At 42.9% G+C, this 972,096-nt stretch overlaps 2 protein-coding genes, 1 non-coding gene and 2 pseudogenes across 20 annotated transcripts; 4 read left to right on the forward strand and 1 right to left on the reverse strand.

The window, feature by feature from the left end:
- Nucleotides 1–49,611: 49,611 nt before the first annotated feature.
- On the forward strand, nt 49,612–949,766 carry ASTN2 (astrotactin 2). Of its 12 annotated transcripts, XM_036238510.1 has the most exons (28): nt 49,612–49,718; nt 53,045–53,144; nt 54,707–54,831; nt 114,723–114,809; nt 132,044–132,159; nt 143,452–143,597; nt 277,778–277,965; nt 339,852–340,236; nt 395,265–395,417; nt 435,949–436,056; nt 479,041–479,187; nt 506,879–507,046; nt 532,605–532,689; nt 533,202–533,276; nt 534,059–534,196; nt 622,079–622,229; nt 648,739–648,905; nt 662,216–662,404; nt 720,319–720,443; nt 724,418–724,522; nt 727,509–727,688; nt 778,491–778,756; nt 806,736–806,869; nt 808,278–808,426; nt 898,226–898,367; nt 934,148–934,248; nt 935,969–936,152; nt 948,940–949,766. In XM_036238510.1, exons 6-28 carry the CDS (start codon nt 143,582–143,584, stop codon nt 949,175–949,177), a joined length of 3,594 nt encoding a protein of 1,197 aa, XP_036094403.1. In that variant the 5' UTR covers nt 49,612–49,718; nt 53,045–53,144; nt 54,707–54,831; nt 114,723–114,809; nt 132,044–132,159; nt 143,452–143,581; the 3' UTR covers nt 949,178–949,766. The 12 variants fall into 12 exon arrangements, with proteins under 12 accessions (XP_036094403.1, XP_036094404.1, XP_036094405.1 ...); XM_036238511.1 differs by lacking the exon at nt 114,723–114,809; XM_036238512.1 differs by lacking the exons at nt 49,612–49,718; nt 53,045–53,144; nt 54,707–54,831; nt 114,723–114,809 and adding an exon at nt 118,694–118,774.
- Nucleotides 605,559–605,631, forward strand: TRNAI-UAU. The gene has a single exon. It is a non-coding gene; the product is annotated as a tRNA-Ile (tRNA).
- On the forward strand, nt 605,641–605,756 carry LOC118600578 (annotated as a pseudogene).
- On the reverse strand, nt 748,736–761,137 carry TRIM32 (tripartite motif containing 32). 7 transcript variants are annotated; one of them, XM_016152278.2, is made up of 3 exons: nt 760,760–760,852; nt 756,930–757,073; nt 748,736–751,774 (listed from the first exon to the last, which is right to left on the reverse strand). In XM_016152278.2, exon 3 carries the CDS (start codon nt 751,692–751,694, stop codon nt 749,733–749,735), a length of 1,962 nt encoding a protein of 653 aa, XP_016007764.2. In that variant the 5' UTR covers nt 751,695–751,774; nt 756,930–757,073; nt 760,760–760,852; the 3' UTR covers nt 748,736–749,732. The 7 variants fall into 7 exon arrangements, with proteins under 7 accessions (XP_016007764.2, XP_016007774.2, XP_016007756.2 ...); XM_016152288.2 differs by lacking the exons at nt 756,930–757,073; nt 760,760–760,852 and adding an exon at nt 761,046–761,137; XM_016152270.2 differs by lacking the exons at nt 756,930–757,073; nt 760,760–760,852 and adding an exon at nt 761,046–761,133 and having other exon boundaries at nt 748,736–751,771.
- On the forward strand, nt 756,326–756,444 carry LOC118600786 (annotated as a pseudogene).
- Nucleotides 949,767–972,096: the final 22,330 nt, after the last annotated feature.

Raw genomic sequence — 972,096 nt, forward strand, 5'->3', positions numbered from 1 at the left:
ATTCTTCTCCTCTAGCAAAAAAATAAGACAACAAAAACAAAAAAACAAAAACTGTAAATCTGGAGTCCCACACGTACTAGCCTCTTGTCCCCAGTCAACAGCACCGCCTCCACCCTACCACCAAGCGCACAGCTGGCAACAGTGCTGTTACCATGGTGATAATGAATGGCAACAGGCAGTAATCAAGAAGGGTCGCTGGAGTCATAAGTCATTACAGATTGCATTTAAAGAGACACAGCCACCTTTAAAATGATAAATGACTTCTTTACTGCCTCTCCCTGCTCCATTCTCCCAGAAAAAGAGGTTTATTGACCATTTGTTTTGCATGTTTACTGTTTTTGTTCGTTTCTTTCCATTTGCACGGTAGAATCAGATTGTTGGTATTCCCATCAAGATATCCTAAGCACAGTTGGTAGCTGCCCACACACTAAGGTTTAGGATACTTGGAAAGGTAGCCTAGCCAAAAATGAAGTCCTATTTCTATCCCTGGAAGTACCTGAAATTTCTCTGTGACAGATTCATCTATCTGGTTCTTTAAAGGCATTGAAATTCCAAGTGTCTTAATAAAAGTCAACTAGTCCTAGGAGTTTGACATCCACTGACATTTTAGCTACATTTCAGAATAAGAATTATGGAATCTTATATTGAATTTAAACTCAGAATACCTGGGTTTGAGTTTCAGCCATGCCTTCAAAATGGTGACCTTGGACAAATTCTTTAAAATTTTGAGCATCAGTGTCTTCATCTTTAAATAAGAGATAATAATACTTATCTTGGAAGGTTGTCATGAGGATCAAATGAGATAATAGATTAGGAAACAGTATATAAACCATACAGTGCTTTCTTAATGTAAAATGCTTTTAAAACATATTTTAAAATAGCAAGTTTAGAAGTGACTGGAATAGTAATCTAGTACAACAACTTTTTTTCCCTGGCTTTAGATCAGGTAGGTATTTTACTGTGTGACTTTGAGTACATCATTTGTCTTCTCTGAATGATTTGTTTCCTAATCTGTAAAATGAGGGTAGTAACTTCTGCCCTGCCTGGTAGATGGTTAGGTTGCAGTGAACATCAAATGAAATAACCCACTTATAAGTGCTCCACATGTAAACTGCTCAGTATTACCCAAATGTGAGCTGTAGTCATTTAGAAAGCATCTTGTAAAAACAAGATTGGGTTAGTAATCACAACATTTCTTTTCTTGCTGCAAACCTTTCATTTCAAACCTAAAGTAGTGTCTCATTAAAGTCCAATTCTCCATGAGGTTAAAAATAAATTCCTCATTTCACCCTGTAATTTGCACTTGGGTCTTTACTGTTTTCTCTCAGTCTCTATAGCCAAATATTCTTTAGTGGACAACCTGAGATCAAATAAATAATATTGCTATGGAACATTCATTCATTTGATCTGAGGAGCAGGGGGCTTAGTTCTGAAATGGTCTTTACATAACAGGTCTTCCTTATGGCAAAACATAGTCACTTTTGCAATCTTTTAGTGAACTAAGATTTAAACTAAATTGTATGCCATTAATATTTCTCTCTGACTGTTGGTCTCAGTTTTTTTAATTAGGTAACAGCCAAGGCAGGGTGCAGTTTAGATACAGAATGATCCATCTTCTATGTTAAACGATATTAATAATAATATTGGTGATTAATTATGCATGTCACCTTGCAGAGGTCCTAATGCAAGTGCAGATCAGCCACAGCAGCCTAAGAAATTCAGTTCTGCTTGATCACCAACTGGGAAAATGTGTATCTATGGCCACTGTATCTTTACTGCATAAATCTCATCATTAAATTCACCTTTCAAATTATCTTAAATTTGGTGGCTTAATGCAAAACAAAACAAAACAAAACAAAAATACTTTCCACTGCCTTACATCTGGAACTTTAGAAAATTATATTGCATCTGAAAATAGTATCATTACACATTTTATCATATAATTTCTTCTATCACTATAGAAACTTAATTTGGATTCCTTATTTCATCAAACTCTTCAGGTTAAAGGGGATATATTATTCTAAAGCACTGTCATAATTGTTATCATCATTGTTATTGCATTTCCGTTACTTGGATTAATTTGATTTTATATTTCAGTGTTACAAATTTGCTGCTCTAGAAATGGTCTTATATATTTTTTGCATTTACTTATAGCAAATCTTTCTTTCTACCTCTGGGAGAGATGATTAACTTGTTTACCATGTGTACTTTCTTAATGGAAAATAAAAGTGGGGATACCTTAGAGAAAATGTAACAGTCCTCTTTTTTCCCCCAAACCTGACCACCTCCCATATATATCACCCTACTCTTCTTCTGAAGGTTATTCTGTACCTAGCTGTCCAAGCAATACAATTCCTTTATCTTTTATGCTCATTTTGTACTTTGGAGCAAACCATTTTAAAAGGGGGGGGGAAGGCACACTCATTCTTGAACCTCTCCTTTTTGGTTTACAATCCAACTTGCTTTCTCTCAGCTCCCATCTACTAACAATGCCATCTTAGCACTCCGTTTTCCTGTTTCCAGCCTTGCTCCAATTACTGAAGCTATAAAGCAAGTTTTCTCAATCTTGTCACTATTCACATTTTAGGCCAAATAATTCTGTGTTGTGGGTGGTTGTCTTGTACATCATAGGATGTCAAGCATTATCCTTGGCCTCTACCCACTAAATTCCAAACAGGATCCCCCCTTCCAAGTTGTGACAGTCAAAACTGTCCCCTGGAGAGAAAAATCACCCCCACTTGAGAACCACTGATATAAAGGAAGGATAAAACCAAAATATTGATGATCCTGACTATCAAGACAAACCATAAAATCCTGTTTGGTAGATGGTATAGGATAATCAAATATTGGTTAGAATTTGAGCTATTTTAAAAAGAAATTTTTTGAAAAATTAATTAAAGTGGAGAAAGATTAGAGATCAGTTAAATACTGCAGCAGCCTGAGATCGAGCCAATTCTGTTGAGGACTACAGCAAGAACAATACGAACAGACAGAGATAGATACAAGAGATTTTGATTAAAAAATATTTTATCAATAGAAGTTGTAGGACTCAGTGAATAAGCAGATATGGGGATATAGCAATGGAGAAGAGTTGATATGACCTCAAGCTTTCAATTTAGAGGACAGGAACAATTGCGATGCTGTAATCAAACATGGATTTATAATCGTCCTGCGTTATCATAGTAGTGGGTAACATTGTTTCTCATTTACTATCTAGTGAGCACCTAGAGAACCAGGTGTTTGTCCTATTTATCTTTGTATCCTTGTATCTATTCAATATCTGGAGTTAAAGAAAGGTCAAGATTTATCCCCGTCTCATAGCTGGGAAAACTGAGACACTGAGAAGTGAGGAAACTTGTCCAAAGGGACAAAAAAGATTAGTGGCAGAGCCAGGTCTAAAATCTCAATCTGTCCGGTTCCAAAGCCAGTGTTCTGTCCTTTGTGGCATCTTATCTCTTAATTAAAACCTTGCCCTGGTTCCATTTATCTCTTCATCCCTCAGCCAGATGATACCTTTCCCACATTTGGGCACGAAAAAGCTGAGCAAAGGCACAGAATGTTTTTGGCTCTGTTCTTCCCCTTCTCCTCTTTTTTCTCCCCATCCTCTTAACTTAGGAATTTCTCTTTTGCACAAAGAGATACTTTTTGCCTCTCAGAAGCACAAGGCAACAGCTTAGCAACTGCCCTCAGGCATTGGGAAATTGGCCTGTTCTTACAAGGCCAGAATGTTTGGGCTGAATGTCAATGAATCTAAAACATGATCGATTAATGTACCTTTCGCCACCACATGCGAGTTAAATGATTAGGAGCAAAATTGCTCAGAGCAAAACTGTGATATTTGAACAAAGCCAGAATGTGAGAAAAATGGCTGCAGCTGGTTTTTGCAACACCAGCTCTGGTTGGTTTTCCACTTTCCCCAGCTGAATGCTCAGCATCTCTAGTCATTTCAGAAACTTCCGGGCAAGGAGGGATTGCATAAGCCCTAAGAGCTCTTTGTCACCTTTGCGCTCCATCCGTCCAGAACTGTAAGTAAACGTGATCAAGTCTGCATTGTGAAGATGGTAAACACATGCATATATTTCTATGGACAACAGATCTAGTAGTTTTACTGTTGGGCCATAACCTTGGCACATGTTCAATTTCTGAATATTCTATCAAAAGGGTTTCCAAAGTGTTTGTACTGGTCATAAACATCATCAGCAGGACTTAGAGTTCCAGTGGCTTCACACCTGTGTCCACATTTATACCATCCGTCTTTTATATTTTGAATGTCTAGTGGTCTTGCATTTTGGTTTCAACTTTCCTTGATGGACAGTGTTGTTGAATATCTTTGCATATATTCATTGGCTTCATTGGCCATTTTTTTTTTTAAATCTTTTCTTGTCATTGTTTTCTTATTAACATCCAATTCTTAAAACTTACATATATCTATATATATATATAAAGCTTACAGTTGATACTCCCTATTCATAAACTCTATATTTGCAAATTCACCTACTTACTAAAGTCTGTTTGTAACCTCAAATTAAACTCAGGTGCTTTCATAATCATTTACAGACACATGCAGAGTGGGGAAAATTTTGTTCCCATGTGCATGTTCCCAGCTGAGGTCAAACAAAATGATGTTCTGCCTTCTTATTCCATCTCCCATTCTATGAACGAGTGTCCTTTTTGTGGTACATTCGGTGCCACGTTTGTTACATTTTTGTGCTTTTGTTGGTGATTTCACTGTTTAAATGGCACCCAAGCACAGCGCTGAACTGCTGTCTAGTGTTCCGAATCTCAAGGAGGCTGTAAAATGTCTTACAGAGAAAATAAGTGTGTTAGATAAGCTTCATTCAGTCATGAGTTGTAGTGCCGTTGGCCATAAGTTCAGTAGTAATGAATCGACGCTATATATTAAATAAGGTGTCTTTAAGAGAAACTCACATAAAACAAGTTTATATATTGATCAGTTGATGAAAATGTGATCAGAGGCTCACGGCAACCCCACCTTGTATCTCCCTTAGGAGCGATGGTTCAGTGTTTGCCAATTCAGTGTTTGCAGTGATTTTTACAGAACATAACTATTGTGAATAACGAGAGCAGACTGTACTTGACATACAGTTCCTTACAGCAACTTTCTGTACATGTTAGGATGGGCATGATATCCCTATTTGACAGATGATAAAAGTGAGGAGCAAAGAGGTACCATAGCTTTTCTAATACTGTACAACTAGCTAATTCAAATTCCAGCCTCATATCCAGGTGCCTGGACTTCCTGCCATGAGTTTTCTGCAGTGGATTGACCTTTGTGCTAATCTCTCTTCAGCTGTATTTTGTGGGCCTTAACAGTAGACATCTCCAGATAAGATGCACATTGGAACTGATTTCCTATCAGTTTTGCTTATTAAATCCGAAGGTTCTCTTAGAAACTTTTTCTAAAAAATAGGCTACAGTTCTGGTGGTTTGTAATTGATTACATAAATAGCAGCTAAACAAGCTCATGCTGGACTCTGAGGTGAGATCTAGTACAAGTCATACAAGTTTAAATAACTTGGATATTCTGAGCTTGTTTCCTCACGTATAAAATAGTAGTCTCTGGCAACCTTTCCTCAAAAAAATTGTTCGGTTTCTCAAATTCAATGAGGATGGGCCAGGCACTGTACTAAATACATGGAGATATAAAAAATAAAAATAATAATAAGCACAATTGCTTCCCTTGGTAAACCGGAAACTTATTAAAGAGGATAAAGAACATATGAATAACTGAAATAAATAACGCTTATCAAGTACTAAAGAAAGTGAAGATTATTGAGATGAGGGAAATGTTACTTCTATCTAGCAGGTGTCAGGAGTAACCTCAAAAGTGGGGAAGCAAAGTGTGAGAGAAGTGTAGAAACAGCAATAATGACAATGATGGTTGGCATTTATTGAACGTTTACTGTGTGCTCCACCCTTTGCGTGTACCATTTTATGTCCATTAGCAGAATGCATTATGGAAATTCATAGAGTGGCATGCAACACAGTAGAGTCTTGGCAGTATTGATATGTTGGGCCACATAGTCCTTGCTGTAGGGTGCTGACTGCCTTGTGCATTGTAGGGTGCTTAGCAGAATCTCTGGCCTCTACCCATAAGATTCCAGTAGTATCTCTCCCCATTTGTAAACCCTAAATTGTCTCCAGACATTGCTAAATGTCCCCTGGGGGGCAAAATCACCCAGGTTGAAAACCAGTATAATATATCATAAACACATGTAGTGTGCTAGAAAAGAGTATGATTCTTTAAATTAGATGGGCTTGGATGTTCAAATGCTCTCACTCAGCAGTTCTGGGATTTCTCTGCTCCTGTCTCCTCAACTATAAGATGGAGGTAGTAATAAGAACAATTATGATAGAGAATGAAATAAGGTGTGTAAAGTGCTTGCTTTGGTACAGAATAGGTGTTGAAGAAACAGTAAGTATTATTTTTATTTAGGCCTGCAATAACCTAAGAGTTAAGAATTGTCTCTATCTCCATTTTCCAGAAGATAAAACTGGGTACAGAGAGATTAAATAATTTGTCAAGGTGCAAAGGCAAGTCGACCTTCCTGGTTGCTTCAGACAGTATAGATGTTTCAAAAGAACAGGGAGCGGTTGACAATGGGGGAGGGATGTGGGACAGGAATCAATCCAGGAGGATAAGGAATTATATGGGGTGGGGGTCAATAACTGTCTTGAGAATCCATTGAGATGTTTTAGGTACAAGCGGAGAGCTTTTTATTATTTTCATTGGAGAGAGAACTTGACTAGGTGAAGAACAAGGAAGGAAATCAATGAAGGAGAGTGTATTTAAAATGAAAATTCAAACCAAAGATATAATTTTATTAACTCTCGTTATAAGCACTTAATTATTTGCAAAATAACTCTTAAAAACTTACCTAGAGGTTTAATGAGTCACATCTTCAATTTTTAAGTGTCAGATTTCGTGCTGTCAAGAACGGATATCTGTTATTACCACATATTATTTATACTTACATGCTAAGTAAGTAGCAGGTGGAGGAAAAATAATGATTTTATTAAAGATGTCAATAAGCAGAACAAAGGGGAGGTTCACATTGATTTAAATAACAATGGGAAGTTCCTGGGCTTTCTAGGCACAGGCATGGCTCTGCTGACTTCAAGCTCTGTGACCCTGTACATGTCATCTTTCCCAAACAAAACCTCTGGACATCAGTGTCTCCACACACAAAATGGAAAAGAGCAATTGCACCAATAACATCCAGTCCCTTTCTGCTCTGACATACCGGAAATCTGAGTTTGCTCCATACCTTGGAGCTCAATGGCTCTCTGATTTTTAAAAAGCCACCATGCTACAATCCTGGCTTGGCAGGGCACTGTCCTTTTCGGAAGAAAATGCAGCCCAGTATTCTGCACTCACCACTCCAACCCAATGATCTGTCCTGCTTCCTTTCTGATGAGAAACCAAGCTTTTGTCCTGCCTCTCACCCTTTCTGCCTCCTACTTCCCACTCTGCTAAGAACTGTTCAGTTCCCAGAGCCAGGGAGGGCAGCTACTAATTGTCGGGGCAAGTTTTCCCTCACCACCTCACAATTATAAAGGTTTTCTCCCAGGCAGCTTGAAGCTCTCAGATATCTGTAGTATTTTAGGACAGAGAAGGATCACAGAATCATTCAGACTTGTTTAATAGGTGAAGAGGCTGAGGCCCAAAGAAAAGACAGGAATGCAACAAATGACAGAGTTGATCCCGGGGCACCCAGACTCTCGACTCTCCGTCTGGCTTTTGTCATTTCTCTTCTGAATAACCATGAATTAAATGTCTTGCTTGGGCCTTATTTCTTTTGGTGACATGAGAAACGGAGAACTTTAAGTATACAATTTTCAAATAGAACAAAAAACGAAAACAGAGACGAGTGGGATACGGCACGATTAGCTAGTGATGAAGGATCAGAGATATTCAGCATTAGTTGACATAAAACCGACCTTTGATAATAGCTAGTACCTAGGGCACTGGATTACCCCTGAAGCAACACTTAATGACCAGAACATGTTCTGATTCAGGCCTCAGGCTGGGAAGGCACTGACCTCAGTTTGGGTCTGGAGCTTCACAAAAGCAGGGAAATTGGGCGATTTTTGTTTCCTGATGTAACCCAAGTGCCTAGCACAGTGCCTAGTGCATTACAGGTCCTCCATTAATACTTGTAAGAGGGCCTTCTGGTTCACGTGGAAATGTTAGCACAACTCGTTTTGGTGGATATATGATAGAAAAGAAAAATCACGCACACACAACATGAAACCAAAATACCGAACTTCTACCCTAAACACATTGCCAATTACTTCTCACTCGTGCAAGGCATATTTTCTCACTGAAAGTCAGTTTCCTCAAAATGGGAATAATTATTACAACTTTCAGAGAGTTGCAAAAATTTGATGTATTAATGGATGGTAAAAGCCTTAAAATTAATAAATGATAAAATGTAAATGTGAGGTATTCAGACTACACAACCTGGGGGTTGACTTTAGAGAAATCTCTCAACCCCTGTAATTATACGCAAAATCATATGGGTTTATTTTGCTGGTAAATGGGTCTTCAGCCTTCACCCACCCAAGTGTTAAACACATTCATAATATCCAGAATTGAAGCACTATCATATATAATTTTTTTTTATAATGGGTATTAAAACTTATTCAGTGCTTCCTATTGGGTGTACAAAATCTCTCAAGTTCCTGGCTTCTCATGCAGGTGGTTCACTGCTCCTGGTTCTATTACCCGGCTCCCAAGACCCCCATTTATGACTTTGCTTTCATAACTGCCTATCTTCCCAAACGCTGCCCACTGGTGGTCCTCAGCTTCTTCAGGCCTTCTCCCACTTCCAATATCCAGTCTGAACCTCAGGTAGCCATAAGCCTCTACTTCATCCATACCTTTAACTCTTTCTGTCAGGTTTCTACTGCCCTGTTCTGATTCTAAAGGCCCATAACTGTAGCTGCCATCCACCTATGACTTGTGCCTGTTTTAATACTGCATTGTCTTTCTTTCCTGTCTCCCCTCATCCTTTCCTTTAACAAAGACTTATGGGCACTATATACTATGCCATACACTGTTAATGAGTTAATTAGTGTATCCATCCAGAATTATCATTTGAGTGCTTATTATATGTCAGCAATCAAGAATAAATCCCTCATATAGTATTGGGACATAGCAGTATTGGGACAGAAAGATGAATAAGATCTGGGTGCAGCCTTCACAGTGGACGTAAAATGTTTATTTAAGATTTTGGTAACATTTGTTTCCAGACAAAGGCTAAAAATTAGCCTTTACTTTATAGACAATGAGGAATCACTGAAGATTTTAAGCAGAAAAATAACATATGCAAAGTGATATTTTAGGAAGTTCAATCTGGTGACATCTACAGGATAGACAGAAGTGGCAGAGCCTGGGAGCAGGGAGTCTATTACTATAATTGTCAAGGAGAAAGATAATTAAGGTCTAGGCTGGCATAGTGACTTTGGAAATAGAAAGGACGTGGAGACATATCGAAGGCATTGTGGAGAATCAGCATAGTGTGCGAAACAATGGAAGAATGAACAAAAGATGATCCCAGCACCTTAACAGACAAGTGGCGGAACTTCTATGCCATCCCCTCTGCTCTCCTGCCTGTTTTCCCCACTCCTAGGTAGTTACATGGCTTTTAATATCTTCTTGGCTTATATTTTAAGCTTCAACTGCCCTGTCTTCATCCATCACCCACACTGTCATTAGGGGACTTATGTGAAGAGCCTGAACATTAATGGAGAAAATTGCGGGCTTGGATTGCTCAGGTGTCACCCAGAAAAGATTGTTTCAAAGGTCATCCCTTCCTCCCTGAGTATCTAATGACCCCTTTGTTTGCTTTCACTCCCCTTCCCTAGTTACATTTAAGTTATTTCATGGGGAAAAGAGAAAAGCATCGAAGAAATATCTCCGTTTTGTCTGCTGCCCTGCTAGGGCCAGCAGGAACCTGAAGGGAAAATGACAAGGGCACCCAAGGAGAGGCAACCAGTGGGACAAGAGAGGAGAGGAATGGGAGGGACCGTCACCTGACATCCCAGCCCGCTGAGCATCTGAGTGCATCTGGCAATTACCAGTAAGCAATGGGATGCCCATCCCTCCAAGAAGGCCAGGATCTGGGAAAGTTTACAGCAGTGCTTCGGGTTTCCTTGTTGACCTCATCTCAGTTCTCCGGATGTGATTCTCCCAAAGGACCCCACCTCCAACACAGAGTAGGCTTCCTTCTTTTGGTGCTTTGGACTCTCAGGAACTAAAGATTTGTCATGATCTTCAGTCATTTCTTCTGTTTCTACCTCAAGGAGATGTCCCGCTCACCATATCCCTCATGGAGGCGTTGGCGTTGTTGGGGAGGAGCAGATCACAAAAACCACAGTGCAAGTCTGCACCAATCTCCATTTTTACTCTCTGTCTAGAAACTTCTGCTACCCAGACCCTGCTGTTGGGATATATGAGAAGTAGGAAAGACAGCCAGGCAAGAGTGTTAAAGTAGAGGGTTGGTTATATCAGGACCAAGTGCAGATCTCCTCAGTAATGTTTGTCACCATTGAAGCGGCTTCTGCTCTAAGGTGCTTTTACCTGCATCAGCTCATTTATGCTTCACAATGGTACTACCCAGGAGCAAGCGCTTAACTCCTATTATGCAAATAAATGGCAAAAGCCCAAGAGAAGATATGATTGCTCCACATAATTGGCACAACTGGGACCCTCGCAGGAAGCTCCTGTGTCTGGTGCTTTTCCCATACAACAAATGTCTTAGGGAGATGGTGGATGAGGAAAGGATAACTTACTGAGGTTATCACTTTTCCTATTCTGTACAGATCAGTGATTCCAGGGTATCAGTAGATTATTGCTGTGATGGTGCACACACACACACACACACACACACACACACACACACACAGAGATTGGGAAGTAAGAAAGAATAAAGTTCAGGACTCTATTGTGCAGTTTAGTTTATGCCTACAATGGAATTTAAGAGGAAAAGAAGAAAAATTTCATATTACATTCCTTCCACCTGTCAGGTACTATTCTGATGCTCTGATCTCTGTATTAATCAGGGTTCTCCAGAGAAACAGACCAATAAAATATAGGAACAGAGATGGAGATGACAGAGAGGTATAAATAGAGATATAGAGGTATATTTGAGGAGCTTATGGTATTATAGGAATTGGCTCAAGCAGTTATGGAGTCCAAGAAGTCCATGATCTGCCATCTGCAAGCTGGAGAACCAGAAAAGCCAGTGGTATATAGTTCAAATCCAAACTCAAATGCCTGAGACCAAGGAAAGCCAATGTGTAAATCCAAGTCCAAGTCCGAAGGCCTGAGACGCAGAAGCAAGGACATCCCAGGGCAGGAGAAGATGGCTGTCCTGGCTCGAGCAGAGAGCAAAGTGTTTCCTTCTGCCTTTTGTTCCATTTTTGTCCTCAGTCAAATCAATTGTGCCCACCCACATTGCTGAGATTACCCTTCTTTACTCAATCTACCTATTTAGATGCTAACCTTTTCACTCATACCCTCACAGACACACCTAGAAATAAGGTTTTACCAGCTATCTGGACTTCCTTAGCCCAGTCAGGTTGACACATAAAAGGAACCATCACAATGTTCCTTAGATTCATATTCATTCTACAAATATCAATAATTAGTTTTCAGCATTGCACAGAGTACTAGCAGACTATCCCAATAAAGTATCGTAAAAATTATTTACCCAGAGAATAGATATGCGCCCAAGAGTTAGGCTTCAATTATTTTATTATGTCAGTTCACTCAGAGTATTATTGATGCTCAGAGAGGTCAATTTACCCATGGTTATGAAGACTGTGGCAAACTCTTAAGTGTACTGATAGGGAACAATCTCCAAGATTATTGTTCAGCCAGGTATAAAATAGTGTGCCTGATATATTACTATTTGTGTTGGGAGGAAAAGTTTATTTACTTATATTCCTGGGTAGGCATCTTGGAAAGAAAATACAAGATATTGGTAACTGAGATTGCATCCAAGGAAGAACCTGAAAGAGTTTTAGTTTTCACTGTCTAACCCTTCATACTATTTGAATATTTTTGTCTGTGTATCTGTATTACTTGAAAATAATAACATAAAGCATGCTTAAGTTAATAATTGATTGAAATAAGATTCAAATCCAAGCCAATATACCTCAAGAAAGATCTGTTGAAATATTACTGGAAATATAATGTAGAGCAGCTTAGACTGGGCTACAAAAAATTGGGAAGGCATGTGGGCTGAGGGTTCAAATGTGCAAGGGTGCAGAGGTGTGAATGACAGTAGCATGTTCTGGAAAAATCAGTCTTGCTAAGACACTTATCAAGTGATGGCCATCCAGGTCAGTGAGGCTGGGTGGAGAGAATGGGTCAGACTGCGGAAGCGCCTGCAACCTGTGTTCCTGCGGTGGGCAGGACTCAGTCTGTCACCAAGAGAAGGTTATATTTGAGAGCCACTTTTCTAAATGTGAGCATTATTAGCAATTGTGTCAAATTGCCTTTTCCTAAAGGTCTCCCCTCGGCTGCCAGAGCTTTAATGTTAATTGGACAGATTGTCTTTGGATTTGAAACACAAACTGTGATTAATGAAACAACTGTTAACGAGTTTGGCCCGAGGTGGTTTCACTACCTTGCTTCTCCTGCTGATACGGATTCCAGGAGGCTCTGCCATATACATACATTTTTGACCACTGTGCCTGGTTTGGAGAAATTGGCATCCTGGTCTGAGAACAATGGAAGTTTTGACCTGATGCCATCTTTGAGATCTGTCTCTCTACTTCCCTCTTTCCGTGACGGGAAAATTGAGTCTCAGAAATGGAGAGTTTTATCTAAGGCAGTGATGCAGGGGGAGGGTGGAAGAGCAAGGGTACAACCTAGGACCAGGGTTTTATTCTAAAAAGATGTTAACTCTTCTTATTCAGTTTTTTCCAGGTTTTTTTACTTGCCTTCCCTAGTCATTTTAATTATCAGACTCACCTCTATCTCACCAATTCCTGTTCTCCAACCTATGTCACAGCTGTATTATCTTTCCTGTTTTTCAATGCAGGCCCTTTTTACTCAATATTGGTTAAAAAAATAATAATAATAATAAATAAATTTTTTAAAAAGGAGTCTGGTGACACAGAAATGGAGTTTAGCATCATGGACAATAGGATTTGTAGTTCATCCCTGCTGCCTAGGAATTGTGTGTTCTTGGGCAGTTTCCTAAAATCTAAAACTAGCATAATACTATGTTTACCTTATAGGATATTGCAAGAATTAGGTGTGTGATATATGTACAGTATTCAGCACAGAGCCTAGGTGATGGTATGGGCTCACTAGATGGTAGTCATCTTTCTCACATACTTTCACCTGTTTGCTGACCCTAGTTTTGCCCTCCATCACAGATCCATTCTTATATACCTGCCACAAAGTACCAGATAAGGTTTGTGCTTGTTCGTGATTTTTAGTACTGGCATACTGACCGTCTGAACCAATGCATGCCGTTCCCCTCTTGTCTATAATACCTACAAATGCACAATAACTTTTAACAGCAAATAAATTAAGGAGAGAACTAAGCTAAATAGATTAATGAAAGCTTTTTGCTATACATGATGATGTTGACAAGGCCCAGAGAATGGTAGAATTTCAAAACAGAAGAAGACTGAGTGAAGAGCACTCACCTTGGATTGTTACGTTAGTGAAGAATAAATATTTTTTGGATTGAAAACTAAAATATTGGAATCTATTAGTTACCATAGCAGAGCCAACCTCAGTAATAATAATACCTTACAATAGGTTACTAAATGTGTGTATATATATTTAGATACATTTATTTTCTTATAAATTCTTATGAATTCTTCATAATATTTTTACTTATAAATTTATTGCTAAACTCATAGTAAGTAATATATACAAAGAAGAGCTCTGTGTTGCAGTTTTGCTCAAAAATTAAATATGGCAGTAAGTGCAAAGGCACATATTTTCTTCTGTTGTGTTTTGTTTGAGGAATACCAAACTAAATGACACAGTTCTCCCACAACCTTTCTTTGTTCAAACTTCCAAGGACTGTTTGTACCTATAGCTTGTCATAAAGTCATTTGGCTTTCAAATGTATCATTTATTATGAAGTCTTTGACAGTACAGTGTTCTCATTAGCCTACAACATTTAAGATAGTGTGATACTCCCCTTCGCATAATCATTTTCATGATGTCAAATTAAATTCTTAATTTATCAATTAAGGCAACAAATTAATTCCTTAGTCCATGAAAATATCTTTTGATTACAACCCATTGCTGACAGAGAGTAATGTTGTCAATACAAATGTTAAAGTAGTAATGAATACAATGGTAGATGTAGAAGAAATATTGTCATTTTGACATTAGGACATGCAACCTACACGCTATCAAACTTGCTCACCGACACAGTAAGAGTTAAATGCCGTCACTTGGCATCATAATCTGGCATTGACATAATTATGAAAAACAAATGCAAATATGGGTTTTGAAATTAGGTGGTAGTCTCGGTTATAATGTCATAATTTAGGAAAATCTAAGGAATGCTAACATTAATTATTTTTAGGTCATTATCTAAATGATACCTAGCATGGGGAGCCAAAGATAAATATATTCTGACTTTCTTTATAGTTGCAACAAATTAAGAACACAGTAAACATCCATCAAATTAAGAACAGAACCTCAGGAATTAAGCTGGGTTCAAGTGCTAACCACCACTTCGAGATGTGTGATCTCAGGCAAGCTCCTTAAAATTCGGTGCCTCTGTTTCCTCAAATAGAAAATAATGACAACTGTGTGAAGAGTGTCCATTCATATTTACACTATCCCTGCCCTTCTTACTTCTCTCCTATATTACTAGGCCTAGATTAGAAACTCCATTTTCTGTACTCCCTTTTCAATATAGGTTCCACCAATAGAAAACACTTTTGCAAGATTATAGAGCTGAAAAAAAAAAGAAGAAGAACCATTCTTCTTTTGACACCAGCCTCAATGGTGGCAGCAGGTTAAAATGGACTCCAAGGCTGGTAGAGTGCTGGTAGCAGCAGGCAAGGAAATTTTCCCTCAGTGGAGGTGATGGCCATAGCAGGCTCTTGTAGTAGCTATGCAATAGCTGCTTCTTGTAAAAGTAGTGGCAGAAGGCCTAGTGAGGCATGTTAGGGCGGTAGTGGCTTCTCACAGTTTTTTTATATCTAGTTAATACTGCCCTTTTGGAGGTGGCAGTGGTTGGGAGTGGAGTTACTAGTCCTAATTATTGAATAGCTCAATACGTATTTGTGTGTATATACATATTCTCTCTTCACCCGAAATGCCTTCTTGACTCCATATTGCTGATAAAGTAATAGTATCAATCTAAGAGAGTTGCTGTGAGGATTCATATAATAGACATAATAGTACACAGAATATGGCCAGGAACATAAAAAACATTTATTAAATGTTAGCTTCTGCTGTTGCCATAGTCATTATTCCCTTGAGGATATGTTTCATGCCCACGCTTCTTCATACATCCAGTCCTCTGTGGTTATATCCTGCACATTGAAAATGTTATGTTATGGAGATGGTAGATTCTGCTGTGTTCCTCAAAGAGTGAGGTGTTTTTGTTTGTTTACTTTAGCAAATAGAAGATAATATGATTGGATGTGAAATACAAACTCTGTCTATTGGACAGGAGCTCAAGTCTCAGTTTAAGTTCTTTTAGCTCTAACCACAGCATTTATACTCTACCCCATGCATGAGTGACTCAGTTGTCAGAGATTTGGGAAGAGTTTATACATAATTTAGCCTCTACACTTTTGTCTTTGCCCTTTTTAAGATCTGACCCTCACATTCCAGAAAATGTGATCACTCCAAATTCCAACTTCTGTTTTTGAAGCCAAAAAGGCTGTGAGCACTCTATTAGAGTTTAAGTGCCCTGCATGGTACAGTCCAGGGACCACCTCAGTGCCAAGATAAGCTGTGAATAAGAGAACCTCTTTTTTCTTCCATGTGTCAACTCTCCCTCCAGGATATGCATAATTTTGGTTACTCTCCATTGCATTAAAGTAGTAGTAGTTGTTGTTTTGTTTGTTTTTTATTGTTATCCCGGGAACGGCCAGTCTGATAGAGGTTTACTTGACCATTAGTGGAAGCAGCTGTTGCTACTCACACTATTAATATATTATTGGTATAAATATGCATGCATATTTATCTATTGCTGTATAGCAAACCACCCCAAAACTTAGTGGTTTGAAATAATAACTTTTTTTCCTCATCATTTTGTTGGCCGACCTGGCTCAGCCAGGTGGGTCTTTTGTTCCATGTGGCACTAGATGAGATCTCTCACTCAGGTGAATTCACCTGGTAGATAGACTGGGCTAGAAGTTCCAAGAAGACCCTACTCCCATATCTGGAACCTTGATGTTCTTCCACATGGCCTTTCACATGGCCAGCTTGGGTTTCCTCTCTAAATAGTGATCTCAGGGTAGTTGGCCTTCTTACATGGAAGGTGGCTTTACAGAGTGAAATCAAAAGCTTTCACACTTCTTAAGGCCTGAGGTCAGAAGCCACAAATGTCACCTATGCTGCAGGCTATTAGTTAACACAGGTCACGAAACCAGCTTCAAGTGGAGGGGTAATAGACTCCACCATGATAAGAATGGTGGCATGAACACATAGGAAAGCGAGGAATGCATGACAGCTGTTTTCGCTAACTGTACACACACAAACAAGCACACACACACTCATACTCTTACATACATACCATTTGGTGGACTGAAAGGAGAAGAGGCTGTGAGAGGTAAAGTCTTCTATTTTACTTGCAATATTTTATTCCTTAAGTGTGAGGCAATATAACAAAATCTAAATATTTGTTAATTCTGAGCAGCTGAGTAGATAATTGTTTGCTATACCATTCTGCCGTTTTGTTTGTTTGATTTGTTTTGTATATTTAAAGCTCTTCCAAATAAGAGGCTCATATGCTTCTTGAAGCCCTGAGGCTGTATGTGTGGGTTGCACAGACTCCTCTTGATTGGCCCAGATCTACATGTCTCTAGACTCTTTCCTATTCTAACAGTTGGACATTGTACCTAGAAGGAAGGAAAAAGACTAGGTGACCTCTGAAAGCCCATGTAAGCTCTGTGATTCCATGTTCTTTCTGCTGTGCCTGGGATCATTTCATTCCCAACATTGCTCCTTAATCCTCTCCTAGTCATTCTGCTTGAAAGCAGTTTCCTTTACCATGATTTTCATGCCCTGAACTTCGCTCATTACTCTACTCCCCATCTCATTACTGGACTGTGCTGCTCCAGTTTTGCTCACTTCAAAACGATCTACCATTATAGCTCTATAGAAATGATCTAGCTAATGGGCATCTATCTCCTTCAGCATCCAGCAAGCTGAAGAGAGTGATTAGAGAAATTGCAGGAACCAGGACACTTTCCACTGGAATCACACTGGTGATTTTTATCCTCTAGTCTTACAGAGGAATATCTTCGAATGGGCCCCTCTTAAAGTGAAAAGCTAAGAGTTCTGAGAAGCTTTGCTGACTTATAAGAGGAAATTCATTTATTAACCAATATTCCTGACCATTTAATAGAAATAATAATAATCTAATATAGGAAAGTATCCTATAAAATAAATGCAAAAAATGTAAATCTAAGGTGTTCACTGAGCCTTATTTGTAAGGCTAGAGTTAGAAACAACCTAAGAGTCTCTGAAGGAATAATGACATAAATCACAGTATTTGCACACAAAGGATTAGTAGTTAGCCATTTAAATATTGAGATAAAGTCATGGAAAAGTGCTCATAATATTTTGAATTAAGGCCAAAATTTGCAAAACAGTTTTTATAGTTTTATAACATGATCTATTATAAAGATAGATTTGATTTAAGTATATGTATTATTATAAATATAAGAAAGACATAATGACTAGTAATAACTTTTTTTACTGAATTCTTCATATATGTCACACACTCTGTAAATAGTGTGCATGTGCCAACTTAGTCATTCCTCGCAACACGGCGTTGGCTTCATTATCATATGTGAAAATTAAAGCTCAGAAAAGCTAAGAAACTAGATCATGGTATTCTAGTTAGGAAGTAACCAAGTTTGTATATGTTTTAGTTATTTGCCTAATGGAAGCACTTGCATACTTGACTAATTCACAGTACCACTGAACTTCTTACTTTTTAATTTCTCTCACTATAAAAATTATCTTATTCCCTATCTTTGCCCATATCTTGCTCTTTTCCTGTAATATTCTTGGCAGACCTCCTGAAACACTGATGAAAAGTTTTTATCAGGTCATGTGGTAATGTTTGTCTGGTGATTCTTAAATGTGTGTTTTCAATAACCTAAAAATACACATGATTCAAAATATAAAAGGGTATATTACCCCATGCCCCAGTGACCCAAGTCTCTACTCCAAATGTGACCAATATTCTGTTTCCTGTATGTGCCTTCCAGTTGAATTATATTTATATACAAGCAAATAGATACTTCTCTTCATGTTTTTATACAAATAATAGCACACAGTTTACACTACTCTAACTTCCTGTATACCAATATGACTTATAGATAATGTCATACCTGAATGCGAGAAGATTCCTCATTTTTTATGGTTTTGTAGTATTCCATTATATGCCAGTCACCTATGTATTTAACAAGTCACCTATTTATAGGTGTAGAGGTTTTCTGCAATTGTTTGCTTTTGTAAATGATGTTGCAACATTTTTTTCATTATTTTGCATAGACAAGTATCTATATAGAATGTATTACTAGAGGTATAATTGTTCTTAATGAATAAGTGCACTTATAATTTAAATACATACTTTCAAATTGTATATAGAGTTCTTCTGAATTAGAATCATACCAGCAATGTATAAAGTTGCCAATTTCCTCACATCCTCATCAATAAAATGTATGGTCAAACATCTAGATCTTGGATAATCTAAAAAATGAAACTTATTATCTTGGTGCAGTTTTAATTAGTCTTTCCACAGATTCAAAAACTGAGCAAACCCCAGAAAGGATAAACCCAAAGTAATGCACAAAAATAAATATTATAGTCAAACTTCTAAAAAAATTGTGTTTTCTAGAAAAAAAAAAAAAGACAAATTCTTAAATCAGTGAGAGAAACAACAGCTTATCTTTGGAGGTAAACAATTTGAATTATAGCAGTGACTATGGAGGCCAGAGAGAGTAGCGCAATATTTTTCAAAGGCAGAAAGAAAAATGATAAAAAGTAATTCTAGCACAACCACTTAAAAGAGAGAGGGGGAGGAAGGAGGGAGAAAGGAAGGGAGAGAGTGAGAGAGAGATGGGGAGGGAGAACGAAGGGGAGAGAGAGAGCGAGAGAGCGAGCGAGAGCTAGAGCGACTCAAAAACACTACAGGTAAATCAAAATAGAATTCTAAAGTGTTCAAGTAACCCACAGGAAGGTAGGAAAAACAAAAGAGAATGCAAAACAAAGATAACAAATGGAAAACAAAAAATCTAATAGAAGATTTAATAAGCCCTAATATATCTACTTTTATATTAAATTTAAATTGCCTAAATATACCAATTAGAAGACAGAGATTGGCAGTGATTTTAAAAATGCATATCATCTGTGTGCTGTCTACAAGAAACTCACTAGATTTAACGGAGTAAGCACTTTGAGAATACCTGGATCTCTGATCACTATGCTATACAACTGTAGCTAGTATAATATTGTATGCCAACTATAATTGAAAAAAAAAACTCATTGAATTGTACAATGTAAATACAAGCACCTAATTGTCTATTATATTTCAATAAAGATGGAAAAAAAGAAACTCACTTCAAATATAATGACATAAGGAGGTTAAAATGATGAAAAAGTATATATTATGCAAACATTAATCAAGAGAATGTAGGAATGGCTATATTAATATCAGATAAATAGACTTCAGAGAAGAGAAAACTACCAAAGACATATTTTATAAGGGTAAAAGGATCAGTCTCCCAAGAAGACATAATGACCCTGAATATATGTACATCAAGCAATGGAGTTGCAAAATATATGAAGGAAAAAACTAATAGAACTGAAAGGAGAAATACACATATCTATAATAGCTGGAATCTGCAACACCCATTTCTTATCAGCTGATAAAACAACTATACAAAAAATCAGCAAGGATATAGAATAATTTAACAATACAATCAAACAACAAGATCTATTATATAATGCTATATAAACTGAAATTTATATAACATTACATCCAACATCAGAACACATATTTTTAAGCACTCATGAAACAAATACCAAGTAATATTCTTAGACAAAAAAAAATTTTTTCAACACATTTTTAAAAATTTTAAAATAGAAGGTGCTCTCTGTCTACAATAAAGTCAAACAATCAGTAACAGAAAGATGAAAAGACTACTTTCAAACACTTGAAAAATAAAAACACATTTCTAAATAATGCATAAGACAAAAGGAAGTTTCAATGGAAATGAAAAAAATATTTTGAGCCAAGTAAAAAAGTACAGCATATAAATATTTGTGGAACACAGATAAAGTATAAATAAGAGGAAAATTCACATCTCTAAGTACTTACATTTAAAAAAGAGGGAAAAGATCAAATAAATAGTTTAAATTCCCACCTCAAGAACATAGAAGAACAGAATAAATCTAAAACAAGTAGAAGGAAAGAAATAGTAAAGAACAAAAATTAATAAAATTAAAAACAAAAACAATTCCAAAAGATCAATGAAATAAAAAGTTGATTCTTAACAAAGATCAATAAAATTGATAAACTTCTAGGAAGACTGACAAAAAATCAAAGGCACAAGTTACCATTTTCATGAATGAAACAGGTTATCACAGCAGATCCTGAAAGACATCCAAAGAATAATAAGAGAATACTATCAACAACTACACATATAAATTTGACAACTGTAGATGTAATGGACGAAGTCTTTGGAAAGCACAAATTCCCATGTTTTACTTGATATGAAATAGATAATTTAGATAGTCTTAAAATTATTAAATAAATCTTATGCATAATTTAAAGCTCCTCAAAATGAACCTTCAGACTCAGAAGCTTTCAGTGGAGAATTCTTCCAAAGGTTCTAGAGTGTCCCCTAGAAAACAAAGGAGGGATGAACACTTTGTAATTCCTTTTATGAAACTGTCACTACACTGATTTCAAAACCAGACAGTATATATTTAAAAAAGGAAGCTACAGACAAATTTCCCTCATGAATACAAATGTGAAAATTTTTAACATTACTGAATAGAATTAAGCAATATATAAAATTAATTATACACTATGACCAAGTGAGGTTTACCCCAGAGACACAAGGCTGGTTCAGTATTCAAAATCAACTAAAGTAATTCACCTTATTTGCACATTAATGAAGAAAAATCATACAATCATATTAACTGCCACAAAAAATCATTTTAAAAAATGTCATGCCTATTCATTACAAAAACTATAAGAAAACTAGGAATAGAAATACCCATTTGATAGAAAGCATATCCAAAATATAAAACAAAACAAAACAGAAGGTATTGTTAACATTTTACATAATGTCAAAAGACAATGTTTTCTCCCTAAGATCAGAAGGCAAGGATGTCAACTGTCACCAGTCTTATTCAACATAGTACTAAAAGTTCTAGGCAAGAAAATAAAATATAAAAGTAAAATACATCGGAAAGGAAGAAATAATACTGTTCTTATTGGCAACGATATGATTATGTAGAAAACCCAAGGAATCTACACAAAATTCTAGAACTAATAAATGAATGTCCAGCAAGTTCACACGATAAAAGACAAACATACAAAACATTTAATTGTATGTTTTTATATTAGTAATACAAGGACATCAAAATTATAAATGCAATACCATTCAGGACTTGTATACTATAAACACTAATGAAAGAAATCAAAAAAGATTTAACTAAGTCACCATGTTCATGAATTGAGAGACTCATCATACTAAAGATGTTAATTTTCTATATACAGGTATAATAGAATTCCTATCAAAAACTCAGCAGGATTTTTGTACATGTAGACAACATTATTCTGAAATTTATATAAAAGGGCAAAGGAACCACAATAGTTAACAATAATTTTGATAAAAGAAGAAGAATTTGAAAGGAATCAGTCAACATTTATTACTTGAGCCAACATGTATTACGTAACCACAATAACCACAAATAGCTAATATTAGTGGAGAAATACACATATGACTCAATGAAACTGAAAAAAATAACAGAAAAAATCCACACAAATATGACCAACTGATTTCAGACACAGATGTAGAAACAATTCAATGGAGGATGGATAGCCTTTTCAATAAATGGTGCTGTGGAAATTGGGCATCAGTAGGCAAAAAACAAACACACACAAACAACAACAAAAAAAACACACCAGGAATTTTGACTTAAACTACACATCTTATAAAAAATGAAATAAAAATAAATCACATATTTAAATATAAAACATAAAACTATAAAAATTTTAGAAAAAAGTATGGGAGAATGTCATTGAGATCTGAGTCTAAGTGAAGAGTTGTTACACAAATGTGTAGGCATCTAATAAAAAGAGCCTTAAAATTCATGGAACATCTAGGGCTGAGTGAAGAATTGTTCAACTCTATATCAAAAATATCCATAAGAGAAAGGAAATAAGTCATAAATTTATCAATTGTACTTCATCAACACTTAAATTATTATTATTATTTTTTTCGTAATAGGTCCTGTTAAAGGGACGAAAAGACAAGGTACAAACTGAATGGAAGTATTTGCAAGCCACATATTCAACAAAGGACTAGTTTCTAGAATGTATAAATAACTCACATAACTCAACAGGAAAAAAATTAGAAAATAGGCCTAAGACATGAACAGATATTTTACCCCCAAAGACACCATGCATATGACAAATAAGCACATGAAAAAAAATTTATATCATTAGTTATTAGAGAATTATAAATTAAAACCACAATACAGTATCTCTACACATCTACCAAAATAACTAAGTAAAAAATAGTGACATTAAAAGCTAGTAAGGATGTAAAGAAACATTTATATGTTTCTGGTGGGTGTATAAACTGGTACAATCACTCTGAAAAATATTTTGACAGTTTCTTTAAAAACTAAACATGTAGCTATCAAAAGGCCCAACAATTCCACTGCTGGGCATTTATCCCAGAGAAATGAAAACTTATGATCATAGCACCTTCATTCCTAATAGCCCCAAACTGTAAATAACCCAGATGTCCATTAATGAGTGAATGGTTAAACAACTGTGGTATATCGGTACCAAGCAATACAACTCAGCAAAAACAGGAATAAACTATTTATATAAATTTTTATGTAAGTATGCTGAGTGAAAAATTCTATCCTTAAAGGTTCCATACTGTATAACTCCATTTATATAATTTTCTTGAATTAATAAAATTATAGAAATGGGTAGTGGTGCCCAGTGGTTAGGGACGGAAGAAGGGGAAAATAAAAGTGAATGTGTCTCTAACAGAGCAACATGTGAGACCCCTGTGTTGTTGGAAATGTTCTGTGTCTTGACTGTATCAATGTAGATACCCTGTTTGTGATACTGTAATATCATTTTATAATATGTTATTATTATAGAAATTTGGGTAAAGTATACATGGGATCTTTCAGTATTATTATTTCTGACAACTATATGTGAATCTACAATTACTTCAAAATAATGTTAATTAAATATATTGAACTTTTCTATCCAAGAACATGGTCTGTCTTTCCACTGGTTCAAGTCTTCAAGAACGTTTTACAGTTTTCCTTTATAGAAATCTTTGTCATTTCTTATTTGTATCTATTTTAAATTGAGACTTTTCTTCCATTTTATTTTCTAACTGTGTGTTATTCATGTTTATAAATGTTATTGATTTCAATATATTAATATTGTTCCCTTCTACTTTGTTGAATTCATTGATTTGTATTTTTATTTTCTTAGATTCTTCACATATAGAATATGTGATATAGAATCTATGATTACAATAATTTTATATATTAATTCCCAATATTTGCGTCGTTGATTCTTTCTCTTGTCCCATGGAACTATCTAGCACCTTCCACAAAAAAAGGTTAATATTTGTTCATTTTGTTGTCCTTGTTTTTGTTAATGGAGGGTTCTTTGTGTCTAACTTTAATGAAAGTGCTTTTAGTGTTCAGTGTTTCTCTCCATTAAGCAGAATATTTATCATATTCAGGAAATATCCACCCCTGAAAAAATATTGTTGCATAGCATCACATATTCTGTCTTTTAAAAGCCTCTAATGAAGCACTGTTTAATAGTTTAACAATAGTTTAAGCATTGTTTAATAATGCAAGCCATAAATGCAAGCCACATTTATAATTTTAATTTTTCTAATAGTCACACTTTAAATAGTAAAAATAAACAAGTAAAATTAATTTTAATAATAGCTTTATTTAACTCAATATATCAAAGGTGTTATTTTAACATGTATTCAACAAAATAATTATTAACAAGGTATTTTATATTCTTTTCTAGTACTGTCTTTGAAATCCAGTATATATTTTAGCTTCAGCACTTTTCAATTAGGATTTGACTGAGTTTGAATCCTCAATAGTTGCATGACTCTAGCAGCTACCTTACTGGACAGCACAGCTCTTATAGTGTTTCATCACACTCAGGATAAGGTCTAAACAACTTACTTTCACATCAGTTGGCCTTCATAAAATATCCCCTGCTGGAAAATCTACTTCATTACCTCTTCTCTGGACCGCTGAAGACTTCTCCCCTCTGCTTAGAACATTCTTCCACCTCCTCTTCACCTGGTTAGCTCCGTTCAAAGCCAACTTTACTGAATCCTAGGAAGCCTTCCTTGACACAAGTCTGGGTTGGGTTCCAGTTCTCTCCATTTCCATCACAACCTGTTCCCATTGTTTTTCTTACTAGACTGTATTCTTGAGATCAGGAACTCTGTCTTACTTGCCACATATATAACACAGAGCACAGTGTACAGAGCATATTTGTGGCATAATGAAGAGGTGTTATTCTGTGAGATACAAGCCTTTATGTAGAGCAGAGGAAAATAATATGTCTTATGTATCTTATGAATAAAGAAAGAAAATATTGAACACGTTGAAAACATTGAACAAAGTAGAAAGGTAGACCAAGAATGGAGTCTTAGAAATGGATGGATTACCAGAAAAGAGAATAACATGTTAGGCCCACATTAAAACATATAAATCATGACATCTCAGTATCTAGGTTGTTATGTTTGAGGAGAAAGTGGCAGAATGTATACGTGTATGTCCACATCTTATTGGAGAAGGAAGATGTAAATTCCAGGGATCAGATGATAAGATGTCTGTGTCTGGCTTTCTTCTTTAATGCCCTGGGCCATTTTAAGTTTAAATTTTTTTTTGTTCTGTTGGTTGAGGTAATGGCATGAATAAAGTATCATCTACAAATCACCACACTGAGGCTTTAGAGTGATTTGTGCCCATTGGAGTGACCTTTTATTAAGGGAGATCACTGCACAGAGAAATGTGGAAATGGTGTTACTGAAGTTTGCCAATGCTAAATGCCTCTCTTCCTTTCTGGACTTATACTTTATATTTCTCACTTTCTAAGACATGTCTCATAGTTTCTGGCCCATCTTATCATCCTCTAATGGAAGAAAGATGCATTAGCTTTCAAAAACTGACAGCCAGCATGACCCTCGTTGTATGTTACTTTGGAAAATGACTGAATAATAACAACAATAACAATAATAACAGATACCATGTACCACATACGCTCACCGCGTGTCAAGGAATCAAGTACTTTATCAACATCATCTCATTTAAATGTCACAATTTTTACAAATAAGTAATGGGCCCAAGGTCACATAGCTCATAATTAACTCAGCTGGGACTTGTTCCCAATATGTCTAATTTTAAAGCCCACACTTTCATACACTATATTTTATTACTTGATATTCATCAAATCATACAGAATTCTATTACTGAAAAACTCAGCCATCAATCTTTGCTTTTGGCCAACACCAGAACATTCGGATTTTATTCCAATTTACTCCTCTTCAGGGAGAACTTCATCCTCATCACATTTGGCATTTTGATTAGACCAAGGAGAGATGCTTTAGTGTGTCTGCTACTTTCCTTCCCATGAGAAGTTCAGCAAAATGATTGACTCAGACCCTGTCACATATGGAGACTACAGCAGCTCACAGTCAGATGCCTTCTGTGTAAGGGTCAATTAAGATGTGTGCTTGACTGTAAACCGAGGAATAAAGGACAGATGGAGGAATTTGGTCACAGTGGCTGAAGGTACTACGACAGTTTCTGTGATTACATCACCAGCCACTAGGCTTTCAGTGAAGATCATATCTTGATAACTCTTAAAGAAAAGCAAAAGCATTTGTCTTTGTGATACTATCTTTAATGCTAACTCATGTAGGGTAGAAATAGGGTAAAAATCAGAGGTACTAAGCTTTGGCTATTCGTTAGAATCCCAGGTTATACACCCCAGAGACCAATTTCATCAGAATGGCTGGGGGAGAGATCCAGGCATCAGTATTGATTATAGTCCTACTCCAAGAATTCCATGTTCAGTCAATAAGAGAACCCCTGCTCAAAACAAATGTTTCTCTTACTTTATCTTAGTTACCAAATGTAAAGTAACAGTACACTTGCAGAAAAAAATGTGGTCTATATCAATATTTTGAAATATTTGATAACTTTTCTATGAGTACATACATATGCCATAAATATATATGTATAGATAGATGATTTACAGATAGATAGATGTTATATATAAGTGTACTTTGTATATTCTAGACAAGTTATATTACCAATTTTTGTGTATAGTGTAAAAAATGAATAATTACACACACATATGTGAGAAAGCTTGTTAAGTCTGTTTACTATTTTTGTTTGTATAATCTATCAGTTTCTGATACAGATATTGAAATCTTCCACTAATAACAGAATGTTTGCCAACTTTGCAAAAAATGATATCAAATTTTCTTTCATATTTTGAGAATATGTTGTTAAATGCATAAATATTTTAAAAATTGTTTGCTCAGTAATTTTTAAATTTTTACTATTAATATATTTATTTTTCTCTGTTTTTCGCTTTAGATTTCATTTTGCTGGCATATTGCCCCTCATTATGTTGTATTGTGTTAGTACTGCATAATATATCATTTACTTTACTTTTCAAAAATATTGTGTGATTTAGTTTGGTTCTCTTTTAAGAACAATTTTTAACTTGATTTTAAAAAATTCATTCTGATAATGTCTTAAAATGGTAAATTTTATTCATTTACACTAATATTGATCACTAATAATCCTCTATTGTAGATGACAGATATATTTAGTGATCATAGGTATATTTAGACTTATTTCTGCCTTCTTGTTTTCTTTTTTTTTTTTTTTGATTCTGCTAGGATTGATATTTTTTTTTTGTATTTGTTTTTTCCTCTATTTTAGGAATGTATTTTTTTTCACATGCATAGGTAACTATAAATTTTTAAGCATGATTTAAAGATTTTAGAATTTTTTAAATATTTTCCTTAACAATGCAATATCTTAGAACATATTACTTACCACTGAACGCCATCCCACCCCCTACATGATAATTATTCTTTAGAGTTGTTTAACATTTTTCTCACAGACATAATTATTAATTTTCCATTTAAAGTTAATTAAATATACTGGTATTTTATTAATTTCCAAGGTCACAAAAAATGTTCTTTATATAGTTTTTTAACTTTTAACCATCGTTTCTTATATCCCACATTTTCATTTCGGGTTAACATTCATTCATGCATTCATTCATTTACAAATTTATTTATTTAAATTAGTTTCAAGTATACAGTACATTGGTTAGACATCTATATAGTTCATAAAATGATCCAATTGCTCCTTTCCTCCAAGCCAAAATATTAATGTTAACTGCAAGCATTTATTTTTTATATAAAATGCTTCCGCATTTTTTCTTTCAGAAAGAAAGAAAAAATGTTATCCTTTCTTAATATTTGCATTCTAAAAAATGCTTTATCTTGCCTTCAAACTTAACTATAAATTTAGACGGATGTCAAATATCAAGTTGACACATGTCTTTCCTCAAAACAATGACGTATTACCCCTTGATCTTTGGACATCATAATTGCCAAGGAGGGGAAAATATCTCTTGTCAGTCTAAATTATATTATTCTCTGGCCACTTTGTCTTCTATCTCTGGTCATTTTGTAGAATGCATTTTTGCCTTAGTTATTCTACTATTTCATTCAATAAGTAGGTATTTATTTAGTATAATTTATTTTTCCTGTGAATCTCTTGATCTGTGAACTTGTGTTTCCTCAGTTTGTAAAAAGTCAGTAATTACCTTTTTAAATATTTCTCCTTGCTTTTCCTTCATTAAGTCTTCTGGAACTCTCATAGGACCTCAGTTGGAACTTCTCAAGCTATTTTTGAGAGCTCTCCATTTTCTTCCTTAGTTGAGTCTCTGTGGAGAATTGTGGGCAAAGTTCTTATTATTCTATTCCACATCATTGGGTTTTTTGTTGTTGTTGTTGTTGTTGCTTATTAACTTTTCTTTGTTCCATTCTTTATGTTTTCTGTTGGAATGTATTCATTTTTAAAATTTCTAATTGGTTCATTTGTTTGTCCACATTCTCCAGTTTAATTTTGTTTGCTTATTTCCTAAGTTCTAATGTAATTCAGGTATTTTTTTTCTTTGTCATCCACCTACACATTCTTGTGATGAATCTTTGTCAAACACTATTTTTTTTTTTTGCAGAATTTAATTCACAGTGAATTCATATTTTGATTATTGTTTATTTTGGGGGGGCTAATGGGGCTAATTTTCTTAGTATTAACTTTCCTCATAAGGGAAAGTGTGTGTGTGTATATTTTGATGTTTTTATCCCTATATCTCTTTCACCCCTACTTGTATCACCTACACATTTATATGCAAATATTCTTCGAGTGACTTTTATGCACCAGTTTCTATTCCAGAGCAAGGGATATCTACTATACAAAATACACAAAAATGGAGCTTATTTGCCATAGGGAAAAAGCCGACAGTAAACAGAATACATGTAAAAAAAACACAAAGCATGTTAATGATCTTGTTACTACCTTCACCTGTTGCCCCAGAGCTTCCGTTCCAGGGTGAGGGGCTCCTACTCTGCAATGATATAGAGCAGCGTTATTCAAAGTAAAGTCCATATACCACCACTGATTCACAAACTGTTTGCAACCTGTCTAGGATGTGATAAGTATAGAAATTTAGAGAAAGGCTCTGAAAACTTTCATATTAATTTGACAAAGCAATTTCATTTCCATCAGATCTAACAACACAAAATTTGACCTTGCATGTAATATGTCTACTTTTTATTTCATTTTTAAATTTGCTTTAATTATATTTTACTAAAAGGAAAAAAAAACCTCTGTGAGCAAATAGGAGGGGAGAAAAACAACTGTGTTCTTTCAAAACAGAGATCCTTCGACACATCGATATAGAAGTTTTTTTGGATGTGGGAACTAAGGCAGTAGGGACCTTGTTAACTTCTTGTTGAAAGGCTAAGGGGTATGCCGGTGTCCTCCCTGCTCCCTAAGTGTGCAGCACTATAGAAATAATAACCTGTAGTGGCAGCTGGAAGCTTGTGTTTTTCAGCTTCCCTTTGTAGAGTGAGCTCCAAAGCCCCAACTTTAAGCAGTCAATCTGCCATAGGGCATTTGAGTTCCCATTATCAGGTGGGCATAGAAAGGATTCACAAAATATATCTAACTCTACCATTTGACAGAAATATAAATTATTTTTATTCTAAGACTTCTGCTTGGTTCAAACAGACCCCTGGAAGAAATAGTGAAAGGAGTACTAGACTGACTGCCAAAATCCCTAATTTCAAAAGTTGTCTTGGCTGATGACTTACTGATGATCCCAGAAAGTTACTAAACTCTTTCACAATTTATCTCTACAATTTTTTCAACAACTCTTTGAGACAAGTAGGGGAGGATGATTGTTATTACCGTTTCTTCCTTGCATATAACAAATTCTAGTCTTTCATAGGCAGTAGTTAATTTTGGAACGTTACCTAATTTTTGTTCACTTATTAAAAAAAGAAAAATTCCACAATTTCATAATCTTATTTCTTCCACTTCTATAAACTTCTTTCATTTGTTTCTTTTATTTTTATCTTTTTCTTCTACAAATACACAACTTTTTGTCATTTGCTTTTGGTATCCTGGGATATATATAAATTAAAATTATTGTGTGACATTGGTTTGTAAAATCAAATTTCAAGTGTACAATTCAACAGTATGTTATATATTGCATTGTGTGTTCACCACCCAAAGTTAAATTTCCTTCCATCACCCAAATATTTGCCCTTTTTACCCCACGTACCTCCCCCCTCCTCCTGTTTCCTCTGGGATTTATGTTTTTAAAGGCTGATTTTCATTTTTTTAGGTGGATTGGTACACTGGCAATGATTTTTTCCAGAAGATATATTTATTTTATCTCTTTTTTTTTTTTTCAAAAAACGTAGGATACAAAGAATTTAAAAATACAGTACTCCTTTAATGCAACAAACAGTACAAACAGAAGAAGCAGGACTGGGGAAATGAAAGGAGATGGCATTTTCTCTCTCTTTAAAGCTCTTTATTCTGTTTTTAATATGGTAGCTATTTAATTCAGTGCAAAGTTTTAAAATACAGTTTATCTGGAGAATGCATAGAAATTCAAGTTACGCAATATTATTTATGTCTTTTTAAACAGAATAGTAGCTAGCATGTACTTTAGATTCAAATGTTGACTTATATAGAATAAATTTAGTAAACTCATAGCTTTACTTTCTTTTAAAAAAATCTTTTTTCTACGTTTTTTAAGGAAACTTTTGCAACAGCATACCAATGATAGAACTTAATAAAATCTTACCTTCAGCCAAGCCTCATGTATATAAAATCAGAAACTATAGTGCCAGGCTTTCTAATAGTACCATCCATTTTATTAGCATTTTTCCAATTTATCTTGTGTTACTCTCAGCACAGTATTTTAAATATTTAAGCACTACTATTGACATAAAGATAATACTGACAAATCAAGTTAACATTTCTGTTGAGGATTACCCACCATGTGTAGCTCAGAACAAATTCAACACCTGCACCAAACACTATATTAAGGCCAGATCACGTTCAGTCCACAATACAACACTGTTCCTTAAATGAATTTTTAGCTTTAATTTACCCAAAACATGAAACAACTTTCATCAGTTAATTTTTTGACTTTTCTAATACATTTCTATTTTATCTAGATTATGTGTCTAGCAAAAGAAAAGGAACTTGTGTGAGCTGTCAGTGTCTGGGGTGCACATACTCACCCACCATGGGCTATCATACCTTAGATCAGAATAAAAGAGAATCCCTTCTGTTTCTCTGCAGTCTCACCTGAGGCGGATCTCTCCTTTGTTGTGCCTCAGAATGTGTGCATGTTGCACCATGTGACCAGCTTTAATCTTATTTAATTGGCTACAAAATCTTGCTCAAAAGGAGAATAATTTAGAGAATTTTATTTTATGGCAGAATCTCAGACCCATCAGCTGAAAAATACCAAGTGAAATGAGGAACACTAGGAAAAGGTGAAATTCCACTCATATATATTGATATATTTCTGTAACGTATTAGGAGATTAATTTCTTTTATTTCCAAGTTAACCAGAAAATGGCCATTTTGAAGTTTAGTTGATATCATATCAGTCTTCATATCAATTTTTGCTCCATATTTATTAGTCATTACTATAAATATATTTAGAGGGAAAGGGTTTTTTTTTTGTTTGGAGGTTTGTTTGTTTGTTTGTTTGTTTTGCTACCAGATTACATTAATTTTCACCCAGTTTTATTGAGAAATAGTTGACATTTAGTACTTTAAAAATTTGAGACATACGGCATGTATGATGACTCTATTTACATATATTATAAAATGATTATCACAATAGGTTCAACTAACAACCATATTCTCAAATATATACAATAAAAAGAACAGGAAAAAAAAGGGGGAAAAATCACTGGTAATGAGAACTCTTAGGATTTATTTTCTTAGCAACTTTCTTGTGCATCATACGGCAGTGTTAGCTGTAATCATGTTGTATATTCCATTCCTATTACTTATTTATCTGGTAACTGGAAGTTTGAAAATGTGACCACTTTCCTCCAATTCCTCCTCTCCTTACACCCCACCCCTGGTAACCACAGATCTCATCTCTTTCTCTCTCTCTCCTGTCCACATATAAGTGAGATCATACAGCTATTTGTCTTTCTCTGTATGATTTATTTCACTAAATATAATGTCTTCAAGATCCATCTATGTCACCCATGTAGGATTTCCTTGTTTTTTTTTTTTTAAGGCTAAATAATATTTCATTGTATCTGATATATCGAGTTCTTTATCTATTTATTCTTCAATGGACACAGGTTGTTTCCATGACTTGGTTATTATAAGTAATGCTGTTCTGAACATGAGAGCACAGAATTTTTTTCAAGTTATTGTTTTTGTTTCCTTGGATATATTTCCAGAAGTAGAATTGCTAGGTTACATGGTAGTAAGTACTATTTTTAGTTTTTTGAGGATTCTCTATAGTTTTCCACAGTGGCTATACTAATTTATGATTTTACCAGCAGTGCACAAGGATCTCCGGTCCTTCAAATCTGTGCCAGCATTTATTATCCTAGTGTCTTTGATGATGTCCATCCTAAGAGGCATGAGGTGATATCTCATTGTGATTTTAATTTGCATTCTCTTAATAAATTGCGATGTTGAGCATTTCTTCATGTATCTGTCGATTTTTCATATATCTTCTCTGGAGAAATATATGTTTAGGTCTTTTGCCCATTTGTTAATTGGGTTATTTGGGTTTCTTTACGTTGGCTTTTATTTATTTGTTTGTTTATTTGTTTGTTTATTTATTGCTCCAGAGTTGTATGTATGGTTGTATGAATTCTTTGTGTATTTTGAATATTAACTCCTTATCAGATACATGGTTTGCAAATACTTTTTTTCTCATTCTGAAGACTTTTTTCACTTTGTCATGGATTCTTTTGATGTACAGAAGCTTTTTAAGAATTTTTTAAATTTAGTATATTAAAAATAATTTTTAAATTTCATTTCAAGTATACACTGCATTGGTTAGACATTTATATCGTTTGTTAAAGAATCCCCCTAACTGTTCTTTCTCTCCTCTGGCTCTCCGCCTAGCCATTACAGTAATGCTAATTGCATTCCCTGTGCCATGCTCCCCATCCCCATGACCATCTATCAACTACTAATTTGTACTTCTTTAACCCTTCACCCATTTGTTTATTTTTTTTATTTCTTTGCTTATGTTTTAGATGTAATATCCTGAAAATCATTGCCAAGACCTGTGTCAAGAAAATGTACTCCTATGTTTTCTTTTAGGAGTTTCATGGTTTCAGGACTTATATTTGAGTTTTTAATCCATTTGAGTTAGTTTTGTGAGTGGTATAAGATAGAAGTCCAGTTTCATTCTTTTACATGTGATTAGTCAGCTATCCCTGCACTATTTATTGAAAAGACTCGTCTCCATTTAGTATCCTTGGCTCTTTTGTCAACCATTAATTGGTCATATATGATTAGAGTTCTTTCTGGGTTCTTGATTCTGTTCTATTGGTCTACTTGTCTGTTTTTATGCCAGTACCATGCCATTTTGATAACTATAGCTTTATAGTATAGCTTCAAATCAGGAAGTATGATGTTTCCTGCTTTGTTTTTTTTTCTCAGGATTTCTTTGGCTATTTGTAGTTCCATATAAATTTTATAAGTATTATTTTCACTTCTGTAAAAAATTTCCTTAGAATTTTGATAAGAATTGTACTGAAAGTATAGAAAGCTTTTTGTATCACTGATATTTTAATAGTATTAATTTTTTTAATCCATGAACACAGGATACCTTTCCATTTATTTGTGCCTTCTTCATTTTCTTTAATCAATGTCTTGTAAGTTTTCAGAATGGAGATCTTTTACTTCCTTAAATTTATTCCTGTGTTTTATTGTTTTTGATTCTAATGTAAATAAGATCTATTTCCTTATTTCTTTTTCAGAGAATTTGTTGTTAGTGAAGGAGTATTCTTTCTGTAAAGAAGGAAAACATATTCAGAAAAGTACAGTGACTAGCCCAAGTTCACCAAATCATAAAAACCTATGTCAGTCTCAAAGTCCATATGTGCTACCTTATACCAAAGTTGGGTGGAATCTTCTCCTTGGAAATATAAAAGGTGGTAAAACTCAAACACTTGCAAAATAACAGCATTCTTTTCATGGCAAGGATTTATCATCTTGTCCCAGCTGGAAAGTACTCACTGATCTCTCCTGTAGCTGCTGTAGCATTGCTTGCAGATGCTGGGGTGAAACAGCTAATACACCACTAAACTATTTCCCTTTGTTAGAGTTTAGAAGCTATAACTGACAGGCACTAGACAAGGTAGGGGAGAGCACATACCTTTGACAGCTGACAATGTGCATTTACTCAGGTATGGCACGAAAGTTGCTTGGAAAAGGATTTGATTCACATTGAGGCTGATACATGCAATCCTAATTTGTTCATTGTTTCCCCTCTCCCCTTCACATCTCTCACCTTTACTGCCTGCTGTATTATGTACATTCTGACTCCAACATCCAGCTACATTCTCTCTTTTGAATACAGGACAAATTCTATTTCAAAAAATTACAATACCAAAGACGAGTTCTGTAGAACAAAGCTATGTCTGTACTTAGGTATTTGGCTCCTAGAAACAATGCTTTGTTTATCTAGTTACAACAAAATTTGAGCTCTTGTACAAACAATTTCTTTGAACATTATCCATATAATATTCATTCTCGAAGCAATATTTTCTCATGTGTTTTTCTCTCATGGAAGATTAAAACGCACATTCAAATGTTATTTTGTTTGATCTCTACAATAGTGGTTTATTATTAAAATATCAAAATTGCTTCTGTTTTACAGATTAGGAAATTGAGGTTCAAAAAAGTAAATCAATCAAGACTCCATAACCCTTAAGTTAAAGGAACCAGGGAATTTTGACTCCTAAATATGCTCTCCCTGTGTAATATTCTTTTTTAGCAGATAGCTCTATGAGAAACATTTTTTCCTGGAAACTGAGGGTAGCAGCCGAGGAGGTTTATGTTTTATGTCCTGCTATCAAGGAATAAGTGAGTGAGTTGCTAAGTATTTACGAGGATGAACTATGCCTTTAATATTCTTCATTCCATTTTCATCCCAAATATTCCATCTGCCAAAACAAAATTTGAGATAAAAACATTGACAATATAAGCAGAAAATTATGTGGGCATGATACCTTTTTCCCATTCTTGTTCGAAATACTGGAATTTCAGTGTAGATGGGCGATCATCCCAGCTCGATGTCCAGGTTTAGGATTGCAATATTTTTATAAGGCCAGTGAATGCAGAATAATGGAAACAGATAGTTATGGAGTTAGACAGAAGCAGCTCTGCCATTTAGTAGACATGGGACAAGTTGCTTAAATGCTCTGAACTGCAGCTTTCTGATCTATACAAAGAGACTGGTCATAACAATATATATACCAGGCTGTGCAGATTGAACAAAATATATCCAAGCAAAGCTCTGACTAAACTGTAATGAGTTATGTAAATCTTAGCTTTTATTTTGTCCATTTTTCACCCTTCCAAATAGCATAAATTCTATTCTACAGGATGGGTGAACTTGTAGAGATCCCAAACTGTGGACACATGTGGCAATAGTAATTGCATAAACATAGTGTGACATTAGCAAAACTATTTAACCTTTCTATTGTTGTGCTCCTGACAGAACAATAAAACCACATTTTCCTTACTCCAACCTTGATATGAGAAAGGTTGTTTATAATTAGGACTATATAATCACACTTTTTTGATCCTGGGTCTTGTGTGTGTGTGTGTGTGTGTATGGGTGCACTCTCCTTTTACAAAGGAAAAGTAAATTCCTTGAAATTAAGAACCATATTTCTTATAGTTTATAACTTTTACAGCACTGAGGAATGAACAACACAGTTACTATCAGGTCAGGAAGAGACTTTAGCCTCATTTAGTCTCAGTTCCTTCATTTTATAGGTGAAAAAATAGGAGCCTGTTGGACAGATAATAGTCGATTTGCCTAAGATCATGCAGCAGATGTTGAATTTAAATCAGATTTTATTTCAGCTCTTGGTTCATTCCATTATATCTTACAATAGGTATTTGATATATAATTTTCAAATGACTAAGAAATAACTAAAAAACATTTAGACTATCATTTTACAGAACAGAAAGCAAGTTCTATGGTTAAAGAAATTTCAATAAATGCTACGCTTTAAGAGTTTTATTTCTTCATGCTAATATAATTTAAGAATCTCCAAAAGATAGTAGGTTCATTTTTCCAAAGTTCTTTGAACAAAGAACTTTTTTTGGAGGACAACAGCTATTAGTAAATTAGTAAATACTCTATAAATATAAATGGGTAAATGAACAAAAAATAGAGACTAGTGCCCCAGGATCAGCCTAAAACTTGATTTCTTGTCTCATTTAGCCTTTTATAAACTGCCAGCCATAACCATCAGATATCCCAAATAGTGCTCCTATCTGTTAGCTTTTCCACTTATTTCTTCTCCCAACAGTATCTTTCCCTCAGGTATTTGCAGAGCTGATATCTTTTTACCATTTATGCTTCAACTCTAATGTCACCTCTTCGAAGATCTCTTCTAATCACTTCACTAAAGTAGCACCACTTGTCATTCTCTATCACATGACTGTGTTACCTTCTTCATAGCTAATCTCAGTAGCTGTAACGATCTTGTTTGTTTAAGTGTTAATTGTCTTACTTCCCTGTGAGAACATAGACTGCTTGAGGACAACAATATTGTCTTATTCATTCCTGCTTTCCCAGCCCTCAGAACAATGCCTAATACATATTCATTGATTCACAAATCAGTGGGGAGTCTCTATGCTCATGATGATCTTTCAAGGTAGACAATGTTGCCCTCATTTTACAGTGGAAGAATCCGAAACACCAAGGACAAAGTCATTTGTCCAAGACACCATGGTTAGGAAAAGAAAGGGGGTAGTAGACTTCCACCTGGTTAGAGTGGTTTCTCTAGAATCCATCTGTTGATTTTATATTAACATGATCATTTTGTTGTTGTTTGGGAGTGTGTGTGGTTGGGTTGTATTGTGAAGGATCTGAGCAGGTATCAAATGCCAATCAATCCATTTAGAACCATTAGACATCACAGGGAAATTCTACCATACAACCACACTGCCCTTTTCTACTGTCTGTGTCCAGACTAGTTTTTGGAGCAGTCCTTACTTACAAGTATAGGGCTGGGATATTCTGGAAGGCCTTAGGCATCACTGCTATTGTAGCTGCCAGCCTCCTAATGCTCATACCTCTTTCTCATCAGCAAGCCTGGATAAGTATTAGTAATAAAGGAGGGGGATTAGAAGCCTCCTTCTGCTTTCTGTTGGACACCAGTGGTCTTATTTTACCAGTGAAACATATTTTTTAAATGTCTAGGAAAGAGAGCCCATAATTGGCAAAGCAAGAGTGACCCTTATACATGCTTCTTCCTATGGCGATTTGGAATAAGATTCTGTTTATTTAATTTTCCACAAGGTCAGATCTCACTGAGATTGGCAGAAGTAATTATTCCCACCTTTATTCTGCTGCCAAGTCAGGAAAGAAGCTGAGTTCTGGCCCATTTTTCATGTTGGATAAACCTCAATTGAGACAGGTAGAATAAATCCAAGGTTACCCAGAGAATCAGATATTATTAATAGTCTGAAATATTTGACTTACTATCCAATACTTTTCATTATTAACTCATTAAATACTTATAGCAATCCACAAAGTAGATGTTGTTACCTAAAATGAAGTTTAAACCAAGAGAGGTTAAATGACTTGTCCAAGATCACACAGGTAGGAAATCATGTAAAATTTGGACCTGTGAACGCCAGACTATTTCTATGCCTCCACCTGGGTCAACCCAAGCAGTCACTGCTTTTGGAGAAGAAGGCTCCCTTGTGATCATCCCAGCTTTCCATATTGTAACAGGAAGATGTTCCCATTTCATACACATTTATGAATGTCACCATCCAGAATCAGGCTGTCCAAAGACTTCTATATTTCCATGGCAACTGCCACTTCCATCCTGGCTCCTTGTTCGCCATTTTATATTGTTCATCTCAAAGCAATTTTGCAGATAGGTGTGATTCCAGGTTACAGTAGGGAAGTGCAGATGGCAAGAAGGAGTCAGCAGCAGATCTCAGGTCCAGAACGCTCAGCTGCCCCTGCAAAGCCCCGACACCACAGATAGTGCCAATTGGCTTAGGGAAAGTGGGTAGTAAACAGGTGTTTCTCCAACAATCTATCCCTCCTAAGTAACGGTAAATGGTTAGTCTCAAAGGCCTGTATGCCTTGTGAACCCAGGTGGCTAGTTTTTTTCAAGCTTCAGTTTCTACTCCATAAAATGGTGATAATTTTTGATTTGGTAATGTCTGATATTTAGTAAATGCTCCACAAATTGTACTGTTTGTTTGTTTGTTTGTTTGTTTGTTTGTTTGTTTTGGAAGTTTTATTATTATTATTATTATTATTATTACTTCTTCTGTGGGCCTGGGACAAGCTAACCTCTACGCATACAGATAAATTGACTTTTTGAGACTTCTTTTTACCCATCAGGTTGATTTTTGTATTCATTTTAATTTTCCTGGCTAAACATTTGGGACCTGTTTGATTGCCTGCATTCCTCAGGAGTTGACTGTGCCTACTTGTTACTCCTCCAGAAATGGCACAGAACAATGTGTCTCACCTTCTTCTGTCACTCTTGAGACAAGCCCTCTCCCAGGCAAAGCTGTTGTGCTTCGGCCAAGTGTGTCATTCCCTGAGACCCAGGCCAGCAGGTCTCCCTGGGCTAATCAATCTTTAGGAAACACTTTATACAAAGATTCTGGAGACTCCTCGTAGGATAGAACCTAAGATACCCATTTCTGTATTATTACATCTGGCTCAAATGTAAGGCAACGAGGGCATTCAGTATGTGTTTGCCAAGAGAATGTCTATGCAAATCCCCGCCTTGCTGTGAGCCACTTAATAACAATGAACAACAACAATCTCAATTTAATGATTACTATGTTTGGGCACTTTATATATACAATCTAAGGTAATTCACTGAACAAACCTGTGAAAATATACTATCATTATCCTCATTTCCCAGATTAGAGAACTAAGCTCAGAGTGGGTAACAGTACCAGAGTAAAGATTGAACCCAGGCTTTCGGGCTCCAGAGACTTATTTCAAGTGATGATCTCTTTCTGTTTTTACCCAATGCCACATCTCCCACTATTATGGCTGCAACAAATGGGAAGCCAGTACTTCCAGTGGTGGGGAGCTCACTGCTTTGCAAGGCAGTGTAGCTTTAGTCTTAGAACATTCCTATTGCCAGACAGTTCTTCTTCATATTGAGTTCAATACTTTCTTGGAGCCCCCTCACTCCTATCAGTTCTGGATCTGCCCTTCAGAGGAACATAGAAGGAAGCTCTCGTGCCTTTCCCATATGTTAGCTCTTATACTATAATTAAATCAGTCTCCTGCTTGCCCCAACTCTGGAAGATGGATCTAAAGCAAGGAGTGTATGTTAAAAAAACTAGTTAGGTTTTTTTTTTTTAAAAAAAAAAAAACAAAAAAAACAACTCTGACAATGAAACTAGCTAATGCTTTATAAAGCACTTAATATTTTCCTAAACAGTTTTCTCTATACCTGGGTGTATGTCTTTAAGGTTCTAAACAAAGACGATTTCCCTATTGCTGTTGAAATAGCCATTATCAGACTTATAAACCACACTATCTACCAAGGTTGGCCGGTGAGTAAATCCTGCATCTGTATTCTATGCAGGTAAACAACAGGCTGGGATGATTTAGTGGATTGTGACTACTTCACTTTGAGTTCTTTTCCACCAAAATTGTATTAAGCCGGAGTGAAAGCTAACTGGAGTCTATGTGTTAAGGGTGGGCTCTGACATACTGGAAAGAGAAAGCTCTTGGGAAAATTTTAAGAATTATTCATTAAATTATTACTTCCTTCCCAGAGATTGGTTTCAGCCTTCCCTTTTAACACTAAAACTGCAAATGTTATTACATGGAGACAAAAGAGGAATAAATAATGAGTGTCAGAAAGGAAAAATAACTTCATACATTCAAGTCTTTGTCCCAGTGTGTGCTTGTGGAGAAACCCAACCTTAGAAGTGTTCTTGCCGATATTAAAATGGTGATAGTAACCTACTTTCTAGGGTTATTGAACGAATTAAATAGTGTTTGCAACATTTTGGCACAGAGCCTGACCTGAGTTCTTGGCAAAAAAACAAGCAAACAAAAAACTGCAGTGTGCCCTCCTCTTTATCTTTGCCACATTTTCATCAGCGTTCTCATTTCTTTTTTCTTCCTCTTGCTATTTCTCCTCCCCCCTAGCTTAGGGTGAATGAGAATTTTTATCCAAGAAGCAAATTGTATTAGAATTCAAACGGAAAGTTTAAAAACAAATACTCAAGACAGATCAAAAGTGGGGGACACAAAAATAAGTTACAATTTGAGAAGAAATTTTCATTAGTTTAATTAAGACAAAGGACTGCTGTACCTGGAGCTCACTTTTAGTAGGTGCTGGTGCTACTGCACATGCACAGATTAAGCAGAGCAGTCTTTGTAAGTGACAACTGAGACATAAAAAACAAACAAACAAACAAAAAAAAACTCTGTAAAATACATTTACTATACAAAGACAGAAATAGACATTTTTGAAGAGTAGCAAACAAACAAACTTGTCATATTATCAGATTTGGGGGCTCGGGAAAGGGTCAACGAATAAGGCTCAATACTGTTTTTGTAAATAAAGCTTATTGGAACACACTAATGCTCATTGGCCTATATATTGTCATCTGTGGCTGCTTTTGCACTACAAGGCAGAGTCGAATAGTTGTATCAGAGACCATAGAGCCCACAAAGCCTAAAATATTTACTATCTGGCCCTTTACAGAAAAAATTTTACTGACTTCTGGTCAAGGACATTGCTTTGATTAAAATAGATGTATATTGTACCAAGGAAGCATAAATAGTAACATTATTTTTATATCTTATTTTATAATCCAACACCATGAATAATATATGCTGTATGATTATTTCCCAGTTGTATTTTTCTTTCTTTTGTTTTTTGGTCCAAAGAACACTTTAGTGCAATAGAGCAGGCATTCCAAAAACAAAAACAACAACAAAAACAGCTTTTCTTTTTTTCTTTAATTATAAAAGAGATAGGAAAATTCAGGCTGGAAATGACAAGATTTGACAAGGCAATATTGTTGACCAATGGGCAGCCACCACATCCCTATCTTCATCCTAATGGGAAAGTATAATCTATTCCAAGAGTTGTCCAGGCCTTCGCAGTTCTATATATAACAAACATGAAACATGATCTTTTTAAAAACAACCCAAATTATACATAATGCATGCTCATATTCTTAAACTGATCTGTTAGATATACTAAAAAAAGATTGCATGTATTTTAATTTTCTCCAACGCCAGCTATTTTTTTCTCCCTTATAGAGCTCTAGAAATTCTGGAGAGCTTCCTCAAAAAAAAAAAAAAAAAAAAAAAAAAAAACAAGTCTGCACATGTTACTCCATTGCCTACAAACCTCCAAAGATTATCTTTTATACAAATTAATTTCAGACTTTGATTCCCCATGTCTACTTAACTTTCCAATCTTGTATCCTGATAACAGCACCCCCACACTGTGCCACTTCGCATAGCCATACTCTTTTACCACCATTCTCTGAACTCTTTTATTTCCATGCTTTGTTCACATTGTTCTCTCTGCCCGGAACAACCTGTATTAATCTTCTTGAATGTCCTCCAGATGTGACCTACTCCTAAAGGCCTTCTTGAGTTCTCTCAGTCATAATTAATCTCTATTTCATTCTTCTGCCTCTCAGTCAATAGACCTTTCTCTCTCTAATTGTGTAAGCCCAAAAATCTGGAATCATTCTTATATCTTCCTCTCCTTCAACCCTCATATCCAGTTCATTTCTCACCTTTGTTCATCCAACTCTCACCATATGTGTTGAACACACCATGCCTACCTGATGCCATTATCATGCCACTGTTCGACAGCTGTCTACCTTTCCTTCTCGTGTTCATTCTTGTTTGCCTCCAACCTATTCTCCACTCTAGCACACTAATCTTTTTTCAAAACACAAATTGGATTATATCAATCCTCTATTTAAACTTTGTGGTGGCATCCCTTTACTTTTTGAGTGAAATTCATATATTTTAACAAGCTCTGCAAAATAATGCATTAGGCAGCCCCTACAATCTCCCCGAGCCATTCTCCAGCTAACTCCGATCCTGTTCTAAATGCCAGCCAACATCAGGGACTTTGTGATTCTTTTCCCTACATCTGGAATACTCGTTTCCTCGTGCTTTACTTGCTTGTCCTAATTATTTATTCATAATGGACAAAAATGCAATTCAATCGAGATGCTTTTCATAACTCCTGAAGCCAAATCAAGGTATCCTCCATTACCTTGCTTCATAGCAGTTGGTTTTCTTTATTTATAGACTTATTGCAACTTGCTTTTATATATTTCCTTATGAGTAATTCTAGAATGTTTGTCTTTGCTACTAGCCATAATCTATAAATTTATAAATCATGTTGTCTTATTCAATACTCTGTACCTACTGTTTCTCAGTGCTTAGTACACAGTAGGCCCTAATTAAATATTTGCTTAAAGGAGAAATGAACAAATAAGTAATTGCATGAATGAATTATATATTGTATTGAACATACATCACATAGTTGAACTCAAATTATTGCACTTATAACAGCTTATCTGATATCAGAATTTTTTAATGAGCCTTCCTGTTTCTTTTTCTGAATTGTAAGGGCTTATAGGCAGGCAACAACAATTTTTCAATATGGTATGTTCCACAGATCTTAGAAGCTGGGCCCTCCATAAACATAAACTAAAAAGACTAAATTGCCTCATTCATTTGACTATAATGTAACCTCCTTTAAGATATAAGCAAAAAATGCACAGCTTTTAATCTTTGATACCTGACACATAGTAGGTATTGAATAAAATAAAATACTTGTCAGTTGTATGGGATATATTTAAATATTCCATTATATAACTTCTCCCCACACCTGTGAGTTAGGGATCAGTATATATTCACAGCTCCAATGCCAGGTCCCTGTTCAGTGCTGGCATTGTGGATTTCCCTCCCCGAGCTTTAAGATCAGGTGTTTATTACTTTTTGTTATATTTTATCTAACATTTTTATATAGAGAGAGTAGTAGGTAAGATGAATATCTTCATTCATTGGATCTGAACTAAGTCTTAAAACACGAGTGGGTTAGTCAGACGAAAAGAGGACGGAAGGGAATGTGGCGTAGAGACAGGAGCGTGAGGAAAGAAGTGGGAAAAGGCCTCGGAAGTTCCTTCTCGGTGACAGCAGTGACAGCGTAGGTGGAGCCGGGGGCTTCAGGCTGCCTCTGTTCAGCCTGCTCCCCAGAGCCAACAATCAGTCAGCGGAAGGAGAGACTACATAAATGGCAGACATGAGTGACAGATGAGACTGGGTCAGAGACGATCACCCTGTGTCTGCCATGAACCCAGGGCTCTGAAGGTGGGAACAGGTCAGCCACTGTGAAAAAAGAAGCCAAGTCAGAAGATGGAGTAAATAAGTGTGTCTTCTGCCGTCAGCTCTCAGAATGTGCTGGGCTTGAGGCAGGCTCAACCGGAAGTTTCTGACCAAAGCAGCACCCCCCCTGAGGAACCCACATACCTTACGTGTGTGTGGAAAGGTCATGTGCACGCGCCTTGTCCTAGAGGGGATTCAAGGCTGGAGAGTCATCTTTCCAAGGAGAATACACTGCTTCTCCGATGTCCTCATGGCCGGCCTTTCGTGGTGGTTGTGGGCGGTATAAAAACTTGGCTCCCGAATGCGTGAGGAACTTGGTGCCAGGGAGGGAGCAGTTTGAATCCGGAGTACCTGGAAGAGCTAGAGAGGGAAAGTTGGGACACGTGTTGGAGCAGCACACCACCCTTGCTATTCAGGGAAACAGCTCCTGGAAGAAGCCGCCTTGGGCCTCGCAATACACCAGGGAGAAGGCCCATGCGTGAGGAAAGTTTCAGACAGTGGGTTTTGAACTGCCTCCTAGGTTTCTGTAAATGGAACTCAGGGGACACTCTTGGAAGCAAGAACAAAGCTGAGCTAAAATATCTTCCCAATCCCATTTCCAACACAGTGGCTTCTATTTCTAGTGGGGAGAAGAAGAGAATTTTTTGTAGATTTTTTTTTTTACCTGTTTTTATTAAACAAAATTTACATAACATCAAATTTACCATTTTAACCATTTTGAAGTGTACAACTCAGTGTCTTTTAGTGTATGTGCAATGTTGTATAACAGTCATTATCTAATTCCAAAACATTTCATCACCACCCCCACCTCCCCAAAACAAACCCTATATTCATTAAAGTCATTTCCTACTCCCTCCTTCCTCCACCCATTGGCAGCCTCTGATCTTTCTATGAATTTTCCTGTTTGGGACATTTTGTATAAATGACCTCATACAATATATGGCTTTTGTGACTGGCTCCTTTCACTTAGCATAATGTTTTCAAGGTTTATCCATATTGTAACATATCTGGGTACTTCATTCCATTCCATGGCAGAATAATCTATGAACAGACCACATTTTGTTTATCCATTCATCGCTTGATGGGCACTTAGGTTGTTTCCACTTTTTGGCTGTTATAAATAACGACATAAACATTCATAAGCAAGTTTTTGTTTGAAAATATGTTTTTAGTTGGGGGGGGGGGTTGGAGGTCTATAAGATTTTAAATAAGAAAGTTTCCACAGTTCCTCCTTTTACCCTTTTCCCCAAAGATGCTTGTCCCATGGACTCCAGGAAATGGTGTAATGACATTTCTTAGATGGGACTATCAATACTTCTGGGTTTTTGTGGCGGTAAGCCAAGGGGACACAAAGCCAAAGGAGAAACATAGTGCATCTTTTGAAGCAAGTTTACTTAAAGATTGGGAGGGGGAGCAGGGAGGAAATTACGTTTCTATATTAAATACAGGCAAATATCCAATATTTCATTGATTCTCAGAATTCATGTTTTAACACCTTTGAAATTAGAATGCATGTTATAGTCGATACTGTCATAGTTTAATTTGCAGCATTTTTTTCCTTCTTTAGTGATAAAACAATATTGTGTCTTACAATCAACCTGTCTTCAATTTTATGGATTTTAATATTATGGGGTAATATTTTAAGGATAAAAATGAGAGACTTTGGAGCTATTTAGAGCTGGCGGCAGTTTCTGCAGGGTTTCCTGGCCAATCCTTGTCCCTGGAATGCAGTGGTACAGGCTGTGGCCAGCACACCAGGGTGCTGACAAGCCCCAGAGAGATGGCTTTCATGGCCCACTCTGTGGTCTTCTCTCTCTCTCTTTCTCTCGTTCTCTCTGACTTTGCTTTGTGTTGCCACCCTCAGCACAGGCTACTAAGAACACAGCCCTTTCTCTAAGAGTCCACTTCAATGTTAGCTAATCCGCTTTCCTATCTCTCCTCGCTATAGCCGAGACGGACTGACATTTTCAAGACTTTTACACAAAAGCCAAGGGGAAAGTAAAAGGAATAAAAAGAAATGAAAACGGTAATAAAATTGTCATATTTTCTATGATTGTGTTTTCGATGTTACACAATAAGAGTAAAAAACGAATCCTCTACGAGTGAAAACTAAATTCGGCAGAAATTATGACTGTTAGGAAGTCTCAGCTCATGTTCAGACTCAGAGTCCAGGATTAGCTGTAGCTGCAAAGCACCTTCTCACCTAAAGTGTGAACCTTGGCTTCGTGATTTCTTGGATGTCTTCATCGCTGACATCCTTCATCTTGGCTCTCTCTAAAGAGTTCTGGCCCAAGCAAAATGCCACATCTTTTGTCCATCCATAGAATAGCTCAGGGGTCACTTGATACCTATGAAATCAAAAATTCTTGCCATAATCATAAAGAGAGAACAAGAAACACAAACTCCCTGATTTAACTCATAAAAATTAGCTCTACCTTTTTGAAGCCCTGTAACCATGAAAGGAGTTAGTTTAGAGGCAAGTCGTGTAAGTTAGCAAAACCATTTAGGTTCATTTTATTTTATTCCAGAACTGTCTCTTAGAAAAAATAAAGTCAAAATTAATGCATATTTTTTTTCAAGCCCAAGAAAAATAACAACAAGAAAAACTTCAAATCTATACTAGAATACTAAATATTCCAGTGACCGGGCGAGCGCTTCTAAAATCAGGCAAGGGGATCCACGATGCTCTCCATTAGATGCTTCCTTATCTTTGTTCTTGAACTTAGGATAAGGGTGGGAGGGCTTCTCTTTGAGAGCTGATAGTTTTTGACACCTCGGTGTTGTCCTTTCTCAATGCGTTCTGCCTTGTGAGAGAAGCACATTTAGCAGGAGGAAGGAAGCACTGCATCCTGCATTTATTCTGGATAGCAAATTAAAAAAAAAAAAAAAGGCTAAAGACAGGTTGAGGCATGTTAGCAAAAAAATCTATCAAAGTTGTGAGTGCAACCAAAACCATGTCTGAGGAGGAAAGTAGAAGGAAATGAGATTATATAACCTAGGGAAGAGAATAATCATGATTTGAGCAGTGTGGGTAGAAAGGAAACTATCTGCAATTACATGAAGATATGTCATATGAAAACAAGATTAGACTTTTTTCTGTACCATCAAGAAGACAGCTACTGGTACAGTACGAAGCAGACTGTACAGCATTTTAATAATTAAACTGCCCCAGGAATTTATGGAGTGCTCCAAGAAAGGAGCTGTTCGGACACAGCCGTCTAACTATTAGTTGTAAGAGCTCCCTAACGGAATTTTACTAGTCAGTTAAGTGATAGAACTTTATTTTTCACATGCCTTTAACCCTCAAGTTGAAAACACTCGCAGTCTGTGATAGGGGAAGGAAGATTCTCAGCCGTCCTACAGGGAAGGAATAATATAGGTTCCGACAGCACTCAGGACCTTTTGATTGGAGGTGAAGTATAGCCCAACACAGCAAGATTTCAAGAACAACAACAAAAAGCTCAGCCTGCCTCATTCTGGCAACGTCTTAGTCATATAAATCAGAGATCATGGGTCATCCCTTCTCGGCAGGTTTACATCTTCCTTTGTGACTCTTAGGCCTCCCTGCAGGTTGCAGTCAGTCCTCAGAAAGCTCTGCACTGTTCCCCACATACCACTTGGGGAGGAAACTGCCTGCCATGGCATCAACAGTGTTTGGAGCAGCTCGGCTCTTCCATGGCATGCGGCAATTTGGGCAAAAACGTCCTTCAAGATGGATGGCCCTCTCGCCAGCAATTGCTTGGATAGAGTGTTCATTCAGCATGCTTGACTTGTTACCAGCTCAGAGCCGGAAAATTGTGCAGGTAATTTCTACTTGCCGTCTCATCTGTCGCTTGCCCACCCTCACGCCAGATCCAATTCAGTCCTTCCCAAGATAGATGTGACAGTATACACGCCACTTTACGATTGCTAACACAGCAGGTGCAGTTAGATACATCCAACACCACGTTAACAAGAGTCCTAATGAAGAACCGAAATAACCTACCTGTCACAGAAGTTATGTCACCCCGTAAGAAAATTAAAGTGGCAAATCATCCCACGTGTGGTGTGGTCTGTTTTTTTCTTTGTCTCTACTTTGTTCCTTCTGCCTGCTCCCAAGCCTCTCTTCCTTATGTGTGGCAGTGATTTCAGAGGAGTTTCAGTCGATTTGTGTTCAGTTGCAAAATCACCTACGCATCTGCTGTGTCCTTTGTGAGATGTACATCGAGCGAGGAAACAAGAACTGGGGAGGAGTTCGGCATCCCCACTACTTCTCTCTCCCGCAGGAACCTCCATTTTAAGAATCTACCCCAGGCCAAGGTTAAATGATGCTGTGGGCACAGATTGCAGACCCAGAAGGACCCTGCTCCTTTACTGCTAGCTACTGCAAATTTGTAAATAAAGAACAAGTTCCCTTCCCTAAAAATCCCCACAGTCTGGCATAGGGACTGGAAATCTTTTACTGAAAAGGGCCAGAGAGTAAATAGCTTAGGCTTTACAGGCCAAACTGTCTCCGATGCAACTGTTAAACAGCTGCTATAATTCAAGATCAACAATAGACAATATGTAAACAAATGACTATAACAGTATTTTAATAAAACTTTATTTATAAAAACAGATGATGAGCCAATTTGGCTCTCAAGATGTGGTTTGCAGGACCCTGACCTAGAAGGAAAGACAGAGAAGTGATCCTTCTGTTGCAGTGTTCAATAGTAAATTGATATGACAAGAAGGAAGCAGCTGAAGGTGGTTAGGGAGGCTTCCTGGAAGAGCTGAGGTTTGAGTCATAAAGGATGAAGAGTGGTTTGGTCACTCATGTGCCTTTTCTTTCTCCTCTACCACCTTCTGCCCCTGTGGACTGCTCATCTGGGAATTTGAAGTTTCTGAGAGCTGTAAGTGCATCTTCTCCATCTGTATATCTCCTGGGTTAAGCTTTATGCCTGTACGTAATCAGGGCTTCATGCATGTTTATTGGATTAAAAGGTACTTAACCTTCACCTGTTTTGACCACGCTCCCGTTTCTTGGAAGGTGGCATTCTGTGCTACAGCCTGGTGGAGACTTTATAACAAGGCAGTCATGTCCTTGTAGCTTGCTGCCTTCTACTTCATTTTCTAGAGCCACACTAACTTTGGTGTCATGCTCTGTCCTTTACCAGGTGTGTGAGATTAGATGTGTCACAACCTTACTGTGCCTCAGTTTCCTCTTCTATTAAAAAAGAATATAGTAGTGTTTACCAGATATGATTGTTGTAAGGATTAAATGAGTTAACATGAATATAATATATAGAAGGGTTCCTGGCACAGAGTAACTATTCATTAAATGCTGGCTATTATTAACATTACAAATCTAGTTTCTTTGTAATAATCTTGTACCTCCACGTGGTTGGAGGAAGAAAGAGGTGCTGCTGATAGCTGCTGACATTCATTTGGAAATTCTAACCAACTTCCTAGCTCCAGCCTTCTTTGTTTGTTGTTTTAATCTCTCTGCCCTCAGCTGCTGCACAAGGAGAGGAGTTGATTGGCAGCTTAACTGTTTAAAATCAATATAAGAAGCACTTGGAGATTAAAGCAATTTAAGCAAGGTACTAGCCGGGGTTGGGAGCTAAAACTGTTCTTGAAGGAAACAAGCAAAGGAGATGAAGAAAGTGGGTCAGAAATGAAACGGCATGAAACTGTGTGAGTGGAGGTGAGATGACAGCAATAGAACAGCACGACTTTTTCATCGGAGAGAGAGATCATTTCTTTTTAGAAAGAAAATAAAATAAAATAGGACCCAAAGCATTTATCTCAAAATCGCCCTTGCCTAGAACTCATTGTTCTGCTGATTTAAACACACTTGTCTCTACCCTCTGCTCTCTGCCACCATGTTCCATACCCTCATTGACTTTGCCCATCTCTAATCTCTGCAGGAACTTCCTTGCCAGGTAGAGATGGAGCGAATGCACATCAGTTTGTTGCTAACACCCGTAAGGCCCAATTGCACTGGAACTGAACTGCAGAGACCAGGTGAGGGGGTACAAGAGTGTCATGGTGGACAACCGCCCCTACAACCATGGCTGCCCCAGTTAGACATTTGATTCAATTAACCCAGGCTAGTCTCACATAGCAGTGGGCTACATTGTGGGGAAGAGAATCTGCATTAAAACTGTAGTAAATTCAAAGTGTTCTAAAGTAAACAGGAGGACCTCAGTGTCTCCCTTTCCTGCCTGTCTCTGACACACATTGGAACCTCCATCTCTTGCTCATTCCCCTTTATTCTCCTTGCCCTGTTCAATCCGCATGCTAGAAGATAAACCTTTTTGGGCTTGGCAATGCTTCATGTATCTCTCCTAGCATAGCTGTTCTAATCTCAGCCCTAATATCCCCCACCCTATTTGTACCACAGACAGGGTCCCTACTAGATTAACCTCATCTCTAAAGAGAAATTACATGTGTATAGTTTACAAGAGTGCTCCAACACTTTTGAATCCTGGGTAGGTTATCTAAATGCCCCATACAATGTGGGAGATTTTTCATGCTCAGAGAGTTAGAAAGAGTTAGAAAGAACCTAGGGCGTTGAAACATCCAAAGATCTTAGAGAGCTTGTGACCCACATCAAAGAAGAACACTCATGAAAGAAAGCATCTAACCACAGGGGAAGCATTTTAAGAAGGATGTGGTCAGTACTATGGGCTTTATTGTTGGGTCTGTCTTTAATACACAATCTGTACTCCCCCCTTGAAAGGGAAAGAGAAATTTGTTTACAGAAGAATATTAACTAATATATGTCATCAGAATAATAGAATAGAAAGTTACAACTGGGTGATCATTGAGGAATAATTGATTAAATGAAGGGTCAACAATAGAAGTTTTAGTAATTGAGTAAAAGGGTCTTGAAAAACAGAGTAGGCATGGGATTTCAAACTATAATCCCACAGCACCCTTCTTAATTAAGGAATTAAGAAATTATAAGGAAGATACCTGGTAGCTACCACCTTAACCAAATGATCAAATTTAGCAGCACCAATATCGTGATAAACTGGAATTATGCACCTTCAGATGTGATTCAAAGTCAATTATACAATGTCTCACCAAAAATGTTTTACTTGAATCTATTCACAAGGAAGCAAAAACCCAAAATTTGGGGAAATTCTATAAGACAGCTATCCTGGACACCCAAAAACTTACCTATGAATTAAAACAAACTAGCAAACATACATAAATATGCATGTATAAAGGAATGGGCTTTTGTACATTGAAGAACAATAAGAAAACATAAAAACCAAATGCAATGAGAGAACTTTCATCAGATCTTGAATTTTTAAAAAGATCTATGAAATATATTTGGGCAGCACATCGGTGAATTTCAATATGGACTATATGTTAGGCAATTATCGCATCAGTATTAAATTTTGTGGGTGTGATAATAATATAGTTCTGTAAGACAAGGTCCTTGTGTTCTATAGATATATTTTAAAGTAGGGTTGAGATGTTATGATGCTTGCAAGTTACTTTCAAAAGATTCAAGAAAAAAAGAGTGTGTGTGTGTGTGTGTGTGTGTGTGTGCAGATAAAGCAAATGTGGCAAAATACTAACAATTATAAATCTAAATGAAGGACATATGTATATATCATAGCATTCTTTCACATTCTCTGAGAGTTGAAATTTTTTTCAAAATAAAACTTGGGAGATAGAAGAACACCTCACCTCTTTTAAAAATGAAAGTATTTCTTACAGTGTGTCCCAAGTGATGGGACAAAGGTGCCCAGAATGTCCCTGTCCTTCCTCTCCTCTTACCATTACAAAGGATTCTGACTTAGTCACTTGATTTTTTTTTACCCCGCCCCATACATGTTTTCTTTCTTACAATGAGAAAGATCGATTCGGCATTGTGATGTTGAACTAGGATAAGAGAGAGGAGAAAGTTATGTAGCTAAAACTGGAGAACAGTTTCCTGAGAGGCCGTGGAAGAGGAAAGTATGGCTTGTGGCAGTGAGGGTGGCAGGAAGGGTGCTGATATAGAAATCATGGGGGAGACTGAATATCTGCCCAGGGGGTAGCCCTTGGCAGGGCCATCACCCCCTTCTGCTTGTTATGGTCACCTTACTCTCTTTCACCACCTTGTAGTGTTCTTATGGCCTACCCCAGGTGCCCTGGCCTAGTAGATCATGCCCACCAATATCGAGGGAACACAAAGATTCATGGGACTGCCTTCTTCACCACTGCCAAGCAGAATGATGCTCCAAAGATCGCTGCTCTCTCACTTGCCTTGTGAAAATCTCCTCTAAATGTTCTGCTGCACGAAACAAGCAACATCTCTTGATTATTCTGCTTCTATTGTTGTTGCTATTATCTTGACTTTAATTAAATCTGACAGTGAGACAGGCATGTTTGAGCTAGAGGTAAACCAAGGCCAAGTCAAATCGGGGTAGAGTGTTCTTCCTCTTGAGAGCTAGAGTATCAGCACAAAGCCCAAAGCAGAGGAAAGGGAAAATCAAGTCTTTATGTAAACACCTTTTCAAATGTGAATGGTGCTTGCAATTAGTGAGGGAGGTGTGTGGCGAAAAGTTTTCTCTTGAGTTGCTTCTGTCACTGTGTTCAAGGTTATGGTCTTATGGTCTTTGCCCACCAATCCAACTCACTGTTTAAATATCAGCTTTAAATTTAGATAATGATTCAATTGGAATATTGACAGTGAACTACATTTGGGGCATCTCCTATCAGCTTATTCACTGGGTATTTTTTAAGACCTTACTAAGTACATAGCAGTGTGGTAGTCTTATACTAGTTGGGAGAAAGGAGTATTTTTCAAATCCTGTCACAAATATATAGTTACCCACACTGATAGGTGTAGAGTGGTAAGAATAATCCAACTGGAGGCCTGACCTACTAAAGATAGGGAGAGAGTAGGTATTAGTGAGGAAGTGATACTGAGCTGAGATATTTAAAATGAAGAGTTAGCTAGACAAAGTGCGTGCACATATCTGTGTAGTATCTTTGCTCATTCGTTTGCAGGGTGAAGCTGTGGGAAGTGAAAATAGTATTCTAGGCCAAGGGAAGAGTGCAGGCATAGATACCGAGGAGGGGGTCTAGAGGGTTGCTGCCTCACAGATTCACTCTGGTAAAGGAGAAACCATGGAAACCAGCCAGTTGCAGAGATGTGTGCTAACTGATGGTAGCCCTCTAGTGCCTTCGAGGTCTAGGAAGGTCTGGTTTCCCCAGAAATATCTCCATTACTCCATGTCAGCAGAACCTTAAACTCCATCACTAGCCAACACAATCTTTACTTTCTTCCATCCTTTATTTTAGAGTTCAAAGGGTTAAGTCATTTATTCAACAATTTTTTTTTCCAGAAAGTATTTATCGAGAGCCTACAATGTGTCAAGCATGATTCTGGGAGCTGAGATTACGAAGGTGAACTCAGAGACCGTTCCTCCCCTCATGGAACTTACAGTAGGTCATTTCTACTCCATGATATCATGACTTCTCAGAATTGCTTTCAGGATAACATGGTCTTGTCTATCTAAAATCAATGGCTTTACTTGCTACTTCTATTGATTACTTTGAACATAAACTGGATGGGCTGGGGACAGTATTTTCAATAAGTGGTGCAAGGAAAACTGGTTATCCACCTGCAAAATTATGAAGTTGGACTCATATCCTCTACGAAAGTTAGCTCAAAATCGATCGAAGATCTAACCTTAAGAGTGAAAACTATAAAAGTCTTTATGATGTTGAATTTGGCAACAATTCCATACATAACATCAAAACACAGGGAAAAAATAGTTAAAATTAATCACAAAAAGATATTCAACATCATTAATCATTAAGGAAATGCAAGTAAAAAAAAACCAATAAGATACCACTTAGCACCTTTAAGGATGGTTATAATCATAAAAATGGAAAATAATAAGTGTTAACAATGTTGTGGAGAAATTCAACCCTCAACCCTCAAGTGTTGCTGGTTGAAATGTAAAATGTTGCAAGCACTATAGGAAGCAAGTTGGCAATTTCTCAAAAAGTTAAACATAGAACTATCATGTGATCCAGCAATTCCACTCCTGGGTATAAATTCTAAAGAAAACAAGCAGAGACTCAAACAGATATATCTACGTCAATGTGCATTGCAGCATTATTCACAATAACCAAAAGAAATAAAGAGCTTTAGTGCCCATCAAGAGCTTAATGGATAAACAAAACATGGTATATGAATACAATAAAATATTATTTGATATAAAAAAAGAATGACATTTTCATGTATACTAAAGCATGGGTGAACCTTCAAAACAGTATTCATAGTGAAATAAACCAGATACAGATGGACAAACATTGCATGATTTCACTTACATGAGAGACCTAAAATAGGCAAATTCACAGAGCCTAAAAGTAGAATAGAGGTCACCAGGGTCTAGGGGGCGATAGGAAGGAGGAGATATTGTTTAATGGGTACAGAGCATTTGTTGGGGGTGATGAAAAAATTGGGGACTTAAAAAAATGGTGATTGTTAGGCAACAATATGGATGTCTTAAATGTCACTCAGTTATATACTCGAATGGTTAAAATAATAAACATTTTATATATATTTTACTGCAATAAAAAATTATAAAAAAAAAACAGAAGGGTTTTTTGAGTGTCCTAGGTAAACCAAGAAAAGAGATAAAGAGGATTAGGTATCAGATGAGGAAAGAACAGATTGAGCGTATATGTACATGGGTGTGCACAGGCATGCATTGTTGGAGGTGTGGCAGATCTCGAGAGAGAGGGGAGACTAGAGGGGCTTGAGTCTGAGGAAGAGATGATGAGAAAATCCAGGTGGAATAATTGCCAAATGACTGGTGACCTGGAATGTTTAAATTTACTTAGAATTTATATTTTGGTGTGAAGGGGATAAATAAACCATACCTCTCTCTTCCATATTGGAGAGAAAACGCTAGACAAAGAGCAATAAAAGTGAAGAAGGTGGCTACAAAGCACCCCCAAAATTAAACATCGTATGCTGTCACTTTTAATTTTAGGTTTCCAATGATGTGATTTAAGTTCCATTAGGACCTCTAATCTCTTTGCAAGTGGTATATTGCATACTTCAAGGAAAAGAATCTGAACTCCATGATTTATTGACAGAACCGAAACTCTTCAAGAGGTAAGATGTGAATAAGATCATTTAAATACACAAAACAAGGGTGACATGTGAGTAGGGGGAATGAACAACTCCATGAATACTATTAGGAAGATTCTGGTGTTCCAGAAATCACCAGAAATGTGTCCAATTCTTTTTATAAGGCAGTGAATGAATATGTTCAAAGACACATACAAATACACATAAAGTCTTTAGTAAAATCTTTTTTATTTTTCACTCAAAGAAACATAATGCAAAATGCAAAATGGAAACAATACCTGATATGGCTTCTTGGCCTATTCCTGCAGTGGGTTCTTAAATGATTTTTATTTCCAGAAGCAGTGAAGGTAATACCCTCACCCCTTTCCATCCTAGAAAAGGTGAACGAATGTTACTGAGCATCCCTTTTATCCTCACAGACCAAACCTGCACACTGCTTCTCCTGGGGGTGAGGAACCTGTCCACCTCACATGTTCTCCACATGCCTGACAGGAGAATCATATCTGGACTATGTTTCGTCCCAGTAACACCGAGTTCCAACTTTTCCTTTTATGTGACTTCTCTGTGAGTGGGGCTTCCTCTCTTCTCTAGCAAAATATACTAAAAAGTAGGTCAAGTTTCTCCTGTTTACCCATAGGAATATGACAAAGTAGTAAGCATAAAACATATATCAGATCGTGATGTAAGATGAAAAGGCTAAAGACTATCTTGATATTTATTCTCTACTTTCGTGGTAACTTAAATAAATTCTTGAGACTAAAGGGTCTGTCACAACTTGTGATCCACATTCTCCAGGTAACAATGTATTAAACCCATTTTTCCTTACATGAAGGAATGATTGTAATCATGAAAATGGTCAAAATGCCTTGGCTTTCAGGGAAGAATTTTCTAAGCATCTCTGACACCTTTTATCATTTAATTTTCTTATCAATTAGAAAAAAAAGTGAATACAATAATCTTTAAGGTATTGGAATCCTTGCATTTGGCCAGAATTCATGGTAAATTAAAGAAAGGAGCTGGTGTTTCCTGGCAGCATAAGGTCACTAAAATAAAAACAGACAACCCGTGGCGGGGTGTGTGTGTGTGTGTGTGTGTGTGTGTGTGTGTGTGTGTGTGTGTGTAAGTAATGCTGGGTTCACATGTTTTCAGCTTTATGCATGATGTCCTACAAATGAAGAAAGTTTTAATTCACCTCAGAATGTTGTATTCCACAATAACACTCCCAATTCTTAAAAATAATGACTCATGCATTATAGATTTCTTCTGAGGTATACCATTTACCCTCAGCCAATAAAGAAGTGCTGTTAGGGATCTCATATTCAGGAAGGCAGTGGCCTTTCCAAGAGTGCTGACAGAAATACCTGTCACATTACTTACATGGATACACACAGATTTTCTACTCAATATTAGAGCTACCTCATATTTTTTCACCATCTGAGAAGTGGTCATCTAAGGCATTCACTATTCCTTAGAGCAAAAGCAGACAGTTTTACAGAAGCTGCAGTGAACAGGCAGTAAGGACTCTGAGCTGAGTTAGGAAAATGGAACCTCGCTGTCCAGCAGCTACACTCAGGTGTGGATGCTTGGGGTAGTTGCAAATTTAACACAACTGCTTGGAAGAAAAAAAGTAAAATGATACTTCTGGGAGTCATGTCTGGACAATGTTTCTTCTCAGGCAGATCTTACATTTTATACCCAACAGAGATGTCATAAATAAAATTATACCCAGGACACAAAGGCAACAGCTTTCATTTAGTTTTCTCATATTAACTCCCTAACTATTACCAATTTTTCTTCCTGTATGGACCTATAAATTATATAGCATGCCTCATTTTGAAACACTGCTTTCTATTTTTCTGAGCCCATAAAATAGTTTTATTATCCCTGTGGTTATTTTGCCCAATTCTTACCTTCAGTACTCTGGGCACTGATGTCTTATTGGAGAGTCTAGCTCATTTTATAGTATGGAAGTGCTACCTGCATCATGCCCTGTGAGCCTTGGCTACAAACTCCCATGATCAACCCCCTCCTGCCAAACATGACCTCCAGAGTGGAGCTGCTTGTTTCCTCCAGGTGTTCTGCATGTCTACTTAGTGTCTTATTTCAGCTTAACACTGCTCTCTGTTGCATGAAATTTTTAATGCTTAGATGGCTTCAGAGCAGTTTGGGGGATATTTTGTCTACCCCTAAATTATTTAGGTCTATGGAAAGACTCAAAATACTCCTCCTTACCTCATATCCTTTACAGCTCTACTTTCAGAAGGGCTTAAAAGGTTGTGCCTTTCTCTATGTGGAATTCTAATTATATCCGACAGGTTTATTACCCCCAGGACAAAGTATAGGAAGTAATATCTTGGAGGCTTTCTACCACTCAGTATACCAGTAAGCACTTACTGAATTTTCTTTCGTGTTAACAGAGATATTCACTTTAAGTGTATATATCACTAGTTATACACTAGGATACTTTTTTTAAATCATGTTCACCCTTCAGTCAGCTCAAGTTTTACATATGTCATGTTTGACAAAATAATTATTATTAGCACACTGACAACCCACTGATTATTTTCCTCATGTAGTAAAATAGAACAATATAATTTTGTGGTTGAGATTTCTAGTGTTTGCATGTGTCTAGCGTCACTCTCCTGCTAGGTACAGAATAACATTAAATTTTCTTATTTCCTTGCAGTCAGATAAGGCCATATGTCTAGTACTGAAATGGGCTGTGAGAGGATGCGATGTGCATCATCTCTGAGATGAAGTATTTAATGGCCAATATAAGACCTTTTTATACTTCCTTTACCTGCCACATTGACCGTGGAGTCTATGTTCAAGATGGCACAGCTGCAGGATGGTGGAACCTCCATCAGCCTGTCTCACTGACTCAGCAAATAGAGGATTATTATTCTTTGCATGAGTAAGAAATATACATGTGTTTTGCTAAACCATTAGGGAGATATATATATATATATTTATCACCAGATTATAATCTGGTCTTTCTTTACCAATAAAGATTTTTTTCCATAATTGGGGACATTATTATATAACCCTACATTTACAATTAATATTCAAGGTAAGACCAGTTCTAATTAAGTTATGGAGTCCATGGTTGCTCTCGTATATGTACCAGCCAGTCTGTCACAAAGATATACATGAGGTTCCATGAGAGATGCTATAAATTACATTGCTTCCTACAATCCATGTTCCATTCATGCAAGGGTCTGGAGCAATTTAGGTGAAATGAAGATCACTATAAACAATAATAATCCTCATCAGAAGCAACAAGTTTAGGGAAACTGTAGTAATGAGGTATTACTATGATAATGTTTCATAAAATCTGTGGTTTTACAGCAAAATTATTTATGATCCTGACTCTCTCATTCACTAGTTTATGGGTTGCCTATGAAGGGGGTGTGAGGTGCATGGCCACAGGTTGTGTATTGTTCATGTTACAGCTGTTTCATTCTGGGCCCAGAGCTATCCTGGGCATCATCTTTTCATGACAGATGAAAAAAGCACAAGAGACCAAGGCTAATTCAACAAGCACATTTAAAGCCTCTATTCATGGCATATCTGCTAACATATCACTGGCCAAAGAAGCCAGATGCCCAAGCCCAAGTGAATGGAGGTGTGGTTGGGGTGGGGATGTATATTTCACCTACTCTACTTAAAGGCACATCAAAATCATGTGGAAAAAAAAGGGCATGTGTGTATAGTTCTATTAAAGGGAAGGAATAAGGCATAGAAAAAACAAAACAATCATTCTACCAAAACAAAGTACTGGACCAGGAAAATTAACTAAAGGTCTTTTATTTCAAATGACTGTGAAATCTTTAATTGTCATCCTCCAGGATACCATTTAGCTACATATTCAGTATTTCCTGGTCTTGAAATATTTGCTCTTGTTTTTTCATTTATACAGTAATCTATTTACTTGTTTGTTGATCATTTATTTATGGTTTTTGTGTCTTGGTCACCTAGTAGCTAATCTTTATCCTGCATCCTACTTTGGCAAAGGGCATTTTAATTTTACTGTATATAGACTTAATTCTTTTTGATAAATTATAAAATTATAGATAACTCATGATTTAATCAGTAGTTTATACTATTGCTCCCTTGGGTTGTATAAACAAGGATATATTCAACAGGATATTTTTTTTATCTTCCTAATTTATAGTTGTTGTAAGGTTTTTGTTTGTTTGTTTGGGGTGGGGGATTGGCCAATATACCAACTGAATAAATAAGTCATCTCTACTCAACTTATTTCTATTATGATTTAACAAAGAAAAATTCTGGATTTCTTATTTGTTTTTCATCAGATATATTCCTTGGGGCCTGCCACAGTGAATAGCCATCCAAATGCTTGTACTCCATCTTTCTTATCCATTCCTTGGTCTTATATATCATAAAGGCATGCTCTTGGACAGATAGTCCATAAAGTGACTAATGAGAAGATAAATGGATGATGAAACAACCATCAACTATCCTGCTAAAATTTCAGTTATTGGGGTTTCGAGCTGGGACTTGAAGTGTCTTTTGCATGGTCCTACTCCAGGTTCTGTTTCAGAGTGAAAGTTAGGCTGGAAGAACCATTTGATATTCAAAATGAGAGCCTATTCTTGGAGCATAGGTGCTGTGAACTAAGTTATCAGATCCTAGCTCATGAAACATGTATTGAATACTTCTATTTCAGACACTGTTATAAGCTATGAGCATATAGCAACAAACAAAACAACAAAATTCCTGCCTTTATGATGCTAACATTTGAATGAGAACCTAAGGAATCAGGAAATAAGTGTTTCAATAACTTTCAAAGTAAGACTCCTATTGATACATCATCAATGGCTGCCTTGGGACACATCCTCCTAATCAGGCTAAGGAAAAGAATAAAGCCTTATTCCTTTTTTTACTTAAATATTAGCAGTAAGGGTGACCCCAAGCAGATCCAAATAATTTTAGTTGCTCAGAGGCTGCTATTGAAGATAGAGAAATAATGACAATGAGTATGCTTTGTTTTTCCAAGCTCTCCTCTTTATAAGAACACACATCTCTAGACTGTTCCCCTAGAGGTGTTGATTCAGTATGCCTTGTATCAGGATGATTTATAACAAAGTGGCTCAGTGATTCTTATGATCAGCCATGTTTGAAAAAAACAGTGCTATAGGAGAAATGAGACATAGGTTCAGGCTCTGAACCTTATTTTCTTTAATCATTGCAACAACTTTGAACTGTAGACATCTTCATCTTCCTTTTATAGGCAACAGGAGTAGTATTTCCAAGATTACAAAGTGGCAGATAGCTAATGCAAATCAAAGACTAGTCTGTCTCCAAAGTTCGTGCCTTTTCTATCACACCACACTCCCTTTTTATTTGCTCATTGGTTTATTCATTCATGTCTTCATTTATTCAATCTTTGTTTCAAAAGATATTTATCGAGTACTAGTCCTAGTGACAGACAATAGGGGGAAAAGGGAATGAAACTTAAGATCCAGCGACCTCAAAGTCTACAAAGTTTTACATTTATTGAAGTTCGTGAAACGTGCCATGGTAACTCAGAGGAGAGAAAGGTCAGTGATAGCTGGGGGTGCCCTTCACACTTTCTTAGAGTACAGATAGATGGGGACAGAAGGCCAAGAATTCTAGGCAGAGGGAACAGCATGAAAAAAAATCCAAAATTAAGAACTCGCAGATTGCAGAGAATCACGGGATTATAGTAGACAAGTCTCTGCAACCACACACCCAATTTTAGAGCATTTGAAACAGTATTTAAGATTGACATATTTTACATACATATTAGATATTAAAATCCTTTTGAAAATTTGAAATTCAAGCAGCACAGAGCCATCTTTCCCCCTGGGCCCAATCTGCTGAAGCTAAGTAACAGCTGCCCCTTGCAGAAGGAGCATCTACTCTCTAACTCCCTTGGGCCAATGCAAGCATTCACTTTTCTGATCAGTCACTGTGTGCATTTGAGTTCAACCCTTTGAGTAGAAGATGTAGAGTAAGTGGAAAGAATGAAGCTAGAAAGATAGATTAGGGCATTGGCACATATCCTTCCCCAGAGGATCAGTTGATGGAAAAGTCAGCTAAGGGCACTGAGCCTGTCTGCTGTTAGCTACTTAAATCAGCTTTTAGCACCTCCTTCTGTGAGGAGATGGAGCCAGGATGCAGTGACAGTCCCATGACAAGTCCACTCCTGCCTAGGGATTTACAGTCTTCTAAACCCCCTGGGCAGGTAGTTCTCTAGACAGAAAGTGGACATGTGGAGGGGATGTGGGCTGTGCAGTTGTGGACATAACCAAACCCCCTTTTCTTAAAAGGTAAAACTAATCTGTGATTAGTGAAGTCCTACCTCATTATTACCTCAGGGCCTGTTCTGTGACTTAAATGTTAGCTTTATTTAGCTAGCCAGGTAGACGGCAATGGCTCTGTGAAAGGAGTGGACTCATGGATATCTAAGATTGGTTTAGCATTTCCTTAACCTAAAGATAATTGTTGGAACACATATCGAGGGAAGAGAGGGAAAAAGAAAGAGGAAGAGTGAGAGACAGAGACAGAGATAATTACAAAAGAGAAAAATTCAAAAAATAGTTGTTGAGCACCCACTGTGTGCCACATACCTTTCCTGGTAGTCAGACTGGTGACTGTGTGATGGCAAGCATGCTAGACATGATTTTTTCACAGAAGACATTTACTGTAGAAGTTCTCTATCTGAATACAAGAAATACATGAGTGTGAAGGCTCCGGGTCAGTTAAACCAAGAGTAGATGGAAATTGGGTGACAGGATCCAGTCAGCTATACTCAGCTTAAATACACTTGAAGACTGACACTCATTCTAAGGAATAGGTAAGGGAATATTGATTCAGTTCAGGGCAGTTGGCGTAATGACAAGAGCATGAGTTTTGGAGTCAGCAAACCCACAGTTGAAACTGTTCTCTGTCACAAGTTCTGCAGTAACTAGCAGGTTTCTTTGAGGCTCAGTTTCCCATTCTATAAAATAAGAATCATAATTTTTTAATTGTATCATAGAGTTTGGGTGAGGATTGATATTACATTTTTAGACACTCAATAAGTACTTTATAAACACGAAATCACATTCCCTCTTCAGCTTTCATAGTGAGATTTTCCAAGTTATTAGCAATCCTGAGTAGTTTAATTCATGCTGAAGGATATAAAACAAAATAAATTCAGGTCCCAAAACCTATAAATAAAAGTTAATGAAAAATATGTGTTCTCTCACGTCCTTATTTGACTCTCTGCAAATTATGTCTCTTGATGCATGCTGGTTCTTCTGCCATTCCATGACTTCAGACACTGAACTTTGAGTCTTTGTCACATCAACAGCACCAAGTAATTCCATACAGAAGTCTGACATTTCCAGTTGAAAAAAATAAATTGATTAAAATTCAACAGGCATGTAGTGTTCGGCATTTAAAGGTCGAGGAATCTAGGGAACTATCAACTGTAAGATAATGCAACATTTAACGTGGGTGGGGCCACCAGGATGTGTTTTTTTTTCTCTCATCACCCCAGCATTTGACTGCTGGGAATGTAAGTGTAGCAAATTTAATTACAGCCTCAAGATGCGCTATCCATCTTTAGGGTTCTTAGCAGTTAGGTTTGCCCAGAGTAAGGAAACATTGATTTGACTTTCCATGGGTTATTCACTTTGTTAGGAAAGGAAGAATCTTTGCTTTCCTTGCTTATGCTTAGGAACTACCTTCATGTCCCTTTGAAATTTCCAGGATGACTGCAAGTCCTTTGGTCTTTGCCTAAAGAGAGGGAGGGAGCAGAAAATCTGTAGTCCATGAGCTCCAGCACTTGTATGCTCCATGCTTGACTTGTTACACCAGCATGGTAGAGGGCCCATTCATCGTTACGTAGCATATGACTAGCATGGGTCTGGCACATAGTAGGTAAACCTACCATAAATTTGTTGTTAATTGAATGAATTAAAAGACCAAGTTTAGACTCTTTCAGATACTCTTAGATCTTGGACAAGTCACTCACACACTCTGGATCTTGATCTTTACCTTAGTAAAACAGAGACAATTGTGCCTAATTCACAATTATTACATTGTTTGTCAGTAGCTTATTAGCTTCTCCTCCACCAGACAGTGATATTCTTTAATGCAGAGACTGGTGGTTTAGGTCAACAGATGTCCCCATCCCAGACAGTGCCCAGCACAGTGTCTGGGAAAGAGTACGAATTAGAATCCATGCAACGTAGCAGGAAGAGTACTCAAATGGAATCCCAGAAACCAGGGGTCTAAATATCCTACCTGTCACCAACCTATGATGTGACCTCTAGGTCTTAATTTACTCATCTGTCAAATGAAAGATTTTTGTTAGAAAATCGCCAAGGTCCAATTGAGTTCTGATATTCTTTAGTCTGTACCCCTGTTTTATTAGGGCTTTTATTCATTAGAGATCATTTCTTGAGTCTTAATAGTGATTTGAAATTAAAATAAATAAATGAGTTATTTCGTGAAAATATGAGATGACAAAGGGATGACATAATGCTCTTTGCAAATATCTAACGAGTTTTTATGATGGGACTGCTGATCACTTGTTCTCATTTTTATTAAGAGGAATAGGCTTCAGTTATTGCATTTAAGGATGCAATTAGATATATGGGAGATTTCTTGATTACTGCAAGGATAAAATGATGCCTACTTACAACCTCTCCTCTTCAATGAGTCAGTCAATGAATCAACAAATGTTTGCTAATCCTGCTTGCTGCTCATTTTCCTCTTCACAACATTTTACTCAAAGTGTGGATCATAAACCACCTGTATCAGAATCACCTGGAGCTCATATTTAAAAATGTAGATTCTTAGACTCCTACTGAATCTGACTCTCTGGGGCTAATCTCTAAAATTGGTATTTTAATAAGCTCTCCACGTGACATTTTTGTGCATCCTAAAGTTAGGCAACTGCAGTTCTTGAGTTTAATAGCATTAAACAATATTTTCTCCCAACCTAGTTACTATTAAAATAATAATAATGGCAGATACTCTTTGTGGAACACTAACTATGAGATAGACATCTCATCTATATCATTTATAACAACTACACTTACACTGTACAGTAGGTATTATCCCACCTAAGAGATGAATAGAACAGAGACTGAGTAACAAAGTGCCATAGCCAGAGAGTGGCAGGATCAGCGATTGAACTCAGGTCTCCTAACTGTCAGTCTAGGACTCCACAGCTGCTTTCCTGACATGATGGCTTCCAGGAAGGACATTCTGTGAGACTCATGTTCTGCAGCCATGACCTTGGTTGTGTCTGAAAGAGGAGAAGAGGTAAAGAATGTCGTAGAGATGCATGCTCATCCATATTCAGTGTGTTAGCTTTGAAGTTCAGAGAGGACACAGCAGGAGATGGGTCTCTAGCTCTTTATAGAGATCTTGAAGTATGGTTTCTCAGAAAATCTGCAGATTTTTCTTTTCTTTCTTTTAAGGAGAACATGGGACTTTGTGTGTGATCTTACTGTGACCTCTACAGGTGGCTCAAAGCAGAATAAGCCGATGACCTCCATCATAGATCTCAGTCCAACGGAGGGACTCCAGGGAACCACTTTCAAATGGTCCCTTTTCACGTTGGGCATGGAAGGCTAATAGATTATTAACTGACAGATCTGACAGTTTTTCAGTGAAAAATCAAATAACCATTTATGCCCATTGCCTATAAATACCTGACAGGTGTGTCAGAAGTGGAAGGCAAATTTGAGACAGGTAAAATGGGTCAGTGATATGCAATTGCAGGTGATTTTAGGAGACTCTTTCTTAGTCTTTCCCTAACATCTTTTAGATATTTCCAACCTAGTTCTTGAAGGGTTAAAAAGTCATTTGGAATAGTTAAAGGAAAGCATTAAAAGGCAAGGGAATACTTGAAATTACACCACTTCTCACTGAGGTTCATTCATTCAACTTGCCTTGATTGTCAGGCTAAGAAGACTGCAAGCTGGTGGAATAACTAAGTTACAGTCCCATTTTGGAAGAGCTCATAGTCTTTTTTATTCATGTGCAATGTGAAGTAGGAAAAAAAATAACCTACCGCTGGTGAATTCTCAATTTAGAAGAAATGTCAGGACAGGATTATGTCAAGAAAATCAGATAAAATTAAGGTTATAAGTAGTGGGCAAAGGACATGGCCATAAAATTGCCTGGGTGCCCTTGGGTAAGTCACTTAACCTCTCTGGACCCTGGTTTCCTTATCTCAAATGTGAAGGAGTTAGATTAGGTGATTTCCATGGTCGTTTCTGGCTCTAACAGTCTATGATTCTACTTCTATTTTTATAAACTTATAAGCTTCTAAGCTTAGATGTATGACTTGTCCAGATCTATTTAATAGATCTATATCTATTATAAAATACATTTCCTCACTGCTCAGAAAATCTGAAAACCAGCTTAGAATCTAAGTCTCCTTAGAACCTGGACTTAATCTTATCAATTTAGAGATGAAGAAACTGAAGCCCAGAGAGGGAAAAGAACCTTCCCAAGATCACATGCAAATCAGTAGCTGGCACTCTTAGAAAGCAGGCTTTGGATTCTCAGTCAGGAAGAAAGCCGATCCAGTACACTTCCCACCCCTACTTGCTGTCTGAACATTCAGTACTAGGTATTTTTTAGAACAATTTTTATATATAAAATCACTTTATTAGGTTTGAAACATTAAATGTTATGAATGCCCAAGATTGCTTTTAGAACCAACAAGTTTATCAGTATAAAAGATGCATGAAATATAGAATTTTTTAAAATGTCAAAAAATATTAATAGGAAACAAAGTATCTTACCATGTTTCTGCATTTCTTTCCTTCATATATTTAACTCGATCTCTGATTAAGCATTTTCAGAGATAATATGGAGGCCATTATAGAAATGGAAGCAGCTACAGAATTAGTGATATTGATATTGATGACATTAGTAAAGGCCATTAGTTTGATTATATAGTTTTGGAGAATTTTTGTAGTTAAAAAAATTAGACTTAGGCAATACAGGAAATTTACCACATGATAAATTCATAAATACATAAAACACATAAATACATACAATTCATACAGGTAGAGCTATCTTCAGGTAAGGATTGATTCAGTAGAGCAACGATATCACCAAGAAAAATACCGAGTACTTTTCGGTCCCTTCCTTCTACTTCAGTATGAATTTCATTCTAAAGTTGGTTTCTTTTATAGTCTAGAGGTAGTTTTCAGCAACATCCTGAGTTACATACTTTCTTATGCATGTCCATTGAAAGATAAAGCATCTTTCTTTTCTGACTGACCTACACAGTTCTAAACCTGACTCTCATTGGACCAACTTAGATCACTTATTAATCCTGAACCGATAAGTATGATAAGATATGACAGCTATTGTTAGGATAACATTATGTGCACTGGCTAACTGAAATCACACCCGGCTCCTTGAGCTTGGGAGAGAATTTAATTCCTTCCCAAACTCTATGGGCACTACACAATGGTTAAGAGGAAAAGTGGATTTTAGAGAGAATACCACAATGTACACTGAAATACTGAGGGTAAAGGTGGTGCCGATAGCGATGCAGGTGGTAAAATTGACAAAGTAGTGATGAAGAATAAAGATGATGAAGGTGGTTATGCTGACGAAGATGGTGAAGGCAACAGGTAATAAAGACTGTGATGATAATGATGGTGACAGTGGTAGAGAAGTGCTAAACGTGAAGACGATAATAATAAGGTCAATAATAAGGGGAAAAGCAACAGGCCCACAGGCAGTAAATTTGCATGCCTATCCCATGCATTCTTCCTAAATAATTTGCCCCTGGCCACAGCTCTTGTTTTTCCCATTATATAATGCTATTACATCTCTTTTTCTGTGCCATTGCTGATGGGCCCTTGAAATTGTCAGGTCTAATGTCCCTTATTGTTGTATATTATTCGTTCACAATCATTTGTTTCCTCCCAACCATTGCCAAGCTTCCTTGCCCCATATCCTTGAGTCTTTGCCATGTGATATACCCTGACGCATGTGATATAAGCAGACATGTTAGTCTCACATGAACAGGAGTTTTTAATTTGATCACATGGCTTGGCTGAGTTCTTATGTTCTGTGCCACCTCTATGAGAACAGCATATCCTAGATAGTGGCTTCTCCTTCAGCCTGGGTTGCAGAGTGAGAAGACATATGAAATCCAGCTAAGTCTAACAGAGCTGGAATTGACCCACAACGCTCAAGAAATATGAGAATTAAATATGCATTGATAAGATTTTGAGGTTGTTTTTCATACAACATAACCTACATAAAAGCTGACCATTTACACTCAGGCCTGGAGCCAACAACAGAGTTCGCAAAGCCACATGCAACTGTAGATATGAGGGAGCAGAGAAACCATAAGGAATCACAGAAAGTTGGTCTTCAGAAAAAATTAAAGAATATCTCAACCTTTCTGTCCTGAGGAAAGCTGAAAGAATAGAGTTAGGGCTCAGGACATCACAATAGTGAGATGAGTGCGATGCAATAGCCTCAGTGGAGAATCAAACAGACCGTATGCCTCCACCCCTACGCCTGTCACCAGGGCAGAAGCAGCTCCACGCTGGGCCTTCTCCCTAAGGCCTTTGTGCTGTGAGTGAGGGGCTCATCGCTCACTTGGCTTCTTTCCTCCTAAGAGCAGATGAAGGAGAGAGCATCTCATTACCATTGATTCAACTCCTTTCTCTTATTTCCATCCACATATAAAGATCATCTTATTGAGGACAATATTTTTAATCAAATATATTCTTCAGCCCAGATCCTGTTTTCTAAGTTACCTTTTGACTCAGTCACAATGTTTGCTACAACACACATTCAGTGAATAGTGGCTTTTTTCTCTATTTTCTATGAGAGAACTTCTAAAATTAAAAGTTTCCATAAATAATTTGAAGCCTGCCTTATTTTTTAAAGTCATATAAATATTAGATAAACACAAGTAGAAATTTAAGAAGTTATCTCTATGGAATCTCAGTGTCCTCATCTATAGAAAGGAAATAAAAATACCTATGACTTAGATAGGACGTGACTGTTATATGAGAAAGTGTAGAGGGTGCCTGGCACATAGTAAGGACTCAACAAATGACAACTATTATTACTATTGAGGGAAAGCTATGAGGTGGGATATCTAAAGAAAAGAAAACCAAAATAATATGTGAGTTAAATAAGGAGATGTTTGGGAGAAGGCAGAGAACACGTTATGCAAACACCAAACCTGTCCAAAGCTAACGGGGAAGGAAACCCAGAGTGAATTCCATCTGCTTTCTGCCTGCACCTGCTATTTATTTACTTTTTAGCTTCATCAATCGGGGCCAAATTGTTAATTTTTTTAAAACCTCAAAACATAAGGGGAAAAGAGAGACAGGTGGAGAGAGAGCAAGAGGGAAGGGAATAAGACAGTAATAGCTAACATTTATTGAAATCTTACTATGTGCCAGGCACTGTTTTAAGTGTCTTGCATGAATTAATATATTTCACAGTGACTCTACAGGGAGGTTACTCTTGTTGTCCCTATTTTACAGATAAGGACTGAAGTGTAGAGATATTGAGCCATTTGCCTAAAATCTAAGAGGTAGAGTCTGCATTTAACCGAGCCGGTCTGGCTCTTTACATCCCTTCCTTGTATAGCCTCCCGGGGCAACATAGTATGAAATGGAGAAACATTCTTGGAGAGCGAGGAACTGGATATCATCTTTTCCCTGTGGTTGGGTCGATCTTTATATGTGGGATGGAAAGCAGCCTGATGTGGGAGCAGTACAGTTTGGGATCCATTCCTAACTCTTTTCTTACAGGTGCCATTTGGTTTATGACTGGAAAATTCGGTAAATCTCTTTGAATCTTAGTTCCTCATTTGCGAAATCCCGCAGCTTTCTAATTCATCTGTGAACAAAATAATAAGACAACACTTATCTGACTATTGTAAAAATTAAATCTTGCAATCTATGTAAAGGAATTAGCCCATGGTAACTGTTCAACAAATGATAGCTGTTATCATGATAATTATATATTGTTATTAAATTTGTTGAAGAGAAAGGATCAAGAAATTCTCCATGAATGCAGTGGTATTTTAGAGCTTCTTATGGTTGGGGAGGATTTTTTTGTAGGTAGAAATCAGATGAGTTGGATGTTCTCGGAGAAGAGAAAGCATAACCAGGCATTGTCATAGGAAAACATGAAATTGACATACTAAATTCGCTATTTCAAGAATCAGGAAAGCATGTGAAACATTTTAGAATGGCATTGCTCTCAAAATTATTGAAAGCCATCCCTGAGGAGTTAAACGTGGCAGAGCCTCGGTCACCTAGGACCTTTTACTAAGTGAGATCCAGAGGGATCTCTCTGCTGGAGGTTTCTCTGCAGCAAGGCTCGGATGCACCACGCTGTTTCAGCAGCATTGCCACCTTGTCCATCGGAGATCCCTTTTCCCAGAAGTAGTTGGCTTATCCCTTTATTTTCCACTGAAGCTATTGGAGGAGCCACTGATCAAAGCCATTGTGGGATCAGACTCCAGCTCCAGAATCTTGTTGAAATCTGGTCCCGATGTGTCTGAGGCTCCTCAGACGCATCACCTTGAGTGTCACTCTTTATCCAAAAACTTATGACTGAAAAAAGTGACATCTTTCCCTATTGACCGAGCATACAATGAGGAGTTAGAGACTGGATGACCATAAAAGACAATTCTACTTAAAAGGAGGAGAAATGGAAGTATCATGGATTTAGGTAAGTGTTGCCACTTACCTAAATAATTAATGTTCTTTGAATGGACCCTAGCTGTCCCCCAGGGGCTTGGCTCCCGAATTTATTACTTCCCTAAACTCTTCACTCTGCTCTCTGGGACCTTGACTCTATCCTCTGAGGTGTTCTTATTATTTAAAGAAACAGCCCTTGTTTACAACCAAGTATATTTCTTAGCCTGTTTCCTGACTATCAGAAGTTGGGGACTTAGAGGACTTTTAGCTGGTGGTCCATTGTTCATACAACTCCCTTAAAAGCTTTATGGGCTTTCTCCATATCAGTGTAGAAATGTAGAATCAAATGTCCAATTCATTTGACAGAAGCAACCAGGGTAATTCTTTTGATTTACCTCTCTATACTTTGGCCATGTGTTGTGGGGTTTAGCTGCTTTGGGGGGAAAAAAAATGCCTTTAAGATTCTGAGAAACACTTTGTCTGACAGAAAGGGTCTACAGGGCCCAACTTTACATTTTTCAGATGTCTTAAAACCATGCTTTTGATATCATCAGGCAATTTCTTACTTTATGGATTATTTAAAACTTTAGCTGAGGCCAGATTTTGACCAAAGGTGAATATTTTATTCATGATTTTTCACATATTATTTCAGTGCAGAATAAGAATGGCTTAGGAAATTTTTATCCATCTTTAAGCATTTTGATCTATATATCCTAGCGTGTGTGTGTGTGTGTATTTTAAAAGAAAAAAATTCCCAAACCAATATTATCCAGAAATAATATCCAATTACAATACCTCTTGACCATATTTTATTCCTTAATTCTACCCCACAATTGTATTCATGAAATAGGATTATAATTTCCATTTTACAGTTAAGAAAAAGGAGGCTCGGAGAGGTTAATTTTCACTCTAAAATTATACTGCTATTAGCATAACTGGCGTTTAAACTTTAATTTGTCTTCAAAGCTAGAAAATTGACCATTTCACTCTGCTGTGTTTCATCATCATAATCTCACCCTCTGGCCTTACCCTTTATATTTTACCAAGCATGATCTCATTTGATCTCATTTAACTTAAGCCTGAGAGATTGGAAAAGGAGGAACCTCTGTCATGGCCACATAGAGGGCTAAACTGAAACATAGAACTCCCTCTTCTCTCATCTTCATCAACAAAACAAACATACATAATTTCAAAAGAACTTTTTTCTTCCTTGTGGCTAAAAAAAAAAAAAAAGAATAAAAAGAAAAAAAAGAAAGCTGTGCCTAATCATTATCAACCTAGATTTCCTGATAAATAGCCAGTGGAAGTAACTCACAATTCTTAATGTCTCTCCCTGATTTTCTTTGCTTTCGTTCAGTTTGGTTGATTTGTGCAACAGAAGTGAGTCTATGGTTAGGGAGAGATGTTGGACTGGACCTCGTTTGTGCAAACTGGGTGCTCGCCTTGTGGACATGGTCCCTTAGTCTCTCACAGAGTGAGCGTGGTAGTCTGGCTGGTATCAGGACTTAGGAAAACCCAGACTCAGAAACCAATAGAATTCATCTTCCACCATTTTTTAACTTTATTCAACATTATAAAAAAATTGAACTTGGACCTCTGTGCATTTGCTGATAACTCAACATTTTGAGCTACCACTGCCAGCCAGCAGTTCAGACTGGGCAGTTTTGTCATGTTCTCAGTATAGCAGGGTTCGTTTGTCCAAATGATTGCCTTTTTTATTGCATTTTGACCTTGTCTTATAATTGTGAATGGGAAGTAGAAAAATGCAAATGCTGCTACCTGTAGCAAAAGCAGAGTTTTAATAAGCTTAATACAATCAAGGACAGGGTAGAAATCACGTCAGCATAATGCTTCAATATGTGTGTGGGTTGTGAATGCAGACTGCTTGAATTTATCCACTTACTAGCTGGATAACCTTAGGCAAAATGCTTTCTCGTCTTCTATAAAATGGAGATTACAATAACATCACTTTCTCACATGTTGTATGAGAATTAAATTACACAATCATAAAAGATGTTATTGAGAGACCTCATAAGGCAGTGATTTTCAAAGTAGAGTTTTCTGACCAGCAGCATCAACATCGCCTGGGAACCTGTATGAAATACAAATTCTTCTGCTCCACTATAGATCTACCAACTCAGACAATCTGGAGTAGCCCCAGCAACCTGTCACCAAGCCATCCAGATGATTCTAATGTACCTCAGTGCTGATTCTGCTATAAGCTATGAGAAAAGCAGGCTCAGAAGTAAAATGATCTAGATTTAAATTCCAGTTCTGCCTCTTATTAATCGTGTGATTTAGAGTGAATTGTACAGCCTGTTAGTGCCTCAGTTTTCTCCTTTACAAAATTAGAACAATATTGTTTTTATTTGTAATGAAAATTAAACAAACAAACAAACAAATCTGCCATATAACAAGTCTTCTATACATGGCACCTGGTTGTTTTGTGGTTTTATTTTTTTGTTTTATTACTTCTGGCTTCAACTGCACTTAATCTGATTGGCTTTATAATTACTTGTGAAGAAAAATGTCACATCTAAAGAGCATGTATAAAATATTGAAAATGTATTATGAAAGATACTTTTCTAAAATTAGAGGCAACTGTGAAATTATTTATTTTCTAGCTATTTGGAAAAGAACCCTCCCCTACTAAATGGTAGTTTATAGTTCCACATCTGTACTTTCAACCATAATACACATTTTAAGAAATAACATTTTAAAATGTACTGTCCTAGCAAAACATCACTGGTGTAGAGCTGGATTCTCTCACCAGGAATTTCCTGGTCTGCCAAGAAGGTGGGGAAGGATGACAGAGAAAGAGGAAAATGTCCAGAGCCAGCCAGTCAGGGCCCTAAAGGTTGGTCCCACTTAGTGCAAGGATGGCATTTGCTTTGACCAGCAATCCACTCCTGGAACAGGGAGCTCTGTGTCCCATCTCTTAGGCACAATCTTAGCAGGTGTGACCAGCAGGCTCTTTGATGGTTTCTGCACCTGCCATCAGGCAGGCATAGCAAAGGAACTAAAGATAGAGAGAAAGCAAAACTGGGAGAAAAAGCAACTGTGAGCCAAGTGCCAAGGAGCCCACTCTCATCTGTGCTGGGCCAGTCACAGAGCAGAAGCGACTCCTCCTGGTCTTTTTTTTTTTTTTTTGGCCACAGTTAATGTTTTCAGACTCTGGACATGTCTCTGGCCCCTATGGGTCCTCTACCTGAGAAATAAACAGGGAACTACCATGAAAACCCAAGATTTTAATGATTTGTATGCATGCCAAAAACCTAACCATTGTGGATGTATTTTTGAGAAATGCCCTTAGCCATGGTGTTAACTCTACCACCAGCTCCAATAACCACACTATCCCCAGTGCCATTTGTTGTATATCTCTCTATGTACCATTGCTGTTGGCATGCCAACATGAGCATCTTCACACACGCCCGACCCAAGGCCTTATCTCTACATGGCTAGGTTCTTAGATGGCCATGTTATTGCCTCTCCCACATTTGGCCAGGTAACAGTCATTATCATGATGCCCTGGACATTATTTACCTTTATCCACAGTATTTAAGGGCACCTCTGATTTCCTAACATTTCCTCACTGGCTAACCTTCCAGAAGAAAGGTGGCCTCTTTTTTTTCCTAATCCCCTTCCTCTGCATTTACTTTTCTTTATCTTCACTCTCATTTCCTCTAAGGCTGTTTTTTTTTTGTTTTTTGTTTTTTGTTTTTTTGCAGAGAATAATATGATTGGGTCGCAGCTGAACTTCATCATATTACATAACTTCTCTGAGCCTCAGTTTCCTCAGCTATATAACCAAGAGAGTGCCGTATACCTTATACAATCATTGGAAATATTAAATAAGAAAAGATATGTAATATACTCAGCACAGGACTTAGTCCATAGTAAGTGCTCAACAAATGAGCACTAATTATATCATTGCCCTCATTTCCATCATCATCATGAGCTTATAGCAATTACTTCTGGACATAAAGACTTATTTCAAGTTTGTCTCCTTTCAAGACTGCAAGCTCTGGTCCCCTATTTTGATTACTAGTTCTTAATTCAGTGGCTGGTGTATAGATAGGCTCAAAAAATATTTGTGAAATAAATGTTGGGAAGCAGAAACTGGGCAGACTTTTAAAGCATGGTATGAGTGTATGCATGCATGTGTGCATATACATGACTGTGTGCGTGTGAATGGGTGAATGTGTTTCCACATGTGTGCCACAGTCCTTAAGGGGCTCGCCCTCTCCTCACTTCCACATATAACTCTGCCACACACTCAGAGCCTCATCAACTAGAATGGCTCTATGGAGACTGTTTAGTGCCACCTTGTTTTAGCCCCTTCTCCAAGCCACCTGGCCTGTCTGCCCTCACCCGCAGAGGACCAGGGGGCATTTATTACATGAGCTTACTAACATGTGTGAAAAATGATGGCTAAAAATTGAGGAGAATAAATAACTAGCTTATTCACAGTTAATGTTTGCACAAAAGAAAAGAACAGAATGAAGGCCATTTACAGGATATTTAGAATCCTGAAACACAACACTTCAAAAAATAGGCACCTAGAGCTGTTCATTTTGCCTCAGCCATATCGATCTGTGACCAAACATGTGCTGAGAATGTACTGTGTGCCTAGCACTGTCCTAAGTCCTGTGCTTACAGAGAAAAAAAATACAAGTCTTTGTTAATAAGGGAAAGTGGGGGAGGGGAGGCAGGAAACAATAATAGAACTACAATAAAATATGGTGAATACAACTATATGGGAAGCCCAGGGCATTGTAAGAGGCACCACTTTCAGCTGGATGAAGTCAAGGCAGTTTTTCCAGAGGGAGAGGCATCTGAGCCCGGTTCCTTGGGACAGTTAGGGTTAACCAGATGGAGGAGAGGCATGCATGGATGCATGGAGGGTGAGAACGTGATGCTTGCTGGGAAATCCAAGAAGTTCAATAAAAGCAATGATAATGACAATAACAATAATAAAAATAGAAATACACGAGCTAACTCTTCTATAGCACCAACCATGTGCCAGACCTTGTTCTAAGCACTTTTATATATAACTCATTGAACAACTGGAATGTGGAGTTCTGAGAGTTAAAAGAAGTTGGGAGAGGTGAGGTTCAGAGATAAATGGTTTCAGATCTTAATGGTTTTGTGGGTAGGCTTGGGGGCAGGATAGGGCTCGACTATGGAATAATGGATAGTTATAGAAGGACATGATTTGATCTTGATCAAGTACATGTTTTAGAATGATTGCTCTCATCACATGGTGGCAGATGGATAGGGATGAGCTTCAGACTAAATGCTGGGAGAGCAGTGAACAGGCTCCTGGAGCTATCCAGGTGAGAGATTTGTGCACCTGAATCAGGAAGCACAATATAGATTGATTTGCAGAAAGCCACACCGCTAGATTCAGAGTTTCTTGTTTTTTTATTAGCTAATATAATACTTAATATGCGAAATGTTTCACATATTTATTGAATGCATTTTGATGAGTTTGGACCTAGGCATGCTCCCCCTGAGTCTATAGTCTTTACTGCCTTCTCGATTTCACAGTGTCTCTCAGATATCAGCAGACATGCAGTATCACTGACCCCACCTCTGGCCTTTCCCAATAACTAGCTGAGTTATGCCACTTTATTTCTCTGAGCCTCAGTTTCCTCAGATGTTAAATGATGGTGATAAGACCTGCTTCATGTACATGAAAAACAGGTCAACTTTTGTGCTTTACAAATATTAAGCTGTGATGTTTATTTTGAGTTTTGTAATGTAGATACAGAAAAAGGAGAGTGAGGATGAGGATGAGAATGATGATAACCACACCTTTCCAGAAACCATTTCCTTTGGTTTCACAGCCTATGCTTTACTCATTATTAATCCCTCACAGCCTCTTGCCCTGACCCCCTTTCCCCTTCTAGTCTCTTCCCTTGTCCCATTAAAACTGTGCTTATAACCCAGCTTTACATCCAACAGATAGTAGTTCTTAAATAATGAGTCATTCTGAGTAGATGGTTACTGATGTCTGGCTTAAGACCTGAACTCCCATAATGTCCAGGAACTATGAGGACAATTTTAAATATATATTATATATATAGTATATATTACATATATAGTATATATTATATATAGCATATATTATATATATAGCATATAATATATAGTATATAGTACATAGTAGTATATAGTATGTAGTATATAGTACATAGTATATAGTATATATACTCACACACCCTTATGTTTAGTTAGATTTGAAGACCAGAGCATTTTTGTTGCTGCATTGTTTAAGTATTCAGAATAGAAATTGCCAGCTATGGGAAATGACTGTTTGCAATACGCAATTTGCCTTCCAAACAAGCTCATTTGGGCTTTGACATTTGACAGAGAAAGGTCTGGGTAGATGAGCTGTTCAGGAAGGTTGTCTCTGCGTCTGACTCTGCCTGAACTTTGGTAGGTTGATTTTTACAATCACCAGATCATCAAAGGTTAAACTCATTTAAATTCTCCCTTTACTAGCAAAGAAAGAAAACAAAATGCCACAAACTGCCTTAACCTGCCGTCCTCAACTACATGCACTAGCAGGGGACTCTTAGAAAATTCTTAATGTCTGCAAAACGTGATGTGAAGTAGGCCGAGTTAATCTATCAAAAACAGTGGTTTGGTAGATTAACTTCCTGCATCTTTTCCTGCCTTTGAAAATCCAGCGTTCTCCTACTCTGCTGAAATCTGCTCGGTCTCAATACCCACTTTCATCAATCATTCAGTTCTCCATCCCATTTTTTCCCCCAAATATCCTTGGGTCATTTGGTGCCAGGCACAGAGCTGGACCCTGGGCACATTCAGCTAAATATGTATCTGCTCTCCACGTGTCCGTCCCCATCGGTCTCCTATGAGGCTGCAGTAATCCTCTGACTAGTGAGCCTTCCCCATTTCGCTTCAGTCCTTCCTCTATAGGCACACTGGAGCACTTTGACAAGGCACTAATCTGACTGCGGAAATTGCCATTATATAGCTTGAACTGGGACAGGGTCTTTAGGTTATTAATTCATTGTATAAATAATTATTTGGAACCCAGTATATGCCAGGCATGCTGTTACAAAGTTTTGCGGGATATAGCAATGATTAAAATAGGCAACAACTTTTGTTTTTACAATAGGTAACTAAATGAGTAAATAAACAAAGAGCACAAAAAATAAATATGCGTTATTAAATTCTGTAGGTAGGAAACAAACACTACTAGAAGGGAGAACAAAATAGTATACCCAGGTTAGCTTGGTATAAAGAGGCCGGGGGAGGTCTCTGGGGTCTGAGAGAGTGACAATAAAGCCTAGAACATGAATAGAGGGTGAGAAACCTCATGGCTTGCTCAAGGACAGTGTGGGTAGAGCCCGCTGCTCAAGAAGAGAAGGGAAGGTGGACAGGTGGGCTATGTAATAGCTTATAAGATGGTCATCCTCAGGCCTGATGTTCAGTGTTGGGGAGCTTGTAAAAACTGGATGCCCTGTCCTTAGTCCAAATTAATTCACTTTGAATATCATGGAGAGGGGACTGAGCATGCATTAATTTGCGCTCTCTCCAGATGATTCAGTTGTGCAGCTAGGGCTTCCAAACTGGCCCAACTTCCCTCTATTATTTCATCTCTGTCTTGCCCATCAACTGCCTAACACTATTCCATAACATCCTCACTTCCTGTCATACCCTAACCACGTCCATCCCTCTTCACTTCTATGTATTGGGTTTCCCCAGCTTAAAATTCAGTCCTCCATCACCTATGTTAGGTGTGTTTTTGGCTGCAAGTAAGTAAAACCCCAAGAATGACTTAAATAAACAGAGGCTTATGTTTCTCATATTCTGGGTGTCAAGGTAAGTGCCAGCTGGCATTGGTTCAGAGATTCATAATACCAGGGCCTGCAAGCCAGCCTTCAGGGCAGAAAGATGGGCCTTGGATCTCGTCAGGAAAACAAGAGTTTTCCTAGAAGCATAGCTCTGGTGACTTCCCCTTGTGTCTCATATCTCTAGAGTGAGCCCATTTTAGCTGCAAGGGAGGCTGAGAGGGTGAAGGGTGGGTTTGAGATGATGAACTTGGATCAACCATGTTCCTTCACCTTGAGCTTTGGTGTTGGGGTTCTGTTAAAAGGAACAGGGCAGTAGCTATTGTTTAGACAGCAAACACTATGTACTACATGGACTCTTAATCTCCTCAATGAACTCCTACTATCCCTTGATACATAAAACCTGTGGCCCAGAGGATAAATGTTTCATACCCAGGGTTACTGGTGCTAGAGGTTATGGCAGATGAAATGAAGTAGAAGTGACTCTTGCCCACAAAGTGCTTATACTCAGCTTTAAGTGGGGCCATTTTTTGTTAATAGTGAGCGAGAGGAGGGCACAAGGATATAGGAAGACAGTGAAGGATCCCTAGATTCCTGAGTTTGTTTTGGGGTGGGAGTACAAAGACTTTTTGGACAACCCTAGAAGATGTGGTATCTCATAAGTTTTCTTAGGTAGACAGAAAGAGAAAGGATTCCAGGGGACAAAGAACACAACTCCAGCCCCACTGTCAAAATCTCTATGAGTCTGGGAAGGGGACAAAACTCCAGAAAGAGAGGACCCAAATCTCTGTCAGTGTCTGGGTTAAAATTGCCCTTGATCGTTTCAGCCTCCTCTGTGCTCAGCACAGCTGTGTACCCCAAGAAGGGGCTGCTTCCTCTGAAGGACTCTGCACCAAACGCTTATATTTGTATCCTCAGATGTCCCTGTCTCTTTAGGAAAACAAAAACCTATTTTAATCAATTTTCTTTCTATTGTGAGTTGTGAAATAGACAATAGGCTCTCAGCTCTGTGCATGCCTTGCTGCTTAGAAATGCAGGTGGTGAAATTAATCAAAGCCTATGTACTCTCAGCTCCTGACCCTAGACCCAGAGGAGTATGGAAGCCCATGTCACCTTTGGATAAGTCTGACTATAATGATAACTATCATTACCTGCATCGTTTCGCTAAATCCTTATAACCTAAAGAGGTGTATTTTATTATTATCCTCAGTTTTCAGATGTGGAAGTAGAGACAAAGAGGGGTTAGGCAGGTCTAACTGGGGTTGGTTCAGGACTAGAATCAGCCAGTCTAGCTCCAAAGGCTATGCTCTTAATAGTATGCAACTTCTCTCCCTAAATCCATGATAGTATTTTCCCTGCCAATTAGAAATTTCTTCCTCATACCCACTTGGATTCTGTCTTTTGGTGCTTTCAACTCAGAACTATTAGAAGCCAACCATCTTATCCACTATATAATGAGAGGCCACTAAAGTGAGCTACAGACAACCCATGAACAGCTCAAAAAACAATTGTCACCTCCTGTTTCTAGCCATTCTCCTCACTTTTTCTCCATCCCATTGTTTATCTCCCTTGGCTTTGTCTCTGTCCCCATGCTTGCCTCTTAAATTGAACTCATTTTGACATTCACAGTTTCAATCTACTGTGCTTTTACGGAATAAGCATTGTCTGACTTTCCTGCCCTGCCCTCAAAATGGAGCCCCTGGATACTTTGGCTAATGTTATGAAGCCAGTTCAAGCCCCCATGACCCACATTTCAGTCTCAACTATGTCTTTTCCAGCCCCTCAAAAAGCAATACTATCTGCGTTTCAGTTTTGCTTTTGTTATTGTCAGTGTTTATTTGAAGCTAGAGCTTACTGAGTTCTTGCTTTGTCCCAAACACTGTGCTGAGCACTTGATCTATTTTGTCTCATTTAATCCACTCCTCCCCAAACGCTATGGGGTAAGACCCATTATTAACTTTATTGTGCAGATAAAGGAGTTGAGCGCCAGCAAGATTCAGTCACTTGCACCGAAGTGGGCAGATGGGATCCAAACTCATGTCTCGCTTCTAGGGCCTCATAAAACAAGCCTAAATCTTCCTTTGTGTGTCACCCCTTTAAATATTAGCTGGAAATTCTTACATTTCGCTGAGTCTTCTCTAATTTCAACTACCACAGGTCCAGCCACCACTTTTTTAATTTTTTTTGCCATGTTTTCGCCCTCATCTTTTCATCATCCTTTATCTCTACTCAGTGTGTTCGATGTTGATCTGCGTTTAGAGCTTGGTGTAGACCTGTATTCACTGCTGCAGATGTCATCTGATTAGCACGACATATGTAGTTGGCCTGTCACCTTCTTTGTACTTCGTGGGCTATTTCTGGCCGTGAAGTCATACATTATTTTGGCGGCTTCTAAGACCCCAATCCATAGAAATGACTCCAGAAGGAAGTTGCTTCTAAACATCTCTGCCAGTAACTGCGAAAATGGACCAAGCAAATGGAAGTTGATGAAATGGTAGGAGAAACCTCGCCTCGTGAGGAAGACTGTCAGAAGACTAGTCTGTAATGGGAAGGGGTGTGTGGTTGACTGTAGATACATGAGCTAATAGGTAAGGTCTTACCCCACACTCAGATGCCAATGAATCAGCTTTTTTTTTCAAAAATTCCCCAAGTGGGAAGGCCATCTCAAGGCCATCTGACATACTCACCATTGTGTTCTGCTAAGCAGTTAGTGTTTTTGCTGTTGGGTCCCCTTGGTCTTTGTGATCCTGTGACATAATAGAATCAAATTAAAGGACTATTTACCAGCTTTATTGCCGATTATTTATAATACACCAGTTCCAAAGTGCTTCTTTATAGAGTGCTTAAGCTGCCGTCTCTGGATAGAGATTGCCATAAATGCCGTCACATGCAAGGCACATTATATCCCATAGCCACAGCAAAAAAGGAAAAGATTATTCTCAATTATATCATACAGTCTATTTTATTGTTTTATTGTAATAAACCACGATACCTTATGCCACTTTAAAATCAATAGTTTGCATTAAAAATAATGAAATGTGGCTATTAATCTCACTTAGCATTTCTGCTATTACTTTCTGATAGTGAATCCATAATATAGAGAAGGTAATATTATTCACTTTCAATCAATAGGAACATTTTCAAATGCTCCTATGTGTCCCACTGCTATTCCATCAACAGGAGCTGATGACAATGGGGCTCTAGATTTAAAGGCTCCAACTTGGCATAGATTTCTTCATGCTTTCCCTGCCCCTGTCAGAACATTCCCTGACTCTCAGAGCAAACTTTTTAATTCCTTGAAACAATATGAAAGAATGATGAAATGCCTGGGCTTTGGAGTCAGGTAGCCAGACTGGCTTACTTCCCACTTCCAACACTCACCAGTATCATGTGAGTGACCTGGGGCATGTTATTTAACTACTCACTGCCTCAGTCTCCACTTCTATAAAAAGGGCCTGATAATATCTGCCTGGCAGGATTGTCGTAAATATTGCGTGTGATTCTTCAAAAGACATATATCTTACCTTGTCTGAATTGTAGTAAGCACTAGAAATGATAGTTCCTATGATGATGCCCTCTACCCTTGGGGGTTGATGAATGACCTGATGGCTAGCTTTGTTTCCAAAGCGCTCATAGCCACAGCCCATGGAATGCCATTGCTATTCTTTTCTTCCTTCATTTCAACCTGGCATAAGAAGATCCAGCTGTGCTTTTGGTGGTATTCAGCATCTGGACTTGACACCCTGACATGAGAAATTAAGCCATCAATTTGGTTGTGAGGCAAGAGGACTTTTAACTCCCAGCACTTTGCTCTTCAGCAAAGTCTCTGTGGAGACAATACTGAAGTGAATACAGGGTTTTGTCAGTAAATACTCTTTGATCAACGCTCAAGTCAAATATAAAAAGAATAGAGATGGTGAAAGCTTAAGCCATAGTTGATGGCATGGCTTTTTCTATCTCGTTTAATTCAACAACTGTTTATTGAACAGCCAACATGTGCCAACAGAAAGCCTGAAGGTTCTAAAGGGTAAAGAGAGTCAAAGATTAATAAAGCACCATATTTGCTTTTTAAATATCTCAAAATCTAGGCAAAGAGACACACGTTGCCTAATAACTTGAGTCCAAAGTACAGAAAGAAAAATTGATTCTCTCTAGTAGGGGGATGTTCTTTTAACTAAAGTATGGATAAGTAGACTTTCATCAGAGAAAATGAAGCCAAGATTAAAAAGCACTGGGCTAAAGGTAAGAATTAGATTTAGACATAATGGGAGACATAATCTTTCTCCCGCCCATCCTCCATTTAGCCTTTGGTTTCTGTCCAGTTTAACAAAGGTCAAATTTGGGCTTCTGGCAAAAATAAAGTAGAAGTTTGATTTCTTATTTGCTGTCATTGTTTGTGTGTTTATTGCCATTGGAAATTCTTGCAAGAAAAAGGCAGGGTTCAGGTATTCTGTGTCCCCTAGCCAAACGCCATTTAATACTGCTTCAACATTTAACCATTATTAAGTTTGAACCTCCATGCTTGTGAAGATAGAAATGCCATCGACTAAAACAGAGGACATAGAACAGCTTAGATTAAGGAGAAAGCTTTAAATCGAATACATCTATCTCCTCCCTTTGTGAACACACATCAAACATTGTCTGCTGATTATTCTACACTGCAGCATTCACCTGTTGAACTCGGTGGTTGAGTTGCCCCCCTCCTCAATATTGTAGATGAAAATAGCTGACCAAAGGTTTGATTTAGTCCATATTTCATACAATGAAGCAGTAATAGGGAAAAAAAAGAACATTAATTCTCTGATGATATCAAGAAAGGGGAAATAAAATATCACTGTGATGCTGGTTTCATTGTTATAACACAGAGCAAGCATTTATCTGAGTCAGGGGCTGCAGCTGTTGGTTATAAACCACTGCAATAATGAAGACCAGATTGAATTATCTTCAGCCATGATTAAAGATCAAAGAAGATTTTTTTTTAATAAACCCAATCTTGTTTTTCTTTGTCAGAAATGGTTTAGGTTAAGCTAGCTGACTAAATAGAGATGGAAAACTGAAGATCTTTTCAACAAAGCAGTGAAGCAGGAAGAGAAATACAGGAATGGCCAAATGTATTTGTGGATGGATAGTAGATGCACCTGTAGATAAAAGAGCAGCGTCTGTGGTACACAGAATCTTTTGAAGGGCAATTGAGGGTTGTGATCTAGCCCCCTTCTGCTGGACACAGTGTTTTTAAGAATATCATAATGATGATGTCAGCTTCACTTTCTGAACATCTGTGTGCCGGCTAATAGATTAGATGCTCTGAAACATTTATTTGGTTTATTTGATTGTCCAATTTAAGTAATAACCTTGCAGAATAGGTATCATCTCATTTTTTAAAATGGCCTAAGGCATAGAGATGTTTAGTAATTTGTTCAAGAAATTGGTAGAGCTAGATTTTAAATCTCTCTTCCTCTTAAAGCCTGCGGTTCTTTTAATAGAGCATTGTTTCTTCCAATTAACATAATAACTCTTAACACTGAAGTGGCAAGGAAATGGATGCTTTTTACACAAACTTTTGTGAATATGACACTCACTCCAGAAACAAAAATGCATTTTCTCCCATGTACAAAAGCTGATGAAATTTCAAGGAGTTTCCTGACCCTCTAAATCCATATAGAGTTCCACATTGAGAAGCCTGTCCCCAAAGACTTAAAGAAATAATGAGTAGTGGTGAGAAAAAGAGGACAAACCAAAAAAAGCAATAGATGATTTACAAAAAAGTGTTTTGGACTTGCTCTATTTGGAGCAGCTATATTTCTGGGATTTGGTTCTCTTATAACTTTTAAAAATTAACATGTAGTATTCATACATTTGCATAATTGCAAGTAAATGCATAAAAACTGCTGTCAGCCACACCTATCTGGAAAACACACGCGCACACACACAGACGCTGCCACGTCTACTTCTGTGATGTCATGGTCATTGTCCGTTAAAACCCACGTTACGTGGTGGCTGTGAAGTGGCCTGAGCCACACGGACATCAACACAAGTCGTTTCCCGCGCAGAGCATCGGGCCATCGCACTCTCCCCGTCATGGAGAATGCTTTATGACAGTTACGGTGCTTTTGTTTTCAATGGATGCCTCCGAAGATAATACTTTTTAAGATGCACTGGTGTCCACTGTCCTGTGCATCTTAAAGCATGCAGTGTCTCATGTGCATACGTGCAGACTATATGTTCCCTCCTGTTGTCAGCACCAGGGCATTGCCTTTCCCTGACTCACAAGCACTCGCATGTGGGCTTCAGTGACTTCTCTCCAACCGTTCTTTTCTGCTCTACTCATTCTGTTCAGTTTTTTTTCTTCACACATGTGTTTCATTCTTGTCTTAATCTGCTATCATGTGGATTAATGTCATCAATTTGTACTTGAGAAAAATTGCTCTTGACCTGGACCCTGCAGCCCTTATGCACAGCATGGGAGTGGTTGGTGTCTTTGATCACAGTTGAAAATTTAAACTGTGATAGTTCTAAACATAGGAAAGAGGAAAATGTTGACTTGGAATTTTAGAATTGCACCTTCTACTCTTTGGGGATGTTTTGATTAGTGACATTTGTCTGACTTGATATTTATATTATCCAAAGACATTTTTGCATTCAACTGACATATTAATCGAATTCCTAGCATGTGTTTGGTTCTGTGGAGCGTATGTATATCAGAAGCCTTGGGTGCATTCAAGTAGAATTTAAAAGTTTCAGAGCCCTAGGTAAGAAGGCAGAGCACCTGAGTTCCATCACCAGCCACAAGAGCAGAAAAGGCTGCCACTTACTAAATATTTACTAGGGGTCTGGGAACAAGCTGTGCTAAGTGCTTTAGGTCCTATTTCATTCATTGCCAAAATCACATTCTCTCACATTTCCAAGGTATTTAATATCCTATTTGTAGGGAAAGTATGGAATTGCTACATCTGAAAGAGACAAGAAATTAGGTCATAGCAGCTAAGAGTGAAAAGGGCATTTAAAGATCATTCATGTCTATTCCCTTGTGTCACAAAAATAGACTGAGAAGTGACTTTCCCAGAGACATGTACCAAGTTAGCCATCAAGTTAGAACTAAAATCCTGGCTTGTAATTATGCATCGATTCATTTATTCACACGTGTACTGAGCACCTACTTAGGCTACATTGAAAATGAACATCTATATGGTGATGGTCAAGACAAGCACGTGGCATTTACATTAGAGAGGGGTAACCAGACATTTCACAACCACATGCACACTTATCATTATGGAAAAGCTGCCCAATGAGAAGCACTCCTCCAAAACTCTTAAGGCCGTAGGGGGAGACAGTGTTCTCTAAACACTGCAGAGCCTTTAGGTAAGCATTCCCTAAAGTCTTTTTCATAGTACACTAATTGTACATGAAATCTAAATAAAGGCCTTCGTGGTCCAGTATATTTAGAGATGCATCATGCTAATCTCTTCGGGATCTCTTGGTACATAGGCTCTGAGAAGTTCTTCATTTAAAAAAAAAAAACTGCTTTGTTCAACACTGAATATTCCCTGTTATTTGGCACAAAATGTTTTTTTCAGGTAAGCTTTATAGACATGCAGAACTCTGTGATACAGAGAAGCAAAATACCATTCTGCTCTGTCCTGGGACAGAAGAACCAATGGAAATGTGAAGAAACAGACATAAAACTGTAATTCTTAAGTCCACTTATTTTGGGCAATTAGGCATAATACTTCTTTCCACCATCATCACAAAGCTACTCCCCTCCTCCACCGTTGAAAATGCACTCACATGTTATTCAAAACTTCTTCCAACTCTGCCTTTGGAAACTGCTCCAATGGCTCTGTCCCTCTTATCACCAGTTGCAGGCGGAGATCAACGTTGCTGGTCTTCAGCTGCCTGCAGGTGTTCAGGTCATCACAATAAGGGATCATGACCTGACATCCCCCTATGCCACCATCCCAGAACACAGAATTGTAGTCTTATAAGGAAGAGAACCTTCCAGTGCAGGTAGCATAACCCGTTCCAACCAAGTTAGTACAGAAAGATAAACTGAGGCCCAGAGATGTTAAATGACTTCCCTTGGTAAAAGTGTCCTCTCTCTTGCCCTTACCTCTTGGAGTGTCTGTGTGAAGTCATCCTTCCAGTGTCTATTGACATGTTGTTTCCCTGAAGTGTGTATCACAGGCCCCCCTTTTGGGTTCCCATAGCATTCATATTTTCTCATATGTAATAATTAGCTTATAATAAAACTGCCTGTTTTTTGCTTCTGTCCCACACTAGAAACTCCATGAGATCAGGGCTCGTTATCTGTCCTGTTCTCTTTTTTCCTACAGAACCTAACTCAGTGTGTGGCCTCGAATTTGACAATTAAAGTTAATAGAATGAGTTGAAAAATGCCCAAGGTTACTTAGTGAAGAGTGACTAGAACAGAAGTATTTTAATTCCACATCCAGTGTTCTCTTCAACAAATGTCACTGTCTCCAGCTCCCAGGTCCTGATATAGGGAAGGTCTGGGGGTAGAAATTTTCATGTAAGTTGAGAAAATGTTCTTTACAGGGAGTAATGTTCAGTTACAGCCAGGTTCAATCAAAAAAAAAAAAAGATGGCATACTCAATTTGAATTAAAAACAGACTTTTAATGCCTATGGCTCTAAGGGTAGGGCATGTGTCTCATTCTAGCTAACCAGCACGATACCATACCATGGCCACAGTTTATATTATATGCAACAAAATTCAGATAAACAAGAAGTGAGGAGCAGTTTATAGATTATTTCTGGACAAGGCTGATCATATTTCTCAGAGAGACTCTCTAGACATGAGCAGGGAGACATGTAGCCCTGGGCTTTCTAATAGTCAATTTATGAGCAAGAAATGGAACTCACTTTAGGATGAAGTCAGCATTGTAGAAGGCAGAATAAACAGGAAGAAACCAGGGCCTTGATGACAACACAGAGCCAGTGAATCAAACCAAGCTGAAGCCCACCCCACTTCTTAGCTGCTGGCCAGTACGACTGAGTTATCTGCTCCTCACAAAGCCCCTGCTCCTTGTTATATGCCAATTCTGTGCTACTCTTTGACCCAAAGTTGTTCTGCTTATGTTCACAGACTTAAAATCTTGATCAAGTACTGTTTCTTTATTTTCTGGTCCTAATTCCTATCTCAGAGGCTTTTGAACAAAGTTCCTCACGGGGAGATGGGGCAGTGGCCGTTCCATCCTTTGTCATTTTTCTGATTCTTTTTTTTTTTTTTTTTACCTCCCCAGGAGTCTCTCCCTTTCTGCTTCAGCCAACACCAGAAGTTCGTATAAATAGTAAATCATGTAAATCGATGTCCACTTCATTTGTTAAATGTTTCTCTCTTAAGCACCCCTGGAGGTGTTAGACTTCTAAGTTCCAAGGACTTGGCTAGAAAAAGGGGCCCCTGGTCCTTACTCCTTACGAAACCCTCAGGAGAAAAATTAACATTTTTAAAGAGTTTATTAGTGTCACAGAAATCAAGATTTTCATCTTGACCTTGCCACTCATGTAACCCTTATGTTTCTTAGTTTTTCATCTGTAAAATGGATATTGTAATCCACACTCCACAAAAAGTTGTAACTATATTAAATGAAACCATATAAATTAAGTGATTAGCAGCATTCCAGGCCCATCAGAGACACCCAGGAATAGCAATTGCGATGGGCACCTTTCAAATAATCCCTGCTTCCTGGTATTCAAGTCCTTATGTAATCCCCTCCCCTAGTGACTCCCTTGTAGCAAACAGAATACAGCAGATATGATAGGATGCCACTTTAATGGGTAGGTTACTAAGGCAATGACTTCCATCTTGCTGGGCTCTATGGACTTCTCAGCTTCTACACGTTGATGTAGCCAGCTACTACATTGGAGAGGTTCACGCAAGAAGGAAGTAGAGGTGGCTCAGGCCAACAGCCAAAGAGGAACTGAGGCCTTCAATTCAACAGCCTATGAATCCTATCAACAATCACTAAGTGACCTTGGGAGGACATTCTCCCCCAGTTAAGCCTTCAGGTGTTACTACAGCCCTATTCTTTAGCCATTCATCTACTGATGACAGCCTGTATAAGACTGAAGCAGAAAATCCATCAAGCTATGCCATGATTCCAGACCCAAAGAAACGGAAATAATTTTTTTTTCATTTTCTATCTTTATTGTTTTAATTTTTAAATTATAGTTGACATATGGTTTATATTAGTTTCAAGTATGCAACATAGCAATTAGACATTTATATTACTTACAATGTAATCACACCAATAAATCTAGTACCCATCTGATTAACCATACATAGTTATTACAATATTAGTGACTATATTTCCTGTGCTATACTTTATATCCCATGACTATTTCATAACTTCCAATTTGTACCTCTTAATCCCTTACCCCTTCACTCATTCCCTCAACCCCTCAACCCTCATCTGGCAACCATCAAAATGTTCTCTATATCTATGAGTTGGTTTCTGTATGTTTGTTCTTTTCTTTTCTTTTCTTTTCTTTTCTTTTCTTTTAGATTCCACATATAAGTGAAATCATATTTGTCTTTCTCTATCTGACTTATTTTACTCAGCATAATACTTTCTAGGTCCATTCATGTTGTTGCAGATGGCAAGATTTTATTCTTTTTTTATGACTAACATTCCATTGTGTATATGTACTACTACTTCTTTAGCTATCCATCTACTAATGGACAACCAGGTTGCTTCCATATCTTGGCTATTTTAAATAACGCTGCAATGAACATAGAGATATATATGTCTTTTTAAATTAGTGTTTTGAGGTTCTTAGGATTAATATCCAGAAGTGCAATTGCTGGGTCCTTCTTTGCATCCTGTTATAGCCTTTGTTTTAAAGTCTTTTTTGGCTGTCGTAAGTATTGCTAACCCAGATTTCTTTTTTCATTTCCCTTTTTATGAAATATCTTTTTCCATCCCTTTACTTTCAGTTTGTGTGTGTCTTTCCATCTGAATTGAGTCTCTTGTAGGCAGCATATATAAATTTGTATCGTTTTAAGTCACTAAATTTGGGGATCATTTGTTATGCAGCAATAGATAATTAATACAGACACTTCAGTCTATTTCTACTATTGTTTCTGCTACTTCTGCAGCTGTTGCTTTTGTTACCAACAGAGAAAAGAATAAAAACCTACCCCCAGGGTTGCAGGACATAATTGAAGAGTTAGACATCCAAAATCTCAGCATTTTTATAAGATTTTCTATTTATCTTAAATTTATTCAAAATGTTAACATGTGCTTTCTACTCATTACTATATATGTGATGCTTTAAAAAAAATCTTTAAATGACTATAAATTAAACTTCTTAATTTCCCCCACCTCAAATATTCAAGTCAGATGGTCAATTTAGGACCCTAAATCATTCATTTTTAGGCATCCTCCACCCTTATCATGTTACCTATCATTCACCTGAAGCAGATGCATCTTGAGAATGATGCCAACCTGCTCTTGAAAACTGGCTCTGGTAGTTTGACCAGAGACTGAGCCTATTGCCTTCATCTACAAAAGGGGGTAATTCCCCTATCCTCGGAGTGTTGTTTTGAGGCTATCAGGAAAGCATATTTATCAAGTGCCTGAGCTGTGTCAACAAATGTATCTTTCATTTCAAATCTCTCTTATGCATGAGTCACAATATCTTGGAACATTATGGATCTTAATCTGCCATCGGAAATTATGCTGAGAAATAACAAAGCTATATGAAAAGTGAAAAAGAAAAATAAAAGTCACAACAAAGTCTTGTTTAGGTTATCCTGGGACTTCATTGCTGCAGGATTCCACATATGCCTATTTGTGTATTCTTTTCTCTCTAGGAGAACTAAAACAGACTCATTCTTCCATTGAGGGTCTGGGGTGGCCACACAAGGGATATTTGGACAAAATCTGCCCAACATCTTTTGGGATTCCAGAGCTTTAGATTGGATGGCAGTTAAGGAAGATGGAGTATGAACTGGGACATTGGCTCCAGTAAGGGTAACTGCCTGGTAGATACAAAGTGCCCAGGGTCTCAGGAAACTCAGGCGTGACCTGGAAGAACTTAGGATTCCAACCCAGCAGGCAGGACAAGTCCAGTTACTTGAGGGTTTACAAATCCAGCTCAGCCTTCTATGTATGGTAGGACCACAGGAGTGAGCTTGCTTTCTGGGAAAAGAGAATGTCAAGAGCTAGGTAGGCAGTGTTGTGTAGAATGGTGCTTCCCTAACTTCGATACATAGATGAACCACATGGAGATTCTGATCGAGTAGGTCTAGAGTGGGCCAGAGACACTTGCACTGCTGAAATGCTTCCAGTCTTCTAGATGATGCTGAACAACTGGCCCACGGGTGACATTTTGAGTGGCAAGTGTGTAGTGGAAGAGCATGGACCTTAGAGTCAAGCACGTATGGGTTTGAGACCCAGCTCAGCCATTTCTTAATTGAGTGACTTTAGCCAAGTCAATTACTCTGAACCTATTTCCTCACCTGCAAAATAATTTTATTTGTTTCCTAGAATTGTTGTGAGGATTATAGGGGAAAATATGTTTGTAAATGCTTAGCAAAGTGTTCTAGTATTATAATTTGTAGGGAGAGGAAATTTTCTATCACATTTTCTTATGCTTCCATCTCTGTCAGTCCCTTTAGTAGCCAATTAATTAATTATACCCCAGGACATTGAATTGGCCATGTTCGTGTTCAGGGTTACTCCCCACTGCCATGTATTAAGCCCATCTAGGTACGTTTTTGCCTCCTTGGAAAAAGATAAGCCAAGTCTGTATGTCTGCCCCATTCCATGTGTGCCTATAAATGAGTAACTTGGGCTGTACACTTCTCTACAGACTCAGCCACCTCAAAGTTAAGGAAAGGGATTAAATAGAGCAGCTGAGATCCCTACGTCTCATGTCGCAAGTGGGTTTTTATCAGTGCTCATCACTGAAGGTTATCGGGTATTGGTTCAGCTATTAATAGAGGAAGAGCTTGGTCTCCCACATGGATATTCCCCTTAAGTACATAGTCACCTCAGTTGAGAGCCACCAGGGTGTGTGAGTAGCAGGATAGGCCTTGAGCATTTACTCAATTATGGGTGTGATACATTTCAATTTTTCAAAACCTCACCATGATCCCTTCATTGTAGCTGACGTCATTCTGCCCCTCTCTCCACTCCTGCCGTCATCATAGTCCCCAATAAGACACAAACCCAATTTTATTCAATTCGATTTGAGTTGAGTATCTGCAGTGTGCCATATAATATGGTTCTGTCCTTTGCATTTGTGTTGTTGGATGGACTAGGCCCAAGCGAACAGTCTGAGTACATTGGACATACCAGTATTAGGCACCGGAGATGAAGAGATATCAGGAACAGTCTAACTCAGGGACCGAAGCAAATTCGAGTCTCAGATGTTGATTTCCATTCTTTAATCTTGCTTCAGGAAATAAGGGAGGAAAGCAACATTGAGCATGCCTTCGTCCCAGTGGGGTCTCCCCTGGCTTAGAGCTAGGGTGAAGGAGGGAGGAGGGTGCCAGCCTTAGACACAGGCAGCACCAGCAGATGCTCACACTACCCATGGGATTCTTATCTAGTTTGGACATTATCTAAAATTAAAATCATACCTGACATATGAGACCCTAGGAGGAATGCATTGTGTTTTTCCCACCTGAGATTATCTCTGTCTAGTTGCCACGCAATAAGAAATGACTGAGAAGACTCAGTTGACCCCCTTTTCTCTCTGGCAGTTGAGTGGTCTTCCTGGAGGTCATAGCTTCTGGAGAAAATTCTTCTGAGAGTGGCTCTTCTGGAGAGAAAGGAGGCACTGACTTTTGTTTTGGAAGAGATCACGTCTGCGTCTGGCCCCAGAGTGGATGTCCTCTTGTCCTAGTTCCTAAGCCTCACTCAGAGCTAGCACAGTGCCTTACTCATTACTGTAGCTACATATGGCACCATGCTAGTTATTTACATGGTTTATTCTTCAACATTGAAAAAATCTGTAATACAGACCGAATTACCAGTCCCGTTTTACGGCTGAGGATATTGAATCTCAGCTGGTGGGGGGCTTTTAAACATAGACAAACTTTGGATTCTAACTCACATCTTTTGACTCTGTCCCAATGCCATTTTTTTTAGGGACAAATAGTAAACACTTTAGACTTTGTGGGCTATAAGGGTCTCCGTAGCAACGACTCGACTTTGTAGTTAGAATGTTAAAACAGCCACAGACAATGCACAAACAAATGAATGGAGCTGTGTTTTAATAATGTCCCACTGTGTTTATTTACAAAACAGGCAGCCATCCCAAATGCAATAGCTTTGCTACCTCTCTTCTAGAATGCTCTCTAGACTCCCACTCCTGGGACCAGGTGATAAGCCAGATAAACAGGCAAATAAACATTAGGAGAATCTGAGCTCTCATTTTGTCCAATAAATACCTTATGCCTCAGCCCTGATCACAGGTGCTAAATTTCACACTATAGTATTTCTCGTGCTCCATTGGTCATCAAGCATGCCATATTCTTTCATTGAGGCACATATGTCATAGTAGGACATGATTCTTATGTAGCTTAATGGCGTTAGCCATTACTTAATTTTAGGATTCTGTCTACAATATAAATAGAGACTTTGAAGTCCATTGAGGTAAATAGTGAATCCAATCTTCAGTCACACTTTTGGAAAACTACAGACATGATTTTTTCCTTCTGGACAGTTTTCCTATCGACCCTCTGTGAAGGCAAAAAGCAAAATACTAAGTCGTAACTCAAGGGAAGCATTTCTGCCATGAGCTGAGATAATGTGACTCAGGTATTTCCTTTCCGGCGGAGGCTGGAGATGATTAGATAGTTAGCATGCCTATTAGACTTTCTCTATCAAACATCAGATATCATAAATGAGCTTCTGAAAAGTGCTTGTTCTCATTCGATTCACAATCAAATCCACTAACAAGAATTTAGAGTGCAGATAATCTCTATTGTGGATTAAAGTAAAACCCATAGACCTTGCCCACCGTGTGATACAGAGAGGTAATGATGCCATCCTTTTGGGAACACTTAAGAACACATTGTTTACCGCCTTCCCAGAGAAACAGCCAAACTACTGCAGTACAAATGTGATCAGAATTTCATCCCCTTGTGGGATGTCTCAGCTTAGGATTGGTGGAGACCATCCTCAATAGAAACCAGCAGGTCCTGGGATCAAGGAAGAATGATGACCTGAGAGTTAAATAGGAAGCCTGGTCAGGACATAGGAGAAGCCTTGAGATTGAGAAACTGTCTAGAATTATTGTTTAGACCCAGTTTCAATGGTATGGTGCAAATGTGGGCCAGCCTCTCCTAATGGCCAATAAAGAAAAAAAAAATGATTTGTTTGGTTAAACATATGAACTCAGTTACAGCTTTTAATTAGTAAAAGCCCACTCATATTTAAAAAACGGTTAAAGTACAGTACACTAGCAGTACCTGAGAGTAACTTAGGCAACTTTTTTGTGCGAGACAATCTTAAGAATCAGGAATCCAGCCATCCAGTCATTCATTCACAGATTCATGCATGCATGTTTTTTATTCATTTATGCTTGTAAGCATTCATCTATTCCTGGATTAATTTGCATAGTAGGCTTCCAAGATATATTTGAATGCATAAGTACACAAATTCATTTATTCATCCATGCCCAAAGTCATTTATTCATGCATCTACACAACTTTGATTCACTCCTTCATTTATGGGTTCTGAAAGTATTCATTAATCTCTTCAATAAATTGCAATTTAAAACTTACTATACAAAAAGCTACGTGTGGAATGAAGATGATTCCCTATCTTCACAGTATACATACTAAAGAGAGGAGGGGGAAAAATGAGCATTAAAAAATCTAAATATCAAATCAATTAAAAAATAGGTGTTACAAGTAAAGCACTGTGGAAATTCACAGGCAGGGAAGATTTGCTTCTGTTTGGGGCAGAGACGTGGAGGGTGGGGAGCCTGTAGCTCTGAAGACGGTGTCCTTTAAGCCAAAGCGTGCTGAGTACACAGAATTTGGACAGGCTCAGCCGGGCCGTGTCAGTATATGCAATGAGGGGAGAAAGCTCAATGGGTGTGGAGAAGGAGGTGCTGAGGAGTAATGGGAGGTTCTGTATGGCCAGGGCCCAGGGACTGGAGAGATACGGGGTATTGACAGAAGCCTGACAGGCAAGTGACAGTCAGGTCATGAAGGACCTTGAACACCAAGATAAGGACTGGGGCTTGATTCTGCAGGCAGTAGTGAACTGCTGAAGGATGTTAGAGATTCTACCATCAGAAATGGGCTTTAGGGGGCTAACCTACTCCACCTCTCATGCATAGAGAGGCAGGGAGGACAGCAAAGCATCATTAAGGGGAAAGATACTGAGGACCAGACCTGGAGCTGTGAGGAGAGGTAATGTGTAAGAAATGTGGGGCATGTTTAGACAGGATTTGGATACTGGTCAAAGAAAGAGAGAGGCCGAAACCAGGTGTCTCTAGGGTTTCTGACCAGATGTCTGGGAGATGGTAGTGCCTTTTGAGCATGCCGAAGCAGCGTAGGAGGAGGAGCTGGGCTGGGAAGGAAGATGAGAAGATGAAGCTTGGCCCGGAATTGCTATGATTCTCATGATGCTGGCCAGTGACCTTGAACACAGAGACAAGGGACTTTGGCTTTGTCTGAACCGGCATACCAGAGAGCCCCACACCTCCTCCCCACCTGCCCTCAGCCACTCTCACCACCAACTCTGAGAAGTACAAACTCCAGAACCCATAAATGCCACTGGTTACCAGGGGAGAAGATGGGGCTGGGAAAGGGGTAGAGGGTGGGGGCAGAATTACCCACAGAGTGGCTTCTCAAGCTCCTCTGTTTCCAGCATGTCTTCTCAACCTTGGCCTGAGCTAATGAACCTCAGAGAGCAAAGCTGTCTTTTGTTTGTCATTTTGAGGTTTTCCAGTTGATTAAGATCTACGCCAGCAGGAGAGTATAAATTCACCAGCCATTCTTAGTTTGAGGATCACAGGGCATTTTCACCCCTCCTGACAAAATGCTGAACTCAATATAAAAATACCGTCCCATCTATTTTATAGATGAGAAAAATTGTTAAAAGGATTTTTTTTCTTTCTCCTTTTTCCATTTGAATTGCTATTTTTCTTTCTCCTCTTATCATTTTCTGCTTTGTTTCACACCCCCAGTAAATCGGGTTTCTTTTAAAAAGAGCAAAAATTGAATTCCTAGTTACAGACAAAAACTACAAATGAATGTTACTCTGAATGAGGCCAAGGAAAAATAAATTAAAAACAAAAAACCCTTAGTGGGTGACACGTGAGGTTTACTTTTCCTAATCAAACCCTGGGCTTCGTTTTTCCTGGACCATTTTGTCACATCTCGCCACCACCACCACTGCCTAAATTGCATCCTTGAAATTTCTAACTCTTGCTGGAAAAACAACGTAGGCTTCATAGCTTCAGTCTTCTGAGGAAATGTAATTATCTAAACTGGCATGAATCCAGAATTCAGCTCCCCCATGAAAAAGATTTTTTATGAAAGATTAAGTGGTAACACATATGTCAACAGCGCTCCCAGCTCTGGAGTAATTCTGAGCAAACAAGAAAATGGCAACAGTTACTAACTCCAATCTGGAAACTCTTTCTGGGTCTCTCTGCACCCCAGGTGGCACTGACCTCTTGAATTTGTTCAGATGGTGTATACTGGGAGCCAGTATACAGGTGAGGAGGACCACAGGTTTCTCCAGGATGAGCGTGAAGGGAATGGGAGCCAGGAAAGCAGCTGGCCGGCAAGCAGCCCTATGAGACTGGCTGTTTTAGGGACACTGCAGAGGCCACCAGGCCAACTTGAGCCTCCTTCCTGTTTCCTGTAGCCCTCCGCTTTGGCCAGCATGGCAACACTGCCCTCTGCTGGAGCAGCACAGTCATCACGCCCTACACGAGATCAAATGGCCAAGGACAATGGCAGAGGATATGGTGGGGGAGAAAAAAGGCTTTACAAATAAGTCACCTCTAGAGCCAGCTCTTGTGTGGCTAGAGTGTCAAGGGTCCCCATCGCTGATATCAGCCTTGACACAGGGATTTGATATCAGACAGACAGCTCTTCCATGCATTTGCTATGTGATCCTGGGCATGCTTCACCTCCCTGAGCTTCAGAACAGAGAGAAAGTCACCTTCCTTGTGAGGCTATGGTAAATATGAAATGAATATCCCTTTAGCAAGGGTGAACATACATTCAAGTTTGCCCAGGATGGTCTCCGTTTACGCCTGTGTTCAGGAAACAATTACTGATAGCATCCCGTTTCGTTCTTTAGATAATAAAGTGTATGGCCAGCCTCTCCAAAGCACAGGGCACACCACCAGGTGTAGTAAGTTACTCAGCGGGTCCTACTTTCTCTGTCCTTTATTAGCCTGCTTGGTCTTCTGCTGTGAATCTACATGTCCGTTTTTAAAGGAACAGGTAATGCAGTCCCCGCCCCCCCCCCCTTTTATTTTCCTATGAGACAGACTGGACTCTAGCTTTCCTGCATTCAACTAAGAAAGCAATGCTGCAGTGTTAGGAAATGTTAGCTGTAACAGGCTTGGGGACCCAGCAAGAAAACCATCCCAACAACTTCTGGGGGTTCCCTAAGAAAGCCCCTTCATTCTGCTGCTTCCTTTTTTAATTTTATTATTTTATTTTATTTTTTAGGCGAGGCAACCCTTGGTTGATCTCACAGATTGCAAGGACCTTGTCAGCTTACAATCCCTTATTTTTTATTTTTTACGCCTACAGCACCTGGTCTTCCTAGGTGTTTGCTGCTTCTTGAAGGTGTATTTTACCTTCTTTGCAAGACTGCAGCAAGGCCCGTGTGCCGCTATTAGTAAGAAAATGCAGTACTAGATATGATCTAATTTTCAATGGATACCAACTATCCACATTTGGGGAAAAATCCCTAAGAAAGAAAATGCAAAATTGAAGCATATATAGGTGCACAGCTATATAATGTGTTTATTTCTTCCAAGCCTGAGAAATTGAGGAATTATTGAAATGTCTACCACTGTGAGAGCTCAAATCAGTGACAATGGCCAAATTTTGTTGCATCAACATCTCTGATGGGAAGCTGGCAACAATGCCAAGGCGGCAGCTGATCTCCATGTCCATTTGCATAAATTTGCATTGGCCTGATGTTAAAAAATAAATGCTGATATTAAGGGAAGTGGTTTTCCCCTAGACCAAGTCATCTCAACAGAGCATAGCGGTAAAGAGCGCTGGCCTGCTGCGTCCCATTCGTGTGACCTTGAACGAGTTCTAACCTTGTTATACTGCTTTCTAGTCTAGAAATGGGAGTAACAGTAATACCATCTACTGCCGAGAGTCGGTGCAAAGATTAAATGAGTTAATGTGTGTGAAAGATTTAGAGCATTGCCTGGCCTATTACGTGCTCAGATTTTAGCTACTATTATTATCTCAGAGATCTCAGAGCTGGTCCATTGTCTCCCACCACCAACCTTTGTAACAAAGATTCTGCTTCCTTCCTTCTATAAATCATAAAAGTTGAAATTTTAGAGCTAGGAGGGATCTCAGAACATCTAATCAGTCACTTTCAAACTTTTATTTTATTCCTTTTCAAATAACCATGGAACACATTTTTAAAATAAAAGCTGATGTGGAAAGCCAGCACGGGGGGCCATGTAACATTGCGGTTAAGAAAATGGTCTCTGCACAGACTGACAGGTCTGATTTCCAGTTCTGGCAAAGCTACTTATTAAGCCTTGTGAGTCACGGCAAATCATTTACCTTGGCCTTCAGCCTCCATTTTATAAAGTGTAAAATAGCAATAGTAATTGTAAATATTTCATAAGGTAGTTATGAAGCTCAATGACTTCACACCTATTGAGTGTTTAGTGGAATGGCTGGCTCATAATAAGGACCTAATAATTACATTAACTTCCGATTTTAGTATGTGAAATAGATATAAGCAAAGACACTCCACTTGAAGCAGGGCAGACAACTACAAATGTACAGGGTAGATAGAGGGTGGGGATGCTCCAAGGGAACCCCATGACTCTGCAGAACACAAGCTCCTGATTTAAGCCTACATCTGGAAACCACACTCCAGAAAGCCCACAGCCCCTGATCACACCCAGCATTAAGCTTCCATCGGCACCATTCCCCACCCGAAACCAGGGTTCTGATTCTGCCCCTGTCAGTTATTGGTCATATGATTGCCTTTCTTTCTTGCCCTTAAAGCCACAGCCCTGAGACAGCCTCTTTGGTTTAAACACCATTTTTCCAAGCTCTATTAAGATGAGCAAAAGTTTGTGGCATCCCCTGTGGTCGGTTCCCAGTGGGGTGGAAGTGTCCTGAACTTGCACTTCTAACATCCTCTACTCCCCACGTGAACCTGGGACAGCGCAGAGCCGAAGAGGGAATGAGTCATTTTGTTAAAAATAAGAACACTACCCTCTTCCCTCTGATGATTTTGCTCAGGATCACCGCAGGCTGGCACTGATATGCATTCCAGCAGCCAGGGACAGCCAGTGGGCTCTGGGAAGCTGGCCTACCTGGAGCCACAGCTTTGTCACTGCCTCTGCTTTGCTGAATCACAGGAGTCCAGTCCACCCACCTTGGCAGGGTTGTGGGTGATGTGGGAGCCCGAATGACATTAGCATGGTGTGGGAGGGACGGCCGGGTTCTAGAAGAGAAGGACACTGATGGGCGCAGGGGATATGTAGGGGATAGAGGATAAAATTCACAGAGCTAGTCTAATCTCTTCATTTTACCGAGACCCAGAAATGAAGAGTAACAAGCCAGACAAGAATCCAGGGCTTCTGTCTGTAGTAATTGTAGCTACCTCTGCCACTAGTGCTGTGACTTCTACTCGCCGTTCCCAGCACTGTTCTAAATGTGTTATGTCGATCGCTTCCTGCGATCCTCAAGACGATCCTGTGAGGGAGGCACTATTATTATTTTTATGTGACATGAGAAAACTGAAGCTCAGAGAGGTTAAGTTACTTGCTTAAGCTCAGCCATCTAGTATGGGGTGAGGAAGTATATGAAATACGTTGAGTACAGAGTCTGAATTCTCAAGTACCAAATCCTCACAGTTTGGGTGGTGGAGAGTGTGTTTATTTGCCTGTGTATTTGCCGAAAGAGCAGGGACCGTGTCTCGTTCATTGTTGACTCCTCAGTGCTGAGTGGGAACAGGCACCCCGTCAATATCTGCTGAGTTATGTGCAATTTGGCTGTTTGCGCCACTAGAGCCAGTTTTTCCCTGCAATTCAGGCTCTTTGTGGCTGCTTTCCAACTTCGTTTGGGTCAGCTTCCTCCAACCAGTCGGGGTGGCATCTCTCTCTCTTTCCCCTCAGACACCGTCTACATGCCTGACTTATGCCCAGGCTCAAGGCGGTCAAGGCTGGGACGACCCTGAAGGCTGAGGAAGCTGTGACAGTAGTCACAGGTCCAGTGCACGATTCTAGAGAAGTCACCCTTCTTTTCTGGGTTTCGATTTACTCAGTTGAAAAGAAACTAATTTGTTTCCAAGAGCCCCATCCAATAAGAGCTTAATCTCGACGTGGAGTGAGCAAGTGTTTTCAATCTTAACGTGGTGGACATCTTGGGCTACATGATTCTTTCATGCGCCTTGCAGGAAGCTTAGCAGCATCATTGGCTTCTACCCATCAGATGCCAGTAACTCTTCCAAGTTTTGACAAACAAAAATATCTCCAGACATTGACAAATGCCTCCTAGAGAGGAGGACGGGCAAAACCCCCGGCGTGAAGGAACCCAGGCTCTGCCGTAGCTTTGAGATCATCTGTCTCAATGCCCTCTCTGGGCCTGACCTCTCACCTGCAAAAGGAGAACATTACAGGCATACCTCGTTTTATGGTACTTCATAGAAGTTGCATTTTTTAACAGATCAAAGGTAAGAGCCTCCACCAGCAAAGAGATTGTGACTTGCTTTTTTGAGAAACGCACTTTATTGTGGTTGTCTGGAACCGAACCCACAGTATCTGCAAACCCACAGTATCCACGAACCCACAATTTCCGCGGTATGCCGTACCTGTCCAGAACGGCGGATCCGTGACTACACTCCAGCTGGGATCCTCCCCTACTTGTGCAATGGGGGGAGGTAAAGATGATTTGAGAGAGTTAGTGTGAAGCGCTTTGATACAGATATGAAACTGTTAGCATCCTTTACATGCAGAGACTATTATATTCACTGGATTTGTGAAACCTCACGGTCATGTGTGCAGCTCAAGGAAAATCATGTCAGCCCTGGCTCACACCTGCCATCAGCCCTGGATGTCCACACTCCAGGTTCCTCGCTATCACACTTGAGTTTTTCATGATCGGACCCCGAACTCCCCAGTTCTTCAGTTCTTCCTCTCCTCTCACACCATCATTTTGCTTTGAACACTGTCACCTCTGACAGGGATACCCTTCTCTCCATCGTGCATGGTAAACTCCACATCCACTCATCTAAATCTGAGCTTGGAGATCGCTTCCTCCAGGAAGTCTTCCAAAATGCCCTAGACACCCTTGAAACTACTAGGTCTTTTTTTTTAATGTCATAGTGGCGGCCACATGTGAGAGTCAGGTATGTTGCTCCACTTCACGAAACTTCAGTTTGTCACTTGTAAAATTGGTTTGATTTCTCCACTGAACACTGACTGACACTAGATATTACTCGTCATTGTCATTATCACTTTTTTCCCATACTGTTCAGTCAGCTAGGTAAGCCAGAAACTGTGCTAGACTCCAGGTTTGTAAGGGTCAGACATGATTTCTCAGCAAGACTCAGAGGCTCGCTTCTTCCTCTTTCTGCTCTGTGACCATGAACTTCTCTTTAGGAAGTGGGAGCTATGAGGTGTTGGGGTCCTCTGTCATCTCAGAAGTCACTCAACCTTCCTAAGAGATAATTGTTTGTGACAGAATCAAGAAGAGGGCCACCAGATCTGTGGGTGGTAAGCATTCCAGGGCTAGGATTTGGTCTGGTATTGTCCACTGCTATGTGCCCTGTGCCCTGAATGGAGCCTTGTTGAATGAATAAATGAAAAGTCCTACTTTTCCGGTGGCTGATTCAGAATGCCAGGATAACGTCTATTCACGTTCACATTAAGTGAGTCACAGAGGAAATTCAAACCTATCCAATCTTGGAGAATGATGTTTCTGTGAATTCCTCTGGAACAATTGTTTTCAGACTTCCTTTAGGGAGCAGATCACACTAGCCAGAAGAAATCGTATGCAAAACCTCACTAGACAATATAGGAGCTGTTTTGGTCAAAATGCGTGTGCATGATGGTGAAGGGGGGAGGAGTATAGGTCTCGTAGACACCCCCCCATCCTCTCCACCCTGTCTCTTCTTCTACTCCCTCTGTTACTAAATTTTCTTTGAAAACTTAAGTTTCTGGAGAATACAATTTGAAAAGAATTGAGCATAAATATTTTGAATAGAAGTTTGGTGTAGTTGCAAGTGCATGAAGTTTTCAGCTTCGCCTTCCTTGTGCCTGTGACTCACTGTGAAGCATCCGACCGGGCCTTTCCCTTCTCGATGCTTCACTCTCATCACTTCTAAAGTGGGAGAGATGCAATGATACCAAACGGTACAACCAGACGTGATCGTGCAAACGAATGATAGAGGCTCTCGACATTAGTCGATCTATTTCTTCTTTATTTTGCCATATTCCCTCTTATCTTACTCTCGTGTCCCACCTCTTCCATCCCAAAGAAAGCGATGGCCCAAGGGGACCTGATGACATGTATTCAAATGATAGAGCATCAGCTGCAGCCCCTGATCAACTATTATGTGGTGATTGTGGCAATCTGAGCCCTCGAGTGGTACAATCAGGTGTCTGCACAAACCTGGTCAGAAATGACAAGGGAGACAGCAAAAGACCCAGAGTTGTGACAGCTACTGGGACCTCGTGTTTGGCTTGAGCAGGATGGAGGCACAGTGCCGGGGCTGGGTTCCAGGCAGTTAAAAGAAATATCAGCATCTATTTGCCAACTAATTACAGAATATCATTCAAACATTATCCAGCCAGAACCTGCTCTCTGGCTCTCTTCTCATTACCCCACTAATATCAGATGAACATCTTATAACTTCTCTTGGCATAAGCCTGGCTGTGATGAGGCTTGCTTTCTCAAGATAGTCTCTTTGCCACAAAAATGTATACGTCTCATCTTTGTTTGATGTTTTGACTTAAAGTTTTAGACTTTGTGCTTTTTTTCCTGCGTCCTGCATGGTCAGGTTCGCTGGTCAGGGAGCCAGTGAATCTAGCATTAAATCTTCCTTCTACTCCTTCTTCTTGGGGTAATTCTGGACAACTTCTCTGCGTCTTGATTTGCATATCCATTATGGCTTCTCAGTCAGATTCCCGGCTTTATGAGGTAATCAAAGTATCCTATGCATTTTAAAGTACATTACAAACTATAAACATATCATGCAAATGTTAGAGTTTCGTAGTCTAAATGTCTGTTTACATTTATAACGGCCTTTTCATTTCCACAATCACTTCACAAATTAGGGACCAAGGAAGTTTAGTTCTGTCAAATGATAATAAATGTTCTCTAGGGGGTTAGGGGGAATAAGTATTCACAGAACAAATAAAATTGAATTTTAAATTCTGTAAATTTCTTTATGCACACCTTCTCAGTGACTTTAAGCTAGAAATGTTATCTGACCCACAGAAGCTTTTGTGTATCCTCAGGAATCACCTATTATCACATCCTGAATCTAATTTAAGAGAAAATAAAATTGAGAATTACCGAAATACACCACCTCCTAGTAAGACAAGTGCATTATAATAACTGTTGTAAAACTGGAAAAATTAAGGCAGAAAAATCTAAGGAAGTAAAATAGAGAAATTAAATTGCTTAATTTTTTCCTGGTGTTGGTAGTTATTTCTCTTGTATGTTTCTTTTCTTTTATCTCTCTGTCTCTTGGCACGCACCCCATCCCTTTTTTAGAATCACTTGATAACTTGTTATAAATACAAATTTCCATGTCCCTCCCCAGGTCTACTAAATCAGGAACTCTAGAGTGGAGCTCAGCAATTTTTATGTTTCACCAGGCCCTGCAAAGTGACTCTAATGCATGGTAACCTTTCACTTTAAATCACTGATTGAGTTACTTGTTGAAGTGCCCTCTTTCAATTACTAATGTCCCAGTTTAGACAATAAATTATATGGTCACACTAAATATAACTGTGTTGGCTAACATATTTTGTTAAATAATTTCATTCCTTTTGTTAAACAGCAGCTATACTCATACACCCCGGACAGCCCAGCCTCCTCCCCAGCGCCCACTGCACCAATAGACAGTCCAGCTGCTAATGGACTCGTGTTGGCACAACAGAGCATCCAGGCCCTCTCGCCCACACCTGGGGCGGCGTCCTTTCTAAAGTATCAGTGCCCTTGTCAGTGGTAACCGTGTCAAGCGCTTAGCGCAGGCAGAATCTGCTACACAGGAAGAATTCAATAAACAGTTGCTCTTTATATTCCTTTTTCTATTGTTTCTGACACCTTCTTTGTATCAGAAACCGTGGCAGAGTCTGTGCAATCAAAAAGCAAAGCAGACCGACTAGACTCCTCCCCTCACGGAGCTTATGATCTAGTTGGAGATACTGACTGTTGATAACTATGATCCCAGGTGACATGAGCCGTGGCTGGAAAAGCAGGAGTGCCGTAACACCAGTGCTGGGCCGTGGCGGGGGTGGGGAAATAGGCAGTCTTCAGGCCAAAGCAATGGCGTGTGGGCAAATGTCGGAGATGAGAGAGAGCGTGGAGCCCTGGGGAAACTGCGAGCAGCTCAGGGTGGCGGAGCTGATAGCTGGTCTGGAGAAAATGGGGGTGGATGATGATAATGAGAGACATGGGTCCGAAGATGTTTGCAGAGACCTAACCGCCACGAGCTTTCCCGAGTCATGCTGGAAAGTGCGGAAATTATTTTGAGGGCAACGGGGAGCCATGGGAGGGTTTTCGGCGGAGGAGTGGTTTGTTTAGTTAGTATTTTGTGAACCCCATTCTGGCTCTGTGGCTGCATGTAAGGGAATGAGAGAAGACTGGAGCCGTGAGGTAACCCCAGTGACAATCGGGGAAATTTCCTGGATGAGGACAGTGGAATGGGCATGGGACAGTTTATCTATACCTACATTTATTGAGGTTTGCTTCCAAATAAAATAAAATGCTGTTTTCTCTCTCACCATACATTGTTTGATTTTGTTTTAGAAAAATAAAATTGGGCATTTGGATCCCTCAATGAGCTCCTGTTTCAATTGTTCTAGCTATCTTTATTGTTCAGGCCTTAAGCCTAGTGTAGACTTCTAATGAAACATTTATTGACCATCTGAATATCTAATATCTATATACTCTATTATTGCTAATAGTTATTGTGATATTATGATTAATAAGAAATATATATTGGTCATTCAGATGACCACAATATATTTCTCATATATATATTTGGTCCCGGGTTCCTGGCTCACAGCTCTCAACACACCTGAACATTAAGAAGCAACGGAAGCATATTTTATCATAAAACGTGGTCTCTTGTACCTAGTTTGTGACATAACCGCAGAGCCATAAAGGTTAAATGAGTGTCTTCGTTATTTATCACAAGCTCCTTTGCACAACTGGATTCATGTTAATAAGGTGACTTTTGTAAAGCACCTGAGAGTGGGCTGATTGTCAGGGGGAATTAACCATGAATAAAGGTGTCCAACCTTTACTTCAATTGCCAGAGAGGGGAGAGGGACCAGAGGTTGAATTACCCACCAATGGCCAATGATATAAGCAACAATGCGTATGTAAATGAAGCCTCTACAAAACCCCAAAAGCATGGGGTTCAGAGAGCTATTGGGTTGGTGAATATGTGGAGATTTAGAGAGACTGGTGCATCTAGAGACAATATGAGAGCTTCATACCCTTTCCTCATGCTTTCCCCTATGCATCTCCTCCATCTGGCTGTTCCTGAGTCATTTTCTTTTATAATAACCCAGTAATCTAGCAATTAGATGTTTCTCTGTGTCCTGTGAGCCACTCTAGCAAAGTAATTGAACGCAAGGAGAGGTTCATTGGAACCACACTGCTCATCTATAGCCAGTCAGAAGCACAGGTGAAACAACCTGGACTCGCACCTGGCATCTGAAGGGGTGGGAGGACGTTCTGTGGAACTGAGCCCTTAACCTGTGAAATCTGACACTGTCTTCAAGTAGACAGTGTCAGAACTGGGTTGAATTATAGGATACCCAGATGATATCTGAAAATTTCTTGTTAGTGTAGGGAAAGCCCCCTTCTACACACACACACACACACACACACACACACACACACACACACAAGAATTGGTGACCTAAATTTAGTTATTTTGCTTCTCTTTTATCTGTGAGTTATAAATCTGTGATTAGGCCAGGCAAAATTGGAAATCGAGGCTCAGAGAGAGTTGGCCATGTTCATACAGAAGGAAAGATGCCTGATCTTTTGTCTAATTCCATGCTCTTCCACATCCCAGGCCGCCTCCCACTCAAGTGTCAGTATGCCTGGAGGACATTGGGAGAGCCAAGATCTGAGAGGCAGAAGCCAGTGTGAAGATTTAAAATGATTTGCTATGTTCTGCCTGCACCTCTGTGTCCTACCTAGGCTCAGGATCAGAGATGTCATAAAAGTAAAGGAAGGAGGAGAAAGAGGGAGGGAGAAATGCTGTGTTACCTTCTAATCTTGCAGGAGTGAAGATGGCACTAGAGATCCATTCCACCACTCCCTCAGCTCCTGAGCAGGCTTAGATCCTCCCCAAACTGCCCCAAACTCCGGCTACTAACCTTCTTCCAAAGATCTTGGTTCAGGGGAAAGAAAGCCACAAACAGGTTAGGAAGAGAACTAGGCTGAGGCCAAAGTCTGCCACTTCCTAGCCAGGCAACCCCCACCTCCCTAAACTTCAGTTCCCCCTCTGTAAATGAAGCCATTAACAAGACCTCCTGCCAGGGTTCTGGTGAGGATTAGTGGGAGGATTAAAAGAAATAATGCCTGGAATGCTCTTAGCCCAAAGAGCTGCATAGTTCCCTCCAGGGCCCCCGCCTTTCCTGTCCAACCCATTTAACATTGTAACCCTCCTCCCTCTTGGTCCTTCCCAGCCCTTTCTAGCTTGACTTTTCCCCACAGACCATCTAGCATAGTGATATTTTACTTGTTTATTCACTGTGTCTCTACCTTTCACAGGAAAGCAAGAATGGTTTTATCTGTTTCGTGTAGCGTTATTTTCCAATGCCTAAAAAAAGAGTACCAGGCATAAAACAGGCATGCAATAGGTACTACTTGAAAGAAGGATAAATGAATAAATGAAAATGTTTTGCTATCAGTTTCAAATAAGCCAAATTGGTTTCTTAATATATAATACATGAATACTGTCTCATACCAAAGAAATAAACACTGCAAGAATACAAAATGAAAATATGCAAGTAATTATGGCCAAAAAAAAAAAAAAGGCCTCCTTTAGAATCTTTATTCCACTTCTTCCCCATAGTGAATCACTGTTTGTTTTTAGCTGCATAGTCTTTCCAATTTATTTTATTCAAGCCTATAAATGTTTAGGCATAGTAATAAATATGGGTAAACACTTCCGTGACACTATGTGCCAGATACGAGTCTAAACGCTTACATATATTAACTCAATCTCCACAACACTATCGCATGTATTATTTTTACCCCACTCTACAGATAAGGAAACTGAGGCCTAGTTGCTATTTCTTTAATATATAAATGGGATCATACTAAACCTATTAGCCCGCAATGTGTTTTTTTTTTCCCATTTGAATTATGTTATATATAGTTAGATACACACACACACACACACACACACACACACACACACACACTCTTAAACTCAGAGTCCATCTGTTCCCCCCATAACCATTTCAGATGAGTGGAGCTTTAATTTCACTCTGGCCACTTACAGGTTTTCAATCTTGTCCTCGGACGCCTCCCACTTGGCTGCTGAACCGAGCACCTTCAAAATGTCTCTCTCCAAAGGCTCCTGATTCTGCTCTGCCAGCGTCTCCCCAGCCGCTCGCTGTCTCCGCACGCTTCCCTTTGGGGTGGGGCGCAGGGCAGTGTCTCCCGTTTCCCCACCTTCAGGTCATCAGTTTGGGAGATCCCACAAGGCCCCCTTGAGTTTCCTATTAGCGCGAATATTTGATTTCTTGCTCCTTTGCGCCAAGAAATGAATCACTTCCCACTAAGTGAGGACGTTAGAAGGTGGAGAGAAAATAACTTCAAATATTCTTTAACATCAGGAGATGCCCGAAGAAGTCAAGCAGAGGGAGCAATTGCTGCTATTTTTGCTAATTTGCTGACGTTTTAAAACCAATCATTCAGGCTCTTTAAGCCTCCAGTTTCTCACACCTTAAGTGATAGTAACTCCCACATTACTATCTCCTATGTCTGAAGTCTTAATATTTTGGAAGAATCTACATAACCATGATGAGTTATAACAGTCCCTCACACTTAGGGAGTGATTTACAACTTACAAAGTACTCATTGAAGAGGGTTATTTCCTAGACTCATAAAAGTTCAGAGGTGAACCGCACAGATGAACACATCCAGTGGTTCCCAAACTCTCTGCTTCACACTCCTGGCAAGAAGAACCCAGCAGGTATAATGGCAGACCATGAACTCTTTGCAATATTTCAAAAATGCTAATGGGATCACATATTTCCCAATAAAATCAGACTTTAATTGCTTTTGGTGGGAATTATATCAACTAAAATGAGTACTTATTGGAAAACTTATTATCCCTTAATAAATGTAATTTAATAGCCATAACTTCCTGAAACATTGGGGTCTATGGGAAGGAAGTTACGGAAGGAAAAGTTAGGGATCACAGCGATCCCCACATTTTACAGACGAGAAAGGTGAAGCCCACAGAAGCATGCTGTACCCTGAAATTCCTCTTCTTCACCTCTCCTGCCTCAGGTCATGCTTTGTCTCCCTTGTGTTGGACATTCGCGCTCGTGCCCTAGCTGATCCTGGCCTCTACTTCCTCCTTCCACCTGCCCTTCGAACTGCAACTACAGTAGCGTTTTTAGTGTGCACCCCCTTCCACACGCCGGCTGACTGGCATTCTCCGACGCCTTCCCGCTGCCGTTAGAACAAGGCACACTCTTCTGTTGTCAAGCAAGGCTCTTCGTCATCTGGCCCCGCCATCTCTTGAGATTCACCTTGTGCCCCAGCCACACGTAGTGGAATGTGGCCCCTGAGTGCACCAGGCCTTTTCAGTGTCCCCCTGCGCCTTTGGACAAACCGCTTTCTCTGCAGAGTGCCCTCTTCCACCTGTGTACCTGTCCACTTTGACTCATTCTTCAAGTTTCAGCTGCATCACACTTCCTCCAAGGAGGCGTTGCTGCCTGTGCTCCTCCACTCCAGGATAGACTGAGTGCCAGTGCTGGGCACGTTACTACCCCATGCTTCCATCTGGCAGGCACTGCTCTTACCGCATTTCCATCTGTTCACTAGACAGGGCATTGTTAAATGAAAATGACTTCCCCAAGATCACATGCAGAGTCTCGTCCTGGCTCCAGGGTTCGGTGTGCTGTAGAACATTTCAAGTGCTTTGCAGACCTCAAGCCTTAGACTTTTCCCTCCATAGATCTCATATTTTGAGGGGAAAGAATTGTCCAACATGGAAATTATTAAGGAATAATTTTAAGCCTATCAGACAGGAAACAAAGTGTGGCTTTACAAACCTTAGCAATCAGATTCCGTTCTCAAGACTGGAAACACATAGGAGAGGTTTAAGGGCAAAAGACCAAAGTGAAAGCGTCTTCTAAGTGGAGACACGTAGAGCAGCTTTGCCACAAATGCCGTACAGGTGCAAAGTAGGCCAGAGAGACATGCTCACCTGTGTTGGACAAAATACAGATAATGAATTGAGAGGCCTGGTCCAATTATGTCAAGCTCATTCAAAGGACATTTTTCTCTGGACTCTCTGCTTTCTGAGACCCATCAAGTACAATGCCAAGCAGGGAGAATAGCATCTACGCTCACCTGCTTGCAGGTACAGAGCCACTAGCCACATGGCCTTGGCACTTAAAGAACACTTACCCACTTTCAAAACCTCCAAACCCTGACCTTCAACTGCTGCTTTAAGGAACAAGAAAGACAGTAACAAGTAGAGGGCTTATAATTAGGAAACCCAGTGCTTGCAATACATTTAATTCACAATATACTTTGACCTGGATTATTACGGCCTCTAAAACCCCTGAACAATTGACAAGCCAGGGACACTTTTAAGGTTGCCTATTTGATTTTCAAATGAGAAACCCAAGGCTAAAAGATGTTAAGTGACTTTCCCAAGATCAATTCAAGTGTGGAAGGTCTCTAGGTACTGAGGTCAATTAATCTGAAATTGTCAAGCTTTACCACTCACTACCTTGCTGTGCAATATTGGGAAAGGTGCGTAACCTCTCTGATCTTCCATTTTCTCATTCATAAAAGGAAGCTAAAATAATGTCACTCTCCCAGGGTGGTTGTGAGATGAAATGAGATAAGGTACCTAGTACAGTAATGGACACATACAGATATTTGATATCTAGGATTTAAGAACTCTGATCCAAATCCCCTTATCCTTTCTGGTCACCCCTCCTCAAAAAGGCTCTCAAGCTTCGGGTAAATCATTTAACCCACTGAGCTACAATTTTCCCATCTGTAACGGAGGTTCTACTGACCTTACACAACCTCTCTGAATTTCAGTTCCCTCAACTCTAAATCAGGGGGAATAATTACAGTTTCTCCTTTCTAGGGTTATTCTGAGGAGTGAAGTAGACAATGCCTGGAAAGCACTAGGACAGTGCTTGGCCCATAGCCAACACTAAATATAAATGAGCCGTTATCACCGTGGTCCTTGCTAATATTATTACCACTAGCCACTCCCATTAGGAAATGGAGTAGATACCCTTTCACTCAGTAAAGCGATCAGAACTCAGTTCTATCTGGATCAAAGAGCAATAAGAAAATTCCCATACTTTCACCACTCAAGGCCCCTCACGCTTTTTCTTCTTTCGGCTGACTTTAGAGAATCACAGACTCTCAGGCTGGAGAGGGTTTCAAGGCCATCTATCTCCCTGAGCACAGTTCCAGGAGTTGAGTTCTTTCTGGAACATCTTCACCAAATGGCATGTACTTGAATATCTCGGGTGATGGGGACCTCACCGCCTTGTACAGTAGCTCACGCTGTGTGTAGTTCTATGTGCTAAACTCTCTTATGCGAAGGCAAAATGCAAGTCACAGTAGCGCTTCCCTTTTGTCCCCTGCAGCGCTAGCTGGAGTCACAGAAGTCATACAGAATTTGCAGATGCCAAACTTCAACAATGTTTTCCTCCAGACTGTAACAAACTTGAATCGTATCTGTTGGTCATTTTTTCTCCTCTTCTTTCTGGAAAAAAAAAAAATCTTAAGCACTTTTCACTATTCGAAAGATTTTTTTTTTCTCTCTCCGTCTGCTAGTTCCCACTGGGATGGAAAAGCAATAAAAAGTCAAAAAGAAGTATAGGTTTGCCTTCTGGCTTTGTCACTTAGACGAATAGCACTGTAAAAACTGGTGAATGCTATCGGTTAAAGCGAATTCCTTCTCCTCTGTACATTTCACCAAGTTCTGATGGAAGGGGTTTGGACAGAGAAACCTTTTTCTGGAGATGGATAAGTTGGTGAGTTAAAGATTTCGCATTAAAGCGAGATTCTGGTTATGATATCTTTCTGACAGTTGCATTTTATTCCTTCTGTTTTGTGAATTATATAAGTGACTCTCAGGAGGCCATCAGTTGGAAGGGGGATATCTGGGAACATTGTGTGGCATCTGCCAATCAGGGCATAATAAAGCACAGCAGCTCCTCCGAGGCAGCGCTTGGAGAAGGGTCTGCCTGCATTTTCTCCTTCCCCCTCCCCCACCCCCCAGTGTCAGGGTTCCCTTCTCCTCTACTTAATGTCCTTTGTATTTCCAATCAGTTTCTCGAATCTGGCAAAAACTTCGCAAAGTCACATAAATAGACAACTTGAGAGGATCTTATAAAATAGTTCACACTTGCCAATGAAAACTATGCTGGTTGGGAACGTTAATATTTAATCACAGAAAATGTCTGAAAAGTTGTAGAGGAATTTTCCATTGTTAGAAAACCTTATTAGGCAAATAGACAGCTAATGTTGTTAGAAAGAGAAGCCGGGCCAGCGCTAGGGGTGGGGTGGGGGTGCTAAAACTCTCCCCCTGCTAGAGGTTAAGTATGAATTTGTGTACAGAATGAGCACAAAACAGGGAAAGTGCTTCTTGATCCAAGGCACATCTCTGACCATCACAAGCAAGATTAGGAACTAAAAAGTAGACTTTGGCCTTGGGTGTGGGTGGGAGGGCAGGGGTTGCATGTCAAAGATGACCTTGAATTTTTCTTCTGTGAGGGTGGTAGCTCCGTGGACTGTATAGTAAACCATAAGCTAAAACTCACCTTTGTGTTGCAATATAAGAGTTATAAACTGTCATCTCACCTATTGTCTCTTCGGACTTTACATTATGAATAAACGATGCATGAGTTGGTATGCTCTTTGGAGGAGGGTGTGCTCAGGGGGCGAAGTCATTCACCCAAAGTCATAGAGTGGATGTATGGCTGGGTTTTAGATGTAGGTCTCTCTGACTCCAAACTCAGTGCTCTTTCCGCTAACGTACATTTTTCTTTCAGTAGAATAAAAGAGGAATGGGTCTGTTGTGGAGAAGATAGTGTGATAATGATGATGACAATGATGACAAAGATGATTTTTTTTTCGTGTGCCAAGTGCCAGGCCCTGTTAGATGCCCCTCTAAGTTTTCCGAGGCCCCCTGGTCACTTTGGCACATTTTGGGAACCGTCATTCTAAATATTAATTTAAATAATATATGTATGATATATAATTTTTTATCAATTACAAATTGATTTTTTTTTTAATTAGAACATCCTGGAGGAAAAGACAAAGGACATGCCAGCCAACTATAAGAGAAAACTCTAACTGCCCGTAGATGCCAACAGTAGGATTAGGCTCCCCTAGTTGTTAGAGAAATGCACATCAAAATGGCAATGAAATAACATTTTCATTCATCCACTACATGACAATTAAAGATTGATTGCATTTACCTGCTGATGGGGGGAAGGGTAGGAAAATAAAAACTGTATCATATTGATGAGAATGTAAATCGTTGTAGCATTTTTAGAAATTAAGCTGGAAGAATCTAATAAAAAATTTAAAACTGTATACCTTTACCACAGCAGTCCCACTTAGAGGAAAGAATCCAGCATGCAGAAATAAAAACACCACTATACACAAATAGATAGCCAAGAATCTTTATTAGATAAGTGTTTATCATAACATAAAGCATGGTCTGGAAACAACGTAAATGTCCATCAATAGTAGAATAATTCATATGGGTCTACTGTATGGAGAGTTGTTTAGTTATTAAAAGAATGAATTAGATCTGTATGGATTGACAGAAAGGGATATTTGTGATCTATTGTTAGTAAAAAAGGCAAAATGCAGAGTAAATAGGTATAGTAGGATATTGTTGTAGAGAAATAGAATAAAAAGAAGCGCATGTTTATACAAGCATATGGAAAAGCCAGATAGGACAAAAGCTAGCACATTTAATAGTTGACACTTGCTACCGTGGGTGTGGTGGGGGGAGGGGGATGGTATACACATGGAAAGGAAGACTCCTAGTTTTATCTGTGTTCATATCTGAGTCATTTGGCAGAATCAATAAATGCCTATCGACCAGCATTTACTGCCTTTCATAATTTCAACAGAAAAGCCAAAGAAGTGTCCTGCCGCCCAGAAATGCATTTGATGTGCCTAGCACCGTGCCTAGTGTAGGGCCCCTGACGAGGGTTTTATCCACCTTAGTGTCCTGTCTCTGTCCTTCTCTATGCCTCTCTACTGTTCTCTCTATGCAGTTGTATGTATCCCCCTCCCTTTTCCTTTCCCCTCCTTCCCTTTTCTCTCCACTCTCTCCCCTTACTTTTATGCCAGCTGATGGGGACCCAGACAAAGAATAAGACAGGACACCTGCCCTTGAGGAGCATACAATCTGCTGGGCAGAAGATCAGCACATTTTCAGAGAAAGGAAAGAAGCAGAGGGAGATGGAACCAGACCGACTTAATCTTGATAAAGACCAGAGTAAGTCATCTTCTTAGGAAGGGAGGAAGCTGAGGACTTATGGGAAATGGAAGTGGCTTAGACGGCAATCCAGAGGCAACAGCAGATGAGCAGAAGGATTATGTTCCGCCATCCTCCCTGAGCAGTTTTGAAATTTATCTTTCCGAAGGCAGGAGTTTAGCGCAGTCACCTCGGAAAGCCTCTTCAAGATCTGATTCTTTCATTGTTCACGTCTGTGTCTAAGATGTTTGAGCAGATGGACCCCTTCCCCTACCCACTGCTAAATCTTTTCTATCTTAGCGATTCCCAAGTGTTCTTACCCATTCCTTCCATATCCTGCCTGACCAATAAAGAGATATGTTCTACCCTCGCCAGCGATCCCATCCCACAGCCCGACCCTCCTTCCCTCATCCCTCACTCTGTGCACCACTCTCTCTTCTTGGCACCCAGAAGATCAATGTTCCTAGATCACTCCGCCTCTGTCTCCCTAGACAATGGTCCTGGCAGAAATAGAGGGGTAAGATGGCAGGGCCACTGGGCTGGGATCCCAAAAGCTGTGCCCTAGTTTTCCAGGGTAACCTGTCCAGAGTTTCCTCAATACAGTCTCCTCTTCTCTCTCCCTAAACCCCTTTTCTGAATCTGAAGAAATGGCTGTGCCAGGCCCAAGGGAAGCCTCCTACCCAGGGAAAGCCAGCCTGAGAAGTTGCCATCAGACCCCATTGTCTGTGTCCCGGGACCACTGCCAATGCTCAGGCATCTTGGCTGCGGATGTGGAAGGGCCCTGTTCTGCTCCCATCTGTTTAGAGTGGGGGAGAGAAGCCAGATACCCCCCTTTCCTTGGCCCCCGAACCTGAGTTCCATGGACAAGTGTCTTTTCAGAGATGAAAATCCACAGTCCTGTCATGCAAATCTTGTTTGACAAAGATAGAATCTAAATATAGAAAGGTACAGCTAAACTCCACCACAGAGCAAGCAACCCCATCTGGCACACAGCTTCTGGGGGTTCCTCCTCTACCTTGGCACCTAGCCCCATGCCCAGCACATAGTTAAAGGGTCAGAGAGTGTTTTGTTGAACTGATCTCTGAATCCTGCCTAACACCTGTAAAGGTCTACTGTACAAACATCTCCATAAAACCCACTGGTGCCACCCTGGACACCTCACTTTCCACCCCAAATTAGCCTTGGCCCCTTTTCCATTGGGAACATCCTTACAAAAATATGACCACCTTCAAAGAAATGTCCCTGAAATGGGGGTCAGGGATTAATGCATATATTTTGCTTTTCCATGTGCTGGGCACTGTATATCCACTATCTTTTTCAATCCTCACAATGTCAAGGATATAATTGCTCTCATTTTATAGATATGGACATTTAGGCTAAGAAGTTAACTGACCTCATCTAAGGCCTTGCTATTGAAAAATTCAGGTTCATTTTCCCGGCTCCAGAGGACATCGTGAAATGATTAATGAAAGAGAGGTTCTTGCTGCTAGAACCCTTTGGCTGCCATGGTTTCCCCAGATCATTTACCTCAGGAGCTCCAGAACCCTCCCTTAGTTTAATTAAGAATCATAGAATCACACTTCTTGGAACCAAAAAGAACTCCAAGGGAGCATGCAGCACAGTCTCCTGTTTTCAAGGAGAGGACACGGTACTCAGATCGGGTATTCGCTTCCTAGGGCTTCCAAAACAAATGATCGCACATTTGGTGGCTTATAACAACAGAAATGCATTCTCTCACTGGTCTAGAGACTAGAGGTCCAAAATCAAGTTGTTAGAAGAACCATGCTCCCTCCACAGGCTCAAGGGAAGAATCCTTTCTTGCCTACTTCCAGTTTCCGGTGGTTACCAGCCATTCTTGGCATGCCTTGGTTTGTGGCGGCACCACTCCAGTTTCTGCCTCTGTCTTTGTATCTTCCCACTGTGTGTCTCTATCTTTGTATTCGGATCTTCCTCTCCTTTCTCTTAGATATGAAGATACCAGTCATTGGATTTAGGGTCTATCCTAAACTGGTATAACCTCATGTCAACCAGATTGCATCTGCCGCACTCTATTTCCAAGTAAGGTCATATCCTGAAGTTCCCAGTGGACGTGAACTGTGGGGGGGACTCTATTCCACCCAGTACAGATGGTAGAGCATGATGGTTAGGCGAGTGGACTCAGGAGTCAGGCTTCCTGAGACTGCCACTCCAGACATGCCACTTGCTCATTCTGTGACCTAGAAATTCTCCTGACCTCTCTGAATCTCCCTGTCCTCATTTGTAAAACAGATGCTGTCAGTACCTACTTCATTGGCTGGTTAGCAGGAGCCACTAAAACAATCCATGCACGGAGCTTAGCCCGATGTTTGGCTCAAGGTAAGTAGGGGCACAGTCTCTGCAACCAGGCTGCTGGGTTGAAACTCTGGATCTACCACTTTCAATTGTGGGAAGGTGGACAAATTACTTATCTTCTCTGAGCCTTGATTCCCTCAGATATAGAACAGAGATAATTATTTTTTCGACCTCATGGGTTATGGAGAGCAGCACGGGAGGTAATTCAGATAAGTTATATCAGAGTACCTTGAATGTAGCGAGTTCCCAATAGACAGCAGCTATTATGATATTGATGTTCCCAATTTGGATTTATATAATATGATGCAACCCTGTCCTGAAGTAAGAACAGGCTTAGCAGAGGGGTCCAGGGATTCTGACAGAGAAAGACCAGAATTTGGTGGGCATCGGGTAAACTGGCTTTTCCTCAGAAAGAAGGGAGCCACAAGGCTAGATATACTGGGGCCAGGCTTGTCTGTCCGTGGCACTGGTGCAACAGGCTAACCCTCTTCTCTGTAGTCGGCTCACACCTAGGGGGTACACAGGGGATCTAAGGGCATGCCTTGGCTTTGGGGCTGAGCAGCCCCTACACGTGCATGCACGCGCACACACTCCTACCAGTCTCCAGCTGCTAGATGAAGGTGACTAAGGAGATTTGGGGGTGGAGAATGGCTGGGGAGCTGGGGGCGGAGAAGCAGCATGAAGCTCATTAGTAACTGACTACTCTGGTGAAACAGACCTCTCCCCGGGGCCATAACTCTGTCTATAGAAAAAAGAATGATGACTGGGAGGTGGCTGAGGCTCCTGCAGCTCACATCTGGGGCTGGGCAGTAGAAGCAAAGCGGAGTCTCTGCCTTCTCTAAATCCCCAGCATATCTGTGGGAAAAGAAGAGCTTCAGCATTAAAAAAGGAGGGGGAGTTTGAAGGGAAGCTGAAAAGCATGCTACAGAACTTCCTTTAAGTAGGCAGAAGCTGTACTGACATGGTGCCTGAACTTTCACGATCAAGGATTTATTCCCAGTCTTGAAGAGGAAGCATGATGTGGGGGAGAGATCCTGAGTTTGGAGCCATGTTTCCTTGAATTGTATTGGGTTGCCATGCTTCTTGGTGATCTTGGAAAACTCAGTCTTTTTGAGTCTTAGGTTCCACCTTTGTGAAATGGAAATATCTATTTTGCAGAGGGGTCCTAAAGACAATGATTTATATCAATCTAATGTGAACCAACTCATCAAACAGCTCAGTTGTCCCCTCTCGGGACAACCATCCCCAACAAGCCTCCTGCAGGTGTCCCTGCTCTGTGCCCTGACAAGCCCTTGCACACCCTTCTGCCGTAACACGAATCCTCTGTTGTCCAATTATGGTTTTGTGTTTATGTGTCTGTCTCGCACACTATGCTATGAGATCCCTGAGGACAGAGAATGCCTTGTTGTTTTTGGCATTCCCAGTGCCCAGCATAATTCCTGGCACAAGACGAGCGAATGGACAAAGGAATGAGTCTATCTGGGTAAAAGTAAGTGTAGTGAGGTGGGTTTTTTGACAGCCGTTGCAACCAAAGTACTGTGCGAGGCACAGTGGAGGGATATTCTATGAATGGTTCTCTCTCTCCTAGGGTAACTTTAATAGAAGTTTAGTAAAGAAAAGCGCAATGGGTAAGAGAACCAACAAATGGGAAAATGCTACTATGTGCTAGGCACTATTTTCTGCATTTCCCATTAATCATGAAATTATTATCAACCGGCTGTCATTCTCATTGTGCACATGAGGAAACATAGGCTCAGGGGGATGAATTAACTTGCCCAAGTTCCTAAAGCTAGAAAGTAGCAGAGCCATAGAATGGAGCCCTGATACGCCTGGTTACACACTTGATCTCTTTTTCTGCAGTCCCCTCCTGATGCAGAATTCAGGCTGCTGGAAAATGGGTGGCTACGAAAAAAGGCAAGGGGGATAAGCAGGAGTTAAATTTTCTAGAGCCTGTTAGATTTACACCCCACAAAGTATCTTGTCTTTTCTTTCCTGCCCACACCTTGCCTTAGAAAATGCCAGATAAAGTGTCTTGGACACTGAGGTATCAGGGAACCCCTGATGAATTCAAACCCTGTCTGCCCTTGACAGACATTCTTCTAGTTCTGATTATAATGGAAGTGACTTTGTGGTCTTAGGAGTCTCAGAAGGGCCTAAGGCTGTGAGGATGCAGACAGAAGAAGAAGAAGAAAAAATATCCTTGTGCTTTTCTCAGAAGGAAAATATTGGCTAGACATTATAAATTGACCAAAGTTGAGAGGGAAAAAATGCCTTGCTGTGGGCTGTGGAAAAAGCCAGGCATCACTTGAGGGGAGGCAGTCTGTTGTTTATTGAACCTCTACGAGATGCTGGGGGCTTTCCGTGTATTATCTCTTTTAGTTCTCATAAGACTACCCCCATTTTAGAGATAATACAATGAGTCATGCTGTTCGTGTATGGCATAACTGAGATTTATACCCAAGCATATCTAGCTACAAAGGGCACTCGCCTCTGTAGGAATAACAAAACAGTTAAAATCTTTGCCACTAGAATAAAGCAGAAATATAGATACTGAAATATAAAGTCCAACCATACATAAATGTAAGTTTTGTTTTATACGAAATTACCTAAGAATTAATTCTGAACCCCCTACATCCACCGCTTCTCACCTATGGCCTAAGAACAGTACTGGTTTTACGATCATCATGATGCCCAAGCAACAATGATAAATAACACCACAAGGACTTAATTAAAAACATACACAGAGATTTAACTACAGGACGTTTATCATCAAAATATTTATAATATCAAAAAATAAATAAAGGGAAACTCCCCAAACACCTCAAAGTAGGCAATTGGACTAATAAACTATGGTAGAGTCATTGTATGTGGAAGTCTATGCAGCAATTAAAAATTATTTGTGTGACAATATTTGGGGAGACAAACATGATCATGTGTTTATAAGACATGTTAATTTTTAAGAGCAGATTATAAAACTATGTGACCACTGGCATTGTGTGTGGTTTGAAATTCTTTTTGATTATTAGCATTTTATCAATTTTCTATAATGAATGTATGCTGCTTTTGTACAAAAGAAAAATAATGGAGTTATTTACAACATGCATAATAAACATTCTAGCCTCAAGTCTCATTCGCTTGTAATAGTAACAAAAAAAGTTGATATGAACACAAAAGATAGAAAAGCCTTAAGTATGCAGAGAAATCTGACTAAATATTTGGTGGCTTTGTTCAGGGAAAGGAGAGCATCTGTTTTCTGTCACCCAAAGAGGGGACATGTTTGAATGACAGCAGGCTGGATTTGGGTTGAATATAAGGAAGGACCGTCTAAATGGAATAGTGCTCCACACACACCATAGACATCTAAACAGGGGATGCTGATAGCCATCATTGATAGACAAGCCAAAAAGAGTCACGTCATAATGAGAATGGCAGTACCAGCTACAGCAACAACTATACAGCATATGTGCCATATGCCTGATATAATTCAACTGTAATGATTACATGATACCTAATTAACACATAAGGAAGCAGAGGCTCATTTAGATGCTGAACAGCACATTCGGAAAGTAGCAGGGTTGATTTTGGAACCCAGGGTTGTCTAGCACTGATGTCCAATATCCATCCTTGGCTTCTTCTTCTACCTAAAAATATTCACACCAAGCTTGCCGCAGTGCCCAATTTTCTTTAATAAGCTTGTTAAATTTTAGAATACTTGTAGATTTATAGAAGATTGGTAAAAAAAAATATATAACCCACACTCAGGTTGCCCTTTTATTAACATTTCATATTAGTATATCACAATTAATGAACTAATATTAATATATTATTAATTAATATCCATATATTACCAAGATTTTCTTAGTTTTTAATTAATATTTTTATTTTATTTCAAGTTTCCACATTACATTTTCCCATCAGATCTCCTTACGCTCTTTGAGCTATTTCTCAGACTTCCCTTGTTTTTGATTACCTTGAGGAGAACTATTAAGGTATGTGGTAGAATGTCCCTCGATCAGGATTTGTCTGATGTTTTTTCTCATGGTTGGACTGCAGTTATGGATTTTAGGGAGCAAGATCACAAATGACACAGAAATGTCATTTTCACCACCTCATATCAAGGATATTATTATTATATAATACATAGTATACATATGTATTGTTATATAATACATATTATCAACATGACTTACCACTGATAATGTTCAGCTTGGTCGCATGGCTGAGATAGTGTTTTTAGGTCTCTCTATTATGCGGTTACCTTCTTTCCCCACTTTTCCTACTGTGATCTTTGACAGAAAGACGTTATGCACATCCCTCGTTTAAGGAATTAAGGACACTTGAAGACAGAGTAGACATAAGAATTCTTTTGAAATTTCTGCATGGAAGATCTGTCTACTTTCTCCCATTTATTTATCTACTCACTGGATATTTATTTTATACTTTAGACTACAATTGACTACTACATAAAACTTTGTATTGCTCAAGTTGTTCCAGAATTAATCATTGGGAGCTCTTGCAATTGGCTCCTGTGTCTCTTTGACATATCCCCGCCAGTCTGTGTGTGTGTGTGTGTGCGTGCGTGCGTGCGTGCGTGTGTGTGTGTGTGTTTATTTCTGGCACTCTGCGATACTCCAGTTTCACCTTCTGCATTTCCTGTCTCAGCCTTCAAATCGGACTTTTCTTCGAGGAGCCACCATTACTTTTACTGGAGAATGGTATAAGAAACCAAGACGTGGGCACTACATATAGTAGCTCAGTACTACCTGAGTGTCATTTCTTATAAAGCCCCTCAGTTGACACAGCAGGGAAATATACGTGTGTTTATTTATTAACCCATGGACACACACACAGCTCTAAATAGTTCTATATGTAAACATATCTGTCTACATCAAGCAAAACATGAGTTCATCCTGACATTGCCAGCTCTAATGCATTACTGCTCGGATCATTCTGGCTTCTTCTCCTTGCTTGTCTATAATCTCTACCCCAACAGTGAGAAACCTGGCCCTTACTATCTGCCATCATTTCCTTAACATTTCAGTTCTAGTGTGCATATAGAGTGGTTTCAGAATTGTAGCACTTGTACCTCAATGGAAAAGAACTTTTCCAGCCAGAGCACCGTGCAGATGTACAGTTCCTTTCACCTCTAGTCATATGGACTTCACTCAATTCCAAAGTTATCTAGATCAGCACCCCCTTCAGTGAGGCTGTTTCACGTATTTATAATATAGTTAGATTCTTTTGTCACATTCTGCTTTCCATTCTGGCATTCTCTGAACTCCTAAATTATTTTTTAAATTTTGCATGTATTAGGATTCACTCTTTGTTCAATGTGTTTTGACGAATACCTACAGTCATATGTTCGCCATTAGAGTATGATACAGAATAGTTTCAGTGTGCTAGAATATGCCCCGTGTTTCGCCTATGTGCTCCGCCTCCTAATTCAAATCCCTGGCTTCTGTTTACCATTCCTGTCATTTTGTCTGATTGGAGAATATCATATAAATGGAATCATCTCTTCTTGACTGGCAGTATTAAGATGCATCCATGTCTTTGACTGGCTGGTCACTCATTCACTTTTGTTGCCGAAGAGCATTCCATGGTGCAGATGCACCACAGTTTGATTATGCATTCACATACTGAAGGACATCTTGGTTACTATCGGTTATTGGAGATTATCAATAAAGCTACTATAAATATTCATTGCTAGTCACTGTGTGGCATAAGTTTTCAAAGCAGTTGGATAAATACCTAGGAGTAAAATTGCTGAAGCGTATGGTAAGACTGCTTAACTATGTAAGAAACTGCCAAAATGTCTTCTAAAGTGGTTATATGATTTTGCATCCCTACCGACAATGAATGAGAATTCTTATTGCTCAACAGTCTTGCCAAAAATTGGTGTTGTAAGCTTTTGGGATTGTAGCCATACTAATAGGTGTATAGCGGTGTCTGACTGTTTTAATTTGCATTTCCCTAATGATAAATTATGTCGAACATCTTTTCATATACTTACTTGCTATCTGTATATCTTCTTTGTTGAGGCTTATTGAGATCTTTTTTCTATTTTTAAATCGGTTTTCTTATTGTTCCATTTTCAAGAGTTTTTTGTTTGTTTTGGATCCAAGTTCAGATATGCATTTTGCAAACACTTTTCCCCAGACTGTGGTTTGTCTTTTCATTCTCTTAAAAATATCTTATACAAGGGGAAAAAATAATTTTAATAAAGTCAAACTTATTAATTTATTCTTCCATATATATGTCAAATTAAGTCAGCATCACTTGATAAGACTATTTTTTTTTCATCAAATTGCCTTTGCATTTTCATTAAAGATGAGTTGAATATATGCACATGAATCTATTTGGGGGCTTTTTCTTTTCCATCACTTGATGAATCTTTCTTCCACCAATACCACATTATCTTGATTTCTGTAGGTTTATGTTAAGACTTGAAATCAGGTAGTAGAGTCTTCCAACTTTGTTTTTCTTCAGTATTGTGTTGGTTATTCTAGGCCTTTTGCCTTTCTATATAAACTTTAGGATGAGTTTTGCAGTATCTACATAGTACTCTGCTGGGATTTTGATTGTGATTGCATTGAATCTACAGATAAGGGTGGAAAAAAAATAACATTAACAAGATTGAACCATCTATTCTCTGAATATGAAATATCTCTTCATTTATTTGGTTGTAATTTTATATCTTTGATAAGTGTTTGTAGTTTATACATACAAATACTGTAACATATTTTGTTAGATTTATACTTAATATTTAATTTTTTGGATGCCACTGTAATGGCATTTTTATAGTATAATTTATTACTGGTATATAGAAAAGCAATTGATTTTATATATTATTTTTGTATCTGAAATCTTGCTATTATCACTTATTATTTTCAAAAATCTTTTTTTATTATTGACTCCGTGGAATTTCATACAAAGACAATCATGTCATCTGATAATAAAGATGATTTCATTACTTCCTTCCCAATCTGTATACTTTTTTATAATTCTTTTCTGATTGCACTAGATGGGACTTCCACTGTGATGCTTAATTGAAGTGATAAGAGAAGACATTCTTGCTTTATTCCTGATCTTAGGAGGAAAGCACCCTCTCTCTCCCCATTAAGTATGATATTGCTATAGGATTTCTGTAGATATACTTTCTCAAGCCGAGGAACTTCCACTCTATTTATAATGTTCTGAGGAATTTTATCATACATGGGTGTTAGATTTTTTTCAAATGCTTTTTGGTGTCAGTTGGTATGATTATATGATTTTTCTTCTCTAGTCTATTTGTATGGTTGATTACATTGATTTCAAGTGTTGAAACTGCTTTACATAACTGGAATTAATCCCATCAATTCATAATGTATAATTATTTTTATACAATGTTGGAATTCATTTGCTAATATTTGGTTGAGGATTTTAACATCTGTAATCATGAGACATGTTGCTCTGTAATTTTCCTTTCTTGTAATATCTTTTAGCAGGTTCTGGTAGTAAGGTAAAACTGTCCTCATAGAGTTAGTTTGGAAACATCCTCCATACCCCAAATTCTATTTAATGGAAGAGAGTCTTCCTAAAATATTTGGTAGAATTCACCAGTGAAACCATCTGGGCCTGGTGTTTTCTTTTTTCGAAGCCTGTTCATTATCAATTCAATATCTTTAATAGATACAGAGATATTCAGGTTACGTATTTGTCTTTGTGTAAGTTTTGGTAGTTTCTGTCTTTCAAAGAATTGAGGCATTGTATCTAAGTTATGAAATTTGTGGCCACACATCTTTTCATAGTATTTCTTTTTCCTTGTTTGCATATCCGTGGAATCAATAGAGATGACGCCTCCTTCATTTCCGATATTGGTGAATTGGGTCTCCTCTCTTTTTTGTATTAGTTGGTCTGGCTAGACGTTTTATTGATCATTTCAAAGAGCCAGCTTCAGGTTTTGTGAATTTTCTTCATTTATTTTCTGTTTTCAGTTTCATTGATTTCTGCTCTAAGTTTTATTATTCCTTTTCTTCTGCTTGCTTTGAGTTTCAGTTTTTATTCTTTCTCTAGTTTTCATCCAGCTAGTTATATTACCCATCTGTTCTTGCATGTTGTATATTTGTTCTCATTAGAGACTTTAACATGTTAATTATATTTATTCTAAATTCCCTGTCTGATAGTTCAAACATCTATGTCATCTCTGAGTCTATTCTGATGCTTGCTTTGTCATTTCAGACTATATTTTTTTTTTATTACTTCTTGGCACATCTTGTGATTTTTTTTTGTTGAAAGGCAGAGATGTATCAGGTAATAGGAACTGTAGTAAATAAATCTTTAGTGTGAGGATTTATGGTAATCTGGCTAGGAGATGGTTGTATTTAATGTTTAGTGTAGCTTTGGGTGCCAGAGGCTTCAAACTCCTCTAGTGAACTTGTTTTTTGTCTCCCCTCTTAAATTAGGGCTTCTCTAAGTACTATTTCTCAGAAAGAGGCTGGTCTGTTAGCTCTTTCAGGTGTAATCAATTGACATTATACTGTAAACTTGTATTGGTAAAGTGTAGGGGAGAGAGGGATGCTATATTAGTTTCCTATTACTGCAGTAATGAATTGACACAGACTTGGTGGCTTAAGACAACACACATGCATTCTCTTACAGTTCTGGAGGACAAAAGTCTGAAATCTATTTCACTGGACTAAAGTACAAATGCCAGCAAGGCTGGTTTCTTCTAAAGACTCTAGGGTAGAATTTGTTCACTTGACTTCTAATTTCTGGAGGCCATATGCTTTTCTTGGCTGGTGATGCTTTTCTTGAATCACTACAATCTCTTGTTTCTCTCTTCACATCTTACTTCCTTTCCCCCTTTGACCTTTCTGCCTCCCTTTTACAAGGATCCTTGTGATTAAATTTAAGGGCCACTAGGACAGCCCAGGATAATCTCCCTATGTCAAGATGATTTAATTTAGTTATAACTACAAGTTCTTTCTATCAAGTAAGGTAACATATTCATAGGGTCTGGGATGTAAATATCTTTTGTGGGCTACTACTCAGCATACCACCAAAGCAATCTGGAATCTTTTCATTCAAACTGAGTGTTTTACTGAAGCTGCGGCTTAGGGCAGTGAATTTCAGAGGCGTCTCCCCAGTGTTGAGGCATCCCCAGTCAATTCCTTTGAATCCCAGGCCCTTAATGACTATGCTCTTTCTCCTCCTCCTCTTGGTTGAGACCAGAATGCTAGAAGAGCAAGAGTTAGCAGGAATGTTCTTCCCTTCCCCCAGCCGAGGTGAGGCTTCCTCCTGCAGTGCAGGGCTTTGTGGCGCAGAGACCCTGGGAGTATTTCATAATGATGACTTATCCCTTCCTATCTATCTGCCAGACAGAAAGGTTCTTCCTAGCTCTTCAAAATGAGAATCTGTTGGGTTCCTGGAGGTAAAGCCCGTATGAGTGTAGAGTCCCCTAAGATTGAGGTCCCCAGTCATTTTTCACTTCTATGCTAGCCCATATTCCACCACCAGCAATTCTCAAAATTATCATCACAGTGTTCTTCCCAGAGTATGGCTCCAGCAGCTTTGGGAGGTGGTTGGTATAGCTGTGTCTTTCTGATGAGACTGTTTCTTCTGATTTCAGAGTGGCATTTCGCCCTGCAGCCTTAGTTCTATAATAAGTCCAAGAAAAGTAGTTTTCAGTGTGTCCAGCTTTTTCTTGTTGATAGGATTGAAGTGATCACTTCCAAGCTCTTCAGGTGTTAAAGCTGAAATCTAGTGTTATTGCTTTGATCTTAGTGAATGGTATCCCTTAAGTTACTGTATCACTCATATACCATCTGGGAATGAAAAAGAGGAAACTTTCTCATGTCAAGTAATAGAGAGATGGAAAAGAACTTGACCCAAAACTTCTGCTTTTCAAATGAGAAAATTGATCATCAGTGAGGGGAAGAGGGTTGAGGGAAAACACACTTTGAATTCCATCAACATTGGTCATTGAGGTCAGCGCTTAAAATGGTCTAACTTCTGATGATATTTGAAAGCAGATTTCCAAAGAACAATTCACTAAAAATGAAATGTCAGATATATCATAATTGACTTTATACCTCAGCACCCAGCAACACTTACGACACAGAGCAGGTGCTCAAAAAAGGTGTTTTATTTATTTTAGTTTATTTCTTTTATGACTCAGCGAGGTAAATAAACATGTCATTTCATGGCCTCTTACATCACTTGACCACTCTATAGGTGGTCAAGATCTTTTCTGCTATGAACAATAAAACTACAATTAGACATTTTATCACAATTGAAACATTAAAAAGCTACAATTAGATACCAGACAAATCTGGTTACTGGTAAACTCATGCTAGGGTAATATCTGTTCCCTTTACTTTTCTTCATCTCATAAAGTCACAGGAAGAAATATTATACTTGAAGATCTCCATCGTATATTTATATGAGTTCACAACTCCTGCCTAACAAACCACCCCAAACTTAATGACCTAAAACGTCACATGTTATTATTGCCCCTGAGTCTGTATACCAGCAGAGTGGTTCTTCCTGTCTTTACTTGCCTTATTTGTGCACCTGCCAGTAGCTGTGTTTCAGTTATTCAACTCTGCTGACTATAAATTTTTCTTAGATGGCCTCAGCTAGGGCTTTCCTCCTTAAGGAATCTGATCTTCCAAAAGGCTTGCCAGGGCTTTTGACATGGTCCATAGTGGGGATCCCGAAGAAAATGAGAAAAACACCTCACGAGGCCTAGACGTGGAGACATTACACTGTCACCTCCACCATATTCTCTTAGCCAACTCATAAGGCCACATTCGAGGGGTAGTGGACCAGACCCCGCCACTTGATAGGAGGGGCAGCCAAGATATATCGCAAAGGATATGGATACAGGCAAGAGTAAAGAATTGTGGCCATTTTTGCATTCACTCTACAAGTTTCTTATAATGGAACTATTTCTCTTAAATGTTCAAAATGCTATTTGACATTCTAGTATATAGGTGCTGAGTTTAGAATTGATGAAGAGGTAAAATTGTGGCTGCTTCTCTGGTTAAATTGTATTTAAGAAATTTATTTAATAACAGACTTCCTGTAAGCAAGTTACCAAAATACCCGAGTCTCTACTGCACTGAAGAAGGGGGTCTGCTGAACAGCTGACACATTCCCAGCTGGATAACCTTGGCCCGGGATGATGGTATCTTGGCTGGATGGCTGACTTTTCAGACAATATTGACATCACTCTGGAGCATCTAATTCTAAATATCAAATCGGATCATTCTTCTAATTTTATAACTCACTAATGAATCTATTGATAAAACATAACATTTTTACGAGTGTCTAGTATTCAAATTCTATGCTTTTCTTTCTGTCCACCTTTGCAAACTGAGCTAAGGACCCACAGGACTTTCCAATACATCGCATCACTTGATTCTCAAAACAGCCTCACAAACTGAACAAAGGCTGTCACTTCCATTTTGCAGAACAGATCATGGAGGTGCTACAAATTAGCTAACCACACTCCGGGTCAACTGTGGAGCCAGAACTCTCGCTGAGAATGCCTAACTCCTGGACTCACATTTACAGCGGGTTATCTTCCTCTCAAGCATTTCCGTCTGAATTTCAGAAAATAGCCGAGTTTTGGGTTAAACCAACACTTCCCTGATGAGCCACTGGCTAAACTACCACATGTTACAGCTGCCACCACTGTGGGCTTTAAAATGCGATTTTACAGACTGACTCATTTACTCCAAGTGATCCTTAGGGAATTTTAAGGAAGAGAGAAAGAAACACAAAAATAGACAACAAATCCAAATCCAGTTACATTTGGCATAAAGAAAATAATTAATTTTTCTCTCTTCCAGCCCAGTAAAGATTTGAAGCCACAAAGAACCCTCATTAACTTCATGTCTTATGCTTACTAACTATCAATAATAATAATCAGAGCTGCTGGGTCAAATGCTTTATGAATTAAATTATAAACCCAACGTTGATGATGTTATTATTGTTCATACTAATGATGGCATGATTAGATGTTCCTTTTACATTTTCAACTCTCATTCCAAGCCTCCACTGATTAATTCTTACGGTACACCCCATTTAATTAAATACATTTGTCCTTATTTTTCAGATGGTAAATTAAGGCACATGGAAGTTAAATGTCTTTCTCAACACCACTGACAGAGGTTTCTGGACCCTGGTATCTGAGTCCGAAACCTAGGGGTTGTGGAGGAATGAAAAGAGCATAGATTTTAAAATAGAAGCAGCCAGGTATAGAGCTTGGTTCTGCCACTTACGAGCTGCTTTGAGCAAGAGATTTATTCTTTGAGCCTCAGTTTCCTCTTGTATAAATGACCTGCCAGGATTATGGTAAAGAAATTCCTGGTATGTACTAGGGGCACTCAATCAATCACATTTGTTTCCCTTCTTACTCATTCCTAAGAATCTCTTTAGATTAAAAACAAACAAACAAACAAAAAATGAAAACAAAATAAAACAAAAACCTCTCCAAAAAGAGAAACTCTTGAAGTTGCTAGCCCATTACTCTTGCATTACTCTTGCATTAATTCAGCACTTCTTACTACATACATTTTATGTGCAAGACATAGTTTTCAATGCGTTGAAGAAGTGTTTCTGTAAATGTCATCTTTAGACTTGCAAGAAGATCACCTGGGATAATTATAAAATAGATTCCCAATGCCATCAGAGAGCTACTGAATCAGAATCTCTGTAGGAGGAGATCAGCAATCTGTATTTTAAATAGCACCCCAAGTGATTTATTTGTACCATGAAATTTTCAATCTGCTATTATAACACTTGTAAGCTTCAGTTCTTGTTTTCTAGGGTCCTAAAGATTAAGAAGACAAGTAAAGCATCGTGCAAATTAATAGAGTAAAATATATGAAATGATTAAGTACTCTAAGGAATGTTCAAGCAAATTGCTAGGGAATTTGGGGCAGAAAAGATCACTTATTCCCAATAACGATCAGTGAATTCTCCAAGCAAAAGGTGACACAAGGTTCCCATGAAAATATGACCATAATAAAGATTTTAAATTCACTTTGCAGCTTTGGCCAAAACTAGTCTTTCCTGAACATTGGTGATTGTTTTTCTCTATTGTGGCCTCTGGCGTTGTGGCAGCAATGAACTGAGCATTTATCTATCATGCAAATCATTGGCCCTTTATTTTTCAGAATCCTGAAATTCAAAATTCTTTCCTATTAAACTATTGTCAAAGCAATAGGTTCCAAAATCCTACTCTGAAATGAAACTCAAAGACTAAAAACTGATTTTGTTGTTGTTACTTACCCTCTGCTAGAACAATCCTAAGATTGTGCAGGTGGAACATCCCTGATCCTGGTTCCAAGGGAGAGCCACGGTATGTAAGGTGATGCAAAGTAACAACATGTAATTCAAAATGTTACCCCACTCTGTTGGTTATTAAAAGACAATGTCTCACTGCTTCATTCGTAACCCTCCCTCAATCAAAATAATAAGAACTAACACTTTCATCTCCTAATGTAATCTAAATGGTTCAAATATACTAATTCATTTTCTCATTACTTGAAGCAGTGAGGAAATGCTCAGAAGAGGCAGAGAAACAAAGCCACAAGGAACCACTGCATCCATTTCATAGACGTTTGTACTCAAAGGTCTCATCCAGAAATTTTTCTTTTCTTTATGATCCTTGGTATCCTGTTTTTTAAAACATTCACCGGCGTTTCTGTGATATTTCCTATTTGTAGCTATCTTGCTACAAATGGTATTCATTTGTTCTTTGCTCATACCTGACCTCAATAGGCAAGAAATAAAGTCAAAGTACCTAAATCATATATATCATCTAGGAGACAAAATAAAATGTTCTAAAAAAAGTGGGGGGGGGGGGTGAAGGAATAGTTTCTCAACAAGTGTCTCTATTTAATATATATTTTAAAGGAAAGGTATTAGGAGGCTGAAATTTTTTCTTCCTATCTTTAGTGAATAAAGATGAGGAAGAATAAATATCAGCTGAGGGTGATGTTTCCTAGACACTTGCTAACAAAGTATGGACCCTGGTATCACTCCTCTGACTTAAAGTGTGTATTCTTGCACCAGTGTGAACAGGCAGGAGGATGGATGTAATTGGAAAACCTAGAAATGTGAGAAGAGAGGATATTCCAATAGGAAGAGACAATTTGGATGGACAGAGCATCATCACCTTCAAAAGCATCAGTGCCACCATCTGCCTTTTATTGGATTTTACTGTTTCAGACAACACAATCTTATTTATCCTACACAGAAAACCTACAAGACAAGCATCACTCTAACCATTTTGTAAATGGCGATCCTGAAGTTGAGTCTCAAAGAAGATGAGTTACTTCATTAAGGAAATGCAAATTAAAATCACAAGGAGACGCCTTTTCAAACTCTCTAGGATGGCTATAATTTTGAAAAATTATTTTGTTTAATTAAAAAAATATAAGTGTTGACAAGGATGTGGAGAAATTGGAACCCTTGTACATTGTTGATGAGAATATAAAATGGTACATTTTACTGTGGAAAATGGTTTGGCAGTTCTTCAAAATGCTAAACATAAAATTACCATACAACTCAGCAATTCCACTTTCCAGGTACATACCCAAAAGAATTGAAAACAGCAAATCCAAACAAATACTTGTACACCAGCATTCATCGCAGCATTGTTGGAGCAGGTCATCGAGAGGATGCGACTGCCAGTTGGCTTGCAAGCTGGACCTGAGCAATCGGAGGCCCCTGACCCCCTCCCCTGTTCTTGGAATGCATTATTCTCCCCACTGTACCAATAGTGTGAGCTAATTTCAAGGATGCAGCCTTGAGAGAGCAACGTGGTGTCGAGACCGCCCGGATGGCATATGTTAAGACCTTTATGTAGACTTTTAAGATTTTGGTGGGTGGGTAAAAAACATCTACTCATTTTGTGGCCGCCCCAGACAAGCCTCATAAGCAAGCTTTCTTGTTTATTAAAACAGCCACCTACGGCTCTAGAGCCATCTGTCTCTTCTCGCCCTCTGCGTACAGGGGCCAGCATCAGATTTCACTCAGAAATCGCCTGAGGTTTTGAAACAGAAAACATTATTCACAATCCCCAAACGGTGGAAATAACCCAACAGATGAATGGATAAAGAAAATGTGATCTATCCGTACAGTAGAACATTATTCAGTCTTAGAGTGAAATTCTGACACATGCTGCAACGTGGATGAAATTTGAAAACATAATATTAAGTGACATAAGCCAGACACAAAAGGACAATTAATATATGATTTCATTGACACAGAATAAGGCAAATTTATAGAGATAGAAAGTAGGTTAGCAGCTACTATGGTCTGGGAGGAGGATAAATGAGGGGTTATGATAAATAGGTGCATTCTGTTTGGGATGATAAAAACATTTTGGAAAATAAATAGTGGCGATGATTTCACAACACTAAATTAATTAATGCCGATGAGTTACATACCTAAAAATGGTTAAAATGGAAAATTTTGTGTTTGAAATATATGTTATTATAGAAAAAAAGAGGTTGAGTTACTTGCCAAAGCAAGTAGCAGAGGTGAGAAGCAAAGCCACATCTGTCTAAATCAGCTTTTTAAAAACAGATTGTGTTACCTTTCTATACTCCAGAATTGGGGGAAATTGCAGATCACAGTGAAGACACACACTTACATTAATTCTTTTGTTTTATGTACAGAAGATCTCTTTAATCTAACTCTTGCTTCCTTGTCTTCTGCGTCTAGCAACTTGGAATAAATCATTATTTTCTGTGACCTTAGACCTTGTAGTTTAAGATTATTAACCCCACTGCCTCCATCACCCCAACCATTGAAAATAACAAGGTTTGGATATGTTTTTGTTCATATCATAATGATAGCCATTACAGGAACAAAGACATTGTACCATGTCATGACCTTTCTATTTGCAACATTTATTTTTAAAAAAGAAAATTACAAAAAAAAAAAAAAAAAAAAAAAGATCTGTGAGGCCTGCTTGTGTGGGAGATTTCAATGCTATGTTCTGTGCCAGAGTTAAACAAATAATGACATTTGAATGTATTCTTTGTAGTATTTGCATTTAAGGGGGATGACATTCAAAATTATCCGGCTTTTCTACGTGGCCCTCACTCACTCCAGTATTTAGTATAAAAACAGTAACAAAGGGAAAAACCAGTTTCTGGCCTGTGTTCTCCCACTGACTGGCTGGAGGACCACGGAACAGTGACTGACACATGATCGATAATGAATAAATAATAGTCGTTACTGTTGTTGTCACTATTATTGTCACTATATCCATAAACTAAGCCACTTTGATTTGATAACTTCTAAGGTCCCTTTCTGCACATATTTTCTAGAATTCTAATTTCTTTATAAGAAAAATTAGGAGAAAATCAATCTGCAAGTTTACCTCTTCCAACCCCCATCCCCCCTCGTTCCTCACCGGGGAAATTTTTTTCTGACTCCCAAAGTTTGCTCTTGTTGTTACTGGTAACTTATTGTTTTCCCACACTTGGGCAGATTTTTCTTCCCTAGTCCCATTACCCCTCAGGCAAAATTGACACTTTCATGGCTTGGTGAGTGGAGTGTGAAATAATTAAATGTGACAAGCCTATTGCTTTCAGATTGGGTCCAGCTCCCAAATAGTGGGATTGATTTTCCTCTGACTTATGACAAGAAATGGGTCTGACAAGTCACCACCCAAAAGGAGGATTTTCAGAGAATTTCAAGCAGAGATGAAAGTTGTCCTTATAATGAAAACTGTCCTTCATGCTACGATGTGGCTCACATGAGTGAATTATATAACTCATCTACATAGAGCCAGACCTGTCATTTGTACTAATTAGGGGAAGGCCAGTCTAAACTCCAGAAGTGCATGTTTTAGAATTTAATTCAAGTCCCTATGGGGACATGCTGATGGAAATAGAAGGCCATTCCTTGGGAACTAGCATATAACATGCTAGTATAGCACAGAGCTTGAAAATTGCTCTCTTAAGGTGTCTAATTGTTCTGTGTAGCCTCTATTACAGCCTTAACTTACTTGGCAAATTTTGCAGATAATGCAGAGAAGTTTATATATTCCGAATTAGTGGACGCTTAAATTAAGAGCATTAGGTAGAACTGCATATGCTCAGCTTCTGATATTTCCCTGTGGAAGAACTTCTATTAGCATAATATTTCTGGTCTGTCAATGACCCCCAGGGGATGATAAGTGACATCTCATATTCTGCTAAAAGAAACGGTCATGCAAAGCTCAATGTGCCTCTCTGTTTCCTTTTCAGGTCTGCCTGCCTATAGGGAAGGTGCATTCTCAGCTGCCATGTACTAAGTTTAATTGGGCAGGTTTTCTCTCTGCGGTGGAGTCCTGTAGTCATCTACTGTAACAGCAACTGCACAGGTGAGCTTAACTCATTCAGGGATGAAGTAGTGGTAGGCCCACTTGGGCAACAGATGAAAAGCCACACAATCCAAGCAAGAGCTTTAAAAGAAAAGTGGTGATCGCCTAATTTTTTCTTTTGGTTCCTGTGTGTGTCTCTCTTAATTGGTGCTAAACACAGGTGGAAAATCAAGGTCTTATTTATTGGAGCAAATGGTACATTGTGCAGTGGTATATCCAGGACATGAACCTAAAATCGCCAAACTGTGTCTTCATGTGGACTGGAGAAAACTGAATATTTATTCTTTTGTGCACAATTATGTGAAGTCACAAGACCGAAGGTTAGGAAATCCAGGTTCAAGTTGAAACTCTAAGTTGGGAGGCAGCAAGGATTCTGGAGCCAAATCTGCCTAGGATTAGCATCCTAGACCTGACAAGTGGTAGCTTTACTATCTTTAGGTGCATTCCATAACTTCCATGCACCTCCTATTTCTCCTCTGTAAATGTGAGAGAATGATGCCTACTATGTGAGGACAAGATGTGATAGTATGTAAAGAACTCAGCACATTGGCGACGTGTAGTAAATGCTCAATGCACTATGTGAATAGCTATCATTTTTTTGTCTTGGAAAAAATTATTTTCCCTCGTATAGCCTCTGTTTCCTCATTTGGCAAAAAAAAAAAAAAAGAAAGAAAAAAGAAAAGAAAGAATACTACTCAGATGTTTATAAAGTCCTTTGCAGCTGCTTGTCGTCTATGATTCAATTTCGCAGGCCCTGAGAGTTAAAATATGGTGTACGCGAGTTTGTGTATATGGGTGAGTCTGAGGTTTATGTCTGTGCTCCACGAATTGTTGCTTCCTTTCCAAGTCTCCAAAATTTAACCATTACTGGAAAACACCAACAGAGGGCATCAGAATTTAATTCTGGGTGAGTTGCTCCTGGAGGCTGAAGTTCCAATCGGCTGACAGGTCCCTAAGCAAAGCTCTTTGCCCACAGGAGCACTCAAGGCTCCACCCTCCTCTGACACTGCAGCAACCTCCGCCCCTTCCTTCCAGTCTGGAGCTGGGGTGCAGCTTCTGTTTCTAGAGTTTCTCCCCCCAGGGTGTCTGCCTTTGCCTGAGATAGAGGGTGATGGCATTTATGGAAACCAAGCAGTGATTAATAGTGATTAATGACATCTGAGTCCTCTCTGCTGCGTGCTAAACTGAGGCATGTGGGTTAGAAAGCCAGATCTACCCAAGGCTGCCCTCCTGAATAAAACACCAGGGAACCTTCCCATTGGCATGTAGAGTGGGACCGCCAGAACCCAGAAGATGGTGAACAGGGAGACCAACCTCCACACCCAGTGCGTTCACAACTCTCTAAAGGAGTGTGGCAAATAGCCGGACTGCTCTGTGTCTCACTTTACCCTCTTGCTAGAGATGCAATTGCCCTTTATTGCAACTGATGTTCATGTGGGGACATGTCAGCATCGCATGAAGGAAAAGAGCTACATTTAGAGCCAAGCATCCTGGAATGATCTGTCACTTACTAAGTGTGTCTTTACACAAGAAACGAACTCCCAGAGTCGCGTTGTCTTAATCTGCAAAATGGGAATAATCCTTTCCCAACTTCCTTCGGGGGATGGTGTGGAGAGGCAGTGGAGAGGGTGCATGAAAAACCATTTTGGAGACATGTAAGATGTCTACATAGAGGGTAGACCCTCATCAGCACCTATAGCCCTTGCAGCAGTTCCAGTGGTGACAACAGTGGTATTAGAAGCACCTGCTGGGTTGTAACCGCGCTCAGAGAGATTGGCATGGTTGCTGTTAAAAGCGCCAGCTGTGGAGTCAGATGATCTCAGTTCACATCCTACTTTGGCATTCACCTTGTAAGTCTATAAAATGGGGATAATAATAGCAGCATGGACTCCGTGGTTTGCAAGAAACATGCCAGATGTTGTATGTAAACTATTGAGTGCAGGTTCTGGAATTCAGTGGAGGCTTAAGACATAATGGCAGATATCATTGTTATCATAAATTATTGTTTCTTCTTAATTAGAAGAGGCATTCCTGAAGGATGTTCTCATACCTCACATCTGGAGAGCCTTTCCAAGTGACTGTGACTCCCAAACATCCCACTTTTTCCTAAGCCGCCTTAGCATTTAAGGTCTGTGGCAGCAGCCCCCAGTTGTCCATCCTGTCATCACTTTAGATGGCCTGGGACTTTTGAATAGTAGTTTGTATAAATTTTGTCCCAATTTGGCATCTTGGCCCTACATGCTGGACACTGTAAGCCCTACCCTCTTTGGACCCATCATATTTGTATTTTCATGTAGCACTGTAGAATTGTGAAGGTCCTCATGTAACTCAATCCCCTCATCTGATTGGATAACTGAGGGCCACAAAGGCGAAGGGATTTGTTCAAGGTCACCGGACAGGACCTGGACAAAATACCAAATCAGTCTATTTTGCTTATTTCTTCTTTCCACTGCATTACACTGACCCTTAAAAGGAAGTGGATTTCATTAGTGAACTCCTAACAGGGCTCCAAGCTTGGAAAGAATGCTAGGACCCATCTAGAATATTCTTCGGTCTCCAAGTTGACCTTTTAGGCACCATCCCAGCCCTAGGTAATTTCTGCAAACATGTGAGTAAAGTACTTTGAAAGATAATGGATGTATCACTGTACCCCTGAAGGAAGAAATACAGAAGCGAGAAAAAGAAAAAAGCAAGGAAGGAAGGAAGGAAGGAAGGAAGGAAGGAGGGAAGGAAGGAAGGAAGGAAGGAAGGAAGGAAGGAAGGAAGGAAGGAAGGAAGGTAGAAAGGAAGGAAGGAAGGAAGGAAAGAAGGGAAAAGGAAACAAGGAGAGAAGAAAGGAAAGAAAAATGGAGAGAGGGAGGGAAGGAGTGGGGGAAGGAAGGGAGAGAGGGAAGACTTATTAAATTCTCCTGTAACAAGCATTGTAATTAGCCCTTAACATACATATGGTATTTCATTTAATCTTCAGCACAATCTTATTAAGTAGAAATTGAATTGACGTTCCTGATTTACAGAAAAGAAATTGCTAGTTAGGCTATGTTGTTGGTGCTAGGATTCTCATTCAAGTCTAACTATAAAATCTGTAGGGATTTCAAAATTAGGCCCCTTCAAATGTCATATTTTTAGGGACATGAATTTATCAGCTCCTGACTTTAGACTTGGATTTCCAGACGTTTCCTTTGGCTTCCATTTGAGACACTCCTATTTTTATTTTTTTTTTCAGTCATTTATACACTTTCATCATCTATTCATGCATCGATTTAATAAACACATGTTACATCCTTTTTATCATAGAAGATATGTAAGCCTCAGTGCCTTTTCTTTCCCCCCAATCTCAGTATGGTAGATTCGTCTGTTCTGTACCTGCGTGTACACACATGCATGCTATCGGAACACAAAATACCTGCATTCGAACACAGATATGCAAATACAACTAGGGCCGAACACTCATCCTGGCCTCTGCATTCGGTGTCTTTCCAGAGAGAGGCCCAGGGAATTTGAACTGAAGATGCACTGGGAGCCAGGCCTTGGTCCAATGTCCCTAGAAATTATCTATGCTGCTGTGTCCCTGTATTGTGGGATGGGCCCATTTCACTCCAGAGGGACTTAGAGGGCAGGGCAGGTCAAGGGTCATTTTAGGTCTTTGCAGGCTGACCTGGTGGGAAAGAAAAACTCAGAGATCAAAGGAAGATCCATGACACAGCAAGGGAGTTGATCTGTATAGACACATACGGGAGGAATCAGCTTGTGGTCGAGAGAACAATTTCCTCTAGCAGGGTACAAAGGAAAGAATGGCGAGCCGTCTTGAATCTTATAAAAATTATAAAAGGAAACAGCAACAGCAATGGTAACAATGATCAAACGTATTTATCCTACCAAATTATAATTATTTATGTTATTTTTCTACTCCCCTACTACTCCCCTACTACTACATTTCTTGGCTCAGTGCCTGACATTTGCTTTGTCAGGCACTGAGCTAAGAAATGTATGCTTATATTCTACAACAGTGCTATGAAATAGGCTCTGTTATTATGTCTGCTTTTTTTTTTTTTTTTTTTTTTTTTTTGATATGAGAAAACTGGAAATTGGGAGGCTCAGTAATTTGCCCTCAGCCATAAAACAAGCACAGGGCAGAGTTTAGATTTTAACTACTTTTTTATGCTTCTTGCTGTGCCACCCCCACCCCCCCGCGCCCCGTGCTTCTGTTTTTCCATCTGTAAAATGTGACTGTCATTCCGTTGGATTAGTCAGAGATTCCTCCACCTGCTGATCATCAGCGTCTCTCAAAGTACTATTGAAAACTGCAATATTTAGGCCTCTGGGTAGTTAAATGGGACTCAGAGTGTGTTTTTCACAATGCCCTGTATAATTGAAAGGTTCTCATTTAGGGAGATCTCAGAAGGCATGATCGGGTCTAAGATTCCATACTTCTAGCATCTTTTTAGCTGTCAGCTGAGAATAAAGAAAAGAGGGATGGGCCCCATGTGCAGACAGCTCACATAGGGCCTGGAGCCAGTCTCATTCTCCCCTCATAGGGTTGTCCATAAATCTCAGCTTTTTGGGACTGAAGCCAATGCAGATCAGAAGCATTTTCCCCTCAAAGCAGCTGATGTCTGGATATGTCAGGTAAATGAGCAGCAAGACTGTACAGGCTTTGCTGGCTTTGGATGGCAGCAGCTCATACAGACTCACAAGACATCCATTACCAGCCGTTCACACTTTGTGCAAGAATGATTTTCTCTGAGCACAATATTTGGCACATCGAGAGGATCAGTTGCCAGTATCCCCCTTCTCCTTCCATATCCATTCCCACTCTACTTGGGTCGGCCTTATCTTCCTTGATTGTACTCTCAAAGCAAGGTGACTATCTGGGATGAGCTGAGAGGTTTGGAGTCCGGTTTTAGTTCTGCCAATCACTGTGTCATCATTATAAGTTTCTTTTCACTTCTTATTCCTACAAGATCTTAAATTTGCTTCTTGAACTTCAAAAGGGATAAGACAACTAGCTCTTGTTTACTCAGCTGAGATAGAGCCTCAAGTCTCTAGAACCTAACAGCAAAGGCTCTGGAATCAGGCTGACTTGAGTTCATACCTCCTCTCTGGCACTTACTGGCTGTGCAGCCTTAGGTTAGTTGCTTTACCTCTCTGAGCCTTATTTTCAGTAGCTCTTGACCCATCACTTACCTCAGTCCCACTAGCTTTCTTCCTATTCTTGACATATGCACAGACCTTCCTCCTCGAGGTCATTGTACAGCTGCTTTTCCTCTGCCAGCCCCCACTCATCACCGGGGAAGCCTTACTCATTCTCCCTCCTACTTGACTCTGCATTCCTGAAGCCCATTTCCATCTTCTGCTCCTGTTTCTGGTTTCACTACTCTCTGTCCATGAAGTTGCACTCACCTCTTGAATCCAACTGAAGTCCTTGATGTTGAGTTTGTCTGGTAATGAGCTCATCTGTTTCTTTAGGTCCTGGTGCCTATGTTGTATTTATGGCTGTTCTGGGCAACTGTCCACCCCCATTCTGATCCTCACCTCCTCCTTCAGGCCACCCTGGTGCCCACAGACATCTGCTCTGAGGTTAACACATTCTGAAAGAACACATAGCTGACAAGGGTCCTCCTGAGTCAGAGAATAGTAAAAGGCACTTAGAAAAATCTTCATCTGTGTATTTATTTAATGAGCAAATGTTTATTTTACCAGCCATCGTAGTAAGAACTGGGATATCATTATGAAAAGGCGCACTGGCCCCAGCCCTCAGAAAATTGGTGAGACAATAGCAAGACAGATAACCAAACAGAAGAATTTACAATGTGCAGCGAAGGGAAAGTTCAGGGAGCTGTTGGGACAAAGAGGAGGGGGCACCACCTTAGTCAGCATTCTTAGTGGAAAAAAACTCTTTTAGGTAATCTAAGCTGAAAAGGAATTGATGAAAAATAATGGTTCATGGTGGCTCATAGAGAGCCAGCCTTGTATGCCACACAATACCCAAACCATAGTGTGGGAATGTGCCAACAAACCCCACCTGCTGCCCTTTGACCAAAGATGGCAGCCCCTACCACTGGCCCTGGGTGCTGGACACCACAACTTCCCCCTCGTGTAGCCTGAACACCAGGTGCCTCTACCGTTGGTCTCACCACAAAGGAGATTTTGTGCATGTCTCCTTCCCATGTCCCTGACTTTCTAAGAAAAGTCTAACTTGGGTGTCCCTGACTGATCATGCCGGGGCTGTAACTAATCAAATTGGAATAAATGAGGTCATTGCCTAATGGGGGAGAGAGGGGAGAAAGAGAGAGTTCAAAACTACTGGGTAGCCGAAAAAAGTAGGACGCAAGTCTACATTACAGGTCTCCTCTGAAGAATTGGAAGGGATGGAGAGTGGGAGTAAACCTGACGAGCTTCTCAGAGGTATCCCTATCTCAGTCAGGTAAAGAGATCCAGGCGAGTGTTCAAGACAGATGGAATAGCTTGAAGGTTGGTGGTATCAGTCATTCAATGTAGCTACAGTAGACTTGGAATGGTCTGAGCTGAGGTAGGGAGGCAAGCAGGCCCAAGGACGTTAAATCTCCTGGGCTGAGAAGCAGAAGCAAAAGCAAGGAAGCCAGTGTTCTCCAGAGACCCAGAAAAGAAAATGGTTGCACGTTTCAATACCATCCCTGTGTATCTGATGTTTCATTTCTTCTTTTATTGAAGACACATCATTGCAGCTCACTTAAAAACTCCCTGTAAGTAGAAATCCCTCACCATTACGGAGAATTTCTCCCATAAAGTCATGCAGGCGTGGGCTGTTTATGGAAGAATGAAACATTCCTCGCAGAAGACATAATTTCATATTCATCATGGAAACATCATCAGACTCCCTTTGGAAATTAGCACAAGAGCTGCATTCCTCTACCGCTCCGGTCTGCTGGGCTTGCTCTGCACCTCTGGACCTGTGCAAGACACAACTCACACCCCACCTCCAGCAACTGACTTCCTCAGCTGCACCCGTCCCCCACCTACTGGATCTTCCTGATCCAACTTCCTCTGGCCTTGAGTACCTCAAACACCTAGTGTTCACAAGTACAAATATACTGTCTATTATTACACTCTCTTGCAAAGAAAAACAAAGGAAGATCTTGACACTTTTCACATGTAAAGATTCCTTTTTGTGAGATCTCTCCAGAGGGCAGAGCTGGAGCATAATTCTGATGTTTAGCATTACTGTTTTATGGAAACTAAAAGCTCCTAACCAGAGCTCCTTTGGGCACAGAGGGCTCAATCTCAATGCCAAATTAATATATGAGCCAATTCAGGGCCCCTCAAGGAAGCGTCCTCTCCTTGAGACAAGGCTTACATCAATAAGCAATGCAGGGGTGGACATGTCTCCTAGAACCTGCTTCTCCAGCTGTCCATCAGGGCAAGTCATGGAGTTCAGAGGAGAAAGATCATCATTCCAAAGCTATATGTGAAACCCTTCTGTTCTTGAACCTGGGCTTAGAAGAAAGGAATGAACGAGCATCTACAGAAGAAATAGTTTTCTTGGTTATGTCCCTATTTTAGGCAAGAGAGAGAGAGAGAGAGAGAGAGAGAGAGAGAGAGAGAGAGAGAGAGAGAGAAACCTATCTGCAAACCATTTTATCCAATCATATCTTTGGCTTTAAAATGAAGAGATAGCAAAGGAAATACATGTAATTTCTTCCATAGAGTACTGCTTCTTAAGACCTTGAGTCCAGAACCCTTCTTTCTAGGTACATAGCCCAACATTTGGAAAAGTAATGACTTTTGGAAGCACTTTTGTGTCAGAATCTTTTGAGATGCATCTCAACTGGTTTAAATCAAGGGGTCTGTAATTTCATGCAGACCTGGCAATTCAGCATTGGCTTCAAGTGCCCCCCGAAAAGGCACCGAGAAGCCAACAGGATCTAATGCTACTTTCTCATTTGTATTTTGTTTTGTTTCTCTTCTCTTTTTCTCTCTTGCCTCTTGTCCTTCTCCCTCAGTCACTAGTATCCTCTGCCTCCTGCTTTTTTTTCTGGCTCATGGTGGCTGCCATAACTCCCAACTCTTTTCCTTTTTTTTTTCAAAAGTAGTGCTTATAAGTTACTGACTCAGTTACCCAAACCCAAATTCCTGAAAGAGCAATCCAATCATGTCTGTGCCTGGCTACTATTCCGGTCTGCTGTAGTAGTCTAAGGTCACCACTGGGCACATAGCATGGCTGTGCTCATTCATTGAGGGTTATATGAAAGTAGCTTTTCTGGGGTGGGATACAGAAAGAGCAGATTTTAAAGCTGTGATAGTTACCTATTGCTGCATGACATCTTCCCCAGAACTCTGGGGCTTAAAATAATAATAAACTTTTATCATTTCACAGTCTCTGTGGGTCAGGAATTTGGTAGCAGCTTAGCTGAGTGGTTCTAGCTCAAAATGTCTTATGCAGTTTTAGTCAAGAGGTCAGCTGGGGCTACAGTCACTGAAGACTTGACTGGAGTGGGAGGATTCCCATCCAAGGTGCCTCACTCACATACTTGGAAGTCAACTCTGTTTTTTTCCAGGAGACCTCAGTTTATCCTCATATGGGCCTCTTCAGGAGTTTCTTGAGTATCTTCATGACATGGCAGCTGGCTTTCCTCTGAGCAAGTAGTTCAAGAGAGACTCTGTGAAAACCACAATGTCTTTTATGACCTAGCCTCAGAAGTAGCACACTATCATTTCTGTAATATCCTACTGGTTACACAGGTCAGCCTTATTTATAGTCGGAGCGGACCATGGCATGTATGAACAACAGGTGGTGAAGACCATTGGGGCCACCTTGGATGCCGCGCTACTGTAAGAGCCAGCAATAGCTCAGGTTTCTAGGGACAAAGGTGCAATATCTTCATCGAGTGGCTCATGCCAGTGTTTTTCCTCTGGGTTGATCAAGAAGCTCTGTTGTAGATGCAACCTGAATTTTTCTTGTTTTAAATTCAGAATTAAAACCAACTTTCTGTGCCTTGGAGTGAGAAATGCTACACAGCTGGTTAACTACATAGTCATGATTGGTAGGACACCATTCACCCAAGAGATCTGTTCTAATTTCTCTGGAAATGTGTTGTAGGACCCCTGCAGAGAGCTATGGCTAGCTCAGTGTGATGCTCCAAGGAGTGGATACTCATATGTATTAATTGATGGCAACAATTGATAGACTTAGTGGAGGAAATATTCTTTAGAAAAAGATAGGGGAGAAGCAACGAAACTTATGGCTTCTATGTGGGAATCTGAATGTTCAGTAGCTTTGACATCTACAAGTTTGCCACTTTTTTAGAATCCAGAGTTGGCAGGGAAACAAGAAGCTAAGTAGAAAATAATAAAAGAGAATTGTATGTGTTCAGTGCCAAAAGGATGGATTCTAGGGGGGCAAAACGGTTAAATTCTGAAGTCTGGGCTGACAAAATAATGTGTGTTTAAACTCCTTATAAATACAGAGAAATATTTTGTAGCAAGACCAGAAGTCAGGAGATCTGCTTCCTCATCTTCACATCATGTTCTCCACTGCATTCGGGTTTTCCAGTGTGGGAAACACCAAGACTAAAGACTGAATTTTGAATTTTGATTTAGTTGTGCAAAGACTCATTGACAAAGAACTTCAGCACTTGACAGCAGTGCAAAATTGGATAAGAATCATCATCTCACTGAGCCTGCTTCCTTCTCTGTTAAAAAAAAGGATAAATAATAAATATAACCACCTTCCCTATTTCCTGATGGTCTTATATCAAATTCTGGAAAGCAGTTATTGATGTGAAAAAAGTCCAAGGAAGTTCCTTGCTGGCCCAGGAAGGACTGGAAGCCCTTGCAATGTTTGTACTTTAAAAAAGCAGCTGCTCCTACTTCAGGCATGTGAGCAGGACAGGGTAAATGGGGCTGTTCCAGACACAGAAATCAATAGAGTCATCTACCACAAGAGCCTGCGAAAACAACACTAATAATAATCTCTTTCATTTTGGGCTTTATGGATATATTAGGAGTAAATATTGAACGAGTCTCTCTTTGAATCCAAGTGCGTGAGAAATCAAGCTCAGAATCGGCGGGCATGTGCTTCTCCTCTGTGGAACGGAAACTTGCAAGATGCAACTCAGCAGACGCTAGAATGAAGAAAGCAGGTGCAGGTGATAGCAGAAGGAAAGAGGGGGGAGAGGCAAGGAGAGAGTCGCGCTGCTGTTCCAGCTCCCGGTCCCAGTTATGTCTCACGTCCAGCCGCATTCTTGCCCTTGGCTTCTTCCAGAGACATCCTCTCCACACCCCCCACCCCCACCACCGTTATTAGAAATGTTTCCTTGTGCATAAATTAAGTACCGGTCTGTTTTCTGTCACTCAGAATCCAAATAGCTCAAAATAATATTTTTCCTGTAAAACATATGATTTGTTTTAATTTCTAATTTCAATAGAATTGATATTGGTGTTCTTGCAGCAAGAGGTTATTGTACTATTAAGAGAGAGAGAGGAGCATGATGATTAGGGTGTGAACCTAAACACTAGACCAGCTGGCTTCCAGGCTCTGGGTAATTCTCCTAACCTCTCTGTGACTCAGTTCCTTTATCTAGCGAATACCAATAATGATACTAATATCTACCCCAGAGGATTCCTGTAAAGATTAAATGAGTTATTATACAATCAAAAGCATTTATCATTGCTTCATATTATGGACAAAAAAATAAATTGCCGATTTCCCAGTCCTGGCTCGAATATGGACTTAAAAAAAAAACTATTTATCATTATAAATATACAGAGGAAAAAATGCCTTTTGAGTGCTGAAAGGAGTTATTGTTCCCTGTGATAATGAGATGACCTAAAGATAATCAAAATTTCTTGTTGAAATTGGCTACCACTGCCAGATGGAGGAGACCCCAAGTTTTGGATGGGTGCTCCAGGTAAAAATGTACGTCCATGTTCAAAAATCCTGGAAGTAGGGGTTGATAATTGAGATTCTAGTTGAAGCAGAGTGAATAAAGATGCTCTAATTAAATTCTGCATAGGAACTAATTAACCCATTTATGTGTTTTCTTCCTTTGTGCAGCAGGGGAAGTACATTATCAGCATTCATATGTTTGCAACCTATCAGTATGTTGTGTTTGACTTTTTTTTTTATCCCTTTGAATAACATGGGAGGAGTAAGATGCCCTTCTCGGGGTCTCTAAGCCATAATTCATCTGTCCAAAGCTCCCACTTCGTTTTGACATCAGCTCTGGAAGCTTGTGCCGGCCTTCCTCTCCAAGCCGATCACGGAGGTCAACTTGGGGGGCTGCAGCCACTAATCAGATCTCTTTCGTGACACAGGGTCCTTCAGACCATTCCAGAGCTGGTACCTGCGGTCACCTTGAGGAAACAGCCTCGGTTTGGACGTTTCGTGTAGGCAATTCTCCTGACTGCTCTGCATTCTGAAAGGCTCTCCTCGCTCCAGTGCTAGATGACTGACAGGCAGAGTGAGTACTTCAGGACGAAGGGTCCTTGGACCCGTGCCAGCCATGTGGCAAAAGTATTTGCTTCTTTGGGAAGGAAGTGATTTATCTGTGGCAGAACACTGTTTTGGCAAAGTTTGCATAGGAACAGTCTCTGTTTCTGCAAGCATGTGTGTGTGTGTGTGTGTGCACGCACGCGTGCATAAAGCAGCGAAAGTGATAAAGACGACGTGAACACCATAAAAAGGCACTTCTGTCTATGAATGCTTGAAAACATAGGATGCTGAAAGACTTCAGACCACATAGATGAATTTGTGCCTAATTCAATATAGCATGCTTTTTTCTTGTTCAGAATTAGTGAGCCTGGATTATCATTGGCCTTACTACATTAACCTTCGCAGAGAGGAAACAGTTTTAGAGAAAAAACGGGTGGGAGAAAAGAAAAAAAGAAAGGAAAACTAAGTAAAATTTTAAAATGGTAGTAAAGTTATGGGAAAGGGAAGGAAGAGAATGCATTTGCTTCAACTGGAGATTTTATGAGGACTCTACATCAGTGTGACGAGCTGCAGTTGCATATGTGTGTATATGCTTTGCCATTAGCTACATTATCTCAGCATTAACTTTCTGATTCTTTGGCCTAATGTTCAAAGAAACAGTTTTCCTGGAGGATTTTGATCCTTAGTGATTTACTTCAGTCGATTTCGGTATAGGTCGAGTCTGTAACAAACGCCTTTTAACTTTAGATGCATCTAAGTTCATGTTATTACCAATTCACTTATTTCTAAAATTCACTACAATACATATTACTAAAACACAAGAATATGAATTTTATAATTGAAGAAATTAATGTCTTTAGTCAATTAGGATGATAGAACTTCTTAATTAAAGATCATTCACATATCAAAATATCATATTTTAAGACTCCACTAAGCATTCCACAGCACATTGTCTTAAAAGCAGTGTTTTTCTGAACATGGACCTATGTTCTCACAATCTAGAGAATTACCTGCACCGGGTTAGATGAGATTGATTACTTGGCACTAAGAGCCCTGGGCTCCATTCCCAGTTGCATGACAATAGCTGTGTGGCTTTGGGCAATTCGCTGAACCTCTCTGAGCCCTCGCTTCCTCATCTGTAATGTGAGCATCACACTGTCTCCCTGACCTATCTAATATTATTGCTGTGCAAAAGAAATGAGGTTCTGGTTGTGGAAGTTCTTTGACAAGTTAAGCCTCTGAATGAAAGGCAGATTTTTATGGATCCTCACACACATACGCTATTCATGATCATGAATACAGAATGTACTCTGTGTTGAACATGCTGTAGGTGTTTTGTGCCTTGAGTGCATGCGCAGGGAGATCCCCGCTTGTAACAGCACATAATAGGTGTCCTCTGTGGGATGTAACCTAGGTGACACTCTGCACATCAAGCTGCACCTGCGCTGTAATGGAGACAGTGGTGTGGAAAGAAGAATTTGGCAGATGAGCACATGCCAAGGCAGAGAGAACACAGCCATGCAATAGCATCCCCAAACCTGCCTAGACTCCTTTCTCCTCGGGAAACATTAGTTTCTCTGGAATCTGTGCACTTGTTTCCCTGTATTGGAGTTAAGCAGTTAAGCAAAAGCCAACTTCTTTACTTATTTCCCCATTTCCAGCCTCACCTCGTTTTCGACACCTTCAGCCGTGAGGTAAAGCGCCACCATTTTAGTTGAAACTTCAGCTCCAACTCCCTGCCCCACAACCTGTTAATCATCTCCCCAGTTTGATCCAACACTGGGGCCCCTTCTTTCCTTTGATCCTGAAAGGAACTTGCAATGGAAAATAAATTCTTGTTGTTTACGTCACCCATTCTATGGCCTTGCGTTATAGCCCTGACCTAGACAGAACGGGTTCTCCCCGGCCTTGGACGTGGACACCATGTGTCGCAAGTCTTCTTTTACATGCAACTTGCATCATACTCTCTGATTCCTCCCAAGTACTCAGAACAGTGCCTACTGGTGATATATTTTCTATAACAAGTTTCTGTCATGTCACTTTTTGGTTAAAAATCCTTCAGGGATCTTGTGTTAATCTTCAGACAAAATTCTCCCTTAAACACAGCTCGCAAGTCCCAGCCTCCATTAGCCGGCCAGCCTCACCTCTGTCCCTTTCCTCTTGTCACTGCCCCTTCCAATGACCCTGACCACTCGGCTTCTCCGTGGTCCCTCACTCTCCTGCCTTTGACTCTCACACCTGTTCCCACTGCTTCCCCGGCCCATCCCTGCCCAACCCCACGCTCTTACTCATCGTTAAAGTCTCAGCTTACATACCACTTCTGTAGAGAGGCTTTCCCTGACACACACTTCTCACTTCGCTTAGAACATGGCACTTATAATGCTTTATTGAAATTGCTTGTCGAAATGCTTTTCTGTCCCACTGTCTCAGCCTTGACACGATCGATATTTTGCTGGATAACTCTCTTGTGGAGCCTGTCCTGGGCATGGTAGGATGTTTATTCCCTAAACATAGTATGCCAACCAAGAATGTCTTCAGAGATTGTCAAATGTCACCTGGGGGACAAAAGTACCCTCACTTGGGGACCACTGTACCAGACTCTTCAGAAGGTGGAGAAGGTGTTTTATTCACTACTCTATCCCCAACTTGGGATGTAGTAGAAAGGCACTAATCACACTCTTCATGAATGAAGAGAAGTTCCTTTTGTAAACTCCTATTGAGTGAATGAACTTTAGGAAGAAAGCTGTGTCAGAAACATTGGTTGCTCAGAGCCCTGTGTTTCTCTTTACCGAATGAGTGGAAACTGCACAAGTTTGGTGGTCTTCTCACTTTGGGACTGGCCCCCTCCCCGCCTGCTACATCTGTCCCGTAGGGACAGTGCTCCATTCCCCTCCCTACACACGCCCCTTGGGCTACCCTGTCCATTCATCTCTCCGCTATAGAACACAGAAAAAAGGTTCAGCCTTCCTTAGCTTTCTGCCTCAAAGATGTTTAAGCTTTTTATACGAATCCCGATTAATTAACAAGGGCGCAGGACTTACATGCATTTCAAGTTGCTTTTATCTCTGAGAGAGAAGACACTTTTTTAGCAGATACTTTCTGTTCACTGTCTAGTTCAGCATTTCAAACGGTGCGCTTTGATGGGCTGAACAGGCTACCATTTCTTACGTGTAAAGGGCAATGACTAGTAATTAAGGGACAGACTCCTTATGTCAACCCAAGGGGAAAAAATCGGCTCGAATCTCAGTTTCATCTCAAACTGACTTGTGTTGGAGCTGGAGGGCTTTGCCTGGTGTTAGAGGGCAGATGCAAGAAGGAAAGAGGATTGGTAATGTGGCTCCCTCCCTTTGGCTTTCAACAACAACAAAAAACCCTAATACTTGTTGAGCACCTACTATGTGCTGTATCAGCTCTCCCACAAAAATATTGAATATATTTCAATATTATTTTATTTTACAGATTGAAGAACCTAAGTTTTGGTTATGTTAAGTGATTTATCCAAAATATAACAAGTTGGCCAGCCACAGTTGGAATATGGTGGGTCTGACTATATCCTTTCCTCCAAACCTACATTCCCTGAGCACCCCTGTGTTTTTCCCTGCTCATCTATATTTACTAGAACAGAAAAAAGAAGGGCTTGTTTTGCCTTCGTATGCAAATCATTCATTCATTCCATGGGCAGTCAGTCAAAGTCTCATCCATTCAAGGCTCTGAAAGCACCCTCTACTCACTCTATCATTGCCCCCATCACCAATTTTTTTGTAAATAATGTTTTATTCATTTTCCTATCTAAAGCAGCAAGCAGAGACCTTGGGTTTCTTATTGAATTCTGTATCCTCAGTGTTTCACACAGGGACTGGACTAGAGTGGATTTCATGAAATAGTTGTTGCATCATTTACTGAGGATCTGCTATGACAAGATTGTTGTTTGCTTCCAACACCTATATACCCCTTCTTCCTTAATAACATAATTCTCATTCTTAACCAGAAGGCCCAACCAAGTGACTAAAAAGACATCCAGCTGTTTTGCAGTTAGGAGTGACTGTGTAACTAAGTCTGGTTTGTGAGAGACAAGCAAAAGTGTTGTATTGCACTTCTATAATTCCTATCCCGTCCTATTGCTTAGATAATGCATGTGAAGGCTGGAACTCAAACAGCCATTTTAGTCAGTGAAGACCAGAGCCACGCCTAGGGATTAAGAAATAGAAATATGCAAGTGAGCTAGGTCCCTAATAACCACAGTGATACTAGAATATTTCTGCAAAGTCTGTCTCTAGACTTGTTTTATGTGAGAGATAGATATCTATCTTATTAAATTTACTGTTTTTATTTGTTACTTTCTACTGAACCTAATCCCAGCTGATATAATTACTAAATGTAGAACTGTTCTAAGGATTGTGGGGTATGCTGACATATCTATCCCATGCTTCTGTGGAGCTCACAGCCCATAGGAGAGCTCTGATGCACATATATCTGATGATTATTTGACATGCTACACTATAGTCATATTAATTTTCCTTTTAGTTCCCAAATGGTAATCACCACAAGAGAAGAAAAGATAAATTTCTCAGTGGGATATGAATCAGGAGATAACACAGTGAGAGGGACCATGAAAATTTTCATGGAGGAGACATTCTTGAAATTAACCTTGAATATCCATGAGAATTGGGATCAGCAGGGAATGGGATGATATTGAACATCCCAGGGACAAAAAATATAAGACGTGTGGAAGAAGGCCAGAAATTCTGTTGTATAAAGTGCATGAAGGAAGCGTATCTATAATAATTATGAGCATGAGCTTTGGACGTAAATGTTTCAGGTTTGAATTCCAACTTGACTGTTCACTAGCTAGGTGACCTTGGCTAAAACGCTAACTTCTATGAGCTCCATTTTTTCATCTGTAAAATGAGAATAGGAAGTTCTACCCTCTTAGGTTGTCGTCAGAATTAAGTGAATTTACATGTAGAGTGTTCAAAACAGTGGCTGTCTGAAATATGCACTCCCTAAATGTTAGCTATGACTTTCATCTTAAAAAACTAGAAGAGTTTGTTGAAGCTACAACACACAGAGCCACGAGTGGCAAATTCAGAAATTTAGACTATTGTTAGGAAGACGCTGAAAAGCTGCTGAAGGTTTGTAAGCAAAGTCGTGGTGATGTGATGAGAGCTATTTTGGGGGAGTCTTAGTGTGTCAACATTTGTCATCTTATTATGCCTTGTCCCCCACCCCCACCTCATCAGCCTACTGACCTGCACGCCTCCCCCTTCCAGGGCACACCTGCACTCAGCAATTCCCCTGGGGCTCTCTGCCTGATTGCTGATGTGGACATACCTGGCTGCTTTTCAGAGACCTGGAAAGGAAGCCCTCTGGCTCACAGCTCCTGGGCCTGTTGTTCTCCTGGGATTAGCTAAAGCAGGAGATTCCAGTCTCACTCCCCTACTTCCTCTGCCCCCAGCCCCTGGGGAGTGGTGTGATCCATACTGACATTCTGATGCTCAGCCCTGAAATATAGGCCAGTGATTACATCATAGCTGGATAATATAAGCCGTTTTTCCCTCCTTGGTGACAGTCGGAACCACGCTACCTTTACAGGTGCCTGCAGGGACATTTGACCATACTATATGCTATGGACTGAATTGTGTACCCCAGGAATTTATATATTAAAGTCCTAAGCCCCAATGTTATGGTATTTGGAGATAGGGCCTTTAGGAGGTAATTAGGTTAAACGAGGTTGCAAGACCGAGGCTCTAATCTGATAGAATTGGTGGCCTTAGAAGAGGAGGAAGAGCTCTCTCTCTGTATGAATGTCTCTTTCTCTTGCTCTCTCTCTCCCATGCCTGCACACACACACAAAGGAAACGAAGTGAGAGGATATAGAGAGAAGGGAGCCATCTGCAACCCAAAGAGAGAGCTCTTCCCAGACACCGATCTCGCTGGCGCTGTGGTGTTGGACTTCCGGTCTCTAGTACTGTGAAAAAATAAATTTCTATTGTTCAAGCCACTCAGCCAGTGGTGTTTTGTTATGGCAGCCTAAGTAGACTAATGCACTGTATGTGCATTTATAGTGCACTGTACAGACTGTTGCTCCCTCAGCTTGGGAGCCAGTTGAAGACCACTTCAGACAGCAAGTTACACTCCTCTATGGATGGCTTACTGATACCCTCCTAGTCTTCTATGCCAGTTGATAAAAAGATGCACTGGATTTCGTTGTCGGGTTCCCTGGCTACCAAGCTCACTGTCAAGTGGTACTGTATCTGTAACCATTTAGCAGTCAGAAAGAGAGTAATTTTCACTTTCTTCCCCCTACCTCTTTTTGACTTACCTTTTATTGACATTTTAAGCATCTTTCATTTAAGATGTCTGCACACGGACAACCAGTCCGACTTGAATCACAGCTTCGAAGAATATTAGAATACAGACCATATCAAGCCAGGGCCCTGACTTAGTCCAGATAAAAACAGAACAGGAGAAGTTAAAAAAAATTTTTTTGAAAACCTGCAGGCACATTGCCGGCTGTTTCACTCAACTTTTATTCCTTTAAGAAGCAACATGGGGATGAATATTCATGGTGAGAAACATGAGGCTTCACCCTTGAAAGCATAATTATCGTTACTATTTCAAATTTCATTAGCACTTTATATTAGCGAAGCCCATTTTGAAAAGTAATTTTGTCTCTTTCCTCCCTTGCCTTTTTCCTCCATGCCTGCATTTTCCCCTAAACTCCTGTCTTATTCCAAGAGTTAAATCAGACAGCCATTTTTACAGAAATGCAAAATCAGGAGCAAAGAGAGGAACTGACTTTGACATAGATATAACCAATTGTGGCAATGGAAATAATTACTCCAGAAAAACTCGCTCTGAGGCTGTCAGGCCATCATGTGTTGATGGTGGAGCTGCCTGTTTCCAGTGCCAGAGGGTCACGTGATGTGTATCACTCCACTTCCCCACCTTGCAAGGAGCCAAGGTGGAAGCGTTGGTACCTGGTATCCCTGAGCTGGCTGCCTCTACCCGTATGACTGATGATCTTTTCATGCTTTGCGGACTTTCACTGTCAGGAACTTAGACTTTTCTGATTGATTAAAGAAGTATGAAAGGAAACTACTCTTTATTCAACAGCTGCTATATGCCAGGCACTAGGTATAAGTACGTGTGATTGTTCTTTGTACTGGTTACCTGTGATTGCACAATGAACTACCCCAAAATTAAGGGTCTTAAACCAATAATTGTTATTGTTATCATTCTCATGTTGCCGGGTTGGTGGAGGTCAGCTCACTGGGCCAGGCTCATTGATGGGTCTATGACTCAGCTGGGATTCGGCTCTAAGCGGAGCTCGATCGCAGCATCGTAGCTGGGAAATCTCTGCTTCACACGTTTGTCATCCCCTTTGGAGACCTTCTGTCTAGTGAAGTCATTTGGGATTCGAAAGGCCTTTCCCTTCCTTTTTACCCATCACCTACAGTTCGGCCACAAAGGCTATATACTTAAACACATCTTGGCTTTTCAATCAACAGTTTGCTTCAGTAGAAACATTCCAGAAAACTACCCTCATGCAGTAACTTTGCTTGTTATAGCAGCTAATAATTATGATCATGATACTATATGTCTAAGCTTGATTGTGGGAGGGAATATGAAGCATGGTGGTAACAAGGAGCCCTAGAGTAAGATTGCCTGAGATAAAATCCTGGCCCCATCACTCACTAGCTGTTTGACTCTGGACAAAAAGTTTCACCTTTCTGAGCTTTGATTTCCTTGTGTGTCGAATGACAATACTTATAGTTCCTAGCTCTTAGAGTTGATGAAAGGGATAACTGAGATGAGACCTTTACAGCATTTAGCACACTGCCTGGTATATTGTAGGGACTCAATAAATGTTATTATTATTATTTTCATTGTTGCTGCCATGTGCTAAATAGTGTCATAAATGCTGCACATGCATTATCACATTTAAATCTCACAGTGATTAGAACAGGGATCACTGTTGATATCTGTCTGCCTTAACGAACAGTTTATTTTCTTATGGCTACTGTCCCCATTAGGGTCTTCTAGCATATCAAGGTGTCATTTATAGAAGGTAGTAAAAGATCCCAACTTAATATGTCAAGCTGAAAGGTTGCTAGTTGGGGAAATAGGCATGCATTTCTTTTGGAGCGTCTTCCTGGAAACCCTGCAAACATTGCCATTTCTCTCAGAGTCCGCCTGCACTTGCCACCTGCTCTTCCAAAAACATAAACACAAACAAAGAACCTTAGGTGATATTAAAGCACATGCTGGAGGAATTTTGCTTCTCACTGGCTGGTGTCCGAGGCAAGGGAAGATGGACTGAGGTCTTGGCTCTGTTGATGCCTTCCATGATTTAGGAATTTCAGCACGATCACCCTCCTTCCTGGAGCTGTTTCTGTTGTGAAATGGAAATCATCAGCTACCTTTGGCATGAGTAGGTGTGGTAGGCAGGAAAGTGTGACAGAAATGCTTAATAATCAGGAAAAGCTCTCAGAAAAGGGCATTGAGGTGAGACTGTCATATCTGAATGTCATGGATCCAGGTTTTTGATTTACAGATGATGACAACATTTAGGCTCAGCATGCTGACAGCTTCTTTATAATAGCAAAAGAAAGGGACATAGGTGTCATTCAGCAATCAGAAAATGACCAACCAATCCCTATCTCTATAGATTTCAATTTTACCCCTTGGGTCAGCTTCTTCTACTCATTTTCTTCAAATGGATGTGAATTCTTCCCATCTGTCTGGGGATTTGCTCTTAACTTGAGATAATGGGAATCAGCAGTGAGAGAGGGATCTTCTGCTCTTTTCTATCCATTATCACTTCTCTGATTATTTTGGTGCCCTTGCATGCGATTCAAGGATAATCAGAGTTTGTACGTTGACTGCATTACGAATCCCCGATCCTCAGGCTTTCCCAAGTCACCAAGGAGCATCCGGAAGCCAAGCCTGGTTTATGTAGCACTGAATACAATGTCTGGCACAAAATAAGTATTCAGTAAATTCTTGGTAAACTAATGAGGACATTAGTCTTTCGATTATTGAATCTTTCTCCAAAGCTCTTCAATCATTCATTTATTCATCTATTTATTTGTTCAACAATTATGCATTAGGATTATGCCTTGGAATTTTGCATGAGTGACAAAAAATGAATCAGACTGTCTCTAGCTTCAAGAAACTCAGAGTATAGGAAAGGAGTTGAGACTTTGTATCAGTCAGTTATTGCTGTAATAATGCTATGTGATAAAATTACTCCAAAACTCAACTGGCCTAAAATGGCAATCATGTATTCTCACTCAAAATCTGAAGGTTGACCTGAGGAGCCTGCTGATTTAGGCTGGTTTGACTAGGCTTATCTTGAAACTGTGGGTTAGGTCTAGGTCTGCTCTCATATCTGTCACTCTGAGTGGATCCGTGGCCTGGCAGGTCATCTTCCTCTCATGGCAGTGGCAGAGGCACAAAGAGGCAGCCCTACTACTAATGCCTTGTCTCACGTCATGATTATCAATATCTCACAAGCCAGTGCAGGTCACGTGGCCAAGTTCCGAGAGAGTCTGAGAGAGTCTCTCTATTCACAGTGAGAGGAGGAAGAGAATGAATATGTGCTGGACAGAGATCCAAAGCATCACAGCCTTAAATAGAAATAGCCTATGCAATGAAATATTAAATGTTATTAAAAATTACATAAGGAATAAGGACATGTAAAGGAAAAAACTGTCACGTATCAAGGATATGATAAGGATCAGAAATGGACCTGAAGGGTGGATGCTGTATGTGCATGCAGAGCGCTAGAGAAAAATAACCTAGACAGAGGTGGTAATAGGGAATTTGGAGTCTGCATAGGAAATGGTAAGGGATATTTGTTTTGATGAGGGCATAATTTATAGAAAGAAAAAAAATGTGGTACAGTAGATCAGAGAGGTTGTTTGCTAATCGGTTACATAAGACCTAGAGCAACAAAATTTAATTAGAGAATAACAGGTGAGAATTAAAGCTAACAACCACACACAAAAAAAGTGCATAGTGCCTTGGCAAGATAGGTGTTAGACAATATATTAGTTCCTAAGAATCTCCATAGATGTCAGGGAGAATGAACTACCAGTAGGCTGAGGTGATAAATACTAGACATTACACTTTTTCAAGTATCATTTTTTCCCAGTGAATCTTAGTGGGCGTCTCAAAGCTCAGGCGTAATGCCCTGACTGCAGTATGTCTCTCCCTTGCGCAGCTTCATCCTACTTTTCTGTCCTGTCACCTTGAGCAGAAACCCCTTCTGCCTTCCGTGAGGAGGGTATCGCATCATCTACTGGCCAGCTGCTCAGAGAGTACTGATGCTATGGAGAGTCCAGAAGATCCAGGGCAGGGCAGAAGGGAATGCTATCTCTGTCTCTGCAGTCTTCCTCATCCCCTGACCCATCTTCAGTTTAGATTGCCACTGATATTCACAAGAACACAAAACATCTGTTCTGACATAGGTCATTGTTTTTAAGTTACAAAATATATTCGGTAATTAATAAATGCATGCATTTGTTCATTTATTCAGTAAATACTTATTGAGGGCCTCCTGGTCGTCAGAGACTTTGCTAAGGGCTGAGGACGTAGCAGTGAACAAGAGAATTAAAATTCCTTTCCTTGTAAAGCTTGCATTTGAGTGGTAGAGAGAATCCATCAATCAATCTGTGAATCAGTTGTGGTAGAGAAACTGTCAACATGGAAATGATGGTGAGTAGTTGAGTCCTCTGGAGTAAGGAGTCATGAGAGTCCTCTTTCTGGGAATGTCATCTGCACTGAGACTCAAACAACAAGAAGGAATAAGTGAGCACCCCCTCTATGCCAGCCATGCAACCCGGGATACATGGTTCAACCCTACTCTTGCCTTGGTTTCCTAATTAGTAAGAAGAGGATGACAGAACAACACCTTCTTCCTGGGGCTTATATGAAGATGAAACACATTATTATTTGCAAAGTGCTTAGAACAGTACCTGGCACATCAAGCAACTCCAGTCTAAAGGCGGAGACAGACAAGCAAATGCTTTTAATGCAGCATGTTCTGTTCCTTGCTTATGGTTCTCTGCAAGACACTAAGAGCAAAGAAAGAAGGGTGCCTAACCCAGCTGGGGGCATCAGAGAAGCTTCCCTAGAAGGAACGATGTGAAATCAAAGCAGAGAGGAGGGGAACTGACATTTATTGAGCACCAAGTTCTTAGCGCTCGGCAATTATTATTTGTAGAATTTACTTTTCCAACTTTGCGAGCCAAGTATGATCGTGCCCATTTTACAAATGAAGAACCAGATCACTGATTATCTATCTTTTCCATGACATGATGGCAGAGTTAATATTCTAAACCAAGATACCTTATACTAAACCAAAAGCAACTTTTATTTCACTACTGTTGCTTTTGACCAAAAAGGTCTAGGATACTATAATAGCTGGCATTTATTGTTTATATATTGATTGATTATTAATATAGAGGTTTTAATTTATTAGCTTGTTTAATCCTTGTCCAACTCCACAAAGTAGATACGTTTATTGTTGTCAGATAAACAAACCAAAGTTCAGAGAGGTTAAGTAATTTTCCCAAGGCCATATAGCAAGTATCAGAGTCGAGATTTGAACTTAGACAATCAATCTGATACTAGAACCCATGAGTTTATCATCTGTCTTTTTCTTTAGAGTGAAAAGAAGCTTAGATTAGGAGTTGTAGGACTTGAAACAGGACCCAGTTCTTCAAACTTGTTATCTGCCCAAACTTGAGTAAACACATTTTTGAATTTTATTTTCGTCACTCGTAATGAGGCTAGAAATTCCTGTCCTGATGGCTCAAAAATTATGGAAGTCAAATATTATGTTGATAAATGTAGATACATTCAATGTAAATGAGGTTATTGATAATTGTTGTTGTTTTTATTTAATACCCAGCAAGTGAATTGCGGAGGTGGCCAATAGGGACAGTCATTCCCTGAAAGAGAGGAAAAGACAAATGCCTTCAGATATCTAGAGACTTTTCATGAAACTTGCTGCCTATGATTTCCCAAATATATGGAATTTGAATTAATAAGTGGTAGACTAAACAAGGATAATATAAATCAGTACATTCTATTGGTGAGAGCCAACCAGAGATAGAACCGGTTCTCAATGGAGCTGATGAGTTCCCTGCTGTCAGTGTGAGCAAGCTACACGACTTCATGACAGGGGGCAGATTTTAAAGGGAAAGTCTGCATCCTGGACGGGGTTACACTTGGACAGCTGTACTAGGGGCCAAACTAGAGGCCTGCTGTCTTCTCTTATGCTACTCAGATCCATTCTCCACCTACAGCCAAAAGAGCATTTTAAAAGTGTATATCTATGTCATCCGCTTATGTAAAATTGCCCATGGCTTTACATTTAAAGTAGAATTAGCGTACCCTGGCCTACAGAGACCTGAATATGTTAAGCCCTACTAACTTTCTGAGACTCATTCCATCTTTTTCTAGTCTTCCCTCTCAATTCAAGCTGTATTGACTTCAAATGTTTGGCTCCTAGAATTCACAAGTTCTCTCTCAGGGTCTTTGTTCTCACTACAACCTCTGCTTGGAATTGTCCCCTGACCACCACGACTTCTCCCCACCCCCCAGCATAACAACCCCTATTCATCCTTCCTTGTTTCTAACTCATTTTTCAGAGATGCAGCACCAGATTCTCAAATATAACTTTATACCGCTCTCGGTGTTCTACTTCATAGAACACTATTCTTTTCCATCACAGATTATTTAAAAATATTGTGGTAAGGAAAGATAGCATGAGATCCATCCTCTTACATATTTGTAATGGCACAGTACAGCATTGTTAACAGACCTCCTGGACTGATCATCTTGCATGAGTGTGACTTCACACCCGGGGGCCAGCATCTCTCCACTTCCTCCTCACAGGTATTCATGTTTGTTTGCTTGTTTTTGTCTATCTCTTGACGAGGCTGTAAGCTCTGTGATTGCAGGGACCATTTTAGTCTCGTTCATCACTGCATCCCTATTCCTGGAGCATAGTATTCCATGAAGGAGAAATGAGAGGACGAAAGGGAGTGGAGGAGGAAAGAGTGAAGGAAGAAGGTAAGGGGGGAGGGAGGATGGGGAGGAGGAAGAAAGAAGGGCTATTTTGAGTTTAAATACTGTTTCCCTCTGTAGATTAGAGCCTCAGTTAAAAACAAACATAACAACAATAAAAAAAATTACATATGTATTAGATATGGTGCCCAGAACTAGAAAGATAGAGCTAATACAAGAGATTTTGCTGAAAGCCTCTCTAGAATGAGATGGAGTGCCGCCGGACCTTCAGGAGACATAGGGAGGCTACAGAGCCCCAGCCTTGCTGAGTGTGCAGATAATCCTACAATAGTCATCAAATATAGCTTGGAAAGTGGGTCAGGAGTGGGGGATGTCCTCTGCTTCTCTGAGATACATCTGAGCAAGACTCTGGGAGCTATGTTTACATAAAACTCTTTAGGACAGTGAGAGAAATAGTGAAAGGAGGCCATGGAATTGAGAGTCAGGGCAATGACACCCCCACTGCAGTAAAACGTGCAGACAGTCTTGGGGTTTCATCACAGTTTGTCAACCACATTAGCACCTGTCCTTCGGTATAATAGAGAGAGTGTATCATTCTTATTTTACAGATAAAGAAGCGATGCTTGAAGAGATAAATAACTTATCCAAACCATCAAATAAATAAAGCTAGCAACTGGGAAAGCTGGGATTTGAGCCCTGGTTTTCTTGGCTCTTAAGGTTGCTAAAGAGTATCACTTAAAAATTAAAAACAACATATGTATAATAACAGCATGCATTAACAAACTTAAAGATACGGTCTGTAAAAAAGATGTCTTCTCTCTCCCTACTATGTTCAAGGTCACACAGGTTTAAATGGCAGATCTGATATTCAAAACCAGTGTTGTCTTATACAAGAGATTGTGCTTTTTAACATTCATTCATTCATTCATTCATTCATTCAATAATCATTGATGACTTAACACATGCTAGTCAGCAGGGAACAAGATTAACAGGATTTCTGCCCCCATGGAGACTGTAATTAGTGTTATATTAAATAACACTCATGCAAAGTGGTGGTCATCATCCCTGTTGCAGAAATATGGAAACTCTTAACCCTTATGATATGGTCTTCTTGGAGGAGGTCGTCAAGCAGTCATGACCACTGGTTGACCTGCAAGTTGGACCCTGACAATCAGAGGCTCCTTCCCCCCCCCTCCTGCCCTTGAAATATACATTCCACCCACCCTTCCCATAGCTTGAACTTTTTCAAGGATGCAACCTTGAGAGAATAATGTGTTGTTGATACCATCTGGGCATATACGTGACTGAACCCTGCTAAAATCTCTATAGAAACTCTTAAGAGTCTGATGAGCAGACACTGAGATCTACTCATCTTGTGGTTGCCTAAGAAAAGCCTCAGAAGTAAGTTCCCTTGATTGTTTGTTAAACCTTCCACCTACCAACCTAGAGCAGTCCACCTCTTTCTTTGTCTCTCCTTTCCCTCTGTGTTTAGGAACTTGTTTTGAATTTCTACTCAAAGAAACAATAATGACTTTATTACATGTAGGTTTCCTAGCAAAATGCAGGTCATACGTTTTCTATGTGTTCCCAAGTCCTCCCGTGGAAAGCAGGGATGAAAAACCCCAACCTCACAGGTGGTGGTTAGAATTAAATAAGAAAATGTGTTTTGTATCTAATTCATAGTAGGCATCCAGGAAATGTTGCAAAAATAGTCACTCTATGCTGACATCACCTTCACCACTTCAAAATATAATAATACAAACAATGTGATGCAGAAATGAAAATGACCTAGTACTCTATAACAGAGAATAAAGCTTACACTTTTTTATTAGTAATATATATTCTAATGCACCAGGTTAGCAGTTCAGCTGGAATAAATACAGAGCAGATACTGCAAGGCTTTTTTTTTAAAAAAACAAACAAACAAACAAAGAAAAAACAACAAAAAACTAAAGCAGGGTCTCAGAGAGAAAAGATTCCAAACAGGGAGAGCTAATGGGACTCCGAAAGAGGATCTTGAAAACACATTAGTATTTCCAAAGGAACATCACCCACTAATATGTGTTAATGAAGGAAGATAAGTGTAACAAAGTGGGAAGAAAACAGGAATAGGTCAAATGATTAAGTAGGCAAAGAAGTACAGAGATTTGGGCACAAGCAAATGAATGATGGGGATGAATTAAAGATGAGTGGACTTGAAAGAGAAATGCAAAAGAATGAATGAGGAAAGAGGGAGACTTTCGAGGCGCGTGGGGAGGATTTTGACTGGATGATATAAAAAGGATATGAAATGACTAGAGTATATCACTGAACAAGAAAGGGTTGATTTAGAGGACCCGGGACAGGGAGTGTGGGAGGTAGTGAGAGGTATGAGCTGGAGAAGAAAGATAATAAATTTGAGAATTGTTAAGGGAAAGAGTCAGAAAAGTACTGAGTTGAAGCAGAAATCAGTCAAACAGATGCAAGTACAAATGAAGAAAGACAATGGTGATTAAAATATTCTTTCATTTTTTACGATGGAGAAGTTAGAGACAATAGTAAAAGTTTGCCCTAAATGAGATATAGTGGAATTGATCTGAAAAGGAAAATGAGCAATGGAGAGATGAAAGCAGAGAGACAGAGAGGTCACAGAAGGACCAAATAAATAGACGTTTGGAGGTAGAATCAAGCTCCTGTACTGAGGACTGACTATGTGTCAGGAAGCACTGGGTGCTGCCTTTTATATCTGCTGGTTCATTCACCCTTCCTATTACCCCATTATAGAAAAAGAAATTAAGGTTCAGAGAGGTCGTGAATCATTAAAAATTATTCAACCAGGAAGTGACAGAGAAAATAATTTGAACTTACATCAAAGAGAGGCTTCTGAGTCAAAGAGACAGATAGCAGTAATAAGTATATTTACAGTGATCTATTTTGGATACATCAACAATAAAATGAAAAGCTTCAAGACTGACCTTAATTTTGTAATTGATCCTATACCAGCCGATGGAGCGCCGCACGGGTCAAGATGCTGAGGGATTGACAGAAAGAACTAAGACGAGTATCTGGGGGAAGGTGGCTGAAGGGAGGGAATGGGAACAATATGCCAGATGATGAACGGAGTCACCGTGTTGCGGGGATCCAGGCAGGATTAAAAGGATGACGTGAATTACAGAGAGGGCAGCGATTGAAGAGAGAGAAAACAAATGGGGATTTGTGGGTGTGAAGAGGATTGATGGGAGATTGAGCTCAGATAGAGTAGAGATGAAGCAAGGGATAGCAAAGCTCTCCTCTTGAATTAGAGTTTGTGTTCTAGCCATCATCTTGAGGCTTAAAGAAGAAAGACTGTTAAAAAAAAATAATTACTTGAATCACAGGTAGGTCTGAAAGGGAGAAAAGAAGAAAGGGAGGAAGGAAGGAGGGAAAGGAAAGAGGGACAAACAGATGGACAGAGGAGGCAGGATAATGCACTCATTGCAGAAAGCCAAAAGGATGGCTAGTTTTCTTCATTGCAGAATTATGGCCAGTGCCTACCACAGTATCTTTCTTAGTGTAAAATGATCAATAAATATATCATTATTCATTGACGAAATACTTATGTTGTGTCCGTACCCTATGGCAGTCACCCTGCTAGTTCATATGAACATGGTGGTAACCAAGACACAGGTGTTCTTTGATCTCTTGGAGTTCCCAGCCTAGTGGGGCAGACACATCACAAAGATACAGTGATAAATGGACAAGTATTAAAATACATAAGGTGTGCAAGTAAAAAATCTAGAAAGAGATATGAAAGGACATAACGGGGAAGATAGAGGCTAGTTTAAACTGGGCGGTTAGCTAAGACTTGTGGGAATGTAACAGGTAGCAAGGTGGAGTCTGGAGGAAGCTCCACCCAGGCAGAAGGAAGAGCCTGTGGGAAACCACTGGGGCAACGAGAGCTCGAAACATTCAGGAATGGAAAAGAGATGTATGGCTAGAAGAGAGTAGCAGTGGCGAGGGTCTCATTACATGGGGCTGGATTGGAAAATGAGGAGTAAGAAACCGTAAAATGTTGGGATTCACTTACTGCAATAATGAGAAAGTAACGTGGCTATCCATTTTCATATATGTGATCACACGTAACTCCCATAATGATCCTAAAAAGCAAGTAGTTCGTTCCCTATTTCACAAATGAGGAAATGAAAGTAGGGGTCTTCCTAAGTGAGTTGACCTAGTAGGTAAATAGCAAAGACGATATCTAAACCAAAGCCTGTCAGCGTCCCTGATCCCTACTTTTCCAACTACATTAGACTGCCTCAGTCAGGTGGCATGAATACAGACTTTTAAGAAAACAGAATAGAGTATGAAGGAAGTGTGTGAGTGAAAGAAAAAAAAAAGTTGCAAAACTCCCTAGAAAGACATGAAATGTGAACGATGAAGCAAGAGAAAGCTTTTGCTGGGAGGACTGGGATGGAGTTAGAAACAATAAAAAAGAATTTCAGATCAGTGGAGTCAGAGATGGGGGTACCAGGAGACCCTAGAGAGGAATAAATTATATCAATAGTGAAATATGACTAATTAAATCGGTAATGGCATGTGGCTGAGTGAAGAGGAAAGAAGAAAGAGAGAAGCTGACAGGGGACGATGGTGCCGCTGGCCACACGACAAGACAGTCTGAACAGGGAAGTCCCAGTGTACTGGGAACAGGCGGGGAAGGGTCGGTGCGGGGAGGTAGCATGCTGTGGCAGACAGAGCCCGGATTTTGGAGTCAGGCAGACTTGTGTTCCGCCATTTGATAAGAACATAATCAAAGTCAAGTATGTTTCTTAGCTTCCCCGAACCTCAAATTCCACATCTATCAAATGGGGATAGCAAGCCTTACTCCAGCTGTTGCTGGGACTATGCATCTCACTGGCAGTTATAAATTATTGAGTACCTACTATGTTAAGCACTTTGCATAATTATTTCTGAAACCTCACTGCTACCGGAAGGCAGAAATTATTATCATTCATTTATATACTATATAAAATTCCGAAGTAGCAAAATATGTGTTCACAAATGGGAATTATTTTCCTGTGGTCATTCCGGATTGAACAATAGATAAAGTCAGTTCTCCTTGAAATGATCAGCAAATTTCGTGCCTGCCTCTTTCGTCTTGCCTTCAATCACTCCATCTCCCCTTCATTGAACTTCCTCTACTTCTCTTTGCTCTCTCTGCCCTCCATTTGCCCCACATTCTTCATTTCCAGGAAGTGTCTTAGTTGCAAGTAACAGATACCAATTATGGATAATTTAAGCAGAAATAGAATTCAGTAAAGTGATATCAGATTACTTAGAATCTCTGGGAGGGCATAGGATCTGGGCTTAGAGTCTATAGAGTCAAGAGCACCACTCCAAACCACAGCAGAGAACTGGCTGGTGGAAATGTTATTGTTGCAGCTACAACCCGGCATAAATAGGGCAATTCACATTCTTGATACCAGTGACACTGGGCTCTGAGCAGGGCTGTTAGAATCGTGTTCACTAGCAATGAAACTTGGCTATAACTGCCCCCAACGATTGCCACTTTAGTTCCCCTAGTGGATGCTGTCTAATTCCAGCTTCCTTCCCAGAATCTGGGGTGGGGAAATCTGATTGGTAAATTCTAAGTCACATGCCCAAATCTTAGCTGCAGTGGAGACTGTGAAAGTGTCTGGAAATTTTAGCTTTTTCATGGGAGGAGGAAAATGAAGCACCCTCTGATGTAGGAAGGGGATTCATTCAGATGCTGAGCAGTTGAAACGAATTCCAAGTGCCAGCTGAACCTGGAATGTCCACCCCCATGTTACTAGTTCATGGCCGAACTCCAATGCCACCTCCTCTGGGAAGCTTTCTTTGATTTCTTCAAGCATAAGTTTCAAAGCATCTCAGAAAAGAAATGCATATTTGTCTGTCTGCCTGCTTGCCTGCCTGGTATCTGAGATATTTCTGTGCTTGTCTCTCCTCACACACCTCCCCCTCCCATCATTATAAGTTCTCCAAGGGCAGGAGCTATGTTCGTCCATCTCTGCATCCCTACATAGTGCCTGGTAGGAGCCCTGGATATATTTGGTGGTGAATGAATGAATGAAAGGGTTGGTTGCATTCGACAGGCCTTTGTATCAGAGGTCCATGAAGGACTTGCACAGACTCTGCCTTACATAAGGGAGCCTTTTTTTCCTGGTGTGCACTTCTATAAATGGACTATGTCAGCATATTTGAAGAAAGGGGCATAGAGAATCAGAAAGCCCCATTGCAGAGGATAGTGGCGGATTGTAAGGGTACAAAGGAGAGACTGAGGAAGACAGGGTGACATATTTTGGAGGAGTAAATGAACTGAAGCAGGCATCAGAGAGGCAGGAGATGATTTAGAATCAGAGGACTTGAAAGGCCAGATCTCCCCCACCTCCTCCATTTCACAGATTAGTAAACCGAGACAGGAGAGACATACCTTACAAACCTGAGTGTCAAAACAGACTCAAATGTGCTCCTGCCGATGGGCCTTTCCCATCTTTGATAGGTAGGCTTTTCCAAGGTCACTGAGGACAATGTAATTTACTGGAAAACAGCCAAGGCTTTGAAGCCTGAAGTTCAAATCTCAGCTCTTTTGCTCATTAGTTGTGTGACCTTGGGAAGTCCCTTCACCTCGTTGACCTCCTCATCTAAGTTTTCTCATCAGAAAAATGGGAATCATAATATCCACCTCATTTGGATTATAACCGTGTATAAGAGGTAACATATATACATGTCTAGCATTTGGAGACTACTTTGGAAACCTTAAGTCCAAGGTCACAAAACAGTTTTTGATGTTTCCATTTCAATGTTCTGCCTTTATCCAAAATCATAAAAAAAAAAGTAAATAAAATGTGTTGGGAGAGGGAAAAAGGCAATTTATGTGAGGTTTAAAGATAGAAAAGGGAAAAGAGGTAGAAGAAGGAAGCGCTAAGGAGAAGTTAATGCAGAGACCACACAAAAGGTGCAGGTAGGCAAGCAATGTGGAGAGATGGGAAATGGCTTACAAATTACAGGGAGGAAAGATTTATAAGATTAAAGTCAAGATGAAGAAGAAAGAAATGAGTGGAGAGATGAAATAAAACAGAGAGAGGAAAGATGAAGAAAAGTAGGGGATTGGAGAAGGGGGCCGCTTGAGCATTGGATCCCTGAAAACGTAATGGTTCCCTGGAGGACCCCAGGTTTGTCGGTCACAGCCAGAATTCCGCTGAAGGCCAAAGGCAGTCATATGTCTGAGCACCTAGGTTTACAGCTCAACTTGACTCTAGAAGGACTTGGGGCACAGAATTGGTGTACGGATTCCTCCTCTGGGAACGGGGCAGAGGCTGTAGGAGCCAGAGGGAGCCCCAGGCAGACAGAGTACTAGGTCTATCTCTCACCCTTTTCAGGAATTTCACACAGAGAGCAGAAGCAGCCAAGTAGAGCGGCTCCAAGCTAGGAGTAGGGATCCAAAATAAAAGCGCTGAGTGGGCTGGGTTGCAGGGAGGCAGCGAGCGGGCCAGAGCCTCCTGGCCGAGGCAGTTTGGGAGGGTGGGGTTTAGAGGGTGGACTTCGACCCCTTGATCCATTATCTGTTAGCGCAACCGCGGAGGCCTTGGAGCTGGGAGGAGAGAGGGGGGTTCCAGTGGTGGCAGAATGACTGCATGAGTTGTTGGCAAGTGGGCAGGGCCGGGCTCTGAAGCCACAAGGACTCATTTCAGGGTCTAGAAAAGGACACACGACTTGTTATTGGGCTTGAGGGGAGACGAAGTTAAGTCTTGGCCATTTGGAAGCGCCCTTTTACCCTCGAGAAGGCGGGGCCTGGAGCAGTGCTGGGCTAAGGCGCACCCCCAGGTGCAGCTTCTGGGTTGAGCTAGGAGTACCGCGAAGGTGAAGGTGGGCTAGCGGGATTGCGCTAGGGAAATTAGGGGAGGCATATAAGGGGGTCCCCTAAGTCTTAGGGATTTGGAGAGGGGTGGCGTGGCTAAAGAACATTGTGAGAGTGGCATTGGGGGATCCTGGGAAAGGAGAGGGGGCGACTGGGATTTGCACGAGGCCGGGCGGAGCCTCCGAAAAGCTCGGGGTCTGCGGGGGGAGCCAGAGGAGGGCCGGGCGGCGGGCCCGGGAGGCGGCGCGGGGGGGCGGTCCGGGGCCGAACGGGAGGCGGAGCCGGGAGCTGGGGGCTGCTGGCGAGCGGCTCCCACGGCTCCTCAGCTTCGGCGTCCTGGTTCGCCTCGGCGTTCGCGCCGCCGCTGCCGCTGCCGCTGCCGCTTCTTCCTCCTCCTCCGCCGCCGCGGCCGCGGCTCGCAGCACCGCAGCCCCTCCCGCCATGGCTGCCGCCGGCGCCCGGCGCAACCCCGGCCCCAGCTCGGGGCTCTGGGGGCGGCTGAGGCTCGGCTTCCACCCGGCGCCGCCGCCGCCACCGCTGCTGCTCTTCCTGCTCCTGCTGCCGCCGCCGCCGCTGCTGGCCGGCGCCACTGCCGCCGCCTCGCGGGAGCCCGACAGCCCCTGCCGGCTCAAGACCGTCACGGTGTCCACGCTGCCCGCCCTGCGGGAGAGCGACATCGGCTGGAGCGGCGCCCGCGCCGGGGCCGGGACCGGGACCGGGACCGCGACCGCGACCGGGGCGGGAGCCGCCGCCGCCGCCGCCGCCGCCGCGTCCCCCGGCTCCGCCGGCTCCGCGGGCGCCACGGCCGAGTCGCGCCTCCTGCTCTTTGTGCGTAACGAGCTTCCGGGGCGCATCGCGGTGCAGGACGACCTGGACAACACCGAGCTGCCCTTCTTCACTCTGGGTAAGGCTGGGCACCGGCACAGGCGAGAACCCAAGGAACCCTGAGCCCCTAAGTGAAGCCGGACGGGTGGGGGCGCCCTGGGCATCCCAGCCCCGGAGTGCCCCGAGCGGATTGGGAGAGGGCAGCTGAGGGGCCCAGAGGGCGTACAGGTGGTTGGAAAGGACTGTGGGTTAGGAGGTCCCGGAGAGCGCGTGGCGGGAGCCCGGGGGCGTGCCAAGCCTTCTGCAGCGGGGACCTGCCCCTCAGTCGCTTAGTCCAGACGTTGACCTTTGCGGCTGGCGGTCCCCGACGCCCGAGACCCCAGGTCGCGGAGTGGGCTCCAGCTAGGGGCGGGGGAGGGCTTCGCCCCCGAAGCCAGGTGCAGGTTCAGCTGTTCGCCGCTCCGCGCGGCAGGGTCACTGCCGCCCGGTTACCGCCCCGTCGCGCTCGCGTCGGAGTTGCCGGCTCTGCTTTTCTGGGTAGATACGCGCGAGAATCGGAGCGGAGAAACTCCGCGTAGACTCACCCGCCCGCATAAACTCGGTTTCTGCACGGGTTGAGTGACCTTGGCCAAGTCACTTCCTCTTTCTGGGCCTCCGCTTTGGCCGTGTCTGGAATGGAGTAGGGGAGGACTGAGTGATTTCCGAGGTCTTAGCTTGGATTCTGAGCCCGAGGTCTCCACTTTGGGATCCTCGGATTCTGCCCCCACCCCAGTAGTCGCATTCGCCTTTCTATCCCTCTCCCAGCGGGGAGCAGGTTTGTCTTTGCATCTCAGTCACTGGGCTAGTAATAATAACTTAAGGCAAGAAAACGGAAGGGGAGAGGGTAACGTGGTGGTAGGGCTAGGGGTGGGGGCTCAAACCGGAAAGTTAACCAGAAAGTTCGCCAGCAGCTTGCTGCCTGCTGGTTCCCAGCGCGAACCCGGGAGGAGTCGGCCCTTCAGAGGAGCTGCGGAAAGCGCGGCTGATTTCCCACCCGGGTAATTGATAGCTTAATTATCTCGGAGAGCGTTGACAAAAATGTTGTTCCCCCTTAGCTCTCCCGCGCTCGCGAATCACTCGCTCTCCCCATCTCCTCTTGGGGGCGCGGGGCGCGATTGGTTGTCGGGAGTCTGGTCAACAACCGTGCCTGGAAGGCGCGGGGGCCTCTCCGGGAGGCTCCCGAGCTCATCGTCCGCGGCTCCTCGCCTTCTCGGATCCGGCTCAGCTCTGGCATCGGGGAGGCCATGGGCCTTCGCGGTCAGCGCCTTCAGAATCCCGGCTTCTTGAACCTCTGAGGTTAACCCTTTGCTCGCCTGAGAAACCCAAAAGAGTAATCAGTGGATTATACTCTCTCTTGGAAGCCGTAACATTTTTTTTTTTCTTGTGAAGACCCTCCATCCCTCCTCCCTTTCCTTTCATGCTGGCTGCCTCTGGAGATCTGAGCGAGTGCCAGACCCTCTCGGGTTTCTGGCCCTTGGGCTCTCCCCAGCTGGCTGTAACCCGAGCATGCCGAGTTTTCCGCGCCGCAAGGCGGGAGAGCGCCTTGCAGGTTCCCAGGGGACTTCCCGCGGCGGCGCGTCTGGCGTGCGACACACACACTCAAGAATACACAACACGCAAGCGGACACACATACACACACGTGCACCTGTGGGGCCGCCCATTTCCAAGGAAGGGGACGAGGGTGGAGATGGGGTCGGGTTCCTTACGGTGCGCCCGGGCTAACGCCTACTGCCTCCTGCATTAGCAGGATCCTTGGGGAAACACAGAAGGTCTATCTTTGACACACTTCCAATCCCAGCCGTCTCCCTCCACCCTCCCGATCTCTACTCTGGGGTGCCCAGAGGTCAAGAGTGAGAATCCCCCTAAATGACCGGTCAAATGAGGCGCAGGGGCAGGGGAAGCCGACGTTCTTGGATATAGTGTTCTTAGATTATTTAGAAGTGAGGACCCCAGAGCATTTCAGTTCCTGGAGCTGGCAATCTCTGCCTTTTTAAACTTTGTCTTTCAAGAGGGAATGTGTTTCGCTGAGCCACTGAGCCACTGAGCCGCTGAGCAGGGCCAGCTGAGAGAGATGAGTGAGGAGCTGGAGTAACCCTTCCTCCACGATAGGTGAGTGAGTTAGCTCCAGAGTCTCCTGGCACCATTCATTTGGAACCTTTTACCTTCTGTGATATGTGAGGGGCTGAGCCCGGTGGCCGGGGTCAGGGACGGCCTGCTGTGGCGTGGTGGGGTGCTGTACTCCTTGGCAGCTCTGCGCCCTTGTGGATGCGTGTAGGGAATTGGGTTCCCACCTTCCTCTCCTCCCCGCAGCACCCTGGACTGGCAGCTCAAGCACTCCCCCCGGGATTTGGCTAGCGAGGTAGTCACCAGATGGCCTAGTACAGCAGGAGCTGTGTAGGGAGACGTGGGCTTTTTATTTGTGTTGGTCTCCCACTGTTTGCATGTAAACACGGAGTGCACAGTGAGCTCCAGGAGGGCCAGGCTGGTGGAAATGAGGCCCGCTGCTCGTCGGGGGTTACTCTCAGTCGTTCATAGCCACGTCTTTCTTTCCCAGGGTCCCGAAGCAGCACCATCCCATCGTCCCAGCCCCAGAGCTTATAAATACCCTTTGTTAAAGGCCGAGTATTTGTGTCTGGTGGGTTGGGTACTCTGAGTCTTTTATTACTAACTCTCCAGTTTAAGGGCTTTGGAGATGGCCCATGTCACATCTGGGCATGCAAAGTCAGTAAATGCCAACTCCTGCCAATAGTGGGGTGCATGAGCCACCGCTAGGGGGTGATGGTGTCTGCCAAAGGCCTCAGGCCATGGTTTGGGTTGTGGGACTGGTGGTGTTGGTGGTAAAATGTCTCTGACGTTAAAGGGGATGATTGAACAAATAAAAGGTGGAATTCCCATTTCACCCTAAGTCCAACTAGGAGAAACTCAAGGTAGTTTTTTTTTACACACTGCCTACCCTCCTCTTTCACCAAAGTCATCTACATACCTGGCCCTACCTCACTCCATTCTGCTTCTCTTATTCGAGTGATTGGCTATGTTATGGGTCATGGCAGACTTAAATGGCTTTTCCTCAAGTCTCTTCCTCTTCATATTTCTATTCTTCCCATCGTGTTCCAGCCTGCTTTATGTAGATGCAAGTTTCTCTTAGAGAGGAGAGATCCCTTAAGTTTCTGTGCCTGGGCTTCTTCTTTAGAATCTGACTAAAAGTCAATGGCATTGGCAAAGTGAATCTCCCTGAAAGTGATCAAGGAATAGCAAATAGTTATTGAATCCTTAATGTGGTACTCAGAGCTTTACTCTCGCTTTTTATTGTCAATTCACATAAAACGTATGTAGTGGGCACTGCTGTTATTGCCATTTTACAGGTTGGGAAGCATTCACAGAGAGGTCAGGTACCTAATCCAAGGTCAGGCTATGAATATATATAGCCTGGAACGGGAATCTCAGTCTATCATACACCTACATTCTAGGTAATTGCTAACTAGCCATCCTGAGCCAAATATACATTGAGGGGCTCGTTAGACATGCGTACAGGGCATGGGGCTGGGCTCTAGAAAGAAATATAACAGTCATCAACATGACAAGAACATTTCTCTAAAGAAACTTCAGCTCCATGGCTGAGCTGAAATAGGAGAGTTTGAATGTGAGGCATGAGTTAAATGACCTCCAGTGACCCTGCCAGCTCAAAGTTCTATGACTCATGGGCTGTCAAAGGGCATTGTATTTACTGGTGCCAATGAGTGATGGAGACGACACATTCAGTGACCTCAGGGAGGGGAGACATCTCTATAGACTGGGAGAAGGCTGAGGATACTTCCTGGACGGGAAAAAAAAAGAAAAAACCTCGAGCTAGGCCTAGGGATAATACACTGGATAATACACTGCTACAGCTTGGGAACGCAAAGTCGATTAAAATCCGAAATCTCAGCTTTGGCTTACAGTGACCTTGAACAAGTCATCTATCCCCCAGAGCTTCAGTTCTTTGCACTATGATATGAGTGGGTGGATGAGCCCTAAAATAATCCTTGGGTGTAAAGCTTCTGTGAACTTGAAATGCCCTGACCCGCTCTGTCACTCTGACTAGCTCCTCTTGCTTCTCACTGGCTCCTTTCCTTTGCTGGTAACACGGGGGTGTTGGGAACGACTGATTGAAAAGAAAGCGCTTGAACAGGAGCAACTGCCAGTGCAGGGCTTCTGAGGTGAACTTGCGCATCACTCAGTCCTCATCTGCCCCCAGGCAGCCCTGGAGTATGCTCGTGGATTTAACTTTCATGTCTTCAGGTAGGGCAATGATATCCTTCTTCCTGTGCTTGATAGTGGCCAGGCTGGACTGTTTACCATTAGCCTTGATGGGTCGAAAGGGGGAAAAAGACATAAAATTGAGTCGCCCTTCATTGTCAAAATTTCTTATTAATTTGCCTTGACATGTAAATCACACAGGTGAGGCATGTGTCCTGTATTTGGGAAGGGCATGTGCAGAAGGGAAAACCATCCAGCAATATGTCTTTAAATGCACCTGCAAGAGTAGATCTGGCAGTGTCCTGAAGATCTGTCCCAAAAGAATGTTCTTTGCAGGAAGCCGACTGGCCTGCGTGGAAGAGAAAGACACAGTCTGAAATACCAACTTGGCCAGGTCTGCAACAATTCCTTAAAATATAGACAGAAATAAATACCAAAAGAGAAAAGCCTCTGGAAGGAGCGAGGGACAGGAACCAGGTCAGAAGGGGTGTTAGAAGCAGGGGGTCTTGCCTGAGAAGGCCACAAAAGGCTGGATGAGTTTCCTTCAGATGTCAAAAGGGACTGAGGAATGTGCTTTTTTTTTTTCTACCTGTTTCTAAGGAATGCTTAAAAGGTGCAGATACTAAGAGGATAGATAAGAGCTCCAACCCACAGGAGACTCTGTCCCAGGGAGCTAGCTGTCCAACAGCCCAGCATTCTGACCCCTAACGGCTGGTAGGATCCACGTAGTTGGAAGCTTTCAGACACTCTGCAGCTTTGGGCAGGCATTTGGAGAAAGGACCTAAGCCCTGGGAGACGGTGAGCCTCGCTGCCCTTTTTGGATTCTAGTTTGATTCTACAAATCGATAACAGTTATTAAGAAGGAGGAAGAACCGATGCAAATAGTACTAAGCTTGGTTTTCTGAAGGGATTTCTGACTACAGGATATTCTTTAAAATCAATACTCGTGTTTTTGCAGTGTATGTGCGTGCGTGTGCATGTGTGTGTATGTGTATGTGTATGAGAGAGAGAGAGAGATTGATTGATCGAAGGTGGGGTGGATAAGAGGGAGAATTTGATTATTTCGAACAAAGCTAGATTTAAAACAAAATGTATGTATGTTATTTCCTCATTTGGATGTCAGGCCCATTATCACTAACTTAAGTATTTGGGTATCACTGAAACATCGGGATCTTATCCTGTCTCGATGTTCCAGGCTTCTGGGACATTGTAGGTAAGGGTCCTGGGTGTGGGGGAGGGGCATTCATTGGTCTCTGATCTGAGTCTTTTTCCCCTTTCCACTCACTTCCCTCAACCCATCCTCCCCAGCCCTTTGCCAGCTCAAATCTAATGAAACCTATTTAATAGTCATGGCAGAGAGAGATGTATTGTCTGTCTCAGAAAGTATTCTGTTACCGAGAGGCTGGGGAGAGAGGAGGATCTGTTTCAGCTGTGTTAGAGAGGCTCACATTTGGTGAAGGCCAACCAGATTTGCTGTTTGAGGGGTCAGTGACACCAGCCAAATGCAGCACAGCTCTGCAAGCTTTGATGTGACCAGGAGCATGATGGTTTTCCTGAATGGGGCCCTCAGATAATAATATCCTTTTATAATTTTCATTTACGGCAGGCCCATCAATAATCTGACCAGGCCTCTGGCAGGCAAAGCCTCCTGCTTCTCACCCCTCTTCTTTCCTGTAAACCAGTCCTTGGCTGCCATAGGACAGTGTGAACACATGTGCTGGGGGAAGGGACAGTGACATTTTTGGGTGACATCATGAAAACTATTACTACAACCATCAACATTGAAGCACTCATAGATAGTATCACAGACCCTTGGGGTGCATCGAATCCACCCTTCATTTTACGTGGTAATACTGGGGCCCAGACAATGGGAGAAACCTACTTATGGACCAGCAGTTGAAACTTAAACCCGGCGGCCTTGAATCTCACTCCATGTTTCCTTCCATCGCAATGCCGAACCGCCAATACATGGCTCTGGGTTTTAACACATCTCTGTGTCTGCAATTCAGCTGAACATCATAAAACGCACCACTCTCTCCTCACCCTGAAAAAAGAAAAACATAAAAACAAAAGAAAAAAATGCAGAAACTGCAAAAAAATCTAAGGAGAAAAAGATCCCTAGGGAAACTGGATTCGTTCTCCTGCCTGAGTATCCAGCTGGTTGGCTCCAATCTCTCCTGAGAACCTGAGCTGATGGGTTTTGTTCCAGGGGAGGAGGAAGCCTCATTGCCTTTCACTAGCTGCCTTTGGGGGTGAGCAGAAGCAGCCTGCTGTTTTCCAGGAAAGGAAAGAAAGAGTCGGATTTAACCTTGAGGTGGAGGCGTATTACAGGGATGCTTCCCTTACAGAGCTGATACTTCCCTAAGTTCTCAGACTGACCAGCTAGTGGCAACAGAAGATTAACTATAGCAAGAGGTCTGCTTTTTCTTGTCTTCCAGCAGAGCATGCAGCCTTTCTGCCCTAGAAGGAGGCAGGCAGCCGTGCTTGGCAGGACTGGCTCTGTTCTCCACCGCTGGTACTCCCCTTCCACTCCCTCTTCACTGCTGTCTGTAGTTCTTTTGAGCAACGACCCCTGCTAAGATTTCCCTTTGGATTGGAGGTGGAGTGGTGGTGACTATACAGTGTAAGATTCAGGACTGAAATGTTTGTAGCTTCCTTGTTGGCACACTAGAACATGCAAGCAGTTCAGTCTGTGAGTCAGAAATTGACAAAGATGCCATAGGTTATAAACTCTTAAGGTTTTAACCATGAAGAGGAAACGTTTATCTGTCCCCATTGTCACGGCCCCTGGCAGGTCAGACTTCAACACTTCTCTCTACTAAGATTTCAACAGTTAACTCACTGGTCTGTTGGCCTGTAGTTTGATCCTCTCTTATCCATTGTCTGTGCTTGTAGACAGAGCGATTTCATTAAAAGTGTGAATATGATCATGGATATTTTCTCCTAAAGCACTTCACTGGTTCCCCATAGTTCTTAGTATGAAGTTCAAGCTCCTTATTGTGGTACAAGGTCCATGATCAGACTGTGCCCAGACTGTCCTATACTGAGAATCCTTCCTTCTTGTTTTATAACTTTGCCCTAACATGCCTGGGAAAATTCTTTCTTACCTTTCGAGACTGAACTCAAATATCAACTTACCTCCCCGAGTCTTTCCTGACCTCCTCATTCTGGAGTTGAACATTCTGGGCCTTGGTACCCACTGTCAATATAAAGATTCTCATAACTATGCTAGGCCCCGAAGAATTACTGAGCTTCTACAATGTGCTAGGCACTGTTCCAGATGTTTAGGATACACCAGAGAACAAAAGGCATTGATTCCTGCATTCAGAGAGCTCACATCCAGGAGAGAGGGGTGGGGGGAAGGGGAGAGGGGGGAGAGGGAGAGAGGGGAGAGAGAGAGAGAGAGAGAGAGAGAGAGATGGGGAAAGGACAGTAACAATAAACATTGTAAATAAGAAAATTACATAAAAAGCAAGAAGGTAATAAATTTTATGAAAAGAAGGCAAAAAATAACACAGGGACATTTTGGCAACGAGGAGATCAGTTTTAATATTATATAGAGTACAGGAGCTTGTTGAGAATGTAGGATAGGACCTAAGACAGGATAGGACCTAAGAGGTGATGAAGGTGGTTTCTAGGAGAAGAGCATTTCAGACAGAGAACCTTGGCAGCAAGCCCTGGAAGGGTTGAGCACACCTGGAAGGCTGGAGGGCCAGCAGGAAGGCCAGCACTGCCAGAGTGGAGTGAGTGAGGGGTGGGCAGGACAGGACAGGAGAGGAGAAAGGGAGTCTATGCAGATTGCTGTCTGGCTTGGGCTTTTACTCTGAATGAAATGGAGAGCCATGCAGGATTTTAAGAAAAAGAATGTCAATATCTGACTTATATTTCAGAGGAGTTACTCAGGCTGCTCTGTAAAGAAGCAAATATGGAAGCAGGAAAAGCTGTAAGGGTCTATTCAGGTGAGACGATAGTGGCTTGGAGTAGAATGAGAGCAGAACTTACGTGTTTCTTTGTCTTGTGCTCCTTGCTTATGGATCCGTGAGCAGAGAACATACCTCCTTCATCTCTCAGGCTGCAGTGACTCGCCCTGTGCTGGGCACACTCTCGTTGTTTAGGGCATCTTAGATTACTAGAACCCAGGGTTTGCCAGGTATCATCTCAGAATCTATACTGAGCAAAACCAGGTAGGTGTTGAAATTCCATTCAGCGGTTCAGGCTAAGCTAGAATACCACCACTTCTGAGCTCCTATAGCCATTTTCTCTACCCCCTCCTATCTCTTGATTATTCCGAGGTGTTTATCAGATGAATAATAGGATTACTCTGATTTGAAGAACAGCCCTTTCTTGAAAATCATAGACACCAGATAAGGGATTAGAATCTTTGCATTGTGGCAAACAGAGAGGCATTGAATATTTTGGGGGAGATGATACACCGTGGTTCTGGGATCATCCATTGTCATAAATGGTAAGAATTTAGGATGTTATCTAAATGATACCCTTTTCTACAAAGATGGAGAAATTGAGGTCTCCATAGCAAGTCAGTGGTGGAATAGGCATCAGATCCCAATCACTTGACCCTTATTCCAATATTTCCCTCTCGCCTTAGGGGAGGGCAGCCAGGCTACCTGGGAAAGGATGGGGGGAGCTGCTCTTCCGGACTTCATCATTCCAGCATGGCGTGGGCTATGAAAACCACACCTATTTATTGAGTGTTTACTGTGCCCCAGATGCTGTGCTGGTACACCTGTTATCTTACTTAGTCTTTTCCCCAATGCTGAAAAACAGATAGGATTTAGCTCATGCTATAGGTGAGCACCGAGCCTCAGAGGAGTCAAGGAACAGACCCAGGATCATACAGCTGTTATGCAGCTGAGCAGAGTCCACATTCAGGTCTGCCTGGTTCCAAGCCCTGGGCTCTTTCTGCCTCCCATGCTGCACAGAGCCAGGAATGTTCTCGAGTTTTCATCTCTTTGACAACCTCTTTTACTTCTTATCTCTCTCCGATTCTCATTACCAAGAAGTTGGAGACATTTCTCATATAGGAACTTCAGGTGTGACAGTCTCACAGGCCCGAGGGACTGAACACCTTATTTTTGTGCTGCCAGTAGCTGACTCAGCATCTCCCCAGGCCCTGTCGCTCTTGGCTCATTTGCCAAAAGAGCACTGGGACTTGCTTCATTTATTTCTAGAGGCCACTCATTATCCCAGGACGCCTCGACAAGTGGACTCCTGTGCTTCTGTGCCTTGATTCTCTTCCTCCTTTCTTTCCTCCTCTCTCTCCCTTCTTCCTTTTGCACATCCCTCTTCCTTCAATGCTTGGAAATTTCCCACCTTATGCTAGGCCTAGGAGTGTCGTCCTAGGAGACCTGTGATCTAGTCCTTCCAGGAACTAATAGAAGCTTTACATTTCCTTTCTGGAAGTCGTCAGGGTACCGGTCGTCTGAGATACAGCCCTGTTTGTACTTCTTTGTCATTCCTCTGCTCCTCCCCAATGTGAGTTTTGTCCATCTCGTGCTTCTTAGCAGCATCGTGCAGTCTTTTGTTCCCACCCTGAAAATGGGATTTATATTATATTATCTATACATATAGAACATATGTAACTATATATAATGCTTACATATGTGTTATAATGCTGTAAAAATCCAAATAAATAGTGTATACTTCTTCTGGAATGTTAGACCTGGGTAAAATCATGCCTTGAGATCCAGCCTAACTGCCTCATTTACCTCGCTAAGAGAAGTAAGTTTTCCAGAGTCCCACAGATAATCCACAGCAGAATCCCATCTCTAGCCCAGTTTCTCTGGCTGAGAGGCAGTGTCCTGGGATGGACCATGTGCCAGCTCTGACAGCCAGAAGCCCTGGGTTCGAATCCAGATGCACCACTTCCCAACTGTAGACTTCCGTGTGCCACTGCTCTGAGTCTCTTGTTTGCCCAGAAGTTCAGTGGATTGCTGTCATCATTATTTTTGGAGCTCCAAAATTTTAGGCAGTGCCCAGCACCATATTCGATTTTTAGTTACACTCAGCCACATGATCCCCACAGAGGTAGAGTTGTGTGCAAAGCACCTAGCCCAGCGTCTGGCACACAGTTGTGCTCAGGGCCTCTTAGTCACCTGGAATCCTTTTCGTTGAAGGAGTGGAGGTATAAATGAATAATGCATGTGAACTCTCTTTCCCTTCCCCCTCTCTCTACTCTAGCGGGCTATGCTTATGTCTCTCCTTGCTCTCCCTCTTCCCCCGAGCAAAGCAAAAAAGGATGAAATTGACCATTGATTTCTTCTGTTGTCCAGGACCAGGGGGGAGCGGGGGAACCCCGGGGTTGTCTGAGGACAGTTTGGACGGAGACGCTCTTAGAGGCTGAGTCTGAAGCAGGTGGGTGTTGGGGGAGGCAGGCGGGGCAGAATCCTCTTCTGGTGGCGGTGGGCTGACAAAGCCTTGCTCTCAGGCACCCAGGGAAGTCACGAGTGGCTTTGCAAGCAGCCGAAAAGGGAAGGAACATTTCCATTAGCAGAATCAGCAGTAAAGAGATTTCCAGTCACAGTAATAGCTGCATTTGGGGGAATCATTTCAGTGCAGGCTGTGGGCGGAGGAGGGAAGGGGGCGGGGCGGCAGGGAAAGGCAAAGGGAGACGTCTGGTCTGCTTGCGAGGAGCTGAAAGACAGCGCGAGTGAGAACCAGGTGCCAGACGCAGAGCGACTGTTCTGGAGTCGGGCTGGTGGTTGGACGAACGTCTGGACCGCCCCCTTCCCTCCAAATGGACAGACCCCCCATTCTCTGGAGTACGTGTGGGGGGCTGCACACTCATCCTCTGCTCTGATTCCCTGGGGTACCTTTTTCAAGGCTTCAGAGCCAGCAGCAACTTCCTAGGCTCCCGGGATTTTAGATGGGAAAGCTGCCAGGTTATTTAGCCCAGTTTCACCTAGAATTAGCTACTGGTCAGAACCACCTTAGAACCCAGGTTCTTACACCCACACACCTCTTCAGCCTCACCCCCTGATATTCCCAGCCACACTCAATGCTCTCCCTTCATGGAGGCCTTGCAGATAGATACCTGAGGGCACCAGATACATCGCCGCCCCCACCCCTCACCTCAGTGCAGAATGGCTATTCTCTCAGCTAACAATGCTTTTCCCACCCCTGATTCGCCTGGCCAGCTCCTAGCCTCAGCTCAGCTATTACCTCCTGTGAGGAGCTGTCTCTTTCTCTTCTAAGGCTTATATGGAGGTTTTTGTCCCTGCCCCCCCCCCACCCTTCCCACACCTTCCGGAATGCTTATGCACCCCCATCTCCTGTAGGGTTGTCATATTTCCTGAATAAAAATAAATGTGAAAAACAAAATACAGGGTGCCCAGCTAAATTTAAATTTCAACCAGTGAATACTTGCTCAGTACAACTATGTCCCATGCAGTGTTTGAAACATAGTTATTCTAAACATGACTCTGATGATCAGAAATCCACATTTAACTGGGCATTCTGTATTTTATCTGGCAGCCCGCAAGGACTCTCTGGCTTCTCTCCTGTCAAAGATCATGACACCAATGTGTGATTTGTCCCCCAAACCTACTCTCCCCACATCAGAACAGGAAATCAGACCACTGTTCATTCTCCCAGACGCTCAAGCAAAGGAGTCGTCCTTAATCGTCCCTTACCTTTGCCTCTCTCTCGTTCTTTCAGTCAGCCAGCACTGTTGGCTGTACCTCTGAAACGACTCTCAAAATTATTTGCCTCATAGTTTTTTACTGCCATCACCTTTGTCCAGACCATCATCGTTCCCCACCCGGGCGATGGGATCAGTCTTCTAGCTGGTTTCCTGGCTTGTCTTTCTGTCCCCAGCCTTTCTTGACACTTAATAAGAAATACAGCGCATGGGGCCGAATCCAGCTTTTTGCCTGCTTTTGTAGGGCCTGTAAGCTGATTTACTTGTTTAAATAGTTGGAAAAAAAATATCAAAAGGAAACTAACGTTTCACGATATGTGACAATGATATGAAATTCAAATGTCAATTCATAAACCAAGGTTTATTAGAACACACTCACACTCATACCCTTATTACGTATGCTTCATCTGCTGTGGTTTTCACCGTACGGTGGCGGAGCTATTTACTAGGAACAATAAGTATCTGGCCTGCAAAGATTTAAATATTGACTAACTCCCCCTTGACAGAAGAACTTTGCCAACCCTGATGTATACAGTAGCCAGAGTGATCTTTTCCAACAAGCAAATTAGATCTTGCCTTTGTCCTGTTTAAAATTTTTGTTTTTCATTGCTCTTAAGATAGAATCCTAATTATTTTTCAGAGTTTAGAAACTCCTAAAAATGTTGCCTTCCTCTCTGAGTTCATTTTCCATTTTTTTTTTCTTGTTCACAAAACTCAAATATAACCTCCTCCGAGAAGTCTTCCCTGACTAAAGTAGCTCCCTGATACACTCTCCCCCATAGCTTTCTATTCCATTTATTTCTAAAAACCTCTATCTGACAGATCCTTGAAGGTGGGGAATGTGTCTTGTTCATCTTTTTGTTCTCTAGACAGAGCACATAGTGGATACTGACTGGACATTTCCTGGCCAAATGAATGAAACATGGGCAGGAATAGGAGCGATGGTTTGTGAACACTGCTTTAGAGGGTACCCGTCTCATTGGGGTGTTCTGTTGCATGTTAGATTGTTATGAGGATCCCAAGAGCTCAAGTTTGTAGAGCATGTAGAAGCGATGCCTGCCACTCAGCAAATCCTAGCTGTTTGTCAAATAAACAAGAATAAATAGGCCTGTACCTTACTCTCCACTTTCTTTGCAGTTGGGGGAGTTTAGGGCAATTCGAAGGAAGTTCTGTGAATGAAGACCTCATGGAGCCCAGGGAGCAGGATAAGTTGGTGGCCAGGCCCAGGAGGCAGGATTGGTCCCAGTTCTGCTGGGTGTGGTGAAATCCCTATGCATTTCTGAACTTCCCCTTAATTTCTTATGTGATGAGCTTAAACCAAGTGATCTGTGAGGTTCTTTTCGGCCCCCTTGGCTCAGCAGGGGCCCGGGAGGGTTTTTTAGAAGCCTTCTGAAGAGGCTAGAAGCTCCTCCAGCAGCATAAAACCACCGCCCTCCCTCTTTTCCTTTCTCTCCTTGTCCTTCCTGGGGCCTCAGAAGATCAAACCCGCAGCTCTGGACTCAGGTGTAACTCACATTTTCAGGCCCAGTCTCACCCTAATTTGTTAGGGAACCTCCTCCAATTACTTTTACTCAGTCCTCCCCCAGGGAAGGAGACCAGAGAAACTGGCTACCCAAAGTAACCAATTATCTGCCTGCCAATAGCAGGACTCCTACAGTCCCTCCCTCCCTTCAGTTCTGTCTCCACTTTGTTCTCCTGGCCTCCCTAAACTGTAGCGGTCTCTAGGGGAATGAGCCCCTTCACGTGGTTCCCTGCTTCCAGCAAGGGAAGAGAAGGCCACCCCACCCCCAAGAAGGATAGCAGGTGGGTTGAGAAAGGGCAGCTGCAAACCTTGGAAAACCTAGGAGGTTTTGCAAGTTTGCTAACTATCCAGACTGTGGTGGATTGGGAAGCAAATGCTCTGAATTCTAGTCCTGTTTCTGTCATTCACTTGCTGTGTGACCTCAAATTAATGACAGTTCCTCCTCATATGACAGTTGTCCTCATGTAAGATTAAGTCAGTAATGTCAGAGCCAGTTCACCTCCAGGAAGCTGGGGAAGATTAGGCTCCATGAGAGAGAAGAAACCTTCCAGTCTTGTCAAGTACCAGAATTCCAGATGCCTATGGCTATGCCCATCACAGTGTAGGCCCTCAATAAATATTTGTTGAATGACAGAATGGATAGATGGAAAATATATGTGATCAGACATTGCTAATCAATAACTTAATCACACCTTCAGATCCCTTATCAAGCAGTGCCCTCATTAGCCACTAAGATCAACTGGGGCTTGCATGGGATGTGAATTCTGTTTTCATTCCCGGGACTTAACCAGTTTACCTAAAACCCTTTGTTCATCTGAAGCTCTCCTTGCCTGGATCTAAGCCCCTTCAGTCATTTTTAGTGGTTCTTCTGTCCCAGACCCTGTGCTGAGTCCCTGGCGGCACAGAAATGCAAGGCGTTCACAGTCTATTGGGGTAACATGCACTTTTTGATTTAAAAAAAACTCTTTTTCATGGGTATTTTTAGTATCTCCATATTATAGGTGAAGACATGGCCATTCAGAGAGCTCAAGTCAATTGCACAAGGTCACATAGTAAATGGGATTAGCTGTATTTATTTTTGAGAGGAATCTTTATATCACTGTCACAAATAGACCACCAGAATAACTTGCTGTAAATGGAAGACAGCGAGTAAAAGTAATATAACTATTGAAGTTGCATATATATTTATATAAATCGACATGCTGCTTAAATTTATCTCTCATACCACACCTTGGGAAACATTGATCTAGCCTAACCACCGACACAAAGACATTCGTTAAAAATTTAAATTTTGCCCACTTAATTGTCAGATTTCCCTCATATATATGTGTATATAGATTTAAAATATCTTTCCTGCCTTATAACTTCTACCCATCTTTTAAGATCCAGCTAGAATATACCTTTGCTGCTTCCAAGATGACTTCCCTTGCTCCCCTAAGAACAGTTATCTCACAAGCACTTTGTATATTCACTGCAGTCCATGTTTTCATGGAGATATTGTGATTAATTATCTGTTTCTCTTGCAAGTCTGTAAGCTTTCTCTGTTAAACATCGCGTCTCTTTAATATGTGTAACTCCAGCAGCTAGTGCATGCATGTTTATTGCATTTTTAACCTTAATTTTCACAAAAGGAACACAAGCTTATAAAAAATTCAGACCATTCAGGAATATTATACAGGAAAAGGTGAACGTCTCTTCCCCCACTTAATCTTGATGGTGACAGAGTTTTCTGGGATCCTTGTGGACTATGGGGTAAATATGTGCCTGAACAGCCACCTTCGGTGATGCAGCGGAGAGGAAGCGACATATCCCAAGGTTCCTCTGCAGGATTTTTTGCAGGCGGCTCAGGGATATTAAATTGTCTTTTCATTAGGGCATAGATTTTTCAACCTTGGTTCCATGTGGATAAGAGGATTAAGAATTACTCTGGGCTTCAGCTAAAGAGACACTCTACTTCTGTCTTTAACACTGGAACTCCAGTTTCGTTGGAGCTAAAGATTCCAGAGCTTAAAAAAGATATTCTGCAAGCAAGGTACTATGCCTAGACTGCAATATTGTCCTCCACGCCTCATGTACGATATATTGGAAAGAAGACGTTTAATCTTCCTGCTGTGATATTTTATGAAGTAGTGTGATGGAGAAAGCTCACTAATATTTAATATTAAGCCAGTTTTACAAAACCACCCCATGCATGGTCACGTTCTAGAATCTACCTTCAGATTTTCTCCAAGCCTCAGGCAGGAAGTCCTCTTCTTTACTGATCCCTAACCTAATACACACACACACATATCTATATACACACACATATGTGTGTGTGTGTGTATATGCACACACATACATATATATACATATACACACATATGTACATATAAGTGTTTGTATAAATATATGTGTATATGTGTATGTACATAACACGTACGCACACCTATATATACACACAGAGATACATACATACAGATACATGTGAGAAAGAGAATATGAAAACAATTTTTCTGTCCAGAGAACTAAAAGGAGATACTAAACCCAGCAATGGAGGAGTCAGAAAGGGAACAATTACCACAATGAGTTGGGGTTGGGTGGGTGTCTCTTTCTTCCTGTTATAGTATTTGACATGATTGATACTTCCTTGACTTTTTTTCATACTTGAATGGGGAAACAGACTATTCAGGAGAGGGTTACCTGGGTTTAGGCTGAGGTGCTTACCTTAGAAGCCCTCCTTTATGAAGCCGTGATGATTGATAGTTGGTCAGTTAATAGAAAAAGTCTATTAAAGCAGGGAATCATAAAAAATGATAATGTACCTAAAACATTTTATTTTACTTACATTAATGTGTGTACATTTGCCAGTTGTTTGATGTGGGCCAAGGGCCTTTTCTGGGTCTGGGTCAGCTGATTGGAGTTCCATGATATCTTTCTTGCATAAACCGTGCTCCTAATGCACCAAAAATGATCTCCAGTGTTTCAGTGAAGGGAACTGAGAACTTAGAGATGCTTGCCAAGTAATTCTAGAGTTTTATGATTCCGTTGCAAATTTTTAGAGTTGTCGCACCTGAACTAACTAAGTAGCAATAAGTAAGCTACTTTCTTTAATTTTACAGTAAAATCAGCTTTGTCCTCAAAGATACTGCTTTCTTTTGATGCTCATAAATTTTGAAATTTTACAATATTTTATTAAATTTTATGGTGGTAAGAAACTCAACAGGCTAAACAAGTTTGGGAAGCAAGCTAGCTGTGTGTGAACGTGCAGAAGTCCTGAGGATGCTGGAGCGGAAACTACTTACTAGTGTGAGCCACCCAGGGCTCGTGATGCTCCACGGAAATCCTAGAGAGGACTGGTTAAGCCAGGGGTCACAGACAGAAGGCTAGCTGAAAAGCTTTTATGATATTTTAGAAATTTTAGGGGTTGAGACTTTAGATAACATTTTGCCCAGAACCCCAATTTAAAGAAGAGGAGAAGGGACTCTCCATTTGCGCCGGGTAGGAATATACATTGTTGCAGCCACTATGAGACACAGGATGGAGATTCCTCAGAAAATTAAAAACAGAACTGCCAAATGATCCAGCAATCCCACTTCTGAGTACATGGCCACAGGAAATGAAAACAGGACCTTGAAGAGAGATATGCCCCGGCTTCCATGTTCACCGAAGCAGTATTTACAAATACCCAAGATATGGACACAAATCTGTGTCAGTCAATGGACGAATGGAGAAAGACGTGTGCTATAAACATATGCTGGAATCTCATTTAGCTGTGAGAAAAGGGGAAATCCTGCTATTTGTGATAATGTGCACAGATCTTAAAGGCATTATGCTAAGTGAAAGAAATCAGAGAAGAATAGATATTGTATGATATCACTTATATGTAGAATCCATAAAAGCCAAATTCATAAGAAGCAGAGACTAGAATGGAGGTTACTGGAGGTTGGGGGAAATGGAGATATTGGTCAAAGAGTACAAACTTGTAGTTATATGACAAATAACTTCTTAGGATCTAATATGTGGCATGGAGACTGTAGTTAATGCTATTGTATTATGCACTTGGAAATTGAGCTTAAATGTTCTCACCACAAGAATGAAATTATGTGACATGATGGGGAAGTGTTAGCAAATGCTGTGGTGGGAATCGTCATGCAATATAGAAGTGTATCAGATCAACTCACTGCATGCCTTAAATTTACACAATGTTAGAGGTCAATTATATCTCAACTATGCTGGGGAAAATGATTTAAAAAAATAAAGAGGGGGAAACTGAATTTCAGAGTCAGGAACTCAAGTCATTAGACTCTAAACGTTCACGGACCCTCCTGAGACTCTACAACAAGTGCCATTGATACTTTTTTTCCCTCTTGGGTGGTCTTTTGAGGCGACACCCCGACACTTTTCCTGGTTTGCAGATGAGAAAAATATGGTTCAAATAGTGAAGTGACCTGGCACAGGATGCTGAGCAAGGTAGAGCTGCTGTATAATTCCCAAATCACGTTGACTTCCTGAATGCCATTCCAAATATTTCTTTATTCCGGAATGGTTTTTCAGTATTTTAAAACAGCAATTAAACCGTATCAAAGACTTTTTTTTTTTTTTTAAATCTGTAAACACCCCCGACCTTTTTATAATGTTAAGAGGGAGCAAGATTTCCCCTTCAAGCCCTCTGCTCTCACGGCATATCCCCCTCCCGTACATACATATAGGTTTGCAAGGCCTCTCTGTAACTCTATTTCCATCTGTCACACTCCAGACCTTCCGAACTTAGAGCTCTCAGGGCCCTCGGGCCTATCCAGACCTGTCCTCTCATTGCACAGAGGCGGTCCAAGGCCCAGGAGAGGCCACTACCTTGAGTACAGTCGCGGGGCTGAGACTGCTTGTGGATGCAGAGCTCAAGTCACCTGGTCTCGTGTTCTTTCTCCTTCGCTGGGCTGCCTGCACAGCCCTGCATCTCCCAGCATGCCTACCTGCTGGAGAGGGTGGGCAGGTAACGAGAGGGCAGTGCCTGTGAGCTGCCTGCCAAGAGTTTCTGTGCTTTATGAGGTGCAGAGTATAATTCAGAATCCATTTTGGGGACGTCTCGCCCCATAAAATCTCCAGCAGGAATGGCTAGGAATTTGTTCTAACTTCCCCAGCACATTTAAAAAAAAAAATGCCTCTTCTATCTATCTTATTTTGCTCTTTTTTTTTTTCTGCATCCTTTTTTTTTTTCTACACAATTCTCAATGAATGATAAGTCACCGGTGGCTTATGAGGGGACACACTGAAGGTGGTACCTGTGAAGGAATCCTGCAGTATAGGTTAATGGGCTGACAAGTGGCTGTGAAAAATCTCACCTTTCTGGGATGATTCTTCCTCTGCAAAAACATTGGCTCAGGAAATGACTTCAGAGATCTGCTCCCCACTATCATTGTTGGACTTATCCATGCCATTCTCGCTGCAGGCAAAATAAGGCTCCTGCACAGCCCTCTGGTTTTGTCATCCAATAGCAGCTGCTCCTTCCTCATCCCCCCAACTCCCATGCGTGTTATAACGTCTCTCTCCCAGCCTCTTGCAGCACGGAGCCAGTTTCTCCCTGTGAGTAGGTGCCTCGCATACTGCCTGAGGGATCACTCCCAATGGCCATGTCTCCTTCACTGGAACCCTCTGTGGCTCCTCGCTGCTCACAGGGTTCATAGCAAATGTCTCGCCATCGGAGCTCTCCACCTGACCACAGAACCGACCGACCTTTATCATGCTTCTCTCCCGCTATTTCTCTGCTTACACGTTAGCCACACTGTTTGTTTGTTTGCTTGTTTTTCTGCTCCCAGGAAACAGGTTTCCGTGACTTTACTCCAGCGGTGCCCTCTGTCACGGATATCTCTCTTCGCTTGCTCTGCTGGTCGAATCCTGTCTATGCTTCATAAGCTACTGTTTTGATGAAAACTTTCATCCTGATTGCTTCTTTGTCTTTACTTCCACCCCTAATTCATATTTGAATAACTTTATTCAGAAAATTTTCTTTATATTCTTCTTATGCCACCTCTCTCATGTTAAAATATGTATGTCTGTGTCTAATCTCATTCTCTGCCTGCATAGTCCAGTACAGTAGCCACTAGCCATGTGAAGTGTGACTGGCAAGACTCAGGGTCTGAATTTTAAATTTTACTTTATTTTTTTAAAATTAATTTGAATTTACATAATAGCCTTATTTGGGTAGGGGCTGCCATACGGAACAGCACAGATATAGAACAGGTCTGTCTACCCCTGCAGAAAATTCTGTTGGCAGCACTGCTTATGAGAGGAAGAATGAGGTTTTGTCTTTTCTGTACCCTATTCCTAATACAGGGCCTGTCGTTGAATAAGTGTCAGTAAATGTTGGTAGAACTGGCATTCGGACAAGACCGTTTAGCCACTAACTTCAAAGGGATCCAGTTGTCGGAAGAACGTTCACAGCAATTTACTTTTAGAACGCTAATAAAAGATAGGATAAAGGTCTGCTAATAAAAATATTGTCCTGTAATCTTTCTTGTGCAAAGTCTAGTGTGTCTCATAGTCTAGGGTGTCTACGATGAATCCGTTAATGACGCTTACGGCAGGAATTCCCTGCAGGGGTGGGTCGTTGCTCAGCCATGCCTTTCCTTTTCCCTTCTCACTTTCCCCGCTCCCTGCCCAGAGCAGGTTTATCCCACAGCTGGGCTTTAGAAAGAGTTGCCCGGCAGTTCTCACTCCCCGGGAGACAGGTGCGGACAGAGCTGCCTGACGTGAATGCACAGGTTTGAGCTTCCATTGTTGTTTCATGGAAGGTTTATGAATTTTTCTTCGAGGGTGAACTCCTGCAGACTCTCCCCTGTGAGCGATGGGGTGAGAATGGAATGCAAGAGTCGCTCCTCTCTTTACTCCTCCTTCCTTCTCTTTCCCCTGCAGTTTCCTCTTCATTCCCACTTTCTCCTTTATCTCTTTAATCTCTTCTTTTTTCTCTCCTTTTTTCTTTTTTCTCTTTAACGTTTCCTGTCTTCTCTCTCTCTACTTTGCTCTATGCGTCTGTCTGCCTGCCTGTCTGTCTTCTTGTTTCTTCACATCTCTCTCAGTCTGCCTGCTCCCCACAGCCTTGAATTCTGGTTAGCATCCCTGAGCACGATCTCTCCTGTCTGTCTATCCTGACCAGAGAAACCACCCCACACCCCTCGTTGCCTAACGTGGCCCCACGCACACAGCTCAGAGCTGGCTACCTCTGGTCAGAGCCAGACGTCCCAGGCTGGTATTTGGAGCAAAGGAGAGAAGAGGTAGCTGGGGCCTTACAGGGTGCAGCTGTCCCACCATCTAGTGTCAGGGGCTCCACACCCCTGCTCTCACATGTGATTCCAAATGTCCTCGAGGACTTCTGAGGCCTCCATGACCACTTGATGCACATTGTACAGATTTGGCCATGACCTAGATTTTCAGTGTGAGGTTGGATTTTGAGAGCAGCTGGTAGAAAGGATCTGGGGGTCTTATTTCTCTTTTGCCCAATATTTGAAGCTCTTTTTCTGCATCTCCCCTGGGATCCTCTTGCTCAACCTCGGCTGCACTTCCACTTATTCTTCACCAGCCCTGTATTTAAAGCTTTTCCCCTCAGGGGGTTGGGAACATCTGCCTGAGAGTTTCAGAAGAAAAGTTTCAAGAATGATAACAAGCCTTCTTAAGAGATCATCCCTTCTCAAATTTCAACCCTAGGCTGCAACTGACAATGAAAAGCCTCTATCTGAGCCAAGTTACCTTATCTCCAAAATATCATGCACCTTCTTGAGATTGACCTTAAGGAGGTATGCTTCATTAGCTTGCAAGGGTTTCCTAGTACTTTAAAATAAAATAACAATTGGTCCTGAGTCAAGAGGGTTTCTTGTTTCAAAACAAAACAAAACAAAACAGTGAAAAAGAAGGAGGAGGAAGAAGGGGAGGGGAAAGAAGGAAGGTAGAAAAGAAGACAGGTGAGTAACCTTTAGGGCCTATTGGTGAGGGAGACTTAAATTTGCTTCTGGAACAAGATTGGAAATATCTCTTGTCATCCTTGGAGTTCTCCCTTCGTTTCCCCCCATTTCAGTGTTTAACCTTTCGCCAAAGCTTATTAAGTTTCCTCCCAACATCTCTTTTGAATCCATCCATTTCTTCTTATCTTTATCCTGGCACAAGCTACTCTCACCTCGGACATGTAAGCCAAAGGACTTTTAATGGGTCTGTCAGATTCAGTCTTGCTCTTTGCCCCCTCCCAGCCCTTCTTCATCCATTCCCACGTGCTGCCAGAATGATTTTATAAACTCGAGCATCAAATCGTGCCTCTTTGCTTAAATTCGCAGTGACTTCCCATTGTGCTTGTGATAAAATAGCTGGTCCCCAACCAAAAACTTAAAGATACTCAACCTTTAGCTGGACATTAGAATATTGGGAAGCTTTTAAAAATGCCAGGACCTGGACGCTACCCTAGGCAAAACAAATTACTATAAATGGGAGTTAGACAGTTTGGCAGATTCTTATAAAACTAAATATATTCTTACTATATGATCCATCAATTACATTCCTTGGTATTCACTCAACTGGAGTTGAAAACGTATGTCCACACAATAACCTGCACATGAATGTTTACAGCGGCTTATTTTAAAATATCCAAAACTTGGATGCCAACAAGATGTCTGTCGATAGATGAATGGGCAAATAAACTGTGATACATCTAGATGACAGAATATAGTTCAGTGATAAAAAGAAATGAGGTGAAAAGCCTCAAAAAGACATAGAGGACCTTTAAAGTCATATTGTTAAGTAAAAGCTAATTTGAAAAGGACGGGCACTATACGATTTCAAATATATTACAGTTTAGATAAGGCAAAACTATGGAAACAAGAAAAAGATTCTTTGTAAGGGCTTTGGGGGGAAGGGAGGAAGAGACAAACAGGTGGAGCCTGGGGATTTTTATAGCAGTGAAACTGTTGTGTGTGTTACGGTCAGAATAGGCACATTTTCAAATTTGTTAAAACCCATAGAATGCACACCACAAAGAGTGAACCCTGCGTAAACGATGGACTCTAATTCATAATAATGTATTCATATTGGCAATTCAATTGTAACAAATGTGTCACACTAATACACGATGTAAGTAATGGGGGAAACCGTGTGTGTGAAGAGGGTTATACACGCGGGAGCTCTCTGGGCGTTCACATCAATATTTCTGTAAATCTAAAATGGGTTTAAAAAAAAAAAGTCTATAAAAATGAAAAGTCAGGGCCCTATCCAAAGCCAATTGAATCAGAACAACTAAGCATTACCATACTGGTTTGTTTTTAATCTCTGCGGGTGATTTGAGGATTCTAATCCACTGCTGGGATCCAGGGCCACTGCCTAGAGGGGCCCTGTCTTTGCCCCCTTTCACCTATGCCCTTTGTCTCTCACCTGCTAGAGGCCCCGTAGAAACCCTCCCTGACCATTTGATCTAAATCGCACCTGGATATCTGTTTGTCATGTTTGTTGCCAGTTGGCTCCTCTACAAACTTTTTGAGGGCAGGGACTGTATTCTGCACTGCTTCTCAAAGCATCCGCTTCACAGTTAGTACTCAATAAATACCTACTGAGTGAAACACACAAACGAAGGACTAGGTCCTATGGTTTAATAGATTCTCCCCCTGGTCCCCATCACTGCAAGTCCAAGGAGGCTACAGGGAACCGTGGTAGATGGCTGGAGCTAAGTTAGACTAAGTGTGCGCACACCCACTTCTACTCTTAAAGGGGCCGCAGAACACAAAGAACTCATTTCCTTCGCGACCCTTGGGCATTCACCTCTGTTCCTTTTGCCCTGCAGCTAGTGCCTGAGTCCTGAGTTGAAGTTGGGGAATGGATGAGTTAGAGTTGTCTCTGTCATTTCCATTTTCTTTCTCTGCAATAAAATTAATGATTGCTTGGTCAAACTGCAGTATAATGTGATTAGGCTCGTGTGTTCCCATCTCCTGCAAGTGCCTCGGGAGGAGTGACTTCTGCTACTTTTGCAAACAGCTCTATAGTCCATGAGCAAGCTGAAAGGAGAAAAACTAAAAGCCCTTCCCATCAGCCCCCAACACCAGTCCCTTTTGCTGCTTCCTTTATATAGGAGATTGAATTGCCTTTAGATTGTGAGCAAAGGGAAAAGCCATGCAGAAACAGGATGCTCACAGGCACTGCTCTCTGAAGCAGGGAAAGCAGCAAAGATTCCTTTAATCCTTGCTCAGGTGGAAGAGAGGCACACACATACTTTGGAGCAGCACAGTAAGGAAGCAGTTAAGAATCGATCTTGTTTTCGTTTGGCTGGAGTTCCAGCTCCTGGCATAATATGTGTACTTGTTTCCCTGCACATTCAATAAATTACTTTATGGCCAGTGAGGAGTGGCTGATGTCAGATTTACAGTGAAGGACCCCGAGGGCAGAATAGCCTATAAGTTTCTGTTGGAGGATAAAGAGAGGAAGGTATGCAACTATATTTTATGGATCCATGCAATTTAGGGGAAGAGGCTAGAAAGACAGAGCAGGAGATTGGAGAATAAGGATTCAGTTAATGTGGAGCTGCAAATAGTCACCAACCCAGGCAGCCCCAGGATGTTGTTGTAGAGCTCTGATTGCTAATCCCGGGTACTGTTCTAACTCTCTGAGTGCCTTGAGCAAGTCACCCATACATTCCGAAGCTCTTCCCGTGCAGGGGTGGGGGTGGGTGTGCAAGGGATAGAAAACAACTGTTTAAGCAAAGGGACTTTCTGGGAAGAGTTTGGGATGGTGTGCAGACAGATGGAAGTAGAAGAAGCAAGGCTAGAAAGGGCAGCTCTGGGAATCCAAACATCCCACTCAGGGTAAAGGGTCTCCAAGAGCGCCCATCCTTTCCTCCCTCTCTTCAATGTTCCTTGGCCCAAAGTGGACACCTATTTACCCCTCATGGAGGGAAAAAGAGGACACTCAAATTGACGTTCTCTCCAGGCTGCACATGGTTATGGGGAGAGCTATATTTTGAAAAGTGAGTCTAGAAGCTGATACCAAAATGGTTGCCATGTAGCGAAAGCTACGCACATCCTCAACAGGGACCTTGGTGTCTTCATCTGGAAGATGATAGCGGTTTTTAAAACCCTCTTGTAGCAACAAAAGCTTCCCTTATAAACGGAATCTTGGGGAACTCACTGTGAAAACTCCGGGGAAGAATTGCTCTGGCTGAGAGGGCACCACAGGCCTTCTTTCCCCTCAGTCCGCAGGTGGTCCTGGAGATGTCTGTTCAGAGCCTAGAGCTCTGCGAAGTGCGGTCAGATACCACGGTGTTGGGTGGTCTCCAGGATCCAGCAAAACAGACCATCTAAGTCAAGGGCTCTGGGAAGACCTGTGTGGAAGAGAGGGTGAGTCATGGAAGTCGCTACAGGGCTGAATGACTTCTGTTTTGCCTGGCAAAGGTGACGACCTTTATGTGGACTGCTCAGGAGGGTTAGGACTCTGGCATCTCCTTCCAGAAAGAAAGGCTTTGCCTTAGGGAAATAATTCTAGGAAGTGTTGACCTCCAGGTTCAAACCCTGTTTACACATCTATTGTCACATCCTGCGGCTGTGCCTGTGTTCTACACTTCCTGTTTCCGGTCCTCTAATGTAACAATCCCCCTTCTGCCTCTGGGCCTTTGCACGGGCTACTTCTGCTGCCTAGAAAGGTCTCGCCTCCACCTCTTTTTGTCTGGCTGACTCCTGCTAATATTTTCAATTTCTAAATTAATGTCATTTTTGCAGGTAAGCCTTTCCTGACTGCTCAGGTTAGAGCTGGTCTCCCTGGTTTGTGCATAAGAGCCTGTTATTGGTAGCGCTTAATCACGGATTTAAATTTTAGGTTTATTTCCATTTTATGTTTATTTTTTCCCACTGTATTGTAAGCTCAGCATAGGCAGGAATCATCTCTTTATTAGGCGCTGAAAGATGTATGTGGAATGAAGAAAACATATAGAGCATATTGCAGTATTCAAAGTGTTGATTCCACGTAGTGAGCATTTATTGAGCACCTTCTGTATACCAGATCCTCTCCTAGGGCCTGGGATTGATCTCGGAAGATCCAGCCCTTGAGTTGCTCCTTTTCTTGGGCAGGAGGATTTTTTTTCCTGTTCTCCCATTTAATCGGCAACCCACCCCAGGAGATCAACAGAGTGTGGGCTGCAAGGCCCAGAGAGGTCAGGGGATGTGACCGGCATCGCACTGCGAGTTGGTGGCTTGCCAGGATCAAATCCTGACTCCTAGCCCAGTGCTCCTCTGCTTCTCCCTTTCTTGCAGAGAGTAATGTAGCTATTGAAAATGGCTTTCCTCGCACGTGACACAAAGTACTTCCCTTCGTTCCCCTAGAGAGAAAGTAGTCTTGGCTCAACAAGGATGAGGTGTGTGGGTGCGTAAGGAGGAAAATAAGGGAGGATTGGCACATATTTATTTCCACAGCCCAGGATGCTGCTGGGGGTGCCCAAGGTGGCTGAAGAACTGAGTTGACATCTCAGCGTGGCATGCCGTCTGCTGTCAGAGAAGGAGCATTCGTTGGGGATCTTGCCGTTTCTGTGACTTCACAGAGCTTGCCTTCTCGTTTGTGCCCCTGGTCCCGTCCTGCCCCACCTTGCCCATATCTTTCTCAGCTTTCTCCTCCAGACGTGCAGGAGGTACAACATGCTTCATCCTGGTCTAAGTAGTACTGACCCCGAAATGGTGGGTCTTGACCCAGTGCAAAGGCTGCATCAGCTTGGTTTAGCTCTGCTGGTGAAGAAGGGTGCCATGTTTCCAGGTCATTGAGACTTACTAAACCATGGCAGCAAAATGGGTACACATCTCCATTCATCCTTACTGGCCTCTCTTAACACACCCCATTTAACTTTGCTGGCAGCCGCCGGCAGCTTTCTGTTTACGGGGCGTGGCTGCTCATTCCCAGCTCCCTCCACGCTGGTGACAGAAGGTGACCGTGATGAAGGCACAGTCTTCTTTGACTGCAGGCAGAGTTTCTAGGATTGCGAAACGAGCTTTATTATTTTTTCCTTGTCTAAGAGTATGAAATGTCTGCTTTCATTATTTTTTCTCCTTCCCTCCTGATCTTTGTCAAAGAGTGACAGCTTCTCTAATTAGGCAGTTGAGAAGGTAACCTTAGCAACTCGGAGTTGGCAGTGGAGGAAGAGACGGGGTTCCAGGTGCTCCACGTGCCTGAGCACTGGGCACTCAGGGAAAGGTACCATGGCCCCCTTTATGGGTTAGTGGCCCGGCCCCCGCCCAATGGTGGCTGGCCCCAAAGCTCCTGGGCATCCTCGTCACTCGTGAATCAGGGATTAAAACACCTGGATGCAGAGCGGTTCTTCTTTCACTTCTCTCTCCCTCTTCACCACCTCTTCCTTTCCCTCTCTCTCTCTTTCTGTGCCTCCCTCTGTCTTTTCGGGAGCAGGCAGAGGCTAGAGATTCCTGCACTCTTCGTTAGTACTTCCTTTACGGAGCCACCTCCAGCCAGCATGGACCGTCCTGCCCGCTCTTTGGTCTTGATCAAGGAGTTATCAGTATCCATCCCCTATTTCCCCTCCTGCCTCCCTCCCCCACCCAGTTTCTCTACACTCATCCCCTGTCTGACTCCTTAGCATCTTCCAAAGCTCTTCCCTGGAAAGTCTTTCCCATCTAGTCCTCCCCTACTCCCCACACTCCCCATCATGCATATTTATGTGTGCTTAAATCTTATTCTATGCTTATGTCGTCTGGACCACATAATGTAGAAACAGTTTGTAAAAATTTTTAATTCTTTTACTTTTTATTACGCTACGTGCTTTTCTGGGTCTGAGTTATGATTCCCAATAGGAGAAGGGATCCCATATTCCCTTATGTTCTTTTCACGGTTAGCGTATTAATAGACATGACGTATGGTTATAATTCATAGCTTACTCTAAAGTAAAAGGAATGCTCTGGTCTCTTTCCTGAAGTAAAGGCTTTAGAAAGCTTCAGAAATTATGAAAATACATATAGTGGAATTTAACACAATGGGCACTCACTATACTGAGACTGAGCTCTAGTAGTAAATGGGGGTGTTGAGATATTGCCTGTGGATTTCTTTCCTCCCATTTTCTCTTTTCCAGAATTCCCAAACTCCCTTTCATCTATTTATCCATCTTGTCATCCTACCACTGATTAATCCATCAGCCATCTACCTATCTGTCCTCCCACCTCTCCATCCATCCATTTATCTGTCCGTCCGTCCATCCATCCATCCATCCATCCATCCATCCATCCATCCTCTTTGCTAAAAACTAGGGGATCATTACCTTTAAGGAGCAATCAGGCTAGAAGAAGGGTGGATGGGAGGAATGAAATGTACTCAACCATAACTCAGAGTGCAATCTGATAAGAATAGTGACAAAAATGTCCCAGGTCTTCCAAGCAGGCAAGAGCAGAGAACTCTAAATCTGGGAGGATCTGTAGAGACTGTCACCTTCAGTCCTCACAGTGTGTAATGTGGGGTCCAGGACCCAGAGGAAATGACTTGCTCAGAGTTATCCATCAAGTTAACAAGAGGACGAAGGTTGGACCAACAGAATGACAGAGCTGAGATAGATGGCTCAGTTTGCCCCTCCCTTATCACAGGTGGAAACGTGAGCCTCGGAGATGGGAAGGGACCGGGACTGCAGCTCCAGTCATTCATCCGGCGGCAGAACTGACGCGTAAGCAGAGATCTGCCTTGGTGAGGCTCGGACATGTGTTAGGCTGAAAAAGAACGAGTGTTTCACTCGGGGGAAGGTTACCTTAGGTTTCACTTTTGTCTTTGAATCACCATTCCAGTATCTCCTCCACCCTACCACACTTCCCAGGACACCTTGGGTTCTGGGTGAAACCTGACTCTGTGTCTATCCCCTTCTCTTGCAACCCAGCAGGGTCCTACAAGAGCCTGGCTACTTGCTCACCTTCCAGAGGGCTTCCATTGTGACCCAGTCCAGCCTTTCCAGGCAGCCCAGTCCCACTGCTTGGATTCGGGCTTCTTAACCAATATTCCCAGGCAGCCTGAAGCTGGCAGCTGAAGTCAGATCCCAGGCGCCGAGGAGACGAGGTTCTTGGCCGCTGACGGGAGATAAGTGGAGACGTAAACGGTGATTTTCTGGCTTGTGAGCCCCTGTTTGTGGATTTCATCTTTTAATGGAAGTGCAGTAAATAAAAGCTGTTTTCACAATATGCCAAGCAACAGGTCAGGAAACTCTGAGCCTCTGGAATTGATAGGAGGGAGCTGAGTGTAACTAATCTCCCCAAATTGCACCCAGCTCCACTTGTATCAGCTCCCAGACTTTGTCCCCCAATTATGGTGCAAGACAATTATTTCTGAGCGAGAGCTTTTGGAAAATAAGGCATGTGGATGGGGGGATACACTCACTGCTTCTTGCCAAATGCAGTTTTTCCCCTCATTTTTGGTTAGCGTTTGAACCTTTCCTCTATCCCCCTTTAACATTTCCTTCCTATTCTTGGAGGCTGAATTCATTCTTCAGGGCTTATTCAAATGGCACCTTCTCTAGGTAGCCATGTCCTCCCACCCCCACCCAGTGTTTTAATTCAGAGCAGCAGCCTTAAATTGAAGTTAAATTGACATTCAGTAAAAGGCACAGCTCTTAAGTGTACATTTCCATGCAGTTAAATATCCATTCATGTAACTAAGACCATGTTCATCACTCCAGAAAGTTCCCTCCTGATCCTTACCAGTAAGCCCCCATCCACTCATAGGCAGCCACTGGCACGATATCAGTCATAATTAATGAATTTTGCCAATTCTCGACTTCTTTATAAATGAATCCATATAGTATAGGGGACAGAAAACTATAGCTTTTGGGCCAGATGTAGCCCATCGCCTCTTTTTGTGTGACTTGGGAGTGAAGAATGGTTTTTACATTTTTAAATAGCTGGAAAGAAAATCAAAAGGAGAGTGATATTTTATGACTCATAAAAAGTATATGAAATTCCAATTTCAGTGTTCATAAATAGTTTTCTTGGCACGGAGCCAAGCTCATTGGTTTAGTTTTTGTCTACAGCTGATTTCATGCTACGCTGACAAAATTGAGTGATTGCTATAGAGATTGCCTGCTCCCCTCCCCCCACCCCCCAAAAATCAACTAACAGATTCATTATGTGACCTTTCACGGAAAGGATTTCTCAGCCTTGACATGGTGTGCACTCTTGTTTCTGACACCCTCACCTGGTACAGTGTTTTTGAGATTCATCTATTGTTGGGTGCATCGGTTGTTCCTAAGTGTTCATTTTTAATCCCTGCAGCTAGATGTTGTTTTTCCCCCTCTGAACTCGGAGAGCAGGAATTGCAAGTACGGCGCGGCGTCCCCACTGCTGCCTCTTCCGGTGCTGTGCCTCGCAATCCTGATCAATCATGGTCTGTTTTCCCACCGGGCCTGGGTTAAGGCCTAGCACTTGTCTCAACCCAGTGTTCCAGAAAGTCACTGCTAACAGATCAGGGTTGGGTCTGTGTTGAAAATCACTTGCCAGCCCTGTCCTAGAAGCACTGTAGTGTAGAGCAAAGAGGCAAAGAACCCTGGTGTCAGACAAACCTGTATCTGAATCTCTGTGATGCCCCTGACCACCTCTTTGTATTAGGGCCAGTTACATGGTCCCGCCGAGCCTCAGTTTCCTACCCTGAACACTAGGGAGAATAATAAAACTGATCTCATTGGTTTGTTGTGACCATAAATAGAAATATAGATACAAAATGTCTTGTTCAGTCCTTGGGACATAGTAGGTGCTAACTAAATGTCTCTGCAAAACAGACTTTTTCTATTTGCCCAAAGTTGCTGCTCTTTCTGGTTAGTGAACTCAGTCTCTTCTCCATCACTCATGCTGCAAATATGGGTCATAGCCCCTTCTCTTCTTATCCTCAGCTCCACCTCATGACCCTCTCTTGAACTGACATCTTCTTTTATTTTGACCTGTATGACGGGTCACCCTCTACACTCTTCTTTACTTCCTCTAATTCACACTGTCCTGTACGGGCAAAGTGAATCTATAGCACACACAAAACCCTCACCAACATCTATTTAGTCTGAAGATAAAGACTAAGCTGTTTAATGTAGCCTAAAGCGCACGCATGGTCTCCCTCTGCCTACTTTCTAGTCTTAAGTGTTATCACTCTGCCTTGTTCCCAGCAGTCTAGCTACATTGACCTTGGGCTTGGTTCTCCTGAAGAAACATAGAACCACATTTTCTCTCCCATGACCTGAACATTGTTCTTTTACCCTCTCTACCTTGTTCATTTTTTTATTAAGCAATAATTCACGTCATAAAATTCACCCTTTTAAAGAAAGTGTACAATTCAGTTTTTTTTTTTAAAGTATACTCACAGACTCATGCAACAGTCACCACTATCTACTCCCAGAACACTTCATAAGCCCAGAAAGAAATATCTTAAGCCTTAGCAGTCACTCTCCATTCCCTTGTCCCCAAACACTAATCTACTTTCTGTCTCTATGGCTTTTGCCTGTTCTGGACAGTTCACATAAATGGAATCATACAATATGTGATCTTTTGTGACCAGCTTCCTTCACTTGGAATAACATATTAAAAGTTCATCTGTGCTGTAGCATGTATCAGTACTTTATTCTTTTTATTGCGAAATAATGTTCCATTGTACAGAGAGACCACATTTTATTTATCCGTGGATCTTTTCATCTTCTCTATAGTCTACCTTCCCCTGCCACAGACTTTCACAATCTGTTGTTTCTAGCTCTCTAAAATCTTTCACATTAGCTTTTCATCTTTTTTTTCTTTCTGGCTCTGGCCTTGCCGATTTTTACCCATCATCCGCAAAACTGTCATATCGATCTTTATACAATACTTTAAAAAGAAATTCATGATGTAAGAAAACATCTGTGGCTAACTATGATACTCCAAATAAAACACAAAATTTTGGATGATTTTAATAGAAGCTCCCCAAAATGATGTGTATTGTAATTGAGCTCTTAATAAAATAAACAGAGGTGAGAACAATTATGAAACTCCTCTTTTACCATATTTTTGAGTTCTCCCTTTTGTTTGAATTTGTTTAGCACACATCTTACTGCTCCTAATGAGCTATAAGCTCCTGGAAAACAGGAAAGTATCTAGTCTACCTTTGGACATCCCAACTATCATTAGATATTTATTCACTTGGATTAAATTTTTTTATTCTCCCATGAGAAGCATTTATATACTAACACCTTTCAAAGACTTAGCTGGAAAGGTTAGTGGTGGAATTCCAGGAATCTAAGGCAGGCTGGTTGGGAGAGATTTTTGGAGCCAGCCAATCACTGTCAGTTCACCTTGTCAGGGCTGCCTCCTCTGCATGAACTTGGGCTAGTCGTTCTCCTTGCAAGCTTCAGAAGAACACTGGGTCCCTCTTTTTTTACTCCAAGGGGCATCTTCCCTTACACACTCCTTTTTCTGCAGATGATCCCTGGCTTTGGGCCTCATAGATGTGTGGGCACATTGAACCCTTGGTTCCTGATGACAGATTTTTGACCCAAACATATATTTATTGTTCCACCTGATAAGTAGGAAGGAGCTAGAGGCATTCAGAAAATCAGAGGGGACAGGGTGGCATTGAATTCAAGAAGATGTTTTTAGACTTTCTCAGATTCTATCAAGGTGGGTCTAAGCTAGAGCAGAAATATTGAACATCAAGCCATAGGATGCACTCAACCTAGTTGTCTCTCACCTTTTCTAGGAGTGGTATCCCTCTTAGAAAAGAAGGACGGGGGCTGAGTATTTCTTAGAAAAGGGGAAGGGGAGTTACTCTTTGATGCTCATAATATATCCGTGAGGGAGGTAGTTCCGTTTCCTTTCCACATTGCAGATAAGAAATCAGAGGTGGGAAAAGGTGACTTGGCTGAGGCCTCAGGCCAGCCAGAGGCAAGAGTAGCATCTCCATCCAGGCCTCTACAGCACACTGCCCCAGTAGTCTGATAATAATTAAAGTTCTCCTGCTATCTACTGGGAATTTGCCTTCGTAACAAGGCGTACCACTCCACGCCTTGAAGGTAGTGAAAACGGCTCTGGACTGGGGGCCGGAAGCTCTGGCTCAACTCTCTGAACCCACTGGGTGACCTTGTACAGATCACTGCCTCTGTCTCCGCCTGCTCTCCCCATCTGAGAAATGAAGGACTTAGCATCCACCTACTGAGCCGCTTCCTCTTCTCATCATCTTTAGAAAAGGGTTTTATTTTTTTTTAATTTATAATTTCATAAGTTACATAAATAACATATGAAGCCGTTCTTTTTGAAATCATGTGGAGTAAAACATGACAGTCTGCCCTCAGCATCCCGCAGATAAGCACTGTTATTGGTGTGTGTCCTTCCCGATTATTTTTATCATTATTTATATCACATGTATGTGTAAATCCAAGTATGCATCTGTCACTCCTCATTTGCAGGACCATTGCTATATCTATTATTTTGAGACTTGCATGTGTATGCTTTTCATTTAAAAATGATTGGAAATCTCTCAATATCAGAATGTTTGGATCTGCCATATTATTTTAATGACCTCATTCTGTAGTATGAGTATACTGTAATTTATACAAATTATTTTTCTGTTGATGCACATTTATATTTATTTGTAATCTTTCATTATTATAAACATGTTATGCTGAACTTTTTTTTTTATTTTTCAATTTTTATGTATGTATAGCTTTCTACTGTGAGTATTTCTGTAGGTTAGCTCCTTAGGGTAGTATTACCAGCTCAAGGAATATGGGCATTGTCAATTTGCATAGACACTGCCAGATTGCCCTCCAAAATAGCTATCTCGATTTACACTCGAAGAGAGTCCAGGTGGAATTTTAGGTGTGACAACAAAGGAGGGGCATCTCTGTGGGTTTGAGACTCTGCCCATCACCCTCCAAACCACCACCCTGCATGCCATCAGTGATCCTGTTACAGGTAAGGCAGGTCCTGCCCCAAGCGTCTTCTTTATCTGGTTTTCTGCAGTTCAGTGCTTGCATGGCTTGCAAAATAGGGTTTTAGAAAAGACTTTCCAGAATGGAGAGGTGGCTAGATTAACCTCCTGCCCAGCTCAAAGCTCTAGGTTTCTTGAGAAGGTCCCAGTGGATTGCCAAGGGCTGGCACACAAGCTGACTAATAGGGGCTGTGGCATCTGGCTTTGCTCGGAGAGCAGCCAAGTCCTGAGGAGTTCAAAAGACCTCTCTGCTCCCTCGCCCATTCCTGACAGAGGCCCACAACCACATGCCCTGGGTAATGTGTTGTATTTATCCTCTTTTTGCCTGACAGAGGCCTGCGTTTTTCCCGTCCCCAGCCTGCGTTCCCTCCTTCGTCTGCCTCAGGCCAGTAAGTGCTGAGCATAGCCAAGTGGGAGTAGCCCGTTTTTTAAAGATGAGTTCCCAAGCTAGCGGTCTTTCTTCAAATGAAGCCCGGGTCTCTCTGTTTCTCACTCTTAACTTGAGTTAGGATAGAGGAGAGGAAATTAAAGTGCTGAATGTATTGAGTTCCTAGTAAGTGCTGAATGCCATGTTGGCCAACACACGGGTGTTACCTCACTGGCTTGTCCCCAAACAACATCACTGCCCCTGTTTTCAAATGAAATAAACTGCTTGTGACTGGTCAGAAGATATGGGACTTGAATTCACATCTGCCTGACTCCCTAGCTCGGCCCCCAACCCCCACCCCCACCCCACCCCCACACTGTGCCTGGCTCCTGAGAAGTAAATTTTTTTTTTTTAATCTTTAGTCATAGTCATTAGTAATTGACTACTCCCAACCATATATTTTTTGATATTTTCAAAGATTCAGGGTGTCAGGTCATCCACAGCCTTTTCCCACCAACCCAAAGAATCACCAAGTCAGTCTTGAAGACTTCCCTGGTGATCATTCATTTGGATATGGCTATTTATCCATTTGAATGGGCCACATGGGTTATCTGTCTGTGACAGTTTCCTGGAGGCTATGTGCTGTGTGTGGTAAGGTGGAAAAACAGACTTTGAAGTTGGACTGATTTGGGTTCAAATTCCTACCTTGCCAATTGCACACATGTCCCAAAAGACTCACTTTACCTCTGTGAACCTCAGTCTTTTTAGGACAATAGGTTTATTGTTTATGTTGTCTACTACAGTTAAATATGCTTCTGCTCTCCCTCCTCTCCAATCCTAATATGCCCATGTCCTAATCTCCTAATCTATGAATATGCTATAGCATATGACAAAGGGGCTTTGGCAGATGTGATTAAGTTAAGGATCTTGGAAAGGGAAGATTTTCCTGGATTATCTGGGTGGGTCCAGGGTAATCACCAGGGTCCTTTTTAGAGTGCGACCCGAACAGTAGAGTCAGAGAAGGTGGTGTAAAGAGAGAGGAACAACAAGACCAAAAAATGCTATGGCTTTGAGAGGGAGCAGGGGCCCAGGGCCATGGAATACAGCTCTAGCAGTTGGGAAAGGCAAGGAAGTGGATCCTCCTGAGATCCTCTAGAAAGGAATGCAGCCTTGCTAATGCCTTGATTTTGGCCCTGTTTTGACATCTGACCTCCAGAACTGTAAAATTAGAAGTTTCTGTTGTTTTTTTGGTTACTAAGTCTGTGGTAATTTGTTAGAGCGGCGATAGATAATGAATACATGATGGGTTTTTAAAAATCTACAAGGCAGACAGATTTGAACTTGAATCTCCTTTTCTACTTACAAGCCATGTGAGACCTTGTGCCTCTTAGAGCCTCTGTTTCCTCATGTGCAATATGGGGTTAATGATACCTCTTTAATAGGGTCTGTGAAGATTGCAGGAGATCACGTGCTAAGAAAACCTTACCTGTCACAAAATAGATCCTCAGTCATGAAAGTTATTAGTTTTTCTTGACGTATAGCCGTGAACTGGGGGTACGCGCAGTGGTGAGCTTTGCTGAACTAGTGTAGTAAGATGGAGAAAACACGAGCCAAGAGACACAGCTTTGAATGTCCGCTCTGGTATTGGCTAACTCTGTGACCTTGGATAATATGCCCAAACTTCTACGAAGGATGATGAATCTTCTGAACGTAAATGCAGGCAAGGTCAAATGAATACACTGCACAAACTCTGGCTCAACCTTCCCCCTCTAGCCTGAGCTCCGAGAGGATGGGCAAGGACTCCTGCCTTGTCTATCTCTCTGTCCTTACGACCGAACACAGCCCATGGCACACAGTTGTGCATGGAGATGTTTGTTGCAGAAACTGAACTGTGACGGGTGGGAGTCTGGACTAGTATTATCAGAGTAAACCTCAGACCTCAGAGGATAATAGGACCTAGGGATCAGGGAGATCCATCAGGAGGAAGAATTGGTTCTAAAATTTGGCCTGCTGGTCCATTGGAAAGGGCAGGATGGAGGCCACAGTGGGCAGGTGGGACCTGACATAATAGATTTCCAATTCTAGGATGATGGTATTTGGTTCATGCAGATATTCAGGCTTCTGTCCCACCTGACTCATGCCTCCTTTTTGCACTGTCCACAGCCCATCTTCTGTAGGTGCTAATGGTGAGAAAGGAAGCTAACTATCGTCTGGACCTTCCTTCTTCTATTAAACCCAGTTCTGAAAACCAGGCTTCCTTCAACAGGGCTCACCTTTGCCTAGAACCTTAGCTCAGGCCTGCTGCGTATCACTGACTACCTGGGGGGATTCACATGAGGGCAGTGTGAGGGGCTTCGATCTCCATCAGACCTGGTGCCTTCCCTTGTGTTTGAATTTATTTCTACCACTATTCTTTGTTTATTGCCTTTGAGCTAATTTTTGGGACTTGCAGTCATGCAGCCTCTTCCAGTCTATTTGAATTAATTTTGCAAGTAGTGTATTTGACTTATTGTGGTCCAGATTAAGTCATTTTATGATCTTTTCATCCACTGTCTCTGTAATTCTCCTGAAGAGTTATCATGTTTGTGGGCTGTGATCAGTGCTTTTTTTTTTAATAACCCTGGTCTTATGCAGCCTCTTAATTCCTTTGTTTTCCTGGGTTGTGTCCAATTTATTAATCGTTCTTGTAGAAAAGCAATAAAAAATGGTAGGTCAGAGGCCCAGCCAGAGCGAGGCGGAGACCGGGGTTGAATCTCAGCTCAGGCAATGATTAGCAGCTGCCCCTGGACAATTTGCTTTCTCATCTTGAGACCTGGCTTCTTGGTCTGGAAAATGGGAGGAATCTAGGCCTGGCTTACAAGTGGGTGATTAACTGGGGTGCTGTGTCTGAAAATGTCTGTCACATACCAGTTGGCAGTATATCCTCCCTCTCTTAGTTCTTAAATCTCGCAGTTCATGTATTTGTCCCTTATGTCTAAAAGATCAATATGACATTTGATGTTTTAAAAAATTTAAGTATAGATTCTGCTGCTGTTCTACTGTGACTTTTCAGAAATAATTGTAAGTGCTTCAATAAGTGTATTAGCTCTTCTCTACAACACCGCAGGACACATGCTGTCCAACCTGCTGATTTGTGTTTTCTTCCATATTGCTAAGTATTCCCTTAACTGCTCTCTGTCCTAGCTATTTCTGTGAGGTCTTAATTACTTCCTAATTGTCCACATTTCTTCTTTCCTTTTTCTTCCTTTTTCTGGCAAAAGACAGATTATCAAAGATGGGTTCAGGATCTTTGCCACTTTAGAGTCGTCATTAATTTCCTTTATCCCTCATTATGAAGGTGGGAATGTGTTCCATTTCGCTCTCTGATTTCCCACTTGGATTCCTTCTAAGAACTGTTGATAATCTCAGCATCTCCATAATCACCTTTCCCTTCAAAAAAGGCCTTTTTGAACAGATGCTCCGTATATTGTAAAAATACATTTCACTGGTCTGTATCTCTTAGTTTGACCTAAAAGTTTTTCACCGCAATGGACAATAAATTGCTGATGTCTGTAAAGCACCTTATGGGCTACCAGAGATGCAGAAATGAAGATAACTGTCTTTGGTTTGAGTGCCTCACGTAGATAAACAGGTGCTCAAGCCGTGAATGATAAAATGTTAAAGATCACATTAGCAGCTAAGGGAATGCAAGCCAGACATATGGAGTTTGAGCAGGTGGGCATCAGACAAAATTGTAGAAGTGAGGTTTTAATGAGTTTCTTTGTAAGATGTAATTTATGCATCTGAAAAGTGGAATGATTAACATTAACTTTTCAGTTTGGTCATAAAACTAGGTAAACACTGCATGCCTTTTACTTGCCCTCGATGATTATGAATATGCTTTCCCACTAATAATAATACTAACGATGTTAGTGATAGCAACAGAAATGTGGGTGCTGCCTTCCCACCACACTCGCTTTCAGGTGGCAGGTCAGGAAACATCATCATTCTCAAAGTAGAAATGAGGAGACTTAGTCTTAGATTCAGCAATTTACCAGACATAATGCTATAACTCAGAAGTGTTAGCACTATGGAAATGGAATGGAAATAGAATTCTAAGTTTTTACTTTACGCTTCTTTCTTCCAAAGTGCTTGCAAATAAGAACCTTCTTAACGAAGTTGTGAAAGATTCCTCCACACAGCCATCCTCCGCCAGGAGTTAGCAGGAGGAAGTGGTGAGCTGCAAGATCTCAGGATTTGGAGCACACATTAGCAAGGACGTATTTTTTAAAAATTATTTTTAATAAGACATAAAATTTATTCACTACCTTCTGTGTGCCAGGCATTGTCCTGTACGTTTTTCATTTGATTCTCATTTAAGTCTTGCAGCCTTTTGAAGCTGATTGCTAGTATTCTTCCCAGTTTGCAGATGAAAAGACCGAGCCTCAGTCAGATGAAGTGAGATGCCTAACTACACAGAGCTAGTAAGTTGACAGCACTAGGATTTGAACCCTCCAAATCCAGGATTCTAGCTTGTGGCTATGGAAACAATCTTTAACTTTCAAATGTCCATATGAATGGGGTCCATGTTCGCAGATGCGGCCATTGTCCTCAAAGCCTTGATAAGACTTGCTAACTAGTCCCAGTGTTTGACTGCTCAGAGACTCAGAGGCTCTTCCCTTCCCTCCTCACCCTCTAGAGGGAAGAGTTAATGAGTCATGAAATGACCAAGGGGCATCTGAAAGAGAGAAGAGAAGCCAGGCGAGTGGGTAATCCACTAAGGACATAATCAGCGCTGAGTCACTGCATTGGTTGCACGTTAATGTGCCCACGCTGGCCCTGGGGACAGCAGTCTAGCCTTGAGCAGCTTCTGGATCGAGGATGCTCAACAAATATCAGTAGCTGCTTTGCCAAGAAGTATGAGGATTCCCCGAAAGCCCTGCTCAGCCAAGGCCAGATCAGCACCTCTCACAAGGGAGAGAAGAGAAGCTCTTTTCAGATGAATAGTCCTGAGGAAACATGGGACTTGGAAAAAGATGGGCAAATGCAGCAAAAGACCCCTGTCTGGGCATGTGGTTTCTGAGGGTTTGGGTGCAGGAGCTGGGACGTGGGGCTTCTGCTCTTTGAGCCTCTGTTTCCTCCTTTGAAAAATAAGAAAATTAGACTAGATGACTTTGCAAGGGACTCCCCACTTTGATATCCTGTGATCCACCTGTGCGTTGACATCTAGCAACGATAACAAAATTTTATGAAATGCTTTCCATCTTCTAGACACTGTCTAAGTGCTTCAGGTAGTATCTCATTAATCCTCACAACAAGGCTATGAGGTGAGGTACAACTGCTGTGCTGGCTTTACAGATCAAGAAATCGGGGCATAAGGAGCTTACAAGTCTTGCTCAAGGTCATACCGCCATTAAGGATGAAGCCAGGATTCAAATTCACGTCCTCTGGCCCCAAGTTTCCCTTTACACTCTGCTTCACTGCCTCTCAGTCAGGTGTCCTTGGAAGCTGCTCCAGAAATCACTGTCTGCAGGTGACTCTTTTACAGGACAGCACAATGCGAAGTGAAAGCATTGCTATTTTTGCTCAAGTTTTGCTTCAGCGAGGGAAGTGAGGCAGGGAGTAATGTTACCATAGCCCCTTTAGTTCCTAAGTTGGGAGGACCTTGAGCTGGCAGAGAAAACTCCCAGTTGTGTGTACTGATTGTCCGGCTGGATTAGTCTCAGCTCCCGCGTGGGTGTTCCCAGGGCCATCTGATAGTATCATTTAGAAGTTTGGTCTACGGGGTTAGAGGGACCTAGATTCACATGTCAGCCACTTACTAGTTGTCATATATTGAACATGTTACTTAATTACTTCCGTGCAATTTCTCATTTATAAAATAGGAATTCTCATAACATCTGTTTCCAGAGGTTTTTTGGAGAATCAAATAACTGAATGTAGGTAAAGTGACTTCTAAACAGTAAAGGTTTCTCTGGGTGGCTGAACATGGCCCAGGATGTAAATAACCTTTTGCAGGTCGGCCGTTTCTCTTCCTGAGGCTTCTCTCTCCCTCCGCCACCCCGAGGACTGGCCCACAACGCAGAGGCCCTGTGCCTTCGGTGTTTACCCAGGCTGTGCTGGGGGAGAAACAGTGATTGATTTGCTTTGCATTGACTGAACACGATGAAAACTTGTTTTGTTTTCTCCTCCTTTCCTTACTTAGTCTTGGGAATCATACTTTTTCTTCTTACAGTATTGTTAATGGAAAGCACTGAACCAAAGTCCCTCAAATTGAATTTGGCTGCCTGAATTGTCAGCTCTCCATCTCTACTCTCTCTAACCTCCTCCACCCCCAAGCTGGAGTCTCTGCGTTTATACTCATACTCATTCATGGACTTTCAAATGTGCTGGTAGAGGGATGGGGATGTGGAGGGAAGCAGGCGATCTACCTGGGCTGAGGGCGGGCCTGCGTCTCCTGCCTTCCGCTTGTCAACCAACATGCTATGACACAGCAGATGTACATGCTTTCAATGCAGTAAGGAGGCAGCCCGGGCCTGCCAATCAGACCGAGAATCATTAAGCTTAGGATGGGATCCTGTCACCAGCACTTAACAGCCGTGTGTCCTTGGGGAAGTCGCTTTACCACTTAGAGTCTCCACATCCCTCTCTGTTTCTAAATAGAGAAAATACCAAGTAATTTCCTTGCCTAAGAAGAGATTTAAGAATGCACTCACTCACTCATTTATCTGATCATTCATTCTTTTAGCAAATGTTCATCAAGTGCCTATATTGTTCCGAGTATTATGCTAGGTAGTGGTGTTACAACTCTAAACAAGATACATGCTCTGCCTTCAAAGTGTGTTTGGTCTAAAAGGATGGCATACAATAGCAAACGGGTAATTTTAAGGTCACATGAAATGCGATAGAGTGAATGAAAATGGCCAGGATCTTGGGGTCAGCAGACATACATTTTGGTCTGATTTCCACCAATTAAGAGCTGTTATCCTAGACAGGTTATTTGACCCCAAGAACCCCTGTTTCTGCCCATATAGAACAGATGTTACAAGCTCCTTGCAGGCTTAGAGTAAAGATTAAAGATATTGTGTTTAGTATTCACTGAACAGTGCCTGGACCCTAAAAAGCACACAATAAATGGTAGCTATTATTATTAATAATGATACTATTAATAATGAATGGGAAAGTGCTTTCTAAGCTACAGAACCCTACACAAATATAATGAATCATGATAATCATGTTACATAGAGACTTGTTTCCTAAGAGATTCCTAGAGCAATCGGGATCACTGGTGCCTAGAAAAATAATATTATTGACAACAACAAGAACTTCACATTTGAATAGTACTCTCTCAGTTTTAACAAATAACCATGGCAGGGAAGAAAAAAGAGATTTTGTTAATCTGACTTGGATTGTACTTTTGTTGGCAAGTATTATCCTGTATTTTTTGAAAGGTTTTCTGTCTTCATTAACAGCACTTTAGATTCCCTTAAGTAAATGATGACTTATATAGATTTGCTCCATTTTAGGTGACCTAAGTTCAGGCAGAACTGTTCTGTGCCGACACCTGCAATCGAGGTTCAATGCATTTCTTAAGCCTACAGATGATTATTCTTCCTACTGTGTTAAATGCACAGTAATCCTAAGAGACTTGGACAACTGTGGCTTTGTGATAATGGGATTTTATATTTATAAGCCAACATGTTAAAAAAAATATGTTATTTTTATATGTAAGTTTTTCATATCAGAACTCTTAAACAGCTCATGTCGATCATTATTCTGGTCCCTGGGAAACCAAAGCAGTTCTATGGATTAGCGTAGACAAAAAAGAGTTGTTTAACTTTACCTTTCAATGAAGGGTGAGGATACTATCTATCTCCTGTCCACTTGTGTCCTTAACCTAGTGATAATTAAAAAAAAAAAAACAAAACCGTAACTGTTACACATTCATACGCTGGGAAAATTAACAAAGGAGATGGAAAATGTAATCATATGCTTACCCTCTCCAAACTCATGGAATTAGTTTATTCTAAAAACTTGGAAGGACGTACAGGCTCCGTAATGCCAAACGTGTGCGAGCATCTCCTTCGGTCATTCTCACATCCACAGCAGTGTTTCCTGAGCATGTGAAAAGAGATCAGTCAGTATTTAGTATATTAGCCGCCTTTAGTAGGTTTTCAAAAAAAGCTCCCATGACTTTTGTTTTTGTTTCAGTGGATCCCTCTTTAGTTTGTACTGAGTGTGAGATTTGAAACTGTGTGTGTGTGTGTGTGTGTGTGTGTGTGTGTGTGCGCGCATGCGCACGTGCATACAAATGTGCACTATGGTCTGTCTCCCAGAACCCCTATTTGATAAGAATTCTAGATTCTCAGAGCTATTCCTGTCACTTAATTGTACTTTTCCAAGGTCGATAAAGAATGACTACATGACAATCACTACGTTTGTGAGCTCCGATCCTTAGTTGCTGCTTAAGCCATGCCCACTTCTTGATCGTGAGCTACAGGAAGGTCATTTTTGCTTCACTCTCACTTTTCTTGTGGTTAGGTTGAGACCTGGGATTGTTATTCCATTTTACAAGTGAGAAACCAAATAATTACAGGTGGGAGTTTTTGAAAGAACACATACTACATATCGTGTAGGGGAATATTATCCAGAACTCGTTGTATGTAAACAAGGCAGGACTTTGCAGAGATTATTCTTCCAAATATGTGGGGGCTGGCTTAAAGCTCCTCTTTCCTCAAGGTTTCCGTGATTCTAACTGAACCTAAAACTAACATTGGGTGAAAGCTATTCGAGTTCTTTATGTCCAAGAAGAGCCTCAGTGATTTTATAAACAAATTAGGAGTCTATGTGATCTCAGACAAATCTCAGAAAAATTATGAGAGTTTATAAAGCATTGGCAATGGCTACGGCACAGTATTAGAAGTTGGGGGTGGGGGTGCTGCTGTGAACAAGCAGAGAGGACCTCAGCCTTTGGGAGCTTCCCATCTGAAGGGAAGGGAGACATGAGGGGAGTAATTCATGTGCTCGGTGCTTTTCATGAGCAGGTTCTTCTGCAAGAGCTTCATATGCATTCTTTCATTTAACTTTACCACAACCCTTAAGGATCAGGAACACATCTATTTTACAGAGAATGGATTTGAAACTTAGAGGTGCCAGGGAGCATATAGTGCAGAACCAACACTAGACCCTGGATCTGGCTGACAATTATGGTTTGTATTCTTAACCAGTCACTAGACTGCCTTTCTCATCACTTATCCTATAAGCCTCATGCTCTTCATCTGTGAAATGGGCTCCATTAGAGGAAATTGCTGAGAGAAGCTTGTGCAATAGTGTGACTTGTTTTTATTGTAATTTTTATTTATCGTTGTTGCTATAAAACAGCACATAAAATTGAGAAGCAGTCAAGTCCACGTATGACAGAGACTCCATTCTGTTCTGAAAACGTCCCTGCTAATTAAAGAACTCACTGAAGAAGATGAAGTTGATGCTATTTGTGGCTCAGAGCAGGTGTTCTCAGAGAGCTGGGGCTGCTGGAACAAGGAGGCAGGTGGGCGGCTGTGGTGGGGAAGAGGAGCTCAGAGACCAAGGCCAAGGTCACGCGGAGTCTAATCTGCAAGACTCAGGGAGAAACTGGGTCCACATATTGCAATTAGGACTCATTCCTGTGTTATGGGAAAAGTTGGGGAGAGGAGAAAACTTCTTATGGACTGATCATGGACAAGGTGTGAAAAGATTGAAAATTTTACCCCAGCTCTACCTTAACTACCTGGGTGACCTTGGGGGAAGCCTTATTACCTCTTGAGACTCAATTTCCTTGTATTTAAAATGGGGATTACAATCTCTGTTCTGCTTCTCACACAGGGTAATGTGAGTATCAAAAGGGAGTAGAATTGAAAAGGATCTGTAAATTGGCAAGTTTCCCATACATGTTATTTTTTATTACTAATCTTTATCATCAATATTAGCCAATCATCGACATCATCACTATTATCATTGTATGTAGTCACTGGGACATCCATGGAGTTTACTAGTCTAAGTCCTGGAAGCCATTGTTTTGGAAAATGTAATCCGTTCATTTATTAAATAAACATGCAGTAAGCACCTCCAGTATGTAAAAAATTGTTCTAGGTTTTGCAAGATTAATAAGACAACGCTTCTGCCCTCAAGGGGTTTACGAGGGAAAGTGAGCAGAGGCCTTGGATAACTGTACGCGAAGGCTAAGTTATATAATGTGTCAGGAGCACAGAGCAAACAGAATGCTAACTTGTTAACTTGTCGCCTTCTGCCAAGGTGACTCCACTGCTTGGAAAGTGCTGGGATGAAGCTCATAGAGCATCACCTACCTGCAGCAGGAAGGGGCGTGGCCTGTCTAGGACACCCACAAACTCCCAGGCCAGTGCCTTTCCACTGGTAAGTCCAAGCTGCCTACATCCTTTGCTAAATTCAGATACTCAGCCTCCCACATCATCAGAACCTGGCAAGCTTTAGGCGAGGGTCTGTTGGCCAAACTGTTAGTACTGTTTTTCTGATTTTCCTCTTTTCTGGGTACGTGCTAGGGTTGCACTTTTTGGTTTAGTTATCATTGGATGGCTCAGATGACTAAGTTGTGAGGTGAAGTGATAGATGCTACTTGTGGGTCACATTTACCTGTCAGGGGAAGAAGGCTCTCCAGAGTTCTCTCTTTTCCTCTCACGTGGATGTTAGCATTGTTTCAGATGGTGGCGGCCTCATCTGCTTGAGTCGTTGAGAGACTATAGTGCATAGAGGCCCCCTTCCAACCTGGGATGACCATGCCGCATGAGTGAAACATACACCGTTATCTTCCAAGCCCCCAAGGGTCATTACTGAATCATACTCTAATGTTGACTGGTGGTCGAAGCAGTGCCGTGACAGACATGGGCAGAATACAACGAGGCTGATTTTCTCACTCACTGTGTCTCTTTATAAGGTCCTCAGGGATGCAGTATGAGGGCTCAGGGTTCCTGATAGTCCTTGTTGTCTGAGTTTGAGCCATACAGTTACATCTGTATGGCCAAAATGCTTTCCTTGGGCTTACTCAGCCAGCATCTTTTCTTCTTTGAAAGAAGCAGACCTTTGTTCCCTGAGGCTTAACTGCCTCCTGTTCTGCAACCACACTTTACACCCCATCCCCCAACTGCTTATCTTTCTCCTTAGACTTTCATAAGGTACCTTATCAACCGTGTTTGGGAAAACTAAGTAAATCATGCCTGCCTTTTATTTTGTACTTGATTAAACTTGTCAGAGAATTCAGGCAAGTTCGAAGGGCTCATATTTTTCTCTGCTCACAGAAAGAACCACCTGACCTGTTTCTTGTTTTAACCTCCCATCTACAATACCAAGTGGGAGCCAGCCAACTGTGTCCCGTATCCCTTGGGGATGAGTTCTAAGAGGGGGTCTTTATTGGGTTGATACCCCCAGGGTGCCATTAATTTGCTTGGGACCTTGGGCAGGTCATTACCATTTTTGGTCCTTGATTTTCTAAGTTATCTGAGGAGGAGCCTGGGCCACATTAATTTACTTTTTTGGGTATCTGCCTTGTAGCAGGTACTATGGAGGCTTAAAGGGTAAACATATATGGGTCGTGTCTTCAATCACATGGTTCCCAGGCTAGTAGAGGTGGGTGGGTAAGAGGAGATATAAGTTACTGTGTCTATGAGTCAGAAAGTGTTAACTCTTTGGATCCATTACCAGCTGTATATGCTACTAATGGACTGAATTCATGTTTGAGCAAGTGGATAGGAAACAAAACAGCCCACACTCTGTGGGTAGGGGAACTGAGAGTCTATAAAAAAGCAACACATACTACACAATCTTAGTGGGTTTGAGGAAAAGATATATTTCTGAACATCGATGCATCATGGATGAGTTAAGTAGGGACTGATAGCCCATGACATTCAAGGCCTTTAAAGCCGAGATTCAACATATCTGTCCCACATCCCTACGTTATGTTTCTAGTGCCATTAAGAGTGTCTCTCTTTGTAGCTCTGTCCTCTTTTTGCTCCTCCTTATATCATTATGTTCAGATCCTACCCGTGCTTGCAGATCTGGTACCAGGCCTTCCCTCAGGGCCTCAGCCATGAGCAGAAGTGGGCTCTCTATCTGCTGTTCTTCCGCGTGCTCTGTGCTGGTCTCTAACCCATACTGCAGTCATTCGTGCCTATGTCTTCACAAAGAGCGGTGGAGGGTTGGTGTGGAGTGAGTCCAGATTCTTGCCTTCCCTTTGCCATGAATGAGCTGTGTTACCTTCAACAATGTTTTTCTTTCTTCTGCACTTTGGCTTTCTTATAGAATGGGGCCGATAATGTCGGTTTTGCAGGGCCGTTGAGAGAATGAAATAAGATAATGTATGTAAAGTAGTTGTTTTACTTCTCATACCGTAAAGCTATCCTCCACTACCCAGTCCCTTCAGACACAGTGTAACTTGTACCAGTGGGTGACGGACAGATACTCCATGAATGAGCGTGCTAGTGGACCTTCAGTGTTAAATCAGAGCCCTGGCAGAAAACAGATGGCTCCCTGCTGAGCACCTTCAGAAGTGATAGTGGAAGAGGATTTAATGGAGGGTGTTATAGGGCTGAGAGAACCAGCCTTGGAGTCCTGAGGCTTTCCTTGCAGGATAGCGTCAAGGGTGTTTTGGTCACCTTGCAAAAGCAGGAGGTATTCCCACCCTCAATTTGGTTTAGCTATTGACACTGACGGTGCCACATACACACACAGGATGGATAGGAAAAGGTCGCTTATTCACCTGATTCAAGTCTATGGGGCAGGCAGAGTAGGCATCTCCAGCTAGCCCAAAATAGCTTGAGAGAGTCAGCACAGAGACTAGCCTGGGCTTTTAATTTGTTCAAGGATGGGGCTGGGGTTAGAGTTCCCACACATGGGCAGGGGCTTGCATGAGTTGACTCTCCAGCCAGTGAGTGTCAAAAGGAGGAAACATCCAGGAGCCCTTATGAGCTTGTCTACATATAGGGCACACAGAGAAGAGGGAAAGGGGGTGCTTAAAAGCTGTCTCCATTCAAACATCAAAATTAGGGGCTAGACTATTCATTTTAAGGGGGGAAGTTCTTACAATCTAGAAAGAGCCAGGGGAGGGAACGATGATGCCAGGAAGAGGGGCTGGCTTATAGGGACTGGCTGAGGGGACCCCTACTCACTGTTGAGACCACAACTCAGCAGAGAGGAAGGGAGGATGATAAGTACCCTGACCTCTCTCCTCTGCTGCCCACTGATCTCCTGTCAGTGCATCCCCGGGACAGACTCTACCTGGAAGTAGAAGGAAGAGAACCTGGGTGATAAAGTCTACAGAGGTCAGTCAGCTGCCTGGGACAGAGGGCACCATGAGGACGGAGCAGCGTGTAAGGAGGTTGACCAGGAGATAGGGATCTAACGGAAGTCAGTGATCATGGAGCTTGGCTAGCTAGCCAATGTTGACTGCGCACACATTGTGTGACAGATGTCATCCTAAGTCCTTGACATGCAGTATTGTTTTAATCCTCAAAACAACCTTGACTATGTATTACTTGTTATAGACGAGGAACCTGAGGCTCAGAGAGGTTAGGAGAATAAGTTGTACAAATTACCGGTGATTAAAACAGTCACAAGGATGTAATGCACAGCTAAGGGAATGTAATCAATAATATTGTAATAACTGTGTATGGGATCAAGGGGGTACTAGACTTATGGGGGTGATCACTTTTGTAAGTTATATACAGTCTAATCACTATGTTGTACATCTGAAACTAATATAATATTGTATGTTGACTGTAATTGAAAAATTTTTTGAAAATTAAAAAGGAAAATAGGCTAGGAAAGTCTTAAAGATAAGTGGAGCTAAAATTAATGCCCAACACTCTTCATCTCTATTGCCCAAATGTTCTGCAGTAGACTGAGCTGTCCTGTCCCAATTTGGGGGCTGGGGAGCTCCCCCGCATGACGTGCCTGGCACCAGCGAGCTGAGAGCCATGACGTTTCCTTCTAACGTTCCACAGAGCCTCCACCCCGGATTAGCTTCTGCTCCTCTTCAGTAGATACTTTCTGTGTCCCGTGCCTGTATTAGGCATTTTCACAAGTTCATCTTCATTTTATTCTTATGGTGATTCCTTGAGGAGACAGATGATGGCGTCTTCACTTTACCGCTGAGGAAACCAAGTCCTAGAGCGAATGACGTAACTGGCTCGAAATCACCCTGATTCTCATGGGGATAGAGCTCCACCTGTGCTCGGTAAGACCTGGGGCTTGGGAGTCACCTGCTGTGCTTGGCTGTCTCCCAGTTACATTAAAGCTCCTTTTCTCTCTGAGAATAAAAAGCGAAGACTCCAAATTAAGTCCCCTCAACGGCTGGGGGGTCGTTAAGGTGCATCCTGAGGGAAGCTGCTGCTTCTGTCTTTTCATGAATGCCCAGCTTTATATGTGTTTCTTTTCTTTTTAATGTCTTTCTTCCCCCTCCAGCCTGATTCGGTATGATGTTTTCCTTGAGTAGAGTGCTGGAGCCAAATCCGTGATGGAGGTCACAGGCATGGCAGCCCCCATTTGTCTCTATCCTCCTGGGACTGAGAATTTATTTGTGATGTCAGGTCTGGGCAAGATTTAGAATAATTCAGGGATGTAAGTCCCGAGGATATGAGAAATAAATAATGTCACCCATTCCACATAAAGAGGCATTGTGTGTGGGGGGCGGGGGAGTGGAAGAGAAAAAATAAAACTGTGATTATATTAGAAGTAAAGAATAAATCCTAAAATGGCTAAGTCATCCTGGAGCATAGATTTTTCAGATTGGAAAGTATACACATGATTATCTACTACAACCTCCTCATTTGACATGGAGAGAGTGAGGCCAGACAGAGGGAGGGGCTTGTGCATGGTCACATGGAGGATCATCGATAAAGCCAAGACTTGAAATCGGGTTGGCGGCTCAGTTCCAGTGACCTGTGCACGTGCCCACTGTGGGGACTGAGTCCCAGGAGTAGAAAGACACTTCAAATGATTCTGTTTATCTACATGGCTCATACGGTGCTGGAATGACTGTTTGCACAGCTCTCTATCCCTTAGACCGGCAGCTCCATACGGGCAGGAATTGTGTTTTTTCATTATCTCTGTGTCTCCAGCACACTCGTTTCCTTCCTCTGGTATAGTTTCCAGTCTTCTTTGCTTGGCTATCTTCTTCTATTTGTCCTCGATTTCTAAAAAATTACATAATATTTCAAATGTGAGACCCTTTCTGACAATCAGCCAGATCAGACACTTTCTGTTATATATTCTCATATTCTCTGGACTCTTTCCTGATTGTCCACATTACACTTTATTCTAATTACCTGTTTTATTGATTATCTTACCAACTAGATTATAAGCTCAATGAGAGCTGGAATTGTGATAAATTGTGATTTTCTTGTTTTTTTTTTTTTTTTTTGTAAGTATGCCTAGCACAGGGCAAAGCATACTCAGTAAATGTTTGATAAATATATGAAGAAGTGAAACCAAGATGGTTCTGACATCAGAGTATAATCCAAGGATCTCTGAGTGTTGGACAGCTGCCTGTATTCCCTGGGAGTCAGAGAGTCATTAAGACATTCATTGATTTCTGCTACTTCATGTTTAGCAGTCAGTCAAAGCCAATGGTTTTTGCATCCACTTTTTCTCATTCCGTGGTTTATTCCTGCTGAGAAAACCTGCTGTCCGCTGTTATTTGACTTAACTCCTGCCTCTATATTTAGTTGTTCATCAAGTTGTTCTTGGTTTATATAGTCATTGCATTGCTCCTTTGTGACTTTCAGGGAAACCGAGGCTCAGAAAAATAAAATCACTTTTACATGACTTTCAGGGAAACTGAGGCTCAGAGAAATAAAATCACTTTTACAGGCTCACACTGAGACAGAGCGGCCAGGTCAGAATTGCGTCTGTAACTCCTGTCTTCATTCCTTTCCCCTGCCTCTGAGAGTTTAAGATCTAAATCCCTGTATTTTTTCTTCAATTTATTTTATCATTGGAGAACAGAGCCCAAATCCGTATGGTAGTACTGGAAGTTCCTGTTAAATATTCATGCAATAACTTCACGAATACTGACTACATACTGACACTGAGCTGGCTGCTGACCAAAAACACTCCCTACTCCAGGCAGGACATAGCTTTTAAGAACAATACGATTCAACAAAGTTAAGGTACATAGGCTAATTCTTTGCATGACGTTTTGATGGCACTCTCTCTACTGCTGGAACTAGGTGGGTACACAGAAGGGATTAACAATATGTCTTAATTCATAATTGAATGCCTAAATACTTATCCCAGCATCCAACAGATATATCTTAAAGAGTGTTTGTCATTCTTGAGCCCAAAGAGGAAGAATATCAGGTTTGTTCCTTTTCTTAACAGATCAGTCATCCTCATTGGAGTGATAATAACAGTCATTGTTTGTATTTGCATTGCATATTAATGCTTGCAGTCATTTCTTTGTGTTCTTTAATCCTAAGAATAACCTATTAAGGTTTAAGTACTTCCCATTTTACAGATGGGAAATCTGAGGCTCAGAGTTTATGAAAGGACTTGCCCGGGAGCATAGCATTAGGAAGGGGCACAACTGGACCAATAGCTAAGGGAGCTAGAATATGAGATTCATCTTCTTTATTAGCCAGTGTTTCTTATGACTCCGCCTTGTTTTGCACAGAATAAAGGGCTCTGAGAGGCATCAGGGTCCAAACAGGGTTATTCATAGAGTAATTGTATTTGGGCCAGATTCCAACCATGCTTAACTTGTTCCCAATTCACAGGTTCTGGAGACTGACATTTCAGGAGCCTGGTAGTGGGGAGGTGAGTTGTATTGGGCAGGTTCTTGGGGGAAAGTTGGATCTATGAGGGGAAGTTTTGAAGGATGGTTGGAACTTCAACAGCAGAGATAGGGAGAAGCGTGACGGGATGAGGGAAGCACAGGAGGGAGATTAGTTTGAAGAGTTTGTGGGGAGGCTATTGAGCTGTTGGATGCAAATGGAAGAGATTACATTTCTCCAGCAACCCCGTGAGCTTTCTTCATTTCCCTGCTCTTGGGACTACTAGAGAGCAGATGCTGAGGAAGTCACTTTCAGACACTGCCTGTTGTAAATTGCATGATGATTTCTACCCTTTATATCAGTGCCACGAGGGGCTGGTGGTCCACAAGTTTGTGATTAGAAGTGGTGCCCAGGGTGATATAAAGGCAATTGCCCCCAGTTTAATATTGGCCCCTTTGTCATTCTAATAATTGGAACGGAAATGGGATTTCTCATTCAGTTATCATGCCCAGAATAAGAGTTTGCAACTCCAGGACTGTGACAACCGTACAGGGAATATAACCACATCCCTGTTTTTTCACTGTCTCCTAATTTGCTCTGGTGCTGTGTGTGTGTGTATGATGTTACCTAACCTGTTTGACTTTTACTTTCCCTCTGCATATCCTTAGAAATAATACTACCTGTGCAGAAGCAAATAGGCTTATCCTGACTTTTGGGCAAACTAGAAGAAGACTTCTTACATACCAAACATGATAGACCCTCACTATAACTGATTTTACTATAAGGGTACTTTGATAGGATCATTCATACCATTCTATATGTTCAATATTAAAGAGTCCTTCGGATTTATGGATGCCAATAACTCTCCTTTTTTTTTTTTTTTTTTTATAAGATGTGGGAAACTAAGGCCCCAAAGAGGAAGTGACTTGCCCTGGTCATAAAAATTTATAACTAAGTTTTTACTACAGTCTGTGGCTTCTCACTGCCATTCAAGTGCTGTATTCATTCCTTAAGATGTTAGGTACTTCCAAGTGGGCCTCATTAAAAGGAAATCATCATAACAATGTCAGAAAAGCCACGTTTGTAGATTTTTACTCTTAAAATGCAAATGTAAAGATTGTAGTTAAAATAGCAGGGCTTGGGTTAGGCATAAAAGGCCTGTTTAACCAGAGATTAGATATTGATTCCAATCTCCTGAGTACCGCTATGTTCTGAGGACCCATAGTAAGTAGGACTCTTAAGGTGGAGAAAATGATAAAGCCAAAGTGACTTTAATTTAGCCTTCTCAGCTGGGCAAATGCCCACATACACCCAGGGGATTTTCAGTTCTCTTGAAAATATTCAAAACCTTTGCTCTGCCCATGGTGATTCCGTGGAAGAGGTCATCAGAACATAGCTGAAAAAATTCTTTCCCAATTTCACTAATCCTCGTCAGCTCATTTTAGCTCCAGGTCAAGAGCCAAGGTTTTACAATAACAGTCAGCCTCCATGCCAACTTTATGACTTTTGATGGCCCACATATTTTTGCATTCGTGGGCCATTCCTCCATAACATTTACAAAATATTATATTATTATTGCTATTATATTGTCATTATTTACTTTAAAATATTTTACAATAGTGTTTGTATACATATGATTATATTAATAATATATGTTGAAACATTTTTTTGACCTAAACAGACAATTATTTTTTTGCTTTTACTTTTTAGAAAAATTAAAACATTTACATTGGCCCCTAAGAGTACTGTGGGCCCTGGATGCTTTGTCAGAACATGTTTCCTATTCAATTTTTGTTCTCCAAATGAGTGAATGAATGACAGGTTCACATATCCTCACACAAATGAACCACTTCACCTCTTCATAGTAGACACTGTTTAGTGCCACACACAAGAGTTTCAGGCTGAAGAGGCTGCTGCAAGTTGTATACAAACAATACCTATGAATACGACGACAATGGTTCTTCTATTTACCAATTATTTTTCAAGCATGCTCTCCTATTTTTTTTTTTTTTGTTGTTAATGCCACATGTTGAGTAATACAGACTCATTTCTTGATATGGGTAATGGAGTTTGGAGAGAGAACCTGGTCTGCCATATGTATCGTAGTGAGCGAGGAGCCAACCGGATGCCTGGCTCTCGGAAAAAGCACAGGCTGATAGCCGAGGCTAAACCTGCCAGGACAGAGAAGCAAAACAAGGCTTCCAGATTCCTGGGGACCTGAGTGGACGGGAAGAGAGAGAATGGACTCTGATTACAATTTGAGGGGGATTCTTCTGATGAAAGAGAGTTGATTAGATTTTGCTGGGATGCCAGAGTCTGTGGGCAATCAAACATCCTCTGGCTAACTCTGAGCAGCTAGAATTGGAAATTTGGAGGCAAAGATTGACCTGTTGCTGGGGGACAGGCTGGGGGACACAGGAGCAACTTAGCATCAGGCTGCGGCTAAAGTGGTAGATGACAGACTTGTGCATTCGCAGCACTGCTAATGAGAAAAGCTTCCCCAAAGAAGCCAGAGAAAGGAGCAGCTTGCTTTGGGAGGGGTGGGGGGAGGGAAAGGCAGAGAAGAAAGGGGAATAACCCCTTTTAGTTGCAAAGTGTGCAGATGCTTGTAAACTGTTCTCATTAGATCCTCCCCTAAACCTCCCTTTCTTTTATAGATACATATACATCTAGGTTGGTAAAGAGGAAATGTCACGCTCAAAGTCATACCGTACCAAGTCAGAGCCGAGAAAAGGATTCCCTGGCTGCCCCACTCTCTTTCTAAGTACACTGTAATGCAAAAGCAAGAGTTTCTAACATAAAGTTAAAAAAAAAATCTCAAAATACTGGTAGGGTTTCGATTTTGCCAGAGAGTTGCTCGCGGATCTGAATTCTTTTTATACACCTACTACATGCCCATAGGTACAGTACTCCCTATGGGCCATCATATGTAACCTGTGTGGTTGAGATTGTTGTCCCATATTTGAGGTGATGAGACTGACCGAGGCCATGAGAGGTGAAATCATTTCCTGCAAGTGGCAGGGCCAGCTGTTCAAACCAGACTAAGTTCTTTAGGTTTCATGCTGAGAATTGGAGAAGCAAAAGCAATGCAGGAATGCAGCTCTGTCTCCTCTCTCGAGCAGTGTGCTGAGATTGGCTCTGCAGTGAAACGGTGGAACCACTTCTGTTTAATCTGATTTCCTGCTTTAATAGACTTCTATGTAAAACATGGTTGCTAAAACGGGGGGGAAAAGCAAGAGGTGGAGTTCGAGCTGAAAGATGAGTTTGAGCTAGTTGGGGAGTAGATTCCTGCAGGAAGAAAAGAAGAGGCTTGAAGGCCTGCAGCACTGAGGAGCTCAGTGTGGTCCAGAGGTGAGAGAAAGTGGGTGTGGCTGGAGGGAGCGAGGAGTGATGGGGCCTTAAGTCATTGCCTGTGGCCTCATCATGAAATACCTGGGACAAAGGAATAAGACCTATCCTGGAGCGACCCCAGAGGTTGTTGGAAGAGACAGATCCGTAACAAAGTAAGGATGAGCTTTGATGTTTATTCTGTGCACGGGCGCACCGAGGAGCACAATTCAATTTTTGTGGCTTAAGAAAGTATTAAAAAAGGGGGTTCCAGTTTTGAAAAATATGAGGGAGTCTGCCAAACAGCTCCAGTAGAGAGGTAAGGAGCACTCAACCCGAGGAAATAGCATAGGCTGGGTCTGTGGTGAGAAATCCCTGGTGACTTTAGGGAGCAGGCACATGGCACGAATGAGACAATAAAAGTGATTGGAGCCAGATGATGAGTTTTAATGGAGTTTTACCTTGTAGTGTTTTTGTTTTTCTAGTTGACTTTATTTTTCAGGCCAATTTTAGGTTCACAGCAAAACTGGGCAGAAAGTACAGAGGCTTTCCATAGACTCCCTTCCCATCACCACCAGGGTTCCCCACTATCAATGCCCCACCCCAGAGTGTTGTATTCACCTCTGATGAACCTGCACTGACCCTTTATTATCATCCAAAGTCCATAATTTATAGTAGAACTCACTCTTGGCGTTGTACATTCTGCGGGCTTTGACAAATGTGTATTTGCCGTTGTTATTCGTATAGAATCATTTCACTGTCCTAAAATTCCTCTGTGTTTAATCTATTCATCCCTCCCTCCCTCTCTCGCCCCTGGCAACCACTGATCTTTTTTACGTCTCCATAGTTTTGCCTTTCCAAAAAAAAAGTCACGTGCTTAGAATCATGCAATATGCAGCCTTTTCAGACTGGCTTCTTTCACTTAGTATATGCATTTAAGGTTCCTATCTAGTGGAGTTTTTAGAATGCAGATGACATGATGAAGTCTGCTGTCATCAAGGCTATACTTCCCGATGGATGGATCAGAGGTAAAGGTGAATCAAAATCAGGGAGACAGTTTGGAGGCTGTGCTGCTTTGGAACTTTGGGTCCACGTCTTCTAATACTGAAGCCTTAACTTGCAAGGCTTGCAAGACTTGCAAGACTTTTATCTGCTGAGTTGCCAAGTTGTCATCATCTTATTATAGTATCTCACTAGGCATCTGTGCTTCGCTTGACATGTGCTATCCAACAAGTGGCTATTATTTAAATTAAAATTATTAAAATTAAATTAAATTAAACTTTCATTTGTCAGGCACATCAGCCACATTTCAAGTGCTCAGTGGCCATGTGCGGTCAGTGGCTGTCACACTGGACAGTGCCCATGTGGAACATTTCCATCACTGTGGAAAGTTTTATTGGGTGGCTTTGGACTAAATCTTCGAAGATCTCTTTATGGCTGGCCTGAGAGATTACAGACTATGGGGTCAGAGATAGGTTCTAATTTGCTGTCAAAACATTTATTAGTAATTTTATTTTTTATTGTGGTAATATATCTGTAACATAATGTTTGCCATTTGAATCATTTTTTCAGCATGAAATTCTGTGGCATTAATTACATTCATAATGTTGTACAACCATTACCACTATCTATTTCCAAAACCTTTTCATCATCCCAGACAGAAATTCTGCAACCGTTAAACAATAATAGATCATCTTGCGTGCACACACTATACATACACACACACCTGGTATTCTCAATCTACTTTCTGACTCTATGAATTTGCCCATTTTAGATATTTCATATAAATAGTATCATTCGATAAGTGTCCTTTTGTGTCTGGCTTCTTTAATGTAGTATGTCTTCAGATGTCATCCATGTTGTAGCATATATGAGAATTTAATTCCTTTTTGTCACTGAGTGGTTTTCCACTGTGTGGATGTATCACATTTGTTGACGCATTCATCTCTTGATGAATATTTGGATTATTTCCACCTTTTGGCTTCGTGATACAATTTTGAACAATCTACTTAATTTCCTTAAGCTTCATTTCAATGAAACGGGTATATTAATCCTTAAATCCTAGGATTATTGAGAGGATTAGAAGATACACCAAATATAAACTTCACTTGAGGTGAAGTTTCCATTTTGTCATTTGTTAATTTGCCTCTCCCTTTTACGTCCAGACCATTTCTATCTATGACACCCTTGGTGCCTGGACCCGTGTATTGGAAACTCAATAACTGTTTGCTGATTATTCATTCTCTCTGGACCCATTAGCTCAGCTCTGATTCTTGGACTGTAGAATGTGAGGAGAATATTTAATTTGACCTCTGTGTGTTTAATGTGTGGGAGGTTCCAAGTTGCTGGAGCAAATACCTCTGAAGTGTCACAAGTGCTAGGATGCAGATGAAGGCCCATGTTCCTTATTAAACTAATAATTTCTCTCAGGAAAAACAGCACTGGACATTTAAAGGTAAATGAAGTCATAAGGAGATTATGACTTGATCTTGTATAACATTTCTTGGACCAGATTAGAAATTCACATGAGAGAGCGATTGTTTTCTGGGGTTAAATTCTGTGTTCTCTACAGTCCACGGTTGGAGGCATAGACTCAGTTCTCTAGGAGAAAGTACGTGGAGAAGGTTTTCCTCTCCAAAAGGGCTGAATGATGGGAAATTCTCACATTTGTTTCAGTTAGAAAGATAATAAGTAGTGTCTTCAGATACTTTTACCTGTATCCTGGAGGCTTATGCAGTGAGGACATTTAATTGTCTCAGGTGACACAATGTTTGGAGATAGATGACCTTTCAGCTCAAGATGTCCTCATCCAGAGTTGGCAACTCTCTGGTGGCCTTGGCCTTCTCCTTGAGGTTCCAAGGTGGCTGCAACACCCCAAGATTCATGAACTAACAGAGCATTAAAGGCAGGGATGAAGGGAGGACAGGCAGAAAACAAAACTTTCCTCGCGAGCTTTTTCCTTTATTAGAAGAAAGTCTTCCAGAAGTAGCGCCAAAGATTTCACCTTGTGACTCAAGAGCCAAGAGTGAGTCACGTGCTTACCTCTAAGTGCAAGGGAGTCTGGAAAAGTGAGTTTTTTCATCATTTGCAGGGCTAATTAGATAAGAAAGATATGGGTAGGGAATGAGTATTGGACAGCTAGCTAGCCAACACTATTGGCATGAGCACCTGTATGTTAGGGGCAATGGAAATAGATCGAGAAGGTGTGGTCTCTGCCCACCTGGAGACATGCATGTTCCAGCTAACCAGAAACATGGTAAAATAGAATGAGTCCTTAAAAAGGTGCACAAGAAAGTCGAGTTGTAGAAACTTAAAGGAAGGAACGATTTATACTGTCTGTGTAATCAGGAAATCCTTTGTGGAGGCAGTGACATGTACACGAAGTATTAAATGATAGTATGAGATTAGGTCTCAAGTCAAGGCAGCTCAGACTTGGAGAACAGCATACACGAAAGCACAGGAATAGGAAATTCAGGTGTTTTTTCTTTTTAAGGTGTACTTTTGGGATGCCTCTGGCAGAATGTAATAAAAAGGGAAGTAAAACATAAAGGTAGTTTATTGCAAATAAAATAGGCATTGAATGCTAGGTTTAGGTGTTTGGACTATTCTGAAGACATTGAGTAGATTTCAATGTTTTTGAGTTGAGATGGTCATGATCGGTCCTCCCAAATTCTACTACATCTTTGTATCTGATGATAGATGTGCCATCATGGATTTATGTTATTTATTTATTTTTTTTGTGACTCTTTCTCAGTTGTACACAGTTGCCCATATCTTTCCCCATAGCAGTGTAGACTGTGTAAGCAGAACAAGTAGGGCTTCCACCTTTATGACTGTCACATTCTCAAGTCAAAAGCATGAAAGACAGTTCTAGTTGCTGCCGGCTACCACTCAATTGAGAAGTCATGTCTGCACAGGGCCCACATAGGGCAGCTTAATTGTGAGTCGACTTACAGTTTCCCTCACTTTGCTGCTTCAGTAGTAAACATGACTTGTTGCTTGTCTTGCCAGCTCATCTGACTTCTAGACATTTTGTTCCTATCTGAAGGTCTTTCTCTTGCTCTAAATCCTCCATCGACCCACTAACATTCTTCTCCTAACCTCTAAGATTTTTTATGCTATAGTCTGTTTCCCAGACCCATTCTCCTCCGCCCACAAAGTGCCCTGAACACAGGCTCTGTCACTCTGACTATAGTGTCCTTTTTTTGATTTTTATTTTCCTCTCCTGCAAATTATTTATAGGAGTAAATAATCTCTCAAAACTCTTTCTAAGCACTGTATCCTTTATTTTTTTCTTAGACTTTTCTTTAAAATTTTATTTCAAAATAGTTTTAGATTTATAGAAAGTTGGTGCAGATAGTACTGACACTTTCTATATGCCCTCGACACAGCTTCTCCTAATGTTACATCTTACATTACCATGGTCAAAACTAAGAAATTGACATTTGTACATTAACTAAACTACAGACTTTATTTAGATTTCACTCAGTTTCTACCAGTGTCCTTTTTTCTGTTCTAGGACCAATTCCATGTTGCTTTTAGTCATCATATCTCATGGCTTTCCTCCAATATATGACAGTTTCTTAACTTGTCTTCTCGTTTCCTCCCTCCCTTCTTCCTCCTTCCCTTCTTCTTCCCTCTCTCTCTCTCTTCTTCCTTCCTTCCTTCCTTCCTTCCTTCCTTCCTTCCTTCCTTCCTTCCTTCCTTCCTTCCTATCTCTCATTCATTCTTTTTAAAAAAGTGTCTTAACAGTTGTGAAAAGCACTGGTCAACTGTTTAATGGAATGCATCTCAATTTGGGTTTGTGTGTTATTTTCTAATGACTAAAAAGAGGCAATATAAGTTTTGGGAACGCATAGATGAAGCGCCCGTGTCATTATGTCATCTCGGAAAGTATGTGACATCAACCCGATGTTAACGCTGAACACTTGGTTGAGGTGGTGTCTACCAGGTTTCTCCACTGCAAAGTTACTGTTTTTTCCCTTCCTTTACTTTGTTCATTAGAAGCGAGCCACCAAGTCTAGTCTGCACTAAAGAAGGGTGGGATTAAGCTCCACCTCCCAGAGGAAGGAGTAACCATATCCTTTTAGAGCCTTTTTTCTGTCTTCAAGGCCAGTGACCTCTTTTCTTTCAGTATTTCTTGTGATTGTCGGGTGTTCAATTTTCTGTCTTCCCCCAGCTAAACAGTGGACTCCTGAAGGCAAGGGCCACAAGTCATTTGTCTGCCTCAGCGTGGAATGTAGTTCGTGATAGAGTCTCAGCAATAAGTTTGACCCAAACTTAATTTCTCCCAAACAGGGTTCATTTGCCCTACTGTGACCCCTCCATGGGAGGGGCTGGTGAGGGGAAGACCGAGTCTGCCAGCTCCTTCTGCATCTATGCTGGAACTTACCATTTAGGGTCAAGGACAGAAGATAAAATCCTCTTTGACCCAGGTGCTGATGATCAATGGGTTTCCCAGCATGCTTCACCGCCCCTCCTTGCTCTCTCTGTGGCACCAGTTGTCACTCGATAAATCCATAAGGAGACAACTCAATTGTTTTGACATTCGTCCACCTTTTCCAGCGATTCTTCTTTTCCGAGTTAATGGAGCAGAGGGAGGGGAGTCGGATGATTAGAAGCTACACAGACTTTCTCTTCAGGCAGAGATGAATGCCTCCTATGTACTGACAGGATCATAAAACATGAATTAAGAGATCAGTTATTAACGAGGTACTCTAACCTAATACCATAGCAATGAAGCCCTCGGCTTTATGCAAAGTGTTGGGCACTTGTGAAATAAGACGTTAGATGTCTTTCCTTGTTGCTCTTTTTCCCACAGTAAAGTAAAGCTGGAATGATCAAAATCAGAACTTTTCAAGCTCTGGTCCAGAGTAAGTGTGGACAAATGGCTACCTACACCCAAACAAACACATATGCAGACACATTAGGGATTCATACTGCAAATCAGCATTTTAAGTGAATAGACTGAGCAGCTTTACAGTGAATAGAACCATTTTTCTTTGCTTGTCTGAACATTTCCTAAATTTATTTGACCGTAGAATACCCTATTTCCTGTTAATGTCACATGAATGCAGGCTCCTTGGAACACGTTTTGAGAGACATGCGTGTAACTGGCACTGCCCCAGCGCCTCCTAGATCATATCTGTGCAAACTGAAAGTGGCAGTTTGAAATAAGCCTCTGTAGAGTTAAAAGGGAGATATAGCTACTCACCAATATTTTGTTTTTGTTTTTGGTTGCTTTGCTCTTTCAGTCAGAATAGTAAATTTTAGATAGAAATACCTGGAAGATTCCCTCGAATCCCTTTAATTCATTTTGCCTTTGGCCAGGTTGCTTCCTCTTCCCCACACTGGCAGCCGGGTTGATCGGAACTCTTGAGGCCCAGGCTGCGCAGGGCTCCCCGATTTCCTCCCTGCTTACTTATAAACAGATTACACTCCTCTCTGATTTTCGGCTTGGTGCAGTGTTAGTTGGAAACATTAAAAATAATGAGAATTTCAGTTATGTGTAATCTTCTGATCTGGTAATAGACTCTCTGGTTTTCATTTTTGTTTGTTTGTTTGTTCTTTTGTTTGTTTGTTTCCTTTAGATTCCAGCTAAGCAAAATGCACTGGGCTTTGGAATCTAAATTAGTACGCCAGTTTAGTCTTAAGAATGCTGGACGTGTAACACCAGGGTCCCTGGGCCTTCGCTGCCCTTTAGCACATGTGCCCTTGTCATCTGGTGCGGAGGACTTTGCCCAAGAGGCGTGAGGTCAGATGCACCTTTTTATTCCCTTTTAGCAATTCACACCTCCTTTGCCCTTGAGAGCCTCGCTTTTTATTTATGACTGATTTCTTATTTCTAGAAACACGTATGTATTTATATATAAAGGGCAGAGAGTGGAGTGCAGTGGAAAAGAGGCTTGCACTACACGAAGCAGAAGCCTTACTAACTAGCTGTATGATTCTGAGCAAATTGCTAACCTCTCCGAACCATGGTTTTCTTGTTCGGACAGCGGGACTGGTGATGGGACATGCACACAGGGTTGTCGTGAGAACGTAAGGAGTACCCAGCATACAATACGTGCAGTGGTGAGAGCGAATGAGATACTGAACTAGGAGTGCTTCTATCACTGTCGAGAGCCATCTACGTGGGAGCTATCAATACAATGTACTTATGTAGCAATTTCTGAAGCGCCTCACTCAAAAAACACACCTCTCTGCGAAGCCTCTTAGTCATCATGGAGAGTGCTTTCCAACTGTCACACTCTTAATGATTTTGGAGAAATAGCACATGTCCCTTTTCTCCTTGACCTCACCTCTATTATATTTTCTACAGATTACCCCTCCAAAGTTGTCTCCTTGGATGTCCATGGGTACCAGATATATAGGCCTTTCTGCCTCAGATCACAACCACCACCGAAACAGCAGGATACCCTTCAGGTTGGAGGTTGGTGGCAGACTGACTAGTAAGCTCTGACCAATTTAATGATGATTAACTGCATCTCTGACTCTGATCGGTTACTTTACATTTCATTTACCCTCAGAGTGAAAGGGACTGTGCCTCTAGTAGGCACAGATTATTTTCAGCATTATGTTCAGTTCTTTACATGTATTTCTATTTAATCCTCATAATAACCTTAAACATATAGATGTTAGTGTCCCCATTTAAAAGACAATGAATGTTAAGCTCAGAGAAATTAAGTTAATTGGTTTAGGTTGACAGTAACAGGATTTGAACCCAAGTCTGTGTGATTTCAGTACCCACATACTATGTACATCATCTTCAGGAAATAGAGATGACCCCTCGGGCAAGTTCATTCATACCACTAGCAGTAGGAGACAGCAGAGAAAATCTAGGTCACCCGAGTTACTCTTTCACATTTGAGGGCGGAGTGATTTTCCTTCAGTATTTAATCTCTTATTTCTGCTTAATGATTTATTGGTAAACCTCGCTTCTGTTCTTGGCTCGGTCTCAGTTTCTGTGTCTGCAAAATGAGAGGACTGGGCAACCCTTCCTGCACTAAGATAAGAGAATTCTAGAGAATGAGTGTAGGGGAGCATATGAGGAGTTTGGTTGGCTGGGTGAACACTTGGGTGAACACATACTGTCTAAACAGCCGGTCAGGTTCAGGGCTTAGTAAGATGTGCAGATCCGAGTTCCACTTGAGAAACTAAGAAATGCTGTATTGGCCATACACTGTTTGCTAGTTTACTATGCCTTACCTTCATTTGACATCTGCAAATCCTTTGAAAACTAACCAAAATTTTAGTGGAATAGCATGCCGTATGGGACAAAGAGTTAGTGCAAATGGGTTTAGTTTTAACTGTGATACCTATGGGCCATGTAGTTTTGCAAAGAATTCAAAATGCCCATGAAATCCATGGGGGAAACGGGAATAGGTAGAAAAAAGAGGAGAGAGAGAGAAACCTGCAGATCGAAGGTGCTGTGATGGAGAGAGTGAGAATAAAGGGATAGACAGGGTGGAAGAGAGAAAGAAGTTAAGAGCATGGACTAAGGAAGCGTGTATGTTTTCTTGAAATGGACTTTTCTCCTTCTTTTCACACGGCTGGCTTTTCCTCAGTTGTCACCTCCTCCAGTTTACATGTCGCCTCCTCTGAGAAGCCCTCCCTGACCACTGTGTCCAAAGGAGCCCCTGGCCTCAATTATTCTCTCACTGCAACGTATTTATTTCCTCTATAGCACTTAGCACCAATTAACCATGTATTAATTTTTGTTTTGTTTTAATTTTGGGGTAAGGACAGACCGCCTTTGTTTGAAAACCCGGCTGTGTCATTTTCCAGCTCTGTGACTTCAGGCACGTTCATTGTCTCTCTGACTATATAGTCACAGTTTCCTCATCTATCATTTAGGGATTTTGAGAAGATTCAGTGACTTACTATATCTCATGCACTTAGAATTGCCCAAAGTACATGGAATGGTCTCAAAAAGCAACACTGGCTTTGATTCATATTTGTTTGCGTGTTCCCTCTATGTTGTAAATCCATCAGAGCAAGGATTTTTTGTTTGTTTGTTTGTTTTCCACTGAACATCCCGGAGCTAGTAGGGTATGTCTGATACACATTAGATACTTACTCAACATATATTGGTTGCATGAATAAAAGAATGAATGCAAAAAACAAACAAACAAACAAACAAACACCAACAAAACACACAGAGTAAAACATCAAGAACAGTTGCAGGCTGGAGGATTCGATAGACCACAGGCTTGGCTCCAGGCAGTCACTTCCTGTGGAACATACAGCTCCAAGGAAAACTTCATGGTGGCCTCTTTTATTCTGATGCACACTGGCAGCGGTAACCCTGGCCGTTTGAGGATTCTGGGTCTCTTCGTGTCACTGCAATCTGTCCGTGCCCCAAGGTGAGAAAATGCCCCCCACTTTCGTGCAGGCTGCATGTGTCAGTGCTGCTATCCGCATTCTGGAGGGGAAACAAACAAACAAAAAAACCAAACAAAAGAACCAAGTTATGTTTAGATGAAAAATACATTAGGCCCTTAGGAAAAATGAGGGATGGGAGGGCCGCGCTCGCATTAGTATTGCACACAGTTCCTCCGCCAGGCTGTTTCCCTCCCCTGCGTTCCTCCTGCCTCACCTTTTTCATTACTCTTAGGTCTGGAGTTGAAACCCGTGTTTATTCTTTCCTCTTCCCTTAGCTTCAGGCTCAGGGATGAAGAAATGAAAACAAAATAAATCATCAAGGAGCTGGAAGGAATTGCGTAAAGGAAACACAGCTAGCTTCCTATCCAGGGAGATAGGCTGTCTGTGATCTGATGCCACTCTGAAGGGAGTGTGAGCATGGGTTGTGTGTGTACGCACAAATTAACTCTACCAACCCTGGACGCCGCCGTCTTCCAGAATCGAGGTATCTTCCCCAAATGTTTGTAGTACCGAGAGTTAACACAGCCCTTTTTGTTTTAGGTGCCAGGGTCCTGGAGATGAATGAAGCTGGGGAGGAGTGGGTCTCTGGGGTTCTGGGCTCATTATGGCTTAGTGTCTCTCACACGGCCTGTGCTTTCATCAGCCTTGGCACATGGAGCCCTAGCTCCCCAACCTGCCTGCAAGATTCATTTCCATGTGTAGAGGGCTTTGAGTTTCATTAGTAGCCATGGTGTTTTTTTATTTTTATGTTGCTTTCAGGGATGCGTTTTTCCTTCATTTGTTTGCATGGATGGTTGTGTAATTTTGCTGGCTTCTTGTTTTCAGGCCTGCTATGTTGGAGATCTCTCTTTGTCTTTTATCCGTCTTCCTCCCTCCCTCCCACTGCCCTCCCACTCTTTCTTCTTCCCTCTCTCTTTCTGTATGTCTGTCTGATGGGGCCACCTTGAGAGCTGATTTTCCTGCTTCAGAAAATTTTGGAGTAAGATCTAAGAGGGAGACACTCCGGGTTACGTTTTCTGAGTAGTTCCAGCCCTTTTTTCCTTCTCCTTCCCTCTTTTCTCCTTTTGTTTTCTATCTCCTCCTACCCTCTCCACCTTCTTTGATGACTTTTTCCTTTATTTTCTCTTTTATTTATTCTTCGCCCATTCATTCATTCGTTCATTTGTTCATTCATTCATCATGGAACCAGGGATCGTGCCAGGTTAGAAAGGGTACAAAAATTGCAGAAAGCGCTAGCTCAGCCTTTAAGAAAGGCACGTTCTAAGAGGAAAGGTGAAGTTCGTTCCGAATTAATTAATGGCGAGGGGGATGGGCTTATGAGGAAGAAGATAAGCAGGAGAGTAGATAGCATAGGCTGTTGAGAGCTGAGATGCTGGGACCGTATGCGTGGGTGGGTCTGGGATGCTCTCTCCACCCCTTGCTAACTGAGTGATCTTGAGCAACTTCACATTTCCAAATCTCAGTATTCTCATCTGTAAACAGGAGTGAAAATAATAGGAGCTAGTTCATAGGGTTATTGTGAGGATGCACATAAAGCTGGACCCCTGAGTCTCTGTGAGTGCTGCACAAATGCTATTTATCGTTACCACTTTTCGGCGACAGCATGACAGTTCTGCTAATATTTTCTGTGAGTCTCCCAGGAAAAAGCAAGTTCAGGCACTGGTGCGATCTGAGAAAGCTGCTTGGATGAGTTATTTTCAAACTGATTCTTAAGGGTGAGTAGGCTGTGTACAAGTGAATTCGGGGTGAGAGCCGAGTGTAGTTCTAACAAAAGGAATAGATGAGCAAAGTGGCAAAGGGGCCTTGGAGATTTCTCTTTATGTCTGTAGAGTTTAAAAACCTTCTCTGGAGGGAGTATCAGGCATACCTGTCTGCATCTTTAAAGTTTGCTCCGTTCCTGTGAATAGCAAAAACAGTGTGGTGGGCTTGAGTAATGCTTCTCCTCCCTCAAGATGTCTACATCCTAATCTTGGAATTTATGAATGTTACCTTATATGGAAGAAAGGTCTTTGCAGATGCAATTAAGTTAATGACTTTGAGATGGGGAGATTATCTCATATTATCCGGGTAGGCCCCCAGGGTAAGCACAAGCTTCATGATAAGAAGGAGGCAGAAGGAGATTTGACTTTAGACAGAGGGGAAGAAGGCACTGTGATCACCGAGGCAGAGTTTGGAGTGATGTGGCCATAAACCAAGGAATACCAGTAACCACTGGGAACTGGAAGAGGCAAGGAGAGGCCTATCGTCTCTATGTGGGGATGAAATGACAGTGGACAGGATCCCTATTAGCTGCCTCTTGTTTCTTGAAGCAACGCCTCTCTTTTCGGCTCCACCTGCCTTGGTTTTTCTGTGATGAGGGTGAAAGAACACACATGGTCTGCAGCCATCGTGATGAGGAGCCAGCTTTAGAAGCCAATGGCAGGAAAGATCTGTCCAGCCAAAGAAGCTCCTGCAATTCCCGTGCCGCTTCTCTTCTGTGGTCTCACAGAAATGTCCTCAAAGAGGACCTCAGTGTCATCAGGACAGTAGTTTCTCACTGTATCCCACAACTCTCTGGGGTTCTCAAGAGGAGATGCGACTAACAGTGGCCAAAGACACAGGTAGAACTGAGGCTCCTGGCCCCCATGCTTGTTTTTACGCCTTCTCGTTTATTATGCATATTCTGCTTCTGTATAAAGCTGTGTTTGAAGAAATGAGTCTGTTCTTAAAACAGTTTGAAAACTGCTAAATAGCATACCAAGCTCTAAAGGTCAGGAAACAGGGGCCCAGGGAGGAGAGGCAAATGACCACGTTCCAAGTAAGTTAGTGGCAGCCTGCAAGTTACACTGGAGGTCCCTGGCCTGCTCTTCCTGCACTGAAAACCGGACTCTACACCACACGCTCACACGTAGAGGAGGCGGTTCAGAGCAAAATGCCCCCTGGGAAGCTCTCTGTCTTACTGCTAACTAGCCTTCCCCAGGTTCTGATAATTTCCCACAGGCTTTTTACTGTCCTTGCCACATTCAATCAAATTATCCCACCAAGCACGTACCATTTTTGTTTCATGTTGCATCTGATGAAACTGAGTTTCCGCAGGGCTGAGGGCCTCGCCAACAGTCATGCAGCTAGACATGGCCGAATGGGGGATTCCAACTCCTGACCATCTGGCACATTAGCTTGAGTGTGCTTTTACCTCTGAACCTGATTGTCGCATTCACAGAATGGAAATGCTTTCTGGGTGTGGACCATTCAGAGAACTGTGTTCTATTAACAACAGTTAATGAATTGCTGTGTGCCGCTTTGTAATATATGACACGCAATGGAGATGTAAAACATTATCTCTTCATTCGCGGCGAGAGGTGATATTTGACCACGTCTCCACCGAGCCATCCACTAGAAAATAGCCACGGCTATTGCTACAGACTTGGGTCCACACTTCAACTTGAGTCAAACAGCTCGTATATTCTTGTGTCTCTAAATGAAGAATGCACTCAAGCAATTGAAAACAACTCTGGGACAATCTTGTTCCATTACGTCTAATGGAATTGAGTGTATGTGGCACACAGTGTGTGCTGATACTTTGCGAGACTTCCCATTACTCTGAGGATGGATGGGGCATGAAACGAACTCCTCGGAGACCTCTCACTTTGTCACAATAGAGCTAGTGAGTCACATTAGAAGATTTGGGGAACAAAATGCATTTTCGGTTTCTGCTTTGTATCCTCCTCTAAGCCTTCTTTTCCGTGCATTTTCTTTCTTTGCTAACAAATTGGGTAGCAAGAAGCCCATATAAAAATGCCCACATAAAAGAATTCTTCTTGCTGTTTTAAGGAAATGTCACTGCTGTTTGTAACACAAGGACCTTGTTCTGAATTGGCATTGTTATTTTCCTGATTTGGATTGTTTTGTTCTGTTTTTCTTTTCTTCCTCTTTCTGTTTTCTTAACCCCCTGTTCCCAGAGAACAAGAGTGTGTCTGCCTCTAGCTTGGAGGCTGTGTCTGCCTCTGTCTCTCACCATCTGTCTGCGTATCTCCGTCTCTTATGTGTAAAAATGTTTTGGCAGATCGTTCCTATCTCAGTGACTAAAGTGCCCATGACAGAGCGAAACGCAGTGACCAGAAAAGAAACTGTTTGATTCATGATCATCTACTCTCTCTGGGGCCCATTTCTACCTGGACTATTTCCTTCTTTCTTTCTTTCCTCGCTTTTATTAAGTTGTTTTCTCCTCCGAGCATGACATGAGATTTCTTTGCTCAAGGACTTTAAGAGACACAAAATGTCCCATCTCCTACAATGCGAAAGCTGTGGTAGTTCCCAGAGATCGTCTGATCTTCTCTGTGTTTCCACTCCAACCTTAATCAAGGATAATCTTGGGTCTCTAGAGAAGCCAGCATCATAATGCGAGGCCTCCTCCTAAAATCTCCTCTGGGATATCACAGGCATGAAGCTGTGCCAAGGCCCGGAGGGGTTATCTACCAGTGGTCCAGCCTGGGTATGTCGCTGATGGGGAAACGAGGCCCAGAGGGATGAAGGTCACATGTAACGGCTGCCCAAGGTCACACGTAATAGCTGGCTGAACTGGGACTGCTGCCTTGGCCTCCTTGCTTTCACTTTCCACCTCGTCATATACACATAAAGGGATGGAGGTGTCTTGTGAAAACAGCAACATCATGCCTTTGTGGCACTTTATAGTTTATATTAAGAACTTCCCTGTCCGTGACCTCATTTGACCAAAGTAGCAGTGATTCTGTGAGGCGGATTAAGGCGACCATTAGCATTTCCTTTTTACCGAGGCGGAAAGTGAGGAGAGCTGTCCAAGGTAACACACCAAGGGGCAGAACCGGACTCTTCTGCTCTGCGGTCTGGGGCCTCTGCTGCTGCTGCTGCTGCTGCTGCTGCCGTTTCGGCTTCACTCCCCACACAGGGCTTAGCATGGTAGAGGCTGGTGACCATGGGGCAATTAACCGATTCTTTAAAGGGTGAGGAGGAATTTAGCAGGGTACACAAGGCATTTTTCTACTACAGTCACTCTTCCTGCCAGCCTCATCTCTCTCCCCTCCTCTCCATATCATTTTCTCTCGCCATGGAGGGCTGTTGGTTGGGGATAGGGTACAATGTCTCAAGAGAATGGTCATTTGTACTTCTCACTCCGTGAACAAAGGACAAGGGACAAAGGTTCCTCTCTGGGCTCTGCCTTTTCTCAACAAACCTCCCTTCCTATCTCAGTGAAATGCTACAGCATCAGCTGGGGCCTTCTTTCTCTTAAAAAAAAAAAAAAAAGAAAGTAATAGAGACTATTTCCAGACTTAACAGATCGGTGCATTAAAATCCATAAATATTTGATCAGCATGTGGTCCTCGGGGAGGCTCTGGGCAGAATAGGTGAGTGCGCGTGTGCGCGCCTCTCGTCCCTTTCTCCTTCTTCCTTCACCTTCCTCCCCACCTCGCCCCCAACATTTGGGTAATCTATTTACTAATGAACTCAATATTAATGTATCCATTTTTCTCCGTTAGTGTCAGATTTCATTAGGAAACATGGGAGGCCTGACATTAATTATATGAAAAATAGGTCTCAGGGAAGCTGCTGGTTCTTGCTTCTTAGCAGAGAAAAAGTTTCTCCAGAAAAAAAGCATTTCTCTGCTGGTCTGATGACATCGGAGAATGTGGTAGCATCAGACTGTGTGTGTGTGTGTGTGTGTGTGTGTGTGTGTGTGTGAGAGAGAGATGTCAGTGGACCTTCTGGAGTTGAAGAGGGTTGCTTCACCTCCCCTCGCCTCTACAATGCACAGATCCTGTGGACCCTTCAAGTTTCAACTCGTGTGCTGCAGCATGGTGGAGAGAGGATCCATCATGGAGTTAGACTCATTTACCTTCTTATCCCGATCCTGCCCTTTAAAAGTTCTGTGACCTAGAACAAAATGAGTTCCCTTCTCTGAACCTCATTTTCCTCATTGGCAAAGTGGGAAATACTAATACCAGTTGTTAAGAGAAACATGGGGCTTTGACAGCACCGTAGCTGGGAACCAGGGCTTCCCGAACCCTGCCATGTCTATTTCCTCTTCTCCTGAGGGACCAAAGGTCACCTGCAGGGATCCTTGCCGAGGTTGGGGGAAGGCTGGGATGAAGCCAGCAGCTTAAGCAGTGGCCCGAGTGGAGTCGACATGTACCATATCATCACCTCCCAGCCGGGCTAGGTCATGTGGTCTGACTCCCCTCTGGATAGCTGCGTGAACTCACAAGGTTGATGAGAGAGAGTCATCGCAGCTGGGTGATTGAATTTACTCTTCCATCTGTAGAGTAAGGAGAGGTAGAAAGGAGAGTTTCCATGGACGGGTGTGTTTTTAAATTTTGTGACCTACCCTGAAGGTGAAGGTGAGCAAATCATTTTTCGTTGGTCTCGCCAAGCCATTTAAGAGCTGAAACGTGGGAGATTAGTGGTAGTGATGAGGGAAGAGCAGAAGCGTCTTTCCCTGTATTTCTCTCATATGATTAATATATCTTATGGTCGAATGTACAGTGATAAACACACAATGTCTAGCTTGATGCCAGCCGCATGTTGGTTAAGCACTAAATGAGAGCAGCCCTCTGCCGTGACGTCTTCTCTGACCTTCCCCTCTTCTTTTTCTGCACTCGCACAGGGACAGGACTTTGTCTTTCTTCCACTAATACACTCATCTCTTCTTTGTCCCTGAGTAGTTGTGAACATCATCTGTATATATTTTTTTCCAATTAGTTGCAAAGCCCCTTAGGGCATGGGCCCTGTCCTACATGTGCCCAGCACAAGATAAGCCATCCAAAAGTGGTTTTGGAAAGGTTATCAGACGGGTGAATGGATGAATGAAAGCATGGATGAACAGAAGAGTGGATAGGTGCTGTGGGGTTGAGTGTGCTTATATGCTTAAAGAAGGGAGTTCGTTCTAAGTTGTAGATCTAAAAAGAAATAGAGGCTCAGTGGGTGTGTTTTATTTGGGGAATGAAAAGATTGGGGAGACACATCTATGAAGGGCATGTTGAGCATGGGAATGGATCAGGACATGAGATGCATTAAAGGGTGATTTGAGAATGAAATAATATATTTTTAAAAAATACTTACTGCGTAGGTGACAGGTAGGCTCACTTTGCCATTTGCAAAGTGGGAATCTTCCCTAATCCTCCAGGTCTCTCCGGGTAGTCTGTGAAAATGAAAGGATGATTAGCAAGTGCTAAACATTGTGAACCGATAGATGATAGATAGATAGATAGATAGATAGATAGATAGATAGATAGACAGATCGATCCATCCATCAATTACCTTTGGTTTCTTATTTGTTTTATTTCTTTATATGACTAAAAACAGAATTATATTTGGATAAATCCACGTAATATAGATTTTTGATAACCTTTCAGCTACATAAGGGAAGATGAGCCAATTTATTATACCCAGTAGATTGGCCATCCAATGTCATGTGCTAAAGTGCCATCCAGCCAAAGTGCCACCTACTCGACGGCCTTGGATATTAGGTTAGTTGTGTGTGCTCTTGCTTTTCCTTTGACTGTGAGCTCACTCATGCCCTGCACAATATGGCATTCAAAACAGAGTCTCGACTTGGTGGATGATTACAGAGAAATTTCCTACCTTTTCTTCCCTGTGGTACCTCGTTACCTTATATCTGTGTCATTAAGAAGCAATCTCAACAGTGAACATTACGTGTTGGAGTTAGACAGATGTCTAGACTACATTTACAATCTGTTTCACCTGCGGAAATTTGCTTTCCCTCTCTTATCCTCAATACCCTCACCTGGAAAATGGGCACGCTACTTTTATTTCTGGGTGTCGGTAAGAAAATTGAATGAAATGATGCTTGCAGACCACCCAATCTAGTGCCATGCAAGAGCATTCCCATGGCCTTAGGCAACATATGACACGTGAAAAGAAATGAAAATGACCTCTCTTGTTATTGCTCTTTGTTCAGACTTCTCAAAGATTGTTAGGATAGGCCTAATGTGCAGGAATTTTGATCTCTGAAACCTAGAAGTCAAGGTCATTGCCCTGCAACTAATACTTTTTATTCCTTGAATAAGCCATTAAACTTAGAGATACCTTTTGCCCAGTGGCCTCCATGGACCCATCTGTAAAATGAGAACTCCCCACTTTATGGTAATTGGTTGCAATAAGCAGAGGTCCACAGAGGATTTGATTCCTTGGATCCCTCATATTAAATGTGATTTGCATATATGAATTTTTAAAACCCATCTTCATTAATTCGATGTTAGCATTATTTATTCTTATTTATGTGTTTATTTATTTATATTTCTCCTCTTTCCAAAAATAGTGTTAGATAGCTTATTTATTCATAGAGACTTTGACAGCTAACAGATACACAGCTAATGGGAAACATGGCAGGTCCTTACTTTTGGGTATGTATCTAATGGTGTTTTGTTTTTCTTTTAAAATTCCCCCTTTATGGCAGAATTTTTCACAATGGCCAAAGCTTCCGGTTATGGGAGAGTGATGGGACATCGCCCCTCTAAGGGCACAGACACACATGGACCTTGAGCTCCGAAGTAGAGAACAAAGGGGTGGAGGGCCATCTGCGAAGTGAGAGGAGTAAAGGAGATAGTGTTTTACTACCAGAACAACCAAACATTACAGGTGAGGTCAGGCCTAGGCTGTCCAGAACCTGGATGGCAGTGAGTTGGTGGTGGTCTGTATGGCGCTGTAAAGAATTTAGCACAGAGTGGGCACAGAGTAAATACGAGATGTTATTATTACTTACTGGGATTTGTAGACTGAGGTGGGCTTTCCCCTACAGATAGGAGGAGATAAGGACTAAGGCAGGCTTCCTCCTTGTCCCCATGGGGAAGCAGAGCAGCAGATGCTGGTTGCTCAGGGTTCCAGGCTCCCGAAGCCCTGACTTCCCCTTTTCACCTCTTGAAGAACTTTCTTTAATTCTTCTAAGATCTCCTCAGCTGAGTGTCAAGGAAACAAAGAGCAAATTAATCCAGGCATGAGGGGGGTGGAGGTTAATTTGTATAAAAGATGAGTGACATCTTACAAATGGATTATTCCCCATACAGTCTCTTGGGAGCTGTGCATCACGTGCGCGTGCGCGCTCGCGCATACACACACACACACACACACACACACACACACACTCACAGGCTATATGTGCACCTTCTTCAAATCCTTACCATATCCTAGCATCTCCCTGTCTGAGCCTCCTTTGTTTTAGAGACAGATTTAGAAAAGAGCAGAGTGGGAAGATTTCTGTGTGCTTGGTGGTCTTCTCCCCCACCCCCCATCACTTCTTCCTTTCCAGACCTCCTGCCTCCTTAAGCTGCCTACACTGGCTGCCAATTTGCTCAACGAAGCTGTCGTGTGTTGTTAATATTGTCAGGATTTATGAGCATTGCTACAAGTGTGCCTGGAATAATTTCTTTCTCTTTTCTTTCTTTTCCGTTTCTCATCAAAGAGCAGCATGAAGAGGGAGAAGTGAGATTCCAACTCTGGGTACCGACAGACATGGGTTCTAGTTTTAATTTTGCCACTGACGAGCTGCGTGATCTTGGACAAGTCCATTTTTCTCTCTTGCTCAGAGTTTTCTATCTGTATCAGGTGATTTTTAAGGGACCTTATGCATGGCTCTAGAATTTTATGACAATTTATTTAAGGCATTCCTCATTCAATGAAGAACACAGCTCTAAGGAAGTCCATTTTTCTTGTTGAGCCTCAGTTTTTCCATCAGCAAAATATATGTAGGGGTGGAGTTGAAGGATTCTTGCAGGCCTAAATTGATATGGAGATTAATAAAATGACCTTTCTAGAGTCTGGAGGTATTCCAGTCTTGGCAATGAATGTTATTAGAGACCAAGATCATTCCCAACACAGGATTTCTATTTTCCGAGTAAATCTGTACCTAACTGAGGGTTATATCATTAGACTGGAATCCTAACTTGAGGGCGTTTATATTCTGTTCATGCCTAGTACTTCCCAGACACAGGAGCTTGAGGTGGAGAAGACAATTCAGAAAATTATAGCAATTTGGGAGATGATTATTCCTTTATTTTTCTTTCAAAGAGTATTTACTGAGTGCCTACTATGTTACAGCCACCATCCTTGAGTCTAGGAAACCAGAAAGACCCAGTAGGATACTTAGGCAGTGTAGAAAAAAACCCCACAATTAACAAGTCAATAAATACATACATGGTGACATTTAAGATAGCAGGAAGGAATATGAAGAAAATAAAGCAGGGTCATGTGATAGAGTGCCTGGGGGTGCTGGGTGGGGGTTGCTATGTTAGATAGTGTCATTGAGAAAACTCTGCCAGGAAGTGGTACTTGAGCGGAGACCAGAAGAATGTGCTATCGGGAGGTCTGGGGAAGAAACATTCCAAGGAGAGGCTGTGGCAGCCGTAAAGCCACCAAGGTTGGGGTAAGCTTGGTGTGTAAAAGAAGTTTAGCAAGGAGGCCACTGCGGCTGGCACTAGATGAGCAAAGGGAATTAGGTGGGCGAAAGCAGAATGACGGGAGATGAAGGCAAAGAGGAAGCTGGCTTTGCTTATCATCATCATTGTCCCTACTGTCAAAGGGAAGCCCTGGCATACCACTCCTCATGTCATCCCTGCAGTATCCCCAGGGGGAACGTCGTCGTCCCCATGTTACAAATAAAGAAAAGCCTCAAAGCGATGGCTGACTTCGCCTCATCTCAGAGGTAATGGGTGGAAGCCGATCTGCCTGAGTCCACGTGCAGAGCTTTCCACTCAACCACACTGCTGCGACTGGCAGTTCCAACACAAGCACTGAGGAACAACCACTTTCCCCATCATATCCTGTCCCTGTCTTTCCTGGGGAGAGGAGTGACTGACAGTAAGGGATCTCCTTGGAGCAAGAGATGGCAATTGGTTCCTCTTCCTACCACCACCACCGATTTTACTGAAACACAGACATACCCCCTTGTAATGTATTGTCTATGGCTGCTTTCCCACTAAGTAGCCAAGTGAATTGCTAAAGACACCATATGGCCTGCGAAGGCAAAAATATTAACCACCTGGCCCTTTAAAAAAAGTTTGCTGACCTCTGGTGTAGAGCATGGGTTGGTGACTAGAACCAAGTTCTCCAGCCTAATCTTCTTGTATCAGGCTATTCATCTGTGCTAAAAGGGATGCGTGATGTGGAGAGGAAAGAAAACTAGCCCCCTGCCCAGCACTAATATCAACTTACCATGTGACTCAGAGACCTTTTTCTGCCCCTAGGTTATGTGTGAAATGGGAAGATTGGACCAGATCAGTGCCTTTCAAACTATCTTAGCAGTATTTTCAATTATAGTCTTACGTGTAAGCCCAGTACCTAAAACAGAATTTGAAATGTGTTCTAATTGAACCCCCCAATCTCTGTGCAGTGGCCCCCGAGCACCTTCATGGGCGTCTTTAGGACTTGGGGCTTTGAGGACAATTTGAAAATTATGAGATTAGACCATTTTAGGGTCTGTTCCGGCTCTCACACTCTCTCTTAATAATGAATATGGGTGGCTATAGCACATATGGAGATGTTGAGAAAATCAGTTTTCTTCTCTGTAAATTAAATTTCCTTTGGAAAGAGAACACGTGATTTTCTCTCCCTGGCCCTCCACTTCTTCATCGGTAATATGAGAACAGTCATCCACACACACCTCACAAAACCATCCTGAGAATTCAGTGAGGTGTGCATGCCAAAGGCCAGGAAATGTGATGCGGTGAACAGAAGAAGTTGGGAGCCTTCCAGACATGGGGTTGGGCATCAGCTTTTAAAAAAATAAAATATAGCTTTATTGAGATATAATTCACCTACTGCATAATTCACCCAGTTAGAGTGTGTAATTCAATGGGTTTCAGTGTATTCACAGATACGTGCAACCATCGCCAGTCAATCGTAGAACATTTCATCACCTCCAAAAGCAACCCTCCCGCCTTCAGCCAACACCTCCCCAAGCAGCCACTAATCTATTTTCTGGACATTTCCTATAAATGGAATTATATAGTATGTTGTATTTTACGACGGGCTCCTTTCACTTTGCATGATGTTGTCAAGGTTTATTCGTGTCGTCGTGTGTGTCAGTAATTCGTTTCTTTTTAAGGCCACGTAACGTTTTGTTGTGTGATATAGCCTTTTGGCTCTGGTAAGTATTGCCGTTCTAAACATCCGTGTACAGGTTTGTGTGAGGGCAGGCATCAGCCCTTTGCCTTGGACAAGTAGCTTAAGCCCCCTGAACCTCCATTTTCCCATCCATTAAATAGGCTGAGCCTATGTACTCATGGACTTGTGGGGAGGGTTATAAGAGAAGGCATGGTAAGTCACCTCGCGTAGAGCCTGATGTAGAATAGATATCTGGTAAGTCATTATTTATTATTGTTATGAGACAAAGCAGGGTTTCAAAAACCACACAAGCAAGCAAAAAGTCACTGTCTTCTTCGCCTTTCCCTTTTATGTTAAATCTGGAGGCTCTTTAGTGGCAGGGAGCTGCCCCAATCCCTCCGATAATGGGCTTCATATTTTCCAGCTTTCGGGGTTCCGTCCCTTTCAGAGATAAGCTGAGGAGCCTGCCCAGTCAAGTCTGAAAGGAAATTAGCATCTTAGAATACGTGTGAAAATTAAACGGAGCATGAATGGAGGGCTGTTGAGGAGAAAGGAAGGCGGCAGCAGGAAGGTAATTATCTTTTCGCTTCCCACTTTAAAAGGGCAAAGAGACCCTAAGTGTGTTTGCAGCAAAACCCAGACATTTAGCTCACAGGCCTAGGTCCTCCCCCCATCTTTGATAGGCTTTTGGTTTAATCTTCAAAAGTTCCAATGGGGATGATATATGTCAGGACTGCATTGGTAATTAATAATGTTCCGAGTATACCCACAATAGGCAATGTGTTTAGTGTACACTATTCATCACTTCCTTTGCAAGCATTTGCTATGTGTTAATTCTTTTTGCTACCACTGCTGGATAGATATGCCAGCGAACAAGCAGACACAGCCCTCCCTTCATGAGGATACAGCTTATCTCATCGGCTCCTCAGAGCCCCATTTAATGGAGGAGAACACCGAGGAGGCTCAGTAAGGTTAAACTACCTAGTAAATGGTAGACACGTACTGGGATTCTTGTCTGCCTCCAACGCCCTTGTCCTTCTGTTAAATCACAATGTTTAAGGTAAACGAGATGTAGAGAATGTGACTCATACCATCAAGACACTTATAGTCTCCGCTATCTAATTCATTCTTCTCGTGTCGGTATTGATTCAGCTATGAGTGACAGAAGACCCAGCCTTCCAGGGGCTTATGGGTGTGTGTTTCCTCTCATAGGTACTCTGTGCTATAGGGCACTGTGTCAGGGACCGGGGGTCCTTTCATCTTGTTGCCCTGTTGTTCATACCTCTTGTGCATGGCCTGCACTCCCCAATTCACCTTGTAGACCAACACCGGTGTCCCAGCAATACCTGTCACATCCAAATCGTAGCCATGTGAAGGAGAATAGCTTAGGGAAAGGGCATGTCCCCTCAGTTCAGGAATTTTATACAAGTTAAGCTAAGTTCCATTTATATCCCTTTAGCCAGAACTCAGGTTTGCGGTCACAACTAGTTTCAGCGGAAGGTTGGAAATTGCCCAAACTCTGGGGATCTTATTACTGATGAAAGGGGAAGATTGTGTTTTCTGGTAAGGTGGGCTGGGGCATGGGCCCTCTCTGCTGTTTTTTCTCTCTACTTGTATTCGAGGAGGCTGACATGGAGCAGGGCGTAGGCCCTGAGGAGTGGGCAGAGAAAAGGTGGTTTGGGCTGGAGGTGGGTCTCGCACCAAAGGTCAAGCAGAGGCGTTGAAGCAGGGATGGGGGAACACGAGCTCTTGGCGCCTTTCATGCCTGGCGTCCGAGGCTTCACGCCTCACACTCTTCCCTTCTGTTCTCTGCATCGGAATCACTGACCAGTCCCAGGGAGACCTCCAGGAACAAACCAACCTAGAGGGGTTTCGGAGAGGGGCTCAGGGTGAAGAGCTCTGCTCTGTTTCCAGTTGTCCCTGACATTTGGCAAAGCTCTCTGTGTCTAGGCTGCACTCATTTCTTACCATGTTGGTTGGGGTTGCCGAAGGCTTAGGCAGAGTATGTAAAAATGAGCTGGAGTTTGTTTGTTTGTTTGTTTGTTTGTTTGTTTTTACCACCTTTGGGTCTCAGAATTGTTCCCTCTTGGGAACTAGACAGAATGACCTCACAGAAGGGTATAAATGGAAGAAGCCAGGCGTGCCTGCCTGGTGGTCTCTCCTTTAGGGACTCCGGCCACATCACATCAGCTTATTTCCTTGGTAATGAGAAATCTGTAGGTACCGAGAAGTGAGTCCCCAGATGCGCGTATAGCAGGTCAGAGCAAGGGATGTGGACTCACAAAGACCTGGGCTTGAGTCCATGTCTGCCAGTGACCTTGGCAAAACTACTTAAACCCTCCGAGTCCCAGTTTCTTCACTTAGAAATAGGAGCGATAACATTTCACACTCCGTAGGGCGGTTTGAGAATGAAAAGTGGTCGTGTATGAGAAGCGCCGAGCTCAGGCTCCTACAATAGTGTGTGCTTAAAAATGATCTTCACATTCATTATTATTTCAGTGTGGAGTCTAAGTCCTCGAACATCATAAACAATAAATGATAACTACTATCATTCCAGTCTCCTGGCTTTTCTGGGCCCTGCATTTATGACCCCAAGAGCAACTGACCTGGAGTCCTGAGAGCTAGCACCTTTTGCAAAGTGAATATATATATATATATAGCCCCTTTTTTCACCTTTCCTCTGTGCTTACTCTCCTTTGTCTTTTAGTTGATTAAAAACAATAGAGTTTCTCCCCATCCCCCACTTTCTCTGCAGTTCTCCTCTCTCCCTTCTTTCAAAAACCAGTCCTAATTCATCCTAACTCACCAGTGACAGGCACCCTGAATGATGTTAAAAACTGAGAAATTAGAAAACAGTGAGTTGGACAAATTACCCACTTAGCCTGAAGAAGGCGGGGCAGCTCCCTCTTGCTGAGAGCTGTGACAGAGCCTTAACATGTGTGCTATATATATATATATATTTTTTTTTTCATTTGCAGTTCTTTAAGGACAGTCAGCTCCTCTTCCTGTAAGTCTTCCCTGTCCTCCTATAGAAGGTCGCTCATTCCTGATTCTTCAGCTGCAGGTCACCTTTCTCTGCTCCTACAGCAGGGGGTACCCCTTTCCTTCTCGGAATCATAGTAGAAGGTTAGACCTCTGCTATAGAGGACCACTTGGGACGGGACTCAAGCCTTCAGTTTATCTTCTTTTCCCTTTCAGTCTGCAGAGGGCATCCGCTAGTCTTTTCCTCTTTGTGGGACTCTCTTCCTCCTCCACTGTGGCAAGAATTTGCCATCACTTTCTTCTCACAGCAACTGGCTGTTTCGGTCAATCACTCTGTGCCTCTTTGGGGTCACATCCTGGGGCAGGTGACAAATGGCTGGAGAAAGGCCCCACATTCCAATCCGAAATCAGCCTCAACCTGAGTGTCTCTTCAGCCCCTTTCTGTGCCCGTTTTCCAGGGATAAAAAATAGAGTTGCTTAGCAGTCTCTGCCATGCACAGAGGTGGTGAGGGATTAATTAACAGCCATCAGGAAAGTGCTTTTCCACAATGTATAGAATACCTAGAGGACACCAATGAGCTCAGTAATTATAATAATGCAAGTGTTGGGAACAGTGTTGGCCATGAGGTCTTACCAGGGGCAGGTCAAGGTAGAGAGGTGATTTCAGAAGTTGGCAGGTGTCCATTCTCATGGCTCTGAGTAGCCTCAAAGGTTCCCAAATCTGGGTTTCTTTCTCTTCAGTTTTTTTGGCCTCAGAGATTCTGCACATTCGATCCTATCTTCCTTCATCCCAATGGACCCCATTTTTATCCTGTTTTCAATTTCATATATGACCTTCGGGACACCACCGTGGAACTAGCCTGAGCTCTTTGATTTTACATATGCGGAAACTGCCCCTTAGGCTGGTAAAAAGAATTGTTCAGGGTTATACAACAATTGCAAAGACTCAAGACAAACTCGGAATCCTGATCTCAGAATCAGAGATCTTTAATTCCACCATGCATCTTCTCTCTCATCCAGGCCTCTGACCTCTGCTGGAATTACTCAGGCTTAGTTCTTCAATTTACCCTTCGGGCCTGTTCACTTAGATGGAACAAACAGTAACTGAGTTAACTATATGTCAAGCTATGTGCTTGGCTCTAAAAAGAATGAGACTGAAACTTTGCGCTCAAAGGGTGCTTGGTGCATATTAAATGTGAAATAAATGTATTGCATGACTGCATTATTCATCACTGGGTCCCAAGCTCCTAGCACAGTGCCTGGAACATGATAGTTGTTCAACAAATTGAAGGAGGCTGAGTGGGCTCTTAGCAACCTCCCAAGGGGCTTCTGTGTCCCCAGTTCTCTGTGTAGGTACTGCTAGGTGAGCCTTCCCAGACACAACACCGATAGTGTCCCCACCTCTGTTCCTGCTGACCAGCTTTCAGCAGCTGTCCGTTTCCTAGCTAACGTGTACATACCTCTCTGCTTGGCAGCCTTGGCCTTGTCAGATGCGGGCTCTACTTCTCTGCCTCCCATGGCTGCCTTCTTAAACGGATGCTCTAGCTCCAGTGACCTCCATTTCCCAGCTACATGCACTCCCATGCATTTTCATCTCAGGACAACTGCTTGTATGTTCCCACTGTCTGGAACCCATGCCCTCCTCTGGGTTCCAAATGTTCTAATCCTTTGTATCCTTGAGAGTTTAACTTACATCCACTGCTTCTATCCACTGGTAGAATGTTCACTCTTTGTACTGCATCCTAAGTGTCATCTTGTCATTGAGGAACTTCTCGTCATCATCACTTCCACATGGATTTGACATCCCATTTCTTGGGCTCACCCCAGTTTCGTGAAGATATTCTTCCTTGGCACTCGTAGCACATTATCACCCATGTTGATTTATGGGTCTGCCTCCCTTTACTACAGTTAACTAGCTGCTTGAAGAGTTGGGATTATGCCCACATCCCTAATCTCAATCCCTTAAAGCAGAAGTGGGTGTGCCAAGATTCTTGTAGGTATTGAAGCAATGTATGGTTCAGTCTCTTCTGTGTGCAGCCTCTTGTCTACCCTTCCTCCATCCCCCACAGCCACCCCTGGGAGTGATTTTTTTTTCATTTCCCACTGCAGAATTTTCTTTGTGCAATTCGATATCTCTACTTGCACTCATTGGAATTGTTTACATGCCTGTTTCATTCCTGTGATCTGTGATCAGCCTACAGGTTCTAGTCTTGTGAAAGGCAGGATGTTGGAGAGCAAGAGCTCGTTTGAGTCTTGGCTACACCATCGACTTGCTTTGTGACCTTAGACAAGGCCCACATTAACTACGAACACAAATTTAGTTTCCACGTTTAATTTCTAAAGAAGGCATTGGACTAAAATTAGCGATCACAAACTGACTGCCCACAGGCCACATCTGGCACGCAGATATCATTTTGCTTGGCTTGTAAAATATTCTGTTTAAAAAAAAAAAAAAAAAAACTAAGCGGAGAGGTTTCCAAAATGAAAAAAAATAAATGAGAAATTTCACACAACAGCTGGATTTCCAGCATCTCTGTAAAAATGAAAAGAACTGCCAAAACTGGGCTTCCTTCCTGCATGGCAATGTGCTGATGGTACCATCTGAAAGGGATGTGAACTTCCTGTCCCTGCCTCCCTGTAATTCCCTCAGGCCCAGTGTCACCGGTCATTTATCATCATACATGTGCTGCTGATTTTCTTCCATCCATTCTACTCATTTAATTACCTGCCTGGTGTCCGAAGGCTTGAGGTTGGAACTCCCGAATTAGGTGGTGGTCGCCGAAATGTGCAGCCCCGCCCCCTTCATCCACTCTATTTTTCTCACGCCCCTTCTTTTTTCTCCATCTCTAAAAATTCCCAAATTCTGCTCCATCATTTGTCAGGGAAGGGGGTGGTGGGCAAGCGGCACTATCTTGACAATGGAACATATTCACTTCCTGTAATCCTTGCATGTCCATCCTAATTACTTCCTTATCAATCCGCATGAGGACATAGAGCAGGTAATTAGTAGGGAAATTGATGAGACACTCTTCATCCATAAGGAGCCCGGTGGCAAAGGGAGATAGGAAGAGGAGACTCTGAATCCGGGAAGGAGAGCGGGGTTCCGGGTTTAAGTGCCCATCTCCTCTGTCACATAATCAGTCGAGGTGACTCAGGAGTGGCTGGGCTGGCTGCTCTCATGAACATTACAGCGGGCGCCTGGAGAACCCGTGGCGACAGAGGGGGTGGGAGGAGGACTGTGCTGTCTCTGTCTGGTTGCGGGGCTAGAAGGTGAGAGGTGAGTGCTGTCCTGTGGCCCAGACATCCTCATGTGGATAAGATGGAATCGTCTTGTGCTGTCTGGAAGAACAAACCGAACTCAGTGCTGGACCTGCAGGAGTCTGGCCTGGCATCGGCCTCTCCCTCAGGGATCAGGGCCAGGACTCCACACTTTAGTGCCGTCTCTCGTCTGCCTCTTCTATTATTAAGCAAAGTAACCCGGTGATGCCACACTCTCTCCTTCCTCTCCAGTCAGCTGCTCCAGCAACATCAAACTCCTGTCCTCTCAAGTTTTAATGCTCCCGAAACATAACATGTAGTGTCCTAGACCCATTATTTCTAAGAATGCTCAGCCCTTCTCTTCCGATAGCTATAGGGTCACCTGAGACAAGTCCTGCCTTCTGTAGTAAGTTTACCTCAACCTAACTCCTACCCTAGTACATCTGCCTTCAGGTCCCATCTCTTCCTTTTGAAGATCGAGTAGGCAGAGAGCCAGCCTATGCCTTGTCTTGTCTCTTTTTAAGCTACTTAAATCTCTGCAGTGGCTCTCGGATATCAGGGGGAAATTCTAAATCCCAAGCATGGACTGCAAGGCCTGGCACGATCCGGCCGTAGCCCACCTCTCTAACCTCATCGCGTGCTATGGCCTGTCCCTACTCCTCAAGCCTGCATTCCAGCCACACTGAATTATTTTACAGTGTTGCGAAGGATCCACGTTCACTGTTTCTTCTTGGATGTTCACAACTGCTTCCTGTGGATGAAAAGCTTTTGTTCTTCTTCCCCTTGAAACTCTACTCATCCTGTAGCTTTCGACTTAGATGCCATGTCCTCTCATGAGCCTGCATGACCTGGGTTGGGTGGTATCTCTTCCTTCTGCTCCCACAGCTGCACTGTGCTCACCCCTTCAAATGCTTTTTACATGGCGTTGGGCACCAACCATATGGGCTGATTGGCACAGGTTTCTTCCCAGTTAGCAGGGCACATAGCCATGTCTGTCTTGTTTCTCATTGTGCCCCCTGGGTCTAGCATGGTATCCAGCTGACAGTTAGGCAATTAGTAAGTATTTGTTGATTGATTACATGAATTGAGTTAAATACAAGTAGATTCAATTTGGTTTTACTTGGGGTCTTCATTTCCTCATCCACAAAGTGTGTGTGTGTATGTGTGTGTGTGTGTGTCATAAAATATACCTATCTACAATGAGAACAAAAAGTAAAAATGTACATGAAGAAAGATAAACAATTAGAATGTCTGCTACATGCTTCCCTATGAGGGAAATAATTAATAGCAAGATGAAAGTCACTCCTGGACATATTTCATTCACACAGAGACCATGTCGACTTCTAATACTGAAGGTTTCTTTGAGGTCACTGAATCTTCCCCCACCGTCTCACAATTTCTTGGGGCGAACCCAGTGCTGGTGATCTAGGATGGAAGCAGGAGATGGGCCGATATTTTGCAGAATGGGGACCAGAGTGGGCTGCTGACCTAGGGATGTTGGGAGGTATTTAGGTTGGCAAAGTCATAAAACATTTTGGAAACTGATGTCCTTGTTCCCTGAGGAGATTCTTTCTGGGAAGAGCTAGAGCCAAGAGATCGATTCCAGACATAGAATGAAAATAGGTACGGTCAAATGGTAGTGGTGGTCCTCGACCAGAGGGAGGGTCTTCATTGGTTGCCTGGAATGTCAGTTTGCATTGGAAAATGTGGCTGCAGGGGTCAGAGGTGGGGCAAACAGACTGTGCCGAGATCAGTTTAATGCAGCTGATTTTTGTTTTTGTAAAGGAAATTGCTCTTGTCAGTGTGTGTCATGCATGTGCATACACATAAAACGGTTCACTTTATGTCTGCACCAATCCATTATGAGAATGGATACGCTTTAGCCCTCAGGAGTGTCAATCTAACATCATGGCTAGAACTAAATTAAAAAAAAAAAAATACCTGCAGAGAGGAGGAGCTGGAATACCTTAGTTTAGTTTTTTTTTTTTTTTTTTTTTTAACTTGTATTAAATTCTGGCCTTGACTCTGGGGATGGGGAAAAACATCATTGTTCCTATTCCAGCCCCTGAAGGTCCCCATCACTGGGTAGGTTGAAAGAGTGTGATAACACCACCAGAGACAGGAGAGCGTGTTGAAAACGCCCACAGCCCTCTGTTTAGGTCTGTGCCGCTGCGGGGGGACAGTCGGCTGCCTGGCCGGAGCCCACCTGTGCCGGCGCTGGAGGCGGGGCACACGCATCGTCACCACGCACATCTGCCTGCCTGCACAGGGTCGACAGGGTCGGGGCCTGGCAAGAGGAAGCAGCGGGGTGCCCGCGGGACCCAGAGTTGAAGGCAGAGGGCTCTGCACTTGGGTTATTGTTTTAAGCGAGGCGGGTCAACACGCAGGTGGAACGGCAGGAGGTCAGATCAGCAGAGCGGGAGGCCACGCAGACCGAAGTTCAAATTCCCATGCGTGGTATTTGCTGCCTGTGTGACACCGGATGAGTTCTCTCTGCTCTCCGGGGATCAGTTATTCTCTAGGAACACATCGTCATAACAGCCTATGACGCAACAGCGACACGTATGCGAGGATGTGTAGGGACAGGAGGCATGGGGGGCCTGCACGTCGTCGGCAGTGACCGTTAGCATTCCGTTCATGCACTTACTTTTCCAGTCCTGGGCCATGATGTTAGGAGTTTAAATATGAATAAAGTGGGGGCCCTGCCCTCAAAGAAAGCAAAGTTTAGTTCAAGAGTACAGAGAGATAACCACAGTGTGATAGAGAGGACCACAACTTGCTTTCACACCACGGAAGTGTATATCTGCCATCCCCGTTTTAGGGAGGTCCTATAAGGTTTTGCAGAGGAAGTGACCCTCGAATTGAAGAATTGCAAAGGTTTTCTAGGTGATGAGGTGACGATGGGGCTGGGGAGAAAGAATTCCAGAGAGAGGGGATAGAATATATGGGAGTGGGTGGCAAGAGATACCATGGTGTGTTCAAGAATGTGGGATTAGTTCTGTTATGAGATTAGTAATTTCTTTTTATTACTATTATTTTTTAATAAAGCAGTGATTCTCAATAGGAGGCCTGCTTGACAGAGTGGCGGATTAGATGTGCATTTCTGGGTATCTAGGATGTGCACGAGTGGACCGCCAACTGGAACATCAGGTTGCCTGTTAGCCGCGCTGCCTTTACCTTCATTTATTAATTTCCAAGGGCTTCGTTTGATTTCTGCTCTTCTGTTTGTCCCGGGTAGGGATGCAAAGAGGAGATGGGATGCTGTTCTTTAGACTGGCTATGCAGTCTGTGTGCGTGGCAGTCATGGGGAACTTGGGGCGGAGGAGGGACCATCTGACTCTTTGGTTAGGCTGCAGGTAAGGAAATCAAAGAGTTATGAGGGCTGACTGTATATCTAACAGAGCTGTTTAGAGTGTGGGAACCCAGCAGAGATGTGCTCCTTGGAGTTCCTTAAAAGGAGGCAGAAGGTACTGGTTCTAGTTACTAAAGAGGGGCAGAGTGGTGACATGGAGTAGGCCCGGACTTTGAAGTTAGACCTTCCTGGGTGTGAAGCTCAGAGCTACCATTTTCTGGCTTTGTGACCTTGGGCAAGTTACTTAACCTCTCTGAGTCAATTTCCTAATCGGTTGCCTCTGAAAAGTAAATTTGATGCTATTTGGAGAGGGACTGAAATGCATACAAAACAGCCTGTTTGATGATTCTGAAACTTGGGCATAAAGTCACCCCAGGCAGAAGCTGATTAAAATGCAGACCTGGGCTCTTGTTTCCTGTTTGAGTCCAATGAATGTGAGCCGTAGGAATATGCATTTCAGTGAGCATCTCAGTGGTCCTTATTGCCGCTAAGTCTCAGTTTCTTCATCAGTGAGACAGGGGAAGTAACCCCCAATGATCTCTTAAATCCATGCATCTTTTTGCTGCCGACCAAGCAAGATCACTTGGTTGTTAATTTTGACTTTTGCTGCTAACCTACAAAGGAGATATTTTCACAGCCCCCACTTTGTGGATGAGGCAAAAGGACCAAAATGCTTATTTAAACCAACTCCTCCATTTGGATTGGCTTTTAATGCATCAATTCCGATGTTATTGACTCAAACCCAGGGTGTAGCAGAGAAGGCATGGGGCTGGGTATTGAGCAGCCTGTGTCTCCCACTGCATGTCTGTAGGTCTCAGGCATTGCTGCCTCCACGTCCTGATGTGTGAAGGTGGACCACTGGATGAACTCAGATACCTCGTTTACTCAAAACCATCCTGTGAAGTAGAGTGGGACAAATTTGTTATTCCTGTTTTATAGGACAGCAAAGTAACTTGTCTGAGTCCGTGCAGTTATAAAGCGGTAGAATCCAGGTTTTATTTTATTTTTTCCTCCTGTGCTAAATGTCACAGTGAGCTGCCGAGAGAAAGGATTGAGCCAAAATACAGGTAAGAACTCACTGAGTGTAAGACTGTCATATGGACAGTGTGACTAAAGATCTGCATGAAACACCCCATTATGGGGCCTCAATAAATATTTAATTAAAAAAGTACATTCAGAAAGGAGCATAGCCCTCGATGATTACTGTGATCTTATCAGAATAAATGATTCTCTTACCAAATGGCTCTCCCCTAGGAAGAGAAGGAGGTTTTCCCCAAGAGCCTTTGGAAGAAGCAATTTTCTAAGTGCTGCCCTATATAAAACAAATGTGCCTTAATTTGCCGCCTGCAGTGACTAGTTGAGTCCCCTCCCCTCAGAGGAGCAATAGAACCAGCACCAGACTAGGTCCTTCTGGAGTACTTTATTTTCACAAAGTGCTTTCTAACAATAATGTCTTGGAATCTTTGCAACCCCAGGCCTTTTGCAAGGTAGCGCCTTGTGGGAGAAGCAGCAGCAAATGGCTTGAGGTACAGCACTCAGGTGATTACCCAGCATGGGTACCTGCTGGGGGATGCAGGGATACTCCTTCCCCTCTGGGGCCTCAGTTTTTCCATCACACTATGAGAGCATTGAATGCATTCATTCTAAAGCCCCTCCAGCATCATGTCCACAGGCCCTGTCAGCTCATTTAAACCTGGAGCTTGACTGAGGGGGCCCCAAGGCCAGCAAACAGAGAAGGGGTGACTCATTCTGCAGCGAACACAAGACTAAATTAACCTTGACATTGGATTCTGGTCTTCCTTGTCCCAGAGTCCCAGAGGCTCTTCAGTGTCTGGTGACCGTCTCAGTGTCTTCCTCCTCCAGGTAGGAAGAAGCAAAGTCTAAGATTGGACCAAGCTTTGAGTGGGGACCTGAGGAGTTTGGAGTAACCTCGACTGTAAGACTGCTGTGGTCATGTTGGATTCAGATGCTCCAACAACCATAATAACTAACATTTATAAGATGTAGAAAATTTTTTTTTCTAGACAAACTTGAGTGTTGCACACAATAACATATCTAATTCTTACAAAATTCAGGGATAGAGGCATTATTAATATCCCCATTTTAGAGATGAGAAAACTGAGGCACAGAGAACGTAAACAACTTTTAAAAAAGCACACACATCAGAGAATAGCAGAGGTGGGATTTGAACCCAGTCAAGCTGGCCCCAGAGACCACACCCTTACCCCTGTGCCACACTGCCTCACCAGTGACAGTTCCACTCTGCCTGCATTCTACCGTGGCTCCTACGGGATCCGCCTCAGATCGGGTACTTCGCTGAGCTCCTGGCACCTCTGATCCAGGGTTTGAATACTCTGCCCACACTCAGTCGTGCGAGTTCTCTAGCCTGGGTCACAGCCCCTGTCTGGAGGGGACAGATAAGGGCTGGCACTTGGCCCACCTTCACAGCATGTCGGGGGTCCTGACAGTGATGTGGCTGGAGGAGACTGCTCCTGTACCTAGGACTCGGCTCTCTCAGGAATCCTCTAACTAGTCCTCTCAAGGCTTGGGGTCTGATAAGCTCATCTTTACTGAGCTGTTAATGGCTGGCAGTGGAAGAACATGCCGCTTGTCCCTGGAGGATCTGCTGGCTCGTGGGGGTGCTCTCGGTGCCTTCAGCAAAAGGTCTGGCATCAACAATCCCGACAGGGCAGGGAGTAAGAAATGAGACCGACGTTGAGATGTCAGTTAAAATCTTGGTTTTGCTGTTAACTCATTATGTTATCTGGGGTAGGAGACTCAGCTCTCTGGACCTCAGGTTTTCTACCTGTAAAATGGGGCCAATAACTCATATTTATCGGTTTAGTCATCCCACAATTTCGTGTCGAGTGCCTGCTGTTTCCCTGGCATTGTTTTAGGCTCTCCTGAGTCAGGAGTGAATAATAGCTGAGTAGAGCCAGTCATAAGTTCTGTTCTAGTCCTAACACGTGATGGGTCCATTGAGCCCATGGTGGTCAGTGAGGGGTGCATATGGGGGCAGAGATGTAAAGAATCTTCCTAAGGCTCTGAAATCCCATCTAGAGGTTCAAGACCATTTAAACAATATAAAAAGCCCCAACTTTGTCTTATTTCAGCATTCTGAGGAAGATGGAAAACTGTGTGTGTGTGTGTGTGTGTGTGTGTGTCTATGTGTTAGAGCAGAGAGAGAAAGGGAAGGGGGGAGGAAGGGGAGGAAGGGAGAGAGGCGGGGGAGGGAGGGAGAGAGGCGGGGGAGGGAGGGAGAGAGAGAAGACAGAGTAGAGACAGAGAAGGGAAAATGGGAAAATAGAAGGTCAGCGTCTGACCTCCCTTGCCCCTCCAAGGACAACAAGATCCCCAGGCCTGAGTCTACATTTACCAGCTGTCTGTCTGGTTTGTGGTTTATTCTCTCCACGGTGCCCACAAGGAAACCTGAAGGTGGGAGGCCCAGTGGTGTTCAGAGCCCAGGCATTCACTGGGGGCAGAAAGAAACACAAGGGGTGATGTCCTCAGCCAGAGGGAGAGCATCATCCTGTATCCCTCCTGGGCAGGGCTCCAGGCTCCTTCCTGAACACTTAGAGTGCCATGGCCCATGAGCCACAGCATGACCCTTTCTAGCACCTCTTCTTCCTCTGGCCCGCAAGAAGGTCTTGTGAGGGAGAGTAAAGACACTGCCATTTAGAGTAAGCGCGCCATACCTTCTCCTCTCTTTTTCTTTCTGTCTGTCTCTCTCCATGTCCCTCTCTCAGTAATGAGTTCTCAATACTGTCCTGTAAGTTATGTTTAATTTTTAATTCCTCCCAGTTCATGGACGTGATAGCCAAGCACAGAGGGAAGGATTGTCTGACCCAGAGGTACTCAGGCAATTGTGTTGGAACTGACATGCATCACAGCGATGTCCAGTTCCAAGGCTGTGATGCATGTCAGTTCCACAGTCAGGGAAGCCGTGACAGAGGAGGGGTGGCCAGTTGTATGGGCTGAGGAGATAGAGAGTGGAGAGTCTGAGCCTGAGCTCTTCGATTTGAGATCAGTTATCAAATCTTTGAGCACTTCAGTTGTCTTCATCTGCGCAATGGGGTGATATGAGTGTCTGCCTCCTAATATTGTTGCGAAAGTGACATGAGCTAGTTCATTTAGATCCCTTAGAAGCGCTGGGCACACGGCATGCACTCAGTAGGATTACCTGTTATGTTCACCTCTGCTTACAGCTTAGTGTGGAGTCCGGGGTTTACTCTCTGAAATTCTTCTATGTCCAAATACTCAATATTGGATTTTTTTTTTTTTTCATTTTCTATTGAGGAGCAGGAGATTCAAATTAAGAAGGCCTTCAGACAAAGACAAAATCTCACATGCATGCAGTTAGGGAGAGCCGGCCTCCTCCATACTGGGCTGAATTTAGGGAACTGAAACTTACCTAATGAAAAATTCTGCTCTTGGGTTCCAAGAAATAAATAATTGTGCAAAGTTTTAAAGAAAGCAAAGGGAGTGGACATCCACCGAGAAGTACCGGCTTCTGCACAAGCTGCAGCAGCCCTGGCTGTAAAGACATTATTCCCCCTGTTTTATAGATAAGAAATCTGAATTTTTGTAAGTTAGCGAAATTCGTCCAAGTTCACATGCCCAGTAAGGAGTCGATCTGGGATCGTAATCCACACTGGCTCAAGGGCCACATGCTTGCCATTTGCTCATCGTGGACATAGGTCGGCAACTGGGGAAAAGCTGGCAAAGCAGGGAGGGCATCTTCACTATCTTAGCAACTCAGCTGGGTGCATAGTACCTTTGGGTTGTGATTTTTAAAGAAAACTGGAAAATAGGCATGGCCGTGTTCACTGCCAAGGATCCCGTAAGGACCTCTTAAACATCACGGTGCTTATTCCTTGAAATATAGAAAAGGGGAGAAAACTACCTTGTACCGTTTTTAAAAGTTCATAAAACACTGTGAAATACGTTGGGTCATTTAGGAAGGTACAGTTTAGTTATGGTTCCAGCAAGGCCTGAGGCTCTAAATCCAGGGGATTTTGATGGGGAGCATCAGGCCGTATTGGCAGAAGTATTTGTTAGCGTCGTGGATGTGTTTCGAAGGAGCCAGTTGAAGGGATCGTTGAGAGATTCTCCTCTCACGGTTCTGCTGCAGTAGCTCCATTTCGGATTATCCTTTGTTCCTTCTCATGGGAAACACTTCCCCAGGGTTTTCATTACTGACGCAGGTGGCGCCGGGAACAGTCTCCCGTGCAGTGTTAACCTGCGAGAATCTGAGCCATCACCCATGACAATCTTCAAGGAAAAGGCACAGGGAGGGCGGGTTTCGATGGCCAGCAGAGAAAAAAATCTAAGAGGATTTGTCATTAAGTGACCCCTCAGGTTAGAGCTGAGTAGGGCGTGCAGTGAGAAAACCCAGGCAGCTAAGAGGGCAACCATGGGCCACCGGGCCTTGGCTCAGAGTTTGTAAAGGAGGAAGCTGTATTTAGACCTCTGCAAAAGAAGTCCGAACGAGGTTTTGGGAGATAGAAGTGATCGTCGTGTTTGGCCACTGACATTGTTCTCTGAGCCCTGTATCATCAATGCTAAGGTAGATCCTCGCCCTGCTGAGATGCTGTCTGCTCAGAATGAGTTCGACTTCCATCTCTATATCATTTCACTGAAACATGTAGAATGAGGGTGGGTAGACTAACTCTGTGTGTCTACCAGGGAGTGAAACAGACAGTTGTTAGCAGTGTTTTGTGAAAACAATAAAATATAAATCCCCAGTAACTACTGGAGTCTCTTTTTCTCAGGGAAATGTCTTTGGGGATTCAAGCCTTAAGTGTCGTCTAGCAGTGCATTAAAAATCTGTTAAAAGCCTCTGCCTGTTAGTTAGGGAAGTGATACATAGTATTTTTGTTTTGTTCCTGAACAGGAGGGGATTCTGGGAAGGGAGGGGTGGGAAGGAGAGCTTAGGAAGCAACAACGAAAGTGTCAAAGCACAAAGAAAAAGAGATTCAGAGAAAATTTAGACGGTGGAGACGAGTCTCACGGGGTCTGGTTGTCAAGGCTCTCCACATCCTTTTCCAGCTCGCCTTGTAACGCTGAGGTCCGCAACCCACGACTGCATCCCGAGCCATGTGTTCACAGGTGAACCACACGTCTCCCTTGTGAGACCTTCCCCAAAGTCTGATGCCTGTCGGCACTGGGCCGTGCTGCAGACTTATGTCTGGGAGTGGTTTGGTGACTTTGCAAGGTCACCCAGAAGGCAGTGGCCTCAACATCGTGGGCCAGTGGCACCCAATGACTTGTATATCTTCAACATGCGGTTTCGCACTCCTTTGCCCAGAAGGTTTCTCCCACCTTACCCCGGCAAACATCTGTCTCTTTTTAAAACCGCACTCAGACATCATCTGTCTAGGAAACTTTCCATGGCTGCCCCTTAAGACAAAGGTCATCATCACCTCCTCTGTGCCACCGCTCTGTCATGTGCATGCTTCTGGGGCTGCACTTGTCAATCTGTGTGCTAGTGGATGTGCTGAGCTGAATGTCTGTCCCACCATCTGGGGCCTCAGTAAGGCAAGGGAGACCTTGTCTGATTCTGCGCTGTCTCTTGGGCCTCCCATACTCACAGGCTGCCTTGGAGCAGGTGCACAGTAAATATCATGTAATTTAAACAGAAAAGCCAGTGGCAGAACCAAAGCCCAGCTGTCCACTGTCCTGAGGACCGGCCATAACCATACCTATGTCCTCCCCGAGGCTCCTTCCATCAGAACAGGATGCAGGGAACTTCAGCTGAGGGGCGGAGGAGATTTTAAGTGGCACCTAGTGCTATGTGCGTGAACAACTGGGTGCTGTAATGAGTAAGGTTTCTAAACTCGGGTTCTTAAATGCTGGCTTTATTTCCTTTGTCAGGAATTAGGCAGGGAGAAAGTGACATAAAAAGTGAAACCGTGTTAATAAACAAATGGGCTCCAGCAAGTCGCTGGAGTTTGGAAACGTCCATCTGGGAGTGAGACATCAAGGAGACAGGCGGGGTGGTCACGTGGCCTTGATGCATTTTCCACGGGTTTGTTGCAGTTTTTACTGGAATCCTGAAAGGATTCAACACATTTCAGAAATTTTCAGGAGCCTTAGACTTCTGTTCCCTTCATTTTCAAACAGGAAGACGGCATCCCAGGGAGGGGGACGGGCGTGTTTGAAGTCATAGGGCATATGTGAGTGGCAGGGCAGCGTTGCAAACCTGGGCCCCCTGCCCCTGCCCTAAGGCGATTTGTAAGCCAAGATGCGGTCACAGTTTCTAAACCTCAGTCATTTCAGGGACATCCGATTACCTGCTATTCTGCAGACATATATCTGCATTTTCTTTTTTACTTCCTATTTTTCTTTTTTATAAAGTAATATGTGTATTATGACTGGAAACTTTAATATAGTGGTAAATGAAAAACCAGCATCACTTACAAAAAAAATAGAAGACTACTGTACAAATAAGCACAATGAAAGCAAAGCAATGCTACACATTCTAGCCAGTTGATGCTAACAGCCAGGGGGGGACGTGAGCCTGGGGCCTGTTCTTTCTGGACCCTTAAAGGCTTCGTAGCACCTCAAGTGGCTCTTTCTCCTCGGGGTCTGCAAAAGGACCGGGAGAGACAGGAGAGGATGTAACTTTCTCCTGTTACGGTTCTCTGTTTTTTAGCTGGATAGAAATGGACCGCGTGAAATCATGCTCTGCACCAGCATTAGTGCATTTTCTCACACACTGGAAACCACCCCTAATGTGTTAGCAGCAAGACAGGCCATAGGGGCAGAAGGGCTTTACTTTTTACGTTAATCACATAGCTAATCTGCACTAAGTGCTTGCCCTGGGGTTGGCGTTTTACATACTAGATCTCTGTGGATAAATACTGTCAGCTGCCCTATTTAAAGATGGGGAGTCTGAGGGTTAGTCGCCCTGGCCGTGGGCTCCTCCTGACTAAGTGGTGGAGCTGGTTTCCACCCCAGAGGTCTGGCTTCAGAGCCTGCTTCTTGAGCATGCTATTCTGATCATAATGGGGGTGAGGGTGGGGGACGGATCTGAGGCTCTTTGGATTTGTTGTTCTCCTGAGGCAGGCCAGGAAGAGCTACATTTGGGATGGACTGTAGGTATCATGAGATCAGCATTTGTTTATTTAATAAATATTCATGATGACTTACTATGTGCTAGGTGCTGTGCTAGGCTCTTGGGTGGGGGGCGGGTATAACATTGAATGAAATAGGAAACATTTCTCGAATCTGTGGAGCTTCCTTTCTGGTATGTATGTATGTGCACGGGCAATTAAAAGGAATTAATAAATCAGTAAATAATGAAGTCTATTCAGAGAATAGAGGGCAGGCCCCCTGATTGCCTCTTCTTACCTTGCATTTCACACATTAGTATCTGTGGGCATCTGTGAAACAAAGGGGTAGACAAGAGATCCGAACCCCAGGCTCGGAGATGCTGGGCAGAATTGTGCTTCCCTTTTGCTAGGAGGGAGTTAATGGTATTGCATATGAGCTTTCACTTTGGGCTGGGTCCTAGGAGCCAGAATGACTGACATCTGCCTCTGGTGGGAAATGGGGCCCTGAAAATCATTGCTGACTGGTCCTGAGCTGGGTCTGCCAGAGATGATTTCATTAGGAGGATAAATTTAGAAATCAATTATAAATGTTCTGTTGTCTTCTTCATGTCTTCTCTTAAAGCGGCTTTCTTTTTTATTTTTTTTTTATGATAAGCTTACCATTTATTGAGGGCTTGCATCTATGCCTGATGTCGTATTGAGCACTTTACATACATTATCTCAACCACGCTCACAACAATTCTGTCATTAATTGGGTTCTCCAAAGCAGAGCCTAGGATGAGATGAGTGCAAGTCGTTTATTTGGGAAGTGGCTCCGGGAAGCATCTGTAAGGCAAGTGAGGCAGGGCAGAGAAGGGAGCCAGTGGAGGGTGCATAGTTGAGCAGGGAGTTGCTGGGGGCAACTGGGACTCAATTCCACTGGGGAGCACTGGGGGACAGTATAGAACAAGCCCAGGACCATCCTAAGAGGGAGCATTTTTATTTTATACTTCCTTCCAGTCTGTCACTGGCTAAGGACTACTCCTGGTTGAGGGATGGCAGGGCATGGGTGGAGGACATTAAAACCCTCTGGCACTTCTGGCCTGTCCTGAATAAGGGTTAGGAAGGCCATGGGCTGCGATCATGTGCCTACAGGAAGAAGCTCTGTTGACCTGTACAGGAAAGGTGAGTACCAAGGGGGACTCGAGCAAGGCGCAGACAATGTCAGCTGCAAACCTTGCCAAGTTAGCACCATTACTGACCTCATGCAAGTTGTCTGACCTGAAGTTCAGGAAGGAGAAGTTGTCAAAAATAGGTCTAGCTGCTGAACTTGCAGGGTCCAGTGCAACATGAAAATTTGAGGCACTATGTTTAAAAATTAAGAAATTCAAGTTCGTGACAATAGAGCCTTAAACTACGCATGATGGCCTTCTCAGTGCCATCCCTGTGTGACTTCATAAGTCATGCACCGTGAAGCAGGCCCTCAGAGCCGATGAGTGGTACCTCTGGAGACACTGGTCTGCCTGTCTCCAAACCTTGTCTTTTTAATCACAACACTCAGTGGCTTCTGGTGTGTTCAGAAGCCATTGCATGGGAAAGGAGCCTGGATTTTGTTTGAAAGGTCTAAATCCCTTCCTCTCTGGGTCTCAGCTCAACAGTAAACTAAAGTCGCTAATGCTATTGCCCCAAGGATGGAGGGGTTGCCTTCCTTCTAGCACTTTCGCTTGTGCTTAGGAGAAGAGAGCTCAGAGGCTCTCCTTCTCATGTCTACTTTTCCGCCTTCCGGACAGTGACCTCGGGGTTGGGATTTCTCATCTCGATAATGCATAGCCTGCCACAAGGCACATTCGAAAAAGTGTTGACCTTGGGTTCAGAAAGGCAGGTCCTGTCTCAGTCTAGGCATTTATGGTACCTTGGCTAAGCTACTTCACCCCTCCCGACCTCATTTTTGCTATCTCTAGGTTATCTTTTAGGGCACATCCCGCTATGCTGTCCTGTGCTAAGTAGCCAGTACTGTGGGAATTAGGCAGCCACTGCAGGTAGCAGATGCAGGTAGAGGAAGGGCAGTCAGAAGAATGCCTTAGGCAAGGACTGTGGAGTTAGGCAAAGTGGGTCTGAATGTTGCCTCCGTTGCGGAAATCCTGTGTGATTTTCACTTAGTGTCTTCATTTCTCTGAGCCAAATTATGTATGCATGTATGTGTGCATGCATACATGCATGCATCCATGTATACACGAGTGAATACAGGATATAGTAGCTGTAGTGAAAGGTAGTTGTGAAGATTATGTGAGAAAATGCGTCGGAGGCTTGATGGATAATTGATGCTCGTCATTTTAAGCAGACTTATGGCAGGGGACAAGGTATGTTGGAGGCTATTTCTGCATGTCTCTTTCCTTGTTGATTTGGAAATTAATTCTGCAAATATTTTAAAAACATCTGGTCAAGATTAACATGATCTATAAGACAGACATCAACCCCACTAGTCAAGGTGTTCTCTGGGTGAAATCCTTCCCTGTCCCCTCCCCACCTCTGGTATATCTTCCATAGCCCAGCACAGAGAAGGGTCCAGTGCATGTTATTAGAAAAAAAACCAGAAAGATGAACACCGCCACTTCTTAAAGCTATTTCCTTACTTCTCCACCTTTTCTTCCTCCCTGTCTTTCCAACATTGCCCATTTTCCTTCTTTATTCATCTCCTTTTTCTCCCCCATACATTCTCCCCTTCTTTATCTCCTCATCCAGGTCCCTGCTCCCGGATCAGGCTGGGACAATACTGCTGCAATGCTCTGGGTCCTCATCTGTAGAATGAAGCTCCCGAATGCGCATTTGAAATGAGGAGGATTCCAGAGGCCAGGCGGTGACATATGGCTGGCCAGCTTCCTTCCAGAGTCCCCTGAGTTTAGAAAGTGTTTTGGGGCAAGCTGACTTGAATTCAGATCTCCACTCCTGCCCATTATTAACTGCAGGGGCACCTTACGCACGGCATGGCCATCACCTGTGGGTGTCCCAGTTTCTCTCTCTGTAAAATGGATTAGCTTCCAGCTCCCTTGAGAATGTTCTCACAAGCAAATGAATTGCACAGTGTGTGGCTGCAAGAAGAGAGTGAGGAGTATTAATGCATTATTTCTGCTTCTGAATTTTCCTGTCTCCATGTCCAAGGCACCAGCTTTGTCCTTCTGGTCAGGCTTCTTGCGCAGAGCATGGGAGTCAGAGCCCAGTGGGAATGTCGCCAGGGCTGCCTGGGGCCTGGCATCAGTGGGCCTCTTTCTGCCTTGTATCAGTCTGTCTCTTTCAAGGACATCAGGCTGAAGGGATGAAATATCAATCGGTGGAATTTTTTTTTCCATAACAAAATCAGAAAGAATTAAGTGGATGGACAGCTCAAGAACAGAGCCTGTCCTGCTTTCCTTTGCTCCACGATGGCCTGTCAGTCATGCCAGAAGAGAGGAAATAGCTTTCAGAGACCGTGTGGGAGAGGGTTTCGTCTTTCTCCTTGAGTTCAAAACCAGTCCTCTTGAAGGGCAGATCCAGAGATATTCCCAGGGCTCAGAGGGGCATTCCTATGTCAGATACGGGCGTGTGAATGCGAGGACCTAACAGAGGGCTGGGCTATGTCCTTAGGCTGAATGTACCCACATCTGTGGACATGTGCATGCCTGAGCAAATGGGTGGATTTCTGCCCGCGAATGCAGGCGTCTACGCACATACATGCGCGTGAGTTTGAATGTGCAGGATGGAACATGCACAGCAGTGTGTAAATGGGGCGGACCAGGTGAGCATGCTGTGAGCCTGTGCATGGGTGAGAGCCCTGCATATGCCTGTGTGTGTGTGTGTTCATGTAGGTGCCTGTCAGGGAATACATGGATGTGCATACATGCACAAATATCGATGATGCCAGTGTGTGGAAGAGAGCAGTTTTACAGAATGTACATGAGAGTATACATGCAGCAACCCATATTCTGTAGCATTGGTCTGTGCATGCATGCGTGTACATGAGACAGTGGCTGCGTGTGAACACACATGTTTGTGCATGGAAAAAGATTTGGATGCTTTTTTGATGTTATGCAGATGCATAGATTCATGAGGAGGTGCATGTGTCTGTGAGCTCACTTGTGTTTTGGGAACACAGCCAAATAAACCTGTATGGTCACTGACTGGGTGGGCATCTCTGATTGTGCAAAGTGGACTTCCTGTGTACCTATGTATCTCCTGGCCTGAATCCCTTGTAAATTTTCTGGAAATAATTTATGTAACTCTATCTTCACTCCTAGAGCCAGTAAACTGACGGGCTCCCCCTGTGATAGGCACATCTGCCTATCACAAGGGCATTCTGGCACCATGGTTCCTTCTTGTATATTTCATACCATGCTGTGGACGGGAACCCGGGTGGTGGTAATGGCAGTAGAAGTTAAACTGCCAAGTCGTTAAAGAGAAGCATTCAGGAAAGGTAAAAAGCCTGTAACAGAAGTTCATGGGATGCATGTGTGGATCACCATGTGGGTAGGCTCCTCTTCTCCCAGATCCCATTCGTAATTGTCATGGGATTGAACCAGCATACACGGCTACGATTCTGCCTATAAACTGTGGAGTGAAGGAGATTATTCTGTGTGTGTGTGTGTTTATACCTACAGCACCTGGTCTTCCTAGGTGGTCTCCCATCCAAGTTCTAACCAGACCTGACTCTACTTAGCTTCCAGGATCAGACCAGATCGGGCTTGTTCAGGGTGGCATGGCCACAGACCATTCTCTGTTCTTTGAAAACATGACAGCTTCCATTAAGGTGGAGCATAAGGGCCAAGCACTTGTCTCACTAACATCATTTTCCAGCAAATCCGCTCAGTGGTCTCTGAGGATGGCATCATTGCTCCCATTTAATAGGTTAGAAAAGTGGGGTTCAGAGAGAGAAGCACCTTTTCCTTGGTGACATAGCAAGTCAGTGGTAGAACCAGGAGGACATGTGGAAACTTGGCAGGTAGAGGACAAGAGCCTGTCCTTGAGGTCAAGATGCTGGATTCTCACTGCCACACTTCCTGACTTACTGTGCTGCCTGGAGTAATGCCCTATCCTATCTGGGTTTCCGTTCTCTTGGTCCTAAGTGGGAAGCAGAGTTTCAGGGAAATGATGCCTGAAAGCTCCGGGCACAGGGCCTGGTGCGATGAGGGCTCTCCAGAACCTCTGCTGAGTTGCCTCAGTCTAAGTTTAGTCTTTGCGGTTCTGGAAGTGGGGCCAGCAAGGTGGGGTAAGGGTGGTGGCCGTGTGGCAATGCGGCGGTCATCATTCTTAACCCCACGCACTGATGGTATTCTGGGTTGTAACCACAGTGCTCTGAAGAGGTCTTTGGACAGGCGCGATTCTTATTCTCTAGAAATTTACAATTAAAGACAGGCCCTGGTGCTTCAGAGTCTGTATTTCTGGAATAAAAACCATGTATTCGGGCAGCAGAGAGAAGGTGGTAGTAGGAGCAGCAAGTGACGTTGCAAACCACACTGAGCAAACTCTAGTGCCAGGCCGTGTGCTGATACATAAACTCAACGCTGTGTGCACGTGGACTTAATGTTATCCGTTAGTCATGGAGACGTTGGTGTGATGAAATTAGATAATACGTGCAAACAGCTGGGCTCAGAGTCTTGCACCTAGTAAGTACTTCGTAAGTATCAGTCATTCTGTTATTTTAGACTAAGTGGCTCCACTATACAAGGCACCGTTCTAGGTACTGGGGCAAAGGGATGACCAGGACAGTCCAGCCCATACTTTCTTGGCATTTACACTCCACTGATTATTAGGATGTTATTCTTTCCAGTTTACATGAGGAAAGTGAGACCTTGAGTTTAAATAAGGAAATCAGCACCTTGAGGATTTCTGTGACTTCTGCAAGGTTACTCAACCAATAGAGTGTCAGAGATGGAAACCCAGGCAGCTGGTTTTAGAGACCAAACCTGACTCTGTGCTGGGACATTAAAAAAGTGGGGGAAGATTTTAGCCTTTCTCATTGAACCACTTGGTTTCAGTTTTCCCGACGTCTTCCACTGGGTTGATTGGTATTAATCATGGCACAGAAAACAATTTATTCAAAGTACCGTCTCATGAATGTCTCCTATCACTTCTTCCAATGACCTAGTACAGGAATCAGGAGAGGGATCAATCCTTCCATTTGACAGATGAGAAGACTGAGGTCCAGAGGTAAAAACCCATCACCTAAGGTCACAGAGCCAAAACCAGAATGGAATTTGACATTCCTGATTGCTAATCTGGCGGTATGGGAACAACATTCCATCATCTCACTGGGAGAGGAGTCTGGCATTTCAGTAGGAGTCCTTGTGCCTGACCCTATGAAGAAGGGCGTGATTTGCCATCATTCAGGTAGTCATCATCCTGGTTAGGAGGGACATTGGACACCTGAGCCTTTTTCTCATCCTTCTCAGATGCAGTCAGACAATCAAGAGGGTCCTTCTCTCCACTCCCAGCCCAGCATCCTCTCATTGTCGCTTCGCAGCCACAGGGCAGATCTAAATTGGACCGAATGATGTGGAATTGCAAGTCAAAAGGGTCCTATAATCATTCCACCTATGGCCTGGGGCTCTGTGCTCCAGAGCTGTGTTATAAATAAGGGTAATGGAGTAGAGGCTGCATTACAATCAAGGCTGGGACGAACACACTGAACAGAACACACTGAACAGGCATGGAGTTTATTTAAGGAATATATAGACAGCCTATGCTCCCGAGACTGTGCCGTTGAAGCCAATCAATACCTATTTCAAATCAGGACCACAGAGATTTTGATTAGGAGGAGGAGGGGTTGTTAGTAATATTGTAGAATCCCGCCTTGGGGAAATTTTCAGTATCTGTTAGTTCTGTTCTACACTCGTCCATTGAGTATTTACTCTAAGCTAGGTGTTGGGGAGGTAGCAGACAGCAGGGGAGACAAGACTCTTAGTTTTAAAAAGCTCGGAGATGTGGGGAGCCGAAGGGAAGTGAGGTGTGAAATAACTAAAAGGATGATTACAATACTGTGCAGAGGGAAGCACAGAGCAGGAGCACTAACTCGCCTTGGTGGGGGGTGGGGAAATGGCTTCACAAAGGAGACATCTGCATTGTTCTCTTAGTTAGCTATTGCTGTGTAACAAACACCCCAAAACTTAGTGGCTTAAAACAATTTTTTAGCTCGTAATTATGTGGGCTAGTAGTTCAGGCTGAGCTTGGTTGGGCAGTTCTCCACTGGGCTCTCTCATGTGTCTGCGGGCAGCTGGCAGTTTTGCTGGGAGATGGATTCTCTAGGGTGGCTTCTCTCACATGTCTGGTTAGCAGCAGGCTTTGTCTGGGCTGACAGTGGCAAATGGGCCATGTTTTTCTCATCATCCAGCAGTCTGTGCTGAGCTTCTCCACATGGCAATTGCTGGATTCTCAAGAGATGCAAGGGAGAGCACACCCAGGTGTACAAACTCTTTGCAAGTCTGCTTGTGTCATTTTGGCATGGTCCCTTTGGCCAAAGAAAGTCGTGCAACCAACTTGGAGTCAAGGGGAGGTGTAACGGACTCACCTCTTGGTGGAGGATTCGCAAGGTCACATAACACTGGTGTAGATTAAGGAGGAGAATTGTTGACTGTTGAGATAGTCTGATTACAGCTGAGTTCTGAAGATTGAGTTAGGCAGGCAAAAACGAGTAAGAAGGACAGCCTAGGTAGAGAAAACGGTGTGAACAACGGGATGGGGTTATGCTATGGGGCAGGGGAACGGGAGAAAATGACACAACAGGAGACCTAGGCAAGGCACAGAATAGTTTCGTGTCATGCTTTGACCATAGCAAATGCCATTTGATCCAGATTGCTGCTATTCTGATAGAAGCTGCAAGGAGCTATAAAATGGGATGAGGATGAGGCGGGGCAAGCAGCCCCATATCTTCCTATTTAGTCTGAGACCTTCACCTGGTTCATCCCATTTCTGGGTCTCAGTCTCTCTGTGTCTTTTCCATTCAACTATTTGTCAGTATTCCTATCCGTGGAACTGAAATAGGGAGTCCCACCCCCTATGGATTCTATTTTAACTTTTTATCAGCTCATATTTATTAAGTACCTGCTATTGCATAAAATGCTGAGCTACCAAGAGGATATAATAGTGATTCCTGCCCCAGAAGAATCTCATGACCTAGCAAAGGAAATGAGAATTAAGGACAGGCGAGGTTAATGATCCAGGGAAGGTTGTAGAAACCTGCCAGAGGTGTTTAGAGCTCAGAGAAGGGTGAGGGGCATTTTGGGCAGTATTCACTTCAGCTGGGTTTTGAGAGGTGGGTAATGTCTGTGTGTGCAGAAGAAGACATTAAGGCATTCCAGGCAGGAGGCACAGCATGAGCAAAGACTTGGAGTCCAGAATGCTGCTTGGGGCCATTGGACTGTGGCGTGGAGTACAGAGGCAAGAGGTTCAGTCCAGGGTCTGGCAGCAGGAGGAATGGAAAAGTACTGCTCCAAGTCCAGCCTATCTCACATTGCTGCAAATAGCTGATGGGGTCAGTGGCAAGTATGTTTATTCTCTTAGTCTCTGTTCAGTTGCTAGTTTTTTACAGGTTTCATTTTCCCTCCCTCACTGACAACACTACATGGTGCCATGCTCTCTCGACTCATCATGTTTTATTATCTGTCAGGCCTGAATTGAAGTGTGTGGCACTCAGATGCAGAACCCTCTGGGTTGAGGTGAGGGTGTTGGGGATTAATGAGTAAGGTGCAGCAACGGAGACGTAAGGAGCCATCTTAATGGCATCTTTGGGAGAGGAAGGAGCCCCAGAGTTACAAGGGAATGCTCCATCCTTCCCCCATGCTGCTAAATCACTTTTAGGAGTCAGGGAGGATCCACCTCTCACCTCTGTCCCGGCTCCCTGTAAATCCTCATCTCTTGCCCCCTTCCAATTCTTGAAGAGCACTGGATTATAAAGCTGTGTGACTTAGGGCAAGTTGAGACCCCTCTCTGGTCTTCATTTCCACAATCGGTAAAATAGTGGCTTAGATTACTGATCTTCATCCTTTTACACTCGCCCTCTATTGTGATTTTTCATGATTCTAGGTCATCTCCAATAGGGATGACTTAAAATGAGTTGGGGGTGTGGGCACTGAGGACCTGATGGAAAGGTCTTAGAGACTGTTTCCAAGTGAATTGTGAAGTTTTATGTCTGTGACCTCTGCCTCCTTTTTCTCTGTGTTTGATACTGTGTCATTGCTCATTACTCTCAAAACAACTTGATTCTTCTTGTCTTGACAGGGGTGAAATAAAAAGAGTCAAGAGCAGACAGACACTGACTAGGAATATGCATGTATGAAATAATATGCTAGGCTCCTTCAAATGCTTTATCCCCCTTAATACTCATGGCCATCATAAGAGATTGCTTTTACGATTCCCATTTTCCATATGAGGCAAGCAAGACTTAGAGAGGTAAACTTAGCTTGTTAAAAGTCACCTGGTGAAATATAGGACTAAGCAAAGTGCTCTTAAAAATACATTCACTGTAAGACAGAATGCTTCATATACCTCTCTCCCAGGAGAGATTTGCATCTTAAAAACAGAGGGAGCAATACTTAACCCTAGCAAATGACTTTATAATGATGAAGGATGAATAGCATCTGACCCCGGAGGAAGTCGGTCCTGGCACTTCCATCACACGCCGCGGTATGGACTTGATCCCACAGTGTTTTTACTTAATGTGAAACCCCTTTTCTCAGCCCAGTTAGGATAGTGGGGAGAACACTGGATTTGGAGTCAGGAAACTAGAGCTGGAATTCATGTTCTGTTACTTACTAGAGAGAATTAGGAAAGTCCAGTCACATGTTAGGACCTTAGATATCTCAGCAAGAAAATGGGTCTTCTGCTACCCACCCTATCCACATGGGGTTTCCGTGAAGGCCCACAGAGACAGTGAGTGAAAGCCCCGAGCCGAGTTCCTGGCACGTAAGCGGATGTTAATGAAAGTTCCTGTCTCTATTATTTCAGTGCCCTCTCTGCATCACTTTACAATGTTGTGGAACAAAGGAGGGTGGAGGAGGAGAAAAACTCATTGACTGTTTGGGTGTATTAAATAAAAGAAGAAGAAGAACAGAAACAGCCAACGCACAGAGAGAAACCAAGGGCATATAGCTAAGATAAATGACAAAGAAAGACCAGGAAAAAAATGCAGCAAGGAGGGAGGGAAATGGTTCAGAAGAGAATAACTAGGAGTAATGAGAATCCATTCCATCAACCCTCCATCTATTTTCAAATCTAATCTAAAACGATATGCTTTTCTCCCTTGCTAATATCTCTTAATTCTTCTCTTCCCTTCACTTATTTAACTGGGTATAACTGTATTATTTATCTCCACCGAGAGGCTTAGGAAAACAGTTTTGTGTAAAAGATGCAGTTCCCGAAGGAGGTGGGCATGGGCAGATTGGATTCAAGGCAGCGATAAGAACTGGCAGATGGGGGTGGGGAGGGAAGGGGTCTGAGGTACTTCTGGGACTTTCTGCTCCAACTTCTGCTGCAGGGCCTGGCTGTGACAGCCCCCACTGTCTCTGCACCTTCTCTTCCTCCCCGCAGGTGACCTCCCCAACCCAGCACCTCTGTGATGCCGTCCCTTGGGCATTTAACCTGGCCTGATATCAGGATCTCTTAGACTTACAGAATGTTCAGATTATGGACTCTGTGTGCTTGCCTTGTGCAACCCCTGATGAAAAAGGTTCATTAACTCACCCCTGGCACATGTCCCCATAACATACCATGGCCAGTGCCATGCTAATGGCTCCTTTGTTGATTTCCCTTTTTCTGCTCTCCTAGATTCTGATTTTCTTGAGAGCAGGGAACACATAAAATGTGCATTGAGAGTTACATTTATTCAACAAATATTTGAGCACCCACTGCATGCTAAGTATGGAGGATAGCGATTACCTAGACAGACGCAATCTTCTCCTATGAATGAGTGAGTGAATGAATGATTATATGGATGAATCATTGAAAAAACTGAAGCAAGGTCAGTTGCTACTGCTGCTACTACTTAGTGGGAACTGGGGAAAATCCAGACTAGAATGGAAGGTCTGTGAGGGCAGCATCCAAATTTGTCTTTTTATCCACTCTATCTACAAGACCTAACACTGCCTGGCACGTATTAGATAGCTGATAAATATTTATGGGAGTTTTGTTGTTGAATGATGGAGATAATGATTGCATTTGCTTTCAAGGCTAACAGTGGAACTTTGTAGATTTCCAAGCAAGTTGCTACATATGGCCTTATGTTTTTCAGTTTTATGTTAGATGTGATATAAATAGGACAAATCATGACCACCCCCCCAAACACACTTTGCATAAAAAGAAAGAAAATCATAGATATTTTGCTATTTGTCCTTAGGTAAACCAGCTAGTTGATATAGAGGCATCACGGAAACCTAACCTTCCAATTCCAAATTTCATGTTCTTTTCACTAATCCGAGCTGTGTGATTATTATGTCAGAGACACAGCTGTATCTCTCCGTCTGTCCGTCCATCCATCCATCCATCCATCCATCCATCCATCCATCCATCCAACCGTCCATCTGTCCGTTTGTCCATCCGTCCATGCATCCGTCCGTCTGTCTGTCCATCCATTTGTCTCTCTGTTCATCCATCTATCTGTCCGTTTATTTATCCATCCATCCATTCCTCCCTTCAATCCATCCATCTTTACATTTTAATTTATGGCATGTAAAGAGCTTCATTAGCCTCTGAACTAGGGCTTGGTCTGATGGCATGAGAGTCCTAAGTAGAACCTGGCACTTTTTTTTTCTGCTAAGAGAAAGTTCACAGGTAGAATTGGTAGCCCCCTTTTTGCTTTCCTCTCTACTGACTTGCTGTAGCAGTCTTTCTCTGTTTCCTCCGTAGGGATGAGCATCAGTATTTTCTAATGGCATCCTCTCACTTCACCCCTCTGCACATTTGCAACCCTCCTGCCTTCTTGCCTTTGTGCTACTTCTCCATCTGAAATGCTCTGTGTCATAACACCTGTTGGAATCTTACCTACTCTTTAAGAGTCCTCCATGAAGACTTTCTAGATCTAATCAGAAGTTATCTCTCCCCCTCTAAGCTTCCTACTTTGATTTATAGCTACTTATAGCATGTTTTTTTCTCCATTCCTTGGATTGAGCTTCTGAGGATAGAATCCTTCAATGCCAAAGCTCAGAAAAAGTTGGTTAACTAAACGAATCTTTAGAATGAGCATATATTTGCATCTGCTACAGCAATAATATATATTCTGTGTAGAAAATGTAGAAAAAATGAATCAGAACATGATTAAAATCACCTCGAATCCCACCGTCTAAGCAGTGCCATTCTCGATCTTCCAGTGTCTTTCTTTTTAGCTGTACTCACACATGCTTATGTCGAAACAGAAGCAGATGATTGTCTATTTGCTCTATAAATTCCCTCTCTTTTTGTGAGAATGCAAGCTCCTTGAAAGTTAAAGTTCTTTCTTTTCGTTTGTATTATCTAGGGTGCCTAGATTCGGGTCAGGTGTTAAATAAATTTCTATAATGTTGATATATGGGAATTAAGCCACCATTGACATCCTGAGTTGTCATCTCTTCTCTCTGGTCTTTGGGGATGCCTACTTGAATTCACATATGTAGCTTGGTTCAACTCACTATACATTTGCAGACTCCTCTACTCTGTATTGAGTTGCTATGTCAGGCACTAGGCTACCCAAATCCCTCTGATGTGTCCTGCACTAGAGTCCATGAGAGAGGTCAGCTGTGTAAACAGATCATTTTAACATAGAGGAATACCAAGACCAGGATAATGGTAAAATAAGATGCAATAATGGTATATATGAAGTGATATATAACAAACGTGACTGTGGAATGCTTACTGAGGATCAGGATTAATGCAGAAAGCCAATTTCTTTACGTTACCTCATTTAATTCTCACAACAACTCTATGGGGCAGGTTCTATTATTATTCTCATTTGGCAGGTGAAGAAACTGAGGCACAAAGAAGCTAAAGAGCTTATCCAGAGACACACGGCTTGAACACAGGGGAGTTGGTATCCAAATTCATGCAGTTGGCCTCCAGAGTCTGTGATTTTATGCAACATGCAGCGTTTTCTCCCTATGGAAGACTAAAGGAATGGATAGCTCTTATGGGGGTCAGGGAAATATTCCAGAGCAGGGAATGGGGTTTAATGGGGAAAGGTTATTTTAGACTCTGAAAAAACATCTTCTAAAAGACCGAGTTAGGAAACAGCATAGTGTATGTGGGAGAATGCATAAAGGGTTTATCAGATTTAACATATAAATGCAAGGAAAGAAGTGAAAAGAGGTAAGGCAGGAGAGAAAAGCAGATTGATTAGGTTGATTCTGAGAGAAATCAAGAGTTTTTGAAAGGTTATGAGCAAAGGACTGACATGACCATATTTATAAGTTAGACATATAATCCCAGTAGCCATTTCAAGCATGGTTGGAAGAGAGGAAACCTGGAGACAGGGATACCAGCTGGGGCCTTCTGGGTAGTCTCCATTTGCCCCTCGAGACCCACTCCCTGCCATTTGCCCTGGAAGGCTGACCTGTGTGATTTATTTCATCCTTGGGTGTTTGGTTGGTGTTGGCCCATCTACAGTCCTTGTAGGAGATTGGCAAGTGGAAGGAGAATGAGGTTGGAGCATTTATTACCCTACTAGCTGTGTGGTGGCCATGCCTTGTCAGTAGCTGTGTTATTCTACTGAAGGCCACAGCTCCTGTCTGGCAGCCCTTTCTTATAGCCGTAGCCCTTTCAGGGTTTTATGACTCCCTCCCCTTGCCCCTTTAGGTCTAAAGTGGTGATAGCTTCTTGCTGTTGCCAACCTCAAGGTGCTTCATCATTGGTTCGCCTTGCGCTTGTCTGTGATTTCCAGAGAGCTGGATGTGTCTGTGAGGGTGTTTCTGGAAGAGAATAGCATTTGAAACAATAGACCAAGTAAAGGAGAAAGGACTTCATCAATGTAGGTGAACATCCTCTAATCCTTGAGGGCCTGAATGCAACCCAGATGTGGAGGACGGACTAGTATGCTCTCTGCTTGGGCCGGGACATCAGTCTTCTCCTGTCCTCAGGTATCAGCTCTCCTGTTTTCAGGCCTTTGGACTCAGACTCAGATTGGGACTTATACCACTGGCTCCCCTGGTTCTTAAGCCTTTGGATTTGGACTGGAAATACACCACTGGCTTTCTTGGGCATCCAGTTTGCAGATGGCAGATTATAGATCTTAGCCTTTGTAAACATGTGAGTCAATCCCTCATAATAAATTTCTCTCTATCTCTATCTCTATCTCTATCTCTATCTATCTCTATCTGTCTCTGTCTCTATCTATCTATCTATCTATCTATCTATCTATCTATCTATCATTTATCTATCTGTCTATCTGTCTATCTGTCTATCTGTCTATCATGTCCTATTGGTGCTGTTTCTTTGGAGAACTCTAATATACACTCAAAGCCTTTGCAAATGGAACGAACCATCATTAAACACTTCTCAGAGTCCTTACTCAGTGTCTCTTTTCTGATAAAACCCTGACTGTCACAGAGCCATTTGAAGCAGTCCACTGATAAGGGTTTTCATTAAGGCAACCGTTTCAGAGATGGAAATGAGGGTGTGTGTGTTTCAGATACACTTCCCAGCCAGCCCTTTTCGTCAGGGCTCGCTGCATGGAGATAACCACCCATGAGTGCTGGGACAGCTAACGGCAGGGGTGCTAGAAGTCAGTGGGGCCAACTTCCCCAACTCATTTTGCCTAGGCAGCGAGTTCATCTCACATAACGTCTGCTTCCCCCCAGTGAGGCAAAGACCGTTTGGAAACTCATCAGCAGTGCTCTTGGGCCTTCTGCAAATAATAGGCTGAAGGGTCATCTGATGCTGTGGAATCAGAAGGCGGATTAGTGAGCCACTTGGGAGATGTTACCTACATGGCTGGTGATCAGAAGTGCTGCTTATTTTCATAATGACCTTCAGGAATTAAATATAAATGCAATGAGTGCCATAGATTAGGAGGAACAAGCCAATTAAGAGCACAACATGCCTTTGGGATTTTTTTTAATTTCTTTTCCAGGAGGCCGACAGGCATCTGTGGCTGCTGAGGCAGAATGGTGGTCTACCCAGAATCACTGATGAAGGCGGATCCTTTAGCTTGGCTTTAGCAGGGTGGTTGAGGGGATTTGAGCCTATTGAATATTTCACAAATTGCAGCCCATGTGGGGAGAACAGTGAATGGTGAAAAGGCAATTCCTATGTTTTTTTATGATTCCAATATAAAATCAAGATCTCCATAGTGGGAGGGAGGCAGCCACTGGAGTCGGCCTATAGCTGGAAGGCATGGTGCACCAATTCTCCCACTTTAATATCTGCTGTTTCATTTTATATTCATCATGTCAGCATAATCTGCCTTTATGGGAATCGCCTTGATTCCCGACCAAATGCGTTTAGTCCCCTTTGCTTTAAGTTTGATTGTAATATGACTTGAAATCTTCAATGAAATGTTTATATGGAAGGACTAGGGGAGGAGGAAAGGGAAAATGCAATTGGAAAATCAATCAGCAGGGAATTTCAAGAGCCGGCTTTGGTTATGCTACTATTTCTTTGACCTGTTTTTAATGGACACAGGACTGATAAAGTATACTCTGCTGATTCCCTACTGCATACAGAATAAAATATTCCCTATTACCAGCCATTCAAAGCCCTTAACTCTGTGTCTGAACTACATTTCCAACCTGACATTTTGCTTCACTCCTATTTACACATGTGGCTTCAGTGTCTTGAGAAGCCCAGCCACTCAGCCCATGTCTATGCCTCCTTCTCTCTTCTGAGGACTAATAATAGGCCCATCCCTACAATGCTCATACCACCACGTATTAGGATAGTTCTTGATCTCCAGGCTAGGAGATCACCTTCAAGTTTCCAGTGCATCTTTACTCACTCTTTCAATTCTCTAATGAGGTTTAATGCTACCTTCCTCATCTTATTATGGATATGTGTAACTACATATGTGTATGTGTGTGTGTGTGCATGCAAGTGTGTGTATTCATCATTAGTGATTCAGTAATTATTATGGGCACTTATTATTTGATTAGCACTTTTCAGAGTACTTGAGACAGGGCAGGAAATGAGACGTGCAAGGTTCCTGCTCTCTTGGAGAGACAAGCATTAACTACATTTTCAAGAAAATGCATAAGGTAGATTTCTCATAGTGACAAGTGCTGTAGGAGTTGTTGTAAAGGGGATATACTAGAGAGTGGATGTATGTAGAGAGGAGTAATTCAGCTAAGAGTGGCATGGCCTCTCTGAGCAGGTGTCATTTGGACTGAGAGACAAATGCTGAGAAGAAGCCAGCTTGTGAGCTCTGGGTGGAGAGTTTCAGACAGACGAGACAGGAGCATGTAGGCCCTGAGACAAGAGAAAGCCTGGCCTGTTCGAAGGCCATTTTTAAGCCCTGCAGGACTGGAGCACGTGAGGAGGGGATGATGGTAGGATGTGGGTCAGGATGTGTCCTGGGCCACATTAAATAGAGAGTGTGCACATGCGCAGTCAGTGACATGGGGTGGGGGGTGGAATTTTAAAGGACTATGAGCTTCCTAAAGGCAAGGCTATGTCTCATTTCACTTCATATTCTGAGCCGCTAAGCTGCCTGCTATTGAGAAGGTCCTTCATAAAGTGCGTTGAATGAATACAGAAACAGATGAGTGAATGAGCGAATGAAGGCCTTCTGTTTCCAGCCACCTCTCTTTGAGGTTGCATGCCCCTCCTTCCCACCTCAACTACAGTTTCTTTTCTTTGTAATAGTGTAAGTCCGGAGCTGTTCTCTGTGACTCAATATTTACTGTGTTTCACACACTGTTATTATCATTTAACGTTTGCTGTCTGCTGACTGTGCAGTCATCACTGTAGCAAACAAAGAGCTCAATCTAGGTTTGGTTCATGGGCTAATTTAGTCAAGGAAAGGAAGACATTGTAAGAGCAACTGGCATAATAGGAATTGTGTGGACTGGAAATCCAGCTGGGTACAAACTCACCAGTGACCTTAAGCAATTTATTAACCCTCTATGACCCTCTGTTTTTCAATCCGAATGCAAGGAAGCCTAGCCCCTTTAATGGTGGGATTGCAGGCACAGGCTGAGGAGAGCTCTAGGAGTAGGGATTGTCGATTTCAGCAGGCCTTCCTCTGCTTACTCTCCCTCCATCTATACCAGGCTGTGTCAACCTGACGTGGCCTGCCCTGGGACTCTCTGCCACTCCAGGGACTCTTAGCACAGGAAGTGCTGCCCACCGAGGGCCACGTGGATCCTCCTTGAGCTTCTGAATGAGAAACAACTATTTCCAGAGGTAACACTCATTCCTGGATTCCCTGGGCCTCTGGTTTGGGACTTTTATGCATTGAGAGAAAAATGAGTGAGGTACTGAGCAAGGCCATTTACCATGATGTCTTCATCTTGCCTTGGCCCAGCTGGCTGGCTGGCTGAGAAGCTGCTGCCAAGGCCTCAGGTGCTGAGGCTGGTAGGTGGGATGGTGAGAGGAGGAAGGTGAGGGGAAAGACCTGCTTTGCAGACTGGGTACTTAGCCAGTCTTCTGTCCTAGGGCCCTACTATGAGCTCTTAGGATCCTTTGGGGCCCATGTTCCAGGAACCGATGAACTTTGGTGATTATTTCCGGCCCTGCTCAACTCCTGGTGCAGCAAAGGAAGCCCAAGCAGGTTTGCAGTTGGACTAATAACTTACTATGTTCTGGTCCCTTTGTGTTTTGCATGGAATGAGGTGGGAGGCCATTGAAGGTTTAGAGCAAAAGGGTGGCATGAACTGATTTATGCTGTAGCAGGATTCCTGTGGCTTCTTGTTGATAATAGACAGAATTGGCAAAGGTAGAAGAAAGTCAAGTTAAGAAGCCCTTGCTGGGAGCCAGGCAAGAGAGAATGGTGCCTTGGCCTTCCAGGTGGTTGCAGAGGAGGAGCTGAGAAGGGCTGAATTTTGGATGGCTTTTGAAGGGTTTCCTGATGGACTGGGTCAGGAGTGGAAGAGAAAGCAATCAGTCAAGGACGTCTCACGGTTTTTTCCAGAACAGCTGAAGGGTGAATTAAATCCTGCCCCTATGACTAATAGCGATGATAAATGTTATTGTTAACTTTTTATAGCATTTATCAAGTTCCAAATGCTCTTCTCCTAAGGACCTTTGATTGTGAAACTTAAGGAGTTAGTCTGTTGAGAATGGATGATAGAAAAATAATACAGTAGAATTTGGTGGGCAAACATCATGTCATCTCTTCAAGGCAACTCTTTTGCGTTCAGTGTCACCAGATTTAATGGGGGCTGTAGTAGGAATGTGGAAAGCTGATTGTATAAGAAGTTCTAACACAGCCTCCCCATCAGTCCTCAAACATGTACGCGTGCGTGCGTGCGTGCGTATGTTTATGTGCGTGTGTGTGTGTGTGTGTGTGTGTGTGTGTGTACACGAGGACTTTGGGAACTGTAGGAATACTGCCTCTAGGTCAGATCCATGTTCTAGGGAGAGGGTCCAAAGCCTCAGATACTATTCAGGCTACTTGTCTACTGATGGATTGCCTCTATCTCCTGGGTAACTCTCACTTGAGTGAAGACCTGATAATTAATCCTCCAAGAACAATGCCACCCTCCCCTTTTCTTCACAAGACACACTGATAGGTCTGTCCTTCTAGGATGTTTTCAGGAATACACCCCTCTGGTAGACAATGTTATGAAAAGATTCTTTGATCCCAGTCCAAGGATACGTTTGGTGCCTTGGGCTATCACCTTTCTACTTAACAAGAGGCTGTGCTGGTGTGATTATGCAGAATGGAAGTAGTATTAAAATGATCTTTTAAAACAAGGGTGTACAGAGGGAAATATTGCATAGAGGCAAGAGTTAAGAATTTCAAGTTTGGCGACTTCCTTCCCATTGGTTATCTGAGAACAGTGGGGTGAGGCAGTGGCAGTGCCTTTTCAAGTATTTTTGAGTCACAGAAACCTTTGTGCCAAGACCCCAGTGCTTGGGAGTGCAGCACATCCACTACCAACAAATGGAGCTGTTCTGATCGAAGCAGTAGAAACAGGCTCAGAACAACCCACTTGCTAAACTCCCTTCCTGCAGCGGATGACCTTGAGGCACCTTGGCTGGGCCTCTTCTCTCGAGTCTCTCTAGCTCTGAAGTTCTGCTCTTCTGCCATCGGTTCTTCCAGCTCAGCATCTGAGGAAGTCACATTCTGAACTCCCACTCTGCTCACTAGGTCCTCCCTTCATCTTCATCTAGTCTCACTGCCTCAGAAGAGTGTAAGCCCTTTCACACTCCTGCTTACTTCGACCCCACTGCTGGAGTCGAAGGAATTACCTTATCATGCATAGAGCTATAAAAAAGGGCAGAAGCAGACCTGGGTTCACATCGTGCCTCTGCCACCCTGTTGCTTGGGGTGAATCTCGGCCATAGTTGGCTGAACTCTAGAGGGAAGTGATGACCTCTGGCTCATAGATTTGATGTGAGGACAGGCATCCTGGTACAAAGCAGGTGCCTTCTGAGCTCCTGAGTATGCGCGGCTTCTTCCCTCTCTGGAGCACCGAGGCCAGGCATGCAGCTCACCCAGTGCCTTGGGTCTTGTCTTGCAGAGATGTCGGGCACGGCAGCTGATATCTCACTGGTGCACTGGAGACAGCAGTGGCTGGAGAACGGCACCTTGTACTTCCACGTCTCCATGAGCAGCTCTGGGCAGCTGGCCCGGGCCACCGCCCCTACACTCCAGGAGCCCTCGGAGTTTGTAGAGGAGCAGATGCACATTCTCCACATTTCTGTGATGGTGAGTGAGTGGGAACGAGGTGGAGGGTTTTGGGGAACAGGGGAGGGTGAGGTGGAGAGAGGATGGAGAGAGGCAAGGGAATGTCAGCAGATGGAGGGAAAGAACTGGCCGAATGTGAGGTTAGAATGATAAAGAGAAGGTCAAATAGATTCCATGGTGTCACTTGGACTGATGCATGCCCATCCATCATCTGTCAGCTGTGACAAACTAATTGTGCTTCAGAGAAGAAAATAAAGGGTCTCCAACTCCTTGGCCTTTTGGCTGGCATCTCTGGGAATAGCTGTTTAACATCTGTCACGTGCTTGGCCTGCTTTGCTAAAGGCTGAAGTTCAATACAACTGGCCTTTCCAAGAATGACTGAACAAACAAAATCGGAACAGAATTGGAATGGGGCTGCCCTTTTCCAAATGCCCTTGATGTGCCAGGTGCTTTAACCTTCACAACAACCCCTGCAGCGTAAGCGCTACATGGTGGCCCCTGGAGCTCAGCCGGGCATAGCTGGTATGGTTGTGCATGGAAGCCCCTAACTGCCTTCATTTTATAGTTATGAATACTATAAAGAGGGCAGAGACACCTATCCTAGGTCATGTAGCTAGTAAGAGAGGGAGGTGCTCTTCAAACTCAAGCGTGTTTGGCCGTAAAACCTGTATGATGTTCGTACACTCTCTCACTGTGAGAATTTAATGATTACTACTTATCAAGCACTGTGCTGGGCACACTGAAGGACATTTACTCATTGTGTTCTTGCCAAGAATGCATGAACTCAGGTGTGCCACATCTAGAACATCATCTTGGAGATAAAGTTCTAGGCACAGAGAGGCGATGTGGCCTTCCATCATCTAGAACTCTCCGAGTCTCTTCTCTCTTCAGCGAAGGCCACTAGGGCTGAAATCACTTGAATTGGAGTCCAGATTGTATGTGGGTTCACAGTAATGGTTTCTTTAAAAAGCTGTAATTAATGACTTTGCGCAGTAGATGGGAAAAAATATAAATTTAATGTGCAGAGTGTACAGGGTCTAACTGGCCAAAAAAGAGATCAGATAACACAGCTACAACCGACATTCCCCTAGTGCTTTGCGGTCCTGAAGCCACTCTTCCATCGTTTCCTCCTTGTCTCCATTAGCACAGCTCTGCCTGAAGGGTGAGGGGAGGAAACGGTACTCCCAGCCTCTGGGTGAGGAAGAGGTGCAGTGGTTGGTCGAAGGCCACCCACCCAAGTAAAGCTACCACCTACTTCTTCATTTGTTTCTCCTGTTCAACTGTCAACAGATTTTTGGTTTTGTTTGTTGTTCGTTTGTTTGTTTGAAAGTCTGCTGTGGAGCAGACTTTTGCTTTGATCTCTCTTCTCCTGGTTTCTCTTCAACTGGCACCGTGCATTTTGATTAGGGCTGAGTAAGAGCTTGAAAGTTTTCTCTTTTTGGAAAAACACACACAAAGCCCACCAGGCAGCAATGTTAATTTTGGACCTAACACATGCACATCACGTGGAGGAGCAAATCAAGGCCTTTGTGTTATTCATGGAATGAGTGTGATAGACTTTCCCCATATATATATATTTAGAGAATGATTCAGCCACATGTCAAGCCAAGTGAGTACCTGTGTGCTCACTTTGGGGTGCAAGTTTGTAAGTATCATCTCAGGGTCCTTGCTGAGTTCTTTGTGGAGCATGGGCATTATCAGATGTTAAGAAGAATTGACGAATTGACTGAGTGTGACTGTGTTTTTTTTTTTTTAACGTTTGAAAGAGACTCAGTTTTGACTAATATTTATTAAGCATTTTCTGTGTTCTGGCACAGCAATTTACTTACATACATCCTTGCCATAAGCCAGTAACCTAGATAGTACTATGTCAATTATAAATGACCTCAAATGGGCTTTCTCAGCCTCCAGGCCAGCGTTAGTTCACTAAATCAGACTGTATCCACAGGGACCATAGGTATGCCTCACCTTTCCCTTCTGCTCAGTGAGTTCATCTGGAAGAGAACTTACAAAGACCCAAATCTCTCTGAAATTCTTTGAATGCAGAATGTGGCTGGGAGGGCGGGTCCTGTGGAGGTTGGTACACTCCAGACCCTCCCTACCCTTCAGCTAAAGTGGCTCAAGGCTACCATTTTGCAGTTCTGCCTGTTCTTTTCCTTCCTTAGGGCTCCCAAATCTGGCTCTTCTTTGTCCTTGTCATACTTTCGGGGGCAGAGTCCAGTTCTGGAAACTTTGAACCCCAGAGCATCCCCTGATGGCATTCCAGCGTCTCGGAAGTAGGACACACCTCAGTGAATGCTCTCCTCTATCTAGTGTCAGGGTGCATTGGAGGTTATATAAGCATAGATCCAGAGCCCAAGTGTCTGGATGTGAAGTCCCACTCTGCCTCTTGCTTAATACTTGGAGTGATCTTGGGTAAAATCTGGAACTCCACTGTGGCTTGTTTTTGTCATCTATAAATGAGGGTTATACTAATATGTATTGCGTAGGCGCACCAAGCACTTGGATCAGAGGAGCGTGGCATGTAAGATCATTAGCTTTTATTTCTAGAAGTGCTTTTATTATTGAGAAAAGCTGATGTATTATATCTTTTTACTTCATAGGTTGATAAAGTGAGGTCCAAATATCGGCTAGGGTTTGTCCAGGATCTCCCAGCTAGTGAGAGGGGCTGGGCTGGAGAGTAGGCCCTTTCTGTGGCTTAGGCTCTGGTTTTGCCATTCTGGCCACAGATAATTCAGCAAGAATCAAAAGAGTGTTTGCTCCCCCTATCCTCCCAGGTAGCTATTCAAAGTGGCCTTCATGGTGGCTGAGATCTGACGCCTCATTTCACAGGTGAAAAGTCTGAGACTTAGTGAGTCTAATTGACTTGCCTAAGGCTATGTGGCTAACAAAAGGGCGATTCTAGGAAAAGGCTTTTCCCAAGATTTCAAACTCATGTCACATGGCTGCTCATGAAACCATAGTTCTCACTCTGTCAAATTTTGCATTGTTTTCATCTTTGGTGAAGATCTGAGATGGTTTGTGAGGACCCAAATCATTTAGTCAAATCTCAAAGAAATCTGGAGGTCAGGGTCAATGGTCTCTATCTCCTTTTCTTAGTATAAATATCCTGCCTGACCATGCAGGACAACCAGCTCCAGCTCAGTCACTGGAACCTGCTATAATCCATGCCTCTGAAGTGGAACCGGCATCCTCTTTCGGGCTTGTGAAGACCTGCATTGAGCATCAAATTTGTCCCAGAAGGTTGTGGCTTCTGACTATTACTATCCCAAGGGTCATGCAATAAAGAGATTTTCAGTGGACCCAGGCCAGAAAGAAAGAGTGGAGGGTCATTTTATCTAGTTCACTGCTTCAGCTTCAGCTACCCTAAGCAATCACATGCCTGCCTCAGCCGCGCAGGCAGCAAGATGCAGAGAAGAGAGCAGAGGTTTGGAATTCACTGTCTCTTCTGGTTCCTATTTTCTGATATTTTTACCCTGAGAGAGTCCCTTCACCTCTCTGAGCCTCAGTTTTATCTAGGAAACACAAACAATCTTTCCACTCTCACAAAGTTATTGAGAATAGTGAAAGAAATATATAAATAGTACCTAATATCCAATCTGGCACATCATGGGCACATTGTAACAGTGGCTATTAATGCTACCATGGCAACAAGGTTTAAAGGACTCAAATCTAAGAGTAAGAGGACACTGAGCTTAGTTATTTTTGCTGCTATTTTGCTATTGATCTAGAGAGATAACCATAATACCTGGAATTATTGGCTATTTACTATATGCTAGGTAGTGTTGCAAATTTTGTTTTACATGTATTATTACATTTGATTCTCACACCAAATCTGAAGGTGAGTACTCTTATTATGTTTATTTCATAGGTGAGAAACTTGATATGTTAATAAAATCAATAGTGTTACAACTTGGTTATGCAAACGTTAAATGGTAAAACCAGTATTTCACTCTCTGTAGGCTGACTCCAGAATCTCCACCCTTACTCTGTTGTAGACCACCATTTCTCTTCTCTGTGCGTTAGTCATCGGCTTAAATTATAAGATAGTGTAGGTGAATTCTTGCAAAGACTCTCTCCTTACATGATTGTCTTAAGGGAGATAATGACTTAGAAGTCAGCTCCAAGGTTGGACGATGTCTCTGTTGCTAGCTTTATGACCTCGGCCAAATCAACCTCATTTTCTGTAAAACTGATGTAATATTCCCCAATTCTTAGAGTTTTTCTAAGTACCAGTGAGGTTGCACATGCAAGTGTCCTGCACGGCCTAGGTGCAGCAGATTCATTATTTCATTTAATTGCTCTAATATCTCTGTAATGCAGATACTGTTGATGAGGGACCTGGGGCTTGCGATGTTTTGTAACTTGCTCAAGTTCACATCACCGACATGCACTGAACCTGGGATTCTGACTCCTTTCGGTCTAAGTTGAGAGTCTCTGCTCTTGGGCATAATTCTGCATGGTGCAGTGCCCAACATGCACAGAAAGCGGTATTTGTTATTAAAAGGTTAGCTATAGTGATAATATCGGTGACAAAATATTTTAAGAAAGGCAATGAAAGGAAATGTTTGATTGATGTTGTGAGAGGAGAAGACCTTTGAAGACACATTGCTTTCAAAGAAACCATCCCGCAAAAAATTAGGCAGATTTATGATTATGAGCCCCAATGTGTGGAGAGGTTATGAGGGACCAACATACCTGTTCATGGTTGGACAAAGGAGAAGAAACCTTTCAAAGTGTTTGAGTTATCCAGCAGTGGAGTGGACTGGGTCAGGGGTAGTAGTGAGTTTCTCATTTCTGTGGGTATGCAAACAAAGGCTAGGAGCCCTATTCATCAATATTTTGAGAGGAATAATCATTAAATTAGATGGATATTGTAGTTGCTTCCAACTTAGAAGATCTATGATTCTATGATATAATAATATATAAAAATTACTTTAAGGATTGTAAAATGTCACATAAATCTAAGAAATTATTATTACCATTCTCAATCGGTAGCTTTGTTTAAAGGATCTGTGTGATATGGGGATAACTTTTTAAATCTGACTTTGCAAAATGAATTAGATCACTTCCCCAACCATTGCATTTATTTATTCATGGCGTATCATGCATTTCTTAGTTTATTGATTTAATCACTCAATCATGTAATGGTTTACTTGCCTACTAAATCTAACAGTGAAAATCCTACCTGTGAAAAAGAAAGAAACAAAGAAAAAAAGCTTTTAAAAAATCAGCCACAAGTACAGAAGAAGCCAACTTTATAGGATCTCACTGCTAAAAGTGGTCCTACATTTAAATTGTATTAATAAAAGATTAGTTTTCTGTTTAGCTAGTTTTTGAGGTTCTGCGAGACTTGAAATATTATGTTTACTTTTGGGGATTACTTGTCAAGAAGAACAATAACTAGCTGGAAAAGTTTTAAGAAAATACTCAACACTGAAGAACCTTAAAATAATAGTGCTAACAGCACTGTTATAACGCTTAGTGTTATAGTGATTGACACAAATTTAACTTGTTTAATTTCTACAATAATCCTAATTCAACAGATCATTATTACTTCTGCTCTACTTTCGAGGAAATGTGGGCACAGAGAATGTAACTCATGAACAAGAACTGCGGGCTCGGTGTCCCAAGGTTTATATCCTGGCTCTGTAGCCGACTTACTGGCCATGTGACTCGGGCGTGTTTCCTCTCTCTGCTTCCATTTTCTCATTTGGAACAGAGTGAGGATGAAGTGCCGACCTAAGGGAGCGGCTGTGAGGATTACCTAAGAAGATACACGCAAAGCACATGCGCTCGAGCCCGACACATGGTGAGGTCTTTGTAAGTGACAGCACGTTGCTGTTTATAAGTCTATGAGTTTCCTAGGGCCACTGTAATGGAGTACCACAAACTAAGAGACCCAAACAACACAATCATATTATCTCACAGTTCTGGAAGCTAGAAATCTGAGATCAAGGTGTCAGCGGAGCCGTGCTCCTTCTGAAGACACTAGAGAAGGATCAGTTCTGGGATGGTCTCCCAGCTTCTGGTAGTTCATTGGCCTCTGGGCAGTATAAGGGCAGTCTTCACATGACATTCTTTTTGCATGCATGTCTATCTCTCTGTCCAAATTTTCCCCTTTTTTATAAGGACACCAACTATACTGGGTGGGGGCCTACTCAAGTAACCTCTATAAAGACCCAATCTCCACATGAGGTTATGTTCTGAGATACTGGGATTAGGAGTCCAACTTATCTTTTTGGGGGGAGATATAATTTAAATGATAACAATAAGTGTTATTGCTGTGTTATTTATACGTGACATTATGGAAGGATGCCCAGGGTATCAAAGGTAGGAGAGGTCAAGCATCACAGAAGCCAGAAGCCTTTCAGAGAGAAGACAGTATTGGGGGAAACTTCCTCACTCGGAGGGATTACTTTCAAAGGGAAGGCAGCAAAAATCGAGTGGTGGAAAAACCATGTGATACACATAGCACGACAAACTATGGCCTGGGACTAGGTGTCCCAGCCCGGCCACTCATGTGTTCCGTGATCTGTGCGAGTCACCTTCCCTTTTTAGCCTTAGGATCCCCATATGTAAATTAAGATCATTGAACTTATATCAGTTGCCAAGACATGATGAAATTTGATATTACAATATCACCAAGTACATTTTTATGTAAGTGGGCCATAACTCATGAATCCCATTTATTATTTTTTTTTTCCAGAAAGTAGAATTTTTAAAATCACCCACACACAATAAATAAATAAATAAAGGTATAAATCACATGAACTTTGTGGCTTGTCTTTGGCCTCAACAAAAGTTCACAAAAAACCTACAGGATCGCTAACTAAGCTTATGGGTGAATAAACCATGCTTCTGTCTATGGAAAACGTGGCTTATTGTTGACCCCAACATTTAAAGATGCAGCAGAGGGAAGCAGAGAGAGCACCGAATTTATCGTCAGGAGCCCTGGTTTCGAGCTCAGACTCTACCTCCTACTAGCTGTAGAGATTTAGACAAGGCTTCGCCTCTCTTAAGCTTCTCTTTTGGTCACTGTAAAATGGAAATAAAATTAAAACCCTAACACTGAAATGAGATAATGCACACGAAAACATTTGGCTAGATTTTCCCAAATTGATAGAACTGTAAATTATGGTTGAAATGTTGGACCTGAAATTACCTTAGAGCTTGCAGAATCCAACTCTCGTATATGAGTCAGCTTTCATTTCTTTATTTTGCAAACAAATCACTATGAATTTCAATGACTGACCAAACAGTACTTTATTCCTCATGCGCATTACATGTCAGCAGTTATAGTCACCATGGCTCAGCTTTGTGTGTCTTCTCATTCTGGAACTTTGGCTAAAGGGAAGCCCCAGTCTGAGACATTTGGTTTTCATGGCAGAGAACAAAAGTGCTGGCAGAAACCTAGGATGCTCTGTAAAGCTAATGCTCAGACATGGGTTCTCTCACATTCTGTGGGCCAAAGCATATCACACAGCCAAGGCCAAAGCCCCTGGCGGGGGCATGTAATCCTGTATCGAGACTGGGCATGTCAACCATTGCAAACAGCAATAAACTGTACTCCACCTTCATTTTAGTGATGGAGAAAAGGAAGGCAGAAAATGGGGGTTGCCCATCCCTACACTATTTGTCTGGGCCAACAATCAAGCCTAAGTGGAAAAGGTTACAAAGGCATCTAGAGGTAGCAAGAGGAGACTTAGGAAGGGAGCCTGAAAGCAGTTCCTTTGAATCTCCTGGCCAAAATGGAATGCAGGATGGGAATGTATATGAGAAAAGAAAAGAAAAAAAAGCCTCGTAATGGAAGTCGGAGGGAGGCAGACAGAAACACGACAGGAAAAACAGACATTCATCAATATTAAGCATCTCTTCTATAGTAGGCATATAGAAACTCCCAGAGACAGAGAGAAATAAAGGGACATTGAGAAAAAGGGAGCCAAAAACAATGAGAGAGATGTAAAAAAAATAAAGGGAAATTAGCAGGAACAGACAGAAAATGATTTAGCAGTAGAAGCAGGTGCAGGGGAAGAGGAAATGGAAAATGAAATCACAGAGGAAACTACACAGAAGTAAACAAAGAGAGCAGAAGGAGTGGGTCCGAATAGACCCCATCCCAAGAATGGGCGGCGGAGGGGGCCTGGAGGGGTGAAGGGTGGGGCCCTCGGGGCGAGTAGGAGGCTGAGGAGGAAGTGGGGGCAGACACAGAGGCCAGGTGGGTGTGAGGTGGGCCACCAGGGGCTGTGGATCTGAGAAGAGGCAGCCGAGGGGGAGGCGGGCGGGGCTGCAGTGCCGGGAAGGAAAGTGCAGAGGCGCGGACAGGTCTGTAGGAGTCAAGGTAAATGTCCCCTTGGTGGCCACTCCTCACCTCTTCTGCTTCAGCCTCTTGTTCCCCATTTTGTTTTCCTTCAAGAACCTGACACCACCAAGTGAAAGAATGGGGTGTGTGCGCATGTGCAGTGCAGTGTTTACACACTGGGTTTGCCCACAGTAAAAACGGGAGGTGAGTGTAATTTTGGACACATTGATGCTTCTGCCTCCCCCTTCAATTAATCCCCCTTTCTCCCTTCTCCCTGACCCTCAGAAAGCAGCTCCATGTGGTGGAAATGATGTGAGTGTGGAGACAGACAGATGTGGGTTCTAATTGCGACTCCTTCCCTTATTGCTGTTGGCCCTTAGACACGTCCTTAAACGTCTCTGCATCTTCCTTTCTCATGAGCTTTCAGTGCAGCCGTGTATCCCTCATTCATGGGGCCGAGGAGGGACATACGTGATAAAAGACACATGCAGTGTCTTAGAACAAGGCGAGAGAAGGTCTCTTTCTTTTCTCTTTTGCCTTTTAAAGTATTACCTCCTAATTTCGCCCTCATGCTGCCCCTCACAAATATTCTTTGAGCTAAGTTGGGCAGGAACTATTAAGAATAATTGACTAAATAAAGAAATGGGATGGAAGAGATAGCTCTTCCTTACAACGGAATCTCAATTAATAAACGTAGTAGGAAAGAGGGAAATGGAAAATCACCATTACACAGTAACCACTGTAATAATTACTGCTGACAAGATTCACTAATGTGTGCTCAAATTAACGGGTGAAACTTCGAAAAGAAGCGGATATTTGCAGAGTGCAGAAGTATCACTCCCCTGGAAATTTAAGTATGAAAGAAAGATCGTGACGATACAGTGGAGAAATAAGATGGATACCCTCGTATTAGCTGACTAAGACTGCCGTAACAAAGTATCTTAAACTTGGCAGAGGTGGGAAGCTTAAAACAACAGAAATGTTTTTTGTCACAGTTTTGGGGACCAGAAGTCCAAAGTCAAGCTCTCAGCAGGACTGCGTGCTTCCTGGGGGGTCTTGGGGACCACCCATTTTGCCTTTCTGGCGGCCCCAGGAGTTCTTTGCCTTATGGCTACATAACTTCAGTTTCTACTTTTGTCTTCATGTCACCTCTGTGTCCTCTCTTCTTTGTGTCTCAAGGACATTTATCATTGGATTCAGGACCCACCTGAATTCAGGAGGATCCCCTTTTTGCAAGGTCCTTAATTACATCTGCAAAGGCCCTTTGTTTTTCCACATGAGGTGACATTTACAAGTTAGAATGTGGCCATAGCTTTTTGGGGTCCACCGTCCAACTTACTACATTACTTAAATCAAGTGATCAAGGTTAACGCAACTGGAAATCAAAGATATTGACACCATGAATCTTCTGATAGGATATACTGAGAAGGGCACCATGCCATGTCTGTGGTGTTCTTGACAAAAATGTGTAACCTCATCCTAATCATGAGAAAATGTAAGTTGAGCTCAAAGTGTGGACATTCTACAAAATAACTGACTAACACTCTTCAAAACTCAAGATCATGACAGACAGGAGAGTCTGAGGGATTGTCACAGATAAGAGAAGATTAGGGAGAAATGAAAGCTTAATGTCATGTGAGATCCTGGATTAGATCCTGAACCAAAATAAGGCATTAGTGGAAAACCTTCTGAAATTTGAATAAGATCTGCATTTTAGTTAATGGTATCTATCATTGTTAATTTCCTAGTTTTGATTTCCTATTTAGTTATATGAGACATTGACTTTAGGAGAGGCCGAGTGAAGAGTATAAAGCGACTCTCTATATTAACTTTTCAACTACTCACGAATGTAATTATTTCAAAATAAAAGAGTTGAAGACAAAGTACTGACTCTGGAGCAGGCTTGAATAGGTTAGACGCATGCCTCACCACTTGACTCACAGTGTGACGTCGTTACATTACTTTTCTGTGCCTCAGTTTCTTCCATTATACAATGGTGGTATTCTAGGTTCTACCTCCTGGAATTAAAATGAGGTAAAATTATACTACACAAATGTTCTATCATCAGTTTCATTAGTATCACTGCCGTTATTTCTAGTTCACAAATGATAAAACCAACATGTAAAAAGTTCAGACCACTCTTTTCAAAGTTCACACAGCCAGTGCCCGAGCCCAGAATTAACCTTATGTTCCTGATCCTCAGTGACCTCTCATGCTGTAGTATCTCTTCTTCTTACAGGGGCAGGGAAGGGTAAGGATCTTTTAGGGGTCCATCTCTATTATCACATAATTACTCAACTCTGTGTGTTGTTCTGGCCTCACCTTGAACTGTGGAAGAAGACAGCCGGTCCTCCCTGGTCACGAACACTTAAAAGTGAGGAAAGTGGAAATTTCTGACATGATTCTCAAACAAAACAAAACAAAACAAAAATCCCTTTTAAACTCATCTAATCCAACTCCTTTATTTTAGAGTGAAAACATGCAGAAACAAAGCCTACAGGCTACCGAGAATGACCCATGTGGCAAGTCCGTGACGTAGCTGGACGTGCCATCTAGTTCATATGATGGTGTATGTGCACGTTTCTTTCTGCACCTTCCTTAGCCGCGAGCTGCATTCAGCAGAAGGCCTCTAGCCCCCTGTTGTGGGAGCCACGAACACACAGGTTCAGTACAGTGGTATTTCACTATATTGTGGAAATCATCCTTTCTGCAAATCCACCAATACAGTCAGACAATTACCCAATTCAAACTTCTGCCGCTAATGCTCCCCAGCTCAAGGGTGTCTTTAATAGCAAAATAATACTTGTTTTTTTCTTCCTTCCCCCTCTATTTTTTCCTAATCTCTCCCCGGTGAGACATAACATTAATTACAGCAGTTAACAGAAATTCTGTCTCCATTACTGCCTGCCACCTTCTCCATCTTGGCTTCCGCCTCCAAAATTTCTCTTCTGAATGAAGCGCTGTGTTTGGGGGGGTGTTATGCAGATGTGTGATTGTATTTATTTACCTTTTCTCTGCCTACCTCCTTTGTGCTGAATTTTAAGTCAGGCAGAATCAATATTTTCATTGAGGGTGTGCGTGAGTGTGAATGTATGTGTGTTGTTTGTGTGTGCCTGCTCTGTAATCTAGCTGTCATTTTGAGCTAATTGTGTTGTTTTCTCTTGTGTGGAAGGAAATCTTATCTGTTTTGGATTAAAATTCAATGAAGGTCATAACGGCTGGAAAACTTACCAGACTGCAGCAATTAATGTTCATTTGGCTTTGATAAATTGGAACGTTCCCCTCAATAAGACTGGAGTGGATTTCAGAAGCAATAATTCTTCCATTAACTCAATGATTCTGCCCGTGATAGAGGACCTTGTCCTTCTTTTGTTTGTCATCTGTCACTTGGAGGAGCCGGGCATATGTCGGAGATGATTTATCATTATTGCAGTGCCTGCATATATCAAAGCATTTAAAACCACTAATTAGTTTTGCTCCATGTAAATTGCTTGATTAAACAAAATGTGAGGTTGGAATTAAGGTCTAAAAAATTTTTTGTGTCTCCGTTTCCCCTCCTGGGTTGCCACATTTGTGGTGTTATTACAAGTTCCTTTCAAGGGCCGGGTGAAAATGAATCCCTCATAGGAAGAATACTGAGCACTTGCTGCATCCCAGAGAATATGCTGGGAGCTTGTATGCATTATTTTACTTAATTCTTAAAACCGTTCTTTAGGGTAGTTTGTTGGTGTCACCTGGGAGGAGACTAAAGTCCATAAAGGATGAGCATTTCATCCAACATAGGCAATGCAACATCGAAAGACAGGTGTTTTGATTTTAAAACCCTTGTATTACCACTGTGTTTTAGGGTTTTGAAAAATCACCTGATACTAAGTTCTACTGTTTACTGTTTTACTAGGTGTGGAGCAAGATCTTCTGATGTAAGAATTACCTCGGGTGTTTGTTTAAAAGGTAATTTTATGGGCCCTGCCGAGGTGTGCTGGATCTAGACACCTGGTGTGGGATCTGGGAGTCTGCATTATGGCAAGCTCTGCCACTAATTTTGCAGGCAGCAAAGTTGGAGAATCACTAACCTGCCCCTCACTGAGACCAGTAGTAGGAAGTCACAGCCTCAAACCACTAAATATTTAAATCATTATTTAATTCTCATAAAACCCTGCCAGGCAGGCATTGCTATCTCTGCCTCACAGATTGGAATGTTGAGGTGCAGGGTAAGTCTCCTTGTCCAAGGTCACGGAACTAGTGAGGGGCCAAGTTGGGTTCTAGAGCCTGTATTTGCCTCACTGGCTGTAAAACTCTCGATTTTGTTGCATAGCATTCTCATGCCATCTGCTTCTGTCCTTGTCCCCCTGTGTGTCCAGCCCTCCCTCCCTTCTGTAAAATGCTGCAGGAATGTTAGCAAGAGTGGCCCTGGGTTGTCCCCACAGACACCCTCTTCCGTTCCTGTTTTATTACAGTCCTTATGTGTCCTGATGTTCCCCTAATGAAGCGTCTAGAGGCCTGGCCTGACTCAGCCTTCCTTAATAAGGAGTGAGATTTGTGGGTGTCCGTGCTGGAGCTTTGTTTGGGTGGTTCATAGAGCTACCAGAGGCCTTCTACGGGGAGGCGTGGGGCAGCCCCCACTGCCCCTCATGGCAGATGACCTAAGGCAGAGGAAGCTCACCTGCAGGGTCAGTCTGTGCCATTACAAAAATTATAGCATCATGGATGAGAGGAGGCAGGATCAACCAGAACCTGGATCCTGGATCTGTCAGCCTTTTGCTAACTATGTGATCTGAGGCTAGCTACTTGCCTTCTCCGAGCTCTGGTTTCCTCAAGTCTAAAACAGGTGTAACAGTAATGCCTTCTCTAATAAAATGTCACCAGGAATAGAAGCATCCATTTTAAGTGCAAACTCGGTGTCTGATAAATAGAAATTTCTCAATAAATTGTAGCTATTCTTAGTGCTCAAACACTGTTGACCCACTGATGTTAATAGAACATGTTTCTATTTCACATCTCATTAAAACCTCCCGGCAATATATTAAGTGGGTGTACTTTTTAATGTCATTTTATGGCAGGGCAGGCTGAGCCTCAGGGAAGGTGCTTGCCTGGGGTCACACCATTAGTCATTGATGGAAACCCTGCCGGAACTGGGTAGTTGTGTCATTGGTGGACATTTGCCTACTATTTAATTAAGGTCCAAGATGAAATTTGGGCTGGCCACTGCCTATTTTGAAATTCGGAGTAGCAGGTGTTACGGACCGAATTGCGTTCCCCTCAAATTTCATATGCTGAAGCCCTCGCCACCAATGTGACTGCATTTGGAGAGAGGGCCTTTAAGAAGATTATTAAGGTTTAATGAGGTTATAAGATTGACACCCTAATCCAATAGGACTGGTGTCCTTATAAGGAGGGAAGAGATGCCATTGATGCATGCATATACAAAATTGTAAGGTTGTGTGATGACCTAGTGAGAAGGCAGGGAAAGAGGGGCCTTACCAGGAACCACCCCTGCTGGCCTCTGGTCTTGGTCTTCCACCCTGTAGAACTGTGGCCAAGTAAATTTCTGTCATTTAAGTCACTCAGTGTTTGGAATTCTGTTATGAGAGCCTGCACAAACTAATACAGCAGAGGATCGTGGTTAGCGCTTCTCTAGCCACCAATGGCCGAGGGAATAGGGAAGCTGGAATAAATAAATAAATAAATACATTAATTTCCTTCTGCTCTCATTTCTGGGACAAAAGAAGAGAACAGAAATGGGGGAGGAGGTGATCCAAACGTGGAAAGTGGACAGGATGGAAAGGGGAGAAAGGAGAAGGAGAGAGGATTTTAGAAGACTTAGAAGGCAGGGGGAGTGCCTGGCCTGTAATGGCAGCTCAGTAAACTGTTTCGTTAGATGAGTGGATTGGAAGACAGATGATTAGATCTCATCATGTGTAACAGTTGTGAACTTTTCATGGCATCGTATCATTGGGTGCAGATTCACTCACTGCAGGGAGAGCAGACGATGATAACAGCTTCTACTTAGGTAGTACGATGAGTTTTTTAGGAGTACGTTTTGTAGGTCAGCCCGGACTTTGTCACATGCTGCTTCAATAAATTTACAAAACTGTTAACAATCATTCATAGGTGAGACGTATGAGAATATACCCATCTCGTGGATGAGAAAAATGAGATTGCCCAGGGTCACATGGTCACCCAAGACCTGGGGTCTGAGGCTTCAGCCCGTGCTCTCCCCACTGACGCATTAGGACCAGTGAAAGTGGAAGAACAGCTAACTCAGAGGAGAGGCCCACACCTTGTTAGGTTTCGGTTTCTCCACTTACTTCCTGTTTGATCTGGGAAAGTTGCTAACCTGTCAGAGATCCTCGTACTGGTGGAGAGAGGCCTCAGCGAGGTGACAGGGGGAAGTGCTGGTGCCTTGCCTGCAGGGAGTGCTCTGTCAATGGCCGCTTTGTAGTTGTGCAACCTCTGTTCATATCTGCAATATCCTGTTTCCTGGACTTTAAACTGAGGACAGTAACTCATATCTTAGAAGATGGTGTTGAATGAAATGAGATAACCCAGGCAGAATGCCCAGGATGGTGCTGGCACATAATAAATGTTCAGGTCATGACAACTGTGACTATTATTACCTGTGGCCTCCCAAACACTATATAGATGAGAGAGACCTCAACTTGAAGTCTCTTCGATAAACCAAAGACCAAGCCAATGTTTTTCTGGCCTTTCTACCCCTGGCTGCTGTCGAGAGACCCCTGAATGGAGAAAGGCCAGCAGCCATGGCAGGTGATAACTGGGGTCTTAGGACCACCCTGGGGACCATCTCCTGCTGCTCAGAAGGTGAAGACGTGGCTGGTCTGACCAAGTTGTAGAAAGTGAAAAATGAGGTTGTGAAGTAGCAGCAACATCAGCATCATCATTTCTGCAACAGGAGGTCAACTGGCTTCATAAGCTGTGCTGTTGCCAGAGCGGTCTTTGTTTACGAATTAATTAGGAGCAGCGAGGAACTGCTGCCCGTGCAGATTTTGATCTCTGGAAGTTATAAAAAGCAGACAGATTTTAAGCAAATGCATTTTTCACCCTCTTACACTATGAGAAAAGGTACTTATTAGAGCAGGGTCCCTAGGGAACAGGCATCAAAAAGAACACCTGAGCCCCCTCTTGTCCCAGTTCTGTGCACCCATGAGCATGGGCCATCCTTTTAGCTGCTGCAGTTTGTGCATCTGCAACATTTTGGTATTAATAATAGCATAGTCTGCTATTTATTTATGTCTCTTTTATGTGCCAGGAACAGTGCTAACTGCTTTCCACATTGCTACGTTATCTAATCTCCATAACAGTCCAGTGAGGAGGCTATTAGTAACTGCCTTTTACATGGAAGAAAACTGAGGCTCTGAGGGGCAAACCCTTTTCTTAGAAGTGATAAAACTCAGCCTTGAACCAGGGTTGTCGGAGCCCAAGGTCTGTGCCTTTAGCTGCTGTGCCATAGTTGAACCTTCTCACCTTCCCAATAAAAGGCTCCGAGTAGCCATTTGTAGTAGACACCCAAGTATCTGTTAAAAGTTGAGCAAGGAATTTTGAAGAGCAGATCTTGCAAAACATGGGGATTCTCTTATGGGGGCCAATGAGGACCATTTACACTTTCATGAATCAACTCTGTTGATACAGAAGTTAAACACCCTCAAAGGATGCATTTCACCTTAGCAATAATAATAATGTTAATACTAACTAATGTTTGTACAGTGCTTTGGCAGTTTCAAGACACTGTTCACATATTAACTATTGTGTTTTATCTTCAAAAGCATGTTTGGGTATTTAGGCATTGATATTGTAGCAATTACTATTGTTAGCCCTGCTTAAAATTTAGAAAGGTTCATCATGTCCAAAATCACATGTGACTCAGTGGTAAAGCCCAACCTCCTTTGCCCAAATATCTCAGCATCTGCTGGGGATAATGGAAAGGTTAGGGATACCCCAAGGTGGCAAATGAGAAAGAGCTCATGGCAGAGAAGCACGTAAATCATGCCATGTCAGAGGCACCAAGAACCTAGATCTCTGCTACTAAGATCTTTATTTTATTTTATTTATTTGTATTTTTATGTAATTTATTTATTTTATATTAGTTTCAGATAATACGATATAGCGGCTAAACAGTTATATAATTTATGAAGTGATCCCTCCAATTACTCCAGCACCCGTCTGGCACGGCACACAGCCATGATGATAATATCGACTGTATTCCCCATGCTGTTACTCTACGTCCCGTGACTGTTTTGTAACCACTAATTTGTACTTCTTCATCCCTTCAGTGCTCGTTGAATAGAACTCATTTCTTCAAACTCACACAGCAAATTAGTGTGACACTGATAATAAGAGATAAACAAATTAGGGTTTAAATCCCCAATTTTTTTATTACCTCTCTGCTTGGGACTTTGGGCAAGTTAGTTAATTCATTTGAGCCTTGATTTTCTTATTTTTTAAATAGAGAAAACGCTTTTCAGTAAGTATAAAGATTCTGTGAGATGAGATGTATGAAGCTGGTGGCACAATGCATGTCACAAAACGTGTGCCCCACTAAGTGACAGTCACTGGGACAATGGACAAGTGCGGGGGTGGGGGGGGGACATGGGCTTGTAGCAGACAGGCCTCAGTTCAACTCTAACCTCCTCAGTCATTAGCTATGTAACCTTGAAGAAATTACTCAAATCATTCTAACCTCAGTTTCCTGCTATAAAAATTAGAAGGGTGGTTATTCCTACACCATTTTGTTTTGTTTGCTTTGAATTGAAAATAATCTGTGGAAATGATCTGCTCAGGGCTTTACCCACAGTGAACCTCAGTTTTTGGGTTCCGGTGTGTTCCGCTCTTCTCATCCCATGGCTTTCTCTCTCAGCTAGATGTTCGTCAGGCAAACAAAGAAAGCCCATGGCTCCATTTCTGAAACACTGCTGTTGACATTTTTCCTTTGGGCACTGCAGTGTAGAAGCAGTTCTGGATTGCAGCCATTCCTATAGAAACCTTCCTAACTTCGTGGAGTGATATATCCCCTCCAAGGACTGAGCTAGAGAAAAAGATGACATTAAGTGTATTAAATATGCACTCCTATATTTGGGGAATGCATTGGGGGGATTTGTCTTTAAAGTATCATTCTTGTTGCAAAAAACACCTGTTATGCAAATGGCGCTGCTTCTCTCAACTGGGGGCCAGGATGTTTTCTTAGCAGATCTACTGTGAATCCATTAGACCCCGTGTCGCACTCTAAGCAAAAGCATCTTTTGCTTTGTCTCAAATGTAAGCACCTTGGATTCTTAATTTGGCTTCCCTAATGAAGCACATGCCTGGGATAAATGCTCAAGTTAGTCCCCTCACTGGAGAGCGTACCTGATGGGAAAAGACTACAAGAGAAACAACGTTTATGGAGCAATTGCCAGGTACCAGGCATCATGCTGAATGCACGACTATGCTCTGCTATTTAATCTCACCATAAAGATGCAAGTTAGATATTTGTATTGTTATTTTACAGATAAAGAAACTGAAGCTAAGAGAGGCTACAATTTACTTACTTATGCAACTAATATTTCTTGAACACCACCCGCTGTGTGTGGAGGACTGTGTTAGACCCCTGGAATTGTGTGATTTGACCTATAGGGTTTATCAACAGCATTAACCAGAGGCCGACTTGAGATTGAGGCTCAGGGACAATCAGTGATTGTCTGAGATCATACAGTAGAAACTGGCAGAGCTGAGAGTTATACCCAGATCTGCTGATGTCTTGTTTTGATACTTTTGAAACAAGGAGGCCTGGAGCTATTTGTTCACTTATTCAACTTTTATGGGGCATTTCACATGTACCAGGCACTGTGAAGTGGGTTCCAAGAAGGTTTCCATATCTTTGGGTAGGGGTTTTGTGTCCTGTGTTCAGGAAAGACAAGGTAGTACTACATCAGAGACACAGACAAAGACAGTGGACACAAAGAGGAGGAAGAGGTCACGTCCAGCTGGAGGGATCAAGGAATGCTTCCTAGAGGAAGGGAAAATTGATCATGGTCTTAAATCATGGCATGGATTTGATCGTCGATCAATAATTCACAACTTCTGCCTCTCAGTCAAGATCTCTCTGAAGTAGATGATATTAACATGACCCTAGGATCAGGGGTATGTTTCATACTCACTTATTTTCCAAAAAGTTATCAGGTTTCTAGCATCTTCAATACAAATTCACCTGGTATTGATTACTCTCCCCATGGTAAGGGCTGGTGAATGGTCAACACAGGTCAACAGACATGGCTCCCACCCATGGAGAGCTGGCATCCTGGAAAAGGAAGAGAATGTTTAAGTTCTTCTTATTTAATTCCAGGAAGACTTGGCCAGGAAATGATGAATGTAAGTTTAGAAAGGAACCTTATAAATGATCTATTCTAGTACTTATTAGCATTTTACAGAGAAAGCTTTCATCGACTCAAATGTTATATGGATACTTACTATTTAACAGACCCAAGTGGACCTACTCTGGCTGGAAGTTTGGAGGAGTTGGGTAGGGAGGAGGGAGGTGAGCAGGAGCTTTTGTTTGTTTGTTTGTTTGTTTACCCCACAACACATTACCAAAGCTGTGTCCTAATGAACATGGCTGGAAAAGTACTGAATAGTCCTCCACTCCACTGTCATGTCACAGTTGGAGAAACTATGCCCTGAGAGGGAGACTTACTCAAGGCCGAAGTCCATGAATGAGCTGCAGCCGTGAGCCAGCCCTCTGGTACCCTAACCCAAGTCTTTCTACAACAACCATTGAGAGAAGGGATTATTTATTTCTTGTTTATTTGTTTTTGCATTGATTTTTTAAAATTTTGAAGTCATTTAAAATTTTCAGAACGGTTGCAAAGAAAATACATAGAATTCCTATATACAATTTAACCAGCTTCCCCTAATGTCAGCGTTTTTCTTAACCATGGTAACTTTGTCAAAACTGAAAAATCGACATTGATGCAATACTCTAAACACTTTGTTCTTACTTCTCCAGTTCTTCCACTGATGTCCTTTTTCCATTCCTATATCTAATCCCATATTGCATTTAGTTGTCCTGTCTCCTTAGCTTCTTCCTCAGCCTACCCTTGCTTATTATAACCTTCATACTTTGGAAGAGTACTAGTCAGGTATTTTGCAAGACAGCCCTCAATTTGCATTTGTCTGATACTTTCTAATAATGAGACTGGGATTATGGACTTGGTAGAAGAACACCACAAAGGTAAAGTGACCTTCTCATATCATATCAGGAGGTACATGATAGTGACAAGACTTATTACTGATTTTGTTAACCTTGATTACTTGTTTAAGGTGGTTTCTCCGCTCCAAAGTTCTTCTCTTTTTGTACTTTATTAGAAGTTACTAAGTCCAGCACACCCAAGGAGGAGGGGTTTAAGGTTCATCTTCTGGAGGGAAGAGCACCAAAGAATTTGTGGATATTTGCCAAAACAACCATAATTTTAAATAAATATTTGAGAGATTTACTTTGAGATTCTGCAAGTAGTCTATTTCTCCATTATGTTTTCCCCACGAATTTTAGCATTCACAAGTGGATCTTGCCTGCAGTGATTTATTACTGCCGTGGAGAAAAGGGATTTTAAAGCAAAACAAAACAAATATAAAGGGGAAAAAAAGAAAGACAAGAAAGGAAGCAAAAACGTGTGCACTTCTTAAAGCCAACTTTTTCCCTAGATTGTCGACCTGGGTCAGGGGAAGTGTGGGGGAACAGGGCTGCACTGTCCTCACCACCTTTGCCGACCTTATCCCAACACGGGGTCCTTCTAATTGGCATCATCACGGCACTATTCGAGGCCGTCTTGCTCTGAGGCCAAAGGAGGCTCTTCAGCTCTGTCAGGAAAAGGTCAGTGCGACGCAATGCAGTAACATCTAACCTGACCATTTCTCTCACCTCCAGATTTCATCTTAAAATACGCCTAAGTTGAGGAAGTGGGTAAACCCTGTCTCTGAACCTGACAGTTTCTTTGCTTCTATGTGTATGAATGTGTACATGTGTATGTGGGTATGTGTGTGTGGTATGTTATATGTGTGGTATGTTGTACGTGGGCTTCCTTTTGCCTCGTATATATGTTTACTACTGGGTCTCATGGCATTTAGGGAGGAGGGAGTTACAGATCCCTCCTTTGCCTGTATCTTAGCTTTGAGTGATCACTTAGAACAGCTTAAATCCTTGGCGAGGTTCTATGATATCTTGGTAAAACATGGCTGACTCATAGCTCAAGGATGAGGAAGTACAGGAATGTGTATCAGCCCCTCAGGCCTGGCACATCTTGCAGGTATCTGGTGTGGCTCACTGGTAGTTAAGCATGTCAGACCAGCACATTTATCCCTTGGAACAAATCTCGTGGAAAAGGTGGCCCTCGAGATGATGTTTGAAAGAAGTATTCCGGACAGAAATTAGCATGCAAGAATCTAAGAATATTAGGAAATCCCCTACCCATTAAATATTGGGGGACTTCCTACCCATTTTGCTGAGAATTATTTCTGATTCTAAGGAACTGCTGTGTAGGGATGTGGCTGCTGGCGTCAGTAGAGTGATCAAGCACTTGACTGTTCTCTCTGTATCTTTAACATCTTGGAATACCAACATAGTTAGTATTAATAACTTGTTCCGTGGGTTGGTTGGTCCACTGGTTGGTAGCTTTCAACCCATTCAGAGACTCTGTCTCATTACCATTTGAACTTCGTAGCAGACACCGCTGGTGTCCATCCAGCTCAGATCCCCTCCACACTAACCCTTTCCATAATCACTGGCCCGACTTCCAGTTGCCAGCACATGTGACGCTGGCTAGAGGCTCTCCAGAATTTGGTACCCTTTGCCCATGCTTGAGTCAGGCTGGAGTACCAGAGATTCTTTGCTCTTTCAATGACAGCCCTGAAACGATGATTGTTGGGGGTTAGATAATACCTACTCCACTTACCTTGCCACCCCGGCAGGATAAACTTCCTATTGCCTACTGTAGTATCTGGCTTAGTAAGCCATCCTTTACTGGTTTTCTTTCCCACCCTGCCTTATTTTCCCATTCTCCCCTTAGTTTTTCCCAGAATTGCTTTTCAAATGACCACATACACTCAAATCTTGGTTTTATAAATTTCTTTTGGAAAAAGACAAACTCGAATGGGCTTCTTTTATGGTTTCTTTGACCAGGAAGTTTGGGCCCAGAAAAGAAAAAAAAAAATAACTTTAACTTCCAGCTGACTCTGAAACAGAATTGCTGGTTGAAACAGAGCAAAACACTTGTCATCTCTGCGGCTGCATCCCTTATTTATAAGGGGAGAGATGGGCTCAAAAGTTACCTAAGACCTTTCTGAAGTTTTCATGTTGAGGTCAACTTCCAAACACCTTTATTTCTCCATTATGCGTATGGTTTCCAGAAGTCTATTTGCTCTGTCTTCAGGACATTTTTATGCTTTCTCCATACCAAGCTTTGTTTCCACAACAAGTTTCAGATTTTCAGGGTTACGGAAGTTCGGGTATCCTGTTGTCTGGAAGCACTCATCTTTGACTTTGAATGTAAGCCCAGACTATGAGGAAGGCTACTTGTCTATCCTCTTCCACCTCCTTATCTTTTTTCGTTCCTCTCCCCTTGCAAACTTTTCCATTTGCACTTGTGGAAGAAGACAGCCCTGAGCTTGAAAGCTCTGACCTAGTTTTTTCTACCTGAATATAATGCCAGGCACCATGCCAAACACTTTCCATACATTATCTTGTTTATTTCTACAACAGTCCTGTGAGGAAAGTCCTATTATTATGTTATCACGAGGAGGCTAAGATCTGGGGAGATTATGCAGTTGTCCAAGGTCATGCAGCTGTTAGTCATGAAGTCAAGGTTTGAACCCAGTTTTTTCTGAATTGAAATCCTTTTATTTTACTCATTATCTGTTTCTCTACAGCATGAAATTCAGTAGGTATTACTCTAAAGACCTCTATGTAGTTTAGAACATTCATAAGAGCTGGGCAAACGTAGAGGGAGGGGCAGAGAAATGACTCAGCAACACCTAGGAAAAACACATGGATTTTATTGGACAATAAACCGAGTGCAGTAACAGTGTTACACACACACACACACACACACACACACCCAAATCAATTTAGATTTCATCAATATAAGTGTCTCACCTAGAACAGGGATATTCTGATTACTACTTTTTTTTTTTTTTTTTTTGCACTATTAAGCTCAGATGTGGCATTATCTTCAAGAAAAACATGATCAGAATCAAGTGTGTCCACAGAAGATTAACCACAGGGTAGTGAAAAAGTTCAAAATCATGTTACCATGATTCTTAAAATATCTGAGAGGATTTAGTCTGGAGAAGAGAAGACTTGGGGGCCATGGTGAGGATTACTACTTCGGATCCTAAATATCTGTCGGAGGAGGTGGGAGTTAAATCTGTCCTGTGTGGCTTTAGGACATAAGAAGAGATGGGGAGAAGGCACATGACAGCCGATTCCAGCTCTATTTTTAAAAGACACAATAACAAGAGTATCCAAAATTGGAATAGGATATTTCAAGAGGAGGTGTTTACTCCACCATGCTTGTGTTAGTGAGGATTTTTTTTTATTTGAAAGTGATATAAATCCAACTTAAACTGGCTAAAAGTGAAATACAGTTATTAATTCCTCAAGGAAGTGATATATCTAAGGCTACCTTTAGTGCAGGTAAGATTACAAAGTCATCAGGAATATGTCTCTATTCTTTCACTCTGGTTTCCTTCAGTTAGGTTATTCTTGGGCAAACTCTCCCCAGGTCATGAAATTACTTGATGCTTTAGCATCACCAGGAAGAAAAGAGAGTACTTCTTATTGTTAACCAAAGCGTGTGAGCAAACCATCATTTGTTCATGTGTCCATCCCTATGGTAGTTTTCTATTGGTGCTGTAACAAATTACCACAAAGTTTGTGGCTTTAAACAACACAGACCTATTAGCTTATAGTTCTGTAGTTCATAAATTTGAAACAGTTCTCACTCACTTAAAATTACGGTGTTGGTGGCAAGGCTGTGTTTCTTCTCGCAGTTTGAGGGGAGAACCTGTTTCATCGCCCTTTCCAGCTTGTAGAGTCTGCCACGTTCCTTGACATGTGGCCCTTTTCTTTAACCCACAAAGCCAGCAAAAGTGAGTTGAGTTCCTCTCACTCGTAACTCTGATTTCTTCCGCCTCCCTCTTCCTTTTATAAGGACTTTGTGCTTACATTGGGCCTGTATGTATAATCAAGGACAATCTACCCATCAAAAAGCTGATAAGCAGCCTTAATTTTGTCAGGAACCTTAATTCTCCCTTGCCATGTAGCCTAACGTATTCACAAGTTCCAGGCATAAAGACCTGAGCATCTTTGGGGGCATCATTCTACCTACTGCTATCCCTATGCAAGTCACCATGATGCTCCAGCTGTTCAGCCATGGGTCAGGTAGACCTAGATTTGGGTAAGCCAGAACCAGACTATGTGACTGAAAGTGTTGAAGGGGGTGTCATTTAGTCTCCCAAAGGAAAAGTAGGTGCTTGTTACAAAAGAGAGAAGAGATGCTAAGGAGGTTTCAAAAAAAAAAAAATCAACCACTGTGTGGGGTGGGATATTCAGTATTAGATAGGGATGAAATTAGTGATTGTAAATATATATTTTTGTATTCTGTTGTCTGAAAACTACATCCTATGGCTATACCTAACTTCAGAGAAAGTAAATAGCTGATCCCATCTAATGGTATAAATTCTATTCTCTCTTCCTAGATGAGGCCTTAGGAATCCCTAGGCCCAAATTTAATATCTTGTTTATGTGGATCCCTGGCTTATAGATGATGGAAACAACTAGTGAGAGTCACAGGAGACATTTTAGGAGAACTGGTGTGGTTTTAATTTATTTTTTTAGACTTTAGAATCCAAAGTGTTCGAGCAGGAGGTTTGACTACTAGGATAATGACGATCAAAAAAAAAAAAAGTACTTCTTTAAGAAATAAAAAAGGGAGAATACTCTCTTCCTTAACTGAGAAGGATATTTTTAAGGACAATAGAGTCCATAGAAGTCTTCAGCAAAATAATTCCAAAGGGACAAAGTTCTCTTAGAGGAACAACAACAACAACAACAATAAAACCTTTCTTTCCAAATTTTACTTTAAGAAAATAAAAAAAGTACGAGACTTCCCATAACGGAACATTTTTCCCTCCTTGCCTGCTGCTAGCTGAAATTGGATGAGACCATGAAATCCTAACCAATTTTACTCCACCACAGGTACCTGGAGTGATACATTTCCAGTCAAATGCACACTTTAGGGCCGCAGATGGTAAAAGAGATCAAAATCAGAGGTAAGAATGAGGAAAGACTCATGGGGAACATTTTAGAAGGAGTAATGTATTAAGTTTTTGGTCTGATTTTAGAATCCACAGCGTTTGAGCAGGAGGCCAGGCTGGACACTTAACAGGGAGACCTTCGCTGATAGAGACAACTCCTGAACAATTTAGGCATAGCTACGAAAGTGGAATGAGGTCTTGCACACACATGTCATGTGCTTTGAGGGTCCGTAAGATCTTTTAAGCTCAAGACATGTTGAACAGATTAGCTGCCCCAGTAACAGTGCCTAAAGCATGGCTAATAGGCGGGCGCTGTCCCAGGTGCTGAATATACACTTGGGTTCTGCAAAAGAACACTTGTCCTGGTTTCTGTTTGTGACTAAAGGCCTAGCTCTAATTATGCCTCCATGAGTAGGTGAAAAATCTCGGGGTTCATTCTCTTCCCCCTCAAATGTAAGCTTCTCTGTCTGCAGTACCTAGAATTATATCATTATACTGGTATCATTATACTTGACACTCTCAGAGGGATTTAGTAATCATATTCTCATTTTTCCATTTATTTACTGGAATTATATATGCATATATACAAACATACATATATACACCCATACCTACACACACATACACACAAAGAATATTTTTAAAAGCTACAGAGTACTTCTGTAGTATACTGTGTAATGTATGGAGTACTTTCAAATTCAATCTCTGCAGTCAATGAAGCTATGTTATTTGTCTCTGTATCTGTGTCTGAAAGGCACATGGTAGGTGCCCAGTATTTTTTGTTGAACTGAGCTAGGTTAAATTCAGTGACTAAAAAACTAAAGTTCAGAGTGAAATAAATGGCCCAAGGTCATACAACTATGTAGGGAACGATAACATTTCCCCTAGTTCCCCCTACAGTGCCGTGCTCCAGACTTTTCAACTTCCCCACTTTGAGGATTACATTTAAAGATCACATCAAGATATTATAATTTCTGACCTTGTGATTCTCAACACATTGATGTTTTCCTGATACCGGTTAAGGTTTGGATCCCTGATATACATATGGTTTCTGACAATTTTGGATGTAATTTATTTATGCACAGAAGGATATGAAATATGTTTCCAAGAACCAAAGTTTGAAACTGAAACCACATTGCTTCAGATCTGCCCTCAATCTTGGCACTTATTTACTAGGAGGTAGAGTGGAATGATGATATGGGTGTTTCCTTAGAAGAACAGCAGGAATTCTCAATTCCTTTAATTCATAATAACCCTCTCACACTCTGTTCACATGGTGGCTTGCTCAAAGCCCAACGTATTTAACAGTTGACATGGGCAGAATCACTGCCATCTCACTACTCTGATTAATGTGTCCTGTTGAAGGGGTAGATGACATTGAAGTTGTGTTTGGGTCCTCAGGGATAAAGTTAGGCTGCACCTTCCTCCAAGGCCATGAGAATTCCAAAATTATACCTTAGAGAGAAAGGAAGATGAGAAGGGCTAGTAAGAGAAGAAAGGAAGGAAGGTAGGAAGAAGAGGAAGGACAGGAATTGGAGAGGGTATGAAGCAAAGAAGCAGAAAGTTGTTATTGAGCATCCATTCTCTGCCTCATACTACAAAAGTCACACTTTTATTTTTGTTTCAATAACTTGCATCTGACATGTACTGAAAGTAGAGATGAATGCATGAATGCTTTTAGTTGTCCTGTCCTTCCTAGATTCAGTACATGCATTTGACATACAAAGAAACTGAGCTGCATTGAAGTGAAGCACGGGACAATACGGGCAGGGTTTTGTAGGACGAGAGCCTACATTAATAACTTGGCCCAAGGAGGGCTCTGAAAGGCCCTGGGAAGATAGAAGGGCTAAAGCGGAATGTGTCCTTCATGAGTAGACACACTACCATCTGTACAGGAGCTAGTTTAATTGTTTTTCTCATTTTACATCTGACAAAACAGAGGATTAGAAACCTAAAATGTCTTATTCAAAGTTACAGATTCATTCATTCTTTTACTGAGTGTCTACTCTAGGTAGAAAAGTAAGATACACAATACCTGTCCCTCCTGGATCTGTTAGTTTGGTATGTGCCTTTTTCTGTGGCCAGTATCTTCTGGATTAAAGGATGGAGGATACAGATGAGGTGGAGAACGGATGAGGAGCAAATAAAGGCATTCCAGGCAGAGGGCACAGCACACGCAGACACACAGAGGCTTCAAGATGCGAGGGCACAGCGCTCTTTTGAGAGTGGAAGTGGTTTGTTTTGACTGAGGCCCAGGTTGCTTGGGGAAGCATGGTGGGTGGTCAGGCTAGGGAAGTGTAGTGGTAAAGACTTGGATTCTGTCCTGCAGACTATGAAGAAACAGCAGGTCTTTGCAAGCAAACAAAGAATGAGCTTTAGAAACAAGAGTACAAAGTGGTGGAGAAGGGATGCTGGCTCCAGGCTTTGCTTGGCCCTGTGTGAATTTTTGTCACCATAGTCTAGCCACCTCCCCCGCTGCAAGCCATAGCGCAGACAATGACCAGGCAGGTGTTTCCTGGTGAACGGGGAAAGGGAACAAATGAGTAACCCAGTTTGAGTCTGAGTTGTGTGTTGAGATGCTGAGCTGCGTGGTAACAATTTGCAACATTAAATTGAAATTAAGTCTGATTGGCTGGAAAGCACTTGGCCTACATTAATACCCGAGGAGACTCTCTGTGTCTGATTAAGCTGCGGATTTTGCTGGGCTCTCTCCTGGTGATCCATCATTATTCATGTCAGCACCATTCCTGTCAGCCTCTCTCTACCACCAAAATGAATGAATTGAACTCCATGACCCATGCCTTTGGTGGGATGTGACTCTCTAAGTCAGCACAAGGCCATGGGGACGGGCCATAATTGTTCCTTCCTCTTCTCTCCAAAGGCGAGGCTAAGCCACTCCCCACTCTTCCTCTTAACGTTCTTTGGCTGCTGAATGTGCATCCTGAGGGGCGACAAGGGAACCCAGGAGTAAAGCAACAAGGAATACCCGGGATCTGAGAACTGAGATAGTCTTGGGAGATGTAATTCAGCTGTAATCTCCACTGCAGGGCTGGGAAAAATGGGGCTGGCTGTGTGTCCCACAATGAGAAAAACAGGACAGGGACTATGACAAATCTCTCCTGGCTTCTGATTTCCTGTATTCTTTTATACCTTGATTCCTCCCCTAGGCTGCTATTTTATTCTTTATTTCTCCTATTTTCTGAAAATGCAGAGAGTTATGTGACATCCCCCAGTTTGCCAGTGGAACCAAAATTCAGCCTCTCCATTTTTCCTTTGTGTCCTCTGCCTGACCTCAAAGCCAAAATTTCCTGTGATGGCTGCTGTTATAAGGAGAAAAATGAGAAAGAGTCATTAAATTTGTGTTTCTGGCCTAGAAGAAACTTAAGAGGTCACCTGCAATTTCATCTACAGCCTCCCTGTCAAGTGACCTTCAAGCTTCAACTAGCATGGCTCTAGTACCAGGGAACTCACTACCTCCCAAGGTGATCTTTTTATTTTGGATAGTTCTGCCTATTTACTTAGAAAGATCTCTTCATGTTGACCTAAAATTTGTGTTCATGTCATTTCCACTCTTTGGTCATAGTTCTGCCATCTCTAGCAATGAAGCATGAATCTATTTTTTCTTCCATGTGGGAGTTCTCTGGGTCCTTTCAACTAGTGTTCATGCTTTCATGGCTTGAAAGTCAGAAATTCTTTCCCCAAATTCCATGTTTGATCCATTAGGCAGGTATTAAATCTATTGACTGAATCGAGACCAGCATTTTTTTTTTTTTTTTTACAACAGGATAGAATGGAATGGAAAATATCCAGATGGATTGTAGCAGGAAGGACATGCCTTCTTTCTCAAATTTTGATATTTACATGCATGTGTGTATATTGGGTGTGTGGACTGGGTCCCACTGAAAAACGTCTTTTCCACATCTTGGCTATTATTGATAATGCTGCAGTGAACATGGGTGCGCTGTTATCTCTTGGAGAGTGACTTTATTTATTTTAGATATATACCCAGAACTGTAATTGCTGAATTGTATGGTGGTTCTATTTGTGATATTAAAAAAAAAAAATCCTGTATACTGTTTTACATAATGACTGTACCAATATACATCCCCACTGACGGTGTATAGAATTCTTAACTTTACACAATGCTATTTGTTGATTATATGTCAATAAAGCTGGGAATATTTTTTTTTTTTTTTACCACATGCGGTGCTATAAAAATATTTTAAGTACTATCGTTCAAAGCCTTCCCTTTTTTTTAGACTATACCTTTTTCAAACTGGGTACCATTCCAGGTTTCTAACTGCTGGTCTCTCAGTAATTACTTCAGCTCTCTGGACCTCAGTCTTCCCATCTCTTAAACACAGAAAAAGTGGCATGTGTCCTATCTCCTTCACAGCATTTTTTGTGAGGATCAAATATGGTGTCGAATATGAAACTAATTTAGAAAATGAGAGGGTCCGAGTTGTAATAGTAGTGGCGGAATGGTAGTAGTCATGGGAGAAAGAGCAGTAATAATTTCTTTATTCTCCTTCCCTTCCTTCTCCTTCTTTTAAGATTTTCTTTTCTTTTCTTTTCTTTTCTTTTCTTTTCTCTTCTCTTCTCTTCTCTTCTCTTCTCTTCTCTTCTCTTCTCTTCTCTTCTCTTCTCTTTTTTCTTTCTCTTTTTGCTAGGTTAGCACAGTCTAGATTTCCCATGATTTTATTTTAAACCAAGGGACATCATGATAGGATGGGATGAACTTGGGCTTTGCGAACACACCGACTAATGTTTAAATCCAGCCTCTTCCATTCATTGGTTGTGTGACCCTGACAAGTTTCTTAACCTCTCTAAGCTGCAGCTGCTTTACCTTTCAGGTGAGAATCCCAGGGTTTCATGCTTTAATGAGTTATCCAACATGCATGATGCATAATAAAACTCAGTAACTAATAGGCCCCTTTATTCTCTCCTGCCCACTCCCAACCCCCACCCTCAGAATGTCTTGTGTTCACATTGGTAGAAGTCAATCTCTTTACTCAGGATTGGGCTGAATCCAGACCCACTAGCAGTCCAAATCTCTCCAAGAGGTTTTCTCTCTAATGCCCTTCTGGAAATAGTGGCATTTCTGAAGTTTGTGCCAACAGCAGATGCCTCAGAATTCCAGGAATCAGTGTTTGTGGTGTCTCACTTTCATAGCAGCCTTTGCACAAGAAAAGGGGACTAGGTTCCCTGGAAGCCTTTGGAAAGGGAAGCACAGGGCTGTAATAGGATTCTGGGTGAGGCTGCGCCCAGCCCTGAGTCATGACTTCTGTCTGCATTTCCCCATCATCCCGTGGAGTAAATGGTCATCTCTGCCTGTCTATCTCACAGGCAGGCCATGAGCATAAATGAAATTGAGAATAGGGTAGTGGTTTGCTAGTGATCCAAATCGAGAGGATTTTGTTTTCTTGTGGACATCATTTTTATTCAGACCAAATGTTTTTTTTCTTAGAGTCGTGGCCATCTCTAGCTGTGTGATTCCAAAGAAGCAGCTTTTTCCTGCCGTGAACCGTTTCCCCACATCGAGACTGAGGTGTAGTCTTTGCCAGAGGCCCGTCAAGCCTGCCCTTCAGTGCGGGACTTGCCCTGGCGGGTCCCAGCTAGACACAGCTCTAGGGGGAGCTGAGACGCCTTCCTCCTCCACTCTCCCTGCTCTGTGTCACTTCCAGGCGCCATCGAAATTCATTCTCTCATGCATTCTGTGCTCAGCATTATTCTAGGACAGGAGGGCAGCTAGGGGTATTGGGATTGTCACAGACCAACTCCTTCCCCATCATCCGCTGACCCACCCTTCATAGCTGTTATGACACAGACATGATATGTTGCCTGGTCAGGGGGACAGAGATAGCCAATGGCTATTGTTGGACTTCTCAAGCTTCCATTTTCTTATAATAAATGGAGCAGGCAATCCCTGCTATTGTAGAGATGTGATGAGAATAAGAATGGGGGAGCACAGGCGAAGAAGAAGGCAGAGGCCTGGCACTGTAGGCCCTCACTAAATTGGGGTACTCTCCAATGCCCAGCTGGACTGGACCCACTGGTTTCTGCTGTGCCAGCTCTTTAGCCCAGGAAAGCCTCTCAGCAGGACGGGGACATCCTTGATGGTGGCCATGGAAATGTCCTTGAGCATGGCCCCAACTGTGGAGCTCTGATTACCAAAGGGCATTCCTGGAGGCGTTCCGTCCCTGGCCTCATGACCCAGCATCTCCTCCCACCTTCTCCTCCCATCCTCTCCCCATCCCATAGAGAAACCGGGCTAGACACACAGATCTGGGTAACTGTGTGGCTTTCAGAAACAGAAGCCCCAGTTGTGGGGAATAAAACAGCCTCATCAAGGGGCCCCTCTGTGTCCAAGCCCAGGTTTGCCCTCCAGGGCTGCAGGAGTGCCCTTTGGCCATGATCAAGGGCTTTGACTCTGTTATCCATGACCGCCCAATGTGCTAGGCTGCAGACCGGACACAGCATTTACCACCTCTTTAAAACTTCGTAATTCTCATCAGAGCTCTGATATACTAGTGTTCCCATTTCACAGAGGAAGACACAGTGAGTTAGAGATGAAATAACTTGCCTGTTAATAATAAATAACGACCGCAACAGAGAGCTTCACACGCATTTCTCATTTCTTCAGGGCATGTACCGTGTGGTGTCACAACCCACAGGGCTGTCAGACTTCAGAGCCTGGCTTCTACAGAGGCACGTGGTTGAGAGGACCATGGCGGGGCTTTGTTGACAAACCTGACATGGGTTTAAAACCATGTTCTCACATCACAGGCTGCCACCTCGCTGGCAAATTCCTAAACCTCTCTGAGCATCAGCTTCCTTATTTGACAAATGAGAGTGATGATAACTGCCTCATAGAGGTGCTGATTAAATAGTACAAGACGTGTTAGTTCCTGGAAAATGTAAAACACTCTAACAACATAATTATGATTTGAGTTTTTTTAACGGCCTTGTGCAAATAACGTCGAGAAACACTGGGCCATTCACACCATGTGGACAGAAACCGGGTCTGTCCTGCTCCTTGCTCTCTCCTCAGAGGCGTTGCTGTGTCTGGCACTTTGAGGCTGTCAGTAAGCATATCAGTAGACGTTAGTTGAATGACTGGTGGATTGATCGAATGAACAAGTGAACGAATGTAATCGAGTTACGTATTTGTAGCATCTTCTTAATTTCTTTCAAAGCTTTGTTGGAATGAAAACCAACACCTTTTAGTCCCGCCTCTCCAGATCTGGCTACAGATGGACATGTATGTGCAGAATAGGGAGGCCAGAAACACTGTCTAGTGGGTCAGCTTGGACCCCTCAAGTATCAGGCTCCATCGTCAGAGAAATCTGCCTCTCTGATGATCAAGCAAGCCTGGCTATGCCCTTCATGTGATGAATAGACATTCATCCTCCTCATCATTACGCAACACAAAAATCTTTTCCCTTTTACAAAGATGTCTCCTGCAACCTCTAAGGGGTATGATTTTATCAGAGACTATTCTGGAAAAAAAAATAATTTGAGATACTGTTTTAGCCATGTTCATGTATAATCTTCAGAAATGGGAATAGCTCTGCCTTCTTGGAGATGTGTCCTTCCTTCTGTGACCTCTTCTCCTAGTGGTCTCCCACGTATTGGGCTGATAGGCTGCCTGAGGCTTCAGGTCCTTTGGGGGCCTTTCCTCTCCATTCCTCTACTATTCCCTGGTCTAGACCATCATCTTTCCTGACAAGGAGTAGTGCAGCTGCCCCTGCACTGTCCTCCTGGCTTCCAGATCCTCTCTCTGACTCATTATCTGCACTGCAACCACTCTGGGCTTTCTAAAGCCAACACCTATCTTGTCATTCTGCCTACAGTAAGTAAAAGGTCAAAGGGTCCCCATCAGGCATGGAAGCATAATAGAGCATTGAGTATCAGAGCAAGAGTTTTAGATAGATTGACATTCATTCATTCATTCATTCATTTATTCATTCATTCACTCACATACTCATTCAACATTAATTGATCTTCCACATGCCAAGAACTATTGAAAGCACCAGGTATTGAGCATGAATATAACCAAATACTCATCCTCAAGGAGGTTATGTTTTTATTAGAGATGAAGATAATGTGCAAATACATAAATTTATATTATCAGACTCTAATCACTGATGTGAGGAAAAATGAAATAGGGGCTAGAGAATGAGAGGTGGTTCTATTTTAAGTAGAGCGACCAGTAGGCCATACAGATGTCTGGGAGAAGTAGACTTCCAGGCTGAGAGTTGACATTCTACCTCCATGGCTTTCCGTTTGTGACCTTAGGCAAGTCGTTTCATCTCTGTTCTCAGTTTCTCTGTAAGACAAGGTTGCTGTGTTAGTTCTGATTTCTTAGTTTTACTTACAGAACCATTCATGCTCTGATCCCTTCTTGTTTTTGACCTAATCTCATCCCTGACCGACCACTCTCTGCCTGGTCCAGACACACCAAATCACTATAGCCTCTTTCTACCTGCTCTTCTCTCCATCGAGGTGGCCCTTTCATTCCTCTGTCTTATCTCCACCCCACTCCCTTCCCCTGGATCACCCAACTCAACCTTCAGTTATTAGCTGAGATATCACTTTCTCCTGGAATCCTTTGGCGACATACCCCAAGGCTGGGGTATGTGCCCCTAAGTCTTCCTATCCCTCTCTGCTTCCTCTTTTCCTAGCACTGCCTGAAGGATTGATAATGTCTGTGCCTCTCACGAGGTTTTGAACTTTGTAAGGGCATCAGAGCCAGTGTTTGACACATAGTAAGTGCTCCCTCCTTGAGTGTTTGTCACCTACTATGTGCCAAATACTGGCTCTGATGCCCTCAAAAAGCTCACAGCCATGGTTTTGATGCAGGTCAGTATCAAATAATGATTAGAAAAGTTTTTTTAAATTACTAAATTAGTAGACAAATGGCAATACTTGAGAAGTATTCACTGAAATTAATGAAAAGGTCTTGCCCAAGAACAAACAATGAAAAATTTACTAAATAAAATTATCCCTTTCATGTATGGAATACTTTACATGTTACCAATCTTTCTGCCTTTACCATTTCACTTGATTTTCACAAAAACTGGTGCAATGGCTGGCGGAGGCTGGGAGACCTCAAAGGGCAAAGAAACTTGTGTCAAACAAGATAAACCAGATTAAAAAGAACGGAACCAGCACTCAAACCCAATGTCTGACTCTCAGCTCATTGTAGATTTTTCTCTCTCTTTGTCTGCATTATTAAAGACTCTGTGTGTTGAGGGTGGGAGTTTAGCGTTTGGGGGTACTTCAGAGGAAGCCTTCTGGCCTCATCTGGACTTGGAAGTCCCTGACAGGGTGGCAAGCAGTGGAAAAGCCTGAGGCTTTGAGAATATGTCTCCTGGGTCAGGGGAGGCTGATACATCTGCTTTAAAAAAGCAGAGTTGGCACTGAGTCTGGGAGGTTAATGAGTTGATTGTCCAAGGAAAGGGAGAAAGGATATGGGGAGGCAGTGACATTCTTTGGAGATAATATCACCATGAGGGCACCTGAGGCCGAGGTCGCAACAGGCTGGCACCAGGAAAGCAAATGGGACACATGCCACTTCATGTGTGTTGGTCTGGGAGCTCAGGGACCTGGATTCGGATTCCACTCAGTTACCGTCTATCAGTGCATCTTGAGCCAGTGCCTTCTTTATTCTGGTTTTAAGTCACTCCATCTTTTAAAAAGTGGTTTTTAGTAACTAAAAAAAAAAAAGGTATTTTTTAAATCTTTTCCTTGGGTCTTTAGCGATCTGGGCCAAGGGGAGAGGTGGTGGAAGATGAGGAGAGGAAAAGCATGCACCCTCGCTCTTATAGAGACTTTCCTCTTCTAGGTCGTATTTATTGGATTTTGAATATAAAATTTCATTTAAACAAAGGGTTCTGCTACGAGATGAAGTTTGGAATCTCTGGCCAAAATGATCTTAAGTGGCTTTTCAGGTTGGACAATCTATGAAAGGAGAATTGGAGTGAAAATACAGCCTCCTTTTCAAGTACCCAGTCAAGGAAAGAGAGGCGAGGCTGCAGGGAGGCTGAAGCAGGATTAAATGGAAGGGGCAGGAAGAAGCTGCCATCGTTCCCTGTGACCGGGATTTAAGGCTGGAGCGAACAAACTTCCCAGGAACCCTTTCTTTCTCTCTTTTCCTTCAGGATTTTATTGCCTTTTTTTTTTTTTTTTCTGTCTTCTTTTTCTCTTCAAACAGGTACTCAAAAAACTTGATTAGACTCGAGCAGTTATGGGTTCTCAAGCCATAACTTGATAAAGCTAAGTTCTTTCTCTTATAAATGGGACTTACCAAAGTCGTCCATGGGAATGAATGTTGTAAATACTCATTGAAATGTTCATTGGGAAGTGAGACTCACCCTTTGCCAGAGGTAGATGCGACCACAGAGAACCTCTGGTTTCATTCACTCATTGTACCGATGGGGAAATTGAGACCTGGAGAGGGAAGAGCCTTGTCCAAAGTCATACTGTCCACATCCCAATAGTCCAGGCAGTCAGGGTACAGTCCCTGATTGGGGGGACACCTTACCAAGCAGTTCAAAGAGAACATGGGAGTTGCTGACCTTGAATTTCAATGCAGATGGTTATATCTTCCATGTCTTTTGCCTTCTCCACTTATCTGTTTAAGGTCTATATGACATACCACTTTTCTGCTTTTGGTTCAAATACATGCTTGTGTAAACTATGCAGGAACTATACATACTCTGTCGCTGTCTCTAGAAAGGTCAGAACTTATTTTGTTGATGTTCAAAATCATTGGACAAGGGGCTGGCCCAGTTACTAAACAAACATCTGCTCATATCTCCCCTGTTCTTGAAATGGCTCCATGAGCTCTGAGGAAGAAGTCACGGTCCTGGACCAGAGCACGTATTTATTTATTCTACATATATCAGAAACCCAGATTAACTTCAGGACTCTGGGACAAAGTATCCCAGACCTAGGATCCTTGTACATTGCTTTTCTCACCTTTAAACTTGTATGTCTATCTTCTTTTCCAAATAGATTAAAGAAAATGAAATAAGAATTCAGGGAACTTAAAGGAGAAGAAACTAGCTCACCTTTTCATCCACACTTGAAATTCCCTAAAAAAAAAAAAAAAAAAAAAAAAAAAGAAAGAGAACAAAAAGCTACTACATGGTGGAAACATTATTTTATTACAGACATCTTCTACTTTTTGGCCACTATACTTTTATAATGGAATCACTGAGGGACAGAGTGGAAGGGTTTTCCCCGAAAGTATATATTATTAAAGTTGAGGCAGAGGAAGGGACAGGCTGGGACCCTGGGACCCGCCAGCCCACGATGCATTTCCCTGAACCACGGAGTTTCACTGCCGTGCTACTCATTCACTGTCATCCCCGAACCACTCTCTTTTCCTTTCTTTCACCTCAGTTTCCTTCTTTGCAAACTATAGAGTCTAATTACCTAGTATCTGTGATCCTTTTCAGCTGTAAGAGAGCTGTGTTTGTATGTATGTGTTTGTGTCCATTTCTTAATACAACGGTATTCTGAAACGAAATATGCTGCTTTTCATCCATCCATTCATCTTTCTACCCGTCCATCTATCTGTCCATCTATCTGTCCATCCATCTGTCCATCCATCCATCCATCCATCCATCCATCCATCCATCCATCCTTTTATTCATCCTTCCATTCATATTGTATTATCTACTAAATATGAGACACCATCTTAAGTATAAAGATATTCAAGACAGAGTCTCAGCTCTCATGAAACTTAAAGTCCAGCTGGCATCTTAGATCCCAACAAAATTAGGATGACCTTAACAACCTTAAAAGGCAAAAGAAACTAAAATTTATTTCTCGTAAATCTGGTGACAAAGTACTCTTGCCAAAAGTATCATATTTGTGCCATGTAAACACCTTCACATACAGTATTAAATGGCTATAATAATGGCACTTGTGAAGTCAGCAAGATCAGAGAGAGTTTTCCCATTTTACTGATGAGGACACCAAGTTCCGAAAGGTTGAAGTTATTTTCCTGAGGTTTCCCTGGGCAATTAAATCTTTGCAAAAGAGGCATAAACATAAATTGCCAGGTGTTTTATCTAGTACCTGATGAAGAGATGAGGGGAAGGAAACTTTTAGTGTGTTGTCAAGCTTTGGGGCCAGGACTACACACTAGAGCACTACCTGCATCTCTTGCCATTGGGAGGCTCTTCTGAGTCGTACGTAGGACCAGCCTCTGATCACACTGCAAGGACCTGACTGTACCTGGGGCAGAAGAGGTTTGAGTGAGCCAGAAGATCCCACCTCTGGCCAGGGTCTCATCTCTTTCCCTCTCTTGGCCTCAGGTCTTGTATCTGCATAATGGTGGTGATGCTTTTCTTCTTACTTCCCAGAGGCATTGAGCATGAGACAAAACAGGCTTCTTGAGCATGGCCCCCTATGCAAGGCGTCATGTCCCTCCATACCTGGTACAGTGGGTACTTAGTAACATTTACTGAGTGTGGATCCGGAATTAGGCAAAGGATGGGTGAAGGGGAAGGATGTGAAAATGTTCCTGTGTCCTAGGAATCATATCGGGAGTCTTTTACTTATTTTTTCCTTCGACCCTGTCATCACCCCTTGAGGTGGGTGCTGCTGTCCCCCGCTTACAGTCGAAGGGACTGCAGATCAGAGAGGTTAAGGAACTCTTCACCTCGCTCAGTGGGGTAGACCAGACCTGGGATCAGAATCCACATCTGTGCTTTCCCTTTGCTCCTTGCATCTTCATCAATGACCAAAAGTCTGTTCGGGCATATTTCTCTCCTATAGCCAGCGGTGCAGCCTGAATGATGAACGGTACATGCAGTGGTTGGCCTTGGAAAGCCTTGAGATAAGGAGGCAAGCCATCAATCCTGGCTTTTTCTGTCTTTATCTTTACAAGTTGCTCATTAGATATTCTCTCCTCACATTTTCAATTAACATTCCCTTCTGATTCCCTCTTATTTGTCTCTCCCATTTTGTTATAATTTTTCTTTTTCCATTCTTCCCTCTGAAATTCTAAATAGATTCTGCTGGTCTCCTGTCATGGTCTCCCTTATCATCATTGCTTTGTCTGTTTGCCTGCTTCCAGAATGTACTTTTGACTGGTAAACCTGACCCGGTTGTTTTTCTGTTGGAAATCCCTCTCAAGGTAGAATCCACGTACCTTCACTTACTCCAGAAGTTTCTTCAGGATCAGGTCCAAACAAGTGCTCCAGGGTCAGTGTTCCACCATCCGTCCATTCCAGCTGCTTGCAGCTCCACAGAGATACCCTGCCGTGTGGTAGTCATTGCTTCGCTGCCTGCTCACCTCACTCCTCAGCCACCAGGCCGGGAGGTCTTTGAGGGAAGGACAGACTTAATTCACCGCTTGTTCCCTGGTCTCCAGCACAGCACCTTACACATACTAGATGCTCAGTAAATATTTAGTGAATTTAGTGAAGAAATGCATTAGACACCCCACATTCTCTTTTACGTCTGTCCTCTTCCCCAGGATTTAGGGATTGGAAATTTGAGTTCTGATATCTACGGTCTGTTCGGGAGACATACCAGCAGGAAACTATTGAAGTGACACTTTTCATAGCATTTTGCAGCTCACAAGACATTTTACACACATTAACTCCGTTCGATTCTCACAACAACCTGTGAGCTCAGTGGTGGAGATTTTCATTCCATTCCACAGAGGAGGACGTGGAGACTCGAAGGGGCTGTGAGACTTGTCTGGAGCCACACAACTCGTGTATCATGATGCCAGGATTTACACCCTGCATTATTTCTGGGGCCCTGGACCTTGGTTTCTCCTCTAACGAACACACTGTATCTTAATTACAACAAATGAGGGAGGGAAAAGCCAGGGTAATTATTGGTGACACATTGAGCAAGTGTGAAGCTCTTGGAAGAATTGAAATGCTTTCTTTCCATACCATCAAGGACTTTTTCGTTACTCCTAATTCCTTACATTTGTGCATCAATTTAGATGTTTGCAGAGTGATTTCGTTTTTCAATCCCAATTCCATTTGCCTCGTACTCGATTCAGTGGTATGGGCAAACACGGCTTTAGGAAATACATTTTTATTTTGCCTCCCTTGTGCCATGCCCATGGGAAACACCAAGGATATAATTGTGAGCAGTCAGACTTGGCCTCTGCCATCCTGGAGCTTAGAGTTGAATGGAATAATAAATAACAGTTATAACAGAGTACAACGATTATTAGGATGCCAGAAACATAGGGTTCTGCGTAGCACAGAGAGCCCAGGACAAGGGGTGACTGGCAAAGGTTTTCCAAAAGAGATAGAGATCTAAAGAATAGAAAGAAATTAACTAGGAAAAGAGTAGTGGGGAAGAATGTGAGAGGCAGAGGGACTACATGCGAATACCTGGAGGCAGGCGTGAGAGTGGTTCAAGGTTAAAAAAGCCCTGCACATGATAGCCGAGATGCGGAAACGGCCTAAATGTCCACTGACAGATGAATGGGCACACACAATGGGATGCTATTTGGACTTAAAAATGAAGGAAATCCTCCCATATGCAATCTCATGAATGAACCTGGAGGATGTTATGCTAAATGAAATAAGCCGGACAGAGAAGAATAAATAATGCATGATTTCACTCATATACAACCTCTGAAATACTTATACTCACAGAAGCAAAAAAGGAAGGAAAAAAAAGTGGAATAGTGGTTGCCAGTGGCTAGGAAAGTTACTATTTGACTGGTATAAAATTTTCATTATGCGAGATGAATAAATTTCCAAGATTTGATGCGCAACACGGTGCCTGTCGTTATCAACGTTGTATCGTGTACTTAAAAACTTAATAGGGTAGTTCTCGTGGCAAGTATTCTTACCTCAATTGAAAAAAAAAAAAGAAGAATTGGTGAGTAATACAAATGAGTAAACTGACAGCTGTAGAGGGGAATAGACTGGATTGAGTGAATTCAGGGTAGATCGGAAACCACAGCAGAGACCTCCCACCTCCCAGCCTGTGGCCAGCCCCCTTGGCCTCATTGCAGGGGGCAGAATGGGGAGGAAGAGCCCGGGTCCAAAACAGAGGCAATGATTGCACCCAGCAGGCTTCAGCTGCCCAGACCCCAGAGCCCCCGAGCTGTGTCCCACTGCCACGCCGCAAACGAGGCCTCCCGCCACTTGAAAATTAGTTACAGATGCTGAAAACACATCTGCAATATTGTGTCAAAAAAAAAAAAAAAAAAGACGTGCACGGCATTCAGATAGCAGGCTTATTAGCCTGTTATTATCCATTCACCCAGTATTCTGACTAATCAGCCTTCAGATGGGCAGGATTAATTGGTTACAATCCTAGCACTGGGCACATCTAATTGAAATGGATGCATTCGCCTTTCAGAACGGACAGCTTATCTATTGCCATTACACAGAGAGCACGCCCTGGCCCTTAGATTTTGCTGTCAGGGCCATTCTGGTGCAGGCCACGGAAGGATAAATGGAGCCCTTTTCTCACCTTTGTCGGGGGCTGTTGCCACCCTGTATCGTGGTTATCAGTTTGTGGCACATCTATCTTCCCTACACACTGTGAGTTTCCTGATGGCAGATCTGTATCAATTAACATCAGGTCTGACTACATGTAATAAGAAAGCCAAAATAATGTGCCTTAAACAAGATGAAATTTGTTTTTTTTTCCTCTCAGATAAAACAAGTCTGATGATAGAATAGCCAGGGTTGGCATAGCAGCTCTGTGATGTCTTCAGGGACTTAGCCCTTCCTTCCCTCCTTCATTCCCTTCTTCCTTCCTTCCTTTCTCCCACCCTCCTTCCTTCCCTCTTCCTTCTTTCCTTCTTTTTCTTTCTTTTTTCTAATATCCTAAGATATGACATCTCTCCTCGTGGTCCAAGATGACTGCGGGAAAGTCAGACATCATATTTGAGTCCCAAGCAGCAGGAAGGGAGAAAAAAGAAAGGGAAATGGAAGCACGCCTCCTCGCTGAAGCAGCTGCCTTCAAGGAGCCTTTTGGGAAATCCCACACAATATTGATGCTTACCGCTCATTGGCCAGTTGCTCGTCACCTGACTCAGATGCGGTAGTTAGCTGGAAGTATACTCGTTTAAATAAAGTCAGACTCTGTTACCAAGGAAGGAAAAGAGAGTACATATTGGGCAGGCATCCTTGAAATCTTTGACTTTGGCTGGATCTGATTCAGCTTTAGTCTCCCTCACAAGGCCTTTTTTGCACATCATGGGGAAGGTTAAATATTTGGGTTAGGAGTTTGGGGGGGGGGGAGCGGGAGCGGGGGTTGGGGGGTGGGGATGGTTCCATAGTGTTGCGGTTAGCATGTCCACTTTACACACGTAAGGTCTTGGGTTCGCACCCCAGGTGGAGCTGTGAATGACACCCCTGGGCACATGCCATGAGCATGTGGGAGGAGACGCCCTGCCCCCAGAGATCCGGCTCCCAAGGAAAAACGGCAATATCCATAGGTCAGGGGTGGAAGTAGAGGCGGGCAGGAATCAAAGAGGGGAAAATAATAGAATGTGGGTCAGGTAAACCTGACCCAATGCTGTCTCCATCATTTACTAGAGGTGTAATTTGGGCAAGCTTTGTTTAATTTTTTGAGCTCAGTTTCTTTATTGTCACACAAACTTTATAAGGTGGTTATGAGGATTAAATGAGTGTATTCTATTAAAGTGTTTGGCAGGGCTTCTGGTATATAGTGAGGAATCAATAATTTCTATTGATAATTTCCAGGATTATTGATGCTTGTCATTATTAGTAAAGGAACACAGAAGTGGGTATTATATCCTGTTATAAAGAATTCTGGGTTTGGAGTGAGAAGACCTATGATTGAGACCCAAGTACTGGCTGTGTGGCCTCTGGCAAGTCACTCAACTTGTCTGAGACTCAATCTCATTTCTGGAAAATGAAGATAATTAGATCTACTCTCAGGTATGAGACTCGAAGAATTACTTTCCAACACACAACAAAATGCTATGCTATTATTAAGGTAGTGTTTTGTAGTGAGAAAATCACAAGCTGAGGGGTCAGACAACTCAGTTTCACAGCCCAGCTCTGCCACTTCTTCGATTTGTGGATTTGGCCATATCACATGACCTCACTGAGCCTTGGGTTCTTCATTAGTAACAATAGCGATAGGTTTGCAGATTTCTTGGATTGATTGAAGCAAATTGTCAATGCAAATATAAAGTGTCTAAAAGATAGAAGGCTAAATAAATGACAGTGATGGTTATGGCGATGATGATGAGTAGGAGAAGGATGATGAGAAGGAGGATGAATAACTCAGCATTTATGGAACGAATGAATAAATAAAAGAATGAATGAGTCAGTGAGCAAACTAGATGCCTGGAATTATTGTCCCCCCTCTGCCAAATCACACAGAAGGGGACAAAGAAGAGTAAGGTCCCTGTGGGATTGCAACACTGGCTTTTGCTCTGGGCAACCTCAGTCTTGTGAGGCAGGGATAGTCCTTAAGGGAAGTCCTATCATGTCCTGGGGAGACCAGGTTCCCCAACCAGAGATTGCCTGTAGTCATTCTTAGGCCCACTCGCTTCCGACCGCAAATCAACTCCTAGCAGCGGCTGAGGCTTCATCCATGTCTCTAAGCCACTGGTTATATATGTAGCTGAGCAGGGTAACATAAAGCATTTATTACACAGAAGACGAGATTATAACATTACTTATGCTTTTCTCTTCTAACAAGAGATGATAAAACCTTTATGAAACCTCTAGTCTTCATATCCCTGTTCCGTTTCCGTGTTATTCTTCCTTTCCCAGTCTCCTCCTGACTTTCCTGCATTAGGGACATAAAGTACTAAAAACTCAGAGCTCATTTGGTACAGAGAGAAACTCAATTATATTCACCGACAGACTGTAAAAGGAATGGAGGTTGGGAGATATATTTATAGGTTACAGCCTCTAGGTGGAAACTTGCCAATTTTCAGTCCAGTGGTCTATTGGGATGCTCAGAAGACTGTCGGCTAAGTCCGGGGAGCTGTTCCAAGTGGGAGACACTCTCCAAGAGGATTTATAGTAATGTGAATGTCAAAGTTAGCTCCAAATTAAAAGACACTGATTGAACTCTGTAGAACAGAGTTTGTAAACTGGGACTCCAAGACCATATCAAGGCCACAGGTGAGTCTCGCTTTGTCTATAGGTGGACCACCCAGTTTTTTTTCAATTGGTTGCCCCAAATTTGAAAATCAGATTTCAAGCGAAAATATAGATTGTGTGTGTGTGTGTGTGTGTGTGTGTGTGTGTGTGTGTGCGTGTGTGAAAAAGTTGCATGCTCTGTCTTCAACGGGTCCACAATCCTGATGACAATTAGCTGGATTTCTGTAGCAGATACCCCCTTTTAGAAAGATCACATATGCTCTAGTTTGCCACAGTTCCTACCACTCCATATTGTCTCTTTTTTTATATCCCACTCACTTTCTTATTTATGTTCTCTGAAGGTATTTGTGTTTAGACCCCTTCTTCATAAGGTACTCACTGATTGAAGTGCTACAAATGTCAAAATGACCTGTAGCTTGAGTGAAACCAGATGGATCCTTTAGAAGGCACTCCTGGCTCATAGGAATGCAGTTGTCAAAGTTTCTTTCAGCTGAAAACATACCCGGACTAATCTATTAGAAAGAATTCATGAGTCATGTAGACTCTGAGGAGCTACCGTGTCAACTCTGAAAAGCATCAAAAGGACAGATTCACCTCGGTGGAGTTTTGTTTGTTGGGCTTAGTTTATGTCAGAGCTGACAGTCCCACTGGCTTTGAATGGCCTCAGGCTTAGAAAGAGCAGCTGGCATAGAGAGACTTGTCCTTTCGTTCCTCTCATCTTGGGTGGACAAAAGGGAAGTCCGGAAAGGCTCAGGTGGAAAGGAGAATTGTAACTGGGACTCAGGCAGTTGGAAAACAAATGTGAGCCTTATGCTGAAGCCTTGTAATGTGCAGAATATGCTGGCAGGGAGGACGTGGTGTGGAGAAATGACAAATGTGTGCCTGGGAGGCAGAGCCTGGGCTGGATCCTAAGTCAAGTCCCTGATGTATTCAGTAAGTTTGGGCAAAACTCTTCCTTTTCTGGGCTTTAGATCCCTATTTGCAAAATGAGATTGGACTAGATAAACTCTAGAAACCCTTGCAAAAATTCTTATTCTAGAAGAAGAACTGGTACACATAGCTGAAGAAATATGCGGACTGAAGGGCAACTCTGTAAAAAGGTTTATCTAAGGAACTCCGCTGAGGTGAGTCTGTCCTACTGCTCTGAATTTACAGCAGCTGCACTAAATTATTCTCACTGCCTGGTCTCTTGGCTCTCTGCTATCGGGTCCATGGAACGTCCCCAACCTCATCTCTTTTCTTCCTCCCCTCCCTCACTCTGCTCCAGACATTGCAACCTCCTGGTTCAGGAACATGCCGTGCGAAAGCCACAGAGGGTGTTGCTTCGGTCTGTGATGCCCTTTTCATTATCCTGGCAGGATCCGACTTTCCAAAGCTCAGTTCTGTCTCCTTGAAAACTTCCCTGTCCCCTTCCAGACCCAAAGTTGACTGACTTTGGGATTCCAATCTAAGCCCTGCCACTTACCAAGAGTGTCACACAGTCTGTAAGGAAGGCAAGACCAGAAACCCAATGTCCCAATTCTTTCCCCAAGACATCGTAACTCCCACTCACCAGTGGCCAAGCTTCGTCACTACTGTGACCACAAGCAGGTTACTTGACCTCTCTGAGTCCCGATTTCCCCATCCAGAAAAGGATGATGAAAATAATGCTTATCTCAAGTTGAAAGAATTAATGAGGTGCCTGGTACCTAGTACGCACACGTCAAATGTTTTAAGTGTAGATACAGGGCTGCATTCATTTTTGCATTCACTTACAGCCCTTCCTGAGCTTTGCGTGTAGGATGAGCAGTAGTCTAAGAGTCATGTGACTTTATGTTTGGGCCCTTGCTTGCTTCCTTATTAGCTTTGTGATTTGGGGTGGGAAGAAGAAGCAGCATAATTTCTGTGAGTTTCGGTTTTGCCCCTTAAGAAATGGAAAAGGTTCTACCTGGCTTTCAGGTAGCTGCCATCTGCATCATTCACTGGGGCTAATGAATGGGAGTGAGATGGGGTGGGAACGTCTCTTGAAACAGGAGACAACACTCTGCAAATGTGAGCTCTTTATTATTATTCCTAACACAACAGCTCCTTTTCTCCAGCAGCAGCCCAGAGCTGCTTGCTGGCCCGACAACAGTGGCCCAGATGTTGCCAACATCTGTCTGTTTCTTCCCAGGGCCTTTTACAGAGAGAGGGGAAACAAAGGCGCAAAGAAGGCTCGTATTCTAGACACCCATGGACAGGTTTTCCTAACTCCTCCTGCTGCTTCTCCTCCACTGAGAATCCCCTGAGGAGGAGAGGACGTGTCTCACTCATTTCATTGCTCCAAGTGCCCCGCCCGGTGCTGGCTTTAAGGAGAAGTTTCAGAAACTGGTTACTTTCATTGGCTGTAGAAACTCAGAGCTGCCTTTTGCCCCTGGGGTGATGCTGCCATCCAGGGATGGCAGGGCCTCTCAGTTACCCAAGTAGAGATATGACAAGCTCACGATTCAGGAATCCTGATTCTGCTGCTGCTTTGTTATGTCACCTTGAGCAAGGCTGACACACTCTCTGGACCTCGGTTCTTATATTGATCAAGTGATGAATCTAAGATTCTACAAAGAATTCCCTGCCTGACTGATCCTTGAGTGTCATTATGGACCATCTTATAGCTGAGAAAGACTGGAGAAAGTTAATATCTGCATGTGAATAGAGCATCATTTTCTTTTTTCTTTTTGTTTTTATTTGGAAAAGTGGCAGCTTGGCAACTTGGAAAATAATAGCCAGTGTTTTTGAGCTGCTGCTGAGAGCCAGGAACTCTGCTCACATGAGCTCATTTAATCTTTGCAGCAATCCTCAGCGGAATGCACCAGCATCCCTAGTGATTAATCCCTAATGATTAAACTGAGAATCAGAGAAAGAATTCACTCTCTTAAGTCGCACAGCCAGCAAGAGGAAGAGTCATTCAAAATTCCTTCCAGGGTGCTGTGCCACGAAGAAGTTGTGGAAGGGAGTTGTGGAATAGACTCGGCCACAGGCTGGGCCAGAGCCAGAACCAGAGATACTGGCAGTGGTTTTATTAGTTCACAGACTCGTAAAGCTGTTCAGCCCTGGGAGGACCCTTACAGATCACCTGGTACAGTCTGTTTTTTATCATGAGGAAATTGAGGCTCCGAGAGGGGCAAGGAGTTGAGTGTCACTCATATGCCTCCCGGAGTCGGGCTGACCTGGGTGTGAGTTCTGCCTCTGTCCTCTACATCCTGGGCAGCCCACTGTCCTCCAGTGAGTGCCTGCAGAGGGAGCTCAGTTCCTGTTCCATGGCCATAGACACACATGGCTGGGTCAAGGGACCTGATGGAACACTGGGGAGTAGAGGGGCCTCTGATCAGAGCCTCCCATCCTTTTTGTACTGGACGGGAATAGAGTTTATTAAAACACCCTCTCCCCTCGTTTTATGGACTGGGATTGTAATCACAGCTCTATGAGATGGTGGGATTTTACTCTGTCACCTTCCCTTAGCTAGCGGCAGCCCCTGCTCCAGGCTCTTTGGGAAACATAACCGTGCGTCTCCAGGGAGACTGGCTAACCTCTATCCACCAAGTGCTGGGTGGAGGAGGCCCCTGGCACCAGCATCTCCACTCTTACCCGCTCCATTCCAGGTGGGATGTACGCTCCACAGAGAAGCGGAGTGAGGTGGGACTCGGCATGGCACAGAGGCGGAACTCGCCTTCAGAACTATCTGGCTTCTCGGTCAGCCCTTCTCCTAACCACCTTGAGCACGTGACCTAATCTCTCAGCGTCTCAATGTCTTTATCTGTGAAAAGGGGATAGTAATAGAACCTGCTTCTCAAGCATGCAACGATTAATTAAAATAACGTGAGTAAAGTGGTAGGTCACGGACTGGTGGATGGACAGTGCCAAGCAAATGGCTGTCTTACTCCCTCCATGGTTCCGGGCATCACTGCGCATCCTGTAATCGAAAGTCAGCAGCTGGGCCTGAACCAAGGTCGGGCACAGCGAAGGAGAGGTCAAAGACCTGTTTCGTTTGCATTTCTGGGCTACCATTCCTTATCGTTCCTTTGCCTAATAACAGCTAACATTTACATAGAACTTACTAGGTGACGCCAGACACTGTACCTAGGGCTCGATGTGCACCAACTCACCTTATTCTCACAACATGCCCATGGGGTACATTGTGCTCATTTTACGGGAGAGGACCCTGAGGCAGAGAGAGGTTGCTGCTTGCGTGGGGCCAGAGCTGGGAGTCAGAGTCACGAGCCAGGACTTGCCATACTCTGTAGAATCTTTACGTGTCTGTCCTTCATCCATCTATTATCCAGCCTTTGCTACGTGTGAAGCATTGTTTCAGGCACTGGAGATGCAGATCTGTGAACAGGCAACACCGTCGCCCTCACAGTGCTCACAGTTCAGGCTAGAATGAGACTCACATGTCAGAACCAGGCCCTGCGGTCCCGCCTCCTACCCCGAGCTCCTCCTTTGTTCCCGACATTTTTTTGGTTCACGTCTCCAACCTGAGTTCCCTCCACTGCCCACCTACTCCCAGCTTCTCTCCGGCTCACTCCCTCTAGCCCTGGACTGGAGCCGTGGCTGTCTGCATCTCACTCAGTGTTTTCATGTATTGTGAGGAAACGCCATAACCCTCATAGTTCGGTAATGGTGGAAGGCTGTATGGAGTTTATTGCCACACTTTACCACACAGTAGTCACAGGTTCTTGGGCAACTCATTTGACAACGCTGGACCTCGGTTAATGGGACTCAGCTCTACCCCCAGCCCTGTCACACTACGTCACTGGGTTCCCAGAGCTGGATAAGACAAGCTCCAGGCCTCCAGTCAGAAGGACCTGACTTTAGTTTCCTGGAAATATTGTTTAATGTTCTGAGACTCACTTTGCTCACCTGAAAAATTGAAACAATAATACATTTTCTCCCTCTTTCAGAGGTCTGCAGACTTCAGGGCTCGAGCTTGCGTGAGGAAATGTGTGCCTCACGCGTAGAACTGAAAGGGTTGCAAAACAAAACAAAACACAAAAAGCAGGAATGCATTGATTTCGATTTCTAAAATATTACATTAAAATATTATTTATCTCGAGTACTGAGATTTTTGGCATCCCTTTATATTTTGCATGTAAGATGAGTCCTCACTGGCCTAACCCTGGTCCCAGCCTTGTAATATGCAGCCGCTCAAATGAGATATGACAGTGGGGAAAATCCTTTAAACCTAAGTGCTATGAAAATGACTCTGGTTTGTGGCTGTTTTGTTGCGGTGGGGCGGTAGTTTTATATCAGTTTTGCTTGTAGGTGCAGTGATTCACTTTTAGATGGGAGGAGAGTTTTCTGGAGAGCAGAAGAAAGCCTCTCAGACTTTCTACTGAGTTTCATAGATCTGGGTTCTAATAACAGGTCTGCTGCAGATGAGTTTTGTGATCTTAGAATTTTCTTATCTACAAAACGGGGTGTATTTACACCGACCTCACAGATTACCTGCGAAGATTGATTTAGTTAGGAAATGCGATTTATTTGTTTCAGTTCACCTATTACGAATTATCTCAGAAATTCTTGGATCTAAATAATGGACTTAGATATTCTTTCCCAGCATAGTGGGTAGAATAGAATCAACCTCAAAATTCATGTCACCCTGGACCCTCAGAATGTAAACTTATTTAAAAATAGGATCTTTTAGATGTAATTAGTTAAGAATTTCCAGATAACATCATCCCAGATGTAGGGTGGGCCTTAAATGGGATAACTGGTGTTCTTATAGGAAGAAGAGATAATGCAAAGAGATACAGGGGAAAAGCAGATGATACAAAGACTTAGGCAGAGATGATAATGATGCTTCCTCGACCAGGAAGTTCCAGGAGCCATCAGAAGCTGGGGGAAACATGGAAAGGTCATCTTTAGAGGGAGCGTGGCTCTGCCAACACCTTGTTCTCAGACTTCTGGCCTCATGAACTATGAGAGAATAAATTTCTGAAGCGTTAAGCCACCCAGTTTGTAGTAATTTTTATGGAAGCCTAGGAAACTGACATACCCAGCTTTCTTGGTGGACCAGGGTCGAGATGAAATTCTGAAACCGGGACTTTTTCTGGGGAGGTCCCTATCCCACCTCCACCTGTTCTTCCAGGTCATTCCGATTGGTTCAAATGCACAGGACCTGGAAGGGGCCAGGAACCCAGGCTAGTCATTCTTGTGTGACCTCAGACCCCTCACCAACATGGGAAGGAGGTGGCTTTATGCCATGGGCATTTAAGTTCAACTGCATCTAATCCATCTGTATACTTCATACTGTTCCTGGGCTCTCTTAAACCTCGTATTTTCAGCCTAAGGTTCTATAGTCCCACACAGGCGATATGTCTTCTTGGATGGCTGGTTTTGGGGAGCTATCGCTGACCCCTTTAGGCTGTGATATGCTAGGGCTTTGGGTTTCTGTATTTCACTCTGGACTGCGCTAAGGGCAATGCAGAGTCTTGGAAGCGCAGCTGGGGCCAGATCTGAGGGTGAGCCTTGAGGGAAACAGATGCAGAATCTTAGGGAGGGAGAGGAAGCAGGACTTGGAGAGCAGGCTTTTGACAGCAGGTTCCAGAGAACAGATTTTGAGGTGTTTGCATTCATGGTGGGGGCAGGGGAAGTTATCAGTGTTACAGTTGGGGTGTTTCCTAAATAAGGAAAAAAAGCATCACCTGTCAGCTTCCCTGAAGTCTGTGCCCCCTGGTTGCCTGACATGTGGGCTAGGGTAGAGGGCATCTCAGGGATAAGAAGGGTTACTAAGGGTAAGGCAGGAGGAGGCTGGGTACTTCTCTTTTAACTCGGGGTACTCAGGAAGTGCTAAATTCTGTTTTTAAAAACTCAGGAGGCATGGAGCAGGAAGGTGAAGAGGAAAGGGTGAAATCCTATCGAGAGCCCTGGCAGGTGTGACAGGGACACTGAGCAGCCTTTGCTTCCTGCTCCAGTCTTTGCACACACCAGCCTGCAGCCAGGGCCCCTCTCTTTTCCCTTCTTTCTGCCTGTCACTTTGTGTTTGACTTTTTGCCATAGTAACTAACTTTCCTGGGGTTTTCCTGATCAGGCCCAGTAGGGGAGATCCCGAGGACGTCACAGGCTGCCTTCAAGACAATTGGCAGCTCCATCACCAGGTTTCGTTCTTTTCCTTTCCTTTCCTTTCCTTTCCTTTCCTTTCCTTTCCTTTCCTTTCCTTTCCTTTCCTTTCCTTTCCTTTTCCTTTTCCTTTTCCTTTTCCTTTTCCTTTCCTTTCCTTTCCTTTTCCTTCCCTTTCCCTTTCCCTTTCCCTTTCCTTTTCCCTTTCCCTTTCCCTTTCCCTTTTATTTTTTTCTGGCAAATAGGAGCAAAACAGTGCTTTTAAAAGACCCCTATTATGTGGCTGGTAAGAGGTTTTGAGGAAGCCTGATGGATGGATGACGGAGGCATCGAAAGTACTGGAAGTACCAGAAAGCCTCTGGATTTATAGCTTTGCCATTTGTGACGTCAGTTAGTCTCTGCCCCAGTTGCCCACTGTGTTTTCTTTCTTCTTTCTTTTTCAAAACTTCTTTTGCTAAACATTCATGTGTGTAAATCACTTTGCAACACATACTGTCCTTTTATAAACACAATTCTGAGTGAGGTTTTTACAGCAAGAGGACAAGTTACCTGCTATCACAGCTAGAGAAAATGAGGCCTGGAAACGTCCAGTGGCTAACTCAAGGCTGTCCAGGGAATCAGAGACAGCCAAGATTTAAACCCAGATCCGGTGCTCTTTGAGCTACATCATGGATGCCTCATTTTACTGAAGGTGCTGTAATTTCCATCCAGATACAAGAATAGGAATGGCAAAGGGCTGGAGCTAGCGATGTGCTTCCTGTAGAAGGTGGTCGGCATGCGTAGTCAGAGCGGACATCACCTCACCCTTTTGCTTTCCATTTCAGTGTCTTCTGAGTTTACAGGTAAATAAATGACTAAAAAAGTTTGGAATTTAGACCACCTTTTCCCATTTGCCCCCAAAGCAAGGAGAAATAACCAGACAGTTGTCATATTTGCCTCTTAATTACCCCTGTAATACCTGCTTCCCAGCCCCAGAAGGAAACTAACATCCATGTATTTTTGTTTGTTTGTTTGTTTGTTTGTTTAATTCATTAAGGATCTTCTAGTGTTCTAGCCTTAGAACAGTACTTAAAGAGGGTTCAGACCCAGCCCTTGCTCATTAGGGGATACAAGGTCATTTGGGAGAGATGTATTCACTCATCTTTCCATCATCCATCCATCCATCCATCCATCCATCCATCCATCCATCCATCCATCCATAGACTATTCAGTAAGCACCAACAAAGCACAAAGTCATTTTGTTGACAGTAAAGCAAGAAACAAAAGAAAGGTCCCATCTTATGGAAATTCTGTTCCATTAGCGGCATAAACAAAGTTAGCATATTAATATAAAACATAACATCAGGGGAGGTAAGTGCTATAAAGAAAGTTGAAGCGAGGAAAGAAGATAGGGGTTCTGTGAAGGAGACCCGGGGAGGAGGGCACTGTCCCATAGGGGCCAAGGGAAGTCTTCACTGATGGGGCTGTCTTAGTGGCACCAGCACTCCCTGGCATGCCCCACACCAAACTTCCTTTCCCTACCTGTGAGATCTAAAGAAGCCAGCTCACTTGGGAAGCTCCCTGCCTGTATGGGAGTTATTTTGCCTGTATTCAGTATTGGCTCTCAATGGCCTCCAGCTTCCTCTCGAATCTTAGCCTCCCTTCTATCTCAGAAGACTGAATTGTGGGCACAATGGTTGACAATTGGCAAAGTATTAGGGAATCTCTCCATGGACCCTGTGAGTCTGCAGCACATTCAGAGAAAGATGCCCTGAGCAAAGAACACAGACTCTGCGTTCCGCCAACTCATATGACAAAGAGTCTCAACAGCCTGCAGGAGACAGACTTTGGGTTCTAGAATCAAATGTGTCCCTTGACCCTAATCGACTCTGCAACCTTAGGCAGAGTCACCTCTTGGAGACTCACTTTTCTTGTCTGTTAAGAATACCTTGCTCATGTGGCTCCTTATGGCCGCCTCCTTAAAAAAAGAAAAAATGTACGTAAGAACCTGTGAGTATTCTGCAAACTTTTTTACCTCATAAGGAGGCAAGTCCAAGGCTAGGACATAAGTTTCATGATTTCTTTCTCAATGTGTTTTCCCTCTGCCAGAATTTATTAGACCCCCATTTACTGACTACCGGCTGTTTCTGGACACCATCTTGAATCCTTTCGTGCATTCGCTCATTTAATTCTTGCAGTAGCCTCATTCTGTGCAGACTGCTGCTTTCAACTTGCCAGGGCTCGGTAAAATGCAGCGACCCACCTAAGGAGTCATCGACAGTGTCAGCACTTGAAACCAGGGCGGTTAACTCCAATGCCCGCATTGTCAACTGTTACACTGCTTAGTTGGTTGTCCAGTCTCTCTGTCATAGTTTGGGTGTAAGTATACTTGATTGGATGGGCCAGCCCACTGCCCTACCTTTGAACTTGCCCGTAATTGAAATGGTAAGGAAGTCGTTTTTATTTCCACTCGCACTATGGTTTGCATTTAGAAGCTATAAGAAACTCTTTGCTCTCACTATTTTTCCCTCCGGCGTAGAGCTTATCAAACTGTGCATTATAGTAATTATCTGCTCACTTATCTATTTCTGCAAACCAACTGTGAGTTCTTGCAAGCCACATCATGTGTGTCCCTAAATTCAGGCAGAAGGTTTGGCATAGGGTACAGGCAAAACAATAATAGTAGGAGCAATTAAGCCAATAATTACTCTGCACTGAATGTTTTCTATAGATGAGGGCTGCATGGTTTATGTGACATACATCATCTTATCTAATGCTCCCAGCAGCCTGTTTTGGTGAATGGTGTTATTCCCACGTTAGAGCTATAAAAACTGAGCCTCACAGGGAAGATTTTCTAAGGTCACACCTCTGGGTGGCGAAAAAGAACTTGAACTTGGGTCTGTCTGATTCTAGGCATGCTCTTAACCTGGTAAAATAATAAAACAATCCATTTCCCCTGGGTTCATCTGTTTATCTTCATGACTCAAAGAATCTGAAGAAAATCAGTCCTCTCAAAGATGTTTTCTCCTGCCTTCTCCATTCCTCCATCCTTCCGAGTGGGATTTCAGGCAGAACTTGAGAGGCCACCTGAGGATATGGAGCGGGATACTTATTTGTGTTAAATGGTTCATGTGAATTATCTTCAGCCTTCTCTCACACATAAATGGAGAATTGCCAAACAGATGTAGGTATATTTCAGTCACTTGCCCTCAGAGAGGCATTCATAATGGATTCATTCATTAGTTCTTTCAACAAGTAATTGAGGATCTACTATGCACCGTGTACTATTCAAGTATGTTCAGGAATAAATAAAACCCTGCCCTTCCCTTCACTGTCTCGCAGTGTAGAAATGCAATAAATGGATAATGACGGCTATCGTTGTCAGACTCTAGGCTAGGTCTTAGGTACACAGAGTCGGTTAAGGATGTCCTCCAGGGGTACTCAGGGTGATGGGAGGGTAGCTGGCAGACAGAAGCATGAATCACTAAGGGGACAGGTGAATACTTAATCTAGCCAGAGAGAGGAGGTTTCAGAAAGGCTTGTAGAGAACTCATGACCCAAGAGCTGAGGTTTAAAAGACTAGACAAAGAAGTGTGAGGAGGGCATTTCGGGCAGAGTGAGCAGGCCGAGCAAAAGCACAGATGCATGAGATGGTGTGAGCGACACAGGACATTTAACTTGCATAAGTACATGCATAGACAGCTGTAATACTAGGCAGGGTGTCATAAGAATATATTTCATCTGTTCAAAAACACTTTTACATTTGCCTTTGCCTTTCTCGTCTATAATATTGGAGCTGGAATGACTCTTAGGAACCATCTAATTTCACCTACTCACACTAGAGAGGGGAAGGGACATGGTCAAAGTCGCACACAGCTTGGAACCTGGAGGAGGACAGCAGGGGTGAACATGGGAATGAATCTGAGAAACTGCACGTAGAATATCTCACACCGCAGTGGAGGGGGATAGGTGGCCTCACCGTGCCATCGTATCCGATTTCAGGAAACAAGGCCCTACATCGATAAGGCTGCTAATATTTCCTGAGGTCAACTACTTGTAAGCCACTATGCTAAATGTGTTCTGCGATGCAGTCTCATTTCATCTGCCCCAAACCCTCTCGGTTTGGTATCAGTGTCCCAATTTACAGATGCGAAAACCGAGGAAACTCAGGTGATGTACGCAAAGACACACAACTGAAACGTAGCACAGCCGTGACTCCGCTCGATGTCTGTCCAACTCATGGGCAAGCACTGGTGTCCCAGTGTTCATTACCTTTCCCCTTGAGAAATCACTCTAGGATCATTCTAGAATGATCTCCCATGATTTCGCCCCCATTCTGGTCTTATCTGAAGATGATCAAGGAAGATCGATCTGGGTGGGGAATGATTATGTTCGAGAGAACTGCTGCGTTTTCACTTTATTTCCTTGGATTATCTTGGGAAATAAAATAGTGTCCCTAATAGATACATTACAAGTAGATGATCAGTTTAAAAGGAAAGTGTTTCATTTTCTATACTTAAATAGGTCACCCTATATCTGTCTAGAGGCAAAGAGATAACTATAGATAAATATAGCTAAGGATAGACATATAAAGATAGGTGTGAGTGTATTTTTATATACATGAATATATATACATATATTATATACATATATGTGAATCTTTATCTGTTGTGCATTTATCTTCTTCTAATTGTGCACACATGTAAATTTAACTCTTCATTTGATGATGTGCAGGGATCTTTCATAACCTTCTGGGAGCTTGCCCAGGAAGGAAATTAACAAAGAGGTAGATTCCTTTCGAATCCAGTGACGGAATCCACAACTCAGTGTCATCGTTGGCACCTTCTTCCTTCCCCTTGCCGGCCAGTCAGACACCAGGTCTTCTCATCCCGTGATGTGTATTTTATTTATATTGCATTAGCTAACTACCCACTTCAACTGCCCTAATTTCAAATCTCATTGTCTCTCTCTTAGATCAGGGATTCCTCAATCTCTGTGCTGTTGACTTTTAGGCCCAGATAATTCTTTGTTGTATGTGTCTGTCCAGTGCATCTAGGATGCTTACAGATTCCTTGGGCTGTATTCACTAAATGCCAGTAGCACCCTATCCCCACCTTGGCAGCCGAAAATATCTCCATTACCAAATGCCCCCAGTTGAGAATTGCTGTTCCACACTCTTGCTAGCTACGTGAATGGGCTCCCTGTCCCTGGTCCCTCCACCACACGTATCCAGTGTGATCTTAGTACCCTATTGCTTAAAAAAAAAATCTTTGGATCCTTAATGCCTAAAGACCAGTCGTGCCTTTTGCATATGGCTCTGACCTGTGTCATCTTATTCTCCTGCAGCTCCCTTGGGGCACAGTGGACATTTCTAGTCCCTGAGAGAGTGAGCCTGCAGTTTCCTGTAGACTCCCCAGGCTACGAGGCCTTACCCTCTGTATTGGCCACCTTGTTGTGTGCTCTCAGGCAAGTTCGTCTTCTGAGCCTCGACTTTCTCATCTGTGCAATGGGTGTAATAATCTAAACAGTAGGGGAGCTAAGTAATGGGCAGCTGTAGCTCTATTACAGGGTAGAAAATGCTAAAATTCCTTAAGTGAGAGTCAAAAGAAATCACTGTGGGAGTTCAGAGAATAAAGACCTTCCTTATGGCTGAGCCTGGAGAGGGGAGATCCCAGAAGCCTTCACCAGAGAGGCTGTGTTGAAGTTAGCTGCGAAGTATCTAGACGTGCAGATGTGGAGATGAGGAATTGCAGTGAGGGCAGCATTCCACGCAGAAGACATGACTCGAGCAAAAATCTCAGGACATTCACATGCCGCAGTGAGTTCCAAGGTAATTGGATCTTTAACACCGTCGCCTTTGTCGTAGGCGCTCAGTAAGGTTGGTGGCATGGATGTCTGAAGCATACATTTTGAGAAGGATATCTCAAAAGCATGTGTTTCTTGAGACTAGGTTATCCACAAATGTGGAAGCCTGATTGACAAGAACTTGAACTGTCAAACTGCTGCCTGGTTTAATCAATAGGGAGGGGCTCTGTTTCCAGCTGCGCCTCAGTTATGGTAAGGAAGGTGACTGAGACTAGTGGGGGAGGAGGGACAAAGCCTGGGAGGTTATCCAGAGTGTATTAGAATGATCTCGATGAAAGACAGTGGTGGCTGGGACTTGGGACATCATGACATGGAGAGAAAGGGAAGGTGGTGGATTTCTTAGCAGCTCTGGCGGGTACTGGCTACAGAGTCTGCCTCTAATACCACTTTAGGGCGTTCGATAAACTCGGTCAAATCACTTCTCTCTGAACCTCAGTTTCCTTATCTGTTAACACCAAGAATTTGGATTATTTTCTAATAATCCCTCCACCTTAAACATAGACCGAAGCCTGAAAGGGGACTTCCAGAGAACTTAGCAGTCCAGTCCCTTTTCCTACCAGCTCTGTCACTCTGCAGATGGCTGAAGAAACACCCAGTGGCTCATCAGTCCTCGGTTATCCTGGCACTGGCTGTTGGGACCAGACACAAGTGACGAGACGAGAAGGACATTACTTGGGAGAATATGCATGTTCACAGCTCTGAGGATTAAAGGCCCGTGTTCTTATCACTGCTGAACAGAGTATTATAAATCCAGTCTTAGAATACCAAATCCCCTTGCAGCTTGGCTGTTGTGAGGGAATATTAAAAAGGCCAGAGACAGAAATAATCAGTTTTCAAATGACACATTGTCAAATAAAGCATTTCTCACATTATCCTTTTCTTCCCTTTCTCTGGCTCCTTCTCCCGTGCCTCAATATTTTACCATGAAAAATAGATTAAAATGAGTCCAGGCTGAATGCGGTTCTAAGTTTGACTTATCAGAAGACTCTCTCAGTGGGGTAGTTTGGGGATGCTTTTATTTTTCACCTTTATATATTTTTGGCACCTGATGCTGTGTATGTAAGTAAACAGCTGGAGCATTAACAACGGGATAAAGGCAGAGCAGCAAAGAGTGGCCATGGGCAGGTGCCCTGTGGACGCTGGGCTCAGAGCTGATACAGGGACCGATACAGGGACTGGAAGATTTACAGTCCTCTGGCATGTCTAGTCAGGATTTTGGGCTTCTGGATGTTTATTAAGCACGTTCTCTGGGCCAAGCACTGCATCTGAGGCTGGGTAAATGGTAGGGTGAGTGGCATCTCAGGACCTAGCCCGGGAAAATGGCCAACCAGATGATCAGATTGAGGCAGTGCAGACAGATCACTGACACCCATAGGAGTTGTGGGAGGAAAACACAGCCCCACCCCAACTCCAAGAGACAAAAGCATCCCTGAGGAAGTCATCTGTGAGCCGAGATGGCTGGGTGAGTTGAGATGAGCGGGGAAGGAGGAGCTTATTGATTTCTAGGAGTGTTGTAACAAGTTACCAGAAACTGGGGATCTTAAAACAATAAAAATTTGTCGTCTCATGATTCAGCAGGCCTGAAGCACAAAGTCAAGATGTCAGTCAGGTTTGCTCATTTCGGATGGTCTGAGGGAGAATCTGTTTCATGCCTCTGATGCTCACCAGCAGTCCTTGGTGTCCCTTGAATTGTAGATGTTCGCTCCAATCTTTGTTTCCATCTTCACGGGACCTCCTTCTCTCTCTACGCTTGTGTTTCTGCATCCTCTCTTCTTCTAAGGACACCAGTCACTGGATATAGGGCCCAGCCAATCCAGAATGACCTCATTTTAACCAGTGACAACTGCAAATACCCTGCTTCCCAACAAGATCACGTTCTGAGGTTCTGGGTGGGCACGAACGTTTGGGAATCGTTATTCAAACAACTGCAGGGAGTGAGGGAGAGAGTGCTTTGGGCTGAGCGATCAGCCAGTGTGGAAGAGCTCAGAGATGGAGGAATAGAGAGGCTGAATGAACGAGGCGGGCATTTGTTGGTCTTTGTGGTGCCAGATCTTTTATCGTCTTATTTAATCCTTAGTGTAATTCATCACTTTGGGGAACGATCAGCACATTTTATAGGTGAGGCTTTAGCAACCCAAGGAGGTTAAAAAGTCACAGCCAGCTCATTATGCACAGCCAACAGGGGGCAAGGGAACAGAAATTCCCATGCTTGCCTCTGTGCCCCCAGACTCCTGGTTCCCCCATCACACCACTCTGCCCCTGAATCTCATATCCACCCCCTTATCTGACTCCACTGGGGGATCTGAGACTCACTGTCAGGAACAGAACAAGAAGAGTGGGCTGATCCTGCTCTTGGGAGACTTCTAGAAGGTAAGTTTCCAGAAGGGATGGCAACACACGTTTCTTTTCCCATCTCTTTCCTACTTTCTGCCTGCAGTTTAGACTTACAAGAAGAAGGCAGCAGTAACCACCCTGAGACCTGTGCTGCTTGCAATCTCGCAGAAACTGACCCCTAACTCACAGACTGGCATTTTTATTTCTGGAACTTGCTGCTACTTCTCCAACCTCGTTTGTCTTGGGCCGCCCTAGAGTGAATGCAGTCCAAATCGAATTTGGCATCGGTTCGTCCCTGAGGCCATCAAGGCCTCAGCTTGTTACCCCTGGAGCCTTGGCCTCTTCTTAACTTGCTTTCTAAAAATTCACAGCCCTCTCCCTACGTCCATTTCTCCCTCCTCCGCTCCTTGCTTGCCCTGCGGCGTTTTCTCCATCACCAGGGCCTGTGTTTGCTTCCAGCAGGTAGACCAAGTGGCTGGACACTCTGGTCCTGTTCACCTTTCCAACGGCAGCTTCTGCTCTTTGTTTGCTTGCCCTGGGTGAAGGAAGCCCACACAGAAGCAGGGGTACAGTTCTGCAGGAGTGGAACAGTACAGCAGCCTGGACCAATCCAAGAGGATAAAGATGACAGCTTCTTCTCGATTCTGAGTTACTCATCTGCTTTCTCAGAGTGAAATGTCCCACTAGGACAGAGCTGGCCAAATGGTTCTCTTCGGCTCCTTTGCTTGTGCACAGCACCCTTTAGTTCGTAAGGGCCATCACAGCAATGTGCAGATTTGATTTGCACATCCGCCCTGTCGGGCAGCATGGATGAGAGTTCATCGCCAGTTTACTGTGTCCTGGGTGCTGAAAACAGCCCACCACATCCAGGAGCTTACATCTGGCTTCCCTCTATAAGGATGTTTTTGACTCAATTTTATTGATAACATATAGTGATTCAGAGAGATTTGGTCCATCGTCCAAGGTTACCCGCCTTGTATGTGGCAGCGTGAAATGTTAAAGAAGTCTTTCTGACCCCCAGGCTTTACTCCTAACTGTGTTGTATGTTTTTCAAAGTATTGCCAAGTCTAATTTATAGATGCACAATCTGAGGATCCATAGAGGGAACTGGGAGATTTGAGATCACACAGTGATTAAACTTGAATTCAGGACCCTTTCTCTGCATGCTCTGGGCCTGTGCCCAGTTCCCCATACTCCACTACTTTTTCAGGGTCTAGGAAAGGAGGGCTGGTCCGTGGTGTTGGTATTTTACCCCAACTCCTCCTATGTCTTGGGCAAAGCCCCTGAGCTCTTTAGGAGCCCAGGTGGAGACATCTATTCCAGTAGGTCAGTGGTGCAGTGAGCCTTCGAATACTGGACTTCTCCTTTGGTGAAGTTTTCAGAATGAGATGCCCATCTGTAATGGAAGCCACATGGCTGAGGCCGGTGGGAGTTAAGGTCAGGGCTGACTGAGGCGTGAGGGCGGGGAGCCTGTGTCTCCACAGGAAGGCTAGAGCCAGTGGCCTGTGCTCATATTATATGAATCAGCAGATCATTAAGGTAAAGGGACTCTCAAGATTAGCCTCTGCCAAAGCAGAGTGGGGGAGGGGAAGGTCCCTCTGCACTTCCTTCTGGAAGTTTTTCATGCTAGGAGACCTGTGACTGAAATTGCCTAGGTAATTTGAGGAGGGAGAAGGGAGGCCGGGCAGAGGCCTTTGGCGCCCCTGTGCCCTGTCTCCAAGGGGAATGGTGAAGCCATGCTGAAGTTAGCTTGAGTCTCAGTTGCACGACCTTGGCTAATGGTCCTCCTCTTTCTGTGTTTTATTTCCTCACTTAGCACCAGACAATGATGCCCAACACGGATAGTTGTAAAGGTAAATGAAGTGTTTGGTCCAGATTGAGAAGGATTTTGGGATCTGAGACACGTTTTACAGAATAAGCATTAAGAGATAGAAGGTCAAGTCACTCATTTACTCACTCATTCCTTTATTTATTCATTCAACATTAAATATACACTTGCTGAATGCTTTTGATAATAGCAATAGCTAACAATCTGTGAGCAGTTACCAGGTACCCCACATTGCCCTAAATATACTACACACATCTGACTTAGCCTCACAATGACCCAATGAGGTGACACTGTAATACTGCTTTTATTTAACAAATGGTGAAACAAAGACTCTGAAAGGTAAAGTGACCTAGTCAAGGTCACACAGGCTTTAAGTAGTAGAACCTGGACTAAAACCATGTAACTCTGAGGCTAGTTCTTAGCCACTCTGCCAGGTACTGCTGACGGGCTCCAGTGGCAAAGAACGGGGCTTCCTGCCTTCTGTAAGCTCCCATTGTGGATTTAAGAGCTGATATAGGACTACAGGGATGGCCAGAGGGCTGATGGGATGCGGCGGGGGCGGGGAGGGTGTGGTAACAGGTGGATGGTTTGGTTACGCCTCGTTCTTCCCAGGTCATTGTTGGTCCTGGGATCTAACCATAGGTTAAACATTTATAATTGGGGTGGGAAGAAGGGACTTGGAGTGAAGGGCTCTGGACCAGGCAGGGCCTGACCCTCACAGTGAGCGAAACCCCCAAAGGTGAGAAGATAGAGGGCTGAGTCAGGCAAGGCGATTTCTCCCAAGGGCATCAGTGGACCAAAATTAAAAGCTTCTCTGAAGAGGCAGCAACAAGGTATGCCCATTGAATCTTGAATTTGAAAATAATGTTTTCTCCTTTTCCTTGTAGGATTTAGAGCTAAAAAACAAAACTAAACTAAATCATCACACAAAAAAATGAAGCACAGAGCTCACTGTGCTACTCACTGTCTGAGTCTCTGAGTCTTGCTTTCTTTGTCTCCCTCCCGCATACAGGGCGGGTGACCCGTCCCTACTCTAGTTTCTAGACTTTACACAGCAGGGACTCAGCGAAGTGGCCTCCACTCTCCCAGGCATAAAGCACAATATATAAGGAAGAAAAGCGCGATTACTGAGAGGGCGTATCCCTGTCCGTGAGAGGAGTTTCTGGCACCGAGCAAATGAGGAGAGGCCAGGAGGGTGCTAACCTTCCACCTCGAGCCCTCGACAGGTGCCGCAGTGAATACAGACATGTTTTACAAACAGCCCTGTCCTTAAGGAGCTTACAGAACAGGGTATTTCATGAATCTCGTGAATCACATAAGATACGTTCATGAACACTTTAGTATATTCCGATTTAATGTATGGTGTACAGACTCAATCAAATATTTACCAGTTGGATGTGTTAAAGAAAAATCACTTCAATTTGCCTTAAACTTCTGATTAAAAGAGCCCTAGTAAGGTACATTTTTTCATTCATTTAACAAATATATATGAAGTTTTACTTTGTCCTAGGCCTCTTATTAGGAATCAAACATTAAAAGATGGTGTTTCTGATAATGAAGGAAATATAAACTATGCAGAAATTTTGTATGACTTAATAATGCTCTTACATTTGCAGCAGGATGGAAGAAAGGCTGCCTCCTGAGCCCTCAATGGAGTCAGTCTAGAAATGAGAAAGCAAGGCCGAGAGGGCTTGAGCAAATGTCCTGGGGCCGTTTAGCCGGTGGGATGCCGAGTCAGGGCTCAGACACGCGCTTGTGCGGAGCCCCAGCCCTGACTCCTCCTAGCATTCAGCAGTCTGCATTGCTCTGGCATGACCATTATCCATCCCATTTGCTCCTATGGCAACCTTATGAAGAAGGGAAGGCAGGGACTCTTACTCATCTGTACACATGCGAAAAGCAAGGCTCAGAGGAGTCAGGTAGTTTGCCCAAGGTCACGGTTTGTTGTTGAGAAAGCCAGGGTGGGAAACAGCGTTTCTCTGGCGTTTGAAGCCAAGGTTGGTGGTTCCTGAGGCTTTATGAGCCAAACGCAGGGATTTGGGCTGAGTGTGGTGGACCGGAAAATCCCCTGTGGCACTCTGGCCTAAAGGACGGTGGCCCATTTGCTTGTCCTCCTTCCCTCCTGCTCCAGGGTGGCCTCATTGCGCTGCTGCTGCTGCTGCTGGTGTTCACCGTGGCGCTGTACGCCCAGAGGCGCTGGCAGAAGCGCCGTCGCATCCCGCACAAGAGCGCAAGCACGGAAGCCACTCATGAGATCCACTACATCCCGTCGGTGCTGCTGGGTCCCCAGGCCCGGGAAAGCTTCCGCTCCTCCCGGCTGCAGGCCCACAATTCCGTCATCGGCGTGCCCATTCGGGAGACTCCCATCCTGGATGACTATGACTATGAAGAGGATGAGGACCCCCCGCGGCGGGCCAATCACGTGTCTCGTGAGGATGAGTTTGGCAGCCAGGTGACCCACACTCTGGACAGCCTAGGCCGGCCAGGAGAAGAGAAAGGGGACTTCGAGAAAAAAGGTGAGTCCTGCTCATTGCATCCCACCTTCCAGGGGGCGTTTTGGGGAGCTGGGAAGATGCACAGGAACTGGGCAGTTCGGGACACTGATGATGTTGTCTGGGCATAGCCATTTTGGACTTGGGGCCAACCTCAGTTTGTCTTCTCTGACTCTTTAATAAGTGATGGGTGAAGAAAAGAGTGTCAGTGTTATTAGAATTGGAATTTTGAGGAGCATCAGAAGTTACGTCATCCAGCGTTTCTCCAGTGTCTCTTGACTGCCTCCTTTGATGGCCTTCTCAGTACTCAGAAGAGAGCTCATTTCCAGACACACTATTATTAGAATGTTTTTTTTTCTTTCTTTCTTATATTCAGTTGAAATTTTCTCTCTGGCCCTCCCTGTCCACAAATAAAATAAATCTGATCATCCTCCAGGACAACTCTTGGGAAATTTGACAGCAGACAAAAAAGCACCCTATAACTTCTGGATCTCAACCTAAGTACACCATCCCAGTTTCTTCAGCTAGTCTCATGTGATGCACATTTCAGACATTTTATCATTCTGAACACTGTCCTCTAGATGAAGGTTCTAATTTTTCATTTCCCGGAATTCAGCACCAGAACTGGCCCTCCGCTTCCTCCAGGTGGGAATGCTCCTGCGCTGAGTGCGTGAGGCCTTCACCTCCCTTTTGTCAGCTACTGTGCTTCTGTTGATGTGGCCGGAAATCACATTTATATTTTGTACCTGTTGCTGGCTCATACTGGAATTTTTCGATGATGAAAACTTCTCACTTTTTTTTTTTTAATATCCGCTATTGCAAAGACACATTTCCTTTATTCTATTGGAAAATCATTGATGATTTAGACATAAACACAAGATGTGTTTAGCTTTGTCTTTGTGTGTGTCAGTGGTTTATAGATGGAATTCGGTGATTTTCTTTTAGGTAAACACCACAACGGTGCCATTCCGCTTTTTCTCCGCATTGTCTTTGTGATGCTGGTAGGAGTGATGGTCTCAGGGTCTGGCCTGGGAATCTCAGTTCTGACACTGGCCCATTCTTCTTCGTGAGCTAAGAGGGACCCTCACTGCTTGGCCCAGCCCTGGGGCCCTGACTCTATGTTCTTCTCCCCTCCTAAGGTCTTTCCTCTCAGATCCATATTTTCATGACCCCTTACACACACACACACACACACACACACACCCCACAAGCTCCAGGTGGGGAATAGCAAACGTCTTCAAAGTGGGGAAGCAGGTGAGTGAGCCCGCTGCCCATTCACTTGTTTGGCTTTCCCTCCTTCCTTCCTTCCTTCCTTCCTTCCTTCCTTCCTTCCTCCCTCCCTCCCTCCCTCTCTCCCTCCTTCCTTCCCTCCCTTCCTCCTCTCTTTCTTCCTTCCCCAAACTGGAAGGCAATACCATATGGTGATAAAGGATCTTCATTCAGGAGGCAGAATGATACAGAAATTAAGTTTACCATCCAGCATTACTAGCTATGTGTCCATAGACACATCACATGTGTCTCTTCCTTTAAAGAGACATGGTAATAGCATTCTACCTTGCATTGGGGTTGGGACACTTAAATGAGATGATGTATGAGGTATCTGGTGCAGAGCAAACTCGATACACATCTCCGTTATTCTGATTCATACTGTCAGTCTTCAGAGTCGTTACACTCTGCCAGACACCCTGATAAACCTGGAATAAAGGTGAGGAAGGCAGACCTCTGTCCTTCACATTTCAGTAATCTTCCTGAGAGAAAAATGGAGGTGAGGGTTAGGAAACCAAAGCTAAAGCTTGAAAGGTCCTGGATCTGTGTGCCATACTGCAAGGGTGTGGCAGAGCTGAGGTAAAAGCCCAGGCCCCTAAGTGCAAGCCCCAGCCTCCTGGCCAGAACCTTTGCTGTAGGCAGCTGCTGTGCCAACACAGCATCATGGTGATGGCCTAATTCACTGGGAGTTGGGCCCATCCAGGTCTTGTGCTCCTTAAAGAGAACACACAGTCTTGCCATTCCAGCTGCTGTATGTTTTAGATGCCTGCAAACTCGAATGAGTTACTCTCATGGTTGTGGCAGGGCAGGGTGGGGAGGTTAGGTACTTGGCTCTTATATGGTGGACAAAATTGTGCTGGATCCAGAGGGTACACAAGACGAAATCTAAGAAGTAGGGGGAGGTGCTCCTGGCCCTGTCTCCCTTGTGGGGCACTTTCAGATCTACCACCACATTGCGGCTTAAAGATGACTTTTTCCCTTGTGTTTCCTTTCAAGTAGAGTTCTACTCAAGCAATAACAAAGCCAGGCCCTTGTTTTCTGAATTCTTTAGCATGGAAAAGCATGAAAAAGAAATACGAAGAGAATGAGTGGTAGATGCATAGGAAATCAGACACAATCCTCCTGGCAAGGCAGCCTGGTGGAGTGCAGGTGAGCAGATTTGACTTGAACTGTATTCAGTTCACTGGCTGCATGATCTTGGGCAAAACTCTCAGCTACCCTGCAAATCCATGCCTGCGTCTCACCTTTTTTTGTCTGAGCACAATTTTTTTTTTCACATGTTCCTCTGAGTCGTCTTTAAAACAAAATATAGTTTGAAATAAAGCAAAGCACTTCATTTAATACTATATCTCAGCCACCTTTAGGTTCAATAAGTATGGGAGAGGAAGGAATTTAGGTAAGACGAAAGCAGAGAACACACTTTTTCTGACTCCAGGCTTTTCCTGACTCAATATTGGTTACCTTAACAATGGGGTGCTAGCAGTTGTTCTTGGACCATGTGGTCCTCAAGTCCCTGGTCCTCCTTGACTGGACAGATGAGGGACGATTCTGCCAGTGGTTTGCAGAATATCTAACAGCAGCAGCTCAAACCAGATCTGTGTTTTGTTGCCTCAGGTGGCCCTTGGGAAAGAACCATGAGGCTCTCTCTTTTATAGGATGACCTGGGCACAGCCATACATTTTGTCAAGGGTGGCAGGTATTCAGAGTCTGCACAAGTCATGCAAAAGTAATCCCAAAGCCCTTTGAGGTTACCTTGCCCGGGGCTAATCCCACCTGTGCATTTTACACTCAGGGTTTGCCTATAAATTCAAATTGCTTCATCACGCTTGAATTCTGCCCGCCTGCTTTTGAGCCTGGACCTGCAAATAATAGAGGGGCAACCTGGAGAGCAGAGGGAGAAAGATTCATTACCAAGTGACAACTGCTTGGGTTCTCAGATCCTCAGAGAGTTAGTTATACTGAGCAGGTTTGACATTCTGATGATGCACAGCTGTGTGGCTGTACCCTTTGTTAAATAGTAAGGTTATTCTGTGCCAGTTGGCAAATAGCTCACAGCCTGAAGCCCCCTTTCCCACACCCCACTCAATGCCCTCCTGTTGCCTGGCAGTCCCAACCCCTCCCCAAGGACCTTCTGACGTCCTTGCTGTCCAGGAATAGGGTGGCTGTAGAATGCTGCTCCAGTATTATGGCTTCCATCCCGCCTTCTAATTAGTGCCTGTGCTTTAGAAGTTCTCAGGCACTGGAAATATCCCCCCTGATATCACCTTAGAAATAGAATTTAATCATGTCAATATGTGAGTGCTCAGCACTGTGTTCGGTACATAGCAGAAACCTGATACATTTTAATTCCAATGGTTTCTTATCCATCTTTAAATATATATTTCCCTTCCCTGAATGTTATGCATGGAAGCTCAAGGAAATTATAATAAAAAATATTTACCTTGTCAAGGGATAGAGTAGTTGATGGCTGAACGGATATTGGGTTTTCTTAATTTTGTTTTATTATTGTGAAATAAATGCATGCTCTTTTAATTGAAGGAAGAAAGGAAAGAAAAAAGGGAGGGAGGGAGGGAGGGAAGGAAAAGAAGGAAGGAAGGAAGGAAGAAAGGAAGGAAGGAAGGAAGGAAGGAAGGAAGGAAGGAGGAAAGGAGGGAGGGAGGGAAGGAGGGAGGGAGGACAGAAAGGAGGAAGGAAGGAAGAAGGAAAGAAAGAAAGGAAAGAGAAAGAGGAAAAGAAAAAAAAGAAGTCTGAGTTTTGTAAAGTAATAACTAAAAGTCCTACCTTTTTCTCCATCCTGTCCCACTGACAGGACCCCAAGCCTAATCCTTTGTAATAGTTTGATTTACATTCTTCTAGCATTTTCCAGTGTACATATTTGTGAACTGTGTGTACATGTTATATATATTTGAGCCTAGATATGCACTATGGGGGGCATCTTAGCCACATTTATCATTCTGCAGCAATTTGATAGTTTATCAAACAATGTATGAAAAGCATCTTTCCATATCAGCCCTGCATATCTATCTTATTCTTTTTGAAAGCTGCATAGGATCTCAGAACATGAACATACAAAACTCACCAACATTACTTTACTACCCCCTGTTGTTGATCATTATCTTAATTTTCTGCATTTATAGCAAGTCAATAAACATCCTTGTACACACACACACACGCATATAACTTGCAAAGTGTGGGCCTATATCTGTATGACAGATGCTTAAAAGCATAATCACTACATCAAAGGGCACACATTACACGTTTGTGATTACAAATTATACATTTCTAAATTTGGTAAGTACTGCCATATTTATGCATTTAAAAAAATTGTCTTATACTGTCAAGAGTGGGGGTGGCCACGCATACTCTCTCACACCGATCTGCACAAACTACCCTCTACCCTTCACATCAACTATTCGTATATTATTGTAGACCCTTCTGGTGTTCATCTGTATACTCACCATCATTTTATACGTGCAAAGTTTTCTCTTTTGATTTTTCTAAGTAACATTGGTTGCAGTTCTTTTCTTTGTGCAAAGTCAGTCCCCCTTGTTGCCCTGAGCTGGGGTTCTTTTGGTGAAGTGACAGAATAAAAGCTTGTCTTTGCTCCCCTGCTTCCGTTCAGGACCTAGAGCAGGAGAAGGAAAGAGAAATGGCATTGTACACTAGCAGTGGTCCACAGTGACAGATGGCGGGGGCGGGGGGGGGGTCACGATCTCTCAGACAGAGGGCCTGTAGGGCTAAACCCTCTTGTTGCTCAGGACCACGGGCCAGAATATCTCTGGGTGAAAGGGACATTTGTTGAGAGGATGGGGAGGAAGGGACTGTCCCTCTAAGAGCCCTATACGTTCCCTTATTGAGCCATGCGTAATTAACCCCGAGGGGAAAGCGGATGGGAGGCTGACAAGGAAACCAACGCGGTTGCCGATGGCGACAGCTGACCTCTGCTGAGTTATGACCACTGTTCTGGGGACTTTCCATGAATTATGTCATTTACACCTCACAGTAACCTATGAGTTACACACTAATATCGCCCCCACTCTACAGAGCAGGAGACCGAAACAAAGAAGGCTTAGATAGTTTGTCCAAAGTCACGCAGCTGGAAAGTGGCAGAGCCAAGTTCAAGCTCTAGCATGAGAGCTCTCATGGTAAGGGGCCGAGCTGGGCTGTGAGCACACCACACCACACCACACTGATCTCATGATCCTCGGGAAGGCACCGAGCTCCTCAATTCCATGGATAGCTAAAGCTCAGCGACCATGAGCTTACTTCGCCCATGAATCTGGAAAGAAAGAGAGGTAATTAACATCTGTTCTCCAAGGCAGGGAGCTGCTGTACAGTAATTCTAAGCTAAATTGGCAGAAGGGACTTTGCAACAGGGAGATCCCAGTTTTTCAGAGCATTTTGAGTGGTCCCCAAGGGTACGGGGAACTCATGTTTGGTGTCAATAAAGCACTCTAGGGTGACAGAGAACTGAGAAGCTGTTTATTAACTCGCCCTTCTGACAGCCCCTGTGAATGCCATGTAATGTCGTCCTTGGGCATTGCTCTCTAAAATGTCAAAGCTCTTTCACAGTCAACAGCTCACTCAATGCCTTTTCTCGGTATTCAGAGGCTCTCGCCTGAGTTCCTAGCCCCTCACCTCCTGCCCGTCCATCCCTTCTTCAGGCCACATCAGTCTTCCTGACCTCCCCCAAACACCTCATCCTCACATACCTTCCTGCTTGTGTGTATCAGCTCCTCATTTACTCTACACACAGCAGCCACTCTGTGACGATACTCTGGTTAGACAGTCTTATGCTTAAAGTTTTTCGAGACTTCTTGGTGCTCTTGACCCTCACTCTCTATGGTCCAGCCACAACGGAGCTGTTCTCTTTTCTGTTTTTTAAACTTGCCAACTTCCACCACATGCCCTTTGCATATGCCATGATGATCTGTGCTTGGAAGAATTCTTCTCTTTCCTCCATCTGTCATGGCTGACTCCTTCCATCATTTTGGTCTTAGCTTAAATCCTGCCTTGTCAGAGAAAGTTCTTTTCCCTATGAGTTCTCCTCTTTTATCTTCTAGCAACTCTCCTATTTGTTTCTGTAATACTACTTTTTATTATTTAAATTTATTTGTTAAATATTTTAATTTTCTTACTGTACTCAGAGTTCCATAAGATTGGGTACCAGGTCTATTGTTCTGTGCTAATAGATTGACTGGCACATAACATGTATTGGGTCAGTAGAAGGAAGAATGGTTAAAAGAATGAATGGATTTATAGGTATTTTAGAGCTTTTTCACAGGCTGATAACCTCTGCATATACTCCTTCCCCTTTTTCTGTATTGTGTAAACCTCGTTTAGTATTTTTAAATCAGTGGTGTGCCATCTATTTCATAAGGGAGAAATCTTTATAAAAATTTAGAGATCATCTTAAAGTTATACAGCTAAAGTTATGGAATCATAATTTGAACACAGCTTTGCCTGATTCCTAAACCCAAGCATGTTCTGAAGATAACACAACATGAGTTAATCCTGTCCATTTATTCGATCAGGAGAAGTAAGACCTGGGCTCAGATGCTAGCTGGCTAAGTCTCTTAGAGCTGATTTTATCAAAAATGTTGAACACCAATCACAATGAGAAATATATTTTGTAGTGGCCTCACATATATGCATGCAAATATCTGTGTGTGTGTCTCTAAAATAAGTTTTGCAAAAGAGTATGTACCTCGTTACATATGGCATGCCCTGGCATTTTCTATTCTGTTTTATGTCATCTTTTAAATGCTGGTGTGAGCCATGGAATTGATTTTACAGTTTGTGAATGGGTCATAACCTGAATTTCAAAGACTCGTCAAACCTTAGAGAGGCTATATTGTGCTGGGAGGTCCTCAGAGGACAGACCCTTGATCACTGGGTCTGTGATAGCTTCCTAGAGCTACTCCTTGCCCAGAGATCTGAAGGATGAATAAAGCCCGAAGGACTCAAGGGCTGATGGAGGAACTAAAAGTGGCACCTGAATAGGCAAAGACCACCTGATGGCTCTGTCTTATTCACACCGTCCCTGTGGCCAACCCATTGGTGTCTTTTACCCAGCCCTCGGGCCCACTGGTCCATCATCTCCATACTTCCTGTTGAAACTGCCCACCCTGACCTTCCCAAGGACCCTTTGTGTCTCCTCTGTCTTCTTTCCGTGGACACTCTCTCTACCCTCTGTCTACCTCCTGTTGCCTCTGCACCTTCGGCCGCTGCTTGTACAGAGAGACGTGCTGACATTTTAGTTCCTACATCTCCTCTCTGGATACACTTCTCCCCCACTACTCAGTCATTTATCCACTCATTCACTTCCTCATTTAACAGATGTGTACTGAGCACCTACTATGTGCAAGGACTGTGTTTAATGCTGAAGAAACAAAGCAAAGTGGGAGATCATTTTCTCCTCGAAGCTTGGTTTAGAGGGAGAGTAAAACAGTTAATAGCCACTTTATTTTATATAGCCCTTTAACATTTGTAGAATGGCTTCATAAACATTATATAATAAGCTCTGTGTGCTGTTGAACCTTTGTGAGAGACACGGAGTCTTACTTAGGCTCAGGGAAATTAAACTGCTCACCGCACAATACAGCGACTGAGGTGGTGAGGCTCTACTTAAACCAACAGTGTCCAACTCTGTAGCAAAGCTTTTTGGCTTCGCATCCCAGGCCTCTCCCATCCTGGACATTGGCCCTGGTACCTAAATGCCCGGGCTTGGCACAGCCTGATGGAGCACTGCCTCCAACAGACAGGAGCCAGTCATCTCCAGACAGCCATCCTCTGAGCTGTCTCCACACTCTCTAAAATAAGATATAGATAGAGATTTGTCATGCAATCACAAACAGGAATGTCACCAAAACTGTCACCAGAGCCCCTTAAAAATGTCACTTCCCAGCATTAATTGCCACACTCGCAAAACAAACGGGCATTCTCTGAACATTTGCTCTTCCCCCTCTTCCCTCATGATCCTCTCCTTATCTCCCTGTCTCCCCTTCCTCCTTGCTCCCGTAGAGCCTCCCTCCTTTTTGTCTCTGGGGACCCTCAGGGCATTCTGACTAGATTAGACTGTGCCCAGCAAGGCAGCCTCACCACACACTGACAGATGAGGGTAAAGGAGGTTTGATAAATGTCACAGGCTGAAGAGACTGTTTCCTGATTGATCAGAGCTGGGGCAATTTCCCAGCAGTCAGGGGACTTTGTACTGCCTGTCCTGGCCTCCCTTGAAATGGCTGGAAATCATGCAGTGGGGACCTGACTATGACACAGAGGGCCCTGACAGCTCAGCCTCACATCTCCCATGGGGACCCAGCTTACTCTGGCTTTCCATATCCTCACCCACCTCTGGCATGCAATAAATCTCCATCCTAACTCACACTTATGATCGGTCCTTATTCGTCCTAATATTTTCTAATGTTAAAGTTATATGTGCTCATTGTAGAGAACTTAAAAAATAAAGTGTAAATTAGTATCTTTCAGAATACCTCATCAAATAGTCACAGTAACTTTTTTTAACCAGTTTTTTATTTTTATCTTCTTTCACATATTGAAAGTAGAAATTTATATTACTTTATAGCTTACATTTTTATTGAATATTCCATAAGTAATTCAACATAATCATCATTCTTTACTACTTCATAATTTATTGACATGCATTTCAATTGTTCCCCACCCCCCTTTTTTCTGATATTTTGTTTTTATTAGCAACAAACATTTTTGGGCTTATATTTGTTTTTCATCATTTTGTATTATTTCCTCAGGATATAGTCCCAGGAGTGGAATTACTGGGTCAAATGGTCTGAATGTTTTATAGTTCTTGATATATGTTTAGCTTAACATCCCTAATATATACCACAAGATATATGTTAGCTCAGTAAACATTTATTAAATAAACATTTATTTTTTATTTTTTTAATTCATTAATTTAATGAGCTTTAATTAAGTGCCTACTAGTCACAGACTATTTAGGGCACTGAGGATAAAGCAATGAATAAAATATTTATGAGTCTATTTCTATGGAGTTTACTTGCTAGTATGGAAAGATTATAAAAAATGAAGAAAAAAATTATATAAAATATATATAATTAAATACAAATATAAATATCTTGGAAATATATCTTATAAGAATTAACAATATATAATTACATTATATATCTATAATGTTATACAGATATAATATCGAATCATGATTATTGTAACGGGAGAGAAATAGAAGAAGTAAGGACTCTCAGGAAAGGTCTCACTAAAAAGGTGGTATTTGAGGACCAATCTGCAGTAATGAAGAAATTAGCTATTTGGATATTTGAAGAAAAAGCTTTTCAGGCAGAAGGAATAGCAAACGCAAAGGCCTTGGGGTATCAGTGAGTTGAGAGCGATTAAGGAATAGGGAGGGACCGTGTGAGGAAGAGAGCACTGGAATAAATGGGGTCACAGAGACATTGAAAAAAGCTCTCATAGGGCCTGATAGGTAACTGTATTTGCTTTTGCTATGAGCGAGATGAGAAACCATTGGAAAACAGGGAAGTCATGTTTTTTTTTTACGAAGGTAGTGGGCAATTAGGGCTAAACGAGAAGGGGTGATTTAGGTGTGGAGTTGACATTGGGAAGGGAAGAGGCCAGGGAGTCCAGAGGAAAGAGGTTGCAGTCTAGAATCCCGTGGGTAGACGTTAGCCCCCAGCTATGTGTGTATCGTTTGGTTTTGTCTGCATGCAGAGGACGTTTTACATTTTTCAGTTAAGCTGTCAATATTTATAAATCAGGAAATTTCATACCTTACTCCACATTTCTGTCTTACTTGATTGTTGCAGAGTCCAGGAGCTTTAGGTCTTCCAGCACTTGGCAGGAACTGAGGGGCCACCTTCTTCGGAGGGCTCTCCCCTGTATTTCAACACAGGCACCACCTGATGCACTTTTTTAACCTAAGTTCTCCCTGGTCCCTGTGGGCTCTCGAACGCAAGTGTTATCACAGAGCAAAGAGGAATTGAAATGGCCCTTGCTCTCTGAGCAGTGGGAACAGAGAAGCCCATAGGAGCAATAAATTCACCTATTTTGTATCAAGATGAGAGGACATTAGGATCTGTAGGACTTTCCAGAACACATGCGTGTCCACTCCCCATTGGTACAAAGAGAAAGGATGCCCAGGTTGGTGGCAGGAGAGGACATCATTCTCTCTTCCAAACTCCTTGACTTGTGGGTTTCCAGCCAGGCAGAGGCTGGCAGCAGATTAGAGGCCAAGAGATCTTTGAGAACTTTGGCAGCAAGTAGAAAGTAGTTAAGAAGCCCAGCTCTCAAATCAGACATGCCAGGGTCAAGTTTCACTTCTGTGGTTTACAAAGTGTAAAATCCAGAATAAGTCACTAATGTCTCTGAGACTCAGTCTCCTCATCTCTAAAGTGGGATTACTTTTTGCAGGATTCTTGCGAGAACTAAAGGAGATTATTGTGTGTAAAATATTTAATGCAGAGTTTTGACTTAATAAACAAAAGCTATTATGTTATGTAAAAATGCTCACTGTACTCAGCAAATAGAGGCCCAGAGAGGGGAAGTTGCTTCTCTGTGGTTGCATAGCAAATTAATACTAGGTACATGTCTGTACTGGGAGGTGGTGGAGATGTTTGCTCTAATACAGTCTAACTTTCCAGCCAATGTCATCTTAACGTTTTTACTATACCCCTTCTGAAGAGGTGCTTTTTTCTATCCAAATCCTGGATGTGGACTGTTGTCCTGACACATTGTACATCTGAGATTACTAAAATTTATAAAATGCACAAATGAATGAATTAACAACTGAATGAATTCCTGACCAATGGGACTATTTACTTCTCAAGAGTCATGTGGACAGCATCTCTGCTGAGCCAGCTCTGCCAACACCATCCCCTGGGCACTGTCAAAACATTTTTTTTTTTTTACTGCCTCTTGTTTGTAGTCTCCTCTGTCCGACATTGCTCAGGAGGTGGAGGGCACCTATCTGAGAGGCATAGGATGTCTGGCAAGCAGTATCTTCCAACCCACTGTCTCAGATGTGGGGCAAAGGGGACACAAGGGTTATGAGCCTTGAGGGCCAGCTCTGAGGCTCAGGAATATTCACAAATGCAAATGCAATGCCACCCACTGAACATGGCTAGAGAGGCCACAATCCCCACCAGCTACCTGGCTCCCATTCAACTCTGAAGATGTAGGCTCTGGAATTGACAGCCCTGGGTTCAAGTGTCAACACCGTCATTGACCTCTGTAAGGTGGTGAACATCCCCTGTAGGACAAGAGTCTAAAGGTTTCTAAGGAGTTCTTGGCCACTAAGTTTCCTGGGTATCCAGTAATGACAGAAGAAAGGGGCAATGGACCTCTCCTTTCTTTGGCTTGACAGCTCTATATTTGGGGAGAGACCAGTGATCAGCAAAATGCAGAAGACTGCCCACCGTGCCTCTTTGGCCCTACTTCCCCCGCCCCACCCCCAATAAACTACACAGCACCCAGACAGTATCATTATATACAAGCTGACTTCAGAAAATTCTGCATGCTGTGTTCGGGGTGATAGTCCAAAGCTCTTTGACTAGAAGATCTGGGTCAGAATCTAACCATATCTGTCCACTGATTTCGATATCTTGGACTAGTCATTTTATTTCCTCTAAGCCATTGGTTCCCAACCAGGGGTGATTTTGTCATCCTCCTCACCTTACTGGAGACATTTTTCTTTGTCATGACTGAGAAGCAGTGGGAAGTCCCAGAGGGCAGGGAGGGTGCCAGATGCCCTACAGCGTACAGGACAGCTCCTCATAGCAAAGGATCACTCAACTCCAACTGTCAGTGTTACCAGGAATGCGAAAACCTTGCTCCAAGCCCAAGTGGTCACATTGATAAAATGGAGATGCCAATTTCACAAGAATGTGGGAGAGACGAATAATTACGGAGGTGAATGCTTTTCAAAAATCAGTGTGCAATGCAAACATAGGATGTTATTGCTGCATTGTTATTTTTAAATAAGGATCTGTTTTGACAAAGATACCTCAGGGCCTTTGCATCGCTCTTCTCTCCCTGAGCAGTTCTTTCCCCCGATACCTGCATAGATTATTCCCTCTATCCCTCTTGGTTTTTCCTCAGAAGTCACCTTGCGATTGAGGTCATCCCTGGCCTCCCCAAATAAAATAGAATATACGTGATCATATGAACACACATCACACTCTCTTTTTTTAACCCTCTACTCTTTTTCTTTATAGCCTTTATCACCATTTGACCTTTATACATATGTGTGTATCTATTGAACATTTCTCTTTATGTGTTTTGTCTGTTTTGTTCCATGCTGTATGCTTGTTGTTTACAATATTGCTTGGCACAGAGCAGATGACAAATAATTTTTGAATGAATGAATCAGCTAAATGAGTGAATGACCCAATGAGTGACTGATATCGAATGTTTTCATTCAGCTTGTTCAGATTTCAAAGGATAGTCTGGTTCAGCTAATGAGGATTTATTTTTACTTGCAATAGGATTGATATTAGCTGGGCTATATGGACCAAGTTCTGTGATTAGCTCTTAATAAAAATGTATACATTTCATCCTCCAAAAAAATAGTGTGGTTAATACCTCTAATTGCCCCCTTTTGCAAGTAAGGAAACCGGAGTAGGAGAGCTCAGGTAGCATGCCCAGGATCAGGTACATTTATTGTGTTAAATCCAGGATTTGTACCTAGGTCTGTTAGAAAACACAGGAACCAGTTGTAGGTTCATGGAGAAAAAGCCATTGTTAGGATATGACACAAATCGGTACCTTGTTTCTTCCTCAGATGGCTCTGCTAAATTCAAGAATTCCTTCCCTCTCTCCGCTCCTCTTTTGCCTCATCTGGAAGTGACCTCTCTTTGTTGTCTAACCTGTGCGTGCCCATGGCCTCTGCTGCCTCACGGCTTCTGCTCCTGTCTGTTCCTCATGAGATATGCGCTCTCTGTTTCTGACTATCTTCTCGTGTCTTCCATGCAAACACCCCATGAAAAAATTTGTCCTCTTCAGTATTGAATGTCCTAATGGGCAAATCCTCACACCAGGCCACACAACCATCCGTAAGCTAATTTGGGGCTGTCCTCCTCTGCTCAGACTTGGAGCTCTGGTCCTTTTAGCTCTGCCAGGATGGTGGCGTCTCAGAGTACCCAGCAAGGCACCCTCTTGGCTATGAAGCACCTGCAGCTGCTCTTCACTAAAGCAGGCATCTGTGGGTATGACAAACCCTCAAAGCATCATATCCTGTCCAGAACAGTAGGGAGTCCATCTGCTCAGAGCCGGACTGGTGTGCCTCGCTTCAGAAGAACCTGGTTTGTGAATAGCTCAGTTTAGGCAAGAGATAAATCAGGGAGTGACAGATTATTTTCCTAAACATTTCTTTATGATACAAAAGCTTTTACAATAGGATTCTTTTTACTATCAAGCACCCAGCCAGTACTTGTAAAAGAGGGTGGAATTTAACCAACTTTTAACTTATAAAAATTGTTAAAGACACACTAGTTTAGAAACCAAAGGAAAACCATATTTAATAGCAGGGCTTTCTGGGATATGGCCAGCTATAGGATGATGCGTTTAGAATGGAGCAAACTTAGATATGAACCCTATACCCCTGTAGCATTTAGATCTTGGTCAAGTTAACTAATCTCTTTAAATCTCTGATTCCTCATTCATGAAACTGGTTTAATAATAGTGTCAGACTCCTAAGGTTGGTTTGAGAATGAAATTTAGTAATATATGAATCGCCTGGTGCAGAGGTCACTCACCATAAATATTAACGATCTTGGGAAAATCATATCTCGTCCTGAACCTCTGTCTCCCCATCTATGTAATGATCGGCTCGGACCTTTTCTGGTCTACACTCCTAGTTTCTTTCGTTTCTACCCCTTTCACCAGAATTCTGGGCCTATGGATACTCGAATGGCCTGGAACCAGTGGAAGTTGAGCCAGGACTCAATGCCATATGCCTAGCTGGCATGACTAATGGTGTACTTATAGGGGAAGAAGGTCTAAATAAAAGCAAGAGGTCTTAAGAGGAAGAGAGGAAGAACTTTACACTTGCAAACCCTTATCTGCCCATAGCTCTTGTACAGAAACTGTGCAGAAGGCAACTAGCATTCCAACTGGGCTCATGCATTTCAAAAACAAGTCTCCAGCCTCTTTTTATAGCCTCCTGGCTCCAGAACTGTTCCGTAAATGTCCCAAGGAGGTCATCAGAGAAAAATAACACTTCCTCATCATTTCCCTTGTGAATGAAGCCTTTGGAGACCAGATGTATCCACTTCATGATAATTATGTTAAATATCGCCTGATTGGTGCCGTTCATCACCCCAGGAAAGCAGCCTTGCCCAGTGGACACAGAGGCAGCTCAGCACAGCACTGTCCTGCCCAGCTGTGCCCTTGGCAGTGACTGTGTGTTGTACCTATTGCCCTTCTAGGGGAAGAGAAAGCAGTGGGAGACAAAGAGAAGGGTGCTGAGTGGGAATAAGGAAGCCTGGACTCCTTCTTCAGCATGTCATGTGGCCTGGCTTGAGTCTTCTTCCTTTCTGGACCTCAGCCTGACTTTTTGTGCATGATCAGGTGCACTGTTCTTATTTCAGGGGAAAGGTGAAATTGGTATCTAAGAGGGGAGGGTACTCCCAGGTGTGGGTTGGTTTGGTCCTGGGGTCTGATTGTCTCCCTGTAAGACCATGCAGAAGAATGCAATTTCTGTACTGTGAGACATATCCCCTTTCATAGCAGAAGCTTTCCTCCCATCCTAAGAAAATGAAGTTTACTCCTTCTAAAAAGGGCCAGAGGGTGGTAGAGACGATTCTGATCTCAAGAGCTATGTTGTGTAACCTTAATTGTCCATGAATGGGTTTGAGGAAGTGGGTACGTGGTTTTCTAGAAGTAAGAGAGCCGGGCTAGCAAATCAGGAAAGACTTTTTCTGGGAGGGAGCCTTCAACCAGGGTATTTAAGGCTGAGAAAGCTCCAAGAGAGAAGGTGTAGGATAAAACTAAAATTCCTCTATAGCATGTTGATTAGGCATGCGTACTCTTGAGCTAGGCTGTCCCGGTTAACTCCTGGTATTTACTAGTGGTGTAAATCTTGGACAAATGAGTAAATGCTCCTGTCTTTCGCTATCTTTATGTCTAAAATGAGGGAAATCAGCGTGTGCATCCATGAGTTGCTGCTGGACTAAATAAGTTAAGACCCATCACAGGGCTCAGAAGAGTGCTTTTTACAAAGAAAAAGCTCCTTTGTTGAGAGTCCTCTGTAAACAGATCAGGTACTTTCTATGCTACTTTATCTAATTCTCACATTCATTTACCAGAAACTTATTAGGGCAGAGCAGTGGAAGTGACCGGCAAGGCCCCTGCCCTCACGGATGTCACCCTCTAATGGGAAGGCAGGCTTGAGTCCCTAATCCAGTTACCATACAATTACTAATTTGACACAAAACTTCTGGGAAGGAAATGTGCTGAGTGTTCTGGGAGAGAAAACGGGGTGCTCGGCTGCGCAGGGAGACCCTTCCGAGGAAGGAAGCTTTAAGCTGAAGCCAGAAGGGCATGTGATGTTTGGCCAAAGGAAGAGCTGAGGAGCAGAGGAAGTGACTTTTCCAAAGAAAAATCTTGGCCGATTTGATGACGGAGGAAGCTAGTGTGACCAGCAAACAGCGAGGGAGATTGGATTAGCGATAGATGGGGAAACCGAGGCACGGCAAGCTGAAATGACTTCTAGAGGTTACATGTGTGTGATGGAAGGGTTAGGTTCTGCCTGAGATGAGGGTACTTCTTCCAGCCCCTCTAGGGAGAATATCATGGGAGCGGATTCTGGTTTGCTTAGAGAAGAGGGGGCTCCTGTGTCTGAGCTGGGGGTGGGCGGGGGTGGCGAGCAGTGACTCAGGAGGTGGTGGGGCAGGCCTCGCGTGCCAGCTGAATTTGGACCTTATCTGTTCTAATCCCCACTAGGGTTACAGGTAGAACTGAAGGAATTTAGCGATAACCCCATCCACGCTTCAGGGTTTAGTATATCTTGTGTCCCTGGGTCATCCTTGGCATGAGAATGCTGTGCTCAGATAAGTGGTATGAAGTGTTTCAGTGTTTCATATTTGTGTGTGTGTGTGTGTGTGTGTGTGTGTGTGTGTGTGTTCCCTGAAGCCTGCTGAGTTCATGGAGGGAAAGGCACGGGACTTGGGTGAAATCTTATTTATTTTTTTGGAAGGCATGCAGTACAAAATCATTTCTGTCTTCATAAATATGCATGAGGCTGGCTAGCTCACTCCTTCTCAGGAAGCATTATGGTGGGAGCGGGGTGAGAGAGCCCGTGTGACTGGTGTCAGGGCCCTGCCCATGGTTGCTGGCACCATATTAATCGGGGTGGGGGTGGGTAGCAGTCTCACGAACTGTGAAATTGGCAGTCCCATGACAGCTCTGGGGCCCAGTCGAGCAGGGACTCTATTTCACAGCTGGAAGGTGGCAGTGTGGAGTGGGGGGGAAGGGGGCGGTGGACTTAGTGGGCCAGAGCAGCCTTGCTCCCCTCTCAGTCTTCAGACCCCAGCAGAGTCTCGCTGAGAGAACTGGCAAGAGGAGGAACATGTGGAGTGATAACGACCATCATAACAAATACTTAATGAGTATCTGCTATCCATTGAATTCTATGCACTATTCTATGCACTGTTCATGCATTTATTTATTACTCATGGTTTTCCTGTATGGTATCATCATGAACCCCATTGTACAGACCAGTAAAAATGGGAGTCAGGCCCTAAGATGTGCTAAGAGCAAGGACTGGGACCTGTGTCCATGTCTGTCTCTCTCCAGAGTCTGTTTTTAGCCACTACACCTTCCAGCTACCTAGCATGCTATTAAAAGTTTTTAAAAAGCAAGAGAGAAGTATCTCATTCATTCGGTAGCTGTCTACAAACTGCACACTCCATGCAGAGACTTAAGTCACTGTGCTGAGTACTTGGGTTTGGGGGTATCTCACAAGTTCATGGTATATGAGAGAGATTTGGGTAAACACGTAATCACAACAGTGATGCAGGACAGGGCAAATTTCCCTGAGTTGGTGGGGGAGATCAAGAAGAGTGTCCCTTGGCAGAGAGTGTGGAAAGAATTCAACACATGCGCCAAAGTTAGAGTCAAAAGGAAATTTTATTAGAAAAGGGATGACACTCCACGGACAGAGTGTGGTGTCCTCTCCTGGCAGACGGTGAGAGAGACAGTGAGAGACAGAGTAAAGGCCCTGAGGGACCTGGAGGAACAGGGACAATAGAGATGAGGATAGTGAGAGAAACAAGGATAAAGGCACTGAGAGGGACCCCGAGTGTTCAGAGAATGCAGTTTATATGTCATGCTTTAGTTCTCATTTCCTTTGACAGGGACGTACAGTGAGGAAGGGGAAGGGTATGTAGCATGAATATGTAGAGTGGGAGTCCTGCCGCCAGTTGCCAGCCTTTCATCCACAGGTTCCCAATGGTTTTAGCTACAACAAAGGACTCTTGGTTCATTTTCCCCTTCACAGGTGTGGGGAATGGGCTCTTGGCAATCCCAGTAGAAATCTTCCTTTGTTCTGAAAGTGTCCTCCTGGCCTGGCTGGAGGGCTGATCAGCACCTCGCAGTCTCTGATCGTGGCTCGATTCACATTTTAATTCTCTGGCTTCCTTCCTCCATTAGCAGGATGACATATATTTGAGAGTGTGGCCAGTGTACAATCTTAGTTCTTATATTCTACAGTTCTGTGACCTGGGGCAAGTTATTGGGCCTCAGTTTCCCCATCTCTGAAATCGGAAGGTGAGCATGCCCAGATTAAAAATCACTGTGGAGATTGAGGTATTCCGTGTAAGGTGTTTAGAGCAGTGGTCAGTGCATAGCAAGCGGTCCATATGTTATTGTTGGGAAGATGCCAGAATAGGCGTGTGAACAGGTGTTATGGAACACACAGAAAAGAGTATTTAAATGTACTGAGGGTGCCTGGAAGGCTTCCTCCAGGAGGTGACATGTGAGCGAATCTTGAAGATAAGAATTTCATCAGTTTGCCCAGGGTAGGGGGAGGAAAAGCTCAAAGGCCCCTAGGCAGGCAAGAAAGAATAGGACATTCTAGGAACTGCAAGAAATGCAGAGTGGCTGGAGAAAGGGGACCTGCAGAGGACCAGCAGGCAGGAGAGGAGGATAGGAGCCAGCTCACAGGGGCCTTGGACTTTATCTGGAGGGCACTGGACTGGTACTGGAACTTTTAAGTAGGGATTTCCATGTCCAGATATTTTTCTTCCCAGAAAGATTATTAAGGTGGCAGCATAAGCAGGCCAGCCTCATGCATATTTATGCAGAGAGAGAAATGATTTTGTACTGCATGCCTTCCAAAAAAATATATAGATTACACTAAGGGCAGGGAGATCGATGGAAGACCACCTCTACGATCCAAATGAGAGACGAGGTAGCATGCTCCAGTAGACACCGCAGTGTTTAGCTGGGAATGGCCTTCCCTGTCATTTGAGGTCTGCTCTGGACCTCAGTTTCCCCATCAGTCCCAGGAGACTCAAAGATCTCTGGGGAAACATTCACTTCCTGTATCCTATATCCTTAGGAAGAAAGGTGAAGAGGAAGGAAAAGTTTGAGCTAAGGAGACAGCAAAATAGATGGGAGAAAGAGTAAGATAAGTTTCTAAACACAGATTTTCAACAGATCTATGAATGACAGATCTTCAAGGAGTCTGGATGAGAGACCCGAGGTTGGTGACGGAGCGAGTAAGGCAGGCTGGCCCTGCAGTGGCCCTGGCCCACAAGCCTGGAAAACGGCAAGCTGCGGGCGGGGCCATCTCTGAGGTCCTTATGTTTCACCTTGATTCACTGAGGGAAAGGGAGAGAGACAGGGCAAGGGAAACTGCAAGGAGGGGAGGCATCTGAGAAGAGGAAGATGAAAGGCATCCTTCTGTGAGCAACGAGAATATCCCAGGTCTCTTTGCTATGGTTACAGACCATGGGGTCTCCTGTTAGAATGGCATCTCTTGCGATGTAGTCCCTTGTACCTCTTGGAGACTTTGTTCCATCATGTGGGAGATGGAAATGGTGATATGCTGGCTCACTCATCTCTAGCTCATTATATATCATATATATATATATATATATATAAAATATATAGTTGACTCTTGAACAACACAGTATGAACTGTGCAGGCCCACTTATATGTGGATTTTTAAATAATTAGTATAAATGTATTTTCTCTTCCGTATAATTTCTTAATATTATTTTCCTTTCTCTAGCTTTTTTTTTGTGAAAATCCAATATATAATATATCATACAAAATATGTGATAATCGACTATGTTATTGGTAAGGCTTCCGGTTAACAATAGGCTATTAGTAGATATGTTATGGGGGAATCAAGTTATGTGCAGATTTTTTACTGTGTAGGGGCTTAACCCTTACCCTTACATTGTTCAAAGATCAATTATATATATACTTTACACACACACATACTATGCACGTGCATATGTATATATGTATATACATATAGAGCATTGCCCCTTCTGAAGTAGAAATAAGCTCCACAAGAGTGGGGACTTGAGATCTGTTCACATACACTGTCTCCGACACTTAAAATACTTCCTGGTACACAGAAGGTCCTCAATACATATTGGCCGAATAAGCAAAAGCAATGAGCTAATGGTGTGGAATGTAGACTGTAAAAGGTTGTGCACAGGGAAGTTATCTGTTACTATTCCTGTGGGGGAGTATCCGTCTTTACCTTGCTTACAAAAGAATTAAGGAAGAAAGAGAAGGAAAAAAAAAAAAAAGGCTGTGAGAGGCAGCTCAGTCCGTATCCTCTGTCGTCAGCCTCCCACGGAGCCAGCCCTCTCTGTGGGCAGTGGGCCCAGGAGCACCCTGGCTGCAGCGATGTGTGTCTAATAACTTAATTAAGGCCCACGTAACTTGGTGCAGCCCAGCTGGGCCCTGCCCTCTCCCACTGCAGATGCTGTTTTGCAGTGCTTGGCGCTTCAATTCCCTTGTCTGCTCTTTCTCTGAGGCCTTGATAATTAGATCGAAGTGCCAGGGGTCCGATGCCAGGCTGGGCGGGACCGGAGGAGCCCTTATCCGGCCAGCAGGGACCTGAGAACTTCGCCCTTTTGGTGTCATGCTTTCCACGGCATAAGTCTTGTGACTTCTCAGCCTGCCCCTGAGCAGTTAGATAGGGCTATTGGGGAAATTGCTGCCACTTTCTGTCTACGATGTCGTCTGGGGTTGGACACATATCTTTTCTTCTCCTTAATTGCTGAGGATGCAGCCAATCTTCTCCATAATGCTATCAAGCTTGGGCACATGGATGTGTCTATAACAGTGTCCAGAAGTCATAATGACCAAAATCAACTAATTTCTCTCCCTGCCTCCTTTCCTTCTCTTCACCGACAAATTTTGAGCACCTACTGTGTGTGAGGACATTTCAGGAGTTAGGGACAAAGCAAGGATGAAAATAAATAAGTCCTTGTCCTCAAGGAGCTTACGTTCTAGTGAGGTGGTGGAGGGAAAAACAGACATTAATCGCAGCAACCCATTCATAAGAACGTAAATGCAGGGGTGATGGGGGAAGAGTAAAGAGCAAGAAGGGGTGTAACACTGCTAGTACAGAGAGGACAGCCCTTCAGAGAGGGTAACTTCCAAGGCTTTGAGAGAGGTTCCAACAACAAGGGACACAGTGGGGATGAAGCGGAGTGAGAAGAGGGGAGAATTGTAGGTGATGATGTTGGAGACCTCACACGATCCCAGATCACACTGGGTCTCAGACGTGATGGTGAAGAGCTGTGGTTTCGTTCTAGGTGTGACTTGCAGCCATTGGAGGGTATAAAGCTAAGGGTGGCAAGTTCAGGTTTATCTTCTGAAAGGGTCCCTCCTGCTGCTAAGGGGAGCATACAGAATGTAGAGAGAGAACACGTGCAGAAGCTGGGAGAACAGTTAGGCAATTGCTGTGTATAACAATAATCACTACTATAAACACAACTCTTCCTCACTGTACCCTCTGTGTGAATTACATTCATAGTCCTCCAAAATTGAGGTTACCCAGCGGTGAAGATTTATATCCCTGATTCAGTGACTGAGAATATATAATTTGTTCTCTCCAATCTAGGGTTTTCTGGAGGGGGTGGGAGGGGCTCATGTTTGAATTTTCCCTAAAACTATTTGCAAAGTTTGTAGTGTCTCCAACTGCTTGGCAATGGGATCCATAGCTTCGTCATTTGACCTGTAAGTTCCCAGGTAGAAGCGAGAGTAATGAACATAGGTTTATTTGATCTGAAAGTGCAGTTGCCTGAAAAGTCAGACATTCAGCCAGCCACACACCAGACTACTGTACTCTGAGATCATAACACTACTTCTATGTAACTGGCTTTGCTATCATGACATTAATACATGATAATGTGTAGCTAGGCTGTTAAAGTTCTATTCCAGGCTTTTCCACTTCATAGCGGTAGAATCGAGGTAAGCCGTTTATCTCCTTTTCCTCAGTTTCCTTACAGACAAAACGGGGATAAGAAAAAAAAGCTATTTGTAAGTATTACATGAGTTACAAAACATAAAACTGTTTAGAACAGTGAGTGGCATGGCCTACATAGGTACTATTTTTATCATTATCCCTTGTCGAAGTTCACTCTAATTTCTGAGGTCTAGCTGAGAATATTGTTTAATACTTTACGCAGGGCACAAAGTACGAACAACAACCTCAGGAAGAGTACCAAGATTACAGTGTTTTCTGGCCAGATGAATATTTGAATTTTATGGAAATCTGGATCTTATAACCAGTTTCCCCTCTTTATGCTGTCTACTGAGATACCCAGAATCTAATTTGAGACTGAAATTCTAGGAACTGTACTGGACTTTATAAGTGTTAATTTTGAGTACTGCCATTCCCCTTGGCTTCATCTTTACATCCTTATATCTATTGCTCTTTCTCCTGAATTGTGTCTTTTAAAAAAATCATCCTAAAATTTGTTTTATTTCAAATTATGAGCTACTTTAACCATACAATAAACAAAATGATAAAATATACACATTTGTACCAAATTAAAACCAATATATTTTGTGGTATACATTAGATTTTTTTTATATAAATATAATATTAACTAGCAAAACTAAATCATCTCCCCACCAATTCCGTTCCTCCCTGCCCTAAAATTGGTGTTTCCTTCCTTTTGAATGTTTATACTTTTACTTCATATGTAGTATCCACAATCATAACTCAGACTGTCCTCTTTGTTTTAAATGTCATACTCTTTTCCCAACTTCTCTATGACTTATTATCACATGATTTACATTTTGCCCATCTGTAGGATATAAAATTATAACTTCAGTGCTAGTTTGATTTGCATGCCAGAGATTACTAATGAGGTTAAACATCTATTCTTATGCTGTGTTCTTCTACCCTCAACCTTCTGATTATATCTGCTACACATTTTTCTAATGGGTTGTTTTTTTTATTGGTAATAATCAAATAAAAAAAATAAGTAGCCTCTTGTCATTTGAAAATTTCTTCTTCCAATGTATGACTTCATTTTATTTTGCTAAGAGAGCCATTTCCTCATTTTGAAGTTTTTCATTTTAGTGCTACGAAATTAATTTTCCATTTCTAGTTTATACGTCTTGTAATTTATAGAGGAAATTTCTCTCTATCTTAATGTCTTAATGAAGCTCCTGCATTTTCTTCTGAATTCTTAAGATTTGACTTGTTATATTTAGGTCTTTAGTTATGAATTTTTTTCTATAGGGTATGATGTAGAAATCTAATTGATTTTATTTTTTCACATGGAGAGCTACTTGTTCTATCTACTCTCTAAAGAATTCATCTTTACTGTATTGACTTATAACACTGCGGTCATCATACGACAGGTTCCTGCATATGTTCAGGTCAGCTTCCGAGCTCTGTCTTTCTTTTCACTGGTCTATTTATCGATTCCTGTTCCAGTAACACACTGATTTTAAGTATTATAGTTTTATAATATCTTGGTATCAGATAGGGCAAGACCCTGTCATTGTTCTTGCTTAAATGTCTTGGTTATTCTTTGTCCTCTTCCATTCAAATTTTAAAATAAACTTATCCTATATTAGGAAGAGTCCTGCTGTGATTGGGATTGAGATTATGTTGAATTTACAGATGGATTTGCAAAATTCACAAAACTCAGACTTCCCATTTATGAAATAATATATCTCTTTATGTAAGCCTTTTATGTTTTTAAATAGAGTTTCAAATTTTTCTCTGTTCATATCACATCCCTTTTATTATATCTACTTTCTAGGAGCATCGCCACTTCTGTAACTATTGCAAATTATGTCTTCATTTTTATTATATTGTCATTTTCTTGTATACAGAAGTACTAGTTTTTCATTGATTTTTAATCCAGAAAATGTGATTCTTTATTTTTTCTCTTTGCCTCTAGATTTTTCTTAATTTCCATGTAAAAACATTATATAATTTACCATTAACAGTTATTTTGCAAATTTGTATATCTTGTATTTGTTTTCCATTGTCCTGTTGCTCATATAGGCTGGGACTCCAATTTAGTAATGCATAAAAATGATGATAGAACATGTTATTCTTTTAAGGGAAGAATTTAAAAACCCTATCATGTATTATGTCTCTGTAGATTTTGATAGATAACTGAATAATAAAAGTTAGGAAGCTTTTGAAAGTAAAGAAATTCCCCTTCTATTCCTAGTAATTAAGAATTTTAAAAATCATGATTAGGAGATAAATTTCATTAAATTTCATCATCAAGGAGATGATCATGTTTGCTTTTTAACCTGATTGTATAGTGTATAGTGTTTTACTAATATATATTCTATTAGTAAAACATCCTCACATTTTCTAATATCTTTGATAAATTTTAATATCAAAATTATCCTAGCTACATAAAATATGAGTTTACCTATCCTTCCTTTTCATACTATCATGCTATTATGTAAAACTTATTGTATGTATAACTATTGTATGATACAGTGGATATTGCATAGTTTACTACAATTTATGCGTAAATCTACCTGGGGTTCATATTTTCGTCCGGTCGTTAGATGGTCATTTCTGTCTACCCAATTCGGTTATTTATATGGCTATTTCAGTTGTCTATTTCTTCTAATCTTAATTTCGATATTGGTTGCTTTCTCTTAGAATCACTGATTTTTGTCTAAATTGTCCTATTTATGGACATAAGGTTTTGTGTTTTTAATATTATTTTTTAAATATTTAGCAAATAGTATTATATATGAATTTATATATATGTGTGTGATAAGTATGTATATCCATGTGCATGTAAATTTCTACACACACACAAACATATGCATATGGATATACATACTTATCACACACATATATTATAAATAAAAATCTTGATCTCTGCCATATCTATAACCATATCCTCATTTTAATTCCAGTTATGAGCTTATTTGAATCTTCTCTTTCAATCTTGTTGATGTCATATCTATTTTATTATTTTTCAATTAAGTTATGGTTTATTGGTATTCTGTGGTTTTGTTTCTTATCATAAATTTCTCCTATCTTGTTTCTTTCTACATCCTTTGTTATTTCTGTTATTTTTTAAATTCTTGAATTGAAAGTCTATCTTATTAAATTTTCAACTTTCTCTTTTACTGATATTTGTATTAAATGTTTGACTTTCTTCTAAATACTGCTTTATCTTTAGATATCAAATTTTGCTCTGTAGTGTGCATGTTGTTATTTAGTTCTAAATATTTTTCAAATTTATCGTTTCTTATTTGAACAATCATATCAAACATTTGTTTAAAATTCTAAACATACCTTTTTAAAAGCTTATTATCATTGATATTAATTCTATTTTATTTTGTCAGAGAATATGATCTGTACACTATTCCATCCTTAGTTATTTCTTAAAGTTTACTTAATTCCCCTGGACATGGCTCCTTTTTGTAAATTGTTTCTGTGTGTTTGAGAAACATCATGTATTTTCTAATTATTTGACCAAAGATTTCATGTGTAACCATTAGATTCTACTTGTTAATTTTATCAATCAAAATTTCTACATCTAAAGCTTTTTATGCTGGGGTGTTTTTGTTTATTTGGTTTTTTGTTGCTTTTGGTTTGTTTCTGAGACAGATGTGCTAAAATCTTTCATTCGAAATTTAGACTATTCAATTTCTCTTATTTCTTCCAATTTTTATTTTTATATTTTAGGGCTACATTGCTAAGTGAATAATGTTTTAGATTTTTATTTTTTTTAGAGAATTGACCTTTTACCATCAAGTAATTAATATCTTTATTGCTAATTATGCTTTTTGCTTTCCTTTTAGTTATTATTTTTCTAGTATATCTTATTTCATCCCTTATCTTATAAATGGAAGAGCTAGGTCTCAGAAAAACAAGTAGGCTAGTTGGCTCAAATAAGAATCAGGATTCAAATCTGATTATCTGACTGAAAATAGATACCTGATACATGCTTAGTTGATTCTGATTTCATACCGTATGGCCCATGTCACCTCAGGTGAGGGACTCTGAAATGGTGGGGAGACTGTGAGATGTACAAAGATGTCTAGTGCCAGCTCCATGGAAGATGGGGCTTTCCCCTGCATGCCCACTGTTCCATCTTGACCACCTAGAACTCTGCCTGGCACTTAGCAGGTGCTCAAAAAAAACCCCATGTATTAAAAGACTGAATTATTGAATGGGATCCTCTCAGCGGGTCATTTTGTGTTGCCCTTTTTCCATTCATTAGAAGGGAGTTGGATGGATTTGCTACCCATCCTGCCATTTATCTGCACTCTACGTGAACCACTCGCAAATCACAGCCACTTCTCTAAGCCTCAGTTTAGCCACTGAAGAAATGGACACAATAGAGATTGTCCTCCCAACATTGCCTTGAGCTTGTGAGGACCATATGAAGTAATATGGGCAAATTAATGATTCTAGCTAACTTTGAAGAATAATGCATACACAGTAAAGTCTATAACTTGCACAAAAGCATATTCTTGTTTTTTTTTTTTTTTTTAAAGTGATACATATGCTCAGGTTACCTCCACCTCGGCTGAGAAAGACACCTGTGCCTCATAATACAGTGGCAACTAGCCACGTGTGACTATTTAAACTTAATTAATTTAACTTAAAAATTCAGTATTTTGGTCATACCAACTACATTTCAAATACTCAATGGTCACATACATGCGCTTTTTGTATTACACACTGCCTTCTATATTATACAGCACAGAACATAAACAATTCTATCATCATAGAAAGTTCAAGTGAGAGGCTTTCTAATAGAAAGCTTCCAGCATTCCTAAAGTAACGTTTTTGTATCTTCCTGGACAATACCCACCACTCAAAAGTGACCAGTAGTCTGACTTTTACCTTTAGTTGTGTTTCATAGTCTTTATGTAGTTGAGCTCCTATAGTGTGTGCTTTTTTCTGTCTAACTTCTTTTTACTCAGCAAATCTTTGTGAAAGTCATCCATGTTGCTACAGGTACTCAAAATTCATTCTCTTATTGTTCTACGTATTTGCTATAATGTATATATCCATTCTCCCAAACACTAATTTTTGTGTAATTTACTCCAAGCTAGGTTCAACACTAAACATTTCTCTGAATTAACTTACTTTATCATAATGTAAGTCCTTTGAGATAAGTACTATTATTATTCCTGTTTTATACGTGGAGAAATTCAAACACAGAGAGGTTAAGCAACCTTTCCCAAGTCACACAGGTAGGCCAGAAACCCAGGCCAGCAGGTTTCCCCTGGTGCTTTTACTCTTTGTACGTGACATTCACCCTCTCGCTTATACTCAGGCAAACACTGCATACCAATGAACATTTCAATTAATTGGGCTAAAAGAACTATTTCTATTCCACGTCTCTTCCTTGTTTTTCTTTTTCTGGTTTTACTATACTTATTTTGAATTTCACCACAAGACCCTAATGTTGTCAGAGATTATTCCCAAATCTATGCTCTCGAATGTTGCTGAGAGCTTACATCCTTGTAATGCTCAGGGCCTGATAATGGTGTGGCTGCTGGTGACAGTGCAGTCCCCAGCTCCTTTGGGCAAGCCCAGAGCCACACTGTGTCCTCATGTGTACCCAGGGGCAGGGCACACAGCCAGACTTCTTTCTCTTTGTAAATGTATTTGTGGAATCTAATGCAGGCACTGGATAAATATACCTGGGTAGGAACACGTTGCTTATATTAGCATGTGGAAAAAGAGTGTTTTTGCAAAATCAGACTGCTCTGCCTATTCCTTCCTTCCAAAAAGGCCAAAGTGAGAGATGGTCTGAGGCCCAGCATGCCCCCAACTTGGGGCATTGTCACCTGCCATTCGCTCAGCTGGGATTCTCTTCCCCTAGACACCCACCTGGTTGCTTGGTGACTTCTTTGGGTCTCTTCACGGACGTTACTTTCTTCATTAACCTCCCCAGGCCTTTGGGTTTTAAATAGCATTCCCCTTCCCCAGCAATTCTTGTTTCTCTTCCAGGTCTTATTTTTTTCTTTAGTGTTAGAACCATCTGACATAGCCTAAATTTTACCTATTGATGTGTCCCTCACCATCTTTTCCCCATGAGGTAAGGATTTTGTCTCTCTTCTTCTTTGAATCCCAAGTGCCTGCACCAATGTCACATAGCAGGTGCTCAGTCACTATCAAGGAACAACATGTACTGAATCACTAAATTAATGGACAATTTTTGAACTAGACTGTGTCTGGGGTGGAGTAAGGAAGATACACTTAGTAGGGAAGGGAAGATACCAGTGATATACAAGCATATTGCAGTTGCAGTGGTTAGAGATAGGTACAATCTGGATTCAAATTAATACTCTCAAGGAAGGGAAAGGAGGAAAGAAAGTATGATTTATTTAGCTCCTATGTGCTATACATGTGCTCAGATTATTACTACTAAATATTTGCTCTTTAATGAGTGCTCCCTGTATATCTAACAATTCACAAGAATTTTTAGACTTCATCAGAACGACTTTTGCCAAAGGGGTATTACTACATCTGTGTCACAAGTGAGATGACTGCGCCCTGCAGAATCAGGAAGTGCCGGAGCAGGAATTCGAACCCAACGCGGGCTGTCCCACAGTTGCCCTCTGCCCAGAGCAAGCTGCCTTCCGTGCTGCCGTTCCCGGTGCACTTCGTGCAGAGGCGCGCGTGCCCTTCTGCTGCAGTTTCATGCTGACATGCCTCCTCCATCCTTGGCGGGAGGCTCCCTCCCTTTACTGGGAGATGAGTTAGAAATGGTCTAATTCATCTTTGACATCTTTGCCCGCCCTCCCGCCGCACCCCCACCAGGACTGTCGCAGCTCCCAAGCATCGCGTAGCAGGCACCCACAGAATGAGTTCTGCCAAGGAGTTGGTTCTGTGGGAGAGCATATGCCGGCAATCCTAAGCCCTTCTTTCTGGTGGTCCCTTCTGTTGCATCATCCTGTCATTGTTTAGGGGAGCAGCGTGGGCTATTTATTCCTGGTCTGTGTTTTAATAATTAATACCTTCTGCTTGGAAGTGAAGTTCATCCAAGAACAATCACAAGCAAATGAAAGCTAAGCTGTGAAATTGTGGTGGAGAGGGAAAACAGGGAGTCACTATAAATAAACCCTAAGCCCACGTACCTTTTATTATTTTTTTGACTCTCACACACAACTATAAATGTTTGATGAAACATTTTACTTATTTATAAATCCTGTCACAGCAAACAGAGGCATTTGGACCCAGTTCTCTCCCAACAACAAATAGCTGCATTTGGAAGATAGAAAGACCCCCTGGGTAGAAAACGAATGGGATTTTCCCCCCTCTTTCTTTCTTTTTTTTCCCCCTCAGGCAAGCGAGATTTAGCTATGGTCTAAATCCTTCATTAACAGCCTCTGTTTATAATCACTACCATTTTTTGAACACCTATTCTGTGCCAGGAAATCTGGTAGTGATTTCCCATGTATTACCTTAATTCGCTCAACCATAAAATAGGTATTATTATCCCCATTTCGCAGTTGAGGAAATTGAGGCTCAGAGAGGGTGTTTATTGTCTAAGATCATATCAGCAATTAATCGACAGGCAAAACTCAAAAGTGTGCTTGTCATTCTTTACACAGTGATGTTCAAATTGCAAGTTAGGTTTAGTTCATTGAGTCATAGTCAACATTTAAAACCATGAAGAAAAGCACTGCAATGAAATAAGATAGAAAACAACAGAGTAGGAGAGAATAGAAACCATTGTAGTGTATTGCATTAATATTGCTTCATGCAACTTCTGCTTGTTTGGGTGGCAATATAAAATGCAAGTTTTATGCCGAGTTCCAGTCTGACAAATTAGAAAGGTACTACTGTTATGCCTTGAATGCCTTCTGCTACCCCGAACTTCTACTTGAGGTCTGTGCATGAGCATTATGATGCAGGCACCTAGAAACTAGTGAGGAGTGCAGACTGTTGTCTTGCACTAAAGGTTTTTCAGAGGAAAGAACTCTTCTGTTAAAATGTCAAGGCTGTTAAGCTCCCACCTCCAAGTACGAGTTTAGGACCCCTACACTTCATCAGGTTGCCCCTGAGAGACTGTCCCATTACACTATTCATGTCCTTGTGGAAAAGAAGGTACTGATGAAGCAACTTTTATTCTCATTAATTTAAGCGTGCAGCATTTTCAGGTTGTGAAGTATTTGCATGCTCATAATTCTCTCAGCTACTTCATCCCCCTCTTAGATCCTCCATCATCCCCTTAACTCCTCCCCCATCCTCAGAGCCCCTCCCACTTTCATTTAGCCCCTCCTACCACCTTTTTACCCCCTCCCATTGTCCTCCCAGTTCCTTCCAGCAACTTTTCAACAGAGGTAGAAGGATTGTAACCCCTATTACAGAAATGAGGAAACTGAGAATTGCAGCAGATGACAGTGGTCACTGTCAGCGGTCTCCACCCTTCCACACTAGCCACTGCCCGTGGTCCTTTCTCCTAAAAGCCCATCAGATAGTATTTATGAAATGTAGATAAGTTCTTATCACTCTCATGACTAAAAACTATTGTTTTTAGGATAAAGGTAAAGTGAGATGCCAACACAAATATTCTTTCCTCAGGATAAAGTTTGCTGGCCTCCCAGATCACATCAGATTTCCATGCTCCATGCTCACAGAGCCTCCACGTTGTTCATGAAATAACTTGAGTTGATTTCTGTCTCCTTTTCTAGTATATAAGTCCCTTAAGAATAGAGTCAATGTATTCCTTGTTCACAGACTAAGTATATAATAGGTGCTTAATACTTACCGAATGGATGATTTCGTTATTTTTTGAATCACAGTCTGTTTTGCCCCCCTCACTCAGGTTCATGAGAGACAGTAATATATTCAACCAAATTTTCAAACTCCCAATAGGTCATTTTTTGGTTTATGAGTTCACGTCTCCACATTATTATAGCATTTACTGTAATATGATTTGGGGGCAGTGCTTCTTTCCTCAGCATGGCATTATATTTGGAAAGGTGGTTAAAATGAAGGAAGAAAAACACAGTGGTTTTAGGGAATTTGTTTAAATCACTCCAGAATCTCTTGGGCATTGAAATGTAATTGCTAAATCAAATTTTGATGATTTACTTGTAGATGACTCAGAACTGTATGGATTTCATGTCTTCTTAAACTCACAAGAATTTAGCAATTAAGGGAAGATGTTTTCAGAAAAAAAATTATGATTAACACAACATAGATGATAGATAGATAGATAGAAAGAAAGAAGTAGATATAGATAATATTGCAGCTGTCATGAAATTTGGAGATTTTTCAGGGTCCAACTGATGATACTTTTCTCTATTTGTTAATCTTTCCTTTCAAAATCTTCAGTTATATTTTTATTCACTTTACATTTGCCTTTTTTATTTTATTTTTTTAAAAAGAACAAGATTTGTTATGTGGACAGTGATTAGACATTTAATATCACTCTCACATGTGTCCTTTTATCTTCCCACCAACCCAGTATAGCAGGAAGAATGGATGTTTTCAACATCGTTTGGCCTTTGAGAAAACTGAGACAGAGAGAGGGAAGGAGTCAAACATCACATTATGTACCCGACACTGGGCTGGACTCTTAGACACAGGCTGTCTTCTTTGAATCGAGGGGATTTTGAAATCTGCAGAGAAAATATTGAACAATAAACATATATTATGAGAATAGAATTGGTTGGTGCTATGGACCGTTTCACAGGGGGATCCACATTGTCCAGAGGGTCAGCGAGGGTTTTTCTGAGTCACAGAGAGCTGATTGCAGATCCGAAGGGTGAGCGGCATTTGGCTAGGGGAAAACAGGAGACTCAAAGATGTTCCAAGAGGTTTGTCTTGGCTGAGTCTGGATCACAAAGGGATGGATAGTGACTGATTATGGTCTAGATTATAAAGGGATTTTCTTTGAACCATGAGCAAACTTTTGACTTTGTCCTAAGGTCAGTGGGAAGCCATTAAAGGTTTTTAAACTGGTGAATCAAAAGATCTCATTTACATTTTTGGCAGATCAAATGGACTATAATGGGGATAATGGGTGAGAGAGGTGGGCCTGGAGAGGGAAGAGACAGCAGGACCAAGCCGGAGGAATCGCAGGGTAAGAGAAAACACCCCAGATGTCTGGACTTTTCCTCCTGACGACCCCTCACACTCAGTATCTGCATCTTTGGGTTCGGTCCGCTTCTTTCCATTCTGCTCTTGCTAACTGAGCACGCTGTACAGTTAGATTGTATGCACATGCTTGATAGTATCATCATTTTTATTATTTTTATTAATAAGACCTAGTGCCTGCAATCAGTTAACTAATTTAAAAACTTTTTGTTATAAGTGCAAAAGAGATACTTTTTACTCCAGGATTATGTTGCAGAGGTTTAGAAACTTCAGATAATCCGGGCGTTGCTTCCAGTACAGATGTTTCTATGATAACTAACTTTTTGTTTTTACTGGACACTTACTTGGTGCCGGGCATTATACTAGATGTTTAGCATCTAGTTTCCTAGTTCACGTTCCAAACAGTTTTATTGGGAGGTGGTATTATCCTGTTCTGATAGACATAGAGAGAGGAACACACGAAGCACGATGTGACTTGCTCAGCAACTCACAGCTGAATATATGGAGAAAAGGGAGTAGGTTTTATGTTTGCCACTGGAATTTCAGATACTCATAGTGAGCAGGGCTCACGGGGAATAAAGAGTGAGTTCCATGGCTCTTGCTTTTAGGAACCCACAGTCTTTTCATGCAGTTAGTTCATTAGCATGAGTAACTATCGAACATCCATGCTATGCAGTGCTGCGTTTCATGAGAAAGGAGCAGGGAAAGAGAAGTGGCAGCCGAGAGGTGAGGGCCTCTCTTGTTGCCGGGAGAGCCAGGCAGAGTTATACTGGGGTTCTTGGGAAGGAGCCCAACCTCCCACTCACTATCTGAGCCTTGCTTCTTGCTGCCAAGGCTAAGTTATTCCATCTGCCTGAACCTCTGTTTGCTCCTCTGGGAGTCGAGGGTAGCGATACCTACTTTGCAGAGGTTGAAGTAAAGTGTCAAATGGAATGTACTTACAGCATACAAGGCATGTGGTGAGTGTTCAGCAAATTACACACACCCTCTGCACACAAGTGCATATGCATATGGCTGGAGAGGCATGGAAGGGGCAGGGCAGCAGATGGGAGGCATCCGAAGCAGAGATTCATGGCTTTTCTAAGCTGTTGCACGGCCACCATGTGGGCAGTGGGAGTTATGAAGCTTGGTGGATCTCAGCGTGGACTCTGAAGTCAGACTGTGGATTCCAGCACTTCCTCTACCCTGACCCAGCCCTGTGAACTTGTGGGAGTTAGTGAACCTTCCTGAGCTGCAGTTTCTTCACCTGTAAAATAGTCATAATGAGAAGTTATTTAACTCATAGGATTTGTGTGGGAAGTAAACGACAATCTGAACATATGCTGAGCACTGCGCTAACAGAGGGCAGGCACTGAGTCAACCTTGACCGTCACCTTTTGTCCTCTTGCATACCTGCTGGGAATGAGATGCCTAGTTGGGGAGTGGAGAAGCTCCCAGCAGAGTCCATGCAAGAGCGCTGAGGCATGTGGCAGGACAACTTTACCAAAGCCTGATATCTTATGACAAAGTCAGGAGTCCTCATGTGTCATCATTGGAATCTCGACTGCTTTGGCTCAAACCCATGCCTTCCGAAAGATGTTTTATTAACAGCCTCAAATCCAGCCATGAATAACACACTCAGGGCCCACTGGCTGCCTAGAGAGGGTGGGGGTGGCAGTCTAGGGGACCAGGAGCTGAAGATCTGTTTTGACTTGATGGTTATTGATCTTTCTCCAAACTTCATGCGACATTAGTCTGAGATTCTGCCATGTGTTCATTAATGGCCGAGTGGAGACTTCCTCCAGGCGTCTGGTCACTTTTCATTTGCACCCAGTGACAGTCTCACCAGGTGAAATCCTAGAGTGTGAATCCATAAACAGAATGAGTTAGGAAGGGCCACAGTGTTCCTGAGCCAGCTCAGAGCAGCAGAAAGAGCACTGGACTAAGAGGTGAGCCTTGTCCTGACCCCGCCTCAGATGTCATTCCTACTTCCCAGGACTCGGTTCTGCCATCTGTAAATGATGGTCTGAAAGGTTTGATATACTTCAAAAAGGTGGTAACTTCTACAACTGACTTTAAAAACTAATGGAAGTGATATTTTAGTTGGGGATATATTTTAAGATATAACATTATCTACTGTTTACAAATAAAAATAAAAACCTCACCCACGAAGATGGGTGCTTTGAAACTCAAAAGTTAAAGTGATGAGTCCCTGTCGATTGATCTGTGTGTTCATTCCTTTACCTGTCACATGCATACAGCTTGCCTGCGCTGCACGAGGTACTATGCACTGAAGAAAGACTGGAGAAACAGCAGTGAATTATGCAAACATAGTCTTTGCCAATGTGAAACTCATTTTCAGTTGGGGAAAGTAGCAATCGCACAGCATTGCAAATATAAGAAGTTACATGAATCAGGAGTCCATAATACGATGGGAGCATATAGAAAAAGTACCTAACCCAATGGGAAAAGAGACGTAATGGTCAATTATTAGAATCAGAAATTGTACATATATATCGATGGAATCTTGGTATGGATATGGCTTATGAGTTGGGAGATACAGACTTGTCAAATTCTGCCATTTCCCTGCTAAGTAATTTTTATCTGGATATGTTGTGGTGATTCTATTAAAAACCAAAAGGAAGCACTACAGGGAATGGGAAAAGTTGTATTAATGTAATATAATAGTTAATGTAACAAGAATAGTATTAGAAAGTTAGAACCTAGGATGTTATCCAAGAATGGCTCACAGGATACAACCATAAAGCATCTTTCTTTACTTTTGTTTCCTGTTACTTTTCTATTTGTTGAGTAGTAATATGGTATTAGGTTCCCTTCTGCTCCTGTATAAAAACAGAATGACTTTTCTTTAGGTAATGTAAAGTCCGACATTTACTTAATGTAGCAGGACCCAATCTCAATTCAGGGATGCCCAATGTCGTGTAATAACCAACACTTTCAGTCTCATTTAAAGGGTTTTCCTTCTGTCCCTCCAACTAGGGCTGTCCTTATCTCTGCGGCTCAGAAAGGTAGATGAAATTTGCTTACTTTCTCTTTCTCTTGTACCTACAGTCCTACATTTTAGCTATTGTTTTTAACCCCTCTGGAGCTGAGGTGTAAATGAGAAGGGGGGATAAGCAAGAGGATCAGGAAAGTCCTACATGATTGGCATTGCTATAACTTGACTGGGACTTCAATGAACCTCATAGAGTTACAGCTGGCTCTCTGTCTGAAGGCGATTTCGTGTGACCAGCCTAGTTCCTGACAACCCCTCTTCTGATATCCCTTAATGTCGTTGGGTGGATCTTTGTTTTTTGTGTTCCTTCACTCATTCTCTGGCTCTAGTAATTTCTCCAGCTTCTCTCTGGTGCAGTCTATTCACCCTTCCAAGGAACCATATTTCTCAGAACTTAAAATAATTTCGATAGCTAACATTTGTATGGCACCTACAATGTGCTAAATATTTTACCTACATTTACTCATTTAATCCTCACAGCACCTTGTGTCAGTATGATTATTACCCTTAATTTTACAGATACAGAAACTGAGGGAACTGGCCCACGAGCTCACAGCTAGAATGTGGAGGGTCCAAGAATTGAGCTTAGAGACCTTCTTTTTACAGCTATTCTGTATTTCAACCCCTTACTGGTTTTCTCTGACTCATCATCCTACCTGGGCCATAGAGAACACTCTGGGGGTGGGGGATTTGGGGAAGCTGACTAACCCATCCCTCCTGCTTTACATTTCACTGTTGAGACTGGATATCAGCTCAGTGGGCAGGGGCTACACACAGAGCTCTACGAGTAGTCCTGTGAGAGCCCCTCTTACTAGGCTTCATGAGAGGGAAGTCACCCCTCACTTCTCATGGAAGGAGGAGGTGGGGCTCACAGTAATGTTATTCCCCAAGAAACTATCTATGTAATCTTTCTTCGAAAGTCATTTGTCATTCCTTGATAGGATTGAGGGGTTTAATAGTTCACTCACTTGGAACTTGGTTCTTAGCTGCCTGTTTTTCACGTGATCTACTGGGGTGATCTAGCTCTAACTCATTTTGATGTCTGATATGTGTCGCTTTAGGGTATCAGCTAAAATTTCCATTTCTCATCAAGTTGCAAAGTTAAATGATGCACTATCTGTGAGCCTCTTTCTTTATCTATGACATAGTGATGTTAACTCTCCTATATATTATACATAGTTACTGTAGGGATCAACTTATATAATAAATCTGGACTTGGTTAGATAAATTTAAAAAATTATAAAAGAAGTGTGAAAATTATTCAGAAAATTGTAACTGTGACCTGGGCCCTTGCCTCTCTTTGGAAAATTTCCTGTTTTATTTCCCCTTTCTGGGATCTTGCTCTCCCATCTCTCTGTATATCAATCATATGTGGTCTTTAAGAGTAAGTTCAAAAGCCTCTCACTCCATGAAGCTTTCTCCAACTTTTAACCTCCAGCTCACTGCTATACCTGTTATGAGCTTTAATTATGCCAGCTTTTATCAGAGCTATCTTTATATAAACCTTTCCTAAGAAAAATTACAAGTATAGAGAATCATCATCATCATCATCATCATCATCATCATCATCATCCTGGGAGCTACTTATTTTGTGTCAGACACTTTAATAGATTATCTTGGAGACTTGAGATATTTTGGCAAAGTCTCTATACTTAAACTAATTACATAGGTGAGATCACTGAGGATTGCAGAGGTTAAGAGACCTTCACAAGCTGCACAGCTGGAAAGATATGGAACTGAGTCATCAGCATTTTTTATTCCAAGTCCAGTGATTTTTAAATATATACATAACAAATATATAAAATCATATATATATATTTGTGTGTGTATACACACAAATATATACGTATGATTTTCACTATAGTACTGATGTCAAACCACCAGCACTATCCGTCATCATTGTCATCATCACTATCATCCCACTGCAGCTCTGAAAAACTTTGTCTCCTCTTCAGGACTAAAGGCAGTACATAGATCGGTGCAGGCTGAGGTTTCGTGTTGCATGCACACAGTATTTATAAGCCGTGCTTTGCATATCTCACATTTCATTTTTTAAACAACCTTTATTGCATACCTAATACATTCCAGTTAGTTTTCCAGGTGCTGGCAATGTCACAATTAATAAGATAGACAACGTCTTTTCATTTACTTAACTTGAATTTGGAAGGATCGAGAAGGGCAAAGGATAAAATAAACACATAATACAATGTTGAGAATGATATGTTTAAGGAAGAAATGTAAAATAGAATAAGGAGATAGGACACGAGTATTCTGGGTTTTAAAACACTGTTATAGGCATATCGGTCACCTTGCAAAGCCTTCTTAGGAAGATCGGGCTAATATTATTGCTATTTATACAGATAAAAAAAGCTGCAGGTCATATAACTCATTAGTACTTCTGTGTCGCCATTGCTACCTCCCTTTGACTTGACCCCCTATACTCTAAGGACTTGGATTCTAAATTCTATGGTTTTCATGGTATAGTGGGAACTTGAAAGATTTATAGATGTGATAGCTTAGATTATTGTTTGGCAGATATTCACTCTCCATCTGCCACTGTGAGCAAGGCATACTTTCCTACCCCACTGATACTGGACTTGGCCATCTGACTTACTTTGATCACCGGCGTGTTAGCAGGTGTGACACAGCAAACGCTTGAAATGTGCTTGTGCAGTAGAGTTTCCTTCTTGTGCCTTCTCACATCTCTGTGGGAAGATGGCCCAGATAACCTGCTGGTCCAAAGAGGATGAGAGACACATGAAGTAGACCTGAACCCAACCTGCAGCTTGCAGCATGCAAAGCCCAGTCTGAGCAATCTGACCCTCGCTGACCCACAGACACATGGACGAGTACAGTCTTGAATGAAAAAAATCTAGAGAGGTGTTTAACGGCAGCAACTAGCTAATACTAGAATCAAGGATTAAATAAATCTCAGCTTGTGTAATCTAGCTCTTTACTTCGGCCAACTTCCTTAACTTTTTAGACGGTTTCTTCATTTTTAAAATGGTAATAAAAAATAAACTTTACCCATTTGCCATGACGAAGAAGTCAGATGATTTATATGAAGTACCTGGCACATAGTAGATGCTCAATAATTTTTTTCTTACTATCCAAAAGCTTTGAGCATGCTTTCCTGGTTTCTTCCTAGAAATATGCAAGCAAGACAAGGTTCTCAGACATGGACTCTGGCCAGTTGTTCTGGACTGCTGTGGCTTTTTCCTTGCTGACTTTACCCATCTTAATTCTTCTCCCTCAGTAATGACTCCAACACTTTTTTTTTTTTTTTTTTTTTTTTTTTGCTTCAGAAATTTCAATAAGCATGTAGAGCTAGTTGGATAGTCCATACTGGCATTCGAGTTTCCAATATGTGTTTATAATTATGCTGCATTATTTAATTACAGTGATGTGAGGAAGGGAGCAGGCTGGAAGATGGGGGGGAAAATTTAAAAAGAAAACTTCAGAAAAATGTTTCATGAAAAATTACTCACAGTTAGTGGATGACAGGCCTGCGATTGTGTTTATAATTGGAAATGGTGGCACTATTAATACAATACTTATTCATTATATATAATAAAAAAAATGGATGTGCTTTTTGCAATTACCCAATTCCAAATGAAATTAACATTCCATGACATTTCCCATAAATGGTTGGTTTGCACACATGGACGGAGACAATTAGCTTGGAAGTGAATGAGGGCTTTGGCTGGAGAATGGATGAGATAGGGAGGGTCAGGCACATTCAAAAGCACAAGGGTGGGGAAATGGATTTAGACTTTGCTGAAGATAGAAAAACAATGAAAGTCAGAGCAAGCAATATGTCTTGCCCAGGAAGAGAAGTGAAACTTTAAAGATTGGTCTCACAGAGCAAAGCTATGCAGATATTCATAATCTTATTGAAAGTGTGAGTGGGAATATTTGTATGAGTCGTGTTTACTTACGTTTTAAATTCAGTCATCCACAAACCATCCTGTTAATTAAACCAGTTCCCTCCTGGGCTATCTGTCTGAACTCGCTGGTTCTGCCCAAATCTCAGAGTCTGGATCGTAGCTTTGCCCAACAACCTCTGCCCTACTGCTGCCAATCACTCACTAAGGTTGATGGTAAGATAAAGAAAATTTTCCATGCCATGACTTTTTTCCTTTCTGTAATGAATGTTTTGCTAAAGCTTTTTAGGCAAGTTGATCAGAATAAGAAAGCCATCTTTTTATAATTGAAAAGGGGAGTATTCAGATAAGTTTTGAATATATTGGATTATAGTTAACTCTCAAACCATATAGTTATATGACATTCCCTGGGGAAAAACTAGGATATATTCTTTACTTTTCTCTATCTCCTACAATTTTGATCTAATTTCTATCATTCTCCTTGAATAAATGCATAGTCACCAGAATTGAATCTGGGTTAATAGCTTGACTTCAACAATAATTAATTTGGGATCCTAATTCTAAGCTTAAATTCTTTTTCTACAAAAAGCAGTTTATTGAAGTGCCTACTTCATAGGGTTGTAGTGAGTATTAACTTAGAAAATTTAGGTAAAATGCTTAACACAGTTACTGGCACATGCTAACTGGCTCAATATATTTCAGCTCATTTTGTCATATTGTCACTATCATTCTTTTCCTTAAGATCCTTCTCCCACACTGCCAGTCACATTGATGTCTCCTAGTTACAGCTCTCACAGTGCCACTTGTCTGATAAAAATGTCTCTATATGTACATATATCTTATAAGAAATACATGTAATCTTCCTTATTATACAGACCAAAGTTCACGTGCTTAGCTTGGCCTTAAAGTCTCTTCCTGACATGGTCACAACCTCTTTCTCATCTCATTTGCAGCAGCATCCCTTAGTAGCACTGAGCTCCAGCCGTACAAAATGACTTGTCGTTTTTTGAACTGAAGATGACTTTGGACCTCTGCATATTTATATATGCTACCTAGGAAAACCCCTTTTTCTTTTATATGCCACACCCAGCATTAAAGTGTTGCTTTAGTCCCTCTGCTTTGCAGTGAATGCTAATGTCAACCAAATGAATAGACTTCTCTGTGCACCTGGCTCTCTGGGTATGGTACTCTGCATCCTCCTCTTGTCCATATTTTAGTGCTTGAATCACCAATTAAAAGAAAAATTATTTTACGTGTCCAGTCCAATTCAATCCAGCCTTTAAATTTAACTTCATCTTGGTATAATTCATTATATCTTCAGCCTTTGTTGGGAACTGACTGAAATGCCACCTAGATGATTGGCTTCCAGACGATTTCTTACTGACTTGGAGCCATGTTTTTTTTTTTTTTTTTTTAAATATCAGTCTCTAATTACTAAAGATATACATGTTTTCCCTCCACGTCCCTTCTGTGTTTAAATTTGGCTTAGGAGGTAGATGCTTTGGCAATTAAAAGAGGCAGCTGGGAGGTTGTGGTCTTCTTGTAAATGTCTTCCTTTCTCAGGTATCATTAACTTATTACACACCTGTGGAAGCTTGCTGATTTTCCACACAGCTGATGACTTGCTCTTCTCTCTTACCTTTCTTCTGTCTAAAATCAGATAATGAATTGATTATTTCTGAGTTCAGATGAATGAACAAGAGGGTTTGTGTTTGTGTGTGTGTGTGTGCATGTGCATGTGTGTGTACATATATGTGTGTTAAAGGGATGAAGAAAGGGAGTTGGAAATGTTACCTTCCTAACCTTATGCATAAAAGAGCAAGGTGAATTTCTTTGGGTTTCTGTTAAAAAGAAGACAATCCAAATTAAGATTTTTTTCTTCCTACTGAAAGACACTTAGAATAAAAATTAGAACTTTAGGTCTTAAATTCACAGAATAATGGACTTTTAGGATTATTACTGGTCTGACCTGTCTTCTAGTCCACCTTTGTTTAATATTTAAATCTCTTCTATATTATTTTTTGAATCTGACACCTCTGCCTGGTTACTTCCCATTTCAGAGGACTTACCACCTCCACAAGCTTTTCTATCCATAATTAGAAAGCTCTATTATATAGTAGGCTCATAAAATAACAAATGTTACTGTGATATCTATCTGTGACTGCTATTGCTTTTAAGATCATGAATCTTGGTACCAGGTAGATCTGAGTTTTAATTCCAGCCCCCTCCCCCTCACTTACCACTTAGGTTAACTTTGTCCAGTGATTCTCAAGGTAGACTTTGCCCCTTAAGAGTTTGAGGCAATATCTAAAGACAAATTTGATCATCATCACTCAAGGATGGGACTTTTAGCATCCATTTGGCAGAGGTCAGGATTGCTGTTAAACATCCTATAATACAAAGGGCAGTCCCCACAACAAATCATTGTCCGGCCCCAAATATCAATAATGCTAAGATTGGAAAATCCTGTCTTAGCCAAAAGCCTTAACTGTCTTGGGGTCAGTTTTCCCATAAGTAAAAGAGAGCTAAAAATAGAGTTGGCTTCATAGCACTATTGAGAATTAAGTGAAACTATATCTACAAAGCACTTTATTTTTTAATTAAAAAATTTAATTACAGCTGACATGTAATCTTATATTAGTTTCACATGTACAACATAGCGATTAGACATTTATATAACTTGCAAAGTGATTGCCCTAATAAGTCCAGTACCCACCTGACACCATACATAGTTGTCACAATATTATTGATTGTCTTTCCTATGCCGTACTTTACATCTACGCAACTGTTTTTACGACTGACTGACTGTACATTTTAACCCCTTCCCTTTTTACACCCACTTTAACAGGTGTCTGGTTCAGTGTAAGCACTTAAAAAATTTAGCTCTTCGTAATTATCATGTATACAATGTATGCATCATAGTGCATGGGACATAGCCAGAGTAATAAGAATGTTCAACATTAGTATTAGAACTACAGGCATTCAAATAATTTAAGGTAGCTAACATATAGTCCCTCACAATGTATTCTTCATTCATTATGATATTATATAAGCCTTCATATCAGACTAGCTTCTAACACCTGGACCTGCTCTACTTTGCTAATAATATAGCCCTCTAAGTGTAGTCTGAACAATGCACAGTGGATATGTCCCCTTCTTGGTTCTAAGACTTCATGCTTTTATTAATACAGCCTAAGAATATATATTATTTTCTCTGTGGTCCCCTTACTCACATTGAGATCTCTGGTGCCCAAACTATTGAATGGAAATGGCATAGTAAGGAGAGGAAGGAAGAATACCACACCGAATGAGCGTTTATTACATTATTAGTGAGGACTCCAAAAAAATTTAGTTGGGCACTCATTTGTAATCCAGGCATGAAGAGTTCAACTTCTAGAGATTTAAATTGGGAGGCCACTGATAAGAGATAAAGAGTGGGGAAAAAGGGAGTCACTCGGAGGAAGGAGTGGGAGTGTCGTGAATCCTGGAACACCCCTGTCAGACCAGCAGCTGGAGAGGGAGCCTCCTCCCGGGGCTATCAGGATCTCTGGTGTTGCTACCACGTGAGCTTGGTTTGGAGGATGTATCAGTGTCTGTCTGTCTGTCTGTCTGTCTGTCTTTCTCTCTTTCTCTCCCTTCCTCCCTCTTTTCCTCCCTCCCTCTCTCTCTCCCATCCTCTTCCACCTTCTTTCCCTCTCTCCCTCCTCTCTTTTCTCCCTCCCTCTTTCTTTCATCACATCTCTCTACCTCATTGTGCCCATCTGGCAGAATGTGAGTATTCCTCAATACCCACCTGCCCGTGCATGCAGGCTCCCTGTACACATGGCTCCCCAGGATGGGTCTCTATTTTCTTTCTCTCTCTCTCTCTCTCTCTCTCTCTCTCTCTCTCTCTCTCTCTCTCTCTCTCTCTCTCACACACACACACACACACACACAGGAATTTGTTCTACTCCACTAAAGACATGATTTCCTATCCTCTCTACTGCCTTAACTTATTTTGTTGGCTGCTCCCTGGGAAAAGGATAGAGAAAAAAGGAGGCATTCATAATACTTAGCTGAGCCAGTTTAAACTAGAACTAAATAAGGAAGGAAGAAGATAATTCAGGGTTATCTAGCCATGGAATAAAGTTAATTCCTGAGATGCATATGTGGCCCCATATCTACATGGCAGCCCTCCATGAGTGCTTAGGACAGCCCCACCATTCCAAGAGCTGATTCCTTTCCTCCTCCCTCCATATCCTTCTTTTGTTCCTTCTCCTATCTGCATCATTTCTGCAGTGGTTAACATTATAAGTATCAGCTCAGCTTGAGCTCCAGGTCAAGCTTTGCCATCCCCATATGGGGATACAAATATCATCCACTTCCCCGGCTTATGGCGAGTGGCATACAAGGTCATGGCACCTTACATAAACAGGCAACAAATCATTAAATGTGACTTATTGGTGTCACTAGTGTGCTTGTTTACACCTTTCTTGTATGTGTCCTTTTAACTCCATGTAGTGAATGAAATACAACTGCAGCTCAGAGAGGCAGTGTCTTTGTACTCCAGGGGGGAGCGGATACTACGAGGCAGATCCACAGTTTGAACATTAGCTTAATAATAAAATAGTTTTGCACCATGTTTTTACTATGTTGTTTTGTCTCACCTCTTTGCATGTACACTGTCTTCTTGATTAAGGATGTGAACAGGAGAGTTTAAAACCCTGGTTGTAACTAGTAAGAGTAACCTGGCAAACTTTATAGTGACTCAGCTGATGAAATATTTTAACATGCGTCTCATAGAAAATTTTGTTTCCCAAGGTTCAGAGAGACTTGGTGAGATGTCCAGAGTCACACAGCAGCTGAGCTGGGACTGAAGACCTGGTCTTCTTCTTCCAGGTCTGCTGGGTTTCCAATTCAGGATTTTCTTCTATCCCCTCCCCCAATGTTGAGCTCTAAGTTTCTGCTTGCATTTGTGTGTGGTGGAGGCATGCAATCACGAATAATAAAGCAAGCCTGCTCTAGCTGTCATGTAGAAATGGGAAATTGAAATTATAAGTCGCTAAATGGAAAATCCTGAGCCTTATAGTAACGCCAACACAACCTCAATTCATTATTGTTTATATATTTAGCCAGTCTATTTTTAAGAGTTTAATATTGAGAAATAGGGCATATTTATAATGCAGCTGCATTAATTTCACTCCCAGGTCCCTGCCATTTGCTATAGTTGATGTACATGTGTTTAAATATATAATCACCCTTTTGCACCGGGGAGATTTGCCCTTAGTTTAAAAGAAGATAGATGGAAAATCTGACAGTTGAAATAGAGAGAATTGCACAGATTTCATATTTTGTTCTCTGGCCAACCCCCTTTCCACCATAGCAAGGGTCAGTAATGACCTATGTATATTTTTCATATTCCTCATTCAGTGCCAATTGTATACTCTATGACAATTGTTCATGCATTCAGCAAGCATGGCCCAACCCTGGAAGCTCTGAATAAATGTGTTAACTGTCTTTATGCCTCTGTAGAGGGACACCTTAAGTTTCAGATGGCTGTTATTTCTGGGACCATCCTCATAATTATCAATAACTTGGTCTAAAGGGAAGCTGGATGAGAGAGTTTCTTTTGAAATGTGAAAGTCAGTTCATTAAACCATGTTTGTTGGTCCTACTCCAAAATAAGCCATGCAGTAGTATTTGAAGGTATTTGTCCAGCTCTGCTATTTATAGGCTATATGACCCTTGAAAAATTAATTAACCTTGGTGTGCCTCACTTACCCAATTTTAAGATGGATATAATGATGTGTATCTTGGAAAGTTGTGTATTAGTCGATCATTGCCACAAAATGCTATATAACAAATAACTACAAAATCTCAGTGGCATCCAATAATAAACATGGGTTTGTCAAGTGTCTGAGGATCAGTGGAGTATTCTATTCATCTCAGATGGGTTTGCTTTTCCTCTACAGGTTGGCTGGGGTCAGTGACTTGGGCTGTAGGAGTCAGGTGACTCTGTTCTATGCTGCAGGGTTGTTAATCTCTCATGCGTTTTTCTCCTTCCTTGGACCAGCAGGCTAGCTGGGACAGGTCCTCCTCATGGTGGTGGCAGGTGTAAATGTTTGTTCAGAAATATGCGATGCCTCTTGAAGCCCACGCCATAACTGGCACGTGCTGTCTTCCACCTACATACATTGGCCAAAACAAGTCACACAGCTAGGCATCAGTCAAAGGTCAATGAAGTGTATACCATCTATAATAAGGCTATAGCAAGTGTATGTGTCCAGGGAGGGGTGCAGAAACAAGGCTAATAGGTCCATGTACTATAGTTAATTATGAGGAATGCATTTAAATGATGGCTATATTTACCTTAAAACAATACCTGTCACATCATAAAATTACATCAATAGTAAATGTTATTATTGTTGCGATTGTGATTATATGACTAATGAGATGATCTTGGCAAATCGGAATAGTGTGTTTAGATGAACTTTGCTAACAGATCAACCAGAAAAATTCAAGCTAGTTCTTTGGGAGAAGTGAAATCAAGAGGAGGTTAAATTTCTGGGGAGGAAGGAAGTGGGGTGAGAGCGTGGAATTCTCCTCTTCCTGCCAACCAGCTGCCAGAAAAACAACTTCCGCAGCTCAGAATGGTGGAGCTAGACCTTCATCAGCCACAGCTATATATCTTCTCAGATGTTTGCCACAATAAAGCTAAAACTCGGTACCTGGTGATCTCTTAGAGGCAAAAGCACAAACTTGATGAGCATGACAAAGGAAGGTATGATGTAAACAGGGGTCTGTGAGCAAAAGCCGCATTTCTAGGATTCATATCACAGCCATTTCTAGGTCACAGGTTATGGCTAGATTCAAGATGTCACCATGATGGGGATAGGCTGAAGTAGAGTGCAGATAGAGCCCCTGAGTAACACAGGGGCCAGGGATGATAGTGAATGCTATACATGAGAGGACAATGGGGAATTAAGGCCTAAAGTCTTTAGTCAAAGGCCATGAGTTACCCAAAAGGGAAATGGAGAATTTAGCATATATTAAGCTTTGACTTGGTGCAAGGCCTCTTCTACAAGCTTATCTCACTTAAGCTGGATAACAATAATGATAATAAAAGCTCTACTTTATTGAGCGCATAATCCGTTTTGGGTGCTGTGCTAAACACTTTGCATATATTATTGCGCTGAATTAAATCCAAAAAGAGAACTCACAAAAACTCGCAATTCTTGAGGGAGATTTATGCTCAAGATTTTGCAGATGAAGAACAGAGGCTTAGAGAAGTTAAAGAACATACCCAATAACCAAAGTCACATGATGACTAAGCGATAAAATGGAGGTTTAAACCCAGGTCTGTCAAGTTCCTACACTGCATGCACTCACTACACCCAGTGTGTCTGAGATAACAAGAACAGGAAAAGGAAAGGGCGACGGAGCCGGAGAGCAGGACTCTCAAGATAGTTGAGCCGTTTGAGCTGGGATCTGGGGAAGAGTCCGTCCTTCCTCCTAGCTCGAAGATGGGTTTTCTTGATAATAAAATCCTCTCTCACTTTAAGCTCTGGAAGAACCATACTGCATAGGATTTTCTCACAGTCCTTTCCCCTTCTCCTGCTGATGCTACTCTTTATATCTGCCTGTTTACCTGGTTCTGTATTCTTTAAGGCTCAGAGAAGTTGGCATCTCCTCTGAGAAATTTCCAAAGCCTTTTTGCTCACAGAAGGAATTATGGGACACGGTTTTAGTGTTCTCGTGACATGTGTCTATCTGGACATTCAGTACAATATATTTACATTCTCTTTACCTGTTTCTTCCACTAAACAGTTTCACGTTTTCAGAAAGGGACACTGTTCAGCTCTTCACTATGTCCCCAGTGTCTACCTCTGATACAAAACCCAATAAGAGTGGTAGATGAAGAACTCCCAAGGCACCAGGGAGTGCCGAGCAACACACATGGCCCTCTGTGCGTGCAAGAAGGGATGAATCTAGGAGGGCAGTCAGGCTAGTGTCTGTGAGTCTCATCAGATTCTGGGCATATGCATGCCACCCAGGGTTTGGTGGAAGATCTGGATTTGCTATGACTGATGATTTCAGATCTTGTTGGTATCTTTAACTCTCATCTTTAAAATCTCGTCTTTAAAATCCTTACACTGTACCAGGCACTGTGATAAGCATTTTAACATTTTATTTAATCCAAAAACAGCTTTATGAATTTGGAATGACAAACCCCATTGTAACACTTGGAGAAGCTGAGTCTCTGAGTGGGTAAGTGACTTGCCCACGTCTTACTGTGGTAAGGAGCATGGCTAACACTCCAAACTGGCTGATTCCAAAGCCCTTCCATAGGCATTCCTTCCCTCCAAAGCGGTACTAAAGTGATCGCAAAGTCTTGTGCTAGCCTTTCTAGCCATTTGACCCTTTCTTTCTTGAACTGGACTTTTTGGCCTGTTGTATCAACTCCAGCGCAACCTTGGAAAATCTCCTTTGTCTCTGGCTCCATAAAATGGTGGATTGTACAGAAAGTGTTAGTTGGAAATAGTTGAAATAGTTAGTTGAAAGTGCTTTGCAAAATGAAGAGTGCAGTTTCTGTGGTTATTGCATTCGTCTTATTGAAAGCATATTTCATTTACAGCTACCGTTGAGCTGAAAGGAATCTTAGAGATTATCTATGTCGTAGTTAGTGACTATGGAAGTAGCTCTATTGAACCTGAAAAGTATTTTTTTAACATAAAATATCAAGAAAATATCACTAAATTCAATTCCATCATTCATTCAGTACCATTATCCAGCAGTAATTATGGCCACCCTCCCAGTCTACAGTAGTCACTAATACGACCAAGATCATGTCTATAACTAAAGGCTATTCCCACATTTACCAATTTATATTTGTTGCTGTTTTTTCATGTGTCTTGTCTGTAGACACTTGCTTTAAGATAAGCTGTACCAGGCATCAAAAGTTTAAGAAATTATGTTGGAGAAAAAAATTGCAAAGTGAGAAAATTCTATCCATCCACCTGTTATTCCTGAGAATTGGGGATATGTGGCCATTTTAAAAAATACATACATAGATTTTTAATTTGTGCCACTGGTAGAGTGTTCTCATCTGGCTAAGGAACAGTGACTGTTTCCTTTCTGATTTTAATTTTTTCTTTTCATGAAGCAGTGACTCCTATATGAGATGGACCATTGGTTTCATTTACTGGATTCTCACAACTTCCAAATTTGATGGTTCTTTGCATTTATATCAGGCCTTCCCAGTTGATGTGTACTTGGGTTTCTTCTCCTATTTCCTTTTCTCCAATTCTGGCATTTGAGAGTGCCTGGTCCATAGCCTGGGGATGCAAACTGAGGTCTGTATTAGTCAGGAGTCTCCAAAGAAACAATAGGAGATATATAGATAGACATAGACATAGACATAGATAGATACAGACTGATTATATATGTCTTATCTTCCTTTACAGGGTTACCCCCTTGAACAATGCAGGGGTTCAGAGTGAAGACCTAAAAGTAAAAAAAAAAAATCTGTGTATAACTTGATTTTATGTATTTACTGAAAAAAATCTGCATGTAAGCGGACCTGCACATTTCAGGCCCAGTTGCTTAAGTGTCAAATATATCTATATATCTATGTATCTATGTACCTGTATATCTATATAGCTATATAACTATCTATCTATATAACTATCTATCTATATATCTATTTATATCTATGTCATCTATATATGTCAAGAGAGAGAATGATTGATTTTAAGGAATTGATTCGTGTGACTGTGGAGGCCAAGTCCAAAATCTTTAAGGTGGGATGGTATGCTGGAGACCCAGGGAAGAGTTGACAGTGCAGCTTGAGTCTGAAGGCAATCTGCTGGCAGAACTCCTTTTTCCTCGAGGGAAGGGTAGTCTTTTTTAAAGCGTTAAGGCTCTCAACTAATCGGCTCAAGCCCACGAATATTATAAAGGGTAGGTGACCCAATCAGAGTCTGCTAATTTAAATGTTAATCTCAACTAAAAAAATACCTTCACAGAATGGTCTAGGATAATGTTTGACCCAATACCTGGTTTCCATGGCCTAGATAAGTTGACATGTAAGTTAAGCATCACAAGATCTGAGGTTAAAACTATCCTAGAATGTAGGGAAGCAGGGAAGAGTAGTGGAAAGAGGAGACCTGGGTACTGGAATTTAGTCTGCCACTTACTTTTATCATGACTTTGTCTCATGGTGCCTCTATTTCCATATCCGAATAAAAGGGGAACTATATACTCACTAAAAGAATGTGCAAAGTGGATATTTTATAATGCAGATGACTTCCAAAATCAGTGAATGAATGAATGATTGACTTGATTGATTGGCCAATCATGAAACTGAAGTGTTAAGTGGGAGAAAGTTGGGTAATGACTGTCTTTTTGTGAGTACTTGATATGTTCTCGAAACTCTGCTGGACAATGTACATAATTACATTCATCCTCCTAATGACGCTGCAGACATATACATAGGAACAAACTGAGGGCTGTAAAAGGGAAGGGAGTGACTCAAGGTACACAGTGGCAGAGCTGATAGTGGAACTCTGTTTTACTTGTGCTAGGCAGTATGACTAACTAATGCCTACCCATGGCTTGGTTCTCTGAACATGGTTATGTAATGAGACAAGACTGGAAAAATGGGGCATGAGCTGAGCTTAAGATCTCCAGGATGGACAGACAGTCTTGACCATCAACACTGAGCAAGGTCTCTCTGGCGTAGCTGGCCAATCTCCAATCAAGTTGAACCCCCTGGCCCTAGCCAGGGCCAGGTTGCCTGGGATTCCTTGCCCAGATGATTTAAGAAGGCCTGTGCTGTCAGAGTCACTTTCCAGACCCAGACGAGTCACATCCCAACCCCAAGGCTGGGATACTCATCTCCATCCACCAGGCAGACCAGAAAGATCATGTGTAGGGTGATACCGTGGATGGAGCTGGGTCATTAGAGTCACCGTAACCTGGGTCTAAGTTGTGTAACAATAGGAGATAATTTATTTTTCTGAGTCTCAGTTTCCTCATTTCTAAAAAGCAGCTAATGATACTTACTTTTCAAAGTAACTAGGAGGAATAAATGAAACACACACACACACACACACACACACACACACACACACACACGGAAAGCCAGACTCCTTGCTTCACAGAGTTGATATTCAAGAATTGTGAATTTTCTTCCTACACAGGCTGGATGAATCTACAGAAATTAAAGAGGGTGATAGAGGTGGTACAGTAACCTGAACTTAAACCTATGCCGGTTTTAGTATTAAAACATCCCAGGCTGCATGGGGGGAGAACAGCAGGTGAGGGTTTGGATGCAGAATCGTTGAGTGTGAGCGTAGCACAGCGCGCAGTGCCTGTTCTGCGGGGTGGAGGATCAGGCAGAAGCTTGCCTGGTCTCTGAAAACTAACACACCCCTCCTGCCTTTGCGTAAGCACTCAGGGTCTGCCTTCCTTTCCCTTCTAGTTTCCTCTCCTGCCCTTCCTCTCCTTCTCCTTCATTCTTTTCCTGTCCCCTTCCCCCTTCTTTCCATTCTTTGCTTCCTCCTTTCATGTCTCTCTGCCTTTCATAATTGAGCACTCTATTCCTTTCCATTTTTGTTTTCTCGTCCTCGTCCCTCTTTCCTTTTTTTTTTTTTTTTTTTTTTCTTCCCTCTCTTCTCTCTCTATCTTAGCTTGGGGACCAGGGCTCCTGTCCTCAGGCCTCAGTGGTACATTCTCATTAAACTTGAGAAGCTCTCATATGTCAATTAGAGAGATGCAGATTCCCCCACCTCCCTCATTCCCTCCTGCCCTTTCCTGGGTCTGCCGTGATGCTCAGATCAAGCACCATCTGTTGCATTCAGCCCGGCGATGGGCGAGCATTTTGCTGCTTTGGGAAGGCCGAGGCCAGTGGGTACCAGGAGGTAATGTGGCTTGTTTAGACAACTTGATATATCGATATTGATAGAGCTATAAGATGGGGTTGGGAGGGATGAGGTGTGGAGGAGAGTGGTGTGCAGGATGAACTAGGCCATGGAGGGGTTCCCAAAAGCATTTCTCCATCTAAGCCTGCCTGGGCTCTTGGCACTGTCACTGAGGCAAGAACCGCCAAACAGATGGAAGAGATTTGCTGCAGTCAGGATCAGAAACCCTGCAGCTCAGGGGAGCAAACCATCCCTCTCTGTGTGTCTTCCTCTCCTCCCAGCCAGTCAGGTCTGCATCAGCTTAGGAGAGAGTAAAGTGGAAATAATAGGACGAGGGAAGCTGGCTGGCTTTTAGGAATTGCTGAATGTCAGAGCCATGACGAAAAGGGATGATGTATCAGTCAATGTTCTAGATGGACAAAGCAGGCACCCTCAAGTGAAATTTTTTAGGAGAAAGTCACTGAAGTGGTGTATGCAGAGTGCAGATGATCACCATGGAAGTATGAGGAACCAGGGACAAGAAATATAAGGAAACTGCTACCAACCCCTAGAATGGAGGGGGCAGGGAGAGGAAATGGTTTTACTGGAGTCTGTGAGAACTGGACCAATGGAAAAGGGGTCTGGCAGAAGCTCTAAAGGTCCAGGGTCCCCGGTTTCTATCAGAACTAGTACAGGAACAAGAAAGGGCAAAGGAAGACATAGCTCCACATCTTCTCCTTCCACATCCTGCCAGAGCATCCCACTGGGCAAACCTAACTAGTAGCCAGATAACAAGGAGCCATGAAGCAGCCCAAAGAGGATCTGCCTTCAGGACATAGAGTGGGGCAGAATGGACCACGGGGCAGAGCATGGATGTAGGGATGCGATAGAGGGCAGGCATGAATATGTCAGGAATGAATATGTTCTGTTACCTGTACGGTGCCACAAGCTCACATTCTGAGCCACTACATACATGCCCTCTGTACCTTTTCCGAGGGATGCATGTATAGATTCTCCAGAGAGTCCATTTCTCTTGGACTCTATGGAGTGTGAGACCTACGTAACTTACTGTCTACTTAACACCTCCACTTAGACCCCTGGAAGACGGCACAAAATTTTCGTATGTAAAACATGCTCTCCTCCAGGGTTCCTCCTCAAATTGAGAGGCACCATCAATCAGCCTCTGTGGATGCCAGAAGACCAGGAGTCATCTCCATACTTTAATTGTCCTTATCCACCTTTTCTAATCAGTCACCATGTTTGGAGGGAGTTGTACCTAGAAAATAACTTTCAAATTTGCCCACTACCCTATCTTTAATGATCTCCTATTGTCTCTACTCTCTCTGCTACTCTACCATGTCCCTGTCTTTAACTCTACTGCCCTATCCAGGCTGCCATCTTTTCATATGTGGACTTCTGCATCATCTTCCTAGTTATATTGCTTCAATTTCTGTCCTTCACCAGTGACTACTTCTCCCTGCTGTTAGAGGGATCTTCTGTAAATGAAAATCTGACCAGGTCAGTCTCCCATATAAAACCTTCGGCATGTTCTATCTTGAGAAGACTCAGGAGGGTTAGGGTTAGGGTTAGGGTTAGGGTTAGGGTTAGGGTTAGGGTTAGGGTTAGGGTTAGGATTAGGGTTAGGGCTTCCTTCCTCTCCAACATTATTTCAGGCCTCTTGCTTTCAGTATTTCAGGCCCAATGGCTATTGCAGCCCCTTCGATCTTCCTCCTCCAGGAGATCTTTGTTCATACTCTTCCCTCCACCTCTTTTGCTCTTTTTACCTCCTTCTGCCTCCCCTACCACTTCCTTCTCACTTGATTAACTCATACTCTTTTGGACCTTCTCACTTCCTTTCAGACACTGCTCACTTCCTTAAAAGAAGTTTCCATGATTATTTTAGACTCACATCCTGTAATAGAGACTCTTATACCATCTCTCACCTCTTCTTCATAGTATATATCACTTGTCAATTTTATACTTATTTTGATAATTCATTAATATAGCCTTCCTGTCTATATGGTGGGCATCACAAGGGGATTTTGTTGGTTTGTTTTTTCATCATTGTACCTTATTACGAGCTGCATGTTTGTTTCCACACAAAGTTATTTATTGAAGCCTTCATTTTCAGTGTGACTAGGTATTAGTCTACTTCGGCTGCCATAACCAAATGCCATAATTGTGTGGCATGAACAACAGAAATAAAGTTTTTCACAGTTCTGGAGGCTAGAAGTCCAAGGTCAGGATGCCAGCATGTTTGAGTTCTAGCTTTTAGACAGCTTCCTCCTCACTGTGTGCTCACATGTTCTTTCCTTGGTGGATACACATGGAGTCTTTCTTCCTCTTTTTTTAATAAAGACACCAGTCCTATTTGATTATGACCCCGCATTTATGACCTCATTTAACTTTAGGTATCTACTAAAAGCCCTATTTCCAAATACAGTCACATTGGCACTTCAACATATGGAATTTGGGGGTACACCGTGTATTCCACAGCAGACTATATATGTACTAAGTTGCTCTGGATTTTGACCACAATATAATACAACTCTTTGAATTCGAGGTAAATAACTATATTCTTTGGGTTTGAAGCATCAGAATTGGGAATCTCAGTGCTTTTCAGAATTGGACTGTAACTACTTGCTGGAGGGCTTTGCATCACAGGCTTGGAGTAGGGGGTCTGTGTTTGGGATCTTTTTGGTTTGCCGTTAAGTAGACCTAATTGATATATCTGGAGAGAGAGACAGCAAGACAGGCAGGTGAGGAAGTTGTAATGTCTCTACATGGTTCGTTTGTATTGTCAGTTGCCTTTTTCATAGCAAACGTGGATTTTCCACTGTGCCCCCAAGGATGGGCTTCTCACAGAGCCCAGTGCCCAAAACAGCCTTCTGGGTATGAGCTACCCTGCAAGACACATCTGTCCATACTGATAAGCTTTCCTGGGAAAACAAAAGCTCCTTAGAAAATGGTGTTGGCATGTTTAGAAGCCTTCTTTGCCCAGTCTAGCAAAACCCCTTCAAAGAAACAGGAACCTTTGACATGTCCAATCTCTTGGCATCAGACAGCAGGTAGCTCAAACTGAAGAAATATCCTAGCCTCTAAAGACATAGATGGAGGGAGGGCCAAGCTTGAAGTTTTAAAGTTGAGTTTCTCTTTGGGAATTTCTCAGAACAAAGGTACTGAGGCCATTCAGCCATGTTCCTTTTCTTCTTTCTACTTGGCTCTCCTTGCCTTTTATGTGGTCTCTCTCCTTTGATTTCAAGCTTTTCTGATTTTTTTTTCTTTTTATCTTTCAACTTTTTCTCTCTGCCTTACTGACTTTACTCTCCGCATTCTGTGGAACTTTCTATTATTTTCTGTTTTGGAATTTCATGGAAATGTGTCTGCTAATAAACCATTGCATTGGATGGTATTGATACAAATGGAACTTTGGACTAGGAGTTAGAAGGCTTGACTTTGCCACTTGTTAGCTTGGAGTAAGTTGTCTGCCTTTTGGGGGGGGGGCACCTAGATTTCTTTAAGTAAATTTACTGAAGTAAAATGGAGATATTGCACCAAGCGACTTATGAATCACAGTCCTATAGTTTTGTCTCCTAACATTTTGTCTGATCCACATACTGCTATCGACCTTCACTGACACTGTTCTGGTTCAAGCCACCATTGCCTCTGGCTGGCTAATGAAAAAGTCTCTGTACTGGCCTCTCTCTTCAACTCTGCTTGGGTTCCCTTTGCTCTAGTTAATAATGGATATATATATATAAACTTAACCCGAACATGTCAGTATTCTGTTTAAAACCTTTCAGTGATCAACTTCTAGCATTAGGACACAGTCCAGGCCCCTCAATACGGTTTAAAAGGTGATCTGACTCTCCAACCTCATCTCCTGTTCATGTGCGCTCTGTAGCAGCCACACCGAACCCCTTTCAGGTGCTCAAGGACCGTGCTCTTTCTGGCTTCAGATCTTTGCACATGCACTCTCTTCTACCAAGGATACTCTTATCCCAAACCTCTGTAGTCACCCCACCCTGATTCTATCATCTCTGCTCATTTCTACTCATTCTTAAGGTCTCAGTGAAGATAGTGTCTCCTCCAGGAAGCCTGCCTTGACAATCAGGATGGGAGAGATGGCCCCTCTTGGTGCTCCTCTGTACTTTGTACTTTCCTATTGCACAGGTATTACAGAATGTTGGAAATGCTTAGACATGTGTCCTACTGAGCTGTAAATTCCTAGAATCACAGATTGTATCTCACTTTTCACCATCATATCTCAAGGGTTTAGGTCAGTGCCTGGAACATAATAGTTATTCAATAAATAGGTGCATAAACCAACACATACATCTGTACTGGCACTTGTGGCTTCTTTATCATCGCTGGGTCAGGGAGGGAGCCCCAGGGGCTCAGGGTGGCCAGGCGCAGCCCTCTAGGGACTGGAGGTGGATCAAGCCCTAACCTCAGCCCCATTGCCCAACTTTTAGGGGCAGCTGAGGCGACGCAGGAGACAGTGGAGTCTCTGATGCAGAAGTTCAAGGAGAGTTTCCGCGCTAACACACCCATCGAGATCGGTCAGCTGCAGCCAGCACCGCGCCGAGCCTCGACAGGAAAGCGGAAGCGGAGGAGCAAGTCTCGAGGTAGGCCCTCCCAGCACCTGTTGCCAGGGCGTCAGTGCGCTGTCCCAGGTCCTGAAGACACCAGCAAGAGCTGTGCCCTCTTCCTTTACTTCTCTCTGCTCATACAACTCGTGCTGTTATCTCCCTGATGAATCATCTCAGCAGAGGCCTTGGAGACAGTAGATCCATGCCCCTGGGTGTAGAGCTAAGGTCTCTGAGCCCCAGCTGCCTCATCTGAGAATGCAAAGGCATAATCTATCTTTTACAGTGGTTGAGAAGATTAGCAACAATTTATGGAAAGCACCTAGCACAGGACCCGAGCTAGTAGATGTTCTTTAAATTGTAGCTGGCATCATTTTGAAGAATGCAAGGAAGGCGGACCATTCTTGTGGAAGTATCATCAAGCTGGGATCCCAGAGCAGGGTTCCGGCTCATTCTTGAATAGCCTGAATAATGTGGCACTCAAGAGTAGGAGCATTGCAGACTGGACAGAACTGGATTCAAATTTCTTTTCAAGTTTGAATTTGAATTTGTGTTCAAATTCAAATTCACTAACCATGTCACCTTAGGCAGGTCACTCTGCTTCTTTAAGCCACTTCCATCTCACAACATATTTAAAATATCAGCGTAATATCTAGCCCACCATGCAATAAAAAGCAGATCTTCCCATCATTCTCCTTTTCTTCCTCTCTCCCTTCTCTCCTCCACATTATCATCAACATCATCTTCTCCTTCCCCTCCTCGTTCTTCTTTCTCTGACCATCTGTGTCACTTTGTATGTTGGACAAACCGCCTTATCTCTGCTCGATTTCCAAATCCCATTTCATTTCTCTCAGTCTACTCAACAGTCTCCAGTTGGTCACTCACCTTTTTGCCTCTGGCTCCTCCAGTTTCTACTAACCTGCTTCTGATAATGTTGCTCCTCTCCTCTCAGTGTCAGTGGTCGTCCAGTGCCTTCGGAAGTGTTTGGGCATATGAAGATGATGTTCAAAGCCACCACAGAGTTCTGATCTCTCTGCTGTCTCTTCTAAATCCATGTTTCCATGCCATTCTCTGTGCCTGAAATCTATGAGCGGAACCCTACGAATAATTGTTGTCATTTATTGGCACTTATTCCAGGCAGCAGACTAAATACTATAACCATCTTATCTCAGCAACCCTAAGAAGGAGTTACAATAAAAATTTCCATTTTACAGATAAAATACTAAGGTACAGATTGCTGCAGTAACCTGCTCAAAGGGACACCCTAGTGAGTACTAGAGCCAGGAATAACTAAGAAGTCTGAGTGTCAGACTTTTTAACTAAACCACCATGTTCTGTGCTAGTGAAATCCTACCTGTCTTTGCAAGTTTAACTTGAATGACACATTTCCATGAAGACATCACTGATTGTCACAGTCACAGTTCACTCTGAATTCTCCCATGGGTAAATTCTCCCACATCTTTATACATGTGTTAAACACTGATTTCATTTTTGTGTAATGTAATTTGCTTTTGTCTGGCTCTCTCCTTAGCTAGACGTAGAGTTCTCTGAAGATGGGAATTGTATTATTGTTTGAAGCATCTTTGCATTTCTGGATCTAAATCAGTACCTGCACACATGTTAGACACTTGCTGTTTGTTGAGAGAAGGAATGTCTAGGTCTCAATCCTGGGAAATGTTATATCCAGTGAAAAATCGAGATCTACTCATTGAGCTGAGGTCACAAATTGAGGCAGAAATTGATGAAGCTCCTTTTTGCAACTCATGTAGCAAACCCTAGGCTGAACTGTGAGTGATAAAGAACAGTTTCTGTGAGGTCAGCGATGTGGGGCGCTAATCCCAGCCCAGTCAATTTCAAGTTGCGTGGCTTTGAAAGAGTCATCAGCTGTCTCTGGGCCTCAGTTTCCTCTTCCGTAAAATGGGAATGCCAATCCCTACATCCGAGGATTGCTGTAAGGATCTGATAAAATGATGGCATGCTCGGCTGATGTTGATCAGCAACTGAATAAATGCTGTCTTACATTTGTTCTGAGTTGGACGTTCAAGGTCACTGGTAATTTTTCTCAGCCATACCTATCTGTCTTTATTCCTCCACCATTCACCAAGAATCGCCTTCCTCTATTCTTACCAATACAGCTCTCGTAAGTACAATTGATTCTAAGCCCATAACCTCCCCTCTCTTTACTACCAGCCTGAATTTATTTCTTTAGTGTTATATCCTAAACGTTTTCATGTCACTGAATTCTTTCCCCAAATGCTCCTTTTCATGTACCACAACTGTCCTAACAAGTCCCCTATTGTTAGATATTTGGGCTGTTTCTCTTATTTCACCATTGAAAACAGTGCCACTTGGCACTTTTTTCTTTTTGGCAGAAAACTTGGCCTTCACCTTGGAATCTATTTCCTTCTCAGAGCAGAATTTCAGAATTGGATTATTAAAGGAAATCTGATGTTTGAATTAGACCATGATTGGATATCAAGTTATTTTAATTTACAAGTTAAATGGGGCCTAAGAAAACTAAAGCATAAAGAAATTCAGTCTTTCTTTTAAATATATGTCAAATCTGTCCTCCCTTTCTCTGTCACCGTTATAACCACTTCCACCTTCCAAATCCCACTTGAAACTATACATTCCTTGAGATTCAGTCTCCCCAAAGCAGCCCAAGTCATCTTTTCAGAAACATAAACCAGATAAGGTTATTCTTCCGCTTAAAATCATTCAGTGGTTTCCTGTTATCCTTAGAATGCAATTCACGCTCCTTTTCATGCCTTATCGATCCTGATCCTTCTGGATCTGTCTTCCGCCCTCTTCACTCATGTGGCATGTTCTTGGGCTACAGCCACACTGGCTTCCTTCGTGTGGCACAGGTGCATCAAGTGGTTCCCTGCGTTAGCGTCCGAGAACTTGCTGTTCCTTCTCCTTGCCATACCTGTTCCCTTCCTGGTTGCTCTCCCTTCACACCTTTCAGCTCTCAATTCCAGTGCCAGCTGCTCAGGACCGTCTTCTGCGATGACCCACTCTAACCTTTAGCCCTTCCCGTCCCAACCCGCTACTGTCTGTCCCATCACCCTTTTTAGTTCTTCCATAATATTATGGCCTAAAATTATTTTTATTTGTTTTCTCATTTATTCTCTCTCAAAAATATGTTTTATATTCTTAAACCTAATATACAAAAAGTGTTTAACGAATATTTGTTGAATAAATAAATGAGATAAACTCATTGATTCATAGCATATTAAATGTGCTCAAGTAGATGCTGTTAAAATAATTTCTAAAATGGCTTAATCACATTGTACTCGTGATTTTACTGCCATCATTGGATAAGTTTTTTGCAAGAGAGAATAAGGCCTGTACTTCCCAACTCACACACTTACCAATACAGGTCTTTAAGATTTTTCTTGGACAAAAGAATTTCATGGTTAATAAAAGTTTGGGGAATTCTGCACACTCCTTCTTCCTACTGGAAATTCCTGACTGCGTCTTCAGACTATTAAAGACCCCGGGGAGGCCTGCGCTACAGAAAGATGGATTGGTTTGTTTAGCTCAATGTCTATGAAACACTCTTGACCACAGACTCAACTCTCTACCCCTGGAACATTTATAAACATCCTGAGGAACAGATGTAACCATAGAAATACAATCTTCTGTTAGCTTACACTCATCATCAAAAATCCCAAAGACTATGGTCTAAATCCTCAGTCTGTCTCTCTCCTCTTCCCACCACTTAAGCAGCTGTGGGCCTTTTGGCCCAGAGCAGAAGCACCTGGCCCCTCTCTGCTTCATTAGGCTTCATGCCCAGTCCATGGTACCCAGAGATATGCAGAAGAATGGGTAACAGAAAGCCATTGTCAAGGAACTGAGCACATGGTTAGAAGCAGCCCCATCTGTTTGTGTAGCTATGGCTACTCCAGAGATGCCTGGTAGATGCTGAAGTACATTGTTCTTAGGCAGACAGGAAGACAATGGAGGACTTGACTGCTGCTCTCACATCTGTGGCAGGGGTTTATGGGGCAGCTGTTGGGTAGTCACTCCCTCAAGTCCATGGGCAGTCTAAAGGAGACTCTGACAGTCAAATAAAGTAGAGTTAGATTTCCTTGAGGATGAGGAAGAACTTCCTGAAGCTCATGCAGTGTAGGCAGTGGTCTTTAAAAATAAGACTTTGTATTTGAAATTCAACCATTGGCCAACTGAGTGATCTTAAGCAAATGAAGGATCTGTGTTTAGCCTCAGTTTTCTCATCTGTAAAACACCAAAATCACATGTAGGTTGTGAGGTAATACCTGCAATGTGTGCAGCCCATGTCTGGCATGTGGTTGACCATCGATAAAGTGTGGCTAATGTTATTGTTGTCTTCAGGGTCTTGCTCATTTGCCCTCTAGAGGCTCACACATCCATCCCCTCGGCTCTAAGCCATTGCCTCTGACTTGGCTGAGGTATTGTTATCCCTCATCCAGATTCTTAGAGCAGCTTCTTCATCCACCAATTCATCTTGTACCCTGACAACTGGAGTGATCTTTCGAAAACACACTAAATCTGGCCATGTCACTCTCCTGCCCAGAACATTTTCCTGATAATCTGTCACTTGCCTTGGGGGCTTCTTAAGGTTTTGCAGTAACGTCTTCTTAAAGGCAGATGAGAATCCACCTGCCCCCCCCAAAGAGTCAGTAGCTGTGCTTGAAAGACTTCAGTCATAAATCCTAAATTCCAGGTTTCATTATATATAAAAAAATCCATTATATTCTATTCCATAACATGTACATGTTTATTTTAGCTTTAAGTATATTACATTATTTGTCAGTCGTATTATATAACTTTTCTCAATAATATTCACATCCCAGGAAAAACAACCATGCTTATGAGGATTACACTGGGATGATAATGGACCATCTTCAGAGGGTTTCATAGGATCAAATGAGATAACACCTGTAAAGCACTGAGCATGGAGCCAGATAAAAGGTCCACACTGGGACTGTGTACTCTATCATTTTATTAGTACTATTCTTATCACTACTATTTTATTATTATTCTTAACTTTTGTCAGTATTATTACCCATTAAGGACACATGTACCCTGTTTTAGGAGCAAGAATCTATAAAATAAACAGCACAATGTTTAATAGGCTTAAGAAGTAGCCATAGCCTGTTACACAAGGCGCCTTTCTTGCCTGGATTTCAGCCTACCTCCAATCCGCTCCAAGCCCCACGCCGCTGTATTCAGTGGTCTCAAGCACACTGGCCATTTTCTCCTTCCCCCAAAACACCTCACTTTCCAACTGTGTGTAGTGATCATATTCTCCCAGAAAGACCCTCTTCTTCTTCCCTCTCTTTCCTCCAGGCAACAAGCTAATACTGCTTTTTCAAAATTTAGTTTCTAGGGACCCATCACCAGTCTGTGCGCAGCCCCAGTTTAACTGAGTGAGCCAGTCCTTTGTCTGGGCACTTGAAGCCCTGTGCTGTTTTCTGTCACAGCCCTTATCAGTTCATCATAAATATGTGGGACTCATCTGTCTCCCTCCTTAACTCTGACAGTCCTATGATGGAAAGGACAATGATTTATGTCTCTCTGTAGCTCAAATACCTAACACGGAACTAGCATAGAATTAGCGCTGGCTGAATGGAAGAATATATGGATGGATGGATGCATGGAGGGATGGATGGATGGGCAGATGGATGGATGTATAGATAAAGAAAATAGTTGGGGATCCTCATGGAATACAAAGGATTAACAAGTGTGGTGCAACTAACATCTGATGAGCATTTAGTATGTTCTAAATACTATGTTCATCACATATTGTCTCATTTAAAAGCGTCCCCAAATTCCAAAAGGTAAGGACTATAATTATCCCCATTCTACAAAAGAAGAAATTCAAGTTTACACAAGTTTGTTCAATGACTTCCAAGTGAATTCTGAACCCTGACAAGGCCACATTTCAGTTCCCAGGTCACTTGAGTTTTAGTCTTTATCCTGGCTAAGATCTTGAGTCTTTAGCTTGGCTGAGATCTTCGAGCTGTGAAATTGTACAGGGCTAGTGTAAATACTGGAAAGGAGTTGTCGTAGCTTCTCTTGCACTGACAGGTGTTTCTGTATCATTGGTGCTGCAAAGTTCCCTAAAGTGAGGCATCGCTCTCTCTGAGAAAACAGAAAGCCAGGACTGCCCCCTGCAGACTCTTTCTGGCCCCAGAGAACCAATACCATGTCCTCACAAGCAGCATCCCCAGGGGTTAAGTCACTGTCCAGTGCTCTGTGATTTTTAAGGCACTCAACCCACTTTTTTTGGTATGTCATACATGTATAGGACATGCCACCCAGATCTCTGCCTACCAGCACATCATCATTTAATGAAGGATGCCAGAGATTGGACATTTGCACACCACAGCAGGATACATAGGAGGGTGTTGTGGTCTGGCCTGGGGTGTTTAGGAGGCAAGGAGAATAATTAAAGAAGGCTTCACAGAGGAGGTGGCCTTTGAAGAATGCATTGGCATTAGAGAGAGAGGCAGAAAGGCATTACTGGGAGAAGAAAGAAAATATGCACAGGTACGTGGCAGTCATGCTGTGCAGGACATTCTGGGAATATTTGGGGAGAACTGTGAGCAAAGCAGATGCTGTTAAGGTGGGAAGACATCAGACCCACCGTCATAGCCAGGAGCTGCAATCCACTCCTGCTGTTCCCAGCTCCGCCCCACACTGGGAGGACAAGCACATTCTGGCTTCCTGATGGACAAGCCCTAATGTGCTCTTTCATTGTGAGACACTTTCCTCAGAATGCAGGCTAATGTTAATATACATTTTTTCCTGTTCATTAGTAACTGGCTATAAATTATTCACTTAGTTGAAAAAATATTCAGAAACATTAATGGTTTTAAATCATTTGCCTTATTGGGTGGTTGCTCTGCTTAAATATTGAACAGGCAGCCAACGGGATCAGTGTTTGTTCCTTTGATTCCCATCCTTCTTTTCCCCAAGCCCTTTGTCCCCTTGGCAGCTGTCCCCTCCTACCAAGGAGTTTGGGTGGTGTTCACTGCCCCTTTGCCAAAGGAAGTTTTGATGCTGCGTAATCAAAGCGAAGTTCAGCTTAAATCCGTGAGGTAGTCACAAGGATAGAAAGAAGATGGGAGAGACCCCAGGTACTGAGAGTGTCGCCCTCAGTCTGTGATGAAATAAGCCCTTTTCTTGGCTCCTGTGCCATTTCTCCAGCTTGGTTTTCCTCCCCTTCTCACCATCGCTACATGTCAAGAGCCTCCTCTTCCTTCAAAACAAAGCCTTAAAGCTACTTTCTCCATGAAGTCTTTCCAAATTTTCCCCAAACGAAAGTCATGCATACTTCCTTCAAACTTTGATAATCTCTCCACGGCCTTCCTTCTGATATTTGTCATTTATTAGTTTTTATTAGAGTAATTTATGGTCGCTTCTCTTCTCCCTTAATTCATCTCTCCAAGTATAGTGACTATGTCTAGGTCATGCCTGTGCTTCCATTGACTAGCCTAGTTCCTGACAAATAGCAGATGCTCGATTAATGTTTGATGAATTAATGGCCAGTTAACCAAATAAGCTGCCTGATCTTGGATAAGACCAAGCCTCAGTGTCCCCTCCTAAGACGTCATGTGGCTTTGTGGAAATGAGCTCAGGTTCTGGGGTCAGAGCAATGTGGACTCGTATGCAAGCTCTGTCTCCGCCTCTCGACTTTGGGAAATGACTGATTTGTGCTAAGTTGCCATTATCCAGTCTGCCAGCTGTACCGTCAGCCTCCTCATAAGGAGGCTGGAAGGATTGGAATTAATGCAAGGAAAGTGCTCAGGGGGCCGCACCGAACATAATAAATACCTAATGAATCTTCATTGTTAATTTGGAAAGCAAAGATGAAGGGGTAGACAATTTCCAACAGATCAACTCCAGTTCGTATGGTCTTTGACTTTAAATTTGATCGGAGGCATTGTTGTCTCATGAAAAGTCTGGTATTGGAGTCAGAGAACCCTGTCTTGAACTCGTCTCTAAAGTCCAGTGGGTCCTCAAGGAAACTGCTAAATTTTCTTGGGCTTCCATCCCCAGCATCTGGGGATATGATAATACCCGCCGTTCTCATTTCTCAGGGCTGTCATGAGCATGTGCTGGAATGCTTATGGAAATACTTCTTTAAAGCGCTCTGTAGATTAGCTGCATCCTGAAATCAGAGCCCTGGCATCTTCAAAGATAGGGAATGATGTGCGTATTTGATCTGGGAGCCTTTTTCCGGGGGCTCCGGCTTTCCATTTCTTGATCACAAGCCCCTCCTAAGAGATGCTGCCAAGGCTGGTACCACCACCACCCAGCCATCCCCAGGTCGTGTAAGGACTGAGGCACGGGAGAGCTGATTTGTAGTCAGAGCACACAGCTGCTTCTATAAATCTTCCCTGATGTGTCTTTCAGAGAAGTTTGCGTTCCTGAAAGTGTCTGTCTCCAGGCAGTTTTCCTTGTTCGTCTGAAATATGTCAGGTGGCTCTCAGTTAATTCTCTCTGGCCAAGCTGGATGGAGGGGCAACTGCAAGCATCCTTAACAGACGGCTCTGGACCAGATTCTGGTGGAGACTAGGGACACACCTCTGGGATATTTCCTTCATCAGAGTGGTTCAATACTATGTCAGTGAGAGTTGTGGCATAGTAATTACCCTGAAACTTTGAGAGTTAATACAGCAACCATTTATTTGGCTCTTAATTCAAGTCAAGTATTTGGGCTGAGTTCAACTGGGCAGTTCTGGTCAGGATGGGAGAGGCTCAGCTGACCTGTCACGTACCTGTGGTCACCCAGCTGTCTGAGGCTGAGTCACATGCAGAGGGCTCCAGAAACAGCAAGGACAAGCGCCATAAGGCCTTTGAGGCTTCAGCTTAAAAGGTACACGTTATCCTTTATGCTTTATTCTGTTGCTCAAAGAAAGTCATGGGGCCATCTCAGATTCAAAGAGTGAAGAAATAGAGTTTATCTTTTGCAAGTGGAAGGGAGAAAAGTATTGAAGTGAATTTGGAGGCCTACAAGTATTGATAATTCTGCGAAGCTTCTATTTTATGTTAAAACCTGGGCCGAACCTCACAACTCCACAAAGTAAGCATAATCCCATTTCGCTGATGGTAAAACTGAGGCTCAACTACGTGAAAAATCTATAATGTGGTACAGTCAGTCAAGGAAGGACCCAAATCTGATTCTGATCCTTTTGTAGATGATCCAAAGACAACAGGCATATCTTCTTTTATTGCTCTTTGTTTTATTGAGCTTCATAGGTGTTGTGTTTTTTACAAATGGGAGGCAAGACCCTCCACTAGCAAAAAAAAAAAAAAATTACAACTTGCTTTATTATGAGACTTGCTTTATTGCAGTATCTGTGGGGTCTGGAACTGAACCTGGAGTATCTCAAAGGTATGTCTATTTACTTCTTAATACCTCTGCTGCCTTGTCTCTTTTTAACAGTGCTAAAGAGGTTTGGATCTCAGGCCAGTGTTAGTTAGATACAGCCTAGCTGGTGGCATAAGGAAGGACAGTAGATTTGGACATTGTCCCCATCCTTATAAGGGCATATGGTTTTGTTTAGGATCAGAACATTTTTTTATAAACGGCCAGATAGGAAACATTTGCTCCTTTTGCAGACCAAGAAGCAAACTTGAGTCTAGTATGTAGGCACTTATACAATGTAAGACAATTTTCTGCAAATTTTTACTGATAAAATTTAATATATAATTATAAGTAAGTACCATTTTTGTGCCAAAGTTCCCCTAATGAGAACAGAATGTATTTATGACACTAACATGTGAATTTCACATAATTTTCACATCTTCACTTGATCTTAGCCAAAAGACTGAGAAGCAATTCATTTTCACATCTTAACGTATTTTTCTTTTGATTTGTTTTAACCACTTAAAGATGTTAAAACCATCCTTAGTTCATGGGCTGCACAAAAATAGACAGTGGACCGGATTTGGCCCATAATGCCTGGTGTTAGGCAGCGTCTCAGTTTTGGTTTCGTAGAATCCTAGATCTAACCCCACACGACTATCTACCTGTGTGTGACTTTAGGCAAAGATTTAATGTCTCAGAGTCATTGTTGCCTCAGGCTCCTAAGGTCATAATAATAATTTCTGATGTTCTCTTAGTCTGTCGGATATGGAAATGAATTTCAGGGTCATCTAATCCAACCTGCTGTAGATATAGATGTCTAAAGTGGTCAAGGGAGACCTCATCCATGCCGCAGAGAGGAACTAGCAGACCTAGGAATGAAAGTCCCCTGATTTACGAAATTGCCCTATTTTCATGCCATTTCAACGTGGAAAAGCATGTAGCCCATATTACCTACACTAGGACTTACTGTTGGGATAAAACACATTGTTAGAAGCTGGCAGCTTGGGCTCTTTTCTAATTCAACTGTAATCAAACGGGTAAATCACTTAGAAGATTACACAGAGAAAGCCATGCCTTTTCTCGTGTTTGAGAGAGAGGCGTGAGGATATGGGGTAGAGGCAGCAGCCATTAGCAGGAATTTTCAAGCTGTGCTCCAAATAGGCTCTTGGGGGGAAGGGGTTGAAGTGCGTTGCTGAGTGAGTGGGGCTCTTCCATCCAGCTCCCATTCTATATCTATATATTGGGCTCCAATATTTCTGGGGAAAAGTCCTAATTCTAGAATAGATGATTTTAAGTACACGAGTGTTTGTGTTTGTAATGAAAGCTTTCATTCCTATATGGAAAGGAAGCTGGCAAATGGTTGCGTACACTTTCCACAGCATGACACACAAAGCTGACGGGTCTTTATCATGTTACATGCACACACACACACGCACAAACACATGCTGGATGAAAGACAATTTTTTTAATATAAATATATGTTTATTTCAAACACGAAGAAAAGAAACAATGTAAGGAGTAAGAGGAAGTGGAAAGCGTGAGCTCTGAGTTTAGAAGCTGACAGTGTGGTGACTCGAGGTGGGCGGTGAGGTGGGGTGGCATGAAGGTAAAGGGAAAGCACAAGGAAGAAAAGCACGAAAGGTAATACTGTGGCAACAAGCCCAAAGCATCATTCATCACAGTAAATACAATTTACATATTAAAACGTAGAGATAGAACATATTATACAAAACAGCCAAATGCTATTTAAAGATTTTCCTAAAACATAAAGACAGAAAAGTTTGACAGAGAAGGGAAAGGAAAACTAAATACTAGGCAAATACAAATCAAGCGAAAGCTTAGGCAGAGTCTAAATGTATGGCAAAATACTTCTGTGAGAAATGCCATTGAAACCTTGATTGGAATTGCATTGAGTCTATAAAATGGCTTTGGGCAATATGGACATGTTAACAATTTTAATTCTTCCAGTCCTTGAAAACAAGATACCTTTCTATTTAATTGAGACTTCTTCGATTTCTTTTATTAGTGTCTTGTAATGTTTAGTGTAGAGATCTTTCACCTCTGTGGTTAAATTTATTTCTGATTATTTTATTGTTTCGATATGTCTTTATTTCCCTTTCAAATAATTCATTGTTAGAGTATAAAAATGCTACTGATTTTTATGTACTAATTTTATATTTTGCAACTTTACTGAATATGATTAGATCAAGTTTTTTGTGGGGGAGATGGACTCTGAGGGTTATATATACATTGTATATCTCAAAATAAACAACAACAACAAGAGGCAAAAACACTTTAGAAATAAGATGGTCGTTAATTAATCATAAAAATAATGGTTTACCAGGATACAATTGAAATCTGGGAACGACATAGCTTCAAGATTTGCAAAGAAAAAAAATTGAGAGAAGTGCGAGGATGACTTGGTGAATACAGAATCCAAGTGAGAGCTATTACGGCACTCTTCCTGTTAGATCAAGTAGGCAGAATAATAATAATATAGATACATTGAACTGTACTATTAAAATATAATCACATAGACATGTATACAGTTCTGCTCCCATAAATCAGAGTTTAAAGATTTCTCTCGAGAAGTTAGAAATTCTCTTTATAGATGTTGATACCTTCCGACTTCAGTTTTCTAGCTTTGGTACAAATTCTTGAAGTTTCATTTTCAGTGATGACTTTTTGCAACATTTATAACTAAATGCGCTTTAATTTTTCTTCCTCCGGAAGACTTTTTTTTTTTTTTTTTTTTTTTTTCAATCAAGGGTGGGAGTGGGAAGTAGCAGTCTGTGGGCACTGATTTTATTTTGGTTTTGCTTTTTTGGGGGGGAATGGGGTAGTAGATGGGGGTTGTGGCTGAAAGAGAATATTCCCAGGAAAACAGTCACTATCAAAACATAATGGTAGTGTTTAGTTTCAATCCATCTTCCTCATATTTCTCCTCCAGGCCATAGCAATAGTCTATTTTGTTAGGATAGCTTCTGAAAGTAGAAAGGTCCAATGGATGGCCTAGTTATGAAGGTGATTTGTCAGCCTGGTTACCTTGCCAAAGATGTTGGCTTGGAAGGGCTGGTGTGATCCCTTCAGCGGAATGTTGTGACATGAGAGCAACACTTACAGATTCCGAGAGGGGGAAGGGTCTTGAAGAAGGACTACATGGGGATAATTCAGCAAGATCTTGAGAACTCATGACTAGGTTGTTTTACTGATGATCGTAGCATCCCAGAATGCCTGAGATCTCTTGATAGACCTTCTGGCCTCATTCTGACCCTCAATGTCTGTGATCTCAGCACATCCCCAGCTGCAGAGTGAGTCCTTCCCAACTTCTCTAGTGCTGCTGCTGCTGCTGCTGCTGCTGCTGCTGCTATTACTGCTGCTGAGTTCCATTTTTTGGATTCTAGCCTCTCTTGCTGTGTCCCTGCTCAGGGCCTCCAACCTGACTTTCATTCATTCTTTCAGCTGAGTATTTACTGAGTATGAGATACCGTGCTAGATCCTGAGATGGCAGTGGAAAACGAGACGCATAATGTCCCCAACCTATGGGCTTAAGGTATGGAGAAGGAAGCAGGCAGGCAATCAGTCAAGCAAGGAAGCATTCAAGTGCAATGATTACAAATTGTTGTAAGTGCATTGGAGGAAATGACCTTGGTGTGGAGCACTCAAGTCATCCACCAGGCCTGCAGCGAAACCAGTCAGGCTTCCTGTTCCTTGCCTTGGCTGGAAACCATCGCTGCCCATGACCCCCCAACCAAGATGGAATTATAGGAAGAACAATTTCTGAGGCTGGTGTCGTAGTTGTTTTTATTCTGTTTTCTACTTTGGAATGTATATCTTACAGGAAACAACAGCAATAATTGGCCACTTATTTTGTGCCCATCACTGTTCCAGGTGCTTTGAAATGTATTATTGTAGCCACCCTTCTGTAACCCTATTATGTAAAAGAAACTGATGTTCATAGATAGGAAGTAAGTTGCCTAATCTCACTTGGTCAGTTGATGGTGGAACCTGGTTGTAAACTTAGATCTGTCTGCTTCCAATGCTGCTGTCTTTTCTCCGACATGGTAGCTGTAGCTATTTGCAGTGCCTGCCTCTAAGACTTACAGTCACATCACCTGTGTGGGGTCTCTGCACATACGGCCTTATAGGTTAGACTGAAGTTCGGCAGAAATAAAGGCAGCCACACAAAAGGACCCTTTCCTGAATCCCCTAATTATGCTAGTAGGATTTGCATTCATTTTTCTTACCTAATTATTATTAAGAATATGCCATCTGTGTAAATTAAGTTCTATGATTTCCTTGTAAACTTTTGTGCAATTTACTTAAAAAATTCTAACCTTTATCTCCTTTCATGATGGAAAGTGTTGGTTTGATGTATAAGGTCTAATTGTTCCCACCACGTGTTAGGCATCCAAATGTAACTAAACATTCAGGTTAAATGATGATATCACAACTTACTCAGTTTGCATTTTACATCCAATTGAAAACACAAACCCCTCGCCTCATTAATCCTTTGCAATCCAATTTTTCCCCCCCTAAGTGAAATGATCCTTTTGGGACACATTTATATCCTTTTAACAGCCGCTTGACAGTTCTGCTGATGGAGTTTGTATCCAACTTTGCTACTGGATAGTGACAACTTGCCCTGACGGATATGTGTACCTAATTATTCTCTCACAGTTAGATTTAATTAATGCTTACCCTCATCATGATCTTGCAGCTAGCAAGCACTCGCTGCAGGAGCAGTTAATAGCAAAAGGATTTCTTATTTAGCCAAGAGAGACTCCAAAAGGCTTTGCAGAAGTTTTATACATTTGTAAGAGGAAAAAAATCCACCCAAGCCTATTTCATTTCTTCCCCACATTAGAGGCACATGTGAATGGATTTGAGTCCACATATAGGGATGGGGTTGTTAAACCTAATTTCAGACTAAATGTTGCTATTATGAGCAGCTCCGACAGACCCACAAGGAAGATGTATATTTTTTAATATCTTAGCTTAGAGTCGAGGTTCCCTTGCTTCATTTTGCTTATGTCTCTGTGCAAAATATGTATCTGTGTATTTTTCTAACTAAGCGTCTCCCCAAATGCCACCCAGAGTTCAGTAATAAATAGCTATGTGAGAGAGGAGATATTAAGAAGAAATGACAGGGGAGACAGAGTTTGAAGATAAGATTTGGAAAGAGATTATTAGGAAAATTGCAATAAGGAGGGGGAGTATGTACTTATAAAAACCCAGTAGATGGGAATACTTTGCAAATAATATGCCCCAGTACATGCTTGTGAAATATTCATGTGCCATTTGCTTTTGATTATCATAACGGTAATGCCTTGTTTTTGCAAAGAGCTTAACAGTTTACAACAGATTTTCACATTCATTATCTGAGGTGATCTTTGCAGCATCTCTGGGAGGTGAGGAAGGAGGCATTCGCAGATGAGGAGACTGAGGCCCAGAAAGGTTGAGTCACTTGTCCACAGTCCCACAACTAGAAAGTAAAAGAACCTGGCACTGAAGCCACAGCTTCTAAAGCCAAGTCCAGTGCTGCCTTCACTACCTTATGCCACCTCCATTTAGGTTTGAGAATACATGCAGGGAAGATTTAAGTGAGTGGCTCAGATAGCAATCCCTCTTTGCCTTCATTTGTCTTGCTAAAACATCAGCAGACTCTCGGCTAAAAGATACCATCTGAGTTAAGAGTAATATGATGCTAGTTACTTTAACGATTACATGCAATATTAATGATCATTATTACCGTGTGTTATTATGGGAGAGTTCCTCCAGTAAGATCTGAGAAGCCTCCAGTAAAATGTGGTCACTGTTTCAATGCCTTGACCTTGAACCTCCAAGGAGCCTAAAATGAAATATTCTAGAAATTCAGGACTACAGAATAGAAAGTGAGTCCTTAGAAATCACCCCATAACACGGGTGAGGAAAATGAGGCAAAGAGAGGGGCGGTGACTTCTCTGTCGTGCAGATCTGCACCCCCAGCACTGGTTTACTGACTCCCAGTTCACATCTCTGTCCACTGCACCGTAGCTATAACATTACCCTGGAAGAGGCTTTTTGATGATGAGAAACTGAGGGCTTGAAGAGCCATAAATGGACTCAAGTTCATACACTGACCCAGAGGTAATCATCAGCCCCAAATCCTGTCTCCTTAATTTATGTAAATTCAGTTCACTTCAACAAATATTGTTTGTGCAAGTGTTATGTGCCAGGCATTGTGTTAACTACTGTGCTTACATCTGCCTATGAAAGCACAGATAGCATGTTACAGAGATGGAAAAGAAGAAGGTGACAACTCATCCTCGTTTGGCACTGTGGGTAAGAAGAATGAGAAACTATTTCCCAGGAAAGTCCAAGTCTGAATTTAAACAAGATGACCTTAGAGAAGAGGGCTGAGGAGAGCGGAGTGGAGATGGGTATATCTGTTCTCCTAACGTTCTTGCCTCTCTGTGTCCCAAAAGACGAGAATCTGAATAGAAGAATAAAGGCTAAATGCCACTGGAATGAAATCTACATCTGGCCAGCATTTTACAGTTTATGAGACTTTAGCATCACCATTGTTATTGCATTCTCATTCACCAAGGACCTCCCATGTATCAAGCACCATGCCCATTTTTTCAGTATGTCTAATTAAATCTTTAGAATATCCCTCTAAGGTTGGCACTACTATAACTCCCATTTTATAGATAAGAAAATCAAGGCTCACAAGACAAGGTTCCCTTGCCAAAGGTCATATAGCTCGTCAATGGCAGAGTCTGAATTTGAACTCAGATCAATTGAATCCCAAAGCCCTCTTAACTGCATCATATATGGCCTCAGTTTTTGAAGCTGGGCTGCTAGAACACAGAGTGTTGGAGCTGGGAGTGGTGCCCACAAGGTCTGCCTGTGAGTCTCCTCTCCGTTGCTTCAGGACAGTGAATCTCAAAGGGTGGTCCCTCCATCCCTGAGAACTTGATTGAGATTCAAATTTTCAGACACTGCTGCTCTGCAGTGGAGCCCAGCAATCCGGTGTAACCACTTTCCAGGTGGTTCGAATGCATGCTTAAGTGAGAGAGCCACCACGCTAGGATGACACTCTCATCTTGGGCTCCTGTATCATGGAACCCCACAGGGCCAACAGGACTGCACATCACTGGGTCAGGCCCGTTGGGAACATTGTACTGTTCGTCTGGTCTGTTTTTTTAGTGCTATTCTATTTTACATGGGTGGTCAAAGCTGGCTTAAATCAGGTTGAGGGCTGAAAACTTTGTAAGAAATATGTCGTGTGGAGCATTGAGCTGTAGCATTCATTTGAACTGTTAAAAGTGAGGGGACAAGTTTCATAGTCGCCTCTGTTTGCCTTCTCCTCAGCAAACCCACCCAGTTGATAACCCCAGCCAGAGAGGTCTTGTTGACTTCTTAAGGCTTTTATTTAAGTTGTCACTGAGCAAGCAAGGGGAAGAGATATTCCTATCTTTCTCTGCCAGGGCCCCTGTCCAGCCAACCAAATCAAGAATCCATTTATGTCTTACTTTGAACCTCTCCTCCTTCCCCAGAATGTGGATGGCTGGGTGCACCCCTCGAAGTTCTTCCCATTGAGCAGAGGTGGTCTATTTGGGGCATGTATCCATTGATGGGGCCAATACCTCATTGTGATATCAGCCTGGCCTTCTAGATCCCCAACCCCCTGCACCAGGTGTCCATAAGTGTAAGTCGAGTAAAAGGTGTCAGTGGTGGATGACATGGGATCTGGCTTTGCTTGGTCCTGCTCCTGGACGTGCCAGTTGTCGTCCCTACCAGGTGACTTGGTGTATCCGACAGAATTCTGCTCTTGATAGGCAGCTCTGGTTTTCTAGTCTCTTAATTGGACTCAGTAGCATACCAGGAACTTTCCCCTGCAAATGCATAGCTTTCTCCCGCAGATGGCGTGGCCTTATTCCAGAAACTTGGGGGTCTGCATTATGAGTCTCCTAATTGGCACTTGCGATAAATTCCACACAGTATTCATTATCACCAATGACTCTTATACTACAGGGTCCACCGGATCATATGGTCCAAATGGCAGGGTTTGCGTCCTAGCCTGACCTACTGCAGAGTCTTTTCCTCTATGATTCACTCGGAGCTGGCAGCCTTCCATACCCCAGGGAAAATGGGTCAGGGCAATATCCCCAAGTGTTTAATATGCTGCCTTCAGAACCCAAAGAGGCCTACCAAGTGTTCTGCTTCCTTCCTGGAGGTGTGAATTATAGGATGCGAGGATTTCTAATTTGTTTTGGAACAGGTGCTTGGTATGCCATAGACCACAGAAACCTACAATCTTCCCTGATGTGATGAACCCCGATTCTTCATCGGGTTCCTTGTACCTTCTGGAACATATTTATCTGACCAAGCTCTTAAATATACTTTCACTTTCTTGTTCATCTGGTCCAATTATCATAATGCATCAACACAGTGTACCAATGTGATATTCTGCAAAATGTCCAGGTGTCCCCTGTCCCTTTAGACTGGTATGACAGTTAATACAGCTCTGGGGCAAGACTGTGACTCTGTAGTGTTGCCCACCTGCTGTCACCCCTTGTGAATGGAAAACGGCTTCTGATTCTCCTTCCGGGTAGGGATGGAAGAAAAACTTATTTTCCAGATCAATAGCCACAGACTAGCTACCCGAGGCTGTGTTAATTGGCTGTGGCATAGGCACCGCATCTGACAGCTGCAGACGAGCCTCCCATTTGTGTGTGTTTGTGGTACCCCATTGCCATCCTGCTGGACCCCTCTGAGTTTTTAAGGGACCAGGGCGGTGATTTTAATGGAGACGTAATGGAGAGCACTCCCCCTGCCGTTCACACACACACCTTTAAGGTCTTTAAGAGCATCACTCATCACATCTGTTATCCTTAGGATGAGATACTGGTTTTGGTTTCTTCTCTTGGCTGGAGATGGGACTGCCTCTACTTGCCTTCCTCACTGTGGTAGTGTATCATAGAGACCAATGGAATGAGGTGAAGAGGTCCCACCAAGTATTACATAATCCATGTAAATTATATGCTTGGGGTTTGGGTAAGTGATTATCTCTCTGTGAAACAGACGTAGGTGAGGACTCCATCTGGTTACCTGGCAGGACGTTTATCCCCTGCTCTGTGCCTTTGGTCTCTGGGTACCGGTGTCAATGTGTATTCATTTGGGTTTGCAAAATCTGGACATTCCTCTTACCAGGGTGTATGGTCACCTGCATGAATGCTTGTAAGTCTCTCCGATGAAGGCCTGTAGGAACCATCACTTTATACACTCTCTATGGTATTGCATCCTTCCTCAGGGGGACCCAGACTCTCCTTCAGCCTATGGGTTCATGTCTAGAAACTCGGCATCTAGTAGAGGCTTAGCAAATATTTGCCATCATAACACAATGACTCATTTTGCCGGAAGTGTTCAGAATGTGTGTGGGAAGATAGAGTTTTCAGTCACTCGCAAACAGAAGTGAGAAAAATTTCCTAGGAGCCACCATCTTTTTCTATTTCAGGCTTTTATATCCCTCCTCCATACCCAATAGAAGCCAAAATATTTTGTAATTGTTTAGCATTTAACAATTATATAATCTTTGAATGCAAATTATTCCCTTTGATGTGAAGCAATAGCTGTGCAGTGTTCTGGAATTACCTTTTCATGTTCCAGTGCTACTCATCTGTTCACCTCCTCCCAGCAAAATCTACCCACAGAAGAGCTTCTCACGTCGGGTTCCATCACCTTCTGGGGGAATTCAGGGTGACAGACATGTCACAATGAGGTCTTCTAATTTGTGTTGTTCACAAATACTTTATCTCAAAGGTGAGCTAGTGAGGTGGGAATCAGGGTCCCGATTTTTCGCGTTATAAAAAAGTTAATTAAAAGAGAGTCAAAAAGGTTAAGTGATTTTCTCAAACTCACACAGCAAGGAAGAGGCTGAGCTCAAATCTAGCCTCCCTCCTCCTTATCATGTTTTTGTTCTTGCTCTTGTTAGGATAAGCTTTATTATTAACTGTGGAGTGAGAAAAACTCTGGGTTTAATGCACGAAGGAGCACGGTGAGGGGGGCTTTGGAGGGGAGTCCTGGAGGCCACGCCCTTGTCTACTTTCCCCTCAGAACCCAAGGCCATCTGGTCCTCAACAGGAGCCTTCCTGTCCTGGCCGTACCAAACCTTGGCACTCTCAGTCCCTAAGCCTGAAGCCATATCCTGGGAAATCCAGAGCAATTTGAGAAATAACACACCATACCTAGCAACAGGGAATTCATGTCATTTATTTCATTCATTTCGCTGGAGAGTTCCTTGCATAACCAAGTAGATGAGTTCCTGAAACATATACGGTCACATCCCTCAGTGTTCGTAGGGGATTGGTTCCAGGGTCTCTACAGGCCCAAATCTGCTGATGCTTGAGTCCCTTATGTGAAATGGCATAGTATTTGCATATAACCTATACAGTCATCCCTCCGTGTCTGTGGGTTTCACATCCACAGATTCAAACAGCTGCAGAACAAAAATATTTGGGGAAAAAAAAAATCCCAGAAAGTTCCAAAAAGCAAAATTTGAATTTGCCACACGCCAAGTACTACACTGAATCCACACAAATGAACTGACGTGTAGGCGTACCCTGCTGTAGCCTATATGCAAATATAGGTTAAATGCAAATACTACGCCATTTTATATAAGGGACTTGAACTTTCATGGATTTTGGTATCCCAGGGGGAGGAGGATGCCCCGGAACTTAGGGACAACTGTATTTGCATAAGCTACAGCAGGATGTGCCTACGCATCACATTCATGTGGATTCAGGGTAGTGCTTGGCACGTGGCAAATTCAAATTTTGCTTCTTGGAACTTCCTGAGATTTTTTTTTTCCCAAATATTTTCATCTCCAGTGGTTTGAATCTGAGGATGTGAAACGCACAGATACGGAGGGCTGATTGCATGTGTTTGTGAGAGATTTCCAAACCTACACTGTAAACCCTCTTCTTTTTGGGGTGGGCAGGCGGAGCTGGTAATGTGTAATCTTCGCATCACCTGTGCAGCTTTGAACTTTTCCACTAATTTTCAAACGTATTATCTATTCATTCATTCCAAAAATAATTATTGAGCGCCTACTGTATTCTCAGAAACACAACTAAGTATAGAGCATGGTGATGGACAGACAGAGATTCTCACCTCCTGACCCTCCTATTCTGATGGAAGGGAGAGGCAAAAAAGATATGGCATCCTCTCAGATAGGAATACATGCCATGAAGAAAAATGAAGCAGAATATAGAGTTGTGGGAGTGGAGGAAGGGGGTAATTCATATAGGGCAGTCATGGAAGACTTCTCTGAGGAGATGACATCTGAGCAGAGGCCTGCATGAACTGGAGAAAGAACATTCCAGGCAAGGGAAAAGCTGTGTCATGTCCCTCAGGCAAGAGCAAGGTTAATGTGTTCAACAACTGACAAAAAGGCCGGAATGAATGGGACCCTGTGAGTAAGAAGGTGGGCAGGAAGAAAGAAGGTTGGATTGGCTGTGCTCTGGGAGAGAAAGAAAGGGACCATTGATGGCTGCCATGTTTTGGGTTGAGTAAAGTCATGACTAGAGATCTTTTATTTTTTTAGGATGGGGAAGACTGGCAGTGTTGCAGGTTTAAGAAGGGTCGTCAAGAATTATGACCTGGTCCATGAGAATTTTTCATCTGAACTGAATGGTAGCTTTCCAAAATATATGGGGAAGATAGAACTATATTTCTCTTATAAGAAAACAGGGAAGTTTCATGACTTACCTGAAGCCACATGGTAACATTGAAAGAAACAGGACGAGGACTCAGGAATCCTAAATCTTAGTTAATGAGTCTATATAACTAGCCAGTGCATCCAATTTTGAATGACAAATTACCTGGAATTTTTACCCTTTTGCCCTTATAGTAGGTGGGGAGAGGATGGAAAAGATATTTGTATGTGTGTGCGTGTGTGTGTGTTTTTTTTTGCATAAGAGCATTAAAAAATATATATTTCTCCTGCATCCTACCCTGCCGTCATAAGATGCAGGAATCTTTGGGTGGGATCTTAAACCCAGAGAATGCAAAATTCACTGTGGGAGTGCCGTGATACCATGCTAGAAGATGCAGTACGGTGTCTGCTTTGAAAAGATGCCGTTTTCTACTGGGATGGAATGTGGGAGAGCTGAGGGGGAAGTGGTAGTGAAGGCAAAGGAAAAAGCAGACTCTCCTCTCCTCACATGGTGGAGTATTTCTATTTGAGATTAGCAGGCTAACAACTCAGCAAACAGGATTAGATTGGAGAGCCATCTCTTCAAAGCATTTGCCACACCACGGCATGGAGGATGCTGGTGAGAACAACCTGTGCTGCTTCATTCTTTCTGGCCAAGACTTGTTAGTACCTACTGTGTTCCAGGTACCACACCACAGGAGGGAAAAAAGCCCCTATCCACATTTTGAGACAGTGTGGGAAAACTCTTTCTGCCTCCAACAAAGTCTCCCACTCTTTCCTAAAACAGTATCGGCACAACTCTGGGTATTAGAGCAGCTTTGTTTTTATTTTTCCTTCATTTTTTTAAAAAAAATTTGTTTTCTTTTTTCCCTTCCCCCTAAGCTCTTTAAAACTCTGAGCTTGTCCAAGGAAGAAAAGAAGGAGTGCAAATAGCAAATTGAATTTAGTTCATTTCAGTTGGATCTGAGCTAATTAAATTTGGAATTTGTTTAGAGTCCTTTGTGGGTAGGCCAGAGAGTATAATGGACCTTTCCCAATGAAGGGGACACTGAGGTTCCTCATCCCAGATAGAGTCTCCTTCTGTCTCTTCTTCGCCTTACCGAAGCCTTGATTTCTCTGAAAACCTCACTGTATCATCAGCAATGTTTAGCTGTCACACTGTCCGCAAGAGGTATATAAGAAGAACATTGGTTATACTCAAGAGTTGATTGTGAGTCAACTCTTTTATTGTCATCTCCTAGACATGTGGCCTTATACATCAGTTAGGTGACATTCTACTTAATTTTTTGTACGTCGTGGTGATGGCAAATGGACCTACTTAAATGATAAATAGAAAAGTGCTTTTTTCCCCGATCTCAAACATGCACACACACACGGGCAACATACTCTTTGTGAGAATAATCATGGTCATCTGACAACCTAATGGCTGCAGGACAACTATGAGACCATGGCAGGCGGCAGATCTCTGTGTCAGCCTGAGTTGGAAAGGGGGATTTTGGAAAGATTTTGTAGCCCAGCTCCCTCTGATGCCTCCCAATATCACCATTCTCTATCATTGCATTGAACAGAATGAGACATTTTTGATGAAATCTTATACCTTAGCCTTTTCTCTTGCTACGATGGTCCAAAGTAACAAAGATCATTCAAGGTAACAGTCATTTAAGGCTGTTGTTCTTGATTATTTGTTTGCCTATTTTGTTGTTGTTGTTGTTGTTATTGTTGTTGTGTGGCCAGAAAGGTGCATGGAAGCCAGACACTAGTGCTTGCATTATGCCTCACAAGAATCTGCTTTCACAATTTGCATAGGTCCGCAGAGCCTACATTCCTTTTTTAGTTTTGACTCACTCACTACAGAGTTAGGCCAGATGCTCTGTTTCTCTTATGCAGTGATCTTACCTCCACTCTCATGCCGCCCCCCACCTGCACACATCTAATCTAGAATGCTGACCATTCTCTCTGCTCCCGGGAGAGTTGGAGCTAGCCCCTACCATATGTTGCCACAGCTACTGCATTGACCCTTGGTGGCGGCCTTATCACAATTCATTCTGTCACCTTATTTCTTAACTACTTCCTCTATCCAAATGTGAGTTCCTTGATGGGAGGGATTATATCTTATTAATGGTTATACCCCTAATTTACTGGACAAGTTTGACATGTAGTAGACATTCAATAAATGTGTGGAGTAAGCATATAAATAAGTGAATAAAATAAAACTATAAGTATTTGCTCAGTACTCCAACATTTATGGCATTCTTTTAGGCCTTGAAACAGTACTAAGGGTAGATAATATTCCCATTAGAGATGTAAGACTTAAGAGTTTAAAGAGGTCAAATGACTCACCCAGGATCACAGTTAGTTATTATTGCTGTATAATCAATGATCCCAAGGTTGTGGCTAAAAACAACTGTTTCATTTTGCCTACAATGTTATGGGTTAGAAATTCAAGTAGGGCTCAGCTGAGCAGTTCTTGCTTGGAGATTCTCCTGTGGTTTCTGTCAAAATCAGATAGGGAGGGCTGCAGTCAACTGAAGACTCAGCTTGGCTAGGCATCCTGATGGCCCACTGGCATGGCTGGCATTTGATACTAGTTGTTTCCAGGGGCTCTGCTAGGGCAGTTGACCGCTGCTTCTAAAGTGAGCATTCCAACATGATAGTCTCTGGCCAGTCAGGCTTCTGGGACAGTGACTGGCTTCACTCAGTGCAGCACTCCCCAAAGAATTGGGTGAAGCTACTTGGCCTCTTTTGACCAAGCCTTGAGAGACATATAGCTTCACACCTGCCATTCTGTTTGTCAAAGCAGTGAAAAGCCCATCCAGATTTAAGAATAGGAGACTTCATCTCTCAGTGAGAGGTGTGCCAAAGAATTTGGGGGCTATGTTTAAAATCAGCACAGTAACAGAATTAAAGAACCGAACTCCAAATCCTATCTTTTTTTGATATTTTAATGATAATATGTATAATGAATTTTGAATACACAAAATAATTCAGAGCTAACGAAATATATCAGTAAGTGCCTCAGTTCTCCAGATTGCTACAGAAAGAATTATTCTTCTAACGTCACAACTTATGATAAATTGTTGAATTATCTTTGTTCCAATGTCATGCCTGAAATGTAGAGAAGGGAGAGCACTTATCTGTCTGGGATGACCTCTTTGCCCTTAAATACAACCAGTAAGAAAAGGACTGTTTGGAAACAATCTGTCTTCAACAAAAGTACACATCTTAGTATACATTTAACCAGGAACAGGATGCTGGCCTAAATCTAATAAATGCTGTAGACTGGTTTACATTTTAAAATATAAAATGATTCATGTTTATTAAAGAAAATTTGTAAAATTCCTAAAAATGTGACCAGAACAATACAAAATTTCTTTAATGTCATCATCCAAATACTACCAACATTTAAATTTTACTTTGATTTCTTTCTAAGGATGATTTATATTTTTATATGTAATTAAAAAACTAACTTTACTAAGGTATATTTTATGTACGATAAACTGTATCCATGTAGAGTGTACAATTCAATGGATTTTGGAAGATGAACATTTCTATCATCCCCAAAAGATTCCTTGTGACTTTCGTAGCACATCATTCTTTTCACCCGCATCAGACAACAATGGATCCGCTCTTTCTCATTATTGCTTGGATTTGCCTTTTCTGGGTTGCATATAAATGGAATTATGTAGTATGTGTTTTTTTGTGTCTAGTATCTTTTCACTCAGCTTAATGATTTTGAGGTCCATCTGTATTGTTGCACATGTCAGAAGTTCCTTTTAATGTTGAATAGAATTCCATTATCTGGATATGCTTTATTTTATGTATTCACCTGTCAGTGGACATTTGGGTTGATTCTAAATTTTTGCTCTTGTGGATAAACCTGCTATGAACTTTTATGTACAAGCTTTGCATGGATATGTTTTTATTCCTTATTAGTAAATGACTAGGAGTGGAATATCTGGGTCATATTGTTGTTATAGTTTTAAGTTTTTGAGAAACACTTTTTCAATGCACGATGTGCATTCTCATCAGCAGTGTATAAGAGTTTTACCTACCCCAAACCTTGTCAGAATTGGTAAGACTATTCTGATCTATTTTTAAAATTTAGTTATACGAATAGTTGTGTCCTTGTATTTCACTGTGGTTTAATTTTCATTTTCCTGTTGACTAAAGAGGTTGATCATCTTTTCATGTGTTTATTGCCATTTGGTTGTTGAAATATTTCTTCAAATTTTTTCCAATTTTTTTTTAACCGGGTCTTTTTTGTTCTTTTTGTAGAATTATCAGGAGTTTATATATTCTGGATAGAGTCCTTTGTTAGATATATGTATTACAGATATTTTCTCCTATTCTGTGGCATGCTTTTACTCTTCTTTTGTTTATTTTACTTTAGCTTTTTTCTTCCATTTTTATAAAGTTTTATAAACACACACACATTTTTTTTTTTTTATGGTTCATGCATTTGGTTTCCCATCTAAAATCTTTGTCTACTCCAAGATCACAAAGAATTTTCTTTTGTTTTCTCCTACAGGAGTTATAGTTTTAGCCTTTAAATTTATTTCGGTGATCCATTTTGAGTTACTGTGGGTACATGGTTTGAACTAAGAATTCATTTTGAAATTTTATTTTCCAATTGTTTGCTGTCTATATAATTCACTTTTGTATATTAATCTTTTATCTTTCAACCATGCTAAGGTCACTAATTTTGGCATATGGCTTTCCAGTTGTTCCAGTACTGTTTGTTGAAAAGACTTTTCTTTGATAACTATCAAAAATGAGTTGTATATCTTTCTGAACTCTCTATTTTGTTTTATTGATTTATATGTCTGTCTTTTAGCTGATAAAATACTATCTTGGTTACTATAGTTTTATAGTAAGTCTTGGAAACCGGTAGCAAATTCCCTCCAATTTTGTTTTGTTTTAAAATTGCTTGGCTACATTCCCTTAGGAATAAATGAAAGTTATTTACACTTCTCTATAAATTTTAGAATCATCTTGTAAATCTCCCCCCAAAATTGCCTACTGGGATTGTAACTAGGACTACATTACCCTATAGGTAAATATGATGGGGGGAAATTACATCTTCACAATACTGAGTCTTAAATTCACAAACATGGTTATGTGTATTTTGACATTTATTTAGGTTTTTTTAAAATTTCCTTTAAACAATTTTCAGATGTTTTCATGGAAGAGACCTTGCATGCCTTTTATTAAACATATTATTAAATATTTCAGAGTTTCTTGCACTATTGTAAGTGGAATTTGTTTTGAAATTTTATTTTCCAATTGTTTGCTGCCTATACATAAAAATATAATTAAATTTGTATATTAATCTTTTATCTTTCAACCTTGCTAAAGTCACTTATTTTAATAGCTGTTTTATAGATTCCTTGTGATTTTTTGAAACAATTATGTCATCTGATAACAAATATAATTCCATGCCTTCTTTTCTAATCTCCATGCTTAAAAATATTACTCTTTCCGTAGCAAAATGGTTAGAGCAAGGATATCTCTATATGTTTGATTTGCAGCAGTTTGACTCTAAGCAGAGGCTCCCCACCCCGCCACACACACACATTCCATGTTTTTCCTGTTTGCTGTCCGCAAGCTTTGTGAATTTGCAAGTGTATATTTTATACTAAATTTGATTAATTTCAATCATTATTTCTTTAGTTTTTTTTTTTTTTTGACTCTCTTCCATCCTCTCATCTTCTGAGACTCCAATAATCTATGTTTAGAACTTTCGATGTTGTCCTCCGAGTCCCTTAGACACTGCTAACTTATTTTTTTTTCAATCTTTCTTTTCTCTCTTCTTCAGATTAGAGAATTTCTGTTAATCTATCTACAAGGCCAATGATTGTTTTCTATGTTATCTCCATTCTATTAAAGTCCATCTATTATTTAAAATTCATATATCTGTTTCATTTTTTTTCAGTTCTAAAATCGCTTGCTATATATACACACACACACGTACACATATATAATTTTTCTTCTAATAACTTTTATATTTTATATTCATTATCATCTTTTTCTTACACCTATACTAGTTGTGTTAAAATCCTTGTGCATCTAGATTATCTTAGGTTGGCCTTGCTGATTGTCTTTTCCCTTGGGAATTGATGAAATGTTCCTGATTCACCATATGTTGGATAATTTCACACTGAATTCTAGAAATTGTGAATTTATTGTATGAAGATTTTTCGATTCTGTTTCTCCAAAGAATATTGATGTTTTGTTTTTGCTGGCAGTTAACTTAGTTAGACTCCAGCTAAGGTAGCATCCTAAATCTCACTTGTTTTATTTTCTTAAGCTGGGCTGGTTGGAGTCTGCCTTATACGTCGGTGGTTCAGAGGTCAGCAAAGATGTGGGCAGAGATTACACATAGATTGTGGGTCTCACCTTTCCTGGGTTCCTCTCTCATTCCCTGGTGGCCTTGGTTGATCTAGTATCTGTCCACTGGGTCCTTAACCCAGAAAGACAGTATATTTTTCTCTTTTTCTCTTGGTGTTTCAGTTGCCCTGAGCCATATTGAAACTGTGACCTACCTTTGGGACTAAGCTTGAGACATTGGAAATTCACCCAATGTTGCCTGCTTTCTCCAACTTTCATCTTTTCTAAATCGCACCTGCTTTATTTACTTTCCAGAGCCCTTAAATAGCGTTTTTTTTTTGTTGTTGTTGTTGTTTTGTATTTTGTAGTTTCACACTGAATTCCAGGTTTTATTGTTGTTATCAGAAGGAAGGTAGGTCCATGAATATCTTACTCCTCTATGTCATAAACAGAACCTCTGCCGTATTTAATAGTATTCATTTTACAATATAGATTCTATCTTTTTAACCATTTTTTTTGTTTTTTAAAAATTAAGTTTATTGGGATGACATTAGTTAATGCAATTATATAATTTTCAGGTGTACATTATAATTTGACATCTATATATTTTATTGTGTGTTTATCACCCAAAGTCCAGTTTACCCTCTTGCTTAAAATTAGTATTGAACTCAGGTATTTTCTATAATATCATGATCAAGCCTCATTTACTATTTCAACATAATTAACCATTCCCCTCCAGTTGTCCATTAAGATTATCTTCCATTTTCTTATGTTTATAAATAACATCGCAGTGAGTACATTGCTGCATCAATCCCTTTCTGTATTTAGGGTGAAATTCTTAATGTGAATTCCCAGAAGTGGTTCAAGAGGGATGGACATTTTTAAGGCTTTTTTTTTATATTGCCAAATTGCTTCCCAAAAGGGCTGTACAAATTTTGCACTGCTTGCAGCAATTTAGGAAAATAATTATTTCATAAAACCCTTTCCAGCACTGGATATTATTAAATGAAGAACTAACATTTCTATTTCAAAAGATGAAAAATTATAACCAAGGATTTACGAAGACATATACATTTAATAGCATAACAGTTTAATGCCAGAGGATAGATTTTTCTAGTTTTATGACTGGAGACTCTAAAATGAAATAGATGTATTGAGAGAGGAAGTCTCTGAAAAAATGAAATTCTGAACAAATAATCAAAGAGAATTACAATGAAGGAAGAATTAGTGAAGCATAGAGGAAGATATATTTGCACAGAAAACTAAAAGATAAAAAAAAAGCCAAAAATGTGTAACAGTTTAGTTCAAACTTATGAAAATACTCTCAGAAAGGCTGAGACTTCAGATTTGTCAAAGTATTGTGGGAAAATTTAAAAGAAAACAAACACAAATTTTTTTTTAAATAAACTTTTAAAATTGCTTTTGTAACAATAAGAGCAAGAAAATGATTGTCCCGTTGCATGAAACAACTGAAACCTTATTATCAGATGAAAGTATAAACAAAATTTATTATGAATCTGTCAGATCTGTCACTTGCATCAAGAAAAAATTTTGAAAACTAGGAAAGGAGAATGAAGATGTTTCATAGGAATGGAATGCTAACACAGAGGAGGTTCTAAGTATTTACTTTGAAGTGTCTGTCTCAATTTCAGTCTGCAGACTGAAGCAAATTACTTCTCCATGGCTAAAATAATTTGAAGATATGTTTTCAGAACCACAGCGTTAGTTATACTCATGAAGGAATCAAGGTTTTAGGTAGTGAAGCATCCAAAATTCTGAAGAAGGACAAATATTACTCTGCTTTCAAATAGATCATGAAGTACTTTCGGAAACTTCATCTCGATTCTCAGGAACAATAAGGTCAGTTCACATAGTTAGCTTGTGGGAAGAGAAGTTGGGAATACTAGAAGCCACCATGGGTTCGCAAAGAATAAATCATGACAGGCAAACTGCATTTCTACTTTGGCTAGAGTAGATCTGGGAGATACCACAGACACAGGATATCTGAGTCTTAGCAAGACATTTGACAGAGCTTCTCATAAGTGCATTAATTTTTGCATGTATTTATCTGAATTCATTTTATCTCCCCTATTAGTACAATCTCTACAATGGCAAGGGATGTTCCTGTTTTCCCCTGCAGTGCATCTTCACTTCCTGGTGCATAGACTATCAACAGATAGTTACGGACTGAAGAATATGCTTTTATTTTCTGATGGGAAAACTGTAGACTGCTTCGGAGCATAGTCAGATGTTTTGTATTTAGTCGATTACATACTCCCAAAGAATTTTTTGTTAAGGGATTGATGTCAAGCTGATGAGAGTCCTCTGGCCATGGGCTGTCAAGTTCTGTTCTCCATCCAGTTCTCTTCAACAGCAATGTTCTCGCCTTAGATAAAGGAAGACCTGGCTTGGGTTAGTGGGAATAGCAAGGACCACAGTTAGACTTTTCAACCCATCCTTTTCCTTACTGACTGTTTGGTCTTGTCCAAGATAAACAATCCCTACAAACATCAGTTTCTTAATATTTAAAACAAAGATATCAGCGTCAACCTAATTTTACCCATATGTGCTCTATGATTTTCAACATACATAAATTTCTAGCCTGCAGCTTGACATGTTGTAAACACTCAGTAACTATTTGTTCCTTTTCTTACCTCCTGCTTCTTTTCTTATTTACCCAGATCATCGAGGGCATGTAGTCAGAGAATAAGGGAAAGAAGAGATCATAAGATTAGGACCAAAAAATAACTTGAGACACTAGAAGAAAGGGCCAGAATATACAGATACAATTCAGTAATACAAAATGTTTTTTACCTTGGTTTAGAAAAATCAATTCTACAAACACAGGATGGGAAAGACCAGATATTTGCAGTGCATGTGAACAAAGAACTGAGGGCATATTGAATACCAGTCAGCTGCCAGTAAAGCAGAAGCAGTCCTGGGCTGCATATTGTTAAGTCTAATGTTCACAGAGAGGAAGATGATAGTCCGTTTCTGCTCTGTCTGAGTCGGGTCACGCCTGAATTATTGTGCCTCATTCTGGACATCAAAACTCCAAAAGGAATTGAGAATATTGGCATATGGTGAAAAGAATTTGACAAAATAAATTTAAAATATAGGATGGATATCAAAATTGTTAAGATCGGAAAACAGTATAATACCCAGTGTTGTAGTGAAATAATCACTCCTCTATATACAGCCGATCAGAATGAAATCGATATAACTTCTCTGGAGGACATCTTGACAATATGGATCAAAAACTTTAAATATGTCGATATCCTTTGACCCAGCAATTTGTCTTTTTACTCTTGAAAAAATTCCGTACATGGATGCACGAGGATGTGTAGAAACATTTATCTTTAGGAACTTGCAATGCAATATTATAGTGAAAAATTGGAAATGATATAAAGTGTAAACAATAGAAAATTGATTAAATAAATGATGATGCATTGATACAGTGGGATGAATATATTGCAGGCATTAAATGATTTTGGGGTCAATACTTAATGACATGGAATAAAGCATACGATATATTTTATTTAGCTTAATTTTATGAATGATCTCAGTTCATTTTCCAAAATAAAAGAAAAAGAGAAAGGTAAACAAAAAGAATAAAATCTCAGTATTCAGAGAAAATCACTATTAAGACAGTGGCAGATATAGGTATAGATGTAAGTGTAGATGAAGACATTGACATACACATAAATTTAGATATAGGTCTAGATGCGTGCATATATACACATAGGTGATATATGTAATTTATGTAATAGCAAATGTGCCAAGCATATAGTTGGATCCCAATATATATTTCTGATATACATGAATGAATAAATATATGCTCAGATATTTTAAACAAAACTTATAAGATGTGCTCACATTACAAGACAATAAACCCAGTTGTAAAATCATATGCGTATAAATTCCATGGTTAAAAACTAGAAATAAGGGAAATCTGTTGGAAATGATACTATTTGACTTGATTATTATTTTCTTCTTGTGCTGTTTTATTTTTTCTAATTTTCTACAATAAATATGCATTGACTTTGTAATCCAAAATGGTCATATTTTTTATAAAGCATATGGTGTAAGGAATGTTGAAGGTATTAGTAAGAATACTTAGCTTGGATGGAAAGATTCTAATGGATGCGTGAGCAGTCTTCAAAGAGCTGACGAAACATTGTATGAGGTTATGAAACAGCTTGAATATGTAATTCCAAAAGACTGGACAAAATCTAGAAGGTGGGAATTATAGGGTATTTGATTCTTAGCCAGCATCACAGACCCAAATCTGTTCTTTGATGCCATTGTACCTTCTAGATCTGCCTCCGTATTGTAGTTCCTGCCATTTATAAGCTATGTGACCTTGAGCATGTAATTTGTAGTGTGTTTGATCCTCACCATCATCGTCTTTGAAATGAGGATTACAATACCTACCTCACCTAATTATTGTGAGGGTCAAATGAGTTGCTATCTTTGGGATCAAAGTAAAGGTATGTTAAGTGTTATGTAATATTTTATAGATGTTAATATCAGTTTCAGGCCTACAGTACATTAGTAACAGGACAGACTTAGGATTTGGGTCTCTGGAGACCTAGTTTATCTTTCCCTTGCCCAGTACTGCCATATGGTGGCAGGTTGGAAGGAATGCGGATATTTTCGTAGAACTGGACAAGGAGAATATTCTTGTTGCCTACTGCCTCATAATACACCACCCTAAACTTAGCGCCTTAAGACAACAACAATCTTATTAGGCTTGTGGATTCCAGGAGTTGGGAATTCATAAATGAAAAAGGAAGATGGGTTATTTAAGCTTCACAATGACCAGAACTCAGCTGGAAATACTCAAACATCTATAGGTGGCTCAGATAGCTAGGGGCTGGAATCAATTAGAAATTTATTCTGTCACATTTTGCCACCTGGACTGAGTTGTCTTGAAAGATGAACTCAGTTGGGACCATTGACTGGACCACTTACACTTGGCCTCTCCACGTGACTAAGACTTTTCACAGCACAGTGCCAGGTTTCCAAAGAGGGAGTGAGCATCTACAGTCTGCCTTTCGAGAGAGCCAGGAAGAAACTACATCAACTATTTGACCCAGGCCTAATGGTTATGCAGAGCTACTTCCTTTGCAGTCTCTTTATTAAAAGGACCACCCCTAAGACAGCCCAGATCCAAGGGGAGGGAAATAATCTCCACCTTCGATGAGGGAGCAAAGGTTAAACTGCAGAAGGAAATGTGGGATGGAAGATTTTACTTTGGCCAGTTTGGGAAATATAGCCTTCCACAGGGAGCAGTGGGATATTCCACAAGATGAAGCTTCACTTCCACGAGATTATGAGTTAAGCTTGATTGGAAAACTTCTCCTCCATAGATGTAGTTCTTTGGGCCAAAATTTGAGGATACCTTCTTCTTTGAGTAGATAATCATCTCTAAGATGGTCATATTACACTAAAGGTCAGGTGAGGGTTGAGCTTAAACTGCAGCAATAAAGATAATCTATTTTTAAAATTAAACATAACTTTTATTAAGTGTCCTTTTTATTACCAAGCATTAAATGTTCACCGAAAGAAAATTATAAAATGCAGATGAGCAACAATAAGGAAAAAATTTAAATACTCCAAATCTTACCACTCAAAGAATAACCAATGGAGCACCTCATATTTGTTTCAGTATATTTTATGTGTGCATGCATGCATATATTTACATACATTATGTGTGTGCGTATTTTTCAAAAGAGAATGGGATTGTTTGCACTTACAGTTTTACGATATGCTTTTAAGAAATTCATTGGGGCAACATTGGTTAATAAAATCATACAGGTGTAAAATTTGTTTATACATCTTATGTAGATTGCATTGTGTGTTCACCACCCAAAGTTAAATTTCTTTCCATCACGTATTTGACCCCCTTTACCCTTATCTACCTTCCCCTGACTTTCCCTCTGGTAATTGCTAAACCGTTGTCTGTGTCAATGAGTTTTTGTTTGTTTACCTTGCTTATTTATTGCTTTCAGTTCCCGTATCCTGCCTATGAGTGAGGTCATGTGGTTCTCAACTTTTTCTGTCTGACTTATTTCGCTTAGCATGATAATCTCCAGATCCATCCATGTTGTTGCAAATGGCAGTATTTTATCTTTTCTTATGGCTGAGTAATATTTCGTTGTATACATGTACCACATTTTTTAAATCTAATCATCTATTGAAGTGCACTTTGGTTGTTTCCATGTCTTGGCCACCATGAAAAATGCTACAATCAGCATCAGGATGCATATATGTTTATGGATAAATGTTTTCAAATTTTTTGAGTCGATACCCTGAAGAAGGATTGCTGGGTCATATGGGAATTCTATTCTTAATTATTTGAGGAAGCTCCATACCGTTTTCCAGAGTGGCTATACCAATTTACATTCCCACCAGCAGTGTATGAGGGTTCCTTTTCCTCTACACCTTCTCCAACAATTGTTATTACTTGTCCTGTTCATGACCAATATGCTTTTTAAAACTTAGTTTTAAAAACTTACCTTAGATCCTGAACATCTCAGAATAGCTATTATTTTTCTTTATTTTTTGAATTAAAATGTATTTGTTTTTTCTTACACATACTCTGCATTCCTAAGCTATATATTCACACCAAATATCAGCAAGTGTGTATAAATTTCCATGCGTGGAATCACTCTTTGCATTCTTCTCTGTATACTTTTACTCTCAACAACTTATTATGGAGAGGTTTTACATGTCAGTAAATATAGATTTGTGTTGCTGTATTTAATGCTCTCATCAAAGTCTATTTTAGAGATGTGCTATCTTTTTGTAAAATCAGTTCCCCATCATTGGGCCTCTAGTCATTTCTATTTTTTTCTGAAATTATATGTTTAATTATATTTTACCATAAATACTTTTTAACTGTAAAGATCAATTTCTAAAAATTCACCATGAATCTCAAGAATACTGCAGAATCTTCTTTCCTGGGGGATCAGATAAACCAGGGTTGGACTCCAGGTCCTGCCACTTAGAGGCTGCCTGATGGCAGATTAGTACATCTGCCTCTCTCAACCTCTGCTTCCACATCTGGAGGAATAGTAGTATGTGCCACCTTTGGGTAAAGTGCTAGACACTTTACCCATATAGTGGTGCCTGATGGCAGGTAGTAGTTGTGGTCAGTGTATCTCCGAGGGGTGGATGTATATGAACATCTGCAGTTTTAGCCCTAGAGCTCAGAGCGATCGTGAGTCATGTGGTTTAGGGAGGTGTGGAAAGTTTTAGTCACTTTTGTCCTCTTTTCATGACTTAACACCATTTGTATTCTCTGGATAAGGTTGGGGGTCAGATGGGTTTTTGCATTCCCAAGCTACATATTTCTCTATCTGGTGCACTTCTGGGCAATCTAAAAATGCAATATCGCTGTCACCAGCTCCAGGAAGACACAGAGCCTGAATAATTTAACATGTCACCACCATCCATCATGATACCCAGAGTGTGGGAGACGGAGTGTGGAGAGGTGGGCCTACCAGAGCCTGGCAGAGCAGGTTCGTAGACAGGGAAGCCCAGTCAGAGGAGGTAGACTTGCAAAGAAGAGCAATGAGTTAATTTTTCCAGGCCTGGGAAAGACCGTGTATCCTAGCTCCTGCTCCAGCCTTTCCCATAACGTGACTTTCAAGTAGTTCTGAGGTCTCGATTTGCTCCAGAGCAAATATGAACTCAGGTTCCTAATTTGCCACAAAATAGCTGTGTCACCTTGGAGAAGCCTCTAAATACCTCTGCATATCTCAGTTAATCTATCAGCAAAATTGAGATAATTCCCAAGAATTATTTCGTTCAAATAAGTGCTTAGGACAGTGTTCAGTACAGAATAGACAGTTGACAATTATTAAATGAATGAATAAACTAATGAGTGAGTGTCGTGTTTTTTTGAAGTGAACAGCGGGTCCAGGCAGGCTGAATTGTCACCCTCTGCATCCTCAAACACTACATCTGGACTCAGGATGCTTGAGCTTGCACTTTTCAGCGTGGCTCTGCAATGCATCCCCTCTGTGTCTCAACTTACCCGCTCCCTCTGAATGTCACAGTTCACACATTCCCCATTCAGCATTTCTGTCTTCAGTCAGTCTTGTGATGTCACAAAGAGAACAGAGGTCTATTTTTTTAAACATTGTATTTATCAGGGTAAGGTTTATATAACAGAATGTGAACCATGAACTCTTTTGAAGTGTATAATTGGTTGCCATTTAGGACATTCACAAGATTGGGCAACCATCACCTGTATCTAGTTCTGAGACATTTCCATTACACTGGAAGGAAATCCCATACTCAGACTTTTACTCTCTATGTCTCTTCTCCCTCTGCCCAGCCTTGGCAACCACCACTTTCTGTCTCTATAGGTTTACTTTTTGGAGATTTTTAAAAATATAAACAGAATCATATAATATATGACTATTTATGTCTGACTTATTTCACTTGCCAGAATGTTTGCAAGACTCATCTACATTGTAACGTGTCAGCATTCCCTTTTGTAGCTGGATAATATTCCATTGCTTGTACATACTCCATTTTGTTTATCCCTTTATCAGTTGATGGACATTTTGTTTTTTTTCCCCACCTTTTTGCTATTGTAAAGAGTGCTCCTGTGAACATTCATGTACAGATATTTATTTGAATACCCTATCTTCAGGTCTTCAGGGATAGCCTTAGGGGCAAAATTGCTAGATCATGTGGTAAGTTCGTGTTTAATTTCCTGAGGTACTGTCAAACTATTTTCCACAATGGATGTGCCATTTTGCATTCTCATCAGCAATATCTGATAGTTCCAATTTCTCTATATCCACTCCAACACTTGTTATTTTTTCAATATTTTGATTATGGTCAACCAAGTGGATATGAAGTGGGGTCTCATTGTGGCTTTGATTTGCATTTCCCTAATGACTCATCCTTTCATGAGAACAGAGGGTTTCAAATAAGAAAAAAGCCAGATTCAAACTTGGGGCTCAGCCATTAGTAACTTGTGTCATCTTGGATAAGCAACATTGAGACTCTGAAGCCTGGTTTGCCCTCAGTAAAATGGGGATGATTCTTACCTCTCAGACCCTTTGTGATGCGTAGATGGGATATTGCACATAAAGTGCCTAGAGCAGTGCATATCATCACACCATGATGTGTGCTTAGCCGATCTTCTGCATGGAACCATCCCAGTCCATTTAGAACCAAAAGAACCAAGGGCTCATGGAATAAGGGCAAAGGACCTGATGGTTTTCTCCTTCTCTCTTGCCTGTCTCTGATCATTGTCACTTTCTCTCAGTTCCTAAATGGAACTACTTGAGCATCCCTGAATAATTAATGGCCGCACTTTAGTTCACTAAATCAACGATTTCATATTAAAATCCTAGAAGAGGGGTTCCTTTTCTACCTTTTCTATCTATCTGAATCATCTCCAAGTTAGTCTGTAATTGGCCTGTGGGCCCTTCAGATTATGCGGACACTCAGAGGCCATACGCCTTGGGTGGCTGCCACCTCTCTAGGATGTCACAAAAGGGAGGGAGTCACCACTCCCACCTAGCAGTGCTTCCTTTTCTTCTATTAAACTCTGATACCCTAATTTCTTCCTACAGAAGTGCATTATTTTTCATGGCTCATGGATTAAGCCAATGTAGAAACCTGCTAGACTCCAAATGCCTTAGGGCAGAGACAATGGCTATTGTCTTTTAATGGAATCTGAGCTATACCATTTTTCATCCAAGTCTCATTAAAAAATGATTCAGCACCTTAGTGGGGCTTGTGGCTTACTCATCTCTCTCCTGTGCCCAGATTCTGATCCTTAATTATGCTCAGTAATAACGGTCGTGTAAGTACCTCCAAAACTGTGTTCTCCAATATGGTGGGCACTTGAAATGTAGCTAGTCTATATTGTGGTGTACCTCAGGAATAAAATATATATTCTGGATTTCGAGAACTTGTTGTGTAAAATATATAAAATATTTCAGCATGATAGTTTTAGTTAATTACATGTTAAAGTGACAGTATTTTGAATATATTCAGTTAAATGTAATATATTGTGAAAATTAATTGTAACTGCTTATGGCTGCTAGAACATTTAAAATTGCATGTGTAGCTTGTAACAAATCTTGTCTTCCATGTTCACCATGGCAGGACCATAATAGGTCTTTTTTTTTTTTTTTTTTTTTTTTTTTGGCAAGAGGAAGAAAGAAGATAAAGCAGGAAAGAGGATAGGAGGCAGAGAGGAGTTCACTGGAACATTTCAAAGCACTGCGGCAGCGTTAAAGGGGTTGTGGGAAGGGCCTGGGGCAGACTCCAGATAGGCGCGGATCCCTCTCTTTTTCTCTGCTGCCCAAAACACAGCAGGAAGTACGACAGATGCTTCCTGTATATGTGGCAACTGTTTTATCAGATGCTTTTATTTCTCCTTGGCCAAGAATTATGTGTAAATGAGCAAAAATCCTCCTTCCCTCCCTCCTTTTTTTTTCTGTTTCTTCCTTCTTTCCTCCATCCCTCCCTCCTTTGCTTTCTTCTTTCCTTCGTTTTTCTGTAACAGTGAAATGTGTCCATGGTAATTTAAAATGCCCTGCTGGCCTCCATTGAGCCCTTCCACTGCTTCCAGAATCTCCATGGCGCCCTTGCCAACTCCATTTTGAATGGGGAACTGTGTCTGGTATAATCTGGATAGTTATCTGCTATCTCCAGGCCCAACCCTTAGTTGCTAGGGATTGGGGAGGTTTGCGCTAAGGGGCAGGGACAGACCATGGCCAAAGATACATCTGAGGACAAAGATAAGAAATTTTTGTGTCTTTTACTCCCATCCATTTCAACATAATATCTCAAAGGAGGGACAGGGCAGGTATCAATTTTTTTTTTCCATTTTACAGATAATTAACTTGAGAAGAGACAGTGTCACAAGTAGTTAATCGTTTGAGCTTGGCTGTCAGTCACATTTGGGTACCAAGTCCGACTTCACTGATTATTGGCAAATCACTTTCTTTTTCTGAACCTTGGTTGCTTCATCTGTAAAGTGGGCATCATGAACTCCACCCCTCCATGAGTTGGGAATGACGTGGCACCTCGATGTGTAAAGGATAATCTGCTTCTCCCAAGGTTCCCTCTTGAGTTGTTTCTAGATGAGCAATTTACATACCTGAGAGCCCAAATTTGGACCTGGACAGACTAGCCTTGAATCCTAACTCTCCTACTCATCCTCTGTGTGACTTTCAGCAAGTAACTTTGCCCAGCCATGTCCTTATTTTTTTACCTAGTTTGTTAGTTACACCTTCCTTATGAGTAGAGCATCATGAGGACTGTATGCAATGTTGTAGACATCACCTAGGTACATAGAAGATTGCTCGGCAGGTTGCTGGAATAAATGAATGAATGAATGAATGCACGCATGCACAATAACAGTATTGCAGAAAGTGTCTGCAAGTGGGTTTTCCGTATACTGAACATCTCTTCAAATGCCCTACCAGAGGGAATGACATAGGAAATCCTTTTATATGTTGACATTTTCTTCAAATGTATGCTTTTCTTTTCCTCAGGTAGGCTCTTTGAATAGGCAGTAGGTTTGCATGACACTTGAATAAAAAGTTATGAAACATTTATAGAGAAAAGTTGTCTCCCTCTATCCCCATCCTTCATCCACGGACTTCTCCGTCCCGGACAATCTTTTACCAGATCCCTGAATCTCCTCCCAGAGACAGTCTGTGGATGTGGCATCTGAAGCACCATACACTAAACATTTTCCACCAAATTTCATCTTTCTCTCTGCCCACTACGTGCCCCCAACGTGCTCTGAAGTTCTCCTCTCAATGTTTCCTCTCTAGGGTAAAGAGTTTATCATTCCTTTAATTTCTCTCTTTCCATATCGTGTGTGTGTGTGTGTGTGTGTGTGTGTGTGTGTTGTAACAATAAAAAAAAACACAGAAAAGCACAAAGAAAATAGAAATTCTCCATACTCCCTGCAGAATGAACTGCTTTAGTATTTGGTCTCTCTCCTTTTAGCCTATTTTTATCATTTTGGTAATCGGCGTTGCTCTTTGCCCCTCCATGTTCCTCCGAGTTTGCCTCTGAAGCACTCTTGTCCCCATCTCCTCTTTCCCATCCTCACCGCCTCTGGCTTCACCTGGACCCTCATCTCCCCTCACCTGGGTGAGCCTCCTAGCCGCTCATCCTCCCTGGCACCCATTCTGAGACCTCTGTGCCACTGTCATGTCTTTTCCGGTATGCACAGCTGGTGAATTCATTCTCTTGCTCCAGAACCTTCCGTGACAGCCAAAGAAAAGTCCGCGTCCTCAGTGTGGCATCTGAGGCCTTCCACCGTGTGACTCCAGCATACCCTTCGAAGTCAGTACTCCACTAGGTGGGGCCTCCCTCCGCACAGGCTCCCCACCCAGGAGTAAGCCAGCTCTTCTTACCTCTCCTTGGAATTCCACATTCTACCACCGAAGCCCCATCCATCCTTCCAGCCCCGACTTCAATCTTTCTTTCTCCATAAAGCCTTCCCAGGTCATCTGTGTTCGGATGGCTTGCTCCCCTCCCTCCCATCCTCAGGGTCTTATTTTGTGGAAAACATAACCATGAATTAGGTTACAGATGCCATAACCGTGAATTAGGTTACAGATGCCCTAGGATCCCATTTGTCACCTTGACTAACATATGATCACCTAGTTGGGAAGGATGGAGTTATGTTTATATGTCCCGTGTCCAGTTCTGGGCCTGGCGTATATAGTAAGCACATGAGTAAAGTGTGTGTGTGAAATTAAGTGGCTCGGAGTGTTTCCTTAGAGGCAGGCTCATTGAACTAAGCAACAATATGGTAATCAATTATTTAGTAGCCATCAGGGACCAGACATTTCACATATCATATCTCCTTTAATCTTTAAAGCAACTCCACAAGGTTAATAGTTTATTGTTCCTATTTTAGGAAGAAAGAACACAGGACTCAGAAAGGTGAGGCATTTCCCCAAGGTCACACAGCCCTAACCTGCAGAGTCGTGGTCAGGTCCCAGGGCCGCCTCACCACAGAGCCTGCGCTCCTTGCGTGAATCATGCCCCCTCCCTCCGCACCTGGGAGTTACAGAAAGGAGTCTGGGGACCGGGTGGCTGATCTTTGGGACGGATGAGGGGTCGAACGAGCTTCTGGAGGCCGGAGATGACTGATGGAGTGCGCTTCTTTGCAGGGGGAATCAGCTTTGGGAGGACCAAGGGCACGTCGGGCTCAGAGGCAGACGACGAGACGCAGCTGACGTTCTACACGGAGCAGTACCGCAGCCGCCGCCGCAGCAAAGGTACGACCTTGGGAAGGTTCCAGAACCAGACGTTCGTAAGCAGATTCTGTGCTTAATGACAGACCCTGAGTCTTCTTCAGCCTGGTCCCTGTCCAGTTAACCCTGAGCTTGGCACGCGAAACCCTAGCTGGGCGAGGGATCGGTATTATAGCCTCTCCCCTCCAGTCGTCACTTGCTTTCTGTCCTTCCTCATTCCTTAAAGGATTTACGGATGATTTTTTTTTAATTTATGCATTTTTATGTATGTATGTATGTATGTATGTATTAATTTTAAATTTAGTACATGAATTGAAAAGAAAATAGGAGTAAGGGCTGTTCACACTCAGGTTACGATCAATGCAGGGTAGTCTGTGGCATACTGTGTAGCGTAGTTCTTGGGAGGACCCAGCAGTTGAACTCAGATCCTCAGCGACCGAAGCATAAAGGGAAATGTACTCAGCAGTAAAACACACAGGGTTCTATGGGGGATAGAACCAGTATTTGTTCAAGAAGGTCTATGTACCTGACACCGAGACCAGAGAGAACGTTCTCTAGTTGGTCCTTATAAACACACCACCACGTGACTTCCCAGGTAGTGTCTTTGAGAGATGGAATTAGTATCGCTGGGTAATTGCTTCTCATAATGACGTCCGGCATAAGGAGAGGTGACAGCACTGAAGTAGGACCCCATAAAGGGCTGAGCCCCCCAGTTCCCTGCGATAGCACCTGCTCTGGAGGGAAAACTGTATTTCCGGCGATCACCTGCAAATGTAATTCCTCATCCCTGAGTGTTTTATGAGGATGGGAAATTAGCAAGCTTAAGGCTGGATTTTTGGAAGAGAATTTAGGATACAAAGATGTATTTCGTGCCAGTGATTAAGGGCAGATTCATGGGCTTAGACCAGGCCCAGAAAAGAAGCCGGGCCCTCTGGCAAATGAGAAGGCAGCCCAGCAAGGCCTGTGGCCACCTGCCTGTGGCCCTCCTGCCTCTCCACAGAAGTGGGCTGGGGAAGTGCCTGTGATCAAGAAGAGAAGAATCTTCTCTATAAAATGATTCTGCACGTGTCCCACCCATGCATGATGATGTTCAAAGAGCAGCAATCACATAGCTTCTCTGAGCTCCTTTTCTTCCTAAGCGACTCATCTACCTTCCCGATACCTCAGTTTTTTTTTCCATTTGTAAAACGGGTCTTATAACTAATTGCCTCATGTAGACTTGAAGGTGGATTTTGGTTATGAGATATAAAAAAAATTATCATTGTGCCTGGTATAAAATAAGGGTAAATAAAGTAGATGTCATTAATGTCAGTTAGGTTCTCGTTTTCTGTGTCTCCCTACCCCTGGTGCCTTTCATTGAAAAGGCCCCCGTGTGGGGAGTGTCTTCCTTGGCACCTCACCCGGCAAGGTTTGGCAGCCTCTGCAGCCATTAGAATAATGGGACCTGCCTCTCACTCCTCCCCATGTTGGGTTGCTGGTGTCTGCTGCCTTGGAGATTTACAAGTTGGTGATGGATAATTCTTGATCTGTCTTGTCCCTCTCCCCAGAACAGCTACAGAATTCAGGCTGAGGAGGGTGGTGGGTCTCTTCCGTAGAACTGGGCTATTTATAACTAATTGGAAAAATATCCATCACTGAGCATGTCCTTCATAAATTGGAGCTAAACTTAAAAAAATATAAAGTGAAAGCAAGCCTTGGGACTTGAGATGAACGATCCGGCCCAGTACCTCCATACCCTCCAGAAGGCCAGGCTGTTTTTCCAGGGTGGTGAGGAAGCCAGGACTGTGATGCACCCCCTCTGGACACACACACACACCCTTTCTTCCCTGGGCCTCCGGCCAGCAGAACGCCAGAGTCACTTGCTTCATGCCTCTCCTCCACTTACCATCCACTAATGGCAAATCCTTCCCCCTCCACCTCTGGTTCCCGCCACATCTTTTGCTTCCTCCTCAGTATCCTGGGTTTGTTTGCTTGTTCGTTTGTGTTAATTTCTATTTTTTCATCACTGCTTTCTTCTCTTTATAGCTCTGTCTTTTCTTTTGTTCTCTTCTGTGTGTTCTCTCTCTTCTCCTCCTCTCTCTCCCATTCCCCCTTTCCCACCACTCTCTGTTCTTTTCTCAGCTATTTTGAGTGAACCCTACCTTTCTTTCCTCCTTTTTTCTTCCTCCCTCCCTCCTCCCTCCCTTCCATACATACTTGAAATACTCGTTAAGCACCAACTTGTGTCCAATAATATTTAGGCGTTGGGAACACTAAGTAACAATTTTTACGAAGCCCTACCCTGTGGAGCTTGCACTGTATCAAATATAAATATAGTAGACAGTGGCAAATGCTAAGGAAAAAAAAATACAGTAAGAAAGGGAATTAAGAGAATAGGGGAGGAATCACAAGTATAGATTCCCTGAGTCCAAGTTACTCTGTCCCTTTTGCAGAATCACAGGAGAGACAGTGGTTCATGTTGCCAAGGTTATTGCTGCTGCTGCTGTGCTTGTCTGCTGAGCATAGAGAGTGAACTTGGTCCTGTCAAAGCCTCTGCTCTGGCCAAGTAAACGCAGAGCCCAGTGCCCAGTTCTGCGGCTCCAGCCTGGGAAGGGCCGTGACCCCTCTTTGTTGTTGCCCAGGAGTCTAGCCATCTTCAGGGTTCACTGCTCTGATTGAAAAAGTGCACAGCACAAAGGTGAGCCGGGAAGGTTTGGGAATCCTTGAGATGGCAGAGCAATGGAACAGAGTATGAACAGCATAGGGTAGCTTCTGTCATCCCGTTTGGCTGTGCCTTCACCCCCACGCCTGCCTTCTTGTCCTCCCAGCCCCATCCCTGACCTCTGCCACCAGCTCTCCTTTAGCAAATGCAGTGAGTCAGCGGTTCTCTGTGGTCTGCCCAGGGCCATGCGAGCCAGCCTGGCCATCACTCAGAGGAGATGATAAAGTGCGATGATGTGGGGGAAGAAAGAGATAAAAATACCAGGAAAGGCAATCCCTAAGCTGGTTGAAAACAGTCATCGCATAGCTTTTGAGTCCATATTAATTCACTCTACCTCATTCAGTTCCATCTGAAAATAGGATCTGGGCTGTGTTTCTCAAATCTAGGGGCATGTGGACTTGGATCAAGATATTCAGCTGTTGCTATTTTTGAAGTGCTCGGAAGGAAATCGGGACCCCGGTGTCATCCATTAGTGACAGGTACAGTGGTTTTTAGCCACTGACTTGCCACCAGTTTTCTATGTGACCTTAGCCAAGTCACTGCCTGTCTCTGAATCTCACTTTCCCATTTGATAAGTAGAGGTTGAAAAGGGATGCTCAGGTGCAAGTCAGCAAATGCTGGCAAGGGTCTTCCCGAGGGCCCTGCACTGGGCCGACTGGGCTGTGGATGTTAGAAGATGTTGGAGGCAAAGTGTAACCAGATGTTATCTGGGTGGTTCACACTGCCCCAGCTTTATGAGGGAAAAAGAGAGAGAGAGGAGGATCAGAGAAATGTGGGAGGGCTCCCTGGAAGAGTTGAAGCTGGACAGTGACTTGGGCCTTTGGGCCCGGGCGTGGCTCTGTCACTGATCACCCACACGACGTTGGTGCCAGCAGTCTCAATATTCCTGTCTTCAAAATGGAGTAGCGATACCTCATTCCGTGAGGATTAAGTGGGAACATGAGCATCTTTTTGTAAGTACAATCCCTGCACCGGGTTTTCCTTTCTCCCATCATACCTCCCATCTTAGTCCCTGTCACCTGTATTCTTTGCTTGAAAACTGCGAAAATCACCTTCTCAGTGGTCTCACTTACCGTATTCCAAGCCATTCTCAACCATGCAGCCAGAGTGAACATTTAAAAAATGAAAACAGGGATTATGTTGCTTCTCTGCATAGAAGCTTCATCCTTCCTTTTGCATCTAGGGTGGGATATGAACTCCTTACCACCTGCTCATCTCCCCAGGGCTCCCCACCCCTGCCTCCCAGGCCCCTTCTCCAGCACTCCAGAACCTTCACGAATGTTCCCTCCTGGAATACTCTCCCCTGCCCTTTGACACACGTCTGCTCACTCTGACATCACTTAAATGGCATGTTTTCAGTTAAGCTATCACACACCTAATTTCACTGTTTTATTCTCTACCAGCTCCTGTGTTCTTCTCTTTCTGTAGATTTCATTGCTGGTATAATTGTACATGGACCTCTATATTCTCTGGGCGATAGCTGTACCCTCCACAGAACCGGAAGCTTCTCAAAGGTGGACACACTGTCCTCTGTGCCCAGCTCCCCATCCCCAGCCCTAAACACGGGCAGGCATGAATGAATGAAAGAAATCCCTGGCCCAGGATCTGGACCATTATAAGTGCTCAGGATGGATACTGCTTTTCTGTCGCCTCCTCTGGTTTCCTCTCACTCCATTCTCACTTCCTTTCCTTCTCTCTCCTCTCCTGCTGAGCAGAACTGAGACTTCATTATTCCACTTCAAGGTCACCCGAGAAGAACATGCCTGGTAGTGGGAAGAGAGTCTGGGTACTGATGCCGAAACCCGCTCTGCCTGGGTTTTTTGAGCATGCTGAGTGTGTGAAGTGTGAAGGGATGTGACAAGTCCCGAAGTTTCTCTGGCAGAGAAGACTATACCAAGGGCCTATGGCAGGAAAAGGACATTGAATGAAAGGAGAAAGAAAACACTGAACAGCTTTTTCTTACCTCGCGCTCTCTCTTTAGCACATCCCATGGAAGAAAGAGAAGTGGACTTAGATCCAGCCGACCTGGCTGTGAATCCTGACTTCACCTCATCCCCTTTGTGTGGTCATGGCTGGGGTTTTAACATCCGGGCGCTTCCCTCTGTATAAAACAGAGCTGTTGACCTCTACCTTGCAGAGTGAGCAAGTCTAGAGATAGAAGGTTCTAGGATTCACCCAAAGATGCTCAAGAAATTGTATTCTTTCCTCCTGAAATTCCCCTTCCCTTAAAAACATTCTGGACCCCAAACTAAATCAGCTAAAATTTTATTTTTTGCAATAGGATCTATTGAAAAGGAGATTTATGATATAGTCTGAGAATCAGCCCCAGCTTCCCCGAGTCTCAGGTTCTTTGTAAAGGAGATGGGACTTATTCAAAGGTGTCTGTATGACCGAGTGGAAACCCATACCAAAGAAAAGAACTGTGAATGGGTGTGGCGAGTGGTGGAGGGAGAGAGAAAGGGACTGAGAAACAGACAGAGAAACCAAGACTTGTGAGTCTGCTTGGAGTTCCTAAATCAGGAGTCAGCAACCTTTTTCTGTAAATGGCCAGTTTGAAAACATTTTTGGCTTTTCGGGTCCTATAGTGACTATTGGAATTATTCAGTCCTCTCTTGTACATTGAAAGCTGCCATAGACAACACAAAAATGAATGGATATAAATGTGCCCTAATGAAATTTATTTTCTAAAAAAAGAAAGAAACAAACAAAAGAAACCAGTTTGCTGACCCCCTGACCCATGTCCTTAACCATCCATGTCATTCCTCACCTGTACGACTGGTCCAGAAAGCTTAAGTGAAATCTCACAATGTTTTGTGAAATGAATCCGATCTCATATCACATATGACATTGATGCTTAAATAAGTCTATTTGTCAAGCAATGAGTTCTATGTTTGGTTAAGTAAATAACCGTTTAACCCATCACTTGCTTGAGGCTTACCTATTCTGATGGTGTTCTACAAAACCAAATAATTAAGTACCTGGACGTGGTAGACTCCCACTGGGTGGAATTTCACTTTTATTAACCAGAGATAATGCTACATACAGCAAAGGACACTGGACCCCAGGTTAGGAGAGATGTGTTTTGGAATCCGTACCTCCACACACTCACTTAGTCACCCTTGGCAAGCATGTATGTGTCCTCTTGCAGCCTCAGTTTTTCTGTCAGACGAGGATACTTATGACTCATGTTATCAAGTCTGACACTCATTCTAGTGTAACCTGTATATATGGAATAACCAACTTTACTAAGCCCGATTCTAGGCAGTATAGGAAGTAGGGCTGGGGGCCTCAGCCTCAAGGTGGTTAGAATCTCCTTGGGGGAGATGCAGCTCGCACAGATAAGCAGTGTTGGTCAGGATAAGCTAGTGTGTAATCGGAGGTCCAGATGAAAAGTGCAGATGGCATGGCCAGCCCCAGGCAAAGGATGAAGAGGAGACAGGGCAGACACAGCTACTAGATGAATCCAGCAGAGCAGGCATCCAGCATGGGCCTCCAGGCTCAGCTCTGCTGGTGGCTGTGTGGCCTTGGGCTCCACTCTCTGGCCCTCATTCTTCTCATCTGCTGCCTGCTCAGCCAGTTGTAAAAACCCAGGTTTTCTGATTCCTAATCCTGTGTACAGTCTTCTAAGCTTTGCTAATTATGATTAGTTCCCCAGCAGAGAGAACCAGAGCATGAATATTTCTGATTTTGCTCATTTCTTTGTTTCAGTTACTTGTTTTAATTTTGCAGTTCCTAGGCTGAGGTTTTCTGTAGTGATAAGAACTCCTGAATTTTAAACAAAACTTTGTACTAATTTGTACGGATGTGTAATTTTTTTCTTTTTGATTTTACAAACATACACACACACACACACACACACACACACATACACACAAAGAATTTAATCCTGTATTAGAAGAAAAGAACAGGTGAGGGTATGTTCAAGGCATAGCTACAGAAAAGGAAGCCTTCGAGGATCGAGGGCAGGAGACTCTTCTCAAATATAAGCTGAGAATGTGAAGATGGAGCTGGGAATGGGGTGGGGTGAAAGCTGGGCACCGGCAGGACAGCACCTGCCAAATAGGAGGATGGATGGTACATGGTGCCCTGGGGGTGGGGATGAGAAACGCCAGAAACTAAGTAGAGTCCAAGTCCGTGGCTTTGGGAATAATGGCAGATGGGCTGGAGAAGCAGGCAGGAACCATGCCTTGACCGTTTGAGTATCCATCCCATCCCTTTATCCATTGTTTGTCATCAGACCACAGGCTTTTTTTCTCTTTTTTTTTTTCAGACCTAAAGATCATTCTTCCAATCTTCCATTTTATATACATGAAAATCAAGGCTCAGAGAAGGGAAGCATTTTTCCCAAGGTTAAAATTTTGCCTTAGCTTTATTGCCAGTCAATAAATGTGTCATAAAAATTAAAAAAAAAAAAGTTGCTTTTTCAAATGACAAAGCAAATGGGGCAAAATGTTTACAATATGTGAATCTGAACAAAGAACAATATATGGATGTTCTTTGTATTCTTCTTCTCTTTGCTGCTTTTCAATGAGTTTGAAATGATTTCCAGATTAAAACATTAAGTAAACGGCAGGCTGAACATAGGCTTCAGAATCAGCAGACAGGGGTCCCGATCCTTGCTCTGCTCTTTCCTAGCTGTGTAGCTTACAGCAAAGCTCTTTCTTTCTCTGAGCCTCAGTTTCTCCTGGGTAAGGGAAGATGAGCCTGGCATTAAGTCCTTCTGTTCTTCCTTAGCTTCGTTGTGAGGATTGAAGGAGATAATGTATGCAAAGGGCACGCTTAGCTGAGTGTGCCTGCCATGTGAACACTGTTCACTAAATGGTAACCAGTCGCGCAGAGCAAACCAGTGTCCGAGGCAGGCATGGCTACGTGGCCTTTTTCTGATATTCTGGCCTGCAAATTGGTTTTATTTCTACAGAAGGAAAAAAAAAGTAAAACATCTTCAGGAAGAACATGAATGTGGTGGAATGGGCCTCTCGAGGATATTGTGAAACGGCTTTTCCCTTCACCATCCTTGTCCCTTGTCTGAGGAGAGCCTCCTTCTCAGGCACATCTGCAGGATACCCTCTGTCCCCCCGGACTTGCTACTCAGAAGAGGAAACACTGACGACAGATCGATTGGTATTTCATCATCTTCTAAGCATTGTAGCTAGAGTGATCTGGAAAGGGTGACCCAAAGCTCAGGCTGTGGAGGGAGGAAATTGTGTCAGGGATGTAGGGCAGGTGGTTCTGGTTTGGGGGGATTCAGGACAGAAGCAAGGCCTTTGTTCCTTTAAACCATATCTCTCCTGCTAACCTGCTTCTCCCTACACAGCAGGGATTTCTGCTGAGGCCAGCATAACCAGAGCTCAAGATGAAGTGTTAGCTGGGGGCCCCAGAGGTGAACGCATGGGTGTCTTCAGAGGCGGGCTTATCAGGTTATCCTAGGGTGTGGACATGGGCATAGGGAAAGCAGGAGAGTAGGTTAAGACAGGGTTGAAAGCCAGGGAGAGGGAGTGGTGGGTGAGTTTTCAGAGAAGGTGGGAAGCAGGGACAAGGCTTGAGTTTCAACAGGGGGTGCACCCCAGTTTGGTTATGAGAATCGAGCACCATTTTGGGCCTCCGTTTCCTATTCGTCAGTCAACAAGGGAGAAGCCGACACTCACTGTGTTCTTCTTAGCAATTCTGAGAGTTCATGATAGAAACGTAACAGGGGAGGAAGACGGAAAAGCGCAGAAAAACCACATCTGATGTATTAAACTCTCTCTCCATGCGTCTGTGCTCTTTATGTGCATCATCTTGCAGAATTCTAAACGATACCATGAAACGGGATGGTTCTGCTCTCCATTCACAGATAAGGAAACTGAGGCTTAGCGAGGTCACTTCCCTGAGGCACTGCGAGGAAAGGGGAACTGGGATTTGAACGTAAGCTATTTGGTTTCAAACTCTGGTCAGACCATTTTATGGCTGAGGATGCAGGGAGGGAACCAGACACCTTCGGAAATGTCCCTGTCCCTATTCTGACACTGGGCTCTGTCCCAGGCCATGAACTTGAATAACAGTAATGGGAGGAATAACAACTAGAGCCAGTATTCATTGGGTGTCACTTTTGTGCCAGGTCCTTGCATACTTCCTGATCTCCCTATATGACAAGTCATTGTCCTTGTCTCTAGCTGTAAAAGAGTGAAACTAAAACCAGGCTGAGTAACTTCCCCAAGGTCATATTATCAATAAGATGTAGGACTGAGGCTTAAACTCCATTCCCATTGGCTCCAAAATTGATGGTCACAATACCGTAGGGCTGTCCCCAGGAGAATGTCATAGATTTTCACTTCTTCCCTCTTATTCAAAATTCCTACCTTGGTAGTTGAGTGTTTGTGATTTGCTATAGGTGAATACTTTCCTCCAGAATGTTCCAGCAGCTCATGCTGGCTTTTTGGAGAGATTCTATTTTCCCTCACGGGAAGATGAGACTGGAGTTTGGATTTCTCTGAGTAAAAGAGCAGTAAAATGCAGAAACCGAGCTTAGATCTATGCCTGCATTTGGCCCTGTTTAACAAGATATTAGAGAAGAGACAATTATGTATTCAGAAATGGTAATGGGCTAAAAAAAGCTTCTGTTTGATGTCTCTCTTCTCTTCCTTCCTTCAAACCTTGGAGGAAATAGACATTGGTTTTTGTTGTTGTTGTGTGTGGTTTTTTTTTTTTTTTCTCTCTCTTAAAGGTCCCTCCCAGACTCTCTTCCCAACCTGCAAAAAACATCAAGCAGTCTTGGCAGGTGAGGGTTCCTTGAATGCAGTGAGAGAGCCAGACAACTTCAAATACTCCCTCCCCACGCCTATTAACGGTCCCTGAAATACTGTTTAAATTGTTCTCAGTTCTCCTCCTCCTTTGCAATGCCAACCAGCTCAGCACCTGACAGCCGGCATCGAAGGGAGGGAGACGGCTGTCAGGAATCAAATGGGAGACCAAAGGCGATAAAGCAAACATGTCGTTTTTAGTTGCTTACACTAGCGAGAAGGAATAATCAGTCTTTCTTGCTTTCTTGTTTTTCAACTAGGCTCAGCAGGATTTCTCCCCCTTTCCTTACACTGAGAGATTATGACTCTGTGCTTCCCACCCCAAGCGTGAACACCCCGTCATCCCCTTTCTTCGCAATCCTGTGGGATGGTGGGGATGCTCTTACCTTGCAAAAAGCTACCCCAAAATAAGGAGAAGATACTGAGTATGATCACCTGCGATGTGCCAAGTGCTGTGCAGGGTGTTTGTATGCATGACCTTATTTTATCCTGACTCTCTTAGCTTATTTGGGTGATCTTGGTCAAGTCACTTTACCTTTCAGGCCTTAATTTCCCCCTCCGAGGAATGGAAGTAATAATCCTACTTTACAGGATTAATGTGGTGACTGAACACAGTCATGTGTCACTAGAGTGTAAAGTGTATGAAGAAAGATAATGAGAGAAAAGGTCAACAAAGGGGATTGACCTAGATCAGGAAAGGCATTGAATGTCCAGTTCATTTATTTAATCAACTTACGTTTACAAAATAATTCTGTTGAGACTCTATGCTAAGGACCAGATACATAGTGGAAAGTAGACCCACAATGTGACTGCCCACATGTAGCTTATAGTCTGTCCAGGCAGAAGGGAAAGGAAGAGAGCACTTCACAAATAAATTCATAAATGAATATATCATTTCACAGTGTGAGTAGTGTCTCTGAAGAAAACATAGGGAAAACTAAGTCGTGAAAGGCATCTTTAAGAAACCAATATTAAAGCTGAAATCTGAAGGCTGAATGGGAGGTGGCCAGGCGCTAAACAAAGGTACCTATCTCCATGTGAGCAGAACAGAACTTGCACTTGGACCTATGTGAAATGGGGAGTCCAGGAGCATTTTGAAGAAGAGTGATCCATCATCCTGTGTGTGTTTTAAGAAGCTCACTCTTTCCACAGTGGAGGAATTACTGGGAAAAGGAGAGAGACTGAAGGCAGGAGACCAGTTAGGGTGCTATTTAGGTATATTGACGGCACTCTGGGAGAGCATGAGAAGGGGCGGCCCTCAGGGACATGTTAACATGGCATCAGCAGAACCTGATGATGGTTTGGCTCCAAGAAGATGAGTCGATGAGCATGGCTGAAGATGAACTTTTGATTTTGGCCGAGTTGCTAGAGACAACCACAGCGCTAGGGAAGGCAGTAACAGAAGATCTTTAGGAGACGAAGGGTTGAGCTCAGTTTTAGAGCTGCTGCCTTTGGGGTGCCTGTGGGAATTCCCGATGGGGACCCCACCAACCCAATCTGAACTCAGGAGAGGTCTGACTAGGAAAAGAGAGTAGGAATAGGCACTCTGTGGCTGTGTATTAACTTTCCGTTTCACAAACTTGGCATCTCCAAACTGCCTACCTATCTATCTATCATCTATCTGTCTGTCTGTCTATCTATCTATCTATCTATCTATCTATCTATCTATCTATCTAGTCATTATGTGAAAAGCCCAGTCATGCTCACCTGGGTTCTCTGCTCAGAGTCTCAAAGCCATTGGCTGGGGCTTCCCTCTCAACTGAAGTTTGGGGTCCCCTCTTTCAAGTGCACATGGTCATTGGCAGAATTCATTTTCTCATAACTGCAAGACTTAGATGCTTGATGTCCTGCCTCTGTCAGCCAAGGACCACTCCCAGCTCTTACAGGCCACTCTCCAATGCTTGCTCATGGCTCCCTCCACAGATAGCTCAAAATATGGCTGCTGGCTTCTTCAAGGCCAGCAGCAGAGCATCTTTTACACTTCAGCTGTCTTCCTTCAAGGCCCTAATCTCTTTGAAGGGCTCACTGGATTTTGTCAGAAGTTTCCAGATAAATTTCTTTATGACTAACTCAAAGTGAACTGATTTGGACCCTTCATTACGGCTAAAAAAAAAAAAAAAAAAAAAAAAAAAAAATCCCTTTGTTGTTGTCATATTACACAACTTAATCAATGAGTGATATCCTGTTTACAGACCTCCCCACTTTCAAGAGGATAAGAATATATAGAATTGTGTGCAGGGAATGGGAATCTTGGGGGCCATTTTAGAACTTGGCTTCCCATAGGATAGTTTAGATGCATGAGAGGAGGAGACTAGCCCAAGGAAAGAAGACCAGAAACTGAAAAGGCTCCTCAGTCATGGATTCTGGGTTGAAAATGTTCTTCTCTCAATGTCTAAGGTACAATCAAATCACTTGGTGCTGCAGCGGATGCCACAGCTCAGAAGCATTTGTCGTGAGAACAGCTTCAAGGACATAGGGATTCAGGAAAGACTGTTACTAACTCAACAAGTAGGACAATATTTAGTATCCCAAGTCACTGACCCAAACCCCTTCTCTGTTGGACTGATGGAGGACTTTTTTTTCCATCTGTCCCATTGAGCAAATTTGCTAACCATCTGCCTCATAATTAGAGTAGATTTTAGAAAAAGTGGGGTCAACTCTGGCTTTTGCACTCACATGCTAGGGAGGGAGCCTGGGGCAAGTCTGTTTGGCTTTTTATTCATTCCACTGGGATGTAGTGTTAGAATACATTATATCCAAGGTCCCATCAAACTCTGTTATTTATTTAACACACACTGTAGATTCTAGGAACCATGTGTCTTTCTGAGGAATCGAGGGTTAATAAGACATGGCTCCAGCCTTTGAAAAATTCCTTCTCTGGTTGCTGTCTGTGGGCGAAGTCCATACTACTGACTCTTAAGGTCATCTCTCCAGGGGACTGAGACATTTCAGTTGCTTTAGGGGTGACATGCATATTGTTTTTACCATTTTCTTTTTCAACAATATAAAATAATGCAATAATTCTGCTAGAGGAAAATAGATAAAAAGAAACAAGAACCTTCTAGATCAAAGAACTCATTTTTCCGATACACACACACACACTCACACAGACGCACACACACATATAAATATTCTTTTCCATCATTGTAACTGTCATCAACACACATATTTGCATTTTCTTTATTTTCACTCAACATTATGTCACAACCATATTTTTCCTCGATACTACCATTTTTCACAATACTCTAAACCTGAAGATAGTCATTATAACATAATCTGTAATACTGAAAAATAAAAATTTGCCTAAATATCCAACAACAGGAGAATGACTAAATTACAATACATCAGCACAATGGAATATTATGCAGTCAGATAATTGTGGAGAATGATTTTTTTAAAGAAGTATTGAACTTATAAAACCACAGTGATTACTTTTGAAGACAAACAGAGCAAATGTAGGTGAATCAATATATTATATATATAATATATAATATATATATGTATTTATTTATTTGTGTTTCTGTTTATCATCTATACTCTGCCTGTTCCTGAAAGGGATTTGAAGTGAGTGGAGTTGCTGGAGGTAGCCCAGTGTACAGTCTTTAATTCATGGTCTTTGGAGCCAAACACAGCTAATTATGAGTCTTGGCAGAGCGCTCTTGGGAAGGTCACTCTAACCCACTGGCTCCTGCTTCCCTTGGTTTTGTAATGGCATAATCATCATTCACTTTTCTAAGAGTGGTTTTGAGGTTGAAATAAAATAATACAAATAGAGCACTTAGCAAAGTCCCTGGAAGGCAGTAAGTGATAAATAAATGGTAGCATCTAGTCTGGCCTTTTTGCTTTATACACAAGGAGATTGTGTCTCAGTAGCTAGGTCAGATGATCTTAAAGATCTATTGTATCTTTACATTGATTTGAAAGCTTGAAAAACATTGTCCATTCCTCTTTCATTATTTGTTCAAGCCATCGCATGTCTGATCCCTGGAGGCATGAAAGCATTTCATCTTTACCTACTGTGGGAAAAAATCAAAGAAAGGATGAAGAAGAATCAAAACTAAATATCCAAGGGAAAGGGTCTTGTGCTGCGGGAGTGTTCATATACTCTGTCCTTGAATAATGTTTTGAGTAAAGGGTACTTTAGTCCATTAGCATGGTTCCCAGTGCTGTGTACATAGGAAACAAGGAGAAGAATGGCTCCTTCAGTCTCTGGAAGAGATCTGTAGCAGGTGTCCCACCATTTAAGTTCAAGGTAATTCCTGTGGTCCCAGGAAGTACAGAGATGAATGAAGCACAGTCTCTGGCGGGAGAAGGGGAAGGGAGACAATCGAATGGGCAATTATGAAAAGAGGTGCAATAAAGGGTGGCTGTGAATCCCGTTTTGGCACAGAGATAAGGAGACTTGACCCGCTTTGTGGATTCATAGTAGGCATGCTGGCATGGGAAATATCTAGGCCGAATTTTGAAGAACAAGATGCTATTGTTGAAGGGAAGAAGGTAGAAGATTATTCCAGACAGAGGGGCCTGTGAATAGAGTGAGATTAAGCAAAGTGCCTGACGTATTGTAGGCCCTCAGAATAATTCCTGTTGACGAAGGAAGGAAGGGAAGGATGGAAGGAGAGAGAGAGGGAAGGAGATGTCTAGTTCATGGCGTTAGATATGAAGTATGAGGAGTGGAGAGCTGATGCTTGGCTAAACTATGTGGACTTTATTATGACAATGAGCAGCCATCAAAGAAGTGATGTTTTCAGATTTGTGTGGTAGAAAGGTCACTCTACCTTTCATGAAAGCTGGATTGGAGGGAGATAAGAGTAGGGTGAGGAAACCAGTTAAGAGGCTATTGCAGTGATTCAGGTGAAAAATAATACCATCTGGCCCACGACAGGGGAAGTGGGGATAAAGAGCACCTCTTTTATCGCAGGATATTGCTATAAGCCACACTCGCCTACCTGTGTCATGTGGTCCAGCCAGATCACCACGGCAACAGCCTTTTTAACGTCCCTGGCCAGAGAGAGTGATAACAACTCTTACATCTTTTCCTGGAGGTCCTGCTTCTCTATATATGTTTTTTTTTTTTCTTTTTCTCTCCCCCCCCTCCCACCTCCCCCCTTTTTATCCCTTTGATTGTATCTGATCCAGCCTCACTGGGTAATTGAGTGTTTGAGAGTGAAAAATTATCTCAGCAGCTTGGCCCTTATCTTGACAGCGAAGCAGCACTTTTAATTTAATTTTGTTCAGAGACGCATGGGTAACAAATTTCACTAATCGCCCGGCTGTCGCCTTCCGCATGGTAACGAGCCGTTTGTTACCAGGCAGCCCAGCGTAAATACATGTGGGGGAGCAGGTGGGGGACAGAGACAGGGGTTGGGGAGGAAGGAAGGGACAGCTGCAATCAATATGAGCAAGGCTGGGCTCTGCCATCAGGTGTAGATTGGGAGATGGGAGGCCAGCTGTGTAATACAAGGAAAGGGGCTTAAGAGGTAGTTTCACTGGGGCTCCTGTCCTTCTGTCTGGGTGTGACCATGAGCGAGCAACTTAACTCTCTGAATCTTGAGTTTCCCATCTGTAAGGTGGGCATGTTAATATCCCCTACCTTGCTGAGGTGTAAGAGTGAAATGAGAAACTCCATAGTGAGTTAATAACACCCCTAAGCATTATGCTTTGATGTTTTCAGCATTGGTAAGGATCTTAAAGGGAAAACTCTGGCACCACATGCAATGTTTAAATTTCTCTCAGAAATCCACCTCAGACCATTGCCCAACTTTTGCTTGTATACCTCCAGAGATGGGGAGCTCATTCATTATTGTGGCAGCCAAATGCTCTCTCAGAATTGCTTTGTTTACACTGGCATAAAATATGCATCCCTGAAAACTTTTATCTTCTCTTAGCTCCAGCCCTGCCTTCTGGACTCCTGCAAAGAGTACATTTGCAACCCCCTTCCTGAGTGACCTTCTCCCCTACCGGATCTCAGATTTGGATATGGAAATAATATTGCTTCTCCCCACATCCAAGCCATCCTGTATCCAGCTACAAGTAACCAGAGGAAATCAGTTCTAGAAAAGTTCTCATAAGTCATGTAGCATGACTTGGCATTTTACATATAGGGAAACTAAGACCCAGAAGGAGGAAAAGAAATTTTAAAATAGTTGTTATTTATCGAGTGTCCGTCACAGGTCAAACACTTTATCTGTATTATCTCGTTTAGTCATTGCAATATGACCTCTTATGCTGACGTGATAGATGAGAAAACTAAGGCACAAAGAGGGGAAGCAACTTGTCCAAGACACAGTTTTAGTAAGGATCGTAAAGATGGAAGCTCATGTCTGACTGCAAAGCCTGCAAGCTTTTGTGTTGTATTTTTGCCTCGAATTGCATAGCAACTTGGTGGCAGAGGCGAAACTGGAAATGAGATCCCGTGACTTCTGGTCATATAGCCATGCTAGAAACGGGTATCCGGAGGGATTCCTGAGTAAAAGGTGGTACAGATTCCCACCCTCTCTGTAGTATGTGGATCAGAAAGCAAGGGAGACCATGAAAAAGAGAAAAAGATCAACAGTGTGCCCTTCCCTCTCTCCCCAGTCTCCCTCCCCTCTCCCACCACTGCCAGACTGCAGTCGATGAAGCCTTGGTTCTGGGATTTATGAGCCTTCTTCGTGTCTCTTCTTCTCTCCATCCGAGGGGGCTTGACTCTTCCCTCTCTCAGCTAATTAAAAAGCCCAGCCTGGGCCGCCAACCTTGGACCACAGGCTGCTGGGCGGAGGCACTGGTGCGGCTATGATAAATCACCTCCTGCGCCTGGGGGAGGCTGGAGCGTTTGTCAGAGGAGCTGGGGTCATCTTGTGCCCCTCTGAGAGACTTGGGACTGCTACAAATGGACCAGTCCATCCCTACTCACCCCAGAAGGGGCTTCATTAGGAATAAGAAGGTAGAAATTACCGAAAGCTAGCAGGGCTCAAGTGACGCCAGCATCATCTTTTGATAGCAGTTGTTAGTGATCTTCCCTCAGATACCTTCGATGGCTTTCCTTTGTCCATCCTGCTAAATTCTCTACTTCTTCGCCTGACACCGGGCGAGGTGTACCATAACTTTTGAAAGCGTTGTCTTTGCAGGTGGACAGATTTAAACATAGACCCTGGCTTCACAGTTTCCTTCTTAACTCCTCTGTGTTTCTTCACTTATGAAATGGGAATAAGAAAGATGTATTGATAGATATGTACGCACATGTGTCTGTATACACGTACGTGTATACGTGTATGTGTGTGGGCAGATATGGAAGGCTCAGCGAGGCATCGGGTACACAGCCCTTGGCAGAGTTCCTGGCTCTGCCCCATCGGGGCGGCTTCCGGTGTGGCCCCTGCAGCTGCAGCCATTTCTACCTGCCATGTCCACATTTTCCCATTGTCATTACCTGTAGTTAATATTAGCCACACCTGCCTCTCTATCCCTAACGACTATTCCCTTTTCTGCTCAAACACCCACAAACACACCCTTCACATCCTCACCCGAGCGTGTTTGCTGGTGCTGTCCCATCAGCCTAGAGCGCCGTGTCTGGTAAAACCTGGCTATCCTTCTAGGTCTGGTGGGGATACATGTCCCCACCTTTCTGAGGCTGGCCCCGATCCCTCCAGACAAAATGTCACCGTCGCATGTTACCGGTATCCTTTTATCATTCTGTCTTCATCTCTTGTTTAAAATCAAGGTTAGTCGTGCATGTCTCTGCTCCCCTCTGGAGAAGTGGACTGCTGGTGGTGACTCGCTCACACCGGTATTGCTAGTATCTGAAATCATGTTTGACATAGTAGGGAGGCAATAAATGTTGCCAGTTAGACTAAGAATAACCTCACTTCTTGTATTATTAAGGTATTTTTTCCCCCTAATAGATCAGAACCCTTTATCGCTCGCTCATCCTGCTATTCCTGGCAGGTGAGGACCGGCGATAACAGGGGCCATCGCCTGGGCTCGTGTGAGTGGGATGAACTGTTGCCCTTCGCTGGTTAGTCACTTCCCCAGGCCACAGAGCAAACCAGTTCCAGGGACTAGAGTTCAGTTCTTCTGACTTTCATTTTACTCTTTAATCCACCAGGGCAGGCTGTGTTCCATTCTCATCTTCGCCTGGTGACGTCTGGAAGGATCTCTTCATTTTTGAGTTACTCTTGCCTTCTCTGTTCTGTGGAGGTATTTGGTAGAGAGAATTTCTACTCCATCTGCTGCCCCAGGGTCTATTGCTGACGTTACCCAAGAGCGCCCCCCAGTGGTCATTGGCATAATTTTTTTACTTCGGTGAGAGGAGGAGCAGTTCGTTCAATCATACATTGGTCAGTCATGCATTGGGTGTGTAAAACGTGTTTTCCACTGCGGTAGATGCTGTAGATATACTATGAATCAAGCCTATTTCATGGCTCTTAGAAATTTACAGTCCACTGATGGAAGGAGGGTAACATTAAATCAGATATTGAAAGTCCATCTTGATAAATAACATGATGGGGGTATATGGGGTGTCCTTAGACTACAGAGGAGAGTCTTCCAGCCCTGTCTGGAATGGAGGGTGGACAACAGGAGTGTGTGTGTGTGTGGGGGGGGGTCTCCTGAAGGAGTAGAGGTCTTAAAGGATCAGGTGACATGAACCCAGCAGTACCCAGGAGTAGGGTGGAGAAAGAGGAAGGTGCTCCTGTAGGAAGGTGCTCCTGGAGGAAGGTGCTCCTGGAGGAAGGTGCTCATGGAGGCAGAACGCTGGCCTGGGAAGTGGTGGCAAAGGTCAGCCAGGCACAGTCACAGGGGCTGGCGACCTGGGCAAGGAGAGAGGACGTCGTGGATATCAGCAGTTGGGATGTGCTAAAGCATCTTCTTCGGAGGGCGACTGGCCCGTTCCCTGACGCAATACTTTTATTTCCGTGGCCCCTCTTCTGTCTGACCTGCTGCTGCTTCGTGTCGTTCTCGCTGTCCCTGTTTTCCCACACCTTCTCTGCTCCTGTCTTCGTGTTCCCCATCTCTCTTCTCCTTTCTAGATGTCCTCTGGCCCTCCTTCCATCTCTCTCGCCTCTTCTCCTTTTACTGTCCCTCTTTTAAGTCTTAATTCTGTGTTGCCTTCCCTGCAAAATTCCTTTTGTCTACACCTCCGCTTTTTTATTGGGACCCTGTATGTTACAGAGCACCGGATTAGAAGTCAGAGCTGCTGGTTCAGCCATTACCTTGCTGACTGGTTGGCGAAGCCACTTACCTCTTCGCGCCTTAGTTCCATCCACTGACTAATAATAATAATAATAATAATAATAATAATAATCATAAAAGTTGTACTGTATCTCTGTACAAACATATTCCATAACTCCAGGATTCACTTTCCGTGCCTTGGATAACGGAACGAGATGAGATCTGAGCCTCTGCTCACGCCGATGATCCCATCGTCGTTCCCCTTCCCCTCTCCCTGTCTCGTTCTCCCCGCCCCCCATCGCATTCCCTCCCCATGTCGCCTCTCTCTATTCTTCTCAGTTCTGAGTCGCGCCAGACTGCAAGATGTCTGTATCCAAAGGGAAGTGCTTCCAAATAGAGAGAATGATCTGTAATTGAAAGACGGTGGTTTGGGCAGAAGGCATTTGTTTTCATACTCCCAGCATTACGATTCACAGTGTCTCAAACCAGCTGAGACTCGAGAGACTGTATTAGATACAGATTTAGGGGACTCCCAAGGAGCCTGAAGACTGAACAAGATAAATTCAAGGATGGATGGTATTCTAGGGATACTTCATTCTTGGAAACAATAGAATGATTGTTTTTTTTTTTTTTTATCAATCAGCACATCACATGGGTTGGGGGAATCTTGGGTGGGAGAGAGACGTGGGGTTCCGTGTAGTGTATTCTACAAGAGCGTGGACTTGAATTAGTCCTAAGTTCAAGTCCTGCAATGGCACTTGCTCCCTGTGCCACCCAGAACGATTCACTTCTCTGAAATTCAAGGTCTTCATCTGTAAAGTGGGAGTGATGGTGTGATTGTCTAAAAGGATTTATTGTTCAGATTAACTGCATTAATTCATTTAGTGTTTCACTTATAAAGATGAGGATTCTGAAGTTCAGAGAGGTTCAGTTACTTACTAAAAAGTGATATGAATCAGAGTATATGCCTAGGTATGTTTAACTCCAAAGCTGGCCTCGTATGACATTATACTGCCTCATGTCTTGGTCTGAAAATCTCTAAATTTATGTTTTAATAGGCTTCAAATTAGGGATGGAAGAAGGTTACTAGAAGGGCTGGGACATGCAGTGGGTGTGGCTTTCTATAACTGGGAAGGAAGGAAGAGAACAAGGATTAAGTCATTCATTTATGCTCACGTTAGTTCTACAGGCATTTCCTGAACACTTGTACGAGTGTGATTGGTTCTAGGGGCCAACAATGAATCAGATGTGGTCTCCGCTCTAGATGAACCCAGAATGTGATAGGGGAGAAGGATGAGTAACTATAAAATAACAAGTAACAGATGCTGAGATGAACTTCATGGGTATATATACACATAGAGACACCAGGGAAGGCGGAAACCTAGCTTGAGGTTCGCTGAGAAAGGCTCACACATAGGCTGGCAATGATATTGAAAATTAGTCTTAAAAGAAAAATACATCCACACTATATAGAAAAGTGAAGAAGGGTATTCTGGGAATCGGTGAGTATTAGTCTCCTGTGGCTGCTGTTACAAGTTACTTCAAACTTGGTGGCTGTAAACAACAGAAATGTATTCTCCTACAGGTCTAGAGGCCAGAAGTCCAACACGAAGGTGTTAGGTGGAGCAGAATTTTTTGGGAAGCTCTGACAGAATCTGTCCCATGTCCATCTCCTAGCTTCTGGTGGCTGGTGGCCAGTGGCAGTGCTTGGCATTTCTTGTCTTGTGGATGCATCACTCCAATCTCTGCGTCCATCTTCACACGAGCTTCCCCTGTGAATGTTTCAAAGTATCCCTTCGTCTTTCTCTTAGAAGGGCCAAAGTCGTTGAATTTACGGCCTATTCTAAATCAAGAATGCTCTCATCTTGAGATCTTGAACTTAAATACATCGGCAAATATCCTTTTCTCCAATAAGATCATGTTCCGAGTTCCTAGATGGACATATCTTTAGAGGACTATCAACTATAAAAGGAAAGCAGAGCTATTGGAAAGCAGCCAGATGGGGTCCTGTGTGAATGAAGGGGTGCTCTTGGGAACATCTCCAGGATCAGGCATCGTTGGGATTGGGTGACGCTGGATCATCCCTTCTCTCTAGACTTCAGGTTCCCTATTTGAAACAGCAAGGCTTAGCTGGGATGATCGCTAACATCTTTCCAGTGTTGATATACTGGAATCTTGGGACTTGGGCAAATTTTATTTTGCCCAGTAGATCTGAAAATAGTAATCTGGACAGGAGCTGGGCCACAGTAGCTTGGAGGAACTACCAGCCGTCCCTGCGGCCCTGGCTGGACCGTGATAACAGCTCTCTAACACTGCTGTTAATCTTTAATTGGAATTTGATTTTATTTAACATGATCTTCTGCTTGTAAAACACCTTGAGATGTTTCTGCGTTGCGAACGCATCTTGGAGACGCCGGTTTATTGTATTAACACGTCTCGGCCTGAACATAAAGGGAGATAATTAGAAACAGCAAAGTCCCTTGACACGCTCAGGGCAGCCAAAAAGCTCTCGGGAAAACAATCCTTTCAGCTGCTTTCATGTATTCAAAAGAGAAAGCTGTTGGAGCAGCCCCAGAGGATAAAAAAGCTTGTTAGGGTCACTTGGCACACTATTTTTAGCCCCCAGCTAGTGCTGCCTTTATCTAGCTCTTGTGGGCCTGTGGTTCACAACACCCCTAATAAATCTCCTGCAACCTAGGAGCCCACTAGGTTGCCAGAGATTTGTTTTCAAGACCATTTGGCACACAAAATGTGCTTCCTCATAAAAACAAACATGTAAACAGGGCCAAAGTTTCCAGGCTAGCCCACAAAAGTTGACCTACCTCGCAGTGGAGCAAAAACGTTACTGTACCACAGAGATGCTCACCAGGTGTCCAGGTGGGCCCCAAATGGTTCTTTAATCTGAAGAAACGCACCTTAATGGCAGAAGGTTATAAACTGTAGTCATCTTCTAAGAATAGCTTTCTTTGGCACTTTACCGTGTGATGTATTTGAATGAAAAGTATGCCTAACATAGCAAGTGTATAACGAAAATTTGCATGAACTAATGTGGTTGGGTGCCAAGGCTTTTCTTAACAATTGTGCGTGTCTGAAATGCGCGAGAAGTAAGAGAATACAACGGGGTTGGTTAGCTTCTGAGGCTGAACACAGTGTTCTACTTAATCTCTACTCTGGCATGCCCGAGGTATGGCAATAGTAAAAGTGATGGTTTGGAGCCAGGGCTAGCCCCTCGTAAAGTCTTCTGGATCCATAATCTTCCTGCAAATTGATAGGATTCTGAATAAGAATTAAGTCCAGTCTTATCTCCAAGCTTAACTTACCTGTTTTATATGAGAACAATGAATAGTATTACATTCATTACACAGAAATATCCTTTATGAAGTTAATTTTAAAGAAATACATCTTCAGCATTTCTATACAGTGTGCTAGAAGAGCATGCGCATACGTACACACATGTGTGCGTGCGCGCGCGCACCATCACCACTGCTCTGAAGGCATCAGTATCCACGGGCACCCAAGAGTGTGGCTTGGGGCTTGGGAATAGATTCCATTGAATGTATAGCTCATATGTATGTGGTTTTAAATCACCTTTCACTGATTTTCCATCTGCAGGAACAATGGTTAACAATTCTAGGGGAAGGGGAGTTTAAAAATCAGATTTCTTAGCCCCACCTCCAGAGAGTCTGGCTAAGTAGCTCTTATGTAGGGCCCAGAGACTGCATTTTTAAACAAGCCCTATAGAGGATTCCGGGCTAGGGAGCAAGCAAAGCTGTATCTGCTCATTTGAGTAAAGGTGCAATTGAGAGCTCTCTACAGATATGAGCTACTATTGAGTGGTTCAAGAGTGGCTGTCTAGAGCCAGTGGTGGCCCTCTTCTCCTCCAAGGTGAGCAGATACTCTAATGGTGACTGGACAGCAGGTGGGCAGAGCTGGAGGACACCTTGGTAAATGATAGGCGTGGCCTTAGGGGTAGGCTCGGCCCCTCAGCAGCCTCACTGTTGAACCAGTCCTGCTGGAGTGGACCCCAAATAGGGCCAGTTCCTTGTTGTGTGGAGTTCAGTGTGTTGCACAAGAGAGGGCTCATCCTTTGAACTCAAACCTGGCTTAAATCCCAACTCTACCACTTAACCAGCTACCTGGCCTTGGGTAGGTAACACAGCTTCCCTGGGCCCCTTGCCTTGTTCTGTAGAAGTACCAACAGTATTGGGATGAGGTTTAAACAAAATAGCATGGGTAAAGACTCTATTAAAAAAAATTAAATCATATTTCAGTTATAAATAAATAAAAGGAAAAAGAAAAAAGGAAAAAGTATTTTCTAATAAGAATTTTTGTTACATTTTTCTATCGGTATTAATAACAATAATAACAAACATTACCATAATGAATTAATAAAGGTATTATTTAAAAACCCCTAAAAAAAAGACTGTATTATACTCTGGGGCACATAGTAGGTTTCCAAAAGTTTCCTTCTCTCCTCTCTTCTCTCCTTCCACAGGGACAAGAAATCTTCTAAAGACTGAATTGGGGACCTTCTCTCCCTCTTTATTCTCCTACTGAAAGTTCAAGGATGACAGTATTTACTTCCTTGTTCAGAGAATGTAAACAAGCCATAGCCCTGACTGGCATTAATAATTTATACAACAAATCACATAATATGCATTTGTAATACACAATTTAGAGCCTCCTACTCACTGCAGGATTTACCCACTTAACTCCCTTCTGCATGTCAAGGGCTGAAGCTGGGCAGTTAAAATGCTTTTAAATCATCTGCATGCAAAGGCACTGCCTAGAAATAGACAGGCAGCCTCTCCCCAATGAGTCTATGTAAATGTTTGAAATCATAAAACTAAACTACAAATCAGCAAAGCAGATTTTTGGGGTCTATCTTTCTATAAAGATAAAAGAAAAATAAATGGAATTGGAACCGGACTGAATTTGAGTAAGCAAGAAATAATGCTTTGTAAGGGGGAGAGTGCAGTGGCGGGGGTGGGGGTGGGAATAGTAAACATGAAAATAGACTAGTGGTTACCAGAGGGGGAAGGGAGGGGCGGGGAAGGTAGCTGGGGTAAAGGGGGGTAAAATATGTGGTGACAGAAAGAAATCTAGCTATGGGAGGTGAACACACAGTGTAATTATGTATATGGCTTAGTGTTAAAGTTAAAGTGTGCAGCTAAAACATTGTATTTCATTAACCCATGTCGCCATACAAAATTAATTAAAAACTTAAAAACAAACAAACAAACAAAACAAGAAAGAAAATGGGCTTTTCTAATGCCCCACCCCTCTGGGTACTCAAGAGAAGTCACATTTATTTATTTTCAAGCCAGTAATTTGCTGAACACCTGCCACGTGCCATTCCCTTCATGTCGTCCTCCCATCCACCTGTGAGGTAGGTGCAGCTCTCGGCCTCATTTTTCAGGCAAGGACATGGGAAAAGTAGGCTCCAAGCATGAGCAGCAATGACCCAGAGTTTTACACCCTGATGAGTCTTATTTATGCACAGAATACATACTCTTTTTGGACAAATGGCTCAGCATCTTGAACTTCAGTGTCTTCCTTTTGAAAATGGCATCTTCCACTACTAGACTTTGCCACACATGGCTGGTGTGTACAGTCTTGTTTCTTACTCATTTTTATGCTCCTAGTGCTTACGACAAAGCATCCCAGGGACTCTCAGAAATAATGTTACCTTCTCTGTATCATTGCTAGCTTATATTTATTAGATGCTATTCTAAGCATGGAGAACATATTAATTAATTTAATCTTTGATAACAACCTACACAGCGCAAATATACAGGGGAGAAAATTAAGTCAGAGAGACTACATGAGTTGCCTGAATTTGCACAGCTAGTAAATGTCGAGCTGGAATCGAAGCCCAGGTCTCCTACTTTCAGAGCCCGTGGTCTCCTCTTGCAAGTTCCTCAATAAACAATTTATATTGCATCACTGACCGTTTTGGTCTCTGACTATGGTGCAACTTGAATAATTTAATGCGAGTGCAGCAAATAATTACAGTGAACGTTATTAGATAAATGAAGAGTATCAGTAGAAATTATTCTGTTTTCTGGTTAAGAAAGGTCTTTCTTACACCCAGAGCTGACTAGAGATGGAGCGGATTGCATTGGGAGTTGTGAGATCTGTGTCGAAGGAGGCATGTAAGTGAAAGATGATGCTACTAAAGATAATCAGAAGTAAAATGGGGCGAGAGAGTAGACTGGAAAATGATGGAAAAAAGAAGAGCAACATTAAAATGCGTGTTATTTTCGAGTGTGTATCAAGTACTAGGCTATGTGCAAAGCACAAGCATCGTCATGTGTAGACATTATTTCCGTTTTAAATGCAGGGGAATGAGGGTCAGCGTAGTAAAGCAAATTACCTGATTTGGATCATCAGCGCGTGCTGGCAGCAGGGTATACACCCAGGTCTGTCTGACTCCGACGTCTGCCATCTGGCCCTGCAGTGCCTAGAGTTCTCGAAAAAGAATTGGTGTGTAGTTGTAACTGCGACCGAGGTTTCTGCACGTATTTCTAACTTCGTAGACTTGGAAGAGAAACCGTTAGACTGTCAGCCCCACTGAGGCAGCCTGATCCAACTCGGTAGTATGCTGCAAGGTAGCTCTCTGAAAAAAAAAAAGTAAAAAGCCTTGTTTGTAGCATTTAGCAATTTCACTAATATAAATTCTCCTACTATGTTCGATTTCAAGCCACTGAGTTTGACAGCTGCCATGCAGCATCCTCGAATATTTAATAATTAGCTCTTGTCTTCTCTGTATCTCCAGTGCCTCGTACGGTTTGGCCCATATAGGAGATAGAGAAACTCGGTAAATGTATGTTGATTAAGTAATGAATAAACAGGTGACACGTTAATCATCCAAACTGGAGAGGAAGGTGGGGAATCTCTTCAGCCCCGAATTAAAATAGGACAGGACATCCTCCTGCAAGGAGATTTCGTGCACTTACCTGCTCTTTTTGTGGCAGCAAGATGTCCTGCTGAGCGAATTCTGCCCGGAAGGAAGTAGGGTTCTGGTGTAAATCGTGAAACACTTCTTATCCCCTCCCCTTTCCACTTCCGGAAGATCTGATCCGAGACAAACCAGCGACTTCGCTGCCTCCAGACGCACCTGGCGTTTGATGACTGTTCTTTGCCCTCAGTGCTGCCGCCCTAACCAAGCCCTGTGCTCTTGGTCCTCACCAACGCGCTGGCAGTGATGCCGTTTCTCTCCACAGGCGGCTTGCACTTCACGTCGCTTTGTCATGCCGCCTCCTTTTGTGGGCCCTTTCGTGGTTCCCTTGCTCTCTTATGGTTAAGAACAAACTCCTTAACTCGTCTTTCAAGGCCTTGTGGGCCCCTGCGCACCTGTCCAGCCTCATCTCACGTTACCCGACCTTTTTTTCCCCACTGTATCCACCCTAAAATATCCATCCTGCTGTTTGGAACACCCTTCCTGTCCACCATTAGGATTGGCCTTAACCGTCCCTGTGGGAAAGAGGCCCTTCCAGTATTTTTTTTTTCTTTCATTTCATCCTGTTCTCCATCCTCGCATGAATCTGAGTGTAAATGACGTGTTCATATCTGCAGATTTCCAGACCGACAGATGCCTGAGGATGGCGCTACATCTGTTTCTGTTCCAGTTCCTTCTGCTTTGCGGTTTGGGAGCGTTAGCTATGTGGGGGGAGGGGGGGCGTTGGTCTCCTGTCCTGGGTCAGAAGGCTGTCACCTAAGAAGCAGTGTGGTGGTTTCAGAGGCTGCACTCCGGGGTCACTCACTTTTGAGTCCAAAGTTTATTAGTTCTGTGATCGTAGGCGGGCAGTTTCATTCTGATCGACTCAGTTTTCTCCTCTGTAAAATAGGTAAAGTAAAAGTAACTCCATCACAGGGTGTTATAAGGGTTAGAGGACATCATCCATGTAAAGTATAGTCCAGGACTCCACACAGAGGAAGTTTTTAACCATGGTAGCTAGCATTATTTTACTCGTGAGACACAGGTGATACCTCAGCTGAAACTCACGCTTTTCCGCTTTCTCTGCACCAAAGAGTTATGGCTGGATTGTGTTTCCTCCTTCTCTGGAAAGATCGCAGGAAGCCTGCTCCTTCTCTGCGAAATAAATGATTGGCTAGAGACGTAGCCCATTAATTAATTAATTAATTAATTAAGCGAACATTGATTTAGCTGCTACATAGTATTCGTTCCTGTGCTAGAGAAAATGAGCAGGGATTCATGCCTGTGAGGAAAATGGATTTACGTGGGTGGGGCTGGTAGGTTCCATATTGCTCCTTGGTTATAGGATTTTACTGAATAAGCTTTGCAAACAGTCATTTGGGAGACGATTCTATGAAACCAACGAACTTTGACATATCGTGTAATTTGTAGTTTGAAATAGGAAGGAAAGAAGGAAGGAAGGAGTATCTCTCTACCACACGAGACTTAGAATAGGACCAAGGTATTATTATGTGCATTTTATCATTAGAGGAACCTGATAATTCCAAAACAGAAATGAGCGGTCCGAGGTCACGTAACCAGAAACTGGTGACTCTGGGAATTTGAACTCTGCTGCTTTTTGCTTTTTTTTTTTTTTTTTTCCTATTCTTTGAGCTGCCGACTACTGGAAAACCAAGAAGGAAGCAGCGCTGCTAACGCTGGTCCTGCTAGACGATTGAAGTGGAGGAAGAAATTCATAGTTATGATTCCCAGGGCTGCTGTTACTTCTACTCTGAGCGCACCTACATCCTATTCTCAATTCTCATACACTTACATATGCATACATTCTCATCCTCACATATATACTCAGGTTTCTATAAAATTTAGTAGAGCTTCTCTTTTAGCCCTTCAAGCTGTTCAGATGTGGGCATTTTATAAATAAATATGTGCTAATGCTGTTAGTGTTATTGCTGTTCCATAAATTTAACAGCACATGCAAGAAGCTCCAGGTGTGTGTAGCACCTGAATTATAGTAACTTGGGGAACTACTGCTAGCATGTCCCTGCCATCTCCACCTGAGTGATGGCTCAGCACAGCTGCTACTGCAGAAATGATCAGTGCCCTTTCATCCCAGCACAAGGAGCCAAGTGTTCCCAGGGGTGGGGTTGGGAGCATTTTTACAAATACATGAGGATATGTGACTTGGATGTATTATGGTGGCTGCTCCTTGGTCTAGGATGAACTGCGACTATTCACTGGGTCTCTGCTGACAATAATAATAAGTATAGCAGCTAACAGTTGGTGAACACTCAGTATATACCAAGCAAGGTGCTGAAGACTTTACATGCATAAAGAGGCAAAGAGAAGTTAAGTAACTTTCTAAGCAATAGTAGCTAGCAATTACTGAGTCTTTCGTATTATCAGCCACAGTGCTAAAATCTTCTTGCTTTTAAGCTCAAGTCATCTTGTGAAGTAGGTGTTTTAATTATTCCTGTTTGACAAATGGGGGCACTGAGACTTAGAAAGATCATATTATTTCTACCAGCATCCTCAAGTAGATATGGACAGTGCTGGTGCATGATTACAGCTCTGTGAGAATCCGAGGGCCACACTCTCAGATCTTCCTTTTTATTGATTTTCCAAGTTCACAGCGTTGAGAAATTATTGAGTTGGGTTTCAAGCTTAATTTGTCTGATCGCGGAGCTCACAGCCTTCTATTTCACAAATGTAGCTTTCAGGATTGATGTATAAACATAGAGTCTTCCAGAAAGAGATGAAGGGGAACTTCTTGCTCTGTGAAGCCTGCCCTAATTTTGTCAAGCACACTTTGGTGGCTCCTTTCTCTCAGCTCTTACCAGGTTATGAAGTAAGACATCAATAAAACAAGCCGGCTATTATCCTGGCACAGAGCAATTATGTCTCCTCCTGACCTCGCCTACCTGACTGTGGTCCCTCTGGGTTTGGGCTGTGCCTGACTCCTGCACTGATCCTATGACTTGCCCAGGGTGTAGACTTTCCTAGGATGTAGCACACACCAAATGCTTTTTATTTTTTTAATGAATGGAGGTCTCTTCTAAAGCAGAAGGTCCCTGAATCTTTTGCTAAGGATGAGGACTTTTCAGTTTCTCTCAATTATTCACTTAAGTTGGTCCTAGTATTAGTTATCTACTGCTGTGTAACAAATTACCCTGAAAATTGCAGCTTAGAACAACAAACATAAATGATCTCAGCTAACATTTCTTCTGTGGGTGGGGGGTCCAGTCACCACCTCAGTGGACCCTCACCACGAGGCTGCATGAGGTCATCAACATGAAGTTGCTTCCCAGATCCTTCGTGTGGCTGTTGTCTGGAATCATTCCATGTTGGCTGGTACCCAGGTGCCACCCTCCAGTCCTTGTCCGTGGGCCTCTCTGTAGAATGGCTCACAACATAGCATCTGGCTTTACCAGAGCTAGAAGGTGAGAAGAGGCAGAGAGAGTGTGTGGGCAAAGTATAAGTCTCAGTCTTATGAACTCTAGTCTTAGAAGTGATATTCCATACTTTTGCTGTATTCCATTTGAGAGTCAAATTATTAAAGGAGGGGATTATAAAAGGGTGTGAATACACAAGGGGCAAGGACACCATCGGGAGCCATTCTAGAAGCCACCTACTTCAGTCCCCTTTGTCATCTTTTTCTCCAAACCAGATTTATTTGTCTATCATTTCAGCTGACTCATGATTGCTTGTGTCATAGGCCTAAAAAAATGACTTATCACCAAGCTTCAGGCTCTCAAATTCTATCCAGGATATTGTTTGGCCTCCTCTGGTGTAACATTCCTTATGTGCCTATGGATCGTCTTTGCAGGGTAAGATTCCTGCCTCTAACCTGAGTGCCTCTCCTTGTCCTCTACTCTAGAGGCATAGTTGTAGCTCCTTTGTCACCAGGTCTTTAGATCCCACTCCTTGGAATGATGACGTCCCTGCAGTATCCCTAGCATCCAACACAGTGTCTGACACTTAGTAGGTACACCATCTTTGTTGCCAAAATGTATGAATGAGGATGTGTTTCAGGTTTATACAATGCCAGGAAGGGTGGCCTGAAAAGACAGGAGACATCATCTAGGGTAAGCCCCACTCTCCTTCCAGTGGACCGTGACTTCCTGTGTGAGTTTCTTCTCACCTACCTCTCTGGCCTTTTTTGCCAATATCGTATTACACGAAGCTGTTACTCCTGTTGCTCTAGTTTATGTACTTTGTTTACCCTTGCTGTTCTCTTCTCCTGGACCACAAGGCCTGTTCTTCTGCTCTGCTGACTATTACATTACAAGCCTCAGCTCTCAGGAGTGGTTCTCTGGCCCGCAAACCTGCACTGGCCTCTGCCTCTGTGACGGTCCCTTTGCATTACATTTTGTTGTTGTTCAGGTGCCTGCTGTCTCTCTGGACACAGACCCTTGATGACTCAGATCTCTGTATCCCCAGATGACGGCACAGAGCTCAGTGCAAGGTGGGCCCTCAATAACTATTTGTTGAATGACTAGATTTCCTCTTGTTATAGATGGAGAGACGGAAATCCTAAGAGGGGAGGGGTTTGCTCAGGGTTGCATAGTGAGTAACGGCAGAGCCAGTGTTCAAGTTCGGTTTATAGATTTCCAGAAGTAGCTCTCTTTGCAACCCCAAACCCACCCTGCCCCTTGCATTCCCTTGTCACTGAAGAACAAGACAATATATGGGTCTGGCTTGTCCCTTCGTTTAAGATCAGTACATTGTCCTTTTGGAGGTGGCATATTTAAATTAGCAGACTTGAAAGGTTTAGGCCCAGAATGTCAGCCTGAAATGGGTAGAGGCCTCTCTGTGGAAATGCATTTCCATAGGAAATGCTTCACGGGAACATTTTTTTCCTCGTTTACTTTTTTCTTCTTTTATCCTCTTTTATATTCTGTCCTCAAAGGTCTAAAGGCAAAGCTGTTTATCTCCAGATGGCTGTTGAAACACAATGCAAACATGGTTTTGCTGAAATGCTAGTGGTCTGAAGAGGAAGCAATAGATTGGCAACTGGGGGGGGGGGGACAAAACACCCCTCCCTCTTTTAAAGAGCTGGAGATAGGCATGCTTATTCTAATAAAGTCCCCAGGTACTTAGCTGAACTCTTAGGCCCAAGAAAAGACAGAGATCTCTGTCCCCTTTGGGCCTTCCTTTGAAAGACTGAGGATTTGGGTCTTAAGCAAGACCCTTTGTCTTGGAATATACTTCCTCAGGACAAAGTTCCTTCTAGTTTCTGAGAACTGCAAGGGTACCTGATGGTAAACAAGCCCTAATATGAAGCAAGAACACAGATGTTTCTGAGTCAAGCAGTCTTGGTTGAATCCCATTCTGTCTGACTGTGCAACTTGACACACGTATCTGATTTCTTTGAACTTCATTCTCCTCACTTATTAAATGAAGATCAGGGTACTTAATTCAGACAGTGTTTTAAAGACTAATTGAAATAATGCATGTCAACCACCTAGGCTAGTGCTTTGGTTCACAATGGTTACTCAGCGGGATATGTTTCTTTCCCTTTTTCGTCCCTATCAAGAGGCCCCTCTGTCTGAGACTTCTTTGCTTCAAGGCTAACTGCCCCATAACCTTCATCTGGTATTCTCTCCTGACATAATCACCACTCCAACCCTGGCTACTCTCTTTAGAACATGGACCACTTGTCTATGCCTTATTTAGAGCATCACACAGACCTGAGCTACATTACTAGCTCTGCGGCTTACTAGTTGTATGACCTTAAACAAACCACTTAAACAAACTACTTCTCTATCCCGAGCTCTACTTTCCTGATCCATAAAATGGGGATCCAAGGGTTGTCATGAGAACAAGCTGAATAATGAATGCAAAGGGTCTAGCAAAGGCTTAGAATGTAGTGGGTGTCCTGCATGTATTGAACCTCTCATGGTGGAGACTCACTATCCTTCTGGCCACATGTTTTTTCCCCCACTTCTGACCCATCTTGAATTTCTGCAGGTAGTTTCCTGAATACAAAGATGAGTCTTTACACTTATTGGTGTTGCATTTGATGATGATGATGATGGTGATGATAGTGATGATGGTGATGATGATGATGATGATGATGGTGATGATGATGATGGTGGTGTTGGTGGTGGCGGTGGTGGTGGTGGTGAGGATGATGATAAAAGCTACTATATGCTGATGTTTTCCTATTTGATCTATCTAATGACCCTGTGGAAATGACGTTATTCACATTTTACAGATTAGAATAATAAGACTTGTTGAAGGCCAACCAGAAAAAGACAACTGAGATTTGAACCTAAGTTTATCTACCTCCAAAGTCCATGTTCTTCTGATTACTTTAATCTATTGTGCTTTAGACTTTACACCAGTCTTTTGAGGTTGTTTTGTGGGAATTGTTTGGGTATTGATCATTTTGATTGCGTGCGGCATTTAGCAAATTATCCTAGTTGGAGCTGTATAACATACAGTCATGTGTAGGATACTATGGTCAGTCCCACAGGGAACACGAGAGATGTAAGATGTACTATCTTTGTTCCAGAAGATATTGATTGGGATAGAAAAATATGACAACTATCTCAAGTGGTAAACTGAGCCACATTGTTGTGGGAGCTGGACAGATGGGATCTGGATCTGGCTCTGGGCAGGGTGACTTTGGGAAAGGCTGCTTTCCTAACCTAACCTTCAGCACAGCATATCAGACTAACTGATCTAAAGTAACTCCTTCAGCTCTGCTTTTCTGGCTCATGATTATTTTCTGCATGCAGGAATCAAATGACGGAATCTAAATTTGGAACAAAAGAAGGATAGGGGACCTATATTCCAACTGCAGAACAGAAGTGCTGCCTTGGCGAGGAGAGATGGAGACAAGTTTGTGGAACTCTTGAGGGCAGGAGCACGTTAGGCATGCTATTGCTCTAGGAATAGATTTTCATTTCCCACTGACATAGTTCTCATGCTGAAGAGAAACTGTGAAGGGAAACTACATGGTACTGTTAAGAGCTTTGGGATCTGGGATCTAGATCAGGATTTGAATCCTGGTTTTGCTGCTTTACAACCTCCCAGCCTTGGGCTCAGCGTAGTTTTTTTTTATTTGTAAAATGGGGCACTAACAAAACTTTATATTTAGCACAATGTGTCATAAGTAGTAAGTGCTCCTCAAGAAGTTATCATCATCATCCTCACCATCTTTATCATCACCATCACTATCAATGACATTGGTTTTGAGCTAATCAGTTCCCAATTTAGCTAATGTTCAAGAACAGGTGGGATGACTGTGAGGAGGAGCATTACAGGGAACTACCTGTATTGTGTAATATGTTTGGGTCAAAGTTACTTCAGTGTCATAATTCTAAGACCCTGTGATTCAAATTAAAACAGATGACACTTGTGACAGGAGTTAAGAGAAATTTCAGGATCTTCTGAGTTACGATGGCCAGAGCAGACTTCCAGAGAAGTCTCTGGTCTTGAAAAGTTGGTCTACCTTAGACATGTCGAGTAAAGCAGGAAGGACAACGCATAGGTGTGGGGCATTCGTGCAGCCTGTCACAAAGAAAGTGATGGGCAAATCTAACTGCAGTAGACAGTTTATGGACCATCAGGCAGAGCCTCATTTTTTATCATTTTTTAGGTCTGAGAATCAGCAGAAGGAGCTGAGGAAAAAGGAGCACGGAGATTTGAGGAAGCCCCCTTACTTTAATGACACTATGATATAGTGAAACAAATGTTGAGGTTGAAGGTTACTGGATCTTGCTTCATATTTCATCTCTGTCCCTTACTAGTTTTGAGCCTTAGGGCAAGTCAGTAATGCTCTCTGAATTTCTATTTCCTCCAATGTCAAATAACAGCAGCTTTGCCTGGAGTTGACAATGGCATAAAGAATAAAAGAGAATCTATAGGTAAAGGGCACCACAGCAGGCCTAATAAATATTAAATACACAATAAACTTCATTTCTCTCCTCCCGCTTTTACAAACCTTGGACAAAAGTCTAGTGATATCTTCTAAGAAAATGGCAAAGTGATTTGGCAAGCTGAAAAAAAGAAGCTAGAAATCTGCCTTTCATGGAGATGGGAGGTAATTGACCTTGATCTTTCCTGGTAGCCCTGCTCTTTGCTCTGTCCCTTTGCACCCACTGCTTGGTCCCACCTTTTCTTCGCCATACCCCTTTTGATTGGTGGCGTGGGCTGAAATCAGTTATGTAGCTAAACAATGTGCAGTCTAAGAGGGTGAGTACAGGTTCACGCACCCATCCCTTAAAAATATTGCAAGTCAGTGCCGACTGATGATCACCTGTGAATCTGAAACCCAAGTGCCACCTTCCTTTCTTCTTTCCCATTTACTTCTGAGCCTTTCTAGATCCTTAGCTCTTTTGAATCATCTTCTCCAATGGCTTCTTATCTGCGGATTGCAATTTCGCCTCTTGAGTTCAGCATCTTTACCTTCCCCCTAATGATGAGAATCATCAGCCTGCTCAGTATCAGTTGAATAGCCTTTATCCTCTTGAACTGACCTCTGGTACCTGCCTCTTTTCCTTCCTTGCACATATTTTCCTGTGACTCTAAAACTCTCTCTCTCTCTCTCTTTTTTTTTAACATTTGGGAACCAGAAGAGTGCAGACATTGGAGTTAGACAGAACTGACCATGTAACTACTCTCTTGCTTCCCTGTGGTTAAGTCTTGGTTCTCCCATTTTTAGGTGGAGGTGGTATCCCTTGCCTTGCAAGGTTGTTGGGGAGTTTTAATAACTAAATGTACATCAAAACTTTAACACAGTGACTGGCACTGGGGCAAGAGTTAATTATTGGGAGCTGCTGATATTACTTACAGAAACCTTTGCAAAATTAATTATTCTTAGCTCATTGTTTTCTCTACTTCATTCCCTAGAATAATGGCTCTGCAATATATTAATAATTTTAGGAAACACCGGGTTAAAGTCTGCTAAAGAGAATTCAGTGCAGGCCTTTTTTTAGAGATTTTAATACCAGATATATTCTCTAGCCCTTCAAGAGATGAATATAAAATGTAGCATGTCCCAGAATTTTTTGAAAATGGAAAAGTTTACTTTTCATGATTGTTTCATTTTGTGGGAAATACTGCAGCGGCCCTTAGGGCATTTGGACACACTTGTGTGGTCATTGGGTCAGGAGGTAGGGGGCACAGATGCTAACCCTGCCTTAAGACCTTACCAGTGAGACCAGGGTAGAGTATCATGGAAAGAGCACTAGGCTGTGGGTCAGGAGATGTGGCTCCCAGGCTCAGATATTCCTCTGCCTTCTAAACACGAGCTCACCCTTAAGTTTCTGTTTCCTCAATTGCATACTGGAGATAATAGCAATACCTACCACATGGGATTTCGGTAAAAAATGAATGAGATCTTTGAGAATAATTGTAAACTAATAAGAACTTTAAAAAGTATGTCTCTATCTATGCCATTTTTACCACCAATACCATTGCCACCATCTTCATCATCATCACCTTAAAGTTACTGTCACACTTCCAGACTCAGCTATTTGTAACTACCATAGAGAAATTAAGTAGCCAGTTTCTGTAGCCCCATTCAGTGTGTACTGCCAGTGTCATTATCTTCATCAGAGTGCCACAATCCAAGCTGGTACTGCAGAAACTCTAGTTTTGGAGCTGAAATGCCCAGAGGTGTTTACCAGTGCTTCACAGATAATGGTTTGGTCCCACATAGCATGTTGAACTAGTTGAGACCCTGCAGTATTTTCCAGAGTCAGAGAAGACAAGAGACAAGAAAGCTATTTAGCTTTCTCTTCTCATCTTCTATCCCACTTTAGTAATGCGGAGAGGTTCATTTGACAACCTGAGGTCCACATCAGGTAGGACGATGAACCTACTACAAGTTCACCCATGGTCACCACAGGACCACAGGGCAAGCTGAGATTTATAAGCAGCTTGACAGTTATAACTGGTTCTTCTCTGCTCAGGCTACATCTAGCATGTTGATAGAGAAGTTATGGAGGGTAAAGGTTAAGAGCTTGGACCGTGAAATTAAATGATTTTCCATTGCAGCCCTATTACCTTCAAGCTAAGAAGTGGCCTCAGTTTCCTCATGTGTAAATGTGGGTGATAATGTCATCTCATGAAGTTTCTGTGAAGATTAAGCTAGATGCCGCGTGCAAAACTTTAGTCATATTTTCTGGCACGCACATGTTTTTATGAATTTCGGTAGTGGTGAGGATGACGATGATGACAACAACATGTGCTTTACTAGAAAAGCCATTGCAAAAAAACCAAATCTGTATAAAGTATAATAAAGAGAGTTAACATAACTTTAGAAAAGTAAATTAAAGCTACTATTGTTTGGTGCGGAAGAAAGAAGGCCCACGGCAACCTAATTGCCACCTTTAATTAGATAGTTGCCCTGAAGAGGAGATATTAGATGCACATTAAATGGGAAGCAACAGCTGGATCACAGAGTAAGATCCTAGGACTGTTTAGTGCAACTGTCAGCATAGCATCGTTGCTTGGTATGGGTTGAGTTTGCTGTCTGTGCGAGCATGCAAGAACTGGATGAACACTCGCACAGGTCCTAAAATGGAAAATCCTATGGAAGATAGGAGATTGGGGAAATTACAAGTGATTTAAAGGACACTGTGGATTTGAGAGTGCCGAGGTCAGAGAGTCAAAGAACACAAGAAACTAGTTCAGGACAGAGAGAGATGGGGAGATGAAATGGGACTTCGCCTCAGGTGGGCAAGATGGGGGAAAGCATGTCCCATATTGACACATCGCTCCTAAGTAGTGTACGAAGAATCCCAACATCAGTTAGGCTGAGCAGAGGGACCCACCTTCCCCAGAGTTCTGAGAAAGCCCCAGTTTCAAATATTCTGCTGCCTCCAGCGTGACACTTACAGTTGTCAGATGATGCGTCCCAATTTTAGTTTCCAGAAATAAGCAGAGAAGCACCGAGGTACTGGAGCTCAGGTGTGGCAAGAGTCCCGCGAGGCGCTCAGTGAGGTTAATGGGGCACACGAGCAATCGACAGCGGTCACCCTGATGATTGGTGACTTCTCAAGGGATTTTTGTATGATTTCTCGCCGGGTAGGGGCCAGTCTTTGCTGAAGAAAGTGAATAAATACATTTGTCTAGAAAAGAACTAATAGCAATATTCCGATACTGGCGCCTCTTGGTAGAATGGAGAACAACATTTAAGCATTCATTCATGCATCTATCCATTCACTCATGTTTATTGAGCCCTAATATATTCAGATATACTTATAAACACTGGAATCGGAAGGCACAGAATACGAGGTCTGGCACATAGTAGATGCAGATTAAGTACTTATTGAATCAATTAGTTCTTGGATAAGGACATTAAAGCTTAGTGGAGTAACGTGACTTGTATATCCATGGAAGTCAGCAGCTAAGTGTAAATGTCAAAATTCCAGCTTAAGCCCAAGGACCATGTGTCCTGCTGATACCCATGCAAATGCCAAACATGGGCCATTGAGGTTCTGAGGAATCAAGAAGAAAAGAGAGATACCAACAGCTTATGGGTCCCTAAGTGTGTTTGCTTAGTGTTGTGATTATGATCTCCCATCGAATCTACCCAGCTTCTCCACCAGTTAGAGATTACCATTGCCATTTTATAGATTAGAGCACTGAGACTCAGCGAGCGTGTGGATAATTGCCAAAAAATTACACAGCTATTAAATGGAAGAGTCTGGATATCAATTTGTGTGCCTAGAGCCAAGTCCCAGCCTATTCTTCCTGGGCTCGTCCACCCTATGTCCTAGCTTCCTAGAACCCCTGCCCTGCAGCCCAACCCCATATGCCATTTTAAGAAAAAAATGACTTCTTGGCTCAGGACCTGTTCTCGTGTGCCCGGGAATATCAGGAGGAAAGAAACAGTGAGCATATGGCAGCTTTAAGTTTTCCACACACAGTGGTCTGATGAGGTTAGATCTATTTTCTTTATTGTAAAATGTGATTGATTTAATTCCAAATTTAAGTTAAATTTGATTTTCTTCTCTCAACCTGGCATTTCCGAATAGAGAATCAATCAAACCTCGAATTATAGGCAGCGTGTGGATCAACAATGCTGAATTATTTCCGGTTGAATTTCTCAAGTCATGCATTTTATGGGGGCCTCTTCTGCCATGAGAGGAGCTGGGGGGTAAGAGGGAGGGGAAATGAAAGGAAAATTAGATTATTAACTTTCTCCAGTTCCAGCAATCGATGTGCTCTGATGAAATTCTATTCCTATGGCACAGCTCGCTCCCCTGAAAGTGATAGGGGAGGGAACTGCCAACTGGGATGTAAACCAGGGGTAACTGTGACCCTAGCCATCTGGGGGTGCTCATGCCACGATCTGGAACTATCATTTATCAAGCTCTTTTTTGGGGGGGACAGTTACATGTGTTATTTTGTCCTCACATCAACTCTGAAAGAAGATGCCTGTTCCCATTTTTTTTTAGGTGGAGACATTTTGTCTTATTAGGGTTAGATCAATCGGCAAGTGTCACATGGAGATTTTGTGGTTAAGCCAGGATTTGAACATAGATATGTCTGTCTCCAAAGGCCGTGCTTTTTCTGCAACTGCATGATGCCTCCCTGGAACCCTTATTCTGTGGTGAAGTGGGAGGTAGTATGATGTTGGGCAGAGGATGGAGAGAACTGGTTGTAATTTTATCTCTGCCACATACAAGTTGGGTGACCTTCTGTTTGTATATAAATGGGGATAGAAGTAACAGTCGCTTAAGAATTAAATGAGATAATTCACCACTAAATTGTAAGCTTCAAGGACTTTGGTTTGTACCCCTGTACCTAGAACAGTGCAGGGAAAAAGTTGATGTTCAATAAATATTGTTTTACTGGATGGTTGGGTGGGTGAGTGGGTGGATGGGTGGATGGATGGGTGGGTAGGTGGGTGAGTAGATGGATGATGGGTAGGTGGGTGGGTGGATGGATGAATGGATAGATGGATAGATATAAGTACTAGAGATAATACCTGGATCATAGTAAGTACTTAACTAATGGAGTTTCTCTTTCCTGTCCCTGCTTCCCACAGTGCAGTGCAGAGCCTAGAAGAGGAGAGGGTGGTGACTGTGAAGTGCATAATTTTCCGCCTTGCTGCTGTCTACAGCACCTACTCAGAGCTAAGTGCTGAATCTCAGGTCCCTAGGCCAGGAACACTTAAAAAGTCACCTCTCTTTGAGTCTCACTGCGAAGTTTCAGCCATGTCCAGTTGCCATGGAAACTCCCCAAGCCCCGTGGCTGTTCTGCTGGCATCTGGCCTGAGTACAGACTTCACCTGCATGCTTTCTTCCTCTTGAACCTCTGAGACACCTGTAGTGATTCTGGCATTTATGGAGTAAATGTCTGCCCCAGCATGCTGTTCATTCTCATTCTGTCTTCTGCTCCTTCCCTCTTCTTATGACACTTTCTTCGCTACCTACTCTTTTGGCCTTCAGTTTCTGTAAAGGATAATTCAATCCCTAATATATTCTGATAATGTATTGGACAAACAGATAAATAAGTTCTGGTTTCCGCTATCAGTAATGAGATAAATGCTGATACATGGCTTGGAATTGATTGTTTACCAAGCGCCTACCATGTGCCAGAAACTGTGCCAGGCATTTGACATTTGCTGTCTCATTTAGTTCTTACCACACTCTTGAAAGATACATCATTTTATTCCTATTTTCTAGATTAGAAAACTTAAGGTCAATAGCTAATGTGACTTTCCTTCCAACCATTGACTCATAAAGACCCTGGACTACTGTGAAGGTTTAAATGACAAAGGGGATACATTTAGCCCAGCACAAGTCCAGGAGACTATATGAGCAGTTCCACTCCCGCCCCTCAGCCCTTTCTCCCCACTTCAGAAAGCCCTGTTGAGCCTGGGCGGTATTCTGGTAGTTAATTAGTAAAAGGAATGTCTTGATCACATCTATTTCTGCTGCTATAGGGGCTAGATCTGAGAGATGTCTTCTCACAGCCCCTCAGGGTGCTGTTATCCATCCAGGGCATCTGCCTCCCCAGTACCAGGAGCCTCTGACTACCTTTCACATCTCACTCTGTGAACCTGGTTTACTTTCCCATGAACGTGTTCATGCTGGACTCGTGCGTACATGTTTTTCCCCTGAGAATAGAGTCCATAGAATCTAGAGTAGAAACTCAATGCTGCTGCTGCTGTTACTTGGGAGTTTTGTTCAATAACTTGGCTCAAGGTAATATGTTGACATTTTAAGGAAAGACCTGTGCAAGGCACCGACCTCTAGTCCCTAATTTTTCCAGTGGAAAACATTGATGTTAGATTTTTGTGCTATCTAGTTACTAAAATGTTTATATTATCAGAGTTTGAAATAGCTTCTCATAGCTCCCAAATGAGAGATGAAATTTGTTCCTTTTTTCTGTGGTCATTTGGTTTTAGGATTCTTCATCTTCTGAACTAGAACTATCTCTTTTTATTTTATCTGCTCTTCTGTTTAGCAGATATAACAAGCACAAATGTAAGAATAGTGTCTACCATAAGTTATGCATCATCCTAGGACTTGCAATAAAGATAAGGATCCTATTGTTAAATTAAGCAACTTCTAGGTCTCAGGCTGTGAGCTTGGAATGAGAGACATAAAGATGGTGAAGCAGCCGTTTATTAAGAAAAAATAGATACCCACGTGAAAAATCATAAAGTGGGCTGTTACATGGGCTCTTGTTCCATTAGAATCCATGAGTCTGGCAATGTTGATTGTTTATTGTTAACATACTTTCTTTTTCTTTAGTGTTCTTGTGTTTTTTATTTGTTTTTATTTTAATTAGTTAATTGACTTTTTTTATGGTGACATTGGTTAACGAAATCTGGTAAGTTTCAGTTGTACATTTTTTTTTTACCCTGTGTGTTCACCTCCCATAGTTATATTTCTTTCTTTCTGTCACCACATATTTGACGCCCTTTACCCCATCTACTTCTCTTCTTCCCCCTCTCCCTTCCCCTCTGGTAATGACTAGTCTATTGTCCATGTTCATGAGTCTCTGTTTGTCCTGTTCGTTTGTTGCTTTTAGGTTTATATCCCACATATAAGTGATATCATGTGATTTTCTCTCTGGCTTATTTTGCTTAGCATGATTATCCCAAGGTCCATCCACGTTGTCACAAATGACAGTATTTCATCTTTTCTTATGGCTGAGTAATATTCCATTGTATATATGTACCACAGCTGCTTTTGCCAGTCATCTATCGTAGGACACTTCAGTTGCTTCCATGTCCTGGCCACTGTGAATAATGCTGCTATGAACATTGGTGTGCAAATATCTTTTCAGATATGGGTTTTCAAGTCTTTGGGGTAAATATCCAGTAGAGGGATTCCTGGGTCATATGGTAGATCAATTCTTAGTTTTTTGAGGAACTTCCATACTGTTTTCCATATTGGCTGTACCAATTTGCAGTCCCACTAACAGTGTATGAGGGTTCCTTTTTTTCCATATCCACCTCAACAGTTGTTATTACTTGTCCTGTTGATTATAGCTATTCTAACAGGTGTGAAATGGTATCACATTGTGGTTTTGATTTGCATTTCCCTAATAGCTAGTGATATTGAACATCTTTTCATATATTTCATGGCCATTTGTATGTTGACATGATTTTTGATTGGTCAGCACCTGTGTCTGGTTGCTAATGTTGTTACTGTCACCCCTGGAAGTTATGATACATTTACTGAATTTCTATCCTGTACCGGACTCTGTTCTGGGCATTGGGATACAATGGTAAGCAAAAAACACAGTGCTCGCCCTTAAGGAGTTTACTATCTAGCTACTAGACTCTAGTGTTCGAATAAGATATTTTGGAAAACACAATTAATATAGGCAGTTTGTTTGCCCAGAAGCAGGGGAATTTATATTTATTATTAATCTCAGTGAGTGATAGGGGACAAAGAAACAAGTGGAATTTTCTGCAAAAGGAAGAATACCTATGCTAGTATTAACATGGTGGAGAGTGTTGATTGTGGTGACAGTGCAGTAAGGCAGCCCCGCCAGCATCTGGGCCATGTAAGAGAGAACAACAGGGGGTATGAGCGTAAGGACCTGCCATGACAGGTCGCAGATGCCAGGCTAACAAGCATGGGTCACGTGCCGAAACCAGATGCTATAGAACAGCTCTAAGGCTTCCAGCAGGAAATGTGATGGGAAGATGTGCCCACACCTTCCTCATCCCACAAGCAAACAGACAGTAGGAGATATGAGGGGACAGAGGTGAAAATGTGAAGGACGGACTGAATAGGACGACATTGGCTGTTTAGATCGTAAAAAGGAAGACGACGGGAGAATGAAAGACGACATCTGAGTTCCTGACCAGTTTAAATAGTGGTACTTTCAATAAGTCGAGGGTCTCGGAGGAAAGAGAGAAGGAGAAAAGATAATGCGTCCAACTTTGAATGTGTTCTTTTTGTCATGTCCATGGGACATTCATAGAGAGATGTCCAGGAGGTTTGGGCATAAAGGTTTGCTCCAAAGAAGAGCCCAGTGGGTAGTAGAAATTTGGGAGACGTTGCTCTAAAAATGGTAATCTGAACCTGGAAAATAAATGTGAATATAAAAGACTAAAGAATGAGGCACAATAGGGGCTCAGGACATGGTCCCTGGATTTTCTTTGCTGGCCCCGTGGTCTCTTTGCCATGCAGGTCTAATCTACTCATTCGACTGCATATGTGAAATTGTCTTTAGTTTTCCTGGACAAAAGTCCCCTCCCATCCTATGCCCTGTCTACTAGCTCTTAATACAGTTTGCCTCGGATTCCAATTAGCTGTGGATAAGTGTGACTTTGTCCTCTAACTGGTAAGTTCCTGAAGAGCAGGAACTATTCTTATACTTCTCTGTGTTTTTCTCTCAAAGGAAGTGGTCAGTAAAGGCTTGTGAAATTGATTGGAACTGAGCGGCTTCTAATAGTTTCTGAAAGTGAAACCCTTTTAGATGACAGACATCGCATGTACATTATGTTATATAATCATCACAACCTTGTGAGCTGTTCTTATCCTTATCACACACATAAGAAAACTGAGATTCAGAGAATGAAGCAGGTTGAACACAGGTTTGTCATTGTCCAAAGCCCATGCTCATTCCACTAGACCTTATGAATTCAGCAGTACACTGTCTTCTCACTTGCTTCTAAAGACAGTGGACAATTTACCAGTATCTAATTATTATCAAGCGTAACCAGCTTTATTAGTATGGGAGGAGTAAGATGTCATGACTTTTGGGAAGCTTTTTTTTTTTTTTTTTTTGGTCTTTACCAAAAGGAATGATAAACCCATTTTTCAGGGAGTTAAATGTTAAACTGAGACCCAACAAGGGGCCACAGAGATGTCATTGCAGTTACAGAGGCTGGAAAATATGGTTCCTTTTTTCAGCTTCCCAATCGAGAAAATAACATGATTCTCAAACTCAATGCTATCCCCATCTCCTCACCTCCTAGACTTATGTGTCTCTGTGTGTCTCTGTGTTGTCAGGTTTGCTGAAAAGCCCAGTGAACAAGACGGCCCTGACGCTGATTGCTGTGAGCTCCTGTATCCTGGCCATGGTGTGTGGCAGTCAGATGTCCTGTCCACTCACCGTGAAGGTGACTCTGCATGTGCCTGAGCACTTTATTGCAGACGGTAAGAACTGAGCATCAGAGATGCCCCACACCTACTATGCACTTTGCACCCTTAGCTGGTCAAATGTCCTCCATGTATGTCCTCCAGCCTAAGAGTTACATGACAGGGAAAAGGCAGCATTCTGGAAGAGGCCTTTATCATTTAGAGTCTTGGGTTTTAAAGGAAACTAAAAATTGCTTTTATTCCATGGGCAAGGGTATGATTCATTAAATAAAGGAAGAATTCAAATGTGAATGCAGTGAGATTGAGCTATATCAGAGAACCTACAGTTTCTTTCCATGCTTGTGGATGCTATTCCAAATTAAAAATGCCCCCCCAAAAATGATATTTAATAATTTAAAAAATATGTGACAAGATTGTATAAGCTTTGTTGGAATTTCCTGAATGTCCTGAAGAATACTCATGTCTCAGTCCCTGTAAATATACTTTACAAGTATCTTATAGCCTACCATTTACTCTTCACACAATTAATTTGAACTAATGAGACACCGTAGTCACTATAATCATTCACAAAGCATGGTCCAAGAAACTGATTAAAGTTCTTCATATCTATTGCTAAAGTGCCCTCCAGAAAGTTGTTCCAGTTTACATACTTCAGCAGGATGTGGTGGGTGTGTTTCCCCAAAGCCTTGTTCTCACTTGGCGTTACATTGAAGTTTGTAATAAATACAGTAAGGAAGGCATATCTCAAGTGTGCAGCTTAAGGAATGTCTACATGGGACTCCACCCAGATCAAACCATAAAACATTTGTAGCACCTCAGCTTCTTTTTGCTCCCGTCCAATTAATGCCTTCCCAGAGGTAACCACCCTTTCGACTTCTAGCATCATATTAGTAACATTATTTTCTCAATTTTTTCCCTTTAGATATATATTGAGTGTCTTTGAAATTCTAACCCTATTTTTGTCAGCCTTACCTCAATATGACTCAATTTCACCTCCAAATTTTGTTACAGCATACAGAATTTAGTATTGATTCCTTCCATATTTTCTCTTCATAGTGGAACTTTCACCTCCTTTCTCTGAAACACCCAGACTTCTATTAATACATCCTCTAATTGTTCCCACTTCACCATTGTGAATGAGCCCCAACTTGTTTTGCACTTGAACTGCAAATAAGTTCCCTATTTCTCATAGTATACATATAGTGAATTTATTTTTTGATGTAAAGACAAGGCTTTTGGTTCATACCTATCAAATCATATGTGAACATAAGACAGGCAAAATTGTGAGCATGAGATGGCAGAGGAATAGGGAAAATATTTACAGAAGCAGCTGCACAAGTAGATCTCAGGGAGCTTAGGGTTGGAAGAATCACCAGAATGTGGAATATGGGGATGTGAGTAAGAATGATGAACACTAATGTTGGAAAATGAATAGTTCACTTTTCAACCACTGTCCTCACCCATCAGTACTTGATAACTGTAGAAGATCAGGCCTTGGAGACATTTAATTTTTCAGTATTTATTTCCATGTATGTACAAATGAAGGTCTCATGAGGTTAAGTAACTCACTCAAGGTCTTGGTAAATAGTTTAATGACTAAGGGCAAAGACTATGGAATAATACAAACATGAATTCAAATACTAGTTCTGTTGTCTATCACTTCTATAGCCAAGTAAATTATTTACTTCTCTGAGATGGGCCATGGCCAAGGCAGCTTTCACCTTTCTCACTTTCCCCCATGGGCCTTAAGCTGCTAAGCTACCAGCCTCTTCTTAGTGAAGAGAGCGCTCAGCCAGCCGTGTGCATTGGGCTGTCCATGGTGCTGAAGTATTGGAGTGGGCTAAATAATAGGTCCCGTCTTCAGGAAGAAAATGAATTTTGCCCTTGTGTTAAGACATAGTTATACTTGATGCTTACTGCCCATTATAGGGAAAGGTCAGCACAATATAGCACTTGTCCAGAGCCCAGCTGGCAAGAGCAATAAATACTGACATAGCCCCAATCCAAGCCCTTGGCAAATATCACCCCTTCCTTTGTCTGAGCCTTCTCAAGCCCACTAGTGGCTTTTTGCCCTGCTAAGCACATACTGAAGAGACAGACTGGGTTTGTGTCCAAACTTAGTGAATTTCACACTGTTTTTTCAGCTGTGGTCTATAAATCATCTGCATTTGGGTCATCCGATTGGATCCCCAGAACTAGTGAATTATATTCTCTAGCAGTGGAGCCCAACTATTAATATTTTTAAAGTGAACTCTAGATGATCCCTTAACAGAAGTTTGAGAGCTACATTAATATCTCTGTATTACTTTCCTTCTATCTAACAGATGCAATAACTCCTTGAGACCCCTTGCAGTCCTGATAAGGGGCTTTGCTTTCTTCCATCTTTGATTTTATCAATGTCATATTAATGGAGCTACCTCATGGCACAACTCCAATGGTTTCCCATAGCACTGAATACAATGCGAATGATCCAGTATGAGTTTTATAATAAAGCAGCCCTGATCACATGGATTTGGGCTTCATCCAAATTGTCATGCAGGTAGCATTATTAATTAATAGTTAATAGTTATTATTGGTTAATATTAAAAACTCATCTTAACTGAAATATTAGTCAGCACATCCCTTGAAGCTCCCAACGCAAGTCAAGATATAGTCACCCAATATTCTGGCCCTTTGGTAAGCCAGTAGAAGAAATTAACTTTAAAGGAGTAACTTATTTGTTTAAGTGAGTAAGATGGTTTCACTCTAGTGTAGACAGATAACACTACACCTAGAGTTCTCTGTGCCATTCTTTTCAATTCTGTCCTGTTCTGGGAGCTGTGCTTTGAAAAGGTGAAGAAAGAGGATTCGTAGTCAAGATATTGGAAAAACATTGTAGATTCCTAATGACCTCTAAAGGAAACAGTGGAGAATTATTCTATAAGCATTGAAGGAACCTGGACAAAAAAGTGAACTTAATATTATTTAGCATGTCTGTTATAATTATTTCAGTGTTCAAAATAATTTATAGGAAGTTAGTTATTCAGTTCTCACAGCAGACATGTGAGGCAGGATTTAGCATCCTCATTTTTCATACATGGAAAGTGGATCCCAGAGATGTTAATGATTGGCCAAATTAACACACAGAAGTGGAGCAATGTATGAAAGCCCACGTGTACCTGAATCCCCGATCCAAGGTCCTTCCACACCGCACACTTTCATGAAAGTGACCATGAAGATTACTGTCTTGAAAAGGAGCAGGTTTGTTCTGGAAATCCCCAGGAAGTAAAATTAGAACTATGTGGGTAAAGGGAGTGGTCACATATGGGAGAAAATTGAGCCTTATTCTGAAAATGTCTTTATTTTCTAAACTTCAGGCTCATTACCTATCAGGTAGGGGTAATAGCAGTACTTATCTCATAGAGTTATTGTGATGAATAAATGAAATAATCCTCATAAAGCTTTTAGCTTAGTACCTGAGACCTAGTAATGGCTCGATAAATTACATAAATGTTAGTAGTTGTGATAATATTTTTTTAATATTGGAAGAGGGTCATTGCAAGGTAATGAGTTCCCTATCATAGGGAATTGCTTGAGAATAGATGACCCCATTTCTGTGAAGCTATAGAAGAAAAGTGAAGGAATGCATTTGGCTTGGATATATGGTATTTGATTCAGAGCCATTTTATCTGAGTGTAAACTTTAAAAACACTTAATTTGGGGGGATTTTCATGCTATGTTTGTTTATTTTTTACTACCTCATTCTTGAGCACCACACATTCTTTAACTAAGCTCAGAAATGGAGTGAGACTCAGGAATGGGTGAGGGCCATTGATATCTCTTGAATGTATTATTTGGCTAAACCTCTCACGTATATTCACACACACACACTCACACACACACACACACACACACACACACACACACAACCTGTGTTCGTTTGTTTTTATGTCAGTTATTCCCATTGCATCAAAAATATATATGCCTAAATGTCTTTTTTTTTAAAAGTCAAGTTAAATTTTTAGCATATTTTGGGTTTAACTAAGGTGGTTTTCAAGTTTTCTCTGTTTCCTGACTGAGGAATTTGGGGTAGGGGTTTCTTGCCCCCTAAGAAATTACCAAGTAGAAATATTCATCTTTTGAATGGCCCGGTTTATTAGCATGCCACATGTGTAGCTGCTTTTGAACACAAAATCATATACAATGAATCTTGGTCTACATTTATTTGCTTCCACCCCTAATTCATGTCTTTCAGCCCAGAAAAGTGAGCTAATATGTGGCTTTGTGCCTTTAATGAGGAACGAGGTTCATAATTGACTTCAGAGCTAGTTTGCAGTGATTTGGATACATGGGAGGAATATTTTTAGCTCTTAGAGGGGAAACTTACACCACACCGAAGGTGGCTGTCTGGACACAAACTGCCAGACAACTTATCTAAGAAAAGTAGTTCTTTGGACATTGTGTCTCTGCAATCAACTGGGACTTTGTTTTAAAATGTTCAGTTTTGATTACAGAATTTTGAGTACCATGGACCATGTTCATGTGTAAAAGTGTTCTGCAGTATGGCCTCTACTTTTTTTGTCTTTAACTCTTTTGCACACATTTAATTCTTCCTAGAAAAATAGGTCGTCTTGCCTTGTGTCTGCCTCCCTGTGTACATTTGCTTACACCCAGCTCTCCAGCAGGAGTTCCCTTCCTAATCTCCATGCATTGCAACCCTACCCACGTCTAAAGCCAAATTAATTTTCTCCTCACTCCAGAATTTTTTAAACAAAAACCCAAATGTTCTTCAAAGAAAACTCCAGTTAGAAATCTTTTTCCTTGAAAATTACATAGAATTTTTTCGTACCTTTCTAATGACCCCACAGTCTACCTTCCATCATCATTATTTCTGGTGCGTGTCATTGGAAAAGCTGTCTTTGTCCTAAGAACTGGCCTTCACTTCAAATCTAGCTCCCTACCAATATTTTTTCAACATCACAAAAAAAGTGATCTTTTAAAATAAAAAATATCAGCATGTTGCATCTTCCCATAAAACTGTTCAAGTGCTTCTTATTGTACTTTTATAAATACTGAACTTCTTAACATGGCCTTTACGTCTCTGCATGATCAGGCTCCTGCCTGTCTCTCAGGCCTCACCTCTCTCTACACTGGTTCCTTAAATGTGCCTGGCTGTTTCCTGTCATAGGGCCTTTGCACATATTAACCTCACTGGCTGAAAAATTTATCCCCACCTCTCCTATCCAGTTTCTCTTGGACAAAATTCCAGTTACTCTATAGCGATGACCTTTTTTACACATCCTAGAGTCTAACAGGTTCCTCACTAACCATTCCCTTCGAGCCCTGCTCTATTCCTTGATTGCATCTATTTTAATTTGTAATTATGTACTTATCTATTTAGCGTCGGGATTCCAGCAGGTCGTAAGCTCCATAAAGACAGAGATTATATTTGTATATTTTGCATGTCGTATATAGTATCTGGGACAGTGTTCAAATAGTTAGGGCCTGACAGGAGGAAAAGGAGGAGGAGGAGGAGGAGGAGGGGGGGGAGGAGGAGGAGGAGGAGGAGGAGGAGGAGGAGGAGGAGGAGGAGGAGGAAAAAGAAAGAAGAAAGAAAAAGAAAAAAAATATTTCAATAGCTAGATTTAAATTTCCTCAAGGGCAGGTCAAAGCTTATTCATGTCCTAACCTGTTGTGATACCTAAAAGAAGTTCTGACTAAGTAGATATGTAATAAATTATATCTATGAAACAAATGAAGGGAGAGGAGGCAGGCAGGTGGACCCAGAAGCCCTAAGATATATCCTGGGGAATGATAGCGCAAGAAATTGAAGGCCGCCCCCTCTTCTATGATTGACTCCACTCCCCCAGGTTTTTGTTTCCATTCCCAAAGATGAGAAACTTCAATCAAACTCATATTTTCCCCCAAACAGCAAAATGAAACAAGCTTCATCCCAGAGCCCAGAAGAGGGGAAAATTTAAATTGAGCTGAGGTTCAGAACACCCAGGTGGGAGGTGACAGTGAAATACCAATAAACCATATTAATATGCTAAAATCAGGAAGAATAGGTTGAACTCCAACCCAGACTTAATAACTGTTTGTGAGAGAGTGCAGGGAGAAGGCGAGGGTAGGTTTCAGTCAGAATTAAAATGAGATCTGCAATGAAACTGGCAATATAATTATAAACTGCAAAAATATTTTTTCCTCTCCTTCTTGTCCTTCATAGACAACTTGGTCAGTAATGACCTGAGGCTGATGATGGAATCTGTGAATACTCCCTAGAGTGGAATCATTGTTTGTTTGTTTGTTTGTTTGTTTGCTTTGTTTGTTTGTTTCTTAAACATCTTCATTAGGAAAGTCTAAATGCAAAAAACCGTGAAAGGAAAAAAATGCTTCAAGCTATTTCTTCCTAAAATAGTAACTGATCCCCAGGTTAAAAGTGACAAGAGGCATGAGGGAGAACAAACCCTAGAAACCTACTCTATGCAGCTGAATATGCTCAGGCTTTAAAAGATACCACAATGGCCCATTGGATTGGGATTTTTAATGACACTCTGTGCTAAGATGTTAGCTTGGCTTCCAACCAGGATGAATTGCTCTTAATTTCCCTTCTTAACAAAAGGGATAACTGAGTTTGACGTTCAAAATTGGAGACTAATTTCTGTGTTTTGATAGCAGATAGAGTCCAAAAATATGTTCCTAGGAACTGGGGACAGATGATAGTTGAAAGATGTAGGGAAATTTAATTTTTTCTCATTAATAATGCCATTCTGCCGTTGTGAGGGGAAGACCCCGTTGGCTTTTAGAATGAGAGGAGAGAATGATGGGTGGGAGCTTTGATGAGATGGATCTTGATATTACAGTTAGATGTTTCACTGGCTTGGTGTTTGCAAAGTGGGGTAGGGTTGAGTCAGAAGTACAGTGCTGGGAGAGAGATAAAGTAACGTGGGACAGAAGTTAAGTGCCTTGATCTGTGACCCAGGAGATGTGAGTACTACTCTCAGGTCTTCTGCTTTCCACTTTTGTTATCCTGGGTATCTTAATTCACCCTCCCCCTGCCCAAGCCCCAGTTTCTTCATCCAAAAGCCCTGTTAAGACTCCTTGCCTCAAACAAGTGCTGCTGGACTAGTGAGTGTGGAAGACCTTGGCCAACTGAGAGTAGGTATGATTATGACAGTGTCGTGCTTTTCCCTTTCTGTTTGTTCATAACTTTATTATTTATAAAGGCAATAAAAGGGTTAGAAAGAGACCTTACTGAGTATGACCAAGTAAGTAGAAGGTACTATTTCAGGGAGGCTTAACTTGACCAGAGAAGACTTAAGAGTTAAAAATGTCTCAATAATAGTGCCAGTTCTTTCTCATGTGTAGTGCCTGGTTTTTTCCCTTCCTTCTTCTCTTTCTCCCTGTGGTGAACAAATACTGTCATGTGCAGCAGAACAAAGTTTCAGTCAACGATGGAGCACACAGACAATGGTGGCGTGCTGTATAGCCTAGGTGCATAGCAGACTATACAACCTGAGTTTGCGTGAGTGCACTCTACGATGTTTGCAAAATGATGAATCACCTCACAATGTGATTCTCAGCCGTTAAGTGGCACACAACTGTATTGCGCATCACCTTACCTGGGGCACGCTCAGATGTTAGGGGTGCAGAGATGGGTAAAACACGATCTCTCGCCTCCCCCAGTGTGGTGGTTGTGAGATACACCACGCAGATGGTGAATGAAGTGCAGTGTGATCGGAGTCATAATGGGGACTGCACCAGGTGCTCTGGGAACATGGCGGAGGGGCAGGCAGCTAAGTGCCCCAGGCTGGGCTTGGGGAGTGCTGTGAGGAGAGGATATCTTGAGGAGATGCTACCTGAGCTGGATCGTAGAGCCTTTGACATTTGCGTGGAGGTGGGTGATGGATGACAGCAGGCTTCCCAGAGGAGACATGGACACTTGCACTGCATTCACACACACCCTGCTGTTCAAGCCTCCTGATCACTGTGATAATAACAACCCTGATAACTGGTAACATTTATAGAACATCACTAAGTGACGGGCCCTGTGCTAAGTGCCTTGCCAGATATTACCTCATTTAAGTCTAGTACCTCGTGGAGCAGATCTAAGCATTATCCCATTTTAACTTTAAGGGGAACTCACACCCAGGAGTTTAGGTGGCCACCTCAGTGTCACACAGGCAAGAAGGAATTATTTTTCAAGGTAGGGACTAAAGAATGTGGAAGACAGAGGATTCGATGGCTCAGATTATGTTCGACTGTAAATGCCCCATGACTTCTGTCACATCTGTGTTTCTCCAGCCCTGGGTTTCTCTGTTGTAAAATGTGCGAAGGAACCAAGATGGGAACTTTGTTAAAGTTTCTCCCTACCCTAGCATTCTGAAAGTAGAATGAGAGATGTTGGGGTTCGAAGTTCCCCTTTACTCATCCCATTAGGCCCATGGCCTCTGAGGTCTTCATGTGACTATCCCACTAGGGTCCCCAGTCTTCTCTATTCCCACTCTTGTTTGCACCAATGTATGGCCAGGCAACCCCCTGAGCAAGGATTTCGGGAACAGAGGCAGCTAAGCAAACATTTAACAGCCCACAAGTTGCCATTTGAAGAAAGCTTACAAGGATCACAGCCAAGCTTGTGCAGGGACTGCGAGCTCCCGAGGCTGCTGAAGGAAGGAGGAAGTGGTGGGTAGCCGGGCAGTGGTGAGAACGATCCTCTCCATCTCTAGCTTCCAGCATCAGCTGCCGAGGGACCTTGAACATCTCGGATGCCAGCAAGAGTATGGGAGGGGGAGTGTGCATCCTATTCAGAGAGGGAAATGAGGAGATGGGAGGAATAATTAAAACCTGCACATCCCTCCCGCCTCTCCACCCTCTCCCTGCACTTCCTTCCCACCTCCCTGCCCACCCCACATTCCCATCCAGGCCCTAGTGCCCAGCGGAGCCTTGCTGTTTGGCTTTCTTCCCCAGCCACTCGTCTGGATTATCTAAGTCAAATATATCTGCAGCTGCACAGCCCTGGGCCTTTTGGCAACTGTCGGAAACTTTCTGAACCTCTGCCTAAGGCCTGGGCATCTCACTCTCAGCTGGAATCGTTCCTGAACCCTGGCGCACTCCTGAACCTTCCGTGTATCCCCTCCTCTGCTTTCATTCTGATTCCCATTGTAGATTCTGTCGGTGACTCCATACATTAAGACTTCCACTGACTCTTGCTGAGTGCCTGCTCAGGGCCAGGATTCATATTCTAGGACAAACTCAGACACAGTCAGCCCTAAAGCAGTGTGCGGTAGGGGAAAAGCACAAGAGTTCGAAGCATAAAATCTCAAGTGCAGAGCTATACTCCTCCACTTACTGTGAATCTTAGACAAGTCACCTCACTTCTCTGAACCATCAGTTTCACCATTTATATAAAAGCACAGCTCTTAGCCTCTGCTTCTCAGGGTGCTGATAAGGATGAAATAGAGAGTGATATGAAAATGTCTCATAACAGGTGCTCAGTAAATGCTAATCATGCCCTCAAAAGGATCACACATGTAATTTAAAGTGAGAGAGTAGCTATTAAAGCAAAAGGCTACAGTGGAAGGCAGTTCATAATCTGGGCCATGTAGAGCATACAGACAAGCATCGGCAGGGTTACCAGGGAAGCCTGGAGCGTTTCCCACTAGACAATTTAAAGTAAAGCGCCTTTAGGGAGCAAGATGATTTGTCCCATTGGAGGAAACCAGAGGGCAGGAACTGGAAGTGAGCGTATCTGCTCTGTTGGAGGTGGTGGGAGAGAGTGAGGACGAGAGGGGTGATCTTCCAGGCAAGGGAACAGCACGAGCAAAGGTGTGGCAGGAACGGATAGCAGTCGAAGCATCTGGGGCTCCATGCGGGATGAACGGAACTCGGGAGGAGCAGACGGGAAGAGCAGGGGTCTTGGTGTTGGGCTTTCATTGTGGTGGTGTTTGGGGATCATAAAACCACTGGAGGATTTTACACAAGGGAGCATAGGGGTCACAGTTTCTTGTACAAAAGCAATGCAAGATGTTAATTAAGAGATCAGGCTGTAGAGGGAGACACATCTGCGATCAAATGCTAGCCCTATGACATTTGATCAGCTGTGTGACATTCCGAATGTTACTTAGCCCTTTTGGCTTGTTTCTTAATCTGTAGAGTGAGTGCAGTAATAATAATAGGAAAATTAAATGAGGTGATATCTATCAAGTAGAGGGTTTGGAAAACAGGAAGCAATCTGTAATATTAGTGTTTATTGACATTATCATCATCATCACCTTCATAGTCTAAGTTAGGTCTCCCTGTTAAATGGTCCTGAATTTTTCTCTTTTGCACTCAGCACTATTATAATTGCTTATTCGATGTCTAGAAGTCAGGGTGGTAGAATCACACTCCCCGGGTTCAATACCTGGCTCTGAGATTTCCTACCTGTGTAGCATTGAGCTAGTTATTTCATCTCTAAGCCTCTGTTTTCTCATCTGTGAAATAGTCATGATGACAGTAAACCACCTCAAAGGGCACTCAAATGGCTGCCTAGGAAGCAGTTGGCCAGTGCTTGGCACACAGTCGATATTCAGTAGCCAATGGCTCCTGCCGATGCTGCTTGAAATCATTAAGGGCAGACAATGTAGCTGTCTTGTTCCTGTGAAATCTCCAGTACACATTCGGTGTTCAATAAGGATTTGTGGACTCACCACGCACAGTGTGAGTGAGTTTGAGGAACCAAGGCTGAAGGCAAGGAGCCTGTGAGGGGCTGTTACATTTAGTCTATATGATAACGTCTGAACAAGAGCATTAAACGTGAAAATGAAGATCAGTCAGTTCCTGTAGAGCTAGAATCAAGGAAATAAAGCAGCTAATTGTAAGGAAGGGCCGAGAAGGCGGAAGACTCAGAGACTACTTGGCTTCTGCCTTTCCGAGAGCTCGGTGATGACAGACATCAAAGTAAGAAAACTTTTGACAAATGGGGCAGGGTGGCGGCTAAGAGTACAAACACCAATGGCAGAGTAACCTGAGTTCAAATCCTAACTCCACCTTTTCTATGATGTGGCTTCATCTTCTGAAAAACAGGAATGCTGGTGCGCTGGGTATCAGACTGATTTTGAAGATTCAGTTGTTGTCAGATGCAATAGCCTGGCCCGTGGCAAGCACACTCAGGGACTGCCTAGTATTACTATTCTGTCCATGCTTCAGCTCTCTTCTGTGAGATCAAGAATCAGATGCCCACCTCGTGGCTTCTTTTTTAGAAGAAAAAGAGGGGGAAAATACAGGCAACACTGAAGAACAACACACAGTACTGGGACCATTATAAATCCAGCCGAAATGAAAATTGGCGATAAGGCTGCCACTGTGTTCATCTCTTAAAATGATCTTGCCAGATCTCTGAAGGCCGCTCTCCTGAAGGTCTGAATCCTTCGAATAATGTTTCAGATGATGTCTCCCTGCAGTTTTCGGTCCAGGACAGAGGATGGAGAAAGTGATTAGTCTGGTCCCCACACAGGTGCCACTGTGACCTGTGGTCATGAAGACTCCGGGAGTGGCCATTTCCTGCAAAGACTCCAATGCAGCATTAATGTGCCGGGCATGGGGCCTGTCATGGAAGTAGGGGCCTGATGGGAGGTCCCGAGGCCTGGCAATCAGAGCTGTTGTCACATTTGAAATATGGGATCAATGAAAAACGGCAGCTTCCGCACCTCCAGAGGGAGAATGTGGGCACAGGGGTAAGGGTACACTGTAGACGTTGCAAAGTAGCCAGGTTAGCAATGTTCTACACTGTACAATGTGAGGATGAGAAAAATATTTTCAGCCTCATCTTAGCCCATTCCCCATCTTATTTGCACTCCAGCCAAATGAAACGGCTGTTTCCCCAAGGCCAGGTTCTCTTTTTGTTCCTTCACAAACATTTTTTTTTTCCTTTTACGTAAATCCTCTTTTCCCTCCACTCCACCCAGCTGCTGTCTTCTGGTGTTTCAACAGTCAGCCTAGATACGGCTGCTCTGTCTTCGCAGAGGCAAGGGACCCTGCTCTGTGCTCCCAAAGCTCCCTGCTTCCTCGGCATCACAGCCCGACGATGCTCCGTGGTACCTGTCTGCTTAGTTAAACCCCGACTGAATCATTTAGTGCTTTCAGGCAGGCGCTGTCTTCTCCCATCAGAGCCTCCAACAAAATGAGAACCCAGTATATTTACTTGTTTTCCATTCAAGGCCAAAAAAAAAAAAAAAACCCTCAAAAAACTGATATGAGACCTTTAACATCATTACTGTGCTTATGATCTTTATTGAAATTTTATTTTGAAATCCAAAATCAGTTCACATGATCTGAAAATGAGTGGGACTCTTTACTACCAATCTCCAGCCCAGAGTCATTGGCTGCATTGTTCCCAAAGCTACATCAGAAACAGAATGGGAGCTGGAGATGACTCTCATTAAGGTAGATCTTCTCAAAGGATTTCTTGGAGAAAGTAGGGGTCAAGTTGAGCATTAAATATAGATTAGGCTTGGACAGATGTCATTCACCTCAAAGAATTTGTGTGAGGGTCGGTTGAAACTGGTTTGTGCAAAAAAGAATTGGTCTCAGCTTCTCTATTCTCCCTCATCACGCTGCTGAGTCAGCCCTCAGCAGCACCCGGTCCCACCCCGTCCCCATCCTCACACTGCAATAAGATATGTCTACACAATAAGCACACACTTATTGCGTATCAGCTGTTGCAAACACAGCGTGAAAACATCAAGGTGGCATTTGAGCCCTCTGGTTGCCTTTTCATTCATCCTTCTGTCCTCCCCAGATCAAGATTTATTATAATCCAAACTAATGTAATGTTAGATGATTATTAAAATATCAAGCTAAAAGTCAGCATGTGCTCCTGAGGTGGCAGGAAGTGTAGTAGGTGTTTTGCCTGCAATATCTTATTTAATCTTTGCGGAACGAACTTACTCATTGAACAAATACTTATTTCGTGTTTCTTATGTGTCCTTAGGCAGTAACGGCACTGTCCTAAGAAATATATTGTGACAGTCCTCGCCTGATAGTGCTTTCCTTCTCAGCAGGAGACAGACCTAAAGCGAATTAGCAAAATAATGAAATAGGCTGTGGCGATGAAATAAGTGAGAGCTGCTGTGAAAATAATTAAGATGGTATAAAATAATTAACAAAGAGGAGAGTTGGGGCGTCATGTTCAGACTTGGAGGTCAGAGAAGACCTCTCTGAGGAGGTAGCATTTAACCTGAGATATGCAAGGTGCCCGATTGGAAAGTGTCCTCCGGGAGGAGGGAACAGCAAATTCAAAGCCCCTCGAGTGACAGAGAAGCTGAAACAGTCTCTTCACAGTTGCGAGGGAGGGGGCTGGGTGAGGTGGGGTTGCAGGAACCAGGTCTTCTGTAGGATAAGCTTTCTGGTTGCTGTTCCAGCAGCAGGGAAACCCATGTTCGGTGAAGTCGGGCTCTGCCGCATGTCCCTTTGTCCGAGAGCATTTGCCGTCTGCCCCAACTGTGTAAGTTGACGTTAAGCTGGGCCGTCCCACTTCCGGCCAGTTCCCACGCATGAAGTTTCAGCGTCCTAGCTCTGGTCACTTCTCCCCTGACTTCTCTCCACCCTCCACCTCTCACTTATCACCCCGAGTTCATTTCCTATATCTCGCTGGTTCTCGAGACAGTTTTAGCTTCTTCCCCTCCGCCTACCTCCATGCTGCCCTGAGAACCTGGGACAGACTGACCACGCTCTCTCGGACCTGCCTCTCTGCTCCATCTCAGATACAATCCCACTATCCACTCCGATTCCATCCATGGCGAGACCCCCGAAACCAGCTCTTTTAATCATCCTAGTACACATGCCCCAATTCCCACATGATACTTGTTGACTCGTTATTTGAGGCTCATAATTGGTGGGGGAATTAGAATTTTACCTTGCCTGAGTATTTCAAATTTCAAAGATAAGGTGGAATTTCAGGCAGTGAGCGACAATTATTTCTTAAACGGAGTCTGCCCCCACTTCCCACTCGTTTAAGTCTGTTTTTCAAAATCGTTGTCCTCGGTTGCCATAGAAGACACTACGTGAGAATATCAGGGCACTTTCCCATAATGGAAATGAGAAAGTCAAAAAGAGACACACCAGCAAATAATGTTCGTTTTTGCCCTAGGATACTGTTCATGATTGTTTCTCAGAAGCGATCTTTAATTGTTTCATCTGAAAAGCGTGCATCTTCGTTCCTCTGACTGTCTCTTCATAGAGGCTTGTGAATGGGATCCAGCTATTAGCAGCATTTACTAATTTCCTGAGTCTTGCTGGCCAAAATATGGGACTTGGAACAACTTTTAATTTTGTTTTTAATTAAATTTCAGTTGTTTCAAGTCATTCACTTTGAACGTCATTTTGTCGCAGCCCTCAGCAGCAACAGGAGCTGTGTGTTCTTACTCGTGTGCGTACACAATCTGATGTGTGTGTACCCACTGCGTGGCTAAAGACGGACTCCTGGCTGAGGTCCAGAGCTAGAGCAGGCAATTAAGAAAACAGAAATTAGTCACAGAATGAGCTTTTGTTTACAGTGTTGCATCTGAAGTGAAGATTGTTTAAGCAGAAGTCTTGGTTATCGTGTTTACTTTTGCCAAACTGTAGTTGAACAAGACAACATTCCCTTGTATTTCATGATAGGATTCCCAAATATGTGTAGGTAGATAGAGTCTCAGAATAGCTAACACTTATTGAACACTTACTATGTGCCAGGTACTGTTTTAAGTACTTTATATATACATATTACCTCATTTACATTAAATGAGTAACTTAAAACAAGAGAAATTTAATTTATGTACATCCCTCACGCATTCCTATGAGATTATTATAAGGATAATAATAAAATCACAGTTTTATTGCTCAGAAACCAAAGCCCATTTAACTGGATCATTATCACTTCGTTAGTTTGCGACAGGGCCATAACATGAATATTGTGCTCTGGACTCCATGTGTCTGCTCTTAAACACTGTACTAGACTCTGTCTATATAAAAATACAAAAGTGCCTCATCATCTAAATAAATTTAACAACAGAGCATATAGAAAATTGATTCGTTCTGTGGAAAAGTGAAATTATGTTAGTTTACATTTGGGCGTTTATGAGCCCTTGGCTAATGCCCATTCCTGTTGTGTAAACTGTGAAATTGTACCATTGGGTCTAGTTCGGCTTCACAGAATCATGGTCTGGGTATTCAGCTGTGCTCTTGCAGATAATCAGCACCCCAGAAATGACAATTAAGTTGGAAAGCTTTATGTTAAATGACCTATGTGTCCACCAGTTCAGCTAGCATCATGTGCTACATTGTTGGTTTTAACTGAAAACAGAACCCGATGTCTTTTCTGTCTCAGACACTTCACATCTATTACTTTCTTTGCAAGGAACATCATTTCATTGATACCACCACCCTCCCTTCTCCACACCAACACACACACACACACACACACACACACACACACACACACACACGCCCTGTTGGGTACTCACAGCAGCTTGTTTCTCTCTCTGCAGCACTCCTTATTTGTACTCATAAGTGTTGGTGCATTTACTTATTTAATAATGCTCATCTCCTACCCAACACTGGGCACTCTCTACAGCCAAGTGCTGTAGTGCTGTGTCTTTTTTGCTCACTGTTGAATACCCAGTTTTTAGAACCAGGGCTGCCATATGTACAGTGCTCAATGAACATTTGTTGGTTCTATGGATAAATACATTCAGACCTAAACACAATCACTGGCTTGCAGAGAGATAAAGTGACAGTAGGCAGAGTACAATACCCAGAGTCCAAACATCTAGACTCTAGACCCAGGTTTGTAATTGGGCAAGACACATCTTTACTGCCCTCAACGTCTTCATCTATGACGTGGGAATGATAATAACTTCACGGAACATGTACACAGAGTATAGTATAATTGAATGCCAACCATTCTGAAAAATATTTTACATTTATTAGCTTACTTCTTCCTGACAATAGCCCTAGAGGTAGCTACTGTTATTTTCCTCATTTTTTTTTTCCATTGAGGAACCTGAGTTCCAAAGAAAGTAACACTTTTGCTCAAGCTCACACAGCTGCTGAACAAGATCTGTCTAAATCCAGAACCTCTAATATCTCTTGCTGTGAGGATCAAGTGAATAAAAAACGTATATTAAATTCTCAATAAAAATTGCCTGTTACTAAGGCTCATTGGTGATATTTGAAGCATGATTGGTGTGTGTGGGGAGAGAGTTCCGTGATTTTCTCCTTTTGTTTCCATTTGCTAACATCTAAGGCAGAGTTCTTCACGTAGCCGAAAGTACCATTTGTCACTTCATCCATCCATCCATTCAGAATATTTACTCACGTGCATTAGTAGTGGCACTGATGTAAGGGAAAAGGAGCACACGCCAGGCCTGAGGCAGAAGAAAGACAGGCCACTTCCAGGCAAAAAGACCAGGGAAGGACGAGTTTGCCACCGGCTGGGCCTGGGAGGATAGGTACGGTGAGAAGGATGCTCCAGGATACGGGGACAAGCAGAGCGCAGGCAAGGCGTTGGCCTGGGGAGGACAACACTGTGGGGAGGAGCAGCACTAGGTCAACAAGTGCTGCCTTCCTCTACCATCTCTGCTATTCCAAGAGAGAGAGGACATATTCCTTGGTGTCCAGGGACAAACAAAAAAAAGGGGGACATTTTGGTCACCTACTATGTGTCTGACTCAATACTATAACTTTATGCATGTATTATATCCTTATTTCTCCCCACATCTTCTGAAGTTGTTGGACTTATACTACTAGTAATAATAATAGTAATAGCAGCAGCATCAGTACCCTTATTATAAAAGTATACAGGAGTGAATGAAGGAATTTTAAATATGCCCTTTTCTTTCCTGTTTCTGGTCTCAGTCTGTTGGTTTGATGATTTAGTATAAATCTTTCCAGAATTTTTGCTACTACTACTCACAAACACACCCTGAATTGCTGTTTGTTTATTTTGAATCTGAGATAAGATTCTATATATTTTTGAGCAACTTGCTTTTCTCATCAAACACTTCAAGGTGCCTCTATTCACGGTAGTATATGGTAGGTTTTGTTGTCCCTATTTTATAGAAGAGGGGCCCCCAGGATTGCACAGTCAGGCAATAGGCAAAAAGTCCATCATCCAGTCAGTGGCAGGGTTGGGGTTCCAGGCAGTCCTGTCTGGCTCCAAAGCCTGGCACCCGTAAGCTACACCCCACCAACTCCCTCTGGCTACAGAATGAACAAATTCATCTTTCACATGTCATACTGGAAACATGGATCTCAGCCATCCTGTATCATGTTTGAGCCCCAAGACCTTCATTTCTGGCCCTGAAATAAAAATCATATCCTTTCTCTTCTTACCTTTCCCAGAATTTGTGGTAGGGTTTGGCTGGTGAAGATCCGATTGCTGCAAATGCCACACTATGGCTAAACCGCAGATCTCCTTTATTATTTTGCTCCAGGTACCAATATTATATATTTAGGCAGCTGTTCTGATCTGTGCCAGGCAGTGAAATCTGTTCCATCAACGTGACTGTTGAAACCTCTGATTTTTGGAAGCTTTGCCTCATAAAGTCCTTGGTAGCATCATAAAACAATTAGATTTAGGCTTGGCATTAATTTGAATTATTGTCCAGTTTCCAGAAAATATCTTCTGGAAATGTCATGAGGATGTATTACATGCCTTCGAAGACATTAAGTATTGAATTACATTATTGCGTCACCTTCTTCCTGCCATTTCTCTCTCTCTGTGTCATATACTCGCAACATGGTCTGATTTATGTTTTAGCCACCATGAGAAGCTCAGTACTTAGAGAAATAACCAGAGATGGATATTGACAGATGCCAAGCACAGGCACACACACACACACGCACACACATCTTAGTAGTGTGGATGTGTTTTCCCTGAAGAGAGAAGAATGGGAGGCAGGCTGGTATTACAGACAGAGCTCTAGACTCAGAACAAGCAGACTGAGTTTTAATTAGGAAACATCAACCTCCTGGCTTTTCAATTTAAGACATAATGCCTTTGACCTCCTCGAGCTTCCTTTTCCTCAAAATGGCGATAAATGTAACACCTGCCCTCCAGAGTCATTTCTAGGATCAATTAGGTTAATACCAGCAATAATAGAAAAACTCCTTTTTGATAAGTACATCCAATAAGTCAAGTACACACAGTCACAATTAATATTCATGCAAATGCTGCAAGGTAAGTATTATTTGTTCTCCTTTAGATGGCAGGAGCTGAAAAAAGAAATATTAAGCATTTCTCAAGGTCATTCAAATGATAAGTGGTAAGGACACTTTTGAATGACGGTTTGCCAATTCCAAGGTCTGTGTTTTTCCCATCAAATTCATTTCTAGACAAAAGAAGAGAATAGAAGGCAAGGGATCTAGAGAGAAAGGAACACACACACACACACACACACACACACACACGCACACACGCACGCGTGCACACACACACACACAGTGAGAAACAAAATCAGGCAGGTGCCTGGGCTTAATTTGGTCAGTTGGCATTGAACCTACACTGTAGTAATGAAACGGATCCGGGAGGAATTGCTAATATGGTTATTCTTAGCACTCCCAGTTATGAGAGTCTTTGCCAAACAGCCCAACGTTTGTGCAGATTTTTTGAAAAAGGTAAAAATAAGTGTTTTTCGTAGAAGAAGGTAGACGCTAAGAAAGAGAAACAGGGCAGAGAACACAGTTAACCTGGTGAGTTTTGAAAGTCACACGGTGCATTCATTCGCTTGTTAACCCAGTCAGCCAGACCTGTCTGAGCCGCACGTTCTGTATTTTCATTACACATTTATTGAACTTGATGTGTGCCGCACATTCATGTAGGGCCTCACTCCTGTAACACATTTTAAGGGCGAATCCCTCCTTCCTGCCCCACCTAGCTCACCCCACGATATTGTGAAAATCAGAGGAGATGTGAGACAAGTCATGAATCAGCATGGCAGAAACAAGCATACCTAGGTAGGTAGGAGAAAGGTGTTTTTTTAATGAAGCTATTGTCTAACTGTGTCCCAAGCAGGACTGCCATGTTGCACAACTCCAGGATGCACCATCCACATAGGTTACAATTATTCATGGAATTATCTGTGCTTACATGTATGTGTATATATGTGTGTATATATCTATATATGTATAGATAGATATAGATAGATATGTATGCAGATATACATAGACACATACAATTATACAAATGTATATACTTATATGAAATACACGATAATACTTATACATGTGTATGTGTGTGTATATACATATATAGTATATATGGCTAGACATACAATTATACATAGCATGCATTATTTGCTATGTAAATTTGGTCCCCTGGAATAGTGTCTCCTGGAACCCAGAGGCCTTAGCCAGCATGGTCCTGTCCTTAGGCAATTTAAACACATTTTATTTAGTGGTCATTGAATCTCTATGGAATATTCCCATTGTACAGAAAAAAAAATAGAGGAGAATTACTAAGATTAAGTGATCTGTTCCAAGATCTCACACCTGGGCTAGGATTTGATCCGTGTCTGTTTAACTCAAGAATCCAGCCATTTGCCTCCTATCTAAGCCCATGTCTTACTGTGGAGCTGACAGGGATGTTTTTCAACATTAGTAAGTCAGAGCTAAAAGACCTTTGAGTTTTGGGAGCAGCTGTCCATCATGTTCATTCAAGAAGCACTGATCTTTGATCAAAAAGAAATCCAACATTGAGATTGGGTTTGATGCATAAGTTCCCAATGAAGTAATGAAGAAAGTTTTTTTTAAAAAAAAAAAAAAAGAAAGAAACAATAAATTCTTAAAAGTAAATAGATGCCTTTAATCTTTAACCACGATTCTTCTTTAAAAATTTAAATAAAGGAAAACGAGAAGCATCTCATGACTTTGTTCTTTCCTCCTGCTGCCTACCTTCGCACCTCATTGTTATATCTCTACAGAGAAAAATAATTTTGTTTTAAAATTTCAACTCTTCAAACCTCTTTTGTCCAGACTCAAATACCCCTAACTCTACTTTGAAGCAAGACCAGGGATACATAAAGGCACGTGGAATTCTGAGGCAATCTGTTTTAGCCAGACTTTGATCACAATTCGAGGTAGGGAAGACAGAAAACGGTAGAAACACAACAATTGCCTGGAGCAAATGTGGGTCTGGCTCTTCGGGGAAACCTCCTTTTGGGGAGAGAAAGTGAGGCTTTGATGCAGCTTTGTTTGGATATCGCTAGGTTTCTAGCATGGAACACTCCGAACACCAGCGGCCTGTCCATCTCCATGCCTTTTTCGTGGGTATTTAGTAACGAGTTCCTCCCTGTTCTTCCAAGGGTATTATTTCACATTCCCAGTGAGGGAGCTCTGGCCTCATGGCAGTTCACAAACTTCCGCGGCATCTCTTCTTGATTGTCAGCCTGGAATCCGGGGACAGACTCTGAGCTAGAAGTTGCAGCTCTTGGATTCTGGTCTAGCCCCCCAACACTTCCCAGGTCTGTTGCCTTGGGGGAGTCAGTTCACCTCTCTGATCCTCTGATCCTCAGCCTCCCTCATAGTGCTACGAGGTTGGGAGGCATACAGTCTAGGTTCTAGTTTTGATATTTCACTAATTCCAGTGGGATCTTGGACACATCCTTCTCCTTCCTTAACCCTCATTTTATGTCCAACTACAGCATCCATTCTCAATGAGGACAATAATCCTTCCAAACACATGGAAATTGATTCTTGTCAGGGGAGGCCACACACAAAATCATACTCTTTTTATGTACGGCAAAAGCACAGTACACGAACAGATGTGCAATATATCTGCGATATTCAAATTTCATGGTTGGCAGATGATTAAGGGGAAATAGTCTAAAAAGGCTCCTTAGTGGATGATAATGAAAAAAGAAAATTTAGTTGAGAAACTCTAGACTAGAGGAACTCAGAGTTTTCTAACACTCTTTATTATGAAATATATAAAATTCTGATCCATTCCTCAGAACTTTAAAAAATAGCATTTCCATGTAATAAACAAAAAGAAAGAAGGTGACCCCCTGTAAAATAGTCACTGGAACTTTTCATTGTTCGCTTAGTTTTCTTCTTTGTCATTTGCATCTCATTCCCACACTTGGGCAGGACTGCATATTCATTATAATCTTGCTGCATTCCCTCTGCCCATCCAGTACCGTTGGACATGTTTAGAACCAGGTCAGGCAGCAGACTGGGCATCTGTGGAAGGGATGAAAATAACTTAGCTCAGACTAGGGTTTTTTTATCCTGGACTCCATGAACCTGCAAGGGCTCCATGCATAGAACCGTATTTCACTTGTAGGTTTCTTTGGTGTGTACATTCAGAAACTTTATTCTGTCAAGTGATCCATAGGGATCCATGACACAACTTAAAGGTTAATAAATGGAGGAAGTAGCAGAACTAAGCGATACCTGTCAAATCAGGAAGAGGTAGTAGTATGTTAGTTTGTTAGGACTGCCACAGGCTCTGTGGCTTAAACAGTAAATTTATTTCCTCGCAGGTGCAGAGAATCGAAGTTCAAAATCAAGGGGTTGGCAGGGCTGGTGTCTTCTGAGGACCTCTCTCTTTGACATGTAGACAGCCATCTCTACCCTTGTCTTCTCATTGTCTTTCCTCTGTGTGCGTCTGTGTCCTGATTTCCTTTTCTTATTAGCACACCAGTCATATTGGGTTAGGGCCCACCCTAATGACTTCATTTAACTTTATTTATATTATTAAAGACCCTATCTCCAAATGCAGTCGCATTCTGAGGTACTGGGGTTTAAGACTTTAACATATAAATTTTGGGGTAGACACAAGTCAGCCCGTAACAGGTAGAGACAGTACAGAGAAAGAGGTTGATGTCGATCCAAGGAGAAGGGAAAGAATATGGCAGAAGGGAAGAGAGCTGGAAAGAGATAATAAGGAGGTGAAGGTATAGAGAGGAGTAAGAGAACTCACTCCACCTCACCCTAGAGAGTAGTTGCTCTCAGAGACTGAGAGCTCCCAGCTCTCCAGGTTGTCTCTGCCCACTCACATCTCCCCAAACTGTTGTTTTTAACCTTACGTTTGCAGGGTTTGGTTGCTTACTCCTTAAATAGCTTTTGGTCAATTCCAGGTGGTAGAATGTATGTGAGCCTGACTTGGGGCTCTGTGGACTGGGGAGAGAGGTGGGAGTGGGTACATTCTCTTCACGGGTCTACTGGGCGGAAGGTAGATAGACTCCTTATTTCTGCTTCATCACAGTTTGTTTTTTATTCTATGTCCTAGAAAGATGTTTCTTCTGGGTTTAAGACCCTGAGAGTTGGGATCTGGGGATACAAGATGTCATAGGAAGAAGGGAAATCTTTAATTGTTTTGCACACAAAGAAAGAGGGAAGAAAAAGAGGGAAGCAAATACTTTTGGCCACAAAAATTCCACAAGCTTTATTTGTGAAGACCATCTTTCAGCCATGAGATCTGTCATTCCTCTGCTCCCCATTCACCCCTGTATCAGAGCCTTCTTTTTGGAACCTCCTATCCATGATTCTCAGAGGTCTGTCTCCTGATTGAAGATGTAATGAAAGGGATTTGCAGCTGCTGTCTGGCTCTCTGGGAAATTTTGTCTGGTGATACCTCCTTCTGTGGTATTTTTAGTTCTCTATAGCTTTCTGTGTCTTTGGGGGCTGATGTGTCTCTGGCTTTTTAGAGGACATTATGGAGCGGCCTGAGCTCCCCAGCTCACCTCTGATCTATGCTGTACAATTACAGAAGCAGGCTTATAATCAATGTAATTGAGGATCAGAGTTAATGAGGACCTCCGTGCCCGTGCAGTCCCCTGAGCAACGCCAAGCTTTAGATGCTAGATAAGGGAATGATTGGGCTGAACTGAAAATCCATTTGGCTAATTAGATGATGTATATTCCCACAAGCCAGTGGGAGAAAAAAAAATATATATATATATTTAAAAATAAGGAAACATGACATTTTGAAGTTGAGATTTTGGCAAAGGTTCTTTTCAGAGTCCTTACTCTCATGGGAAATCGATTTGAGCGCAAAGAACAGAGTACAGAAAAAAGAGGGTACTTTGGATCTAAAGCCAAGAAAATAAAACAGGGGTCCATTGGAAAACTAAAGAAAAATGAGAAACACAGAATAATGAATTTTTATTTTTTTTTCTGTGTATTCTCCAAGTAATGTTAGAATTTAGCAAGAGTTGCTTGCCTGCCACTCTTTGACCTTATTAAGCTAGCTTTCTTTCTCTGCACACACGCACATGCGCGTGCGTGCGCGCGCGCACACACACCTCAATATCTTCTTAACTTCCACTATATCCTAAGCAGTGTGGAGAATGCAGAGTTAAATAAGGCAAGGTCTTTACCTTTAAGAAATGTTAGTTTGGACAGGGGAATAAGAAAAGAGGAATAAAAAGCACCCATGTTTTGTCTTAGAGTTGGCGTCTGTATTTCCTTCCCAAACTTTACGTTCTCAGTGAATAGACACTGTGTTTTACTCATCAGTAGCCTGGGCCGTGGCATGGCACATAGTAGGTGCTTTATTTGTTAAATTAACAAACATACAAATGAGTGAATGGATGAATGAATGACTCTCTAACATGGCTATAGATATCTAGTAGTTAAGTGGAATACTTTGTAAGTACTGGAGAGATTAAGAGGAGGACGAGCCAGGTGTGAAAGTGGGCCTGGAGGAGCAAATGCCACCTCAACTTTTGCCTATTTTGTTGTTCTCTCTCATAGCCTTCAAGATCTATTGTTTAAAGACCAATTTTACAACGATTCGTCTTTGGCGCCCTTTTTCCTGTTCCTTATATCCAAAGACGAACCCATCCCTTTCAGGCAGTTCGTGACACACTCTAGTTGTTTCACAGCCGTCTGTGGACACGTTCTATCCTTCTTGTTGGTCCATAATTTTCTCGAAGGCTTCAGTCTTTTCCTCATTGTCTGTGCCTATTCCTTATGCAATGAAAGGCTTAATAACACATGTTGGTTGAATGAACACATGGATCGCGTCTCGGTGATTACATTTTGCAAAGTTATATCCTTCACTATCTGACACGACATCTCTGCACCTCATACCCTTGCCTCCTCACACTGAGTCCCTCCGGCATCTCCACTTTAATCATCTACATCATCAGCCCGTGGTGTGAACGAGAGCTCAGGAGATGTGACAGTGAAGTTCGAGTTTTAGTTTGGAATCAGAGAGACTCTGAAGGGCTAATTTTGTATTCTGGCTCTCACAGGGTGAAACGAATTAAACTTTGGGATCAATGTGGAGGCATTCCCACTTCAGAATCCCATGATAAAGTGAGTTGAACTTCCGTCTAGTCAAGCATGGGACTTTGATTTCATTAATTCTCTCCACAGACATTCACTAAACTCATAGTATGTGCCAGACATTTTACTGAGGGCTTGATTGATAAGGACTCATGAATAAGTCATGACCTCTTCCCGGTAGGAAATCACAGTCTATCACAGAAGCAAAATCTCTCCAACACTACAGGATATGCGCTGAACAGGGATGCACAGACTAGGAGAGGAGGAGAGGGAGGATCACAGAAGGTCTCAGAACCCAACCAACGCTCTTGATTCTCAAAACAGCTTAGAATAAATGGGCAGGTCCCAGCTTGGATGCTGAAAAATCTGGGTTCAGTTTCCACTCTGGCCATTTACTAGTTATATAAATTTGGCTAAATCAATTTCTAACTCTCATATTGTCTTCTGATAAATGAAGAAGTGCCTCTCCTGCAAGGCTCTTGTAAGAATTAGTAAGCAGGATGTATAGCACATTTATCCCACTGGAACAGAGAAGATGTTCAAAAGATAGTAATTCTCTTCTGCCATGAAAGCAACTATATCCTTTGGTACAGTATCTTTTTAAAGAATTTAGCCCCTTCCTAAGAGACTCACATTTCTCATATTTGAGAGAGATCTGTTCACTGGTATTGAATTCAGAGCTTCCAAGTTTTTAAGAAATCCAAGTAGTCGTTAAGATAGCTCCAGTGAATTAAGACTTCACAATGTGCCAGGAGCTTCACCTGTTGTGATGAATATTATATGGAGATTTTTCTGTGTCCAGATCTCTTGTTACAATGTAGGGACTCATTTCCCCAGCTGCCAGGGATGTTGGTGATTGACCAGTCACTCCAAGTCTTTTTTGGAGAAATGTCCTCCTTCAGAAGGGACGACTTCACCCAAGTTCGTCTCTTCCCCATGGATAGCCCACAGGCTATGACTGACTGAGTTGAGGTGCAATGGCCTGACACCCTTGTCTTGATTTGGAATAATGCTGAAGCGCCATCCCAGCTCAGAGATCCCTAGGAGAGGAGCTGAGGGCTTTACAGCAACAGCATAGCAGTTCGACTTCTCTCTCTGTCCAATCCCACTTTGCTCATCCCTTTATGAGAGCACACCCCAAAACCTCCTGCATGCCAGTGTCTGCCTTTAAGTCTGATTTCTGGGGAATCTGACTTAAGACAAACGCATCGTTTCATTTTATCTTCATATTAACCCTATGAAGAGGGAGTTTGAATATTCACTTTTTGTATGCGATAACTGAGGATTTGTTTTCTTTCCCAAGTTTACAGAGCTACTAAGTAGAAGAGTCATGATCTGAATACATGTCTTGCTGACTCTGTTCTCTGTATTGCTGCACTGTGAGGCTTTCTTGAAGTAGTGGGATTAGCCAGACTCATCCCTGGGACACAATTCAATATCCATCCCTCAGTCTTCAGTGAGAATAAATACAAAAATTATCCATTTAAACAGCATGACTGTGCTTTTTAAAAGACAAATCTGTAGTCGATACTGATGTTCAATGCCTTACACAAGGACCCATGTGACATGTTTCTGCTTGGGCTTAGTTCCAGAGGGGAAAATATGGTTTTACAGAAAGATTTGCATATCTTCCCTTGCCAGAAATTTGAAATATGGAATCCAGCAGACTTATTCTTTTTTTTTGTTTAGCTGCCAAATATTCTGAGGCCAACTTCAAATGCGGTCAATTTCTTACTCTGAGCCTGATGCTATCTACTCTTTCATCTTTTCACATGGACTCCTCTTTTATCCTCACCACATTGTCCACTGTGCTTTCACTTAGGAATTTATTCCAAAGGATGATATAAATCAAATCATAACATGTGTGCAAGATAAAGGAAATAACAGTGCCTGCCATGCCCTCACGCTCTTCAGGGAATCTTAGGTCCTCAGGGCAGCCAGGTAAGGTCCAATGTGATCCCACCTCTCTGGCCATTGCCCAGTGCACCCCAGCTGGGCACTAGAGCTCAGAGGCGCCCAACCACGGGTCAGCTAGCAGGGCCTGATGTGACCAGACACAGAGGTTGCTGTCAAACCGAAACGATGCCTATTAACTGAGTCCTTCCCTTTGGAGGTTTGCAATGCATACATGGAAAGATTTTGTTGGTGGATAGTGAGGTAGAGAGAAGAAAATGCAGGGAGAGAAGCTGACTCATGTTAATTATGAAACAATTTAAGATCTCCTTTTGCTGAGGTCCCCAGATCTGCCATGAATCTAGAACAGCTCTTCATGTCCAACTTTATTGATCCTGGCCCTGTTGAAACCTTTCTTTCCCTGTAAAATTCTACCTTTGCTATATTGCTATGTATATACCACCATTTACCACCACCCCCCCAAGAATCTATGTGTGTGCATATATGTATGTAATCCATATGTGTGCATATATGTACACGCATACATATATGTATATATGCATACATATATACGTGTATGTATGTTACAGAGGAGCATTTTTGAATGTAAATTGCAAAGCTAGGGCCTTTTGATTGGTTTATGCAAGCTTTCAAGAAAAAATTTAAGCCATTATTTAAAAATTGGTTGATTACAATAAAAATATGAATTTTCAGGCTCTCCTAAAGAAAATCTGAGGATCTGGCACCACTGGCCTTTAGACTTATTTGGCAAGAACTGGCTATAGCTATGGTGCAGTTGCTTCCTTTTGACAGAACCTGAGGTGCCCAGTTCACCCCAAACTCCGTAATTGTTTCCCAGCATTAAGGCATTTTCCATTGTATAGGTACTGCTTTTTTTTTTTTTCCTTAGAGGTGCTAGAGATTTCTTTAACTCTCATAATCTCTCTCTCTCTCTCTTTCTTTTGGAATTAAAACAAAACAAAACAAATAAACAAACAAAACAAGCTAAGCCAGGAGGGCAGGACGCCAACCGATTTCCCTTGCACTCAGCCAGTCTCTCCCATTAACTCACCCACCTGGCTCCTGTGGGTATCAGTGGCCCATGTTCCAGAGGAGATGTCTAAGTGACAAGGATATCAGCTTTCTTTTTTTAAAAATTTAATATTGAATCATTCTTTACTAGGACAGGCCAGATACTGGTTCTGCACTTTATGGTAAATTTATTTCATTCTCACAGTAACCCTACTAGGTAGGTTCCATTAAAGTTCCCATTTACAAATGAAGACCCACAGGCACTGAGTGACTCACCCAATGTCAGTGGCTGGCAAGGGTGGATTCAGGATTTGAACCCAAGTCCGTCGGTTCTAAGGGCCTGACTCTTAATCATTAGGCTGAACTGTTTCTTTTGTCTAATTTGTATCTGTCTCTATTGGCTGCTGACACCATGACTGACACATTGTAAATACTCTGTAAATGTGTATAGACAGGTGAGAACAAGGGACCTTGGAATGAGGGATTATTTGTATGCACCTGTCTGTGTTCCTGACCTGTAGCACCAGCAGCGAGACTTTTGTACCCTAAAATCGAGGAGAAAGTAGCTGTCTTTCTCTCTGTTTGTCCACAGGGAGCAGCTTTGTGGTGAGTGAAGGGAGCTACCTGGACATCTCAGACTGGTTGAACCCGGCCAAGCTGTCACTGTATTACCAGATCAATGCCACCTCCCCATGGGTGAGGGACCTCTGTGGACAGAGGACGACAGATGCCTGTGAGCAGCTCTGTGACCCAGAAACCGGTGAGCAGTGGGACAGGGATGGGGATCGAGGGAGGGAAGATAAAGTTTTAAAGATGGTATCCACTCCTTCTGCCTGAAGAATCATGGCTGTTGAGCAATTGACAAGGGGCATTATGTAAAGGTTCATCAGTCCAACTGATGCTTAAACTATGTGTTACCATTGCCTGGCAAGGGAGAAAATTCTCATAAAATCATAGACTCTCAGGGTTAGGAAGGGCCACAGAGAGCATCTAGTCCAACTCAAGCAAAGCAAAATGTCGGAATGGCCTCAGACATTCCTGAGCTCAGATCCTGTTGCCTCTTAGTAGCTGGGTGTTTTTTTTTTTAATCATTTTTTCCAGCTTTATTGAGATATAATTGACATATAACATTATGCAAGTTTAAGGTGTACAAAGTGATGATTTAGCACGTATATAGTATGAAGTGACTACCACAATACCGTTCACTAACATTTCCATCGCCTCACATACCACCTTTTTTGTGATGACAACATTTAAGATCGACTCTCTTAGTACCTTTCAAGTATGTGATACTGTTGTTAATTGTATTACTGTGCTGTACACTAGATCCCAGAACTTTTTCACCTTAAGTGGGGAGATACTGGTCACAGGGTGCAAACTCTCTGGGCATTCTTTAGCAGGACACTTCCTCTCTCTGAGTACCAGAGAATAAAAATAGGATCTATCCCACATGTCTGTTGTTAGGATTACATGAGATGATGCATAGAAAGCTCCTTGTGTATTTACATGTTAATCCACTCGACAGGTATTTATTGGGTACCCAGGTACTTTTCTAAGCATAGGGGACACAGCAGTGAACAAAATAGGCAAAAATCTCTGCCCTAATTAAGTTTATATTTCTGGGAGTCATTAAATCTGCACTGTTGAACATGGTAACTGTTAGCCACGTGTGGCTATTTAAATTTAACTAAATTAAAATTAATAAAAGCAAACTTTCATCTCCATAGTCATATTAGCCATATTTCAGGTTTTCCGTAGCTACAAGTGGCCAGCGGCTCCCTGTTACACAGCTTAGACATTAGCCATTTCCATCATTGTAGAAAGTTCTGTTGGACAACGTTGTAGTAGACAAACAGGTAAATATATACTCTGTCGGGCTGATAAATGCGGGAGGGAGTACGTAAAGTGTATGGACTGCTATGCTGGGAGTGAGAGTAGAGTTTATTACACAGAGAGTGGTCAGGCATGGCTTCTCTGAGACGGTGACGTTTAAGAAGGGGGTGGAGGAAGCCATGCCACTATCTGGGGGAAGAATATTCTAGGCAGGGGGACCAGCAAGGGGGAGCAGTGCTCTGTGGCAGGAGCACAGGAACGTGCCATTGGTTCAGCACTAGCTTGAGACCAGCATGGCAGGTGGAGAGGGAGAGAGGAGGGGGGCAGGAGACAAAACCGAAAAAAGGAAGGCTGTGGGGTCAGAGATTTTAGGGCCCTTTATAGGGTTATAAGCACTGGATTTCATTCCGAGATGAGAAGTTATTAGAGGATTCTGTGCATATTTGCAACATGATATGACCTACATTTCAACTGGATTGCTCAGGCCACCATGGAGCCAGTTGACTTAGGGGGGATTCAAGGGCAGTGTTATTCTAATCTAGGCAAGAGTTGGCAGTATCTTGGACCATATAGGTGTGAGATGATAAGATGGTGAGAAATGATTCAATTTCGGATATATTTAGAGTATAGATTTGACAGAATTAGTTATTGGATATGAGAGGTGAGAGATATTGAAAAGTCAAAGACAATTCCAAATTATTCTGTTTGAACAGTGGGACAAATGGATTTACAATTTACTGAGTGAGTCAGGGGGTTAGGTGTAGGAGGGTCAAAGTCAAGATGCGGGAGATCAAATATGAGTTCAAGATGACTAATAAACATCAAGTAGAGTTTTAAATGGGCTTTGGGATCCAAAAGTTGAATGAAAAGAAGAGTTCTTAGCTGGAGATAGAAATTTGTGAGTCAACGACATGAAGATGATATTTATACCCATGAGACACTCTTTTATGTATAGTAAATGCTTAGTCAATGGACAATGCCTTATTCATAGTTGTTGCTCAATAAGCGACAGTTTTAAAAGTCTACAAGTAGGGAAACAAGGGTTAGAGAGAAGAAGAGACTTGCCAAGATCACAAAACAATTTAGAAATGAAGCCGGTATCAGAACTGTAATTCTCCTTTCTCCCGGTCCTGTGTTCCTTCCTGCAATTTGCATTGGTATATTTTCTTCAGAAGCTCATTCCTCTTGCCATGAACAAGAGTCTGGCAATCTTCCTTAAAAACTCATGGCACGGATGCCATGGGGAAGCCTCTGTGCAGAGCCGAGGGCCCAGTGGCCTGGTGGTCCCTCTATCCAAGTTCTCTTCCACTTCTCTATGGACACCAGCTCGAAGGTAAGGAGAGAGCTTCTCCAGACTAACCCTTGTGTTTCTGCAGAGCCAGGCCAGGATTTGGCTCCCTAACCACCATTCTCTTTTCCTTTAGTCGGGAGCCTATTCAGACGCATTTTTGTAGCCTATACACAGGCCTATTGGGGAACCTATTTAGAAAATGCAATGCAACTGTAGTGTGCCATTTTACCAGACGGCTGAATTTTCGTTCTTTTAATTAAGACATTTGGGCTTTAAGGCTTTTAGGCACTATCACCCTAAGCAGTACTCCTTTGAACCCATCTCTCTCTCTCTCTCTCTCTCTCTCTCTCTCTCTCTCTCTCTCTCTCTCTCTCATTATTCTCACCCAACAGCCAGGTAAACCTTTGTGTAATTATGTCCCTCTGGATCTAGTCCTGTAGATTCTCCTTTTTTCTTTTTTCTTCTTTTCCTTAGAAAGGAGGCAGGATTATCGGTGCCTCCCTCCATGAAGTTCCAGCTAGGCAGAGTGGTGAGTTCAGAGTATCTGATCTCATTTCCCAGCTAATCTTCCTTCGGGTGCATATTTGTGGTTTCTAATGACCTTTTCCTTAAGCCACGGGCTTGAGGGCATAGTTCCAAATAATGAGTCATCCAGGGAGTAGGATGTGTTAACCAGTTTGGAAACGATCAGCTCTTCTACCAGTATCCCTTAGAATTACACACACACACGCGCGCGCGCGCACACACACACACACACACACACACACACACCTTCTAGCTGGAAATGTCACTTGAATCCACTGGGATGGCCTTCTCAACTTAATTGCTGATGATATTGTTGTCCAGAGAAGAAAGATGAAAGAACTAAAGCCATACTACCAATGGATGGCAGAGCCAGGATTCAAAATCAGGAGCCTATGCTTAACCAATGCTTCTCAAGCCTCAGTAGGTCTAGAGTGGAATCTAAGATTCTGAATGTCTGACTAGCTGCCAGCTGTTGTGGATGCATCTGGCCTAAGGACCACCTTTGGTGTAGCAATGCTCTAAATACTCTTCTTCCCATATAATCCTCTCATGTTCTACACAAAAAAATAAGAAGCCGAGCTACCATGTTAATTTAGTTATGCTGATAAAACCATGGTCACTCCATCACCTCATCTTCTGCATCTATTTGCCATGTATCCTGGGCTTCTGGTATACCAGTGCTTACAGATCCCTGAAGACACCATGCTCTCCCACACTTACATCCATTTCATAGGCTGTTTCTTCCCGCTTGAAATGTCTCCTCCCTCCTTTTACTTGGAAATTAGAGACTTCTTTTTATTTCCATTTTATTCAGCCCAAACATCCTTCCTGCTAGAGGCATTCCTGTCTCCCCACCACTCACCAGAATAAGGGTCCCCCTCTCTGCTCTCATTGCCTGCATGCTCCCATATGTCATAGTTATTATTCCTGTGTAAAGTCATTGTCCTTCACTTGTCTGGAGCTATCACCAGACTTTAAGCTTTGTTTGGGACTGGGGAAGGAGGGGTTTAAAACATGTGACTTGCTCATCTCTGTATATTTAAAACTTATCATAATGCTGACATATAATGAATTCAAAGAAAATAATGGAAGGAGGATGGAAGGAACTTTCCCTCCCGATGCTCTTTGAAATAATTTTACACACCTTTATTTAGTTTCTTCTTCAATATCCACTTATCTGTATACTCAGATTAAATATTCTCCAGCTCTAGAGATATTGGATCACCAAGAACAGTTCAGTAGACAGTCATCTGACCTCTAGATGCTCTGGTCTCACCCTTCCCTTCAGCCACATCACCAAGAGTATTCCTCTGCATTCTTCACTTTTCCCATAGTCACATGGTTCCCCAGACATCCCATGCAAAGCCATATCTTCTGACTGACATTCAATCTCCTCCCTCTGCCTGAAATGTCCACCCTTTAATCGCCTACCTTCCAAATTCTGTTCACTTAATTATCTCTCATCTCTTCTCGGTAGAATGGATGACTTCTTCTACAGTATCATCAGAGTTCTCTTTTGACTAAAAATCTTATTAAAACTTGAATTATTGTTTGGAAACTTGTCTAAACTGCTAAAATGTAGCCTCCTTAAAGCCAGGGACTGTATGTAATTTATCCCTGTATATTTCCCACCCCATGCTCAGCATAGCACCTTACTCTTACAAGTCATGTGGGGCACAAATGTATGGACTATCTACAGGTAAGGAGTGGAAATGGAAACATAAGATCCCTGTGTATATTTTTATGGGGCTTGACTAAGACACACTTTACAAAATTTACTTCAATTCATTAGATTCGATTCAAACAAGATTTTCTTAATTCTACAACTCATAAGTCTGTGTGTTAAGTGCTATGGGAAATCACAGACAAATTGAACGATGTTCTTACCTTCATAGATTTCACATTTTCACAGGGATAAAATGAATATGCTCATATACAGCTATTATAAAAGGCACAATAGGATATAAATCAAGAACAGGTGCTAATAAAGTACCTCATGCCTGGAGAACAGGGAGATATGTATTCTAGATGGAGATTTCAGGAGATACATCATGAAGAAGATGAAATTTTGCTGAGCCTTATATAATCAGTAGGGAGTATGAGTAGGAAGGGTGTTTTAGCAGAAAGAACTTCATGATTGAAAGGAAGAGGAAGGAAGTTTGAAATGATCTCAGAAACAAAGAGCAGCCTAGTTGTGCTGTTACCTAGAGAATGTGCTGCACACGAGTTGAGGAAGAGAACTAGGGGAGTGGCAAGGATTGAAGTTGGGAAGATAAAATGAAGAGGACTCAGAGAAAGATGAGAATGTGAAGATCGTGAGAATCACCAAGGGACTTAGTAAAACTCTGTAGGCCACTGAAACAGGGAAACTGTCCTTCACATCTGTCTGATCATTTAGGGGAGCATTCAAGTCCAAGGGAACAGTGAGCTGAGCCTCCCCCTCTTTTGCTTTCCATCAGGAATTAGCATATGTGAGAAATCATAGAAAAACTAAATCCCCAAGCCCTGCACATATCAAAGCCTTAGATCCATCAGATGGCTTAGCTTCCCCTAAATAAGCCTCTGTGGGCAGGGGGTATAAGGCTGAAGGAAGTCATGGAGTCCAGGGATTGCTCATCATGTCTTAAAGCTTTATTGAAAGTGTCAATAAGAAGGATCATTCCTCACAACTGAGTGGGAAGAAGGAGGAAAGTGGGGGAAATACCACTGTTGAAGAATACATAATTGTCATGATACATGGATGAACCTGGCCAGATTTTTCTGGCCCAGCTCCTGTGTGTTTCTCCAAGGACTTTAACAATTAGTACCAAGCACAATGGAATTGTGCTTATGAGACTGAATTTATGGTGTGCTAGAGCTGGCTTGTATGGACTCATGATAGTTGTTGCTATCATCTTTTCTGAATGCTTTGTTCAGTTATGTCATGTAGATAGCTTGGAAATAGGCTGTGACGAGGGTATTTATAATAACAACATTAGTACATGTTACAAACCATGGCTTATTTTCTTGGAGAAGCCAGTCATTAAACACTTACTATAATAAAAGTGGATGGGATGAGAACAAACCAATTAAGGACCAAGGCAAAGAAGTGCCTTAGTGAAGGCTTAATGAAGGCTTGAGAATGTTGACAGGGAGTGTCATTATGCTCCTTTCCAGAACAGACTACCATTACTCTTAATCTCTCTGAAGACAGAAAGTGAATATTCAAGGACTATTTGCTGTAGTCCTTAAAACGTGGCACGAGACAGTTCAAATGATAGGCTTTGTCTCTTAAGAATGTCTTTATGAGTAAATCTTACTATGAAACATCAATATTAAAGTTCTCTACCTGTGTGGTGTCATGCTAAATTCTGAATACAAAATCTTTAACAATATGACTTAAACTGCACAAGTAACAGCAGAACACTAATTCGTTTAGTCACTAATCTATTCACCTGTTTATTTCTTCATTCCAGCATTTAGTGAAACAGAATAGAATTGGAATATTCTTTGGAGTAAGACAAAACCAAGTCCAAATTGTTGCTTCCCTTTCTACTGGTTATAAGGCTTTAGACAAGTCATTTAATGTATTTGAGGCTCATTTTTTTATGTATAAATTATGAGGTAATTCCTATTATGCAGAGTTGTGGGAATGAAATAAAAAATATTTAAATGTACTTGTGCCTAATATATAGCAGACATTCAAAACATAGTGTCTAATGTCATTTTTATAATCAGTTATTTAGTCATGTGTGTCTTCACTTAATTAATTCAATAAATATTTCAAATAATTTAATTTTGTATGAGACACCTTTAATCCGGCATTGCACAGCTGTGTTAGATTATGCAAGAGGAAAATTAGATACAGTCCCTGCCCTCTAGGACCTGACTACCTAATAGCAAAATTTACAGTAACCTTCACATCTGCTGGCTTTTCGTTTAGTCCTTGTGTGACTTTTAAACTTGTGCAATTAAAAAAAGTCGCAGACTCTCAATCTTAGTGTCAGCTTGGCCAGACTGGCCATTCGACCTTGAGTGTGGCACATATTCCTTCTCTTCGACAAAGAATTTAGTGGACACATACTTTTAATGCAAGAAAGGTCCGAGAGATCATGTAGTCTGATTTAATGAGGCGACTGAGGGCCACCATGGCTAAGTAAGTTGCCCAGTGTCACTCAGCAAATTAGTGGCAAGATACAAATTACAGCCCTGAATAATTTCCAAGATATTTTCCAGCTCAAAATTTGTGTTTCTGTGACCTTTTAAGCAGTAATAACTTGGAGCATAAGTATGATTGAAACAATTTGTAAATGGCATTTAAAGCAGATTGAATTTTCTTTTCAAATTGATATGAACTTCAGTCATGTTCACCTTCAAATTCAGTTTATTTTCATTTCTTCAGCAGCCACTTTCCATATGCAGTCGGAAGGAAATGAAAAACATTGTGTAATTTTGTAATACATATGTCTTATATCATGCTAAATATTTCTAATATTCATAGATTGTTTCTAATTTGCTGAGCCCTGTATTATTAAAGTTTAAGGGGCATAATAACTTTATGAAGTTATAAGGTTCAAGAATTCACAGAAAGAGAAAACATTCCTGCCTTGAAGGAGATTGTAACATATAGGATATCTAGGTAATATAAGCAGATGTGTAGGGATTAAGTAAGGTAGTGCATAGATGAGATGTTCAGTTAAATAAGCAGGAGAGAGCCAACTAATGTCGGACCAGGGAGGGGAGATTTGTGTATGAGAACATAAATTTTATAAAAACTTGGCTTTTGCTCATTTTGTTTGTTGCAGTATCTCAGGGATTGAAACAGTTCCTGCATCAGTGTGTTTTTTCTTGAATGCATGCATGCACGCATGCTTGCATCTGTGAATGAATGAATGAACGAACTAATGAAATAAATAAACGAGGAACAAGTTTCAGTTGCTGAAATCTCAAGGCTTGGTCAGTGGGTTGAGTGCAGTGTTCTGGTCTCAGCACCGTGGATAGCTCTTTGGGTTCTGGCAATGTCATTTAGGCTAAGTGTATTTTTGCTAAAGACTTACCTGGTACAGCCAGTTCTGGCCTGAGAGTTACCTTCCCTCTTGAGCTGGGTATCACTAGTCTTTCTTGAACTCAGTTAAAGCAAGCTCTGTCTTTTACCTCTTCAGGATTGGTTTATGTCCAACTATACTGTTAACTCTAGTGGGCCTCAAATGGGGAAATCAGTTCTCCATAAAGTGAGTCACGCTGATCCTCAGAATCCATAATGCTTCTACCTCACCATTCCTTGGTCCTGAACTTTACTAAAACCTGAACTCAACAAAACTCACGTAAACTAATTGTCAATGAATGAACCCTATCCCTTATTATTCAGGCATGCAAGATATGAAACCAAACTTTTCAAAATTATTTCCAGCAAAAGCCATTTAAACAATAACAAACCAAGGTGTATCTACCTATAATCCATGAAATGAATGTTAATTAAACAAGCCCATTTATCCCATTAGATTGATCCAGTCTATGCAGGTTCATTATCTACATATAACAGATGGAAGTGTTAGACAATGGCCAGATAGAGCTTATAGTTACGAGAATCATCATTGAGTTTTGATGACATATCAAAAGGTGCGTGAATGCTGGAATAATAATAACAGTATCTATAATTTATTATGCACTTATTTTATATGAAGCATCATGCCGAGACTTTTATAACTCACTTGGTCTTCATAACAATACTTCTAAATAGTTATTATTGCTTCCAGTTTCCATAAAATAAGTGATGTTTTAAAGTAGTCGATTGACATTTCCAAGGTCATATATTTACTATCATAATTGGGATTTGGACCCAGATGGAGTGCCAAGCTTCTATTTTCAGTAGTCAGTGTGTGAGAGAGTTTGCTTAGCAAAGAGAGAGGCATTCTGGCATCCTCTCTTTGATAGGTATTTGCAGAGAATTCTCAGAGGCAAGTATGAATCTTTTGGACAAAGAATTTCCAGACTAAGTTGACTTAAAAAAAATAAATAAATAAAAGGACCCAATAGGATTGGGGACAAGGGAAAATGCAGAACCGAGAGGTGGAACTGTGACAGCATTTATGAGTTGCAGGGAAACCATTTTATATCTGTTTGGGAGCTTTGCTATATTTGGTTTAAATGTGCTGTAAAATGTTATGTTGTAGAAGAGGGTTGAGGTCCTTTGAAAAAGGACAATCTGTGTCAAAGATGAGGTCATAAAACTTCAGAGAGCCCACAACCGCAGGCAGCAGGGCGGACTGCTCAAACATTGGGAAAGACAAGAAGGTTAGAATGGACTACAAAAGAGACTTTGGAAACTTTTCCTTACTGGGAACTTGTCAGTCCCACTGAAGGTTCACGGCAACCTTTGGTTCTGAACTTTAAAGAAAAAAGATTGTGAGAGATCTGAAATCACATATTTTACAGTTACATACAGGAAGTGAACTTGACACGTCTCTGATGATTACCTCTGGGGTTTTGAACCAAAAATGAGGGAGGTTCTCAACTTCTAAGACTAGAATCTATCATCAAAAATGTAGTCTACTTGTATTGAAATTAGGTTATATTTTTAATTTTCTTTAACAAGTGTGTTTCAGAAATATTGGGGGGCCTCCAAAATGGTGTACCTCCTACAATTAAAGAAAAATCCATGAAACTTCTAAATATGTTTATAATACATTATGACCAATGAGTTGTCAACAAAAAAGAATGGGAAAAGAAGATGGTGGTAAAAGTCTAGGTTGGAGTTGGGAGTATTATTAGGATACAAAATCCATGTCACCAAGCGTCCCACACCTGTTAATGGTCACTCGTTCCCAGTAGCCAGTGCAATAGGTCTCTGCACGTACTGTTCTCTATGCAAGCAACAGCTTGCTGTTTGCACATGCTGATTTCTTATAAGCCCCATTTTTCACTTTCTTCATTCCTCCTTATCCTTCAAGTTTCATCTTAAACGTCACTTTCTCAAGAAGGTTTTCGCTGTCTTTCTACACTCAGTTATCTTCCCCCTGTGCTTTGTGCTCCACTAGTGCACTCTATTTTTCATTTATAGTAAATAAGAATAATAACATGTATAATGCAAACTATGTATCAAGGTCTCCTCTAAGCACTTCACATATATTATCTCATTTAATCCTCTCAATAACCCTGTGCAGTAGTCAGATTTTAACTAAAGCGAGACACAACCAGATATATATCCCAATATTTTATATACCACAAAGAAAAAATGCTGCCAAATAATAACCATGGGATACTAATGATTACCAGACAAGTGCTCATTTCAGCAACATTAAAATGTGGAAAATTGTGTCTTAGAATTAATGTAATACCTTATTATCACCATTTGCAATTGAGGAAATGAAATTGCAAGGGATGAGTGGATTTTCCCAACGTCACAGACCTAGGAAATGGTGGAGTTTAGATTGGAATCCTAGAAGTCTGGCTTCTAGAGTTTAACCTCTTAACCTCTAGCCTGTGCTATCAATACGTAATTACAATCGAATGGATGAAAATCAGTGCCATCATGGAGCCCACATTCTAGTAGGGGGATCGGGCAGACAGAATAGATATAGTGAGACAGAAATGAGTTGTACTGTCTTAGAAGATGAGGGAGGCAAGCAGAGGGGGCTGTGAATGTGGAGGACATGAGTGGTTGCACATTTAATTAGACTGTTTAAGGGAGGTGGGGGAACAAAGCATGATTTGCGGATGACTGGGGAAAGCATAGTCCAGGCAGGGAGGACAGCCCACACAAACAGTCTGAGGGCCAGAGCCTAAGGGGCCTTGTAGAACATCGTGAGAACATGGGCCTTCAGCCTGAACCCAATGGAAAGACACGAGAGCATCTAAGTCGAGGACTGATGTCATCAAACTTATATTTTAAGAGGATTGCTCTGGCCATTCTATTGAGAAAAATAGATAGGGACAGAGGTAAGAGCGATAGAAGGGAAGCCACATAGAAGACTGACTGGCAAATCTAGGTCGGAACTCATGGTGGCCTGGGCCAGGGTGGTAGCCATGGAGGTGAAAAGTAATGGTTGGGATCCAGATATTGCATTTCATTCATTGCAGTTACTTAATGAGTGCTAATTACATTCCAGGTGTTGTGCCCTTTATTGGAGATGGTGAGCAAAAGAAGCTGCCCTCTCTGTCCCTTGAAGGTTTCTGTCTAATGAGTTGGTTTCATGCTTTGACATCAGAGACGAAGACATTCATTGCTGTGTCCTTTCTGTGTGTCTGAGTTCCAGGAGTAGTTTTCACACTGTCTCTACAAAAGGACCCAGGAGAAGGTGACACTCTTAATCTGCTCAGGTTGTCACAACAAAATATCGTAGTCTGGGTAGCTTGAAGAACAAAACTTGTATCTCATAGTTTTGGAGGCTAGGAAGTCCAAGATCAAAATGCCACAGAATTGGTTCCTGGTGAGAGTTCTCTTCCTGGCTTGCAAACAGCCAACTTCTCAACTTCTCATTATATCCTCACATGGCACTTTCCTCGGTGTGTGTGTGTGGAGGAGAGGGCGGGAGGAAGGGAGAGAGGGAGGGAGAGAGGGAGATTTTTCTCTGTTCCACTTCTTCTAAGACCATCACGAGTCCCCACCCTCATGACCTCATATAACTTGGTCACCTCCCAAAGGCTCCATCTCCAAATACCATAGCATTGGGGATTAGGTCTGTAACACATGAAATTTGCAAAGACACAAACATTCATTCCATCATAGACACCAATGACCTAGGTAGGGATAAGGGAAACAGTGAAACAAAAACATGGTGCAAGTGAGAGGACTGAATAGAGGTTTGCAGAACACTATGCCAAGAAGGGCTGGGACTAAAGTCAGGTGAGTAAGGAGTCTCCGGCACAAGGTCTAAGGATGCACTGATTCCTGGGTGTCAGCCCTGCACTTGCACAACCCTGAGTTTCCCCTAAAACTTGAGGAGGAGGAGGTAGTAGTTCATCACATTGGCCTCTCCAACACTTTTCCCGAGAAGCCTTCAAAGATTCTTCTGCAGGGGCAAGCTTGGTTTGGGGATGGGGGGTTGTCAAAGAACACAGAGGTCCAGGGCTGAGAAGAATTGTGCAAACCACTTAGTCCAACCCTCTTCTCCTACAGCTGACATGAGTGAGGTTCAGAGGTGGTCAGACCCTTGACCAGGTCACTCAGTAAGTCCATGGCATGGTGGAGGTCTTCCGACTACCATGCTGATGCTTTATTTCTCTACCTCTTGAGAACATCTTCAGCAGTTAAAATATTTTATCCTTGAGATGTAGGCCCCCAGCTGCAACTTGAGCCAATGTCTTCAGGAGCCTTTTACAACATGTGAAGGTAGTGTTTGCTTCTGGCAGAGCATTTCCAGGCTTGCCTTGCAGGCTCATGATCAGATCTACTCATTTATGCAAATAAGTGCTTCAGTGAAGGTCATCTGGGACATGGTTAGTTCCTCATCAGCTTCATTAATGTCTTTCTTTCACAAGCTTTGAGCCCCAACTTTGAGTCAGGTACAAGAAGGGAAGCAGACAAGACACGGCCACTACGCTCCATTTGCTCACAATCAAGCTGCCCTTAAGGTCAGCTCTGTTTTGTACAAAGGCAGTCAGAGCACAATGGAAAAGGTTGAGGCATTAAATTCAGGAAGATCTGGGTTGAAATCTTGGCTCTGCCTCTAACTATTGGTATGGTTTCAAGCAAACTGCTTAATTTTCCCCAACCCTCGATTTCCTGCCCTTTTTCATCAGAAAAACTTGCTAGGTTATTGTGACAGTTATAATCAATACAAAGTACCTGCTATATTATATGGCAAACATATGTGTTCAACAAATGGGAATTATTGAATCAAGGGTGAAAAGAACTCCCAGTGTTGGCAATGCTTAACCCACAAAAGACTTAATCATTATGAATTGGAAGGCGTGATGACAGACTTCTGAGTAGAAAGGGCCTGAACAAAACCATCGAAAGCACAGCACTTAGCAAGAGCCGCGGCCTTTTCTGGTTATTTGAAACCGTTTGTAGGGAGACAGCCTATTACACCACACTGTCCTTTCTCTTCTCTCTTGATGGAAGGCTGCTTTCATTTCAATGTAGATGATTTAAGGCCTCCGAATAGGAGGGCGCGCGTGTGTGTGTGTGTGTGCGTGCGCGCGTGTGCATGTGTTTTTCCATCCGGCCTCCTGGTTTTAATATTACATGTGTCTTAATTAAAACTTCACTAAATGAGTTTCTACCAAACCACAGTGGGTGGGGGTAACATCTGAATTTTATGCTGACACACCAAGATTGTCTCTCAGACATCTAGGAGTTTAAGCTTCTCCACTCAAGTCAAAGTGATGTCAGGTGGTTTCTTCCTGGATGGTGCAATCTCTCAAATGACAAAAAATGGACATAAAAGTGAATCCAGACTCTTTCATGAAGGCTGGTGCAGGCCACTTGGGCACATACTGCTTAATTTTAATGGTTCCCAGTGATTCGCCATCATATACCAGTAAGTGTGGCATAAAAATGTTTTGTAAGAGACAGCGATAGGAACTTCGGCTGTTCTGCAATTAAATCATTACCAGAAAGCGGGGGTTACCCGGGGCGGGGGCGGGGCCCATGGTGTATGAACGTGGTTATGGAGAGTGGGGCAAAGAGAGGGGGGGATGGATGGGAAGGGAAAGAGAAGAAGGGGAGAGAAGGGAAAGAGGAGAATCGGAGAAATCAAGAAAAAGAGGAAGAAACGAAAGGGGATGGCATGAACAGGAAGTGAATATATTCTTTTTCTAGGCACCTTTACATACATATTTTATCTAATGTTCATATTAACCCTTGAAGTAGACAGACTGTCTTTCCTTTTGACCCCTTTTGTGGATGAGGAAATTAAGGTGGGTCTGGGGATTTAACTTGGGCTTCTGAATCAAACTTGTTTTTGTTTTTTTTTTTGTTTTTGTTTTTTACGGAGAATGCTATAAAGGGTAGCCAAACATAGAGAAAGACAGATAGTAAGGTATATAGGGAAAGACAAAGGCAGAGAAACAGAGACCAAGATGAGAAACTGAGGCAGCTACAAAAACACAAAGATTAACAAATAAAGAGAAAGGGAGATCAGGGTGCAGGGAGCCATAAAATAGAAGAGAGACACAGAGGAGAGAGGGGAACAGGAATAGGAGTATGAATATAGTCAGGAGCGCGATTAGAGAAGTGAAAATTAGCTGGGTTCCGCTGAATGTACATATTATGTAAAATGGTATAATATTGCAGATGGAAGGAACTAGAAATGACAATTCTCCAGTTTCCCTGGAAGCTGGCCGTGACCATGACCATCTGCCCGTAGCTGAGGCTGAGGTCATTCTGAGGAAGGGGCCCTCTAGAACGGAGTACAAAAGTCACATGCTGTCCACGGGTTCTCTTTGTTCCCTCCCTATTCCCGACTGGATAAAGGCAAAGCTGCCATCCTGTGAGTGTCTGGACTCTCTCGCTGTATAGCGTGGATGGCATGGGCAGGTCGAATACATGGGGCCCATTGTACTCAGTGCACATCTGGAAATGCGTTACTCTTTTTGCTTTAATTTTATAAATGAAATTTGATTTTAAACTCACAAAGATAGCCGATGCTTGAAAAAACCATCATCGCCTCTCTTTTTGTAAAAAAACTCTTTTGCAAAATGAATAATTACCCTCTGCTTAATTTATTTTGCATTTTTCACTTGGCTTTTTCAGGTTTTGTTCGAGCAGAGAACAACTGCATTATTAATCATCGTGTGTTCTGAATAGAATGAGTATATATTTCATCCTTATTGCATCCTGATGAATGGGAGAGCATGGGGCTCAGGTGAAAAGGATGAACCTCGGAGATGAAGGGGCTTGAGCAAGGCCACCGGGTCAGCTGTTGGGGAAACAGCTACAGGATCCTGTGGCATTGGCAATCGCAGGGCCTTGTCTCACCTGCACCCCTGTAACTCCGACAGAGGTGTGGTAGGTGGCCAGGTAGAGCAACCAAGATGGGGCATTTTCAGTGAGACACAGGGTCATGCTGAGCTCTTATAATTTACCTGGTATAGTGTGAGGAGCTGCCTCCAACGCAGACCTGGGTTCGCATCCTGACTCTGTTGCTTTCTTCCTGAGTGTACTGGGGGCCAGTCACTTCATTCTTGGGGGTTTCAGTTTTTTCACCTGTAACATCAGAACCACATTAGCACCCGCTTCAGTGTGGTTGAAGGTGAAAAGTTGGATCAAACACATCATGCTTAACAAGATCCATAAATGTCTTTTAGCCTTTTCCTCTTCCCAGATTATAAATGAGGGGTCCAGGATAAGAGCTACAGTTAGGAAGGGACATTAAGACAACCAGCTCCCTAATAATAATCATAGCAATAGTAGGTTATGCTTATGAAGCCCATACTTGGAATAGAACATACTTGATGTTGTTTAGTGAGAGGGTCAGGACTGATTAACCTCATCGTAGAATTAATGAAACTGAGTCTGAGCCAGATACAGGAAATTGTACAAAGTCACAGAACCATTGGCTAACAATGCAGAATACAAACCTTGTCCTGACTCTAGTGCCTGCCTTCTGTGCTTTAAACTGCCTATGAACAATGCTTGGACCCAGCATTTAGGAATATCCCCTAAGAACACTTTGGGGGAAAGTGTTCTTAGGGGATATTTCCCCACTCCTGTAACCTAGGACAGGATTCCTTAGTGCCAGTTAAGCCCTCTGGCTGTGCTGATCCATCTGAACAAGTGTGTCCGGCTGATTCAGAAAAACAAAAGGTCCCACAATTTCCCATTTACGCTGTGAACTACCTTTGCACCTGTCTTTCCATCTATCTGGAAAATCCTTACTTCCCCTGGAGAGAGAGGCAGTACAGCCTGGATTCTAGTCTGTCTCTGGCACTCTTAGCATTTTGACCTCAGACAAGCAAGCTACTTAAGCCCTCTGGGCCTGAGTCTCCTCATCTGTAAGATAAGGTTGAAAATAGAACCTTTTTCATAGGCTCGTCATTAAGGGTCACGTGAGTTAATACAAATAAAGAACTTCCAACACTGCTTGGCAGTTAGGGATCCCTACGTCTCCTCATCGTTGTTGCCCTTGTTTGTCACCGATGTGTCCTGACCTTGGGGCAGAGTTTGACACTTTCTTTTGGATCCCATGGCACTTTTTGCACAAACTGTCCCTCCAGCGTGAACCACACCTTGCCATAGTGACATACTCTCATCTCAGCCCTCGCACTCCTGTGTCACCTGCTTGAAGGCAGAGAATGGGATGGATCCACACTGTGCCCTCATCCCACCCATGCCAGCACAGAGGAATGGTACAGAGAAAGAAAAAGAGTCGGAAGGAGTAACACATGAACCAAAGAGGAGGCAAGAACCATGTAGGGAGCAAAAAAGGAGAGACTAACAAAGCAGGAAACGTGGGCAAAGGCAGCAAATCAGAGGTGAAGTACTGGCCTGGGGGAGCCCGGCCTGGACAGCAGCACTGGCAGCGATAGAGGTGCTGGCAGTAATAGGAATCGTCACCATCATCGTCATTGTCGTCATTGTCATTGTCGTCGTCACCACCACCATCATCATCATAAACTTCCACTTCCTGAATGCTGCTCACATGGCTGGTGATGTGGTAATTATTTTTAATATATCTCCAATCCTGGTGACAATTCGTAAAATTGAACTTAAGATGTCCCTTTTGTAATGAGGAAACTGAAGCCCAGAGAAGTGCAATGGTTTACCCAGTAATAGAGAATTCACCTCAGATCGTTTTGATTCCCAGGCCAATGCTATTTCCCCGTTGCCAGGATGTGTCTCATAGCCTCCTGACCCCTTCCATGTTCACCTAAGGATCTTGGATAACGGGGGCTCTGGCGTGAAGTCTGAGGAGCGGTATGGAGAGGGCGACCCCTCTCCCAGTGGGCCCAGCTCTGTGCCTTTGTGTCATGAACCCCAGGTTGGTCTACTGGAATCAGATCCTTTCTGGTTGTCAGAGAAGTCTGCATCTGTATCCATTCCAGGCAGTTAGCGAGATTTCTTTAGTGCTCTCTAACCTTGATCAACCATAATTTTGAGGGAGTCTCCTACCCCCATGCTTTTCTCCCCAACACTAATTTGTAGATAATTGTATGAGTGCTGCACTCAAGGATGGAGGAGGCTAGGAAGGGAGGGAATGGAGCCAGTGAAAAGGGGTCAGCTTGGCTGAGACCCTCAAGTGGGGGCCCTGGTGTGGCCTGGCTAGCGGCCTCTCAGAGCACGGGCCACCCAACAAGCCTGCCTGCATGAGCTGGGTCAGTGCCAATTAGTTTCCATGTAGCCTCAATTAAGGACTCTGATCCCCATCAGACCTGATCACCAGTCTGTGCCACCAGAACCATTTGGCTGCATTTTTTTTTTCCCTTCTTGCTCCTAGAAGTATAATGATAAATGACAATGAGGGGCCAGCAGCTGAAATGCTGGTGTCCAAATTTTCTCAAATGCTTTGGGAAGAACAAGGCTGAAACATCTCATTCCAGCAGCATGAGAAAAAATAAAAAAGGGGGACATCCAAGATGCCCACAAGAGATTGCTAAGATGTCATCAAGACTAACCTCCCTGTATAGACCAAGAAACTGAGTCCCAGGGAGGGAAGGGACCTGCCCCAGGTCACGCAGCACATTTGACTGCATAGACCTCTAAGAAGGCGCCCTTGCTTCATCAGTGTCTTAACTATATCTTCCTGTTACTTCTCTCCAGCCATGTGTCTCTGCCTCCCATGTCTCTATTCTCCAAACTTCTAGCCCTCCTCACACACCCGTTGCCCCCCGTCCCTCAGGACATGCTGACTTCAAGAGACAACACCAGAGCACGTTAAAAGTAGAATCAAAGACTGGAACTTGAACAAGGTTTGGGAGGACATTTGGGGATCCCTAAGTCCTAGCTACTCCTTTCACAGCTGGTAAGACTGAGGCCAAGAAAAGTAAAGTGATTTGCCCAAAGTTACAGAGGAATCGGCATTATAAAATGTATTCCATGATGGATACTGCCCAGATGGTCTCACCTCATTACTAAATAATCATTGAGCCACTTAATTTGCTCCTCACCTCTTAACTCCCTCTCCACGCATGGTCTCTCCTCTGTTGAACCTGCCTCTGTTCAATTCTCAGGCCCTGCTTGTCTCAGGGCAGACCTGCAGGTGGGTCTCATATGGTTCTTCTGATGAAGAAACCCAGAGGAAGTTAGAGCATGAAAGGTACAAGGGAGGGAGAGTAATTCGTAAGATAGGGACGATCGGCTGAGGCCTTAATGGAGGGCTTTGAGTGCTAGGCCGGGGGTGTGAGCTCCACCCTGAAAGCGACTGGAAGCTGCTGAGAGTTTTGGGGATGAGCTCTGGGGACAGCTGATCTTTGAAAAGATAACTGGCTATCAATCGGTTTAGAAGGGGGGCACCGAAAGCAGGTCACCAGTGACAAGACTTTTTTAATAGTGCACGTGGACCATGTTGAGGTCCTCCACCAGGGCAGGGGCCATGAAGAGAGATGGCAGGGGATGGGTCTGAGTGACAACAGAGATAAATCATGGGGATTCAGGTACCATTTGGATGTTGACGGCAAAAAAAAAAAAAAATCAGAGATTGTTCTAAGATTTCTAGTTTGAGGTGAATCAGCAGCTTTTGCTACACTATTTCTGCATAACAAACAACGATGTCACTTTATTGCCAGCATGATAAGCATTTTTTCCCCTTTGTTACACATCTGGGTAGACTGATCTAACCAGAACTCCACTGTCCTTGGCTCCAAGTTCTGGTTGTGTCCAGCTTTGTTCCGTGTATCACTTATCTTTCTTGGACAAGCCACCACTTGGAGCATGGTCTGCTCATAGCGAGAGATGGGAATGCAAGAGAGCAAGCCCAGCCTCACAGCACATTTCAAATCTTAGTTCACACCCCATCTGCTACATCCCATTAGCCAAGCAACTTACTTGCCAAGGCTGAAGACAAAGGGTAGGGAAGAAATTTCTGTCTCTGTACAATCAGCCATGACAAGGTTTTGTATGCATAATGCTACTATAGAGAAATGAGAATTTGATACCAGTTTTCCTTCAACACCCCTGATTTCCCACTCCTTTGCCCCTTTCCACACTTCCATGAGCCATTTCTCTCAGATGCATCACACTGCTGGGGAAGGAAGAATCAGAAAGATGCTGGGTTGGGATGTTCACCCTTCCATTCACAGTCTTGGGCAGCTTATGTGACCTCTCCAAGCCTCAACTTCATGTTATTTAAAATGGAGCCAATAAATCTTCCTCCCAGTGTTGTCACAAATACCAGAAATTATGTGGGTAAGGTCAGAGCATAGTAGATACTCAAATAGCAGTACCCATGATGTTACCCCTGCTCCTGACCCCTGCTAGCAGAAAATCAATCCAGGACCCTTCGTTTCATAGTTATTATAAATTCATTACAGTCCTCACATAAAGTATTTACATTTGAACAGGGGACATTTAGAAGAGTGATTCTTAACCTTTAGTTATAGTGGAATTTTAGAAACCAACAGGATGCTAATTTTATTGTGAGTTGATTGGAATTTCCTTTCTTCTCTAACCCTTGTTGTCTAGCATATGATAATTGTCAAATTAAAGGCAGCTCTCTTTGCTCTTGCCCTTGGGGTTATGTTTATTGTTTTGGTGTTTGTAACTGTGTGAAAGAACATAAGTTTTGAAGACCTGACTTTATGACCATGTGCAAGTGACCAGCCAAGTCTGAGCTTCAGTTTTCTTACACGAGTACCTTCCTCCTCGTACTAGTCATGAGTGTGACCTGCGCGATGACATATGATGACTTATTTCAAGTGTCTTCCATTATTCCTAGCTCAAAGCAGGCCCCTAGTAATGTTATATCTAGCCATGTCTCCCTCATCACATATCTGGCCTTGAGCCGCGGTGCAGAGACTCAGAAGTGAAGAGGGTCAAGGTACACTAGTACCTTGTGTACTAGTAGCCCACTCAGAGTCAGAAAAGGGAAGGATGCCATGCACACTTACTACTCTAAGGGACCGGGGAGATGTATTTCCAAGCCATAGTGATAAGAAGAATAAATAGAGCAGCCAGTGTCCCTGGCCTGTGATGATAAGTGGTGACTGAGTTGGAAGAAAGTGAAAATGGAATCATAAGAGGATGACAGGGTGGGAGGAGGGGAGTCAGAGGGGAGTCACACAGCCGGGAAGGCTTGGGAAAAAGGCTTTGCACTTATCTAGCACTCTCAAGGGCAGGCGATGAGCTCCTCTGAGCTGTGGGAGGTGGGGGAGGCGGCGCTCTCTGGCCCGTGCTCTCATCAGTCTGTACCTGTGTCTTTCAGTAGGAGGAGCCATAGACAGATACTGCTGGTTCTGGGAACACAGAGGCAGTCTTGGAGATTACCTCATTCAAGCTACCCAAATTTACAGATGAAGAAACTGAGTCCCTATGGCTTTGCAAAGGGCATACATGAAATCAAGGCCATCCTTCATCTAGAGAGTACTTTCCCATTTTAAAACAAGACGATCAATTGGCCCCTCTTATCCAGGGACAATAATAACAGAAACTCAAACATCTATGATGTGTTCAGCAAGAAGAAATGTGCCAAAGATTGCACTGAAGACTTTTCAAATACATCACTGATTTTTTTCCAGGAAATAGGCGATGGCACTCATTCCAGATTAGGAAACAAAACTCAGAGAGATAAAATGACTAGATCGAGTTCATACAAATACGAAACGGCAGATCCAGGATTTAAATCCAAAACAAGATGATTCCAGGGCCCAGCTCTGAACCTTTTCATCAGCTGGCCAGCCTTACATGATTAACATGAAGGCACTCCATTTTGGAGTGTTCTAGGAGAACACTGTACAAGATCATCTCAGTTTGTTCATAATTGAGGGATTCTGTGTTTTTACCCAAGTATTTATGGAGTGAAAATGCATGTAACAAAAAATGAGAATTCAATGAGTGGAACCTAGGAGACATAAAAGAGTAAATATTTTAAAACCACAGCAACTCATCTATAGCTGATAATACAGTTCTAGTAATTAGCACGATGAAAATCTACTTAATTGAATTCCCTTATGGGAACCACTTTAATGAAGAGATTAAACTCTTTTTTTAATGTCTGCATGATCAATCACATAAAAATGTATGTTTTTGTTCTGTTAAGACTATTTCAAATTCATTATATTTAAAAAAAAAGTAATTCCTATTTATAAATGCAATACATTTATAGGAAACTCAGAAATATCGGAAGAGTACAAAGGAAAAAAGACTCCCTATAAAATGTCGCCAGGTATCACGTTGAAGTTTTGAGACTACCAAGGAAATAGAAAGGATACTGAAGTCACAGCCAAGAGCCCTGGGTTCTAGTCATGACTGACCCAGAGGCAAGACTAGTGATTTGTGTAAATGTCTTCTCTCCATAAGCTTATGTTTCCTCTTCTGAAAAACAAAACCGGAAAGATTTAAACTAGACGATCTTTAAGAGCTTTTTCTACTCTGACGTGAAGTAGAATTCTATTTTAGACATTTCGGCAGCACTCGTGTTTACACTTTCCATTTCTTTGGCAAATACCTGTCATGGATATGAGTTTCTTTCGGTCTTCATTATTCTAAATGAACTCAGCCCGAATTCATGAAAATTACAATATATTTATGTATTCACTAATTCATCCATCCATCCATTCATTCATTTAACAAATGAGTTGCTTATCCTTCATCAGGCACTACACTAATTATGAAGATATGGAGATGATTCAGAAAAGCTTTCTGCAATCAAAAAACTCTAGGTTAGTAGGGAAAATAGGCAAATAAAAAAAAAAACATTTCTCTATCCCATCAGCATAGGCATTACTATGTGAAATGTACCCCCTAACTAACTTATGTACCAGGCGGTGCAGCAGGTGCTGGATGTAGTGGTGAGTGAGAGGGGTGCAGTTCTTTCCTCAAGGAGCTTCTGTAGTGACAGGAGAAAGGGAGCATGAACATTGACAGTGTGTGAAAACGTTGTCAACCTGTGTCCCTGGAGCTGTTCTTTGACAGCCTGGCTGCCCTGGGTAGAGGCAGGATTGAGGTAGGGACCCACTCAAGGAAGGGTTTAATCTTCACCTCTGGCTGTCAGAGGCTTGAATCTTGCAAGAATAAAATGCTTGGTTGCAAATAGTAGACAGTTGGCTGAGCCAGCAACATGGGAAACAGAAGTCGATAAAGCTGATAGCCATGGCATTGATGGAAATCTTGCTGGAGACACCTGGCCCAACTGCTAAGAGAGATCATAGCTAAGGTTAAAACAAAAAGTGTCCAGAAAGCAGAGGTTAGGCATTTGGAAAAGCAAACAACTGACTTGTTGGTATTCAGAACTAATGAACATCCACTCCAATTTTTCATTTCACAGATGGGGAAACTGAGGCCCAGCAAGGAACAAATTACTTATCTAATGTCCCTAGAGTTAATATGTCAGCATATATCAGAACTCAGTGGCCATCTTGGAACGAAAGGGAAAGAGGAGGAACTATTAAGCATCTACTCATGGTCTACCTGACCCATGAACTTTTATCCTTGACTAATTCAGTTTACTCTTTCATCAGCTCTGTGAAATTGAAATTACTATCATCCCTATTCTATAAATAAGAAAACGGAGACTTAGAAAGGTAAGGTAAATCCCCCAAGACCAGGGAGAGAGAAAGCAAGGACCGAAACCCAGGTCTGTCTGCCGCCTGCACTCTGGCACTTTTCCTCATGCCTCACCTCCTGTTCTCCAGGCAGCCTTATGGGGAGCCTCCAGGGTGGATGCCTCTCATTTGCAGAATACATATTTGTTGTATAATGAGCATCAGTAATTAATGATCCATTCCAAGGCAGGAGAAACTTGCCTAGTAAGCACACGAGAAAGAAAGAGAAAAATAGAGTGGTACCTTTTTCCTGTATAGATTTTTCATTCCACTAATATTCCCAAAAGGAGAGAAAATGACCTGTGCCCTGCAGAGCTGATAGGAGACTGGAGCCTCAGTCACTGTCCTTTCCATAAGGAAAAAAGGGCCCCCCTTTCCCACCATCCCTCCTTCCCCACCCCAACCTGACTTCCTGTCCCTTTGCCAGAAGTAACCATTTTACCTCTCCCGTTATGAATCATGAGGACTGTGGCTTGTGACAGATCATAAATCAGTCCTGGGAGTCTCGAGGACAAATCCCAGCACTTTTAATCTTTAATATTAGATGTGTTTAAAGTGGTGAATATTTCATGAAGGGACTGTTGCATTTTAACACATCATTAGTGACTCCTCCCCCTCTTGCTCGGTAAATTATTCACATCCAGATCTCAAGGATTTCAGCCCTCTCCCTCCATTTATCTTTCCTCCAGTAACAATCAATTCATTAGGTCACACATACAGCACACACATTCAGTGGAAGACCCCGAGCATTATGCTGGAGAGCAGAGTTGCAGAGAACGTTCCTGCTTGCAAGCAGCCCCCTCCTAATTTGCTAGGTATCCAGAGAAAGAGAAAGGTAGATCTGGCTCTCTCCACATCTCTCCTTCCCTCTTTAAATAATCTTATTCTGAATATTTTGAATACTGCCTCCCACCCATTTTTCACCTCATATTCTGTCTTACTACCTTGTTAATTCAGCCAACATTTATTAAGCCCAGGTTGATAGCCAGATACTTGCTAATGCTGGAAGTAAAAAAAAAAAAAAAAAAAGTAGGCAGTATTGTAATATATAAAACAAAGTGGAGTTTTTTTTTTTTTAACACAATGTTTTTCATAAGTCCAAATTCACAACATTGAGAGTGAGTCAATGAAAACAATGAGGTTATTTGATGAATGTAAACATTTTGAAGTCAGGAGTTATGGGTGATGGTTGTACGACCTGTGTTACCCTAGCATGCTATGTTTTGGTTGAGTTGCACAAGGTTTAGACAATCCTGATTCATAAAATATGTAATTGTAAATAGCGTGAGCTCATTGGCACCTCGATTCATAATCTCAGGAGCCTCCTCAATAAAACAAAGATGACAGGAGGTTTTTATGTTGTTTTTGTTTGTTTGTTTGTTTGTTTTTTAATGAGGCCTGCATAAAATAAGTTTATCTGGCAAGTAGAGTTAATGTGAAGATGCTCTCCAGTGTCCTAAATTGTAGCATGTAACAGCTGAGTAATTAGCCTTTTTTCACTATTAAAGAGATTTAAAAATAATTTTTTAAAGAAAATTAAGATTTGAAATTTGCCAATTCCCTAAATCTCCCCCATTGAACTATATACATTTCCATGAGGCATGATTTGAAAACCCTCAGATCAGACCAATCAGAATGATGGTAGGATTGAAGGATTGCAGGTTCATCTCAGAGTATGCGTGATTGTGAACACCAGAAGATGAAAAAGAAGTCAACCTGACAGCCATAGCCTGGAAATTTATCAGAGCCATAACATAATTATTCATTCGACTCTCAGGGTTGAACATCTACTCTGTTCTTGGCAGTGAGCTAAGCCAGGGCAGTTCCTACCAGCATTTTCCAAGATGTGTGCTACTGAATAATAATCCTGTGACTGTTCCACCAGCAAGCTTCCCAAGGTGAAATAAGTTGAGGGTAGACTATATGTATCACCCTTATGCAGAATCACACTCTAATGGCTCTAAGAAATGGTACAAGTGTTTCCCAAACATTTTTTTTAGAGAACCTATTTTTGGCAAAGCATCTGTGAACATTCTGCAAATATACCTTAAGAAAAACTAATAAATAATTGACTCAAAAAACATTTCCTAACCTTAAGGAGTGTACAGTGGAGCAGGACTGGTTAAGTAGCAAGGGGGATAGGACAGAGAGCTTCTGAAAACCCTTGCAGAATTTTAAACTCGGTGTATACTAGAAAATGAGACATGTGCTGTCTACCTTAAATGAGCTTTACCAATGGGACAATACATTTAAGGCAGTGTGGGATGCTAGCAGAGACTCGTGCAACCAGGCATAAGACATGGCCAAAAAAAAGGAAAAATGATGGATGGATGGATGAATAGGTGGATGGATGAATTGGTGGGTCGATGGATGGATGGATGGATGGATGGATGGATGGATGGACGGACGGATGGATGAGTGGATTGGTAGAGGGGTAAAGGAAAGGGAACGAGAGGGAAAAGAAGGGGAAGGGAGGGAAGAAGAGGAAAACCAGTTAAAACAAGCAACAAAAATAAAACAAAATCTGGAGATGATAAATGAAAATAATGTTTCCAAAAGAAGAAATCAAAGATATTTGAAGGAGGTGGCATTTGATTTCAGGATTATGAATACATGTGGCTTGTTTATTCAGGCAGAAGAAATTCAACTTTTTGTTTATGCTTTTAGTACAAATGTGCTTTACCATAATTTAAATATTTGATAATAAGACCTTCATTCCTAGGCACCAGGTCGCGTCCTGTTCCCCTCATTAAGTTGTGAGCTTTTTCAGCATCTGAGTCGTACCTTGATCCCTGTATCCCAATGCCAAGAAGAGAGCCTGGCAGGAAGTTGTAGTCAGGAATTATTGAATAAATAAGTGGATGAATGAAAAAAATGAGTAAACTATTAATCACAGTGATACATAGACCAGAACACCTGTTTTTCGTGGGGCTTTTCTAAAACTAGGCAGCTCACTTTATTTTCTAGGGGAAAAAAAAAGAAACCAGGAAAGAAGATTTATTTGGGCAGGCAGTATTTCACAAGCTTGTTTTTTTCTTTTTGCTTACAGGAGAGTGCAGCTGTCATGAAGGCTATGCCCCAGACCCAGTTCACAGACACCTGTGTGTGCGCAGTGACTGGGGACAGAGTGAAGGGTGAGTGGCAAAGGACATTGGGGCAGAGACAGTGAAGGACCATCGCCTCCTCCTCTGTTCTGTTACCAAAGGCCCAATACTGCTGCACAAAGAGGAGTCTTTCTCTGCAACAGTTGTATTTCTGCCAAACTCAATAGAAAGTAACTCCTATTTCCCACTGAATCACATTTTAGAATTAATGTGCATGATGAATCTTCTAGAGGACACATGCTGAAATTGAACTCATCCCCCTAAACCATTAGTAATCGAAAATACTTCCTTAACTGGACTGATAAAGAGAATCAGAATTTTGTTTATAACTCCAACATAGACAAAATGGACTTTAAAAGGCTGGGTCTTTCTATAAATTAGAGACATTCTTTGATAATATACTCTTACCCAAAAATTACTTCTGCAAAATTCAGTTGTGTGTAAATCTATTCTTAAGTAATGTACACATATGAATCCTACCTACTTCTGACTAATATTATCTCCTATCCCCCTTTCTTTCCCTCCCTCTATTCTTCCCACAGACCTTGGCCTTACACAACACTCGAGAGGGGCTATGATTTGGTGACAGGGGAGCAAGCCCCTGAAAAGATTCTCAGGTGAGTTGACAGTCCTGTTGGGGTATGATGGATGCTGAGGAGTGGAGAAGGGTCTGATAGGGAGGCACAGTCATGCTTCGATCAAACCTGTGCTTTTCTGGGCTGTAGTGAGGACAAAGGAACTCTCGCTGGCAAAGATGCACCGTAATGGCCCAGGTTACTATGGGATTCTAATCCCCATCTGTCTGACATCTAGACTTGCAGACTCAAATACTTGAACTGGAAGAGACATACTGATTATCTAGTCCAGTGGTTTAAAAATATTCTATAGCTATAGAACCTGTTCCTCTAACCTCCTTGAAATCTTACGTGAAACTTCAGTACTTAAGCAGATATGCAAATTAAGTGGCAGAACTGGGAATCAGATTTTGGTTCAAACCAATTCAGAGTTTGTACTCTTAACCTTCGTGAAGACTACCCCTGGTGACTTAGCAGTCACTTCTGGAATGCTGCTGGATCCCAGGACTGCTTTGGAAGGCACAGCTGAAATAGGCCCTGTCCTCACAGAGCCCACTATTTATTGGTAGTCAGGAAAAAAATTAAGAAAGAAAGAAAGAAAACTTCAACAAAAGTGACACATGGGCTAAATGATTAACACATTTATAAAATGGCCATCCAAGGCTGTGCAAAGTTGTCCAAAAGTGTGCCTTGGAGAATGCAGGGGGCTTAGTTGGGTGAGCAAGTGAGAAATGATCTTGGAAGGGATGGGAGGTGGAGCCACTTTTTTTCTCTTTTCACTCTGGTTCCTGGGGAGTTCCCCAATGGAAACTCTTACATTGCAGGTCTACTTTCAGCTTGGGCCAAGGACTCTGGCTTCCTGTCAGCAAAAGCTTCGTGGTTCCTCCCGTGGAGCTGTCCATCAACCCACTGGCCAGCTGCAAGACTGATGTGCTCGTCACCGAAGACCCTGCAGATGTCAGGTAGGGAAGTCATCTCCAGTATTGGGTAGCAAGGACTTCTTAGAGCACTGGGGACCCATCTCTTTCAGGATCACGGGAACTCCTGTGACGAAGTGCTCTTCACGTTGCTGAAGTAGGCAGGTGCCTCGCAGATGATGCAAAGAGCACCATTAAATATGCAATGCTTCATCCTCCTAAAAGTGCCCTCCATTGGTGGACCTCAATGACTTGTATTTCAACATCATTACTTTCATTCGGTGCTTATATAAAATATGAATAAGGGCTAACACATTATCTGGTCCATCATGGGATCATTAATGGTCTTATAAAAGACCATTAATAGCATATTGAAGAGTCATGATGGTGAAATATTGGAGAACGAGATGCTTTCTAGTATGACTCTGGTACTGGGAACAGACTTTGGGCTGATCCATAGGCTCGAAATGTCTAGGTCAAATTTATTTATTCTTTACTCAGGAAAGGATGGAAACTACATCTCTCCTTAACATGTTTTATACCTTATAGTTAACTTCGTAATAGACTTACTCTACCGTGTTATAATTAGTCACTTATATATCATTCTGTTCCATGATGTGATGAATCTCTCACAGTCAAAGAAAATAACTTATTTAGCTTTTTAATCCCAAGTTTCTAGAACATATTGGTTACCTACTAAATGTTTATCGATTTAATTAAACCAGTGGTCTTACTTCTGATACTAGCACTATTTTGGAGCTTTCTAGTTAAGCTTTTTTTTTTCTTTTCTATTTTTCTTTTCTATTTTTCTCTCTCATGTTGATTATAAAAGGCATTTGAGAAATTTAAATGTTATCACAAATGGACTCTGATTATACTTTTAGAACTGGCTCGTCACACTTTGGCTCCTGACTTGCATCTTGGAATCATGGCAGTTTAGACGCCATTGATTGTTATCCTACCACTGCATAGTCTCTTTTGGGCCATTCTGAACCAAGATGTCCGTGGCGTCTTCATAGGAAGCTCCTATAACCCAACTCTCCTGCTTTACAATTTGTTTGTCCTCACCTTCTCGACTTTTCATGGAGGGATGACAGATCATTTCCATTTTTTATTGAATTGAAATAGATGAGACCAGTAAAGCACGCACTAAGATTTCTCTGCATCACATATTTTAAAGTTGGAGCAAAGACCAGCCGGTGGAAGGACAGTTCTCAAAGAGATCCAATGACTTTGTTGAAACCAACCGAAAGATGGTTTCTTCTAACTTTCCTCAGAGTTCTATACTGCTGACCCTGAATTTGTGATTTCAGTGATGCCACAGATGTCACAATGGTTGATGGTAATACTCACTCTGCTGTTGAACAGATCTGGGTTAGAATCCTATCTCTGCCTTGTGATGAGCTGTGTGATCCTATGTGGTCACATTCAACTTGCTAAGTTTCCGTTTCTTTGCAAAATGGGGATAGTAACAGTGCCTTACCCACAGAGTGTAATAACTCATATCCATTGATCATTTCCTATGTATCAAACACTTTATTAACACTTCATTACATCATTACATCAACCCCATGAAATGATGCTATTGTTTTCATTTTACAAAGTAAAAAAATATATATATATCTGAGGTATAAAGGTGATGCCTTTACTAGTAGGTGATGAAGCCAAGTTTCAACCCATTATCCCTCTGGCTCCAGAACCCATGTTCTTCATATTTCATTAAAACATCTCCCAAAAGTTGTAATGATTAAGTAATATAAGTCAATGCTGGTACGTAATATATTCACAAAGTTATATGACACTAACTTTAGATGAATTTAATTCCCACTACAGTAAAATTCAAGTAAAAAACATAATGGTGGAGAAGGCTGAGTAGGGAAGGCTGTGTCCTCTGTCATGCTGCCGAAAAAGACCAGGGATCTACAAAATGATTCAGTGGCTTTCCTGCTCCTATGGGAATTATATTGATAACAACCTAGCCATAAGGGGCCCAGAATATCAACATTCGGGGACTGTAAAACAACTTTGGAAATGTAAAAAAAAAAAAAAAAAAAAAAAAAAAAGAGAGAGAGAGAGAGAGAGAGATGAGAGAGAGAGAGAGAGAGAGAGAGAGACATAGACATATTAAATAATAGAATACATTTCAGGGGAAGGATTGGATGTAGTTGGAAGGGTTACTATAGTAGGTTGAAAGGGGTGAGAGCTTCAGGGACCATGATCCAATAACTATCAGATGCTTCTGAACTCTGTGTCTGGTCACATGGAGGGTATGCTTTGATCAAGTTGAGGCCGGAGCAGAATTGTTCAGGATGGCAAAGGGATGATAATGTCCTTCTCAACCCTTTCTCCACAAACCAGTAAGCTCCTCCTTTAAAGAAAAGTTGTACAAATATTTGAAGAATATTAGTTTGATTATGGCACTAAGTTATCATCCTGCTTGAGGTGCTTACATGCCTTCATCTGGGCTGGAAGTAATCACAGACAGCTTTTTTAGTCTTGTCTTCATTTTACCTCCTACATGCCCATTGATTTCACTGCATGGGTGGAAAAAAAGATTGTGATCATCACCATTCAAAAGAATTTGTGCCGTGTAGGTTGAGTTTCCAAGCTGCACGAATAAACCTTGTTTGACATGATATTGCCCAGGCAAGCGTATCATGGGTATCTAAAAAATTAATAAGTTCTAGTCAGATGATATGTAAGAAATTAATAAATAATAGATCATAATTATAGATAGCCAATAACATGCCATAGAATCACAGCAGAGATTAGTGGAAAGGCTGTGGAAAAGCAGAGTCGGAAGGAAAAAGATAAGCAACCCCGTCAGACTGGAAAGGAAAACGTAAAGGTACTTTTCTAGTTGTTTTTTGTTTGTTTTTTAGTCTATGACAGAATATTATGAAAGTATAAGATCTCACACTCTGGGAGGCAGAGCAATTTAAAAGTCAAATGTACAAGCTGGGTGGCTAAATTTAAAACAACTGATGATAACAGTTGTTGATGAGATATGGAACAACTGGAACTCTTAGACATTTTCAGAGGGGATGGAAGTTGGTATGACCACTTTGCGAACTTGTTGGGCAATATTTACTTATGTTGAATGTCCACATATTCTATAACCCATTGATTTCACTCCTAATAACATGCCTAACAGAGATATGTATAATACATTTAAGAACACTAATTGCAGCACGCATGTCCACTGCCAAAAAGCTGGGGAAAAAATCCACAAATTGACAAAAGGCAGACATATAAATTATGGAATACCCGTACAATGGGATATGATTAATGATGAATATTAATGTATATGACAACCACACCCACCACCATTGATGAATCTCACAAATATAATATTGAACTACCGAAGCCAAGCACACGAGAATATACTTAAGTTTTGAGGAAGTCAAAAGTTTTATGCAGATTTTCTGGCAGCAGGGGGAGGTTGGTTTCCCAGCCCCTGAATTGTTCAAGAGTCAACTGTATATATTTATTTATATAAAGATTAAAAGCAGTAAAAACTAATCAATGATGTTAAAAGAAAGGATAGGGATGATTTGAGGGTGATAAAGGGGACAATGACATGGGGGAAGCATGACAAGGTTATGAGATGCTGATAACTGAATCCCTAATCCAGGGGGTAGTTGCATGGGTTTTACGGGTTTTTTCAATCTCTAAAAATGCATCCAGCTATGCAGATGTGATTTGTACTCTTTATGTATGTTATATTTTGATCAAATCTACAGTTATTATGGGACATAGTTCGTTGTTTCAAAGGCATAGGCTAGGGAGCTCAGTTGACCGGCTGAGTTCAGATCCGAGCTCTACCACTTGTGTACTGCATGAGCTCTTCTGCAGCTGTGTTTGCCCTTGAGGACAATGTGGACAGTGTCTACACCATATAGGGGAACGGTGAAAATGAAAGAACAGTGCATTCTAAAACACCGAAGTTGGAACACGCTAAACTCTCTAGGAGCATTAGTTATTATGTTTGCTGTTATCGTAACATAGTGTAGCCCTTTTTGGTTCTCTTCCATTTTTTAATTCTTTTCTGTTTCTCCTGCTGAACGGCTATGTCCAATCTATGATATATTTTAAAATCAATAGTGTCTTAATATTGAGCGTTCACATTATTTTCTTTGTCATGGGATTTAGGGAGACAGGAATGAATACACAAAGTCTAGTATAGTGTGGTAAGTCTGGTGGCTTTATGTGCATGAAAATATTTGCAGAATGAAGGAAGAGGCACATGTTTGGTACACATGGAATTCCTTGAGGGGCTGAGAAAAGAAGAAGAAAATTCTGACCAAAGGAATTAGGAGTGTTTGCAGGAGAGAAAACATTAGCAATTAACCTTAGATTGCGGGTAGCATTTGGCTGTGTGGCATGTCAGGCGAGAAGGAAGGCTTTCAAGTCTGAGAGATTGAAGGGCCAAAGAAGAGAACTCTCCCCCGGACAGCTCCCACTCTCCAGCCTGTCCTAGCAGGAAGCTGCTGGGAATGCGATTTTTAGCATTTGAGACACTAATGATGTCAGCTCATAGGTGGAGGAGCTGAGCGAGCTCTAGTTAAATTGCAGACAGATTCTCTTCAATTTTGAAACCCTTAGCTGGGCCTCTCTTGTGAGCCAGGCACTGTGCCAGGTGCTTTAGGAATACAGAGATTAATGAAGGCCCACCTCTGCTCTCCAGAATCTTGTGGTGTAACAAGGAGCATGGAACAAGAGACCGGCCTGAGAGATGAAATAAAACATGCTTGTGGAGAAGAAGCATGGCAAACAACAGTGCGACACACTGGACCTTCTTTACCATTTCATCTGGAGCTGGGCCTTAAAAGAGAGATGCAATAATAGCTATTATAGTGTAAAAAATAATCGTCCACAAAATCTTGCTTTTGGAGCCCATCAGTGATTTTTCTATAATCTCAAATCAATGACAATGAAATAGTAAAATACTATTAATCTCTGTACAATGTGGAAAGAATAACAGGATATCAAAATGCAAGTTAGCATTGATCAATTGATGACAGTTTTCACATTGAATTTGTTCTAAATAGGATTAAGAATGGTTCCTTGTTCTGTTGGCCTTCCAATTCCAAGGACTGAGAATTTATTGAACACTACTATGTGGCAGGCTAGGTGTCGAAGTTATAAACATGTTAAGACAAACGTCAGTGCATTGAATGAGATAAAATGGCAAACAAAGAGATGTTGAGGCAGAGTGAGAGGCAGAGAAAGGACACAGGGAGGTGACTAAATGCACTGGGAAATTAAAGAGGATGCCTTACAGAGGAGGGGACTTCTGTTCCAAGTTGTGAACTATTAGCAGGAAATCACTAGGTCACTGGTTCTCAAATTGTGGACCCTAGCCTAGCAGCATTATCGTCACCTGATAATGACCCCAAAAGATATTTGATGTAATTAAGTTGAGAGTCTTAAAATAGGTTCACTATCCTGGATTATCTTGGGGGAGGGGTAGCATAAAGTACTATAAGTGCCATTACGAGAGAGTATTGTTCTAAGTATTGAAGTGAGCTTATTTCATCTTCACCCATTATCAGTCCGTTTAATGCATGAGGAAACCGAGGCACAAAGAGGTTATATAACTTGTCCAAGGTCACACAGCCAGTAAACAGTAAAACCAGGACTTAAATCTGTGAAACTGACTCCTTACTCAGTGCTCCTCATCTCTAGACTATGATGCCTCTGTTTGGCCTATTTGAGGACATTTGTCAATATCCCAAATCAATATCTTAAGGGGAAAAATGCTGTAATTAGCCAGACCTGTGTCACCGACCCACCCTTGTAACTAGCAAGGTTGGAGGCATCTTTACCTTGTGTATTGAGATTGCAAGTAGGGTAGTTCCCCTGAGGGAAATCAGGAGAAGCAGTGAATGCTCGCATGTACGCGCACACACAGACACACACACACACTCTCTCCGTGGACAAGGGATAGATAAGGTCTTGGTCTTGAAGTGGCATGCCCGACGAGGTACTTCCAGTTCAGTGTGTCTAGAGTGCCAAGCACCGCATGGCAGTGGGGGCGGTGAGAAAAGGGTAGGAAACAGAATGTAAATGGTGTTTTCCACCTCTTCCCTCTTTTTTTCTCAGCTGTGGGCCACCTGGTTTAGCAGAGTTAGCAGAACTCTGAGGGCATTTGAGGATAGCGTATTCACCACTTCAGGGCCCCCGGCAGATGTACCTGTGTGAATGCTCCAGCTACCAGAATCTGGCTCTTTCTGAGGAAGCACCTCTCGTCGGATACACTATGTTCAGGAGACATAGACCATCGGTCTTAAGGTGAAATTCTCCACAGAGTCGCCCTGTGTCCTTCCCTGTGAGATGGACATGGTTGCCTGCTCTATAAATACAAAGATTAGAAAGGGAAGAAGAAGTAAGGAAGAGAGGGTAGTCTTGGAATCCTACAGACCTGGGTTGGAATCCTGCCACCACAGTTTGCCACCTGAAGTTCTTGGACCAAGTCAGTTCACTTCTCTGAACTTCCATTTCCAAACTTTCAGAGTAAAGATTGTTGTGTTTCCCTCAGATGGTTGTTGTTAATTCACATTATGTGTATAGAATACCTAGTACAGCACCTTGCATGTAGTTGATGTTTGATGAGTGAGGCATTTTTGAAGTTTAAGTAGACACTGCAGTACAAATAAGGAAGCCGCCATACGATGCAGTGGGGTCAGGTAATAAAAGATGGAGCTTGCAGGACAGAGAAGGGATGTGTGCATCCTTGCTCTTGATCACTAGGCATCAGTGGCAAAGGCAAGGGAGAGAAAGAGCAGCAGGCCATTAGGATGGGTGGGGTAGGCAGGAACGAGGCCAGACCAAGGCAGGTGATGCATTATACTGGGGCATCCGGAGGAGGAGACCCCAGGATGCAGAGCCCGGCATGAAGCATTTTGCCAGAGACCTTGTTTAGTTTAATTCTAAAGATGCCTTCCTTCTACTGGAGGTGAGTAATGCTCAGAAGATTTTGATAGTGTGTGTGTGTGTGTGTGTTCACTTGTGGCAGGCAACCTAGATGTGCACTTCCCTTCCAGGAGGGATGTTGGGCTGAGGTGGGATTCTTCACTCCTCGTTAGAGTTTCAACCCCATCATGTTGCCCTCGCTTTCTCCTCCTCACCAATTAACGCCCACAGGTCCTTTCCCAAAGGGCAAGAGAACTTCGATAGGCAGCCCACTTGCCCGCTTGAAACACAGAAGGGAGGAGTGCTGGGCAAAGGGAATAGTGAGGGCTCTGGAGCCAGACAGCTCGAGTTCAAATCCCAGCCCTACGACTTACTGGCTGACCTTGGGTAAGTGACTTACACTTTCTGAGCCTCAGTTTCCTATCTGTATATAAATAATAATTGCTCTTATATCTTTGGATGCGTTTGAGAATTGAATGAGATAACATTTAAACTCTTAGCCCCGTAGGTACAAATAATAATGACTGGCATGTATTGAACACTCGCTTTGTGTCAGACCATTAGCACTTTCTGTGTATTAGTTCTGCCTTCGCACAACTCAGTGATGGATTTACTGCTATTTACAGATGAGGAAACTGAGGCACAAAAAAGGTTTGAGTTATTTTCCCAGCCAATTATGGGCAGCGAGTGGCAAAATCAGGATTTGAACTCAGACTGTTCGGTGAGCTGTCAGTAAGTGTTGACTACTATTGAGGCTGTTCAATTAAGGGATAGGCTCGATGGACATTCTGTCTTAATCTTTGTGGATCATTTAGTCCACGGTGCATATAGAAGTTCATTCCATGCTAGTGGGAAATGAACTTTTCAGTGGGGAAAAGGGGTGCCTGTGGGTAAAAGAAGGAGTCCGTCTGGACTTACAGCTGGGTTCATGAAATTTGGGCATTAGAATTTACCTCCCCCACCATCCCTGTCTTCTTTTAGGAGAATGAAGCCCCCCTGAGAAGCATGGCTATACAGGCCTCCACACGCCCTACCAATTGGAACTGCCGTATGCCCACATCTCTTCACAACCTCACTGCCTGTCACTCAGCCAGTGGGCCTGGAGACATATATATTTTCCCCCATTTTAGCTTAGCGATCATAATAAAAGTGAATATTGGGATGAGTCCCTGCCCAGACTCGGTAAATCTCTTCAAACACCATTCAGCGCCAGATTTCTGTTAGTCTTTGCCACTGGGGAGGCTGTAGAATGCACTGACTGTCAGCTCCGGCGAAAGGCCCACGGCGCAGGCTCTGCTAAATGAAACTCAGATGGAATCTTTGGAATATAAATATTGAAGTGACCCAGGTTAGATACAGGGGAGCCAGTTAGCTAAGCTCCTCTCTTACATGCAGGAGATGCTAAATTATTAAAACTTTAATAAATGTAATAATAAATATTTGATGCTGAATTATAGAAGGCTTTGCAGATACAGTGAAACTGAGAAATGACTTGTTATATCTGCATTAGAAGTTAAACACTTTTTAAATGGGATTTTGGGTGTTGAAATGGGCCTGCAGATCTTTAGATGAAAAGAGAGAGAGAGAGAGAGAGAGAGAGAGAGAGAGAGAGAGAGAGAGAGAGAGAGAGAGAGAGAGAGAGAGAGAGAGAACGAGAGAAAGGAGAGACATGAAAGTATGATTGTTTGGCAAGCAGGCTGAGCTGGGAGTCAGGATACCTGGGTTGCAGTCCTGAATCTGTACTAAAGATAGTAGTAAGTGGCATTTTGGGCATGTTTTACTGGACAGAGGCCTTCCACACAGCTTCTCACATGTGGTCCTTACAGCCATCTTACCAGGTCGATGCTATTTTTATTCCTCCCCCTTTCCCCAGGTGAGGAAGCTGACATTCTAGGACCTTACACAGCACAGCTGGTGAGAAGACAAGTTGGAATTTGAGTACAAGTGTCTGATCTTTACACCCGAATCCCTCCATCACCTCACCATGCCTCCCTCCCTTGTTATGTGGAAACCCTTTCTGTTCTTTATTAGTCAGGATGTGTTTGGTTTCAGGGGACAGAAACTCAATTCAAATTAGCTGAACGACAACTGTATTGGAAGGACACCGTGCTCATGATTGGGAGGGGAAGAGGTCAGCTTCGCCACAGGGATGAGGCGAGTTGAGGAAATTACGGGATGTTAGGATTTCGTCTTTCCTCTGTGCATCATTGCGTTGTGGCTACATTCTCTCCTGGTACCGCGGCCTTCCTCCCCACTCCCACCCTCCTGGTAGGGGTGTGGTAATCATGACATCCAACATTTCCTTTTCCTACCACCGAAGAGTGAATGCTTCTCTTCCTTGAGATGCAGTTTGAAAAATCCTAGAGAAGGATTTTTATTGACCTGGAATGGATTAAGAGCGCACCCGTAGATTATTCATATATGATTAGGGGGCAGGATCACAAAATTTAGACACAGCCATGGAAGCAAGTAAGGGTACCATGAGCAAAACATCTACTCCAGCCCATGTCTTCACAAACCTCCTTAGGCTTATGTTTACTCATCTGCCTTTTGTGCCAACTCAGATAAATAGGTTAGGGCTGCCTAGGATATTATGTTGGAAAGATTTCTGAGGCTACAGTGAGACTCAGCTGGAAAAAAGTATCATGATCAAGTCATGATGCCTTCAGTATCAGATAGGAGTTATGAAAGAAAGGCCATTTTTAAACGTGATGTTATTTAGAGGTCCTTCCAGTTTGCGCCTGATGACTTGATGATTGTGTTCGCCTATAAAATAAAGAGAGATTTTTGGTTGCTGAGATGCAGGAGGAAGATAGTCATCTGGATGCAGATATTAAATATGAATTAGAAATGGAGCTGTCTTACTCCATCTATCTGTTTTTATCCACCTATCTGTTCTCTCTGGGGTATATTTGGATAATCTCATCTTGATGCCAATAAGTTTCCTGAAATAAATTTCTGGCTTGAGGCAGAGCTGAAGCCTCCATAGAGGTGCTTCCTAGATGCTGTCTGGCACTATCATTGTCACTTGTATTAAAAATGGAACACTGTAATTTAAGCTATAAACAAACCACCCAAATGATAGGGGACTTGAACTGCACCTTCGAGTTCCACAGGCACAGTTCACCAATTACAAGCTCACAGACTAGAAATGACCAGCTGCCATCACACGGATGGTCCTAAGTTGATCGAATCCCTTCTGCCTGTGGGTATGTCATAGCCTCCTGCTATGCTGCCTGCCATTGTCTCACAATGTCCCCTTAGAAAGCCTCGCTCTGGTTTCAGTTAGACAGGCCAAGCTTTAGGTTATTCAAGAAACAACTCCAGGACAAGTGGTCACCAAGATAAGCTAGGATGAGCAATCATTTTGCCTTCTAAGACCCACCCTTTGGGGCTGGATTAGGACCAACCATTTCCTTTAGTGTATTTTACTTTGCCAGATAAGTATGAATCCCCTTTGTACCCAACACACACACACAGAGGCAGAGCGAGACACAGAGAGAGACAGAGGCCAGTGCAGTCTCATCAGAAAGATGATTTGGGTATTTTAGTGAATAATAAATTGATCTGGTTGTTAGGCTTAAGCCCTTTCCCTCTCACTACCAAGGGAATCAGTATCAAAGAGGATTCCCAGCGTGATGCAGGGATAAGCTCAAGATGGGAGAGGCTTAAAAGGGGGCTAGTCACAAAGTTGGGGGGAAGTTCTAGAAAAGCAGCAAGAGATATTCAGTACACTGTGCCTAGTGTCAGTGGGTCAAGGTGAGAGTGAAGTTACTTGGAGAGAGAATTCCACGGGGGAGTGCTGCCTGATGGGAGCTGGGAACTTCAGTCAGGGGACACATGTAGGAAAGAAGCCAGGGGAATAAATATGCCTACTTCACTGAGCCATCTCCTGCCAGACCTATTGCTGTCCCCATTGGCTGACCCAACAGGAACTCGGGCAAGAGAGCTCATTGAGGCAGGCCATCAAAGTCACCCTGCTGAGGCACGAAACAGGTAGGGGTGAGTCGAGAGTGGATATGGAGGAGCAGATGGGAGAGACCTACTTTCAAAATATCCTCAGAATCTCCATGCCCCTCCATCTTCCCGACACTGCCAGCTCAGACCCTCCTATAGTCTCCGCCGCACCCCCATGCACATGCCCGATCCCAGCTTCTGTACAGATTGGGCCCTGCCTCTCGCCTGCCAAACCCATTTAGAGCCCTGACCCTGTCCTGTCCTGACCCTGCACCATCTCAGAATAAAAATCCGAACCGTCTCACCTGGCGCGCATTAGCACTTCAGAATCTGGCCATCGTCCCCTTCGTGATCTCGTTTCCCACCATGTCCCCATTTGCCTTTTCTTCAAAAGGCCACGTGCTTTCCTATCTCCTTGTTGTCGCCAGTGCTGTCCCTCTGCCTAAAGTGTCCTAGTACTCACACACTCCCCCGTATGCCTGGCACGCTGCCCCTCATCCATCACACCCTTGCACAAGTGCCACTTTCTCTGAGCAGCCTTTATGGATCATGTTCTCCTTCCATTCACCGGAGCTGTAACTCCCTCATCACTCTGTTTATGCTGCTAGAACATCTCTTCCTCAATTATGGGATAGCGTATCGCCCTGCCTTATAGTTAGCTGTAGGTGAGGACCCCCATTCTGCCCCCACTTGGTAATCTATGTGTTCTGGAGGTCAAGGAATGAATCTTAACCATCTTTGCATTCCCAGTTCTAGGCACCGTAAATGACTCAGAGAAGGGGTACGGGATATTTTGATCACCCCTGTTCGATGTGACTATGTTGGCATGGTCACGAGGATATTTTGAATTAGCAGTAAATTGCTCAACAAATATCTTTACCCTATTTCTGACTAAAACCAAATCCTCTTACGTGTAAATTACCCTTAGCATCAAACAGCCCCATCAGAACTTCCTGCCTCATGGTGTTTATTGTATTATATTTTAAAATTCCTTATTGTCTCAGAGTGGTCCAAATAATCCCATTACTTTGGGGCTGGTAACTGTGACAAAATAATTAAAAAGAGGGTTCCCTAATTTGAAAGGTTTGAGAAATCCTGTTATAAATGAAGTTGCTGCATTGATTTCCTTGATGGCAGCTTTCCCAAGGACATTAATATGTTAATGAATGTCATGAATCTTTAGGAAGTGAAGTCTATACACTACACTCTCCCCAATAGTATTTATCTAGGAACAGGATCAGGACCAACGTTCCTTGAGTTCCACTTCAAGTAATAACATGCTAGTCCAGTAAGGCTACGAGACTACACAAATTAAACCAAACATCAGAGAAAGAGGGATTTGGTTCCCAAAGAGCCTCTTTGAAAGCACACACACATTCATTGGGAAGTAGTTGGGACAGAGAGCTGACCTCTCTACTCTTGGCTTATTAGTGGGGGCAGTGGGCCACTGGGCTCCATAGCCTGTCTGCTCGACCCTGAAGAAGGCACGGGGCCCTCATGAGAAAGTATGCAGGATTTGGATAGGATCGGCATGCTTGGGTATATAAGAGAGGAAACACCCTGGGTGAGTAGAACTGTAAGATCACCTAGAATTGGCAGAGGAGGAAAAGGAAGAGGCAAAGAGAGAAAGTAGTGGGGAGAGGACAATCTACATAGCAACCCAGCTCTTTAAAAGACTTAAGTGTCGCATTGCCCATTTGTTAGCAGCACAGGCTCTAGTGCTGGATGATCCAACTAAAATCCTAGCTCTGCCACTCACTGTCTTGGTAAGGATGGATAAGTTACTTTACCTCCCTCTGCCTCAGTTTTCATGTTTGCAAAATAGAGAAACTACATCTACCTCATAGGATTGCTGTTGAGAACCAAGCAAATTGATACATGATGTGTTTGGAACAGAAATATTGGCTATGATTGTTATTATTACAATGTTACAGTGATTTAACCCAGATTTAATCCAGTTTAGGAATTCTCTTTAGGCTCTTTTGAAACCTTGCCTTTTCAGAAGGAATTGAGATTTATGTGTTTTGTGTACTCTGCTTTCTCAGGGCTTTGCATTCAGTAAGTACTCAGTAAGTGCATGATAATTGAGTTATTGGAGTGTGGCTTAAAGATGGTTCAGAAAAGAGATTCATAGCAGCATTACTCAAAATGGCTAAAATGTGGAAGCAACTCAAGTGTCCATAAAGTCTGTATGGATAAACAAAATGTACTACATACATACGATGGAGTATTACTCAGCCTTAAAGGGGAAGAGAATTCTGACACATGCTACAACGTAGCTGAACCTCGAGGACATTATGCTAAGCAAAATAAGCGATCACACACACACACAGAGACAAATACTGTATGATTCCACTTATATGAGGTACTTAGAATATTCGAAAATCACAGAGACAGAAAGCACAATGGTAGTGTCCAAAGGTGGAGGGGCAGGGGGGATGAGGTTATTGTTTAATGGGGTTAGGGTTTTAGTGGGTCAAGAGGGAAAGTTTTGGAGATGGCGGGTAGTGATGGTTGCTCAACAGTGTGAATGTACTTAATGTGACAGCACTGTCATTTAAAAATGGTTAAGGTAGTAAAGTGTATGTTATTTATATTTTCCCAAAATATTTTTTAAAAGAGGAAAAAAGAATAAGAAAATGAGCGAGAATGGTTTTGGAGAAAAGCATGCATGGCTGCCCCAGCTAGTCCTAGCAAGTCATGCCAGACATGTCAACAACATCCTAGGTATGGAGTTTCTAGGGCAGAGAATATGACTCCATAGTGCATCTCTCCCTCCCTCCTCCCCTCCAGGGCATCTTATAGCTCTGTCATCATCTTCCTGTGCACAGCGAGACTGGGTTAACCACATGGAAATGGAACAGCCTGAGCAGGCTGTAACGTGGATGTAACGTGGATCTAGATTTGCACACTTGGACTGCACAGGTGCTGAAGGATGGTTGGGTTGGCTCTGAGGGTGTCTAATCCAGCGGGGTGAACATAGCATCTAGAAGGCATGATGGACAATAGTCAGGGAAGTCCATGGTTCCATATACCCAGGTCTTCGGGGAAAGATTTTGGTTGCCCATGAAAGACGAGATACTGTAGTTCAAAGAGAGAATGCTCATTTCCCTCATCTGAAAAATGGGCTTTAAAGGTATGATTTTGTCCTTAGGGGACATTTGGCCATCTCTGGGAATGTTTTTGGTGGCACAATTGGAAAGGCGCTACTGGCATCTAGAAGATAGAGGCCCAGATTTTGCTAAACAGCCTATAATGCCCAGTGTGCCCCCTCCAATAAAGAATTATCCAGTCCCACAAATTCAATAACACCAAGGTCAAGCATCCCTACCTTAGAGGAAGTTATGTTAGCTCTCTTAAACAGATAAGGAAACTAAGGCTCAGGAGGCATGATTTCAAATTCTCATTAATTCTGTTGTACCCTTCTAGAGATCCAATTCTAAAGGGGTTACGGTATGGTACAGGTTATTAAGCCAGACAGGGAAACACGAACAAAAAAGTTGGCAGGTGCAGACTTAGCCTGGGAACACAGGAGGAAGATTTGGTCTCAGGAATAAGGCAGTGCCCTGGCCAAGGAGTGAGCATCAGCCTCAGGCTTTTGGAACCATTCTCGCCAGGTCCCAAGAGTGCTCTGCAGAGCCTGGCGGGACCGCATGGGTCCCGCGCCGTGGCCATGGCACGTGAGAGGCATCGCGGGCAGATCTGACAGCAGCTGCTACTCCAAAGGGAGCCAGAGACACCCCGCCCTCCTTTACTGTGACAGATTTCGAACATTAAAAAAAAGTTTACAATCCCAGCCGGGCAGGCATAAATCACAGCGCCTCTGTGCAGCAGCAGCAGACATGACTTATGGCCCCATCGCCATGGCAACGGGAGCGCAGAGGGCACAAGCACAAAAGCTCCGCTCGTGCCTGGCAGGCCTGTGTGGGGCCCTGATGGAGAGGCAAGTGTGGCAGAGAAAGGATGTATTCTCCGGAACTCACTGCCCATTTGTCTTCATTCTGCACCGGAGCAAGCCCCTGCCTCCTGCCCCCCTCCCTGCCCTCGCCGTCCCCAGCCAACAGGTTGTTTTCTTCCCTGTCTTCTGCACGGGAAGGTGATTTCTTCATTTAACCTGCCTCCCTACCCCCAAAGATGCTGAACACAGACCCCAGTTAGAGCCTGAGGAGACCCTGATGGGCCTGCCTGGCTGTCCTCCCTGAGCTGTGAGTTATAATGATAACTTCCCTGCATTCAGCCCCAATCTGTGCGGGCACCATGCAGATATTTGTTCCACAACGTTCACAAACTGGCCTCTTGGATTTTCTTCCTGCCTCCCGAGCCTTTACCCTCCGAGTCATCCTCTGCCTGCAGCTGGGGAGCATTCCTCAAGATTGCAAACCTGCTTTCCATCATTCCCCTTGCCCGCTGCCAGGAAGATAAAGCCCAAACTTCTCGGTGTGATGCCCAGCCATTGGGGTCTGGCCCCACTTCTCTCTCCAGTCACATCCCCAGCGTCCCTCCTACAGGCTCCAGCCTTCCTGAGTGCTTTTAGTCCCCTGTGCTTCTTGTTCCATCACCTGCCTGGCCATCCGAATGCCTTCTACTTCTACTTCTACTTCTCCATCAGCGCTCGGAATATGCCACCTCCTCTCCAGGAAGCCTTAGCTGATCTCTAAAGCGCAGAGTAGAAGCCCTGCCTCTGTGCATGTCCACAGCATGTGACATCTCACCACTGCCACACTCTCTCTCACCGCACAGTGCCACCATGTATCAGGGCCGTTAAGTTCCACGGTCGCCACTTCCGCTCTAGGCACTGCTGTCACCTGTACTTCCTGTACTTCCTGACTTCCTGACTTCACTGTTGCCACCCTCGATTCGATGCCACAGGTTGTAGTCAAGGGGACATTTTCTTCCAACAGAAAAACCCAGTTATGTCACTCCCGATTAAACCCATTCCACAGTCTCTCCTTGCTCTTATAAGAAGTCCGAACTCCTTGCATGACCCCTGCGCCATTTTTTGCCTACATTGTGCTCTGTGCCCAGCTCACTGGCTATGGTTTATTTCTAGGTGTCCTGTACGCTTTCGTGTCACAAGGCCCATTTTGAATGCACAAATTCTGCCTCACCACTACCAGGAATGAGTAGAGTCATTCCTACAAATCCTTTAGGTCTCAATATAAATGTCTCTTCTTCTAGGAGGCCAGATCTTACCTCCTTAGGTTAGGATAGGTGAGTGGCTCTCAAACCTGGCTACATGTGTCTCACCTGTGATGTGAGCTGGAATTTGGGGGTGGAAGCTTGAAGCAGAGCAGACTATTGACGTAGTCTCAATTCCTCTCTCCACAAGTAATCTCCTGGGATGAGGCATTCAGAAGGCCACAGCATCACTTCTGGGAGATTCCTGCCAGGAATGCATAACCCAGATCACATCATGAGAGAACAAGAGACAGACCCAGGTTGAGGGACATTCTACAAAATAGCTGACCTAGATCTTTAAGAATGGCAAGGTCACAAAAGTCGAAGCCAGCTGAGGAGCTATCCAGATTAAAGGAGTCCAGAGACAGTGACAACGGAGTTCAGCATATAAGCTGCTTTTTTTTTTCTAGCTTGACTGAGATATAATTGAAAATACAATTGTCATATAGCTAAAGCATACAACGTGATAATTTGATATGTGCACATATCGTGAGAGGATTCCCACCAAGCTAGGATTTTCTTTGGCTATGAAGAACATTAGCAGGATGCTTGAAGAAATGTGTGGATTAGATGTTTGTACTGTATCACCGATAAGATCCTAATGTCGATTACCATACTATAGTCATAAACAACAATATCTTTGTTTTTAGAAAATGTACACTGAAGTGTTTAAGATTAAAGGGGCATCAAACAGTTCAAATAAAAAAAAGATGTGAGTATATATGCTGTGCAGACACACAACACACACGTTCACAACCACACACACACACACACACACACACACAATGTTTCAGGCAGTGGCATTTTTAAAAACTCCCAGTTGGTTAATCGTGTGTGTACAGAGAGAGAATGAGATAAAGAAAGAGAAAACAGAAGAAAAATTAGAACATGTGAGTCCTCTAATTTTGTCCTCCTCTTTCAAGATTCTTTTGACTATTCTGGGTTCTTTGTATTCTCATATGAATTCTAGGATGTGCTTGTCAATTTCTGGGAGAAAAAAAGTGGAGTTTTGATAGGGACTGCATTGGACCTGCAGATTGGTTTGGGGAATATAGCCATCCTAACAATATTAAATCTTTTAATCCATGAACACAGGATACTTTTCCATGTATTTAGATCTTTAATTTCTTTCAGCATTGTTTTCGTTTTCAGTATACAAGTCTTGTATTTCTTTTGTATTTTGAAGTATTTTATTCTTCCTGATGCTATTATAAATGGAATCATTTTCTTAATTTCATTTTCGAATTGTTCATTGCTAGCGTAGAGAAGTACAGCTGATTTTTAGACATTGACTTTGTATCCTGAAGCCTTGCTGAACTCATTTATTAGTTCTCTTGGTGTGTGTGAATGTGTGTGTGTGAGTGTGTGTGTATGTATGTGTGTGTGTAGATTCTTTAGAATTTTTTATATCACAAATCATGTCCTCTGTGAATAGAGATAGTACAACATTAAGAGAAATGGCAAGAGTTTATACTTATTCTCACAGCTGTTCTGTAAGTCTGATATTGTGCTATAAATAAGTTTTAAAAAATACCGAGTGCCCAGCCTTCCAGAATCCTGATCTGGTTGGTCTGGGATGGCATTCAGCGGCATTTCTTAAAAGCGCCCCGTTGGTTCTAGTGGACAGCCAGGGTTGAGAGCTCCGAATCAACTCTCTGAAAAGCATCCCTTGTCCTTCCCCATCACAGCCACCACGCAGTGCTGAGAACTGAGCACAGGGTCTGGCACTCAGGAGATGCTCAATACAGGGCACCAAACAGTGTTGTTAAGGGGGAAAAAAGAAAGAGAAAAATCCTGAGGACACTGCAAAGCCTCTCAGCATTCTTGTTGGCCAGCTGCCTGACTCCATAACTCAAGTCCTAACCAGGGGCTTGAAAATTCAAACTCGAAACATGGGAATGCAAAAATTACTGTCTCAACCCGGGCATCTCTGGGCCCCCCTGCTTTCTTCAGAGCAGGCATCGGGCCCTAGCAGCACCTGGTACCTGCGGAACCATCAAGAAATTGGCTTAGTAGAGTGTCTCAATGGTCTGTTCTCTAGTCAGAATGAGTCCCAGTAGAAAGGGTTTTGAAGTTAAGCAGATTGTGATTCAATTCTGACTCCAACACAAACTTTCTGTGTGGCTTTGGGCACCTCATTTAGCCTTGCTAGGCCTCCGTTTCCTTACGAGTAAAACGTGATCATGATACCTTCTTTTCAGCTATGAAAAGTCCATCTTTTAGCTGATTCAGTGATGCCAAACAATTAGCAATTGATAAATGCTCTTGTTTCCTTAGTGAATGGGAGGAGTTAAAATCGCCAGCTGTTCTTCCAGTAACAGGTATTTGTGGAGGCGCTACTGGGTCAGAGATGGAGACCTGAGAGAGATTCTCTTCCATGCCTTCCGTTTAGAACAGAGAAGCTGAGGCACAGAGGTGTCATGGGGCTGGCCCACTCTTACATTGTGGGACAGTGGAACATGCCACCTGGGTTCTTAGCAAGGGGCTTTTCACAATTTATAGGCTGTATCTCCGTGGCTCACATCAGCACAGATGTCCTTTTTTCCATAGTCACCAGTGGCTGAGCAGGAATTGGGCCCCTCATCAGAGGTTGTAATCAAAAGCAGCCTTGAGCCTTGGGGAAGCAGCTCCAAAGGCTGTTGCTCAGCAGCTGAGGCAGAGGCTGGAGGCCAATATCAGCGGCCCTGGGCTCCTGACAGCAGGTGTGGATGATGAATGGGCAGCTTAACGTGATGGAGCAAATTGATCATTGCATCACCGACCACAACTTATTCATTTCTGCAAAGAGGGCAATTCATTATCCTGCATGTCACACTGCCCATGTCATCGCCAGAGATAAAAGCCCGAGGCCTCACAGTCTGCGCCTCTCATCACATCTCACCTCTTCTTAATGGGAGAGCAAGGATGCTGAAATAGAGTGCTGGATGCTCAAGGCTGCTCCAGTGTTTTTCTTAGCCCAGTCAGACACTGGGGGCCATTTCTTCTTCACCAGGAAATGAATAGGCACAAGTCAAGGGCTTTTAAGCCTATCAACAAAGCAAATAAGTTGCATCTTTCAGTCCAGTCTAATACTCTCTGGAGCACCATGGTGAGAAGGATTCTGAAGCTGCATGTGAGCCCAAGAAGAATGAAAGCCAGAATCGATTAGTGATGGCTGCAGCAAGTCTAGAAAAACTAGGCACACATCATGTGTAATCCTGTATTCAGTGATGGTGATGATTGGACTACTGCGTACAACTCTCAAGTCCTGTCGAATGCTAAACAGCATTAAGAATGAACTGAAAGGCAGAAAAAATAGAACAAGCATGTGGTTATAGACAGTTAATGAACACTAACAGTTTCTTGCTGTTTCAGTCAGTGCGGTAGCTCTCAACTCCCAGTGCTATAGCACCAGCACAGGTCTGTCCAGATAAGTTTTTGGGTAAGTTTCAAGGAACCTACAGAAAGTCAAAGTACTCAGGTTTGTAATATTTGAAACTGTAGGGTCTCAACCCAGCGTTTAGATAAGTTGCAAGAAATAAAATAGTCAAATTATTTCGTTAAATTACTCGTTTGAAAATATTTTCTCTCTTGGAAGATTTTTTTTTTTTTGTAATACAGTGGATTCAAAGTTATATGTAAAATCGTAGCCCTTGCTTGAACTCTGGGATGCTTTCTTGAGTATGAGAGAAGAAAAGTATGATCATAGAAAATTTTCTGGTGATAACTTGCGCACTCACACATCCCCACTGCCTGAACTGTCGCACGTCCCACCAAACAACTGGACTTCACTTCCATTGACCCGTCTCCCGCTAATCTTCAGGATATGACCCTGGCTTTCTCCTTTCGAAGGAAAACTCCAGTTTATTGAAGGACCTCACTCTATTGATTCTATTCTCCATCTCCTTTATTGTTGCATTAGAAACCAGACTATCTTCATAGTGACAAAAACCAATGCTAACCAGCTAAACTGTAGATGGGAAACTCGTGGTTGTCAGGACGAGGTGACTATGATGAGCTCACACATGTGGAATCTAGAAAGACAGGGCTCGCGCTCTCTCTCTCTCTCTCTCTCTCTCTCTCTCCCCCCACCCCCTCTTCCTCCCTTTCTTATCTCAGCTTCTGTATCTGTATTGACCACATTATTTCCATATCCTCCGTAAGGTATAGGGCATGGCCACCAGGAAGTCTGGAGACATATTCTTACATCTTGAAATAAAGGACACAGAAGGCATCTTTCTTCCTCCACGTATTGTATAAAATGCCAGGAAAGGATTTATATTGGTCCAGCCACGTGCATATGCTCTTCTCTGGGACAGATACTGATGAAGGAGATCAGATACTATGATTGGTCAAGTCTGGCATATACTGTGACCGGGATGTCAGGGTGCTTTCATATTTGTCCCCCTTGTCCCTCCCATAGCCACGTGGTGTGAGAAAGAGATAATACAGGAAGAGAAAGTAAGAGGGAAAAAGAAAACTGGGCGATGTTGCCAGATAACATGGAAAGGGGCGCTTACCAAATGAAAACAGCACCTTCCCATGATAACCTGTAATTTCTCCTTCAGTATTGGTCACGGATCTTCAGTATTTATGCTCAACCATGCATATCTCTTATTAAAAATAATGATTAATTTAAAATAACAATAGTAATGCTCTCTTAATCATGCTTCTTCAGCTATCCACTTATCTCTCTTCCTTTCTTAACAGCCAAATTTGTTGAACAGTGGTTAATTTTTGTTATTTCTTAGCCACTTCACAGCTCACTGGAAAACAGCTTCCTTTAGCCCAATGGTTCTTAACCAGGGATAATTTTGCCCCCTCTCCTGAACGTTTGGCAATGTCTAGAACAATTTTGGTTGCTACAACTGCGGGGATGCTACTGTCATCTAGTGGGTAGAGGCCAGGGGTACTGTTAAACATCCTACAATACACAGGGCAGCCCCCATAATAAAGAATTGAATCGCCCAAAATACCATTTGTGCTGAGACTGAGAAATCTTGGCCCCTTCTCCAAGAGCTATCTCCTTCATTCCTGATTGTCCTGCACATTCTTTTGTAGACCTTCCCCAGAGACCATGCAAACTTTCAACTGATGCTGAAATAACAACCACTACCAAACAGAAAACAGAAGAAAACTAACCTGCCATATTTTTGAACATTTACCACATGCCAGGCAATGGTCTGTTTCATGCAGATGCCATATCTCATCCTCACAAAGACATTACAAGATAGGTGCTATTATCGCATTTAAGGTCACACATCCTTCTTTTAGGGCAAACCAAGATTCAAAAGAAAATCTATCTGTCCCAGAGATTGTGCCTTTAACCACTAAGCACTAAAGGCTCCATAACCCCTGGAACCCTCACTGCATCCACCCGGAAGCTCTCAGGGTAGGCTTCATTATTCAAGACTGTCTCACTGGATGTTAACACATTCCAGAAAGTGGACATGCCTTGGCCCCCTAGCTTCATGATAGTTGCCTTTACCCCATAGCATCCCCCAGGCTCTAGCATCAACACTGGTCCTGGAACAGTCTCAGCTCATCATCTTTTCTTCCTCCCTCAAAGGAGAAGAATATCTCACCATACCGTGAAGGAGGGATCTATGGAAAGGGGTGGGGGAAAGGGAATCAGTATTTCTCTAGCATATTTTCAGACAGTGATGACAAATATATTGTAGAGAACTCAAGTAAAACTTTAAAAATATGTCAGTTTATATCATTCAGAAGCAATAAATAATTCTAGCATGGGGACTGACATATTATAAATAGATGCTGCATTCCACATAGCCTTTTGGTTGGTCACCAAACATGGGACCATATTCAAACCTCAAGAAGCCCAGTGTTTCCCAAACTCAATTGACCATAGATCTGTTTTTCACACTTTATTTATTAATAGCTTATGAAAATATAGTTTGAGAAATACTGATCTAATAGGTATTGTTAAAGTACAAAAAGAAAACAAAACACACATCTCTCTCTCTTTCTCTCTCTCTTTCTCTCTCTCTCTCTCTCTCTCTCTCTCTTCCTCCCCCTTCCCCTCTTCCCTCCTTGCCCCTCTTTCTCTCCCCTCGCTCGGTGCACACACACATGTAAAACTTTCTACTGAAGGTGAAGGGCCTAGGAACAGCAACCCTCTCCCTCTCAATGCATGCGCACAATAGCAATGAGGATCCATATTGTCCAGATCTTGGCTTCTAAATACCATGTTCAATAAAAGGAATTCGGGCTCTTTGAAGACATGGTGACTCCAGGTCTAGGACAGGAAAATAAAACATCTTGTCTCAGAAAAAAAGTCGGAACATAGAGGTGTGTCAAAGGACCCAGGAGGCAGCTTGAAGAAGCTTCCACTGCTAAATTTGGTTCAATATAAGCATCAAAATAGATATAACATATTATAACCCAGTCAATAAAGTAGGAAACCACCTTTCAATACTAATATACTGAATAAACGAACACATTAATGTTTGATGATGAAAGAGATTTTTATATATTTTCAAAGTACTTCCCCACCCCATCCGCCAAAAAAATACAGATGGGTAAAGAGTTAGTTTACAGTAGAGAAGACCGGCAGACAAAACCTTAATTGAATGAAAAAAGTGAAATCGTTCTAAATGGGGTAAATTAAGACCATGTGCCACATGATAGGATGCCCCGACAAAGAAACATAACTTCTGTGATATTCTTTTTCAAAGATTTGTTACCTGAATCTGATAATGAAGAAACATTAGACAAACACAAATTAAAAGAGGATGGTATCCAAAAGCTTCAAGATTATGGAAGACAGAAAACTGAGAACACCTTCTAGACCAAACGACATGACAAATAAAGGCAACACATAATTCTGACCTAGATCCTTTTCTCTAAAGGATATTTTGGGATATTTGGCAAAACAGGAATGGGACTTGAAGGTTCTATAGTAGTAACGTGTCCGGGTTGATTTCCTGACTTTGATGATCATGTTGTCATTATGCATGAGACTGTTTTTGTTCATAGAAAACACTGCTTAAGTGTTTGAACTAATGAGGAATCTTGTCTGCAACTTACTCTCCAATGGTTCATGGAAAAGATTCTTTGGTCTGGCCAGGAATATAAAAATATTCCTTGATTCAAAATGGTGTTCTCTGAGAATGAGTCTATTTCTCTGCTGACCAAGTTTGGATTAAATAAATCTCCTTCTGGATATCTTCAAGAGGAACAAAAAGATGTAGCCTATTTCCCCCTCTCCATTCTTTTAGAACAGTCTAGAGATATGGGATACACAAAGGCACAGAAGAGAGAGAAAGTCATTGAGATGGAAAATCAAAGTTGTTTACGTGTTAACTACTCAGTGAGATCTGCTCTGTGGTCCCTTTGGGAAGCCAGATGTATCTTCCCAGAAGAAATAACAACCTCATCAACTTAACTGTGATGTCTCTCGGAGACTTCCACATTCATTATCAAATTTGTTCCTCAAACAACCCATATAGACAGAATGCACAGAGAATATGAATCTCATTCCACACAATAAGAAAATAAGTCCCCCGGAAGTTAAGTGACTTTCCAACACCACACATCTGGCAGATACTTGTTCAGTACTCACACCCAGAACTATTTGATTCCAAAGATCCTGTCAGGTTTACCTACTGGCTTCCAAGGTATACGTCAGATACAGACTTCCTCCAAGAAATAGCAATGGTTTGTTTATACCTACTGGCATCATTCCTCTCCTGTCCACACATCCTGCATTAGCTTAATACATGCTGGAGATCTTTGTGCTGCTTTTTCTTATCTTGAAACTTAAAAGCAATCTCATTTTTGGCAAACTGATTATTTGTGGCTGATCACTCAGGCTAATTGAAGCCTGTGATTCTAATTTCAGGTATGGAGGTGGAAAGTGAGGTAGGGAAAGCCTTCACAGACAAAGGTGATACATTAATTCTCTGGGTCTGTATAGGTCCTGGACCATTCCCTGCTCTCATGTACCCCATTCTCTTCCTACCTCGCATCCCTCCCACCTCAAGATCTTGAGATGATGACAACCTTCTCCCTTCCTTAAAGGCTCAATAAGACTCCCTGGTCTTATTGAACAACAGTTCAAAGTAGACAGATTTGATCCTCCCACCCTCACCCCTTACATTGCCTTCCTCTCTTTCCCTCCTTCTGTTTTATTATCTTCATTCTTCATCCCGGCGCTAACAGTCAAAGATCATTATTAGATTTCAAGAAAGTTGTGCAGCTGAGGAATTTATTAATTTTACCCTTCGGCTACAGAAAACCAATAATAGTTATCAGAGAATTTTAAAAGAGAATGAAAGGAGAGAGCGGTTTAAGTTGGGGGTAGGGAGAATAAACAGACATTCTCTAGTCTGAGATGCTTTTAATGTCCAAAGACTCTCCCATTTTCTCATGCCGGGTTCCACATGAATTGGCAAGCAGCCTCAGGGACAGTACAAATCTGTTGATAGGAAGGAGAGATCACTGGAGGTCTGGAGTGTTCATAGAAGGCTTCATGCAGGCAGAAGTGGGATGGAGTGGGTTGGAGGGAGACAGATTCGTGGTCAGAAAAAAAAAAAACACACAGGATGGAACTGTGTGTGTTTGTTGCTCAACTGTGATTTTAGCACTCAGAATGATACCGAAAAAATTGTAAACCTCAGTAGATTTGTGTCCAACAGAAAGAAAGTGAAAAGAGGGAATGAAGGAGGGAAGGAAGGAGAGATAGAGAGAGGGGAAATGAATGCAGGTCAGAGTGGTAAAAGGCAATGGAAGTGTGAATAAAAGGTTGTTTCTAAAAATCAGTTTGGTTGTATCTTAACCTTGAGTGCCTGGCTCTTCCCCACCACCTACCACCATCGCTTTCAGGAAAAAGACTAAGTTTTTCTCTCAGAAATACTGCAGCCTACTTGGCATTCACTTCCCCTTTCTTTGTTCACAAACCTGGGTGTGGTGTAAATATCTATGGTGTGTGACTCCGGGAAAGGTGAGCCCCTTCTCGTTCTACATCTTGATTTGTCTAAACCGATATGGTGAATTCTCCCTGCCAGTGATTGGTCAGGATTGGTATGTGAAACTCAGCCGTAGCCAGTGAGACATAAGAGGGAGGGTCTTCTGGAGAATGTCTCCTTGTTTCTCAGAAGGAAACAACAAAAGGGCTGCCTGCGTTCTGATTTTGGACTTCGCCATGTCTGGCTAGGAAGCCTGAAACTGTTCTGCCTTCTCGAGACAAAGAAGTGAGTCATCTCTAGAAATAAACCAACAATGGGCGTGCCAGAGTGGAGAGATGGAAAACCTGGGTCCTGGATAACACAGTTGAGCTATAAATGGAACCACTCTGAAATCCTTTGGACAATCTATGTCATTACGATGAAGCCGGTTTCCTCCTTGGCTTAATGAGGTAAAGGCATTCTAACATATCACCTCAGCCTCATGTAATCCAGCCCCTCGGAACCTCTCAAGCCTCATCTCTAACCACCACTTCTGCCCTTCTCTCTACGTTTCAGCCACACCAAGTTGTTTATGATTCCCCCAAACACACCCCAATGTATGTATTCACACCTTTACACCTGCTTTTCATTCTATTTCCCCTCCCATGTGTCTAGAGGGCACATTACCTCTCTTCTCCCAAAGCTAACTGAGACGTCACCTCCCCAGGAAACCTGTCTACCTCCCATCTGTATGTCCTTAGCATGGAGATGGAAAGCATGGACTCAGGAGCCAGGGTGCCTGGATTTGAGCTCCAGCTCTGCCACCTGCTAGCTTTGCGACCTTGAGCACTTTACTTAATCCTTTTCTGCTTTAATTACTTCCTCTGTCTGATGGAAATAATGCCAGCACCTCCTGTATAGGATAGTTATGAAAATGAGATAAGCTCATAGATATATAAAAACACTGAAAACAATGCCCAGCACATAGTAAGCACTGCATAAGTGTTCCCTATTATGGTCCTTTGTCTGTTTTCCTATCTGTCTTCACAATGAACAGTTGAGTCTGTGAACTTCTGGGGGTCAGAGATTTGTTTTCTTCATTTTTTTTTTTTTTATCTTCAGCACTTATCGTAGAGCCACACATGGCTAAAGTTAATGCTTAAAGTAAAACAAACAAACAAAATCTTGTGGGATGGGATGACAGGGAATGAAGTGAGAAAGAAAAGGAACGCACCAGAATAAAATGGAACATTCCGGCCACGCGGGAGGCCAGCGCATTTGAAGCAAAGGATCCTGTAGAGAGCTAAGCTTTACTGCTTGTGGTATTTTGAAAGTCAGGCCAAATAGGTATTGGTTTTATCTTGAAGAAATTAGGGAAGCATTGATGATCTTGATCTGCAGAACTGTGCAATCACAAGTGGATCCAGAAAATTAATCTGCTTTTTTTTTTTAAAGAGCTTTTTTTGAGATACAATTTACATGTTATAACATTCACCCAGTTTAAGTGTACATTTCCACGAGTTTTGATACATTTGTAGAGTTGTATAACCACCACCAACGTCCAGTTTTAGACATTTGAATCTGGCTTCTCCAGCAGTGTGGATTGAACTGTAGACAGTCTTACATGGGCAGGACACTTGGGGGCTCAGTCTTGTAGATTAAGCCGGAAATGAAGGTAGTGGCAACAGGAATGAATATCTGTCTCTCTTTACGCCAAGAGCCTGATTCCTGGGAAGTGTGGACCCTAACCTCTGCATCCCTAACACACTGGTGCACTGTGAGTCCTGGTCCCTTCCATCTTTCCCCTTCCCACTCAGGCCAGCATTTACACATAATTTATTACACACCTTTCCGCTTGTCCGTCCTTCCAGTCGGTGAGCTCCTTGATGTTTAGGATCATGGCTGATTGAAGATTTTTCCCCACAGCAGGAGCTGGCACACAGTAGGTAGAGGTTTCAGATGGTTAAACAACTCAAGCATGTCATTACTTATAATTCTGGCTTTAACTCTGCATATCCACCCAGGACAGTGTGTGGAAATGAGACAGTGAACAGGAGAGTTATGAACATAAAGGCTTTGGGTCAAGTGTATCACCCACCTAGTTTTCTGTAATTGTTGCCTCTGAGCTAAGGCCCCTGAGCTATTTTGCTTTGTACTAAAGTGAACTTGACCCCCTCATTGTTTTAATCTTCTTCACTCTGTAAGGCATCCAAAAATGTTCTCTAAAAGTCATACAACTTGTCTTTTGCAGCTCGTCCAATGCAGAAAGGAGACCTGTTCAGGGAAGCCCTCATAAGCCGTCCCTGACCGATGGACTGTGTGTGCACGCATGCATGTGAGCAGTAAATCAGTCAGTGTCTCAGCTTGTGCAAGAGACATAGAACATTCATCACAAGTATGTGGTCCTAAAAGAAAACGATGGTGGGATAATCATTTTGAAGCTAGAGGCAGGGCAGGACTAGTATCATGGACCTCATAGTACTATCTGAGTCTACTGCTCAAGAGGTCCAGGACCAAGGACCAACTCATGAAAACTAGCAGGGAGGATGAGAAGCTGTAGACCCCAACGGAAGGCTGGAAGGTCAAGTATCAGAAAAAAGAAGCAGATCAGATAGGAGGCCCAGCCATGCGGGATTGGAGAGATGAATTCAGAGGATTTCAAGGTGAGCTGAGAGCGTGTTTAGCTCTGGCTAGAGAAGGGCCAATACTTAGACTGAATTTATCAGCACTGAGTGGTAGTCGTCTTACTCCAACTTGGCACACTCTACCGTATCAGGAAAGGATCTCAGGGAAGCAAGACTGGGTCAGTGTGTGCAGTGTGTGTGTGTGTGTGTGTTACATGGGTATGTATGTGTATAACATAGTCTTCCCCTTATATTTCTATAGATTTTTAGAGCTCGAAGGGACTGTTTGGCTTATCTAATTAGATTTTTTTCCTTTAATGAAGAATCGAGAAGATGATGCAATTTGCACAAAGACTTGGAGCCTTTTAGTAGCAAAGCCAGGATTGAAATCCAAGTATTTCATCTAGTGAGCCAGTATTCTTTCTACCACTCTGTTCATGTTGCATGGCCTCTGTTTCGATAGCGCAGATCCAATAGCCCCAACTTGAGTGCCTAATTATGATATCACTTTGATGCATAGAGGCTATTTCAATGAAAAGGCAATTGACACCTAAATAGTGTCTGTAGTCTGTTAATAGTACCATTTCAATATCAGTTTCTTAGTTTTGATAAGTGTACTATAGTACATGATGGTTAATTTTATGTCTCAACTTGACTGGGTGACAGGATATACAAGTATTTGGTCAAACATTATTCTGAGTGTTTCTGTGATGCTGTTTTTGGATGAGATTGACATTTAAATTAGTAGGCTGGGTAAAGTAGGTTGTTTTTCCTAGTGTGGGTGGTCCTTATGCAATCTGTTGAAGAACCGAATAGAACAAAAGGCTGACCCTTTGTGAATAAGGGAATTCTCTCCTGCTTGATGGCCTTCAAACTGAGGCAGCTGTTCTTCCCAGTTTTAAAGCAGTCTGCCAGCCTTTGAACTCAAACTGGGACATTGACTCTGTATATTTTGGACTTGCAGCTCCTGTAATCACATGAGCCACATTGAATATTTACTATGTGCTAGCTACTAAATAGTATTTTCTATATAGCATCTCATGTTATCCTTAAATAGGGCATTGATGTTGGTACTGGCATTGTCTCCTTTATACTACATAAGAAAATAGACACTCTGTGAGGTTAGCTCACTGGCCCAAGGATGTGATGCTAGCTAATGGCGGAACTGAGACTTGAACCCATGGCCCACCAGCAAACCTGAGCTTTTTACTATTGGGCTATATAATCTTTCTGAACTATAGCTACTTTTTCACACATGTATCATTTTTTTTTTAATCAAGTAAGTACCCTAAGAGGAAGGGTCCCAACTTTATTTATTTTTATTCCTTCAATCTTTACGCAAGCTAGGAACACAGTAAACAAAGTAAGTGCTTGTTGACTTATGGAAATAAAGGATCAAGATACAATGAGGGCAGATGGAATCCCTTCCTGGGAATATTCTTTTTCTTTCTTTCTTTTTTTTCTTTTCTTGTTTTAAAAAAACAAGAACTTTATCTCAGAGAGATAATCAATTCTCTTCTTGAATTATTCCTCTGTGTACTTGGAAGCAATGAATTGCTATCAGTCTGAAAAAAAAAAAAAAAAAGCAATATTGTGATAATATATTGAGGCCCAGATAATGAGCTGTGGTTTGGGCCAGTGGGCTCTCCTCAAACGGGGCTAAGAACTGGCCATGGGTCTCCATGGTCCTTTTCTATATCAGTTGAAAATGGAACAGTGGATAAAGGCCTTAATATAAAGCAAACTTATTGTAAGCAGTGCTGAGGGACAAGATGGGTTTCTGAGGACCCCTGGTCCCTGTAAAACTGCCATCATCTAGCTGTAGGGAAGTGCCATGGATCTACCATGAAAAAGAAACATCAGTGTTTCTTGTATACAAGAGGAATAATACGCCTGTTTTGGAGAGGCATGATTTTGGAGGGTATTTTTGTAAAGTGACAGAGATAAAGCCCCATCATCAAGAAACCTGGATTCTGTTTCTATTTGTATTAATATATGACCTGAGAGTTTGTCACCTGGCTTCCAGGGGTCTCAGTTTTCCTATCTGGAAATTAAAGATTGTAATAGTGTCCTTGTCTGCATCATAAATAGTGCTTCGTGAGACTGAAACAAGGTAATATGCATAAAAATGACAGCAAATGTACAAAGTGCTATTCAAGTGTATTAACAGCACAGTGGAGTGTGAACTAGGTAGGATGGTAAAAAAGAGTACAGGTGTTAGGGACTGCCAGTGCATGTTTCTATTACTCTGTTGCACGACTGAACAAAGGAAAGTTACCTGCTTAAATCTCCCTGAACTTCAGTTTCCTCATCTGTAAAAATAACACTAATGCCGATCTTTTAGATTGCAGAGGAAATTACAAACAAGGTCTGAAAAGAGCGTGGTACAGGGTATGTTCTCATACTGCTGATCTATATTTTGTGAGTTTCTTTTTGGTGTACCTGCCCGCTTCCCCATTAGGCCATGAGCTCTCTGGGGCCAGAAATATATATTTATCTTTGCAGCTGAGTTTAGCCCATTGCTTGACAATCCAACAAAAACAAACATTATAAAATGAATTAAATATAGTACTAGGATCAACTAGGAATCAGAGGAAAATAATTTTTTTTTGAAATTTCAATTCCATTTGGACCTTTATCTTGCCCTAAACCTTAACTATATTTCTTTCAACCCATCCTCCAAAAGTGAGGTGGCTGTAAATCCTTAGTATTGCTCATTATTTATTTATTCAACCAGTAAATATTTATCAAAGACCCACTGAGTGCCAGACTCTGAGCTAGGTGATAGAAAACAACTTGCAGTCCTGGCCATATCGGAGAGATTATAGATTGTACTGGTGGATAGGGGATTACAGTATAGATAGGTTGAATTGTCCAGACTGGCTTCTCAGAGAAAAGTAGAGCCCCCCTGAAATCTGAAGGAAAAGTTGGAGACAGAAGAAAGCAAAGGATAAACAACAGTTATCACATTTGGGAAATGCAAGTTGTTCTGGATGATTGGAGTAAAGGCTGATGGCAAGGAGTGAGGGAGGATGGAGAAAAGGAAGTGAAGAGAGAGTGGTTGGTCCAGGGGCCAACCATGAGGAGCATGGTAGATTATACTCCGGGATTCTGTCTTTTTTCCTGAGGGCAATTGGACACATGAAAGGAGTTAAAGGAAGAGAGAGAATTACTGTGTTTTCATTCAAGAACCATTACTCCAGCTTAGTATAAAAGATGGATAGAGAGGGGAAGCAAGGTCATTGTTTTAGAATTGGGGGAGCCCAACCTTCTTCTGAGTGATAATAGGCGTATGTTTATAAAATTAAACCAAATTAGAAATCTGATACATACAATCTAAACAATGATGGTCATTCACACCTTCTCTTATAGTCAAGGTCCCTAGAGTCTCATGAATGTGTTCTCACATCCAAGACTTGACCAACCCTTAAGGAGATGGGCAGGGCTCAACTGCCCACCTTCACTGATCATTCTTCTTTTCCAAAGTCGTAAACAAGGGGTCATGGCATGAACAGAGCTATGCTAAATGAGAGCAAGGCGGAGATGCATATGCATCCATTTGTTACCTGAAGCTACCAGATTCATCCTTCAAATTAGACAGGGGGAAAGGATTGATACCACAGTGCTTCAAGGCTGTCAGAAAATCTAACCTTTACAGACTGAAAATTCCTAGATGAGGGAAACATGTTTTGGAGAATGTCAGTTATGTGCCTGTTGATGTGCGGGTTGAGTTCCCAGTTTCAACAGTCTAAAAAAAAAAGTGCCTAATGGGCTTAGGGGCCAGATAGACCTAAATCAAGTGCAAGTACTGGCACTTGCTAACTATGTGTCCTTGGGAAGTCATTTAACTGACCCCGTAGGGTTGTTGTGAGAGTGAAATGAGGCCATGCATACAATGTGCTTGCACCTGATCAGCACACAACAAATGTGGTTGTGGTAATGGTTCGAGTTGTCGTGGTTGTAGGGGTGGTGATCCTAGTGGCCCGCAGCTTGGCGATTAAGAGCACCAATCCCGAAGCCAGAATGTATTGCAATCAAATCCCATCTCTGCCTTTCACTAACTGTGTGAGCTTGGGAAAGTTGCTCAATATCTCTCACTCAGTTTCTCATCTAAAAAATAGAGATGACAGTAGTGCTTACTTCAAAGGCTGAGTATGAAGAAGAAATTTAATGAATCGCAATTGTAAAGTGTGAAGACAGTTCCTGGAATATGTTGCACATAAATAAGCTTTAAATATATAAGGCGATTAATGCTCAAAACAATAAAGTGGAACATGCATAACTCCAAATAGAGGAAGAATTACTTTCTTATCTTGTAGAGGAGGAAACTGAAAAAGAAATAACATAACTTGCTCCTGTCACACAGCCAGTAAAATGTGGAAATGGAATTTGAATCCTGTTCAGCAAGATGGCTTCACTAGTGCTTTACACAGTGCGATTGGAAGCCTTATTCCTTTCCTGGCTCATCCCAAAGACCAGTTGTGAGCTGAGGAGGAACATGCTTCTGAAATAACAGGTGTCTCTTAAAAATCTTCACATTTAGTGAGTGTCTTCTATTTGCTAGGACCACACATTGTCTCATTTAATTCTCACAATAATCTTATGAGCTAGGCAGTATTATTCCTATGTTAAAGGTGAAAACAATGAGACTCGGAGAGGTTAAGTTACTTGCCCAATATCACGCAGCTACTGTAAAACATAAGGGACAAGACTCAAATTCAGGTATATAAAACTCTAAAACCCATTTTCTTGAGTACTGGACTCTCTCAGCCTTAATCCCCCAATGTATTGTACGGCGATGAGATGACCTCAGAATTAAGTTCAATATCTTGTTTTATTTAAAGTGTGAGACCTAGAAGTGTATGCTTAACCATCACAGACATGAAGATTGCTAAGGGAATAACTATCGATCGGAACCTTTTGTAATTATTCTTAACAACAATCTAGCAGGGTGAGTATATTCCCCAACCTCTTTACAGATGAGGAAAATAAAGGCTCAGAGAATTTAAGTAACTTCCCCAAGTTTGCACAGCTAAAACAGGAAAAGAGCTGACTTGGGCATGCATAACTCAAGTCTAGAAAACTAAACCTGTTTCTCCAACAGCCACCATATTTGGAGGTGCATAGAAACGTCCATAGAAAACAATGGAACAGCCATCATTTCTCTGCACCATGCATCAGCCTGTGGAGCTAAATTGATTCAAAAGCCATTTTTTAACAATGCCATCACTTAGGTGTTTACCAGCCTGACTGACTTCATTATGCTATGAGGCTTATTGGGGGTATTGCCATCCTGGTAAGGTTGTCTTAATGGCACTCTCAGCTTTGTTAATTGCAGAGTGTTTTCTGTGCATTAGCTGTAACTGGCATTGCTCTTGATGGGTACTCCAGGGGACTTGGAAGAAAACTTGTAAAACATTGGCACCTCTCAGGCAATTGAGAAAAGAAACAGCTTCTTTGATCCAAAGTATCAAGGCACCTCTTTGGAACAATAGCTTCTCATTTGTGGAAGCAGGGCTGATAGTCAGCAGGTACGCGGCGGCACACTGGCAACTGTTAAAATATTGAAGTACATGTTGACCAGTTCTTAAATAGCTGTTTCTGAGGGTCCCTAACCACTGCATCCCATCTGCTAGGACTCCTCAGATGTCTTCTTGATCCAGAAAATAAAGGACCAGCAATTTACACAACAGAGGACCCCATCATATTAGGATTGGTTGATTGGTGGTACGCCCCATGTACCCATTGTTCAGTTTGTTGATAGTTTCCTCTGCCTGAAGACATTATTGAGTTAGAAGACAGAGCAGTCCAGAACAGCCATATGGACCACCCATATCACCCTCTCAGTATTACTTTTTGCCTTGTGTAACATTTTGTACATATTTACGTGGATTCCAGCATAAGTGCTATGTTCTATCTATTGTGTTTAAATGGTAGTATTTTAGTCAATGCTGAATTTTTCTTTGCCTTTTTTATCCTTAAAATTCAGGAATGCTCTTTGCCAATAAGTAATAGCTCCAAAGAGGTTGCCATCTCTGTTAAGTTCTGTTTTCATCCGGTTTCCTTCCCACTCTGTGAAGGGAATGCTATGGTTTAATTGCTTAAGTGCTTTTGTTTCTAATCTGAATCATCTTGGCCTGCTTGTCGCAAAAACATTAGACAGGATCGCCAGACTTCTCTGTGGGAAGGGCCGTCTCACGTTCACCTTCATTCTGGCTGTTTTCCTGTTGGCTTGAGGTGGGCCGGAGGGGAGGCCAAGGAAGTGAAAACAAAATCGTCCTGAGGTCTCAGAGAGAGAGAGCTGTTCTCACCCATTCCTGCAGCACTGAGCTGGGAGGAATGGAGAGCAGGTAATGAGAAGAAACGAGAGAGACGCTTAGAGTAAATTAGGCGATTTGTTTTAAAGGGGGCTGGAATGTATTCCTGTCTCTCTCAATGCCCACAAAAATTAAAAAAAAAAAAATCCCTGCCTCTTTTATTAGCACATGGGACTCAGGATTCAGTTAGTCTTCAATGACAGAAACCCAAAGTAACACTTGCTCCTCCATGAGATGGAGGCGTCTTTCTCTTGGGTAAAAATTCAGAGGTAAGAATCCCAGGCTGGAATGGTTGCTCTTTACACCAGGAGTACTTAGAGAGTCAGGCTCTTGCCAGCTTTCTGTTTCTCCATTTATAAGGTCTGGGTCTCATTGGTGTGCTCCAGGATGGTACTGCAGCCATCACATTCATGCCTCAAACGATAGGATGGAGGCAGAATATAAACCAGCTGTCTCCCAAAGAGGAACCCAGGAGCTGCTGTAATTTACCTCTACATATATCCTGTTAGCCACAAAGTAATCTCATGGCCAGACCTAGAAGGTTGAGAAATGTGATATTTATTCTGGGCAGAAAGCAAACTAATCGTCTGTTACTTTAGAAGAAGGGAAGACCATCCACTGAGGTCCATTCTGAGTCTAAGGTGGTGACTGTATCTATTTCATTGTTGTGCACCCACGACCTGGCACTGGGTTTCTCCTAGCAGAAGTGCTCAATGAGAATCTTTAGAAAGCATCTGCATCCAGTCATGTCATTCCACAGCTTAAATCCTACAACGGTGTCTTTTTGACCTTGGCGTCAAATCCAGACTTATTACCACGGCCTCTAAGTTTCCACCCCTCTAAACCCACATGCACTGTACACCTACCCTTTATTATCACAATTTAGCCAAATGGTAGTATTTCTGTCCTTGCAATGTGCTAAACTGTTTTTTCTCAGGCCCTTTGTGGGTGCTGTTACCTCTGCCTGGAATGCTTTCCCTGACCCATGTTTCTCTCCACTGAGCTCTTGGCTCAAATCTACCTCTTGATATTTCCCCAACAGTGCCTAACCCCACATACGCCTGCCCCACCATCATTCCTGGGTCTCCTTATGCCATAAAAGATATGGCCTTTATATTTCTTATCATTATCTGTATATATGTATATAGGTAGGTAGGTGTTGATTTACTTATTGGGTCTTTGCCTCCCAAATTTGAACATAAGTTTCTGGTGGGCAGTGATCTTGCCTGTCTGTCATTCATGGTATCCTAGATATCCAAAACAGTGTTTAGTAATTTGTGGCTGTCAATAAGCATTTGTAACATTAATCATAAGTTAGCAAAGTGGTACAATTATATCTTCAAAAGTTAAATTCATTCTTTTTTTTATTTTTATAAATTATAATTCCACACAAATTTGCAAAGTAAAACCTAGAAATCAGCCTTAACACCTCTACAACTTAACAGACTTCTTGCCCACTGCCCCTCTCATGGAAGGAATATGCCTTCATACCTTCTTCCATGAGATGAGAAGCAAGTCTTCATTTTAGGAATCAACTCCCTACATGTTGCCAAGATTCATAGCCTTGCCATGTCAACCTTCCCATCGCCATTTTGGGCCCATGTCTATGTCATCATTAAAATGATCAGAGGGATAAGCATATGTACCTAAGAGCAAAGGTTAAATGTCAGTTGGAATGATAAGGCTTAGAGAAGAGACACTCAGGAAGACGGAAACCACACGTGTTGACCAGATACTTTGCCAGGTATGTCAGCAAATCGACCCCCTGTTTCAGAGACAGTAAAACAAAAGTTCACTGGGGAGGCAGGGTGCCTGGCTTGTGTCTTTAAGGAGCACAGTAAATCAGCAGGAGTAGCAGGACATGAGGCCAAAGAGGTAACCGCAGGAGAGGGTGGGAGAGTACAGACCCAGTAATAATTAAATTGTGGCAGTGACCCAGCGAGCAATGGACTAGGGAAGGAGAAATGGGTTTGGGGGAAAAAAAAAAAATTAATTCCCAAGGCACTGGTGAAAGAGAATCAGAGCTTTAGGAAGCAATCTATAACAGAGGAATGGGAGGAATGAGCTGTTGGGAAACAGAAGTAAAGGTCAAGGATGGTTCTTTGAAAATGTCTGTCCTGGGAGTTTGCACAGGGAACTTAAGTCTTTGTCATGCATACAAAGTGCTCCGTAAATATTTATTGAATCAAATTCAACTCCCGTCCCTTCTCTGCCCTTCTACTGAGCTATTGCTTTGTTCCAGACTAACTATAGGGTTCTCTAACACCCTATTTTGGATGACTTCCTGTTTGTCACTCTAGTCTTACTGAATGAAACCTGATATCTCTCTGGACACAGAGCATGACCAGTGCTGAAGTCAGGACTAACTCTCAAGACATCAGCCAGCACTGGAGCCTGACGTGGGGTCATTGTGAGCCCAGATCAGCAGTCTTAAGATGTGTACCTTCTCCTGACTGTTCAACAGCCACTTCCTCATAGCTGGCGGCTTCCCCAAAATTCCAAACGCACGGACTTGCTTGTAAGCCCTCCAAAGCCAGGCCAGCAGTCTTAAATGCTGAACTCTAACCAAATGGGCCATTCTAGTCGTTCCCAACTTATGCCATGAAGCTATCTATTCTGGCTGTCCTCACCTCTGTTTTACTGCCCACCCCTTTCTACACTCATTGTAAGTTCCCATTAGCTCTAGCAACAGGAAGTCACCAACCTTCCATGTACAGCCAGCGAACTGGACACCCTGGACCTTCAGCACACGTTCTTCCCAGTACATCCCATTGGCTCCATTAATATTCGGAGACTGACAGCTAAGATTGACTGCCTCATTAGCAGGCGTCGTGTGGAACTCTGACAATAATTAACAACTCAACAGTCTCATTTGCTGGCCTATCAGAGAAGTATTCAATCAAAAATGTAATTTGCCCGATGCCTCCATTTAGCATAGGAAGACTATTCCTTCAAAGTTTTAAATAGTCTAATTAAGAGGGAAGAAATAGAAGGGAGAAAATTATTAACAGTATAGGTTTAACATGAAATTGCTGGAGCTAATTAATAATGCAATAACCATTTTTAGCAGCTGTCTATCAGTTTGTGGGCCAGAGTAATTCAATTAGTCAGCAAAGGACTGTTCAGATTATGCAGTGGGGAACAAGTGACATTTCGTTTCTCAAGGTGCTATGAACTTTATTTCCCTGGATTTGGAAGAGATCTCTACAAAACACTCCAAGATAAGAATTCCTAATTTGCTGACTTCATGTGAGGATGATGGATACTGTTTGAAAAGCCCATAGTACATAATAGGTCCTTTAAAATAGTCATGATTGTCATCTGCACACTTACTACAGTATCAAGCTTATAGTAAATGTTGTTTTTTTTACCCTTCCTGACGCATCTTTGCATCTCCATAACTCTTTGTTTCTCTAAGAGTATCCTCGCAGTTAACTTTTTTAAAATTGTGTTCTTCTTCTTTTCTTTCTCTTTTTTTCTCATCAATCTGTGTCTTTGTAAACTCATGCAGGGTATGATTTATAGTATATACACTTTCCACCCTGAGCAGTGCCCAGCCTTCTGCCTGGAGTATCTGCTGCAGACTGGAAGTACATATAAAGGTTACAGAAGGAAGAGCATCTTACCATGAAGATGTGTGAGTAAATGCAATTTCAAGGGTGTGTGATTGCCCATTAGCGTTCAAATCTATATGTGCACTTTTCCTTGACTCTCTGAAGAATTTAATCAATGTTTCTATATGAAGAAATAATATAGTGTAATGATTAAATGGCTGAACTTGGTGTCAGTCACAGCTGAGTTTGCATTTCAGCTACATCTCTTAGGCTTATAAAGTTCTTTCTCTGAACCTCAGTTTTCTCATCTTTAAAGTAGGTAGTAACAGACCTACTTACTGGACTATTGTGAGGAGCCAGTGAGGTTTATGCATAAAATATCTGCCACATAGTAGGTATGTAGGTAAGTGGTAGCTGTGCTGGAGCACTTTCTGAAAGAGAGAGGAAGTTGGGAGGCCAGGGATGGTGAGAGGAAGGGAAGCTGAGATGGGCTGTGGAGTGTCATGAACTACATTAAGTTTGAAGGCAACAAGGAGATATGGTGGGTTGTTGTACAAGCATGAAAGGGATTATGGAGAGAGCGGTGGCCAAAGCTAAATGGGGGTGTTCTTCCGGGAAGAAAACACTCCACAGGGGGCTGTTGGCACTGATAGCCAGTTGTATGTAAGAACAGGACAGTGCAATAGTATTCTTAGTCACTTATTCATTTATTCCAAGAACACTTCCTAAGCATCCGTCACAAGCATGATCCTGAGATAAGGGCTATTAGGGAAATGAAGATGCTTCAGAAAAGACTCCCTATCCTGAGATATATGTGCTCGGAGAGGAAGATGATACTTAGGTAGACAAGGGGTTAGAGCCCAGTAGAGCCCAGGTACCATTGCTTGGAAGCCAGCAGGTATCAAGGGGATTGTCTGTCTTAAGTATATATTCACTGTGGCCAACATAATTCTAATAGATGGAGCCAATTTATCTAAAGCAGCATGCTCTGTGAATACTCAAAAATGTGTTGTTACACAAGTGAGTTACCGGAATGGCTGAAGAAGGAAGCCGAACACCAGTGAAAGCCAGGAAAACAAAACCCACCAGCTTCCTTTAAAAACAATAAATCAAAAAATAAGAAGAAGCCCCACGATTGTTGTAAGACTTAACACAGCTCAGCATGTAGCCCTGTATGGCTGTGTGACAAGATCACATGTTAAGGTTTCTGTGTGACTCATGTCCTTTAACTGTATAAATTAGTCTTTCGGGAGATAAGAAGCTATGCACCCTAGGGAGAGGTTCCGATGAGAGAAGTGGTGGAGACCTGTCCCAACAAAAATAGAGATGCCAATGGAAGGAGATAGAGACACCCTCACCCCATGTGCTTCTCAGCTAACCCTCAAGGTTTTCTGAACGGTCCACAATGAGAATGAGCGTCCTTGGGGTCGGATAAATTGTTCAAGGTGTCCTCTTTGCTATATTCCAGCTAATTAGTTTACCCCAAACTCATAAACCACAATTCACTGTTCTCAATCTACCTGCTCAGACTGTTCTCTCTTCTCTTCCCACTCTTTTATAAATTCTGTTTTGACTTTTATCTCTAAATAATGGCCTCCTGGCTTTCTCCCTCTTATATAGTTAATGGTGTGTAACTGAGTGTCTTGGAGTTGCTCTCGGATGGGGAACTTGGACTTTGGAGTCAGCTACGCCTGGCTTCATGCGATTGTGAGAGTTGGTCAAACACTTCGTGTTACTCCAATAAAAAATAATAGCAATGCCAAAGAACCTACACTTGTTTTCTGAAGGCAAAGGTGTTGAAATGAGACCTCATGACACTAAGGAAGGGGACAGAAAGAATCGGGAAGCAGACGTTCCTGCAAGAGCAGACGAAGCCACCAAGGCTCTAGGAAACACCAAAAAGACACTTACTTGCATTTTAGAGGGTGGGAGGTGGTGGTAACAGTTCAGGCAGCTGAATAATATATGTTTTGAGACTTTTTAAAAAATGATCCTAAGTGCTCTGATGAGAGAGAGGGAGATCATTTATAGCAGGAGTCCTAGGGACCTCATGGCCGGTTTCACAGACTGTGTGGTATTTGAACTCGGCCTTGGCAATTGGACAAGGAATGGCCTTCCAGCCAGTGGGCAAAAGACAATACACCACTTTAGATGAAGCATGACAAAAGAGTGTAGAAAGTAAATTTTGGAAGAAGGGATAGGACTTAATTATGAAGAACCTCATTTTCAGGCTAGGGTGTTTCAACCTGACCCTATGGACAATGAGGGGACGTTGGACACTTTCGAATGTGCACATTCATTCCTGAGTGTGTCCATCTATGTGTGTGTGTGCACGCACACTCATGCATATGTTTTTGTGTGTGTGCATCCACATGTGTGTTTGCGTGTGGAAGGAGAAAACTGGATCGTGTAAGAATAGAGAGGTGCATATGATCTAAGCGGAGCATCAAGAAGCTTGGTTTATCTTAATCATTAATCATGGCCTACAATTTACAACAAAGGAAAAAGAAAAAGAAAAAGAGGAACAGCAGGGCCAGGCGCGGGTCTGTTTGGGAAACTCAGAGAAGTGCTCAGGGACTGTAGGTAATTCCAAATGAGAACGCAGTTCCTCGGGCCAGCCCCGAGTTCCTTTTGATGCATCTGTGTATTAGGGAGCCTGTATGAGCACGTGTGTGTGTGTGCACACGCATACATCTGCATTTCCTTGTAGGCAAAAGAAGAGCAGCCTGGCTTTTCTATTGCTCTGAGACTATAAGCTCTAGATGATGAGATCTTGCAGGAAGAGGCATATCTTCTGCTTCTTTAAAAAGCTACTTGAAAGATAACTGCTGTGATAGGTGGGTATTCGTCCTCTCACTGGGGGATTCCTCATCCCTACACACAAAGTTCCTGAGGAGCAGCTTTTAATGTAAAACACTTAACAGAATGCCTAGCATATAGTAGATACTCAATATATAATCACTGTCAGAATTAATAAACAGAAACCTCATTTAAAAATGGAGTTGGGAGGCTAGAAGGGAGAACTCTCATGCATGTGTTACTCAGTACACACTACTGACCCCAACAGGAAGGAGCATATCAAACCTGGTCAATGAACACTGGGTCAAATCACAAAACAGGTACTGTTTCCTATAGCTCTTTCCTACTTGCTCACTGCTTCTAAAAAAAAAAAAAACCCAACAAACAAACAAACAAACAAAAACAAACAAACAAACAAAACAATGCAGATGGCAACCACTTTTTCCTGGGCAGAAGTCTGATTTTGCCAGGAAATCTCCCTACAACGACAAAAGAGCAAGAGAAGCCATTAAGTGCTGACTTGGACCAGCATGGAGTCAGTGTCTCATTGTGGAAATGTGGTCAGCCCAGACCTGGGGACAAAGAAGCAAAATGCAAAGCCCTGTCTTCCAAAGAGTCACTTGGCTGGTTGAGGTGATGACCTCCATATGTGAGCAGCAATTAGAGGGAGATATAGCACAGAGCTCCATCCGGCTGGGCGAGGGGGTCTGCATCCACAGAACTGACTTTGATGAAAATCTTGGCATTATGCTTTTGAAGAGAGCAAACCCAAGATCTGGACAGGCTGTGTTTGAGTCTAAACTTTAATTTCCTCATCCATAAAGTGGCATTGCTGATCCCTGTCTCTTAGAATTTGTTTTGTGGTGTAAGTGAGAAATATATACAAAGAATCTAACCCCATCTCTGGCTGATGACAAATACTCAATGAACACAAACCCCTCTGGCACCGCCTTGGCCCCTGTAAGAGCACGTCCAGTCTTCATGTCTTCTTAGTCCATTAAGTCACCATTGTTTTTAAATAAGCATTTTTCAGAGTAAAACAGCAGAAATTGCTCATTCACCAAATTTACAGTCTACTCCAAAAGTACCCACTGCTTAGCAATTTGATGTACACACTTCCAGAACTGTTGACATGCATTTACTTGGGTAAATTTTAATCCAAATAGAATCACACTGGAACTATCTTACCTACTTAAAGATGTCATAATGTCAGTTCACACAAATTTACAATATTTTTTTAATAGCTAAGTAATATTCCATAGAACAGATGTATCATAATATACTTAACTACCCTCCAAAATGGGCCTTTTATTTGTTTTACTATTATCAACATTGCTTGATAGTAAACATCCTTGTGCATATATTTTTATGCCTATGTATGAATATTTTTAAGTTCCTTCGAGTGGAATTATATGGTAAAAGGAAAGTTACTTTTGGTAGGTACTGCTACATTGCTCCCTAAGACTATGATTCCAAGGGTTAAACTAGTCATCATTGAACATACATTGATTAAAAACCCACTACGAGTCAGGCATTCTGGCAATACACAAAGGAATCAGGCACAAGGCCTTCCTCAAGAAGTTTATAATTTTTTTGTGCTTTAAAAAAAATAAATGTATTTATCTAAATTAGTTTTAAGTATACAGTACATTGGTTAGACATCTATAATGTTTATAAAACGATCCCCCAGTTGCTCCCTCCCTCCCCTGGCCCTCCACTTAGCCATCATATTAATGCCAACTGCATTCCCTCTGCCATGCTCCCCATCCCCGTGCCCAACCATCAACTACTAATTTGTAGAGAAGTTTATAATTCGTAATGGGCATATACTTTGTACACAGTAATAATTCAAGTTATACTGTGTCAGGCATAGCTCAGGGTAGATAAAATTGGGCCTTCTGGAAAGGTGGCTTTGCACTTGGTAAAGAACAGGAGAGAATGTGGGTTATGCTGTTCCTAGGGGCATCCCACTTTCCAATAAAGCAATCAAGGAAGACTTCCAGAGCAAAGTGGTCCATAATACAGAAACGTTAAGGAGACTTGAACAGGGAAGTAGCGAAGACTGTCTGTCCATGGGCACGGAGTCTGAAATAAGGCCGGCTTTGGGGGGACTGAATCCTGGATCTACTGCTGCTGTGCTACACTGGGCGAGTAACTGAACCTCCAAGAACTCCAGTTTGTGCATCTGTAAAACAGAAGCCTTAACCCTGCTGGTGACGTCAGGGGTTTATCGTCCATTTTATCACCAGATACTTACTGATCGCATCCAAGGGGCCCTAACATTGTCCTAGAAAATGAGGGTACAAGTGAACAAACCATATAAACAATATGTGGTCAAGAGTTTAGCGTAATATTTAGAACATAGTAAAGCATGTTCTAAGGCAAAAAGGCACCATGATCATGAAGGGTGCTTGACAGAGGCAGGTGGGATGTTGGCCCAGGATCTCTTTTAAGAGATCCTGAAAGTTGGTTGTTCCTATTTTTATCCTTCAGCCAGCTTCATTCATGTTCTTCCCTTGAAATTATTCCTTGTTAATGTTGCCTCTTACAGGAACCAAAGAACAACTCTTCAGCTTTTGTGCCATTAAAATTATTTAGAGCTTCCGTGTAGAGCAGAGCCAGCTGGCCTGCCTCCTCTGAGCCTGATAGAGTGATTGGAGGTGGAGGGGGGACAGGGAGAGGGGCTGCTTCTGATATAGAGCCACATACTCAGGAAAAATGGCCTTCTTCATTACCGAGGTCACTGCTGTTGTGAGGAGGAGACTCTTAGAGCTCTAAGAGACTTGAGAGAGCATCTGATCCAGCCCCACCACCAGTATGCAGTGTTGAGAGGAATAGGGGGCAGTAGTGGAAACGAGGCTTGTCAATTTCAGCAACTGAATTGCAAAAAAGCAAGGAGGATGTCCTTGCCAGCCACAAACCAGGGACCACCACACCTTAATCCGTACCGTATCAAAATGACTTGAACTATTCCCTGGTCAGCAAGGGAGGAGAGGCCTTGTAGTTCATAGGGAGTGAATATGAGAGCTCCTGACCTTAGCGGAGATAGGCGTTTATTTTCAGGTCAGCATACCTCAGGGATATAAGAAATTTGAAAAAGGCCATTCGTCCAGTGGAATTCTTAGATCATTAAAGCATTCACAGTGCGAATTCCAGGAGTGTTGATATACTATCTTTTATACATGTGACAGGACGTTCTATTGACCAGGAGGCTGTGTTCCTCTTCAACATTTTGGGAAACAAAAACTCAGAGATGGGACAGGACTTACCAAGGCCACATAGGCAGTTAGGAGCAAAACCGATTCTAAAGTTCAGGACTTGTAAACAGGGACCTCTCGCCTCCAGCCTCCATCCCTACCACATCGAACTTGTTGTCTTCTTTAACCCAAACCAGCACTGAACAGGTAAGCTAGGAACTGATTTCTGACAATAATAACCCCTATGGGTTTAGTTTTTACTCTCGTGCCAACCTCTGTGCCAAGCACTAAATGAACACACTCTCGAAACACCCTGTTGTGGGAAGCACAGCTCTTGGCCCTATTTTAACCAAGGCTTAGGGAAGTTAACAAACTTGCCCAAAAATGACATAGTAAATAAACAGCAGGATTTTTAACTTGTGGTATTTATTTTCCCATTTATAAAAGAAATCCTCGGTCATAAAAAAAAAAAATAGATAATAGAGAAATATAAAAATATGTATTTTTAAGTCTCTATGCAAACATAAACATTGACTGACACATTCTGGAGTTTTGCTTTTCTAAATTTTAAACTATACATTGTATTTATAAGACTATAATCATGTGTCCATATGATTCCTGTTATGACCTAAGTGCTTCCATGTTGTTACACAGTTTTTGAAAATATCATTTCTAATAGCTGCATAATAGTCCACATAATGGATGTGCCAGAGAAAAGATAGGAAGGGAAGTGGTGGAAGAGGGAAGAAAACAGAAGACAAGAAGAAGGTGGAAGATTGATATTTGTGGGCAGAATGTAAATAAGAAAAGAGCAAGGGAGAATGAGAGAAACCATGGGGTTGGGCTGTTATTTGGTCCACAGGATTTTGGAGGCAGGTTTTATAGGAAGTGTATAGGAAAGAGGTGGAGGACAGACTCTACAGCAGTGGTCCCCAACCTTTTGGGCACCAGGAACTGGTGCTCCTATGAGAATCTAATACCTGGTGATCTGAGGTGGAGCTGAGGCAGTGATGCTAGCGCTGGGGAGCTGCTGGCTACAAATATGGATGAAACTTCCCTCGCTTGCCCGTCACATACCTCCTGCTATGCAGCCCAGTTTCTAATAAGCCACCGACCAGTACTGGTCTGCTGCCCTGGGGTCGGGACCCTTCCTCTACAGGGAACTAAAGAATTTGCATTTCTAGCCTGGATTGTTGGAACAACCTCCTGACTCGTTTGCCAGCCTCAATCCTGGTGACATGTGACGGAAGTTCCGTTGAGCATTAGTATGCCCAGTCTCCACCTGCAGGAAGCCCTCCTTGCTCCCTGAGCCCATGAGTACCCTCCGCCTCTACCACGGCAGCTCTGGGTACCTTGCCCACCCAAGCAGGTGCGGGCACACCCTTAATGCAGGCACTATATCTACTGTGTTCCCATTAGAGTCTCAGGGCCCAGTACAGCACTAGGTACATAGATGATGCTCATATAATTTTACCAAATTAATTGGTTAATCAGTTCACTGATTAATGAACATGGGCTACCTCACACTTCACTCCTTCCTTCCTTTCCCCTTCACAGTGCTGGTCAGTCATTAATGTGCATGAGAATCATCTGGGGACGATGTGAAATGCAGCTTCTGATTCAGAGGGTTAGGAATGGAGCCTGAGAGTCTGCATTTCTCACAAGCTGCAAGGAGAAAGCTGCGCCTCTTTAAAGCTCCACTCAGGAAATTCTGTTGTCGCCAGATGCAGGCATTTTAGCATCCGTACTTTAATGCATTCTTTCATCATTCATTCATTCATTCATTCATTCACTCACTAAATACTGACTGGGAATCTGCTATGCTCTAAGCACTGTGCCTGGAACTGATCCAAGTAGATGTGATCTCTACCTTCTCACAGCTTATGGTGTAGTAGGAGAAGCTGGCATTAATCCAACAGCTCACCAATTAATCAATACTTGCAAACTGAGCTAAATGCCAGAGAAGAAAGTAGTGTAACGCTATGAGAGTTAATTGAGATGGGAGGGTGACCTCACCAGGGGGTCAGGACAGCTTCTTTGAGAAAGTCACAGTTGATCTGAGATCTGACGGATAAACAAGCTTAGATAGGGAAAGGGGCAAGGAGAAAAGCACCTCAGGCAGAGGAAACAGCGTGCGCAAAGGCTGTAGGTAGCAAGAACATGATTAGGGCCCATGGGGTCTTTGCAATCCACGGGCACCCACAAGAACTCTTCGCCGCTTAAAAAAAAGAGAACAAGACAAACGTCCCCCTAGAGAAATTAGCAAATGGTTTTTAAAAATGGCATTTCCTACAACATTGAGAAAACTTGGGTGAGTGGGCGAAGCGAGGATGGAGATGCGGGAGGAGAGGGCCACACGCACTCCGTCCTGACGGAGGGAACGTGCGGCGTAACAAAAAGGGCGCAGGTTTTTGATGTGAGAAAGACGAAGGTCCCGGGTTCAGATCTGCTTCCGTCACTTACCACTTATTTTGGGCAAGATATTTAAACCCTCGTAACCTTAGTTTCCTCATCGGTAAAATGGTGATAATTATACATTATCTACCTCGAGGGATGTGAATGGACATTTTTGAAGTAATTCGTATAAAACAGCCACTCAATTTCCCCTCCTGCTTCCTGGCCTTCCAACCTCAGATACCCCAAAGTGAGGTTCCAAGGGCTTTGCCAGCACTTTTCACTGACGGTGGGCTATCAGTGATATGGAAAGACAACAGTGTGAAACCCCAATGTGTGGAAGAAATAAGGTGACCCTCTAAAGAGTAAATGGTGAAAAATAAACTTTTAAAGCTTGGTTTATGTGCTGATCTGCTGGTCAAAAGCCTCTTCCCTAAGAAGAAGGTTGGTCACAGCCATGGGAACTGCTTTGCCTTCTAGCAAGTCTCAGGCTGCTGCTATAGACTTAAAGATATCCTCCAGGTGGTCATTCACCTCATAATAATGGTATTGGCATGTCTGCAGGGAGAATGCTCCCCCAGGGTAGGAGACGGCAGTCTGGAAGTTTTGAAAAATGAGCATCCTTGAGAAAAAAAAAATGTTTGCAAAGAATATCCCATGCTTTAGAGGAAGGGGTCGTAAGCCCCCTAATCCTAGGCACGAATTTGAGCACAGAAAAATCTCAAAGCGCTCTCTGGAGCTGTGATACCAGGCTTATCGGAAGCCAAACTCTGCTATGTCACAGGCTGGTTTTATGACCGTGAGCTTTTGATTTCTCCTCGAAGAACCTTGGTTTACTGATTTATAAAATGGGGATCCCAGGATCTAAACTGAAGGGCAGAGGGCAAAGGATTACATTAGCCAATGGACATTCAACATGTCCACAATACTCCGCCTTAGGCGGTGCCACTACCGCTGTGACGATGGGACTGGCGAGGAGAGGACGGCTGCCAGCCATGGCGCCTGGCCGAGCCGCTTAGCACCGGGTAACACGTGCACGCCGTCTTACCCCTCGGAGTCTTAGATGTAGCAGTGGGGGGTCGCGGGGGTAACCACCTCTGCATGACGCGCTCCTGATGACGGTGGCCAAGACTGAAATAGGTCAGCGAAGTACTTTACACTGCCTGGAACAACACAGGCCCTTAGTAAAGGGTAACCATGTTATTTTACTGTGTGTCGTGGTGGTGGTTGTTTGTTTGTTGTTATTGTCTTTATTATAATCAATGATGGACTCCATGCACTTTGTTCAGTCTTGACCTGCGTGGCCAGAATGAAAAAAGACTCAGAAATTAGATGTGTTCTTCTGAAGTTCAGAGCTATTGTCCTTCGAGCTACTGAAAATTTACTTGCGTCATCTATTTTATCCCCATTTGACAGATGAAGAACTGAGGCTCAGGAAAGATACGTGTCTTTCCAATGTTCACATAGCTAGTTAGCAGCCTACGCTGACCCCGACTCGCGGCCCAGCACTCTTTCTATCACCCCACCGTGACTCTTGTTCAACAGCTTTTTTGGCATTTAAGCATCTCATCGCCACATTCCCAAAATTCTTCCAGCCATATCCCCCAGTCCTTCCCGTCAAGAACTCTGCCCCAGCCGGACTTCTGTACCTACTATTACTTGAAAGCACCCCTTAATTCCCAGCCTCTGCACCTTTGCCCATGCTATTCTTTCTATCCAGAATGCCCACCCCGCCCTCTACCTAAAGAAACACCTCCACTGAGCTGTACCTTTTCTGGAGGGCCCTGGAACTAGAGATACAACCATGCTATGAGAGAATGTGAATCTTTACATCTTACCAAGGCGGCAGCTCCCTCCATAATTTCCATGAGGAATGGGTATAATGCAACTCAGTCCACGTGGCCCTACTCACCTTCTCATACACGCCCGAGAGTTACGAGCAGTATAGATTATTTTAATGATAGTATTACTTCCAACTGCGTCTCTCCCATCTGTTCTTCCCCAATTACGAATGCAGAAACCCAGCATGCATCTCCATTCTGGCAGTAGAGAATAAAATATAAGTGCTATAAAAGAAAGTATATTCTTTGAACAATACAGTTGGCACCTGTGAAGCTTGTCTTGTGTTTCAGATGCTCCTGCATCTTTGAGAAGGAGCCAGAGCATCCTTTAAAAAAAAAATGCCACAAGGTGCCCCAATCGTCCTCCCTATTTCCCCAAACCCAGGGCTACTGAGAAAGGACAAAGCCAGTGGGATTGTCCAAGAGTCTGGGGTTCTTATGGAAATGGCCCAAACCACCATGAGAAGAAAACACAGTAAATGAGAAGTCTGTTTGCCACGTCAAATGCACGAGGTAGGGGTTGAGTCTGGAGAGATTAGATAAAGCAGCTTCCATGGATATCAGCAGAATTTAAAAATCCAGAAGCATGGCAGGCAAAGTAAACGGAGAGTGTTAACATTTCTGTTTTCGTACATGAGGAGAAGAAAGGCTCAGAAAGGTTGGGTTCCTTCATGGGCTCACGCAGCAAGAAAATAGCAGACTTAAGTTTAAACCCAGCTCTGATAAGGAAGTGGATGTTTATAACCACCACACAGACGCTAATAAATTGAACACACCTCCAGAGCTCCAGCCACAGGTGAATCGACGTCCCGTTTGCACACTCACACCTACTGAGCTAAACCCGAGCTGGCATCTCTCACCCCTGCCACAGGCGATAGACAGGATTAGATGCAGAAAGGAAAATAAAGAAAGGGCAGCCAAGTCCTAGATTTCAGAAAACAAATCATTCTTCAGGCAAAATATACTTCAGGGGAAAAGAAATCCCTAAATGTTTTATTAGAGGAATTCAGCAACTACAAATATTAACAGCAAGGCTATGAATTATTTAAAATTCAACTACCTAAACCAGCCTATAAATTAAACATGCAAAGTTCTTGTCAGAAAGAAAGAGCCCGGGTTTGTTTCTGGTTCTTAGCTCTTAAGAAAAAAGGCCGACCTCGTGTTTCCTGAGTACCTACTGTGTGCCAAGTGCTATGCTTTTTATCCGCTTCCATTTGGAGTCTCACACAAAGTCTAGGAGAGGAAGAGAGATTATCAGTTGCTTTTAATAGCTGCAAGAAACCAAACATTTGAGCCGGAAAGCGATTTCTCCACCGACACACAGTTAATAGGGGAACCGAAGCTGAGCCATCATTTGTCTGGATTCAAAGCCGTCTCTCTCCACTGTCCCAGGCTGCCTCTCGGCTGGAAGACACACACAGTTGTAAAAGCAGAGGCTTTAGACACATCACATGGAGTACAGGATCATCACATGAGATCTAGTGCCCCGAACGTAGCAACAGAGCTCCTGGAGTTAGGGTACCAGGGGTCAGTCACACCATTGTCGTTGCCGCTGCTACTACCGCTGCTGTTGTTGTTGTGTATAGGTAAGTTTTTATTTGAGCTAATTTTAGATTTACAAAAAAAAAAAGAAAGAAAAAGAAAATTCAAAGGTAATACAGAGAAGCACCTTGTCCGTTTTCTCTGTTAACATCTTACCTTACCATGACACATTTGTCAGAACTAAGAAAGCAAGATCGGTACATTATTATTAACTAAACTCCAGACTTCATGTGAATTCCACCAGTTTTTCCATTTATACCCTCTTTCTGGTCCAGAATCCAATCCAAGATATGGACTCGCATTTAGTAATCATGTCTCTCTTCAGTCTCCTCTGGCCCGAGACGATTTCTCAGTCTAATTTTTTCATGACCTCGACAATAATGAAGGATACTGGTCAGGCGTTTTATAGAATATTCCTCAGTTTGGGGCTGTGTGACGATGGCTATACGGCTTAAACTGCCTTACCTTGTCGTGAGGGTTAAAGGAGATGAAGCACGGAAAGCCCTCACCCAGGGCCAGTCCTCTCTACTTTCATACTGTTATTTTATGGGATTGATCTTACTCTCTTGTGAGTGAAGGTGCTGTGGAGTAAATCTGCATGGTATACTGTAGGCGGCAGGTTACTTTGCTGTAAAAATCATCGAATCCCAGAACAAGAATGACTAGTAGATTCATCTGATCTCACTTGCCATTGCTATTTGAATACCCGTTCCAGAGCAGACAGCTCCAGCAACGAGGCACGCGCTGTTTTATGAGGCACCCATGTCATCCCCCATCCCCTAAGACTGGTCTTCTTTCTCTGCTTCGCTTCTAATTTATTGTGAGCCTCGTTGGAATTCTAGCGCACTCACCGTCTTACTCTGTGGAACGACGAGCTCATTCCTCCTTTTCAGTGCTTTCCATTGCACTGAGAAACAAGTAATGAGAAGTTTCAAGTCTCCTAGTTTACGGGTGTCTTCTCCCTATTCCATGCTGCTTTCCCTTCTCCCGTGGTGGGTGTCCTCCCCGCTTCAGCCTCAGTGTAAGCACTCGACTTCAGGAGAGGTGGATTTATCACAAACAGAAGAAGTCTGAGCTTCAGAGACCTTCACTTGCTTGGCCCCTGTCAGTGCAGAGGCTTCTGGGGGCTGTCGAGTGTTGGAGATGGGGATTGTAATCAGAAACGTTGATATGTAAGCATCACAAATAAATTACTGGAAGCGTGGTTCTCAGTGTGGAGGTGGACAATACTTCAAGACGTTTTTATTCGTCACGATCGTGGGGAAGGAGGATTACTGGAGGAAACATCCTGTGGTGCACAGGGCGGCCCCTCACCACAAAAAGTTATCGAGCCCAGCATGTCAGTCTTGCAGAGACTGAGAAATTCTTGTCTGAAAAGATCCCAGAAAAAAAAGAATGTGCATCTTTAAAGCACTGTTGATTTGTTATAATTTCTTTGCTCATACTAAGTTTTCACTTCCGTACCTAATTTTGAATTCATGACTTGGGAGTCTTCCTCTCAAAGAAGATGCTCCCAGTGGCCTCAGCTCAGCACACACCACACAATCTGGACTGTCCTTGCAATGGGGCCCTGGGCTCCCTTTCTCCCATTACGGGCTTTGCTTTTGCAATCTCTCTCCTCTACTGCATCATGCCCTTCAATATACACGTGCTTAAAGATCTCTCATCTGACAGTACAAAACAAAATGCTTTCCTTGGCCCCTCTAAATGATTTGGCCTCCACTCCATTCACCTCCCACCTTTTATAGCGTAACCCCTCCTAAGAGGTACTGTATCCACCACCTCTTACTCCTCGCCTTTTTTCTCTCTCGAATCCACTTCCCCAGGCTTTCAACCTCCTTCTTCTTTAGTGACACACTAAAATTTTATTGTCAATGTCCTGATGACCTTGTCCAATTCCAGTGACCATTTCTCAGTCTCCATTTGCTGGGCCCTTTGTCATGTGTAACATAGCTGGTCATTCCTCCCAGCTAGGAGCATTTTCTTTATTTGGCTTCTGAGACAACACTGGCTCCTGGTTCTTTGCCTACATCATAGGCAGCTCTGGCTCACTTGCCCCTGGTGGATCCTCCTTACTTCCTAACTTCTAAGTGTCAGAGGGCACCAGGGTACAATCTTCAGACCTCTCACTCCTGCGGTGATTTCATTCAGTGCCATGGCTTTAAATACCAGAAAGCTGCAACCCCAACCTCATAAATGCCTCCATCTGAATAGCTAATGGGCATCTCAAATGGTCCATGTCTGAAACGGAAGTCATTATTCCCTCAACTCTATCCTCGCACAGTCTGTCCCACCTTGGAAAAGGCACCACTGCATCCTATTACTCAGCCCAAAACATCCTTGACTAGATCTGCCTCTCATATCCGCATCCAAACTATCAGCACATCCTGTCTGCTTCCCGCTCTTAAATGTATTTATTATTCGAATGTATCTCAACCCCTCAATCAATATCCAGTTCTGCCAGCATCATCCCTCCTTGGGAGATGACAACGGTCTCAAGTCTGGGCTCTGCTTGCCCTCGTAGGCATCCCCACCAAGTCCATTCTCCACATAACAGCTGGAATTATCATTTAAAATAAAAATCAGATCATGTCACACCCCTGCCCAAATATTGCTCCCAATGGCTTTTCCAGTGTACTCAGAATGAATCTTATATGCTCTCCACTGCCTAGACCCTTTCAGACCTGGCTGCTACCTACTTTGGTACCATTTCCTACCACCCCTCATTCACTGAGCCCGGCCTGTTTGGCGTCCTCCTAGCTCAATTCTGCTTCAGGGCCTTTGGCCTCACTGTTCCCTCTCCAGGGAATGTAGTTCTCCCAGATGTTTAAGTAGCTGTTTCCATCACTTCACTCAGGTCTCTTGAATCCACTTCATACATGCCTGTGTTATTCATGTATAATGTCTATATGACACACTACATAGCTACATTGTATTCAATTCTATATACCCAGGCTCTGAGACAATAAGCAGTGACTGGGACCAACAAAAAGGATGAGCCAAAGGCATGTGATTTCTTTCCTCGCCTCTTCACCACAGTTTAGGCCTGTCGATCCCAGCTTCTCTCTGGGGCCACACAGAACAGAGCACTCCTGCTCTGCGAGGAACCATTAAAATAAAAAGAGAAACTATCTTATCCAGGCTGAAGATGGTAATGATGGCGATGATGATATTTCTGATGGTGGGAAGTATGTAGGTGGTAGACTTTATTTACCGGGTCAGTTGTGCACCAGGCTCTGTGCTAAGAACTTATAAATCACGATTACGTTCAGTTATCATCGTAGCTCGATGAGATGGGTCTTCATTCCCATTTTACAGAGGGAGAGAAAGGCTGACTCAGAGAAGAACTGCCACTTGCCTGAGTTTATAGAGCATACAAGTGGCGGAGCAGGTACCCCACCCTGGTCTGTTTAACTCTGAAGTCTGTTTCATCTGATACCAGGCCCTTTCATCCTTCTGTCCTGTTTTGAAAATGCTGACGGAAATTTTATGAACCTACAGAAGCTGTAGGAACCTGGGGGCTCAGGCCCATCCAGCTCTATCGCATGTGTCTTTTCCATCATCCCACACTCAGCCTGCATCCTTTCGTGCTTCAGTTTTGAGATTCCACAGCCAGAGATCCCTGCCTTTCAAAATGTGGGAGCTGATGCCATCACCGCTTGGCTAAAGACACAGTTTTGGGCTTTCTTGGAGGTGGATCTAGTCTTGTCATTGGGTGTGGTTGCCTCAAAACGGTGCCTCCTCTGGCCTTTGGTACCTGAGCAAAACTAAGATCTACAAGGATGTCAGCATCTTGTTGAGGGAAGACTGAGGCCCGGGGAGGGGTTCACTTGCCCCAGCCTTCTCCGTCAGTTACTGGCAGAGCTGGCCCTTAGAACCTAGTCCCGTGGTTCCAAGGACCAAGCTCATCCTGCAGCATAGCATTCTCCTCCTGCAGGACCTTACTTCTGCACTTCTGTGTCCCTCATTTTTCCCTCCCCACTCCCATCCTTCACCACTTCCACCACATTTTTTGTTGTTGTTGTGTTCTAGTTCAAATCATAATGATCTTGCTCTAACATAGCCCCTTTCTGCCAAATAGATCCCTGTGCATGGTACAGGTGTTGGTAACGGATATTACCTGCCATTCGTCTTTCTTAATCACATTCTGCTCCTGAAATGCAGCCACTTCTAGGGTGAAATATGGCCCCCATTTAGCCATGCATGTTGCCAATGGGAGAGCCCATGAAGGCAGGCCTGCTTTTATAGATGAAGGTGCAGCACACTCTGAAACAGAGGTTGGAAGATTTTCATGGGTCTGGGATTTGAGTGAGCTGTCACTTATTGGAGTCTTCTCAAAGACCTTTCTGTGGGGCTGCAGTTTACTCTTTGGATCCAGACTGAAGTTTGAGGTGTCTTGGCTTCAAGGAAATCCTGGAGCATAGCTAACCTCAACCTCTGGGCTTCTAAGCTGCAGTGAGAGAAATACATTACCCAGCTCTGTGACCACAGGCCAATGGGAAAGGGAATTGGTCCTCCAAATTACTGAATGCATCACCTACTCTTGTGAAGCAGCCAGTAAATATGTTCTATGGGTTGTAATGCACATTTCACCACTTCCTGGCTGAGTGATCTAGGGCAAGCCTCTTAGCCTCTCTGAGTTCTCAATTTTCTCATTCGTATAAAGGAAATCACAGTCTTGGCCTAAAGGATTGTTCTCAGAGTTAGATGAGGAAATTCATGCAATACTCTTAATAGACTACAATGATAGTTGCACAATAAGTGTTAGTAATTGTTACTATAAGTTACTAAGAGAATTAATTAATGGAGGAATGCTAAATAGATCAACAAATTCCGATTCTGGGAGGGCATCTCTCCCTGAGTGGCCACCACATTCCAGACTCCACAGTGCAAAAAAGAAACAAGGTCCAGGCTGCTTCTCCCAGAAGCTGACCACATGCAGGGAGTGATGGGCACATGAGCAAATCATTCTCCCTCTAAATAAAGAACAAGGGTATTAAAAACGGGGCTGTGCATTCACCTGGTACTCCGTGCTATCTTCTGCTCAGGGGCGGGAGAAGGGAGGGAAGAGTCTGGAGGTCTGGAGTGCCGTGCCCTGCCCCTACCTGCTTTAACCCAAGAGAGCAGCTCCACTTCCTTCAGCTTCCTATGTCCAGATCCCACATAGAGCGTGTTTGAATAGAAGGTTCTCCTGTTATTTTTCTTCTAACATTGAAGAAAACAGTTCCTCTGGTCTCTTTCTGTGCTGGCGTCCCAGGATTTGCTCCCCAGATGTGTTTGCTTTACACAGCACCCACCTTGATCCTTACCACCTGTGTTATTTAGTGAGCTCACCTGGGCCTGGTTTCTTTTCTCCCCGTATATGTGCCCAGGGTTCACGTAGCTTTTCCTGGTTTTCTCCGGCCTTCAGCACAGAGCCTGGCACACAGGAGGTCTCTCTCTCTCCCGAGACTTTGGCAGAAATCTGAGGCTCGGCCAGTCAGTGAAAAACAGGGATCTGCTTCTTCTGTTTGGCCGTGAATGAAGGAAAAGCATGAAAAGGTAAAAAGGGCAAAAGAAAGTTCTAGAGACAGGATTGAGTTTTAGGGCAGAAAACATTTCCTGTATATCTCCCTGTAAGGACCTGTGATTCCAAGGCTCTTAAAGCTTTAAGAGAGAGAGAGAGAGAGAGAGAGAGAGAGAGAGAGAGAGAGAGAATGAGAGAATGAATGAATGAATTCAGGTCCATGTTTTCCATGCTCATGTCGGTGGGGGCTGCCCCAAGGCCACCTACCCTTCTGAGAAAACCCAAGGAAGCAAAATTTGAGCCTCGCCTTCCAGGTTGTTATGAAGGGGTGCTGGTTGATTTGCAAGGACAAAACATATCTATTGGGTGTTTCACTGTAATTTAGAACTTATTAATACTTAGTCTTATATATCCAGGTTTCTATCTGTGTTCTTGCCCTGGACACTGTGAATGTTAGGGACGGGCCTGTCTGCTTAAGGAGACAAAAGGCAAAGGCAGCCCAGAAGGCAGACAGACCTGGCCTTGCACACCTGCATTCATTCAGACGCTCGCTTGGATACTGGAGTTGCTGGTAGCATCTTTGAGGGGATAAAGACTGTGTGTGGGGCTGTAGCGATGGGCCATCCTGCATTCAGAGCACGTTGCTTTCCTGGTGGATTCGTCTAGCCTCTCGCCTCCTTTTATATCCTGTGCATGTCTCAGTAAAGAGCTAAGTGTTTTGTGCGTTACAAATGCCCCTTTTGTATCCCACCAACTCCTGCTGGTGGCTCCTTGCAACCCACAATAGGTTGTACATTTATTTCCACTAGGACTTTTCAAAAGGAACACATGTTCTTCTGTACAGAAAAATCTGCCTCCCCCACCCACCCTCAGTACCCCTAGAAGTGAAGCCCAAGATTAGCTCCCTGGGTGTGTTTCTTTTTTTTTATTTTTTTTTATTTTTAGTTTCCTGAAATAACCAAGACTCCGAGGAGGTGGTGGGAGGAGGCGTCCGAGGTGGGGAGGGTTTTGGCACGCTGCGCTTGCTCCTCGTTCTCTGCAGAGGACAGGGCCACAGAGGGGCTGTTAGAGGGCTCGGAGCTGTGTTAGGGGTCGAAGTGCGCTGCAGGCATTTGGCCAGGGTCTCCCAGTCGCCAATGGCTAACAGAGCTTTGACGTTACCACTAAATGATGTTCTGGAGCTGGCAGTCCCAGAAACGCACGAGAGGACCGAGACATGTTCATCTCACAGCCCTGGCCTCAAGTTTATTTTTGTCATCCTCTTTGTCATGTGAATTTTTTGAAGCAACGTAAGTGGCCCAGGCCTTTCTGCCATAGAGAGCAGATAGGTAGCCTACTGAACAGGCAGATTGATAATAGACACTCTGTAGCATATAAACTATGCGGAATGTTGTTCTTCATGCTTTGCGCACATTGATTCATTTAATCCCTGCAGTTCCAACCCTTTGGGATAGGTGATGTCATTATCCCCATTCTATATAAGAGGAAACTGAGTCCCAGAGGGTTTAAGTACATTGTTGGAGATCCTACAGCTAGTGAGTGACAGCCAAGTTTGGAGAGCAGGCAGCCTGGCTCCCAGGATGAGGTCTTAATTGTAACACAGAGTGGTCTCTTGGGTATAAGCAGCCTGACCTGGCTGTGAGTAGAGTCCGCAGTCCTGCCTGTCGCCTCATGGTTATACCCCAGACTGTCTGGGTCCTGAGAAGGAGCCATCGTGCACCCTTATGAGAGTATCTGGCCTGCAACCTGTGAGCCTCCCTGCAGCCTAAAGGCTTGATGCTTCTGCATCCTGGAGAGATACGCGTTCCCCAGGGTGCTCACGTCCATGTTATGCCAGGCACTGTGGTGGGCACTGGAGCTGCACCACATGCAAGCAGGTTCCTGGGTCTGTCCACACCACAAATGAGAGGCGAATGAGAGGGACCGACCACACTGACATGCTGGTATGGCTGGCCAGGACGATAGAGGGACAAGTACCCAAAGATGGAAAGCTGACTGAGGTCTGTAGTTGTAAGTAACGTGAATCCGAGACTCAATCAATTAGCAGGCATTAGTGAAACTGAAAACAGAGGGAGGTAGAGAGATAAACAGTGTTCCTGGCAGAGACCTGGGGGCAAGTGAGAGCTGGTCCCTTCCTGACTGTCGGCTCTACCAGGCCCCTGTGAGCCCATCTGCAGTGCTTCCTGCCCAGTCTTGGAGGTAAAGAGGCCTTTCCATATGTAAGTTCCTTTGAGCTCCAGACCTCTGCATAGAAAGAAAACATGCCAGACTATAATCTCATGACTGTCATATACCACACCGTGACCTGAGCTCTTTAACTGTGTCATTTCATATAATCCTTTGCAAAAGGCAGCTGAAGCCCAGAGAGGGGATTCGTCCTATGTCCAGAATGAGGAGGAGATGGGCTTGGCACCAGGGTTGGGACCTTTCCAAGTCTGGGCCTCTCACGCCAGCACCCTGGTATCAGACCTGCGTATTGGGGAGCGATTTAAGCGCTGTCAATGAAGCCGTGACCATAGAATTGCAGTTTAGGCCTGGTAATGGGCCTGAGGCAATGCCACTCTCCTGGTCATTTATTTTGTTCATAAATCTACAGTTGGGCAAGGTTTGGCAGGAGTGGTTCAGCAAGGGTGGTTCATCTCGCATGGTTCTATGCTAGTCAGCCAGAGTGATTCACCGGGGCTAGAGGGTCAACCTTCAAAATGGCACCCGCTGAATGACTGGTTATCCTACCAACTAGAAGCTCAGGTGAGGCTGTGGGCTGAGGGCTGCAGTAACTTTCCAAATGGGCCTCTCCATGGACTAGTTGGCCTCCCGCACAGTATGGTGACCAAGTTCCAAGAGAGCAAGGTAGATGTGCACGGTGTTATTATGACCTGGCCTTGGGAGCCACAGAGTCTCACTTCCACTGTACTGTGTTCACTTGTACTTACCAAGCTCAGGAATCAAGTCTCCTTGATTATTCTTAGTGAGGAGGAGGGAGTAGAAGTAGAGAGAAGTTGGGAAGGGAGGTCAGTTATGGGTGGACCCTGGAAGGCTTCCTGGAATTGGTGCTATGCTACTGAGGCCTTAGTAACTTGGGCACAGTTTCCACAGAATCACATTCTCCAGAATTAAACAGGATGACGAACGAAGACTATATTGATTTTATGCTCAAACCAATAAATAAGATAAGTTGACCAGAAGAGCTAAATACTGATCAGGGCAAACCAAACATCAACATTTACTAAGAACAGAGAGAGGAAAAGCATATATATCAGAAAAATGGAGATGCCAATAAAGCTTCAGGGCAGCTGCTTGGTTTCCAGGAAAGGTCTGTGTTTAAGGATTAATATTTTAGTTAGGTCTTAAAAGTGCGGGGGGAGGAAGGGAGCAGTGGAATTAAGTTATAACAATAAAACTTTATTTAGTCATATCCTATTGATTGCTGGAAAGATTGACTTAAAAAAAAAAGAATGTCATTGAATTCAAATGCACAGATGTGACATGGCAGAAGGAGCACTGCATTGGGAGTCAGAGGACCTAGGCCACTGGCTGGTGCCTTCTTAAGAGCACAGGATCATGTGCGATTCACTTCTGTATCCCCTTCGCCTTGCAAGACCCTGGCATGCAGATGGAGGAGTCTTTAACTGAGTTATGTAAAGAGCAGATCTTGAGTCAAGGATCTGGGTACTGGTTGTTGGCTTGAGAGGTGATTCCCTTGATTTGGAGGGAGATCCCAGGAAGCAGGAGAAGGACTGAGAAACGAGACAAAGAAGGGAGGAAAGCCAAGAGGGCGTTAGTGAAAGGGGTACATGGGAAACAGGGGTCACTCTTACTGGAGCGATGGGGTAGGATGAAACCAGAATCATTTCACCAAGGGGTGAGGAACCTGGGGTACTTTTCTATCAACTTCCTGCCCATCATTTATTGATGTTTGCGCTTTTTTTGTTAAGGTTATTTTCCTTATGTCTCCCTGCCCATTTTTTTTTTTTTTTTGAAACTCTGAGATGGAGAGATTCAAGTGCAGCTTACTCCTGAAGTTGCAGGTGACCACTGCCAACCAGGAGCCAAGTGGAGTTAGGGACCCAGGCAAGCGATAATGTTAGCCGAGGACTAGAAGGATGAGCTCTGAGCACTGTGACCAGTCCCTTCCCATCTCTGCACATCAGAACCTAACTCTAAAATGTGACGTTTGGATCTTCACATTACCGCTAAGACTGAGTGTCAATAACTTTGAAAACCAGATGAGGGTTAGAGGCCCTTCAGGAACCTGCTTCCCACAACTGAAGATGCCATGATGAGCATCCTACTTGTTAGCCTTTAAATGTCAGGTTTTCAAGTCCTCAGATATACATACAGAAATATATATGTATATTAGGTAATCACTGAGGCATTGCTTGTAATAACAAAACACTGCAAACAACCTAAGTATTCTTCAATCAGGGCATACCTTGGTAAAATTGGTATATTCAAATGCTGGAATATTCTCCTGCAGTTAAAAGGAATGAGCTTGAATGTATATATGGTAACATGGGTAGAGCTCAAAAAATGTCTCTGAGGGGAAAAAGCAAGATGCAGAATGTTATATATAGTATGACACCATTTAAGAATACACATACACATTATAGCTTTCTTGCAGATAGGTTACATATATGGAAACATATTTTAAAGGACTGAAAAGTGGCAACACAAACTCATTTAAAATTATTTTGGAAAGTCTTGGAAAGATTTAAACCGCATTTACATCAGCGGCTACTTTTGGGGAAGGGAAAGCAGAGATAAGGGAAGGATAGGACCGGCAATGATGAACACGAGCGAGATAGAGAAATTTTACCTCTAGTGGTGTCGTTCTAATTTATAAAAGCAGAATTGATTTATGTATTTTTAAGTAAACTCAAAAAATAAGACATGTTTAATACACTGCTCGGCCTAACAGAAGATTTCACATGTGGAAAGAGTTCAGAAAGTAGATTGGATATAGCAATCCTAGCAATAACTTCTCTGCTAAAAGCCTCTAACTCCTCAGCTGCAAAATAGACATGAGATACTCACTTCACAAAGCTCGGTGTCAGTAAAGTGACCTATAATGTCTTTCTTCTGGGCCGTAATTTTCATTCACCTCCTGTTTGTTTCCTGCTCTTTAGAAAACAAGACATGCATTTTCTTGCTGTGTTTCTTATACTTCATAAAAAAAAAAAAAACATTCCTTTATTGAGTTGAAATGTAAAATTTCCACCTAATCTCTGAGGAATCAGGTTTCTGGTTTAATGGACTCAGAGCTGATGAGGATTTCAGTGTTTTTTTCATTATCATAGTATCAGCCTTGGAACAGAGCAAGGTTTCAGCTGAACTTGAATGTGCCCGTTGTCTTTGCCTTGTGGGTTATCCAGGAGGATTAAGGAGGAGCCACACCACAACGACAACACCAGGGGGTGGTGTTGAAGTCAAAGAGTCCCTGGATGGCCCTGAATTAGATTGCTGGGGTCAAGTCCCAACGGGAGAAGCGGTCATAGCACAGAAGCATCATCTGCTGCATCTCAGCTTTCGGGACCCTGTGTTCAGTAGGCTCATCCTCCACCTGGATCCTCTCCTCTCCCCCACTGTCCACATGCCCCCATCCTATGGTCCTTTATGTTGTTTTCTCCATTCCCCTTGGTGGATAATTACCACCCTCCATAATAAGGGCTATAATAAAGGTCATGATGATGGCAACGGTTTCCATTTACAGAGAGCAACACTGGTTACCAGGGAGCATGCTGGGTTCTCATCTCTCTTCACAGCAGCCCTGAGAACTAAGCACCCACATGCCCATTTTAACGGTTAAGAAACCAAGGCTCAGTGAGTATGGAAAGACTTGCCTTGACTGCGTAAGGCTGTGCTTTGGACACCTCCTCCTTGCCGTGTTCATAGCTTCCTGGGATCTGTGGATTCTGTGTTATTTATGTGATTTGTAGAGAGATAAATGATTTTCAGAGAATTTTCTTATTCTTAGCTGTACTCCTTGGACCAAACCCTCAGAAAGTTTTAGAATTAAAGCACAAGTCAGAAAAAATAGAGCCCTGTGAAATGACCTAACATAAGATCCATCCGTCCAGCCAGGAGACCCTGAATGGAAACAAGGCAGGCATCCCACCGCTATGCGGGCTAATCCTGCAAGAAGGATAAGCAGGAAGACCTGACTTGTGGCCACTAACACCTCGCAGCTACACAAAGCGGGGGAGGGCAGGAGCCTCCCCAGTTTCCAGAATAGTTTCTGTCACCAAATCCCAAGGGTTTCTTTCCCTGTCTGCCCTGTGGAGTTCTCCAGGAGGCAAGAGCTCCCACCACCAGGGTTGGCAGATCCTAACCTGCTCCCTCCTCCCTTTCTCTCTCCTCATGCCTTCCTTCATTTCCCACCCCCTCACCCCCGCCCCCTGCCTTACACAATACCTCCTTTTGGTTCTCAGGCTCCATAGGAAATATGTGGGAGTAGAAAATAAATTTACTTTGTGAGGGAACCAAAACCCAACTTTTTTCTGTAGGGTTCCTTAGGTTTGCTCCTGACGTGCCAGGGGCTAATAGAGTTTTAAAAATTCTTTACCACATCAAAGAATTTTTAAAACTCTATTTCTTGAAAACCAAGAGAGCGATATGGAGAAATTTGTCCAAGGTCAAACATGGCCATGGTTACAATTTGAAGTGAGCTCCGAACCGAACGCCCCCTTCTGGCTGTGTGGCTGTGTGTGTGTGTGTGTGTGTGTGTGTGTGCGCGCGTGCGTGAGAGAGAGAGAGAGAGAGAGAGAGAGAGAGAAACTGTGTTATTCTTACAACTACTTTTACTTTAACTCCCCTAAGATGATGATAATTTATGTACATGAACCACACTGAGAGCAGTCCCCAGCTCGGGTTCATCTCTTTATCTCCTAACATGCTCAGCATTATGCCAGGCCCAGAATGAGGCTCAGTAGATGATTATGGAACAAACCGAAGAGCCAGGGACAGCCTCAGTGTGCTGATCCCTGGGCTTTGGTTTACATGACATCTCGGTGTAGACAGCCAGGTGGGTGGGGCAGCATTGTCCGATGAAGGGCAGCACCTGCAGGACCTTGAAGGCAAGGTATCTGTACACGGGGGGCCAGAAAGGCCGGGGCAGCCTCCCCAAACAGGTTGGGGTATGTGGCTCCAAATCTCGTGGATACCTTGAGATGCAGCTGGTTTGATGATGATCTCTGGAGGGAAGGTCACTGAAATCAGATTGGCCTTTCCTAAACTGTTCTCAAAAAATATGGCAGCGTAAAAGTTTCTGGAGTTAAATATACTTGAAAAGTGTTGTGTGGAACTAAGTTAAGCAAGGTCTTTTACCTCAGAACTTTCCAGAGCAAATGCACATGGTAAATATCCGAAAGAAAAAATGAAGGCAGCGTTTTCCCCACTTACATAACCACAGGATCCGTATTCCCAGAGCATTGCACAGGAAGTGGATAGGACACTGCATCCGGTTGCTTAAACTATAAATCGGGGTGGGGGAAGAATCCAGTGAAATTATCTTAAAGAATGAGTAAGAATCATTTGTCAAAGAAGAAGGCCCAAGGTGAGCCATGACAAGACTCTGAAGTCTAGCCAGTTTCACAGGACAGGTGAGAGGGAGTTAGGAAGTCACACCTAACACCTTTCTTTCTCCCTTTAAACTCTGAACATCAAAATGCTTCGTGAATTTAACTCCTTCTTCCCACCTCTACTGCCACCACCTTGATCCAAGCATCATCATCTGCCACCTGGATTACTGCAGTATTCTCCTACTTGTTCTTACTTCAACCCTTACTCACCTGCAGAATGATCTCTGCAATGCATCCAGATTGTTCCATTTGAAACTTAGGCTAAATCATGTTTTTCTGTTTTCCACAGTCTTCCAATAGCCTCCCATTTCTTTCAGAGTAAAAACTAAAACCCCTCCATAATCTCTGGACACTGACTGTTTCTTTAGTGTTACCTCTTCCTGTTCTCCCCACCTCCCACCTCAGAAACACTGATCTCATCATCCTTCAAACACCCCTGACTCGCCGTACCTTGCGCCTTTGCACTGGCGGGTCCTTCTTCCTGGAAGCTTCTTTTCCCAGATATACGCAAACTCTTTCTCTCCTTTTCCAGTTTCTTTTGCTCGAATGCCATATTCTCAGGGAAACCTCTCCTGGTTATCTTATTTAAAACCCCCACTCCTGCATCCCACTCAGCACTCCAGACTTATCTTGCTCTTTTTTTTTTTCATAGCTTTTTTCACCTCTAACTTACTAATAATTTACTTATTTATCACTTTATTGTCTGTGTCTCTCCCTAGAATGTAACCTTCATGCAGGCAGAGGTTTTTATTTTCTAGAGTACACTTAGCACCTGGAGTGGTACCTAGCACACAGTAGATATTCGTAATAGGTTATATTTTCTGAAGATAGCCACACTATCTCCCATTTCATATGCACTTCGTACAATGTGACCTCGGCGCGCCTCCAATTGAGTGTTAGAGTCTCTGGCCCTTTCCCTTGAAACTGGCTTGATGTGAATGACTGCTTCGACCATTAAAGTACAGATGCTCCTCAACTTAGGATGAGTTTACACCCCGATAAACCCATCCTAAGTTGAAAATATCTTAAGTCAAAAATACACTTATACCTAACCTAGCTAACTTCATAGCTTAGCCTAGCCTACCTCAGACATGCTGAGAACATTTACATTAGCCTACAGTTGGGCACAGTCACCTCACACAATGAATATACTAAACACGGTCAGTTATTTAGCCTCATGATCACATGGCTGACTGGGAGCTGTGCTTGCTGCCTGCCCAGCATCACGAGAGAGCATCTTACAACATCACTAGCCCAGGGAGAAGATCAAAAGTCAAAATGTGGTTTGTAGCCTGGGTTGTGGACCTGTACAGGTCCAGTGGCCTGTTAGGAACTAGGCCAAATAGCAGGAGGTGAGTGGTAGGTAAGTGTGCGAAGCTTCATCTGTATTTGCAGCCACTCCCCAGTGCTGGCGTCACCGCCTCAGCTCCACCTCAGGTCATCAGGTGTTAGATTCTTATAGGAGCACTGGTCCTTGGTGCTGAAAGGGTTGGGGACTGCTGGTTTCTACTGAATGAGTATCACTTTCATACCATCGTAAAGTCAAAAAATTGTAAGTCGGACCATTGTAAATCAGGGACCGTCTGTATTAAATTTGCTTTCAGAATGCACTGAGTCTCCAAGAGCTCTGCCCAAACACTCCCTCTCACAGGGCTACTTTCATAAATGCACAGGAAGTAAAATGCCTTTGCCATAAAGAAATAACATAACCAAGAACGTGTCTGAGGAAAAAAAAATAAAGCAGTAGCTTTCACAGCCTAACTGCTGGGAATCCTCAAGTCAGTACTTGCTGAGGGAGTTTTCCTGTCAAGCAGGTATTGGGTTCTAATCCTAGCTCCTCCCAGATTAACTGAGACTTTGGAAGAATCACCTATTCTCTCTTAACTTCCGTTTGTTTACCCATGAAATGGGGATTCGGGATTGTTGTCAGAATTACAGATGAAGCCAGTGAAACACACAGCAGGACACCTGCTCCTGATGCTCTGTGATTGTTACCCTTTGGCTTTTTCCTTCTCCGTTTTACAGTGATTCCTCCTTTTCCTCACCCCTGAGGTCCAGGACCCCCGTGGATGTCTGTAACCACAGGTAGTACTCAACCCTATAGCTACCGCGTTTTTTCCTGTACATCTATCCATTCCTATATAAAGTTTAATTTATAAATTGAGCACAGTAAGAGATTAACAACAACTAATAATAGAATGATTATAACAGTATACTGTAATACGAGTTATGTAAATAGCTTTGTTCCATTTTTAAGTAAAAGAAGGATACCTTGAACTCCAGCACTGTGATATCCCCCCAATAATTGATCTGATAGATGAGATGGCAACTAAGTAACTAAGAAATGGGTAGCTTGTACAGCATGGATATTCTGAAAAAGGGATGATTCACTTCCCAGCCAGGATAGGGTTTAAAACTTATGAATTGTTAAATTCTGGAATTTTCCATTTAATATTTTGAGACTGAAGTTGACAGCAGGTAAAAAGCAAAACCATGGATAAGAGAAGACTGCTGTAATTGTGTCATTATGCTTTTTAAAAGAGCTATTTATAAGAGCTCTTGGTCCCCTTCAAATATAAATTATCATTCACCCTGTGCCCTACCTGCCACTTCTTTTTAAAGATCTAGAATAAAGCCCAATTTAGCCCCAGGTCCAGGGCAGACAGGTGGCCCACGTGCTTTCTGCCTATAACTGGCAGATAAAGGTCCGTTTGGTATTTGAGTCCCCTCTAGCCGGCCTCTGAGCAGGGCCAGCAGGAGGGGTTCTCATTCAGTGTCTTCTAGGAGGGAAGGAGAGATGCTTGGTTGTTGCTGCCTAAGAGCTGAGAGTGAGAAGTGTGAATTCCCAGCAGATGATGAATAACTGCAATATTTGGGATGTGGTTACACTAAAAAAGTATTTGCTGTTTATCTGAAATTCAAATTTAACTTGGTACCCTCTATTTATTTGCTAAATCGGGCAACCCTAATATTAGACAGTCACCTAGTGACATTGAACAGGTGACGTTGGAGCCACGAGGCTACCTGGGGAAAGTGCATTCATGCTCCGATCAAAAATAGCAAAATAGCAGTTGTAGCTCTCTCTAGGCAGTGGGATTAATGGCTTTGATTTTCTTTGTACTTTTCAGTGTTGCCTAAATATCTTATGACAGCAATGTATGACTTCTTCAGTAAAAAATTAAATTTAAAAGGCGGTGAGCTGGATAGTGTCGTGTGGTCTGACAAGGACTGACATTCAGCCTCATCTGTCTTCTCTCTCTCGCTTTACTCCGAGCTTCCATCACGCCAGACTCTTAGCTACTCTACCCAATTTAACCATCCCGCTCTCCTTTGCCTCATTAACAAATCATCCACCCCACCCTCAGACCACATAACTTTAAATGTTTTTATTAAGGGCAGCATTTACTTAGGAAAGCCCCTCCCCCCTCCCCACCACCTCCACCCTGGAAAAGAGGCCGTCACCTTCTCACACATCAAAGGTATTTTCTCAACTAATTTATTTTAAACAACTGCTTGGAGAAGATACATTAAACTAGATCAGAAATTATAGGTAAAGAACTAGAATAAAGTAGTTTTATTCAAACAAAAGAGTGGGCAAGAGCAGTATTTCTAAATTTATTATGTGTGATATGTGATTTTAAATAGATATGAGTATTACTAAAGTAATAAATGAAATACTATAAGTAGATATATGACTGGTTCATTTATATTTCTAAGCAAAGTTTATATATTTAGGCAGAACAAATGACTCTTAAGATCTCAGGAAAACGGGGGTGAGCTGCCTTACATTTAGAAATACATGGGGAAGGCCATGCTGAGCACTCAGTGCTGCAGGCTTTCTTGTCTTAGATGTTACAATACATAATGGCTAACGTACCTTGAATACAGTAGTTCCCCCTTATCCAAGACCCCCAGTGGATGCCTGAAATCGTGGGTAGTACTGAACCCTAAATGTGCTATGTTTTTCTTATTCATGCATACCTATGATGAAGTTTATAAATTAGGCACAGTAAGAGATGAACAATGAACTAATGATAAAATAGAACAATTATAACAATGGAATGCAATACAAGTTACATGAACGCTGTCTCTTTCCCTTTCTGATTACTGATCTGATAACCAAGACAGCTACTACGTGACTAACTGGCAGAATGTATACAGTGTGGATAAGTTGGACAAATGGGATGATTCACATCCTGAGTGGGATGGCGTGAGATCTCATCACGATACATAGCACGACATTCAATTTAAAACATAAATTATTTCTGGAATTTTCCATGAAATATTTTTGGACTTCAGTTGACCATCTAACTGAAACCATAGAAAGTGAAACCACAGATAAGGAGGGATTACTGTACTTAGAATGTAACCAGTTCTAAATGCTTCGTGAGTATTAATTTGTTTTATTTTCATAGCAATGCCATGCCGATGGTGACATTGTTACCCCTACTTCATAGTTAAAACCTTGGACAGTGGAGTCTAGTGTGTGTGTGTGTGTGTACACATACATACATATATATGTACGTATATAAAATTGTCAACTGTATACGAAAGTAGAAAGAATAAAACAATAGATCCCTATGTTCTCCATGTGCCCATCACCAGTTCTGATAATCTCACCGCATGGCCCAGAGCCCAATGGTCAGTCATGTGACACTGTCTGGCTCATTATAGCCCTCTGTCCTAGGGTCTACCTACATTCAAGTTCTAGATCCTCCACTCTCATCCTGTGGGACACCGTGCATGTCTCTGTGCTTTGCCATGCCTCAGTTTCCTCGTTTATAGAATGGGGGCAACACACTTGCTACTTCATGGGTTTGTGGTAAGGTAGCAGGTGCTAAGTGCCAGGCTGACTCTTCCACACGTGGGAAACAGGGCGTTCTTGGATTAGTGTTCGTCTTCCCTACTCCAATGGAAACTGTGAAAGGGCCATGGTGACTGAATGCCATGCACAGTAGATATTCGGTAAATGTCTGTGAGTAAATGAAAGAGAAATGTCTCATGTCTCAACCTAAAAGCTCCAGCACTCATGGCTCATTGTCTTTCGACAGAGAAATTTGCCTGCCCAATTTAATAGGTAGAACTGCTCAAAACCTTTTCAGAACATAAACAGTCTTTAAGAGAAATTGTATTCTAATGCAAATGTCAAGGTACCTCCAGCTACTGTTAGCAAAATAAACTGAAAAATGAATACATTAGCTACATCAAAGCCAGGCATCGGGGTTCTAATATCTGTACTTTGATGACTGGGAGCCTTTAGAATTAATTTCAGGTGCCCTAGACTCTCTTTGTTTATATGAAGGCTAGCAGAGAGAGCCAAGTATTTTCTATGTTAACCTCCAGGCCACAGTCACCAGATGGAATTTTAGGCCAGGCACAGGAGTAAAATCACTAAGAAAGATAATGATAAATTGTCTGTGAGCAGCCTCAGGCAGAGCCAATGGGTTCATAGTACACCTTAGCTACTTACCAGCCTGGAACAGGTCAATTTCCTTTTTAGAGTCACTACTTGCTTGCCTGTAGAGATAGCAATTATGAGATTTGTTGTGAGACTTAATGAGATAATATTACAAATTTCCTTCTCCTTAGTGGAGCTTTTCACATGTTCACTTCTGTTACCTCGTATCTTCTTTGTCAACAGTGCCATTCACAATATAGCCACCCTTTTTAGGCAAGAAAACTGAAGCTCAGAGAGATTAAGTGACTTATTCAGAGTCACACAGTTTTTGGAGGGTCTTTAAAGTTCCGCATGGCAACAAACTCTCCTATAGCTAAATGCTTGGCTGTTGTTTATTGAAAGGTGTTGGTTGGGGCAATGAGTACAATCCTCTTTGGTTATATGCACAGAATTGAGAGGCCTGAGATGCCAGGAGAAGTGAGTTCTCTTGATTATATCATGCAGTCACTGGAACATTTCCTTTAACTACCGTGTTGAGCTATTGCTAGCAATTTCAGATGTTTATGTGAGTCCCGAGCAGCCAATCATCTGGGTGGCAGGTGCAGTTAGAAACATGGAATAAGAAGGGAGTTTATTTATAAAGGGCCTGATGAATCCCCAAAATGAACTTGTCAGTCAGCCCAAGAAATGTAACTGAAGGAACAGGAAATTAATGATTGTCCCCTTGGCATAGACAGGCATTTCACCACCAAGCATATGATTTGCTGGCTGTCAGCACATTTCTCTCTCCCCCAGCCTGGTTGGTAGTTATTGCTGTCAATAGAAACTCAGTTCAATACCTCGGAAATGTAGATCAATAAACTCAGCACTTGCTGGGTGAAATGAACTTTAGCATTACCTGGAAAAGGCGGAGGAAAGAAGTGGATTCGCTTTCCTCACTCCCTCCCTCCCTCCTTCCTTCCCTTTCTCTCTTCCTTTCTGCTGCAAACATGTATTACACTAGCCACATGTCAGCCCCTGTGCTGATCCCTGAGGATACAGAAATAAACATCGTGAGCAAACAAACAGCCAACTAATTTGCCCTGCTGTGTGCCTCAGTAGAAATGGATCCAGGATCCAGGAAGGTGGACAGGCAAGTGACAGCAACTCAGCCCGAGTGATGCGGTAAATGGAAGTCTCCAGCTTCACGAAGAAGGCAATGACCGAACTGGGCTATGGAAAGTAAATATGAGTATACCAGACGGTCCTATGAAATAAGGTCATATCTGCATAATATAATGGAATATATTCCGTATCAAGTAATCATTTGAGTATATATACTGTGCTAATAAAACCCTCAGAAGTTCTCTGAGGGCAAGAGGAAGCGGGTATCCCCTATCTGCACTGCTGTATCTAGCAGCCTACACATAGTAGGCATGTAATGAATATATTTATTTTAGAATGACTGTCAGGTACTTTGCATACATTATCGCTGATCTTTTGATACATCGAAGATGAATGTAACCTACATGGTCAGAGTTATCATTACACTCCTTGCTCAAAGCCCTCCAATGCCTTTGCTTTATACCTATAATAAAAACCAAAAGCCCTTATCGTCACCTCCAAGCTCCTTCGGCCCCAGCTGCTCTTCGCAGCGCCAACCCCACCCTGCCTCGGGGTCTCCGTACCCACTGTTCCCTCTGCTTATATCGTGTTTTCCCAGCATGGCTCTCTCCACCGCTTCCTTCTGATTCCGCTAGAAGGTCGTCTCCTCAGGCCTCGAAAATCCTCTCCTATCCTCCCGGGAATCTCTGTCTCAAACCCTGCCTTTATTTCCTTCCTCCCCTTATCGCTCTGACTTTGTGCTATGTATTTATATGTTTGTTATGTCTGTCTCCCTGGAACATATCTGGCTTCAATAGTCACCTGTTGAGTTTGTGTTGTAAAGTTGTATTTATGTATTTCCAAATTTAATCAATCCAGCAACCCAGTGGCATAGGCATTAATGTCCCCGTATTCAGATAAGGAACTTAGAACTAATTAACAATAACAACGTTCACGGCAATTTATTGAGCGCCTGCCCTATAGTAGATGCTGTGTTAATCACTCTGCATTCGTTATCCCATTCGATTATCTTGATGACCCTCCAGGCCTTCCCTGACTACCTTACCAAACCAGTACACCACCCCACAGCCCAGCCCAACACTCCCCAGCTCCTTTCTGCCACAGTAACTGTTTAACACTTAAGCCGTTTAATTCTTTAAGCCTTGCCCATTTATTTGAAGTTTCTCTCCCAACTATAATATAAACATCGGGAGAGAAGGGCCCCTTTTTTATACACCAGTCTTTGCTACACCTAGAACAATGCCCGACATGTCACAGATGCTCAATACATAGCTTTTCATGTATCTGAAATGTCAAATTCTTTCCCCCACCAAAATAGAAAAACCAATTTGCAGAAGTGGGCAGTTCTCCCACGCTGCCTGTGCAGTCTGCATTTGAGCTGACTGTAAGAGTGGCCCGTAAGCACTGTCTCCACCCACTTCCTCCCCGGCACTCTTTCTTTTCTATCCCCCAAGCAGGCCAAATCGTGGTCTTGTCTAGAACAAGACTGACGGAGCAGGTCTGTGGGTGGATAATTGCATATTCCCCTCCGCCGTGAGTCTCTCTGACAGCAGGTCTGTGACCAGGACTAGACTCTTTGCTGCCTGTTGTCGTAGGTCTGCCCAGATCCTTAAGAATAAGTAACAAGCGGGTAAGCCTGGAAGTGAGGAGTCCACAGCTCCCTCATCCTCTGTGGACAGTGCTACAGAGAGCCTGCCTACCTTTTTTATACAAAGAGAAAAGCAATGTTCTTTATTTTCCTTTATAAGCCAAAACTAGCAGTAAATGATAGTAGTAGACATTCAATAGACATTTGTTGAATGAATGCATGAATGAATGTATGGGCATGCTATCAAATGAATGAGTAAACAACCCTACTGAAAATAGGGCAACTGAGGCTCAGAAAAGGAAGTGGCTGTCCAAGATCTCTCACATTAGCAACAGAGCAAGGGACTTGAAACCACTTCTTTTAGATTCCAAGCTCAGTGTCTTTCTCCTGGACCCTGTGGCCTTCCAGGAAGCACGGGTTCTCAAGCTTAGGCCCTGGCTTTGTAAGAGACAGGGCTTCTAGACAAAGCCCACCTGCCTGCGTGACTGAATTTACCAAACAACTCTGTTAACTTTGGCCTCAAAGTACTTTCTCTGCTTTTTCTTCTTCCCTCTTGCTTGTTCTATGCACTTCCTGTTGGAGACAGGGCCATCCGTGATGGAGGCCTTCCTCCCCTTGCCTCCCGCCTTCTGCCGTTATCTCTTTGATAGCACAAAATGGGCATCCTTTCTGGGCACAACAGCCTGAAACTCTGTGTCCTCACTCAGCACCCTTCTTCAAAATCCCTGAAGCTTTGTTGGACTCTCCTGTTAGCAAAACTCAGGAACACCAAACCAAACCTAGAAGCTCTGAACTGAAGTATCCTTTAGCTACGTGTAGACACCGCTCTATTTGAGTCATTCCCCTGCTCGGAAACTTCTAATGGCTGACCACTGCTTATGACAGGTCAGCAAGCCAAAGTAGGCCTACCTCATGGGCTCGCCTTGAAGAACTTCCAAAGTGTACATGAGCATGGGTGGTTTATGAGCAACGGAATTCTACATCATCAACCTTCATGGGATTCTGCTTAAAAAATAAATGAATCAGGATGTGGTTCCATAGTGTAGTGGTTAGCACATCTGCTTTATATGCAGAAGGTCCTGGGTTTGTGCCCCAGTGGAGCCACAGTCCATGGTCTATGGCCATGCCACTCTAAACAAGCCCAATGTCTGATCTTGGAAGCTAAGCAGGGTTGGACCTGGTTAGTACTTGGATGGGAGACCACTTAGGAAGACCAGGTGCTGTAGGCATAAATAATAAAAAATGAATGAATGAATGAATGAATTAGGTTCCCAGGAGGAAAGCTCCAGGTGGCCTAGTTGTCAGTTCACGTGCTCACCTGTACAGTCCAGAGGAATGCAGGGCACCTTGACTCATAAATCTCCAAGGTCATGTCCAATGTGTATGTGGGTATGGGGAGAGCTCTTTAGACTTATACAAAGCTAAAGGGGGGGCTATTATCAGAAAACGGGGACACAGAGTCCTTATAAACAAGTATAAGGACAGTCTACTGCATGGTCTCAGCCCCATCACCACACATTCAACCCAGTGAAATGCCACATCCTCTGTTAAGCCTTTTTATTGTCTTATTATATGTGCATGTGCATTTGTATATATGTAATTTGTTTTTTACATTTTGGGGAGGAAAATTCTAATATACAGTTTTTCCATATAATTAGCTATGCCTAGAAATCATAATTTTCAATTTTCAAAACAATAGTTTATCATATGCATGGACCATAATTCCATATTGTCACTATTGGATATACAGATCATTTTCACTTTTATCTCCATTATAGACAATTCTGTGACGAACATTTTTAAATTTGCATCTTTATCCGCATTGCTCATTTCTACTATAAAGTGTACTACTATGCTCGCTCGGTCAAATTGTGTGAACACTTCAAGAATTTTGATATACTTTGTCAAATTTATTTCCATAAATTTTGGCAATTTTTAACAGCACAGGTAGAATAAGAAAAAAATATCATTTCACTATGCCTTCATTAGCACAGAGAATTATCATCTGATAAAAATATTTGCCAACTTGATTGGTGGAAATGACTACATCTTGTCAAATAAATGCAAATTTAGACATAGGCAAGCTCCTGGGGGAACAGGTGATACTTAGGATTTTTATTCCTTCAACCCCACTTTCATTGAATCAAGTCTTTTTTTCTCTCTCTTTTGCTTGACTGCTCGTGACACAAGCTCAACTATGATAACCTGCTTTTCGGTCCAGAATCTTTTCTTCCTCTTCCTCTTCTGCTCTCTCTTCCTCCAGTGTGATCATTGATTTTTTTTTTAATAAAATATTTATTTCCGAGTAAGCATATACATGCACACAGCTGAAAATCACGAAGACAGTCGAAGTCCTTCTTGATCCACACACTGACCCCCACCTTGATTCCTAACCGGAAGGAACCTCCTCCCTTTCTGAAATCCCACAGACCACTCTGTCATGTCTTCTCTGCTCTTCATGATTTCTGAGAGATGTCCCACAACTTAGTCTTTTCTGTGCTGCTGACTCCTCACAGCATGGAGACAAGTGTCGCAGGAGCTTAGTAAGTGTCTTCGTAATGGATGGATGGATGGAATGATAGGTGGGTCGATGGATAGATGGATGCATTGATCGATACTTATTTTGTTATTCCTAAGTGAATCAGAAATCATCATTTCTGGTGTTGAGTATGTAATAGTATTGTAGTTATGGATGATGACCAGTGGGCAATTACCTTGCAATTTTCACCACATGAAGAAAAAAACAGTTATAAACTGTGCTTCGAATAACCCTGATGCTTCAAAGTAGAAGTAGTTCTTTTCACCAAATGAACGAACTAGTGTTTAGTTACCATAACTCACTATCCTCCACTGAATTGTTTTGCAAGTAGCTAATAGACTGGACACAGCCTTTTCTGCCTGGAATTTACATTTTGTAGAATAAAGTAATCGTTTGTAGGCAGGTAGAGGCACCTCGTGTTCTGCCTACGCTGGAGTCTCTCGGGAAATCACGTTTTCTTCTAACCCACCGACCCTGTGCAAGGGCAGCGGGCACCCCCGGTGCAGATCGGGAAGTATAGTGAGAGGGGATTTACGATGGCTGGGCTTGCTCTCTGCCGGGCGATGCGTGCGGTGCTGCTGTGTGTGGTTTACCTCACTTTGTTCTCATATCTGTGCTGAGAGGTCAGCGCTGTGATTTCCCTTTGACACATAAAGCAGCTGAGGTCAGAGAGACCCAGTGACCCTCTAAGACCACACAGTGAAGTTGTCAGACAGGCCTGGGGTTCCAACTCAGGTCTCTCTCGCTGGGATCCGCAGTTTCTGATGTGCCAAACTGTCTTCCTTTCACATTTCTTTCTTTCCTTTGCTCTAGCACTTGGAATTGTGTCTCCTCCCTCCACCTATATTATAGAATGATTTCCCTGTATTACGGGGTAGAATTCCATTCTTCAGGGTTGCTTTCCCTTGGCCGGCATACGGTCTCCTCTGCTCCCCACACAAGTTATGCCGGGTGCACACCTTTCATCTTTCAGCCACATTTGGGTTTCTACACAAAACCGCTCTCCTCCAGGGCCCTCCACCCCCACCCCAATCACTGAAAGCCCCGGACACTGCCCAAGAAACCAACGGATCTGAATTTAAGCCATTCTACCTCTTGGGGACTCAGTTTGTTCATCTATCATTGTAAATAGCAAACCAGGGACAACGGTGACAGCTCACTAAGGTGACGTGTGTGACGTTGCTTTGAAAATGATGCAGCAGGACATAGAAGCTATCGTTAAAGCAACGAGCGCTGTGCTGCTGACGCTCTCAGGCAGTTCTGCCATTAGGTCATTTCCTCTTGTGTCTAAGTGTCTCTCCACTGGAATGCACGGTCTTTGAGGACACAGGGCATCCGTACACACCTCCACAGGCCTCATACTGTGCCTGGTGTACTCTGGGTGCTCAGCAAATATGATCTGAATGAGGAATGGGCACGGGGCAGGGGCGGGGCCAGGCGAGCTGTGGGAAGGGGGTCTCTGCCTCCTGGGTGCCTCCTTGGAAATCCAGCTCCTGGTTCCGAGGTGGCAGGAGTCTTCTACCAGCCTCGAGGAGTGTAACACTTGCTCTAGGTGCTACAGAAATACAGGGCACCTGGGCGTGATGGCCCCTGAGCCTCCTCACTCAGGAAGCTTTAGTGACTTCTGAAGCACTTCTCAAGTGAGAGGAATCTGAGGGAGCATTAGGTCCAGCCCTCTTTTTACTGATGGGGAAACTGAGGCCCCGAGAATAGAAGGGACTTGCCCATGATCACAGTGAGCAAATGGCAGAACCGGCCTGGAGTCCCTGTCTCCTCACTGTCAATCCCGTGTTTTTACCACGAGTCCAGATCTTGGCCAGCTTGGTCAGGAAACTCTTAGGGATTTCACAGGTTTGTCTAGTTCCAAGAATCCACATTGCGACTCCACATGTCCCACAGGGTTTCAGCCCACTTCCTTCCCGGACTTGGATGAATTCGCCCTTGTACCTGTTCCCTCCTCACAGAACCTGGCTGCATCCAGGGGCTCGGAGTGCACAGGGCTGTGGCCATACACATCAGGAGACAATCAAGGTATGAGGGATGGAACAAGGAAGGCACTTTAAAGGACACATGAGGAGAGAGAATTTCCAGGCTCGTGGCTGCTGTAATGAATGTCAAGTCCAGGGAACATCATGCTCTTTTTCGTGGCTTGGGATTTCAAGGGGTCATTTTATTTTTTAAAGATGAATAGCTATATTAGATATAGCTGACATACAAAAAAAAAACAAACAACAACAAAAATCCCTGCATATATTTAATGTATATAATTAAATGAGTTCGTGCACATACACATACCTGTGAAACCATCGCCATGATCAGGGTGAATAGACTTGCCCATCACCGCCACCAGCTTCCTCCTGATCTTTTGCCTTTTTGGTTATTGGCTGGTTGGTTGGTTTTCGGTAAGAGGACTTAACAGGAGATTTTAAAGCGCACGACATCATTTTGTTAACTATAGGCTTCGCGTCTCACAGCAAATCTCCAGACGTCACTCATCTCGCATAGCGAACTTTATACCCGCCGAACAACATCTCCCCATTTCTCAGGGTCTTAGTGCACACGGAGTTTCACTTTGATCTTCATTTTAATCTTCTCGCCTCCCTCCCACCCCAAAACTGCATTCCTGTAATCCCACAATGCGGGCATCAAGGGTAAGGCGCCTCCGCTCTTAAAAGCTCAAATTCATTTAAAGGCGACTTGACCAGGGCACTGAGCCAGCGGCATTCACTCTTTCATTAATTCCTCGATGAATTCTCTCAGTGTTTATTTACCTCTCCACCTGTTCATTTAAATATTTGATAAATGTATGCCACCTGCCTATTAAATGTCATTATGTTAGGCCCTGGAGGTGCAGAGATTCCTGCTTTAGAAATGTACAGTCTAGCGAAAAGAATAAAATCTGGCTCTCCTTATCCCTTCCCCTCTCTGCTCAAATCCTCCTTTCCGTTTTCTTTCTCTGTTCAAACATCCAGCCTATCCAGCCAAGCCCTGGGCTGCCCGTCGGGTTGCTCACAGAAGGGAGGAATAATAAATACCTCATGAAATGAGTTGAAATCTGTGGCGGGGAGCACGGAAGTTAAACATGCCTCCAGCTTTGAAGTCAGACAGAGCCAGGTCTGAATCCTGATTAGCTATGAGACCTGAAGCAAATCTTCGTGCCTCCCTTGAGCCTCACTTTTTCCATCTGTATACTGGGTTTGCATAGGCCTCCTTTATAGAGTTACTATGAGTATTGCATGAGATAACGCAGGTGGAAGACTCAATATTTTCGCTATCACCCTGTTCTTAGTGATAATGAAATACAATCAGCATTCGGGGAGACCTCAGAGAATGTGATTAATTTGGCTTGGATAAATCTTCAAAGACAATGAGGATTCTGTGAGTGAGTCCGACATGCCCTGGCTAAGGAGAAGCTTATGAGGTTGGAAAACCAAGTTATTACCTACCCCTATTCCTCCCAACACTTCTCAGACCCTTCTGCCCATGTCTCAGCAATAGCCAGCAAGTCTTATGCACTAGGCTTCACTGCAGACCCCTGGCCAGTCCCTTGGGAGGGAGTCAGGAGCTGGCTCACCCCCACCCCTGTACTGCCCCGGGAAGTGGCAGAAGCTGCCCTGGCTGGGACAGGAGCCAGAAGCAGACAGCCCTGGCAGTGCAGGGTGAGGCAGCCAGGTGAGAAGAACCCAGGGCCCAACTCAGCCTGGCTGCTGGGTGACACCGTCTCGAGAGCAGGCCAGAGTCACTGTTTTCACCACACACTCTCTATGTTCATGATCACCCGGGGTGGAGGCTGGAACTGCCAGGATCTGAGAAAGAGGAGATGGGACACACAAGGTGAGGAACAGGGGGCGATGGCTGTATTTGAAAGTCGGGGCGCAGGGCTTCCCTGATGGCCCAAGTCCTGTTCCTAAACGTCTTGTTTCCTTATCTGACTCTGGGTGGGGTTCCGGAGAGCACAATCTTCTCCGAGTGATATCTGGTGAGGCGCTGGTGGAGGATGTGGACTTTCGAGCACAACTGCATTCCTACTACGGCTCCCTTTTTAAGGAACTATAGAGTCATACGTGGCTGACTTTACCATTCTGAGCCTCAGTTTTCTCATCTGTAAAATGGAGTAAAAAGATTTTCCTTATAGGGTTGAATTAGAAAATGATCTGTGGAACACATACCACAGAGCCTGGTGGGCCTTCTTGTCTCCTGCCCACCGCTCACCTTCATCACGGGCTCACTTCTACTTCTCCAACACTCTTCCTCCCTCTCTCCCACGTTCTGTCTACTTTATGCTGTCCTCTAACGCCTGTCTTGACTTTCTTCTCCTTTCCTCTTCCTTCCCTCCTTCTCTTCATCATCACTATCCATCTTTCTTCAAGAGCCAGTGTGTTTCTGACTCCTCCAGGAAGCCTTCTCCAACGAGTCCAAGAAGAATTTATGGCTTCTCCCTGGGGGATCTCGTGATATATTTTTATGCATCTGTGTTGTAAGTGTTCACTCTGCTCCATGTTATAAAACCTTTGTTTGTTGTCTCTGGCTTCCGTTTGTGCACTTTGTGAGGGAAAGGACATTTTCTGGGCATCCCTGAGTGCTGAGTATCTAGCACATGGCCTGGTACTCAGCGGGTGCTAAGGAACGTGGAAATGCGTCCCACCATGGTTCCTTGGGCAGCTCTAAGTGCGGGTGGCTGCAATTAACACGTCTCATCCTAGAAGGAACAGGATGGGGACAGAGAGGAGCTACCATTCACATCTTTGTGCAAGGTGCCTAGCCTCGTTTGTTTCACCAAGTTCCCCAGCTACCCTGCAAGGAAACGTCGCGATGATACATTTACACATGAGGAAACTGAGGCTCAGAGAGGGAAGTCATCCAGCACACCCTTGAGATCTTTTTAAAATTTTTTTTCTGAAGCCAAAGTCTGTCCTCCTTCCTGCATGTGCCCCTCCGAGAAACAGTGATTTTGGTGTGATCACAGCTGAGTTTTAATTTCCTGTCTCTCCTTATCTAGACCCAAGCTTCACGTTATAGCCATAGACCAACAGATATTCAGGGAAAGTTTTTCCATCAAAGTGTTAGTCTAGGCAGGGGCCGTCAACCGTGGGCCTGTGCTGGAGGACCACGAAATTACATGGGAAGACAATACACGTTCACTGTAATTTAGCATTCCTTCTGTGCAAACACAGGTGTGTTAGCAGTCCCCGTGACTTTGTCGCAACAGAAATCACATCTCATTTTATATTATCTTTATTTTTTTGTTGTTGCAGATGTCCTAAAACATAGTTTATGCTAATTACTGCTTCCAATTTATGGTGGTTATTACATGTTACTCGGTCTTTAATGTATCAATAAGCAAGCATATATATTATCATAGTATAGTTGACACTTTAAAAATGTTTTTATAAATGTTTCTTTTTGAAATGCTTTCTTCATTTAATTTTATGCATTTAAAAACATTTTTCTGAGATGTGGCCCGTATGCTTCTCTAGGCTGGCAGAGGGGTCCTGGGTATCAAAGTGAGAACCCCTGTTCTCTAGGCTTGAGTAATTTTTAGGATTGATGAAAAGCAGACTATCGGTAGTAACAACAACCACAATAAAAGCAAATACGTTGTGGAGTAGTTCACATAACTTTGCATTCGTTTGCTCATTCATTCACTCATTCATTCATTCATTTATTCATCTCTCCGTTAAACATCTGGGTGCCTGTACAGCCTTCCAGGCACTGGGCTGCAGTGAGCATCACAGAACCCCTGCCTTCACAGAGCTTTTTATCATTTATATAATCCTCATGGTAGCCTAAGAGTTAGGTATTGTTCTCTGCCATCCAAGCATGAGGAAACTGAGGCTCAGAGAGGTTGAATGAGTTGTTAAAAGTTTCGCAGGTAGTAAGTGGCAGGACCCTGGTTGGAGCTGAGGACTTCTTCATGGTAACACAGTTGTGATTATGTGATATTCCTGCTGGTTGAATAAATCCTTCGATTTCTCTAGCTGCAGTGTGTACAGTGCATGCAGCGGAAACGATGATCAGCCTCTCCCTACTCCCACTTTCTTACACTCCCATCTCATCCTTCTTGGAAAGCCGCAGGTTGTTATTAGAAATCGGAGCTGGGAGGACCCTCAGCGATCACCTCGTCCGTCGTGTAAATGTGGAGTCTGAGGCCCAGAGAGGGCGCAATAAGGAGGGAGGCCGAGCTGGGCCCCAGCAGCTGGCGTTATCCCTGCGAGAAACACAGCCCCGTTTATTCTCTAATCGTGGGCTCTTCTGGCTCCAAGAAACCCTCTCCGCCGTCCCGGATCACTGGGGTCCCCGTGCTCCCAGGGCGGCAGGCGCGCCCTTGGCCTGGCTTTCTGAGCCGCTGCTCCTGAGAAGCCGGTGCCTTCCCATCTCTGCGGCCCATTTAATGAGCTTCTCCCAGAGACGAGGGCTGTGAGGCGCTCTCAATGACTCCATGCGGGTGTTTCATGAATAAATAATCCTCAAGCCTCAGCATTTGTCATGGAACCCATTTCCCCCCTCCCCTTTTTTTTTAATATAATGACGGGATTTGCAAGTGGCAGGAAAAAGAGGGGTGGGGCGTGGAGAAGAATTTCTGTGAGCATTAGGAACCTTACAGGGAGGAGGTGATGGCTCTTTGCCAAAGAAGGGTGGCCTCGGAGATCAGATGGGCTCCAAGGTCGTGATGGTTATGATGGTGCACGTGAGGGTGGGTGTGGGAGAGAAGGGTCACGCTTTTTCCGACACTCCTGGGGAAAGCTCTGGTATATCAAACTTTATCAGGCCACTGGCTGGTTCGGCTTTAGGGCCTGACTAACACTCTCCAGGGAAATCTGCTTCTCCCAATGCCTGACCCCCACCCCTATTCTGTAGGTTAGATTGGCCCTTCTGCAATAAGCTCTCATATAGTACCCTGTATTTTTAAAGCATCTATCATGATTCGTATAGATATATTTGTACAGATATAGCTATAGGGATAGATCTAGGCGTAAGCGTAGGCACAGGCAGAGACAAGGGCTTGCGCAGTGACTCTGGCCCATTAACCAAACTCTAAATTCCAGGAGAACAAGACCCATGTCTGTTTTGCTCTTTTCCATAGACCTAACCTCCAGCCCCTATGGTGAGTGCTGGCTAAATATTTATAAAATAAACAAATGCATTTCCAAAATACGCCAGCCCCTTGCCGAGGTCCCCGTTTGGGCCTGGTGATGATGAGGGTCCTTTACATCCTTTATCTCATTGGGTCTGGACCATGACCCTGTTGGTCGAGTGTTAGTGTCCCCATTTCACAGATGGACAGCGGACACTCACAGTCATTTTCTCTTTGTCCCCAAGACCACACAGCTGCGGGGCTCATCTGGCCCTCCTCCTTTTCCTTCCCTGCCAAGGCTTATTCGGTGAACAGCTGGAGCATGCCCAGAGACCTGGAGGGCCGTCAGCACACAGGGAGCTCGCGAGCAGCTCCAAGGCACAGGCACTCACAGGAAGCTCTGAGACCCCTCTGCACAGCAATATATATGCTTGACCTAAATTAGTGCAAACCATAATAGCTAGAGGATAGGGAGTGATTAGTGTCAGCTGGAACACTGGTCCCAGGCTTTCCCGGTGGGAAGGACCGTTAAGGAAGAAGGCAGGGCATTGGAGTGAGGCACACCAGAGCGGAGCCGTGGCTCTGCCACTGTGACCCACTGTGTGACACGGGACAAGCCCCTTCACATCCCTAAGTGCCAGGTCCCCCATGGGAGTGTGAGCATTCTTTTTTAATCTACAAAATGGGGATAACAATAGAAGCATCTGGTAGGGCTATGGCAAGACACGATGACAGAATCCATGTTAAGTCATTGTTCTCATGTTGTAGTTCTCGATAAATATTTGCCGTTGTTGTTGTTCTTGTCACCATAATACTGTACTAACCTCCCCCCGAAGCTTGACTCTCCCCTGCAACCATCCCAGAAAATGGCCCTCTCTCCTCAGGTTGCTTTCCGGCATGGCCAGCAGCCGCAGGACCTTGGGACGGAGCAGTCCATTGTTCAAAGCTCTGACTTTACCAAAACCCAAATCCGCCTCCCGGGGGTGTGTGCCAGTTCACCCCTGTCCAGAAGGCTTTTACCCGGTAACGTTCATAAAGCAATCGCCATGCCCCGGAGGCTGTCCTAACACTGTACCTGCTTTATCTTCAGCTAGTCTCAAGACAGCCCCAGGTTCTTCTTCTACAAAATGGGCGCGATTGTATCATTTACATCGTTGTATTTTTATGAGAATTAAGTAGGTCGGCAAAGGTAATGCTTAAAACATTTTGTGGCATATTATAAATGGTCAATAAGCGTTAAGTATTATTGTTGTCTTCCTTGCCATAATGATTTTTATAAAATACGAATCTATGCCATTAGTCTAAATAAAAGTAGGATCTGCTGTAAGAACCCTCTGGTCGCCGCCCATAGCTTACAAGTCCAGAATCCACAAGGCCTGGCACACAAAACCTCGTTTGGCCTGGCTGCCAGCGGCCCTGCCCCCTCTTCCTCTGCCCCTCCCCCCACCCCCAGCTCCCTCACGATGCTTCAGGTTCCCCTGTTCAAGGTGAACCCTCTTCTCCCTCTGCCTGGAACGCCCTTGTTCCACACCGCCCTCCTTCATTCGGCTCATCTTCATTCCTGCTCATCTTTTATGTCTCAGGTTCGATACTACCTGAGGCCTGGCTCACCGCCAACTCCCAAGGTCTGGGGCGGGGTGGTCCTTATAGTCCTGTGGTTGCAGTTCTATTGCAGGCTAAGTGTTTTGATTTGTTTTGTTTTGTTATTTTGCCTCCCTATGCACACAATGTCATATGTATTCCTGTGTACCCCAGGAACCAGCCAGGGCCCAGAACAAATTATGCATCAGTAAAAAGCTTTAAAAGAACAAATGGATAATATGAGGCCCAAGTCCACTTTCTTTTCTCCTATTTTGGGTTCCTTTCATTCTCAGGTTACAGACCTTGCAAATTTGAGGGACATTCCGATGGCATTAATTACTATCAGGCACTTTTTGTGTGCAAGATATTTTACGTATATTATCTAAGTTATTTCTCACGCTAACTGCCAGCTAGGTATTAATATCCCCCATATTTTTCAGATGAGAAAATGGAGGCTCGGAGTTTAAGGGACTCACCCAAGGTCTCACAGCGAGTGAAATTGGGAGACAAGCCTGCCCCATCTCCACTGTTCTATGCTTTTTCCCATGCTGTGGGGGACCGAGAAGGCTCCCTGAACCCCGCGGCAGGGTGGGGCAAGAAGGCAGCTCCATTCTTATCAAGTGCTATCATGGGTTCGTCCCTCCCTGGGAGCTCAGGAAGCAAGGCTGCCAGTTGCTGTCAAGAAAGGATTAGTCTGCACCCCTGGGGGCCTTGTCACTGTCTGGGCCCCATGTCATCCACTCACACCTCTCTATGAGTGACGCAGATCTTCCCTGGTGTTTATTAACAGCAGGCCATGTCAGCATCTGTTCCTAGCCACCCTGCCTAATGCTCACCCTGCATGGGGCTCAGCTGACTCGGCCAAATGGAGCCCAGGTGATGCATTTACACCCCAGCAATCGGGTAGGGAGGGAATGACGGCCTCACTCAACCTGGTGAAGTCTGACTGGCTCAGTTTTAAAACCAGTATTATTAGAAAAAAGGAATTAGGATGATACCTCAGATAGTGTCTGGACTTAGCAGGTACAGCAACACAGGTATAGAGAGGCCAGAGAGAGCCATAATCACCATCAGCTCAGTACCTGGCATGCAGCAGGTGCTCAAATATTTGGTGAAGGAATGAACTCGGAGTGCATTTGCATCAGGTTATGGAGTTTGGAAGACGTGTTTCTATGCACCATGTCATTGCATTCTCACGATAATCCTACATGATTGGGAGCTAGAAAGATGCTGTTCTTGCTTTGTAGCTGAGAAGACTGAGGTTCAGAAGAAACTTCATTTGGAGAAAGAATGCGAGTCTGGAGTTGAGCATACCTGGGTTCAAATCCTAACTCCAACACTGACCTGCTGGTTTTCCCATGTAAAACAGGAAATAGCAATCCAGCCTGCTGTATCTTTTTGTAAATAGTGTCTTATTGAAACACAGCCATACTCATTCATTACATTTTGCATATTGTCATTCATAATTTCTACAGCTGCGTCTGTGCAGTAAAAGCAGACTTGAGTAGTTGCGACAGAGACTGTGTGTGGTTTGCAAAGCCTGAGATATTTGCTGTGGATCCCGTATGGAAAAGCTTGCTGACCGCCGTTCCACTTGGCATGTGTTAGGTCCTTAATCAATGTTGGTCTTCTCTCGAATGAAGAGGTGGCTCCCCTGTGGTCCTTTTTCTAAGACTTTAAAGGCCTTGTAAATATCACGCTGTAGCATGCCAAGTCTGGAATTGGAAGAGCCGACATGGTGTTAGGGGCACTGGAGTAAGAACCAAGAACCACATCTTCCGACCCCGGCTCTGTCCTACTGTGTGAAATTGGGAATGTCCTTCTGAGCTGAGTGGTGGGATGAGGATTGTCTCTCCAAAATTCACGTCCACCCAAAACCTCAGAATATGACCTTATTTGGAAATAGGGTCTTCGCAGATGTAATTAAGATAGGCCACATTGGATTAGGGTGGGTGCTAGCACTGATGGGTAGTGTCATTGTAAGAAGAGGAAATGGAATGAGGAGGAAGGCCACGTGACTATGGAGGCAGAGATTAGCGATGCAGCTACAAGCCAAAGGATGCCAAGGGTTGCCAGGAGCCACGGGAATCTCTGAAAAGGCAAGGAAGGCTTCTCCCCTAGAGCCCACAAAGGAAGCATGGCACTGCCGACACCCTGATTTTGGACGTCCAACCTCCAGAACTGTGAAAGAATGAGTCTCCATTGTTTTAAGAGACCCGGTTTGTGATACTTAGTATGGCAGCTCTCAGAAACTACGTTGCTCCTTCTATCATGATCGAGGCTGCTGTGGCCCATTCATAGCCCAGGAGGCAGAGCTGGGTGGTAGGCAAAGGTCGCACAGCTCTACACTTCCATCCAGTCCTTCCTCCTCTAAGACGCAGAGGAATTGGACATAGGTTTCTGTCGGCTTTTACTGTCTTGAGGGCTGGCGTGGAGAGAGCTCAGGACCTGCCCTCAGGCAGACTTGCATGTACGCCCTGGCCTCGCCACTTCATACCTGCGTGAACCAAGACAAGTGGCATGACTCCCGAAGACTCAGTGCCTCCAGCTGCTCGATGGGAGCAAAGACGTGTGCCTCACTGCGGTGGTGGAAGTCGCAGGCGTTAGTGGAGGAAAGGGGGCCTCGCACAGTTCTCTGCTCATAGTGGAGCTTAGGAAATCGTAGATGATGGAGATGACATGGGTGACTTCTGGCAAAGCTGGGTTTCTCGCCCAGATCTCCCTGTCACCCCATCTGCCTCCATCCCCAGTGCTGTTCCCCTGATCCCTTTGCCCCTTGTCATTGGATTGAGATAACTCTAAACTCCAGAAGGTCCCAAATCCTGCATTCAGCAGCCAGAATGAGAGATTGAGTCCTGAGTTAAGAAATTGCCAGTATCTGCTTGAGTTCTTTCTGTCACTTGTGCCCAGATTCTTCATCTTCCAAGCTCGACACAATCAATTCTCTAGACAGTAACAGTCCCTGTATCAAGTCTTCATGTTTTAAATAATGTCCCCCTCATGTAACGGATGTTTATGCAGAATCAATCCTTTTAAAAGTTAACAGCCTCCGTATTTGTACAGCCTGAGCTGTCTCCAAATTCCACTGAAAGGTGACATTCTTTGCTTGTTTTTCTCTTGTTTTCCGTTGTTTCTCCCCGGCGTTCCCTGTCTCCACTCTCCTTGTCTCTGTGCCTGTACTTTTCCACTCACACGGTGGCTGTGTCTCCACTCTCAGCCCCTGCCTCTCCTTTCCCCACCCAGCCCCTTCTCCTCCTCCTTCCTCCTGCTTTCTCCCTTCTCTTCTTCCTCTCTCTAGGCAACATTTGTTCTGTTTACCTTCATGGTTTCCCCTTTTCGAATCTCTCTGTTTTTCCTCTGTTCCCTTCTTCATCCTTCTCCCAGTCTAGCTCTCATTTTTGTCTGTTGTCACACTCTCTGTTTCCTATATGGTACTCTTCAGGATATGTTTCTCCTTCTCTCTTTGTCTCTCTGTTTATCTATTTGTCCGTCCATCCATCTCTCGCGCGCTCGCGCTCTCTCTCTCTCTCTCTCCCTTTCTCCCCCTCTCCCCCTACCCACCTACCCACCTACCAACTTACCATCTACCTATGTATCCATCCATCTAAATGCACAGCCATTTATCCATTCATCCATCTAAATATCCACCCATCCATCTCCTTCTGAATGACCGTGTTTCTGCCTCAGTTTCTCTTCTTTCCTTCTGGCAATTTCTCTACATGTTTATCTCTTTTCTTGCTCTCACACGTCTCCGATTGTCTCTCCCTCTGTCTTTACCTCCTCCTCTCACTTCCCGCTTATTCTTCTCCCTCTAAGGACATTAATATTTTAGCAGCTTTAATGTGGGCCCAGGATCCTCAGTTCTTTCCATGATTCAAAAGTGACAAGTCTCCCAAGGGCTTCAGTTCAGGAACTGTTAATTCTCTGCCCCCATCCGCTTGACACCCTGACACTATCCAAAAATAGGAAGTGAGGGATAGCTCGACACCTCTCCCAGCATCTCATCCTTTGTCTCTGAGCATGGAGGATTCTACTGGGAGCCCAGAGGTGGGGGGTGGGCAGGGAGTGTCCTAGCTGAGTCTTGGTGAAACTACTGAGGGGTAGAGATGGCATCCCTGCCTGCTGGTGTTTTCTTTGTTATGTTTGAAAAATACTTTGTAGTATAAGTTCTTACTAGGCCTTGTGCTGGAGGCTAAAGTAGGATGGGTACATCCTGAGCCCTTCACTCCAAATTGTGCTGTCTTTCTGGGAAACTGTAGAGTTGACGATTATGATCAATAAGATAATAGATTTAAACAATGTACTAGAAAGGAAAAGGAATTAATTCTGGTTGGGAGAAATAGAGAAGGTTTCACAAAGGGGGTCATCGTAAGCTCTGTGGGCGTAAGGACCTTGACCAATGTCACTGCTGTAGCCCCAGTACCTAGAATAGTGCTTGTACCCAGTAAGCACTCAATAAGCCTGTGCAACATATGAATGAATGAATGAATGAATGAATACGAACAATTTTGAGGGGTTCTTAGGAATTCATCAGGGAGAAAAGTTAGAGATGAGCATTTAGACAGAACGGCATGAATAAGGATTCAGAGAGGTGAAGGCACACGCTGCTCTCAGACCCCTCCTTCAGGACCAACCCATCTACCCCCAGGGTCATGGCTGATGGCCCACAGCTGTGTCCCTTACTGGGCATCGCCTTCAGCCACAGGGAACTGCCTCACTCAAGGCTACCCCTTCCAGATGATACCCCTAGGCCAGTGACTGGCCGACAAGGTGATGCGGAGGCCTAGATCCCTTGCCACCATTAGGGATACCTCTAAAGAGATGTCCCAACTGCTCCAAAGCTCCCCTGAGGACCAGCCAAGGCCTAAGATCTCTGTGGCATCAACAACATTGCAGGATAGCCTTTCCCTTGCCTGACTGTGCCTTGCTCACTTCCTCCAAGAGTATCCCAAAAGGGTCCCTTTATGCAACCCTCTGTTTCATAGTCCGTTTTCAGGGGACCTGACCGAAGATTGTGCGTTTAGGAAATGAGAAGAAGCCTTTGGCTAGCAGATAGAGAATATGAGGACAGGGTAAATGTAGCTGGACAGGTAGGGAGGGAGCACATGACAAAGGACTTTGAAAGCCAAGGAAACTAATTTAGATTTTCTTCTATAAGTAATGGAGAGCTATTGATCAGTGGGACATCTAATTAGAGCTGGAATTTAACAAATTCACTGGCACGTCAGTATTAAAGTCAGTATTCACTGGTGACAGGAAATAAGCTAGGAGACGAAACCCTGGAGCCTCGGGCCTGAGGAGAGAAAGAATGGGAGAGGAGGTGAAGGGGAGGCCAGAGACAGCTCCAGCAGTGCTCACCGGCCTCTTCTCGCTGCCCGTGCGTATGCAGGCCTCGCCCCTCTTTCACAAGTCTGCGTTCCACGAGGCACACGTCACAGAGGAATACAGTGCCTCTTCTCACTGCCTGGGGTGCTTTTGCAGCCTCTCCTGCAATCGTGGGCTTCTTAGACACTTCAGTGCTAGGATATTCCTCTTATGGACCTTTCTTCAGAAAACAGACTCCAGAAACTTCCATCTATATCTCTCATCAAATAGAATTTTAGAAGATCCATGAATTATGGTATCTAGTCCAGTGTTGTCTCTCGGGAACCTCACCTGGGAAGAATCATTCATTGGACTGGATTACCACGGCCTTTGCGACAGCTTTTGTTTCTGGTGGCGGTGGTGTGACTTGTATGCAGTATTTAGGGTGTCGGGGTCAGATAGTCCTGTGTTTGCATCGTGGCCCTTTGTAAGCTGTGTAATTTGTTGTGAGTCCCACATAGTTTCCATTTATATTCATAAAGTCAGAATAATAGGAATGTGCTCATTTTGAAGAGTTGCTATGGGGAAGTCTGGAATCTGTGGAAACATATACTGCGAGTTAAGAGTTGGGTAGCGGGAGGAGCCTTCTCTTTAGTCTCAGATGGAGCTCGGCACAGACTTCCATTTTGACACGTTACAAGCCGGGTGGCCTTCAGCAAGACATTTCATCTTTCTGAGCCACAGTTCCCTTATCGGTAAAATGGAAATTGGATACCTACCTTCCAAAATTATGAAAACTAATGAAATAAAGGATGTAGAGTTTCAAGTGTCATCTTAACTTATCACAACTAGACAAATATCATGGTACGTGATCATAAGCTTATTGGATTTTTTGTTTTTCTTCTTTTCTTTTTAAATATATTTTTGTATCATTGTCTTGTTATAAATATAATAAATGATGATCTCGAATGTAATGAATACACATTTAAATTTTTTAAAAAGCCTAATGATCCTAGTGCCTCTGGGGTTTAACCGTCCCCTTTTTCTCCAAGGGAAGAAGCAATGCTGTCCACATACTTCGAAACCATCAATGACCTGCTGTCCTCCTTTGGGCCCGTCCGTGACTGCTCTCGGAACAACGGGGGCTGTACTCGAAATTTCAAGTGCGTGTCTGACCGCCAGGTGGACTCTTCGGGATGTGTGGTAAGTGCGCATTGACTTATTAACATGGTGCTGGCCCACGGTGCCAAGGCTACTCGCTGGAGGCCCCTCGCCATGAGGGGCAGCTGGTCATGGAGGACACTACTGCTCATTGCTCCTACCTCTGTGGCCTTTGGCATACCAGGCTGCCTTGGTTTCCTCATCCGTAAAGTGGGACAATTAAGCCTAACTCATAGAATTGTTGGAACAATGAAATAAGATCTTAGGACTTTCGTTCCCAGTATATAATGGTCCTTGAGAGATCCTGGCTTCAGGAAGCCTGCAGCTCATTTGAGAATGGGGTAGGGCATGGCATGTCTTATCTCTGTTAACACAGTGGGGGGTGGGGGTGGGTACGTCAGTGAAATTTTCAGAAGAGAAAGTTTCAGCTGATACCTAAGGGTTGTAGAGGGCTTCTTGGGGAAGTTGGTGTTGGAACTGGTTTTAAAAGATGGGTCACTTACACTGGGATAGGAGCAGGGATGGCTAAAGTGTGGCGGGAGATGGCAGACTTGTTTGCATGGAGCTTTGGCGTCTCATGTTGGATGAAGATACAGAAGACGACGTGTGGGGATTTTTGTTGCCTGTAGAGATGCCAACCCGCATAATTTGTTTTATAGGACTGACCTAGGGTGCTTGTTTAAACTGCAGGTTTAGGATTCCACACCAGAACTTTTGATTCTATGAAGGAGCTTAGGTCTCAGGAATCCGAATTTGTAACAATCTCATGGATGTGTACACACGAGGGAGAGGCGGAGGTCGGGGCGGGGGGCGTGTTTTTGAAGCAGGCCCAGGAAACGGGGGGCCCTGTAGACGAAGCTCCTTAGCCCGGCATTCAAGGCCCTTCTTGATTTGTCCTCCTTCCAGCCTCTCCATCACTCTACTTCATTTCACACTAGAGCCAGATGGAGCTCATTAGAGCTCATTCTCTGAACATCCTTGTCTGTTTAATGCCTCAGGGCCTTTGTTTACGCTCTTCTCTCTCCTAAAGTGAATTGCCCCCCAGCCCAGGTAGCAAACATGTGGACTTCTTTTCAGATTCACCTCCTTTATGAAGCTTTCCATCTCCTGCTTGGAGAATTGATCCTATCCTTTTAAGGATCATTACTATTTTCTGTACCTGCACCTGTTGTATTACCTGTGATAGTTTGTAGCATGGGCTGGTTTTTTGTTGTTTGTTTGTTTGTTTGTTTTTTAAGTTGATCTCATCCAGTAAGCTGAGGGAGAACCCATGGAATTTTTGACTTAGCCCCACACTCCAGTAATACCCATCTCTGTAAACAAGGAAGAAAGAAGGGCAGGAGGGAAGGGGTGAGACGAGGAATGGGAAGTCCTGCTCTGGACCAGGCTCTTGGGGAAAAATACACAGTCGGCTCTTAAGGTGCCACTACAACAGCTGGGAAATAGGCAATGGCCGGGAGACCAAAGAAGTCGCTTCCGAAGAACAAGATAATGCAATGAACCTACATGTTAGACTCAAAGATGGATGGATCTTCAGGGGTGGCTGGGCCGTTAGAGATTTTATTGATTAGAATTTTTAGGGTTATAAGTGACAGAAACTCAATTCAAACTAGTTTAGGTCAAAAGAGGAAATATACTGTCTCAAATGAGTCTAGGCACCATAGGATGGAGAGGCTCAAACAATGTCATTGGGATGCGTCTCCTTCTCTCAACTCTGCTTTCCTCAGCACCAGGCCATTCTCGGGCCAGCCATACCCACTCCGCTCAGTGAGTCCTGCTAGACTAGACCAAGTCTTTTCCTAGTTCCTCCAACTAAAGTCACAGGATTTCTTCTCATTGGGCCAACTTGATTCTCATGTCAATCTCTGTACCAATCACTGTAGTCAGACGGAAGGACAGGGCTTCTCCCACAACCAGTCATACCTGGGGCTTGCTTGGGCTAAGTGGAATTTGCACCTAAACTTTTTGGTAGTGAGCCGGGAGAAAGGAAAAGGAGTGTGTTAGCAACGGAAAAGGAGACTGCGGATGCTAGGGCGGCGTGCATCAACAGCTACCTATGTCACAGGACTGTAACCCAACCCTTCATTTTGCATATTGGAAACGTGAGGGACAGTGAGAAAGAGCGGGGTTTGCCCAAGTCTTAGAGCTGGTCAGTGGGCACACAACTCAGAAGAACATTCCACATCATCGGCGTTGTCAGCAAAACACGAGGCGGACAATTCTGAAAGGATTAAGTTGTCCGTCTCTTTGTCCTTTTTCCATCAGTTCTCTTTCTTGAATTAATTAAGCTCCTTCTCGAGGATAAATGTATGTCCCAGAAGAATGAAACCTCAGAATGCAGAGACGTGTGTGTGTGTGTGTGTGTGCGTGCACGCGTGCGTGCGCGCAGGAATTGTCTCGCTTTCCTCTCATTAATATAAACTGGAAAAATGAAGAAAGAGAAAGAACATTTGGTCCCTGGAGGTTAAGAGAAAATTCAACAGTCTGATAAGGTTGTCAAAACCTTCCTCTCTAGATTAAGGATCTAATGTTAAAGCTGCAACTTTAGGGCTCAATGGATGTAGGGTAAGCTTTTTTGTGTGAGTGTAGAATAGACAGGTAAATATCAGCTCTTACACTGAAATTTAAAATCTCTTTTCATTTCTCTGTGGACTCTCCGTCATGCCTGCAAAGAGGAACTTTTCTTTATAGCCCCTCTTCTAATAAACTCCATCTGGCAGAAAAGTAGTAATAATAATGCTTTATATTCTTAGAACACTTTTAGAGTTCTCAACGCACATCTACATGCAATAACTTATCTTCACAACAAGCCTGGATAGCAGACTCCCTCTCCAGTGTAGGCAATGGACTGACTTTCCAAGGTGTTACCACAAGGTGGCAGGATGGAGGCCAAGAACTTGTCTTCAATGTCATTCTTAGTGCCAAGAGCCACTTTGGGTTGCTTTCCTGTGGCGCTGAGAGGACATGGCAGCAAAGAATGTTGATTGGAAAGAAGTTTGGTCTGAGTGACTTGGGCGTAAGCCCTGAGTTGGTTATTGGAGAGATTTAGAATCTTTGTTGACCTCATTAGCCTCAGTTTCTTAATCTTTCAAAAGGAAGCAATTGGTCTTGAACTCAGATTTTCTGCAAAGTCTAGGAATGTAATTGTAAATATTTTGGGATTTACAAAGTGTTATTTATTTTTGAGATTATGAGATCACAATTACTGATATTTTTGTAATGGATAAGATATTTAGGGCCACAAAAATTTAGGAACACAATGTATTTAATTTTCTTTAATATTTCTATAACTAAATTCCCTTTCTGTTCTGATGCATTCATTGGTAGTGGAAAGTTAGTACTCGTCAATTCAGGTTTTCTGCCTCCCACCTCTCCCCGAATATCTGATTCAAGAAGTTTGATATAAGCCTAAGGCAGGGGGTTGAGGGGATGATCTGTGCCGGACCCGTCACCTATCACGTCTAGTACCTGCTGCCTCATCTGGCCCTTGTCCACCACTCTCTTTGCCTTCTGGCATATGCCAGGACCTTTCTATCCCCATGTAATTTACAGGTATGTGGTGTATTTTGCCATCTGTTCTCTTCAGCCCAACCACAAGGTCATTTGAGTCCAACTGGCTCCACCTATCAGAATGCTTCCCTGTCCCACTGAGGGCATGAAGAGTGTGCACCAGCTCTTCCACACCACCCTCAGATCACGAGGATCTGCAGGCAGCCCCCTTGGTCCAGACAGACCATGGAGGCAGGTACGGGTGGCAGGTGCAGGTGGCTGCTTCCATGACAGGGAAGAGTGTTTGGCCGTGCTTGCTATCTGGCAAGTGAGGCACAGATCCCCTTTGCCCTAAGATCTTTCAAACCTAGCTGATTTTTTGTAACCCTTGTCCTCTTCTTGGTAGGAATAGAGCACAGGGTCTCTTTTAAGGATACTCACCAGCATTTGCAAAGTTATCTCGTTTGGCTTCCAACATTCCTCTCTTCCCTCAGCTCAAGTGGTCCTTATGGGTGGGAGAGAAGCCACTTTTCTAACTGATCACAGATTCTTTTGTCTATTATTGTTATAGTTATTTTACCTTCAAAGGAGCCCTCAACTTCTGAAACCCAAAAGGAAAACAAACAAAAATAACTTGGTTTTCTGGTTCTGCTCTGGTAATCTTCCCCTGAGATAATCTGGTCCTCAGGTTTATAGTTGCCCAAATTGGGGAGGACCATAGTGTGTGTGGTAGGCAGGCACCCCCAAGGATGTCCACATCATAATGCCTGGAACCTGAGTATATGTCACCTTACAAAGGGGAAATTAACATATTATATGTTAAATTCACATGTGGATTTAAGGTTGAGAATAAACTGACTTTAAAGAGAGACATTATCCTGAATTACCAGCGTGGGCCCCATTTAATCACAGAATCCTTAAATGTGAAAGAGGGAGGCAGCCAGGGAATTCAGAAGGATGCAATGTCACTAGCTTTGAAGGAGGAGAAAGGGGTTATGAGCTAAGAAAAGCCTTCAGAAGTTGGAAAAGGCAGGGAAATGGATTCTCTTCTTTCTGGAGCCTCCAGAAGAGGAATGTAGCCCTGCCGACACTTCCATTTCAGCCCAGTGACACTTTTAACCTATAGAACCGCAAGCTAATAAACGTGCATTGTTGTAAACCACAAGTTTGTGAGACTTTGTTTCAACAGCAGTAGAAAACTAATTCAGGGTGAATGATAATACGGAAAGGGAAGGCGATCCAGGAAACACTATATAAAGAATTATCCTGTTATTTTGAATTTCAGTATTTCTGGGGAGACACCTCCTGACCAGGGATGGAGACAGTAACAATGAATGAAACCTCAAAAGAGGGAGGGACCCTTGTGTTCCCTTTCAATGTGCGAAAGATTAAAAAAAAATTGTTGTTTATTAGAAACGGTATAAATCTGACAAACATAATTATGTCGGCAAGGCAGTTTGAAAAGTAAGCTATGTTTCCATTTATTCTGCGTGGCAGTATAAACATTGCATAATTTTAATCAAGATAGAGGACAAAACCAAAGAAAACTGTCAGCGCTTAATCATGATATTGCGTTGAGGGCACCGCCACCTCCTCTGAGTCGCTGCTGCCCCCTGAAGCATTTCACTCAAGCTGTTCCTTTGTGTTATTCTGGGTTTCCCAGCTCAGGAAGGGGTCCTTTGATGGACTCAACCTCGCACCATCAAGTGATTGAAATCTGTCCTTCTCAGCCCCTTTTGAAATATCAATTCATCTTCTTTATCCCAGTTATCTGTTATTGTATAACACACTGCCTCAAAACTCGGGGACTTAAAACTCACGATTTTGTGGATCAGGAATATGGGCTCAGCCAGGTGATTTGCCTTTGATGCAGGACGAGCTGGATGTCTAGAACCAGAGGATTCCCTTTCAAGACAGCCCCTGCACTTACCTGTCTGGTACTGGGGCCGGGAGGGCCGGCAGTTGCTCCTAGCTATGTTGGACTTAAACTGGGGCTGTGGGCTAGAGCACTTGCCCAGGGCCTCTCTATTTAGCTTGGGCATCTCATACCGTGGAGGCTGGATCTCCAAAAGAAACATCCCAAAATCAAATGTCCTAAGGCAAAAGCTGTAATGCTTCTTAGGACCCAGTCTCAGAAGTCCCAGACTATCATTTCTACCACATCCTATTGGTCGACCAGGCCATTAAGGTCAGCTCAGATTCAAGAAGAGAGAACAGACTTTACTTGTCTGTAAGAATAGTAGCCAAGAATGGGTGGCCATCTTAATCTACCCGTGTACCTACAGCATGAGCTCACAGACCCGGGCTGCCACAGTAGGAAGAGGCCCTGGAGATCTAACCAGGCCAGAACCTCTCTCATTATACAGACAGAAAAATAAAAGCCCAAAAAGATGCAGTAACCGTTCAAGTTCACATAGTGACTGTAGAATCAAGATTTGATCCTAAGACTTCTTCCTCCCAGTGTCAACCTTCCTACAGTTATGGCCTTATAGCATCAGCTCGGTCACTGTGGCAGTCCAAAGATTTATTTAGCAATACTCCTGTATCCAGCACTGTGGGTGGAACAGGAGCTACAAAAACGAGAGCCCCGCCTTGTTTCATAAGCTAGTTCACAAGACAAGATGCTCTTCAGCAAGGCTACAGTTGTGACCTTGAACAAATCACTTTGTATTTCTGCACAAAAATATCTAGCAGGGTGGACATGAGTCCTGGGGGAAGGGAGGTGGCTATTGGAAGGACCCAACACTTACTAAGGGCCCACCGTGTGCCAGTTCACTTATGTCCATGGCAGTGAATGCTTGTAACTGTACTCCTAGATAAGTATCATCATATCCATTTTACAAAAGAGAAAAGCTGGTAATATGAGAGCAATCACCCGTACTGTGACTCCACCAGACATGATTCTCAATGTATTGCTTATTTTAACCAATTTAATTCTCACAGTCAACCTACGAGCTAGGTGTTATGACTATCTCCCCTTGACACAAGAGAAAAATGAAACCCTCTGGTAGAAAATGAGGGGGTGTGAGAAAGCAGAGAGGAAAGAGGAATGATGTAAGACAGTTGGGAGTCTTCATAGAAAGTTAGGACAGAGAGAGGTACGGAGGTTTGCGTGCTCACTGGGTTCTAGGGAGTGATGGTAGCTTTTGAGAGGTGTGTCTAGTGTCGGTTCCAGGCTTTCTTCTGAATTCCTGATCAATTCCGCTCTGTTCCACCACCTACAGATCACCGAGCCACATTCTTACCTCCTCTTCTTCCCCACCTTTTTTTTTTTTTTATTTTTCCATTTGACCTAAAATGCCATCTAGTCTCCCAGATATCAGGAAGGATCTTAGGACCCCCGATTGCCTTGAGATGCTAAGAGGCAACAAAATATGCTGCCTTTTAAAAAGTCAAGATCGATAAATATATGAATTTCCATTTATTATAGGTCGGGCACCTCTTGGCACCACTCAGCCGGAGGCAAAAACTGCAGTGTGGTTCAGTGAACGAGAGAGAGAGAGGCCGCTTCTTTCCATTCCTCATCTTTTACCCCTTTAAGGACTCAATTGGATTGTAATTAAAGGAAACAAAACTCAAGAGGGGTGGGGAAGGCATGCAAGGAGAGTCAGCAGAGTGAGAAATCACTTTGGAGCGCAGCCCGGGCGCCACTGACCAGGGGAATCCCAACCCCGCCTGCCTGGCATCCGGCCCTCATAGATGGCTTAGAGCATCCCTGTGGACCTGCAACGGGGTGTGTGATGGATTCACAGTACAACCAGCACAGGTTTTCCAGAGTCCAAAAGGAGGAAAAGTGCCTGCCACATTTTCTTTTAAAAAGTCTTTAGATATATGCAGTATCAGGAGGCAAAGCATCTTTAGGGGAACTCAAACATTCTTGGGTTGGGAAACAGTATTGAAAGGGTTGAATATCTCCTAAACAGTATCCTCTGATCAGACAGGTCCACAGACAGAATTCTTTGAATGCACCTTCATCAGTAGCACTAGTACTGTTATTATTGATAGCATTAGTTCATTGATGCTATTATGAAACAAATTAATGCTATCAATAATATCAGTATTGGTATTATTGATGGAGATAACACATAGGGGAGTTTGCAAATACTGATTACATGGCAGACTCTGGAATAAATGCTTGAAATGCAAGCATCACTTTGAATCCTCACAGCTACCTTATGAAACAGGCACCATCCTGTGAAGAAATGGATTCAAAAAGCATGAGAAATTTGCCTAAGTCCAACCAGCCAGGTAAAGGCAGAGCAGGTTTTCAAAGCCGTCTAACTCCAAAGTCCATTCTCCTTACTCGTCCTCAGATGGCAACTTTTAGAGGAACTGACCCTGAGGATAGTTCCATAAGGATTAGGCGAACATCCCCAGGGTCAGAGAGCGTAATGGGGGGCGGGCACGTCCTTCTCTCCAGGCTTCCGTCAGTGTCCAGGATTCCTTCTTTCTATTCTACATCCAAGAATTTGAAGGAAGATAAAAGAGAATGCGTCTTGGAAAGGGGGTGGGGATGGTCAGAAAAGAGGGACATTGGAGCTGGAGGCGTTACTCAGTGCCTGCACACAAGGCTCAGACTTTGGGGGTGCGAAAGGAATGGGGTCATCCCTCAGTTGGGAGCTCTGTATTTGCATCTGTCCTTTGTGAACATTCAGTGGAGGCTTCCTCCTTTCTGGGTTGGGGTGGGGGTGGGGGTGGGGGGGCAGCTGTGGAGTTTCCAAGTTTATAATGTGTGGCATTCACATAAAGCCTATGCACCCTTTTATGACGGTCATATTTTATTCTTCCTGTGACATTTGAAGCCTTCTTTATTTCCCCGCTTCATCTTATTTCTTTGGGACTCAGATCTGCTGGGTCTGATGGTATTTCTGGTAAGCTGCTTTTATTGTGTGGCAGTCCTTATCTGTTAAAGTCAGCAAGAAGCCCCACCCCCTCCCTCCTGAAATAATGGGTTTAACCCTTTGATTCCGGAAGAATGGTGTGGAGGAGAGGACACCGCCCCCCACCCCCCACCCAGGAGACAGGAAGTGGGAGCCACAGTCCTGGTTCCACCACCTGTTGGCTGCAAGCCCAGAATAAATTTCTTCAGGGAAGGAGTCTGCCATTTGTTTACTCTGTACCCTGGAACCTGGCAAAGGATTTTGAGACTCTCCTGGAGAGAGGCTGATGAATTGCTAAAGTATCCTTCAATTCCCGAAATCTATGACCACGTGAATGTCTATTCTCAAAAGGCAATGGTTTCTAATATTGGAAAGGCCTGAGGGCAGAAAAAGTATCATGGAGCTTGGTGGAAAAGTAAATATTCAGGGGAAAAATCCCCACCCCTTTTGTAAGCATCTCTGGAGTGACATTGCCATTCTAGTTGCTTCATGCCCCTTCTTCAAGCACCTTTTAGCTTTGGAGAGAATGTGGTTTGTTTTTTCTTTTTTCTTTTTTTTTTACCCCACTAGCACCTCCACCTCCAGGAGGTCTGTGTAGTGTTTAAGAGCACAGTTTCCAGCACTAAAAACTTGCTCTGTCACACACTAGCTGTGTGGCCTTGGGATAGATCACTTAAGGCTTTTGAGTCTCAGGTTCCTATAGAGTAAAATGAGGATAATAATGCCTGACAAAGCTGCTTTAGGACTGAGATAACGCATACGAAATGGGCCAGCACCTGGCCCCGAGTAGGCAGGAAACACAATTGCTATTATTATTATTATTATTATTATTATTATTATTATTATTATCTGATATTTCATGCAGGGATCATGATGGTGGCGGTGGTGGCGATGAGAGCTGGGATTGCCTGGGTGCTCGTTATATTCCGAAGCCTCTGAGATGGGTCTCGTTATTCTTTTTTCTTCCCGATGAGGAAACTGAGGCAGAGAGAACTTAAGTAGCTCACACAGGTCCACACAGAGAATGTGAGGCAAGCAGCCTGATACCGGAACCCTCCTCCTTAAACGGGGTGAATTCTTCATAAACATCATTCATAGTGGTTGTCTAACATCCCATGGAGGGGAACATGCCATTGTTTACTTTGTCTTGTCAATGGACATTTTGAGTGTTTCCAACCTGAGTCTAGTATAAATAAGGTTGCTCTGAGCATCTTTGGGCACACGGCTTTTCTGTGCTTTGAGTTGTTTCTTTAGAATAGATTTCCGGAAGTCTGTAAGGACAATTTTCAAATTTCCCATGTTCTATAATTTGGGAAAAGCATGGGAGGGAATTTTTTTTTTTTTTCCTTAAAGGAGCAACACCACTTCAGGTTTTTGAGACTATTCCTGTTTTAGGGTGCTGGTATTCTTTCAAGATGCAGTTCAAGGGCAGCAGGGGGTGTTTGGCCAGGTGGGTTTTTGGGACCGAGGAGTGATAAAATAAAAGTAGTGCTTTGGGTAGCAGAGACTGGTGAAGTGTGCAAGGTACATGTGGGGAAGAGTCCACATGCGGAGGCACAGCGCAGGAAGAGTGAATGAGACTGTGGGGCGTCACCTCCTGGGGGTGCGAGAGGGTCAGGGGCGGAGCCTGCGAAGTTCTTGGTGGACGTGCTGGGTGCCTATGAAGGAAAGTCCGTAGCCGTTGGAACACTGGTAGTTGAACGCTCTTTTTTTTCTAGCTCTAAAATGAAAGCCCAGAAAAATTGTATTCATCTTTATTACAATAGAATTTTTGCTTTTATAGGTATTTTCACTATCCAACCTTCGGTCTTCTTTTCTTTTAATTTTTTTTTTTTCTGTTGTTGTCGTTCAGTAGCTCAGGCTCATTTTAAAATAAAATAAAGCACATTCAAACACTGCTGAAATGTATAAAGAGAAATAAAAAACAAGGTTCTCTTTTTCTACCACTCACTCACGTTAGAGGTAACCCTGCCACACTTTGGTCTCTATAGCTATCTTTTTTACATATTTTCCCCCTCTACATATGTAAATATAAATAAGAATGTATATATATAAGTTTAAAAATAAACGAATAAAAAGCATACAGGCAACTTTCTATGTTAGAACTGCATGTCTTTATACACACTTTCTAAAAGCATTTCCCCTTTTTGTTCTTTTTAAGACAACTGGCTCCCTAACTTGATCTGAACAATATTTAAACCTTATGTAAAAAATAAAGATGAGCAAATTGAGTCCAAAAGCATGAGAGCTATGTGTGGCTTGAAGCCAGGTGTCCTAAATTCTAGTCGAGGACTCCTTTTTCCATATATTGTAACATCCTTCTTTTGTCTTTTGTCATGGGTTTTGGAGATACATGTATGACAAATTACAGCATCTTCCTCCTCTTCCTCTTCATTATTATTAATTTGAAATTTTATCCTCTTTCTTATATTGACCAGCTTTCATGGACCCTGGCTTGATTAGTCTTTAACCACCAGCCCAGATATTCTTGGAGGCCAGAGAACTTGTCCGTGGGTGAGAAACAGTTAGTTTAGGGTACAGGAAAAGAATAACTGGACCCCCGCCATGGGTTCCAATCTCGGAAACTATTAGCTTTGATGTAGCAAACAATGAAAAGTTTTCACAAAATACTTGCTAGCCTTTCTTCTCACTGGATACAGTTATATATGTTTGTGGGGATGATGGCTAGATAATTAGAATTCTGGTCCAGTGGGAAGAGCGACTTGGCTGTAATACAGAATTGGGTTCAAACTCCATCCCTATCACTGGGAAGTTATGTGACTTGGAGCAAATTGCTGAATATATCTGAGCCTCTGTTTTCTTATCCATAACCTGGGAATGATCCCTGCACCTTGTGACGTTCTTGGCTAAGCCCAGAGCACATAACCGGCACCAGCTGGACCCCCTTCTGTAAACTCCTTTCCCAGGGCGAGTTCCTATCAGACAGAAAGGAGCTTGGTGACTCAGGAACCATGGGATCCTGTTCGGGCTTTCACTGATCTTTAAGATTTTCCTCATGACCATTGCAAGGAGAGGTGACTTTAGGAGCCAGCTATCATGGTGTGATCTAAACCTAAGTACTAAACAGCCCTGTTTCTCAACATGGCTCTACCTATCGTGCATCTTTTGTGAAGCCTTTTATGTTTCCTGTGAACTCAGAGAGTTGAACTTGATTCTCTCAGGGGCTCCTTCCTTCCCCCGCAACACCCCACATATCAAAGCCATGCTTGAGTCACTAGAGGGAACTAGAGGGAAGACCCTGAAGATCAGCCTAAGTGGCAACCAGTAGGACTGTGCTCCCCACACCCCTTCTCCAGAGAGCTGTTTTTTCATGCAAAACCTTAGACAACACAGGGTCCTCCATATGGTGGAATTCAAGCAGGAGTGTCTGTACCCAAACCTGTGTGATTTTGTTGTTGCCTTGTTTAGATAATCAGGCATTTCATCTAAAAACTTACTTGTTTCAATTATAAACTTATATACATATAAGAATGTTTAGACTTCAGAGAGAGAAGAAAGGCAAGATATACCACCCGTAGTTATATGACCTCCAATAACTACCATTAACATGTGGGTACTTCCTTTTAGTAAGTAGGTCTTCTTTTTTGTATTTAGTGATTTTATTGTGAAATATATGCATAGAAAAAAGTGTGAAACATGACATACAGTTTCATCAACAGTAAGTTAGTGATGCTTATCTAGCCATCACCCAACTCGAGAATCAGGATGTCACCTGCCCCTCGGAAACCCTTCTTCCCCCAGTGCACTCACTGCATCTCCATTTCCCATTGTCACCCCTTCTTCCTTCGTAGAAGTAGTCACAACCCTGACATGTCCCTTATTTTTTCTTTATAGTGTCCTCACCTATGTCCACATAGAACAGTTTTATTTATTTATTTTTGATTGTCGGTGATGGGTTCTCCAGCCTTCCATACGTCTCACTAAGCTAAGAAAACTGATCTGCATTGATCGAAGCAAAGATTGGGCATCTCTGCTCATCCACAGTGTTACTCAAATTTTAGCTGCATTCAGAATGCAACACAGTAGATCTGTGTGCTGGACACTGAGCAAGGCCCCAGAGTTACAACCATGTAGTATGTCTTGGCTAGAAGAGAGCTCACAGCCTTTTTACAGAATCAAAAAATGACTCTTCAGGTCCTACAACCGTGAACCAAATGTAGGTGCTGTTAGGTTGGCGGGGGAGGGCCAGCCAGATACCTGCCTGAAGACTTCCCAGCCTGACGTCAGAATCCAGATGCCCAACTGATAAGGGCCCACCCTAAAGCCCTGGCGCCACTACTCCAACCTAGATGCTCAACTGACACTCCCCATTCTATACCCTACCCCCACATAACCCTATAAAAACTATGCCCTCTCATCCCAGGGTGTGACTTCTCTGGCTCCTCTCCTCTCTGGACCAGTGAACCTCACCCGGGAGCCCTCTCCCAATAAAGGCTTGCTTTTAAAACCTCTCTCGGCATGCCACACATTTACCTTACAGGTGTCTCTTTTCCCCATGTGCTCAGGATGAACTTTCTCCATTCCTATTGATTCCCGCTGGTATAAATCCTGGCCTAAGCCACTGCGTTCTGTCCTTTGAATCTTTGGCGCCCGCATGAGCGTATTATTATTTTTTTTTTCCCTTGCAGTCTTTTCCTAAGGCATATTTTAAAATGCTACATCCTGAGTTCATTCTGGGTGAGAGAGAAACCTTTTAGGCAGGGGATGAGGGTAGAGAGAGAAAGAACAAATGTCTCTCGAGCTGCTGTTAAGTGTAACTTTGGATCTGGGAATCTGCACAGCATCCAAACCAAATGGCATCGCCATCCCCATTATGTGAACGTGAAGGGAAGCGATGTGCCCAGTGTCACTCATATAGAGACGGGCAGCATCAGAGCCCAGCCCAGATCTGAGCGACTCTAGTAACCTTGATCTTCGGAATGTTGAGGGTACCGGTCTAGGCGCGGGCTTTCTGGAGCACAGGGCCCTGTTGCAGTAGCGGATAACATTGGACAATAATATGTCAGTGGCTCATGGGCACAACACACTGAGTCCTGGGGTGCCTGGAGAGCTCGTGTTGGGGAGGAGGTGGTGAGCACTTATCTCAGCATCTGGCTGGTGTTTAGTACTCAGTAAATAGCAGCTAGAGGGCGGTGCCAGAAGGCCATTGGAGAGGTCTTGAAAATAAAGGCTTGAAGCACCCTGCCCTGGGGTTAATGCTTCACTGTGGGTGCGGAGAGGTGAGAGCGTCACAGTTGGTGCTTAATTCTCAGTGCTTGCGAGTTTCCTGACACCGCCCACCTCTCTTCTCAAAACAATGGACTTGGGGAACCTCAGGGTCCAACACATGGGGCATCTGTCTCTATTTAGAGGTAGACTTTTTTTTTCTTCTTTTTCCTTCTCTTAAATTGCTCTCTGTGACAAAAATAAATAAATAAAATATGCAAAATGCCTCAAATTACACTTAACATATGATGAATAAATATACACCCATAGAAGCATATGTTCAACGGTTGCTGCTCCATGCTTTTCAAAGCTAGCCAGCTTATAAAATCGTTTCTCAGGCAGAGTCCAGGGGATCAATGAGGAGGTGCGGTGCGAGGAGGTAGCTGCAAGCTGCAAATTGAGTTTTTAGTTACAAAGGATGGGGAAAGGAAACCAGGCTGTGACACCTAGCATGTATCGAAAAGTCCACGTCATGAGTAGAATAGTAGCACCTATGGCATCGGGCTGTATTTAATATCATGAGTTAATATTCATAACACATTTAGAACAGTGCCTGGCACACGCTAAGCGCTGTTAAGTGTTAGCTATTATTGTTATTAATGAGCTATGCAAAGGCGATTTGTTATCGTCACCAGACAGTTATTGAATAGACGTTCTTCAGGCCTCCTGGCAGATTTGCTTGGGGAAGCATTCCTTGGCCTCACTTCTCTCAGCCCTCAGTGCTTGTTTTTCCATACAAGAAACTTTAAGGACTATAAGAACGTGCATACTTATTTTTCTTCCCATGCCCACCCACTTTGAGGGCTGTGGCGAGGGCCGTGGCTAAGTCTTCATAAGCTTGGTGACCTGGAGGGCAGTAGACTTCGGAAAGGCTATTGCTAAACTGATCACCCACTCCATGCAGAGCCCTGGGGAGCTCCAGAGAGTTGTAGAAAGGCTTGATGACTCCCAGCAGGATGACCAGCCATTCGAAGAGGCTCTGGGGTTGAGCTGCAAGCCATGTTCTCAGGTTGCTACCCTGGTCCCCAGCTCACGTGCCACCTACTACTAGAATCTACCACCTGACCTCCCTTGGAATTTCTGTCATCCTCTTGCAGAGAACCATAGGATGCGCAAGCTGTAAGGTCCTAGAGACCAGCTGTCACCTTTCTCATTGAACAGGTGGAAGATGGAGGGCTAGAGAAAGGAAGAGAAGTACCCACAGCTCTGTTGCCATTCAGCACTGTTCTTGAGCATAAGCTATCTCGAACCATGACTAACTGTCCTCTCAGGCTTTTCTCAATTTCTCCAGTTGGTCTTCAATCTCCTATGACTCAGGGACCCCATGCCTCCTACCTCTTTGTGTCTCCATAGTCTCCATAGGAAAGATGCATATTGGTGCGGTGGAGAGGGCATGGGTTTAGAGTCACAAGCCATGTTTGTACCCTGGCTCCGCCACTCGAAAGCAGAACGACATGGCAAAGGAGCTTCTGGCCTCAAAGCCTATTTCCTCTTCTGCAAAATTGGAGTAATAATAGCAAGCTCACAGAATCGTGGGCCTTCAGGAGTAGAATAAGGAAAACATGTAGTTTGACGCCTGGTCCACAGCAGGTGCCCAGAGCATCTGAATTTCCTTCCTCACGTCTTCAGTCTGTGTCTTATGCAGCTCCGCTCAGACGGCTGGCATGGGGGTGGGGCGGGGCAATGGCTTGTTGGTATTTCACTGGAACTCAAGCTGGAACTAAACAATGCAAACAAACGTTTTATTACATTCCAAAAATTTTATTATCAAGTCCATCTTCAAATGGGGAAACCCAAATCAGAAAGGTGTATCGACTTGTCCAAAGTCACACAGCTAGCGGTGTGTGACTTCATTTCTTTCTGTCTCCTCAGCAGCTCTCAGCTTCCGGAGGTCAAGAAAGAACCCATGGAGGGAGGATGCTTGAGCTGTAACTTATAGGATATATATGAATCTTTTTGAAGAGGAGGGTGGGCCTGGCTGAGGGCAGAGCATGGACAGAGGTACTGAAGTTGGGCCCTGCATGGAACAGGTGCTTCTGGGTATTTGGCTGGATGGTTTCCAGACCCATGTGGAGGGATAGGTGAGGCAGGGTGGCTTGGACTGTATGGCAGGGAGCTCCCCTAGGTCTGGGGACAGGCTCTGCCTCCTCGATTTAAAGTTCGAGGCCCCCTGGTGGTCCCTGTAGAGGCAGTCTTACCTTACCTAGGATTGTTGATCCTTGTGATCCTTCTTGCATGCCCACTCCTTCCCTCCACGTCAGCCTCACAGCCAGTGCAAATTGAGCAGCAGCTGAATTGGCATGAGCTGATTAAAACTCCTAGTAATAATGGGCTCTTGACTGGTCTGGTTGTCCAAATAAATGTTGCCAGTGACAGACAGGCTAGGTGGCCTTGTTGACAGATTGAGGCTGAGGAGGGGGAGGGGAGGGGGATTGAGAACTGCCAGGGCCTTTTCTGCTTCCCCCTCCTGGGACAAGGAGAACCAGGCCAACTCAGTCTCTAATGAAAAAGTGAAGAACTCAGCAGCCCGTAGCTTATATGATATATCTTCAGTAACTTTGCCTGCAAAACAGGTGTATCTTAGAGGTGCCTCTGAGCTTTGCTTTGGGGATTTGAAGAGACAGCATCTGGGAAAATATCCAGCACATGGTAGGTGCCCAAGAAATATCCATTTCATTTCTGTTCTTGCTTCCTTCCCTTCCTATTCTTCTCAGGATCCTATGTCTGATCTATACTGATCTATCTGATCTGTACATCCAAGACTATATTGCTAGCAACCTGAGTCCACTCATTACCCATCACAGTGACCTTCCCACAAGGTTTCGGAATTCTTGTGTAACCTTAGCCAGTCTGAACCACTTGCAACATCACAGGCAGGCCACCTCCATGTAGATCAAGGGAAAGAGTACCTCATTTGCAATGAGGCACTTTAATGGTGGACACAGTATACCTCTCCCTTGCCATGCGACCTCGGTCAAGTCACTTGGCCACTCTGGGCTTTAGTTTCTTCATCTGCAAAATGAAAAGGATGGTACTGGTCCTATCTTAGCATTGTTGGAAAGAGCAAAAGCAGCTTATGGCAGTATTCCTCCTACCCTCCGCATGTATGGGGTCCCCTCCCATTGCTCTTGGGTGTATTTCCTCTTTGGGAGAATGTAAGCAGATATCCACAGCAGCAGTTATCATTTTTTGAGCACCTGCCATTGTGGCAGACAGGTAACAGGTTGGGGATCTGGTTTGGTTCTCTCACAAACCCAGGGAGGTCAAAGTTCCTCTCTTCAGTGTAGAGATGTAGAAACTGAGGTTTAGAGGACCAAAGGTACACAGGAGGGAAGTGGGTGGACATCCCTTAATTATGGGATCCTATGCAGCTGACAGTGTGCTGGGCCTTTCATTCACCAGTGATAGCACTATTGTCTCGTTGTCTCATTTCATCTTTACCATGATCTGATGAGACAGTGCTAGGAGTGGTACTGTTCTTGGGAGCTAGTGCTATCATTCCACTTGCACCGGTGATGAGAGAGCAACCAAATGATTGTGGAGCGTGTGGAGGATGACAAGGCTTTACCCATAGTCAGGCAGGACTACAGGTATCCTTGCAATTTGTTAAAGTGTGCTCGCTCATTCAAAGGAAATTCTCCAATTTCTTCTGAAATACTTTAGAGCTACTTCTCCCCTTTTCACAAGTCATAGTTGTTTTGATGAATATCTAGCAGCTCAGGGATAAAAGATCTCCAAATTCTTATTGTCCAATTCCTTCATTTTATAGCAGAAGAAACAGACTCAGAGAGCGGTGTGCTTACCTGAAGCCACCCAGCCAGTTAGAGATGAAGCCAGGCAGAACAAACTCTGCTCTTTGGAGACCATTCAGTCGCATTTACTGAAGGCTTACTAGGATCTGCCTGCTCTTCATCATCCATTTTTCTGCCACACCAACTTTTGGGATGGTTTCGTAATTGTCACTGTCTTCCAGATGGATAAACTGAGGCCCAGAGAAACCTCATAACTAGCTTAATGTGACAACCAGTAAGAGGCTGGGTCAAAGCGTAGAGTTCTTCCCTTTATCCCATCCTGCCTCTCAGGCCAAGGTGCCAGAGAATGGCCTTACTAACTTCTTCCAGAGCCTGAGGGGCGGAGGGCTTTTTCTCCAGCAGGATCAGGAAATGCCTTGGGCTTATTTGCTGTAAGAGTCACTCAAGCCCCAGGAAAAGCTATTCTGTTCTGTAAGTTGGTTGTTTTTCTTTCTTCTCCGAGCAGCTGGCCTACCTTTTAGAACTGAGGGTGGGTTGAACAGCTTATTACAAATTTTGTACTTGGAGCAATTTGCATTTCAAAATTAATGAACATTAGAATGTATAATTACAAACAGAAACAAATGGCTTGGTACTGATGAAAAGTCGGGCTGGAAGGGAGGGAGAACAGGCACGGGAGATGGAGAAAAGAGTTGGGGGGAGCAGGGCAGGGCTAGCCAGTGATGGGAGCATCTGGGAATCCTCCAGATGTCCCCTCCCCAGTTAGATCTTCAAGGCCTTAAGGCTCCAGGACCCAGGCCCAGGGTCTCCCTGTGGGCCCTCCTGAATGGACCAGAATGAAGACTGTGAAGCCCTGGAGCCCAGCTGATTTGGATTAGACCCCCGACCTTCAACTCTCTCACCTACTTACTATATAACCTGGGGCAAAGGAGCAGCCCTCCAGGGAATAGGGTATTATGGGATAAACCTGCCCCTTTCTTCTGCCCACTTCTAGTCCCACAGAGCCTGCCTCCCAAGGCTCCTTTGATGAACTTTAAGAAAGTGCTTACAGATAATCGAATTCGCTAACTTCAGTAATCTCTTTAAAGTACCAAATCAAATCACTTCACTCTCCTGCCAACAACCCTCCAATGCCTTCTAGTCATTGTACTTAGAATAAACTCAAGATGCCTTCCATGGCTGAAGTTGGAGGATCAGCAACTTTTTTTTGTATAAGGACCATGTAGCAAATAGTCACCAGTGGTGTTTTTATTGTTTGTCTGTCTTATATTCTCTCTGGAAAAAAAAAAAAAAACTTTAAAAATGTAAGAAAACATTCTTACTCTAGGGCTTTGCAAAAACAGGCTGTAGGGGAGTAGATGTCTTTTCTCTATTCCTTCCACTGCATACAACTAAAAACTCTGCAGGGTATATATAAAACAAACATAGGACTGTGAAAAGTGGAGAAAAGTAGGCTAATCAGCTAGGGGACTCAAAGACAGATATGGTCACGGCCTTGGGGTTTTTCCCCCCCACATATTTTCCAACAAAAAACAAACACACACAATTGCAAAAGCCTGCTCTCTTTAGCCAGAGTACCAGAAAAAGGGCAGCCTCACAAGACAAAATTTTAAACAATAACTATTCTACTCCAGCCAAACATCACAGAAAACCTTGCCCCTTCTCCACCCATGCTAACAAAGGCCAAGTAGGAGCTAGACTTCCATCCTTTCCAGGCTGTAATGAGACGATCAAATGTTGTGGTGCGATCAAATCCAAGACCCGTGGAGCCAATTGAGATGAATTGTGAGCCTTTATTAGCCGGCCGACGACTGACTCTCTACGAGGCAGGGTTAGAACAGATCAGCTCCGAGCTCCCAGAAGAGGCGGTTTATATAGCCACCAGCACATCCCTGAGCAGATCACCACACCCTGGTTAACAGTTTACATTAGCATATCCTTGATCAGATTACCACACCCTGGTTAACAGAATCAGAAGTAAATATTTAATACTGGCTTACTGGAAAATTGTCCACTCATAACACAATAATACAGTCCTTCCCTCTCCCTGCTGGGGAGGTGTTAGAGAAGGCCAAGAGACAAGACTTTAATCCCCACTGAGAGATGATGATCCATCCCCCACTCCCATCCCAGGCCCATCCAGTGTTAGTGGAGATTACATGAAGAACCTAAACTGTCCACCCAACCTGAAGTAATGAGGCACCCTTCCCCTCCCTTTTGGGGGTACTGCCAGAGAAGACTTAGTAAAAAGTCAGGACAATTGACCATTAATAAGTAGTAATGAAGCCTTTTCCCCTCCCATTATACCCCCTGCATGGTATCACGGGAGTCCCAGTGGGGAACAGTAACTAGGCACACCTGCCACTTCCACCCGGGGACATATTAGTGAGATACTAGTAGGGAGTCAGATTCCCACCACTTCTCAGCATTATTGAGGAGCCTTCTCTTGATTATTTGTGGAGACCAACTGGGGAAACTGGGGTTCTACCTCCCGCTGACAATAATGAGGTACACTTCCCCTTTTTCCTGTGTAGCAGTGTCAGAGAAAGCCAGATAAAGTAAAAGTTTTAAAGAAGGTCCACCATTAAAACATAATACCCTAAATGTCCAGGCTTCCATCAAGAATTACTTGTCATATCAAGAACCAGGGAGATCTCAAACAGAATTCTAAAACAGGAAGAAGAAAACCAATAATAACAGAAGTATTAGAATTAACTGACAAATATGTTAAAATAGCCATTGTAAAAATGCTTAAATGAGCACAAAATTTAAAATAAAAGGAAGTTCTAACAAAGTAGAAGAAATAAAAGAAAGACAAATGGAAATTATAGAACTGAAAAATACAATAACTGAAATCTTTAAAGACATACAATGTATTGAATCAAAAGCAAATGGGAAGTACAGAGGAAGTAATTAGTGAACTTAAAGATAGAAAGATGGCAATTATTCACTGTAAACATCAGTAGGCAATAGAATGAAAAAGAAAATAAACACAGTTTCAATATCTTGTGCAACTGTAAACAAAAATCTAACATTTGTGTCATTAGGGTCCCAAAAGGAGAGAAAAAAGAGAGCAGGACTCAAAAAGTACTCAAATAAATAATGACTAAAATCTTCTCAAATTTGACAAGACATATAATACAGATTCAAAAAGCTGAATATATTTTTGATCAGGATAAACACAAAAAAATTCACACCAACACATCAGATTTCTGAAACTACTCTAGTTTTTCAAGAAAAAAAATAAAGCCTTGACAGCAGAGAGGAATGGCATCTTATGTAAAGGAGAAACACAGTTTGAATGACTATAGAATTATCATGAGAAGCCGTGGAAGTCAGAAGGAAACAACACCCCGTTTTTCAAGTGTGGAATAAAAAAGAACTGCCAACACAGAATCCTATGTCTAATGAAATCTTTTAGGAATGAAAAAAAAAATCAAGACATTCTCATATGAAAGAAAACTCAAAGAATTTGTTGACAGCAAACCTACTCAAAAAAAAAAAAAAGGACTAACAAAAGTTTCCCAAACAGAAAAGAAATGATAAAAGAAGGAATCTTAGAGCCTTGGGAAGGAAGAAAGAACACAATTAGCAAAAATGTGTAAATGTAATAGACCTTTTTCTCTTCTTCAGTTTTCTATATTATGTTTAATGTTTAAAGCAAAAACGTTTGCAATGGCTAATGTGGTTGTAAATGTATTTAAAGGAATATTTAAGAAAATTATGTTATACATGAGAGAGAATAAGGGACATTAGGGAGGTAAGATTTCTGTATATCACTTCAACTGATAAAATGATACCAGGAGGCTGTGATAAGCTATGCATGCTTAGGACAACCACTGGAAACTATATAAAGACATATACTCAAAAACACTATAAGAAATTAAAATGGAATCCTAAAACTGTTTAAGTCACCCACAGGAAGGCAAGAAAAATAAATCAGAGGAATGAAAACCAGAGATCAGAAGACAGAAAATAAAACAGCAGACTTAAGCCCCTAAATATCAATAATCACATTAAATGCAAATGAACTAAGTACACAATTTAAAAAACAGAAATTGAGCAATTAGACAGGAAATTAGCAATGTTATAGAATAACAATAACATTATCAACCAACCTTTTGGTTAACATTTATAGAACACGCTGCCCAGCAACAACAAAATACAGTCTTTTTAAGTGCGTAAGGGTTATGTGCCAAGATAGACCATATCCTAGACCATGAAAAATTTCTCAACAAATTTAAAAATTCAAATCATACAGAGTGTGTTCTTTAGCCATAATAGAATCAAACTAGAAAGCAATAACATATAACAGAAAAATCTGTAAGTACTTGGAAACTACACAACACACTATTAAATAATCAATGGGTCGAAGAGGAAGTCTCGAGGGAAATTTTAAAAAAAGACACTGAGCTGAATGAAATGAAAAATATCAAAATTCATGGGACACAGCTAGCATAGTGATATATCCTTTTATTGTAACTTATAAAGCAAGAAAAGGAAATAGAAGGCATATAGATCAGAAAGGAAGAAATAGGGGTATTGGCAGATCACATGATTATCTAAATAGAAAATGCCGAGTAATTTACATATAAACTCCTAGAAGTAATGAATGAGTTAAGCAAGGGCTCAGAACACAAGGAAAATATGCAACATCAATTATGTTTTTATATACCAGCAATGAATATGTGGACACCGAAATAAAAACTTAAGTACCATTTGCAATCCCTGCAAAATAATGAAATACTTAGATGTAAATCTAACAAAACATATTGTTGTGGTGCAATCAAATCTAAGACCCACGGAGCCAATTGAGATGAATTGTGAGCCTTTATTAGCCCGCTGGTGACTGACTCTCTACCACGCAGGGTTAGAAGAGATCAGTCCTGAGCCTCCAGAAGGGATAGCTTAAAAAGCCCCAAAATCCCCTCCAGCGAGCAAGCAGGTTTACAGAAGCAGAGGCTGGCCATTAACACATCTTTACACAGGATAACTACACCCTTAACATTACCATATCTTTGCACAGAAGATCTCCTAGAACTACACCTTGTTTAACATTAAACAATGGAAACAGAAGTTGGCCATTTGAAAATTTTCCACCTGTAACAATGTATGCTAAAAACTACATAATACTGATGAAATAAATCAGCAGAGATCCAAATAAATGGAGACACATATTGTATAAATGGATTGAAAGAGTCAGTATAGTATCTTCATTCTCCTCAAATGTATGTAAAGGTTTAATATAATATCAAAACCTCAATGTGATTTTTTATAAATATAGACCAGATTTTTTTTTAATTATATGGAAAGGCAAAGGAACTAGGGTAAGCAAAACTTATTTTGAAAAAGAAAAAAGCAGAAGTCAGTTGATCCTATTTCTAGACTTACATAACCACAGTACTCAAGAGCATGTGGTATTAGTGGAAAGACAGACAAATAGTTCAATGAAGCAGTGTAGAAAACCCAGGAATGACCAACACAAATAAGCTCAACTTGTTTTTTCACAAAGATGCAAAAAGAAATTTAATGGAAGAAAGGGAGCCTTTTCAAAAAGGCTCATTCATAGGAAAAAAAAAAATCAAACCTCAATGTAAGTCTCACGCCTCATACAAAAATGAACCGGAAATGTATCACAGAATTAACTGTAAAACATAACACTATAATACTTCAAGAACGAACAACACACACACACACACACACACACACACACACACACACACGTGTGTGCGCGCACGCGCGAGAAAAATCAATGGGACTTGGGCTTGGCAAAAAGTCCTTAGATTCCCAAGTCTGATCCATAAAGAGAGAAAATGGTAACTTCTATTTTATCAGAATTCAAAAAAAAAAAAACAAAAAACATTTGCTCTGTGAAAGTCCATTTGAAGATAAGAAGACAAGTTACAGAGAGAGAAAATATTTGCAAACCACATGTCTAACAAAAGTCTCGTGTCTAGAATATCTAAAGAACTTGGAAAATTTAACAGTGAAAATAACAAACACGAACAATCCAATTAGAAAATGAGGAAAAGACATCAAGAGACATTTCACTGCAAAGAATATTCCGATGGAAAATAAACACAAAAGATGTTCAGCATCATTAACTAGTAGATAAATGTAAATTAAAACCACAATGAAATATAACTAATGCCTATCAGGATAGCTAAGATAAAAAATATTGGCAGTGTCAAATACTGATGAGGATGTGGAGAAACTGGATTGCTTATGCATCACTGGTGGGCATTTAAAATAGTACAATCATCTTGGAAATGTTTAGCAACTTCCTGAAAAAAATTAAACATGCAACTACCATATTTAGTTGGTTCTGAGCCAGGCACTATAGGTTGTTTTCTCATAGGCTTTCCAGAAATGCCTCCAAATGAGAAGTTACTATCCCAGTAATGAGGATTCTGAGACTCTCTAAGGTGAAGCACTTGCTAGATGCTCAGAGTCACAAAGCATGTATGGACTTTAGGCCTGCTTTTAGTTATATTCTCGTCTCCAAGCTTCTTCCCACATGTAAAGAGAGGACACTGTGACTCCAAGATTGCAAGATGGGTGAGTGGTGGTGTCTGGGCAAAGGTTCCCATCTTTCTGGCATACTAGGATGTCTCCCTCCTGCTCTAGTGACACGTCCTCTTGCTAAGAAGACTCCCCTGGCCAAGCCCCCCCTACCCCAGTATTTCCCAGTCACTCATGTTAGCAGAGTTTTCATTTTTCCTTTCAAATTATACTTTACTCCCTCCAGTTCTATAACTAGTTCTCTGTCTGACAGATGTATGCAGATTTTTTACCTCTCGAACTAGATTCTCAGTTTCATTAAAATACCCATAACAGCGACGACCATTTACTGAGAACTTTGTGAAGCACTTGATACGTTTCTCTCACTGTCTTAGCTATCTGTTGCTGCGTAACAGACGGCCCCCCAAATCAATCGGGAGCATCATTAGCCCACTGCACTACCTCATGTGTTTGCTGTAAGGATTAACTAAATAAAAACAGGTGAAATGTTTAGAATATGCCTCAGTTATAGGCCATACTTTTTTTTTGAAACAAAATATTTACTATTTTCATTAAATCGTGTCAATACAATTTCAACGAAATGCCAGCTGGAAGACCAGGCGCAGGAATTCATAGAGGAAGCAGTCTTAAAACCAATACTTTTTTTTACAGAACGACAGTGCTAGGGAATCAGTGGGCGATGGGAAGAACTGTGAGCAATGATTTCCTGTTTCGCGGTGAGAAGGTCATCTGTTCCTCTGCGCACGCATCCCCGAATCTCCGCACACAGACGGTCCCAGCTCCAGTGCCGGCAAATGGCACCAAATGACCCCATGACCAGCTGCTCTCCTGTCTGGCAGTGAATGTTCCCAGACAAGCAGAGGCTTTCTCTGAGCTTGTATTAATATGTACAACATTTTGCTCGCATGGAAAATTGATTTTTCTCTTTAAGCACAAAATGTAGCCAGTTTTATAACCTTTTTGCAGTTTGACAAAGGCCGTTTGTAACCTCCCCTCTCCGTCACCCTTGCTGGCGCCACTCTTAAATGTCTCGAAGAACTCTGTTGTGCCTTTGTAATTATGAATTCTTCTGACGCAAAATCTAATTTCCAAGAGGGCCGACCTTTTGTTTGTTACTGTGTTTTTTGTAAATTAATTTTTGTGTGTGCGTGTTTTGTTACTTGGTGGTATTGAGAGGAAAGGGACCAGGGAGCTGGTTGGGAGGGGGAGCATGTTTTAATCAGCAATATCCAGTGATGGATGAGGAGGGCCGGGCTCTGAGTAATAATCTTTGTGGGCAGGAAATGCCAGAAGGGTGACTGAAATTAAAACCTAGTACCTCATTTTCTCTATGCAAACGCTGGAGATTTGGAACTGTTTTTCCATCTGCTGGATTGGAGATGAGCTCGGCCTCATCAAGTGATGGAAAACTAAATTAAATCAATAACCAGTTGTTCCTACAGTATAAAATCTTCCTCTCACAGAGCACTTAGCAGGTGCCAGGCACATGGAGAAGAACAGTCGGCCAAGGTCACTCAAGGTGGAATTAATTGGGGTTTCTTAGGGGCCAGAGGGCAGCCGTTTGGTTTCGTGCACATGGCTGCGCAGAGGATTTGAAATGATCTGCAGAGGACCTTGGCTGTCTTCTAAGGAAGATTCAAGTCACTGTTGTTCTTGCTTAAAATTAATTTACTTATTTAAGCTGGAAAGTGATGCTACTTAGAAATGTCACTCCAACGGCAATTAGGAGGATGTTGTAGAGCAGGGGTCCTCAACTTCCTGGTCTCTGACAGGTACTGGGCCATGCCTGTTAGTAACGGGGCCACACAGCAGGAAGTAAGTCACTGGCCAGTAAGAGAAGCTTCATCTGCATTTGCAGCCGCTCCCCAGCACTAGCATCATTGCCTCAGCTCCATCTCAGATTATCAGGTGTTAAATTATCATAGGAGCACCAGTCCCTGGTGCCAAAAAGGTTGGGGACGCTGGTGTAGAGGAAGCCAGCAAACTGGTTAGGAGGCTTTTGTAGGCTGTGAGAATATGCAGGTATCTCATTTAGGGCTCCAGGTACAAGGATAGAGAAGTGATGACAAATTGAAGACAGGAAGGAGAACTCACATTTGACAAGTCCAAAACTGATGCCATATTTTTTCAGTAAGGTGCGCACTTCCATGGTCCAACTTAAGCTTCATAGCAAATTAATTTGTGCCCATTTAACAGATAAGGAATTGGAGGCTCAGAGAGAGCATCTTGCCCTGGATCTCACAAGAAAAAGCGGAAGAATTTGAATTTAACCTCATATTGGGATAGGAGCTCTTTAATATACACCTGGCTGCCTCTCTAAGTGACCTTTATAGCAACAGAACTTATTCGACAATTATAATAAACACAACTATGATGACAGTCCCAGCAACATTAGTAGCAACTAATATTTGCTATGTGGTTGTCTCATGAGCCACAGCATTTGAAGCATTGTGCAGATGTCATCTCACAACTCCATGAGGCACAACTCTAAAAGTCCCATTTTCCAGGTAGGCATACGGAGGTTCAGGGCAGGTAAAGGGATGTATCCAAGGCCACACTGCTATTAGTCAGGTACTCGTCGATCCCCAGCTCGTGCACCATTTCAGAAGGTGGGAGGAGAGGGTGTGATGGGAACTGCCACCTCCTGGGCCATAACCTTCCTGTTACTTTCTCTCTGAGCAGTGCCCTGAGGAGCTGAAGCCCATGAAGGACGGCTCCGGCTGCTACGACCACTCCAAGGGCATCGACTGCTCTGATGGCTTCAACGGCGGTTGCGAGCAGCTGTGCCTTCAGCAGACGCTGCCTTTGCCCTATGATGCCACCTCCAGCACCATCTTCATGTTCTGTGGGTGAGTGTCCCTGAAGTCCAGCCACTCCCTTCACAGTGGCGAGGGGCTGCAGAACAAAGTTCGGTCACTACAGCTCAGCCGGGTTGGATCTGACCTTCAATCCAATTGTCTTTCTGCCTCTGCTTTTTCAGCCCAAGAGGCAAAAGGCAAGAATATAGCCTTCTGTTGGGTATTGGGAAGAATGGAAGAAGAATTATAATAAATATAATCCATGCTCAGGCTGCATCTGGGGTTCAGGATAAGTTTCTGCTGGAGCCTCCTGCCCCTTCTGCATCTCCTTGCAAACCTGGTCAGCTAGTTAGGAGACAAATGCAGGCACCATGTAGAAACCAGCAGGTATATGCTAAGAACACAGGCTTGGCCCAGATTTTCAACTCTGTTTCTGCAGGAATTTAGCAGTGTCAAGTTCAGGGTGTAGCCTTTCTGCACCTTAATGCCCTACATGCAAGGATAGTTAACTGGAGGACCGGAGGTAGAAAGGAAAGAATGCAGACAAGTGCTAAGGCTCAGTGGTGTGTTAAAATTAGCCTTCGAGGGAAAGGGGCAGAGTCTAGTACCAGCTTGCCGAGTGGCCTGGGACAAGTCCCTTTACCTCCCTGGGGCACAGTTTGATCTTTGGACAAGGATGTCTACCCTTTCTTCCAATTTATCTTGTTTCCCATACAGAGGACTCAGTGGTATTTACCCCTTTCGTACATAACATCTAGCATAGCGTTTGGTCCTTGGTAATCACTCTAAGAAAATGGCAGCATTTTTTCTCCTCCTCTGTATTTTCTTTCTGACGATGTGTTTGTATTAGAAAATTTGCTCATCTTTCGACATTCTGTGACTCAGAAAAATAATCCTGTGCTCTCATGAAAGTTAATCATCGAAATATATTCCTCAGTTCTTTAATAAGATAGAAAAGCAGTATAAGTCATTTAACAACCTTTCAGTTTTGCATATTATGAAAAAAAAAGGGGGTGGGGAAGTACGTATGGGTTTAATCTCAATGTAACAAAAAATTAATTTGACCTGCATGGTTCTAATCTGCGGGGTCCAGTTTTCGTTGTGTGTGTGGGGGGGTCTGTATCAGGGTCTTCCTCCCCACTCAATTACACCTGGGGCTTCAAGTGCTTTTGAGCAGGTGTCGGAGCAGCTCTAGATATGTATCAATAAAATAAATAAGAAATAAATTAGTGTATGCAGACTGGAATTTATAGCAGTCTCTCCTCAGCTTAAGTGACTGCAGGGCAATGTTGAGTAAATTATGTGTAGGTTTAGATCTGCGGCTTGAATACAGAATCAGTTGTATTCTTATCATTGTTATTTTTCTCCCTGCATATTTTGGGGGAGGTATCCCTCTGTTGTAAATAACAGTAACAACGCAGTGACAGCAGTAATGGATTTTGATTCAGAAATGATCACTAACTTCCATGCATAGCACATGACCGCAGTCAAGGGGAATCGACAGACTTGGGTTCTAATTCTAGCTCTCTACCCCCAGCTCTCTCTCAGACGCTGGACCCTTGAACTTCAGTTTTCTCATCTCTGAAACTTTAATAATATATACCTCAATAAAAAGATGGTTGCAAAGAGTGCAGAGGACCTGTGTTTAATAAAACTCCATTAAGGTGAAGTAAGTTGCCCAAGTTCACATGGGTAGTGGTGTAGTATACCTCCCCCTCACCGTGTGACCTTGAGCAAGTTGTTAAATGTCTCTGCATCTCAGTTTCCTCATCTGTAAAGTAGGGGACATAATAGTATCTCTCTATAGAGTTGTTATGGGGCCTAAATGGACTGCATTAATTATATCACAATTTCCGTTAATATTTGTAAAGTCATCTGGACTGGTGCCCTGCCCAGAGTTAGCACTATATGTGTTTGTTACATGAAATAAAGTGAATGATAGTAATGACAGTAGCCCCCCTATTTGCTCAGTGACCCTAGGTGCTCAACCTTTTTGCTTCCGGGTCTGTGAGATGGGAGAACTAGCCTTCCTTACTGGGAGAGGTCTCTGAGACTCTTAAATTAGACTGAATGAGTGGGAATGTGCTGTGAGCTGTTGAAGCCCTTTCAAATGCTGATAAACAGGACAAAAAAGAAATAAAACCCAGGTCTCCTAAAACCAACTGCACTGTCAACACGTTTTGAAAATTGTCTACTAAAGATGCAAATGAGAATTACCCACACTTGTTAGAAGCACTATAAACAAAACAATGAAAGCTATTAGCAAGTGCTTGAGCAAAAGTTGATCTAAAAAAGTGGCACACTGTTAAATTAAGCAAGAAAAACAAATTCTCACTCAAAAGGACCTCAACTTGCTCAAAGCTCTGTGGCTCTGTGGCCTGAGAATTTCCTGGGTCAGCACAGGTTTAATGAATTCCTTTGCAGCCAGGTCAATAATAGCAGCTAATGTTTCTGAAATGCTTCCCGCCGCCATGTCTGCGTTAAGTGTGTTGTGCACAGTAGCCCATTTAATTGTCATAACAACTCTGCAAGGGAGGCGTTATTATGATCTCTCTTCATGTCTAGAAAACCAGGCACAGAGTAGCTCAGTGACTTGCCCAAGGTCACACAGCTGGTAAGTGGCAACAGCAGATTCAAACCCACGCCTTGCGATTCCAGTCTCAGTCAGGACGGATCTGATGTCACTGTTGGCCACTGGCCACTTCGAGCCCTGTGGTTCTGAGCAATCACATTCTGAGCCTCTTCTTTCAAATAAAATCTGATGTGACCGGCACCACTGTGAGGAAAAAATGAAATCATGCATGCACGAGGGCTGGCACACTTAAAGCTCTCAATAAACGGTAGTTATAATTAGTCTAATGGGTCTAAAGCCACCTCACTTAATCGTTCAATGACTGAGTTAGACGTCTTGTTTACCTCTCTGTCTCCACCACCTGGGACAGACAGTGCCTGACACCTAATAGGTGCTCAATTCAAAATCGTTAAATGAAGTCCCTCGGTTAACATGGCTAGGGAAGCTGTCCCCAGCCCGGCCTTTCCAGCTGTGTTTCTAGCCACATTCCTCTTTAGCCCTCTTGGCCTCAGCTTCTGGAGTTTTGACATCGTTCCCTCTGCTTCTCGCCTCCCTTCCCTTGCACCCTCACCATTTGTCGGTGGCTCTTTAGCTTGGACAGCTCTGTTTCACCTTCAAGTCCCACTGCGGGCATTACCTTTTCCAGCAAGGCTTCTCTGAGCCCTACAAAGGTGCAGGAGTGAGATGTGCAGCCGCCCTGGAGATGGTAGTATGATCCTTCATCCTTGCAAGTAGATACCATTTAAATATTAAGTATTAATATTTAATACTTAATAATAATTATTAAATATTAATAATTGGCTCAATAATTATTAAGTGGGGTTAGGCCATGCCAAGAAAGGACTTTTTATTGTCTTGTCTTCTTTTGGTTTGTATTTTTTCGTTTCTACGCATAAAACCCTCTTACAAGGGAAAGGGCCATTTACACTTAGCCTTAAATTCTAATTTATCCCTGTGAAATCTTGACTTGTCTCGTAGACTGGATCTCAGGCTCGCTGCCCAGGTTATCAGTCCCTAGTCAGGACACGTTCCCCAAAAGTGAGTAAAGAATCCTTTCTCTGGGGTCATTTACACCTGCACCCCCACCTCATACTTCTCCCTGTGAGAGCCCCACTGCTCAGATGACGTACCTGCTTTACTGTCTGGTCCCCGTCACCCTGTGAACTCCTCGTGAGCAGAGACTGGTTCTTAGTCACCTATGTGTCCCCCTTGTCATTCGCCGTCGCTTGGCCCAAAGGCTTCTTCAAAACAGTAATTATTGAATTAAGGAATTCATCTGCCCTAGGATGTGTTGTGCCTACTCTGTGCTCAGCCTTTCGCGGGATGCTGAGAATGCAAAGAAGTGTGAGTCCTTGCCCACCAGGGGAAAAGGGGCCACTGAGGACAGGTGGCTGAGCCTCACTTGGTCCTGATTAATGTCAAGAGCATAGGTACCAGCATGGTAGAGAGAAGCAGGTGAATTTGAGATAGACTGAGAAGACTATGAATACTAAGCTGAAGCATTTAGAATGAAATCTTATAGGTGAGGGACTATTACCTTCCCCTAAGACCTTGGCAAGTTACCTAGCAACCATGTTTGTTTCATTTGTGTGTGTGCGTGTGTGTGTGTGAGTGTGTGTGGGTATGTTTACAATATATACTGTGCATTCTTTCAAGAGAACTTAATATTATCCACATAAATGTAGCCTGTTAAAAAACGGATATTATGAAGATAGGACTGATCAGAGCCATTTGTAAGGAGAGAAAGGGTAAGGGAGAAAATGGTTTCAGGATCCTGAAGTGGATGAGTGTCTCAACTTTGAGATAAATTTAGCTCTGTGCTTCTTGGCAACCAAAGTAAATAGAAAAAAAAAAAGTTGGTTATGTAGTTGTCCTTGCTTGAGGAAAAAAAGATTGCGGTTTTTGTTTTTCTTTTTTTTTTTCTTTTTTTCCCAGAGTATACACTGTTCTCTGACATAATTCACTAAGAAAGATGTTTCTTATATATTCCTATGTCAGAAATGGTGAGCAATGTCATCCACATTTTTGAAGTTTCATTATTTCTCAGATCAGTTAGAGGAGAAAACTGGGGCCAGAGGGCCTCACAGCCAGTTATGAGGTGAAATTGTGAGAGGAGATATTCCAAGCTTCTCTCTTCTAATTTGAATGTGTTTAACATATTTAAACGTAATATAATTAAAAACATAACAAAACCATATTTTAAAATATAGGCTCAAAGAGCACTTCCAGCTTCAAATAGTCCTTATTAGCCTATCTGCTTAATGTCTTTTTAAAGTGATTCTAGGAGGGAGAGGAGATAAATATATGTGTTTAATATCCGTGGTTAATCGGAAGTGGTTTATTTTCATCGTCAAAGCCGAAGTCTGCTCTAATACACTGACCCAAAGAATAGATACAGCTACTGTCAAGTCAGTAGCTATTTGCAGAGAGGTATGTCAGGGGTCAGGGAGAGTGGGGAGCGTTCATTCAGGCACTTGTTTTTTTGTGTGGTTTCTAATTTTTAGGTTAGAACTGAGTCTCACCCTCTGACTTCCATCTGAAGGACATGGAATTTACCTCTCATAGTAAACATAGGACATCCGCATGCCAAGGTCTTGCCAAACTTTACAACCTTGTGCTCTCTGCCATTTAAAATAATTGTAAAAGCTCGAGTGTAAGACGTATTCACAGATAATTGATAAAAGCACACAAAGTCTATATATTTTTTCAGATAGGTGTTTTTCAGTGTGAATTTTGTGGAATATTAGGTCCATGAGCTGCTTAAAAAATTGGAAGTTCAGTGGTCAAGCCCATGTGGGGAAGTCTGCACTCTGTAACTGCCTCCTGAAGATTCATAGTGCACCTGGGGATGGTAAAGGCTCTTACAAGTCCTGCAGTGGTGAAGTATGTATTTCATTGCTTCTAAAGTGCCCATATGTTCCACATTTTAAGATCTCTGAAAATGGGTTATATATTCCTATCAATAGTTTGGCAAAATTTAATCAGTGATTTTTTTTTTCCTTTTAGTGCTAGCTGAAATAGTAGTGTCTTATAAGTGTTGGGGTTTTAGAGTAGATATGATATATATATATATATATATATATATATATATATATATATATATATATAACATATCTACGAAATTATGAGTTCCCTATGAAATTATGTTTCTTACCTTTCTCTTCTCTTCCTTTCCCTTCCTTTCCCTTCATTCTTCTTTTCTAAAACAAAACACCCTCGAGTATATTAACTTCAAAATAGCTTTTCTAGAAACTTTTTTCCCAATAAGTGAAGCCTTCAGATGGAGCCCTCTCTGAGAACAGTTTCACTGAACTTCATTTTGGATATTGTTGGGACAATTGAGGACCTTCATGAGAAAGACTCCTATGACACGGGTTAGTGGGGGACTTAGCTGCGAGGTCACAGAGGACCCCAGAGTGGGATTTCTCATAGGTGGCAGAGTCAGTAAACCTCAAAAGCAGATGTTTCTCACTTGCTTTGATACAGGGTAGTTAGATTCATCCTCCTGTTGGTCCATGTCTAGATGATGTGCTGTCCCTTGACGTCTCCAGGCCTTCAATTTCTCTATTCTTAATTTTTTATAGGACTTAGTTCCCTTTTCTATTAAAAAGACAGTTCGTAGTTTAGGCATTTCAACAAATAATTTTATCGATTCCATACGCCACTGAGGAATAAATGAATGAGTGAGAGAGTAATTACACGAATAAATAAATACTCTGCTTAGAGAAAGCGTATAAACACTATTTTGAAAAACAAGCATATTGAAAAAAGTCACATCTGCCGAAGTGGCACGGGCACTAGTTTTAGAGTAAAAAGATCCAGCTTTTTCTAAAGTGTCCGTGGGATCGTGGTCCAGGAATTTACAATGCCAAGCCTCGGGGAACTCGGTGGCAAGGTTGAAATGAAAGTATCCATCTCATAACGTTGCTAAAAGTATTAAATAAATCATGCTCTTGACTTAACATATAAAAGGCTTTATGGAGCAATCTCAAAAGTCCCATCTAGTTCTAGCATTCTCTATAATGTGATGGGTATGTTAAGGGTAACACATTTGTTAACTTCAGCTAAAATGCCCAGTTTGTATCTTTGTACTTATTTTATGTTTTTCATTTTGGCATATGTATAAATATAGTTTCATGCAGATCTTGGCAGGTTTCCTGTGAGCCAACACTCTGTAGAATTTCTGTAAGAAAATCTCCCAGACAACAGAGTGTTCTAAAGGAGCTCTATAATTATGTCGTTTGGTACAAAAATAATTTTTTTAAAAAAAAAAATTAAAAAAAGGAAACCTACAACTAAACAGACCTTTGCATAAATCATCCTGTGCCCTGAGGTGGCTTGAGGGAGAGAGTTGCTCACCTTTCAAAACTGAGAGGAACATTGGCCTTTATGAGTCCCTGTTTTCTGTTTTCCCTGCATTTCTCAGGGTTTTACTGAACTACTCAAGGCCCCTTATCTCCCTTCCTTCCTCTTCCCCTGAGCCATAATCCTTTCCTACCCCCAGGCAAAAGAAAATCATCCTGCCAGGAACCTGTGGTTGTAATAAATATGGCTATAAGCACGTGCTAACACACACACACACACACACACACACACACACACACACACACACTCACACACACTCATATACACATGCCTTGAAATATGAACTCCTAGGTTAACTTCCTACTATCACTATTGACATGGTAATCTCCATGGCAAATCATTTAAATTCTCTAAACCTCAGTTTTCTTATCTGAAAATGGGAGCAATTTCTCCCTGAGAGGGTTAGCATTAGTTTCTACAATGAAATTACCAAATTGAGTGCCTTAAAACAACACAGATTTATTATTTTACAGTGCGACAGCCAGAATTCCTAAAACCTAGGTATGGACAAGACTTTAAGGCCAGAGACACAGCCTAGCCCCAACCCCTGCCTTTTCTGCTTCAAAGGTGTATCTTCTCTGACTCTGACACTCTTGTCTACCTCGTGTGCTCTTACATGGTTCCTTATGATTACATTGAGCCTACCAAGATAATCCAGGATAATTGTCCCATCTCAAAATTCTTACTTCTGTCTGCAGAGTTCATTTTGCCATGCAGGGTAGCACATTCACTGGTGCTGGGGATTAGGACATTGACAATTTTAGGGGACCATTATTCTATCTACTACAGGTTGTAATAAGGAACTAATCAGGTCATATGTAGAAAAAAATTATATTAGACTGGAATCTTGAATGTGGGGCTGAGCTTTGCATATATATCTATGCATGTACACATACGTACACACATACATTTTTGAATATATGTATCTAATGTAAATATTTACCTTATATGTAATAATTACACATGTATTATATGTTTATAATATATGTATATATGTATGACAGTGAGTCCAAGGGAAGTTTACAGATTTGATCAGGATCATGTAGCTGGTAGGTGGTATGGCCTCAATTTGGACTGAGGTTTAATTAGATGCAAAATCTGAACTAGACACCTTCTGTCTTCCTCAATAAATTCACCAAAGTAGAAATTGTACAAGCTACATTCTCAGACTAGAATCCAATGATATTAGATATTAACAACAATCTAGCTAGCAAGTGAATCTATCTACCTGGGGATTAACAAAAAGACAACCTTCTAAGTTACAGTTGTGTAAAAAGACAAAACAAAACAAAACCCCTTCAAATCACCACTTAATCTTTAGAAGTGAGCAAGAAGGCCACATATCAAACTTGTACAATCCATGGGCAAAATAGTCAGAAGCTCCACAGCTTTAAGAAGCAAGAAAAATCGAAAATAAACAAATGAAGCCTTCAATTCAAGAAGCCAGAAAAAAAAAAAACTATTATAAAACAAAGTCAAAGAAAGCAGCAGGAAGGAAGTAAAACAAATAAAATGAAATAAATGAAACAGGAAAGAATAAAAGTAGCCTCATCAGTAAAATGCCAAAAGCTTGTTCGAAGGAGAGAGAGAGAGAGAACACAAATAAGCATATTGGGATTGAGCGAGGGACATAACCATAGGAGCAAAGAAGATAAAACAAAGTTAATGAGAATACTGCGTCTAACTTTATGCTGATAAATTTGAAAGTCTTGATAAAATGCATTATTTTCTTAGAAAATATAAATCACCAAGTTCGATGCTGTAGAAAATCTAAATAGACAGATAACAGAAAATAAACTGATAAGAGAGTTAAATAGATACAATTGAAACAAAGACATCAAGCCCAGGGGATTGTAAGCAGGTCCTATCAAATCATCAAGGGATAGATCACCTTTATCTTACATAAAGCGATCCAGAGGAAGAAAATAAAAGGACAGTTTTCTAATAAATTTCAAATGTTAGCATAATCCTAATATTCAAACTTAGCAGACATATACTCATCTATTTAGAAAAATCTGGTAGACATATTACAACAAATGAGTTTCTTATGTGGTAGGATGAAAAAGCAACTTACACAAATCAGTAATAACTTCCTTCAGTATCAGCAATAACCAACCAGGAAATATAAGGGAAAACATAAGTGAAAAATGAATTCTATCCCTAAAGTGGAATAGACTGTAATAATAAAAACCATTGCTATACTATATGTTTTTTCACACTGTATTCCAAACATAACTCATTTAATCCTAACAGTGGCACTGTGAAATGAGGACTTCTTTGTAGGTAAACAAAGGAAGTCCAGAAAGATTGGACAAAGCATTTTGTCCAAGATTATACAGTCAATAAATACAGAATCAGGTTTTGGACTCTGGTAGTCTGGTTCCAAAACACATACTTGTAACCTCATAGTGTATCACATAAATACCTGTGAATAAGATCCCCACAAGGTAATTGCAAGACTTTTACAACCAAAAGTCTAAAACTTCAGTGAAGGGTTTATATGAACACTTGCTAAATGGATATGTAAACTATGTTTTTCCGAATTACAAGACTCACAACTATAAATATGCTGTATCGATCAGCTGAGATAAGACACATTGCTGTAACAAAACAAGCCTCCCAAACCAGAAGCTTGCACACTTGTTTATTTATGCAAGGTCCACTGTGATGGAGGTAGCCCACTCTCATCCTGCAGTATGCATCTGGGAAACTTAATTTCCAAGCTGGCCATAGCGAGGGAAGAGAGGGCTTCAGAAACACTCAGGACATTTGAAAGGGCTGCGTATAGCAGTGACATATGTATCAGCACATATTCCATCCTTCAGAATCTTGTCACTTGGTCCCTCTGGCCCAATTGCAAGGGATGCTTAGAATCATTGTCTACAGTGCCCGTCCAGGAAGAGGACCCAGTATGGTGAGCACAAGACACCATCTCTGCCACAGTCGTTTGCAGTGCATAGCGCAGAGCTGACTATCAATACATGTTTCTTAGAGGAAAAGAGAATTAAACATTCCCTCAATTTAGTCTGCAAATTTAATGCTGTACCCCTCAAAATTCTACTAGAGTTTTTTATGGAACTTGACAAGCCGACTCCAACGTTCATCTGAAGGGAGAATTGAGTGAGAACAGGGAAAATTTTGAAACAGAAAATTAGTATTCATGATGGAGAACAGACTTACCTTACTATATCTGAACTCTACTATAAAGCTCTAGTAATTAAACTCGTATTGAATTACTGCAAGAATATACCGATAATTAAATAAGAAAGACTCTCATCATGTATACATGGTATACATAGAGATATTGTATATGACAAAACAGCATTTCGAATTAATGAAAAGATTTACCCTTCAGGTAATTATTTCTCATTATAAAATAATTAACTCAAAATAACCTTTTTTTACCATGCACAAAATTTAATTCCACCTAGATTAAATAACTAAAGATGAAAACTATAAATATTAGAAGATACACAGAAATACATTTTATCATCTTGTAGCTTCCTAACCATTACACAAAATTCAGAAGCACTAAAGGACCACGATAGAGAGGTTGTAAGATACCAAAAGCAAGATTAAAATACAAGTGCAGACTGGAAGAAAATTTCAATATGCATGTAAGGTGAAAGGTAACTATCCAGAAAATAGGCAAAATGTATACAGACCACTAAGGAAAAAGACAAGTATTGCAAAACATAGAAAAAGATGTTTTGCAAGTATAGAAAAATGGTCAAAGCACATGGTTGAGCAATCTACAGAAAGAGAAATACTCATGATCGTGATATGAAAAGATGGCGAACAGCACCAGTAACCAGGGAAATGCAAATCCAAACAAAATTGACTTATTTCCCCCCATCCTAGATTGGCAATAATAAACATGAAAGGTAGAATGGATTCTCTCACTCATTGATGATAGGATTTTAAACTGGTAGAACATCTACAGATGGTCATTTAGAAAATCAATCAAAATTTTAAAATTCATAAAACATTGACCCAGCAATCCCTCTTCTAAGAATCTCTTTTATAGAAACACACACATGTGCAGTGATATATGTACAAAGATCTTTATTATGGCACTGTTTGTAATAGCAAACAGCTATAAACAACCAAAATGCCCATCAATAAAGATCAGCTAAAAGCATTGTGATATGTTTGTATTATGCAATGCCAAATAACCATTAAAAAGATAGATTTCTATGAATACTTATTTGAAAAGATCTGTAAGGAATAGTATTAGGACAAATGCATGCTATTTTATGTATGTATGTATGTATGTATGTATGTATGTATGTATGTATGTATATTGCATTGAAAAAACGCTAGAGACATACATGATAGTTAACAAATGATGACCACTGAAATGGGAAGTAAGAATGCATGTGGAGTGAGAAATAAAGACCCTCCACATTTTACTCTATAGACTTTGATAATGTTTAATCACTTAAACAAAAGTGTAATTATTCCCATGTGAATGTGAACATGCTTGTGAAGAAAGGGAGGGAGGGAGGGAGGGCGAGAGCGAGCTCTGCACAGTAAACCGTTTCTCATATTTGCTGGGAACCTCCTGGGATAAATGGATGGAACTAGACGTTATTAAGCCCTTGCCATATACTCTGCACATTTATATAACTCACTTCATCCGTACTACAACTTTATTAAAGGAGAGTTACTTACATTTAACAGATTCAAAAAGAGAAAATCAAGTTTACAAAGGCCCCAGAATAGACCTTCTTCCAAGAACTCTCCACTGCCCTCTGGGTAGGAGCATGCAAACATTAGAAAGACAATTAAGACACTGGGGGTTAGAGGAGAGCAAGAAAAGAGGGACAGCTTGCTTCATGCAAGGGACATTCCTGGTTTTTCACTGGTGTGATCGTGGTTCAAGTTTTCAGCTCTGCCTGTTTATTTTCCTGCCTTCAGCTGCATTCTCTGTCTCTTGCATCAGCAACTGGTCCCTACACCCTGGGAACATTTTCTTCCCAAACCCTGTTACAGAGCTTCTTCCTTCTTAGAATATATGTTCCCGAGTCTCTTTGCAGTCAGATTCAGTAGATCTTAGCTAGTTCTACCTCACAGAACAAAAGCAAATACAAGACTACCTGCTTTCTACTGCCTCGAACCAAAACAGACTGACCAGGGTCATATCTTGCAAACAGGCACAACTGGATTTGGAACAAGAGTAGAAAAAGATGTCTTTGTTGCTATACAGACCTGAATTTGAATGCCAGCTTTGATGCTTACTCGTGGTGTGACATTCTTTATCTCTTGACTTCTCATTTTGCTTCTCTGTAAAGCAGGAATGACGATACTACCTTTTTTTATGATTAGAAAATAGATATACAAAGCTCCCAGTGGATATTACATGCTCGATATAGAAACGCCGCCATTACTACTATTACCATAATTATGTTAAGTACCTTGCAATTCCTAACTATTTTTTTGCTGCCAGTGTGTCATGGGATCTCATAGCAGCCTAGTAACATAGGGTAGGATAGGAGTGTCTATTCCATTTTACAGATGAGGGAACTGGAGATTGAAGAAGTTAACTGATTGTCTGGGTTCAGATAGGTCTAAAAGATCAAAGATTATATTAAACAGATTTTTCCAATTATGCAACCTATTCTCTTGTGTGTCTTATTTATTATGTGTACCCTATCAGCAGTGCCTACCAAAGGACCGCGAATAGGTAGACTCTTAGAGAATACCATTTCTGAGTTGATTTTTTAGGGACTGAGACTTCTGCTTTCTTCCTTCCTCCCATGCCTCTGTAAGAGATTCTTTTCCCACTGCAAATCCCCAAATTGCAATATTATTTTTACATTCCATTCAGATGCCTGTTTTGTCCATAGAGGAGTCTGCTCTACCTCAAAGGTATATCAAGGGCCCTTCTGCTGTCAAGATTGGGTAGTTAGAGGCCAACAGAGACAGCTAACATTGCTTAATTGAACAGAAACAGCAACTGCTGCTCCGTGTGCTGTCCGTGGTCCTGAAAGGATCACCTCTGAGCTACAAGGGCAATAAAATCCTCGTTTTTGCAATAGTCTTCAACCTTGGTCGACAGATACACTGGGAATAGATTCTGAAACTAGTTGATAATTCCCTGTGAATTGGTCTGTCATGCTTTTTAAGGTCTGTGTGTTCATGGAAAACAGTTTTTAAATTTGCTTTGTGCGTGGATGTGCACTCTGGTGTTCCCCTGACTCCTCCAAAATGTCACAAATGACTTTCCTTGAATTTACCAATTTGCAGGATTAATGTGCCTCTCTCAAGACACCTGTGCCCTAGATAGACTCCAGCCAGAAGAGCTACCTCCATTCCTAAACTCTGACCTGTTTTTCAGACAAAGGAGACCTTGGTTCTAGGTCACCCCCAGAGGGGGCATCCCACATGCGGAGCTAACTCTTGACTCTGTTTTATCCTGCAGTTGTGTGGAGGAGTACAAGCTGGCTCCTGATGGAAAGTCCTGCCTAATGCTCTCAGATGTCTGTGAGGGCCCCAAGTGCCTCAAACCTGACTCCAAATTCAACGACACCCTCTTTGGAGAGATGCTGCATGGTTACAACAACAGGACCCAGCATGTGAACCAAGGCCAAGTCTTCCAGATGACTTTTAGGTATGGGACAGACACTTATACTTCACTAGTTAAATCACTGACCCAAAATATGGGATGGGGAGGAGTCATGGGCACCATGGAGTAGTCCTGTTATATTGGCCAGCATCTCCCCAAGCTCACCAGTGCCTATCCATGAAGTGCTAGAAGTCAGCAAAATTCATTCCATGAGGGTCCTTCTCCACTGACCTGTTCCTTATCTATCTTACCCTCCCAGTTTTCTAACTGTATGCACCTATTTTAAATTCAATTTTAAATCATCTTGTAAGTATAGTTAATGGATTTTTAAAATTTTTAAATTAATCTTTCAGTCTATTACAAAATAGGTGACCTATGTAGGCTAGTCAAGCAGTTCAAACATAAATACATTCAATGAAGTAGAAAATAAAATTGCTATCACCCGGAAATATACAGAATTAACATTTTTTTAAATATTCTTAGAATACCTCTCTCTCTTCTTGTATAGATACACACACACACACACACACACACACACACCCCAAATCTCAGTAAAGCTGTCTAGAAATTTATTTATTTATTTATTTATTTATTTATTTATTCATTCATTCATTTATTTGCTCAACAATACATCAAAGACCTCTTCCTCTGTTCACAAATACAGAGGTACGTGAGAAATTAAAAGATGAGACTACTACCATGCAAGAGAGAACAGAATGGGGACTGGGTTGGTCAAATTATATGAAGTACAGACACGCAGTCTAATTGTGAAAGGCTTCCTGGGAAAATTAAAGAAACTGGATCTGTTCAATTGGGAGAAGAGAGACCTTGAGTGGGATGTATTCATGCCTCAAAATTGGATGAACCATAAGATGGTAGAGTGAAAAGAGTCATTCTATTTATAAAAAAAAAAAAAATGATTATCTTTAAAAAAAAACTGTACTTTTAGACAGTTTTACATGAAAACGTGATAGGATATTATGACAAAGCAGGGGTTTCTCTACCATTTGAGAGTGTCAACAAAAATCAGAACTAGTAAGAAACATCACCGTTACAATCATTATCATCCTTATCCCATCATCTAATTTATAATAGTGATGATTATAGTAAGAATGGTAATAGTGACTAATATTTATTAAAGACTAGTATATACTAAGCTCTTCACTAAATGATAATAATAACAATAATAATGGTCACTAACATTAATTCAGCACATGCTGAGAGCATTCTAAGCACTTTTGCCCCATTAATTTATGTAATCTTCACAGTGACCCTGTAAAGCAGAGACTGTTATTATTCTCTTTATACAAATGAGAAATGAAATGTCAAGTGACTTTCCCGGATCCCTCTTCTAGGAGGTGAGAGGGCCAGGAGAATGCCATTTTAGCTTCACTGTTAAAACCCTTTGAGGCACTGTGTCCTTCATTTTACAATGGAAAAACCAAGACCAAAGAGGTAAAATGATTTCTTCAAGGTCACCATCTAATGAGAGAGAGAGTGAGGATTCAGATGTAAGTCTGGTTGACTCCAAAGCCTTGTCTGTGGCCTCTAATCGAACATGGTCCATCATTTCCCATTTTATAGAACTAGAATAAAACTGTGAATTCCCTAAAACTATTTACCTATATAGCTAGCACATGCTCTTTGAGGACCTAATATGTCCCAGGTACCATGCTAGTTACATAGGATACAATGGAAAATTAGATAAAAATGACCCTGCACCCTGTGGTGTTTAGGTTGTACATGTGTGCATATGTGTGTGCATGTGTGTGATCCTAAACATTTACTTAATTTGTGGTTGGTACTATGAAGTAAAGGTATAGGGTTCCAGGAAAAGAATTAACAGTGGAATCTAATTTAGTCGAATTTAGTTTAGGGAATGGTAGGAGCACATTATTGGCTTAGGCAGCAATAATGAGGCTTTCTACTTTGTAGGTGAAGTGCTATTTAACGAATACCTAGAAGATGAGTAGGAGTTAGCGTTGGGAAAGTTTTCAAGCAGAGACAGATGTTCTAGAAGGAAAAACAAAAGTGGTTGGCTTCAGGAAACAAAGAAGTTTGGTAAGGTTGGACATGAGTACATGAGTAAAGACTGGTCAGAGGCAAAGCCAGAACAGTAAGCAACGGCAGGTTACAGGGGTCTCACAGGTCTGATCTTTAGTCTGATAGCAAATGGGGGAGCTTTTACACAGTTAAAGGAGGGGAGCATATTGTGATTGCACCGTAATTTTCAATCTACATGGGAAGTAGATTGTGATGAGGGTGGCGGGGGAAAGAATGGAATGGGGGGGTCGATTCGGTGTTCGTCGTGGAAGCCATGTGTGACGTCAGCCAGGATAGTGGGAACAACTCTGAAGATAAAAGAGAATATTGGGGGTTTGCTGTGAGGGAGGATGGACAAGGTCCAGGCAGCAGTTGCAGGCAAAGGGCGAGGTCGAGGGAGGAGTCAAGGGTGATAGGAATGATTGGCAGCCACACGGCGATTTAGTGGCAGAGTCAAGTCCTCTGATTCCCAGCCGATTTCTTTCTGCTACTCAGATGCTCAAGCAGAGGCCAGATGCTGCTCTGTTAGAAAAACTCTGGGAGAAGTTTAAGAACAATCTGAATAAACCACCCAATTTTGAGATTTCACAATGCTGACTTTCTGTAGTTTTAATCGTCTATGAAACTCCAACGTGATGCATCATGGTGGATAGAATAATGCTGTGTGGAATCCAAAAGAAAAAAAAAAATTAAAGAACTTGCCCCTTGCCTTCAAGAAAGGAATTTACAAGCTTGCGAGGTGACACGTGCAATTGAAAAAATATACATGAAAATTTAATTTGTTAAGTGGTTTCCAAAGAGTTTCCACTTGAAGCCTTTTAGGAGGATTTATAAGGCATGATAAAGGGCGTCTCTGAGGATGAGGCTTGTGAACTGCTGTGTGAAGTGATAGCAAAGAATGGTGCCTCTTGGAAGGATGAGAACCATGAGGACATTTTCCTATCCAGGAATGAGCCTGCAGAAGGCCAGCCATAGGGGTAAGCGGGAGGAGGAGTCAGGAAGCCAGATCTCCACACCTGATTCTAAATCTTGGCCCCACCCATGATAAGCATAGTCCTACTGCTTACTCTCCCCAAAGGGATGTTTTTCCGGATGCCAACCACTGCAATATGTTTGATATAGTTTGATCTCTCACAGCAACTGTCAGAGTGGCTGGCACGTGATAAATGAGCAAATGCACTAGCTCCCATTCTCTTGTGTGAAGATTTCCTTGATCCGAAAGAAGGATCCAAACTGGGCAGTAAGATGCTAGTTCCTGAAGGGGTTTCGTGGGATCCCAGGATCTCATTTTACATACGGAGAAGAGACTCGACTAAGATCACAAAAGAAGCCATTGCAGGGCTAGTCCGTGATGTCAGATCTGACGGCGTAGAGTGCTTGCCTTCCCACTCCCAACACACTGGTCAGTAAGAGAGAACATGGTGCCTTAAAGGCTGGCCCGGGAGTCTCCAGGCTCAGACGGAATTTTACCCCCATCAGGAGTTTGTATTCTGCCTCAGACACTCTGTTCATTGTTCTCAACCGTTCAATTCCAGGTTGTCTCTGAATAGCCAGGGTCTGTGTCTGCCCCGATTTGCTCATGGAGGGGAGTTCAGTGAACAGACCAGACTTTCTCTTTTGACGACAGTTTAAGATTTATAGAACTCCCCAGACTACCACTGTATTAGAGTAGCCCATTTCACTTAAGCTCTCTAATCCTTGGCTTCAGTTAAACTTTCTTTTCAATCATTTCCCTCTCCAGGACATGTCACCTCTTGGAGCCACCTGCTAAGGCAGTTGTCTTTCCACAGGGGAAGGTGACCAGCTTCTGATAAATTTATCTCTTTCAAGTCTCCCTCCCTGAGCCCCAGACAGGGTGAGCAGGGATGCTGCAGCTCCTTTGTCCTCCAAGTACTAGTAGGCAGGCTTGCAAACTTTTCAGCATCAAAAACAGTTGCCATTTCTCGTCTCCTTCTCCTCGTTTTTTCCTCCCTCCTCTGAGTAATCTCCTAACCAGCCCTCCGGAGTAGCTATCAGGCACTCAACCAGCCATCCTGCCATATGCTTCATTTCCTGACAACTGCCTCCCCTGGGATTTCAAACTCTCTACCAGCTAAGGACTCTCCTGTGTGACAGCTGCGACTCTGCTTTATCGTTCTCTCTGCCCCTGCCCAGATCCCCACACCTAGCAACTGCTTATAGAAGACATATCTGCATTCTCGGGTCCTCTCTTGAATCTCCAAAAGAGCACCCTTTACAAAATCTAACATTCCAAGTCTCCAAACTTGATACAGTTAGAGATTAACTGGTTCAGATCTAAACCCTTGTGGAGAAACTGAGGCCCAGGAGAGGGTATAACTTGTTGAATGATCATTGTGGTTTGGGGACTCTCTGAGACTGAAAGTTAGCATCAGTGACTCCCAGACGAATGTTGTGGTTTTTGGTTCTGTTGTAAGGATATGCATGTAACTTCTGAATATCCCCCATTAGCACATGGTGAGAAGAGCCACCTGTTTCATCCCTGCTCTCAGCAAAGAGGGAGGGCCCAGGTGCTATAAGGGGATACCAGATTCATAACTAACAAGGGATCTGAGGCAGGGCCACCCCGTGAGCATGATTGTGCAGGAAATTGATCCCATTCCTAGCTACCTTCTCAAGTTGCCACATGTGGGCTGCAGCCTGTCTCTGGGAGCTGAACATGTGGAGAAGTTTGGGAGCCTGACAAGGCCGGGGGTCATCAGCCATCTACTGTGTGTGAAGGTTAAGTGCGGTGCACAGTAAGAGACCCCCACAGACAGACAGAGACAGGCAGGAGTAATAAAGAGAAGCCATCAGACGAAGCAGAGACATGGAGAGAGACACCAAGGTAGAGGAGACGTTGAGCAAGAGCGTGAGCGGCAGAATGAGGGAAGGACAAGCACACAAAGAATTAAAGTGACGTAGAGCGGGGACGAGGGTTGAAGAGATAAGGAGACAGACTGGGAAAGGTTCGGGAAGGAGCGGAAGGTGAAAGTGTTAAAGGAGAGACCAGAAGTGATTGATAGAGAAAAGAGATGCAGAGTTCATACGAAAGTCAGAAGATAATTTATTCCCCTAGGGAATAAAGGTTTCTCTAAGAGAACAGATGGTGCTGGGAGAGAGCCCTGGATTAGCAATCAGGTTCAGATGGACATGAATGGATGTAAAAGCCTGCAGTAAACAGTCCAGTTCCATGAAAACATGAAGGATCGAAGATCCCTCTTCCGAATTGCCCCCAACCCAGTAAGTGATGCCAGGCTTTGCTGTTTCCAGTGCCTGTGGGTGCACTGTGTTGGTCTGAAACACCCATGCAGGGTCACTATCGGAATCCCCTCCCTATAGCTCCTAGTCAGTATGAGAACGGCGAAGACCGTTGGAGTGAGATAAACTCATCAAAAGTTAGCGGTATTTGATGTTTTGTTGGTTTGTTTGATTTTTACTTCCTTCCCAACCCCATCTTCACCCGTCCCACCTCACTCCTATAAGAAAGAAAGGTCACTTTTGGTTATAGATGGCATGGATTCAGAAAAACATCAGCCAAGAACTGTTATTGAGCCTGGAATCTCAGAAATTGCAGTGAGGAGAAGTTGCTCGGGAATGGGGACCAGATGAATTACAGTGGTCGATTTTGCAAAAGCCTCACCAAAAAGAAGACAGTTCTGCCAGCAGTAGATATTTGCTCATAAACCTTTAAGAATGACCTACACAGAGCATGAGGAGCTCATAAAAGATTTGCTAGAAAGGCACTTTTCAATCTGGTCTGCTTATCAGATGTGCATATTGCACAGCGTAAGAGGACGATTTGGGGTACGATGTGAGATTTCAGGATGAGCCACCACCAACCCACGCCTGGAAAGACAGAAGGGCTCTCTTTACCAATCTGAAGATAGTTCACTTTTGAGTGGCACCCACTCATTCTCCAACGGAAGGTCCTGAGTCATATCTTAAGTGGCCTCCAAAACTTTGGTTTTTCTAGTGCATTCCTAGGAGATAGTCTGTTGTACATGTTGCTCCTGGATCCTCCTTTTCCCTCCTCCACCTTAACCATGTGTACATTTTTTTTTTTTTTATGCACCAGACCTGGTACCATGTACTTGATATATTTTCTCATTTAATCTTTCCAATACCTTTTGCAAAGGAGCCCTTAAGAACTTGGTCTTACAAAAAAGGAAATGGATGCTTCAACCAGAATGCATTAGATCGTGCCTGATAGTAAACAACTTTAATATCTCAATGGCTTCACAGGAAAGTGTGTATGTGTTGCTGTGCCACACACCCCACACGGAATTGGGAACATGGGCTCGCAAAGTACCAGCTTCATGTGCTTCCATGAACATTACAGTAGTGGGAAGGAAACTTGACTCTTATTACTGCCCCCTAGAGGTGGCATTCTGCTCATGTTGCATTGGTTAAATCAAGTCCCATGGTCACAGCACCCCTCAAAATGTTGAGCCGGAACATTCAATCATGTTATGTCCCAAAAACCAGAGAAATATGTGGGACAACCATACTCTTTACTACACTGAAGCGCAGAGGTGTTAGACTAGGCTTACAGTCATATACCTGAGAGCAGGTGGGTCTGAGAACAAAGCCCGTGTCGCAGTGTGCGTCCCGAGCTCTCAGCGTTCTTCCACTTCATGCTGCCACCTCTGAGAATTGTACTAAGACCTTCTTTGCCCTTCTTATCAGTTTCTTTCATTTAATTTCTAAAGAACCATAAGCTTTAGAGATGGAAGAACTTCGGGGAATAGTTTGTACAGAGCCTCCCTACCCCCCATTTTTTTTAGATGAGATGCCTGAGGCTCACAGTGTTTAAATGAATTACCTAAAAACACATAACTAGTAAATGAATCAGCCAGGATTCTATCCCCCAGTCTGCGGGGGGCTATACTATATCCACTCTGAAGACTTAGAGGTGTGGGAATCAACTCCCACACTGTACAGATGGTACCACCAAGTCCAAGGTTCCATAAAGAAGTAACAGCAGAGCCAAGCCTAGAATCTGTTTTTCTGTACTCTCAGGCCTAGGTGTTTTGTAATGTACCACGATCTGATTATAACGAGAGCAAACAAAGGAGGTGGGTGGTGGAGAGATTATTAATTAAAAGTGTCATTAGCTTTTGATTTTCAAGGCCATCCCCAATCCTGTCTATGAGGTAATATTCCAGCTCTTGGCAAAATTCTCGATTTGCCACCTGGAGCCACAGCTGTACGCTACCTTTTGGTGGGGACCACTGGCAAGATCTTAGAAGTGGAATGAGGACAGAAGTTGGAGACTGGATCACAGGAATTAAAGGGTTATTTTCCCTGGGGTCCTCACTCTTGGGCTGACTGCAGAAGAATCTCTCTTCTGTGTCTCCATCTTTCCAAGGTTTCCTGACATCTGAAGAAGTCAAAGCTGATATGTTTGATGCACCATAGGCCCTGGCATCAAAAAGCTGAGTTTCCATTCCTGTTTTGCTGCCTCCTGCTCCATCATCCTTGGTCACTCTCCCCTTCTGGTTTCTGTTGCCTTTCCTGTAAATAAAGGTTCGGGCAGCACTTAGACTAAGACTGAGGGCTTCTGACCTAGAGTGCTCTTTCTACTCAGCCCCATGGCCAGGAGTTTAGTGAAGACTTAATCATAAGAATCACCAGGGGCTGCACTGAGATCTGGCAATTATTTTTTCCCCATGTAATGGGCCTGGGAAATTGAATTTTCACTGCATTCTCAGGTAGTTCATATTATCCAGCAATTTGGGAAGATGCTGGCCTGTGTCAAAGATACTCGGCTCTAGAGTCCAAGTTCAAGCTTGCTACTTCTCACCTCTATGACCTTAGGCACATTAGTTCCAATAAACCTGTTTGCTCCTCTCTGAATTAAGAAAAATAACAATAGCTTCTGATTCCTGGTGGTTTTGTAATGATTCATTGAGATTGACACCTGTTGCTTCCCTGATTTTTGTAGACAGAACTACAAGAAGCTGCCAGATCAATAACTTAGGAACAGTTCTAGGGAAAGGCCACCCCCATGTGCATGATTCTACAGGAACTTGATCCCTTTCATGGTTGAGACCCAACTTGACCTAGGTACTGCAAGGACAAGTAACAGGGTCCAAGTTATACATCTACCATTTCTAGATGTGGATCATTGGACAAATCTCTTAACCTCTCTGAACCTTAAGATTTTTCCACTGTAAATTTGGGTTTTACTTCAAAATATTCTCAAAAGGCTGTGGTGGAGATTTAACAGACTGATAAGCAAAGGTCCTAGACACAGTGGGCTCTCTAAAAACATTGTTTTCTTTCCATTAAATTTATTTCCCCCTAATTCCAGAATCGATAGCAGATGAAGACTTTTGTTGGTGGTGGTATTGTTGCATTTTGTTGGAGTGGACAGCTCAGCCTGCAGTATGAGATGGATAGCAGCCAGGGTCACCTTTGTGTGGGTTTTGTGTGTGTGCGGAAAGATTATGTCTTTGGAAAGACATAATCCTGCTTATGTGTTGTATTACCTTTGTCCGAGACCAGTGGTCCTCAACCTTTTTGGCACCAGGGACCGGTGCTCCTATGAGAATCTAATGCCCGATGATCTGAGGTGGAGCTGAGGCGGTGATGCTTGCGCTGGGGAGCAGCCGCACAGACAGACAAAGCTTCGTTTACTGGCCCACCACTCACCTCCTCCCATGTGGCCCATTTTCTAACAGGCCATGAACCAGTACTGGTTTGTGTCCTGGGGGTTGGGGACCCAGTCCCAGAGCTCATTTGTTCCTGTTTGAATGGCCTACAGTGGGAAACATCTAAAATTAGAAATGTGGGATTTAGATGCTTCTGTACCCTGTGTGGAATTTGATAATGGGTCTGGGCCCAGATCCACAAAGTCCAGAAGCATGTTAGTCTCTCACCTCTGAGATCATATTTATCGATTAGCTTAGAAATGGTGTATCCAAATGGGCAAAATGAAGGTTAGCCAGTAAGCCCTACTGGATTACGCATCAGTCTTGCTCACCTCTCCTCTCTTTCCTGATTTCCTTCCTATTTTATTAACTCATCATACCCTCTGGTGCATTTCTTAATATCCTTACACATGGTTGATATTGTAAAAATATTTTTTCTTTACTTTTCAAAGCCCATCTTTGAGGACTATAAGTAGATGTTTTTCTCATGACACAAGTGACCAGAGCAGGTAGACTATTGTATATTTGACACAAGAAAACTGAAGCTCAGAGGGGTGAAGTGTAGCTTCCAAGGTCACACAGCCAGTAAATAAGAAGCTGGATTCAAGTCTCTCTTGACCACCCTATAGCCTCCAGATAATGTGTGCACACATATTTGCAGATGGTCTCAAACCCTGCGTTCCTCTAAGATCAGGAAAGCAAATAATAGCTCGGAAATTATTATGCATGAAAACCTTATCTAAAGAGGCATTTTTCGTACATCTGCTTATAGCTAGAACTCAATACACGTGAAATACACCAGTGCTTCTCAAACTCTCACATGCACAGAAATTACCAACGGGTCCCACTAAAATACAGCCTCTGGTTCAGCGGGTTGTGGGTAAGGCCTGAGACAGCACTTCAAATGATCTCCTGGGTCTGAGGACCAGCTTTGAAAAATAAGATGTTTAACTGAACTTTATGCTAGATATGAACCCAGGTTATACCTAAGAATGGAGAAGGATTGTTAATCCTCCACTAGCCTCTTTGAAAGCAGGAGCTGAGTTCCAAGGCTAATGGCATTAGAGGACCATGGAATCTCCAAGGGTCCCCACCAGAATGACCTAATGCAAAGACTATGTTTTTGATTTGCAGCATCCAGAGCAGACAGTGTTATCCTGTAATCCTAGTGCATAATTTAGCACATTAGTGCATAAAATAGCATAACTTATTCTCTACATCCATCTACCCATCTACTCTGCTCACTGATGGGTACAGGGATGCTCTGCTGTGAGCCTCAGTGCCTATGCGGAAGACATTTGTTCTGACTGCACTGTTCCCAAGGCATAGTTGGGTGCCCAGATCAGAGCCTCTCCTACGTGCCCTCAGTGCAATTTCAGCCATCATTGGATGTAGCAGAAAATACTTTCCAGTGGAGAGCTGGGCAGCAGTCTGCTTCAAGTCAAAGGTGGAAAACAAACTCTTGGAAATGTAGTGAGAAATCCATTCGGGAAGGGACATTGGCGTGAGTAAAGCTTTATCATTCTCAAATGCTAAGACAAAACTCTCATACCATCAACACACGTTAGTTTAACTGGGGAGAATGAGAAAATAGTAAAATTAAGACTTAGTGAAAGATGCCTTTTATTTGTGTGTAGAGGGGAGCAGAGAATTGCAATTCATCTGTAAACAAGGCCCCTCTCATCTTCCTCCCTAATTATAATAAGAGAAGAAAGAAAAATAACTGCCGATTTTTTTTTTTAATTTAATTCTCAGCGTTCACATCTCTAAATATAACGAACATGGTCATTTTAAGAGGTAAACAATTTATACATAGCATATTTTTGAATGTTCTCCAACTATCCAGAAAATATGTCTCTAGTCTGCAAAAGGTACTAACACAGCAAAAGCAAGCACGTCCATTTCACTTCTCTTCCCAGCTCTCCTCCTCCTTCCATTTTTGGTTTTGTTTTTAATTTTCTGGCTTCAGAATCCCTCAGTACACTTTTTTTTTTCCCTAGGAGGGGGAAGCCTATCTGAATCATGGAGGCATCTGAAGCAGAGACGATTTTTAAAGGACCGCAATTTCATTATCCTGGAAGGCAGGCAGTAACTCAGGCTGGTCTAAGTGCTCAGAAGGCAAAGTCCATGGGGAACCCAGGGAACAGATAAGGATAGATTGTAATTAGCACAGTAATTGTAATTAGCAGAGCAATTGTAATTAGCACAGTGATTGTTTGTTCATCATGGGTGCTTCCAAAGTGACTTCAGGCAGTTTGTTCTCCTAAGTATCTTCTGCCATTTCTCCTGGTGATCTTGTTTACACTGCTAAAGTACTAACGTGCTTAGCAATCTCTTTTATAAATAAACACTCCAAAGGTACCAGCCAGCCCAGCCCCTGGCCAAGCATTTATGCATCCTTAATTTTAACGGAGTCCACAGCACTAAAATTTTACTATATTTGCATTATGCTAAGTGGACGCTGGTGCATTGCTCTCTGAAGAAATCACACCTCACAAGTCATTTATTATTATTGTTTTGTTACTTACAAAGGGGAATAGGATGATGCCAAAGGACTGCACTTACCGTCAGAGATTCCAGTCCTGGCTTCCACTACTTGTTCTCACTGGTTATTTAACATGTTTTTTTGGTCCAGTGCCTGTGGTGGCTTAAGCACTGGGGATGAAAAGACAGGGAGATAGTCAAAGTCTCACTCTTATGCAGATAGAGCACTGGCCCAGCCTTGACGTGGCTAAGAAACAGGGAAGACTTCCTGAAAGATGCTGGCTGACACCTGGAGGGGCTGCTTGACAGTGAGCTAAGTGAGAGAGTGCTCCAGGCAAGTGAACATACAGAGTATCTGCAGACCTAAGCATCCAGGTGGACCGTGAAGAAGGGGGAGGATGGGATGGTAGAGCTAGACAATGGTGGAGGATGGGCAGTCAACCAAGAAGGGTTACTTAAGCACTGCAGTAATGGAACCATTTATGACTATAAGACTGCACAGTCTTATAACCTTTCTGAGCCCTGTTTGCTCACTACTAAATCAGGGAACATTATAATAGCAGCCCCAGAGGAGGGGAGGGAGAGGTGATGAGAAAAGTCAGGTTAAAATGCTTTGTAAAGTGTAAAAACGTGTACAAATGTTAGTGACATTTTCCTAACATGAATCTGAGGATCTGTGAGATACCACTTACTTCGAAATTCTGTGCTGAACTGCACATCCTGATGCATTTGAGATCATGTGGATGCAAATGCATCAGCATTACTTTCTTTGTATTCCTTCCAGAGAAATGAAAAAGTAAGTCTATTCTAAGCTCCCATTAATCAGCCTACGCATGTGTATCAGTAAAATTAATTTTTAGGGAAATATTTCCATTTCAAGGAGATGCCCTGAATAGAAATGTATTTAGTAACAATTCTAATGAAAGATATGATCACAGTTTATTGGATATAAATTAATACAGAAAGCTCCAAGGGCAGTGACTGGGGTTTTATGTAACATCACCACTGAATAATTACTATTAATGATAATCTAGTAGAACACCTCAAAGGTGGCTCTTAAGAGTCCACCATGAGCATTTATTTTTATGTCTCATAAGATTCTCAGAGGAGCCCCTTAAGTGTGCAGTTAATTAGCAGGCACAAATTAGGAGACAAAGCCACAGGCATTTGGGTAGCCCAGTCCTGGTTAATTCAGTATATCCCTGACTACTCGGACAGAACCTTAACCCTCAAATCGGCCAGCTACCTCTCCATTCCCTGTGAGGATCTTGGTGCTCATTGCCACAAGCTGCTTCAGCTTGTTCCAGATGCTTTCCAGAGTAGGAGGAAAGAAATAGGATAAAAGGATTGGTCTTCCTTGCCATCTCATAGTAGGAGAACCAAAGTTACATCAAGAGATACTCCTTAATTTTTCTGTTAGTTCCCAAACTACCTCTAAAGAGTTAGCGAGGACCCAACTACTGGAAATATACAAGCCCAGAGGTCAAACAGGCATCTTGCACCTGTACTTGCAAAGGAGGTGGACACTTAGATTGAAATTGAACTGAATTGAAATTAAATTGCCTTTTAGCTTCGTGATTCAGCCAATAAATATACATCGAGTCCTTATTATGTGTCAGGTTTTGGAGATGCAAGATGAACAAGACTCGCAGAGTCAAACATTGGCGTAAAGGGGAAAAGGACATCTTTCTTTTTTGGTATTATCAAAGTCTGTTAGATTGCCATAGCCCTTTTGCAATAGCCTTGACTAAAGTCTGTTACTCCAATTACTTTAGTTTTTACCTAATGTTCTTTTTTTTCTGGTCCAGGATCTTAGCTAGTTCTATGGCTATCAATCAAAACAAAAATTGTACCAGACAATGTCAAACAGGCAAGGAAGAGTTATTGCAACTGGGGAGAGAAGTCTGAACTCAATTCTTTTGAAATGAAGGACAGAAAGGTTTCTGAGGCTTGTGGCAAGCAAGTGGAAAAGTCCTGGAGGACTTCAGGAGGAGTTTGACCAGTGGGATCTATCCTGCACATTGCAGTTATTTCTGAATTTGCAAAGATTTGTTTCTGTTGTTTTCTTTGATGATTACATTTCAAAGAAGTGGCTCCATGGTCCTTGAGAAAGATCTTACTGGGTTGTAAAATGGCAAGAGATTTTTTAAAAAGAGGTACGTCTTAAAAGGAGCAGGGAAAGAATTTATAGTGAGGCATTGCTGAAGGAAATGCTCTCAGGAAAGGGAAGGCAGTGACCTAGAGTCAGAAAGAAGCTGCCTCTGAAGTCTGGTCAGGCTGAGGGAGCCTTAGCTGCTACCTTGCCTTTATTTCTCTGTCTTCTCGGGTTCCTCTGGCCTGTGACAATTCGGTAGGCTTAATTTTTTTTAAAAAAAGACATTAAATTCACAAAGTCAAATAACAAAAATAGCATGAAGGACATCTAATGAAGAGTTTTACTCCTTTGTCAGACCCTTTCCTTCCTTTCCCCCGCCTCCACCCACTTTCATTAGTTTCTTGGGTAGCTTTCCACTTTGTATGTGTGTATGTGTGTGTGTATAAATTCAACCAAATAAGATTAAATAATATCCTCCTGTTATTTCACAAAAGATACATAAAGTATATTGTTTTTCACCCTTTCCTCCCCATTAGTGATATCTCTTAAAGATCTTTCCATGAACAGTAAACTATTTAACAATGTGCAGATCCCATCAGTGAATACCATACCTCTTTGGGAAAAGTAGGGTCCCCAGGGAGGTGGATGGATAGAGCTGGGTTTTAGAGACAGGTCATCCTGCCTCTTGGGCTGTTGGGCCTCACAGAGGTGATTTCACCCTTCTCAGCCAAGTCTCTGTATATATAAAAAACATGAGTTCTTGCATCTCGTTGTGTTTCTGTAAGATAACTAAGATAAATATGTAAGGAGCTTAGTCCCAGTAAAAGTAACAGTAATGGTAATAGTAGTGCTAATAATACCAGCAATGACAAATGTACAGTACTTACCCTGCACCAAGCACCACTATATCTTCATTTAATCAGAAACACTTATTGGGTACCTATTAAACAGTACTCACTGTTCTAGGAAACAGGGCGTACAACAATAAACAAAATTCATGAAAACCCTGCCCTCATGAATTGTATTCTAGTGTAGGAGACAATCAACAAGCAAATGCATACTATGCCAAGTGTACACAGTGTGGGGGCAAACAGAGTAAGGAGCCAGGGTGCATTAGTCAGGGGACTCTAAAGTAGGCTGAACAGGGAATGTCTCTTTGATAAGATGACATTTATACAAGGACCTTAACAGTTGAGTCAGTGAGTCTTACATATATCAGGAAGGAACTTCCAGGCTGAGGGCACAGCAAGTTCACAGATTCTTGACATGTTCCATGAACAAAAAGGAGCCCAGATGGATGGAACATAGTGAAAGAGAGGGGGCGAGTAATAGGAGAAAAGGTTCCAAGAGAAAAGTAATGGATGTCGAGTGGGGCAGTGTGGTGATCTGTGTAGAGTCCTGTGAGTCACGTAAGCAATGGCACTTTGGATTTTACACCGAGCAAGAAAAGAAAGAAGCCAGTGCACGGTTTGAGCAGAAGAGGGCTATGAGCTCACTCATATTTTTATAAGACCACTCCATCTGGGGTGTGAAGAATAGATATCAGTGGGCATGGCGGAAGCCGGGAAAGACATTCCAAGGCGTTTGCAGTGATCCAGGTGAAAGAGAAAGGAGCATGGTCGGAGGCAGCACCATGGAGAGAGGTGGGCAGATGCTGGGTGTATTTTCAAGGCAGGGCAACAGAATCTTCTGATGAGGGAGAGGAAGAGGGGAGGGAAGGCTGGCTCCCTGCTTGTAGCCCTGAGCAGCTAGACAGATGGAAGTGCCATTGATGGAGGAAGGAGAGACCATGGGAGGAGCAGGCATAAGAGAGGGAAGTAGATATATAAATTCGGTTTTGACCATGTTAAAAAATGAACTCGTTTGTGGAAAATTCCGCTCATTTCTAAAAGTAGACAATAGTACAATAAAACCCCAGGTAGTCAGCACCCTGCTTCCATCGCCATCTTCTGCTCGTGTCTAATGTCTATCCTCATGGAGATGTCAGGGAGCCAGTAGGATATGCCCGCCCAGAAGAGAGGCCAGACTTGAAATGCAAATTTCAGATTATTTAGCATATAGATGATATAAAAGAACCCAGAGGAGACAGCTCACCAGGGAGTAGATAGAAAAGGGGAGAGCCTAAGCCCTGAGCTCAGGGGCTCCCGTGCTTATAGGTCGGAGACATGAAGAGCCAGAAGCAAAGGAGGGTGAGCATGCGCTCCCCGTGACAGAAGAACCCAGGAAGTAATGTCACCTATTTAAACCCATTCAGTTCTTACAACAGTGTCATGTACATGTAGGGATCTGACATCAATTTTCTCAACAACATTCAGCTTGTAAATGCTCGAGCCAGGAAGGGAATCTAGATAGTCTGTCTCCACACACATACTCAAATATCCGTTCCTCCCCCTGCCCCCCGCTCGCCCTCTTCTATCACACAGTCACACATTTCACTCTATTCATATCTTTGTGCTAAGCTAAGGGACCTGAAGGTGGCGGAGAGGGGAGCGGGAGAACGTTACAAAAGTATACTCCCGTTAAAAGTTAACTAATAATGCAGGACATTATGTGTGTGATGGACCACCAAATTACCTTCGTCAATAACTCAACACTGCCTAATAATATTATGATGATAATAATTGCTGTTTACTGAGCATTTCTCCATGGGTCAGGCACTGCGCAAAATGCTTCAAATGCTTTAATTCTTACAAGTTTATGGTGATGAGCCAATGTTATATCCATTCTGCAAATAAAGACATGGAGGTTACAGAGCTTCGGAAGTGGTGGCGAGGAATTTGCTCTGTTCCACTAATGGTTTTGTGATCACATCATTCAGAAGGGAAAGGGCGGAGGGAGAGCAACATAGGCTTAGGGTTAAGGAGATATGGGTTCAAATCTTAGGTCTCTGTAATATGATCTTGATCATTTATCTAACCATCCTCAGTTTCCTTTTCTATGAAAATAACAATGAAAAAAATCCTATTTCTGGTCCTCGTGCTATTTTTCCTCTGAAATACTTGTAAAAACCTAAGTTAAATAAATATTTTTGTGATTCTTTCATGTCTGCCTTCCCTATTGACATGCGACCTGGGACCATCTGACTGTTTATTGTAAATCCCCAAGACCTAGCAAAGTGTCTACTCAAGTAAGTTCTCGAGAATTAGGAGCTGTGAGTTAGCAGTTGTTTTTTTGTTTGTTTATTTGCTTATATATAAAATGTGTGAGATTTGTGGGTCAGAGAAGCTTTTATACCAATCCACAGACTTGACCCCCACCCCCTGCTGCCATTAGTCATAGCATTTTACACCATATGCTACCTTATATTTCTGTTTTCCTCTGGGGAGCTGAAGCAGTCAGCACAATTTGATGATGAGACCATGGCTTGGACTTAGGCAGACCTGGAATTTAATTCAATGTCTGCTGCTATTAGTGTGACCTTGGTCAAGTCACCTGACCTCTCTGAATTTCATTGACCTTGTTTGTACAAGGTGAATATATTAACTACCTCATTGGTCAGGTGACGAAATAATACAGTGTTTAACTTAACTGAAATAATACAGTGTTTAAATCAACTGACTCAAAGAAGATGGTTAGTATATTCTACTTATTTTCTCTTTCCAACTTCCAGGAAGAAGCCACATTTATTCGTATGCCCACTGATAAAAATAAACAGAGGTTGAGGCATAGAAGGTGACTATAAGTTGGAAAGCAGGAGGAAAGAAAAGGAAGGAAGGAAAGAAGGAAAAAAAAAAAAGAGGTTCAATGAGCTTATCTTTAGGACTGAAGAAAAGAAACATTTACATTCACTCATTGAACAAATATCCTACACTTGACTAAATTTTGATATCTGTGCAGAGCAGTGGAGCTACCACGTGAACCAGACAGTTGTAGGATTTGTAGGGTGACCCTATATCCCAGTTTGACTAGGACGATTCTAGTTTATGCCTACTCTTGCAGAGTCCTGTCTGGTTTAGCATTTATCTCAGATAAAAGTCACCTGTTGACTCTAAAGTCACTCTACCTGCTGAGCTCAAAGGTAACAAAAGAAAGGTGCTTATTCAAGTGAGCTGCGCAGAGTGACGTGTGGAAGTCACAGCACTCTGGGAACGTACCTCAGGGACTCCCGTCAGGCGTCCAGGAAAGTGCTCCTCAGGAAGTAATGTCTAAGCCGCGATGCTAGGGCCGAGTATGAGCTTATTCGGTGAAGAGAAAGAAGGGGACAGACTGTAATAAGCTGATAAGGGTTGGTACACAGAACATGTGGCTCCAGATGTAAAGACTGAAAAAGACTCAAGTCATTATCCAGACAGTGGCAGTTGTGGGGTCTCTTTCCTAGTCTTCATTTACTCTGTAGGTTTCTAAAGGAGAGAAGGATCTCTCTGACTCACTTTGCCATCTTTAGGGAAATAAAGGAAGAATGGAAGTTTATGAAATATGTACTCCCAGATTGGCCCAAAGGGACCTGTCACAGAGGTGCCAAAAAGGCAGAGGGAAAAATACCTGTCGCCCCAAAATTAGCTTCTCGTGAAAAGACAGAGGGGAAGATTTTGTTCCGGCAAAGTTATGTAAATGTTGTCGAGTTGGTGCACGGGGTCGCTGAACTGGTACTTGCGGACTGTCACAATATTGATGCGGAGTTTGGCAAGTTAATTTTAAATCTGTCACTTTACTCGTCTACGACTCTTGCTCCTTAATAAAACTCCACAGTGATTGTGGGCTCAGCTGACAGCTGGAGAATGATCTTTGAGTTTGAAACTAGCATGGAGCGGTTCTTTCTCCTTGCCCTTTCTCCTCATGTCTCCTCCTTTCTCCCGTCCCCAAATCCTAGGTTACCAATCTGAAGCCAGGCATCCCTCCTTTGTAAAAGAGATCCCATTCTTGGAGGCAGCATGGGGTCCTGGAAAAGGTATAGGCTTTGCAGTTGAATCAACTGTGGTTTGAATGCTCATTCTGCTACTAACTAGCTATGTGACCTTGTAAAAAGCCGCTTGAGGTATCTGATCCTCTGGCTCCTCTGGTTGTTGTGATATCAAATAATACATGTTAAAGCACCTGTTACAATTCCCACCTGTAAGGTCCCTTTCTTCAGTTCAACAATATGTGGGACATGAACTACAGGTATCTGGCCCTGGACTCAAATGACAAGTGAGGCAGAAGCTGTCCCTCCCTGCACACCTTTCACAGATTCAGTGCTCAGATAGCGTCAGGAAACCCATGGAGGAATCAGGAGCGATATAATTATTTTTAAAAATCTGTCACACTTTTGAGAGCCCCAAAGAGTTTCTAATGAGCTTTTTGCTTGACAGACTAAAAACAGTTTTAATAAAACCCACCCCTCTGAAGCCAAAACATTCATTTTCCCCATACCCCATAAGACTGTTTCCTCTGCTGAGGCTCCTGAATCAATGCAAATTTCCAGGAAATTATGCAAACATACAAACAACATAGGCATAAGCCATTTGTTTTTTGGGTGCGTTTTCAATGGCCAGTGTCCTGTCTAAGATAATCCTACATACCCGCTCCAGTCCCCAACTTTGATCCTGCCCCACCCCTGCTTATGCATGAATTCAGGTTCACCCTGTGTCTGTATCTATGCGTTCCTTATCAACTTTGACTTCACTTATTTTTCTGGCTATTACATGGCATTCCCTCTGGATCACCAGCCTTCCAGGACCCAATTGGTTTTACTGGCTGCTTGATAGGCAGCCTGCTTAGTTGACCTACTCCTCCCTCCTCTCTATAAAGAGCAATTTGGAGCAATATATGAATGCATTGTATGGCATTTGATGTTGATTCCTTAGATATTAATTTAGCAACTACTTCATGGCAGACTCTGTGTTAAGTGCTAGTATTTATAGAAGTAAATAAAACAGCTCACAGCCATGGCGGGGGCAGCAGAACTGGACACAACTAAGGAGAGAGAATGGAAGAAACCAGCAATGATAGACAGGCTTGTCCTTGCTCATGAGAGTCTCCTGATGACCTGTTCAGGACTCAGTCCTAAGCTCCTCTTCAGTTACAGCCTTCTCTCTCCTCCCTTGGAAGGACACACTCCTTAATGGAAACTGTAGTCTCCACTTCCTCACATTCCAATTTCTTCTCACATTTTTCTAATTTGATGTCTTCCACATCACTCTCCAGAAATGCTAGTCTAAGGCCACCGATGAGATTACCAGTGAATACAGCAGAGTGGTTAAGAGCTTGGGGAGTGGAAAGAGAATGCTTGGGCTCAGATTGCGAATGAGTCTATTTACTAAGCAAATTTGGTTTCATCATCTATTAAAAGGAAGAGAATCATTTAAATTAGATAAGGGGACTAGGGACAGAGTAGGCATGAACTTATTATTGCTTACTTTTCTTTTTCACATCATACCCTCCTCTGCTCCACCCTGACCAAGCAGCAATTGCAGTTGTGTTTGTTTCTTTGTCTTTTTGACTGGCTTGTTAATTTCTTAAGAGCAGAGGCCACATCTTTTATGAATCAGTATTTAAGCCAGATCCTGACTTAGCACCCGTTGAGCATTGTGGATGTTCAATGAATGAATGAGTGAATGAATGAATGAATGTGTGAATGAGAGAACTGATGTGAATGAAGAATGGAATGGACTATGAAGCGGATGAATATACGTATGAATATATATGAATATATGTGAATGCATAATTAATATATAGATGAATATACATGAGAATGAATGCATGAACGAGAGAACCTGTGAATAGAAAAGTGGTGAATGAATGGTGGGATAGATGAGGGAATGGCCGAAGACAGGAGTGGTATTGAGAGAATGAAAAATATGGCTGAATGAAAAAGTAATGAGTAAATAAATAAATTATTGGCCCCAGGTGGACATGGGAGGAACTTGGACCTGATGTTGGCCAAGGAAAACCCTGAAAGGCATCTGGCTTCTCAAGGGTGGGGAGACTCTCTGGGAAAATGTAAAAAAAAAAAAAAAAAAAAAAAAAAAAGAAGCTGGGAGATGAGCAAAGTGAGTGATCTCTTTCATGGAGTCTGAGATGTATTAAGAAATAAATCAATAATTAGAATGTGCTGTTGTGCTCTGCGCTGTGGTCAGGGAATGCTAGGGGAAACGCAAGAGGATGGGGAGGACACACACAGATTATGGGGAGAACGGTAGGAATTAACCGAGGTTGGGAAATAGGGATGGCGTTCTATTTGTTACGCGATCCTTGAATAGTAAGTTTAAAGTGTAACTGGCTTTTTAGTGGATCATAGTCATAACAATAATTAGCCATTTCATTCCTACTATACTTAACAGTATTGAGCAGTCCCTTTTTGATTTCTCTATTGAGCTTCCCAAATGCATCAAGAGGAGGCCAGGCAGGTGCCCTGACTTCTTCCGTGTGCATTTGCTTCATCGGTAGTTTAGATTTAGGCCCTTTCTGTTCTCCTAAAGGACTTTAGGCAAGTAGCAATATATTGTATGCATCTAGCAAGATGTTTAAAGCAGAGAGTACATTTTAACTTTGAACTCTAATAAAATCACTATAAATGGGTCCAGGGAAAATTTTAACCGTAAGTATATTGGGTTCTGCATGCATGTGGCAGGAGGTGTGGCCAGTCATCAGAGGAGATTAGCCCTGCATTCTGCGAACAGTTTTATCCATGGCTCCCCGCACAAGAATATTGGGCAGTACCATGGAGCATGTCTTCAGCAATCGTTTTGAGAAGTCCCCAAATACTTTCTCTGTGGATTTTTTTAATTGACTGTCGAATATAAGCCATACATTAAAGAATAATAAACATTATAAGAAGTATCGCATACTTTGAAAATAAGCAAACTGATTCCTGAAGAAGTTAAAGAAATTGCTTCCGTCATTTATAATGATCATAAAGCAAATAAAAGGAAAGCAAGGTCAAAGTTCGGACTCGATCTTTTAAAAATGTTCCTTCTGCATCTTATTTTTCTCTTCGTTCTAAAATCCATTTCCTCTATTTTGGATTCCAGAGTAGTTGCTTAAATTGTGGTGCTGCTGCTCTAGATTTCTCATTTCTCAGCATCATAGCATAGGTGTTCGCTGCTCAAGGTGTGGTAGCAAGCCAACAGCATGGACATCACCTGGGAACTTATTCAAAACGGAGAATTCCCCATTCCCCAGAAGATCCACTGAATCAGAATCTGCATTTTAACAAGATCTCCAAGTGAGTTATATGAAAATTAATATACAAGAAGGATTGGAATACAGCAGTGCTTCTCAAAGTGTGGGCCTTGGACTAGCAACATCGGCATCACCTGGGATCTTGGTGGAAATGTACATCCTCAGACTGCACTCCAGACCTACCAAATCAGAAACTCTGGGAGTGAGACCCAGCAATCTGTGCTTCACCAACTCTCCCCAACCCCATTCTTCATCCCGCCCCTGCCCCTCATGATTCTAATGTACGTAAAGCTAGAGGATTCCTGGGCATAGAGAAAAGTACACCAGTCAAGAGAATAGACACCTGGATTGGAACCCAGGTGCCTCCACTTCCTCACTGATGTTCAGTTCCTTATAAGCAAACTGATGATGATGAAGATGCTGATGATAATGATACCTACCCCATAGGGAAGCTAGGATAATCAAATTATCTATAAACCTTCCTTTCCCTCCTGATTTCCCAGTGTCTCCCAGTGCTTTAAAGATGTCTGTATTTCTACCTGGGGTCCTAGTGGCTTTTCTGACACTCCCTCCCAGACCACAGATAGGGGCCCTTGGAGAAGCACCACTTATCAGTGCCTGGTGGCTCCATTCTTCAACCAGTTTCAATAAGAGCTCTAACCCACATCACACAGCTTGAATCAGAGGCAATTTGAATTAGTTTGTCAAGCTGAACATCGCATATGACACTGTTCAATATTTTGCTGCAGCTCAGATCCATAACCTTTACTACATCTCCTTCAACTACTAATTTCATAATTTTGTCAAGAAAAGCTATCAAATTGTCCAGGCTGATTTCTTCTGCATGAATCTCTATTGCTCCTTATTACTCACTATTCCGTTATCTCTCAAATGCTTACAGATTTCCTCTGGGCACATTTGTCCAATTATTTTACTAAATATTGACACCGGGCTTACTGGACAGTGATTTTTAGGATCACCTCTCATTAACCCCGTTGGAAAACGCAGTCTGCATTTGGTCAGTTTTACTGTCACCTCTCCCCAACCCCCTGCCTCCTTCTACATAGGCCCATCAGCTCCTACTGGGTGCAGTTCTCTATCGTTGGCCTGAGTAGCATCGGTATTCCTCGGTCTCCAATAACCAAGGCCATTTTACATATAGAATCACAGGAAACTAGAGATGGAAAACCCTAGAAGAGGAGGCAGGTTGTGAGGAAAGAGCCAAGATATACGAGGATTGCCAGCCTGCCTCCTGCACTCGTGTTTTGTGACTTGGAGCAGGTGATGAACATTTCTACGAGTCTCACTTTTCTTTTTTTTCCATCTGCAAAATAGGACTAAGTAAATCTCAAGGGGATTGCTGAAGGGATTAATAGAACCAATGCTTTATAATCTCAGCACTGTGCCTCCTGGGAAATCGATGCCTTGTTAATGGTCCCTTCTCCTGTACCTTGTCTCATGCCCTCCCCTCGCAAAGGAAGGGACAGATCTTGGGAGGAGAGAGATGAACGATGGAGCAGCATGTGAACCCCACAGAAGGCATATCTCTCAGTACTTGTTCAGTGCAACTCCCTAGATCTAGCTTTGGCCTCTCTCTGTTAATTATGTAGAGGCATATGCAACCCTGTGCAAGGATCAGTTGTCCAGTATGGGGGACATCTCAGGTCCCACTCGCCTTCAGTGGGCACCTCTATACAGTGTACCACCTCCATAAGTGCATGCCGAAACCCTGCATCTCCCCTGTGCCACAAAAGATGAGATTTTAAAGCCTCTTCCAGTGGTGAGATTCTCTGATCTGTCTTCTTTGAGATGCCATGGACGAACGTGCCTGAAATCTTGGCTTTTTTTTTTTTCTTTCTTTGCTCTTGTGAGTAAAGACAACGGGGGAGGAAAGATGAGCAGGCCCACAGGAGTATCTCACACAACCTGCTGTAGCAAAACAAACAAAGAATGGGTCCATATTAAATTAATTTCATTGATTTTTTTCCCCTTCTCTTTTGAAACCTCAGAGTGTGGAGGTTATAATTAGGCCGTTTATTAACCTCTGCTGAGGGACTCAGCAGGACTGCCATCTGGGGGGCCCCAGAGTTCCTCGTCTACATGTCACCCTTCAGGATCTGATAACAGATAGTCCTCCTTTCTGTCCTGAGTCCCATTCCATTCCCTTTTATTATGTGTCCATGCAATTCTATTACCTGCTCGCTGTCTCAGCAACTCAGCCACAGTGGCTGCTGTAATGATGGCTTTCAGAGCTCAGCTAATGACGCAGGCACTGAGGTGTCTCCAGACCCAACAGCCGGCTGAATCTCAATTTAGCAGGATTTGAGATTATGGAATCATGCATTATGCATGAGCGCGCACCCGCCTGTGTGTACCGGTGCGTGTGGGTTTGTCCGGGGGAGGGAAAGGTATGCATGTTTATACCCAGGACCCTGTGCATTGGCAGTCACAGTGAGGAAATGAGATGTCTGATTGTGCAGAGCATTTGCTGCAAGATTGGCAGGAGGGGAGGGAAGGACACATTGGTAAATATGAACGAGTCTGGCCTTCACTAGGAAGACAGTCATTCTAGGCTTCACCAGGGCTGGCTGGTTAAGAGCTCAGCTCTGGAGCAAGATGACTTGGGATCAAATGCTACCACAGGTGTTTACTTGCTGGGTAGCCTAGTGCTGAGGAATTGACCTTCTTTATCTCCATAATGGAATAATAATCTGCTGAGGGGTTTAAAGGGAATAATGCAAGCAAAGTTCTTTGCCTTGTGCCTAGCACCATAGAAAGTGCTCAATTAATGTTGATAGTTATTATTAATACTAACCTACCCCCGCCTCCAACCAGAAGGAAATTTTTATCTTCAGACCCCACCCCACACAAGTGACCTGCATTGACCTGGGACATCCACCTCCTCCATGCTGATGGATATGACCTGGACATCGTGTAGAATAGAGAACTCTAGAAGCAATGGATATAGATTCTTATCTCAAGATAATTGGTAACCTTGGGCGAACCTGTTCCTGACCTTGGTCCCAGCCTCCTCATCTACAAATGAGAGTCAGAATAGGTCAGATTGTGTTTCTTGGAGGGGTGCGGGGGGGGGGGGTGTGGAGAATACTCCATCTAGTACCTGCTCTACGTGTGGGAGTTCCAAACATAGATTCTGCTACAAATTAAAAGCAATTTGGAAACCAGTGCTCCAGCCGATCGCTAATGTGCTTGCAGTACTGATGGCCCATGATTCTCCATTTTCCTGGTGGAAGGAGCCAAACAAACAGAGGAGACAGTGATCGCTTTCTTAAACTATAAAAAAGTAGTCGTGCTAGTTTTGGGACAAGACATGTCTTCAAAGTGTGGGGATATCCTGAGTCTGTCTACCTAGGCTAGAGATCTGATTCTAAAGGGAGGGGAAAATGTCTTCACAGTCAGCGCTGATTCAACTCCGGGCCGTACACCTAACTCGCTTGGTGGACTTGAACAAAACTTAACTTCTCTGAACCTGAGTTTTCTCATCTGTGAAATTGGGGTAATGTCTCCTATCATAACGCATGTTTTCTCTCTCCCCTTCTCTACCTAAATTCCGAATTCTGTGTTTATTCCTGCTCTGCAAGGTCTCTCCTAAGTGAAGTACTTCCTTATGAAAGACGTGGTCCTACCTACCTTCCCTGCCATTCACTGTCTTCTCTGTGACCCCCCATTCTTCCTCATAACCTTCTCACTCAGCTACAGAATTCCCTCCCTCAAATCCACAGACCTCAGTGGCAAAGCTTTGGTAGGAGACTTCCGGAAAGGGAGAAATGACTGTAGCAGGCTGGGAAGCCCAATACAGGGCCCCTTAGGCAATGCAAGTATATGTCGGCCCAGAGCTGGAGCCTCGGATTTTGCGGTGGGAACTAGGTGCAGGCCAAAGACAAAAGGCCCCAGACACAGGGCAAATGTTTAGGGAGAGAGTTCTAGCTCCCCAAGAGAAAGTGTGAAGGATCAAAAGAACATGACTCCCTGGACAGGTTATCAAGACAGTGATCCAGAAAATGGCATGGAGGCCCAGTGTCCAAAACCGGTTGCTAAAGTGGAAGGAAACCCAGAAGCCAGCCTAATTTTGTTCTCTTCTGTCCCCTTTTTCATTTCTCCCTCCATGTATGTATGTATGTATGTATGTGTTTGTTTGTTTGTTTGTTTGTTTGTTTGTTTGTTTTTAAATCGTACTGCTTCTAGGAAAGGCTCAGGCTAGCAGGAAAGACACATCTGTAAAGAAATAATGACTGTACCATTCGGTACATGCTTAACGGATGTGAGTACCAAGTGCCGAGATGCAGCTAAGTCCCCTGAGTTCTGACCTAGAGGTTCATACATTTCATTTGAATGAAATCAGGTCCTGGTGACTGCAGCCAAGGTGAGGATGCTGGCCGGAGTCACATGGCTCTGGTGTAGGGAGAAGAGAGATGGAGAAGGGTGTGTCAAGGGAGAAGGCAGTCCTGGAAATGAGACTGATTTGTTTTAAGCCATGGTGAACTGGCCGACAGTCTTCTAAGTGGTAGCTTGTGTGGCAGGGCTGGGATTTCTAACTCATTGACGGAACTAGATGGCCGGCTGACCTTTACATGAGCTGAACTCTGTTTCCTTTCTCTTAGCTTATAGCCACCTGAAATCTAATCTTTGTGTTCACAATCCTCTAATTGTGTTCTTTATCACTTTCTCCAGACCTGCTGAGAACCTAGGATCCTGAAGTTTAAGAGAAAGGGTAATATTTAGTATGTTTCCTAACCATAATGGCATAGATGCCAAACTATCAGAATGGACCCTGGAACAATCAGATTGACTATCAGCCATAAACAGCTAGAAAGGTCGTTCGTGAGTACCAGGGGAACATTAGCCCTGATGCAGAGCCCCCGGCACTCCACGTGACGTAGCTCTTCCCTTGCCTGCCTACACCCTTGGTTACCTCGCCTCTTGGTCTTTATCATTTCTAAAAGAATGCGACTGACTGCATTCTAGTTGAGAATGATGACAACTGCTGTCACAGGCTCTATACAGGCTGGCACTCAGCCCATAAATCTCCTCATCATTCAGTCAGTCTTTGGGGAGGCTCGCCCTTCAAATGAAGAAGATATATCTTATCCCTCATCTCATCGCAAAACATACAGAAATGAAACACATAATTTCAGATAATGTGGGTATGATGACAGTATACACTGAGGTGACTTCGATTCATTTGTCCATTTACTCATGTGCTACCGTGCACTACTAGACTCTGAGCAAGGTGCTAGAGATGGACACATGAGCCAGGTGCTATGCCTGCCCTCTAGGTTACTCATGGGTGGGGAAGAGATAAATTAAATATAAAGTACTGTTTGACAGGTGCTGTAGGAATAGCTACCATTTATTATGTGCCGAGAACTGTGCCAAGAGTTTTAGGTGGATTCGCTCATTTCTTCTTCACAACCACGCTGTGAGGGAGGTGTATGCAATCCCCATTCCACAGATGAGGACATGGCAACACTGAAAGCTTAAGTGACACCAGGAGTAAGTACTGTGAACCAGGTCTTATCTATTCTGACTGACAAGCTTACTACCCCACTCACTTAATCGTTGTCCTCTGCTTGTTCTATGTTATCATAGAGGAAACACAAAAATCAGGGGGCAGTTGATGTAGCCAGGTCACCTGTAAAGGTGTCTAAAAGGTGATACCTGAGTCAAATCTTGAAAGGCAAGTAGTCATTAGAAAAGGACAAATGGGTGGACATTTCAGGCAGAAAAATCAACAGGTGAAGAAGCATTTAACTTGGGAATAAAGCACATAAGACTCCGAATGGTTTGTTCTTTTGGGAACATGGGGATCAGTCTTTGGAGGGGGAGGAAGAGGGGTGATCAAGGCCACGGAATGCTGTGCTCTCCACTCTTGGTTCCTTGAAGGACACCTTTGTTGGTGACTTGGTTTCCTGCCTAAACCAAGATCCCCAGCCCTGAAGCATGTGAAAACGTCCATGGGAAAAGCGCTCCGAGGGGCCTTCTCAAGAACTTTTTATTGAGGAGTCTTGGCTTTCCCATAGGGAACTCATTACCACCTTGAAAAAAGTGCATGCAAGTACACACGTGTTTGGGAATGGGAAACTAACAACCTGAGGGGAAGACGGGAGAGCTCGGGGACTGGAGGCAAGGTCCCATAGGGAAGTGTTCAAAGCTTGGAGTTGTTTATCCTAGAGAAACAGAAGTGTGAAAATGAGAGCTGAAGTCAAGTCTCAAATATTGTGACAAGGTATAGAGTAAGGGAAAGAGCCTCAGCTTAGGAGTCAAACAGGCTTGTGAAACCTTGGAAAAATGACATCACCTGCCTGGGACCTGAGTTCCTAATACTTAGTGGTTTTGAGAATTAGAGATACTATATCTAAGGCACTTGGCACATAACCAACACTCAACAGAATGGTAGCTGCTGTTGCTATAGTTATTGTCTTGTAGAAAATGTAGGTGAGTGAAGGACTAGTCTTGCATGGATCCCCAGCCCCAAATCAACCCAATTGCCTATCTTCCTTCCATCCTTGGGACAGCCTCAGATAGTTTGCAAACTCTTCACTGCAGTGCATGTGGGCACCAATACCCATGCATGGTCTCCCATATCAGCTGGGTCCTCAGCACTAGTAGGCAATTTGCCTCCTTCTCCCTACCCCTATAGTGGCTTTTTAAAACCTTCAGAGTTAGCCTCTAACACACAACCTCAGCCTTCCTTTTGCTTCTACCATTTAAAAAAAAAACATGTGAGACCATCAGGCAAGAAAAGGCGTAACTTCCAAACTCCTACATACATACCCACTCTTGTCTTAGAGGAAGAGATGTTTCTTCAACTGCCTAATACTTGTCTCATACCCTCCAATTATTTAAGATCCCTGATGTTATCAACAACCCTCCCTCTTTCCCTGAAATTTCCCTTCAGCCCATAAATGGGTTCATTTCGCTCAGCTCATCCCTGCCCCACGCTCTGAGTTGCCTTCAGCCACCACCGTATGGCTTCCATTCACAGCCAGCCTTCTTGAAATGGTCTCCATTTCCTCACTTCCCACTTACTTTCCCACCCACCACAGCCTGGCTTCTGCTCCTGCCACCCACAGGAAATGCTTTCCTCAGGGCCAAAAGTGCAACCGTTCATGGTTATAACAGGTTTTTTTAATTTATTTTTTATTTTTCTTTTTACTTTTCTCCTCGCACTGACTCCTCTCTTTATGTAGCGCCATGGTTCACTCCTCCTCGAGAACGTCTTCCCTGGCGTCTATGTCCAGCACACACTCCTGGTTTTCTTCTCACTTCCGCCAGACACCCCAGCCTTCTTGGGCTCGATCTTCAGCATGGTTGTCTTCTCTCCCGACCCTCTCTCCGTGTATGCTCTCTTTCAAATCTGTATTCCCAACCTGGGTCTTTCTTCAGAGCGAACCAGGTGATTTCCGACCCCCCAAGTCTACGTGACGTGCAGACGTACCTCAGAGTTGAGTTCTAAACTAGCCCATTTGGTGACTACCATGCAGATAGTTTTTTTAAAAATTGTTTTACATGAGATTGTCTGGAGAGAGGACAGATAGTGAAAAGAGCCAGGGCGTATTTATTTAGGCGAGGGGACAAGAGAAGGAGCCCAGTCAAGGTGACAAAGGAGGAGTGGCTGAGGAGGCAGGAAGGGAAACAACAGAGGATGGGCTGTCTCAGAGTCTCCAGTACACACTGCATTAAAGAGCGTTTGGCCGTCTGTGTCATAATTTTCAGAGGTCACCCGAGATGAAGGTGGACACCCGTGGGTTTGGCAACTTACAGGTCACTGGTGACCGTGGTGAGGGTGGGGAGTGTGGAATGGGTGTGACAAAAGTCTGTTGGAATGCACCGAGTGAGGATGAGAGGTGAAAAATTGGAATCAGCAGAACGACTGCTTTTCAGAGAGGAATTTTGCTAGAAAGGGGAGGCAGAACATTGGGTTTCAGGAGTTTATAATTTATTATGATTGTCTCTTTACCTGTGTGATTCCCTTATCTGTGCGACTCCCTTACCTGTAACTCCCTTACTAGACTGGTAAGTGCTTGAAGACTCAGTCTTGGTTTTTCCGCTTCATTTTATTTTTTTTCGTTTTCAAAACATAGGGCTTTGGCTCAAAGTAGGTAGTTGGTAACTTTTGTCTTGAAAAGATAACCGTAACTATCAACCTGGACAGGTTAAGGAAATAATGAGCTCTCTTTTACTATAGATATGCAGTCAGGAAATAGAGGGTTTTTCTTCTTTTTCCTCCCTCCTGCCTTTCCTTCCTTCCAGAGATATTCGTTATATGGTTCCATTGTGCTGTGTCCCCCACCTTTTAACTCCAGAGGGCTCTCAGGGATATACCTGACAATACTAGCTGCAGGCACCTTGCTTACAGATGGGGTCTGAGCACAATTCGCCAGGAGTTTCTGTCCTTCCACTGTGATGTGTGGGGGACAGAAGACAGAACAAAGGCCTAGGTGTTGCCAATATGCCTTTGAAGAAACCTGGTCGTCTCTCATCTCTGGAGCCGCTCAGTTCACAGTCGCACTCTTTATTAGTGTCTCCTTGTTACTGTGCTATTAGGAGCTGTCAGCTCTTCTGCGCATAATGCTCTCCTTGGCTTTGAAATGTTTTGTCAGGCTTGTGTATGCTTAGAGAACAGGGGTCCAAGTTCAGCAGGATGTCTCTTACAGTGCATTCTCCAAACCTGTCTCTGGACATCATGCTTAATTAAACCTAAACAGTCTCCCTCACCTCTCCCAAGCCTCCCCTCCCTCTCCTCACAGGAGACAAGCTCTGGGAGCCTGTGCAGAGCATCCAGCATCTGTGTAGGGAGAGCTGAGGTAGGGGCGGGTGCAGGGAGAGGGGTGGATTCCAGCTTAGTTCTGCAGGTGTGGTCCTCTCCATCTCCTGGCCGTGCGTGCTACTGCATGTGTGTTTGTATGTAATGTGAGTGTGTTTCTGTGTGTGTAGGTGCATGTCTGAATGTACCCTAAGTATATGTGTGTGTCTATGTGTGCCTAAGTGTAGGCGGGTGTGAATATGTATTTGTGTGTGCATTTGTGTGTATGTGAGTGTGGTTACATGTTGGTGTCTGTGCCATCTTAGTTATATAAATTTACATATACATGTGAGTGTGCGTATGTGTATGTGAGTACATGAGCATGCAGCTGTGGGTGTGGGAAGAATAAAGTTTTGCCCAGTTGGTTGACATCACAGCTCTAGGCCATTTGTCCAGGATGTTTGTCTCTACCCCTGCTTCTTTACAATAACCATTACCAGTGACCATCGATTGAGACTTCCAATGTCTCAGACTCTGTTTGAGAAACTTAGATAACATTTTATTTAATATTTAAGAGCTTTATTAATAGGTAAGATTAGTCCCTTTTTCACTAAGGAATGAGAGGTAAAATCGTTTGCCCAAGGCCACACATTCTTTATCTGTCCCCTGTGAAGTTAACATATATTTCTGTAGAAAATCCAAGCAATGTTTTAAAAAATAAGTGTAGATCACCCAGTCTCATCTGTCATGTGATGTCCCCCACACTTTAGAGAACCTCCTTCCAAATGTCACTTCATGCTTGCTGTCACATGTTATGTATAGAAAATTTATATAATTCAGATGGCACATTATATGCTTGTCTTTTTTTTTTCACTTAAAAATATCCCCTAGAGATCTTCTCCTCTAATTTATAAAGATCAACTCTGTTTTTTAACGTCTGCACAGTATTCCGTTACCCAGACTTAGAATTCATTTTATCAAACCCCTATCAATAGGCATTTAGACATTTTCCAGCTTTTCACTATAAAACTATGTTGTGATGAACATGTTTGTAAATACAGCTGTGCACATTTGATTGATCATCTCCTTTGGATAAATCCAGGAAGTAAAACCTCTTGAGCAAGAGGTATGCACATTTAACAGTTTATACCCAATGCTACATAGCCTCCAGAAAGGTCAGATCTGTTTATATGTTAAGTCCCTGATGTCCTGGCTTGGCAAGGCACTGGGCTGGCCAGAGGGGATGCAGCTGGTCCTATTCAGGGTTTTGCTTTAACTCCCAACCCTGTGGGGAGGAGGCTTTGCACTGCCTCAGGGCCTGGGGTGGCCCAGGACTCCGGAACCAGGAGCTGTCTTCCAGGCAGCATTCCTGGAAGACAAATGAAGGGAAAGCAAGAGAACGGGGCTTTCTCTGCAAGGAAATGTTCATTAGGCTGTTCTGCCACATTGGATGACACTCTCAGGTAGAACTTGGCCTCCGCTCAGAAGGAGCCCTCTTGGGCTGTATTACCCTAATTCAGCTCCATGCTGTCTTGGTCCTCCAGTTTATCATTAGCAAGCATGCTGTAGAGACACAGTATCCCTGATAGATGAAGAGGATCATTATAGGACTAAACAAGGGGGAAAAGGCAGACAAAGCCAGAGCGGCAGGACTTCTGAGTATGCTGGCACGGGTAGATGCAAGGGTGCAGACAGACAGGCCTTTCGGAAGAACTGAGGATCAGATGGATGCCTGCATTAGACCATTGTTATTTTTTTTTAAAATTTGTACTGCCCTCAACTTTCAATTAAAATGACAGTAGACAGAATGCTCAGATGCCCGAAGTCACATAATGGTGGGGAGATAGTGATATCGGAAACAACGGATCTTAAGTCTCTTCCCTCCAAGGTCCTCGAAGGCGGGAATGATGAAAGAGATCATGGATCTTGGAAGATTCAGTGAATAGGTGAAGAAATGAATGAATGATTTGGTTGTGAAGTTATCCACAGAAGGAGGTTACAATCGAGAACTAACTAGAAGTGGTTTGAGTGTTAGCTCCATCACTCACTAGCTGTCTTTGCGAGTCGGGTTCACTAAGGCACAGAATCTGAGTTCAGTAAGCGGAGTGGTTCTTAGGGAGCGGCTTTGGGGTTAACAGGTGTGGAAGCAGGACCGGGAGGAAGTCATGCTTCCCTGCAGGCTCAGCGACAGCCGCAGCTCAGGACAGTACTGTCCCGAGACGGGCTGAGATGTCTAGGCTGTCGTACACCTGCAATGGGCAGTCACGGGTGCAGCTGCCTGGGCAGGGGCGGGATTTGGGGAAGGCGGCTCTCTGCCGCTGAGGCAGGCCCTGAAGGGGCTGACCGCTGAACACCTCATACTCACAGCACACCCAGGGGCTGGGATGCCAGGTCCTTTCCAGGAGGAGGATCTGGGTGGAGCATCACAGCCTCTGCCACACCAGGTCTGTGACCTGAGACCAGTCATGTCATTTCCCTGACCAGCTTTCTTATCTATGTAATGAAGAGAATAATCCTTATATAATAAGAATGCTAGAAAGATTAAGAGGTTCTGTAAGCAATGTGCACAGCACAAAATTTGACCCCCAAGGGATCCTCAGTGAACTTTCCATTCTCATTTGCCTTCCCCTGAGCTGTCTCTGCAGCCTTTTGTCTTGCCTGGTGCTGTAGTTATCTGGTTGAGTTCTCTCCCTCACCCACACTCCAGGCCCCCACTTCCAAGGGCCTGGCATAGTGCTTTGTCTGTTGTAGAAAAGGGAGCTCGGTGGAGCTTACTGTGTATCCACCGTTAGCCAGACTCTGCAAAGCACTTTCTCTGCCAGTTACATCTGGTTCAGTCCTCTCTATAACCCTGACAACCAGCCTTTAGAAATTCCGCTTTACATCCAAGGAAACTGGAACTCAGGGGAAGGTTCTTGCCTAGGTCACATCTCACGTCATAGCTAGGCTTGGGTTGAGACGAGAATCCAGGCCCATCTTCCTAACTCCACACCCCCAACCAATCGCAGGCAGTGCTCCCGCTCAGTGCCCCACGCTCCGTGGGTCTTCTCTTGCCTGTTTTCAGGAAGTCTGAGTCACGAGGGTTGCCTGGAGAAGTAGAAATTCAGGATATTTGAAGGTGGCCTTCAGGGGCCCTGAGCCACGGTGCAGTCACAGGAAGAGGCGGGTCGATATTGATCGCAGGAGCTGTGTGCATTGAAACATACCAGGCACTGACTGCCGGGCTCCTGTCGAGAAACGGTGAACAGGGTGTATGCAGACGTCTCCAAATCACTGCACTCAGGGCAGATTCATGCTCATTTCCAAAATGAAAAAGGATTACATTTTATAAATTTATAAAATGCCTCTGAAAGCTAGGCGGGGAGAAACGTGATAGAACAGAATGACTATCCCTAGCCATGTGTGTCCTAAATAGCAATAATTATTTACCTACTGCATGTCAAGCACCATGGTGGATGCTGTCAAGAGCGGTCTGTAGTCTGGTGGAGACCGTCACTGAACCCACAGTTACTGGCCGTCTTCCGAGAAGGAGCAAACTCGGCCCCTTAGGGGATCATCAGAATGAAGTAAAAGGAGAATGAGCTTTCAAACAAAGTAGCCATGGACTTGAAACTATTGTTATTCTATGTCTCTTTAGGCAAGTGATGGATGCAGTTTCTCTGAGCAGTCAGTTTCATCATCTATAACTGGAGAGGGGAAAAAAAAAACAACAACCTTACCTCATAGGGTTGCAATGATCAATATGTATGTCAATCTATCTAAAGTAGGAGTCAGATAACTTTTTATGTAAATAGCTAGACAGTATATGTCTCGAGCTTTGCAGGCATGTGATCTTTTGTTACAAATACTAGCTCTGCTCTTATAGAGGGAAGGGAGTCGTAGATAGGATGCAAATAAACCCATCTTCCCACTCATCCCCTTCATGCGTCGCGGATGAGTTCTGACAAAACTTTATTTATGGACTCTTAAGTTTTGAATTTCGTATATTTGTTATACGTCACACAAGAGATTATTCGCTTTTCGATAGCCCCCCACCCCATTTAAGCATGTGAAAACCATTCTCAGCCTACGGTCTGTAAAAAAACAGGCAGGGGCTAGAACTGGCCCGGGAATGGTAGTTTGTCAACCGCTAATCTGAAACACGGAGCCGGTGGCACTGTTCACACCCTCTTTCCATTCAAGTTGCTAAAGATTTATGTTTTCTAAAGTGCTTGAATGTCAGCCATCCCGATTGGCCCTCGTGGGTGACAGGCAAAGGGAAGCGTATCTTCCCCATTTCAGAGATGCAGAAGTTGAAGCACAGACATTCAGGGGACTTTCCAAGTTCAGAGAGTAAGCAACAGAACCAGAGCCTCGAGGCTCCAATTTTATACCATTTTCTGTTTCTAGATATTAGCGAAGAGTGAAAGACAGCAGAGTGAAGTAATGATTAGACCCAGTAGTGCTGTTGTAATTAAATAACTGGTAACCAATATTTCTACAGTGCCTTAGACCTTGTAGGTCACTTTGACACACATTATCTCATTTGTTCTTCACTGAAACTCCATGAAGGAGGTATTATTAGTAGCTCTTGGTGCTGTGCGAAGTCACAGAGCTGGCTACATACATGGCAGAGCCGCATGTCGACACCTGCCAAGTCCCAGAGACGAAGCCCTTCTGAATATTGCCTAAGGTCTGGGCCTCCTTCAACGGGAACCCTCTCAACACCCCCTTACTCACCTCCCAGTCTTCCTTCTGAATCCATTCTCATTGCCGCAGCCAGAATGATCTCCCCAAAACGCTGATCCGATCATGTTACTCCTTTGCTTAAAACTCACCAGCAGTTCCCCATCATGCCGGGATATTCTCCAGCCTCCTTAGCTTGGTGGACAAGGCTCCACTTAACCGGCCTCAAGCCCAGCTCTCAAGCTTCCTCTGTCACTTCGGGTCTCACCTTGCCTGGTATCATTTATTTCAACTAAGCTGCTGTGGTTCCCTGAGTTGCATGGGGTTCTTCTTGCCTCCCTGACCTGGCCGATGCTAGTCCCTCAATGTGGAATGCTTTTCCAGTTTCTCTGCCTGAAGTACTCTAAGTGAGCCACGATTTACATCAGAAGCCTGCCACCTCCTGCAGGAGTCTTCCTTGAATACCTCTTCTCCAGAAGCATTAGTCCTCCTCTCCTGTCTTCTCTGTCAGAACCTTCCTTCAATAAGGGGCCAGTTTACATGCCTGGCTCCCGAAATAGATCATGAGTGCTCAGCACACAGTACCTGCTTCATGAATAGGCATTTCATAATTAAGTGAATGAATGAACGAATGAATGAATGAGCTTCTTGAGGGCAAGAGATGTCTTATTTACCTCTATACCCTAGAGCCCAGGTTTCTGCATGACACGTAGGATTCAGTAAATGCTCATTGAATAGATAAGTGGGTGGGTGAGAGGTGAGGGAGACGGATTCAGGCTCAGGCAGAGAGATCGACAGGAGATAAACAAAGTGTACCCCGGACCGTGTGTCAGCCCTGAATGAGCAGCAGGTGTCGGTCGCAGTGAGTCGTTATCTGTGTCCCACGGTGCCATGGACAGGAGGCACCTGCCAGAGCACCCACTCCCCAGCTAACCCTCCGGCATCTCGGCGCAGCTCCTCTTGCCTAAAATTGCTGAGAAGCAGCGTTTCCCCACCTCCGCAGCCTCCCTTCCTCCCCCAACCCCTGAGAGTAGGTTTGGTGTTCCTACAGATGTTTGTATTCTCTGTAGCTGATGAAAATATTCATTATCTTGTTAGCTGCCGCGGGGAAGGAAGTGCAGATTTGCATTTTCCCAGCTAATCAGGGTGGCACAAGTGGTGCCTGTCACCCAGGCCCGTTCGGAGCCATCCCCGCTCCCTTCTCCCTTCTCGGGTAAGCAGGGAAGGGGAATTCCCTACCCTACAGGCTCTGTCCTTCCCCCTCCCCTTCTCCCCAGGCACAATCTAGAAGGGAGACAAAGGAAGCTGGGAGGCCCAGCCTGTCTGCAAACACTCCCAGATCCACTTCCCAAAGAGGATTTCTTAGTGTCTCTTCCCTGCTCCAAATTCCCCACGGCTCCCAGCTCTGCATCAGATCTGAACTCCTCGGCCTCACCTTACCTCCCAAGGTCAGGGCCTTACATCTGTATGAAGCTTTATCCTTCACAAAGGGCCTTCAAGATCCTTAGCTCATTCCATTCTAGCAAGTGCCCTCCAAGACTGGCTTTGTCATATCTCTTTGGTTTTGTGTTAGAGGCAACTAGGGTGAGATGACTTACCCACTAGTGTGTCACCACTAGATGGTGCTGCCCAAAAGCGGCCCCTGCTTCCCTGGTTAAGAGCAGTGTTGACTCCAGCTGACACCCGCAGGCCTTGTGGAGGCTTTGGTCCTGGGCATGGCCAAGCTGGGGCTCTGAGACCAGGCTGTGTGTGCATCTCAGCCCTGGCCAGGCAGGGAGGCTCTGGCAGGGACCTGGGGCTTTTTCGCTTGGATGGGACAAAAGATCCATGTCCATAAGTGTTGGCACAAGTGTTTAATAATCTTAACAATATCTTCTCTTTCCGAGAGCTTGTGAACCTTGTCTCGATGGCCCTTCTGCTATGTTCGGGGAGGCATCCCGACACCTGTATCTGTATCTTCTCTGACTGGTGAAGAAACCAGAGGAAGAGAATGGGAACAGAAAGAAAATGTCAGGCATTAAACAGGCATTTAAATAACAGGCCCAAGGTTATCCAGCCATTCTCCTTGTCATTTCGTAAATACATGTCAAACGCTGTTATGTGTCAGGTGCCATTCTGGATCATGGTAATAGCAGTTTACAGGACAGATAAGGTCCTTGCCCTCACAGAGCAAGGAAAGGGATAGGGGTGTGGAGGCAGCCAAAAGAAAATCAACACATCTGTTTGGTGGTAGAAGGGATAGGAAGAAAAAATAAAGCAGGGTGAGGAATTGGAAAGTTTTACTTTACACAAGGTGGTCATGGCAGGCTTCTAGGAGGAGGTGACAGTGAAGCAGTGGCCTGAATGAGGCGAAGGAGTGAGCACGATGGGAGTCGAGGGAAATAGCATAGCAGACAGGGGGAATGGGAGGCCCCCTGGTATCTCCTTAGCCAGTTCTACTCCCCGGTAGAGAAGGCCATGGTGAGTAAAAACGGCCCCGGAGGCAGTGAAGCACCAGTTATAAGGGCAGCATTGCTCCTTCGGAGCCACGTGACCGCAGGCAAATCCCTAAGCCTCGCTAAGCCTCAGGGCCTTCATTTCTATGTTGCAAACAATCTTAGCACCTACCTCACAGAGCTGTTGTGAGATTTTGGGGGATGACGCATGTGCAGGTCCTTATACTATGCCTGGATGGAGTTCCTGCTCAATAAATTAGCTGCTAATACTGTACAGGGCTAAAGGCCAAGGAAATCATTGTTTTTTCTCACATACACTTCTCTTGCTCTTTCGGTCACACTTTTATCCTGCACATGGTGAGCCCAAATCACACAGTAGGGTCTACGATAGATTTTAAGAATAGGATGGTTCCTTTACTCAACATGTATTCGTGTGAGTGTCCACAGGCCAGTTACTGTTCTAGGCTCTCGAGAAGGGGGATGAGTAAGACGGATGCTGGTCCTGCTCTGACGAACACCTGCCCCAGGATCCCGAGACGCCAAGTCCTCCTGCCCCAAACTGTCCACTGACCCCAGAGAAAGCTCCAGGGCCACAGCTGCCAACAGAGCACCTGTGTATGAATCGGAAAGAGGAGACTTCTCAGGGCAGGCACACCCCTGTGGTCACCGAGTTTGGCTTGCAGAGCAAGCCTGGATTTTACCCTCTGGTTGTCCTTTCTGCAATGGCACAATCTAGAAAATCATACACGGGAGTCCATGAGAGCCCCCAGTAGACAAGAGTCTTCTGTCGACTGCCGACGTTAGTCAAAGTCTCCCTTAACCCTGACTTACTTCTTAGTCTGGTGATTTCCAGAGTGGGGGTTCTGTCTCCCTCATTATACCAGTGACCCCTGAGAGCTGGCACACATCCAGCCTATGACCCCTGGGACTCTGAGTGTGGCACCAGCCTGCGCTGCTCAGGGAGCAGCAAAGTGGGCTCAGAGGAGGAGCCCTGAGTCACAGTCCAGGATAAACGACAAACCGATGTTGTCTGGCCAGGGCCCTTCCCTCGCTGGCAGTGAGTTTCACTGTGTCCGTATTATTCACAGCAGCAGCAACAGCAACAGTATTCATAGGCAGCTTGCTACATCGCAGGCACACCTCTCCATTACCTACATAAGTTATTTCATTTAATCCTCAAGCAACCCAAAAAGGGAGGTGATTTTATTGTCCCCATTTTACAGACAAGAAAACTTGAGGCACAGTGGGAGGACTGAAATCATTCTGATCTCTTAGGCTTCTTCCAGTACTAGCATTCAGTGGCTCTTTGCTTCTGCTCTTCATTCATTCATTCATTCATTCATTCATAAAATAAATTCTTGTTGAACACCTATCATTATATTAGGGACTGATAGGTGCTACCTATCATTTAATTCTAAGAAATGGTATAATATAATTTTTATGATTTATCCTAAAGATGAGGAAACAAAGGCTCAGAAAGCTTTGTTTATTCTTTGGGCCAATCAGCCTTGTTTATTGGACACTGGCTATATTATAGGTCCTGTCTCATGTTCTGGGGAGACGGTGGTACGTGCTTGGGAGACAGATATTCTGTGGAGTAACTAAGAATAGAATTTGAAGGGCAGTGAATAACCAGAGAAGGAACCCTGCATTCTACCGTACAGAAAGGTTGGCCTCTTTTTGCGGATGCTTGCCAACACTCACAGATGGGGGCCTTGTGACATTGTGTCCCAGTCTCAATGCAGCCACCACAAACGCCCCATCCTCAGCTGGCCAAAAAGGGCCCTCTCTACCCTTCATTTCTCAGACCCTGACCACCCACACGTCCCACTCCCTGAGCCGCGGGATGTGCTCTGTAACCCCTATGCCCACCACTCTCCCGGTGGACCAGGAGCTTCCCATGGCTTCAGTAATTAAGTTCACACATGCCAAAAAGAGAAATAGCATCACAGATGCGGTCGCAAATTTTAGCTAATTAACCATATGGTCTGGATTGCTAACAGAGTGGGAAGGCACTCTGGGTAAGTGCTGGTTTCCTGGTTTCCTGGAAGGGGGGGGGGGTGGAGGAAGGATATTAGGTGTGTCACCACATTCTCCAACAAAAGGGCACAAAAACTCAAGGCTTCCCGTCACCTGCCTGGAGTTGTCCCATCTGTCTCCTCACTAGGAGCTGCCCTGGAGAGGGAAGTCCCCGAAAGATGGAAGTGAGGAGTCTGGCCATATGGACAAGAAACATCTTCACCTAGTTCAGGAGGTGCTGAAAGTGGAAACAGTGTTTTAGGTGCAGAGTTTGGCGAGACAGACCTAGCACTTAGTGGCATAGTAGATAGCGCATTGGAAACCTGAGCATAAGTCCCGGTCATCACTTACTAGCTGTGTGACCTTGGGCAAGTGGCTTAGCCTCTCTGTAGTGAAGCCACGCGGTCTCCCGTAAGTGCTAACCAGCAGGAGCGGAGTCAATGAAGATCACGCTTTTTTTAGATTCTGAGCATCTCACAGAATCAGAGATACCAGTGAATGAGAGAAGGAAGTAGTTGGTACAAATTCATTGGATCTGTGTCGCAGGTAAGCCCCAAACAACAGTTTACAAAGTCCCTTATTGGCTTTGAGAAAAGGAAATCAGGCACACTCAGAACTATTGGAGAACCTAACAGTTGATAATAGCAAGCATTATTATTACTTATTGACAACATTATAAAACTATTCCAGAAAATATGTTCTTCAGTTCATCTCTATCATTGAAAATCCTTACAACAACCATAGAAGGTTGATGACTTGATCCCCATTCCCTAACTGGAAAATCGAGATGGGCTAAGTGATGTGCCCAAGGTCACACAGACATATCATTCTGGGGTGGGGAGTCAAACCTAGTCCTGGATGACGCTGAAGCCTGTGCTCCTCAGAGTTCCTAGAAATGTAGGTCACATGGACACGCTGCTCTTACTTTACAGGACAGTGTTTAAGGGGCTGTGTGCTCCTGCTTGAGAGTAGGGAAGCCAGGGAGGAGGAAGGTCTGTGAGCCCAAGCTGAACAAAAAAAAATGGTATTTATCTGGGAAAATGCAGCTGTGACATATTACCACATACTTGCTGGTTAAAACAACATGCATTTATCCTCTCACTGTTTTTGGAGGCCACAAGTCCAAACTGAGTCTTATGGAGCTAAAAATCAAAGCGTTAGAAGGAATTCCTTCGAGAGGTTTCAGGGGAGAATCTTTGGCTTATCTCTTTAGCCGCTGGCATTCCTTGGCTTGTGGCCACATCACTCCGGTCTGTCTTGTCATCTTCACATGACCTTCTGCCCCTTCTGTAGGCATAACCCCTCTACTCTCTCTTACTAGCACCAACTGAGATAATCCAAGATAATCTCCTCATTTTAAGATCCTTAATTTTCATGTGGACAAAGAGGTTAGACGAGGAGACTGTTCCTCTGAAACGTTCCTTTTGTGCTTTATAAGGTATAGTAGTTTTCTATGCCATAGCAACATACCACAGACTGGGTGGCTCAAATAATAGCTATGTTATTTCCTCACAGTTCCAGAGACTCAAGTCCAAGTCGGCAGGTTAGGTTTCCTCTGAGGCCGCTCTCCTTGGCTTGCAGATGGCCTCCTTTTCCCTGTGTTCTCACACGGTCTTGCACATCCCCGTGTGTCTGCGTGTCCAAATTTCTTCTTCTTTTAAGGATAGCAGTCAGATTGGAATAGGACCCACCCTGACAACCCCATTTAATTGAATCCCCTCTTAAAGGCTCTACTTTCAAATGCAAACCTATTCTGAGGTGCAGGAGGATACTGTGAAGACTTCAGTATATGAAATTAAGACACAATTCAGGCCGTAGCATAAAGTAACATTCACAGGTTCTAGGAATTAAGACCTGGATATCTCTAGGGGCTATAATCTAGTCTACCACGGTACTTTTCAGGGCCAGGGCCATAGCTGGGGCACCTGGGTCTGACATCGAAACTACAAATTAGAAGCAGGGGCTAAGGGCATGGAGATGAGCAGGAAGGTCAGCAACCAGGAAGTTCAGAAGCAGGATGACATTGGATCAAGTGCGTGGTTCACAACGAAGGCTCCGAGTGAGAAGTGCATGTGCAATTCTGCTCATGTACTGTTTTTGGATTGGAAAGGGTGGGCTTGGAGAGACCGGCAGAGAGAGGAAGAGAGACTGATGTCCAATGTCAAGATTAGTGTGACGTCCACACTAGCTAGAGAGGTTGGTCTAGGAAACCGTTCCTCCTGGGATGAACCTGGGATTCCAGCATTCATTAAGTCATTGATCTGAACAACTTATAAATGTACTTCCCAGCCTGAGAGTCTGTCCTCAGATCAGGAGTCAGCAAACCTTTTCCTGTTAAGGAACAGATCGCAAATAGTTTTAGCTTTGTGGGCCATATGAGTTTGATCACAACCACTCACCTCTGCCATTTAATAGGGAAGCAGGCACAGATAGATGATATATAAAGAAATGGGTCGTACCTTGTTCCAGTTAAACGTTATTTACAAAAATAGGTGGAGGCCAGATTGACTAGAGAGCTGCAGTTTGTCACCTCTGTAACAATAACATTTAATTCAACAATGATCTTGCCTATCCATATTATTATTCTAATTAACACATTATTTTTAGAGCTGTTTTAGATTTACAGAAAAATTAAGCAGAAAGTAGAATGCCCATATACCCTCAATACACCCAAACATACAATACTTCCTATTATTAGCATCTTGCAGTAGTTTAATGTATCTGTCACAAATGATGATCTAATATTGATACAAGCTTATTAACTAAAGTCCGTAGTTTATACTTTATGTTGCACAGTTCTAAGAATTTTGACAAATGTATAATGCCATCTATCCACCATTGCAGCATCATACAGAATAGTTTCACAGTCCTAAAAATCTCCTATGCTACCTATTCATGCCTCCGTGAACTCCTAACAGCCGCTGATCTTTTCTCTGTCTCCACAGCTTTGCTTTTTCCAGAATATCATGTATTTGGACTCATACGGCATGTAGTCTCCTTTCATTCAGCAGCGTGCATTTAGATTTCATTCATGTTTTTCTGTGGTTTGGTAGCTCGTTTCCTTTTGTTACTGAAAAATGTCCCATTGTACATATCTCCCATAATTTGTTTACTCAGTCACCTATTGAAGCATAACTTGGCTGCTTCCACATTTTGTCATATATTAATAAGGTCACCATAAACATTCACGTGCAAGATTTTGTGTAGACATAAGTTTTCCATTTATTTGGGTAAATATCGAAGAATATAATTATTGAATTGTGTGGTAAGGCTCTGCTAAGCTTTGTAAGAAACCGCCAAACTACCTTCCAAAGTGGCTATACAATTTTTGCATTCTCACCAGCAACGAATTCTTCCCGTTGCTCCACATCCTCACCAGCATTTGGTGTTGTTAGTGTTTTGAATTTTTTGCCATTCTAGTAGTTAAGTAGTGCTATCTCTTTGTTTGATTTGCTATTCCAGAATGATAAGGTCTGTGCATCTATTCATATGCTTATTTGGCGTACTTCTTCTTTGATGAGGTGTCTGTTCAGGTCTTTTGTTCCTTTTTATGTCTAGTTGTTTGCTTTCTTACTTTGGAAATTTAAGCATTCTCTGTATAATTTGGGTACAAGTCTTTTTACCAGATATGTGTTTTGCAAATATTTTCTCCCAGTTGGTGGCTTGTCTTTTCATGCTCTTAAGAGTGTCTTTCACAGAGCAGAAGTTTTTAATTTTAATTAAGCCAAACTTATCATTTTTATTTTTTAATGTGTTTCACTTTGGGCGGTGTATCTAAAAATGCATCACCAAGCCCAATAACACCAAGATTTTCTCCAGTGTTTGTTATCTCCTAGAAGTTTTATAGTTTTGTGTTTTACATTTAGGTCTATGACCATTTGGGGTTTATTTTTGTGAAAAGTAAAAGACTTGTGTTTAGATTATTATTATTATTATTATTATTATTAATTATTTTTAATGTGGCTATCTAGTTGTTCCAGCACCATTTGTTGAAAAGAGTATTCTTTCTCCACTGAATTACCTTTGCTCTTCTGTCAAAAATCAGTTGACTAGTTTTGTGTGATCTGTGTCTGGGCTCTATGTTCTGTTCCATCGAACTATCTGGCTACTGTTTTCCTATTACTACACCGTCTTGATTACTATCAATTACAATTAGTCTTAACGTCAGGTAATGTCAGTTTTCTGACTTTGTTTTTTCCCTTCAATTTTCTGTCAGCTATTCTGGGTCTTTTTCTTTTTCATATTAAACTTTAGAAGGAGTTTGTCAATCTCTGCAAAATAACTTAGTGGAATTTTGATTTGAATCTGCAGATGAAATTGGGAAGAACTGACATTTTAATAATTCTGAATATAAACGTGCAATTTCTTTCTATTTGAGTTAGATCATTGGTTTCTGTCATCAAAGTTTTATAGTCTTTATTACATAGATCTTGTACATATTTTACCATATCTATACCTAAGTATATAAAAAATGTTGGTGCTAATGTAAAGGGTGCCGTATTTTTAATTTCAAATCCCACCTGTTTGTTTCTGGCCTCGAGGAAATAAATTGACTGTCCTGTATTAACCTCATATCCTGCAACCTTGCCATATCATTTATTAATTCCGGGAGGCTTTATGTTATCGAGTCTTTGGGATTTTCTAATACGTATAATGTTTTAAAAAGCTCAGTCACATCCCTAGTAATAATAATGATGGTAATAATGATACTTAACATTTACAGAGCAGCACAGAGTACGACGTGCTAGGTTTCATTGTGCATGTGTCATCCAATCCCACAACACTCGTAATCGCCAGCATTGTTACTCTGTCCCTATCACAAATGAGAAAACTGAGGCTTCTCGGTAAAATACGACAACTTATCCTAAGTTTCCAAAGGCAAAGGCAAGACTTAGCCTTGTCTTTGTTTCCGGGGAATACACGACAGCCAAAGTAATAGTAACCACCATGTAGTCAAATATATGACAGTTTCTTTATATTCATTGCTCTTTTTGATCCTCATAATTGAGTCCGTAAAAGTAGGTACTATTACCTCATTTTACAAATGAGGTGACTGAGGCTCCTCAAGTTAAGCAGCTTGCTTAGGATCACACACATAGTAAGAGGAGGAGTTCGAGATCCATTCTCAGTGTGTGTGGGTAGGGTTATTACTTATAACCCTGAGGCTTAGCATGGCCCTGTGATTGCAGATGACAACATGACCAGCAATTAACAAGGCTGGAAGCTGGATCCAGGGTCTTAGAACCTAGGATAATTACATTTTGGTGTCAGATTTTGAAAAGACCAAACTTTGTGTTCATTTATTGAATTTTTGTTTTCCTGGGCCACTTTTAAGGCTTGACATCCATTGGTTTCAAGGAGGACTCAAACCCCATTTCCAATGGTCCTGCAACAATATGCGCACTTCACCTTGGTTGTGGTGTGAACTTGCTAATGCCCACACTTGCCGGGCTCTGGATTCGGCTGTAACTGATACAGGGTCTGTGGGAATTGAAAAAGAGGGATGCGAGAGATGGTCAGAGGTCCTCATTAGTACAGTGTTACAGGAGGCACATGCAAATATTGCTGCCTTTCTTCTGCCTTTGGGGGTTTTCTTTCTCCATTGCTAATGACTAATAAAAAAAGAGAGAGAAAGAGGAGAGAGAGAGTGTGAGTGCAAACAAGAAAGCAATTGCTATTAGATTTTCTTTTACTGAAGCAGGTTTCTCATTTTGCAAAGCTCATTAGAGGTGGCTCAATGGAAAGACTTCCAAGGTGCCCTGGGGAGTATGAGAAAGACAGAAGGGAAGAAACTTTCAGAGATGTGATCTCAGCCGCACATTTACACCAGAACCAGCTGTCCCTAGGCCATGTGTTCTGATTCTAAAATGCACCTCATGGCTTGATTTTAAATGTTAACATGAAAAAAAAATTGGTCTTCCTCTCCAAGTTACTACCAGAAATGAAGTTATTATAAATGCATAGATGCTGTGTGGTCAGTTAAAATGTGGCTTTGATTTTTCCTATGTATTGCTTTAAGTTAGGAGTTTTGAAGCATCTCTTTCCTTTCATTTGGAGTCCGACCTACTTTGGGTTCAATTTCACCAGCATTTCTGAGCATCTTCTTTGTACCTAAAGCTTCGTTGGGAGCTGGAAAGGAGAAAGAAGTCAGAGTTAGTCCCTAGTCCCAATGTGGGGGACATAGACAAACCCACACCGATTTCATCGCATGCCGTGGTAGGAAGAGAGGAGTTGAACATTTGATGCTGCCTTTAGCATTCATAAGTCCCCTAAAGGTCAGGAGTAGAGTATGAAGTTAGGAAGGCATCTACTAGAAAAAAAAAAAAAAAAAAAAAGAATCCCATGCTATAAAGAAAAGGACTCTGAATTCACAGCCACCTGTCCTAGGTTCTCATTATAGCTCTCTCATATGACTTGGACAAGCTGTCTATTCTTTCTGGAAAGGGGTAAGATAAAAGATTTGAGGTCCGTTCCAGCTCTAAAATTTGCATCATTCTTACTCCTAATCAAGACAGGCTTTTTGAGAACGTGAAAGAAAACCGTTAGCACAGCGCTCTCTACCGCGGCAGCAGCTACCGTTTATCGCGAGTCTGCTTTTCTCAGTCCTCTAGCAAGCGGCTCATGTTATGGACTCTTTAAATCCTTACAGCAAGGATGTGAGGCAAGGGGGATTGGTATCTCTCTTTTTCTTATGAGTAAACAGAGACCCAGGACAAAGGTTCAGTGTTTAAGGTTGAATCAGAGCCAGACAGGGAATGGCGGGGAGTGGAACCGGGGTGCAAATCCAGGTACGTCTGACTGCAAAAACCACTTCCAAAAAAAGTAAGGAAGCAAACTCAAAGTGCCTGTGGCAACAGGGCTCCCATTTTGAGATCTTATTCTTAAGCCTGTCTGCTAGAGACATTTGGGGACACCTAATTAATTAGAGAAATAACCCCAGGCCTTAAAGTCTCCTGGAGCTGAGAAATGACTCACTCAAGGCCACCTAGCAAGTTTGCTGCACAGCTTCATAGAACTGGCTCTCTGTCCAGGGCAGGACTGAGGGTTTATGAGGAATTGTGAGAACAAGTGTTAAGATTGAGGGAGAGTCAGTAGCCCCAGGCTTTGCACTTATTTGGCAAATGCCTTTTGTCACTCTACTCTGGGTGGGACTGCTGTCATGCTAGACCTTTGAGACACAGAGGTGAATGGCATTGTGGGGCAGAGTGTCCCTGAGGATAGAGAATCCTCTGAACTGATACGAAGATCCCAATTAGGCTTGAAACATTTTGAAAGGTACAAGGATGTTGGCTTCTGCTGTGGACTGTGATCAAATAAGTAGCTAGACCCCCTTGGAGATTGAGGGAGATAAGCTGGAGCCTGTGGTCGGGGCCAGAGCTGGAGGGAGATCTGGGCTGCTCAGTGCCCTGCCATCAGAGGCTCAGCCGCCACCTCAGGCCAGGGGATTCTTCCCTCAGATCCTGCAGATGTGTGTACGGAGGCAGGCTTTAAGCTCGAATCTCTCTTTGGCTGCATCTGGGCTATGTGATTTGGGGCAAGGCCAGTTTTCCTCTTCAAATCTCATTCATAGCATCTGAAAAAAACAGAGATAATAATAGTACTTAGGAAAATGCAGAGGTTGGGCCTAGTGGTGTCAAACTTCCCTCACCCCGAGCTCTAAAGTTTTATCTCAAGGAATCAGGGCTTTTGAATCTTTCCCTTGAAACCTGGAAGAAAAAGCTCAGGAAGCTGCTCCAGAGGCCGCAGTGACAGCAGGCAGCTCGTTCCTGGTGTGATGGCAGGATGAGGGATCCCGGCGCTGACACACACAAGCGAGGAGATGGAGGGCGAAGTGGCAGAGAAGATAATGTTTCTCTAGCCTGCAATTTCTTTCAATTTCAGGGATCACAATTACCAGGGCAGGAGTTAGTAACAGCCATGCCTGGAATGCTTAAGCGAGTTTTGGTGCCACTGGTAAAAGCCGTTCTGCATTTAGAGAAGGAAGATGTGCATGGTGTGTGACCCAGATGTCGCATTGTGTGTGTGTGTGTGCGCGCATGCGTGTGTTCATGCTCACCAGTGTACAAATGAAGGTGGGGCAGGAGAGAGAAAGGCAGGTGTGAGCATGGTCAGAGAGGTGCGTGGTAGAATGAAGCCGACAGCCCCGATTTAATCGTATACGACCCTAGGAAAGTCCCCGATCTCACCTCTCTGAGCCCCAGTTTCCTCTCCTCCATCATGGAGATAATAATACCTAGCTTGCAAGATTGTTGAGAAGTGTCTTAGTTCATTCAGGCTGCTATAACAGAATACCCCAGACTGGGTGGTTTAAACAGCATACGTTTATGTATTTCTTACAGTTCCGGAGGCTGGGAAGTCCAAGATCAAGGCACCTAAAGATTCAATGTCTATCGAGACACACTTCCTGGTTCATATATGGCACCCCCTTGCTGTGTTCTCACATGGCAGAAGGGACGAGTTGCTCTCTGGGTCATTTTATAAGGGTGCTAATCCTGTTCATGAGAACAGCACCTTCATGATCTAAGCACCTCCCAAAGGCTCCACCTCCAAATACTACCACACTGAGGATTAGGTTTCAACATATAAATTCTGACGGGGACACAAACATTTTGTAGCAAGAAGGTTAGAAAGAGAAAGCCTATGCTACCATACATGGCATGCTTTCATAAAGGTCCTTTTCCGTTATTAGTGTGGGCATCCATCTGGGACCTTCTACCAGCACTGATATTTTCAGTGAGTCAAGTCTTTACTTTTCAGCATTTTGTGGAGGGGCAAAATGAAATGTGACTGGAATATTTTTGCATAGTTTTTTTTTTTTTTTTTTTTAAGAATATGGAGTTAGACTTTTCAGAATCCAGCTAACTAGTTCTGTGTACTTACCCTCTTTTCATTTCTGCTCCCTCACCAAAAAAAAAAAAAAAAAAAAAAAAAGTAGACTAAGAGTACTTACCTTGCAGTCTCAGGCTCATTGTGAGTGTGCAATGAGATATGTGGAAAGCCCTCAGAATAATGTCTAACTCGTTGTAAACAATCAATAGATATTAGCTTTAAAAATGATACTTGCCATCGTGTGTGCTAGATGGCTAGGGAAGAAAGGGAGAGATGGGAAGCGGGGTGGAGATGAAAAAGGCAGTGACCCAGGCCCCACAGCAGGGAGCTTGCAGTACCGGAGCCGAATAGATTGATTCCTCTACATTTCCATTCGGTTAAGATGAATTCATTCGTTCACCGAATAAGCACTTATGGAGTCTCTAGTGTGTGCTTCAGCCACACGTCAGGGCTGGATACACGGTACTCAATAAAACAGGTGTGGTCATTGCCCTCTGTGCCTTCTGCCCAGTGAGGGAGACAGTGAGTGGCGGGGAACAATAGCCCAGTGTGAAAATGTTGGGATAAGAGAAGGATGGGTGCTGGGGAAACCCAGAGAAGGGGTTCTGAAGTCCCGGATGAAGAGAGGTGCATCGACAAAACTCTCCTGGAGAGAAAACAAAAACAAAAACAATACTGGAGTTTGGGAGGCAGAATAATGGCCTCTAAAGTGTCCACATTTTAATCCCTGAACCCTATGAATAAGTGACCTTATATGGCAAAGGACAATTAAGGGTACAGGTGAAATAAATTGCTAATCACCTGATTTGCAATAAAGAGATTGTCCTGGATTATCCAGTGGGCCCAGTGTAGTCCCAAGGATCCTTAAAGTAGAAGAAGGGCGTGAGAAAGGAGATTGGAATGATGTGGTTCCAGAAGGACTTGCCTTGCCCCGGCTAGCTGTGAAGAGGCATCCGAGGAATGAGGGCATCCTCGAAAAGCAAAAAAAGGCAAGGAAATGGATTCTCCTCTAGAGCCTCTGGAAAGTATGCCACCCTGCTGACACTTTGATTCTAGCCTAGAAACCCATGTCAGATGTCAGACTATGAGATGGTAAGCTTATATTGTTTTAAGACACTAAGATTTTTAGTAATTTATCATGGCAGCAATAGGACACTAATACATGGAGCCAGTGATATATTTGAGTTAGGACCATCACCATCATTTTAGATGATCGTTCTGGCCTCAGGATGGTAAATGAATTGAAAAGGCAAGACTGAATGAATGCAGAGAGTCCTTAATAGGCAGCTATGGTGGTCCCTGGGAGAGGGGACAGTGGCCTAAATCAGAACAGACGGTTGTTATGTGCTGCATCTACACCAGACCCTGGAATCAGGATGTGTAAATAAGGAGGGCTCTGAGGGGAATCAGACAAACAGATCTTTGCAATCGAGAACAGAATCTGGGACAGTTACAGACATGCAGAGAATGACCATATCTGGCACACTCTGGTGATCTTCATCAGAGCCAAAATTGAGTGCTGTGGAAGCACAAGGGCATCTCTCCCAAAGAAAGGGCTCAGGGGCAGCTTCCCGGAGGAGGTGACACCATGAGGTCTGTCTCTGAGGCCTCAGCGGAGATTGGTTGCAAAGAGAATCTGACTCGGCCACTGCTTTGAAGGAGGCGGGTCAGGTGTCAGGCAGGTGAAGGGTCATTTCTTCTCACCTTTGATAACATTTCAGTGCAAGCAGCTCTCGGCTGGAAGTCAACCTGGGTGGGTGGCCAGCCCTGGTCCTGCAAACCTGGGGACCTTCAACTAAGTCCCTTATCTGCCCTGCTTCTGTCTTCTCTCTCATTATTTTTTGTGAGCATTGGCCGAGATGAGTATGGCCCCTTATAGGGGGGCCACTGTTTAGCCAGTGAAGCCTTGCGACAGCCCAGGAGGTAGGGATCATGAGCTGCGCTCTGCCCAGGAAGAGATGGCAGCCCTGAGCACCTCTATTTGGAGATGGCTAAGTTTGCATGACACGTGAGGGGTTCTGTCTGAGACCTGGCTGTCTTCCTGCAGGTCTCCCACATCGCAGTTGAGCTGAAATGGGCTGTGGCTGGTGGAAGCAGGAAAGAGGCAAGGACTTCTGTGATGGGCCAAGACACCCCGGTCTATTCTAAGGCCATGATCGATGAAAATAAGGGTGCACAGAGGGCTCAGGTGCTTAGAGGTGAGGGAATCGGGGGCAGATGGTGCCCTGGAGTCAGCACTGCCTGCCATAGCCCATGATTTCTTCATGTGTGATTGATGATAGGGTCCAGCAGGACTCCCTGAGCCTCTCTCAAATCTGTGCCTTTCCTCCATATCCTGTCATATAGCTACTCCGTTGTGTCTTATCTAGGTTGCTGCAAAACCTCAGCATGGTTCTCTCTCCTTCCAGTCTCGTTCCTTTTCCAGTCCAGGCTCCACCCTGCATCCATCCAGGCAGTCACTCTAAAGCTCCAGCTAGATAGTATTGCTCTTCTGCTTAAAACCCCCTAATGAGTCTCCAAGCCTTCAGAATAAAGCCCGCATTCCTCAGCATCACTTAGAAGATTCCTAAGGTCTGATCCCTACCTGCTCCTCTAAGCTCATCTTTGCTTTTTACTCAAAGCTTTTACATCTTAAATCTTAGCTTCTTTCCGTTTCCAGAACGTGCCACTTGAGTGCATTATCTTCATTATTTTCTCCGTGTGCATGTGCTTGCTCTCTCTCTCCCTCTCTCCCTTCCTACCTCCCTCCCTCTCTTCCACCTCTGCCTAGACCCCACCCACACCTCCCTTCCTCCCTGTTCTTTCCCTGGATAACTCCTTGCCAATCTGTCAAGGCTCACCTCCTCCAGGGAACATTCCCCATCTCCCCAGTCCGTGATAAGTGCCCCTCCTCTACATCCCCTTGGTCTCTGAACCTCCCCTCTGACCTTCCTCCATATCACTTTGACCTATAACCATCTGTTTAGTAAGTAAAGCATTTGCACACATTTCCACTACAAATCAGTTATGCATAACACTACAGTCTTCTTAATTTTCTACAGCTGACATAATCTTTCCCTCAAGTTCCCATCCCACTGATAGAAAAAATGAGTTTCAACTTGCCAATTAGGAATCTTTTTTGAGGTACCTGTGTAGTCCATTCAAAGGACCAAACCACCGACCACTCCTGCCTTTCCCTGGCCAGGCAGCCTCCCACCACCGCCTCCGCTTGGCCTCAGGGTGCCGATGGGAGGACATTGGCACAAACGTGGTCTAACAGATCATTCCTGGTGGTCGGTATGTGACTTCGAGTTTGAACTTGGCTCTGGGCCCCTGCACTGCTGTCCAGAAGACATGGCTGGTCTTGGCCAGTCTTTTGAGCAGGGCAGCATGTTGGAATCCACTGCCCACTTCCAGAGTCTACACTGTGCAGCTCCTGTGCTGATCTCAGACCCTCTTTCCCATCCCTGTCTCCACGAGCAGCAGAACATGTCTTATCAGCTTCACTGTCTCTACACTATGGGTACAGTACTGGGGGGTCTGAATTCTGCCATCTCTTGCTCAGCTATTGCCACCCACTCACTGGAGCTCCCATTGGCCTATTAGATAAAGGAGCTCACAACCCAGCACCCGCCTGAGACTATAGCCTGGTCTGGTGGAGCAAACTCATCAATCCCGCTCACCCACCCTGAGAGTTTCCCAAAACCCTGGTTAGTGGCTTAGGGATTTGTTGACACCACTCTCAAGGTTGGAGTGAGTGGGTAAGGGGGGGGGGGGTTGATTTCCAAAAGTCCAGAAGGAAGGTTGCTGATTCTCAGGTCTGAATGCTTGGCCTTTTGGCTTTCTCTCCTCTGCAATCCAGTGGCAAAGCAAAGGGTTTTCTCCTCCCTTTTCCTGTCTGGTGGGAGCTCCCCTGGGTTGGTAGCCTGTACCATCTGTACATTAAAATAAGACTGTGATCAGAGTTGGCCTTGGTTTGGCTTTGATACATAAGAGAATCGTCACTCGCAGCACAGGCTGACTTTCTAAACTATTCTCTAACTCAAGACACTACAGAGTCAGCTTTGAGATGCAAAGCTGAGTGAGGACTCTTTTTTTTCTAGATAGTATCTGCTTTTCTGCCTAAGGGATGGATGGATGCCTTTGATGTAGCAGGTGGGGGTTCCATGAACAAATATGATTTAGGGGCAACAAAAAAATGCTTCATGTTAACATTTCAAAACCATATTCACCTTAAGGTGAATACACATTCACACACGTGTCACGTATGTAAGAAGCATTTACACATATGTCTCCTACCAGGCTACGGGCAACTTGAGGACAGAGGACGTCTGTTTTATCATTGTATTCTCCGTGCCAGGCACATAATACTAAAGATCTGTTGAATGAATGACTTGATGACAGTTGAATGAAAGAGTGCTTGACCAGAGAACTTAAAAGCAGACCCAAATCGAGAAGCAGATCACATGAGAACAAACTTTCTAACTGGCCCCCAAGAAGGGCGGAGATTGAGGGTGAGTTTGGTTTAAGACCCTAGACATTCCAACTTCTACAGAATGGATACAATCTAGCGCAACGCCTCTCAATCTGGGGTTCAGAAACACAAATGTTGCATACTAGCCTTCCTCTCCCCCACCCCCAGTTCCAGAAGCATGGAGTGGCACTCCCAAACCACCCAGCTAGGCCCTGACAGCCATGATGAGAACAGGTCTCCCAGCTGCCTGGTCACAGAGGAAATTACATCTCAGCCAAAGTCCCCTCCCTCACCTGGCAGAAGGCTAACTTTCAGTTGGCGATGACTGATGGCACATGATGTACACCAGGGGAGATGTCTGCGCTGGCACTGAGAGTTTGACGCCACCCCTTTAGCGGTTGGGTGTTGGGTGGCCTAGGGAGAGCCAAGGAGAGTGGACCCCTCCCTGCAAACTCAACAGCTCCTGGGCCAGGGCCCTGAGCCTGTCTTCCACTGAGAAAACGCAGCAAACAGTGCTGGCTGGCTCCGGGGTGATTTACTTCCCTGAAATATCTCAATTTAAATGCTAATTTCCCTAGAACTGATGGGCGATGGACTCTTGTATGCTGGTGGCTGTGCATTAATGTATCCAAAACACACACATATTCTTAAAAGGGGGCGGCAGCGGGAGGGAGGGAAAACCTGGGAGGAGGAGGAGAAGGGGGAGGGTGGCAGAGATGCCCAGCTTCCCTTGCTTGTCATTCTTGTCAGCGTAGCTGAACAGAGGGAAGTGGACAAGGTGCATCTTCCGTGGCCGCGCTCTGTAGGTTTGTAGCACTTAGATGTCATATGCAGGTGGCATGGAAGATGAAGAGGCCTGCCCCTCACCTTTATGCACAAACATATGCTTAATGTGGTTACACCATGAGCTGGCACTGTGCTGGGCTCTCTGAGACTCTAAAGAGATTTAAAAGCTAGTGTGGGAATCAGGAAAAGGAATTAGCATTCAAGATGGGTAACTTTATGTGACTCCTCCTCCTGACCCCTTGAAGTTAAACTCATGACCCCCATTTTACAGGTGAAGTCACTAAGGTTCCTAAAATGTAAGTGACCTCCTCAAGGTCACACAGCCAGGATTTGTGTCCATGCCTGTATAACTTCCGAGCCCACACTCTTTCAGCCACCAGATCCCAAGGCCAGTTCTGGAATTCGTTGCTAAACAAGATACATGGGAGAAAAGTGGTAGGAAAGATTTCTTCCAACTGGGAAAAACTGATACGGTTTTACAGGAGAGGTGGTTTTTCAGTGAGGCCTCTAGCTTCCTGCTGGCATTTCTCACCCCACCCAGCCCCTGCACCTCCACCCCAATGTGAGTGCCAACTCATGCACAGATGCACACCGAAAGGGGCCGGTCTGCCCATCCCCCTGCTTAGAGAGATCACCTTTCTGATCTGGTCCCCACTAGCTCAGGAGGGCCCCTGTCCCCCATCTGAACTCCACCGGAAGCAAGGTGCCTACGCATATAAGTTAGAGGAAGAAATTAGGGTTTTAAAGCTTTTAGCAAAAGAGCTGGAATTGTAGACACAAATCCCCAACATCCCTTGGATATGAGGCATCTTGGAACCCTGTGATAAAACATCAGAAAAGGACTCTCTCGAGAGATGTAGGTCATACACACGTGACTTTCATCTCTGGATTTCCTCCCTAGTTTCCGCGACAAATGTTCACCGAGCACCGCTTTGTATGCAATTTACCCTGTGCTGGGCACTGGGGAGGCGGCAGTAAATGGGACAGGCGTCGTCTTGATCTCACGGAGCTCAGAGTCTGGTGGGAGAGGTGGGCATCGCATAAGGTCCCCCCGAGCCCATCATCTGTGGCTGGGAACTGTGGAACTCTTCTTCGTGGTAGCAAATAGCGAGATGCTGTGAGAGAGTGTAAGGGGAGAGCCGATCCAGGGAACGTTTCTCAATGGCAGAGGCATAATGCGTGGTCTGAACGATAAGTAGGAGTTGGCCAGGTGCAGGGGTGGGGGGGGGGGCGAGAGCTTTTCAGAGGGCGAAACCTCGGTGGGCTCCTGTGTAGGAAGCAATGTGTCCCACGTGAGCAGCAACTTAGGGACAATCAGTGCAGCGTGAGAACAGCAGACGGTGGCTCATAAACCGAGGCAGGAGGAGTAGGCGGGGCTGGACGGCGGCGAAGGCCTCGGAGGCCTCCATACGGCGCTCACATCCTCTCCTGGTCTTTGCGAGTGGGGGCACCTCCCCTAGTGTGCAGAGCAGTTCCCAGAACATGACAGGCCCCAAAAAGTGTCCCCAGAATTGCCCTGAGTCCATGGGGCCCAGGGTCTGCTATTTTAAAAATTCGATGAATCATTTCCATATCGTGTCAACCAAGACTGAACTGCCCTCAAAGATATTTTGGGGGAAATGGGTGTCTAAAGAAACAGTGGCCCTGTCGCTATTTGAAACGACATCAATTGCGCGCGCACACACACACACACACACACACACACACACATGCATACAGCCACATCCACAGGCGCAAAAGCACATTCCAACCCTGACTGGAAACAACAGAACTCTGCCAGGTAGCAGGTTATCTCAGTGGTCAAGAGCCCAGGCCTTGCACTGAGTCATGAACATGGGTTGACAGAGTGCCAGGCGCTAAGCTAGGAGCCCACTTGGCTACACTGTGGCTTTGGTCACTGTCACTTCCTAACTGTGGATCTCTGTTGGACAAAGTTCCTTAACCTCTCTGAGCATCATTTCTTTGTGTACAAAATGGGAATAATACTAGTAGCTGTCTCAGGGAGTTCCCGTGCAATTAAAATGACACACTCATATCTTGGAACTATCTAGAACATAGATAAATCGATAAATATTATCTCTTCTTCCTATTATTGGATTAGTTCGTTTCCTGGTAGCTTTCACTACACACGCGCACACACACGCACACACACACACACACACGCACACACACACACACGCACACACATACACACACACGCACACTCACACAGCTCTTAGAATCCGAATCTGGTTTCTGACCAGCAGAGTTTAAAGCAGCGCGCCACCAGCCCCCCCCCCTCCCCGTCACCTGTTCTGAGTATGTGGGTCCTGAAGCTGCTCTCTGGGCTCTGTCTGAGGTTCTCAGCCCAGAGGAACTTTCCGCCTTGGCTGCTATTCCCACCTTGTTTTGCCTCCCAAGGGAGCTGAGTGATGCAAAGGCCCTGTGCGCCCTCTGCTGGCGGAGGCCACGCAGGACTGCCATCTCTCAGGTGGCCTCGAAGGAGCAAAGTCCTGAGGGTCTATCCTTGGTCTTTGCTGTCGCTCTCTTGTCATTCTCTGCTTCACCCATGCCACCTCCCAGCCTTCCATCTGCTCCCTCTCTCTCAGGTGCTTCCTCAAGACCCTTCCTGATTTCTGGAATCTCAGGGGTAAAACCTTCCTCCAAGGGGGAGCATCATGAACCAGTCCCCCAGCCATCCTGACACTGAGCTGCCTCCCATTGTCCCTTTGGGGTTGAATTTGTTTGTAGAGCCAAACCCAGCTTAACCAGAGGCAGGGGGATTGGAGGAGAGAGACCTGTAGTTAGAGAAGGTGGCTCTGTGTCTCCAACTCTTCAATCAAAAAAACATTGCCAGAGAAGATTTGAGATGGAGACTCGAGTTTGCCAACAAATCAAAGGCCAACCACAAACACATACGTGGGCAGACGCCATGGTCACAGGCACACTTGGAGATGTAAACAAGTAGGGCTCCACACCCATACTTGGGCACAGCCACACAGGCACACAACATGGCATGCCGAAGTATACATGTGTGGACCTAGAAACTCACCATCATGAACATGCGTGCCCAGAAAACAGTCCCAAGCCCAGACTTTACCTCACCAGGTTTGCAGTCAGACAGCTCTGGGTTCAAATCCCAACTCTGCCACCTCTTAACTCTGAACCTCGTTTTTCCTCATCTGTAAAATGAAGATAATAATAACTATTATCTTGTAGGCTACCCTGAAGATTAAATGATAAAATGAATGTAAAATCCATAGCCAGTAAATTGTAAGGATTCAATCAATAAAATGTTAGGTGATGGTGATGATGATGGTGAAGCTGCTGGTGATGTTGAAGATGGGGATAATGTCTCCTCTTCTGGACTCTTACTTCCCCAGGGGTCAGATATGGAAAAGGTGTTCACTAAATGAAAAAATCGATGATGATCTTTGCAGGTGACTGAGGTAGGGAGTACGACATGGGATAGAGACAGGAAGGTGACGCAGGTCACCTGACAGCTTGCGTAGCTACCTTTGAACTGCCCGAGATCTAGGCCTCAAAGCCATTGCTTTGGCATCAAGTAATTTTGTTTTCCTCTTTCTGATTTTCCATTTCAAGGTTGCCCATTCCAGGTGGCAAATGAAGTGATAAACATCCTCCTCTCTTTGTTTTTCTTCTCTCTCTTCTCCTCCTCTCCAGATTACAATTAGTTTTTCTAACCCTGAGGATATCTAAATATGAAGGGACCTCAGAAGTCAAATTTTAATACAGAAATGCCCTTGATACCCTCCATACCAAGTGGCTCTTGAGTTTCTTGCTTACACACTCCCAGAAACTCACCACCTCTCTTGGCAAATTGTTCTGCTTTTAGACAGGTCTGTTGTCTAGAAGATTAAAGCCTGCCTCCCCGTGATGCATGATTACTTTCCCCCCTTCAGATTGCCTTTGTTCAAGGTTCAGTCCCTTGAGTCACTCAGAGGTCTGTCTTCCATAAGGGATACAGAAGAAGGACAGCTAAGAAGTTAGAGCAGGAGAGGGAGTTGGGAGACCTGGGTTTGAGTACAACCCATTCATTGTTATTGAGCACGTCACTGCCCTTCTCCAGCCTGAAAAAGGAGGAGGTGGATCCAGATGATCCCTTAGTGCCCTTCCACTTTAACAAGCACACACTCAGGCCTTCCTTTCTCTAGCTTAACCTCGCCACCTTTTTCCCTCAAACCCTCCATGCTGTTCTAAGTTCCCACACAGCCTGGTTCTCCATCATCATCGCTTGTGCGAGGGGACATTTAGCTGTCACACATACAGTCTACAGAGCATCAGACTATGTGTTCAGCAGTTGGCAGCTTTGGCCCATTAAGTGTTTATAACTACCCTGAGATCTCACTTTATAGACAAGGAAACTGAGGTTCCAAGAGGACCAGTAACTTGCTCAAGGTTGTACAGCTAGTAAGTGGTGGGCCAGGATTTGAGCCCCAGCCGGCCGGATCCAAGAGCCCGTCATTAGCACTATGTTCTCAGACCCGGGATTCAGGGAGCCGGTGGCAGTGCAGCAAAACCACCTGCCCACTCGTGGGTCTCTATTCACACTACACGCTTCCTAACCTCTTGCCCTGCAGACCTGGACTCCACTGCCTCGATTTTGCAGTCTCTCTGCTTCTCTCCACAGGGAGAACAACTTCATCAAGGACTTTCCTCAGCTGGCCGATGGGCTGTTGGTGATCCCGCTGCCTGTGGAGGAGCAGTGCCGGGGTGTCCTCTCTGAGCCCCTCCCGGACCTCCAGCTGCTCACTGGTAAGACATACGTGAGGACCCGTTCCCAGCCTCCCGCGTATCCATCCTCAGCGCATCCAGGATGGGCCCCCGTGGGCCTCCCCCTTTGTAAGGGATTGGATGCAAAAGGGACCTGCTATTTCTTGGGCTCCTATTTCGTGCTATGATTGTAGAAAACTATGGGCTTCCCTGAGACTCCAGTTGCTGAGCCCAGGCCAGTTTTAGTCCCTTGGCAAATTTCAAGCAGACAGTAGAATATTGTTAACTGTAGTCAACGTGCCATATATTAAATCTCCAGAACTTTTTCACTGTGCATAATCAAACATCTGTACCCTTTGACTAATGTCTTGCCATTTACCCCACCCCCAAGCCAGTCTCCTCTCTGCTTTGACAAGTTCAACCTTTTTAGATTCCACACATAAGTGAGATCAGGTCGTATTTGTCTTTCACTGTCTGGCTTATTTTGTGAAGTTTGTTTTTAAGTTATTCTAAAGGCAAACCAGTTTCCCGCCCCCAACCAGAAGCCTCTCTCATTTGAAAGCATTTCAGTTACACAGCTTATTTTTGAGCGTGGGCGCTGAGACATCTCGTGGTGCGGGTATTATTTTTCTCATTTTAGAGATGAGAAATCTGGACTCAGAGAGGTGAACCAGCCCAAGGTCGTACAGCAAATCTGCCAGGACCTGAACCAGGTGCCGTGGCTTCCGGTCTTCTGCCCTTTTCAGCCAACTCTGCCTCTCACTCTCTCCCTGGCTGAGAAGCTGTCTTTCGCACACTGTCCCGAGGCTTCACATTTTCTGTCCCAGCCCATGATGTCCTCCTGTTCCTCCTCATCTTCTCCCGGTTTCTCTCCTCCCCTTTTCTTGGGGACTTTCCTAAGATGTAAGGACCCTGGCTCTGCCTTTGTGTAATAGTAGTTGGAGGTCTCAACCATCGCCCAGGGAGAAGAGCGAGCCTGATGGATGATCGAGCCATCTCACCAAGAGGGAAATTGTCCTCTGGAGAAAACTTGAAACATAACTGATGTAGGTTCCATTCTCTTCTGTCACTCGCAAGCTCTTGGAAACCTTGCACAAGTCATCTAATCTCAGACAGGGGAGAACCCACATGTGCTGAGAGTCTCCTGGGGGCCAGACACTGCGCACACACTACTCCGTGTGACCCTGAAAGGGTGTTACCATCCTCTTTTAAACTGATTAAAGAAGTCATTAAACTTGTCCAAGGCCACATGACTAATCTAAATCTGAGTCAGAATTTAAGGCCAGTCGGTCTTTACTCCAAAGCTGCTGCTATATCCACTCTCTATATGACCTCTCCGACCTACTTCAAAGATGAGTCTAGATGTAGATCGTAGGAAATCATCGTTGTAAAAATGCTTTGTAAAATGCGCCTAAAATCTGCTGTGTCTTCCTTAATTTTTGTTTTTCACAAGATCATAGAATTTTAGAGCTTACATAGACTGTAAATGGCATCTAGAGTATTCCTCGTTCCTATTGAGGAAGTCAGGTCTACAGTATCCCCCTACAATATCCCGGCTGAGTGACGATCCCATTTGCATATCCCCAGTGACAGGGAGTTCACCACCTCCTAAAGCCACATTGCTGTGGCCTATGGGTAGATGCTGTGCTCTAATGGAAAGGACTCTGGATCTGTCACTGATCGTCGTGTGTCCTTGAGTGGGTCCCCTCCCTGAGCCTCAGTTTCTCCTTCTGAAAAATGGGGTATAACAATTATTTTTTTCAGAATTTTAGTGAAAATTAGAGATCACGGATGTAAAATGCTTAGTACATTGTGGTTCCACGTGAGTGGTACAAAATTTTAGCATTATCTGTTTTGATTCAGGTGTCTTTGGCAGGGTCCTAATAAAGAGGCTGTCCCATTTCAAGAGTTAATTTTTTTTAATTACTAGAAAAAATAACTTCCCCCATTCCAGAGCTTTATTCTACCCATAATCCCTGGGTGGGGATCTAGGATAGAATCAGATAAGATGGAAGTCAGGGATGAGGAAGGGACCGGGGATGGATTTATGAAAATGAGTGAGTGAGTCACTAAACAGTTATTTGTTGAAAGCCTGCTATGCACCAGGCTCTGTTCTAGGCTCTGCACATATGGAAAAATACAGACCACGACCCTGACCTAGAGAAGCTGACATCCCACCCAAGGAGCTCATATTCCAGGCTGGAATCTAGGAAGGACCAGGGATGGGGGGCATTGAGGGATAGAGTGATGACCACTTATGAGGAAGGCCAGGGATGGGGTAAGAGGCAGAGACGGTGGTTCTAGAAATTTCAAGGTAACTAGAAGAAATAGTATTTATTTATTTCTTTTGGATGTCATGCCCCCGAGTGGATGAGCTGCACAATCAGCTTTCATTCTTATGTCCTGCCCAGCTCCCCTGGGGAACAGCCCCTCGTGCCCAAACACACGCCAAGCCTGCTCTGAATTAGGACGAGCATGAATAGATGGGCAGAGGCTGCCCAGGCACTGGCGTCTGGTCTTCCTGCGTAGACTGCTGTCTCTTTCCTGACTCAAAACACAGCCCTCTCATTCCTCCGCCGCCCGCTCCCCTTCCGTCCCCAGCCTCTGCAGAGGAAAGACAGGACAGTCGGAGCAGATAAACAGAGAGGACATATTTATAACAAAACAACCTCGCTCCAGTGGACGTATCTTTGAAGATCATGGATATTTTACTTTAAAATGAAAGCCTCTAAAAAAAAATATTTTGTTCCAAAGAAGGCTTGAGAGGAAAAAAAAAAGTGACAGCAATGGACAACTTTAATACTATAGTAACGTCCAGGAAGAAATCACTTGTTCCAATGAGATTCTCATTTTAATCTTGGTATCAAATATCTCTTTAAGTGCCTTCTCACCAGGGGCAAGAGAAAAGGATAGGAAATGTGCCTGCCATTTGCAGAGGATACATAACGACGATAATAACTGCTGATGTGACTAGCCTTTCTTTTTCATGTATTTTTTCCCGATTATAAAGAGAGTTTGAAATGCTAAGAGTAAGAAATTTAGAAAATGGAGATGAATATAAATCAGAAAACAAGAATCTTATGTAGTCACCACCCAAAGTTAACTACTTGCTAACACTGTATTGTTTTTTTTTTTTTTTTTTTTTTTGCTTTATCTATACTTTTGCTTCCCCAGAATTGCACTATACGGAATGTGAATTGCAGGGGACTGTCTATAAAAAAGGGGGTTACGTGGTCAGAGAAGTGTGCAAGGTGCTATATGCTGCCTTCATGGAGATTTTTTTAAAATCATGTTTAATTTCGTTTAGCCAGTGTTTCCTCATCCTACTTGAAATGGGGACCTTTTACCTGTGTGCATGTGCATTTTATGTGATGCCCATGGCGATCTCATGATTCCGTGTTTAAAAACGGTGGTCCAGACAGGGCTCGGCAAACCCAAAGCGTCGGGTAATAAATGTGTTCAGCGTTGCGCGTGGCCTCCGTCACAGCCGTTTAACCCTGTGGCCGTCCCGTGAAAGTGGCCGCACACAGCGCATGCTGGGCGGGTTGCGGTTTGCCGACCCAGCTCCGTGCACATGACTTCTGGTTACCGAAGGGCTTCCACTTCTACCACCTTCCTTGAGTCTCACCACCCGCCTGTGGAAATAAGTTCAGCATAGGTAGATGCAGTATACGATGGGGAAACTGAGGCACCGAGCTCTCTAGTTTCCCATGGCCTGTTGCCAACAGGGTGAGCTGGGACCGTCAACCCACTGCTGTTTCTAGGGTAAAAGAACCTTGCACGCTGTTGTGCAGAGAGGAAAAGCAGGGTCGAGGCTGAGGTCAGAGGTCAAGAAGAGGCCTGGAGTCGGGGTCCAGAGAAAGTTGTCGGCCCTCCCGAGAACCTGCTCTCTAAGGCCAAGCCTCTGCCTACTCAGAAGAGGTGGCCCAGAGCCCAGGGCTGCAGGGTTGGGGACAGAGGGGTGATTCCGGCCTCTAAATGCTGGGCTCACATGACCTTCTTATTCCCTCCCCCAGGAGACATCAGGTACGACGAGGCCATGGGTTACCCCATGGTGCAGCAGTGGCGGGTCCGCAGTAACCTCTACCGTGTCAAGCTCAGCACCATCACGCTCTCTGCAGGTGAGGACCACCCCTGGTGTAACTCAGCACGTGTCCCCAAGGACCTAGGCTGTGGCTGGCCCTGCGCTGGCACTGGGGAGGCTGCCGTCAAAGAGCTCACGGGCAAAGCAGATGGACAAGCGGCCGACAGGGACTTCGACACGCTGCAGTCGTGTCCACGCGAAGTGGAGTAACAGTGGCAAGAAGCGGGAGTTGTCCATTCTGGAAAGTCAGGGGCTTCATAGAGGAAGGAGTGTCCGAGCAGGAAGGCTGAGCAGGAGGGAGGGGATAAACGACATTATAAGTCACATGTATGTTCTCGAAATACGTGAGGCTCGTGGGTTTAAGATCTTCTCAGACAGATTCCTCTGGCCTGTATTGGCTGATTTCTTTTCCCACGTGTCTCCTACACAACAATAACACATCGCTCCTCCCAGTACGTACACACGCGCACACACACACACACACACACATCACCACACTTACCCACGTGAAACCCGAATCCCAGCCGATGACGACAATTTGTAGTTCTCCAAGTGGGACGTGTTCTTTCATGTCTCTGTGACTGTGCACGTGCTGTGTCCTCTGTCTGGATCTCCTGGCCAGGGGAACATGCCTGCAATACTCAGAGACACTTCCCGCATTCTCCATTCCCCTCGGGATAACTCAAGAAATTCCCCATAGGCAGCTACCTAGATTAAAGCAGTAGCAAATGCTTGATTCCTAACTGAATCCTGTCTGTCCCCCATTCCCCCCACCCCATGACCTGAGACTGTAGATAGAGCTCGGGCCCTGTAGACCTATAATCTTTGTAACTAACAAAGAATCAGCACATTGTTGGTGCTCATGTTTGATGAAGGAATAAAAAAATAAAGAAATGAAAACTGAAAAGTAAGGAATGAGGCCCCTGGAAAGAGGAGCCTGGCCTAGATTTTCTACCCTTGGTCATGGCACTGGCACTGAATTATTGTCCCAGTGTCTCCTAATAACGACCAGCTCTTTTCATTTTCGACGGCGCTTTGTTCATGAGCAACGTGGAGCTCTGTTAGCCTGGGAATCGGAGGACTTCACCCCCAGAGAAGTGTGCATAGTAATTAATTCTGACATCAGCCAGCATTCTATAACATTTTATTTCTTAGGACTTAGATCCATCCTGCGAAGAAGGCAATATTTACTCCATTTTTTTTCCCCAGGAAGGACAGAGGGTCAGATAGATTAAGTAACTTGCCTAACATCACACAGCTAGTGAGTGAGTGTCTGAACAGGAGCAGAGCCGGGATTCGATTGCGGTTTCGTCTGCCTGGATAAAGAGCCACAGGGCGTCTCCAGGATGCTGTTATTTACGACTTAACACACACCATCTTATCATTAACACTGCTGTCTTAATTACCCAGTTGCATGAGTTAACAGGTTGATGGAGAGAGTTTGTTCTAATCAAGCACCCATTCTTTGAGCCCTGTCTGTTTTCCCTACCACCCACACCTGCACACCACACTTGTGAATAAGACTGTGATGTTCTTATTAGAGCTACAAAGGTGGATCCGCTTTAATTAATCAATAATGATGCTCCTGAGAACTCCTTGTAAATCAAACGTTGGCAAATTGGAGCTCATTTTTAATGTTGAAAAAGAGCTCGCTCGTTTACATTTTACTTTGATGTGGCACAGAATTGGTTGTTCTTGTAATAATGGTGACTGGTGTCCCACCGTGTCCTGAACTGCAGTGCAGCTGGTTGGGTGGGGATGGGGAAGGATGCCTGTGCAGACAGAGCGTCTGTTTTCAAGGTGGTGAGTGGTGAAGGGGCAGAAACTAGATGCCCCTGACCAGGATGGTGTGCACAGCTCCTTGTGGGAGGGGTGACTTCCTGGGGCCTTAAAGTATGTGTGGGACTCAGGCAGGAAGTGGGGAGGCCATTTCAGGTGGGTGGTGGTGTGTGTGTGTGTGTGTGTACGTTGGGGATAAAGTGAGGGATATAAATATAGACAGAATGATAGAAATCCTTTGTCACGTTCAGTAGAAATAAGAAAACTGGCTTAGCTGGAGGTAAAGCCTGATGCTAGTGGCTTGTGAGAGAGGAGGACCTTGGAGGCTTAAAATGCTCAGGTAAGGTCACTAGGTTTTACTTAATAGTGAAGAGAAGCCCAAGAAGGTCTTAAGGCTCCTGGAAGTATAGCTTCATGACCTGTTTGTCTGAGGAAGGAAAGCAAAGGGGAACAGCTGGCTGTTGAGTGACTACTGTGCATGTCCCCTGCTGGGCGCTGAGGACTAAGGACAATAGAGCAGCAGAGAGGTCCTTGGCAATGTGGGGGGAGAGAACACAGGACTGTTTAGGGAAGCCACCGCGAGACAAAATGGAAGCAACGTTACAGGGAGCTAAGCCCGGGATCAGATCTGAGGACGTAGAATATCCACTGAGCCTGGGCCATGGGGAGTTCAAGCCCTCGACGACTGGGTGCGGTGGAAAATGTGTGTGCTTTGGAGAGAGAGCAGAAGCGAGCTGGAATGCTAGCTCCTCCAGCTGGAGGACCCACGCATCATTGATGGTCTCTGAGCTCTGACCTGCTCATCTACACGTTGAGGGCCATTGTGATGGGGAGGCAACGTTGAGGCCAAGGTCGAACTAGACCAAGTGAAGGTCAGACTAGATGAAGTGGCAGAAACATTTAGCAGTGTGCCTGGTGCACATCACTTGCTCAGCAGACATCAGCTTTGATTTCCCGGTTGTGACTGTCAGGTCCCTGTGGTCTAGGTCGCCAAGCTTTAGGCTTTCCCCTGCCTATCGATTCCCTCTCAGGCGCAGCGTCTTGTGTGTCCACCATAGAGAACAGTCTTGGTTATGTAAGTGAGGGGACGCTGTGCATGTTTGGAGTAGCGCAGCCATCAGGCTGACACTACAGTGAGAGATAAGTCAGCAAATCCACCCTGGAAAGAACCCCTGGCCACTTGCGATTGATCGGTCAGCTGCCAGCCTCCCAAGTCTCACCACCCCGCCATGTTCCCTGTCTAGGCTTCACCAACGTCCTCAAAATCCTGACCAAGGAGAGCAGTCGGGAGGAGCTGCTGACCTTCGTCCAGCACTACGGCTCCCACTACATCGCCGAGGCCCTCTATGGCTCCGAGCTCACCTGCATCATCCACTTCCCCAGCAAGAAGGTTCAGCAGCAGCTGTGGCTCCAGTACCAGAAAGGTAAGCAGAGAGCACTTGTCGGAGCCAGTGGCCAGGTGAGGTATCTGGCTATGGCTGCCTGCTGAGCAGATAACTGAGCTCCCTCGGAGATGAATCCTGGCTCTGTCACCTATAAACTATGTGGCCTCAGGCAAGTCCCCGTTCCTCCCTGTGCTTCAGCTTAGCCGAGGACAGAATGAGGGGCTGTGTGACAATTTCTTGGATTCTTTCAGTCAGGCATTTTCCCAGGCCCCAAGGCGATGTTCCAGACTCTATAACTCTGGCCTTCTACTTCCTGTTCCCACTCTCCTTTCTTGCGAAACCTGCCAGGGGGAAGGTGGTGGGGAGGGCCGTGGTGTCTCCTTGACACCTTCTTCTCTCCAGGCTTCTTGGAAGAACCCCAGAAGAGCTCCAGCTCCTCTGGGAGCGATTGCCTCATGTCCAAGGGGACAGTTTCGAGGCTCTCCCAAGGGGAGGCTTTCATCCTCGGAGAGGGCCACCAGATTGTATTCCCCTCGGATTCCCAGCTATTATCAGAATTGAAATTCCCCAAACCAGATGGAGACGGGTCTCTGCCACTCTCACTGTGGGAAATTCACTCACGTCCCGACTCAGTTTTTCCTTCCTGCGAAATGGGTACTTGGGCAGCTGTGCCTGTCACTTCTCACATTAAGGGGAAATGGTGTGCTTAAAGCATTCTGAGAAAGATAGAAATATTGCATACGTGCGTTATGCATGTTAAGAGGTCCATGTGTTCCTATCCCCATTTCACAGATGAGAGAATGAGTCCCAGATACACCAAGGCAAGTGCCCGCAGACACACAGCTAACAAGCGACAGGCCCAGGATTGCCTCCTATTATCATTGGTACTATGATTATCAATTCATTTAAAAAGAAAGGTTCTTGATTGACGGAAAGGGTGAAGAGTGGTGTTAAAACCGTAGTGGCACCTCCTTCATGTGGCTCAACCGTAACTCATAAAACCACAGAATGGTGAGCCAGAGGGGACCTTGTGGGTGTCACTGGGCTCAGCACTCCAGTTTTACAGTGGGGAAAATGAAGGCCGGGAGGGAGGGGGAAGTTTGTTGTCTCAGACCTCCACCCCGCCTGGCGGGGCCAAGATCGAGCAGGTGCCCCCCACTCCCTGCCTAGTACTTCTCGTGCTGCCCTCGTCCTCAGCTGAATGAAGCCCCTGTCACCTGCCTTCGCCATCTCCAGAACCATCCCCTTTCGTCCTGAGGGGAATGCACCCCATGGCGTGGTCTCACCTCGCCCTGCCTCCTGTGTACACCTGCTCAGGGCACAGGGTGGTTTATAGGCGCAGTGGACGTAATTGAGTTGCCTGGGAATAGCTCTGTTTTATGGCTATGACAATGATGGTCTTTAAGGAAGTGCATTAAATCAATAGAAGTCTCGTAGTGATACCCTATAAATAATGTGACGCATCATTAAGTGGGACAATAAGCTTCGGGACATTGAAGTAATACAATTAGGTTATGTTTATAAAGACCTTTGCTCACTGTGGCCACTGATCTAATTTGCCTCGCATCCTGCGTTTGGGGCCACTCCAACGCTAAGTCCCACCGCGTCTCCACCCATGGCGGCTTCTAGGCCCTGGACTTTATTACTCCAACTTTTTTTGTATAGAGGATGCTTGGAATCGGTTGCAGGTAAGATAGAGAGGAGGGCAGACAGAATACTGCAGGAGCAGCTGGGCTCCCCTGCAAGACTCGAGAACCTTCAAGTTTGCCACAAACTTGGTGGGTGAACTTGATGTAGCAGGTATTCTGCCTGTGCTTCTAGAGCAAAGGCACTTTTCTTTCTTCCATCATCCATGCTCACTCCCAAGAAGAGGATAGGGTTACACAGACCCAACTTAACTGTTCTCCACCTGCTCTTTATCTCCACCTGCTGTGACCACCTAGACAGCGCATCAAACACTATGGTTTTATTTTTATTTTTTAATCTGGAAGTGATCCTTGGGAGTAGGACGGTGAAAAGCTGGGAATTTTTCCCTGAGGAAGTGAAAGACCTCTGGACTCAGGGGTAGTCGGTGACCCTTCTCTCTTCAGCCATCAACTCTGTGTCATTGACATGTGCTAACCAAGATCCCCCGGGGAACCAGGTCAGGATGAATCTGGGACTGGAAGCCCATAACTCTAGGGGAAGAGCTTCTGGCAAGAGGACGGATGGATAAAGGAGCAGTGTTGAAGTAGCGCAGATAGGATTTCATGTCCCGATGCCTTTTCTTCTCTCCCCACCAGGAAACCTCATGAAGTAACTTCTAAGTGTCCATTTCCTCATGTGTTAAATGAGGGACAGCCATTTGCTTGCATGGTTTTGGGGGAGAATGAAATAAGATAATATAGGTGAGATTCCTGGCATACAGTGGGTACATGAAAAACAGTAGCTTAAAATAAAACAAAAATCATGGGCATCAGCTGAGGGTTCTAGCCCCGACTACAGCTACCCCGTGAAGCACCTATGCCGCTAGCGAGGACAATCCCTGCAAATATCCTTTCAGTCGGAGAGAATGGGGGTGGAGCCGTCCCAAGAGTCTTTGAAATCTATGTTTACTTCCAGACAGTGGTCTCTCCGGGACTAGAAGGGCCAAAGCTGGAGGGGAAACAGGGAGAGACTACCAAACGGGGCATGGATAACAACCACAGACGAGGGCCTGGCACTCCGCAGTGACAGACGGCCTTTTCCTTTGGTCCTCCCACCTACCCCTGGAGACAAAAAAAAAGCCAGGGTAGTCATCCCTCATCTTAGAGAAGGGCAAACCGAAGCTTAGAGAAGAGGCTCGTCAGAGCCACAGTTCGTTAGTGAACACGGAGGCATTTGAATTCCAACTGGAGCCCAGTGCGTCCTTCACCCCAAACCCAGTGTCTCCCACACACTAGAAGCCAATGTCTCGGCCTTTCCAGGTTGACTAAGGATGGGGCTCCGGATGCTGTCATCATCTGGGGCAACCCCTGGAAGTCACTGGAAAGCCAAGGGGGCTGGGGTAAATTCACCTAATTGAAACATTTCCCATGAGAGGTTTATTTTACTCTTGTTTCCCTAAGCGCTTCTAAGTGGGCGTTCCAAAGGGGGTAAAAGTCACATTTATCATTCATTAATTCTTTAGTTCACTGATATTTCCTAAGCACTTTCTTCCTGCCAGATGCTGGGGCACCACATAGATGAGATATGGGCGCTGTCCCCACATGGTTCATTACAACATTTCATCATCTTTGTTATAGACTTTTCTTTTAATTCACCAATAGCTAGAAAAAAGGGGGGTGGCACATAGTAGGGTGCCCAGTAACTATCATATGATAGCTCCTAGCTTTCGTTTCATGTGCCAATTCTGATCAGTTGGGGGTGGCTTGTCTAGTCCACTCCATACCACCAGTATGGAGGTAACTGGGGTCATTGGGAAAGAAAGCTATGATAATAGCAATGTTCGCTTTGGGTACAGAAAGGGGGAGTGGTGGTCTATACCCTATATGTTATTTTCCCTGTAATAGAGCAACATGAAAGCTGGAATAATGGAGCCAGCATCTGACACTGATTCCACAGGCGCACTGGGCATGCCAAGAAGGATTAGAAAGATCCAGATAGGGTGGTGGAGTTTTCTGCCACCAAGTTGTATCCTGAGCCTTCTACCAGTCTGGAGGGGGTGACTGGGGCACCGGACAGCTCGGTAAGATGGCACCTGGGAGAAGCTAGGAAGAGTGGGGCCTTAGGTGGCAACTATATTAGTGTGGAAGCTGTTCAGTCTGTCACGTTTCTTTAATCGTCATCTCTGATCCCAGGGCATGCCTTACACACCGTGTGAAGTTTTGAGTCTCTTGCTGCAGTTTAATATTTTCACTACACGCTACTGTCTTCTGAACACACCTATATCATGAAAAGTTATATTCCCCCAAATCGGGGCTCCCTTTCACTCTTCAACTTGATATTTACATAGTCTCCCTAGCTGTGATCTTGATACGTGAGTTTTATATCATGGTTAAAATTCTCTGTATGAAGTTAACCTTCCTCTGGCTACCTTAGATAAAGACTTCCTCATTTGGAGATAAAGTAGAGTTTGCTGCAGTCGGGTGGACCTTGGTTCAAATCCTAGCTCGACTGCTTATCAGCTATGTGATCTCAGGCAAACTGATTCACGAAGATCGATTTCCTCATATGCATAATACAGGATCCAATGAGTAAATAGACAGATGAATGATGGACCTATCTAGCACTGAACGGGGCACCTAATTATTACCCTGATCCAACCTATTTGTTCCACCCATAGTTGACACATCCACTCAGTGTGTGTGTGTGTGTGTGTGTGTGTGTGTGTGAGAGAGAGAGAGAGAGAGAGAGAGAGAGAGACAGAGACAGAGACAGAGACAGAGACAGACAGACAGACAGAGACAGAGAGAGAAAGTGATCAACTGAGGGAGATAGGAGACAGAAAAACAAAGAAAGATAAATGCAGGGAAAGTGAATCCACAAAGAGAAATGGAGAGACAGAGAACATGTAGAAGAGAAAATGTGTCTAATTAATATGCCTCTTCCAAGTTTATAGACCCAGTGACCCTGGCGAAAGGACATTGTCCATGTGAAGGTTGTACTGCTCTTGAGTTTGGGTTGGGAGAGTCCACGGTGTAGAGATGTCCCCACAGATAAACGCCCATTGCCACCTTTAAAAGATGCTTTACCTCTGTTATAATTTCCCAAGCCTGTCCAAGGGAATGAATTTCTTCATTTCCATTTGAATTACAATGCACTTTTGAATGTCAGCTGAAACATCCTAGACTACTCTTTAAAGTAGTTTTGGCTCTTTGAAAGGCACCCCAGGGGTTGGGGGTGGGAGGAGGAAGAGGATAAGGTATAGTGAAATGTCACCTCCTTTTGTGAGGGCAGGTGTGGCCAAGGGGCTGCTGGAACTGGAGAACTCTCCTGGGCTTTCCTTTTCCTGAGGGAACTCACTTCAAAGGCAGAAGACAGCCAGACATGAAGAGTTGATCTCAGAGCCGAGACCTGCATGGGTACCGGTTTATTTCCCCAGGGATTGGATCATCCACGGGCTGTTTTCTGTTTCTACTGGCTCGACCTTTGATTGACATTAGATGGAGTTGACTACTTCCTGCTTGAGGCACTTTCTGTGTTACTTCTATGGTGCCAGCGCCTCCTGGTAGCCCACCTCCCCTCCTGCCCGTTTCTTCTCTGTCTCCTTGGCTGGCTCACCTTCCTCTGCCAAACCAGTCAGTACGCTTTCCCAGGCCCTGTCCTGTAGGCCCTTTTTCCTGGACTGCATTCTCTCTGAGGAGTGTCTCAGCCATGCTCTCTGTCACCATTCCTACACTGGTGACTCCCACTTTATGCCTCTACTCCAAGCTTTTCTCTATTTGCTGTCATGCTGGATCCTCTGCCTGCCCAGACTCCACCCCACACAGCCTAGTGCTTTTCCAGTGTTCTTGTGAAAAGCACCATTATCTGCTCAGAGTCAGAGCCAAAAACCTAGGAGTCCTTCTCATCATCTGCCTACCCCTCACTCTTCTTCCCATTTCCAAACCACTCCAAGGCTTAGCAGTTTTAATGCCCAAGCGGCTGTGGAATTTGACCCCTCCTTCCCACCTCACTGCTGCCACCTCGTCTCAAGCCACCAGCATGGCTTGCCTGGATGCCAGTGTTGGCCTGCTACCTGGTCTCCCTGCATCCCTGCTTGTCCCCCGTCAACCCAAACCACATGACAGGCCTAAGGACAAGGATCAGTCAGGGTTCTCCAGAGAGATAGAACCAACAGGATATATAGATGATAGATAGATAGATAAAAATATTTTTATTATATATAATAATATGTATGATGTATATGGATATATGTGATATATGACATATTCATATATTATATACTTGATTATATTATATTCCTATAATATACATAGGATATATTTGGCAATATAGTATATAATATGCCATGTACATCCTGCATACATATATTATACACACACACATACACACAGATTGATTGATTGATTGATTGATTGGTAGGGAGAGATTTATTAACCATCATGGGATGTTCCTTCATGCCACTTCTTGGTTGAAAACTCCTGGGTGCCTTGTCATTGCCCTGAGGCCGATTTTCAAACTCTTCCCCATGGCACTCTCAGATCTGATGTGTCCCCAGCCGGTCTCTTTAGCCCCACCTGCCCCCATGCTCTCTGCCTTTCAGTGACATGGAACCTCACACTCCTCAACTATAACATGGGTCAAAAACCTCAGCCTCGGTGGCACTCGTCCATGCCAGGATCCCAGCGTGGCGGTGGGAGGTGTCGAGTACTGCGCTCCCCACCCCTCACACCTTGGCTTCTGTGCACTGCTTGCGGGAGCAGTCTAACTCTGGGGTAGTGTTTATTTTTGGAGAGAGCAGGGAGACCGGAGGAGGTTAAAACATGGGCTGGACGTTCTCTAGCCTGCAGCACACCAGATGAGAGAGCCAACTTATTTCTCCTCAGAACTATGCAAAAAGATGATACAGGATGTGGTTCATTAAACACAAATAGGCCCATGAGACTGCCGTTTCTACCAGATGAAATTACCAAAAAAAGCATTTGTTCTCCGGTTTAGATTGAGTCCATCTGGAACGGAACACCCCAGTCTTTTTCCTAGCGGTGCATACCAAGAATAATAATCCTTTGCATGTGCTCGGCGCAGTGCGGCTCGCAGAGAGCCCTCTCCCGTACATCATTTCATCCAGTTTACTCCTCACAGCAAGCCTGTAAGGTAGCCGTTGTTACCTGCATTTCAGGCTTGAGGAAACTGAGGCTCAGAAGGGTGAGACGAGTTGTGGGAGGTCCCTCCAGGGAACTTGGCAGAGCAGGGATTTGAACCCGAGAGGCTTTAATCATGAAGACCGCGTTCGTTCGACTGTATGCCACGGCAGACTCAGAGAACTCTTTGGAAGTTGGCATCAGACCCAGTGAAACTATTTGCATGTCTGTTCTATTTCTCTTATCCACAGTGAAAAGACTCAGAGTTTAGGTCCCTCAGCTTGGGCAGGGGTGGAAATACTCTCTTTACTCATGGATACCCCTCTGCACAACTTGCCTCTCTACCCTAACTTTGGGGCAGCATTACAAGGTCAAGCCAAACCTTGAAACACCAGAGCTGAAAGAGGCCTGAGCAGTCATCTAGCCAGGACTGAATGTCTCTTTATGATCAGATGGTAGCGACTGCCTGAACGACTACCTTGAGATTCTGGGTCAGGACCAGGCTTAGTGGGACAGAATGCAGTGGTCATTTGACATCTGCCATGGGTATCAGAGTAAATAGTGACTCATGTGTAAGATGTTTTTCCATTGCTATCTGAGCTAGTTATTCCTGTTCTACAGATAGGAAGTTTGAGGTCAGTTTATGTAATCAATTAGAACCTACATTTGTAAAGGAGAGAATTTAATAACCAGCTAGGAGCTTTATTTGGTCTTCCCCCTCCTAAAAACTTATAATAAATTCAGACTCCTGGTTGCCAGGGCCTCACACATGCTTGTAGATTGTGTGAGATTGCCTGTTTTTATATTTCTGAGTACGTAAACACATACCAGCACATACACAAAAACAGTTGACCCTTGAACAATACAGATTTAAACTGTGCAAGCCCATTTATGCGTGTGTTTTTTTTTCCAATACTGTAAATGTATTTTTTTCTATCTTAGGATTTTCTTAATAATATTTTCTTTTCCCTAGCTTACTTCCTCATAAGAGTTTAGTATATAATACATATAATATACAAAATAGATTTCAATTGACTGTTATGTTGTTGGTAAGGCTTCTTTCTGGTCAGCAGCAGGCTGTGAATAAGTTTTGAGGGAGTCAAAGTTATACATGGATTTTCAGCTGCACGGTAGGTCGGCGGCCCCAATTCCTACACTGTTCAAAGGTCAACTGCACATCATTACTGAAGCATCGAAGACTGTCCCCATTGTCCTTTTATTTAGGGGAAGAGATGGACAGTGTTGCAAACTAGTTACCCTGGGTCCCTTTAGACCGGAGCTAAACCACACGATCCAGGGACTGAGGGGCCAGGGCTGTTAGAAAGGACCCTTCGCTCGCATCAGTCTTTCACTGAACAATGTGGAAATGAACAATTCATTTCCCTAGAGATGAATATGGGGCTTTTGTTCTGTCCCTGCCTTCAGCTCCTAGTGAGAATGAAATGGCCGACTGGGAACACAGGTACATAGATGGAAGCTACCACTTCCCCAGCTCATTACAGCCAGGCTAAACCTACCAACTGAGAGCAGCCTTACCCACCTGCCGCACCGCAAGGGCGCTTTCCCTCTCCCTCCACCTTTCACAGCTTCCTTTGTCCCTTTTCACCCCTCTGTTATTCCACAAGAGTGCTTTGAGCCCCCGGTATGTGCCAGGACCTGTATCAGGTGCTAAGGATGCCGAGGTGAGTGAGACACACTCCCTACTCTCAAGTAACTCACAGTCAAATGGGAAAAGTTTTCAGCAGGTAAGCAGACAATGATGAGCCTTTTGATAAGTGCTGTGGCAGAGCAAACCACTTGGTATGTGTATATATATAGAGGGTCTCGAGTAGAGGAGGCATGGCTGGGAGATGAGCCCCTAACTGCTTAGGGTGGGCTGGGTGTTTCCCTAGATGAGGAATGTCTAAGGAGAGCCCTGGAGAAGGAGGCATTTGCCAACTGGAGGGCTGGAGAGGCCTTCCAGGGGACAAGATGCAAAGCTGGGTGGGTGGGAGAGCCGGGTGAATGCGCCTTCTCTCAGACGGGCTGGGACGAATCGTGCCCGAATCCCCCCAGGTGTTCCTGAGGGCTGCCATTGGCAGAGCTTTGCACGCCTTTGTGCCTCCATCTCCCAAGTAATTAAAGAATCTGCTGCTGCCTCTGTCCACAGCTGGGAACTCTCGTGAATAGGAGAGGCTGGATCTCCAGATGCCTGAAATTAAGTGAAAACAAGGGGTCGCTTTGGGAGGTAGCAGGGGAATCATTCGAAAAACATCTGGACCTTTCAGGGTTCTTCAGAAGATGATACGAGATCATATGATTAATAAATTGGCCCATCCATTGTAGGAACTCAACACAAATCAATCTTTATTGCCTGCTCCTTACCAGTGGTGTATGTTTCAACATATAACAACGTACAAATCAAGCTGTGTGTGAGTCCCATTTACCAGATGTGCGACTTAGGGTTTTCTGAGCCTCAGTTTGTTTATCTTTAAATGGGTGTAATCATGCTTGCCTCACAGTCTCGTTATGAGAATTAAATGAAACCATGTTTGTAAAGTGATTATCACTGCACCTGGCATATAAGCAATGTTCAGGAAATGCTATCTATTATTATCATCAGTTATTATTATGAAACACATTTAAGTCAGTGATGATCGCTATCACTATTAGTTTTCTAAAACAAAAAGTATAATGATGTAGCTCTTGCCAAGCCTGAGTACTGCAAGCTAAGATAGAAACCTGCTTCCTTTCACAGCTCCAAGAGCTATGGCTGTTTCTCCCTGGCTAATCTGCCAGGTTGTGGATTTGAGCCCTGTCTGAACCTGGGGGTAAGAGCAGGAGACAGAGTTAACAGAAAGCACAACCTGGAGTCCAGCAGCGGGGCATTGGGGAGCATGCTGGCACAGTTGAATACCAAGCTTATAGTGGTCAAGAAGAATGTGTAGGGGTGTTTGTGTGTTCAGGGACAGCTGGAAGAGGAGTGGGCAACAACGAGTGACTTTTACTGAATTCCTACCATGGGCCAATAAAGTACATGACCCCAATTGTCTTAATAATAACCCTGTGAGGTCTAGATTATTGTCCTTGTCTTCCCAATGAGAAAACTCATCTGCTTAGGGTCATGTCCCAGGACCATCTGACTCTGAAGTCCACCTGCCCTACTGTCTCCCAGTAACAATACGCTATATACTGAGAACCACTGTATGCCAGGAGGTGCACCGGGCACCTCACATGATCTCTTCTGACCCTCACGACAGTCCTTTAAAGCTGGTATCTTTAAGCCTAGGAAACTGAGACTCAGGGTGGGGTAGGATATATAATCCAAAGGCTTAGCTGGACAAAGGTATTGTCTCTTGCCTTCTCTTTCTTCTATCTTTTCTTTCTCCAGGCCTCTCAGCATCTATATCTTGCTATTACTTAACCTCAGAGGGCACGCCAAAAAGAGCGTTCTCTCTGAGAGCATCTCTCTTTCTCCTGAAATGATTAGTAGTACTTGGTCAGGAAGAGTGAGGAAAGAGGCAGACAGACCAGTGTGATTCCAGCCTGTCTGATGTTGGCCAGCTGGCTCCAGATCCTTGTTTCCTAGCAACATCTTGGCTGTAGGTCAGGGTGCAGGCTTAGAACCAGGCCTTAGAGAATGACTTGACCATCGATCCTTTGGGTTGGAGCTGGCTGGCTTTCATGGTCTTGAGCCAACCCTAGGGTTCTTGGGGTCTATACTTCTGTTTCCTCCTGTTCCACTGGTGTCCAGGTTGATGGAAGGTTCCTTTTAGAGATCTTGGTCCAAGAAGTCCCTGAGGTCTGGGGCACCAGAATCATTGAAATTTATAACTGGAAAGATCCTTAATTTAATAAATCGATTAATGTAGAGGGTGAAATAGAGTCCCAGGGAAAATAAGCAGCCTACTCAAAGGGAATTATAATTAATGACAGAATTAGGACTCAAATTAGCTTCCCCTCTTCCCTCCCCCATCCAAGAAAGTGTGTCAAGAGGCAATTCAAGAGACCTTGTGTCCAGAGATATCTCCTTTTTTTTTTTTTTATTTGTAACAGCTTGAGGTGTAGTTTACATACCAGACAAGCAAAACTATCTTTTAGAGCCCTGTCTTCCAGCAAAGACTTTGCACCAAGACGAAGTTTCCACTGAGTTTCCAGGAGGGAAAGCATCTTCTAATTATTGTAGTTGAGAAGATTCTCTGAGATGATACCTGATGGCCCCATTCCTCCCACCTTTCAGGCGCATCCCATTCTGTGTCACAGCTACACTCCGTGGTTTAGGCGGGCAGCCGGTGGGAGGAGCAGGAGGTGGCAGACCCAGCTGGTGCTAAATGTGACCCACAATGTTCCTCTGCATCAACATATGAGCTAAGCTGCCCTCCTGCCCTGGCTTCATCCAGCTGCAATTTTAGTGCTTCCTGTGTTTCAGACACTGTGCCGGGTGCTGCAGATGCAGCAGGAAGGCGAATGTCGCTCTCCCTTCGCAGAGCTCACGCTAGTCTTGAGGACAGGTGATGAGGAAATCACAATGCAATGTGTGAATGCCAGGAGACAGAAAACCCACTGTGGGGCACGGCCGCCTCACTCAAACCGCATGGTAGATCGGGAAGGGCACGCCAGGAGACCTGGGAGGTAGCATTCAGGAGATATCGGTGGGTAGAGAGAGGGAAAGTGTTACAGGCAGCAAGAAAAGCATGTACGAGACGTCCCCTCCAGAGATTAAAAAAAAAAAAAATGGATTGAGCAGATTGCCGGGAAGGGATGGAGGCAGCGGTGAGAGAAACCTAGAAAGAGAGATAGGGAAGAACCCAATACCACTGCGTGTGTAGGGCTTGTTAAGGGATGTGTACTTAAGGCCGTGTAAAGGTTTTATGTATCATTATTAGCATTAGCTTTTTAGAAGTTCACTCTGGCTGGTGTGTGATAGGGCTCGACTCTGGATGGGAGGAAGTGTGTCGGGGATGCTAGTTTCGGGTTGGGAAGATCAGTTAAGAAAGTGTAGCAGTATTTCAGGAGAAAAATAGTCGCGGTTTATATTTTAGTAGTCACGAGGATGAAGAGAAGCATAAATGCGTGTGGAAAATAGTAAGTTGCCAGTATGATGAAAACTTTCCGATTGAATAGTGGGAGGTAGGAGGTGGGTGGGGGTTGGGGGCTCCGAGGTGAGGGAAGTGACTAGAGCCTGAGCCTACGTTTCTGGAGTAAGTGCCTGAGTTGATGCTGGTGTTCCTTAGGTGGAACAGAAGAGGAATGGCAGGTACTGGAAAGGTGAGCTCAGTCTTAAATATGCTGAGTGCGAGGCTTCTAAGGGATGGATAGCTCTGTCTAACGCAGTTGCCCACAATTGTCACACCAATTCGCAGTATTAAAGTGTGCTGCTGGATATATACCGGTGATTAAAAGAAAGGTAAGACCTGAAACACGCAGGTTTGGGATCTAGTTTCTTAGATAACTGAAGTCATAGGGGAAGATAATATCTTCCAGCATAAAAATAAAGTTCCCCTTTCGCAACTCGTTTCCTTAGGAAGCTGCTTTTCTCCCGCCACACCCAGTATTGTTTCTGAAGTATTACTTAGAGAGGTTGCTGGATTTCATTCAGAGAGGCTGCCCTGCTACTCATTTTTGGCCCACTTACACTTGTGTAAGATGCTGTGGGACATTGAAGAATAGTCCTAGTACATATTAAGAAGGCGGGAATTATTACCCCCATTTCGTTGAGGAGAAAAACAGGCAGAGTTGGCCAGAGTCACCAAAACAGAAGGGAATAACACATACTTTCAGGTTCTTTGCTTTATCATTTTTACCTTTCATTTAGCTAATAGTCTTCTATGGAGAGTCCAGGTTATATGTGCCCATTTTGTAGGTGGCGTTTCTTCCAGTGTTATCAATCAGTGCAAGTTTTATTCTAGATCCAGCTCCTGAAACTTGGCTCGGGTGAGGTTATATGGATGCCTGCCCCCTCCACCCTTTGAGACATGCAATTCTTAATGTAACTTTGTTTCTAACACTGTTACAGAATCATTAAATCTGTCAAACATATTTCAGATCCTTGGGTCTGAGAGATTGAAAGACTTATTAAGTTTAAATATTAAATGCCGTTTCACAAAAATATGTGGTCTTATTCACGAGATTGCTCAGAAAGTGAACTTCTGTAATGTTCATTTATCGTTTTATGAAGTCGTTCTTCAATATTTACGTATTTGTTAATATTTAATTCTAAATATTCACTCTAAAAGTTGTGGGAGGGGCTCCCACCTAACATGTTCAGCTGATTCACATATAAACCAAGAGGATATAAAAAGATTTACCACTCACACAATGAAGCAGAAGTGGCACCCAAGCAAATCCAAAAATGGCTTGAGAGAGCAAGGGGAGAAGACTGGCTTGGCCCAATGTTGTATATTTTGAGACATAAAATGAGTGATCTGGTCACTATCAGGAACATCCGAACTCTGAAGGGGTAAGGAGTATCTTCCTGAGGCCTTTCGTTGTGGACTCACTCTGTGCAGAGGCGTTTGCAACTTTGATTTATGTTTTAGGTGTCTGCAAAACCAGAGATTGCCAGGGTTCTTTACCCCAGAGCAGCGGCCCTGGGCTGGGAATGGTTGCTGTCTTTGACCACACCAGATGAAAAGGTCATGGGCAATGGCCTGAGAGTCTGTGGATGGGGCTGTTGGCCAGAGCACCCAGTGCAGAGAGGACTGCACAGTTGAGCTGACTCTTGAGCCCTATCCCATTATCAGGAACATCCTAGTAAAGGACTGAAAAGCGGCAGCTTTCCAGCAAACTCCATCCATATGATGGTAGTGATGTCATCTCCCCTTGCTGTGTGCTTGGTTGATTCCAGGGGACTCTCCAGATAGCCAAAAGGTCTGGGAAAGGGGTAACCTTCTCCAGCTCCATGGCATCTGGCAAAGGACTAGCCATGGGGGGAACGGCTCCTCCTACACATGGGATATGCTGGAGGGCCCTGGTTTGGCTGTCTGCTGCAGCAATGAGGCCTTAGTGGTTGTGCCGATTTTTCAGGGTGCTGTTTCCATGATCTAAGACATAATGCGAGCTGGCTGTGGAGGGTCACGGGCTCATGATCAGCCCAGTATGAACCTGGCAATTGAACTCTAATGACATAAACCATGAAGCCAAAGGAAGTTTCTTGCACCAGAGTCCATGGGAAAGTTATGGCTATCATATATGCATGGTCCAGAGAGTCCAGGAGGCATGAAGGAGATTACCGAAGCCTCTACAGTGACGGAGTCTCTGAGAGGCGCTAATTGGAGTGCCTGCTGTATTGTGATCTAGGCAGATCCTAAAGGCTTTTGTTGTACAGGATCACAGTCAAGGTGGGCTGATTCGGGAGTAACAGCATCAATAAATATAAGTGGGCTTAAGTAGAATTTGTAAATAAAGGAATATGTTGCCTCCAGACCCTAAAAGACCTAAAAGTAGTTGAGCTTATTTTAACGTTAAAGATGCTGATTTTTGACAGTCAAGGATGGAATGGTCCTCGGCTAACTAATCTTTAGGAATTTAACCAGGTGGCGAGACCTTGTAGTCTGTATGAGACAATGGCCCATCCCCTTTCTGTGAGCGCTTTTGTGAATATCGGTATGTCCTCATGAGCGTGTCAAATCAAGCTCTTTGGAAGGGATGTGACGAGTGTGATGTCGTTACTGTGCTCCTGGAGGAAGCTGAACACGGTTAAGATCTCGTCTGTAAGGTTCATGTGCGAAGGCATAGCTGTGTAGGTCTCTGTTGGTAGCCCCACAAAACAATATTTTGTCCCTTTGAAGATGCGGCAAAGTGTGGCCGAGGGGCTGTTGAATTGAGAATGACGTAGCTTATTAGCCAAATCTATGGCTGCAAAGTATTTACCAGTTGTTCATTAGATAGAATTAGTCATTTCAGTAATGGCATGGGGGCCTTAATGGATGTGGCCTCAGCATTAAGGTTGCAGTAATCCATCACAAGACGCCATTCATTCTTTCCAAGTTTAAGCACAGGCTAAACTCGGTTATTAAATAATGAAGCAGAGAGGGTAATCACTTTTTTTCTAAATAGGTCTATTATGTGGGTTTCAAACCTCTAAGGCCCTATTTCAACTGGGTCATATTAACTGCTTTAAGTAATGGACAGGGAAGGTCCACGTGGTCTCATTTTGGCAAATGGTAAGTGATAGAAAATTCAATGTTAACTTATTACGCATTGGGTCAGAGCATGCATGCCTAGTTTGGGGTATTTTAGGGTAATGGGTGTTATGGCTATGGGGAATTTAGGCAAGGTAATTGTTCTGACTATTCTGGTAAGGCACACCCATTAGTCCTCCTTACGTGTTCTGAAATGTCTTCAGTAACTCCCCTCATATTAGAGGGGGGCACCTTGTGTAAATTTAAGGGAATCCCTATGTGTAACTCTAATTTGAAGCTTAGTATTGATGAAAGCCGTGAAAAGTTTGATAATTGGTGCACTTCAGCAGATGTTAAAAGTTAATTCAGAACCCAGGTTGTAAAGGTGCAAAAACCAATTAGCAACCTTTTACCTTTTTTGTTTTTGTGTAAAATCTTTATTAAGTTTTAGATTTCTAATAGGGTCAAATTGTGGACCTCTGCTTCAGCTTTTTGATTCCTTCTCCTGTATTCATTTTTTTTTTCTTTTGGTGATTGCTATATACAGTTTGTTGGGTGGGATGAAGTCCTCTCTACCCTTCTCATATTTATAAGTTACTTCTTCCAGAGAGTAAATCCATATCATTAGGGTTAGGGTCTCCCTCATGGCAGCGGTTCCTTTATAGGTTTTAAGGACCATGGACTTGAGTCTAATTTGAATTAATCTCTTAGATATGCCGTGCGAGAGCCTTGAATGCTTCCCCCAATAACCCCGAAGGTCAAGGTATTTCTTTGGCCAGCAGTGACAAAGCAGCAGTAAAGGCATTTTGCAGAATCCTAGTGGGCCACCTGCTTTTACAGTGTGAACCACAGCGTTCCACGTGGTGACCGTTCTTCCTGCACATAAGTGGCCACCAATGTACTCACATTTTACACAAAGTACCAGTATTTCCCAAGCACTCTCTAGAATGGAAGCAAAGTCTGATTGAGACAAACAACCAATAGTCACAGGGCGAGTTGTTCCCCTGAACCTAGTGGAATCTAGACACACAAAACTGAGACACACATATAGGTCTGGACCAAGACACATGACTCAGGGCTCTTGCATTCCTTTTCTTAAATGCCAGTTATCAAACCTTCCAACTTAGTTCACAGAAATCTGTAACAGACTTGGTAGGGCTCAGCAAAGACAGCACAAGCAGCACAGCTCAAAGCACAAGCTCGCTAGTGGGCAGCGACTCAAAAAACAAGCTACCCAGCAGCAGAGCCAGTTAGTGAACCGAAGAGGGAAAAGACCCCCAGCGTTGGTGGTCATGGTCTAAACGCTCTGCTTGTTGTGCCACTTGCCGTGGTCGTCCCAGAGAAGACGGGGACCCATCCACGACCTGGTGCAGATGTTGAGACTGATGATGCTCCACAGGCACCAAGTGGGTATGAAAAGGTTTAAAACTCACACAACGAGCCTTTCTGGGGAGATCAATGTGGGCTCCCAAGCAAGTCTAGAAATGGCTCGAGAGCAGGAAAAGGAGACCAGATTGGTTTTTTGTTTTTGTTTTTGTTTGTTGTTGTTGTTGTTGTTGTTGTTGTTTTATGGTGGCTTGGAGGTGGGGCTGGGTGTGGGTTTCCATGCACAAGCTAGGGTTTATGTGGTTTAGGTTTAAACTTCCCCCTGGCCCCAAGGGTAGGAGTACTCAACCTTTCTTATTAGCATGTATGAGATATGGGGCAGAAGATGAAGTGGGAATGGTGGGTTTTGAAAGCCATCAGCATCAAACATCAAAAAGGGAATAAGACTCCATTACAAAGCTACATTAAGAGTATAAGACTCATTTGGCTTATGTTTTTAAGGGGAAGCAATTTGATATTTCAGGATTTTTAAAAGGCTGAAAATTTATTTCTGAGATACTATCATCAGGAATTCCCAGTAAAAATATATATTAGAATATGGGAGGGGTGCATTTTCAAACTACACCTTCTCCCTCCACCTCAGTCCCTCTCATGTCTCCAAGGAGACTCTGATCCATACCCTATGACCTCCTTAAAAATAAAACCGCATTGAGCCATGGTTACCAGTAGAAGTAAGTGATATGGTTTAGGGCAGGAGAGAGAAATATTTGCATTACTACTTAAAAGAAGGGTCATGGACACATGGATCACTTTAGACCCTTGACTTTCTGTAGTGTCCCCTCACTGTGTGTAGTTTGAACTTCCTGCTGGTACCAGCTTCTCACCCTTCCTTGTAATGGTGTACCTTTATGATGCTCCCTCTACTTGCAAGGCCCTTCAGCAACGAGATCTCAACTAGAAGTAGTCTTTTCTCAAACACTTGGCACTCCATTTCTATCTTGCACCATTCATCTTATTCTTCAGTATATTTGTAATATTTTTTATGTACCTTATCTCTCCAGCCAGACCACAAGCTACCTGACTACGAGATTCATGATTGATTCATCTTTGCATTCATTATTCATACAATGACTGCTAATAATAATAAACAGTGGGTGTCTTATACACGTTTGAGTGAAATAATCAATGAATAGCATCTCAGACCTTAATATTCCATGAAGATATGCAATGGCATTATAGTTATAACCAGGTAAACTGAGTAAATCAAAGAAATTCCTAGTATTATCTGTAGAAGAAAGACATGCATTTGATATATACATACACTCATGCGAACTCTTCATGTTATCAATCGGTATTTCAGTTACTAAATAATGAGCCTTGAGGTATATGTGCAGTCTTCCTAGTAGGAAGCATCATTGTGAATGAGTTTTGCTTCTGCCCCTCTAGCAAGTCCACTCTTCTGCCAACAGGCTTTTAGATTAAGAAACTGAGCAGTGTTGTTGCATCACCATTACAGGTCTGAAATCTCCCCCAGTGTTAACTTGAAAAATGCGCATCAGTTCACCATGAGGGAAAAGAAGCCTTTGCCCCCTACAGTGGAAGTCACATTTTCTGAGCACCTCACTTTCTGAATTAGATACTTCCACATACACTGCCCCATTATCTTTTAATCCTCACAACAGCTCTTTAAAACAAACTGTCATTTCATCTTACCAGGTGAGAAAACTTTAGCTCAACAGAGTGACAATAGCTAATAAGTGACCCAAGGTCAGACTAATTGGGATAAACAATTGGACCAAGGTGGGGTTGATTACCAAGTGCAGGTTTTTTCTACTACTCTTATGTAAACACAGAATTATAGCAAGAATTATACAGAAACACCAGGAGGAAACTCAACCACAATTCTAGATGATTAAAAAATTAATTAAAATCATAGAGCCAGAAGGGAATTTTAGTGATGATCTAGCCCAACCTCCTTATTTTATAGACAGAGAAACTGGTACAGAGGTCTGGTCACCTGAGGCCACACGGCTAGTTAGGAGGCAAGGCTGTGATTCAGACCCACACCAAGTCCAGTGACCTCCCTAGTAGAGCACACTTTCAGTCCCAGAGCTGCCTCGCCAGCTTGAGTTAGCCAGGGTACAATGAATATTAATTATATTGACAAGAGAAAGCCGTAAATGTGGAGTCTAAGAGTGTATTTTGCTAAACAGCCTCCTACCTCACTATACTTGTAAAACTCACCCAGACATCTCCTGTTGCATACTTGTAATTCGTTTGGAGATCTCTTGAGATGCTGCACGTCCTGAGTGCAAATCAGCAGCCCAGTCAGGTGCAGGGTAGAGCGATGACTTTCACACTAGGCTCTGCCTTCCATTGCCCCCTACAGAGCTGGGTAACACTTCACCTTTAAGAGGCCATTAATTGGTACTGCATTACAAGTACAACTACTTAAGCATTACTGGCCTTGCCCACTGGAACACTGTAAGTCTTAAGCCATTTATCCTGCTGATTGGAATAATGGAGTGCCCCTCTGTGGACTGTCTCCAGCTGGAGTGAACATCGGTATCGACCCTCACAATCATTAAGACACTCCTATACCTGGTCTTTGAGGAAGTCCAAGACAATGGAACATGAGATTTCAAAAACTTCAGATAGAAAATACTATGAAATAATTTTTGGGAAATTAGATACATATCATTTATTATTAAATTATTATTTTCTGAACACCTGGCACAGTGCCTGGCTCACAGTAGGCACTCAATATAATATTGAATGAATCAATGCTCCAAAACCTTAAATTCTATATAATTACTCAGAATGATAAAGCAGGGGCTTAACCAACCTGTAAGTCTTTTGTCTATCCTTAGTTATACACACACACACACACACACACACACACACACACCACACACATACACACTTCATAAAAGGGCTTGCCAGAGATTATCTTTTTATCCAATCAATATAAGGGGCTTTTTAGGAAGACTCAGGTTATGGGAGGGCCCATCATCACCATCAGGTAAATACACAGCCAATTAAGAACTGAGGACATCCTCTGTATGAGACACAATATTATGGCTCGTAGCTAGATATTAAAGTTAGCCCTCCATAAAACTCAGATATATGGACCAATAATGGCAACACAGTTATCTATACAGTAATAGAAACATGATATAGGTAGAGGTATAGTAAAAAGGAACAGGCGATCAGATTTATTTGTATACTTGTGGCTAAGGGGAAGAAATGCCTAAGAAAGGTTTTGGCTGCCAGACAGGAATGTGTAAAATAGGAAAGCGGGAGGTATTGTTTGGAGTGGTTCGGCAGCCTTACGCTACTCTTTTGAACAACTCAATAAAGAAGAGAATAACAGCGTTCGCTTATCGAGTATCCTAAGAACTGTGCCGGGCATTTTCACATCTGCGATCTCCCATCTGGTACCCTTCTTGGGGGCAGGGACGCTTTTCATCATTTTCCAGAAGAGGAAGGGTTAAATCACTTGCCCGTGGCCACATGGCTACTGAGACGGAACTGGACGATAAGCAATGCTGTACGTCAGTGGTTTTCAGAAAGCCTTCTGAGGATCCACATGACTGGGACACAGGTTAGGTGAGGGTTGCGAAAGACTATTTGCTAGGCCTACAAACCGGATGCAACCGGAGCAGCTGCTCCTCGATCTATGTTACATATGGACTTGCATGTAAGGCTTTATTTGAATAAGGATACTGCTGGTTTAAAAAAAAAAAAAAAACTGCTATAACTGAGCAAATTAGTTTCTCGGGGTTATACTCTGCAATTTAGTCAACATGGTAGATAATTGAAAGCTGACTGTACTAAACACATTCACATTAAAGAAACGAAAACGTTCAGACCACACTCATTTCCATTTGTAGCCAGCAGATACCTACCGGTGCTTGAGAGCTGAGGCATGAGTGGAGTTCAGAGATGGAGAAGATCTGAATGATAAATACTAATAATGGTAGCAGTTCCTTCCAAAAGCATCAGCAACTAGAGAACCCTGGGCCTAGTTTACATCAAGGCAACCATAATATTCATTTCTCTGCTGCAAACCATGTGCCAAAGGCATCAGCCACTGTTACTGCTTCAGCAAGTCCCCCACTGACAGCAAAAACAAATCTCCCGCTGCCAGCTGCTACCGCAGAAAAGTGGCTCTAATAACTAGTGGAGTCATTTGTGATTCACTTTTAATTGGATCAATTTCCTCTCAAGTATACAGTTTTTGAAAACCGGGTGTAATTTCATAATCAGATGATCTAGTTCAGCTAGATCATGCTGGGCTTTCTCCAGGTGAAAAGCACGAGATAAACTAGTTCATCACTTTAATTATTTCCCTTCCTATCCTTCAGCATCTATTACAACAGAAGCCAAAAAAAATCCCAAAACAAAAACACCACCAGCCACCACCAAAATTCTAATTTTGAGTAGCTCACTTGGCAAATTTTGCTTCCGTGAAAACAAGGTAACACTTCTCTGGCTTGCCATAAGCCTTGCACTCAAAGAGCAAGATATGTTGCTTAGTAAATGCCAAAACTTGAGGAATGTTGTCACAAATTCCCTCACCGATTTCTGGTCTTAAGAGGACAAGGCTTCTTCCTTTTTTGAACTATAATTATAAGGATAAAGCAGATGCTGGAAGACTCAGTTTAGAACAGGATGTTGGACACTTGGAGGCTGGTTCCGTACACCGGGTGTGGCAATAAGATCTGGATTATCCTTACATAATGGTACTTTTTGGGCTGAATTTTAACCTGGGTAGATCCTCGATGCTTTCAAGGAATGCAACGTCAGACATGGAAACAAAACAGCTTGGTACCACTTATCCCTCTGCTCACCTCCCAAACCCCATATTTAATTAAAAAATGAACACCAGTGATGACGAAAAACAGTTATCACTTATTTAATGCTTGAGAGAGGAATAGAAATTAACCCTGAAACCAAATATCATACACTCACTTGAGGAAAATACAGAATAAGGACCCAACAGTTTTTTTGTTTTACTAATGAAATGACACGTGTCCACCTCCCCACTGTGTTGGCCTTGGCCCGTGTTTTACAATTCCAGACAATTCTCGGCACAGGTCAGTGGAAAGAGGTAGTACGAAAAACGACGAGCTCTACAGACTATCCAAGAGTGTCTGCTGACTATGTTGGCATTTGTTTGACCCCATCTTCCTATACTTTGGCATAATTCTAATCCATAAGCTCCTTAAAAAAAGACGAGCAATTTCCAGACTAAAGTCTTCAACGTTAATGGACTAGAGTCAATCCATTCTCTGTCACATCTGCAATTAGAGACCATTCCAAGATGGCATAAAACCCCCAGAGCCGAGAGGTGGTGCGTCCCAAAGGGCACTAAATGAATGAGCTTTCAACTGCTAAAGGTGATCAGACCTGAGACATTGTGCCACAAGGATATGATGTCTGAAATGTCACTGAAAGATGGAGCAGATCCCACTGGAGCATGCACACTGAGTGCAGCAGAGCTGAAGAGAAAGTGTCACAGATGAAACACCCTATAATTGGAAGAGTCATCAAAGCCAAAAGAGAGGAAAATCAGCAAGGGTTCAATACAAGGGCAAATTTCAAATCAAGGGCAAAAGGCTCTCTACTGAATGAAGCCTTGGAAGGGCCTAAGTTCTAATCGGACTTCAGCTAACCCCATCATGGGTCCCGTTGGGAAAGTGCATCTGCTAAAGCTCTAAACTGAGGGGGGAAATAATGCAAATAAAAAACTAAGAGCTTCTAAAATTCTAGGACTAGCCAGTTGGAATGAGGACATAAGCCAGGTCTACTTTACGGTATCACCAACAACCAAGGAATAAGGGAAGGGAAGTTGCTGGGAAACAGAAGAAACTGGTATTTCTCATCTCCTAAGGGGTGGAGTATCTTCTCAGGTGGTAACTGTAAATCTTGATGCAATGATCCCAACAGTCCAAGACCAGCAGCTGCCCCTTGGGAGTGAGGGCGATGCCCACTGGGCAAGTGAGCCCCTCTCGAATAAGGACACTGTAGCCCCCACCCTTAGGAAAGTGGAGAATTTCCTTGCGACTACTATCAGCCACGATGAGATCACCACGAGCATCCACACACATGCCAGCGATGCAGCGGAAATCCTCGTTCTCCGAGAAGAAGTGGCTAATCTGGCGCCCCAGCTGCCCATCAGGGCCCACGGAGCCGATGGAGAAGCCGCCCTCCAGGTGATGCTCATTCTGCCGATTCTCCAAATTGAGGCCCAAGCCCTGGGTGAAGTAGACGGTGCCCTCAGCGTCGCAGGTGACAAACTTGGGCCGCACGGCACTGCAGAGGCAGCAGTATTTGACCACCCCGGTTCCGCGGTCAACAGTGAAGCACCAGAGCTTTCCACCTTCCACATCGGTCACCACAAACTGGCCAGAAGGAAGGGCCGTGATGCCCCAGGGTTTGCTCAGATGGCTCCGGTGACATGCCACGCAGTGGCCATCCAAGGTGTAGACCTTGAGAGAGTTGTCATAGCTGTCAGTCACGCCAATCAGCCCATGGCAGTTCATGGCCACCGAGAGAGGAGTGAGATTGGGCAAATCAGCCCCGAGGAAGCTCAGCACAAAGCTATCGATGCCGCTGGGGCTGCGGCGGATCTCCTTCAGGAAGCCTTTGCGGGTGAAGACTTGTATGCGGTAGTTGCCACGGTCAGCAACCAGCACCTCGCCTTGGCTGGTCACGTAGAGGCTGACGGGAAGGTTGAACATGCCTGGAGTGCTGCCTTTGGCCCCCATCTTCTTGAGGAATAGACACTGCTGGATACTGGAGGCTGTCTCGGAACCCCGCTGCTTGGCGGGTGAGGCCCTCGGGCTGGCAACCACTTCCTCGGGGCTCAAGTCCATCTCTCTGAATGTAACAGAGGTAGAGGCAGCAGAGGCTGCAGCCTCCATGGCCCAGGAATCTTCCATGTTGACGGTCCGGGGCTTCTTAACAGCCTGCCCGATCTGGAGGGGGCCAACGTGGCCGACCTTAAGGAGCTCCACATCCTGCAGGGTGAGCTCCCGGGGCAGGCTGGCAGTGAGCTCTGGCTCCTCCTCATCAGCCGTCTCCTCCAGGAGCGCTACATCTGCCTGCTTGATCTTGGCCAGGAAGTAGTCACAGCGAGACACAGCCTGCACCTCCGCGATGTTAAGCAGGTAGCTCTGCTCCTCCACCACTTGACTATTGGCTTTTTCGACCTCGGCCAAGGAGCCTGTGAAGAACTTCCGAGAGCGAGCCAGCTCTTCCTGGACCCTGCGCTCCTCGTGCCCGTACTCCTGGAGAACCGCCTTATACCTTGCCTGCAGGTCCTTGGACACACCTTCCAAGGCGACCTTCCGCCGCTGCAGCTCCCCCATCAGCTCCCGCAGGTGGGCCAACTTCTCACCAAAGGCCCGACGCCGCTCCTCGGCTGCCTCTTTCACGGGCAGCGTACAGTGGCCGGGAGGCTGGTGGTCCGCCTCGCGGCAGGGCTCACACAACACCACGCCACAGCTCCGGCAGAACTGCCGGGGCAGCCGCCGCCCACAGGACCGGCACATGAGCAGCCCCACGGCCTCGCTGAGCCCGGCTGTGTCGATGATCTTCAGCACCGTCAGGTTGTCTGTCAGCTGCGCCAGGCTGGTTATGCGGGTAATCTTGCTGCAGAAGGGACAGCGGACACCATTGATGCTGCTGGCCAGCAGCTTCTCCAGGCACTGGCGGCAGATGGTATGGCCGCAGTGCAGGAGCTTGGGCCGCAGCTGCTCCTCTGTGAAGGACTCCATGCAGATGGGGCATTCCAGCACTTCCCGGAGGGCGTCCAGGTTCAGGTGAGAAGCTGCTGCTGCAGCCATTGCTCTTCCTCTGAAGGGTCCTGCTAGCACAGCCCAGAACCGAACAGCTTAGGATTCATGCTCCGGACGGCCAAGTTCTGCTAACGAGAAAAAGGAGCTTATTACCCCATCGCCTATATGAAGAAACATTTAGACAACAGCTGCCATCACTCATCCAGTCATTCACCTAACAAATATTTATTGACATCTACTTTGTGTTAGGGGAACAAAACAGACGAGGAATCGTACAGTAGATAGAAATTCAGGTTCTGGAGTCTCTTGATACTTAGTTGTGTGACCTGAAGAAAGTGACCTAAACTTCCCAAAGCTCAGTTTCCCCACCACCCAGCTATAAAGTTGAAATAATAATGGTGTCTACTTTTATATGGTTTTGGGGAGGGTTAAATACCATGATGAATATGGTGCACTTAGTATAGCGCTAGACAAGTAATATGCTAGATAAATATTAGTGATTATTTTTTTCATATTTTGTGAGGCCTGCAACTCATGATTTATTTTAGGAGAAAGGCACAGAAAAATTACGTACAGGAAAGGATGACACGTGAAGTTCTGCAGGAGCACAGTGGGCAGAGTAAGGGACTCTACCTCAGGAAAGGCGGGGAAGGCTTCCTGGAAGCAGTGACATTCCTGAGCCATGTCTTGAAATAAACAGGGCAATGAGGGATAAAGGCATTTTAGAGAAAGAAAACTGAGTGAAAGCATGAAGTTTGTCATGTCATGTTTAGGGCCCGAGGAATCCTCCAGAGAAAGAATTATGACTAGCAGAATCTTACATCAGAAAGATACTTGTATTTCCCATTCATCTATCTGCCTAAATACTCACTAATCCACCCACCTAAGACTAGGTATCATGGACTATACTAGATACTAAGGTTTTCAGGACACAAATTCTGCCCTTCAGATGCTCAAACCTTAGGAAAAGAGACAAAGAATACAGGTAAATAGTAATCAAGGCAGAAAGTAGTACAATCAATGAGATATAATCTCAGTTTGATGGAGGATAAGAGGGATTCACTCTAATTTGAAGGGAAATGGATTTTTCTGAGGGGAGGACAACATTTGATAGGGGCCTAGAAGGATGCACAGGTATGTGGATATGGAGGAAAAGAAGTACCAGGCAAAGGGCACAGTCTTAACAAAGGTTAGAAAGCACAGGAAAGACACAAATTCAGTGAATCAGAACACACAATGTAATATATATATATTATATAATAACATATAATATATATATATGATACTGTTGAATTGTACACTTGAAACTTATTTGATTTTATTAATGTTCACTCCAATAATTTTTAATAAAAAAAGAGAATAGAGAACACGTAGCCTCTGGATTTGTTTCCTCATCTGTAAAATGAGAATACTGTCTTCACAAGGTCAAAGTAAGCATTCAATGAGATATATGTAGTGTACAAAATGCTAAGATTTCGATCAGCACCAAAAAGTTCTTAAATAAGTTTTCTTTCCTCTCATCCTTAGGTTAAAATTGTGGGAGAATATAGTGGGTTTATACTAACTCGTTTGGAAATTGGGGGATGATTATAAGAAGACTTCAGAGTCAAAATGAGACCTCTGACCTTCATTTTGATGGGCACAGTGAAGTAATGCATGTTTTGGAGCAGAAAACTGACATGAGCAAGGCTTGAACGTAGTGGGGGAAAGGGCAGAGAAACTAGTTTGGAAGCTACTGCAGAAGTGCCTGGTTGGAAGAATTGGAGAGCCTTAACTAGGGAGCAGGTGGTGGAAATGAAGAGAAGATACGTTTGAGCAATATTCCAGAAGTACATACTCAGTACGATTTATAAACTGAGTGGATTAGGGTGGGGAAGTGGTGGAGCTAAAATAGCCAAAGACTCAAGCCCAGATGATTTAAAAAATGGTGGTACTTTAACAAGACAGTTTATTTTAGGACTGGAACAACCCCTGCTTCACGAAGTACACGCCATGCCTACTCCCACCCTCCTCGATCCACATATGCTCATGAAGTAGAACCACAGAGATTGCAGGGCTCTGCAGCCTTATGTCACTGTCAGTTTATACCCCAAATTAGAAAGAATAGATTTAGCAAGGTGAGGCACAGGGATAAATGCGGCTCTTCTTAAATGCGAATCCTACAGCTGTGCCAGCGCAATCTCGTGATTCCCAGATGCAGATGGTCAGCCATCGAGGAGGGAGCAGAGGGCGACTTAGCTTGGTTTGTAAGGACAATGCAGCAAGCTGAGGAAAGCTTTGCAAATGTCATCATTGGAGAAGGAGAGTCAATGCCCAAATATGCATTACAAATTTCCTCTATATTTAGGTGTAGATTGCAATCTGACAAATCTTCAGCAACAGACATGCACAATTTATCTAACATCAATCCCACCTCCCTGAAATCTGCTCTTATACTGGATGGGAAACAGTACACATCTAGTACCTACTCCATGCTAGATACCATGCAAAATGCGTCATATAATCTCATTTGGTCCTCATAATGACACACTGAAGTAGGTACTACTTTTTATCCTATTTTACAGATGAGGAAAGGAAACTAAGGCTCAGAAAAACTAGCTTGAGGTCACACAGCTCAAACATGGTAGAACCCTGTAGAACAGATATCTTTAACTTTGCTTAACTCGGCATTACTTCAAGCTATTTTTTTTTTAAACTGTCATATTACACTTATTAACAAATGCTCTCTAGACTGTACTCTGGGAAATGCAGCCTTATAGCATATAATTTCCTCCACAAGGAAGAAAGAACCATAATATCGTTATGATATTTAGCTGCTATAGAATGGGTTACTTTGATTTATTAGCTGAGGGACCCATTCCCATATAGCAGACTTGCAACCGGTTACGACTCAAATCTATGCCTCAGTAAAACATGACATTAGCACATATCATGAACCTATAAGGTCTCACGTCAATATCTGAAACTGACTGCCGAATTCTTACATGGCATGAGTCTGGGGGTAATAATAATAATAATAATAATAATAATAATAATAAAACCACTGATAGAAACCTGAACTCGGGATCCATGCAAACATTCTCAATTCTAAACCAATAAAATAGCTTTAGTTCTCCCACCATCGCAACAGATTGAGGGGAACATTTGGTGTTTGGATCCAGAGCATGTTACCTTACAATGCAAAGGGACATCTGTTCTTCTCAGAGCTGGCACTGCAGACTGGCTAATTACACAAGTCTGCCAACTTGTAAAAATACCAACACAATTTTCCCCCAGCTTTCTGGATATCATACCACCTCCTTCAGTTAAAAAGCTTCTTGCCTCCTTATCCAAGCTATCTACTCTGCAAAATTAACTTAGCATGCCCACATCCACACCTCGAGTCATCTCAGGTGTTTGAAGCTTCGCTAGGCTCTTGTAGGCAGAAGACGATGTCAAGGATTCCTTCCCCGAAGCTGCCATGCTTTGCTAAGGTAACGTGAGTTCCCATCACTAAAGCCTCAGGCGTGGCGATAGCCTCAGACCTGTATAAAGCCTGAACCATGTCTCCCATTTCTATGGCCTAAGCAGACAGAATCCTCGCATGATACAGCGCTATGTGACATACAGTCCCTCTCCTCCAGAAGGATTTATTAACACTGAGAAGGATTCAGATGGAAAGTCAATTTGAACTCAGTTCCCCAGAAAAGACTTACACAGATGAAAGGAACTCTTACCAGCCCATTTTCTGCTAGCTGTAAAATCTAAAACCAGTGAGAATGAACCCCAACATGTTATTTATAATCTTGTTTGTCTTCATGATACTTTGAACATGTTTCTTATTCGTTTTGTACTGTTAACTCCTGACCTCTCATCTTACCTCACCTATTTATCCCCTCTGCCCTTTGACCTCATGATTAATACTGTACATCCCATAGATATTAGCCCAGCTTTTCAGCCCCAGATGAGACTCTACCCCTTAAGCTGTGTTTGCTCCAGCTGCCTGCCTTAAGACTCAGGAACATTTTATAGTCATACTCTAACCTGGTCTAGCCACTTCTGGTGCCAGCAGGCTTTCCCTAGTCCATGATATAAATAACCCAGAGTAGCAGGAACACACAACAGAACAACCATGAACCCCGAAGTGTGACAGAACTGGGATCAAATCAGCATTGTCATTTAATGTGAGGTATCTAATCTCACTAAACCTGTCTTCTGTATAAAAAGGCTACTGTGACAACTAGGGATAATGCATATAAAGTGCTTAGCCTGGAAACAGGCAGGTGTGTGCTGAAAGACTGTCACTAAAATTATGATAAATAGCACTCAAGGACAGTATTAATAATAACTAGTACTTATATTAACAAACCATTCAGTTTACAAACTGCATTTTGAAAGGATGAAGAATCCTTCCATGGCTTGTAAAGCTAACCTCTCTAGTTCTCAGTTTATCTAAGAAAAAGTGCTTGAAAATAGTATCTTCCTCACGAGGCTATTGTAAAGATTAAATGAGATTATGTGTACAAAGTACTTAGTACAGTACCGAGCAAGGTATACAATTTACTGTACAGTAAGTGATAGTGGCAGGGGCAGTGGCAGCGGCCGCCACCTAGCCAGTGAATGAGTAGCTAACAGGCGCTTTTCAATAGGCAGACCCTACCCAAGCTGTCAGATATAGACATTACGAAAATAAAAACTCTGCCTACAGCCATGTCACCCTGAACGAGCCCGATCCTGTCTCATCTTGAAAGCTAAGCAGGGTCGGGACTGGTTAGCACTTGGATGGGAGACCACCTAGGAAGACCAGGTGCTGTAGGCTTAAAAAATAAGAGATTGTAAACTGACAAGGTCCTTGCAATCTGTGAGGTCAACCAAGGGTTGCCTCGCCTTCAAAAAAAAAAAAAAAAAAAAAAATCTGAGCCTTCCTTGAAGATTGTTTTACCTGATCTCAGAATCAAAGGGTTAGAGATGACCTAAGAATTCAAATCTGCATCCATGGTTGAATCCCTACAATGGGGCAGTTCTCTAGACACCTCTACTTCCTATACCTCAACCAGCTCCTTAGAGGCTTAGGCCCTGAGCAAAACCGGAGAACTTTAAGCAATTAAACAAATCTTTACTAAGCACCTACTATGAGTCAAGCCCATGAAAACACTGGAGATATAATTTTGAGCTCATGAATGGAGCTCTTCACCTAAAAACATGAGCAAATATGTAAAGTAGTACATTTCTTTTCGCAAGACAGAGGTCTATCCTACTAAAGACGTGCTGCCCTGGTTTGAGAGGGTTTTCTGCAAGGCTTACCTCATTTCCTTTCATGACAGCTTTCTGAACTGCATTTATTCCTCCTGCATTTGAATCTCCGTGCCACAGTGATCGCTATCTGGGAGTGGCTAGCAAGACCGATGTTAAGAAAGTCAGTGAGATCCCCACAGGGCACCCAGTCTTCTGTGGGGGAGAGGGTTCTGAAGTTTACAAGGAGCACGTAAGGCACCTGCAAACAGCTGGGCTAAACTCATCAGGTGGGGGCTTATAGGAAAACGTAGGATTGACCTCAAAGCTGTACCAGCCCTGGAACATGTAAAACAACCTAGAAGGAAAGGCTTATGGGAAAGGAAACTTTAGCTAAATTATGCCAAAGACAGGTTAAATCGATAAGAGAGTTAACTGGAAAAATGCTTGTCTATTCCATCCTTCCTCTAAAATTGAAGGGCCTAGAAAGATTCCCTTGCATCCTCCACAAACATTTGGGCCATATCAATGCTGCCGATGTGACTCAAAGAATACAGGACAAGGGAAAAGTCAACGGTTTTTCCTCAGGGGACCTCCAACTCGACTCACTCAACTAACTCTTTCAGTTTTTCTCTGCATATAACACATGTTCATTTAATCATGAAGTTTTGATTAAATGATCAGGAAGCAGATCCTGGGAAAGGTACAAGGGGGGATGGGAGTTTGGTGGAGCCTAGTTGGGGCTGCTTAGGGTCACTAAAGTGTGGCAGAGCAACACTCAGTTTCTTTCCAGGGTTCCTTTCTGTCACAATTGCTGCCTCTCATAAAACTGCCATTTACTGAATGCCAGGCACGTTTTATACATTGTCTTATTCTCATAATAACTATGTGAAGTATGTGTTATTCCTCTTTATAAATAAGGAAACCAAGGCTCAGAGAAAAGCAACCTGTCCAAGGTCTCAAAACTGGTAGTAGAACTTAGGTTCAAATCCAGGTATGTCCACTCCCAGCCATAAAACCACGTGGACTCAAAAGACGTGTGACAGCTCCCTAGCTGATTAGGCTCTAGGCAGTCTGGCCGAGAGGCTGGTAAAGGCACCGAGGAATAATTTTTTATACCTGATCTAGCAGAAGCACATCATGGAGGGCCTTGTAAATCTGACTACTATCTACTCTCCGGACATAAGTGTGTGGGTTCTTTAGCACAGGAAAAGGCTTTCTGATAAAACTAGTATAATGTAACTTGGAAGTCAGACAGAGCCAGGCTTGCATCCACGCTTTGCCACTCGCTATTTACGCTTGGCGAAATCACTCAATAGTTTTCTCATCTGTAAAATGAAAATAACACCTAGATCATTGGCAGGATTAAGCGAGATAAATGCACATAACAGGCAAGCAATAAATGGTAGTTATTCATATTTTTAATAGATTGAGGCTAAGAGCAAGCACTTATCCAAGATCACTTAGTAAATTAGCAGTAGAGGGAGGGTTTTGACTTCAAGCCCCTGATTCCCAAGCTGATTCAATTTCCATTACATTCAGTCCTTAAGGGTGTGTGTGGATATTCCGGCTAAGTCTCTTGCCTTCTGCTCCAGTCCTACTATGTTCCAGAACTTGCTTCAGCAATGCTATAGCTAGTCCTGATGCTGACAGAACAAATGCTGTTTTTCTGTCCCAGGGGGGAAAGAAGACCCAAAAAGGCCATTCAGAACAATAGTTATGACTTTTCAGCCTCGGTGCCTTCTGTGCAGTATTTTTTTCAAGCCAATGGCCTCCATATCTCACCTTCGAGTCCCTTACACCTCATCTTGTCTAACCTAAAGCTCCTTATCTACCCCACTGGTCCTGGTCTAAGAGCAAATCAGGAACAAAGTCCAGGGCTACTCCCTACCTAACCAGATAGATTTATCCCCTTTAGAGTTCAAGCTGATATTCAGCAATACTCACTGGGCAATCCTTTCATTAGAGGAGAATTGGCTGAGATAATAAGACCGAGTAGGTCCAACAAGGACAAAACAAGGCAAGAGAATATACAGGGTTACAGAGATCTGAATACGAGCCTATGTCTGCCATTCCTAGCTATGGAACCTTAGACAAGTCACTTCCTAGACTTTAGTTTCCTTATGTGTAAAACTTGATATAGTAGAGCCTACTTAGTAAGGCTATTATGAAAACTAAGTAAGAAATTAGGCATAAAAATTTTTAATTACTAAATTTTGAGCACTTACTAGGCACTCTGATTTACTTCCCTGAATCCTCACATTAAGCCTGTGATGTAAGTCCTGTTGTAAACCCCATTTTACAGGTGAAGAGCCAAGGCACAGGGAGGTGAAGAAACTCATTCAAGATCACAAAGGCAGGAAGAGATAGAGGCAGGATGTGAATCCAGGATATTTGACTCTAAGCAGGTTCCTCAACTTGGGCACTACTGACATTTTGGAACAGATCATTCCTTATTACGGAGGCTGTCCAGTGCACCGAAGGATGGTTAACCACATCCTTGTGTCTATCCACTAGAGGCCAGTAGTACCCCACACCGCAACTGTGACAACCAAAAATGTCTCCAGACGCTGCCAAATGTCCCCTGGGGGACAAAATCAACCCCAGTTAGGAACCACTGCTTCAGAACATGACGCAGGACTAAAATGCTCAATACATAGGAGTTCTCTCCCAGCCCAAACATTTCATTCAGAGAGCCACTGCCTCTTTGAGCTGTAATGGAGCTTATATAAATTCAATCTACTTATTTAACTAACTGATGAGGAAAATAAGACTTGAAGTCATGTTCCACTCATTCCCTGGAGGCCTTACATACTATTATCACAGCTTGAAGGGACAAGCAAATGGGAGCTTAGGAGATGACCTGGCATAGTTTCCTGCTTCATGCCCCCTTTTACCATTCCTTCCCCCATCCCCCATCCTACCATTTTTCAGCAGGCCTGGGTTCACAGTCAAGTAAGTGGCCGTACCATGGCCGCTTCATAATAAGGGATCTTTGATTCATGAGTGGGGGAAATTCAGCCTCTCACAGATAAAGTCAGGCTCCTTCAGAACTCTGAAGATTTATGACTTTGTTGCTAAACCCCTGAACTCTGCTAAACTTCATACACTCCTAGTTTCATACATTACTTCTAGGTCCTTGGGTTCCCCAGAACTCTGCTTCTCATGCAGAGTCTTAGCAGCCCATGACACCAACCCACAAATCAATTTAAAGTACTTTAATTTTATAGCCCAGTTATGACATCCCCACCCCATCACTCAAGCCATCCCAAATCCAGTTCCCAACTCTCTTACAGTACAGAATTCAACCCTTTTGGGCTCTATATCACAAGCCTCACCAAATTCTTCAGTCATGTGCCCCAAATCCCTCTGACATAGATCCTTTAATCTGCTTCCAAATCTCTGCACCCTCCGACCCTGCATTCCAGTTTAACCACCCCAATCCCACACCTCAGATTTCTGCCCTCCCTCAGTCTGAGCCCCCATCTCCTGCATTCCATCAGGCTCTATGCCGTCCTCAAACCCTGCACCTCCCTCTCACACACCCCATGCCATGTGTTGCCATCAAACCTCAGCCAGGTCCCTTCTAGCTAACAAGACACCGCTTCCCACTGATTCCCCGGGAGAACTCGCCCCCTCAGTCTCCCTCAGATTCCATCCAGAAAACGCTTACTCCTTAGCAAATAAGGATAGCCCGACCCTGCTCCCTTTGATCTGGCAGCCCCAAATACCTAGCACCCCTAGATTCCCTCAAATCTTAGATTCCGCATCCCAATTCTCATCAGGGCCCCCAGATTCCTTCGTACTTCCGAAAATCTGCACCCTGATCCCTCTAGGGCCTTCAGACCCCCTCCCATCCCCCAGATGCTGCACCTCATCTCTCTTCAGGGCCCCTACATTACCTCGTAACTCCCGAGATGCTGCACCGCGAGGCTTCTCAGAGCCCCTCACTCCCGTCCCTGAGCTGCAGGCCCTCCGAGCTCCTCAGTCCCATCGAATCCCCTCCAGCCTGCCCCTTACAGCCCCACCCCCACCCCAGTCCTATCCCTTAGATCCGGTCCCCATACCCTGCCATTCGGGAGTGAGCCAGCCGCTGCACGACAGCACAAACCCCCACCCCGCCACTCAGCCCTGGCCCACGACTCCGGCGGCGATCCCTCGTCCCCGACCCTCCTTCCCGCCCCCTACCTGACCGCCCGCGGCTCCGACGCGTCCACCGCCACCAGCCCACCCGCCTGCTGCCATCTGCGCACGCGCCGCCGCGAACCCTTTGGCGGGTGCCAATTCGCAAAGCTACCTGTCTGTCACTGGTCCCCGCCCTCTGAGGCATGCTGGGGCTTGTAGTCTGCCAGGCCCGAGGGCTTGCGGCCCAGTGGCCGGGTAAGGGCAAGCTCTCAGCTGAGAACCGTGGGCCTTGGCAACACATGGTTCAGCTTTCTGGCTCCATTATACAGATAAAGAAACAGGCGGAAGGGGCCAGCTCAGTTTCACTGCCAAGTCAAGAGGTAAGCCCAACGTCAATCTGTGTCTTAACCTTTGGATAAACAATGACCTCCAGAAGTGGTCCTCAAAAGCTATGGCCCCTCTCTCAACCTCAGCTCTCCCATCTGAGAGATGGAACAAGGAGAGAACACAGCTTCCACTCTGAGGCAAGTACAGAACCCTGACTCGCTCAGAAAGATAGTTCCCCCCGGGGACGCACCACAGCCTAGAGACAAGTTTATCTGATAAATTAGTCTTCTGAAGTAGTCTTTTGCCTACTTGGCCGGGAGGCACTGATGGCAGAGGTAGATTTGAAAACACAGTGTTAACTCCCTTCCGGGCAGACAGTGACGCAACGCTACCCGGGTCCCAAACTCAAGTGTAGCTTTGGGGGAGAATCTTATTAAGTGGGAGGTGGTCTTGCCTATTGGCTAGCGAGCACCTCTGGCCCTTTAGGTAGTTTGGGGGCCAATTACTAGTTCCTACAGGGGAGCATATAGTTTAGCTTAGGATGGAGAAGGGAGGGGTTTGAAGTAGAATGGGCTTGGACTTAAAATCCCACATAAGTATGTGACACTGCACAATGATAAAACAACAAAAACAATAAGGACACTATCATCTTTGAGTGCTTAGTATCTGGTGCAACTAAACACTTCACATGCATAGCTCACTTAATCCTCAGAATGACCCTATGTGATAAGTGACTGATGCCCAGGTGATTAAATAACAAAGCCACATGTTCATAAGTATAAAGCCCAGATTGGAATCAAATTCTACTTGAGAACCCACCCTCTTAACCTGCTTTAATCTCTCTGCCCATATCTCTAATTTAAGTGAGATGTACTATAAGGACTGAGATCCTTAATGCATAGCGATATGCATTTAATTAAGTATGCATTTAATTTATTATCATTAGCTCTTACACTCTCCAGACTGCTGGATTCAGAACTTCCAGCTCTCTGCATTTCAAAGATTGAGGGCAACAGGAGGCTGGGTTGATATAGTTGGTGGCATCCTCTGAGTGGGCCTGGGGACTGAGGGCACCTGGATTGGCATAGAGCTCTGCGGCTATCTGACACTTAAAGGAGATGCTCGCAGTCCAGGACCAGCCAGGGTCTGATCAGACATGCCCAGGGGCGGGCCTAAGAGGGAGCTCAGTCAGGGACTGAACGGCCCCAGGGCAGACAAAATTGGCAGACAGTGGGTCAGACAGAACCTTGCAGGGCCAGGAGAGCAGGGGTGCTTGCGTTTCCCACTTTCCTGGGCTCCTGGGAACACTAAGGCGCTCACTGCGTGCTCAGCGAATACCAGGACTTAGAAATTGATTTCTAGCAAAGCACATACCAGGTTGGGCTTCAATTATCCACTTCCTTGAAGTCTTCACCAATGGTCTGTGAAATCCCTGAAGGACAATGCCCAGTCGTTGTCAAATCTATTAGCACAGTGCCCAGCACATAAGAGTTGCTGAATGAGTCAGATTCAGAAATGCAGTAGTTATGTACTGCAAAAGAATATTGTGACTGTTACATGACTTATAGAGGTAAAGCTTTTAGGACACTGCCTGATAAAGTATAATGCTAAATGCTAGCTACTATTGCATTATTATTGTCCTCGACAAAATAGTGTTCTTTTTTTCCCTTATCGGCATTTGAATTTTGAGGAGGAAGAGAAATTTCTTGCTAATAGGTCATAGGGGAGAAAATGAAAACTCTAATTTATCCTAACCAAATTTATCTGAGTCTAGATGTTTATAATTGCTAGAATTTTCATAAAATAATATAAAATTATACTGTCTACTTGTGTTACTTATCTATCATTGTATAACAAATTAACCCTAAACCTTTCAGTTTAAAACAACCTACATTTCTTATCTCAGTTCCTGTGAATCAGGGATCTGAGTACAGCTTAGCTAGATCTTCCTCTTTCCAGTAACTCATAAGGCTGGAATCAAGTTATTGACCAGGGCTGGGTCTCATTCTAAGGTTTGACGGCAGAAGAATTGGCTTCTAAGATCATCACTTATGTAGTTGTTCTCTGAGGGTTATTGGACTGAGGGCCTCAGTTTCTTGATGGCTTCGGGCTAGAAACTGTCCTCAATTCCCTGACACATGAGTATGTCCATGACAGTTTGTTTCATCAAAGCCAGCAAGAGAGAGTCTGTGAACAAGACAGAAGTCACAGTCTTTCATAACCTAATCACAGAAGTGACATCCCCTCAATGTTGCTGTATTCTGTTGTTTAAAAGCAAGTAACTAAGGTATAACAGGCAATGCATATCAGGAGGCGAGATGGTTGCAGACCATTTTTAGAGGCTCCCTCTCTCCCCCTCTCCAGCTCCTTACTCCCTCCTGTTGTTCCTTTTTTTCCCCCTCCCTCAATCTCTTATTCTATGTATGTATATATGTATGTACCCATCTATCTGTCTGTCTGTTATTAGTCTACATTCTGCTGAAGCTCTGACTCGAACCTCCCATATGGTATACTCAGTCCCCGTGTGCGGCTCGGTTTAGCCTACATCTGGCATATGGGAAGTGTTCAATAGATGTTTGAATTCAGGTTACATTTACAGTATAAAAGAGCAGTTTAAAAGAATCAACTTTCTTCACCACCTTAACGTAACCATTATGTTTGTTATGTTTACATATATATGTAAACATTTACAAAGTCCCCCTTTAATCTGTTCAGACATACTTATGATGATGCCGAGTACCTAACAAGTGTTTTCCCAATACACATAAGTTTTTATATTTTATTTACTTACCTTGGGAAAATATTTAAATTTTTTTTTTTCTGGCCTCCCTAAGTTGTCAAACTGGCCACAGTTTGTCAAGTGCACAAGCTCATCTTTGATCATTTAACCATCACAAATAAGATTGCATAAATGCCCTTGTTCAAGGAAGTTATTATATTTTTTTTTCTTGAGTTGATATACTAACTGCTGGTTCAAAAACGTGAAACTTTATTTTAATAGCAAATACATTTATGTGCATTAGTAAGACCCAATTTGTAATGATTTGAGCTAGTGTGAATGGTCAAAGGGCAACAGCAATCAAACACTGGCCAAGCAGGTGCTTGATAAATGCTAGTAGCATTGAAGGTGTGTCCAGAGACTATTCCCTGTGTTATGTCATCAACTTCAACTCAACTCAATGCTAAATGAGGACTGCAGGAAAATTTCCCATGGGCCTTATTTCTGCTAAGTGCCATATCTCAGCCACACTTCAGACTTCCTGTCCTCTTGGCTCCAGGATGTCAGCCAGCTTTCTCTATATGGTGGCTGTGATTACCCTCTCCATCAATTGGCACCTGTAAGACCGGCTGGCAGCATGCAAAGAGACAGTCTCCTCTCCCCAAAACCCCCTACCTCCACCACACATAGTCTTCTCATGTCACTGCTATCTATTATTCTAACTTATTTAAAAAAAAAATAGGAAATTTTTATTATTTAAAACATTTTAAGCATAATATAAATGAGAATGCATTTAGAAGAAAGATTCAAAATTATATACACTGTAGATGTGGATAATCCCTCCTCATTTTACTCTCCAGCAGTGATTGTCCTTAGTGATTTTGCGTAATCTCTCTGGCAGCCCTTCTTTCTTAGCGTTTCACTGAGAAAATACACGTACAAGGAGAGAAGATGGTGCAGTGAACCTGTGTGTGCTCATTACCCTGCAATGATTGTCAATATTTTGCCAATTTTGCTTCAGCTGTCTCTCACCCCTGATTTGTTTTTCGTTGCTGGAGTCTATTAAAGCAAATCCCAGATATGGTGTCATTCTTCTTGTAAATACCTCAATATGTATCTCTAACAGGTAATTATTTTTTTAAGGTAATCTCAACATCATTATCACATCTAATAGTTCATACTTAAATTTCTTTAATTGCTTCAAAATATCGTTCTATAGTAGGTGTGTTTGGATAAGGATAAAAATGTCTATATGTTGTTCGAGATCTCCTCTAATCTATAGAGATTACACCTATAATGTTGCTGGCGCCATTATTCATTGAAGACATTGATTCATTTGTTTTTTAGAACTCTAAAAAACAGATTGCTTTCTCTCGGTGTTTTTTTAACTAGCTCCTTTCACCTAGGGATTTATCACTTTTGTTTTGTCCTGTGGACTCCTTTTGTAGAATGATGAAGACTGTAGATCCTTTTCTCAGAATAATGTTTTTGAAAGTATAAAATTAAATGCATGGGATTACACAAGAAAGAAATTATATCAAGATATAGTTATCTAAATGTTAAGAAAGGCAAATTTTTAAAAAGTAGTATATGTGTTCTTTTATTAATGACAAAATCTAGTGGAGACTCTAACAGCTATAATAATTTCTAAGTTGAACATAAATTATTAAAATATTTGTAACATCTGTAATGTGATAGAAATATACGTGAATCTTCAATAGTACAGCAGATTGCAGGCAACAAACTATAGTGGTTTCATAATTTTAGGAAAATGCTAAATTACACTTAGAGGATACTGAAAATAAAGATATATTTTTTTCCCCTGCACAAGTTTATAGACCCTTGAATTCTATCCACGGGCCCAAAGACCACCAGCTGAAGTATACAGGCCATCCCATGTCCCTCCTGTGGCATCATATCAAAGGCACTTAATGTCTGGTTTTACTACTTTTAGTGACCTTAAGATTTAAAAGCAGATCAGGTACTATAAGTCTGAAACACTGATTAGAAAATTTCCCATCAGCCTTTCTCTTAATGGTTTTAGGATTCATTGGTGATAGCTGTCTAGATGTATTTTGTTAGATTGAAAAATAGTAATATTCTAATTTTATCATTCTTCTTGCCTTTATAAGCTGCAATATTTCTATAAAAATGATTCCTTTACTAATTTTTAGAATAATAAACTGGTCTCCTAGCCATCTTCAGTGGCGACTAATAAGCTGTGTTCATTTGTTTTTCGGTTTTGGTTTGGAGAACATTATCAATTACAGGAAATTTCTTTATTTGATCTGTTTCAATAAAGTGTAGTCATTATTTACTTTGATGTTCAGTTTATTCAACGTCAGGCCAGTGTGAGCCCTTCTGAACTGGCTTCTATGTTCCTTTGAAATGACCACATTAGTCTTTGGCAGAGATCTTGCTTTCTGGCTCAGCTTGTACCATACCTATTCCAGACTTGGGATAAGGAATTTTTCCAAGAATCTTTTGTTCCTTTTAGTGGGAAATGATATTTAAAAACAAGAGCCTGAGCATTGAGTGTATTTATTGCTATTCGAGTGCCGTTACTTCTATGCCTTTTCAGTGGACAGAGCTATGAAATGTTTATTTTTTTAAAAGAGAAAAACAAATTATAAGTTTATGCGATTTCCAGTTGAAATTTTAATGCACATAATTTTTCACAACTTCTTTGACTATAAACCTGGATTGGTTGCCCTTTATGCTGATAATCTCAGTTCCTAACGACAGTCAGGTGATGGCTTGTTTGCTATGGCCCACAATATACACATAAGAGTTTCAAAATAAACAATACCCGTGTAACAACTAGCAATAAGTCCCCTTCATCAAGTTTAAGATTTATTTGCAGACTCTTTTTTTCTTTGGAGTATTTCTCACTAAGCATGTAAAATCAAAATACTACATTTTAAAGCCACTCGAAATAATTATTTTCTCTGTGTGGTTATGCCATCATATTAATATATGACTAGGGTTTTTTTTTTCAGTTTGCATATAATTTGTAAAGACTTTTTGTCTTTTGTTTATAATGTAAAACATATACATATAATAATTGTATGTGGTTTTAAAGTTAAAACTTTTAAAACAAAATATACTTTAAAAACTCCAGCTTCTGCCCTTGTCCTTTTGACCCTGTTTCTTCACTCCCCTTTTGAGTAACCATTTGTATTTGTCTTGGTTAATTGTTTCAGTGTTTCTTGGTGAAAAAGTATATCTGTCTCTCTAATTTCTATATAGATATATTTATACATATATATATAAATGTCATATGCTTACATAATGTGTATGATTATATTTCTTACAAGAAAGCACAATAAACACTCTGCACTTTGCTTTTTCCATTTAATAAAACATTTGTGATTACTCCATATCACATATAAAGGATTTCCCTAATTCCATTTTAAGTTCATAGACTCCACTGTGTGGCTGCAGCATAGCTTTTTGACCAATTCCCTATAATTTCTGTTTCTAAGGGTTTTATTACCAATTCCTATAACATAATGGGAAGCAGTAACTAATTGCATATTCAATCTCCAGAATTTACAACTGCTTAAGCCTGAATCTTCAATAGTATAGCAGATTGCAGGCAACTTTAAATAGTGGAAATGTGCGTATAAGTAAGACAGGTCGAAGCAGAAGTCCAATTCTCCCCAGCCCCTGAGTTCACCTCCTTGAGCTTCCATTTTCTCATCTTTAAAACACAATAATGAAATCTACCTCTCGTTGTTAGGATTTCTAAAGACCAAATGGGACAATGTATGCAAAGCAACCGGCAGAACATCTGGCCTGGAATATGTACGTGTAAAAATCATAGCTCTTATTAATATTCATTTTACTGATTTCCTCAGTGATAAGACAGGAAATCCCTGATGGGTCTTAGCCCTTTATTTTTATTTTATTTTAGTATTTTGATAGGTGGCCTCTTTACCCTCACCCTGTCCCTAGCAGTGCAGCTATAGAGCATAGGGAAGCTAATGAGAAAAGTAACTCACCTTGAATGTGTTCTCCAAAGGTGTTGCCTGTCAACATGTTTAAAGGTGATCTTTTAACCTGAGTGTTGTTAAGATTTTGGTGAGAACAGTTATAAGTATGACAGCAAGACTGGAGCCTCCTAGGAAAGTGGTCAGAGGGTGGCAGTTTGTTTTCCGATGGCTGGTCAGACCAAAGCCTCCACCTGACCCCACCCTAGGTTTACACCTGCCTCCATGTTTGAACCTGGTAACCTGCTGGCCTCAGGGCTGCCTCGTTGGCCTGCTTTACTGCCTTAAGGTCATGTCCAAGTAGGACAATCTGGGAGTGTCCATGTGAAGCAGGTCCTTAGCATCTCAGTGTTCCAGTTTCCTGAGTCCTGTCCAGGAATGATCGGGCATTTCCTCCTTGACCTCCAGCCTAAGAAGCTACTGGAACGAGGAGGAAGGAATTGAGGAGGAGCTCATCTTGGAATCTTTCCTTAAAGGGATGAGTTTTGAGCAGTTTTTAAGAAAGAAGGAATACAATCCCAGGAAGAAGGCAGGCCTCCTATTAATGATGCTTCTGTTCCAATGGGTAGAAAAGGGGCTTTGGGGTCGGACCCTGAATGCCTAATGGTCTGTCATCTCACAGAACCTCTGTTTCCTCAGTTGTAAAATACAGTTATAAAAATCATAATATTCCTAGCCCAAACCCCAGTCACGGGTACTCAGTGAGATTCAAAATGTCTTGTGCTTGGCATTTAGAAGAGCAGCTCAGGAAACGTGAATTTCCTCTCTGCCCCCTCATCCTACCACATCTTAAAAGTAAAACTAAGTTGTTGTAATACTACTAGTAATAGTAAGAACTGAAATTTCTAGGGTGCCAGGGGCATACGTTATTTTAAATTCTAGCAACAACTTTGTATTGTTGGTGATGTCCTTAATTTTATAAAGAACAGAGATTCTGAAACAGAAAGTCTCTCCAGCTTGTTCATGGTCACATGCAGAGCCTCGGCCAGCCCCTGAGTCATCTTTCGTATGTAATGGTGCTCCTCCATTTGGGTTCAATCCCATGGGCACAGGCCTGTCTAGTGGGGCTGAGGCTGGATTCAGTCCGCACTCGCCGCCATCTTGTCTTGTCACAGCCCGACAGCACACAACCTGCATAGCTGTACCCAGAAACCCTGGTCGCACACATAGAAATCCAAACCCAGGCCTGCTGGACATTCAGACCACATCTTTTCCGTTGCTACCAGGAAGGTCATTCTCTTCCTAGTTCCTTCAGGATCCTACTCCATCGATTATCACTTCTTTCTGCCTCATCTCCAACCTCTCCCATATCCTTCTCTTCTGGCTTCTCCTTCCTAGCTATATCCTCAATCAAATCTCTACACTCGTGTACCACTAAGATCGGAACAAAACATTGTTTCAATAGTTTCACCACCTCCATCCCCCTCCAGTACGTAGCTCCAAACCTGACACCAAATGAGCCTTCTAAGCAAACACTTCAGAACCCTTAAACATCACACTAGGCTTTCTTATGTCATAACCAAGACTTTCCCGTCTGTGCCACTGTCTCAGAGCCTCTCAAGTTGCTTTGCTCACAGCCATCCTTCTTTGGCTTGGAAGAACGGACTCATTTTTTCCCCAAGAGCAATCATCTTAAGTAGGCACTAGAGGGCAGCAGGAGATCACACATGACATTTTTTTTCAGCCTCCCCTTACTGGCCACAGCCTACCTTCTCTCAAGAGGCAGGAGGAAATGATAACTCCAATTCTGACTGCTCTGTGAACAGCAAAAGGGAGGGAAGAAAAGAGGGTCAAGGGAGGTAGGAAAGTCTGAGCACACCTTAGTCTGTGGTGGGAAGGCCCACTTTTCAGTCCAGTGAGCTATACTGCAGTTCTTCAGTTTGCCCCTTCTTTAAGACAAATAACACAGCAGAACCATATGGATATTTTCGTGGTTAAAAAAAATCTATTAAAAGAATTCTAATTTGCAAGCAAACAAAAGACATTAGCCACTGCTGGGCTGTTGGACAGTGGCCAGGGGTCCCTCTGCCCCATGGAGAGTATGACCTTTTACAGAGATCTAACTGCTTTCCCTTGAAACAAGTGTCTTCTGGTCAAGGGTCCTCCATGTCACTCTGAGCCTCAATTTCCTCATCTGTAAAAGGAGCAACAACCTCTGCTTTGTAGGATGATGGTGAGGACCATATGTGATCACAGGTGTAAATCAGCTAGGGCTGCATCTCTCATTTGATGCTCAGAGTAATTCAATGAGACATCTGTATTCCCATTTTACAGATAAGGAAAGTAAGGTTGAAGAGGTGAAGTCACTTGCCTGGGATCTGAAATTAGATAATCTGACTCAATCGTTTTGGATATCAGTGTTCAATTCTACTTTTGTGTACTGTGTTCCACTAAGTAGCAAACAGGTAGTTTTAACCATACTGTCAAGGCATTCCTGACAGTATGGTTAAAACGCCAGCAGATTACAAGGAAAGTTTATAGATTCAGCTATGCACAAGAATTGAATGCTGAGGTGATGGCCAATGTATAGAACGAATGACTCTGATGATTCTCTTGATACCGTAGAATTTGTAAATTCCCCATTAGGTTCTATTTCTCATTGATCCTTCAAATATTCCAAGATTTAGGTACTAACATTATTGACATTTTACAGATGAGAAAACAGAGCCTTAGAGAGGTTAAGCGACTTGTCCAAGGTCACCCAGCTGGAAATGGAAGAGCTGGAATTCAAACCCAAGCAAGTCACTGTACTATAGCTGCCCCTCTGCAACTGGGCTTACTATTTGTGTATTTAGGGAAGAAGCTCTGAATAAGGTTAGATTAGGAGATCAGTTGTCTTAGAATTTGGCAGTTTTGTAGACCTGTCTTGTTTTTTCAGTATCGACTATTGCTTCCCTATCCATCCCTCAAATATGCACAGCACACACACACGCGCACACGCGCACACACACACACACACACACACACACTCATTCATACTTATCAGAAGCCTCTCAAGACTATCCCATAGTTTCTTGGTTGGAGCATTCATCCACATAGTTAGGTGGTTAATCTTAGCATGAACCCCCAGTAGGGTGGCAGGCTTGAGTACTTCAGATAGGGCATCTAAATAGTGTTAAAGTGCTTAATTCCTGGTCTGGGGTCTGGGTCTGCTGCTTAGGATGAGAAATACAGTTCCTTGGTGGGAGGCCATCAAGGTATAACAGAGCTGCCCCATGATGAAACTGGAGTCCTAAAGAGATAATGAGTTCTGCATCTTGGAAGTGTCCCCAAAATGTTGGATGATGATTCGGTGGTGAATGAAACATTAGATGGAATTTCTGACCAGATGACCTTTAAAAATGCATTTTACCCATGAAATCCTTTAGCCCATGAAAGGGGTGGGGAGCCTGGAGGTGTTGTGTGGGGGTAGCAGGAACAGGGGAGACCCAAGTGTTGGCAAAAGATATGGCTCGTTGTGTAGGAATGAGAATTAGTGCTACGAATTTTGGGGGAGAGGAAACATAAACAAGAGAAGAACAGTGGAACCAGGTACCGAAAGCTAGACTAGTTATTAGCTGTGTGGCCTTGGACAAATTACCTTACCTCTCTGAGCTACCAATGGTACATCAATAATGTAAGGTTAAGATCATCTGCCTTTGGGACTATAGTGATAGGTTGAGATAATGGGTTTGAATTCTGGTAAGTGTTACATGAATGGAGGGATTAAAGGGCAAAGGTTTCAGATCACACATTCATCTATTCAGTTTTTTTTATATTTTTACTTGCAAACTTTCTGCATGACATCAGACAGTGAACTCTGTGCTGGGGATGCAGATGATCATTAAAATTGGCATGGTCCTCACTCTGCTGGAGCTCACAGTGCAGTTGGGGAGGCAGATATTCATTTAACTAGCACATTAGCTAAAACTAAGTATGTAATAAGCACTATAATTATGGTGGTGGTGTAAATGGTTCAGTTGATAATACAAATTGACAATAATCAAAATGTGTTTTATGAATATATGATGTTCAAAAGTGCAGGCATACCTCGGAGATATTGTGGCTTCAGTTCCAGACCATGGCAATAAAGTGAATACCACGACAAAGCAAGTCACGTAAATGTTTTTTGTTTCTCAGTGCATATAAAAGTTATGTTTACACTACACTGTAGTCTCTTAGGTGTGTGACAGCATTACATCTAAACGAACACTGTACTTGCTTAATTAAAAAATACTTTACTAAAAAATGCTATCATCTGAGCCTTCAGTGAGTCACCATCTCAATCCTGGTGGAGGGTCATACCTTCAATTTGGAAAAATATTACACTATTTACAATGGGCAGTAAAGTGGTGCCCAGTAAAACGAGGCATACCTCTATATATTTGAGTTGGTTCCTACGCTCCTTCTAATATATTCATTGGCATAATCTTCCTCTGCTCCTAGATGAAAATGTTAACAGGGCACATCTAACCTATTATGACTTTTATGGAATAGATAGTGCTATAGGCATTTTAAGTTGCTAACACAGTTTCAAATCAGGAATTAGGATGTCCAGTCCAAGATTTTAATCAAATTTCTAAATCTGACAAATTAAATAATACCCAGTGGGGTCATTAAGAGGTAGGGCAAAGTTGGCCTTCATTCTGTTTCTCCACCTTGTACCTCTTTCCCTCCAAGTTCAAAGCAGAAGGAGAGAGAAGTGGTGAGGATTAGGAAGATCTTGCTTGCCCTCGTACCCTTGTACCTGGCTCTGTGTTCTCTGGTTGCGACAGATTTTTCAAGCTAGCCGTTTCTCTTGGGAGCCTTTTCAGGGGCTTTCCAGCAAAACCCGTTGCTAGGGCCTCCTCCCAAGACCTGAGAGTATGTAATTTCTCTTCGGCTGTCTGCTGCTGGTCCCCCTCCACCTTCTGTTTCTCTGGCTGCCCACCTCATGGAGATCCTCACTGTGGGGATCTACGCACTCCCCGCCACCCCACCCCTGACCCCCGCCAACCTCTGCTAGAATTCCTCTTGAGTAGGACTCAAAAGAGTTCCAGGCTAGCTCTTTCTCCTGCGTGCCCCATATCTGGTCCACAGAAAGTAGTCAAGCATTCTTCACACTGAAAACCTCTGGATTTGGGGCTAATCCCTCTTCAGGCCCCCCTCTTGTTCTGCTGCCACAGGCCACTAGAGCTTTCACGGGTAGAGTCAGACTCTAGTCCACTCTCTCCCCAGTTGCCAAACACAATGAGGTTTTCCAAGGGGTGCTCTTGAGTCTCTTTCTCACAATGCTTGAGGTTAGAAGGTAGCGTCCTGTCCATGTCGCACACAGGGAGTTGGGAACTCTTAACACAAGGTAGTATCTCCGTGCAAAGCAAATCTCCCCTAAATCTATCCTATCTACTCTCTGACCTTGTTTTATTTCCTTTTCTGGCCGAGATTTCTGGAGTTATGAAATAAGTTAGGATTCGTCTCCTTTGAAAAGTCTACATATAGGGGCTTGGCTTTGGGTTTTCACTTCTACTCTGTTTGGTACCTCCATAGAAATTTCAGTTTTAACATCCTGCTACAGCAACGGGAAAGATAGTTAGTTATAACAACCGCTGCAACAATAATAACAACCGATACTGATTGAGTGCTTGACCTTTGCCAGACACCTTATTTAATCCTCACAATAACTCTTTCAAGTCAGTATGATTATTTATAAAGGGCAACTGACGGTGCTGAACTTTTTGACTGTTGGGCTGAGAAGTTCAGATTGCACAATACCCAACTGCAGACCTTGCCCATGGCATTTCAAAGGGCTCCTTTCCCTTTGTGAAGGATATTTGTGTGGGTCCTTGAGTCAGGCCTCAGAGCAGTTGCTTTCTTTCCCCTAATAGGAGACAGTAACTCCACCTAAGAAATTATCCCGTTTCAGCAATTCCTGGGAGGCCACTGTGGTAATAAAGGCCATTCTTTATGATATAAAAGTCTCACCCTCTTTCCCCCACCCTTAACGTTTCTAATTTGAGCCCCTCTGGTCCCCGTGGAGCCTTTAAATGCTTCAAGTGCAAGCCTACTGCCAAGCAAGCCTGTCTGACTCGGGAGGCAGCGCCCTGAGCTGTGGCTGAATATTGAACAAACATTCGCACAGCCCTGGCTCTCCCAGAAGCCCTTAGTCTGATGCCTTTGTTTTCTTTTCTGGATGGGGGCAAGCAGTGCCATCACCTCCTGCCGAAAAGCCCTGGCTGCCCTCCCAACGAGGAGTTGTCACTTCAACCGAGGGTGCTTTTTTTTTTTTTTTTTTTTTTTTTTTGGTGGCAACAAAATAATACCCAGCAGGAATTTGGGAGGAGAAAAAAGAGAGTTCAGTTGGCAGGTTCTCAAATGAATGGGTTGTAGTGTCATTGGAACTGAATTGGGCTTGAAACCAGGCATGATCCTATTTTGGAAGCATTGTTCAGAGGGATGGGAAATGTGAACAGAGGATAAGTCTCTTCAAAAATGCTCTTCATCCTTGCCTGCTGAAGACGGCCCATTTTAACTAACTCTCCCATCCCCTCAGTGGGAAAGGCCTGTGTGAAAACCTAGAAGAGGTCAGGACAACTGGCAAGTTGATCAGCTACTCATCCAATAACTTTCACCTGAGAGAGCTAATTTTACTTTAAGAAGAGGTGGTCATTTGCTTGTGAGCCATCAATTAAGTTTCAGTCTTGAAGTTCACAAATCTTGGTTCTTAGATGCATCAATGCTTTGCTAAAGTAGCACAGCGATCGGGGTATGTAAATATGTTATATGTTCAACAAATATTTTTTAAAAGTATCATCGAAGGCCTACTGTGTTCCAGGTACTGTGTAAAATGGATATGGAAGACTAATACTGTTTTGGCCTTCATGGACCTCACAATCTGGAGACAGGTACAGCTGATAGGTAGAACAGGATGCTATAAAGATCTTTAATGTGAAACCCGAATGTAGATTGGTGGCTTGCGATGGAGATCAGGGAAGGCTTTTCTGAGGAATTTTTACTTGAACTAATATCTACCGGATGAGTGGGAGTTAGCTGGGAGAAGCCAGAGGCTAGGGGTGGAAAGGGGGAAAGAGAGAAGAGCATGAGCCAAGCTGAGAAAGAGAGACACAGGATATATGTAAGGAACTCAAAGGCCGCTGTAACTGAAGTGAAGAGAATTAAGAGGAACCGGGTGAGAGATCATATTGGAGAGGCAGACAGGTTGTCTAGATCTCACATTACTTAATGAGTCATCTTAAAAAATTTGGTCTTTATCATAAGAGCAGTGACATGTTATGGAAGAGTTTTAAACAGAGGAATATAGGGTACACCTTTTAAAAAGATGACTTTAACCATTGAGTGAGGTTAGATCAGAAGCAATTAGCTTTGGCAATTGTAATGCCTCAAGAGGAATAATTAATGGAATGGCTAATGGTCTTCCGTGTTGTAACTTTCATCCAAATCATAACTTAGGGATGACACAATCTTTATAAAAAGGATCATCGTTAATAAATTGTGCATGGGACTTAGAGGTAAATTCCTTTCTCCATTTAGGTCTCGAGTTCCTCACTTGTTAAGAGATGGTGCTGGACCACGTGGTACCCAAGTACCCTCCTTTTGTAAAACCAGCCTTTAAGTTTAGCTGCAAATTCTATACTGCTAGTGCAGTACCGTTTTCAGCCTGGACTGTGGGCTTTTAACCCCTCTTGTTGACCTGACAGATTGAGAAAGCTAAAGATTTGTTGGACAAAAGCAGACCAGCAGAAACCTATACCTTGTTTTATTGTTAAATGGATAGTTATATCTTCAACCCAAGGGCTATGAATGTTTGTTTGATCAAGGGAATTTTTACTCCCAATACCATGTTATATTTCATCCCAACTAAATTATGTGCATAGGGACAAGGTGCTATGAGGAGCAGGCCATCTGTGTTTTAAAATAAGAGATAAAAATAGTAGTTGAAGTGAGGAATTGGTTATCAGCAGACCGGGACCATGTGCTGAAAGGGTCACTAACTCACCATGTGCTCTTGGAAAGTAATTTTCCTTCTTTGGGATATAATTTTCTCTTGTTTAAAATGGGAGAATTTTACTAGATTAGTGTTTTCAGAGATATACTTTTTCAATTTTGAAAGATGTCTTATGGAGAAAAGATGCCTCACATTATTTTTCAGTAATTTTGTAAATCCAAATGTATCAATGGTCCAATTGATTCCAGTTTTTTCCTTCAATCTATCATTCTGCTACATCCCTGTGTGACTATAGGTGGATCCTCAATCTGAGACTCAAGTTTTCCCATCTGTAAGTTAGAGCTAGAGCAGAGGTTTCCATACTTTTTCTGTAAAGAATCAGATAGTTAATATTGCAACTACTCAATTCTGCCATTACAACCATACGCAATAAAATGAATGAGGGTGGCTGTGTTCCAATAAAACTTTATTTACGAAAACAGGCAGAGGGCTGGATTTGACCCATAAGCTATCTCTGGGTCAGAGTGTAGGCTAAATGCCCCCTAATGCTCTTGCAGCTCTGACTCATCCCATCCCCTTCTCTCCTGAATGGTTATTCTCTCTCAAGTTCAAAGTCATTCTGCTCTAAAACTATCCCTCTGGCCTGCACTTCGAAAAGTCATCATCATCTTTCCATGTGTCTGTCTATAAGACTGTCTCCATCTCCCCAGCTGTTGAGATGCCTTCTTTCAGCTTTGTTTTGTTTGTCTTAGTAACTACCCTTCTTTAATCCCTCTGAAGGATTGCTTAGCCGGAATTTGCCTGTCTTCCTCCCCGGAGCCTTTGATGTGATGCTCATAAGCATTTGCTGACAGCCAGACAGAAAAGGTGGAGCCCAGATCCCAGGCCCTGAGGCCCAGAGAGTAATGAATGAAGCCCACATTTATTTGTATTTCTAATTGGCAAGCCCATTTCCAGATCAGCTGCATGTCACTGCAAGCTGAGGGCAAGGGCAGGAGACAACTCTCCTTTTTTTTTCCCAGGGCCCCTGATCCCATTGAGGCAAGAGCTTGCCTTGACTTCACCAGGCTTGGAAGAAGCTGCCATCAGGACCAAGCTCTCCCTCCTGCCCTTAGAACAGCGCTCTTTCTTTTGCCACTCAGACTGTGTGCATTGCACAACTTTGAAGACACCATTCACATAGTCTGCGATGTAAATTGAACCCTCTGGATTGTACAAATCACTTTGTTTCATCAAGATTTTTGATATAGCCATAGCCCCTTCTCTTCTAGAAGGCCATTCTATAAAACAGATATAAGTAGAACTGCTCTATTTGAGGTTGAGATGTGGGTTTAGAGTTATTCCTGCTTGGTTTTCCTATTGCCCTCTGCAAATAGCTAGCTGCTGAGATTCTTCCTGGTATCTCTAGAATTCCTCAGAAGAACTTTGGAGCCTTTGGACTTGACCATGAATGTCATTCTAGCCATCCAGAGTTCCATAATCGTCTCCTTTGATTAAGTCTCAAATACATTTCTAGCACCATGCTAGGCTCCGAAGAGTTGAGCCCAGGATTGGGAGATGTGACCCCTGGTCTCTAAGGGCTGATAAAACGGTTGGAGAGGTCGGCAGAAAAGGAGATGAAAAATGAGCTTAGCAAGATAAGATCTTAAAGCAGAAATTTAGGAGGAAAGACTTCCCGAAGAGGCTCACATTAGACTGGAGCATCGATGGGTGGTAAAGATTCGCAGAGACAGAGGCGGAAAGTAGGCCAGGGTGAGCAAAGGCACAGAAGAGGGAGACACTAGGGTGTGGATCAAGAGAGACAGCACAGAATGGAGCATGAATGAGTCAGATCTCAGTGTGCACATGAAGAATAAGGCAGGAAAAGAAGCTTGCACGTGGGAGCAGATGAGCACACAAAGAAGGGTGTGATGCCTTTTCTCGACAAGTCCACTTCTTTCTATCTCATTTACTACTCGTAACAATTTCACGCGGTATCATAAACCCCATTTTACAGAAATAATTACTGCGTGCTCTTGGACATTAACAGATTTTTTTTTCAAGTTATGCTTATGAGCATCACATCATTGTTATTATCAAGTAGAATTGAGATTTAAACTGAAATTGACTTGACTCCAAAGCTTATGTTTCCCCTATAACATGGGACTTCGTGAAAAAAATTATAGGACTAAAATGAGTTTATAAAAGAAAGGTTAGAAGTTGTGTATTTTGACAGTAAACAGAAAGGAATTTCTGGTTGGGAAAAATGTCTTTGAATATTTACATCTTGCAAGGTCCTTGGAGCATCCTCTTGTCCAACCTACGGTCTTTAAATATGGAGAAAGTGAGTCCCAAAGAGAGCGAGGGGGCTATTTAATGTAAATGATAGAACAGGTCTCCACTCTGGTCTCTGAACCCTCAGGCCAGTGCTCTTTTCAAAACATCAGGAAAAAACTATTCTAGCATGTTTTTCCTTTCTAGTGGATACCAGCTCTTTAGCACAGTGGATTTTTTATGGGATCAAGAGTCTGACCTTTTGACCAATACTGAATTTATCTCTCCCTCTCCAGAGACTACAGAGTTAGGCAGCAAGAAGGAGCTCAAGTCCATGCCCTTCATCACCTACCTCTCAGGTCTGCTGACAGCCCAGATGCTGTCAGATGACCAGCTCATCTCAGGTGTGGAGATCCGCTGCGAGGAGAAAGGCCGCTGCCCATCCACCTGCCACCTTTGCCGCCGACCAGGCAAGGAGCAGCTGAGCCCCACGCCAGTGCTGCTGGAAATCAACCGTGTGGTACCACTCTATACCCTCATTCAAGACAATGGCACCAAGGAGGTGAGCCCCCAACACAGCCACTGAGTGAGATCTAAGTACAAGCCTTCCTACTTCCCACCCATGGGCCCTTTGTCCATCAGGATTGTTATTGTTGTCATTGTCGTCTTCATCGTGATGACTAGCATTTATTGCTGCTTTACCATGTTTTAAGTACATATGTGGCTTGGTATCACTAGCTGCTATAATCGACAAACCTTCAAATCTCAGCGGCTTACTACAGTAGGAGTTATTTCTTGTTTGTGCAGAGTTCCAGATGGATATTTTGATTGATGAAAGGCTATGTTCTGAGAAGTAGTTCAGGGACCCAGCCTATTTTATCTTGTGCTCCATCAACCTAATACTTCCCAGTTGATATGGAAAAAGGAAGGAAATGGAGGCTTGCATGTGAGAATGGGCCATGGCTGAAAGTGGCAAGCATCTTTTCAGCCCTCATTCCATTGGCTGGAACTCAGCCGTTGAGCGTAGCTGTCTACAGTGAGATAGGGAAACACATCCTATCTGTGTTTCTAGGAGAAGATATGAGCATGGTGAAAACCTAGCAGGATCTGTCTGCATCAGTGCCATACTTAGGTTATCTCTTTTAATCTACCCTTCAGAGCTGCGATTTCCTTATAAATATTGAGTCAATTCATAGAAACTGCTGACATTTATTGGTAAAAATGGCAAGTTCATATGGTTCCTTTTAATGTCATACCTACTTTACAAATGAGGAAACCTCAAAGAAGTTTAGTGATTTGCCGAAAGTTGGTCTGCTCCAGAGATGACACACTCAATCATGAAATTGTATCTCCTCTTTTCCCTCTTTTTGTGCTTCTCACTTTGAATGACAGTATGTCAGGGCTTGAGGGGACCACATGCATGATTTGGTTCACTGATATGCAAACTTGCGTTCATGGCACACTTTTCCCAAATGCAATCTTCAGGAGCCCCAACCTATAAAAGCAGGAATGGTGATGCCACTCCTTCAGTGAGGAAGAGGCAGGTGGATAAGGCATCTCTGCTTGGTCCCCACTGTTCCCTCTGCAGAATCTCTAGGACAGCCCTGGACCTCCAAAGAAGACAATCTGGTAGACCACTGACCAGGTCCAGTAAGATGCTTTGGGTTATGTGCCCCTCCCATAGCATCCTGTTGCACTGAGTAAATGCCAGAGGGCGGCGAGTGGTTAGATATAGTTTCATAGAGAACCGAGAGGGGATGAGAGTAAGAAAGTGGGGAGAGTATCAAGTAGGTGACCTCAGGCAGAAAAGAGCATGGTCTACATACAAAGACAGAAAGAAAATTCCCCATGACTAAGACCAAGAGATGGAGGGAGGGCAGAGATGGCCAGAAGGGTCAGAAGGAGCCTGATCATTTAGGATATTGTGAGCTAGGTCATAGTGTTTGGACTCTATCTGGAGGCTAATGGGATGCTGAAGATAATATGATTAGCAGGAGGCTGATAGGATTAGATTTGTGTGGCAGAAGAACCCTCCGCAAACAATGCAAATGACCATCAATGGGAGAGCAGGTACATGTCGAATGTGCACACAATGGGACACTACACACTAGCCAAGATGAATGAACTATAGTGACACTTAATATGAGATAGGCGAACATAATGTTAACTGAAAAAGGTAAGTTTCAAAGATACGTTTTAAACAGCATGATAACCTTTCCACAATTTTAAGTTGAAACAGGTACACACACACACACACACACACACACACACACACTTAATACACTACGTTTTAGAAATAAATACAGATGCAATCAACCATTTAAACATGGAATCAAGGAAATAATGATCATGAGAAACAGGATAATGGCAATTTTGAGTCAGGGGAGGCAGGGTGTTGGCATATTGGCATTTGTTACACTTAAGTAGTCAAGTTCCTGGCCTGTGTTTGGGTGATGAATTTGTGAGAGTTTATTAAAGTGGTAAAGCTAGCTAACTAACACTAACTGGATGAATACATAAAGCCTAAATAACCACGCATGGTGTAGCAATGAGCTCGAGTCATGAACCAAGCATCGCAAGTAATCCAGTTCTGTGCGTCAGGGGTCCCCAAGTAACAACAGCTGAAAAGACAAATGTACGTCTATTTCCACGCCTGTGACTTCAGGGCGAGAGCCCATAGCGGAAATGTAAGAGTGGCAGCAGGGAGACCCGTGAGGAGGCCGTGGGAGCTTCCAGGGACTGCCGTGTTGTGCCACGGGGACGAAAAACGTAGCAGCTTGGTAGCCGTGTGGGGCTGAGCTCTCCCTGCATAGCTGCCGAGGGGCAGGAGGCTGCTGATATTCCCACTTACTGTTCGGTGAACTTGCCCCCAACTACTTCCCTTCCAGGCCACATTCTCCTCATCTATAACATCTACCACGTGGCAAAGTACTAGCTAAGGCCCGAGACTTTTGTGATGAGTTCTTGGCACATGGGTGGTGGCCGGGGTCCCTGTCCTCTTTGCTTAGGCGTCAGGTCACCCCATGTCTGAATGCTGTGCCAGCTCGCCTCAGAAGCAACACGATATTTAGTCACTTGGAACCCACCGAAGCCTTCCCGAGGTCCATTCAGGTTAGTTATCAGAGAAGCCTGGGGGTGGGGGTGGGGTGAAAGGGGCCACTAGATGTCACTGTTCTCCTCACAGGAGATCTGGAGCTCTTGAAGCACTAGTCATTGAGCCATTATTAATTCAGAAAGGATTTTTTAGTCCTTCACTAGGCCAAGTACTGTGTCACACCTTGACAAGTGGACACGATCTTTATCTACATGGAGTTTACGGGCTTGTGGATATTAATGAAATAATCACACAAATAAGTAAAAGCAGACTGTGCTAAGTAACAAGAGAAGTCTAGGACAGTGGGTTCAAAGCGTGTAACTGGAGGCCTTGTGGGGACCAGGTATGTAAAATGAATGTGGAGGACCGGGTTTGGGCGACGGGACTAAGAGGGATCCTGAAGGCCCAGCTCCTGCAAAGGCCTGAAGAGTGAGCAAACAGGGCCCATTTCCCAGAGGAACTGAGTGAGAACCAGTGTGACAGGGGACCTGACTGCAGGGAAGCTTCACGGGCAGCGCTGAGGAGAGGTGGCAGGGCCCGGCCAGGCAGAGCCGCGGTGGCGAGGAGGTTGGTCCCTGCTGGCGAAGAGGTCGGTCCCTGGTGATGAGGAGGTCAGCCCCTGGTGGTGAGGAGCCGTGGAGGACTTAAGGCAGGCAGGCGCAGCTCCACGATCTGCTCCTCTTAGTCACTCTTGCTTAGAGACATTAGAGCTGGTTGACCAGAGCTGGCTTCCCCCAAGTCTCCAGTGTCTTCTTCCCCAGCCCCAAACCCCAAGACAGGCCCGTTTAAAGCTTCATGGTAGCCCAGGGGCTGCGGCGTGTTAGGCATTTTCAGGGGAGCCCGGCTGAAGTAGGAGTGGGTAGGGTCGCCCCCTGCAGGTCCGGACGTGATCCTGGAGGAGGGGACGTGGCTGCCGCGTGAGGCTGGTATGATGAGAAAGCAGCCACGCTCACGGTTTCCATGACTTGTTTTTCTACCTCTTCCCAAACCCCCATCTCTCCTTCTCCCATGGCTCCTCCATCTCTCTGCCTTTCTCTGTAGCTGGAGGCAGAGGCTGAATGCATAAAACACACAAAAAAAGGCCTGGACTCTGACACTGAGGCAGAGCAAATCCGAAGCAACTCCTTTTTCTTTCTGGGGCATTCTTTTCCTACCTAGATAAAAACTAAAATTTGATAGGAGAAGTGAGTTTCTTTTTGAGCTCCCTGTAAAAGACCGTCCAAGTGGAATCAAGTAGTGTAGATCCTGTGCTCTTCCCAGGATGGGCCAGAATCCTGTCTCAGTCCCCAGTTCACTGTGCGATACTGAATGACCTCTCCAAACCTCAGCTGCCACATCTGTAAAAAGTGGTTTCCTGATCCTTTCTTCATGGGGATCACATGAGATAATGAATGCATCACGCCTGGCTCATAGCATGTAATGGGCAAACCTTTTCTATGATAATGATAAAAAAATAATAATAATGTTTGCCTAAACTGGCCTCTTTTTCTATGCTTTCTTTGGTACCTTCTCTTCCAGATGGTACCTGATAACTTTGCAGATGTCCAAAGTACTAAGGACATGATGTTTAAAGCCGGATCTGTATTTTGTGTGGGAGAGGTCATTGGTTATGTTACACGTGGAGGGATTTTAGGAGCAATTCCTCACTTTATAAACATTTCTGGAGCTCATGCTCTGTAAGTAAGGGATACACGAGTACAAGGATTTCTTCTCCTATAGACCTTCCAAAGCAGAATGGAAGTGTTCTCCTTTGTGAGAGCTCCCAACTCCTTGAGTTTTTCAGGGTTCTTAATTCTCAAGTCCCGTCTTATGGCAGTTAGGAGTATCAGGGAAGGAGTATGACTTGGTTGAGCTTTGTAGGGTCATTCTGGCCTCTGATTTTGTATCAGGGCCAGAGGGGTGCCCTGGATAGCTTCCGGGACCATCGGACATTAGCTCCTTTGGTAGTTGGTGTCTCCTTGGGTCCATTCCTGTGAATGCATGGGAAAGAATGAAGCCTCCTGCCCCATCTGGAAAAGAACCCTTCATTACACTTCCTGCTGTGGTTTTGAACAAGCAAAGCAGAAAAAAAAGTCTTTATGATGGAGAGTTTGATTAATATGTAAATCTCCTCCCTCTACTTGTTAAATGACCCATACATAGCCCAAAGCCACAGAGCTTGACTAAGCATACCTAGTGCTTAATGTACAAGATTTTGTGTGACTATTAATTTAGGCTTTGGGTGAAGAAGAGGAGGCTCCAAGTGGGAGAGACAGAGCTGGGTTTGAATCCCATCTGTGCTATTGACTGCCTGGGTGACCTGACTTTTAGTTATTTGTAAAGTTAGCATTATAGATAGTATCTATCCCTATCTATTTGGGGGTTTAGTGTTTCTTTGGAAGAACTGGAGAACCGGGACACCTGGAATCTGAGCTAGGTTTCATCCTTGATGGTTATAAGGCATTGGACATGAGTATTTTTGCTGTTTTGGTCTCTGTTCCTTTATCTATGTGGTGAGAAGGCCAGATTAACTTTACCCACGATCCCCTCTAGTGGTATGACAAGGTCAGATCTAACTTCTCCTCTAAAAATAAGAGAAATATTTTGAGGTGGAAGAACCAGGCTGGGACCAGCAATTTATTTTTCATTCAGAGATATTACCAGTTTTGCTCCTGAAATTAATATTGGGAAGAGAAAGATATAGATGTCTTGGGCTCTATCCTAATGTTACAGCATTTATGAGTAGAGATGGATATAAAACTTACATCCTGTTTATTTTACAGATCAACCTCTTTATTTCACAAACAGTAAAGCAGATACCCAGAGATGAGGAATGACTTGCTGTAGTTCACGCAGCCACATCTGAATTCGAAGTAGTCAGGCTCGGCTTCTGCCCTCACAAATGTCTGTCTTCTTCCTGAGACGCAATTTCCCCATCTATGAAATGGGTGGCACTAAATTTCAACACAGAGCTGTCACGTAGGAAAATTAGGAGCTCGTTCGTTTCATTGTTTTGAAAACTGTAAAATACTGTATAGATCCGGATCATCCTTTTCTAGTGCTCAGGTCTCCTGACTTTTGATAATGTGAGTGGTTTTGTTGTTGTTGTTGTTGTTTGTTTTTTTTTCCTTTTTATCCCACCTCAGGAAGAGCCGTGTGTAATTTTGGTCTTGTTGTGGTTGTCTGACCTTCTAGCAGATCCTCCCTCTGTGCCAGAAAGACTTGTTTTCTTTATTCGCACTTCTTGGCTCAAATTGAGAAGACAATTCCAAATGACTGCTCTTTGAAAAGAAATTACCAACCAAGTGTGTGCTCCTCCCTCACCGTTATTACCACAACCATCATCACAACCACCATCACCACCACTGTATCGTTGTAGCACCACCACCGTGCATTAGGTGCTGAGTGTGTGCCAGACACTGTGCTAGGAAATGTGATACAAACGGGAGCGAGGCACAGATTGTGCCTTCAAGGAGCTCGTAGTCCGGTGAATGAAGCAGAAGAGCCACATAAGTAACCGTAATTACTTGCATGTGCTACATTGATGCATGATTCATTTTCAAATAATACAGTAGACATTGCAACGGTGTTAGAAAAGAGAGAGAAATTATGAAAGAGAGAGTCTGGAAAAGATTTTTGGGGTAGGGAAGGTGCATGTGGACAGATAGTGGAATAGCTTAAGGTAAGTCTATTGATGATGAAGATAATATTATGTGCTGAAAACTGTGTGAAGGGCTTTACTGCTTTATCTCATCTAACCATCCAACAACTTATGAGGGAAGTACTATTATTATCCCTATTTAATAGATGAGGAGACCGAGGCTCAGAGAAGCTTGAACTCAGATCAATAAAATTGCAAAGATAGTCTAGGCCAGAGTTTGAAAAATATGACCCATCGGTGAAATCCAGCCTTCTGCTGGTTTTTATAAATAGAATTTAGGAGACATAGCTAAACTTGTCTGTGTACATATCATCAATGCCTGCTTTCCTGCAGCAATGGCTGATGACAGTATGTTGTGCAAAGCCAGAAATGATTAGTCCTTTACAAAAAAAGTTTTACATACCTTGGTCCAGACTAAGGTATATTGGAAAAGAACGGAGAAGAAAGTTATGTGCCAAACATATGAAACAATAAAGCCCAATAATTTTTTTTTAATTTGTCTTTTCTTAGTAAATTTATTGGTGTAACCTTGGTTAATAACATAATATAAATTTTAGGTGTCCAACTTTATAATACAGCATCTGTATACTTTATTATGTGCTCACCACCCAGAGTCTAGTCACCTTATATTTGGCCTCTTTACCCTCTTCATCCTTTCCTCACCCACTTTCCCCTCTGGTTACCACCATTCTATTGTCTGTAACTATGAGTTTGTTTGTTTGTTTGTTTTGTTTTATTTGTTTCTTTTGTTGCTTTTCGTTTTACATCCCACATATGAGTGAAATCATACAAAGTCCCAGCAATTACTGAGCATTTTTAAGCATTTTTAAGCATTTTATGTATATTCATTCATGTGTGTCCTCAAACTACATCCTGAAGTATGTTTCACAAATTAAAAAAGCAAAAATGTGAGTCTTTAAAGAGATAAATAATTTATCTAAGATCGCACAGCTAGTGACTTGTGGAGTCAGAATTCAAACACAGATGTCTGTGTCTAAAGTTTATGCGTTTATCACTCTTGTGACAAGTCTGAAAGATTTAGGGGAGATAAAACTGGAGAAGTAATATGCAGAAGTTTGAATTGTGGGCAACTTTGAATGCCGAGCTGAGGGGTTTAGGTACCATGTAGACTATAAGGAGCCCTTCAAGAATTGGGCTTAAGAGGGAGGCATGCCTAGATGTGTTTTAATCGAAGGTTGAATTACAGGGACCAGGACCGTTTTATGGCAAAGGCTATTCATTTGAGGGCTTCAGATCCCTGATTTTAAAGGGTCTTTGGATCTCCATCCCCAGAAAGTTTACGCAGAATTATATGTTACTATATATATATATTTTTTTTTTTCTGGGAAAAAGATATATGGTATCAACGCATTTTCTAAATGTTCTTTACTCAAATGTTATAGAACACTAAAATAAGAGGACCAGTTGGTTGCAGTGTCCACTGCAGAGTCCATACATGAGATGGCTAGGAAACTCAATTCAAATAATTTTAACAAGTGTTTACTAAGGGTCGCCTATGGGCCAGGCCCTGTCCTGGCTGTTTGGGATACATCAGGGAGCAAAACAGGCATATATTTCCACCATCTAGAGACTTCATTTTGACTGGAGTATGTATGTATAGGAGACCTAAACGATCAGAATAGTAAATAATAAAGCATATTAGAAAGCGAAGGGAGAAAAAAGTAAAGCAGAATGAGGGAGGTCAGAAGTGCTTAGTGGGGGGGGGGCACCTGGATCTTAGAGTGTCTCAGAGTCCATCAGAATCACTTGGGTTGGGATGCGGGAAACATTTGTTAAAATTTGCTGGAAGGTAAGATAACCACAAGAAGACCAGATTCTTCTTCTTACTGCATCTGTTTCTCCGGGGAGGCGAGGCTGCAATCTTCATCTTCACAAGCTTCCCAGGCCATTCTGATGCACACTGAGCTTGAGAACCACTACCCAAAATCGTAATTAATACATCTTTCTCATTCTGAAATTCCTTCCGGGAATTCCTTGCTGAAGGATTAAGAAATTCAAATACTTATAAGCTGGAGTAAATCTTCTCGGCTCTTATGGGCCACTTCCTCTTCATCTTCTGCACATTCTGAGAAGGAGGTGAACTGGCCAGGGACCAGACTGTCAGGCAATCCTTGGCAAGATGGAAGATCAAAGAAAAGAGGGGGAAATAATTGACGTATTATTCAACATGCTCACGGTCAATTACCAAAGAGGAACTTAATGCTTGGCTTACCTACTCTCAGAACTGGAAAACAGCTATTTCATGGAACCAAAAGACTACCAGATTCAGTAATATGCAAGGCATACAGACTTAGTGAATGCAAACATTTTTGCATGTCAGAGATTAGAGCATTTGTGTTTTTTTCTTTCCACTGCATGAGACATCAAATTCAGTTGGCAAATGTAATAAAAAAGGGAACACGGAATGTCTTCCCATTGTACTTTTAATAACAACCATTTACTGAGCACTTTAGTTGTTCTGGGAGCTCAGCTCATGTGCTTTATGTACTTAGCTCACCAGACCCTCTCATCAACCCCACGCGATGGGTACTATTATGAAAACTAAAGAAAGGATAAGTTAGATCACTTTGCCCAAGGTCCTACAAATAGGACCTGGTGGAGCCAGGGTTTGACCTGGGCACCTGAGCTTGGTCTCACTTTGCTATGTTCTCTCTCTACTAGCTACCACCTTCTTCTACTTTTTAAATGAAGTATATAATAAGTGAAAGTCTAACGTATACTATAGGTACTATCACTGCATTAATATTACCTTCTTCACCAATTGTAGCGTCTTGATGTCTTTACTTAATGCCCAAAATTTTTTTAAAAATCGGCGACTTCTGCTGTCACCACTGATTCACTCTCATTCATTCCACGGTTGGTTTCTACCATCCAAAGGAAATATAGTGGCTTCTCATTTGCCATAAATAACCGCTTATCCTTTGATAATGTTTTCTATCTCAGTTCTTGGAATCCTGAAACTGATAAGACATCTTTGATATCTCTCATTCCTTCCTGTCTGTGCCCAAAACCCCAACACTAAAACCCATAAATGAATCCTGTAGATTTTTCTTTTAATAATTGCTTGTCTGCAGCCATTCCACCCTGAACAAGCCCAATTCTGTCTGATCTCGGAAGCTAAGCAGGTCAGGCCTGTTTAATACTTGGATGGGAGACCACCTAGGAAGACCAGGTACTGTAGGCATAAAAAAGAAAAAATACACAATTGTAAGCTGAGAAGGTCCTTGCAATCCGTGAGGTCAACCAAGGGATTGCCCCCCCTTAAAAAAAAAAAAAGAAAAAAAGAATTTCTCAGATATGTTCACTTTTACCCAGTCTGGTCCAAGTTTTGCCTGGACTATTGCAGTAGCCTTCTAACTGGCTAACAATGTACTTTGCCCTTCTAATCCATTCTCTTCCTTGTAGCCAGATGATATTTTCAAAACTAAAACTTGTACACATCATTTTCCTGATTAAAATCCTTAACTGGCTTCCAGTTGCTCTTCAGGTGAAAACCAAGGTGCTTACAGTTGCCTACAACGTGGGGCTACTTGGCCTGGCCTTTCCAACTGCTTAAAACTCATCTCATACCCCTGCCCTCCTGGCTTCCCGGACTCTGGCCATAGTGATCTTCCAGTTTCTGGAAACACTGTTTTTGATCATGCCAATGTGTTTCACCCCTCCCCTTACTCCTTTTTGCTGAGGTAACTGCTCCTCACCTACCAGGTTGCTGAAGCCTCTGGATTTGATAAGATCCCCCTGTTTGCTTATTTGTTTACTTACTTTATCGAATCTGTTCATCTTTCCTCCATTGCAATTATCCCGGTTTTTAATTATGCTTTTATGTTTTATAATCATTTGGGTAATGTCTACATCTCCTCCTTCTTGTCCTCCACCTTTTATTATTTTATTTTTTGATGACTTAAGCCCCTATGAGGAAGAAGGAGCAGGTAAACTTAGGAATGCAGGCATTATACAAGCATCTAGGCCAACCCTAGACTACTTCTTGATTCCTTTCTACCACACCTTGTGAAGGTTGTGGAGCCTGTGTTTAACATTCCCAGTAACAGCTTGCTCTGTGCCCCCTATGCATCCTGGTTCTACCCCTACTTCTAGAATGTCCTTCCATATATTGAGTCAAAATATTTTCCCTTACATTAGGAGGTAAACTCTATGGGACCAGGGTCTGGATAAACTTTCAGCATTGCACCTACAGCTCCTAGTATAGTACTCGATACATAATAGACATATAGTAAATATATTTTTAATGAAGATAAATGAATGGCTGAGTGAAAAACGAATGAGTACCCAACTTGCACTGGTATGCTTACGTGGTGCTTTCACATACACTGGCTCCCTTAATCCTCTCAGGGGGTCTAATCTAGTTTCAATGTTTATCTCCATTTACAGATAAGGAAACTGAGGCTCAGAGAGGGTAGGTACCACCCTCTGAAACCTCACAGGGCTAACAGACATCAGAGCCAAGGCCAGAATCCCTTTTCCAGCTGCCTCACCACCACTCATTTATCACGCAGCCATCATTTATCTGAGGGTGTCCTGCAAAGACGGCCCCAGCCAGGGCCGTGCTGGGCTTCCAGGAACAGAGCGAGCTGCAGGCCCCATCTCTGTTGGAGACAAGCCTGGCTCACAGGGGGCTCTTCGTGGATCATTAGGCAGCTTCAGTCAGCAGTGATGCTAAGGGCCCAGAGAGAATTCACAAACAATTCAACTCTCTCTGTCTATTTCTTTCTAATCGAAGAAGAAAAAAAAAGACTCATTCCAGATGTGCCTCACAATTCACCAGGCAGATGCCGTGAAAGCAGCATGAGTTTGTACCATAACACAGCCCGTCAATGTGCTCAGTGCCTTCTCTGGTCAACAAGGTCACGTTACTCCTAGCATTTCCAAGTATAATGGTTCCAGGCCGTAAATTCAAGTCCTGGGAGGAGGAGAAGCCCTCGAGGAATGTGGTTTCTCCTTGGACTATGAGTTTCTTTTCATTTTTAACTTCATCTCTCAATTTTCCCATTTGAGAGAGCACTGTTAAATCTCCGGATCTTCTGCTATCCAACCCCAAAACAATTTAGTTTGGAAAAGCATAACACATATGAAGGTAGAGAAAACAATGTAATGGACCTCCATGTACCTACCCCCTTCTAGTTTGAACCAAGATCATCAACTCACGCCAAGGCTACATTACCTGCTCTCACACTTTGAATGTTATGTAGTTTTATTGTAAATGTGAAAGTTTGTATTTCTAAAAGATAAGAACTCCAGGAATATCCTTCATACCATACCGTGTTCTCCAAACTAACAATTCTTCTATACCATACTTTGCAAGAGCCTGTGTTTGAATAGACCCAATAACAGCGTGCTCAATAAGCAGCCTGTTTTCTCACTAATAGAATATCCTTCTTTTATTTTGTGTCAAATATTTTCCTATTGAGTCAAATATTTACTGTTTTTGTTGTCTCTAGTTCCACCCATCAATACTATACTGTAATAATCTTATGTATTACTAGACAGAGCATATCTATTAGAATCAGAAATGAGGGTTCAAATACCAGCTTTTGCCACAATATTTCTGTGTGCCTTTGGACACGTTACTTAAGTTTTTCAGTTTCTGTTTTCTCATCAGTAAAATGGGATTAATAATGTTTACCTTTTGGAACTGTTTTGCAAATTAACTAAGATAATCCATGTAAGGTACTTAGTGACAATGCCTGGCATATAGAAGGAGCTCAGTAAAAGTTAGTTCTTTCTCTTGTTTCTAAGTGTCAATCTCTCAGGTACTTGAAGATATCTTTGTAAATATCCTCAGTTCTTTGAATAGTTTTTCATCACATGAGTTTGATTGATTCCTACCTCAGACTCAGTCTTATCCCAGCCACCACTATTATCCCAGCCTCTGAAAGAACTCAAATATATCTATGTTCTGCTTGATGATGTATGATTATAAAAAAGAAGTTGGAACACACAGAGACTGCTTCCCCTGAGCACAGATTAGGGGTAGAATCTAAATCTTTTGCTACTAGACTTTTGGATTTGTCCTGGGTCACAATGATCTCTATCTTTAGTGCACATAGTGGGTATTCGAAACATAACTTTCATGTAGCTAAAGGAAACTGAAGCTTAGGAGGAGAAATCTCTTGTTAAAGTCACACAGCCGGTAATGGAAACAGGATTTAAACACATGCTTTTCTGGTTTCATAGCCTGTGTTCCCAACATATAAACTATAGAGACTGACTACCTCATCCTTGGCTCTTCCCTGTACACTTTGACACAGGCAAGCCATTCTGTCATCAAGTAACCTTTCTTGGATTTGAGAGTCCCTCCTGTCACTACCTTTTTGTTTACCCTCCCTCGGGTAAAACTTCTTGCTTCGTTCTCACCTCTTAGTCACTTCCCAGCCTCTTGGAAGCTGGATGTTGTCCCATCACCTGTTAACTCAATCCAAAACCCTTTTCACACCCCCTTTTTTAGACTGTCAATCTACTCTTAAAAGATCTCGGGTTCGGCCCCTTTAATTTTCACTTGCCCGACCTGAAGCTTTTCCAGAAAAGATTGCTTCCCTTCAAATAAGGTGGAATACCACGACGTGGAAACATGGCAGCTGCTCGAAGGTGGGCAGGTTCACATTAGGGGGGCTCTGACCATCCCTCCGAAGGGCTTCTCCCATCGTTGCTGTTTCTCAAAAGTGCAGATACCCATTTCACATGGAGTTGGAGAAAACGGAGATATAGATGTATTCCAGTAGGTAGTGACGTTGTTATACAGTGAGTTCTCACTTACCGTTATCAATAGGTTCTGTGATGTTAAACAAAACGACGTGTGATGAAACCCATTTTACCATAGGCTAACTGACAAAAACAGACATCTATGGCATCTCATCAATGTTATAATGAAACAACATTGAATGAAATGGCATTATTTGAGGACCTGAAACATATACATACTCACGTATATTTATATAGATGAACATAGATTTATTTACTTTTTTATTTTAAGGAGGTTATTAGTTACATTCAAGATAAACAGACGTGTTAGTGAGATTTTGAGATTTTAGAGGTTTAGTGAGATGTCCTTTACAGGGCGCAAGTTTTGAAGCCACCCAGGTATAGATTTGAATTCCAGATTTTATGCTTACTTGTTGGATGGCATTATACAGGTGACTTAGCCTACTTTAGCTCTATTTTCTTATCTGTATGATAAAAATAATACAAAAGGCCTACTTCCTAGGATAGTTCTGGATGTTATATAAGATGACAGTTGCAAAGAAAAGGAGGTACAAGATTTAGAACTAGACTTAACATTCCGATTTTGCCACACATTGTGGAGATATAACTTAATTACTCAGAGTCTCAATGAGAATAACATGAGGATGACTTGACTCACAGAGTTTCCATTAGGTTAAATAAGATATATAAAAAGCACTTAACAATGCCTGATGTGATTAAAAACTTGATCAGTATTAGTTGCGGTTTGTTTCCTCTTCATCCTTTTTAACTTTCTTCTTTTTCTCTTCCTCCTTTTCTCTTCTGCTTCGGGTCTTGCTTCTGATTAAAGCATCTAGCACGGAGTAGGTGTACAATAAATAGTAATTGCCTTACCCTCAGGCATCCATTGATTAAAAACCCAGAAGGGTAGTCAGGTCACAGAAACTAGGAAAAGCGTACTTTCTCAAAGGCAGGAATCATGCATCAGACAGTTGGTTCTAAAAATTTTTCCCCATGGGAAAAAATATTAAAACAAAAAAAAGTAATTACAAACATAGATGTGTCTAGATTACATTTGCCTGTAAATAATTGTAAATAACAACTTTTTCATATTCATCAATTTGCTTCCATCTAGAAAATACAGAAGTTCAGGGCTTTATCAATAGTCATTTAATTATCAAATATATGTATATGTGTGGATGCATACACAGATCAGGCATTATTTTAGGTACTTTGGAAATGATCCTTCTAACATTCCTTATTGATGTAGGTATTAATATATCTCCATATTACACATGTGAAATGTGAGAAAAAGAGTTGAAGTCATTTCTACCGGTTTGCTTAGCGACGGCACTAAGTTTTGGACCAGGGGTTTGATTGCAGATACCATACTCTTACTCTCCGTGCTCTACCGTCCTGCCAACATGGGTGGCATCCTTTGCTGGGTTACAAGGTCTGCACTTCTCAGGGTCCAGCTTGCCATGATGGAGACGTGGCCACAATGAACCTGGTAGAAATCTCCCATTTCACAACCTCCTCAATGCAATCACCAAGGCTCCCTTTCAGTGGCAAACATAAGCTCATTCTGGGTCTAGACTAAGCATGTCCCCTTGTGCCCTCTGACCTTTCTTTTCCTGCCCCTACCCCTGGGCTCAATCGTGGAAGCCCCACCAGCTGGAGAGACTGCCTCCCTCAGATGCCTCCTAAGGGAACATGGGTGTACTAGAAAACTGAGGTCACCAGTGGCCACAAAAGGGAAATTTTGTAGTCCTTTATTCAGGAACTCACCGTTAACTTAAGCTAGTTAGCATTTAGCTACATTAAGTTCACAATGTTGGACAAATCCTCCGCTTGAAATCTTCCCACCCGCCTCTCATCTCCAGATGTTCTTACCACAGGGGAGGGGAGTTGCTATCTGTCAAAGGACAACAGGCCTTAAAAGACAGGTCTCATCTGTTGGGTAGGGCTGGGATCACTGGCTAAAGTCTCCCTTAGGAAAAGTGTGTGAATTTCATCCAGATTTCCCCTTCCAGGACTGAGTGGGCCAGGAACAACGCCTTGTAGGAGACAGGCTAAGAGGAGGAGCTATCCTCTGAAGAACTTGGATTTGTGCAAGACTAAGAAGCCCTTGGCAGTTCATGGTCACAGGGCAAGATGCCTTGGGAAGATGACTCACAATAAGATGGATGAGGCTACTGATATGGCTGTGTCTTCTCCCTTGAGTTATAACTAATGTTTCCTGTTGCTCATAATTGGTCTGCTATTCATCACTTTCACAATTGCTATCAGCTCAGTGACAGGCAGGGCAAATGATCTGGAGATAGTTTGGAACAATGGAAGCACAATCTACTGTCCTCGTGACTGAGCAGGTCTACTAGGATAACATGGATTAGACACCCCAAGAGCTCCCAGTCTTCTATTTCTCAGAATTTACCACTCGTTAGTGCAACACTCATTCATGCAACATTTATGGAGTACTTACTTTGGGTCAGGCCTCATGCAAGGAGCTTGTGATAAAATAAGGCAAAGAACTCTTAAGTTCAGTGGAAAGGATGGACGTCCAAGTAGATAATTCAAGGAAATGTTCTAGTTTACTAACAGATGTATCTTCCAAGGTGCAATGGGGACCTTCAGTTCTTCTGAGAAATCAGAAAAGGGTTTCCAAAAAAGATTGCAGTTGTAATGGGTCTTGATGAATGAGTATGATTTGATCAAAGGCAGAATGCAGAAAAAAACATTTTAGGCTGAGGGAAACCACATTCAAAGACACAGTGGCATAAAAGTCTGTTGTGTGTCTGGTCCTTGATAAGTGGTTCAATGTAGCTGGTGTGTAGAACTGGGGCAGACAGTGGTTGTGGGACATGATGGCTAGAGGGATTGTTTGCCACCATTCTGTAAAGGGCCCTGTGTGCCAGGCTGAGAAGCAGAATTTTTATACTTGTTGTAGTCAGAGCTTTTTAGTGGTAGAAAACAGAAACCCACCGAAACTTTCCGAACAAAAAAGAGATTATTATATGGTATAGTGATTTTTCATGTAACTCAAGAACAGAACACAGCTGGGAGCCACTCTTAGCAGTATCTTCGGAGCCTGTCATCTCTGCTTCTTCCTGGACCTAAGCGAGCTCGAGCTCGTTAGCATGCACTCACATGCACTCGCTCACTCTCTTTCCCTCCCTCCCCAACCCCTCTCTGTTTCTGACGCTATCTCTGTCTCTCCCCAGCCCACTTCCTCGCTCCCTTCCTCCCTTGCCCTTTTCGGTCTCCACGCATGTTGCTCAACAGGATAGGCCCACCCTAGCCAAGTCCAGCTTTGCATCTCATACAACTTGAAGCTCTCAGAGATGCCAATGAACACATGAATCTAAACTCCCAGAAAAATATCCGATTGGTCCAGTTTGGGTCAAGTAATCAATTCCGGTCTCTCTCTTCTTGGCCAAAGCGACAGGGTTATTTAGCTCAAATATAACCTCCAACTGTCTCTTATATCTTACACTCTAAAGGTATCTATTAAAGTCCTGTGGGTCTTAATTCTCACACTGGAGTTTCCTAACCCAGGGAGATATACTGTGATGGACTAGAACGTGCCTAAAGCCACAGGGTAAAGCGATCAGAGATTCTAGTAATAGTACATAAGAATCACCTGGGAGGAGTGTGTTACATCACAGTTTCTGAAGCACATCTCCCAGGACTCTGATTCACTGGCGTGTTTGGCCTGGGGATCTGAATTTATAACAAGAGCTTCCAGTCATTAATGAGGCAAGAGATCCAGGGATCACACCATGAGAAACATTTTTGAGGGGATGGGGGGGAACCTCTATTTTAATATTAAAATCAACCCATGTCTGTTGTAGAGTAGAATATACAATTTCCATAAATACTTAAGAAAGAGACTTCAAAGAAATTTCACACTTGTCCCTTCTGATATTTGGGATACTTCATATGAAAACTTGAAAACCTTTTCATTTTTAACTGGAGGCTGTCGGAGATTTTTAAGTAAAGGTCTTTGGCCCTTAAATCTCCTGAGCTGTTCTCAGGAGCGAAGTCAGCATCTGCTAGGAGTGTAACAGAGGTTAAGAGCACAGAATTATCCCGAGGCTCCGGACAGAAGAGAAATCTCCCATGCTATGGCCAACACAGATGAAGGAACAGAAGGAGATATGACAGAATTAGGCTTCTTAATATTAATTAACTTATGATAGACCAATTGATTAATCAATCAGTGAGACCCTACTCTATGTCAGGCACAGGGATGAAATAGTAAATAAAACATGGCTCCAACCTTGTACACAGTCTATAAGAAGAGACAGATAAACCTTGAAATAGACAATAAAATAAACACAGTAAAATGTGTTTTATTGTAATGAAAAGCGGAGAAGGGGTCCATCCCAGCTTTAGAGGGTTAGGGAATGCTGTCTGCAGGAGGTGGTCTCCCAGGTGAGAGTTGATGGATTCATCCATGGGGGACATTATTGCATGGAGGAGGAGTGTTCCAAGGAGAAGAAAGAGAATGTAAAAAGCTAGAGATGAGAGAATATGGCTGGAGAACAGAGTATAAAATGGGCGTTGGCAAGGGGTGATGCTAGAGGGAGAAGGAGAGGCCCGAGATTTGGGGGGCGGGGGGCTGACATCAGTACAAAGCGAGGACCTATAGCTATCGAGTGAGGAGTGGCAGAAGCCTGTGGACAGATAGGCCGATCACAGTAGACACAGGCCATCAGGGTGACCTGGAGTCTGGTCTGAAAGCCAGAGCAGTTACCCGAGCCGGATGCCTGGAAAAGATTGAGCAGGAGCTGGGGCAGCATCGGCGGGAGGTGCACATAGTTCTTGCACAGTCATGGTGTTGCCAGAAGGTCAGGGCCTCAGATGTAAGAACCTTCAACACCCTTATTTTATGGATGAGATAATCAAGTCCCAGCGAGGAAGACTGACTGGGCCAGCAGTGCACGGTTACTGGCAGAGCTGGGATGAGCACTCTCATCCTGAGTAGCCCTTGGCTGGCAGAGGACTTTGCATCCTGCCTGGAATCTAGATGAACACAGCTTGGAGAAGACTGCAGAGGGCCAGGTCCCCAGATGCCAAGTGGGAAAACAGAGTTCACCAAGAGTATGTTTGGGAAAAGCTGCACTTTGTGCATTACCTTCTTAGGGCTTAGCAGTACCATTAGCATGTGAATGGCTTTGGAAGTTCTGTGCATAGCAGTCTATTTGGTTTTGTTCGATCCAGTCTTTTCCAAATGTATTTGACCACAGAGACAACCTCCCCCACCCTCACCTCCGAATTTTCTTGAACTCAAAATCAGTTATTATCCCGTTCAATTCCTGTTCCTGAAAATAGTTCCTGAAAATAGTTTGGAGAGTTCTGGACAGCGAGGACTTGGAACTGACCAGAACAAGGTTAACCAGTCACCCTATCTCTTCCTGAGGGTATGTCCTGCACCTCTACGCCAGCCTGTCTTTGGTATTTAGGAAGAATGGCCTGGAGCAGGGAAGAAGATTCAGTCTTTGGAATCAGACACATTTTTTAATCCCAACTTTAGATCATCCTAGATTTTTGACATAGTCCAAGCAAGTCACATGATCGTACGAGTGCCAAACTTTCTAAAATTTTAACTTCTTCAAAGATTTCGTGGAGGCAGTGCAACCTAATACACAGGCTTACTGTGAAGAGTAAATTAGCTCATAGTGGTGAAGCATTTAGGCTTTGGAATTCGAAGAACTTGAGTTTGAATTCTGCTCTGTCAAATAGTAGCTGTGTGACATAGGGGGAGAACCCAAACTCCCTGGGGTCATAGTCTCATCCTCTACATAACGGGAGTGATGGGCGTGTCCGGCCCATGCTGTTGCTGTGCGGACGAAGTGACTCTCTTTATGGCAAACATTGAGCACTGTGCCTGGCAGATAGATATGCTCAGAAATGTTCACTGTTATTTTCAATGTGCTAATACCTAGCACTTCATCCTCTACATGAGATGGATGGGAGCTGAAATATGGGGTGAAGCGACAAGAAAAATAGCATTTTGCCTGAGGATGATATAACCTTATCATCTTGTATCTGTACATCTTATGAAACAGACAGGTGACAGGGCCCCACACAGGAGCTTCTCAGTGGTTTGTATATTTATTTCTCTAATATTTTTTCATTAGCAGAGGTAAGTGTGGCAAGAGGGGGTTAGCTGGCTCTAAATGTCTTCCCCTGTCGCCCAGATTAACAAGCTGTTCTGTCAGGCCCTCATCATTCAGGGGAGAATGGCTTGAAAAGCTAAGTTCATCCTGACAGGGGAAATTAGGTGTCGTTTATGTGATTTATAGAGCCATAGATTAAGCTGCACCATTTCTCAAATAAGAGATGGGTCCCTGCCAGTTAGTGTCCCTTCAGTGTATGGCCTTGTGAATGGGGAGGGCGGTGGGGGGGGGAGTTGGTGGGGGGAGGCGGGGGAATTTGGCTTAAAGGCTGAAAACGGCGGTGAGTGAAGAAAGGGTGGTCAGGGGTAAAGCTTGAGTTTGGAGCGAGACTCTGCTCCACTGTATCTAGGATGGGAAGTTTTATCTGGGGGACCCTAAGCCAGTATCTTCTCTTCTCTGACCCTGCTCTCGCTCATCTGTAAGGAGGACTGTGGATAGTAATTGCTGCTGCCACACAGGTTGTTGAGAGGCTCATCATAGGAGCTAATATAATAGACAGATGCCCCAGCACCAGGCCTAGAATAAGGAAATGTTAATAGATTTCTCTTCTCTTCATTTCATCTCCTCTGTTTCTTCAAAAACCGTCAATGGCATGCTTACTATCTTTGTGACCTCCTCTACAGAAAGCATGTTAGCTGGCAGGAGTTTTTAAAAATAGGCTTTGTTTTTTAGAGCAGTATTAGGTTCTTAGAAAATTTGAGTTGTTTGTTTGTTTGTATTAAAGTATAGTTGGCATATAACAGTTTCAAATGAAGAAAGAAAAAGTTTGCTTCCTGGGTTAGAAGCCATCACTCTCCACTGACTCTCACCTGCTGTTTGTTTTCCAAAAATAATGTATCAAAGTGATCAATCCCAGTTATTAAAAAAGAAAAAATTGAGTGTAAAGTACAGAGTTCTCATGTATTCCCCCCACCCAACACACACAGAGCTTCCTCCGCCATCAGCATCCCATCCCACCCCAGAGCTTGTGACAATACAGGCACCTACACCGACACATCATTATCACCCAAAGTCCATAGTTTCCATGATGATTCTCTCTCGGTATGCATTCTGAGAGTTTTGGCGAATGTATAGTGACACGTATCTACCATGATAGTATCGCACAGAATAGTTATCTGGCTTAAAATCCTCTGTGCTCCCCCGCCCCCCACTTCCTCCCTCCCATCCCTCTAACCCTGCCAACCACTGCTTCTTTCACTGTCTCCATACTTCTACTGGCATTTTTAAAGGATTCCAGGTAGTGGGTCTAGGATAGGAAGTTTTAAAGGTGATGGTGAAATTGTGGGCAGTTTTGAAAAAAAGAAAAATCCAGGACACATCAGAAAATGATCAGAACCAGTAGTACTCTGATGTCCGAGTTGAAAAAATTACAGATGACAATAAGGCTTAGGGTAAGGGACTTACTGAGGTCACACAGCAAGGTAGTCAGAAAATGTTAGATTTCCCTGGGATTTTTAGTCACTCAACTCTTTTCATGCTCTATATCCTCTTCTCGTAGGATTTTATTCACTCCTGCGGCTTCTATTACATTGAACCATATGAAATTTCTGACATTTGACCTACAAAAATGACAATTACCGATGGTATTTTCATTGGTTTATTCCCATTGGTACAGTGAAAATTTTATATATATGCTAAAAATGGGGGCGGAATCCACAGTGTAAATAAGATTTTTTAAATGGATTGTCTCCATAAGAGTGTTTATTCAGAGATTTTATATTTCAGAGCATAGGCTCTGGAGCCAGACTTCCTGGATTCAAATCTTGGCTGTGGCACTTACTAGCTCTATGACCTTTAGCACAAATATAAAATTGACATGATACCCATACCTACCTCACAGGTTGTTGAGAAAATTAAAGGAGTTAATATATCTAAAGTATTTTGAGTTGCTGTGTGGAATAATACACATTCAGCATTTAAAACTGTCTGGCTTGTAGTAAGCACTGAATAAATGGTAAGCAATATTGCTAACAGCCTCTAGTTACAATATTTATTGCTCATGACAGGAATGAATGGGCTGCAGGCTCTAATAACCTGAGTTCAAGGTCTTGTTCTACCGCTTTTTAGCTGGGTGACTTTGAAAAAGCTATTTCGCCCTCCAAACCTCAATTTCCACATCTATAAAATGGGGGTGGTATCAGTAGGATCTGCCTCATAAGGCTATTGGCAGGATTAAATGAGATAATACATATTAAAGTGCTTAGCGCTCTCAGTGAATCTTGTTATTGTGTGTGTTTTCTGTCCAACAGCAGAGCAGATTATAGGTCGAACCCAGGTCCAGAGGTAAGGTAGCCTTGTGCAGGTAAGGTAGCCTTGTGCAGGTAAGGTAGCCTCGTGCAGCGAATGTTAGTTGAAATGAAAAACTTGGTTTATATTCTGCTAGACTCTTATGGTGTAAACTTGGACAAGTCTCTTCCCCTCCTTGGGTTTCTTAGTCTGTGAAGTCGCGAGGGCCAGTGTCACCTTTCAGTCCTCTTCTAGATCTGAAATGCCAGGGGCCTATGACAATGAGTATACATTCATGCACTTTGGAGCCCGTCAGTTCCTGGGATACGCATGTAGCTTGAGGTCTCTGCTTCCTTTTGCTCAGCTACTCCTCCAAGCAATGTTTCAGGATTGTTCCGAGGTGGATTACCTGCTCGTACAGTCGTTTATTGTTATACAGTCACTGAAATTTCATTAACATAACAGTGATCATTTTATTACTTTCTTTGATGTTTCTTGGGGTTGACTGGGCTGAGCTGGGTAGTTCTTACTTAGCTCTCTCATGTGATTGCAGTCAGCTGGTGGTTATGGCTGGAGCCATCTCAAAGGCTTCTGCTCACATGTCCAGCAGATGACCTAGCTGTTGGCTGGAACCGCAGCTGGGTCTATAGCTTGAATACCTACATGTGGCCTCTCCGTGTGGCCTCTCCATGTGGCCTGGCCTGCCTTACAGCATGGTGCTTAGGTTAGAAGAGCAAGCATCCCAAGAGATCCGTGGAAGCTGCCAGTGTCTTAAGGCCTGGACCCAGAAATTGAAGTGACTGCACTTCTTTGGGTCAAGTAATCACAGAGCCCAGACTCAAGAGGAAGGAACCTAGATCCCACATCGTAATGAGGGAAATGTCAAAGATATTTAGGGTTATGTTTTAAAGTCATCACACCTGCCTTTCTATTCTATTTACAACTAAGAAAACATTAATTACTTACTAATTACTTATTAATTACCAATTAACATTACCTACTTCTCACCCCAAATGTATTTTTACACATGTTGCTTAATTTTGCAGTCATCAGTTTGTAACAAGATGACTAGTTAATCTCCTCTCTGTCAGAGCACATGGGCATTTCTTATTCTATTCCCAAAGAATGAGGGCTCCAGCCCCTGGTCTCCAGCTCCTGTGACTACAAGGGACATGAGTGATTGGCATCTCCTGCAGCCACTACTATGGGGTGTGCTGATGACTGAATGGTACTGTCCCACCGGTCTGGGCTGGACTAGAAACCACCATTTTTGCTTCCGCATAAGCTCTGCTCTGATGCCCTCTTCAGTCCTTCCCGTGCTTATCAATCTTAGGCCCTCCTGACAAATCAAACATGTGATCAGCATGGGCTCAGAAATTAGTCTCCCTAGAAACCTAGGGTGCCAACTACTATCCCTTTCTCCCATCTCTATCTAGGGCCCTGGGAGCTTCTTATTTTAGACCTTCAAGTACTTTCTAAGCAAAATACTATCAACCCGCTCTCCCCTGAGCAGCAATCTGAAGTGTTTTCAAAAGGGATCCCACCTCCATTCTCCAGCCCAAACCCCATTTCAATGGCTTCAAGAAAACTTAGTGTCTTTATGGTGATTAATTGCATTTCTGTCAACACTTTTGCTAGAAGAGAAAAACAACAGCAAGTATACTATACAAGTTTAATCCCTGGTAGCGCATTCTATTATGTAATTTAACACACAATTTTGGAGCCCTACTATGTGCTGAGTCTTTTGCCTTGAACTGAGGACACAGAGATGAATCAATATATTACCGTGGCCTACAGGAGTTTCCAGTATGATAAGCAAGAAGGACATAGAAACAAGCAAATTGAAAGATGACAAATATGAAAAAATGCAGTGAGAGGAGGAGGAGACAAAATCACATGGCTGGGTCCTGGCGGACAGTGTTTGGCAAGGAGAAATAAGTGGACGGCGGGCGTTTTAGACCAAAAGCAGAGCACGGAGAAAGGCTGGGTATGAAATGATGCACTACTACAAGCAGATGGCGTGTACTGGGTCATAGAGTGGGAACAATGAGGAGAAGACGGGAGAAGAGCCTCAGGTTGAACAACAAAGGACTTCGAAAGTCAGATTAAGAATTCAAGGTGTTAACCAGAAGGTGGTGGACGCAGGGGAGACAGGCATGATCTTGGGAAAGAAGGGACCGCACGCACACACATGTACACGCACATTCTCTTTGTTTTTATGATTTATATATTGGTTTGTTTCATTTCAGCATTTCATGTGAACTTTTAATTGAATTCAATATTGACTGACTTAGGTTGCCTGCTAGGGATTACATTAGGCACCAAAAGGAAGCCAGGGATAAACTAGTGATAATTATTTTGTCTCTAGAAGACCTTCCCCTCTCCTCAGTTGCTGCGGCTTGGGCAACCACAAGACTAGTCTTAGTACTTGTGGAGATAACAAAAGCTTTTGAGCTTTGAATGAGAACTTCAGGCCATCCTTTTGGTCATCAGACCAGAACCACCATCTCAGTATCAAAAATAGCAGACTGAGTGTTAGCCCCTGAGTATAATTTTTAGTGTAAAATAAATACAGTTATTGTTTAAGTATAGAGTATGGGATTTAATTCATAGGCTTAGTGACATTCTATATCGATGTCCCCAGGCATCTTAATCAAATATGGAATGTTTATTTAAACCTTAAGATTCCAAAGACATTATCAAAAAGTTTGGTGCTGAAAAGTCCCCTTACTCTGTATCCTGTGTGTATTAGTTCATAGCACATGAACCATATGAATCATAATTGTGTTTGTCTTCACCATTAAACTATGGGTCCTTTGAAGTTAACGGCTGGGCCTTGTTCATCTCCTTTCTCAGCATCTAGACAGCACATGGTCTGGAGTGAATGTTTATTGAACTTAATTAAACCTTCAAAAATATATCTTCCGCATCCTCATTTTGCAGATGGAGAAGTTGAGGCTTAAAGAGAGAAATAACTTGTGCAAGGTCAAATATGAAAGTAACATTAGAGTAAAAAATAAATCCTAGTTTATTTAGATTGCTTAACATTTTTGTGGTTGTTTTCTCCTCCTGCCCAGCTTGGTTTGCTAGCTAATTAGCCAGAAGTTGGAAGCATTTACAAGTGGTAGAAATGCAAACCTTCTTTGTTATGAAAACCAATGGCCATGCAAATGTAGCCCTTAGCTCTGTATTAAGTACAGGATTTGTTTCTTAACTCCCTTCACTTACTCAAAGGCCAGGAGTCAACAATGCCTCCAGTGTACGGTTTCATTTCCCTCTGAGAACATACACAGACACACACACAAACAACACATAAGCACATGATTCCAGCAGAGCAGCTGAAAAGGATGTTGTGGATGAAATCTTGGCATTTGTTGCTCCTGTGCGACCTGGGAAAGTCAAAGGTGCCAGGATTCAGATGGACTGTAGTGCACACTCCCCCTCCTCCATGCTCATCTGTGAATGGGCATAGGACACCCATCTCAAAGGATAATTTTGAGGATTAAATGGAGGAATGGAGTCATTTCATCGCAAAGTTGCTCTACCACCTTGGAGCAGCCAGCTAGTCTTTCTAAGCCACTGTCTCTGCATCTGTAAAGTTAAAGTGGATTAGATTAGACGATTTATAGAGGCCCTCGAAGCTGCAGCACTCTCTGATTCTGCTCCCCTGAGATCTAATTGGATTCGATGGAATGTTCCAAGGACTGAAGACGTAAGGAGAGAGTGATCCTGCGTTGACATGACGCTGGCCTCTGCTGCCTTGCTAGGGCTCCCCGTTTGATGTAGGCCTTTTATCAGGGTGAGTTTGTGCTCTATCCAGGGTTTGCTTGGCCAAAGCACCAGTCCCCATTCTGTTCCTCAGGGTCTGGCTGGGAAAGAGCCAGTGGATGTGGAGTCTAACAGGCAGGATTTCTTCCCAAGAGCTGCTTGGATGGTGAAACTCAAAAAGCCCAGAGAGATTTTCTGTTTTGTTTTCCGCAAGTTGAAGTGACTATTGATTACAACACAGACACACACACACACACACACACACACACACGGAGGCATGCAAAAACAAAAACACGTACACAAACAAAACAGGATGTTCTCTCTCCTCCCCTTGCCGGAATCCAAGGCAATGCCTTGCCATCTGTGTCACTTTCACCCACAGCCCTGGATTTCACCATTATGGTAATTAAGCCCTTAGTGCTGGCTGGGGATGTTACAGAATCTTGAGTCATGAGTAGTCATGCGTGTTAATTTCAGTAAGGAGGGACCTGTAAATGGAGGGAGAAAAAGGTCTGTCTGTTCGTCAGCACGACTTCATGCCATCCCAGCTGGTTTCTGTCATGAGAGTGCCCCCTCTGATGCTGATAGGAGAACAGACATCAGTTCCCGCATAGGTTCTGACCTGTAGTAGGAATAGCGCTGTCACCATGTGCCAGACCCTGGCTTGCATACTTTATATGCAAACATTGAGTGGGCTATATTTATACTAAAAAAAAAGGAGAAGAAGAAGAAGAAGAAGATATTGTTGTTTATCTGAAATTCAAATGTAAGTGAGCATCTTATTTTTATGTACTAAATGTGGCATCCCTACTTGGGGTTAACCCACTGCCCTGCATGGTTAAATAGAAAAGATCTAAGTTTGGGAGACGGAGAGATCTGGGTTGGGATTCTGCTTCCACCATGTACTTGCTATGTGATCTTGGGAAAATTGCTTCACTGCTCTGATTCCTAGTTCTCTCACCTATAAATAAGGATCGTAATATCTGTATCTCAGTACTGTTGTGAGGATGACATTTTTTAATGCCCTCAAAGTACCTTATACTCTGTAATTAGGTGCTTAATCGATTAGCTTTTATCATAATTTTGTTATTTCTTTGGGTCACTGCTCTCAATGCAGGATAATTTAGATCATTTGTTCATACCCTAGAAAAGGATGTGGGTAAGAACACGCAACAGGAATAATTAGAACCTCCTTTTCAGAGACATTGGTAGAAATATGATGGAGGCCTACACAGTAGGATTTTTGTGCACGCCTTGTCCTTCTAGATCTGTGTTCTGGGTAGCTAAGGAGGTGGACCCCAGACTTGCCTTATACAAATGCTATATCTGAGTCTGTGAAACCATACAGGTTGGAGAAGTGGTACCCTGGTAATCAGAGATCCTCGGTTAGAGGCAGTGGAAAGCTTTTATTTAAAAAGTTCACAGAAAGTCAAAGATAGCAAAAGAAAACACATAGAGTCTGTTACCTGGCAAAGGTATAAAAGACCTAAGTTTTAAAAAAACGTAGGAAGCCCTAAGTTTTAAAAAAAGAAAACTTTCAAACATTCGGAATCCCCAGTGCCTTGGAATATCAGTGTAAAAGGAGTGACTAAAGCATGAAGCACATCCCAGCCTAAGCCGACTGTGTATCAGCGTTTCGCTGCCCGTTCATTTATTCAGTGAACGTTGACTGAATAACTGCACTCAGTCCCATAAGAACACTAATATTAAACAAGGCATGCCCCACTCCCTTGGTGGGATCAGAACGTGTTGGGCGAGACAGGCCTGGGAATGTGATGGTAGAGTGGTCTAGTGTGTAATGGTGTCCAGGAGAGGAGCGTGATCCTAGGCTGAAGAAAGTCAAGGTAGGGATTCCAGAGAAATGAGCAAATTGGAGTACAAGGGAAGGGGGTGGGAGGATATTCCATCAGAGAGGAAAGACTGTTAGGAAAAACAACAACAACAACAATAAAAACGTGAGCACATTGCAATTAGGTGGAACACCGATCATCATTTAGAGCAAGGGTCAGCAAACTATGACACTCAGGCCAAATTTAGCCTGCTACCTGTCTTTGTAAATAAAGTTCTATTAGAACACAACCATACCCATTTATTTCAAGTATCACTTATGTCACTTTCATACTACAAAGGCAGAGTTAAGTAATTGCGGCAGAGACTACCTAGCCACAAAGCCCCAAATAGTTACTGTCTGGCCCTTTACAGAAGCAATTTGCTGTCTCTCGATTTAGAGCACACTTTATGTAAGCAGGAGTTCAGTGTTGGTGGAAATGTGAGTGGTTGCAGAGAGGTGGATGATAGCTCGCAAAAAGAAAGCCAGGAGTGGTGAGCGATGAGCCTGGGGCGGGGATCAGGAGCTAGAGTGAAGAGTTTAGACTTTATCCCGAAGGCAGTAGGGAGCCTCCGAGGGTTTCTAACCAGGGACGTGAGAAGCTCAGACTTCTTCACAAAGCAGTGTGGCAAGGCAGTCTGGAGGCAGACTGTCTTGATCGGGTCCCAGCTCCTTGACCTCTGAGCTTTGAACCTCAGGCAAATTACTTACCTCTTCTGTGCCCCAGTTTTCCAATTTGCAGAATGGGAAGTAATAATGATGATGATAATTATAATGATGCATATGTATCGTGTGGGGTGGCGAAGATGCAATAAGTTAATGCAGGTACAGTGCCAGCCCAGAGGAGGTTCTCAGTGGATGCTGATACTGTCCTGTCTCAGTGATCATTCCAGCTGCCGGGTTAGAGAATGGCTCAAAATGGGGGACCCTGGTGGTAGAGTCCTAAGGATTTAGGCACCGGATGGTGTCCTGTGCTGAAGAGGGTCTCTCTGAAGCTTTGATCGGCCGTCGTCATGGCCATTGGAATCTTCACTGTCAGTCTCTCCACCATTATCATCATCATTTCTTCTGTCTTCTTTATTCCAGGCCTTCAGGAGTGCACTGATGAGCTCCTACTGGTGTTCAGGGAAAGGGGATGTGATCGATGACTGGTGCAGGTGTGACCTCAGCGCCTTCGATGCCAGTGGGCTCCCCAACTGCAGCCCCCTCCCGCAGCCAGTGTACGTATGTATGGCCCCTCTCCTCCTGTGGCCGCCCCTTCCCACGGACTCACACTCCAGTCATTGCAGTCCAGGCCCTAACCTGCTCCTGCGCTCGGACCTCTGAGGTCTCTGGGGCCTGACTCCTTCTTTGAGAAAGCAGGCAGCTTTGGCAGAACAGACACTGGCCCAGGGGTAGACACTGCTCTTTCAGTGCGTGCTATTTTAATGATGTCACTTGGCCCATCATTACTTCCTTCACTCATGCGTTGAGCAAAGGTTTGCTGGGCACTGACCACTGCTTTGTCAGTTCCTGTGTTGGACACTGGGCCTACTGGGACAAAGGAAGTGTAGAACTCTCTCTAGGAAACTCCATCTTATTCATTCATTCAACAAATGATTTTTGAACACCTGCCATGTGTCAGACACTGGGGAATTAATTCATCAATGAATAAGACAGGCACACTCTGTGCACTTAGGGAGCTGACCATTTAGTGAAGGGGGACAGATATCAAAGCAAAAACAGGAAAATACGGTACAGATTTTTAAAAATAATACAAACGTGAAAAAAAAACAAAGAGGTGCTAATGGCGGGAACAACGTGGGGATGCTTCTGTGGGAGGGGAGGGAGAGAGTCAGGGACGCCTCTGGGAAGAGCCCCAGGTTAGAGTAGGAGTTAATCAAGCAACGAGCATGTTTCAGGAAAAGGAAGAGCATGTGTGAGAGCTCTGGGGCAGGAAGTCCACCATTTGTGGCAGTAAAAGGTCATCTTGAGAGTGGAGGAGTGTGAGTAATAAGGAGACTGGTGTAAGGAACACAGACAAGCTGGCCAGGAGCCAGTACTGGAAAACCAGAGTGCCCTAACACCGCTTTGTGGAGAGAGAAGAATCACATTGTGAGATAGTCCTTGAAGAGACAGCGTGGCGTGCTGGAAAGAGAAAGAGACTGGGCCAGGGGCAAGCAAAGTTCCCATCATGGTTCTGTCCTCAACTAGCTGCGTGACTTTGTACAAATTGTTTCCCTTTTCCGGGTCTTTCCTCGTCTCTCAGATGGGGAGATTGCACTCCCCTCTCTCCAAGGACTCTCCCAGTTCTAACCCTTATAAAATGGTTCCGCAGGATTCCTGCCTCTTGTGAGGGAGTATTGATTTAAGGATATTAAAGAATTGACTGATATATTGGGTGATTGAAAAGAATGGCAGAGAAGTTGAAAGCTACTGTGTTTGAAGGCGCTGTCAATTGAATTGACAAGGAGGCGTCATTGGAAATATAGCTTACGTAAATGGAAAGCTAATCAACTTTTCCGTGAGCACATGTTGTGTGCTTAGATTAATTTTCTCGATTCCGTATCAATCTACTTTAAGCAGAGGTTTTGGGGGCCCAGCCAATGCTGCCTGGCAAACAAACAACTCTCCCTGTCACTCCTCCAGGCTACGGCTATCCCCAGCCGTGGAGCCCTCCAGCACTGTGGTCTCTTTGGAGTGGGTGGACGTTCAGCCGGCCATTGGGACCAAGGTCTCCGACTATATTCTGCAGCACAAGAAAGTGGATGAATACACAGATACGGACCTCTACACAGGTGAGGAGAAAGCCCGTGACTTCCTCTGATGTTGGGATAGTGTGACAAAGGTGAGGGAGAGATTTTCTCATGCCTTTGGAGCCCCGGTGTCATCTGACCTGGGAAGGCACGGGGAGGTTTCATCATTTCATGGTCGTCGCCTGGCACCCACTCCTGTGTGCTTTTTTATATGGTTTTCAGCAGAGAAATGTAGCAAATTTTAGTTGGAAAGAAGTTCTGATTCTCTGAGTTGGATCCTCAAAGTCATGTGTTAAAGGGTTAGTTAATTTAGAAGAAGATTTGACCTTTTCTGTAAATACATTATCTCTGAGACTGAGATAAAGAAATTCCAGGAATTGCCTTTTCTAATGTGATGTACTGAGATAGTCATCTTCAGTGCTGGGGAAGAGGTATTTGGAAATGATTCAGGCATGGCGGAGAAGATGAGAAAAGTGGCTTTTAAGAGTGCTGCATTTGGTCTAACTCAGTACTCTCCGAGTTCTTGTAAATGGCTGGCACAGCTGAGAAGCTATGTCACCCTGGAGGCTGGGCCTGCTGGGGCATCTCTGGCCCTAGGGCAGGCTGGGATCCCGGGTCCCTGGGAGCCAGCCTTGAGGCTGGGGCCATGGGAGCAGGCCTGGTACTGGGGTGTCAGGGTCTTGGGTTTACGGAGACTACTTGGGAGACTGAGCCACAGGAGCCACCTTGGGCCGTGGGAGCTGGCAGAAGCAGACTGGGTTAGAAGCCTGGGTTTGTGGGAGCCTGCTGGGAGCCTGGCACTGTAGAAGCCACTGGAGCTTCAAGAGCTACTGGGCCCCTAGAGCCAGCAACCACTGGAGTGAGCCAGGGGCCTGGGTTCTCAGGAGCCTGCACCATGGAGAAGCCACCTACAGCCATGGGAGCTGACCTGGTGCCGGGGTGGGGCTGCTCTGGACTCTGTGGGGAAGTTAGGTGTTCACTTTTCTCTCCTTCTCCAGAGAGGCTTTCTCTCTCCGCACTGGGCGGCCAGGCTTCTTTACTGAGTTGCTATAACCCTTCACCTAGAAACTTTAGTTTGTGCAAAGGTATTTTAGGGCATACGTAGTGGATCGAATTGATTTTTTTGAGGCACGGTGTATGTGGGGTTGTGAGTTCTAGCAATTCCTACGCTGCCATTTTGCTAATATCACCCTCCGAATGATTACCGACCTAGTTTTATGGTCAAATAAATGAATCCCACAGAAGTACGCGACTTTTCCAAATTCCCACAACCAGGACGTGCCAGAGCCAGGATTCCCAGCCTACCAGCTCTGTCATACTCCCAGCACAGTACTCATTCCTTATGTAACATCAGACTTAACGGTGGAAGACTGTGTGCTAGTTTGCTGAGAGGTTTTTGTTTTGTTTTAATTAGAAATGTTTATTGAATTTTCTGTGTCTGTTGAAATGATTGTACGGTTTATATTTCTTAGTTTGTTGAAATGGTAAATAACATTGATGGACTTTCAAATGGTGAAGCAACTTTGCATTCCTTGAATAAGTAAATCCCACATAGTCATGGTGCATTATCTTTTTCATATATTGTTGGAGTCGGTGTTTTAAAATTCTGTTAAGAATTTTTGCATCTGTTTTGCGAGAGATTTTGTTCTGTAGTTTTCTCATAATGCTTTTTGTATGTGTTGCTATTAGAATATTTCTGACCTCACTAAATGAACTGCAAAATAATCTCCTTTTCAGTTTTCTGAAAGAGTTCGGTTGTAATTAGTAATGTTTCTTCCTTAATTATTTGGTAGAATTCATCACTGAAGTACAGACGCTCTTCAACATATGATGGATCATAAGTTGAAAATATCCTAAGTAGAAAATGCATTTAATCCACCTAACCTACTAAATATCATAATTTATCCCAACCCATATTAAAGGTGCTCAGAATACTTAAGTTAGCCTATGGTTGGGCAAAGTCATCTAACACAAAGCCTATTTTATAATAAAATGTTGACCATCTCATGTAATTTATTATGAATATCATTTCACACCACTGTAAAGTTGAAAATTTATAAGTCAAACCATTGTAAACGGGGGGCCATTCATAATCTGGTTTTGGAGGTTTTCTTATAAGAAGGTTTTAACTACTAATTTAATTTTTTAGTAGATATAGGGCTATTTGGGTATCTATTGCTTCTCGAGTGATCTTTGTAGTTTGTGGGTTTAAGGAATTTGTCAGTTTCATCTAAGTCATAAAATTTACTGGCAAAAAGTTGATCGTGACATTCTATTATCTGTATGGAATTTTTAGTGATATCACTCTCATTCTTGACATTGGTAATTTGTCTTATGTCTTTTTCTGATCAAAATGGCTAAAGGATTATGAAACTTATTTATATTCTCAAAGAATCAGCTTTGGTTTCATCTATTTTGGCCATTTTCTGTTTCATCGATTTCTTTCTGATCTTTGTTGTTTTCTTTCTTTGGTGTACTTAGGATTTGGTTTGTTCCTCTTTTTTTCTGAATTTTTAAGGTGGTAGCTGAGGTTATTGATTTGAGATTTAATATAAGCATTCCCTCCAACCATTTATGGCTTACTACAGACTAATAAATTGTATTTTCATCTTTTATTCAAAATATTTTCTAATTTTTCTTCTTTCTTCTTCATTGACCTGTGTTTACTTAGTTTCTAAATATTTGAGGATTCTTTAGATATCTTTTCTGTTATTGATGTTTGATTTGATTCTGCTATGTATGTCAGAGACATACTCTTTATGAGTTTAATCATTTTAAATTTATCGAGACTGGTTTATGGACCAGAATATGGTCCATTATTGTGTTCAGTGTCCACTTTAAAATAATATGCATCCTTCTATTTATGGGTAAGGTGTCATATAAATGTCAATTAGATCAAATTGGTTGATTGTGTTGTTTATTTAAGTCTTCAAAACCTTTCTTCTTTTTTTTTGTCTTATTGTATCCATAATTGAGAGAATGGTATTAAAACCTCTGACTATAATTGTGGACTTATCTATTTCTCCTTGTAGTTTTATCAGTTTTTACTTCATGTGCTTCACACTTCTATGTGCTCTATACAATGGCCCATGAAGCTCTGTTATTAAATGCATAAACATTTAGAACTGTTACATCCTCCTGATGAATTGGGCCTTTTATCATTCTGAAATGCTCATCTGTATTCCTGTGATATTATTTGCTCTAAAATACACTTTGTCTGACATTAACATAACTACTCCAGCTTCCTTCTGATTAGTGTTAGTCTACCATTTCCCATTCTTTTACATGTTTATTATTTGTGACTTTATATTGAAAATGGGTTTCTTGTAGACAGCATATAGTTGGGTCTTTTTTTTTTTTCTTTTAAATTTAATCCGATATCATTACCATTAAATCGGGGAAGTCTAGAGCATTTATATTTAATGTGATGTTGTTGTGGTAGGTTTAAGTTGATTGTCTCGCTTTCCGTTGTCTACTGTCCATCTTTCTTTGTTCCCTTCTCTTTTTTAAATCTTCTTCTGGATTGAGTGTTTGCATAATTCCATTTATCTCATTTGCTGATGTACTAGCTATAACTCCCTTGTTATTTTAGTGGTTACTTTAGGGTGTACATATGCATACTTAACAGATCACAATGTACATTCAAGTGCTATTATACAACTTCATATACATTATAGGATCCTTTTAATAGTATGTTTTTATTTTTCGCCTCTAAGCCTTTATGCTGTATTGTTATACATTTTACTCGTATATATAAGTTCAATAATTCATTGTTATTATTTTTCCTTAAATAGTAAAATATTTTTAAATATATTTAAATGATAAGAAAAATAATTTAATATATTTACTGATAGTTACTGTTTTTGGCGTTCTTCATTCTTTTGCACGCATCCATATTTTCTTCTGGTTTCCTTGTCCTTCTGCCTGAAGGATGTCTTTTGCTATTTCAAGTCTGTTAGTGATTAATTATTTCTGCTTTTATTAAATCTTATTGTGGGTACAGAATTCTAAATTGACAGTTTAAAAAAAGTAATTTAAACATGCTGCTCCCGTGTCATTTGCATTGCTTCCAATAAGAAATATACCTTTATTCCTAGTTTTGTTCCCTGTATATACATACCATTTTCTATCTGGTTGCTTCCAGGATTTTCTTATTAATGGGTTTGAGCAATTGTATAGTTTATTGTGACTGAGGTTCATTGAGCTTCTTGGATCTATGAGTTTATAGTTTCATCACATTTGGAAAATTTGAAGCCATTATATTTAAAAATTTTTTTTTTAAATTTTTGTCCTTTCTTCTTCTTCAGTAACTCCAACTACATATATCCTTGGATACTTGAAGATGACCTTCATCTCACTTATGCTTTTTTGATTTTTAAAAATTCTTTTTTCTCTCTTTGTTTCATTTTGGGTAGTTGTTGGTGATATATCTTCTATATTTTCTGCAAGGTCAATTCTGTTGTTGATGTCATCTAGTGAGTCTTTAAAATTCAGACATTGTAATTTTCATCTTGAGTTCAGCTTGCATGTTGTTAATATATTACATGTCGCAAGTTTTTCAACATATGAAATAGAGTTAAAATAATTGTATTAATGTCTTTATTTGCTAATTCTAACATCTGTATCAGTTCTGGATCAGTCTAAATGGGTTGATTTTTCTCCTCATTATAGGGGTGCATGTGGCTGTTTCTTTGCATGCCAGGTAATTTTTGATTGAATGCCAACCATTGTTATTTTTGCCTTGTTGGGTGCTGGATATTTTTGTATTCCTATAAATATTTTTGAACTTTGTTCTGGGACACAGTTACTTGGAAACAGTTTAATTCTTTTGAGTTTTGCTTTCAAGATGTGTTAGGTAGAACCAGAGCAGTGTTTAGTCTAGGGCTAATTATTCCCTACTGCTGAGGCAAGACACTTCTCTCTGCTCTATACAATGGCCCATGAATTATGAGAGTTTCCAGTGAAACTGGTAGACACAGGCACTTCTTTTGGCCTCTATATAAACACTGGGCACTGTTCCATCTAATCCTCTTGGGTAGGTAGGTTCCTCACATACATTCATCAGTCAGTACTTTGCTGAATGTTGGAAGGAGACCCTCCACAGATCTCTTCAGTTTTCTCTCTGCACAGCTCTCTCCTCTCCATTACTCTGCCCTATAAACTTTAGTCATTTTGGTCTCCCTGGACTGAGAACTCTGTCTTCTCTGTTTAGGGAATCTGCCAGGCATCCTTCCTGCACGGTGACCTGGAAACACTGTAAAGACAATCATCTGAGGAAATTTTAGGCTCATATAATTGGTTTTCAGTCATTCAGGATCTCTGTCCTTTGTTGCCTGATTTCCAGCTTGAAAACCTGATTTATGCACATTTTGAAAAATTCTTAATGTTTTAGGCAGTAGGGTAAATAACTCTAGTCCCTGTTTATCTATCTAGGCCAGAAATGAAAATTCAAGACTCTTTCTCTTGGTTGTACAAGAACCAGTGCTCTGATCTAAGAGTTCCTCTTTACTGATATAGGCAAAATGTGTTCCTTTTTAGTCACATGTCCTGGGGTCACCTCGCACAGATATAACCCCTTCTTCTTTGTGCTGTCATTCAAAAGTCTGAAGGTAGTGACATATCTGCCTCCATCTTTACAGGTTCTTCTACTCCTTCCATGTATGATTGACTTTAATTCTCCTGACTATCCAATTATTAAATATTTCAATGGACAGTTGTCCCTAAAGAAACAAGACAATGACTCTTGTGTCTTTATAATTTGGGATCCGCCCACAGTGCCTGACATATATAGATGTTCAGTGTTCACTGGATTCAATTGTGTATGGGTAGCCATATACATGTCTTAACTTTTCAACTCTGATGTTAATTCCTTGAGTGCCATGTGGTCTTATGGGGTCTTCTGTAGTCTTAGAGACTAGCTGAGTACATAGTGGGCCTTCTAAAATGTGTCACGATCAATTGGTGCTGCAGATTATTTGGGGCAAATATATGAAGCAGAAACCTCATTTCTTTGCTTCTGTGCCACCTTTATGATGTTTCAATTATCTAGAAACTGAACTTGGACCACATTTGAAGAGTTCAGCTCACATTATTCAGTTTTTTTCTTAGTTGACAGAAGCCTAATGAAGGACGATAGACTTTGGAAAACTTGGCTTCTGTTTTCAGTTTCCACCACATCTCACTGAGGACTCTAGGGCCAGCCAACACCTCTTCTAGGCCTCAGTTTCTGTATCTGTGGAATGGGGGAATATAACACCTACTTTACAAGCTACTTTGTGGGTCAAATGTAGCACAGTTTTTAGCACATAGTAATTACTAATAAATTTTAATTGCTTCTCATTTTCATGAATTAAAAAGTGAAATGGAAAATCAAATGCTCATTTCCATGAATTAAAAAAAATGAAATAGAAAATTAAATGCTAGAAAGAAAACAACAAAATAGGGTTTAAGACTTGTTTTGGAGAGAGAATTAGGATTACTCACACATTTGGCCAGGTGAGGCCCAAATAGGGAAATATGAGCTTTTTCCTTTGATCTCTCTGGATTTTTGCTGGCAGCCGAATCCAGTGCTGGAACTGTTTATTTATTCGTGAGCTCACGCGTGCGTGTGCACAGATATATGTGCGTACACACATTCTTTCTCTCTCTTACACACACACACACACACACACACACACACACACTTTACGACTGCCATCTGTTCAACACCCTTTTGAACTAGCTGTTGAAATGCTCACTGTCTCCCTGTCTCCTTTCCCTGCCCCCAGCCGTGGGGTTTGGCGCCCTCTTTGTCTCCTTCAGAGAAGCCATTGCTCTGTCAGTTCTGGGACTCTTGGGAAATCCAAGCATAAGTAGCCTCCTGTTCCAGTTGTTTTGAGCAGAAACAAGTCTTGTTTTGGGAGGGTGGCTGTATTCCCCACATGCTAATCTGTCATCAGTATTAAAAACAGACGTCTGCTTCTCCTACGTGGCCTCATCAGAGCAATTGGCATGGGTTTTGGCCTCTTGGGTAAGGGTAGACGCAGGGGGCTGGGAATAAGAAGAGGTATGAGCACAAGCAGATTTAATGACTCCAGATTCTCTCTTCAACCTTTGGAGAAAAGGCTGAGGAAGGCGAGGGCAGGGCAGGGGACTCCTTCAGAGGTTACACACATGATGACTTTAATGGTTAGAGTCGGAGCTAGAAGAGGTGCCCTGGTTTCTTTACCTGCTCCACTTGCCAAGTCCAAACATCTTTCCACTGGTCTGTATAACCCCTGATGGGGTTTGCTTTGGTTGAAAATAAACTGAGAGACAGATGAAAAGAGGGCATGTAGGGCATCTGTGTATCTGGGCAGGATGGGGTCTCTAGCATCTGGTGGCAGCTGGCCGGATGGAGTATACCCTTTCAGACTCCTTGCTTCTTTGCCATCCCTGCTTTCATACTTACCGGCTTCTGAGAAGCCCCAAAGTTCAGAGTAGAAGGACCTTGAACATTGAGTTCAAGTTCCTCATTGTAAGGATCAGAAGGGTGAAGGCAGAAAGACGAAGCCGCACAGCATAATCTCTCATCACACTGTCCTGCATTTTCTTTGATCATCTGCTAGATTTTTTTTTAACCTTTTAAAAATCAGAGTCTTCTGTCTCTCGCCATGGGATTCCAAGCTTCAGCTTGTCTGGATCAGGGCTGGATGGCCAGCTGGCTCTGTTGGCCCTCACTCACAGAGGCAGCAGGCCTTCACCACCATCCCCGCCCCACCACCCACCACACACACACCTCCTCACGAAAGGCAGCAACATCTGCAGCTGGTCCGTGCCCCTTTCTGTCCTGGCATCTGGGAGCCTGATGGGCTGCTCCCCAGATGATCAGTACCAGGCTTCTCTCCTGCCAACTCTCAACTCCCGTCTCTGTTTCTTCCCTTCTCTATCCTTTCCTGACCACCCCCCACCACCACCTCCTTCTTCTCTCCCTTTGTCTCCACTATATATCTTTCTCTCTCGTCTCTTCTCTTTTTCACTCCATATCACCTTCTGTCTGTGTCTCAGCTCATCTTTTGTCTTTGGCTGCTCATCTAGATTCATCTAGATCTGGGTCAAGGATAATGTCAAGAACTACCAGAAGACTTCTCTATGCACCCCAAACCCCATTTTATAGCATCTCCCTCCCCATTTTCATTAAGTCTAATCTACCAGTGGAAAGACCCCCCTGCCCCTTCAGGCACATCATCCTGTCCTAGATCTTAGACTGAAGACCTCGTCAAATAAAAGAGAGCAGTTGTGAAGGTGAATTTGTGTGGGGAATAACTCCAGGTCAGGGTCAGCAACACCCCACTGCCCCCAGTAGCTCAGAGGACAGTGGCAGCGGCCATGATGAAGAAGCAATTAAATTGGAGCTGTTTATGAAACCCTGTGAAAATTACTCATATCTCTTTGAGCAGCATGGGCCATGGCTGAGCCATACTTTTTGTCTGAGAAGCTAGAGGGGCCCTCACTGCCTGCCGTCTGCCTGCACTGGACCAGCTTGAGGGAGGTGATGTCATTGGAGACTGGGCTCCATCCCTCAGCTAGAGTGGAGGGGGTTGGTGAGGGAAATATGTTTTACAGGGTGAGGCACAAACCGACATGGCTGCAAACATCTGGAACTGATATTAGGTCCTCAGAACATGTTTCTGTCACTCTAGCTGCTCCTGGGGTGAGAGGTTTCTAAAGTCAAGGGCCTCCAAAGGGAAAGGCACTTGGAGGGTCTTAATTCTCTCCATTCCCCCATGCCACCCAGCCTGCCCTCAATATCACAGAGTTTTTTACAGTTCACAAAGCACACTCATCCATCCCATTAGTGTATATAGAGATTTTACTATGGTGAAGACACTGTAGAACATGCTGAGGATGGCATGGTAACAAGACGGACACATTTCCTGCCCTCATGGAGCTTACGGACTAGCAGTGGAGAGATGCAGTTTAGCAAGAAAGGACCCTATAGTTTGATAGGTATTGAGATATTTCAGTTTCCGTAAGAGCACAGCACAGGGGCTTCTAAGTCAGTCCAGCGGGTCAGTAGAGGGTGGAGGAAGTGAGGTGATTGTTCAAAATCCTAGTCCCAGTCATTAATCATACCAATCGTGCCCTCATACTCAAGATTCCCAGCTCCCCATGTGGAGCTCACTCGTCTGGCTGAAAAACTTCTCTTAAGGGCCCACTTCTTCCTGCCGCCACCTGTTGCCATGCTTGACCTTAGTAGCAGCTATAGATGCTACTAGGATGGCAAGAGAAGAAAGGTTACCTTTTTCTCTGCACTCTCTAGAACCTCCTTGCAGGCCATGGAGTTATGGTAGGTAAATGCCTACTTTCCATTCAAAGACTGTCAAGACTAAATTCATCTTGCTTTATGCCCATTACATTCGATCATTCTCACAAAAGGTAAATTCAAATACAATACAGACTTCATCTTCCTGCCTCAGTGGAAACTGATTCTCTACGCGTTTAAGCTGTCGATTTGGAGTTCTCTCTCCATCTGCGCTCTTGTCGTCACAATAGATGAGTTCAAGTCCTCCTGGATGCCCTGTCCAGCACTCTCTCATCTCTTAACCTGCTCATCTCCATCACCTCAGCCACTCAATCCCAGATCACACCTTGGACTTTGTTCCCACCCGATGTCCCATCAACAACTATTAATTTCAACATCCCACTCTCTGACCATAATTTTTTATCCTGTCAGTTGTATTGATCTCCCACTCCCACTGCACGTGTCTTTTAACTCAACAGGACTTCCGGTTCCTCGGTATCACTACTCTATCTCCATCCATCAGTTGTATCTTTTCTTTAGTCATCTCTCTAACCATGCGCAATGCACTGCATGTTTATTCCCTCAAAATTTATGTTGAAATCCTAAACCCCAAGGTGATGGTGTTAACAGGTGGGGCCCTTGAGCTGTGCCCTCATGAATTATATTTGTGCCCTTATGAAAAAAAAAAAAGACCCCAGTGAGACCTTTTACCACCTCTGCTATGTGAGGTTACAATGAGAAGAAGGCTGTCTGAGGAAGTGGACCCTCGCCAGATACCAAATCTTTTGATCACTTGATCTTGGACTTCCCAGCCTCCTGAACTATAAGAAATAAATTTCTGTTGTATATAAGCCACCCGATAAGTGGAATTTTGTTATAGCAGCCCAAATGAACTAAGACGTCATTGTGGAGTCCATACTTCCTACTTTAATTACTGTTATCAACACCTCTGATCTCCCTTGCCTTTCTGACATTTGGTTGTCCAGACACCTACCGGGATGAATACAGCTCTCCAGCATCTCTGTGCTAAAGCATACAGTCAGCTAGAGAAAAGCACATAGTTGAGAATATTTGACACCAATATATCATCAGTCACCACCATCAACTGGGTTCTTTCCAGTAATCCTATTAGACTTCTTCTGTCTGTTTACTTTCTTCTTCATCATCATTAAACTCCTGACACCCTATCCTTCCCAGCTCTCTCAGCAAATGACTTTGTCTCCTCATTCACAGGGAAAATAGTATAGAGAGTAAGGGAGTATGTTTCCCTATACAACTTCCCTCCATAACTATTTTGATTCTCATGCTTCTTTACGTATACTCTTCTCCTTCCCTAATGACATAATGTAGGAGGTGCCCTTTCTCCTCTCTAAAATTAATCCCTCAAATGCACAGTTTACTGTACCTTCCTAAATTCTTAAAAAACTTTCCATATCAATTATATCCCTATATTGTATATAGGCTCTCCTTCTTTAGATTTTTTTTAACTATCATTTAAATGTACTTATAAGGTTTTTTTCTTTTTAAAACAAAGAAAAAAAAACATTTTATCTTTCACTACCCTACCTATCTCTTCTTAATGAACATACTTTCAAAGGCAGTCTTCAGTGGCTGACTTTATTTCTTTACTGTCTACTCATTCCTTAACTTACTCTACTCTGTCTCCTGCTACCACCAAGTGACTAGAACATTTTATCTCCATAAACATATGTGACCTCCATTGTCATTAAATCCAATGACCTTTTATTTTTTTATCATAAACTTGTTTAATATCTTCAAGCATTCCACAGGGTTCACCCTTCTCTCTGAAACCTTGGCTTTTCTTTTTCCCTTTGATACCATGCTCTCTGGTTCACCACCCACCTCCAACTTAGCCTACCTTGTTGGGTCCTTAAAGTTCCATAGATCTTAGTCTTGTATCTTCTCTTCTGCAGTTAGACTCTCTGTGGGCCACCACATCCATCCCCAGGGTCACAATCAATATATTCAGTGCCCTTATATTTGTGTTTCTCCCTCATTCTTCTGAGCTCTCTACACATATTCGACTGACTATAAGTATCTGCAGTTTGATGTCTGACAAGCAGTTCAACTCAACACATCCAAAACTAAATGTGTTACCATCTCCCCATAAACATGCTCCTCTCCAAATGTTTATTTACTCTTTCTATAGCTGGGGCCACTATAAATTCCATTCCTTTTGTCTTGTTCAAAACCAAGTTATTTTGCTTTCATCTCCATTATCTTTTCCAGCTTTATTGAGATATAATTGACATATAACATTGTCTCTTCAATCTACTCTTTCTATTTTTATTTGTCTGGTCTAAGCTAGCATTTATCTCTTACAATCACCTAATTAATCCTCATATTAGCCACTTTTTGACCCTTTCAGTTCTCAATTCTAAACTCAGAGGTACTCTTTAAAATATGATCACATCTTGTGATCATATCCAGTGCCTACTACAGTTCCTGGAGTACCATGGACACTCAATAAATATTTTATGGCTAAATGTCTGATTTATAAGTATTGCTTTCCTAATTTAAATGCTTTAAGAGCTTTTCATAACTCTTCTAACTGAATAGAAAAAATTTTTGACATGGCCTAAAAGATTATGAATTATTGTTCTTGCCGCCTTCTCCAATTTCTGTGTACTCTTGATATCAGCGATTTCCTTCCCCACATGGGTCTATCTACCCCAATCTCAGCTTAAGTGTCACGTGTCTGAATCATTAGATTAGATTTGGCCCTCTCATCACTTATGTGAATTTTGCTTGGTAGCACTTATTACAGTTACAATGAATATTTTTGTCTGGGGGAGAGGATGTTTAACATTTTCCATTCTCACTAGAACATGAGCCCCTCCGAGGTGGAGTTATGTTCATCTTTTTCATCACATCCCCTGTGCCTAGTAAAGTGCCAGGTATACATAGTAGGCAACCAGTAAAGACATGAAGTGTGAACAGGAGCTAGTGACATGGAGTGAAGCTTGAGGTGTAGGCAAGGATGGAGAGTATTACAAGTAGAGAGAAAAACATGTGCAGTAGCCTTAAGGAATTAAAGGGTAGCATGGCTGCAATATAAATTTTGAGTGGTGGAATTAAAAGAGAACAAACTATAGAAGGGATAAGGTTATGGGGATGTTTAAGGAATGCTGAAGAGTGAAAGTTTCACTTAATCTTTATTGAAGATTAAGTGAAGGATCTTTAAATTTATTACCTCAATTCATTCACAAATTAATCCTTCCAACTAGGATGTAATTATCATTTCCATTTACAGATTAGGGAGACTAATTAAGATTAGTCTTGTGAAGGTGATAGTTGAAGGTCACACTTCTAAGAAGAGTGGGATCAAGAACTGGATTTGGGCCCCCTGACTTTTTAACTCACATTTCTTTCCATTTTTCACTGCCCAGGTAATGCGAACCAGAGGCAAGAAGCCTCTGGATCTGGGAATCAATATGGCTGAATGGTCTTTTCCACATAACTTTATTGCTCTAAGGAAGGATTCTGTGTGGCATCTAGGATTGGACTAGGTGACCCACTCTGTGAGACTAAGGTTCAGCTCCTGTCGCCCTGTTGGAGGGATGGCTGACATGGGACTAAGCAGAGGCATCAAAGGCATAGCCTAAAGGTGAAAAGAGAACATAAGGAAAGGAGTACAGCTGTCCCTCAGTATCTGTAGGCTTCCAGGAAGCCTCCCCCCATACCAAAATCTGCAGATGCTCCAGTCCCTTATGTAAAATGGTATATGTAGTGTTTGCATATAGCCTATGCAATCCTCCTGTATACTTTAAGTCATCTCTAGATTACTTATAATGCCTAACAAAATATAAATACTATGTAAATATTTGTTACACTATATTGTTTAGGGAATAATGACAAGAAAAAAAGGTCCGTACGCATTCAGCAGAGACACGACCATTGTAGGACTAACTACAGAGTATGTGTCAGCAATGTAACCTTTTTTCCCCAACATTTTCAATCCATGGCTGTTTGACTCCATGGGTGTGGAACCCAAAGATGTGGAGGGCCCACTATACAGTTATAAGGTCCCTCCCTCCCCCATTGGAGGTGGAAGGGGAGAAAGAAGTGAGATTTCCTTCTAAGAAATTACTAATTGACTTGAGAATCTTTCTAAGTTACTTCTCCATTATACCTCGAATCTGACCTTTTTTCCTTCCCCATTAAGGCCACTCTCGATACTTTCAATATAACTTTCTCATTGTTTCCTTTCCTCTACTCTTGCCCCTATATTCAGTTTTCCTCATGTTGTCAGAATCTTCTGTCAGTAGCAGTGTGTCCCAAAACACATTTCCTATATGTGGATATATTAGGAGGAAAAATCAGAAATAACCACAATACTTTCCAGTATTGTTGTGAGCAGTAAATCAGACAATGTATGATGTATGTGAGATGGCCAGCACATAGGAGATATACAATAATCTCTCATCATTTTTCTTTAGTCCATACCTTGTCTTTGAAAATATATGCAATGTTATCTTGCTTATTTGCAATTATTGGTCTTAAGCTACAGATAGCAAACTAGTTGCTACGTGGTGTGTTTAAATATTTGAAAAAGCTGCTATTATTTGAAATCTGGAAGATTTTTTACATGAAAATCTGGATCCCCGGCTTCTGCTAAATAAAAGAGTAGGTCCTAGCAACCTTGGACTCCCATTTCCACATGGCAGTAGTAGAAAGAAGAAATGAACAGCCACTACCCACTTTAGAGAGTGCATATGAACTCTAGTTTGTCATAGTCCCCCTGTTACATCCAGCTCACTACATTAATTTGTATCATGTGCTTCACCCTCAGAGACCTTTTAATGTGTCATCTCTAATGTAAGCCAGGGTCAGAGAACATCTTCCCTTTGTATTCACCATGTCTTGAACTGTTTTCGCCTGCTTTTACTCATAGCATGGGCAGGGTGGGTAGGGTTGAGCTAACTGTTGAGTAATAACAGAAATGTCTTGTTGAAATTGCTTCCATTTTTGAGTGATTGTTGGGTGCCCCACAAGACCTCTAGCTCTGGGCGGCTATCATCTCTCTGGTTCATCATTATTTGTTTGGTCCTCCTCTCCCAGCACAGAGTGTGGCTTATAGTAGAAGCTTAATGGGTAATCATGAAAGGAGTACACCGAAAGGACAAAGTAGAGACCCTGTGCTAAACTCATTTAATCCTCACAGTAACTGTACGATGGAGGTACTATTGTTATTTCTCATTTCCACAAAAGCAGAAAAAGGCTCAGAACTAACCCACCGGGTCACGTGCTTCTAGACTCCTGACCTATCACATTGATAAGATCCTTACAGATTGGTAAAGCCAATCTTCTTGGTTCATATGAAGAAACCGAGTCCCGGAAGTCAAGGAACTTCCCCTCAGCTGCCCAGTGATGAAGTTCCGGCCAGCACATAGGCAGGAGCCCTTGGTCCGCAACACAGCATTGATTCCAGTACCATGTGTTTTTAGGAGTATCTAGGCTTGGGATTGCCTACAAATCCCATGCCCCGTCTTCATGAACTTCTGCCGTTGACTTCTCACTCCCTGAGTCATCCTGCCATGCCTCCTAAGGGAGAGGTTCTAGGTACATCTCTAGGGCCATAGGAGATGAGATCAAGGAGTTGTTGTCACCTGACCCCAAACTCCCTAGGGAGAATGTAATCATCCCGCCCTGATCTGGCCTCACCTCCCCCAGTGGGCAAAGATGAGAGTAGAATCCCCTGAAAAGAGGGAATTAGTTTTTTTGTTTGTTTGTTTTTGTTTTGTAGGAGAACAGCTCTAGGCCCTGTCATAATGACCTTTTTAATTCGTAATTGCCAGGTTTCTCTGTAGCTCCCCTTGGAGACCCATTTGAAAGCCTTAGGCACAGATGTCATCTGTGATGTAGTAGGTCTTTCTAGCACATTGGAGTTCTCTGGGAGGGTTGACTCATGCTTCCAAAGGGCCTTTAGAACCACAGGGAATCTGGAAGGAACCATAGAGATTACAGATGAACCTCTGTGCAATGTCCCTCACCCACCTCTCACCTCTCAATTGTACCAATGAGGAGTAAGACTCAGAAAACAGAAGTGACTTGACTAAGGTCCCTCTAAGATCATGAATGTAATTCTGTAGGTCCTAAAAGATGTGTAAAGGCAGTGACAATATTAGTAGCCTCCTGTCTCATCCTCAGACCCAGCAAGCTTAGAATTCCCTGTGGTTAGAATGTTCTGCCCTCGGGTGTTTGGATGGGTAGCTCCTCCTCCGTAGCAATTGGTTTCTTCATCTTACGTTGCTTCACTTAGAGGCCTCTCTGACCACCAAATATAAGATTGCTTGTCTGTCCCTCTTTGTCACATCTCCAATATTACTACCCTCACATGCTTATCATTCTCTGAAATAATCTCATAGATGTGTGTTTTTTGCCTGTTTATTTTTTGTTTCCCTGATCTTGAAAGTAAACACTATAAAAATGAGGACCTCACCTATCTCATTCCATGCTATATCCCTCGTACGAAAAATATGAATTACAGTGCTCCCCCCTTATCCATGGTTTCACTTTCCATGGTTTCAATTACCTGTGGTCCAGTGCTGTCCAAAAATATTAAGTGGAACATTCCAGAAATAAGCAGTTCGTAAGTTTTAAATAGGGCTCCATCCTAAGTCGTGTGAAGGAAGCTCATGATACGCAGGATGGGATGTCCACATCCCCTAAGCCAGGACGGGATGTCCATGTCTCCAGGCTATATACGCTACACTCCCATTAGTCACTGAGTTGCCATCTTGGTTATCAGATCCACTGCTCTGTGTCACCATGCTTGTGAGTCAGTCACCCTCCTTTTACTTCTTAGTGGCCCCAGGGCTCTAGAGGAGTGATTCTGGCAATTTAGATATGTCAAAGAGAAGCCGTGAAGTGCTTCCTTTAAGTGAAAAGCCAAAGTTTTCGACTTATTGAGGCATTTTGTCATTTCATATCATCACAAGAAGAAGGATGAGTACAGTACAAAAGATATTTTGAGAGAGAGAGAGAGAGAGAGAGAGAGAGACCACATTAATAGAACTGTTATTACAGCATATCGTTAGAATTGTTCTATTTTATTATTAGCTATTGTTAATTTTTTGGTGTGCCTAATTTATAAACTAAACATCATCATATATATGTATGTACATATAGGAGGAAGACATAGTATATGTAAGGTTTAGTACTCTCCAAGGTTTCAAGCATCCACCAGGGGTCTCAGACTGTATTCCCTGTGGGTAAGGGAGACTACTGTGTGCTGTTATCAGAGATCATGAAGCCAGGCAGTCACACTACAAGTTAAGAAGCAGAAAGGTATCCAGCATAAAGAGAGCCAAAGTGATACTGAAACATGAGGAGTGGCATTTACTGATCACCTGCTCCATACCAGGAATTTTGTAAATGTTACAGAAAGTACAAAACTAATCGAAGGGAAAGGGAAGAGAACCATGGTTTGTCGAGCATTTATATACCAGGTGCTTAATCATCAGAATGATTCTGAAAAGCAGTTATTATTATCTTTATTTTATAGATGGGAAAACTGAGGTTTAGAAGTCATTCACCTAGGGACATATAGTTATTAAGTGACAGAGTTAGGATTTGAAGCCAATTCTTTCTCACTCAAGTCCACGTTCTTTATTTTCACTCTTGATATCTTCTAAGGAATCCCTGAAGGGAGAAGATTATTATTATAATTTTTTTTTAATGAAAGGAGAGGAGAAAATAATGAAAAATAAATCAAATTTTAAAGGGTGTTTTTTGACTGGGGGCATGCAGGGAGCTGGGAATTGTTTTAAGGCAGAAATCATGGGGAAACTTAAGCTCCGAGCCACTTGGGTCCCATCCTGGACCAGAAACTGCAGGTCTCTGTTTCATGCTTTGGGTACAGATGTGCTGTCATCATATTCATGATGAATCACACCTTAGGAAGGTCAAATATGGCTGTTCTGCAACAGCTGAGCTTCCCAGAGGCGTTCTGGGCTCGTAGCATAGGGAGACAAGGGGCGATGAGACTGAGATTCAATGAATGTGCTCAACTGCTTGAACCTAAAGTGACAGAACAAAATCAAATGTTAGTGAGATTGGACTTGCCTAATGTTTCTCACCTAGAATTAACTAGGTTAAGAATGACTGGACAAGAGTCTCGATGATTATGTAGTTTATAAGTAGAGCTTTCCTCCACATGCTGAGTTGATACTAGTGGCCTATATATATTTTAAAGTCATTTCTAGCTGACAGATCATTATGGACTATCGACTCCGTGCCAGACTTGGTTCGAGGCACAGAGTTGGTTGGGGAAATGCTAGAGACACTTGGCCGAATTAACCAACTCATTCAAAGTAGAGGGCATGTAGTCATCCTGTTTTTAAATTTGTTTTGTTTTGTTTTGTCTCGTTTTTAATTCGATTAACCTAAAACAGCCTGAGCAAGGACTGGGAACTGATAGTTTACTTGGTAGGTACACAGAGGAAACAGTCACGAGGGGACCTGGGTAGTGACGGCAGGAGAGAAAGCCAGCGCAGGGGTGTGTTCACAAGGTTGTTATTGAGGCAGTGTGAGCTCAATTCCATTGGCACCTCCTGACAAGGACTCCAATGCCTCTCAGCGTTGCGTCCTGCGTGTGCAAAGCTGGAGTGTGTCTGCTCTGGCTCCCTACCCATGTCATTTGAACATTGCCGCTTCCTATACTTCCGGGGTGTGCTTGCCCCTATAAGCTGAGAGCTCCCTTGGCATCAGAGAAGGCCTTGGGGCAGAAAGCAGACACATGCCCAGCAGGTGCTCGAGGAGGATGTTATTGGAACAGCACCAAGGTGAGTCTGAGCTCACACTGGAACTGTCTACTGCAATTGAGGCTGAAATCAGAGACAAGGTATGTGCGGCCGCCCCGAGGAGTCTCTTACATACTCATTAGAAAATGTGTATATGGAACAACTAACAACATGCGCCAAGCATATTGCTGTGTTCTTGGAAACCAATGGAGAACATGATAAATACTATCCCTTCTCTCCGAGAGCCCTCAGTCTGGGGAGAGAGAAATGAAAAATAGACAACAATGTGATAATATAGTAAAAATGAATTATGACTGAATAGATGTAAAAGCTTACAATAGGAGAGAGATTAGTGTGGGCCAGGGGACTAGTGGTCAAGGATGTTTTCTTGAAGACAGTGGCCTTTGGCCTCAGCCTAGACAGTCGAGAAGAGTGTTCAGAGTGGAAATCAGTAAGGGGAAATTCAGATGGAGGAAACAGCCTAAACCAAGAAAGACATGAAGAGAGAAAAGAAAAGTGTCTGAAGGAACATAACACAAGAGAGACTGGAGTTTGTGGTCAAGTATATCTTACCACAAGGCCAGGCTCAGGTACGTGGACCTGTTCTCTGGGCAGTGGAGAGTCACGGAAGGTATGTATTGGCCTAAGTGGTGTTTAAAATATACCTTTTCGCTCTCAGTTCAGAAAGGCTAGGTGCAAGTGAGTGTCATGCTAAGGCTGCTGTGTGGAGCCCCCCTCCCCCCCAACCGCCCAGCTCCCCCCCAAGTCTTGGCAGCAGAACAGAGGCGCTAATGTGGACAAGTGGGATCAAGGTAAAGATACAAAGCAGGTTAGCTCCCTCCAGACATTCACTGCCTTTGACGTCCACATGGAGAATGGCATTAGCATTCTGTTCCACCAGCTAGGACAGTTTGATAATTTTTATTAATGTGTGGCCTAGCGAGTTTTCTTAGCCTTCATCCATCAAACACTGCATCGTGCCTTCAACAGTGGCCCACACCCAGTGCCTCGGAAGCCCATATATCATGCCTCCAGGCAGGGAAGCAGATTCCCTTTTATCTTCCTTGCAAGAGCACAGATGTTTGGAATGTCAGTAAATGCACCCAGGCTGCTCTGGAGTTCAGGCACAGCTTCTCCCTGGATGACCTCTTTGGAATCCTCATTCCCAATGCATTCCTGGCTGACAGGCTCTCCTTTTGTTCCTTCGGAGCTGCCTCTGCCTCACTCTTCCAACTCATGTGTCATGGGCAACACATTTATGCGGCCACATCTGCCTTGTCTCAGCTGCTGAGGCCATGTGCAAGACAGATATTAATTGGCATCTGAAAAAAAAAATGTTAGGCCTCGATATCCTGATGCGTAGCTTACCTTCAGACCCCACCCCCGTCTCTCTGCTTTATCATCTGAAGAAGGAGAAGGACGTCATGAAGGGCTGGGTTGCAGGAGACCCGATCCCACACTGAGTCCCTGTGTGATCTTGGGATTCTCCTCCATGGGCCTCATTTTTTCTCTCTCTAAAATGAAGTAGTTGAAACTGATCACCTCTGAGGCCTTTCTGTCTTTATGGCTTTATGATTTCAAGCCTCTAGGATATTAAATGCATATACTATTCTCTCTCCTTTCATTCATTTTTGGCAGAGTACCTCTATTTACTTTTTGAAATTTCTATGGAAATGGAACATTTGTACACAAAAGCACAATAACCATAATTATACATCTTGATGGGTTTTCACAAAGTGAACACAGCCCCGTAACGGGGCAGAGATCAAGAAACAGGATGTTGCCAGCCTCCCAGAAGCTCAGCCCATGCTCCCATTCACAAAGCCTCTGCCTCAAGGGTAACGCACTATCCTGACCTCTATTAATGTAAATTAATTTTACTGGTTTTTGAACTCTGTGTAAAAAAAAAAAAAATCATACAACATGCATTCTGTTGTGCCTGAGTTCTTCTGTTCACCATGTCATGAGAGGCATTCATGTCGTGAGACAGAGTGGTAGTTAGTTTATTATTATTATTCCTCTGATTTATAAGGGGAAGTTCCGTTGGAAAAGGTGGAAGCAGTGTTGATATTGAGAGACAGCGAGTTATCTTGGACCTGAGCTCTTTTGTCTGAGAAGTTTCTTGTGAATGTCCCCTCTTATGTATATAAAGGTAAGGCCAGCGGGTAACCACTGCTCACTCTGGAGGAAGGATTTAGAGAGTTCAAGGGTAGCAGCTATGAAAATTTGATTATCAATTCAGGAGCTGCTGGAAACAAATGGAGAGGAAGAAGCCTGGTCAGTCTGTCAGGCTCAAAGACACAGTATCCACAGCCGCCTCGGCACAGCGGACAGGGCCTTAGAATGAGGAATGAAACATAATCCAAGGAGTTGCAGCCGTGGACACCTAAGCTTGGGTCTCTCGTGGCTGAGAGAGTGGCATTGTCCTCCCTAGAGAACCAGTGCAGTCCGCGTGAGGCACCTTTCTAACGCCTCCTCCCCGCCCACGACCTGGCATAGTGACATATAGAACTCCTGTTTCCGATAGTGATACTATGTGGCAGTGACAGATTAAAGATAAAGAAGGAAAAACGGCCCACTGGGACCCGATGTAACCCACCTTTCTCCCTCCACAAGATACTAAGAAGCTTTGACTGAGAAAACCTCCAGAATGCTTTTACAGTAGAAAGGGAGAAGAGTTAGCCTGGAGAGAGACACTGGACTTCTCAGCAATGTGTGTACGTGGGACTAAGGGGACAGTTACTCCAAACATTAAGAGAAGTGTTCGCAGCCCAATGGATGGAGTTGTCTACAGATCATACATTCGTTCATTCAACAGTTATTTCCTGAGTTTCTGTTAACTATACATTCAGTACTTGGCACTTTTAGACAATACATCTTTGACTATAATCTGTTTCTTCCTTCAGCATTCTTTCATTCCTTCTCGTTTTCTTAACGTTACCGGTGTGTTGGCCAGTAGTCAGAAGGCTCCATGTGGCTGGACCCCTTTCAGTGTGTTTGATGATGAAGTGTTTAGTGGGAAGAGTTATCTTCCTGGGACATATTAAACACTGAATAGCTATTTGCTCATTATTGGGATTATTTTATCACTGTAGAATTCTATTACCTTCACCTGCATCTACATCCCCAAATCAGTTCTCTAGATTTTAGTTTCCTTACTGGAAGAAAAAGAGAAAATTGCGTACCAGTTAATACTCAAGTTCCTTTATAGGTTTATGTTTCCTAGATCCCAGAGGGATAATCTCTTTATTTATTTTACCGAAGTCTCTATGATGTGGGTCAGCCACCCATGTGAAAAATGGAGAACCCAGCCATTTTTCAAAACATTGAAGTATAAACTGTATATTTAAGATCTGTGCATTTTATTGTATGTAAATAAGATTCCTTAATTAAAAAATAGCGTCAGATGTCAGAAAACTACCACTTACGGAGTCCTTGGTCATGATAATATTCAGTAGTACTAATGAAGTAGAAAGTGTATACCCATTTTATTAATGAAATACTAAGCAACATATCCAAGGTCAAAGGTGTCCAGTTTTAACCCATCATCAATCCCAAGCCTACTGTAGTTATAACTGTCTCTACTTCTTTCATGAACTCTTTCCTGATTCTCACCCCAGGATTCATTCAATTCTGGGTTCTCAGATATCTTTGCTCCAGAAACTCTGGCATAGCCACTATCTGATCCGTTGCTACCGCCTCTGCTGTCTCTCCTCGGTGAATAAACAGAGATTTTTGGTTCCCAAGGCCGTCAATTGGCCCTATTTTATTAAGTTCTAAATCTGCTGCTAAAGTGTTTTACAAGATACAACCAAACAAAAGCAAGTCTTTTAACAGAAGGTCACAGTTTTGGAAGGGCCTTTTTGGGTTTTAACACTAACGCTGGGCATTAAATTTATCTTAAGCAGAGCTGAGATTTTCCTCTAAGTTAGAGAGATGGGTTTTCAATGACCAGTGTCATTTGGGATCCTGGAAAGCAGAGGGTGGGTGTTTTTGGCATGATTTATGCCCAGTGCCTCATTCTTCAGTTGACTCAGGTTTCTGGGTGGAGTTTCAGTTTTGTAGTGAGACTCTGGACCTAGGACAACAGTCTGGCCAATTTCCCCTCAGGTCACTCTAATGACAAGAAGAAAAGAAAATCCTGGCAATCTTTTCACAGGGCAGAGGTAGAATTGAGACCTTCCCATGCTTGTCTCCATGGAAGTTCAGTCACTTTAAGACTGGAAGAATAAGAGGAAGGTGCTAGATGCTTCTCTAAAAGGGCCCAGGCATGCCATGAGCATCCCCTGCCTTTGAGTCATGCCTTCTATTTTATAAAATGCTTTTCATACACTGTCTCATCAGTGGCTTACAATAGCCCTATAACGTGGAGCTTCCTTGGAACCATTTTCCAGATATGAAAATAGAGACTCAGAGAGGGAAAGAGAGTTAACCAAGGACACATAGCTGGTAAGAGATGCAAGAGTACTGTGGACTCCTGCTCCTGTCACCAATCAACCACCCTGAAAGGATTTGGGGTTCTCACAGTTGATCCTTTTGGTGACCCCTAGATGTTTACATCATCCTCCCTACTATGTAAATGAGCAAACCGAAACCTGGGGGTTGTAATGTGGGTGGTTTAAAATTAATTATATGGCTCAGTTTCCAGCAGAAGTTACCCAGATTGTCTATGCTTGAGTCCATACCAAGTCCCCTCTGAGTAACCTTCCACATGGAAAGAATAGTTCCCTCCAAAGCCGTCCTGAGATTTGGATGCTCTGTAATTACATTGCTTTTTATCATGGCCAGTGATTTTAGGAAAACAGGTTTCACTAGCTATGATTTGGTGGCCTCTAGCAGATAAGCAGTAGCTGATGAATTAGTAGAATCTTTAACTCGAGAACATGGCTCCTTTATAAACTCTAAGATTTTATCTATAAGAGTTCATTCTTGAAATTAGTCATTAATTAGCCAGAGTCCAAAGACCTTTTCAGGGGTATCACTACTATTTACGGAGTAAGCTTGTGTGTCGGGCACTGTTCTAAGGACATCAACTGTACTGTCTCAAGTCCTTACAGCAATTCTATGCACTATAAATTGTTATTCCCTTTTTAAAGAAGAGGAATCTGGTATCCATTCAGGTGAAATCACTTCTTTAATGTAGAACTGGGATTTGAACAAGGTCTATCAGACTCCCTGCCCATTTCCATACGCCAAACTGTCTTTCAATCACTGAAACGTAAACCATAGATGTTGGAAGGGACTTTAGATGTTATCTAAGTCAACTTCCCTTTTAAAGGATGTGCAGATTATAAAGAGGAGGACAGGGATTGTTCATTAAGAGTAATTTCGCCATACTCTGCATTGGCCCGATCAAGTAGATATAGAGACTGGCACTTTCCTTTAGGATTCTCTGCACCTGGGTATAAAGCTAATTGATGCCAGGCCAGTCGTCCACGGAGGAATCAGAACACACCTGGAGATTACCCAGGGATTCAGGACCAGGGGAGAAGAGCCATCGTCATCCTCATGGCTCTCCTGAAGCCAGGACCTTCCCTTCAGTATTGTTTTGGGGACTGGAACATTGAAATTTGGAGGGCCACACCACTCAAATTTCCCTGGAAAATTCCCTGTAATGAGCGACCCACCCATTCTCTCCCTGCTCCTCTCCTTCTTCCTGAGTGAGACATAATCCTAGCAACCGGCTCATGTCACATCATTGTGTTTGGAGAGGATAATATTTTCCTTCCCTCTAATTGAGTGATTGAGCCTTTGTGAGCTCACAGATCTAATCTTGAGGCGCGGGTGGGTTAAATTTGGTTATTGAGACATAATAGGAAATAGTGTTTTGGAGAGTTTGGGTTAGAAAGAATGATTAAATCTTTTTTTTTTTTCTCAGCCAGAGGCCTTGTTTTGAGGCAAGAGAGGGTTTCTCCCACACAGATGGGCTTCTCTCGGTCTGAAAGAGCCCACTCAATGCCTCTCTCTGAGGCAAACGGCTGTACAGCTAAGGAAAGGAAGACTGTGTCTGCCTTCAGTTATGTACTGTTTTTCCCTGAGGCCATATCTTCCTGGCCATTTCAGACTCGAGGGTTATGCATGGGTGTGGTATATAGCAGGAGTTCTGGACATCAGATTCTCTTTGGTTCTGACTTCAGTCAAGCTACCGACTCTCTGCAGCCTTTAGAAACCTGCTTCTCATTTCAGGCTGTATCCCCATCTGGGGGAAAAAAAAAAAAAGACAGTAAGACTCTATGTCTGCCACAGTCTTCTTTTGAATTAAGCTTCTAAAGATCATTAAGGATGATTCAATATAACGAAAACATCTTCTGAATATCTGCACTGTGCCAAGAGCTGGGCTAAGTGGGAATTCATGGGTGAAGCAGAATAAGCAAGGGCTCTACCTTCTTGAAATGTAGAATTGAATACGGAGCCAGACAATAAGCAGTTGGCTTTAAGCACATGACTCCTGAGGAGAGGAATGTGATAGTCAACGGTAGTATTTAGCAAAAAGTTGTAACCTATTGTTGGAAAACTATTTTGAAATAAAATAATATTTTATTTATGAAACAAAAAAATTCTCTTTATAAGCAAATATTTCTGCATAATTAGTACGGCATTGCAGAAAGGTCAACTGATCATCAGCTGAGTCTAAGTAGAACTACATCTCAATGTAGGCCTTTTGGGCTATAAGCATCTGACGGGCTAGGAGACCCTACACCCAGTGGTGCTGGACCACTGAAAGCTTAAGGGAATGCTTCATCCTGAATTAAAGTGATAATTTGAGTAATATTTGTAAGCTCCAGGAGAGCAAGGCCTAAGTCTTTGTCACTCAACATTGCATTCCAATACTCTAGTACAGTGTCTGGCGCATGGTTAATACTTAACAAATGTTGTTGAATGAATGTGGTTGAGAGGAGATGAGACAGGAGCCAGATCACAGAGGGATTAGAGAACAGGCTAAGTAAGCTGTTTGGACTTCATACTGTAGGCAGAGGGGAGCCTCAGAATCCTTTAGCGGAGACCAGAAACACAATCAGAGTGGCATCGGAAAGAGATAACTTTCCGAAACCTCCTGGTCATCTTCCTTGTTTCTTTAGCAAATCTGTGAGCCTCTGATGGATCTTTTCTCCCGCTTCATTGTGTTTAGCACAATTCCATGCACAGGGAAAGTACTCAGGGAATGTTTGTAGCATTAATGAATGGATAAATGAACAAAGGCACAGCAACAACAACAAAAAAATGGCCTGATACATGGCGAGTGTAGTGTCCAACACGGTCTTGAAATCAGTTGGCGTGAAGTTTGAAATCTCAGTTATATAATTCATTACTCATGGGAAGATGTATGATTTTCTAGGAAAGCTGCAAAGGAAAATCCCTTTAAAGAGGCTAATCCCTCTCTTAGTTTCTCTGCATAGTTTATAACAAAGCCCTACAAGCCTTTGAGCTGATCCAGCCCAGGTAAATCACCTAGTATAATCCCTTCATTGTGTAGATGTGAGAATAGAGCCCCGAAGAGTGGAAGGGGCTCCTTGCAGTTCCTGCAGGAGTTAGAGACAGAGCTAGGACTTGAACCCCAACTCTCTGGTTTATTACTCCTCATTCTCGTATGGACAGTGCAATTATCAATGACACTGGCCTTATGATGTCCAGTATTCTAGAGGTAGAATGGAGCCTTGGTCCTTAAACATTCACAAGGTCAAATGAAATTGTTCTTTTGAAAATACGATAAAGTAAAATAAAATAAAATAGAAATTGTTCTTTTGGCCATTCATTCCTTTTACCCCAAAGATGTTGTGATAGCTCTCCTTCCCTCCCTCCCCTGCCAGGGAGATGAGTGAGTCAGAGGGGTTAGGTTTAGTGAAGGTAAGATTCACGCCAGAGGCTGCCGTTGCTGGGCCGTGTATTATATCGATAAACTTAAATGCGTCTAAGGGCTCCTGTGCTCAGACCGTGGATGGATCCAGAGAAAAAGAGTAAGAAGAGGAGAGCGAGCAGATGAAGGCGGGTGATCACCACTGAGTCTCTGCACAGTGTCAGAGCAGGGACATGCTCAGAGAACATCTCGCTCAACTTTCCCATTTTGCACAGAGGTGGGACAAGATTGCCTCAGATCATGCAATGTCAGTGCCAAGATAAAATCAACTGGACCAGGTTTTAGATCAGATATAGAAGGTGAAGCAGAATGAGAGTCAAGGACGATATGTGCATGGAGGGGGATATTCTTCATTGGGAAGCGGACCCGATTAAGGTGGAAAATCCTGACTTCAGTTTTGCATGTGTTGAATCGGAGCAACTTGAAAACTTCGAGTAAAGATGTAACGAGACATTGGCTATAAAAACCTGAACCAAGGAAGATGTGGCCAGGTGATAGAACTCTGAGAGTTAATCAGATCAAAGGTGAAACAGTGTGTGCCTGAGGAAGTGGGTTTGGGATTGAGCCTTGAGTGACTCCAGCAACGAACTTCTAGGTAGATTAATGAGCCTGAACCTACAAAAGAGACTACACAGGAGCAACCTGATGGGATGATAAAATCAGGGTGATCGGGCAGCCAGGAAAAGAGAGGTTCAAGAAGTAAGGGATTGCAGACTCCAGCTGCCCAGAGTCACTCTGGTAGTAAATGGCAGACCCCACCCTCGAACTCAGGTTTGTGATTTCAAAAGCCATGTCCCTTCCAAAATGCTGTGTTGTGACTCAGCTATGAGACAAGCTGGATGGTAAAATGTCCATGATTGCAAGCAGAACTGTCCTCCCCCTTCCTGACTCTCTGGCTCCCTAGACTCCAAATGCCCTGAGAAAAGACTGAGGCTTAACGGAAGGAAGGTCAACCAGAACTTGAAACTGACTCTGAGAGCACTCGGGCTCCTTTTTGCCAAACTTTCTCCCCACCCCCATCCCCAGGGAAAAGAGTCCAACAGAACTTCAATTCACTTATAATTGCTCCACTCCCAGAATTAGAAGGATTTTTTTTGTTTTGTTGTTGTTGTTATTGGTCTCCTTCTAACACCCTCAACTGATGCTTTTACAAAACTGTTATTTTAGGGCTGTTTGGACTTGTTTTCTACATAGCTCTTGTTTTCTATTATTTCTCTTTTTCCAGGGTTCAGACTAATTAAAGGAAGTGTAAATCACACCTCGTTTGCACAAATACCTTTCATGAGGTCTGGAAGCAATTTAGCTTCTGTTTGCCAAAGATCTTTAGGAAAGAAGAAAAAAAAAATCCCCTTGGTTTAAAAAGATTAATTTCTTGGTGCCAAAAAAAAACCATTAAGTGCACCTCCCATTTCTGGGATCTTTTATCGTTTTCATGTGAAAATGGTAGCCAGGGGAAAAAAGAGAAGGAAGACTAGATTGGCTCTCCAATTATGTCTGGACCTACTGTGCCACCAACTCAGCCGTCCTGCCGCAAATAGCAGGTTTAGTCCACAGCCTGGTCTCTCGCAGGGCATCCAGAGTTAACAGAAGGTCTGTCCCTGGCTGTCTTTCGCTCCCCTTTCCCTGTCCCAAATTTCAGTCAACCTCCAATCGATGTTCTTCCCAGGGACTTAGGTCCTTGACCAGGGATGGAGCTTCTCAGCAAGGCTATAGAGCAGACAGAGCTGTCACCTCAGGTAGCCCTGCTAAAAAAGTGTTCCCTGTTTCAGCCCCTCCCCTCCTCCACACCTCTTCTGTCCTGTGTATATTCACATTTGCTCTAAGAACTGACCCCTGCGTTTCCTTGGAAGTGTTGACATCCTAGAGTGTGGAACCACGAAGGGTTTCTCCTTGCCTTTTCTAACAACCTCATTTTACAGATGGTGACACTGAGAGCCAGTTAGGGGGTGGTTTATCGGTGGACCTGCACCTGTGGCTCGACAGAGCCAGGGTTAGACCTCAGAGCCAGACTCTCAATCCAAGGCCTTTTCCATTCCCTCCTAAAGATAACTCTCTAACAGTGTAATTTCAGACAACGAGATGGAGGGAGAAAAAGTTGTAGGCTTGGAGGGATGCTGTGTGTTTTGTTCAACACATTACACCCTGATAATGTTTGCTTCTGCTACCTTCTTATAAAATTGGTCATGGGAAAAGAAGAGACGAGCTAGGCTGACTGTCAAAGTGGAGTGGTAGAATACAGTAGGAAGAGAAAAACTTTTGATAGATACTGTATTCAAGCCTAGCTCCTTCCAACTTCCAGTGTGACAACGGGCAAGTGACTTCACCTTTCTAGGTATCAGTTACCCCATGCAAAACACAGGAACAATAGTACCATTCTCCTGGGGTTGTCAGGACAATTCAACGAGCTAGGGAGTGTACCAGACCCATATTAGGGGGCCAATAATCGGAGGCTGTGGTTTTTCCAGGTGCCTTCTTTCTTGAGAGTAAATCACAACCTGTGTATGTGGCTACTTCTTGGCTTTTTTCCCCTCTAAGTGTGGAATTTACTTCCTAAGATAATAAGTACATAATAATACAAAAACATTTGGAACTTGTTAAAGCATGAAATTTCCAGGATGCTTTTCTGCTTATCTGAACCTTCTTAATTCTTCTGAAGCGGGGGAAAGCACCATGACAAAAATAAATTAATACAAGAATGTGTTACATACTTTAATTCCTTGGTCAATATATATATTTTTTCCATTTGAAAAACCCAATATTAAAAAATAATGTTGGTGGAGAGGTAAGGTGTGAGGAGGAAGGAGCAATGATGTTATTTCAGGGATTGGCATGATAGAGTAGAAAAAAAATATAGGCATTGGGTTCAAATTCTGGCCCTGCTGCTTCCCATTTTTATGATTAGACACAATTCTTTGTTTTTCAGTTTTTTGTTTTGTTTTGTTTGCTTTTCTGAACTCATGATTTCATAATTTCAAAATGGGAATTGTAAAAGGTATATCTGGAGAATTAAAAATGTACTCATGCTGTTAAATAGCAGTGCGTGAGAGAAAAAATTCTAGAAGAAAGAATGCAAGCAGTTCCAAAAAGGGGCCCAGAGTCAGGAGACCAGCATGTTCAAGTCCCAGCTCTAACAATGATGGGGACTTCACTTTCTGAGCCCCAGTTTCCCAATAATTAGTAACATTATGTTCTCGCTCTTGTCTCAGCCTTTGGCTCTGTCCTCGTCATCGCTCTCCTGGGTTATCGTAATATTTTTCTGACCACTCTCCCTGTCTTCCTCCATCCATCTCCTGTCACCCCTCTGATCTTCATCTTTGCAGTCAGGGGAGGATTCTAAAACCTGTCGTGATTCTCTTTTATCTTCAGAGTGACATCCTCGTTTCTTGGTGAGGTTTATAAGATTCTCCAAAATCTTACCCCTCCAGCCTCATCCCTCGTCACCTACCCTGGTTCCAGCCGCCCTTATCTCTGGCCCCTGCACCTTGCAGTCCCTCTACTGAAGGGAGCCTTGCATACCTACTTTTTAAGAGCCCACTCTTGACTTGAGATTGTCTTAAGAGCTCACCTATAAATCCCCTAATCAGTGGATTTATAATATAGGTCAAGTGACTCAACATCTCTGAGCTGCAAATTGCTCTTCTTTAACATGGAGATGTCAATCCGCTCTCCCCAGGGTCGAAAAAGGAAATAACGAAACAACCAGCATAACTAACCTTGTTCAGTGCATGGCATAAAGTTAATACTCTTCACAAGGTTGGTCCTCCCTCTTTTTGTTCTCACTTCTTGCCTCCCAGACACCACTTGACACCCAGACTCTGTTCTCACGAGCCTAGTGCTCAGTGCAAACCACTGTCCTGTGCCTTTCTCTTCCACTGGACTGTGAGTTGGTTCCTTGAGAGTCCTTGTGGTTCTGCACTTGGGTTCTGACTTCAAATCCCAGCTCCGTCACTTGCATGAGTTCATCTGAGCCTCCATGCCTTATCTGTAAAATGGGAATGGTGACAGCTTCTTTTGCAAGGTTGTTGTTGGATTAAGTAAGAAAAGGCACATAAAGTGCTTAGCAGTGCTTCTGGCACATAGCAAGAACAGGATAAATGTTTGCTATTATTGGTGTCATCATTTCTGTATCCTTAGCGCCTGGCCCAGGGATGATACAAGGATGGTTGAAAAGATGAAAGTGCTTTTTAAGCAAGTGTGGGATGAGTTTTCTGATGCTTTTCAAAGGAGAGTTGGTAACAGATCCAGGGCGGGGTTTGCTTTGTGTGATTATGGGATCAGGCCAAGGCACTCCTGTTCCCCAGAGCTCTACTCCCTCCCTCTTTTCTTGGAGACTTGGGAGGGGGGTGAGAAGGGGAGAATGCCCAAATGTTCATCGTGGGACAGGCACAGGCATACAGAGAACTGAAGACACGAAGACACATGAGCCAGCAGAACTGTCCTTGCCAACGTGCCGTAATCCTGTCCTGGAGCATTTCCTGCCCCAGCCGGCACCCTCTCAGACCCACTGCAGCCACACCAGCCAGCAGGGTCATCCCCTCACCTGTCCCTCGTGGGTGCTACCTAGATTGTCTCGCCTTTTCTAGGTCTGATTGGAAGCTCCTTTTTGTCTAAAATACCATGGGCCCAGGCGGTAGACCACCCCAAGTTTGAATTCCAGCTCCCCTCCTTACTAGATCTGTAATCAGGCCCCAGTGACTCAATATCTCTGAGTGCCAGTTTCCTTGCCTGTGAAAAGGGGATATTAATCCCCATTCACAAGATTGTCATGAGGGTTACGTGAAACAATGTAGGTAGTGTGCCTCATCAGCACCTGACATATAGTAAGTGCTTCTTAGGGGATTAGTCCCCCTTCCTCTTTCCGTTGCCTGCACTTGCATCCTGGACCCTGCTCTGCACCAGCCTCCTGGACATAGGATGAGTTAGTTTCCTGTAACTGACAGTGTTCAAGGTGGGGCCCAGTGGTGGCCAGATGTAGACAGAGCGGTCAGGCTCAGTGACCTCTTGGGTTCTTCCCAACATAAGATTCTGCTACTCTGTACTATGCTCCCCAGGTTGAGGTCAGTGGGCAGACGAGGGGGCTGCTCATGCTCTCCCTACTCCCCTCCCCCTTTCCCCTTCTTCTCCCTGAGCTTGATTCTGATCCTATACCACGTGGAGACTACCGAAGTTCAATGTGAAAGGGAGAACACCACTGGAACTGTGCTAGAGATAGAACAGTGATGTCACTGATTCATTACATTTGATGAATATGAGACTTCTGCAGACTTGCTTGGCTATCTGCAAAGGGGCAGGTGGTCTACACCCCATATATAGAACCAAATAAGCCATTTAGCATTGGCCTTGACTTCTCGGAAGGAGAAAAGGCCAATCCCTTTTTCAAGCGGGAACTAGGTTGGTTGTCTTTCTCTGCCTTCCCAACAGGCTAAATCTAGATGCATGTTTACAAGCACCTTCTACTGGGATTGATGAGCTGTTTGTTCAGCTTATCTCAGAGGCAGACAGCTTTCCCTCTGCATAGCTGCAGCAAGCTCACTCTCAGGGCTTACAACACAATTGAGGTAGGGTTGGCGTGAAGCGGGAGGCAAAAAGGAATGGTTGTGAGCAGGTGCGGGGCCCGATGCTGGCCTTTGACTGTACTGCTCATGTCCAGAAAGGCCTCACTTTCCTCCTCTCTCCATCTAACTCAGGGTTGACCAACTATGGCCTATGGACTCACTGCCTATTTTTCAAATAAACTTTAATTGAAATACAACCATGTACATTGATTTACTGTTGGGTATGGATGTTTTCATGCTACAACAGGAATGTCAAGTCCTTACAACAGAGGCTGTATGTCTCACGTTCTGAAAATATATACTGTCTGGCCCTTTACATTAAAATGTCACTGGTCTAACTAAGCCTTCCCCAACCTTCAAAGTGTAGCCTCCTCCAAGAAGCTTTCCCTGACCTTCCCAGTTCTCACTGAGTGTTCTCACTCCCAATATATGATGCCACTTCTAATCCACTAATTTTCACTAACATATTTTATACTCTTTTATTTTATTTTATTTTACTTTATTTTTTAATGTAAGTATAGCATACAGCGCTTGTGGAAAGGGATGCCATTTTAAAGTTCCTGTCAAGCTATGCTCAGCAGTAGTGAACAAAGTAGAAGCATATGTATTTTGAAGAGAGGCACACTGGTGTCACATCTTGTCTGTCACTAACCAACGCCGTGACGTGGGACCAGTCACCTCACCTCTCTGAGCCTCTCTCCTCTCATTTGAAATTTAGGATAATTACATAGTAACTACCTGTCCAGGTTATTATAAGACACGAAGAGATCAATTAAACCCAACACACAAAAGCAAAAACAAAACACGTGACCGCTGTTAGACGTGGGAATTTAATAGTAATTGACTTATGCTAGTTGGGACCTTGCTTTGTCAAGGTATAAATTTAGATTTTCTCTCATAAATTTTTGGTAGAGAAAAAAAAAGTCCGTTATCCATGTACTTTGAAAAACACTGCATGCAGTGGCTGCATTTTTTTTTTTTTTTTTTTTTTTTTTTTTGGAAATTCATGACTTGTTATCATAGTAAAGTCTCCGGGCTATCCTGGGTGAAAGAAGTCTGTTTAATTTTATTTAAAGATTTATTTGCCCACACCTTGAAATAACTAGTAACGTCCTATGAGAGGTAACGTTCTGAAAAAACACACTTCAAACTGATCGGGCTAGGTGGTCCTTGGGTCCCTCTATGACCCTGTCATACTGAGTTTCCAGAAACAGCCTCTGCTTGCCAGCCTCCTCCTTAATCACCAGCAGAAGGAATGCAATGGAAATCTACTCTTTTTTTTTTTTTTTTTGCATAAAATGGTGCCATTTAGGTCTGTTTGTTCTATAAGTCAAGAAGTAATAAGTATGCTGACCCCTAAGTCCCAAGGATATTTGCTGTAAAGGCCGTTTGAGAGTTCTGCATTTTGGCGTGTGTGTTCGGGTGTGTGCGCGTGCATGTGCCCACATGAGAGCACACAGCTCCCTTCTCTTCCAGTTGAGGCTCTTAGAATCACATACGTGGGGCATTGCAGATCCCGCTGCATCCATGACTCTCACAGTGTGCCTGACCTCCTCACAGCCAGTGCACCGGGAACTTATTACCAGTGTTCATCTTGCACGTTCGACCCCTCCCTCTTTCTGGAACTGGAAAGCTTTCAGTCTCAACCTTGGGTCCCAAAGAAGAAATTGAGGCCTTGGGGAATTATTCCTTGGGGGAGGGACATGAAGTCATCGGATAAATGTGGGCTTGAGGTTCTGACTTGCCCGAATATAAACTGCGAGTAGCCATTACTTTCACCAGTGGGAGCCAGCCCATATTTTGCAGCCTCATTTCGGCGGTGCTCAGGGAAGTCTTCCTGACCGTCCACTCAGGACGCGTGGGCCGTGCACCCCGTGCCTCGGTGCACTTAATAACACCTCCTTTCATTCTCAAAAGCATCTTGGTTTGAACGAGAAATTGCATAGCCATTTCCCCCCCTAAGGCTCATTATTAACCAAGCCCGAAGTCTCAGGGGCAATCTGGATAGGGAAGAGGAATCCCCACTTGTGCGGGCCATTCGTGGTCCGCATGGCCAACAGAGGGCGCCCCCACTCCATGCAACGCTGGAGCGTGGATCCTGGCAGGCCCAGGGAGAAGGTGGCCAGCTGACCTTTCTCCAGGCTGTTCTCCGGTTGCCAGAGCAGCGGAGGTGTCAGCTGAAAACAGTCACAGCCTAGGGAGGAGAGGGGAAGGAGGGAGGCTGGGGCACCCGAAGGGGAGGAAGAGCTGGCAGGGGAAACACAGACAAACATTTCACGGAGACAGGGACACAGGGAAACATGCAGCATATGCACATTGTTACCTACAGACAAACACAAGCAGTACGCCCCGCGCGAGCACCACGTACAACCGAGAGAGATTTTTTAAACATCACAGGATGCAGAACCACAACATGAACGCCATCCCCTGCACACAGTTGCGCACGGCATGGTCATCTCACCCCGCTAAGCAACAGCACACACACAGACACACACACACACACACACACACACACACACACACACGGAAACACATTGCCCCCACAGGGACGTTCAAGCCCTTATGTACAATATACAAAAGGCAGATAACAAAGACACACGTGGTGAGCACACAAGCGTACACAGTGAACCCATAGCACATACGGAGACACCCAGCATGGAGATAGCACTCCACACACAACAGACACCCCGAGAGGCATATCGTAGACAAACAACAGAAGCACAAACACAGCCAGCTCCCCACAGGCATACTGTAAAGACATATGTCATGTGCATATGTAAAGGCATATGCCATATCGATCCACCCAACAGAAACAGGCACATACAACACATTAGGCTTCATCCACTTGCTCAGCACACACCGCATCGTGCTCACGCTCGCTGTATGGGTGCAGGCCCACATGCATCAGAAGCACTTGGAATTCAGTGAATGGTTCTATGAGAAAAAGCAGTGGGAGGCCAGACATGGGGTGAGAGAAGAGAAAGGGGGTTGAGAAAGATGGAAAAAAGAGGACAGAGGAGCAAGGGAAAGTGAGGAGCAGCCCAGGGAGGAGGCTGGAGACCAGATCGGGTACTCAGCTGGCTTCATCTCCTTCCTCTCTCCGGTCACTGTAGCAAAGTGGTTTTGGGAGGCGGTACCCTTGGGGAGGCCACAGGTTTGGTGGCTACAGCTGGGCCGGAAGAGTGAGCCACCAGCCTGGGTCCAAGGCTTGGACCTCGGTCTCTGCAGGCACCTCAGCCCCCTCTCCCTGGGTCTCTGCATCTCCAGTCCATCCCCAGCACACACCCACTCCACCTCATTGACTCCTAGCCTGTGAGTTGCTTATGGTCCACAATTCGGCTTTACCGAAGCAGCAGTGTTACAAAGAAACTGTAACTCAAACTCTCAGGATATAATTTGTGCCTACCTTTTAAAGTGTACTTTTTAAAAATAAACTTGAGTGACTCTAAGAGGAGGGGTTGTCCCTCCAGAGAAGACAGGTCAGGATGGTAAAGGACTTGGCGAAGCTTGCTTATTATGTAACTTAAACAAATAAAACTCACTTCCTGGAATCACAGGATTGTCAGTGAAGTAGATTCAGATCAGCAAAGCTTCCGAAGCAGCCATCCTGGTCCAGGCCAATGCAGGGCATTGGAACGTAGAAATAAGAGATTCAAAACCCACCATCTAAATTGTATAGTCTAATGGGGGAAAAGAATAGAAATGTAAAACTTACAACATGAAGGACGACGGCTTCCACAAATATATAGAATTTGTTTTTTTTAAATATCGATAAAGTAGGAGGAGGCCAAGGTAGTAAACATTAACTGAAAGCTTATAACATGTGCTGGGCTGGGCACTGCCTATCCATTATCTTGGTTAAAGTTAGAGAAAAAAAACTCTGGGACATAGAGATTAAAAACTCCATGCTACAGACGAAGAAACCAAGGCCGAAAATGGGAAGCCATCTGTCTAAGGCAGCACAGTTAGGAAGTTCAGATTCAAACCAAGCAGTCTGACTTTGCAGCCCCCTGTCTTTTTCCCTCCATGGTAATAATTAAGTATTCCCCCTGGCTTTTCAGATCTTGAGTGAGAGCCAACAGAAAGCGGAGAGTCACAGCTAAGAGACTGAGGCGGATGGCACAGGGGCACACTTTGGACTTTCCCACCTACAAGACAAAACCTTGGGTCGTGAAGTGACTGGTCATTTCCCAAGGGCCTGTGAGCCCCAGTTTCTAGGCCTGGCATCAGGTCTCACCTTTGGCGCCGCCATGCTGGTTCCCAAACTTCCCGGTGAGGCCCTCTGTCCCTGTGGGGGTCAGCCCTCGGCTCCACCATCATGCGGCCTAATGTGTGAGCTGGATGTTAGGAATGGTTTCTGGCTTCCTTAGCTGTTACAGATCAAGAAGAGAAAAAATGGCAAGAAAAGCGCTGAGCCCAAACGTGGACCGAGGCTGAAGAGATCTGATTTCCATTCTCTAGTGCATGTGGTCTCTCTTTTCTGTATCACGCAGCGCCTGTTGTGGGATATTAGGTAACAGCAGAGGTGGAAGGAACAGTCGGGATCACCTAGTCGTTTTACAGGTAGGAGAACTGAACTCCAGTCACATGCCTTCATTTATTACTGCTGTGATTCGAGTAGTATTCGTATCAGGAACTATGAAACGCACTTTGCGTGTGCTGTCTCGTTGAATTTTCAGAATGCTCCTGGAAGGCAAGCATTATCTGCGTTTTCATACACGAGCAAACCAAAGCTCAGAGACATGAAGTGGCTCACTGTGGGTTGCACAGCTAGCCAGTGACAGCGCTGAGATGCAAACCAGGCCTGTCCGATTCTCAGCAATCACTCCTAGCTGCTGTGAGCCCCTGTGGCCTCCCTGACCATCCTAAAGACATGAGCATGGGCAGTCGCTCCCGATTTAGGGAAAAGAGAACTCAGGTCAGTATCTTGTTCAATGTCACAGAGCCAATTATCGAGACCCAGAGCCCCTAACTTCTCATCTGTTTTCCTTCCTACTTCCCCCTAGACCAAGCTTGGCCCTATCACTCACTCTTCTTTCTGAGTTAGTAAAGCAGTTAATGTCAGGGTCGAAAAGGCCTCAACTTGTCTAGAAAGGATTCTTTTGAAATAGTGGAGCATGGTGTTCACCTTGTCCTGGGCCTCTTTCTCACATCACCCTATTGTGAATTGCATCCTGGTTGGTTCCTTTGTGAAAGAGGACCCTCTACCCCTCGGTCCCTTGAATCTCACCTGGCTCAGTTCGGTCAAATTCCTGCTCCACCTTGGGTGGCATTAGCTTTCTTTATTTCAGGCCTGGCCCTGTCCATGTATGCGCAAGTGTTATGTGACAGTTTGGACCTGGGCTCAGAGTGAGACCAGACTCAGGCTGGTGAAATAACGTCCCCCCATAAAGGCGACATATGTTGAGAATGGAGGGCTGGGTTGCAAAGCCAGAAGGCCGTGGTGTTCCGATATTGTTGTTTATTCTGTTGGGATCTGTCTATTACTCGGTGAGGAGATTTACACTGGAATCGTCCAGCTGCGTCTGCTTAGATTTGGCCGCAGACTCTGGTTCTCAGGATGGAGAGGCCCATGGCTGCCTTTGTTCCGAAACATAGTTAATTTTCTCCCTAACTATTCTCGGTCTTTAGTCTACTTATCAAAACTCCTTCCATGCGATGAGTTCACTGTGGGTTGGTCCATTAGTACAGTCTTGGGCTGCAATTCCAAGTAGCCTTGTGCCAACAAGGAGGGCACCCCAGATTTTCCATCTGCAGGATGGATCTCAGAATAATTCTTTTTTGCATTGTACAATTTCTAATCTTTGTCCTCATTCAAGAAGGAGAAATAAAGTGTTTTCCACCTTTGGGGACTTAATCTGAGTTATTGATGGCATCTAGAACAGGACGCTTAGACCTTGGTCAGGAGACAAAGTGCCTGAATTACAGTTTCAGCCCCGCCATTTGTTAGTAGTTTAATTACATCTTTAAAATGGGGTGATGATAATACCTCATAAGGTTACTGGGAGATACAGTAAACAGCAAAGTCTCAATGAATGTCGGCGATTACTTTTGCTACTTCTTTCATTATTGTTCTTAAAGGTGCAATCTCTCTGAGGCGTAGTTTCCACGTCTGTAACAGGCAGACAGTAGTTTTCACCTAGGCATTTGGGGAGGGGGTGTTAAATGAGAAAGTGCTTAGTATGGACTGGATAGGAAGTAAAGGCTCAATACCTAGTAGCTATGGTCTTCATGCCCTCTTTTCCCTCCCTCCCCTCGCTCCCTTCTTTTCTTCCTCCCTCCTTTCCTTGATTCCCTTTGTGAAACAGTCCCACGGCACCATCTTTAATTTAGGCTTTACATCTCTTATTTAAACCACCTCTTATTGGTCTTGCTGACTTCTGCCTTTCTGCCTTCAGTCCATTTTCCACATCGCAGCCAGAAAGTTCACCCAAAGCCATTTGGGTATCAAAGGTCTTTCCTAAGAATATAGGAAATGACCACTCTCACTTAGCAGAGCCTACAATTCTAGGCGCATGAGAGCCCCCATCCACCTCCTGGACCCATGGAGAAGCTGCAGGTTCACAAGGTTTCCAGCCTAGTGACCTGACAGACTTCCGAGTACAGGGACCGTCCTGAGTACAGGGCCCTTCCTGAGAAAAGTACTCAGGAGTGAAGTGAACAGGGGAGGGCTGTCAAAAGTTGCGTAGTAGAGACACAGAAACCCAGGCCTGCAGGGTGGCAGAGGTATGCTGGAACCGGTTTTCACTGGGCCCGGAGGGCACTGGGCCCTTCTCCTCCCAGCTCCATGTTCAGCAAAGTCACACTGACAGTGTAAAATTGGAAGTGGAATTGCGGTGGAAATATTTACACCATGGAAATCAGCCAGTGCTACAAATCAGCACCTTTTATCCTCCTTTGCTTTCCTCCAGAGAGCCAGTTGTTAAATATTCACCAGCACACCACCGAGGTTCGGTCTCACCAGTTGTTCACAGTCATGTGAGCTCTTCGACCTTTGGTTCCCTCGTATATACGTTGAGGATAGTGTGTTATGTTAGCTCAGGTTCTCTGAGAAGCACATGCCGAGATGGGATGAAACATCCAAGGATTTTATTAGGCAGAACACCTGTCCGAGAGAAGATTCAAGTTCCTGCAAAAGCTGGTAGAGCCATCAGACTGTGGTACAAATCTGACCCTGAGTAGAGGAGAGAGAGAAGGAAGGTTTAAGGAATGTTTGGCAAGGCAATTGAAGGGTCTTCAAGACAGTCTTGCATCAGAGGATGAGTCATGTATCTCCCAGAGACCGGCCTGCCTCCTTATCCCTGCCACGTTCAGTCACTGGCCGGAAGCAGCCTGTAGGAGGCATGACCTTCATGCAAATGTGATGAAATTTGGACCACTCAGACTAGGGCTCTCGGTTAATCGAGCCCCCTATAGTTTGTTTCCCCGCAATGCATTCTCATGAGTGCTACAGATAATAACACATCAAATCCCGTGGAGGTATATACCTAATCCAGATCACTCTGTACACTTTTTAAAATATATCAAAGCATCTAAATTTGTGCCAAACACTGTGCTGAGGCCAGGAGGTGAAGAGAGGTTTGAAATATTGTCCTTGACCTTAAGAGATCCATACAAGGCTCACTAACAAGTAAATAAACACATTCAGGATCGTGTGCAAAGTAAAGGGATGGTTAGGAGGCCTGTCAGTAAGGGCTGCATAGAAAATAAGTGGTTCGATGATCCTTAAATGAGCCCACTATTGGTAGAGTGAGAATTCTAGATAGAAGAATCTTCAAAAGCAAAATCTTGGAGATATGAAAGAGCAGGGAAGATTTGAGGACTTGTGAGTGATTCAGCATGGGTTCAACATAAGATACAAGAGTGGAATCAGTGTGAAATTACCCTGAAGAAGGAATCAAGGTTCAACATAAGATACAAGAGTGGAATCAGTGTGAAATTACCCTGAAGAAGGAATCAAGGCCAGACAAGGCTAAGGAATTGGACACATTTATGTATTTCGTAGACTGTAGATAAGTAAGGAACATTACAGACTTTTTATCAAATGCATATTTTAGAATGATCACTGACGACAGTCAGAGGATACCCTGGAGGGCTATGACGACAGGAGATGGGAAGTCAGGACAGGAAGCAAGATCTATGTGGCATTGAGATGGCAGGGACAGTGAGTGTAAGGAGGAAAGTCAATCGAGAGGCTTGATTGACTTTCGTGAGTAGATGGCTCTTGGATTTGAAAGAATATGAGAGTAGAGAGTCTATGATGATATCCAAGAAGCTAGCTTGTATGATACATACCTGTAACCACGTCTCTTTCTAGACCGTAGTTTTTGAACTTCAGATCATAACCCATTAGTGAGTCATGAAATTTAATTAAATTATTGGATTGTGGGCAACATTTAAAAAAATAAATAGAAAAGAATATATCAGATTATATTACGTGTAGCAAGGATAAGTATTATTTCATAAAGCTTTGTTTCAGTCACATATATATGCACGTGTATAGTAGGTTAGGATGTAAAATATATGAATCACAGTAAAAAAAAGTTTGAAATGCACTTTTCTAGGCTATGAACTCTTATAGAGCTGGGGTTACACATCTTAACTCAAATAATTATAGAATTGCAGGAGGCCTTTGGTTCTAACTGACTTAGTATACTGTTTTGCATCATTGAGGATGCCTCTTTGAGTTGTAAAACAATGTTCGGAGAAGCTAAAGGATTTCTTCAAGATCAGATAATTCTCATAATACCCTTCACAATACCTGGTTTGATTAAGAGAATGAGTGGATCAGTGTCGCCTTTGTGAATGAATACAGATTATAAATTAATGTAGTAGCTATACACGAGTAAATAAATGAATGAATAGATGAATTCATAAATGAATGAATAGATGACTATATTACTGCATGAAAAACAGGGTAGACAAGTTAACAAAGGAAGGAAAGAAAGATGGGAGTGAGAAAAGGGATGAGGGAAGGAGGAAGGAAACTATCAAATCCCCTCATAAACACTATGAGTCTATAGACTCCCAGCCAAGGAGTGAAGAATTTCTGAATGACCCCAGGCAGGGGACCACAGCCAGTTGGAATTATTCATGTGGTCAGCACAGAGATCAGCCAAACTTGACCGAGTGATGACGGTCTTGCAGTAGACTTTGTTACGCACCCGTTTATAGGGTGAGCTATTAACTGGCCCAGCATGGGAGTAGTCAGGCGCCTGACATCAGAGAATGAATGAGGTGTTTGGGGTGGGGAGAGATGGGCTCTTTTCCCCAGCGCTGGTCTGCTGAGTCATCCCCAGCTTTGAGGGCTGCCATGATGTTATTCATCAGTCCCATGACTAGGAGCCAACCAGTTCCAAGCACTCTGGGCCACCACAGGAAGGTGCACATTTCGTTCTGGGGAGAAGTGCATTCAGGTGAAGAGCAGGAAATCAGAAAGCCACCTGAGATCACTAAAAGTTAACCAAGCCCTAGTCATTTTAACTATTGGAATCAGATCTAGGTTTGAATCAGAGTTTCTCTATTTTTTCTACCTTCCTGAGCTTCAGTTTACTCACCTATAAAGTGGACATTATGTTGATCATATAATAGTTCTAAGATCCATGTGCTTTGCAAAGAGTTTATTCCAAATTAATGCTTATTCTTTCTCTCGCTTCTTCGTCCTTCAAATTTCCCACACTCATCATTCCCTCGCTAATTCATTTATTCAATAAATACCTATGGAGTGCTCACTGTGTCCCAGGCACCAGGTGCTGGGGATATGTGAGTGAAGCAAAGAGAAAATATCCTTGCTTTTATAGAGCCAGCATTCTGGAGGGTGGTGTCACAGTGTTCGTAACTAGAGGGGCACCACTTACACAGCTCTAAAGGATACCTCTAGAAGGAGGAGGAGACAGAAATGAAAAAAAAAAAAAACAGAAAAAAATGTTTAAGCGAAGACTTGAAGATGAGGGACCAGGAAGAAGAGTGCCCTTGGCAGAGGGAAGAGCAAGTGCAAAGGCCCTGAGGCCCTGAGGTAGGAGCATACCTGCTGTATTTGATGGATGGCAAGGGAACCGTTGTTCATGTTGTTTTCTATTAAAATGTATTTTCTCCTGACACTCTGCCCGGGGAAAGAATTCTTAATTACCCTCCAGGCCCAGTTCCTTTTCCATGGGCGTCTGGGCAGAGGAATTGCTCTGTGATTGTCTGCTTAAATCTGTCATCTCACTGCAGAATACAGGTTCTGTGAGGCCAAAGTTCATGCCTCTCTGGGTCATCTCTGTGTCTTCCCTATCAAGAGTATTTTCTGGCTGAGCACAGGCACTGAATGAATATTTATCATATTTATCAAACACATTATTTAATGAACAAAAGAGCTTTCTGAACCTTCCCTATCACTTTTGCCGAATCAGTGCCTCCTCGTTCTTCACCTTTCAAGGCCCTGCATAAACCTTATATTCTCTGGGAAGCATTAGTTAACTTGTCAAGGTCATGCTCACATAATTTTGACTTGAACTCCAAAGACTTCCCAGGAGAACATAAGTCCTATGAGATTCTAATACGCAAGCCATGGAACACAAGAAGAGTTCTGGAATCAGTTAACTTGGGAAATTGTTGGTTAATCAAATCTAAGTGTGTTTCTTTATCCAGTGACTTCTCAGAGAATTTAATATAGTGAAGAGCATCATGACTCTCACAGAGTATTGTTAAAGAATGGTTTCTAAATGTATATATTCGACTATGATGCACCTTTTCCCAAAGGCATGCTCTTCAGGAGCCCACTCTGGAGAGTTATGGGTCGAAAGTTGGTTGGGATTCTCCCAGCTTTTGGAATATTCTTTGGTTTAACCTCAGCCTACCTCTGTCATTCTAGCTTCATGGCCCAGGGCAGTCACTTTGGTTTTGATTGCTACCTCCTGCTTGCCTGTGAGAAAAAGGCTGCTCAGGAAAGAGAAATGACTTCAGACTTTAAAATTTTCCTGGCCAGTAGGGATGCCTTAATGCAATAATAAAGACTCACAATTATGAAAATTGGGAGAAAGCCAACAGAATGAAAAGGGGACACCTATGACCCAGGTCATGGAAAAAAGAGGGCATGGCTTTTTCCTTCTTACCCTCCATCACTACCTTCTCAAGTCGTCTCAACAATTGAAGTTTGGCAGGTCAGTTCATGCTGTAAAAATTAAATTAGTGGCGGTATGTAATGGTTGCAGCTTGATACCCAGAGGGACGGGATCTTTATCTTTGCTCCCTGGGGCTTGTGAGAGATGCCAACAGGCCCCTCCAGATTTTGACAGGGAGACTTAATTTTTCTCAGTCTCCTTTTGTCTGTGTCTCTAAATCATTTTTCATTTGTGTTTTTCTCTTCGGTAGTTTCCTTTGTCTCATAAAGTTGGAATGACTTTTTCTGATCTGGAACCTGACGATCTAGCTGAAGTTTAGAAAGCGCAGGACGACAACCGGTGCAGCAGAGAGATGAGAAAAACGCAACTGGTTGTGCTTCAGCTTACGTTATTTTACTTCAGTTCCGCTGGAGTCCAGAAACGTTTTATGAAGTTCTACCAGGGCCCCTATAAGAGGCATCGGGAGACTAATAGGAATGAATCACAGCCATTGATCACAAGAACTTTCCACCGTGGTAGGGGAGACCAACATAGAAAGGTGATTGAATCATCATGATGCACACTGGATTCGAGGGTCTAAGGTGACAGGGGACCCAACCAAGAGGGATCGGAGGGTTTGTGCTCATGGAGTGGTTGAAGCAAGGACTCTTTTCTGTTGTTTGTAAGAGCTCTGGTTTTCAACATGTATGATGTCTTCGGATGATTTCCCCCAAACTCTCTCAGCTTCAGTTTTACAAACAGCCCAGGTTCTTCTAGACAGTTCTTTGTTCAGCCTTCTTAGCACCAGAACATATTGTTCTCTGTACCTGTGGTTTCTTCTGAACATTATTCATGATCCTTAGTTAAAATAACTTTCACTTTTTCCAAGTAGCTTTCTTACTTTGTGTCTCCCATCCAGGCCCAAATGCTTAAATTTTGTGCCTCTAGAACAACCTGAGTTTCCATCAGTGGATGAATGATTAAAAACAAAAAAGTGTGTGTGTGTGTGTGTGTGTCTGTGTGATTTGGATGTTATTCAGCTATTAAAAAAAGAAGAGAATCCTCGTTTTTGTGATACTATGGTTGAACCTTGAGGGCGCTATGCTAAGTGGAATAGTTCAGACAGAGAGAGACAAATACTATACATTCTCACTTATATCTGGTATCTAAAAAAGCTGAAGTCAAAGAAATAGAGAGTAGAATGGTGGTTGCCAGCAGCTGGGGGTTGGGGGAAATGGGGAGATTTTGATTAAAGGGTGGAAACATCCAGCTATAAGATGAATAAGTTCTGGGAATCTAATGTACAGCATGGCGACTGTCATTAACAATTATGTATTATATACTGGAAAGTTGTAAAGAAAGTAGATCTTAAAAGTTATCACTACACACACACAAAGGTAATTACGAGACAGAGTAGTGGTGTTAACGAACCTTATTGTGGTAATTTCACAATGCATACATATATGAAATCATCATACTGTGTACCTTAAACTTACAAATGTTCTATGTCAATAATATCTCAATAAAGCTGGGGGAGAATGATCAGTAATTAACCCCAGGAAACAAAGTGTTACACAAGAAAATAAATGTCATAATAGTACAGCACTGGCTTAACATTAAACAAAACCCTGTGCCCTAACATGGTATATATTCCCTTATTCAAAAAGTGTTTATTGAATGGCCCCTGGGTTCTAGATATATTTTGCTAGAGTTTGGACACACCTGTGTAAAGAAGACAGATGCATTAATTGAATTATAAAATTAATGAACGTAGAGTAGTGCCCCCACTTATCCATGGTTTTGCGTTTGGTGGTTTTAGTTACCCACAGTCAGCCATAGGTCAAAAATATTAAATGAAAAACTCTAGACATAAACAATTCATGGGTTTTACAGTAAGTGCCATTCTGAGTAGTGTCATGGAATCTCCCACCGTCCAGCTCTGTCCCACCCAGGACATGACTCATCCCTTTGCCCATCGTCTCCACACTGTCTATCTACTCTCCCTGCCCATTAGTCACTTAGCAGCGGTCATGGTTATCAAATCGACTATCATGGTGTCACAGTGCTGGTGTTCAAGTCACCCTTCTTTTACCTAATAATGTCCTCCAAGCACAAGAGTAGCGATGCTGGCAATTTGGATATGCCAAAGAGAAGCTATAAAGTGCTTTCTTTAAGTGAAAACATAAGCATAGGAGAAAACCGTAGTAAATATAGGGTACAGAATAGTATACGTACGTGTGTATCTGTATGGTTTCAGGTGTCTACTGGGGTCCTGGGATGTTTCCCCCATGAATAAGGGGGACTGGACTGCTTGGTAAGGAAAACCAGGGACTTGAGGTTGGAGGGACGGTGGAATGATGGACAAACTCACCGAAGGCTTCTGTTAATGGCGGGGAAGGTGAGGGAGAAGAATGGGAAGAGAGGAGGAGGAGGGAATGGGGAGATTCAGATCACCTGGGTCTAATGTTATGGCTTGCAGATTTTATTCTAAATACAATGGAAATATGGGGAAGAATTTGACACTCCATAGAGGTCTAGAATTATCCTCCTCCTTCTTCGTCTTTGTCTCGTCTCCTTTGTCTCCTTCTTCTCCTTCTTCTTGTTCTCCTTTTTAGGGAATTAGTTAATTAGTTTTTTAGGGAGTTAGAGAATTAGTGATATGATAATTTTATTTTACAAATATCACTGTGCTGTTGTGTGGCGAATGAATTGCAAAGAGGTAAGAGAAGGGATTTGCATAAGCCAAAGAACATGTTAAGTCATGTTGTTACAGCCCATTTTGGACCTCACGGGCCTGTGGCAATGTACAGTGACTAAGAGTAAGAGCATTGGAGCCAGATAGTGCAGAGTTCAAATCTCAGTCCTGCTACCTATTAAGTAGCATGGCCTTCGTATGTCGATTTCACCAATTGTTTTATCAACAAAATAGGAACAATAGTAGTAACTACTTTTTTGATTGTCATGAGCATTAATTAAAAAAATATATATATTAAGTGCCTCGCACACAGTAATAGTCCAGGGGCTAAGAAAGACAGAATAGTATAGAGGCCAGAAATATAGGTTCGTAAGTTAGACTTTAAGGTTTAAATCATGATTCTGTTACTTACTAGCTGTATAACCTTAAACAAATTCCTTAAGTTCCCTGCAGCCCAACCCATAATCTCTTATCCAAAATCCTTGGTACTAGATGTGTTTCTGGATTCAGAATTTTTTTTTAGAAAAGTCATGTAGTACATATACCGTATATTTTGTAGCATCCTCATTAGGTTGTCAGGCAGCACTCCTATAATCAAACTTCTTTTTTTTTCTGCAGCTGTACATATACTTACACATGCTCAGCTGAAGTCTTTTGGTTTTCTTGTTTCTTTGTTTTTTAAAGAATATAGACAACTCACAATTATTTCAAATCGGAATTTGCCTCTAAATAAGTTGTGAAAAATATTGGCTCTTTGCTCTCTTTTGTTTCTCAGTACCAGGAGCATAGGGCCTGGCGTGGACATGAATTCAGCATGTGTCTGTTGAATTTCCCCTCTCATGTTGACTATCCCTGGTCTGATAAGATTCGTGAAGTCTCAGCCTTCTGCCTTGGCCTGTGGGATGAAGTCAGTCTAGGGCAAAGGATGTATGTTGGAACAAAGGCCCAGCATGGAGTTTCTGAGGGTCGTTCTTAGTGCAGCATTTTACCCTTGAGAGAAGAGGAGGAGCAGAGTCCTCCTCCAGCCCCACAGGCCTTGGCCTGCTCCTTTGTCACTGGCTTGTAGGAGAAAGTAGAGAGGGTAGAGTGACAACTGCTTCCTCTGCTCCCCAGCTGTAACCTCCTCGAAGGTGACAATCTGTCATTTGTGTTGTTTAGTTTATTCATTTTGTTTTGTTGACTGGTCTGTTGTAAGCACAAGAATGACTGCCTCATGGTAGATAATAAATATTAACTAAATGAGTATGAACGAGCATGTATTAAATATCTACAATGCGCCAGGCAATTTTACGTAATTTCTTAGATCCTTCTTATCAGTCTTATGTAGTAGGTAATGTTCTCATCTCTGTTTTACATCTGAGGAAATTGATGTACATCTTGGCTTCAGCTCTGGCTCTTCTGGGCCCCAATGTGTCAGGTGCCTAGTGGAAAACAGGCTAACCTGGGATCTGGCAGGTGCCTCCTCTCAGTCAGAGTAGACCAGGGAAGGCAGTTGGGCTCAAGATTGAGATGTAGGCTGAGCTGAGTGGCCTGAGAGAGTCTAGCCCAATTAGAATCCTTGGCTCAACTGAGTGAGCAGGTATGACTTTCTCAGATCTACTGTTATTAGGCTGCTTGGGTTCACTTCCCTGAGCTAAACATCCTGGGCCAAAGCAAGGCCAAGTCATTGGCCTGTGACCGTGGGCTCTGATCCTTCTGAGAAGTGGTCTGTGTCCTTGTTCATAAGCTTTCTTGCTCCACAGAGGAAGAAGAGGAGGGAACCTTATTATGTAATTCTGCTTCAGCAATTCCCTGAAGGCATGACCTTAGGCAAGTCATATTTTGCTTTTCTCTTTAACACAGTTCCAGAAGGGTAGCCATATTTATCTTGCAGAGGTGTAGAAACTCAGAGACAGCAAATGTAAAGTGTTCAGCATAGTTTCTGTTATATTAATAAGCCTCCCTATTGGAAGCTACCACTGCTGTTGCTACTTGTACTGTTATTCTACCCAAAGGTCTTCAGCTGGCTCACCATGGGCTTAATTTGGGACCCAAAGAAAAGTAGAGACTATGTACTGACAGAAGTCTGAGAGTCCTGGGACGACGGGGACAGTGCCCTTCATCTTAGTCTCCAACACATAGGACGTAGCTCATAGTGAGAGCCCAGGACTCATTTGCTGAACAACCGATCAACATCAAAGTGGACATAGTCATTCTATTTCTGTGCTTATAGTTCTGTAAAAACAAAAATCCAACAAGGTATACTCAGTCATAACTTCTTGGAATGTGGACAGCGCTTGAAGCAAATGCAAGTTGAGAGCTGTTAAAGAACCAAAGAATGAAATGAAAGGGGTGCATGTGTTTGTTTGTTACAGTGTTTTATTTATCTGTATTATCACTGTGCCTCTTTCATCCTGGGGGTTTATTATTGCTCGGAGACATAGAAAAGATTACACTTGTTTATGTGTACTTAGAAAAAAGTATGGGAAATATATACCAACATGCCCACAGTGGTTGTTTTGAGGCGGAGCGATTGCAGGTAATTTTATTTTATTTTTCTTTGTTTATATATACTTTCCAGTGTTCTAGTGGAGGACTATGTATTACTTAGGTAATTTATGTAGCAATGTAAAGGGACTCAGGCTAAGGTCTTCCATATTATAGTTCTTTCACTTCTTTACCAATCTGTGTTTTCTTTAAGGACAAGTTCCAAGTGGCAAGGCCCTGTCTGAATTGAGAACAAGAAGGGCACATAAAAAAAATGTGGTGGCAATCCATGCCTAGAAGGGGCAGAAAAGGGAAAGCAAATACCATTTATAGAATTGTATTACTTGCTGTCCACCACACTGACTGCTGTAGTTACACTCTTATTTAATCCATCCAGGCATACTGCAAAACTAGTCATATCTCTTTCCATTTCACAGAAAAAGAGACTGAGATTTGGAGAGGTTAAATCAGTGCCCCCAAATCACACATCCAGAAAACAGTAGTTATGTAGACAGAAAACACCATGCCTTTAACCGCGTCACTGAAGGAAACGACGCTTAGTTGCACCCAGTGGTGCGTATATTTATGTATCTCATCATCTACGTTTCTATGTGTGTGTACATATACATATATATATATTCTTCATACACTGTAATGATAATATTCACGTGTATATACATGTGTGTACATACACACTAATGACTTCGGCTTTCTTGGTGCTTACAGGAAAACAAAAGATAAGGTGGATAGAAAATTATTTCAACATGTGAACATACTCATAGATATATGTTTTCTTGTGACCCAGATTTACTGGGTTAAATTCAGAGATCTTTATATCCAAGGCTGGAAGGAATCTTGGTGGTCCTCCAGTAGTTATGAACTTCCTTCTTTCTTTTTCTCCCCCTTTCTCTCGCTCCCTCTCTTCCCTCTTTCTTTTCCTTCTCCTTTTTAAAATCAGCAGAACATTGTCAAACCGAATTTTTAAAATCCCAAAGTACAAAACAAAATGAAAGCAGGTGTCCTAGGGTTCTAGGCCGAAGCCTCCTTTTTGTGCCCACAGGTGTGTCTAAAGAGCCCTAGGACTTAAAAACCAGGGATCTAGACCCCCATGTGTGTCACAGATAAGGAAACTCAAGACCAGGGATGCAAAGACGCTTCTCCAAGTCTCTCGGAAACTTCTTAGCAGAAATGAAGCGGGATTCAAACACTCACTCACCTTTATTGCAGTCATTTATTCAAATTTTCTGTTTCTACTGATGTAAAGTACCCAGAGGGCAGAGGCGGCATCAGAACTGTTCCCCACTGTACCTTCAGTACCTAGTTCTGAGCTACACACCTGGTAGTTGTTGAGGACAGTGTTGCTGAGTGGATGATCAGATGGATAACCACAGTAGGTCCTTTCTGCCCAGCTGTGTGCTGCCATGCTGTGTGTTTATGATGCATCCACATACTGGGTCAATATACTTGCAGAACTAGGAGCCCCCAACTCAAGATGCTAATTCTCCTGAGTAATAATCTACCTCTCCCCATGTCCCACTCTCTGAGGCCTTTCATTTTATAGCCAGTAGCTTCCGTCATTTGGCTGTCAGGTTCAGGGTTGAGATTTTCGGTTTGTTTTTAAATTTAGCTCACCCTATTTATTGTTTAGTGAATGTTGACTCTGTGGAGAAATTCATCTCCTTTTCTCTCCTCCTCCCTTTCAGAGCTGGGGACCTCTTCCTCCCCAGTCTTCAGAGAGCTATGCAACAGCTTTCCCTAAGGTCAGCTTTAGCCAGAGGTCTTGGTAAGCTCTGATGATCTGGGGAGTGGGGGCGGGGGCGTGGGGAGGGCAGGAGGCACAGTGGGGAGAGGAAAGCCCACCTTCATCCCTCTTAAACCTGCACTTTAGGTTCGTCCTGGTGTCACCCTCTTGATCTGCTGTATTGCAAGCTGGGGGGAGGGGAGGAGGAGGGGACTGGAGAAGGGACCCTGTCTGTATAGGGCCCAATAGCTCTGGCTCAGAGATTCCAGCTGCACATGAGTGGGCCGGCCTGCACAGCTGGCCTTGCCTCTCTCTTCTTGGCCAGGGAGCAGAGAGGCCCGAGCCGGGGAGCTCAGAGAAATCACAAGGCCTTAGCCTCTTGCTGGGGTGACTTCTGGGCCACTGTGGGCTGTGTTCTGTGGACTCTAAAAAGCACTCTACTCTTCCCAGAGCCCCTGTCGTCTGCTTCTCTCCTTTTGTGTAACTGGTTGAGGAGAATAGAGGGTCCTGCACATCTGGACCATGCAAAATAGTTTTCCTGAAAACTCAAGCCAGTTTCCCTGAAAACCAAAGTCGATTTGATCCCCTTTAGAATGTTCTGGCTGGCAGACTCATGGTTCGAAGAGCACAGATAATCTCGGAGTTCCCCTCCTCGTAGACCCTGCAAAATCATCAAGAACAGTTTCCCCCCTACCCCTCATTCAAGCATCGGCTTCACGAGTTGCCGTACCTGGGATATTATTAACTTAATGTGCTCTTCTTGAAATTGACTCATTTCTTTTTTATTATTTTTATTTTTGGTTAAATCAATAATTTCAAAATGGAAATTTATATCACTACCAGTAAATAGAAAACCAGGATTACTTGCCACAAATAGAAAACAACTCTAAAAATCGATGCAATGAAAACAAAACAATTTATATAATTCTAGACAGATCCCGTTGCCTCTGGAAGGTTCCAAGCCGAGGTTTTGTTCTGTCTCTTTGAAAGGGGGGGGAGGTTGGCAGATGTGACCGAATCGTCAAGAGAATATCAGCGCTAAACCAAGTCATTCTCCATGACTGAATTTGAAGGACTGAAAGAAAACTAGGATATTCTTTTTTTCATTAAATGGCTTAATTTTTATGTGCCGCTACACTTTGGTAAACACCATGTAATCCAGTAGAATGTTTTTTATCAGGGACTGGATCCCGGTCACCCAGCTCATCTGTGATAATGGTAGGACTAGACCGAGGACACGAGACCCCCCCCCCACCCCCCGGTGCAGATTCTCCTCTGCCCTTTAAACACACACCAACTTGCCTCTTTGCAGGAAGCAATTCACTTCTGTGGAGTGAGGGCTCATCCGATAAGGATTTTGCAAGCAAAAAGGTTGTATTATTTTTTTCCACCATGGCACACTGCCTCCGTGGTATGGTTAAGACAGATATTAGATTTTCAGTATTCTAGCTAACACTTTGTATTTGTATGCCCTACTTAAGACGTGCATTGGAATTAAGTGAGTGAAGTGACTGTTATAATGGTGAGGTAATCTGCGCTAATTATGAAAATTAAAAAATAGATCAGTCACAAACATGCGGAACTTTGACTATTAATTAATAGTTTGATCATTCGTTGAATACTCAATTTAGATACATCCACCTATAGCTAGGAAAGGCCCTTTGGAACCCGATATCCTGTTCTTCCATGACAATTTTCTAAACTTCAGCTTTTGCTTGAGGTCAAAGAATCAAGGGGTAGGCTCACTCCAATTTTGGCTTCCCAGATTTTGTAAGAGAGAGAAGGGAGGCTGTGATTTCTGTTCAGTACTGACAATGTGCCCAGGGCTGTGCCAGGTAGGAGCTATTATTCCGACCTCACGCATAGAGCCTCGGACACTCAGCCGAAGCGCTTTGCCGAAGTCACACCAGCCTGGACAGGTAGATGTTTAACTCAGGCTCTACTCTCTCTGATTTCGAAGCCAGCAATCTTTCCACCGCATCGCAGAGCTACATGCTTATAAACGTTTTGAGAGCCGGCAGTTTTACTCACACTCGCTTTCCATTCTGTCTCAGGGCCTAACGTGGTGCCCTCCATGTAGCTGCTGCTCAGTAAATAGCTGATGAGGATAATAATGAGGGAAGTTGAAGTCCAGAAGACAAAAGTTGAAGGAAAATAAGCAAGGACCCCTGGCCCAGTGCTCTCTGGACTTTCCGACCTGACTTAAGGCTCCTTGGAGCTGAATGCTATAAACCTCAAAAGTTGCATCTTTTAATTTATTTTTAATTTGGGAAGTAAAATGAAGTGAGTAAGACAGGTTATTGATCGGTCTGAGTTTAGGGTTGAAGGTAGACTATCTGGCATCTTCCCTGGATGTTTGTAGATCTGCAGAATCTTCCTCAAACCAGGAGACTGTTAAGAAAAAAATAAAGAAAGAAGAAGAAGAAGAAGAAGAAGAAGAAGAAGAAGAAGAAGAAGAAGAAGAGGAGGAGGAGGAGGAGGAGGAGGAGGAGGAGGAGGAGGAGGAGGAGGAGGAGGAGGAGGAGGAGGAGGAGGAAAGAAAGAAAAAAGAAAAGAAAATTTTAAAATGAAACAAAAAAGCAAAGATAGAGGGGAACAACTTGCTCTTCAAGAAGAGGTTTGCCTGAGCTGAACTCAGACATCTTTTAAGACTGTCAGCCAGGGCACACGCTCAACTCTGTCTGTCTCACCTTTCCCAAGCCTTCTCTGTACTAGGATCCGTGCCTTTAGCTACTGCTCCCTCTCCCTGACGGAACCTTTTCCATTCTCTTCATGACAACAGTAATTTTATGGATTTCCAGATGATGCTTGTACAGGCCCACCAAGAGCCCTCGACTCTCCTGCAGAGGTTGGGATGCTCCTTTGCCACGGCCGTGGTGGCTTGGACCAGAGTAGCCAGATCCAAACCCGGTCCCAGAGGATGCCAAGTTTCAGGGCACTGGCCCTTGGATCTTCATCTTCCTTTTGAGCCCTAGATTGGGTTTATCATCCCAGCACACACAGCAGAACCACCTAGCTGGAGGAAAACTGATGTGGGCATTAGGAATCAAGAGTTCAAATCCCCCTTCTACTGTGCTCTGTAAGCTCCGGCAGCTCTTCCTGTCTCTCTGGTTCTCAAAATAAGGAGTTTGAACTAGATCAGTAATTTACAAAACTGTATTGTCAGAACCTGAGGGATGCTCTGTGGCATCCCAGGGGCCATCAGGAGCCAAATTAGACAGGCACTGTGCTCACTCACTCCTCACTATTAGCAGTGTCTTACCTTTACCTGTTGAGTTTTTCTTATGAGATTTTATTAGGAATAAGTGGTTCCCTATTCAATAAAGACTTTGTGGGGAAAAGCACACATTTTCTTAGCTTACTTTCAGCTAAGACACCCACGTTCCTGTACATACACAGACAGACACACAAACACATGCACACACAACCCCCAAAGAAAACAAATGAAAATGAACAAAACACATTATTTTCCTAGTGGTATGCCTATTTTAGATGATAGATTAACTGAGACATGGGAAGGAAGTTGACTAAGAAACTGTTTTCTCACTTACCACACCTTCACACATTTCGTGAGGGGAGAATCTTAGAATCTTTGGTGTCAAAAGAGTCCAGTGGGCCAAGTTCGGGAGGACAGGGAGCATGGTCTTTATAAGTGCTTCTGTTTCTCTGAAATGTCTTATAACCAAGGATATGTATATGTATATGTATACATGTGTGTATATATCTATGTTATGTGCAATGTGTGTGTGTATATATAGCAGACTATTTCAAAATTAGTTGGCCATATTATGGATAAAGCTACACACTTGGTTAGACATCATCTTTTCCTCAGACTTACCTAATTCTCCATAGTTTTTCCTATTTCCTGAGAATGTGAGAGTGGAAGGTCCTTCTCCCTTGATCTTTAGCCTGATTTCTTAACTCTTCATTCTCTACTCTCCAGGCTCAGTGAACTATAGCACTTCAGGGAGAAAGGGGGACTAACGCGGTGCGTGTCTATGTATATTGTGTGTATGTGTGTGTAGTATGTGTATGTGTATAGCGTGTATGTGCATGATTTATGAGTGTGTGTTATACGTATATGTGTGGTATGTGTATGTGTGTGGTATGTGTGGAGTGTGTGTGTGGTGTGCATATGTGTGGTGGTATGCAGTGTATGTGTGTGTGTGTGTGCAGTGTGTATGGTTGTAGCAGGTATACATGGTGTGTGTGCATGGTGTGTGTGTGTGGTGTGTATGTGTGGTGTGTGTGTATGTATGCACAATGTGTATGGTGGGGTGTGGTGTGTATGCATGGCATGTGTGCTATGTGTACATGGTATATGTGTGTGTGTGGTGTGTGTGTGTGTGCGTGCGTGCACGTGCTGTAGAGGTTTGCTAGAAGAGAAGACTGAATGGACAGAGTGGATATAGACTGAGGGTAGACCAGGACCACTGACTGTGGATTTAGGGGGCCAGTCCCCCAAATGGAAAGGACTGGTGGAGAAGAAGCCATCCTGGAGGAAAGGAAATCTAGGAACTGATGGAACTAAGTCCTCAAAGAGTCAAGAGAGGGGCTTCAAGGACCTGGCTCCCTGGGCAGGTGCTGGCCTTGCAGAGGTGGAGGATGCTGTTGCCTTCTCGTCCCCCAGGTGCTGGCCTTGCAGAGGTGGAGGATGCTGTTGCCTTCTCGTCTCCCAGGTGCCGGCCTTGCAGAGGTGGAGGATGCTGTTGCCTTCTCGTCCCCCCGTCCTTCCACATGAAGCAGGACAGGAGGCAATGATGAGTGATGGTGGAAGAAACGGAAGGGGCCGTATACGTTGATCTACTCGAGGTTCTCAGTAAAAGATAATTCTGAGGGAGGGCCAGGCTTGGCTGGGAGAGAGAGAGATGATTTAAATCAGAGAAGTGGCTAAATCATTTTGCAATGTGTGGTTCATTTATATCACGATCACCAGAGAGAACATTTTAATAATGTGCATTTCTGGGTTAACCTCAAAGCTACTGAATCAGAATTTCTGGGAATCTTTTTCTTCCTTCCTTTCTTTTTTTTTTTTTTAACTTGCTCTCCAAGTGATTTCATGTCTATTAACGTTTGAGAGTCACCATGACTGAGAATCAGCTTGGGGTGATGAACTCAAATAGATATTTCCCAAAGGGTGCTACAGGGCCTTAGAATGCCCCCTTCTTCTCTCCACATCCTGGCTTCCTGTGAAAGGCAGAGCAGGCAGGGGTTCCCTGAATATGTTCCATTTCCCTCAGGCACACAGTTGGGTCCCATTGTACCCAAAGACTGACATCTGCTCACAGTGCAGCCAAGCCTGCTTCTCCTCCTGCAGGCAGGAGAGCCTTAGAACAAGACCAAGTACCTTAGATGTCAGGAGGGTCCAAGTTCTAGTCTACCTTGGCCTTGGCCCAAGCTATCTGAGATCAGGTATGGTCTTTCTCCAATTTTAGGGCCAGAGACTCCTGACTATCTCAAAGGGCTTTAAGAGAAGGAATGAGAGATTTTGAGTATGAAGCTGCTTCAGATCTGCCAACCTCGGTTTCTTCATCAGTGAAAACGCATAACAGCATGCTCGTAGCTGCAGCCTCGCAGGGCTCATTCTTGGGAAGTGAGAATTGACATCCTTATTTTGCAGATGGGGGTGCTGAGCCTTGTAGCATGTGCCGGCAGGTGGTAGGGCCTAGACCAAAACTCGGTTCTGTCTAGAATCTGTGGCTCATGCCCAAAGACATTATTATATGGATATAAATCTAGTCCCTCAGGAACTTTCAGTGCTGTGGTCTGATAGAAAAGCCCAGGGCGCTAAGTATTGCAGAGGAAGAACAGGACATTTGATACAGAATTATAGAAGGTGAAAAGAATGATTTGACTGTGGAGGTCTGAGAGGGCCATTTGGAAGGAGTGAGATTAACACAGGGACATTTGGCATGAGATTTTAAGTGGGACTTTAGAGGATGCCTGGGGGTTCAGTAGGATAAGAGAGTGAACACATTATAAGCAAAGGTGTGGCGGCAGGAGACTTCCATTCACATTTGGAGAAGTAAATTGTCTTACAGGTGGTGTGGAAAGCATGGAGAGGAATAGAGAATAAGGAGCTATTAGAAGAGCAGAAGTGAGAGGCCTCCCATCCCATGCTAGATAGGGGGTCAGTGGGGAACAACAGTCCAGGGAAGTGGCATCAAAGAGGGGCCCGGAGGCAGGAAGGGACAGGCCTCTTTCAGAGTCGCCCAGCTGTTAAGCATGGCAGGCGCACAGGGTCTTCTGCCCCATCTCTTCTCTTTATCCAGAATCCTTCTGTAAGGGCTGTAGGTCTGTCTCTGCTGGGATCACCTTGCAAAGGAGCATCTATCCTGCTTGTTGCTTGGATTGAGCAAGAAGCTGGAAGTGGGGAGAGGAGGCAGCAGCTGTGAGTCAGACCGCCCCCACACAGGCTCCAGCCCGGGCCTGGGGCCCCAACTGGGTTGGGAGCCCTTCCCAGGTCGCGTTTGCTGAATTCGCGCTGTACAGCCAGCAGTGGCTCGGAGCCGCCCTGAGTCACCGGGAACTATCCGAGTGGCTCGTGCCCTTGCCGTGGCTCTTCTCTCTCTGTTGCTTCCTCCTCCATGTGTCCCTCCTCATCTCCCCTTACTTCCCTTTCTCTTTTTTGACTTCCTTCCTCTTTTTTAAATATGTCCTTCTCTGCCTTGCTTTCTCTCTTTACTTCGAGCTTCTTCCTCTCCTTCCTTTTAATCCTTTTACTATCTACATTGAATTTTGTAATGTGACTCAGAAGACCTAGGTTTAGACCAGGCTACCAGTGAGTCACCGGAAAGCTTTAGACTCACCCCTTCTCTCTGGACCTCAATTTGCCTATCTGTCCAGTGAGGCAGTTTGATTAGGTAGTGGTTTAAAGACAGAGAACCATCGGGGTTTCTCCTTCTAGAATTCTCTGCTTCTACTCCTTTACCTCTTTCATAGACTCATTAGATGACTGAGTTCATGAGGCTCTCAGAATTCACTTAGGGCCATAGATTTAGACCCTGGATGCCTGTTGAGCTGCAAAAAAACTACTGTTGCCCAGACCCCTTTGAGCAGAGTTCATTTTTTAAAAGTTCTCCAGGTGATTCTCTTGTGCAGCCAGGATGGAGAATTACTGATTTAGAAGAAGCTGCCTTAGTTATAAAAAGGAGGAGAAGGAGGAAGAGGAGGAGGAGGAGGAGGAGGAGGAGGAGGAGGAGGAGGAGGAGGAAGAGGAAGAGGAGGCAGCTGCTTTTTGTTAAAGGTGAGGGAACCAGGGCCCAGAATGGGGAAAGGGACGTGTCCAGGATCACCTGATGAGTTGGTGCAGACAGAAGCAGAACCAAGCGTCCCGCCATTAAGCGAATGCCTCCGCCTGCAGTGAGGCCAGGCAGGAGAGCAGCCTCCGACTCTGCCAGGACCTGGCTTCGAGGCAAGGCCCAGACACAGCTCCATTAAGCCAGGCGTGCCTTACGGGAATCGCTTCTGGCTCCAGCTTAGAAAACAAACAGAGTGCTTTGGTTTTCTTTGGCTGTATCCCACCGTGGGGGAGCTAGGAGGAGAGCACCTGAGGACGCAGGATTGCCGCTCTTCTCCCAGGCAAAGTGGGGCTGCCAGATGGGGAGGATTAGAGACAGGTGGGCAGGGCCACTTTGGGGGTGAGCTGGGGAGTGCATGCCTTCAGGAGCTGCCAGCTGGCTGCCTGCGAATGTACCCCACACAGGGGCTGAGGCCTGAGGGGGAAGGAATGTGGGCTTGGAACATGAGCTTGGGTGGCAGCTGCAGGTGAACCCCTTACCTCGACCTGCCTTCAGGCAGACAATCTCAGGTAGATGCAAGCTCCACACCTTCCTCTCAGACAGTGGTTATAGTGGGAGGAGATATTTGTTGGGATCTTTGTTATAGCTGCTATCTGTTGAGAGCTCCGTACGTGCCAGGCATTATGGTAAGTTTTTTTTGTACTTTAGGTATGGTTCTCATGTGGATTGGATTCTTCACAACTCACTGGGGTCAGGATGATTAGTTTGCCCGCTTCATAGTTGAAGAAACTGGATTGGAGGGATGAAGTCCATTGTTCCAGGTGTATAGCTCTGAAGGTGCACACCCACAGAACTCAAGCTAGGGTTCGCCTGGTCCAAAGCTCAGCCTCGTAGCCGCTGTGTAACACTGCTTTCACGTGAAACAACAGACCTGGGTTTCAATCTCTCCTCCTCCAAGGACAGTCCATGTGTCTTTAGGCAAGTTAATTGACCTCTCTGGTCCTCAGTTTTCTCCTCCATAAGTTGATGCTCGTTCTGCTTATTTCACATGACTGTTGTATGGATCGAATGAAAGTTGGACACGAAAGAGGTTAGTAAACACCAGAGAGATATTCAAAGTAAGAGATTATTGCTGTTATTGCCAAACACAGCTGTGTCTACACACAGGGAACCACCATCACACATACACCTGTCCACACTTGTGACCTTGGCCATCCCTGGCAACCTCTTTGGTTCCCAAGGACTCAGGTAGAGGAGGAGAAGGGGAGAGAGGCAATAATAAGAACTTGTTTATAAAACACTTCACATCTCTCTGATGAAAGCCTCTTGATAAATATCATGGCACCACATTAGTAAAACCTGAATGAAATAATATTATTCCTACCCTCTCCAGCCAGCATGCCTGCAGATGTTCTCACTGAAGCTAAGGACAGCTGGGTGAAGTTCAAAGAGCAAGGGCTTCCGAGCTAGAGTGACTGGAGTTCAACTCCTGCTTCTCCATGTAGTGGTTGCATGGACTGAGTACTGGTGACTTAGCCTCTATGAACCTCAGTTTCTTTATCTGAAAGTTGAGAATATAACACACCTATCACCTGGTTGCTGTAATTCAACAAGTGCCTGTACGTGTCTCTGGTATAAGATTCATTACATGAGATAATACTTACCTCTTGATAGTCCATCTTCCCTACTCTATTGTAGTTTTAAAAGGCAATATTTGTGCTTCATTTTGGTATGTTGGTATATACTTAATGAATGTCAATTCCTTTTCTTCTTTAATTCTCTCGGAGTCATCGTTAATCATCTCAGAATCCATCTTTAACTCCCAAATGGAAGCTCAAATCCATGCCTCTCTCAAATTCAATAAACTACGTAACTAGAACAGAGTGCGTAGCTCGGGACTCCTGACTTGTTGAGTTGCCTAAGCTTTGCTTCTTGTCAGTCGTCTGGCCTTGGGCAAGTCAGCTTACACCTCTGAGACTCAAGTTCTCCATCTCCGAAATGGTGACTGTGTCCCCTCTACGCACTCAAATCCTTGCTAAGAGGATCAAATACGATACTTCCAGTGAAAACGCTTTGCAAATCGTAAAGCATTCGGAAAGTAGAGGGGACTGCTGTCTGCAGTGGGGACTCGCTGTCTGTCAGACTGGTGTATTTGACGGTGTCACTTGCGCTGGGCCCTGGGCACCCTATGCCGCCAGTCCTTTCCCATCATCCTCTGAGACTCAGCGTCTTCAGCTCTTCCCCGCTGGGTCGGAACACTCAGGCATCATCACCATCCCTGCTTTTCCCAAGTTATTCTCATCCGTGTCTCCTCCCCACACTCTGCGCTCGGGGACTCTGAGACACGGCTCAGCTGGAAGCCAAGAGAGCAGAAGCTGAGTCCGATAACCCACTCTGGGGCTCAAATTATCTTAAAGGTTCCAGGTGACAGAAATCATGATCTCTCACATTGGGAGCACATTTCACTTCACGAGGACGCAGGACAGCAGGGACTCAGAGGTACGAGTGGCTTTTTTAAGGCCACTCAGCAACAAGGTGTGTTGCTGAGAAATCCCTAACTAGGTGCTGAATGTAGAGTGGTGGAGTGTATGTGGAGTTTCCAGTTTGGGGTTGTGTCTTGTTTATCTCTTCATCCCCACTGCCTGGCACAGTGCCTGGCTCGTACCCTAGATTCTGAAAATGTTTGTTGAATGCATCCTGACAGGACTACATGTGCATTTGCTTTTTTTTTTCCCCCCTCCTAAAAATTAGTTATTTTAAAATTGCATTTTAAAAAAGATTTGAGTTGTTTATAAAAATCTTTAAGCCATGATTTTCAAATGCGTTTCTCAGAGCTTGGGGATCTGTGACTAGACTCAGGAGACAGCAGGCTGTGCGATGGAGTAGCTGGGGGTGGGCAGGTAGTGGGTGCTCATTGGCTACCCATTCCCGTCTGTTTTTATATAGGATGTATGTGTCGGTTATTTAGGAAAGGTAGATTCTACTGCTTCGAAATGTGTGAAACATGATTTAAGGTCATCAGAAGGAATCGAGATGTGGTCTAGAGGCCTGGCCCCCAGTACCTAATCCCAAATTAGGCACTGAGCATAGAGAATGATGGAGTATGTGCGAAGACTCCAATTCGCAGTCGATTCTCCAATTCGGGTAGTAGCACTTTCTATATAAATCTTTAGGGCCCTTCAGCAGGGACGTGTGTGAACGTTACAGAAACTCATTGGCATGTAGCCCTAGCAAGGGACCCAAACTCCAGGCCCTTTCAGGATCTCTGTTTCCTTGAGGATAGCCCATGGCCCCAGTCAGGCGGCCCCCTGTGCCAGGTCTGGCATCCCTGGCTGTGAGTTGGCACATCTGGGAGCTTGGCTCAGCTCTGGGCCAGGAGCTGTTGGAGCAATCCAAGAACATCGCTGGGAAGCTGGAAGGAACTGTCCCACAGGCTGCAGAGGAGCGGGGCCGGTCCATGTTTGCTCAGGCATACAGGGAGCCGACAGCTCGGCCAGGACGAGGCCACTGGCAGTCCCACCAAGGGTCTTCTGGCTCAGGTTCCAAAACAGGCTAGGCAGAATGTTTCTACACCGAAAAAGAGATGGGGGAAGCCCCCTGTGGCCTTTTTATGCTTCCTGACTTTTTATGTCCTTAAGACAGCCACAAAAATGTCTCTCGGCTTCATCTTCTTTGCAGTGTTTCCCACTGATTTGGCTCCTGGAAAATTGCTGTTGTGTTTGTGCCTGTGGTCTAGAGGCCTGGCCCCCAGTACCTAATCTAAAGTGTGACCTTTGGCATGAGAAGTATAAGATCTGTGTGCCCTTACAGAGTTCCAAGGCAAACTTCTGATGCTCCTATAAAGTAATCAAGTAAACGACCCAGGACCGAAAATGTGTAACTGTCAGAAATGTGGTAGATTTTATGCCAAAAGCACACGAAATCTATGTAAATACAGGAGCCTAAGTCAGCCTTTCCTTTATTTCTGGGATATGTAAATACAGCAAATCATCCATAAAAATGGACAAATAAAATGTGGACCATTTTAGGGAAAGACCTCCCACTTCCATGGCTGAGGTACTTGTGTCCTTTGTCAATGACACTTTTTAGTGTGTGCGTGTGTGCGTGTGTGTGTGTGTGTGTGTGTGTGTGTGTGTGTGTGCGGGCAAAGAATACTGTCATAAGGCGAGTCACTCGATTATACATGGAGGGCTTCTGGGTTGCCCCCCATCTCCTTCCTTTCACTATTTAGGAGTGTTCGTTTTTACATGCAGAAGTGTCTCTTCTCCCCAGACACTGTGTGTTCTTCACTGTGACCTCCTCAGCCTAAGTTCCAGGGTTGATTCATCACAGAGTGCGAGACAGTCAGCCTTAAAGTGCCGTCGGAGTGTTTTGAGTGCAGCCCCCTCAGCTTACGCACAGGTTTTTTGCGGCTCTTTCTCACATGCTTCCACAGGGAAAGTGATGTTGCTAACCTATTCTCCGTTCTCCCTGTCACGTTCTAATGGGGGAAACAGCCACAGAGGGCTCAGTCGCACACTGCAGGTCACGTTGGCTTTGTGAGGGGCTGTGACAAAATATAACCTCCGAGTCCTCATCAGTGCTTGTCCACTGGGCCCCGAGGCCCAGCAGAACGTACCAAGAGGAACCTCAGAAGCATCATCTTTACGTCACAGATAGTTCGAGGCCAGCGAGTTCGTCAGCAGGTCCCAGCAAGGAGCTGGGAGGCTTCTATGAGCTCCAAATTCACATGAGAGAAAAACAAAATTCCATCATAATGTTGACCATCTGTGGATGAGAATTTTTCAAGAGAGGCCACTGCAAGGGGGGATGAGGAAAATAAAGACTCGTCTTAAGGGAACATGAATTGAAAGAGATCACTCGTTCAGCTAAGTAACACAGCATATGGCATAGCAGTATGTTATTCTACCTTGCCAAGCTTCTGTTTTTTTAATGCAGTTTTTAGCTTTATTTTTTAATCTTATTGTGGTAAGAACACTTAACATGAGCTCTACCCTGTTAGCAAAATTTTGAAGTGTACGATACAGTATTGTCAACTATAGTTACGTTGTTGTATAGCAGCTCAGTAGAGCTTATCCATTTTGCTAAATTGAAACTTTAGGCCTGACGATTAGCGACTCCCAATTCCCCCCAACAACTGGAAACCACCATTCTACTTTCTGATTCTATGACTTTGACTGTTTTAAATACTTATTGTAAGTGGAATCATGCAGTATTGTCCTTCTGTGACTGGCTTGTTTCCCTTACATGATATACTCAAAGTTCATCTGTATTGTCACATTGCAGAATTTCCATCTCTTTTAAGACTGAATAATGTCTTTTTGTATATACAGTCCACATTTTCTTTCTTCATTCATCGAGTGATGGACATTTAGGTTGTTTCAACATTGGCTGTTGTGAATCAAAACTACAATATAATATCACCTCACACCTATTAGAATGGCTATTATCAAAAGAACAAAAGACAGTGAGTTTTGGCCAGAATGTGAGGAAATTGGAACCTTTGTACACTGTTGGTGGTGATGTAAAATGGTACAGCCACAATAACATAAAATAAAATGGTACAGCCACTACAGAAAACAGAAGGGAGGTTCCTCAAAAAATTAAAAATAGAACTACCAAACCCACTTCAGGATCTTGAAGAAATTTTAACACTCCTATGTTCGTGTCAGCTTCTTTTCTCTTTATGATAATCTGTTTTAAAACTATGTCATAATCGTCAAGAGAGTAGATCTGTCTTTGTTTATGCTATAAGCCCGAAACCCATGAGCATAAGGAACTCCCCTCATTTGCTTCACATCTTCCCTATGCATCAGAAAACTTGCTGGATGGTCCTTAGGATGCATATTTAGTTGAGCTAATATTCAATTTAGAATAGCTCCAAAAAAAACTACATCACCTCCCAACACAGATACTATAGAATATTTTTTGGCTGGATGATTCAAAAGATGAACATCAAGGTTATTCCAAAAAATAATACTCTTAAAACAATACTGATGAATGGGACTGACGATGGTCTTTAATAACTCTAAAATGTTATGTTTTTCCCAGAATCTATAACTTGGCTTTGTTCATATTAAGTTATTTTTAAAGTTAACAGTGAACTTACATATTTTCAGACACCCTTGCAATGACCTTTGAGCAAAAGTAATAAACACGTTAACTTCTATTGAGCTGATTTTAAAACAACTTATTGAATTGAAATGATGGGATTTATTAGGCCACCTTATAGAAAATGGATCTTAGAATATCTTATAAATGTTTATGTCACCTTTCCACTTTAAAAAAAAAACATATAATGTGTATTAGACTCTATTAGAGTTTATTTTAATGTAAACTAATAAAACTTTCATAAAGGAAAATGATAAATATGCTATCAAAAGACAACTTATTTAGGGAAAAGTGTTCATAAAACAATTATATGTAAGGATGTTCATGACAATGTAACTTTAAAGGAAACAAAAGAAAATAATTGTATATTATCATCGAAGAGAGCCAGTTACAAAATAGTATAAGGGACATCAGAATTAAAGCACTTCTGTCTATAGGGGTGCGGGTGTCTTTCCTAAGAGCCACAGGGCAAATCTGTTCATCAAGAAGACACAGGAAATAGGGAGTTATTAGGAAGCACAGGTGTCATTCTCTCCATCTTTCAGAGGCCCATCACCTTTTGCTTCTGCTTATGGAATAGAGGCGCCGCCCTAGGCCAATGTCTCAGCCAGGTAGGTGCCTTTCTTCCTAAGTATCTTGGTATTGCCAGCTTTCATTCCTGGGAGAAAAATCCAATTGAGCTACTTTGGGTCAAGTTTCTTGGTCTACTCAGCTATGATTAAAGGGTTAGAGTTAGTTACCTAGGAAAACCGTGGCTGAAACAACCCAGTGCTTTGTATGTTGGGACCTGTTCTTAGAAAGCAGAGTTTTAGGATGGATGGACCTCACAGTGGCACTTATTGCTATAGATAGATGGATGGATGGATGGATGGATGGATGGATAGATAGAGTGTGTGTGTGTGCGTGCGTTGGGTATTTATTCAAGCAACAATGACTATGAGAGTATATACTAAAATGTTACTGTGTTACAAGTTGTTTACTTTATGTTGAGTCTGGCAGATTTATATTTTCTTCTTTTTTCCCAAATTTTCTATAATAAGCATTTTACTTTTTATAATAGAAAATGTTTAAAATTATATGCAGTAGATGAATTTTAATGATGGAAAAGGGTATTGCACATTATTATAGAATGGGAATGAAGAACGGACAAATTAGTCAAAACTATACCAGCCTGAGATATCAGAATTTGGGGCATATTTTCTTCTCAGGCAATGCATATAAGTGATATAATTAAGAACATAATATTCTTTTTAATTTTTCTGCTTTTTTATTAGATGGTGAAATCCAAATCTCTTCTTATAGTATCAAAAACATTTTGCGGACATTTTAGTGTCTGTATAGTGTGTTATAGTCCAGATTTTATTTAATATTTCTCCAGTGTTGAACATTTAGACATTTCTAGTTTCTCACTTACTTTGAAGACTGATAAAATAAACACAGGCCTTTGCATTTTAGACAAAAATATTCTTTTACAAGGTCTGGTAACTAAAAGGAATTTTGGAACCTACTAAAAAATGATGTCTCCTCTGATGGAGTTTACAAGCAGCCTCTTCTTCCATTGTGTTTCCTTTCTTTTTGAAAGCTCTATCACTCAGTGAGTTCCCTCTGAGGTTAATGCTTTAGAAGACCTGGATGGGGCCCTGCACACAGGTCATCAGGAAGATACCTACCAGCTGGACAATCAGACCCCAAGGAGAACTCATCCAGGGGCTGAAGCTGTTGACCAAGCAGCTGACTGGGGTAGTTTGACCACAGGGCCAGAGTTTCCCCTCTTACATGTTATCCCATTCACCCTCAGGTCTCTGGGGATCTGAGATTCAGAGAGGATTAAGCAATGAAGCTCTACAGATAATCAAGGGAAAGGTATAAGAAATCATTTTATCATTCTCTTCCAGCATATTAATTTCAGTAGGAGATAAATTTGGACAGATGTGTTATTTTCCTCTTCTTATTTTTTCAAACCTGTGATCTGGTGCAGGATCTAATAGATGGTGAATTTCCCACCAGACATGAATAGAAATTTAATTAGGACTAGAACATCTGAGAGCCAAGAGGATCCTTAGAAATAAATCTATTACAGAGGTATGAAAGCTTGGGAATGAGGAAAGTAAGGAATATTTCACAGCTAGTCATTGACTGGAAAATCCTGCCTCAAGTAGCAGAGACTGAAATACTATATTTCATCACATAGAGAGGCCACTGGTTTTAAGAGCCACTTTATTTTAGGCGCTATTAAGAAAGAAAAGAAAATGCTGCCAACCGAACTATAACCCAGCACTTTCTTATCAATTAAATTTTTAGACGTATTGAAAGAACTCAATTTAAGCTGATTATATTTTTATAATACATCACTCTTATAGTATAAAAGTAAAATGATGTTCAGATATCAATAAATCTTCTTCGCATTTAGCTCCCGCTTTTTAAAAAATCATTTTTTGACTCAGGATCATTGAATTCTGGGTTTTTCTGTATGCCATCCTCCTCTTTGCCAGCCAAAGGGTTGGTTACGCTGTCTTTCTACTTTCCCCTCATAGTTTTTTTTTTAAAAAACAGCTTTATTGAGGTATAATTTGTATACCATACAATTTGCCTCTTTAAAGTATACAATTTAGTAGTTTTTAGTACATTCACAGAGTTGCAAGTTTCACCACAATCACTTTGAGGACATTTCCAACACCCTCAAAATAAACGTCACACCCATCAGCCCTCACTCCCTTATTCCTCTTAGGTCCCCAGTCCTCAACGACCACTAATCTACTTTCTGTCTCTGTGGATTTGCCTATTCTGGATATGTCATAAAAATGAAATCTTAGAATATATGGACTTTTGTAGTCTGCTTTTTTCACTTAGTATTTCAAGGTTCATCCATGTTGTAGCATGTGTCAGGACATCTCTCGTTTTTATTACTGCGTTTTTGTTTTATTTTTTTTTTTAACGAAGAGTCTATTATTATCTCTGGGATTTTCCTTCAAATTTTACTGCTGATCCTTCTCTGATCTTGGCAGCAGTTGTCAACAAAGGCTGTCAGACAACAGTCGGGACGCGTGTTCCTTCCACAGTTAGTAGCTTGTGGCCTGAAACAGCGAGGGCCGTCTGTATCCAGTTGACCCACCAGGCCCGACAGCCAAGTTCACATAGGTGCATGTGGTGACGTCTGCCGCCTGACTGATGGAAACTGTTCCTAAGTCATCATCACTTAGAGAGTACGTCTCGATGTCACATATATTGAAAGTTTTGTATTTTAGAATTAACAAAGCACAGGATATGTCTTTAGCTTAGTACTTTTCCTTAGATCGGTATAAAGAGAGTTCATGCTGAGCACCAGCAAACAGAGACCCGGGACACACACACATGTGAAGTCACATGTAAAACCCCAGAGCCAGAGCAGAAGTCCTCTCCAGATTCGTGGTTCTCTGCCCTTGGGCACAGTAATCACCTGGAGAGTGTTTTAAAATATGAAGTCACAGGTCACAACCCTGAAAATTCTTTTCCGGTGAGTCTGGCAGAAAAAAACGTTCTTTCTCCCTTTCTCTTCTTATCTTTCACTTCCTTTCCTTCCTTCCCTTTATCCCTCCTTCCTTCTTTCTTTCCTTCCTCTCTTCCCTTCATCTCTTTTTCCTCTCTCCTTTCCTCCTTCCCTCTTTTCTCCCTTTCTTTTTCTGAGAAGCTAATCCAGGACTGAGAATCACAGCTCCAGCTCATTCAGCCAGATCAGCCAGAAGCAGCCAAAGCAGCAACCAGGACTCACTGTTGTAGAGTGAGGTCAATCAATAGTGAATTTGAAGCATACAGAGCTGGCTTCCAGTCCCGACATGGCCACACAGAAGCAGTGTGACCGTGGGCATCTTATTAAGCCCCTGAGCCTCAGTTCCATCCTCTGTGAAATGATAGCAGCCTAGAAGGGTTGTTGTGACGTCTGTGAAATCCCACATGAGAGTGCCTTTTGTTTGCAGATGTTACTTCTCCGGACCCCAACTGCCCTGGCTCAGGCTTTCCCCGGCTTGGGTCCTTCCCTCCACCCCTCGGTACCTACGACCGCAGCCTGATTTTTCAGTTCTGTGCTAGTACCCTGTTTCCGTGTGGCAGTTGCCACAGTGCTGATTCTGCGATAGTCAGTGGAGTTCTCCAGTTTTACCCATTTGCTGTGCACTCTCTTTCCAAAGCTCGAGCTGTCTTTGAAACTTTTCTCTGAGCTTCCGCTGGGTTTCCTGGGCTTTGGGAACTGAAGCGCGGTTTTCATCAAAGTTTAGTTATTCATCCCTACAGGGCTTCCCTGTGTATCTGCAGCCCCCCGTGTCGCCACCACACAGACCAGTACATGTGCCAGTCCATGTCATGTGCTGTGCACAGGTCCCACGCAGAGAGAAAAACGGCAATTGTCGGAAATATCGTAGAACTGTCACATGGATGTGAAATTACCAATGTAAATTTGTGAAACCAAAATTTCAGTTTCTGTTTGTTTCACCATTATGTAAACATGAAGAAATTTTGGGGGGGGGGGGGGGAAGAGGCCAGATAAATGATAAAAGCACCTACGAGCAAGCAGAGGGACCCTGAGCCGCAAGTCGAAGAGAGCCTCACGACTGTGCTGTACCCCCACTTCAGCACCCGGGGCTGTGCTTTTAGGGCATAAAGATAAATGGAAGGTGGTCCTGCTCTGGAGACTCGGCGAGCGGACGCTGACACGGACAGATGTAATACGGCACGATAAGTGTTTTCATGGGGGCAAGAGGAGGAAGCAACGGGAACGAAGTCTGTGCCCCTAACCCGGACTCCGGGGCGGGATAGGGCAAGAAGGTGTCTCTGCATACGTTAAAAAATAGTCGTTGAACAATAGACTATACTTTGACGTCATCGTTAATCCGGGCATGAGTTTCTGGTTTTATGAATAAAATAAAAATATCCGTGCATTAATTTATGTCATATTTAGTGGCTGTCGTATGCCATGTACTGTCCCTAGGTGCCAGGTACTCAATGGTGGTGGCTTGTCAAATGCAGCTGAGAGATGTTAAACCAACATACGTACATAGACAATTCACATTTTGATAGGTTCTGTGAAAGGAACCATTATGAAAAGGAACATCAGGAGAATGCTAATCGAGTTGATGGGGAAGAGGTCATTCTCATGCCAAAAGGAGTCTTTTTCCTGTTTCCTAAATCTTGTTTAACTCATCCATTATTTTTTTTAATTTATGCATTTTCAGACATTTTCTAATCACTTGTGCTGGGTCAGAATTGGATCTGAACACCTGGAGTTCAGATATCAGACTGGGCTCACCAGAAAATTAAAAACCTAGCTAGGGAAGCTTACTAAAAACTCACGTTGACAAATAACATCATGTTTCCAAACTTGAATTTTACCTTCATATCTTTCGCCACATTTGTTACTCACACGAACCTCATAAGGCAGGTGTAATGATTAACCCCATGTTACAGAGTTCTCCATGACGTGGCATGCGTGCACGTGTGAGATACTGGAGCGTGTGTGCAAACCTGAGCCTTCCGACGTCATGTCCTCTGTGTGAATGGAATTAGCCCCAGATAATAGAGGTCAGCTGCGGAGTAGAGCGGAAGGAATGGGGAGGAGAGGGCAGTGGCGGGGTTTGGCTGGCTCAAGAGGGGCCTCCTAGAGCAGGTGGGTTTGAGCTGGGCCTTGGACATGAGTAGGATTTCAGTAGCAGGGACTGTGCTGGTGAAGGGCCCGGGGTAAGGGTGGGGGGTTCTCTACCAACTAGAGGGAACAGCTCAAGCAAGAGCAGGGAGGTGTGAAATCGGGAGCTCTGTTTGGGAGTGAATCCGAAAATGATGGTTTGTGGACAGAGGGGCTGCAGTACCAGTTTGGCCCGCATTGTTCGAGGTGATGCTAAAGAGCTTTGACCTTTTCCCTAAGGCCCACGGTGAATAACTAAGGACTTTTCAGCAGGGGAACAGTATGGGAAGAGCTTCGTTTACATCTGGCACCCTAAGCAGGATAAAGGAGCGAGAAGGCTCCCTGGGCACTTTGGTATTCTCAGTACTTCTTTTGCCCCTGCTGTCGAATGCAAGTAGTTTGCTTTAATAAAATCGACAGCGCTCACTGCCCTGGGCGAACATCAGCACTCAACTCCAAGGGCCGGTGGTAGAGATGAGGTGAATAGCTTGGCTATGGGTTTTAATCAGATGCTTAATTATTGAACGTGTCACACCGGCCATAGAGGGCAGAAACCATCTGTGGTATTGAGGCTCCCAGGCTGGACAAGGGTGGAGGAAGGAAATACCACGCACCGACCTGGGGAGCCACTTCCTCCTGTGTTATCCCCTTCCACCTCCACCCTGCCCTCCGTCAGGAGGGCCCCAAGCAGGAGCGTGGCCTACGCCACGTATTATCCGCGTGTGTTGCAGTCATGGCTCTCTCTCAGTTTTCTTCACGTTGGAGCTCATGCAGTTTGGAAACTGAAGCTTTTGGAGCAGAGGCACCTGGGCAGCGTAGAGACAGAAGCAGGCTCATTTCCACAGAGAGGCCTGGGACCTTGGCCGTGGAGCCCCTGAGACGTGAATGCCCACTTTCATGCAGATCGAAGAGTAACTAACAGTTCTTCAAAATCGTACAGGGGCTTTCCAGTTTTCAAAGTGATTCCGTCAATGTTCTTTTCCTTTAAGCTCAGAAAACCCCAAAGAAGTAGGAGTTTTCGTGCTTGCTTGGCAGATAAAGACACTGAGCCTCAGAGAGTCCAAGGGCATTCAACTCATACAGCAGGAAATCTGGGGCTGGAACTCATGTCATCATGCTCTAAACATAGAGCTCTTTCCATGACACCATGCTGCCTCACAGAGATCCGTGAAAGACTGCCAGGGAAAGGTGTTTCTGGCACCTCAGCACGGAAGGGAACTCTGACCACATTTTCCCATGGAAACATTTTTACCCATGGTGGTTAAGATCTATGGCTCAAATAGTAAAGCACTGTGTTTCAGCAAGGCCGTTGCCTTCCAGTCAACTTAGTTACTTACGTTGCATGTAACACCCACTAGGCAAGACGATTACCAAATAAAAAGACATTTTTCCGACTCCGGCGAAGAATGCAGACATTCGCAGAAGTCACTCAAAAATAGGAGCCTCACTCTTTCTCCCACCAGGAATCTGGGAAGCTGGTGGTGTCCAACCCGTGTTAGAAATATTTCATCAGTGAAACTGAGATGCAGCGTCCATACTGGTTAAAGTTTTAGAGTGAACCAGACCGTAGTCCAAATCTCTAAGTGTCTAAGCTTTGTAATTTTTTTTCAAAACATTTTGGCTTTTCTTTCCTTGCTAAAAACCCAGCTAGCGCTGGCCAAAAAAAAATGTATTCCATGTATCCGCTGCCCCTGAGACCGCTTTCCTCGGACTCTGCCTGCCTCGTGGAGGGCTGGTTCTCGTTATGGGAAGCTTTTGAAATAGCAAAGTAATAATTTGCGAAGTAAGGCCCGTGAACTGCTTGGTTTAGCAAATCATGATTTTAGTAAATAATATTTGAAGTTGGCGTCAAAGGCCTGGTTCAGCAGGAAGTAGCCCTACCTACCAGAGCCCAAACTGCCAGCCTTCCCATCTGAACCTCCCCCTTGCCCCTGCCTCCCGTACGTTCATTCTTAGACCCTCCCTGAAGAATCGTTATCCTCAAAATCACAAGAGCCTGCTAGTATATAGGGCCTTAGTCCTTGGGCTAAGGACTATTTGGATCTTTCTGTGTAATAACCCGCCTGAGTTCACTGTGCTCTCTTCTCTATACCATGCCGTCTCAAAACACTGGTGTCTCTCTGAAGCAAGCCTTCTTTTGGAAAGTAAGATTTCCTGGAATTCCTGAATTTGCTTTTTCTTATGCATGTTTAACACCTCTACCAACACACCCAAAATACCATGGTTTGCTAGAGAGAATACAGAATTTAATGGCAGACAGACCTGGGTTTGATTCTTAGCTCAGGCACTTACCTGCTCTGTGACAGGGACGTGTCATCAGCCTCAGTTTCCACATCTGTACAAAGGGAGGCGTCCTCTCCTCTCCCGTCCCCCTTCCTGTGCACCTCCTTTTTTTCTTCTCTGCTTCCTCTTCATCCTATTTAGAATCATAATGACCTTTCACAAGATGTCGTTAGGGAGATCAAATGAGGTGATAGATGTGACAGATGTGAAAGGGGTTCATAAGGTCTAAGCGATGACTTGGGTGGCATTGATAATGACAGTAGTTAGTACCTTTTTGACCTCACAGATGTATTAGCTTCTGCCTCCAGGCAGAGGATGGAGATGGGAGCCTCGTTCTGTTTTATTTTTTAAATTAATTAATTTATTTATTTATTTGTTAACTCTTTAATGTCACCACATATTTACGTATTTGACTTCTTTTACTCCATCTACCTCCCTCCTCCTCCCTCCCGCCCTGCCCCCTGGTAACCACTAGTCTGTAGTTCATGTCCATGAGCCTCTGTTTGTCCTGTTCGTTTGTTGCTTTCAGGTTTATACCCCACATATTAGTGATGCGCCTTGTTCTGTTTTATCGCCCCGCCATTGTGCCTTCATCCCAGGCTCTCCAAGTCCGAAGGGAATACACATCTGGAGCCTCGGATCTCAACCTCATTTCCGCATGACACACACGAAGGTTGAAGTCAGTGCAAGACACACTCACCTGGACACTTCTAGGTGCACGACTACCAGCTATAGTTCTACTTCCTTTTTCTCCTGCTCCCCCAAAACACATTTATACGCAAATAAGTGTGAGGGGCATTGTTATAAAATCATCTAAATCCCTTGTTCTCAACATGTGGTCCTCAGACTAGCAGCAGCATGAATATCTGGAAACTGGTTGGAAACTAAATTCTCAAGCCCCACCACAGACTTTAATGAATTAGGAACTCTGGGTGTGAGGCGCAGCCATCTGTGTTTTAACAAGAACCTCCCACTAGGTGATTTTGATGCATGAGAAAATTTGAGGACCGTTGATTTAGAATATCTAAAAAGCCAAACCTTCTTAAATTTTGTGTCTTTACTATTGCTGACTAATAACTTCTGACTACCCAGCCCAGTAGGTCGTAGTGCCGTCAGTGAGAACTGCACTGGGTCACAAAGCAGGCTGCACGAAGCCACCAGGAAGGCGGCTGCAAGTAATAGTAACTTCAAGCCAAATCAATTTAAACAATAAGGAAATTATTTTCTTGTGTTCCCGGAAGCCCAGATGTAGGGTGGCTCCGAATGGGGCACGTCGGTGATCCAGCTCTGGTTCCAGGTAGTGCCCTTGTTTCTGCTCCCGCCGTGGAGCCGGTTCCTTCCTCAGGTCAGTAGCAAGATGGCAGCCTAGTGCTGAACACGAGATGACTGCAGGGCTCCTGCTATGCCGTACATTCAGACGTGCTCAAGAGAGGAAACGGGCTCCCTTTCTGTGTTTCCATTTTCAGAAGGGGAGGAAACCTTTCTCTTCCCCTCACATGCCCCCATGAAGGCAGCCATTCCTTTGCCAAACACTGTCGTCTTATGACGTAGCCTTTGTTTTTTTCGGAGGCGTTGGCCCCTAATCAAAATCTGGGTTCTGTCACCAGAAAATAAAAGGGAAATGCAAGATTCATTTTGATATCCAAATGGGAACCACTTAAAAAGTCAGCTTACTAGGAAATTTGTTTAAAAATTCGAAAGTAAAAGAGAGGTGTGGGATGGAAGGGGTACCGTGGTCGTGGAGCTTCATGCTCCCACTGCCCCGAAGGCGGCCCCTGGGGACCTTCTTGACACTGTCCTGCCCAGGTCTCCCAAACTGCCTCTTCCTCACTTCACGTCCCAGCCTTGGTTTTCTTCCCAGAGCTTCCTTCTTTGGAAGCACTTCCTTCTTTACTCTCCAGTCATTCCCTTATCTTGTGAATGGAGATGCTGAAGAACGGTCCCTTGACAGGAAGTTAGCAGAGCTGGGTCTCGATCCCAGATACTTCACAATAATCCTGCATCTTCTCACGTATCGCTGGGGCCGGTTGACTCCTCTTTCTGATCCTCAGCTTTACTCATCTATAAAGTGAGAGTAAGATCATCTGCTCAGGAGTGTTGCTCTAAGGATCAAAAGAAGAAAGAAAAGGAAAGTTCCCTGCAAACTGTAAAGTGCCATGCATGTGGGCAAGGCTGTCGGTGATGCCTGCATGGATCAGGGCTTCCCAGTGGGGGGGTCATTAGTGCACACACACACACACACACACACACACACACCCCTACCCCTACCTTGCTGGCAGTTGATGGGTCCTGTTGTAAGAACACACAGAAAGGAAGTTGACATTCTGGAAGAGAGAGTGGAGGATGCTGAGACTCCTGCAGGCTGGAGAACTAGGTGAGACGATGAAGATGATGACCATGACACTATGGCCACCTCATATGAGTGTGTAATGCCTGCCTCCCCGAACTCACCGAACATCGGGGATCCTCGCTGCAGCTCTCTGGAGCCTCTGCTACCATCGTTCTTGTGTACGTGAAAAACTGAGGCTCAGGAAGGCTGTGAAACTGGCCCAGGTTTATACACCAGTGAGGTACCCGTGAGCTGAGGTGGAACGGGAAACGGGAATGGGGAGGTGACCGGCATGAGCCTTACACAGATTCCTGAAGACCGAGTTTGCAGAAAGACAGAACTATCAGACAGTTAGATAAGTGTGAACAAAAATACTGCTTGGGGAGACGCCAAGAATAGTAAGAGAGGAAGGATTCTGGCCCAGGAGTTTATTCACTCACGTGTACATTCATCCATTCTAAAATATCTTAAATTGACACTAGAGCCAGAACTGTGCTAGGTCCTGGGAAAGTTGTGGTCCAGGTGGGGAGGTTTTCCTCAGAACTTTTGTGTTTCAGACCAGCAGGCTGCTCACCCTCTTCTCTCCTGGCCAGTAATGATGGAATGCAGACACCTTTGACACATTCATTAGCATTTTAGTTCAGTAGAAAAGTCTGGCTTGGTTCTAATTACAGACTCTGCTTTGGTCCTTCTGTGTGACCTCAGACAAGTTACTTTTCTTTCTGTGCTTGTTTCTCTGTTGGGGGCGGGGGGGGGGGAAGGGGGGGTGGAGAGGAGATTCACTTCAATGGTTTCGAAGGGCCCTGGCTCTGCCTCTGAGGATGTCAGGTGACAATACTCCAACTCTGCATTTGAGGGAGACAAATTATTAAATGCCTGGATTGCTCTTGGTTCTGATCCCAACACTATTATTCACCATCTGTGTTAGTTAAGACATGATCATTGACCTTGCACCTCCATTTCTTCAAGTGCAAAGTGAACATAGTAATTTCAACTCCGTGCGTTTCCGTGAGGGTTAAAGAGATCATGCACCAAGCACAGTACCTGGCTTCTAGCATGTGCACATGCCGTGGGCTGTGTTTTTCCCGGTGCCATCTCCCCAGATGTATCCCCAGGGTTCCTCTAGGCCCAACAGTTCTTTTAATAGATGAGAGAACGGGCATCCAGAGAAGGCAGGTGAGTCATAAAAGGAGTCAGAGCGCAGCCCAAGTTCAATCCCAGGTTCCTTTCCTCTCCAGAGAATCTAAGAATCACTGAGTCCCTCTCTCCCCTGCGGGACTTGGCTGTCCCCAGGAGGCAAGTGGAAACCTCGAGGCAATGAAGTAAGTCATCACCTCTTTATAGAGCGGAAATTATTCTGAAAGGGTAATTGGACTCCTCCTGCCTGACTGTCTGGAGCCTAGAGATGGCTACTGCCATTCCCTCTTACCCTCTCCCCACCTTCTCCCAACTTGATACCAGTTCCTTCCTCCTTCTGGCTGCCGAGAGCTGGTCTGGAGCATGGGTGCTCTGCTGCCTGCCTGCTTGCGGCCAAGGACCAGTGCTCCGGTCTCTCTATAGGACGGCCCTGGCAAGCTCGTGTCTGGGTGGAGAACACACAGGAAATTGCTTCTAACACCTCCATCTCCTGTGGCGCCTCACCTAAACAACAGAGTCCCAATGACACCCACTCCCCTGTGTGTACTTGGAAGTGAAGAGGAGTGAGAATTGGAAATACAAGTTGGTGGCACAGAATGAACTTTGAATTTGAGTCTGAAAGCTCAGCTCGCCAGTCCCACCTCGGTCACTTACCAGCTGAAGGGCTCCGGAGCTGTTTCTCTACCTCCCCAGGCGTCAGTTGATTCACGTATAAAATGGGAACCAGAATGCCAACCTGGCTCGCCTCCTGGTGTTTTGTGAGGAGCTATGAGTTAAGTCCTTCAATTCATTCAGTACACTCTTACTGAGCACCTACTGTGCACCAAACACTATTCTAGAAGCTGAAGATACAGCAGTGAACAAAACAAAACGCCTCCTGTCACGGAGCTGCCGTTCCAGTGGAGGGATGGTCATAAAATGGTAGAGGTGCAATAGGAAGTCAAACCATAAAGGAGCCGGAAAGGAAGAAAAAAGTGGGTATATGGATAGAGGCCAGGGGATGTCATCTTAGTTACGGTGGTCAGAGGATGCCTCCCTGATGACCTGACTTCAGAGTCTCTGAAGTGCAGCCATCGAGGAGACCGGAAGGGGCCCCAGCTGCAGTGATAGGGGGCCCCGGATCACTTGGGTCTTAGAGACCATGGTAAGCAGTGGATGGGTGTGAAATGCCATGCACTCTGTGACGTTCTCACCCAGCACGGGCACCTCCGGCTGGTACTTACTTCTTTGCACACTGGAACCAACATGTTTCATGCATGGAGGGCAAGCATTGGGCCAGACAATGTGTGTCTCGTTAAATGCTTGAAACCTTCCATCAGAGTGAGAGCGCTCATTCCCGTTTACACCAAGGACTGTGAAGGCAGGAAGCCCCAAGATGGTGCTTTGCCGTTGCGGCAAATTCCTTGGTGTTCCCTTGCCTTTTTTTTTTTTTTTCTTCTTCCAAATTTTGATAACTATCCATATTTGTTTGCATCCATCGGGTGACCAGAGAGGGAGAGATGGAAACAGGGAAGCAAGCTAGGTGTCGGGTTAGGGCTGGGCCAGAGCCACCACGGTGTCCCCAGAGCAGAGACTCCATCGTCCAGATGGCTCCATTCATCAACAGCCTCGAAGCGATTAAAGGAATGAATAGACCGCGAGACACCGGGAAACACAGAATGAGAAGTCAGAGAGCTGCTTGCAGCCTCGGCTGGTGCTTCCTGCGATGTGACTTGAGTCAAATCACTTGTCCTTGCTGGGTACTGATGCCTCATGTACAAAGTAGGATCCAACGTGCTAGGAGAGTCAGTAGTGAATATGGAAAGCATTTTAATCATCTTCAGAGGATGGGAGGGTACCTCTCTCTGACCTCTACCCTTTCCTCATAAAAATCTCAAATCTCAGCTACACAATGTTTTGTATGGCCTTGGGCAAATTACTGTACTGCTATGAGCCTTGATATCTTTATCTGTAATGTGGGGAAATACCTCTTAGAATTCTTGTAAAGCTAAAATGAGATAAAGTCCATGAAATACCAGGCATGGTACCTAACAGACTGTAAATGTTATAATAGTAGTAATAATAATATATTATTATTATTAATATATTAATAACATGATATATAATATGACATATAATATATATTATAATATAATATATTATTACAATTATAAATAATTATGTAATAATTATATAATAATTAATTCTTATTATTATTATTATTTGTGATAGCAAGGATTACTATAAACATCAGACATGATTAAGTGCTTAATAAACACTAGTTATTCTTCTCTTATACTTAAAGTGAAATGAGGTGTCTCCTGAGACCCCAGCAGCCCAGCCTGGTCTCTCTCTCTTCTGACCTTCTCTGTCCTCTCTCTAACCCCTCTCTGCCCTGCCCTTGGCTGAGCTCCCTCCTGGGAATGCATAGGTTTAGTAGTGCAGAATGCGACCGCCACATCTAAGAGCTCAGGGTTCCGATCGTAGGCCTCCTAGATATGTATTGACCAGTGATCAAGTGTCTTGTTCTAATAAACCAGAACATTAGGACAATTTTCAGATACATAGAAGGAAAAGGTCCTCAGGTAGGGATTTTGTGTGTGTGTGTGTGTGTGTAATTTGCACAGAAACACCATATAGAGCAGTGACTCTGAGCTTCAGTCTTCCAATCTGTGAAATGAAGCCTCAAATAGATGTTGCCTCAGGCTCCCCTTGGCTTTGGGTCTTTGGGGGTTCAGATGTGAGCTCTGCTCGACAACCTGTGCTCATGAAATCAGTCTGTGTGACCGTGGAGAGAGGACCTATGATATGGGCTCTGACCCCTTGGAGACCTATGGGCCCCTGGAGCCTCCGCCTTGCACACAGGTACCCGCAAACTGGAGACAATAATCCTACCCCACCTACCTCCCAGGGATATTTTGAAAATCAAATGAGAGTTCTTTGTAAAGCCAGATGAGCTGTACAAATTATAGAGATTACTTATATACACACAGACACTCACAATGTGAATATTTATGTGTGTATGTGTGTGTGTAAGTAAATATATGTGTATACACATATCTTTTATATATGTATTATATATTGCATTTATGTAAAGCTGTAAACTCACAGGGCTAGGTATGAATCAGAAGCTTATAAACCACATTTACTCATTCAGTGTAACCTAAGGCATGTATTAAACAGTAGGAAAAACTGACCAGCCAAATTTTCCTAGTTTAAAAACCCTCTTACAGCTTTCATTGTAGATTGAAGAGAGAGCTTGTTCCCCCTTCTCTATTTAAAGGAAAATTGTAATATAAATAGGGAAACCAGGGAGTCATTTTACTAGAAAGTGAAAAAAAAAAAAAAAAGTCTGCGTGTGGGAGGGAGAGATGAGGGGATCTGGATGAAAACCGTCATGAAAGGCACCCAGGTCGAGGGTGTCCGTTTGTGATGGAGGCCCTCCTGGCCTCTGAGCGTTCCTGGAAAGTCGCCTCTGCCTGTGGGATTTAAGTGGGACCCCGAGTTTGTCCTCTCACCAGGCTATGGGGAAATGGGGCCTTCAGCTGTCGTGGGTTTTGGTCCAAAATAAGAGGGAAGAAAGAGAGCTGCATCACACTCTGGGCGCAGGGTCTGTCTCCTCTGTCCGGGGCCCTAGGTAAGGCCATGGAGAGCGGAAGGAGAAGGAGCCCTATCCAGCCCTTGGGAGAGCCGGGATGCCTGCAGTGAAGACGGCATCATCCTCTGTGCATCGTGCGGGGCCCGTTCTCCCTGTCCAGCCCTCTTGCTCTCTGCATCTCTCTCTGCCCCTGTCTCTCCTCTTTCTGTGTGTCTTGCCGTTGTCCAATCTCTTTTTGGATAATATCCTTCCTCCCACCCTCCTTTCCCTCCTTCCCTCTTTCCTCTCTTCCTTCCTTCCTTTCTTTCTAACTTCCTGTTTCTCTTTATCTTAGTCTCCTTCTGACTCTGTTTCTCTCTTTTAATCACTCCCTCTGTGTGTGTGTGTGTGTGTGTGTGTGTGTGTGTACACATCTGTCTACGATTCTTTTTCTCTTTCTCTGCTTATTTTTTTTTCCATTGGTTTCTATTTCTGTCTCATTCTCTCTGTCTTTGAGTAGTTCCTGGACGTAATTCTCTCCTTGACTCTGTCTTCCTCTGTTCCCTTCTGTTATCTATTTCCTGTGCTCTCTCTGTCTCTCTCTGTCTCTCTCTCTGTCTCTCTCTCTCTCTCTCTCTCTCTCTCTCTCTCTCTCTCTCTCTCTCCTTTCTGTCTCTTTCTCATTTGGAAATCTATCCCTCTGTGCCGCCTCCCAGGTCCCACCTCCTTCTCAGTGATTCACCTCAGACTGGTGGAATGGTGTTGCTTGCACGACCAGAAAACCTGACTCATCCTTGCTGGCCTTCTCCCCACCCTCCTGGAGGCTCCCTGCCGTAGGGCCTGGGCACAGGGGTGGAGTGAAGAGGGGGGTGCACTTGTGTGCATGTGCATGTTTCAGGTGGTGGGGAAGTGGGTTGGGGGAATGGAATGACCTCAGGATCGCATTCTAATCATCTCTGGTGCCTCGACGGGGCCCTTTGAAACGTCTTGGTCAGATTTGGGTTCAAAGCTTGGTCCCATCCTGGGAGTGGGGAGAAGAAAGACAAATGGAGGCTCCCTTATCTACTGAAGATACCCCTATTATCTGCTAACTGCAGCCTTTGAGGTTTATATTCAGAAAAGGGAGGTAAGCTGCGAGCATTCAGCAGTTTTTAATCTCTGAGCACATAGTTTGTGGTCCTGGTTTTGGAGGGGCATGAGGTGCTAAATTCACAAGGATAATTCACTTTCCCTGGATTGTTGAATTTCTCATCTCCACTTATGCTGTATGGATTGTTTCATGAATTGGTATTTTTCATAATAACAGTAATAACAATAATAAAGCTGCCATTTATTGGATGTTTACCATGGACCAAGCACTGTGCTAAGTGCTGTGTACATTGCCTACGCTAATTCTCAATATGTTTCCATCGATTCCGTTAGATGGGCATTTTCACGTCTATTCTACGGATGAGGAAAATGAGTGTTAGGGAGATACAATAACTTGCTTTAGCAAAGGCCAGGATTTAAACCCAAGACTGAGCACAATATTGCCTTTTCTGCTACTTTTTCTCTGCAAATAGGATTTGGTGCTGGTGTCTTAATACATGTAATTGTCTAAATCAGTAAACATGTGGAGGGCTCAGTGCGGGCGGGTAACCTCATTAGGCACTTCAGTGGGTGGCTGTCAAGGTGGGCTCGGAGTCTGAATTAGGAGATTGAATTGAGGAGAGTGCTTGATGTACCTTCTTTCCATCATGGCCATTTGCTTTGGCAGAAAAGTGAACCAGTATGTACAGAGTCTCACAGGGAGGGAAGGCAGGGGCACAGCTTATGTCCCCTGTCTCTGGATTCAGTTCCCCTTCACACAGGATCTGCTGGCCTCATGGAAACCCTAGCCCACCCCTCCCCTCGTGGGCCGACTTCCAGCCAGGAATGAAACCATGCTCCTTCATCCACCTGCTCATTCCACACACCCAGGTACAGGGCTCAGGCGATAAATAAGACAGGCCAGGTCCCTTTCCATAAGTCGTCCTGTCCACAGAGGAGGGGACCCTACATAGGTGATCTCAGGGCCATGGGTTAAGGACCGCAGAGGTGGGAAGGAAGCAAGGGCACTGTGGGAACCCAGCAGAGGGAACTGACCCTTGCTGGATGAAAGGGCGGCCAAGCAGAAACTCAGAGGAGGAGCATGGTTACGAAGCCACTTTCCCAGCCCTCCCCCAAACCCCATTCATTCAGTATGTCTTGGTGAATGGCTGCTGTGTCCTCCACACTCTGACACACACTGGGGAGACCAGGAATATGATGGAGCACTGTAAGCACCCGAACTCACGGAGCTAGCATTGTAGTAATCAAATGACAATAAAGAGGTAAGTAAACAAGTGTAGTAATTATAGGTCGTCACTAGTGCCCAGAAGAAAATCAGGACTTCCGTGATGAGGGGTATTTGAGAGTAGCAGCGTGGGCTTGCTCTAGACAGGCTGGTTCCGAGGGCTCCGAGGAGGTGGAGCTTCAGCTGAAGTGGAGGGTGAGAAGCCAGCTCCCCGGAGCCCACAGGAGTTCTGAAGCTCCAAGCTTCACTTAGCATCCTCGTTCCCGCACTCCTTCCTCCTTTCCTGTGATGCAGGAATTCCTCTGTGTCACCGAGGGACATGTTTCTATGCCTTTACCCTGGCGAAAGGTTCTTCATCACAACACCGTGTGTCCTCGTGTGTTCTTAGGGCTCAACACCAGCACACCTCAGTACTTCGCAAAGGATGGCATCTTCGCCCTCCCTGTAACTCCAGAGGCACCCGTCTGACATTTCATCATCTTACCTGGCTCTCCGTGAATTTCCCTTAACAGCCATCTCTTACATATGCATCATGCTTTGCAGATTATAAAATACTTTGATATATATATATATATATATTTTTTATGGACTCGATTTAATTCACTCCCCATGACCCGCCCTTGCAGAGCAGATACTGACATCCTCATTTTAGAGGCAAGGAGATGGAGGCCCACGGAGACAGAACAATTAGGAAGTGTGTGTTGTGGTGGGAAAAAAAAAAAAAGAAGAAGAAGAAGAAGAAGAAGAAACCACAGGCTCTGGGACGGGATCAACCTGAGTTCCAGTCCTAGCTTCCCTACGTATTAGCTGTGTAGTTGGGCAACCTGCCCCGACCCACTGAGCCTCTTCTCTTCCTGACGAAATGAGAATAGCCCCAGCTCTGCCAGGTTATGTGTTGTTTCGTTACATTCGCGGTCAGAGACCCGACGGGGCCCGCGCCGTCTGCCGTTTTGCGCAGAGGGAGCCGTCGAAGGAAGCGTTCAGGCCAGAGGCAGTTGGAAGTGTTAGGGGAACCGAGCGTCTGATGAGAAGCACATTTTGTACAGTTGGTTCTTCACAATAGCGTAACACTTAGGATCAAGATTTAAAGAAGGAAAGAAAGGAAAGAAAACTCTCTGGATGAGAGCTGCGAGGATGGCAAAAAAAAACCCACACCCTGGTCCTCCGAGAGTGGTGCCCGAGGCAGGGCCGGAGGCTGGGATTGGGGTTCAGCTGACTCTCACGCTCTGGCCCCCAGCTGGGCTCTCCTCACAGTTAGCAAGACCCGCCCCTCAGGCCAAATTCATTAGCATCATTTGTCCTCAAGATGGTGAGGGCTTTTATGGCCCCAGTGAATCCAACCTTAGGAAAGAGCAGGCTCTCTTAGCCAAGTGCATGTTAATACTGAGGTCACTATTACTAAATTCTGGATTAGTAGCAGGTTGCAGGACACCAGTGGGTCGTTCATAAAAGCAACCACGCCAGTTCGGCCTGGCTCAGCTTGAGCGCCACGGGGAAGGGGCCGTGCGCTGTGTCCGCAGTGGGCAGTCCTTTCCCTGGCACCTCGCAGGTGTCCGGTAACTGGACTGTTTCAACAACGGGGCTGACAGGTCTGCCCTAGACCTCAGTGAGGAAGGCACACCGATTGCTCTTTCAGTAAATTCTTTAAAGGCAGAGGTTAGGTGTTTGGAGCTGATCCCGTGGAGGCCGCGCCATGTCCTCTTGGCCCACAGCTACTTCAGGTACAGCTGTGGTGATCATTTCTATCCATAGCCAGGCTCCCCTTGTGCTGCCAGGGACCTCAAATGCACACTTCCATTTTCTGCCCCCCGGCCTTGTGCAAGGCTGAGGGGGCTCCCTGGGCTATGTACCAGCACAGTTTAAAACAAAAGAATGTGGGGAAATTCACTCTCCCAGAGAGGCTCTCAACCCATGGTCATCAGGAATCAGGGGATACATGCTTTAGCTCCCCAACTTTCAGCCAAATAATTCTGAGAAACATCCCATTCACTTCTTAGAAGGTCCCTATAGAGCAGAGCCCAATCACTCACAGCAGCAAACGAAATAATGTGCCTCTAGATTGACTTTTCCTCTTCTCTAAATCATTCCGCCCATTCCCCATGCCTGCTTCTTTGCAGAATCACCTCTCAAGTAAACCATCTGCACCCAAGCCCTTCTCTTAGGCTCTGCTTTCCAGGGAATGCAGACTAAGGCATTCTTCTTTGTGTTGTTCCCAAACATCAGCTTGGTTTATAGTACACAGTAAATACGTACACTCCATAGACAAATATTTATGGAGAACCTGCTGCGTACAGTAGGCACTATAGTAAGTGACCAGACTCTCTTCTTCATGGGGATTACAGTGCGAGACACAGACAATATTGTAATTCAACAATATGTGGGAGAATGAGATGAGTTTAATGAAAAGAATATAAAGTAGGGAGAAGGGACAGAGTGATTAGAATAGAATGAGTTAGCTAGAGCAGGCCTTTCTAAGGAAATGACATTTAAGCTGCGATCCGGGTAAAGAGAGGGAGCACCATGCAAAGATGTGGGGAGGAGCTCGCCAGGGAGGCAGACTCTGGGGTAGGAATGTGCTTGGTGTGTTGAGGGGTTTGGGGAGTGCCAGAATGGCTGGAGTGAGCGAGCGAGGAAGAGAGCAGGGTGATGAGGTCAGAAGATGGGGCCACAGAAAGCAGGATACTGGAAATGCCCAGAGATTTTTGTTTGGGAATAGACTCTCTGTGTCCCTTGCCCTGTGTAGTGTTTTATGATGGGAAAGGCTCAGGTTTTGGAGGCTGACAGCTCCGGATTTGAAGCCAACCTTGTTATTTAGATGGAGTGTGACCTTGGGAAACTTGCTTAATTAAGACTTGCAAACATTTTTTTTTTCTATGTGTAAAATGGAAATCATAAAACATACCTCCCAGGATTTGTATCTGGTAGGACTCCTAGTCACAAGTAACAGAAAACAAATGGAAACTAGCTTTGATTTAAAAAAAAAAAAAAAAAGGAAAATATTGACACATATATTTGAAATATCCAAGGGTTTATCTAGCTTCAGATACAAATGATTTAAGGCTTCAAGTGATATTATCAGGACTTGATCTCTGTCCCAGGTGTTAGTCTGATTGATCCAGCCTGGGTCACTTGTTCATCTCTGTTTGCCCTCTTGACATGGAATATTGGGCCACTGATCACAGGTCTATCTCTGGAGGAGGGAGGAAGCCTTAGCGCCACCTAAATCGTATTGACTGAAATTCTGGGAGAGATGGTTTCCCAGTGGGAAACTGGAGTGCTCTTAGTAGAAGGAGGAGAGGGTTTCGAGCAGGTAAGACCAACAGATGTCCACTCGAAGACTGGCCTGGGGATGAGCCAGAAGTCCCTTGGCACAATGCCTGACACATAGATGCTCTCAGTAGATATTTGCAAGACCACCAATGTCTTTCTGAGAGGGCTTGTTTTCCTGAGAGCCCCTTCTCCCCTGTACCGTGGGAGCCCAGTACCTTCCTGAAAGAGTTCACATAGGAGGCGGGCTGGCTTTCCTAGAGCAGAGTTCTGATGCCAGCTGCTGGTGTTGGGGAGATGGAGTGGATCAGACTTCAACCCCTGAAGTTTAGTTTCAGCGAATTCGACAGATATCTTGTGGCCCAGCCTTATGCTGGGTCCTGGTGCCACAGAGGTGACCAAAACCCAATTACTGCTGAAAGCATCTCACAGTCTGCAGGTCAATGTGCATCAGGAAAAAAAACACAGACTTCAGATCTCAAATCCTGGTTCTAGCCTTTACCATTCCCAGGGGGATCTTGTTAGGAAAGTTGTTTAACCTTCCTTGAACCTATCTTTTTTATTCGTAAATGCTCAATTAACCTAACTCATTAGGTTGAATTGACTATTAATAAAGACAAGGTTGGTTTGAATGTTTAATCAAGACAATATAAGTAAAAATTATAGTCAAGCGCTGCTAATGCCATATATAAGAGCTAAACAAACATCGTTCCCTTTTTGTCCTTCCTTTTTTCTTTCCTTCCTTCTTCCCTCCCTTCTTTTCTTCCTTCTTTTTAAAATTACCGCCTTTTGCAAAAAAAAAAAAAAAAAAAAAAAGGGAGGGTTCTAGGGAGTTAGGAATCATCCACTGTATCTAAAAGCAGCTGACTCTGACCACTAAAAATGTATGAGACAAATCGACGAGACCTGATGGGGGAGAGGCTGCGAGCGCGTGGGGGCACGGACGTGAGTAGGCCACCCCTGTAGCGGGTGTACCAGGTACGTTATCGTGTTCCTTCCCTGCCCCGTTCGCTGATGACCATGTACTTTCCAGATGAAGCGACAGTCTCCGAAAGTTTAATCATCCATCCCTAGATAATATAGCTCATAAAGTGGTGGAGCCTGGCTTCAAAACCAGGTCTCTTCCGTGCCCCGAACCAACCCCCTTCCCCCTGCCCCGCTCTGTCATTATGATACGGTGATTACTAATAATGTTTTTTTTTTCCATTTAAAAAAAGCATCATGTTTTGAAAGAAATTTATCAACTGCAGCTGATGGGTGTGAGGCCCTCCAAGATGCATTTTGTCACTGAATGAATTCCTACATTTGCACAGGTGAAGGAAAGGTGGGGAAATGCAGAGCCCTGCTTCTCCCCGGGCACTACAGCAGGGAGCATCTGCAGGTTAGAGAGAGGTGGGCCCACAGTGACCTCTAAATCCCCTTGGCTTTTCCTGAAAAGTGTGTGGAGTCCTGAGCCGGGGAACTTTCTCCCCACCTGGGCTAACTCACTCACTGCTCCCACCCCTTCCATTTTAGAATTTCTTTGCTGTTTTTTTCCCAACCTGTTTTCAATTTGCTCTTGTGGCCGGCTTTGACTGTGACCTCAATCAGAAAGGAGAGGGTGAGGGGAGAAAGAGAGGGAGAAGGAAAGAGGATGAAGAGGATTGAGGGAGTGATGAAAGGGGCAGGAGAGAGAGAACTCAGGTAGCGGGTGGGGCCTTTTGCAAAATCGCTGTGTGCTTTGTTGGGTCGGCTCTGAAGCTTCAGCAGAATTGTGATTGACCTTTTCCGTGGCTCATAATGAGAGCAAGGCTCGAGTTTGAGTGGATAAAGAAATGTGTGGGGGTCTGGCCTGAGCCCACTCGGGTTACAGCCCCAGAAGAGCCATAATGGGGAACAGGCACATTCCTGTACATTGACTCCCAACTCCCTATCTGTTTTCAAGGAAAGAAAAACAGGAAAAGAATGTTAGAGTCTTGGACGGGCATGGGTGAGGCGGCAGCAGCAACCCGGATCCTGGAGGGTTCCCCTGTAGCAGTGTACCAGGGAAGAGGGGACAGAGGTAGCCTAAGCAGAGTATCCTAGTTTAAGGCACATGGACCTCAGAGGCAAAAGAGCTGTGTTGTTCTGGATTCTGCCCCAGAGTTGCTGCAGAGGCTTAAATGGGGGTGCGACATTCCTGAGACTCTGTATTTCTATCAGGGAATGTGGCAGGGTTTTAGGATTCAAGCATTTTAAGCAATAAAACTTTTAAGCCAAGCTTTTTAAAACAGTTTTTTCCCCCAACCTAAATAAAACATGGACCATCAGTATATAAAATAGATCAAAGCAGAGAGGGTCTGGTTGAAGGTTAGTTGTGGGTATAGAGGAGACAGACTTGCCATTCCTTCTTACCCCTGGAGTTCTGGAAATTCTTATTTGCAAGTCACTGTTAGACTGTATTACATATTGGAAACCTCTGAATCCCTTCTGTCCCTCCTGGGCTTTCCATCTTTCTCAGAGATTCCAAGTTTAAGAAGATGGCATGGCGGAAGCATGTGCCTAGCACATAGTAAATGCCCAGGACATAGAGTTCGAATTTGTGTTTAATAAAGTTGATCGGAAACTGAGAACCAAGGGCTCCTGGGCGACTTTGGAAACTCTTCAGTTCTCAGTGATTTTATCTCCTAGGTTGGCTGATATGAATGATCTCATAAGCTATAGGAGTTAAGAGATCAAGTTTTTGTTCCAAGTCTACCTCTCACTTTGCATATGGCCATGGGCATACCACTCTCCTTCTTTGGGCTTCGATTTTACCACCTGGAAAAAGGAGTGGGCTGGATAAAAAATAATCTCTAAGGGTCCTTATCTCTCTCCTCGTTTATGACAACAATAATAACAAAAGCCATAATGACAGTCGATTTATATTTTGAGCTCTTACTCTATGCCAGACATTCTGCTAATTGGCTCGTAAACAGTATGTACTATATTTTATATGATATCCACAACAACACTGTAAGTTAGGTGCTATTATTATACCCATTTTACATATGAGAAAATAGAATCCATCCAATGCAAGCTCTAAGTGGGGCTGTACCAGGATTTAATCCTAGACAGTTTATACTCAGAGCCCAGCCTCTTAACCGCTGCACTATACCACTGTTTAGTCAGTTGTACCTCTGCAAAACACGGAGGATGTGATATTCTGGAACCACAATACGTGTGTTGAATTGCACCGACTTGGATTTGTGCATTGAGAAGCCCCCAGGCCTTTCTTATCCCCCTCCACCAGATGAGGAAGGACAGTGAGAGGTCGCTTCATTCACCCACCTCCATCAAGGGTTGCATGTAAACCTTCTGGAATGGAGTGCCAAGAAAAGCAATATTACAATTTACTTTATGGGTCCATTCTTATATTTAATAACCATTCCTATTGTCAGATTACAAGGTGTGGAAGGTCAGGGACCATTTCTTTTATCGTTGCATTCCCCAGGCCCATAGAACTAAGAGAGTAGCATGAATTCAGTCACAAATTGAACGAAATTGAGAAAGCTTGCTTTCTAACACTATCGTTTTTTAAAACTTTCTCTAGGAGGCAGCATAGTATAAAAAAAAAAAAAAAAAAGGTATGACTTTGGAGTTAGGAGGATATGGGTTCAAATCTCATCTCTGTCTCTTCCTAAATTCCTGAATTTAACCTCAGCTTTACAGCGGAGATGCTAAAATTTAACTCATTAGGATTAAATACTATGAAGATTAAATAGAAAAAATAAATTTGGTACTATATGTCAGTTTCCTTCCTTTTAATTCTTTTCATTTGAAGGTCCTTATATATGGATAGCCCCAGGTAGAATTGGACCCAGGCTATTCTTATAATGTCCTTGATATGACTGATTATATACTCTACATTAGCCAGTTTCTTCACTTGAACTACACCTATAAACCTTAGAACTGTGAGCCGATATTTCTGGGGCTTTTATCCATGATCTAAATTGTTCTGAAATGCATGGAAATGTCTGGAAAGCTAGGCCCGTTTGAAAATTAACGTCAACCATCTTTTGGCTTGAAGACAATTAATTAGTACAGGCCACAAGCTTACTGAATTCCCTTGTGAAGGGCCAAGTCTCTCACTGGCTATCTGGAAACAAATTGAAAAGCAGACAGACATGGATCCAAGCTCAAAGAAAACAAACGTGAGCAGCCAGACGTAGAATCCTGAGAAACCAAGGGAAACAAAGCCCTCACTCCATTTAGTGAATAATCCCATGGCCCTGCTACCCAGCTTTTTTCATGTTTCACCCCCATACATCGCTCTGCTTCAGTACCTTTTGGAAGGAGACACACTGTTGATTTGCGATTTTATTGTGAAAGAAAGGGGCCTACAGAAGACATAGGGGATGCCAAAATCTGTGATGAAAAGGATTGCATTTACCTCTTTATTTTTTAGCAAAACTTCTGGTTCTAGACAAAGAATTTCTTCCTAGTTCCAGCTTTTCTTTCTAGAGTCCAAAGTCATAAAAGAGTTATTGGTCCCTTGTTACAGAAAGGAAAACTGAGACTTTGAGAGGTTAAGGGACTTGCAATAAATGGTGCAAATAGAATTCGGTCCCAAGTCTGTCTGGCAATAGCAGCTGAACATGCGTGTCACCGACAGCCTCATCCAGACACCCCCTCTGGCATGTGCATATCAAGGTGAGGAGCTGTCTGTTGTCTTTTTAAAAAGTGGGAAACACAAACCCTACCCATCATATCTGCTGTATTGGACCCCAGGGACCAATATGTTATAGAACTGTTGTTCACCTGAATCCCAGCCATCCAGACAGTTCAGTCGGACAAGTGTTACATGATTCGCTTGTGGGTAAAGAATGAACTTTTCTTTGAAAGACTAACAGGAAGCCACCTGCATATTCTGCCCACCCAGTTCCCTGGGAGAGAAGCGCCATGTGGCTTCTCTGGGTCTCAGTCTTCACAGACAGTTGGCCAACATTATTGTCTCATGATGGTTCCATTATACCGGATTATCCTTAAGCATGAGTAAAGAAGATACAGTCGAATGAATGTCCTCCTCTCCTTTGTTACTGAGAATATAAGCAAGTAGAAAATGTGAGACACTCCATATCAGGCATTGTGGAGAACAAGGAATCGACAGTTGGGAGGTGTCGTATCATCTCATAGCATGTGGTATATAATACCGCACATGCCTGTTTTGCTCCTAAATCATCCAATTTTAGAATTGGAAGGGAACTCAGAGGCCATTTAGTCTGGCTCATTTACTTGATCTATTTTTAAGTATTTTTTATTGATTGTTTTCCTCATTACAAAAACAGTATGTATTCAATGTAGATAATTTTAAAAAATAGAGATAAGCAAAAGTAAGAGAAGAAAAGTACCCATTGTCTCACTTTCCAGACAAAGCCATTACTATGCATTTGCTATATTTTTTCCTTCTCTTTATAAATAGGTACACATGTAAAAGTTCCACCCAAAATTAGATTATTCCCAAACAGTATAACCTATTTATAAACTTAATATGTCATGAATATCCTGTCATATAACTTCATATTGTTTCACAGTATTCTTTTTAGTGGCTATAAAATATTACATTGCATCATTAAAGTATAATCGATATTGCCGTTTCTATATTATTGAACATTCAGTTTCTAAATTTTTGCAAGTTTACATAGTGCTACAGTGCCTGTCCTCATGATTCGATCTTTGTGCACAACTGTACTTTTATTTTTTCAAATATCCTAGTAGTGATATTCACACCTCCGCTTTACAGAGGAAGAAACTAAGGCTGAGAGATGGGAATTTAGTTGCCTAAAGCAATTATCAGAGCTCAAACAAGATCTCAGGATTCCAAACGTTCAGTCATTCTTTCTAGTCCTCATCTATTCTTCAATACTCCTCTTTCTAGTACACTTCAGCCACTTTCTAAAATCTAAAGGTGACTTAGAAATCATGGAGTCCGGGGCACTCGTTCTTCCACTGTTCCTTTCTATCCCATGCCCTTGGTCACGAATCAGTCGTAGAGTTCTTAACTCCTTAGCTGGACCAGGTCTCTGTCCATCTCAACATAACGCTCCATAAATCAGAGCCAATGCATAAGAGTGACCGCGTGGCCTGAAACCTATTTTATATCCTCAGTGCAACTCCTTCATTACACAAGGAAGGAAAATTCAATTCCAAGGCAGAATGGACTTGCTCAAGCAGTCAAGAGAAAGACAGTGGCAGGGAGAGGCCAGAATAGTTACTCTGAACAGAAAGCACTGTCTCCTTGTTGCCTTTCCATTCATTTTTATTGCATAATAATTTACCTCAATTGAGCCTTGCTATAGTCCTACAAAGGTAGGTATTAACATCCCCACTTTACTGTAGAGAAAATTCATACCTAAATTAAACAGTCCCCAGAGCTGTATACTAACCTGTGTCATTTTTATATCTTGTGCTTATTCTGTCCGCTAATCCTCTTGATAATGATTTTCAAACGCTTAATGGGTTTGGACAACAACAAGAATGTCTACTCACCAAGGCCTGAGCTAGGACGCTCATCTTTCTTTTTCTCCTTCCAGGAGAATTCCTGAGTTTTGCTGACGACTTACTCTCTGGCCTGGGCACATCTTGTGTGGCAGCTGGTCGAAGCCATGGAGAGGTCCCTGAAGTCAGTATCTACTCCGTGATCTTCAAGTGTCTGGAGCCCGACGGTCTCTACAAGTAAGACATGCCGGGTGCGTGGGGAGCGTGAAGCAGACAGAACGGTTTTAAGTCTGAGAGGCAAGGCATGCATAATCCATCCAGGCCAACCAAGTGTTCCATAGGCCAGCCTGTGTGTGCATCTCGAGATGTTAAGGTTTAGACGTTTCCGTTGCAGATGTGTGGCCATAGTGAATCATACGTGGTTAGCGCTGAAGGGCCCAGGGAGGCCAGAAACTCAAAAACCATTCCACTACTGGTGAAGAATCTGCAGCCCAGAGAGGGGAAGCGGCAAGTTAGCAAGGAAGGCTGTGACGGGAGTCCCTGCCTTGTGTTCTTTTCTCAGCTCCACGATATCGCCTCAAAAATGCATTATATCTGTATATCTAAAGTATGCATTTACATATATATATGTAATATATATACATATAATTTTTTAGTAATAGATTCCGCCGGTCCCTTAGAAATAGCACCGTTATCGCTTCTTCATAGAGTACATTAGAGTCATTGCGTCTAAACTTCTAGAGCTGCAAAAGAAAGTCATTCTGAGGCTTACCTATTAATCTCAGAGGAAAAAAAGCACTTATTTTTCTTTTGTTTCCCATCTCAATGAGTGTTGCCACATCTGGATGCAGCCATCATAAACTATAGCATAAGTTCTAGAGACCAGTTCTCTTTGTGTACCCTTATTATGAAACTATAGACCACCTTCGTACCAACACAGAAAGCCGCAGTTGTTAATAAGATGAACATTATTATCACAATGATTAGTTATTCAGCTCATTCAGTTTTTCTTTTATTCATTCACTCAGTGATCCATTCACATATCCATCTATTCAATCAATCATCCATTCCTCCATGCATCTCTCTCTTTCTTCCTTCTTCTTTTAATCCACCCATGCATCCTCTTCATTCATCTATCTGTTCATCCATTTTATACTCCATCAGTCATTCATTTATTTATTCATCAATTCTCCCATTCATTTGTATTTTTATTTACTCATTCCTCACTCATTTACTTATTCAGCAGACATGATCTGAGGATTGCCTATGTCTTGGTACTGTGCCAGGGAATGCAAGTATGTATGTGACTAAGACAAAGGTTCTAGCCCCAGATAACTTATAACCTAATGGTGGTATGAAAGGCCACAAATTGTGGACTCAAATCTGGCTGTGATATTTTTAGTCATGTGACCTTAAGTAAGTCGCTGTATCTCTATGAACCTCAGTAAACTAGAAAAGTTAGTAAAAGGTTGTAGAGTCGCATGAGAATTAAACAAGAAACATAGTATAGCAAAGGATCTTAAGTAAGTATGTTCTCAATAGATATTAACTCCTCTGCAATCCCTGAATCTCTCTTACCCCCAATATACATCCCATCCCCACTTCCCCTGGAAGACCAGGAAGTTTTAAAGACCATCATGTTCTTCTGAACACTTGACATATTCAGGCTCATTGGTAACACCCAACACATCTGTGCACTAAAATCGAGGACATCACTGTAAGCTGGAAATCAGGTATTCTGATTCTGATTCTTTCACTGACTGTCTCCCAGATGTTGGCGCCCAAGTCTTATTTCACACAGAATGTCAAAATTCAGTTGGGGACAGTGAGATCTCTAGGCATGGAATCCCCAAAGTATAATGGACTTTGAGATCTCTCCCAGTGGGTCATCCGGTCAAACTCCACCGAGGTGGTAGCATTTGCTTCAGGCTTGAAATGACGATTTGGGACTTAAATCTTGAGAGAATGACTCTAAATCTTCTTAATTAGTGAGTGCTGACACCAACCCTTTGGGCTTTAGGGTCACTGCATCCGTAAAATATAAGTAGGTGACTAGAATAAGAGCTATAAGGCCCTAACTCTAAAAACTATGATTATACGGACAAAGTAGCATTTTCGAAAGGTGTTTATGGTGTCTGGTTTCCTCGGTCGCTTATTAAGGGCATAGACTGGAGACAGACAGCCCATAGACGGATCTGGGTTCAGATCTTTGCCTTGCACTTTATCAACCGTGTGACACTGGATGAGCTTCTTAACCTTCTGAGCCTCCGTTTCCTCCTCTGTAAGAATTGGGATAATACGACGTCCAGCTCACTGGGACCTGGAGAGGTTTTGATGAGATAATGCACGAAAGCTCTATACGTGGTGAGGAGCTTCTAGCAGGAGCATAAGAAGTGTCAACTATTAACACTATTGCTCTTGTTGCCTTTGTCGTGATAGTAATTAATATCAACTCCCTCCTCCTCTGTTCTCCGACTGCTGGGGGAGATAGCCTTTAGCAGAGAGGGTCAGAGCCCTGGCAGGGGGTTCCTATCCACTGAGACTCAGCTGGTGTAACATTGTAGGGACTTGGCGTTAGGCAGGCTGGACTCCTAGAGACCTAATATGTAGGAAGCGGTGAAATGTTTAATGGCATCCGAAAAGCAATTAACACTGAGAACCGAGCAATCAGCGACCATCCTTTGAAAGTGATGGACATTTTCCTTAGCCTCTTCTTTTCCTCCATGTTTGATGTCCCCCCGCCCCGCCCCCCACTGCCCCACAGCTCATTCCTACCTCCAGAAGTAGGAACCTTTTTTCCTCCTTCTGCCCTGAAAGCGTGCTTGTCATATGCTTGTCGTCCCCGACTCTGAGCACTTCTTTATTTTATTTTTTTGAAACTGATTGTCTTAATGGCCCTGGGATCTGGGCCGCTCTGACATGAAGCCAGGGTGTCATTTGGACCAGTCTCTCATCCCACTGGCGGCTCTCCTCCCGTGAAGTCTGACCGACTTGGTCTCAAGTTTTAAAATAGTTTCAGTGTCAGTTCTTAGGGTTTCTCGTTTTCTGCTTGCTCGTTCCTTACCAAAATTAGTTTTATTCCTCCTGGGGCCAAAGGGGCGTGTGTGGCAGCAGAATGAGCACAGGCTCTGAGGACAAGCCGAACCGGGACACTTCCTGATTCCGCCCCCCATGCATAACCTGCCCTGGGGAAAGTCATTTTTTTTTTTTTTTTTTTTTTTTTTTACCACTCTATGCAGTGGTTTCGTCCTCTGGAAAAGGGGGCTGGTAATGGTTCGTATCCCATAGGGTTATAGGGAAGAGCATCAAGCGAGAAACGTCACAAACGGGGTGACCAAGAATGCCTGGCCTGCGGGAGGCCTGCAGGAAATGTCAGTTACTTTCTCTTTCCTCCTTCAGTCACTGGTTGTCACTGTGTCTTCCCTGGACAGTCCTGGAGTTGCTCTTCTCTGTGAGGCAGGATGGAATCCCACGAACCCAGGAGAGAATGACCATCCAGGATCTTCTGGGGGAAAAATAAGATGAAAATTGAGCATGGATCCAGACCCTCAAGTTTTAATGAAGCGCAGTCGGGCACTAAACCCCTCATCCGGGCTGTTGGGAGACACGGTGGAAGGATTCAGGGGGCACAGGTGTGGAGGATAGGTCTCTCAGGCAGGACATCTGGATCCATAACACCAATGCCACCACTTCTGCCTCTGGGACCTTAGGCTAAACGTTCCCGTCCTCTTTTTGTTCTGAAATTTCAGCATCTACAAAATGAAGGGGCATGCGCTCGACCCCAGCTCGAGACCCCCGGGGATGTGTACTTTTGCCATGGGATTGCTTCTCGTTCACGCTCCTCTCCTCCTGAGCTCCGTCCCTTCCAACTTTTCTAAGTCTCCCACTCTTGTTTTGCCCCTCCGCATCTCTGTCCGTCTCTCCCTGCCTTTTATTCCCTCTCTGTGTTTTCTACGTAGCTCACAGTTTTTGTCTGCCTGCCATTCCCCCCAATTAGTCTTTCTTTTCTATTTGTTATTCTCTTAATTTATGTTTTTGTGTATCTCAGGTTCTCTGTCCCGTTTCTTCTTTGAGTTTTGCTCTCCTGCCCCCTCTCCCCACCCCACCATCTGGCCCCCTTCCATCCCCACGCCCTCTCTCCACCCCACCTAGAAGAGCAAATTGCATTTTTCAGCCCCTCCATCCATCCATGTAATTTTACACAGCGCCACAGGGTTGAGACCAACTGGAGGAGTGAAAGTCAAGGCTGATTTTCTGTCCTAAGCTCACCCTGGTGTAACAAAATAGAAACATCAGCTCTCGACCCCTGTCTAAATTGAATTTCCTTGTTTGTTTCACTTGTTTTGCTTTTTGAATGAAAACAAACAAAGAGCAGTAGAGGGCGAGGGTCTGCAGAAGGTGTGACCGGGACGCCAGCTCTTGCACCCTTGGGTTTTTGGCGCCTGTGGGTGACCCTAAGCAGGAATCTCCACTCGGGGTAGAAGGGTCAGGCCCGGCTGGGCTGGGCATCCGTAGTCCCTACCCTGGCCTGGCCAGAGGCCTAGACGCCCTTCTTGTTGCCGCTCCCCAGTTTCCTATTACCCAAGGTAATTAGCCTCTGTCTTGTCTTGGCCGCCTTGCCTTTTTCTAATCATGGATGACTGCCAAAGGGTCCTGAGCAAACACACAGCAGCAGCCAGGCCTGATTCCTGGGGTGGGGGGCTCATTCCCACACGTTCGGAGGCTTGCTCCAGGCCCTTCCTCATCCCCTTGGCCTCAGTTCTACGAAGGGTGTGCCAAGGGAGCCTGGGTACCGCAGCCACGTGCCAAATCTCGCGGTGGGACCAGAGGTTCAGGGGGAGCGCTCCTTCTTAGTAGGGGTGGGTAGGGTATGAGTAGAGGAACAAAGGGAACATCAAGGCTTTGGAGAAGAAAGAGCCTAAGGTCAGGATCAGGCAGCGGTTTTCTCACTTGGTCCCAGTGACACCTGGGGCCAGTTCCTCCCCCTCCTCTGGCCTTGATGTTCTCATCTGTGAGATGGAAAGTTTAATCTCAGTGAGCTCGAAGACAGGTAAAGTGAGGGAGGGGTGCAGACACCACGCCAAAGTCCCAAGCCTCTGTGCCTGCTGGATAAATAGTAGTAGTAGTGACAATAAAAATTTATTGAGCATTCACTACACGCCAGGAAACTCGCAGAGGATGTTACATGTCCTCTCTCATTTAATCCTCGTCATAACCCTATGTATCCAGTATCTCTGTATCTATTATTGTTATTATCACCGTAATCACCATCATCACTGTCATCATCATCATCATCATCATCATCTCCCATTTCTCAGATGAGAAAACTGGGGCTTAAAGTAGTAAACATTTTGCCCAAAGTCACATGTCAAGAAGAGGTGAAGCTGAGACTCAGACCCATGCCGACTTTAAGACCCACCTTCCTTTCCCCTCACCCCACGGACCATCACTGTCCTGTCCACTGACATGTGAAGTTGTCAGCAGGACCTGGTGAGACTATGAGTGGAAGATCGGGAGAGGGCCTCCTTCTGGCAAGCAACCCCGTTTGCAATGGAAAACCCACCGGGGGGCGGGAAGGCCCAGGTTGCAGCCTGCAGACCCCGGGGAAGGCACCTCACACCTCATCTCCCTCATCTGTAGAATGGAACTACTTAATCTCATCCACAAAATGGAGATAGTTCATTGTGCCTCCCCAAGTTGTTGCAAAGATTTAACGGGAGAGCAGATGAGAAAGGGCTTTTACGTTTTCATCATATGCACAGGAAGGGTTACCACGACCCCTCTCTGACGGAGAGCGGCAACCCAAGGCGCAACTAGACGTTTTGAATCCACATGCCCCCCCCCCGACTCCCTGCAGCACATGCGTAGTTTTCAGTTAGGCCTTCGAAATCTGAAGTCGGCGCCAACGCCTACCCACTCGGTGACCTTGGACAGATTTCTTAACCTCTGTGAGTTTCAGTTTTTTCATCTGTAAAATAGAATTGTAACAGGACCCATTTCATAGGATGGTGAGGCTTCCACGTCCTGAAGCGTGTAAAGAACATGAGGCAGTGTCTAACTCATCATCAGTACTTGATACCTAGTGGGAGGAGGAGACGTAGCCCCAGTTATGACTGGCTGTGATTACATGCTTTACCTACGCAGTCATGCCTGGGGCTGCCTCTGGACACTGCTTTGTTCTCAGCTTTCCAGTGGACACCAAGTTAAGCCTTTGTCTCGGACACTGGCCCCTGTAATCATGACTCCCTGGGCACACTTGCTAGAAATGTACCAGTCTCTTTCTTCCTCAAGGTCTTTGCTTCTCCTCTTCCCTTTCCCCAGACGACCTTCTCCCGGCTCTTCGCCTGATTGGTTCTTTGTTCTTCTTCAGGTCCATGATTAAATGTCATCTCCTTAGAGAGGCCTCCTTTGACTACATTATCTATAGTAGATCCCTCCTGCTACACACAGAGACACACGAAGCCGTGGAACTTATGAAAGCTGTGTTGATTTAGTTGTCTGTTTGTTCTCACCAGACTGTCAGCTGCATAGAGCAGGGTCGGTATCTGCCTTTTTTATCGTGTATCTCTGGTGCCTAGAAAAGGGCTCGATGCCAGTAGAGAATCCAGTAAATAGTTGTCGAATGACTTGAACACATTTCCAAGTCAGTGCAGAAATCTGGAGGCCCTGCTCCCCTTTACTCACTCACGCCTCCAACTCACCTTCTCGCCATATTCTCAGAGGGCAGCCACTGCCTTCCAGGCCGTGGTCTAGTGCCCTATCTCTGTATCTACCTCTATCTCTCTATGTCTCTGTATCTGTCTATCGCTCATAAGTCAGATCTAATTTAATCTTCTAAGGCTGTTACTATCATTCTAATCCAGCAGGTTAGGCTACTAAAACTCAGAGAGGCTAGATAACTGCACAGAGACTCAAAACTCGTAAGTGGAGAAGCCAGTTTTTAACTCAGCCCGTTTTTTTCCGGAGCCTGAGCTTAAAATGACCACACTAGATTATGAGAAGTATGCGACATACAGAACTGATGAGGTCAAGGGGTAGAAGCCATTTGAAGAGCTCTCTTATGCAAACAAAGATCCATGCCCAGATGCATTGAAAACAATATGGAAAACAGATTTTCAGTCCTGACAGCTACATGGCTACCAGGGAACTCCAAACTTTGTCCTGCCTCTGCGGTCATAGCAAGTGCCACATAGGCAGTTGAGCCCTGAGTCTGCACAAGGACCCCTTGCTCTTCCTAGGACTGTAGTCCCAGTGCCATTTTTGAAATGCCCAGAATCCCTAGCTCTCATCTGCTGAGTTGTTTCCCAGAGTCTACAGACCGCCATGTGTTTCTGCAAACAAGTCCAGGCTCCCAGCCCAGCGATGCTTCTCCAAAAGCCCAGGGGGCATGGAGCTTGGACAGAGCATCGCTGGCTTCCTCGTCACCCCCAGGACACCCCCCTGCCTGGGCACAGCCTGGGCAGCACATCTCAGAAGCAGCCAGGGCCACCACCATGGATACTATAATTACATATTAGATGAAATCCCGAAGTTTCCCTTTATTTACATTCCTACCCTACCCTTTTCATTTCCTCTCTTTGCGCCAAGAATCAGCACAGACTTTACTGGAAACAGCATGAAAGTCATCAGGAGCCCTTCAGGGCTGGGTTTTAAAAGTGCTTGCCCAGATGTTGTGAAGCTAGAGACCTGAGGATTATCCTGCCTCTGGCCCTCAGCAGCTATGTGGCCTTGGGCAAGATGTTTCCACTCTGGAGGCCTCCCTCAAAAGAAGAGGGATTGAATGGGTCCATCCCAAAGGACCAGTTCATGATTTCAGAGGCTGTGCATCTCAAGAGATAACAAAAGCAAGAAGATGGACTTAGTCCCCTGGCAACTGGAGAGAGAAGCACTTGACCTGGGTGGAAAGCTCCATTCAGCTTAAGGCTCCATACTTCCCTTTTTCAGTTTCAGTGACCCAGTCTGCTTAGCGGGTCTCCTGAGCCAAGCCCCCAGTGTGACCGGACCAGCTTCTGAGGAGACTTTCGGCTCCTTGGAGAAAAGAGATATGCAGAGAGGAAGCCGGCCATGCTGACCAGGGGCCCAGGCTACAGCCTCTGGACCAATGCGAGCTGAGCCTGAGGCCCAAGGTTCATCTAAGACACACCAGGGAAAGAAGCCAGGATGGGCCTGACAATTCCTGTGAAAGCCACTGCGAAACTTTCTCAGTCCTTTTCATTCTCTTCAGTCCTCCCTCCTTCCCTCTCTCCCTCCCTCCCTATCTTCCTCCCTCCCTCTCTCCCTCCCTCCCTCCCTCCCTCCCTTCCTCCCTCCCTTCCTCCCTCCCTATCTCCCTCCCTCCCTTCCTCCCTCTCTCCCTCCCTCCCTTCCTCCCTCTCTCCCTCCCTCCCTTCTTCCCTCCCTCCTTTTCTGTCTCCCTCCCTCCCTCTTTTCCTGCATTCCCTCCTGTTTTTCCAACAGCTCTCCTTTTCTTCCCCAACTCTTCTTTTTTCCCCTCCTCTTTCTTTCCTTTTACTTGTCCCCTCTCTGTCTTGGTCATGGACACCGCCTCTCTCAGTGTCACCCGGAATCCCATCTGTCTATCTCTGTCTGTCTGTCTGTATTTCTCTTCTACTTGCTCTCGATACATCTGTCTCTGCCTCCTTTTCTTTATTTTCTTGTCGCTTCTTAGTCTCTGAATTCTTTGGTCTCAGGCCCTCCCTCCTTCTACCATCCTCCTGTGTGTCCTGCGTCCCCCCTCCCCCACACACACTGTGCCTAAGTACAAAATCTGGGCCTGTTATCTGACTCTGGGGTGAACAGCCAGTTGGGTGTGGCCAAGGGCCCCAGAGCTCAGCAGAGCCAGTGGCCTCTAATGAATGTCCCCAGACCCTAGGTAGGCTGTGAACTTGCCCTGGCCACAGTGTCCTACCCTGTTGGTCAGGGGGTGGGGATGAGGGGGCAGCCTAGTGACTTCAGACTCAATTGCATCAGGTCATGCTGACCTCTCCAAAGTGCACAGTTGGGGCCCCGGAGAAGGGAAGAACTGTCCTCAGGCCAGAAGCAAACACAGCCATGCATCCCAAGCCAAGAGAGACTCGTAGAGGAAAAATAACCCTGTTTTTCAGCCGACAGACAGTGAGGCTCCTAAAACCTGCTGGGGACTCTCAGGCAGGCTGTTTCTTTCCTCAAACTGCGTCAGGATTTCATCCAGGAATGGGACGCCAGCCAGGGTTCCAGAGGGACAGGGCACAGACTGCTCATGTGAACTTGTGTAGGGTGGAGGGGTGGGAGCCAAGGCTGGACTGAAGAGCTAGGCCTTGAAGGCCGGACATAGAAGCTGAACTTCATCCTGTAGGCCACAGGGAGCCAGGAGGGGCTTCTGAGGAGGGGCGATCTATATGTAAACCTGTGTTTTATGGCGACAGCTCTGACCGTGACATGGAGCTTAAGCCAGGTTGAGTTGCGAGTCAGGGAGGCCATCTGGTACAGGTACAGGAGAAGGGTTGGGTCCTCACACATTTGGGGATCTGACAAATGGTGCCCCGAGTGGGGCATACCCTGGACCAAAGTGGAGCACCATGAGTTCAGCACAGTTTCGGAAACAGCTTTTCCTGTTCTTAATAGCTGACTGCAGTACCACGTGATCACGAAAGGGACATATTTAGGGGTATCGCCAATGTGCCTCACACTGAGCTAGGCACTTCAGGTGTGAGACTAACCAAGCCAAACAAGTTCTCTACCCTCCCGTCGCTCACAGTCGTGGTGGGAGGACAGAAGAGACCAAGAAGTTGCATGATATTTCACATCACGCCCTGATGGGGAAGCCCAGGGCTGACAGAACTCCAAGGAAGGGCTGCTGACCTAGCCAGGTCTACCGCCAAGTCGTCCTGAGGGCGTGAGGCGGGCGGTGCACAGGGCTCCATAACATCTCTCCCACCCCCCCCCCACCCCTACCCACTTCGTGTCTAACCCAAACCTCAGGACGTGACCTTATTTGGACATAGAGTCTTTGTAAATGTAATGGCTTAAGGATCAAAATGAGATCATGCTGCATTAGGTTGGTCCCTAAACCCAATATAGTGACTGGCGTCACTCTAAGAAGAAGAGAGGACCCAGAAAGACACATAGAGAGAAGGCCATGTGAGGACAGAGGCAGAGATTGGAGTGACGCTGCCACAAGCCAAGGAACCCCTAATGCCATCAGAAGCTGGAAGAGGCAAAGGAAGATTCTTTCCAAGAGCCTTCTGAGCAAGCATGGCCCTAGGGACACCTTGATTTCAGACTTCTGGCCTCAGAAACTATGGGAGAATACATTTCTGTTGTGTTAAGCCACCATGTTTATGGTAATCTGTCATGGCAGCCCGAGGAAACTAATACAGGGGTGATGAAGGCTTAAGACAGATGGCAGATTGCGAGAAGGCTGGGTGATGAGAGACAGCATATTGTGGTAGAGAGTATCGCTGGGATATGGAGAGCGAGGGGGAAGTAGGAGAGACGCGGCTACGGAGGCGGGCGAGGCCTCGTCAGCCAGGATGGAGGCCCCGGAGGAGCATGGGGAGCGTTCGTGGGGCCGCAGGGAAGAGTTGATTTGCAAGGAGAAGACCAGGCATATGAACACTGTCCAGAGAAGAAGACGAAGGCCACCAAAGGCCCTAGGAATAATGTCCCTGAGAGACATTTGAGAGACCCAGGCTGTGTATTCGAGTTAAAAGAAGACGCTGGAGGACGGCCCCTGGTCTTCAAGCCTCTGTAGAGCTGCACAGGTGTCAGAGGGTACAAGTGCGTTCACTCTGACCCCAGAGGTCAGGATGGGGTGAAAGGCTGCGAGGGAGGCCGACTTTGGGTCACTATCAGGAAACATGGCCCTCGGTGCCACGGCAACCTCGTGGGGCCGTGAGGGCCCCATGCTCGGGGCAGCAGAATGCTGAGGGGGGATGAGGCAAACTCTCAGCCGGGCTTTGTGAGGAGGGACTTGCAAGTGACAGCTCTGGGACGCCATGGTCAGATGCCTGATAATAGGGAGCAACAGGGACTGTGGTAAACTAACAATGGAGCAGAGAAGACTTAGCTCCAGCTAATCACGAATATGGGAGAATGTAGACCCAGCACTGAAGACTCTTCCAAGCCACAAATCTCAGTGTTTAAGTGAAATCTCTTAATTAGTACCTGCTGGTAACCAACTTCAAATTGGTCACATAAACCGATTCTGTAGCGCACAATTACCCTGCAGGCTATTAAGGTAGAATTTCTAGTCTAGATCAACCTCTCGCTGTATAGATGAGGAAGCCAAGGTTCTGAGAGATAAAGGAGCTTCAAAGTCAAGGCGGAGCCAAGATTAACACATAGGGGCCCTGACGCCTAAGCCAGGGCTCTTTCCAGCAGGTCTTAACCCCAACTTCTACTTTAAAGTTGCTTCGTTAGGGGATGCAAATAGAGATAGCTTGGTATAAGGAGAGATCCCTGAGGTGGGGTCGCCAGCCAAAGGAAGCCCTGGGCCTGGCTTTGCTGCCCACCACCAGGGGTCTTGGATAAAGAGCTTCCTCCTTCTGAAGTTCAGTTTCTTCCTTGTTACAGTGAAGCATTGGATGGAGAGTTCTCTTTCATTGCTGACTTTCTAGGACTCCAGGAACTCCCAAAGATAGGTATAGACCCAGGCTAGAAGCCAGGCCTCCTAGCTTTTCCCTGTTCCTGCTCTCTTAGAGGCAGGTCTGTCACTGCGTGCTGCGGGGCCACCTGCCCACCCAGCCCTGACTCCCACCCGCGACTCCCACTTTCATCTGTGAAGGAGGCTATTGCTGTTCAGTCTTGAGGCCATCACGGGAAAGGTGTTAGCAGACTGCAGGGGGTCACCATGAGTGATGCGTAGAATCTCAGAGGCAAGACGGAATCCAGATTTCTGGCAGGTGTTTTTTTTTTTTTTTTTTTTTTTCTTCCCAAGATTAGACTCCTCCATGTACCAACAACCCTATTCTGCTTCCACATTTGAATCACAACATAATAGAGCTTGAGGCCTCAGGCGTCATTGACCTGAACCTTCCCTCTTTTTAGGAGAAACTGAAGCTCAGGGAGGATGTGGGCCCTGCCCTCATCACTCAGAGAGCCAGCGCCAGAGCTGGGCCGGATCAGGAGTCTTGACTCCGCTGTAGTCCCCTGCTGCTCTCATGTCCTAGATCCAGGGATACACATGCCCCTGATCACCTTGGGTACCTAAGGGTTTTGTGTCAAACTGTCCTGGGGTCAATTCAAATTTCAGACCTTTTCTGGCTGTACAAGCTACATATTTTCCCTGGGTCTCCATTTTCACATGGGTAAGGTAAGGGTATCACTACTTCCTACATTAGGGTTCCGTCGTGAAACAGAGATAGTTAATGCATGCGGAGCTCCTAGGCATAGCGTGTCCTGCACATAGCAGGTGCTCAATGTCAAGTGCATACTGGGACATATGAGATGGTCCTTTGGTAGGTCTTCGCTGGGGCGAGCCTTTAAGAAGACTCTTGATCGGTTAATGGTCCTGCCCACTCTGTAGCTGCTCGCATCTCACTGTTCTCTTGGGTGTCTCCCAGTAGCCCTTTGGACAGGAAATGTGGCAGAGTGGGCATTGTTTTCCGCAAACATCTGACATAAGAAGAGGGGCCTCCCCACCTTCTTTTTTTTCCTTCTATTATTCCTTGAACTCATCCCTAATATAGTTCTCATGGTCATAGAAAGTTAAGCTTGTCAGGGATCCAAGCATAGGACAGATTTTAGAATCTTAAGGAATTCTAAATTCTAAACTCTAATGCCATCTAGTAGGTCCTCAATTCAGTAAAGGTCAGTAAAGGATGTTGCAGGCTGAACGGATGAAGTCAGTCCTTCTTGTAAAAACATCTGTCGCTATTAGCCAAGGACATAGCAATGACATGGCCTCTGCCTGCCAACCACAATCATCATCGACCATTCATCAAACTGTTACTACCTACCATGTCTTGTGTTAAGACTTTTATGTCTATTAACTTTTTGAACCTTCACAATATGGTACCCTCTAAGGTAAGTACTATAGTTTCCCTGTTTTACATATAAAGAAGCAAAGACAGAAAGTCTAAATGACTTATTCAGAGTCATCTAATCAGTAAATAGCATAACCATGTGTCTAACACAGCTATCTGGCTACAGAGTCCACATTTGTATATTCTTGTGTATTCTTCATAATGGCAGTAGTGTGGCTGAAATTTGAAATCTTGTGGCTCAGATTGAAAGACCTTTGCCCAGCATTGAAGATAAACATGTAAGCAGCCAGTTATCCTGGGGTAGAGGGTGATTTGCCTCATAACGAAGTCATGGGAATTTTGAGGAGGCTGTGATCTCTGACAGCCAGTATACTTGGGGGAGGTGCGTGTGAGCTGGGTCTGTAAGAACGGATAGCATTGACCACTTAGAATTAGGGAAGTTATTGCATCACAGGCAGGGGGAATAGCTGAAATAAAGACCAAGAGATGATGAGAAGTTGAAGGGACACATGAGGGAATAGCAGAAAGTTCAGGATAGTTGAGATATGTAATATATGAGGTTGGAGAAGCAGGACTTGCAAGGCCTTGGAATGCAGACCAAGAAACCATTAATTCATTTTGCGCAGCAGCGAGAAAGCCACATTTGGGTTTTAGAATGATCTCTGTGGAGTATGGGTTGGCGTATAATAGTCCTGGTAAGAGACAATGAATCGGGAATTACAACAACCGCAGAGGGGAATGAAGCAGAGGAAGCGGATAAAGAGAGTCATAGAACATGGGGTTGTTTGGCCCACAGTTTTCTTTGGAACCACCGATAAGCCAGCTCCATTGAGAAGACATAATCATGGAACCCGAAATTTTAAAATCTGGATTCAAATCCTGACTCTACCATTTTGCATTTGGGTAACCTTTGAAAAACTGCCTAACTTTTGAGACCAAGCCTTTTCCTGCATCCAAAAAGTAGGAGTAAGAAGTTCTACTTCAAAATGTACAAGTGACATTGTTTTAAAAGTACTACATATGTCAATTTCTGGCACCCAGTAGGCTCTTTATTCATATTAACTTCCTCACATTCTTTCCATTTGCTTCAGTCTTATTGCAGTAAGCATTCATATTCATTCTCTTTCCCTCCACCTCCTTACTGCCCAACTTCCCTCTCTCTGTCCCTCTTTCCCCAGGATGCCAGAAATGAAATAACATTCTTTGCGTGTTTGTTCTAAAGCTCCTGGCAGCATTCCTGCAGACCCCTGGCTGGGTCAGGACTCATTTGCATTAGCATGTGTGAGGCCAGCATGAAGGGGAGGGAGAGGCCCTGTTTTCAGGGAGTTTCATCAGGCGCCTCTGCCAGAAAAAGGAGAAGTTACTATTTCTTTCTGGGAAACATTCACAGATTCATACAAGGGAGGACGGCTGGGGAGCTGTCTCACTTGTAGAGAGGTTAGTGGGCGGGTGAGCTGCCTGCCTGACTCCCACAGCTGTATCCAGCGCCTCTCGTCCTTATCATGGGTCTACCCTAGAGATCTCTTCTTCAGTGCGTGTAGTAACTTAAGACAATAAATAGATCTTTTTAAATCATATCTATGGACTGTAACAGGGAGAGGAGAGAGAACACAGGGGCAAGGAAGACACTCAGAAGCTACAGGATAAATAAACAGTAATTCTTCTGGCTTCTAGATGGATATTAAGTCAACAAAAGCATCTTTAAAAAAAAAATAAGGCAGAGACAATTCCTGGAGTTTTTTATTTGTTTGTTTTTGCTTTAATTCTGTGAATTTTTTTTTTTTAAATAATATGCTATCTCGGAGTTATTCTTTCTTCCAGGAATCACAATAACCTGGTCCGAATTGAGATAATCAATGGCAGGCTAAAGGGAGTCTGCCGGAGGCATCCCGGGAGTTCCACAGGCACCGTGACACATGCTGACCCTAGACACAAGGATTAATTATGCCATTCACAGAGAGGCAACCCGAGTTCTCGGTATTTTATCGGGCAGCCTCCCATCATTTTCCATTATCCTTTTTCAGTTCCTAGCTGAGATATGTCTTCTTCAGGCAAGGTCTTTGCCTTCTCCTTTATAACAGTATTCATGTAATTGCTTCAGAGGAAAAGTAGAAGAATCAATGATACGATTGACTGTTATTTAAAGAGGGCTTTTGATATACCGGACACTGTTCTAAATGCTTTCATAAATTAAGTCATCCCTTTCTCTCGATAACCCAATGAGGACAGTATTTTATTATCCCCATTTTACAGATGAGGCATCCGAAAACCCAAGGAAGTTAAGAAGTTTGCCTGATATCACGCACTAGTCAGTAGCAGAGCCAGGATTTAAATTCGGACAGGCCGGCTCCGGAGCCCAAGTTCCTAACTATTAGCCAGCCCATCCTCCCCAGAAGTCGCACTAGCATTTGACGAGCCTACTGCAAGCCAGACCTTATGCTCCCAGACATCACAGTGCTGTGACGCATGCTGCATCTTTATTCATTCTTTAGTTCTCATGAATGCTGCCTCCTCAGAATGGCAGCCCAGAACCCATATCTAAATTAGGTTCCCCATCCCTTTCCTGTATAGCAATTATTAACCTTCACAATGGCATATTTTGGTGCATGTCAATTTCTGTCCTCAATTAGACTTGACAGTCTGTGGAGGTAACGATGGTGTCTGTTTTGTTTATCCCTGTATACTCAACTGCACACGTGCAGAAGGCACTCAGTAAATATTTATTGGATAAATAAATTCATGCATGTGACATATTGAATCATAGCTATCATCCTATGAGACAGACACATTTTACCTCTCACTTTAGAGATAAAGGAGAAAAGGCCCACAGAGGTTTCATAAATTCGGCAAAGTCACTAAGTAAATGGCAGAACTGGTATTTGAAAACAGGTCTTTTCTGACCTTAGAATCAATGCTCTGAACCTCTGCACTGTATTGCCTCCTGTGAAGCCTTATTTAGGAGCAATAGAAGGAATGAGACATGAGGTCTGCCCTGCAGAGCTCCCTATACTACTAGGAGGAGCTAGATGTGTACACAAACCGCCATATTAAAATCAGTGAACTATTCTACAGCATCATACGGACTGGCTACAGAAACAAGTGTGGGAGAACAGGGAGTACTTGACAGCCAGGAGCTACCTCCTCTAGCCTTTCTTTGCTTATCTAATGCACATCTATTCTTTAAGGGTGTGCTCAAATGTAGCTTCCTTCTTATGAGCATTGATATTTGTTCATTCCTTTCATTTTAGAGTGTTTACTTCTCTCTCTGTAAGGCTTTGCACTATATTTCGAGGACTTAGAGCTGAACAACACATCTTCCCTATCTATGGCCACGGAGCCCATGATAAAATGTGGCCCATGATCTAGGAGCTCAGAGAAGAGGATGCCTCGCAGTCCAGTGAACGCTATCTAGAAAGGGTGACATTTTAGTTGAGTTTAAAGGATGAGCAGGATCTGTAAGATGAAGATAGGGAGAAAAGGGAGAGTGGTTTTCCAGGAAGAGGGAGGCATATGTGCCAAGTTATTAAAGAGTGAGGCAATGTACTTAAGTCATCACGGGGCAGTGGGCCAGGTGCGGGCGATGAGGCTGAAGAGGTTGACAGGGCTCTCACATCATGAAGGGACTTCGTTTCCAGGCTTGTACCATGGACTTTCTCTTGAGGGGAAGGGACGCATTAAGGGTTTTGAGCCAGCTGCTCGGTAGACATTGTCAGATTTGCACTTCAGGAAGATCACTGGCTAATATACTGGCAGCAGGTCGAAGGTGGGAGAAAACTGTGGGAAGCAGACAAGGAGCTCTTCCTGAGGCCTGGGTGAGAGGCAGTGGGATCTAGTGCAGACCAGGATTGGGAGAAAGGAGGGCAGTTGCCATCTGCAGTAGGAGATGAACAAGATGAGGGAGGGTGAGGCAAGAGCCAGGCAGCTCATCAACTGGCACAGATTTATCTTGCCTGAAGCCTGTCAGTGACAATTCTCCTTCCATCCTTCATCTCTTAGGCTGTCCCAGGGTAGGGCAGGACTGGCAACAATCAGAAAGCATTTCCCAAGCACATGCTATAGACTACAACTGTCCTCTGAAGATATAAAATAAGTAAGCCTGTGTAAGTTGGCAGAAGTCCCCATTATCCTCTTTCTAATTTTTAGGAGCATTTGGAACTCCTCTGTTTCTGAAACCCAAAGGAATTCTTTTAGGGGTGTGACCACCATGTGAGGGGCTGATGGGGTCGAAAGGAGACTGCGATGGGGTTTCTTTGTCCCAGAGAGCTCACGCAAGAGGGGATGACAGTAAGTGAAAAATAGATGAGGACATTGTCACTCATGGTTTCATGCCCTCGGCACTAAGATGCTCAGGGGAAGAAGCAGTGAGCCTGTATGAACAGATACAGGTCATTCCCACAGCCTGGAAATTTGGTTCTAGGCCAGGTGAGAAAGACCTGACCAAGGTCACATGACCAGGCAGGGGTAGAGGTTTTGTTTGCTGGTCACTAGATTAAGCTGCAGAACCAAGCAGAGGGGCAGGCCTCCTTCAGAGACAGGAGTCCACGGTAGTCCTGTTAATGTTAACAGTCACCACCCTCCACCACTTAGACATGCGCTGGATACTCTGTTGTGTGTGATTAATCGTGATCTTGTTTCATCTTCACAACTTCCCGAAGGATATTTCTGAAGGATATGTGGAATCCAGGCTCTTGGGTTCAAGTGGCATCAACTCAAATCAAAGTTGCTTAATGAAGATGGAATTTGTCCATTTACGTAACTGGAAAGTTCAACAGGTGTGCTGACTTCAGCCCCAGAAGAATCCAGGAGTTCAGATGATAAGGACTCTGTCTATCCCTCCACTCAGCTTTGCTGCATTGGCTGCATTCTGAAGTGGGTTTTTCTTATGAGTGGGGTGGAGATGGGCGTTGGCAGCAATATGCTTTCATTATCCCATATGTCTGTGATCTCAGAAAGAGACAGACCCTTTTCCTAACATCCCTGTCAATCCTCAGGAAAGGATTCTGGTGGCCTTGCTTGGGTGATGTCACCATTTCTGTAGTGGGAGGCGGGGACATCAGACAGACAGTCTTATCCAAATCGCATTGAAAAGTGAAGAAATGGTTCTTAGGTGGATATAGGTACCGTGCTTCCAGGAAAAGGAAAAAGAAAGGCTAAGGAAGGGAAACAAACAACTGAAAACAAAAACTATTGCCCTCAGAGATTTCGCATCCCCATTCTACAGATGAGGAAATAGAGCCTCACAGGGGTGAAGCACAGAGCAGGGTCCAACCCTAGGTCTTTCTGATGCCATCACCCCCGATCCTTATCCGCTGCACTGCCCTGCCTTACCTCACAGTCAGTGTCGGGCCTAAAGAAGGTGGGAAGGTGGAAAACCCCACTCAGGTGCAACAGCCAATCTCACAAAAAGATAATAGGCACGAAGAGTCATGGAGAAAAGGGGCTGGTGTGATTGTGAAGCAGGATGCTGTAGGAACTGCCTAGACATCTCAGCATCCCATTCAGGCTTCAGGAAACACTTGCTGGGCCAGTGACGTTGAGGCTCACTGCCGGAGAGCAGAGGCAGGTGAAGGTGGGCGGACTGGCTGAGAATCTGGAGAGAAGTGTCTTGGTGCTGCCTTAGTCCTTGGACCTATCCAAACCGCACAGAGATTTTTCTGCAAGAGGGGACAGTTTTGTCTTCATAGTCAAAGCGAATGCAACACAAGGAGCCCTCAACCAAGCAGTTGATTAAAGTGCCAGCTCTATCGCTCTGCCACTATGCGTCTGTCCTTGATTAAAAAGCCCTCTCCCCAACCTCCCTGCAAACATCAAATTCTCTGAATGTAAAATGTGGGCAATAAACCCTGCTTTGTCTTGCTTTCAAGGTTGTTTTTGTAATAAGCTTTGCAAAGTGTAAATTGATTGGTGTCAGGGATGCGTTCATTTGTTTGCTTTAATCATGAAAACAAAAATAAAATGCGGAAAGTATGGAGACAGTACAATAAGCCGCCATGTGCTCACCATGCAGGATTAATACATGTCAGGATTCTGTCACATTTGCTTTAGAGCTTTTCCTTTTCTCCTAACAGAAATTGAAATTAAACATACACTTGAAGATGCTTCTGTCTCCCCATCACCGGCTTTATTCTGCCTGTCTTCCTTCCTCAGGCATAACCACTGTCCTAAATTTGGGTCATCTAGTCCAAAGAGCAAAGCGAGTTTATGTTTGTTTGTTTGTCTGCTTGGTTTTGTCTTTTTAGGTTCCACCCTCGTGTCATACGTTAGCAACCGAAAACAGCCGCTTCCAGCCGATACTTGTAGCTTTTGTTATTCTTTATTATTAATATTTATTTAATTTATGTAACAACCATATATTTAAAACCAAGGCATGGAAAGTCCCACTGGGTCTTATCTCTCCTGGGAACATTTTTCCCCCTTTTTTTATGTCAATACCTGTAAGAATATAAATAAATATTTTAATAATGTATTCTTCTAATCTCATGCTTACGCAAAGTCTTACGTCTCTGAGAGCTTGTCCAGCCGTGGCGAGGTCTTATCAAGCCGGATGCCCCAACTGTGCCCAGCCAGCCCGTTGCCCTTCTTCTGGTAGCTCAAGGTTTCTAAGGCCGATGTGTCCAGTCAACCAGAGAGGCTTATCTTCATGGAGCAAAGGGAGCCGGATGGCTGCAGAGGCTCTGAGATATTAGACAAAGGCTATGTGGTGTTGCCTGAGTTCACAGCAGTGATCAGACCTGCTGGCTGGAGCAAAGAGGGGAAATGTAGTGGGGAGTACACAGCCCCAGGGGAGGAGACAGGCAGACCCGGGTTCGAATCCGGTGTTCTGCCACATTCCAGGCAGACGTCCTGCCAGGCTCTGAGCCTGTTTCTGCAGTCTGCAGCTGGGGTAGGGGGCCGTGTATCCCTTGCAGTTTCTTGGGAAAACAGAGATCAGGCATGTAGCACCCACAGTGCCTGACTCCTACTTATCAGACGTAATGGCTGATAGGAGCAGGTGGTAAGCTGGGCTATGTGGGTAAGCAGAGAACAGGACAGTGTAGCCTAGAGCAAGCATCAAAGGAATGAGAGGAGGAAAAACTTTCAAAACAGAGCAAAAATCGCCCGGTATAAAAGCTCTCCGGGGACCCCACTGACAGCCCATGCTACGTGGAGGGGAGGCGAGGGGAGGGTTTTGAAGAAGGGCACCTGGCCCTCAGCACTGTTCCTAGTCCTCACTGAATCCACTCACCATGTTCAGTGTCTCTGCGGTATCCTGCTTCAGAGGCAGGGCGCCTGGGTCCAAATTCTGGATTTGCTTTGAACTCTCTGTGTGACCTTAGACAAGTTGGTTGCCTTCTCTAAGACTTAATGAAACAAAGGGTTGAATGAACTAGTTGACAAGACTGTATCCTGGTGCTGACAGTTTCTCAGCCCGTGAGAATGCTCGTGGTTCTCTTCAGGAGCTCAGGCTGCCACAGGCAAGGCTCTCCTCAAGACTTTTCAGGCACCTGCTTCCCACTCCTGTGCAGTCCCCCTCCCTGCCCCCCGGTGGGATTTGACAGTCTCACTGAGAAGTCACAGTCCAAGTCCTTTCATCATCATTAACCTTTTTTATTGGCAGCCTGGACCCGATAGTCGCTCCTTAAGTCACACTGTTTGTTCCACCTAACTTTACCCTCTATCGCTGTGGCCTTCCTAAGCCACTGAGGGGAACGGCCGCCAGCTCCCACTTCCAGAAGGACTGTCAGCTGAGTTACACCTTCTCTGAGTCATTTCACCAGTGCCTAACTTTCTGTCCTGTCTTGTTCACCATTGGTTCATATGAACTTGTCTTATCTGTTCAAGTGTCTTTTGGATTAGAGCCAAAGTGTTGTTAATTCATGGTGTGGGGACTATATGTTACAAAGAATGCAGACCTGGGGTCAGGTAGGCTCTGGGATTAAACCCCGCTCTGCATCTGACTACCCACGTGATTCAGGGCTCTCATTCGCCTCTCTGCAATGCTTGTTTCTTCATTTGTAAATATAGAGAAATATAGATAACACGATCTGCTACTTAAGATTGTTGTAAGGAATCGATAATTAGATAATATATAGCCAATGAATGGCAAAGATGATACGTACATGGGAGATAGATATATATCGTGTCCAGTTAAGTAAATCAGGACTGTGTTTTTATATTCCTTTTTAATCTCTTGCATCCATTGGTATATAGGGTTGCCGGGCTGCACCTGCTTTAGTAATAGCTGTAGCCAAGGCACTCGGGTGCATGTAGATGTCTATATCTGTATCTGTATCTATCTCTATATTTCTATATCTGTATCTTTATTTCTGTCTCTGTCTCTACCTCTGTATCTAACTTCATTAATTCAACGAATGTTTATTGAAGACATAGCATGTGATCTAGCATAGTTTTTACCACAGGGAATAAATCAGTGAATAAAACAGAATAAATTTTTGTTTTTGTGAATTTTATATTCAAGTAGTAATGACAAATCAACTCAGTAATTATAACAAACAAGAAAGTTACATATTAGAAGATCATAAATATTATGAACAGAAAATAGATCTGGGTAAATGGTATTCTAATACACTTGTATGTGTAGCAGTTGGGATATAGCTGAAATTTAAAAGGGAACCTCATCTAAAAAGAGACATTGACACAAAGATTTGAAGGAGGTAAGAGAAGGAACTGGAGAGACAACCTGCCAGGCAGATAGAGAAGCCATCGTGGGTTGGGGGGGGGCGGAGTACACCAGCTGTTCAAGGTAAAAGAAAGCCCCAAGGGGTTGAAAAGAGGTGTTCATTTTTGTTTATCAGAGAAATAGAAAATGCAGATGAGGATCATTTAAAATAGTAATTTTAGCTATGGATTAAGCTGTTACCATCTGTCAAAATTTGGCTAAGGGCATCTTATCTACTCTGAGGAATCTTCCCAACAATCCTTGAGATAGGTGAAATTGTGTTTATCTTACTGACCAGGAAACTGAGACTAGAGGAGATAAAGTACTTACCCAGTGTCACAGAGCCCATAAGCAACAGAGATGACATTTAAACACAGAACTTTGCCTGTAAGCTCTGCATCATGCTGGAGTCCTCAGACTCCTACCTTTGCAGATAAGCCAGAGCCATCACTACCTATGTAACGTCTCACCGAAGGTCCTCTGTTTTCCCTTTAAGTAATCCTTTCTCCTTACGTGAGCAAGTATGGGACAGGGTGTGGGGCAGGAGGTGTTTGTTCAAAGTCAGAACTCAGAAAGCTACAGAGATAATAAACCGAGGCTCCAGATTCCTCCCATGGCTACATGATGGCGTCAGGATCCTTCTAGACTGACATCCTCGGTTTTGTTGGGGTTTTTTTAGAGCTCGTTTATTTATTTTGATCTAATTCACATACCATGAAATTCACCTCTCAAAGTATACCATTCAGTGGATTTTATATATTCACAGCATTGTGAAACCTTCACAACTAATTCCAGAACATTTTAGTCACCTGAGAAAGGAACTCCATGCCCATGAACAGTCACCAGCATTGCCTGTCCACTAATCTTCTTTCTGTCTCTAAGGATTTGCCTATTGTGGACATTTTACATTAATGGAATTATACAATAGATGGTCTTTTCAGTTTGGATTTTTGTACTTAGCATAATATTTTCAAGGTTCAGTAGTATTGTAGCGTGAATTAGGACTTCATTCCTTCTGATGGTTGAATAATATTCATTTGTATTGATATTTAACATTTTGCTCATTCGTCTGTTGATGGACGTTTGAGTCGTTTTCCACTTTTGGGCTATTAAAAATAATGCAGCTCTGGAAATTTGTGTACAAGTTCTTCTATGGACATATATTTTCATTTCTCTTGCATATATACTTAGGAATGGAATTTTTAAAGAGACTGTTCTTTCCCCATTGAATTGCCTTAGCACTCTTGTTGAAAACCAGTTTACCCAAAATGTATGAGTTTACTTATGGACTTTCAGTTTTATTCTATTGATCTATGTCTATCCTTATATCAGTAACAGGCCATATTGATTACTGTAATTTTGTAAGTTTTGAAATCAGGATGTGTGAAAACTTTCTTTTTCAAGATGGTTTTAGCTTTCTTTTTCAAGATGGTTTTAGCTCTTCTGGGTACCTTGCATTTCCATATTAATTTTAGGAGTAGCTTGTCAATTTCTGCAAAAAAAAAAAAAAAAGTCAGCTGGTATTCTGATAGGGATTTTGATGAATCTATGGATAAATTTGGGAGTATTTTCATTTTAATAATGTTAAGTCTTTCAATCCATGAACACAGTGTGCCTTTTTATTTATGTAGGTATTAATTTCTCTGAATGATATTTTCTAGTTTTCCAGTTTATATGCCTTGCACTCCTGCTGTTAAATTTATTCCTAAGTGTTTTATTCTTTTTGATGCTATTGTAAATGGAATTATTTCTCAATTTCATTATCTGATGATTTATTGCTAGTATATTAAAATACAATTGACTTTTGTATATTAATCTGTTAACCTACAACTTTATAGAACTTTTTTTTTAAGATCTATTGTTGTGGATTTATTTGTTTTTCTATGTACAAGATCGTGCCATCTGCAAATAGAGATCGTTTTATATTTTCCTTAACTATCTGGATGACTTTTATTTTTTTTTGCTTGTTTAATTGCCCTGTCTAGAACCTTCAGTACCATGTTGAATATAAATAGTTCAAGTGGACATCCTTGTCTTGTTCCTGACCTTAGGGAGGAAGCGTTCAATCTCTACCACTAACTATAATGTTAGCTGTGGGTTTTCCACAGATGCTTTTGATCAGGTTGGGGAAGGTCCCTCTATTCTTGGTTTGTTGAATGTTTTTATCATGAAATGGCATTGGGTTTTGTGAAAGTTTTTTCTGTGTCTTTGGAGATGTTCTTGTAATTTTTATCCTTTATTATATTAAATGATGTATTATATTGGTTGATTTTCATATGTTGAATCTTGCTTTCATGGGATAAATTCCACTTGGTCATGGCATATAATTTTTTTATATGTTACTAGATATTTTTTAAGTGTCTTGTTGTGTCTGTATTTATAAGAGGTATTGGACTTTCCTCGTGGTGTTTTTTTTGTCTGGTTTTGGTATCAGGCCTCATGAAATTAGTTGGCAGTATTCACTCCTTTATTTTATTTTTATTTTATTTATTTGGAAGAGTTTGTGGAGGATTGGTGTTAATTGGTGTTAACATTTGGTAGAATTCACCACTGAAGACATCTGATGACCCATTGTTTTACAGGAAAAGATAGCAAGGTCTATGGGGAAAGACTTCACCCAAGGTCACAGAGTTGATCTGGGGCAAAGCCAGGGAAGCCCAGGGTTCAGACTCGGCCCCGCCGGTAGCTTACTGTGTCCATCCTCTCTAATTCTTTTACTACTACAGAAAGCAGGTGGTATTGTCACAATGTAACTAATGAAGAAACTGAGGCTCAGAGACTTGATGTGACTGGCTACACACCCAGCAGCTGAGCTGAAGCTCTAACGGAAACTTATGATAAACAATGGTGTTATGGCTTACAGCATCCTGCGGGAAGATTGCCTTTGCCCAGGAGTTCGATTTTTAAGAAACATTGTTCCCACTTTATCTTAATTGAGTATCATGAATAAGCAAGACAAGCAAGATAACACTGTTCTAGATGTTTTCCATGTTCTTTCTTACAATAATCTTGTGAGTCTGGGCATTTTTGACAATATCACAGATATGGAAACCGAGGTGCTCAGAGATGACAGGAGTAGGAAATAGGAACATAATACAAAGTGAGTCCTTCAGTCTCCAAGTGCAGGGCTTGTTCCTTCTCCCCACACCCATCGCTCCACCCCTGGGAGAGCACAGCCGGCATGAGGTGGAGACTTGAGCTTAGCCTGAAGTAAAGAATCGTCCTGCCCATAGTGTTTCCTAACTTAATGAATGGATTCAAGTTGGTCGCCTCTGCTTGGCCTCCACTCCTCTGGGCTTGGCTTTGGCAAGTTGCAATTTCAAAAGGCACCATGTAAGAAGAATAAGACTTTAAGGTCAGATCTGGGAACTGGAGCAATGTCAGTGCAAAAAAAAAGGGGTGATGGGTGATGGTGTTCCCGTACTAAGATCTCTTCCTTGTCAAAAGTCGGGAACATGGAGTTCATCCTTCAAGTAAACTAACCTCCTCAGAACTGTGACTCAAGACCCAGTTGGGACCAATGAATACCAAATAATTCTATCTATTTGGAAACAGCACTGGACTTTGAGTCAGGAGACCTTTGCCAGCGCCTGGGTGAATTACTATCTGTGCAGTCTGTGGAAAGTCCATTCGAATTTCCATGGCTCACTTGCCTCCTTATAAAGTGGATTTAATAACACACACCCCTTAGGCAGCTGTAAAGAGAACAGAAGACGACTGTATTAAAGCTGCCAATACGGAGTAGGTGCCCAGGGTCTGTGCGTGGGCTCTCTAGGGCACTTTCACATTCATGAGGACCACAGCATCCCTGGAAAGTCATCGATTGGCACCTGAGACACAGAGATCAAATAGTCTGGCCAAAGCCAGTCAACCATTATCTAATTAACAACAAGCTGAAACCCACACTTTGTGTCCTCGGTCTCTCAATTCAACATACTTCCAAGTTAAGCTTTTCTGCAAAATATTTCTATTACCGAAGTCATGTAGAAATTATTGTTTTTATCTGGGTTTTGGAATCTATCTAATATATGAGAAAGATATAAGAAAAAAGCCAGAGTTTGCTTTAAAGACCTCAGGAATAATAGAGTATTCCATGCTTAATTCATTCCTGGACGTGGAACCATAAAATCAGTCCATGTCTGTTTTACCCTAAAGCGACCTATTCAGAGATGAACATCCTCTAATTAAGAGCTGTGGTCAGTCCAACTGCATGTTATCATGTAGTCCACTCCCTGAAAATAAAGAGGAGAGGGGCAGGGAGAGGAAGGGACAGAGAGAAAGAAAAGAAAGAAGGACAAGAACCGCTGCTAAAGCCAAGTCAAGTGCCAACCTGAGTTTTCCTTTTAAGAGGGATCAGGTCATACGTGGCCGGTGAAGGGATGAGTTCTGATAGGCCATTTGCATAGTATTTGTATATTAAAACTACTTGGCGTGTTCATTCCTCTAAGACTTTCTAGATGGGGAGGGTAAAGATGGTCACTTCCTTTTTTTTTTTTTTTTTTGGAGGTAAAAGTGAGGTTCTTGTAGGTGGTTGACATTTCCTATAGGTTTACAGCTGATGGGACTCAGGTGGCCTTTGAATGCATATCTAAGGCTTAGTCCAATGTTTTAAAAAAGGAAGAAGGGACGCACCTGAAGCAAACGTGGGGTCAAAAATGCATTTTGATTGAAGCGTTCGTAGCACTGCATCTCACTTCTTGTGCATTCAACCGTCTCCTTGCTCTTCTGTGAGCTTCCCGAAAACAAGACAACAGCCCTTCTTCTCCATGCATGCTTCTCCCACTTCGCCGAGCGCCAGGCACCTAGCGGGCATTCCCCTGGAGGCAGCCACACGCAGAGTGGAGCTGCTGTGATGATCACTTATTCCTCAGTCAGGTATCAGGGATATACTTAACATGCTTTAATTATAAGTCAATTTATATTTATTTAATTTTAAATGTCAATAGTATAATCATCCGTTTCTGAGCTTTGTTGTTCTTGGCATGAATTTCAGGGTAATGCTCACATCCCATTGAATCGGGGGGAGGGGTATCTTAGCAGGCAGAGGAGCAGATGATTTCAGATGGCTGTTGCCTCTGCCTGAGCTTATCAGCAACAGCAGTTTCCAGACTTGGCCCTCCCCAGAACACTCCGTGCTGCACCCCGCTTCCCCCCAATCCTTTACCTGTTAGCTCATGCCAGAGGGGGTGCAGGAGTACAAGTACAAGTAGCTGATGTTTCTTGTCCGACCACAGACTGCGTCACCTTTGTCCCAGGCAGGGCCTCCCAGTTATACCTCAGACGAGGCTGTTTCCAACATGTAAACCGGGATAGGAGTCCTTAGTGCCTGCCATGGCAGTCTCTCTGTGCTGGGCACTGGAACTAAATATTTATGTTGGCAGAAAGCACAGGTTGTCAGCCCACGTTGGGAGATGAGAAGTTCTTCTTAGGTCCTGGGGCTACATGTGGGACAGAGCAGGGGTCCACAGCAGCCCCTGGCTTCTAATTCTCAGGTCTCACTTTGACACTCCTGGATGAAAGGAAAACAGAGATATTTTGCCTGGTTGCCAGCACCCAGCTGGAGGAAACCCCGGGCATCTGAATTTTTGGCATCTGGTCCCTGCCATCTTGCCTAGTGCCCTCATTTCACGGCTGGGAACCCCAGGGCAGAGCGCAGTGGTCCTTGCCCAAGGCCACACTGCCCATTCCATGTCTGACCCAAACTGGAGTTCACATCTTCAGCAGTTGTGGCCTTAGACCTGAGGTCAGAGTTGCTGTGCAACCTTGGATAGTCACCCGAAATCACTGATCCTATCTGGAAAGTGGGAATGATGTCTAACCCTGGGATCCAATGAAATAATGTAAGCAAACGATATTATGTTAAGTACTGTCAAGACATTGGATTTGGGTCAGCAATCTGTCCTCTAGAATTTTCAATATTTGAGGCTTTGTGGGCCATATGGTCTCTGTTCCAATTACTCAATTCTGCCCCTGTAGTATGAAAGCATCCACAGAAAACGCATTTTAAGAAAATGAGCGTGGCAGAGTTCCATTCAAACTTTATTTACAAAAACAGGCAGCAGACCAGATTTGGCCAGAGGGCCATAATTTGCTGACCTCTGCTCCTGATGCTCAGTTGTTATGGTTTCTGTTAATGACATCACAAATGACCTTAAATTTTAGCGGCTTAAGACAACCACTTGAGTTTGCCGATAGGTTTTGCGGGTCGAGCATTCAGACAGGGCATAGCAGGTGGAGCTGTCTTTGCTCCGTGAAGTCTAAGGCCTTGGCTTCAAGGATTTAAAAGCTAGGGGTGACTTGACTCCTTGGGCTGATACTACCTGAAGGCCCCTTTATTCATCCATCTGGAGTCTGGGTTGGTATGAACTTAAACACCAGGACTGGGGAAGAACTTGGAGTAGGCTTTCCACCAGCCTGGCTCCCTCACATTAGCATGTCTTGCATGGAGACTCAGGGCTCCAAGAGAGAATGGTTCATCGAGCAAGGTCAAAGTCTCTTACTTTTATGATCCAGACTCAAAAGTCATCCGGCACCTCTTCTGCTGTGCTCTGTAAGTGAAAGCACTCGTGAACGTGGACACAGTCAAGGTGAAGCGACATAGAACCCCCGCCTCTCAATGGGAACAATATCAAAGAATTTGGGAGAGTGCAGGGGGCTCTATCATGATTTTAAAATCATGATAGAAGAGATTGATAATTGTAACACATCTACACATTGAATAATGGTGAATGCTATCTTAATACTTACGCCAGGTACTGTTTTGAGTACTTTATTCCTCCAACATCCCTTTGAAGGTGATAATGGTATCATCCACACTTTAAAGACAACAAACACTGAAGAAAAGAAAGGTTAATTAACTTGCCCAATGTCATAAAGATAGTAGGTTGTAGAACCAGCATTTGAACTTGGGTAGTCAGGCTCCAAAGAATGTTCTAACTACACCACAGCTCGCTTCACTGTGGTCGCAAAAAAAGAATGCTCTTTCTGCTCCTCAAGTAGAACTGGATTAAGACCCCAAGTCTCTGTATTGCCAGCTTTCTAGCAAGTCTTCCTGCCAACAATGAATTGCAAACATTATTGCATACCACCTCTGGGTCCCAACTGTTCCGTGTACCATGGACACTCGAAGGGAAAAAATATGTTCATAAGAAACCTAAAATAGGGGTGGGGATATTGAATTCTGATTTCATTCTCACAACCCCATGAGAGGGAACCTTTGTCCCCACTTTATGAATAAGGAAACCAAGGCCCAGTGGTTAAGTCGCCACTTGCCCAGTTGGCGTCGAGATTCAAACCCAGAGCAGTCTGCTAGGCAAGCCCATGCTCTTTGCCATACACTCCAATGAAGAAAGATCTGGAATGGATAACGCCATGTCTTTCAGAGGAAGAAATCCCCAGTCCCTAGACTATCAGATCTAGATTATCCCTCAGGGGCGATCTTGGTGTAGTTCTCTCACGGCAGAGACGCAGAGACGGGAGACTGAGACCGAGAGGAAGACTGGTAGGTGCCCGTGGCCATCCAGCTGCTCAGATCTAGAGCTGGAGCTGGGACTGGGGGCTTTTCCCCCCGCTGCTGACTGCCAGCCACATCATGCAGGGAATGGCGGGGAGGGGAGCGATGGTAGCTGGAGGAAGGGCGGGTGGTGAACCGACGGGAAGTTTTTTGCCAAAGCTGGGTGGGAGGGGGCGGGGGGGGTCGGAGAGGAGCATTTTATAAGACCAGGGCCTCTGGCCTGGAAACATCTGTTTCCCTTCAAATCAGCGAGGAGACTTTCGCCTCCCCAGAAGGCCTAAATCACACGGCGGCTGGGGAAGAGCAGGCGTTGGCTTGGAGACTTCAAACGCATTCTCCCCTGCTCTCGGGGACTTGGTCCTGACGCAGGCCTCTGGGGCGCTCCCCCTGCTCGTACCCGCTGTCAGGTCTGTGAGAAGCTCTCACCGCCAATTAACTTCTCAGTTTCCTTCTCTCACCCCTGCTGCGAGGGGGTCTGGGGGTCTTGGGAGGGACCGACGAGGACTTCCTCTCCACCCACCCTCCTCCGATCTCCATGAGGACAACTTACTCTGGGTGAGGGGAGGGGGCAGTCAGAGCCCTGGGCAAGTCGCATAATAGCACTATTGAGAATGAGACCCGCAGCGACCTCTCATCGAGTGCCAGCACACGCCCGGCGTCATAGTGGACACTGTCATGCCGTACCTAATTCGTTCTACCGATGACGCTATACAGTGGGTTTTAATATCACGATTCCTGTTTTACAGGTGAGTAAGTGGAAGCAAAGGCTCACACAGCCAATACTTGGGGAGCCAGCAGTTAAAACCAAACTGCCTGATTTCAAAGCTGTGCTTTTAGCCATCACACTCCTCCATCTCCTGTAATGACCCTTCAGTTTAATGACCTATTGTTCATTTTTCTGATGGAGAAACTGATAGCCAGTGCAGAAAACAACTTCTTCATAGGTGATTCAGCCATTCCTTCAGTCATTTGTTCATTCTAGAAAGTATTTGCTGTGTACCACTTGATTTAGATGGCTGAGCACCAGATGTAGGTGGATAACGATGGGCAGAGCCATGTTCTGGTCCCGAAGACACTTACATACTCCTGGTGGCAGGAAGTGTCTGGGCACTGTCCTAATCAGGTGACATGTGCTGAGATAGGGCACCTTGCAGGGAGAAAGTCTCCCTGGAAGAGATGAGTTTTGATTGGTCTCTGAGAGCAAGGTGGAGAAAGGTAAAGTGAAGAAGGGGAAGGGTGACCCAGACAGAAGGTATAGCATGATTGAGGGCAAAGAAGTGGAATCCATGATCTGGAATCATTAGCAGCTGGATATAGTCCTACTATGAAACAGCTTAGGAAGCAGATCGGTAAACAGGGGTAGATCTATGGCCAGAGTTCATTTGAGGATCAATGATAAAGTGTTGTCCAATGAATGACCATCAAGGAAACAGTGAAAAATACTTTGTATTTGAGTAACCAATCCCAAGGCACTTCCCCAAATATTGAAATCCCAGTACACTAAGACCATATTACTTTAGGCCTCTAAGATCTCACAGATCACAGTCTATTGAAAAACTGAGACATAGGCTGAGGTTTTCAGCCACCTTGGTCAATATTTAATGTCAAAGGAAGAAATAACAAGGATTTGAGCCTAGAGCTCCAAGTTCCTAAATAGCCCTTCTCACTTCATCCCTGGAGCCACTTCTTTTAAAATAAAAGTATCCCGTAGGTACAACTGGACCTAAGTCAACCAGCTGTAGGAGAATCAGGGTAGGGTATAGAAAGAGCACTGAGGCGGAGTCAGAAAGTCACTGTCTTTACTCTGAACTTACTGGCAGTGGGTCCTCGTGCAAGTCTCTTCCGTCTTTGGGCCTCGGGTTCCCCACTTGTAACATGAGGATGTGGAGTTCTGTGATGGCTCAGGAGTTCTAGTTCAAATTATCAGTGGATCTCGGCCTGCCTCAGTAGGCAAAGAGAAGATGAAAGAACTGAGCGAGGGCTAGCTGGTACCCTTCTTGATCCCCGGAGAAGCCCAGAGGTCTGACTGTGGCGTCTCTCAATCTCTCTCTCTCCCCATTTTCATCTCTGCTCTATGGGTGTCCACATGGGTCTGTTTCTCAGTCTCTCTCTCTCTTTCTATTTCTCTCTTCCTTCTCTGCATCAGGGGCCGCCACTTTCTTCCTCTCACAAAGAGCCCCTCCAGGCCCCACTTGGTCCCCTAACAGCTTTCAGATGTGTCTCTGGAACAGTTCTACAATTACAGCTGAGACAGGCAGAAAGCGTACGGCCTTGTGACTTTTGACCCAGGCCTGTGAGGTTGACATCTTCCTCTTTCTCCACTCCTCTGCCTCCAATGGCAGGGTGGCCTGAGGCCTCCTCCATCCTGAGGCCTCCACCGACAGGTTGGGAGACTCTGTAACACAAATAGAAGCTATCTTTTAGGAAGCAAAAAAGCGAATCAGGCCTCTTCCAGTCATTATGTCATTGAGCGTTGATCCCCTGTTTGTAAGATGTGGATTTCACTCTGCTTTGCAGGTACAAAGACTGAGGCTCAGGGAAGGTGAAGTGACTTCCCAAAGGATGCTCAGGCAGTAGTTGGGGACGCAGGGATTCTACCGACGTTTTATAACTCAGAAACCTAAGGCTACTTCTTCCCAGCACCCTGTTATTCATGCCACTTGGCTAAGCAGAGAGGTGACCCTGGACCCTCTTGGTGGGGGAAATGTACTGTAGAAGCACCATGGAAACATAAGTAGCCAATGGGAAAGCAATGTTTCTTTTAAAAAACATCCATCTCCTCATGCTTTGAGGCTCATTCACATATTCCATTCACTGCAACCTTTCATGTTTCCCTCAGTGGAAATGCAATGCCTTCTCTTCCTCTCCAAGAAAGCATTTTTAATAAGTGCTCTTTATAAAAATCTGCAACTTACAAGCCACTTCTCATGTGTCACTCCATGTAATCCTCGATACAGCGATGCCCCATACACAATTATTTTAATTGTGTTGATGCAGATACTGACATTGAGAAATGAGATGTGATATGCTTGCATTCGTGCATTTACTCAAATATTTACTGAGTGCCTACCGTATACCTAGCACTATGTTAAATGCCAGGGATGTAGCTGCACCCAAGCTGAAGTATCCGTTCTTTGGGAGCTAGAGGCTGGGGTTTGAATCTTGCCTCTGCCACTTTCTAGATGGGTTGCTGTGTGGGTGGTAAGTGTTTACACGGTGCTCTCCAAAACTGTCCTTACTTCCTCGCTTTGCCACTTGCTTTTTCTCACATCCTGGATTTTCGTGGTGATGTTGCTTTCCCATCCTTTAGCAAGACTTCCCAATCTTAACTCACCTCGGACAGCACTTACACTTCGCATCCACCCACACTGACCTGTGGAGCGGGCAGCAGCCCCTCTATCACAAAGGCCTGATGCTGTAGATGTTTCCTGCCTGTGAGTCTCTTAGCCCTCTTGGTTATCTGATGTACTGTTGCCGTAGCACAGTGTCTGTGTTCAAGTCACCCTTATTTTACTTAGTAATGGCCCCAAAGCACAAGAGTAATGATGCTGGCAATCCAGATATGCCGAAGTTCTTGCCTTAGTAAGAAAAGAAAAAAAAAAATTGTATGCTGCGGTTGCTAAGACCTATGGTAAGAACAAATCTTGTATCCATGAAATTAGCTCAAAGATCTTGTTATAGTTATGTGTGTGTAAGATAAAAACATTGTATATTTAGAGTTCAGTACCATCTATGGTTTCGGGCATCCACTGAGAGTCACAGAACATGTGCCTCACAAATAAGGAGGGACTATCATATTGTATAGTGTGGTTAAGAACATAATCTTTGGATTCAGGCAGATCTAAGTTCCGGTCCCCTGTTGCTACTGACTTACTATGTAATAATAGATCAATTACTTGACATCTTTGGAACTAGTGTCCTTATTGGTAAACAATTATAGTTACCCAGCTTATACAGTATGAGGATTAACTGGAATAATGCATGGACATAATCCAACACCTGTGAGCACTCATTAGATGGTGGTCATGCCTATCATTACTCACAGGCAGTGTGCTGGGTCAGTCCCCTGCACTTGAACTGACAGTTCTGCGAGGAGAGACCTGCCTCTCCTGCTTCACATATGGAGAGACTGAGGACCAGAGAGAATATCATCTAGCCCTAGGTCATCTAGCTAGTGAGCACCAGAGCCAAGATTCCTGCGGGTGCTCATTGGTTCAGGGTTCCTCTGCTTCCCCACAACATGCAACCAGGGTTCTGGATGACCCAATCCCTACTCGACCCCTTCCCCAATCCCCCTTTGCAGCAAGCCCGCACAATGGCTCAGTGCTGGCATTCCTGTAGTCCTGGAAGTGTCTCCATGAGCCTATCATGGGCCTAGTGGCAGTGACCCCCAGTAGCAAAGAATGTGGAGTATATATGGTTACAGGGCTCGTTGCCAGCCTGGCTCGTGGCATCACACGTACAGACCTGGCATGACCGATTGATGAATTCCTTTGTGCACACAGAATATCAACTTCCTTTCAACTGTGTAAGAAAAGACAGGATGATGTTACTGTACTGTCTTAATTACAATGAAACTCAGAATCAATATAGGGAATAAGTTAAAAAACACGTTGATGTGAGGTAAATACTTTTCCTACTTTTTTAAAGGAGAAATTGAGTTATTTTTAAGGAGACTTTTACGTACAAGAAAGACAAAAGGGTCTTTTCTCCAGAAAGATACTGGCCTCTGCTTACTGTGACCCGTGTACCAAGAGGTTCTGGTTCACGGTGCCTGTTGTAAAAACCACCTTTGAGGCATCAGGTCATGAGGGATCCAGGCCGGGAGGGCTGTGCAGATTGTCAAGTTCAGATCGTCTAAGCTGGTGAGCGGTAGAACTGGGGCAGACAAATGGCAGCTGAGAGCAAAGGAGAGGGGGTTTGGGTAAGACAAACCGTGGAGTAAGTCTCAGCTCTTTTTGTTTCCTACCTCTGTGACTGGACAAATTGCCTAATTTTTGATCTTCAGTTTCCTCCTCTGAAAGATGGAGATAGGATGGGCGATTATTTTAGCAGGTTTTCATAAGATTAGAAAAACATATGAAATGGCACCGTCTCAGCATAACTGAAGTTAGGCAAGAGTGCCTAATGGAATTATATTTGTACAGAGTTGCTGTCCACAGACTTTTGGCCAGAAGACTGACAGTTCTTAAATTCACGGGCTTTGGAGTCAGACAAACTTAGGCTTAAATCGCCAGTTTCAATAATTACTATGTGGTTCGGGGCCAGCCGCTTCCCCTCTCTGAGCCTCGTGTATAAAATAAAGGCAGTGATAATAGCTACCTTTTGGGATCGTATGGGGGAATTAGTAGTGATAATTCAGGCAAAACTGCTCAGCTCAGTACTTGACCCATGTTGAGATCTTAGCACATATCAATTTGCACAACTCATTTATTAAGTGTCTCATGCGTGTGGTTCATCAGGGCTCATTCTGCACCTTGGGAATCATAGGGTGATGCCCATTTTATAGCATAAGGTAAGCTGAGGTGTTGAGAAAGGAGGAAAGAAAATAGGGCCCCTGGGACCACAGTTTCTTCTACTTGACCAAAGGAACCCTCTTCCCACCCCGCATGACTGCCTCTGTCCTTGAAGACCGGTGAAGGAGGACGGACGGCATGACAAAGGCAACACAGTCCGATGCTCAGCCCTTCTCTTCAGGTTGCTCCTGGCCTTCAGGGCTCACCGCCTCTTGCAAGTCTTCTCCACTCACTCCTTAGACTTTGTGTAAAGTACAGAACTGGGGGATCTGGACGCAGGAAGGGCCAGAGGGCCCTCCCTGTGTTGGCCAGAGGATAGCGACTGTTCTAAACATATCCTGTGCCTTCAATGGGACCTGAACCCACCAGGTCTGCCGTTTACCAGCTTCTTTCCCTCTCTAATGTCACACTGGCTGTCTACTTCCCCTCAGCACAACATGGAGCTTCAGGGAACATTACAGAAAGGTGGGGACATGTCTTGTGCCTGAAATAACTCCAAGACTTCCTGTTCTGGCCCACAAGGTCCCCACTGAACTTCCACTTCATCTTCATTTTGCTACAGCCACACCAGCTGCCGACTCCTCCAACAACCTGGGGTTCCTCTCTCCTCAGGGCCTCTGCACTTACTGCTCCCCATGCCTGGAAGGCTCCTCCCCCAGGTCTGTGTTCCATAAGCCAGTTCCCTCTCATTATTCAGTTCTCAGCTCAGACTTGCTCTCCACTGGAAGGCCTTCATGGACAAACCCGTCTAAAGCACCCACATCCCCCACCACATTAGTCTTTTTCACATTATCCTCCTGTATTATTTTTCGCATTTACCATTATCTAATATTTTGTTTACTTTTTGATTAGCTTTATGCAAGCCAGGACTTGACCCTCTTGCTCATCTTAATAACCTTAGCTCCCAAAATAATTCCAGGCACATAGTTTATGCTCAATAAGTATTTGTTAAATACATGAATGAAATAATGTGTAACTGAGTATATCCAGCTATACAGGACACCACTGGGGTTCACTTCTCAAGCCCTGGACTCAGACCGCTCTCTTCTGCTGTAACTATGAGACCATGGAAACATACACAGTCTATGTCTCAGTTTCCTCATTGGTGAAATGTGGGTGATGATAATCCCCGCCTTCCAGGCTTGCTTGCCTGTAAATTTACAGATTAAGTGAAAAGTGTCCAGGAGACAGTTGGTGCTCAGTAAATGCTTTATAATGATCATTCTTTATTTTCTAAATTATTTCTTCTATCGCCTGAGTTTCCTCGACCACTACTGTGCTGTGATTTTTTTCTCCTTGCATCGATTATCCAAGGCCCTCTCCGAACTCACAGCCTGGTACTCTGTTTTCTTGCCATGCTGCAGGTTCACTCTGTATGCTGTGGATACGCGAGGGAGGCACTCAGAGCTTAGCACAGTGACCCTGAGGACAGCTTGTCCACTGGTGGATGACAATAAGGCAGAAGGTAGGTGGCCCATTTCTTCATTTCCCAGGTAAGTCTCATATTATCTCTAAGTTCTGTACCCAACAGTCCCTAACCACCACTCCTCCCCCTCCCCCACATATTGGCATTAGGAGAAGAAAGTGAAAGAACTGAGGGACTAGGAGGATCATGTTGCGCAATGAAGCAAAGCCGTGAAGGAAACCGAGAATGGCCAACAATATCTTTGTCAGTGAAAAGACTTGCTCCTCTGTTAAGGAGTTTGTCTATGTTTTGACTTAGATGCATGGAATGATGGAGGGCCAGAGCCCATGGCTATATCCTGAGCCTTAGGCTAGACTTCTCAGAGACCAATCACTTTCTTCCACTTCAGTGTACACTGGAGCTGGCAAATCAGGGGCACCTAGAAGACCACTTCATCTTGCTGTGCCTGTGCAGACATCGTTAGCTGATCACAGATGACTTTCCCATCCAGCTCGAGAGTGGCCTCAGAATTTTCAGCTCAGAGCTTCAGTCAGTGACTGTCAGGCAGAGTTTAATCAGCAAGATTAAACCATTTTGCTGCTTCTGGTTGATGAAGTGGTAAATATCAGGCGAAACACCTGAAAAAATAGAACCGATCAAACAGGTCTGCCAGAAACTTCGTTCCTAGGCCACATATAGTTGCAGGCTCTGCGTCAGGACCGGCAAAAATGTGACCGTAGCTCATGAGTCCTGATTCACCTCAAGTCGAGCAAGTACAAGAACACCGGCAAAGCAAAGCAGAAGGGATATGGCCTCTGCCTTTTAGGAGTTCACATTCCAGAGAGAGAGAGAGGCATTTTTACAAAAGGCTCAATAATCAGCTGGATAATAAATGTTTTGTGTGCTACTAGACAAGAGGAGATGATGAACTATTGAGTTTCAAAGGCAAGGGGATTTGAGATATTTTCCAGATATTTATTATTATTAGCAGTAGTAGTAGTAGTCATAGTAGTAGTAGTAGTATTTTAAAATAACACATGCACATGGCTTAAAAAATTTTTTTTAATAAAAATTAGAGTAGAAAATAGGGCATAGTAAATGTTCCTCTCACCCTGACCTCAAGTCCCCCAGATTCTCCTAGAGGGAACTGTTGTTAGCAGTGACTTACGGACATATATAAATTTTAATCGGAGTCTTCAAAGGTGAAAAATGTGCTTTCTGCTCAGGAGAAATTCAAGCCATGATGAATTTAAGTTACATCAGTTGTAGGAATGGCTGGAGGAGTATGAATGGTTGTGAATGGCAAGCAGGAGAGTCTGGGTTTTCTTTGAAAAGTCTTTGAATGGAGACCTATCGGACATGATCACAGAAATATGTTGGAAATATGGCAGAGGAGAGACAGAAGGAGACTGTTGAGATGAGCCCAGGACAGTTCGCTTAAGCCTCTGCACTTGTTTGAAAATTTATGTTAAACCGTGGGCTCAGAACTTACGTTAATTTTAAACTTGACAGTAATTTTGTGCCAGGCCCCGTGTCAGGCACTTTACACTCGCTTTTCAATTTAGTCTTCCCAGTGCACTTCAGAGCAGACATTCTTATTCATAAGAAACACAGCTAGTCAGTGACATATTCAGGATAAAATTAAGGTTCCTCCACCCCCACCTTCCTCAAAGACCAGGCAGGATCCTGCACAAACATACCTTCCTCGTTGCGAGGCGTGTTTCCAGCCTCACTTTTTCCTGCTGTCCAGTGATCTACGTCTGTACTTCTTCCCCCTCAGAGATAGCCGACAAGATCTACAATCTGTACAATGGGTACACGAGTGGAAAGGAGCAGCAGACTGCCTACAACACACTGATGGAGGTCTCGGCCTCAATGCTATTCCGAGTCCAGCACCACTACAACTCGCACTACGAGAAGTTCGGCGACTTCGTCTGGAGGAGCGAGGACGAGCTAGGGCCCAGGTACGAGCGTGTCATTGTGAGCAGAGGGGCGAGGTGTTCTTGCTTCCATTTGACTTGACTTAACCCTGTTTCACACAGGCTGAGAATGGGCCTTAACCAATAAATGAGGGTAGCAGTCACCTCAGTCGTGTCACAGCTAGATGGAGATGAGAAACGGGCAGGGAGAAAGAAAGAATCTTGAGATTCGAGCTTCGTGGACTCTTGGAACGTCAGGGAAGAGAGACGCATCATGCTCTTTTGATCAATCACTCTCTTCGCCCGACTTCCACCTCCAGTTTTAGAGATGGGAAACTTAGGCTCCTCGAGGGATGTGTCTCACTCAGGATCCCCGAATGGCGGTAGGGTCATGGCCCCTGTTCCAGGGTTCCTCCCACTCTTTCGTATTTCTTTCTTAGATTCACCTCTTACTGAAAATATATTTGAAAAGAAAGCACCATATCATCTTATAAAGGGGAAAGTCGCACCATTTAACCTCAATATAAAATTAAATCTGAACATTCAACACAATGGGAAAAAAAAAAAAAAACAACAAAGAAAAGAGTTTTTCTGGAATGAAACCCGATAGTGAGGACAACTAACTACTACATTCATAAATTCAACATGTATTAGGGCATGATTTTTGTCACCTGCAGTCACTTTGCCAAACCCTGTTCTGGATGCCATGGAGGATTCAAACATAATTAAGACAGAGTTGCCATCTTCTGAAGCTTAACGAAGTGGCATATGAAGTGGTGGCTGCCTTGCACCTAAGAACAATCCATTCATTTAATTATTCAGCATATACCCAGTAGTACATCTTACAAGCTATTGGTTGACCATGCAATAGTAAAAAGGTGGATCGGCCCCTACCTCCACATAGCTTACTGTTGCAGGTAATTAAACCAGAAATTGCAGAGAATAGGAATAGTAAGTGTCACGAAGCAGAATAGGGCCATTTATGGAGGTGAGGCGTAGACACCTTCATAACTGGTCTAGGTAACCCAGTGAAGCCTTCCCAAGGGCCGAGACTCTGAGACATAGAGGCTTCTAGGGGTCAGGCAGGTGGAGATTGGAGGATTTGAGGAAGAGAGACTCACCCAGGAAATACTCAGAGGAGATAATATTACTTTAGAACCAGGTTCTTCTCTCAAATTTTAATAATTTGCCTGAAATATTTATGATTTTTGCCATATCACTCACTATACCCTGTGTACCTATTTGTTGTATATTTCTTTCTTAGATTCACTTCTTTTTGAAAATATATTTGAAAAGAAAGCACTCTATCATCTTGAAAAGGGGAAAGTAGCACCATTTAACCTCAATAGAAAATTAAAGCTAAATATTCAACACAATGGAAAAAACAAACAAACAAACAAACAAACGATGTTCGATCCTGGCAGAACCCAAGCCTCTCCCTTTGAAAAGGAGTAAGCAAGTGTGAGAGAAGTACTACAGACACAGAGCTAGACCAAAACTTCTATTATTTTTTTTAAGTCATCTAGAGGAAGGGAAAAGAATGAAAAAGGGAATCTAGCCATTTTCCCCAGCGTGATTCATTGTCGTTTAATCCTAGCTCTATGATCATCTTGAGGACCACCTAAAATCCCTTCCTCTGCCCCAGGGGAAGTCCTTCTACACGTTGGTAAACACTGTGTGGAGGAACGGAAAGAATTTCCATGCAGTTGGAGCAAAATGTGTGACAGCAGGAGTGGTCGAAGATAAGAAGGGCAGGTCAGCGGGGGCCAGTCCTGCATGCCTGCTAAGTTGGGTTAAAGAGTTCGGATTATCTCCCTAGGGTAGTGAGAAGCTTGTCAAGTGTTTTTCACAGGGGAGCTGTGTCATCAGATCTTTCAGAGAGAAAGATGTTGCTCTGACTGCAGTTAGAAGTGTGGACTGGAGGGGTCCAGACAGGAGGGAAGCAGTGAGGCCCTAGAAGCTGTTGTGATGATAATTCAGGGGAGACAGTGTTGGGTTCTAGGGCAGAATCGTGTCTGCGGCATGGGAGGGAATTGCATGAGTTCCTGAAATACTCAGTGGACAGCGTGTTGTGTTTTTAAAGACTTGAAAATTATCCTGTAAGCTGGGCAAAATAGGGTAGCCTCCCCATTTATAAATGATAAGGAATGGGAGGGCCCCATAGGGTTAAATGAGCTGTCCAGAGTGGCAGTTTATTTTTTTATGGAATCTAGTTCTGCCCTGAGCTTTCACCCTGAGCCCTTAGAACACTTGCAATACCCTTCCATGGATTTGAGGCCATCAGGGAAAGAGATGAGAGCTCGATCAAGGGATAAAAGGGACCTCTCCCTGGGTTCCGTACTATCAGTTCTCTTGGGCCCTGGGCTGTAATTTTTTTCCTTTCTTATGAAAGGAAGGTTCTTCAGAGAAAAGCTAAATTAAGAGGGCAGACAGGCAGAAGCACAGAGCCCCAGATGAAAGATGCTGCCTGAGTCACCTCGGCTGCCATCTTCCCCGAGGACGGGGTGTTTGCGTGGAAGCTAACCCAGAGCTCCACCCCTGACTTTGTCTCTGCAGCCTTCTGGGATCCTTCGTGACCCAGAGCATAAACCTTCTGGAAAGGCTGCCTGACTGTCCGCGGAGACAGGACAGCCTTCTCCGTAACAGATTGTGATAACCCGCCAACCTCCGGCTAACTAGTCACCAGCTCCTGTGGGCCAATCCCCATCAGTGTCACACAACTTCTTCCTCTTTTGGTCTTTCCGGTCTCTAGAAGGCATCTGACATTCCTCCAACGTGCCACACTGGCATATCAGAAGGAATCAGGGCAGATGCATCCTAATTCATCCTGGCACTGCTAATAAACTCACTATGCATCCTTGGGCTCTGGTCCTCTCTGGCCCTCAGTCTCCTATAAAATGATCAAGATGAGCTGATATAGTGGTACTTACTTTTTTTTTTTTTCTGGCAGTGGAAAATTTGTTTCCTAAGTAAATCTTACATAGGATCCTAGGCCTTAGCCAGAGCGTCATCTCCTTAGAATATCCTCAATATTTCTATTCGCTCACTCTATCACACCCTCGCGTTTTAAGTTTCTGCATCGTACCTACTAGTTTTAGCATCCTGTATTGCATATGTCTTCACTTATGCATTATCTCTTTTCCCCACTACAATGCCAATTTATTTGTAGCTAGTGATCCGTTATGTCCTATTCATTCTTGTAAGTAGGTGCTAAATCGTTACTTGTTAAATAATTGGATAACAGGATAGTTGATGTGTGGACCAGATGACTACAGAGTTGTTCTGGTAGAAGTTAGGCTGGGGCGATTTGGAGCTTCACCTCCTGCATTTCCTCTTCAATTCCCCACCATTACCCAGCGACAGATAGGTCTCTCTGAGCTATTAAGGACCTTTTTAGATCACAGTGGGAAACAATTGAATTCCATGAACTCTAAGATCTTTGTAGCTTAAAAATAGCGTCCTAAAAAAAAAAATACATTTTCCTTTCAAGTAGTTAAGAGACTTGAGGAGACCTCACTTCATTAATTTATTGATTTATTGGTTCATTTAATGCACTCACTATGTGCCGGATGCCATGCCATAGGCTGGAAATACCTGAGTGAAGAAGACAGCTTCTGTCATTACAAAGCTCAACATCTAGTGAGAAAAAGATGGGTCAGCAGGCAGTTGTAGCATAACACGGCACAAGAAGCATGCTATGGAAAGAAGGTAGGTGGTGTGTTTTAGAGCTGTGCTTCTCACACTTTAACCTGCATGAGAATCACCTGCGGGCCTTATTAAAATTCAAACCAACTCGGTAGTCCGGGATGAGCCTGAGACTCTGCATTTCTAGCAAGCTCTTAGGTGATGTCAGTGTTTCTGGTTCAGAAACACACCTTTGAGTGACAAGGATCTGGATGCTGAAAGCTGGTGCAGCTAATCCAGACCTGGAGCCCAAGGAAGCATTTCTGCAGAAGGAAGTGAAGTGTATGCTTAGAATTGAAAGATGGATAGGATTCCTCCAGTTTGAAGATGGGGAGTGTTCTCATCAGAAGGAGCAACCAGTGCAGACGAGAGAGGGCCAGGCAAGAGATATACTGCAGTTGAGAAGCATAAATCTCACTGGGCAGAGATTTCAAGGTTAGAGGGTAATGGGGTTGGCCAGAGAGTTCAGCAGAGGTCAAATTGCAATAGCTCTTATGGATTTTGTTCTTTCTCTCAAAAGCCAGGTCAAGTTTTTGAACAGAGGAGCTGTTTGAGCAAATGTGCCATTGCCTCTCAAAGGTTAGCAAAACTTTTGTGTGTATGGAAACTCAAAGTGTAAAGAAGAGAGAGCAAGACCGCCCCTGAGCCAGGAGCCTTGGGCTCATGTCCTGGCTCTGCCACCCACTTGCCATGTGACCTTGGACAAATTCCATGCCATTCCAGGCCTCGTTCATTACATAAAAGGGTTGGTCTCCAAAGCCAAGGAACCAGCAAGCCCGGGAGGATAGAGACCAGAGAACAGGCATGCCCTGAGTGTCCTTTCGCCTCCAGCCTAGCACCTCCTATGGCTCGGGGCCCTCGGGTGGCTGCAGTGATAAGAGCATTTCTCAGGAGCACATCGCGGGATGAGCTCTAGTAGGATTCCCTTGGTCTGTAATCATCAGACCCTGGTATCTATTGTCACATACCCCCATAAAATTTAATGACAAAAGGGCATAACTTACCTCTGCCTAATAAATCTATCAGGCCAATGTCCTCCAGAGCCTGGTTCCTGTGGCAACAACAGATGACTTCAAACAGCTGCTCAGAGGAGACCTGCTGGCACCCAGCTGTCCTAGCCATACGGTTACTATTAGGAGACTTGAAAAACTGAGCTCATAGGTGGCCCAGGACCAGAATTTTCTCCATTCGGAACATCCTTGACTACTCTTGGGCTTCTTAATCTTCTCAGTTATATTTGACTGAAATGATAGAATAAGGAGAAGAGACTAAGTACTAGAAGAGATTTTGTTTCGGTAGAACCCATCCGTCTCGACTAGGAATGGTATATTGGTGATGTCAGCCCCTCTCTCTTCCATGGCAGGCATTTCTGATAGATCACAAAAGCCATCACAGGCTTGGTCAGCCTGGGATCTCTCTCAGTATAACCAGACAGGAAGCTTTTCCCATCTGAGGAGTTGGCACATTCTGTGAACACAGTGGGCTGTGTCCTTAGTGAAAACAGTCAAGCCTGGGTTGTCACTGTGTAGTCTCAGTTGAAGATTTCATGAGCTCCTTCCTTAGATATCTTGAATTAACTCTCTTACGATTTCTAGAACATTGGGGAAAAGAGCAAACTTAGGCTTCCAGGGCCATATTCCTATAATATTGAGTGCATTTAAAAATTTTTTGCTTTTATATTTTGACATTTCTAGAATCAGGATGGATTATACACAGTGAGTATGTACATTAAGTGTTGTATTCTTTCTTCTTGATAGGCTGTTATTAAATCGATAGCATCTCTTATAATTGAAGATATCTTAAAATGGATAAATCCAAACAACACATACTATGACTTTGAATAAGTATCCCATAGATCAGTTTCACCACTGATAATATAGCAAAATTGTTTATTATCTTGAATTTTTCATTAGTTCCAAACTGAAATAGTTTTGAGTTAGTTGAGACTCAACTCATTCTTACCGTCAGTTTAGGAATGACTTCTTGGGAAATTCTCGTGCTTTCTTGCAAGAGAATGAGGAGGAGACAAAACCAAATGTAAATATTTTCACTAGTCACCTTAAAATCACATTTTAAACATAGTATTGAGGATGTATATACAGAGAGAGTAACTAGGATTCTGGTGTTCTCTTTAGTGCAGGTGTTCTGATTAAATTTGGTGTGAATTTATTCTGAAAAAAACTCCACTGAACTACTGGGAAGCCATAAAACTATAGTTTCATTGCACAGATTCATCATACCAACTTTAAATATATGCATATGGAAGCATGTTTTCAAAGTGGAGATATCTTTGCTGTATGTCGTTCTGAAAGTAATTCTTGCTCCTTCTGGAACATTCAGATGATTTAGATGTACAAAAAGTGGAAAGGGGAAAGTTTGCACTTCTGAACCCTGTAATCCCAACCCAGAGATAAAATCATCAATGGTGGCTTATACCTTTCCAGATACAGATACAACACCGATAGGCACGTGAGTAGGGAAACTGACACAGACTTCAGGACATGTCTGCATCTACAACCACAGCTCCGTTCCCACCACCTCTGCTACGTTTAACAAGCATATACACTGTGTTCTGTTATCTGACTGTTTACACTTAACAATGCAAGGCTTTTCCTAGGGATTCGTATGTAAATATGTTGCCTTTTTGACGGGCCCTTTAGCCATGCACTTACATAAATGCAGTCCTCAGCTAAGGACCAACTAGGTTTCTTCTAACTTCTTTGCTTTTATAAACAAATCTCTTTATACATTCAATTTGGTCCGCTTGCTTATTTCCTTAGTTCTACATGCTGCTCTTGTGACATTTGATCCCCGTTATCAACCCCTACTGGAGAATTGCTATGTTTTGAAAGCTAACGACCAAGAATTTCCCCAGTTCAAGTTAATTCACCTATATTAATTATTAGGCATTTTACAGCAACTGATTCTTCTAGATAATCAGTTGCTGCACACTGTCTAAAAAGCAGGTGGTAAATATTAGTTGAGCAACTCTTATGGGCCCAGTCATTTATATCTCACATCATCTCCTGAACAATCGATTTTGAAGTTTAAGCCACAGAGAGTAAGTAGAGTTAAGTCAGTTGTTCAAGGTTACATGGCTAATAAGTGTCAGAGCCCAAATGCAAAACATTGTCTTCTGATATCAAACCTGTGTCCTGTCCATCATAACGCATGGTGTCCCAATATATGTGTACAACTAAGGGAGGTGCACTATGAGTCTCAACAGACAAACAAACAGAATGCTTCAGCAACAAAAGGAAAAGCATGATTTATGGAAGCTGGGACGGTCTGAAAGCCCTCACGGAGAAGACACTATAGCATGACTTTGAAGCATGATTAGACCTCAATGAACATAGTTCTCTCATCTAAAGAACTCAGTGTTTTGTCAGTTGTGTCATACCAGGTTCATTGGTGACGTGCTCATCAGATGCTCAGCAGATGGTCTTTCTCTGCGAGTCAAGCCCCTCATTCCTTTTAGACTAAAAACAAACAAAAATAACAAAAATCTACTTTAGCTCCCACTAGTATCAGAATCTGCTATGATCTGAATGTTTGTGTCTCTCCCCCAAATCTTGTTGAAACCTAATCCCCAATATGATGGTGTTAGGAGGTGGAGCATTAGGTCATGAGATGGAGCCCTCGTGAATGGGCTTAATGCCCTTAAAAATGAAACCCCAGAGAGATCCTTTGCCTCTTTCATCAAATGAGGACACAGTGAGAAAGTGCCCTCTGTGAACCAGGAAGAGGGTCCTCACCCCCTACCACATTGTATCTGCCAGTGCTATGATCCTGGACTTCCCCGCATCCAGAACTGTAAGAAAAGAATTTTTGTTGTTTATAAGCCAATTCACCTGTGATATTTTGTTCAAGCAGCCCTAATAGACTAAGACAGACTCCTCGAGTTGATCATCTCCAGTGAGGAGGAACCCACTGGAAATATGGAAGGACTCATTCTACATTTAGAGTTTTTTATCCATTGAGTCAAAATTTGCCTTCTGTCATTTTGGCTTCATCAGTAACATTTGGGAACCTTGCAGCAGAGATCCGAGATCTTCTTCTCTCACTCTGTTAACCCTTGTCAAATCATATAACCAGGCTGAGGCTCACTTTTACCATCTGAAGACTGGGAATAAAGCGCACACTTTAGAATCGGGGTGAGAATTACATTTAAGATGATGTTGTGTAGGTTTCTGGCACACAGTAGTACTCAATCAATTGTAGTCATTATCATCTCTGACCCTCAGTCCTTCCCACCACTTGTCTTCAGTTACTAGAACATCATAACAATTTGCCTAAATCCCCCCTTCACATTCCATTCCTGCTTTGAGCAGTTCTGCAGAAGACTTGCTTTCAAGATGTCCTTCAGCATCATGATCCAGCTGCAGTTTGCATATGCCTCTCTTACCAGAAGTGACTGTGGCTCTCTAGATGTGGCCTGACCAGGGCAGCATGAATGAAATCCTTACTCCTCTTAACCTGTCCTCCCCACTTCTGGAGGTCGTTTTCCAGTTTTTTGCAAGCACGTCATGCCCTCTTTTCTCATGAAGCTTGAGGTCAGCTAACACAGACATTTAAGCTCAACTCAAGGAGGCAGGGAGGAGGGAGAGAGGCCAACAGGAATGTGTCCTTACTGCCTCTTCTCTTTCTCTCCATTCCAAGGACATCTTAGAAATTAAGTCTCCATCCGATAACTAACTGTGTCAACAGCTGACTGGGTAGTAGTGCTGGGAATAGAATAGTTGGTTAGAGGTTCTACAATTCCTTGGCAAAGTAGCATTCGATCCCAGCTCCTGACTCCTGCATGAGCCTTCCCTGTCTTCATCTCACCTGCTAATACAACCATAAATTAATGTGCAGTGACCCTCTTACATGTCTGGCTTCCTGTTCCAGTGGGTTTGAGTCCTGTCTACAGTGTGGAAGATTTCATTTCTGGTATTTAAAAAAAGTGGTCACTCTGGCCTATGATCTCTCCCTCTCGGGAAAACTTGGAGCCTCCCTGGCCTTCAATTTTTGTGTCTCTTATCACCTGCAGTTTATTACCCAGCATTCTCGCCATTCGTCTCTCACACCCTCTCCTCCTCTCTAGCCTTTGAACACCCCCAGCCCGTCTCTTCATGGCTTCACCCTCTGAATTCTTCTGTCTTCGTTGTCTAAATGCAAACCAAACTGCTGAGGCATCACATGTGCTCAAAAAAGAGCAGGAACCAGTTAAGCAAACTGACATTGGGGTGGTGCCTATGGCGTACAGATTCCTGTGCTGGATTTCTGTGATAGCCATTTTATTTCAGCCTAACAAAAGCCCTACAAGATGTGCATCTCCATTCCATTTTACAGATGATGAAACTGAGGCTCATGGAGAAGTGACTTACCCTAATGGACTCTGACGCCTGTGAGCTTTCTATTATAACATGCTCCTCTGAACCTGGGCTAACATTTAGTGAGAACTAAGCAAATTACTCAGGTCATCTTATCCTCCCCAAAATGCTGTTATTATTCCCATTCTACTGATGTGGTAGCTAAGAGTTAGTGGTGTTGAAGAACTTGCCAATGTCTCACACAGACATTAAGTTATAGAGCTAAGATCGAATCTGAGGTTTCAGAGCCAATTATTTCATCTCCACTCTGTACAATCAGGAGCCCTGGCTCTAGCTTTGCCCTTGTCACTAAGTTGTTTCTCTAGGCAAATTATTTTCTCACTTCAAACCTTAGTTCCCCCATCTGAACAAAAGGAGGCTTGGTCCAGTTGAGTTCCAGGATTCTCTCAGAGGAAGTGGCTAGGCCTGTGAAGACAAAACATTTGGGCATTTTGGAGGAATTGCCCCCTTCTAGCCTAATTTTGTTTTTGTGGCTTATTTTTGTGACTGTCTGGATCAGACAATGATTCTCCATTGCCCCACAAATAAATACTTCACCATGGCATAGAAAAGTCTGAATAGACTGATCTTTGCCAACTGTCTGGTATCTTACCCATTCTTTACACTGACCATTTTAAACTACTGGTGGTTTCTGTTGTCTCCAGTCTAATTTCAGAGGGGCTATTCCCTCTGCTTCCCCATCTACCTCAAAAATTTAATTATTAAAGACCTAGCTTAGATGTTACATCCTCTTAGAAGACTTCTCTGAGCTCCAAAACTAATAATTAGATGCCCACTCTAGATATTTCCATAACACCCAGCATTCTGTGCTTAAATTAGAGGCTGTTACTATTTTTGTGTGTCTGTCTCCCGCTGTTGACTTATAGATACTTGAATTTTAAACCAGTACACAAATAATGATTCTGGTGGTGGCGGCAATGGTGATGATGGTGGCAATACTTTCTAACACAAATGAGGTCTTTACTAGGTGCCAAACGCTTTCCTAAGAGTTTTACATGTATTAACTTACTTAATCTTCACTCTAACTCTAGGAGGTAGGCAAATGTTAGTCCCTTTTTTAAAAGAGAAAACAGAAAAAGTGGCTCTTTAAAGACACGGAGCAAACGAGCAAACCAGGACCTCTAAGAACAATGAGAGGAAACACTGAACACCTGGATGTGTTCCCGGCTTCGTTTCTTGCTGTCAGTCTTATCCTCCCCCAGTTCAGTTCTCCTCAAGGCAACTCGAAGTGTTTTTGAACCATCCAGCTCTGAACCTGTTACTTCACTTCTGGAAATGCTTCAGTAACTCCCCTGCTTACCCCTGAGAAAATAATCATAGGTAATGTTTATTGAGGGCTTATTATAGATTAATTAGTACTTTTTGATTTTTAAGATTACCCTTTGTGATAGATACAGTAGAGCTATCACTACCATTTTATGGGTAAGGAAATGGAGACACAACTGGTTAATTTCTATCAATATCACAGAATTAGTAAGTGGCCAAGCTGGGATTTGAACCTAAGCGGTCAGGTTCTAGAACCTGCATGGTGTTCCATTACTTTATACACTGGTTTCCAAGCACCAATGGCCTGGCCCCTGCCACGTCTCCATCTCTCACTGCGTTCCCACTTGCGCACTGGATTCCCACCATGAATTCTCAGAACATCCGTGCAATCCCTTATTTCTGCCTTTACTTGTGCCTCCTGCGATGTCTCTGCCATCTTCATTACCTGACTTCTACTCATTTATGAGACTCAACGCAAGTTCCCCTTCTACTAGGATGTCTTTTTGGATGTCCCCAATGCTACCTAGGTACCCATGCCGTTTTCCCACAGGTCCCATGCTTCCTTTTATCACTGTTCTTGTCAACCTGTGTTGTAACTTTTAACTTGTCCATCTTTACCACTGGATGGGAAACTCGGCCCTGTAATAAATGCTCAGTAAATGAGCAACCAATGACTTTATCCCCTTTAACTTCTCAACAGCCCTATTTTTCAAGTGAAGAAACAAGCTTAGAGACATTAAGTAAGTTTCCCAAGGACGTTGAGCTATTAAGGAACATAGCGAGAACTCAAAGGATGGGGGGTGAGAAATAAACTCCTCAGCTCCTCTTGAGGAGCTCCTGCCAGAGGGAAGAGAGGACTGTGGGTAGAGCAGCAACTCACCTCGAATGTGATTATGGAGCTATGGATTCTTGTCACCATAGGAAATATTCCACCCAAGTCATGAACTACACAAAGACGACTTTTTGAAAGGCACCTCATAAATCATGCCCACAAAATGTACACACATAAGACAGGCCCTTTTCCAGCTGCCACACAGGTGCCTAACACAGTCTCCCATTTGTGGAGTCTGTTGTCATAAAAAGCCCTACCTCCTGGGGTCTCAGAGGGACATGGAGAAGACAGGCAGAGAGAGCCTATAGTTTAGCCTCTCGGGATTCCTGGACATCTGGAATATGCTAAGATGCAGAGAAAAGTAGATTCCATGCAAGGACATATGGACAGTGACACTGACTTGTGGTATCACCTGGGGAAAGGACATTCCTTTCCCTCTCTAAGCCTCAGTTTCCACGTCTTTAATGAGAGTAGGTTAGACAAGGTTATTTGTTCTCAGCTGGGCTGATTTTGCTCCCCAGAGGACATTTGGCAATGTCTAGAGACATTTTATTGTCATGTCTGAGGAGGGGTCTGCTGTTAGCATCTGCTGGGTAAAGACCCAAGGGTGATACCGAACTTCCAACAAAACAGCTCCCACAACAAAGAATTATCCAGCCCAAATGCAATAGCCCTGTTATTGGGAACCCCCAGACTAGGTGACCTCAGAGATCCTTGCTAGCTTTAATTTTCTGCATATCCGTCAGATGGGTTCTCTCTCTGGTGCTGGATAAAGGGTTCTAGATAAGTTACTAATAATGATCACCACAGTACAGAGTGATTCTTGCTTAGACTAGTGATCAGTATGACCTTGATCCTGAAACATCATCATAACAATTCTTTATAACAGTAGCTGTCATTTAGTGGGAGCTTACTCTACACCAGGCTTTGGGCATTCCTCATAGTTAATCTCACTACCAACTTTGGAAGGTAAGACCACCATCACTATTTCAGAGATGAGAAAAATGAGATACAGGGAAATTCTGATTATGGCTTTGACATAAGATTTCCAAATATCTTGACTGTGAGTAAAGAGTAAAAGAGAATTGGGGAAACATGAAAGCAGCCAATTAGAGAAGTGCTTGTAGGTAGTCAAGACTAATTCCAAATGCCCAGCTCCAGTGGTCAACTTGATGTTTGACGTTGGTCAAGTAATTTCATTCCTCTGAGCCTTGGGCTTCACACTTATTGTGAGTGGAAAGAATGATGTGTGTGGGCTGTTCTAAAGATAAAACAACATTTTTAACATGTATGTAAAGTACCTACCCAATTTCTAGCCTTTTTAAATGTCAGTAAATTTTAGTCATTATTATTGTTGTCGTTTATCATTATTGTAGTAATTCCCACGTGGTCAGAATCCAAGGGCTGGTGACCTTCTCACTCCTAAGGCTTTCATATCTTAGAACTGAAAATGCTAGGTCAAAAGTCATACCTCTTTTTCAGTCTTTACTCATTGCACAATGGAAGAGGACAGGTTCTAGGGTGATTTTTGAATAGGTGATTGAAATACCAAACTCAGGTCAGGAAATTGGTAGGACAAGAAGTCCTCATTTGTCTGTCGACCTTTATCACCACTCAAAGGCTTGACCCTTGATCAGGGCTTCTCCCTTCATCACTGCCTCCTCCTACCTTTCAGGAAGGCCCACCTGATCCTGCGGCGGCTGGAGAGGGTGAGCAGCCACTGTTCCAGCCTCCTGCGAAGCGCCTACATCCAGAGCCGCGTGGACACCGTGCCCTACCTTTTCTGCCGCAGCGAGGAGGTCCGGCCTGCGGGTATGGTGTGGTACAGCATCCTCAAGGACACCAAAATCACGTGCGAGGAGAAGATGGTGTCCATGGCCCGAAACATGTATGGGGAGTCCAAGGGCCGGTGAGGGAGGGCAGCACCCTCCGTGAGCACAGAGACCCTCCGTGGGAGGGGGCGCAGTACTCTCATGGACCCTGGGGCCTGGGTGGGCTGGGGGACAGCTGAGGATGGGCTTGGCAAGTGAGGCTTGCCAGCAAGGCCAAAGCAAACTCTTTCTCTGTGGATAGCCGACAGAGAACTTTGTAACCACTGGAATTATCCATTTTTCTCTATCTTTTATTTTTTTCTAAGATATTATTTGACTCTATCGACGTCTCTCCTTTTTAAACGTTTTCTTATGGATGGCGGTCAATTCAAGGCAGGACCTTTCAGGTGGAGACCAAGCGGCCTTTCCTCTTCCTCCTTCCTGCTGCCACACTCAGCTTCCCTCCTGCCATGGACCCCGGAGGAGACCTAGGAGAGACAATTGGACCTCTTCAGCATCAGGAAGGAGGCCCTAGGATTATTGCAGTGAGGAAGCTTGGGTCTTTAGGACTTTTTTTTTTTTTCCAGATGTTATTGAGTTTGCAGGACCCCTGCCTCTTCCTGCTACCTGTGGGTCTGCCCAGAGTCTCTGCAGGACTTTCCATGCATTAAAAATTCCTCTTGTCTCTCTTTCTGTTTGGTTAGTGTTTCTTACCATTGGGGGCACCTCTGTTTATCCACTCAACAAATATTTATTGTTGATTATAGGCCAGTCACTGGGCATGGAACTAAAGACAGAGAAGCTCCCTGCTCTCAGGGAATTTACCAGCCAATGGAAATTATAGAAAAGCAATCTGGTGATTTCAGGCTGTGGTAGGGGAAGAATGGAGGTTCTTTGAACTTTTCGTTGGGTTGTTAAACCAACTGGAGGGGTCCTGAAATGCTTTCTTAAAAAAGCAATACCAAAGGATGAGGAGGAGTAAGCCATACAGGGTGAAGAAGGATGAGATTTACTCCAGGCAGATGGGAAAACATGAGCAGAAGTCCAGAGATAAGAGAAAACATAATTCATTCAAGGGCTAAAAGCACTTTCATTGGGAATAAAGTAGGAAGTAGGAATAAAGTAGGTAGCAAGAGGTTAGGCTGGGAACCAGGAAGAGCTTGGGAAGGCTCGGACAAAAAGTTTGACAGCATTTGAAGTACCTGAGAGCCACTGTAGAATATTAACAAGGGAGTGAAATAGTCAGCTTGCTCTTTGTGAAAAACCACTCCAGCTACAGGATGAAGGTTGGACTGGAGAAAGCCCCATAGAGAGAGGGTGAGTGACTGTTGTCATTTTCCAGGCAAGAGGTGATGGCAGTTTGGATCCTGGGGTCATAGGGGATACAGTCCACCTTTGAAATCTTTTAAATGACAATTGAACTGCTTCTAATGAGTGACTTGGAAGGGTAATGGGTACAAAGCAGCATTATAGATTCCTAAAATCCTGGCATTAGCTCAGAGAAGCTAGCTGACTACAAGAAGTGGGATATAGGTCAAGTATTTCATAATGCAAGGATGACACCTATTAAAGAGAAGAGTGTAGGGCACTGTAGGGAGTCAGAGAGAAAAAGATACTGAATATCAGTAAAGATGAGCAGTTAAAAATATGCCTACTTCTCAATACTGATGAGTGCTGGCGAGATCAGCAGTTCCATTCCTGAAAATCTAGGGTGGTTTCCACCACCACATTGCCCTCTCTTCCTCAGACTTTAATCGACATGCGGAAACAAGGCAAAAGGAGATTCTTCCAAATGACTCAAGTACCTAGAGATCTGCTCAACTTCTACACTTAAGCTCAAAGGTCCTCTTTCAAAAAGTTATATTATTATTGGATTTATGATTCTGTAAGCATGTAGGTGGAGTTCAGCTGAACAATTTCCCCCTATGGTGTTGACTCTTCTCTTCCCAGGGGCAATATATTTAGAGAGGAACCAACATCTTATATATATTTTTTAAAAAAAGAAGAAGAAAAGTAATAACTACCATTCATTGAGTACTTGCATCTCTTTGTCAAATGCATGTTCACGTACCTCTCTGGTTTCAATCACCTTTTCCTGGCACTGTGTAGCCCATTGCCCTTCCCAGCCACCATAAGGCTCTCCAGAATGAGATTCCAGAAGCCTGACTAGATAGGTTGTGTGTGCATGTGTGTGTGCATGTGCATGCATGTGCGTGCACCCAGACATGACAGGAAAGGAGGTTAGACCAATATTTGTTAAGATGTTTCATCAGAAAGAGAACAACGAAAATTCTCGAAGTGCAAATGAGGCTTCTAGGTTCAGTACCTCAGCCTTTGTGTGGCCAGTTTGATTCATGTTCTGCCGTGGAAAATGCCAGGGGCTCATGTCCCACTGTGCTGGCAAAGAGGGGACGTTTCATGTGGCCTCCACATTGAATAAAGACATTGTGAACACACGGAGGTGTGTATTAGGAGTACACAGGAGATCACCCTTAGATGACTCCCATCTTCTATACAATCAGAAGCGTCTTCTCTGGGTAGGCTTTGTGATAGGGTGGACTGCCTGGACAAGTGCTGATAACTACCATTTAAGGAGTGCTTATCATATCAATGACTCTACACATGGACCTCATTTAACCATGTACAAAACAGTCATGTGTTATTATGATTACCATTTTATAATGGAAGAAACGGAGGTTTAGGCAGGTTGAATAATGTTTCAGATCTTATAGCTAGCAAGTGATGATGTTGACTTACTGAGATTTAAACTTGGGCAAAGTATTTCCAGCTGGCAAGCACTCTGCTTACTGTCTCATAAGGCAAATGGGTGTAATGCTTCCCTTCGTCATCTTAAATTAAAAGCTAAGTTTTCTAATTTCCAACCAATACCTGAGTACTAATTTCCAGATTTGGGGCACCCAGATGAATAAGACCCATATCCTGCCCTTAAGCAACCCCTGACCTTAGCTAACTAGATGCAGCGTGATAAAATCAGACACTTTGGAGTCAAGCCAATCTGAGTTTAAATATTCACTGTGCAATTTATAGTGAGGAGGGCCCGGATGTTGAGAGAAGTTTATAAGACAAACTCAACACATCTTGCTAATTAAGAGGCTCAGTTTAGCTGACATTAACATCTCTAAGCCTCACTTTCTTCACCTATACAAGGGATAAATACATGACTTCAAAGAACTGCAAGAAAGATTAAATTAGATAATGTATACAAAGTCAAGGGGTTCTTGAAAACAAAGGCTCTCAATAAGTGGTTATTACAATAGCATATTTCTACAAGGAAGGATGGGTGCAGTTAATTCTGCTGCTAGAAGACAGGCATCAGGAAAGCCTTCACAGCCAAAGGATGTATAAGAATTCAGGAAACAGAGTAAGAGGGAAAGGGCATTATGAACAGAGACCAACATGTTGGTGAAATAGGGCCATGTTTGAGGGATGGTGAGCAACTGGTGTGGTCTGAGAGGTGGAGGCTGTGTTTAGAGAGGTTGGCAGAGCCAGACCACATTGGCCATTGAAGAGCATGAGATTGAACACAGAAGATGTTACATGGACAGATAAGCATTTGAAAAGACTCCTCTGGCTGCAGAGAAGGAGTAGTAAAAAGAAGGGAGAAAGCCAGCGGCATGGAGACTAGATAGCATAGGATGGATAGGATAGAATGAATAGGATAGGATAGGATAGGATAGGATAGGATAGGATAGGATAGGATAGGATAGGATTAGAATTAGAATTAGAATTAGAATTAGGATAGGGAACTAGATAAGCATTCGTTTAAGAGGAAGATGAGGATGCCTGAGCCAGGGTCATTGCAATGGTGAGGCTGGATCTGAGTAGTATTAAGGAGGTTAACTCAACAGGACTCACTAACTAGGAGACCCTGAGTCCTGGATCTTCTGTTTCCTCTCTGGTTTCTGAATGTTAGACTGGGCAGAGCTAGTTGGAGCATGAAATGGATGATAAATCAGATGGACTCAATGGACAGTTCATGGATGAGGCATGATTTATATCACACAGGTACAGTAATTGGAACATAAGAGAGCCAAGGATATAATTTAGCTTTATGTGGAAGTCATGCATGGGCCTGTGTGTAACTATGCACAAATACATTATGACTTCCAAGTGCAGGTATGTGAACCATAATGAGGGACTTTGTAAAGCCAGTGTAGCATCTTGTGGAAGAGTAAAGTACCAGACTTATGGATAGAGTACTGAATTCTTCATCATCATCATCTTCTCCCTGTCATCCTCCCCCTTGCTCCTTCTCCATCATCATTCTCATTATCATTTAATTTATTGATTGCTTACCATGTGCCAGATTCTCTGCATATGTAATATCTTATATATGACTCACAACTCAGTAATATATAAATATCATCCCCATTTTACAGATGAGAGAATTGAATCGCAGAGGGTTTAAGTAACTCCCTGGTCTCAGGCAGCTAGAATCAGAATCCAGGTGACATGTGACCCCCAAATTTTAACTACTATACTCTGTTGCTTCCCGAGGTTGAGCGCTCTGGGTTCTTGCCTTGCCTCTGTAATAAAGTGGCTGGATGACCTTGAGCAAGTCATTTCCCCCCCTGTGGGCCTTGGGTTCTCCATATGCCCCCACCAAATGGGGGGTGGGGAATGTATGTGCCATAGACAAGAGGGATTACATTAAATGATGACTCATGTACAAAGACCACTTCTCACTTCTCTCTCCCTTTTATCTGCACTACCTCCCTTTGAAATTGACAAATGGCACAATAAATGACTCCATTTGGCCAGTTTCAGGTAGAGCAAGGCTGGAGCCGAGCATGGGTCCCCAGCCAACTCTTCTGCCCTCGAAACAACCCCAGTCCCACTGATGGCCAGACAAGCCACCGGTTGCTAAGGATTCAACAGCCTGGACAAGTGACAGCCTCTCTGTGTCTTGATTTTTCTCCTCTGACAGTTGGGGGAGATAATAGCATGCCTCATAAGGTTATAGTGAGAATTAAATGGGTCAACATATGTCAGATACTTAAAGCAGTACCTGGCATGTAGCAGGTACTGTACAAATGTTAGTTGTTGTCATTCCTGCAGCCTTTGCTTGTGCTGCTCCCTTCACTGGGATGCTCCTCCAACTTGGGCACATCCCCCTGAAATGTTGTTCCACCTGTTCCCTGAGACCTTTTGTCTCTACCAGAAGAAGTCAGTAACACTCTCCTCTGGGGTCTTATAATGAGGAATCTGCGCCTCTATTTCAGCATTTTCCTCACTCAATGCCATTGTCCCCCATGGATGATGAGTAATGCAAGGGCACGGACTGGGTAGGATTCTCTCTGTACCTTGGAGCCTTTCCCTGGATGTAGCTCAGAGTAAAATTAGCTCATCCAGTGAAATTGAGCTCGATGCCTAGAATGAGGGGACTCCGAGGAAAGATCCCAGGAAAGCACATGGAGGCCCAGAATCTCTTGTAAAGAGTGGTCCTTCTGATTTGTACCATCTATGCAACATGTGAAGGGTCTGGAGAGAATGCCACAGCTAAACAAAATGCACGGGCTTTGTGTGAGTGTGTGCTTTTTAATTGGCCTCTGCCCGTAAAACTGCCAGACCCTGAAAGGCACTCACTGTCTGTTTCTTTGGAAACTCTGCTGCATGTGTTTGTACATGTTAGAGCCAAAGCCAAGCTGCTCTGTTTTCCTGTTTTACAGGAGTTGGCAGCAGGGGAGTGTGAGGGGCCACGGGTGTGCTCTGATGGACAAGCAGGCATGTGTGTGTGTATGTGTGTGTGTGTGTGTGTGTGTGAGTGTGTGTGTGTTAGTGTGTGTAAGAGAGAGGGAGAGGGACAGACAGACAGTCAGACGGAGATAGAGACAGAACTATCAGGAGGCTGGGGGGAGGTTGTTAGTTCTGGTAGCAGCGAGCTCCCCAAATGGGAAATTGAAAATTCAGATTCTGGACCCATCTTTGACACTAACAGACTCTGGGGCCCTGGGCCAGATTTTCCCTAGTCTTGCCCTCAGTGTCTTTTCATAAACAGATTGGTGGGGCTAGAACTTCACTGAGGAATTCTTTAGCCCTGATACTTTGGGATTTCAAGCCGTCATGGTCCACAACTAAGTGGATGGAGTAAAGAATTCTATATATTTTTAGAGAACACTGAGGTTTACAAATCAGACTCCAAGAGGAGAAGCGTTACTTATTCCAAGAAAGCTGCTTCCACCATACTCCCCAAATTTGAAATAGAGCCTTCTGCTTTTGATATTCATAATCCCCATACTTTGGTGATACTTCTGCTTAGCCCATTGAGTTCTTATTATCCTTTTAGGACCTTGTTTAATGTCTCCTGTGCCCAAGACAGGTCAAAACATATAGTAGGTGACCAGAAAATGGGCTGATGTAGGTCCACGAAGTCTCAAAACCATTTTTACCTGAGTCTTGTAAGACAGGGCTCATAATCTGCTCTTCATAGACAAGGAAACTGAGGCTGGATTTGTGTTTACATAGGATCTCCAAGCCAGTACAGGCCTTTGGGCTTCTTCTGACCCCCAAAGTAATCCTCTTTGGGATGCATCAAAAGATCCATCCATGAGATTGCCAACGAGCCACTGGGGGTTGAAAGACCATCTGTCCAAGAACTGGAAAAAATCTGTCCAAATGTAAGGCCTCAGCACCCTCCCCCAGGGCCAGAGAGATAGGTCTGTTGGGGATTCAGATTGGAATGATAAATTTCAATAACAGCAAGAATAGTAATTACCATTTATTGAATACTACCCATGGCCATGGTTGTGCCCAGCGCATTAGTTGTACTATCTCATTTAGTCGTGACTCATACCCCATGATGTCACTGTCGACATCCCCGCTTTGCAGGCCAAGTGCAGAGGTGCAGGAAGGTTAGGTGATGTGTCTGGAGTCACATTGTCAGTGGGAGCTGGGATATAGTTCTAACCAAAGAAACAGAACTCTGCAGCTCTGTTCTCATAACTCTGCCAGAGGCCAAAGCTTCCAGTTTAGAAATGAGAAGATTTGAGGGCCAGAAGGAGAAAGGACCTGTCCAAGGTCGTGCAGCCAGCAGGAACAGAGTGGAATATTCCCTGGTTTTATCTCCAATGCTTTCCTGACCCCTCAGTAACCCTAGGCACATCCCCTTTCCTGACGTCTGGGCAGGTACAAAGGGGTGGGGAAGAAAGCCTTACCTCTGCTCAGGAAGCAAGGCCAGTGCCAAGTCAGGCCAGCCGCCCCAGGTAGTTCTATAGTACAAATACCAGCCTGGTTGCGGTTCACTAGGTTTTATGATCAGGGATGACGTAGTTTCTTCACTCACTTGCAAGCTGTTCAGCTCCACAGTCAATGAACAGCCTTCCCAGTGAAGAGTAAGAAAGAAGCATGTGATTGGAGCAGCTGTCTGCAGGGACCAGCAAGGCTGGCCTTGCCGCATCAGAAAATAAGAATGTGACCAATTGGCTGCGTGGCCTCGGGCAGATTTCTTCTCCTCTTTGGAGCCTGACCTCCCATGCAATATAATTTGGAGAATTGGGCTGAAATATCCTAATGACTTAGGAGGTTGGGAGTAATTCAGATTTTTACACCTCACTCTGAGATTCCTTGGGAAAGATCTTTGAAGAATTCCCAGGGTGACTCTCATGCATGCCACGTTTAAGAACCAGATCTGGATGATTTCTAAGAACATTTCCAACCAAAACACTGACTTTGTGAGTTTACATGGAGAATACACAGAGGCCCAACCTCATCTTCAGGTATCGTGATAGTAGGCGTGTTGCTGAAGGAATGGACTCCTGTTGAAGTTCAAGAGGATAGAGTGGAGACAAGGTGTTTGCCCAGAGAGACCAGTTTGTGTCCATATAAAGGGTGGTCTGTGTGTGTGAGGTGGTGAGCTGTGCATCTCTAGAGAGGTACAAATTGAGAGTCAACCAAGTTGAGGTTCACATCTCCATGGCAAGGAACAAGCTACAGAAAGAATTGTTAAAGGATGGAGTAATTCCGAGGAATGAATATGGCCTTTGGAGCCAAACAAACTTGGGTTTAAAGTCCACCTTCCCTGAACATGATAACTTTACAGACCTGAAATTCAATTCTCCCACCAGAAAACAGGAACCACCAGATCCTTCTACCTCTCTGGGACATTATAGGGAAGACAGTATAAACAAATAAGAAAGAGCATGGCGTAGACCCGGGCACACAGTAGGTGCCTGCGGTTTGCTTTTTCTTAAGTCTTCACTCATCCATTCCTTTGGTATCACTAAGAATTCCAGGAAAACCAAACTTCAGGGAAAAAGAGCTTCTCACCCAACCACACATTCTGTTTCATAAGACATCCATCTTGCACTAAAAACAAATCAGCAAACAAAACCAGAACAAAGGATGATTATTGGGCAGCAGAGGTTTCAGTGGTTGACTGGGGGCATAGGGCATGGACCACAGATGAGAATTTTTTGCCCTTGTTCCTTTTAAGTCTTCAAGCGATGCTTCCAGTTGGGCATAGGCCAAGCTCAGAGCCCACTCTGCACATCTGTAATTAGACTTGCTTAATCTATTTGTCCCAGTGTCAGTGGGCTGTCATAGTCACAGAACACACTGCAACCTTTGTCACTGGGCAAAACAACACAATATTTCCAAGCAGCAGTGACATAGGCAAGTGTGGCCCTGGATTCTGTAGCCTCCTTCATTATCCTAGTCACTGCACAGTGCAATTTCAAGTTTAAGCCACACCATATTATGCCCCTGTTCATATCCAGTCACTTTCTGTCTCATGCCTTTTACTCAAGTAATGCCAAGTTGCTTGAAGTTCCCTGCCCACCACTTATTTTCCTAGACCTCCTGAACTTTGCTCATCCTGCTTCCATGAGCATGCATACTCTTGCTATCTTTTCTGTTCTGCCAGACTCTATGAGGCAGGTGTAATGTCATTTGGGGCAGGAGCTCTTCAGTAACAGTTACTCCTCGGCAACATCCTAATTTCTTGGAAGGAGAAGATGGGGAGCCCATTGGGTACAGTGTCAGTGGGACTTAAAGTGTCATCTTCACTGCAAATGATTCCTCTCATTACCCAGGTGTATGACCTGCAGGTGCCAACTTGAGTATCACTCCCAGAACTCTGATCTTGAGTAGAGTGATGCAGGAAAGGAGCAGCTGGGATCTGTTTAGCTGCAGAGCCAGGATGAGATTTTTTTAGTTCTTCTCGCTGCTGAGCCCCTGAAATGGCTGGCTCCCCCCAATGCTTGCAATAAGTTCTCTTGGTGTCAAATTATGTTGTTATGTTGTTGCTGCCTACAGCGTATAAACCCTGACACATTCAGCCATGATCCAAGAGTGCTTTTTTATTTTTATTTTTTTGAAGCCTTTCTTGAACTCTCGGAGATAGGACTCATTTATTTATTCATGTTATTACTATGGAGAACCTACTAGGTGCTTGGTCCTATGCTGGAGACAGCCAATAAAAAGACTAGGTACCTGCCCCCTCCTCTGAGATCCCCAAGTGCCAGGGATCACTTCTACATTCGCCTTACCATACATGTCAGAAAACTCTGGGTTCTATGACTGTCTTCCCCAAAGACAGTGTGATCTTCAATGAGCGTTCCACTCACCTCTGGGCCTCCAGGGCTCGCCATGGTGCCTGGCACATATTTAATGCTAAATAAATGTGTGTTGAACTGAATTGACTTACTTTGGGGGACTTCCTACAAAGCAGTCTCAGCCTTAAATCCCAAACCTCTTTGAGAACTAACACAGACAGTGTTGTGTTTGGGAAAGCAGAGAGGAAAAAAATAGTTGGGGGAAAAAATCGCAATGGATGTGTGCTTCAATTCAATGAAGTATTCTTTTGCTGTTGGCCTATTTTTAAAAAATCACATTCTAGCAGTCGGCATGTCCCACTGAGGCTTTGGTGACTGAATGGAAAGATTTCATCAAGGGGTGCTAGTAAAAATTCCAGTGAAAGGGATTCCCATTCCCTCCCTCTCTCCACACCCGCCTCTCTTCCCATAAGAAGACTTAATGGACCCTCAGTGCAACTCTGACATGATGGAAATTGCAAGGAGATGGAATTTCCACACTGGACAGAGAACAGAAGAATGTTATTCTCCTTGCTCCAACCCTGAAACTGGCAAGCCGCCCCTGGGTGGGAGAAGGGGCTGTGTGAGGAAAGGAACAGGAGGAGAGCAGCAGGGAAAAGGGCGGCAGAGGTTGAGATGATGGAATGCCAGGCCTCCAGATGTTTGCTCCTTGCAGATGTGTCCGCAATGGCTTGGCCCGCACATCTGGGAGATAATCATCACCATGGCTCACATCTGGGGAGTACTTTACAGGTTATGCAATTTTCTCACTGATGTCTCTAATCTGATTCCCACAGCCAAATGGGCAGAACAGATATCGCTGTCTCGATTTGACCAGTCAGGCTCCTGAAGTCGTCACATGTCCTTGCTTAGGCACCAATAACAATAGCAATGACTGATAATGATGATAGCCTACACTTGTAAAGCACTTGCTATATGGAGGCCAAGCGCTGGTCTGTGCATTTTGCATATATAGCATGTTTTTTAATCTACATGACATTCCTATGAGATGGGGTATTTTTTATCCCCTCTTGACAGACAAGAGCGATCATACAAGGTTCTAACAATTTGCCCATGGCAAAACCAGCATCCAAGTCCAGTCAGTTTGCCTCCAAAATCTCTGTTCTTCACAATTATATCATACCAACCTGCCCCTCAAAGCTGGGAATAGAAACAGGTCTGACTCCTAATTTCACCTCACTGCTTATAGCATCACGTAAAGACACAAAGAGTGATCCTGGTAAAGGACATTCATTCATTCACTCAAAGGTGCTGGGTGACTACAAAATGCCTGGCACTGGGTTTGGACGGTGGGGACACAGAGGTGAGGGACAGAAGTCTTACCACCCATTCCATGTGGTTATAAGGGGCATGAGCACTGTGACCATCCTGCCTCCAGCTCTTGAAACTGTGCGTGCATGGCACATGTTGGGCACTTAATAAGTGTCGGATGAATGTGTCGCCCCTGCTCTTGAGCTGTTCACAGTCTAGGAGAAAGACTTATAAGTGGATATATATTCATTTTCACTATAATCGTATCAGTTAGAGTGTTGAGAGCCGCAGTGTGGTCTGGAGATGGAATGGGTGAGCATGAGTGTGGGAGGTTTCCTGGCACTGCTAGTATTCAACATCCAAGAAATGGAGAGGTACCATGGGTGGAGAAGCATCAGATAAGGCTGGGCAGGTAGTCATGATGTGTTCTGAAGAGCTGCACATTATTTTATAGCACAAGGGTCAGCAAACTTTCTTTTACAGTGTCATATAGTAGATATTTTAGGCTTCATGGGCCGTATAGTCTGTGCTGTGATTATTTACCTCAGCTTCACAAAAACAGCCATAGGTGGAATGTAAATGAATGAGCTTGGCTGTGTTCCAATAAAATAGTATATATGAAAATAGACGGCGGGCCAGATTTGGCAGGTGGGCTGTAGTTTGCTGATCCCTGCTGTAGGATATTGGGTGCCATGATGCAGTGTGATTAGGTTAAGTTTCCTTTTTTCATTAATTCTTCAATATTTATTGAACACCTACTATGCACCATGTATAGTAGCAGTTCCTTCACTCTTGTTGCTTACAATCTGTAGGGGCAGAAAGTCATGGGGCTCGACAAGTTCTGTGATGGATGGAAACAGAGAGGGTCATGAGGTCACAGAGAGAGGCCCTTCACCCAAATTTGGAAGCCAAACACACAGCACAGTACTCCAAGGAAGTAATATCTGAACTCTGACCCAAAGGATGAGTAAGAGTAAAAAAATGAGAAAAAAAATTTGCAGATAAATAAAGGCTGGGAAGCAATAGGGGATTTGCTGGGTTAGAAGGCCAAAAGGGGATTCAGGGTACCTGGAGCAGAGGCTGTGGTAAGAGAGGCAGAACCTGGGGCTGAATGTAAGTATCCATTAGATCAGAGCCGCCCGATAGAAATATAGCATGGGTCACACATGTAATTTTAAATTTTCTAGTATCCACTTTTAAAATGTTAAAAAGAAATCAGTGTAATTGTATTTAAAAATATGTTTTACTGAACCCTACATTTCTAAAATATTATCTTTCTAATGTGTGATCAATTTAAACAATTGTTAATGAAATTTTACATTATTATTTTTTGTGTAAAATCTTTGAAATCCTGTGCGTATTTTTATTTATATAGCACATCTCAATTCAGATTATGGTTCAAAAGCTTGGTAGCTGCATGTGGCTAGTGGCTACTGCATTGGGTAGTGCCAGGCTACGTCACTCAGAAACACATGGATCATCGATGGAGTCTGGCTATAGTATGTGTGCAATGGGATTTTTATGTATCATTCCGGTGGCAGAATAGCCTGTTGTCTTCAAGTTGATGGCTTTCTTCTAGCCAGTCACTTTGGTGAAGGAAGCTGGATGAAGAAAAACAAGAGACAGAAGAAGGAAGAAGGGAGAATGGCCAGCTTTGGATGGGGAAGAGGAAAGAGTGTGGCTTTACCAGCAAGCTCGTGAAAACTGAAAATAATGGAACCAAATGTCACATTGACTTAGACAGATGGTGGCCGAGAAGTCAGCTGTCTGAGTGATCCTGATTACGTGATGAGGAATCTGAGTCTGAGGGTCATACATCAGCTCCATGAACCGACTCATAACTGGCAGCCATCACCTTCGGAACCCAGAGGTGCCAAGGGAGGGCAGGGAGGTCAATCCAGGGAGCCACCTCATTTTCCTCGCTGCCAGTTCGAGGTTCAGGTTGTAGAATCCATCCCAGCCTGCGGCAGAAGAGTCAGGCACTTCTTTCCATCTGAGCCTATGAACCCTGAGACCCATCTTTCAACTGAAACTCACTAGACCTCCTGAGTGAGTGAGCTAGTCATGGTTATACCAACCTCTTCCCAGGTGCTCATACGTCCTTCTCTTTGCTCAGTTCCTCACCTGGCATCATAGCTTCTACTCGATTAACTCAGCTCTTATTCATATTTGACTCTGTTTATCCAAATGCAAACTAATGGGATGTGCTAAGTGTTGGAATTACTGATTTTTTTCAGACATCAAATTTTCTGTTTCTAATCACATGTTCATTTTGGTTAAGCCTTAGCAATTGGAGGTCTTTGGGGCACCTTCTTTAATGATTAAATTAAAAAGATTGGTAATTGATATATGATTTTATGTTAGCAGACTTTACCAAAATGCTGGAAAATTTTGTTTTCTTAATTGATTTAGTTGCGGCCTGGAATTTATGTCACTAATTGTATCAGCATGTGTTTTCTTCATGGTATTTAACTCAGACTCTGTCCAAATTTATTCATATCTTCTTTCTTAAATTTTCATATTTTTATTTTTTTCCATTATAGCAGACATACAAAATTCTATTGTTTCAGATGTGCAACACAGTAATTAGACATTTATGTAACTTCTGATGTGATCACCTTGAAAAATCCAGTGCCCATCTGACACCATACATAATTATTGCATGTAGTTATTACTGTATTCCCTATTCTGTGCTCTATGTCCCCATGATTATTCTGTAGTTGCCAATTTGTACCTCTTAATCCCCTCCCCCTTCACCCATTCCCCACCCCTCCAATCTGATAACCATCAGAATGCTTTCTATATCTCTAAGCTTGATCCTGTTGTTCGTCTGTCCTGTTCTCTGGATTCCACATATGGTATTTCTCTGTCTGACTTAACTCCACTTAGCACAATACCCTCTAGGGTATTGTGTCCCAGAGGGCCCATGTTGCTGCAGATGGCAAGATTTTATTCTTTTTTATGGCTGAGTAATACTCCATTATGTGCGTATATACCTTATTTATCCATTCATCCTTTGATGGACACCCTCAATGCCTTCATATCTCGGCTACTGAAAATAATGCTGCAATGAATGTATGTATGGATTCACATGTCCCATCAAAGTAGTGTTTTGGGTTTCCTCAGGTAAATATCCAGAAATGAGATAACTAGGTCCTAATTTGTTGCTTGTTATAGCCTTTTTTTTTAAAGCCTATTTTGTCTGGTATAAGTATTGTTACCTCAGCTTTTTGCCTGTCTCTATTTTCATGAAACATCTTCTTTTATTCCTTTTCTTTCAGTCTATGTGTGTCTTTCAAGATGAAGTGAGTCTCCTGTAGGCAGCATATGTAAGGGTCTTGTTTTCTTATCCATTAGCCACCCTATCTTTTGATTGGAGCATTTAGGCCAAAGATTCAAGACAAAGAGAAAATCTTAAAAGACTAAATGCTCCAATCAAAAGATAGGGTGGCTTAATGGATAAGAAAACAAGACCCTTACATATGCTGCCTGCAGGAGACTCACTTCAGCTTGAAAGACACACATAGACTGAAAGTAAAGGAATAAAAGAAGATGTTTCATGAAAATAGAGACAGACAAAAAGCTGAGGTAACAATACTTATACCAGACAACATAGGCTTTAAAAAAAAAAGGCTATAACAAGCAACAAACCTCTTTGGGTTTATCTCGTTTGGGACTCTCTGCGCCTCCTGGGCTTGTATGTCTGTTTCCTTCTCCAGATTAGGGAAATTTTCAGTCATTTTTTGAAATGGGTTTTTAATTCCTTGCTCTCTTTCTTCTCTTTCTGGTATCCTTATGATGTGAATGCTCGATGTTGTCCCAGAGGCCCCTTCAACTGTCCTCAATTTTTGTATTCTTTTTTCTCGTTGCTGTTCTGATTGGGTATGTTCTGCTACCTTATCTTCTAAATCACTGATTCAATCCTTCGCTTCATCTAACCTACTATTAATTCCTCCTGAAGTATTCTTTATTTCAGTTATTATCTTCTTTATTTCTGACTGGTTCTTTTTTATATTTCTATCTCCCTTTTTATGTTTTCTATCTCGTTGTTAAAGTTCTACTCTTCCCCTAAGATCATTGTACATCCTTGTAACCAATAATTTGAACTCTGCGTCTGGTAGATTTCTTATATTCATTTTGTTTAGTTCTTTTTCCGAAGCATTGTTTTATTCTTTCTTGAGACATTTTTCCTTATCCTCCCATTTTGGTACCTCCCTGTGTTTGTTTCTATGTATTAGGTAGGGCTGCTATGTCTCCTGGTCTTAATAGAGTAGCTTTATGTATTAGGTATGCTGTAGGTCCCAGTGGCACAGTTTTCCCTGATCACCAGAGCCAGGTGCTTTAGGTATGTCCCTTGTATGGGTTGCATGTGCCCTCTTGTTGTAGTTGAGCCTTGGTGGTTATTTGCTCATCAATGGGAGGGACTGACCCTTGGTCTGATTGGTTGTGATGACTGGCTGTGACCAATGGAGGAGCCGTTGTGCAGGGGCTGACCCTACAGAGCAGGATTCACTTTAGCAAGTCTCTGGTGCCTGCCCTGTCTGCCCTGTGGTATGTCGTCCTCAGATGTGACACCTGGTGATGCTCCAGCTCAGACTGAAGCTGGCCACTGGGTGTGCAGGCTGGAGCCTCCTGGGAGGGGCCCTGCAGCAGACATAATTCATCTGCAGCCTATGCCCTGCCTGGAGCCACCTGGGATGAGCCACCAAGCAATCTGCAGATGGCCACCACGCACACTGGGCTTGGAAATGCCTTGAGAGGCCAAGCTGCAAACTGAGGAAGGCTGCTGTGAGTGCGGGGCTTGGGATACCCAGCAAGAGGTACGGGGCACGCCGAGGCCAGGTGCTGCTTGTTTGAATTTTGTGAACCTTTGAGAGATTTTTAAAAAGTCTGCAGAATGAGCCAAGACAGGCCGTTCGTATGAGAAGTCCACTGGAAGTGGCTTGGGTAGGCCCGCATATTGGGAGGGGTGGGGTCTCAGGAAATCATGAGGGCAGGGTGACCAGTGTTAGCTCATTGATGGAGACCCAAGTATGGGGCCCACCTGGGTCTGCACGCTGGGCGGGGGAAGGCTCAACAAAGGAACAAAGCCCTCTGCCGGCACTTATATCTGGGAGAAAGCTGCCCCTCCAGCTCTCGCCTTGAATCAGCCCTCACCCTAAAGCCAACAACTCAATGCCTCCCTATACATCCCTGGCACCTTTCGAACTGCTGCCCCAGTGCTGGAGCTCAGAGCGAGTGAGTCTATCAGCGAGTAAGTCCACACACAGGCCCCTTAAAAGGAAAGTCTGTGGCTTCCTCAGCCCTCTGTCTCAGTCGGCCATAATCTTCACTGGTTTTCACAGCCAGAAGTCATGAGGACTTCTCTTCCTGGCACTGGAACCCTGGGCTAGGAAGCCTGGTGTGGGGCTGGGACCCATCTTTATTTGGGGGGAACCTCCACAGCCAAGATATTTCTCTGGATTCTCACCCGCCATATGCTGATGTGAGACTGGCCTATTTTATGTCTCTGTCTCTCCTATCAGTCTCAAGGTGGTCTCTTTTGTGTGTCCCCAGTTGTATGACTTCTGTTCAGCTGGAATTCAGGTGACTCTTAATGGTGGCTATTCTGTAGTTTAGTTGTAAGTTTGATGTGGTGGTGAGAGGAGGCAAGCACAGCATTTACCTACTTCGCCATCTTGACTGGAAGCCCATTCATCTTCAAACAACCACAGAAGACAAACTGGGAGCCTAGGGATACCAATTTAATGAAAAGAAGCTTTCGTTTTGAGGAATCAGTGAAATAAATAGATACTTAGTGTAATTAAGGCAATTTTAGAGGAAATGAAGCAGGCCAGGACTCATGGGCCTTCCAGGCATGGTTGAGCCTGGAAAAGGCTTCAAAGAACATCATTAGGCAGAGTTGTATTTGGGGATTCAGAAGCAGATTGCCTGGGTTCAAATTCAGATTTCACCCATTTACTAGTCATATGACCTTGGGAAATTTATTTAAAGTTTCTTGCCTCATTTTCCTTATTTATAAATGAGAATATTGATAATAACATCTACTTCAATGAGCTATTGTGTATATTAAATAAGTGCATGTAAAATACTTCATTTTGAGTTAGGAATATAGTTAGCTTACAATCCCCGTAAGCTATAACAATAATTATCAATATGCTTACCTAAGCTGAGACCTAAAGAATGAATAGGAGTGAGCTATGCTTAAAGGTTAAGGGAGGATGTGCCATATAAAGGAGTCTCATTTAAAGCTTGGAACTAAGAAAACATGGAATGTTACAGTAATTTAACATTTTCAGTTTGGCTCGAGCATAATGTGAGGAGTGGGTAGGTGGTGGTGAGGATGGTAGCAAAAGATAAATCTAGCAAGGTAGGCATAATCTAGTGTGAAGGGTTTAGGCAAGCTAAAACTTCGGGCAACATCCTTGAGAACTGAGCCTGTTTACCAATCTCAGGATTTAAAGAACAACTTAAATTTACAGGTGAATGGTGTCCCAAGAACTGATGCTTTGTATGTGTTAACATGATTTGCAGGAGAACTGCAGATGTTTGAGATGAAAGCATTTGGCAGGGAGCTTCATGGAAAATATTTTTAAAACATCAACACAGAGAAAAATGTGTAACAACTCGATGGAAAGCCATTCCCCTAGCAGAAAAGAAATAGCAAGGTTTGGGGTTAGGTCTTGGACAGTGTACTACATGTCTGGAAGCTGAGTTCTCTCTTTGGATCCTTAGAAAGAAGTTTTGGAATTGGTTATGGGGAGTCGCGCCTCCCTGGCCTGTGCTGGGAGTGTGTGTGTGTGTGTGTGTGTGTGTGTGTGCGCGCGCACGCGCGCGCACGCGTGCGTGTGTGTATGGATGAGTGGATGGGTAGATGTATTGTGTCTGTGTTTCAGGCACTGGAGAAAATGGGACATCTGGCCCCTCCCCTTCCTGCATGTGGTCTCTGTTACCTTGCTGTGTTTTCAATCCTGGAAAGGAATGTGTTCCCCATGGCGCAATGGTGTCGAGGAGAATGAGCTGCTGCTTTTCCATGCAAAGCCCAGGCAGGGTTCCTGGTAGGAGCCACAGGGGAGGACCCCATCTTCAAGACATACTCTTGTCAAAAGATACCACCTGTATGCTCTGTCACACATCTGAAAGAAGAGGAGGAAATGAGGGAGACAACACAGAGTCCCTGAAGTCACATAGACCTGCAGTTTTCTCAGACAACTACCCTTCCTTCTCTTTTCTAAGGCCCTACTTGTTCTCCAAGACTCATCTCAAGTGCTACCTCCTCTAAGAAGCCTTCTAGGTTCTTCTCTAGCCCCATATTCTGTGCTTGTCTACATGTAAACAATGTTCTGACCATACTTAACTGCTTTCAATTCTCTAAATTCATCACTGTGCATTCTCCTACTAATATTCTCTTATCCAGTCTATTCTGTCTATCCGGATTGCCTATCTCTCCCTTCCTGATCTGGCTGGCTCCTACTCATGGTCAAAATTCCACTGGATCGTCACATTCTTACTCTCAAGTCTGAGTCCCTCTTAGGCTTAACCTTTGGCATTAGAATTTAAATATGTGTTCACCCTATCATGTCTTTACCAATAGACAGGAAATTCCCTGGGGGCAGGGGCCATGTGATGTTTATTTTATACATTCAGAATGCCTATCATCTAGCATAGTAGGTATGTAAGTACATGGATTATTGAGGGACTGGCATCTGTGGTTCTCAAAGTGTGGTCCTTTGATTAGTAGCAACCGTATCTCTTGGAAAGTTTTTAGAAATGTAAATTCTTGGACCCTACTCCAAGACTACTGAATCAGAAACTTTGGAGTGGGGCCAAAAAAAAATCTTCTCAAGTCTTTCAGGGGATGCATGCTAAAGTTTGAACACCACTAGTTTAGAAGTTGTTGGACCGCTGTGATGAGAATGCCATAGTTCCTAAGAGGTTCTGCTGACAGTAGCTGCAATAGGACTCAAGGATGTCATGTGCTATGGGCAAAAAAATCTTTACTCTGTTGGGAAGCTCATCCTGGGAACTCTGGGAAGTTTTCTGTGGAATTAAACTGTTAGGACTCATGTAATCACTCATAATTGTCATGACACATATATCCCCCACACTCAATTCCCTTTTCTATGAATAATGATTTGCTCTGGATTTGACCTGACCCCATCCCATTTGGCCTTCGTATATTTTCTAACTATTTTTGGGGCCCTAAACACCCTGGAGTATCCAGTTGTCCATGACAAGTATGTGAAGTTTAAGTAAATCATACCAACTCTTTTCCCCCCGTCCTCAATATCAAATTAATCACTGATGATATCCTTCTACTTCCTGTAGCTCTTGAGATCCCTACTGCTTATTTTCCATCACTGCCTATCACCACCAGTCCTTTCTCACCTGGGCCTGTGCTCCAGACTTCTGTTTGGTCTCAGTACATCCAGATTCTCTTTTGAAATCCTTGTTCCTCACAAAGGACTCCACCTAAAAATCTAAATTTGGTCCCGACATCCCTTTGTCTGTACACGCCATCCATGTCTTTCCATCACCCTCAGAATAATGTCTGTACACTACAGTGCTCTATCAGTTCCCAGGAATCCCTGCCAATAACCCTGAGCCTTGCCACCCTAGGGTATGCTTGTCTGACTTCTCATAATCAGTTTCCACATCTTTTTGCCCAAGAACCTTTTCTGTTGGCCTGAGCCCACTCTTCTTGGCAGCACGAAATATAAAAGTGCTGGAAGATTAATGTCCAAGGGAAATTGGACTAAGACCCCAGCTCCCTAGCATCTCAAGTGGGGTAACACTGAGGAGTGTATTCTTCACTGGCTCAGAGTTCCTTGGGGGAATTAAGCTGCAGTTGCTCACAATAATAACATGTTCAATTACACATACTCTTTAGACTATTTTTCCCATCCTGGGTTCACATCCCTTCTCTTTTACTCATTGAGGTCATCATCCAGATAAACTACTTGCACTTGAATCCTTATCTAGGTAAGGTAGCCCAGGCTGGCTTATGAATGGTACAGACTCCAAACAATATGGGCATAAGAAACTGCCTACTTCCAGGGGTGGGGACCATGGCCAGGTTACATGTCAAGAAGAAGGAAAACAGAGAATATCAAAAAATTACAAGCCCTGGCTGCCTACAAAAACCCCTCATTTTATCTCTTGGCATGCAGGTCAAACTTCCAAGACCTCACAGTTCACTGACTCCAATCAAGACCCCTGTGGGGAGAGCCCAGATACCAGGTAGTGGCTGGACAAGTCAGTCCACAATGTTACTCTCTCCTCTATTCAAGGACTCTGGGCAAGTGACAAGTTCAAGTTCAGACTGAGCTTCTGTCAATTTCCCCATCTGTAGAATAGATTAGATTAGATCTGTTGCTTTTACCTCATGCTCTTTGGAATTCTAAAGCTCTGGATAGTTGTCACCGGGATGATCCTGGATTGGTTAGAAAATATAGAGATGAGCTGACTAAGTGGGTCCCTCATTGTCTCTTTGATTAGATTTGATTGGCATTTCATATAATATTGCACTTGAAGAATGGATTACATGGCCAAAGTATTTCAGAGTCTTTGAATGACCTGATTTTATCCTAGAAATATGAAGCCCAGGGAAGGAAAAGCAAGCATCAAAATGAGCATTATTGCTGCATGGAAGCTCCTTAGGTAAAGAAGATTAAAAACTGTTCTAGCTCTATTTAGGGTGGGATGAGGTTGCCAAGGAATGAGCCCCATTCTTACGGCTTCTTCACCCACTTCTCCATGGCATTTCTTATGGTTCCATCATGGTACAATTCAAGAGCAATAGACCCGACCAGCTCACTTCATCTCATCTTGGTCCTCATTATCCCTAATGCCCAGATGAAGAATCATGAGGCTCAGAAGTGAAGTGGCTTGTCTATGGTCACAGTGCTATAAAGCAGAACAGAAGAACTAGAACTCAGGAATCCTAAATATTTGTTCTTTCATAGTATGAGCACGTGTTGCTTCCCCTTCCCACCCTCTGTGTGGTCAAGCTTTGTTGTATTTTAAAGAATCGTGGCTAATTTGGGGGAAATGTCGGTGCCAGATTCCTGCTGCTGAACTGAAGTTGGGTCTTATTTCACCTTTTATTGCTCTAGAAAAAATGTCTTCTTTCTAATGGAGCATTTGCCAATGAATCTTTTTTTTTTTTTAAACAACTTTATATTGACATATAATATAAATACAGAGAAGTATGTGCACTTATGATAAGTGCTTGATGGATGAATTTTCATAAACTCATCAGACTTGTTAACCAGAACTTAAATCAAGAAACAGGATATTACCAACATCCCAGAAGCCTTCTTGTTCCCTTCCAGTGACTGCTCTTTCTGTTTCTGTGAAGAGTCCCACTATCCTGACTTCTAACCATATTGAACAACAACTCCTCCTCCTCCTCCTCCTCCTCCTCCTCCTCCTCCTCCTCCTCCTCCTCCTCCTCCTCTTTGTCCCCACTCTCATTCTCCCCCTCCCTCCTCCTCCTTTCCTTTTTCTAATTATGTTTGGATTTCTTCTAATCTCTTCTTTTAAAAAAATTATTTAGGTGAAATTCACATAACAGAATTAACCACTGTAAAGAAAAACAATCTGGTGACATTTATTATACTCACAATTTTATGCAAATGCAAATACCCCCTTTTTCTAGTTTCAAAAGAATTTCATCACACTATAGTAAAAGCCCTTACCCAGTGATCTGCTTCTCCCCATCTCCTCCTCCCCATGTCCCTGGCAGCCACCAATTTGTGTTCTGTTTTATGAATTTATCTATTCTGGATATTTCATTTAAGTGGAATCATATGATATGTAACCTTTGGTGTCTGGCATCTTTCACTGCACATAATGTGGTGGATATTCATCCACTTTGCAGTTTATGTCAATACTTCATTCTTTTTCAGGGCTGAATAATATCCCTTTGTGTGTACCACAGTTTGTTTATCCATTCATCTGCTGGTAACATTCAGGCTGTTTCACCTTTTGGCTTTTTGAATAGTGCTGCTATAAACGTGTAAACACGTACTTGTTTGATTGAATATCTGTTTTCAATTATTTTGGGTAAATATCTTGGAATGGAATTAGGGAATCATATGATGATTCTAAGTTTGACTTTCTGAAGGGCCAAGTAACTGTTTTCTACAGTGGCTGAACCATTTTACTTGCCCACCAGAAAGGTACAAGGGTTCCAATTTCTCCACATCTTTACCAACACTTATTTTCCATTTTTTAAAAAAAAATATATCCACTTTTTGTCTTTAATCTTTAGATAAATGTCTATTCTAGTTTTCTGCCCATTTTAAATTGAGTTGTGTTTTGTAATAGTTCTTGATAAATGATTTGGAAATACTGTCTTCAATTTCTTGATAGTGTCCTTTGATGCACGAAAGTTTTAATTTTTATATTTTGTCTTTCATTGCTTATTCTTTTAGTGTCATATCTCAGATCCATCACCAAATTCAAAGTTATGAAAATGCATCCCTGTTTCTTTTTCTAAGAATGTCATGGTTTTAGCTTTTATATTTAGGTCACTGACTCATTTTGAGTTAATCTGTGCATTCGGTGTGAGGCAAGGGGTCCAACTTTGTTCTTTCGCATGTAGAAAGCCAGTTGTTCCAGCACCATTGTGCTTTGTTTTTGTTTCTTTTTGTTTTGTTTTTGTGCTTTATAAAATGGAAATCATTTGGCATGTATGTTTTTGTGGCTTGCTTCTGGCTCAATGTTATTTTCGTGGGGTTCATTCATGTTGTTGCATAAAGTTGTAGATCATTTGTTCTTATTTCTGTATGGCATTTTAATGTATACCACTTATTCTGTATACCACTCATGTGTACCACTTATTTGCCCATCATACTATTGATGGGCACTGGGGCAGTTTCCAGCTTCAGCCTGTCATAAATAGTGCTGCTGTAAACATTCTAGAGCCTGTCTTTTGGTGAACATATGCAATCATTTCTGTTGGATGTGCTTCTCAAAGTGGAATTGCTGGGTCTGAGGGCATGCTTATCTTCAGCATCTATAGTTGCTACAGTAGCATGTTTTTAATCAGGAAAAAAAAAAAAGTTTTTCTTTAACTTCTTTTTATGAATAGATATCCTAATTATTTTAATCGAATATGGGAAGTAAAGCAATGGGAAACGTAGATATGTAGAAACTGAATGGGCAAAAATAAGCCAAACATTTCCCTGTTAA

The sequence above is a fragment of the Rousettus aegyptiacus genome, unplaced genomic scaffold, assembly GCF_014176215.1.
Source record: "Rousettus aegyptiacus isolate mRouAeg1 unplaced genomic scaffold, mRouAeg1.p scaffold_m13_p_3, whole genome shotgun sequence".
In the NCBI taxonomy this organism is placed as follows: Eukaryota; Metazoa; Chordata; class Mammalia; order Chiroptera; family Pteropodidae; genus Rousettus; species Rousettus aegyptiacus.

Excerpts from the sequence above, each read along its gene's own strand:
- TRIM32 (XM_016152288.2), bottom strand. The coding sequence starts at position 751,694 with ATGGCTGCAGCAGCAGCTTCTCACCTGAACCTGGACGCCCTCCGGGAA.
- ASTN2 (XM_036238507.1), top strand. The coding sequence starts at position 164,907 with ATGGCTGCCGCCGGCGCCCGGCGCAACCCCGGCCCCAGCTCGGGGCTC. Across the intron at positions 662,405-720,318 it reads GTCTTCCAGATGACTTTTAG|GGAGAACAACTTCATCAAGG; the intron begins GTATGGGACAGA and ends TTCTCTCCACAG. Across the intron at positions 808,427-898,225 it reads AGATACGGACCTCTACACAG|GAGAATTCCTGAGTTTTGCT; the intron begins GTGAGGAGAAAG and ends TTCTCCTTCCAG.